General features: G+C 42.8%; 6 protein-coding genes, 1 long non-coding RNA gene and 1 pseudogene across 12 annotated transcripts; 3 read left to right on the forward strand and 5 right to left on the reverse strand.

The window, feature by feature from the left end:
- Positions 1-7,814: 7,814 nt before the first annotated feature.
- grid1b (glutamate receptor, ionotropic, delta 1b) lies at positions 7,815-867,991 on the reverse strand. 2 transcript variants are annotated; one of them, XM_033611151.2, is made up of 18 exons: positions 867,171-867,991; positions 834,624-834,779; positions 404,444-404,728; positions 283,472-283,677; positions 158,357-158,410; positions 135,333-135,506; positions 124,879-125,040; positions 112,232-112,351; positions 79,336-79,437; positions 74,135-74,257; positions 72,958-73,032; positions 71,732-72,074; positions 67,753-67,891; positions 51,149-51,344; positions 40,572-40,738; positions 19,244-19,484; positions 15,236-15,374; positions 7,889-8,520 (listed from the first exon to the last, which is right to left on the reverse strand). In XM_033611151.2, the coding sequence occupies exons 1-18, from the start codon at positions 867,250-867,252 to the stop codon at positions 8,054-8,056; spliced, it is 3,231 nt and encodes a 1,076-aa protein (XP_033467042.1). In that variant the 5' UTR covers positions 867,253-867,991; the 3' UTR covers positions 7,889-8,053. The 2 variants fall into 2 exon arrangements, with proteins under 2 accessions (XP_033467043.1, XP_033467042.1); XM_033611152.2 differs by lacking the exon at positions 15,236-15,374 and having other exon boundaries at positions 7,815-8,520.
- A 2,963-nt stretch (positions 867,992-870,954) lies between these two features.
- On the reverse strand, positions 870,955-881,871 carry LOC117247570 (uncharacterized). The gene is made up of 3 exons (XR_004500836.1): positions 881,733-881,871; positions 881,557-881,640; positions 870,955-871,292 (listed from the first exon to the last, which is right to left on the reverse strand). It is a non-coding gene; the product is annotated as an uncharacterized LOC117247570 (long non-coding RNA).
- Positions 881,872-893,214: 11,343 nt separating this feature from the next.
- LOC117247015 (neoverrucotoxin subunit alpha pseudogene) lies at positions 893,215-894,714 on the reverse strand (annotated as a pseudogene).
- Positions 894,715-952,778: 58,064 nt separating this feature from the next.
- Positions 952,779-954,653, forward strand: atoh1c (atonal bHLH transcription factor 1c). The gene has a single exon (XM_033611300.2). The coding sequence runs from the start codon at positions 953,250-953,252 to the stop codon at positions 953,904-953,906; it is 657 nt and encodes a 218-aa protein (XP_033467191.1). The 5' UTR covers positions 952,779-953,249; the 3' UTR covers positions 953,907-954,653.
- Positions 954,261-994,812, reverse strand: waplb (WAPL cohesin release factor b). Of its 2 annotated transcripts, none has more exons than XM_033611299.2 (20): positions 994,496-994,812; positions 991,150-991,658; positions 983,309-984,065; positions 980,804-981,171; positions 978,098-978,222; positions 971,620-971,715; positions 971,330-971,500; positions 970,986-971,122; positions 970,698-970,809; positions 969,943-970,194; positions 969,365-969,476; positions 969,164-969,261; positions 966,952-967,028; positions 962,698-962,831; positions 962,328-962,443; positions 961,921-962,094; positions 959,512-959,725; positions 959,294-959,382; positions 958,209-958,304; positions 954,261-957,870 (listed from the first exon to the last, which is right to left on the reverse strand). In XM_033611299.2, exons 2-20 carry the CDS (start codon positions 991,634-991,636, stop codon positions 957,805-957,807), a joined length of 3,681 nt encoding a protein of 1,226 aa, XP_033467190.1. In that variant the 5' UTR covers positions 991,637-991,658; positions 994,496-994,812; the 3' UTR covers positions 954,261-957,804. The 2 variants fall into 2 exon arrangements, with proteins under 2 accessions (XP_033467190.1, XP_033467189.1); XM_033611298.2 differs by having other exon boundaries at positions 971,584-971,715.
- A 566-nt stretch (positions 994,813-995,378) lies between these two features.
- Positions 995,379-999,311, reverse strand: LOC117247732 (E3 ubiquitin-protein ligase TRIM35-like). Its single transcript, XM_078163738.1, has one exon. The coding sequence runs from the start codon at positions 998,854-998,856 to the stop codon at positions 997,468-997,470; it is 1,389 nt and encodes a 462-aa protein (XP_078019864.1). The 5' UTR covers positions 998,857-999,311; the 3' UTR covers positions 995,379-997,467.
- A 9,118-nt stretch (positions 999,312-1,008,429) lies between these two features.
- plekha1b (pleckstrin homology domain containing, family A (phosphoinositide binding specific) member 1b) lies at positions 1,008,430-1,039,022 on the forward strand. 4 transcript variants are annotated; one of them, XR_004500790.2, is made up of 13 exons: positions 1,008,430-1,008,525; positions 1,014,065-1,014,250; positions 1,015,501-1,015,557; positions 1,015,721-1,015,766; positions 1,018,743-1,018,840; positions 1,020,638-1,020,766; positions 1,022,330-1,022,467; positions 1,024,136-1,024,204; positions 1,026,605-1,026,669; positions 1,026,757-1,026,820; positions 1,027,868-1,027,957; positions 1,033,778-1,033,952; positions 1,036,911-1,039,022. XR_004500790.2 is itself a non-coding variant. In XM_033611144.2 (13 exons), the coding sequence occupies exons 2-13, from the start codon at positions 1,014,110-1,014,112 to the stop codon at positions 1,037,155-1,037,157; spliced, it is 1,218 nt and encodes a 405-aa protein (XP_033467035.1). In that variant the 5' UTR covers positions 1,008,430-1,008,525; positions 1,014,065-1,014,109; the 3' UTR covers positions 1,037,158-1,039,022. The 4 variants fall into 4 exon arrangements, 3 of the variants coding, with proteins under 3 accessions (XP_033467035.1, XP_033467036.1, XP_033467034.1); XM_033611144.2 differs by lacking the exon at positions 1,033,778-1,033,952 and adding an exon at positions 1,031,985-1,032,058; XM_033611145.2 differs by lacking the exon at positions 1,033,778-1,033,952 and adding an exon at positions 1,031,985-1,032,025.
- Positions 1,039,023-1,058,839: 19,817 nt separating this feature from the next.
- Positions 1,058,840-1,104,006, forward strand: htra1b (HtrA serine peptidase 1b). The gene is made up of 10 exons (XM_033610535.2): positions 1,058,840-1,059,408; positions 1,071,781-1,071,880; positions 1,074,261-1,074,375; positions 1,074,842-1,074,931; positions 1,098,932-1,099,126; positions 1,099,701-1,099,733; positions 1,100,689-1,100,803; positions 1,101,420-1,101,477; positions 1,102,047-1,102,142; positions 1,103,333-1,104,006. The coding sequence occupies exons 1-10, from the start codon at positions 1,058,949-1,058,951 to the stop codon at positions 1,103,499-1,103,501; spliced, it is 1,431 nt and encodes a 476-aa protein (XP_033466426.2). The 5' UTR covers positions 1,058,840-1,058,948; the 3' UTR covers positions 1,103,502-1,104,006.
- The last annotated feature ends 6,496 nt before the right edge of the window (positions 1,104,007-1,110,502 follow it).

The raw sequence follows: 1,110,502 nt of genomic DNA on the forward strand, positions 1-1,110,502 counted from the left end.
TGAGTCATGATCAACGATACATAGTCTTGTTTTGTCCAAAACTCAGAAATATTCAGTTCACCGTGATACAAATAAGAAAATTTCCAAATCTGAACAAGTGAAATTGTTTTGGCTGAACGACTGATTAGGTATCGAAATTTTTGTGGAATCATAATTTGGTCTGCAGTGTCATCAGTCACATTAAAGTTGTGTGGGGATCTGAGGTCTCTGTGTTACATCTTGCCTTTGAGCATCAAACCAGTGTAGTTATAACACTTTAACACTTTAAGTTAAAAGTTAAAAAGTTTAAGCAGAATTTTGGATGTGTTACCTTCATCCAGCCTCTGCAGAGAAGAAAAAGTTAGATTTCTGTACGAGCCAGATTTGAGGCTTATCTAAGCAGACGTCCTGCTGTTATCAAAGCAGCAACTCGTCTGCTGAGCATTAAGCGCAGTAATTGCACACTCAGCAACCAGCCACACATTTGGTTTCACATTGATTTTCCACTATTTACTATCAAATGAAAGTTTTTTTTTTAAGAATACTTTAATGGGTTTCTCTTCAGGCCTCAAGGCAATGAACTCCAAAATGTGAAATGATGTGACTTTTGATATTCTCTGTCCGTCTCGTCTTCATGACTGAGGAGGAATCAATAATTGATCAGAGCTTCTACCTGGTTTCAGAGAGACTCAGTGCTGCTCGCAGTTTGTGCTCTCAGTGAAAAGCTGGTGGTCCGACGGACTAAAGGTCACATCAGATGGATCAGTCAGAGCCTCCCTGCTCACTCCCTGTTGGTTTCTCTTTTTATGTCTGAATGTTGGTCTGAAATCAGCTGCAGCTGAAAATCAGCTGGATTTGGCTTAAAATATCATAGTGGACCTCAGCTGCAGTTCTTCTGATGGCCACAAGATGCTGCTCCACAAAGGACCTTAAAACTACGTCGAATCGATCAGATAAACTTCCAGATTCTCCTTAGAAATACACATTTATATGTCTTTTTTTAAAATTAAGTTAGGTAGCTGTCAGTCCCAGTCCAAAACCCTGAGATGTTCAGTTTACGTCATACACCAATCAGCCAAAACATTAAAACCACCGACAGGTGAAGTGAAAAACATTGATTATCTCGTTACATTGCAAAGTTGTGCAGAGAACATTTGGGACCCAGCATTTATGTTGATGTCACTTGACACGGACCCCCAACCCAAACACTGTTAGAGACCAAGTACCTCCCTCATGGCAACAGTACTCTCCGATGGCAGTGCCCCCGCTTCTAGGACAATGCTCCATGGTACACCACCACCACTCTGCTCAGGAATGTCCTGAGGAACGTGACAAGGAGCTCAACGCATCGACCTAGCCTCCAAATTCCCCAGATTTCAATCAGATTGAACATTCGCAGGACATGATGGTACCTCAGATCCAAGGTGGGGCCTCCTTGGATCAGACCTGGCTCTGACCTGTTGAGGCACGAACACAAGACCTCTGGGGGTGTCCTTTGGTGTCTAACACCGGGGTGTTGGCGGCAGATCCTTTAATTCCTATGAGTTGTGACTAGGACAGAGGCCAGATTGACACCTTTGAGCCATTCCAGAACAGTTTGTGTGGTGTAACATGGTGCATTGTCCTGCTCGGGGTTCAGTGCCATCAGGGAGTGCCATTGCCATGAGGGGGGGTACTTGGTCTGCAGCAGTGTTTGGGTGGGTGAAGCGTGTCAGGTGGCATCCACTTGAATGTCAGGAACAAAATTTCTACTGAAAACAGAATCGTTTCTCATTTTCGTTTTGAAAAAAGTTCTGCCTTCAGACAACAACATTTTGATACCAATGGCCGTGCACGCGGATCCACAAAAATGACCAAAAACGCTGTAGTACATATGCCAGGCCAGTAGTAGTTGCATATTGGAAGTTTACACGACAACAGAGACGGCACTGTTTCCAAAAAATTGCGCTCTGGAACCCGTTTTTAAAACATTGTGTTTCCAGGCACCCAAAACGCTGCTGTCGTCTGAACGATCAGCCAAAACACAACTAATGTTTACCGGTTTCAGTTGAGATTGTTGTCGTATAAACAGGACCTGAGTTGCAGATTCATTCTGTGTTGTTGACGTGGACGTCTTGATCAAGTCCTTCTGTCACGTAATTAATTAATTAATTTTGTTTTAAAGTCATGAAGCAAAACTTGCAGACATTGTCTGATTCAGCTTCTCCAATTTTGAGATTTGTTGCCTTTTTGTTTTAAATCTTTAAAAAAGTGAATGTCTTTTTTTTTCATCCTGTTGGTCGAACAAAACAAGACTCATGAAAACAAAACTGGGGCAAATGAGATGAGCATTTTTCTTATTTCATCAAATTTTATAGACTAATGATGATGACACTGCAGCTCAAATTTTGTTTAGAACCTTGCCTAGAAAAGTGACATCTGGTGACAGCTGTGAAAGGAAACGTTTGATATCCACAGTTACACGATAATAAAAATCGCAGTGTTATCTAAAGTAGAAAAACTAAAATCTCCGGTCGTCATTGACACAACATCAGAAACAAAAGTGTAAACCATATTTCTTTATTAAAGATTAAGAAACTCCAAGCAGCATATTCATAAATAAAATAAGGGTCTCCCTCAGATGGACTGTGACAGACTATATGCTATGACAGTTCATGTTTCTATCTTCTGACGGGCGCTGGAGTTTTAACATAAAGGGGTGACACACAGAGCCGCCCCAGCTCACACACTTCCTGTCCGCTGACCAATCCTAATGACCTCCGGGTCCTTACAGTTCGTCCGTCCATCTGTCTGTCGTGTTGTGGAGCACAGTGTGAAAGCAAGTTGGTTCACAAGAGCGACTACTGCCACAGTTAGAAAACATCCATGTAGAGTTCAGATGATGCGGCAGACAGTCTGAGCTCTCCACACAGAGTGAAACAACATGGTAGAGTTTATTTTATGTAACTGGAGAATCTGTATTCACACAGGAACAGAACGTTTGGCAGAAGTGTCGTCTATTCTGAACAGAGAAAAGTCAATTATGAGTCATTTCTGCGAGTGACAGGAAGAGATGACATGTTGAACATCTGTCTCCACAGTTCTCACATTAAAACTTTCTCTAACAGGTTTTAGCACAAAGAGTTAATGCACCAGGAGAAGTGTGTTGGTCCTCGAATCAACAGGCTGAACTGGTTTTATGCTTTAAGGGAACTGGTGCAGTGTCCTTAAGAGTTAACTCCATATTGGACAATTCAGTGCTAATGACTTACGTCCAATGCCAAGGCTTGATGCTAACGCAGGAAGTAAACACTGAATCACCGTGAGGTCATGCTAACAACAACAACACAGATCACTTCCAGGTAGACAGCTGGCAATTCACCAAACTCATTTATATCTGATGACATTTTTAGCCGTAACTGTAACATTTAAAGATTTACGTTAAACACAGTGGTCTGAACGATCTGACGTTTCTGCTGTGCTTATTTATGTCCTGTGTTTCTTTGCTAGCGTAATTGATAAGCCAACACAGAGGCAAAACAAAGTAGCGCTGTGGGTGGGTCCACAGCAAAACCTGTTTTAGCCACCTAAAAAATTATCAGTTTAATTGCTCACTGTATTTTGAATATTGTCTCGCTTTTTGTTACACAGCAACTGATGGAGGCAGCAGTAGACCAGAAACTCAGCGTTCTGTGAATTAAAGAAACTGCCTCCTGGTTGGAGGCATTGTGTTTACGGGCTGTCTATCTGTCTCTCCATCCCACTCTGGTGAACATGATATCTCAAGAGCACGTTGAGGAGATCTCTTCAAATTTGGCACAAACATTCACTCGAACTTAACGATGAACTTAAGATTTTGGTGTTAAGAGGCCAAAGGTCACTGTGACTGTGTTTGTGTCATTCTCATAAATGCGATACCTCAAGAACACCTTTAAGGAATTTCTCAAAATTTGGCACAAACGTTAACTTAAACGTAACAATGAACTCATTCGAGTTTGGTGGTTAAAGGTCAGTGTGACCCGGTCTATCTCTTTTGTTGAAACATGGTATCGAAAGACTGCCTCAAGGGAAATTCTTCAAATTTGGCACAAATGTCCACTTTGAGTCAAAGAATGAACTGATTAGAATTTGGTGGTCATAGGTCAAGGCCACCATAACCTTGTATCCGTCTCATTCTCGTTAATGCGATACCTCAAAAACTCCTTGATGGAGTTTCTTCAAATTTGGCACAAACGTCCACTTGGACTCAATGGTGAATTAAGTAGAATTTGGTGGTCAAAGGTCACTGTGACGTCACAAAACATGTTTTTGCTGATAACTAAAGAATTCATACGCTAATTGTGACAAAGATTGTAGTTGTCAGTGGAGTCAGGTGTCTTTAAGATAACGACTTTAGTCCCCTGTTAGGAAGGTCTATCTGTCAGAAAGGTAAAGCAATGAAAATATTCTAAATACAGTGAACTGTCAAACTGATAATGATATTCTTAGGTGGCTAAAAACAAACTCACTGAGGCTGCGTTTGCTCAGCACCATTTCATTTTATGTACATGACATTTTATGTACGTTTTCTTTCTGGAAGTTATTGTAAATCATGTGATGATTCGGTCTGTTGTTGTCTTTGTGTCTGTCTGGGAAAATACTTGATTTGAGTGATTGTTTCACTGGTTATCAGTTTTCTTCTTGTGTAGGAAATGTCGTGACGGAATCACAAAGTAATCGATTGAGCATTGAGACCACTGACTTTAAACATTCCTTAACTATAACCACGATCTTTTCCTGACGTTAACGTCACTGTGGCTGCCGTGTGCAGGTATTGTAGAAAGTGGCGCATATAGAAATGTTGGCATCAGACATAAAAGCCGTCATTGAGCATCTCACGGTTTTGCAGAATCATCCAATATCGATGTCTGGCAATACAGTTTTAATTATTGTTTTTTATACTGTTAAGAATAAAGATGTAATTTGGGACAGAGTCAGTTGGCATTGGCAGTTGAATTTTAAATGTTAAAAGGAAAGACTTCTGACGGAAATCTGTCAAACATCATGTTTACCTTCTGTCTGATCACCAGTGTCTCATCTATAATAAGACCTGATGTCCCGTCTACAAGATGAATTTAAGGAATGAAGCCCTTCATTCTGTCAAGTCAAGCTCCCTCTGTTTCCTCCACACACAAACATGTCACACTTTTCGAAATAAAACCGCTGAAAGGCGAGCTGCTTCGTTTAAAGCTGCTCTTCACTTTCTGAAAACTGCGTGTGATCGACGTGTTTCCAAACAGCCGACAAATGAAAACTAAACTCATTAGGCCCATAAATGCACATTAATCGCACTTATGACAGCAGAAGAAGGAGGGAGTGTGTGGTTTTATATTTCCTGTTCAAAATAGTTTTCCATAAAGGTTCATCTTATAGTATTCCATAGAGAAAAACAATCTTGTGTTTAGCAAACATAATCAGATCCCTCTTTATATTACAAGCAGTTGAGGTATGGCACCTGCAGAATCTCCACCGTCATCACCAGCCTCTGATTGCACTTTGGATAATGACGCCCTCTGTCATCCCTGCAGGTGATAATGGATCTCATTAGGAATGACTTGTGGGAATATGAGGCCTCTCTCTGTCACTCTCTCTGTCTGACTAAAATAACTGCACTGCTTTGCAGGAGAAAAAAACCTGTATACAAGTGTTTGACATTAAATTCTCTAGTATAAAAAAGTAAAGACATATCTATATAGCTGATAGATCCTCCTACGAGACTTTTTTCTTCAGGTTAAATACAACAAACAAAAAGGTCAGAGAATGTTGGGCTGCATTCACACACCACCGACTGTTCCTCCTCAGTTTGTCTCAACTTCATCCGGCCCAAAACTGAAAACGCAACGCTCCTCTTACAGGAAGTGTGCAGAGTTGGTCACACGAGTTAGAACACTAGAATATTTTTTGTTGACTAGCGTCATACATGCATGGAATCGATGAATGAACTTCCGCTGGTACGTCCTCAGCATCATACGTCCCTGGACGATCTCAGTGCTGATTGGCTATCGCAGCACAAATCTGCCACTGAAGAGATTTTTCAACTCTCGTGACTAAGCGTATGATGCGAAATTGCGCTATTTGCTTCACTCGCGTATGTCACGTTGTGTCCATTGTGACGCCTGACAGGAATTCGCATCTAATCATGTCTTTATATTGACTTTACATGTACTGCACATAAGAACGTAACAGCAACCAGGTACTGGAAATGACTCAATATGCAAAAAATTGCGATTGCGATGCAGGTCGAGATTTAGAGGTAATGGCAATTTTTACATTTAATTTCCACTGAAAAAAAAAACTGAAAATGATGATGATGTAATTTTTGCTGGGGTCGGTACCAAACAAGCACGTCTGGAATACGATTTGTAGGTCGTTGTATCTCGATAGCACCACAGTGTTTCATTTTCAGTTGTTTGTTGTGACACATTTTATACACATTTTACTGCAATTGACCATTTTGCAGTCCTACCAGGGATTATGGGTGAAGTTCTTTGAAACTGCTGCATTGGTGCACACACATTCTCACTCCGACCTCGTCACATATTGATGTTTGGTCATGGACTGGTTTTTCGTCGGTGTCTGACGCTGACCAAGCGCCGGTATTCGACGACTTCAGAGTGAGACTGGGGTGATTGGTGTGTTTTGTTGTGGATGTTGGGCGAGTCGCTCGATGTCAAACAAAGACGGGTTTTCACCAAATTCGTGGTCGGTAACAGAAATCTGCTAGCGTTGTTACAGCAAGACTCGGGAGATCATCAATCATAAATGTTTGTACAATATTTAATGGCAATCTGTCCAATAACTGCTGAAATTTTCAACCTAGACTGACTGACAGACTGTCTCCAGAGCAACGTAGCTCTGTTAAATTTGGATCGCCTCTTGATTCAGTTCATGGTACCCAACCCTGCGGCTCTGTTTGTGTTTGTGTTGACAGAGCGTACAGCTGTTTGGATCGATAACACCATCAGAGAGTCGTGATCCTTATTGTGTAAAGATGTTTTTGAGTCAAAGAATAACGGCTGTAAACTGACATCCTGGACCAGAACATCTACATTTTGTCTTCTTGAAAGAGGCTGATGTTGCGTGATTCACTTTTAGTGTTGGAACCAGACAGCTGAACATATTCCCCGTACGGTCGGTGTGGTTGCAGCCCAACAGTCTCTCCTCCCAACGTCTCTCTTCCCTTTACAAACCGAAGTTCCTCACCTGGACAGTACTGATGCCAAATAAAAAGGTACTATAAAAACAAACCACTCAGCTGTGTGTAAAATATGAACCAGATAAAAATCCACTTGTTTTTCCCCCCGTTGTTGAACGATACACCATTTACAGTCAACGTAAGAAAATGAATGTAGACTTTTGATTTGAAAAAACAATGTATATTATATATTCAATACAAATGAAAAAAAAATGTGATCATTTTCGTCCAATGCTGAAGATATATATAGGGTTGGTACAGAGGTGCATAACAGTAGGTGTCCAACACTAAAATGTCCCTACAGCGGTGCATCATGGGTAGTCGTTTACATCGATGAGTTGTGGAGAGACATCGTTTAATTTCGGCACTTAGAAAACAATCACAATGAATTTCGCGTCATTGTTTCATATTGAACAAAATTTACAAAGCCATTCAAACAGTCATAACTTTTTCATCAATGTATATATATATTTTTTTTATCTCGTTTTGTTTGTTTTTTATAACTCAACTTCAAAAATTGAGAATATTCAAAATACACTTTAACCTCACTTCGTTCTCTTGGTATTTACAGATATGTACAAGAGAAAAATTACACCCGCCAACCCGCCCGCAGCCCCGCCTCTTTTTTTTTTTTTTTCCTGTAACATCGGCTTTTCTGAACAGGTAGTGAGATACAAAATCTTTTTACTTTGTACATATGTTTTTTTTCCTTCTATAATAATTTTCCTCTAGAGATCCCCGCCCCGCCTCACATCCAGAACCACACCAAAGTCCAGAGAGTGACTTATCGTAGCAGTTTGACCCCGCCCTGTCCCGCCCCCCCGTCCCCCTGAACACTATATGGATGTACTGTGGGTGGCCTCAATGGCTTCGGGTATGGGTCCTGCGGAGACTGCCTGGTAGGACATTGGCATGGGTGTCTTGCCAGGGCTCTGCCGGAAGAGCCCCCCGTTGGGGGCCCTGTGTTTGCACTGCATGGTGCCGCTGAGGCTGGTGCTGCTGAGCGGGTGGTGCAGGGGCAGCGTGTTGCTGCCAGGGCCCTGGGACAGAGGTAGCGTCCTGCCTAGGGTCCCCCCATGGTGAGGGTGGGGAAGAGGAGGAGGCGGCCCCCCCTCCCCGGGGAGGAAGGTGGTCACAGCGAGGCCCGAGGGCGGGTAGTCCCGCACGGACTCCGGCCCCGCCACCAGAGAGGCCTGGCTGGGCTGCATGCTGCCGATGTCCAGCGCAGAGATCTCGATAGAGGGGCCGGGGATCTGCTTGTGGGCCAAGTCCTCGTCCAAAAGACTGTTCATACGACGATGCACCTGTTCCAGATTCACCTCCTTGTCCTATAAGAGGAGGAGTGGGGGGTGGAAGAGGACAGAGGAGAGACAGGGGGAGGGAGGGGAGGAGGGAGGAGGGACACAGAGGCTGAGATTGGCGATGGGCCGGTTTCTCAGACTGTTTCAGGTCTGCTGGTGCTCCATGCATTCTCAATCTGTCAGTATTTTAGGACGTGGCCTTTGTTTGGAACTGACGGACTGCTGTCAGACAGCCTCGTGTTTCTGTTTGTTGTTTGGTATGAAGAGCCCAGTGGTAACTGAGGCCACACAAACCAATCTGTATGTGCACCTTGAAATCAAACTTGGCCAATGAATATTAAAAGTTTGATGTCTGGAGAAAAACAATTCTGGAGCCAAACGGACTGAAGGTGGTTTGTTGTAAAGCTGATTTTTCTCAAGGTTTCCATGAGATGTGGTGGACTGACAGACCTCTGGTGAAGCAATGATTGATTCTGGATCGTGTACGTTGGGTATTAAATTTGAAATTCAAGTAATAAGAGAAAAAACTTTGGTCTGAAAGTGAAGTGAGTTGTTGTGTTTGTGCAAATATGTTTGCTCTCTGTGTTCAGTTGTGTATTTCCTCCTCTCTGTGGTATGTTTTTGCGCCCTGCCCTTGGAGCCGGTACGCTGTGTGCAGCAGGATCAGAGAATCGGTTCGCTATCAGAACAATTTAATCAAAACATTGGCTGACACTGCATCTCCTGCTGACTGCAGCCGTGCATACTTGTTAGGCATTAATAGACACTTGAGTGTTTCCCTGTTGAACCACAGGTCTGCTTCAGTACACTGGGTCACAGGAAGGTAAAGGACGAGGTGTAAAGACAAAGACGGGAGGCCTGACTTGCATATCAAGTGAGGCTCCGGGTGTGAATCTAAATTCTCTCCACGTCTGTGTATTTGCTGTGGTGTGAATGAACGCAGCTACAGTCAGCGCAGCCTGTTTTTAAACCAACCAGCCCCTTTACAACAAACGTATAAAGTCAGCTGGTGTTTGTGAATGCAGCCTGGCTTGGCTCCAGCATTGGATTCACTTCAACTCAGCGGTACAATGATATTAGTCACAGTAACTCATCACAGTGACACAAGTGATATTCAGAACAATGCACATGACACATTTAAACTGTATATTAATACACACAGATATTCACTTATGTTTCAGTGTTGTCAGCACCAGGGCCGGAGCCAGGATGTTACACCCCCACCCCCCACCACCCAGACGCCCACAGATAATTTTTAAAAACATGTTAAATTAAGTAATAATTGAGCTTAGTAATAATCCTTTAGATTTTCATCAGTTTTGATGGAATTGGCATTTTGAAAATACGTCTTTCTCCTGCAGCTCCTCCCTCTCTGTCCTAAGCCCCTCCCACCAGACGACCACGGGCATATGCACACGCATCATACAGTAACCCAGTGTAACGCAGCTCATTCTGTCAGCCTCTCCTTTTCCAGCTCTCTGTCTGTTTATCAGACCACAAATGAGACAAGAATTAGCTGTTAGCCACCCCATGATCCCGCCGCCTCATTCTCCGCTGCTGTGGACCAATTCACCGGGAGGAGAGTGGCAGCAGCTCTGGAGACATGCTGTCGGTAGGCGGCTGTAGCAGCTCTAATACAGCCAGCGCAAACTCCTCAGCACCAGGTGTCCCAGTCACTGGGTCTAACCTGTGTAACAGCAGCAACAGAAAGTTTGCTGATCTGACAGGGAGTCGGGTCTGTCTGGTTCCCCAAAGCTGAGGTTTGTGCTGGCTGGAGCTGCTGCCCGCTCTCCTCCCGCCGAGGTGGTCTGTAGCAGCAGGGAGTGAGGCGGAGGACCCACTGTGATTCGAGGTTCTAGCTAACGTTAGTAAAAGGCTAAACTATTAGCAACATTTTCTCATCTCTAAAACACTTCACTGATATCGACACGTTTTATTTAGTGTATTGTCAGACTCTTTTTGAGCAGTGTGTTTTTCTTTTTTGGGTTGCTCTGCAGTGTAGGCAGTTGTTGCCAATGCTGAAATGGCAACTTTCTCTGCAGGATTCTCCTCCATTGAATCAGACTTTCACCATCTGAAGGGACATGCACGCACATCTGCATTTGTAAAACAGCCAATCGGAACACACTGAAATTACCTGTGACTGGTCAAAGTCTCCCATCAGGTTAGATTTTATAAATGGCAAACGACAGAGCCAAGAGGAGGAGCAGAAGTCTAGTTTTCTCTCAGAACAAGATTTTCATACAGGATTTTTTGCCCAATTTCAACCGACAAACCACAGGGTGGCATTTGTTGTAAAGCAGCCACAAGATATGCGGTGTAGTCAGAGGTTAGCCCCGACTAAAGCTGTCAGTAGAATATTAAGAGTAGTGCACTGTTTGTTTGGCTGCACTGTAAACTGATGTACATGTCGTTGGATCTCTGTCCCACCCTACAGGGACTTTCTGCTTCCTTATATTATGTTGTTATCAGAGGTGTTTCAAACTGATACCGTCAGATGGCGTTTTAAACCCCCTAAAAAGTCAGGTTTTGTCCCAGATCTCAAGAATGAGCGCTTAATGTTTCCCTCCTGTGTTTAATTTTTTTTTAACATCTGTGAAACAGGTGAAAAAAAAAGTTTTGCTACTTTACTTTTTATCTGTGCAAACAGGTGCAAAAACTGCGAGGAACTTAAAAAGATTATCCTCGCAAAATCTTTTTTCCCCATCTGTTCTCAAGTCATAAACACAGAAGGAAAACAATTTTTACCAGACTTAGATAATGGATTTTTTACTTGTCTCTCAGGGCTACCGTACATATGTCTCCCCTTCACCCGAAACTAAATTCTAGCTGGAAAAAAATAGTTGAATTGCTGATTTATTTATGTATTTCCCTCAGCATGAGCCTTTTAATATCCCCAGTGTTCTGCAGTCTGTAACGTTACATTATCAAATGTAAAGAAAGTCACTTCCCCCTAAAAAGACTGTGACCTCTGCGTGCTCGATGGCAGCTACGGCCCTGATCAACAGGAGAGCGACTAACGAGAGGTTAATGGATTAATTAGTGTGTTGTCTCTTTAAGGCCGACGAGAGGCAGCTATCGTAAACAAAAGGCTCTTAAGATGAAGATGCCTTTAGAGTAAAGTCTTTATGTCGAGGTAGAGTGGTGCAGACACGGTATAATAACCAGCACAGAGAGCAGCTTGTGAAAGCACACTCGAGGAAACCTCAGAGTCTCAGTGCATCTTGATCCACTGTGGTGGAGCACTGCTGAGGCCAAGCATCTGTCTCCGCCTTTGTTCAGACCTTAAAGGAACACGTAAACATACCAAGTGTTCCTCCACCAGGCCCGAGCAGGTCTGAATGATCCCTCTCCAGTCTCAAAGAGCTCCTCTCAAAGCCAATTAAAACATCTCAGTTCAGGTTATTGTTTCAGGACTGGCATCTCATTAAATTATGTTTTTAGCTGCGTCAAACTGGCGGCCGGCCTAAACAAATAAATGCCTGGGATTAAACCTCAGCCGGTCGTTAAAGACAGGCTGCTGATGTAAGTGCAGAGGAAGAAAATAACAGGCGTCTAAAAGCCTCCATTAATTTGGAAAACAAACAGCTCCTTTAATGAGTGCTGCCAGTGGGGGGGATTTGAAATCACTCTCCCTCCTGTGACTTTGCTGAAACTGTTGAGTGGGTTGTGCTCGAGTATGATAAGAACAGTTTCTGGTTGTTTTGTTTTGGAGTCGAGTGGAAACATTTAAACCCTCTTTCTTAAGAACAGGCTGCTTTGATCTCCACATCGCTAACCGGCTAACGGTTTTAGCCGTTCTTTGACTGGAGTAAAACCTCACATTATCTCACTGTGGGTCTCAGCTGGTGTTAATCAATAGGCTGTTATTCACTCCCTCAATTAGCTTTAAATCTGAGGTCGGTCACAGAGCGGCAGAACAAAGCTCCGCTCTGTAACATCCAGTCTGAACGGTGGTTAACGAGGTGTGTTTGGAAAGGCAGCGAGTCGCATCGCATCTGAACTTTGGCATTATTTGGGTCGCCTCCAGCTGCCGCCTCAGCTGACTGAAATCTGAATTTTTTGGCTTCATAAGGCAAAACTGACAGTTAGCTAAGTGAAACTCCTGGACTCAGTGTCTGAAATTAACCTTTTGACTCAGCGTCCAAGGGGGCAGGTCATGAAACAAAACACTAGAGAAGTATATTTATAATTTATAATTTATATTCCAAAATAATAAACGTATCATGCCCCCTTGACAGGTGGCGAACCAGCCAACCAGCGGCTTATCATTACAACGCAGCTGCGTTAAAATGACTGCATCCTGATGCCGCTGAGAAAGGTGACTATTGGCGTCAGGTGTCTGACACCAAAGTCTTATTGTTACATGACTTGGTACAAACATTTACCCACCAGTGTGATGGATAGTGTTACATTTACTCGCCAAAAAATCTACCCGCATTTGGCAGCTGTTAATTTAATTTCGCCGCTAACCAATAACGGTGACTGGCGCACATTATGCTAATGTGAAAGGATGGGTATTTTCGTCGGTGTCTGACGCTGGAAGTCACCGACCAAACGCCGGTATTCAATAACTTTAGAGTGAGACCGGGTTTACAAGGTTTGGCTTTACAATAGTGGGGTTTCCATCCACCTATTTTTATTCGCATTTTCAAAAATTGTGAAAAAAAACTTGGATGGAAACACCAGAAATTCGAAAAATGGCCGAAAATTCGCAAAAAAGTTTTACGCTTGGAGGGGGTGGATTTGTCAGCGTATCGATAAAAGGAAAATGAGACTTTTTGCTATGGAAACAGGTTTTGCGAATAAACGATGACGTACCGGCACACAGATCCTCAAATGTGGACAACTACTTCCCAAAAGTCCTTCACATGCCTACATTCCCATACACACGGAGAACGACGCGGTGGTCTCCTTCCAGCTATTTCTGACAGTACTCTTAACATTAAACTTCTTCTTTGTCGTCTCTTGGCTAGGTACGCTGTGAACGCTGACAAAATGCTAACCAGAGTTCTCCCAAGAGCCGACAGGTTCATCAGGAATCTGTCCATGGTCAGTTGTTGAGTGTCAGTTGAGTGTGTTGTTCTTTACAGTGGGCATAAGGCGCTATCTTATGATGTCATCTCATGGCGCACTCTTCTCTGTTTTTATTTTGTTCATTTTTCATGAGAAGCGCCACCTACTGCTCTTCCTGTTGACTCCCAGTAATCGCAAAACAATAACGAATGGAAACGGGCATAAATTTGCATTTTCTTTTGTGCATTTTCACAAAATTCGCTCAAAAATTTCGATACATTTGGATGGAAACCCCACTAATCTTAAGGGAAGCGAGCACTGGCCTCCCAGGTGAAAGTTGCTGGTTGCTGGACCCGCCCATGCTACTTGGACTTTCACCCCCTTAACTTACGTTGTTGTCCACCCGTGTTTCACCCTGACGCCACCGGGTGCCGCTACAGAATAACGGTGACTAGCCATGTATCATGCCAATGTGGAAGGATGGCTTTTTCGTTGGGTGTCTGACGCCGGAAGTCACTGACTAAGTGCCAATTTTGACGACTTCAATGTGAGACCGTGTTGAGACAGCACAGACCGATACCGATATGTATACATCTGGCAACGATGCGAAGTTGTCTTCACCCATTTTTTATTCTAAAAATCTACAGAAATGTTACAACCCATTTATCTTTAACAAACACCAGGACAGATCATGTTGAGTTTATAAAGAGCTATAAATAAAATGGAGGTGTGGTTGTCTTCTATCAGGCATGCATGGAAAGGCACTGAGCTTGTTTGCAGGGTTCTTTGTCATTTCCATCACAGTGTGTCTGTTTTTTATTCAGCTCAACACGTCAGCAACATGTAAAGGTGAGGTCAGAGGTCAGCCCTTATGAGATGTGTTCACACAGTTAAAAATGAACAACTGAAACAAAGCAAGGAGAAACAGAAAGGCACTCTAAGATCCAGGAGGGTTTCTAATGAGGGGGGGGGGGGGGGGGTGCAGTGTTAAAGGTGGAGCAGCCAAGGCCCGGCATCACTTAATCAACCTTAATGATCATGTCGTCTGCAAAGAGAAAAAAAGCCCAAATTCAAATCGATTGCAATTAAGACCAAGCTGTCTGTTTTCAGATCAGGAACCAAATTAATTTGGGCCAGTTTTTTTCTTTCGTTTAGAGCTGAAACGTTCGGTTCTGGAAATAATTTCCTCTTCAATTTTCTGATAAGGAAATTGATAATTAGCTTAATTGGTTTTATCGGTGGGAGTTTTAATGAGCTAGCAGAGAGTTTAACTCCGAAATGTCTGATTTAAGCTTTGTTTTAATGGGAAACTTTTTTTTTGTGTGTGTGTTAAGTTTTTCATCCCCTGACACGTTTAAGCTCCCACCTTTAAAAAAAAATCTCATTTAAGGGATCAGAAAATAAAAATTCTTGATATTTTATCATGAAATTATTTAGTTTATGGTTGAAATGGAGGGGAAATTAATAGATGACATTAGTTGCAAAGCTTTCTAAGAGTTGGGAAATGTTTTAAATAAAAAGCCCTGCATGTTTATTCTCATATTTACTGTGATATATTTATTTCCAGAACTCAGGCCACAGAAAATCAGGTCACGTTTCTGCTCAGCTGTAAATTTACAACCGACCAAAAATCAACCGTCAGTAAAACAAAGGACCTTGGCGATGGCACAGATATGTTTTTTTGTTGTTTTTATTTTTGATAATTGTATAGGAGGTCTATTCTGACCTGTATCAATAGCTTCTGCTTCATCCCAGCCTCTCTCTCTGTCTGTCCAAATGTCCCTCCTCCCCTCCGATGAAGCAGTTGTAATGTCATTATATGTCAATGGACCAGAAACCCTTGCCAGTCTGTAATCCTTAGTAACCTGCACGAGATCATAGACAGTCAAGTGTAAATTAAAAAAATCAAAAGGATAGATGGAGAGAAGGAGAGGAGATAGATAACACGGGTGTCCACATTGACATATAATTTGCAATAAGACGTGACACAGTGAAAGTACCAGGAGGTTATGGGCGAGGATGTTGGAGACAAATCTTATTGCTACAGGGCGACACACCCAACGTTCACTGTCTGCTCACACTTTAGTTTATGGATCCACGTCAAAGCTCTGCTGCCATTTTGTCCCCTGTCACATGACACAAACCTGCCTCCTCATGCGTGTGCGTGTGTGTGTGTTTGGCACAGGAGGTGAATGTTGTGTGGAGGTAGAACTTAGAAATGCAGGTCTGAGGTCAGTTTATGTTCAAGTGTAGCTTAAATTAAAGTGTTGAGTTGATGTCCCAGTTCCAGACTACATGCTGTTACTGTACGGGGTACGAACAGGGTCAGGGTCTGATCACTGGTTTTATTTTGGCTCTGAATCCTTTACTAAACATTTAATCTGTTTTCAGATAACAAACAACAGTGTAGAAAATGCAGGGCTGCAGAATCTTTCAGCTAATAAATGTTAATCCCATCAGCAACATGATGTCAGGACAAAATTAAACCTTTGTGTTAATGTGCTCTCTGCAGTCGGTGTGTGCGCTCAGCTGAAGATCATTTGTGAGGAAACAGAAACATCCCTCTGTGCTTCCTGCAGTCCAACAGAGCGATGAATCTGAATTTCTCCAGCTCAGTGTTTCCGAACCTGAGGCCTGAGGGTCGCGACCTCCACAAGAGGTCACAGAATTGATTCAGTCTGTTAACGTTACACATTCTCTGCTGCTCAGCTCATTGTCAGGTTGTCAACATCAGTTAGCTGCAACTAAAAATCGTTTACAGAAGCTGATTTTAGATTTAATTAACTAGGGATGGTGTACGATTTTATCACGGATTTTATCGTGATGAAAGTAACACGATCAGATAGAAAAAGAAAGGGATAGTGCACCCCAAAATGAAAATTCAGCCATTATCTACTCACCCATATGCCGAGGGAGGCTCAGGTGAAGTTTTAGAGTCCTCGCATCACTTGCAGAGATCCAAGGGGAGAGGAGGTAGCAACACAACTCCACCTAATGGAGGCTGACGGCACCCCAGATTCAAACATCCAAAAACACATAATTGAAACCACAAAATATCTCCATACTGCTCGTCCGTAGTGATCCAAGTGTCCTGAAGCCCCGACATAAAAAGCTGTTTGGAAAAACGTCCTTTGAACTCTGTTTTTAGCCTCATTGTAGCCTGTAGCTCTAACTGTCTCTCTGTGCACCGCATTCACTTAGAGCTACAGGCTACAATGAGGCTAAAAACAGAGTTCAAAGGACGTTTTTCCAAACAGCTTTTTATGTCGGGGCTTCAGGACACTTGGATCACTACGGACGAGCAGTATGGAGATATTTTGTGGTTTCAATTATGTGTTTTTGGACGTTTGAATCTGGGGCGCCGTCAGCCTCCATTAGGTGGAGTTGTGTTGCTACCTCCTCTCCCCTTGGATCTCCGCAAGTGATGCGAGGACTCTAAAACTTCACCTGAGCCTCCCTCGGCATATGGGTGAGTAGATAATGGCTGAATTTTCATTTTGGGGTGCATTATCCCTTTAAGTTGATTGTGGTGAATTTCCAATGTTGCGATAATGGTAAATATTATTATTATATTAGTTAGTTCAGCTTATTGTACATTTGATGATCTGGTTGTTTTTCAGTGTTTCTGCTGTGATTAGTTGACAGACGTGATTTTCTACATTTGTTTTATTGTTGTTGTGTATCCGTCTTTTACGGCAGACTCTATTCTTATTATTTAACTTTTTTCATCTCGAAACAAAATGTAAGGTAAAGCAATTCCAGATTGTTTGTGTGACATTTTTTAGAGTTTGACTTATATTTTGATGATTATCATATCATGATATATCATGAATTATAGTTTTCATCCAGGATAATTGTGACGTAAGGATTAGATATTGGATTAATATCCAATAAAATGCTGTCAAATCCATGACATTTTTATTTTTTGTTGCAGTTGCAATGATAGCTGCAGCTTTTTAAAAAAATGTATCCCTCTACTAGCTCATAAATTTGTTTTTCTGTTGGTGTATTTGACTCTGTCAGGCTCTTATCAGCGTCCACCTTAATAGTCTTCCAGAAAAAAACAGTACTGATAAAGCTGCTGTACAGTAGACAGACACTTAGAGATGAGCTGGTGAACAAAGTGGAGACAGATATTTTCCTCACGAGTTGGTGGTGGTGACCAAAACCAGAGCTATAAGAGACTGAATGTCGGACTTTTTCCAAGATGTGTTTTTATTGCATGTTTTCTGAACTGTTTCTGAAGTCGTTCAACATTTGTTTACGCCTTCAAACATCAACAGGCACTCTGAAATATAGACTTTTTGAATTTTATTTTTCAATTTAAAAGGCTTTCCAAACAAAGCCTGTTAAAGTCAGTAGAGAGTATGTAGACTGGTACTGGGACACAACACAAGTCGATCATTTGAGGTAAGAAATAAATGTGTAAACTGTGTGTGTGTGTGTGTAAATGTCATTCAGTTTAAAATCAGCACAACACAGATCTTTATGATGTCAAGACTCTAGTTTCAGTTCTGTTTATTAATATTTATCTGCACTAAACACAATCAATTATCAGACGCTCCCACTGAGTCGTTGTTGTCACTGTTTATTAATATTGGAGTGCATTAATGTTTAATTAACATTGTCTCCTCTTAAACCCTGTGAAGGTGTAACTGTTAGCTCAGCTTTCACAGTGGTTTTTGTTTCATTAAAAAGAGAGCGATCTGGTAATTGACTGCTCGATGGTTTTTATTCAGGAGGCACTTAGTAAGGCTCAAGTATCTATTAGCAACAACAGCAAATGATTTGAACTAACGGTGATAGTGTCACTGTTAATGTTAAAACCCAGGGTGAGCTGCACGTTAAGGTTCTCTCGGATATGATGAATTACTTTTTTTGTCTCTCGACGTCTCGTAAGGATTTCACACTGAAATGGAAAATGTCCAAAAGTGTGAAGAAAGTGTGTCTGTGTTCATCACTGTTATCGTTCTCTGCCTGAGTGATCTCTCTCCTGCTAATTATAATCTCTTTTCAGAACCCTTGGGTGCACAAAACTACCAAAGCCTCACTGTAGAAAATGAGTTTATAACAATAATTCAATAGCAAGCACTTGAATGGTTACGGAGTCGGCACTGTGGGAATTAATCATTAAAGTCTGTGGGTGCACTCAGCTGTTTTAGCAGGGGGTTTGCTGGGAAACATGCAGGACATGCTAATAGCCAGATCCTGACTTGTTGGGCTAATTCGACACTGTTTGCCTAAGGCCTCGAGTGAGTGCGTCAAGGCAAAGAAAAACACTTCCAGTGTGGATCGAGAAGCTGTTGTGTTATGAGCATATTAGTAAAGGTAATGGTCAAGTGGAGTGTGCTGTGTGCTTCATGTGGTTTAGAGATATGCCATACAGAAAGAGATGAGCTGTGGTGTCTGTAAGTTTAGGAGGTGGTGGGTGGGGAGCGATGGACGGATAAAAGAAAAAATGGAGGAGGGTAATAATAAGAGACCAAATTTGATTTCAATCAGTGGCCTGGGCTGATGTGGCACAGAGCACATCTACCTACTCTGTCCTATGTCACCACCCTCTGTCCCCCAGCTCTCCAACACTAACTCTGCTTTCCTACAACTCTCTCCTCTACAGCTGGGTGTACTGGAGCTCCACTAAGTCGGGGCTCGCGTCTGCGGCTGGATCCTTAAAGTAGAGTGTGGCAGTGTCTTCCCCCCGCTGGCCCGTCCTCCGGGCCCTGTGCTCGGTCACCTCTTTGGGCTGCTCCTGGCGGCAGCGGTTGCTGTTCCACCAAGCCTCCAGCCCGGCCACCAGGCAGGCCAGCAGCAGGCCGGCAGCAAGGATGCAGAAGATGCCGGCGAAGCTGTGCAGCTTGAGGGAACGGCCGTCAGGATGCGCGCTGGCGTGGCTGTTGAGGTCGCAGCGGCCGGTGCGAGGCCACCACTTCTGCTTCATGATGTCCAGGTCGCCTTTCTCCTGTAGCTCCAAGATCCTGAAGAGGGACAGATGGACAGGTGAGTCAAAGACACATTTTAACTTATATTACGTTTACTGTGCATTGATCATAGGATAACACAACGAAACAGTGCAATGTGTGTATCTTTTGACATTTTGAGAACCCCTTGAAGAGTATGTTACAAAAATGATGAAAAGGTCATAGGATTGTATAGTTGGCAAAGAAAAAAAATCAAATAAAAAATCATGAAAAAACCCATGGTATAATATGTCATCCAAAATCATGAAAGAACTTCAAAAATGTCATAAAAAATAACAAAAAAAAAAGTCATGGGATAATAAATTGTCAACAATCATGAAAAAACACCATACAATAGTATGTCCTTAAAAATCACAAATAAATCACCATATTTAAGTATAGTCTGTCTTCAAAAATGGCAAAAAAAACTTCATAATATAGTATGAAAAAAACCCACAAAAAAATGTTGTAGTATAGTACGTGTCAAAAATAATAAAAAAAATTCCATAGCGCAATATGTCATCAACAACCAAGAAAAAACATCATAGTATGTCCTCAAATATCATGAAAAAAAATGTCATTGTATAGTATGTCATCTAAAATCATAAAAAAAGATCATAGAATAGCATGTCGTCCAAACTCATGAAAAAATGTCAAAATAATATATGTGTTTGAAAATCATGACAAAATGTCATAGTATAGCATGTTGTCCAAAATCATGAAAAAATATTAAAGAATAGCATGTTGTCTGAAATCATAAAAAAAAATCATAGCATTGCATGTGGTCGAAGATCATAAAAAAAACATCATAGGATAGCAGGTGGTTAAAAATCATGAAAAACACATCACAGTAGAGCATGTTGTCCGAAATGAAAAAAAACGCTATAGTATAGTATGTCGTCCAAAATCATTAAAAAAAAAAAAACATCATAGGATATCATGTCATCCAAACTCATGAAAGAACGTCAAAGTAATGCATGTGGTTGAAAATCATGAAAAAACGTCCTAGTATAGCATGTCTTCGAAAATAATGAAAAAACGTCGTAGAATATCATGTCGTCCAAAATCATGAAAAAAAATTTATAGTATGTCGTATAGTAGTATAGTATAGCATGTTGTCCGAAATCATGAAAAAACCTCATAGTATAGCATGTCGTCCAAAGTCATTAAAAAAAAACGCTATAGTATAGTATGTCGTCCGAAATCATAAAAAAAAAAATCATAGGATAGCATGTCGTCCAAAGTCATTAAAAAAAAACGCTATAGTATAGTATGTCGTCCGAAATCATAAAAAAAAAAATCATAGGATAGCATGTCGTCCAAATTCATGAAAGAACGTCAAAGTAATGCATGTCCTCGAAAATAACGAATTAACGTAGCAGTATAGCATGTTGTCCGAAATCATGAAAAAACATCATAGTATAGTTTGTCATCCAAAATCTTAAAAAACGTCATAGTGTAGTATGTCGTACAGAATCATGAAAAACCATTAAAGTATAGTATGTCGTCCGAAATCATGAAAAAACGTCACAGTAAAAGCATGTTGTCTAAAATCATAAAAAAAACATCATAGTATATCATGTATATCATTAAGGACATGTGTACCCAGCCCGAAGGGTTACCGGGGGCCCCGCCCTGGAGCCAGGCCTGGGGTTGGGGCCCGTGGGCGAGCGCCTGGTGGTCGGGCCTTCGCCCATGGGGTCCAGCCGGGCCCAGCCCAAACCGGCTACATGGGCTCGTCCCCCTGCAGGCCCACCACCCGCAGAGGGATCCAGAAGGGTTCGGTGCAATGTGGATTGGGCAGCAGACCAAGGCGGGGGCCTTGGCGGTCTGATCCTCGGTTACAGAAGTTGGCTCTTGGGACATGGAATGTCACCTCTCTGGCGGGGAAGGAACCGGAGCTTGTGGAAGAGGTTGAGCACTACCGGCTAGATATAGTCTGCCTCACCTCGACACATAGTTCCGGCTCTGGAACCCTAGTCCTTGAGAGGGGTTGGACTCTCTCCTTCGCTGGAGTTGCTCCGGGTGAGAGGCGGAGGGCCGGGGTGGGCAGATGATCTTCAACTCCCACCTCCGGGAGAGCTTCGACCGCGTCCCGATGGCAGAGGGGAACATTGAGTCTGAATGGGCCTTGTTCCGCTCTGCCATTGTCGAGGCAGCGGTTGTGAGCTGTGGCCGCAAGGCCACTGGGGCCAGTCGCGGTGGTAATCCCCGAACCCGCTGGTGGACACCAGAGGTGAGGGGAGCCGTCAGGCTGAAGAAGGAGGCCTACAGGGCATGGTTGGTCTGTGGGTCTCCGGAAGCAGCTGACGGGTACCGGCGGGCCAAGCGGAGCACAGCGGCGGCAGTCGTGGAGGCAAAAACTCGGGCGTGGGAGGAGTTCGGTGAGGCCATGGAGGAAGACTATCGATCAGCTCCAAAGAGGTTCTGGCAAACCGTCCAGCGCCTCAGGGGGGGAAGGCGGCAACTTGCTCACACTGTTTACAGTGGGGGCGGGGAGCTGCTGACGTCAACTGGGGACATTGTCAGGCGGTGGAAGGAATACTTTGAGGAGCTCCTCAATCCCACCAACACGTATTCCAGTGAGGAAACAGAGCCGGGGGTCTCGGGGCAGGTCGTCCAATTTCGGGGGCAGAAGTTGCCGAGGTAGTGAAGGAACTACGCGGCAGCGGAGCCCCGGGGGTGGATGAGATTCGCCCTGGATATCTCAAGGCTCTGGATGTTGTAGGGCTGTCCTGGCTGACACGCCTCTGCAACATTGCGTGGACATTGGGGGGCAGTGCCTCTGGAGTGGCAGACCGGGGTGGTGGTCCCCATTTTCAAGAAAGGGGACCAGAGGGTGTGTTCCAACTACAGGGGGATCACAGTCCTCAGCTTACCCGGTAAGGTCTACTCCAGGGTACTGGAGAAGAGGGTCCGGTCGATAGTTGAACCTCAGATTGAGGAGGAGCAATGTGGTTTTCGTCCCGGACGCGGAACCGTGGACCAGATCTTTACCCTCGCCAGGGTGCTGGAGGGGGCATGGGAGTTTGCCCAACCAGTCCACATGTGTTTTGTGGATTTGGAGAAGGCTTACGACCGTGTCCCCAGGGGCATCCTGTGGGGGGTGCTCCGGGAGTATGGGGTTGGTGGCCCCTTGCTAAGGGCCATCCAGTCCCTGTACCGAAGGAGCACGAGTCTGGTTCGCGTGGCTGGCAGTAAGTCGGACCTGTTCCCGGTGTGGGTTGGACTCCGCCAAGGCTGCCCTTTGTCACCGGTTCTGTTCATAACTTTTATGGACAGAATTTCTAGGTGCAGCCGAGTGGTGGAGGGTGTCAGGTTTGGTGAAGGGAGGATCTCGTCCCTGCTTTTTGCGGATGACGTGGTCCTCCTAGCTCCATCGAACAGTGACCTCCAGCTGCTCCTCCACATCGAGAGGAGCCAGTTGAGGTGGTTCGGGCATCTGGTAAGGATGCCTTCCAGACGCCTCCCTTGGGAGGTGTTTCGGGCATGTCCACCCGGGAGGAGACCTCGGGGCCGCCCCAGAACACGCTGGAGGGACTACATCACCCGGCTGGCCTGGGAACGCCTCGGGGTTCCCGCGGAAGAGCTGATGGAAGTGGCTGGGGAGAGGACTGTCTGGGCTTCTTTGCTGAGGCTGCTGCCCCCGCGACCCGGACCCGGATAAGCGCAGGACGACGACGAGTATATCATGTCGTCCGAAATCATGAAAAACGTCATAGTATAGCATGTCGTCCAGAATCATGAAAAAAACGTCATAGTATAGCATGTCGTCCAAAGTTATTAAAAAAAACGCCATAGTATAGTATGTCGTCCAGAATCATAAAAAAAAGTCATAGTATAGCATTTCGTCCAGAATCATGAAAAAACATTAAAGTAAAGCATGTTGTCTGAAATCATGAAAAAAACGCCATACTATAGCATGTCGTCCAAAGTTATTAAACAAAACGCCATAGTATAGCATGTCGTCAAAAATCATGAAAAAAAAATCATAGTAAAGCATGTCGTCAAAAATCATGAAAAAAAAAAATCATACTATAGCATGTCGTCCGAAATCATGAAAAACACCTCATTGTATAGCATGTTGTCAAAAGTTTTGTTTTCTGATTCCAGGGCAGCAGACCTGACTGACTGCAATCGTTGGTATTGGACACATCTTGCAGTACCCTGGCAGACCTCCTCACCAGATCAGACCAGAGTTGTCTTTATTTCTTGTCTATTGTCTTCACAGCACAGCACCCAAACATGCCTACAATACCTACTCTTTTGGTTAATAAATGACTTCATTTGTGAATTTGCCCCTGTGTCTCCCTCTTTTTGTCTGGCCTGTTATAAAAAAAACTCTTGGGAAGTCTTTAGAAAGTCAGACAAGTATGTTATATAAAAAAGTCAAGGTTCAACACATTATAAGATGTCATAGTATAGCATGTCGTCCAGAATCATGAAAAAACGTCATAGTATAGTATGTCGTCCAGAATCATGAAAAAACATCATAATATAGCATGTCGTCAAAAATCATGAAAAAAAAGTCATAGTATAGCATGTCTTCAAAAATCATGAAAAAACGTCATAGTATAGTATGTCGTCCAGAATCATGAAAAAAAATCATAGGATAGCATGTCGTCCAGAATCATGAAAAAACGTCATAATATAGCATGTCGTCCAGAATCATGAAAAAAAATCATAGGATAGCATGTCGTCCAGAATCATGAAAAAACGTCATAATATAGCATGTCGTCCAGAATCATGAAAAAAAATCATAGGATAGCATGTCGTCCGAAATCATGAAAAAAAAATACGTCACAGTATAGTATGTCGTCCGAAATCATGAAAAAAAAGTCATAGTATAGCATGTCGTCCGAAATCATGAAAAAAAATCATAGTATAGCATGTCGTCAAAAATCATTAAAAAAAAAAACATAGTATAGCATGTTGTCCGAAATCATGAAAAAAAAAACACGTCATAGTATAGTATGTCATCTGAAATCATGAAAAAAAATCATAGTATAGCATGTCGTCCAGAATCATGAAAAAACGTCATAGTATAGCATGTCGTCCAGAATCATGAAAAAACGTCATATTATAGCATGTCGTCAAAAATCATGAAAAAAAATAGTATAGCATGTCGTCAAAAATCATTAAAAAAAAAACATAGTATAGCATGTCATCTGAAATCATGAAAAAAAATCATAGTATAGCATATCGTCAAAAATCATGAAAAAAACCCATAGTATACCATGTCATCTGAAATAATTAAAAAAAAAAGTCATAGTATAGCATGTTGTCAAAAATCATGAAAAAAAATCATAGTATAGCATGTTGTCAAAAATCATGAAAAAAAATCATAGTATAGCATGTCATCAAAAATCATGAAAAAAACGTCATAGTATAGTATGTCATCAAAAATCATGAAAAAAAAACACGTCATAGTATAGCGTGTCGTCTGAAATCATAAAAAAAAAACATAGTATAGTATGTCGACGGAAATCATGAAAAAAAAGTCATAGTATAGCATGTCGTCAAAAATCATTTAAAAAAAAACAGTATAGCATGTTGTCCGAAATCATGAAAAAAAAACACGTCATAGTATAGCGTGTCGTCTGAAATCATAAAAAAAAACATAGTATAGCATGTCGTCAAAAATCATGAAAAAAACCCATAGTACAGCATGCTGTCCAAAATCATGAAAAAAAACACGTCATAGTATAGCATGTCATCTGAAATCATGAAAAAAAATCATAGTATAGCATATCGTCAAAAATCATGAAAAAAACCCATAGTATACCATGTCATCTGAAATAATTAAAAAAAAAAGTCATAGTATAGCATGTTGTCAAAAATCATGAAAAAAAATCATAGTATAGCATGTTGTCAAAAATCATGAAAAAAAATCATAGTATAGCATGTCATCAAAAATCATGAAAAAAACGTCATAGTATAGTATGTCATCAAAAATCATGAAAAAAAAATCATAGTATAGCATGTCGTCAAAAATCATGAAAAAAAAACACGTCATAGTATAGTATGTCGTCCGAAATCATGAAAGAAATCATAGTATAGCATGTCGTCTGAAATAATTAAAAAAAAATCTTAGTATAGCATGTCATCAAAAATCATAAAAAAAAAAACTTTAGTATAGCATGTCGTCCGAAATCATGAAAAAAAATCATAGTATAGCATGTCGTCTGAAATAATTAAAAAAAAAAGTCATAGTATAGCATGTCGTCAAAAATCATAAAAAAAAACCCATAGTATAGTATGTTGTCCGAAATCATGAAAAAAAAAATCATAGTATAGCATGTCGTCAAAAATCATGAAAAAAAAATAATCGTATAGCATGTCGTCCAGAATCATGAAAAAATGTCATAGTATAGCATGTCGTCCGAAATCATGAAAAAAAAACACGTCATAGTATAGTATGTCGTCCGAAATCATGAAAAAAAATCATAGTACAGCATGTCATCTGAAATAATTTAAAAAAAATCATAGTATAGTATGTCGTCCGAAATCATGTAAAAAATGTCATAGTATAGCATGTCACAATAATATTCTTAAAAACAAAAAAGTCATAGTGTTGAATGTAATGAAAATCTCATCATATAGTGTGTCATGAAAAAAAAAAAGATAAATCACAGTATATTCATTAATAAATGGTCACGGTATAGGAAGTTGCCAAAAAGCAATAGTATTGAATGTTATGACAAAGGTAAAGCATAGTTAGTCAAAAAATTAATTAAAAAGTCATAATGTCAGAAAAATCTGTACAAATTAAAATAATTAGTCGACCAAGTCGAGCAAAAGACACAATCAGGTCTTGTTGAAGCTTTGTGTTTTAAACCAGGTCACAAACAACATGATTTATAGCCCAAATTAAAAACTGAACACCTCATCCTCAGAGCACAGAACGTTACCTGGGCACAGACGAAGCAGCAGAACGCCAGACGCAGCTGTAGTGAACCTTAACAATTCATTAATTACTGTGGACATAGAACGCTCCTTTTTATAGAACAACAGCGCCCCCTGCAGACGTGTATAGAATCTCAAAAGTGCATAAAAACAATCATAATACTAAGAAGAGAATGTTAACCTGTCCAGAATGCTTTAGAAAATCTTTCATCATATTTATCATCAGTCTGTGGTTCGAGTGAAAAGCTGCAGCTTCCTTTATTAAATCAATGTGAACAACAAACGAAGGCAGTGTGACAAGTCTCACTTTAATTGTTCTTTAACTCAACAACAGACCTGCACAGTTCCTCCGTGCCTCATCACAGCTGTGACTTCGTTACTGAAATGAGTCAATCTGGGCGATTACATGACAAGTTTAATGTTTCTAATCGATGCTGCGGAGCACGGACGGCTTTCAGAGCTGCAGTCACTAACTTTTTGAAGGGAATTTTCAATAAAGCAAAATTACAGTGTATTGAATTAAACATTTGGAATCTCACTGTAATTTAAAAACAATCATCCTGCATCAAATGTAATCTTGTGTGCTGCTTAAGACGACACTGAGTTTTTTGAAGTGGTTCATTTCACTGAGGTTGAATGCAGGTGATAATTTGTGGCTTCATCTTTTCAGAATGGCGGCTGCATTGATTCATTTTTGTCTCCACTCAGAATATAAAGGAACACTTGGTTCGGAAACAGCAGGGGGTGTCGGTTGTGAGTTTAATTGTGTCGTCATTTAAAGGGGAAGTTCCGTTTTTTACAACCTGGACCTTATTTCTGGCATTAAATACAGTTGTTTACTCACCTAGATAAGTTTGGTGTCATTTGGAGTCCTTCGGAAGATATTTAGATCCGCGAGAGCCGCGTACATCCATATAGTGGGAATGATCGGGGCACCGACAGTGAGACTCTAAATAACACATTATCTGCCGCGAAACTCGTTTTGGAATTTGCTACTGTTAGTTTTTTGAAACATGGCTGAATATTTGTCAGATTTTGAGGTTGTGGACGACGACTTTGAATATGATGACGTCCTTACCGTTTTGAGCCAGAGTTTACGGATGAGGAGCTCTTTGAAAGGAGGATGCGGAGGCAGAGAGAGGACCAGCTGGCCAGAGAACAACAAACCGCTGCACGTCCGAGAATAGATGCTAACTGGTGGTGTTCTTGTGGACAATGTTCCACTATGCCAACAGAGGAGGAATGCCTTTGTTGCTCTGAGTGGGATTTGAGGCCAGGAGATACATGTCTGGATCTCCAGAAATGACTGTCTCACAGCAGAGGATTTCACTTCTATGATCAACCGGGCTGTTTTTTTCGTGTCCCGAAAGTAAACTGGAAGACCCAGCCAAAGCCTGCAGGACCGAACAGACAACTTTCGATTGAGTAAGTAGCCTACACACATGCATAAATTGTTTATTTTCCTTGAATTTGTTTGCTTGATGAGTAAATAACTATGAGACTTTACATTTCTTTAGTTTCTTCTCATCGCTTGTGTAGAATGGCCCTCACACTGCACAAAAAGCAGAGGCACTTCTTATGCAAAACGTGAATTTATTATTACAGCTCAGTGACAAAAAGTGAGAAACAGAAAGGTGAACGTTTCGGTGGTAAAGAGGATTGTCTTTACGAATTGCCTCTGATTTTTTTTGCAGTGTGCAGACCATTCTACACAAGCCATTTGACACTCAGTCTTTGGCTTTACGCATAGAAAGCCGGACTTCAAGAGCGCACACTTTTCTCCCTCCTCTGTATTTACTTTCTTCTAATCAACTTGACCCTCTGTCCTATAGGCAGTGCAGACTCGTAGCCTGACATCATCCAGGTCAGAGGTTAGTAGGTCAGTATAAATGACCCGGATGATGATGACAAGTAACTCTAGCGATTCATAAAAACATATTGGTGAAATGAACGAGTTTCGCGGCAGATAATGTGTTATTTAGAGCCTCATTGCCGGTGCCCCGATCATTCCCACTATATGGATGTACGCGGCTCTCGCAGATCTAAATATCTTCCGAAGGACTCCAAATGACACCAAACTTATCTGGGTGAGTAAACAACCGTATTTAATGCCAGAAATAAGGTCCAGGTTGTAAAAACGGAACTTCCCCTTTAAGATGAAATACTTTTGGCAAAAAAAATCAAAGCTGGTGTTGAGGAGGAGACAAAATGTCTGCAGAAATATTTATAATAACACAGCTGTTGCAAATCAACTCACAAAAATAAAAACTCTTAAATCAACGTATTATATGTCCTAACAACCACTGAGACAGTTTCTGTGTTGACTATAAATGGAGTTGAGAGGACGGAGTACAGTTGAATATGTGGACACCAGCCATATTTCCATCTAGTGGTAATAATGTTGTCAAAAATATTGATTTATTAAGGCGCCCAGTGGCTCGATGAGTGGGATGAGCTGATAAAGGCATTAAAAAGCTAACAAATATTATCTAAAAAAAAATATATAAATAGCGATTGATGGATACGTATCGTTTCTGAATATGTGAAATAGATTCAACACTCATTTTCTGCAGTATCTATGTGTCGGTTCCAGCTGCTTGATCTTATTGTTAATGTTCCCTACAGTCATTCAGCTGTTCTCTGCTGCTAACCACAAAGTCATTGCCATGTTAGATCCTTGTTATATTTCTGTTTAAATGTTATGCCCTCAATGTCAAATTCTCACAATGCTTTTGACAATGGTAACGTTGTCGATATTTTTTAAAGGTTAAGTATTAACGTTAGATTTTCAGGTAAAGTGACAACAGTAAATGGTACCAAGCCATGCAGATAGTTTTTGTTGTGGACTAAAGAGACTCCAAACACATAGGACTGGACAATTGAGGGTTTACACATGAGAAAGCCAAAGAATTGCTTCATCATGACAATTTATAGTGTCTGACAAACAAGCTGAATCAGTTCACAAATATGTGACTCTACTACAAACCTACGAGGTACTTCCCGTCACTTAAGCTGCTGTGTCCTGTTATTTAGATAACCAGTTCAGGGAACATTTGCTTCTCACATACCCAAATTTGGAGTCATATCAGGTCATCTACTGTACAGCTTTGAGATGTTTTGGTTTGTTTATGGTTTTGTTCAGGATTCTTCAAACCTCGGTGCTACCTACCGAACCACGCACGCGTTTCCACCAGTTTTAAGTGGAATCACTGTTGCACAATGAAAGTGAACGATGGTATTGAGATTGCGGATTACATTGTTTACCTGTAAACTTTTCTTCTGTTATAATTTGTTATATTTGTTTGTCCTTCTGCGGGAACCAGAATGAAACCGGTTCCATGTTGTTGGGTATCTGAGATTTCTGTCTCCACCCTGCTAAATTTGAAATTGCATTAAAAATTCCATTAAAAAAATTAAACAGTTTCTAGAAAGGCTGTCCAGGATGATCACAACGATCCACACAACTCTGTTGAGAACTGTTTTCAAATGGATCCTTTTTGTGAAAAAGAGTTCACATAAAAACTGTGAAAATGTTTATTTTACACGTCTGTTTCCTGGAAAGAACTGTTTTTATGTTTGTTTTTAACAAGTAAATATAATTTACCTTAAACACATAGTTCTATGAAAACCTAAATAAACGTTGTTCTCCGTGTTGTCTTCTCGACTGTGGACAAACTGATGGTGTTTCATGTTCAGCTGCTCACTGACTCCCTGGTTACTCTGGCAACTTATTCAAAGTGGACATTTTCACTGTCATTAGCACCAAATTGAGGGAAATTACTGACCCGCGCAGCGCTGTTCCTAGAAATTAAGTTTATATATGACTAATTTGAAACATCAAATATGTTTTTGAGGGAAACATAAAGCGCAGAGTGTTCTGGGAATTATTCAAACTAAGAGGGACGTTGTTTCTTAACACCTAAATTATCTGCATGGCTGGAAATCAGCAGAGGTCAGGGAGGACACGTGCTTCTCATAAAGAGGTTCAAAGTTTGTTCTTGACCTCAGAAACCGCAGATGTGAAAACAATCAGCACAAAGTCTGTTTGTTTAAACCTTAAACTTTAAATTCTAATCAGAGAAAGACCCAGGTTATGTTCAGGGTGATGTGATGGGCAGATTAGCATGATGCTAAATTGCATTTTGTTTTCTGTTTGAGCAGGGTTTGTTTTCCCTTAACCAATCAATGAGAGATGTTTCCGTCCCTTCGACACAGAAGCTGCAGGACCAGCTGTTAGAGGTTCACAGAAACATGTTGTTATTTCTGTGAGGCTGAGCGTCTGTTTTCAACTCTGGTGCGGTTGGTTTGTGGTGAGAAGGTGTTCTGACTTGGATCTGAACCAACTGCAGTCACATGACACATTGTTTGGGTTAACAATTATACAGCTTTGGAACAACATGAGTCCCTGATTCAGACCAAAGGAGACGACTCTAGGGCTGAGAGCAGCCTAAGTGACATCACACTAGCTATGTTTCCATCCAAAAGTGACTGGAATCATTGGGAAATGCGCATTAAAAGAAATACGAATCCTGTGTGTTTCCATTAAATGTACAGACTTTGGTGAAAACTACGAACTCACGCGAGTTTTCCGCAGAACCGGAAACAAAACAAGTTTCGCATTCTTCTTCTTCTACGTTTTCTGGCCGTTGGCAACCAGCTTGTAAATGCATTACCGCCTTCCCAACCTGGAGTGTGGATATCACCATGGAGAGAGGTGCGCTACGTCAGACTTAATTTGAACATAACTGTTTCCATCTCCCGTTTTGCGAATCAACATTTTTTCAAATCAACCAAAACAGGGCTAAAGCGAGCGTATTTTAGTTTGTGCGAATCAGGGGATTTTAATTCTAATTTTGGTGTTTCCATCATAATTTTCCGATGCGATACTTCTAGATGCGCATCTAAACAGGCTGATGGAAACATGGCTAGTGAGACCGTGTCCATTCATTATGTAGAGGACTATATCTGCTCATCCACAACATGAAAAAACACTTTGAGACAATCCTTGAGTCATTTTCTTGGCACAGTTCATCACATCATCACTACCGCTGGCTGATCAAGTGCTGAAAGCAGCTGCAGACGTGTGATGATGGCTCTTCAGCTGGAACACGTCCGTGTCTTTATGTTTTTGCCCCACATTAAATAAGTGAATTTTACAATGAGTGCCGGCGTCTACCTGTTTTTAGGGTATAATAATTCCCACTATAAATTCGGACGGCACTACAAAATAGAAAACACTATATATGGTGAGTGATTTCGGACACAGCCTTTGTTTCATGCGGCCGGCCTGCTGCTCTCGTTGTGTTGAGTAATAGAGTTAATTAAGCAAACTCTGCCATGACCACTGAAGAACAATCTGCTTTTAGCAGCAGTAAAATCAGAGCCCAATTTGCTACATTAAATCTGCTCAACTCAGCATGAACATGTTGAAGGTCAGTGCACTGCAGTTTCCATCTACCAGCCCCCCCCCCCCCCCCCCCCCCCACACACACACACACACACACACACACACACTGAAACACCCCGAGGACAAAATAGTTTTACAGCACAAATGAGCAGCAGAAGCAACAAAGTCTGCAAAGGTTATTAATGGCAGGATTATCAAATGGAAACCCAGGGATCGAGGTAATACAGCAGTTATGGGACTAGGTATTAAAATGATGGTTGGAAATGTGGAGATAATGGTTTTCGCTCTGAACAATAGCTCTGCCCTCAATTTAACACTCTGACACATTATTCCTGGTCGTCCCTGAACACTGCGCTGCGAGGACGCCTCGGGCCGTTGGATGCCTGCTGAACCGGGCCGGGCCGGTGCACAAACTCCATTAATAAATCGCGGTTTTGTCTCCATTCAGTGCCACAAATTAATCCCTAAATAAACACAGAGCTGTTTAATTAACGAGGAAGTGTGAGCTGCAGAGGGAGGAGAAGGGAGAAGAGAGGCCGTGATTGAGAAATAGTCCCAAAGGCAAACAATGAACCTGACCATCGCAGCAATCAGGCGCCAACCAGGAAACACGAGAGAAGCTGAGCGAATGTGCGAGAGGAGTCAAAGAGACTCAATAGTTCGAGAATCACTCAGGTCAAGATTCTTTTGCTGAAGTCTGAGAGAATAAAACTCACAGCGGCCAGCAGTTTCAGATCACATTAAACTAATGCTTTGTGTTAACGTCTCTATTAACTCCACTTAAAACTTCTCATACTTTGAAACGAGGAGCCGAAAGCAACAAAGCTATAATGTCTCTCTGCACCATGGCGACCAATATAGAGTATATATTCAGAACAAACCTTTATATCGCCACAGAAGTTGTTCTTTATGTCTTTGCCATGACAACCAATATCATAATGAAATGATTTTATCTAAATACAAATTAGCAGTTTAAGTTCCACAGACAAACTTAAACTCTACAATGTAAATCATCTGTGATGAAACTACAAGACCTGAATCATAAATTACTTTACCGCTGTTTCATCTTTAAAGTCTACATGAAATGAAAACTGCCTTTCAAACCCTTTCAAATCACATCACTGACATTTTCTGCTCCTATTTAACAATGACTGCCAAAAATAACACTTTTGTTATATTTTTACATCAGAATCCACTCGTGTTTTCTTCTTCTAAAACAAAAAATGATATGTGCTCATGTAAACTAATACCAACCAGTTTTAAACAATAATATCACGACATCCATCCGTCAATCAAACTATAACTTCCAGCTGCACACAGGAGTGTTAAAATGTGTTTGTCTTGTTGTGTTATTGGAGCCAGAATAGAAGGAGTCATGGCTCAAAACCAGCCGCCACTGCCCGTCAACAAAAACAAAGATGGTTAAATGTGATAAGACCAAAGGACTGGACGGAGGCCATCATCAAAAATGCTCACATGTGCAGCGCACACTTCATATCAGGTTAGGGAAAAAGTATTTCCTGTTGTAGGGATGAATAAGGTTATGTGTATTAAGGGTTATCATGTCCACCTCATCAGAAACTGGGGAGGGATTAAGAGGAAGATTGGATTTCTCTGCAACGCTAACTTTTTAGCACATTAGCTAACGTTAGCTTCCATAGCAAAACAAACAAGTGTGGTCCTCCTTTGTAAGATTGGCTTCCTGTGACATCATCCATCCACTGAGTGAGAGCATACGGGTCGGCCAGTCTGGTCCCGTTGGTCAGTGTTTACTTATTCAAGTAACACTGGCGGTCCCGGAGAGTGAGTGACCTGACATGGTGCGTTGGTAAATTCAGTCTGACGCTCTACACTAAAATGAGAGCCCTGTTGGTGGAAGAAACGCAGCGTTATATTTCTACATGAATGAACCAACGCTTAAGTTAATCACACATTCACTCCGCTCGGCGCTCTGCTGCTCCGTCTCCACAGACAGAGTGTCCAGAGTGCGCTCTGCCACTCTGAGAGTGCGCTGCTCTGGATAACCCAACGCTACATTCAGACAGCGCTTCCAATTTATCAACGCTCCACTCACATTATCGTCCTCCATTGTCTAAAACAAGGCAACAGAACTTGCTAGCTAATGTCTGTGGAGAATTGTTTTGCCTTCAGCTAAGCCCCGCCCACTAAAAAATGCCAGACTATTTACTAACAGTAATAGGGTCTGTAACTAATTTCAGCATTCATGACAACTATCCAGAGCTGAATCTCACCTGTTTACATTTTATTAAGACTTAAAGTTAAAGATAATTAAGAGCAGGATGGTGTCTGCCGACAGTCTCCTCGGTTTCTCTGTCAAACCACGCCCAAATATGGGTGCTTTTGGTAAAAAAAAAAAAATTGGCGACAGCCAAAATGCTGAATCGAGTCCACAAACCAATGGGTAATGTCACAGTTGCTCCATCCAGTATTTCTGTCTGAAAAATACTGACATCTAAATCAAGTACTTGAGTACTCATGTCCATCCATTATTAACTACACCACTACAGTTGGTTCAAACAGCACAAAGCTAACACTGCTGATAAAAGAGAAAGATCATTTCTCAGTGCAGTTTTACTATGAAGGGAAAGTCAAGAGAGAAAAGGGCTGCAGATGAAGAGAACATGTTGTGTCTGTTGTTTACTCTCTATCTCAGTTAAAACTACAGTTATACACAGTGATGTCAGAACAGACTATTGTACAGATCTATTGAACAGCAGCCAGACTATTGAACAGCAGCCATTTTGGGAAATCAGATCAAACTGCAGACCAGAATTTCGGACCTGCCAGAAATCCGTCCGATCGTCTGACAGCTGGATCGCTGATCGTTCCGGCAATTAGTCCAAACATCAACAGAGAACCTGTCAGACTGAGATTCAGCCGCCTCTAAAATTAATCACGAGCGACCAACACAGGGTCGAAACCTGCCAGCTGTGTACAAACTGTTTTATACACACACCCCGAGGGTTAAAAAACAGCTGCACTCTTCGCCTTCTCTGAACACCTTCACACTGTCTCCTCTCCTCTACTGCAGCAGCCTCATCCTCCCCTCAGGTCATCTGATCCAGACACTCGTCACTTACAAAGAGGACAGACTCAAAGCTTTAAAGAGCAGCTCTGAGAAACAGGATTTCCTCGCTCCCTGAACATGGCCTGAGAGGACGACGGAGGATCACACGGATGGGGATGAAGTCTGCGGAACAGGACGGGGGAGTCAGATAAATGCTCAGCTGGAGGAGGTGTAAATGACATCTTTGGTGTGGAGTTGCTCTCAGGCCGCGGGCGTCCCTCCCACGCAGCCACAGGGCGCACAAACACCTCCCAGAGAGCCCATTTGGCCTCAGCGTGGCTGATCTGCAGCTCGCTCCGCTGCTCTGATAATAACGTTGGCATCACAGCGGTGCAGCCGCTAATGCTTTGTGTTAACGTCTCTATTAACGCTGCTGCTGTCGGGCTCAAACCTCACAATCACTGTTTGTGTTTTTCTCCATTAAAGAGATTACACAGGAAGTTACACGGCCGATTGTGTGTTGAGGAGTTTGTGAGCGTGTGCGACAGACATCAAACACGCCCCGGCTGTGAGCTGCTGTATAATGGCCGCCCTCCTCACAACTCCACGCCGTCAGTTCAGAGGCTTTGAGAGCGGCTCCTCAGGACTCTGAGCCCCGCTGCTTTTCATCCAGACACCAAATCACAAAGACATTCACACCTGGGAGGCCGGCTGCACACACTCCTGCTGAGCCACGCAACACACACATGACGACCGCTCACAGAAACGATATTTCATCTCTCGACCCAAATGAAATTCTTTAATATGAAGGTGGATAAAGTCATTTCCTGTGACTCTGCAGGTCTGCGGAGAGCAGCAGCCACCTCAGCTCAGAGGACGGCGGCTCACAGAATATTAAGTTCCAACAGTTTGCTGCTGTTTGGACTCCCCGAGTGTGTGAGAGCAGATTTAAAGGAACACGTCTGCAAGAAAGCAAATAATCATGTTTCCCAAAATGTCAAACTATCAGATTAAAGATCAGATAATATGATGTCTGACTGAAACGTTACCTGTGGCTGTGCAGATCATTATTCTGGCCCAAGCGTAAATAAATGTCTTGTTTGAGGGGCTCAAAAATTCAACAAATTTTGCACAACCGTCGGAGCTGGTTTAAAATTTGATATTAAGTTTCGTGCTCATTGTGCTCTGTGGCGCCCCCTACAAAATTTCCGGAAAAGTGAATCACAACATCACTGCTGATCGCCACAGAACACAATGAATATAAAGAGAAACTTCACTGATTTTAAACCAGCTGAGCAGCATCACAGTGTGTGCAGATGTAAAGGGTTTGGTTTCCCTTCTCTAAGTCAGTCAACGTTCATCTGCGCACACTGCGACGACACACAGCTGGTCGATCTAAAGACCTTCAACATGAACAGTTACTTAAAGCTTGAGTTTCTGTCGAACTGTGTGACCGTTGCGAGCCGTCGAACTTCCATGTTTCTCCATGAAAGAGGAAGTGGTTTGCCCAATCTGCCCGAAACTTCTCATGTTTGGTGACAGTCCCACCCTGAACGCATTGACATCCATTACATTTACATAATTACAGTTATAGCGCCTCCTACTGGCAATTTTTTTTGAAAATCTTTAAAGCTTTAAAACCTGCATGTTCATAAATACTTTCATCCTCAATCAACAGCAGGATATAAACTCTAGTGTTACAGAAACAGTGCTGACATGACAGTTAAAGTCACGTTTGATCTTTAAAAAGGACAAAACCAGCATTTCCTCTCTGAGCTGTTTTGGATTTGTGCCTCCACCCAAATACAGTGGAGGTAAACAGAGCTTGTAAGGGTCACGGAGCGCTGATAAATAATCAATCTACAGTCCTGCGATAAAATATAAGCCATAAAAATCTAATCTAATAAAAGCCCAAAGTCTCTTCAGCTCAGTGGTTTAACTGTGAGTGCAGCTGATTTTATCTTTTATCAATACGGGTTATTATAGATCCAGAAATGTGGCCCGCTGTTTTTATGTATCATGTCTGTAGGCTGCTGTTATATACTGTGTGTGTGTGTGTGTGTGTGTGTGTGTGTGTGTGTTTGTGGAGGAGAAACAGGCGGGGATTTTGAGTCAGGAAACATTTGACCCGGGATTTGAGCCCGCTGCGTCAGATGGGAGATTTACACTGTCTGATGGCAGCCATCTTTACTCGTCTGGTGACTTCCTGCTACTTGGATTTCTTTTTTCCTGTGCAGCTTTACAATCTGATCCACATTATAAATGATCGATAAAACAGCTACAATGTCAAAACTGCTGTTAATCAGTGAATTTGAAGATTCAACACCCAAAACTTTAACGTAAATAATTATGTTTATTCGTCTTCTCTCAGTTTCCTGTGTTTGGTTTCTTTTTTGACACTAACTTCCTGTCTGCTCTCTGAGAGCCAATCGATACGAGATGGCTGAGAAAGTTTTCTGATTTCGGGGAGATTATGAGACTCCTCACGCCGTTAATTCATGATGTAATAATGTGGAGATTTACTAAATGATCTTTGCGATTTTTAAACTCACACTGGGATCAATTTGCGTTTGGGAAGAGAAGAGACGAGGCTTCACTCACTGACTTCATCCACAACTCCACACCTAAGGAGATAATTTAATTTCCTCAAAGCTTGCAGCCTTTGCGGGGACATCAGCCTCGCAAGATCTAATCAGTAATTAGCTCACGTCTCTGTGTTTACACATGGCACTGTGAATAATCCTTCTGCTTCACAACAGAGGTATTTTAACACGAGCTTGTTTCATGTGAGCTTAATTGACTTAAGCGTGGAGCGCTGTTATTGATTCACCACCTGCAGGAGGTGTTTCTCACCTCAAACCAAACACCTCCTCAACACCCACAACTTTCAAACCCCCGCACGCCTCCGTCAAGTTTAAAATAAGTCAGTGTGACACTTTTCATCCTACAGTCAGTGTCCCTCCTTTACATGAAGTTAAACCCAGTCAGGTGTAATCGCCGCAGACAGGCTCTCTGCTCACATAGAAGGATTTACAGGCTGATAATGAAGACTTAATACCAACAAAGAGGATCAAACTGCCGACAAAAGCCTCCAACCTTCATCATTAACTCCACGTCAGGCTTTGTTTCACTGCACAATAAAACCAGCTGACAAGAAGAGAAAAGCGCTCGTCTAAAATCCTGATGTGAAAAGAGAGCAGAAACACAGCGTCTGTGTTAACGTGTTCTGACTGTCCGTAAACAGCTCCGAGCTTCAGGCTGCGTCACACTGCAGACATCAAGTTTATGACTCTGATGGAGCAGGAAGAGACGTCATAAAACACACAGAGGAAGAAGAAGAAGAAGATGTGTTGTCTCTTAAAGGCATGCTCTCTGTATGGGGATCATTTTCTTTGTTTTAATAAAACTTTTTATTCTTATTTAAGCAGTTCATGTGTTCAATTCAGCTTTACTGATTAACTGCCAAATTAAACTAAGCACAAATAGTAAGGACATTTGTGTTTGGCAGATTATTTTTTTGTTGTAACAATGCGTCTTGGCAATAAATCTTATACCACTGGAAAGCCCTTTATTTCCCTTTTAAATGGTGGTTAAACATGCATTTGTGGGATAAGCAGCTATCTCTGCAGCGTGATGCACTGCTGGACGGCATCAGTTTGAAACGCCTCCAGTAACAACGTAATATAAGAAGCTGGAAAGTCCCTACCCTGGACTGTTGCCTAGGAGGCCGCCGTTCACTTCCTGTAGGAATGAAGAGCCAAACCATGACATTCTTTTCTAAACCACGTGCTCTTGTTGCACAAGGAAACAAACGTGAATATGAGGTGTTTGTTAAAAACCATCATCAAACCAATTCGTACTGAATTCTCAGCAGATCTTCACCGACCAACCAAAGCATGTTTTACTTTCCCACACTCAGAGCAGCTACATGGTTTCTCTCCTGTATGAATTCTCGTGTGTGTCGTCCGATCTCCACTGATACCAAATCTTTTCCCACACTCAGGGCAGCTAAATGGCTGAGGTCATGGCTCAGCACATAAATAGACCTAACTTCATAACTGTTGAGCCGATCATCACAGAACTTGCAAAGTCTGCTATGTATCTGAATCAAACCCTGAGTGTCACAAATGCAAAAAATGGATGTTGGATAACACAAATCAGACTGTAAATCAGTAATAGATTGTTCAATCATTTCAAAACTCACAGTGTATGTTAAATAATAACGACAAACCACGTGTGTTGAATTATTTTGAAATCAGTCACTAGGGGGCGCCACAAGTTCTAAACAAGCACAGTGGTCTTTCTCAAAATTTGGCCATAAATCAATGAGGGTTTGTTCAAACATCAAGAAACTCAGTGGATATTTTAAATTAAGCCATTGAAGCATGTCCCCAAAATGTCTCTGCAGCTGACCAATAGGGAGCGACAGAGTTTCCAAAGAAGGGCGTGGCCCAGTAGAGATTTAACGTAAATGAACGAGCGTCTGTCTGATTGTCATGAAACCTGTTGTTTATCTTAAATGCAGGCGTCATGAACTGTCAAAGGTCTTGATCCTACCCACTACCGCCACCTCTTTGAGGTTGAATTTTACCCCCTAAACATGCTCACATCCTCACCAAAATTGGCATGCTTGTCAGGACTGGCGAAAAATTTGATAAAAAGAAAAAACTAACCTCCAAAGTGCCAAAATGGACTCTCTAGTGCCACCTAGGCACACTAAAATGGCCGCTGCGGCCCGTAGGAATGTCGTACAAAGATCAAACCAAAACTGGCTTGTTCGTCTCATCGAGACCTACAAATCACCCCTGACCTAAATCCAACAACAAGTGAGCTAGTGCCTCTGAAACTAACATGAGCAAATGTGGAGAAATTGTCAGCTGTGAGCTAGACATCTGAAACTTGCAACCAAGATCACATTCTTTGACTCCACAAACATAAAAACTATATGTGTGCGTTCGGGACGAGTGTACCTCTCTGCTGGTATGCTCAGATTGACAACTGGACCCACGGTTTGGAAATAAAAGCCATCTCCATCTGCCTGCTCAAACAGCTTGTCTCTCTCTGTCTCAGTGATGGACTCAGGATGTTTGAAGGGCAGGGGCGCAAGGGAAAAAAAGGGCACCTACTGCATGACATGGGGCCCCACTGGTGCGCAAAAAAACAAAATTTGACCCCCTAAACATGCTTTGTCTTTTAACTGTCTACGTGAGCTGGAGGACGAAACGACTGGGGTCAGAGGTTCCGCCCAGCGCTGCTTGTAGCTTTAATTTGTATTTATTTTTGCGTAGATTAAGAAAACTATTTAGTGAAATGAATTAAGAAAAACAATCGTTAAAATAATGGATAAATTAGTTGTTAGAATAATCGGCCAGTTGAAACAATGGTCGTTAGGTGCAGCTCCGTTTCTGGCGACAAAATTATAAATGGGTCACACTTACAGTCAGTAAGTTTCAGCACTTTAAACTAACAATAAATACGCGTTAAAGTTTTTTAAGTTCAGAAGTTTAACATTCTAGTTTCTGATGTTTTCGGGTGAATTAATTTAGCTGCTGTACGTCTACATAAGAACGTAACTTGTCTGAATTTAAGATAATGCAGGTAAAATTTGCACACTGCCTTCAGAGTTGCGACGGATTATGGAGCACCTACACGGAGTTGTCTTCCAGCCTCTCATGGCAGCTTTAAATCAGACCTGTGTTTTTCTGGAGACGTTCCTGGAGGTAGAAAGTTTCCTTCTCCAGGTGCTGAGTGTGGGTTCACTTACTTCTGAGAGAAGAGGTCTCTGTACGGGCTGCCGTGCTGCATGGCGATGCCGTAGCCTTTACTGCTCATGCTGTTTCCCGACACAGTGATGGTGCAGTCGTCGTCCGTCAGGGCCGCGTACTCCAGCACCGCCATGTCCCACAGGAAGGCGTAGGGACTCTTCTTTGCCTGCAGACACAGACAGAGGGAAAAGAAAACCCGCAGATGACATCAGTAACAGTTTGTTTACAAGTTGGTGTTTGTTTTTTCATTTTTCAGACTCGCTGGCTATAAAATCACCTCTCCAGATTTTGACTCTAGTTTCTATGGAAACACTGGACCTGTTTGAAACCAGCCAATCAGCTCTAATTTTAGTCTCCTCCAGTTTGGCTGCCAATCAGAGCGGCTCTGCTGACGGGAAACAAAACAGCCTGTCGTCCAGGGAGAAGGAAGTTAGGAAATCCATCTGTAACTATTTTATTGATCAGTTAAAGTTCAACAACAGTTTTAAGGACAACATGCCACAGATTTGTTTCTTTTTTCTGTGTTTTATATTATTTAAAGGAACCAGTTGCACAAAACTCAGTTTTTTCCTTAAGTATGACACTTAAGGCTTAATTTCTCCCTAGCTGAGGGACTTGCACTGTTGCACAGAATCCCTTAAAAAGGTTCCTTAGTTAAGGCAAAAACTCATTTACTGTGTTGAAAGAGATTTTACAGCGGTACAAATTTCCATGGAGATTGTTTGTTTGTTTGGACTCAGGCTGTGACGCCTGTTATCGTCTCACAAAGTCGGCTAATAGATAGATAGTGAAAAAATGGCAGAAGACAAGAAGAGCATCATTTCAAACTGACGTCGCCCGTGTGGCTTTTGGCGTCACTGTCCGACGCAGAAATCACTGACTAAAGCCTGATTGATGGTCCTGCGTTAAATCAACGACGTTGCTACGTCGTAGGGTACACGGCTACGCAGAAGGCACGCCGTAGCCCCCGGCGTAGCCTGACGTGCACCTCCCCAAAAATGTAACTGCACGTCGATGCGACGCAGACCCAGCGCAGACCAAGAGGGCTGTGATTGGTTTGCTTGGTAGCAACGCATTTCCTGTTCCGTATTTCTAGATTGCGCCATCTTTAAACATCTTCTGTTGCGATGTAGATGTTGCAATATTAAGGCCCATTTATGCTCAACATTCAATACGGATACGGACGGAGCCGTCTGTCCGTGCTCCGCGTTCATTTCTCTGTGACCAGAAAAGCTGGAAGCTAAACAAAGAATCAACTAGAGACGATAATAACCATTCAGGAAAGGAACGCAGCCTCCTACCGCTCTGGCGGTGAATTGCACTGGGACGAAATGGAGTGACGGAGAAGTTTGAAGGGTTCACGACGGCGTCACGGCAACGACGTAGGTACGTTGTAGGTACACTGCAGGACCATAAATCAGGCTTAAGTGGCAGCATTTGATGAATTCAGAATGAGAACAGGCTGAGAGACATGTTAGTGTGATGAAATGCACCATTGACCACTGATAGACTTCTTGTTCTGTTAAGTCCAACTCATCCTCACTGCGACCTCGTCACATGTCCACGTTTGGTCATGGACTTTCCACGTCCACATATGGCGTCCAAGGTACCCTGGGTGTGTTGGTTGTTGACATTCTGGGACGCCGTGTCAACTTCAGCCTGTTACATGCAATGTCTGTTTTCAAAATACACTTCTGTTTTCACAGGAAATGTACAGTTTGCATACAGTCTCTTTCAAAATAAAAGCACTACGTAGCTACAACACCGCAAAGTGACATTTTTTTCTTTAAACAACACACACATGGTTGGGTTTAGGACAAAAGAACAGGGTTTGGCTTTACAATCTTACAGGAAGTGAACACCGACCTCCCTGGTGAAAGTCGGTGGTTGTTGGACCCATCCACCACCCCTCCCACCTGCTCTACTCAGACTTCTGCCCCCTTAACTTTGATTGTTGTCCTGCTGCATTTCCTGTGACACCGCCTGGCCCCATTAAGGCCCTGACACACCAAGCCGACAGTCGACCGTCGACCAAAGTCGGGCCGTCGGTGAGCGTCTGTCGGCCTAGTTTTTCCATCGGCACTTTGGCGTCTGTGGCTTTTCAGCCGATTCAGCTTGTGAATCGGCGGTGGAGCTTGTCGGTGAGAGAGATCACTCTGATTGGCTGTTCAGGTTTTATTTCCTCGCCCCTGTAGCGTGTGAATCTGTCTGTAGTGAAACCGGGGCTAACCGGTGCTTCCTCCTCAGGCTCCACTTCACTCAGCTGCCCCACAGACCCGCTGCTTCTTCACACTTTAACCTGAATAACAAACCGGAGCTAGCTGTGAGGCTAGCAGAGCGTTAGCCGCAGCATGACGGAGGGAAGCACAGCCACTGCTGCGGTTCTCGGCTGCACAGATAGGAAACCCCTCGGCTGACAGAAGTACCACTCTCTCACTCCGCTCTCTCTCTGACGCAGGCACAGAACGTACGTGCTACTTGGCCCATCGTTACTTTAGTTTGTTGTTGTATTTCCTGCGTTAATAATTCTTTCTGTGTAAATAAATTATTCATTATTTTGCCTTCAAACTGCGTCACACTCTTTTTTTCTCATAGCTTTAGAGCCGAGACATGACACTGCGACCGGCCACATATCATGTCAATGTTTTTCATTGGTGTCTGACGACGGTAGTCACTGACCAAGCGCCAGGACGTAAAGTGACATGTTAGAGCACCACTGCTCAGTGGGAAGCTGACAACACTTTCAAAATAAAAGCCTCGCTCCAGAAATTCAAAAAAAAAAATTTTGTTTTTTTTTTTTGGATGAAGTTGACCTCCAGTCTGTGGACTAGATTATGATGTATTCTATAATATTATAAACACTTTTTATTTGAAGTGCTGAAAATATTTGAATTTGATCTTTTTCATGTCTGTTTTGCAGTGTTGTGTGTTTTTAAAGGCTCATTGCAGGACAGGCATATATACATGATCGCAGTGGCGGGAGCACGTCACGACGGGCCCCAGTGCACACTATCGTGCATGTGTTGTCTTGACACAAATAGAAACTTGACACTGGACAACATCAACATACATATTACCCATCAATCATCACTGTACATCTGACAAAAATATCAAAGAAAGTAAGACATTAATCATTTAATTGAATATTATTTATAGTTCATTTATAGATTTTATAGTTTATGTCAAAAAAGCATATTATTTTGTTTTAGAAAGCTGCTGACGATTTAAAAAGAAAAAGAAAACCATGATGGATGGCTTTGCCTTTTTGAGGACATATATAGCAAATGGCACCGTTTTTAAATTAATCATGGTCTTTATTTCAATCATTTATCTCTGAACACAGGTTTATTTCCAAGGTGGCAATCTGAATCATTTGCAGAGGCCCGCTTTCTCTACGGACCCCTCTCAGCAGGGTGAGGAGGAGGTGACAATAACACACATCTAAAAGCAGCAGCAGTAAGTGGATGAGGATGTGGGTGTTTTCACTGTGTCAGCAGAGCTGCTGCAGGAGCATCTGCTTTCACTTCAACCTGCTCGCTGTCACTGCTAATTGTATCCACACACACACACACACACACACACACACAGAGCAGAGTGTTTGTAAAACGCTCCGTCTCCTCCCTCCTTGTATAGTAACAGGGAGACTTGAGTCTTCAGATCCTCTCATGCTGTTACAACCTAATTACCACGTCACGTCTCTGTGATGCTCTGATTGCACGTAGCTGCTGCTGTTAGCCTCGGCACGCTCTCTGTGTTTCCCTCTCATCGTCTGAGGAGAGGCTGTTTTTCCTCTCTCCAGGTAACTGTTGGAGGAAAAGCTGTGCCGTGTTTGCAGAGTCGTGCGTCGACGCTGAGCTTTGGACAACACGCTGGGCTGCAGAGAGCTGAGCAGCGTTCAGCAGGATAAAGGTTCTTATGAATCAAAGGAGGAAACAAAAACACAAAGCAGACGAACAGAACGCTCAGATCTACAGTCAGTGCTGCTCGGTGCAGACATACCAGCGGCCTCAGTAATGAGTCTGCATCAGAGCAAACAGTGTCACTGTGTGGCTGCGCGGTGACATCAGGGGTCAGCTCAAGATATTTCTTCATGAAAATTAGGTCGTTTTGTAGAGGAAAACTCTTTCCTTACAAAAACAACATGTAGCATCTTTGAAACAAACTCTTCTACATGCAGCAGAGATTTAAAAGTGACGCCACGAAGACTGAAAAATGCGACTGCAAAGATCAGAAGGTAAAACTAGAATCACCGTCCCAGGGTTGTATGACTCCGCCCACCAGTCCATTGTCTCTGACAGTCTCCATCCATGTCAGTGAAAACATGGATGCTTCACACACAGAAGATCTATACAATCAGCACAGTTTCAAGATCAGAGTCACCAATTCAGTATCTGACCAAATGTCTCCCCTTCTGTTCCTGAGATATGACGTTAAAACATGATGATGTCACAGTCAAGCTGACCTTTGAACTTTTGACCTTCATCATTTTATCCTGTTAATTCTTGTGGCCAAAAACACATTTTGTGAGATCACACTGACCTTTGATCTTTGACCACCACAATCTGTTCATCATTGAGTCCAAGTAGACGTTTGTGCCAAATTTGATTAAATTCCCTAAAGGCCCTCTTGAGATATTGCGTTCACAAGACTGAGACAAATGTGATCACAGTAACCTTGACCATTGATCACCAAATTCAGATCAGTTCATCTTTGAGTCCAAGTGGATGTTTGTGCCAAATTTAAAGAAATTTCTCCCAAAAAGTTCTTGAGTTATCAATTTCACGAGAATGAGATGGATGCTAGGTCACAGTGATCTTGGCCTATGACCACCATAATCTAATTAGCCATTGTTGAGTCCAAGTGAACGGATAAAAATTCCTTCAAGGGATTCTTGAGATGTCATGTTCAAAAGAGTGGACGGACAGGTGGATGCAAAGATGGATGAAAAAGCCCAAAACATAACGCCGCTGGCCTTGGCTGTCCCCAGCATGGAGGCATGAAAAAGACTGACAACTATAATTGTTATTAAATTCACTGTACTTCAAAATTAAGCGTGTTTTTTACAGACTTGACATGTTTGCGAGTCACTTGCGGTCCATTCACAATAGACCCACGACCCACCAATTGGGAAACAATGATGTAGACAGTAGTATCTTTTATTTATTGTATATAAGCAGAGTACACTTTATGGCTGTATTTGTTTCTGACAGAGAATATAGTATAACAGGAAATTAGTTTTCAATTTTTGATTAATTTGGTTAATTACGTCCATTTTGGATTCCTCACCTCACAACCTACACACCCAGCTGATGTTTGAGGTGGAGGTGGTGGAGGAGCTCACAGGAGACACGAGTTCTCATCCTGTGACAGACCTGTTATTAACGTGACCAGTAATCATCTTTATCTGACTCTGACATTACCATGGTTACCATGAGCAGATAATGTAGAAGACAGACTGTGATCAGTCCAAGTTCTGCACTAATCACTGCTGCTAATACCTGCACTGCTCTTTCATTTTAATTCAGATATATATGTTACACATCTTTATGGTATCTTTATGATCATTTTCTTGTATTCCTCCTCTATATATATGTTTCCTAGTTTCTGCAATACTAGCTTTTATTTTTTCTCTCTCATTATGTTTGTGCTATGTAGCAGAGGTGGGCAATATATCTATTAGATATATCTACTGCTATTGTACAGTCAGATTTTGCGACCATGGAGCACCTGTGTGACATGCAAATACTATTTATATATGATTTAGAGAGCTGTTAGTTTTATTCCATCTCACAGTGAATTAATTCTCATGTTTAACGTTGTCATGGTAACAGTTTAACTGCGTTTGTTTTTGTATTTGCAGAGCTCCACAGTGACTGTTTTGTTGCATTTTGCAACCATGGAGCACCAGTGTGCCTTGCAAATACTATAAATGTATGTGTTTGTTTCCAGCTCACAGTGAATGACTCTTCACGTTAACAGAAGCAGCGGTAACAGTTTAACTTTACGCTAACTGCTAATATCTTAGTGTTGAAAAGAAGCTTCAAGTTCAGCTGGAGATGAGCCGGGGCCTTCAAAATAAAAGCATTAGTTACTTATAACAGTACCTTATTTAACTTTATCGTGACAATACTTAAATTAACTTAAATACAACAGAACTTTAATTAATTTATTACACCAGTATTTTATTTCACTTTATGTCTTTGTTGTCTTTGAATTTTACGATGTCAGTACATAATTTGATTATGACAATATTTTATTGCACTTTATAATGACAGTACATCAATTAATTTATTCTAACAGTACTTTATTAGAACAATACTTCATTTTACTTTATTGTAAAAGTGCTTTGATAACTTCATTATAACAGTACTTTATTTTACTTCACTATGACAGTATTTTAATTAATTACTTTTACCAGTATTTTATTTCACTTTATTCTAACATTACTTTCATTTAAGTTTATTATGGCACAACTTTAATTAATTTCTTATAACAGTATTGTATTTACTTTATTGGAACAGTATTTTATTTTACTTTATCATAACAACACATAATTAAACTTAGGACAGTACCTTAATTAATTTATTATAACAGTATTTTATTTCAGCTTATTCTAACATTACCTATATATAACAGTACTTTACTTAATTTGATATAACAGAATTTTATGATGCCAATACTTAAACTATGACAATTTTTTATTTTACTTTATAATGACAGTACCTTAATTATTTATTTTAATAGTATTTTACTTTACTGTAAAAGTGCTTTGATAACTTTATCATAACAGTACTTTATTTATCTTTACTATGACAGTACTTTAATTAATTTTACCAGTATTATATTTCACTTTAATCCAACATTACTTTTATTTAATTTTATTATGGCACCAATTTAATAGATTTATTATAACAGTATTGTATTTAACTTTATTATAGAACAGTAGCCACATTATTTTAGTTCATTGTAACTGTAGTTTATTTTATAGTTTATTACTCTAGTAGTTTACAGGAGATTTTAAAATATCGAGACATATGCTGTGTATCGTGATATTATTTACAGGCCATATCACTCAGCTCAACTATGCACCAATACACCAGTTCCTCAAATGTGAAAACCTGTTTATCAATAAACCAGATTCTGATTCTGAAAGACTGAATAAAGTCTGAACGTCAGCCGCTGTTTTGGAGAATCGTCCAACATGGACATTCTGGTCTGCTGGTTGTTTCTGCAGCACACATGATGTGTCCCTGGAGTCCAGAGGACGCCAGAGTTACAGAGACATTCAGCCTCAGTGTGGCTGACGTTACAGCTGAGCGTTAGAGTGTTCAGCTGCTTCAGGCGGCGTCTTCGCAGCACGTCTTCCTCGGCAAACTGTTGTTAGTGATAAAGATGCACAAACAGTCAAAGTGTCCTCGGTTTAACTGTCAGGATGTGAGTATGTCTCTGCCAGCGTGTGGGAGGACGGGGGGCAGCCGAGCGGCTCTGTATTGGAAAAGCACTCAACAATAGCAATAAAACTGATTAAAGTGTGTGTGTGTGTGTGTGTGTGTGTGTGTGTGTGTGAGACACTGTTTGGGGTGAGTGCGAGAAGAAATCGTCAAAAAACATAGGGGGGGTGTTTATCATGCAAATGGCTGAATAATGGATGCGCTCAGAGCCGATTTGTCTCCGACGCTAATTTGTCATTGGCTTTTTGGGAGATCTATGAGCATAATAATGTACACACGCACACACACACACACACACACACACACACACACACTGCCTCACTAATTGCTGTATTGTGCAATTGCTGTTGCAATTAAGTTATGGGTAAACAGAGGAGTGTCTTTGTATGTTTGCCTGCCATGACTAAGAAAGGAGTGTGTGTGTGTGTGTGTGTGTGTGTGTGTGTGTAAACCTGATGGTGACAACAATGGACTCACAGTGAGTGACAGCCAGTTAAAACACTGTTCTCCTTCACACCACAGATCACATTATTGTGACTGACAGACGGCTCATTCATTCACGTAAGTCACAACTCAAACGTGATTCAGAGGCTCGAGCGAGAAGCTGCAATTTCACGTCAAAATATAATTAAAATGTACGTGTGTGTGTTACTGCTGCAGACACACAGTCATGGAGCCTCTCCCTGTTGATGCTCTGGTATTTGAGATTGGAAACTTGCCCGCTGAACTCAGGCGGCACAATTAATCAAATATAAATCACAATCACGATTTTGGCTTCGTGATCGACTGATACTGATGTTTAAAATGCTCCACTCATAGAAAACCCAGCTGCTTCCGAAACTAACAGCCAGACTCCACTTCTGGAGAGCTGCCTGCTGCACGTGCACCCCACAGCAGCAGCAGTCTGTGACAAACTTTCCTGAATGTGTCAGTGGCAGACGGGCACAAATCAGCTGCCATCAACTTGTCACTCCAAGTCATCGAAAACTGCACTTCAGTAACTTCCAGCGTCAGCACGAAACCAAATAAGCTGTCCTCTCACATTTGCAGGATATGTGGTCGGTCGCTGTTATTGTTTAACGGTGCCAAGCAGCATCGGGGGAATGTAGTGGGACAACAATGAAAGTTAAGGCATAAGAAGTAGGGCAGGCAGGAGGGGTGGTGATGGGTCCAACAGCCACCAACTTTCACCCGGGAGGCCGGTGTTCACTTCCTGTAAGATTATAAAGCCAAACCCCGTTCTTTTTTCCTAAACTCGACCACGTATGTGTTGCCAAAGAAAACAAAATGTAAATTTGCGGTGTTGTAACGATTTAGTGCTTTTATTTTGAAAGAGACCAGGTGGGGGACGGCAGCTGATGAGAGTTGTTTCAGTGAGGAAGACAGACCGAAGTTTGTCTTCAGTTATTGTCCATATGTCTTAATGTCTACCAATAAACTGTCGATGGAGTCACGAAGCGAAGCTGACCAAGTGACGGCCGTCAGGTCAGTGCCAGAACAGCAAGGCAAAAACGCTCACTCCCTGGTAGCATATGTACGGGTAGCCAAGTCCTAGAAGCCCAATGTGAGTGTTTGCCCTCAGTAATAGTACCAAGCGCTCAGGGTTGTGTTTGCAGTGACAAAGTAGTTTGTAAAGAGTGCAGAGACTCGTGTCTGCGGCGGAAAACAACACCTGAGGAGACACCACAATCTGCAGGATAAGGAACGAATGAAAAATGAATAATGTCGCAAATGTTCCCTTGCTGACTTCCTGTCCTTCTCCAGCGTCATCTTAGTTATCCCTAACAGTGACGCTGCAGCGTGTCACAGCACTGTGACCGCTGTAAACTAAATAAATAAACCACAAATCATATGATATGCTTTGCTTCTTCGTAAACTTCCAGAATTAGCTGTTGCTCAATGAGAGTAAAGTCTGCTGCACATGTCTCCTCCGTTTTCAGCCCAACCCCAATACCCCTCTTGCCCACTACCCCTTGGCCCTCGAAATGAAGCAACGAGGGGTAGAAATCTTTCCCTAGGAATTGGGACACCACTCACTACGTCACCACGTCGGTTACGTTCACGCATATGTAACTATTTTAAACGGGAAGCTGCGAGCCATCTACATTTCCAACCGGCATCTGCAATGGAGTCTCATTCATCCTACCGATCACGTTTGCTGCATTCATCATGCTTCGTTTGATGAACGACAGATAACAGGGGACCTCTGCTAGCTAGCTAACCAGCTAATATTACGAGGCAGCATAGTTATACTAGCTGGTGTGTTATCATAATGTGAAAAGTCAGACAATTGTGCAGAACAAGACAGATGACAGACGCCAGATAGTGCGAGTTAGCTAGCTAGCTAACAAGCAATCTGACGACGGTAACGTTAGCTATGTATGAACTTTTTTCTGTCTCTTGCTCGGTGGTAGCCATGGCGACGTCTACCCCTCGCTGGCAAGTCAGCATCTGAAATCCCTCGCTCCGAAGGGCTAGTTTCATATCCACTACCCCTCGTTATGCCCCCTACCCCTACATGCAAAAAGGAATTGGGACACCACTACCCCTCATGGGAACGCACAAATGTAGGGGTAGGGCCAAGGGGTAGGGCTAAGGGGTAGAGCCAAGGGGTAGGGCTAAGGGGTAGGGCCAAGGGGTAGGGCTAAGGGGTAGGGCTAAGGGGTAGGGCCAAGGGGTAGGGCTAAGGGGTAGGGCTAAGGGGTAGGGCCAAGGGGTAGGGCTAAGGGGTAGGGCTAAGGGGTAGGGCTAAGGGGTAGGGCCAAGGGGTAGGGCTAAGGGGTAGGGCTAAGGGGTAGGGCCAAGGGGTAGGGCTAAGGGGTAGGGCCAAGGGGTAGGGCTAAGGGGTAGGGCTAAGGGGTAGGGCCAAGGGGTAGGGCTAAGGGGTAGGGCTAAGGGGTAAGGCTAAGGGGGGGTATTGGGACGGGCCCTAAATGTGTGATCAGTGTCATGGTCTGTTGAAGAAACCAGGAACGTGCATTTATCCAAAATACTTACACCTGACTTCACCTAGTCGCACCTTCTCAACGTGGTTCAGCCAACACAGAGAAGACTAACTTTATCTGTTATCCTGGATTTCTCACACACACACATACACACACACACACACACACACACTGTCTTACCTTGCGTATGCCCTCTGACGGGCTGGACACGGAGTAGTCCATGCCGTTGTTCTTGCTGATGGTCCTCCACAGCTCTGCGTAGGTGCTGTCCTGCTCCAGAGGGTTGGTGCCTTTGTTCCTGAAGTAGTCGTAGACCGCCGAGTCCCTCACCGTGCCGTAGTCCACGTCGATCTGCCGTGCCAAATCCTGGAACGACCTGGAGGACATGACAAAGAGATGGGAGGGACTGTTACTGTCTCCAATTCACTCATTCATCAGTTAACTCTTCTGTGTTCTGGCATCAAGTGATCAAACATGGGTCAGCTCTGGCCCACGTGTACAGCACAGCAGCTGCAGGGTTTAGGGGTGGAGATTTGGCCATGAAGAAGCTCCAGTTACGACGCCATACACTGGAAAACTTTGAAAATTTTGGATTATGTCGCCTCAACTCTCTCAGCCTCCGTTGGTTAGCTGCACAGTGGGAGGAGACTGTTGGAATGACATCCCTCTCCCCAGCAACACTTTCCAGCTCCTCCTGGAGGATCCCGAGGCCATTCCCAGGCCAGATGAGATATGTAATCCCACGTCCCCCTGGTAGGAGGCCCTGGGGCAGACCCAGAACACACTGGAGGGATTATATATCTCATCTGGCCTGGGAACACCTTGGGATCCTCCAGGAGGAGCTGGAAAGTGTTGCTGGGGAGAGGGATGTCTGGAGTACTTTGCTTGGCCTGCTGCCCCCGCGACCCGGCCTCAGATAGGCGGATGAAAATGGATGGATGTAACCTTTATACTCTATGTTCCTGTATTTTCAGTGATATATTGCATCATGTTTTGGTCTGAAACATGTGTCGTAAGTGATCATAGACGACTCTTCAAACGCTGAAAGCTTCATTCCTTCTAGAAAACTGACTATGACTTTGTAAACTGTAATATAATCACAGCTGTTTTCTTCAGAGCATCAATATGACAGGAAACTGATTTCAGGTCAGCTCCTGTATTTGTAAAGACCTGCAGCGTGTGGACACTGAAGAGATGGGAGACCAGTTTTAATCAACGACACCCTCGAGACCAACTGATTAGTTTCTGCAGCTGCCTCGAGACATTTCAACAGCAGAGTGGATTTTATTTTAATAAAACAGAACAGCAGCAGCGTCGGATCCATCAAAACAAACACCAGGAAGAATATTGATTCTCTAATAAACAAAAGTAAAGATGAAACCAAAAAAGAATAAAAACAGATTCTTTGATAGACCTAACCCTAAAAATTTAAAGTGAATTTTAAAACTCCGACATATAGAGAACAGGAATAATGTTCTTTATAAACGAACAATAAAAATCTGAAAATCACTGAAGCTAACAGCTCTGTTCAAAATCAAAAATTATGTTTTTATGTGGTGTGTGTTTGAAGGATTATTGTGTTGTTTCATAGTGTTTGGATCATTTACAATACTTGACTTAGATTTTGGATTAAAAAGTGTCTGTAAAACTAAAATAAAACTTTATGTGACAGATTTCTAGGTTTTAAGTTTGTGTGGAGTCCAGAGAAATTATGTTTTTTGAGGCAAAATATTTTGTTTAAGCATTTTTACTGAGACATTGCTGCGTTTTCACTGATGATTTTGCCCCCAACCTGCATATTTTAAGCCACAACATGATCTTTTCTAACCATGACTATCGACCCATTCCCACCAAGCTGTAGGGTTCAGTTCAGTGCACATTTCTTCTGTTTCCACAGTGAAAAGTTGTGGATGGTCCCAGCAGAAGCGTTCCTTAGCGTCCCCATGTTTGGTCCCCCCTCTGTTGGGGTACCTAGCACACAGATCTGGTACTAAAAGGTGGAGCTAGAAACCCTGCAGTCTGATTGGTCAGTAGAGGACGGTCACTCTGGTTTTATGTAACCTCTGTTCATACATCAGTAAACTACAACTATAAAATGAAAGAGAAAAAAATAACTTCATTCACTGGGCCGACTGCCGGCAACTTTTAAGGTGGAACGTTAACTTGTAATGATCACTTTAGTTTTTATATGACTCACACTTTTAGTAATGACTTTAAAAATATAGATTAATTTGGAGCGGATTATGTGAAGGTCATATATTCTATGCTGACGATACAACCGTCATTGGCCTGATAAACTCAAATGACGAGTCACACTACAGATCTGAGGTAAAAAATTTAGTGAAGTGGAGTGAGAACAACAATCTGATCTTAAATGCTTCCAAAACAAAGGAAGCTGTTATTGACTTTGGCCGCAAGAATGAATCCCACCCCCCTCTCACCATAAACAGCACGGAGGTTGAGATGGTGAGTAGTTTTAAATTTCTTGGTGTCACTATCACTGATCATCTCAGCTGGCACTTAAACACCAGCATCATTGTTAAAAAAAATCACTGCAACAGCTTTTCTTTCTGCGCAAATTAAAGGAATTTACCTTAAACTGCCAGATTTGATCAAATTTCTATCGTTGCATGATTGAAAGCATCCTTACCTCCTCGCTTACAGTGTGGTTTGGTGATCTAAGTGTACAGGATCGAAAATCCTTAAGCAGAGTCGTTCGGTCTGCCCGCAGGACCACTGGTGCTGACCTGTCAGATCCTGATGTCATTTACGGCTCCAGGCTTCTGTCCCGCGCCTTAGGTATTGTAAACGACCCTACTGGTCACCCTGGTGCTGGTCTTTTTGTTCTTCCATCCGGCAGACGCTATCGTTCTATCAAATGTTCTTCCTCTCGGTCTGCCAATAGTTTCTTTCCCAGTGCTGTGCGTAGCCTTAACAACTTCATATCACATACTTAACAATGTATGGTGTATGCTTTATATTTCTTGTACTTGTGTATAAATAATGCACTTTATATTCATGCACTTTGTCCAAAGTGAGTGTCGGTTGATCTATGGGGGCACCTGTCTTTTTATTACTCTTATTTATGTATTTATTCATTGTTTTTTTAACCTTGTCTACTGTTTTTCATGTATTTTTATGCTGAGCTCTTGCAACTCATTTCCAATGCAGTTTTTCTGCAAATGGCAAATAAACTGATTCTGATTCTGGTTCCTCACTTCCTGCGGGCTACAGCAACACTAAACCCCTGAGCTTGCCTGCTATTTTTAAATATCCCATGGAGAGAGACTCTCACTGCAGCCTGTTCTATTTTGTTGTGAAAATGTGGGCGTGCAGCCTCGTTCTGTGGACGATAAACCAGGTGCAGACTTCCATCTGTGTCACCACTGATGAGGAAATACAGCGAGTGCTGGACGGAGCAGTGAGTGACAACAACCCCGCCCACATTTAAGAAGACTGTCTGAACAGACTGAGGGTCTAGGTACCATGTCTGAAGGCTTACTGCTGGTTCCAAAGGGACTGGACTGAAAGGTTTGGTGGAGACGGGGCTTATGTAGTTTAGTTTAGCACATGATAACCTCAGCATTGTTTAGATGTAAAGACACGTAAAGTTTCAGTGTATCTGCAACATAATGATGTGCAAATAAAACATATTAGTGATTTGCAGAAATGCTCTACACCAACATTTATTCTGGGTTGGACTGATTTGCTTGGAAGTTTGTGTTACTTCTTATTTTTGATGATAATGACCAGACACAAACTATGAACACTTGCAGACACACAGAGAAACTGGAATTAAAATTATGACGTTTTAGGTCGACTCCTTGATTTGAATTTTAAAACATCATCAGATAAATTTAGGATCTTTTTCAGGGTGCTGCTGCAGAGATGAACAGAATCAGTGAAAAAACTTTAAGAAAATAAACTGACAGAAATGAAAAGTCAATCAGGATCTGATTGCTTTAAAAAAGGAACCAACACCAGCCTCAGACAGGAAGTGACACAGTAAACAGTCAGGACAGACTGAACATGTGTGTCAGCGTTAACGCCTTCACATCCACTAAAGCTAACAAGCGATGTGTTATAATGACAGGACAGAGACGACACATTAGTGCAGCAGATGTTTCCTGCCTGCTGTTTGGACACTGATGGGACCCGTCAGGTGGTGCGCCTCCATAAGTGGGAACTCCGGTTCTAACTGGAGCTTCTGGTTTGCTGAAGACGAGGAAATCTTTCTGACACATGAAACATGACCTGTTTCCTGCAGCTGAACACTTTTTCAGTCACGTGATGTTTGTTGTGTTGAAATTAGATTTTCTCTTAATGTTCATATTAATTTCAAACCGTGTTTTCGTGCATGTGGAGCTGACTGATCACAGCTGCTGTCAGAACGGTGTCGACTCAAACGTTAATAATGGTGGAGTCTTAATGAGATAATTGCGGCGCTGGTGGAGGTTAGAGATGAAGTCTAATTGGATTTGCAGCAGGTGGATGTATGGAATCCAATACAATATGTGTGTGCCTGCAGGGCGGCTGTTCGATTCAGCATCATCATTCAAACATTAACGACAGAGCAATTTATTTATGTGGAATTAACATTATATTCACCTGCAGGTGGACATTCATCTTTCATCAGAGCTACTTTTGTTCATTTTCTAAATTAATATTGGTTTATTCATTTCATCTGTAGTTCTGGGCTTCACTCCTGTTTCCTGTTTTATTCTCTGTGAAAACATGAATAAAAGCTCCAATAAAAAACTATTAACATTTATCTGCTATAGACTACTGAGTTTAAAACAAACTGTTCTTTTAGAAACATGCCAGATACTAACGCTGTTTCACACTAAACAAATCTGTCTAAAAGAATTCAAATGGACATTTCTAAAAACTGATTTTCTTAGTTCTTATGGGTCTCTATTGTTGCTGAGAAAAAAAAAATATTTGGATAGACCTCAAATCCAGCAGATATGAAGAATGAACCCTTTGTTCCAACTGATGTCACACCTCCAGTTAAAGCTAGCCTCCTGCTGAATGGGGAAACGTCTTATCAATTTCAATTAGTCCATCAATCAATCATTTATCCCAGGCCAGACGAGATATGTAATCCGTCCAGCGTGTTCTGGGTCTGCCCCGGGGCCTCCTACCGGTGGGACGTGCCCGGAGCACCTCCAGTGGGAGGCGCCCAGGAGGATCCTGATCAGATCCCTGAACCACTTAACGCGGAGTTTGTGTGTCCTTGTGAACCTGGGAGCTGTGTTGTCTGGGGCTAATAGCCCCTGGTAAGGTCTCCCAAGGCAAAGTGGTCCCGGGGGAGGGACCAGACTAAGAGCGATTCAGAGACCTTCGATGAAGCAGACCACTTGGGGGAAGAGTACCTCGCCTGGTATGGGGAAACTGGGGCCTCCTCCTGGAGCCAGACCCAGGGGGAGAGCTCGCCAGCGAGCATCTGGTGGCCGGGCCTTAGGTTATGGGGCTCGGTCGGGCTCAGCCCAAAGTAATAACATTGAGCCGTCGCCCTGTGGGCCCACCACCCGCAGGGATAGAAATCAGGGTTGGGTGCATTGTGTGCCGGGCAGCAGGAAAGGGCGGGGCCCCTGGGCTTTGACTAGGGATGGGTACCGACACTTGGTATATTTATGGTACCGGTGCTGACGTATACGGTAGTAATAAGACTGGATAACAACGTGAATTTCGGTGCCGCCGCGACCCCTCGTTACTGCATGTGACCTTTGTTTTCACCTGCACTGCGAGTGTGAGTCAGATGAGGAAGAAGAGCTTCCAGTCAAGATGCTGCCCAAGGGGGGAAAGCTTTCCAGAGTTTGGCTTTACTTTTCTTCCAAAGATGCGGACTCTGCGACTTGCCACAAATGTTTAAAGAGTTTTATGTGTAGGGGCGGCAATACGTCAAACTTAACCAAACATCTGACCACGCATGGTATATACCTGAAGGTGGAAAAGTGCATCGTTTTTGATAGCTTCCGCGACCCCTCGCCAAGCACATCATCTGCAGCCAGTCCTAGCGTGAAGCGCCAGTGAAGATGAGAGCCCCAGCCCTGCTGCCAGTGTTGTGGACATCACTGATGATGATGACAGCAGCAGCCTTTCTTCGTCATTAGGACTAGGAGAGGTCTTTGGCTATTATTAAGAAGGTATGTTCATTCTTCCTTATCCACTTGCACCCAATGTTTAAGATGGAGATTACCCTGGTGGTAATGGTAAATTATGGCTCTATTGCTAGGTTTGATACAGAATTGTTTTATTGTAATATTTGACATTTGTTGTGACATTTATTTTATATTGATTAATTTATTACTTATACATAATTCTATTTATATTTTTTAAGAATTTGAGAGTTCAAGTTTATATTTTTAAGAATTTAAGATTGTGTATGTCTGAAAATGTCTTAAAATGAAATTATATTGTTTTAGGACAAGATTTGTGTGTTTTCCATTTTTTAAAGTACCGGTTTGAGCACCGTTTAAAAAGTACTGAATAGGTTCCCAGAATGGGATAAAACCTTTTGGTACCATCCCTAGCTTTGACATAGAAGTCCAACAGCATTGAATGTGTAAGAGAAGAAGAAGCCGCTAACAACATGGAGAAATCTACATCCAGAGCCGTGACTTTTTGGACAGACCAAATGTACAGAGCTGTAAAGTTGTCCACCGTGGTACCAGTTAGCTGCTAGCTAACCATAGCTAACTTGTTTGTCCATTGTTTGGTCTGTGACGTAATAGGTCAACAGGAAAAAGGTCCAATACTAACAAGCTGAAAGGGGGCATATCTCCACCTATCGTAGAGGAGTCGCACATACTTGGCTCAATGACTCGATCTCCTCCCGTGCTTCTATACTCCCAGCTTGCATCTCACATCCTGCTACTATGCGCTGAACTGTCTCAGGGGTCCCGTCTGCTGTCGTAGACCCTTACCTCTATGGATCTGATGTCCACGGCCTGTTCTTGTGCTGCCATGATCAAGGCCTCTGTGCTGTCCTCCAGGTCGGCCTTTTACAGCCACTGGTAGGATTTCTTGATGCCCGCCACTTCTTCTATCTGCCAATGGCACATCACATGGAGGGGTTTGGTCTTTAATGATATATCTTCTTCCTCCTCATCACCCTCTGTCTTGTGCTGCCTGAGGCACTCTCTGAGCAGGTCATCCTGGGGGGCCATCCTCCTGACATATTCTTGGATGCTCCTTATTTCATCCTCAGTTATGGCGCTGACACTCACTGATCCTTGCCCTCCATCTTTCTGTTGTTCACACAGTCTTGGGGTGCTGGACTTTGGATGGAACCCTCCATGCACTGTGAGGAGTGTTTGTCTCCTGACATCAGCGGCATCCATCTCCTCCTGTGGCCAGCTCACTATTACAGCTGGGTATCTGATGACTGGTACATGTTGATAGCTTGGGTCTTATTCCTCCCATTGAGCTGGTCTCTTAGCACCTATCTTACCCTCTGTAGGTATTTGACTGTGGCTGACCTCCGTGCGTCCTCATCCTGGCTCCCATTGGCCTGTAGGAGACCCAGGTACTTGTACTTGTAATATATATATTATATTTCAGTGACATCTATAGTATTTTGTTATGAATCATTATCAATCCTCTCAACAGTCTGTTGAAATCTGCACCTGAAGCAAAACTCTCTGCAAGTTCCTTTTTCCAAAATCAAGTTTCAATATGAAATGAAACACATAATTCAGCCATCATTTTCTAAACGCTCCCATCTGCCCACAGTCCCTTGTGTTTTAGGGTCATTGCTTGTATTTGATTCAATAAAATAAAGTTCACTAATCTGCAGCTCAGAGTGAACAAAATCCTGCAGCAAATAATAAATACATTTAATAAATACATTTTACTGGATTCCTTTTTTCCAACACTGTTTTCCTATAAATGTGTTTCTGTGTATATACGGGTACATCTTTATTTTCCCCATCATGTTCTTAGTGCCACCGCCGCCGCCTCTTTCTATTTTCCCTCTGCTCTCTGCAGGCAGTGTGCAAAGTATTTTTCAGGTCTGCTGTTGTTTGGAACCACTTGAGATCAAATAACTTTGTTTTTAGATGAACAGAGTGATAAGAGGAAACACTGGAGTTTGAAAAGCATCAAGTCACACAAAAATGGAGATGGAAAGTGGCGGCACTCCAAAAAATTGGTTCTGAGTACAGTCCTTCAGCGAGGAGATGATTTTTTATTTTTATTTTTTATCTTTTTACACCTCCGGATATCACAACACGCACACACACATATACACCTGACACATCCCCCCTGACCATCATAACTAAACCCAAACACTTAAGCTATCACCATGTTTCTTTCATGTTGGTCATCTTTCGTCTGGGACAGCCCAAAATTACAGCGTGTACCAGGCTTAAAAACAGATTTGGATGCATTGCTGCATGAGGCTCTCCACTTGAAGGGTTAAAAAAAAAAAGTTTCTTAAAAGAGGAAATTAGCACCGTAGCTGATGCTAACATGAATTTTACAAACGTTGAACCATGCATTAATATCCTGCATGTTTCATTCAGTCTGATCCTCTGCAGTGAGACAGATGGACATCATGATTCATAAAAACCTTCTATGTAACAGACGACGAGCAGCTTTACGTCAGAGCAGACCAGGTTCCATTCATCTGTCTGACGGCCTGTTATGTTGTAGTAATGACAGGCTGCACACAGGGATGTCGATGGTCGTCAGTCAGGGGGCAGATGACTCTCTGCCTCAGGAGGCTTTAAAGAAGTCCACATCATATGCAAATCTCCACTTCTTCATTCATTGAATGTCTATAAAAGCCTGGTCTCACTTAGCATTTACTCTCGGCGCTCTTGAATGAATCGCCCTTCACGGAGTAGCGTGTCGGGGATTTGCTGATGAAAATGTCAGCTTGGATTTGATTCTCAGAGGAGGAGGGAGGAAGAGGAGGACGGAGGTGTCTGCAGTGTCCCTTCAGATGGGAAATGAGAGATAACATTATTTATTCATACACAAAATAAATTGGCAAAAACAAGATGATGTACCTGAGCTGTGTCGAGTGTGTGCTCATGCATTCAAGCCTGAGAGAAACGCATTACTTTCCTACTCAGAAGACATTTAAAAAGACGACGGTGCATTTATCAGTCTGTCGGAGCTGCGTGGAAGAAGTCGTCCTGACTTTTAACAAAATGAAGAGAAACAGCAGGATATAGAAAACTTAAAGTGAGCTGCTGGAACTGTGCGTGTTCAAAGACACCTACAGAAAAACACGACTTCTACGACTTCTGCTGTCTGAGTTCACTGAGGCTTTAAGACCTGGTGTAAAACATGTCTGTGTCTCACACGTGACGTGTTTTGTTGTTGTTTCCAGGCTGCATGTGTGTGACGTTACTGGTGAGCTGTTTTTAGAGCAAAGATCCGTTCACACTGATGTTGAATACTTCAGACATGAATGTGAACAGTCTGGGCAGGAAGGTGAGGTCCGGGAAAAATCAGAACTTCACTTCTTCTCACTGCTGGAGCTCAGAAACTCCAACTCTGACCAAGATGCATGGAGAGAAAGAAATTATTTTGTCTGCTTTTTGTGTTTGTGTTTTCTTCCTGTCTGAAATTTGTGCACAGCTTTTTGGTGCAGTCCCGGCGGGGCGATGACTTTAAAGTCCCGACGCTGCCTTCAGTGCCCTCTGTAATGTTCACGAATGACGTTGGAGCTGAAATATGAACACAAAAAGGCTGTGCCAATCAGACACTGCTCTCTGGCAGGACGTTGGTTTGGCCTCAGAGGCCTGTGTGTCTCGGTCTGGACTCTAAATAGAGCTGTTGGCTCTTTGAACATGAAATCTAAGCTGAGCGTCGTGTAATCCAGCGGGCCCACACACACACAGGGGGGGCATGATGGTTGAATCAAAGATAAAAAGATGCTTCGGACTTTGATATTCTTCCACTCTTTGGGGTTTTAGTTGGGGGTGAAACAAAAAAGGGGAGAAATAAAATGCTTCTTTTGATCGTCTGCCTGTAACGCTGGCCGGGAGGCCAAAACTCATCAGCCCTGTTGACACCACTTACACCTCGACACCCAGCTGGGTTTAATGAACACACACTTTACATTACTGTCACGCTGCAATATTTATGGATTAAAAAGAGCTTCAAACATGAAGAAGTGGAGACAATATCTATCACTCAAAGCACTTTTATTTATTTATTACATTTTTTAGTTTTGATCAAAAAAATCTCAGCCTGTTGAAACCAGCTGTAAAACATCCACTGCGGCTCTGATGGAAGTTTTAGAAAGAAAATATTAAGATGACGTCACCAGACTGGGGGCTTACAGATTTACATCAGAATATCTCCAGGTTAGATTTGGTGAGTTCAAATGAACATCATTATCACCATCCTGGTGCTGACTATTTACTGGAGTTTACCAGCCTGTCCCTCGTGAGGCAAAAATCAACCAAAATTAACACTGGTAGCGAAGTGAATGTGGACTAAACTGTTCTTTTATAACTATTCATTTCATTAAAATTTCCATCTGTCATCAAAAACATATCCAAACACATCTGTCTGTATGCCAGCTGGGGTCAAGAACCAAGAATGTTTAGATCATCAGACGAACAATGGATCATACATGTTTGTTTCTACCTGTCAGTGATCACCCATAGCTGGCGTGCTTTTCATACTGGTTAGCTACATCGCTAATGTTAGCGAGCCTTTCATTTTCCCTGCCTGGGTGCAGATGGGAACTGATCTAAACAAGTTATTGGCTGTAAGTTAACGTCAGCAAAGGTTGTTTTCTTGTGGTGGCATTTCTAAAGTGGGCAAAGGTTAAAGTTAACATGTTCTATTATGATCAAGGTGTTAATAAGCAAACAGCGTTAGCTAGCTAGCGCCCTAGCAAGTTGATAAGTTGTACTACCACATATAATCAAGTGCAATATGCCAAATCTATGCTTGATAAACGGGAATTTTTACAATTCTTATAATAAATTATCTTTCACGACGTAAATCAAGAATCATTTAAGAGGTAAAAAAGAATGTTTGGAGATTAAATGTAGCAGGTGCAAAATATCGATCTAAATCTTCAACGTTTTTCAGGCCAAGGACACTTGAGCTTAACGAGAGATGGAGCAGAGACGTCCTCCTACATTTACTGTAAAAAACTGAGTTTCACTAACAGATAGTTCTCCGAATTTTTGGGTCTTCTCTCGTTTACCTGTAGCTGCTCAGTAAGCAGCAGTTGTAGCGTGGCTAGGTGCGTTAGCTTCACCCTTGGTTACGGTAAAATTTAAAAGTTAACTTTAAGCCTCTGTTAAGGTTAAAAGTTACAAAATGATCTTCAAGAATACCTGTATATGTGGAATAATAATAATAAAGCTAACTTATTAACTAACAAATATGTCACCTAAATGTTAGCTAACTAGTTCACCCCGTCATTGTGGATAAGTGTCTTGCAGAGATTTTGCATTAGCTAGCCAACATAAGTGCAGAGGGATTCATGGGTAACAGGTTAATGTCGTGTACTGTATTTTTTTTTTTTTTTTTAATGCATCAATAGGCAGACATATCTTTGGTAACGGTGTCTTGGGTATTCAGACATATTTGAATTTTTGTGTTGTGGAGTTCGTCAGAGATGAAGATGAACTCGGAGCGCTCTGCTGTTGTTACTTTGCAATGTGTGTACTTTAACTTTAAAGTTCTAACTGAACTCATTGTAGATTCTAACATATTATCCTCACCATCTCTGTCATTGTCATTTCTATAGTTTTGTCCTTTTTGTTGTGCGTTAACTTTATGATTATTTTGTTCACTTAAACATTAATATTCCTATTATTACTGCTCAAACTGGTGATCCATTATTGCAGCTTGGTCCTGGTATTTTTGGCATACTAAATTTGATGCACTATGTATTGGGACATACCATGTAGATCTTTTCTGTTATGCTCAGTGGTTTGGTAGTGTGGGTATTGGAACACGTAGAGACAGGTGGCAGATGGTGGAGGCAGGTTAGAAACATTTCCACAGGTTTTTATCTGTAACTTTTCTTGTTTTCCTGGTGATGGAATTATAGGTTTTTATCCTGTAAAACACAAATCATACCTGGAGGTCTGTGTTTATCACTGCCTGTCTGGAACATGAAATTGCAGTCCATCTGAACTGACACAGGTTCAGGTGATTCACTGTGATGAAAGCTGCAGATTGGACGTTCATGTGGCGCAAAGTGAAGCTCAGGGAACGAAAGAGAGTCTTTAACGCTGTACTTTTAGACAGCTGCTCACTCAACACATTCTCACTCCGACCTCGTCACATATCGACGTTTGCTCATGGACTTTCCACGTCCACATATGACGTCCAAGGTACCCTGGGTGTGTTGGTTGTTGACGTTCTGGGACGCCGTGTCAACTTCAGCCTGTTACAGGCATTGTCTGTTTTCAAAATACACTTCTGTTTTCACAGAAAATGTACAGTTTGCATACAGTCTCTTTCAAAATAAAAGCACTACGTCGGAACAACAACATGAATTTACTTTTTTTTTCCCCTTCAACAACACACACACACACACACATGGTTGGGTTTAGGACAAAAGATCAGGGTTTGGCTTTACAGTCTTACAGGAAGTGAACACTGCTTTCCTGGGTGAAAATCAGGGGTTGTTGGACCCATCCCCCACCCCTCCTGCCTGCTTTATTTTCAGCAGGGGATCAATTTACGTTTGGGGCTCTTGCGGTACCATTTGGCCGGATTGGCTGCAGCTGCGGCAGTCGCTGAAGCAAAAACACGAGTGTGAGAGGAGTTCAGGGAGGCTGTGGAGAAGGACTTCGGTTGGCCTCAACGAAGTTCTGGCAAACTGTCAGAAGCCTCAGCAGAGAAGGACCGGGACTGGGGATACTGTGGAGGGGTGGAAGGAGCACTTTCAGGAACTCCTGAACCTGGCTGTCACGTCCTCCATGGAGAAGGCAGAGCCGTAAGACTCGTGGAAACTCTTGCAGAGGTCGCTGAGGTGGTCAAAAAGCTCCCCACTGGCAAGGCGCCAGGTGTGGATGAGATTTGCCCTGAGATGCTGACAGCTCTGGACGTTGTTGGGCTGTCTTGACTGCTGAAATGAGTTTCTTCCTAAGGGTGGGTGGGCTTGCTTGGAGATAGGGTAAGGAGCTTGGACATCCAGAGGGAGCTCAGAGTCGAAAGGGGTCAGTTGAGGTGGTTCAACATTTGATCAGGATCCTCCCGGGCGCCTCCTGTTAGAGATGTTCCAGGCACGTCCCACTGGTAGGAGGCCCAGAGGCAGACCCAGAACACACTGGAGGGATTACGTATCTCATCTGGCCCAGGAACACCTCGGGGACCTCCAGGAGTGTTGCTGGGGAGAGGGACGTCTGGGGTGCTTTGCCCAAGACCTGGCTTTGGATAAGTGGTTGAAAGGCGGTATTTGGGAACACTGCAAACACATATTTCATCCTCCAGAGGTTTCATGTTACATCCATGTAAATTCCACTAAATGTATATGTTTTTATTCAGGACACCAGACTGTGTGAAGCTGTACATGAAATCCTAAAAATCCTATTTAAACTTTTAACCACTTCAAAACTTTCCTCTCTTTAACTGAGAGCATCAGCAGCGCTGCAGAAAACACGACAGCTTCCCACAGAAGCAGAGTTAAGGTCAGCGTGTTCTCCGCTATCAACAGGAGGGTTAAATGTGAGACCGACTGAGAGTTCAGAGCAGAGACTTTCTGCTTCTTCAATTGCATTAAATGCTTGAACTCAGACGCTGTGGTGTCATTTCTTTATGGAGAAATATTCAAGCTAAGGGCTTTTTTCTTTTTTTAATTTGAACCGTCCATCCTCTAAATGTATAACTACATCAGCTCAACTTCTTCCACTTCACACCTTTGACTCGTGGGTTTGTTCTGGTACAGATGATATGAAGCTTTTCTTTTGAGGTGATCTGAGAGGATCTTTTTCAGGTGCCTCCTGAAGATTAACAATCAGACAAATATCTGAGAAAGTGCTGAGTTTGATGAGCAATTAACGGCATGCTGCTGTGGAGTGTTGGACATGTTGGGTTGAGTCAGTCATCTCGCTGGGAGGGAAGCTTAGAAGACAGGTCATCGCTCAGAGATGCTTCATGTGGACAGAACACAGCCAACACGTTCTCTGCTAATGAACCGCCACAGAGGCTGATCAGGTTTGAATAATGACTTACAGAGAAAAGTTGTGTTAGCTGCTTGAAACAACTGGACAGAGGTGGAAGAAGGACTCAAATATTTTACTTAAAGCTACCATATACAACACATATACAACACATACACAACACTATCAACTCCATCAGTACGCCACGCCAACTTACCCACCTAAGTTATTTGTTGAGAGCATAAATAGAGAGATGCTGAGCTTTTCAAATGATGATCAATAAGTGTGTGCAGTTCGATTTCAGCCGGGGACGTTTGTTGCAGGTCCTCCCACCTCTCTCTCCGTCTTCACTATCAACTGTCCAACAAAGAGCCGCACAAAAGCACCAGGACAAATTCAGAATGACAGGACGTGTGGTGTGTAAAGAGAGTAAACATCTCGTGTTTAACATCTGATCCTTTGATCAAACTGTGTATGTGTCCTTCTGTTTCATTAGATCCTCTGTCGACTGCTGAATTACCTCCACCGCTGCGATGACCTGATTTCTCCACAGGGATCGATGATAAATATCACCTCCTCCTGGGGGATCAGCTGCACACTGTGAAGTCTCTAAAAGCCTGAACATCATAAACTTCGTCCTGTTGGACTCCACTCAGCTGTGCGTTAGAGCTCCGAGCCCAGACTGTGACCTCAGAGGTCATAAAGACTAAATGAACTTCCTCCAGTCGAGCTGATGAAGAGGGAGCGGCAGAGAGCAGCTCACTGTTTATTTACTGTCTGATTTACTGCTGTACGGTGCCGACACACACTCAGCTGTCTGTGAGGGTCACATGGTACACTAGTGTGGTGGACTTCACCTGCCTCCTATAATGGCCTGAGTTAAGCCTGGTATCCACTGTGTGATTTTGGGCTGTCCCAGATGAAAGATGACCAACAGTAACGAAACGTGGCGATATCTTTGGACGTGGCTCTAAAACAGTGGTCCTATGTCGCACAGTGAGAGGTTCAAGGATGGCTGTTGTCACGGTCTGCGATCAAAGACAGCCTGGGATAAAATTCTGACAGTGTGACTGCTGTTACCACCTATGTCTACTAACCAACCAATAGAAAGGCAGCATGAGATGATGCACTGATCAGCGCTAAACCCAAACAAACAGATATAGCTCATGATCGCGTGAAGAAGGTCGAAACATAGAGGGATATAGAGGTGGAACTACAGCTGCCAGATGAGACACCTAGCAGCTAGCAAACACAGACACACTGCAGTATATAGTGCCCACAGAACTTTGGGTTATTCTTGGACATTTTAATAATATTTTCGGACATTTCATCAATTTTTTTTTCTAACTTTCTAACAATATTTTTGGACATTTCATCAACATTTTTTCTAACTTTTGAAAAATATTTTCGGACATTTCATCAACATTTTTTCTAACATTTCATCAATATTTTTTCTAATTTTTGAAAAATATTTTTGGACATTTCATCAAAATTTTTTCTAACTTTTGAAAAATATTTTTGGACATTTCATTAAAATTTTTTCTAACTTTTGAAAAATATTTTTGGACATTTCATCAACATTTTTTCTAACTTTTCATCAATATTTTTTCTAACTTTTGAAAAATATTTTCGGACATTTCATCAACATTTTTTCTAACATTTCATCAATATTTTTTCTAATTTTTGAAAAATATTTTTGGACATTTCATCAAAATTTTTTCTAACTTTTGAAAAATATTTTCGGACATTTCATCAGCATTTTTTCTAACTTTTGAAAAATATTTTCGGACATTTCATCAACATTTTTTCTAACTTTTGAAAAATATTTTCGGACATTTCATCAACATTTTTTAGGACATTTTAATGTTTTTGGGAAATTTTATCAAAACATTTTCTGAGACTTTATGAACATTTTTTTCAGACATTTTCCTGATTATATTATTGATAATAATAATTTTAATAATGTGAGCCTCTATGCTGTGCTTCACAGTTGGAGAAGTAATAACCTGTGTACCATCCTTGTGCACTCAGTATGTGAAGCTGTTGCATCGTACATCGTAGCCTGTGATTCAGTAGGCGCTGTCATCGCACAGTCTGCAGACATCAAACTTGATGTCGTACCCAAGTTCATCAGATCCATGTGGCACAGTGGAGCTGCACTAAACTTAGAGGATTGCTAAAAATCTCAAGCTCGGTCAAAACTGAACCTCAGTGAACGTCTCCAAATCTGTCCACACCTTCATGTTTTCAGTCTGCAGCCTTTCTCTTTACATTTTAGCAAATCTGTGTCATGAAACGTTTCTTAGCACTGAACACACAACACACACCTGGATCAGTTTGATACTTCACCTGAAACTGAGCCATGATCAGATGCTACACAAACACATTTTTATATCATCTATAAACGGTGGATATTGGAGATGTTGATACCACTGATATGACTTGTGATTGGAGTTATGACTCTGACAACAAGTAAAGTTTCAGCCAAGTGTCATCAAGCAACTGAAACAGTTTAGACACTGCTGGTGTCTGTTCAGAGAGCATCATCTGTTCATCTCTGAATAATTCATTCATATTTACACCGCTCCTGTCTGCAGACACGCAGTAAACTGTTAATGTCAGGGTGAGCTCAGTCATACAAATCTGTGTGTGTGTGTGTGTGTGTGTGTGTGTGTGTGTGAACCTTACCGTATTGCATGGTCCATGCGTGACACAGTGAGGTACGCTGCCAGGTTGGCGGTGTACGACGAACACACGATGAGCGTGAAGAGCCACCAGCTGCCCATCACGATCCTCAGAGCCACGGAGCCGACCACACCATCCCCACCTACACACACACACACACACACACACACACACACACACACAGATGACCATTATGTCCACATCATCACTCAACAGAGAGATTTACAGGTGTTTTCAAACTGTTCTCAGAGCTGTTAAATACTGATCACACACACAGCAAGCAGACACGTGCTGCGGGGATCAGACCTGTGACCTCTCAGTTACAGGTCGCTCTCGGTCACCAGGAGGCCACCTGTCGCCTGATACCAGCAGCAGGTGAGAGCGGTGCTTCATCACAGTGAGCAGAGCGGCTGCACGGCTGCATCTAATCACAACCTGTTAGGCCTAAAAGGTTTCCCAGGCAACCTGCCAGACCATAATAGATGCAGCTGGGTGCCTCTGCTGGGAAACAGTGTGTGTATGTGTGTGTCCATGCTGGTGTGTGTTTGTCAAAGTGTGTGTGGATCCACTTGGGTTTGTGGACGAGGACACGCATGTTTCAGGTTTGGTGTGTCATTCTGTCTTTGTGAGGACGGAGTGGTTTGAGACCTTCACTGTGAGGACGATTTTAAAAAGGGTTGGACGTTTTTAAAAAGGGCGTACATGTTTGGAAACTAATGACATTTTTGAAAAATGAGGACGTTTCATTAAGTAAGGACATTTTTGGAAATGTGGACTTTTTTGATAAGTGAGGACAATTTGGGGAAATTTCTAAAGAACATGTCTCATCAGTCACAGTGAACTTGTCTTCATCAGCTGCTGTCTTATATTCAATCTGCTGATGACTGTGAGAAGTCCTGCAGGGGACATTTTGGAGGGGGGTGGGGTCTCAAAAACATACAGATGTTTTAAGAAGAGAGGACATTTCTAAAAAGGGCGTACATGTTTGGAAACTAATGACATTTTTGAAAAATGAGGACGTTTCATTAAGTGAGGACAATTTTGGAACATTTCCGAAGAACATTTCTCATCAGTCACAGAGAAGTTGTCTTCATCAACCACTGTCTTTTATTTTTTGTTGGGTTGTGTCTCTTTGTGGTCATTTTGTGTGTCTTTGTGGCTGTTTTGGTCTCTTTCTGGTCATTTTGTGCCTCTTTGTGGTCATTTTGTGTCTCTTTGTGGTCATTTTGTGTGTCTTTGTGGCTGTTTTGGTCTTTTTGTGGTCATTTTGTGTCTCTTTGTGGTCTTTTGTGTGTCTTTGTGGCTGTTTTGGTCTTTTTGTGGTCTTTTGTGTCTCTTTCTGGTCATTTTGTGCCTCTTTGTGGTCATTTTGTGTCTCTTTGTGGTCTTTTGTGTGTCTTTGTGGCTGTTTTGGTCTTTTTGTGGTCATTTTGTGTCTCTTTGTGGTCTTTTGTGTGTCTTTGTGGCTGTTTTGGTCTTTTTGTGGTCATTTTGTGCCTCTTTGTGATCATTTTGTGTCTCTTTGTGGTCATTTTGTGTCTCTTTGTGGTCATTTTGTGTCTCTTTGTGATCATTTTGTGTCTCTTTGTATTCGTTTGTGTCTCTTTGTGGTCATTTTGTTTCTCTTTGTGGTCATTTTGTGCCTCTTGTGGTCATTTTGTGTCTCTTTGTATTCGTTTGTGTCTCTTTCTGGTCATTTTGTGTCTCTTTGTGATCATTTTGTGGTCATTTTGTTTCTCTTTGTGGTCATTTTGTGCCTCTTTCTGGTCATTTTGTGTCTCTTTGTGATCATTTTGTGGTCATTTTGTTTCTCTTTGTGGTCATTTTGTGTCTCTGTGTAGTCGTTTGTGTCTCTTGTGGTCATTTTGTGTCTTTTTGTGGTCATTTTGTGTCTCTTTGTAGTCATTTTGTGTCTCTTTGTGGTCATTTTATGTCTCTTTCTGGTCATTTTGTGTGTCTTTCTGGTCATTTTGTGTCTCTGGTCATTTTGTGTGTCTCTTGTGGTCATTTTGTGTCTCTGGTCATTTTGTGTGTCTTTGTGGTCATTTTGTGTCTCTTTGTGGCTGTTTTGGTCTTTTTGGTCATTTTGTGTCTCTTTGTGGTCATTTTGTGTCTCTTTGTGGTCATTTTGTGTGTCTTTGTGGTCATTTTGTGTCTCTTTGTGGTCATTTTGTGTGTCTTTGTGGCTGTTTTGGTCTTTGTAGTTGTTTGGATCTCTGGAGTAATTTCTGTCTTTTTTTTTTGTTTTGTTGCTTTGTCTCATTTTGTGTTTATTTGTAAACATTTTGTTTCTCTTTGTAGTTGTTTTGTGTCTTTTTGTGGTCATTTTGTTTCTCTTTGTAGTCATTTTATGTCTCTTTCTGGTCATTTTGTGTCTCTGGTCATTTTGTGTGTCTTTGTGGTCATTTTGTGTGTCTTTGTGGTCATTTTGTGTCTCTGGTCATTTTGTGTGTCTTTGTGGTCATTTTGTGTCTCTGGTCATTTTGTGTCTCTTTGTGGCTGTTTTGGTCTTTTTGGTCATTTTGTGTCTCTTTGTGGTCATTTTGTGTGTCTTTGTGGCTGTTTTGGTCTTTGTAGTTGTTTGGATCTCTGGGGTAATTTCTGTCTTTTTTTTTTTGTTTTGTTGCTTTGTCTCATTTTGTGTTTATTTGTAAACATTTTGTTTCTCTTTGTAGTTGTTTTTCCCATTTTTGTAGTCGTTTTGTGACTCAGCAATTCCTTCCCATCTCTTTCTGGTCATTTTATGTGTCTCTTGTGGTCATTTTGTGTGTCTTTGTGGCTGTTTTGGTCTTTTTGTAGTTGTTTGGGTCTCTGGGGTAATTTTTGTCTTGTTTTTTTGGTTTTGTTGCTTTGTCTCATTTTGTGTTTATTCGGAAACATTTTGTTTCTCTTTGTAGTCATTTTGTGAATAAGGTTTCAGAAAGAGGCCAGAGTCCTCACAAACACAGAAGTACAGTGTGAGTGAGTCTGAGGTGGTCATCTCTCCTCATCTAAAGACAGCTTTACTGCTGTGTTTTATCCTCACACCAAACTGCAGTGTTACTATTCTGTGTTAGTGCTGTAACCATCATCAGTTTAACCATAACACACACACACACATGGATCTACACACCTCCACCCGCTCAGAAACCTACGTTCATGACTTCACTGTGACATTTCCTGGAGCTCTCTGCTCAGTAATCTAAGCCTCCCCCTAATTCATTTAAGCACTTTAAAGTTTTATGTCCTTGTTTCTGCTTCTCTGCTAAATATTTCAGACACTACAAATCCTCCTGTGATTATTGTTTCCCCTCTTCTGTCGCTGTGTAATCCGTGTAACAGCTCTGAATTAAAACTCCCCCAAATCAAACTGAAATCCGTCTTTACAAGGCAGATAATCTTCCCTTTGCTGTGATCAGCCCTGATTGATTTCAGCCAAACAGCCGAGCCGCTAAACTGTGAGAACATCTCAAACAGAGCGCCACTCTTTCCCACTTTCAGCTCCTGTTTCATATCCAGAGTGATTCCCAGAGAGCGGGAATCAGATCATCGTCCCAGCGGCACAGTGAGACGCCGCTGCTGCAGGAATCAAACCTGTGAACTGTGTCGCTGTTCAGTCAGGAAACTTAAAGATATACTCTGAATAAAAACATGCACAGACTCATTCAGCAGTGATCCTTCTCATTCATCATTTTATTATTTCCTGTGTTCAGGACATTTTATCGGCGTGTCCCCCCCACAGCGCTCAGGTGAGGTCGGGGCTTCACAAAAAGTAGAGACCAGGAGTCTCATTATATCTATCGACACTGACAAACAGCAGCACAGGTAAGAGGAGAAATATGTGTTCTTATTTTTGGGGTGAACTGTCCCTTTAAAGTAACGAGCAGGGACAGTGTTGAACACTTCAGTTACAGCTGGGATCGAACCTGTGACCCTGCAGTTCTTTCTCTAACATCTTCACCGTCTTACTTTGTGTTTCTTCCATCACCATCTTTTCTCTCACCTTGATGGACGAACGCTCCGTAAACGATCCAGATGGCGCTGTGCAGAGAGCCCGACCCCACGCTGCCGTTGGGGGGCTGTCCTGGCGGTGCATTCTGGGTAGAGGAGCGCAGTGCCTGCAGCCTGTTGAGCAGGAAGATGAGCACTCCCACCACGGGGATGGCGGCGGCGATGCAGGCCCAGACGGCGAGGTCGAACGGTGCAAACAGAGAGAAGATGTTAATCTTCTCTTCGGGTTTTCGCAGCAGGATGCCGACGCTGTAGTCAAGGTAACGCTTGCTGAAGTCGACCACGTTCTCTCTCTCAGGCGTGATGGTGATGGCTGACACCGCCAGGTCGGCTCTCTGGAGGAGGAAGCAGAGGAAGACAGGTGGATAAGAGATTTTATGTTTTGATTTGTGTTACTAAGAAAGGGTGGATGGTGACCAGCAGCAGGGGCGTACTCTATGCAGAGTCTCTGTGGGGCCCCTTATTTACTTCTGTTTTTTGGAACCCCAGTTTCCATATCATGGAGAAAGACATGACAGTCTACGTTTGTGCTCCAGCAGCAGTCACTCACTCAGCTTTAGCTGTGCTTAGAGACAAATCCCAGCGCAGGGCGAACTAAACCATTTTGCACCTTTAAGGGGTGAGAGCCGCCTCAGAGAGCTCCCAGTGTTTTTTAAAATTTAAAGTTCAGTGTTTCAATTGATTTTTTTCTGCTGATTTTAATTTAATTTTGACACTAATTACTCTGAACAAAACAATGTAATCAGTCCCCTGAACAGCAGAGACAGAACTGACTGACTAAATCTGAGCCCAACTCATTCTCACTCCGACCTCGTCACATGTCCACGTTTGCTCATGGACTTTCCACGTCCACATATGACGTCCAAGGTACCCTGGGTGTGTTGGATGTTGACGTTCTGGGACGCCGTGTCAACTTCAGCCTGTTACATGCATTGTCTGTTTTCAAAATACACTTCTGTTTTCACAGGAAATGCACAGTTTGCATACAGCCTCTTTCAAAATAAAAGCACTACGTCGGTACAGCACCGTGAACACCAGCGTCCTGGACCCATGGATTCAGTGCGGACAAAAAGCTCTGATGTTACATGATGGAACATGATGGTCAGATGCTAGTTTTCTGTTGGGACAGGGTGTCATGATGTTTCACATGTGACACATGGAAATATGTGGTACACTGGTCTGGTCTGATGTTTGGCTTAACGTAAACTGTAACTTTACCTTGTTGATGAGATCACCGATCATCCCGTTCCACGAGCCGTTGGGAAGCTGAGATCCATATTTACTGTCCGCCACCTGGAGGAGAGATGAATGAGGCTCAGTGAGTTCAGGAGCTCATCTCAACAACAGCAAAAAGACTCAAACTAAAATCCTAAAGTCCATCATGTCAGAGTCTGAACCTCCTGAGAAACTAAATTGAGAGCTGTAGTTATTCATCCAACACTCAAGCTTCAACATGTCCACAGTTTCAATGTGACACACGTCCGCCAGCAGCCAATCATCAGCTCTGAAGAACACAAACAGGTTCAGAAAACAAATTCTCACAATGTGACTGCTGCTACGACTCACGCCTGCAAACCAGCCAATCAGAGCATGACATGACTGGCTAACGTGGCTCTGGAAGCGCCCACAGACATATGTGGACACCATCTCACTTTACACTGTGCCAGTATACAGTTAAAAAATGTGTCAGCTCTGCGACCACATTCTTGTTTCCTTTGGTACAGACGGATGATGTGAGCTGATGAAATCTCTGCTCGCATTTTTTTTTTTTTTTAATTTTAATTTATTTTCTCAGATTGTAGTTTCAGTAAATATTTGTATATAAATATATTTAGGTGCTATGATTATTGTGACAAGGACATAAAAGCCTTTTTCCCAATTAATATTATTTTATCTCTCCAATTTCCACAGACAAACAAACAAAAACTAAATTCTTTGTATTTATATATTTTTTAAAATGGAACGATACATGTCAAAGATTTCTTCCTCAAAAAACAAACAGCATATGGTCCCGAATATGTGACACGCCCACAATCTTTCACACACACACACACACACACACACACACACATTCAGAGGGGCTTCCCGTCACTTAAGCTGCTGTTTCCTGTTATTTAGATAATCAGTTTTGTGAATATTTGCCTTCACGTCACGTCATTTGCACTAGATTTTTCAGTGTGTCATTTGTATGTGTCACACTCTGATGCTTTCTTTTGATACTGTATTTTGAAAGTTCCAAAAAATCTTTTCTGATGGGGCGGCCTCTAGCTCAGCGAGTAAAGCAAAGAGCTCCTTTATTCTTCTTAACTGTGTGACTGTGACATTTAATAACACCTGAATTCAACCTGCAGGCGTGTCAGTCAGTCAGTCAGTCAGTCAGTCAGGTCAGTCCCACCTGGTAGATCTCATATTTGAAGCCCAGGATTTTGGCGAGGGCGTCCAGGACGTCGATGGAGAAGCCTTTATATCTCTTGGGTTGCCCCAGGATGTTCTCTGCCACCATGACGAAAGGATCCTCCTGCAGAGCGACAGAGACAGAGAGGCAGAGAGGTGGGGGTGTAAGCGAGGATAAAAGCCTCGGAGTTACTTCACTGTGTGTTCAACAAACTGCAGCTTCAACCACAGAGCACAGACAAACAGAGTGTGTTTGGTGAACGTTCACAGTAAATGAGAAGAAATCAGGGTCCTGTGCTGCAACACATTTAAACAGGAGACAAACGGAGAGTAAAAGAAAAGGTTAGAATAAATACAACATGTTAATAATGTACTCACAGACCAGGACATGAAAGGAATGGGTATAATATTCTTCAAAGGTTGTTACTGAAAATTGTGAAGTATGATCCATAAGAAACACAAACACAAAGACCACCAAGGTGCCAGAAAAAAGACCACAGAGACTCAAAAAGACCACAAAGAGACACAAAAAGATGGAACAGAGACAGAACAGTCTACAGAGATACTCGGAAAGACACATAGGACCACAAAGAGACACAAAAAGACCACAAATAGACTCGAAAATACTACAACGAGACAAAACAGTCTACAGAGGGACTCAAAAAGACCACAAAGAGACACAAGAAGCCGCAGAGACACAAAAATACTACAAAGAGACAAAACAGTCCACAGAGAGACTCAAAACACCACGACGAGGCACAAACAGACCACAAAGAGACAAAAAAGACCACAAAGAGACTCAGAAAGACTGAGAAGAGACAAATAAGTCCACTGAGAGACTCAAAGACACACAGGACCACAAAGAGACACAAAAAGACCACAAAGAGACTGGAAAGACCAAAACGAAACAAAAAAGACCACAAAGAGACTGGAAAGACCACAGAGACAAAAAAGACCACAAAGAGACTCAAAAAGACTGAGAAGAGACAGAACAGTCTACAGAGATACTCGAAAAGACACATAGGACCACAAAGAGACACAAAAAGACCACAAATAAACTCAAAAATACTACAACAAGACAAAACAGTCTACAGAGGGACCACAAAGAGACACAAGAAGATTGCAAAGAGACAAAGAAGACCACAGAGACTCAAAAAGACCACAAAGAGACAAAAAAAAGACCACAGAGAGACTCAAAAAGACCACAGAGACACAAAAAGACAACAAATAGACTCGAAAATACTACAAAGGGACTCAAAAAGACCACAAAGAGACACAAGAAGATCGCAAAGAGACAAAAAAGACCACAGAGACTCAAAAAGACCAGAAAGAGACTCAGAAAGACCACAAAGAGGCACAAGCAGACCACAAAGAGACAAAAAAAGACTGAGAAGAGACAAAACAGTCCATAGAGAGACTCAAAAAGACAAAGACACATAGGACCACAAAGAGACTGACAAGACCAAAAAGATACTCAAAACACAACAACAAAGAGACACATAAAGACCACAAAGGGACACAGAAAGACTGAGGAGACAAATAAGTCCACAGAGAGACTCAAAGACACATAGGACCTCAGAGAGACTGGAAAGACCAAAAAGAAACAAAAAAGACCACAAAGAGACACAAAAAGACTGAGAAGAGACAAATAAGACCACAGAGAGACTCAAAAAGACCACAAAGAGACAAATGAAGATCACTAATCGTTGCCTTTCCTATGATGATGTTTCCTGACAGAAACAGTGCATTAAAGTCTAAAGTTTCTCTGCAGAGAGGCGTTCACAGGCAGTGTGTGTCTGTGTGTTTGTGTGTTTATGTGTGTGTGTTTTTGTGTGGTTGTGTTGGTGCTGGTAGCTGGCAGCGTTCAGAGCTGGAAGTGTTGCAGCTGCAGGGGATCAGCGGCAGGGTGAAGGTATTAGTCTCGCTTGGTTAGAGCTGCGTCTCGGCGGTGCTGCGCCAGCACAGGAGGAAGCTCTGGCACAACCTGCTGCTGCCGTGGGATCACGGCCCAAAAACGCTCTGCTGTTTGTATCTCTTAAACTAATCACACTGACCGGAGGCGCTGCTTACGCTGTGGTGCTGGATCGATGCCCTCTCAGGAAAAAAGTGTTGCAGGGGAAAGTTTGTGTGGTGAGACAGTGAGAGGAGACGAATCAGCAGCGATAATAAAAACTCTCAGAAACACACTGAGCTGTATGAAGGAGTTTTTCTTTATTGACTGAGGGATTTTTCTGTGGATTCATTGAAGTGTATTTTCTTCTGTGGAGTGTGGGATTATTTCTGTAACATCAAGAACTGAACTCATGTTTAAAGAACTAAATTGACAGAGTGGAGCAAACAGCACAGATTGTATTTTCTCTCATCGAGTCTCAAGACTGTAATCTCTGACTGAGATATACTCCCACTGAGGGCGACACACACACACACCAACGCTGATCATTTTAAACACACACACTTTCAGTCTGAACACGTAGCTTCAAGGTTTTATTCTGGCAACATGTTATTAATGCAGGGTTTACTGAGGTTCAGTTTGATGTTAAATGTGAACGTAGATTTTCTCAGGTATCAGTGGGGGGATTATTAAATTAACTGATCTGAATGTATCGACACGTTCTTAGAATTATTTAGTCAAACCTACAGGGCACAAGCTCAGGGGCCTAAGGTGTCGGGGCCCCATGGCCTTCACTTGCAAAATGTCACTCAAGTTAACACATAGTAATGAGGAAGAGACTCAGAGGCCACAAAGAGGGTCACAAAGACCACAATAGGCTCAGAACCACAAAGAAACTCAAAAACACCATATAGATGCAGAAACCCCCACACAGAGACCACAAAGAGACCAGAAAGAGACATGAAGAGACACTAAAAACACAAAGAGACACATAGAGACCACAAAGAGACCAAAAAGACTATGAAGAGACACCAAACAACTACAGACTCAAGACCACAAAAAAACTCAAAAGCATCATAAAGACTTGCAAAAAGACCACAAACAGACACAAAGCGATGCAAAGGAACTGCAAAGACACACATAATTCCTACAAAAACCAGTAAACAACCACAGAGAGACACATAACGACTACAAAGAGACATAAAACAACCGCAAGGAGACACAATATGATTAAAGGGCGGCAAAAAAATGACAAAGGGGACAGACAAGTATCTCAAAGAGACACAAAAAGAGACTCCAAAAGACCACAAAGTGACCCAAAAAGACCATGAAGAGACACCAAAGAAACACAAAGAAACTCAAAAACATCAGAGACTCAAAAAGACCACAAGGAGACACAAAAACACAAAGAGACACATAGAGACCACAAGGAGACACAAAAAGAGACTCCAAAAGACCACAAAGAGGAACAAAACGTCGCCAAAGAAACCACGAGTAGGGATGCACCGAATATTCGGTAACCGAATATATTCGGCCAAATATTGCAAAAAAACACACATTCAGTATTCAGTGGAATAAGTTAAAAGCAAGGCCGAATAATAGCGGCGTGTTTTGATAATGCAATCAAACAGCGTGCCGTGACGGGCGGAGTACAATGTCGCCACACTCGCATTTGCGAATAAAAATAGTTTTGAGCGAGCAAAATAGGCTTAAATCATTCAGCACGCTGTGCGAGCAGCCTACAGGTTCCAACCAGCAGCAGAAACAAAAGGCGAATCCCACCGATTGTGGGTTGAACGGGGGTCACAGACACAGACAGGAATGTATTCCTGTCAAATATGGCGGCCATCGGCTTACCGGCAACGGAGAAGTCGGCTCCAATAATATCCTCTTCTTGGCGTGTGGACTGCCCAGAAGTACCTGAACATCCGAGCCAGCCGAACACAGGTATGTGATGTGTCAGAGGAGAAACGAGCCGTTCACGGCCCACAAACCTCACCGCACTTTAGGGACTGTTCTTTACTTATGAAGGGACTGTTCTTTACTTATGAAGGGACTGTTCTTTACTTATGAAGGGACTGTTCTTTACTTGTCAGGGGAGGAGGGTGGCTGGTTGATTCTTATTTTATTTATTTATTTTATTTTGATCCCCCCTATGTTAATCACTTATTGATGCTGTTTTTGAAGTATGAATAAGTCAATAAGTAATTTATTCCACTGAAATATCAGTGATGTATTATAGAAAAGTGATTTATCTTTTTATAAATGACAAAAGGCACATCTGCCTCATTTTCGCTGTGGTATCGTGATACTACTCAGAACCATGATATTTTCATTGGTATCGCGCCGTGGGTCCCAATTTTGGTACCGTGACAACACTAATTTGGAGGGGGTTCATCTGCAAAAATGAATGAAAAACTAAACAACGATATTCAGTATTTGGTATTCGGTATTCGGCCAAGCGTTTAATAATATTCGGCTTCGGCCGCAAATTTTCATTTCAGTGCATCCCTAACTACGAGTCATAAAAAGATCATAAAGAGACTTAAAAAGACCATGAAGAGACACCAGAGAGACTTGAGACCACAAAAAAAACTCAAAAACATCATAAAGAGACACAAAAACACAAAGAGACACAAAGAGACACAAAAAACCCCACAAAGTGATGCAAAGGAACTGCAAAGAGACACATAACGACGACAAAGAGACATAAAACAACTGCAAGTAGACACAATACGATTAAAGGGCGGCAAAAAATGACCAAAAGAGACAAAACAATCACAAAGCGACTTGACATATGCCTTTGCAGCATACGTTAAGTGAACAATTTAAATTCAGCCAAATTATTCTGAGAATACGTGGTGAATGATCACAAACACTCTGAAGATAAGAATCTTCAGACAAAACAAAACAGTTGAATCTCAACTAATGAGCTGTTGAAATGTCACAAATGCTCCGTAAGCTATCTGTAGGCGGACGATCCAAAGAAAGTATTACCTCATATATTTGGAAGTGCATCCCAGGAATCCAGTGTCCCAGGATTAAACTCTGTTATTGCTTTGAATCCTCCCGTTAATCGTTGTTTCTCTTTATTTGCTTTATATTCTGTTTCACACCACAACACATCGTATCGTATCCTTTGCATGTTGAAAAAGGCCCTTCACTGCAACACTAACATTACATACAATTGAGCTGATTTCAGGTGGCAAATCTCAGAGTGTAATAATGTGATTAACTTTGAGTCAGTAAAAGTCTGTGTGGATGGTGATGGCAGTAAATGTTTCAAACTATTTAACACAGAAGTCACCTACCAGTAAAGTGACCACTTTGACCGTCACTCCCTGCATCCCGTTCTCTATCCGGCTCTCCTTCAGACTGCCGTTCAGTCCGTGAACTGAGTCCCACGTAGCGAGCTGCACAGAGTGACAAAGAGAAGACAGAGAAACGGTGTATCAATAACACAAGACTGAGCCTGATGATTTCATTTGTGTGTGTGTGTGTGTGTCAGAGGTCCTTCAGAGGAAACACAGAGGTGAATGCAACAGGCGGAACAATCGTTAATTAATCCAACAGTGTGCGGCTCACAGGCTGCAATTTTCACCATTTATTCACTGGTCTCAGTGGATTCAGGAGGAAGAGTTCACTGCTGCAAATGAGACGGGACAAAGAGACGAGCACCATGAATATGGCAGGGAGAAAAATGAGGAGACGTCTATGCAGCATGCCAAAAACTCACTCCAGTATTCAGTGCCTGTTCAGCCACACACAAAACCAACCTGACCTAATTAGGTCCAAAAAACAAACAAAAACCCTGTACCAACCAAGCGACCCTCTCAGGGAAATCAACTCAAAGAGCATCATGAATTCATTTGTTTCACACGCACACTGACTTCATGTGTACGTCAAGAGAGCATGTGAGATCATATAATGTTCCACATATATAATGTCCTCACAAAGGTCTTTTCCTTTTTCACATGTGAGAGGCTCGACTGATGTTTCTGCTCATTACGGAGAAGTAATAACTGATCAGTGACAACAGGAAGCAGAAACTATAACTTCTAGAACCTGTTGCATATCTGCCCCCTCTGATTCATCTCTGACGACGCCTGTATAATAAGGCCAACTACAATTACCGCGCCGTGGTCGTGTGACTCCGCCCACCAGTCCTGTGTCTCTGACGGTCTCCATCCATGTCAGTGAAAACATGGATGCTTCACACACACACAAGATCTATACAATCAGCACAGTGTCAAGATTAGAGTCACCAATTCAGTATCTGACCAAATGTCTCCCCTTCTGTTCCTGAGATATGACGTTAAAACATGATGATGTCACAGTCAAGCTGACCTTTGACCTTTTGACCTTCATCATTTTATCCTCTTAGATATTTGTGTGAAGTTTTGTCATGATTAGAAAACGAATTCTTGAGTTATGGCCAAAAACATACGTACGTTTGTGCCAAATATGAGGATATTCACTCAAAGTGACCTTTGACCACCTAAATCTAATCATGTCATCGCTGAGTCAACAGAGATGTTTGTGCCAAATTAAATTACCAAGGTCACGAAAATGGGACAGACGGACACACCTACTTATGGACAACCCGAGAGCATATCGCTCACCTGGAGGCTTACAAATTTTAAAAAATGATAATACTAGTGATCAAAAAGTAAAGTTAAGAATGATAAAAATAAAAGTTAAAAGTATGACACTGAGTCAAGATTATAATAAATGAAAGAGACTCATGTTTTTACTTCATTTATAATTCTGACTCATGATCTCACCACCTTTCAACACTAATTATAATTTCCTAATTTTGCTTTTGTATTTTATCATTTTTACTCACCTCGACTATTTTTTATCTTTATCCTTCCTAGCTTTAAATCATTTTCCTCCAGCGCCACCATCAGGTCAACATTTTACTTTGTCCAATACTTTGGTTTGTGACTAAATACCTGAGTAGACACAGCTGAACGCGGAGCAGCTCCATGACTCCACCGTACCTACACGTCAGTCCAAGATCAGTTCCCTCTACCTGTGAGAGCCCTGAGGAAAATGCTAAGTTAGAAATCAGCTAGCTACAAAGTGTTTGCTGTGCCTTTTTATTGTTGCCAGGCAACCACCCGATCATGTCTTTACCTCAACCTTCTCATGTAATCAAACTACAATTTTGTTTCCCAGTAATCAGTGTGTAGTTGCTGCCATGTTGAGGCAGAGGGTACTGTCTGCAGCTCTGGTTGAGGGTGAGAGGCTGTCAGCAGATAAACAGAGACCCTGAAAAAGAGGCTGGATCATGGGGAGTACCACCAGTTGGTCCAGGAGCTTCTCCTCCATCATGGACGTTTACAGGCATATTTTAGGATGACTCAGGGGCAGTTTGACAACCTGCTGTCTATCGTCGGGCCGTATAGCTCTGGATATCCAGCAACCACTACTGCCAGTTTCTCCTCCATTGTTTACCAACTGTAAACTTGTTGTCGTGACCACCACAGAAGGCCCGCCTCTCAAATCCTCTGATTGGACAATGGGTTAGAAAGGAGGAAATGACGTGGGCGCTTTTCTGCTCTGAGTTGACATTTTTTCAACTCAAGGAGTTCAGAGCGCTCCGGCAAAAACACCGGGCATGAAGTCTAAATTAATTTTGGTTATTTTACTCCTGCAGCATCATGAAGATAAAAGTGTGGACTGATCTGAAAGTCTTTCAGGGTTCGTACGTTCAACTGTTGTAGGAACTCCGACATCTGTGATTCAGGATTTGGCTGCTTCAGAAAGATTTTCAAACCAGAAAAAACAAGTTTGCAAATCCATTTCAGCAGCATCTTAATCAAACTACTTCCTGTTCAACATCGTGTCTCTTCCTCATCTTAATACACACAAATCTCAAGGCTGCGTGTTGTTTGTGTGCCGATATGATGCATGAGTTTTACATTTTGTTTTTCAATTTCAAAATGATTTCCATGACCTCTCTTTGACAAATAAAACACAGTCAGACTTCCCAAATGTCAAAAGTTGTTGATACACGAGCATCCGCACGAGAACGAGTAAACAGGACAACAAATGTGGGCAGATATGTGACGGCAGCTCTGGAAACTTCACAGATGAGACATCTGTGTTAATACCAACAGGGACTGAAACTCATTACCAACCTGAGTCATAACAGGCTGCATTTTTACATTTTGATTTTCAGCTGCTTGTTTTTGTCACCAGGTGCTCTCCATTAGAGCGTGTGTGTGTGTTTGTGTTGAATAATAAGACTGAATGCACGGCTCAGCGCGATGCAACTGCTCTGTGTGTGTGAGTGTCATTTGAATAAAGAGCAGGAAAAAAAATGTTGAGATGTTTGTGTTGTAATGCTGGCTGGAGCTGCTGTGACACACACACACACACACGGATTATTGATTAGGTGATGGTTGAACAGGCTCCACCCTCACACACGTCTCTGTGATCCCTCATTAATCCATCAGCATGTTGTGTTTGTACACATCTTGGTTCCTTATGAGACAAACTGAGTTTAATTGCACATGAAGCCGTCTCTTATTAAAACAGACTCATTGTCTGTGGCAGCGTTGTGTAATTAAACTAATCGCTTTATGTACAGTTTAATTCGTCAAAGTGAGACAAAGAAAATAAAATCAATATAATAATAAGGGGTCACTTTCACATTAGAGGAGGCTAATAAAACAGTGAGATCAACTGCGCTCTGATTGGTTTCAGCTGACAGTTAATGTGAGCACGCTCTGTGATCTCTGACAGGATGTCTTCATTAGCGTCATTAAGCTAAACACGCTGTCTGTTTCTTGTTGTACAGTGTGCAGAGCTGTAAACAGCCAGACAGGGTCATACAATAATACATCGCTAACACGGCTCAAACAAATGACTCTGCTAATACTCTGCTAACGATGACAATAAAACACAGACAAGTGTGTTTATTCAACTCTGCTGCCAACGTACTGCTCGTTCTCTGGTAATTACATACCACTGAAAGATTAGCTTTAAGTGATCAGAACAAATGTATGAATGAATAAATAAAAATACAAACAAAGGAGTAAATTAAACCAAGTAAATATAGAATTGTTTCAGTAGTCCTCCTTTGAAACTGTAGAAAATACTTCTTTTTTCTTTCTTTATTTTTTGAATACGCAAAAAAAAAAAAAAAATAAATAAATAAAATAAAATAGAATAAAGCTAATAATAATTGTGCCTCTCTGTGCACCGCGCTCACGTGTGCTAGCTTGCATGCCCGCCTTCATGTGTGTTCACGTGCTTTCGCTGGTCTCACGCACAAGCACGCACATGTGAGGCAGTCAGAGCTACAGGCTACAATGAGGCTAAAAACAGAGTTCAAATGACATTTTTCCAAACAACTTTTTATGTCGGGGCTTCAGGACACTTGGATCACTACGGACGAGCAGTATGGAGATATTTTGTGGTTTCAATTTTGTGTTTTTGGACGTTTGAATCTGGGGCGCTGTCAGCCTCCATTAGGTGGAGTTGTGTTGCTACCTCCTCTCCCCTTGGATCTCCGCAAGTGATGTGAGGACTCTAAAACTTCACCTGAGCCTCCCTCGGCATATGGGTGAGTAGATAATGGCTGCATTTTCATTTTTGGGTGCACTATCCCTTTAACCTCAAGTTAATGTTATAGAGGTTAGGTTTATGCAAGTAATGTTACTGTGGGTAGGGTTAGTAAAACAAACATGTTGAGGACATGACTCAAAGTTCAGACAGTTTTGAACGCCTGTCTCTGGGGGAAAGTCCTGTGTTTTGTGACCCATCCATCACACTAACCTGTCTCCTAACTGGACTGCTTGGAAACACTTCATTATTTGGTCCCGTGAACGCATTTGTGACATGATCACAGCCTTTTTGGTGCATTACTTTACGAAGGAAAATGTATATGAGAACAGCTTCTGGTTCTAGTTCTGCTGTGGTTGAATCATCAGTACAACTATGTTGGAAAATCTCTGGTTCTTTAATAAAAAGTCAAAGGTTCCAGCTCGTGGACGTAAAAACTGACGGAGAGAAGCAAAGTCTGACTCCCCGGGTCCAGACCCAGTCATGGTAGAGTGGAGATTTAATAACATAGGTCCTCTATGTGTATGAATATTTTTGAAAACATATACTTTCGCTACCGTTCTCCATCTCCTTTTGGAGTTTTAACACATGTCGGATGGTAAGAGGACAGAGATGAATCTTGATGTGCTTTTTTGTCCTTTACAGCTACAAAGCTAGGGCGGCTTAAAAATGTGGAAGACATCAGGCAGGATTTCGTCAATTCAAGAAATCCATGACGCACACAATCACAAATTGTCTCAGCAGATGAAACAATCTGTGCGACATATGAGGCGCTCCAAACAAAAAAATACGAGTTATAGATGGGAGACACAGAAAAAGACAAGTGAAGAAGAAGGAGGAGGAGGAGGAGGCACAGAGCGAGCTGAGAGTGATGGAGAGGCAGAGAGGAGGAGGGTAAAGTGGAGATGAGAGAAAAGGAGGCGGAGAGGACAGAAAAGGAAAGAAAGAGGGAGCGCTTGTTTAATAATCAGAGAGCTATTCTCAGCTCTGCTGTCCTTTAGATGATCTCAACCCCTCGTCTGTCTTCATGTGTGAGATCGTCGGGGAGTTCTTCATTAACAGATAAATTAAGACTTGCTCCTCTTCGTCTTTCTTCTGTCCCACTTGAACTATAGGAGCAGCAATCGAACCGAGACAGGAGCAGAATATCCTGCAGTAAGACTGAAGCTGTTCTCTCTGTTCCCTGTGGGTCTGTAATGAGGCCTCAGAGTGACAGTAAAACACAGCGGAGTCAGTGGGCCGTCCGCCGCCTGCACAGCGTCCCCGACCACATTGTTAATGGTGTCTGTTTACTGCACCCACGGCTGTAGCGCGCATTAGATGAACGTTATAGAAATAAAATAAAATTACGATATTAAAGTCTGACTCATGTTCCGTGGTTCCCTTAATGTCGTATGAAAGCAATATTTGGGGCTTTGGTGGCTTTTAAATTTTAACAGCACAATAAAAACTGTGATTTACTTTAAGGCAGTGTCATGGAGCTCTTAGAAAAACATCTTCATAGCATACTGCTTCTTTCAGGGAATGTACTTCCTCTTCCTGTTTCCTGCAGAGTATTTTAAGGGTGGCTGTTTTGGTTTGGCTGTGATGGGCTGTCCAACACATCCGTCATTTCCTCCAGGTGCTCTGGTTTCCTCCCACAGTCCAAAGACATGCAGGTTAATTGGTGACTCTAAATTGTCCGTAGGTGTGAGACTTTCTGAGTGAGCATGCCAAGTCTGCTGATTACCTGTCTGTCTCTATAGCCTCGTCTCCACCAAACCTTTCAGTCCAGCACCTTTGGAACCAGCAGTAACCCTTCAGACATGGTACCTAGACCCTCGGTGTGTTCAGACAGTGTTCTTAAATGTGGGCGGGGTTGTTGTCACTCACTGCTCCGTCCAGCACTCGCTGTATTTCCTCATCAGCGGTGACACAGATGGAAGTCTGCACCTGGTTTATCGTCCACAGAACGAGGCTGCACGCCCACATTTTCACAACAAAATAGAACAGGCTGCAGTGAGAGTCTCTCTCCATGGGATATTTAAAAATAGCAGCTTTGTGCATTTAGTCCTTCTCAGGCAAGCTCAGGGGTTTAGTGTTGCTGTAGCCCACAGGAAGTGAGGATTAGAATATATGACCTTCACATAATCCGCTCCAAATTAATCTATATTTTTAAAGTCATTACTAAAAGTGTGTGTCATATAAAAACTAAAGTGATGGTCAAAGTTGTCACAGTGAAATTTAAGGTGTGCTGATGGATTCACGTCATCAACTCATGCATTGAGTAACATTACAAGTTAACGTTCCACCTTAAAAGTTGCCGGCAGTCGGCCCAGTGAATGAAGTTATTTTTTCTCTTTCATTTTATAGTTGTAGTTTACTGATGTATGAACAGAGGTTACATAAAACCAGAGTGACCGTCCTCTACTGACCAATCAGACTGCAGGGTTTCTAGCTCCACCTTTTAGTACCAGATCTGTGTGCTAGGTACCCCAACAGAGGGGGGACCAAACATGGGGACGCTAAGGAACGCTTCTGTTGGGACGATCCACAACTATGTTCTATAACTTTTAATCTTCTTTTAATTTTTTTAATCATTTTTTAATTTTGTGAAGCACTTTGTAACTTTGTTTTAAAAAGCTCTATATTAATAAAGGTTATTATTATTATACATATTTAATGAGCGCTGTTGGAGGGAGCCTGAGACAACGACTGCTTCTCTGTAACTGTTGTGCAAATAAAAAAACTTGACCCACTGACCCAGACAGTTTAATCTCTGCCTGCTCTGGAGGAACAGCGCCTCCTGTCTGTGTTGTACTGAACAGACGATTCACTGGTGAAGACAAAGAGTGACAGTCTTTCTGTGTCAATAAAGTTCCCAAACTCACTTTATCGATGGTAAAATGCTGAATGTGAGGTCCTGGTGTTGATGCTGCAGTCGACACTTTTTACTGCACTTGAACAACTAAACTTCCCGTAAAGAAATAATAAAGAAAATCTGTTCTGCACCGATGAGGCCGAGCTTCACCTCGCCGTAAGCAGACCACCTATTATTCCTGACAATTATTAGATTATTAATAGTAGAAATAGATTTTCCAAAATGCCAGACGGTCCCAGGTGAGCTGCCAGTCTTTCTAACTGCAGCTCATTTTGCTGACTTACGGCAGCCATGTTGCTCGGCGCTGTGAGAGGAGCAGGTAATGAGAGGAAGAGGAGACAACAAAAATATGAGGTACACTCGGAGAATATGCTGAGGGACGTTTGGTGTTACATAACAGGATCAGCATGTTACACAATCTGCATAAAGCAGCAACATGTCAGCTCCTTCTTTTCACCTGATCGATCACTATGTTCCTCATTCTGGTAAAAGTGCACCTATTATGCTTTCCTTACCTGACTCAGAATCATGTCAGTCGAATAAGATTTGGCTGTTTAACACTAATTTGTAGTGTCTGGGAGTTTGAACGGGGCTCAGTGGGACGTTCAGTGAGATGGTGACATTCACGTAAGATAGTAAAAAAGCTAACTGGGCTACTTTGCCGACACTAAATATCAAACAACATCCAGAGACTGTCGTATCAAGTTGCTGTGAGCTGTAAATTGCCCACTTCTCAGCAGAAGACAGACAGTAATGTTAACTCAGAGCTTTTGGGTCATATGCCGCGTTTTTGGCCACGTATACCCCATAGTTTGGAATATTTACTTGGAACATTACCAGGACAGAAACAGGACCAATACTACATGGTAACAAATAAATGGAAATGTTACGACATGACGTGAAATATTTCATTAAAAAGACAAACGAGTCATAATGACAGTCTGACTGTAAAAATATATAACCACATTTTAGCTGAGTAACATAACTCAGATTCACACTAGGGCTCCATGTCATTGGTCCGGCATCCCATTGGTCCGGCATCCCATTAGTCCGACGTCCCGTTGTTCCGATATGCGATTATACTAGGCTATACTGTATTTGTGTACCATAGAGGATCAGCAAACGCAACAAAAGTAGGCTACTGGTCAACATACAAGTGTCACAGAGAGAAGAGAATGAAACATCATAACCTCCTGTTATTAACTCTGGGGTCGGGGTTGTGTGGGGAGCTCTCCGCGGTGCTGAACGGCTCCCGGCGGGCGAATTTCTGCCTTGATGGTGCGCCGCGACCGGCTCTGGATCAGCTGGGAAAGGCTTGAGGCGAAGCAGGCTCACGGCTTATGTGTTTGCCACTTTCTTTTTCATTTTAACCCACACCATGATCTTTTCCTGACCCTAACCAAGTGGTTTTTGTGCCTAAACCTAACCAGACCTTAACCACAGGGCATCATGATGATTTCGGAACAATGGGACTTTGGAACAATGGGTTTAATATGGTTCGAACAATGGGATGTAGTCGGACCAATGGGCTGTCGGACCAATGGGCAGACCCCTCACACTAGATGTTCAAACTAGATAAACAAGTTCTTTTCTATCATACAGACTCAACTGACAATAAACAAAGACAACTAATTTGAAGAAAATAGCCTGTTAGCTAGTTAGAAGCCTGTTAGCTAAGCTAGCACACTGTCATACGGTCTCTCCAAAATCCACCGCAAACGTTGAATTTTTTTAAAAGTAGCTGAGGCAAGTTACAAACTGAAATATTCAACCAGGTCTCATTGCGAAGGCGTCAAAAACTGGCGCTTGGTCAGTGACGGCCGTGTCAGACACTGACGAAAAAAGCCTTCCTTTCATGGTGGCATAAAATGCGGCCAGTCTCCGTTATGGTTTAACGATGGGAGGGGTGGTGGATGGGTCAAACAACGATGACTTTCACCCAGGAGACCGGTGTTCACTTCCTGTAAAATTGTAAAGCCAAACAAATGTTCTTTTTTTCCTAAACCCAACCACGTGCGTTATCAAATGAAAAAAAAACCCATCAATTTGCAGTGTTGTAGCACCAAAGTGCTTTTATTTTGAAAGAGACTGTATGCAAACTGTACATTTCCTGTAAAAACAGAAGTGTATTTTGAAAATAGACAATGCATGTAACAGGCTGAAGTTGACACAGCGTCCCAGAACGTCAACAACCAACACACCCAGGGTACCTTGGACGTCATATGTGGACGTGGAAAGTCCATGACCAAACGTGGACATGTGATGAGGTCACAGTGACGATGTGTTGCAGTATTACGGAGGGGAGGAGTTTTGTAGGCACATCAGATTTCACAGAGGTTCCCATAGAAATGAATGGACTTCCAGTTGACTCGTCTCTGTACACATACGTACATGTAAGTGGAAACGAGGCGTAAAACTTGTAAAATAGTATAAATCCAAGACATAAGTATGAAACTGAAAATGAGCTAATAAAAACCTCTTTAAAGCATCTTTTAATAATGTTCTTAGATCTCGAAGATAAGATGATGCAAAATCTTCCTGTGCATTTTAACCCACTGGTGACCACGCCAAATTACTTTACCTTCCACATTAAGCTGAACAGACTGTGAGTTTCCCACTGACGTCTGTCTAAGCCTGGAGCCACAGAGCTGCAGTAACTCGTCAGACATTCAGTAAAAAGAGGGGGAACTTTTACAGCAGCTTCATTGGCTCAATTCAAAACAGACATGAAGTGATGACCTAGCTGCTTCTTATTCACCTCAAGTCTCTGCGGCCTCTCTGAACATGTCTCACACACAAAGACTGAGATGTGAATACACTCTGTCTTCTGCTCTTCGTCCAATTATTGAATGTTTGCTTGAGATGCACCAGTTTCCATGAGTGCTGTGCATGTGAATGTGCGTCCACTGGGAACCTCATTACAGTGCAGCATTCTCCTCTTTCTCCTGGCCTTCAGTCGGGCAGGATGTCTGCTGACAGAGCCGGGAGCTTGGCACAGGTTGACTGCTTAGATCGACTCTTTGAAGCCATGATGAAAATAAACTTCCTTTAGGAGGAAAAAATCTGTTTCTTTAAGAGATGCAGGAATCACAGAATCAGAATATACGAACAGACAAAGACGTCACAAAGAGTGTGTCTCTTCATGTGGGGAGGGCAAGACTTTGTCTCGAAGTATCACATCTGCTTCATGAACTTCAGAAGCAACCCTGTCTTCTCAGTAAACAGTAAATGTTTTTATGAGTTGATTTGCAAATTCTTGAGGATTATGTTTACCGACAACTATTACCAAAGTTTCCAGAAAGTGCTACGTTTTTGGACCACACCGGAGTCTGAACTTTGGCAGGACTTTGTCACCAGAGACCAGGGTTCATGTCCTGTGTCCAGCACAGAGTTGGGTTAATGCTACTACAACATGGGTTTGGGAAAGATCATGGCTTTTGTTATCTGGAGAACATTAACACATCTTGTCTCTACTTCAGGTAAGTGGTGACTTTTTAAATGTTAACCAAAACCTCAGTCCTTTCATCAGCTTAAAGGGAAATTTCGGTTTATTTCAACCTGTCTCCTATCATCCTACATTTGTTTCAAGTGACTAGTGACATAAAAATAATAGTTAGCATGTTAGCCATTAGCCTAGATACAGCCGGGGTGCATAGTAGCGTCAGACCTGTTAAAACGTAAGTGAACAGGCAACCTTCAAGTGCAAAGTTAGTCCACTAAACAAGATTTTTTTCCACAAAGACCGCCTCATATCGTTAGGATAAATGTCAGAGAACATATAGAAAACGACATGTAAACGTGTTGTCTTACCTTACCAGTGTGCTGCCATGTTTGTTTACCATTTAGCTCTGCTTTCCAAAGCACGGCCGAAATATCGCGAGAACAAGCAGCAACAGCTGGAAGGCAGAACCGGACAGTAGCCTGAAAAGTTCATTCATTTATTTTATGAAAGATTTATAGAATAATGGCTGACTTTTTGCCAGACTTTGACTTTGTGGAGGAGGAATTTGATTTTGCAGAGTTTGATGGCCGCCCTTATTTATTTGAGCCAGAATACACTGACGAAGAGCTTCGTGAAATTGAAGAACGGAGGAGGAGAGAGAGAGAGGCGCAACAGGTAGAGGACGAGAGAGGAGGAATGGCTGCTGCAAGGCTGCGTAGCTCTGGAGATTGGTGGTGTACCTGTGAATGCTGTGCCCCAGTGCCCACAGAAGAGGAATGCCTCTGTTGCAAGGAATGGGACCAGTTGCAGCCTTATTTTCAAGGTCTGGATGTGACCGAGGATGAGACACCTCCACCTGGAGTAGTATCCAGCTGGGCTTTATCTAGAGCTTGCCAGATATATTTCGGCCATGCTTTGGAAAGCAGAGCTAGATGGTAAACAAACATGGCAGCACACCGGTAAGGTAAGACAACACGTTTACATGTCGTTTTCTATATGTTCTCTGACATTTATCCTAACGATAGGAGGCGGTCTTTGTGGAAAAAAAGCTTGTTTAGTGGACTAACTTTGCACTTGAAGGTTGCCCGTTCACTTACGTTTTAACAGGTCTGATGCTACTATGCACCCCGGCTGTATCTAGGCTAACGGCTAACATGCTAACTATTATTTTTATGTCACTAGTCACTTGAAACAAATTTAGGACGATAGGAGACAGGTTGAAATAAACCGAAATTTCCCTTTAACCGTGTGTTTAGAGACTGGAAGTAGTTGGCTTGGACGGTGGAAGCAGGTCACCAGGAAGTGTGCCAGGCTTTGAAGATAATTTTACTAGTGGCCAAACAGTGGTTGGACCGGGGTCAGTCACATGATGCCACGTGGCACAAAAAGACATTTTCCCATAGACTTTAATTGTGAAAGAGACATCTGTAAATCAGTGGTTGCATTTTTTGAGTGTCACAACTTTTACAAAATGACTTGTTTCACTATCAGGATTTGATCCATTCGGTCTGATAACATTTGTAAAGTCTAGAAGAGGCAAAATCATTTTAGACCTGCTCAAGTTAGCAGAGTGCTAAACCAGAAGTTAGCCATTCAGCCAGTGGGAGTTAGCCACTTGGTTGCACTCAGCAGAGCTCGGCCTCCAGAAAACCTAATTTATGCTTGGGAGTGCAACACCTTTGAAGAGTGTCGCTCGACAGAGAAGACATATTTTCAACAGAAAAGCATGTTGCTCAACATTCTTCTTTCATGTTGCATACATCGTTATATTCTGTCGTGCAGTGTGATTGGTAGTGCTACTGTTGTAGCCGCGGAGACAGTTGTTCTAAATCCAACATCGACCTGTATTCAGCGCCTCTGTCCACTGCACACCCTGGTGGGTGTTCAGTGCTACACGAGGCATTCTGGTGTGGCGTCCATCTAGGGACCATCCGTACAGGAGAATGGACTCTACGTTCACAGAGGAGATCCTGAGCTTGGTATTTCGGAAGAAGTTTGACCTCCACACACTGGCCATGCCGTTCAGACTCTTCCTCACTTCAACTCTGTTGAGTTGATCCATGAGCCAAAGTATTAAAAGTCGCTGGCTTCTTTCAGAGCAGTGCTTCCTGATGTCCTTAGAGGTGGACGGTCTGGGAGGATGTTGTAGGAAATGACCTCGGGTTTCTTGATGACAAAATTTCATGATAATCCGTCCGACAGTTGATGAGATATTTCAGTCCAAACCAAGTAATGCAGCTACTGATGCTTACAGAAGTGTTCAGTATAAACATTTTTCATCTATGCAGACATGTTTATAAAACATTAGGTTCATAAAAACTTAATCTGAACAGTGTGACGTTATTTGCTGATGCAGCACTGTTCAGCATCTCTTTGACATTTGCCTCTGACTGGAATCAAGACTTCCGGATGAGCTCAAATCAAATCGCTGCAAATTCAGAAATCCTCAGAAATCATCTAATAAATCCTGTCAGCACTGATCTGATCAGTGGCTCCTCTCCATGCTGATGTTTCACATCCAGCCTCTGTCTTTACGTCGTGCTGTCCTCCCAGCGGAGGTCAAACACGGCGGATAAATCTCCACTTCGCTCACATCGCTGCTGCTGCTCATGCATTATTCCTGTCCTCCCTGCTTCTTTTCCTCAAATGTCAGCCCTTTTTTTTTGCCTCCTGTCATCCAAAAGGCTATGCTGGCTGTATTTCTGTAACTCACTCTCCCGTGGACGGCAGAGCCAAATGCCAACGTTTGCCACCTTTTCTCACCCCGCCCCCCCACGCTGCTCCCCGCCTCGACTCCCTGCCACAATTCGTCTTTTATTTCCGCACCTTCACCTCCTCCTCCTGTTTTTCTTTGATTGGTGATTTAAAATAACTGGAGAGTGTGTGTTACAGTGCTGAGCCCTCATCACTCGGCTGTCACTGCAGTATATATACGTCCCAGAGATCAGCTGTCACCTGTCAGACAGTGTGGGCACTAACTGGAGTGAAGCGCTGCAGTGACGATTGCTTTTCATGCTACAGTAAAGGTTTTCTGTTTGTTTACCTGCTGACATTTTACAGTACAGTAAAGTCTGAGCAGTTACCACACGACAAGAGAGGAACGAGTTGAACTGAACTTTTTGTGAAACACTGTTATGTCTTTCCGCAAAGACAATGTGTCCGTCTCTCCCGGCCTGTTGCGCTAAACACATTCTCACTCTGACCTCGTCACATTATCAACATTTGGTCACTTTCAACGTTGAGATATGACGTCCAAGGTACCCTGAGTGTGTTGGTTGTTCATGTTCTGGGACACTGTGTCAACTTCAGCCTGCTGGAAATGTACAGTTTGCATACAGGCTCTTTCAAAATAAAACCACTACAACACCACAGATTGATGTTTTTGTTCTTAACACACGCATGTGGTTGGGTTTAGGAGAAAAGAACAGGGTTTGGCTTCAGAAGTTACAGGAAGCACACACCGGCCTGCTGGGTGAAAGTCGGTAGTTGTTGGACCCGTCCACCACCCCTCCGGCCAGCTCAACTCGGACTTGCTGCCCGTTACACAATAAACGACCGCGTATAATGCTGATGTGAAAGGACAGCTTTTATCGTCTGTGTCTGACGTCAAAAGTCACTGCTCAAACGGCGGTATTCGACAACTTCTGAGTGAGACTGGGTGACAGATAGAAGCAGCTAGTACAACCGAGATGCCAGAAAAAAATACTGGCATAGAATGTTTTAGTCTCTTACACGTCGTCTGTGGACATTCCCAAAGGAAAGTTGTAATAGAATTAGCGTTGGCTCCCAGCGGCAGTGATGTGATTGGATCCAAATCCGTGTACTTCCGTACTTCCTCAACCAATGGCTGATTAGCTTTGTCTTACACCCGCCTACATGGGAATTGTTGTTCCCCGAATTGTTGTCCGTAGTACAACAGAAAAGGAAGTGTTCAGTGCATCGCAAGAGGAGATTAAAATGGATATGATTTAATTTGATTCAGCTATATTGGAGAGCTGCAACGTCTCTGTTACATGTAACACACGTGCTGTCACCTGGTCTGGATATCCCCGCCCATTTCTATTACAAAACGAAAGACGAATGTCCCCAGACTCCCATTCCGAAGTAAGAGAGGCTGGTCACGCGAGACTAGGTGTGTTTTTGCAAACCACAAATATGTCAGATTTGTATGTTTCAAATCAACATTTCTATCGTAACATAGCTCTGATTCCATGTAAATCACCTGACTGTGTCATCGGGAGGTGGAGAGGAAGGTGGATGCTGTGACACCCTAAACGTACTATCACTATATGATATCCTTTGAATTCCATGAGTTCCCATGTTTGCTCCCCCATTTTAAAAACATCATCAGGCGCCCAATTAAATATATGATTTTAAAGTTCGGCCCCCCACAGTGTCTGCTTAGAAAACGATGACCCCTGTTGTAGATTATTTTTTCGAGCCTTTTTAAAATTTTGTTAATGAGATTTTGCAATAAACACACACACACACACACACACACACACACACCTATCCACGGTGCAGTCTCATGCTGTGTGCAGTGTATAGAAGTCCCTTTGAAGATATTCTGCTGAGGTAAACACATATTTGTTCCAAGGACACACACACACACACACTGTAAGGTCAGGTCTTCACAAACACACATGTGCACCCCCCTACACACTCGACCTCTCTCACACACACACACACACACACACCCAAGCACACACACACTGAGCAGGATATCATCTACCCATGCTGCCGTGTTCCTCTCGTCTGTTGGCAGGATACTCTCTGATGCATTTTACTGTTATGAAACCTCTTTGATGTTTCTAATCTACACAAAGCTTCGCTCTCCTGGGCCTTTTCAAAGAAAAACACACCAATATGAATGGCAATTAGTGTACATACGTGTGTGTGTGTGTGTGTGTGTGTGTGTGTGTGTGAGGGAGTATTTCTGCGTGTTTCCCAGCTTTTGATTTCTACCTTTTCTGTTGGTCTCAAAGACAATCCGTGGGTGTTAGATAATTAGCTCTGCTGCAGGGACTTCATATTCAACCTTCACTGGATTACAAAACTTAAAAAAAAACCAAAAAAACGTTTTTTTCCATCATTTTAATTCAGCCGCAGACGTCGACTCCACACACACACACACACACACACACACACACACACACACACACACACACACACAGTGCTGTTTTTAGACTGATCTGTGAGAGGTCGATCAGTCAGCTGCTTCGAGCTGAAGAGGAGAAAGTTACGGTCACAAAAAACAACAGCTTTAATGAGCGCTCATTTTTCTCCTCCAAACATGTTCACGTATTCAACCTGGTCAATGTAAAATTCATAAACAATGACTGACTGGAAATAATTTTCACATGCGAACAAAAAATATCAGAAACTAAAAAGGAGGACTGACATTAAAGATTTAATGTGCAGGACTGTTGGCTACTCACTCTCGTTTGGGGTTTCAGTGTAACAGGCTGAAGTTAACAGGGCGTTATCAATATCGAATGTCAGTTTTCGCTAAGGTGGATTTGGTGCCAATGAGAGGTAGAGCTGCAATGATTAGTCGACTAATTGATGACTAATTGACTATAAAAATTATCAGTGACTACTTTAGTCGTTGACTAATCCGTCTGAGTCATTTTTCATAGAAAAGTACTATAAAAGTAGCCAAAATACTCTTATTGCAGCTTCTTACGTTCAGATATTGGCAGCTTTACACACTCTTCCATGACGGTGAACTAAAACCCTTTGGCGTGAGTACGACACAAGACATTAGATGACATAATTTTGGGCTTTGGGAGAGACAGACCGACATTTTTCAACATTTTAACACATTTTTTGATAAAATGATTAGTCGACTAATCAAAGAAATAATCGACAGATTAGTCGACAATGGAAGTAATCGTTAGTTGCAGCCCTAATGAGAAGTAACCCAAGAGGTGACAGGAGGTTTTTACCCAAATATCCTCAGAGATCTTTACCTCTTCAAAACGGACCAGGCGATTAACACCAGTAAAGATGCTGAATAAAGCAGTTTTATGTAGGAAAAAAAAGTTTTTCTGACGCCGCTTATCACAGAGGGCTGACAACTACTCAGAAATGCAAAAATCCAAATGTCCCTATCCAGGGTCACTGTTTGGTTTGTCCGTTCTGGGCTACTGTAGAAGCATGGACTAGCAACGTGGCTGCCTCTGTAGACGAGGACCTGCTATGTAGATACAAGTGTCTCATTCTGAGGTAACGAAAACACGATGATTCTTATGCTGTGTCTCAAATCACATACTTCCGTTAGCACACTTCCATGTAGTATACTATGTGCACTATGTACTCATTGGTGTAGTTCGCAAATTTCGACAGGGCAGTGTTGTCTCAAACCAAACACGGCCATTGTGAGTTTACCGGAAATGACGACCGCAAATTAGCTAGTTAGCAAACTAGCATTAACATTCGGGTTATCGTTCGCGGTACCAAATCAATACAAACATAGTGCAAAAAACACATGTATTTGTACAATGCAGCAACGTTCACGGTCGCACAATCCTCGGCCGCCATTTCCAGTTTGAAAAGTGGTCCCTCCCCTTTCGCTACGCAGCCAAGATGGCGACCATTGAGGGTGAGAAGTGTCCATAGTTCCACACTCAACTTCTTGACCGTTTTGAGTGCACCATCCGGGTACTCATAGTGCACTGCATTTTGCCATACTTCTCAGTGTGAACGCACTTACGCACTCAAAATATTAAGTGTAAGTACAGAAGTACGTGATTTGAGACACAACATTATTTTCAGGTTTTCACTGATTATGTAATATTGCATTAAACACTGGAGCTTTAAACTTCAGCTGCTCTGATGTGCAGGGATCTTCTCCTGTATTTCAGTTGTGGTTATTATTACAAACATGTTTCCTCTCTATCAGATACAAATCAGCCGGGACGTGTAGCTGATCTTTACTTACTCTGAGGATATATCTTAATAAGTGTCGGGCACTTTGTGTTAATATTCAGTTCAGAGTTGCCTCGACTTAATTATTTAAACCAACATCTATTACAGAACTGAATAATCTGACACACAGTGTTTCTTTGAGAAGCCCAAATAATGGGAATAATGGCCGTGACTGAAGGGATGGTTTTATATCAAGTCCAAACATTACATCTGTTTTTCATCATTCTGTTTCATTACGTCGTCTTCATCTTCAGTCCTGTCATTATCACTAAGCCTAATTTGGTGTCTCTTTATGGGACGACCAAGAGCTCAGCGGTCATTCATCACTGCCCACGCCTCATGGAATAAAAAAAAAAACACTCATTTTTGTGGCTTTGGGAAAAAAATGAAAAGGGAGAAAAATATCTATCTTGTTCCATGTATTATTCCACACAAATTAGCAAGCTTCGGGTTTTCAAAGGCACAAATTGTTGTTAACGACTCCAAATTACCTCAGGGATTTGAAATTAGCACCGTCTGAGGCTCATTTTCGTTCTCCAACATTTCTAATGGATTCATTTCAGAAGGGCCGGTAACAATGCCGTCTCCATTATGGACAAATGGGTGGGTAATTTCTAGCCGCAACAAAATAATTGCAAACCTCTTTAGCTCTTCAGTGAAGGAGAAGAGACTGACGGAGGGAAAAAAGAGACAACAGAGACAAAGACGAGGCAGAAGACGGGAAAATGGGTGTCTGATCAGAGCACAGTGATAAATCGTGTAAACAGTCATGAAAGAAGCTTAACATTGACATCTGTGGGATATGTCACATGAAGCATTTATGCACCACTTACAAAAGGCTATTATCTGTAATAACAGAGTCATTGTTATGCAAAATAAATCTCACACTATGTTTACATTCAGTGTTTAATAAATCTACTTTTGACAACATTTTCATGGAGTATTATGCAGCACAATACAGAAGTAAATTGTTTTGCTCGCTTGCTGTGCTACAAGATTTTTGAGTGAGTTTCTATGAATCCGTTGTTAAACATGCATTTACAAAATGTACACACTCAGAACTCAGAACCTGAATATTTTGGATAAGCTGTAGTTCAGCTGAGGGACAACTGTTAATGAATGGATGAAGAGAAGATGCATAAAAAAAGTGACGAAGGCCACTTTAAAAAAGAAGAAATGTCTCAAAAGCTGCAGGACAAAGGCATGCAAACCAAAAGAATAAAAAATGAAGACAGCTGTTGCTGCACGTCAAACGCTCACCTCTATTTATTGAAAAATAACTGTCAAAATAACGTGTTAATTTAGATTAATTAAACACGGAAAAAAATAAAGCGTTAAAAAAAATTAACGCTTATTAATCACGTTCCGTGGTGCCCTTTGAAGGTCACAGTGTCTTTGTCACATGACGGAGGCAGACGAGACGACGCTGCTTGGCCCCATGAAAGGAACATTTACATTTAAAAAACGACCAGATGGAAGTGTTGATAGGAGCACTGTTCTCTGCAGGTTCTGCAGGAAGGAATTTTCGTACCATCAGAGAACTTCGGTCTGAAACATCACCTCAACACAAAGCATTTAGCAGCGAACCCTGAGGTCCGAGCTAGCTCAGCCTCTGATGCTAACGCTAGCAGCCAGCCTCGTCAAGCCGCACTCGACCAGGTGTTCAGACTAAGTCAGTGTACCTGTGACTGACTCACTAACTTCCTTACAGAATGGACTGCAGACCAGTTTGGGTGGTAGAGGACAGGGGGACAACTGTGTCCAACATCCAGCAGCTTTACTACGACACATCTGCCAACATTCATTTGATGTATCGATGTTTTCTATATGCATGAGGAGTTTAATGCAGAGAAACAAACCACACAGTTTCTATCAGTTTCTAACACGTTCTCACCCCAAGTCGTCACATATCGCCGCTGTGTCAGTGGACTTTCATGCGAACAGCAGACGCACTCGGTATCCTCCTGCGTCTGCTGTTGACAATTCAGGATGCCGTTACCAACGCTGGGACATCAACAAAAGCGTGTGGTTACGTTTAGAAAAAAACATCAGGCTCTACATTCATACAGGAAACAAAACTGGGCTCGTGGGTGAAAGTCCATGGTTTGCTGGACCCATCCACCACCCACCAGCCCTACAGAGCCTTTCCAGCTCCCTACATCACATCGTTACTGGTGGCATTTCAAACTGACGCCATCTTGTGGTGCATCATACCGCTGTGTCAGGTGCCAGCTGACTGGCGGCGTATCATAACACTGCAAAAGGTGGCTTTAAATATTGGTGTCTGACGCCAAAATCACTGACAAAACAGCGATACTTGATGACATCTGAATGAGAACAGGCTGCAACTTGTGGTATAATCCAAATGCAGATAACAGATATTTACTGACACAGATAGTAGCTTTGTGATGCACTCGACTACGAGTCCTGATGTGCAGTTTAAGATTCCCTGTTCACTGTGAAGGTTGTTGCAGGTTGAAATATCCTCGATTGTATCAACGACAACAACACGAAGCCACTGATGAAATCAAGATGATCACTGATGGTCTCATTTATTTATAATTATAATTAACTTAACTTTCCTAATTTTGCTGATTGGCCTGTTAAGGAGTCCCTGTCGGACCCCTGAGAATCTTCAGATCCTAGTTTGTAAACCACTGGAGCTAAATAAGGCCCTATTAGAAGTTGGAGAGATTATCTGTCTGCTGTAGTCGTCCCAGCGGCTGTCGCCCGTCTGATTAAAAACAGCCATTCGCCGACACTCCTTCTGAGGATAGTGGGCGAGAGCATAATGTCTTCTGACATGCTTTCGGTCGCTACTACCAATCGAAGAGGATGGAAAATATAAAGTTTTTTTTTTTTTTTTTTTTTTTTTTTGTGGGAGGGCGATTTACCAACAACAAATTGCTGCGAAGACGCATCAGAAGTCAATGAGATGAGAAAAGTGAGGACAGATAGATGGAATAACACACGGGGGAGGTCTGAAGGACCGGAGCGCTGCGGCACAAGTTTCCAGAGAAAGAGGGAAATGACATTTCAATCTCAATCAGATCTGATCTGGAGGTGGGAGGGGGAGAGGTGTTTCATCTGGGGGAAAATTTGCTTTGAGAAATGGCCCTGGGAGGAGAGAGGAGAGGCGTGGACAGCACAGCAAGATGGAGATGGAGATTTGGATAACACCAGCACTGTAGGGGAAAATGAATTGAGTGTGTGTGTGTGTGTGTGTGTGTGTGTGTGTGTGTGTGTGTGTGAGATGAGAGCAGAGTAGCTGATATCTAAGCACCCGGGAGACGACATCTACCTGCACATCAGAAACTCTATCAAACGTTGCTGTGTGCGATCAGCTCACATCAGCCTCATCTCTCACACAAACAGATTCAGACTGCCTGAAGAAATAAGTCTGTGTGAGATTAACTGGAGGCTCGCTGCTTAAGTTTCCCGACTCCATTCAAAGATCTGAGATCAGACTAACAGGTGACATGGATTGAACTCAGAACTTCAGGACAGACGATCTCATTTTGTTTTGTAATTGATTTTGTTTTCAAAGCAGATTTCTATTCTAACAACACTGGAGCCACACAAGTCTAAGTCCTGACCAACTTCCTGTAACACGTACGTTTTAAGATTTGTCTTAAAAGTGTCAGTGGAGGGGGAGCATGTGTTTGAGAGTGGAAAGCTATTCCAAGCTTTGGAGGCATGATCTCCCCTTACCCACCAGCTTTGATCACGGGACAGTTAAAAGACATTGTTCTGAAGATCTAAGAGGTCAGGACGAAGAGCAGGGGCAGAGAAGTTCAGCAATATCCTGGGGTGCCAGCCAGCATTGCCAGGTGTATGATAATTATCGTATTTGTACGATAATTTGGCCCTCTGTACGATGTACGATCAATAATCCCAAAAAAGGCCATATAATAGTGACCATTTCATGAATTCTTGTAATCAGTATGCCAGAGTTTTTTTGTGAGCCCTGAAGGCATCTGTTCCCATGTGACATGTTTCCAGCCAATCGCACTTTGCTTAGCGTGAGATACGGGTGACGTTTGTCTCTGAACAATGAGCATGATTGGCTGAATGGTCAGCTGTACCCGCCCCACGAGGCGCTAGGACCCGTCAGGAAGTCGAGCGAGAATGAGATTCAAAACAGAAGAAGAAGAGGAAAAACAGAAGCAAGGAAAATGGAAAAAAAGTAAACCAAAGAAGTAAACACTGGAGTGACTATATTTGCCTTTAGCGCATCAGTAGGATTGTTATTTTGGTTATGACGGATGTACGATAATTTCCCTCAAAATACGATAGTTGTGAGTCTCTGGTACGATAATCCTACATTTCCCACCTGGCAACACTGGTGCCAGCCCACGTGTGGCTTTAAAAACAAATAAAATAACCTTAAGGTAGCCAGTATGAACAATTTCTGCTCATTAGATACATTCACTCTTCTTCAAAATAAACTTACAACATCAGTAAAACACTTTGTGTTTAGGTTCATGTCCTTAAAGGAGTATTTCACCATTGGAAAGACTGTCTTTTAAAAGCTGGGCTGTCTCTGCAGTAGGACGCCACAAATACTTTTGAAATTGGAGCGACATGACCAGAGAAAACAGAGAAAACGGGCTGTGGCCTTTGCTTTTGCTTAAGAGGTAGAAAACCTACAACTACCTGAAGGCACTGCACCACACCGGACCAATAAATATTTTTCTGAAAAAAATTTAGGTAACAAATAGGCAACACACCTTGTTTATTTCATTGTTCGACAGAAGCAAACATTGTGGTTTGCCTCAACATTTATCACGGGATGCGAACAACAGGCTCCTGGGTTAAAGTCTGGGATGAAAATCTGGGGTTCGTTGGATGCAACAACCACCCTACCCAACCTGTAGGGTCTTTCCAGCTCCTTATATTATGTTGTTACCAGCGGCATTATACACTGACGCTGCTCTGCGGTGCATCGTACTGCCATGAAAGGTGCCTTTTTGCGTCGGTGTCTGAAGCTGAAATCACTGACTACACTATGGTATTTGACAAGTTAGGAATGAGAACAAGCTGCAGCCCATCATGACTAAATACACACTTTAAAACCTCCAGGGCTTCTCATGTAGCCTCATCCAGTCCCTCCAGGATTTCGCAGGCATTTTGGGGGCTTCCTGATTCTCAAAATGACACCGAACCATTACACCAAAAACACACCAAGCAGCAGTGATGTGTCGTCTGCTGTGAGTTGCCAAGCAATGTCTACAGGAAGCTGCAGCGACCGCTCTGAGCTGTGATCGTTTGATACTGCGGTGGAGTGCAGCCAAACTAGTCCTGTGACTCCTGTGAATTGTTGACCGATGTAAGAAAGAATTTCTTTGTGTCTAAAACTCATAAGCACGCCTCCCAGCTGCATGAAAATGCTTTCCACTGCTTGGTGTGATTGAGCATTAAAAGGTCCCAACAAATTCACACTGACAACAAAATGGCTGAACTCTGTAGTTAGACCCATTCATAGAGTCCATCAGGAATGAGTCCTACAACCCAGAAACGAGTTAGCATTTTAGAACTCTGGTTCCCTCTTCTTGAAGACAAAGTGTTTTTGGTCAGATGTCTGAAACAAGGTCTGTGGTTAACACAAGCTGAAGGACTTTCATGATTTGTTCTATAACATAAAATATGTCAGTGAGGATCTCACTTTTTATCTATTTTATTTATTTATATTTATTCATGTGTCTTAAAAAAGATGAAAGCTTTCAAGTGGCTAAATGAAACTCGTCACACCAAACACGGCTTTACAGCCTCGTTTTTGAGGCGACGTTAAGTCCTGCAGCTGTGATGTAGTTTGTTTACAGTCTAACATTAGCTTTTTTTCTCCTGTAGATTGAATTTATGCTGTGATATATGTCCGGCCAACCAGTGGCGAATCATACTGCTGCAAAAAGTGGCTTTTGGCGTCAGGTGTCTGACGCTGACATCACTGACAAAGTGACGGTATTTGACGACTTCAGAAGAACAACGATCTGGAAAATCACCCGATTATTGTTGTGTGATTTTACAGCTGCATCTTCTGACCTGTTCATGTTGTACAGATTGTTGTGTGTGGATGCTAACATGCAATTATTTTTATTTAGATATATGTTGGTGAGTACTGTGTGTGTATGTGATGCGCACACGCAGATCCCACATGTATTGTGTGTTAATGATGATAATATGTCTTCACACTCATTTGTATGCATGTGACACAGAGCGGGCTAATAACTGGGAGGTCTTCATTAAGTGTGTGTTTAGGTTGGAGATGTATTCTGTACAGGGGGGTAACATCAGTGCGTGTGTGTGTGTGTGTGTGTGTGTGTGTGTGTGTGAGCTATGGGCCTGTTTTCTCCTAATGGCAATTACGTAACACGGGGGGACTCATAACTCAGAATGAGAAGCCAGGTGATTAAATCTTCATCACTGCAGCAACTGCTGTGTGTGTGGTCTGTGTGTGTGGGTGTGTGTGTGTGTGTGTGTGTGTGTGTGAGCGCCTTTAACACCTCACACACAGTACCTGCAAGCTGCTAAATCATCTAAATGGTTATGTATGCCTTTTATTACGTATAAATTAAATAATGCAGTTTGTTCGTTTTATAGAACCGAACACACGATGGAAACTTTAAAACATGTTTTCATTTTGTATTTTAACACTTTAACTTTTGATAAAACGGGAGAAATGATCAGATGGTTTGCTGAGGAGGTTTTTGCTTGTTGTGAACAACTGATTTCAAGCATGACTCACCTGAGCGCAGTGATCAGCCGCTCGACTCACTGAATCTTTCATTTAAAGTCAAAACGAGGAAATCACCTCCCTCGTCTGTGACCTGATGGAAGGAGGGGACTGTTTCTTTGATTGCGTGCATGCATGTGAATGTTACTGTTGGTGTTGTTACAGTAAACACTGATTTAGATTTTAACCCTTTGTCCCTCCCCCCTCACCTTCCTGATCTCTTTACTAACGTTGTCATTTAACTGTCTCTGCTTTTTGTTGTATTTTGACATTTTGTACTTGAAAAATGTTGAATAAAGATGCTTTGACAGAGCTGCACATTACGTGTTTACCTGCTGTGAATTCACGGTGAAATGTTGACCCTAAGTCAGGTTTGCACCGAGGTGGCGTTAAACTCAACAGATTAGACAGAGAAGAATTATGGCAGCATTGTGACTTTAAATATCACTGAAGAAATTCAAAAGTCCTATGATACAAAACAAAACTTAAATGTGTGCTAAAATATGAATTGATATAAATTATTTAATTTAATGAATCCAACTTATTTTTATCCAGATATTCAGTAAATATCAATGAATTTCACCAAAATATTTAGTAAATTAAATTTCAACCACATATTTAGTAAATATAGTAAATTTTCTTGTCTTTTTTTTCTTTCTTTTTTCTGAGTGTTATTTTACTCATTTATTCATTTATGTTTGTGCTTTGTTGTATTTTAGGTAGCCTTGTGTAACATCTTGGCCAAGGGGCTACAGATAATTCTGGCTTTTTCATACCATGTGTATTTATTAATTTGCACTGTCCGTTTTTTAAGTAAACTAAACTAAACGAAAAAAATTCAATTCAATTTCACCAATTTATTTAGCAAGCTCAATTCCACCCAGATACTCAATAAATACAAAGTTCAACCAGATATTTAATAAATCTAAAACAATTTTGCTCAGATACTTCGTATATATAGTTTATATCAGTTTTCCATGTAAAATTTGGATTTATCAAATATTTTTACTTAATATTTTAACTGTTGCTTTGATTACTATGCATTCAATATTTAGGTTTAAATGTATTTAATATATTCAATACTTTTTAATCAAAACAGTAATCCTTAAAATCTCTCCATTTATATCAGCCGAACAGATAAGCTGGTGGCTATGGATTAAAAGGAGAGACGCCCTCTGGAGGTGTTGTGGGCCTATCATTGAGACACCAGTGAGAGACGGTACCCACCTGATGACACTCACAACCGTATGTATGTGCAACAACAATCGACCAGTTAAACTCTACCTAGAGTTTAACACACATCTCTCCTTGGCGGCTAGCGGACTTCTCTCTACTCATATGAAGCCAGGTACAAAAGCAACATTTAACAAAGGTAACGTTACAAAATTCGTCTCCATTACACACAAGTTTCACTGACAAAAAAACTGTCATATACTAAACACATTTTCCAAACAAATACAACATGCTAACATTATTAGCACAAGCCTATGGCATTTTACATTCTATAAATTAGCCTAGCTATGAGCAGAGATTTCCTCTGCACATATGAAGCCAGGATAAATCACACACAAGACTTAAAATGCTATTTTTGTGGAGGACTTATTGTCTTCACAATTTATTGCTTCTTATCTGTAAAATTAAAGTAAATTAAAGCTTTATTTCCACTGAGGCTACGTCAGGCTACGGAGTAGGGTTTGGCGCCAATTCGATGCAAAAGTATTAAGTCATAGTCTTAAGTATGTGCATCGAGGTGTTGTAACAGCATCTAGTCCTGAACTAAACATGTCACTTTTTTATGGGGCGCCGTTTGTAAAGTGTCTCACGCTGAAAATAACATCAACATTTTGCCACATTTAGCTTCAAACAATGTTTAAAAAAGTGTTGTGAATTTTTTAATGTCACCTTTTACTATATTTACAGCAATATTTGTTAACTTAGAAATATATTAAATAGTTAAATCTAAATATTAAATGTGGCACCTAAATGTTAAATGTTAAATCTAAATATTAAATCTAAATCTAAATGTTAAATCTAAATGCTAAATTTAAATGTTAAATGTTAAATGTTAAATCTAAATGTTCTGGGTGAAACTAAATATTTAGCTAATATGCAAATTCACACTGCTGGTCACTGGAAGTACCAAAATAAAAGCTTGAGATGGTCAGACTGTGTTTATAGAATCAAATAACGAATTAAAACCAACTGATCGGGGGAAATGGACACTTGAACATACATTAGCATGATAATAACTACCTAAAATAACAAGAAACATGTTTGGAGAAATTTTATTTGACGTGTACTTTGAGTTGTTCATGTCCCTAACAACAACACTTTTTTAAACATTGTTTGAAGCTAAATGTGGCAAAATGTTGATGTTATAACAACACCCCATACTTTTTTGCCATATTTTTTTCAGTAACCATTGGTCACATTTTCTACAGTCGCCTCCTCCTCCTCCTCCTTTTCTTCCTCTCCTAATTTTGACCTCTGTCTACTCCCATCTCTCATTGTCATTCTTTCTTTTCCCTTCTTCTTTTTCCTTGAACTCTCTCTAAGATTTTTTTGTAATGACCTTAATCCTGTTTTTCTTGTCTTTCGTTTTTTTTTTTCCCTAAATATCCTTTCCTGTTCTTTCACTCTCATTCTCTGTTCCTGTCAGTTTCCTTACAGTCAGAGTTATCTGAAGTCTGACATTGATCCTTTAACACATATATATTTTTAAACTGGTCTGAACCCACTCTAACTGTGTAGTCAATGCAGAGTTGCGTTACATAAGACGGCCTTGGAAATAAAACTCCTCACAATGTAATATTACATTTAACTGTTTAACCAGTAAAAAGCAGATTGATTGAGTCAGAGCAGCAGCTTGCATCACACGGAGGTTGTGAGTGTGACACAGGAGCTAATAATAAATTGTAGTATTTGACTAAACACCTACACCGTCAGCGCGTAGGCGAGGTGACACACTGGAAGGCAGTGATCAAATACATATTGTTAAATGTTACGCTGCTGCTCTGTGTTGATTAACCTACTGTACGATGGAGGCTAAACACACGTACAGGGAGATGACTTCAGAGTCTTCAGAGAGTTAATTAAAACCTCATTCATCCTGTTAAATATTGATTGGTTTACTGGTGAGGGACGAGCATTCGCGGTCCTGTTAATCAAGGTTAACGTAACATGGTTAAACAACTTTTTCAATAATTGGAAAAATTAATGGAGTGAGAACTGAGCGTGCTCGCTGTTGTCGAAATGATGACTGTGTTCATTCACAAAGGAAGACACAGTACTGTAAATCTGCCTGCTCAACAACTACAGCTCCCAGGAGGCACTGATGGAGGCTGAGACTCATGAGACGTGTTGGTGTTGTATGTTGGCAGAAGAATTGTTTTACCTCAATATGACGAGGCGTTTTATTTTCATCGTGTACTGCAGCTGCATATACTCATCAAAGAGGATGAATGAGACCATCAAACATCCTCTCACCCAGTGTCAGCTGGGATAGGCTCCAGCACCCCTACGACCCCCAACAGGATATGTGGTTACATAAAATGAATGAATGAATGTTAGTGGTGCACATAACAGAATTTACAGCCCAGGAATTGGATGTTTCTTACTGAAATGCATGTTGGGAGTCATAGTTGACTTCTCTTCTTCAGTTTTTATGTCCACATTTTTGTATTTTCCAATTTCTAATCAAAGAACCAGATATTTTCTAACACTATTCATCGTTTATACCGATGATTCAACCAGGAGAGTTTCATGTCCTTCAGAATCCTGCAGTGATTCAACAGTCAGTCAGCTTCTGTTGTATATGAGAGACTGAAGACAGAAAGCAACAACCTGGATGTTTGTAAAGACTCTTCAAGCACCAGAGCAAACTAGTTCCTCCTTTTCACTGCAGTTCATTATAGTATCTGTTGATGTTTTAATCAGTCTGTTTCCTCCTTTTTTTCACCAGCTTACTGTTGAATAATGAGTGTGAAGGTTTGTCAGATGACAGAGCACAGTGTCATTTGAGTAGTTCAATGTTCGATTAAAACCTGGTGATTGTAAAGGCTGACACAAACGATAATGCTACTTACACAGCTTACAGTGTAGGTACAGGCAGGGACGAGCCTGAAGATAATTAAGTTATACTTCTGCACACACACATACACTAATGCCGTTATAGAGCGCACTAGAGAACACTACTTTGAGTTAAATGACCAGGGCAAACAGTTCAGTGTCCTTTCTATTCATCCTCTTTCTGCAGTAGTACTACCTCCATCACAACTTCAAAAGACATATTTCATCCTAGCAACCACCCTCAAACACCATGGCAACCACCTATTTCTTTCAAGCAAGAAACAACTGAGCCCAAATTTAAACCCTTTTAGAAATGTTTTTATTTCATTCCAGTTCCCACCGTACGAGTTCGTCGTCTGGGATGTGAAGCCAGAGCTCACGATTTATGTACTCAAACTGTACAGTCTGATTAACAGGCCCTGATCTGAGTGCTTATACTGTGCGTGTAAAAGGAACAATAGAAAGGTCTGTGAGCCCTTGAGGACTGTTCTGGCCACTGACAATTATAAAGATTAATTGATGATAATGTGGGGCTGCAGGAAGGTAGATGTTTGTCTGCAAGCGAAGGTACAGCTCACAGTAATATAAAGACGGACGCCCCAGAAAGAGATTAAAAGTTAATTTCTGCAAAAATGGGTCAGTCCAAGTTTTGATTTTCTCTCAAACTCCTGATCCCCCCACTTTCTCTCGCTCTCTCACACACACACAAGTTAGCAGCACCAATAAACTACACCAGTCCAACCAACGAAGGCAATGAGTACAAGCCACTCATAGAAAGAGCATAGCAAGTCATTTCTTCACCATCCTAGAATTTGCAAATTTGCTTGCTGGGGGCCTGGGCACACGCTGCTTTACTTTCATTCAATACCATCACAACCTGACGTGCCGCCCTCTTGTGGCCTAAAAGGTGTACACCACCTAATACAAACGCCTGAAAAAAAAAAAAACAAAAGCGGTCCAGCCCCAGTTTATAACAAAGCACTCAAACCTGGGTGGGTTCATTTTAGCATTCGTAACATCTCCAGTTATCTCTGTTCCTCCTGATGACTTGTGAGGAAGAGGAGGAAAATGTGCACAGGAAGAAGCAGCATACAAATAAAAAACACAGAGGCAGCTCACACACTGAACACTGCAAGCTCCCAGAAGTTTGATAAAGACACCAGGGCTGTAGTGGCCCCCTACACCCACGGCTGAGAATGGTCTGTGTCACCGTACACGATGTGTTGCATACGACCGACGGGCTTCGACACAGCCGACTTGACAGCTGACGAGATTCAACAGCATCAACAACAACAATAACAGCCTGCGGCGCTCTTCTGTGCAGGGCAGCGCTGTCAGGCCAACACTGAACAAACACACCAACGGGGAGGGGTGTGTGTATGTGTGTTTGGTTTTGGTTTTTTGGTTTTCTCCAAACAGGTTATTTAGTCCTTTACAGTGCGAGGTATAGAGGCCAAAAACGCAACTGTACAAAATGGTACAAACAAAAAAAAAAAACAAAGTGAAATCTTTCCAAGTTGAGGATGTTTGTGTGCAAATGTGACTGTTAGTGTGTGTGTATTTACAACACATTCTCACTACCACCTTCTCACATATCGAAGTTGGGTCATGGACATTCCAGGGAAAGATTTCTGAAAAGAATTCTCCATCCACATGTCGAGATAATGGCCGCACAGACCACTGCCATCTACAACACTACCCTCGTTTAAAGCAACACATTCTCACTCATCACATATAACGTCCAAGGTACCCTGGGTGTGTTGGTTGTTGACGTTCTGGGACGCCGTGTCAACTTCAGCCAGTTACATGCATTGTCTGTTTTCAAAATACACTTCTGTTTTCATAGGATATTTACAGTTTGCATACAGTCTCTTTCAAAATAAAAGCACTATGTTGGTACAACACTGCAAATAACCTTTTTTCCTTCAACAACAAAAGCAAAAAAGAACTGGGTTTGGCTTTACAATCTTACAGGGAGTGAGCGCCGTCCTCCTGGGTCAGTGGTTGCTGGACCCATCTACCACCAGTCCTGCCTGCCGTACTCGAGCTTTTGCCCCCTTTAGTATTGTTGTTGTCCTGACGCTTTTCCCCACTGCTGGGCGCTGTTACAGAATCACAGCCACTGGCTACGTGTTATACCGTCACCAAAAGGATGGCTTTTTTTGTCTGTATCCGACGCTGGAATTCACTGATCAAGTGCTGGTATTCGACAACTTCGGAGTGAGACCAGGTTGGTATTTTAAGCATCTTTTAAATAAATCTGCATCTGTGTGTATATTGTTTCTTCTGCCCTTTTTCACCGAAATTAGCAGGTGTACTCAGGTTCTTTTTAAACACGGGATAACCCGCAAAAATAGGTGATAGGCTCCTTTCCCATTGCCAGCAGACAAGTGTGCCTTTCTGTCCTTTTTTTTACTGGTGTGTCACATTCGGCGTCACAGACAGGCCAGAAAATTCATTCCGATGTAAGGAGCTGGAATATTCCGTTTCTAATTCCGAATGAAGGAATTTCTCGCACTTGTATACGCTCATTCCTCTTTAAGTTCATTCCAGTCTTTCTGCACATGCTCGTTTCCTTGACCTTCTGGCGTGATGACATATATAGTTCACGCGACTTGTTGTACTCACCGGTTTCCATTCGCCACAGCATGGTCTTCTACCTCCCTTCTTCGACCTTCTACCTCCCTTCTTCGACCTTCTACCTCCCTTCTCATCCTCAACAGACGAAGCATTAGCAGAACAAGGTTGTTGTCGTACTGCTGCTTCAAGAATATAAGCAAAACAAGCCCGAAAAAGTCACTAAGAACAGCGTCGTCAAGCATCTTGTTATCCGGAGCGAGGACTACAGTGTTTTCTTCTGGTAAACGTAAACACGTAACATCCGCCCCGCCCCCTATCCAATCAGAAATCTTCCCTGCCCCAAACCTTGTGCGGACCCGAATAAAGGCGATTAAAAGACAACTGATCTCCGTGTAAACCCTCATTCGGCATGAATATTTCCATGTAAAAACTTTAATTCCGAACTTATTCAGTCTCTCTCGCTTTCAAACTCAATGCTGATGACATTTGGAACAATATTCAAGGTGGTATTTTGTGGCCGTGTGTCATCACATTGTGCCTGTAAATAAGCTAAAACAAGTTGGTCCACCCAGGTGTTTTATTCCCATTACTGCTGATCAAAGCTGAAGCCAATAAATACCCGTGATTACTGCAGAGCCATTTGTGCCAGGAGTAAATGCTGATGGTAACCTTTCCCATTAAATACAAAAGCCAGATGTTAGCGGCTGTTAGTGGGTATTTTGTGCAGTCGAAGAGGCCTCAGAGTGTCAGGCCTCAGAGTTTGTTTGAAAGCAAAGCTGTACTAAAGATTCCCTCGTGCCAAAGTGCAAGTCAGTGAGAGACTGAGTGAGCATGTGTGTGAAAGAGTGTGACACGTAGAGAAAAGGTGTGGAGATGTATGTGTGATAGCATGTGTCTCCGTGTAACAGTGTGTAAGTGTGAGTTTGAGATGTGTGTGTCAGACTGAGCTGCTGGCAGCGTTCAGTTCAGGATGGAAGTTACTTCAGCAGACAAGAGTATAGTCTGCTAACAGACCTCTGGAGCACCAACTTCTCAAATTCTTGCGGGTAACTAAAGAACCTCAGGGGTCTCCTTTATAAACATTGTATACACACAAAACGAGGCCTGAAAGAGGCGTTTGCGACTTCCCACGCAAAAGTTGTGATGTATAAAAACAGACTTGATGGGAGAAACTTTGACCCATGCTTACGAACATTTTAGAGACAGGAAATTGGCGATGCAGATGGTGAGGTGGAAGCCTCATTGTAGAAATTGTTGTTTTTATAAATGAGACCTCAGGTCGTTAAAAATGGTAAAAACACTGAATAAAACAGTTTAATGTTTGAAAAGAAAAAAAATTGTTTTTTCTGATGCTGCTTTTCACTTATAACTATGGTGTCTGAGGTGAATACATGAAAATGTAAATGTCTCTATCTAGAGCTGGTGGTTGGTTTGTCCATTCTGGGCTACATTTTGGTGCAAGATGGCGACCTCCGTAGACGAGGACCTGCTCCCTATGTAGATATGAACATCTCATTCTAAAGTAACAAAAACGATTCTTATTTTCAGGTGATTATAAACAAAAGAAAATATAATTATATTCCATTTCTGCCTGTGTATCCCCTTAAATCCTTCACACTGGACCTTTAATTAGCCAGCTTACAAACATTAACCCTGCCATCCTTTGACCTCGAAAGAGCTACTGAAACTTTCTTGGGGAAGCCTGTGGAAAGTTTCAACTGTGCCATAACTATTATTTCCTCATATGGAGACACGACAACATGCATCATTCACCAGAACAACTTGTATGCTCAGTATCGTCTGCCATTCTCTTTAAACTCGCTGGCAAAATCAAGTCCTCCCACAGAGAACGGCTGTGAAAAGGGCAATGTCAGACTAAATACCGGAGTGGTAACAACATGTCTGCTCTGTCTGAATATTAGGCTGCAGGTTTTTGGGTTTGACACACGTAGGCGATGTCGCCTCTGCACCATTTTTTCTCTCCGGCTCATTCGTTAGAGTGAAACACTGTGAACTCACCCTCTTGATGTCCTTGCCGAAGGTCTCGCTGAAGCTGGAGCCGAGGATCTCAAACTGGACGTGAGAGTTGGAGCCGCTGTCCTTAAAATCCATCGTACCTGTCAGTCCTGTGATGTTGCCCTGAAGGATGAGAGACACACAGAGAGGAATTCAGAAGTGCTGGAGGATTATCTGGACACTTTTACTTCCACTCTGCAAAAACGTTGGACCTCTGTGACTTTAATAATGACAATAATAAACATCAGAGTCTCCTTTATCTTGACCTCCTCCTTTTATTTGACTCATTTCCTTGTAATGGCGCAGTCCAGCTTCGGGATGGACGGGCCTATAAAGTGTGTGACATGAGCAGGGGAGTTTGTTTCCTACGGACTTTCCTTAACTTAAAGTCGTTTTTGTTGCTTAACCTTACCAAACCATAACCGCAGTGGTGTTAGGTGAAAAATATTTCTCCTATAGTCATTTGTAATGGGTTTGTAAAGCACTGATAAACGACATCATCCCGAAGACACTCATCTGTGTTGTTCTGGACGGCAGTGAAACATTAAGATGTTTCGTTTGGAGGACTTTGGAGGCCACACACGCTCCAGCACAAAGAAGGGAGCAGAAATTAACGACTACTTTATTGAACTGTATTCTATCTTGTACCCATTGTAAAAGAGGCCCTGCCAGTATTGTTAACTTTAATGTCCATGCAGATAAAATATAATGAAGTGACAGAGAGAGGCAGGGAGACAGTAAGACAGAGGAGGGACGGATGAAGGGACAGAGACACAGGAGATATTAAAGATGGGTCAGAAAGAGTAACGAAGTGGAAAATCGTCTAAGAGGAAGGGAGGGAGGATGGAAGACAGCGAGGGGATGAAGGTGAGGAGAGGAGAGGGTTAGAAAACTGCAAAAGGGAGACAGCATGGAGAGACAAAAAAGACCTAGAATTTGAGTCCAAGTGGAGGTGTGTGCCTCATTTGAGGAAACTCTCTCGAGGCCTCCCTGAGATACCATGTTCATGAGAATGAGATGGATGCAAGGTCACAGTGACCTCTGACCACCAAATTCAAATCAGTTCATCCCTGAGTCCAAGTGAGCCTTTTGCTGAATTTGAAGAAATTCCCTCAAGGTGTTATAAGATATAGCTTTCATAAGAATTCGAAAGGCAAGGTCACAGTGACCTTGACCTTTGGCCACCAAAACTTAATCACTTCACCCTTCATTCCAAACAGATGTTTGTGTTAAGTTTGAAGATATTCCCTTGAGCTGTTCTTGAGACATTGTGTTCACAAGGATTGAACGGACAGACGTGTATGGACATTTTGGGAAAACACGAAAACATAACCTTTGACCTTTTGGATGTTAAATGACATAACTTCATCATGTTATGGCCAAAAACATGTTTTGTGATGTCACAGTGACCTTCACCTTTGACCACCAAATTCTAATCAGTTCATTCCTAACTCTATGTGGATGTTTGTGCCAAAGAAAAAATCCCTCGAAGTGTTCTTGAGATATTGCATTCATGAGGATGAGACATACAAGGTCACAGTGGCCTTGACCTTTGACCACCAACTACAAATCAGTTCATTCCTGAATCTAAGTGGACGTTTGTGCCAAATTAAAAAAAAACAAAAAAAAACTCAAGGCATCCTCGAGATATCGCATTCACAAGAATGAGACAAACACCTTTGACAATCAGTTCACTCCTAAGTCTAAGTGGACATTTGTGACAAATTTGGAAAAACAAAATCTGTCAAGGTGTTTTTGCGATATCACATTCACGAGAGTAAGACAAGTGAGGTCACAGTGACCTTGACCTTTGACTTATGACAACTTAAAAGTGGTCAGTTCATTGTTGCATCCAAATGACTTATTGTCTGGACTTACGGACACACAACACGAACACATAATGCCTCTGGCCACAGCTATCGTTGGTACAGAGGAATAAAAACAGCTTAATCACAGTATACAGTATGCAGTATAATGTTGCCAAAATACCAATTTAGTGATATTTATTGATTCTAAAATTTGAAACGGCTTTCAATTAATTTTCCGCACTATTGATAAACCAGCACCAGCTCTGCTCTTTTGCTTTCTTACAGACAGTTTCCTGCTACTAATCAAGAAAAGTAAAGTCATCATTGTCATGTTAGAGCCTTGTTATATTTACCTATCAATAAAAATTTTAAATTGTGGCCCTCGATGTCAGTTTTTTTCTGTGGTGTTGAAAATGCTGTCAAACATTGATAACTTTCATGGTATTACACTGAAGTTGGGAATTCCAGTATCATGAAAACACTTCTGCAAAGGTCTAGTAGAACATTTTGCCACCGTGACCTTTGAAACTGCTGCCGCCACCCGTCCTGTAGCTTTAATATGAAGCTGTGTCCCATGATGCTTTGCAAGCTGCTAAGCTGTGGAATATTGATGTCAGATTGATGACCCCAAAAGGGACATGAAGCAGGCTGGACACACAGAAATCTCCATGGAAACTGTCAGCACAAGAACGAACAAGGACCGATATTGATGCAGGCCTAGTTAATCATGAGTTTATTAATCAGCACTTGGCTTTATTAATTCATCATCTGTGATTTCTGCTTTCTGGCTCGCTTGTTGATCAGCTGCCTCTGTGTAGAATATAGTGTGAGATATGTCGTGTCATATAAAATATCATTAGAGCCTGACAGACCGGGCTGAATGCAGCTGGTGACAGAGGTGCTGCTCCACTGAAAGGCCATGGATGAAATGTCGTTTCATGTCTTCCATCAGTTCATATGTGGGATGTAAAGCAAGACTGAAGACACCCATCACTGCAGGCCAGCAAGCTAAATGTTGGTCCATCAGCTGCAAAGGTCGCAGTCACTGTCACCTGGAGGAAGTTTGATAATGTTTGTGTTGGTTTGTGAACGGTTTGCTACAAAGTCAGCGATGCTTCCAGTCCTCCATCTGTCTCCCTAAAATAAAGAAATATAACTGTAGCACTATGTGACTATTTGTACAGCAGGGCTGTGTTTTCTGAGCTCAGGACTGTCAGTATTTCTCATTCTGATGGAAAATTGTGTTTTCAAGGGAGACAAGGTCATGGCCGCCGCAATAAAACAGAAAGTTAGGGACATGGCAGCAAATATAAAACAGTCAAATCTATGACACACAGAATTTATTCAAGAAGGTCAATAAAATGCAGTATTTCTAAAGAACAGAACAATGTTACTGTGCTATCAACTTACACTGTCGCACCACTTTAGAAATAGAGTTTTAAATTCATATACAAATGTATTTTAGCATACAAAATGAGGTATAGGACATTTTTTAAATTGCCCAGGTAGTGTCAAACAAATGGAGCCATTTACCTTCATCTCCAGATCTTTTACTGGGAAGCTTCATTGAACTAATCTAATTGAATTAAACTGAACCAGCTGAAACTGAACAAATTAAGCTGTCAAACTTAACTGTTAGCTAACATGATATTAATGGTTTAAACTTTTACACCAATTGTTAAGCTAACACAAACCAAACTGTTTTAGCTGTTCAACTGAATTGTGACCTAACATGAAATAAACGATTGAAACTGTTACACCAAACTGTTAGCTAATAGCCTACATCTGCTAAACTAGCAGATGTATTAGCTAGCTTGAAATAAATGGTTTAAACTTTTACACCAAACTATAACACAAGTATCCTGAGAGGCTGGGCGACGAGGTGTATTTTTTACACTTTAAACCACATCTCAAGCGAGAAAAGTGTCTCCTTTGGATAAAGTTGTGTGGTAACGTTAGACCACAACATCAACTCAACGTGAATAAGATTAACAATGATGTCTACATCTGTTCTAAGGTAAGTCAACATTGTGTTTGAGGCAACATATTGTCACCTTGCTGGAAAGAAATATAAAGTTATCTTTAACATCTCTAGCTAACGTTAGCTAAAGTTAGCCTAACGTTAGCTCTTAGCTGCGTTGTTCATCATGTCACCTTGTTTGCTGGGAGTTCATTAGCCTATTTTGTTCTAGTTTTGTACTTTGGTGATCGTACATCATTGTTAGCTGTTGTCCAAAGGGCTCTAGTTAAGCTAACGTTAACTTCTGGAGCTTAGCTTCATTAACTTATCTGTAATGGCAGAGATAACAAAGGTTGGCAAACGTTATGCTGAATGATTCAGTGTAAATACTGTAGCACCAAACTAACGCAGAGACACTCTTGGTAAAGATGGTAAAAAGGCCGTTATCCTTTTCTCATATTCTGAGCCAAAAACCTTAACTTCAGTGGCACTTTAACTTGTTGTCTTTGATGGTGACGGCAACCAGATGCGGTTCACAAGCGTACACTGTGACCTGTAAATTTTGGCTTGTAATTTAAGCTTTTCATCGACCTTCTCAACAATAAAATGATGAATATATCCCTCCAATGCGTAGTTTAGGCCCTTTTGGTTACTTCTCAATGACATCTGATCGTTATGTCTCCAAAAATCATCAGTTGCCTCCTGTGAAATGCCGTGTACTGTGACACCTGCCATAGCGCCGCTCACTGAATGTTGACATTTTGTCTGAGTGGGTGGAGGCGGGTGTGGCTTAGCCATAGGTCAATTGTTACCATACATGCAATAAATGACTAAAACGGCTACACCAAACCGCTAACTAACACAACTGCTAAACTTTTAGCTAACACAAACCAAACTGTTATAGTTGTTCAAAGTTGTTCAACTGAATTCTTACTTGACATAAAATAAACAATTAAAACTGTTACACCAAACCGTTAGCTAGTTTAGCAGTTGTGTCAGCTAACTTGACATACATGGCTTAAACGTTTACACCAAACATTTGGCTAACACAAATCAAACTGTTTTAGCTGTTAAAGTCAGGGTAAAGCAAACATAAGTATATGAGATGAGTTAATCACACCACAGAAAAAATTTATCATGAACCACTCGGCCACATTTGACGATTAGAAAAATCACCACCTATATAATATGAGGTTTTGAAATCGTGAAAAAATTGGTGATATTCTTTGCTCAAGCGGCGCGGGTGACACTTGAAACGCAATACATCGCTCACGCAGTAGGGGGTAGCAGAGTCACTGGTACATTCTAGCTAGCTAGTACTGCTATTTTATTAGAGTGCAGGGCACAAGAACTGTCATATAAATGGGGTGTGTCTGTACGAGTTCGCAAAGTCTTTCCTCCTTGCCCGCCATATTTCATACCTGCTTCTTCTGTGAATAACAAAAAGTGGTTAATTTCAAGTACGTCGCTTGCATTATCACCCCCGCTGGCAACACATGGTATTACACGTGTTGCTGTGTCGCGTATCAAAAAATAGACAACACATTTTGAGACGCAAGCACCAATGCGTTCGCGTCTGCGTGCCTATGCATCGACTATGAAACGGCCCTAACATGCACAAACCCCGATTTGAAAAATGAGCCACTGCGCAGCGACAGACTCTTGTTATCAACTAAATCAGTAGCAGACAGCACACAACCCACCGAGACCAATGAAATACAGTATTGTAGGTAGTTCTTGCAAAACGTTTTACACATTAATTTTATTATTGTATGTTGTACTCTTGGTAACCCATCCTAGTGAGATATTAGTGATACTCCCCCGAAATTCTTAATCTTGCCCATCAACACGCATTTGTTGACCTAAAAAGTGGTTGTTTAAAGTTTGCTCCTTAATAGAGAGATAAAGTTTCACATTTGCACACTGCACAATGATACCAGACTATTTACAGTATAGATTGAAGATTGTGGAGGCATATCTGCTCCTCCCTCAAGGGTCTACATGTGAAGGAAAAGGAACCAAACGATTACTGATAAACTTATAACAGCAGTATTTTCACTCACATTCATTATTACCTGGTGGTAAACAGCCAGCGATGGACAGAAATCGACATTGCTTTGCATTATGGAGTATGGAGCAGCAGTACTTTTGGTGCGGTAGAGTGTCTCAGGTACTTTCATTTAGGCTGCCAACGTGATGCAAACAAATACATTCAATATAGACAGGAAGGTTACATCTTGTGATGCACCCAACAAAAAAATGTAGAGAGTGAAAGTGCTGTGCTCCATCCATTTTTCACTCTGTGTTTGCCGTCCTCTCACAAAGTCATTTTCCATCTCATCAGCAAAGTAGTCACAGAGATGCTGGCTGATGGAAATGTTGTTCAAGTTCAGGAAAACAGGACATTTTGCTCCCTATATGAGATATGGTGATGGACTGTTCTGCAGGAAAACAGCCTATGTAAAATTCAGACTGTTTAAATGACTTTCTGACACAGTGGCGAAACTCATAAAAGGAAAGGCTCAAAGTTAAATAGGAATGTTTTATGGCCATAAAGATGCATTTCAAGAATATGTGCCAGAATGATGGAAACATTTTGGTGCCTCAGAGGAAAATAGCTTTTTATACAACTCATAACTGCCATTTTGTTAGGTTTGGCAATCTTTTCTATCAGCCCATTCTCACTTCCAACTCGTCAAATAACACCGCTTTGTCAGTGATCTTGGCATCAGATACTGACGCACGTGGACAAGCGTCGCGTTGGTATGAAACAGACTGACTGGCTGCAGCTTGTCACGCCACTGGCAGGTGCTTTATGATATGCAACTACCTTAGTACAAAGAGTGAGAAAGCCCGTATAGGGTAGGTGGATGGGTCAAACAAACTCAGAACATCCGGGAGCCCGCTGTTCGTTTCCCATATGAGAACCTAAAGTCAATGGAGTTATTTTAACAACACAGTGTGTTGGTATGTGCATTATACTAGGGTAGTCACGTATGTCACATGAAGTAGTCTGTCATGTTACATTATATGATGTAAGTAAAAACAGTACTTTTTTTTCTAATCCTAACCACGTGCTTTTTTTTGCCTAAACTTAAAGGGAAATTTCGGTTTATTCAGTAAGGTAAGACAACACGTTTACATGTCGTTTTCTATATGTTCTCTGACATTTATCCTAACGATATGAGGCGGTCTTTGTGGAAAAAAAGCTTGTTTAGTGGACTAACTTTGCACTTGAAGGTTGCCCGTTCACTTACGTTTTAACAGGTCTGACGCTACTCTGCGCCCCAGCTGTATCTAGGCTAATGGCTAACATGCTAACTATTATTTTTATGTCACTAGTCACTTGAAACAAATTTAGGATGATAGGAGACAGGTTGAAATAAACCGAAATTTCCCTTTAAGGAAGTTAACGTAAAAACAAAAAGTTTAATGTTGTGAGTTTATTTTGAAAATGATTGTACGCATGTAACGAGCAGAAACTGTACATTTCCTGTGAAATTGGAAACATTTTTTGAAAAGACATGTGTATGTATAAAGCGGAAACTGACTAATCAGTGTGTTTTCTTTTGTGTATAATCACGTGGAAATAAGAATCATCGTATTTTTATTACATTAGAATGATCCGTTTATAGGGAGCAGGTCCTATACAGAGATCACCATGTTGCACTGCCACGTGTCTACAGTAGCCCAGACCAGACAAACCAAACACTGGCTCCAAGCACCGTTATTGGAAAAACACCAATTTTTTTAACTCAGGGTCCCATGTCATTTTCATAGACAAAATTTCCAAACTTTTCCACGCCTTCTCAAGGACCCATCATGAAGTTTTTTCTTGCCCCACTTGCCAGATGTTTTTCAGACATCAGATTCAAACTCTATTTAAACATAATTTCAGCTAGCTGGCATAAAGAAAGGGAAAGACAAACCCAGGGAGAGAATGACAAAACATACGTCATGGTAAACGAAACACTGTCTCACATCGACACATATTAGAGCTACGTCACATCAACAGCTATAGAAAATTAATTTGCAATTACGTTACATTATGTGGAAGGTTCTCCACAATTTCATTATACACAACAATGTTCCATGACTTTTCCAGGTCTGGAAAGTGTAATTGTGAAAATCCATTACTTTTGCGAGTTTTCCATGATTGTGGGAACCCTAGGAACTGCTTTATTCAGTGTTTTTACCGTCTGAAATTACCTGGGGCCTCATGTACAAAGACTTGCGTGGATTTCTTACTGAAACATGGCGTACGCTTAAATCCAGAAAACGTCGTACGCATAAAAATATCCAGATGTATGAATCTGTGCGTACACATGAATCCAAGCACATTTCCTTTGTACATCCCAATCAACGCGGAATTGAGCGCACATGTTGGAGTACCCAGCCCCTCCCTGTCCACGCCCCTATTGAAATATGCAGATCATATTTAAATGAATCCTGCACCTAAGATTCCCCTCTCTGCATGATCAGAAAACTAAAACAAAAGAATGAGTAAGGCGGGGAAAAAGAAAAACTTCACAGAATGCGAATTGGAGACGCTCACTGAAGTGGAGGCGCACAAAAATGTACTTTTTGGCACGCTGTCCTCCGGCATCAATACAAAACGCAAGGTGAGTGAGTGGGAGAGTGTGTGTGAGCCTGTCAATGCTGTGGGGCCAGAAAAGCGTACCCACGCAGAATTAAAAAAGAAGTGGTTCGACATTAAGGTGGACGTGAAGCGGAGGAGGGCTGCCCACCGCCAAAGTGTGGCCAAAACAGGCGGGGGGACAGGACAGGAGGAGCTCACCCCGTTTGAACAGAGAGTCGCCTGGGGTCAATTGAAAGCAGACAAATAATTATGTGAACTGGATTTACAGTTTCCATTTGTTAATTTTATACACCACTTACACGGATCACACACTATTGTTGTAAATGAATGCAGAAGTGCACCGGGGAAAAGGTGTGGCTGATTAAGAAATGTCACACTTTACGCACGGGTTTATTGACATGAGTACTTTACACACAGAGACAATCAGGGGCTTGTTAGAAAGCTCTGAAGCTGTAGTTTAATGCTCAGTGCGCATCAGGGGGATTAATATTAGGACAATTAAATAAATTACTCACCAAGAAGGCACCCATCGCGCACAGTGCCAGCTTGTAGTCTGTTCCCAGCCATGCTGTTACTCAGAATGTATGGATCGTGCATGAAACCAGGCCACCTCGCCACAATGTTGATTAATTGCATTTGCGCATCACATATGATCTGTACATTGATCGAAAGAAATTGCTTCCTGTTGACAGAAACAAATTCATCCTGCGATGGCGCTTTTATACTGTAGTCATGTGTGTGCAGTCGATAGCTCCGATAACGTTAGGAAAACCGGCTGTCGTTGCAAATTGCGCTTTAATGTTGGCCTGTTCAGCTATGGGAATTTGATATACCTGGCTGACATGCGGATAATTCCGTCCCACACAGCTGGCATGGCTCGGCTCAGGGTCGACTGGCACTGTATGGATACAGGCAGCGCATGACTCCTCGCCGTATCGTGCTGCCGGCTGCAGCTCTGCGCACAGTTCCAGGAGGATTGGCCTCAGGAACCTAAAGCAGCTGATGAGCCAGTGCCATCTGTCTCTGAACACACGCTTTCTTCGTATTGCGCCATTTACAAATCTTCTACTACTGCTAAAGCATCCGTTGTTGTTAACGGTATTTTCGGCACCACTTTGCGCATGCTTTTATATCCTCTCATCTAATTGCAGACACGTAGCTGTGTTAATTATTCATCAGTGTTAATTGTTGATGTTTCTCTGATGTGCACATCACTCTGAGGACTAATTGTTTTCACATTTATTTATTATAACAGCTTCTCAGCATCACCTCTGTGTCGCCCAAGAATCAACAGCTGTAGAAACGTGCGTACGCCAGCCATGAAGTTGGCGTGAGGCACCGCACATTTCCACGGCCATTTCACTCTTGATACATCTGGACTTTGCCGTGGAAAAGGACGTACGCCACGTTTTTGTGCGTACGCACCCTTTGTACATGAGGCCCCTGATGATTTGGCTCATGGTATAAACTTTGAGAATGTCTGAATCTTAAGTTGTCCAAGAAAACAGGTGAGCAACTGATAGCAAGAGCTAGGTTAGCAGCCCATGTGCGGCACGCCAAGCAGTGTTAGAGAAACACTGATTTGTAGCGTGAAACTGCTTTAATCAGTGTTTTTACAGGTTTAAATCAGCTGGTCTGTTTGTTTTCAAGAAGAAGAGACCTCTGTAGATAATTCAGCTCCCGATAAAAACCTTCTGAACAATGAACACTGAAGGAATTCTAACCAGGAGAAGTTTCAGCTGGTTGCAATCTGCAGTCCTCACCACTAGATGTTACTATTTCCACTTAAATCATGCACACTGTACCTTTAAATAAAGATCTGTGTACTTAACAACTGGTAATATGTTTCAGGAGCACAGGGAAAACATGGAAACACATTTTCAGCCGTTCTGTAAAAGCAGACGGCTGTCTGAAGCTCTGAAAATGTGATTGACTGTGATTCTGGGTAATTCTGCTAATATCATTAAAAAACAGAGTGGTGTCAAAGGTCTGCATCAGTCAAAACATCATTGTTTGTCTGTAACAGGCTCTGCTGTCTGAACTGTGGTTGTCAGCGATTACATATATGAGCATATTAAACAGGAGAAAGACAGAAAGATCACTAACGAGCTCCGTGGTTGTTACCACGAGAGACGTCAAAGAAACAAAGTGATGTTTTTTTAATAACACGGAGCTCTTCATGCTCTGAGGGACTCATCAGCGTGCCTCAAAAGCATCTTTCACCAATTAGACCATGAGAACAAGACTACAGGTTGTTGGATGCAATTTAGATGCACATCAGGGTTTGGGATGAACGGCTTTCTCGTTTCATGTTCCACCGGCAGCGCCTCGTGTTTGATTTCACCTCCATTAACAAATAAATTGTTTATTCTTTTTCTTAAGGTCGCTATAAATCTAATCATGCTTCAGTGTTCTCCTCCACATGCTCCCCTCAATCTTCAAAGGTTTATTCAATTAAATCTTTAACGGGAAACAACACACACTCTGCCAGTTTAAGATGTGTTAAATCAGACTGATGCTACAAAAGAGATCAAGGCCACTCAGAGAGCTATCAAGAAAACACATTCAAGCTGCTAATCAGTTCAACAGCCTTGAAAAGATGATCATTAGAAGACTTGAACATCTTTGATGATCTGGTGCCAGATTTGAGCTCCATTTAGAAAATAGATTTATTTGAAGCATATTTATGTTTGCAAATATAAATGATTCACTGAATACAAATGTGATATTTATTCAGAGATTCCATCAAATAATTAAGATCAATCAAGTGTAAGATAATAACAGAGAGGAACAGCGGCAGAGAACTAGAGAGGTTTAAATGTTGTGTTGTCTGTTCTGGCCCTGAATGCATCACGAGACTAAAGGGAGCCTGGAGACTGAAGCAGCAACATGACCAGCCCTCTAGCTGCACGACTCCCTCACCATACCTACATGTATGTCCACGATCAGCCCCTTTGGCCTGGAGGCAAAAGTCCTGACGAAATTGCTAAGTTAGCTATTAGCGGAGCTGGTTGTCTGAATAACAGGAACGCAGTAGCTTAAGTGACAGGAAACACCTTTTAATGTGTATGGGAAAGCTGTAGGTGTGTCAACTGATACTGGTTGTTTGTCAGTCACTATAAATTGTCATGATGTGCTAATCCTTTGTGAGTAAACCCTCAACGTCCAATCCTACGTGTTTTGAGTCTTGTTATTCCACAACACTATGAAGTCTTACATCAAAAGAGAGACGGTTTAGGTTTGGGTAATGCCAGATTCAGACTACACGATATCAGCCCAATTATAGCCCAACGTGGCCGTCATAAGGTGTCGGCCCTGATCGTGGATGACAGTGAGTGTCATATGCAATAATCCATCTTTTTATTTTGTGTCGTGTGTCATAGTAGATGACAAGTGATACCATGTATGGGATGCCTCAGGGAGTCCCAACAGGAAGTCTAGCATGTTTGATTTTCTTGTTGTCCTCTATTACTTCTCCTGTCACAGCCGTCACTTTGACCAATAGGAACACAGAGCAAACTGCTGCTCTTCTCATGCTAATGCTAAGCTAGCGATTAGCTATAAATTATTTGGTTAAAAGAGAGATGGTTATGGTTATGGTTAAGGTAAGGGTAAAGGGAAGGGTTACATCGGGCTACTTATGCTAATGCTAAGCTAGCGATTAGCTGTAAATTATTTGGTTAAAAGAGAGATGGTTATAGTTAAGGTAAGGGTAATGGGAAGGGTTACATATAGCTTCTCATGCTAATGCTAAGCTAGCGATTAGCTATAAATTATTACGTTAAAAGAGAGGTGGTTAAGGTTAGGTTAGGGTAATGGGAAGGGTTACATCTAGCTTCTCATGCTAATGCTGAGCTAACGATTAGCTATAAATTATTACGTTAAAAGAGTGGTGGTTAAGGGTAGGGTAAGGGTAATGAGAAGGGTTACATCTGGCTACTTATGCTAATGATAAGCTAACAATTAGCTTTGAAGTCCTACATTAAAAGAGAGGTGGTTCAGGTTAGGGTAAGGGTAACGGAAAGTGTTACATCTTGTTATGTACAAAGTGAATCATGCCTTAATGTATTATAAATTATAAAGTGGATTATTGCTACATTTGATCTCATCTCTTCACCACAGTGTAGTGTTGTAGAACGCTTCTACAACAACCGTCATGTTGGTGGGTTCGTCTTGTACCAGCGGTGGATGCGATTCACGGGGGCACATCATGTACGCTACAAACAGAATATGTCTGCAGCTTTACGTGTCTCAGCTGCTCGGGTGTGTTGACAGGACGTACCTTCTGGATGGTCTCCAGCATGGACCAGCCTCCGTTCCACGGCTTGGTGGACTTCCTGATGCAGTTGAGGCTGGCCATACTGTGCCACTTCCTGTCCTCCAACTTCCTGTAGAAGGCATTGGCCAGCATCAGCACACTGTCATACAGGTAGAGGTTGGACACCTGGAGAGAAGGGGAGACAGAGGAGAGCTTAAAAAAACCCCACTGCTTTATGTGATTCACACAAAAAGGATTTGTCTCAAGATGTCAACAAGAAAAGAAATAAATGTGAACAGGACTGCAAAACAACAAAACAAAATTAATCTCTCACAATCATCACTAATGACCCATTAGAAGTTCTGTTCTGTTCTGTTGGGAAACCTTGGGTTCTGACATTCATGTGGTTGCCACCTGACACGCTCCACCCACCTAAACACCAGTGCAGATCAGGTACCCCCCAGTTATGGCAACGGTTATGGCAGTGGCCCCCCAGCAGAACAACGCACCATGCCACACCACAAAAACTGCTCAGGAATGGTCCGAGGAACGTGACAAAAAGCTCAAGGTGTCAACCTGTTCTCCAAATTCCCTGGGTCCTCATCTGATCAAACATCTGTGGGACACGCTGGTACCCCATCTCACAACCCACAGGACTCAAAAGATCTGATGGTAACGCCCTAATGTCAGACACCAAAGGACACCCTCCAGAGGTCTTTGACAGGTCAGAGCCAAGTCCGGTCCAAGGAGGACCCACCATGGATCAGGGGTACCTCTGGGGTACCAGCAGGTCCCTCTAATGTTTTATCAGGTTGGGATCTGGGATAATTGGAGGTCAGGTTGAAGCCTTGAGTTCTTTGTCCCGTTCCTCAGGTCATGCCTGAGCAGTGTTTGTGGTGTGGCATGGTGCATTGTCCTGCTGGGGGGCACTGCCATCGATACACGCTGTTGCCATGAAGGGGTTTATTTTGTCTGCAACGGTGTTCAGGTGGGTGGAGCATGTCAAGTAGCATCCACATGAATGCCAGGAACCAAAAGTTTCCCAGCAGAACATTGTGCTGTAACAAGATGATCAATGTTATTCACTTCACCTGCCAGTAGCTTTAATGGTTTGGCTGATTGGTGTATGTATTACGTTTCTTCTCATAAACCAACACAGACCAGCAGGTCCATCTTCTCTCTCTACGTGCTTCAGCCTTCCTCTCATCCAAAGCAAGTACTCCACCTTGTGCCAACATATTACCTCCAAGGATATTCGGTGTCATAGCAACCAGATGCAACCTGTGTCTCAGCTGAAAAAAAGCTGCGTCTCCAAAGCGCTCTCAAACGCTCCCTGCTGGCTGTTTCATTAGGAGTGTTTGACATTTTCAGCTGGGAGAACAATGCTGTGGTGGACATGGGACCTTAAGATTTCCTCTTACAGTTAAGGGTGTAGCAGCTCGAACTGCATCTCATCGTCAGTCCAAAAAGTCACGGCTCTGGATGTAGATTTCTCCATGTTGTTACCGGCGTCTTCTTTTCTTACACATTTAATGCTATTGGAGTTCCGGGTCAAAGCCCGGGGCGGAAACTGTGGAGCATGCTCAGAGCGCCTCGGCCAGTTTGGGTCTGATTGACTGTATACGTGCAGGAGTCACATGATCTGGGTGTGTTAGTCCCACTGTTCACTTTAGGACCATTTCAGTCACACTAACATGTTTACATGGATTTTAAAAGTCCAGTTTTAGTCAGACTGACACAATAAATGGAGCTTCTCTGATGCCATGTAAACATACGAGTGTGACGTTAAAGTAAATTTAAAATAAGCTTTAACATCGTCTTTGTGTGTTTTAATATAGGGACAATACTGAATAAAAACAGCACTTGAAACATCACACACACACACACACACACACACACACACTGGATGGAGTTGAGATGACAGTCAGCTAGTAGCCAGCCTGTCTACATGTGATCATGTGCTCTCTCACCCTGGGCTGCAGAGGGCAGAGGAAACACACTATGACAAATCACACACACACGCACGCCAAAGCAGGGAGCAGAGACCAAATGCAAGGTGACAAATGAGCATCATTGTGTCCAGATGAGTACAGCTGACTGGCACACACACACACACACACACACACACACACATACACACAGATAAAGCATTTATATTCCCCCTGTCGTCCTCTTTTGTCATGGAAAGACTAAATCTGAAGAGAACATATTTATATGACAAAGATGGAGACGGGAGAAAAGAAAATCTGCAAAGATCTGTGTATTCTGAAAAGCTACAATCTGTGACCCAAATGTAAAACACGTAACTGGAGCGTGCTGTCACTCCTGAACTGCTGTTTGAATTCAGACACAAACGGCAGACAACAACTATAAATCTGTCATCAGTAAAATACAGGTTGGGCCTGAGATCTGTCATGTTTACTGAAGATGCTGCTGCAGACAGTTTACATGCTCCGCTGCTGATAATGACGTGTTGAAAGTGTTGACAACAACAAACTGTTTGACGCAGAAGCTTCAGGGCTCGTGGCCAAAATATCATGTTTCACTAACGTAGCTCAGCGTTTCTTTTCTCCCTCTGACAAACAGATTGAGTCAAAACAAAAGAAAAAGCACTCGTTAATTTGGGTCAACAGGACTAACATCTGTTCTGTTGTTTTGGTACAGCGAGGGAGGATTTGTCTGGATCTCCTGTATTTTCAGTTTTAGATTAAAAACTAAGGTTGACAACATGGCATATTAGAAAAGTAGAACTACCGCCTCGTGGTTGTATGACTCCGCCCACCAGCCCAGTGTCTCCATCCATGTCAGTGAAAACATGGATGCTTCACACACAGAAGATCTATACAATCAGCACAGTTTCAAGATTAGAGTCACCAATTCAGTATTTGACCAAATGTCTCCCCTTCTGTTCCTGAGATATGACGTTAAAACATGATGATGTCACAGTCAAGCTGACCTTTGACCTTTTCAATATAAAATGTCATAACTTCATCGTTTTATCCTGTTAGTCATTTGTGTCAAGTTTTGCCATAATTAGTGTAGGAATTCATGAGTTATGGCAAAAAGCACATTTGGTGAGGTCATAAAATCTGGTCTGGCCTTGACCTTTGACCTTCAGTTTATTCTTCAGTCCATGTGGACATTTGTGTCAAATGTAAAGAAATTCCCCTCAGGTGTTCTTTAGATGTTGTGTTCACAGGAATGGGACAGATGCAAGGTCACACTGACCTTTGATCTTTGACCACCAAATTCCAATTTGAAGAGATTCCCTCATAGTGTCCTTGAGATATCACATTCACAGAAATGAGACGCGACAAAGGACACAGTGACCTTAAACTCTGAGCACCAAATTCTGATCACTTCATCCCTGACTCAAAGTGGATGCTTGTGCCAAAGTGAAAGAAAATCTGCCATCACGTTCATGAGAATGAGACAGATGCAAGGTCATATTGACCTTAACCTTTGACCACCAAAGTCTAATTGTTGAGTCCAAGTGGACGTTTGTGCCAAATTTAAAGAAATTCCATTGAGTTGTTCTTGAGATATGTTCACAAGGATGGTACAAACGTACGAAGAACACGGGAAAATCCAGGTATTCTTCAGTCATCATGTTCACAAGAATGAGACAAATGAGGTCACATAGACTTGAGCTTTGACCTATGACCACCAAAATCTGAGCAGTTCATTGTTGAGTCCAAGTGAACGTTTGTACCAAATTTGAAGAAATTTCCTCAAGCTGTTCTTAAGGTTTTACATTCCCAAAATCAAATGAGACAGATGCAAGGTCACACTGACCTTTGATCTTTGACCACCAAATTCCAATTTGAAGAGATAAAGAGAAACAAGACAGACAAGGACACAGTGACCTTAAACTTTGAGCACCAAATTCTGATCACTTCATCCTTGACTCAAAGTGGATGCTTGTGCCAAATTTGAAGAAAATCATCCATAGTGTTCTTGATATATCACGTTCACGAGAATGAGACAGATGCAAGGTCATATTGACCTTAACCTTTGACCACCAAAGTCTAATCGTTGAGTCCAAGTGGACAAAATTTAAAGAAATTCCGTTGAGATGTTCTTGAGATATTATGTTCACAAGAATGGTACGAACATACGAAGAACATGGGAAAATCAAGGTATTCTTCAGTCGTCATGTTCACAAGAACGAGACAGATGAGGTCAGATAGACCTATGGCCACCAAAAACTAATCAGTTCAAGTGAACATTTGTGCCAAATTTGAAGAAATTTCCTCAAACTGTTCTTGAGATTTTGCATTCCCAAAAATCAAATGAGATGGATGCAAGGTCATGGCAGCTTTGACTGTTGACCTATGACCACCAAAATCTGAGCAGTTCGGTATTAAGTCCAAGTGAACGTTTGTGCCACATTTGAAGAAATACCTTTGAGGCATTCTTGAGATATCATGCTTACAAGGATGGTACAAACATACGTAAGGACAGACAACCCGAAAACATAATACCTCCGGCCACAGCTATCGCGGGCGTGGAGGCATAAAAATGATAAAGGCTGACAGAAACCTCAACACTGTGCTACCTGCTTCTTCTTCGTCTTCTTCTTCTTCTTCTTCTTGACTACACAAAACATTCATGCCATTCATTGTTTTCAGCCTCCACTCCACCAGTAAGACGAAAAGCAGAGACTGAAGGAGTGAAGACGTCTCTGGTTTGATTCCAGACAGTCACTGCTCATATTAAACTTGATCATTTTCAGCTTTAGTTCCTGGAAAATGTTTCTGTCCTGTAAATCTGATCTGTTCCCTGAACAGAGTGAATGTCTCCATCCAGACAACCTGCTGACAGCGTCTGACGACTGGACGCTCTCTGTCCTCTGTCAGGGAAGGAGCCGGGGGGCGAATGACATCAGTGAACATTTAACCCTGTTTTGCATGAATTATTGAGACAAATGTCCTCCTCTACCTGTCTCCCCGAGGGCCTCAGGTGAGGACTGAGAGGTTTAACAAAGGTCAAGGAGAAGGAGAAGACAGGTGAGAGACAGATGGAGGACAGGGAGACATGAGGTGGGAATGTTTAGGTGGTGCGGAGAGAAGATGGCTGTATAGAGAGGAAAGAAACATAAGCAGGTGAAAACAGGAAAAAGAAGAGCAGGGGAGGAAAAGGAATAAAAGGAAAAGATGGAAATGAGAGATAAAGAGACTGAAAATAAGAAAACAACGTCAACAGGACAAGCTACAGAACATCCAGCTTAATACTGAAGGTAGAGTGAGCAGCATTTTCCTGATAAACAATGTACCATCTCATACAGTTGTAATCCCTCTCAATCATCACTTATGACATGCTGAAGGTGTGTGGTGGCATATTTCTCTGCCTGTGTCTTCTTATTATGCTACGTCCTGTACGTTTCTCGGCATCAGCCTTCAGTCACTGATGTGTAGCCCCCAGCCAATAACAGCAGGCAGGATATGAGGTTGGGACTCTGTAAAAATGTAGCCGCCAGGTGATTATAGGGAGGGAGGAGGGGCATTAGCGGCAACAATGAAATTAAGGGGCCGAAAGACAGAGTGGGGTGGGAGGGGTGGTGGTTCCAACAACCATGGACTTTCACCCTAGAGACAGATTTTCGCTTCCCATATGATTCTAAAGCCAAACCCTGTTCTTTTTTCCTAACCTCAACCATGTGTGTTTGTAGTGCTTTTATTGTGAAAGAGACTGCATGCAAACTGTACATTTCCTGTAAAAACGGAAGCGTATTTTGAAAACAGACAATGCATGTAACAGGCTGAAGTTGACACGGCGTCCCAGAGCGTCAACAACCAACACACCCAGGGTACCTTGGACGTCACACTTCAATGTGAGATGTTTTGGGAGGTTTTGACCTTCAACCACTAAAATCTTATCAGTTCATAATTGAGTCCAGGTGGACGTTTGTGCCAAATTTGAGGAAACTCCTTCAAGGCCTTCTTGAGATATTGCATTCATGAGAAGAGGCAGTGATATTAAGCACAAAGTCACGAAAAATTATCTTGTTTTGATGCGAGTTCGTCAAACAGATAGTCGTTTTTAATATTTTTCTTGAGGCTGTTATGTGTGATGTATTTGAAAATAAAATTGCAATATGCCCAGGATCTTATTTTGCTACTCTACCCTTTGTATCAGGATACTCAGTGCCAAATGTCATACTTGTTTGACTATTTATGCCACCCTTGCATTTACATCATTTTGACAGAAAGATGTCCCAAAAATAGGGTTTTCGGCCCCTGAGACCAAACGGCCCCAAGTTTAAGGTGCTCGTTATCAACTCATGGTGGTTTGAGGTATATACAGTCTAACAGGAAATAATAGCAAAAAAACATAGCAGAAAACATGATAAGGGGTGGACCTGTCTCCTGGCCTACATGGGATGAAGAGACAACCCAAAAACATAATGCCTCTGGCCACGACTGCAAGTAGGACAGAGGCATAGAAAGGTGAAAATTGGAAGGAGGAAGATACACTAGAAGCAGTGCGACGATAAAGAGATGGAAAGATGTGTGTGTGTGTATGTGCGTGTGTGAGAGAGAGAGAGAGAGAGAGAGAGAAAGACCTCTGGGTTGTGATGTCAGACATCTTGTAGAAAACGACTCGTCTCCGCAAATGTCAAAACAAGACCAAAAAAACCTGCAGTATTTTTGGATGTGAATTACAGTAATCATTCTGTTTGCTGTCTGTAGATGTCAGCCACTCTTCACTGTGATATTTCATAACTGCGAATAAAAGTCAACACAAGTGTGTGTGTGTGTGTGTGTGTGTCTGACAGTGTGTATTTTGTGCTTTCACACCTGCCCTGTTTGGTCCGGTTCAGTTGAACTCAAGTTCATTTGTCCCCTCACTGCGGTTCGTTTGTGCAGGTGTGAACACACCAAAACAACCGGACTGAGACCTTCTTGAAGAGGTGGTCTCAGTCCGGTTACAAACGAACTCTGGTGCGGTTGGTTTGTGGTGAGAAGGTGTTCCGACCTGGATGTGAAGCAACTGCAGTCACATGACACATTGTTTGGGTTAAACATGAGCATGTTACAGTCCTGGAGGATTATTAATGTGCACCTCCTCCTGTACTGCCTTAATATGCACATTCAGCACATCCAATGCATCAAAACATTGTTTTCTAGTTGGAGCCGCGCCTCGTTTTCAAACTGTATGGTTTGACTAAAATGAACAATGACAGCAATATAGTCCACGATGAGCAGCGCTAAAATCAACCTGCGTAGTTGTCCCTCCATTGTGACATTAGAAAGTGTCACGTTTATCTTGCAAGTGTACTCTTCTTCAATGTTTGCTTTACTTCCTGGATTTTTCCCACATGGAAATTCTGACCAATCAAGAGCAGCTTTCTCACACAAGGCATTTGATCTGGTCCTCTTATAAATGCTGCCGTGAGAACACGAACCAACTCTAGGCAATTATACAACTTTGGAACAACATGAGTCCCTGATTCAGTTCAGTTTGAACATATTGAAGCCATGAACTGTGTGAAAGCTTAAACACATAGAAACACATCTGCAGGTACGATGAGGAGCATGTTCTGTCTCCTCTCAGCGATACAGCTGTCTGAGACCTTGTGCGTCCTCATGTAACATCCAGCTGATATTTGAACACTGAGATTTGTTCTGACGGCCTCGGCGCACTCCTGTACTGTACGTGCACGGTGTGTTTGTGCTTGTGTGGGTGGGTGAATTTATGAATGTGCTCATGACTTTAGGGTGTGTATGTGTGTATGATTTGCCGCTCCCTGGGCTCCACACTATGGACGCCCGAGGCTCCGACAGAGATCGGATGAGTCAAATGCAGATTTGTTTAAACCTACAGACGGACTGTGACTCACTTACTGCAGGAGAAAGTATCAAAGAAACAGACGGAGAAATCTTTCCCTCCTGTCCTCAGATTCTTTTTCCTTCAGTTAATAATTTGGACCCTCTGATTATTTAATTTGTCTCCTCAAATTAATAATTTGTGCCTTTGAATAAATTGTGGCCTCAAACTATTTAATGTATTCCCTGGAGCATTCATTCAGTGGCTGTCTGTTACGAACCAATTTAATGTGGGACCCAGCTTCAGTATGTGAATCTTCATGTGAAGCTATTAAACAGAACTGTTATCTTTGTCATATTCTTTGGTGAAGGACTTTCTGTCCTCCAAAAGACCCACTGAAGGGGACAAATTAAAATATTTCACAGAGGGATGTTAGTGATTCGAGGACACAGATTATTCTGAACAAATTGAAATTCCAAACTGGAGGTAATAATCTCTTAAAAATTGTCCTCTGGACTCCGTGAACTTTCCAATTAAAGATAAAATCAGTTTTTCAAACCGCATTTTTTGAACATCCACTTTTTCTACTAGACATAACATCAAGCTACAACATGAGATGTGGAGCGATGGAGCACTGAACAAAATCCGTACGTGAAGTAGTCTTGGCGAGAAGAGGAAACTTTCTGCCGTGAACATAAACTGTACATAAAGATGGACGACACGTCTCCATTTTCTCCCACTTAACAAAAATGACGCGAAGATTTTCTGGATATGGCTTTAGATTTAGTCTAATGTTGTGTTCACCCTGGGCACAAATAAAACAATTCACATGAATAAATTACATGTAAGGTCAATGTAAAGATGCGATTAGATGCAGTTTCCCTCCTGGTGGTGTGATGGTCCACGCTAACGACACGAAATCCGAGTTAAGCAGCGCAAATTAAGCGGGTAGAGCGATTTCACGTCATGTTTGTTGAAAAATCTGAAATTTACTTACAGCACAGCTACACTCACAGATAACTGAGCCTCCTACCTGCCTGTCAAACACCATCAACCCACAAACCTTCTCCAGTCCGGACTGAGTGGAGTCCTGCGGGGTGAAGCTGTGAAGGCTGCGAGCGGAGCTAGCTGCTAACAGCCACCGCTGCAACTAACAAACTCCACAAATCCATTCTGCAGCTCCACCATCCACAGTCAGACACACACGGCAGATTATTTACTGCTGGATTACAATTGTACATTTCATACGTACTGTATCATTAACGTTTCCAATGGTTTCCAATCTGATGTTTTTCACTGAGACATCGATGCTCTTGCAGTCAGAACTGTGCCTCCAAACCTGCGTGTTTCAAGTCAAAAAACGATCATTTTCTCACTGTAACTAAGTGTTTTTTGTGCAGGGATTGAAATCCTAAATCTGGTTTGCATTATATAAGTTTACATTTAAGGTGTCTTTGCAACATTTAATATGCTATTAATAAATGTATTCATTTATTTGGTATATTTCCAACACAATGGGCCCGTCCCAATACCCCCCCTTAGCCCTACCTCTACATTTGCGTGTTCCCATGAGGGGTAGTGGTGTCCCAATTCCTATTGTGTGTAGGGGTAGGGGGCATAACGAGGGGTAGTGGATATGAAACTAGCCCTTCGGAGCGAGGGATTTCAGATGCTGACTTGCCAGGGGTAGACGTCGCCATGGCTACCACCGAGCAAGAGACGGAAAAAAGTTCATACATAGCTAACGTTACTGTCGTCAAGTTGCTTGTTAGCTAGCTAGCTAGCTCACACTATCTGGCGTCTGTCATCTGTCTTGTTCTGCACAACTGTCTGACTTTTCACATTACGATAACACGCCAGCTAGCATAACTATGCTGCCTCGTAATATTAGCTGGTTAGCTAGCTAGCAGAAGTCCCCTGTCGTCTGTCGTTCATCAAACGAAGCATGATGAATGCGGCAAACGTGATCGGCAGGATGAATGAGACTCCATTGTAGATGCCGGTTGGAAATGTAGATGGTTCGCAGCTTCCTGTTTAAAATAGTTACATATGCGTGAATGTAACCGACGTGTCCCACTTCCTAGGGAAAGATTTCTACCCCTACCCCTCATTGCTTCATTTCGAGGGCCAAGGGGTAGTGGGCAAGGGGGGGTATTGGGATTGGGCCATTCTCACTCCGACCTCGTCACATGACCACATTTGGTTATGGACTTTCCACGTCCACATATGACGTCCAAGGTACCCTGGCTGTGTTGGTTGTTGCCGTTCTGGGACACCGTGTCAACTTCCTGTTACATGCATTGTCTGTTTTAAAAATAAACTTCTGTTTTCACAGGACATGTACAGTTTGCATACAGTCTCTGTCAAAATAAAAGCACTACATCAGTACAACACCTCTAATTGATATTTTATTCCTTCAACAACACACACATGTGGTTGGGTTTAGGAAAAAAGAACAGGGTTTTGCTTTAGACTCTTACAGGAAGTGAACACTGACCTCTCGGCAGTGGTTGTTGGACCCATCCACCACCCCTCCTGCCAGCCATACTCAGACTTTTGCCCCCTTAACTTACGTTTTTGTTCCGCTGCTAATTTTCAGACAACAGGGAATACTCAACCTGAAACTGGGTGAAACTCAACAAACACTCATCAGTCATCAACCCAGTGACAACAGGACGTCATGTTCATGTTAATGAGTAATCGTTTACCTCCAGGTTCTGCAGGTATCCCTCCTGTGGGTCACACAGCAGAGAGGAGATCCGGTGGTTGTGTCTCATACAGCGGGTGCTGCTGTCCCTCCACAAGGGGAAGATCTGCCGGATCACCGTCATGCGCCCCAGTGCACTGTGGGTAAGCTCCAGGATCTCTGTGTCGCTGATTTCCTGTGGAGAGTAATGGAGAGTTTACAGACCTCGCGTCGAAGACTGATTATTGTCTGACATTAGTTTCCTGAAATGCTGATTGTGCTGTGACGTGTGTGAACAGGTAAAGTTTGTGAAAACGTCAGTACAGCACCTGATGAGCAAAATAATATTCACTTCCTCCTCCATATTAATAAAGAGCAGCGACAGGGCAGTTTTCACACAGAAAAACAAACGGCAGCGTCGCAGCCGAACAGACTGCAGGATTCAAAGAGGCCATTAAAAAGCCTCCTTTATTGATGCACATGTTTAATTGCTTTGACGCGGAAAAACCCAATTATTTTCTGTGAGGTGTAATTATAGATAGCCTCAATCTAACTCTAAAAGCATAAAAATAATCTATGAATAATATTAGCTTTATTATGCTTTATAACACCAAATATAATTACAGTCCACAACTTAAACAAGAGTCCCCACTAATGACTCAGTTTGTTTTCTTCAGCCTAATAGAAAAGTCCACTTTGTTGCATTCCTGTATTTAGGCGCCTGCTATCCAATTAAAAGTGAGCGGGGCTTGTAAACAAAAGTCACCAGGATTTGCAGCTCATTTATTGGAGAGTTTTGAAAACATGTCATTCTGTCAGTTTAAAGGCTTTAAAGTCAAAACAGGTTTGACTCCCGCTCCTGTAATTGCAGCCGAGACATTAAGAATCTGTCCGCTGTGTTTGCCGAAAGGTGTTAACTTTTTCTTTTGTGTTGATTGTCAGTCCACGTTCATCAGACTCCAGAGATGACTCTCTCTTCTCATCCCAGCTCATCAAGTACAGCAGGTTTGCCAGTGGACCTACACGATCAAGGTGCTCTCCTGCATCAGTTTTGGACGTTCAGGGACGGTGTGTCAATTTCCGCTTCTCAGTGGTGTTTGGTAGTTAGGAAGGGCCCAAGTGCAAGATTTAGCATCTAAACTAGCTACGACAAGACACTGGACAACATCAACATATATACGACCCAGAAATCATGAGCACAAACCTGTATCTGAAAAATACCAAATGAAATAAGAATGACTTAATTCAATTAAATTCATTGTAATAGTTTATTTTATAGTTTATATAAGTAACATTTAATTTTATTGTAGAATAGACTGCTACTGATTCTTTCACAAAAAACAAAAAACATGGGGATTGGTTTGTCTTTATGACAGCAGATACAGCAGTTGGCCCCACGTTTTTAATTTAACATGAGTTCTTTAAACATGGCTGTCTACATTTACCCTAATGCTTGTTACATGCATTGTGTCTTTTCAAAATACACTTCTGTTCTCACCTGAAATGTACAGTTTCTGCTTCTTACATGCACACAGTTCTTTAGGTAAACCACTTCATTTTGGGGTTGACTTCCTTAAATAAGTGTTTCACCACTGTAAATATATTCTTTTCATAAACTGAGGTGTCTGTGCAGCAGGAAAATGCAAATACTTTTAAAACTGGTGTGAAATGACCAGAGAAAACAGAGAAAAAGGTCTATGGCAGTTACTCATGCCTCAGATATAGAAAATTAGGGCTGTACCACTGTTTAATAAGAATATTCGACAATTCGTTTTTTTCCCCTCCATATTAAGTTCTGAACGTAAGTGCTATATCATAGGCAACTGGACTTTCTTGAAGACGTTTCGATTCTCATCCAAGAAGCTTCTTCAGTTCTAAATGACTGGTACGAAGTTGCAGCCTATAAACCCGGTGTGGGTGTGAACCCCTGCAGAGTCGTAGGGGTCACGTGAGCTCTTAGTTTCAGAGTCGTTTAGGTCACAGTATGTTTGGCACAACGCAGGAGAGCCAGCTCCTTGGGTCAAGACTCGGCTATCCACTTACATCTACAGGAGAAGGGACACTCCTTTGAGGACAGCAACGTGCACATCTTGGCCACGAAGGAAAGATGGTTTGAAAGAGGAGTAAAAGAAGCCATCTACGTCAAGCTGGAACGACCATCGTTAAACAGAGGAGGTGTCACCCACCTACAATGCAGTCTTCACACCCATTCACCCCTGGTCCCACCTGACCCTAACGACTCACCTTGTGACCTTAACGACTCTGAAACTAAGAGCTCACGTGACCCCTACGACTCTGCAAGGGTTCCCATCCACACAGGGTTTATAGCCTGCAACTTCGTACCAGTCAACTGAAGAAGCTTCTCGGATGAGAGGCGAAGCGTCTTCAAGAAACGCAAGCAAGTCCAGTTGCCTACGATATTAGCACTTACAATTACCATGACCTGGATGACTGAGAATCTTCACAGACATTAAGTTCTGAAGTTTGAACGGGGCTCAGCAGGACGTTCAGTGTGACAATGGCATTCTTATACTACAGTAAACAAGCTAACGGTGCTAACGATGGATTGGAAATGTGCAACCACATTTTTTGCCAACACTAGATATGAAACAAAAGTCAGAGACTGTGTCGCATGAAGTATCTGTGAGCTGTAAATTCACCACTTCTATGCAGATGAGAGAAGATGTTATCTCAGAGCCTGACGGTGGAAAGTTTCTCCTTCATGTCTGCAGCTGTCTGTACCAAAGACTGTCTCACTCTTTATACTGCTGCTACTGCCTGGTACCTATCATCGTCACAAACGACATTAAAAATGGAACGACGTCAAGGACACACCGAATTAAGAAAAACAACAACAGTCTAACAGCATCGACGCTTAACATCAATTCACTGATCTTTGTCTGAAAGAAACTGCTCAGTGTTCGTTTTTTAACTTTCTACCAAACATGGACAAGATATACTGCCTTGAAAATTGGGCAATGATTGCGTTATACAATGAAAAACTCCAGAGAAGCTACTGGGATTATTTTTTCAAAAACCAGTTTATATTTTAATGCACTTCGTGTGCCGGGAGACACAAAGTAAACTGAAGAAAAAACTCAAAGTCGAGGTCAGAGCTCTGTGCAGGCGAGTCAACCTCTTCCACACCAAACTCAGAAAGACGTTTCTTTATAGAGCTGCCTTTGTGAACTAAACTGTGAGGACAGGTCTTATAATGTATCTAAAAACCATTAACATTGACCTTTATACAGCAGGTCATGATGAACCACTCACAGACTGAATATTAAGTCAGTGCTTCAGTTGCACCTTGTTCACTATTGCCTCTTTCCCACTGGACAAAAAGACTTCTAACAGCCATTAAAATCTGGCTTCTGTCTTTGTTAGGAAAGGTCACATTCTCAGGACAATCTTTAGTAGTCAAGGTATTTATCGGCTCCAGCTCCAATCGGCAGTGATGGAAACACAATGACAGATGTTTAGAAAGAACTGGGCACAGCGTAGGAGGCAGGGCCTTGTTAATTCCTTTAAAAGTTCCTCAGTGGTGCATAAAGCAAAAAAGTATGACTACCTGGTTAGAATGACCTGAATCTTCAACATCGTCGGGCCCTAGAGACTGAAGGGGAATAAAATGGTTTAATACTGCGGGTCTTCTAGACTTTAGAAATGTTATTTTGTTGGGATTGTGACGCTGAAAAAAATGCTGTGCCGTAAGACAAATTATCATATCGTATTGTATCGTATCCACTGATTTGCAGACGTCTGTTTCACAGTGTAATTTCAGGGGCCCAGTGGCATCATTTGGTGGACTCGGAAATTGCAATGCTATGATTCAGAAACCACCAAACCCTTTCAGTCCAGTACCTTTGGAACCAGCAGTGACCCTTCAGACATGGTACCTAGACCCTCGGTCTGTTCAGACAGTCCTCTTAAATGTGGGCGGGGTTGTTGTCACTCACTGCTCCGTCCAGCACTCGCTGTATTTCCTCATCAGCGGTGACACAGATGGAAGTCTGCACCTGGTTTATCGTCCACAGAACGAGGCTGCACGCCCACATTTTCACAACAAAATAGAACAGGCTGCAGTGAGAGTCTCTCTCCATGGGATATTTAAAAATAGCAGCTTTGTGCATTTAGTCCTTCTCAGGCAAGCTCAGGGGTTTAGTGTTGCTGTAGCCCACAGGAAGTGAGGATTAGAATATATGACCTTCACATAATCCGCTCCAAATTCATCTATATTTTTAAAGTCATTACTAAAAGTGTGTGTCATATAAAAACTAAAGTGATGCTCAAAGTTGTCACAGTGAAATTTAAGGTGTGCTGATGGATTCACGTCATCAACTCATGCATTGAGTAACATTACAAGTTAACGTTCCACCTTAAAAGTTGCCGGCAGTCGGCCCAGTGAATGAAGTTATTTTTTTCTCTTTCATTTTATAGTTGTAGTTTACTGATGTATGAACAGAGGTTACATAAAACCAGAGTGACCGTCCTCTGTGGAAACGAACAAAATGCATAACTGAACTGAACTGGACTGCTTGGTGGAAATGGGGCTTATGTCACACTGGTGTCAAAGCCTGGCACTGTTCCTCGGGACACTAATTTTTGCCCCTTTTCTGGCACAGTACAATGACACACGGCCACAAATTCCATCCGTCTTTGTCCAAGCAGGGCTCGAAAATTGTTTCACATCAGTGGGTTCTGAGTGGGAAAGACAGACTGAATCAGTAACAGATATAAAACGAAGAAGTAATCACCACATTTTCACTGGCCTCCGTCTGCTTTCCACCATTTATTAACCTGTTTTCCGCCACGTATCTGACATCCTGATGACACACCAGTAACAAAGAAACAGAAAGACTATTTCGCTGGGTATTTTTCTGGCAATAGGGAGCAGTCTGATGCCTAAAAATCTGCATATATGCGCTGATAATGCAGCAGAAAGAGCATATCTGAAGAATTTCCTGGATTTCAGGTGTGAGCTTTGAGGTTTTGGAAAACTAGACCGCATCCAGGTGAGATGAAACTCTGAAGACAGACAGGTTCCATTTTATTTCCCAGTGTTTGACAGTAACAGCTCCGCCTCTGGGGTTACAGGACACAGCTGTGCTGCGAGGACTCAATGAGAGACAAAATATTCAAACTACTTTCTGGCACTTGTCGACTGCAGAAGAGGAGAGGAGCTGGAATGGATGTGATATTACAGGGGGCCGTAATGACCTGCATTCAAGCACAGGCGGACTTAAGAGCGAACGGGAGGTGAGTGGAGGATCATGGGAGTCACTGAAAGGATCAGATAAGAGGTTTAGGCGGCAGTTATTTCGTGAGGTTAATGTAACCTTCAGGAAGAGGTGATGCTGTTAGGAGAGATGGGATCCTGATGGAGGACGCTCAGTGGGGACACTGTGTACACTTTACTGCAGCTTATTCAGAAGCAATGAGGCTTCAGGTAATAGAAAACATGGTGAGGAGGTGTTTATCATAAACTCGCTGTTAAGACATTATTATAAAACTGCTGGTAGACGATAAAAGTCTCCACCAGGCTTGTGTCTCATCACTAAAACAAAACTGTTGGACTGGACGGATTAAAGACGGAGATCTTCACCACTGATGGGATAAAAGATGTAAAGGTTGTCCTGAGGGCGGCACCAGATGGACGGTCGTGTTGTTTTCTAAAACTAAAGGGACATTTAAGGACACCTGAGACTTTGTCATTCCCCAACACATCCTCACTGTGACCTCGTCACATGTCCACGTTTGGTCATGGACTTTCCACGTCCACATATGACGTCCAAGGTACCCTGGGTGTGTTGGTTGTTGATGTTCTGGGACACCTTGTCAACTTCAGCCTGTCACATGCATTGTCTGTTTTCAAAATACACTTCTGTTTTTACAGGAAATGTACAGTTTGCATACAGTCTCTTTCAAAATAAAAGCACTACGTCGGTACAACACCATGAGTCGATTTTTTTTAATTCAACATGACATGCACATGGTTGGGTTTAGAAAAAAAAGAACAAGGTTTGGCTTCACAATCTCATGGGACACGACACCGCTCTCCCGTGTGAAAGTCGGTGTTTGTTGGATTCATTGTTTTCAATGGCCTCTATGCTGCTCTGTACTGTTTACTAACATGTTTTCTGCACTGCTGACATTGAACGTGATACATGCACAAAAAAAACCCCAAAACCCACACACAGAAAGGCATACTAGTTTACTGCAGAGTGGTGCGATGGGAGTCTATAACCTATTTTTAGCAGGTTTAATGGTGTTTAAACCCCCCTACATGTGCTAACTTGGGTGAAAATTAAATTACCAAACAATAATTTGGGGGCCCCTTACAGTAACTTTGAGGACCCCCTAGGGGTTGCAGACCCCCTGTTGAGGACCCAGATTGTAAAGTAATTAAACACAAGGCTGAGAAGCAGCCTTAAAGGGAAAGTGCACCCAAAAATTAAAATTCAGCCATTATCTACTCACCCATATGCCGAGGGAGGCTCAGGTGAAGTTTTAGAGTCCTCGCATCACTTGCAGAGATCCAAGGGGAGAGGAGGTAGCAACACAACTCCACCTAATGGAGGCTGACGGCGCCCCAGATTCAAACGTCCAAAAACACATAATTGAAACCACAAAATATCTCCATACTGCTCGTCCATAGTGATCCAAGTGTCCTGAAGCCCCGACATAAAAAGTTGCCTCTCTGGGCACCGCGCTCACGTGTGTGTGCTTGCACGCCAGACCAGCGAAAGCACGTGAACACACATGAAGGCAGTGCCCATGTGTCATGGTCACGCAAGCACACACGTGAGCGCGGTGCCCAGAGAGGCAGTCAGAGCTACAGGCTACAATGAGGCTAAAAACAGAGTTCAAATGACGTTTTTCCAAACAACTTTTTATGTCGGGGCTTCAGGACACTTGGATCACTACGGACGAGCAGTATGGAGATATTTTGTGGTTTCAATGATGTGTTTTTGGACGTTTGAATCTGGGGCGCCGTCAGCCTCCATTAGGTGGAGTTGTGTTGCTACCTCCTCTCCCCTTGGATCTCTGCAAGTGATGTGAGGACTCTAAAACTTCACCTGAGCCTCCCTCGGCATATGGGTGAGTAGATAATGGCTGAATTTTCATTTTTGGGTGCACTATCCCTTTAAGTTTACATGCACGAAATATTCCAATTTATGCCCCTATCCCGAAAAAGACTACATACCTCCTCCTACATCACTACAGAAAGATTAAACACTGGAGGTCAGTAAAAACGTCTGTTGAAGCTGAATTATGACTCACATCTTTGAAATAATTTTCTCTAAAGGATTGAAAACTGAGCTGTGAGTTGAAACATTAGTTTGGGTGGATAAAGAGATAATCACAGACCTAATCTAAATAAAAATTAGCTGAAACAGTGAGAGAGTACACACAATGAAACAGGGTGGGTGTCGACACTGTGCATCCATAAAAATGAAATTTATGTACAAATCGTGCAGCATTATTGAACCTGCTGCGCTGTTTTAATAAATGAGACAAACTCAGTTTGGAGTTCATTTATCATCAGTGTGATTATTTTTTAAACAGACTTTTACCTGCTAATCACCCACTGGAACCGCTGCCCTGCTCTCATTACCTGCAGTCTAACAAGTCGTTAGCCTCTGGTTTGGTTCTGAGCGCTGATGGAGGAGAGATAAGACAAAGAAAAGCAGCACAGAGAAACAAGGCTCTGATGGATTTAACTGTCGATACGGACAGATGCTTTAAAAGCCACACCTGCAGTCGCTGGAATGTAACCTGGACCTGCTTTTGTTCACAAAGCATCTGATTTGCATTTCAAAGAGCGGAGCTGGTGTCATTACCAGTTAGAGTCCATTTTCATCTCATCCACACCAACTTGTTTCCAGTGGCTGCTTTAGGTAATTAGGTTTTGTTTAACATGAACACGTTTTAAAATACAACCTTGAAACAAAGGCACCTGAATTGAAAAGTATGTGTGTGACAAGTTTGTAAAGGGCCCTTTTATTCTTTTCCTTTGTGTTTTGAAGGGCCGTTTCCTGGTTGACAAGTCTTTGAATGCACCATGGAGACATTTTAAACAGCCTACAATGATTATTACTAACTACTCACTTATAACATTTAAAAGCGCTGATGTCTGTACCTCCGCAGACTCATGAACACAATGGTTCTCAACCTTTTTCTGCCGGTGACCTTTTAAAGCAACGTCTTTAGCTTTTACTGAAATATCTCAACAACTGCTGGATGGATTGCCGTGACATTTGGTACAGGCATCTGTGGTGCTCGGCAGATGAATCCTACTGACTCTGGTGATCCCCTGACTTTTGCTCTTGTGCTACAACGAGGTTTGCATTTACTGTTATCAGTGAAATGTCCTCAACAACTATTAGATTGATTGCCGTGACATTTGGTTCACACGTTCATGTTCTCCTCAGCATAAATTCTAACAACTCTGGCAAACCTTTCAATTTTCATCCAGCACCACCATCAGTAGGCGTTTTCAGACCAGAATTACGTACCTTAAGGGCTTTTTACTGTTTGCATTTGCACTGTCAATTGGGCCGACGTCACAACTCTCCACCACAGGGCTGTAGGCTACATAGAAGTCTCAAAATGTGGTCTTGTTGTGCAACACTTCCATGGTAACACAGCACACCAGGGTCGGGACCCTTCAGAGAGGAGGGCAAGGAAAGTAGAGGGTACCAAGATGATTACAACAATGTTCATGCTTATTATTTTAAGCCTTTTCTCTGGTGATGTACTGGGTATTTTAAAGGATTGGATTTTTTGAAGTAGGGTTGTATGAGGTACTTATCTGTAGACCCTTTTAGGGCCGATGTCGTGATGATGCCATTTTATTATCTGGAGGTAAAGCTGCCTCTCCCTCACAGGGCTGTAGGCTACATAGGAGTCTTAAAATGTGGTCTTGTAGTCATGGCTCACGGTCATTTTGATGACTGTATAGGAGATTATGTTAATTTGGTCAATAAATGGCAGATACACACTTTTTAACCTACTTTTCCATCAACATTTGAAAAAATAATGATTGATTATTTGAGTCAAACATCAGAAGGCTCAAAATACACCAGAGCGTGTCCAAGTGTGGAACAGCAGCGACTCAAGTGCAGCGCAAGGATCTCGTGTCCAGTGAGACGAGGGAGAACTTCAGCTAGGAAGCACACCACAGTGCTGAAGATCTCTTTGAATTACGCCGGAATTCCGCTGGATGCGTGTCCATTGCGGAACGGCTGTGCTGGGTATCCGTTGCGTGCTCCGCCGTCCGTCAACACCCACTGGCTGCGTTTGCTGTGCGGAGCGGTGCAGCTCTGCCAGACAGCGGGAGTCACGAGAACCCACGAGATATCGCAAACTCACGCATAATCGCGCAATATAACAAGATGTAGTTTCTATAAACAGAACCACAAAACCAGAGGAGTAGTAGGAAGACATCTCGGTGCACCTCCATGATTAACATCTCCTCGTCCATGGTGTCAACGGGGTGATATGACGTCTGGAAACCTCTGACCTGTTGACTTCAGGCCTGCCTCTGCCCATTACAATGTTTTCAAGGTGTAGTGCAGGGAAATATGATCCGCCGTGAACACTGGGTATTTTATTTTGAAAATTAAACGGATGTTTATTTTGTTTCTGTGCACGACTTCCTGCCCCGCACGATCTGCTCTGTGCTGAATTGCTGCGTTGTGCTCCGGCGTCTGGCAAAAATAGAAGTCCTGCGTATCTGTTGGGGAGGGCTCCGGAGCGCCGCAGCTGTGATGGAGCCGGAACGCAGCACAGCCACAGCCGGTGGAAACACACACATTGACTAGAACTGAAACGTATCGGCTCCGCTGCCGTTCCGAAGCGCAGACGCAACCAACACGCATCTGGTGGAATTTGGAGGTTAGAGTCGTCCCAGCACCAGCACCTAGATCAAGTGAGCCCCTCTCCCATTACCCCCATCCATTCGTCGAAGAAAGAGCGAATCAAATGGCCAAGAGCAGCAGACAACACCACATGGGCACATTTGACAATGACCTAGAGGGCATCAAGGAAGCCTCTCTGACAAGTAGTGCAGAGACAAAGGATGGCAGGCAGGTGACTGCTGTCGGTTCTGGGCCTGGACGAGAAGAGCAAAAAGCAAGCCTCTCAAAAGATGGGGCAGGAGGCTGAATGAGCCCCCTGCTGGCTATGAAGCAAGAGAGAGGAGGAAAGCTGGAAGCCAGGATCAGATGTGCGGTGACTTGGCCAGCACTGCCGACCCAACAACTGGAGGGCGGTGTGGTTAAGGGTCGAAACACTCAGTGAAGGTCGGGTACCACCTGATGACATTTGATGCTGGTCGAAAGCCACGGTCACAGAATGTGGTAACAGAGGAAAGCACCCAACAGGTGTATTTTGCAACGACGTTTGCAACAAAGGGTTTCAGGGACAGATGATGTGAATATTTTTATGTCTGGGAAAAATTTACGATTAACAAGGTAACTACTCACAGTGAACAGAATTTTGACCAGGGGTGGCCCAACTGACACAGTCGCCTCCATCTGTCAGTCTGCAACCAATCTGACTTTATTTTTTTGCTGACACCAACGTCTACACCTCTGTGATTAAACATATGCAGATGCTTAAATCCCATAGCCGAAGCCTTCATCAATAAAAATGCTTCCTCTTCTTTCTATTGGTTTCTTTCTTCACACCACTCAGCTTTCACTTTACTATACAGCACAGATAACCAGGTGAAGACATGATGCTTTTATTTTCCAAACATTCGGAGCAGCCTCGGTGTTGACGGCAGTCGGTTTGTGTGGATTTACAACTGTTCCTCACATTAAAGCAGACAGCTGCTGCTTCACAGACTCCATCTAACCACTAGGCTTCACTGCCGCCCACTGTGTGTCTCTCTGTGCCTTTTCCCCTCTGGTTAATTACTGTCCTCATCTCTCCTCACCCTCCTCTGTCTCATTACAGTAACACTACGACTCTCCATACCTCTGTTTGTTCTTTATTCTCTGCTCTTTTCTCTTTCTGCAGCCCTGTCCCAAAGTCTCTCTCTGTCTCCAGGTCTCTTTAATTGGCGTCACTGGTGTCGTCTGTTTGTGTTACCGGCAGACGGAGGTGACAGGGTGAAAAGGCCAGTCTCCTACTGCTGACAACATGCCTGACTGTGTAAAATCCTGCCAACCAGCACTACGTACACTCACTGTGGACTGTCTTGAGCACAGCTACAGAGCAAACGCGGCACTATCTGGAGAAAATGGCTCAGTTTTCACCAAAATATCTGAGCTTTACTGTGACACAGAAACATTTCGGTGCAAGAAACAACTCAAAGTACCATAAAACCAAAACCTCTGTTAGTGCCAGAGTAGAATCCTGATTTCATACAACTAGAGTCTTATTTTTGCTTCTCACAGGGTTACAATCTTGAAACAAGGTGATTTAGTATCACTAAAAAGATGTCAAATGTGTGAAGAAACAGGACCAGTCAGGCCATCAAACTAGGGATGCACGATACTGGATTTTTTGCCAATATCTGATATGCCGATACAAACAACTTATTTGGCCAATAACCGATACAGATATCGATATATCCACCTTTTTCCCTGACTAATTCTAGTGATCATCAAGTCTCTTCTGTAGTGGAATTAACATCATATTATGCATGGATACTCTTATCCTGATGGTCCACCAGCAGATGGAGACATGAAATACAATAGCTAAGAGCCGACTCAGCCTCTTAGCGGCTTTATTCATTGATAGTCGTCGCTACACCTAGATTGAACGGACTGGAATCAAACCATCAGGTCAGACAAACTCATGTAGAAGAGAAAAAGAAGGTTGTCAGCCTGAAGTTTGGAACCTTTTTAGAACATAATAATATTACATTATTTGAATTTCTAAATTCAATTTCTAAGATGGTCCTCTGTTGGAAACCGGTGGTTTGCCCTCTCCGGGTTGGAGGAGAGTTACTGCCTCAAGCGAGGGAGTTCAAGTATCTCAGGGTCTTGTTCACGAGTGAGGGTAGAACGGAGTGTGACATGGATCGGCGGGTCGGTGCGGCTTCTGCAGTGATGCGGGCGCTGCGCTGGTCCGTCGTGGTGAAGAGGGAGCTGAGCCAGAGAGCAAAAGCTTTCAATTTACTGGTCCATCTACGTCCCAACCTTCACCTATGGTCATGAGCTCTGGGTAGTGACTGAAAGAATGAGATCGCGGATACAAACGTTGGAAATTAGTTTCCTCTGTGGGGTGTCTGGGCTCAGCCTTAGAGATAGGGTGAGGAGCTCGGACATCCGGAGGGAGCTCGGAGTAGAGCCGCTGCTTCTTCACATCGAAAGGGGTCAGCTGAAGTGGTTCGGGCATCTGATCAGGATCCTCCTGGGCGCCTCCTGGTAGAGGAGTTCCGGGCACGTCCAGCTGGTAGGAGGCCCTGGGGCAGACCCAGAACATGCTGGAAGGATTACATATCTCGTCTGGCCTGGGAACACCTTGGAGTCCCCCAGGAGGAGCTGGAAAGTGTTGCTAGGGAGAGGGACGTCTGGGGTGCTTTGCTCGACCTGCTGCCTGTGAGACCCGGCCCCGGATAAGCGGATGAAAATGGATGGATGGATGGAAATTCTAAGATTTATAGCCTATGTGTTATCCTAAATATCTAGATAGATGTTAAAGTTATTACACAGTGAACCTTAAGCATATCAGAAGACTCAGGGGACCTATTAGGCTCATTTTCAGGTTCATACTTGTGTTTTGAGTTTCAAGAACATGTTTACATGCCTGAACACCAGACAGTATGACAGCATAGAATAGCAGCACTTTCTAATGTAAAAACTCCAGTCCCTTCTTTTTAGTCGTCAAATACAGCTGCTTTTTCAGTGAATCTCGGCTTGAGACACCGATGCAGAGGGACCTTTTGCGGCTGTTTATATGTACAGAGCAGCGGCAGGTCCTGACGCAGCGGGAAACAGCTGTAGTATAAACAGCAAGAAAGTCTGTAGGCAGGAGGCATCCCTATCTGCAAAGACATGGATGCTTCACACTCAGAAGATCTGAACAATCAGCACAGTTTCAAGGTGGACACCCAAGATGAGTGTGACCAATTCCAACACATCCTCACTACGACCTCGTCGCATGTCCACGTCTGGTCGTGGACTTTCCACGTCCACATATGACGTCCAAGGTACCCTGGGTGTGTTGGTTGTTGACGTTCTGGGACACCGTGTCAACTTCAGCCTGTCACATGCATTGACTGTTTTCAAAATATGCTTCAGTTTGCATATGGTCTCTTTCAAAATAAAAGCACTACGGTGGCACAACACCGCAAATTGATGTCTTTTTTCATTTGGTAACTCATACGTGGTTGGGTTTAGGAAAAAAAAGAACATTTGTTTGGCTTTACAATCTTACAGGAAGTGAACACCGGTCTCCTGGCTGAAAGTCATCGTTGTTGGACCCATCCACCGCCCCTCCTGTCTGCCCTTCTCAGACTTCTACTGCCTTGACTTTAGTCGTTGTTGCGCTGTGTTTCCCCCTGATGCCGCTGGATGCCATAAAAAAAACTGCAGGTTGCGTATCATGCCGATGTGAAAGGACGGCTTTTTTTCATCTGTGTCTGCTGCTGTAAGTCACTGACCAAGCGTCAGTATTCTACGACTTTGGAGTGAAACCTGGTTGCCAATTTAGTATCTGACCAAATGTCTCCTCTTCTGTTCCTGAGTGATGGCGTGGAAAAATGGATGAAACTGAAGCTGAAGCTGACCTTTGACCTTTTGGATACAAAACGCCATCACTTAATCATTTTATCCTACTAATCATTTGAGTTTAGTTTTGTCAAAGTTGGCGTATGATTCTTTATTTATGGCCAGAAACATATTTTGTGCGTTCACACTGACCCTTGACTTTCAGCCATAAAATTCCAAACAGTTTATTCGTTGCGAGTCCAATGCTTGTGAATGCGTTCTTGAAATACCGCATTCACAAGCATTGGACTGATTTACCTGAATGCATGACCTCGTCAGTCAAAACAATTTCCTTTAAAAAGTAAAGTGTATTGAGAGAATATTTTGATCATTCGTCGACATTCGTTTTACCTGCAGTCCTCTTATTACCAAGAGAAAATCAACATGCCACATGTTTTTCCTGGCAAGTTTAAGGACCAGTGATTCTTTAAATCTTTGGTGTGCCAATTCTGTAAATTGTATCTCATAAAGCACATAAACAGCAATTCAATAACATGTCTGGCTGCTCGTATCTAAAGAGCTCAGGATGGATAACCTGATTTGTCCCACATTACCTGACTTCCTCTTCCCCAACACTGGAAGGAGGGCGCAGCGGGGAGGACTGACAGGAGACAGAGGGAGAATAAAGGAAAGAGAAAATGGATTTCAGCTTGTCTTCAGTCTCTACCTGTTGACAAGACACCTGACATCTCACTGCAGCGCCATCCAGGACTTGAAACAACCTGTGTTACCTGTCTGAGCTCTGTGACACACAGACGCTGCTAAATCCTCAGCGGAGCGACGGGGACGAAGGGGAAGGAGGAGAAAGGTTCGGAGGGAACTAGGACGAGAGGGGGCATTTAGGGAGAATGTGACAAGCTGTCTGGTTCATCTACTGTAACACACAGGGTGTCACATGACGCTCGTCAGGAGGAGGAGGAGGAGGAAGAAGAGGAGGAGGAGGAGGAAGAGGAGGGAGCAGGCAGATTCTGGTGATTCAGTTTTGGAGCTTTTGACAGAAATGTTTTTCCATACCATTTTGTTTTTCGTGAGCTAATTAATGTTAAATTCGGAGGACTGACATCAGGGCACATTTTGTCTCATTTTCATAAGCTGAATTTTAGTCATGTATTCACATTTTTTCCCACAGTTACCACGGCAACAGGTGTTGATCTTGTCTCTTGTGAGGTTAATGGAAAAGGCGCTTCTGTTTACCTGTGATGGCACACACACACACACACACACACACACACACACACACACACACACACACAGTACCCAGGTGCAAATACAGTTGTGGTTCCCAGACTCCAGCTGTTTGAACAGAGCTGTTCGCTCTCTGATGTTTCGGGCTGCAACAAACTGTTATTTTAATTATTCTGCTGATTATTTTCTCAGGTGATCGTTTTGTCTGTGGAGCCTCAAAGTACGGTGAAAAATGCTGACTATTAATTTCCCAAGTTAATTAGTTAAAATTTCTTGTTTTATCCAGCCAGCAGATTTTCAGCCCACAAACTTTTCGTACAAAACAAAACATCAAAGCTTTACTGTGAAAATTAGTCAGTTTTTAACTGAAAAATAACTGAAGTGATTTATTTTAGATGCTTTAACAGGGAGAGTAATATTAATGTGACAGCCACAGACTCCTATACCTTACCTTCCTATAGATGGACTCACTTCTGGGTGGACAGCTAGCATTTGATAAAAATTGTGGAGATATGTGAAATTGGCACACTTGTTGATTCCCATTGTCATTTTCAGCTGTAACTGTGATGTTTAAAGATACCATAAAACTTCATTTAAAAGCCAAGTCCCTTTTATTCGCCCGGCGTAGCTACACATTTTGACATATAAAGGTCTGTCTCAATTAGAGGCCTGGTCTGGTTGCCAAGCAGTTCATTTCTTTATATAAGTTCTTCAGATGTTTAAAAATTATGTGTCCCTTCCTTGATTCCCCTGAAAATTATTCATATTCCTTCAGTCCGTAAGGGTCCTCACATCAAAAGAATCAAAATGGTTTTTAATAAAAATTAATCCAAGTTGTAAGGATTGTTTTAACAGGATAAAGTGGAGTTGTGTCGGTATGCCAGGTGCTGTAACTCCCTCTGATGCGCCGTCTGTTGGATCAAATGAATGATTCATCTGACTATATAATGACAAAAACTCTGTGTGTGTGTGTGTGTGTGTGTTCCACGTTTTTCTCCTCACTGACTTGGTCAATCCATGTGAAATTTGGCACAGTGGTAGAGGGTCATGGGAGGATGCCAATGAAGCAATATTACATCAATTGGCCAAAGGGGGGCGCTATAGCAACCCATTGAAATGTCAAACTTTGAATGGGCATATCTCATGCCCCGTATGTCGTAGAGACATGAAACTTTGCACAGAGATGCCTCTCCTCATGAGGAACACATTTGCCTCAAGAACCCATAACTTCCGCTTATATAGATTTTCCGCCATTTTGAATTTTTTGAAAAACACTTCAAATGGATCTCTTCCTAGGAAGTTTGAGCGATCTGCATGAAACTGGGTGAACATAATCTAGGGACCAATATCTAAAGTTCCCTCTTGGCAAAAGTTGGAAAACTTACTAAAACTGAGCTTCTATAAGGCAATGAATATTGCGGAGGGCGTGGCTCATCACATAAAGGTGTATAACATCTCAAGGGTTTCACCCATCACCACGCAACTTTGTAGGCATATGACCACACATAATCTGAGGGGACCCCTCCATTATTGACCCCATCAAACAAAATGGGGGCGCTAGAGAGCTCATTTCTTATCTAGGCCTAACCGCCATATGGATTTTTACTAAACTTGGTAGATATGTAGAACAGGACGCCTCAAGGTGACTGGAGAAATTTAACTCTAATTGGCAACTGGGTGGCGCTATAACAACAGAAAAATGCTTCAAAATGGCTAAAATGCGACCGATCGCTGTGGCTCCCCCTGTGGACCAATGTTGGTGTTTCTAATGTTTGGTATGACTAAGTCATGGTATGGTATGCTGTACATAATCACGGAAACTGTCAGTGTGTCATTCTGTCAGTCAGTCATTCTGTCTGTCCCACGTTTTTCTACTCACTGACGTGGTCAATCTATGTGAAACTGCACATAGGCATTGAGGATTGGCATAGGTAGAAGGTGACAAAGCTACCAATGGGTATGGACTAGTAATTAATATATTATCTTAATTTCAATCAGTGTTCATATGTGAGGTGAATCAATAACTCATCGCTGTATTTTAATTTTTGTTTTGTTAACAGAAGTGATGTCAGTTTGATTTGGTTCGTTCAGAGCTATGATCATTAAATCATTCAGCTCATCTTACCCTCAGGTGAACATAAACTACAGGTTATACACTTATTTTTAAAAATACAAAAATGTAAAATTATCGGTTATCGGCCACGAGAAGCAGGTAATTATCGGTTATCAGTACTGGTTTAAAAAATCCATATCTACACTACATTGCCTCCACAGTCTCCATTAGTGCTGCTCTGTTTCGTCCATATCTGTAAGCTTTACAAAATGTGCACAAATGAACTCAGTATGGACAGAAGGCTCCGTATGTGTCATTTACCGCAGCGGTGCCTGGACAGCGTGACGTGTGTGGTTGTGCTGCTGCCGTGGTCCTGCCAGATGCCTCCTGCTGCTGCTGCCATCATTAGTCATTAGTCATACTTCTACTGTTATTATACACATATGACTATTGTCACACATGTATACTGCCAGATATTAATACATACTTTCAACATATTGTACCACAGTAGCCAGAACTATAACTATAATATTATTACTTTCAATAATGTTGTTGTAAGCTACTGTCATTACCTGCATCTCTCTATGTCTCTCTGTCTCTCTCTCTCTCTCATTGTGTCATACGGATTACTGTTAATTTATTATGCTGATCTGTTCTGTACGACATCTATTGCACGTCTGTCCGTCCTGGAAGAGGGATCCCTCCTCAGTTGCTCTTCCTGAGGTTTCTACCGTTTTTTTTCCCCGTTAAAGGGGTTTTTTTTGGGGAGTTTTTCCTGATCAGCTGTGAGGGTCATAAGGACAGAGGGATGTCGTATGCTGTAAAGCCCTGTGAGGCAAATTGTGATTTGTGATATTGGGCTTTATAAATAAAATTGAATTGAATTGAATTGAATTTCTGAGCAACCAAAAGTCACCTTGAAGCGGTCTATTAACGTATCGGCATGATGCCTACATGCTCTCATAGTTTGTACCAGCTGTCTCATTGCTGGCTGTTCTTTAGTTTAACTGAGAGTGTGGATACATTTACACCATAATTCAGTTTAATTTCAAATCAGCATTTAGTTTTTATTTATACTACAATGCATCAGAAAATGACCTGATGGGGTGAGAAAACCTGAAATCTTGAGTCCAGACATTTTGGTGTCCTGCATATATATCACCTCAAAGAGTTTGGTTCATGTTGGTTTCGGGGGAGGCATTAAAGTCAGGTTCGAACAATAGGAAACTGGCTTCATGCAGTTTGAATCGTTACTTTTAATGTCGTTTTCACCTTGTTATTGTTGTGGAAGAAAAGTCCCGACAGTGTTTGTTGACAATTTCAAACTGCGTTGGAGGAAAGGATGGAAGAGGAGAAGGTGGGGAGGAGGTAGGAGGGAAAAGAAGGAAATAAAAGCGCTAGTATAGTTGAATAATTCTGAACAGTTTCCTGATGAAAGAGACGCCTTCAGCAGGAACAAGATGTTTCACCGCGCTCACATTTCACATCTGAAATGGAACCAGCACAAACGCACATTTATCAAAAATGAAACGTATTTGATCATACACTGTTTTACACGCCAGCAAGTCCAAACAGACTCTGTCGAACGAGTGACTCGGGGGACTCCCAACACCGTTTCACTCCTTTGGTTAATTAAAAACTCAGAGTATAATTAGTTTAATGATGACTCTGAAACAAAGCAGAGAATTTTAAGTGGATTAGGAGGTTGGTACCAAGCTGGGAGGTAAAAAGGAAACAGGCTAAAGAAAATCTGGCATTGAAAGTGAGTGTGGAGATTTTGGTATTCCGCCTTCAGCAGATGACAGTTCCCCCCGTCTCGCCCTGAATTATGCTGTTAACACCGTTGTCAGCTCAGTTAATTGGCTGGGAAGATGCCTGGATATTGATACTGGAAGCAGAGCGAGGAATTAAGCAGGGAAGATAATTTAAAACAAAACAAACCTCACAATCGTTTGGCACGAGGAGTCGGCAGAAGTCAGGACTGTGTGCTCTGGAGATGTCAGTATTTTAGGATTTAACACAATCCCAGCTGTGGTGGAGGCTGTTGTCATTTTCTCTTTTCACCCCCACTCATTTCAATTTTACTTCCAGCATGGAAAGTCGCCCACACTGGCGGAAACCCAACCGAGGGGGAAAAAGAAAAAGGGCAGCCGCTGGAGAAGCGACACCAAAGGCCCCCAGCTTGTGTTTTTATCCCAGATAAGAACAAACACACAGGAAGGTGCTCTTGAACTCACATGGCTTGTTATGCTTTTTATTCAAAGTCACTGTGCAGCCTTTGTCCTCTGCTCCGGTTCAAAATCAGCTGTAATTAATGCAGCCATCAGTGATGTTTTTAAAACCAGGATTTGAGCTGATGTGGTCAGAAAAGCTACAACCTTGAGTTCACCTGTGATCTCGTTGTGGCTTCAGAGAGTCTCATTCATGTTGTGTTTGACATTTAGGTCGGGTTCACACGGTCAGGTCTGTGTAGCTTGTTTGATTTGAAGAACGAGGACATTTGAACTCTGCGGGCACCAAATAAAAGCCTGACAATGTCTCAGTCCTCTTAGTGAGCTTTATTAGGGACCAAACACCCTGTGGTTAACAAGTGGTCAGGTCTAGGCTTAAAAACCACTTGGTTAAGGTCAGGAAAAGATCATGATTTAGCCTAAAACACCTACCCTGGAAATCCAGAGTTCTCGCGAGAGCACAATTTGAATTTGCTCAGCGAGTCACTCTGGCAATCAGTAATGATGCTCATTACCCATGCCGTTGTAGCCGAGCTGCACCAATCACATCGGTGTATCTGATATAGGCGGGCCAGAGGCAAGCTAAACAGATGACGACAGCGCTGCGACGACGAAGTCCGGAATCAGTCAGTAAACATTGCAAGATGGCTACGGATGAACACCAGTTGTTTGAAACAGCTTTGGCCGCTACAATGAACGAGTTAGACTTGACTTTTTCTCTAAAAGAGGAACAAAAGACGACGCTCGAGTCTTTCCTTTGCAAGGAGGACGTTTTGCTGTTTTGCCGACCGGATACGGCAAGAGTCTAATCTACCAGTTAGCTCCGCTGGTAGTGCTCTTGATACGTCACTCCGTGTATTGTTTTGATTGGTTGTAGTTTTATCCAATTGCGTGCAGTGATATTTTCAAATGCATGCTTGGTACCACCCCTCGAGTTGGGCCATTTCATTACTCATAGCCAGACCCTAAATCTTTCTAGATTTGGGTCTGGATTTCCAGGCTATAAAACACCTGGTTTTGGTTGCACAGTCTCCAGTGGGAAATAAAGCCATGGCTTATTAAAAACAACTTCTTTCTGTGGCACTATTCCTGCTTGAAATGCAGCGATATCTCAGCTAAAACAACCAGTTTTTCATGGCAGTATCTTGGCTTCAAACACAGTGATGTCTTAATAAAAAAACAACCACTTTTTGTGGCACAATACCAGCAAGAAATGCAGCGAAAAATTATTTCTATACTGGCTGGAAACACAGGGATGTCTCGGCAATAAACAATATTTTTTTCATGGCACTATCCCTGCTGGAAACACAGTGAATTCAATGTAAAAAACAACCCCTTTTTCATGGCTTGAAACGCAGCGATGTCTCAGTAAAAAACAAATATTTCTTTATGGCACTATACTGGCTGGAAATGCAGGGATGTCTCGGCAATAAACAATAGTTTTTTAGTGTTACTATCCCTGCTGGAAACTCAGTGAATTCAATATAAAAAACAACCCCTTTATCATGGCACTATCATGGCTGAAAATGCAGTGATGTTTTGGTAAAATACAACTGCTTTTCATGTCACTATCTCGGCAGGCTACACAGCGTTCTCTTGGTGAAAACATATTTCTTAATGGCATCTTGCTAGCAGGAAATGCAGGGATGTCTCAGGAACAAACAACAGCTTTTTCACGGCACTATTGTGGCTGGAAATGCAGTGATGTCTCCGTAAAAAACAGCAGCTTTTTTTTCTAGCACAATTTCAGCTGGAAACGCAGCGATGTCTTGTTAGAAAATAACTGCTTTTTCATAGCACTATTGTGGCTGAAAATGCAGTGATGTTTCGGGAAAATACAACTGCTTTTCATGTCACTATTGCAGCAGGAAACGCGGGGATGTCTCAGTAACAAACAGCTTTTTCATGGTACTGTCCATGCTTGGTGAAAAACAACCACTTTTTCATGGCACTATCTTGGCTTGAAACACATCGACGCTTCGGTAAAAAACAACCCTTTTTTGTGGCATTATTTCAGCTGGAAAAGCAGTGATGTGCCCCTAAAAAAAACAACTGTTTTTTAGTGGCACTATTCTGGCAGGAAATGCAGCGATGTCTCAGTAAAATAAACAAAAAAACACTGCATTATTTCGGCTGGAAACACAGCAATGTGTCCTTTAAAAACACCCACGTTTGGGGGCAAAAAAGATGCTGGAAAAACAGTGACGACTCGCTAACAAACAACCAGTGTTGCTGTTTGTTGATCTTGAGCAGTGGTCTGGGCTTGGGTACGCATCTTGTAGATGTCACACCATCCTCTCCACCTCCAGATGACAAAGTTAACTCATATACTGTGTCACCTTAGAAACGTCGATAAAAGTGTATGTTTGTCAAAACATACAGTGCCAGCATTTTCCTCCCAGTGACTGGGCTGTTACTGGTAGAGTCAGTACCACCATAAAACCACCCAAAAACAAACAGGGTTATGGGTAGAAAGAAACAAGCAGCAGATGGTTGGAAAACTGAAGAGAACAAACTGAACATTTGATTCCCTCTGCTGCCAAAATCTCTGATCTGGCAGGATGACAAGTTGCCAAAAAACATATCAACTAAGTCTCTTTACAAGTTGTGTGTCTTTGGTGAACAAGGCCGGCCTGTCATGGGAGAGTTTAATGGGTTGGCTGGGAGTAACTGGTAGATGGGTGAAATATATCCACCAAAGTAAGGCGTGCGTATGCTGGTTATTTAAACACAGGAAAACCTGCTAATGATAGTTGATGAACTGATTTCCCATCACCAGCAGACCAGAGCTGTTCACACGGCTCTGCAGACGAGTATGCGTTTCTGTTTTTTCCTTTCTGGTGGTTACTTCTTTTTATATATTTTGATTTTGTGGAACGCACTGGGTGAAGAAATCAAACAAAGCAAAGATATCAGACAGTTTAAAAAGAGGTACAAAGACAGCATCTGCACAAGGTACAGAAATGATTAGAGGGAATGTAAAACACTCGGGGTGAGACTGTTGTCGGTATTCTCAATTCGTATTTTCATATTTGTTGTATACGCGGGTTATAATGGTTCTCAGGTATTGAGAATTGCAATGGATGATGGATTAGTATAGTTTGGGATTGGGTTGGGCTTCTTCCTACTCCTTTTCGGACAGAAACTGTTAATTTATGTTTCTTATTGTAAGTCTGTTCATGGTTTATGTTTGTAGGTTTTTTTATTCCGCAATATATTCTATTTTATTTTATTTTTTTAAACATGGTGTGAAATAAATCAAATGAAATATATCTGTCACTTGTTTGGTCTCTCTTTCAAACTCGTTGCAGACTGAATTTGAAGCGATGTTCGAGTGTTGCTTGGACGGAAACGGACAGTATTCTGTGGCAGCCTGTTACTGCAGAGCACCTGCAGAGGGGCAAAAACAAGTGTGTTCACCCAGGTTTCGTGTGTCCATCGCTGCCCATTGAAGCAGCAAAGCTGATCGGAGCTGGAGCCGATAAATACCCGTGACTACTGCCGAATCATTAGACCTGGCAGTGAATGCCGATTGTAACCTCTCACATTAAATACAAAAGCAAGATGTTAGTGTTTCTTTTGTCCAGTGGGAAAGGGGCTTTAGAGAGAAACTGTTCAAATACACTCAGCGGCCACTTTATTAGGTACACCTCGCTAGTACTGGGTTGGACACCCTTTTTAATTGAATAAATAACGTCCAGCTTAAATGACGGGTGGAGTTGACAGGACTGTGGAGGTATGTCAGATACTTACACGACAAAGTATGATTATTGAAATCAGCCAGTGTAAATATCACCATTAAACGAAAACTATGTTTAACAGAGTTCAGTGTCACATGTTTTGAGCGTCTTACCTCATTGACGAACACCCAGTGACTGTCTTTGGAGGCCAGGTTTGTTTCCACCGCCTGCAGACACACAGAGAGAGACAGAGACACAAAGTGTTAATGACAGTAACTGCAGTTAATTCATTCACACCCTGATCTGCAGAACATGATGTAGCATCCGGCGAGATCTTCCTGCGCGGCTCGGATCACGGCGGAGCAGCTGCTTTGTCTGCCTTTGTTCTCGCTTGTGTCCTTTTGGTGTGATCGCTGCGCGCTGGTTTGAAAAGTTCACCTCCCCAAAAAACAACTAAGCCTCTGCTGTTTCCATGAAGGGTTGTCCTGCCAAAATGTCAAGCAACAAAAGCTTTTCAGGGAAAGCTGAGCTAACGGTTTGCACTTATCAAAGCGCCCGGGGCTCGTCTGGTCCTCTGCCACCGTGTGATAATCCTAATAACATGCAGCATCCTGCCGATGAGAGCACGCAGCCGAGCTGAGCTTAGCACTGGAGAAGTTCTGCGGGTCACCCTGCACCCAGCTGCAAAGTTTTACTGGAGAGTTTACTGTCCACTGGGAGGGGGTGGACAAAATAATGTGAACACCGCCTGAAAAAGAACCTCAACAGGAAGTTATGTGAAGCTATGATAAATAATTAAAAGGTGAATAATAAGTCCTGCAGCTACATTTGTCTTTTTACTTAAAGGAAGAGCCAATAATTCAACGTTCAATATCAGTCCCATGTCTGTTTTTCTGTGTAACCACTGGTGATCTCCGTTTATGCCTGACAACTCTGACAGCAAGAGGTAAAAACAAATTCCTCGTCCTGTCGTGACGACTATCGAGCCTCTCACTACGTGCAGACAAATTTTACTTTGCATCTGTTGGACTCCACTGACATGACGCTGCGACTTCTTCTCTTGTAAGCCTCCATGTTTAACATATGCGTGTAGAATATGAACATGTGGGAGTTGTTGAGCCCTCTGGCTGCACGTGGTGACGAAACAGCAGCTTTAATTAAAACTATAACTCATCATTATCTGATGCTCTTTAAAAGAAACAAAAACAAAATGAAGAAATTAAAACACTAAGATAACAGATAGGAGGGAACATCTGGTTCAGGCCATGACTGAACACACACACACACACACACACACACACACGTACATATAGCCTACAGCTCGTAGGGTAAAAATGTAATGAAGCTAATGTACAGGCTCCAGTGAAAGTTGAATAGCAACACTGGATGTTAAATGAGAGACAGCCATCCTGTTCTTAAATCCTTCACACTGACGAGGCTACAATATAAACTCATATAAACTGTGATATTGCCTAAAATAAAAGCATTAAATAACTGTACGGTGGCCGTTTAAGGACATCTCAGCCTCAGCTTTGCTTTACCTTGAGCTAAATGCTAATGTTAACAAGAGCATGTTTTTAAACACATGATAACATCTCCTGGCATGCTAAGATGCTAACATGCGAACACTCTGCCATCACTGACACTGTAAATGAGACAACCACTGATTTAACGTTGAAATGTTTTTCATTGTGACTCATTTATTCGTTATCTGAATCTTCAGTTGAGTTCAGTTGACAAAATGTTTGTTGCCACGTTACCTGCTGCTCCAGTTCAAACTGCCAAACAGGAAGTGAGAGCTTCCAATGGGCTTTATAGTGGGGGGGGGGGGCATGGACTGAACCACTGTGGATACAGAGGGTGGTTTCAGTGTTTGAGTTTCTTAAAGAATCTATATTGTTAATGTTTCTGTGTTATGGGATGGTTAGACTAACAGGCCTGCATTCAGAAATTGTTTTGTTGTTTTTCCATAGAATCGTTCTTTTCTTTATTGATTCTAAACTTCCTGGTTTGTCTGTGGGAGGAGCTTCATTTTAAACACATCGGGCAGAGGCTCCTAAAGGGCAGGTTATTGTTGAAGTTGTCTTCGAACTGCCTGAATAACTTGTTCACTTATGAATCTCCTTATCAGAATCAAAAGCCAGTTTGTTCCCAAGCAGGATTTCACATACAAAGAATTTGCTCTGGTGAACTTGCTCTGCCCAGGGGCCACGTTTACACAATGACAGAGTCCAGGGGCCAGTTTTCAGAATTGAAGAAACAGCAGAACTGTGTTAACATGCACACAGATAGTATGTTAAAACACCAGATATCTGAAATAATTGTGTGGAGCTATCAGATGACATCACCAAACTTAGTTTCTTCTCTGAAAAACACAGAAGGATTTTAGTTAAATCCCAGAAAATCAAATAAATGCTGTCCATAGAGCAGCTGTGTGTCTGTGGAAGGGCACACACACACACACACACACACACACACACACACACACACACACAGCCACGAACACATGACTGTGTCACATCTCCACTCGCTGTCTTCAGGGCTCAGCCTGCCAGATGTTTTCTAACAGGTCCCCATTTGGCTTCCAGATCACCAGACACTGACACACTCATGTAACTCCTCACAGCTTAGTTAGCAAACCTCCAGGGAACACAGCCTCTACAACTCAGTGTGTATAAACACCTCCATACAGCTCAAACAAGAAGACGTGAAAAATGGGAGCAAAAATAAAAGTACTGCATCTTAATTTTTGTTCAGTGTGTTCAGCTGCAAGACTGGCTACACGCATATGTTTCATACCTATAGGGATGACATATGTATATATATATGTATTAGGGCTGTCAATTGATTCAAATATTTAATTGTGATTAATTGCATGTTTGTCCATATTTAACTCGCAATTAATCGCAAATTAATCACACATTTAGTAATGTTTCTAAATGTACTTGACAAAGTCAGGCCTGTTAAAGTTTGGTGATATCATCTGATCTGTAAGTGACTTTGTATTTGTAATAAAACATAGAGATGCATGGTACACTGAATCAAGGCTACGTAAAATGGAGGAGGTTGCATTCATATACATTATGTCACCGTGATCAATCACAGAGAGAAAAGTGGCCTCCACATGTTTTTTCTTAGCACTGAAAGTGGAACAAAGCTTATTTCTAAAATAAAATCCAGTCTTCACTTTAAGCTTCCTAACTAGAGCAGCAATATGTACATTAAATAAAAGCTTGAAGATGCTAAAATCATCATGCAACTGTGAGCGAGCTTCTGAGAAGACCATAAGCTTAGCTTAGTGGAACAGTTTGTAATGACTGAAATGCAGTCTGAAGCTTTTGCACCGCCTGCACTATGGAGGGCACATGGGTGTAAATGACAGTGTCATCTGCATATAAGTGTATTTTTGCTGGAATGTCTTTACCCAAATCATTTCTAAAAAATATAAAACTAAATAGGCCCCAAGATGGAACCCTGGGGGACACCTTTAGTTATCTATATTTACTATTATTGCTACAATCCAAAACAAATACTGAGAATTAAACCAACAAACAACAACAGATGGACGTAATGACCTGAATGTAACATTACTCAGTGACACTAACACAATGTCCAACTTTACACTTATAAAGGTTGACTAAACACCCCGGTTTTTTAAGCAGCTCGATATATAATGCAGTGGTAACTCAGTTCACATCGACAGTAAATGCAAATAACTTTGGTTTTGTCAAGAGAATCATCTGGCAGAGCTCTGAAGCAGAACCTGCCATTAAAAGTTCTCTTCCTGTATGCATTTCTGCTCACAGAGGTTTGTTTCTGCTTGCCATCCACAAAATTACTGCTGCATCATTTCCTGATTTCCCAAACTATGGGGTGGGCTCAGGGTCGTAATTACAGAATGTATATGCATTAATTGCCATCAAAAAAAATTAGTGGTGTTAAAAGGAATTTGCATTAACTCGTTATTAACGCATTAAGTTTGACAGCCCTAATATATACCAGAGTTCTGGGAGTTTGAGGGTTCTGCGCAGTTTCTTAGCTGTTCCTTAGACTGCGCTCTTCTGGACAAAGACCCCAGATGTTATACCTGGAATCTGCTGGAGCCACTCTTCCAGTTTGGGGGTCACAGCCCCCAGTGCTCCCATTACCACTGGGACAACTTTGGAATTCACCTTCCACATCTGTTCAAGTTGTTCCTTCAGGTGCTTCTCAAACTTTTCATGCCCTTTCTTCCTGATGTTACTGTCAGCTGCCACACCTACCACCACTGCCCCCTTCTGCTCCCAGTCGACCACCACTATGTCTGGTTGGTTAGCAAGCTGCTGCTTGTCAGTCTGGAACTTGAAGTCCCACAGGAGCCCTGCTGTTCTAAACCACTTTCGGTGGTGTGTCCCATCGGGACTCTGGGACTTCTTGTTGGCACAGATGTTCCTGTAAACTATCCCAGCCACTTGGTTGTGCCTCTCAGTGTACGCTGTCCCATTATAGTGCAGCTATGCTATGTTTATATTTCACATTGCATCTACTACTTGAAGATAACATTATACCTGTCACCGTAACCTTTACTGGGCCCAGACGGACTGTAGGTGTCATCTTGCACGCATGCACGCACACACACACACACACACACACACACACACACACTTGAACATGACTCACCTCTAATAGCTGATGTTATTTTAAATAGCATGCCTAATAAAACACAGCCTGTCTCGCAGCTACATTTCATTCTGTACATTTCATTTTCTGCCACTGTGGGCACAGAGATGGGTAATATCTAACAATTACATGTCATCCCTGGAGGCAAGAAACATGTGTACTGTAGCTTTTAATGATCGGTGTGGGTGAGGAGGACGGCTGCAGCGGGAGACAGGGACGTGATGGAGCAAACACTTGAAAGAAAACAGGAGAATGAAAATGTATCGGGGGCTATTTATGCAAAATATAAGAACCCATCATTCCCTGCAGACCTGCCATACACAAAATGTAATATCCAGAATATTTCTTATAACTGCAATTTTACCGTTCACACAGTGTGAAACCATCTGCAGGAGTGTGTCAACAAAAACAGGAAGCCACTCTTTAAAGCAAAGTGATACAAGTGGTGAGGAATTCCACAGAGCACCTTTTAAAAAACAAGATATTTGGTACACATACAAACAGATATAAAGGCATAGTACAACTGAATTTTGACCTGATGGTGGCGCTACAGACAAGGTCAGAGGCTGCTAAAAATATGTCTGAATGATCCTCTGGGGACCGTGAATATCTAAAAGACATCTCATGTCATGTGTTGGATGGACAGACACTGACATCACCGTCTTCAGGCCGCAGTACACAAAGTGGAATTTGGCGAACATTTCCTGAAAGGTGAAGCAACAGCTGAACAGTGACATGCTAGTCGCAGTCTGGTTGTTCACTCCGTCTCGTCTCCTCTCTTTGTGCCGTCTGACGAGGTCACAGCACGACCGCGACCCCTCATGCTACAGCAGTCAGCTCAGGGGGACGGGCGGGGAGGATGACGATGATGAAGGCTGACTCACATGACTGACAGCTACACAAATGTGTGAGAAGCTCGGTGCGAGTGCAAGCAGAGAGCCAGACGACACAGACTGAGAAGGAATCATGCCGACATCAGGCCTGAGGATCAAGGATGTGACTGTAAACACAGCGTCCTCTCCACTTTAGACAGTTAGCCTTTTTTTCTTGTTCCTCGGATACATGACAGCGCCTGGGTCAGGCCCTATGATCACTTCATCCATCTGAGGAATAAAGACAGAATGGAGAGTAGAGAGTCGCTGCAGGAGACGTCCTCAGTGTTTCACCAGCTGAGGACATTGTTACTTCAGAGATGGTCTTCTGCAGACCTTGGTTGTAACCAGTGGTTATTTGACTTCCTGTTGCCTTTCTATCATCTTGAACCAGTCTGGCCATTCTCCTCTGACCTCTGGCATCAACAAGGCATTTTGGCTCACTGGATATTTTCTCTTTTTGGGACCATCCTCTGTAAACCCTAGAGATGGTTGTGCTGAAAATCCCAGTAAATACTCAGACCAGCCCGTCTGGCACCAACAACCATGCCACGTTCAAAGTCACTTCAATCACCTTTCCTCCCCATTCTGATGCTCCGTTTGAACTTCAGCAGGTTGTCTTCACCATGTCTACATGACTAAATGCATTGAGTTGCTGCCACGTGATTGGCTGATAAGATATTTCTGTCAACGAGCAGTTGAACAGGTGTACCTAATAAAGTGGAACAGTCTGGTAACACCCACGGTATTACCATATCCACAATCTAAGATGATATTTAGTCTCATATCATGATATTGATATGCATGATTTGCCTCAGGGGTATTATGTAAATGATAAATAGGAGGGGACCCAGGATAATGCCCTGGGGAACCCCACCCCAAGAAAGAGGAGCATGTAAGGAGGAGGCATTTCTACGGTAAGTTACACAAAGAAAGAGGGATAGGAGATGAACCAATCCAGAGCCACAACACAAATACCAACAAAATTGCCAGCTGCACTGGCCATGTTGTTGAGGTTTGTTCCTACATCTTTTCGTCTTTCTCTTACTGTAAAAATTAAAGAATGGGGCGTCAGTAGCTCAGTCCGTAGAGACTTGAGTTGGCCGCTGGAAGGTCACAGGCTCAAGTCCCTATCCGGACCACATATGGAGTGTGGACTGGCAGCTGGAGAGGTGCCAGCCTACCTCCTATGCACTGCCAAAGTGACCCCAAGCAAAGCACAGAACCCCCAACTGCCTGGGTCGCCCACCAGCATCCCCACCCTGACATCCCTTCATTAAAGTATATCTTCTTCTTCTTAAAATGTGCAGCACCCCCTTCCTGGTTAGGTAAAGGAAAAGGCTTGGCCGGGGGAAACACTGACAATGAACAGTCTTCGCCACAACACCAGCACACTGGGTACCATAAGCAGTATGTGAGTATTGTTAACTGTCACAAGAGTGAACAACACTTATGATCATTAGTTGCAAACTGATTTGTTTCGTTCACTATTTACCAAAAATACAGGGACTTCAATCAATGCATTCTTATAGCGTGTTCATACACAACACTGTGACTGTGTGCATGACATGGTGTTTCTCTGTGCTCCCTTTAAATCTCAGTTTAACAGCTGCATGTACCAACAGGATGTTGTGACATTGCAGCTACTCTGAAAGCCAATCACGGTCCAATCATGACCAGGCTGTAGTCAGCTGGCAGATCACTGTGATAGCTCACATGAATCTAAATAAGCACCACAGGTGCAGCCTTTGAACGTGTAAACTTAGATTCAGTCAAAACCAGTTAGTGAAAAATATGAATAAATAAAAAACAGGACAGAACAAAATGATTGAGTCAACACAGACTGCAGTCAGGTCGATGCCACCAAGAAAATATCTCTTCAATCTCACTTTTTTTAAAGAGCCACCTGTGCTGACTTTAGAAGTCATACAAAGAAAAAGCTTCAAATATTCAAAACACTTCATTTAAGAGCTTGTTGTTCTCATCTCAGACCTTCAGAGTACATCAACTCTCCTCCTGCCACAACACATAAGTTTTATCACCTTTTCCCACTCATCTTAAAATTTCCCTTTTACTCCTGTATTTATTCATAGGTTTGACACAGACTTCTTATTGTCAAATACAAGCTGTTCCAAGTTTCTCTGAGTGTATACACTGCGCTGTGAGTGCCACTACAGTATAAGGTTGGCAGGTTAATTAAAGAAGTTGCTGAGCAGTTTAAGATTTAAAAAAGGCATCTGACACGCTGTTCCTGACAGATGCTTCATCAACACTGACTGACTGTACCTTAATATCTTTAAACCAAATGTGCTCCTGTATATATCTGCCTACATATAAATATTCCCAACAACGACCCTGACTATATACGACACTGCAGCCTTAAAGAAAATGGACACGTCATATTGTTTGAATGTAATATATTGTTTGTTAAATTCTCCAGCAGCACTTCAGCCTTACACGGTGCTGATGAGGTATTGATCGATCTGGTGAGATACATGAAAGCTGTGAGACAGAATCAGCGTTACTCTGCCAAACGCTGAGTGATGAACTGCTTCTCGGTTAAGACGTTGTTATTTATAGAATCTGTTTTTAAATATTGACTTGTGGGTTTTCTGTTCTTTCAGGAACAAGCAAATGTTTTCAGCGATGAAATGTAGGACCGAGAAAACTTTTGGGCGTCATAACATAATACAAAAACCAGTTTGAAGATTAATCCCTTTAAAAGACTCAAACCAACAGTGAATGAGATACTAAGAAGTATCATGTGTATATCTACAGGCTGAAGTCTCTTCTTCCTCCATTGCTGTTAAAAGCACATCAGTGAACCACACTGTGGCACTGGGTGACATCGTCCTTCAAAACACACTGTAGTTTAGAGACTCAGGCCTTGTCTATACGTATCCAGATATTTTTGTAAACTGATATTTTTCCCCTTTGTTTTAACATAAAAATCCATCCACATGACGTTTTAAAAAATATCTCCATCTACACTAGAACACTAAAATGACTCAGTGTTCACATAGACAGTGTTGCTGCTGCAGAGCTGCCTGATACTGTAACTACTGTATGTCCACAACTGAAAGTCGGTACTCCTCATATTTATGGAGCCGTGCAGCCACTGCATCATCAACAACTGTTCACAGCGAGGAATAAGTAAAGTTATACTATTACTTTTGAAAAGCGTGACGAGTAATGAGTGATGAGCCAAACACTAGTCAGGATTAACAAAATTGTCAGTTGCACGTCTGTGACGGGGCACAAACTCAGTTACATGAAAGTCAGACATGCTACAGGTGCACTCACTTTCTGCTTTGCCACATAAAAACACAAATGCAAATATTTCACAATAAAAAGCATTTTGTCAACAAATGATGGGATTCTGTCCGTAGAAACGCTGTCAGGGGACTTTTATTTTGAAACGGAAACAGGATCTATTGAGTCAAAAATAAAGTCTAATAGTTTTCTCATGTCAGTGAGAGACATAAACTTTGAAGCTGTAGTGAAAGATGGTACAATGTCAATATGATCATCAAAAGACCATTTTCGCTGTTTATTTATTAAGAATGCTCTTTCTTTGCGGAATTCTCCTCCACTGAATCATACTTTTATCATCTGAATGGACATACACGTTCATCTGCATCTGTAGAACAGCCAATAGGATCACTCTCTCTCTCTGAAATTACCTATGATTGGCCAAAGTCTCCCATCACAGGAGACCTCTCCAAGACCACTTGACTTTTAATAAGCGCAAAGTTTATTATGGGATTATTGCCCATTGACACCAAAATAAAACTGCATACCCCAGCTTTGAATGCTCATTTGAAATTTCTGAAATGGTCTAAATCTTATGAAGCCATGTTCGACACACGAAGGGGCAATGGTGTGTTCTCTGTAGGCAAAACTAGGAAACATTTTGTGCGGTACCCACGATCACCACGTTTAGTAACACACCAATAAACTGTTGCACATGGCTGACAGAGTGAAGTGAAATAACTAACTGTTTAAAGATGCAAAGCTGAAGAACTGTTGAACTCACTGTGTGAGTTTTTTCAGTGTTCCAGTTTGATTTTCTGCAGCCAGCAGCAGAGCTCGGGGGATGTGAGTGGTCCAGTACAGGGGGATTAGGGAGTTAGTTGGTTTATAACATGCTCTACTGCCTTCCCTCCTCTCCCTCCCTCTCTGTGGGCTTAATAGTCCTGACAACAAGCATTAACAGGCGGTGGGAGCGGCAGCAAGCGTGGACGTCACACCAGGGACAGGCTGCTTTTAACACCGTGTTAATGGAACAAACTGGGATCAAAACCGCCAGGATGGTGCTTGCTGAGGAACGCGCACCAGTGGCTCCAGAAATGGACCATAAAGTCGAGTTTGTTACTCTGATATGAAGATTTCCCCTCTCTGTGTGATTCTTTATTTCTCTCTGTAGTTTTCTTTCTTTTTCTAAAGCTGGAGACCAGAAAACCAAGACCTGACTTTGAGTCTGAGATCTTTCTATCTGGAGAACATTCTTCAAAACTGTGTTGGTAAAAGTGAGATTCTCAAGACTAGAATCTAAAATCCTGAAAGCAGAGAATGCCTTCGTAGGACGGAGTGGAAAAAAGAGAATTTCTCTTATCCAAGAAGTGTTAAAGAGCAAACAACATCTGTAGCTTGAGGTGGACTGAAGAACAAAGACAGTACTCACTTTAAAATAAATACCAGATAACATCTTTACACTGAGACGAAGAACAGAGAACATCTGACATGAACTGAAGAAGACTGAAGAGAACTTTTTCCCCTTCAGATTAAATGTACTCGTACTCGTCGTACCCGTCGTCCTCTGCTTATCCAGGTCTGGGTCGCAAGGGCAGCAGCCTCAGCAAAGAAGCCCAGACAGTCCTCTCCCCAGCCACTTCCGTCAGCTCTTCCGAGGGAACCCCGAGGCGTTCCCAGGCCAGCCGGGCGATGTAATACCTCCAGTGTGTCCTGGGGCGGCCCGAGGTCTCCTCTCGGTTGGACATGCCCAAAACACCTCCCAAGGGAGGTGTCCGGAAGGCATCCTTAGCAGATGCCCGAACCACCTCAACTGGAGGAGCAGCGGCTCTACTCTGAGTCCCTCCCGGATGTCTGAGCTCCTCACTCTATCTCTAAGGCTGAGCCCAGCCACCCTGCGGAGGAAACTCATTTCGGCTGCTTGTACTCACAATCTCATTCTTTTGGTCACTCCCCAGAGCTCGTGACCATAGGTGAGGGCTGGAACGTAGATCGACCAGTAAATTGAGAGCTTCGCTTTCTGGCTAAGCTCCCTTTTCACCACACCGGATCGGTTCAGCGCCAACCCTCACCTATGGTCATGAGCTCTGGGGAGTGACCGAAAGAATGAGATCACATATACAAGCAGCTGAAATGAGTTTCCTCTAATAGGTGGCCTGGTTCAGCCTTAGAGATAGGGTGAGGAGATCAGACATCTGGAGGGAGCTCGGAGAAGGGCTGCTGTTCCTTCACGTCGAAAAGGGGTCAGTTGAAGTGGTTCAACATGTGATCAGGATCCTCCTGGGCGCCTCCTGTTAGAGGTGTTTCAGGCATGTCCCACTGGTAGGAGGCCCCGGGGAAGACCCAGAACACACTGGAGGGATTACATATCTCGTCTGGCCAGGTAACGCCCTGGGGTCCTCCAGGAGGAGCTGGAAAGTGTCACTGGGGGCAGGTCAGTTGAGGTGCTTTGCTTGGCCTGCTGCTCCGACAATCCGTCACTGGATAGGCGGAAGAAAATGGATGGATGGATGGATGGATGGAGTAACAATCTACTGTTCACAGCGAGGAATAAGTAAAGTTATACTATTACTTTCGAAAAGAGTGATGAGTAATGAGTGATGAGGCAAACACTAGTCAGGATTAACAAAATTGTCAGCGTCAGTTGCATATCTATGCTGGGGCACAAACTCAGTTACATGAAAATCAGACATGCTACAGGCACACTCACTTCCTGCTTTGCCACATAAAAACACAACTTCCTGAGACGGCAGTAAAAGCGAGAAGGTGCTGAAAGGTCCACAAATCCTAGAATATCGTCTGGACTACCAGCCACGCTCATTTTTGATTCCCTCTGGAAACAGAGAGAAAAAAGTACCTTTTGAAAAGTACTGAAAAAAAAGAAATGAAGGACACGCTTCAATGGCTTCTTGATTCTCTGTGATGTTACTTTGATGAGTTACAGAGACTTGAATAAGAAAAACAACACATGGAAATGAACTATATCATGGTGAGCTGGTAAAGTGACAACAGTAGAACATAACCGTCCAATCACAGCTGAGTATGTAAAATATTTGCTCAATGCTAAACATGCCCACAAGCTTCACCGTCATGAGAGGCTTCAAAGGAAGCAGAGACTAAGTATGGAGCTGCTCCTTCATGTTTCAGGAGCTGTTTCAACATCTGATGAGGACGCCTCCTGGATTTCTCTCTTTGGTTATATTCTGGACATGTCCAACTGAAAGGAGACCCCGGGGCAGACCCAGGACAACCTGAATTTTCCCTGATTATTTTGGGATCCCCCAGGAAGAGAAGCAGGGAAGAAATGCACCTGTTTAGATAAGATTGGTAGTTTCTGACAGGGAAGAGATAATCTTTACTGAAAGAGAGTTAAGAGCCAAAGTCAAGAATTAATTTTCATTCACAACATCTTCAAAGTTAGTCAAGTCTAAGATGATGAAAGGTGTGCTGACTTTACAAAGACAAACGGGAAAAGATTTTGCAGTTAAAGATGAATACATTCACAGCTGGTGAAAACATATTTTATTTGAGGTCAAGGATCATCTTCACATCTAAAGAAGTGAAGACAACAAGGTTTGCAAAAAGGAGCTATGCATCTTAAGTTCCAGAAAATCAACCTTCTTTCAGTGGAAACTAAGAACAGCAGCTCAGTCACCACAAGAAAATGTTAAACGTTTCTGCAAACCACAAATAATTTACATTTGTACATTTCTTATTTATCATATCAACGGTTCTAAAGTGTCATAGTATGTGACACATTAAGTTTCAATGTATCTGCTACATAAGAACATAAATGTAACATTTCCATAGCCGAAATGTACAAAGCCAGAATTTTTTCTTGCCTTTAGAACAGAGAACATCATTAGTCTGCGATGATTTTCTGATCCACATCACAGTACTGATAAAGACAGAACCTCGGCGTGTTTGTGACATTGAGGATTCATTCACACCTTTACTTTGTTTTGGATGACACTCTCAGCTTGTTATCTGGCTCTCTTTCTGTACCACTGAATCACACACACACACACACACACACACACACACACACAGGTTTAACTCCAGAATCTACTCTCCTGCAAACACACATATGCAACAATAAAGCGCAGAGACACATCGAAGCTTTTTCACTTGAACACATTCGGATGCACTCACACCCACAATCCCGAGCTGCAGGGTGTCACAGCACTCCAGGGAGAGCTGCTTTTAACAGCAACACGATGACCTCCATCCAGGCCGTCGAGACTCCAAGAATGACTTGAGGTCAAGTTGATCCTGTCAGGACGAGTCAAGATGCTTCCAGTGTTCGTCGTCTCCTGCTCCCTTTGTCAGAGACTGGAAAAAAAAAAAAAAAAAAAAAAGAGCGTCCTCATCCTCTCTGAGTGTTAAAGCCCATGAGAGCTGTGCTAAAAGCAGCTCTTCACAAGGCAAGAGTTCATGTAGGACAAGAAGAAAGCTGAGAACAAGGAGGCTTCATGTTTTAAGATGGTGTTCAAAAAGTCAAGATGGTGCGTTGAACTCCTTCAGCTGGTTCATGGAAAACCCAGAGTGGTGGTGTCGAGTTTCACTGAAATATGTTGATGTTTTTGAGATCTTTACTGCTGAGTCTTCAGCTGCAAACCGACACGATGGGCGGCAATAAAAAACTAATGCCTTTACCATGAAGCTACTGATATTAGTAGGGCTGCGTTTGTTAGCCGGCCAGAATGTGTAACACACACATATACCGTTAGATTAAATGTCTCTGTAACACTGTGTACCGTTAGCTTAAATGTTTCCGTAACACTGTGTACCGTTAGCTTAAATGTCTCCGTACCACTGTGTACCATTAGATTAAATGTCTCCGTAACATTGTGTACCGTTATATTAACTGTCTCCGTAACAATGTGTACCGTTAGCTTAAATGTCTCCGTATCGTGTACTGTTACATTAATTGTCTCCGTAACACTGTGTACCGTTAGCTTAAATGTCTCCGTATCGTGTACTGTTATATTAATTGTCTTCGTAACACTGTGTACCGTTAGCTTAAATGTCTCCGTAACATTGTGTACCGTTATATTAATTGTCTCCGTAACAATGTGTACCGTTAGCTTAAATGTCTCCGTATCGTGTACTGTTACATTAATTGTCTCCGTAACACTGTGTACCGTTAGCTTAAATGTCTCTGTAACACTGTGTACTGTCAGATTAAATGTCTCCGTAACATTGTGTACTGTTATATTAATTGTCTTCGTAACACTGTGTACCGTTAGCTTAAATGTCTCCGTAACATTGTGTACCGTTATATTAATTGTCTCCGTAACAATGTGTACCGTTAGCTTAAATGTCTCCGTATCGTGTACTGTTATATTAATTGTCTCCGTAACACTGTGTACCATTAGCTTAAATGTCTCCGTAACATTGTGTACCGTTATATTAATCGTCTCCGTAACACTGTGTACCGTTAGCTTAAATGTCTCCATAAAGCTGTGTACAGTTAGGGTTAAATGTCCCTGTAATGCTGTGTAAACCTCAGGTGTCACTGTGACAACACTATGGTGAGATAAACGAGCAGCAGGTGCACCATTGTACTCAAAACAATTAAACTAAAAGTCAGACTGAAACTGTGACTGACGCTAAAAACTGAAAATTGATCACCTGCCGAGAACACCTGATGTTTCGTGACATCATCGCTGCCATTTGCTCTGATCAATGATCAGTTTTTATCCACCTGACATCAGTCAGCCTCACTTATTAGATATATTAGTGAAATAACACAACACCTACGAGAACGCCTGCTGCCTCTCGGCTTCACATGATGCATAGATCAATACCCTGTGAGCCTGATCGACAGTCACTGATCAATAACTGGATGAGGATCAACACGTTTCAGAAACCTTTCACGCTTGAGGACATCCTCCGTTAAAAACATTACATCTCGTACGTTTTTACAGAGAACGCTCTTCAATGTGGAGCTGGAATCACAATGATAGTGTGTGCGTGTGTGTGTGTGTGTGTGTGTGTGCGCGTGTGTGTGTGGGCGGTGAGTGTAAAGGCAGATAAGAGGTCCTCCTCTCAGGAACATAAAGCTCCTCCAGGACATTTTCTCTCACTTCGTTTTGATCTTTGCATTTTGTAAACTGAATGTTAGAAAAAGAGGGAAACAAGTTGAAGTTTGAGCTCTGACGGAGGTGAACTTTCACACAGTTAAAGAAGAAGAGGGCGATGAAGAGCGGGAGGAGGAGGAGGAGGAGCTGTGGTTGTTTAAACAGATAATATCAGTATTTAATCTACTGTTTATATTTATGACTGTTTCTCAGCACAGATAGAAAATAATGAAGTTTGTAAATGACCCTACAGATCCCATCTGTCTTGTGTGACACGTCATCAGGATCAGTCTCAGTACCTAATCATATCAGGATGAATATTAAAGTGATAATGTACAACTGCAGTGTGATTCTGTCACATGTGCCTGTGGACACATTTCTTATTCATTACCTCTTCATCAGCTCCATCAACAGATTGGAGAAAACACTAAATCATTATCGTCTGTAATAAACTCCAAACCTGATATTCTTCATCTAAATGTTTCGTCTCAGACACAAACTGACTCCGACTTCAGAGTTGAGTCAAAGAACTGAAACTTCTGCAGGAACACAGTGAGTCACGTCGGGCTGTGTTCCAATCAGCAGGCTGCCAGGTACTAAATAAATCTGCCTGTTGGGTCAGTTTGAAACTGAGGAGCGAACTGATGTGAGAGACGTGAAGTTTATTTGAAGCTGACAGATGAGCTCATTACCATCCTGTGTGATAGCTTTTAACCTTTGTAGCATCGAAGGCTGAACCAAATGTCATTTTGTTTACACTGGAAGCTTCTACTGAGGTGTTGAAATTAAACTTTAAATGTCTGTCATCATATTTTTTGACGTCATCACCCTAACAAAAAAAAAATCCTCAAACTGAAAAAAGTGATTCATCAGATAAAGTGAGTTAGGGCCCATCCCAATACCCCCCCTTAGCCCTACCCCTACATTTGCGCGTTCCCATGAGGGGTAGTGGTGTCCCAATTCCTTTTTGCGTGTAGGGGTAGGGGGCATAACGAGGGGTAGTGGGTATGAAACTAGCCCTTCGGAGCGAGGGATTTCAGATGCTGACTTTCCAGCGAGGGGTAGACGTCGCCATGGCTACCAGCGCGCAAGAGACGGGGGAAAAAGTTCATACATAGCTAATGTTACCGTCGTCAGGTTGCTTGTTAGCTAGCTAGCTAGATCACACTGTCTGGCATCTGTCATCTGTCCTGTTCTGCAAAATTGTCGGACTTTTCACATTACGATAACACACCAGCTAGTATAACTATGCTGCCTTGTAATGTTAGCTGGTTAGCTAGCTAGCAGAAGTCCCCTGTCGTCTGTCGTTCATCAAACAAAGCATGATGAATGCGGCAAACACGATCGGTAGGATGAACTCAACTGGAGACTCCATTGTAGATGCCGCAATGCTCGCAGCTTCCTGTTTAAAATAGTTACGTATGCATGAAGGTAACCGATGTGGTGACGTAGTGAGTGGTGTCCCAATTCCTAGGGAAAGATTTCAACCCCTACCCCTCGTTGCTTCATTTTGAGGGCCAAGGGGTAGTGGGCAAGGAGGGGTATTGGGATTGGGCCTTAGTCTCTCTTATTAAGTTAACTTTTCATATTTCCATAGTTATAAATGTATTTTATGTGACTACCCTGTTATTACAGCTGCATGTGTGCATCCTAATCACCTGAATAAATGTTGGTGCACACCTTTTGAATGTCTCAAATCACATACTTCCAGCGTAGTACACTATGCACACTGCGTATTTCTTGTGTGGTGCGCTAATTTCAGCAGGGCAGTGTTGTCTCAGATTGCGCACTGCTGTTTTGCACTTAACAGAAGTGATAACGGCTTTTTTTCTTCTTCTTTTTAAATGGCGAGTTGAGACTAAAGAATATAACTAAAATAAAATAAAATAAAATAGAATAAATAATTTTAGTGATAGAAAAAGCTGACGTTTAAAGCATAAAAAAAATCTAAATTTGGTTATAAACTGTTTACAAAGAGACTAAAAAATATAAATAAAATAAAATAAAATAAAATAAATAATAACATAAAATAATATTTTTTAAAAGTTGAAAAAATGCCATATTTAGATCATGTGCAGCTTCATTGGCTTGTTTTCGGTGTTTGGACCGTCCCTGCCAAACTCACTATGAAACCCTGTTAACCACTCGCTACGCAGGCATGGAAACTCGTCTTTCCCAGAGCCCCTCAGAAGCTGCTTCAGTCTCAGCTGGAGATGTGCGGAGTACAAGCACCGCTGTAATCCCTCACATTGCCTCCACCTCAGCCAGAGGAGCGATTGTCTGAGTTTCTGCAAAGAAAACAGAAACTCTGCAGCTGGAGAGGAATCTGAGACGTGTTTAGATGTGAGATAAAAGATGGGATCAGGTTTATAGATCTGCTGCAGCTCCTGTTGGCTAAACATCTCTCTGTCTCTCTGTGGTGGTGGTTTACAAAGTGAGCATGTGCAGGTGTGAAGCTGTGGTCAGACACACTGTGAGGAGAAACGTCTGTCAGGTGAACTTTAAATCAACCTTCTGTTAACAGACTGACTGAGCTCACAGATTCATCGACTCTGGAAGGTTTCAGAAATATAAATCCTTAAAGGGACAGTTCACCCAAAATCAGAACTACATATTTTCCCTCTCACCTGTGCTGCTGTTTATCAGTCGAGATAGTTCTGGTGTGAGTTACAGTGTCGGAGATATCGGCTGTACAGGTGTCTGCCTCAAATGTATTTTTCTTTTTTTTTCCTTTGCCACTTTGAGCCGACTGTCATCTAGTTGCATTATACTGGAGAGAAGACATCTCTACGGCTCATATCTCCAGCTCTCAGCAGCTCACATCAGAACTGTCGACACTGATAAATATCACCGCAGGTAGGAGGAGAAATATGTAGTTTGGATTTTAGGGTGAACTGTTCCTTTAAAGCTCGCTACTCATGCCTCTGATTTCTGATGATGCTGATATCTGTGTTGTTTGTTGTCAATTATTTATGGTAAAATGTTGAACAGCTGTTTCCAGTGTGTGTGTGTGTGTGTGTGTGTGTGTCGCTTGGTGTGAGAACCAATTTTTCACCTTGTAAAAGGTGGAAAACAGGAACTGTAAGTTGAGATATTTAATGTATCGCCTGCTTGTTTTTCTGTCTTTTTTTAACCTCACACAATTTTACAATTTCACATCCACGCAACACAAACACGCCTCCTGTAACAGCTCGTCAGATCTCAGGAGGACTGAGAGACGCTGCGGTGAAAGAATCATCATCATCACGGATTTCTGCTGATTGTTCGCCAAAGCAAACTATAGGGTTGTAGATGTCTGTTCCACGTTTTTCTCCTCACTGACTTGGTCAATCCATGTGAAATTTGGCACAGTGGTAGAGGGTCATGGGAGGATGCCAATGAAGCAATATTACATCAATTGGCCAAAGGGGGGCGCTATAGCAACTGATTGAAATGTCAAACTTTGAATGGGCATATCTCATGCCCCGTATGTGGTAGAGACATGAAACTTTGCACAGAGATGCCTCTCCTCATGAGGAACACATTTGCCTCAAGAACCCATAACTTCCGCTTATATAGATTTTCCGCCATTTTGAATTTTTTGAAAAACACTTCAAATGGATCTCTTCCTAGGAAGTTTGAGCGATCTGCATGAAACTGGGTGAACATAATCTAGGGACCAATATCTAAAGTTCCCTCTTGGCAAAAGTTGGAAAACTTACTAAAACTGAGCTTCTATAAGGCAATGAATATTGCGGAGGGCGTGGCTCATCACATAAAGGTGTATAACATCTCAAGGGTTTCACCCATCACCACGCAACTTTGTAGGCATATGACCACACATAATCTGAGGGGACCCCTCCATTATTGACCCCATCAAACAAAATGGGGGCGCTAGAGAGCTCATTTCTTATCTAGGCCTAACCGCCATATGGATTTTTACTAAACTTGGTAGATATGTAGAACAGGACGCCTCAAGGTGACTGGAGAAATTTAACTCTAATTGGCAACTGGGTGGTGCTATAACAACAGAAAAATGCTTCAAAATGGCTAAAATGTGACCAATCGCTGTGGCTCCCCCTGTGGACCAATGTTGGTGTTTTCTAATTTTTGGTATGGCTAAGTCATGGTATGGTATGCTGTACATAATCACGGAAACTGTCAGTGTGTCATTCTGTCAGTCAGTCATTCTGTCTGTCCCACGTTTTTCTACTCACTGACGTGGTCAATCTATGTGAAACTGCACATAGGCATTGAGGATTGAGGTAGAAGGTGACAAAGCTACCAATGGGTATGGACTAGTCTTATTAAGTACAAGAAACCACTTCGATACGATCCTTAAACACACAAACAGAAGAGTTTTCATCTGTGCCTGCAGATGCACTAACACAAGATGATACAGCAACTCCGACTGGGATCACAGTCTGTAACACCTCCACACTGGGACCTGACCAGTGAAACCAGTCTGCTCTCTGCCAACGAGGAGCTCTGGAGCAGCTCTGCAGATGCTGCTGGAGGAAAACTTAAAATTTAATGTGTGTGTGTGTGTGTGATGAAGTGAAACATTTATAAGCAGTCCTCTTGAACTTTGGGGTTTTAAAATCCTCTAAACTGATTAAATCAAATATTCCTCCCACACTGTCTTTACTCTCTGATTATAATACTTATGTTCCTCTAACGATGTGCTCTTATGACTCACGAGCACGACTTCAACTCAATCAGTGTGGAGAAAATGAATTCAGCTGCTCTGCGTTAAGCATCACATATGAAACTAACAGCTTTATGTGGGAGAGGAAAAACAGTTTACTGACAGCTCCGAGATCTGAAGCTTCCAACTTCTTTTTTCTCTTTGAAACTTTTCCCGCAGTAAACTCGCTCCCTAATGTCACTGTGCTGTGACACTTCTGGGGCGTAAATTCAAGGAAGATGGCCGCCGTATGGTTCTTTATGAGCGCCAACCGCAGTGACCTTTCAGAGAAGGACTTCATTAGAGGAGACGACAGGCGACGGGAGGCTGGCAGCTGTACGGCTGAGTGGTAATCACACCAAAGCATCGCACTATATTTAGGCTACAGATAGCCAGTGTACGGGCTGACAGGCAGATAGACGGCATGTGCACGCAGGCATGTAATGACTCGGTACTCACTCACACACATTTCTGTAAGTGTACATCTGCCTCCACTCAGGACTCCCTCGAATGCTTTGTCTCACAGTCGTCCTCACGCTGTTATTTTCTTATCCTTTGTAATTTCTTACCTGCAGTTAAAGTTCTGTTCTTTAAATCCAGAGGCGTTGTTCCATGAGAAAAGTACAACAATCATCATAAAGACCTGTTTGTAAAAGGTCATGTTAAAAAGCTGCCTCCGTGTTTTACATCTCTCCTTAAAGGAGACCTGATTCTCCAATCCTCAAAGTTGAGGAAACTAAAGAAAGAAGGAAAGATTTGATCTGGTCTTCTTGTAAATGCTGCCGTGAGAACGCGAACCAACTCTAGACAATTATACAACTTTTGAACAACATGAGTCCCTGATTCGGACCAAAGGAGATGACTCAAGGTCTGAAAGGATCCTTAATGGTTGGTGTTCCCTTTCTTGTTATTGGCCTCCAAACAGATCATGGCTCAGTCCAGCTCAACTCAAGCCCCTGTTGGGTCCAGGACAGCTACATCTAGGGTTGCTCCCTAATAATCAACCAAACGTTAGTCGACCAGAATGGTCATTAGTCGGCAAGACTTCATTGGTCGATTAGTCGCAGAAAACTCTGTTAGGAGCTGTGCCTTGTCAAAATAAATCAAAACCTGTATGACCGGACCATGTGTGACTTTACTTTGAAAGGACAGACACAGGAAGTGTCCACGCTCAGCAGTCAGACAGGGGTCAGGTTAATTTCCAGGGCTGGTACCTGCAGTTATTCCACAGGCTAGTTAATAACATGTCGGGCAGGAAATCCAAAGTGTGGGATCATTTTGAGAAGGTGAAGGACGAACCCAAGGTGATATGTAAACTCATCTTCATTGGTCGACTACAAACATGACGTATCATCTGAAACATGGAAGTAGCTACATGCCCATTAGCCCACAGTGTCATTAACAGGCGGCTCGCTCAGTGTGTGACGTGCACTTGGAGATAAAATATAGGCCTATATTAATGAAGGTTCATTAGTACGGTTTTGTATTGTATATCTTTGACTTTGTGGAGTGTTTGTATTCATGATCCGAAATTCAGGACTGTGACCACCAAGATAAAATCACCTCTGAGCCCGGCACTGGTCCTCGAAGCTTCACTGTATTGATTTTACTGGAATCAACTGTTACTGTGAGACCAAGTCAAGGTTTTGTTACTTTCCATCCGCCTGACATTGATATGTTTTGTTCTCCTGATGAGAGAATCAGCTCTTACTGTGTCGCTATAATGAATTTCATGGACGTCAGAGTGAATGAAATGCTCATGTTCTCTCTGATATCCATCAAGGCTAAAAGTTTACATGTACAATTCATTCTGCCTATACGTAGAGACGCAGAGAGGATGATTATAGCTTTTACGAACACGCCATTATATCTTTTTTGAGAGCCTTTCATGCTCTGTTTTTATTCCAGCAACCTCATACATGACTCCCTCTCCCTCTCATGTCTCTGCCTTCTCCTCGCTTTTACTTTCTGACAGGATGAGTCGGCCTCAGATCTTCCCTTGTGACTCTCCTCTCTCTGTCTCCACTTCTTTATTGTCTGCGGCCGTCACTCATCCCTCCATCCCATTATAACTGCTCACAAAGAGGGACGGCCGTGCGACAGAGAATGGAGATCGAGATTGAAGAGGGACTGAAGTGTCCCATTTTAAAGAGCAGGTAAAGGTGTCTAGCTGCATGATAATAAGGTCTTGAGGTCTGGAGAAGGCGAGGGTAGTTCATTACAATGGAGGAAGTGAGTGCGTGTCTGAGAGGGAAAAACGGGTGCTGAAGCCATTTGGTTAGTCCCAAAAATGATTTTCTTGTAAAATTTGAAGTGCCGTCATTACACCTGGTTGTCGTCATTTCAGTTATGAACAATTTAATTTTGGCAACGGAGCTGTCAATTTACCTGGAAACAAGTTCTGAAGCAAAACTTTGTCTCAGACAGGAACGTGCTGGAGATACTTGCAGGATGCTCCAGACAGCCTCATCTCCATCAAATTATTTTTCTATGCATCTGCTCTGCATTAAATCTGCCGTCTTCTAGAAGCTGGTGAGTCAGAGTCCAATTCTAACCGTATAATCAGACAAACTATTACACAACCGCAAAACTACTGATTATGTCTAATAACAGTGTTTTTGAACACTCATGGCTGTAGGGTAGGTGATTGTTTGTCAGCCAGTGTGGTCCGGACTGAAATGCCTCAACGACTCTTGTACACCCTTTAGACTTTGCGTTAAAATGACTCTTAGGTGATCGGATCGGACAGTGCTTGACCAGGTGACAGTACAAGTATAAATGCACCCAAAATGCGTTGAGGACAGATTGTCATCGGATCGTCAGGGACACTTTGTGACCACATGGAGTGTAAATGCAGCAATTTCAGTTTCAATCCAAACAACGATGTGGGCGGAAACGCGACAGTTCCGAACCACCAAAGTAGTAGCCTGTTAGCGAGCTAAGCTACTAGCAAGGAAGCTTATGGGTATTCAAGACGCTCATAAATGGAGTAAAGACAAGACCAGATGTCTGCTTTCACTTTCAAGCAAAATTTGGAAAGTCATATTGCGATCGAGCCACTGATGAAGCAACTGGAGAACCCTGACTGAGATGTTAATGATAAAATAAATACAAGCAGAAGAGCCAACAAGATAAGTAGCAGTGTTTAGATCCACTTTATTTATAATAATTAACTTTAAAAGACTTAAAACAAACGGTGGATTTTAGTCAGTTACAGTAGTTTTCATAGTTTGCATCTGCAAGCGGGAAACATTCCCAGAATTCTCCCTGCTGGTGAGTTCAAGTGCTTGTAGGAAACTCAACACCTGAGATCGGAGCTTACAAACCAGTGCATGTGATGTAATGTAACATATTAGTAATAATTATTAATTAATAACTGCAAGGTATCAGAATTAATGTTATGATTGCAAAGTATGAGTAGTAACGTTAATAACTGCTATGTATTAGTTATATCATTAATTTCAACGAATAAGTAATTATATCAATAACTGTGAACTAAAGTAAAATGTTAACAATTGCAAAGTATTGATGGTAATATTGATTAATTGTGATGTATTAGTAAATATGTTAATAACTGCAGAGAATTAGTAGTAACATTGATAACTGTGGCGTATTACTAATAATCTTATCATTGTAATGAACTGGTTATAATGTTAATAAATGTTAGGTATTAGCAGTATCATTAATTGTAACGTATTAGTTAATGATGTTATTAACTGTGATGTATCTTACTATATAATGACGAAAACTCTGTGTGTGTGTCTGTTCCACGTTTTTCTCCTCACTGACTTGGTCAATCCATGTGAAATTTGGCACAGTGGTAGAGGGTCATGGGAGGATGCCAATGAAGCAATATTACATCAATTGGCCACAGGGGGGCGCTATAGCAACCCATTGAAATGTCAAACTTTGAATGGGCATATCTCATGCCCCGTATGTGGTAGAGACATGAAACTTTGCACAGAGATGCCTCTCCTCATGAGGAACACATTTGCCTCAAGAACCCATAACTTGCGCTTATATAGATTTTCCACCATTTTGAATTTTTTGAAAAACACTTCAAATGGATCTCTTCCTAGGAAGTTTGAGCGATCTGCATGAAACTGGGTGAACATAATCTAGGGACCAATATCTAAAGTTCCCTCTTGGCAAAAGTTGGAAAACTTACTAAAACTGAGCTTCTATAAGGCAATGAATATTGCGGAGGGCGTGGCTCATCACATAAAGGTATATAACATCTCAAGGGTTTCACCCATCACCACGCAACTTTGTAGGCATATGACCACACATAATCTGAGGGGACCCCTCCATTATTGACCCCATCAAACAAAATGGGGGCGCTAGAGAGCTCATTTCTTATCTAGGCCTAACCGCCATATGGATATTTACTAAACTTGGTAGATATGTAGAACAGGACGCCTCAAGGTGACTGGAGAAATTTAACTCTAATTGGCAACTGGGTGGCGCTATAACAACAGAAAAATGCTTCAAAATGGCTAAAATGCGACTGATCGCTGTGGCTCCCCCTGTGGACCAATGTTTTGGGGGGTTTTTTCTTCAAATTTTTGGTATGACTGAGTCATGGCATGGTATGCTGTACTTCATGTTTTTGTCACTTCGTACTCCGGCTCATTGTGATGAACATTTCTCATTATTTTCATTATTTTTTACAAACAAACAAACAATCAAATTAATGTAACTATCATTAGTAAATAGTTCAAAATGAGCTCCACCTCCACCAACTACAACAGTAAAATGCTGCTTTTACATCAATGCATGACTCTGAATCATCTAATGACATCAGATATAACAGTCAGTGTTTTATTACTTTAACTACATTTCACTGATTCTGACATCTGACATTCTTTTACTGAAGGAACATTTTCAATGCTGAAATTTTACTGTAACTGAGTTTATACAGTGGAGTATTAGTACTTTTACTACAGTGAATCATCTGAACGTTTCCTCCACTGCTGTATTTAAAGTCTTTGTGTGCATGTTTGTATGTCAGTTCAGTAATATGCAATAACACTAAAAAACTTCTGACAGATCTCTCCCTCCCACACGCACACACACACACACACACACACACACACACACACGACCAGCTTGTTTACCCACTTGTCTCTGCAGCCGTGGAACAGCTTGTGCTCTAATTGCATGTTTTCTGGGGAAATTTTTAGAATCTCATAGCAGGAAGTTAAATTGTCAGACGTTTGTGTGCGTGTGTGCGTGTGTGAGAGCATAACGTGCACGACCCAAAGCCACAGCGTGTTCTTTCTAGAAGAGGGGGATGAAATAAACAGGTTGCAGGGTGGTGAAGGCCACGGCAGACTTCATGAAACTGCCAAACTTTTACTTCTTGCGGAGTTGAGTCTTTGAGTTTCTGCTCAGTTTGAAAAAATAAAAATACAGCAGAGAAAAGGTGAGAAAAATTAGTTTTGGATCTGAAAAAACACCCTGGTGATCCACTTTCGGTTTCATTCACCAGTCTGTGTGTGTGTGTTTCTGGGAATAACAGGCTGAATACGGAGTAAACCCCATCCCATCCACACGTTCCCAGCAGCTCCAGTAGAGTCTGATGACACAAAATGCTTCAGTAACTGGGCACCAACTGGGCACCGTGGCATCACTCTCCAATCTGTTTCTCCGCTGGAAAAATTCTCCACAGTGTTGCTATTACCTGCTCCACTTACATGTAAATGGCACAGTGAGAGTTGCAAGGCATTTTGGGGCTTGTAGGAAGGCGGGGAAGCCTCTGTGTGAGTGAGGTGACGCATCAAGTTGAGAAGAGCGGGTTTCACCATTAAAGTTATGAAACAAAAAAATGACTGTTTCCAAGATACTTCACTAACAGACACCTGGTTATGTATTTCCCTCACATGAATAAACTAATCGGCATATTGGGAGCCAGATTTCTAATTAAGCAAAACAGAAACAAACACAAAAATGTCCTTGAAACACAAGGTGTGTAAAGTCTTCGAACAATTGTCTCTGACACATCATTGTGCCCTTCACATCTTCCCTCTGTCCCTTGGTTAATTGTGATGTGCTGTCGCTGTGCTGATGGATGAACACTCGCAGAGTGAGACGGTTGTGATTGTTAACCTGAGTGGGCGGCCGCCCGACAGCGTTCATGGTTAACTACTGTGAAAACAGTTGTTTGGACCGGAGGACATTTCCACTCCTGTGACTCTGTGTCTAGATGTTAAAGAAGGTGATGAACACGTACGAGTCACTCCTGTCCACTTCCTTCAGAGTACTTTGGTTTTTTCTGCTTAATGCTACAGCGTTCGATGAAGACAACAGTGAGCAGCAACTTTGTGGCAACAGTTGGTTTCCTGTTTGAACATGACTAGCGCACCCAGAATGGTTTTCTTAGAGTGGTGTGGCAGACCCTGACTGGTCTGCACAGAGCCCTGACCTCAACCATCTTCATCAGTGCTGGACTTCACCAATGAAGCTCAGCGTAAGTTCAATCAGGAAGACTTTCTTTATGCTGTATCCGTTCACAATTCTCTCTCTCTCTCGCTTATTATGGTCGTTCCCTCTTCTAGTCAGCCAATCAAACTTCGCCATAACAACAGGTAACAAACCAGTTAAGCTTTTAAAAGAAAATGCAAAATGATGTGAAACACAAGCAGCCTCTCCTTTTGGCCCTGCGCTTCACTGACTCAGTGAGCTTTAGCGCCACATTTCAATTGGCCCCCATTGGATTTTGATTTCCTGATACAAGATGGGGCCACACAGAGTCCAGACTGATACAGAGAGCAAATAGAATATTGAGCCGACGTCATCAGGATGACCAAAAGTTTCATTTGTATTTGTCATATTAACAAAATCTCTAATTCTAATAAAAAGAGATACTTGACGCAATACGATGCTGTATCACCAACCTCCTCTCAGGTATCCCCGATCAGTAAGCAGCTTCGCTTTGAGCTGCAAAACCCTTTAAACATTGTATATTATAAAGGGGTTTTGTGGCGGGGTGATCTGGGGAAAGTCTTGAAGGTGGGCACAGTGTTTCTGCAGCAATGCTGTTGGGTCGTCTTGGGACGCCATTAATGGTAATCACCAGATGAGCGACACTGCTATCCAGCTCTCACTATATTTTTGGAGGATAAAAGATTAACCGTTAATGGTTGACATCCCTGTTGTGGACACTTTTTTCCTTCATTAAATCCAATCTGGTCTCACAAGTCATGGAAATCTGGCGACACCAGGGTACCTTGCACATCATATCTCAACATGTTAAATCCACGACCAAACGTTGATATGTGACGAGGTTGGAGTGAGAATGTATTGTTAAATCTGTTGTCCTGCACCTGGCCTAAACAGAGGATTAGATGTGCACACAACCACCTCTCTCTTTAAGTCGTCAATAATCATTTTAACAAAAGTCACTGGCATAAAACACTCGGCAGAACTGCTAATAAACAGTAACAAGCCTCTGTGACAAACAAGCGAGAACGTTAACAACTCACCACAACAGCAAACACACAAAGAAGAAAGTAAACTAACTTGTCGCTGCTTTAAAATGGACAAGTGAGACTCAAAACAGCTCCCCTTGAATCCCAAACTTTCAACAAGCAGCAGACCAACTCCCCTGAGTCCAATCACAACCTTAAAGCCACTTTTGCATTCATCAGGCTCGATTTATTCATAGGAGCGCAGCGGCGGCAGCGGTGTGGTGGAGGCAGATAGAAGCGGCTGCAGCGAGGGTCATTACCAAACATCTCAGACAGACATCTCAGGGATCGTTGTAGTTATTGATCTGTCTCCAGAAGCCTCTGTGAAGCCCGGCCTCACTGCCGAAACTCGCCTTCGATTGGCCGGCGGGCGTCCGAGGTCCAGCTGTCATCTCGTTTGCATACAGAGTGAGGGAGCGGGGGTGCATAATGACCACGAGAGGAGGGTCGCCATGGCAGAGCAAATATATACAGACTCATACAGACAGAGAATGCCTTCGACCTCAATTATAATATGCAGATGGGACGATGCTGGCAAAGACAGAGACAGGGGAGGATGAGGGGGAACTGAGCGGGTGGAATTCATGTGAAAAGACAAAAAAAGTTTTGATCTTTGTAGAAGATTCAGAAAAATACTTCTTCAAAGATAAAACAGAGGTGCAGAGACAGAGAGGAAGAGCTGGTGACAATGAAGGCGATATAAAAAGGTTTATAGTAACAAGTTTCAGATCTTTTACTTTAGTAAAAATAACAACACCACAGTGTAGAAACACTCGGTGTGTGTGTGTGAAGGACGATGTCAACCAGTGACACAGTTTGGCTCACTGATTCTCACTCCGACCTCGTCACATGTCCACATTTGGTCATGGAGTTTCCACGTTGCGTTGAGATATGACGTCCAAGGTACCCTGGGTGTGTTGGTTGTTGATGTTCTGGGACGCCATGTCAACTTCGGCCCGTCTGTTTTCAAAATACACCTCTGTTTTCACAGGAAATGTACAGTTTGCATTCAGTCTCTTTCAAAATAAAAGCACTACGTCGATACAACACAGTGAATTTACTGTTTTTTCCTTCAACAACACACACACGTGGTTGGGTTTAGGAAAAAAGAGACAGGGTTTGACATCACAATCTTAAGGGAAGTGAAAATCACCACTCTCCCTCCTGCCCTACTCAGACTTCTGCTGCCTTAACTTTCATTGCTGCCCCATCACTTTTCACCCTGACGCCGCCGGGTGCTGTTACGTGACCGGCCATGTATCATGCCGACGTGAAAGGATGGCTATTTTTGTCGGTGTCTGACGCTGGAAGTCACTCACCAAACGCCGGTATTCAATGACTTTAAAGTGAGACCAGGTTTACAAGGTTTGGCTTATCTTAAGGGAAGCAGGCACCGGCCTCCCAGGTGAAAGTTGGTGGTTGCTGGACCCCCACATGCAACTTGGACTTTCACCCCCTTAACTTTCGTTGTTGCCCCGCTGCTTTTCATTCTGACGCCGCCGGGCGCTGTTAAACACTAACAACAACCAGCTGTGTACCATGGCAACATAAAAGGACGTCTTTTTTCCGTCGGTGTCTGACGCCGGAGGTCACTAACCATGCACCAAATTTTAACGACTTTGGAGTGGGACCAGGTTGTCCCAGAATCGGGGAACAGAGGCAGATGTCTGTATAAACCAGACAGCTGGCAGGACGGGATCATGGGTGGCATGGGTGTGACGTTTTAAAGATGTTGTATGTGTGCGACCCAGCGCCAGGAGATTTCCAAAGTAGCAGTTAGCAGCTAACTCAAAGAAGAAGAACAGCAGCTGAAAATGTCCACAAATTGGAAAAACAATGAGGTCCAGGAGCTTCTTACCCACCTCAGAGCTTCTCCCAACAGCTGGACAAATAGGAGGCCATTTAGAGAGATTTAACGTAGCGTTTAACTTGAATTGTGCCGAAAAAACTACAAAACTGGGATTCTATAAAGTCAAGGGGGCAATTAGTAGCCACAGCTGTCAAACAAATTCACTCTATTCACATGGGACTAACATTACTTGAGGATGTCTAGTAATTTGTAATAACGGCAGAGGTGGTCTGTGATCCTTTTCACATGTGAATCTGCTGTGTCTGTAACGTCAAGTAAAAACCCTTTTTCTGCCTCTTTCCTGGTTGAGAATTAGAGAAGCTGCTCATCTCACCACACAGCATGGAGACCCATTCACAGAGAGAGCACTCAAGTCACTGGAAGTGCTCGACAGATGATAACATGGATGACGTGCTCAGCAGCAGGCAGTGAGACACATTTTTCTTTCTTTCAACAGGCTCAACAGTTTTTATCTTTATTAAGCCATGACATCATATCTGGGAGATAACGTCAGTCCTTTTAAATAAAATACAGACTTCAGTTATTCTGTGACTGTGTCGCATTAAACACAGACATGGAGGGGTCATTTCTAAATCACATGAGCTCCACTGGTTAACAGGGCTTGAGATGGAGCGGGTAAAAATATTACAGGGCTGCACAGAGCACAGCACTGAGTTAGCGTCCACCACTGAGAGGCAGTGCTGATGCATGAAGAGGGAGACGCTGAACTCTAAATGAAACTAAAGAAGAATCACAGGGTGAAACACGTCTGTGATGTTTATTTGTTAATATGAGAAATTTGAGTCGTCGGCCCAAATTAACTGAAGGTGTGTTTAGAAAGAAAAACAATGATGTCTATTTTGTCTCAGTTCAGTGTGGAATCTAAGAGGGAAAGACAGGAAGTGAGAGAAGCTGGAAATATGGAGGCTTGTATGTTCAGATAACATGTACAGTAAAGCATGAACATCCTCAAAGGGAAAGGACAGAGTGTCCTCTTAAGTGGCCTTGATAGAGCGTTGATGGATTTCTATGTGTGTGTGTGTGTGTGTGTGTTTTCAACCACTGGACCTTGCACATTTACAATGAGGAGCCATTTGCCTCCAAGGCCTCATGAGGAAAATGTCCATGACAGACACATGCCGCTCAACACTCACATTCCTGCCGTCACGGCTCTGAAAATATGACATAGATTGTGTGTGTGCTGCAGGTCGCTTATGTCTTTATGAGGAGCCATTTTTAGACATCAAGAGGGGGGACATCATCGTGGACGAACCAATCATAGCGTACTGTCAGCCAGCTCTGACGAGGGTCCGACAGCAACTCAGCTGTGCTCCATTGACTCTAATTCAGTCGTTTCAGATTTCCTTCATCTTCAGGCTGGTTTTGTGGATTTGGAGCTAAATGTTGTGTCTGGGGCACATCGTGTATTAATGATACTCGTTACCTGGAGAGGTTGGAAAAAGATATACGTTTCTTCCCTGTTTCAAAACCAAAATCAGACCCTGAACAGTGTAGGGTTAGCTAGCTAGCTACTGAAGATATAGCCCACTGAATGTATACACATGCTGCTTTTGCTTTGTAATGATTATAACAGTGAAACAAAGAGCGACCCTGCTGTACAGGAACCAGTGAAGGGAAGCAGGGAAACTTACTCTGACAGCTTGTAGGACCATCACAAAGGGGCGGGGCTTAGTGAGGGGTCAATTGACCTATGGCTAAGTCCCGCCCTCAAACGCGATGAGCCAATCACAGTGCGTATAGCCATTGCCATACACTGGGACATTCTCTGCCTGGACGTCCATTGAAATGCATTACAGAAAGTCAGTTTGTTCTGTTTTATGAGCTTTTTCTGAGATTTGAAGTTTAAAAATGGTCAAACGGTGTGCATGGGGTACATGCAACTCTGACACAAGGTATCCTGAGAGGCTGGGCGACCAGGTGTATTTTTTACACTTTAAACCACATCTCAACCGAGAAAAGTGTCTCCTTTGGATAAAGTTGTGTGGTAACGTTAGACCACAACATCAACTCAACGTGAATAAGATTAACAATGATGTCTACATCTGTTCTAAGGTAAGTCAACATTGTGTTTGAGGCAACATATTGTCACTTTGCTGGAAAGAAATATAAAGTTATCTTTAACATCTCTAGCTAACGTTAGCTAAAGTTAGCCTAACGTTAGCTCCTAGCTGCGTTGTTCATCATGTCACCTTGTTTGCTGGGAGTTCATTAGCCTATTTTGTTCTAGTTTTGTACTTTGGTGATCGTACATCATTGTTAGCTGTTGTCCAAAGGGCTCTAGTTAAGCTAACGTTAACTTCTGGAGCTTAGCTTCATTAACTTATCTGTAATGGCAGAGATAACAAAGGTTGGCAAACGTTATGCTGAATGATTCAGTGTAAATACTGTAGCACCAAACTAACGGAGAGACACTCTTGGTAAAGATGGTAAAAAGGCCGTTATCCTTTTCTCATATTCTGAGCCAAAAACCTTAACTTCAGTGGCACTTTAACTTGTTGTCTTTGATGGTGACGGCAACCAGATGCGGTTCACAAGCGTACACTGTGACCTGTAAATTTTGGCTTGTAATTTAAGCTTTTCATCGACCTTCTCAACAATAAAATGATGAATATATCCCTCCAATGCGTAGTTTAGGCCCTTTTGGTTACTTCTCAATGACATCTGATCGTTATATCTCCAAAAATCATCAATTGCCTCCTGTGAAATGCCGTGTACTGTGACACCTGCCATAGCGCCGGGCACTGAATGTTGATAGTTTGTCCGAGTGAGTGGAGGCGGGCGTGGCTTAGCCATAGGTCAAGTATGTAAAGTAAGGACATGTTGGAAAATTAGAACATCTGTGTAAAGTAAGGACGTTTGTTAAGTGACGATATATATTTTTTTTTTTTAGAGAGAGGGCATTTTTGTAAAATAAAGATAAATTTGCAAAGTGAGGGTTTTTTTTCTGAAGTGAGGATACTTTTGTAAAAGTAAAGACATTCCTAAAAAGCAAGTACTTTCAGTAGAGTGAGGACATTTTTCTTAAGTCAAGACGTTCTGAATAGTGAGGATCAAGTCAGTCTCACTCTGAAGTCATCAAAAACCAGCGCTTCGTCAGTGACTTCTGGCGTCAGACACCGCCAAAAAAAAGCTGTCATTTCACGATGACATGATGCACGGCCTGTTGCTGTTATTGTTTGATGACGCCCAGGGGCATCAAGAGAAAACATGATGGGACAACAATGAAAGTTAAGGTGGTGGAAGTCCGAGTAGGGCAGGTAGGAGGGGTCGTGGATGGGTCCAACAACCATCGACTTTAATTCAGGAGGCTGGCGTTCACTTCCTGTAAGATTGTAAAGGCAAACCCTGTTCTTTTTACTCCACCCAACCACGTGTGTGCGTTGCTGAAGGAAAAATACGCTACCAACATTTAATTTGAAAGAGACTGTAAGGAAACTGTACCTTGGACGTCACGTCATATCTTGGCGTGGAAAGTTCCTGACCGAACGTAGATATGTGACGAGGTCGGAGTGAGAAAGAGTTGTGAGAACACTTGAAGATTAGAACCATGTTAAAGGATAAAGTCAGTGTTATGGGATGTATCGTATCAGCCAGGGTCCTCACAGATACAGGATTTCACACTTGACTGTGTGTATGTGTCTTGCATATCTGTGCTGAAACCTGTTTGCATTTCCAAATGCCTAAGGCAGAATTCAATACACGACACACACACACACACACACACACACACTAACACACCGCCTGTCTCTGAGCGTCTCTCTCACCATGTGATATGCATACAAACACATACCTGTTGCATTAAGTAGGACACTAACATGCATGCTGCTCCTTTATTCTCAGCCTCTATCAGTCACTGACAGGACAAAGACATCTGGGATGTACACACACAGCCTGAAGATAATCTCACTCCCACTGTCTTTTTGTTTTTGTTTTGTCTCTCATCTCAGAGATGTCTCCTGGAATTGGACGGTTCACTCTGACTGTGAATGCGAGGCTTCAGAAACAGAGATATACCTCCATCCCAAACACTGTCAATCCTCCAGTGGACCTGGTTGGACGTGGTTGCTAGGAGATCTCTGATAGAACTACAAGGACTCGGCCTACATTTGCATGCAACACCATATTTGACTGGTGTAATTTCAGGCAGCTCTGTGTGTCTGCTGACGCCTTTATTCTGCTTCTGCTTTCTCTGCTTTAATCCTGAGGTATGTCTTTCTCCTGGCCCTACATTTCCATTGGAAAAATGTGTGTGTGTGTGTGTGTGTGTGTGCGTGTGTGTGTGTGTGTGTGTGTGCCTCCATTATGGGGCCTGGGTGGCTGATTAGCTCTCAGACACAATATGGCCAGAGACAGAATGGGCCATTGATTCCCCCAGCAGAGCCAAAATGGCTGCTCTGGTACAACTTGACACCATCTGAGTGGCTGTGTTCCCCTGTGAATGTGTGTGTGTGTGTGAGTGTGTGTGTGTGTGTGACATGAAAGAGATAATGAGGATAAAGAGGGACAGAAACACAGAATGAGTATTGTGTGTGTTTACATGCCATAACACTGATGAATATCAAGCCGCATCACAGTTAAAAATCACCTTCTGGGATTTCGAGCATCTTCACTTTCACATCTGGATTTATAGATATGGAAGAAACTAGAGTCACCACCCCGTGGTCGTGTGACTCCGCCCACCAGTCCAGTGTCTCTGACAGTCTCCATTCATGTCAGTGAAAACACGGATGCTTCACACACAGAAGATCTATACAATCAGCACAGTTTCAAGATTAGAGTCACCAATTCAGTATCTGACCAAATGTCTCCCCTTCTGTTCCTGAGATATGACGTTAAAACATGATGATGTCACAGCCAAGCAAAGTAAACCCTGATTCCTGATGTTCATTTGCAGCAGAGGTGTGCGTGTTGTTAGAATTAAACAAACAAACCAAAAATAATCTCAAACAGTTTTTATAACATTTAGCCAAAACTAAAACCTGTGAGGTCGTGTCCTGCTCTCCCCTACCTCAAATGAGTACTTACAGTCAGTACAGTACTTGAGTAAATCTATTTGGTTGCATTCCACCACTGGTTGCTAGGCAACATAATAACGTGGCCAGTGTTTTGACGCCCCTTCTCCACCCCCTGGCATTTCCTGTGACTGACTGCACTTCGCCCCCTGGCATGTCAGTCAGTCAGGTAGAATCAGGTGAGAGTCATAAAGAGAACAAACAGAGGAAGCTGACAGCCTTCAGCTCTGAACCAGGACGCACAGGAAACATGATTAAAGCCTGTATTTCCGATCACTTACTTCTCCATTAGGGAGATTAATGAGGGCGGTGCGGGCCGGGGACGCCGGCTCCGCTGTGAAAAATGATGCTATTACCTGTTTGGGGTAAAAAAAAATGTGTGTGTGTGTGTTGTGGAAGTTTTCATGGTGTACCACTCACTGCTGCTGGAGGGGAGCTGGTTTAAAAACATATTTGTGTACTTTGTGTGTGTGTGTGTGTGTGGGCATACATCAATTAGTGTGTGTACAGGCGTGTGTGAGGTGTAGCTGTGTGTGGGCGGAGGAGAGAACGTCAATCAATCCATCGTGTGTTTGACAGATATTTAAAATGCAAAGTTCCTGTTCCAGGCGTCAACACACACATCAGCGTGTGACAGAGCGCTCAGCAGCCTGCAGGTACGACTGAGCTCCACTTTCCAGGTTGTCACATACTGAAGCTCAGTCACGCCCCCTGGAGTCCGATACGGACGCACAAGGCTCCCTTTAGTGTCTGTAAGAGATGCACTGACCCCTTAACTAACCAATGTAAACCCATGAGTTGCTTGGAGCAGCTGATGTAGTATAAACTAACTAAACTAGCTGTTGTAGTGTAGGGAGGTGTGTGTAGCTAACAGACAGAGAGGAGCTGCTCTGCCCTCCAGAGATGGGGTCAAAGGTCAGCGTCAGATATCAGCAGGAGCACAGCAGAGGAAGACTGTGGAGAGAGGGTCTACATGTGATCAGTCTTTGTTTTGAAACGGGGTCAAAGCTGACACCACCCATCCCGCCATCCTCCTCTTCATCCACCTCCATATCTTCCCTCCCTGCAGTGAACTCTTCAATCAGGTGTGACTGCAGAGGCGGAGCGACAATTATCATGCATCACCATTACCGTGTGTGTATGACTCGTAAAAAAACAAGGAAAGGTCTGAAATAGAAGCACATTTCTTTCATAAAACTGAAAATAATCTCTTCAGTACGGATTGATTTTTATTTTCATGTCATGCACACAAAGTGCCCAATAACGCATTCATTTCGATTAATTAATCACAGAAAAAAATAATATGTTAAAATAAAAAGAACGCTGATTAATGGCATTCTATGGTGCCCGTTACCACAGTGGCTTTGTCACATGATGGAGGCTGCTTGGCCCCGTGAATGGAACGTTTACATTTAAGGTAGTTTTCACACCTGCCCCGTTTGGTTCGGCTCCATCGAACTCAGGTTCGTTTGCACCCTCAGTGCAGTTCGTTTGGGCAGGTGTGAACAAACTAAAACAACCGGACCGAGACCTTCTTGAAGAGATGGTCTTGGTCCGGTTACAAACGAACTCTGGTGCAATTCATTTGTAGATATTTATGCGACATTTTGTCATAATTAGCGTATGAATTCTTGAGTTATAGCCAAAAACATGTTTATATCATCATGATTATTGAGTCCAAGTGAATGTTTGTGCCAAAATTGAAGAAATTCCCTCAAACTATTCTTGAGACATCACGTTCACAAGAATGAGACAGTCAAGGCTACAGTGACCTTGACCTTTGGCTGCTGACCGCCAAAATTCAGTTACTTCATTCCTGACTCCAAGTGAATGTTTGTGCCAAAACTGAAGATATCATTACTCTCATTAAAATCCCATATGAAAAACACCTGTGTCATAGTTAATGCATTCGTAATAATTATGTATCTGTTATATTCTCATGTTTAGGAGAGAAATATCATTTGTAATAGAATAAATTTGAAATTCTAGATGAGAGGTTTTCACCATGAGCCCCTTCAGGTGTTGTACCTCTCCTGCACTATCTCTGTCATGTTTATATTTATATACTTGTTTTTATCACATCTTGTGTGCTAATAAAATCCAAATTCAAATCTGACGTTCACAAGAGTGAGACAGACAAGGTCACAGTGACCATGACCTTTGAAAACCAAAAACACTATAAAGCCAGAAATTAAATGATCACAACACTGAGATATTTGGAAAACTGGACAAATGCAACAGTGCAGCAGTGACGACATGAGTCTGATCACACTAACAGTGACAACACTTTCACAGTCAGCAGTTCATTTCATTTCCACTGGGTGTCCTCACACCTTACAGGCTCACAGAAGGGCGCATCTGTGACAACCAATCACATCTTTTAAAAGAATGCCTCATACCAAGCAACAGGATCGACCACACCTCCTCACTGAGGAAAAAGTTTCTGTCCCTTCCTCGCTCAGAGTTGCTTTCTTTCCTAAATCACTCCTAAGATAGGACTCCTGACTGAAATTTTGTTTAGGCTGAGTTAGGAGTACAGGTTTGTGAAAACAGCACCAGGGGCCTCATTTATAAAGCTTGCTTACACACAAAACGGAGCTTGAAAGTGGCGTACGCCACTTACCACGCAAAGGTTGTGATTTATAAAAATAAACTTGGCGGGAGAATGTGCGCACCTGTAAGCAAACTCTGAGTCATGCGTGCGCACATTTTGGAGACACTGGGAAGTGGCGACGCTGACGGCGAGGTGGAGAAGTGGAGTCAGATTTTTATTGATGTCTCACACAAATTTAATGTCACGCTATATCCACCTTAGATCCACATTATCATTGAAATTAAATCCAGCAGCCTTATTTTGCACTTGGAGTGAGTGATAATTGTTTCATAAAAACGCTGTAAAATCCAACTCAAATCCTGAATTGAAATTCTTTCTGAATACGTATTTAATCCGCACTGCCTCTAACTTCTCATTGTCCACTCTGTGAGCGCAGGAGGGGGAGAGGACGGCACGACTGCATGGAATATATTTATTTATTTATTTATTATATTTCCAGTGCATTTATCATGTCTCGAAATACAGCCATTAAGCACAACCGTTACACTCATTTCATCAGCCCTACTTAGACATGTGCTGTTCATGACAAAACCGGCATGAAGAAACGAGTTCGCCTATTACACTTTCATCTTTGAATTGTATTTCAAATTACACGTTGTATTTTGGGACATACCACTGGTTCATGCTGTAATTCAGGCCGGGTGTCTGATCAGACTAATTGCCATAAACATATAAATACTGCAGTGACCCTCGTGCGTAATTGTGCAAGATGGCACTGGCACATCCTCCTTTTTGCCTCCACCTTTAATAAGTGTGATTCTTTATGTCGCACATCAATGTCAAACATCCTCAAATTTAAAAGCGACACATTAACTACATGCTGGTAAAGGAGTAGAAATATTTGGTCTACCTTTAGATCAGACCACTTTTTTTTTTTGTTCTGTCACTGTCGTGCAGTCCCACAGACACAGCTGACAGCATCAGCAGCGTTGATGTGTTGCCACTTTTTTTGCTTTCTTTTATTAGCGATCCCGCTGCTGTGGCCACCAAATAAAATCTTTCTTCAGTCCTCCACCTCCCGTTAAAGGGGCTCTAGCTCAGTCTTGGAGAAATTCCGTTTTTTGGTTCGTTTCTCACCCGTCGCCCACGAGAGAACACTCGCATGTCGGCTTATTTATATGCAGATCGCATTCATGAGGTGATTTGCATGACCATTTATGGTTGAACTAGGGCGTGTAGAGGGCGGAATATGAGGCGGATCTGGGTGCGCACAACTCCAGGAGGTCTGTGATTTATGAAGAGAACATTGCGTGCAAGTGTGCGTGCGCACGGTTTTATAAATCAGATTATTTTTTGGCGCATGCCATTTTCAGCTTTTGGGCGTACGTCAACTTTTAGTATGAATCCTAAGCACTCTTTTATAAATGAGGCCCCTGGTCTGTTTGCTTTACAGAGTAAGAGACCTCTGTGGAAAATTCAGCTAACTGGGAGAAGTTTCAGCTGGTAGTACTCTGCACTCCTCACTGCTGGACATCACTAAATCCCCATAAATCTTGCACACGGTTCCTTCATTTTACAAAAGACTTGTTTCAGGAACTTTCAAAATCCTATCACTGATGAGTTTTAAATGTTATTTCAACCTTGCAGAAAACCTGAACTCCTCTTCACACACACGAACATAGTGTAGGCTACATGTAAGGAAGCATTGTGTGCATGTCCGTTTGTTCATGTTGCAGATGACCTTCTGTGATTTGCGAGGAGGAACACGAGGGAGTGGAGGGTTGCGTTCTGCGGCTCGGCTCATTATCTGATCGACGCGATGTTGGGCCGAATGAATGGCGAGGTGGGCTTTTAAATGACAAGCCTCCATTCAACCCGCGGACCCTCACACAGCAGCGGCGAGCATGAATGAAGCACGCTTCATCTCGTTTGAAAAGACTGAGGTGGTGAATGTGTCCTCAGCCTGAAATTAGGCTGAAAAACATGTCCTGCTCATTGAAATTAACAAAAGGAGACAGAAAAAAAACATGTGTTGAGTATGAAAATAATCCTACGTGAGCAAAACATGAAAAATAAGCAGGGAGAAGAAAGTTGAGGAAATGGGAGAGGAGAAAAGAGGCTCGCCTCCAGAAAAAGAAAATTATGGGGGAGAGGAGTGATCATACAAGTAGAGGAGGAGAGGAGTGCAGACAAAAAAAAAGAAGTTTGTATAATTCAGACTTCCTGCTGTTGTTCTTCTTTTGAGGACAGCGTTAATATCTGTTCTGGTGTCCACATACTTTTGGCCAGGTCATGACAGAACCAGCCGTCCCTGATTAATCGCCATAATAATAAAGTGTAGGGATGCCAGATGTTCTACGAGCCGCCATCACTGCAGTTTTATTACCTGGAAATAATAAAGCAATCCGGACTTTTCTGTGACTTTTCCAGCAGCTTGGATAATTACAGCTCGACTCCGGAGCAGAAAATCACCTCGCTGTACTGCTGACGAATCTCTCACATGTACGTTGAGCGTGTAACATGGATGAGCAGTAAAGCGACTCGTGTTGGTTTGATTGCGATCTCTCGCTGCGAGGACACTCAAGGTGAAACAATACGAGCCTCATTTACTTAATGACACGCACAGAGGCAGACGACATGTGAAGTTATCACGGATTCACGCCGAGCTGCATTTCACATGTGCATTTTACATGTTTCTCACAGCGAACCTGCGAGGGAGAAATCAGTGAAGTGAGAGTGAGTGCAAATTGAAAACGGAGGGAGGAGGGAGAGAAGGAGAGCAGGATGCTGCTCCTGCAGTTTCTCCAGACTTGTTGACGGGCTGCCGGACGGCGAGGAGGAAATGAGGCCGGAGAAAAAGCTGAAATTCGATAAAAGCAGGAGACAGTTTGAAGGAGGCAGCGCTCCCAGCGGTCAGGGAGGTTTGGCAGTTGTTATTACAGACGACAGCAGTGAGGAGTGGATGAAGTTTCAGGGGAAATCAAAGAATATCTGAGAGTTTGAAGAATGGCTTGCATCAGGTGGTTGTTGTGGTTAACCAGAGTCTCTGCTGTGCGCCTGCTTTACTGAGCCCAGAGACAAAACTAAGATCTGCTTACTGATCAGATGATGATCTGTAAATAAACTCTGGATCACACTGCCTCAAAAACATATAATCATTCATTCCTTTCATTATCACACTGCATCAAAAGACACTGAAGTAGAAGACGACCTGATCTCTAAAAGGCGACATTTCTTTAATATTTTAAGTAAGATTACTTTTAAATTTCCTTTACAGTTTCAAAAAATAAAAAAAGGCCTGAAGCCAAAGTGTGGGCCCCCTGCATGGTCAGAGCTCAGTAGCGCCCCCTTCTTCTAAACCCTGTTTGTATCCAGCTCAGAGTCTTTGAGTTCTTGTTTGGAGGATTTCTTCTTGGGCCGTCTTCATGCTCTGCTCTTTGAGCTCTATCCACAGGTGTTTAATGATGTATAGGTCGGGGGACTGTGAGGGGCGTGGCCTAACCTTCAGCTGGCTCCTCTTGAGGTCGTCCATTGTGGATTTGGAGGTGTGTTTAGGATCATTGTCCTCTCTTCATCTTCAGCTGTTTTACAGATGCTGTGATGTCTGGAATTTAACTGAATCCATTCTTCCCTCTACCTGTGAAATGTTCCCCGTGTCACTGGAGCATCATCCATCCACCCCCGTCTGTAACAGGTGGACAGGTGTCCCTTTGTCTCATCCATCCACCTCCGTCTGTAACAGGTGGACAGGTGTCCCTTTGTCTCATCCATCCACCTCCGTCTGTAACAGGTGGACAGGTGTCCCTTTGTCTCATCCATCCACCTCCGTCTGTAACAGGTGGGCAGGTGTCCCTTTGTCTCATCCATCCACCTCCGTCTGTAACAGGTGGACAGGTGTCCCTTTGTCTCATCCATCCACCTCCGTCTGTAACAGGTGGACAGGTGTCCCTTTGTCTCATCCATCCACCTCCGTCTGTAACAGGTGGACAGGTGTCCCTTTGTCTCATCCATCCACCTCCGTCTGTAACAGGTGAACAGGTGTCCCTTTGTCTCATCCATCCACCCCCGTCTGTAACAGGTGAACAGGTGTCCCTTTGTCTCATCCATCCACCTCCGTCTGTAACAGGTGAACAGGTGTCCCTTTGTCTCATCCATCCACCCCCGTCTGTAACAGGTGGACAGGTGTCCCTTTGTCTCATCCATCCACCCCCGTCTGTAACAGGTGAACAGGTGTCCCTTTGTCTCATCCATCCACCCCCGTCTGTAACAGGTGGACAGGTGTCCCTTTGTCTCATCCATCCACTTCTGTCTGTAACAGGTGGACAGGTGTCCCTTTGTCTCATCCATTCACCCCCGTCTGTAACAGTTTCTTCTCCAAACATACCTTTGCTCATTGCGTCCAAAAAGTTCTATCCTACCTTCATCAGTCCTCAGGACTTGTTTCCAAAAAGCATCAGGCCTGTTTCGATGTTCCTTCACAAACTTGTGAGTCTGAATTTAGTGGTGAGGACACAGGAAAGGTTTTCTTCTGATGACTCTCCCATGAAGGTCATACCTGTCCAGGTGTGTCTGCACAGTAGAACAGCGCACCACCACTCCAGAGACTGATAAATCTTCCTGCAGGTCTTTTGCAGTCAAACAGGGGTTTTGATTTGCCTTTCTAACAATCCTACGAGCAGCTCTCTCACAAAGTTTTCAACTTTGTGAGAATTCCTGTTAACTGCCATTTCTTAATGGCATGACCAACTGAGGAAACAGCTCCCTGAAAACACTTTGCTATCTTCTGAGAGAGCTCAAATGTCTTGAGGTGCCCAAATGTTTGGACGGTGCTTACGGTGGTTAAAATGTTGAAAAGCATGTTTCATCTTTAACATCATGCCTTTTGCAGATCAGTTCATCTTCTACTCACTTAAGATTTTGACTAGGGGTGCCCAAACTTTTGCATGCCACTGTATACCCAGCTGGACACCAAAGTCACTAGACGTTGATATTTATTTCAAGTTGTTTTTGCGTTTAAGTATGGACGGAGATATTTCGTCTGGACAGAATTTTTGTGTAAACAGAGGAGAAAATATCAGTTTTCAAAACACGTAGACAGGGCCTTATAAGATTTCATTCTGACCAAAAACACCACTGATTTCTACAAATCCTCAGTCCATCTGAGAAATAGTTAACTTCATCCTTCAGCCTGAAAACTCAACTTGAAAACTTGAGCCATGAACTCCAATTTCAGCCCCCTAACGAGCGGCCGTCTGTTGGCGGGGCATTACAAATTCATGCTGTGCAGCCAAACTTTGTTCAAACCAGCACAACTTTAATTCAGATTCTGGTGGAGGTTCCAAAAGTCTCCACAAATATGCCAGACTGAATTTTGGGTGAATATGTTTAAAGTGCTGCAGTAGATGTCTGGAATATTTCCATTAAAAGGACCAGCGCAGCATTAGAAAACATACGGTGTAAATTCTGTGTTAACGTCACGCAGCTTTAATTAGGAAATAAACTGATGTAAAATACAGCGTGTTAAAGATGAGTTTAACTTTACTTCTGAAAGAGCTGATGAAGACGATGTCAGTCATGGTGTCTTGATCTGTCTGTTCATTTCAGGTTCATTTATACAGCTAAAACATCTCAGAGTATTCCACAGAGATAGAAGAAAGAGAGAACGGGAGGCAGGGACAGAAAGAAAAAGAAATTGCAGCTTTAAATCATTCCACCGTCTCTGGGCCTGACACGATTCAAGAAACTTCGAAATGGACTCGGGTCACTGCACACTGCCTCGTCTCTCAAAAGCCGCTGTGGAGAAATCAGGGACGGCATCCAGGGAAAAGCTGGTAAAGCCAGGCAGACGGAGAGGGAACCAGATTAGAGGAGCTGCTATCAGCGAACACAAAGCCATCAGAGGGATTTACTCTGATGGAGAGATAGTGGAAATTCTCTTCCAGTGGAGGAGGATGTGGAGCCTCACCGGACTGTGTGTGGTGAGGAAGACGTGGAGATGGAGGGGGAGAGATAGAGAAAGGTGGGGAGGGAGGAAGAATCGAAGACAGGCTCAGTAGGAGGATGACAGAGAACACAAGGACTTGAATGTTAGCAGCCGTGAATACTTTCAGCTACAGAAGGAGTTGAATAAAAGGTGTAATCAGACAGTGAGCTGATTGGTCGGGATGAAAAGCTGCAGACTTTTGAGCATGAAGAGAAACTGATGCTGAAGATGATGAGGTGAGTTGTTGTGATGCTCCTCTGTCACTCACACCCATGTCTTTATAACAAAGGGTCCCATTAAAGGTAGAGAAAAATTTCCCCCAAAGCCAAAGCCTTCTGAACGGAGTCAAACAACCACACAAAGACAAGTGAATCCTAGAGACAGACAGCAGCTTGTTCTCCATCAATTTTATGTAGTTCCCCTCCATAAAGTAGTGCCCCCAAATTTGTACATGTTCCACATAATCATGAGCCAGGAATGCATGAATACACCTGTTTTGGACGGCTGAGATCATGTGACCAATGTGCTGACAGGAGTAAACAAGGAGGTGGTCCCAAGCGGTCTGGTGCTAACCACTGTACCACCGTGCGTGCCCATATTTCTAAGCAACATGAGAAGTAAAACAGGCCTCAGAGGAAGCAACACAGCCGTCTACAGCCGCACCAACATGCTCACAATGACAATGCTAACATGCTAAAGCTACGCAGGTAATGGTTGTTTGTTTGTTGTGTCAATTGAAGGGATGTATCGGTTTGATTTGGGTTTCGCCTCTTCACATACAAAACCTTAAGCCTAGTTCACATTACACAATTGTCACCATGATTTTGACGTCGCAGAGGATCTTGAGAGCCACCTTGGGTCGGAGGTGAGTCGGCAGATAGTCTGCCACGACAAGTCCTCGTGTGTGAACAAGCCTACGAGCAAGTCGCCCCCTCGTCTGTGACTGGGACTGGATATCTGGCATGCTAGAAAACTGGAGAAGTGTGACATGACTGACATCAGCCAATGAGAGGCGGGATACGTCCCACGTCAGCACGCAGGAGGACGGAAGAAATGTGAGGAGGACAAGCTGCAGGGTTGCCAGGTCTGCTTATTAGCCGTGACTTTGGGCTTGTTTCTAAAGTGGAGTTGCTTATTTGGGCTTTCTCTCTAAACGTGGCCTTCCTCTATATATATCCGTCTAATAAGTTATTTAAACGCATGATAGTATGTTGGACTGCAGTCGCTTCTTTTGGGCTTGTTTCCATAGCACTGGTTGCTTGTTTCTCTCCCAAGATCTGGCAACACTGACAAGCCGGCAAGCAACAACAACAATGGCGGCATCCACAGGGGTGCCATGTCATAATTCCGACATCCAATTATTCCTAAAATTACCCATTGTTCTGAAATCTCAATGCTTCGACATCCCATTGGTCCGACCATATTAAACCCATTGTTCCGAAGTCCCATTGTTCCAAAATCTCAATGTTGCAATGCAAAAAGTTGAAAAAGCAAGCAGCAAGGGAAAGCAGCAAGAGACCGTGTTGTCGTGTTGTTTACTGTTGCCATGACGACAATGGTCGCCCTGTTTTGAGGAAGTACAAACGATGTTGAAAGTTATAATTTTAACCCAAACCATGATCTTTTCCTAACCTTATCCAAGTAGTTCTTGTGCCTAAACCTAACCAGACCTTAACCATGAAACAGTTATTTTGTAACAATGAAAAATTAGATTTCGTAACAATGGGTTTAATATGGTCGGAACAATGGGATGTCGAAACATTGAGATTTCGGAACAATGGGTCATTTTCGGAACAATGGGATGTCGGAATTATGAGCGGACCCCGTCCACAGGATCACGGGGAGCGCGTTGTGTTTGGACCCAGTATATAAAGAATATCCATGCCTTTACGATGTGTCGTCTCCAAGTTTGGTGATGTCACCACGTTATCTGGGGCTCTGTCAGCTTGGTGGAGAAATCTTGTGGTGTGCACACACAGGTCGTAACACAGTTGGCGAGACTCCCGCTGACAGAAACACACGTCGCCAGGTATGAACACTCAAGAGATTACCATAGTCTCCATGACGCAAAATCAGGGTGAAAATCATGTAATGTGAACTAGGCTTTAGCTGTCACCATTTCAGTGTGTTTTCAGTTCATGAACCTCAAACGGAAACACCGCCTTAATTAAGACTTGCAAGTGTTATGTCCATGGCTGAGAAAGGTCCAGTCAGTATTTGTGAACATGAGCTACTCTCAAACTTGTGATATCATAGGGTGTGAAGTCTCCACACAGTGAATGTGAGCCTGATTTTGTGGACCCATAGAATGTTTGATTTCTTTTTTATTGCCAAATGATCTTTATTTTATTGTAGCGTTCTCAGCTCTGAAACTGAAAATGTTCCCACATACTCAGAACGTTCCCCTGAGTGCTCTCAGTGTCATCGGGAAAATATTTCAGTATTTATTATCTGTGGAGCTGCTCCAGACTTTATACCCCATGACATCACATCTGATGGCCTGGGGAAAGTTGTTCATTTTTACTAACATTTTTGAAATGTCTCAGACCATAGGAACAACATGCATGAATTTTGAGAGTGGGTATAGGTCCCCTTTAATTTTACCGTTTGGGTCCTCATAAAAAGTCTTGTTCAGTGTTTGGTTGTACTCACAGACCCTCTGAGGAGGCAGGTGTATTTCTGTTTTTCTGGTAAGTACATTTTGTTTTAATGATTTTAACCCTACTTTTCACTAGTGAAAATCAGCATTAGCATTCTCATATAAATTTACCGATTTTCCCCAGTGGCCACTCACAGTACTGCAGCAAAAAAATCCTAGGCAGCTGAAAAAGCACTTTCTCCATAGACACCCATTATAAAAAAGACGTGTGTGAGACTGTTGACAGAACACCTGGAACTACTGAAATATGACTTCATATAAAACTCTGTGACATCATCACAGTGTAAAGTCAGTGAGCCAAGCAGGAAGTCGTCGGCGGAGCTGGCAGGAGAAACACCACTACGCATATTCAGTGGGACGCATAGTGTGGAAGTAAACCTGGAAGCTAGAAACTTTTTGGTATATGTGCCAGGCGAGCAGCTCCACTAGACTGATAGGCGCCATCTTGGGATCCGGTATCTAGGTTTTATTGTACATCTATGCGATAAATGCACCAAGCTAGTGTCAAGGTAAGCTCCACCTTTTCAACCGAATATGTTCACTTCTACAAAAATTCAAGATGGCGAGTCCACAAACCAATGGGTGATGTCACGGTGGCTACATCAGTTTTATTTAGTCTATGAGTTCTTCAGCTCAGTCATGCTGTGGATGTAAAACTGAAGTAGTAGTTGTTTTCTACAGTGTGCTGCTGATAACGGACCAATCACACCCTCCTGATTGGTCTTCAGATTTTAGTTTCTGTTTAACTTTTAAACCGGTAAAAAGCAGGATGTTACTTTACTTTTTAAAAGTCATCGAGCTGCTCAACTTTCCAACAAGTTACCATCTGAAATATGAATAATTAACTCTGCTGGTGCTTCGAAGTCACAACTAAAAACAGATATTTTCCTGCCGCTGTGTCGTCGGCTGCCGTTTCTGTCCTGTTTCCATTTTGCTAAGCTTATTGTAACAGTTTGAAGAAGTGCACCCAGACATGAAGCATAATTGCAGAGATGCTCACAGCTGTCGAGCACGCAACCAGCGCTAAGCTACAGCAGTTTTCACTAGTTTCATGCAAGGCTGCTTTTAATAGCTGCTTCTCGACCAGCTGCCCACTGGGACAAATACAACTTGAACTTCAATGTGCAAGTGAGCAAACAGATAGAAAGAGGGATTGAGAGACGCAGAGAGGAAGAGACAGAGAGGGCTCCTGGGCGTACAGCTGATTTAAATAACCGAGTCGGGTGCAGATGTAGAGACATTACAACTCACTCCAACTCCCCATGTCCCACTGTAGACGGGGAGAGACGGACGCAAATAAAACGATAGAGACAAGCATAGAGAGAGGTGGGGAAAAATCAAAGGTGGAAAAAGACATGGAGAGGAAGTGTGAGGTGTTCCTTTGGTTTTGAATTCAACAGGTTATAAGGGATTTGTTACAGGACGAGATCAGGTTACTGTTTAATCTTTATGCATGACTCGCTGACATTTTGTGGGAAACCAGAGGCGTCTTTTTGGACAGGAGGAACTTTTTCATAGTCCTAAACCCCAGCACCAGCAACCACCATCTGACTATATAATGACAAAAACTCTGTGTGTGTGTGTGTTCCACGTTTTTCTCCTCACTGACTTGGTCAATCCATGTGAAATTTGGCACAGTGGTAGAGGGTCATGGGAGGATGCCAACGAAGCAATATTACATCAATTGGCCAAAGGGGGGCGCTATAGCAACTAACTGAAATGTCAAACTTTGAATGGGCATATCTCATGCCCCGTATGTCGTAGAGACATGAAACTTTGCACAGAGATGCCTCTCCTCATGAGGAACACATTTGCCTCAAGAACCCATAACTTCCGCTTATATAGATTTTCCGCCATTTTGAATTTTTTGAAAAACACTTCAAATGGATCTCTTCCTAGGAAGTTTGAGCGATCTGCATGAAACTGGGTGAACATAATCTAGGGACCAATATCTAAAGTTCCCTCTTGGCAAAAGTTGGAAAACTTACTAAAACTGAGCTTCTATAAGGCAATGAATATTGCGGAGGGCGTGGCTCATCACATAAAGGTGTATAACATCTCAAGGGTTTCACCCATCACCACGCAACTTTGTAGGCATATGACCACACATAATCTGAGGGGACCCCTCCATTATTGACCCCATCAAACAAAATGGGGGCGCTAGAGAGCTCATTTCTTATCTAGGCTTAACCGCCATATGGATTTTTACTAAACTTGGTAGATATGTAGAACAGGACGCCTCAAGGTGACTGGAGAAATTTAACTCTAATTGGCAACTGGGTGGCGCTATAACAACAGAAAAATGCTTCAAAATGGCTAAAATGCGACCGATCGCTGTGGCTCCCCCTGTGGACCAATGTTGGTGTTTTCTAATGTTTGGTATGACTAAGTCATGGTATGGTATGCTGTACATAATCACGGAAACTGTCAGTGTGTCATTCTGTCAGTCAGTCATTCTGTCTGTCCCACGTTTTTCTACTCACTGACGTGGTCAATCTATGTGAAACTGCACATAGGCATTGAGGATTGAGGTAGAAGGTGACAAAGCTACCAATGGGTATGGACTAGTTTTTGGAAAGCAGCAGATTGTTGTTGTAGCATGTCACACAGACACGTTACCGCCGGCCAGCTTACGTTACGTCAGCGTTCCCATTGGTGGTGCAAATGCAAGCTGACTGGTGGCCGAGGCTACCATACAAGGTGCCACCTGCTACACAGCTTTAACACGCTCACACATGGATGGAGCAGTCATCGAGAGCAATTAGGGGTTCAGGATCTTGCTCAAGGACACTTCGATATGTGGACTGATTTTCAGATTAGTGCACAACAGACACAGCCATATGAAATGTGCAAATGTTATAGTTTAATGTCTCCTTTACCCTCATTCTGTTTCTGTAGTAAATACAGACTACTGATGTAACTCAAGCTATAAATAGCATCAGAAATGGGGTTTGTTGATTGTCATGAGTGCTCTGTGATGCTGTTTCCTTTAAAGCATCAGCAGGTGGAAATGTGTACAATGCCAGTGTGAGTAAAAACAAAAAGCCCAGAATAAATAGAGACCTGTTTATCTTTTGTCAGCGCTGAGTCGGAGAGGTTGTGCTGCAACATGTTTCACAGCTGAAGTCTGTTTGTGACATGAACATCATGGTATCTAAACCTCGTCACAGCTGAAAACAGGATTGAATCAACCCCTCTCTGCTTCCTGCCTCAGCACCAGAACAGAGAGACTTCTCTGCACAGCTGCACACACTCCTGGGTTTAGATATTTTTTCTCCCTGAGCTCCTCCAGCGTCACCATGTAATATAGATTTGAGGGGCACCCGACCCGGTCCATCAGCCCCAGCCGAGCAGAACCGCACTGACTATAGAGCAGAAATGTCTTCCTTCGCCTGCTGTGATCCCTGCAGGGTGAGAGTCTAAAGTCAAGTCAAACCAGGGCAACATGTCACACGGCCCTCCCATCCTCTGGTCTTGAACCTGACTAACTTCTGCTCCTCTTTTATCCTCCAACAGAACAGGAGATGAGGCCGATGAATCACCGCTCGGCTTAAATTTAGATGCTGAGGGTTTTGGACAATTTCAGAGAAAAATTCTCCACCGCACCCTCCTGTAGTTCTGGATATATTCTTAGAACAAACACAAGATGGAAACACAAACACACACATAATGGGCCTATTCCTGAACCACCAAGCCTCCCTACTCTAATAATAATGCATCACAGGACACTGATGTTTTTCCATTTCCTCTCCAGTTGTTGCTCCAAACTCATCAGATTTGTTTTATGTTTTACGGTATTCATAGCTCCAAAAAACTGTGTTATCCTGCAACTGAGGTTAAAACATAAACTCAACTACAAGTTTCTCCATCCATGTCAGTGAAAACATGGATGCTTCACACACAGAAGGTTCAAGATCAGCCCAAACCAACTCAACAAGACCACCAAGACAACACAAGTCCTCAGTGAGATGAAAAGACAACACCTGGACACCCTGGTGATAAGTGAAAGTCACTGAACTGCTCTGGACGCCAAGTGCTGCATAATGGATCTGTCATCCTCCATTCAGGCCATGAGAATACACACATGGCATAGCCGTCATAAGAGATGGTTTCCAGCTCCTCCTGGAGGACCCCAAGGCGTTCCCAGGCCCGATGAGATACGAAACCCCTTCAGTGTGTTCTGGGTCTGCCCCGGGGCCTCCTACCAGTGGGACGTGCCTGGAACACCTCTAACAGGAGGCGCCCAGAAGGATCCTGATCAGATGCCCAAACCACCTCAACTGACCCCTTTAGACGCGAAGGACCAGCAGCTCTACTCCGAGCTCCCTCCAGATGTCTAAGCTCCTCCCCCTATCTCTAAGGCTGAGCCCAAACACCCACAGAGGAAACTCATTTTGGCCGCTTGTGTCCACGATTTCATTCTTTCGGTCACTATCCAGAGCTCATGACCGTAGGTGAGGGTTGGGACGTAGATGGACCAATAAATCGAAAGCTTTGCCATGCGGCTTAGCTCCCTCTTTACCACGACAGCGCCCGGACCACTGCAGACGCTGCATCTCACGCTCCATTAAACTCTTACTCACGAACAAGACCCTGAAATACTTGAACTCCTTTGCTTGGAGCAGTAACTCTCTCCCAAACCTTTGACCTTTGACCACCAAATTCTAATCAGTGCATCCTCGAGTTCAAGTGAACGTTTGTGCCAAATTTGAAGAACTTCTCTCAAGGTATTCTTGAGAATAAGACAGATGCAAGGTCACAGCCACCTTTGACCTCCAAATTCTGATCACTTCATTGATGAGCCCAGGTGGATGTTTGTGCCAAAAAATCCCTCACAGCCTTCCTGAGATATCCTGTTCACGAGAATGGGATGGATGGACAAACTGAAAACACCTCAGGCCTCAGTTATCTCCGGTGTGGATGCATAAACACAGGAGATCTTCACAGATCACTGTGATCAGGTTTAGACAGCAGCTCTCATCAGATTCAAGGATACCACAGAGCAGTACCTGGATATGTGACAGCCTTTAGGTAAATTCACTCTTAAGCCGCAGACTCATTGTGGATGCTGAGTGAAACACGGCTCGTTCATTTTTCAAAAGTCTGATTACAAAAAGGCCCTCAAGTCAAAGAGGGTAAAAAAAAAATTAAAACCTGTTTCAGGAGGCTGACGAATCAGCGGACACATTCTGGAAGCTTTTACACTCTGTGACTTGAGGGCCTCTTCAGAAGCCAACTTTTTAAACCCATGTACGCGTAACTGTCTTCGCCGAATGAAAAAGAAAAGGCAAGGTCAGAGAGGAAGGAGGGGGAAGAAAATAACACAGAAAAGTGACACATGTATGAAAACAAGTCTGTAACCATCAGCGTAAACACAGACTTCAAATCCACCCGCAGCCATCCAGCGGCTCCGGGCTCCTGTCAGCCGTGTCCCCCAGCACGGGCGCTCCCAGCTCGGGTTAGAGGCAAGGCCACGCCAGCCTGCATCTGGACAAACACCACAGCCGAGGCTGTGTTTACACCAACCGCTCCGACTCGTCTCTCAGCGCGTGGCACAGATCTGAGGTGGGATTTTTGCAGATGAGTTTGGGCTGAATTTTCACATGGTCTGGAATTAAAGTGGAAAAACAATAAATGAATTCCATCTTGTTGTTTATGAGAGTTTCATCTGTGAATCAAGTGCTGCTCAACGTGACTGTGAGCCACCTGCTGCAGTTAGAGACCCTCAGAACACACACACACACACACACACACATGCACAAAATGTATAGGTATATAAACACGGCAGCTCTTTAAATGCAGAGACATTCACATACGGAGGCCATATGGACACCCACATAATGACAAACGGGAAATTTACACTCACACACCTGGTTTGGTTTTACACACAAACACAGATACAGTATGTTCAAGCGCGCGCGTGCACACACACACACACACACACACACACCTCACTCTGTACAGAGAGGTCGAAGGTGGAAACAGTAAAAATCACTATGTGGAAAACATGATATTAGCGCAGCAAGCAGCCCGGAGCCACGAACACACACTGAAATATGTACAGTACACACACACACCCACACACACACACCAGTCCTATAGATGCATGCCTCGCGGTTGTTTCCGTCTAATATTAGAAATAATTGGTCGGACTCAGAACGTAAATGAGGCGCTGGCGTTCAGGCTGTTAGTGAACCAGCCCCGCACCCTCAACATGTTTTTACCTCATCACCATGCAGACGTGTTACATGTTCATTCAAGCAGTGGCGTGTGGTAGTTATGATGGGCCCCTGTGCACACTAGTATGACCTAGTGCCAGATTTTGCGTTGAAATAGCTACCATGTATTTTATAGTTTTGTCACATGATCAAACATGTATCTCACAAAAATACCAAATAAAATATGAAATTATTTGTTAAATCTTTTTTTAATAGTTTATATAGCTTATGTAAAATGAACATTAACAGAGATGGTTTGGCTTCTCGAGAACAGATGTATCAGATGACAGGTGTGTTTCTGAGGTGGCGAGTTGAATCATTTCTTCTCCCTGTGCTGTTACCTTGTCGTGGTGGAGAGGCTTGCGCACTTCTGCGGCCCCTGGTAGGTTCAACTTTACCAGACTGGTCTCAGGAAAGAAGCCAGGTGAAAGTCAGCACACTGGCCCTCCAGGCTTGGGGGTTGGGTGTGACACTAACAGTGCAACCCCATAAAAAACACACTGAGCAAAACTATTGACATCAGACACTTAGTTAACCCCAGCCACCAAGATGGTGGCAACACTCCTGATGAAAAGCAAAAGCAAATCAGGAGTGTGAAAGAGGGTCTACTGTGGCCAAAATCTAAGATCCAGGACATGAGGACATGGAATGCCTGAACCATGTACAAGACCACCAACGACACAAGTCTTCAGTGAGATGAAAAGACACCACCTGGACATCCTGGTGATAAGTGAAAGTCCCTGGACTGGCTCCAGACGCAAAGTGCTGCATGATGGATCTGTCATCCTCCATTCAGGCCATGAGAATACCCACACACATGGCGTAACCGTCATAAGAGATGGTTTCCAGCTCCTCCTGGAGGACCCAGAGGCGTTCCCAGGCCAGATGAGATACAAACCCCCTTCGGTGTGTTCTGGGTCTGCCCCAGGGCCTCCTACCAGTGGGACGTGCCTGGAACACCTCTAACAGGAGGCGCCCAGAATACCCACACACACATGGCGTAGCCGTCATAAGAGATGGTTGGGCCATGTGCTTAGGCTGGATCACGAGAGTTGCCTTGAGATGGACACCACCAGGCAAAAGAAACCCTGAAGGCCCAAAACCAAGTTGTGCAGAACTGTGACACTGGAGTTGGAAAAGACGAACCTGTCATGGGGAGAGGCGCAACATGCAGCCGAGGATCGAATGCAACAGAAAGAGCTCATTGGAGCCTGATGTCCCACAGGGGACGAAGAGGAGTAAGTAAGTTGAATCACTCGCAAGGGCCCGTTCTCTGGCAGAGAGAGAGACCCCCCACCTCATGGACTCCAGGGCAACCACACCACCTGCTCTGTTTATATTTACACCCCTGCACTCAGGTTTTTACAGCCTGGGTCTCTGTTTTGAACAGGTTAAACATTATCAAGCCCTGGCTGTTTCTGATCAGTGTTCCCTCCCCTTATAGACACGTCTGCTACACGTCTTCGGCGGGCATGTTGTATTCATTTTTAGTGCCCTCTCCTTGTAACCAGTGGACTCTAGTGTTGTCTGCGTTGTGTTGATATGAAGAGGCCCAGACCGTGGATGTCTTTGGAGGCAATCTCCATTTATTCCTGACAGCAAGAGGTAAAAACAAAATCCTCTGTCAGTTACGCCTATATAACCCGAGCCCCGACACAAATTAAGTGACACAGGAATATATTAGCATATTATACAATTAGTTATAATGAGCTCATAAACAGCTTAACACCACTCTGCCATAGAGTACAACAGCAAAAGGGGAGAGATAAGATCAAATGACACCCCTCACACCCAACTGACTTGAAATTCAACACACAATAAATGTACAAATGTAGCGTATCCATGGTTTGCAGAAACATACAATGCCGACATTTTCTCCTGGTGACCTGGGTTGGAAACATGGTGAAAAGTGGGCTGTGAATGATGGCTGAGCAGGAGAATAGAGGGGGAGCAGCATGTACTTTTCCAGTATTGTTGCTCATTTCCGGACAAAAAAAGGTTCAGAAAATCACATCCTCATCTCAGTTTTCCTCCTCAGAAGACGGATAATGGCCAACCGGGTCTTTCTGGCAGTCACCTGGCGGGTGAATGAGTCTCCTCTCTGCAGGAGTCCACAGACAACAGCCTCATTTACATCTGCACTCAAAAGCCTGCAATGTTCTCCAAAAATAGTCGGGTCAGATTCAGACTCACTCGCTGCGGGAGACCACTGACACATCGACACCAGTCATCCCCTCTGACTCTGAGCTTCAGGTTCTCAGCACTAACCTGCTTCACTTCCACCTGCAGCTGCATGTTTAAATACCAGCAGCTGGGCGGCAGAGACACGTCTGTGGTCGGATTTAAAACAACCATCCAAGTTTCCCACCGCATGTTTGTTTAATGTTTGCTCTTTTTAAATTCTGACATACTTTCTTCCTATTGTGTTTAATGTGTCAGATGATGTTGGTACAAAATCAGACAAACAAATTAAATTTGGGAAAAACTTGAAGTTGCCATCATCACCGTCAGATCACCTGACCACCTACAAAATAAGTTTAAAATTATTTCGTCAATAAATAAGGACACATTTTCACTGGTTGATTCAAAGTGCGGCTCAGAAACACCGACAGTGGTACAGAGTACACATATAAAACACATCTAATATCTCAGGTGTGTTCTTGTGGTCTTAAATCATTAAATGATCACCAGAATAAATCTCCTCCTCTCGTCACTGCTCTGCAGCCTTGGGGAGAAAATAAAAGCTGCAGTGGCTGAGAACACAAAGAGGTCCGCTGAAGGTTACAGGAGCTTCACATGAGCACTGAACAACATTGGCCTCATCGTCACCTGTACTCTGGAGCGAGGCACCAAGGTCACAGCATGAAAGCGCTGGACGCCCACACGGTTCACAACCTATCTAGTAATTATGACATATTATTGACTAATACGGAGGTAATGCAGTGATTGAAAGAAATCGGAGCACGTAAATGTTTATTTGAAACAAATGAAATGAGTGAACATGGACGTTAGATTCTGAAACACAACTGTGAATTTCAAAATGTCCAAGCAGTTATTTGATTTATAGTTTTGTTATATTTTCCAGGCACAGATGCTGCTACTTATGTTGCGCATAAAATTGTGAAAAAAGTTTGAATCAACAACAGACTCACCACACTGGTAGTTTTTCATATTTTAGTCCACTTATTTCACATTTTATTTATTTTATTTTACAGTTGATCATCCTGTTGATCATGGAGCTGTGTTTTGGAAACGTAAATTATTTTTCTCTTTTTTTCAGAGAAATCATTACATTCAAAATCACATCCACAGAGGAAATAAAAATAAATTTTGATTTTAAAAGTGCACAACCAACAAAATATTTGCACAAAATAAAGAATTCACAATACACAAAATATGACTAAAAGAAACCACAGTCAGCAGACTATGAGGGAGCAGGCGGAAGTTTCCAACATTTATGTGCTACAACCGCAAAGGCTCCATTACCTCAGTCTTAAGGTGAGAAACTGGTGAATAAATGACCATAATAAGAGATTCAACTATTATATCATATTATCTTACTCTCTGTGTGTGTGTTCCATGTTTTTCTCCTCACTGACTTGGTCAATCCATGTGAAATTTGGCACAGTGGTAGAGGGTCATGGGAGGATGCCAATGAAGCAATATTACATCAATTGGCCAAAGGGGGGCGCTATAGCAACTAACTGAAATGTCAAACTTTGAATGGGCATATCTCATGTCCTGTATGTGGTAGAGACATGAAACTTTGCACAGAGATGCCTCTCCTCATGAGGAACACATTTGCCTCAAGAACCCATAACTTCCGCTTATATAGATTTTCCGCCATTTTGAATTTTTTGAAAAACACTTCAAATGGATCTCTTCCTAGGAAGTTTGAGCGATCTGCATGAAACTGGGTGAACATAATCTAGGGACCAATATCTAAAGTTCCCTCTTGGCAAAAGTTGGAAAACTTACTAAAACTGAGCTTCTATAAGGCAATGAATATTGCGGAGGGCGTGGCTCATCACATAAAGGTGTATAACATCTCAAGGGTTTCACCCATCACCACGCAACTTTGTAGGCATATGACCACACATAATCTGAGGGGACCCCTCCATTATTGACCCCATCAAACAAAATGGGGGCGCTAGAGAGCTCATTTCTTATCTAGGCCTAACCGCCATATGGATTTTTACTAAACTTGGTAGATATGTAGAACAGGACGCCTCAAGGTGACTGGAGAAATGTAACTCTAATTGGCAACTGGGTGGCGCTATAACAACAGGAAAATGCTTAAAAATGGCTAAAATGCGACCGATCGCTGTGGCTCCCCCTGTGACCAAATTTTTGGTATGACTAAGTCATGGTATGGTATGCTGTACATAATCACGGAAACTGTCAGTGTGTCATTCTGTCAGTCAGTCATTCTGTCTGTCCCACGTTTTTCTACTCACTGACGTGGTCAATCTATGTGAAACTGCACATAGGCATTGAGGATTGGCATAGGTAGAAGGTGACAAAGCTACCAATGGGTATGGACTAGTTTTTGGAAAGCAGCAGATTGTTGTTGTAGCATGTCACACAGACACGTTACTGCTGGCCAGCTTACGTTACGTCAGCATTCCCGTTGGTGGTGCAAATGCAAGCTGACAAAAAGCCCTTGAAGGTATGTAGGTAAGTATGTGACAGGTGACAAAGCTACCAATGGGTATGGACTAGTATTATATTATTACAACTAACAGACTCACGATGGATGGGTTAAAAAAATATATACACAGGATATACACAGGTCTGTAAGCTCACTCCCCTCTAACTCCACATGTTATTCATGTTGAAGTCAGACTTCACATGCCTCCTTGCGGAGCTACAGAGGGGTTCACGCTGCTTTTTACCCCTCAACACCTGGAAACATCCCCGATACTTCACTGTGAGTGTAAGAAACGATGACAGCTCAACAGCTCTGATAGGAAACTGAACATCTCGTGTGTCCTCTGTGTGTGAGAGGCTGCAGGGTGGAAGAGGTTAACCTTTAATGACCCTGCTTTTATTAAAACCATTTCAAAACAACAAGTGGTGTCAGATGATAAATGTCTGCAGTCGTTAGCTGTTCATGAAACAGAGGGAAGGACACACAGCTTCTGTTTCATGTCTTAAGAAGAGCATCTCCTCCTCCTCATCATCATTCCACCTGTTCTTCCTTTGCTCTTTCTCTTTTATTCTGTGTCTCTCGCTGCCCTCCACCTCTCTGCTTCTTTGGCTTTTTCTTACTATAATATCTCTTCCCTCCTTCTTTATTCTGCCCACCTCCTCCTCCTCCTCCTCCTCCCCTCTCTGTCTTTCTGACATGCTGACCCTTCTCCATTGTGTTCTTTATCTCCTGCCTCTCTTTTCTCTGCACTATTTTTCTTCCTCCACCACCGGCAGCACCACCTTTTTACTCCTGGACCTCCCTCCTCTCTCTGAAAAGCAGCGCTCCTCTGCATCCAGGTCATTACTTCTCTTGCTCTTTGTTTCCGCTGTTCATTTCTTTCCCTCGCTAATTTCTCTTTCTGACCTCGTCATTGTTTCCCATCCAGCGCTGCACAACCAGCTGTCTTTCTTCTCTCCCACCATTTGTTTTTCTGTCTTATTCTCTTTTAATCCTTTTTATTTATTGTTCGTCTTTCTTTCTTATTATCTCGGCCGAGCAGCTCGTGTGTTCGCTTGTCTGTTTCTTTATCTGGCTGTTAGCAGAGCATCTCAAAAAACAGATTTCAATGACGTCTGAAGTGAAGTTCTGCCTCTTTACATAACAGTTAGCAGAATTCAAAACTCACTTCTGTATCTGAAAATATGCAAATAAGGGTTGCTGCGCCTGTGAGAGGGTGACGTGTGCAGACGCTCAGTCACCACAAGGAAATGTTGGCATTGTGCATTTCTGCAAACCACAGATTCGTTACTTTGTCATCATGAGTTTCCAGCATCTTTTTAGCCTCCAAACATGGGAGTCTTTTAGTGACCCACTGGTATATTTCCTGCAGTAATACTGCCGTGAAAAGCAGTTGTTTTTTATCAAGACATCACTGCATTTCCAGCAGCCCCCAAACACAGGTGTATTTTTGGGACCTGTGGTTGTTTCTTACCTTCCAAACGTGGCTGTTTTTCCTCATTTGTACACACGTAACATTTAGTCCAGATACTCCGCAGAGTTTTATAGATGAGGCCTCAACATGGCGACCGTCTGCGTCTCGTTCCCACCCTGTTTTTCTTTCCAGTTTCAGTCTCATCTCTGTGTACTTCCTCTCTACTGTACCCATCCATCGCCCACCCTTCTCTGCCTCTCTGTTTTTCACACCACAAACCCTCCCGTGTCATGTCTCCACCTCAGTCTCAGCGCTGTTGTTTGTGCTGAGGGCTACAGAGGCAGAGGCGGGCAGGGAGAGCGGGGAGGCCGGCAGATGAATCAGCTGGCTGGAGGGCAGATAAACACGGTTGTAGTCCGAGAAGAGGGAGCGAGGCGTTGGTACGGCCCGCGGCCTTCACAGAGACAGAGCGAGAAACAGACAGAGAGGAGCACTGCTGCTTTTTTTTATGTGCTAATGCTTTTTATTTTTAGTGCTATCACTGCTGTGGTGCTTCAGTAGCCAACTTCCCAGAAATCACTTTGGAGTTGTGTCTGAAGATTGTTATCATTACGTGTGGCTCCAGCGGAGACGATACGGCGCTCAGCGCTCTGTTATTTGGCTAAATTCTCAAACTCATGACAGGAGTTTATTCTTTACGGTTTTATCTGCAAAAACAGAGTCAAACAATTACAAAGGAACACATGCAGACCTGAGATCAGCTGCATCCATCTACAGCCCGACTCCTTCTCTGTGTATTCTCCATCCGACCTGCATCACTAATACAGCAGAGGAAGGCTGGTGCTGCTCTGTATGTTTGTCATGGTCAACAAAACAACAAGGAGCTCTGCTGCACAGAGGAGGACGATATGTCAGCGGCTGATACACACACAATATTTGCCATGAGATACATTCACTGTCCTTTTTTTATTGGGTTTGTTGACAAGAGGAAAAATACAGGATGTCACCAGCCTTATCTGTCGATATTTGACAGAAAATAAATGTTATTTCCTGTCTTTAAAAAGAGCACGATGATCCGAGTCACAATTCAGTTTTCTGTCATAAATCAAACAGCTTCCCCGATCTGTTTAAGGCCTCCTTGCTTTTATGGATGCTTTATGGTTTTGTCTCCACTGCGTCCATCACCAGGAGCTGACTGTGGGACAGGACTCCCTTGATGCCGCAACATGTTCTCAATCTGACCTTGTCACATCTCGACATTTGGTCTTCAACGAGATTCGAAGTGCAAGGTACCCTGGGTGTGTTGGTCGTTGACGTTCTGGGATGCAGCCTGTTACATGCATTGTCTGTTTTCAAAATACGCTTCTGTTTTCACAGGAAATGTACAGTTTGCACACAGTCTCTTTCAGAATAAAAGCACTACATTGGTACAACACCACATATTGATGTTTTTTGGTTGGGTTTAGGAAAAAAAAGAGCAGGGTTTGGCTTTACAGTTTATGGAAAGTAAGCAACAGCTTCTTGGGTGAAAGTTGGTGGTTGTCGGACCCATCCACCACCCCTCCCATTTCTCCTACTTTCGCCACCTTAACTTTAGTTAATTTGTTGTCCCGCCTCGTTTCCCCCCGATGCTGCCATGAAAGGACGGCTTTATTTGCGTTGCCTGATGCTGGAAGTCACTGATCAAGCACTGGATTTAGACGAATTCGAAGTGAAACCGCATTGGATGGCCAGGAGTTTGCTCTGACTGATTTGCTTCATCAATTCGCTCACAGTAACTCACCGATACAGCTTTGCTGGGAGAAAGACATACAGGTCCCCCTTTCCGAAATATTGAGCTATGTCCTGAAAGACAAAAAGAAAATCAAACATGCTAGACTTTATGTCGGGACATCACGAGGCATCCCGTCTGAACCCGGCATTAGTTTCTGGCCGGGATGCTCAGAGCAGAGGATCAACTGTCTGCTAACTACCCATCACTGCACCTTAAACGACAAGCAGAAGTGTGATTTCAATGAATAATAGCTGTCCAACCAAGATTTTTCTGGCATGATTGAAACCAATACAATATGCATATGAGGCTTGGTTGATTTTTTGCTAAAGGTTTTTCAAACTCGGCATGAAAGGAGACGAAGCAGTGTGGAATCCCACATGCAGAGTGGGGAATACAAAATCACCAAGAAAACTTGCCAACAAATGTCACGCATTTCCCAGTTCTGTTCAACCGTCATCTACACCACGAGACAAAAAGTCATGTTTGATGTTGCAATAAACATTTGGACATTTGTTCCTAACATTAAGAAACAGATGTCTTTTAGTTATTAATGAAATTGGTCTTAAATTTTATTCAGACCAACTTTGAAAAAGTCTTAAATCTAACTTGCCTCGTCTCTACAATTCACGTTTGGATGCTAACATCTGAGATCAGTACTTGTATGAATACATTTGACCAAGTTTGAAAGTGACTGATCCGAGGAGACAAATTACGCACCATGGAGAGCAGTCGACCCCTAAAACAGCCGTACGTTATCTCCAGAGAGCAGGATCCACACAGATAATGTGATAAGATTTATTTGACCGACGAACAAACAGAATCAAGATAAAAGAAGGAAGTTGGAGCACCAACCACAGACTCAAAGCAAATGGGGTCATTCATTTATCCACTAAAATCTCTTTAATTACCTTAATTACACTGATGGCTTTGCTTTAGCCTTGGCAGGAGGCGAGGCGTTTTTGGGTGGGGATCAAATGTGTTTAATTGAGCCAAAAAAGATCCATCAGCCCGTGAAGAAAATCCCCGAACCAAGTCACAGAAACACACATAAAGAAGTCCGACTTATCTCAATGACTCACATATGTACCACAGTGCTGATTCAAAGGGTCCGTCTGCAACAGTATGGCGCATTTAAATGGCCGTAACTCGCAGCTTTACATTTCACACAATCTGTCCATTCACAGATATGATTGACTCGTCGTCGCCAGAAGCCAATCAGAAAGACTCTCTATCAAAATGGGCTCTGAGTGCTGAAATATAAAGTTTAGAGGATTGTGAAGCCTTAGTGGATTCATGTGCTATCTGAGTGCTTTATATTCTCACATTTACTCTCCCCGTCTCTCAGCCTCCCCACCCTCCCCATCAAGACACACAACTCCTGGATTCTTGCACTCAGTGAGGAGAACAAACTGCTCCTAAAAGCTCCTAAATAAGGTGGAGATAATGAAAAAGTGCATTTTCGTACATCGTGTTCATTTCATGACATTTCAGAGGGACCGGGCTTTCACAGCTGCACACACACACACATTCTCGTACTTCTATCCTTGTGAGGACCCGCACTGACATAAGGCATTCCCTGGCCCTTTACCCTAAGGGACTGTTCGTTGTTTAGAGGAGAGGAAGTGGTGGTGTAAAAAGGGGGAAGTATGTTACATAATTTTTTAAGCACTGGGGAGGGACCTATGTTTTTTTTTATTTTGACTTAAAAATGGCATACAAATTTAAATGGCTACATTCTGCAATTATTTTACAGCAGATTTTTAGGGAAAACATGTGGGTGGATTTAGAGGACATGTTTTCTTTAAAAATTGCCAAAATTACACCATTTATCAGAGCTAGTAACTGTAAAGACAGAAATTATTATTGGGTTATCAAATTTCTGACTGTCCTTGGACACATCATGTGCAACGAAAGCTTCCATCAGATTAAAAAAAAAAAAAAAAAAAAAAATTCATAAATTTTAATAAAATGTAAAAGTTTTCAAAGAAAACATTTGGCAAATTTAAAGGATTTATCATGGGCAAAAATGTTTTTAATTTTCTAAGTAAACATTTACCACAATTAAACCATTTCTTGTAGCCAAAACTATGAATTGAAAAAAAACCCCAACCTTTTAAAATCTAAAAAAATTGTAAAGGAAACATGCCTTTCGAAGTGAATGCATGTTTTCTTAAATTTCACCATTTATCATAGCGAGAAAATGTAAAAACAGAAATTATCATTGAATTTTCAAATTTGTGATGATCCTTGGACACATCATGTGTGATGAACACTTCCGTCAGATAAACAACATAACCTCATCTCAGCTTATAATAGTGATATCTCATCAACATCACTTCATTCTACGTCTCATTTGAAATAAGATAAATCCTTTGCACAACAAGAGTGAAAAACTGAGAATTTTTCTGACCCCAAGATTTTGTCTTTTAACTTTCAAACATCAGAGGGTACGTTTTAAAAATCTAATAATTAATTCATGGTGGAGGAACAGTCATGTTTTTTTCCACCAGCCACTCAGGGAGGAAAAATAATTGTAGCATCAGAGAGGGTGAAAATAAAAAATAAAATAAAATAAATGCAATCACACCCCAGCCACCCCCCATCCTCAAACCAATAAAGAGCAGTCCCAAACCTTAACCACCACAACCCAACCCCTTACCCCAACCTGAACCTAATTATAACCTGAATCCTAAAACCAAGTAAAACCAAGTCTTAACTTTCACACAGGCCTGTGAGTAAGTGAAGACCGGCCAACATGTCCTCACTTTGGCGCTACAAGATTGGGTCCTCACTATGCATCATGTACAAGTGTTCACACACACACACACACATGTACAGCTACACTGCATTCACATCACAGACTTGGTGAGGAGGAGTGTGTGTGTGTGCTCATACAGGATGTAACATCTCATGTCTCTGTAGTGTGTGTGTGTGTGTGTATTGTTAGTATTCCTCAGCTTCACTGTTTCCCCACCGTGACAGTGTTCTGCTGAAGATGACAGCAGCCTCGCACCAACACACCACAGGGGAAAAGGCCAACGTGTGTGTGTGTGTCTGTGTGTACTGTATATGTGTTTAACATGTGTGTACTGGTGTACAAGTTTCTGACATGTGAATGTGTTTGTGTGCTGCTGCTGAATGCTGATGAGGCCCGAAGTCGCTCAATAACATCACACATTAACATGACAAACGGTAAAGGCCGAGGTGCGTTACATGATGTTCGCCTGGCAGTGTGCGGCGATCGATGACAGTGTGTGTGGGTGTGTGTACGCTGTCCCCTTCACACTCGCTCTGCTCACAGATAATGTTCTTTTTTACATGTGGACATAAAGTCAAGTGGGGAAACAGTGTGGCAGGTTAGCTGCCATCAGCCTGACAGGAACAGTCAGTAATGGATGAAACACAGCAGCAAAATACCCCAAACTGGATCTTTGCCCGGTTAAAGTCTCAGCGTCACTGCATGTGTGTTGGTTTGGATCATTTCATTAACTGCCAGTTGGAGAATTTGCACCAATACTTCCTTAAAAAATTGCCAAACGTTACACCATTTATCAGAGCTATGAACTGTAAGAATACAAACTATTGTTGGTTTTTCAAATTTCTGACCGTCCTTGGACACATCACGTGCAACAAATGCTTCTGTCAGATTAAAAACAAAAAGTAAAACATTAATTAATAAATCAATAATTAGTAGATAATTAAAATACTGAACATAATAACTGGCCAAAGATAAGGGGGCTATGGCACTGCCAAATCTGAGAGATTATTATACTGCAGAACTCACACCACGAGTTAAGTGGTGTGACAAAGACTAAATGCAAAGTGGAAAGATATTGAAATGACAGTAGCAGACATCCCAGTGCAGGCCCTAATTTGTAATATTAATCTTACGAAGACATTACAAGAATCAATAGATTCAATAAGTTCCCACAAATTGAATATTATATATTTAACCTTGTTAAACAATACAAAATAGAAAGGGAAGCGAAACTGTTTAATTTAATATAATAATAATAATAATAATAATAATAATTTAAACCAAGTCTGAACAATCATAAGGTCAGAATTTATATAATGATTGTTCAGGATTTAAAAGAGAGATATTTTCAGATATCTGTAGCTGAGGGACTTTATTATAGAGAAAATACAATACCTAAAGCCTTTCAAACAGACTGCTAGCCGTAATAATGGGGGTATATAGTGGGACAGATTCAAGGTGATTTTATCATTACAAATGAAGAATGGCTTAACATGTGCAAAATACAACACACTACTATGAACTCAAAGATATGGCGGAGTTTGGGTGGAAAAATTCAATCCACTACTTCATTACAAGTTAAATAAAGAGCAAACAAACAACAACAACAATCATGTTGATGAATATGTCTGAATAAAGAGGAAAACCAAACACATAGTTTTTGGAATTGTCACAAGCTTAACCAGTTCTGAGAAAATGTGAATGTTATATGCAACACCTACTGACTGCAAAGTTACGTACCCTGGAAATATAAATGATTGTTTCGTGAATTATGATATTTGGCCAAGATATTATTTATCACATGCAAGAAGTCAATAACAAGGAGTTGATACAAGAATGGTTGGAAATTATAAGAGAGATTGTGCTATGGAGAAAATGACCTATCAGATTAGAGTGAGAGAAAATGTTTTTGTTAGTAAACGGAATAAATGACAGAGTGGAAAAAACATCTGGACTAACTGATACATGAACTTCAAGATACTGGACATATATACCTTTCTTTGAAAAATTTGTAACAACAACTGTCCTTTTTGCTCATCTTTCTTTCTCCTTTCTCTTTCTGATTGTGGAAAGAATATTGGAAGTTGTTATAAATTACATGTATGGTTGTATACACAAAGTAAAACTCTATAAACAAAGTAAATATTTTTTTTAAAAAAAGGTAAAAAAAATCATATTTTTTAAAGAAAATTTGCCAAATTTACACCATTTATCATAGCTAGACACTGTAAATTGTATTTATTAATTTTTTTTTTAAATTAAACGACTGCCAAAATTACACCAAATATCATTGTCAGAAGTGTAACTTAACAAAAAAAATTATATATATATATATATATATATATATATATATATATATATATATATATATATTTATGTATTTATATATATTATTTTAATTTTTTTGTTAAGAAATCATTCTCCAAAATTAAAGTGTCAGCTTCACTGCATGTCTGTTGGTTTGGATCATTACATTAACTGCGAATGTGAGTATTTGCACCAACAAAGTGAAACATAAACGAAGGTGGGTCTGTCATGATTATCTAACGCTGTGGTCCTGTCTTGTGTTACGCTGCCCTGACCTGGTGCCTGTTTCTAAATAAAGTGGTGTTCCACTGAATTCCAACAACCCAACACACAGAAACCTCGAGGCCAGGTTGTATCCCGGTACAGGAGCACTGGTTCTCAGCCCACCTCTGTCAGTTGCCCTGCAGCAACTCTGAGACCTCCACACCCACACACCACATCTCCTGTATGGAACATGCACAAATACAACAAACAAGACTGTAGAAAAGAAGAGGCACTGGGCTCCAGTACTGAGGTATGGAGCTATTTACTGACCACCAGCAGTCAGCGCTGCCCCTGTGACTACACACAGCCAGAGTTCACACACATTTCAACTCTGAACAAAACACAGAGGATCTCTGAATATAGCCCAGGAAGTGGTTACCACTGTTGGACTGTAACCTATAACCCATCAGATCTGATTGATGCTTCCTCTTCTTTTAACTCTTTAAAGCCCGAGCAAATTGGCCTGATTCCTTTCAAGAACACAACTTCACAAGAAATGACCCAAAAATTAGCAAGAAATTAGTAAAAGTCACAGGAACGTTTCCTGACAAACAGTAAAAAAGAAAAGAAAAAAGGCCTGTGATATAATTCTAAAAATACAATTATAATAATTGTAAATACATTTTTCATACATTTGTCCCCTTTTTATTATTACCCTCTCTTTCTTTTCTTTTTCAGGTTATTTTTCCTCTCACGTTTTACTGTTTTCTTACCGTTTTCAGGATGTTTCTTGCCAAGTTGCTCATCACCTTTTAGCACATTTTCACTCAGGTTTCAAAGGGTTAAAGGCTTGTGAAAGGGGTCTGAATGCAGCACAAGAAAACTGATGTCTCTCCAGGTTTCAAAGGATTAATATGAGCCCAAAAAGTCCTACTGGCTGTGTCAACTCTAAACTGAACCCAATCACCAGAATACATGTTGGCATTGTACATTTCTGCAGACCTCAGATACGACACCTGAACTCCAGAGTCCTGCACCGGGTCAGGTATCCGACAGGTGACCCGCAAAAAGCTGTGTAACAGGTAAAAATATCCATCCATCCTGCAGTTCCTTTTATTTTGAAAGTCAGTGACACAAGTGTAACCTTTGACCTCGTGGTCACGTTGGTCACCGACGTGACCACGAGGTCAAAGGCTCCAGCCATGAACCTTTGCAGCCCGAGGATGAGGTGGCAGCCTACATGGAGTTCAAGACACCCAAGGAGGATCCTTTGGAGGTTTGATGGTGGTGGAAGGAGCATGCTAACATGTTTCCTAACCTGGCAGTGATTGAATGTTTTCACCATCCAGTCAAAGACACGTCCAATTCAAGAACGGAGAACCAGCTTCATGTGAGGGACTGGAACAATCGATATTGTTGGAAGCAGACCCTGAATTCTGCTGCTGGAGAAGTGTGGGGGGAGGGGCAGGCCTGATCTGGTCTTAAAGGTGGACTGGGAGTGGGTCGACTGTACTGGGAATACACCAGTTTAAATGTTCTGTTCTCTGTGAACCAGGATGAGAGTTTATCATGTGTCGACGGGATTCAGTGTTTGCACGACTAAATCTGTAAACAGCTCTCTGAAATATGATAAAAGTGCATGTCAACATACTCTTTGATATTGTTTTTGCTAAATCCACTCCACACATGCACACACACACACACACACACACACACACTGAGTGTAAGAGGTTGTAGTGTGTGTGCCCTCAGCGTTATGAGCACTATGGTAAACATTTGTCATTCAGCTCAACACCTCAGGCTGTATTCAGCTTACACTGCTGCAGCTCAGCCTGTCACTGTCAGTGTGTGTGTGTGTGTGTGTGTGTGTGTGTGTGTGTGTGTGTGTGTGTACACTGCATATATATTTTCTGTGCGTGTACGTGGTCTCTCCGAGGTTCTCCAATGTCACTCCATGTTTACTGGATGTAAAGCTCTTAACTCATATTCACTGACGGCAACATAAAGCTTCCTGTCTAACCGTCCACACAGTGTGTGTGTGTGTGTGTGTGTGTGTGTGTGACCAAGGGGGTCAGCATAAATGATGTGGGTGTGTGAGTTGTGATGTTCTGGTAATCACAAGGACAGCACTATGGCTGTCAGACAACACATGATGAAGTCACAGTCAAGCTGACCTTTGACCTTTTGACCCTCATGATTTTATCCTGTTAGACATGTCTTGGAAGCTTTGTCAGAAAATAAATTCTTGAGTTGTGGCCCAAAAACATGACTAATGAGGTAACAGTGACCTTTGACCTTTAATGTTTCATTTGTCTTGGTTTTAGACTTTTGTGTTCTGTTTTTATTTTTCTATCTTGAATACGGTGCTGTAGCTTTAAATGCTTACCTTACGTGTAGTTAATAGCACATTTTTATTTTTATCGATGGATTTGATATCACACAAGCAGTCATTGCTGTTCTGGTGGTTTTTCATGAGGTGACTTATATACAGGGATTTGCGAGGTGTGCTAAATGTTTATTGGTGTGGACGTTTGTGCCAAATTTAAAGACATTCTCTCAAGGTGTTTGTTCTTGAGATATTACGCTCCTGAGAATGAGACGTACAGAATGGTTATGGAGGAGCAGGTGGCACCGTGTGCAGTAGCCTCGACCACCAGCGTGTGAATGTGACATGTAATATAAAAGTGCCTTGAGTGGTCAAAAGACTAGAGAAGCGCTACACAAGTGCAGTCCATTTATTCCTCAGATTTAGTTCTGCACCCTGCAATTAATTTCAACCACAAACACCCTCCAAAGCTGTGCAGCTCTTCTCTCCCCTTCCTCCACTATTACACCTGTCACACTGCTCTCCATGTCCAGTAGAGAAATGCCTCTTAAATTTGTGTTTGCTGGCGAACAACAGCCCCCTGTCTGCAGACGAGGCAGGAAGCAGTCACATTAAACTGCAGGAAAAAAAATGATCTGTACAAACATCAACATTTTTTATGCTCTGATTTTGCAGCCTCGCTTGAAAAATGAGAAAATTGGAGGTTTTGAAATAAAATCTGTCCAGGAGGGCAGCTCTGTCACATAAATCAAATGCACCCTGAGTGATTTGGTGTCAGAGGACATGTTTTTAGGAGCAGAGGGACTCAGAGTTATGTCCAGGTCAGAGCTTTGTGTTTTTAAGGAAACCCACCAAAACTCTCTCCTGTTACCGAGCTGTCGTCCCGCTCAGGTTGGATGAAGAAGCGATGTGTCACCATGGTGATGCAGATGAAGGGTGATGTCACGCTGACCTAACCACTGCCCTGTCAGCTGGGTCATTGGATACAATCAGGATTCATCAGCCGAGGTGCTCTGTGACATTTCAGCCACTCGGAAGTTTGTGAGAAATGCTGCGGCGGCCGCAGAGCTGCAGCCGAAAAACACAATTTATTTTAAAGGGAAGAGTGAGAAGAAAACAGGTGTTCCTGAACCCACTCATTTATTCTGCAAAATAGAGGAAATCCACTCTGTCAAAGTGGAACAACAGGACAGGACCTGCTGTTTTTCCTCCAATCAACAGAAGGAGGAGAAGCTTGTTAGCATTGTTCATTAAATTAGTGTGAACTTCCTGTTAAAAAGTCGCCCTGCTGCTACTCTTCAGGTTGTAAAAGAAAGTGGTTTAACCACCTGAACTCTGAGGTTCCCCTCACATTTCCTCGAAAGAAGCTTCGACAGGTTTTCCATCTGGTGACGTCACGTATGCGTCCTGTCTCAGCTCCCTGATGCCACACAGAATCTTTTCCATAATTGCTTTAACTGTCAGGGGTCGCGGGGGCACTGGTGCCTATCCTAGCTGTCACTGGGCGTGAGGCGGGCTTCACCCTGGACAGGTCGCCAGATTATCACATGTCATCAGCGGTGACACAGATGGAAGTCTGCACCTGGTTTATCGTCCACAGAACGAGGCTGCACGCCCACATTTTCACAACAAAATAGAACAGGCTGCAGTGAGAGTCTCTCTCCATGGGATATTTAAAAATAGCAGCTTTGTGCATTTAGTCCTTCTCAGGCAAGCTCAGAGGTTTAGTGTTGCTGTAGCCCACAGGAAGTGAGGATTAGAATATATGACCTTCACATAATCCGCTCCAAATTAATCTATACTTTTAAAGTCATTACTAAAAGTGTGTGTCATATAAAAACTAAAGTGATGGTCAAAGTTGTCACAGTGAAATTTAAGGTGTGCTGATGGAGTCACGTCATCAACTCATGCATTGAGTAACATTACAAGTTAACGTTCCACCTTAAAAGTTGCCGGCAGTCGGCCCAGTGAATGAAGTTATTTTTTTCTCTTTCATTTTATAGTTGTAGTTTACTGATGTATGAACAGAGGTTACATAAAACCAGAGTGACCGTCCTCTACTGACCAATCAGACTGCTGCATTGTCTATGGATGCCCCCCGCCACAACAGCGATGGTTCGGGATGGTAAGGAACGGTTCTGTTGGTACCATCCACAACTTTTCACAGTGGAAAAGGAAAAAAGGACATCGAATTGAACTGAACTGAACCGAAACAGGGCTGTAGAAACAGACAACCATTCACACCTATCTTTACCAGTTTAGAGTCACCAATGACCTGCATGTCTGTTTGACTGGAGCACCCAGGGGAAACCAGGAACCCTCTTGCTGTGATGTAACAAAGCTAACCACTGCCCCACCATAACATATTCAACGGAATCACAGTAATTTTGAAGCCTCCACCACTGAAATGAAGAGAAATAAAGTTGTGTAAATGTTGGAGATGTGTCAAGGCACGTCCCTGCAGAGCAGTCGGATTTAATTGTTTTTAATTTCCACATGCATAAATAAACAAAATTAAAAATCTGGTGGAAATTGGCTGAAAAAATAATTTAAACACAATAAAGTTGTGTAATAAACCGATTACAAAGCCTAATTTACACACGGCAATAAATGTTAAAACTGACACTTCAGCATGTTTATAGCTCTGAGAGCTGATCTGTGGCCCATCTTCATGTAAACTGCTTTCAAATGCGGAGGAACACAAATTCAGTAAACTACTGTTCTACATACGACATCAATCCATCCATCTGTTTTCACAGTGGCAGGTCACAGCAGCAGCTGAAGGCAGCTCAGCAGCCCTGTTTCATAAAACTGGCGTTTACATACGATGAATTTGCAAAAGCAAATATGTTATTAGAGAAACATTATGCTTCCTAGATTCTGTTTTTTTTTTATCAACACAATGAGGAAATAATTCTAATGAACTTGTCTGCTTAGTGTTCACTGGCAACACATTTCCAGCCCAGTCACCAGAAGGAGTTGTTGGTTTGTTTCTGCAAACAATGGATACAGTACACCCGTACAGTTCATGTATCATATCAACATTTCCAAAGGGACGTAGTATATGAGCTGGCTTTGTCCTCCACCCAGGCAAGCAGGCTGTCCTCATAAACTGTTTGTATGTTTTCCTACAAAAAGTAATGCATCCAAATTTGTACATATTCCACGTATTTTGAAAGGCCGTGATCACATGACCAATGCGCTGACGGCAGTAAACAAGAAAGAAAGTTTTGATGTATCTGCAACATAATAATGTACAAATGTAAAATGTCTATGGTTTGCAGAAATGCCAACATTTTTCTATAACTGTGGATCCTGCTGACTCGGTCCTGACAGTTGTATCTTCGTGGTTGTGTTTAGGCACTCAAAAAATATTTAATTTTTTTTTTCAAAACTCAAACAAAATTGTTCCCTAACCACATGTTCACCACAGCATTGTCAAAACATAAAATCAAAAACTGAAATGGAAAGAAACAGTTTGAACATGTCCTGAACGTCTGCACAAATGTTAGGTATCTGTGATTTGTAGAAACGTACATTTATTCTGGCAACTGGGTGCGAGAGTGCGACTATCTTCCTTCCCCTCTGCACGCTCATTGCGGTCGGCACATCTCCATCCCTAATGTGTGTTCCTTTTCTCTCAACCTGAAAAAAACTCACAGCTTGGCTTTGAGCCATACTTCTGCACACAACATGTGTTTGAACGACAGAACCGCTGTGTGAGTCTCCACAGGTTCATACAAATAACTGAATGCCGTCACCCAGAACACTTTGAAACTAAACACTCTTTCCAGCTGCTAATACTGGAGGGTGTTTTATTGTTGTATAGAAAATGGAGCAAATGTAATTCACAAAGAGCAGAACAGACCGTGGCTGTGTTCTGTGACTGACGGATGCAGCTGCGGTACAAAGTGATTACTCTGCAGGTGAGAAACAGTGGATTACAACGAGAGACAACATGTGACAAAGAAGTGAAGCGGCTGTGAGGCTTTCTCTGGATTTTCACAATTCACCAAAAAATTATAACAACAGAATGTGGTCCGACCAAATTCAGCCACAGATACTCAGGGTGTTTCCTTGTGTTGGGAAGTATCCTGTGAGACATCAGTTAGATCGTCATCTGAAACCAAAGGCGCTTAAATGAACAGAATATTAATGTTTGCAAAGACTGTTTGGAAAGTGTCAGTGTTTCCATGTTGTCTTGAAAGTCGCGGCATTTTAATGACCACTGCAGCATCGAGTGTTCATCAACATTTGATGTATATTTTATTCATCATCGATACAAGACTGCCTCTGTCCTTCATCCTTCCTCATCCTCACCTCCTGCTCCCTGCGGAGTGAAACCAGCACTCCTGTCTCTGTCTGTCTCTCTGTCATTGATTTTTCTGTCAGCAGTCAGACCCCCCAAAGATCCACAAAGAGCAACAGCTAAACCTCCACGCCGCTGAAGCCTCCACCTGTCCGACTCCCACTGCGCTCTGCATGTGTGTGTGTGTGTGTGTGTGTGTGCTCTGATCACTTAATAACCCACCAAAATAAAACTCCAGATGAACATGTTGTCTGGAAGCTCACCACAGTCCAATGGATCACAATACAATAACATTTATTTTTATCAAACTGGCTTCAGATGAACTCTACCGTCATTTGAAGAACACAATTATCAATATGTGTATTTTTCATATGTTTACTGTGGATCACCTCCCACTGAGTCTGTTTACACCACGCCTCCTGTTTATCCTTCCCCTCCATCAGCCTCCAAGCGAGCAGCAACCACTGGGCCTGGAAAAATGGAGCAAACACTGAAGTGCCAAGAACTGCAGTTCCTCTAATGTCCACTAGAGGCTGGCTCCAAGAGCGGGTCAATCCCCACAGACCCCGATGTTTACAGCAGTAATAACATGTTTACAGCCTGATACAAAAGACGGTTTTGGTCTCTGTAGCTAATGTCAACATTCATGACTGTACAGGGCTTAAATTTTATATAACTCACTTGTTTAAATGTTATCAAGACTTAAAGATACACGTCCAAATACGGTCATTTCTGGCTCCAAAAATAAAATGACGGTGATAATGTTAAAATACTGCACGCTAACATCCTCATAGTAACAGCTGTTGGATCTTGAATGTATGCTGTGCAGGATCTGTTGGTTTTTGTTCGGAAATGCGCTTGCCAGCAAATTGAAAGTAAAAGCCAACCTTAGTTTCTCTCTCATTTAGGATCAAACTTTGACTGCTTGGTGTTTTAACTCGCTTTATTTGCAGCACTGTGTCTGCGACTTTCATAGTTTGTGTGCTGCTAATGGTCTGGCACCTGGTCGCAACCTCTTTATAAAGCCCCAGTGTCACACACCCATAAATGTCCTGAACACAGCAAAGAAGAAGAATAAGAAGGAACTACGACAATCCAGGCAGCAGGCAGAGTCTCTGCAGATAAATACACCTCCAAACACTGAGAGTGGGTCATGAAAAATATGGTCACTTTTGGCTCCAAAAGCAAAGATGGTGACAGCTGAAATGCTGAACTCAAAGCTTCAAAACAGATGTCCTCAAACCAATGGGTGATGAAACCATGGCTACGTCCATTATTTTTACAGTCTATGCCCCCAATGCTGCATCAGTTTTTCCTCTACTCTTCTCCATCAGCCTTCTCTCCACCCATTATGTTGACAGCATGGATGAATTACTGAATCGGCCCAGCAGGGACAGGCCCAGGGGCTCAAAGTGTCAGGGGAACCCCTGGCCTTCACTTGCAAAATGTCACTCAAATTAACACACACTGACCAGAAAGAGACTCTAAGGACCACACAGAGACACAGAAAGACCTGAAAAAGAAGAAAAGGAACTGCGAAGAAACACAAAATAACTACAAAAATGGGTAAAACAACCACAAAGTGACACAAAAAACAACCAAGAGGAGACACAACATGACAAGAAAGAGACACAAACATTTTTTTTGCTACAAACATGGCTGGAAATGTCCCAAACTCTCGTTAGATAATACCTGCTTTTAGTCTCTACTAACAAAGCTGGGTGTGTTTTGGCCTCACATTAAAAATACCTGTTTTTGTTGCTCCAAACACAGTTGGGTATGTCTCAAACTCTCAGAAGAAAACACCTGCTACTGTCGCCAAAACAAAATGGCGAATGTTCCGACCTGACATTAAAAAATACCTATTTTAGTTGCTACAAACAAACCGAGAAATGTCCCGACTTTTCCCTAAAAAATACCCACTTTTATTGCTACAGACACAGCTGGAAACTTCCTGATCTGTGGTTAAAAAAATACTGGCTTTTATTGCTACAAACACAGCTGGGAATGTCCCAAACTATTGTTGGAAAATACCTGCTTTTGTCGCTACAAACATGGCTGAAAACCTCCTGATCTGTTGTTAAAAATACTGGCTTTTGTCGCTGCAAACAAAACAGAAATGTCCCAACTTGATCGTAAAATATGCCCATTTTTAAAACCACAAACACAACAGGGCATGTCTCAAGCTCTCATTGGAAAAGACCTGCTTTTCTCGCTACAAACACTGCCAGAAAGGTCCCCATCTATCGTTAAATAATACCAATTTTTGTTGCTACGAACAAAATTAGAAATGTCTCAACCAGTACCCAAAAATACCTGTTTTTTAATCACTACAAACACATCTGGGAATGTCCCAAACTCTCATAAGAAAACACCTGCTTTTGTCTTTACAAGCAAAGCAGGAAATATTCCAACCTGGCATTAAAAAATACCCATTTCTGTTGCTACATACAAAGCTAGAAACGCCCGTAATTGTCCCTAACAAACACCTGCATTTGTTGCTACACACAAACTTCCTGATCTATCTTTAGAAAAATCCCTGCTTCTGTTGGTCTCAAACAGAAGTCTGTTTAACAGCTGTCTCCTCGCAGTGTCACAAAGAAGCTTTTATAATAACATATCAGCCACCTTGGAGAAAAAAAACTCAGTACCGTGTTATTAAAATATCAAAGTATAAAAAGTTTAACCTTTTCTACTGTGTGGCAGCCACCACTGGGTTCATTATTACAAACGCATGTTATTCAGCTCAGCTTTGTTCAAACTTTCATGCCTTCATATTAAATTCTAGTCGAGATCCCTGAGTTTCCAAACATGTCAGGCTGAATTACAGAAAGCTCCATTTTATGTAACAATGTCTTGGCTTTAAACATTTCACTCAGTATGAGCAGGATAATGCTTAAACGAGCTGCCGGGACAAAACCATACAGGAGAAAGCCATAACTTCTGAAGCCACTTAAGGAGGAATCAGAGTTCAAGAGTTGTTTGTCATGCTAAGTAATGTATTTTGTCATGTCCCACTTGTTCTTTTTTGTCCTCATCTTCAGAGTATTTTATAAGGCCAAAGACAAATCTCCACTCTCTGAGGCAATAAAGAATTCATGTGGTATTTGTATCCTAAACGTATTCGTTAAATAAATGATGACGAGGCGTTAAGACTTTCTGCAGACTGGGAACAGTGAAGTCCATTTATCAGCTGGAGCTTGGACAACTTCAGAGCGCTCAGTGCTGATGATTTCACGAGAGGACATTATTCACAAGATCAAAATGTTCCTGTTGTAGTTAAGTCTCATAAAAAAATCTAAATCATCTCTGTCAAGGAGGATCCTCAGGTCACTGTGGCTCTGACCCAGGGGAGTAAATCCACCTTCCCTGAGAGGCCGATGTTTCTCTTGTGAGTGGGTTTGTCAGTGCACCTGACAAGTTTTTTAACTTACTTATAAAACGGTATATATTATAAAGACTGGGTCACAATATTTAATAACATCCATGTCAGTGAAAACATGGATGCTTCACACACAGAAGATCTATACAATCAGCACAGCTTCAAGATTAGAGTCACCAATTCAGTATCTGACCAAATGTCTCCCCTTCTGTTCCTGAGATATGACGTTAAAACACAGTCAAGCTGACCTTTGACCTTTTGACCTTCATTACTTTATCCTGTTAGACATTTCTGTGAAGTCTTGTCATAATTAGTGTATGAATTCTTCATGGCCAAAAACATGTTTCGTGAGGCCACAGTGACCTTTGACCACCAAATTCTAACCAGGTCATTCATGAGTCTGAGTGGACGTTTGTGCCAAATTTGAGGAACTTCTCGTGTTCTTGAGATACCATGTTCACATGAATGAGACAGAAGCAAAGTCACACTGACCTTGACTACAAAACCTTAATCAGTTCATCATAGAGTGTGCCAGGGCTGACGTCAAAACCCGGAAGTTTAGCATCGCGCTGGTTCCCAGAAGAGAAAGTGAATGTGATTTTTGCATTGCATTTTGGATTATGTCAGAAAATAAGCTCTGTGGCTAACACAAGTTTATGATACTTTCAGGTTTTGTTCAGCAAGATAATCTTCACATATGAACAGCTTTCATACCGCATTTGAAGCTTAAATGCAATCGCCAGAAGTAAAAAGCTAACGTTAGGCTTTAACGGACTACATGACTACTCCACGGTCGCATGACTCTTGACGTCACCGCCACTAAGCTTTCAACTGATTTCGTCCGCTTTATTTTAAAAACATTGTATAATGGGGAAATCGGACTGTTTAAGCTAAATAAGAAGCTGTAATGGCGGACTGCCAGCACTCTCGCCTGTTCGGGGGTGATGACGTTTAATGTCCCCGACAGGGTTTGTAGTCGTATTGAGCAACTTGTTAGCAACTGCCTTTTTTATGACATGTTAAAGCTTCAAAATTCACAAGTAGGGTATTTACTGACGTGTTTTATGTCGTAGAACAAAACCTGAAACTCGCTTAAGCTTTTGTTAACCACAGACCTTATTTGAGGCGTTTTACCAAAATCCCATTCAAAAAACGTACTGACTTTTAGACGAGAGAACCGGAAGTGCTAAAAGCGCTAACGGACTTCCGGGTTTACTGGCACACCAAATGGACGTTTGTGCCAAATTTGGGGAAATCTCCTCAAGGCCTTCCTGAGGTATCGTGTTCATGAGAATGGGACGGACAGACAGGCATAGAAACAGTAATTTTACTTTGCAGAACACCTGCGTTAAAACTGATATTGATTTTTTAAGTGACTAAAACACCTTACGTCAGCACCATGGTCAAGATTCAATAATAAATACACAGAGTAACCGACAGTGCAGGAACGATGTTGAATGATTTGACTTTTCAACTTTTTTGTTGAGACTAGAAAGCATCGATTCACGTTGTTTTGCCTCGTTCATTAAAGTTAACATGATGGACATATTCTTCCATCACATACTGTAGTCCTTGCCGTCGGCTTGTCTGACACCCATCTCATGAACACTGCGGCACCCAGCAGCTCGTCTGACCTAGCAACAGTGACTAAGGGGGGCTGGTGCTTAGGGACTTAATCGTCAATTGACAAGATGAGCCAAAACTCACAAGAACAGGAGGACGCAGAACCCTAAACTGGCAACTGGGACAACAGATGGTGACACAACAAGAATGACAGTAAAACAATGAAAACACTTATCAGTCAGTTATTAGCTCATATCCTCCACCGTCCCTGGTGGTTGACAAAAAAAACATACTGGGATGATACTCCACACACACACAAGTCAGGGCCTGTCAGGAATACCTCTAAGCATTCAGAACATCCTTGGCTGAATGTGGACTTTAAATTGAGACGATACTTGAGCCAAGAACAGACAACAGCTCAGATTAAAAGAGGCCTGAGGTAGTCGTTCATCTTCCCCCTCCCGTTTTAACATTTACGCTGGTCAGTATTTTCTCCTCCAGAGGTGACAGAACCGCCGTGTCACCGGTCACCAAAATGACCTTTGGTGAGGACAGAAGTCACATTCATGGTTGAGTATGAAACAACTCAATGAATAAAATATGAGCAGGGTGAGATGAGAGATCTGTCCTCTTAATTATATTTTTTTTCATGGTCATTTTATGATCTTTTATGGTTATTTTGCCCCGAGTCTCCATTTATTACTGACCCTCCAGCTCAACCGACCGCTCGCTTCCTGTTGTTGGGCGACTCGGTGATTCTGTTCCAGATGAGCTGAAATATTGAAGAACTGAGTTTGATGATGCCTCTGAGGGGAACACTGACCCACCGGACGTTAAACCAACAGGCAGGGAGATGATGGGATTTAAGGTTTGTACACATCATAAAGCAGATGATTTGAAAAAGGGGGAGTTCTCATATGCAAACGCACACACATACACACACACTGCTGCGGCCAGCATGCTCATGTGTGTTTTATATTTCATGCATCACCAACTAAACTACGCTGAGGACAAATCCTACCAACTTCATCCAAACATTTTCATTTTGTTCCACACAAGTTCACTGTGAAAAGGCTTTTTAAATTCGGTCCGACTGAGTGAAGAAGTGGACGGCCTTTATTCTGGCATCTTCCTTTCCATTGTGCAAGACAGTCAGAACACTTCTGCCTTCAGAAGTTCAGACTTCGGGAGAATGTGAAAGATAAACTGAACTCTGCAGATTATTCTCAGCAATTTTAGGTTGATACTTTTGGGTATGTTGAACTAAAGTTTAAAGACCTGTTGTCTTCTGGAAGTGAAAAGATCTGGGGTCGCATTTAGAAGCACTGGGTGTGCACAAAACAAGGCCTGAAAGAGGCGTACGCCACTTCCCACGCAAAAAAAGTTGTGATGTATAAAAACAGACTTGATGTGAGAAACTTAACATTTTGGAGACAGGAAATTGGAGACACAGACAGGTGGAAGCCTGACTGTAGAAATTGTTTATTGTATTGTATGTAGTATGGATCCTATGCACTGTTCTATAAATGAGAGCCCTGGTGTGTACAGAAACACCTTAAAGGGATAGTTTGGATTTTCTGAAGTGGGGTTGTATGAGGGACTTATCTATAGTCAGTGTATTACCTGCGGCGGGGAGCTGCAGCCTTTTTCTATCCTCTCTTCTAAGCCACTGACGAAAAAGGCTGGTCTTGTAAGGGCCGGTCTTTTTTCCCCAACTCTGGCATTATAAACCCTTTGTTAACATCTTACATTGAAGACTGGACATAGTCACACATGTATCCTCCTGCTAACTTTGGCAAGTCTATCTCTAGCTCTTCCCATCAGCTGGATCTGGGCCACATTTACGACAACAACAGAGATGCAGTTGTTTTTAGAACGTGCTCATCGGGTGACCAGGCACTTGTGGGCCAATATTTCGGGCTGATCTGGTATGACCCATTGATAGGAGAAGCAGTTGTTCCCAGAGCTGGTTATTTGATTAACAGGAAACAGAAGCTTAAGTGACGGGAAGTGCCTGCAGAACATAACATGCTTGTGTAGTTTATCAGGCCTTTCTTATTGCAATCACAAAAAGATGGTGAGTTGATGGTGAAGAAAAAGACTCCGCTGATACAGACTTGTTTCAGATCAAGAGAACTTTATTAGCAAGCCATATTATCAGATCAGACTTCTGCAGTAGTCTGGGAGAGACTCAGCCGATCTTCAAAACTCTCTCTCGTCTGTCCCCCCAAACTCCACATTTTAAGGCCTGTAAGACATCCTCATTCATATTCATAATATTAGCTCATTTCTAATAGCATAATGAGATACAAAGACATCCTCCTAACCAAAAGTGGTCATTCCTTTCTCCAGTTTCAGAAGGTTCTTCGTCCGTGCAAAACAGACAAATGTATACATTCCTTTAGTTTCTCCACGTAGGTTTCTGGACATAAATTCTACATGCACAAGCCACAAGTGAATCCACAAGCCACCCGTGAATCTATACATCATGAAACAGGTACCCCTCGAGATGTTCCTTACGAGAAGTTACCATATATGTATGTATCCTGTGGATGACCCCTTGTATCTTGACAGACTCATGGATTCCTGTTTGCATCTATAGAGCTGCAGGCCCCACAGCACAGTTAGAATGATGGATTCATCCTTACAGTCAAAAACAACGGGAGTCTGGGTGGACAGCAGTCTCTAAAGGCATCCAAAAATACTCATACCCGTCGTACTCGTCGTCCTCCGCTTATCCGGGTCCGGGTTGTGGGGGCAGCAGGCTCAGCAAAGAAGCCCAGATAGTCCTCTCCCCAGCCACTTCCGTTAGCTCTTCCGAGGGAACCCCGAGGCGTTCCCAGGCCAGCCAGGCGATGTAATCCCTTCAGCATGTCCTGGGGTGGCCCCGAGGTCACCTCCCGGTTGGACATGCCCGAAACATGTCCCAAGGGAGGCGTCCGGAAGGCATCCTTACCAGATGCCCGAATCACCTCAACTGGCTCCTCTCGATGTGGAGGAGCAGGGACAACACCGCAATTTCATTATTTTCTTCCCTTCAACAAACACGCACATGGTGGGGTTTAGGAAAAAGAACAAGGTTTGGCTTAACAATCTAAGGGGAAGAGAACACTGGCCTTCCAGATAATGTTGGCACTTCTGCCTGCTTCTCCAAATTACAGGCATGCTGACTAACATCTACTGTAGGCCATACACCAACTATAAGTACCTCATATAACCCCACTTCAATAGTTCTAAACTATCCCTTTAATATTTCTACTGCGACCTCTCTCTGAACTCTGCTGCTTCTTGTCCGCTGGCTAAACTCAAGCTGTCGTGCTCACATGTGCGATTCGATAACAAAGATTTAAAATTTTATTGATCCCTGCAGGAGAATCTGTCATCCTTTCCCCTGCGGGGAGGTCAAAGGTCGGATGCAGTGCCGCGCTCCAGAGGCAGACACAGATGGGCTGACGTGCTCAAGGACAACTGAGCAGGTGGAGGCTTGATTTCGTCGCCTCAGCTCCCGCCTCTCCCCTGTAGTTACTGTACCACCCTGCTGCCTCCCACACGCAGCAGTACTGTACTCAGCGGTGGTCGCTGTGTTAATTAGAGTGTCCTACTTTCAGCCGCTCGTGGCCGTGAACTCCTGCTGCACTGTAGCGTGCAGGAAGAGTTTCCCAAAAACATACAAACAGCCAGAGGTTCAGTTATTAATGATTAAATGCAATTACACTCGTTGGCCTTTGTAGCGGCGCCGTATTTACATGAAACAAGACAAAAACTCTTAACACCAATTATTTTAAAGTATTTCAGATTATGTCATTTAATAATGCATTAACACGCCGTGGTCTTTTGCTACCAAACCACTACTGAATATAAAAACTGAGCACGGAGGGTGATAAATGGCCCTGGGAGTGTGTGAGGTCGAGCTCTGCAGCGGCTGTATCTGTGACGGGACATCCTGACACAGCAAACTGCGTCTTATCGAACACAAATCAGAGCAGCAGAGGATGCAGTGATGGCTGTCCGCCTGTCCCTTTGCTCTGAATGAAAGTTTGGGTGTTTTAAAGCTTCCTGGCACTCGATGAAAAGACTCCACGCTGCGATAAGAGGTGAGAGGAAGGAAAAAAAAGATGTCTGCTCTGGAATAAATAGCTGATTTGTTCCGTGTGGTGCAGGGAGGTGTGATAAAACTTGCCTTTGTATCTCTTTCTTCCCCCGTCTCTCACTCTTTCCCACTTTTCCTCGACAAAGGATACGAGGCCTTTCACACTGTTTTTTGTCGCCTCTGTTCAAAGGGAGATGACTGTTTAAAAGGCCTGTTTATTTATCCGTTGTGACTCAGATATGCCACTGCAAATCTGCCAGCGGCTCATGTAAACAGGCACATTGACAAGCCTTTGGAGAGCAGGTAAACCGCAGGCTTTTAAAGCTTCGACATCACTGTTTGAATACTGAAAGACCCGGCGCTCCCCGGGGAGAACTGCAACTTTCTGCTACAAATCGATAGAAAATACAAACCTCACTGTTTCATCCAAAATCCTCGAGGCTCCTTTTCTGCTTTAATGCTGCTAACACAACTCCGAACTGTCGGTGCTGTGGACAAAGTGTGCGTACAAAGTGGGACTTGTGGGACAGATGATTGAAACTGATCTGACTGAGACTGATCTGGTCCAACTCCAAAACGTCTCCACAAACAGTTCAGAATTCATTCCAGACCAGTGGTTCCCAACTGGTCCAATCACAGGGTCCAGATTCTCCTTAGTCATGAGTTTAAGGTCCACACAGTTTAATACATTCAGCGTCATACTTGCGTTTGGCCATGTCATTAAGCGAGTAGCTGTCTGTTATTCACCCACAGGAAACAGCACTTCAAAATAAAAGCTCTGTGCTGGAAATTCACTGTAGGTGAAAATGTACAAGTAGTGTTTTTTTTTGCAAACTTGACACATTTGCGAGTCTCTTGTGGTCCATTCAGAATGGATCTGCAGCCCACTTTTGGACCGCGACCCACCAGTTTTCTCTGCCAACATTTTTTGAGTGGTGTTAAGTTACAAATGAACGTCAGCATTTTCTGCTCAGACGATTCACCTTCTAAAGCTCCACTCCAGTGTATTTTGACTTTTTATATTTCATTTTTTTGAGTCATTTCTTGACAATGTTGCCTAGCAACACTATTCGCCAAACATTTAAACACCTGTTACATGCATTGTGTCCTTTGTAAAAAGCAAACAATGGGCTCCTGGGTGAAAGTCTGGGGTTTGTTGAACCCATCCACCTCCTCTCCCGCCCATCTCATAGGGACTTAAAGGGGAACTAACGTTTTTTTCAACCAGGGCCTTGGTCAAAATCGGGTAAAAATTCAGCCATGACTTCTCCAAACAGAGTAACTCCTCGCGTTTGTAAGGTCACTCCAGTGGTAACGTCCTGCAACAACTCAAATCTTGCGAGACGTGAGATTTCAGAGCCAGGCTTTCACTCTCTGAGTGAGTGTTTTGACTCGCCACAACAAACATGTCCGAATTTGTACCCGATTTTGACCAGCTGGATCTGGATGAGCCATTTGAATTTGATGAGCGCCCGTATTTATTTGAACACGGAGTACACGGACGCAGAGCTCATTGAAACTGAAGAGCGGACGAGGAGAGAGAGGGAGCAGCAACAGGCAGAGGAACATGTCTGAATCCAGCTAAAGGTAAACACACACGTTCATTTCTCCTTTCCGTTATGTTGTCAGATAATTATACTAACAATCCGAGCCTATCTGTGTGAAAAAAATGCACTTTTAGTGGACGTATTTTGACGTTGTTTGACGCTGTCTGAGTGCCCTATTATTTAATATAGCGCGCACTCACAGGCTGCAGGCAGGTCAGCCCTAGCTTCATACTGGAGACATGTCACATAATGAACATTCTATCACTCATTTAGACAAAAGGAGATCGGAAAATAGGGCCCAGGTTGAAAAAAAACATTACAGTACTTAACATGAACCACATGTCAGGTCTCCACGGCACTATGTTCTCTTATCATACATGAGCAATAGAAGAAAGTCAATATAACCTGCGCTGAACTCGTGACTGTTGAGTGTCACCACCTTGTGGCACTACTTGGCACTGCAGTTATAGACTACCATAAGTCTGACTGTAGCAACACCACCGCAAAAAGTTCCATCCAGCCACGTTACAAACTGACACCACCAAGCTGTGTGTCATATCATCGTGAAAGGTGGCTTATGGTGTTGATGTCTGACGCCAAAAATCAATAACCAAGCAGCTGAAAATGACGAGATCAGAATGACAACCGGCCGGTGCAACATGGTGATCTCTGTAGACGAGGACGCACTCCCTGTGTAGATATAAACGTCTCATTCTGAGGTAACAAAAACACAATGATTCTTATTTTCAGGTAAATATGTCGCCTAATGCTGAGTATTGTGATAAAATACATTGTAATTTATTGCCTTTTGTCAAGTGTAAATTATGTCTCCAAAGCAAAACTTTGTCAACATCTGTTTTCCTAATAATATTGCCACACAACAATATCGTGATATATCGATCTGCCAGTATGTCCTCCTCAATCCTGGAGCTTTAAGAGCTCAGTATTACAAAGGGCGCTTCCCCTCCCTTTCCTGGTTGACTTTTAATATGAACAGGAAGTTGGATTTTATTGACAGTAGCTTAACAACAAACAAAAGAACAGCAGAGTAGAAATGACTTCATCAGAGAATGAAAACAGTATCTGTGATATAATCAGAGAGCTGGAGCAGCAGAGCGGCGAGTGTCTGCTGTGGCACAGATGGAATTAAAGCTGCAGAGATTTACATGACAGTGAACGCATTGCATGTGCCGTTATAAAACAATTAATTCCACCCCCCCATTGATTTATTGATTTTGAAAAGCCACAAACAGAACCTTTAACCCCTCTTGAGTCATGTTTACCCGGCCGCAGCACAAACACAGGCGGGCCTGATGGGTTAAAAGCGGGCTCGTTGATCCCCGCGTGGCCCTGTGAACAAAGAGACACACACAGTCACAACAGCTACCTGTCAGAGAGCAGCTGTCGTGCCTGCAGGGCATTGTTTGTCGATGGCACGATGCGCCGGGCGCGGAACACAACCCCCGACAGCCCGGCTGGGCGGTGCACAGGAAGTGAAGCGAATGAGGAAACATGTTAGCGGCAGTTTACCAGCAGCCGCACCGCCTTCCTGCCACCTTCCACATGTCAGGTGTCACAGCGCCTGCAAATAATAAGTTTCTCATGTGAGACACAGCTTCCTTTTTCTCTTTGAGGACTGTAGTTGTTGCAGTAATAATCCGACATCATCTAATGTTTTCTGATTATTTTTGAAGCGAGCACATAAAATATAAAACTGTCATCAGAGCAGATAATAGATACCTGTCTCCACCAGAACACAATAGAGGAAAGTGCTTTCTGATTTGGTGCTCAAAGTGTTGAACAATCACATTTAATATCAGCAGTTTTCATCTGAACGACGTTCGACTACAGAAGTCGTCCCTTTGCAAACTGTTGACAGTTGCATTGTGAGAATGAATCCACACTAACAGAGACTCTGCTTCCAAAATAAGAGACATTTTAAGTGTAATTTTTTCTTTAGAGCACCACAAACTTAATTTCACTTTCATTTGTGTTTGGGTGGAGGCAGAAATATCTCATCCAAGAGGCTTCTTCAGTTCGGTTCGAAAGAGTGGTGAAAGAATCCATCTACGTTAAAATAGAGAAACCGTCTCTAAACAGGGGAGGTGGCCTGAGACACCAACTATCCTCCATTTACAATGCGGCCCTTGCTGCTGTACCTAAGAGATTGAACAACAAAGACTGCCCGAAACTAACCTCAAGTGGCTCAAAGAAACACAACGACAGTCGTTCACTGGTAACCACACATCATGCCTAACGACTGTTGCTCACCAGTGGCCCCACCCACTCCTAACGACAGTCGTTCACTAGTGTGACTCACCTGACCCAAACAATGGTCCAGCGAAACTCCACTAACGAAGTATTGTCTTATGAGGGTGGTGGGTGTACACCTCCACTCCACTGTTTGTCAGACTAGTGAGGACTAGTCAGACTGATGCGTTGAGAACTGATGAAGCCGCTTGGATAAGAGGCGAAACTTCTTCTAGACAAAATCAAAGTCCAGTTGCCTACGATTTAATTGTTGCCAGAAAGGTGTCGTAGGCCACCTCCTCTGTTTAACGATGGTCGCTCCAGTTTGACGTAGATGGCTTCTTTCACGCCTCTTTCAAACCATCGGTCTTCTATGTGCACATTGCTGTCCTCAAAGGAGTGTCCCTTCTCCTTTAGATGTAAATGGACAGCTGAGTCTTGACCTTGACCTGAGGAGCTGGCTCTCCTGTGCTGTGCTGTGCCATGTGCTTGTACCTCTTGGACGAGAGGCAAAACATCTTCAAGAAAATCAGTCAAGTCCAGTTTCCTACGATACAGCATTTAAGATTACCATGGCCTGGATGAGTGAGAATCTTCACCAATATCTCAGAGACAGATTTCTCTAAAACTAGACGGATGAAACCAAAACTATCTGCAGGGGTGGACACACCACAGAGGGGCAGTGAGAGAAAATGTGTTTTGGAAATTGAGTTGAATCAACTCCTTAAACTCAGGTATCAGAACATCAGAGACACAGCAGACGTCTGAGCGGCTGCAGTGACAGGATTCCTCTGCCACATTAATACAAACATGGATCTCCAGTCCCAGGATATATGTGCAGCAACACTGCAGATAGTGAGACAGGATTTAAATCTCAATAGCTGAACCACAAATTAACAGGAGTAACTTTTGTCTCCTCCCCTCCAGCAGAGAGATTAATTACACAAACACTGTCACCATGTGCTTATAGCGTGTGCCTGCAGGCGAGCTCGCAGCGTCAAAGCACACAGGCTCTTTTGACTTCCTACCCTTCCTCTTAACACTGAGTTTCTTTTTTATCTGGAGCATCCGCTCCTCAAACTTTTGTTAGGTGCTTCACTGGATTTTCCGGCATCATATACTCTGAGCTGCGGTGGTGGATGGGTCACATAAAAAAAAGACTTTTGCCCAGGACTTTACGTTCAAGTTATGTGTTTGGATTCATGTGAACTTTGAGGGAACTGAGTTGGTCTAAGGTACGTCTTCAAGATGTTTCTTTTCCTAAACCTAACCTCTGTAACTTCACCTTTATAAAGTTACGTTAAGGACTTAGGTGCAAATTCATTGGATATTATGCAAACTGTCCTATGAGCACAGAAGGCAGTTGTTTTTTTACCGAGACATCGCTTCATTTCCTGCTGGGCTTGTGCCCCAAAAACTGGGTATTTAAAACTAAAACATGGTCTTTCTCTAACCATAACCAAGTGAATTTTATGCCTAAACCTCAATATCCTAACCACAGCGTGGTTGAAATGTAAAGAAAGTTTCATCTGTGGTTTGCAGAAACAAACAATACCAACATTTATTCCAGGGACTGGGTTGTTTCCATGAAGAGGAGCTACAGGTCAGCCCCCAGTCTTCTTAGCTATAGAGAAAATGTCTGCTACTTGGTGACTTGAATGTTATGGTGTCCATTTAAATGTAAAAGTTCCGCCCTCCAGCTTTAAACAAAGTGAGGACCTCTAGAGCAGCAGCTAGAGGTGTACCCACCCTGAGCTGTGCTGACAAAAAAGATAAAGGTATACAGTAGAAGAGCCAGGTTCCAGAGTCCAGAGATCGATGCATACGTCAGATACAAAAACATTTATTTTGTATGGAAATTACTGATTCCCTGGCCGAGAAGAAAACCCATTCAATCAGAGCTTTGGTGTTTTTTAGCCACCTGTGGCTGTTTTTCCAGTGGCTTTGTGGCCCTGAAATATGGGTGTTTTTAGCAACTGTGACTTGTTTTTTCATCTACTTTTTAGCCTCCAAACATGGGTGTTTTTTAGCCACCATGGTTGTTTTTTCAGTGGTGATTTAGCTCCAAAACTCTGTTTTTAAGCAACAGCGGCTGTTTTTCTAGCAGTTCTTCTGCCCTCAAACTTGGGTGTTTTTGGTGACCTGTGGCTGTTTTTCCAGAGGCTAAAAAGTCCTGCAGTGTGGGTGTTTTTTTAGCAACCATGCTTGTTTTTCCAGTGGTGTTCTAGCTCCAAAATGCTGGTGTGTTTTAGCAAGCTATGGCTGTTTTTTGGGCGACTTTTGTGCCCTCAATCTTGGGTGTTTTTGGTGACCTGTGGCTGTTTTTCCAGAGGCTAAAAAGTCCTGCAATGTGGGTGTTTTTTAGCAGTTTTGTTTTTCCAGTGGTGTTCTAGCTCCAAAATGCTGGTGTTTTTTAGCAAGCTATGGCTGTTTTTCCAGTGGCTTTTTAGCCCACAAATCTGGGTGTTTTTTTAAGCAACCATGGCTGTTTTTCAGGCGACTTCTGTGCCCTCAATCTTGGGTGTTTTTGGTGACCTGTGGCTGTTTTTCCAGAGGCTAAAAAGCCCTGCAATGTGGGTGTTTTTCTAAGCAACCGTGGTTGTCTTTACAGCTGTTTAAGCTCTAAAACGCTGGTGTTTTTTAGCAAATTGTGGCTGTTTTTCTAGCGGATTTTTAGTGTTCTTGTAGTTTTTAGTGACTATGGGCCCTATTTAGATGGTCTAAAACGCGAAGCGCCAGGCGTGCAGCGCATGGGCGTGTCCCAGTCACTTGCTAGTTAGACAACGCGCTTTTAGACTGTGCGCCATGGCGGAGAGTCTAAAAGGGTTGGACTGGTCTGTGAATTAGTCATGGGTGTGTTTTGGGTGTATCATTCAATAAGCCAATCAGAGTGTCACCTCTCATTCCCTTTAAAAGAGGTGCGATTGGAGCACATGGCGGAGAGCTAGTTAGATGGCGGACCTACCAACTGGAAAGAGTGAGCGTTTTACAGCTGAGGAGACGGATCTCCTCGTGCGGGAGGTGAAGGCCTGTCAGAACCAGATCTACGGGGACAGCAGACAGGCACCCAAGCTCCCCGAGATAAAGCAGGCGTGGGATCACTAATACAAGAAAGATCTTACTAAATATCTGTGGAATATTATTCAAACCTGTTTTCATCATATAACAGAGCACAGCTGTCAGGACTGCCGCAGAGCTCCCCATGGTGCTGATCCTGCAGCTAGGACCTGTTCAGCGTTTTCTCCCCCACCCACGTTTGTTAATTGTTTTCACATGTTTCCTAGAGCTGTGTTCTGCCTCTTACTTGCATGTGTGTCCTCTCTACACTCAGATAACAATATAATATAATAATATAATATAATATGATGTAGCCTAGTATAACATGTTAAAATAAATGCAATGTGTGGGCTTTGGTTTTCAATCAAAAAAATGATTGATTGGTCAGATAATTTCACAATTTCATTTGTCATTATTACAAATTATCCATCCATCCATCTTCTAACCGCTTCATCCTCTTGAGGGTCGCAGGGGGGTGGAGCCTATCCCAGCTGACATTGGGCGAGAGGCAGGGTACACCCTGGACAGGTCACCAGACTATCACAGGACTGACACATAGAGACGGACAACCATTCACACTCACATTCACACCTACGGACAATTTAGAGTTCTCAATTTATTACAGATTATGATGATCATAATTACTGTGATCAGATCATTCTGATTAATGACTGACCATTAAGACGTGTTTCTGATAAATATTTAATGTGCACAATAATAACCTTTCACATTGTAATCATATTTTTATTTGTTATCTTTTGCATATGTGTGGCTGCTCCGTGTGTGTCTGAGCAGAGTGCACACGCGTTGTGCACCCGCCTAGAGACGCATATTACTAACTTGTTTAACAGCGAAATACTGCGCCGTTGACTTTAGACCAGGTTTTTGTTGGTCACTGGCGCATTTGCTTTTTACGTCATCTAACTAGCAACGCGCCATGACTGCGCCTGACCACTCCAAGTTCATTTGCTAGTTAGACAACGAGGGTGCAGGGCATGAAAATGACAACTGCGCCTGCATCTTAATAGCAATGACACTTGTGACATGGATTATGCGCCCTCCGCCGTCTGCTTTAGACCATCTAAATAGGGCCCTGTGACTGGGATCAAGAGTGAGGATGTTAGCTGCCTGCAGCAGAGCCAAAATAATAATAAAATAATATAGACACAAAAATCGTGACAAATCATGCAATTAACTGCAGGATAGAGTCAAAAAAGGACAGGGTGAATGATACAGTGAAAATTAAATTCATTGTAATTATCGGTCTACATATAGAATACAGCAGAGACAGTGTGAGAGGTAATTAGAGGAGAAATGTGTGAAGAGGTAAAATAAATCACCCTGTTCAATACCTGCTTTCTGTCCTTCTTGGTTCGAACATGCTGCAGTTTTTAGAAGCTCACTCAAAGCACCGTCCTTTTCAGAGGTCCATTAATAGAGGGATGATGACAAAGAGACCGTGGGTGGAGGTGTCTGAGAGAGTGGTGGAGCTGAAATGGTAACAGGTAGGGGATTGTTTTTGTTCCAGATCGCTGAAGAGAGGTCGGGGACAGTTTTCTGAAATTGATCAAACAATCACAGAGCGGTTTGTTATCGAGCAACAAAACCATGAAGTCGGAAGGTTTTTCAAGAAGTTTTATTTCAACAGTTTATTGAGTCTAATTTTCAGTCTTATGTAAACAGCCTTAAATGAGGAAGCAGTAGGCGGGTATGAAATACTTGATAAATGTTTGAGACTTTGAGAGCAGCATTAGGATGTGATACGGTCACAGTTATTAACTCTGCAGCACAACAGTTTATGTCTTTTTGGATCTCTGTCAGCTCTCAACAGAGAAAAACTGATCTCTTCTTACGCAGATAGATGAAGGATAGTCTTATAGAGAAACTGACAAAACAAAGTATCTGTGAGCTCTGTGGTTTTCACCATCAAAAGTCATGTAGAAAATGAGGTTAAACTCTGATCGGTGATCAACAGCACTCTGAGACGAGTGGCTGAGTCTGGATCTGTGAGCTGATGTAAAGGCTGACAGAAGACGGAGCTGAGTGACACTCATCATTACAGAGTGTGCAGGACTGAAAGGCTTGTTCGGGCGTCAAACTACAGGAACAGACTGCAGAGTGAAAACAGGAAGTGTGGATAATGCACTTCATGTAGGAGCTGTTCTTTGATCCTGTGGACACACTATGCAGATAATGAAGAGTCTGAGCACTCGGGGTCGGATGTATCATGTTCAATCAAATCAATTAGTGTAAAGGCATGTTTTTCTACTCAGTCATATATGACAACCAATCAGAGCTCGGGAATAGTGACAGAATATATTTAAAGTAAATGTAACTTTTCAGGTCAGTGGACGCAGCTCAGCCTAGTCGCCAGAAGAAAATGTTGGTACTGTACGTTACAGCAAACTACAGATATGTTACATTTACAGTTTTGATATGTATCGTTGTTTCGAAACTGACTTTGGATGGGATGGTGGACGGACACCTCAGCATGTCACCTGCTAAGCTGCAGAACTTTGTTCAAGACCACAACAAACAAACCTGGTTGTTTTCAAATGACCCATCACTGTTTCTAGTGAACCATTGCTATTTCTCTAGCTTTTTTTAGCCTGCAAATGCGGGTGTTTGTTAGCAACTGGTTGCTGTTGCTTCTTTTTATTAGCAGCTTTTCAGCCCCCAGACATTTATGTTTTTAGCAACCCATCACTGTTTTTCCCAGCTGTGTTTTAGCCTTCAGTCATCGGTGTTTTTTCACAACCATGGCTATTTTGCCTGCAGTTATTTAGCTTACAAACACTGGGACTTTTTTAGCAACCTGTGGCTGTTATAGCTCTCAAACAGGGGTTTGTTTTAGTGACTCATGGCTGTTTTTCTAGCGGATTTTTAGTCCTCAAACACTGATGTTTTTAGCAACCTGTGGCTGTTTTCCCAGCAGCTTTTTAGCTTTCAGACATGGGGTACTTTTAGTAACCCGTCGCTTTTTTTCCAGCAGCTTTGTAGCCTCCGCATGTGGATGTTTATTGACCAGCGTTGTTTGTCTAGCAGCTTTTTAGTCCCCAAATGTGGGTATTGTCAACAACTGTGATTGTTTTTCAAGCTACTTTTTAGCTTCCAATCTTGAGTATTTTTTAGCCACCGCAGATGCTTGGCTATTGGCTAGTCAGCCCCCAAACATGGATGCTTTTAGCAACCCATCACTGTTTTTCTAGCTGCGTTTTAGCTCCGAAACACTGCTGTTTTTTAGCAACCATGGCTGTTTTTCTGGCTGTTTTTTAGCCACCGTGGTTGTTTTTCCAGCGGATATTCAGGCCCTTAACAGAGATTTTTTTCACCAACCTGTGGCTGTTATACCAGTAGTTTTATCCCCCAAATGTTGGTTGTTTGAGCGACCTGTAGCTGTATTTCCAGCTACTTTTTAGCTTCCAATCTTGAGTATTTTTTAGCCACCGCAGATGCTTGGCTATCGGCTAGTCAGCCCCCAAACATGGATGCTTTTAGCAACCCATCACTGTTTTTCTAGCTGCGTTTTAGCTCTGAAACACTGTTGTTTTTTAGCAACCCTGGCTGTTTTTCTGGCTGTTTTTTAGTCTCCAGATGTGGGTATTTTCAGCAACCTGTGACTTTTTTCCCCACTACTCTGTAGCTTCCAAACTTGGGTGTTTTTTAGCCACTGTGGTTGTTTATCCAGCAGATATTCAGGCCGTAAACATGAATTTTTTTCAGCGACCTGTAGCTGTATTTCCAGCTACTTCTTAGCTTCCAGTCTTGAGTATTTTTTAGCCACCGCAGATGCTTTGCTATCGGCTAGTCAGCCCCCAAACATGGATGCTTTTAGCAACCCATTGTTGTTTTTCTAGCTGTGTTTTAGCTCCGAAACACTGTTGTTTTTTAGCAACCCTGGCTGTTTTTCTGGCTGTTTTTTAGTCTCCAGATGTGGGTATTTTCAGCAACCTGTAACTTTTTTCCCTACTACTCTGTAGCTTCCAAACTTGGGTGTATTTTAGCCACTGTGGTTGTTTATGCAGAAGATATTCAGGCCCTAAACATGGATTTCTTTTCAGCAACCTGTGGCTGTTTTTCCAGCAGTTTTATCCCCCAAATGTTGGTTGTTTGAGCGACCTGTTGCTGTTTTTCCACTGTGGATAGTGTTGAAACATGAACAAACTAAAAGTTTCAACATATCTGCTACAACATATCCTTGGTTTACTGAAACATAACATGGCCAACATTTATACTTGTGATTGGGTTGTGCAGCTGTGTATGCCAACTCTGGACTAAATCCAAGTTTTTTTCCCCCTATTAACTTTCACTTAGATTCGTGTTCCCCAACCACCTCCTTGCGGCTCAGGTGCAGCACATGAATGTAGCTATAAGCAGCGGTATGGAGCTGTAAAGAGGGTGTAGAGCTGTGGCTGCGGGCTGAGAGCAGAGCCTGTGGGGATATGCAGTGTGAGCACGCTTGAGGAAACCTGATGACAGCAGCAGAAAACACCGGCGGCGACTCTCAACCTGACTAACTCATCTCTCTCTCACAGTGTGACCAAACATCTTGTCTCTCATGCTTGTTCTTTCATTTCTTCTCCTCCCTCCTCCCCCTGTGCCTCGCTGCTTTCTTTTCTCTCCCCGTCTCGTCCTCTCTCTCAAACTCCATTGTGACAAATTGCATTCACATTATTACATTTCAGAATAATTACCAGACGCTGCCATCCAGAGAAACTCACAATGAGTACAACACTGAGATTCAATTCTTCTATCAGCAGCATGTCACACAACATAAATAGGAATAAAAATGGTCCCCCCCAAAAAAACATCTGTGTCCCTGCAAATCTTCCAGTAACTGCCTGATCTCAATAATCCACTTACGACACCAGCACTCCACTAGAGCAAAGAAAAATCACACTCATGATGTGCAACAGATGAACAGCTGTTCTTCAGATGAAAGATTGAGGTTGTATTTATGATGTTGACTTAGACCACAGAGTTTCTGAGTGTCTGGGGACAGAGGAGCTATTTCAGGATCTAAACAAGATGCTGGTGACACAGCAGCCTGCACAGCTCTGCATCATGACGCTACAATGTCAGCACTGCATCCTGTGGACCCGTCTTCCTCCAGTGAAATACTGAAATGTATTTATAATGCACACTCTGTTATCGCTATATGTGGACAGTGCCAGACTTTGTACAAACTATAAAAGCCAATTTCTGCAAAGAAAGAAAATATTTAGGAATGACGGCATCACTGTGAGACAACATTATGTCCTACTCATGTATGCAGGGTGGAGTGTGTTGTGTTATACCTGCTGTACAGACTCCATCTTTGCAGTGTGCGGTTGCTGCCAGCTTCACTGCGTGCATATTGAGTTATACCAAGTGATAATGCAGGTGGTTATGCAGGTTTGGAAGCACAGGCTACGTTAACTGGTACTGAATTAATTAACTGGATCGTTTTAACAACAGCGTGCATCGATCAGATTGATTTATGTTAATGTGAAATGCAGAAACACACGTGGTCGCTCAGCTGCGTCACATTGTCTCTGGTACAGTGAGGTGTTCATTTGAATCCTTTTTCATCAGACTGTACTCAGTTCACACAGTTCTATGTAGTTTTTACCTGTTGGCAGACCCACTGACAGGGGGGTCAAAGGGTCCTGATGACCCCAAGGGGCCAAGGCCAAGGCAGGGCCCATGAAAAGGTCTGTGGTCGACCCTTAAGTGGGATCAAGTACAACAACTTACTCACAGACCTACACTGATCGGCCAAAACATTTAAACCACTGACCATCTTGTCACAATGCAATGTTCTGCTGGGAAATCTCTGGTCCTGGCATTCATGTGGATCCCACTTGAAGCACTTCACTCATCCAAACACCGCTGTGTGAAACAGTGCGGTCCATCTGACATGGGTCAGTTGCGCAATGTGGAGAACTCACAAGCACCACCAATATAGACATGTGAGACGGACTGCAGCCTGATTGGCGAAGTCAAGGTACCTCAGCAAAAATCAGGGACCCTTTAAATGAAAAGTCAGAGTACAGGGAGGACAAGAAAATAAAAGGAGCAGAGAGGTGATGGACGAATATCTGGCAAACATCATGCGAAGAATGCAAGTATGACCGGCAGAGCTGAAGGTAAGAAGTTAGACTATTTTTTAGTAAGAAAATCTGCTGTATCGGCTCAGTGTTAAAGCTAGAGTGATGACATCATATTATACTAGAGGACCTGAGGCATCCGTCGGTACCAACCATGTTAAGGTGCGGACACACCAAACCGACATGAAAGAACTAGCGGCGACGAAAGCCAACTGTTGCGTCGCCTCATGTCGCCTCACGTCGCCCTGTGTCAGTTGCATTTGAACACACTACACGGACTACATCCGACGGCCAAGTAGCATGTACGTTCTGCACCTGCGTGAGAGAGAGCGGAGTGAGAGAGTGGTACATCCTGTCAGCCGAGGGGTTTCCTATCTGTGCAGCCGAGCACCGCAGCACCTCCACGGACTATTACATCCAGACGGTCCCGGTGTTTCCTCCGCAGGCTCCACTTCACTCAGCTGCCCGATAAACCCGCTGCTTCTTCCCACTTTAACCTGAATAACAAACTGGAGGTAGCATTTCACACGTCTCGTGAGATTCGAGTTGTTGCAGGAAGTTACTGTTGGAGTGACCGAGGAGTTACTCTGTTTGGAGTAGTCATGGCTGAATTTTTATCAGATTTTGACCAACTGTAAGGTCACTCCAGCGGTAAGTTTCTGCAACAACTCAAATCTCGCGAGACGTGAGATTTCAGAGCCAGACTTTCACTCCCTGAGTGAGTGTTTTGACTTGCCACAACAAACATGTCTGAATTTTTACCCGATTTTGACCAACTGGATCTGGATGAGCCATTTGAATTTGATGAGCGCCCGTATTTATTTGAACACGGAGTACACGGACGTACACGGACGCAGAGCTCATTGAAACTGAAGAGCGGACGAGGAGAGAGAGGGAGCAGCAACAGGCAGAGGAACATGTCTGAATCCAGCTAAAGGTAAACACACACGTTCATTTCTCCTTTCCGTTATGTTGTCAGATAATTATACTAACAATCCGAGCCTGTCTGTGTGAAAAAAATGCACTTTTAGTGGACGTATTTTGACGTTGTTTGACGCTGTCTGAGTGCCCTATTATTTAACATAGCGTGTACTCACGGGCTGCAGGCAGGTCAGCCCTAGCTTCATACTGGAGAAATGTTACATATTGAACATCCTATCACTCATTTAGACAAAAGTAGATTGGAAAATAGGGCCCAGGTTGAAAAAAAACGTTAGTTCCCCTTTAAGTATGTTTCTTAAGTATGACACTTAAGGCTTACATGAATGAAGTACCTCACCAATAACTGACTGGAAAGATCCCGTTGCATAAAACCGCACATCAATCATTAATTCTTAAGAAACTGGAAGAGCGCAGCTTTGGAAAGTTGAGTGACCCAGAACCAGACAGTCACAATCATAAATTGACTTACAGTCAAATTTATAGCTCAAAATCATTTGTGTGTCCATCGGGTTCTCCTGGTCGCAGAACAATCTTCTCGGGAAGCCTTATTTTTTTCTCATTCATCTCCATAAACTCGGCCATGTTGCAGTTGAGATGGAGTCAGAGGTACTTTATAGATTTGTCCTTACTTTGGTTACTAAGGTCCAACAGTTTAACAAACTTCATACACACATACTCACTTACAGTACCTAGCGGGGACGCCCTCCCCCTCTCTGCTCCAACACTGACTAACAGCTGACTCCACTCATAGCACTGGCGATCTGAACCGGTCAGTGGCTCATTTCGTGGCTCCCAGCTGCATCCGCCTCCCTCAATACTGAACCAATTTTAGAACGAGTTGTACCTATGAATCATACGCACACATACACATGGGGAAATAGGGCCCAGGTTGAAAAATACTGAAGTTATCCTTTAAGTTGTATGAAGAACAAAAGCTTCTTATTACTCTGCCAATATGCAGAATTAACTCTGACGTAAACATGTTGCCCATTTTTATGAAAATGTATCTATATTGACAGCAGATGTATGTTTATAGATAATGTAGATAATTCTTATTATACTGCATTTAAATTTTACCTTGTTACTTTTTGGACTGTACCTTCATTTGTTGTATTTCCTGGTTTAATGTAACGCCGAGCTGTGTGTCTGTTTGTTATCGCTCGTACACCATATTTAATATTTTGGCAGCAGTGCCCCACAATCATCCAGTGAGCTGTGCTTTTAGAGTACAGCTGGAATAAAAGTCTCCATTAACGGCCCATCTGCAATAAAACACGTAATCACTTTGGTTGTTGAGAGCTATTAAAGCCGCAACTTCACCAACAATAGGACAATAAGCCTGATGAGGAATAAGAGCTGTTTGTGGAGGAATCAGAGCTGCAGCTGCGTCAACACTGAACACAAAGACACATGTTCCCACTGTGCTGCGTTCCTCCTCTTCACATGGAGAGGAAACCAGCGAGCGCTGGTGTTGGAGCGGCGTGAGGTTAGCATGTCGTTATTCAACTGTCTGTCTAAAATCACCAGTTTTAATGAAAAGCAGAGCTGGAGTTCATCCTGAGCGTCTGTGTCTGGATTCAACAGGATCCTGGGTGCACTCACACTCAGCTTCTTGTTGGAGATGTGTTGTTATTTGTTGTTAGGATCCTCATTAGCTGACCCCTCAGTGACTGCTCCCCCTGAGGTCAACAAAAACTCACCTCGCTTTGTGGAGGGATGGAGGGAAGTGTCGCCTTGCTGCAAACAGGAGGCCAGAAGTCCAATCTCTAATGAGCTACACTGTGCAGACCCAGAGGACAGGTGACACAGGCTGCTCTCCACTGAAAGTCATCAAGGTCGAAAACTCAGACAATTAAAACACCACATCAGCTGATGAACCCCCAGTTCAGAGTTAAAACGCCACGCAGCAGCTCCGTTTCCACGAGGATGACTGAACTCAATCAGAGCCGATCAGCTGACAGAAACATGAGTCGGCTGCAGAAGCCGCAGTCACTCCGCTCCACTCTCTGGATGTTAATGGAGCTATGAAGAATTCACTATTTGAAAAAGACACCCACCTTAAAAGAAGTTACTTAAAGCACAAAATGAGGATCGTTCTACTGACATCACAGCTGTCGAGGAGAAGCATCCACCTCTAACATGTGAATAATTTAACATCTGATGGAATCAGTCACTGTTTTGCTTCCAACTTTAAAAAGAGAATGATGATGAGTTTTGAGACGACATGAAGAACGCAGTGTTCGTCCTGAAGTGGTCTGAAGGATCTCCATGATTCTGTGACGACTTTAAATTCTTGGCAGCTTGACAGATGATTCAGACTCAGGTGAGTTTCTGCAGCAGAGAGACACTTTGGACCCATTTTCATTCATCAGGAAAGTTTTTCCTGAGTGGCCGCAAAACACAGACTGAATCTAAATGTCTGGACTTCTCACAGACTCTCCAGGCGTGTTTAAAGATTATTTTATTGGCTTTTTGCCTACGTTAGATAGGACAGTCTGGGTGTGGTGGGGGGACAGAGAGGGGGGATGACATGCAACAGGGGGCTGCAGGCCAGAGTTGAACCCACGGACGCTGTAGCAGGGACATGGATGGCCGATTTGCCGGCCAGCTGCGAGCGTTTAGACACACAGAGCCGGATTGGCGAGTTGGCGAGAATTTTCCGCCTAGACATATTGGTGGAACCCTTTAAGTTTAAACAGACCGAGGCAGCCTTCCGCAACAGGAGGGGGTGTTGATGACTTGTGGGAGGAGCTGTTGATGATGCCGCACGTGCGAGGCACTGGCGGTGGATAAACAGGAAACAGCTGATAGCAGGAATTAGCGAGCAGCTAGTAGCAAGAGGGAAACACAAACCTGACAGACACTGTAAAGATGAGCAACTGGGGAGACTAGAAATTGGGCGAAGAGGCCATTAACCATCAGATGACGGGGACGGTGAAGAACGGGCCAACTTACGAGAGAATCGCCAAAAGACTGACGAGCTGCGGCTTCCCTCCCACGTCACTGTTTACGTCACACGCTGAGCTACACGTTTTGTTACTTGCTCACGCCCCCCACTGTCCCGAAAAAGGTACATTCTGTATAAACAAAAGTAGGTAGGCGGCATTTTGCTGCACTCCCCGATTTTGTTTTTATACTGCCAATGCTGAAAGAAGACTGACTGGGCTTTCCTGCAAATTTGCACAATTCCTATCTAAAAAGGGCTACTGGCTTCGTATATGGGACACCTGCTCTACCCATGAAGCCACCAGGTGCCCCGTTCCTGGGACTTCTGGGAGTGCAAAGGGCTCCAAATCCATAATTCATCTGCTCCACAAGGAGCCTGAAGCAGACTTTCTGCAGACATCTGTTTAGGATGCAAACGTCACCACAGATAACTGATTTAATTACCCATGATTCATCTCGATATGGACGTGACATCGTTTTTATCAACTGCCGCTGAAAAACTTTAATCAATGTGTAAAACAATAATTATATTAGATGTTGTGTAGGTCAGGAATACTATGTAACCACATCATACACATTGACACATCCTGTGTTTTCCTATGAAAAGCAATACACCCAAATTCAAACATATCCCACATATTTTGAAAGGCTGTGATCACGTGACCAATGTGTTGACAGCAGTAAACAAGAAAGCAGTCCCAAGCACTTGTAACGAGGCAGGTCGGGGTGGTGGATTGGTAACGTAAAACCAGACCTTCACCCAGGACTCAACTTACGGTGACCATGTTTCTTTTCCTAAAACTAACCTCTGTAATAATAATTATGCACCTGTACATTAAGGATGGTCATTCGCAGGGCGCAGATTCACAGGATATCATACGAACTGTTCTACGAGGACATGTCACATACAGTCTAATTTGTGCATTTAGCCCTTTTAAGAAACGTGCTAGCCGAGTAACAATGAAACCACCATGCAACACTGTCCCAATGAAACAGGTCAACAAGAGAATATCTGCTGTTACGAATATGGAAATGTCTTAAATGTGATTCCGAATAAAAACTATTACCTATTATAGATAAATCATCCTATTTTACTGTAACTCCTGGGCTATCTGAACATTGGTTTTATATTTTAAACAGCATGTGATGAGAGGACTGTAAGAAATATATGAAAATGATTTTTACAATGTGAAAATCTGATTAATACTCCCTGATCTGACGTGACAACTGCATCATGTCAGGTCAAAGTGTTGGGTCGTGGTCAGCTCATGGGGCACCTTAACTTGACAGGCTGAGACCTGAATATTGTCAGGACAGTTGTGGAGCTGCTGTTTAGTCCAGTAAAATGTCTTGGACACGAGGGACTTCCACTGCGTGGGCAAAGCCATTGGGATGAAGTTTTATGGCAGCTTATGATGGAGTGGCAGACAAGTGGGCTTAACATTATGAGTTGCCCAGGGGACGTAAGAGGCTTCAGCAAACAGACAACTGGATGTCCGCCACCATTCAGAGGAAAATATTAAATTTTCTGGCACATACAGTCCAGAGAGAAAATGTCTCTGTGGACTAACGGAACCACCGATGTAAATGTGTCTGTGCAGTTTTCCTGAGCAGTAACTCCTCAACCAAACTGCCAGAGTAAATGTTGGACAACATTTGTATCTTATGATCAAACCTGTATGACCAAAAAACAATCTAAAAAATCTCCCTGGAGTCACAGAACATATTTGAGCCGTATAATAAAGATAACACAGCCTACATCGTCTAAATTAGCCTATTAGCATTACTCATAGTTTTCATGATAGTAAATAATTGTGATTGTGTTGAAGAGCTGCAAGTAGCTCATGGAGGCACGGGTTGCCTAAGATTCGTTTACACACATAAACCACTTGATTACGGTCGGGAACAGATCACGATTTGTCTTAAAATATCAGCTTTAGATGGCACAACCTGCTAGAAATTTAATTTTCAACCAATTATCCAAAGCTGGGTTGAGCAAAGTGCTCCAGACATTCCTCTCCACAGCAATGCTTTCAGCTTCTCCTGGAGGACCCTGAGGCGTTCCCAGGCCAGATGAGATATATAATCCCTCCAGTGTGTCCTGGGTCTGCCCCGGGGCCTCCTACCAGTTGGACATGCCCACAACACCTCTAATGGGAGGCACCCAACACTTGTGGTCAAATAAAGATCATTTTTAGGTTTTACATACCCGGTTTTGGCGGCACAATCCCGGCAGAAAATGCAGCAAAGTCTCAGTGAAAAAACAACCGCCTCCGATGCAAACACAGCACGAGGTATAAAAAAAGGCCCATTTGTGCTCCCTTTATGTATGAAAATGTATACTTCCGTTTCAAATGATGTTACCGTCACTGCCCACATACTTCCATGCGTCCTTTATGTTGGCATGGATGTTAACCAATATATCCACCAGGAGGCAGCCCAGAGTCAAAGGTTTATGACAACAAACTCAAAAACAAAAATGGCGACTGTGGAGGAGATATTGATAATGTACCTCTTGCATAAAAGACAAAGTCTCTAGTACTGCTGATGAGAGAAATTGACGACGAGCGTCATTTCCAGTACTTTAGGATGTCCACCAGGGCGTTCGATAACCACCATTGTTATTTCTTCTTCGTGTAGCTACGTATCAGGTAGTGACAGCAACACTGTCCCCATGGTTTCCGGTGGTACTGCTCCGTTTGGCCCGTATCCGTAAGCTTTATGGAAACGTGCAGAAATACGGACGAAATGAACGCGGAGCACGGACAGAAGGCTCCGTCCGTATCCGGATCCGGATCCGTATTTAACGTTGAGCATAAATGGGCCTTAAGGCTGCTGTCAGACCTAGAGTGGTCTCCTTTGGTCTGAATCAGTGACTCATGTTGTTCCAGAGTTGTATAATTGCCTAGAGTTGGTTCGTGTTCTCACGGCAGCATTTACAAGCGGACCAGATCAAATGCCTTGTGTGAGAAAGCTGCTCTTGATTGGTCAGAATTTCCATGTGGGAAAAATCCAGGAAGTAAAGCAAACGTTGAAGAAGAGTACACTTGCAAGATAAATGTGACACACATAATGTGCACATTAATAATCCTCCAGGACTGTAACATGCTCATGTTTAACCCAAACAATGTGTCATGTGACTGCAGTTGCTTCACATCCAGGTTGGAACACCTTCTCACCACAAACCAACTGCACCAGAGTTCCTTTGGAACCGGACCGAGACCTTCTGCACTGAGGGGGCAACGAACTGGAGTTAGATTGAACTGAACCAAACAGGGCAGGTGTGAAAGCACCCTAAAACAAATCCAAGTTTTGTGGTTACAAAGCCGCTGGAAAAACTGTGATGACTCGCTAATTCACAACCGGTTTTGTTGTTTGTTGGTCTCGTACAGTGGTCTGCAGCTGGCAGCACACATATATGCACGCGCACTACCATGCACACCCCTTCGCAAAAATACGTTCCCGCACACATGTATCATGGAACCAAATATTAAGACTAAACGTTCTGGTTTTATGTCTAATGTCGTGTTCATCCCTGCATGTGATCATGTGATCATGTGATCCTGTGATCATGTGATCATGTGTGCGTCCTCAGCTCTGCGGCTGGACGGCATCACCGAGCTCGTCCCTGCTTCTGGATGTAAAAAGAGTCAGTGCTGTACGTGTGTGTGTGCACTCTTAGTAACAAGATGGATGGATTATGACAAAGCAAAGAGAGTGTGGAGGGAAATGTGTATGTGTGTGTGTGTGTGTGTGTGTGTGTGTGTGAGGGAGAGGCGGAGTGGGCGAGGCTAAAAACAGTGTGGCATCAGGGAGGAGAGAAAGAGAGGGAGCAGGAGATGAGGAGGGAGACAGAGATGGATGTGTGAAGCTCTCCGCCCGAAAAATATGAAGAAAACAACAGAGAGGAAAACAATAAGAGAGAAAGTGAGAGATGGGAATATTTTTCCAGAGGGTCTTGTTATATAGAAACTGTGTGTGCGTGTGTGTTTTGCGCTGTGAACCGTGCAGTCTGAAACCATCTCTCTCTCTCAGCTGGTTTCTGCTCAGATTCTGAGTGAAACCCCTGAAAATGTGAATCACAGCGTCTCCGTCAGTCGGAGTTATGTGCATATGTTGTGGATGCATTGTATAATTAAAAGACAGCCACACTGTAACTCTATTCAAACACACCGGAGCGCTCGGTGCTGCTTCCTAACGGAGCTAATGTTATTTTCATGAATGAGTACTCCTCGACACACTGCGGCGTTCCTCCTCTGCCGCTGTGGAACATATTTCTTTGTATTGCCTCGCAGATGATTATTTTCTGAACTTTCCTGCAGGAGTGGAGGAGTGCGGCGGTGGGTGGTAGCTGTTGGAAATGGAACCAGCAGAAGAGAGAGTGGAGGCAGGACGCAGCGGCATCTGTCCATCTGTTTCATTCAGACTTTATCACAGGTGAGACACAATGTGATTGGGTTTAGGAAAAAATAACAGGGTTTGGCTTTACAATCATACAGGAAGTGAACATCGGCCTCCCAGGTGAAAGTCAGTGGCTGTTGGACCCGCCCAACACCCCTCTGGCTCACCTCACTCAGACTTCCACCCCCTTAAAGGGATAGTGCACCCAAAATGAAAATGCAGCCATTATCTACTCACCCATATGCCGAGGGAGGCTCAGGTGAAGTTTTAGAGTCCTCACATCACTTGCAGAGATCCAAGGGGAGAGGAGGTAGCAACACAACTCCACCTAATGGAGGCTGACGGCGCCCCAGATTCAAACGTCCAAAAACACATCATTGAAACCACAAAATATCTCCATACTGCTCGTCCGTAGTGATCCAAGTGTCCTGAAGCCCCGACATAAAAAGTTGTTTGGAAAAAAGTCATTTGAACTCTGTTTTTAGCCTCATTGTAGCCTGTAGCTCTGATAACAGTGACTGACCACGTATCATGTTGATGTGAAAGGAAGGCTTTTTTCGTCAGTGTCTGACGCCAGAATTCACAGACCAAGCGGCAGTATTTGAAGACTTTCAATTTTATTTATAAAGCCCAATATCACAAATCACAATTTGCCTCACGGGGCTTTACAGCATACGACATCCCTCTGTCCTTATGACCCTCACAGCGGATAAGGAAAAACTCCCCAAAAAACCCTTTAACAGGGAAAAAATGGTGAAGTGAGAGCTAGATGGGAAGGGGACTCGATTTATTGACCGAAGTATGTCCGACTCCACTACGATAGGTGATGTGCCCCCTATCAGCTTGTTAGTATTCCTGCATTTGTGTGTTGTTGTTTTTTGCTCAATATATCTTCATATATTTTGTAATTTACTGTTATATAGATTTATATTCAGTCTTTATTTGATCGATATCGTATCTTACATTTGCTTTTCTGCTACGTTAAATGAGTCCTTGTATGTTGAGCACTTTGTATCTACACTCCTCTGACTTTGTATTGCAACTGCTGCACAGATAAATAAAGTTTTATCTTATTGTATGGCATCGTATCATTTTGTATTGTTTCTTATCTTATTGTACAATATTGTTGCATATCTAATTGTTGTGTATCTTATCGTTTCATGTCATATTTTATCTTACCATATCATATCCTATTTTATTGTATTGTATCATACTGTTTTGTTTTGTTTAGTTTTATACCTTACCTTTGATTATCTTATTTCGTATCTTATCTTATTGTATTGTATCATATCGCATCGTATCGTAACGCATCGTATCGTATCATAGCATATTGTATCGTATCGTATCATTTAGTATCTTATCCTGTCTTTTTCTTATCGTATCTAATTCAAAATGTGTCTTTATGCAGGCACATGTATCACATTACTTTACAATCATTTGGTCCAACCTGATTTGAGATTTTTCATTTTGTATTTCTCATTCTGTCAACAAAATCTGACGTGAAATGAAGTTAACTATAAAGTTCAGAAAAATGAAACCCTTCCTTCACGTGCATCTGACGGACAGATTCAATGTCCTGATGGAACTAATGAATGTAAAGAGTGTTCTGCAGCTGACCAACACAAACACATCCTCACAGGTGTATGGCTATACGTCTCTCTGTGTGTACAAGTACTGTGTGTGTGTATGTTTGTAAGAAATAGCCCCAAAAACCGATGCAACAGAGTTTAATTACAACTCTGAGGACGTGCTAAATCAGACCTGCGGCGAATGGTGGCAGTGAGTAATGCTAACAGTGGAGGTGTGTGTGTGTGTGTGTTTGAGAGACACTGCAGGTGATTTCTAACTCTCAGTTGTATATAGATCTTCCTGCAGGAGTGTGAGCAGTCTCTGAGGAAACTGCTTCAGTGCGGTACTTTGTGTTTAAGGTTAAAAAAAGATTGTGGCTCTGGGCGAAGAAAGATTTCCTTTATCGTTAAACCAAAGTGAATCTCAGTCTCAGGAGTAAAAGTCACGCTGTGTACACCAAGTCCTCCACGCTGATGTAACGTGTTGTGTGTGACTTGTTATTGCAGCCTGATTGGATAAATGACGGACTTCCCTTCCCTGTGCTGCTGCGTCATCTCTGGCCCAGTTCCCACAGCTCCTCTGGTGTCCAGTCTCTCTGCTGGTTTCAGCCTCGTCGCCGTTCAGGTGCGTGTTTACAGTTCATACACTGAGAGATGATTTGATATTTTTCCTGTACGTCACTCGCCCTGGGCGCTGCATTGTGTTTCCTCGGCTCTCTGGACTGATATCAGATTAGCCCTGTCACACTGCTGCTTTATCAGCTACGCTGTCCGCCAGCCAAACAAATGACAGCAGCCCTCCACGCCTGCCGCCACCTCTCCCTCTGTGACAAACGACACGTCAGCCCATCTCCAATCCATCCCTCATCCATCTCATATTGCTGCCAAGGGGTAGATTGTCACACCAGTGACCTTACAACGGCCGCCAGCTGTGAACACGGGGTATCCAGGTCGCCGCCTCTGCAGGTCTTTGGCAGGCAGGTTGTTACTGTTCGGACAAAAAGTCGTGCTGATGAACAACACAGTCTGGGTTCTGAATGAAAGCGCTGCTGCTGAGGCCTCATGAGGCCCTATTTAAAGTTCAGTATGTCTTCATGCTGGGGTAACAACACATCCTCACTCCGACCTCGTCACATGTCCACATTTGGTCATGGACTTTCCACGTCCACATATGACATCCAAGGTACCCTGGGTGTGCTGGTTGTTGACGCACTACGTCGGTACAACACTGCAAACTGACATTTTTTTCCCTCCAGCAACACATGTGTGTTCAAATGTGCTTGAACCACCATTGCTTCTTGATGACTGAATAAATACTTGCGTGCACTGCTGGTTTACGTTGCACGTCTCCTTCTGTAAATCACCTTCTACGTGACGAATAAAAAACACCAAACGCTCTAAACGTGTCTCGTCTGACCGAGGTCACCCTCCACTCCATAATCTGACGCCGTGAGGAGGGAGTGACCCGACCAGCCAAAGGCGCTGTCTCCGCTGCTGATCTCCAATCAGCACTAATGCTTGCCAACCATCCTCCACCTCCGCCCACTTCCAGGCAATTAAATAGCAGCCAGAGCGTTTACACTAAGTGCTCCAATTATAGCAGAGAGGTGCTGTGGGTGAGATCAATTATGATGAGGATGACAACTTGCTTTTCTTTTGCAACATCTCGCTCTTCTGTCCTCCCGTCCTGTTTTTTCTTCCATAACGATGAATCTTCGGTCACGCCAGCGGGCATGTTGCTTCGTCGACAGCAGAGAGGGGAAATGAAACTACAACATGTGTGAGAAAATAGCAAAACAGCAGAATTCAGTGTGTAAACTACCACCGGCTACAAAAGACTATCTCTGCTCTTAAGTGAAGACCTCCTGACTCCAGTAAAGGTGATTGTCATGTTTTTACTCCACACACAGCTGAAGAGATTCACAGACTCTGTAACATATTATAACCTGTCTAATTCATACATTTTTATATATTAAGCCATTAACTCTCTGCTCATCCACAAACTACTTCTCTTTGACAATTTTCTGGTTTCAATATGATTTTTTTTTTGTCTTGAAGGATGTCTGCTGACAGAACTGAGATCCAGTGTTCATTTTTTATTCACAGCATGCAGGTAGCAGTGGATCCAACCTTGTTGCCATAACCACAAGACTCACTGTGCTGACCAGTTATGTGAAAGGCACTGAGCACTTACAGGAGCATGTGTATTTATTTCCTTTGTTGTAATTTCTGGAGCAACAATATGTCAATTTGTAATGCAGGGTTCACACTACATGACATTTATGTCTGTTCTGACAGAAACTATGACAGATGACATTATTGTGGAGTCATAAAATTTTGCCGTGACAGACTACATGACGGTCCACACCAATTCTTTCACATGTTTGATGTCATCGGGTTATTATTGTCCTATTTTAATTATTATTTTTATTTCTATCTCAGTCACTGTGTCTGTTCATGTGTCAGCCGAAATGTTACTGTAGTAACGTAAAAAGTGTCACCAGATGGGCGGAGCTACAATTGAAGTACCACATGAAAACTACAAGTCACGGAATCCTCCACAGGAAGTTCCTGCAAATGTTTCACAATAAAAGCCTTTTTAAAAAAAGAAGGGATTCTCTCAGCTGAAGTTATAAGGGGCTTTGAATTTGACAGATACAGGAAGTGTTGACTTTGAAATGGCAACGCGATGCATTAACTTTATCAAGGTGAAACCACAGAGGGAATAATAAATAACGTCCTGTTTCTAATGTAGTGTGTTTGAAATGCAGCTGGTAGCCTCTGCAGCTGTGCTGAGTAAAGGCCCAGACACTATCTGTGAATTTTACTCCTTTATATCCTCCATTATGAAGAAAGAACACTGTCTGCTAGCTTGATGCTAATGGCAGTACTCAGCGGGTTGATAAAACGCCTCTGCTGTTTCCTTTTTACTCTGTGTGCTAACGTCCCTACAGGAAATATCTAAAAGGCTGGGCTGTTGTTGTCGTACAGTTTCCATGGCAGCAGATCACTCTGTGTTCCTATTGGTCAAAGTGACGGCTGTGACGGGAGAAGTCGTGGAAGACAAAAAGAAAATCAAACATGCTAGACTTTCTGTTGGGACGTCGTGAGGTGTCCCAGACGTGGCGTCGGTTGTCGTCTACTCTGACTATATGTTGGCAGATTCGCATATCATAGCAGACAGGACCGTTGGCCTTGGCGGAGCTGTCTGAGCTCCACTTCCTGTTTTCTTTTTTCTAAATGATCCTTTCCTTCCTCCTTCCTGTTGAGTTTCAGATTTCATGTCGTGTTCCTTGTCTCATTTTCTCTCTCCTCGCTCTGTTGAAGTTGAACACACAATTGTCATGTTTTTCATTTTGTTTTGTTCCTTTTCCCCTCTCATGTTTTTTTTGTTTCTTGTCGAGACTGAGAGACTCTTGCTTTTTTTTCCCATTTTGTTCTTTTGTTTCCCCTCTTGTCCTCGCCTCTCCTCCTCCTTCTCCCTCGCTTCATTAGTGATGCCGTCCTTCTGCCGGCCCACAAGGACTAACTTGATGAGAGACAAATCCAAGTGATTAACAATGATTAAGAAACAGGCTAGGAAAATACGATGAAGCCGTGTGGGACTGGCAACCTTGTCTTTAACGGCACTCTAATCCCAAGAATTTACAAGCCCAACAGATGGGTTTCCATTTTCATCCAAGTCATGTTCAGGACAGATTTATCTCTCTGCGTTTCTTGGAAACAAACTGAACTGTACCAACTATCCTCAAACATAAAGGTCAAACTAATACTGAAAGTGGCTCGTGAACTGAAAAAAGCTTTCTTTCTCTGTTCTTTGTTTAACCTTTCAGTAGTTTAACCTTTGTTATTGAAGACAAGTCAACTAAGAACACACTGTTTTCATGAAGCAAAGGCAAATGTTTCGGAGGAGTATGAGTAGGAGGTAAAAGTCATCCACTTGAAATAAATGTTCCAAACCACGGTTATATTTGTATGTTATCCTGTAGTGGATATGTTGAAACTTTACATGTCTTTACATTTCAATAATGCTGTGTTTAATGTGTAGGTTTATACAAACAAAAAACAAAAAAAACCCCACTTAGTTAAGGTAAGGAAAAAAACATGTTTTGGCTTGAAATACCTCGTTTGAGTGACTAAAAAGTCGTTGAGCACACAGCAATGTCTCGGTAAAATACAACCTCTTTTCACGGTACTATCTTGGCTGGAGATGCACTGATGTCTTGGTAAAATACAACTGCTCCTCGTGGCCTTATAATGGCTGGTAATGCAGCGGAGTCTCGGTTAAAAAAAACAACCCCATTTATGAAGTGATGTGCTTGTAAAATAAAACTGCTTTTCGTGGCACTATCCTTGCTTGAAATGCAGCTGTCTGTCCATAAAGAACAACCTCTTTTCGTGGGACTTTCATGGCTGAAAATGTCGCTATGTAATGGTAAAAAAAATACACACCCTTTAATGGCGCTATCCGGGCTGGAAATGCACTGATGACTTGGTAAAATACAACTGTTTTTGGTGGCACTATCTTGGCTGGTAATGCAGTGGAGTCTCAGTAAAAAAAACAAAAAAACATTTATGACACTCTCCTGGCTGGAAATGCAGTGATATCTTGATAAAATATAACTGCTTTTATTGGGACTATCCAGGCTGGAAACACACCTGTGTCCTAAAAATGGTTTTATTGTGTATTGGTCTCAAACCCTGGGCTGCAGCTTTCTAGGCGTCATGCCTGAGTGAGATGCCATCTACCATCCCCCTTCATCCCCAGATGACAAAGTCGGCTCATACACTACGGAATTTTAGAAACGTTGATGTAATACGTATGAAACATACAAATGTAACATATCCAGAGTTTGCAGAAACGTACGATGCCAACATTTGCCTACTATTTTCCTCTGAATGTGAGAGACCTCTGTGATCTATCTGTCCTGACCAGTGTTAGGTAAGGGTTACTTTAAAAGTAATCAAAGTACGTTACTGCTTTACTTTTTAAAAAAGTAACCAGTTACTTTACTGCGTTACTCCCTGAGTAAAGTAACTCAATTACTTTAAAAGTACTTCCAACGTTACTCCCTGAGTAAAGTAACTCAAGCACTTTTAAAGTACTTTTGAGTATTCTACATTTCCTATTGGGCAATGGACCACAGGGCGCTAAGCCTACATTTTTTTGTCTCCAAAATTAAAGTTATGGACCACTTGCCCTTCACTGAGATCCAGTTCTCCCATCACAGCCGTCACTTTGACCAGTAGAAACACGCAACGATCTGCTGCCGTAGACAACTGTACGACAACACCCCAGCATTTTTAATATTTCCTCTAGGGATGTTACCACACAGAGTAAAAGGGGGAAATGATGGTGTGAAACAGCAGAGGCACTTTGTCAACCCGCTGAGTTAACCTTACTGTCATCAGCATCAAGCTAGCAAACAATGGTACATCCTCACGGTCGGACATAAAGTAATAACATTAACAAATAGCGGCGGGGCTTTTACTCACCACAACTGCAGAGGCTCCCAGCTTCATTTGAAACAAACTACATTATAGACGCTCCGTTATTTATTAATCCCTCTGTGTGTTTATATATTTACTTTTTATCCGCTCCGTTGTCTTTGTAAAGTTAACATATCGCACCGTCATTTTAAACTCAACACTTATTTCAAATTAAAAGCCCCTTATAACCTCGGCTGAGAGAATCCCTCCATTTTCTAAATAGGCTTTTATTCTGAAACATTTGTCAGAACTTCCTGTGGAAGATACAGTAGCTTGACAGTTTACGTGTGGTGCTTCAAATGTAGCTCCTGCCATCTGCTGACGCTTTTAGGTGACTACAACAACATGTCGGCTGGCACATGAACACACACAGTGACTCAAATAATAGTGAAAGTAATAAAAACAGGACAAGAATAACCCGATGACATCACACACGCCGTGAAAGACGACCGGGGATAATTGGTGAGTACCAGCGTGTAGCGTGTACCAGGCATAATGCAAGTCCTGAGTCTGAAATATGTCTGTCAATGAGTCCTCCTCCACCTATTTAGACTCCACCGTAGACAACGGCAGCATTTCTCCGACCACGTAGCGAGCCACAAGCTCCGTGGCTTCTTTCAGACTGATAGGTTTAACGTTATCTCCGTTATTAGAACCAAACGACAGCCGTTGCTGTTTCGGAGCTGAAGGACCAGCGTTCTAAAAGTAACGGAAGTAACTGGTGTCTTGTTTGAAAATGTACTTAAGTATTTGATTACTCAAACAGCAAACTAACGCGTTAGGTTACTCGTTACTGCAAAAACTAATCAAAGTACTCTAACGTTACTTTGTAACGCGTTATACCCAATCTGGTCATGACCTCCTGATCCATTCGTTCAGGAAAAGCACTCTGACAGCATCGTAACTCCAGCGGACAATTGCTTAAAACGTTCTGTTCTGGAAGATTCTGGAGGTGCTACAAGAGGATTAAATGTCTCCTCTCATGTTGTCTATTATAGCCTGGCTGTGTTCTAATGCTGGTGAGCATCTCTGACACGTCACAGTTTGTATGTAGGACGTTTGCAAGCATCCAGTTTGTTCAGTGTTTGACTTTATCTGTGTGACACCAGCTGGTGACACACTGCTCATTATACAGACACGTCTGTGCATATGCAGCATGTTGACATGTTTCTGCCCTGAGGCTCAAACAACGTGAAAACAACCGCATCAATATGACCCAGCAGGTTGCAAAAAAACACGGATCGTTCCTTTAACTGGGTGAGTGAAAGACAGTGAATGTTAGTGAGTGTGTGTGCATGTATATGTGTGTCAGTGAGAAGGAGAGACAGGGGGAGAAAATGGGCTGTGTTTGTGTTTATTGAGGTCATTTTCAATTTGCTGTTGGAGGGTCTTTGCCCCGAGGACATGTAAAACACACACACACCTTCACACAGTTGTGTATCTGGGCAGAGAGTGTGTGTAGGTGTCACTCATCAGTGCTCAGCAGCCTAATAGGATCCTGTCAGTCAATCTGTCTCCCCTGGCTACCAAGGGCTTCGTCCCGCCTCCCAATCTAAACATCACTCCTTCAGTGAGTTATACGCTCTCTCTCTGACATCAGGGAAAAAAGTTAGAGAGGAGAGGAGTAAAGGGAAGAAGGTAGGAGAGGAGGATAAAGGAAGCTAGGAAGGTAGGATGGGATTTAAATGAGTAGAGAGGATGAAAGAGGGCACGAGAGGGAAGGTGCGAGAGAACTGGAAGAGAGGGATGGAGGAGAGGGTAGACAGAAGGATAGTTTGTAGATGAAGGGATGAGAATGACGCAAGAAAAGAGGGAGTAGGAGAAAAGGAGAGGGAGAGGAAAAGGAGAACAGGGAGGGGTGGCAAGAAAGATGAGAGGAAACAAAGAAGGGAAGGAAAGAAGGAATTAAACAAGGTAAGAAAAAAGGAAGCAGGAGGCAGAAAGGGAAATATCAAGGGAGGGAAAATGAGGAGGAGGTGGAGGGGAGGAATAAAGGATGAAGGAGAGGAAGGGAGGAGCAGAGGGAAACATAAAAACAAATAAATGGAGGGGAGGAAGCAGAAATCAATGATTGATCACACATTCAAAGTGTCGCACACAAACACACACAGCAACAAGGCAGCTTCAGGTGTGAAGAACCCGACTGTGTGTGTGTGTGTGTGTGTGTGTGTGTGTGGTGCTAATGGATTCACACATACTCGATAATGATTCACACAGTCAACTGACAGCTGACTGTGATTCATGTAGGGACGCTAACAGAGACAGAAACCAGAATAAAAGTCTCATCAGCGCCCCCCTGAGACTGCAGTGATCATTACACACACACACACTACTGGGTCAGTGAAAAACAACACTTTCCTGTGGCGAGGGTGGCGCTACAGGAAAGGCACTCTTTTTTTTTTTACCTAATTAGAAATCATTATCTTTCTGTCTCTTTTAGGCCCGACGTCAAGGAAGTAGTGGGGACGAGAGTTCCTGCTGCGTTGCCTCTTAATGCCGTGTCTCATTGCACATGAACACACCAAACCAATGGCCAACATGTGCTTATGTTCTTCATCTCCATGAAAATAATGTGTGTCAGATCACATACTTCTCTACTAAACACTTAATATTTTGAGTGCACAAGTGTGTTCACACGATGTCAGCATCCGTTGTCTTTGTGATGTTGCAGAGGCTACGTCACAACACCTTTTGACGTGGCGGCTGGAGACAACAAGGAGCCTGAGCTGGCGACAGTGAACACCGCCACGTTATCCAAATGGAAGTCGTACATGTTTTGTGTACAAAGTATAAAAACTGTTGTGGAATAGAAGCCGTCAGTAATGTTTGTTGGGTCTGTGATGATTTGGTAATGCGAATAATAGTGGGACTGCTAACGTTAGCTCGCTAGCTAACTTTCTCCTAGCTATGGTGCTACATTTGAATCACTGTTGTGCTGTGGCATATGTTTGGTTTATGTGCAATAAACTGTCGTCTTTACGATATAAGGGCCCATTTATGCTCCCTTTACGTACGAAAATGTATACGTCCGTTTCAAACGATATTACCATCACTGCCCACATGCTTCCATGCGTCTTTTACGTTGGCATGGATGTTAACCAATATATCCACCAGGAGGCAGCCCAGAGTCAAAAGTTTATGACAACAACAAATTCAAAAACAAACATGGCGACTGTGGAGGAGATGTTGATAATGTACCTCTTGCATAAAAGACAAAAACAGAGGCAGCGTTGTAGGAGGCGGTGGTCGGTGAGGCCGTTAAATACATCGCGACCGGAGGACGGAGAATTCTTTTCTCTAGTACTGCCGATGAGCTAAATTGAATTGTTATTTCTTCTTCGTGTCTCACTAGAGCTACGTATCGGGTAGTGACAGCAACACTGCCCCCACAGTTCCCAGTGGTACTGCTCCGTTTGGCCCGTATCCGTAAGCTTTATGGAAACGTGCAGAAATACGGATGAAATGAACGCAGAGCACGGACAGAAGGCTCCGTCCGTATCCGGATCCATATTTAATGTTGAGCATAAATGAGCACTAAGTATTAATAATATGTGGTAAGTAGTGTTAGCTCGGTAAGTTCGATAGCTGGCAACAGCCACGGACAACACGCCTACTTTTCAAAGGATCTAAAATAATTCTTCCACCACTGCATAAAGGTTCAGATGTATTCTGATGCCTGTACATACCACTGTTATGATGTTATGTGCTCTAACATTATTATCAGTATAGCTAGAGCTCATACAATTATAACTTTAGATGATGGATTATTTGTTAGGGAAGTTTCTAGGGGAGGAAGGCACGTCGTCGGCGCGGTTTGCAGCATAAAAGCCATGACAATATGTTTACATATACATTTTTAAAGAAATAATGTTGGCGATAGTGCTCCACCGTCTGTTTGCAATTCAGCATGTAAAAAGAAGTCAAAGAAGAAGAGGCGGGTGTGTATTAAGTGTACAAAAGGAAGTACGTGATTTGAGACAAACCTCAGAAGACTGTCTTGATGCTAGTTAGCCTGTTAGCACATTATTTGAAAGAACAGAGCATAAATAGAGTGCCAATGAACAATAACACAAACCATCAGGAAATTTCTGCATTTCTGCTACAGAGCTCAATGGATAAAGAAAAATAATCTGACCTCATATAACAAGTTTGTTTCAACCTCATTCTTTCTCAGCTTTAGCTCTTTGTTTACTTTCCTCACTTCTTTTTTTTTCTTCTTCTCGTGCACTGAGCTGAACTGCTGATTCTACAAGCCATATTGGTGGAAAAAAAGCCAACTGGCGCTGACAAGGGCCAACAGTGGAGGATACATGACACCGATGAGTGCAACAGCCGCTCACCAACGGCCCAACCTTGATCAATGGCAGGTGGCTTCATCCACATGACTATGTTTTCATTTTAAAACCACATTTAGAACTGAAAACAATCTTCATACAAACAAGCCTTTTTAGTAGTTTCATGAACAACCTCTGTCCATACTAACGCCTAAAAATACAAATCACATGACCATTCATGCACACTGAGCATGTATGTGCTGATGTTACCAGGAGATGGCAAAAAGTGAGAGCAAAGACCATAACAAGGTGGACCAGCCCAAACTCATTCTATAGTCATCAAATACTGCTGCTTTGTCAGATGCCAAAAGCCACCTTTCGCAGTAGTATGATATGCCACCAGGGAGTGTCACTATGTAATGCAGCCAGATAATAACCGTTCATGGTATACACTGCTCGTCGGCTGGACGGCATGTATCGCCCAAACCCCTACCTCACCTGAGCCCTGTGGGGGTACATGCCCATGAATGTCCTGAACACAAGGAACAAGGAAAACCAGATTAATACACTGTCACACACTGAGAATGTGTCGTAATTGATGAATGAGAGGGATTACTGATGTTCAAGTCTTCACATGACTTAAGATTGAAGACCACATGAAGTTAAAGAACCATCCGCTTTTCAATGTTGTACTATCTTGTAAATGAAACAAAACATAAATACATTACCTTTAATGAAAGCATGATGTGGCCTGATCAGGTATGATGGATTGTCTCATAATGAAGTGGAGCTATGAAGAGATCCAATGACTCTGACACTGAACCAAAGCCTACGCTGCAGGTATGTAAGGTGGGAACAATGTCAACCACTTTAGTAAAGAAGTAATCCAACTTTAGTTGAATCTGAATGCTAACGTTAGCTCTGCATGGTCACGGTTGGGAAGATGAATGTTATCTAATGATGGCACAACCTCAGAGACCTCCCTCCATCCTCTGAACATGTCCAGGGTGAAGACAAGACTGACTGATTGATTTAAACACATTACTCTGATTGTATTACTCTCAACAGTTACAGGAAAACACATGTTTTCAGGTCAGTGCGTTAATAATGTGATCACCACACACTCAGCTGAGTGGAAAGATTACTTCTGATAGAAGAGTAAAATCTACAAAACGAGGCTGAAATCAAGCCGAAGCCTCGACTGAACCGACTCTGCAGCCAGGCTGGAAAAAAAAGATGCGACAGAAAGAACCAACAAGTTCTGCCAGGAAGACTCACTGCCAGCATGTTTTGTTATCATGACTCTGTGTGTGTGTGTGTGTGTGTGTGTGCGTGTGTGTGTGTGAGTAAAAATTTGGCAAAGCTTTTAACACATTTCTGTGACATTATTGAAGAGTGCAACTTCCATTCAGCTCGGTCTCATCCTCCTACGCTCTAATGTCCTAGTGCTAATGATTGTCTCAGCGTCAAGACATGCACACACACACACACACACACACACACACACACACACACACAGAAGCCATTTCTTTCTGTGTCGAAGCCTTCCACTCTTTTAAAGACAATCGTGTCGAATCAAGTCAAACATTGACATTAGTATCATTAGAGACTTGACAAAAATAGTGATATTAGTGCTAATTAGCAAATGTTAGCATGCTAATGCACTAAACTTACAGTGTGTGTCTCAGATTGCATAGTTCCGTACTAAGCATTGAATAGTGCACAAGTGCGCTCACATTGTCCTGTACTGGTGCACTCAAAACGATTAGCTTGCTAGCTATTATTATTATTATTAGCATTCGTTAGCTAGCTAACTTGCTCATAGCTAAGGCGGCACATTTTAATCAGCACTGATGTTGTGGCATGTGTTGCGGTTTATGTGTGGACCGAGATAGCAGTCACATGTTGGCAATAATACTCCACTGTCTGTTAGCAGTTTGCTGTTCAAAAAGAAGACAAAGAAGAAGAGGTGGCTGAAAAAAAGCCGTCATCATTTTCAGCGAGTGTGAAACAGCAGTGTGCGATTTCAGACAACACTACCCTGTTGAAGTTAGTGCACCATGCAAGAAGTAACCTACGTGGTGTTCATAGTGTATGTTGAAGTGTACTAACAGAAGTATGTGATTTGAGCAAGCAGCAACCTCCAGGGATGATGAGTGAAGCCAATGCGGAAGTGCCGCAAACTGCAGTTTGTTGAATGGCCACTTGAGGCTGTCTCCAGAAGCGAGTCAATCCCCATAGACCCTCACGTTAAAATGTTCAACTTTACAGCAGAAATAAACATGTTTACAGCCTGGTACAAAAACAGTTTTGGTCTCTACAGCTAATTTCCCCTTTCATGACAACTGTACGGGTGGGGTGTTATTTCGCAAGTCATTGAACCTGACCTCTCAGCCGTGTTTGTGCCTCTTGGATATTTTGTTTCGTGAGGGAGCTGGCACCAAGCGGGAGCAGGAGCAGCCAACACCACAGGGCTAGCTAAAATGGCATAGCTTGTTAGCCTAGCTTGTTAGCCTTAGCTAACTTAGCAGCTTCGAGCGAGGTGGGCGTGTTTAAGCAACCAGACTTCATTTGGCCCGCCTCTTTGCCCATTTTTGATTGGCCAGAAGTTGGGCGGAGTCAGGCACTGCCAAGATGGCGACAGCCAAAGCTGCTACTTTGAGCTTTAAACCCGCTCCTCAGAAACCAATGGGTGACGTCACGGTGACTACGTCCATATTTTTATACAGTCTATGGATTTGAGGCACACTCTAAGAGGGTAAACATGGCTCTTATTATGCTAAAATCTGTATGTTATGCCTTGTTCACACGTAGCTGTGTGTATTATGGCATGTCAACCGGAAGTCCGTTCATTCCTAAGAGAGCTTCAGACCATTTTTGATCACAAGAGTAAGAGAGTGAGGATCTCCCTTCATCACGAGTACAGATATTGACACATTTTACATAACCTATACCGGATACTTGTTTTATCCAAGTACTCAGCTAAACCCTACATATTTCCATGTCCTTCGATGGCATATGACACCTGAAATTTAACCAAAGTCCACCAGTGACGTGGCTGCACTTGTTAGCATTTCTCTAATATCAGTGCAGTCTGGCAGGGTAGGAGCACGGGTTGCTTACCTACAGAGTTGTGCTAGTGACCTGGTAATTAGCCAGTTTTGTTTTTTATTTGATGACTTCTTTGAGTGACAGCATTAAACTTAAGTTTTGAACAAGTTGTGAGCGTCCATACTTTTCTGTCTCCATCAGAGAAATGGCCTTGTGAAACCATTATTGCAATTGTCATGTCTGTAAAGGCCATCGATGATGATGATGATGATGATGATGATGATACTAATGGCGTATCAGGGCCTTGAAAGGTTTCCCGTTTCACAGGAGAAGGTTTCCACCACTACCCTTTATAACTCAAAACTCAAAAATGAGGAGTAGAAGCAAAAGGAAGAAATTGGCCGGGGCCTTGTTATTACTTTTCTCTGTGTGCTGGAGAAAAGTGTGACCACTGACCGTTTCATCTGAGGACAGAAAAAGAGAGGGGTTGACTGACAACCGCGGACATTTATAACACACAGCTACTCATTGCCAGCCCTCAGATATAAGATGCTTCCTGCTGCGTCTGTCGTGACTCACTCATTTCTTCTGTCTGTCTGTCTCCTCTCACACACAGGTCATTGTACAGCAGGCTGCTGAACCCTGCACCCTCCCGCTGTTATTAAAAACACAGAGCAAGGACTGACCACTGAGACAATGACAGCAGACTCTGATAACCTGGCAGAAATATCACAGGATGGCTTCCTTCCTGTGATTACTGCTGTGATTGACACAAGGTCAGTGTGTGAGAGAAAAAGAAGATGGTGGTGTGGCAACTGTATAATTTGTGACTGACAACATGGACGAAAAAGAGAATATCCGCTTTACACGTAACATAAATGAGATGAAATGTTAGAAATGTTCAGCTGATCGACAGGTTGTCACCTGACAATCCACGCTCAGGTGCACCTTTTGTTTTCACTACCATCACTAATATATGTTAATACATTCTAAAGCATATGGAAGAGGCAAGTAAATGAATAAAATGTGCAAATCAAATGCAACATGTGGACTGTAGCTGTAGGCAGAGACGTCTGATATCTGATTAAAACTGTGTGGCAGCAGCTCCTCAAATGAAAATGTTTTCCCTCCTTCAATTTCTCCTGTTTGATTCTGATGCATTTTATTGTTGTATTTGCTGCACAAATTTGCAATATGTGACAAAATAAAAAAACACATTTCCTTCTTTGCCTCTCCCCACTGGAGTTACCTATCCGACTGACATCACTCCCTCCCTCCCTGTCATTTGGCACCGCAGCTGCATGAAGGGGCGGAGCTGTGTGTGGTCAACATCCTCCTCCTTTTCATCATCCACCTGAATATGACTGCCTGACCTGTTAAAAGTAGTTATGAAATGATTCTGTGCGCCCTGCGGCTGCTCAAACGTCTCTAAAGGCTCTGACTGATGCAAAAAACGCAGAAAATCAAACCTGTTCTGAAAATTTAATGAAAGTTTCAGACTCAGTGCTCAAATGTGATTGACACAATGGTAAGTTGTATTTAAATTTTGACTTGCGACAATTTCGGACAAAAAAAACAGATTCGGTGTGCCAAGGCCTTAACACTGAATTTGCGAATTGTTTTTCTTGCGTGCCTCAAGGGTGAATGAATAATCCAGAAAAGGAAAAAATTTTTCATGAACTGAATTAAAGAGCAAAACTATATAAAAACATCTGTGTACAAACTCGTGCAGTTTAATCCAAGTCTCATTTATCCAGTCGTACTCTCAGGACTTCCCAAACAACCCAATAGGGAACTGAACTAGTGTTGTGTCATTCACAAACGAATCGTTCAAATGAACAAATCTGTTGAGCGAACGCACTGAACTGAATCACTTCCGGAACTGATTCGTTCATTTCTCAGTTCAGTTGAGCTCAGCGGCGAACGTGCAGGCCGGGAGCGGAAGTGCCGATTCAGTCCGAGCGAGGCAGCCAGGGTGCAGGGAGGGGCTGCCTGCCGCGTGACGAATCACTCGGTGAACGACGTAACCCCGATCCCTGAGTGATTCAAATAATTTCTTCTCAGCGATACACTTTCATAGGGACCGTTTTCTCCAAGCTAACGGCTAATGTAGCCAGGAGTCAAGCCACACGAACACAATCACACACCTCCCCATTGTTTTAACAGACTTAGTTTCCAGATAAACAAAAACATTAGGCTGGCCAAGCACTGAACAATTCGGTGAACGAATCTTTTGAACGAATCTTTTAAATGAACTGATTCTAGTGATTCAGTAACATCTAAAGAACAGCTTTGCCCATCACTAAACTGAACTAAATGTAAAACTTATCTATGCTCCTTTTAAAGCCAGAGCACAGGAGCTGTTGGTCAATCAGTCTTACAGGAAGCTAACACCGGCCCCGTGGGTGAAAGTCAGTGGTTGCTGGACCCATCCACCACACCTTCCATCTGCCCTCCTTGGACTTCTACTTTGGTTTTTGTCCCGCACTGTTCTCATAAGGATGCCCTTAAACAAGAACGGTGACTGGCCACGTGTCATGCCGATTTACAGTGACTTTGGAGTGAGACTGGGTTGCTTAAATCCAATCACGTGTGTGTTGTTGAAGGAAAAAAATGTCTATTGGTGGTTTTGTACAAACGTAGTGCTTTTATTTTGAAACAGACTGTATGCAAACTGTACATTTCCTGTGAAAACAGAAGTGTGTTTTGAAAACAGACAATGCATGTAACAGGCTGAAGTTGACACGGCGTTCCAGAACGTCAACAACCAACACACCCAGGGTACCTTGGACGTCATATGTGGACGTGTGATGAGATCGCAGTGAGGATGTGTTGATCCTACACACTGGATCTTTCAGACTGTTCTCTGCATTTGGATTCTTTGTTTACTGTGGAGGCACGTGTGAAGAACAAAGTGTTCTTCATGAGTTGGTTTATTCTTGGACCACGTGACGTCTTTGTTTCCAGCTGCTGGTTGCTCTGCATGTCCTGTACGAGCACATGTGTGATCAGTCAGGTTGATTAGGATGTAAACAATCGTGTCTGTTGTTGGAAGTGAGATGTGGAGAAACACAGAGAAAGAAAGAGCCACATTAATACTTAAAGCTGCTGCCAAGGCAACGCAGCCCGGCTGGCGGTCTGAACAGAAATGAGAAACCTGCTACACACACGGGAAACACACACAGCAACACAATCACTCCTGCCAGGTAGGGATTTGTAAGGAGGAAGCCCAGGACGTCAATATGAATGAGGCAGGCGGTGTGTGCGTGTGTGTGTGTGTGTGTGTGTGTGTGTGGAGGTCAGGCGTTGAGCAGTGCAGCAGAGGCTGAGTCACACACACTACAACAGAGCAGCTAAATAAGTCATAAAGCACACACACAGCCTCTTGTCTGCTGCTGTGGTCAACAGGGGGCCATTTTTCTCTCTCTGCTACACACACACACACATACACACACACACTGAGGTCACACTGACGATCACACACACCATGTGTAATGACACACACAGCCCATGCATACTTAATCACATAATCATCATAATAATCCCGTTCTCTCTCTCTGAGTGTCATCCACCGCCAACATTCATAAACAGATTGAGAGAATAAAACTGTAACTCAAATAAAAAATCAGGACATATTCTTGAAGGTGCAATCAATATTTTTTCACTTGTTTGCTACACAAAATGATGACAATTGATGAGTGATCAATTGATCCAAGAAAAGTTACCAATGAGGACGATGTTTATTTCCACGTGCAAGGACGATACGTAAGATCGCCCATGAACTCCTGAACTTTTGTTGCATGTGCTCCATCAGTTATCATATGTTCGATAACCAAAGGATTGTATTTCTGACTTATGTTTATGTTAATATGCACACTTAGATTTCATGTTTTGAATTTTATATAACAGCACCCTGCATGTAAGCGCTAAGATGGAAGATGTTTAGCCATGCTTACATGACATACATTAAGAGGTGTCCTGCTGGTCATGGACGAATTTCCCAACAAGCAAACAAATGCTAACTGAAGAGGATGAGACAAGGTCCATTGGTGTTTCTCAAAGGCAAAGATCCTTCCTTGGTAGGATGGGTCCTTCCAAGGAAGGATCCTACAGAGGCAAAGCAAGACTCCTTCCTAGCATTCTGTGAACACACATAGCGGAAGAGACTAACAAGTGTCCCCAGGTGTGTGTCATTCACCCTCAGCAGCAGACCGAGGAGGTTTCAGGGTACTGTGATCATTTTAACACTTTCTAATGTCGTTGTACAGTTTGAACAAATGTAGCAGTATTTCCATAGTCACATGACTTTTAGGGAGAATATATTACTGGATTATACTTAAAACAGGTAAGCTAAATCAGTTTATTTGGCAGTGTACGATGGAGTATTAGGGCCACATTGAACGAAAAAAAAAATCAGTGATTTTGAGAATAAAGTTGTAATTTATTGAGATAAAAGTCATAATATTACAAGAATAAAGTCGTAATTTAATGAGATAAAAGTCATAATATTATGAGAATAAAGTTGTAATTTAATGAGAAAAAAGTCATAATATTACGAAAATAAAGTCATAATATTACAAGAATAAAGTCATAATATTATGAGTACTGTTGTCACGATACCAAAATCTTTGTTTCGGTACCGATACCAATATGAATTTCGATACTTTTCGGTACTTTTTCCTAAGGAAAAGTCCTTTTGGATACAAACCTTTAGAACAATAAATAGTAGGGGTGTAACGGTACCAAAAAATCATGGTTCAGTAAGTACCTTGGTACAGATGTCACAGTTTGGTTGCTCAAATGTTTCACCAAGTTGGTGTTGTCTTGTGTTGTCTCCCTTTGCGAGGCAGACTTTCTCTTGTCTTTTTTCACGTGTGCCAGCTGCGAATGTTGATACAGGTGTTGTCATACACACCACTTGTGCAATCTGTGCTCCAATAGGACCAAGAAAGGCGTTTGTGTGCATAAATGAGTAAAATAACTTAACTAAATGAATAAATTGAATCAATTTCAAAGTACTGGTATTTTCCAAATGCAGTATAGTACCGTTTGGAATGCTCTAGTACCGCGGTACTATTTTAGTACCGGTATACCGTGCAACACTAATTATGAGAATAAAGTTGTAATTTAATGAGATAAAAGTCATAATATTACGAGAATAAAGTTGTAATATTACGAGAATAAAGTTGTAATATTACAAGAATAAAGTCATAATATTATGAGAATAAAGTTGTAATTTAATGAGATAAAAGTCATAATATTACAAGAATAAAGTCCTAATTTAATGAGATAAAAGTCATAATATTACAAGAATAAAGTCGTAATATTACAAGAATAAAGTCCTAATTTAATGAGATAAAAGTCATAATATTACGAGAATAAAGTCGTAATATTACAAGAATAAAGTCATAATATTATGAGAATAAACTTGTAATTTAATGAGATAAAAGTCATATTATTACAAGAATAAAGTCGTAATTTAATGAGATAAAAGTCATAATATTACGAGAATAAAGTCATAATATTACAAGAATAAAGTTGTAATATTACAAGAATAAAGTTGTAATATTATGAGAATAAAGTCGTAATATTACAAGAATAAAGTCGTAATTTAATGAGATAAAAGTCATAATATTACGAGAATAAAGTCATAATATTACAAGAATAAAGTTGTAATATTACAAGAATAAAGTCGTAATATTACGAGAATAAAGTCATAATATTACAAGAATAAAGTCGTAATTTAATGAGATAAAAGTCATAATATTACGAGAATAAAGTCATAATATTACAAGAATAAAGTTGTAATATTACAAGAATAAAGTCGTAATATTACGAGAATAAAGTCGTAATATTACAAGAATAAAGTCGTAATTTAATGAGATAAAAGTCATAATATTACGAGAATAAAGTTGTAATATTATGAGAATAAAGTTGCAATTTAATGAGAATAAAGTCGTAATATTATGAGAATAAAGTTGTAATTTAATGAGATAAAGTCGTAATATTACAAGAATAAAGTTGTAATATTATGAGAATAAAGTTGCAATTTAATGAGAATAAAGTCGTAATATTATGAGAATAAAGTTGTAATTTAATGAGAATAAAGTCGTAATATTATGAGAATAAAGTTGCAATTTAATGAGATAAAGTCGTAATATTATGAGAATAAAGTTGTAGTTTAATGAGATAAAGTCATAAAATTACAAGAATAAAGTCGTAGTTTTTTTAGGAAATAACCAACAACAAACAGAATGGGTTACAGGATGATTGTTGGTTATTTCCTTAAAAACTATGACTTTATTCTCTCTTTTTTTTCTTCAATGTGGCCCTCATACTTCGTCGTAGGCAGTGGACACATTGGAAAGTGTAAATTATGAGGTTTCTGTCAGTACTCAGAATGAATATTTCTGAACGCACCACTCACATCATCTTCCTCCACTGTCTAAAAGAAGCCAACAGGACTAATGTCTGTGGAGAGCTGATTTGCCTCCAGCTAAGCCCCGCCCACCAAAATGTCATGCTGTTCACTGACAGTGAAAGAGTCTGTAGTCTTTAGATGATGATGAGTTAATTATTTGGTAAAATCTGATAAAAAATAGCAGCTGTCGCCATCTTACACTTCAGCCACACGCTGGACACTAAATAATTAACACACACACACACACACACACACACACACACACACACACACACACGAATATGTGATCCAAGGACAGGAGCCATGGTAAAAAATGAAACAGGTAATAAATATTGAGCAAAATTCAGCATCCCCTTGGACAAGCTTTTGTACTGTGTGTGTGTGTGTGTGTGTGTGTGTGTGTGTGTGTGTGTGTGTGTGTGTGTGGACCATCCAACTCCATCTGTCACTCCAGGTGGCCACTCACACCTGGGCACACACATACACACACACTTTCACACACATGATCAGTGAGCCAGTTTGTGAGAGGACAGACAGACAGACAGACACATTTTTCATGTCTCACTTGATCTCTTTGCACACACATTGTTTTCCCCTCTTACACTCTGGCTCGTTTCGATGTATACTCAGTTATTCCTTATTTACACTCCCTTTAATCCCGGACTCACTGATCTCCTTGACACACACTCATTGATTCCTCATACACACTTCCTCGTTCCCTACGTGCACTCACACTCACTTTTCCCTCATGCACCAACTCACCTGTTCCCTGCGCTCACCTAAATGTTCCCTTAACATCACAGTCAACCTTTCACCAGTCAGTCCCTGTGTGCACACTCACTTATTCTCTTGATGGGCTTGAAATATATTTTTCTGTCTAAATGCAAAATTACATGGCCCCTAAACTAAAAACCTCTCACTGCACCAAATGTTGTATTTATCCTTCTTTTCCGCATCTCCAGCAGGGGCTGAGTCTGACCGCAATCAGAGAAATGAACTGTGAATTTTTATTCATCTATTTATTTATTAAGATTTTACTAGTCCATACCCATTGGTAGCTTTGTCACCTTCTACCTATGCCAGTCCTCAATGCCTATGTGCAGTTTCACATAGATTGACCACGTCAGTGAGTAGAAAAACGTGGGACAGACAGAATGACTGACTGACAGAATGACACACTGACAGTTTCCGTGATTATGTACAGCATACCATACCATGACTTAGTCATACCAAACATTAGAAACACCAACATTGGTCCACAGGGGGAGCCACAGCGATCGGTCGCATTTTAGCCATTTTGAAGCATTTTTCTGTTGTTATAGCGCCACCCAGTTGCCAATTAGAGTTAAATTTCTCCAGTCACCTTGAGGCGTCCTGTTCTACATATCTACCAAGTTTAGTAAAAATCCATATGGCGGTTAGGCCTAGATAAGAAATGAGCTCTCTAGCGCCCCCATTTTGTTTGATGGGGTCAATAATGGAGGGGTCCCCTCAGATTATGTGTGGTCATATGCCTACAAAGTTGCGTGGTGATGGCTGAAACCCTTGAGATGTTATACACCTTTATGTGATGAGCCACGCCCTCCGCAATATTCATTGCCTTATAGAAGCTCAGTTTTAGTAAGTTTTCCAACTTTTGCCAAGAGGGAACTTTAGATATTGGTCCCTAGATTATGTTCACCCAGTTTCATGCAGATCGCTCAAACTTCCTAGGAAGAGATCCATTTGAAGTGTTTTTCAAAAAATTCAAAATGGCGGAAAATCTATATAAGCGGAAGTTATGGGTTCTTGAGGCAAATGTGTTCCTCATGAGGAGAGGCATCTCTGTGCAAAGTTTCATGTCTCTACGACATACGGGGCATGAGATATGCCCATTCAAAGTTTGACATTTCAATGGGTTGCTATAGCGCCCCCCTTTGGCCAATTGATGTAATATTGCTTCATTGGCATCCTCCCATGACCCTCTACCACTGTGCCAAATTTCACATGGATTGACCAAGTCAGTGAGGAGAAAAACGTGGAACAGACACACACACAGAGTTTTCCTCATTATATAGTAAGATAGTAAGACATGGTCATAGGAGCGCTTTGAGACAGACGAGTGCAGCTCACTGCCATTCTACTGAGAACGTTGGCTGAAACTGAGGTGTCTATCCAATATACAACTTTAAACTAACTGAGGTGGCTGGCGGGACTCTTAGCTGATTGTCATAGCATCGCTGCATTAAACTGCTGCTGTGGGTTGCCATTTAAAAAAAAAAAATCTGGGTCAAGTGAATTTTAAAACATTTTGGTTGCTTGGATGTCATTGGTCTACAGCGTTTTCACTCCACATTCTAGCATCAGCCCAGCTCACCTGAGATGGTACCAAAATAAAAATCAGGTACTGACCACAACTTTTGCCAATGGAAAACCAAAAACGAACAATTCCACGCCAGTCGAGCTGCGCCGCGCCGTGCTGTGGAAATATGGTATAATACAATCAATTCAGCTAAACTTATAGGAGCTGTTTATCTGGTGTGACTCCAAGGTTAGCACAGCTGCTAACCACCTTGGAATAATGCACGAACACTCCCAGGTTGAAATAAGTGCCGTCTTTCCTGTCCTTCACATTCTACTGGCACTGCGTGAATGCAGCATACATTATGTACAATTAGTTGTAACTGTAAGTATCATGTACATGCAGTGATCCCCATTAGGGCTGTAATTATTAAGCCTCTAAAAAATATGTACACATGCACATTTGTTCCTGCACTTATTAGTGTAATGTCTTTACATCATGTACTCTCATCCATGCCTTATATTCTGTAATTAGGGAAACAAGATTTTCCTGAAAACATATGCAACAGTCATTTAATCCCACTCAAACACAGACAAACATGTCGTCATATCAATACACCAAGACTCCTCTGAACACTGTTTTGCTCCATGTCTGCGTGAATACAATCATTCACAGTCGGTATGTAGAAGCACGCTTCTCTGCAAACTCATTTTCCATATGCACAACTGTGTTCCACAATTACTGTACACACACACACACACACACACACACACACACACACACACACGTAGCTCGTTCCACATGTTTGCAAATACCCACATACACACTCGTCTGCTCACTGGACACACACATGCTGTAACCACGTGCTCTAGGAAATAAAGTGAAAATGCACCGACCTGCTGGATGAACGTGTGCGCTCCGTGGGGGCTGAGCAGCAGGATGGCTCTGCGCAGCGTGTCTCTGTACCGGTTTAGCTCCTCGGTCCTCATGGTGGTGAAGAGGTTGGTGAAGACTTTGCTGATGTTCCTGTCCACTCGCTGCAAGGCCACGTCCACACCCTGACGGGATGTCTGGTCCAAAAAACCCTGCAGGCCACGAATATCTGATGGAACAGGAAGAAAAGAGGGTTAAACTTAAATCATCGCTGACGAGATATACCAAGACGAGCTGGGAAATTTGGAGATGCAGGACAGAAAGAAGGCAAATGTCTTTTCTATCACAGAGAAATGTCCACAATGTCTCTGTTAGAAAACCACAACAAAGACAAGATTGTACTGACTTTCCCCACCAGAATCTAACCGATTCATTGTTAAATCCAAGTGGATGTTTGTGCCAAATTTGAGAATATTTCCTCAAAGCCTTCAAGAAATCTCATTCACAGAAATGAAACGGAGGCAAAGCCACAATGACCATGACCTTTGACTATTAAAATCTTATCAGTTAGTCGCTGTATCCATTGGACATTTATGCCAAATTTGAGGAAATTACCTTCCGGCCTTCTCACATTCACAAAATTGAGACAGATGCAAGGGCACAATGACCTTCACCTTTGACCACTAAAATCTAGTCAGTTCTTCCTTAAATCCAAGAGGACGTTTGTGCAAAATTTGAAGAAATTCCTTTGAGGCATTCTTGAGATATCACGTTCACAAGAATGGGACAGACAGATGGAAAACCCAACAACACAGTCCTTCTGGCTGCGGCTATCACGGGCACAGAGGCATAAGAAAAGTGATGGCTGGACATATCTGACTCTCAGACATTTCAGAATTCCACACACTTCTCAGAAGAAGTGTTCTTTAATATTAAAGGGGTGATGGTTCCATCTGTTAATGTGGTGCTCCTGAAGCAGGTAAGAGTCAATTGCTCAAGGACAAGGACACTTTGGCCTCCAGTCGAGGGTAAATGTTACTGCGTTCTGCAAGTTAACATCTACAACCTGATCTCTGCCAGCTCCTCTCAGACACTCTGAATTAAATCTGTCTGGGAAAGAGATCTCATTCATTGTGTCTTCTGTTGCTCATTTTATAACTCTCACTCTCTACGAGCAGAAAAACTTTGCTCTGATGGTTAAGGTTAAAAAGTGACTGTTTGTCTTTCAGTGTTGGTCAAGAGGCAGCACAGAGAGCCTCTCAAATGAGTGTGTAAATACAGTAGACCTGATCTACTTCCTGATGCTCACTTGACTCGCTCTTGTAATTTTCTACACGACTGTTTTCTCCCTTAGCTTAAAGGAAAGCTGCGGCTTACTAGAGCTTGAGTTTTATCTTTGCAACTCTGGTCTTCAGTTCTGTTGGTTATAACATGTCTGAGTGGGTGGAAGTTCACTGCATAGTTCAGCCTCTCACTGGGCGGAACAAGCTGCCCACTGAAGTCCCGCCCTACCACCTCCGGTTGTGCAGAAGTTTTCAACACGTCCTTTACAAACTTTTGCGGTGTTTGATCTTGCGGGGATGTAGCCATTTTTCTGCCATGGTTCACGTCCTGTAGGCGATATTTTTGTGGGCGTGTTACACCAAAACCTGTTTCCCCCCAGCAATATTTTTGCAAGCGCACCGTTGCTGTGGCACCGCCCAGAACGATTGTGATTGGTTGAAATTTTAAAGTGAGAGTCCGTGCAGCCAGACCTCTGTGAATTTGTGAGATTTTGTGGGTGAGGAACATTAATATATAGTCTCCAGGAAATGAACACATTTCTCCTACATTGTTGTTCAGCACTTGTACATGCAAGATGTGATGGTTGGTCTTAGTGGTAGGCTGTTTGTCCAACCTACAACCAACTACAATTCTCGATCTAGATTTGTATTTAAATCACTTATTGTTGCTTCTGCTAAATATATTGCAGAGTTCATCAGCATACATTGAGATAGAGGCATTCTTTGATACCAAAAGAAGGTCATTAGTGAAAATGGTGAACAGGAGTGGCCCGAGACAGGTTCCTTGAGGCACTCCATCTGAATAACTTCCATTAAAGTTCACCATCAGCCTTTTGGTGTTGATGACCTGACCTGACTTCAGTCAGATGACCTGACGTAACTCTTATTGTGTAGATGGCCTGATGTGACTTCAACTAGATGGTCTGACATGACTCTGACCAAATTTTGTTATGTGAGGAGAAGAAATTGTCCCCAGAACCTGTTGTCTGATCAGCAGGAAATAACACCGAAGTAATGGAAAGTACCTACAATGCTTGTTTGTCAGACACTATAAGCTGTCATGATGTACCAATTCTTTGGCTCTCTCTCAAGATTAAAAGACTTTCAGATGTGCAACTCTATGTCTGAACCTCCCTTATGTTAAATCTTGTTTATGCTACAATATCTTCTATCACTCAAGTAACGTTTTATCCATAATAATGCAGACTGAAAACTACAACACTTAATCAACATTAGCTCATGATCAATGATGTCAAAAGCAGCAGAAATATGAAGCAAAACTACTCCTATAACCTTCCTCTACTCTAACTTCATACACCAGTCATCAATCATTTGAGTCAAGGCTGTTGAATATTTTTCTCTACTTGCATGTTGGAAATTAGTGATTAAACTATTGTTGGAAAAATAGGACTGAATCAAGTGTTGTTTTTCTTGTGTTCTTCTTCCTTTGGCATTTAACAGCAGACTAGAACACTTGTAGGTGTACATGCTGCCCCATCAGGTCTAGAAAAGGCAATTTTATGGAGAAAAACAAGCACTGTCACATTTTCAGAAATCTGGCCTTGATTTGGTACCAAAGCATTGGTTTTCGGGACATTCCGACAGTGTTCTTTAAATAATCACAGATATCTCAAATTGATTGACTGTTTTTGTCCATTGTTGGACATATTCAAAGCAGTGTTGAGATGCTCTGAGATCTCAGCAATCACTTTGACAAGAACTTTGTTATAATGAGTGAAAGAAACACGGGTCGAACCTCCAAACACGGGAGGATTCTTTCAGGATTCTTGGGACACGTTTTCATGTGTATTGAAAAAAGAGCATCCAGCAGCTTCTAATCGTTCACAACAAGCCTTCTCACTGATGACCGCTGTCAGACTGGCAGCAGATTCCTCCATCACACAGAACTGACTTGATTACTTGAAGTGAGCCAATGCACGCCTTCACTTTCAATTATTGTTCAAAGCTAAGTTGATTCAAAAGTCCGCGCAGAAGTTGCTTTCATCTGTGCTGCTGAGCGAGCGTCCTATGGGCATACATTCGTGACCCACGAAGACAACCAAACACAACTTCAGACAGGAAAATAAGAGTCGCCATGCTGAAATTGCAAAGGCCTCCATCCGAGCTGACACGTCCTCAGCAGAGCTGACTGAGACCATTATCTCTCTGCCCGCGCCATCTTCAGCTGTGCCACTGAAGCAGACAGCATCTATCCATTTGAGAATATCATTTGGATTGCTCGCACTCTTCTCCAAACTGCCAGAGAAGTTTCTTTTCCTGACACTCAGACAAGGCAGCTGTGTTGCGTTATGCTCCGTTATAGCTGGTGACAGGTTGTTTGGCCTGAACATCTCTGCCTTTCTTCCTCCTCTCTTTTCCCCTCCCTCCATCCTCCTCTGTCTATTAGTGCTGACAGCTGGCTTGTTCCGACTCCTGACTGACTCCGACTGCCACTCTCTACTCCTACTCCCTTTTTTTACTCCAGCTGTTTCATCTCATCATCCCCATCTCTCAGTTTTTCTTTCAACACTCTCCCCGTCGTTGTTTTTGTTCCCCATTACGCTGTCTGTCCATCCATCCATCCGTCAGTCAGTCTGGCCCCACATTTGAGGAACACTGTGGTGGAACAATTGGGGAGCTATAACATGAAATTTGAAATTCAGAGCTCTGTGATTCACAGTTTCCCGCTGATATCAGGCACCGCTCGAGGCAAAGCACTGCAGGAGGCATTGGTTCATCCATCTATCAGTGCATCGTTTATAATCACCAATCTGTTAATCAACTCATCCAAACACCTGTCCACAAATAATCTGTCAGCCTGTCAATCTTCATCTCCTTCTCCTCAGAAATTTAAATTACCAGTGGTGCTGTGGACTTTGAGCAAAGCACCACTGTATCAGCATCATTTTGTTCCGTTCTGTTTAACATTCTGGTTGGAAGTTTGGGACTGAATGTGAAGCCTCCATGCATCATTGCACTTTGTTTGCTGCAGGTTTTTGGCTTTCTGTGTCCATGCACACATTTTTCTACAGATACACCCGAATATGTATATAAATAAAAATGTTTTGCTCTTTTCTTACTGACAGTATGTGCAATACAAATGCTCAAATCACAGACATTGTAGCTTTTTTGGATCCAAGCTGAGTAAAAAGCAGAGGTGTATAAAGTACTTGAAAAAAATAACTAAGTAAAAGTATAAGTACCATAACTGAAAATGACTTTGGTAAAAGTTAAAGTCACCTATAAGAAAATTACTTGAGTAAAAGTCTTAAAGTAGCTCACATTAAATGTACTTAAGTATCAAAAGTATCTTGTGAAAAAATATACTCAAGTATCAAAAGTAAAAGTACAAGTACAAGTATTTTATAGTACGCATGAAAAGAAGCAAAACAACCAAAAATTATTCTCCCCTTGTTTTTTTATTTCACTTTTTCAGGTGAATGAAATGTGGTATAGAATACATCTCAAAAAATAAACAATGTCTTGCAAAATTTAACACAAGGACCACTTTTTCACTTTTTAACTATGTTGGGGGAATCCTCATGAACTGAGGCACACTACCACACACACAAACTTTCTGGTTCAAGTGGAGAGGTTGAACTTGCGGTTCATCCTCAGCAGAAGCTGATTTTCAAAAGTGTCCGCAGCTAGCCGTGCTCTTTTTGGGCTGAAGATGAGACCTGCTATGCTGAACAGCCTTTCGCAAGCTGCAGAAGCAGGCAGAGGTGTGTTGAGTTTGACAGACAACTTGAGAACCACAGGAAACGTCTTGAGAATCTTGATGTCATCTGTTGAGTAGGCCAGGTACGAATCAAGCTGCTTGGTGGCGCTTGGTGTTTTGTGGGAACTTTTCAGGATGTGGAAGAAGTCTCCCTCATCAGATGAGCCAGATCCAGCATCTGCTGAAATGGAAGGATCCTCCAACTGCTCCCTGATGTAGTCCAACCCTGAAACACAAGGAGGGTGACACTAGCATTAGTACAGTCACATTTTTATTGGACAAATTTAATTACATTTATGACATTTTCCATAATTCTAAAGGAATAAATAATATTACATTGACTAACAACACTATCAGAAACAAAAGGCCAAAATTAGCACACAAAAAAAGAAATAAAATAGAAAAAAAGTTGAGACAAATTGTGAAAATAACAGATCTACAACCAAGGCAGTGTGAGCTTGCAGATTGCCTACTTTCACAAATTCAGGGAATACATAAGGAGAGAAACACAAATTTAAAGTCTTGACTCTGACAATTAGACATCTTAGATATTGACTCAACTTCTATTCGATGAGTAATAAAATAACATAAATGTAGTAAACGTACATTAAATTTGTAATTTAATGAATATTTTCTCCATGTTGTCTTACCGATTTTCAGTGTAGCATCATCTTGGATCCAGGCCATTTTGAATTTTGGGATGAGAATCGCTGCAGCAACCAATTCAGGGTCTCTTAACATTTCACCAAAACGGTTCTGGATGCCCACTTGAATGGCTTCAACCAACGGCTTGCAGTGCTTCAGTGCAATCTTTATTTTTTCCAGTTTGCTGCTCAGCAGGGAAATAGTCGGAAGAAGCCATCCCATCTGGACTTCCACTTCTCCTTGGAGGATGTTGATGGACTGGGCGACAGGGCTCATGGTGGTGTAGTACTCTTTGAGGAAAGTGAGCTCAACTGGATGGAACCTGTTAGGGAGAAAACAAACCACTGTTTCACAATTATGCATGAATATTGTACCCAAAAATAAAAAAATAGATAAATACATAATTCAAACTTACATTGGAACCTTCAATTCTACACAGATCTCTCTCAAAGCTGGCTCTCCCTTCTCTCTCAGAATCTTGAGGAGCCTTTCCACAGCCATAAACATGGAGTTCCACCTAGTGGCGTTTGGTCGTAGCAGCTGGAGGGAGCAGGCATCTTCCACAGCTTCAGCTGCTTGGCAGGATCTTCCACACTTATTCCACAGCCCATAACACTTGCTGAATGTTGAGCGTTGCAGTTTTTTGTATCCATCGTTGGCTGTTGCTTTTTCAGCATCAACTGTATACACTAAGTTGAGGAGATGACAAGCACATCGTTGATGTTTTGGAAGCTCAAACTCAAAGCCATCATTCTCATCTAGGACCGAAGTCACGTCAACAAATTCCACTCCCTCCTCCATCTCATTCCCTTCCTCATCCTCTTTCTCTTCCTCTTCTGCTTCATTATTGTTTTTGTCCACACTAAAAATTTGAAAAGCCTTCAGGAAGTTGGAGCCATTATCGGTTGTTGTCCTCACAACTTTGTTCCTGATGCCATATTCAGAATGGATGTCATTGAGTGCGGTGGCCAAAACATCAAAGGTGTGGGAACCTCTTAGCTGTCTGCAAGCTAGGGCTGCTGATCGTCTAGTTAGGTCTGTAGGGTTCACCCAGTGGGCAGTCACACCAAGGAAGCTCCTTCTCCTAACTGACCAGCAGTCTGTAGTGGTGGCGATGTGATCCACTTTACTCATCTCCTCAGTTAACACGTTTTTCATAGTCTTTGCTAAATCTTCAATCCTTGATCTCAGGGTGACCCGTGTGATGACTTTGGCAGTAGGAAGGAGATCTGTGAGAAGCTCTCTGAAGGCTTCATTTTCAACAGTTGACAATGGCTGGAGCCCGTTGACAACATACTGAACAACGGCCCTGTCAACTGCACTCTGAGATATGGATCGGGTATCCAGCAAGGTGGTCTGTTTGATGGTGGAGGTCCCAGCTTCCGAAGCCCTCTTTCTTTTCTGTGAAGTCAGCTGCTCATATTTTTTTAGATGGTGTGGATGTGCTCTCTACATGAAAAACACAAAAGTAAAAGAAATAACAATATTAGTTTAAATGATACTCAAGACATCATTCAACAGTTACCACAATGATAGGTCTGGATTGTTCTAACCACTTTCACCCTGGTGTCCCATTTGTGGGCATGTCCAACATTGATTAAAAAAAATGTTGGTCAACTGTCAACTATATTTTATCTTTCAAAAATACCAAATTGTTTAAAGCTAAAACATAATACAGCACACTGAGCTTGGACATCTAATTGCTGTACAGCAAATACAATTTAAAAAACAAAAACAAAGCCATTTTATTGAACGGCATGCTATTTTACTACAGCTCCTATGAACAAACAACAACAAACAATAACCCAATGCTTAACTTCAAGTTACTGATCTTGTATGATTTGATTGTGTATTTTTCATAAAAAGGTGAAGCACTTGATATTAAAAATGTATCATGCAGGAGGAAAACTGCCTCGTTTGAGTAAGTTAAGATGCTAACCTTGTTTTATTGACACTGCCGCAGAACAATTTTCCGCAAGATATTATCTACGGGCAAGTTGCTTATGTTATTAGCACATAGCATTAGCAACTTGCTTCTTACTAGCACGTAATGTTGGCTAACGAAAAGGCCAAAATGTTGGCTAAAACTATGTAAAACTATTAGCACATATTTATTAGTGCTGGGCCTTTAACGACCGTCGGTAACGCCGTTACCGGCCATCGGTAACGGCGTCGTTAACGCTCGTTAACGGCCCAGCACTAATATTTATACTCCTCCTGCCACATGACATGACATTGGCAGCGATTAACTTACTTAATTCACTTACCTCAATGTGTTTCTTAAGGTTGGATGGAGAGTTGTTAAACGCCTTTATCTCGTGGCACTTTGGAAGGCACAACATGCACTTCATTCGGTAGGTTTTGGGATTTATCCCCATCCCGAGGTAGCTGAACATTGTTGCCAGGTATGACCACGGGTGACCGTCGTCTTCTGCCGAAGCTGTACCGTCTTCTGTCTCCCCCTCGTTGTCGACATGTTCTGCGGCTGCCATGTTTACAGTGCTGCAGATCTCTGCCGCCCCGCGCATCCCGCCCTTCACTTTAATCTTCGCGAGAGTACCGTACGTGGTTCTTCTCGTCCTCTCGGACCCGCGCATTCCAGATATCTCTTTGATTATTTTAATTTGTAACGAGTAACGAGATGGCAAATGTCAAAGTAACGAAGTAAAAGTATATTTTTTTTACTTTTAAATGTAGTAAAGTAAAAGTAAAAGTCTTGATAAAAAAAAAACTCAAGTAAAGTACAAATCCTCAAAAAAACTACTTAAGTAGTGTAACGAAGTACATCTACTTCGTTACTATACACCTCTGGTAAAAAGGCTTTCATATATTCTGTCCTGCTTACATGTGACTCGCAGACTAAGTTAAAACTCTCCAATCCAGTCATTTAATCAACATTTATCCATCCATCCATTTTCATCCACTAATCCAGAGCCGGGTTGCAGGGGCAGCAGCACCCCAGACATCCCTCTCCCCAGCAACGTTTTCCAGCTCCTCCTCGGGGATCAGGAGGCGTTCCCAGGCCAGATGAGATATGTAATCCCTCCAGTTCTGTTCTGGGTCTGCCCCAGGGCCTCCTATCACTTAGACGTGCCTGGAAAACCTCTAATGGGTGGCACCCAGGGGGCATCCTAATCAGATGCCCGAGCCACCTCAACTGACCCCAGAAGGAGCAGCGGCTCTACTCTGAGCTCACTCTGGATGTCTGAGCTCCTCACCCTATCTTTAATGTGGGATTTATACTTTTGCGTCGAAATCGCGCCGTACCTCTGCTTCGACAAAGAGCCTACACTGTACCCTTTGAAACAATAACTTGTGAAGACAACAAAACCTTCACAAATTAACATTTTAAGTCCTGTGTGTGATTTATCCTGGCTTCATATGACCAGAGGAAATCAACACTATTCGCTAGGCTAATTTCTACAATGTGAAATGCCATAGGCTTGTGCTAATAATGTTAGCATGTTTGTTTGAAAAACGTGTTTGTTTTTTTTTTAAGATATTTTTTAGGGCATTTTGCCTTTATTGGACAGGACAGGTAAGCGTGAAAGGGGGAGAGAGAGAGGGGGGATGACATGCAGCAAAGGGCCACGGGCTGGATTCGAACCTGGGCCGCTGTGGCAACAGCCTTGTACATGGGGCGCCTGCTCTACCACTAAGCCACCGACGCCCCAGTGAAAAACGTGTTTAGTATAAGACAGTTGTTTTGTCAGTGAACCTTGTGAGTTGTAATGGAAGCGAATTTTGTAACGTTACCATTGTTAAATGTTGCTGTTGTCCCTGGCTTCATATAAGTAGAGGAAAAGTCCGCTAGCTGTTAGGCTAATTTATACAATGTAAAATGCCATAGGCTTGTACTAAAAACATTAGCATGTTGTATTTGTGGGGAAAATGTGTCCAGATAAAGACAAGTGTTTGTCTGTGAATGCTGCGAGTTATAGTGAAGCTGATTTGTGTTCTTGTTTTTGAAACTGTCTCTATTAAGCCATGTTTAGTGTGTGTTTAATGTGTGTTTAATGTGTGTTTTGAATCAACTAAACTTTGCAGCACTTCACAGAAACCCTACTGCTGACTAGTGTTTTGTAGGTGTAACTGCAGAGTGACAAAGACACACCACCACACAAGTATAAATGTTCACAATGGCGTAGGCTCTGCATAGACCTGATGCACAAGTATAAATCCCGCTGAAGAGTCCAAAGCCCAGCCACCCTACAGAGGAACTCATCTCGACCGCTTATATCCGCAATCTCATTCTTTCGGTCACTACCCAGGGCTCATGACCACAGGTGAGGGTTGGGACGTAGATGGACCAGTAAATCAAAAGCCTCGCTTTCCGGCACAGCTCCATCTTCTCCACGACAGCGTGGTACAGCACCAAACCGGACCCCTTCCTTCCCCCAGCTGCGCCCTGAGATCCTGTTTGTGTTGGTTTGTTTGTTTGAAATCAACATTTAACTTACTGGAAAACAGTTGTGAAAGTGATCACACCTGCCGACTCTCACATCAAACAGAAACAGGGGTTACCTCATATTAAGAGAAGAAAAAAAAATGGCATTTTATAGTTTACATTTCCACCATTCAAACGCGTTTTTGAACTCACTTCACCTTTTTATTGGTGTGCAGAATAAAAATGTCGAAGGCTGGTCAGGTAATGTAAGAGCTAATAAATGATTTACTGAGATGAAGTTAGAGTGCATTGAAAGTGTAAACAAGGTCAAGTGCATCATTTCTTATGAGTGTGGAGAGCCTCTCCAACCTCAGTGAATGAGCTGGTTTTAGTGTTTTACCTCATACATAATACTGCTGATATATTAACTGAAAGTGTTACAGACTTTAATCTGCACCATTCATATAGTTCTCTTTACATCAGTCACTGCTTCACAGACATAGACATCGTCTACTGGCTGGAAGCCCATTGCAGTGATACGTCAACATGGGCACCATACTGGAGAGAGCAAGACTTGCCTGTAAACAATTGCAGGTAACAGCTGCCGTGTTTATATGCCTCCAGGCTGGCGATAGCTGTGGCTGGAGGCATTATGTTTTTGTGTTGTCCGTCCGTACATCCCATCTTTGTGAACACGGTATCTCAAGAACACCACAAGGGAATTTCTTCAAATTTGGCACGAATGTCCCATTGGACTCAACAATGAACTGATCAGATTTTGGTGGTCAAGTGTCAAAGGTCAGGGTCGCTGTGTCCTGGAAAGTGCATTTTGTGGGATTGTGGTCTTTCAAAAATGAGTTGTGCTTAGCATTGGTTTTTATCCATTAAAAACACAGCCACCATGTTTACCTGCATTTGTGTCGTGTCTTATCCAACATGGCGACATTGATGTATGATCCAGCGGCAAATCAGGCATCTACATTTCTATATCCACGGTATCAAAACTCTGAATATATCATCTGTTATTTTTGTTCACCATGCAACATCCACATACTACACCACCTTCAGTATGTCATTGACGTCTGCCGTATTAGTATCAAAATACTACATCACTGTTTTCAATAAGGTGACCAACATTTACACTTTCCACCTGCTCTCTCTGTGTTTCCATCCATCCTGCTCTCAGTGTGTCTGTCATTTCAAGAAATCCACTGGACAAAAAAATAATCCTCCCTTTTTCTCCGGCTCAAGCAGGGGAACAACACAAGTGGAGGGACTTGAAAGCAATTTGCCGAGCTCCTCGCCAGTCACAGCTTCTCATCAATTTCTCCAGAGCCACTTTGAGCAAGGCACTGTGGGGTACGCACTCCTCTCCCAGCAGAAAAGCCGACGCTTATCTCCACCCATCAGAGTCACACCAATCTCTCCTCTGAAGTCCCTCAAAATTGGCAGGTGGAGTGCCGGCCGCAGAAAATGCCCCAGATTTAATTTAGATTCACATGACATGGAAATATGAAGGGATTGCAAATATTCGGAGGCCAGTTTGCTTGTGATTCCTAACATTTGCACTGTGAAGCTGTGCCTCAAACATTACTGATATTTGCAGATATTGTGATATGTAAATTCAATTGCGAATATGTATTTGTCTGCTTAAATTGTATCAGGTAATATCAGTTTTCCAGCCGAGCCTGACAAATCCGTTTTTCCTGACCTCTGGGCAGCCGCTGGTTTCAACCTGCAGCCTGTTTAATGCTGTGAAACTCAACCTGCACACAGTTAATCCATCACACTTAATCCTATGCCTGCTTTTACTGTTGTCAAAGTTACATTTTTGTGTGTAAAATGCAGTCAAACAAAATGCTTTAAATCTTGTACGCCAGCTAAAGTAACATCAGAAATGATTCATTGTAATGGATTATTTATCTGCAGGCATTTCCGTGAGGTGATTTCCACAGATATCAGCTGAAACTGATGACTTCCTTGAAGGTAGGACACGAAAAAAAGGCCAAAAACTAATTTGACAAATAAAAAATGTGGTGATATCAATTATCCAGGATTTGGATTCAAAAACACGTAAAGACGCCAACATTTTTCATCATCATTAAAAACCAACAGCTCCGCACAGGAGTGAGTTTTAATGCACGCTCATTACTTGATCTTGATCTGATTTAATTTAATTGTGAAGCAATTTGGCTCAAATTCTTAACTGGATTAATGCCAAAACAAAACTGAGTGCTGGGTGGCAATCACTAGGTTTATTCCGTATGGTGTGTCACATACAAATGAAGCAGCATCTGGGACGCTGTGTGATGTTCAGGTTTCACTGAGTTTGACAACTTCTACAAGGTGTTGGGTGATGCCGACCAATAGGAGCACAGAGGGCAGAGAAAAAGAGGGGTACATTTCAAAGCCATCACAGACCCCTGAACACAGATCGCCGCTCTGACTCTATCAACTCTTTCAACTTTCAGGCTGTTCTAATGCACTGCTCGTACGTTTTTCTACAAACCAAAGCACCAATATTCCCACATAGTGATGAGCCAGTAGTTTGTGCACAACCCATGTATTCTGGAAGGCAGCGACTGAGTGACCAATGTGCTGATGGGAGTAAAGAAAGAAGCGGTCCCAAACAGTCCAGTTAGGAGGCAGGTTGGGTCGGTGGATGTGTCACAACACACAACTTTCCCCAGAAGCAGGTGTTCAGAACTGTGTGAATGTTGAGTCATTTTAAGGTACATCCTGACCATGTTTCTTTTCCTAAACCTAACCTCAGTAACTTTACATTAATGTCAATCCAGGGGTGCTAATTCTTGGGATATTATACAAACCGTTGTGTGCGCATTTTTGTAGCTTGTATGAGGATACATTGCAAATTTATGACGCAAATAACGTAGTGTGAATCAATACAATAAACTGCGTACTACAAACAACTCAGCTTTCAACCTTGTCGTCAACAAATTGCCTTTGGTTGATAATTTCTTGGAAACCACAGCAACATTTTGTAGGTCAATATTCTCAGGAGGACATGAACTAATCCCGCAGACTGTTTTGAAGTGTTGAGTTTGGCATTTTGGCCGCCGTCTTGGATTTTTGGAACCAGAAGTGATGATATTTGAACTAAAGGGGGAAGCTAACCACGACACCAGCTACTAGCTTGGTTAGCATGATGCATTTACAGCTAAAGATAACTGTGCTAATGCTAATGCTAATATATAATGGAATGAAACGGAAAAAGGAAAATCAAAAAAACAGAACATCTGACTCCTTAGAAGGTCTTTCAGTGTAACCAAATGCTGAACAAGAGACGATATTTGGACAAGAGGGTGAAACTAACCCAAACGCTAGCTGCTAGCTTCAATAGCACGATGCGTTAACATGCTATGCTCAACTGTGACAACGCTGATGCTCATTTTTGCAAAAAAAAAAACACAGGCTTAAAACCGTGAAAGTAAAATGTACTTGTACTTGAACATCTGACTCCATAGAAGTTCTTTTAGTTCGACCAAATGCTCAACAAGACTTTTTTAGGCGATCAAAATGTCAGTTAACTTTCATGAACTGAACACACACTGAAATAGAAACAGCCATGGCTACGTCTGTACTCTGTGAATCTGGGGTTACGCCATGGTTACGTTACCAGACCAATGATGTTGCCACGGTTGCAACTTTTCAATGGACGGCACCCACCTGTCACTCAAAGCAGCCACGCCCTTAATGATGCATGACTTTAAGCTTTAACAACATTAAAACAGGTGAGTTATATATAAATTCAGCCCCTGTACATTTGTCATGAATGTTTAAATTAGCTACAGAGACCAAAACTATTTTTTACACCAGGCTGTAAACATGTTTATTTCTGCTGTAAGGTTGGGCATCTCAACATGGAGGTCTGTGGGGACTGACTCGCTCTTCGAGCTAGCCTCAAGTGGACATTAGCGGAACTGCAGTTTTTAGCACTTCATTTTTCAGCACCTCAGTTTGCCCCTTTCTTATTCCCAGCATGCATCAGGCAGGAGGTAGGAAATCGCCTCTCTTACTGTTACACTGGAAGAATTATTCAATTAATGCTAACGATTCACAGAGGCATTTGAGTTTGGGAAAAGGTGGATGACTCCAAACAGACCAAACCTGCTGATGCTCAATTACTATTAGAACAAGGAGTTTAACTGGTTGAATAAAATGTAACATGCACATGTCTTTATGTCTTATGTTGCCAGTTTTGAAGCTGATTTTACCCAGTTGTACTCAGTTGTTCTCGACAATGAGGTCAGCTAAATGACTCGGTGTAAAAGTAAGTGTAAAATCAACCCTTTATAGCTTTCAATTTTCACAACAAAATCCCACATAGATAATCATCATGGTAGCCAAAAAGTAGAGTCTTCATTTAAATGAGCTGTTCTGAATCAAACTCAGGAAACTCTCCTGCTGTAGTCAGTGTTTGATTTCTAAATGTGGGGCGCTTGATTTGCTTTACATAAGCAGGAAAAGCTCAAAAAGTTGTCACTGAGGTGACAGTTTTGGTTCAGACTGTCCGGCACTGTCCTGTCCCACAAAACCACACAGCCTGAATGTGTCACAGCAGAAGATGTCTGCTGGTGACACCTTCGACCTCGAAACCCCAAACTTTCATTTTTATATTTTGCTGAACACACTTGCACGTTGAACAAACATTTAGCTGGGGATGCCTTGCCCATGACCACGTAAACAGCCGTTATTCAGGAAGCAGACAGCAGCCCAGAGACAGCTCTGCACTTGTTCTTTTAAACCTCGTCTGCTTGTGGTCGAAAGGTTCATAGAAAGTGACATTTTCCTTCTGTTGCGCTTACGATAAGTCACCCTGAATAAAGCTCTCTGCTAAATGTTTAAACTCTGACTCAGAGAGGAAGCCAGGTTGCACCGTGTAGGTATCTGTTCTTGCTCCTGGCTACTGTTTCCCTTTCTGATCTGGAACATCACTTTGCTTATGATTCACAAAGAAAAAACTCTAAACCTGAGAGTGACGGGACCCTGCAGGAGACTCGGCCGTAAATAGCCTGGAAAGTCCAGGAAATGTAAGTGCAGTGATAATTGAGGAGAAACAGCAGCCGTAATAATTCAGAATATCCCTCTCTCTGCATCTCAGTCCGCTCACGTTTTATTCTCGACTTACCCTGCCAGCACGTGTACACAAAATTACAGTTATTTTTGAGGAGGAAAGTAAAGGCCAGGTGAAAATTAAACATGAACTTGGTGGCACTGTTTGACCTTATTTTGTTGTCTGGAGAAATGCTTAATTAAAGACTGAAGGAAGAAGGAAGAAGAAAAATGTTCCTTTTCCAACAGTTCACCTTGAGGACACGCAGCGAGGCAGATGAGAAAATAAAAATCAGAAAGTCATATGAAAAAGTAAAAATGTTCTCCCAGCTATCAAGTCTAATTAAACTAACTAACAGAAGCAAACTCATTTTTAAAGGGGGTCTTGAAACGGGGTAACGAGGGGGATTTATTTTTCTGCAACACTTTTAAGTATGTTTTGGTTTAATATTATCTTCAATTTGAATCGTATGTTCTCTGCCTGCCTGTACTTCCTGTTATTTCTACAGGTGAACAGTGAGTACAATAGATCTATGAAGGGGGAGCTTCACTATTAAGAAAACTTTGCAGGTATAATATGCAGGACAAATTGCCTTTGGTTGATGATTTCTGAGAAACCAGAGCAACATTTTATCCAACAGACTGTGGGCTATGAAATAATGCATGTAGCCCCTGTGATGTCACCCACTGGTTTGTGGACTCCCCTTTGGAAGCTTCAAGTGTGGCATTTTGGCCGCCATCTTGGATTTTGGAACCAGAAGTGACGATATTTGAACGAAAGGGTGACGCTGACCACAACACCAGCTACTAGCTTGGTTAGCATGATGCATTTAGGGGGCGATCACACATAGATGAAACGCAAGAAGTGCGACACCAGTAAAACAATTGTTTTCCAATGATACAGCGCGTCTGACCGGCGTTCAAGCGTCTTTTTAGACGGGTGTTTTCCGGCGTTTTTGTAGGCGCTTCTTTTTAGACTCGCGTTTTTAGACACGTGTAGACGCTGAAAAGTTAAAATATTTTCAACTTTTTGAGTGTCAGGCGCCAGTAGCACCATTCGTCATTCCGCCTTCCTGTTTTGTTGTGGCAGTTACGGCAGTTACGAGCGACAGACAACACAATGCAATCCAAAGTCGAGAAATTTATCCTGACGATATTTGATTTTTAAGAATTATACAACACATGCACACCTCAGTACTCAAACAAACACAGGAGGGGACACGCATGGAGCTGTGCGAGCAGCGCAATGAATTTGTCTGGTGAGTACAATGTAATTGACGACGACGATATCGTCGTAGCAGCTAGTTAACTTTCAGACAGTGGGATATGTGAGAGGGCTGGTGAACTTATTTCGTAGTTCACAGTTTTTGTGCTGCATTTTTATGTATGAAAAGTGCTAAACAACTTTTAACTTTGTTAAGATAAACAAAGTTGGATTTGATTTGATAGCTCGTGATAGTTTCACGTAAGCTAGTACTGTCTCTACTGTCTTTGAGGGAAACACTATATTCAAGGGGAGACATAGGGAGATGACGGGAGGTGTGTGTGTGTGTGTGTGTGTTGCGCACGCACCCCTACTCCAAAGGCGCTGCTTGCTGTTTTTTTTTTTTGGTCTAGTGCGCATTGAATAAGCACTTCCAGCGTTTCAAGCATCTTTGAAGCGTCCGCGTCTCTAGCGTCTCATTTCTGTGATCACCTCCTTACAGCTAAAGATAACTGTGCTAATGCTAATGCTAATATATGATGGCATAAAACAAGCTCAAAATGGAAAATCCAGAAAAGGAACATCTGACTTCTTAGAAGGTCTTCCAGTGCAACCAAATGCAAGAGATGATATTTTGACAAGAGGGTGAAACTAACCCAAACGCTAGCTGCTAGCTTCAATTGCACGATGCATTAACATGCTATGCTCAACTGTGACAACGCTGATGCTCATTTCTGCAAGAGAAACACAGGCTTAAAACCATGAAAGCAAAATGTACTTGCCAAAAAAAGTGAACATCAGACTCCATAGAAGGTCTTTTAGTTTGACCAAATGCTAAACAAGACTTTTTTAGGCGATCATAATACCTTGGATACACCTATACTCTGTGATTCTGGTGTGACACCATGGTTACGTTACCTGACGAGTGTTGCTGCTGTGGTAGCAACTTGTCAACAGACTGCACCCACCTGTCACTCAGAGCTGCCATGGCCTGAATTATGCATAACTTTAAGCCTTAAAAAAGTGTAAACGGGTGAGTTATGTCAAACTTTAGCCCCGCGCAGTTGTTGGAATTAGCTTTAGAAACCAGGCTGTAAACATGTTTATTTCTACTGTAAAGTTTTAAAATGGAGGTCTATGGGGATTGACTCGCTCTTGGAGCCGGCCTCAAGTGGTCATTAGAGGAAGTGCAGTTTTGGCACTTGGCTTTGGATTCATCAGAAAATTTACAAAAGAGGACCACTAAAATCATCCTGCAGTTTTGGCGAGTCTTAAACAACGAGAGTTCAGGTCATTCAGGCTGATTATGGCGTGGAAGCTTTGCATTACAGGCGTCTCCACCCACAGACACCAGTGGTGTCATGAAATTATTTTAAAAGTAAAATCATATCTGTTTTTTAATAACTTCTTTTTTTTCTTGTGAACTAATGAGTGTTTGCAGCCTGTAGGCTTTCTCCTGTAATTAATCCATTCCCCTGGAAAAGGAAGCCAATCACTGTTGGGTGCCACTGATCAATATTTACCAGCACGCTCATGTTGAGAGGCACCGGAGGGGGGACTCGCTTTGGCACCTGTAGCGTCAAACCAAAAAGATGAAGAACCACAACTGTTACTGCGGAGGAATGTTGACAACTGCAAAACACTTCAGATCTGGTGTGAACTACAAAAAGTGGGTCTGCAGCTGTTTGAGTGAAACAGGTAGAGCTGTAACTGAGTCAGTTTTTGCTTTAATTTACTGTGTATCCATTCATTTCAGATTATTTGATCCGGAACAAGTTGAGAGAGACTAGTTTGTGAGGGAGAAAGACAGCCGCTCACTCGTTCACTTCAAAGAGCCGGTTCAAAGACTCAGCTTGTTCGCGAACATCACATCACTAATTGACAGGCTTGTTGTTTATAAAGGGCGTTGCTATGGATACACCAAACTTTACAGTACAGGCCAAAAGTTTGGACACACCTTCTCATTCAATGCATTTTCTTTATTTTCATGACTATTTACATTGTAGATTCTCACTGAAGGCATCAAAACTATGAATGAACACATGTGGAGTTATGTACTTAACAAAAAAAGGTGAAATAACTGAAAACATGTTTTATATTCTAGTTTCTTCAAAATAGCCACCCTTTGCTCTGATTACTGCTTTGCACACTCTTGGCATTCTCTCCATGAGCTTCAAGAGGTAGTCACCTGAAATGGTTTCCACTTCACAGGTGTGCCTTATCAGGGTTAATTAGTGGAATTTCTTGCTTTATCAATGGGGTTGGGACCATCAGTTGTGTTGTGCAGAAGTCAGGTTAATACACAGCCAACAGCCCTATTGGACAACTGTTAAAATTCATATTATGGCAAGAACCAATCAGCTAACTAAAGAAAAACGAGTGGCCATCATTACTTTAAGAAATGAAGGTCAGTCAGTCCGGAAAATTGCAAAAACTTTAAATGTGTCCCCAAGTGGAGTCGCAAAAACCATCAAGCGCTACAACCAAACTGGCACACATGAGGACCGACCCAGGAAAGGAAGACCAAGAGTCACCTCTGCTTCTGAGGATAAGTTCATCCGAGTCACCAGCCTCAGAAATGGCAAGTTAACAGCAGCTCAGATCAGAGACCAGATGAATGCCACACAGAGTTCTAGCAGCAGACCCATCTCTAGAACAACTGTTAAGAGGAGACTGCGCCAATCAGGCCTTCATGGTCAAATAGCTGCTAGGAAACCACTGCTAAGGAGAGGCAACAAGCAGAAGAGATTTGTTTGGGCCAAGAAACACAAGGAATGGACATTAGACCAGTGGAAATCTGTGCTTTGGTCTGATGAGTCCAAATTTGAGATCTTTGGTTCCAACCGCCGTGTCTTTGTGAGACGCAGAAAAGGTGAACGGATGGATTCCACATGCCTGGTTCCCACTGTGAAGCATGGAGGAGGAGGTGTGATGGTGTGGGGGTGTTTTGCTGGTGACACTGTTGGGGATTTATTCAAAATTGAAGGCACACTGAACCAGCATGGCTACCACAGCATCCTGCAGCGACATGCCATCTCATCCTGTTTGCGTTTAGTTGGACCATCATTTATTTTTCAACAGGACAATGACCCCAAACACACCTCCAGGCTGTGTAAGGGCTATTTGACCAAGAAGGAGAGTGATGGAGTGCTGCGGCAGATGACCTGGCCTCCACAGTCACCGGACCTGAACCCAATCGAGATGGTTTGGGGTGAGCTGGACCGCAGAGTGAAGGCAAAGGGGCCAACAAGTGCTAAACACCTCTGGGAACTCCTTCAAGACTGTTGGAAACTTTAGGGTCAAAGTTAAGATCGGCTTTAGCTGGAGGTTAGGAGCTGAGAAATGTATTACACCAGAGTCCTCAGAAGTGTGTCTGTGTGTGAGTGTGTGTGTGTGAGGTCTTTTGTCCTGGTGTCAGAGCCTGGTGATGACTCACGGTGAGCTAATGAGGGCAGCCGGGGAATTGAAAGAAGGAGAGGACGCTGCTGATTGGAGGGGATGAAGTCAGTGCATGTCCAAGAATGAAAAAAATAAATCACGTTACCCTGCAGTTGTTCAGCGTCATATTATATTGTTCTCTATTATTGCTGTTTCTTTGTTTCAGACTCCATCCAGCGTCTTGCCTCGACAGTCTTTGCTCCTGTTTTGCAGAAGTCGTTGGAGGTCAGACTGACGACCTCGAGAGAAATATGTCATGCATGCCAGAGGGAAAATATGAAGCTAATGTGACTGTTAGTAACAGCTCTCTTAATCATTATTTTACTTCCTCAAGCCCTCAAACTATACCTGCAATTAGTCATAAAGTTTCACTGACCTCAACCTGCTCACCACACAGGTCACAAGTCGACCCACGCAGCCGACAGTGAGCCTGATTAAAGGAGTTAAGGAAGTTCCTGTTGGTATGGATTTAAGGTGTTAGTTTGCAGTATTTGTCTTAGACCCACATGTTTCACTCCACAGACTACCAGCTGCTGTATTCTTTGTATCTGTATTCTTTTCCTGCCATCTATTATATTCTTTGGAATTGTATAGAGTCACACAGCAGTAATCCCTCTCAGTGTGTGGTGGTGTATTTATCTGTAGAGAATCTGCTCTCTGCATGGATTTTATTATTCTCTTCTTATGTTGCTGTGCACAGTGCGCAGGTGAGGTCAGAACTTTATGAAAAGGTAGCGACCAACTGCAAGATCGTAAACAGCACGCATCCAGGATGAACCTACAGATATCGTGGACACAGCGCTAAGCCAACACTGAAGTGCCAAAAACTGTAGTTCCTCTAATGTCCACTTGAGGCTGGCTCCAAGAGCGAGTCAAACCCCACAGACTGCCATGTTAAAACTTTACAGCAGATATAAACATGTTTACAGCCTGGTACTAAAAACAGTTTTGGTCTCTTTTAGCTAATTTTCCTGTTCATCACAACTTGTACTGAGGGTGAATTTTTATCAGTCCATTCTGACTTCTAACTCGCCAAATAATGCCATTTTATGGATCTTGGCGTCAGTCACTGATGCACAGAGGCAGCCTCTGATGTGCACCGAGCCGGCAACTACTGTAGCATAACGAGGGAGAAAGTCAGTACAGGGGTAGTGGGAGGGGAGGTGGATGGATCTAACAAACTCAAAACTTTTTTTGTTGTTTTGTTTTTTGTGTGAAACCACAAGTAAATAAAAGTTATTTTTATAAAACATAACATGATGCAACATAATGTAAGTTACAAATGTACTTATTTTAAGCCAAACCCTGATGTTTTCATTCAGCCAGGGACTTTTGTTGCGTAAACCTAAGGAAGTAAACACAGTCTGTTGACAGCTCCCCGACCACGGTGATGAGGCTGGTTAGGTAAAGTAACCATGACATGACTGGTTACAGTTAGACTTGACAGCTGGGAGAACATTTCCACTTTTTCATTTTTGTTTTCTCATCTGCCCCGCTGTGTATCCTCAAGGTTAAAGGGATAGTGCACCCAAAAATGAAAATTCAGCCATTATCTGCTCACCCATATGCCGAGGGAGGCTCAGGTGAAGTTTCAGAGTGCTCACATCACTTGCAGAGATCCAAGGGGAGAGGAGGTAGCAACACAACTCCACCTAATGGAGGCTGACGGCGCCCCAGATTCAAACGTCCAAAAACACATAATTGAAACCACAAAATATCTCCATACTGCTCGTCCGTAGTGATCCAAGTGTCCTGAGGCCCCGACATAAAAAGTTGTTTGGAAAAACGTCATTTGAACTCTGTTTTTAGCCCTCGCGAGCGCACACACGTGAGCGCGGTGCACAGAGAGGCAGTTAGAGCTACAGGGTACAATGAGGCTAAAAACAGAGTTCAAATGTCGGGGCTTCAGGACACTTGGATCACTACAGACGAGCAGTATGGAGATATTTTGTGGTTTCAATTATGTGTTTTTGGACGTTTGAATCTGGGGCGCTGTCAGCCTCCATTAGGTGGAGTTGTGTTGCTACCTCCTCTCCCCTTGGATCTCTGCAAGTGATGTGAGGACTCTAAAACTTCACCTGAGCCTCCCTCGGCATATGGGTGAGTAGATAATGGCTGCATTTTCATTTTTGGGTGCACTATCCCTTTAACCGTTGGAAAAGGAACAATTTTAAATGTAACAGGGTCAGTTAAACAGCAGTAATATGTGTAACAAAGTCAAATATACATTTGTTATATTAAATATTATAATTACAGAAAATTGTTTCAGTTGTTATTACCTGACAGGCTCAGGCCTCCATAGTCAATATGTGGAACGCCTGACACTCTGCACCCTTACGCCCACCTATGGGGGTTCCCCTCCTATAAAGGGGTGTCTCCTGCTATATCGCTTCCATTTTGCTGTTGTAGTCTATGGGAGAGGTAAGTGACACAGCTGTGTTTTAGTGCTGTGAAGCTGTTTATAAGTTCATTATAACTTATTGCATAATATACTAATATATTCCTGTGTCACTTAATTTGTGTCGGGGCTCGGGTTATATAGGCGTAACTGATTGAGGATGTCATGTTTACCTCTTGCTGTCAGGAATAAACGGAGAACGCCTCCAAAGACATCCACGGTCTTCATATCAACACAACCGGTTACATATATCCACTTCAGTCTTTTTGATTAAGCATTTCTAAATAAAGACAACAAAATAAGGTCAAACGGTGCCACCAAGTTCACTTTAAACTGTCAATTGGCCTTTATTTTTCTTCTCAAAGAATCCGCTTTTACGTCTGTGACCTGGGACCGTCTACAACAGGCTTGAGACCCACCCTCGTTGAGGACTTGGCTCAGATACCAGAGTTACTTTCTTATCCTGGAGACTTTAAGGAATCTTAACCCCTTTGATTCGGCGGTGGGATCCTCTTGCAACCACGTGCTATTGCTGACGTCGACCCCAGCAGGATTCAAATCGTGGACCTTCCACATGGAGGACCAGTGCTTACTGTTGTTTAAGTTTGTCCAGGGAAGTAAATTTAGTCCCAATGGTTTTAAAGGGCCAGTGTGTAAAATGGGTTAAAAACAGTGACATCAGTGGTCAATTTCTAGATTGCAGGGCTCACTCACTCACCCCTCCTGTCGGGTAAATGACGGTGGCCTCGTAGGGACAAAAAGCCTTGCGCACAAGTTTTTCAGGAGTAGGTCTATCTAGCAACGAGGTGAATGTTTATTTAGAAATCTAAACCATGTTACGATATTGTAATGAATCCCTCACGAGCAGGAGACCAGAGGAGCGTTCGGGAAAAAGGCCAGTTTATTTGAGCACTCCAAAAACTCTGGTAACACTCCAGGGGGTAAAAGACTCCGTCCCAAACTCTGACTCTTCTAGCGTAACACACACACTTCATACACACATACTCGTTTACTATACCGAGTGGGGACCCCCCCCCTCCCCTCTCTGCTCCACCAATCTCTAGCCCGCACACTGACTGACAGCGTAGCCGGTAAACAGAGCTCAGCTGTTTACTTAGCCTAGCGATATCTCTGGACTATAGTAGCTGCAATGGACGACTTTGAACACGATTTTGAAGAGTTTCTTGTAGCGGACACAGATCCAGAGCCATACCTGTTTGAGTCGGAGCACACAGATGAGGAACTCCATGTGTTTGATGCTGAGCGGGCGAGAAGAGAGGCTGAATGCACAGAATGGGATTCGGTGCTACTGCTACCATCGTTGGGGAGATATATCATCAGGACGAAAAACGCCACAGAGAGTGCATCACAAGGAGTGAAGTTGCGTCTTCTTTTCCTCACAGATGACGGTTTGGGTTCATTCTCTCCTGTTGCGTGGTAAGTGTGGTCCATTCGCAAACTTTCTAACTAAAAAAACTTTTCACTACTCTCTGTCGACGAACTACTAACACTCTCTGCTGTTTCCTCCTCCTTCTTCCTTCCTTCCGCTGTCTTCGTTGGTTCATTTATACATGCGAAACGCGTTCTCTGGCTGGCTGGATTGTCCGCTCGGTCTGCCGTACATACATGGCGGCGCAAGATGGCGATCTCTCTAAAGCAAGGCCCTTGCTATATATATATATATATATATATATATATATATATATATATATATATATATATATATATATATATATATAGATATATATAAAAGCATAACTATAAGGCTACGAAAACCAAACAAATTTTATTTTATAGTGATCATACACTTGTATAAACATATTAATGGGTAGAATATTCAGATTCAGATTCAGATTGACAATAAACCATGCCAAATATTACACACTGGCCCTTTAAGCCTGTTTTTCACCAGCAAAAATTTGCATTGTCATTATTACAGTTAACTATAGCTGTGAGTGCGCTGCACTAACTAAGCTAGCAGCTAGCATTAGGGTTAGCTCCAAACTCTTGTCCAAAAATCCAAGATGGTAACAGCCAAACTAGGCTAGCTCCTCGAAGCTTCAAAACAAACATACTAACACAAATCATTTTTAACCCTTGTTGACTCTTGACTTCCTTTATTTGAGTCTGACATGTTGTTAATGGGGAAAAACCTCTTCACAGTTGATTATATTCACAAACATGAAGTCTGAGTGAAGACGGAGAGAACGTGATGAAAGTAAACTTTGTGTTTCGACTTGTTTTTCATGTAATTTGCAGAAGTTTGACTGTTTTCTTCTCTGCAGAGAAAACAGTGGATTTGAGGAAATCCCTCCTAATTTAAGGAGGAAATCCAGCTGCAGTTTAATTGAAAGCAACACGTCTGACTCGGCTGCTTAAACCCAACTTCTCTCTGCTGTCCTCTGGAGTGTGGAAACGCCTTGATGTGTGTTCTGTACTATTGCATTTACTGTTACGCATCCGTTTGAGCATATAGAGCGATGGTGAACACTAATGAGGCAGATTCCCTGAACCGTGACGCTGAAATCAAATGCAAAAGAGAAAAACGTGTGATGTAGTGGGAGGCGTTTCCCTGACAGCTCAGTTAATTTATCTCCGGACTGTTGGAAAGGACATTTTAATTACCTACACACACACTGAAGACTGGGAGGAGGAATGGTGGCGTTGGAGTGGGAGATGCAAAATGAGGAAGATGGAAAGAGAGAGAGAGAAAAGAAGCTCCACGGAAGGGAAATAGGAGAAAATAAATGACGGTGTGTGTTTGTGAGGAAGGATAATTGAGCCTTTTCATCCACATCGTCAATGACAGGTGTGACATTTAGCTTTGGAGCGTACACTTCCTGCTGTGTGTGTGCGTGTGTGTGTATATATGTGAATGTGTATGTGTGGATGAGTGGTTTCTTTCTCTATTGAATATCCATAAAACACACACACACACACACACACACCTGCTCTAACCTTTTACAGTCTGGTAACTAATGGGCAGGAAACAAAGATGGAGGAAAGCAACACACACACACACACACACACACACACACACACACACACACACACACACACACACACACACAGGTTTGTGTTAACTGTACCTATGACAACCTCATCTGACCTGAAAGCAGCATCAGATTTCTGTTGACAAACAGGAGATGTTCTCAGTGATCTTCATCACCTCCACCATCAGGTGACACACAGGTCTACATCCACCTCTTCCTCTGCTGATCTCCTGACCATTGCCACCTCACGCCTCAGCACTATAGCTGCAGGGCGCCCCCAGGCTTTGGAGCTCCCTACCTCCACACGCTCGATAGTCTGTAAACTTAACATCCTTCGAATCCTATCCTAAAACACACCTGTTGAAACTGGTTCATGCACACCAACAGTGACTGTGTTGATCTCAACCATCAGCGCTGACATCTAGTTGAGATTCTCCTGACAGATAGACAGATCACAAAGGGAGATGACTCAGGAAAAAAGTGAGTGAAGCCTAAAGACGACATGGTAAGGTCTGAGAATATGTAGCTAAACTTAGGCCTGGTCCCAATTCCTATCTTAACCCTCAGTCTCAAAAATCCGCGCTCCTGCGAAGAGCTAGTGCTGTCCCGATTCTTAGTGTGTTGAGTTAAGGGTGAAGATTAAGGGCTGTATGTCCCTTACTTTTGAGATTTTCCAGCACCACACTTGGCGGTGAGTGCTATCCCAGAATCCCTTGCGCATCATCTGCCGAGCTCAGCCGAAATCAGCCGAGTCCGTACGATTCATTCAAAGCAAGACGGAAGGCGGCGGAAAGAGGTAAAAAGAAGAGTTCTAACTGTGAGTATTTTCCTTGCAAATATGAGTTTAAAATTCTGATAAGCATTGTAATATCTTGGTTAAATGTCATTTTATGGAAACACGAACACATTTTTTCGCTAGCGATCAATAGTCAGTAACGTTAACGTTAGCTGTCGCGGTGCACACAAGCCGTAACGTCAGCTGTCGTTCAGTTAACGTTACGAAATATTATTTTTCTCAGTGGTAATGTTGTTAAGTTTTATCAATATACGTGAAATGTTTGCACCGGCATTTTTGTAAGATGACCGGACGGTGTCATCTACTGTAGCCGCAGCTGCAGATGGCATGATTCGTATCGTTCGTCTGTAACCTTCTTCTTCTACGACTACTGATGACGTAATGTACCTTCTTCTTCTTCTTTTGAATTGACAGACTGGACAGAGCTTTGGTGTATTGCTGCCCCCCACAGTCTGAAGACGTATCTGCCTTTAAGGGGTGTCCCATTTCTAAGTCTAGTGAGATTGTTGGTTGAGCTTGAAAGTTAAGATTGAGGCTTAAGATAGGAATTGGGATTGGGCCTTAATGTAAGCTATTTTTTGAGTCGTTTCTTTGAGTAATTGAGGTTGGTCTCTATTGAGGAAGGTAAACAACAGAAGGAGTGGAGCAGTGATGCGCTGCCATGGACAGTATGGAAATTAATAGTGTTGCTGTCTCAGTTCACGCTGGTTTAGAACATGGAGCCTCTGTGTTCACCGTATTTACATCACTTTATTTCAGCTATCGGTTGTACTTCATTCCAAACCTAGAGTGTGTCTCAAATCACATACTTCTATTGGTACACTTCAGTGTATTCAAATAAACACAAGAAGTTTGTGCTCTAGAGAAAGGATCAGCACTCAGTGAATAACCTCCTAAGCCCTATGATAAGCTATTATGGCAAGGCTTAACTATACAGACCAGTGAGCAGTGATAACTAACATGTCTTTGGGGTCATCGGGTGGGAACCTCCTTTCACCGGTGTTTCGTCTAGTTGGTCCCACGACACCTCCAGGAGGCTAGACAGTGATCTCTGGCGTCCCAGAGACACTTCCCTAATGCCAAGTCTCACTGCTCCCCGCACCAACCCAACAACCTCTTTTACCTTACTTACACATGGCTTTCTCAGCCCAAATAGCACTGCCACCTTCAACCAAACCCAGGCTCCGTACATGCGAGCTCCAGGTAGAGACAGTGCCAATACTACTTTTCCTATGTAGAACATTATGTACACCACATACTTCTTGTGTGGTGCACTCAACAGGATAGTGTTGTCTCAAATCACATACTGCCATTTTGCACTTACTCAAAGTGATGACATTTTCTTTTTAAACAGCAAATTGCAAATAGACGGTGGAGCATTATTGCCAACATTTGACCACTATCTCCGCCCACACAAAAACCAAACTTAGGCCATAACATCAGTGCTGATTAAAATGTGTCGCCTCAGCTAGGAGCAAGTTAGCTTGATAGAGAACATTCAACATGCATGACATCTTCAGCTACTGCTACGTCACAAAGATGGCGACCGTTGAGGGTGAGTGTCCGTCATTCCAGACTCAACTTTTGGACCTTATTAAGTGCAACAGTAGTACACTGCATTGTCCCGTACTGTGCAGTGTGAACGCACTAAGCGCACTTGTGCACTCAAAATATTTAGTACAGAAGTGTGTGATTTGAGACACACTGCAAGTTGACCATTAGCTACTGTCCCCAGTTAGTTAACACAACACTGTACAGCTGAGACGTGCCAGTATTTGCCAGTTGCAAAATGAGTAACGCAAAATTCCCTTTGCATTTGGTGTGAACACATCATCAGAAAATCATTTTTCTTCGACTTCAAAACAAAACAAAATGTTATGAAGTTTTTTTTCAACATTCTGAACTATTCTGTCGCACTTCCACCATATGTAAACCATATAAATAAATCATCTGCTGTACATGATGTAAAGTGTTTCTCGTTTCTATCTGCACCATACAGGTGTTAAATATTTAATGTGTGTGTGTGCAGGGATGGATGAAGCTGGAGGCAGGAGGAGGACAATATGAAGCACTGAAGGCTAGGGTGTAAATACCTGCAAGAACTTCAGTCTACGTTCACTGCTGCTGAACAGCGTGAAGTCAGTTCACCGTGTGAAGTCGTCAGTTGCGGCTTTAAGTCAATCGCTGAGGCTAAAATTGGTCTGTAAGTGCTGTGTTTAAGATTTGTGCTGGTCAGGATCAAAGACTCAGCAGTTGCTATAACATGATGTTTTTATTCACTCCAGATTTCAAATCCCCTCTCTGCTGTTTTCTGTCTCTCTTAAAACAAAAACTCAAACTGCTGTGGAAGCAACAAAACAGGGCCGAGCATTTCACAACCTGAGGAGGAACCACAGGAACGGCATGTGGAAAGAGTTGAAGGTGCAGCATCTAATCAGCTAATTATCATTCATCTTATTATTACAAGGTCAAAAATGTCAAGTGAATTTTAAGCAAAACTTTGAAATGTTACAAAAAAGAAACATGAATTAGACGTGATTCCATCAACTGGTTTGGAACAAATAAACTCGGCTCAACAAAGCTCAGCTTGGTCAGATATTGTTGGAACAGGCGAAACTTTCTGCCGGCAAGGAAGAGGAAATGGAAACAAGCAAGTCACTCGCTCTATATAATATATAATATATAATAACCACCATTAAAAAAAAGGTTAATTGGTAGGTGATAAAACTTTAGGCATATTTATTTTACCGTTTTAACCCTTTCAAACCTGAGTGGCTTGATCTCTTTCAAAAACATGGGAAGAAGGCAATGGCTAACCCTAACCCTGATGAAGAGCTGGTAGGCTCGAAAAGTTGTCCTTTTATACTATGATGATAGAATATATAAATATATATATATATATATATATATATATAGATAGACAGATAGATAGATTTTTTTTTTTTTTTTTTTTATTGGGAGCAGCTACAGTGTTGTGAGTCTTTTTCTTTCTTCCTGATCACGTCTTTTCGACTCGGCACCTGGTAATATGGATGTGCGTGTGTCTACCTTTCCTTAAGAAGGCCATGAGCAACGTAGGAAGAAATAGCAAGAAATTAGAAAAGAAAAAATTACAAAAATTACCCGGAAATCAGCAAAAATAAACACAATAAAATAAAAAACATAAACACTCAAGGGAATGACCTGAAAAAAGTGCAAAAAATAATATATTTGTAACATAATTCTGAATATATATTTATGATAATTATAAATGCAGTTTTGGGCACATTTTTTCCCCATAGATTTTTAAAAAATAATTTATAAAGCCCCTAACTTCTTGCAATTTGCAGAACATTTCTTCACAGGTTTCTCATTGCCTTTTTTCTCCCAAAAGAAATCAAACCAATTTGCTCAGGACTCAGAGATGTAAATACTTGTGAATGGAGTCTGAACACAGCACAAAAAAGTGATGTCGTGTTTCCTAATTTTTGGTAATGCCATAACACAAACCAAACACTTAATGTGCTGCAGGATTACATGATTAAGATCTAATTTGTACACTTTCTTTAAACATAATATGGCTCATAACTGGTTTGTAACCCATCTATAAACATTATTACGATGGCTGTTATGGATGGACTTCAAAAATTTTGGCCGGCTGTCGTCAGGCTGAAAGCAAAGGGTGAAAGCAAGTCAAGTCCTGAAGGTCAGTGCTTTGTTTACTCATTCAGTTGTACAGTGTAGCCAAGGTCAAGCTAGTTTGTTGGTGCTGCTAATTTGCTAACTGTGTATGTGTGTGTGGATTGACCTGTTTTTGTTGAAACAGACTTGTAAGCTCTTTTTTGGACGTCTGTCTCTACAATATTGTGAGCTGCACCCCCTACCAATCAAACGTCTACCTGTCAGCAGCCCTAGAGCCTTCAAATAAATGTTTATCGACAAGTGTAAATACCACGCGCAGTCCGAAGGGGCTGAAGGACTCTTTTATTGTCTATTTTACACATTTAGTGTGAGCACTCAGGACAGGGCTTGACGATCGCAGTGAACAACAGTGATCAGTAAGCTTCAGATTATTTGTGATCACAAGAGTATGAGCCTATGACACATTTTACTCGGGTGACACTCATACTCCTAAATAGAACATTATCTGTACCGGATACTCGTTTCGTCCGACTACTCGGCTCAACCCTAGTTTTAATGACCTGTTATGTGTGCAGCCCACTGCAACAGCCCACAGGGCAACAGTAAGACTAGTTGTTTACTATGGTACCAGCTAATAGGAATCCTTAAAAAACTAAACTAAACTGTGGGAAACTGTAAAAGTAGCTGTAGCAGTTAGTGGCTAACTCGAAGAAGAACAGCACCTGAAGATGTCCACAAACTGTGAAAACTATGAGGTCCAGGAGCTCCTTACCCTCCGAGCAGAGGATGAGATCAGCAGCCATGTAACAGGGATGCTTTATAACAGTAATTGGCATGTTAATACCTTTGCTATCATCTACAAAGCGCTGCCAACACACATGTTGTATGTCACAGTAGAGGCTGAGGATTCTGCGTTAGGGCTGTACCCGACTCAGAATTATGTCAGTTAAATCAGACTTTGCCATTTATCATGAATATTCGACGACTATTTTTTTCTTGTACAGCTTGACATTCAGTGTGACAGCAGCTAATAAGCTAACTGTGCAAACGACAGATCGGAAATGTGCAACATTTTTTGCTGACGCTAGATATCAAACAAAGGTCAGAGAAAAGTCGTATTACGTGCAGTAGAGTCTCCAGCTTTCAGGGGGCAGCCCTAGTTGTGTTACATGTCACACACGTCACGCCTCTTTTGCCTCCGTGATGCCGGCATGCTACAGCGACATGATGCCGCCATCATTTGCTTCTGTGCCAAAATGCACAGGCAGCATAAAGAAGCGACTTTGTAGCGGCTCTATAGCGCCATCTCTGTGTAAAAAGGGCAACAGTACGACCGCTCTTCCTGTTCTCTCGGTGGTTGGAGAGATGGAGCTGTAAAGACGTGAGATGAATGCTGAGTGCTGCTGGTGCTCATTAACGCAATCACTGATAGAGTGTATTCTTTATGGTAATGCACAGAGAACATGAAGGCTGAACACAGGATGTGATGATGTGCTGGATGAGTCCCTCCGGTCTCTATACGACTCTAACGTACATGCAGCGGTCTCAGAGGACAACCTGCACATCAACAGGTCTCGCACTAACAAGGCCGATGTACTGTATAATTTAACGGCCGGGCCTCTCCTCGTGATCAGAATACCATGTTGATGCATGAGGCGTGTGAAATGCAAATGCGGGGCTCCCGGATGCCCCTTGCTGCTCTGCTCCCACTCCCCCGCAGGCCTGCCAAGGTGTTATGCAAATGAGGCCAATCAAAGTGACTTTACAGGCGCCATCACAAACCTATCAAACCTCATGTGAGGCATACGGGATGAGGGCATCAATAAAAAACATCCTGCCTCCAACACTTATTCATGTTCCATATATTAATGTTTAGGAGCTATTATTAATTCATTAAAGACCCAGGTCAGTCTTCATCATGATGCATGTTGATCGCAGCTGTCAGAGGGGCCGTGTCACCACAGCTGGATACGACTCCTCGCTACCACCACGAGCAGAGGGAGGGCCATGGCGCCCAAATTACATCTACCGACCATATTATTCATTCACAACAGTTTAGCACATTTTCAGGCTGACATTAATCTTTGTGACATAAATGCAGTGTATACAGTGGAGTAAATATTGTCAGGCGATGAGATGAGAAGTGTGAGAGTGAGGTCTGCAAACACACATTACAGCACTGATGGTGGTTGTTTGCTCTGCGATGACCAATGACTCCATTTGCCTTGTATTTATTTTATCCATACTATATACTCCATCACTGACAGCAGACATTAACTGTCAGCAGACGCAGCTCTCTGGAGAGATACGCCAGCAAAAGACTTCACACCTCAAATGATCATTCACTACAACGTCACACAGGGGCGTAAATACAGACAGTGCAGGCAGTGCAGTTGCATTGGGGCCCATGAGGTGGAGGGGCCCGACTGCCACCTCGAAATACACCTGAGTTCAAATAAGAACTTGTGTTAAATCAGACATGGTGCCTCGAAGAGGCAAACTCATCTCCATCATGGTTTTTTATGGCTTTGTAAAATAATGACAATCTTTAACAAATGATCATTTAATCTTACTATATAATGACGAAAACTCTGTGTGTGTGTCTGTTCCATGTTTTTCTCCTCACTGACTTGGTCAATCCATGTGAAATTTGGCACAGTGGTAGAGGGTCATGGGAGGATGCCAATGAAGCAATATTACATCAATTGGCCAAAGGGGGGCGCTATAGCAACTGATTGAAATGTCAAACTTTGAATGGGCATATCTCATGCCCCGTATGTGGTAGAGACATGAAACTTTGCACAGAGATGCCTCTCCTCATGAGGAACACATTTGCCTCAAGAACCCATAACTTCCGCTTATATAGATTTTCCACCATTTTGAATTTTTTGAAAAACACTTCAAATGGATCTCTTCCTAGGAAGTTTGAGCGATCTGCATGAAACTGGGTGAACATAATCTAGGGACCAATATCTAAAGTTCCCTCTTGGCAAAAGTTGGAAAACTTACTAAAACTGAGCTTCTATAAGGCAATGAATATTGCGGAGGGCGTGGCTCATCACATAAAGGTGTATAACATCTCAAGGGTTTCACCCATCACCACGCAACTTTGTAGGCATATGACCACACATAATCTGAGGGGACCCCTCCATTATTGACCCCATCAAACAAAATGGGGGCGCTAGAGAGCTCATTTCTTATCTAGGCCTAACCGCCATATGGATTTTTACTAAACTTGGTAGATATGTAGAACAGGACGCCTCAAGGTGACTGGAGAAATTTAACTCTAATTGGCAACTGGGTGGCGCTATAACAACAGAAAAATGCTTCAAAATGGCTAAAATGTGACCGATCGCTGTGGTTTTTACCTCAACTACTAATGTACAGTTTTAGCCCACTAACTATCCCACTATTGGCAATGGTACTACTGTATTTTCAATAAAGCAATCGTACTATCAAACTCACAAACACTCTGTCTGAATACATTGCTCTTCTTAATGGGTTCAGTTGACTATTTAATCTGCAATTTCCTATGACCTGTATCCCAAACACACACCATGTGAAACTGTACGTGGGCAACTGCGCACTCAATGGGTATGGACTAGTTCTACATAAACTATAAAAAATATAATTTAACTATAAAAAACAATTTAGTTAAATTAATAATTTCCTATTAGTAGTTTTTGTCATATACAGGTATGTAATGATGATTGATCGGGGTGGGACCCAATATGGTTATAGTCATACAAATATTATGACAAAAATAAAACATGTTTTTTTCTAAACCTAACCGTATGTTTGTGTTGCACATCAACAACAAATGCAACAGGATAACTTGTGTGTTATACGTAGACGTCAACAGCACCGACAAAGCGGCGATACGTGACGATTTGGGATGAGAATGGATTGATATAGCACAATGAATTCAACGTAACCCACAGTGAGTAATTAAAATATGAATGATAATTCTCCAATCTCGTCACATGTCCACGTTTGGTCATGGACTTTCCACGTCCACATATGACGTCCAAGGTACCCTGGGTGTGTTGGTTGTTGATGTTCTTGGACGCCGTGTCAACTTCAGCCTGTTACATGCATTGTCTGTTTTCAAAATACACTTCTGTTTTCACAGGAAATGCACAGTTTGCATACAGTCTCTTTCAAAATAAAAGCACTATGTTGATACAACACCGCAAATGGACGTTTTTTTTTTTCCTCCAACAACACACACACACATGGTTGGGTTTCAGAAAAAAGAACAGGGTTTGGCTTTACAATCTTAGAGGAGGTGAACACAGGCCTCCTAGGTGAAAGTCCATGGTTGTCAGACCCATCCATCACCCCTACCAACCGTCTCGGACTTTTGACCCTTTAACTTTTGTTTTTGTCCCACTGCATTTGCCTCTCACGCCACCAGGCACCGTTACACAACAACAGTGACTGGCCACATATCATGCCGATGTAGATGGCTTTTTTTGTTGGTGTCTGATGCTGAAAGTCACTGACTAAGCGCTGGTATCTGACGACCAGGAAGTAAGACAGGGTTTAAAGTTTTCCTTGTACACAATCACTAACCAAACACGTTGATCCCCAATCCAAAAGCACCGAGCACCAGGACACCTCACCTCTGCCGCTGTCACTCCCTCCTACATTATAGACTTTTGAGAAGCTGTATTCAAACAGTGCCGGTTCACGGAAAACTAAAGGTATACTGTATGGATTTATGGATGAAGTTTTGCCGGTAGCATTGATTGTCAGGTGGGTGGTAACCAAAGAACTCTGGCAGCAGACCAGGATGGAAAGCGTTTAAAGTAATAATATGGCATCTCATAACCTCCAAAGTTATATCAGGGTTGATAATGTTTTAACTTCCTATTTCTGTTTTACTCTGTTTCTCTCTGTCGTCTTTATCACTTACGAGCTCCCATCCTGTAGTTTGTGATGGTTTCCGACAGTCAAACTGCAGGCTGAAGTTAGTTTGGTAATCAGTAGTCTAACATGATTTATCCTCGTATATAAAAGACTAAATAAGCTCTTTGTCAGTGACTTTTCAAATGAAACTGAAAGAAAATAATTAGATTGAAGAGAGATCAGAGTGATTGTCAAAGTCGCTTTCATTTCTGGGTCTGAATTTATTCCCACACTGACACAAACTGGATTTAAAGCCTGTTTCCTGTTCAGGTTCCTGTTCAGTCTTTTGGTGCAGCGTCTGAAAAGTTTCTGACCTTTCACTTTAATTACACGACAACCCCAAAAATCAGTCGGTGGTGATGAACCTATTTTAAGGTCCACGATCCAACAGTGAATTATTCAGCATGTGACTTTAATTCACCGTGTTTGAGATAATGAAACAATCAGTTTCTTTAATATCATCTGCACAAATGAGTCCTTTGAATCTCGTATTGCTGTTTTATCTGCTTTTATCATTTTCCTCTCTGTGTCTTATCGCTGAAGAAATAAACTGTGAGCTTGTAACAGCTGATAATGAGCAATAATAACCAACAGATAATTATGCAGTTTGATACAGATGTGATAAAATGTGCCGCTGAATGAGATCAGGACTAAAAAGGAAAAAAATAAAATTAACAGATGATTTTACAAAGTGTTCGGCTCAGCAGAGAAACAAAAGAGTCATATCAATCATCATGTCTTCACACTCGTCTCCAACAAGACAGAAATGTTCAACATTTGATAATATTCAGAATTTAAGGGCACAAAGCGTTTCTGTGTAACCTCACATCAAAGCAAGCTGCTGGTGTAGCTGCTGGAGTGTGCAGAGCGGCGGCCACAGCTGTGGTCGTCCAGGCGATTCACGTTGCCTGGAACAAAGCGTGTTACAATAAAATTGGAATGTAGAACATGAACGGATTTGTCCCTCTGCTGACCCCATAGTCGCACAGCAAAGTTTACAGCTATCATGACTGCTGGTGACATTTTGGATTGAAGCTGTTTAAGCCTCCAGCTCGCAGAAAATGCTGGCTGTAACGTTCCCTATAAGTTACGGTGGATATGTCTTGGATATGAACTATTGAGCCTTTTTGCTTTTAACGCAGGGCAGAACATAAACTGCAGATTAATCAAAAATGAATTCTTTGATTAAACTTATTATACGTACATACTGAGAACGGACATATCCCTCAATTCAAAATTATTTTTCAAGCAACAGATAAGATGCAGTGTGAACTGGTAGGAGCAGTCAATTTAATATTTGTCCAAACATGTCACCAGAGTAAATATTGGCCTCATACATTTCTGCAACCCATGGATACATTACATCTGATGCTAGAATGCAGCAATGGGTAACAAAAATAATCTTTTGGTGGCAAAGAAGCTGCTGGAAATGCAGCAAGGAGCTGCAAAAAAGGAAACAAAAATAAATAATATAAAATGGTTTTGGAAATTCAGCAATGGGTCACAAAAAATAAGAATAAATTAAATTGAAAAAATGCTCTTAGTGGCAAAAAAGCTGCTGGAAATGCAGCAATTAAGCAATATCACACGAGAGGGAGTGATGTTGTACTGTGCCTACGACCGAATCACAGCCGTGACGATATCACAGTACAACATCACGAGCTCGAGTGTGATATTGCTTTTATACAACAGTTCAACAGTTAAATAAGCAAGGCTGATTAAGAAATGTTGGAAAATGAGGACAAAATAGATAATTTAAGCATTTTATTTGTCTTCTGCCAACAAAAATAGTTCCCTCAGGACTCCGCTGTCACCGTTGCCATGTAACGCAGACATGGTGCGCCAGGCACTTACTCTTTATACACATTTATCTACACATTTCCATTAATTGTGCAGCTGGTGAAATAAGTCTCTGGTGACTGCATGGTGGACTGTGGCTTCACAGGCACAGCCGACTCTGCCTTCTGATCTGACAGTATGTTGCTTTTCTCCAAGTCATTGAGCTCCGCTGATGAAACACTGACAAACCTGGATGTGTGCTCAGATGGATTCAGCTTCTCCTCTCCCTCATCTTCCTCTGATGACCATTCATAGTTCAATTCAAATCTTATTTTAGGAAATAAATCCATATTTTTGGCTGCTTGACAGTGGATGAATTAATTAGCCTACAACGCAACTGCTGACCTAACTGACACTAACCGTCAGTTTTGATTTGATTGTTGATTGCAATCAGCTGTGAGGCGGAGTGATACATACACAGTGAAATAACCGTGATGTTGTACTCCAATATCATCACGGTTTTACTGTCTCTCGACCAATCAGATTGCAGGGCTGGAACTAACTGTTGTATAATGGGTTTTTAATTAAAAAAAGAAAGAAAGAAAAATAAATAATATAAAGCCACTAGAATTGCAGCAACAGATCACAAAAAAGTAAATATTTCAAATAAAAATAAAAAATGTTTTTTGGTGGCAAAGAAGCCACCAGAAATAGATGGGTCACAAAGAAATCATAATAAAATAAAGAAAATGCTTTTAGTGGCAAAGAAGCTGCTGGAAATGCAGCAAGGAGCTGCAAAAAAAGGAAAGGAAAATAAATAATATAAAATGGTTTTGGAAATTCAGCAATGGGTTGCAAAAAATAAGAATAAATTAAATTTAAAAAATGCTTTTAGTGGCAAAAAAGCTGCTGGAAATGCAGCAATGGGTTTGAAAATGAATGAAAGAAAGAAAGAAAGAAAGAAAGAAAGAAAGAAAGAAAGAAAAGCCACTAGAATTGTAGCAACAGATCACAAAAAATAAATAAATGAATAAAAAATTCTAATAAAAATAAATGGGTTGCAAATTTAAAAAAAGAAAAGAAATAATATAAAATGCTTTTGTTGGCAAAGAAGCCACTAGAAATGCAGCCACAGGTCACAATATATATATATATTTCAAATAAAAATAAAAGAGGGTTTTGGTGGCAAAGAAGACACTAGAAATGGAGCAACGGGTCACAAAGAAATAATAATAAAATAAAAAATGTTTTTGATGTCAGAAACACTGCTGGAAATGCAACAACACCTCACAAAAAATAATAACAAAATTAAATTAAAATGCTTTTGATTGCAAAAAAGCTGCTGGAAATGCAGCAACAGTAATGAAAAACACCTGGATTTATTGTTGTTGGTCTTGATAAGTGTAACTTGGCAGGTATCTCACCCAGGTGTCACGCCATCCACCATCCCCTCCACCTTTAGATGAAACAGCCAGCTCCTATTCTACTTCACATTAGAAAAGTTGATATGAAACATTTAAAGTGAGCAAATGTATCTGTGGTTTGCAGAAATGAACAATGCCCACATTTTCGTCTGGTGACTGGGCTGCATTCGTCATGTCAGTCACACAGATGTGTCACTGTAGGAGCTGTTATGTCTGAGTTGTCCTCCTACAACATCTCATCGAGGCTTGTCACCATTTTTCTGTCTAGCGAGCAATGAAGGCATATGACGTCCCTATTCTTAATCCCGCCTCTTATGCTAAAGTCTGATTGGTCCACAGAGTCAGCTGTCATTGAACACAACATCACAGCACGACCGAATAAGCTGGAGTTGATGGTGCTGATGGTCCAGAGACACTGTCACAGAGAGACTTCCACATTCAAAGTTACTGTTCAAACTTTAATCTGCTGTCTGAAATCAGCCCTGCTCGTCTGGTGTGCAGCCCTAAAGCTTATTGTCCCTTCTGTGACCCTGTAGCGAAAGTTTCTGTGCAGCCACTTGCTTTGTTTGCCTCGGTAAGACCTCTGTGTCTGTGCTCACATCAGCGTCAACACAGCGGATCAAGTGCTGAGCGTCTGGAGGAAAGGGATTTTTAGCTTGTCAGCTGTGTTCATATGGTTTACTGTATGTAGACGGTCAAATTGTGTAGAACACTGACACATTCTATAGATCTGACTCTACAGGAGCCCAGAGGGGACAGAAAGCTCTTTATGGACCACATGGTATGGATTTGATCCTTGAATGTCAGGCACAGGATACTGACTACACAGACTGTTTTTTTCCATTGACCTTCCCCATATGGCTCAGATTTTCAACACTTTGGGTCCTTTTTAAATGATCTACAGCTCACTATGTTCAACTCCACTTTGCAGGTTAAACGGAACATAATCTGGGAGCAAAGTGGTTGTATTTAGCCCCTTTATTAATCATAGGTGTGTTTTGGATGTAACATGAATTCAACAAATCAGAGTGTCATCTCCAATTTTCTTTGAAGCCAGATGCACCGGTGCCAGGTAAACTGCTATTAACAAAGTGGATTTGGTAAACTGGAACAGCGAGCAGTTTTCTGCTGAGCTGAATGCAGTCAGAGCACTGCAGCAAATATCGAGAGACATTTAAGCAGCAAAACTTGTGAAATAATCCATGAAGTAAAGTTGCGTCTTGTGCATAAATGTGCACGAGTCTTTTGTAATGTGGAGTCAGACAGCAGCTCTGCTCTGATCTCTGCTATATTCACATTTTTTAAGAATGTCAGTGTAGCAAATATCAAAACAAAAAAACTGTAGTTATAAATTTGACAGATGAAACAGAGCTAAACTTTTAGCTTTTGAATTCATCCATAGAGTTACGCTGCTCCTCATGTGTAAATATGCACAGCATCTCTCTTTATGTGGAGTCTGGCAGCAGCTCTGCAGCTCTGCTCTGATCTCTGCTACGTTAAAATTTCACATAATCATTATTCGTGTTTTCCAAAACTTGTGAAATAATCCATGAAGTTAAGCTGCTTCTTGTGCGTAAATGTGCACCGTCTTTCGTAATGTGGAGTCAGACAGCAGCTCTGCTCTGATCTCTGCTATATTCACATTTTTTAAGAATGTCAGTGTAGCAAATATCAAAACAAAAACTGTAGTTATAAATCTTACAGATTAAACAGAGCTAAACATTTAGCTTTTGAATTTATGTATTAAGTTATGTTGCTTCTCGTGTGTAAATGTACACAGCATCTCTCTTTATGTGGAGTCAGACAGCAGCTCTGCTCTGATCTCTGCTATAGTCACATTTTTTAAGAATGTCAGTGTAGCAAATATTAAAACAAAAAAACTGTAGTTATAAATTTGAGCATCTCTCTTTATGTGGAGTCTGACAGCAGCTCTGCAGCTCTGCTCTGATCTCTGCTACGTTAAAATTTCACAGAATCATTATTCGTATTTTCCACATTAATTGATTATTTCAGCCAACCACAGCCCATCTGCATGTCCCTGTGTGTGTAACAAACAGAGTGTACATGCACATTGTGAACACACACCTCTGTAGGTGCATCTCACTATCCGAACGATGCGCCTTTTCAACAGCAGGAAAGTAATGTGCAATTCTGACTTCAGAGCAGGTCTTTGTTGGTTGCCTCAAAATAGCAACACACCAGCAATGTGCCTGACCACACTACATTTTAACACCTGCATGCCTATGGGTGCATAGATGGACACAAGTACATTTGCTACTTGCACAATGTGGGCGCTGGCCGTGAAAATCAGTCTCAAACTAGCAGAGACAGCTGCACTCATCTTTGAGTTGGGTTTACGGTAGGGCCTTTCAGGTTCAAGTAGAAAATTTCTCAATGTATTCATACAGAACTATCTTTACAAATACACACACACAGGAACACAACAGTTGCCAAATCAGGGTGTAAAGTAGCCAAAAATTTTAAAAAAGTATAATACTGAGATGTTTATAATGAGTTAGTAGTGAAAGGAAAACTAAAGCATCTATTGAAAACACCTTTTAATTAGATAAAATACCACAATGTTTTTTTTTTTTACCAAACACCTCAATATTCATTGTGTGATGATCTTGTAAGGTTACCTGGTGCCTTGGTGTGGGTAACAGCAGATAAAAGACCAGCCAGAACCGACCTGTTCTCATTCCAAAGTCGTCAAATAATGCGTTACTGAAATGCAGCCCTTAAAACCATGACAAAAATAACACCTACTATAGTGTGATGTCCAAAATCTAATAAGACATCTAGTCTCATAACATGATATTGAAATAATTTCAATATATTGCACAGCCCTACGTTACATGTTATGTTGCAAAATATTTGGAGTTTGGTGTAAGTCTGGCAGGAAATTAAAAACAAAGGTGATGATGCAAAATGTGCTCTGTGGCCTGCTGATGGTTGGTACTGTGTGTTTGTATTTGCTGAAGCTCATCATCAGTATATCAGGCACAACCTGCAAACCTGAAGAAAGTACACACACAAAGGATGCTGCAGAATGCTTCACACTGTTGACCGAAGCATTTTCTAGCTGTTGCAAAACTTTCATATTGAACACAGCCCTTAAACATGTTTATCGAGGTCGAACTTCCTGTTCAATACAGCTATAGGAGGAGGCTGGTGGAGCAGAACAACTGCAGACAAAGCCAAGCAACCGACTGTGAAGCTCCGATTTTTCCCCTTCCCGAATAAAATGGAGAATACATGCACAACAGTCTCCTGCAGTGAGAAGGAAGCATCAAACAACACTTACTGAGAAAACAGCCCCCACCACTTTTTAAAATGCATCCACTCATTAATACATTGTTTTCATTGGAGAGATCAGCTATAGCTGCAAGCACTGACCTCCACAGCCTGGGTCTAAAGAGACGCTCGGATTGATTGGAGGCAGGAGTTACAGCAAATATTGCACTCTACAGAATGGAGCTGGTGCTCGCACAGAACATTCATTATTCACACGACCACAAGAGATCAGCTGTGTGCAAAACATAAACACAGGTTAAGTGTGTGAACAGATTCGTAAAGAATCCAGCAAACCTTCCTGTTGTTCCTTCCTATAGGCACTTTTAAGGGCTGACCTCATGATGACATCATGTTATCAGCTGGAGGTGCAGCTGCCTCTCCCCCACAGGGCTGTAGGCTCCATAGGAGTCTTAAAATGTGTTTGTCTTGTTGTGTTATTGGGAGCCAGAATAGAAGGAGTCATGGCTCAAAACCAGCCGCCACTGCCCATCAACAAAAACAAAGATGGTTAAATGTGATAAGACCAAAGGACTGGACGGAGGCCATCATCAAAAATGCTCACATGTGCAGCGCACACTTCATATCAGGTTAGGGAAAAAGTATTTCCTGTTGTAGGGATGAATAAGGTTATGTGTATTAAGGGTTATCATGTCCACCTCATCAGAAACTGGGGAGGGATTAAGAGGAATATTGGATTTCTCTGCAACGCTAACTTTTTAGCACATTAGCTAACGTTAGCTTCCATAGCAAAACAAACAAGTGTGGTCCTCCTTTGTAAGATTGGCTTCCTGTGACATCATCCATCCACTGAGTGAGAGCATACGGGTCGGCCAGTCTGGTCCCGTTGGTCAGTGTTTACTTATTCAAGTAACACTGGCGGTCCCGGAGAGTGAGTGACCTGACATGGTGCGTTGGTAAATTCAGTGTGACGCTCTACACTAAAATGAGAGCCCTGTTGGTGGAAGAAACGCAGCGTTATATTTCTACATGAATGAACCAACGCTTAAGTTAATCACACATTCACTCCGCTCGGCGCTCTGTGTCCAGAGTGCGCTCTGCCACTCTGAGAGTGCGCTGCTCTGGATAACCCAACGCTACATTCAGACAGCGCTCCCAATTTTATGAACACTCCAGTTTGTCTCAGAGTGCGCTCCGACATTTGGAATGAATATTTCTAACCGCACCACTCACATCATCTTCCTCCACTGTCGAAAACAAGACAACAGAACTTGCTAGCTAGCTCTCGCAAATGTCTGTGGAGAATTGTTTTGCCTCCAGCAAACCAAAAAACCCACCCGAAAACGTCAGTCAGACTGTTTACTAACAGTAAAAGCGAGTATAAACATGGACCGAATTTCCAGCTACTTGGAACTTGCAGGTTCAGTATCATTACTCTTGTTTTAAGATCCTGCTTCAAACAAAAATTCAAACTGCCAAACTCAGTTATTAAAGTGTTTTATTTCTGTAACTAAATACAGAGCTGCCACATAGATATTTAACCAGAGAAGCTTATTAAGATGTTTTTGGCACACTTCCTACCTGTTTGATTAAAGTATGTGCATGCCGTCACACGTGCGACACCTGCTTTGACAGCGCCGAATGGTACGACCCGCAGGAACATGCAGCCGTAATTGGTCACAGCAGATGATACGTGGTGCCCTTTTCAAACCACAGTCAGAACAGACGCTAATGCCGCCTCAGCACGCTTCACTGTTGCTGTTCTTTTGCTCCCTCGTCAAGTCAGATACTTACTGCCATTACTGTTTCTATTCATGCAGGGACGAGGTTTGCTAAGTGTGCTTGTGCAGAGAGCTTTAATGAAGGCTGCAGCAGCTGCAACAAGTGTTTTTAAATAGCTCTGTCAATTGCTCTGTAACAGAAGCAGATTTTTTTTCTGTGTTCATTATATTTTTACATTCACATCCTGGATTTCTCAGAAAGACCCACTGCAGAGTCACACACTTGCTTCACTGCAAAAAAAAAAAAAAAATCAGCTCTCAAAAACAAGGAAAAAAAGCAATAAACTGAGGGAAATATTACTTAAAATACACAAAAATCATTTGGCAACACAACAGGAACATTTCACTTGCCAAGATTTTTTAAACTAGGTAAAAATATAAAGTCTCAAAGCACCTTAAGGTGTCTTAAACATTAATGCAGCCAGACCAAAAAAAGTCTGGATACAGAGAAAAGATTTGAGAATTGTTTTGTTAATATGGTGGAAAATGTGCTAAAAGTTTGCTCAGAACAAGGAATAAAATCTCAGTATAAAGTTGTAATATCTTATGCAGATAATTAAGGTCCGAAAAGCTTTAAACACGTTAAAATGCTTTGATCACTAGAATCAGTAGAATCATATTGTAAATGATATGATCATATATTTTCTGCCTTTTAAAAAAGTTCTTCTGCCAAAATGAACAAATGTGAGCAAACTGTGAAATAATAAAACACCTTTTTTCAAATTCTCGTTACACAAATATGACGATTTTTTTCTGATAATGCAACACAGTGAAACACAGCTCATTGCACTAAAAATCAGGTAATTTCAGCTTTAATTTGCTATATTGTTATTTATTTTTATTTAACCTTTATTTAACCAGGTTAGTCCCATTGAGATGGAAGATCTCTCTTTAAAGGGAGACCTGACCAAGACAAGTGTGCACAAAGCATCTCCTAAAAATTAAGCCAATGCAGAAGCACCAAAACCTGCAGTTCCTCTAATGACCACTTGAGGCTGGCTCCAAGAGCGAGTTACTCCCCACAGACCTCCATGTTAAAACTTTACAGCAGAAATAAACATGTTTACAGCCTGGTACAAAAAACGGTTTTGGTCTCCGGACCTAATTTAAACATTCATGACAACTGTACAGGGACTGAATTTTTATACGACTCACACTTTATTAAGGCTTAAAGTAATAATATGTAGTTTTTCCACATAAAAATGTCTAAAAACGACTAAACCAATATTATATATTTTGTTTAGTTGTGTACTTTGATTATCAGAAATGTTTCCAACAATTTTTCAAACCCAGATAAATATGAAATTTTAATAAAAGTGACGGACCGTGTCATTAGGTCGCATGTCAATGGCGACGTAACTCCAGTTACCATAGCCATTAAATGAAGGAGAAGAAGAAGAAGCAGACCGGATGAGATGTCAGAGAATGAAAGTTACTGTTGCTAGGCTAAGCTAACTCGTCATGGATCATGATTATGCATTGACGGTTGCTGCACCTTCTGACACCGAAGCTGTCCCGATAAACAAGCCGGTAAAATGGAAATGTACGGGTCAACCAAGTGATCCCAGAAGTATTTGGGATAAGAATAGAGCTGCCACGGTCGGTTTCGGTTTCATGGAGTGAGGAACATCAGATCTGTATCTGTTATATGACTACAACTCCCATGGTCCCACGCTACTTCGTGACGTCATCCAACTCCGTCTTCTGTTATTGTTTTGGTTTGAGACCCCTAGTGGCAGAAAATTACATATTGCACGTTGAAAGTCATGCATAAGTAAGGGCATGGTAGCTTTGAGAGACAGAAAGATGCTGTTTGTTGTCGCTACCACTGCAACAATGGTGGTGAGGTAACGTAACCATGGTGTAATCCCACAGAATATAGGTGAAGCCATAGCTGTCACTATTTTAGAGTGTTGTTCAGACATTTTGGTCGCCTAAAAAGTCTTGTTCAGCATTTGGTTGCACTAACAGACTCTAAGGAGTTGGACGTTCAGTTTTTCTGGTGACTACATTTTGTTTAAATGGTTTGAAGCCTGTTTTTCCCCTAGCCAAAATTAGCATTAGCATTAGCACCGTTATCCATACCTGTCAATGCAATGTGCCAAGTAAGCTAGCAGCTAGCGTCACATTTATCTCTACCCTCTTGCCCAAATATGGTCACTTCAAAAATCCAAGATGGCGATGGCCAAAGTGCCAAACTAGAAGCTTCAAAACTGGAGTCCACAAACCAGTGTGTGACATCACAGTGGTGTTCACCTGTTGGTTTGTAGGAGAGGCTTCATTCAGACTCGATGTGCATTATAAATATAGTATTAAATAAATAAATATATGATATTGAGCTGAACTGTGTTGAGATGCAACCGGCGTTTCCTTTGTGTATTGTTGTAAGACTGAGAGCAGCTCCACTCTGCAGGTTCTTTAATGAGTGCATCGTCAGCTCCGATGTGTAAAGCACATTGTGTACAGTGTGAATAGCCAACACAAACAATACAGCCCATAAAGGCGGGGAGTCCAAGTAACGAGCTAACACCATCGATCCACAGAGCGTTGTAATCACACAGACGTTCAGGCTCGATGGAGGAATATCAGACTGAACTCCGCTTCATTTATGGATCCATCTGAGGCGTCACTTCCTGTGCCCCAAGACAAACTAATGCTTCTGAGTTTGAACCGAACACTTTACGGTTCCGCTGCTACGTCTCTAAACTTTGAGATGTTTTTTTTTTATTCTCTGGAAATCCCACCAGTCTCTCGAGACTTAACTGTACCTGGAGAATAAAGCGACTCGTGGTCACATGACCTGACGCAGCTCTTCCTCCCGGATGCTCAGAGTCCGAGTATCTGTGCATCACACAGCCATTGTTCTCTGCTAGACTCTGCTCCGTCTGACACGTCACTGATGCTCGATAAGGCCTGAGTTCTCTCAACAGATAAAAGCACTGGTGGAGCTGCTATTTCTGTCCGCTCACACACACACATACACACACACACACACACACACACGGATACACACTAAAACAAAATGCTGCTGCCCTTTAGAGCGGAACAATCACCAGCCACAGAGACAGAGATGTGCGACATGGTGGAGGGGACACATTGTGTGAATGTTAGAGACAGAAGAGAGAGATGGAAGTGATGGAAGAGAAAAGACAAAGAAAAAAAAGTGAAGATGTGACGACAGGAAGGAAACAGGAAGGACCTGGGATTACTTATTGATACCGTCTTTGTCAGACAGGAAAGAGTTCTGACCAACAGAAGAATTAGAAAGACAAAGGACGGGTTGTACCTGAGGACTGAGACAGAAACTTCAAATTCCGCTTTGTTATCAAAAACAAAAAAAGGATGTTGGAATAAACTTAAGATGTGGATCATTGGAGGAGATGTTGGCTATGATGCAGGCTAGTTTGACAAGTTTCTACAAAGATCCTGATTGAGGTTAATCTTTGTACAGAGCACAGTCGCTTAAGTGTGATGCACTTAAAAACAACACATCAGGCAGAAGCCTGCGCCTATGTTTTGTCACCACATACAGAACACATGCTGAACAAATCAAACGTATTGTTAAACATAATTGGGCCATTATTCAGAGTGATACTTTGTTGAGGAGAGTCTTTTTCTTTTAGTTAACAGAAAAATGTTGGTACCTAGACCCTCAGTCTGTTCAGACAGTCCTCTTAAATGTGGGCGGGGTTGTTGTCACTCACTGCTCCGTCCAGCACTCGCTGTATTTCCTCATCAGCGGTGACACAGATGGAAGTCTGCACCTGGTTTATCGTCCACAGAACGAGGCTGCACGCCCACATTTTCAGAACAAAATAGAACAGGCTGCAGTGAGAGTCTCTCTCCATGGGATATTTAAAAATAGCAGCTTTGTGCATTTAGTCCTTCTCAGGCAAGCTCAGGGGTTTAGTGTTGCTGTAGCCCACAGGAAGTGAGGATTAGAATATATGACCTTCACATAATCCGCTCCAAATTAATCTATATTTTTGAAGTCATTACTAAAAGTGTGTGTCATATAAAAACTAAAGTGATGGTCAAAGTTGTCACAGTGAAATTTAAGGTGTGCTGATGGATTCACGTCATCAACTCATGCATTGAGTAACATTACAAGTTAACGTTCCACCTTAAAAGTTGCCGGCAGTCGGCCCAGTGAATGAAGTTATTTTTTTCTCTTTCATTTTATAGTTGTAGTTTACTGATGTATGAACAGAGGTTACATAAAACCAGAGTGACCGTCCTCTACTGACCAATCAGACTGCAGGGTTTCTAGCTCCACCTTTTAGTACCAGATCTGTGTGCTAGGTACCCCAACAGAGGGGGGACCAAACATGGGGACGCTAAGGAACAGCTCTGTTGGTACCATCCACAACTTTCACTGTGGAAACAGAATTTTATATTTATTTCTGGGTATGTTATCTGGGTATCTGTGTTTTTATTAACTTGTTATTGTTTGTCGTGTCATTATTTGGGTCATGTGATGGCCTCTGATTGGTTCCTGCCACTATACAGGTCGTGCCATACCTGTGTCGTATGTTTTTAAAGCCCTGCTGAAGACCTGCGACCTAACCATTTAGTCACTACAGTAAAGGCTTTTTAATACTTCCTTTCTCATTTTCTATGTGGATTTCCTTCCTGCCCATCTTTCTACACTTGCATTTATGTTGCTTTTATTTCATTAATTTGTATTCAAATCTAATTTGTATTTTAATGTGTGTGTGTGTGTGTGTGTGTGTGTGTAGTGGCATATTTACCTTATCTCACTGTCTCCATCTGTGTTTTCTCATCTTATTATGTAAAGCACTTTGAGCTGCACTTGCTGTATGAACCGTGCTGTACAAATAAAGTTATTATTATTATTAAATCCTGAATGGCAGTTTATTAGCCGCAGCTCTGAATCAGAGAGGATGAACACTCATCTTGATTCCAGAGGCCTCTGGGGTAAAGTGGAGCTTGCAGTAATGAAGATGATGATGGGTTGGTAATATCTAATTTCTCTGGCTCCCTGTGTTTCTCCCCACAGTGACCAGCTGCATCCATAACCGGCCGCTGGGTGTGTGTTTAAAAAGATGATCAATAAAAACAAAGCAAGGCCGCCTTTTAAAATCTCAAAGCCATTTTCAGTCCACTTCAAAACATTCTTATCTTTTCAAGGCAAACCTGAGGCTCTTCATCGATCTGTTTGTTGCCTGCCAAACGAAGAGACCCAAATGAGATGGGAAAGGATTTGAAAAAAAGAAACGGAGGAAGAGACAGAGAGCAGGCCAGTGAATGCCGACAACCAGTCGGCTGTGTCTTCAGAGCTGTGGTCAGTGGATTCTGTTGTTTGTGGTCTAATATTACAGGAAATAAGAGCGGGGAGTCGCTGAGGGATACAGAGATACAGAAAGACATAATTAAACACCAACAGGGTTACATATAAACTGTCAGGAGAACAGAGGGGCTTTCATCATGTTGCAGCTCTGCATGGAGCATCTACAAGTCCTCTGTGAACTTTATAATCACCGTGTCTACGTACTCAAACGCAGCAGATCGTTTCAGGCCTCCTGGGGGAGTTTAGTGTTGAGAACATACATCCTCACTTATTCTCCTACACTGTACTGGAGAGCAAAGCAGTTCATACAGAACACTGTAACACTGGTGTTACAGGCGACTGCAGAGATACAGGTGGCTGCAGGGACACAGGTGACTGCAGAGATACAGGTGACTGCAGGGACACAGGTGACTGCAGGGACACAGGTGACTGCAGGGACACAGGTGACTGCAGAGATACAGGTGACTGCAGAGATACAGGTGACTGCAGGGACACAGGTGACTGCAGGGACACAGGTGACTGCAGGGACACAGGTGACTGCAGAGATACAGGTGACTGCAGGGACACAGGTGACTGCAGGGATACAGGTGACTGCAGGGAAACAGGTGACTGCAGGGGTGCAGGTGACTGCAGGGAAACAGGTGACTGCAGGGGTGCAGGTGACTGCAGGGACACAGGTGACTGCAGGGACACAGGTGACTGCAGGGACACTGGTGACTGCAGGGATACAGGTGACTGCAGGGATACAGGTGACTGCAGGGACACAGGTGACTGCAGGGATACAGGTGACTGCAGGGATACAGGTGACTGCAGAGATACAGGTGACTGCAGGGACACAGGTGACTGCAGAGATACAGGTGACTGCAGGGACACTGGTGACTGCAGGGACACTGGTGACTGCAGGGATGCAGGTGACTGCAGGGATACAGGTGACTGCAGGGATACAGGTGACTGCAGGGACACAGGTGACTGCAGGGACACAGGTGACTGCAGGGACACAGGTGACTGCAGGGACACAGGTGACTGCAGGGATACAGGTGACTGCAGAGATACAGGTGACTGCAGGGACACAGGTGACTGCAGAGATACAGGTGACTGCAGAGACACAGGTGACTGCAGGGATACAGGTGACTGCAGGGGTGCAGGTGACTGCAGGGACACAGGTGACTGCAGGGACACTGGTGACTGCAGGGATACAGGTGACTGCAGGGATACAGGTGACTGCAGGGATACAGGTGACTGCAGGGACACAGGTGACTGCAGGGACACAGGTGACTGCAGGGACACAGGTGACTGCAGGGATACAGGTGACTGCAGGGACACAGGTGACTGCAGGGGTGCAGGTGACTGCAGGGACACAGGTGACTGCAGAGATACAGGTGACTGCAGGGATACAGGTGACTGCAGAGATACAGGTGACTGCAGGGACACAGGTGACTGCAGAGATACAGGTGACTGCAGGGACACAGGTGACTGCAGGGACACTGGTGACTGCAGGGACGCAGGTGACTGCAGGGATACAGGTGACTGCAGGGACACAGGTGACTGCAGGGACACAGGTGACTGCAGGGATGCAGGTGACTGCAGGGACACAGGTGACTGCAGGGATGCAGGTGACTGCAGGGACACAGGTGACTGCAGGGACACAGGTGACTGCAGGGACACAGGTGACTGCAGGGATACAGGTGACTGCAGGGGTGCAGGTGACTGCAGGGATACAGGTGACTGCAGGGAAACAGGTGACTGCAGGGACACAGGTGACTGCAGGGAAACAGGTGACTGCAGGGGTGCAGGTGACTGCAGGGATACAGGTGACTGCAGGGACACAGGTGACTGCAGGGACACAGGTGACTGCAGGGATACAGGTGACTGCAGGGATACAGGTGACTGCAGGGACACAGGTGACTGCAGGGATACAGGTGACTGCAGGGGTGCAAGTGGTGAAAATACATATTCCAGCTCTGAACAGGCTTTAACACGGACACACTGCAGAGCTCAGCCCGGCTTGCTGGCGCCCATGCATAAAACATGTGCTCCCTTCCTGCTGTAACGCAGTCAGTTTGAGACACAAAGAGAAAAATAAATAGAGGAAGGAAGTCCACTCCTAATTAATGTTTTTGTTTATTTCAGCGTTTTTATGTATCGATTTTGGTTTTAATTACAACGAAAAGTCCAGTGATATTTAGAGTACTATACCTCAGTCTCCCAAATTACACTCCTCCTCCTCATTTCCCCCCTTCCTCCCCTCATCTCTCTGCCTGTTATTTCTCCTCTCTCCTCCAATCTCAGGTTTATGTGCCATGCAGGCAGGCAGACTGTTCTCTAACCAGGTCAGAATAGCGGGGATAGACTGGCGGACCGCTGTGTCCAAAGACAGCCCATTACACCCATCAATCAGCCGGCCTGCTAAGGCGCTCACCCAGGACGGGACAGGAGGCCGAGGAGAGAGGAGGAGACAGATTTAAGAGACCGCTACTGGAAGATTCATGGCTCCTGACAGAGTCCTCCATCAGACACAGAAAAATAAATCCTGGGAGATCAATTCGGCTGCTGAGGCTTCATTTCTCTGCAGAGGGAATATGAGGTCTCCGTGCAATTATCAGCTCTTATTAAGTTTTGAAAAAGTATTAATATCAGTCATTAGTAGTGACCCATTGTAAACCTAATGGAACTTCATTGTTGAAGTTGGAGTGCAGACACACCGGCCGCAAAACAGATGTAGTATTTTTTCTCAGAGGTCTGACTATAAGATGTTTATGTGACTGGCAGGTGCTTCAGATTCATCACGACTATTTCTACGGATAGCGTCATGGACACATGAGAGTAATTTTTAAAACAACTTCAAAACATCAGGATAAGTAAACGCATTATCTTTTGAATATTCAGAGGAACTAATCTGTGTTAAAGGGCAACTTTGGTATTTTTCAACCTGGACCCCATTCTCTCACGTTTTTCTGTCCATGTGACTGACAGCAACAACAGTTCTTAGTGACACTGCTGCAGCTGGCATCAGCGAACAGGCTGCAGTGTAACAACTGGGGGCAATTGTGCATCGTCAATTTACATCAACTAAAGGAGTCAGTTAAAGAAGAGAGTTTATGGAACAGTTGTGGTGAGGAACTAAAAACATGAAGAACATCAAGTCTGTTCAAACAAAAGTTTAACTGCTAAAGACTGAGGTCCTTTGTGTTTCACCAGACTCCATTTAAATCAACAGTAATTTTATTGTCATAAAACACGCTTCATTCAGAGTCCACAAAAACACAATAAAACTCACAAAAGCTGTCTTGGTTCATCTTTCCACTGTTCCAACAATCACCAGCTCTGGTTTGGATCATTTGAACCCTTTATTCACCCAGTTAGATGTGAACACATGCTGCCTCCATGCACGCTAAAATTACTGTTTTTTTAAATGGAGTCTGGTTGGTTTGGTGATGGTGATTTTGGGGCTGTTTTGGGTCAAACAAAAAGGATCTTAATCTTTTCAACAAAGGTCTATTTCTGTAAGTACCCTTCCCATGATGTTGTCAGACGCTGATAATAATAATCTGAGCCTTTCAGTGGCACAAACAAACTCTTTTACTGGATGAACATTGAGGGTGTGCAATTGCCCCAAGTGGTGACATTGCAGCCTGTTTCGCTGTTGCAGACGTTAGCCCTCTCACTCAATACTGGACCAGTTTTAAAAACTTTTGTTCCCATTAGTCGCTTAGACACAAACATTTGAGAGAACAGGGTCTAGGTTGAGCAATACCAAAGTAACTCTTTAATGCCTGATGTTTCTTTGTACTGTTTAAAATAGAAAAATAATTTTTGTGAAATTATATTCATTGTCAGTTCTGTCATCTTTTCTGTGTTAATCTCTGCTAAAATGTGTCTCCTGCTCCGGACATTTTTTGGGGGATAATTTGATAATGTTTGCACGGTAGCTTACAGCTTCAGTTTCAGAAAATAGTCCTTTCAGGTTAGAAGATTAAAGTTTACTCAAGTTGGACGACGGCAATAAAAATAAGGAAAGACCATTGATTGCCGGACAGAGCTGCAGCCAGGATCATCTGTTTATGAACAGAATGGTGTGACGACAAAATTAAAGCTGGGCCAGATGAGCAGAACAGATGTTTCAGCTCCTCATTGCCCTTTCAAATTCAGACTTATTCAGTGAGGAAATCAAAAACAGACAACACTGAGATTATCATCCACAGGTGAGGCTCAGTGAGTGACTACAGTCCTGCCCTGTGATCATCCACACACAAAGACCTCAGGTGAAGTTTATACAGTTTACACACCTGAATCCAGAAGGAGAAACTAAAGAAAGTACAACTTACGCCACAGAATATGTTGTAGCTACACTACGGTCACACAGACATGCACACGGCTCCGTGTCAGCCTCTGTCAGTAAACACGACGGCTGGGAGGTGAGCTTACTGACCTCCTACTGCTGACAGCGGGTTAAAGGGAAACTAAGAAGACGCTGCTGGGTCTGGAGTAACAAGTATGCACTAGATGTGTTCACGACAACTGAACATTGCTTGCACAGCTCTACTCTCGATACTGAAACTAATCACTTTTTTGGTATCGACCCTGCTGATGCTGATCAGATTGATCTTCAAAAAGAAAATGTAGTATCGAGAGGATTGATATTTTGGTATTGATCCGCCCACGCATATTGGAAATTGCCACTTGCCTCAGTTTTCTTTCAACACTTTCAGGCGCTGTAACAGAGACCTGCAGTGCTCAGAATAAAAGATCCCAGCTTGGTTGCTGAGTGCAGGAACTGTGTTCAACATGGCTGACAGCGCTCTTCAGGGCGACACATTAGAGCAACTCAATCATCTCATTCAACACACACAACCATCTGGATCAAAACTTTGAAAACAGAAGGTCAGAGCAGAGCTGAGGATGCCGTCTGGGTGACACGTGATGCTGAACAGGGCTGACATGTTTGAAATAAGAGGATCAAAGTTCATGAATAAAAGTGTTGAACGCACAAAGAACATGTGGAAATAAAAGAGCGTCCTTTATATTCATGGAAAGTGCCGGGGATCATCCTGGTGTCAGGTCGACAGTGTGGTTTCGTTCTTTGTGGGTTTGATGCTGACTGAGTTCTTCATCAGCTAATAAACTCACTGAGCAGGTAATTAATGACCAGCGCCAACAGCTGACTGACTAACTAACCGACAGCACAGAAAACAAAATGACTTATGAGCCAGTCACACCAATCAAAGGATTAATCAACCACCTACACGACAAATTAACTTCCCAACCAACCAACTGGGGACCACATGACAAAATCACCAATGTGAATCAATCAACAAACCAATCGGGTGAATGAAAAGACTCTCGTCCTGATAACTGGCTGATCACACCTGACTTGTCTGAGGTTCGCAGCCGCTCGCTGATGATTTGGATGCCTCGTGTTTCAACGCACTCGGCTCTCAGCTGAACGTGTGTCAGCTTTCAGACAGAAGAAAGACTGCTGATGTTCCTGTAGGGACGTCAGCAACTCGCCCTCCCGTTTCCCAACAAAGCGAGACTTCATCTCCGTCCTTCAGCTCACAATGAGCCGCTCAACCTTTTCTTTAACTTCCAGCAGAGATTTCATCAACTTCCTCTGCTCTGTGCTGAGTCTCAGCGAGGTCATCATGTCTGAGGCTGCCTTCAACACTCATCCAACTTTTGAGTAACATGCTCCTAACACCAGCAAATATTCAATACACCGCAGGTCCCGACAAGACACAGAAACACAGCAGAACAGAAAAGATTCTGTAACAACCCTGATGTTTTCTGAGCAGACGCTGGGAAACCAGCAGCAGTAATATCACATTCCTGGGAACGCTGGATGATTACTAGTCTCACTCACCAGACCTTTCTCAAGAAAAGAAAGGTCTGGCTGGGCCAACTCTCACTTTAAGATTGGAGAAAAAAACGCCCCGACTGCTTGTGTTTCTTTCAACCAATCACAATCGTTCTGGGCGGTGCCACAGCAACTGTGCGCTTGCAAAAATATTGCCGGGGGGAAACAGGTTTTGGTGTAACACGCCCACAAAAATATCACCTACAGGACACGAACCATGGCAGAAAAATGGCTACATCCCCGCAAAAGTTAGTAAAGAAAGTGTTGAAAACTGCTACACAACCAGAGGTGGTAGGGCGGGACTTCAGCGGGTGGCTCGTTCCGCCCAATGAGAGGCTGATCTATGCAGCGAACTTCCGCCCGCTCAGACTAGATGATTACAGACTGCGGAGAAAGAGGCTCAAATGTGAAGTGTTTTGGGGGGTAGATTCAGACGCAGCAGAGGACACAAACGTAACAAGATGAACTTCCCTGTTTTAAGTTTATCCAGTAGTTAATTGTCAGGTGAACTGATGCTGAGTATTGGCAGACATGGTTGTACAGTTAGCACTCATTGGATGTCACCTAACTTGTCCAGGGAGTATTTTGACATTTGGTTAACGTGTGGTTACATTTAGTCTCCAAACTCACTTAGTCATGGTTAGGAAAAGATTGTGTTTTGGCTTAAAATACCTGATCTTGGGAGTACAATTCTCGCTGGAAATACATCACAGTCTCAGGAAAAAAACAACTGCTTTTTGTGTCATCATCACTGGTGGAAAAACAGTGACAGGTTGCTAAAGACCACCCACACTTGGTGGCCAAAAAGGAGCTGGAAACGTTGCCCTGCCGCAAAAAAACAACCACTTCTTGTAGCAGAATCCCCGTTGGAAACGTAATGATGACTAAGTAAAAAAGCTTCCAGCTGGAAATACAGTGACAGGTTGCTGAAATAACACCCACATGTGGTGACTAGAAAGCTGCTGGAAATGCAGCAAAGACTCACTAAAAAACAACCGTTTTTGCTGTTGGTCTCGAATAGTGGTCAGTAGCTTAGCAAGCATCTTAGCTAGGTGTCACACCACAGCAACGGGTCGCAAAACAACACCCATGCTTATTGGCTAAAAAGGTGCTAGAAATGCAGCCCATCGCTAAAAAACAAACAATTTTTGTAGCACAATTCAGGCTGGAAATTTAGCAATGACTAAGTAAAAAACAGCCGCACTTCGTGGCACTATCCCAGCTGGAAACACAGCAACGGGTCGCAAAACAACACCCATGTTTGGTGGCTAGAAAGCTGCTGGAAATGCAGCAAAGACTCACTAAAAAACAACCAGTTTTGCTGTTGGTCTTGAACAGTGATCAGTAGCTTAGCAAGCATCTAACCTAGGTGTCACACCATCCACCATCACCTCCACAGCAACGGGTCGCAAAACGACACCCATGTTTATTGGCTAAAAAGGTGCTAGAAATGCAGCCCATCGCTAAAAAACAAGCAATTTTTGTAGCACAATTCAGGCTGGAAATTTAGCAATGACTAAGTAAAAAACAACCATATTTTGCAGCACTATGCCAGCTGGAAACACAGTGACAGGTTGCTAAAAAACTACCACAATTGGTGGCCAAAAAGAAGTTGGAAATGTGGCCCTGTCGCAAAGAAATAACCACTTCTTGTAGCACAATCCCTGTTGAAAACGTAGCGATGATTAAGTCAAAAAACAACCATATTTTGTGGCACATTCCCAGCTGGAAACACAGTGATAGGTTGCTAAAATAACACCCACATGTGGTGACTAGAAAGCTGCTGGAAATGCAGCAATGACTCACTAAAAACCAACCGTTTTTTTTTTTTTTTTTTTTAAGATATTTTTGGGGCTTTTTAGCCTTTAATGGATAGAACAGACAAGCGTGAAAGGGGGAGAGAGAGGGAGTGACATGCAGCAAAGGGCCACAGGCTGGACTCGAACCCGGGCCGCTGCGGCAACAGTCTTGTACATGGGGCGCCTGCTCTACCACTGAGCCACCGGCACCCCAAAACCAACCGTTTTTGCTGTTGGTCTCGAACAGTGGTCAGTAGCTTAGCAAGCATCTAACCTAGGTGTCACACCATCCACAGCAATGTGTCACAAAACAACACCCATGTTTATTGGCTAAAAAGGTGCTAGAAATGCAGCCCATCGCTAGAAAACAAGCAATATTTGTAGCACAATTCAGGCTGGAAATTTAGCAATGACTAAGTAAAAAACAGCCGCACTTCATGGCACTATCCCAGCTGGAAACACAGTGACAGGTTGCTAAAAAACACCCATGTTTGGTGGCTAAAAACCTGCTGGAAATGCAGCAATGACTTTCACCAGATTTTGCTATTTGTCTGGAACAGTGGTCTGCAGCTTGGCAGGCGTCTTGCTTTGGTGACCCACCATCCCCCATCCCCCATCCCCTCCACCTGTTGATGTCAAAGTCAGCTCATATACAACGTCTCTTTAGAAACGTTGATGTGATAAATTTGAAACATATTTGTAGCATAACCCTGGTTTGCAAACACGTAAAATGGCAAAGTGTTTTTCTGGTGTCGGGGCAGAGTTCTCGATACTTCCTCCACCCCTGATCCTGAGCCCTCACATTAACGCCATTAAACTAGTGGCCACCATGTTTGTGTCTCTACCGAAGTACAAATATGATTAATATGAAGATATGTAAACCCCTGTATATTTGTGTCCAAAGGCATCATGCTCGTGCACATGTGCACAATGTTTCCTCCCACAGTTGAGTCCAAGCAGACAAATCTGTTTCCTGTTTTAGCCTGTGCTCTGTCTTGTCTTCATGGATACAACTTTTCCACCTCAGCCAAGAAACCTGCAGCCTGACCGACTGACCGAACAGCTCATTAACCAAATCACTGACCAACACAGCAACACACCATCTGCTCAGCCGACTGACTGACTCACTGCTATTTCAGAACGGGCTCTGGCATCCTGTTTTCTCTCTGTGTTTGTAGCAGCCATGTTGGATCTATTTATTTACTGTGGGTGTTAGCACAGTCTCAGTTTCAAGCAGCTTCACCAGGACACTATATAAATCTGCTTTAAATGCAGGAGAGATGACTCATCGTGTGTATATGTGTGTGTGTGTGAGTACACTGCCACTCGCTGCAGCATTGTAACTGAGGTACATAACTCCTTTGTGTGTGTGTGTGTTTGGCAGGTGGAGGCAGAGGGAGATGAATTGTGCCTGGTGCCACAGAGAATTGTTTAATAAACATTTTTATTAGCTCCTTTCACACAGCCTCTGTGCAGCGCGAGCCGGGCAGCGGCGGCTGAGCGCAGCGTAGTGTCGTCAGCAGCAAATCCTATCACGCACTGCAGCCAGGATGTCACCAAGCAACACCGGCCGCTCCGCAGCCCAACTGAAGGCACAGAAACTAGACTTCTCTCTGAAGCCAAAATATTGTGTGGGACTTGCAGTGAGCAAGATGCTGCTTTCATAAGGAGAAAGAAACGTGTCCAACCTGCACACTGCGCGCTCATTTCAACACGTGTGAGGCCTGAGAAAATCTAAATGTAGACATGTTCAGTAGCGAGGAGCAAAGCCCATTGATCTTACAGACAGGTGTTAATGCAGTGTGCAGATGAAATGAAGAAGCAGGAAAAGAGCAAGAAGAAAAGGCTCATTTTGGTGCAGCGGCTTCAAAGTGACTGTTTTAAAAGATGAAAGGAGGAAAATGAAATTAAAGTATAAAAGATATGAAGCAGCAGAAGGTAAAATGGCAGAGCTCCATCAGTAAAACGTCATGATTCTCCATCCCTGTGCTGGTGTGGGAGTGTTGCTGTCGCTGAGTTTCAGGCGGCCTGCCAGCCAACCACTTAGCACCTCGGTCTGTTGGACAACAACACGACAAAGATTCACCTGCTCCTCCTCCTCCTCCTCCTCCTCTGCCTCCCTCCTTTTGCCTGGTTCCTTCTTCATTTTTCCTCCTTCTTCTCACCTCTCGCTTTCACCTCGTGCATCGGCCCCGCTGTGGCAGTGTGCCTCACAGTTTTGAGAACCTCTGGACTGCAGGGCAGGTTTACTCCAGTGTCTCAGGAACAATTCGGAGAAACGCTGCGGCAATAAAAACCAAATGTGGAGCTGACATGTCCTTACATGGCCATCGTACAGCTGATAAACCCTTTATATATACAGAAGAAAATGGCATCTGGTGCCACCCTCAGGATAAACTTCATGTTATTGTCCCACTGGCATGTCAGAACTGTCCAGATCCCTTTCAGAAATCCCTGAGAGCTAAATTCCCTGTCAGTCCTTTTCCAGTACAAAAACTTAAAATGCAACAGGCCACGTTGCCGTCATCACAGATTCTGCTTTTGTTTCTACTGTTCTCTCACCTCAAGGATGACGTGCTTCGAAATTAATCAGCACAGTGCTGAGGAGAGGATACTAAACGCATGTTCCAGGTACTTCAGGGGTGTCTGACAGTGTTGCCAACTGTGATTGGTCAAGCAACAACGACAAGGACAGCTACAACATACGCAGCATCTGTTGGCAGAAACCGGGGTACGGCGGCCGTACGGTGCAGAGCAGAGGTTAAAACTATGGCAAATAATAAAGCAGCAGAGTTTAGTCGTGTTAGGTGGCGCAGCAAGGAAAAGAAAAGACGCAATAACGTGACAGTAGTTGCTTCATTTGTTTTGACAAAGAAAATTCAACATCAGTGTCTCCTTCCAGAAATCATGACCTGGTTACTCAAGATAATCCACTGACGTCTTTGTGAGCAGCTTCGTGTCGGAAGTGTGCATCTGCTGCTAGCTCACCTAGCACCGCTGAGCTCTCCACCATGAGTAGATGTACGCTTCCTTCAGCGCGATGGGTGTAGTTCAGTAGAAAGAAAATTCCTACATGAAGCTGCTCACAACAAAGTCTGCGGATTATCTTGAGTCACCAGGTCATGATTTCTGAAAAGTTGACGTTGAGTTTTTTAAATGGATGTTTCTGACGCTTTGAGCACCACAAGATGAGCGTCATCTAGTTCCATTATGTTGGAGAGAAGGCAGACATCTCTACGGCCGATATCTCCAACAAGACAGGTAAGAAGAAAGATGTGCCTTTTTGATTTTGGGGTGAACCGTCCTTATAAAAAGACTAGCGTAACTTCACTCTAACATGGGTCTGTAAGGGCATTTAATGAGCCTGAACCTTAACGTGAGATTTAAGGGGATTTAGTGACATCTAGTGGTGAGGACTGCAGATTACAACCAGCTGAAACTTCTCCTGGTTAGAATTCCTTCAGTGTTCGTTGTTCAGGAGGCTGAATTATCCACAGAGGTCTCGTCCTCTCAGAAACACACAGAGCAGCTGATTTAAACCAGGAAAACACTGAATAAAACAGTTTCATATTACATTTCAGTGTTTTTCCAATGCTGTTTGACACATCACAGGCGGGCCGCTAGCCAGGGGCATAAATATAGACAGTGCCGGCGGTGCAAAGAACTCAAATCAAAAATGGTGCGATTTTCTATATATGCCGGCAAAAAGGCCAAACCCATCTCTATCATGGTTTACTGATTTTGTGAAATAGCATCAATCTAAAACAAATTCTATGTTTATTCTACATTAAAACTATGGTAAATAGACCTGCACTTGTATAGTGCCTTTCTAGTCATCTGACCACTCAAAGTGCTTTTACACTATGAGTCACATTAACTATCACACATGTACCGGTAGAACAGCCAACAGGAGCGATTTGAGGTTCAGTATCTTGCTCAAGGATACTTCCACATGCTGACTGGAGGAGCCAGGGATCAAGCCACTTATCTTCCAGTCCGTGGACGACCTGCTCCATCTCTGAGCCACAGCCGCCCCATATACAGATATGTAATGATGATTGCTGGGTAATGTGTACGTTGATGCTGTCCAATAAGTCTCTGTTTCATCATGTAGCTTCAATCAGCAGCGAAATCTCTCAAGACTGAAGAGCTGGCAGTAAGACACACTGTTGGATAACAGCATGCACTGGGGCCCTTCGTAGCTACCTTACGCCACCGCAGCTAGCCCAGCACCTGCTAATGTGCGCTCACCTATTTCTCTGACAGCTTAAAGAGCCAGCGTGCAGGATTTAGTGGAATCTAGCAGTGAGGTTGCAGAGGTGAGCATGTAGGAGAACTACGGTGGCGACCGCGAACGCTCCAATGGCCCTATGTTTTTGACCCAGACATTCAGGACGGTTTTACCGTGGGCTGAATTATCCACAGAGGTGTCCTCCTCGAAACCAAACATGTGGTGATTTTAACCTGGAAAACCACTGAATAAAAATGTTTTATATTAAAGAAATCTGTGTTTTTCTAACACTGCTAAGATAGACTATGGTGTCTGACACAAAAACGCAGATGGCCCTGTCTGGAGCCAGAGTTTGGTTTGTCCGTTCTGGGCCACTGTAGAAACACGATGGTGCAACATGGTGATCTCAATATGTAGATACAAATGGCTGATTCTAAGTAAAGAAAACACAGCGATTCTTGTTTTCAGGGGATTAAACACTAAAGAAAACATGCTTATTATATATTACTATATAATGATGAAAACTGTGTGTGTCTGTTCCACGTTTTTCTCCTCACTGACTTGGTCAATCCATGTGAAATTTGGCACAGTGGTAGAGGGTCATGGGAGGATGCCAATGAAGCAATATTACATCAATTGGCCAAAGGGGGGCGCTATAGCAACCCATTGAAATGTCAAACTTTGAATGGGCATATCTCATGCCCCGTATGTCGTAGAGACATGAAACTTTGCACAGAGATGCCTCTCCTCATGAGGAACACATTTGCCTCAAGAACCCATAACTTCCGCTTATATAGATTTTCCGCCATTTTGAATTTTTTGAAAAACACTTCAAATGGATCTCTTCCTAGGAAGTTTGAGCGATCTGCATGAAACTGGGTGAACATAATCTAGGGACCAATATCTAAAGTTCCCTCTTGGCAAAAGTTGGAAAACTTACTAAAACTGAGCTTCTATAAGGCAATGAATATTGCGGAGGGCGTGGCTCATCACATAAAGGTGTATAACATCTCAAGGGTTTCACCCATCACCACGCAACTTTGTAGGCATATGACCACACATAATCTGAGGGGACCCCTCCATTATTGACCCCATCAAACAAAATGGGGGCGCTAGAGAGCTCATTTCTTATCTAGGCCTAACCGCCATATGGATTTTTACTAAACTTGGTAGATATGTAGAACAGGACGCCTCAAGGTGACTGGAGAAATTTAACTCTAATTGGCAACTGGGTGGCGCTATAACAACAGAAAAATGCTTCAAAATGGCTAAAATGCGACTGATCGCTGTGGCTCCCCCTGTGGACCAATGTTGGTGTTTTTAGCTAATGTTTGGTATGACTAAGTCATGGTATGGTATGCTGCTGCAACAAGGGCTAGCCGCACCTTTCCCATGTGAACTACCAGTGCGCCCCACTTTTAAGTTAATACAACATATAAACACTTTAACTGCCTTTCAACGTGCTACCTCAACTACTAATGTACAGTTTTAGCCCACTAACTATCCCACTATTGGCAATGGTACTACTGTACTTTCAGTAAAGCAATCGTAATATAAAATTCACAAACACTCTGTCTGAATATATTGCTCTTCTTAATGGGTTCAGTTGACTATTTAATCTGCAATTTCCTATGACCTGTATCCCAAACACGCACCATGTGAAACTGTGCGTGGGCAACTGTGCACTCAATGGGTATGGACTAGTATCTTATTATACTGTATGCCATATCTGCCAGTACGTCCTCCTGAATCCTCCACACTGGAGCTTTACAGAGGAGGAGCAGGAGCAGGCAGGTAGACAGAAACACACTGCGGCTGGTGAGCAAAAGAAACACCCTGCTTTGCAATGCCGCTGACAGATTTACAGCCCACACCCGAACGCCCCACAGCCCGTTTCTGGTCACTGATGACTGTTTCTCACTTTATCACACAGCGGCCATATTGACACGCGAGGCATCACTTCTGCTGGTTTGCGTTCGCCGCAGTGAAAAATCCGCCCCGAGCCAATCATCCGCCGCACAAAGAAACACAAATAATGATTCATTAACTGCGTGAACTTTAGCTGCGCGCTTGTTTTTGAAATGATAACAGATGGGTCGTAAAGCATAACCTTCAATTAAAGGTCAGTGCCGTAAAATATTTCCCAAACTGTTTCATCAACCAATTACATTTAATAAGTCATTATCTTCTTAATAAAACTGGCCTCCCTGTCATGTTTAATTTAATGTCTTGTGGCAGTTTGAGACAGATTTCTCAAACAGAGGGGCCGGTAATATACGAGGTGTGGAAATGGACCTATTAGAGGCCGACCATTTGACATTCATGTCCCCAAACTCAACAGTATAATTCTGAAAACTCAGTTTGTTTCCCACAAAGCCTCCAGTGCACTCTGTCGCTTGTTTTAAACAACAAGAATCAAAGCAGCTGCAGTCAGATAAATCCATAGATAACTAATTTAGGCAATATTTATTTTTTGTGAGCTACTGTTTGCAGAAAGCTTTGATGATATCATTATCATAACTTGGCGATTTTTCTCCGAAACCTCACCAGGGATCCTGACAAACGCTGAGACGATGCTCTGCTCTTTAGTTGTGTTTGCTGATGTAAACAGAGGGGAACACATGATAAAGTAAAGGGAATACACAGTTAAAGATACAGTCAGCTGATCGGAAATAAAATCATCTTTACAATAGTGCTGTAAAGTGTTAATGCGTTATGTTACTTTACGTGGCCTGTGATTGTCTGGATGTTTGTATTTATTATCAAAACTATTTAAACATATGTATGATTTGCATGTACATTTTATATTGCTATATATTTATATGTCATTCTTTTATCTTGTACAGCATTTTGGTCAACTGCCCTAAACCACTTATTCGTCTTTTCCTGTGAGCTGCTTCCATTATTTTATCCACCCAAGTAGATTCGTCTCATCTTTAAAGTGCGTAAGTTCATTCATACAGCTTAGAGTGTGTATCACGGTGAAGATGTTCCTGATCGTGGACCATCCATCTAAGCTAACGGTGATCAATGTATGTGGCCTCAGTATGCAGATGATAAACAGCAGGGACGGACTAACCCAGTTTAACTGAAGCAATTTCATTCTAATGTGGTCTCCAGATATCTGCTGAATGCATTTATTAAATGATATTAAGACGTATTACCTCCGTGGGGCGGCGCAGGCAGTCAGATACATATGAACTGATGGTAATCAAGCTCTTGGCTCAGGGGACTGACTTAAGTAGAGTTTATCCACACAGCACAGGGACTTGTGAAATGATAAAGAATTACGGTCATAAATTCCAATGATGGAAAACACAAAAGAGAGTGAAACCCAAGAGACTTCTAAAAACTCAAACTAACATCAAACTCATGTTTGGGTTTTATTTAAAGAAACTGAATAAGTTACCCATCATCCTCCTGTTCACCAAACAGGCTAAAGGTGACATCAGGTGTCTCATAAGTTCATCTCTAATCAGTTAATCCATTTCTGATCAATATGATGAATTTGCCCATAACACCTCTAATGGGAGGCACCCACGAGGACCAATCAGATGACCAAACCACCTCAACTGACCCTTTCAACAGGAAGCAGCAGCAGCTCTACTCTGAGCTCATCTTTGCACTGTGCCGCTCAAACAGCCAGCACACTACAGGCTCACAGCAGCTGAGCGCAACTGAGTGCAGCCGTACATCTAACTTCCAGTTACACGCTCCGCTAACTTAACAGGGGATGAAATGATTTAATCTTGTGGCTCTTTTAGGCTTTCAAACAGTGATCAGACTGAATTGATCAAATCCTGATGGTGAAACAAGTCATTTCATGGGGGTTGTGTCATTTACAGACATGTCTTTGCTAATGTAAGTCAAGGAAAAATATATTTTTGGTTGGCAGGGCATCATATGATGGACCCTGGGAATTGCAGTACCACTGTTTGGCCACTACAAAAACTGGCTTCAAAGTCTGGCGCATTCCCTGAGGGCCCGGTCAGATCTACCCCTCCATCCACAGCCTCATCCAAATATGGTCACTCCTGGCTCCAAAAACCCAAGATGATGTCGGCTGAAATGCCGACCGCAAGGGTAGAAAAGGAGGACATTTTTGTTAAGTGAGGACATTGTAATAAAGTAAGGACATTTTTACAAAGTGAGGACATTGTAATAAAGTAAGGACATTTTTACAAAGTGAGGACATTGTAATAAAGTAAGGACATTTTTACAAAGTGAGGACATTGTAATAAAGTGAGGACATTTTTCCTAAGTATGGATATTTTTTCAGAGTGAGGACATTTTAACAAAGTGAGGACATGTTTAGAAAATCAGGACATTTTTACAAAGTATGGATTTTTTTGCAAATTGGGGACATTTTTAGAAGGTGGGGACATTTTTGAAAAAGTGAGGACATTTACAAAGTGTGGACATTTTTAGAAATTGAGGACATTTTAATAAAGTGGGGACATCTTTGCTATGTGAGGACATTTTGACAAAGTGAGGACATTTCTGTTATGTGATGACATGTTAACAAAGTGAGGACATTTCTGCAAAGTGAGGACAGAGTTAGGACATCTATGCTAAGTGAGGACATTTTAACAAAGTGAGGACATGTTTAGAAAATCAGGACATTTTTACAAAGTTTGGATTTTTTTTGCAAATTGGGGACATTTTAGAAAGTGGGGACATTTTTGAAAAAGTGAGGACATTTACAAAGTGTAGACATTTTAGAAATTGAGAACATTTTAATAAAGTGAGGACATTTTTGTTATATGAGGACATTTTGACAAAGTGAGGACATTGTGACAAAGTGAGGACATTTTTGTTATATGAGGACATTTTGACAAAGTGAGGACATTGTGACAAAGTGAGGACATTTTTGTTATGTGAGGACATTTTAACAAACTGGGGACATTTTTAGAAAGTGAGGACATTTCTCTATGTGGGGCCATTTTAACAATGTGAGGACATTTTGCTAAGTATGGATGTTTTTACAAAGTGAGGACAGAGTTACAACATTTATGCTGAGTGAGGACATGTTTAGAAAATCAGGACATTTTTACAAAGTATGGATTTATTTTGCAAACTGGGGACAAAGTGTAGACATTTTTAGAAATTGAGGAGATTCTAACAAACTGGGGACATTTTTAGAAAGTGGGGACATTTTTGCTATGCAAGGACATTTTGACAAAGTGAGGACATTTCTGTTATGTGAGGACATTTTAACAGAGTGAAGACATTCACTGAGGACAGTTTTGGAAGGTGAGGACATGTTCAGAAAATTAGGACATTTTTACTAAGTAGGCTATGTATTTTTTTGCAAATTGGGGACATTTTTCTATGTGGGGCCATTTTAACAATGCAAGGACATTTTAACAAAGCGAGGACAGTTTTGGAAGGTGAGGACATGTTTAGAAAATCAGGACTTTTTTTTAACAAAGTATGTATTTTTTGCAAACTGGAGACCTTTCTACAAAGTGAGGACATTTTTCTTTGTGGGGACATTTTAACAATGTGAGGACATTTTCACAAAGTGAGGACATTTTTGCTAAGTGAGGACATGTTTAGAAAATCAAGACATTATGGATTTTAATGAAAGTGAGGACATTTTTGAAAGAGTGAGGACATTATAACAAATTGATGATTGATTTTAATGAAAGTGAAGACATTTTTGAAAGAGTGAGGACATTATAACAAATTGGGGACATTTTCAGAAAGTGAGGACATTTTAAAGGAGCAATAAGCGAAATTCATCATTTCTAGATTGAAGGAATTAAAAAATTGCTATGTGAAGAACTAGAGGTGTCTCTGTGTTGATCTCCAGCCCATTGTTTACAAGCCAGTCCGGCTGCGCGTTCATGTACGTTCATGTGAATCCCCCCCCAGAGCCCTTGGCCCTTCCTCCCTATAAAAGGCTACAGCCAGTGAGCAATGGCAGTGCGTATTTTTGAAGCGAAATGGCAGACATTACCTCTAAAGAAACAACGGTTGTTGGCAAAGAAGTTGTCGGATAAAGAAAGGGACAGAACTCGGATTAACATTGGCCTTGCATTTCCAAGGTGGAGAGCACTGCGAGAGCTAAAGGGGCTACAATCTGACTCGGAGCTAGCTCTTCTTCTCCTGGACAGGTACAACATAAAGTCAAATGTCTGTTTTAATTAGTGTTACAGTAACGTTAGGCACATGTCACTATGTCGATTCAATTAAATTTAATGTTACAATCGTAGCATGGGTTAATGTCCGGAGCTTGAGTTATTAGTGGCTCTGTCCCAGCAATGGGTCAGGCGTTACGGTTGTGTTAGGTGAGTAGCCCGGCAGCCCAGCTAACATTTGCAATTAGCATGTAAAATGTAGCCTGGCGGGCAGCCTGGCGGCTGTGTTTAGCTATTTCCCTGCCTACTTCAATGATGATGGTCCCTGTAATAAATGTAATATATTTGCTGAGATGGAGGCGAGGCTCAGTGACTAGAAGAGCTGGTAGAAGCGCTCCATAGCTATAAGTTACTCCAGTAGCCGTAGCAGCTCTAGTGCTAACTCCAGGAGCTAACGCTAACGTCCCTACTCTTCTCCGTGAGCCTGAGCCGTGAGCCCGCAAGCCCACCAGGCTCACGGAGAAGAGTATGGACGTTAGCGTTAGCACTAGTCGGCTGCCACGCTAACATTCCTACTCTTCTCCGTGAGCCGGAGCCATGAGCCGCAGGCTCACGGAGAAGAGTAGGGACGTTAGCGTGGCAGCCGACTAGTGCTAATGCTAACAGGAAAGCAGGGAAATAGCTTGTTGGATCCAACCGGAGCACCAAGCCCTGGTTTGTTATTCAGGTTAAAGTGGGAAGAAGCAGCGGGTTTATCGGGCAGCTGAGTGAAGTGGAGCCTGCGGAAGAAACACCGGGACCGTCTGGATGTAATAGTCCGTGGAGGTGCTGCGGTGCTCGGCTACACAGACAAGGTGAGTGGGGTGGGGGTGGAGAGCAGAGGTAGAGGGAGGTGTGGCTCATGACACACTTTGTTTTGGTCTACAGGCAGTGCACAACAGCAAACCTAGCAGTGAAACGATTTCACTTTTTGCCCCTTTAATAAAGTGAAGGCACGGTCTGTGCCAGAGATTCTATTTCTGACATCATCCTTCAGTGATGACCTTCTTCATGTTAAAAACTCTGTTATCAATGTTTCATCCTCGTTTCTCAGCAGCGTTTTGAAACTGAACTCTGATATCACGCTCAGTTATCATGACCCCAGCTGAAATATTTATTGAACACCCATAACATTTTCAGTGTAAGTGATCTAAATTAATAAAATCAGTTTTGAGTTTTCAACACTGACCGAAGGAAATCAATACTGGCGACCGCACTACATCACTCCGGCCCTGGCAGGGTTTCCTGCAGTTGCTGTCAGAAGGAAAGATTGGATTGTGTGAGCACGTGTCAGCTTCATGTCTATCTGTTTCTGTATCGTAGTGTGGTTTCTGAGCTGAGAACATAAGCTGGGTAATGCTGTGTAAGCTCTGAATAACTCTCCTCATACACCCCCTATTCCCTGTTCACACAGTACGATACAACAACAACAATCTCCTGGAGGCAGCTGCCTAGAAACACCAGGAAAAATCCACTCTTAACGTTCCAACCACGGCACACAAACTGCTCATGTTCAGCCTGTCTGAATATTTTAAAGGTGCATTCCAGGAGTCATTTCAATTCAATTTCAATTTTCAATTCAATTCAATTTTATTTATAAAGCCCAATATCACAAATCACAATTTGCCTCACAGGGCTTTACAGCATACGACATCCCTCTGTCCTTAAGACCCTCACAGCGGATAAGGAAAAACTCCCCAAAAAAAACCCCTTTAACGGGGAAAAAAAAAACGGTAGAAACCTCAGGAAGAGCAACTGAGGAGGGATCCCTCTTCCAGGACGGACAGACGTGCAATAGATGTCGTACAGAACAGATCAGCATAATAAATTAACAGTAATCCATATGACACAATGAGACAGAGAGAGAGAGAGAGAGAGAGAGAGAGAGAGATGCAGGTAATGACAGTAGCTTACAACAACATTAATGAAAGTAATAATATTATAGTTATAGTTCTGGCTACTGTGGTACAATATGTTGAAAGTATGTATTAGTATCAGCCAGTATACTTGTGTGACAATAGTCATATGTGTATAATAACAGTAGAAGTATGACTAATGACTAATGATGGCAGCAGCAGCAGGAGGCATCTGGCAGGACCACGGCAGCAGCACAACCACACACGTCACACTGTCCAGGCACCGCTGCGGTATGAGTTATTCTGAGAGACAGTGGAGCACAAAGGCTCCGGAGAAGAAGCCGAGTTAGTGACATCCAGAATGGCCGAGTTAGCAAGATGCAGTAATAGGATGAGAGTGAGAGAGAGAGAGAGAGAGAGAGAGAGAGAGAGAGAGAGAGAGAGAGAGGGAGAGAGAGGGAGCCCGGTGTATTATAGGGGGTCCTCCGGCAGACTAGGCCTAAGTCAGCCTAACTAGGGGCTGGTACAGGGCAAGCCTGAGCCAGCCCTAACTATAAGCTTTATCAAAGAGGAAAGTCTTAAGTCTAGTCTTAAATGTGGAGACGGTGTCTGCCTCCCGGACCGTAACAGGAAGATGATTCCACAGGAGAGGAGCCTGATAGCTGAAGGCTCTGGCTCCTGATCTACTTTTGGAGACTTTAGGGACCACGAGTAACCCTGCGTTCTCAGAGCGCAGTGTTCTGGTGGGATAATATGGCACTATGAGCTCTCTAAGATATGACGGAGCTTGACCATTTAGAGCTTTATAAGTTAACAGTAGGATTTTAAATTCAATTCTGGATTTTACAGGGAGCCAGTGCAGAGAAGCTAAAACAGGAGAAATATGATCTCGTTTCTTAGTTCCTGTTAGTACACGTGCTGCTGCATTCTGAATTAGCTGGAGAGTTTTTAAGGACTTACTAGAGCTACCTGATAATAGAGAGTTACAGTAATCCAGCCTTGAGGTAACAAAAGCGTGGACCAATTTTTCTGCATCTTTTCGGGTCAGGATAGGCCTAATTTTCGCAATATTACGCAGATGAAAAAATGCAGTCCGTGAGGTTTGCTTTAAATGAGAATTAAAAGACAAATCTTGATCAAATATTACTCCGAGGTTTCTTACGGTAGTGCTAGAGGCCAGAGCAATGCCATCTAGAGAAACTATGTCATCAGATAAAGAGTCTCTGAGTTGTTTGGGGCCAAGAACAATAACTTCAGTTTTGTCTGAATTTAACATCAGGAAATTGGTGCTCATCCAATTTTTTATGTCTTTAAGGCAGTTATGGAGTTTAGTTAATTGATTACTTTCTTCTGGCTTCATCGATAAATACAACTGTGTATCATCCGCATAACAATGGAAGTTTATAGAGTGATTTCTAATGATGTTACCTAAAGGAAGCATATATAGAGTAAATAGGATTGGTCCGAGCACAGAACCTTGCGGAACTCCAAAACAAACTTTGGTACGTAAGGATGATTCATTACGAACGTCAACAAATTGAAAACGATCAGATAAATAAGATTTAAACCAGCTTAGTGCTGAACCTTTTAGGCCAATTAAGTGATCCAGTCTCTGCAGTAGAATTTGATGGTCAATTGTGTCAAACGCCGCACTAAGATCTAATAAAACAAGAACAGAGACGAGTCCTTTGTCTGAAACAATCAGAAGGTCATTTGTAATTTTAACTAGAGCTGTCTCAGTGCTATGATGCACTCTAAATCCTGACTGAAATTCCTCAAATAAATTATTATCCTGGAGAAAATCACACAGCTGGTCTGCGACTACTTTCTCAAGGATCTTTGACATAAAGGGAAGATTAGATATTGGTCTATAGTTGGCTAACACCTCTGGATCCAGGGTGGGCTTTTTTAGGAGAGGTTTAATTACAGCTACCTTAAAAGACTGTGGTACATAGCCTGTTAATAGGGATATATTGATCATATCTAATATATGAGTGTTAACTAAAGGAAAGACCTCCTTAAGTAGCCTAGTTGGGATGGGGTCTAAGAGACACGTTGATGATTTAGATGAAGAAATCACTGCGGTCAATTCTTGAAGAGAAATTGGGGAGAAGCAATCTAAATATATATTAGATTCTACAGCTGTGTTTGAGGTTAGATAGGTAGGCCTACCATCCGAGGGCAGGAGGTCATGAATTTTGCCTCTAATAGTTAGAATTTTGTCATTAAAAAAGCTCATAAAATCATTACTGCTAAGGGCTAAAGGAATACAAGGCTCAATAGAGCTTTGACTCTCAGTCAGCCTGCCTACAGTGCTGAAAAGAAACCTGGGGTTGTTCTTGTTTTCTTCTATTAATGCTGAGTAATAGTTTGATCTGGCATTGCGGAGGCCCCTCTTATAAGTTTTGAGACTGTCTGTCCAGATTAAACGAGATTCTTCCAGTTTGGTTAATCGCCAATTCCTTTCAAATTTTCGCGATATTTGTTTTAACCTACGGGTTTGAGAGTTATACCAAGGAGCAAACTTTCTTTGCTTTGTTAACTTCTTTTTAAGAGGAGCTACAGAGTCGAGCGTTGTTCGCAGCGAGCCTACGGCGCTATCAACAAAATGATCAATTTGGGAGAGGTTAAAGTCGGCACGGGAAACCTCTGTTACTGAAGGTATTGGTATTGAATTTAACGACGAAGTAATCTTTTCCTTAAATTTTGTGACAGCACTATCTGATAAACATCTAGTATAGTAACTGTTGCTAAGTGGCGTGTAATCGAGTAAAAAGAAATCAAAAGTAATCAGATAATGATCTGATAGCAAGGGATTCTGTGGAAAGACTTTTAGGTTATCAATTTCAATTCCATACGTCAGAACTAGATCGAGGGTATGGTTAAAACAGTGAGTGGGTTCATGTACACCCTGACTGAAGCCAATGGAGTCTATTAATGAGATAAACGCGGTAGCCAGGGAGTCATTATCAACGTCGACATGAATGTTAAAATCGCCTACAATAATAACTTTATCTGATTTAAGAACTAAACTGGATAAAAACTCTGAGAATTCAGATACAAATTCAGAATACGGGCCAGGAGCACGGTACACTATAACAAATAAAAGTGGCTGCGAGGTTTTCCAGGTCGGATGTAAAACACTAAGAACGAGGCTTTCAAATGAATTATAATCTAGTTTAGGTTTAGGGCTGATTAACAGACTAGAGTTAAAAATGTCTGCAACTCCCCCTCCTCGGCCGCTGCCTCGAGGAATGTGGGTATTATTATGACTGGGAGGAGTGGACTCATTTAGACTAACATATTCATCTTGACACAGCCAGGTTTCAGTGAGACTGAGTAAATCAATATGATTATCTGATATTAATTCGTTTACTAACACTGCTTTAGACGATAGAGACCTGATATTTAACAGTCCGCATTTAATTCTCCTGTTTTGTCTTTCTGTCACAGAAGAGGTTTTAATTTTTATGAGGTTGTTATGCACAACTCCTCTTTGTTTAATTTTAGATTTAAATAATTTAGGTGGTCGGGGGACAGACACCGTTTGTATAAAACTATGAAAACTATGGCTGGGTAACTGAACTAGAAGCTCAGAGAGGCGTTTAGGACTGCAACTCTCTGTCCTGGTCTCAACTCTGGGTTGTCAGGGATTTAAATTACTAATAAAATTTGCCAGGTTCCTAGAAATGAGAGCAGCTCCATCCAAAGTGGGGTGAATGCCGTCTCTCCTAATAAGACCAGGTTTTCCCCAGAAAGTTTGCCAATTATTAACAAAACCCACATCGTTTGCTGGACACCACCTGGACAGCCAGCGGTTAAATGATGACATGCGGCTAAACATGTCATCACTGGTCAGATTTGGGAGGGGTCCAGAGAAAACTACGGAGTCCGACATCGTTTTTGCATATTCACACACCGAGGCAATATTAATTTTAGTGACCTCCGATTGGCGTAACCGGGTGTCATTGCCGCCGACGTGAATAACAATCTTACTGAATCTACGTTTAGCTTTAGCCAGCAGTTTTAAATTTGATTCAATGTCGCCCGCTCTGGCCCCAGGGATACATTTGACTATGGCCGCTGGTGTTGCTAATTTCACGTTCCTCAGAATAGAGCTGCCAATAACCAGAGTTTTATCCTCAGCGGGTGTGTCGCTGAGTGGGGAAAAGCGGTTGGAAACGTGAACAGGCTGGTGGTGAACCGTGGGCTTCTGCTTGGAGCTGTGCTTCTGGCGAACCGTAACCCAACCTCCCGGCTGAACGGGAGTTACCGGAGGACAGTTAGCAGAGGCTAAGGCTATGCTATGTGGCTCCGCACCGGCTACAGGGGGCTGGCTAACTACCGCAGCTTTTGAATGGTTTTCCATGGTGCGGAGCCGCGCTTCTAATTCACTAAGCCTCGCCTCCAACGCAGCAAATAAGCTACACTTATTACAATTACCACTGTCGCTAAAGGAGGCAGAGGCATAACTGAACATTTGGCACACCGGGCAAGAAAGAGCAGGAGAAGGAGAAGCCATGGCTAAGCTAAAGTAGCTAACAAGGCTAAGAGCGTGCAAACAACAGCTAAGAGATTAGCGAGAAAGTCGTAGAAAGAAGGAGAGCTATAAGTGCTTAAACAGAACCAGTGTGGGTTATGACTTGAAGTAGACGTTAAAGCAGCGTTAAAGCAACTGAGGTGAGAAAGCAGGCTAGCAGAATTCACCAGAGCAGTACAGAGACACTGTCACAGAAACACCGGAAATGACACAACTCGCTTACCGCAATACGTCAGCACGTCAGTCTATTTACTCCTGTCCTGTTTTGATCAATGCTGTTTGTAATTATATTTTTCAATCTACATTTTTTTTGTATCTAAACTTTACAGAAACAAACCAAGCTTGAAGTGTTCCAGGCAAAAGAGACGTGCCGAATAAAAAGACACGGACGTGACAGTAAGTTTTGTGCAGGAATCTTACTGCAGGAAACAGAGCGGAACATGAAGCAGCGCTGATATGAAAACACTCGACTCGGCTCAGTGGATAGAAGAACAAAAACAGAGTTAGAGTTTTGTTCTGTTTACTGTGGTGGGTTATCTTATCTCTCCTTCTCTCCTCGTCTGTATGAAGAAGTTCTTTTTTATTCTGCTGAATGAAAACAAACCCTGAAGTTATCGGAGAATATGCTGACTGGGAGCAGAAATCTACAGACGAAACCTGCTCTCGTACGGCTGCAACAAGACGGGAAGAAAACAAAATCATTGGATGAAGAGGAATAGAGACACGACTTCCCTATCCTCAGATCTTTACTGCTGCTGTGGTCCAGAATGTAAAGTCTGTCAGGAGGGCGGGGCCGGAGGAGAGGTCATGTTGTTATCCATATAAAACAAAGGGTTTCTCCTCTGTACGGTGGCCATTTAAGGACATCTCAGCTCTACACTATCAAATGTGCCTCTTTCACTTATCAGTTCATTACTTATAATAAGAGGGGGTGACTGGGTTGTGACTTGGTTCAGTTTTTTAAGCTTGTGCCTCCCCGGAGCTCCAGGTATTTTCCTTAAGCTTCCGTAGATGTGACTGAGGAAAAATGCCTGACCAATGCATTCTCACTCAGACCTCCATGATTGCCATTCTTGACTTTCAAGAACAGTAAGTCAATTTTGAAACTTGAAAGCCACGTCTGTGCTCCTTCTCTCTTTATATTTCTATATATAAGAACTTATATATTCTGGGAAATATTCTCTGGGTGCAGTTCCCAGAGTGGCATCGTTGGACATCTGTATTCAGGGGATGTTTTGTGCCCTGGTTACGTCTGACGACATAGGAGTCATTTATTTAGCATGTCTGTATATCTGTAACAGTCTATGATGATAATAAAGGGTTAAATACTGCTGTGGAGCTTCAGAGCATCATTGACTACAAGATGCATAAGCCATCAGGCTAAATTAGCCAATTAAATGGCTTTAAACTCCAGCTCAGGCCCTGATTGGCTATCAAGGCCATAGCAACAGCATTGGAAGCTCCTATTGGCTCAAATGAGGTGTCAATGGAAAGGCCAGGAGCAGAGCTCGCCTCATTTTGGGGTCTGCCGGTTGGTTTGTTCAACATATCCTCACTATGACCTCGTCACATGTCCACGTTTGGTCATGGACTTTCCACGTCCACATATGACGTCCAAGGTACCCTGGGTGTGTTGGTTGTTGACGTTCTGGGACGCTGTGTCAACTTCAGCCTCTTACATGCATTGACTGTTTTCAAAATACACTTCTGTTTTCACAGGAAATGTACAGTTTGCATACAGTGTCTTTCAAAATAAAAGCACTCCATTAGTACAACACTGCAAATTGACATTTTTGTCCTCCAGCAACAAACACACGTGGATGGGTTTAGGATGAAAGGGCAGGGTTTGACTTTACAGTCTTAAAACATTAGTAAACTGGTACAGTAGCCATTATTCGATTTTTAAAACTTAAAAGTTGAAAACAAAATCCTGGAGTTAAATAAAGCCTTTGTTTTTCACGAGGAGCACAGAATTTCATTTTTTTATAGGTACCGGTGCAAACTTAATTTTTACACAAGGTGAAGATGATTAAATGATTAAAAATAATTTCTGTTTTTACAGTTTCTGTCTCTGATAAATGCTGTAATTTTAGCTATTTCATAAAGACAAGATGCCTTTCAAACGTGCCGGCGGGTTTTAGGGTTCAGAGGATATTCAAAATGAACAAAAAGATTCAGCCATTTATACCTGTCTATCCCTCTGCTAAGCCAACAAAAAAAAGAGAAGAAAAACATAAATAGCTTCCAAGTGCTTAAAAAATTTGACGTGCCTCCCTTGTTTTGCAGTACGTAATGAACACTCCCTCCAAAGCACTGAACAATAATTCAGTTTGATTTCTATCAGTGGTAATGGAATATTTGTGTTTTGTACTCATCTTAGAAAACAATCCTAAAATAAAAAATAAATATTGATAAAAATAAAAATGAATTTGTGTTTCCACAAACTGAATTGTTTAGAAAAACTCACAAAATGTGTTCAAATTAAGTTTTCTCTTCCTGACCTCTGCGTGAAAAACAGTTTCCACCTCACAGCTACCAAGAGCAGAAAATACAGATGAACACAAACCAATACAGCAAAAAAAAAAAAAAAAAAAAAATCATCAGTGCGAGAGACGGAGAGAAAAAGCAACAACTTCCTCCTCTGTTTGGACCGCTGCCAATTTGCAGCCATGGCAAAGAAGATAAAAGTAATCTCACAGCGACAAATCCAGAGTGTACTAATCAATGTGCTGTTATATTTGATTTATTTCAAATTTTAGTAAAGCTGCTCTTCTAAAATGTCCCCAAAGCTCTGATCCAGGAGAGGAAGAAGCCCTCAGGGGAATCACTCGACGTCTCACCTTGCGGCGGCTCTGAGTTCACTTCCCCTTCACGCTACAGTATGTGTCCGGTCTTAATCTCTCAAGGACATGAACTCAGAACAGGACAGCAGGTCGCTCTCCCTGCACGTTTCCAACACCCGACGCCTCCCATTCCCACATAACTACAGAGCTTTACTGAATGTGTTTGTTAGAATAAGGAAGCAAAAGAGAGGAGAGACAAACACTGTGGGAAAACTTCAACTGCTTCGCCTCAGTTATATGAAAGTGCTGAGAAATGCAGATTTGCCAGCAGTTACTCTTCCAGTTTATTCCACACTAAACACCCGCCGCAGCTTCCAGACGGCTGATATCACCACCACTCCACGCTCGCCGCTCTCCACCGTCGAACTGTAAACTGTAACCGAGTGATAACGCTGCTCTCACCCACCAATATCAGCTCTAATCCTCACCGCCGACGCTTCCATCAATATCAATTCATGCTCAGGTGCATTCGGTGCAGGAGTGACGCTGCACTTTCATTTAGACTAATTAAAAAGAGTTGTGTTCAGTTAGAAAATGACTGCGGGAATAAAAGCAAACACACTGTGCCCAACTGTTGCATTCATGACTCATTTCAGAAAAGATTGTTTTTTATATTGGAGTTTTGAATCAGTGCCTGAGGAATGCTCACAAAGAAATTCAAGAACAAGAAGACAAACATTTTCTTAAAATTCAGCAGAAGTTACTAAATACATCACGCGATGTTACGTCAGTGTGTGACAATCACACACACATTGAAATCCTGTTACATGCATTGTCAAAAACTTCAAAATACACTTCTGTTTTCACAGAAAATGTACAGTTTGCATACAGTCTCTTTCAAAATAAAAGCACTACGTCGGTACAACACTGCATGTTGATGTTTTTTTCGTCAACATCAAAGCACGTGGTTGGGTTTCGGAAAAAAAAAAAAAGAACAGGGTTTGGCTTTACAATCTTACAGGAAGTGAACACCGGCCTCCTGGGTTGAAAGTCGGTGGTTGCTGGACCCATCCAAGACCCCTACCCACATCCATACGCACAATGGCCAGAAGGTTTGCTGTGTCTCCCAGCACAGTGTCAGGAGCATGGAGGAGACACCAGGAGACAGGCCAGTACACCAGGAGAGGTGGAGGGGGCCGTAGGAGGGCATCAACCCAGCAGCAGGACCGCTATCTGCTTCTTTGTGCAAGGACAGGAGGAGCACTGCAGGAGCCCTCCAAAATGACCTCCAGCAGGCTACTGGTGTGCATGTTTCTGACCACACTGTCAGAAACAGACTGGTGCTGGCCACTGGCGCCCTGTTCTCTTCATAGATGAGAGCACGTTCACACTGAGCACATGTGACAGACGTGACAGAGTCTGGAGACGCCATGGAGAGCACTCTGCTGCCTGCAACATCCTCCAGCATGACCGGTTTGGTGGTGGGTCAGTGATGGTCTGGGGAGGCAGATCCCTGGAGGGCTGCTCAGACCTCCATGTGCTGACCAGAGGTACCCTGACTGCTGTTAGGTACCGGGATGAGATCCTCAGACCCACTGTCAGACCATATGCTGGTGCAGTGTGCCCTGGGTTCCTTCTGATGCAGGACAATGCCCGGCCTCATGTGGCTGGAGTGTGTCAGCAGCTCCTGGATGATGAAGGCATTGATGCCATTGACTGGCCCACCCATTCCCCAGTCCTGAATCCAAGCGAGCAGCTTTGGGACATCATGTATTGTAGCATCCACCGCCATGTATCATGCAGATGTGAAAGGACGGCTTTTTACATTGGTGTCACTGACCAAGCGCCTTCAGAGACAGAGACATTAAATCTGTGTGGAAGTTGATTGCTGACCAGAATCAAACCTGGCTGCTTTGTGTGCTCTCTGCAGCTGAGCTCTGTTCTCTGCCACAGACTGTTTATGAGGTTAATTCTGCAACAATAAACCTGCATTGTGTCCATCAATACTTCACTACAGTGTGGAAAAAGACATCATACATCAACCTTTTGTGTCCTAGATGTGAAAAGCCAACAGCAGCAGGCACCTGGAAGCTCTGTGTTTCAGTGTTATTACTGAGGGAAAGCTTGAAGGTTTATAATGAAGGATTGTGGGCCTTTACAGCAGCAGCGGCGGCAGCGAGGCCTCCTGAGAGAAACCAAACCACTGAGCTCCAGCTTCCACTACAGAAGAGACGAGCAGCTCCCGGCCTGTTCTACAACGATTGCTGCTGTGGAATTAATGGACAGTAGCCAGAGTGATTTGTCTTCCATTGATTGGTTATTCTGTATTCTGTTCAGCTTTTAACTTTATGTTCGTTCCACTTTACACAAGTAAGCTGAAGTTAAACCCTCTTTGTCTGCTCTCGGCTGTTATATAAGAGCCTGCTGCTGCTGTTTTCATCAGTACAACCACGACAAGGAGCTCTGCCACCGCAAGAACCACCAGACGCTACGATATTTAGCTGATTTAACTGTATTTGGGAAATATGTCTGAGGAAGGAGCCAGCGTAGCTTAGCTTAGCACAAAGAGTGGAAACTGAGGGAAGAGTAGCACCAACCAGCACCTTTTATATCCTGTCTGACAAAATTCTAATTAGTTTATTCTTCAGTCTGGGTGGATGTTTGTGTCAAATTTAAAGAAATTCCATTAAGGTGTTCTTGAGATATTGTGTTCACAAGAATGAGACAGATGGGGTCACATAGACTTGACCTTTGACCACCAAAATTTAATCAGTTTATCATTGAGTCCAAATGAACATTTTAGCCACATTTGAAGGAATTCCCTCAAACTGGTCTTGAGATATTGCGCTCACAAGAATTAGCTGGATGCAGGTCACAATAACCTTGACCTTTGATCATTGGAGAGGTCAAATTGTTGTTTGTGCCAAACCTGAGGAAACTCCCTCAAAGCCCTCTTGATATGAAATGGCTTCAAGAGAATGAGAAGGATTGGAGGTCAAAGTGACTTTGACCTTTGACCACCAAAAATCCAACTAGTTCACTACTGAGTCCAAGTGGATGTTTGTGCCAAATTTAAAGAAATTCCCTTAAGATGTTCTTGTAACATCACGTTCACAAGTATGGGACAGATGGGGTCACATAGACTTGACCTTTGACCACCAAAACCGAGTCAGATCATTGGTGAGTTTAAATTGTTGTTTGTGCCAAATTTGAGGAAACTCCCTCAAAGCCCTCTTGATATGTAATGGTTTCACGAGAATGAGAAGGATAAGAGGTCATAGTGACTTTGACCTTTGACCACCAAAAATCTAACTAGTTCACTACTGAGTCCAAGTGGATGTTTGTGCCAAATTTAAAGAAATTCCCTTGAGGCATTTTTGACATATTTTGTTCACAAGGATGAGATGGACAGATGTATGGACAGACCTATGAAGGTAGGTACGGACAGACAACCCAAAAACATAATGGCTCTGGCCACGGTTATCGCCGGCATGGAGACATAAAAAAAAAACAAAAAAAACAAAACAAATGACAACAACAAAATAAAAGCAAAAAAACAATTGACCTCACCCCTTCATCTCTCTCAGCTGTAGTCTCCACATTCATGTTGGACACATGAAGCAGATTATGGACGTGGACACGTTTCTCTCCATCTTTGTGAAGCTGACTTATCTCAGCCTTCAGACCGGACTCAGCGACGTGTCGATTTGTCAGGAGGAAACACTTTTTTACCAGCGTCCCTGCCCCAGCTGTCAACGCCACATAGTCTGCAATGGACTGCCGCGGAGCGCTCCATGAGTATAAAACATATAGAGTAAACATCACACATCACTGCAGAGGCTCATTGTGAGGGCGAGGAGAGACGACAGCCAAGGTCAGACGGATGGATAAACACAGAGGCTTCTCTGCTCTTTCAAACTGTACACATCCTCACAGTCAGTGGGGAGAAAACTGTGCGGAGACAACAAACTGTTGCCTTAAATTAAAAGTTTGTTTGTATGATAAATAAAATGGGGGGACACACTGATGTAGTCTGAGCTCTGACTTTATTCAGCTTGTCGGCCACAAGGACAAGGATATTTATAGAAACCTGTGTATGTGTGGATAAGGCCTGAGCAGCACTAGCAGCCATCAGCACAGTATTAGCCATTCCCAGCTCCACTGGTCCAGTCCAGCAGGTGGCAACGCTAAGAAAACAAAAAGAGCTGTCAGTGTGTCAAGATGGCTGGCGAGCTGAACCATTTTTTTATACACCTTACATATTTGCATTCTTGTAACTATGACAGAAGCTGCTGCTCTAACACAACCCAAAAATGGCCTACCTCACAGGAGAAGCAGAGCAAATTTCTATCATCATGTCGCTCAGCCTCATGCAGTGGCACTTAGATTTCATGGCTACATTATTAGAGAGGATCTTGTTTGAAACAGAGCAGAGTAGATCTTCTCCACCCAGCAGACCTCCCTCTCAGCTCAACACATTTCATATTCACGTCTCTAATCTTCACAGAAACCTCAGCTCTGCTCTCCTGAGGCTTTGAAGCATTTGCAGAGATCAGGTTCTCTCCGCCTCCCCGTCCTGACCAATCACTGAGCATCAGTTTGTGACAAGAGCAGGAAGTGAAGGAGGGTGATGAAGATGGAATAGAGAAGCAGAGTGGTGGTTGGGGGGGTTGGCCTGATTGAAGAGGAGCACAGCAGTCACTTGGTGAAAAGGACGGCTGATCATTTTGCACTTTGCACAGATGAGACGAAGAGAAAAGAGCGAAGAAGTTTCGACTTCATTCAAATGACACAAGAAGACGAGACTGATTTTCATATGATTGAACCACAGTGAGACGGTCCTGCTCTTTCATCTCAGGGAGGAAATGAGAAGAATGAAGGGAACAGATGGAGGAAATCAGAAAGGGACAAAGGCTAAATGTATGGTTCCTTACAGCAGAATACTCATATGTACTGAAGTGAACATTTTCATTCACACTTGTTATCTCAAATGTTTCATATTCTGATAAAATTCAGAGGTCATTTAACAGAGTTTTGTTTGACTTGGCCTCATATACTGCATACTGTAAGTCTTTACTAGTCTCTCCAAAAAGTCTTCCGACCCATATGAACACATCAGTGCTCTGCTCCTACCTCTAATAATACGACCCACAGAGGTGTTTCCTAAATTAGTGCACTAAGCAGTGGACGACAGCGAAGCTTGAAAACTGCTGCTAATGGTTGCAGTTGTACCAAATCCCCTTGGTTAGGTTGAGAAAAAAAGGGGGTACTAGAGTTGGGCTGAATACTCTGATGAAACTAGTATCTGGTACAGATAATCTACTGTTTACAAGTATCATTTAAGTAAAGTGTGTCGATATCCATACTGATCCAAAGCTAAATCCTGAGACTTCTCTGTAAATAGTGGGGGGAAGCTCGGCCATGGAGACCGGTCAAGCTGTGTGCCAGGGCCCTGGGCGTGCCAATCCCTGGCGTCGCAGGCTATACTTCATAAACATAAATTATACACAATAAATAAAAACTATACCTCTGAGCACAATAAATAGTAAAAAAAAAACAACTATATGTCGATAAGTAGATTAATATCAGTGATTAATTATAAATATAGCAACTTTTAATAAACTCATATCAATATCAGGTTTAAAATACCAACCGCTGGGTAGGCCACACCCCTTTCCAGTTAAAAATTCAGTTGGTTGAACAGAAACAAATACACAGTGCATTCATTCATTCCTTTGTGTTACTATAGAACATAACATGACATATGTCACATGACATATCACATTATGTTGTTAAAATAACTCATAATTGACTTAGTTTTACATGGGACACAAACACCGTTCTTATGGACAAAAGTCTTGTGTTTGTTTGACCCCTCCTTTACTTCCTGCCCTTCCCACCATAACTTTGCTGCTTTTTTTATTTCATTGCCAGACCACCTCCTTTGGAGCCATAATTGGAAGATATGTATTGCCTAGTTGTGGAGTTGGTTAATTCAAATGTAGGTTTAAACAGTAGGTTGACGAGGCAAATATTTACATGAGATAAAAAAATGATTTGAGCTGCGCGGGGGAGAGCAGTGCACATGGTGTTTGTTTCACGGGCTCTTTGTGGTTATTTTATGTGTCTTTGTGGTCATTTATCCCTTTTTGTAGTCGTTGTGAGTCTCTGCGCGGGAAATCGGGAACGGCTCAATCTGGAGCCAGTGTTTGGTTAAACTTTGGGCTGTTTTAGAAACAACATGGCAGACTCTGTGGTCTGCCGCAATCTACTCTGTTTGTACATATAAACGACTCATTCTAAGGCAACAAAAACACCATGATTCTTATTTTCAGGTGATTACACACTAAAGAAAACACAGTTATCAATATTTTATTCCATTTCTGCAAATATAACCCCATTAATGTAAAGCTCATCTCTTAACTGGCTCAACACTTGTAATGGTGTACCCCAGGGCTCTGTGTTAGGTCCTCTATATTTTCAATTTATATATTTATGCCGATGACACAGCGATGTACAGTATATCTTTTATGTTTTTATTGCGTTATTGATGGGCTGTAACTTTTTTGTACGCTGCTGTCTTGGTCAGGTCTCTCTGTAAAAAGAGATTGTTGATCTCAGTGAGACTTACCTGGTTCAAAATGGGTTAAATAAAATAAAATTCCTGCACACTGGAAGCTTTAACACTCAACCTGGCAAAGTTAAGGCGACTGATTACAGACATCAGTAAAAAGAGAGCAGAGCTGAGTTGGCCTTTAAACTCCAGGTGGATTTCCTGAAATGATTCTGTGGTTTACTGTGAGGACAGCTTACTATATCTGGACAAGTGCTTTTACTTTTAAAGCCTGTGACATCCTTTTCCTTATCCACTGTGAGGGTCCAAAGGACAGAGGGATGTTGTATGCTGTAAAGCCCTGTGAGGCAAATTGTGATTTGTGATATTGGGCTTTATAAATAAAATTGATTGAAAATTGATTGGCTTAAAGCTCAAAGCTGAGATAGAAATGGTTATTTCTTTGTGGGACAACTTGGGAAAGGCTCCTGGCCCCTGTATGTGTGTGGAGGCAATGTAGGTGGAGGGGTTTATGAGCTGGCAATTTGTTATAACAGCCTAAAAACACAAGCGTAGAGAGCTTTCAGTGAAAAACTGTTTTACTCAGGTAGGACAGGAAGTGTCTCCCATGGGAACTGTTCAACATTTACATACATGCATGCAAATTTATGTAAAGAGAGACAGAGAGCTCTTAATGAAGACAAATGTTGAAGCATTTGTCACTTTTTTTTTTTTTTCATTTTTGTGTAGCCAACATGGGAGAGCCGCACACACACACACACACACACACACACACACACACACACAGATGATCAGACACACTCCAGGATCTGACGTCTCTACCCAAAATACATATTCAAGAGCCCACTTCCACACACACACACACACACACACACACACTGCAGGAGACACACTGTGAGTCATCCAGCTTTACAAGACTCTCCTCTCTCATCACATCACATTACAGCATCAGAGCAGCCAATCAGAGACACAGAGTCTTCCTCTGCTCTTCATAGTACAGTGTCTCTTCTAAGGGAAACTGAACAAATGACAGGAGAAGAGATGAGAGGGAGGAACGGCAGAGTGAGAGAGCATAAGAGAGATGGAGGCAGAGATACAGAGACAGAGCTGCACCGTGACTTCATCAGACATCCAAGCCTGCATCTCCAAATCATAGAGTACAGTTATGTTTAACAGGCGGAGCATCAAGGGCAGACGAGGGCCTGAACTCTGAAGTAAATGTCCAAGAACAAAAATAAGAGAATAGGTGTTTGTTTGTTGCTTTTGTCACACATCTCTACGGTGAATTTTCTTCATGAAACAGGGTCAATTTTTAATAACAGCCAAACTATATCAGAACATCCATTTACAAACTCTCACAGAACTCCTGCAGTATAATCCAAGTCTCATTTATCCACTTGTATGCTCAGGACTTCCAGAAACACATCCATGTTAGCTAGCGATGCACAATAATATCGGCACGTCATTGGTATCGGCCGATATTGGCTTTAAAATGAACACAATGAATGAATATTACATACACTGATACTATTTCATGTCTCCATCTGCTGGTGGGACGTCACCATAAGAGTATGTATAATATGATGTTAATTCCACTACAGAAGAGACTTGATGATCACTGATGGGAAAAAAACGTGGATATATCGATATTGGTATCAGTTATCGGCCAATTAAGTTGTTATATATCGGCATATCGGATATTGGCAAAAATCTAATATCGTGCATCCTATTTATGAATAATCAATGACATAGAGACGAGATGAAAAGAAGGCGTCTTGTACAGTAATGATTCGAGGCTTCATACTGTGGGATGATGGCAGTTTGAACAGCTTTTCAATCAGGGAAAACACCCTCACTGATGTTCATATGTGTTACCACGGTTACAGGTATGCATTAGTGTAAATAGGTCATCGGATATACGTGGATCAGTTATGAGATGGCAGGTTTCAGGATCAGCAGGTGGATTTGTGGTTGGTTCGTGATCTTTCACACCACAAATGAACCGCACCAGAGTCCGTTTGGAAGCAGGCCAAGACCCAACTTTTTAAAATGTAGTGAAGTGAAAAAGCAAATCTTCTGTTGGCCAAAAAGATTTTGTTTTGGTGGCCTGTCATGAGAGGTTAAAAGTAGCCGGCCGTTCTCGGGCTACAAACAGCCGCAATTAACTGGCCGAGTGAGCTCAGACAAACCGTTCACTGATTTCACCATGAAAATAAAGTAGTTTTAAATACCAGGGCACTTTGGGTTTGTGGTTTTAACACCCTTCCTCCCAGTGTTCTCAGTGAAGCTGCTGGAATGTTCGTCCTTTGAGGCAAGAGGCCCGGGGGCAGCTCTGAATGTGTATGTGAACAGAAAAGAAGTCAAAGTTTAGCTGCATCACTTTAAACTCCCCTGGATACTAATCTGATTCTACATATTAACGCCAGAGCTGCTGCGTCAATACAGACTGTGGACACTGACTTGTAAAACGCCTCTGTATCCACAGTGGAGTCTTTTAAGGTAGCTGACTGTGTGTCTGTGGCTGCCACTGAATAAATAAGAAGAGATAGGAGGAGAGTAAAGTCAAGCATGAAAGCAGTCCTGCCATCTCTCTCTGTGCTCCCTCCTTCTATTCCTGTTCGCTTTCGTCATCGTGTCCCTCTGAATCTGCGTCACACCGTCGGGGAACTTCACGTAGGAGAGGAGTCGTGGTGCCCAACACTACAGTTTGGGAAACTTGATAACCTTGAAGTTCCTACAGATGAGGCTTCTTTGAGGTTTGAAAAGATACAGCAGTCATTATCCAGAGATCAGAGAGGTTTCTCTGGAGCCCAGTGTAGCTCTGCAAATAATGATTTTGTTCGGTATCAATAAAAAAAACAACCTTGATATTGTGTCAATGAAACCTGGCACACATTGTGGAAACCCAAAGATATGTCTTACAGTTGACACAGTTTACAAGTCTCACCACGAGGTCTATTTAACAGCTGTTCTGGAGCTTTCGATCGTATCGCACAATCCTCTTTAATATCGTCTTTAAGCTCAACTTTGTCTACAAGGACATAAAGTTTGTGATGATAACAATCCTATGACATCTTCATCTGTTGATGAGGATCATGCAGTATGATCAAAAGCTCCAGAACAGACACCCCAGCTGCAAGTAGCAAATGTTGCTGCTAAAGAGCCCTTTACGTTTATTTCTCTGTGCGTGCAACAAAAGCATGTGTTTGGATTTAGAAAAGAAACCCATCATGGTTTGACTTAAACTCACACGGGAAGCAAACATTTGGCTCCAGGGTGAAAATCCGTGGTTTGCTGGACCCATCCATCTCCCCTCCCACCTGCCCTACAGGGACTTTTCAGATCTTTATATTACACTGTTTCCAATAACAACCTGACACCATCCAGCAGTGTATCATATCGCTGCAAAAGGTGTCTTGTGCATCAGTTTCTGATGCCGAAATCACAGAGAAAGTGGTGGGATTTCAGGTTTGGAATAAGAACAGGCTGAAATATGTTCAGGGTTCCTGCAGACTTTTTAAATTCAAATTTAAGACATTTTCAGACATTTTTAAGACCTGAACAAAGAAAAATTAATACAATTTAACACCAACAAATGGCATTAATACACGGCAGCAAACATCACGTTCACATCTCATTGGTGCTCCAGTGCCTGATGCTTTAACTCCCATTGTCCCAAGTTTTTCAGTATATCTTCTAAGTAAAGTAATAAAGTCATAAAATCATAACTAATCATGTAACTAGATACAGTAATAGGTAGATTTGATTAGGTATTCATGTCTCCGTTAGTCTAAGTTTCATCTCAAAATTTAAGACTTCTCACAAGTAAAAATAAGACTTTTTCAGACATTTTATGGCCTTAAGTTTTCAAAATCAAATTTAATACTTTTAAAGACATTTTAAGGATCTGCAGGAACCCTGATGTTGCATTTGTAAACTAAACATGTTTACGTCAAAGTGACAAAGCCAGCAGCAGCAGTGGTTATGACACAAAAGCCATTACAAGTTAAATGACCTTGAAGTTTAAAGTTGGTGTCATGACCCTTTAATTGATCTCTATGAAGGTCAACACGATCACCAAAAAAAAATGTTGGCATTGTACGTTTTTGCACAAAAACGCTAGTTTTTAAGAAATAATTGCTGTATTTCCAGCATTTATGAGCAACCAAATATGGATGGATTGTAGCAACCCATTGCTATGGTTTCAGTAGGGAAAATGCCACAGACAGCACTAGTTTTTTAGCAAATTATTCCTGGATTTCCAGCTTTTATTTAAGCTAACGATCATGGGAGAGTTTTAGCAACCCATCCCTGTTTTCCCAACCAGGACAGTGCCACAAAAAGCAGCTGTTTTTTAGCATATTATTGATGTATTTCCAGCATTTTTTAGCCTCCACACAGGTTGGTTCATAGCAACCCATTGACGTGCTTTCAGCGGGGACAGTGCCACATAAAGCAGTAGCTTGATGGTCTTTTCCTAACCATAACAAAGTAAATTCTGTGCCTAAGCCTCACCACATATTAACCACAGAACCACTGAAACCTTCCGCCATCCCTAATTCTGGTCCCTGAGTCCTGACAGTGAGCTATGGCGAACCTGTAGAAGCCGTATTTCCCATGCATGTCAGCGATTTTTACTGGGGACGAACGCAAGTAATTCAGGCTGACTTTACCTGTTTTTCAGTGAACTCCTCTGGTAATTTACTTAACCTCTCTAACTCCGCCAGGACGCGGACGTCCTCGCTACCCTCCTCCTCTGTTAAATGGTATCTCCCAGGCGCACTACGTCATCAAACCATGTGATGTTTGGTATTGCTGAATTCAGGGAGCTCTCCACTTTTCAAAAATAACATTGTTTTTTTTTTTATTTCTTATGGATTTCGCACCAGAGCAGCCTAAACACACATAGTCCAAAAATGTGCGCTTTTACGTATGGGTCTAGGCGATCACGGATATTCGATGTGGGAAAGATGTAGCCAGATGTATTACCTGTTTTTAAGCGGCACCAAGATAAGTGGCTCGCCCAAAATGCCAACATTTGTTTTGGAGATTAGGGTGGAACAGCTACTGAATAGTAGGGCTGTAGGGCTCCGACCAAATTCTCATTGGTGGAATAATCCCCGTGTTGAACTTGTCCACCCTCACGCTCAGCGTCGCGGTGACGCAGACCTCCTGTCTGTTTCTGTAAGCTGAAACCATTTCCCTCAGTGGAAATGAAGCTTGTATTTACTGTATTTCACAGATAAGAAACAATAAATTGTGAAGACAGTAAAGCCTCCACTAAAATAGCATTTTAAGTCTTGTGTGTGATTTATCCTGGCTTCATATGAGCAGAGGAAATCTCCGCTCGTCGCTAGGCTAATTTATACAATGTAAAATTCCATTGGCTGGCGCTAATAACGTTAGCATGTTGTATTTGCTTGGAAAACGTGTTTAGTATAAGACAGTTGTTTTGTTGGTGAATGTTGTGACTTGTAATGGAGCCAAATTATGTGCCGTTACCTTTGTTACATGTTGCTGTTGTTCCTGGTTTTATATGAGAAGAGGAAAAGATCGCTAGACGCTAGGCTAATTTATACAACCGCCAACCGCAGATGTAAAAATCACGTGCAGATTTTTTTTTCCCGTGAGTAATCAATTAGTTGACGATTATGCGCGACTTCAGTCGACCAAGATTTTCTTTGGTTGACTACAGCCCTACTGAATAGGTGAGATTTGTCGACTATCGTTCTCAAAAAAAAAAACAACAACGTGCATTTGTGAAAGCCAACTATTGTTATCAGCTGAAAGTTCATTCTCGACCTCGGAAACAATAGCTTCACTCAAAGTTTCTCGCTTTTGTTTTCCAACCGTACCTCACGGTCAACATTGGCAGATGGATGACAACCACTGACACCTGAAGACACCTGTAATATCTCAGGTGTCTTCAGACACCTGAGATATTACAATGACAAACTCTATTCAACAAACTCTATTCACTGATGAGGATGGGTAAAAAACTAAGAAGTGTAATGTGAGTACTTGACCTTTTTTGGTTAAATAAATTTGTGGTATTTTACTTGATAATAAAGAAAATGTCATTATGCAGGCAGAATTATATCATTTATTTCAGCTCAGATCAATTAAATAACCTAAATGTTTCACCTCTGACTCAAGGGAAGTTTAATCAGCAAAGAATTCAGACGACACCAGAGCTTTTCCTTTTTATGCCTTTTAAGAACGCTCGTGCTTTCATCCCCTCACCTTTATCTACTGAGGTCTAAAAATCAAGGTGAATCCAGTGAGAGATAGCTGCTGCACCAATGAAAACATCCACCCTGGGGTTTTCTTGAAGAGGTGAGGTGAACCTTGGACTGAAACACTTTTGATGAATCTGTGTGTCATGTTGGAATAAAAACACAGCTGCTTTTAAAGGCGCTGAATCTTTCAAGGTCTCAAATTTTTTAATAAACTCTAAACATCACACTTTGATGCTGAGTTTGAATAGATTGTTAAATGATGAAAGACGGGTAACTGGTCGCTTTGGATGTCATTATCTAACAGGCAACACATTCAATAAAGTTTCTGGTGAATTCGGAGACCTCTCTGCTCGTCTTTTCAAATCACAGTTGGAGACTCGTTGGTATGTGCCGATATACCTGACTCCCTCTGATAGAAAAACTTTGGTATTTCACTGACCGCTGTTCAACTTTTGCTTCCAACAGGACTTTATTTCAAGTTACAGACAAGAACAGAGGAGCTGAAATCAATTTACATTGACATTTAGCTGACATTCCTTCCCAGGGAGATTGAAAACAAGGGCCGGCAGAATAATTCTGAGATTGTAACACTGCTGAAAGATGAGCCAGAGTTACTTGAGTTGAAGGTGAGCAATTATACGCACATCACGTATGTCTAAGGCTGTCAGAAAAACAGCATGCAGGAAGAAACGCCTGCACACTCAAGCCCCACTAATAAGTTTAATTAGGACAACGTTTGACTTGGATCTTTGATTTTTGATCCGATGAAGATCCAATTAGAACTACACTTGGAGTCCTTCTCCAGAGTTCCTTGATGACCAATGAACATACATAGCATGTACGTGGACACTCAGACAGTACAGCCACATGTAACAGCTGAACATGTGATTCCAGCCCACGTGCACTGGAGCTTCTTAATGGCAATAAATGATTGGACATGGTCCCATCCTTTTATCAAAGGCCTTTATAACTATGGCAACCATCACAGATGTGAAAATTGTCCTGACAGAAAACAGGCTTCTTCAGGCTTCTTACATAAAAAACAGAAAAAGCACACATTTACTAAATCAGTCATTTCTACACTGGGGTTCAGGGTGTTGAAGAAACATAGTGAGATTTAGTTTTTTAGAGCATAATGTTTAATTCATTGCCCAGTGATGTTTTTTTCCAATCTCTAAACTCTGGTATTTTTTATCAGTATGTGAGAAATATTTCCATTACCAGCTTTACACGGAGGCCACCTGAGACACCAGAAGAAAATGTTGGCATTGTACATTTCTGCAAACCGCTGATCACTTCATACATATCATATCACCCCTTTTCCACCATCATTTCCAAGAACTTTTATTACCAGGAATTTATTTACCTGGGTAAAAGAATTCCTGGTAATCTGTGTGGTTTGCGTTTCCACAGCACCCCAAGGTTCCAGAAAATGTATTCAAGTTAGCGGGATGACGTAGATGATTCGGCATGTGTCCTGTATTTGGCTCCGAGCTTGGCTGGTTACATGTCGGTGTGGGGAGAGTTGGGGCTGTTTGTCTCAGCCAGCAGCTCAGTTTAAACGTATTTTAAGATACGTGTCAAACTAAGTTAGTCTCCATACAGACAGCTGTCATTTGAGCATATTAGTAACAATTCACTATCAGCCGAGCTAACATGCTGTCCCTAAATTATTGGCTTCTTACTCTCTAAGGGTTAATGTCACCTACAGTAACGAGTGTAGCTGCTGTCACCTCGAGTCATTTGCAAGTTATCTTCACCTCGTTTCCACCACGGCCACTCGGCTGTTCACCGGTTACCGTGTCGCGTCGGTGTGTGTCAAGGAGATCAGTGTCGGCACAAAAGAACCAATACCGTCAGCGCTGATCAGTACTACGGTCTTTAATAATTAAGCCCCGGGGCTAATTTGGTACCTAAATCAAAACAGAAACGAAGTGGAGTTTGTAGAAATAAAATAAAGCTTGTAGCGGCTGCCCATGCCAGGAAGTGAGGAATGCTGCGAGTGTGTTCCACCGATCATTGTTCTTCGGCAAACAGCCCCGCCCCTCAAGAATTCCGGGTAATCTGAAAACCCAGTTTCATGCAGATCGCTCAAACTTCCTAGGAAGAGATCCATTTGAAGTGTTTGTCAAAAAATTCAAAATGGCGGAAAATCTATATAAGCGGAAGTTATGGGTTCTTGAGGCAAATGTGTTCCTCATGAGGAGAGGCATCTCTGTGCAAAGTTTCATGTCTCTACGACATACGGGGCATGAGATATGCCCATTCAAAGTTTGACATTTCAATCGGTTGCTATAGCGCCCCCCTTTGGCCAATTGATGTAATATTGCTTCATTCACATCCTCCCATGACCCTCTACCACTGTGCCAAATTTCACATGGATTGACCAAGTCAGTGAGGAGAAAAACGTGGAACACACACACAGAGTTTTTCGTCATTATACAGTAAGAAAGATATATACTGTGCATTGCAAACCCCATACTAAAAATATTATACTGTATGCCAAAAATAAAAACAAGATTTAGTATGTCCCAGTACATAAAATATTAAATGCAGTACACCAAAAATACCAGGATGTTCTGCTTCTCTGGCTGTTCTGATCCACAGTCCTCTGTTCAGTGGATGATATGTCACATGGACTGAGCTGCAAACACATGACGGTTGATTGAAAGCTGTCAGAAGTCGCAATGACGAATGACAGCACATTCAAGAAACTGATGATCAGTCAATTAGTACTAACAGGAATATTAATTGTTTAATTCAATAAAATAATCATAAATAAAACCAGTAACAAAAGCATTGGATAACAATGGCAGAGAAATATGAAGCCTTTGTGATTTCACTATAGTTTTGTTTTATCTCCATGGTAACAGATATATGAGTAAGAGGGTCAAAGTTCAGGGCGTTGCATTATGAGGAAGTCGTATGTCCCAATTGTGTGTGTGTGTGTGTGTGTGTGTGTGTACTGCATGCAGCAGTATGTAGTTTTTAATGACAGCTGCAGCACCTACTACAAGTAGAAAGAGAAAGATTGTGATTCTGAACGTACCCTGATTCTGCTGAGGCAGAAGTTCAGACATAAGAACTGTGCATTAGCGTGAGTTTGATTAATAAACGTTTAAAAAGCAGATATGACGATGTGCACATCCACAGCCTCACTGTCGCAGAGATATTTGGCAGCTTCCTTTTATCAAAGAGTTTGGTGTTATCATGGAGGAACAAACACTGTGACCTCGCCTTCCTTCCTGCGACGCCGCCACCAGCAGCCAATTAGAAAACATCTTAACAGAGACATCAAAAGGAGAGAGTGAGGACATCAGTAGACTACATATGGAGGCAGCAGGTGTCCACACAATATGACTCCAAAACACACAGGCCTGCTGAATGCCTTAATTAATTAATGACTACAATATAGACAGCACGGCTTCAAACACACAGCAGTAACACTGAGGTCAATGAAGACAAAACAAAGCAGGAGGAGAGACAAAAGCAAGGTGCATTATTTGTGTTATATTTATTATACACTAGCCTTTATTTTGAAAGGATCACTTTCTTTGAGTGTTTTAATAAGTACAAGACATAAAGTGTGTCTGATATCTGGTGAGTATAAGAACAAGTGAAGCTCTCCTGTAACTTTCAGACCTCTCCACTGTCAGAAACTGGAGTTAAGTTCCAACAGAAGCGTCTGCCAAAGGCTCAGACAGACGAACCATTGTGTTCTCATCGCCTCCAATGGAGACACAACAAACTGAGAGCTAACGAGCTGAGAACCAATGAGCCATTGTCTAACAGCGTTTTGTCTTGCCTTGTGCAGCCTTAAATATGTATGAAGCAACATGAGGTTCACTAAGTGGCTTTCAGACCGGTTTAATCCTCTCGGAGAGTTTAGCCCAATGAGGGGTGAACGGGGGGGCCGTGTGACGCTGGAGTTCAATCGACGGAGGAGCATCCGTTACTTTCCTTTGCTAATTAAAAGCAAATTATGGAGGCCGAGAGAGGAAGAGCCAAGAAGAAAGGAGGGGCTCAGAACAGGTGGGAGGTAAGTCAGCTGATCAATTATTAAAATGTACACAGCGAGGACTGCAGCAGGTTCACGTGATCGTCACAAAACTTTTGCAGAGGAGATGTTCGACACACCTCTGATAAAAGCTTCACCAGAAGAAGACAACAGAATAATGTAGCATCATGTGCTATGACATGTTATGTTCTCCCCGTGTCAGTGTGGGTTTCCTCCCACAGTCCAAAGACATGCAGGTTAATTGGTAACTCTAAATTGTCCGTAGGTGTGAATGTGAGTGTGAATGTCTGTCTCTGTAGCTCCTTTTACACTGCCAGATATTTCACAAATGTTGGGCCATTTTGCCGGCAAGCTGCGAGCGTTTAGACACACAGAGCCGGATTGGCGAGTTGATCCAAGGTGCCCAATTTTCTGCCTCGTAGGGTAGACATATTGGCGGAACCTTTTTAGTTTAAAAAGACCAAGGCGGCCTTCCGCCACAGGAGGGGCTGTTGATGACTTGTGGGAGGAGCTGTTGATGATGCCGCATGTGCGAGCCACTGGCGGTGGATAAACAGGAAACAGCTGATAGCAGGAATTAGCGAGCAGCTAGTAGCAAGAGGGAAACACAAACCTGACAGACACTGTAAAGATGAGCAACTGGGGAGACAAGGAATTGCGCGCCCTCCTTGTCCTCGCAAATGAAGAGGCCATTAACCGTCAGATGACGGGGACGGTGAAGAACGGGCCGACTTACGAGAGAATCGCCGAAGGACTGACCAGCCGCGGCTTCCCTCCCACGTCACTGTTTACGTCACACGCTGAGCTACACGTTTTGTTACTTGCTCACGCCCCCCATTGCCCCGAAAAAGGCACATTCTGTATAAACAAAAGTAGGTAGGCGGCATTTTGCTGCACTCCCCGATTTTGTTTTTATACTGCCAATGCTGAAAGAAGACTGATTGGGCTTTCCTGCACATTTGCACAGTTCCTATTTAAAAAGGGCTTTACATTGTTGTCCTGAGGCATTTCTCCGGATGCCGCCATGTGCTATTAAACCAAAACAGTTACTTGATAACAAAGACGTTTAATACTGACTTTTTTCTTCGGTGTCTGACGCCTGAAGTCACCGACCAAGCACCGGTATTCGATGACTTCGGAGTGAGACCAGGCTGCATTTTAAGATTTTTATTGTGATGATTAGTGGGAGAACACTGTGAATTGCAACTATCTTGGTCATGGAAATCATGACATGAACTTTTCACATGATCCCATGCTTACACTTTGCTGAGCCTCATAACATGACTTGTAGATATGTCGATGACAAAGTTCTTAGGACTGGGGGAGTGTTGCTGTGACTTGAGGAGAAGAGGAAAGATGAGTTCATGTAGCTTTGTGTCTTAAAGGGATAGTGCACCCAAAAATGAAAATTCAGCCATTATCTACTCACCCATATGCCGAGGGAGGCTCAGGTGAAGTTTTAGAGTCCTTACATCACTTGGGGAGATCCAAGGGGAGAGGAGGTAGCAACACAACTCCACCGCGCACACGTGAGCTCGGTGCCCAGAGAGGCAGTCAGAGCTACAGACTACAATGAGGCTAAAAACAGAGTTCAAATAACGTTTTTCCAAACAACTTTTTATGTCGGGGCTTCAGGACACTTGGATCACTACGGACGAGCAGTATGGAGATATTTTGTGGTTTCAATTATGTGTTTTTGGATGTTTGAATCTGGGGCGCCGTCAGCCTCCATTAGGTGGAGTTGTGTTGCTACCTCCTCTCCCCTTGGATCTCTGCAAGTGATGTGAGGACTCTAAAACTTCACCTGAGCCTCCCTCGGCATATGGGTGAGTAGATAATGGCTGAATTTTCAGTTTTGGGTGCACTATCCCTTTAAGACTTTCCTCTGACTGAGGTGATCTGACTCTGATCTCTGTTATGACTGCACATATATTCAGCAGCACGGGTGGTTCACAGAGAAAACACATCAGAGACGGGAGTTCAGCTCCCCATCCTCCCCTACACCCTTTCCTTTTTTGTCTTCCATCGCTCCTCTTCACCTTTTTACCCCCGAAATCGCTCCTCTGTGATTGATCTTTGCTTTGGCTCCTCGCTCCTCCTCAGGGGCGGTTTAGGAGGAGCAGCTCAGAATTTTCTCATCTCAAAATGGGATGAATTCTTCCCTGAGTAGATGGGCGAGTGTATCGTTTCAATCATTCCACAGTTCGGAGAATTAGCAGGAGAAAATTGACATGCGGCTCGTTGCATGTTCCACTTTGAGTTCGGTTAAAAAAGGTGCAGAGGAGGGTCAGAGAGCAGAACCTGGATTATTAAAAGAACAGACTTTTTAATACATAAAAAGGTATTAAACCTCTGGGATCTACCACAGAGACAGATTTTGAGCCAATTTAGTCATTAGATTTTAGATAATGTGCCCAACAGACAGAGGTCTATCTACCACTGAGGGCACAGAGGCTATTTCCAGACACAGTCTTTTTCCATCAATATTCTGTCGTTCTCCATGTGAGCTTCATCCCTGGCAGGAGTTTAGATCAGCATTTAAACCTTCATATTAAGAATTTAAACTGATAACAGATATTTCATTTTGAAGTGTCAGAACTTCCCAAGAACTTTCCTGCAGAGAAAAGTTTTAATGAAACTAAAAGTCATCATGAAATTAAAGAAATTATCACAATGTTCTGAGCTGCTGTTGATTCTCAGAGGAACAGCCAAGAAAGGAACTTGCAAAAAATCTATCAGCTCAATATGAGACATGTAAAGATTGAAACAAAGTTAGAGACTTTTTCTTTCCTGTCTTTGTTGGAGGTGTTCGTCAATGGAAGGAGGCTCCAAAACTCTTGGCTGCAGCCCTGCAGACTTAAAGGCGCACTCCAGCGATTTCATGGCACTTCAGTTAAGTCAAAGGACTTCATTTAAACAGTGTGTGAAAGCCCCTCCACCCACACATCTGATCTGAGGGGTCTGTGTCCAACAATTTTCATAACTTTCCAAAACCAACAAGCACACACGCGTCAAGCAGCGATTGTTCGGGTGTTCAGAGGTGTGAAAGTTTGCAGGGTTTGAACCTGAAGTCTCTTGAAAATTTAGAATTCTTCAGGTTTTAGTTTTCAGTTGTATGTTGTGATAGTGCTGTGGTTTACATGTGGGTAGGTTTTGGCAGAATAAATGTTGGCATTGTAAGTTTCTGCAAACCACAGATATGTCACATTTGTATGTTAATATGTAGCAGATATGTTGAAACTTTACTCTTCGTTGTGTTTCAACAGTGCTGTGGTTAATGTGTGGTTCAGTTTAGGAAGAAGAAACACCTGGTTATGGTTCAGAAAAGATCGTGTTTAAGCTTAAAGGGGAACTAATGTTTTTTCAACCTGGGCCCTATTTTCCGATCTCCTTTTGTCTAAATGAGTGATAGGATGTTCAATATGTGACATTTCTCCAGTATGAAGCTAGGGCTGACCTGCCTGCAGCCCGTGAGTGCGCGCTATATTAAATAATAGGGCACTCAGACAGCGTCAAACAACGTCAAAATACGTCCACTAAAAGTGCATTTTTTTCCACACGGATAGGCTCGGATTGTTAGTATAATTATCTGACAACATAACGGAAAGGAGAAATGAACGTCTGTGTTTACCTTTAGCTGGATTCAGACATGTTCCTCTGCCTGTTGCTGCTCCCCCTTCCCTCTCCCTCTTCGTGTTCAAATAAATACGGGCGCTCATCAAATTCAAATGGCTCATCCAGATCCAGTTGAGCAAAATCGGGGACAAATTCGGACATGTTTGTTGTGGCAAGTCAAAACATTCACTCAGAGAGTGAAAGTCTGGCTCTGAAATCTCGCGAGATTCTTCTTCTTCTTCTTCTTTGGTGTTTTACTATACAGTCTATGGTGTTTTACGGCAGTTGGTCTCGTGAGACTTGAGTTGTTGCAGGAAGTTACCGCTGGAGCAAGCTTACAAATGCGACTGTTTGGAGTAGTCATGGCTGAATCTTCACCCGATTTTGCTCAACTGGATCTGGATGAACCATTTGAATTTGATGACCGCCGTATTTATTTGAACACGGAGTACACGGACGTACACGGACGCAGAGCTCATTGAAACTGAAGAGCGGACGAGGGGAGAGAGGGAGCAGCAACAGGCAGAGGAACATGTCTGAATCCAGCTAAAGGTAAACACACACGTTCATTTCTCCTTTCCGTTATGTTGTCAGATAATTACACTAACAATCCGAGCCTGTCTGTGTGAAAAAAATGCACTTTTAGTGGACGTATTTTGACGTTGTTTGACGCCGTCTGAGTGCCCTATTATTTAACATAACGTGTACTCACGGGCTGCAGGCAGGTCAGCCCTAGCTTCATACTGGAGAAATGTCACATATTGAACATCCTATCACTCATTTAGACAAAAGTAGATCGGAAAATAGGGCCCAGGTTGAAAAAAACATTATTTCCCCTCTAACATACCTGCTTTAGGTGGCACTGTGCCAGCCGGAAGTACAGAAATGTCTCCGTAAAAAACAACCAATGTTTATGGCACTACTGCAGCAGGAAAAAAAGCAATGTCTCAGTAGAAAACAACCAGTGTCAGTGACACTATCCTGGCAGGAAATATAGAAAACATATAAGTCCGCAGTTTTTCCTTATCCGCTGCGAGGGTCCTAAGGACAGAGGGATGTCGTATGCTGTAAAGCCTCTGAGGCAAATTGTGATTTGTGATATTGGGCTTTATAAATACAATTGATTGACTGATTGATTGATTGACCAAGCAGCTCACACTCATTCTCGGAACCCATCGGCTATATTCGGCGTCTGACTTCTGGCAGACAGGAGGAGACAAATTTCCGTTTCCGACTTCCGTTTATATATACAGTACAGGCCAAAAGTTTGGACACACCTTCTCATTCAATGCATTTTCTTTATTTTCATGACTATTTACATTGTAGATTCTCACTGAAGGCATCAAAACTATGAATGAACACATGTGGAGTTATGTACTTAACAAAAAAAGCTGAAATAACTGAAAACATGTTTTATATTCTAGTTTCTTCAAAATAGCCACCCTTTGCTCTGATTACTGCTTTGCACACTCTTGGCATTCTCTCCATGAGCTTCAAGAGGTAGTCACCTGAAATGGTTTTCCAACAGTCTTGAAGGAGTTCCCAGAGGTGTTTAGCACTTGTTGGCCCCTTTCCCTCCACTCTGCAGTCCAGCTCACCCCAAACCATCTCGATTGGGTTCAGGTCCGGTGACTGTGGAGGCCAGGTCATCTGCCGCAGCACTCCATCACTCTCCTTCTTGGTCAAATAGCCCTTACACAGCCTGGAGCTGTGTTTGGGGTCATTGTCCTGTTGAAAAATAAATGATCGTCCAACTAAACGCAAACCGGATGGGATGGCATGTCGCTGCAGGATGCTGTGGTAGCCATGCTGGTTCAGTGTGCCTTCAATTTTGAATAAATCCCCAACAGTGTCACCAGCAAAACACCCCCACACCATCACACCTCCTCCTCCATGCTTCACAGTGGGAACCAGGCATGTGGAATCCATCCGTTCACCTTTTCTGCGTCTCACAAAGACACGGCGGTTGGAACCAAAGATCTCAAATTTGGACTCATCAGACCAAAGCACAGATTTCCACTGGTCTAATGTCCATTCCTTGTGTTTCTTGGCCCAAACAAATCTCTTCTGCTTGTTGCCTCTCCTTAGCAGTGGTTTCCTAGCAGCTATTTGACCATGAAGGTCTGATTCGCGCAGTCTCCTCTTAACAGTTGTTCTAGAGATGGGTCTGCTGCTAGAACTCTGTGTGGCATTCATCTGGTCTCTGATCTGAGCTGCTGTTAACTTGCGATTTCTGAGGCTGGTGACTCGGATGAACTTATCCTCAGAAGCAGAGGTGACTCTTGGTCTTCCTTTCCTGGGTCGGTCCTCATGTGTGCCAGTTTGGTTGTAGCGCTTGATGGTTTTTGCGACTCCACTTGGGGACACATTTAAAGTTTTTGCAATTTTCCGGACTGACTGACCTTCATTTCTTAAAGTAATGATGGCCACTCGTTTTTCTTTAGTTAGCTGATTGGTTCTTGCCATAATATGAATTTTAACAGTTGTCCAATAGGGCTGTCGGCTGTGTATTAACCTGACTTCTGCACAACACAACTGATGGTCCCAACCCCATTGATAAAGCAAGAAATTCCACTAATTAACCCTGATAAGGCACACCTGTGAAGTGGAAGTCTGTAGAGACTAGCTCACACTTAGAAGGATTTTCAATGCAGAGTGATGTTTCAAGCCTACTATACGGCTCTTCCCCAGACTTCAGACCACTATCCCGGCAGGAAATGCAGTGATATTGTGGTAAAAAAAAAACAACCTCTTTTTGTGCCACTGTCGCGGCAGGAAACACAGCAATGCCTTGGTAAAAACACTTTTCGTGCCACTATTCCTACAGGCAATGCAGCAATGTCTCAGTGGAAAAACAAGCAATGTTCAGGGCACTGTTGCAAAAGGAAATGTGGGGATGTCTTGGTAGAAAACAATTGCTTTGTGGTGGCACTACCACAGCAGGAAGCGCAGCAATGTCTGTACAAAACACGCTTTGTGTGGCACTGCTCTGGCTGGAAATAGTCTTGGTAAAAACACCTATAATCAGTGGCTAAGAGGCTGTTACAAATGCAACAAAAAACAACCAGTTCTGGTCTGCAGCTCGGCACCACCTAGATATCACACCATCCGCTGTCCCCTCCTCCTCCTGATGAAACTCTTTATGAACGCTGACATGAAACATGAAAGGTACAAATGTAACGTAGCCATAGTTTGCAGAAATGTACAATGCCAACATTTTCCTGTAGCGTCTGAGCTGTGAAGTTTCAGCTCTGGTTCTCAAAGTAATGCCGGCTCATAGAACAGTTCACACTGAAACACAAACACATTCAGTAAGCAAAGAGACAGAAATGCATCCGAGCATCGTCAGGCCTCAGGCTGAGCTTTACCTCATGTTGTCTGCAGCTAATCCACCTCCTCCTCCTCCTCCTCCTCCTGCTCTGCCCTTTTCACCTCCCTCTTATTCACCCTGCTCTTTCCCTCCTCTTGCTAACTTCACATTTTAATATTTCATATTTTAATCATTTCAATTTTAATCTCATGTTTTCAGGCTGTCTGGCTTCGACACAGATCTCACTTCTCTTGAGAGCTCTTGTTCATCTGATGGGCCTCGTCAGCGATGAAACATTTAGAGGATGTCAACAGAAGTGCACGGTATGGTTGAGTTTCAGGGTGCAGCGGCAGAATGGAAACATGACATGTCGTTGCTTTGAAGTCGCTGAGGAGGAAAGACAGTGACTGTTCAAGTTCACTTATCTGCTCCGTGTATGATCGGCAGAGACACTGATACAGTTTACTGGATTTAAGGACGAGGCTGCGGTTTGATCTTTCTCATCAACAAATGGCCCAAAGAGAGCAAAAGCAATAATGACTTTATCTTATCAAAGCATTTTCTCTTTGTCTCTGGAGTTACTCAGTTTATTCACTTTATAAAGACTCTGTAAAAACGATACTTTTAAAGGGCTCTACTTACCGCCCCTTTACCACTGCTAACATCTGGCTTTTTCATTTAATTGGACAGGTCACAATCACACCAGGGTCAAATGATTCTGCAGCAGTCACAGGTGTTTTACAGCTCCAGCTCTGATCGACACTGATGTAAACACAACACCTGAGTGAACGCGCTTATTTTAGCCCCTTTGCCATCAAGATGCAACGACACTTTGTGTGCCAACGCAATCAATGAATGAATGAATTCTCTGTTTAATAACCTGTTTTTCACACCTGTCTGTGACGTTGAACGCAACACACCAAAAAAAACCCCAAAAAAACAACAATGACGCATTCTCATCCCAAGTCGTCACATACCGGCACTTTGTCACATGACTCTAACGTAATATTACATGCTGTATGTCCCTCTGTGTCTGCCGTTGATGTTGATGGACGCCGCTACCAACACCGGCACGTCAACATAAGCACATGGTTAGGCTTTGACAACAAAAGTATTGATTGGGTTTCAGCAACAGAAGAATTTGATTAAATTTCAGCATACCAAAGCACATGGTTAGGTTTCGGCAACAAACGTATTGATTAGGTTTCGGCAACAAAAGCATTGATTGGGTTTCAGCAACAGAAGAATTTGGTTAAATTTCGGCATACAAAAGCATATGGTTAGGTTTCGGCAACAAACGTATTGATTATGTTTCGGCCGCAGCAGCAGTTGGTTAGGTTTCGGCAACAGAAGCATGTGGTTAGGTTTCAGCAACAAATGTACTGATTAGGTTTGGCAACAGAAGCATTTGGTTAGATTTCAGCAACAAAAGCATATGGTTAGGTTTCAGCAACAAATTTATTGATTAGGTTTGGCAACAGAAGCATGTGGTTAGGTTTCGGCAACAAAAGCACGTGGTTAGGTTTCGGCAACAAAAGCATTGGTTGGGTTTCAACAACAGAAGAATTTAGTTAGGTTTCGGCAACAAACGTATTGATTAGGTTTCGGCAACAGAAGCTTGTGGTTAGGTGTCCGCAACTAAAGCATGTGGTTAGGTGTCGGCAACAAAAGCTTGTGGTTAGGTTTTGGCAACAAAAGCATGTAATTAGGTCTTGGCAACAAAAGCATGTGGTGAGGTTTCGGCAACAAAAGTATGTAGTCAGGTTTCGGCAACAAAAGCATGTGGTGAGGTTTCGGCAACAAAAGCATGTAGTGATGTTTCGGCAACAAAAGCACGTGGTTAGGTTCCGGCAACAAAAGCATGTAGTCAGGATTCGGCAACAAAAGCATGTGGCGAGGTTTCAGCAACAAAAGCATGTGGTGATGTTTTGGCAACAAAAGCATGTAGTGATGTTTTGGCAACAAAAGCACATGGTTAGGTTTCGGCAACAAAAGCATGTAGTCAGGTTTTGGCAACAAAAGCATGTGGCGAGTTTTCAGCAACAGAAGCATGTGGTCAGGTTTCAGCAACAAAAGCATGTGGTTAGCTTCAGCAACAAAAGCATGTCGTTATATCTCAGCAACAAAAGCATGTGGTCAGGTTTCGGCAACAAAAGCATGTGGTTACCTTCAGCAACAAAAGCATGTAGTTATATCTCAGCAACAAAAGCATGTGGTCAGGTTTTGGCAACAAAAGCATGTGGCGAGGTTTCGGCAACAGAAGCATGTGGTCAGGTTTCGGCAACAAAAGCATGTGGTTAGCTTTCAGCAACAAAAGCATGTAGTTAGATCTCGGCAATAAAAGCACGTTGTTAGGTTTCGGCAACAGAAGCATGTGGTCAGGTTTCGGCAACAAAAGCATGTGGTTAGCTTTCAGCAACAAAAGCATGTAGTTAGATCTCGGCAACAAAAGCACGTTGTTAGCTTTCAGCAACAAAAGCATTTGGTTAGGTGTCGGCATACAAACATATTGATTAGGTTTCTGCAACAAAAGCACACGGTCAGGTGTTGGCAACAAACGCTCGTGGTTAGGTTTAGAAAAACACATCATGGTTTGACTCTACATTCACATAGGAGAAAGTCTTTCCACTCTATATGAACTTTCCAGCTCCTTATGTTACCAGCAGCATTTCAAACTGATGCTGTCCTGTGGCGTATCATAACACCACAACAGGTGGCCTGTGGCATCGTCTGACACCAAACTCACTGACAACGCGGCGATATTTGACGACTTCATAATGAGAACAAGCTGAAAAACAAAAACCCAGACACAGAGACACTATCCCCTATTAATGAGCGGGTTTACCTGTGCTCAAAAACTAGTGTAAGTGCTAATTTTGGTGAAGCTGGTGAATTATATACAACCAGTCAGTTGTGTTGATGAACAACAGCCACTTATTTGCTGGTTGACTCTGTTTTCATGCTAAAGTCAGTCTGAATGCAGCTATAATTACAGAGACTGCTGATTCCATTACACTGTCTCTTCCTCTCTTTGACAAGGTCAGGTTAGGATGGCTGCTTGTGTGTGTGTGTGTGTGTGTGTGTGTGTGTGTGTGTGTGTGTGTGTGTATTCTCTCATAAACCACAGCCTCACAAACCACATTAGTGGTGTGTGTTACAGACAGATTGGCAGAGACAGGGAGGAGAAAGTAGTGTGTGTTTAGTTGGTTTGTGTGTGTTTGTTTACCCACAACACCCCCCCACACACACACACACACACACGCACACACGCACACTCCAGGCTCCGTGTCAATGTCTTTATCAGCGTTTCTCCCCAGGACGGCCTTCTGTTCCGCCTGACAGCTGCCTCTGATTGGGTGTTGATGAAAAACACCATTTCCCAGAGCGCACTGCAGCCCGGCTGTCCACCCATGCGGTCGGCCGGGCCGGTGTGCGGCCAGCGTGAGATTTGAGAGTCTGCAGCTTTGATGTGGCTGAGTTGCTGCGTCACGCTCAGTGGAGCCATGCATGGCGGCGGCCATATTGATACCCTCGCAGAAGGGCAGAAATCAATCCAGTGTGTGTGTGCGTGTGTGTGCGTGTGTGTGCAGCTGGTGATCTTTCTTCTCCCTCACTTCCTCTTTTCTTCGTCCTGCTGGTGGCGATGCTTCACAGACGTGATGCTGGTCAGTTATTCAGCCCGTCTGTCAAACACTTCATAAATATCAAGCTGCTTTGTCGTGTCTCTGCGGCCCAGTCGCCAGGAGAAAATATCGCCATTGTACGTGTCTGGAAACCACAGATACATTTGTACACGGCATACATATCACATCAGTGTTTCTAAAGTGACGTAGTATCTGAGCTGACTCTGTCACCAGGAGGTGGAGGGGATGATGGATGGAGTGACACGTAGGAGAGACGCCTGCCAAGCTGCAGACTAGTGTTTGTTATCTTTAGTTAAAGGCTGACCTGCAGGCACCTCCTCACCTCTCCTCCCCAGCAGTGAAACACAGCAGGGGAAATAATATTAACGCTGTTCAATAAACTGTGAGAGAGGAGAATCGGTAACGTTTAGCCAACGTTCAATAGGCCAAAATGCTATTCAGATAGATCAGGTGCTGCTAACTACGTCCCCATGAAGTGTGCTGAGAGTATTCATTCCTCCCTTGAGACTGAATCCTACTGATTTCTGGTGACCTCTGACCTTTCCTCAGGCGTCCGCCTCAGATCTGACTGTTAGGGTTCACACAAAACTCACAATGTAAAGGTCAGATCGTTTTTAAATGTTATGAGTATATTGATTATCTATAGGGCATAAACCTTTTCATTATAATGACCCAATGGCTGCTGCTGACACACGAGCAAAAATTACCATCAACAGTTTGTACAATGGGATTTAACGAGTCGTTGAGCCTGGAGAGGCTGCTGAGGGAGCTTTGGATTGTTGACACTGAAATACCAAAAAGTAGGATGAACTGTCCTTGACATTTTTGTCTGACTTTTCATGATTCTGTGTGCCTGGAGGGTTAAAAAGTACGCTCAGGTGGCAGTTAATTAGGTACACCCATCTTAACCTTCTCAGACTCTTTTGTTTGATGTCTATTTTTAGTTTCTCTGAGTTATTTGGGATGAGAAACACCTCATAAGTATAAAAAAAGCACTGTCTTTGAAATAAAATGATGTCCTTGTATGGTGACAAAGGGTTTATTTTTAATAGTCAAGAGCGTTTCATAAAGAATAAAGCAGTTTATTTCAGTACCTGAACATTGTTGTGCAAAAATAAAATGTTGTACGTAATACTTTAGGCTCACGGTCACTGTTCAAATACAAAAGAGCCCAAAACTGTTTATCTCAATGCCCCCTTACATGGCTATGCAAAAGCATACACACACTCGCTCTACACTCCAAGCGAGGAGTGTCCTTTTTGTCTGTAGGAAATGGCCTGTGTGAAACGCTGTGATAATATGTGCCACTGAAGTTAAGGTTTTTGGCTCAGAATATGAGAAAAGGATAACGGCCTTTTTACCATCTTTACCAAGAGTGTCTCTCCGTTAGTTTGGTGCTACAGTATTAACACTGAATCATTCAGCATAACGTTTGCCAACCTTTGTTATCTCTGCCATTACAGATAAGTTAATGAAGCTAAGCTCCAGAAGTTAACGTTAGCTTAACTAGAGCCCTTTGGACAACAGCTAACAATGATGTACGATCACCAAAGTACAAAACTAGAACAAAATAGGCTAATGAACTCCCAGCAAACAAGGTGACATGATGAACAACGCAGCTAGGAGCTAACGTTAGGCTAACTTTAGCTAACGTTAGCTAGAGATGTTAAAGATAACTTTATATTTCTTTCCAGCAAAGTGACAATATGTTGCCTCAAACACAATGTTGACTTACCTTAGAACAGATGTAGACATCATTGTTAATCTTATTCACGTTGAGTTGAGGTTGTGGTCTAACGTTACCACACAACTTTATCCAAAGGAGACACTTTTCTCGGTTGAGATGTGGTTTAAAGTGTAAAAAATACACCTGGTCGCCCAGCCTCTCAGGATACCTTGTGTCAGAGTTGCATGTACCCCATGCACACCGTTTGACCATTTTTAAACTTCAAATCTCAGAAAAAGCTCATAAAACCGAACAAAACTGACTTTGTGTAATGCATTTCAATGGACGTCCAGGCAGAGAATGTCCCAGTGTATGGGAATGGATATACGCACTGTGATTGGCTCATCGCGTTTGAGGGCGGGACTTAGCCATAGGTCAATTGTTGCAATAGTCTTACGTGATAACCTTCCACTTAATATAAGATAACAGCAAATTAATTTGCGACAAGACATTTACTTTCCCCCTGAGTTTGTCTCGCCCTTCATGTTGGCCAACTAGCTGACATTATATGTGAATAGAGTTTGAATCTGATACGTCTAAAAGTGCTCGGCAAGTGGGGAAAGAAAAAGAAAATCTTTATTAAAGGACCTCATGAAAAAGTCTGGAAATTTTGTCCATGAAAATGTTTAGGAAACCCTGTTTGCTAATAAAATCCGGGTGTCCTCAAATGAGTACTTCCTAATTAACAGTGTCTTAGCTTGTTGCCAAAATTGGTCAAATTTGTTGCCCCGTCAAACTAAAAATGTTACTGAGCATAAATAAACAAGTTTCAACCACAAAATGTGATCAGGTTTTGCACCTTGTCCCCTTTTGTGGAGGAGATGGCTGCCATCTTCTGTCAGCTACTGGGAGTGGCAGTAGCTCAGTCCATAGGGACGTGGGTTGGGAACTGGAGGGTCGCCAGCCCAAGCCCCTGTATCGACCAAATGTGGAGCATGAACTGGCAGCTGGAGAGGCTCTCCTCCTGGGCACTGCCAAGGCATGGGCAGCCCCCCTGTTCTGTCACCTCTGTCTCTCCATTTAATGCTTGTGTAGGTCCTGTTTGTGCATGTGTGTGTACATCAGGCCTGTGAGTATATGACAACAGAGTGAAAAAATACGTGGATTAGTGTGCTGTATATTTGCTACCACTAGATGGCACAAAAAGGTGTCCACAAATGAGGACAGCAGGTCTGAGTTGAGCAGAATGAGGTACAAGGTGCAGCAAACTCAAAATGTAATGTCCTCATATGAGAGTCAGACTGATAAGAGTTCTGCAATAAATGAAAGTTAGTTGCTGTTTCAACTGTATGATCATTCTGTAGGATGTAGTTTGCATTGATGTAGATATGTATGCATCGTACAGAGGTGTTTCTCACTGATGTGAAATCTGAGCAATGTTTTGCCAGCTGCTGTTTCCACAGTCGAGATTGAACTCTGAAATAATAATAATTAAAAAGATGATTTCATTGAGTTCTCTGTCTTATCAAAAGGCCAAATTGCACACACACACACACACACACGCACACACACACAAACTGTTGCCATGATGTTTGCAGTCTGAAGTTCAATTTTACTGTTGGCCTCCCAACATGGCTGCCAGTCGGGGAGTTCAGATTGCTCCTGTGAAGCAGCTACAGTGTCTGTCGTTCTGAGTCTTCTGGAGGAAAAATGTCCAACTGTGAATTCATTTGGCTCCTCACATCATGGAACGAGCTGCAGGCTGGCGATTGTACCTCATGAAGCAGAAACTGAATTTCCTGGAGGAAGTTGGTGGGAAAAAGTGTGGGCAGGCAGAGACTCTGAAGCTGATTTGCATATTTGCATTAGAAATTAGGGGAACACCCCCACCCCCACCTCTAATCAGTACTTCACTTCCATTTGTCCATTACAACTGCAGATAGATGTTGTTGCAAACAGTCCAAATATTCACGTTGACTACTTTGTTTTCTCTTGATGTAGGAGCAAAGCTTTAAAAGTCACTGTGTCCCCCACAGTGTCACACTCAACGAGTTCAAAACACATTTTACCTCTCCTCCAGAGGTCAGGAGATAAGACTCAGTAGAGGAAAATGCTTCAACAAAGCAGGTGTAAAATGTTTGAGAGCGGGGTGATGGAAACAGGGAGCGCAAGACGAAGAGAACAGTGAGACAGTGGATGAGGAAACTAAGAGCTAGAGGAGCAGGAAGAGGAGAAGAAAATAGGAAGATGGCGGGGGAGAGGCTCTCACAGCAGGAGAGCAGGATGCTGTCTGAAGACAGAGCGATTATTAAAAGGCCATTGCGGAAGAAATAACCTTTATTGACCTTTATCAACCTTTATTTAGCTCTATCACCTTTTGTACTTACAGCGCCCCCCTCCTAACCACATGCACCGCCGCTCCAAAGTCCAACAGAAACACCTCACAGTGATAACAGGTCAAAAAGCAAAAACTACAGTCCTGCTTTCTAATATTCATATCTGTGAAAACATGGACACTTCACCTTCGACCACCAGATTCTAATCAGTTCATGCTTGAGTCCAAGTGGACGTGTGTGCCAAAAATGGGGGAATAACGTAAGGCCTTCTGAGATATCGCCTAAGAATGGGATGGAAATACGGATTACCTGAAAACATAATACCTTTGGTCACTGCTGTCTCCAGCGCAGAGGCATAAAAACACATCCTCCTATAGATTCACTGTTCAGAAGAATAAGGCAGACACAAGGTCACAGTGGCCTTGACCTTTGAACACAAAATTCTAATCAGTTCATCATGAGTCCAAGTGGACGTTTGTGCCAAATTTAAATCCCCAGAAGGTATCTGAAATACAATGGGGCCACAGTGACCTTGACTTTTGACCTATGACCACCAAAATCTAATCAGTTCATCAATGAGTCCAAGTCAAGGTCACATTTAAAGAAATTCCCTGAAGGTGCTGTTGAGAGATTGTACAGATGCATGGACAACCCGAAAACATAATGCCTTCGGTCACAGCTGTTGCACAGAGGCATAAATACACATCCTCCTAAAGATTAACTGTTTAGAAGAATGAGCCAGACGCAAGGTCACAGTGACCTTTGACCACTAAAATCTAATCAGTCGTTGTCCTTGACTCAAAGTCAATGCTTGTGCCAAATTCAAAGAACTTCCCTCAAGGTGTCCATGAGATATCGTGTTTACAAGAATGAGACAGATGAAGTCACAGTGGCCTTGACCTTTGAACACCAAATTCTAATCAGTTCATCATGAGTCCAAGTGGACGTTTGTGCCAAATTTAAATCCCCAGAAGGTGTCTGAAATACAATGGAGCCACAGTGACCTTGACTATTGACCTATGACCACCAAAATCTAATCAGTTCATCACTGAGTCCAAGTCAACGTCAAATTTAAAGAAATTCCCTGACGGCCCTGTTGAGAGATTGTACGGATGCATGGACAACCCAAAAACATAATGCCTTCGGCCACAGCTGTTGCACAGAGGCATAAATACACATCCTCCTAAAGACTGACTGTTTAGGAGAATCAGCCGGACGCAAGGTCACAGTGACCTTTGACCACTAAAATCTAATCAGTCGCCCTTGAGTCAAAGAACTTCCCTAAAGGTGTCCTTGAGATATTGTGTTTACAAGCATGAGACAGATGAGGTCACAGTGACCTTTGACCTATGACTACTAAAATCTGTACAGTCAATCCTTGAGTCCAAGAGGACTTTTGTGCCACATTTACAGAAATTCCAATAAGGCATTATTGAGATATTGCGTGTATGATAATGGGACGGACGTACAGACAGACTGACAACCTGAAAAAGTACTGCCTCCGGCCTCGGCTGTCGCTGGCATGGAGGCATGAAAAAACCCTTCTACGGATATATTAGAGTCATTTTATGCTCTCAGAGCAGCAAACATCTTACTTATTGCCCTTTGAAACAAAATGGAGTGGGGAAGGTTGCGAGCACGGCAGTTTGGGAAGGATGAGGGGAGGAAGGAGGCAATCCAAGGAGCTCCTTTAATCATCATCACAGGCGTCTGACAGTCCCGGCCGGTCTGTACAGACTCGGCCAGACAGCCAAACCGAAAAGCCCATCTGCTCCTCGTATCCCTCAACAATGAGCCTGTAATCTGAATAAATGGGCCTCCTGCTCGCCTCACACTTATAATGGCTTCACTCATCACACAGAGCGAGGAGGAAGGGATGAAGACGAAGAGGGAGAAATGGGGACGATGAGGGGTTAGAGGAAGATTTAGTGAGTGTCTACGTGTTCAAAGTTGGTGGCCAAACTTGTCTTCCAACTTTAATGTGTTTGTGGTCTGTTTAGCTGACTTTCAGTGACAGGAAATTATGAATTTCTTCCACCAGTTTCCCGTCTTTGTTTTTTTTTAGGCTCACGGCTACATGTGTCAGCTGTATATCGTTGTTTTAAGGACGATAGGCTACTTAGCAGTGCTATCACTGTGAACGTGAGTGGATGTTCCAGGATTTAATACCTATTGAGGGGCTGAATGGGTTTGGCATGAAAAAGAAACATTTCAGATAAAGACTGAATGGATGAGAGAATATGGAATGACAGGAATTAGAGAGGATTAATGTCAACAGGAAAACAAGCGCTGCAGGATCGATAATGTTGTGTGATGAAGTCCAGAGAAGAGGTTCGTCTTTTGTTATGTGCAGCTTAACAAACCAAATCTTCCTTCTGGGACAATTAGGTTTGAATGGAAAACCGATAGAAGCCGGATGGTGATGAGAAGTCTTAGTACTGTCATGACGCTCTGCACAATAGAAAACTGACACAACCATTGTGGTCTGGTGAAACTCAATGGACAGTTACTTTGAACAGGTGTCAGATGTCACCTCAAGTTACTTTGAGCATTTGAAAACACAGACACTGCAGTGAAAACATCAAATGTCTCCTAATGTATCTGCCAAGACTCGAGTCTGAAGGAATACACATGGGTTTGCCAAACACAACACACTTAGAAGAAGACACATTCTTACCCACTTTACAACACATGCAGCATTTAGAAAGTAGAATTAATCAGGACAGGACAGGTCACCAGACTATCACAGGGCTGAAACATAGAGGCAGACAACCATTCACACTCACATTCACTCCTACAGACAATTTAGGGGATGATCACACAGAAATGAGACTCTAGAGACACGGACACTTCAAAGATGCTTGAAACTCTGGAAGCGGTTATTCAATGCATGCTAGCTACTGGCGTCTGACGCTCAAAAAAGTTGAAAATATTTTAACTTTCCAGCGTCTACGCATGTCTAGAAATGCGCGTCTAAAAAGAAGCGTCTACAAAAATGCGCGTCTAAAAAGACAATGGAAAAACGACCGTTTAAAAAGACGCTTGAACGCCGGTCAGACGCTCCGTATCATAGGAAAACAATGGTTTTACTGGCGTCCCGTCTCTTGCGTTTCATCTCGGTGTGATCGCTCCCTTAGAGTCCCTTAGAGGAAACCCACGCTGACATGGGGAGAACATGCAAACTCCACACAGAAGGGCCCCCCACCCTTGGGTTTGAACCAGGAACGCTCTTGCTGTGTTGCGACAATATAAACCACTGTACCACTGTGCCACCCGTGTCAGCTAGCATAGAGAACCTCCTCATATTTGGCCACAGTATCACAAACTCTGTGAAATGATAACCTGAAACTAAACTCAGTTAAAGCACTAAAACTAAATTAAAAATTCCCCAAATTAAAATTCTTAAAATCCCATTGTTTGCTCTCCACACAATGTTATAAAGTAAAAAGAAGCATTGTTTCTGAAGGCAAAGGCAAAGAAAAGCATAGTGAGACACTATAAAACCATCAACACAAGTCAAACTAGACCTCATGCACACACACAAACTCTTACACAGTGAAAAATAAGACCCAGAAGATGTTCTTGCTGTACGATGATTAACATGCAGAGAATGAAATCTGGCTTCAGAGAAAACACACTGAGTGTAAATGCATTCAGCTCGACTCCACACAGACCCTGATGCTGCTTCCACTAATTGGTAAGTGGTGCGTTGGGATCACGCAACACAGTGTGTCTTTGCCACAGCAGACGAAGAAAACAGTCATTTTTTTCCACTTAAAAACACAATCATCTACACACTAATCCCAGTTATCTTTGAAGTGAGCACTTCAGATGCATTTAACAATTAAACCAAAACAAAAAAGGCCCATTAAAAAGCTACTAGCTGCTGTTTAAACCAATATTATGGACATAATTAAACACTCATTTGTAAAGGCCACAGCTGACTGATGCACAATGTGAAGTGTTTCATGGTACTGTCGGAAACCTCAGAGTTTAGTCCCAGAACTCTGTCTGTCAGTCAAATGTCACCACACTGAGTTTGATTAACTCTTGATTAACCTCGTCTCAATCGTTTTCGGTCCACACACAAGCCGCAGCAGCAGTCGCTCTGAGCGACATGGTGATTTAAAATATGTTGATTCAGCCCTTTGAAACCTGGAGCGACTTCACTTTGCTTTCAGACGCCCTTTGCAAGTATTTAACCCTTTGCACCCTGAGCTATTAACTGTGAATTGTTTCATAAACATGGGTGGAAAGGCAACAAGCAACTTGGTAAGAAAAAATTTATAAAGTTAAAAAAGTATTAGAAAGAAAAACATTTTAATCTCAAGACATGTGGACTCAAGTCAAATGACTTGGACTCGAGTCTGACTCAGGTCACGTATTTGATGTCTTTAGATTCAACTTGACAAAATCAAAAACACTTTCTTGAACTTCAGCCCTTTGAATTGAAAAGCCAAGCTCAAAGATTAAAACGTGTGTTATTTAGAAAGGTTTGCCGTAAAAAAATCAATTGCAGGACAGAACCTTGATGGACTTGTGTTTCGTTACTGAGCCAGTTGGGGAAAAAATGTGACTGAAGATAATTTTGTTCACAGACAAAAACTACCCAGGGGTCGACAGAAAAAAAATGTGGGTTAAAAATTACAGATGGAGAAACAACAACATCCAACTTTGTTTGACATTTGAAATCGCACAAAGAACGATAAACCAAGACTAAAGTTAACATAGTTAGCGAGCTAATGCTTAGCTAACGTTAGCTTAACAGCTCAGTAACTTTTTAACAAACTCATTTAAACAAATAAATGCAAATTTTAAAATGCAGTCATGACTTTTGTAAATTTGATATAAGCGTTGTTAAAATGGCATTACAGTCGGCAAAGAGCTCAGTACGGCTTGTTTAGAAATCAAAACTGAAAGTTTAAGACTTGGAACTCGACTTGGGGGTCGTCAGTTTTGACTTACTTTAGTCCTTACTTCAGACTTGCAGAACAATGTCTATGTCTCACCTCTGTTATTCACCAACTAAAAACGTAGAGGATGTAATTTTATACCAGAATAAGGGTCTCGCTATCAAAACGTTCATTGTTCAGGAGGTTTTTGCCAGGACACAAATTATCCACACAGGTCTCCTCCTCTTCGGAAAAACGGACCAGGTGATTTAACCTCTTGTACTCCACCCACATTTTGTTGCAAAAACGCCTAAAATGACATACCCAAATTAAAATGACTGTAGCTTCTAAACCGCTCTGACTACATGCATGCATGAGGTTTTGCCAGAAAGAAAACTCCCTTAAGTTTCTTGTGAAAGTGTCAGAAACACTCTAGGTGATACAGAGACAGAGTAATGGGCCTCTGAAGTCAGTAACAAATTGAAGATTTTGCCTAAAATAAAATACAAAATGTTTTTCAGGATGAATAACTGTCTGTGGCTTCATCTGAGCAGGTAAATGACACTGTGGGGCTGTAGGCACACTATCAATGAACACTTGTTTCAAATGTGAAGAAGACTGCTCAAAGTATGACCATTCTACAGCGTTTTTGCCATGAAAAGATCCAGGCAGAGCTCCAAATGACAAGTTGGTCACTCGGCTTCAAAACAGTACTATCAGTGATCAAACAACACTCAGCCAGCTTCAAACATTGTACCTTATTGAAATCAGGTGTGATTATGATAGCTGATGTTGTTTATGACACAGAAACACCATAAAATATCACCAAATAAAGCCATATGAAACATGAAAGTTATGATCCCACTTTCTAGACGGTATATCTCAGCCAAAAATAGTGGTAGGAGTGAGACTCTTACCTTTTATAAAATAGATACGTGCCTGCTAACAGTTCTGCATAAGATTGTGAGTAATCCTTTAACTTTTCCCATCGAAAAACATCATGACATGACTTGTCACCACTCGTTGCAATTTTGGACTTTGTGTGTTTAGGCTGCTCTGGTGCGAAATACATAATAAATAAAAGAAAAACGATGTTATTTTTGAAAAGTCGAGAGCTTCCTGAATCCGGCAATACCAAACATCACATGGTTTGATGACGTAGTGTGCCTGGGAGATACCATTTAACAGAGGAGGGGGGGAGCGAGGACGTCGGCGTCCTGCCGGTAAAAACACTTAATGAAGCAGTCAGTGTTTAAGATCAGTGTTTGGCTCTAACCCAGCTCCTGCTGATGTGTACTCACCTTTTTTCTCTGATAACTTAAGCACCAGACGTTCAGGAGGTTTGTACTAAGAGTCAAATTATTCACAAAGGTCTCTTCCTCTCCAAAACAAACAGAGCAGGTGATTTACATGGGCAAAAACACTCAATAAAGCAGCGTTGTAAAAAACAAAATCTGTGTTTTTCTGATACTGTTCAGCACAGAAGGGGCTGAGCCAAGCTGCTGCTAATGTTTGCCCAGCTCCTTGACAGGCTACGCCAACCAAATAACTCTGTCTTTGTTTAAAATTAGATTTCTCTGGGATTGAACATTGTTGGAAACATTTGGGGCAATGTAAGTACACAACTCGACTAAATACATAACGCTGGTGTTGTCATTATTAGACATTTTAATGAGGAAAAGTTGCAGGCCTATCACCACACAGAAGGATCTGGATGACTCTGCACAACTGGGGAAAATGCTCAGTAACACCATTTTCAAAGGTATGTATTTCTACACTATCTGCACATGGCAACCACTGGACTGTACAGATATATATGCATCTATATCTATATTTTGCTGGGGAAATATGAACTGAATACGTGGGGATGCTGCAGAACAAGATCTTGAGATAACACTTTAAAAGCCCTGAAAATGTATTTTCTCAATCCACTTCTTCCTATGAGTGATGTGATCTCCCATGAACACACTACATTTTCTGAATCACACGTTTTATATTAGTTTTACTCCCCTTAGATGATGACTTGTCTTCCATCCAATTCCGATGGTCTTCCCCGCTTTTATTCCCTTCCCAGCCCATGTTATTACATTTTGTCAGATGTAACGTTATCAGTCGCTGTGATCCTCGAGGGTCTGCTCCATTTGTTCACCTCCTGCAGTCACAGCCGAGCTGTCCGCTCCACAGCGTGGTGTTTTCAGTGGGAGTCCCTGCTGGTCTGAGCCGGATCAGAGGTTTACTCTGCAGCTCTCATCACTCCGCCTGACACTTGCTCACATCGGAGCTGGAGGGCAGCTTCACATCAGAGTGCAGCGCCCGTTAAATCTGTCCAAAGACAGGGTGGTTTATTCAACCCGACTGTCATCTCACTCTGCACTATTAATAAAGTTAAAAAAAAATTCCTCTAAAACCCACCAAAGCTTAGAAACAGCTATCGGCATTTTGCTTTGTACATAATGATCCATGTATTCATTTATGTTTCGTCTTTGTGTGGAAAACAGGGGGAACAGAAACTATAACTTCCTCTCCAGCTACTTTTAAGACCAACATGGAATTACCGCCCTGCACGCATATGACTCCGCCCACCAGTCCAGTGTCTCTGACAGTTTCCATCCATGTCAGTGAAAACATGGATGCTTCACACACAGAAGATCTATACAATCAGCACAGTTTCAAGATTAGAGTCACCAATTCAGTATCTGACCAAATGTCTCCCCTTCTGTTCCTGAGATATGACGTTAAAACATGATGATGTCACAGTCAAGCTGACCTTTGACCTTTTGACCTTCATTATTTTATCCTGTTAGACGTTTCTGGGAAGTATTGTCATAATTAGCATATGGACATATATGGACACAAGACGTATTTGTGAGTTCACACTAACCACAAAATTTGAATCGGTTTATTCCTCATTCCAAGTGGACGTTTGTGCCAAATTTAAAGAAATTCCCTTAATACCATTTTCACGAGAATGAGGCAGATGCAAGGCCACAGTAACCTTGACCTTTGACCACCAATCACTTAATTGTTAAGTCCAAGGCGATTGTGCTAAATTTGAAGATATTCCCTCATGATGCTCTTGAGATATCATGTTCAAGATAATTAGAGAGACAAGATCATAGTGACCTTGACCTTTGACCTATGACCAACCTAAAACAAATCAGTTCATCTTCGTGTCCAAGTGGACATTTGTGCCAAATTTGAAGAAATTCCTTTAAGGTGTTTTTGAGATATTGTGTTCACAAAAATGGAACAGATGGACGTACAGGCAACCCGAAAACATAATGTCTCACCGTTGTGGAGGCATAAACATGTTTCAGTGATCAAAAACACTGTTTGATTCTTTAGTTCTTCTAAATAAAAGTCTTTCAGTGCCTTTGAGAATCAGACAACTGCAGCAATAACCTGTCTGGAAACAGCAGCAACGTCCACGACGCTGCAACATTATGAAGAGAGAGCAAACAAATAATGCATAATGAAAACATTAAGGGTGAAACAGGTGCAGGTATTACCTATGTTTGTTTAACAGTGCGGTGCTTTACTGTGATATGGAAGCTATAAGGAAACGAGGAGGCAGCGGCCTGCAGACTGAAAACAGGATGTGTTTAATCACTAATAGCTGCTGATCACACAGAGGGTGACACAGTTTTATGTTTCCCTGTGATCTCACTGCACAGGGTAACTGTGTTATTTAATTTATTTTACTGCACCTCACAGAGAAGAACTGACGTGCCTCCAGCTCAGAGGAAGGTTCAAATGTTTGCCACAAAGGAACAATAACGAGACAACTCAGGCTGCAATTAACCATTATTTTCACTCAGGACTGAACTGTACATACAGACTGATAAATCAGATATACTGGTATCAACAAAGTAGGTTTTCATGGTGCAAAGACAAAACACAAATGAATTAAAGCTGCAAACAGTGATGAACCAGGTCAAGGTTACTGGCAGGACGCCGGCTGATGTGGCTGTTGATTTATGCAAAACTCAGACTTCATAAAGTTCGGATGCTCAAAAGACCTATTTCACATTTTGCAGCACTTCATGTGTCCACTATGTGGCGCTGGAGAACACTAATAATACGTAATGTTGCTGTAAATCAATTGTAGATAACACCATGGAAATTTCATGTAAATCAAAAGATAATTGTCTGACAACACTTACTTCCTGTTGCCAGAAGGTGGCACAATCACAATACCATCCTATTTGCATGTGGATGCCCTCAGGCCTGGAGTCTTAAAACACACGTGAAATTTGGGGCAGGATAAGGAAAAGGTAGACAAGAGTTAGAATAGAATAGAGAAGAAAGAACTTTATTCATCTCTGAAGAGAAATCTCAACTCACAATCTTCACCAGTAAGCATCATGCTGACCAAAGCTGAGATGGATCTAGTCCCTCTTCTGGGAGGGGTATGTCAAAGTATACAGCATGTCATTCCCTGTTGCCAATAGGTGGCGCTATGACTATAACTTCATTTTAGCACAACGACGTCATGAGGCCGGGACTCTCATCATGCATGAGAAATGTTAGACAGATTGGACAATGTATGCTGAAGTTACAACAACTTCCTGTTTTATGGCAAATGTGCAAAATGGCAGAAGGAAATAAAAAAGCTTTAACATGTCATTTCCTGCTGCCAGAAGGTGGCACTACGAGCATTACTAATTAGTGGCATGTAGATGTGTTCAGGGTGGCACTGTCATCAAACGTGAAGTTCGGGACAGATTGGACCATGTATGCTGGAGTAACAAACCACTTCCTGTTTGGCCATTAAACAATAACGGCAGTTTTGACGACTTCGCAGTGAGTCTGGGTCGGTTTTAAGCCTGTTTTCCACTATTGAAAATTAGCATTAGCATTATTAACCATCACTGTAAATGCACTGTACAAACCAAGCTAGCAGCTAGCGTTGGAGACGCTCTTATCTAAATGTGGTCACTTCTGACTCAAAAAAATCTAAGATGGCAACTGTCAAAATACCAAACTCGAGGCTTCAAAACGAGAGTCCACAAACCAGTGGGTGACATCAGGGTGGCTACGTCCGTTATTTTACACAGTCTATGGTTTGGACACCTCTGATCCAGCAGCTGCTGCACAATCACTCCACAATGAGTGCATCGAATTAGGTGTGCGGTCGAAATCCAGTTTTGAATGCCGCCTGTTGGGCATGCAGATCCATAACTTTGCCCTATTACCAAGCCAGGGTCAAATATTCCAATACTCCATCCTTGAGATGGAGCAAGGAAGAAATCGAAGAAATCCCAGATCTGCCACTGAAGAGAGTTTTGATTGTCCAAGTCTTCCAACTATATTAGCTGCAGGGATGCATTTACAACTGAGTATTTATAGGCATCTGCTCAGTCTGAGGAAGAACAGCTCTCCTCTGCAGCCTCGCTGTCCTTTGGTCTTGATGTTAGCTGTGCCCCTGGTTCATTCTTAAAGGATTTAGATCCTGGCCCGCAGCGACTGGTGCACTTACTCTAAATCACTCTGGATAAGACTATCTGGGAGGCTAAATGCCTGTATCTGTCTATATCCTTATATTGTAATTGCCACCATCCTGTATCGATTACGCTCAAAAATCCATTGAGCCTAATGTGATTTCATTAAGATACAGTCCGAGTGAGCCATTCCAAACAAATACACAAGACAGGAGAGTCGATGTCTGAAGTTTTGCCGCAATATCCGGTCATAGAAACCTTTCCAAGGCCAGAAGACATCGAAAATCACTCAGACAGCAGCCATCCTTAATGCTTTTTCAATTATTTGTCTGCATGTATCCTGTGTGTGTTTACAATGTGTAGACAATGTGTAAGAGAACTGAAGTTCCAACAAGGCAGGCAACCCACTAAACAGTTGCTTTTTTTGTTTTGAACAAGTCAAGTCAATTTATTCATGCACTCAAAAATCACAAGTCAAAAAAGTTGTTTCAAAGTGCTTTAAAATCTCCACAGCACACAACACTGTCTGTGTTTGACTCTCAATTTGAATAAGAAGAAGAGGCCCAAAATAAAACCTTCTGACAGAGTTTAAAAGAGAGCGAGAGCTTTAAAGTAACCAAATGTCAGCATCAAACAGGTTTTCAAATCCATCAGTAATATCGCTTGGTTAATTCTGAAAGACAAGAAAACAAAAGAGATCCTTTATCTTATGAGTGGGAGGATCTGTGTACATTGTTGATTGACAGCTGAACTGAGAGAGGCACTGAGATTGAAACATCTGCTTTAAGTGCGGTTTATAAACTACAGAAAGAGTTTAATGGTGATGGTGTTAAAGAAAAAGCATAACGTCATTTAGCATCTAAACTTGCTTGGGTTACGTACGGAAGCCCTGACAGGCAAGGTGAATATACATATTTTTTTCTTTCACAAGCATGTTGGCCAAAACTGAGGTCTATCTCCTATGTACAGGATGTTATCTCCTAAGTAGGAGACACAATCTCCCTAACCATACCTTTACAGTGTTGCATCAGTAATGTTGGTGCAAAAACATGAATCAATCTTTCTTTCTCTTGCTTGCTTAATTGCTCACTGAGTACACAGTGTGTGTGCATGCATGGGAACCTAGATGTTACAGGCAGTTCTTGTGCATTTGAAATAATTTTACAGTGGACACTTGTAGTTGATTAACTGAGAAAGTAGAAAACAAATTCGTCCACCCACCAAGCAGCTCAATTTAGAAGGCTTTCAATGTAAAGCAATGTTTCGACCTTTCCCGCAGACTTCTGATAAAAGTTGCCCTGATACGATATTGGAGTGCACATGTACACATACAGTATATACACTGTCTTTGTTTATGAATATGGACAACAGATGAGGCATATCACATGACTGGCTCAGACACTAGGGGCATTTAAAGGCCCATTTATGCTCAACGTTAAATACGGATCCGGACGGAGCCTTCTGTCCATGCTCTGCATTCATTTCGTCCGTATTTCTGCACGTTTCCATAAAGCTTACGGATACGGGTCAAACGGAGCAGTACCACCGGGAACCGTGGGGGTAGTGTTGTTGTCACTACCCGATACATTGCTCTAGTGAGACACGAAGAAGGCTTGCTGGCTGATTCCTGTAGCGAGAAAGCGCAGGGTGACAGCTAGTCGCTCTGCCTCACTCACAGGCGCGCTGTGTGACTTGTCATGCTGGGGGCCACCCGGCAAAGCAAGTTATTGAATGCCCCAGTGGACATCCTAAAGTACTGGAAATGACGCTCGTCGTCAATTTCTCTCATCGGCAGTACTAGAAAAAAGAACTCTCCTTCATCCAGTCGCGATGTGTTTAACGGCCTCACCGACCACCGTCTCCTACAACGCTGCCTCTGTTTTTGTCTTTTATGCAAGAGGTACATTATCAATATCTCCTCCACAGTCGCCATGTTTGTTTTTGAGTTTGTTGTTGTCATAAACTTTTGACTCTGGGCTGCCCCCTGGTGGATATATTGGTTAACATCCATGCCAACGTAAAAGACGCATGGAAGTATGTGGGCAGTGACGGTAACATCGTTTGAAATGGATGTATACATTTTTGTACGTAAAGGGAGCATAAATGGGCCTTAAGATGGCGACTTTCCATCATTTGTCAGGAGTCTGAGATATAGCCGTGGGCTTGAAACTTAATTAGTGTAATTAGTTACTTAATTAGTGTTGTGTCGTTCACAAACGAATCGTTCAAAAGAACGAATCTGTTGAGTGAACGTACTGAACTGAATCACTTCCGGAACTGATTCATTCATTTCTCAGTTCAGTTGAGCTCAGCAGTGAGCGTGCAGGCCGGGAGTGGAAGTGCTGATTCGGTCCGTGCGAACAATGAAGCACTCGCGAGTCGCGAGGCAGCCAGGGTGCAGAGAGGCACTGCCTACACCGTGACGAATCACTGGGTGAACGACGTAACCCTAATCCCTGAGTGATTCAAATAATTTCTTCTCAGCAATACACTTTCATAGGGACTGTTTTCTCCAAGCTAACGGCTAATGTAGCCAGGAGTCAAGCCACATGAACACAATCACACACCTCCCCATTGTTTTAACAGACTTAGTTTCCAGATAAACAAACTTAAAACGTTAGGCTGGCCAGTAATGAGACTCACCAGTGCAGGGCAGACGCAGCAGCAGCACAGCCGTGTATCAGTTCAGTGAGTCGGACTACACAGTACAGTCAGGGCTCCTCCCGCCAAGCACTAAACGATTCGGTGAATGAATCTTTATAATGAACTGATTCTAGTGATTCAGTAACATCAAAAGAACTGCTTTGCCCATCACTAGTTAAAATCCTTCTGAACAGGAAATGATTGGTGTTTGTTTTCTACTTCACCAGCACCCACTCCACTGGACGGTGGGATGTGCGTGTCTTTTGGACTGTTTTTAACTGAGAAGGTCAAACCTTTTGTTTGTGCTGCATTTGGCTGAACTTTCAACGCCCTTTGTATCATGCACTCAGCTCTTCATTCTGCACGACTTCCTCACTCTTAAAACAGCCTAATGAAGCCTAAAAGTTTATCTCCTAGATATTATCTCATGTAGGAGTTAAACTTTGGTTCTTCACCTTTGCTCTCAATGTTTCTGTACATATGTGCTACAGCTGACTAACAAATAATCTCACCTGCAAACTGATGCGGACAGTGCATGCTTCCCTGCTGGATGTTTGTCTGGTCGCTTGTTCAACAACTTGAGATGCAACACAAATAACACGTCACGGCCGATATCAATGACATGCCGATATTATTATGTATCCCTACATGTATCTAAAACTACTGTCACCATCAGCCAAAGAAAGAGCAATGACGGTTATTGCTTTGTACTCACAGGTTAAAAAAGTTAGCCCTCTTGACCGGTTCTGACCACAGAGGCAGAGAGGAGGAAAAACTCTAAATTCTGGAGCAGCTGTTGCAGCCAGAAGTAGAAATACCAGCATGTTTTACCACCTGAGGAGCAAATCTGTGAGAGCGCGAGTGTGCTTCTTTACTTCAGTTCTGCCTGAGCGAGCAGGTGAGTCATCAAAAGGTTGTGGCACCCTGCTGTGATACTTGGTCTCATACAGAATGTTAAGGTAACCTCGCTGCAGATACCTGAGGAAGAAGCAGGCATCCCATAGAGTTCAAATAACAGAAAGAACAACTAGACTGTGTTGCATCATCCCAACACCAGGGAAAGTGAAAAATAAGAAAGTGATACAACATTCAGGTATCTATGTTGCAAGCAGTCCAAAAAAAGGACTTCCAGTAAGTATTCCAGACTATTATCCACTTTAGACATGCATGACGAAAGATGAGCATAAAACAAACTTGGTGCGTGGCTGTAAAAGAACGCCCCTGTGACTATCATTTTTGACACACTGGACTTGCCATTGTGACTTTCAAGACTCCAAAATGAATCAAGTTCCACAGCCATTCATAGCACGCCTAAACTTCAGCAGAGCGTTTGCCCTCCACAGCAAAAACAGCTCTGAGCAGCCAGTTGCTTCATCTCCATCGGCAGCATTCCTGCAAATCAGCCGATCACTTACCGTACTCGATGTCGTAGAACACGATGAACTTCTGCCAGCGCAGCTCCTCCACCAGAGTCAGCATGACGTCATTGAGGCGGACGGGCGGCCGGGCAGCCAGAGTGTAGCGCTGCCCACCGGGGCTCGGGTTGAACTGGCAGGCAGTCCGTGGTGACCCCTCGCTGTTCCTCTGGATGTACAGGTGAGGGATGTGCATGGCGTCCGTCAGGGACTGCAGTGCGCTGGCTGATGCGCAGCCTGTCGAGGTAACCAGCGCCAGTATTCCCTGGTTCATCAGCTCGCAGGCTGGAGAGGAGAGAAAGAAGGAAGTTGTTTAACTTGGTAGACACAAATATCTCTCAAACACAACTGGAACACCAACTAATGTCACTGAATTTAGAACTAGGACTTTAGGAATTGGAACAAACACTTGATAGCAGCACAGTTTACAAAGTGCACACCAGTGCACCCAGGGAGACACTAATGTTAAATCATGTCCTGACCTCTCATTATAGATATTAGGCTGCATATTCATAAATCTACTCAACAGTCTGATAGGTAACACCACAGATTATCCCTGACCTACTTCTGAACCCCCAAGCTGCGCTGAAGAGAGCTAATACTCGGATCATTAAACAGACAACATGTCCAGTCCGTTAAGGCTAAACTAAAGGTTAAAATTTGGCTCGGCTGACAGGCAGATTCATCTGAATGCCACGGCAGTCTCAGTCGTCCAGCTGTCATTACTGTCTGTGGAGGAAAAACAACAAACTGATAGAAAACCTCTGGACTCAAAGGTTCCAACACAAGCAGACTGCACACAGAATGGTGTCTTTTCATCCTGTGGATCAAGTGTTTGGTTGTATGTGAGAGTGTGTGCTTCCATCTGCCCACAGATCATCTTGCAAACTACTGGACCAACCAGCCTTTCATTTCATGTGCACAATTCTGACTATGCTCAAGGACAAACTTGTTTTATTAACTGCACATTGCGTACGCTGTTGTGAGCATTTATACTGTGCGGTGGTTTGTCTGTGTTAGCCTGCAGTTACACCTTCAAAACACTAGTCGGCAGCGTGGTTTCTGTGCTGTGAAGTTTAGTTGATTCAAAACACAACGCCCAACGCTGCCCTACATAAAGCCTGGTCTGGACTCTTCACATTCATTCCCATCATTTGTTCCTTTGCTACATCTCCAGGTATGTTGTTTTACACCTTTGGCGAAATGAGAGGACCTGAAGGAAGATGTGAGCTCCTCACTTTCCACTCTGGGGAGATGGAAGCAAATCACAGGTTGCAGCTAACAGGACAGCTGCCTCTGAAATCACATCCATACCCAGTGAGTTTACTATTGTTCAACATACTGTTGCATGAATAAATAGTAGCTAGCGTCTTTCGAACCCACTGAGCTGTAATTACCACGACACAGACTGAGAGCATCTAGAAATTACAGTTATACAACTAGTTTGAAACAGGTGCATCCCTGGTTCAATTGCAAAGTTAATTTGTGCATTTTAGCGTATTTTTATTGTTAACTAGGTCGGTTATTTGCATTTTGGTAAGAAACGTGCAGCACTGTTTGACTTTTCTGTGTGGCAGGGACCAAATCTGCTAGAAGTGCCACTGCAGGCAGGTGAACCCATGTGCAAAAGCAACAGCACGGCAACAGGAAGTTGAAGAAAATAACATTTATTACCCGACTCTGGGAACAGGCAGACAAAGGAAAAACAGACCCAGACTGCCTGACAGACAGGACAAGAAGCAAAAACAAACTGCAGCACCAGGAAACACTGACCGCAAACTGACAAGGAACGCAGAGGAAATTGAGGTTTATACACACAGAACCAATCAGAAGACGATTGCCGCTCCCACCCTACAATACTCCTGAGTGCTCTTTGAGTCTTCCACTTCCTGCTGAGACAGTCACTCTGTACTTTACATCCTCACACAGCAACAGTATCATCTCCAGCCTCGCCTTTGCACATTTAAACTCTTCTATTAAATATACGATACAGAGCTCCAGAATCCCTTTTCTGTACACACACTGCTGAGGCAGCGTGCAGCTCGCAGCTAACCATTCTCTCTAGGCTCCCTCCCTTTGAAGCAGCGACATCAAACCCTGTTAGGAGCCACAGAAGTCAGAGCAAGAGGCCAAACTGCAGACGCCACAGTTTAAGTTTACCTGAGAGCCTCTAATACACACATTTTAGTGTTTGCAGGGTGGCACTTCGTAAGAGGCACCGTCTTGTTTTCAAAAGAGTGGAGACAAAATATTACATTTGGGATCGTCCTCATCAGAGAAACAACAGGACTGGTCTTGTGTTCAAATACAAGAGACAGAGGAGAAGAAAATGTTGGTGTTGGACGTTTCTGTAAATCCGTTTCTAAAGTGGTGTAGTATATGAGCTGTCATCAGGAGGTGGAGGGGACGATAAAGGGTGCGACATCTCGGTGAGATGCAGAACACTATTCAACACCAACAAACAACAAAACCGGTTGTTATTTAGCGAGTAACTGCTGCATTCACAGCTGCATTTTAGCCTCCAAACGTGGGTGATTTTTAGTGACCTGTTGCTGCCTTTCTAGAGCTGATAGTGCAACAAAAAGTGCTTGTTTGTAACGAAGACATCACTGCACTTCCTGTCACAATAGGTCCATGAAAAGCGTGTATTTTTTAGCCAAAGCATTATCTATTTTCTAACCATAACCAACTGTTTTTGTGCACAAACCCAACCATAAGTTAATCACAGCGTTGTTCAAACATAAAGAAACGGCTTTTCAGTCATCTAGCGTTGCAGCTTCAATTGTTCAGCCAAAACTGGGCATTTTAGACCAAGAAACAATAGGTGTAGATTTTTGGGGAGACACAGGGAGGCGTCCCCCTCAATAGTTAGAACATGTGCATTTAGTCCATTTACCATGAATGAAGAATCAAACCATGATGGTTTTTTTCTAAACCTAACCCAGATAGCACACATACATCTGGCCGACGTCGGCCTGAGGACGACACATCGGCCTTTAATTTATATCGTCTGACAAGCGTCGGCCGCATGGGCGGATATCTTTAAATTTAATACTCTTTTGTCCCAGCTCGAACGTCTCTGTTATGTGCCCACATATGGAAGTCGCCACGGAAGGTGGAATTTCATCTCCACGGTCTTTGTTTGGAACTGAGCTCGCAGGTCACAGCATCTCATCGCAGTCCGTTTCAGGTAAGCTAGCTGGAATAAATTGGCAGAAAATCGCTATGTTGTTTATTCAGTGACCGTTAAAAGAGGCTCCTGGTGAGTGGCGAGGCACGACTGGGTGTATATAGCTTAGCACAAGTCCCCACCAGCTAACGTTATCTTTCGTTAGCTATTAGCTAGTTTAGCTCATGTTAGCTAACACGCTACAACTGTGGTGTTTTCATTTTATTTTCCCTAGTTGATGTTATCTGCTTATCTGGTTATCGTGAGCACTCGTTTTGGGTTAAAGTGGAAGTGACCTGGGCTCGAGTGTTGGGACCCACTCATAGTGAAGTTTAAGGATGCCTTCAGTATGTTGTTAATGTGATTTTATGGGCAATGTATCAGTCGAGGTCTCCTCTGCAAAGCAAACTGACCCGTTGGCTACAGGTAATAGCGCAGTTTTGAAACAAATGTTTTTCTGAGATGAAGGACTGATTGTTGAGCTGCTGTTAACAGTTAATGGAGTCAACACTGGATCCCGTTATTTAACCGTTTCAACACTAAATTAAGCAGAGTGACGGACCCAAAGCCTTCAATCTGGCTAAAAGACAGCTGAAATGCTAAAAAAAAAAATACAGTGGTGAAGTTGGGATTTGTTTCTTGAAGTTATGTGCTCATCGTCTTTTCTGTGTCTTGCAGGCTGCCAGGAGAAGCGGACTGGCCGTCAGATATTGTTTGTGGAAATTTGAAAATAAAGTTTCTCAAATTTTGTCTCTTCATTGTGCATACTTACACACAAAATAGGGTTAGCTATTTTTGAATGTTAGCGCATTGATTTCTTACGTTGGATGGTGAAATATTTGTAGTTTGAAAGGTCCGACCTAAATAAATAAAGGTCGTAGTTAACGAAGCATATGAATGTTAATATAGAAGGAGCGCCCACTGAGCGCAGCTTATTTTATAGATCGTTTGAATGTCGCGTGGTGGTCATTTTCGATTAAAGGCCGACGTCTCGGCGACATAGCAAACTCTCCCTGCTATGTCTTAACGATCTAAACATGATAAATCGGGCCGACATCGGCGATATATGACAACTTGGGATGAAAACGTGTTGATTATTTCCACTGCCAGTATAACTAAGATGCAAACTTTTGGCTGTAGAGAGTAGTGTTACTAATTAACTAACTAACTAACTCACACTGGTTCAGTTAAATCAACAAACTACATCATTATCTGCTACTATTTTAAATGTCACTGTGAGAGTTTCTCCTCAGGAGCTTATTGTCTACTTTAACATTTGCCAAGCCACCTGGAGATGCTTCCCCCTCCTGTGTTCCCCCCTGACAGGCAGACAGCCACAGTTTAAGCCTCTCAGCAGCCTTTCATCTCTGCTTAGAGCCCCACTTTCTCTGCAGGAGGAGATCTGTCCAGACTTTAAGGTCAAGAGATGCTCCAAAGGGCAGCAGCCATGTTCTGACTGAGCTCCCACCAGGGGAAATGTTAAAAACACACACACACACACATTTACTCTGAGGCAGAGGAGCATGAAGCAGAGCCAGGTAGTCTTCCAGGAAGAAGGAAAAAAAGAAAATGCATTGGCAGAACAGCTGGCTGGTCGCAGGGACCCTGCAGCTTAATGTTTGATGAGACAAACTTGGCTGAACTCGGGCTGAATGTCTCTGAGCTGAGAACAAATGGAGGACGGAGCCGTGCAGGAGACCATCAACACTCAGCTGTTCTCTCAGTGTATAGAATTCATCTTTATTAAGGGAACAGCATCCAGTTTGCGAGTCGTGCTTCGTCAGCATTCGCTGCCTTCGGGAAGCGATGACGGGGCGATAATTCCACCAACAAAATTTAAATTGTTTAAAAGATAATAAGACAAATGTGGCCTGTGTGAAAGTGGAGCTAATGAACTTGCACTGAAGCATTTAGAGTGCAATCTTCTATTAAATTAGTAAATGTTTTTTTTTTTGCTAAAAGCCCAGCAGATAAGATTGGAATCTGACTCATCGGGTGAATTTAATAAAAATAAATCAACTTGTCACTGCCGATCCACACAGGATGGAGGTTAGGGTGTGGATTCTCCTCAACAGCTGCACAAGGACTCTCTGAGTTTTGAAAAAGAGCCTGAAGGAGCTGCTAATCCACCTGCAGGGAGGTTATTATTTCAGCTTTCTGTGGAGAATTCCGTGAGAAAAACATCTGGCTCTTTAGCTGCTAAATGTGACACTTTCTCCACCAGCTAGTCTCTACGTTTCTGCTGAGCAGTTGTGTTCAGTTTATCACAGCTTGTTTGGTGAACACAGCGTCCTGCTGATCTGGAGACAAGTTTGATAAGAGCAAGAAAACCAAAACCATGGTTGATATAGACTAAACTCTCCATAGAGCTGAGGAGAGCCTCGTGTTCCTTTTACATATACGTCATTTCTGTGCTGTTACTACCTACAGTTCCAGCTTAAAGGCGAAACAACTCTGTCCCCCATGCTGTGATTGTACCTTTCATAAAGAATGGTAAGGCAGCATAATGGTGGGAATTCCCCAGTCTGAAGAGGCAGTGTAAGAGCAGCCACAGAGATTGCGTTAAACTACCACTAAGAAGTTCCTTCTTTGTACCGGCTTTGTTTTTTACACAGAACCAAACAGCAGCAGCATCATATCGCTCCAATGTGTGATTTTAGACAGCGCGCCACTGTTAAGCCTAGTTCACATTACACGATTTTCACTGCGATTTTGACGTCGCAGAGGATCTTAAGAGCCACCTTGGGTCGGAGGTGAGTCGGCAAATATTCTGCCACGACGAGTCCTCATGTGTGAACAAGCCTACGATCAAGTCGTCTCCCCGTCTGTGACTGGGACTGGATATCTGGCATGCTAGAAAACTGGAGAAGTCTGACACGACTGACAAAGAGCATCAGCCAATGAGAGGCAGGATACGTCCCACGTCAGCACGCAGGAGGACGGAAGAAATGTGAGGAGGACAAGCCGCAGGGTTGCCAGGTCCGTTTATTAGCTGTGACTTTGGACTTACAAATATTGGTAGTCGTAGGTTGCGTTTTTTGGGCTTGTTTCTAAAGTGGAGTTGCTTATTTGGGCTTGCTCTCTAAACGTCGCCTTCCTCTATATATATCCGTCGCTTCTTTTGGGCTTGTTTCCATAGCCCTGGTTGCTTGTTTCTCTCCCAAGATCTGGCAACACTGACAAGCCGGCAAGCAACAACAACAATGGCGGCGTCCACAGGATCACGGGGAGCGCGTTGTGTTTGGACCCAGGCCCTGGAGGCAGATCTGATTCAACACTGTGAAGAGTATCCATGACTTTACCATGTGTCGTCTCCAAGTTTGGTGACGTCACCGCGTTATCTGGGGCTCTGTCGGCGAGGGCTCGGTGGAGAAATCTTGTGGTGTGCACACACAGGTCGTAACGCAGTAGGCGAGACTCCCGATGACAGAAACACACGTCGCCAGGTATGAACACTCAAAAGATTATGATAGTCTCTGCAACGCAAAATCAGGGTGAAAATCGTGTCGTGAACTGGGCTTTACAGAAGCAAAAGAAGTGTGACATGTAACACGACAGCGTCGGCCTCTAGTGTGACATATAACGTGCACTGGGCAGCACTATAGCAATAATAACAATGTTATAACATGGCAACAACAATCACTGACCATCACTCTTATTTGGCAGCTGCTCCGACGGTAAGTAGATCTCATTGTTTTCACTATTTGCAGACATTTTTGGCTGCTGTTCTTCTTCCTCACATCAGCTGCTAAATGCTGCTAGCTGCTTTTTAAATATCTCTGGGGTGGGTCACCACGTATCACAAAATGTCACAACCGTGTCTTCCTGCTGGCTGTCACTTTTACACAGACGTTGATTCAGCACCGTTACTACCCCGCTACCGGCTTAAAGGCGAGATGACTCTTTCCCCACATTCTGCGACTGTACCTTTAACAGAGAACAGTGAGAAGCAATGAAAGTGTGAAATTCCCACCTTGAAGAGGCAGTGTAAATGGGACTTATGACATGTCTGTTGTGCGGTTTGGGCAACAAATACAGCAATGCTTCATGCTTAGACTCTGAAAGTTTATTCACATTATAGAGGAACAACTTTTAATGCTTGTATCACTTCACTCCACGCAGGATTGTTGGGACGGGTCTATGAGATGATTTAGAGATTGGCAGTTTGCAAAACTTGACATTTGTTTTTAAGGATTAGCAACTTTTTAGTCACTGCTGAGATGAACAAATCTCGTTACTGAACCTGAAGGTTGACGGTTTGACATGCAAGCGTTTCAGTTGGTGTCTGTAGAATCAGGATTTGTTGTTTTAAAGTCACATTTCAGCAAAAACACCAAAACTACACGTGTTTACATTGAAGTGACAGCGCCCTCTAGCAGCCAGAATAATCACGACTCCATCTGTCAGGAGCAGGGAGGAGGTAAAGCTCTGTTGCCACCAAACAGTTTGTTCAGTTCAGTATGCAAATTTTTCTGTTTCCACTGTAAAAAGTTGAGGATGGTACCAATAGAACCCTTCCTCACCATCCCCATGTTTGGTCCCCCTCTGTTGGGGTACCTAGCACACAGATCTGGGGTTTCATTTATTAAACAGTGCGTAGGATCCATACTAAATATGTGTGTACGGACAAACATATTTTTAGGAAAGAATATACAGTGAGCGCTGGACGGAGCAGTGAGTGCTGTCCACATTTAGAAGTACTGTTTGCGGTGGAAACGCTAAACGGACCAAGGGTCTAGGTACCATGTCTGAAGGGTTACTGTCGGAACTATACTGAAAGTGTTTGGTGGAAGCGGGGATTAAGATGACACTGTTATAGATCTACAAAGACGAGGTCGAGGTGAATCAACAAAAAAACATCAGACTTCCTTCCTGTTTCCCACCAACAGTCAAGTGACAAATGCCTCCAGTGGCGTACCAGTCCCACCCTATGAGTCAGATCCACCCCGTGTTCCCTCACAGCTCCACCCTCAAATCCAAAAATGGTCACTTCCAAGTCCAAAAATTCAAGATGGCGGTGTCAAAAATGCCCAACAGGAGTCCACAAACCTATTGGTGACATCCGTTATATTATGCAGTGTTTGCATCTGAGCCACTGTCAACATAAAGAAGTCCTTATTCATGCAGCTCATGAGGACAATAATTTCCCAGCATGCCTCCCTGCAGCTCTCAGGGTCTGATCCTCAATTAAACAAAGATCCATAACCGGTCACATGTCTTTTGTTGATGTCTCTCCACATGACAAGAACAATCACATGTTTAATGAGCCTCGCAGCATCAGAGACTGAAACTCACAGTCGGTCCGGCATTCAAATCACCGAGGACCAATTAACATAATATACTAGAATGGGACTAATAGGTTTGGAGGCTCCAGAAACACAACGCCGGTAGCTGTTGGAATAACTCACTCAGCAGCCAGCTAAAATGATTTGGGTTGCGACGTGACTCACTCGCTCTATGAGTCCACAGTGAGTCATGGTTTCATCTGTGCTAAATGAAGCCTGCGCAATATTTAGCCGAAGCGACTCCCTGTGCATCCTAATGACACTTACAGAGTGACTCCTACCAGACGGCGGGAGACAAAAACCATTAGAGTCGGAGCAAGACAAAGATCTCCCTCCCTCTGCCCCTCTCCTTATTAGTGTAATCTTTATCAATATCTTACCTCCAAACAAGCTCACAGAAACAAACTCATCCTATCGTTGAGCGGGGGGTGATGGGTTTATACCAAATTATTTATTAAGGCCTCTCAGACGATGCAGTTGTGACTGAATGTATTTGATATGCAGCGACATGATGTCTAAACATCACATTCAGGGATACTCACTCTGTATTTGGAGAATGATTTGTCGAGGATGTAAACATCCTTACAGCTGCACGCAATTTCTCCGGGTAAACAGATGGTTTTCATGAATGAGAGGCAAATATCAGCCTGTTTGCAGAGCAGTCAGAGAGGCGTTTATGCAAAACTGGCATGCGATGTATTATCGAGTTGAAAAGCTTAATAAAATACAAATTAGCATAAAAACCACCACATGACAGCCAATCAGACTGCAGAGAGGAGCTGCAGTGTGTGCTGCTCCTGTAGTTTCCTTGCAGGTCTAACACATCACACCTAAACAGCTGATTTATTTTAAACCACAATCTCAGGAAGATATTTTCAGCACATCCCTGACTTCATCAACAGCAACATTTTCTGACAACAGGTACATTACTATCTGTAGATTTGGCTATCAACCGCTTTGCCAGGTAACCAACCATCACTCAGAGGAACTGTTTCACTATAAAACCCAGAAAGGCTGTTGAAGACTGAGATTTACTAACTGGCAAAACATTCATTCAGTCATGTTAGAGGTCGCAGGGTGCTGCAGCCTATCCCTGCTGCCACCCTGGACAGGTCACCAGACTATCACAGGGCTGACACATAGAGACAGACAACCATTCACACTCACATTCACACCTACAGACAATTTAAGCCTAGTTCACATTACAGGATTTTCACCGCGATTTTGACGTCGCAGAGGATCTTGAGAGCCACCTTGGGTCGGAGGTGAGTCGGCAGATAGTCTGCCATGACGAGTCCTCATGTGTGAACAAGTCTACGAGCAAGTCGCCCCCTCGTCTGTGACTGGGACTGGATATCTGGCATGCTAGAAAACTGGAGAAGTCTGACACGACTGACAAAGAGCATCCAAACAGAAGGGCTCCAGCTGGCCAGCAGATCTGAACTCATCCACTGCTAACTGATCCTGTCTCAGGTTCTTTATGGTAAAGTAAAGTCAGGTCAGTGAACTTTTGTTCTCAACTGAGTAGATTCTGTTGAGACCAAGTTCCTGTAAAGGAGTAATGGTGTCCTGAGCACAGAATGAACTTGAACTCCCTCTGTGTGAGTTGTAATCCAGTTTCTTCCTCCCCCACCTCAACACCTTTGTCAGCACTGTTAGCACCTTTAGCTGCTTGCCATCAGCTTGGCCACCTCCACAATATGAGCAGCGTATAACCCGGCTCAGAGTCTGAGTCACAGATACACACTGAATGCTGCGTACAGCTCCTCTAATGCACAGGCCTCATGATTAAATATATGAACGCGCGTGTGTGTGTGTGTGTGTGTGTGTGTGCAAGGGCTGCTTCTCTCTTGTTATTAGACTGACAGAGGCCAGAGAGTGTTCATCTCAGCAAATTTAGAAGCCTTTTCCACAACAAGGTCGCACATCAACTGTTGTCGATGTCAGTTCCCTGTCAAGGTTTTGTTTTTATAACTTTACTCCAGGAAAATCTCATGCTTCAGACGTCACTCTGTTAGCAACACACTGTCACCGGTAACGTGTATTCCCACAGAGGGTAAAGCAGTCTCATAAAGGAATAGCTTTTCACTGAGTCCAGGAACCACTGCAAGATCACCAGCCTGCAGAAAAGTCCATGTTCTGAAAATCATCAGCTGTTAATCAACTCCAGCAGCCACGCTGGCAGAGAAGCAGCCGTCGAGTGTCTTTGTAACAACCAAACTGCCAATATGAATGTTTGCATCGTACCTTTCAGGTTCAATTCCGAGCTGTGGCCTTTTGCTGCGTGCCTGCGTGTTTGTTGTTGTAGAACAGTGGTCTGAAGCTTGGCTGGTGTCTCGCCTAGGTGTCACACCATACACCATCCCTCCACCTCCTGATGAGGAAGTACTACTAAATGTAGTTTGCAGAAATGTACAACACCAACACTTCCTGCTGGTGACTGGGCTGCTTTTAAAACATCCACACAGCTTCACATCGTCTTTTTTCTAACCGCTGTGGCCTGTCGATAAAACTGCAACAGGTCACACAGGACGTCTAATCTGTAACTGCATCCATATGTTCAAAATCACCCCGCTTTTATTACAATGCACGCTCATATCAGATCATCTGCCCGCCCTGAATATCCAGCTGCTACTTTTAATCTCACCTCCACCTTCTCACGCCCTCTGGCTCCGTGAATTAAGACGGCGGCTGGATTGTTTTTAAGTTACTGCAACACAATAAGAGGGGAAATGAGATTCATTCATGTGTCGCGCAGAGGGCAGGGAAGCACAGATAATCGATAGGCAGAGGAAACAGATAGCCAGACTGGCATAACAAAACAAAAGGATTAGTGCTACTAGACAAGGCCTTATTGAACAGATCAGTGGCACGAGACAAAGCAGGAAGACGAGGGGGGATTCTCTGTTTCTTATTCACTCTTTGTCCTCCTCTGCCATCTATCTTTAAATCCCCCACATTTGACAAACGTGTTATTACTTTTTATTGTGGTATTAATCCACACTTTTTATGGAAATGAGGATTTATATTGCTGCAGTGGATCAATCAAAAGATACAGCACAAGAGACGCAAACAATAGCGTGAGTCATAAAAACGCCCATTTACTCTTTTACAGTAGTTACTCTCCCTCTGAGGGCGTCGACCACCCAGCAGCTAATGTTAGTCACATGTATTTACTATAGAAATATGTTAACACAGCTGATGATGGGAGTGAAACTGTGCTTGAAGAGAGAAGTCATCCACAAGATAACTGGTCTACTTATCAAGATGGACGCATCCAGGAAATAATGGTTCAGATTTGTTTGATAACTCTAATGTATCTCAACTTGTGTACAACTTTTGTGAAGTTCTGTTCCCTGTTTCTAACATTAAAATCATTGCTGAGATCTGGAAACATCTCACTATGACAAAGGCAGATGGAACAAGAATCACAAGGGGTCCAACAGGCTGTAATAAAGTTTCTTCCAGATGATCTAAACTGCTTCATTTGGAGGTAAATCTGAGTGGAAACACCTGAAATGTTAAAAATAATTCCTGATTGCAACAGGAAGCTGCACAGCTAAAGTAAGTGCAGTAAAACTGAACCGGCAGGTTGGTAGAGACGGTCCAACATGCCCAGGTGACAAAGCCCTCTGGTGGCCAAAGTGATTATTACCACATAGGAGAAAGTCAGGTCATGTTATTCATTGATATAGAACCATAGATACCTCACTGACCATCTGGCACTGTCGCTACCCAACATGTTCTCACTCCAACCTCGTCACATGTCCACGTTTGGTCATGGACTTTCCACATCCACATATGACGTCCAAGGTACCCTGGGTGTGTTGGTTGTTGATGTTCTGGGACGCCGTGTCAACTTCAGCTTGTTACATTCATTGTCTGTTTTCAAAATACACTTCTGTTTTCACAGGAAATGCAGAGTTTGCATACAGTCTCTTTCAAAATAAAAGCACTACGTCGGTACATCACTGTGAATTGGGTTTAGGAATCTTATGGGAAGTATACGCCGGCCTCCCGGGTGAAAGTCAGTGGTTGTTGGACTCATCCACCATCCCTCCCTTCTGCCCTACTCAGACTTCCGGCTCTGTACTAAGTGATTTTTCCAGCTCAGATTTATCTTTGTAAGACACAAGAAGAAGTCATCTGCAAAAATAAATATTTGCAGTCAACAGCTGCCCTAATGTCATTGACATACAAAAGGAAAAAAAGTGGACCCAAAATACTCCCCTGGGGGACCCCACAAGATAGAGTTAGTGGCGAGGACATGGTGCCATTTACATCCGCCAACTGCTCTCTTGTGATGAGCTATTAAAACCTAAAGCCCATAAAATGATCTATGTGGTGTACATAAAAAGTTTTGTCTCCAGTTAATCTCAGTTGTAAGGCTATAATCGCTGTCACACTTGAGAGATGAGTGAATTTATCATTTTAAAAGAACTGAATTAATGAAATGAAAACAATTAATGAAATCAAGTCATTGTCATGTGGAATATAAAAACTCATTTTAGCAGGCATGGCACTATAAAATATACAGTAGTTCTGCAGGAATGAGTCAAAGACCCAGAAACTGGATTGCACCATGGCACCTCTGGTCCCTTCATCTCTTGTCCGTGGGCTTTTTTAATGTGTTTTCGGTTACACGTCTGAAATAAGGTCTGCGGTAACACAAGCTGAAGAAACTTTCAGGTTTTGTTCTACAACATAAAATATGTCGGTAAATACCCCACGGCAAATTTTGAAGCCTTTACGTGTCTTAAGAAAGACTAGTCCATACCCAGTGGGTATACCCATTGGGTATGGACTGGGTATTACCTATGCCAATCCTCAATGCCTATGTGCAGTTTCATATAGATTGACCACGTCAGTGAGTAGAAAAATGTGGGACAGACAGAATGACTGACTGACAGAATGACACACTGACAGTTTCCGTGATTATGTACAGCATACCATACCATGACTTAGTCATACCAAACATTAGAAACATTTTAGCCATTTTGAAGCATTTTTCTGTTGTTATAGCGCCACCCAGTTGCCAATTAGAGTTAAATTTCTCCAGTCACCTTGAGGCATCCTGTTCTACATATCTACCAAGTTTAGTAAAAATCCATATGGCGGTTAGGCCTAGATAAGAAATGAGCTCTCTAGCGCCCCCATTTTGTTTGATGGGGTCAATAATGGAGGGGTCCCCTCAGATTATGTGTGGTCATATGCCTACAAAGTTGCGTGGTGATGGGTGAAACCCTTGAGATGTTATACACCTTTATGTGATGAGCCACGCCCTCCACAATATTCATTGCCTTATAGAAGCTCAGTTTTAGTAAGTTTTCCAACTTTTGCCAAGAGGGAACTTTAGATATTGGTCCCTAGATTATGTTCACCCAGTTTCATGCAGATCGCTCAAACTTCCTAGGAAGAGATCCATTTGAAGTGTTTTTCAAAAAATTCAAAATGGCGGAAAATCTATATAAGCGGAAGTTATGGGTTCTTGAGGCAAATGTGTTCCTCATGAGGAGAGGCATCTCTGTGCAAAGTTTCATGTCTCTACGACATACGGGGCATGAGATATGCCCATTCAAAGTTTGACATTTCAATGGGTTGCTATAGCGCCCCCCTTTGGCCAATTGATGTAATATTGCTTCATTGGCATCCTCCCATGACCCTCTACCACTGTGCCAAATTTCACATGGATTGACCAAGTCAGTGAGGAGAAAAACGTGGAACACACACACACAGTTTTCGTCATTATATAGTAAGATGGTTGCTAACGAGATGCTTAACAGGACTACATAACGTTCTCTTCTCATTGTGGTGGCGATGTTAAGTCACGCAATCGTAGTGTAGATTGTTTACAGCCTAACATCAGCTCTCTTTACCTCTGGCAATAACATTTAGGCTTGAAAAACAAACAAAATCATAAAAGTGGTGTTCTTCTGAACAAACAACTGGGTCTCACTCCGAAGTTGAATACCGGCGCTCGGGCAGTGACTTCCGGTGTCAGACACTCACAAAAAAAGACATTCTTTCACGTCAGCATGATACGCAGCTGGTCACCATGAATGTGTAATGGCGCTCAGCAGCATCAGGGGGAAACGCGACGGGACAACAACATAAGTTAAAGGGGCGTTTTAGACCGCTTTTAGAGCCACGATCAAAGATATCGCCACGTTTCTTTTCCGTTGCTTATCTTTCGTCTGGGACAGGCCAAAATCACACAGTGTATTAAACACACAGTCCTCTACTGAGCGTCCAGCAGCGATTATAGCTTAAATATCCAGATTCTAAGTGGAAAGAAAACCTCTGTTTTTCCTCCTACATGGAGTTAATAAACCATGGATACAAAATGACTCACTGCAATCAGTTGAGAAACAGAAACGTTGTAGAGCTTTTAATCCAGGAAAAACGCATCTTCCCCGTTTGCTTGCATTTGTTTTCAGACCAGTGCTGCCTGTAGTCGTGATTTACGTTTTTGAAGGCACAGACCAATGATGTCATCCTGCTGATACGGGGCATCAGCTCAGAAAACACTCCAATGTGTTGCTCTGAAAGGGAAACAACAAATTTTGTAGTTTAATTTTGAGGACTACTTGGGTTGGTCCAACAGGCATTCTGGGTAAATCATTTTCCTGTTGCACTCCATTGTCTCTTCCAAACCAGTGTGTAGGTTTGTCTCCAGCCTCTCTGATGTCCGACTGCTCCTTTTCACTGCTGTTGTGATTTTTTCAGCTCTCAGCTAATCACGGGGCGAGGACAGCGTGATTATAACAAATCAGAGTGTTGACCCACATTATGATTAAATTGGATTATCCTCACAGGAAGTGGGCAGTGAGCATGAGCAGTGACTTCCTCTCCAGCTCTGATTCTCTCCTTCACTCTCTGTTTTCCTGTTTCAGCATCTCGATGTCTCAGACCGTCTCCTCCCTTCCTCACTTCCTCTGGGCTTTCTGTCTTGGTTCCCGTTGTGTTTCTTTTCATCCTCCTCTGAAGTTAATCTCTCCATCGACGCCTCCCTTCTTACTCCGAACATCATATCTCTCATCAACCATCCCTCCCTCTCTCCCCTGTCTCCCCTCCTCTTTCCATTCATCTTGTGAACTTGATGTCTCTCTTAGTCCCTGAATCCTTTCTTTCATCTGGCTAAGCAGCTTCAGAAGTAAAAGTGCGTGGAGTTTTAGCATCGGTGGCTCTGAGGGGAGCTGAACCCCTGGCAGTGCGGCCTTGCTCTGCCGACTGTGTGGAGGAAATGAACAAATATAAACGCAAATTTCAGGGAAAAATCACCCTGTAACAGCTTTAGGTGGAATATTTTTAGTCTTAATTTGAGGTTGCTGGTTACAGAGCGTCCACACACAGATGCCGTCACCCCTCAGCAGGAGTTTAACATTAAAATGTTTGTGATCAACAGCAAACAGGAACAAGGCAGGGACCACAATGCATTGCAGCCACCCACCAGTATAAACAAACCTGAAAGAGAGAACTTTAAAGGTAAAATACAGTCTTGTTTCCGCCGAGCAGTCTGATTCTGTTCGGTACACATTAGAATGCTTATTGTTGTGTTGTGGATCGTACACATAGAACCGTCCCATATTGTCCCCATTTTTCGTCACCCCTCTTGAGGTCACGGATGAATCAAGAGACCTGGAGACAGCGTTGGAGGCAGGACCCCGTTCATTCCTATGGAAGCTGCTCAGTGGTTCAGGAAGCCAGAAAATTTCCATTTCTGTGGTGTGAATTTATCCAGACGATCGGCGCTGCTTCCACAACATCTTCCTCAATCTAAAGCTTTGGGTGAAAATATGATGTATGAAGGATTGTTGGTAAACAGCCAAAGTCAAAGTAAAAGCCAACCCCAGATTCACTCTCGTTTGGTGTCTCGTCTCGCTATTTTTGCATCTTTGCCTGCTGCTGAACATCTGGCACCTGGTCACTACCTTTTGATACACTGCAAATTGACGTGGTTACATTTAGGTAAAAAGAACAGGGTTTGGCTTTACAGTGTTACAGGAAGCAAACGCCAGCCTCCCGGGTGAAAGTCCTACCCGCCCTGCTCTCTTAAGTTTCATTATTGTCCTGCTGCGTTCCCTCCTGACACTGCCGGGCACTGTTAAATAATATTGGCGACCGGGGCATATAATGCCGACATGAAAAGACAGCTTTTTTTGCCTGTGTCTGACGTCGGAAGTCACTGCCTAAGCTCTGGTTTTTCACGACTTTGGAGTGATACCAACCTGTTTTCAGCGAGTCATCACGACATGTCAAGTTTCTTTTTAGCCACCAAACATTGGTGATTTTTTTAGCACCCCACTGCTGCTTCACCAGTGAGGATAATGCCATGAAAACAATTGTTTTTTTGTCGAGACATCGCTGCATTCATTGCCGGGATCGTGCCCCTTAAACCAGGCATTTTAAACCAAAACATGATCTTTTCTGAACCAATATTGCCGTCATATTTTAAAGAGCACCGCAAAATAAACTCATAAACCTACTTGTGTCTTTTCCACCTTCATTCCAACACACACACACACACACACACACCCCCCTCCCTCTGCGTTCAACATGGCTCCCTCCGCCCTCACCGCTCATTTTTCACCTCGGGCCAATGGGGTCTTAAATTCTCTCATGCTTAATTAAACTATCTATCTCCATGGATCTGTAGCCCCATTACCCATAACACCCTGCACCACCACAACACCACCCCCTCACTGTTCTCAGGGCTGAGCTGCTGCTCAACAATGTCTCTGTTAATAAGGGGCTGAAATGAATGACCTGTAAGGCTAATGATGGTGCACACCCAGACTTTATTATGGTTGACAATCCCAAGGCTTCAGCCTCCAACCAACCGATGCCCTGCGGACCCTGCGAGAGTGTGTGAGTGTGCGTGTGTGTGTGTGTGTGTGTGTATACCCATGTGTCCTCTCACATCCTTCTGTGTGCATATGTGCATACTTTTTCCTTTTATAATGGGGAAAGAATCAGAGAGCTTCTGTCTTAGATGAGTTTGAAAAATCCATAAAAATAAAAAATCTGGTCACACTCGCCGCCGTGTGTGTGTGTGTGTGTGTGTGTGTGTGTGTGTGTGTGCACTGCTCATTACATACCAGTGAACTGAACTGGTGATTCTATGAAGATAGGGAGAGGCCATTTATCCTCACCACTAGCTGGGCACAAAGAGTTCACGTTGTTACCCAATAAGCATGCTAATCAGAGTCACACATGAATTGTGTCTGCTATCATACAGCAAACAGTCTGTGTGAATTGTGTCATTAAGGCAGACGAACAGAAGATTCGCTGGTAAACATCACATTTATTCACTTTACATGGAGCTAACATTAACGCAGAATCATGTTAGAGGTTCACAGAATGTGTCAACGTCTGTTTATGAGTCGTGAGGAATCATAAATCATCTTGTAGGAGTTAAAGGAGTGTGAAATTTAACAGTATGTTATTGTAGCAAGGCGAGCTAATGGCTAACGTGCTTGGATACAAATGACAACAACCACTGCTTACAGTTACTACTGGAAAAAGCCGGTTGCGGATCACTGCTGGAAGTTGCGGCCATAACTCCCACGAGGTATCATGGGGGGTGGGAATAAGGTGGATAATGGAGGTATGATGGCTCCCCTGATTACGTTGCCAGTTCAGGAAGTGCTACGTTCTTCTACCCCACAGGAATAAAGGAAAGAGGTCAGGGGGAAGGTGACTTTAGCCCTGCCTCCACCAAACCCTTTCAATCCAGTACCTGTGGAACCAGCAGTAACCCTTCAGACATGGTACCTAGACCCTCGGTCTGTTCAGACAGTCCTCTTAAATGTGGGCGGGGTTGTTGTCACTCACTGCTCCGTCCAGCACTCGCTGTATTTCCTCATCACTGGTTGCCAGCAGTCGGCCCAGTGAATGACATTTTCTTTCATTTTATAGTTGTAGTTTACTGATGTATGAACAGAGGTTACATAAAACCACAGTGACCGTCCTCTACTGACCAATCAGACTGCAGGGTTTCTAGCTCCACCTTTTAGTACCAGATCTGTGTGCTAGGTACCCCAACAGAGGGGGGACAAAACATGGGGACGCTAAGGAACGGCTCTGTTGGGACCATCCACAACTTTTCACAGTGGAAACAGAAGAAATGTGCACTGAACTGAACTGTACAGCTTGGTGGAAACGGGGCTTTTGACTCTAGAGACGAGGCTTCACATCCTGAGTGCCACTTTTTTTCTTCCCGTCAGATGAATTTGCTCTTTTTGCATTGCCTCTTATCTTCCTTCTGTCTAATTTCTTTTTAAATATTGTGCAGCGAATTACTTTGTGACTCTATTTTATAAAGAGACAGTCACAGAAGTAGACGCATTAACACACTGTCAGATATTTCCAACCAGCTGCTCGATGGCTGAGGTTCCTCTGGTGTTTACTCCGCTGATGTTTACTGATGTTTTTATAGATTTTTCATTTCAAAGTCCTAATGTGAACCAATGTTTCCTCACTATTGAGCTGTGCTGCTGCAATATAAAATGCTGGGAACTATTATGGTCTGAATAATCAATTTTTAAATGATAAAATGAATGGTGGCACAACAACATCAGCTCCTGATGGCTTCAGTCTATAAATATCAGGGTTCAGGCCTCAGTGGAGACACAAACACCAGGATGAATTGGAGAAGTTGTAATCAGTAATGAGTTTCAGGCCTGGACAGGGCTAATGTGCTGCAAACAAAACAAAACCATTAGCTGTATCGAAGCCCCATCTCGTCTCATCTCTCTCTGTGTATTTCTTCTTAATTTACACAGCCCGGCTCTCTGGATGCTTCTATCGAACGTGAATGTCAGAGGAGTTCTCATCAAACCGTCTGTTTTCTCCTGCAGTGCTGATTCAACCTGGATCACTTTTATTCAGGAAAATGTTGGTATTCCATTAGTGTGAAAACGTGGTGGTGCCTCCATCCTGCAGCACTGCCTGCACAGATTTTGGAGGCTGTGTTTGTGCAGTGTTTCTCTGACTGTGTGTGTGTGTGTGCGGTTGTGTGGTAATAACCCAATTGCTTTTAAAAAAAAGGCAGAGTAGAATCCCAGAGCTCCATCTCTGCCAATTTCGCCGCCACGCCGCCTCGGCAGGTAAAACAACCTGATCTCATATTGCTGCCATCTGCGGCTGAAGCTCTGCTCTGTATTCATTCATTCACCACTTACCAGAAACAACTGCTCCCCTGTGGGGGTGCAGAGCTCTGAATGAGGACCTTGCATCTGCCAGACTGCTGCATCGGCCCGGCTGCAGCATCTTTATCAAGAATTTGAAGGCAATTTAATGCTTTTTACGATTCAGAAAAAAATAATACAGATTATTCAAATGTTCTCAAACACCAGTCTCAACAAGTGTGTGTGTGTTCAGGACAGAATTCATCTCAATTCAGTGATGATGGAATTTGTGTTTCAGTGGGTGGGAGAGGTGGGAGTAAGGGCCCGTCCCAATACCCCCCCTTAGCCCTACCCCTACATTTGAGCATTCCCGTGAGGGGTAGTGGTGTCCCAATTCCTTTTTGCGTGTAGGGGTAGGGGGCACAACGAGGGGTAGTGGGTATGAAACTAGCCCTTCGGAGCGAGGGATTTCAGATGCTGACTTGCCAGTGAGGAGTAGACGTCGCCATGGCTGCCACCGAGCAAGAGACCGGGACAAAAGTTCATACATAGCTAACGTTACTGTCGTCAGGTTGCTTGTTAGCTAGCTAGCTAGCTCGCACTATCTGTCATCTGTCCTGTTCTGCAAAATTGTCGGACTTTTCACATTACGATAACACGCCAGCTAGTATAACTATGCTGCCTCGTAACGTTAGCTGGTTAGCTAGCTAGAAGGAGACCCCTGTTGTCTGTCGTTCATCAAACGAAGCATGATGAATGCGGCAAACGCGATCGGTAGGATGAACTCAACCAGACACTCCATTGTTGATGCCAGTTGGAAATGTAGATGGCTTGCAGCTTCCTGTTTAAAATAGTTACGTATGCGTGAATGTAACCGACGCGGTGACGTAGTGAGTGGTGTCCCAATTCCTAGGGAAAGATTTCAACCCCTACCCCTCGTTGCTTCATTTCGAGGGCCAAGGGGTAGTGGGCAGGGGGGGTATTGGGGTTGGGCCTTAGTCGCACATGTGCAAATCTCAAGTCTTAATCTCGATGTCTCAAGTCACTATGGTAAAAATCAAGCAAGTCCAGTCGACCACCGATTAACCAGCTGCTGGTAATTTGACGAGCTGAGTTGCAGGTGACATCATCAGCCGGCTTGAGTCGAGCTCAGACCGGCCAGTTCACACCGCTGACACTTTTCTCTGCAACGTTCTAAAACAGTTTTGTCTTGTAATGAATCTTTGGTCTGAACTGGGCTTTGGGGTAAAATAGACCATAAAGCAGAGGGTCCTTTAGGGCGTGGCTATCTTGTGATTGACAAGTTGCTACCATGGTGACCTGTCAATCAGGATAGAGATGTTGCAATGTGTACCCTCCACAGCTTCACCCTCTTGTCCAAATAAGATGGCCACAAACCAATGGTGAACGTCAGGATGGCTACTTCTAATTCTTTTATCGAGATTTGCAAAGAGACAGGTGAGCAGTTTCCTCTGTTTCCAGAATTTTGGCGAATAAAAACTGCACTTCCCGAAATGTTGAACTGTTCCTTTAAACCTGCATTCATCCAGTTGTGGGCACCACGGGGGGAAAATCCTGATATATCATCACTTATTCTACTCGCAGTGACTAAAGAGTTAGCAGACACCCATCAGTCACAAAGCTCCACCCACTCCTGTGAAAAACATCTGACTCTTCAGCTTATAAACGCTCCACTCTCTTCACAGGTATCCACGGCAACCAAAGATTTAAAATCAAAAAGAAACTATAAAACCGCTTTTAGTGGTGTAGCAGCTCCGCACAGCCAGCAGGCACATCGGCCTCGGGTTAGAGAGATGACAGCTCATTAATATGATTGACAGGGTGAACACCTGACAGGGAGGAGGGCAGGGCTATCAACAAAACACCTGTCTCCAGGTGAAATACGACCGCTCATATCACACTGCATCATGATGAAGGAGCAGCCTCTGTGCTGCATTCAGGGAGTCCTGGAAATCAAAATGCTAAACACGACATGTGATAAGGGCCGCACAACAGCTCCTTCACATCAGCTGCTGGGCCCATAAACATACCTGCAGCACCGCCCTGTCCTGCAGGTGAGAGGGGATTTAAACACTGACCCCCGGCAGCATTAATGTCACCCCCCCTCCCATTCAGCTAAAGAAGATGGAGCAGTAAATGTGCAGGTATGTGTGTGTATGAGGTGGGGAAAGGGAAGGCAAGAGGTAATGATGTATTAGTGAGAACAGGATTGTCTCTGGGGGACATTCATCACAGTGAGACAGCTGAGGGACAGAGCCATCAGTCAGCCTCCACCACAACACAACACAGACAGAAAGACAGACAGTAGACAGACAGACGGGTGGAGATCTGAAGGGAAAGCAGATCTAAGGACTGACAGGACCGGCAGGGAGACGGAGAAGTAGGTGTAGAGATGGAGAAATAAAGGAATAAATGAGTGGACGGACAGACAGACAGATATGGAGGCAGACAGGTCGGAGAGACTGCAGAAGAGGTCTGCCATCATCAATCGGTTCTGTGTCATTCTCTCAGGGGAACCTACTTTACCTCAGCCTCCCTTTTCTTCTTTTACTTCACGTACTGATTTCCTATATTTCCCAGAATGCCTTTTTCCACCAGCTTCAGCTAAGCAAACAATGAGCGGTGATGATGCTACTATTAATCAATCAGCAGTGGGTGAGCAGAGCTAACAGAAACACAGAAACAACCATGCGGTTATTTAAGGTGACAGCGCGGCAACTCATCCGGATGAGAAATGAAAGGTGACCTGGATGTGAGGTCACAATCAGCAGGTCAGCGTTTATTCTGTTTACATATAGATGTACACGCACCTGACACATGATTCATATGAGCTCAAGTTTTTATAAAACTATCAAGTCCGAGTTCTTTACCAACTCCTCTGCAGGTTCACAGGAGATAACCTGCACCATGTTGGCCGTGCACCAAACCATACACGCACCAGTGCACACACAAATGAGCCACCTGTGAGTGTGTCAGCATTTAGTGACAAATCAACAACCAGACTGACCCAGTTTAAACTGGCAGTAATGACTGAGTGAAAACCAGATCATTCTGCAGCCTGTTGGAGCAGTGGTTCCCAGTCCTAAAGTGGGTCATGGGTCTCCTCTGAATGGACCTCAAGTGACTCGCAGACATGTGAATTTTGGAAAAAACACACTTTATTTTTAAGTAAAGGGAATTTCTGGTATAGCGGGACAAGTGTGGACGCTTAGGCAAGGTTCTTAATGCTGCTAGCGTACCTCAGAATGAGTGAAACCACAAATGGATACCAGTTTGGACGTCACCCAGGTCGACAAATTCTGCATCAGGTGTTGAGGGACCAGGGCAACCTGATAAGAAATGGGCTACTGGACAAGACATAGATGGATTAGAGCAGAGAATATGGGACTGTTGGAATGCTACTATACACGTAACCCTAGCGAGAGGATGTGGGATATATGGATGCTTCGAAACCCAAAATCTAGGCCGACAAAGAACTCCTCGCCTGGTGTTCCACAAACAGCAGCTGCTATCACAAGTACAGATTGATGAGGTCCAACAAACATGCTACGTTAAGGGGAAGGCTGAATGACAAGTCAAACTGGGGATGTCATCATCATCCCAGCACTCTGAGAGTGGGTACCAAGCCCCAACAAGCCCCTACGACACAGATTCCCTTACAACAAAGCCAAATGACCTGAAATTGAAAACCATATATTAGCTGGAACCTCGGCACCTCTGAAGACGATTACCAAGGCTAAGTGACAAAGCACTCTCTGAAAGTCAGGCATATCCTGTCCCAAAAAGACTGCCTGTAGGAATGTGGTAGAAAGATCAAACCAAAACTGGCTTGTTCGTCTCATCGAGACCTACAAATCACACGCTGACACCCCTGACCTAACTCCAACAGGAAGTGAGCTATTTGCCCTTTCAAAGTAAGATTTAGCCTCAAAACCCGCTCTTTCTTCAAAAATCATCTTCTCCTAGACCATTTATAGTATCGGCTTCAAACTCGCACACATGACAGATCAACTCCTGCTAATCAGCTCTTCGGTATAACTTAGTCATTACTCAAATGGTTTGGATTTTATGGCCTCTTACAGGTGATGTCTTACAAAACCTCCCGACGATTTTCGCACCACCTAGACACACTTAAATGCCCGCTGCGACCCGCACAAATGTCGTAGAAAGACAAAACCAAAACTGGCTTGTTCGTCTCATCAAGACCTACAAATCACGCACTGACACCCTAGACCTAAATCCAACAGGAAGTGAGCTATTTGCCCTTTCAAAGTAAGATGCCATTTTTCAAAAATTCTCTTACTAAAAAAATATCCTACACCGTTTATCGTATTGACTTCAAACATGCACACATGACAGACCAAGCCCTGCTAAACAATTCCTCTGAACAACTTTGTAATTACTCGGTAATTGTAATTAATTGGTCCAGGCATTTGTTACCTTTATGCTAGACTACTGTAGTTCACTATTATCAGGTTGCTCTACTAAGTCTTTAAAAACTCTCCAGCTGATCCAGAACGTGGCAGCGCATGCACTGACAGGACTTAAGAAAAGAGATCATATTTCTCCATTTTCTCTGCACTGGATCCCATCTGGAACCATCTTCCTGTTTCAGTCTGGGAGGCAGACACGGTCTCCACATTTAAGAGTAGAATTAAGACTTTCCTCTTTGATGAAACTTTTAGTTAGGGCTGGCTCTTATAGTTAGGGCTGGCTCAGGCTAGCCTTGGACCAGCCCCTAGTTAGGCTGACATAGGCCTAGACTGCCAGGGGACCCCCTATGATACACTGAGCCCCTTCTCTCTCTCACCCTCAGATTCCTAACTTCCAAGAGGAGAAACATAAGTTAGGAGAGTAAACAAAAACTAAAGTCCAGAGGTAGTGAGATCAAAACAACCTTGTTATATAAGTTAGATTATTTTTTAGCCATGAAGATCGTTAGCAGAAACATTTCGTAATTGCTTGGATTATTGTTCGCTAGCGCACAGTAAATGTCATTTGTTCTTTCAGCATCAGGTTGTGTTGATAATGTGCTACCTGGCTAACTACCCGCTGTTTTACCAGTGGGGATAGTGCCATGCAAAGTGATTGTTGTCTTTTATCGAGACATCACAGTGCTCTAAACTGGGTATTTCAAACCAAAACACAATCCATTAACCAAGCACTGGTTTTCAATGCGTCGGAGTGAGACTCTCGTTTAGCTGCAGGAAATGCAGGTCACAGATATCTATGAGAGGAAAACAGTCGTCACTAACAGACAGTTACACATTGCCCTGTCTGATTGCCACACCTTGACTGTGTGGTGTCAATCTTCTTCCTGTTTTGAGTCATGCTCTCTGTTCCTCATCCTCTGCTACGAGAGGAAGCACATTTCTCTCACCTCTCACCTTCCCTCCGCAGCAGCTCGAGAAAAGACCATCTGGGTCAGATATGTTTGCTAAGCACATGGGATTAAACCTCATGGCTCACGGTGCAGTCAGAGAAAACCCTCTCTGACTATGACACCATCCTGCTGCCGGTTATCTAAGGCCTTCTTACATAAAGGTCATTCAATTAGATGTCCTTTTTCCACACACAGGCTCTCTGTAGAGGAACTCTACCTGAATCATGTCCACTGAACCCAAACAAATGGCTTGGATCAGCAGCGTGCAGAGAGTAAATGTAGAGTTGTCAGAGTTTTGAAGTTGATGGCAGATGGCTCACACGATGAGACTCCACACTTGTTTATCCCCCGAACGCAGCCACCAAAACGAGCACATACTCCTCAAACAACCAATTTACAGATTTTGTGAAGCTTAAAATATTCAATAGATGCTGAATGTTTCTGTGTTAAACAACCAGCGGCTGCTCGTCGCTCGTGTCTACACAGAGAAATGAGTCCGACTGTAATTGTGGATCTTTGGTTTTGTTTGGCCAGAGCTCTCAGAGCCCATCTGTTTGGTGGATTACGCTTTCTGTGGTGCCAACAAACAGCAGCCTCTTCACAATCATCTGTCTCACTTGAACAATACAGACCTCCTCAGTGGCGGTGCATGGTGTTAAACTGAGGCTGCGTCGGTGTGTTATGTGGACGCTGCGGCCCAAAGGGAAGCGCAGGGACACTTGACTGGCCCCGCAGGAGTCTGGAGAGCGGCCGTTTCTCTGAGAACACGTCGGCTGTTGTTGTGTTTGATGTGCAGTTTTTCTGCTCAGGCCTGAGAAAGTGAACCTGCGTCCCCTCAGGACACTGAGTACTATAATATAATGTGGAGGAGCACAGTGCGTTATCACTGAGGAGCAGTTATAGGGGTGAGAATGAAAACATAAAAAAACTCACTGTGGTAAAGGTTATCTGGGGGCACGCTTGTTTGTGCAGGGTCTGTATTTTAATGGAGAGCAAGAAGACAATGACTCGGAGCGATGGAGAGGGGGAGGATGAAGAGACGGAGAGACAAATAGAAAAATAAATTGGTAGATATCTATCCCCCTCATGCTCTCTCTGACCAATGAGCCAATCAAAGCAGAGCAAAGCAATCCCACACAGCTAAACGGCTGAGGGCCTGATCTCATGGGGAGTCTGGAAACTTCATGGAACAGTGGGCCCTCGGCTGGGAGGTGAACTGCTGTAGCTTCTGAGCTAACTGCTAGCACGTTAGCCAGCCGGAAACATACCTGCTGCTGCTCTGTCAAAAAGTTTCTGTTTGGCAGGAGTGTTCATATTTTATTCAATAAAAAGTTATTTAAGAGGGGAAACAATCTCATTAGTTTGATCACCATCGACTCGTGTCTTCCTGACATCCTGCAAACTATTAGTCAATACTGTTTCTGGAACAGGTTTAACTTCCACAGTTGAGGAATAAAAATGTGGGCGGTGCAATGCAGCAACGTTTCCTCCATTAGTGCAAATTTGCGCCTGACATGTGAATGACACAAAGAAGCAGATTTGTGCTGTTCATGTATTTGGGTGAGTTGAAATTGTTCAAGTTGAGCAATAAAAAGCCTATCAGCATTGAGATCTGCTTTATATTCCGCTGAGGACAAACTTATTGTCATCGTCTAAGGGCACCTGGAGCTCTACGACCTAACGTCAGCACTGCACAGAGACAGAACAAAGAAGGAGAGGACTCAGAATCATGTCGTAGAGTTGCTTCTTAGCAAAAGGCTCTGAATAATTTAAGTTGGTCTTTTATTGTGGAAGGTAAACAACTGAAGGAGTGAAGTGTTCATGTGCTGCTGTGACACCATGAAAAACTAGAGCACTTGGAGAGCGCAGACCTCCGCCAAGCAGCTCGGATTTCCTGCCATTTTATTATTTTATCCATTTCGCTTCAACCGATCGCCACCAAAATTTTATCATCTGTTCCTTGTCCCATTATCAACCTTTCCTGAAAATTTAATTAAAATCTGTTCAGAACTTTTTGAGTTATTTTGCAGACAAACAGACAAACAGACCAACGCCGGCGAAAACATAACCTCCTTGGTGGAGGTAATAATAAAGAGTGTTGCCATCTTGGTTCACGCTGGTTCAGAGCACGAAGCTTTCATGTTCACATCACTTGATTCCAGCTGTCGTTTGTGTTTTACTAAAGGCCCTGACACACCAAGCCGACGGTCGGACGTCGACCAAAGTCGGGCCGTCGGTGAGCGTCTGTCACCCTAGTTTTTGCGGTGTGTCCTGCACCATCAGCACTTTAACGTTGGCGGCTTTTCAGCCGATTGAGCATGTTGAATCGGTGGTGGAGCTTGTCGGTGAGAGAGATCACTCTGATTGGCTGTTCAGGTTTTATTTCCTCGCCCCTGTAGCGAGTGAATCTGCCTGTAGTGAAACCGGGGCTAACCGCTGCTTCCTCCTCAGGCTCCACTTCACTCAGCTGCCCCACAGACCCGCTGCTTCTTCACACTTTAACCTGAATAACAAACCGGAGCTAGCTGGGAGCGGCTAGCGGAGCGTTAGCCGCAGCATGACCGGAGGGAAGCACAGCCAGTTAGCCTCCGCTAGTCTCTGAGCTAGCCCCGGCTCTCTGTTTGGATCCAACCGGAACACCGAGCCCTGGTTTGTTATTCAGGTTAAAGTGGGAAGAAGCAGCGGGTTTATCGGGCAGCTGAGTGAAGTGGAGCCTGCGGAGGAAACACCGGGACCGTCTGGATGTAATAGTCCGTGGAGGTGCTGCGGTGCTCGGCTGCACAGATAGGAAACCCCTCGGCTGACAGGATGTACCACTCTCTCACTCCGCTCTCTCTCACGCAGGCGCAGAACGTACGTGCTACTTGTCCGTCGGATGTAGTCCGTGTAGTGTGTTCAAATGCAACTGACACAGGGCGACGTGAGGCGACGTAGACGACTCAACAGTTGGCTTTTGTCGCCGCTAGTTCTTTGATGTCGGTTTGGTGTGTCCGCACCTTAAGAGCCAAGTTCGCTGGTAGCTGCCTTCCCCTGTTGGTTAGCACCGCCATTAGCACAGCTGTGAAGGGCAAATATTCACCAGTTGCAGAATACTCAAAAAAAAAAAACACTATAGCAGCCACATATGCACAAGTGACATGACACAAAAGTCTGCTTTGTGTTCAGTGTGCACACTATCAGACAGGTCAGACCTTTGATTTATGTCAGAGCTACCTCTGAATGCCCTGCTTCCCATTAAAAATACATGAGCTCAATTGCCAGTATTTTTATTGTCAGACAGAACAGAAAGTGTTTATGTGGTTTTTGTATCTGTGGTGTCAAAACTGTACTTTAAAGGAAATGGCCACTTTAGAATGAATGGGTTCCATGCACTTCAAGTGTAGCTGTTATTCCAGCTAGCTGTTATCCTCCGATACCCCGAACAAGTTTTGTGGATTAAAAAACTACACTGGACTTCTTGTCAGCATGAGGGTCAGTAAGCACTGTCTGTATTTTCATTCTAAAATGGCCATTTCCTTTAACCTTTCATCCAGAAATTTCTCATCTTCGATTATACAGGAATGAATGGAGAGTTTGCTGGCAATCCTTTTGCTTAGAAGCTGAGTGAGCCATATTTGTAAGTTTGTCTGTAGTAACATGTCTGCGACCAGCACCAATTTCTCAGTGTTCTGACCTAAAATAATGCATGTGGAAATGTGGCAGTGAGAGCAAGTTTTAGAGACATTTTTAAAGACTGCTGACCCACTTGATGTCATCCACGCTAGCTTTGGAGCATTCGTCTAGTACACACCTCTGAAAAATCTGGCACATCTGAGAAGCATTATAAATGTAAATTGTGATTTCCTGAAATCCGTGCAAGGTACCAAAACTGTTTAAACTTTGAGTCATTATCTGTGTTAAAGTGTGGCAAACAACCCCAAAGAGGGATGGCTGTTAGCTCTGTTCAGGTCAATTTCACATTCCTGTGTATGTAAAAAACTTACTGCAGTTTTTGTGATTTGACTCTGAGAAAAGAAAGCAAACAATTTCTGATCTGTTCACACATTTTGATGTATTTTGTGGGCATGTCTTGGCATTGTTGCAAAACGAGTAGCAAAGTGAAAATCCATACGGAAGATGGAGAATAAGAAGAAGAAAGTGTGATGAGTAACAGTCAGTGTGCCTTTTGCTCAAGCGTCAGACACACAGAATAAAACAACATTTGAGAACCAGTTTAAGTTACTTTATTTTGATTAAAACAGATGTTTGTCTGTGAATAAATCGAACTTTGAAGTATTATTTTTGCAGAAACTGAGACTGCTACTTCATCAGTGTTTGTACCAAAGGTGTGTCCTGCCAGGTGATTCTGCGTGATGGAATATTTTCATTTTGATTTTTAAAGGTGTAACAGAGGGAAACTTTTACATCTTGTCTCGTGTCATTACTGAGCGGCTCACACAGAATCTGATCTCAGATCTGTGAAAAATGAAGTGAAATGAATTTGGCTGGCGGGAGCTGCTGTTGGCAGGTGCATCAGTTTGTTTACCAGCTCTTGGCAGGTGAACTAAGGAGTTAATTTTGGACCCCACCAATGACCCCTTTAATGTACATCTATCAGCTAATTATGATGAACAACCAGCTAATCAGCTCATCCCTCACAACAACACCAGCAGCAGCGTGCTCGGCTGCAGTCCAGAAACACGGAGCTGACCGGAGAGCTCCAAACGGCTCAGCCCTGAGGGGAAGCATTCCAACATGAGTGTGAAATATCTCTGCCTGTCGGCCTCCTCCTCCTCCTCCTCCTCCCTCTCTTATCTCTCTGAACTCCCCCGAGGAGCAGAGCAGTCCGGTGGTTCCTGTCAGCCTTCACAAGCAGCCAAGAGGAGGGTCAGAGGTCAGCGCCTCATCCCAGAAACAGAGCACCGTCTGGGGGATAGCAGAACCCGGTGGAGAGCCTGCAGATCAAGGACACGCTTATTCATCCATGACAGAAGAGAGATGGAGGGAGGGAGGGAGGGGAAAAAGAAAGAGGAAAGGAGGGAAGATGAGAGGAAAGAGTTGGACAGAAGTCAAGGAGGGAGAAAGAAGAAAGAAAGTGATGAGAAAGAGACAAAAGGAGGAAATAAAGCGAGAGGTAAGGAACTATGACAGTAAAAGAATAGACATAGGAAAGTTGGCAAGAGAGTAAAAATAGGATAGGAAGGAAAGGATGAGAGCAGATGAGGAGGTACAGGAGTGGAAAGACAGCTAGGAGGAAAGGGAGGAGGAGGGAAGATGAAGGTAGAAAATGATGGGAGAAAAGAGGAGGCTAGAAAAGGGAGGATGCAGATGATATGAGATGGAAAAGAGTGGAGAAAAGTGATATGGTATACAGCACAAGAAGGCAGGAAGAGAAACGATAAAGGAGTGAGGGGATGAGGAGGGATGAGAGGACAAAGGAGAAGAGGAAAGAAGGGAGGAAGCAGGGTAGTGATGGAGACGAGATTTGAGGGGAAGAGGAGAAGAAAGGAGAGGTGGGAAAATGAGGCGAGGTGAATTATCTGAACGTCTCGGTGGATTTTGGCGTTTGAAAGGAGGAGCAGCCGTATTGGCGTGCAGAGAGGAGGGAAGGAGCTCTCCATATATTATTGATAGGAGGAGCGTGAACACCAAAGACTGGAGCATCAAACAGTGTTTGAGCAGCTCCTTCAGTCTCCAGAGTGTGAGCGCGCTGGGTGAAGCCCCCGCAGCTCTCCCGGGTCATCTGATGTAAATATCCACACAACACAAGGACGGAGGCACGAGGAGGAGGGGGCGGAGCCAACAGCAGACGCCTCTACATGAGAAGTGTTATCATCTAAATCTACAACATGAAGATGAACGATTAATGAAAACAACTGAGAAACATATCTGATGCATCATGAGCTGTTTCAGCCATGTTGCATTTCCCATGTTCTTGTGTCAAAGTGACTCATGGCAACAACATAGTTTAAATCTGGTCCAGTATTGAGACAGAGCGCTGCAGCCAGCAGCAGTGAGCAGGCTGCATTGTAACCAATGGGCAGGTGAGCCCTGTCATTTTACGTCCATTAGAAGTTCTTGCTCTTGCCTCTGACAGGCTCAGATTGCTTTTATGATCCTGACAGCCTTACGGAGAGCATCCTACAGAGAAACTGAACTGTTTTTTTCGTACCTTTCATCCGTTTCTATCCATTTTTTGTCTAAGTTTTCCTAAAGCCTGGTACACGCTGCAATTTTTGGGCTGTCCCAGACGAAAGATGACCAACGGTAGAAGAAACGTGCTGATGTCTTTAGTCGTGGCTCTAAAGTGGTGGTCCTACGTCGCACAGAGAGAGAGGTTTGAGGATGGCTGTTGTCACAGTCTTGCAGTCAAAAGCTCCTTTTACACTGCCAGATTTTCAGCGAATGTTGGGCCGTTTTGTCGGCAAGCTGCGAGCATTTAGACACACAGAGCCGGATTGGCGAGTTGCTCCGAGGTGCCCCATTTTCCACCTCATAGGGTAGACATATTGGCAGAACCTTTTTGGTTTTTAAACAGAACGAGGCGCCCTTCTGCCACAGGAGGGGCTGTTGAAGACTTGTGGGAGGAGCTGTTGATGACGCCGCACGTGCGACCCACTGGTGCTAGTGCAACAGCTAGTAGCAAGAGGGAAAGGCAGACCTGACACAGTAAAGATGAGCAACTGGGGAGACAAGGAATTGCGCGCCCTCCTTGTCCTCGCAAACGAAGAGGCCATTAACCGTCAAATGACGGGGACGGTGAAGAACGGGCCGACTTGGGCTTTCCTGCAAATTTGCATAATTCCTATTTAAAAAGAGCTAAAGACAGCCTGGGATAAAATTCTGACAGTGTGACTGCTGTTAGGACCTACGTCTACTAACCAACCAATAGAAATGCAGCATGAAATGATGCACTGATCAGCGCTAAACCTAAACAAACAGACGGACAGCAGCTCGCCATGGAGGCAAAACTAAAGCGCTAAAAGAAATGTGAGGAAAAACTTGTGAAGCCTTGTGATGTGTCCTCCAGCTCTGACCATGATCGCGTAAAGAAAGACGAAGCATGGAAGTAAATAGAGGCGGAGCTACAGCTGCCAGGTGACACACCTACTCACTTAAGGTTATTTAATAATGAGACTCTCTATGTTGTGCTTCACAGCTGGAGAAGTAATAATCTCTACAGCACTTACTATGGAAAGCTGTTGCATCGTACGTCATAGCCTGTGATTCAGTAGGCACTGTCATCGTACAGACTGCAGACATCAAACTTGATGTCGTACCCAAGTTTGTTAGATCCATGTTGCACAGTGTAGCTGCACTAAACTTATAGGATTGATCAAATCCCACAGTCTGGAGGAGGCTTAACGGAGATGTCTTGTTCTGAGATCTTGCAGACTTTTTCACATTGTTATAATCAGCTAAATATTCAGCTACTGAAAATCTAGACTCACAAGTCAGTCTTTAGACGCTTTGCTTAACTAAAGACTGATCTCCCTGATTTTGTGTTTAGATGGGCGGATACAATTTCAGAGTTTAAAAAAACTCCCTACGTTGCAGAACCAATAGTAAATCTGCAGGGCGGTCCTTCGGTGGCTCGCTGAACTCTTGTGCTCGTAAACATAGTCCCACTAGAAACACATGTAGCGGTACAAAATGGCTCAGCTGCGCTCGCAGAAAACGGCGTCACATTTTTCACATCACTATATCACCGTTTAGACTAATCCGATGTTTGTAAAGTCTATAAACACAATGACTGAACAAACATTACTATTTCTTAGCCGTTAGCGGTGTCTGTAATAGGTAATAACTCATTAAACGGTCCATGAAATAAGTATTTTTTCCAGCGGATATCTTAGTTACAACATGATTGAGCTAGCAAAGCAGTTTTGTGTTGCTATGTGTGGTATTTATTCAGTTTTAGGAAATCACAATGTCTAGAAAGCATCAGTGGCTGCAGTTGACAGGGACAGCTAACAGCAGTAGCAAAGCTAACATCAGGACGTCATCTGTTAAAAGCCTCCTGTTGTCGGATATGACATGAAACTACTCCAGTTAGCTCAATCATGTTGTAACTAAGACATCCGCTGGAAAAAATATTTTCTTCACGGATGAGCACGTTTGATAAAACGGAGTTAAATCTCTCGGCATCCATTTTCAAGCTCTCTGTGTGTTTGTGTCCTTGCGGACGAGAAAAGGGGGAGCGCACATTTCCGAGAAGGCGTGTCCTTTTAAAAAATGCAAGAGGCGTTGCTTTGTTGCCGGCCGTTTTCGCCGGGGTGTTAAACACACTTTAGAAAGGAGGAAAATGTGTAAGAGAAGAAGAAGCCGGTAACAACATGGAGAAATCTACAACCAGAGCCGTGACTTTTTGGACGGACCAAATGTACAGAGCTGTAAAGTTGTCCACCATGGTACCAGTTAGCAGCTAGCTAACTGTAGCTAACTTGTTTGTCCATTGTTTGGTCTGTGACGTAATAGGTCAACAAGAAAAAGGTCCAATACCAACAAGGTGAAAGGGGGCATATCTCCACCTATCGTAGAGGAGTCGCACATACTTGGCTCAATAAATGGATTCCCCTCCTGTGCGTGTATACTGGGACAAGGACAGTAGGCCAGTTAGATGTCCACCATAGGTCCACCAAACTGTGCATGTAAATGTACTGATGGGCACAAAGACAACAGAACAAGCTCAAGGTACAGAGGATTGTTTCACTTCTCTGTAGGATCCTTTCGGTAATGTTTTCAGACACTCATAATTACAATCTGAGCCTGTCAGTGGCAAAAACAAGAACTTTCAGTGTACGTAAATTTACGAGGTGCACTTGCTCGGAGTGGTTACATTGCAGCCGGTTTCTCCACTGTCGGCTGCAGCGCTGTCTCTCAATACATATCCAGTTTTAAAGGTTGTTTTCCCACAAGTCACGACACAAAAACATAGAAGATATGGTCCAGACTGAACAATACAATTAATATCAACTCTCTCCGTCTCCTATTCATCAAAGTGTCCCATCATATCCTGATATGATGATACGATGGCAGTGAGCCACTGTAAGGAGAGAGAACATAATTCTGAAATTAGATTCAGTTTGTTATAACTGTATTTTTGTTTTAAGTGTTTGTGTTTTAATGGTTAAGATAAGAGCAAAGATTTGGGCCAAGTCTCACCAGCTTTTCCTAAGCACACTATTTAAAAACAGAAGCTGTGCGTGAGGAAGCATACATTTTAAAAGGAAAAAAAATGTCTCTTTGTTTAATTAAAAGATTTAGTTCTTCAGTTGTTTGAAGCACAAATGGACTAATTATATTTGGAGAAAAACTCTGAGCATATGGTCTCATCAAAACTGAATTTACTATTGAAAATTGTGTGAAATTCAATCTGCCAAGACAGAAAAGTTCTCCGTGTGTCCAACCGAGTTGTGGTATTACACCACTTTGTCTGAAAACCAGATGTTACTGTGTGTTGGTACTGATGAATGATAATGAAATGAAATGCATTTAGTTTGTATTGTCCTTCATTTACTCGTCTAGGAAACTCAATGATATCAGAAATAATTAGAAAGACTTAAAAGGACAATTTGGACTGTCAAAGAGAGTTTTTGTGCTATTCGGAGATTTTATTTTCATTTTCTACAGTTTCACAACAAAGTTGCCGAACATAAAGAAAAGCTTTGTCAGACTGAATGTACAGCACAAGTTCTGACAAGTTTTTATAACAGGGAGAAAGCATCCAAATGTCAATGAAAACTTTCCAAATACATCATAATCCATGTCTCTACTGTCCGTGGGTTTGCTCCAAAAATCATATATTCAACAAAATGTGTCCAGATTCACTGCTGCCATCAGGAGGACGAGCACAACACAGACGCTGGGCATTAAGCCAAGAGGTTCAAGTTCTTCTGATCTGATAACAAAAGCTTAAAAGGTCAGCTCCAGATCGGATTGGATTAAAACCTAATAATAAAAAGAAGAGTGCTGCTGTATAGCTGTGTATTTACTGTGAATATGTACTTTAACCTGGGGGGAAGTACTTTAACCTGGGGGGAAGTACTACAAGGCTGTGCCATTTCCAGCAAACTGACAGTGAACCGCAGCCGAAGCACTGAAGCCAGGGACGAGACGTGATAACACTGAGATCAAAGACTCCAACATGAAGACATTTCAGCAGACACTTACAGACACAGCAGAAATTACACTGACATCCAAATGGAGCTGAAAGAGAACATAAACATCAAATCGCCCCTATAAGAATACAGATGGATTGGTTTGTTTAATGTCTGCAGTGAAGTCAAGGTCAGCATCAATCAGCAGCATATAAACTGAGTGCTGTACGGCGGCAAAGCTCAGAGAGGAAAGCAATAAGTAACCATATGAGGCAATAAAAGAGAAATAATGCAAATGTATGAATGCATTTCTGTTAGTGAAACTATCTCACAGACGTTACACACTGAGCCCTTTCCAGGACCAGTGAAGGGCTACAGCATCAGTAGATAGCACCGCTGAAACACAGGTAATTACTGAACCAAACCAGGGCTAAACCACAGCTAAATATATTGGACCAAAGATGTGCTAGTATATGAATGGATATTTTACCAAATCAGGACTAAAACACAGACAAAACCAGGCTACACCACAAACTGAATATTGGACCAAAGATAGGCTACAATATCAGGTGAATACTGGACCAAACCTGGGTTCAAGTGTTAGTGAATATTGTGGCAAGCTGGCACTAAGACAACAGGGAATACCAGACCAAACCAGGGCTAAAACACAAGAGAATATTGGGCCAAAGGTGGGCCACATTATGGGTGGATATTGAACCAAATCAGTGCAAAAATACCAGATTAAATTAAATCAACCAAGGCTAAAACATGAGTGTTTACTGGACCAAACTGGGGCTAAAATACAACTGAATATTGCACCAAGGAAAGGCTAAAATCATAGTGGATACTGAAGTAAAGCACCAGTGATTATCAGACCAAACCAGGGCTAAAATACAAGAGAATTTTGAACCAAACCAGGGCCACACCACAACAGAATATTGGATCAAAGGTGGACTAAAATATCAGAGGACATTCAATAAAACCAGGACTAAAGTTACCAACGAAGAGTGGTCCAAAGCAGGGCTAAAATACAAGAGAATACTGGGTCAAGTAAGGACTACAATATGAGTTGATATTGAACCAAATCAGAAACTTCAATCAACCAAGGCTAAGACATCAGTGAATATTGGACCAAACCAGGGCTAAATCACAGTTTAATATACTGGACCAGAGATACACAACTACAGTACAGGCCAAAAGTTTGGACACACCTTCTCATTCAATGCGTTTTCTTTATTTTCATGACTATTTACATTGTAGATTCTCACTGAAGGCATCAAAATTATGAATGAACACGTGGAGTTATGTACTTAACAAAAAAAGGTGAAATAACTGAAAACATGTTTTATATTCTAGTTTCTTCAAAATAGCCACCCTTTGCTCTGATTACTGCTTTGCACACTCTTGGCATTCTCTCCATGAGCTTCAAGAGGTAGTCACCTGAAATGGTTTTCCAACAGTCTTGAAGGAGTTCCCAGAGGTGTTTAGCACTTGTTGGCCCCTTTGCCTTCACTCTGCGGTCCAGCTCACCCCAAACCATCTCGATTGGGTTCAGGTCCGCTGACTGTGGAGGCCAGGTCATCTGCCACAGCACTCCATCACTCTCCTTCTTGGTCAAATAGCCCTTACACAGCCTGGAGGTGTGTTTGGGGTCATTGTCCTGTTGAAAAATAAATGATCGTCCAACTAAACGCAAACCGGATGGGATGGCATGTCGCTGCAGGATGCTGTGGTAGCCATGCTGGTTCAGTGTGCCTTCAATTTTGAATAAATCCCCAACAGTGTCACCAGCAAAACACCCCCACACCATCACACCTCCTCCTCCATGCTTCACAGTGGGAACCAGGCATGTGGAATCCATCCGTTCACCTTTTCTGCGTCTCACAAAGACACGGCGGTTGGAACCAAAGATCTCAAATCTGGACTCATCAGACCAAAGCACAGATTTCCACTGGTCTAATGTCCATTCCTTGTGTTTCTTGGCCCAAACAAATCTCTTCTGCTTGTTGCCTCTCCTTAGCAGTGGTTTCCTAGCAGCTATTTGACCATGAAGGCCTGATTGGCGCAGTCTCCTCTTAACAGTTGTTCTAGAGATGGGTCTGCTGCTAGAACTCTGTGTGGCATTCATCTGGTCTCTGATCTGAGCTGCTGTTAACTTGCCATTTCTGAGGCTGGTGACTCGGATGAACTTATCCTCAGAAGCAGAGGTGACTCTTGGTCTTCCTTTCCTGGGTCGGTCCTCATGTGTGCCAGTTTCGTTGTAGCGCTTGATGGTTTTTGCGACTCCACTTGGGGACACATTTAAAGTTTTTGCAATTTTCCAGACTGACTGACCTTCATTTCTTAAAGTAATGATGGCCACTCGTTTTTCTTTAGTTAGCTGATTGGTTCTTGCCATAATATGAATTTTAACAGTTGTCCAATAGGGCTGTCGGCTGTGTATTAACCTGACTTCTGCACAACACAACTGATGGTCCCAACCCCATTGATAAAGCAAGAAATTCCACTAGTTAACCCTGATAAGGCACACCTGTGAAGTGGAAACCATTTCAGGTGACTACCTCTTGAAGCTCATGGAGAGAATGCCAAGAGTGTGCAAAGCAGTAATCAGAGCAAAGGGTGGCTATTTTGAAGAAACTAGAATATAAAACATGTTTTCAGTTATTTCACCTTTTTTTGTTAAGTACATAACTCCACATGTGTTCATTCATAGTTTTGATGCCTTCAGTGAGAATCTACAATGTAAATAGTCATGAAAATAAAGAAAACGCATTGAATGAGAAGGTGTGTCCAAACTTTTGGCCTGTACTGTATATGAGTGGATATTTGAGCAAACCAAGGCAAGAACACTAGTAAATACCAGGCCAAGCCATGGCGATACCACAACTGAATATTGTCCCAAAGCAGGGATACAACATCAGTGGACCAAGGATTCAATGCAATATGTGTGGATACTTGACAGAATCAGGACACAAAGAGAATCATGAATCAAACCAAGGCAAACACACCAGTAAATACTGGACCAAACCAGGGCTAACCACAACTGAACACTGCCCCAAAGCAGAGATAAAGCATCAGGTGATACTGGATTAAAGAAGAGCTAAAACATCAGTGAATACTGCCTCAGACATAAATATTGTTCTAGACCAAGGTTAAAATACCAGTGGGTAATGAACCAAACAGGATAAGTGAGCAAGTGGTTGCTGAAATGTGACCTACAAGAGCCTAATAACCTCATCAAGGCTCATTACTGTGTTTGAGTGCACCTTTAGCTCTCTTCCATGCAGCTTTAAAAGCAGACAAAAAGACTTTTATTGTGTCCATTAGAGGCTTGTATACAAACTCCAACCTGATCTGTTCTCATTAAGAGCTTCTGCTAAACGTCTTAATATGTAAATGAAGTGTTATAGCTTTGAAACGTGTTGTTGCTGAAAACAAACTGATTGAATGTTTTCCTTCTCTCAGCACTCCAATGAATAAAGACCGGCTGAGAAGTGTTAGCTTTGAAGACAAAGGTCATGAAGTGAGAACTTGACTGTGACTCTATAATGAGTTTTCATTTTCAGGTCAGCAGTCAGTTAATTAGACTGCGTTCGGCATGCTGTCATCAGTTCCTTTCAGCTCTACAGTGTTTTCTCCTTCGGTGCAGTCTATTCAATCAGGTGAGAATGACATCCACCAATTAAAATCACAAAAAAAGAGGACAATATCTCACACCTTTAATCACTGAACTGTGATGTGGTGGTGGGAATGAAATCCTTACTCACGACAGCGAACAAACCACCATGGAGAGACACCGTACAATCAGACATAAAAAACGGTTGTACAAGTCTGTCCATTAAAAAGGCTACTTCCCACCCATATGGCAATTATCTACTGTGAAGGTAAGGTGAAGAATAAACAAATAAGGTTATCATTTTAATGAGGAAGCAAAGTATTACGAGACACATGACAAAACACGCTTTACTTTTCTTCTCATCAGTCACTTTTGAACTTTTGAAGTGAAGACAGAGTCATGTTTTCCAGTCTCTTAAGCGAGGGAACAGTTGTGGCTGACCAGTGCTACCATGGCCTTGTTGGCTGTCTTGTTAGCATGCCAGCTGACTACAAGGTGTCAATTTGCCAGCAAACTTCTAGGACCAAACATTCTGCAAAGACATGGGGAGTCATGTTGCTCATGTTGTCTCCATGCTAACGTGTTCATAATGGCAATAATATGTTGTGTTCCATGTTCAGCATATAGCATGCAAACATGCAAGTGTGCCCCACATGGGTCATGCTAGGACTGTCCGAGTACCAAGTGGGTATAGTTCCAAAATGGGCATCTAATCTGGGGCCCACTTGGGTAAACCCACCTACAAAGACAGAGCGCAACACGTCATAATCTGAAAGCCACGCCCCCAAAGGGGAAACGAGGCCCGCTTTCCCCTCACGCTGTTGAGTTTTCCCTAAGTCCAAATACCGAAAAGTTGCTGTGTGGTGGGCTGAACGGCCAATAAAAACCCAGAGCTTAGCTTTTATCAGCTGCCGAGCAGAAAAACAGAACCTTGTAGAGGACAAAAGTGGATACAGGCAATAAAACGTGAGGCTTCAACAGGGAAGAAATTGTGGGATCCTGACACTCGGTATGCCTGTGTGTGCAGCAAACACTTTGTCAGACCCTCCAAATGTATTTTTTAGAGTAACAGTTGACTGTATTTATGTATGTTAAGCTAAAGCATTGACAGTATGAATGCAACTTCTGTTATAATTGTGCCCAAGCAGTCCATTCCAGCTGTCTGCTCTAGCGCTTCTATCAATCTACCAGCATGTAGAGGCATGTCTCAAAACAACAACGTGTGCCGGTAGTAGGAGCAGGCTGACGGCTGAGCATGCCGAAATGGTTATCTTCTTAAAAAAGAATCTCCACATCATGCTCACACTGCAGTAAGGGGTAAATGTGGAGATGGGGGAGTAGCGCCTGATTTAGTTAACTGACTGATTTCTGCTCATGTCTTTTCCAAGACGAGCAAGGTAAGGAGAAGGGACACTGAGGTAGACCGGCAATATTAAGCTTATCAATATAACGTTGCCTCTCTGGTAGGCATAGCGTGCTAAAATAATCCTTTGTCATCTTATTGTAAGCTAATTATTAGCTAGCTATAGCTAATAATTTTAGCTAGCTAGCTAGCCATTCAGTCGCGGAGACTTGAAGGCGCGGCTGCAGAGGCAGAATGACAGCAAACAAGCGAAGAAGCGGAGGAGAAAGCGGGTCTTGTTTCCCCTTTGTGGGCGTGGCAATCAGATTACGAGGCGTTACGCTCTGTCTCTATGTGGGCCATTGGCATTCGGCCAATATGGAATCTGTGGACAGTCTCATATAGGGCCCATTTTTCACCCACATGGGCCCAACATACAAATGTTAGCTGGGATGAGATGATAACACATTATGCTGTATTTTGAGCATTTAAACACTGTAGCAACATGTCCACAGACAGAAGTTAGGCTGTGCGGTACTTAATGAGACACAAATAAGACATAAGTACTCATAAACAGCTTATTACCACAGCTTTACCTACTGCTGATGCACAGAGCAGCCATCTTGGATTTTGAGGTCAGGGTTAGTAAGGTTGCTCTGACTTCCGGTTGACATTTCAGACTAGGAACATGGAAATTCTGACTACTGAGTGCAAATGAAATGTACCAAAAGTCCAGTTGAGGCTGATTTGAATGCCATAAGTTTTGCAGCAATTTGGTCACAAAGTATTAAACAAGCTGAAACTTTGACCTGTTGATGGAGCCACATAAATGATTCAGGAATCAACAAAGTGACAGTGAATTGTCCTGAAGAGAAGCATGAATGCTCGGACAGAATTTTATGGCAAGCCAGTTCTCAAGTAGCCTGGTCTCTCCACAACCTCTTAACACTGTATCACTTGGTGGTGGTGTGCAATGTGTTGAACTTACATACCGGCTCCACGGAAACAGTGCCAGTGAAAGTCAACTAGGATGCTTTGTTGTGGTGGACGCACACATTCCCTGATTTAACAACATCATGCAGTAAGCGGTGGTTATTGTTATGACACCGTAGGTAGCATGAAAAGCGAGACAGTACCCCGAGGGAGGAGGGATGGTAGTGGATCGGTCAACAAACACAGGACTTTCATCCAGCAGACAGCTGTTCATGTCCCGTGTGAAACTAAAAGTCAATCAGGACTTGTTTTAAGTTAACTTACTTAACGTCCTTCATGTAGTTATGTCTCACTACGTCACTTTACAGGGTACCTACATAACAAGCTTAATTATTTTTTACTGAAAACATGATTTTTCTTTTAGTGAAGTAGTTTTGGTGCTTAAAGCCAACCATGCCACCCCACCCGTACCAAACAAAGTTATTTTAAGTAAAAACACAACCTTTTTCTAAACCTGACCAACTGGTTTTGGTGCCTAAACCCACGTCATTAACACACCACATGCCACCACACTAAACCCTGACCCTTATACTTTGTTGGTGAAATACTGGTTGATGCACACTACAGTAAATTTCCGAACATCTTCATCATAGTGAGAAAGAGTGAACATCAAAACTTAATTTTCTCATTTCAGTGTGTCCATATTTGTCATTTATGTGTGGTGACCTTGCAGCCCTTTATCTGTGATGGCTGTGGCTGCAGAATTAATGCGATAATGCCACAAGGTCAACAGAAGATTTCCACTGCAATTATGGCTCGGCAAAGTGGGGTACATTCACTGAAACAATATGGTGATTCAGATTGCTTCTGTTTAATTGTTCATTACAAGGAGCTCCATGTTTATAAAGACTGATACACATATTTATTAAATTGGGACACAAAAGCAATTAAAGTAATTGGCTGTAAGAGAAACAAGTTTTGCTTCAAAAATTGGAGTGTTTACATCCACGAGAGATGAACCGTTTGAACTCCTCTGCAAATATTTCATAATCTGTGTTTCAGCGTGTGTGTCTGCATCGAGCAGGCACAGCAAACACACTCTGAGGCTCGTCGGAGGAAAAAGAATAACTGATTCATCACAAAAACTTGTATCATTAATGTAATAATCCTTAGCTGCAGCACAAGTGTGTGTGGGAGAGGACAGAGGACAGCAGCACAGAGTGATGGGAGCATAACAGGAATTTAAGTGCTGGCTTTGTGTACAGGATGTGTGTGTGTGTGTGTGTGTGTGTGTGCACATTTTTTTCATATGATTGTGTTGATTATGTTCGCTCGCTAATGTCCACAGTCATATCTCCTTCATGGATGACTTGTCACAGAGCGACAGAGAGACCGTTGTGTCAGTAATGATTTAAAAATACAACCTACGTCCATACAATCAGCACACAGTGTAAGTGTATGTATGTGTGTGTGTGTGTGTGTGTGTGTGTGCGCACTTTGAGGCACCTGGTCGCGTAAATCAAAGCAACAAGCAGCCGCGTTGGCTGTAGAAGAAGGAGGAAACAATGTGAAGGGCGAACAGACACAGACTGTGGCAGCTGTAATAAATCCTCCCAGAGCCATTTGTCTCTTGTTTTTGTGTCTGCGGGACTCATCGGGTCAAATCGATACCTCGGTCCCACCAACTTTCATTTCAGCTTAGATTGGTATTAATGACAGTTTGGGGAAAAAACAGTCTAGAAGGCACCGGGACAACGGCAAACTTTGACACCGGAAAACTTTGACATTGAAAAACTTTGACACTGATGAGGGATCAAACAGTTTTTTGCACATTTACATTTTTGTATTTAGCTCGTACTTGACCAAGAAACTAGGGGAAACTGGAGTTGGATGGCAGACTTTCCATTCTCTGCTGTATTTCTGTGGCATAATTAATGTTAGATAATTTAAAGGTTAAGATATCAGCTGTAAATAAATATGATTTTTTTGCACACGTCTTATAAAACTAGGCGATTTGTAATTAACGCCATATGGAGCATTTGTGCCAACCAGCCAAATCATGTGGTTAATTGGCACAGTGACAAAATGCTATAGTTAGAAACCAGAATTACCACCTCACGCCTCCACAAACCACTCAAGTTTCTCTAACAGCGGGCGTCGGTGGTTTAGTGGTAGAGCAGGCGCCCCATGTACAGTCTCCATCCATGTCAGTGAAAACATGGATGCTTCACACACAGAAGATCTATACAATCAGCACAGTTTCAAGATTAGAGTCACCAATTCAGTATCTGACCAAATGTCTCCCCTTCTGTTCCTGAGATATGACGTTAAAACATGATGATGTCGGGGCGTCGGTGGCTTAGTGGTAGAGCAGGCGCCCCATGTACAAGGCTGTTCCCGCAGCAGCCCGGGTTCAACTCCAGCCTGTGGCCCTTTGCTGCACGTCCTTCCCTCTCTCTCTCTCCCCCCTTCACACTTAAGCTGTCTTATCAATTAAAGGCTAAAATGCCCAAAAAGTGTCTTTAAAAAAAGCAAAAAGAAAAACATGATGATGTCACAGTCAAGCTGACTTTTGACCTTCATTATTTTATCCTGTTAGACATTTGTGTCAAGTTTTGTCATAATTATTGTATGAATTCTTGAGTTATGGCCAAAAACCTGTTTTGTGAGGTCACAGTGACCTTGACCTTTGACCCTCAACTATCAAATTTTAATCAGTTCATTCTTGAGTCAATGTAGACGTTTGTGCTAAATTTTAGGAAATTCCCTCAAGATCTTTTTAGCTTTTGAATTCATGAGAATTCATGAGAGTCACTGTGACCTTGACCTCTGACCTATGACCACCAAATTGTAAGCAGTTTATCGTTGAGTCTAAGTGGGTGTTAGTGACAAATTTGGGGAAATTCCCTAAAGGCCTTCTTGAGATATTTCACATGAATGACAAAGACGCAAGGTCACAATGACCTTGACCTTTTACCACTAAAATCTAATCAGTTCAGTGTTTAGTCCAAGTAGACGTTTGTGCCAAATCTTGAGAAATTCACTTTATCCCAATAGACATTTGTGTGAAATTTTGTCAAAATTAGCATCCGTTTTCAGGTCACAACCTTGACCTTTGACGGTGACCTTGAAGATTTTAATGATTAGGTAGATGTCTGTGCCAAATTTTAAGAAACCCTGTTAAGGTGTTCTTGAGACATTCCCAACCCAAAAACATGCATAGCCTTCAGCCATGGCTGTCGCCGGCACAGAGACATAAAAACAAAGGATTATGGGTTCGTCATTTATCTGTGTGGCCCTTGTTTTTATTTATATATTATAATAGGAAGCGTTTGTTATTGTCTCAGGTACTGATGAGGCATGAAGTACAACCCGGGACACAATTCCGTCCAGTCTGAGTGACAGATCTGTGTTTTTTTAAACATTCGTCAGCTGCCAAAATCCTGAACAGCAGTTCGCAATATTTTCACAAAGGATTTCACACGATATCACATTCATTATTTTATCTTTCTTTTATGATGTTCACACGCTCAGCTGCAGAAATACAACATTAAAATAACAAAGTAAGGAATGTCTTTACATATATGTGTATTTGTATACGTATCCTATGTGTTTATAGCTGTAGTGTTTTTGTCTGTATCCTGTGAAGCACCGGTTAACTTAAGATAAAATCTAACTTCACTGTTGGCATCACAGAGATCTTTGCTGTTCCAAAGGCAGATAAGATGGATAACCTCCATTAGAACAGAAAAAAAACAGACCCTCATCTACTTTAAGACTGATGCACTGGATTCTTAATAAATCTGCTTGTTCTCTTCCGCATCTTTCAACATCCAAAATAATATAAATGAACTGGAACCCTGGCAGCACACTGGGTAAACTCATCACGGCAGATTAATGTTCTGACAGCGGTGAGTGACAGCCAGCCCACACGTTCAGACCTCCTCATTGTTGTTGTCAGTGTTACCAGAGGTGCATCATTAAAACTTTACTGGAGTGGTGACAACTGTAGCCTGAAAACCAGAGAGTCTGGATGACATCCAATTTAGTGTCTAATTAGCAAAATATCAATTAGAATGTATGGCGGCAGAGTTCAGTGTGTAGGAGGGCGCTATGTCTTTGTGGTAATTGGGCTTTTGATCAACTGCCTAGACGATGTGCACGACAAGCTGCGGATAAATGACGACGTAACGCAGTGAAAACTGTGATTTAATGGAGGTGAAGGGGAAGGGAGCACCGGAGAGACACAGGGAGGAAAGTGGTTACTGAGCTGAAGAGGGAGGGTGGGAGGGCGAAGGAGACACTGGAGAGACATGTTAAGAGTATAAACACCTCTGTCCACTTTTGATTTTGGGCCTCATTTCCAATGAAGGGAAATCTCAGGGTGCTTTCACGCCTGTCAATCAAACTCAAGTTCATTTGCCAAAATAATAACAATAACATTTTTATATTTGCTGAAACTGTCACTACGGCACTAAATGAGATGGATCATCTGTGAAAAAGACTCCTCTTCCTACTCCATAGAGTGCTCCAGGGAGGACATTTCTCTGGAGGCTGATGTGGACGTTAGCGTTGCCCTGGTTCCCTCGTCAAAAATCCAACAAGATTTTTCCACTGGATTTTTGATTATTGCAGAAAACAAGCTCTGTGGCGAACAAACGTTTATGATACTTATACCTTTTGTTCAGCAAGATAATCTTCATAAATGAACACACCAAGGTCACATGACTTAAAGTCACCATCACAACCAGGCTGTAAAGTCATGTTCGTGTTAGCCGCTTGTTAGAAACCACCTTTTTAAGACACATAAAAGCATCAAAATTCACAGTGGGTTATTTACTGATGTATTTTATGTTGTAGAACAAAACATGAAAGCCTCTTCAGTGTGTGTTACCACAGACCTTATTTAAAAGATAACATAACATAAGCAGTAAAAACTAAAAGCAAGATAAAATAATAAACAGACAGGTTGAGTGGCAGAATTTACATCATTGCACGTATCATGTGTAGAAATATTCCGTATACACAGACACAGATATTGTACGTAAGTGATCATTGATTGTCCATAGCTCCAGACATCTCACCAAAGACACACTGACTTTAAGACGAGGGACCTGTAGTGCTACAATGCTAACTCATTTCCAGGTTTCAGGACTCATTCCTGTAACTATGTGTCTCTGCAACGCAGACCTCCTGTCTGTCTCTGTAAGCTGACACCATTTCCCTCAGTGGAAACAAAGCTTTTATTTATTTTGATTTCACAGATAAGAAACAATAAATTGTGAAGACAATAAAACCTCCACAAAAATAGCATTTGTGTGTGATTTATCCTGGCTTCATATGAGTAGAGGAAATCTCTGCTAGCTGCTAGGCTAATTAATACAATGTAAAATGCTATTGGCTTGTGCTAATAATGTTAGCATGTTGTATTTATTTGGAAAACGTGTTTAGTATAAGACAGTTGTTTTGTCAGTGAACCTTTGTTAAATGTTGCTCTTGTCCCTGGTTTCATATGAGTAGAGGAAAAGTCTGCTAGCTGCTAGGCTAATTTATACAATGTAAAATGGAATAGACTTGTGTTAATAACGTTAGCATGTTATATTTGTTTGGAAAATGTGTCCAGATAAAGACAAGTGTTTGTCTGTGAATGCTGCGAGTTATAGTGAAGCTGATTTGTGTACTTGTGTTTGATTTATCACTATTAAGCCATGTTTAATGTGTGTTTAATGTGTGTTTTGAATCAGCTAAACTTTACAGCACTTCACAGAAGTGTTGCATGAATTAAACAAAATTAAGTAAATACAACTACATTTTAAGTAAACTTAACAATTAGATATAAATAAACTCAACTTATAATTATATTTGCTCACCTTTTTATAAGGAAGCAGTTTCCCAGATTTTACTTTTAAGTAAACTTGTCAGATTTTATAGCATTTGGTGTGCAGTCTCACACATCTTTTGGCTAAGTCATGACATTATATATATATATATATATATATCCTGATCCCTGCATGGGCAAATACAAATATGGTTTTATCTTTGGGAAATATCTTTAATGTTTAAGTCTTTAAAACACTTTGATCGTTTTATGTTGGGCAGCTGGGCAGCTGAAGTCTGCGTGATGTGTGGTGGACAGAGGTTGGCACGAGTGAAAGGCATTTTCAAATTTTAATCCAAAAAAGTGCATCGGTGTGTGTGTGTGTGTGTGTGTGTGTGTGTGTGTGTGTGCCAGAGAGAGATAATATATGTATATCTATTACAGTTTGTAAATGTGTATCTGCATATTTGCCTGTATAAGCTTTTCAACAGCACAAACAAAACTGCCGCAGTCACTATTTCACCCTGCTTCACACACACACACACACACACACACACACACACACACAGCCATTAGCAGAGTGCTAGGTGCTGGCTGGGGTGTCAGACAGCCAGATGAGGTCTGAGCCGCTCTCGTGGCTTCCCGCCTCATTTCCATCCATTACTGAGGCACGAGGCTCAGAAAGCTCATTTGGCTCCATTAGAGGCTGGAGCGCCCCGTCCAATCACAACAGCCAAATCAATCCACACTTCCATGTTGCTCTTCACACATCGGTTTTCAGGACAGAATGAACACATGAAGGTCATGTCCATTTTTCCGACACACTCAAACTACGACCTGACGATGTGCAGGTTTCAAGTTGCGGGCTGATTATCACGACAACAGGAAGTAAACAAGAAATCTTCACGTTTTTCATAAGAGATGTTTACCAACAGAGGCCGGGAGCGCATGAATGAATGCATGAGTTAGTGATGGAGGGAGTCAATTAATTAGTGAGTGAATACATGAATAAATACCCAGATCAATGAATTATTCAGTGAAAGAAAGTGAATGGATGACGTGCGTTTTTTCTCTCGGCATATTTCTGCACTCTGAATGAAAAAGAGTCTGTAGTAAATTAAATGGAAGTGAGCCATTCCAAAATGACATTAAAACCAGTCCTCTTATCAGACGCCAGAAACTCGTGCTCGGGGTATCGAAGCACAAAGAGCTCCAAACACTCTGCCGGGGCTGAGACGCATCTGGCTGTGTTTTAAATATTCCATTATAGGAGCCATTAGGATAATTACAACACAGCCTCTTTAACTGATCTGACTGTGAATCCTTCTTTTTGTTCCACACCGCAGACAACCATTTTATTCACCCTTCCTCTGGCCCAGTTTGACTCCGCTGAAAGATGGCACAGCATGGAGAAACGCTAACAGAGAGAAATGGATTTAACAGGAGTATATTTTACAAAAGAGATGGGCCGGCAGGGTGGAAGTGGTTCAGCCGAGGTCCGAGAGCCAATTCGCTCCCTGTCTGTGTGCTGTTTTGTTCCCTTCTTTGTTGTTGTTTTTTAGGGGGTGATGAAGAGGACGGGAGTGAGGCCACATTGGAGATGTTTATCATGTCTGATCTCGGCCGCAGAGAGGGGAAAATGAAAAAGGCATATTTGTGTTTGCTCTCTTGGAAACAGCGACCTGTCCTATTAATACAAAAGGAGCACACACTCTCCTGTTTGTGCATGAGCTACAAAGCACATTTCGGCAGGTGGCAGCTGATAAATGTCAGGCCTTCCTTTCTGTGGAAAAAATAATAATTGTGGCCCCAGTATAACCAGGAACAGGAGGGAGACAAATTCAAAGAAAACACTCTCTCATATTTGTGACCAAACAGTCTGGACATGATAGAAACTGCTTAAATAGAAATGTCACAGTCTGTGTGTGTGTGTGTGTGTGTCTGTGCTGCAGTCAACAGCCTTGTTTTTCATCTGAAATGACATGTGAGCATGAATCCATGAGGATGCTCCATAACAAGAAGAGTGTGTGCCAAGGAAAATGTTAATCTGATGGTACAAACACACCCCTGCCTCTAAAGCCAGCCGCCCAATCTGTGAAGATCATTATTATCACATCAGAGTGAAGGGTTAAATCCTACAGCTCACAGGGTACACACTAAACCTCCAATAACACCTCCAAACAGTTACAGCTCATATTTTATTTTGTATATGTAAAATTTTATCCAATTCTTTAAACAAATGTAAGATGGAGTTTTCATTAAAAACCGTCATTGCATTCAGTTATTCCTGCTTAGGATTCCTTCAGCATTCATTGTTCGGGAGCTGAATTATCCGCAGAGGTCTCTTTCTCTCCAAAACAAGCAGACCCACTGATTTAAACTAGTAAAAAACATGAATAAATCAGTTTCACAGTAAAAATCAGTGTTTTTCTGATGCTCTTTGGCTCATCACAGCTGGTCTGTGACCCCAACTCCGGCTAATACATCCTCACCTTTTTCCTCCCATAACTTAAGATCAAGATGTTCAGGAGGTTTGTACTTGGAGCCGAATTGTCCGCAGACATCGCCTTCTCTCCAAAATAAACAGATCCGGGGATTTAAATCATTAAAAACACTGAATAAAGCAGTTTTATCTTAAAAATCTGTGTTTTTCCAGTGCTGTTCGGCACAGCAGGGGCTGGAGTCGAGATGCTGCCAACGTTTCCTCGACTTGTTTCTCTGATAACTTCACAACCAGAGATCTGATAATTAAAATATAGAGTGTGAAACAACCAAAATTGAAAAAGTTAATCAAAAATGTGTCTTAAAACTGGATAAAAGTCAGTTTATGACAGCTTCTGATAGACAACCTTGATGGATGAGCAGGTGACAGGTGAGGCAACCAAATGACAGGGATCATGTTCATTTTTACTTGTGGGATTGTCTTTTTTTTTACATATTTAATGAGCATTGTTGGTGGAAGCCTGAAATCTGAAATTTGGATTGACAATATGAAAATAAGTAAGGGCACCCGATGAGGTAATGTCTGACGAGGTGTCCATTATCAGTTTTTAATAGCCAATACGGAGGCGTTCATGGAGAACTGCTGCCTCCACGAAGGCCATTAAATACTGATAATGGACACCTCATCAGGGATTGTCCCCCTTATACCATATTCACTTAGCAAAGAAATAAAAAGTAGGGATGCATGATATTGGAATTTTCTGACAGGCATAAAATACAAGAATAAAAGTTTCAGCACGGTTAAAATCAATAAAAATATCTGAATAATTTTCCTGGGAGGTTGTTCCAGATATGTGGTGTATAAAAACTAAACACTGGTCACAGAGCAGACCTGTCCCTGAAGACCTGAGAGGTCTGGATGGTTCATACTGTGGCAGAAGGTCAGAAATGATGGAGATGGGAGATTGAAGCGACAACCTGCGGCTCGGAAAAGGAAGCCAAAATGAAAAACTGCAGTTCCTCTAAAGGCCACTAGAGGCTGGCCAACGACCACAAGAGACAATCCCCACAGACCCCGATGCCAGGGGTGTAAATATAGACAGTGCAGGCAGGGAGGTTGTACTCGCGCCCATGAGGTGATGGGGCCCATAGAGAGAGTGGGCCCTCCAACAGATACGAGCCCTTTTTAAACAGGAGTTGTGCAAATTTGCAGGAAAGCCCAATCAGTCTTTTTTCAGCATTGGCAGTATAAAAACAAAATCAGGGAGTGCAGCAAAATGCCGCCTACCTACTTTTGTTTATACAGAATGGGCCTTTTTCGGGGCAATGGGGGGCGTGAGCAAGTAACAAAACGTGTAGCTCAGCGTGTGACGTAAACAGTGACGTGGGAGGGAAGCCGCAGCTGGTCAGTCCTTCTGCGATTCTCTCATAAGTCGGCCCGTTCTTCATCGTCCCCGTCATCTGACGGTTAATGGCCTCTTCGTTTGTAAGGACAAGGAGGGCGCACAATTCCTTGTCTCCCCAGTTGCTCATCTTTACAGTGTCTGTCAGGTTTGTGTTTCCCTCTTGCTACTAGCTGCTCGCTAATTCCTGCTATCAGCTGTTTCCTGTTTATCCACCGCCAGTGGCTCGCACGTGCGACGTCATCAACAGCTCCTCCCACAAGTCATCAACAGCCCCTCCTGTTGTGGAAGGCCGCCTCATTCTGTTTAAACTAAAAGGTTCCTCCAATATGTCTACCCTACGAGGCGGAAAATTGGGCACCTCGGATCAACTCAGTCCGGCTCTGTGTGTCTAAACGCTCGCAGCTTGCCGGCAAAACAGCCCAACATTTGCGGAAAATCTGGCAGAGTAAAAGAGGCTACAGTTAATTGAGTTGGTTAAACAGATACAGATAATCGCGCATCCCTTGGTGTCATCCACTGTCAAGTCTCTATTTGATCATGTGAGTGTAAGATAATATGGCAGCTAGTTAAGAAGTAAAGCAAGTAAGTAGTGTGCCTTAGAGGCGGGTCATGGTAGCGTGCACTGGGGCCCGTTGTAACCACCTCACGCCTCTGCCCCCTGTCCAGATGAAGGCAGTTTCTGGCAGCTAACCAGTCATCACCCCCACTTCCTGCTAAATGGCCGACTGTGAAAACACAAAGTTTAATTTCCTGCTCCGACAGTGATTAATAATTAGGGCTCAGCCTCAGGACTGTGATTGAACCCTGGAATAATAGAGACCTGAAGACTTGCGCTCTTTTCTCCAGTCTTTCATATACGCCCTCCCCCCCGATGATCCCTCTCTCCTCTGGAATTACTGATGACATTTGAGTTCAGTCCGCAGCTCCACATGACTGACAACACGCTCTGCTTCTCCTCCTTTAATTTCCTCTTCATCCCTCCTTTTTCTCTCTGTTGTTCACATTGTCCCTGATATTATTCTTTCTTTCCAACACTGTAAGAAGTGGGATAAACACCCGACTGAACCCACCACAGTAATATTTCAGTCTTTCTTTTCCTCTCCACATGCTTTCCTCCTCCTCCGGCAACATCTCTTCCTCATTACACCCTCTTCCTCCCTCCCTCCTGCTCCTCATTCTTTCTCTGTCTGCATCTTCTTCAGTCTTTTCTCTCCTCCTCTCCCACACACTTTCTCCCCCTCATTCATCCCCTCATCCTCTTCCTCCCCTCCTGCTCTGTCTCTACCTCTCCCGCCCTCTGCTCCTTCCCCGGCAGTGTTTTTAATGAGCTCACTCGTCTCCCTCTCCCGCTCTCTGTAAATGAACAGCTACCCTGCTGAATCGCAGTCTGAGGCAAACCTTAAATAAGCTATCATTGCAGATGAACTCATTTTCACCCAACACACACACACACACACACACACACACACACAGATAAAAGTACTGCTGAAGGTAAGTGTTAATAAAATTGTGTTTTCCGGCTTAGTTGCTGAATTTTACGCTCACACGCAGTCAGGCACAGGCAGGACGTCTATAGTTGGAGGGTTATAATTGGAGTGTTTAACAGCAAAAAATTGCTTTGTTCAGCTTTATGTGTGTGTGTGTGTGTGTGTAACATCATGTCACACACACACACACACACCGGAATGTGGATACCCGAGCCCTGAGTTTAGGACGAATATTCATAAATAATGATCAGGTTCTGTTCAGGTTCGGGCTGTGATGGACCTACTGCCTGTGCTGGGCTACTTCTTGTTCAGCGTTGGGGTTTGTTATTTACATGACAACACATGAATGCAACACACAGGCTATTTGAGGAAGTCAATATTGCAGGCTGTTCATACATTTTCCTACAAGAAGCAAAGCACCAAAATTCAAACGTGTCCTACAAACTGTTGGGTCACGGGTCCATTCTGAATGGACCTCAAGTGACTCATAAATGTGCCAACTTTGTATGCAAGTTTGATGCTGAATATATTAAGCTGTGTGGACCTTGAACTAATGGCAAAGGACAGATCTGGACCCCATGGCTGGACCAGTTGGGAACCACTGTCTTACATAATCATGAGCCAGTAATTCCTACAGGTTATAACCCACGTGCTTGGGAAGGCTGTGATGAAGTCAGCAGTCCCAATAAGGACGCAGGTTGGGGTAGTGTTCGGAACCGTGTGAACTTCGAGTCCATTGAAACTACGTTGTCACCGTGTGTCTTTTCCTAAACCAAACTGCAGTGACTTTACTTGCCTGGACTTGACCTACGTAACTTTACATTAAGCATGTAACAAAATTCGTGGGGTAGGATATATGAACCACTGTATACAGATACCACACATTCAAACTTTGGTCTCGTCACAGATTGACATTTGGTCATGGACTTTCCACGTCAAGATATGAAGTGCAAAGTACCCTGAGTGTGTTGGTTGTTGAGGTTCGGGGACGTAGTTGGCTGTTAGCTGTAGTCTTTGTGGTGTGTTCACTGCAACTTTTTGGGTGGGATACAGGCAATGAGGCAACGCAACAGTCGACCTTCATCACAACTAGTTCTTTGATGTCAGTTTGGTGTATCCAGGTCTCAGCACAAACACAAATAAATGAAAGAAAACACACTTACATCGTAGTAAACATGCACTTTTCCTGTCCCTTCATCAGTCCTTCTGACCCAGCACCCCTCCATCACCTTATTTAACCTCACTATCATCTCGTTGATCCCTCACACTCCCCTTCCATCCCTCTCTTACCGTCCATCTGTCATTTGCACCCCTCAACCATTTCTTATGTCCCTCAAGTATGTCTCTGTCTGTCCCCGAATATCCCCTTGGAATCCTCTTCCACTCTTCTGACCCCTGCATTACCTCTGGTAACTCCTCATGTTGCCAACCCTGCCGTGACCCTGTATGAGTCTTTCTGACTCACAATAATCACTTTCTTTCTTCTATCATTCTCACAATCCCTCACGCATCTTTTAAATCCTTCTGTTGTCCCTTTCTATCACTTCGTTTGACAGGGCTTTTCTTTAACCGTTCAATCAGTCCTTTATGCCACCAGTTTTTCCCCTTTGACCTAAACTTAACTTCTCTGTACACCTTCAATCAGTCCTTTAAACCCTTTCATATATTTTCACCCATCCAACAACTCTTCACAACCTCCTACCATCCCTCTGATCCCTCTATCAACCCGTGTACCCTTCTATCATCCTCTATACCCCTATATCTTCCTTGTAAACTCTTCTACTGCCCCTTTGACTCGTTTATTATCCTTTATGAATCCGTTATACACATCTATTGCGTACTTTTAACCGTGTTATCCCTTTACAACCCTCTAACAACCATTTGTAACCTTTGGCCATCCCTCAAATTCCATCATCTTTTTATACTGTTGACCCATTTACCTCTTTTATGAGATTTTACCATTTCTCTGTACCCTTCTAACCTCCTTATGCCCTTGTATCCTTTCTTTATACCCCTTTTTTTAACCCTGCAGACCCCTTTGTACCTTTCCACTGTCATTTTGCACCCTTTGCCTCCCATTATTCCTTTTTTAAATCACCCCAATAAGCTACTTACCACTTCTGGCACCCTATCACCCCTTTCTACCTTGGTAACGTTCTTTCGTCCCTCAGTCAGCCTGTATACCCTTCTATCCCCCTTTACCCCTGTATCCTTCTTTCAAGCTCTCCTGTTGCCCTTTTGACTCCTTTATCACCCTTTATGATCCCTTTATAATCCTTTATACCCATCTATTGCCTCTTTATACCCATGTGTAATCCCTTTGTACCCATCTAACAACCATTTGTAACCTTTGGCCATTCCTCCAATCCCTTTATCGTCTTTTTATACCCTTCTATCATGCCCTTGTAAGATGTTACCATCCCTCTGTACCCTTCTACCCTCCTTTATTCCCTCATATCTTCCATTTATACTGTTATTTGACTGTCATTTTCAGCTTTTTCCTTCCTTTGTAACCTTTTTCCATCCCTCTCTCATTCTGTAAACTCTACTATTGCCCTTTTGACTCATCTATCATCCTTTATTAGCAATCTCTTGATCAAGGTTTTTTTTTTGCTGTCAATCCTGATCTGAGTCATTTGTAGAGTATCTGCCAAAACAGAGTCCCACTCCGATACTTCTGTTCTCCTAGACAATAGCTGCGCAGTGCATACATCCCTTTATACCCCTTTAACAGCCGTTTATAACCTTTAGCCATCCCTCAAATCCTACTATCATCTTTTTATACCTTTCTATCATCTCCATGTAAGATATTTTTATCGCCTCTCTGCCCTTCTACCCTTCTTTATACTCTTATAGCTTCCCACTGTATTCGTTATTTACCCTGCAGACCCCTCAATACCCTTTTATTTCCCATTATTCCCAATTTAAATCCCCCAAATAAGTCACTTATCATCTCTGGCACCCTACAGTATCATCCCCTCTACATTTATAACCTTCCTCCATCCCTCTATCAGCCTGTATACCCTTTAAACCCTTCTATCAGTCCTTTCAGTGAGTCAGTCTCACATATTAATCATGTACTTTATACCACCATCACCACTTTGACCTGTTATTATAATATTTACTCCTCCATCATCCATTTAACCAATCTAAAGTCACACTTTACCCCATCAGTCCTTTTTAGACCCTGATCATCCCTTTAAGCACTCTATCATCTTCATCATCAACACATTCACCTCGAAATACAGCATGTCTACCCATGTGTACCCTTAAATAAGTACTTTATACAACTCTTAAGCCATTTACGTCCGTCTATCGTTCCTTCATACCCATCATCCTGTAACCATGAGTCCCTTTAGCCCCTGATTCCTGTATGTTTCGTCTTTGTTGTTAAAGTATCCTCATACAACAGTTCGTATGATATCCTCCAAATCTGCATCTCAAGTTACAGCGGTTCGGTTTAGGCAAGCAAAGTTAACGTGGTTAGGTTTAGGAAGAGAAACATGGTGAGGATGTTCCTTATAAAGACTCAAACTTCACTCAAAGTTCACACAGTGCCGAATACCTGTCTCCTTGGGAAAGTCCAGTGTTTTGTGACCCATCAACCACCCCAGTGTGCCTTCGTGTAGGACCACTACCTTCTTTACTGATTCATGTGATTGCAGCTTTCCAAATTACAAAAACTAATGGTTCATAGTTACATAAGGTATGTACGAAGGTTGGTGCATTACTTTTTGCTGGAAATGTACAAACAGAGCGTGAGAACAAGCTGCTGTTGTATTTGAAACTGTTAAATTTTGCCGTCCATCTTGTCCAGGACCCCAGAGGACACATTGTTTCTCAACAGGAACTTTCTGAATAAATACAGGATACATGTAACCCTTGAATAAGTCCTTCTTACCCTTCTATCATCCTTTTATCTGAAAATATAATCCACTGGACCTCTCCATCATGTCTTTGACCTCTAAATGAGTGATTTTCACCCCTTAATCTTTCTCTTGACCTCTATATCGAGTTGTTTCCACCCTCCCACCCCTCTTCTCTTCTCTCCCTCTTCCCAGAGTTCAAAGTTCAGGCATCAAGTGAAGAAAAGGTTTGCTTTGGGATTGGACTCTAAAAAAAAATTAGATAAAGCAAATAAATCATGTTTTTTCTTTGTTTCCCTCCTTCCAGATTGTGTGTACATGATAAAAAGTTCACCATCTGAAGTGCTGTAATGAGCTGCTGACAACAAGGCCGCCGTCGCTGCCGCCACCACCGCCTCCGCCTCCACCTCCTCACAGGACAAAAAGCTGATTATATAACCAGACCAATGAAACAAGGCTACTGTGTTAGGACTAAAAATAGCTGCAGTGCCAAACTGAAGAGAGGAGAGAGGAGAGGGGTGTGGATCCCTTTGAAAGTGTGCTGTGTGATTTTAAAATGTCATTCCTGTGGTGTTTTTCATGTGACTATTATGAATTGTATTCAAAATATCTTCTCCTGTAGTGTGAATGGTTGTCTGTCTCTATGTGTCAGCCCTGCGATAGTCTGGCGACCTGTCCAGGGTGAACCCTGCCTCTCGCCCGATGTCAGCTGGGATAGGCTCCAGCCCCCCCGCGACCCTCAAGAGGATGAAGCGGTTAGAAGATGAATGAATGAATGAATGAATGAATATCTTCTCCTGTGTCTCTAAGCAGCTCGAGCTGTTCTCTATCTCCACTCTCAAGTCTTCTTCCTAATTTATTTCATCCTCTCCTGTCTCCTGTCTTCCCTTTTCTCCTCCCTATTTTCTTGTCACTTCCTCCTTTCCTTTCCTCACTTCCAGTCATTTCGTCTTTCTCTCTTTACTTCTTCTCTCTGTATTCTCAATCAGTCACTTTATCACCTTTTTCTTGCACCTCTTCCTTCCTGTAATTTGATATTTTATTCCCTAATCTCGTGTCATTCTCCCTCCATTACTCGCCGCTGTTCTTACATGTTATCAAAAGTAAGAGGAGCAAAAAAGGTCGCCCAGAGAGGGAGCACACACTCCCTCTGTGTGTGTGTGTGTGTCTGTGTGTGTTCATCCACAGCCTATCAAGACAGCAGCAGGATACTGGGAACACTGGTGTATTTCCATTATCTCTCCACACTGCACAGCTGGAGAACGAACGAGATAAAACTGGTGACAGCACACACACAGACATACAGACACTCACTGTTAAGCAGAGACTATACATGAATACATGCCATCGTATCGCTACACACACACACACACACACACACACACACACACACAGACTATATCTCTTACAGTTGAGTCATTTCCAAGGTGAATATTAAAGATTAATATCAGACATGGGATGTTTGATAACACATGATGGCACACGCACGCACACAAAAAGCCTCGTTCTCTCTGCATCTGTAAATCTTTCAGCATTTATCAACCTCATTTCACGTTGATGCAAAACTGAAAATAATCAGCGACTTCAGTTAAAGAATGTGTCCGTACGAACAGCAGAAACCACGAGAGAAGATATCAAGTCATAATCACAAATATATTGTAAGAGGCTCCACAAACCAGCTGAGATAAACTCAACAAACTACTTGCAGGTTCAGCATCTACAAACACTCAGTAGATAAAGGTTTATGGTGATTGCTTTAGTACATATATTGATAAAACCTATATTTACTTGCAAATGTGTGTCCAAAAGGTCAGAACTTGACAGCTGTGAAAGTAAAACCTGTGGCTCTGTATCACATTATCAAACACGTCCATCAACCACAGACTTATTAGGGGCCGGGCAGCCTAAGCTTCCAGGATCCAATTGTTTTGCTGCATGTTCTTCTTCTTCTTCCGAGGAAATCCTACTTCCCATGCGTGAAAAATCACCAAACTTTGCACAAAGGTCCAGTCCCATGCCAGATTGCCTCAGCTGCAAAGACAGGTCAATAGTCCTGATGGTGGCGCTACAGCAAGCCTGTAAAGTTCAAAACTTTGAAAATTCATAACAAATCAACCGTATGTGCTACAGATTTGCAACTTTCACCAAACTGTAGCCCCAATACTGAAGAAATTTTTGTACATTCAAATCTATTAAAAATTATAAAATTTTTCAAAAACTGTAAAACTTCTTAAACCTATCTCCTCCCACAATTTTTGCTCAACTGACACCAAACTTGCTACAGAGCATCTTCAGACTATCCTACAAAAACTATGTTTCTCAGATTTTTGATTTATGAAAAATTCAGCCTACAGTGCATCAAAATGTTTGACTGTAAATGGTACTGTAAACATATACGCGCAAATTCTTGCTAAATACATTTTCAATGTTCATTAAAAAAAATAAAAATAAAAATTCTAGAGTCATGGTAGATGATGTGTGGCAAATATCAGAATTTTATCTCAAAAACTGATTTTTTTTTACAGCATTTTGAATTTTGCTCTCATGTGAACAATTGGAGTCAATGTAAAAATGGCATTTTTAAACATCAGTTTTTCACTTATGGAGCCAATAAATCATTGTTGTCTTAATAACTGAATTTTTGACAGCCGTTTGAAATCTGCCTTTACACACCAACAGCTGCTGTCTTGCACACAGGTGATTGGCTTAGTCAATTTGTGAAGCTACAGGTGACATTTCTGTTTGCCAGTTAGCTCAGTGAGTTAGAGGATGGTTCTTGGTGTTGAAGATTGTGAGTTCAAGCCTCAGTTCATGCAACATTTCCAGATGAGAAATCTACCCAAACTTTGCACAAAGGTCCAGTCCCATGCCAGATGTCCTCAGCTGTAAACTCAAGACAATAGTCCTGATGGTGGCGCTACAGCAGCCTCTAAATTTCAAAACTCTGAAAATTCATAACAAATCAACCATATGTGCTACAGCTTTGAAACTTTCACTGTGAAATGTGCTTTTCCATGGCATGGATGGCTACTGTCTGGCACCCTGATGCTTGGCTTAGTCCATTTGTGAAGCCACACATGAACTGTCACTTGCCAATTAGCTCAGTGAGATAGAAGACGGACCTCAGTCTCAGAAATTGTGAGTTCAAGCCTCAGCTAAGGCAGAACGGACATTCTAATGTGAAAGTCCTATGTTCAGGCATCATGCTGTGTGGATTAGAGACTACCAAGGTTAAAATAATTCTGATCCAGGCAGTTTCGCGGAGAGACAAATACTCTTTATCAACACTTTTCCCTGTTATCCCTTGTCTCTTTTCCCTGTTCATTTGGCTTAGCTATCAGTCAATATGCAGAGTCTATCCAATAGCTACTTTTACATTTTAAAAAATGTTTTCATTTTTGTCACCATGGATAATGTTTAGCTTTAAGCTAGATCAGGCCAGTTTGTTCATTATTGCTAGCAGTTAATGTTATTCTTACTTTCTTGTTCTTGAGTTTTTTTCTTTCCTTTGTCTGATCACTTCAGCCACTCATCCACAATTTGAAAGGCATGCCATAATTATATGATGTAACTTCTATGTTGTGATATGCTTTGTTTTAGTGTGTGTGTTGCTCAGAATTGCCTAATTTTGCCTAAAATTGCCCGGCCCTGACCATTGCTTAACATTAGATACGAATATGGACGGAGCCTTCTGTGCTTACTCTGTGTTCATTCTGTCTGCATTTGCGCACGCTCTTTGAGAGTTTACGGATGTGGAGGAAACAAAGTAGTACCACCAGATATTGCGCCGACAGTGTAGCCTAGATAAAGTGAGATATGACCGCAGGTGACAAGGAAGAAATGGCCTCACAGACCACTGCCGTCTACAACACTGCCTCAGTATCGTTTGGCCTGTGTGAAATGTTTGACTCCGCCCTCTAGTGCCATCTACTGGCTGTATCTATGCCATCATGTAAGTTTGAGGACAGAGACGTTTACACTGTTTAAAAATATGGAACGCTGAATGGACCAAAACGTCTAATTCGACGTCCGCCTTAAGACGTCAGATTTGTACCTCTTAAGACGACAGAAAATGCCGTGTTAACACGTCAGTTTTTAACGTCTTAAGATGTTTGGTCCGTTACTATTGGTTGGCATCAACATACCCACCCCCTTTTGACGTAAGGCTTCCATGCTCCACCTCCTTTTGACGTAGCGGCTGCGTTGGGCTACGTATACCTTCGTTGTGGTCTCTTGGTAGAGGGTACGTTTTGCCTATGTACCTGTAGTCTCGCTCACCAGACCTTTCTCAAGAAAAGAAAGGTCTGGCTGGGCCGACTCTCACTTTAAGATTGGAGAAAAAAAAAACGCCCCGGCTGCTTGTAATTCTTTCAACCAATCACAATTGTTCTGGGCGGTGCCACAGCAACGGTGCGCTTGCAAAAATATTGCCGGGGGGAAACAGGTTTTGGTGTAACACGCCCACAAAAATATCACCTACAGGACGCGAACCATGGCAGAAAAATGGCTACATCCCCGCAAGACCAAACACTGCAAAAGTTAGTAAAGGACGTGTTGAAAACTGCTACACAACCGGAGGTGGTAGGGCAGGACTTCAGCGGGTGGCTCGTTCCGCCCAATGAGAGGCTGATCTATGCAGCGAACTTCCGCCCACTCAGACTAACGTACCTGTGACGTGTCTTATATTAGCATCTGGGACAGTCCATTTCTATGAGCGTGGTGTGCCGGTAATTTTGAACTCTGGTGGCTGAGGAGAGCAAGGAATGCCGTCCAGAGAAGCTGTAGTCATTCATGTCTGCTAATCTTCTTTCTTATGGTCATTGTCTCCGTTTTGTCTATTGCATCCAGTTTTAAAATTAGAAGAAGACAATGGGAGAATTATGCTGGCAGCTTGAGCTGTCACAGTCACTGTAGCCTAAACGCTGATAAGTAGGCCTAGTCTATTATAACATTTCAGTAGCCTAATATTATTTCTTATTAACCTCAATTCAAAGGCTACAAGGTAGGTTGAGTGGGGAACTGTTTTCTCTCTTGCAAAGATTCTTGTATTTAGGCCCTCAGAAGGGTCTCCCCCTCAGAAATGGACGAAGTGCTGGCACCCAATTAAACTGACGTGTTAACACGACATTTTCTGTAGTCTTAAGAAGTACAACATCTTAAGACGTTAAAAAATGATGTTTTAACGTGCCATTTTCTGTCGTCTTAAGAGGTACAAATTTGACGTCTTAAGACGGACATCGAATTAGATGTTTTGGTCCATTCGGCGTTCTATATAAAAAGGACCTGTCTATTTTCGTATGTAAAGGGAGTATAAATGAGCCTTTACAACCCGATCTCACTCCGAAGTCGTCAAATACCAGCGCTTGGTTGGTGACTTCCAGTGTCAGACCCTGACAGAAAAAGCTGTCCTTTCACACCAGCATGATACCCGACCAGTTGCCATTATTGTTTAATGGATGGTGGATGGGTCCAACAACCAGCAACTTTCACCCGGGAGACCGGTGTTAGCTTCCTGTAAGATTGTAAAGCCAAACCCTGTTCTTTTTTCCTAAACATAATCACGTTTGTTGTTGAAGGAAAAAAACATCAATTTGCGATGCTGTACTGATGTAGCACTTTTATTTTGAAAGAGACTGTATGCAAACTGTACATTTCCTGTGAAAACAGAAGTGTATTTTGAAAACAGACAATGCATGTAACAGGCTTAAGTTGACACGGCGTCCCAGAACGTCAACAACCAACACACCCAGGGTACCTTGGACGTCATATGTCGACATGAAGAATTCCAAAATGGCGGCTGCCAAGGTGACAAACTCAAGGCTCCACAAACCAATGGGTGACGTCACGATGGCTACGTCCATTATATTACACAGTTTATGATCTGCACTTTTTTTTTTCTCATTACATCACAGTGCTACGATTCAACAGGCACCGATTTTATTTGCTCCATTCACACAGTGTGACGTACAATGAACCTGTTGTTATCAGACATTCTTCTTTATTTTCCTTCTTTCAGCGTCTTTGTCAGAGCCATTTCTAGCAAGCTCTCCTCGGTTCCTATTAAGTAATTAAAGTCACTTTAATGCGCCACATGACCTGGCATCTCAGGAACCTTTAATTAAAGGCAGGTATGCTGAAGTGAGTGTGGAGAGTGGAAGACGCCACGGGGTTACAGTCTTTAATCGCCATGTGTTTGGTCAATCTTAGTTTTAATGGTTGATGAAAGTGTTTAATACCCCATTGATTTGACCTTTGTTTCTGTAAAGGCCTGTTTGTTTGGGGAATGTTTGATTTCGTTTTAATGCCACAGTCAAGACAATCAGTTTAAAGCAGCAACTCTCAATACATCCTGCAAATCAATCAACTCTTACACCAACCGAGGCACCTGGTTCATCAAACAGTGAGTACAATAAACCCAAAGACAGGAAGTTGATCATATCTCCCGGTGTGGCGTCTGTTGGCGGCTGTTTTTTTTGTTAGCTGCAATCGTCAAACCAACATTGACTTAATGTACAGATGCAAACAATAACCCTCCATCCTGATTAAAAAAACATCCACTTACAGTTTATTTTTGCATCTCAGAAGAAAGAAGCACATGACCATGCTTGTCAGCAAAATGTAAAAATAGGTGGTTGAATCCATTTGAACAAACGCCAGACGCTGCTTTTTTTCTGTTCTCCTTGAACGTCCCTCTCCTTCCAGTCTCTCCTTCAGTAATTGTAAGACCTCCTCCTCCTCCCTCCTCCTGCTGCTCTTTGTTTTACAGCTCATCGGGTGATAACTTCATGCTCTCAGCAATAACACATTTTCTCCATAAAATGCTCTATCCTGGTAATATTTGCCATTAAATAGCATTTAACATAAATACTTAATGGATATTAACATTAATGTTTGATTCTAATATCATTTTAATATCATCCACCTTTAGTCCTTCTCTGGCTCTGAAACTTTTTGCACTTCCTGCCATGATGGCTAATGTACGTTTGCCTTTAAGGCCCGATGGAACCAGATGAGTTTCCTGAGAAATCGTCACTCTTACCTCCTGAAGCTTCTCTCAGATGGGATTAGTTCCTGCGGGGCGAAGGAGGGGAACTGTAATTATGACTTGATCTGTTTGTTAATTTTAATGTTACTGCTAATATCCCTCCATTTGACCAAAGTATTAATTTAAGCTGCAGGTTCTCAGTTTTGAAGCGTTCGAGGGGACTTCTGCTAATGTAAGTGAGGCAGCATCAATAAATGATCTGCATATTAACTCGGAGACACGAGTATCATTACTGTAAAATAACAAGCCCATCACTGAGCCTTTAGCAGCCTCTGAATTGTACACGGTGATTGTGGGGGGGGAGGTTTAGAGAGACATCTGCTGGAGAAAACAACAAGAGGACGCAAACAAACAGAGCAACATTATCAGCTATATGTCTGAACTGGGCGTCCTTGAATCGGAGCGCCAAGAAGTGAGACAAAAGTACACACATAGTGATTTTCTAACTATTATAGTTTTAACGACAAAGTTGGACTGTTTAGGACCAAACACACAAAGTTGGGTGTTGTTGGACCCATACACCACCCCTCCCACCCGCCCTACTCGCACTTCTGCCGCTGTAACTTTTACTGTTGTTCTGCCACATTTCCCCCTGACAATGCCACGCACCGTTAAACAATAACTGCGTATCCTGCCTTTTAAAGGACGTCTTTTTTCGCCAGTGTCTGATGCTAGAAGCCACTGACCAAGCGCCTGACTTCGGAGTGACACCGGGTCGGCCATACACATGCCGCGTTATTGGCATCCTCAAATTCATTGTTTTCAATGTAGATGAGAGGCAGGCAAGCTCAAACACCAGAGTGACATCGTCGTGGCTTGCATGCCTTCCCGAGTGTCTGTTATTCAGGGCACAAAGGCTGCGCCCTGAGATAACAAGATTTCAACATTTGAATGCAGCAGTGTACACCACATGATGTGACGAGTTACAACCAATCACAGTAAAAAATATGGAGGAGAAGTTAATCATTTTAGTGCAGGACAATATTTTTCACTTATAAACGGCGCCTGGAAGAAGATCAGCTCTGCACTCAGGATTTCTGGTAAGTAGTCTATGATACGGTGCTGCTTATGTTCTCTTAGCAACCTCAGATGCAACCTGCCTGCTTGTCCTTGAAAGTTGGCACAGAGGAGGCACAAGAGTAGCTCTCAGCGTCTGACGTCGCATTTCCAGGTGGTTGAATATGTCTGTCAGTCTGCAGTTTAGGCACAAAAACCATGTGGTGAGAAAAAGATCATATTCTGGCTTAAACTACCCGCTCTCGGGGTGCACAGTCGCAGCAATGTCTCGGTAAAACAATCACTTTTGGTGGCACCATCCCTGGTGGCAAAATGGCAACGGGTTGTTAAACACACTCATGTTTGGTGTCTAAAAAGCTGCTGGAAACTTTCTCCTAAAACACAACCAGTTTTGTTTGTTGGTGCTGGACAGTGGTCTGCAGCTTGGCAGCCGTCTCACGTTGGTGTCACACCATCCACCACCCCCTCCACCTCCCGATGACACAGTCAGTACGTATGAAACATACAAATGTAACATATTCACAGTTTCCAGAAACTTAAAATGCCATCATTTTCTTCTGGCGACTGAGCTGCCACAGAAAGACTGTTTCCATCAATGTGCACAGATTTTTGGGTCTTAACAGTGAGAACGCAGCTCAAACTCAACGACTGAGTAAATACAAAAGCACCACACTCTGTGGTTACACACAGTGTCGTGAGTCAACTGCCAGAATCTCATGAGAACACGAATTCATGCACATTCTCGTACCAAAACAGACACAAATAATCACAGTTTCCTTTTGCTGATTCATCCTGCAATCTGTGTGGAGACGGACAGGAAACATTTGGATGGAGAGATGAGGACAACAAGGACTGTACCATCCAACTGTGGGCGAGTTTAACTTTACTGAAGTGGGTCAGACTTCAGGTGAACGGTCTCGCCGAACCGGCTGGATTCTAAAATAATGACTCTGTCACTCACGGCACACCGGGGTCAGTTTGCTGATTGCTTGCTATTTTCAGACAGTTTTGTTTTCAGAATTGTTTCTCCCACGTGCACAGGTGATGTCTGTGGAGTTCAATTTGTGAAATGTGAAACAGGTTTTGACTGGATGATAAGACAAATGATTGAAACAGAGTCCGTCCAAGTTAATCTGATCAAATCATATCATCATATAATCATTAGAATCTCAGGAGAATGATATCCCGTTTCTTATCGGACAGCCCCGGTTGTTTCTCGAACTGGGAAACCAGTAGAAGCGTTCCTTAGCGTCCCCATGTTTGGTCCCCCCTCTGTTGGGGTACCTAGCACACAGATCTGGTACTAAAAGGTGGAGCTAGAAACCCTGCAGTCTGATTGGTCAGTAGAGGACGCTCACTCTGGTTTTATGTAACCTCTGTTCATACATCAGTAAACTACAACTATAAAATGAAAGAGAAAAAAATCACTTCATTCACTGGGCCGACTGCCGGCAACTTTTAAGGTGGAACGTTAACTTGTAATGTTACTCAATGCATGAGTTGATGACGTGAATCCATCAGCACACCTTAAATTTCACTGTGACAACTTTGACCATCACTTTAGTTTTTATATGACACACACTTTTAGTAATGACTTTAAAAATATAGATTAATTTGGAGCGGATTATGTGAAGGTCATATATTCTAATCCTCACTTCCTGTGGGCTACAGCAACACTAAACCCCTGAGCTTGCCTGAGAAGGACTAAATGCACAAAGCTGCTATTTTTAAATATCCCATGGAGAGAGACTCTCACTGCAGCCTGTTCTATTTTGTTCTGAAAATGTGGGCGTGCAGCCTCGTTCTGTGGACGATAAACCAGGTGCAGACTTCCATCTGTGTCACCGCTGATGAGGAAATACAGCGAGTGCTGGACGGAGCAGTGAGTGACAACAACCCCGCCCACATTTAAGAACACTGTCTGAACAGACCGAGGGTCTAGGTACCATGTCTGAAGGCTTACTGCTGGTTCCAGAGGTGCTGGACTGAAAGGTTTGGTGGAGACGGGGATTTTGAGTCACTGAAAAAATCTGAGATGTGGGCAGCGATTCAGAGCCGTGGAACTCTGCTTTTTCTTGGAGGATTTTACTCTAACTCTAATCACAGTCTGTCGTCTCTGTATTTACTCAGATGTTTCATTTCCTTTTCTTACAGTTGAGACTGAAACAAACGTCTGAATATGTTGGCGGCAGACATTGCTGTATAAAAGAAGCAGCAACAGGGTGTTTCATAGTTTCACAGTCACGGCTGTTTCTGCTGTTAAAGCTCCTTTCAGTCATGAATTTGAGGTTAATTCAAATGTATTTTCTCACCTGTCTCTTACTCATGCAGACACACAACATTCCCAGATGGTTTTTAAAGATTCACTCACTGCTGAAAAGATGCTGTTTATTTGTAATTTCACGGTGCTTTTCTAATATTTGTGTTCATACAATGCCAGCAGTATCTGCAGTCATTTAGCTGCTCAGACCGTAGCAGATTCATATTCATCTCTTCTCACAAACACAGGAGAAATAAAATGTTCAAAATTGTGCCATAAACTCAACCACGAGCCGTCTTCCTCTTTATTTCCCCTCTTCCTCTCAATGTACACATCGTTTCTCTCTCTATCCCTCCTCGTTCATCTTCCAGCTCTCATTACCTCTTTTTCATCTATTTTCCTCCCTCTTCATCCTCCCACTCCCTCGCTCTGTCTCTTTCCGTCCCGATTCCCTCACTCTGACCTTGAAATGAATAGTGAAGCACCTCAGACAGACGAGAGCACGGTGATGGGAAATGGAATTGAAATGTTATGGAGTCAAATTTAGAGGCTAGAGGAGATGAGAGGAGGAGAAACGGGAAAAAAGGAAAGGAGGAGAGATGAGGAGGACAGGTCAGAGTGAAAGAGGGTAGGATGAGAGGAAATAAGAGGAAAGGAAAAAGAGAAAAGGGACAAGAGAAAGGAGACGAAGGGAAGTCATGGAGGAGAAGAGAAAAGAAAATAGGAGGCAAGGAAACGAGGAAGATGAGAGGACAGGAGAGAATGATATGAATGAGGTGCAGCAATAAAGGAGGGAAAAGGAAAGAGTCAGAGGTGGAGAGGAAAATAGAGCAAGAGAAAAGGGGACATAGAAGAAAACAAAAGGAAAAGAGAGAAAGGAGGAAGTGCATGAAAAGACAGCACAGAGGAAAAGACAATAAAAGGAAGGAAGGAAGGAAGGAAGGAAGGAAAGGAGGGAGAGAGAGAGAGAAACAATAAGGAAGAGAAAAAAAAAATCTTTCGGAGAAAAATCAATATGTCAATCTTAAAAATCTCCTGTGGGGTCGCAACCAAGGCTGAGAGGACATGACTCACAGTTCGGGACAAGGAATCAGAATTCCTGGTCCTCATAATTATTTTCTCCAGCCAGCTCAGACCCCAGCTCCGGGGGACCAGACGGCCCCAATTCCCTATTGAATCTGCAAACTTTCTGTTGCTGCCGTTACACAGATTAAACCTGACACTGCTACTGGCAACCAGCCTGCTGTGACACCTGGCACTGTGGGGTTTGCTCTGGTGGGGAGTGAGGCGGAGGGACAGTGGGGTGGCTAGCAGCTAATGCTAGTCTCATCTGTGGTTTGTTTGCCAGATTAAATCAATCAGTGAATGGAAATGAATGACTTCCAGTATAATGCAAGTACACATGATTGTGGTTGTCTAGTGGGAGGGGTTTAAGACAGAGAGGGTAGAGCTGCAGGAGGAAGGGGAATTTTTATATTCTGACAGGGTGTTTTTTTTTTCAGCCAGTAAAACATCAGAAAATAGTGATAAACAGCCATCATATGTCAAAACATGTCTTGTATTTTATGATCAGCAGATTATAAACCACAGGGATCCAATTTAGTTTCATTACAGGAAAGCAAAAGCAGCAGCTGGAACCATAAAATTTGGGGCATTTTTATTTGATAAATGACTCAAAGGATGAATCAAAACAGTTTAAACTGCAATTACTACTGACATCTTTTAGAGATGAAGGTGTGTGTTACATTACAGTGCTGCTAAACAACTTGAGACTGTCAACTTGACTGAACCTTAACTCCATTTTTGTCATCAAAACCTTTAAAGAGGCAACAGATAGGATTCGGGTTTTTTTAGCTTGGCGCCACCTAGCGTCAGTGGTGTTGCGTCGCACTGTTGCAACGACCAAATTGAGCGTGGGGATCAGAGATAATCAATAAAATGTAGGCCACCAGTATACCTCTATGTATATGTAGAATGAGAAGGTGTGTGGACACTCTACTAAATAAATGAGTAAAGAGACCGAGCAACAATTATCAGATTTATTTGAAGAAAAAACAAATAGTAATGCAAATAATTATAGCACTCTCTGGTCTAGCTAACATTTAGCCGTGTTACTTACTGATCCATTAGAAAGAAAGCTAGCTGGACATGGGTTTTGAAGCCTCTTTGGTCACGGAGCTCCCTCTATCTCTTGAACGCCTGACTGAGGTTTACTCTTGTTTTTCCTCTTCTTTTATCACTCTCCTTTTTGCTCTTCTTTGCCTCCTCACACAGAGGAGCTCCTTTTCTTTCGCTAGGCCGTTTTTCACTTGTCTCCAAACTTTGTCCGTCTGCCATTGTGCTCATGACTCAACTATCTCATGCCCAACTCCTCATAAGGAACAGCTCCAGTCCCTGATTGGCTGACCGAACAATTTCGTAATACATGACGCATTTCCTGCCGTAAAGCAGATTTTTTCTGCGAAATTTCAGCACAGGTGGCAGAAGCTTATTGCAAAGATTGCAAAGCCACTAAGTAACCTATGTAAACGCTGATAGTCTGATGTTACTGTGGACACTACCCTGTGCAACCCACATTATTTTCATCATGATATATTTAGGAAAAGATGCTGTCTGTTGCCTCTTTAAGCACACAGGTGGAAGATCAAGAAACAACCTGTCTGTATGGAAAAGGTTCATATGCCATTCATTTATTTTGCCAAATGATGAGTGAAACTGATGCTTCATGTTTCTTTCAAGTGTAGGACGTGCTACTTTTGTTTTTCTCTCCTGCACTGGAGTCATGGTGAGGCTATTGGAGCAGATGGTGGGCGTTCAAAGCAAACAGAAAGGATGGAGGTTGAGGTAAGTTTACAGGAAAATGACGGCTTTGGTTCGTCGAGACACCACACCCCATTTTGCATCGAGTCACTGTTGACGATATTTAATGAAGCCCATGGGAGATTCCTTATCTTTTTCAAATGCTTCGAGGGCCTGAACCAAAACCATTAATCACACTTTAGTTGCTTTGAACAGATATTGTTTTGCAGATACTTTCAGTATCAGCATTTTGTGATTTGACAGATACATTAATTCAAAGTGTTGCTTTGTTATTTTAAAAAATTGAGGTGGTGTTATGTTCTGCCCAAGACTGTGGTTGCATTTTACTAGTCTGAGAAATATAATTCACAGGAGACGTGGTTGTTTCGGAGGGTACTAACATCCTGTGCTTTAGGTTTGGGGAGAACTGCAGCATCCTGCTAAAACTACCTGTGCTGCCTCATAAAGAGGAAACATCCTGTTTTTGATGATGGAGAGCAAAGAAACTGTCCATAACAGCCTCCATTTCCTCGCCTCGTCTCCTCCAGGTAGCTCTCTGTTTACAGCACAGAGCTGGAACGAGCGAGGAAAACCATTCAGAGCGATAGTGACCAATGAGATCTGTAAAACCTGCCGCAGGTTTGCGGGAAAAAAAGGAAACTTTCTCCTGGTGTGTTTTGTTTCTGAATAATGAGCTGTTGTCTGCGGTCAACCTCTCATCTGTTCAGGCCAAACACAGCTTTTCCTCCATCTGACCTCACTTCCCACCTTTCACAAAAGCCTCTGTCGTCCCCGCCACAGCGCTGCTCTTAAGCCCAGAGAGTAATCATATGTGTGAAGACGGTTTGGATGCTGTTGCCCGTCTACAGATGAATAAAACCAGCGTGATGGAGGAAGAGAGGGTGAAAGTTTCACACCCGGCTGCTAATGGGGAGATGCTGTCCGTAGGGAACCATCACAACTGTGTGTTTGTTGTCTGAGGTGGATTTTGAGCCAAATATTTGTCAAGTTTCCTCCTGGGAGGACATCTCTGGAATATTGTGTGAATTTGCAGGGAGGCTCTGAAGAAGCTCAGAGTTTCACAGATTTAAGAAGCAAGTCTGGGAATAAGAATAATGTAACATATTTGACAGGTTTGCAGAGATATTTGTTGTATTACATGATGTTCAGGTGTTTCGCTCCACAAGTACAAATATCCAATAACAGAGTAGCACTATAGAGATATGATACACATTTATTCCTGAAGCTTAAGGCGCTTGCACATGACCAGCGTTAAAAATCTCTTGATGCCCGCTGTGCCATTGTTTTCCTATGGAAGCTGGCGTCAACGCTGACGTTGGGGTACTTTTCGACTTTGGCGTCGTGTTGTGGGCTTCACTGGTGTTTTCACGTGACGCCGAAAGTTCAATTTTGTTGAACTTCGACCCCATTTGATGCTGAGGAATGAGGAAAAATGTAAAGATCCAACTGCAAGATGGAGATGATCTTAGTGATATTAGTTCACTGGTTCATCAAGACAAAGCCTCAGATTCAAACGTCCAAAAACACATAATTGAAACCACAAAATATCTCCATACTGCTCGTCCGTAGCGATGCAAATGTCCTGAACCCCTGACATAAGACATACCGTGAGACCAGCGAAAGCACGTGAACACATATGAAGGCGGTGCCCATGTCTCACGGTCTCGCGCAAGCACACACACGTGAGCGTGGTGCACAGAGAGGCAGTCAGAGCTACAGGCTACAATGAGGCTAAAAACAGAGTTCAAATGAGGTTTTTCCAAACAAGTTTTTTATGTCGGGGCTTCAGGACACTTGGATCACTACGGACGAGCAGTATGGAGATATTTTGTGGTTTCAATTATGTGTTTTTGGACGTTTGAATCTGGGGCGCCGTCAGCCTCCATTAGGTGGAGTTGTGTTGCTACCTCCTCTCCCCTTGGATCTCTGCAAGTGATGTGAGGACTCTAAAACTTCACCTGAGCCTCCCTCGGCATATGGGTGAGTAGATAATGGCTGAATTTCATTTTTGGGTGCACTATCCCTTTAAGTATGAGACCAAGACAAGGATAAAGCCATAAATACATATGTGAACATTGAAAGGAAACCTTAAGAAGACGTAAGGGTGTTCTGTGCAACCGATTTTACTCTGAGGGAACCTTACCTAGTATTAAAGGAAAATCTTAACTTAAGGTGTTTTGTGCAACTGTCCCCTGGTCCTCAGGAAGCACCTTTTTGGAAGTCTTATTTCTAAGAGTGTTCTAAGGAGAGGATTACAGAGCATTTCCTCAGCTGGCTTGACGTTGTCTTTACTATCGACTATCTCTTCTGGCATCTGGATGTTGAAGGAGAAACACAAGCAGCCTGAGCTGACCAACCACAGCTGATGCAATACACATGTGGTGTCTCCCTGGACCCCTGTGGTCTGCCTTTTTATGCTCCAACCTCTCAATGCACAGGTATAAATGCAGCTCCTGCTGATTCTACTTCCTTTTCTATCCGAATGTTTCAGCAGTTCTGCTTTTAAGATTGTAGTTGTTTTGTTTTTGAGACATAAGGTTCAGATTCAGGAAGAAAACTTGACGTTTCAACAGGAGACTTTGGTTTGACGAGGCAAGACAAACATTTGATCACAATATAAGACTTCCTGTCCAACTCTAAAACTTTCAAAAGCTCAGTTTGTCTTTTCTTTTTGGACCTTTCAGCCCTGTGAAGTGAACACTGAGATATGGACTGTGTTGGCGATCCCAGTTAGCGGCTACTTTGTGATTTCTGGCCGAGACAATGAGCTGTTGAGCCAGTGACAATCTACAAAAGCTCCACAGCCAGATTAACACCACACCAGCGTGTAGGCGCATGGCAGAAAACAAACATTTTACTTTGTGGACATAAAACGTTCACAAGCTATTGTCACTTTGTTCACGGCAAAAGTGTTTTTTGGAATAAATGTGTTGTGACAGCTCTGATGTCCTGCCAGAAATAATTACTTATGTTTGTATGCCACTAATAATTCTGTAAAAGTAGGTCTTCCAAACGGTGGACTGCTCTTTCAGGAAAGAAACAGAGCTTCGATTTCTAGCAGTCTTTCATTATTATTTTATTTTCTTAGCCTGAAGTGGCACTTTGAACATACCTGGCTCTCCTGATCAAAAGCCTCACATCCATCAGTTTGTTAGATGCGACTTGAAGTGTTTTCACAAGCGCAAGGTGAGAAGGAGTGCATCTCCACAACACACAAAGACATGAGCTAGAAACGTCAAAAATGGGGAGTTTACTTGCCCGAAAGGCAGATAACAACCAGCAAATAAAGACAGAAACACTGCTGCAGGATTTATTTCGGTACTCACAGGTCAAACTGAAGCGCTGGTGTTTTTCTAACCCTGAACCTGCACTCGGCCTCGCAGCTGCTGCAGCTCACGAACCCTGCTCAGAATTTAAAGATATAACAAGCCAAACATCAGTAGCTGCTTGTGTTGATCCCCAGAAAAGGTTATCTGCTCATTTGTGTTGCTGCTGATATGAATTAAAATCCAGAGCTGCCTTTCTTGGCCATGCACAAATGGAGTATTGATCGCCAGTGCTTTCATGATTAACAACTTTTCATGTTGTTTAATCTGTCGGTAAAGTCAATGTTGGCTCACTGTGCTCGATGTTTGCAGTGTGAAGAGTTTGGAGTGCTTTGCAGGGTACTCTAAACACACCTCTGTCTCTACTACCTTGGTGCCCATTTTTTAAATAGAGTTATAAGAATAGAGTTCTGCAGGGAGGACATTTTTCTGTGGGCCAATGTGGAAGTTAGCATCACCCTGGTTCCCTTTTATACTGAGGATCCCAGTATAAGAGGCCAGTATCCCTCTGACACATTTTGTTCAAAAAGATAATCACAATGGAACACCACTTTTATGATTTCTGAAGCCTAAATGCAATCACTAGAAGTAAAAAGCTAACGTTAGGCTATAAACAAACAACGCCACAGCGAGGGCGTGAAGCCGTGATTGTCGTGATGAACATTCTCAAAGATGGGATTGAATTGAAAAATTTAACTTAATAAATATAAAATTTTCTGAATGACAAAAATGCATAAATTGTTATTATTAACATTTTCACCTTAAAGCTCCTACAAGGAACTTTAATTTTGAGTTGATTTTGGTGACCCTGTGGACAAAAGCGGTAGTGTTTTGCTGGAATGAAGCCTACATTTCCCATGAGCTCTAGCGTGTATTGTCGTAAAGACGCTTACCTGGTTCGCGCATGTGTTTGTTTTGGGGATGAATGAAACAACAAGATGGGAAAACTTTGCCCCCGCTCCTATCGGGGATCCCAGCTCACCTCTGCCGCGCCCCAGCTCCACCTCTCCGGCGTAAGCGCCACCGCCGCCAGGGTAAACGCAGCGGTCAGCTGGTAAGGCTGAAGGCCTGTTTGGCGAGCACTTCCACAGCTTCTTGGACTGAGTATGGAGCGGTGCCTCGCCTCTCTATTTCTCAGCACTCGCTGGACCCTGTCGACGCCTGGCTGGTATCTGTCGTCGGCCTGGATGAGGTGTTCCAGCCCTGCGGCCCCTGCTCTCCTCGGTGAATCTGCACAACCTGTGGCCTCTGTGTGTGGCTCCCCGGACAGCTAACGCCGTGGACCCGCCGGCTCCTGCCAGGATTGGGCTGGTAAATGCTAGATCGCTAGTGAACAAAATGTTTATCCTGAAGGATTTCCTGACTTCCCGAGGATTGGATTTTCTCTGTGTGACTGAGACGTGGCTGACTGTTGGTGAGTCCAGTGCTTTCACAGAACTTTTACACGATGATTGCTGCTATTTTAACTCCCCGCGGACGTCGGGTCGAGGAGGAGGAATAGCGACTATTTATAAGAGTCACTATAAATGTAAGCAGCTAGGTAAGATGACGTGTGCCGTCTGAGTGCCGTAAATCGTTTCGTCCTGGAAGCGAGCTGGGGCGGACCCGGAGACAGTTTCCTAAAGGTATGGATATACACTATATAGAAATAGCTTATCTTCACACTGATGGGCTCATTTGCTGTTGTAGGTCACGCACAGACATCAGCAGAAACGAGAGACTTTTGCATATCCAGTTAAAAGTTCCTTGTAGCGGCTTTAAGTAATAATCTCATGGGGTTTTTTTTTACACACCATAACACAGACGTATTCATAGGCGTAGTTTTAGGTATGAACGCTATGGACATGTCCATACCAAAGCCACGGAAACACAAATTGTCCCTACCAAAAATAATGCTGACTGTAGCCCACTTCGCAAAATCACCATTTTAGAATTACCATTCACAACTTGCGAAACCTTTTCTGGCCTGGTTGACAGCTGCGTTTGGCAAGCTATCCAATCAACAGCCTACTTTTCCTCCCTCCCTCGCTTGGCGTCAATACTCGACCAGCGTGCCTGTCAGTGTCTCAAGACGAGAGCTCCACAGCTCAGAGTCAAAGCACAACCGATCGGCAACAGCGAGGATTTTGATTAGGCAGCAAGTAAGATTGAAGTTATTGAAAATTGGGAATAAAATATCGAACGACTATTATTTTTCTGTACAGATTTGTATCAATGCTAATAGTTTAGTTTGCGTCCTAAATGCCTATGTAAAGTGTAACGTTGCTAGCTGGTGGTGCAGCTAGTCAGAGAGCTAGCACTAGCTACTGTAGCTAGCTATTAGCTAATAGGTCTCGTAACGTTTGCTGAGGCAGAGATAAGGTGCTGTCATGTTGTCATAACAGATATCTTTAGCTAGTAATAAATCAGTTTTGGTATGTAACGTTAGAAATAACTGTTGCAAACTCCTAGGTAAAGTTTAAGCAACGACGAAGTTCACTCGGCCACTGAATTGCGTCTGGTAGACGTCTGGTTTGTTAATGCAATTCAACTGATGTCTGTGACTGCAGAATCATGTTGTAACTAAGACTTTTTTTCATGGACCGTTTAGAGTTAATGAGTCATTACAGACACCGCTAACGGGGCTAACAGCTAACGGTTAGCCCCGCTAATCTACGATAACCATTCAATCATTGTGTTTATAGACTTTACAAACACCAGATTAGTCTAAACGGTGATATAGTGACGTGAAAAATGTGAGATATGCATATATATATATATGTAACTAAACTCTGCTGTTTTCTACCCGGAAGTATTTGTAAACAACAAGGTGATTCCCTCCAAAGGGACACTAACAACTCAAAGTACACGTCAAATAAAATTTCTCCAAACATGTTTTTTGTAATTTTAGGTAGTTATTATCACGCTGTATGTTCAAGTGTTCATTTCCCCGGATAAGTTGGTTTTAATTCGTTATTTGATTCTATAAACACAGTCTGACCATCTCGAGCTTTTATTTTGGTACTTCCGGTGACCAGCAGTGTGAATTTGCATATTAGCTAAATATTTAGTTTCACCCAGAACATTTAGATTAACATTTAACATTTAGATTAACATTTAACATTTAGATTTAGATTTAGCATTTAGATTTAGATTTAGATTTAATATTTAGATTTAACATTTAGATTTAGATTTAGCATTTAGATTTAACATTTAGATTTAGATTTAATATTTAATATTTAGATTTAACATTTAGATTTAGCACTTAGATTTAACATTTAGATTTAGATTTAGCATTTAGATGTAACATTTAGATTTAGATTTAATATTTAATATTTAGATTTAACATTTAGATTTAGATTTAGCATTTAGATTTAACATTTAGATTTAGATTTAACATTTAGATTTAGCATTTAGATTTAGATTTAACATTTAGATTTAGATTTAATATTTAGATTTAACATTTAGATTTAGATTTAATATTTAGATTTAGCATTTAGATTTAACATTTAGATTTAGATTTAATATTTAGATTTAGATTTAACATTTAGATTTAGATTTAATATTTAGATTTAGATTTAATATTTAGATTTAACATTTACATTTAGCATTTAGATTTAACATTTAGATTTAGATTTAATATTTAGATTTAACATTTAGATTTAGCATTTAGATTTAATATTTAGATTTAGATTTAATATTTAGATTTAGCATTTAGATTTAACATTTAGATTTAGATTTAACATTTAGATTTAGATTTAATATTTAGATTTAGCACTAAGATTTAGCATTTAGATTTAGATTTAGATTTAATATTTAGATTTAACATTTAACATTTAGGTACCACATTTAATATTTAGATTTAACTATTCAGTATATTTCTAAGTTAACAAATATTGCTGTAAATGTGGTAAAAGGTTGAAAGGTAAAAGGTAAAAATGTTGACGTTATTTTCAGCGTGAGACACTTTACAAACGGCACCCCATACTGGATGTATTATACTTTCTCGTTCAGCCTTGCATAAAGTTGTTATTCAAATCTGAAAAAAACTGACATGCATTTTTGTTGGATAAATATCTTGTGCAATATTTTTAAATGCATTTCTTTAATTTGATTTATGATGCAGAATCTAAAAGGAACACACTTTGATTCATCGTTTTAGTCCCGTTGAGACATTTCCTAATATGTCTGTTGGTGAATCTGTTGCTGATAACGTCAATACCAAGAACGTATACAGAACAAAAATAAATGTGCATTAATCAATTATGCTTTCAGGTCATCATTCTCAATGTTCGTCCAGCCAATCGACACAAATACGACAGATAATGATGTCGATTCACGCTGGACACCTCGTGCATTATGTGTGTGATGTCAGTGAGTCTCTGTGCGCTTTAGTTGGTCAAGATTTACGTGACGGCTGAACTGCAGCTCGATACGCTGCTGCTGTGATCAGTTAAAGACTGTTAGGGCTTCATGTGTTCGACCTCTCCGTGTATGATTGTGTGTACATGTGTTTTCTGATACATCTGTACACGTGAGTTTATTCTACCTGGATATCAAATTAACGAGATGAATATTTCCTCAATGAATCCACCCACCAGGGTCAGCGCTGAGCAGAGACACCACGGAAAGTTTCTGAGAAGCCTGTAAATATAAACAGCTGAAGTTAACCTTACTGCGTCTCAGTTTGTTCACCTGTCAAACATGTAGCTAAATGTTAAGACTGACCATGTTGACCATCCACCTGAAACAACCTTTTTCCTTATACAGTGGCGTATAAACTGTGGCTCCCACACAGCCAGCAGGGAAACAACACACACAAACAACCGCAGCTCTTAGTTAATCTAATCTAAGTTAATCTAAACATCACTTTATTTTAGGAAAAACAATGTGAACCAACAAACCTGCCAAGAAACAAGTGACCTGAGCGCAGATTTGGAGTGGACAGCTGAAGGTACTGTTAACTTATTGGACCTGTGGCTCATTGATGGCTGCCGAACTCACGCCCACCCTGCTGGAAAAACTGCTGACTGCAACCGTCCAAAAGGAAAAGAGATGCCAGCGTCGAGGACAGTGCTTTTACCCAAAGTCTGTAAGTCACTCTGCTCTCAGATCGGTCCAGTCACCACAAGAAAATGTTGGCATTTTACATCTCTGCAAACCTCAGGCGTATTATATTTGTATGTTTCACACGTATCATATCAACAGTTTTAAAGTGGTGCAATATACAGCAATCAGCCAAACAATCAGAACCACTACCGAGTGAAGTGAGTAACATTGATCATCTTGTTACAATGCAATGTTCTCCTGGGGAACTTTTGGTCCAGGAATTCATGAGGATGCCACTTGATGCGTTTCACCCACCCAAACACGTCTGCAGATCAAGTTTCTCTCCTCATGGCAGCAGCACCCCCGATGGCAGTGGCCCCCCAGCAGGAAAATGCCCCATGCCACACTGCAGGAACAGCTCATGAATGGCCCGAGGAACGTGACAAAGAGCTCAAGGCATTGACCTGGCCTCCAAATTCCCTGGATCCAAATCTAATTGAGCATCAATGGGACGTGCTGGTACCTCAGAGGTACCCCTAATCAATGGTGGGGCCTCCCTGGATCGGACTTGTCTCTGACATGTCAAGGCATGGACACATGACCTCTGGAGGGTGTCCTGTGGTGTCTGGCTTTGGATCATTTGAGCCTGGATGTGGGAGATTTGTACTGCTCGGGGGAAACTGGGCTTACGGTGCCAAAATTTGACATTGATGTTGGATCTAAAGTTCTTTATTTAAATACAGTTTAGATTTTCAGATTTTTATTCACAACTGAACACCCCCACACCCGAAGGACTGGAATTACGGAATATTTAGCATTTGGTCTTGACTTCTGATTGATTAACAGCACAGTACCTGATTGATTTTCGGTTGATTAACTAATGGGTAGATCAAATAATTATTTCAGCTCCAGCCAAGTTTTATCTCTCTAGTAACCCCGGCCAAGGAGGTTCTGTTTTCAGGATAACAGAGAAACTACTGGCCTGCTTTTCATGAAACTTGAAAGGTGTGGCATGGGCCAAGGATCTGAGTCATGTCACGATACACAAATCATATTTTGCTTTCATTAACGTTGGGGGATTTGGCCTTGGCTGAAGTTTCACATTCGTGACGATGCAAGAGAATCAAAGGTTTGGACTTACAAACCTTTGTGAAAGAGAAAGTAAGCAAAATGCCACATTAGCAAAACAGCGCAGAATTAAGGTTGTCGAGGTCAGGAGGAAAACTTTGAAGCAGTACGAGAAGATTTTCAGGACCGCTTGGAGGAAAATGCTCCGAAACAGATGAAGGAGGGCAGAGCCTGCTCCTAGAAAACATAACTGTCTTCTTCCTGTGTTTGTATTATGTAACACCTTTGTGCCGTTTTTCCGCTCAGCTGACGGCGAACTCCTCTTCCTCCACAGAAACGGGTCAGGAGTCCTGAATCAACCAAACAAACCTCGAAACCCATTTAGATGTGCTTGGTTTACCTCGCTGTGCCTCGTCAGCAGGGGGGGCGGGTCAGGGCCATCCCTGGGAGGATGTCCCCTTTTAGGAGTACCAGATGAGGTAAATGAAGCGTACCTGAAGTAGGTGATACATCATCAGAGTTTATGGATGAGAATCTGCTGTGCTCACTTCTGCTAAATGGCTTAAATACACACTCATCCTCACTTCACTGTGTGTGTCTGAACCCTCACCTCTATTTAGTGCCTCTTTAAGTTCGGGTTAACCCTTTAAACTCTGCAACAGAAATGGTCTGCTGGTGCCTACATTGGTAGTTTAGTTTTTACTGATATCTTACAAAGCCCTGATAGGCCTTTCTCCAAGTTATAAAACAGATCTGTTATTGCCCTATGTTCCTTTCTGCACCCTCAGATGCATCTTTTCTTGTTGTTCTAAGGTCTGGATTCATGCACTGAGGTGAATGAGCCTTTGCAGTCGAGGTTCACAACTTTAGAACGACCTGCCTGAGGAGATCAGGGCGGCAAACTCAGTCTCATCTTTTAAATCACTTCTGAAAATCTACTTGTTTAAAATGGTCGTTGGGTGATTTTATCTGCTTTATCATTGAGTTTGACTCTGGTATGTGTTTTCTGTTTTTATTGCTTTTTATTTGCCTTGTCGTCAAATTGGTTTTGCAAAGCACTTTGTAGATGTGTTTTGGAAGGTGCTATATAAATAAAGTTTATTACAAATATTATTACTTTTGTTTATTGTGTTGACGGTTATGACGTGATGATGCAAAAGATTGAAGCCGGATTTTATTTTAGATGACTTGATGACGTGGAGGACTGAGCCTTAAGCCTGCATAAAGACTACTACTAGTATTTTTTTTTTATTTTAGGTGAATATATTTCCAGGATTTTGAAAACAAAGTTCTCCTTCTGGCATTTGGGGTATACACTGGTGTAATTACAGCCAAGCACTTTGTTTATACAGCACATGAGGTATGGTAACACAAGGTCATGATGTGATGACAGGGGAGACAGAAGTCTTAGCTTTCTGCTTTCTGCTGCAAAGAAATGATGAATGCTCTGGCTATTACTGTTCTTATTTTAGATCTAATTAAACAGGATCATACAAATAACGATCTGTGGCTGCCGTCAATGGGATGTCCATTTTTGAAGGGCCAATGTTTCCTCATTACAGCACCATCATAAAAGATTTCCTAAAAGAAAAAGTTGATTCATGCTGACAGATTTGGAATGACACGTTAAACTATGAAACCTGGTCTCCTCCAACGCTGTCAAATACCAGCACTAACCCTAATCCCCAAATTCCACCAGATGCGTGTTGGTTGCATCTGCGCTTCGGAACGGCAGTGGAGCCGATACGTTTCAATTCTAGTCAATGTGTGTGTTTCCACCGGCTGCGGCTGTGCTGCGTTCCGGCTCCGTCACAGCTGCGGCGCTCCAGAGCCCTCCGCAACAGATACGCAGGACTTCTATTTTTGCTGGACGCTGGAGCACAACGCAGCAATTCAGCACGGAGCAGATCGTGCGGGGCAGGAAGTCGTGCACAGAAACAAAATAAAACATCCGGTTGATTTTCAAAATAAAATACACAGTGTTCACGGCGGATCATATTTCCCTGCACTACACCGTGAGAACGTCATAATGGGCGGAGGCAGGCCTGAAGTCAACAGGTCAGAGGTTTTCAGACGTCATATCACCCCGTTGACACCATGGACGAGGAGATGTTAATCATGGAGGTGCACCCAGATGTCTTCCTACTACTCCTCTGGTTTTGTGGTTCTGTTTATAGAAACGACATCTTGTTATATCGCGCGATTATGCGTGAATTCGTGAGATCTCGTGGGTCCTCGTGACTCCCGCTGTCCGGCGGAGCTGCACCGCTCCGCACAGCAAACGCAGCCGGTGGGTGTTGACAGACGACGGGGCACGCAGCGGACAACCAGTGCAGCCGTTCCGCAACAGACACGCATCCAGTGGAATTCTGGCGTAATCCTCACATGACCATGCTGTAACTGCAGATTCACGGAATGTAGGCAGAGCTGCAGCTGTCGCTATATCAGCATGTTTTCAGTTGATGAAATTCATTTCTAAAGTTTTGGTCACATAAAAAAGTCTTGATTAGCATTTGGTTGAACCAAAAGACCCTCAAGGGATGTGGATGTTCAGGTCTTTTGCTAAGTACATTATGTTTGACTGGTTTTAAGCTTCTTTTCACTGGCTAAAATTAGCGTTAGCATTATCACGTTTAGCCATAGACCATAAATGCATAGTGCTAATCAAGCTAGCAGCGTTGGATTATCTCTACTTTCTCATCTGAATATGGTCACTTCTGACCAAAATGTCAAACTAAGTGAGGTTATATCAGTGGCTGGAGGAGCTATGTGACCTGCCCACACAACCAGGTCTCACTCTGAAGTCATCACAAAGCGTCACAAAAGTCGTCCTTTCACATTGGATTGATACACATACCTTTGCTATAATTGTTAAATAGCGCCTTGCAGCATCAGGGGGAAACATGACAAGACAACAATGAAAGTTAAGGGGGCGAAGACCAAGTAGAGGGGTGGGAGGATTGGTGGATGGATCCAACAACCACCAACTCTCACCCAGGAAGCCGGTGTTCACGTCCTGTAAGATTGTAAAACCCAACCCTGTTCTTTTTTATTCTGAACCCAATCACATGGTGTTTAAGAGAAAAAAACGTCAGTCCGTGGTGGTGTACGCATTGTAACGCTTTTATTTTGAAAGAGACTGTATGCAAACTGTACATTTCCTGTGAAAACAGAAGTGTATTTTAAAAACAGACAATTCCAAAATGGTGACAGCCAAACTTGAGGCTGCAAAACAGGAGTCAACAAACCAATGAGTGACGTCACGGTGGCTACGTCCATAGTGAGAATGTGTTGATCTATCGCATATGAATGGATTGTGTCCACATACTTTTGGCAATGTTGTGTTTCTTTTGTTAAATATTCAGCCTCTTTTTCATCTTTTCCCTCCATCATATCTTCCCTCTCTCTATGTCTCTCACCCTCTTCCACCAGTCCTGACTCAGCAGTGTTTCTGCGGCTAATAACAGAACCAGCCATTCAAATGAATTACTGCTGGCCCTGCAGCGCTCACACCTCCGTCTCACACACACACACACACACACACACACACACACACACACACACACACACACAGGAGTATTTCTGGGCGCTCAGACCGCTGAGGAGGCAAATCCAGACATTAAACACCTTCGGGCGACCGACTTGAACGAGACTACACCCGTCGCTTTTCCGTTTGGAGCCTTTAAGGACAATTCCACCCGAACACCTCACACACTCACGCACACTCACACACACACTGATATTTCCAGCAGCTCCTGCACAGTCTGAGAGCTGAAAATGTTTCAGAGATCTAAAACATCAGCAGCAGATGTCAGGCTTTGCACTAAACTAGGTTAAACACATCAGTGAGCTCGCTGTGTGCTGGATGCTCAGGGAGAGAAATGCTGAGCTCCTCAACAGGCCAAAATCCAAAAGATATTCAGCTAACAATGACGATTTGTTTTTCTCTCCTGATCTGTTGGGACGATGGTGAACATTTGGGTATTTATACTCCACCTGAGTGTCTGTTCAAATCAACCAAAACAAGGTTTAGTGAATTAAAACTAAAGCTCATTTCCAACATGCACTGAAAACCTGAAATTATTCAGACATTACTCAGAGGAGATGTATATGAGAACGCAAATGTCTAAATGAGCCTCCTGGTACAAAGACTGTGTAATGTCGAGTCGAGCCCATGTGTGAAAAGAGCAGCAGGAAGAACCAGAAGAAAACAAACATCCAAAGGGTGAAGAAGAAAGGTCATTTACACGAAGATGGCGATGAAAATGTCTAACTGGAGAGATGACGAGATCCGAGAGCTTTTTGTCAGGGAGGGCTGAAGCTGAAATTATCAGATAAACTCAAAGAACGGCAAGAGACTCTGTTGCTTGTGACCAAATTGCAAACCGGTTACGTGAACAAGGTGTAATCTGCATCATGTCCTGCCTCCTGCATGCCCTACCCAGGTCAACACCTTCTCTGACCTTGTCGCACATCGACGTTTGGTCATGGACTTTCCACATCGAGATGCCGATGCAACGTACCCTGGGTGTGTTGGTTGTTGACCTTCTGTTACATGCATTGTGTTTTCAAAATACACTTCTGTTTTCACAGGAAACGTACAGGTTTGTATACAGTCTCTTTTCAAAATAAAAGCACTAGTTCACACATGTGGTTGGGTTTAGGAAAAAATAACAGGGTTTGGCTTTACAATCTTACAGGAAGTGAACACCAAAGGTCAGTGGTTGTTGGACCCATACACCATCCCTACTGCCCACCTGCCCTACTCGGACTTCTGCCCCCTTCACTTACGTTGTTGTCCCGCCACGTTTCCCCCTGACGTCAACAAACGGCATTTGACAATACCGGTGACCAGCCACGGATCACGCTGACCTGAAAGGATGGCTTTTTTCGTCTGTGTCTGATGCTAGAAGTCACTGACCTGCCGTTGGTATTTGACGACTTCAGATTTAGACCAGGTTGTCTCGGCACCAACCCTCACCTAAACCATACAGAGTATTTCCAGTCAGTGAGATTGCTTCTTGACACAGATAATCTTCTGCTGCGTGCCACATGGGTAAAAGAGAAACTCTGGACAATGTCAGGACCTGATTCTCTGGAAATTGTCCGCACTTCATATAAGAAACATCTTAAGTTCTTATTAATGAATAAATAACAGTCCAACAATCTGATCATGTCCACTTCCTTCTTAGAACTTTCTTCTAAATAATATAAACTTCCTCTGTTGTAAAAACAGAAGTGCAGTAGCTTCTGAACGTCTCTGAGGTGACATTTCAACCCTCCCGAGAGTCATGAGAACAATTGTGTCATATCCTGTGAATCAAACAACACACTGATGTTTCCTGTCTGTGTGGCTTTAAACTCTAGTTTCACTCACTCAAGTCATGCATAAACCCCACCGACTCCCCCTCCTCCTGTCCTCCACCCAGGCACTTAGACGGCACACTTGACATATGTTGCCTCCGGCAGCATGTGACCACGGATGGCCTGACTTCCAGGATCAGACACAAACACATCCACCAAGAGTCGTCTGGTGGTCATTACACATCAGACACAAATCATGTTGGCGTCCGCCACCTAAATGCTAAAATGTAAACCGAGAACTCTGTTAATTTTAGACAGAGTTTAAAAGGGTTCAGTTAGGATTCATGGGAACGCCCACAGAGCGTCACATCCTTTTATGCTGGAGGGGGACAAAGCGTTCACCAGCATGCTAAAGAGTCGCTGTGTGACTTTCTGCACGTCAAATTAGAGATGACGGGTATTTTTCAACCCAGAATATATTTTCCCATGTTTTTGTGACTAAGTCACTAATGGGAATAACATTTTTTTTAAATTGTTCCGGTCCTGAGTGGAGGAGCTGCCAGGCTGCAATGGAAACACTGTTCCCACCATCAGGGTAGCCTGCAAATCCAGACCCAAATCTAGAAAGATTTAGGGTCTGGCCATGAGTAATGCAAATGGCCCAACTCGAGGGGCGGCACCAAGCATGCATTTGAAAATATCACTCCACACAATTGGATAACACTACAACCAATCAGAACAATACACGGGGGGACGTATACGCTTAGCTACCAGCGGAGCTAACTGGTAGATTAGACTCTTGCCGTATCCGGTCAGCAAAACAGCAAAAACATCCTTCTTGCAAAGGAAAGACTCGAGCGCCGTCTTCTGTTCCTCTTTTAGAGAAAAAGCCAAGTCTAACTCGTTCATTGTAGCGGCCAAAGCCATTTCAAACAACTGGTGTTCATCCGTAGCCATCTTGCAATGTTTACTGACTGATTCCGGACTTCGTTGTCGCAGCGCTGTCGTCATCTGTTTAGCTCGCCTCTGGCCTGCCTATATCAGATACACCGATGTGATTGGTGCAGCTCGGCTCCAACAGCATGGATAATGAGCATCATTACTGATTGCCAGAGTGACTCGCTGAGCAAATTCAAATTGTGCTCTTGCAAGAACTCTGGATTTCCAGGGTACCGTCAGGGTACATCCACTTAAGATGTTTGTATTTGCCACTGACAGGCTCACATTATTATTCTAAGGGGCTGTTCACATGAATATGTGCCTACCGCGCAACTACGTCTAAAACAATGAATCAGAGCATGCAAAAAATGCAACATGTGTACGGCCCCTAAGTGTCTGAAAACATTATGGAAAGGATCCCTACAGAGACAGACCTCTGTGAGTCTGTTTAGACCTGGTATTAACATGCCTTTCAGTGATACGCGCACAAGTGGACAGCCGGGACACATCGTTGATCAGTATAAGACAGTTGTTTTGTCAAAAACCCTTGTGAGTTGTAATGGAGCCTAACTTTGTAAAGTTGCCTTTGTGAAATGTTGTTGTTGTCCCTGGCTTCATATGAGCAGAGGAAATCTCTGCTAGCTGCTAGGCTAACTTATATAATGTAAAATTCTATAGGCTTGTGCTAATAACGTTAGCATGTTGTATTTGCTTGGAAAACGTGTTTAGTATAAGACAGGTGTTTTTGTTGGTGAACTATTTTGTTGTGAGCTGTAATGGAGTCGAATTTTGAAAAATGTTGCTGTTGTCCCTGGCTTCTTATGAGTGGAGGAAAAGTCTGCTAGCTGCTAGTCTGATTTATACAATGTAAAATGCCATAGGCTTGTGCTAATAACGTTAGCATGTTGTATTTGTAGAGAAAATGTGTCCAGATAAAGACAAGTGTTTGTCTGTGAATGCTGCGAGTTATAGTGAAGCTGATTTGTGTACTTGTGTTTGAAACTGTCTCTATTAAGCCATGTTTAATGTGTGTTTAATGTGTGTTTTGAACCAACCAAACTTTACAGCACTTCACAGAAACCCCACCGTCAACTAGTGTTTTGGAGGTGTAACTACACAGTGACGCAGACAACACACCCACACATGTATAAATGCTCACAACGACGTAGGCCACGTGTGTAGGCTACGGTGCAGGCTCTGCGCAGATTTGATGCAATATAAATCCTCCTTAATATGAAATCATAAAATACTCATTTACTATGGTGGAAAGTTTCCTCTGTCATTTCCTCGATTTGGCTCCACCTGCTCGTCCAATATTAACATCTCATTCTTGTCCTTGCAACTGTACTTGGTTTTACATTATGTTGAATTATGACTCAATAATATGATTAATATGGCGAGTATAGACGGAGTTATTGGAGGCCTTCTCTTGGCTGACCTTTAACAGAATCCCGTCTCCCAGCCGGACTGTTTGTCACCTCATCCTGCTGAAAGACGGTTTTATCATCTCGCCCTCGTGCTCTGAAACTGAGCTGTGGCTCCCAGGAGTGACATCCAGATGAGTGAAAGTTTGAAACTGAAGAAAGTTTGCAGACCTCGGGTTGCCAGAACTCTCTCAGATAAAACGGCAGCGCCTGGAGCCTGAGCAGAAGGAGAGTTATAAGGACGGGCGCTGCCAACCTGCCAGCAATGTGACAATAATATCCCCACTTCACACATTTGTGATGGGTGCACTGATGCGCAAATGTACTGTTAGTGCTGTGTGTGTGTGTGTGTGCACGCGCCACAACACACAAGCCGCTCTAACCCAACTACAGACACTCAACCTTGGATATCCTTTCCATCTCCCCACATTAAACCCCTCAAGGATATTAATAGTGTTTCGTGTGCGTGTGTGTGTGTGTGTGTGTGTGTGTGTGTGTGTGTGAGTTAGATGGCGGCTGTGATGATGTAAGGCGGTGTCCTGGGTCCCGTTGTCAGCCTTCCAGAGGACAGTGAGTGACAGCCGCTGTGCTTTCACAGCAGGATAATGACATTAATATCTTGGGAACTTTTTCTGATCCTGTTTTTTTTTTTTTTTCGGAGGGATAATTGTACAAATTGTTTCGCTGCAAAATTAAAATATCCACCATGTGAAAAACGTAATGGTATTGCTTCGGTGAAGTGATGCTAGCATGAAATTAAATCCCACTGCAGGCTTCTATTGAGCACACAACTCACCTGAAGATGTTCTCTCATGGAAAATGAAATATTCAGTGGTGAATTTCAGGTGGACGTTTGAGACAGTTTGAAGCTGCGATGTTCAGCTTGTTCTCTTTTTTGTGTGTGAAATAATTCATGTATTTTTAGCAAAGCTAGTGCTGCGACTCGAGGGACTAAGATGAAGGTGTGTGGAAATGTTTCAGCAGCTTGTCCATGGATTGTCATAAATTTGTAACACGGTGTTCAGCAGATAAATAATAATGACTTCGGTGATGCCCTGACTTTTCATCCAGCCCACCAACAGGTTCAAATACACAAAGTACAAGCATGTTAGTAGCAAGCAGCAACCTCCAGGGCTGAAAAATAAAGCCAACCCTGAAGTGCAAAAAAATGCAGTTCCTCTAATGTCCACTTGAGGCTGGCTGCAAGAATGAGTCAGTCCCCACAGAACTCCATGTTAAAACTTGTTTACAGCAGCAATAAACATGTTCACAGCCTGGTACAAAAAAACAGTTTGCTAACATGCTAACAACTTCAAAAGTCTCATTTAGCATTTGGTTGAATCAAAAGACCCTCAAGGGAGTCGGATGTTCAGGTTTTTAGGGAAGTACATTATGTTTGACTGGTTTTGAGCCTCTTCTTACTTGCTAAAATTAGCATTAGCATTATCACTGTTAACCATAGACTGTAAATGCATTGTGCTAACCAAGTTAGCAGCTAGAACTTGGGTTATACTTTCCCTCTCATCCAAATGTGGTCACTTCTACCTCCAAAGCTCCATCATGGTGAGGACCAAAATGCTACCTAACCCGCCCATGGAAAACCAGCACCTGGGCAGTGACTTCCAGCGTCAGGCACATATTAAAAAAGCCGTCCCTTTACATCCACACGATACACTGATATTTGCAGTTGTTGTTTAATGGCACCCGGCAGTGTCACGTGTGTTTGTTGTTGCGATGTTGTACCAATGTAGTGCTTTTATTTTGAAAGAGACTGCATGCAAACTGTACAATTCCTGTGAAAACAGACTTGTATTTTGAAAACGCACAATGCATGTTACAGGCTGAAGTTGGCGTCCAGAAATGTCTACCTCCAACGCACCCAGGGTACCTTGCACGTCATATGTCTCTGTGGAAAGTCCATGACCAAATGTCAATACGTGATGAGGTCTGAGTGAGAATGTTGGCTCACCATAGCCACACGATCAGCCCCCTTTGCTCTTTGGTCCAGATTTGGAAGCCCTGAAGAAAATGCTAAGTTAGCATTTAGCTAGCTAGGAAAGGTTCAGCTACAAAAGAGGTCATTAAGGTTGGTTTAGGGAGTGATCACACCGAGATGAAACGCTAGAAATACGACGCCAGTAAAACCATTGTTTTCCTATTACACAGCGCGTCTGACCGGCGTTCAAGCGTCTATTTAGACGGGCGTTTTTCCAGCGTCTTTTTAGATGCGGGTAGACACTGAAAAGTTAAAATATTTCCAACTTTTTGAGCGTCAGACGCCAGTAGCTAGCGCGCATTGTATAAGCGCTTCCAGCGTTTCAAGCATCTTTGAAGCGTCTGCGTCTCTAGCGTCTCATTTCTGTGTGATCACCCCCTTAGGGTTACATCTTGTTACTTCTAAGGTGAATCACTTCTTCAGGTATAATGAATTAAGTGAATGAAGTAGATTATTGCTACGTACGGCCTCATATTTAGTCACTACAACATCCAAGTTGTGGCAGATACCCGTCGTTTTGATGGGTTTGTCTTGCACTGGTGGAACACGGTTTGTAGGGGCGTGTGTGAAGGCATCAAACAGAATTTGGCTGCAGTCAAACATGTATCAATCTGAAGGTTTCAAAACGGGAGTCCACAAACCAATAAGTGAAGCCACAGCAGTTATGTTCATTATGTTTTTTACAGTAACCAGCCAACAGCTAATAGTTACATGCTAAACATTAGCATGTTACGGCTCCTTCGGTCCTCCACTCCTCCGTCTTGACTGTCTCAACTGTCCCGTCAGCAGCACAGCATTCATTGGCATGAACAGCGATAGCCAGTGTGTGTGAATGTGTGATAAAAATGGTGCAACCAACATCAACTGAAACAGAGCAGAAACACTGCAGCGACGAGCGCTTAGCAACAAAGGTGTCACTTAAATTCCCCAGCAGTGAGAATCTTCAGGATCACTTCTTTCAAACTGTTTCCTCTCCTCAGAGGCCCAGCAACCTGAAACTAAACTTATATTTTTCCATTTCAACCATTTAGCGGATGCTCATTTCCAGAGTGACTTGGAAGGAGTGCAACGGCGCAGCACGCTCCAGTTCCTTGGAGAACATTTCAAGCAGCCGCGTTGCCGTGTCCCTGGGACGATGGTGTAAAGAAGGAGCCAGTGGGAAGAGAAATAAAACATGAGATAGACGAGGTCGAGGGAATTTTTAAGCGATGAGGCCAAATTAGAGCGAGTTGATGGGGAGGATAGACACATGGGGGATAGGATTCGGTGGGGAGAAGGTGAACTGAGGTACAGTACTTTTTGGAGAGTTTTCAGCCTGTGATGAAGTTACAGGAGTAAGTACTTTTCTGACGAGAGTCCAACTTTGGGATTCACTTTATGGTGGAGTTTAATTAGGTCACATGTGCAGATCAGAGACATCAAATGTCCAGCAAAGTATCTCAGTTAGAAGTTTTACATCAAAACTTCATGATCCACTCAATTTCTGGAGATGAAGTGCAAGAATGAGTGATGACCAAAGATATATTATTTAATCAGTGTGGTAGACAATTAAAAGAAAATTCCAGTTTATTACAGTTTGGGTATAATTTACTGCTCGTCTTTAATGAGACATCAGACTTCTTATCTCTGCTATTAACTTGGTAAGTACAGTGTTCTGATTACTAATAGGACGGACACAGCTATGAAAATTGAGCTGAGTGAGCCACCTGGTCATCAGCAGAGTCAGTCATTAACATTTGGGGCTCAGCCCAAACCTCAAGGAGTCCAGGGGCATGTTTCATTCACATTAACAGCAGCTATATGCAACATCGTACAAGCCATTTGAGATATGCCTAAAAATCTGTCATTTGGGAAATCATCCTGTAGAGCCCTCATCCTTCTCTATATCTCACTGCTCTCCAACTGTCTTTATCATTCTTGTTTTCCCACAATCTGTTTATTGATTCTTTTTTAAATAGAACACATAGATAACAAAGTTAAATTTGGTCAATGCAGTGACACAACAAAAAAAGTAAGTAAAGCAGTAAGTAAAATAAGATCAATACAAAACCAAGGCAGGACTAAGACAAAGCAGATACTACAAACCAAATCAGTGCCCAGAACAAGACAAAGAAACAAAAATAGTAATAAAATTGAAATATTAAAATACTAGTCCATACCCATTGGTAACTTTGTCACCTTCTACCTCAGTCCTCAATGCCTATGTGCAGTTTCACATAGATTGACCACGTCAGTGAGTAGAAAAACGTGGGACAGACAGAATGACTGACTGACAGAATGACACACTGACAGTTTCCGTGATTATGTACAGCATACCATACCATGACTTAGTCATACCAAACATTAGAAACACCAACATTGGTCCACAGGGGGAGCCACAGCGATCGGTCGCATTTTAGCCATTTTGAAGCATTTTTCTGTTGTTATAGCGCCACCCAGTTGCCAATTAGAGTTAAATTTCTCCAGTCACCTTGAGGCGTCCTGTTCTACATATCTACCAAGTTTAGTAAAAATCCATATGGCGGTTAGGCCTAGGTAAGAAATGAGCTCTCTAGCGCCCCCATTTTGTTTGATGGGGTCAATAATGGAGGGGTCCCCTCAGATTATGTGTGGTCATATGCCTACAAAGTTGCGTGGTGATGGGTGAAACCCTTGAGATGTTATACACCTTTATGTGATGAGCCACGCCCTCCGCAATATTCATTGCCTTATAGAAGCTCAGTTTTAGTAAGTTTTCCAACTTTTGCCAAGAGGGAACTTTAGATATTGGTCCCTAGATTATGTTCACCCAGTTTCATGCAGATCGCTCAAACTTCCTAGGAAGAGATCCATTTGAAGTGTTTTTCAAAAAATTCAAAATGGTGGAAAATCTATATAAGCGGAAGTTATGGGTTCTTGAGGCAAATGTGTTCCTCATGAGGAGAGGCATCTCTGTGCAAAGTTTCATGTCTCTACCACATACGGGGCATGAGATATGCCCATTCAAAGTTTGACATTTCAATGGGTTGCTATAGCGCCCCCCTTTGGCCAATTGATGTAATATTGCTTCATTGGCATCCTCCCATGACCCTCTACCACTGTGCCAAATTTCACATGGATTGACCAAGTCAGTGAGGAGAAAAACGTGGAACAGACACACACAGAGTTTTCATCATTATATAGTAAGATATAAGATACAGTAAGATGTAGATGTGCGTGTTTGATGATGAAAATGAAATAAAATACTAAAACATGATATAATGGTTATTGGTCGAACAACTGCCTGTCACATCACAATTCAATGTCTCTAAAACACATGATCAGTCACTCAGGAATGTACGTAAAGTCCAGCTCTAGTAAATATTCCAAAAAGGGATCTCACATCATGCAAAATCTGTGTTTGCTGATTAAAAATCAGCCCAGAAACAACCGGTTTTGTCGTTTGTTGGTCCTGAACAGTGGTCTACAGCTTGGCAGGCATCTCACCGAGGTGTCATGCCATCCACCATCTCCTCCACCTCCTGATGACATCGCTTTAGAAACACTGATATGATACGTACGCAACACGTGAATGTAACAAACATACAATGCCAACATTGTCTCCTGGTGATGGGCTGATTGATTGAAGAGCAATACTCTAACCAAGTCTTCAGTGCCATCCTTTAGTGCCTGGCAGGTTTAAATGTGGACATTTTTCAGTCTTTACTCAAATACTTTTGTGGTCGGAGGAGCTCTGATGTGTTCCTTTAAAAAGTCTCCAAACAGATGGATAATAAATGACTGTGTTTATGGAAACAAACAAACAGAGCAGAGAGACCGGTCACATCAGCTTTGTGTCTCCTGTGTCACAGCGGCTGTGTGTGTGTGTGTGTGTGTGTGTGTGTGTGTGTGAGGCCTGTGTTGTATGAAGCGTGTTAAACTAATGTGATTTTGTCAAATAAAGATAATGATAACAATGTGTGCCCCCCTCTCCCCCTCCCTCTCCCTCTCTGTGGAGAGGATAAGATTACATTTGTGTAAAATTACGCCGCCTCCTAATTGTATCAATGGATGATATTTGTCTTTGTGGAGTTAATGGATTTTGGTTTTCCAATTAGAGACTGTTAATAAAGCTCCCAGCTGAACGGGGTGGTGTGACTGCGATGTTTGGGAGGCAAGATGCGTTCAAGAAAATCTGACTGTTTGAGTCTGTTTATAGTCCTGATTGTACTGCAGAGACACACCCCAAAAATCAATCAATACATAATCATCCTCCGTCCTCCTGGAAACCACTGCAAGTTCTGTCTGGACTGACAATCACATCAGACATTTGGATGACAGTCACTCATGTGAGTAGCTACCAGCCAGTTGCAGGATTTTTCAGTCATGTCATGTGAGCTGTAGTTACAGCTGAATATGTGACTGGATGGATCGACTCTTGCGTGTATCTGTCACTTTATATGCAAATGTCCCCGCTGTGGGACTAATAAAGGATTATCGTATATGCCTGTGTATGTTTTCCAGCCATGTATCCAGGTGTAGAGTGACAGCACAACAGCACGCTGTAATATCAGCCTCAGCGCAGCAGGCAGGCAGCTGTCCCGTCCTGGGATTGTCTCGACTGATTCGTACCGTCGGCACTTCCAGCGCGGCGTCTGCTGTCACGTTTCCCCCTGCCCACTGACTCAAATACACAGAGCTGCTCGGTGTCAGGGCGGCTGCGAGGCGAGGCAGATATGAGATTAAAATGTGATATGTGAAGAACGGTAAATATAGTCTGCGTCTCGGAGGAATACTGAGCCTGGAGTGCCACTTGTTCAGGCAATCAGAGGGAGCGGGGAGAGACAGACGGAGAGGGAGAGGATTTCTCATAATGGGAGCTTTCAGGTGGAGAAATTCAAGTTCTCCCAAATTGGCGAAAGAATCCCAAATCATATTAAAAATCTCCTGCAACAAGTGGCAGAACAGAGAGGAGGATGGGGAGAGGGGAAACAAGGGATGGAAGCAGGAGGAAAAAACTGTTTATGTGTCCCTGATGACATGTGACTAAATGATTTGGGCTCAAACCTCCAAGACAGCGATGCTCAAACTGTGATATGAGCCACTGCAGGAGGGGAGCATCTAAAGCTCACTGAGTCTAAACCATGACAGAAAACAACAACAGTGCTCTAAGGCCGGTATCCACTGTGCGATTTTGGGCTGCAATATCTTTGGTCGTGGCTCTAAAATGGTGGTCCTACGTCACACAGTGAGAGAGCTTCAAGGACGGCTGTTCAGTCTGCGATCAAACACAGCCTGGGGTGAATTTCTGACAGTGACCATCTCACTGTGCGACTGCTGTCACCACCTATTTCAACTAACCAACCACGTCATCATCACATCTTGTCAGTGAAAATGAAACATAGATGTCATCTTAGTATTTATTATCAAGATCCGTTTAGCTCGTCATCGTCTTATTTTCATCATGGAAAAAAAAATTCTTGACAATTTTTTTTTTTTGCCATAGTTTTTTTTAAAGGGACTGTGCACTCAAAAAATGAAAATTCAGTCATTATCTACTCACCCATGTGTCGAGGGAGGCTCAGGTGAAGTTTTAGAGTCCTCACATCACTTGCAGAGATCCAAGGGGAGAGGAGGTAGCAACACAACTCCACCTAATGGAGGCTGACGGCGCCCCAGATTCAAACGTCCAAAAACACATAATTGAAACCACAAAATATCTCCATACTGCTCGTCCGTAGTGATCCAAGTGTCCTGAAGCCCCGACATAAAAAGTTGTTTGTAGCCTGTAACTCTAACTGCCTCTCTGTGCACCATGTTCATGTGTGTTATGTCGGGGCTTCAGGACACTTGGATCACTACGGACGAGCAGTATGGAGATATTTTGTGGTTTCAATTATGTGTTTTTGGACGTTTGAATCTGAGGCTTTGTCTTGATGAACCAGTGAACTAATATCACTGAGATCATCTCCATCTTTCAAGATTTCAAGCCCCAGATTCAAACGTCCAAAAACACATAATTGAAACCACAAAATATCTCCATACTGCTCGTCCGTAATGATCCAAGTGTCCTGAAGCCCTGACATTAAAAGTTGTTTGGAAAAACGTCATTTGAACTCTTGTTTTTAGCCTCACTGCACACATGAACACGGTGCACAGAGAGGCAGTTAGAGCTACAGGCTACAAACAACTTTTTATGTCGGGGCTTCAGGACACTTGGATCACTACAGACGAGCAGTATGGAGATATTTTGTGGTTTCAATTATGTGTTTTTGGACGTTTGAATCTGGGGCACCGTCAGCCTCCATTAGGTGGAGTTGTGTTGCTACCTCCTCTCCCCTTGGATCTCTGCAAGTGATGTGAGGACTCTAAAACTTCACCTGAGCCTCCCTCGGCATATGGGTGAGTAGATAATGGTTGAATTTTCATTTTTGCGTGCACTATCCCTTTAAATTAACATAGCTTTGTAGCAGATACGTTAAAAAACTTTACGTGCCAATAATGCTCTGCCTGAGGTCAGGTTTTGGCTCAGAGAACACTTGGTTATGGTTAGAAAAGATCATGCTTTGGCTTAAAACTCTGGAGAAAACATCAATGGGTTGCTAAAGAACACCTCACTTTGGGTGGCTGCTGCAAACGCTCTTAGGAAAAGATGAAAACAAGGTGAAGATGACTGATGAAGAAGAAAGAGGAGAGGAGGAATACGGAGGTGTTGAAAGGATGAGCAGAAAGGAGCTAAGGACAGAGGAGAAAATGAGATGAAAGGAGACACCACACTAAGATGTACAGTAGGTGTTCAGGATCATGTTTTTTTCTGCCTTTTCACATTATCTTTATCTTTAATATCACACACAGCCCAGACGAGCACACTCCTAACTTCCTACATTTCTCTTGCTCGTGTTCACTACCTTAATCTTGGTTTTTGGCGAGGCCGGTGCTTGTCATTTCCATAATTCCTGTGATAGTGCGGAGGGGGAGAAAATGTGAAATTGAAAGAAGGGTGAAGGTAATCTGGAAAGCGAGCGGCTGCTCATCTGTCAAGATTACAGCTCTGAAATCCCGCAAAATTCTTTTTTATCTCTCACAGCGAAACCAGACCTCCACCCTCTGCCGTGTAATTGGGAGAATAAGAGCATTAGGTTTCAGAGCACGGAGGTGTGTGTCAGTATGCAAGTCAGTCCTGCAGCAGAGGTGAGCAGCAACAGGGTCACATGACCTGGACTCAAGGCCGAGACAAGTTAAATTTGAAGACTTTAATCTTGATGAAATCACATCATATCACTCAGCAGCAGTTATCCAAATCCAGATCCCACTTGTGACACATGCAAATCACCTGCAGCAACGTGTTTTGAATCTGATCCTCTGACAGACCCGGGGCCAGATGCATAAACCATGTGTACGTGCAAAAAGCATGCATTCATAAAGGATGAATGTGCAGCTGGAATGTGTGCAATTTATGCAGATTTCAGAGCAGGCACACACATGGTTTTAGCTGAGATAGCTGCAGGTGATATATTTGAGCAATGGATGACATTTTTTAAGGTGGTTTTGTCTTGTTTTTGCTGCACTGTGTTCTGTATCATGTCAATCAAAGGCACATTTATAAAGTTGACTTTAAATTATTTATGAGTTATTCATTTCATCGTTATTTTAATTTACATTAACCTCCCTGTTAGTGATCGTTTCATGCTGTAAAGTCAGATTGATCGTGAGCACCATGAATAAATCATTGATCATCCTACTGACGTTTAATAATCATGATGATTTAGACTTTACCATGGTTTGCATGATGGCTTGCAGATATGTAATGAATAAGTATTGATGCTACAAATATCCACAGCCATGCATAATGACGGTTGCTCGCCAAAGTGACAAAGCCAGAGAAATTGCACTTTCTCTATCATATTTCGAACTGACAGGTCTGATGAGTGGTGTAGGGGCACAAATATTATGCAACCAGATATTTACGGGCATTTCTACATCTATTTATGGTGACCTGTGGGTGCGGATATGAGGCATACATGCGCCCTGCACCACAGTCATCAAGATTTATAAATATAAAGCTCCTGCACTGCGGGAGTACGCCTCCACCAACCAGTCAAGGTGTACACAGAAGATCTATACAATCAGCACAGTTTCAAGATTAGAGTCACCAATTCAGTATCTGACCAAATGTCTCCCCTTCTGTTCCTGAGATATGACGTTAATACATGATGATGTCACAGTCAAGCTGACCTTTGACCTTTTGACCTTCATCATTTTATCCTGTTAGACATTTGTGTGAAGTTTTGTTGTAATTAGCGTATGTATTTTTGAGTTATGGCCAAAAATATGTTTGTGAGGTCACAGTGACCTGTGACCATCAACCACCAAATTTTTATTAGTTCACTGTTGAGTCCAAGTGGACATTTGTGCCAGATTTCAAGAAAATCCCTCACGGTTTTTGATCAAGCGTTTACAAGAATGAGACAAATGCAAGGTCACAGTGACCTTGACCTTAACCCAAAAAATTTAAATAATTTCATCATAGAGTCCAAGTGGACATTTGTGCCAGATTTGAAGAAATTCTCATGAGACCTTTTTTTTTTTTTGAGAAATTGCTTTTACGTGCATGAGATTGATGAAAGGTCACAGTGACCTTGACCTATGATGATTAAAATTCTAATCAGTCCATCATAGAGTCCAAGTGAGTGTTTGTGCCAAATTTGAAGAAATTTTCATGAGACCTTTTTTTTTTGAGAAATTGCTTTTACCTGCATTAGATTGATGAAAGGTCACAGTGACCTTGACCTATGATGATTAAAATTCTAATCAGTCCATCATAGAGTCCAAGTGAGTGTTTGTGCCAAATTTGAGGAAATTCTCGCAAGGCCTTTTTTTTTTTAGAAATTGCTTTTACGTGCATTAGATTGATGAAAGGTCACAGTAACCTTGACCTTAGTTTTATACATGTGGCCCCTGGCTTCTCTGCATATTGATTATACTTTTACATGTCTGTTAGTGTGTCGTCTCTTTGTCAAAATTTTAAAAAAAAATAAAAATACAAAACTGCAGTCGACTTAAAAACCTCCAGTTTCATGTAAGATCAAATTTAAAATACACTGAGAAAATATGAACACCATTAAATCCTCTTAACATTAAATTTCCTCTTTAGTTCCTTGGAGGTTTGGGGTTGGATAAATCAGATTACTCCACACACTGACAGAATCATACACATCGTACGTCAACTTGTTTTGAGCTCTTTATCAAAGCTATGTGATGTTTACAGTGAGTGGAAAAATTCAAACTCAAGACTGCATGTTGAACTGTTTTTGAACACACGCACACAAACACCCCTCATTCAGTAACACATAGGTGGACTCTCCTTTAACAGTCATCAGCTGGGCAGACAGTCAGGTGCATCAGTCAACACTCATCTGTCAGCTGGAGACGCTCAGAGGAGCCTCCAGGGACCAAAGCCTCAGCCCCCAATGAAGAAGAAGGAGAAAATGGTGGAGGAAGAGAAGAAGAATGATTCAGTCATGTAATTAAGTGTAAACCTCCGCGACCAGAGAGAGGAGGAGCTCCACATGTGACATGTGCATCAGCGTGTGTGCTTCATCTTCATCCAGTGTGTATGGCAGTATGTAAATGTCCTGTGTGTGTGTTCGGAGTGAAGGTGTCAGATTTGAAGCGCCTGTAGAGAACCATTAGCCACACTGTGACGACCATTTAGACTTCACATCACGCACACACAGAAACACACACACACACACACACACACACACACACACACACATTGATAAAATTAACTGGCAGCAACAAACGCTTCTCAAAGGCGGAAAATCCCATCCCACCCCGCTGTGACTTCTCCCTGCGTGACGCCGCTGAACACAGAGCCGAAGGCAAGCCGACACTAATCCTTTTCAATTAAAATACGTTGACTGTTAAAAGAGAAAACACACATTAAAACACCTCAACTCTGTAAACAAACAGCCACTCTGACTCCGTTTATCGGTGCGCTGTGTAGGTCTTTCTTTTGGCCAATCAGAGGAGACGTGACACCTGTGCCCGCTCAGGTGGAGTTGTATATCAGGAGGTTTTCAGTCATATACAACATTTTCGACTTTTGTCTTTAATGGGAAAGCATTCACTCCCAGGACGATGACTCAGGGTGTTTATTGGCTCTAGCTGATCATTGGCAGTGATGGTAAAACAACACCCCCGTGGACGTGTTAGTTTTCGGCCCTGTTCAGGTGCAATGCAACGATGTGTCACTTCAAAAAAGTGTTTGTTTTTGTCACTGACAGGCTCCGATTGTTATTCTAAGTGTCAGACAACATTATGGAAAGGATCCCTACAGAGATGGAGCTTTTTGTTAAAGGAGAAGTCCGGTATTTTGCACTTTGAGCTCCATTTCTGGGTTGTTTATAACAAAATAGAGTGGCTAACACCAAAATAGTGATGATTGCTCGTTTTCGGAGAATTTGGCTTTCCCCTGCCTTTCTTAACACTGCTGCCTATGGTCACGTGTGAACCTGTCCTAAAACCACCCTAAACATTTGTTTTCAACGCCATGAAACTCACAGAGTGGTCAGTGGTGTTCGTCGATGTTCTGACATAAGAATCGTAGCTAACTGTGGTTTCCGTGATGATTTATTTGACATTTTGTCTAATCCATTGGTTTTCTATAGAAACCTCATTGTCGGTTGGCAGTAATCTGCCACCGGAAACCGAAAGTTGTTTACGACAAGGTTGTAGTCATTGTAGTCTTTTAGCTCAGCGAAAGTGCCGGTGTAGGTACCGAATGTGTCCGGGCTGCTAGAGTCCCATGACTTCTGATGACGCGACATACTATCATTTCTCTTCTTTTTAGCCATTTTATTATTAGCCGCTAGCCGTTAGCTTAATGCTAACTAAAAGAAGGCTAATCCGAACCGAGATGATCTCGTTAATGTTTGCCGCTTGTCAGGTTAATGTTTTAATATTTCATTCAGCATACAGCTGAAGAGAAAACTTTCGATTTATTATTATTATTTCTCTCCTCAAACTCTCCACAACCATTTCCTCAAACTTCCAGCCACAACCATGGCTACAACCAATCAGGATTTGTGACTGCCATAAAGCCAATCATAATGCGTGATGTCATCAGTTAGCGTTAACCCCAAACAAATCTGGCAGCCCGGACACATGTGGTACTTACACCGGCTTGACAGTACTGTGTGCGCTCCTGGAGGAAGAACAAACGAAAAAGTTTTGTAATAAGTTTAAACAACTGCTCAATGGATTACTCGCTTGTAAACAACCTTCGCAGTACAATGCCTTTGAACACAACGCCAACCTTCTTCTTCTGCTTCTTCTCTGTGTTCCATTACATTGCAGTGGTTTCTTGCCGGTTGGCAACACCCATGTAAAGGAGCATTATCGCCATCCAGTGGGCTGGAGTGTATAACGCTTCAGGGTCAAAGGAACGATCAAGCGGAAGTTTACACACGGGTGTGAGGCAGCTGAAATAATAGTTCCACAGTCGAGATGAACAGCGAAAACATGGATGGAAAGCACAGTTTGCTATGATTTATATGTCAGAACATCAATGAACACCACTGACCACTCGGTGAGGATCTTACCCTTTGACAAAGAGCTCTATCTCCGTAGGGATCCTTTCCTCAACTTGTCAGACACTTAGAATAACAATCGGAGCCTGTCAGTGACAAAAACAAACAGTTTTAGTAGACGGATGTTGACGGTGCAAAGAAGCACCAAGCCAATTTCTTTACAAATTTTTTCCCATTAGTCACTTAGACATAAAAACACGGAAAAATCGAGTCCAGGTTGTTTTTATATCATGCAGGATTTACTGGGCGGCCACAGAGTCACAACAGAGTCAGTGAATTTGAGTGTTCACTTGTTTCAAGAGGCGGTTTGATTGTTTCAGCGTCTCCTCGGCAAAGAGTTCATTTTGACTCATTTCACCACACAGAGATGTTCAGCAGCGAATCAGCTCTTAATCAGGTTTCTTCAGAGAATTTGATACACTGGTGAAAAGTAAGAATCCTGCACTTCATTACATCTTTTTCTCCAATGTTGGAAGGAGTATCCATCCATCCTCTGGCCCCTCTGGTTCCCCTCTGCCATCTTCTGTCCTCCCATCCTCTTTTTCCTCAGGCCACTGCTCTTATCCTCTCATCCATCAGTCAGTCTTCTCTCCACCCTGCAGCTGCTTCCTCTTCTTTTCTCATCTCTTCTCCCTCGCTCCTCAATCATGTTTGCTCCTCTGGCCACTCGACCTTCTGTCCTTCCTCCCCCTTTTCTTTCTTTTCGACCTCCATCTCTTAAGCATCAATCAGTCCTCTCTCCATGTGGACTGGTGCTGAGGCTTCATTATTCTCTCCCCCCTGCTCTCATATTTATTTCATAGCTAGCAGGCTTGGGAGGAAGCAGGCCCCCGCTGGCAAATGAAAGGGTGAATTTCCACATGCATTATTCTCCCGTTGAGTCGCTGCGGGGCTCGTCACAGCCCGAGACGCCCCACGGCACCCGACAGCACGCAGACGCAGGCTGCTAACACAGATATGGACGATAGAAATGTACTGAAGTGTGCACATGAATTTACACATTATAGAGACACATGTAGCGTACAGAGATATACATCACAGCATGCAGAGGTATCATCTCTGTCACACATGGAGCAGCACACAGAAATGAACTACAACTACTGTCTCACAGCTGTATGCCTCAACAGACCTGTCAAGTTTCTCTGACAGTTTCTATTCATGAGTGTGAAAACATGGATGCTTCACACACAGAAGATCTATATAATCAGCACAGTTTCAAGATTAGAGTCACCAATTCAGTATCTGACCAAATGTCTCCCCTTCTGTTCCTGACATATGACGCTGACTAATGGCATGTGTGTGAAATTTTATGGCCAAAAACATGTTTTTTTGAGGTCACACTGACCTTTGACTTTTGATTAGTAAATTCTAATCAGTTCATTCTTTAATCAATGTGGACGTTTGTGCTGAATTTGAGGAAATTCCCTCAAAATCTTCATTAGCTTTTCCATTCATGAGAATGACACAGATGAGGTCACAGTGACCTTCACCTTTGACCTATGACCACCAAAATGTAAGCAGTTCATTGTTGAGTCCAAGTCCATGTTTCTGACACATTTAAAAGAACATCTCTCAAGGCCTTCCTGAGAAATTGTGTTCACGTGAATGGGATGAACGTAAGGTCACAGTGACCCTGACCTTTTACCACCAAAATCTAAGCAGTTCCTCATTGAGCCCAAGTGGAGGTTCATGCCAAATTTGGGGAAATTCCTTTACAACACTCTTGAGATATTGTGTTCACAAGAAAAAAAAAAGAAAAGGTCAGAGTGACTTTGATCTTTAACCACCAAAATCTGTTCATTGTTGAGTCCATGTGCATGTTCCAAAATATGAATAAATTGTCTCAAGGCATCCTTGTGATATTGCTTTCACAAGAATAAGACAGACAATGTCACGCTGGGTACACACAACACAATATCAGCCCAATAATAGCCAGACCCAGCGTCATACGGTGTCGGCTCGGATCGTGAAACGCAATAATCCATCGTTTCATCTCATGTAGTGTGTCATAGTAGACGAAACCAATGCCACGTCTGGGACGCCTCGTGATGTTCCAACAGAAAGTCTAGCATGTTTGATTTTCTTCTTGTTGTTCACGATTTCCGTCACTTTGACCAATAGGAACACAGAGCGATCTGCTGCCATGGAAACTGTACGACAACAACAGCCCAGCCTTTTAGATATTTCCTGTAGGGACGTTAGCACACAGAGTAAAAAGGAAACAGCAGAGGCACTTTATCAACCCGCTGAGTACTGCCATTAGCATCAAGCTAGCAAACAGTGTTCTTTCTTCATAATGGAGGATATAAAGGAGTAAAATTCACAGATAGTGTCTGGGCCTTTACTCAGCACAGCTGCAGAGGCTACCAGCTGCATTTCAAACACACTACACTAGAAACAGGTCGTTATTTATTATTCTATTTTTAGTTTTAATCTGCTCCCGTTTGCCTTGATAAATTTAATGCATCGCCCGGTCATTTCAAACTCAACACTTCCTGTATCTGTTTCAGATTAAAAGCCCCTTATAACTTCAGCTGAGAGAATCCCTTCATTTTCTAAAATGGCTTTTATTGTGAAACATTTGCAGGAACTTGATGTGGAGGACTCAGTTATTTGTAGTTTGCATGCGGTACTTCAAATGTAGCTCCGCCCATCTGGTGACACTTTTAACATTACTACAACAACATTTCAGCTGGCACATGAACAGACACAGTGACTGAAATAATAATAATAATAATAATAATAATAATAATAAAAATAGGACAAAAATAACCTGATGACATCACACACATCGTGAAAGATAACCAGCAATGATTGGTGTGGACCATCGTGTAGTCTGTCGTGTCTGGCACAATTTTATGACTCTGCAATCACGTAATCTGACATAGTTTCTGTCGGAACAGACAGACATGTTGTGTAGTGTGAACCAGGCATCACAGTGACTTTAACCATTGATCTTTGACCATAAAATTCCAATCAGTTCATCGCTGAGCCCAAATGGATGTTTGTGAAAATCTGGGTAAAGTCCCTCAAGGTCATGTTCACAAGAAAAAGAAAGGTCACAGTCACCTTGACCTTTGACCACCAAAATCTAATCTGTTCATCATTTAGTCAAAGTGGACGTTCATGCCAAATTTAAAGGAGTTTCCTCAAGGCGTTCTTGAGATATCGTGTTCACAAGAACAGGACAGACAGACAACCCAGGCTGCAGCTCTCACCAGTGTGGACGGATAATAAAATATCTACATGTGTCCAAACAGATGTTCCGTGTGTCGGCCTGTTTTCAGTCATGAGTCATGTTCATGATTCATGACAGCAGATTTAAACCAGCTCACTTACATGTAATGCTGTATCTGTTGTCTCTCTTTCTCTCAACCACACACACACAAACACACACACACACTCCAGCTCTCTAAGCAGGCCTCGGAGCCTGAGAGAAGCCTCTCCTCCCTCAGCAGAAGCCAACGTCTGCCATGTTTTAATGGAACAAATAACAGGCCGTCATGCCGTTTTGTCGCCCGGATATCTGCATGCAAAATTTCCTAACATCCATGTAAAACGCCCGAGTCTGCTGCTATCTATCCTCCACCATGGAACTTTTAAAGACCCAGTAAAAAGGCCCGACATCCCTAACGAGCCAGAACGAAAACCGAGAAGAAAAGGCGAGGAGAGGAACAGGCCACGGGTGAGCAGCCCGAGTTCCTATTAACCTTGTAAATGATTCAGTCGGCCGGCTGGAAGATTGAAGCTCCGCCGCTGTTTATCTAACAGACGGAGAGATGATATTCAGAGTCTGAGGAGCTGTATGGATTTACAGAGTGCCCTTCAAGACGCCGCGGCTAACAGAGTATCGACAGGCCTCCAGAGCCAATTACCCATGTTAAAACACACACATACACACACACACACACACACTCTTAGGCACAACACCTTAACGCAGGTAATTATAGAAGCAAAAACAAAACAGACATGAGGATAAAAATATATGAAGACGCACACAGAGATAATTAGAGAAATGAATGCAAACAGATCGGCACAATTATGTTGATTTAATCACAGAGACACAAACACTCCACCAAGCACAATTACATCTGAGAGGATACTCTGAAACACTAAACCACAAAGGCTGGTGATTACACAAGTGTATGTATAGGTAAAGATAGAATACACACACACACAATAGCTGGCTTGTTTAGGTGTAGACAAACACACACACACACACACACACACACACACACACACACAGAGCTCTGCATCAATAGGTCCTCCCATCTGACTTCACCCCAGACATCCATCGACACATTAATCAATAGCAGTCAGAACACCAAATCTATAGTCTGAGCACACACACACGTTTCGTCAATATGTCTCATCATTTCCAGTTATTATGAGTTTTTACTTTGTTTTGTTTTTAAAGGAACGGATCAATTTAAAGCAGCCTTGAACCTGAATTTATTTCAGAAGCATCAACATGACGAAAACAAACCTTCACCAACAGAATCTGAACTGTTCAGCTCAGTTTAAACTCAGATTTACACAATAACCTTCAAAACTACTACAAATTCATTCCTGTTTTATGGGTTCCTGATTATTTTTAGAACAGAGACTGAGCCTAGAAAACAAAACTAAGTGTATGATCAGGCCATGAGCTGCTCGGTCAATGATGCCATGTCAATCCGGTGTCACTCTGAAGTCGTCAAATACCGGCACATGGGCAGTGACTTATGGTGTCAGGCACAGATGAAAAAAATTTTCCTTTCATGTCGGCCGTTATTGTTTAACGGTGCCCAGCAGCGTCAGAGAGAAACGCAGCAGGACAACGACATAAGTTAAGTGGGGGAAAGTCCAATTGCGGTGGTGGATGGGTCAAACAAACAAGGACTTGTGAGATTGTAAAGCCAAACCCTGTTCTTATTTCCTAAACCCAACCACATGTCATATCTCAACACCGAAAGTCCACGACGAACCGTTGATATGTGACAATGTCGGAGTGAGAATAGGTCAGCTGTGTCCACACCAGACACACAGGCTACAAATCATTTTCAATGGAAGCTGGTGACATGAAGCCACAAACCGACCTCTGACACTTGTGGCTGCCGACAGGCGTGACACGCAACCAATCCAAGTTGACCTCATTGCAAGACATGTTTGTGGTCATGCTGCTGAGGTTAAAGGTCAGGGGTCAGAGACACTCATTTACTCTGAAGCTGCTCTGGCAAAATGACACGACGTGTTGTCCAGGGGCCAGTTAATAAACAGACAGTGATCATATTTATCAGTATATATAATAAAATAATTGCCTGTTTTTAACCTTTGACGTTTGCTGTCCTCATTAATCTTTGTCAAAAGGCAAATCCAGGCACAGCAGCTCGGCTTAAGGCCCCGATCACACAGGAAGTGGTTTGCAGGTTGCAAGCCAGGCAAACACCCAATCACCCCCTTACCTTAACCTTCCTGTGTAATCAATCTACCATTTATTTATTTTATTTCACAGTAATTAGTGGCTAGTTTCTACTGATATTGTGGTAACTGCAGTTTGTGAAGAAGAACTTTATTAAGAACTGTACAGGGGCTGAATTTCTATATGACTCACCCTTTAAATGCTTCTTAGGCGTAAAGTTCTGTATAATAAAGAGTGTGGCTGCTTTAAGTGACCGGTGCATGCTGTCCAATGAGAAGTCACTACCATGGAGACAACACTAGGATAGGTTAATGATATTTAGCCTGTTTTTCCCAAGTGAAAATTAGCATTACAGCAGTTAACCATAGCTGTAAACACACCATGCTAACTAGCTAGCAGCTATTGTTAGCTCCACCCTCCAGTCCGAATATGGTCACTTCAGGCTCCAAAAGTCCATGATGGCAACAGCCAAAATGCTGAGGCTTTAAAATGGGAGTCCATAAACCAATGGGCGATGTCATGGAGGCTGCATCCATAATTTTACAGTCTATGTGTGGTGCACACGTTGTAACTTGAGTATCACTGGGTCAGAGGATGCAATACATGCCACGCCTCCCTGCATGTGGTGATAAAATGGTGTGTGAGCTATCATACTGTCTTTGGTTGATCTTTGCATCTACAATGCACAAAACATCTCCATACTGCTCGTCCATAGGGGCTTCAGGACACTTGGATCACTACAGACGAGCAGTATGGAGATATTTTGTGGTTTCAATTATGTGTTTTTGGACGTTTGAATCTGGGGCACCGTCAGCCTCCATTAGGTGGAGTTGTGTTGCTACCTCCTCTCCCCTTGGATCTCTGCAAGTGATGTGAGGACTCTAAAACTTCACCTGAGCCTCCCTCGGCATATGGGTGAGTAGATAATGGCTGAATTTTCATTTGTGAGTGCACTATCCCTTTAAGAGCCTGATTCAAAATTCAGAGTCACGCCATGTTTCCATATCCTTTGTTTAAAAGTAATGCAGCATGTCTGTACCTCTGCATAGTTACAACCATTAACTTCACATTTCTTGAAATTCATATTATTTCCGCCCGTCTTCGAGAGCAGTTTCAGATTCAGATTTTATTTTACAGTGCATAAAATTCCACTTGCAAAGAATTCAAATCCAATTTAAACTTGCTCGAGAGAAATAGCCCATCATCAACAGCCGACCCTGAATTCTGAATGAGTTCAGGGGTAGTCCTGTACACAGCTGCATTCAGACACTAAAAGAAAGTTAACAAACAAACTTAATGTCTCTGGAAACTAGTTTTTGATTTTCACGGGTTACTGGGGTGAACTGTAATCCTCAGCTACCTGGAAGAAAGGAAATATTCTAAAGTCTGAAGGTATTCTTTAGAAGACCTCTGGCAGTGCTGTAACATCCACATGGTGGTAAAAGGTGTAAAATCATTGGTGTGTTGCTAAAAACCCTTCAGACCTAAATTCAGCAGAATGAGATAATCATAAAATTGGTTCAAATTCAGGTTTTACTCCCGACAGCATCCTTCATTTTAAACCTCATCAGAAAGAGTTCCTGCACAGACCTGAGGTTTTGCAACAACCTGTCCAATGTTTCCAAATCCATCTCAACAGACTCTCCCTCCCAACCACGACTTGAATCGTGCAAGAAAAATTCTGGTAACTAATGACGCTACTAAATATCAGCACAAAATAAACAGACACAGACAGAACTGCACAATATCAGCTTTCCAAAACCTCCAAAAAGACAGAGTGAACGATGGAGACAGAGGGACAGGGGTTTAATTTGCATGTCAGCTTGTGTGTGTTTGGCTGTGTGAAGCTCCCAGTGTAGCTCCACTAGCTGGCTTGAGTTCATTTTAATCTACTCATCCTCTCCATGAAAGGACGTGTCAGTCAGAATACACTGCCAAAAACGGAGAGAGAGGGCGAAAGAGTGGGCAAGACGGGACTAAAATTAGACGACAGTGAGACTGAAGTTTGGAGGGAGATGTTGAGGAGGAGACAGATATAGGACAGAGGAGAAGGGCCCATCAAAAAACTGTGGAACATAAAAAGAAATGAAAGAAGAAGAGTGACACTGGAGAAAATAGACACGTGTGTGTGTGTGTGTGTGTGTGTGTGTGTCAGGGTCAGCCCTATTCACATGTTGCCAGTAAGAACTAAAGGAGTTTTTGGAAGTCAAACCCGGCAACCGGAGAACAAAAACAAAAATGTGCTCTGAAATTTGCACACACAAGCCGACATTATCTTTTGACTTTCACTGATGTCTTTGTGTATTCAGAGTGTCTCAGGGAGGAGCTCAGATCCTGGGTGTGCTACAGAAAGGGACCAACAACTGGTCCAAAGTCGAGTCTGTCTCCACTGACATGAATCCGTGAAATCAGCCGGGAATCCAAAGGTCTGCCAGTTTATCGGCTGAGAAAAGTCAATTTCTGGCTCCAGAACCTTCATCTCCTATGTTTCCTTGGACCTTGGCCCAGAGTCCTGCATGGATCTACATTTCAACACCTGCTCCTGCAAAGAAGATCTATACAATCAGCCGAGTTTCAAGGTACACGCACCCACCTTTAGTGTCACCATTTCAGTATCTGACCAAGTCCTGTATCGTAGGTAACTGCACTTGCTTGAGTTCCTTGAAGACAATTCGCCTCTCATCCAAGATGCTTCTTTAGCTGTAACGGACTGGTTAAAGAAGGTAACATGTGAGTCTCTCTGTAAGCGTTCAAACCCACACAGAGTTTAAAGCCCACCTTTCAGCACCAGTCTGTTACAACTGAAGAAGCCTCTTGGATGAGAGGTGAAACGTCTTCAAGAAAGTCCAGTCGCCTATGATACAACATTACAATTACCATGACCTGGATGAGTGAGAACCTTCACCAACACATCTGATCAGAAAAGTGTTTTATGCAGAACATGATGATGTCAAATTAAAGTTGGCCTTTGACCTTTTTGGATATGAAATGTCATCACTTCATCGTCTTATCCTATTCGACATATGCATGAATTATTGTCATGATTAGCTAATAAATTCTTGAGTTTGGCCACAAACTTGTTTTTTGAAGTCAGAGCCTGAGACCTTTTATAACCTTTGAAATTCTCTTTTGGCATTGTTGAGATATTGTGTTCAAGAGATGGATGGACAGCCTGAAGACATAATGCCTCCTGCCATGGTTATCGCCACTGCAGAGGCACGAAACAAGACAAAATACTGCTCGCAAACAACCTTTTTTGCAGGTCACCTGCCTGGTACCTGACCCAAAGCAGGACTCTACCTAGCCTCTTACACAGATGCTGATGACGTCTGCACGCTGGCTGACTCTATCGTCTGTGGACATTCCCATAGGAAAGTTGTAATAGAACTAACGCTGGCTCCCAACGGCAGTGATGTGATTGGATCCAAATCCGTGTACTTCTGTACTTCCTCGACCAATGGCTGATTAGCTTTGCCTTACACCCGCCTACACTGGAATTGCTGTTCCCGGAAGTGTTGTCTGTAGTACAACAGAAAAGGAAGTGTTCAGTGCATCGCAAGAGGAGATTAAAATAGATATGATTTCATTTGATTAAGCTCTATTGCAGAGCTGCAACGTCTCTGTTACATGTAACACAGGTAGAGTATACATATTTTTACTGTGGGGTGAAATATTACTGCATGGGAACACATTGAGGGGAACAACTATCAGCCAAAAAACCCACAATCAAGGATCTACTGACTCGTGATTAACCAAAAATAAAGGACCTGCTAAATGATCAGAAACAAGCAATTTGGGATCTGCTGAGTAATGAGAAACCAGGAAAATCAGGATCCACTTATTCAACAGACACCAACAAGTCCAGGATCGACTGACTCATTAGAAACCAGCAATCCAGGATATTCTGATGAATTACTCTGCATATGCTTTGACTCGTCCGACTCAGTGTTGGTTTAAACATTAAGTCATGAAGACAACAGAAAACAAAGCATCCTCTGATCTCCTCAGATGGACAGTTACACCCAGTCAATCTTGTTCCAGTGTATTAACCTGCACGTTAACCTATTGACAACCACTGAGAGATCACACTCACACTGAGTCACTACCTCATCAGAGTCCCCATCAACCGTCATGTCCTCTGAGGAACATACAGAACAGTTTAACATACAGGACACTCAAGAAAATGAGTTCCCAAAGCCGGGAGCGTTTGCTTCCATCTCAGTGAAACAAAACCAATCAATCTACACAAACAGCAGTTTCACAGGGGACCAAAAAAGACAAACAATCACTGCAGGACAGGAGGGGTATGTTTGGTTTGCTTACCTTCAGTGTCCGAACCACAGGAAGAGGAGGAGGAAGAAGAGGAGCAGGTGGACCAGGCGGCACAGCAGGACGGAACAGAAAAAGAGAAAAAGAAAGACATTTCATCAGAATATGAATAAAATGCTGGATACTGTAAACTAAGCAGGGGAGAATCACTGACCAGCAGCCAAACACAACTACATCCTTTAATCTGCTCCACAGCTAAGCGATCAGCATCTGGAGCCACACTAACTGGCTGTTAGAGCAGTGAGAGCAGCTGCTGTGTAACTCAGGTGAAGCAGTTAGTTTGGCAGGTAATCAGCCATGACTGAGAGGGCCCGCTATGTTTTGGTTGGCTGTGAGTGGAACTGGGAGTTTTGGTGTCTGTGGTCAAAAATGTTGGTTTCCTGCCCTGACTGCAAGTGATTCACTCTCACACACACACGCATGACGCACACACACATACAGGGGGTCATTTCTGTGGCAAAAGTGCCCCCGCCGTGTCAGTGTGGTGTCATTTCCATCCCAATGATCCCGGCCATCTGGGACAATGACTGGACCGCAGACCACTTACAAACTGTTCGGGACACAAAAACACAGCACAGAGAAGCTCTGACACTTTTCACACTTTATTTTTTAATCCCTACAGGACAAAGAAACAGCCTGATGATCTAACAACCAGCAGAAAACTATTTCCTTCCATTTGTTTGTTTGCTCAGTGATCCATACGCACTCCAAAGCAAACATGCAGCAGCAAAGGTCACTGCTGCCAATACCGTCCTTCACAGGTCAGAGCTCGACAACATCGACCAAATTAAAATATCACAACTCCAATGCTGACTTGTAGCAAGAAAACATGCCAATAGTTTCACTTGTTGGTGCTTTCATAAAATAATTTGCCACCTAAAAGAGTTTATATGATGAGTGAGGATGAAGTGATACATTCACTACATCACCAGTCACATGTTTCAACAACACTGTGGTTGACGTGTGGTCGCGTTAAGGTGCAAAAATGGCTCAGTTATGGTTAAGAAAAGTTTACAGAAACATCTTCTGATGCACTACCTTGGACACATCATCAGTGTTTCCTGGAGTCACTGGGTGTTTGCGGTCTTACAACCCTCGTCCAGGCGACCCGACCGAGGCTGATCAGACCCCGACCTGTGTCCAAGTGGCATTCGACTGCCCCCACTGTTCTCCCCTCTTTAACCAGAGCCATCTGGATGCTTTCTCTGCAGCCTCTGCGTTGTTGTTTATGGCTGTTCTTCTTCTTATGCCCAGGAGTGGCTGGCGACCCACCCTACCTACCCACCTCCACTGGCATGCACCTGGTCCGACAATCCAGCTCCTGGTACTTCTCCCTCTTTCTCTCTTGTGCCTCCTCCGTCCTCTCCTCCCAGGGTACTGTCAGCTCCAGCAAGACGAGTTGCTTTGTGGCCTCAGAGACCAAGATGATGTCCGATCTCAATTTGGACTGGGTGATGTGCGGTGGAATTTTCAGCTGCCTCTCCAGGTCAACTGTCATCGCCCAGTCTCGGGCCGTGGAGAGCAAACCAGCAGAGCAGTTTCCTGCCGCATATCCCTATTTGGGCTTAAAATGCCTGGTTTGGAGCACTGTCCTGGAAGGAAATACTGCAATGTTTCATTACCTCTTGTACTCCACCCCCATTTTGTAGGAAAAACATCTAAAATGACATACCCAAATTAAAATGACTGTAGCTTCTGAACCGCTCTGACTACATGCATGCATGAGGTCTTGCCAGAAAGAAAACTCCCTTAAGTTTCTTGTGAAAGTGTCAGAAACACTATATGTGATACAGACACAGAGTAATGGGCCTCTGAAGTCAGTAAAAAATTGAAGATTTTGCCTAAAATAAAATAAAAAATGTTTTTCAGGATGAATAACTGTCTGTGGCTTCATCTGAGCAGGTAAATGATACTGTGGGGCTGTAGGCACACTATCAATGAACACTTGTGTCAAATTTGAAGACGATTGCTCAAAGTATGACCATTCTACAGTGTTTTTACCATGAAAAGATCCAGACGGAGCTCCAAATGACAAGAGCGGTCACTCTGCTTCAAAACAGTACTGTCAGTGATCAAACAACACTCAGCCAGCTTCAAACATTGTACCTTATTGAAATCAGGTGTGATTATGATAGCTGATGTTGTTTATGACACAGAAACACCATAAAATATCACCAAATAAAGCCATATGAAATGTGAAAGTTATGATCCCACTTTCTAGACGGTATATCTCAGCCAAAAATAGTGGTAGGAGTGAGACTCTTACCTGTTATAAAACAGCTAAGTCCCCACTAACAGCTCCACATAAGATCATGAATAATCCTTTAACTTTTCCCATCGAAAAACGGCATGACATGACTTGTCACCACTCATCGCGGTTTTGGACTTTGTGTGTTCAGGCTGCTCTGGTGCGAAATACATAATAAATAAAAGAAAAACGATGTCATTTTTGAAAAAATTCGAGAGCTTCCTGAATCTGGCAATACCAAACATCACATGGTTTGATGATGTAGTGCGCCTGGGAGATACCATTTAACAGAGGAGGGGGGAAGCGAGGACGTCGGCATCCTGGTGGAGTTAGAGAGGTTAAAAAATAACTGCTATTCATGGTACTGTCCCCGCAGGAAATGCAGTGGTGTCTCAGTAAAAAACACCTGCCCTTTCATGGTACTATCCCAGTGGAGAGTGCAGTGATATCTTGACAAAAAACAACCGCTTTCTGTGGCACTACCCTGGCAGGAAATACAACAATGTTAAGGTAATAAACTACTGGTGTTTGTGGCACTATTCTGGCAAGAAACGCATCAACGTCTCGGTAAAATAAACAACCTCTTTCATGACACTATGCTGGCGGAAAGCACGGCAATGTCTTGGTAAAAAACTACCACTTTTCCTGGTACTATCCCGGGTGGAAACACCAGGCCAAACCAGAGCCAGAAGGAGAGTTAATATTGGACTGACATCCATCAGGTGAACACACACACACACACACACACACACACACACACAACTCCAGTGAGATGATGACGTTGCTCTGGGTCTGCTGGATGTGACAGTAGGTAACTAGTAGAGAGTAATTATACCTCAAATATTGGCTATTCCTTTAATTATACATGTAAAGGGGATTAGTTATCATGAACCCAATGGTATACTGAATATTTCCAGGATGGCAATGTGATGAATATTCAGATCATGAGGGGTAGTCAGGGGTGCGGGGAGGTTCATTAACAGTGGATCGAGCGGGAAATGAGCTAACGCATTTGTGCCTGTGGCCCACAATCTGCAGGGGGGGATGACCAGAGAGAGAAGGAGTGTTTCACTGCCTCGAAGCAAAGTGACTCCTGATCAAAATACTGATTATAGTTCACACACACACACACACACACACACACACACACACACATATACACCTCTCACCCAGAGGCAGGCAGATATGAGAAGGGTTAGCGTTAGCCCATCACTAGCATCTATTAGTCTCAGAACTGTCAATCATCTCCATCTCCTCCAAACACCCTTCATACAGACTCAAACCATGCAACCCTGACACACACACACACACACACACACACACACATATATATAGCCACTAAGGTCAAACATTTACTGTTGACACACACACCTTGTATTGAGAGCAAATATTGTCCGTGTACACACAGGACACACAAACTTGACCACCAACATGTCAGTCAGTTGAGACACACACACACACACACACCCACACACACCTGTCTCCAGCCTGCTTTCAATTATATCTTCTGTATGTGTTGGTAGGGGGGGTCAGGGGTCATACAGGTGAGCGTGTGCCTCTCCATCGTCACTGACAGAGACAGCTAGAAGACGAGGAGGAAGACAAATGGTTGACTGTGAGCGTCCGGGTTGTTTACAGAGCGCTTTCATTCGACCCTCTGGCGGTCACATCCGAGGTCACCTGCTCTCCAGGGAAAATACAGCTGCAGACAATCAAGAGCTGCACCAAGAGGGTGGAGATTTTGCTGGGCGGTGTTGACTGCACTGGTGTCGTACCCAAAGCGAAATATCACCCAACTCTGCAGCCCCTCAGAGCCTCTCAGCCTCTTTTAGCTCGTAGTTTTGGCTTTACAGCATCTTAAACTGCATCAAGTCTCAGCGCTCTCATCAGCTTCATTTCCAGCAGCAGCAAAGTTGAACTCAAGAAAGAACTTAAAAACAGTAATGTTATGATAGTTTTATTGGTAGGTTAATGAATGTCATGTAGATGTGGGTGTGGTAGCTGACACACATGTTCTACGCCGTTGTGAACATTTAAACTTGTGCGGTGGTGTGTCTGTGTCACTCTGCTCTTACACTTTCAAAACACTAGTCGTCATCGGGGTTTCTGTAAAGTTTACTTGGTTCAAAACACACAGTAAACACGCATTAAACACACATTAAACACACATTAAACATGGCTTCAGAGCAACAATTTCAAACACAAGTACACAAATCAGCTTCACTATAACTCGCAGCATTCACAGACAAACACTTGTCTTTATCTGGACACATTTTCCCACAAATACAACATGCTAATGTTATTAGCACAAGCCTATGGCATTTTACATTGTATAAATTAGCCTAGCAGGTAGCGGACTTTTCCTCTACTCATATGAAACCAGGGACAACAGCAACATTTCACAAAGGTTCACCAGAAAAACAACTGTCTTATACTAAACACGTTTTCCAAATAAATACAACATGCTAACGTTATTAGCACAAGCCTATGGCTGTATTGTATAAATTAGCCTAGCAGCTAGCAGAGCTTTCCTCTGCTCATATGAAGCCAGGATAAATCACACAGGACTTAAAATGTTATTCTGTGGAGGCTTTATTGTCTTCACAATTTATTGTTTCTTATATGTGAAATTACAGTAAATTACAGCTTTGTTTCCACTGAAGGAAATGGTGTCAGCTTACAGAAACAGACAGGAGGTCTGCGTCGCAGCGACGTATAATTGCATCTGGGGAGATGCACGTCAGGCTATGCCGTAGTGTACGATGTAGGCTCTATGTCGACGCAGAGCCCACGCCATAGGTACAGTATCGATCTGCACAGTATAAATCCGGCTTCACACTCACCCAGGGAAGTCCAGGTACAGGTCTCATGTGTAATGCAACACGTAGGGAGAGGCACTACGTTACACACTTGCTAGCCTTCGCTAATGAGGTTTCATGAGCCTGCTTTAGCATAGCAGCATAACAGTAATTAAGGTGTTAACAACTGCTGGACCTCTAGAAAATGTGGGACTGAAAATGTATACACTTCATCCCTGTGCTCAAAACTCAAAGTTTTTATTTATACAAAGAAGAAATATTTACACACAGAGGTACAATATGTGTGTTCTATAAATCATGCCAACACATCAGCAAGAATGTTGATCAGAGCAGCGTTACACCCACATCCAGATAATGGATAAAATATGTTTGCAATCCATTGAAGGTGTGCTCTCTACATATAGGTAAAGAGCATACCCATAAGTGTGTTTGCACTGTAACTTGTGCATCTACGACTTTTAGCACAGCAATATTCTACCTAAACATTTGCATCCAAAGTGCCCTACTCTTCATCCACTTTCCTCCCACACAAAAACACCAAATACACTCATAATCCTGATAAGCAGCATTGCCATGCATGGACACACACTCGGAAACAAACTCCAAACTAAATAAATGACCCCAGAATCCCTGTAAGTCTGTGTAAAAACATCTCTGAGCTTGTGAGCTGCTCTTCTCTGTGTCCAAAGAGCAGCGTAGCAGGCCGGCTGCAGCATTAACAAGGCTAACCTTATCCATAATTGAGGAGCAGTGATCTTGACCCAGTTCACAGTGGGTGAGATGATCACAGCGGGCAGGGCTTCTCATTAATTATCAGATACCAGCCAATCAGAGTGCCTCACCCTCTGACTTGAGTGTGACTGATGACACAGCCTGCTGACTGCAGGACGGATCGATGCTGCACTCACTGTGTATGTGAGCCACTAATGAGGCTTCTTCATCGGATTCCACACAAATACTCGTTAGTATGATCGTCATTGTCCGTGTCAAGACAGAATTTTAGTGCAAGGTAATCATGACAATGATGAAAGCTACAATCATGCTGTGAAGTCTGGAAGATAAAATGATTTTAATGGACTGCAGAAAATCTGAGTGTCTGCAGTTTTTAAAGGATAGATCTGGAGATATTTAGCTCTATTATTGCCCAAAAAAAAGACTCAAATCATCAGTTAATGTATCTACAGACAAATACTGGGTGTATCAAAGATAAATACATCTCCTCCCTCTGTGCCATTGTTGTCCGTTATCTATTAAAAAGGCATCAGTGAGCCGCACTTGACCCTTCATTACCATGAACACACTGCAGTTTATTTTGCCTCAATCCCTCATACACCGTCCTGCTGCCACACCAGAGCACCAAATGTCGACTCATCATCTGGTGATAGTTCTGGATGTTGGTGGCTATCAGTGACTATGTTCACAGGCACACTAATATTTCACCATTATTTCAAATAGGACGATATTCTGAATTTGGTACATGTCATGTGACCAGCCAACATATTCTGATACAATGGTTCGTATTATATTGTGCGAATTAGCACGCCACTGATGACGCTATGTACCTAACATAAAGTTATGTATAAGGTTACATGGGTTAGATTGAGGAAGAGGGACATGGTGACAAACTTATGATACACCGACTCGTTTGCATCCTTCGTCGTCACATATTGACGCTTTTTGGTGAACTTTCACTTCTATATATTACGCGCTAGCTATCCTCCTGTGTCTGACATTCCCCGACGTCACAACCAATGTCAGGATGCCAACAAAAGCGCGTGGTTAGGTTAAAAAAAAACAACAACAACAAAAAACATTATGGTTTGGCTCTACATTCATAAAGAAAGCGAACACCAGGCTGCCAGATGAAAGTCTGGGGTTTGTTAGAGCCGTTCACCCCCCCCTCCTGCCTGCCCTATTGGGACTTTCCAGCTCTTTATATTACGTCGTTACCGGCTGCATTTCAACCTGGTGTCTTCTAGCAGTGAATCAACCTGCTGCAAATTAGTGTTGTCACGGTACCAAAATTTGGACCCACGGTACAATACCAGTGAAAGTATCATGGTTTTGAGTAGTATCACGATACCACAGCAAAAATGAGGCAGATGTGCCTTTTGTCATTTCTAAAAAGATAAATCACTTTTCTATAGTACATCACTGATATTTCAAAGGAATAAATTACTTATTGACTTAACTCCATTTTTTTACTGCAAATAATAAATATTATGTATAAAGCTAGAAATGGACAATTACCACAAAGTATCCAGAGGTTGTTTAAAATGAGGGACAGCTATTACAATCTGAGGCGAACAATCATTTTTGAAAAACCAAAGATCCGTACAAATGCCAAAAGTCATTGTCCATCAGTTAAGGGGGTGAACCTGTGGAATAGTTGTTCTGAAAATATAAAAACTTCGAGTACATTGGTCAGACTAAAAAAACTTTACAAAAATACCTTAATTATGCAGTACACTGTCAAAAAATAGTAAGTATATCTCATATTTGAGCTCATGAATCCATGTCATGTTGTCTTTGGTGTCTTGTTTTTTGGTTCACTAAAAATTTACCAATTAGTATTTAAGTTTGTATTTTGCTGTAAATGGTTTATTTGTGATAAGGGTAGGCGTTATAAGCCTTTGCTTCAGCCTACACCTTTTCGGTCAGTCCTTGTTTTGTTTACTTGTGCTTTGTTGCTGATTTTTTTTTTCTGTTGCTTTTTAATGACCGAAATAAATCAAATCAATCAATCAATTCATACTTCAAAAACAGCATCAATAAGTGATTAACATAGGGGGGATCAAAATAAAATAAATAAATAAATAAAATAAGAATCAACCAGCCACCCTCCTCCCCTGACAAGTAAAGAACAGTCCCTTCATAAGTAAAGAACAGTCCCTAAAGTGCGGTGAGGTTTGTGGAAATGTGAACGGCTCGTTTCTCCTCTGACATGTTTCATACCTGTGTGTTGACACGGCTCGGCTGCCCAGGTACTTTTGGGCAGTCATGACACCAACAAAGAAGAAATTATTGGACCTGGAGCCGGGCTTCTCGGTCTCCAGTAAACCGCGTTATCTTGCGGTGGCCATAGTGCTCCGCCGTACTCCTGCCTGTGACCCCTGTTCAACCCACAACCGGCAGGATTCGCCTTTCATTTCTGCTGCTGGTTGAAATCTGTACTCGCACAGCATGCTCCTGAATGATTTATTTTGCTCGTACAAAACTATTTTTAGTCGCAAATACGAGTAAAATGCTCGCACCGTAGAGCTCTGTGGAAAACAAATCACTGTAGCATATATAAACAAATCACTGCCTACAAGTAAAAAGAAATGAATGACTTTCACTGCTTAAAGACACTCAATAGCTCAGCTAATACCTGACATGTCACTGGATACAAACCACCGCAGCGGCATATTGAGTGCCAGGTGGCCAGTGTGCGCTGTTATTGGACGGCGCATGGACACTCACCCTCTTGTGATTGGACTTTGAACTTATCCCACAGTAGTGGTACCGTGAGGTGCCGTAGTACTGCAGTACTCCAACATTATGGTATCATATGTACCGTGGTGTTTTAGTACCACGGTCTACCGTTGGTACCAGTATACCGTGCAACACTACTGTAAAAGGTGTTGCCCAGCTGATGCTGCCTGTCAGGTGTCATCCAGCCAACCGGCGATGCATAGTAACATTGTGAAGGTTACATCTGGCTGCGTGACATCTAATGCCACCTGGTAGTGTTTTATACCACGAAAGGTGGCATTAGATGTCAAGCGTCTGATGCCAAAATCACTGACAAAGCGGAACGACGTAGGAATGAGAACATGTTGCTGAAGATTCTTAGTCAACCAGGTCATGGTAATCTTAAGTGCTGTATCGTAGGCACCTGGACTTGCTTGAGTTTCTTGAATCTGTTTCGCCTCTCATCCAAGAGGCTTCTTCAGTTCTAACAGACTGGTGGGCTTAACACCCATTCTCACCTGGACCCATCTGACCCTAACGACACACAAGATGGCTGGGTGGGTCAATGACTCACATGTGACCTCAACAACTCTGTAAGGGTTCACGCCCACCGTTCCGTTAGAACTGAAGAAGCCTCTTGGACGGGAGGTGAAACGTCTTCAAGAAACTCAAGCGAGCCCAGGTGCCTACGTTACAGCACTTAAGAGTAGGAATGAGAAGGCTGGAGGCACAGATCCTAACCTTTCAAACTGCTGGCACTCCTTTGTGCTGCCCAGCTTCTATTAGCTTTCAGAGAAACTGCTGTCTGGGCTAAAACAGCGATGACCAATGAGAGAAAAAAAATCTAATAAGGAGGAAGAAAGGAGCAGACTGTTTTAGATTGGGACTGCAAAGCGGATTCAGTTGACAGGTTTGATGGACAGCTGAAATAGAAGGTTCACTGAAATGTGTCGAGAGCTGCCCGACTCTTAAACTGCAGACAGTAGCGAGCCTCTCAGGGCATAAAACTGAAAGGACAAGAGAGGAGTCGAGGTGAAGTTTAGCAGTTTGAGCAGTGTGAGCATTATCAACCTTTACTGGCACTAAAACATTAGAAGACATCTGTTATTCGTAACACTTTATGTCCGCATATTTAGCACGTATAAGCAGGATACAAATATCACAAACAGGTCAGCTGGTATGAAACTCTTCTTTGACATCACCATTTCCCTACATCCATGTGTGTGTGCTGTGTTTTCCCTTCCCTCAGTGTCTCTCGTTGTTGCTTTTCTCTCCTCCCATCAGTGCACAAAGTGTCACCGCCTGCAGCCACCGGACTGAGCATGACCACAATATAAACTGCTGTGTTACTACGGTGATTAAAATTCCACTGTGTTGTATAATGTATCAGTGTTTATGCAGGTCTGTGTGTGTGTGTGTGCATATCCTCACACAGAGGCAGTGTAATGGGGCCGTTGTTGTGGCTGACGCTCCATCAGACAGATTGAGGATCAGTTATTCTGGTCCACTCAGCTGTGTGATTGGCTGTTCAGCCAACCAATCAAACACACCAGGCTGTCAGTGCCACAACCACTGGACTTGACCGACCTCTCCCTGCACGCGTGTGTGTTTGACCAGACAATGTGAATGTACATGACTGCGTGATGTATATATACTGAGAGGGTGTGTAAGGATGTCATAAATCACACTCTGGGTGTGTGTATGTGTGTGTAGTGACCTTCTGTCCCTCCTCATCACCTGGGCGACTTGAAGGTGAGTCCATTATTTTATATGCTGGTGCACTTCAGGATTCACATCATGGCCACTCCCTGAGGTAAGCTGTGCAAACCAGTCCTTAAATGATTATCCATCTTTACTGTGTCTGTATCTGAGGGAAATATTTAGCATATTTCATTTGAAAGTTCAGAATCAATACACTGAGTCCATGAATGGTAATTTTGTATTTCTGTTTTGGGGATTTTTGTGTCCTGAAATGCCTGATTTCGTGGCAGTTTTTCTAAAAAATTGCAACGCAAGTAGCAACATTTAGCCGTGGTTTTTGCAATGAAAAAAAGTTGCTAAGCTCTCTCGGATTCAAAACCTTTTATTATGAGCATTTGGTGTTTCCCATAGAATTAGAATCTGTTTGTGATGTTAGGGAGGGTTGCTGCCGTTCACACCTGCGCTAAAGGACCATCTCTGACAGCTGCTATCTTTCTGCTCTCTCTGCCCTGTTAGCACGAGCTAACACAACACAGCCTGATCTGATTACTACTCTTTATCATTTGCTGCTTGAGCAGAAGCCTCGCAGCAGCGGCTCACGTCTGACACCGAACTATTAATTTCACACTGACACCAAAACAGCTTGACTCTGTTGTTGAAGCTGTTAATAAGTGTTGGGTAACATTAGCTAACACTACACTTCAGTCAGGACATTCATGAAAAGGTAACATTAACTCAGGGCAGGAATTTCACGAGGGCACGAGGGCCATGGCTCTCGTGCCCTCCCAATTTGGTCTTGTGCCCTTGAAAAAAATATCTGCCCTAAGGCCACAGTGGCCTTGATGACCCGCCCGCACTGGCCCAGGTGATTTTGCGGTTTTCTCCTCTGCCTCTTTCCTGTCAACATGGCTTTGACACCTGCGTCTTTTGAGAAAAAAAATGTGTCTTTTGATGACATTCTGGATTCTTATTGGGCAACATCAAATGAGACGATGCATACATCACCAGTGGTCGGTCTGAATCGAGCCTGGCATGAACCACTCGGACGGGCTATAACTACAGTTTGACGCCGGAGCTGAGGTAAGATAGTGTTTTAAATTAGCGAACGAATAAGATAGGAATTTCAACATATAGTTAACGTTAAATTTACCCAATATGCATTGCTTGTACAGTATATCGCTACAATGTTGACCCAGTGTTTAATATGCCGACTGTAGCCTGTAACATTAACTTCAGCAAACACTTGCTAGCTTGCTGACGAAATTCCAGGCCTGCGTTAATTTAAACAAGTCATTTTGCATCTGAACTCTGACTCCCATTTCTACTCCTTAAATCTTCCACTTGGTATTGAGTGTCCTCGTTTGCGAGATAACCCTTGATGAGGGAAGTGAGTCATATTAGTGTAGAGATCTGTCCCTAAGAAACAAGACACCACTTCATGCAAATTGGTGTGGCCGACGTGCAGGCATACGTCACGTGTGGTAGCGATGCAATAAAAATGCCGGCTCCAGCGCTTGTGTTGTGGCGTGTGCTGTTTATTCTTCTCCGTCTGATGAATCAACAGAGAAGAAATGCTGAAAACAGGAGGCGCCTACGACATCTTCTAGTTCTGATCGATTTTGTTCGGGTAAGTCGATTTGTTTAAAGTCCAACCATCCGTTTGTATAGCCTACATTCTGATCGTACAGTAACAAATTGTTTTCCAGAACTTGCCAAAGTTGCTGACTTCGCAAGGTGTTCTGGGAAATTTCATCTTCCACTTCGTTGAGAGTGTGGGTTGGGGCTCCCTTGGAATCTAGGGCGGGTTTTAAGTGTTGGAAACCACTTCCACTACCTCAGTTCTGTTTTGGGACACCACTAGCCTAAACGTGAACGTGCATAATCAAGTGCAAGTGGGTATTCCAGGGGAAGTGTGGGTATTGGGACAGGCCCTAATAATACTTTTCAAAAAAGTGACAGTAAATGCATGGATTGTAATTTGGCTGATTTGCGAGTGCTAATCAATCAACTATCACTAATGTTAGCCATCATAGCTAAGTTACCTGCAGTTAATTATCCACATATTCACCAAGCGACCAACGACAGGCACATTCAGCCGACATTAATCAATTCATTGACCTTAATTCACCTTAAGTTTGTGAAATTAAAAATGCTGTGTTGCAAGAAAGTGGACTGCACTTGCATCTCCCAACCACACAAAGAGCTTTTGCACTACAGGGTCACATTCATCCATTCACACACACGTTCACACACTAGTAGCCGAGGCTACTATACAAGGTGCCACCTGTGACGTAGTACACATTCACACACACTCACATACTGATGCAACAGCCATCAGGAGTGGTTTGAGGTTCAGGATCTTGCCCAAGGACACTTCAACATGCAGACTGAAGGAGCCGGGGATTGAACAGCTGGTGTTCTATCTCTGCGCCCAAATTTATGTAGACAGCAGCATACTGTAGCTGTAGCTTTATATGCAATCAGGAAATACATTTTTTTAATTTTGAAAAGGGGTCCACTGTCACCAGGCAGATTTGGTTGACTCCGTGGCTGTGGCATTTGTTCACGTTCAAGTGACAAAACCCTCTTGTCACCATGGCGATCCTGACTGTTGTCCATGTGGGGGCAAAAAGGAAGTCATGTGACGCCATTATAGAGCCAAGACAACAAACAACCCTTTAAATTGTTTACATCACTAAAGTCTCACTAAATCTCAGTGACGTTTATTGAAATGAATATTTAAGTACTTCCTCTTTTCAGACCCTCTCATATGAGGCTGCAGCACCTCAGCAGACAGTATTTATGCATCATATCATAGAGAGAGGGAGACACACACACACACACACACACACACACACACACACACACACACACACTGGGCTGTAGTGAGGCACTGATGACTGGAAATAGACTTGAAAGTACTGCAGAAAATAAAGTCATAGTGAGACGCAGGCACTGATCTGTTATGTAGGCCAGTCACACATCTGATGGTGATTAGATAATCATGTTCCACCATCAGGGTGAGAAAAACAATCAAGAGGCCTTCAGCAAGTCAAAACTCCAAAGTGTCTGCTGTAATGTACAGTACCTCTGCTGATTGGATATTTAAATGAAGTCATTTATGATCAGTCAGAGCTGATGTTTAGCTTTTGCTTCGTATCTACAAGTTATCTACTCAATATTTATATATTTTTTAACACTTTAGTGTTATTTATTTGTACAATTATGAAATGCAAGACATGTACTTAAGACGTAATTTCAGTGCTGGAGAGGAAAGGCGCCTCCTATTCAAATGACAAAAAAAGTGACATTACTCAACAGAATAATACAAAATAAGCAACAACCACACAAACAATGAACACATTGCACAAAAGGTCTATATCTTTATACACACCAGAAAACCAACAGTAAAAAAAAAGATTCAAAAAAAGAAAGAAAACACATCAACGGAAATCAAATCAAAAATATATATATACTGTATGTATATATACATATATATATATACTGTATATATATATATATATATATGTATATATATATATAAGAAAAATAGTTATTAAAAAGAAACAAAGAGCAAAAAAATAAATTAGTAATTTTAAAAAAGGAAAGAAAACACATCAACGGAAAACAAATCTAATATACAGTACAGGCCAAAAGTTTGGACACACCTTCTCATTCAATGCGTTTTCTTTATTTTCATGACTATTTACATTGTAGATTCTCACTGAAGGCATCAAAACTATGAATGAACACGTGGAGTTATGTACTTAACAAAAAAAGGTGAAATAACTGAAAACATGTTTTATATTCTAGTTTCTTCAAAATAGCCACCTTTTGCTCTGATTACTGCTTTGCACACTCTTGGCATTCTCTCCATGAGCTTCAAGAGGTAGTCACCTGAAATGGTTTTCCAACAGTCTTGAAGGAGTTCCCAGAGGTGTTTAGCACTTGTTGGCCCCTTTGCCTTCACTCTGCGGTCCAGCTCACCCCAAACCATCTCGATTGGGTTCAGGTCCGCTGACTGTGGAGGCCAGGTCATCTGCCGCAGCACTCCATCACTCTCCTTCTTGGTCAAATAGCCCTTACACAGCCTGGAGGTGTGTTTGGGGTCATTGTCCTGTTGAAAAATAAATGATCGTCCAACTAAACGCAAACTGGATGGGATGGCATGTCGCTGCAGGATGCTGTGGTAGCCATGCTGGTTCAGTGTGCCTTCAATTTTGAATAAATCCCCAACAGTGTCACCAGCAAAACACCCCCACACCATCACACCTCCTCCTCCATGCTTCACAGTGGGAACCAGGCATGTGGAATCCATCTGTTCACCTTTTCTGCGTCTCACAAAGACACGGCGGTTGGAACCAAAGATCTCAAATCTGGACTCATCAGACCAAAGCACAGATTTCCACTGGTCTAATGTCCATTCCTTGTGTTTCTTGGCCCAAACAAATCTCTTCTGCTTGTTGCCTCTCCTTAGCAGTGGTTTCCTAGCAGCTATTTGACCATGAAGGCCTGATTGGCGCAGTCTCCTCTTAACAGTTGTTCTAGAGATGGGTCTGCTGCTAGAACTCTGTGTGGCATTCATCTGGTCTCTGATCTGAGCTGCTGTTAACTTGCGATTTCTGAGGCTGGTGACTCGGATGAACTTATCCTCAGAAGCAGAGGTGACTCTTGGTCTTCCTTTCCTGGGTCGGTCCTCATGTGTGCCAGTTTCGTTGTAGCGCTTGATGGTTTTTGCAACTCCACTTGGGGACACATTTAAAGTTTTTGCAATTTTCCGGACTGACTGACCATCATTTATTAAAGTAATGATGGCCACTCGTTTTTCTTTAGTTAGCTGATTGGTTCTTGCCATAATATGAATTTTAACAGTTGTCCAATAGGGCTGTCGGCTGTGTATTAACCTGACTTCTGCACAACACAACTGATGGTCCCAACCCCATTGATAAAGCAAGAAATTCCACTAATTAACCCTGATAAGGCACACCTGTGAAGTGGAAACCATTTCAGGTGACTACCTCTTGAAGCTCATGGAGAGAATGCCAAGAGTGTGCAAAGCAGTAATCAGAGCAAAGGGTGGCTATTTTGAAGAAACTAGAATATAAAACATGTTTTCAGTTATTTCACCTTTTTTTGTTAAATACATAACTCCACATGTGTTCATTCATAGTTTTGATGCCTTCAGTGAGAATCTACAATGTAAATAGTCATGAAAATAAAGAAAACGCATTGAATGAGAAGGTGTGTCCAAACTTTTGGCCTGTACTGTATATATATATATATATATATATATATATATATATATATATATATATATATATATATATATATAAACTAGTTATTAAAAAGAAACAAAAAGCAACAAAATAAATTAATACATTTAAAAAAGAAAAGAAAAAAAACGAAAAGAATCAAAATCTAAAATAAGGAAATATATGTAAATAACCAGTAAATTAAAAAACAGAAAAACAGAAAAAAAGAAGAGAAAAAAATGACAAAAGAAATCATATTTAAAAAAAGAAAATGTAAATAACCATTAAATTTAAAACATAAAGAAAAAAAAGAAAATAGTAAAATGAGACAGTTGTCATTTTATTTGAAGTAATCTGATTGGCTGACGTTGTGCATTAACATACTGGGGTCGAGAATGTTTCTCTAGTTGGATGGTGTGATGTCAGTTGTGTGTGTGTGTGTGTGTGTGTATAACCGGGGTCTACAGCTGGGTTTGTTTACACATTTATTCAGAGGTGTGTGTGTGTGTGTGGTTAAGGCCACAACTGTCTACAGTATGTCCATAATATCTTCCTGTTTGGTTATGTGTGTAGATATACAATGCGTAGATTGTGTATTTGTGTGTGTGCGCTAATGAGGATCTGTGTGTGTGTGTGTGTGTGTGTGTGTCTTTAAATTGGCACAATGTGTGTTTGTGCACTTATACAACTCTCAGTGTGTGTGTGTGTGTGTGTGTGTCTTTAAATTGGCACAATGTGTGTTTGTGCACTTATACAACTCTCAGTGTGTGTGTGTGTGTTTGTGTGTATCTGTAGTGAAGGTCATTATCTCAGTGTCCTGCAGGTTAACAGCGGGGCAGCTTCTCCTCAAGTATCGATGGTTTCCAATAAGCTGCGGATTGATCAGCTGACGGAGACTGGAGCTGCTGAGCTCCGTCAGGTCAGGAGGAGGAGTGTGTTTACTGTGCAGCAGAAAACAAGTGAAATCTGTGCAGGAAATGTGAAATGATATCTGACATTTAAACCACTTAATGAGTGATGTCTTATCTAAGCGGATTATGTAAATGTCTAGTGTGAAATGCCGTTAAAAATTCATGATTAAAAGGGCAGAAGAAGAGGAGAGGAACAAAGTGCTGCTCAAATGAAATACATAGGAGATGAACACAAAAGCTACTTTTCAGCATCGCTGTTTATGTAACAGCAGCAGTCATACTCAGAGAAAAGTATCAGACTGTGGCTGAGTTTATTATTCCCAGTCATTCAGAGGTCTACACTTCAGTCTCTTTCCAATGTAAAATAGAGTCATCACAACATATTTTGGTTTCTAAATCATAGAGGTCTGTCTGCAGTGCAACCAAGGTCTGTTTAATTATGTTTTTTCACATTCTATCACAGGTTCAAACTGGTTCAACAGGACAAAGAAAATCACCCTCCCGACACCAGACGTATACGTATATCCATCGACAGAGACAGACGCACACAATGTTTCACAAGTCATTTTTCTTACTATATTCTTTTTAAAACCAGAGTTACCACCCTGTGGTTGTATGACTCCGCCCACCAGCCCATTGTCTCTGACAGTCTCCATCCATGTCAGTGAAAACATGGATGCTTCGCACACAGAAGATCTATACAATCAGCACAGTTTCAAGATTAGAGTCACCAATTCAGTATCTGACCAAATATCTCCCCTTCTGTTCCTGAGATATGACGTTAAAACATGATGATGTCACAGTTGAGCTGACCTTTGACCTTTTGGATATAAAATGTCACCATTTCATTATTTTATGCTGTTAGACATGTGTGTGAAATTTTGTCATAATCAGTGAATTAATTCTTGAGTTATGGCCAAAAACATTTGTGAGGTCAAACTGACCTTGAGCTTTGACCTTCAACCACAAATAGCTAATCAGTTTATTCTTCAGTCTGAGTGGACATTAGTGACAAATTCAAAGAAAATCTCTTTAGGTGTTCTTTAGATATTACGTTCACAAGAATGGGACAGACAGACAACTTGAGAACATACAGCTTCTCGCAAAAATCTAAACAGTTTATTCTCCAGTTATGGTGAATGTTTGTGCCTTCAAGGTGTTCTTCAGATATCACGTTCACAAGAATGAGACAAATGAGGTCACATAGTCTTGACCTTTGACCTATAACCACCAAAATCTAATCAGTTCATTGCCGAGTCTGATCGGACATTTGTGCCAAACTCAAAAAAATTCCTTCACAGTGTTCTTGAGATATTGCATTCAGGAAAATGAGGTGGATGCAAGGTCACAGTGACCTTTGACTTTTGACCACCAAAAACTAATAAGTTCATCATCGAGTCAAAGTGAATCTGGCAAATTTGGAGAAATTCTTTCAAAGTATTCTTGAGATATCACGCTCACACGAATGGTACAGATGAGGCCACACAGACTTGACCTGTGACCACCAAAAACTAATCAGGTCATCACTGAGTTCAAGCGGACATTTGTGCCAAATTTAAGAAATTCTCTTGAGGCCTTCTCGAAATATTGTAATCACGAGAATTAGACAGACAAGGTCACAGTGACCTAGACCTATGCCCACCAAAAACTAATCTGGTCATCATTGAGTTCAAGTGGACATTTGTGCCAAATTTTAAGAAATTCCCTTGAGGCATTCTCGAAGTATCATAATCACCAGAATGAGACAGACAAGTTCACAGTGACCTTGACCTTTGACCACAAAATTCTAATCAGTTTATTCTTCAGTCCAAGTGGACATTTGTGCCCAATTTAAAAATTTCCTCAAGGTGTTCTTGAGAAATCATGTTTATGAGAATGAGACAAACAAGGTCATGGTGACCTTGCCCTTTGACTTATAATCACCAAAATGTAATCAGCTCATCATTGAGTCCAAGTAGATGTTTCTGCCAAATTTGAAGACATTCCCTGAAGGCGTTCTTGAGATACAATGTTCACAAGGATGGGACAGACGAAGAGACAGATGGACGTGTACGTACGTAGGGACATACAGACATACGTATTTACGGATAACCTGAAACACAATGCCTCCAGTCACGGCTGTCACTGGTGCGGAGCTGTAACGAGACTAATGAGGTTGAAATAATTCTCCCTGGGCACAGTGTCACTTGACCTTACTCAGGATTAAAGGTGAGAGCTTTCTCTATCAGTATATTTGGACCATTTTGTTTATCAGATACAAAATTCGGCGACCAGGTCTTAATATCCTCACTTTACATTAGAAGCCATAAAGAGCGCTCTTCCAAAGAAAAATGGACCATAAAATCAGCATAAAGCCGGAATAAATAACACATCTGCTCTTGTTTAAGAGTCATCATGAAATCCCCTTTCCAAGGTAAATAGGACATAAAAAGCCAAGACGCCAGAAATAAGAGTCAGCAACTTTAAACAAAACTAATCATTGCTCTGTTTTAATAAAAATGGAAGTCGACTCATAAAAAAACACAAGCTGTGTTAAACTGGAAGGAAATGAATGATACCCCACAGGCAGATCAGAAAAATGGGATTTGAAGAGTAAGACGAGATGAGGCTGTTAAGGTGAATATTATCTGCAGCATCGCCTCCCCTAAAAAGATATTTGAAGAGAGAGTAATGGATGTGGGTGCGCTTGTTTCATTACAAGTTGTCAGCAAGAACAGCAGCGACAGCTCTCCTGACAGCTGTAGAGGAGAGAATGTGACACCGAGGTTAGCCTGTTTCATTACTTCTTCTCCTGATAGAGCTGTTTGACTAAACATGAGGCTGCTGCGTGGAAACCATGTCAGTTCATAACGTGAAGCTCATCTCAGCGTGAGAAGGAAAAGGGCATCGAATTCATACAAACATTTACTCTCAATTTGAACCTTTTACACCCCAGAAAAGTGAAAGTGTTTCAGTCTGATGGAATAATTCAATGTATCTTCACATAACAGTTTGTCTGATATTTTACGAGTTAGCTGCCCACGAATGCTGTTACGTCCTTAACGTAAAGTTACATAATTAATTAAAAGTTACTGTGGTTAGATTCGGCAAAAGAAATATGGTGACGATGAACCTTGAAATGTCTAAAAGTTCACTCAGAGTTCTCATGGTTCCAAACACACGTCTCTTGGGGTAAAGTCCTGTGTTTTGTGACCGTTCCAGCACCCCAACCTGGCCTCTAACTGTGCGTTCACAGCAAAAGCTGCCAGAGCAGCAAAGGCATCAAGTCTAGTTCATTTTCAATGGATAGTGGCAACCAGAGGCATTTTGAGCTGCAAAAGCGATGAGCGGCGGCGTTCGGCGAATTGAGCTGCAAATGAAAGTTGAAGACTGGTTAACTTTATGCAAATTAGCTATGACGCGTTTGAGCTGCAAATGACCAGGCACCAATCGAAAAGTAGATGTCCATCGCTTGTGTTGAACCCAGAGAACATCCTCGGAGACTTTTAGTTCCTACCACACATTCGTTCCTACTTCAAAACAAGCAGCAAGCTGTCAAATTGGTATGTTCAGCCTGAAGTAGCGCTGGAACCTCTCCCCATCCAGCCGCAGCTCCCGCACCAGCCGATGATATTCCCCGTGCTGTTCACAGCCCCGGAGGATATCGTGAACCCAGACCCGACAGCGGCACAGGTACCACACAGCAGCACAAATTACAAGAGTGTCTTCTTGCATGTTGAATCGATACACAAGTGTGGACAAGCGCACGTACAATTTATTTGTGTTCTGGAATGCTTGTATTAGCGGGAATGCAATTCATTTGCTCTCCTTACCACCACTTTATCTAATCACACTGTAGGCACTCAAACCCAAACCACTGACAGTGTTTCCCCTAGGTTTGCAGCTTTGGGGGGGAGTAACATCTAAAATGTTGCTCATATTCAGTTCGGGTTCGGCCCACTTGACATGCTGCTGTGTTGTGCTACGGCCTATTCAAGTACTGGAATTTGTTATTTACGTGACAATGCCTGAACGCAACACAGACTGTGTGTGTTTGATGTTTAATGTCAGAGCTATTTAGGTTTTTATCCTGTTTTCATTGTCCAAACATGAAAGTTTCTGTACTGCACCAAGTCACATTTCTGTGTTCCAGCCAGTAAACTGCTTTGTGGACCCTTTAAAGGGAAATTTCGGTTTATTTCAACCTGTCTCCTATCGTCCTAAATTTGTTTCAAGTGACTAGTGACATAAATAGTAATAGTTAGCATGTTAGCCATTAGCCTAGATACAGCCGGGGTGCATAGTAGCGTCAGACCTGTTAAAACATAAGTGAACAGGCAACCTTCAAGTGCAAAGTTAGTCCACTAAACAAGCTTTTTTTCCACAAAGACCGCCTCATATCGTTAGGATAAATGTCAGAGAACATATAGAAAACGACATGTAAACGTGTTGTCTTACCTTACCAGTGTGCTGCCATGTTTGTTTACCATCTAGCTCTGCTTTCCAAAGTGCGGCCAAAATGTATCTCGCGAGCTCTTGATAAAGCCCAGCTGGATACTACTCCAGGTGGAGGTGTCTCGTCCTCGGTCACATCCAGACCTTGAAAATAAGGCTGCAATCGGTCCCATTCTTTGCAACAGAGGCATTCCTCTTCTGTGGGCACTGGGGCACAGCATTCACAGGTACACCACCAATCTCCAGAGCTACGCAGCCTTGCAGCAGCCATTCCTCCTCTCTCATCCTCTACCTGTTGTGCCTCTCTCTCTCTCTCTCTCTCTCTCTCTCTCCTCCTCCTCCATGTCACTAGTCACTTGAAACAAATTTAGGACAATAGGAGACAGGTTGAAATAAACCGAAATTTCCCTTTAAATTGAGAAGCATTTCGAACGTTCACAATTTGACGTCATGAGCGACTTGAGCTGCTTTCGCTGCCACAGATATTTCACCAGCAGCACTGCTAGAGTGAATTCAGCTATTTTGCAGCTCTGGCAGCTTTTGGTGTGAACATACAGTAACTGGATCGCTCCGGACTGCTTCCTTCTTTACAAATATCATTTGGCAGGACGTTCATCAAACAAAAATGCAGGCACCAGAGAAAGGAATCAGAAATGTGCCATTGTCATTCAAATCAAATGTCTGGACTTATTTTTTATTTTTTAACATGGAAGGAAGGAAATATACTCTGAGAATACTACGAACATGAGGGCTCACCTCACACTCCACCATCCAGAGATAGCGTTAGCCGCTGACGGCCAAGCTAACGGAGGTGAAAAATATCTGTTTACAAAAATATCTGTACAGACAGAGCCTAAAACAAAACATATAACCCTGTATGACTAACCCTGACCTACATAACATACTGTTTCTTACCACACAGGTTTTGGGACCTCTACAAACTTCCATCCACAGTTATTTTGGTGACACTGAAGGATCAAACTCACCTATCAAGACCTGCACGCTCACTTTTACTGCAGCTGCTACTCTGCTTTCATTTCACCACTGTATCGTTGTAGCATCTCTTATCTCGGCTGTGTGAAGACAGGCGTGACACAGATGAAGTTTGATTCACTCCGAGTCGTAGCTCGAACAATGTCAACTTAATGTGCTCTGAGAAATGTCAAAACCATCAGAGAAAAAAAAGTGTTTTAATCTTCTGAGCAGGTGATCTGAGCGCTGATGGGAGAAAATGTAAAATGTGAGGAGAATATTCTTCCATGTGATGAGACCTTTTCGACCAAACAGACAGACGCATCACTTTTGGTGGAATTAACACACACACACAGACACACACACACATACACACACACACACACACACACACACAATCTCCATTTCACACACACACAAATGCAGCATATGTGTGAGTTGGAGCTTGTTAGCAGACATGTTGTCTTGTCCATCAAACATCTCCAGCTCCACTCCCTCTGACCTTTAGTTTAATTAACAGCCTCTCTCTCCATGGAGCCTGACTCAAATTACACTGCTGCATGTGTGTGTGTGTGTGTGTGTGTGTGTGTGTGTGTGTGTGAGTGTGTGTGTGCAGAGATATTTAGAAGTGAATCTATTGCTAGTCATGACTGTCCTCCATGGGTTTGCTATGTTGCAGTAGTAGCTGAGCTGCACTTACTAACATGCAGCTATTCAAAGCCAGACTCCATTGAGAAAAACAGTAATTTAACACTGCTGAACATAGGAGCTGCTGGTCTGCAGCTGCCTCCATCAGTTAGTTAGTTTGTTGTTATCGTGTAGTTTTGGTGTTTTGATGGGTTAGTTCAGATTCACCAAAGTCACACAATAATACAGACTAACTAACTGATGGAGGCAGCAGTAGACCAGCAGCTCCTGTTTCCAGAGGGCTAAAATTAATGTTTTTGTCAATGGGGTCTGGTGGATTTAACAAGAGCAAAGATAGGGGGCTGAAGCCACAAACAGCTCCCCTGACGGAAAGGTAAAGCAGTAAAAATATTCTAAATATAGTGTACACTCAAACTGATATTGAGCGTCAGACCCATATGCTCTCACTCAGTGGATGGATGATGTCACAGGAAGCCAATCCTACGATACTTGTTTGTTTTGCTATGGGAGCTAACATTAGCTAAGGTGCTAAAAAGTTATGGTGTGTCTCAAAACACATACTTCCGTTAGCATACTTTCATGTAGTATGCTATGTGAACTATGTACTTCTTGGTGTAGTGCGCGAATTTCGACAGGGTAGTGTTGTCTCAAACCAAACAAGGCCGTGGTGCACTCACCAGAAATGACGACCGCAAATTAGCTTGTTAGCATACTAGCATTAGCATTGCGGTACCAAATCATTAAAGACTGCTGAATTAACCCAACAAACATACTGCTGGCTTATACCTGACAACAGTATAGTGGTGCTTGGTGCAAGAAACACATGTATTTGTACAATGCAGCGACGTTCACGGTCGCACAGTCCTCAGCCGCCATTTCCAGTTTGAAAAGTGGTCCCTCCCCTTCTGCTACGTAGCCAAGATGGCGACCATTGAGGGTGAAAAGTGTCCATAGTTCCACACTCAACTTCTTGACTGTTTTGAGTGCACTATCCAAGTACTTACAGTGCACTGCATTTTGCCATACTTCTCAGTGTGAACGCACTTATGCACTCAAAATATGAAGTGTTAGTAGGCTACGGAAGTACACAATTTTAAACACAGCATTAGCGTTCCAGAGAAATCCAATATTCCTCTTAATCCCTCCCCAGTTTCTGATGAGGTGGACATGATAACCCTTAATACACATAACCTTATTCATCACTACAACAGGAAATACTTTTTCCCTAACCTGATATGAAGTGTGCGCTGCACATGTGAGCATTTTTGATGATGGCCTCCGTCCAGTTCTTTGGTCTTATCACATTTAACCATAGTTGTCTTTGTTTTTGTTGACGGGCAGTGGCAGCTGGTTTTGAGCCATGACTCCTTCTATTCTGGCTCCCAATAACACAACAAGACAAACACATTTTAAGACTCCTATGGAGCCTACAGCCCTGTGGGGGAGAGGCAGCTGCACCTCCAGGTAATGAAGTGACATCATTGTGATGTCGGTCCTAAAAGGGTCTACAGATAAGTACCTCATACAACCCCACTTCAAAAATATCCAATCCTTTAAAATACTTAACACATAAGCATCTTTTTACCCTCTTAGACTTTCCCTGAAATCTCTGAAGGGTCCTGACCTGTACGTTAGGAAACCCTTGCACACTGGTTTCTTTCTATTAAATTGTACATGTAATTATAATTTTCAAAACTGAGACTCCTTTAGAGACGGAAACAAAGGCAGAAATGCCAACAGGTGAAGCCGCTCCGTGAAGCAGCGGCTGTGAGTCTGCCACATGCAGCAGCTTCACCTGAGAACATCATCGTCTGGCCGCTGTAATTAGCTCGCAGACGGTAAATGGAAATCCCGTTTAATAATCTGCAGGAAACGAGCTGAGCAGAATCATTTCCAGACAACAACACCGCACACTGCACACACATCTCACTATCAGCTTAACAATACACTCTCTACACCAAACGAGATGGTATCACACACACACACACACACACACACACACGCACACACACGCACACAGCTCATTTCCTGCATCCAAACAATCATCATCCATCCGAAACAGTTATCTGGAGAAAGCAAAAGTCATTCAGATGAAATCGGAGAAAATTTTGTTTTTGTCTGTAATTAGAGAGCTGATGGCTAACAGGCATCGATTAGAGAGGAGGAGAGGAGAGAGGAGAAGAAAACAAAAGAGGACAGAGGAAGAGAGAAGAGGAGAAAAGAGAAGGGGGGGGGGGGGCAGAAGAGAGAAGAAGAAAGGAGAGGAGGAACCAAAAAGAAGAGAAGACAGAAGGACAGGAGAGGAGATAATAGAAGAAAATATGAGAAGAGAAGACAAGACAAGACAAGACAAGACAAGACAGCAGAGGAGGACACAAAAGAGAAGAGAGAACAAAGGAGGAGAAGAAGGGACTGGGGAGGAGAGGACAGGAGAAAACGAGAAGAGAAGAGAAGATGAGAGGAGGAAAGAGAAGGGAGACACAGAATTTGTACAGTCACACCGACCTTTGACCACCAAAGTGTAATCAGTTCATCGCTGAGCCCAGGTGGATGTTTGTGCCAAATTTGAAGAGGTGTTCTTGAGATTTCACGTTCTCAAGAATGCGGGACATTCTTGTAAACTGACGGATGGACGATCCAAAAACATAATATGTCTGGCAGTCTGAATTATAGAGATCAGGTTCTTTGTGATTTGTTCACATTGTTAAAGAATACATACTGACTCCCGTCTGAAATATGACTGAATAGTTTTCTGCTGCTGCTGCTGCATAAAAGAACTTCAGGTGTTTCTACTGATTCAATCCATGAAGATTCTGTCGTGAGTTTGATCTCAACATCTGGTCGTGCCTCGACCTCTGAACGCTGTCTGTGGGAAAACTCACTGATCTGACACCTGAGGGTGGAGGAGGACGAGTTTCTGTCACTGTGATATAATGACAGTGATCTGTCACGGCTGGACAGCTGTCACTCAAAACCTCTCGCAGCACACGCACACACACCTGAAACACACGGAGGTCAAGTTAATTAGATCCGCAGTAAAGCTGGCGAAGCAGACGATGAGGAAGCCAAACCGATTCTAATTAAGGTGACACGGCTGGGTTATATAACTGCACACACACACACACAATTCACAATAACAGCTTCACGTCTGAACAGTGAACACACACTTGATGACAATACAAAATCTGTCTAAAAAATAGGACAAAAATAATTCAAAAAGATTTCTTTAAATTATTATTTAAAAGGGTCACAAAAGGAAAATGGGATTTTTTAAAAAAGTTATTGAATGTGCTGAATATTAAATGTGCAAAGAGTCATTTAAAGGGTTAATAAATCAAGAAATCAATAAAATAAGTGATGTAGAATTCTAAAAAAAGGTCATTTTTTACAGGATTCGCAGTGCAAGAGCAGCAATAAAAACAAAAGTCCACACTTAATTTCATTGTTTCGGTGAATATTCCATGCAAATGAATCCATATCATAAATAATGTAGCATTAAATAAAGCAGAAATGATAGTAATGGGAAAGAAAGTCGCTAAATATGTGACTTTATATTTCTTATCCTGCGGCGCTGCAGGGAACAAGAGTGAAACTTAAATGTGCTCACATTACCCGACCTGCCAGCTCCAGTAAAGAGCAGGAACAAAATAATAAAAAAAATAAATCCCCGCTCAGTATTTATCAGTGAACACATCTTAAATGGAACATGATTCAGGCAGGAACGAGCTCTCCCGCTGTGCTTTCACACTTTAACCGGGTGGTATTAATCATTTGTTCACGGAGGTGTCACAATTTTCCAAAAAGCTGCCAGGCGGCTCGGAGATATTACTAAACTTTCCAGGAAAGTTGATTTTTTTTTTTTTTTAACTTTGTGTGTGTGTTTAACTGTCAGGCCTTTGGTCTGTGCAGCACGCCGGCTTCAGCGCTTCGTTAAAAACCCTCACAGGAGTTTAAAAAAGGTTTCTGCACAAATGGAGGACGGGCGAATCTAACTCTACACACACAGGCAGAAGACACAAGAGAATGATCGTTCTACCAGTTGTTATTCTCCACACACATATGCACACACACACTGATATAAATATATGGAAGCTGACAATAGCGAGAGGTTCATTTCATTAACCGTTTGAACTCCTGGCTGTTTCCATCACACTTATTTGCAGGTTTATGGCATTGTCGTTTTCCTGTCTCTGCCCGGCATGGAGAATAAGTTATTGTGCTGCACTCAGAAACACAATCATCTGGACTGTGACAGGTACAATTCACGCACAATAAACTCTATGAGCAACAACAACAAGGTCCCCTGGAGGTAAGACTGTTTTCTAAACTGCTGTTTCCAAACTCAAAAGTCATTTTTCAGTGTCATCTTTGAAGACGTACATCTTGTTTCCACCGAGCAGTCCGGTTTAGTTCAGTTCGGTACACATTAGAATAGTTATTTTTATTTATTTATTTATTATTTTTATCGATAATCACTTATCCTGTTGGGGGTTACTGGGGGAATGGAGCCTATCCCAGCTGACACTGGGCGAGAGGCAGAGTTCACCTTGGTCAGGTCGCCAGACTTTCACTGAGACAGACAACCACTCACATTCACACCTAGGGACAATTTAGAGTCACCAACTAACCTGCATGTAAAATAAAAAATAACTTCATTCACTGGGCCGACTGCCGGCAACTTTTAAGGTGGAACATTAACTTGTAATGTTACTCAATGCATGAGTTGATGACGTGAATCCATCAGCACACCTTAAATTTCACTGTGACAACTTTGACCGTTCCATTAGTTTTTATTGTCTCTCTTGAATGACGTATGCTTTAGTGATAGTTGCAACTTGAAGCATTTACCCCCTGAGCTTGCCTGAGAAGGCCTAAATGCACAAAGCTGCTATTTTTAAATATCTCATGGAGAGAGACTCTCACTGCAGCCTGTTCTATTTTGTTCTGAAAATGTGGGCGTGCTGCCTCGTTCTGTGGACGATAAACCAGGTGCAAACGTTCCTCTGTCTCACTGGTGACAATGGAAATGAGTGAGTATTAACCCCGCCTACATTTAAGAGTACTATCTGAGGTGGGAACACTAAATGGATTAGTGATGGGCAAAGCAGTTCTTTAGATGTTACTGAATCACTAGAATCAGTTCATTAAAAAGATTTGTTTACTGAATCGTTCAGTGCTTGGCGGGAGGAGCCCTGACTGTGTACTGCACTGGTGAGTCTCATTACTGGCCAGCCTAACGTTTTAAGTTTGTTTACCTGGAAACTAAGTCTAAAGCTACATTAGCCGTTAGCTTGGAGAAAACGGTCCCTATGAAAGTGTATCACTGAGAAGAAATGATTTGAATCATTCAGGGATCGGGGTTACGTCGTTACACCCTGGCTGCCTCGCGACTCGCGAGTGACTCATCGTTCGAACAGACCAAATCGGCACTTCCACTCCCGGCCTGCACGCTCACTGCTGAGCTCAACTGAACTGAGAAATGAACGAATCAGTTCTGGAAGTGATTCAGTTCAGTACGTTCACTCAACAGATTCGTTCTTTTGAACGATTCGTTTGCGAACGACACAACACTAAAATGGATCTAGGGTCTATGTAGATGTCCACAGGGGTTGCTTTTGGTTCTAAAGGTTTTTGTCACACACAGCTGTTTCCTGGGTAAAGCTCATTTTAAAATGTGGTTAAAGTTGTCATGTGTGTGGTTAGCTTTGGGCTACAAAACTACTTGGTTAGGTTCAGAAAACCATCATGTTTTGGGTTAAAATAAGTTTGTAGCGTGTCGTGAGATTCAAGATTCTAGAACTTCGTTGTCATTATGCAAACATTACAAAATTGTAATGTGCAAATTACAATGCACATTGCAAATGTGTCATCCTCAAGGGTGCGTTCTATTAAAAGGAAAAACTTTTCACATATTTTCAGATAGAATAAGACACAAATATGATAATGACAAATATTCAACATTAAAATCAAACCAAGAAAAGTACAAAATAGAAGCGATATTAAGTATGAATCTGTAGCACCTGGGTCAAATTAATTTAACATACTAGGACTAATAACCGCTGTATTGATACCTCAAAATGTCAGGGTGACATATAACCCAGTAAAGCACAGTGATAGGCTAGTGATCAGAAGTCTAGAGGACGCTCAAGGAGGGAGTAGACAGGAGACTGAGATGCTTTTAAATGGTACCATGTATTGGAAAAAAAATAGTAAATGACATACAATATTTAAAGTGCAATTATGTACAGTGAGTAGACCGATCAATTTGTGAACACGGACTAGGAACAGCAGTTTAAGGTAAATCAACTCTAATTCAATTACTTGAATATGCACATCAAATAATCAATATGCACAATAAGACTTGAATACACACATCAACAATTGTTCACTCCCAAATACTCGGTTCAGCATGAACACAAATCATGACCCCAGCGCCCACCCACAGTTCATTGAAACCCACGTCTGGGCTTGAGATTGAGTCCAGGGGGAATATGAGTGAGAGAGTGTGTGTAAAGGGAATGTGTGGGTGTAGTGGCAATGGGGGCAGTGAGTGGGATGAGAGTTCTTGTGGGCCACAGAGAGCCCCCTACCAGCCTGGCAGGAGGGATGCGGCTCTTCAGCAATCTGTCAGTCTGTAGGCTCTAGGCCTGCTCCTTAGCTCGCCATCAATCAAAACCCTGGCCAGTCCATGCGTCTGCTAAACACTCGTTCGTCGCGGGTTTCAGCACAGCAGTTTCGGCACGGTAAGAGGCTCCTACAACATTGTTTAGCCATCAGTTATCATTGAAACGGGAAAAGTAGCGAAGTTAGTGCAACCAACCTGTAGCTTGTCTCTCATGCAGCTTCCCCACTGCTGCTGCTGAGACTGAACCACAGCGGCTGAATACATACACGTGTTCGGCCGCGACGACGTCGACCCACGTGACGTCACCACATCCTAACGTCAATAACTTCAATGTCTCTTGTCAATAAAATGGGATTTATCACCCGGGTTACAAATCCATCCATCCACCTGATCTCCTCCCTACATGGACTCTCTTGCTCTTTTTATATGTCACCTGACTTCCTTCTTTGCTCCTGTCAAAATTACAGTGGCCACTAGAGGTCACCACCTAAAAATGTACGTACATAAAGGAGGCAGAGAACGACCACACAAACTCAACTCTATGCTTCAAATGATGACTGATAACAGCCATTGAATGGGCTGATAGCATCTAAATCGGTCGTGAAGTTTTATCTTCATCTTTGTTTTATCTCAACAGTTTTCGAGGGTTTAATGTCGTCATCCAAACTTCAAACCCAAACAAGTGGGCTTTTAAAAGTTAACTGGAGTTGTTGGTTTCACCAGGTGTTGGTCCACAGTCCACACACACAGAAAAAGTTAGTTCCTGGTTCCACCTGGCTGTTTGACTTTACTCTGAATAGCAAACAGAGGGGAGGAATTATCCATTATCCCAACACAAAGGTTTCTAATCAGGGCCTAACGGGTGTCATTGAAGTGGCGGGGCTCCTCTGGGTGCTGCTCATTGTGTTGCTGTTGTCTGACTCCATTGTATGAGCTGATATTTGTATGAGAAATACCCCGGCTGGCATTTAGTGAATAGATTTGTGCTGAAAGCTCCTGATGTGAAGGTGCTCTTCCATGACTGACCACCACCACCGCACAGTGTGTGTGTGTGTGTGTGTGTGTGTGTGTGTGTGTGTGTGTGTAAAGGGCAGAGTGGTGAGTTTAAGCCTGCATGACTGATGAGTGTGAAATCATATTTCCACTCAGATTTTTTTAGAGGATATCACAGGCTGCAGCAGGTGGACAGGGAATACAGACAACTCAGTTCAATACCTCTCTCACACAAACTCACTGTTTTTCTGTCCATGTCTATTTCCTCCTTTATCTCAGTCTCTCTCTCTCTCTGTGGTTTCCACCAAACTCTATCTCTTTTATAGCTTTTTTTTAACTCACTTTACATTTACTCCATAAATCTCTCTCATTCTGTTTTTATTACAACCACTGCCTCTTTTCTGCCTCTGCTCCTCAAACACATTTGTTTTGTTGTATATCTTTCACATTTCTCTTCTGTCTCTCATCTTTGCCTCCTAAGGCTCATTATTCTCCCTTTACATATGAATATAGATACATATCAAACGTTGTAAATGTCACTGCCCTGGTACTGCTGTCAGTCCTCTATGTTAGCATAGATAGAGCCGATAGATAGCACGAGAGGGCGGAGTCATAAGTTTCACACAACAACAAACGAGGTGACATTTGATGTGGAGGAAATATTGTAACTTTTAATGGAGGCAGCGTTGTAGATGGCGGCGGTCTGTGCAGTCATTAAATACATCGCGACACGCAGACGAGGAATTCTTTTCACAATATTACTGATTCGTTCCTGTCATTATTTAAATTTCTTCGTAGTCTCCTGCAGCCGTATCCAACATGTCCTCACTCCAACCTTGACACATGTCCACGTTTGATTTCCACATCGAGATATGATGTCCAAGGTACCCTGGGTGTGACGCTGTGTCAACTTCAGCCTGTTACATGCATTGTCTGTTTTCCAAATACAGTTCTATTTCACAGGAAATGTACAGTTTGCATACATTCACTTTCAAAATAAAAGCACAACTTAGGTAACCTGGAAATCCAGATGCCACGCCCCTCGCAAATTCGAAATTGCTCTGCACGGGGATCTGGCCCTGATGAGCAGAGCCCAGTGAATCGCCACTGGACCAATCAGATCAATCTATCTGACAGAGGGGGGCTCTGGGCGGGCGTAACATGATGAAGACAGCGCTGCACCGTAGGAGTCGAAAAGTAAACCGCCAAGATGGCAGCTGCTGAAGGACCGCATCCATTCAATTTAGCTTTGGAGAAAACACTAAGCCAACTACACTTATCTTTTTCCTTGAGAGAGGAACAGAAGACTGCCCAATAGGGGTGTAACGATACACAAAAATCTCGGTTCGGTACGTACCTCGGTACACAAGTCACGGTTCGTTTTTTTTTCAGTACAGTAATGAAAAAAATAGACAATTATTAAATATCTTTTACTTATTGGTAACCTTATTTAAACATACCACCACAGCAGTTAACTTTTTTTACACAGTTTTTGAATGAAACAAATATATATAAAATCCTGCTTTTACACATTGTTTGAATGCAAATAGAAATATAAAAGTGAAAAATAAAATCCTGCTGTTTTTTTGACACATTTTTTGAATGACAAATATAAATATACATTTCTGCTTTAACAGTTTTACTCAATTAAAATAAAAAGTATAGTGCAGCTGGTCAGCTTTAAAGCCTGCTCAGATTCAGTTTTACTAGGAACTTACTTAGCTTTCCCACTTTGTTAAAGTGCAGTAAACAAAACATGCTTATATCTAAAGTGCAGCTTAAACAATTTTACTCAGCTCCAGTGGCGTTGGTTATTTCTTTAGCGCGATGGTCAAGGAAATGCTCTTTCTTTTTAAACGACGACGATATCGTAGTTTGCACCAGATTGCTCTTTCTAGTCGTGCCGGTTAATGTTCAAACTCGGGTGGTGTTGCTTTAGATGCGTTAGCATGTTAGACGTGTTTCCAAGTACATACCCGACCGCTGTTCTGCAGTGTTGGCACACTGCTTTTGTCTTGTCCACTTGTTTATTTCCATCTTCGTATTTTACCCTGAAACCAAAGTGTTCCTAAACGGAGGACTTAAGGTTTGCGGGTGGGTCTTCAGGTTCGTCAGGCTCACATGCCATGTTGTCAAAATGCGAGAATGCGCTGCACAAAGTGAAAGCGGAGATTTACAGTCGGACTCGGTCCGTCACTCAATTATGTCCGTCGGGGAACTAGATATTTTAAATGGTTCAGCTCGCAAAAACGGAATTAAAATAAAACAAAAAAAAATAAAATCCTGCGCCCAATAATTCGGTACAGGGTCGTACAGAACCGAAAGTCGCATACCGAATGGTTCAACACAAATACATGTACCGTTACGGCCCTACTGCCCAAGAAGCCTTCGCTTCCAGGAAGGATGTTTTTGCCGTTTTGCTGACGGGATACAACAAAAGCATAACATATCAGTTAGCCCCACTGGTCGGCAAACAAATGGGGCTTAGTGCAATGAATATGTCACCTTGTTTTTTGCTCTGATTGGCTATTGTGCTATCCAATTGCATGCGGTGGCATTTAATATGCCTCAGTCAAAATCTTTCTAGATTTGAGTCTTTCTTTCAGGCTAGTACTTAGGTACAACACCATTATTTGACATTTATTTTCCTTCAACAACAAACGCACATGGTTACGTTTCAAGGAAATAAAGAACAGAGTTTTGCTTTCCAATATTACAGGAAGTGGCCCCCTGGTTGACTGTTGGTGGTTGCTGGACCCATCCATCACCCCTCATGCCCACCATACTCGGACTTTCTCCCCATAAATTTGCAATGTTGTCCTGCTGTGTTTTCCCCTGACACCGCCTGACGCTGTTACAGAATAACTGCGACCAGCTGCGTATCATGCTGAGGTAAAAGGACGCTTTTTCGTTGGTGTCTGACGCCAGAAGTCACTGGCCAAGCACCGGTATTATATGACTATAGAGTGAGACCAGGTTGTCATATGTTGCTTGAGCTACGTTACATTGCCTCCACAATCTCCAGTGCTGCTCTTTTTCATTTGTATCTGTAAGGTTTTGAAAAATGTGCATAAACATGGACAAAATGTACTTAGAGTACAAACAGAAGGCTTTGTCCGTCTCCATATCTAATGTTTGGAATAAATGAGCCCTAACGGTCATTATTTCATCACAATGTTTACTCACACTTAAGCTTCTTTCTACCATTACAGTATGTACACTATATGGCAGGAAGTATGTGGACATCTGGACCTTCCACCAAGGGACAAACACAAGCTGTGGATACAGAGTTGGAAAAACACTACTGTCCAACACATCATTGTATGTTGGAGCATTACCGTTTACCAGCAGTCCCCAGAAGAAAATGTTTACATTGTGTGCTTCTGCAAACCATGGACACGTGACATTTACACATTTCAAGTGAGGTAGTATAAAAGCTGACACTCGGCAGACACCTGCCAAGTTTCAGACTACAGCTTGAGACCAACAAACAACAAAACCGGTTGTTTTTAGCGAGTCTGTTTTCCTGCTGGGATTGTGCCCCACAGATGCTGATATGATACATACAAATACAATGAATTCTTGGTCTGCAGAAACATACAATGCTAACATTTTCTTTTGGCGACTGTCCTGCTTTAAAGATAAGGTATAGTCCTTTTTGAAAGTGTCCTTTTCTTTCGTCTAAAATCAAAGTTCTTCAGCCTGGTAAAGACTGATCTGTATCATCAAGTCGGGAAAAGGTAAAGCTTCGTGACAGACTGTCCAGATAATCAGTCTTGGTCTTGATTCACACCTAGCATAGACGTCCTCTTCTGTCAAGGATAGTTTGTACAATTCTTCCTGTAAACCATCCGTTTGGAGATGTTGAATCAAGTATGAGTACAGTATCTCAAAGTTAGGCTTGAAATATGACCACTTGTGACGCTCCTGAAGTAAAGGGAAGTGCACCTTGATCTATTGTCTACAAAACAAATCAGGTGTGCTGAATTTGTTTCTATATGTCCCAGTGTATATGTCCTAGAGGCAAAAATGGCATGTTAAGCAGCATAAGATAGTTTGGGGTTTGTGCTACCAAGTCATTGGGATCAGTGGATGTTCTGGTGACGAGACAACTTCTGTTTCGCAAAGACATGTGGGTCAGATGATGATTTATGATTATATATCAATTAAATGTTTCTTCTGTATGGGACTGGACTTGTAAACTTGGACTTGGGTGTTTCAAAACTTGTTTTTTAGAGTCATCTTCAGCTGCTGCAGAGCTGAACAGTCCCTGTAGCTCCACATGCAATGAAAACAAGTTGTAAAACACAAGCTGTTCCTGATGATGTTCTCCAAGTCCAGCGTTTTAAGTTTTAGCATCTATTCTGATCTGAGTTAGGACAAAGACAGAACTTTTTCAAAGTGCACAAGTTTTAAAACACTGCACCCACAAGCAGCTTCACCAAAACCAGATTAATGAACAACGCACTTCATTGACAGAAATGAGTCTATCAACATGATGAAGTAATCGGGGAAAAGGAAAAGTCGTGTTTCAATTTTAAAACACAAAAAGCTCTAAAATCTGGCTGCAGTACGGCGACAGGCCTGTCCGGGATCTTCATCTAAAGTGATTTAATAATGTGTCCAAAAATTAACCTGTCAGTCAACCAGCAGCTCATCGGATGATTCAAATAGAACTGAGTGAAAAAATAAAGTGCATTTGAATCCACAGTGTGCTGAAGATCTGCAGGGCAAATGGCACAAAGAAATCTCAAACACTGCTTCGTATTCAGGACGACAAACAAAGATTTAGGGTGCATACGAGCAGTTTATCTGCACTCTATCTTGTTTTCTCCTTCAGTTCATGTAATCCCATCCAACTGCATGAAATGACCCCTGAACACAGGGGATTACAGCTGCAGGGAGATGGATGCAGTCTGTCATGCTCGGAGAGCCGAGCAGAACAAAAGAAAGCTGCAGCAGAGTCGACAGTTGATTCCCTCGAGATGGGAACACTTCACACTGTGACGTCCTGATGGAGAGGGAGAATAAACCTGGACAATATCAAGGGTTTTCCCAACCTGCTGCAGACACTCTGACCGGCATGACCACGACTTACCAAAATACTACTGAGTAACAGGCTGCATGAAAAGCGCATAGCTGTTTTTAAAGCCACTGATTGGCTCAGAATTGTAATTGACCTATGGCTAAGCCACGCCCCACAAACTATCAACATTCAGTGACCGGCGCTATGGCAGGTGTCACAGTACATGGCATTTCACAGGAGGCAACTGATGATATTTGGAGACATAATGATCAGATGTCATTGAGAAGTAACCAAAAGGGCCTAAACTACGCATTGGAGGGATATATTCATCATTTTATTGTTGAGAAGGTCGATGAAAAGCTTAAATTACAAGCCAAAATTTACAGGTCACAGTGTACGCTTGTGAACCGCATCTGGTTGCCGTCACCATCAAAGACAACAAGTTAAAGTGCCACTGAAGTTAAGGTTTTTGGCTCAGAATATGAGAAAAGGATAACGGCCTTTTTACCATCTTTACCAAGAGTGTCTCTCCGTTAGTTTGATGCTACAGTATTTACACTGAATCATTCAGCATAACGTTTGCCAACCTTTGTTATCTCTGCCATTACAGATAAGTTAATGAAGCTAAGCTCCAGAAGTTAACGTTAGCTTAACTAGAGCCCTTTGGACAACAGCTAACAATGATGTACGATCACCAAAGTACAAAACTAGAACAAAATAGGCTAATGAACTCCCAGCAAACAAGGTGACATGATGAACAACGCAGCTAGGAGCTAACGTTAGGCTAACTTTAGCTAACGTTAGCTAGAGATGTTAAAGATAACTTTATATTTCTTTCCAGCAAAGTGACAATATGTTGCCTCAAACACAATGTTGACTTACCTTAGAACAGATGTAGACATCATTGTTAATCTTATTCACGTTGAGTTGATGTTGTGGTCTAACGTTACCACACAACTTTATCCAAAGGAGACACTTTTCTCGGTTGAGATGTGGTTTAAAGTGTAAAAAATACACCTGGTCACCCAGCCTCTCAGGATACCTTGTGTCAGAGTTGCATGTACCCCATGCACACCGTTTGACCATTTTTAAACTTCAAATCTCAGAAAAAGCTCATAAAACTGAACAAACTGACTTTCTGTAATGCATTTCAATGGACGTCCAGGCAGAGAATGTCCCAGTGTATGGGAATGGCTATACGCACTGTGATTGGCTCATCGCGTTTGAGGGCGGGGCTTAGCCATAGGTCAATTGAATACCATCAACTAATTTCTTAAAACCTGAAGCTGCTCAATTTGTATGTCGACCATTTTTCTCCCTTTATTCCACCCATGGGACATAAGCACCCTGTCACTATGAACATGTAATACATGTACTGGCAGATTACAGTCTTGTCTTTTTAGTAATATTGGTTATTTTTATGATTCTGTTTGAATCATCTGATTGAATGAATCATAAAAATATCCAAGTACAATTTAATTTACATTAAATTGGACCCCTATGACTTGGATTCATCAAGAATTTTCTCTGGAGGCACGATTCTTTACAAATCCAACATAACATGGGTGAGTCACTGATATACAAATGTTTATTTTGTTTAAGGTTTGACAAGTAAAAACAAATCAATCAAATGTTATATTTCTTTTTTATAAAAGACGCTTCTTTTTCCTCATCCCTCACTTAAAAACCGATGCTGCGGCCCTGACTATAAACTGGAGCCTTTTAGCATATTGCAAGTGGCCTGGCATATTTCCGGCATTAAACATGCTTTGAGTAATAAGTTTGAAATAAAAGTGCAGTGACCACCACGCCCTGATCATAAAAAAAGAGAAGGAGTGTCAGGTTGAGAGTTAAAAGGTGGGATAAATCCTGCTGTCAGGAGCAGCAGCATTACTGCGATGCCATTATTGAAGCCATTACTTCCAATTTCGCCGCGGGCAGTGTTAATCTCTCCCAACTTAATGTGATGATCTGCTTTGATCTAAATACAGTGGCTTCCCACTAATTGCTTAATCAATTTCCACGCTATTAAACGGGTATAAGGATAATTCACACAGAAACCATCACTTGCAGCTAATAGGAAGGAGCCAGATAAAGAGGAGAAGAAAGAACGAGTTAATCTCAGCTGTCTGTTCCACCCGTCTGTGTGTTACAACAGCATGAGGTTCAATCCCAAATCTGTGCTGACGACAGGATGGAACAACCAGGAAATCTAACCTTGTGGTAAAATATGAGAGTGTGTGGTGATATCCAAGAGTTGTGAAGGAAACGTGCCGCTCAGATCCCGTCAAACTGTCATCAGCAGTTCATCATATTCAGATTTTAGTCTGTGCTCTTTGACAGAAATGAAGTGGACAAAATATCAGGAACACCTCTGATTATAACAATGCAGTCAACAGCAGCACGAAACAAATATCCTCTGAAGTGATCATGAAGTCGATTCAACACTTCTCTGAGGCTGAGCAGTAAAACTTTAATGAAGGACATCCTGCATCCAGCGCTGGTATTTTTCCACGTGGACCCTATTTTCCAAATGCTTTTGTGTCTCATGGGAACAACTTTTTTAAAACGGGTCATGTGCGGCGGTGAAATAGCATGTTCACACCGTGAATTTACATCCAGGTAAGGTGCTTGTTTTTGCCTCTGACAGGCTCAGGTTGTAACGTGTGTCCTACAACATGGAAAGGATCCCTACAGAGAAATTAAACTTTTAGTTGTACCTTTTGCCTGTTCCATTCAGTTTTGTGTCCAAGGTTCCTGAAGGTAAAGTCTCATTCTGAAATCTCCAAAGAAAACTATGGAAACTTGAGCGACAGTTGGAAAGAGGAGTGCCTGCGATAGTCTGTTGTGTTGGAGTAGAAAAAGTCTTTCCTACCCTGATCTGAAAGATTACAATGTCAGTGCTGAATATTCAGGTTGGCCACTGAAACCGTACCTGGTACCCACACGACTGGAACCTACAATGCAGATTTCGGTGCATCGTGTAAGTGCCTGATTGTGTGCGTGGCAATTGTGTGGTTGAAATTGAGAGAGAGAAACAGTGTGTGCCCGTGACGATGACAGTGAGGCTGCAGCGACCGCAGCAGTGTGAAGATAAACATCGCAGTTCAGCATGTGAACAGTTAAGGGTACTTGTCCAACCTCTCACTCTCACTCCGAAGTCATCGAAAAGCGGCGCTTTGTCAGTGACTCCCAGTGTCAGACACCGACAAAAAAGCTGTCCTTTCATGTTGGCATGATACACTGCTGGTCAATGTTATCATTTGACGGCGGACAGCGGTGTCAGGGGAAACGTGCTTGGACAATAACGTAAGTTAAGGGGGCAGAAGTCCGAGTAGGGCGACAGGAGGGGTGGTGGATGGGTCCAGCAACCCCTGACTTTCACCTGGGATGTTCATTTCCTGTAAGACTGTAAAGCCAAACCCTGTTCTTTTTTCTTAAACCCAACCACGTGTGTTTGTTGGCTAAACGTAACACCTGCGACTGCCCAACCAATGAGAATTTGGTCGGATAAGAGCTTAACGACTAAACAATTGACCAACCAACCAGAACTTTACACCCCTACTCTTTGACCTTTTTACAGAGATGGCGCTATAGAGACACCACAAAGTCCTTCCTCTATACCACCTTTACATTTTGACACAGAACCAAACAACGGCAGCATCATGTCGCTCCAGTGTGTGATTTTAGACAGCATGTTGGCATCGCAGACATGTAACACAACAGCCTCTAACAGGCCTCTAGTGTGACATATAACATGTGTCTGCAGCACTTTATAACTGTATCTACCGTCCCTGTTATATGGCAGCTGATCTCGTCCTCTGCTCGGACGGTAAGGAGCTCCTGGACCTCATTGTTTTCCAATTTGTGGACATTTTCAGCCGCTGTTCTTCTTCTTTGAGTTAGCCGCTAACTGCTACAAAATAAGTTTTAAATCTCCCACGGTGGCTTGTACACATGACATGTTAAAACGTCACACCTGTGTCACCCATGATCTCATCCTGCTGGCTGTCCCGGTAACGCAGTCATCGTTTTCATTCATGGCTCAGAGGCGAGACAACTCTGTCCCCCCACTCCGTGATCATACCTTTTATACAGAGCATCGTAACAGCGTGATATTCTTGCCTTTAATGGACATTGTAAAAGGGGCTTTTGACACAAAACCATGAGAAAAAGAGCCTAGGTTGAAAAATACAGAAGTTCTCCTTTAATAAACTGGCTCCTCTGTATGAATTCATGTGACTAAATGTTCATGGAGAGATTCATTTCAGCTCATTTAAATTTCAAGTTGATTTTCTGCCTGGAAGTTGGAATTCAGTCTGAAAAAGCAGCGTATGTAGAGTTTGGCTTGGCTGCGTTCTACCACCAGAGGACACATAATAAGCCAGGCCTGGCCCATGTGTGCCGCATTCCAGTTAGTGGCACTCGGGCCAGCTCTGGGCCACTGCAGAGCCATGGAGTCGGCCCAAGTGATGGCATCATGCGCCGTGCCCCAAGCAAGCCAGCGTGCTGGATTTAGGTCACTGGTGAGCCAAGATGCTGTAGCTACAGTATGTGGGGGTGTGCTGGTTGTTATTGTCAATTAAACTGAATCAATGACTAATCTGCCACAGCGCTCAAACACGGGACGGAGCTGGGCCCACGACAATCACTACAGAACAGAAGGTGTGCTTGTTTTGCTTACCTTTAGTGTTGAAGGCAAAGGAAGAGGAGGTGGAGACGGAGAAGGGAGGGCAGGAGGAGCAGCACCGAAAACAGAAAGAGAGACACATTTATTAGAATGGGAGTGAGAACACAGTGTGTTTTGAATCTGAATTAGCTGCTCGCTGCTGCCAACAGGACGGGAAAGACTTGCCAACCACCAGCCAAACACAACTAAATCTTATAATCCACTACTCAGCTAACCAATCAGCATCTGGAGCCACACTACAGCAGTGAGAGCAGTTAACCAGTTAGTTTGGCAGGTAATCAGCCGTGACTGAGCAGCCCTACAGCCTCCATTGTTTAGCCAGAGTCAAGTTCAGAACATGAAGCTGCGATCAGTATTCCTCAACAGGATTCATTACATCACCCGCGGTCTGTTTATTCAGCAGAAATGCAGCCAAACAGAAAGCAGATGTGAACGCAGCTCAGCGTGTTATTGGACGCTCCACTGTGCTTCCTGAAGGATGAGGCAGCAGAATACAAAACACCTCATGAAACCAAAATGGCTGCAGCTGAATTTCAACCACACAGTCCTGTCTCTCTGCTCACTGTGAGGCCCCGCTATCTGTTACATCACTGCGTCCGCCGGAGACCGGTTTGTTCCCAGTGTCACCACGGCAAATTCCTGCGCATTTGTTAAGGTTGCTGAATAAAGCGTCTCAGACCGGAGGTAGAATAGAGATAAAAAACAAGAGAAGGAAATATCCCTGACAGGTTATGAAAGCTGAGATATCGGTGGATTGAGCCTCTGGATGCCAATGATAATCAGTTGAAGTGTGACCATATGGCTCGGGCTAATGCAGACCTTAAAATGTGAGCAGTCGGACGAGGCCCGGCGGTTTGAGCCGTTAAAATGTTACGGTTGTCATCATCATTTGACTCGGGGAAATGTGAGACTCGGGGCACTGGGAGGATGACCGGCTCCCTGGGGGGATGAAACACCGAGACACCAGCAGAGCTCAGCCAGCGACCACAGGACCAACACACACACATACACTCACAAACACACGGATGAGCTGAACAGAACTCTGTAATTACTGTAACAGCTCTGAATCCAAACTGCCAGCATTTATTTATTTAGTGATGCAAAGCTCGTGGTGTCGACTTCTACCTTCAGATGGTGGAGAGGAGAAAAATTACTGAGGAGCCCAAAGCAAACAAATCTTCAGAAAGAAAAAGAACAACTCAAATGTCAGTTATGATACAATTCTTATATTTCACAAAGAGTTTCTTCTGTCAAAAACTGTCAGCTCTCACTTTGCACAAAAATCTGCAGCTTCAAGCAAGTTGTTCAAGATTCAGATGCTCTTTAAAGATTCACTGCATAAATGATATCCAGCAGTGGACAGCTGGTACCTCCTGAAAACTCCTCTATACACTCTGAAGTCCAGTTCAGACCCAAGATTGGTGACGAGACGAGTTAAACATGCAGCTACTTGCATAATGTGTCTTTCTGCAAGGTTGCTGGTTCACAGGAAGTGACCACCATGAGATGGCGTATCATCTCTAGTCAACAACTCTCTGTAGTTCTGATCTGTAACGCTGACAGGAAGTGACCACCGTGAGACGGTGTATCATCTCTAGTCAACGACTCTCTGTACTTCTGATCTGTAACGTTGACAGGAAGTGACCACCGTGAGACGGCGTATCATCTCTAGTCAACAACTCTCTGTACTTCTGATCTGTAACGTTGACAGGAAGTGACCACCGTGAGACGGCGTATCATCTCTAGTCAACAACTCTCTGTAGTTCTGATCTGTAACGTTGACAGGAAGTGACCACCGTGAGACGGCGTATCATCTCTAGTCAACGACTCTCTGTAGTTCTGATCTGTAACGCTGACAGGAAGTGACCACCATGAGACGGCGTATCATCTCTAGTCAACGACTCTCTGTGCTTCTGATCTGTAACGTTGACAGGAAGTGACCACCATGAGACGGCGTATCATCTCTAGTCAACAACGGCACACCGTGAGGACGGAAACAAAATTAGTTTCAACAAACCAAATGAAGACGTCACTTTAAGCTCTGGGACGCTGTGATGAAAGCGTCTCTAATCTCTGACAGGTTACAGGATGAATGATGAATGGATTAATTGAAAATAGGAGCAATCAGTTGTAACCCTGGTTACATGTGATATAAATATTCTGGAGCCATTTTATTTCTCCACACTGTGCTGTGTTACACAATAGAAAATCCCCCCAGCAGCAGCAGCTCAGACAGCCTGTGATGGACAGGAATATAAAAATCCTATTTCGTCAATAAAGCAAATAAGCCGGCCAACCAGCGCTCCGTCTGCCGAGGAGCTAATATGTCAGCATATTCCATTTGACCTCATTGTCTGAACAAAACCGCCTAGAATGCCAGAAATAAACAGCCTGTAGCTGCTGAACTTCACTCGTCTGCATCATGAAGGTCTAGACAGAAAGGCGACCTTTCACTGTTTCACCATTTCATTCTACAGAGCCGCTCAAACGGAGCAGCGGGGGTTTGATTTCAGGAAAATATTTTACTGCTGAGACAGAAAAAACACGTTAAACATAAACTCATTTCTGCAGCAGAATATGAGATATGACACTAACCTGAGCTTGTTAGTGGAACACTGACACTTTACTGTCTGTTCTTTTTCAGTCCATCAGGGGCTTTTACTGGCACTAACTTTTACTTTGAGTCTAAATGTTTAAACGCTGTGTTTCTTGAAGTGAAACGTGGGTGTTGACAACTGTTACAGTACAACACCAGAATAAATGTGAGCACTGCATATTTCTGCAAACCACAGATACATTTGCACGTTTCATACGCATCATATCAGTGTTTCGCGTAGTAGATGTGCTGCCTCTGTCATCTGGAGGTGGAGGGGACGGTGGATGCTGTGACACCTACGAGACCACGGAGCACTGTTTGAGCAACACATGCTCACGTCCACCTCGTCACATATCGACATTTAGTCATGTCCACATATGACGTCCAAGGGACCCTGTGTGTTGATGTTCTGGGACGCCGTGTCAACGCCTGTTACATGCATTGTCTGTTTTCAAAATACACTTTTGTTTTCACAGGAAATGAACAGTTTGCATACAGTCTCTTTCAAAATAAAAGCACTACGTCAGTACAACACCATGAGTTGACTTTTTTTTCCCTTCAACATCACTGACGCTGTTGGGTTTCGGCAACAAGAGTTTGGCTCAACGCTCATACAGGAAGTGAACACTGGCTTCGCGGGTGGAAGCCGGTGATTGTTGGATCAATCCACCACCCCTCCCACCTGCCCTACTCGGTCTGTTGCCCTCTTGACTTATGTTGCTGCCCGGCTGCGTTTCCCTCTGACACAGCCGGGGGCTGTTACAAAACAAAGGCGACCGGCGGGGCATCATGCCAACATGAAAGGACAGCTTTTTTCGTCAGTATCTGATCCTGGAAGTTACCGACCAAGCGCCAGTGTTCAACAACTTCGGGATGAGACTTGTGCTGTGTCTCAAATCGTGTACTTCTGTACTTACACTTAATATTTTGAGTGCATAAGTGCGTTCACACTGAGAAGTATGGCAAAATGCAGTGCACTATGAGTACCTGGATGGTGCACTCAAAACAGTCAAGAAGTTGAGTGTGGAACTATGGACACTTCTCGCCCTCAATGGTCGCCATCTTGGCTACGTAGCAGAAGGGGAGGGACCACTTTTCAAACTGGAAATGGTGGCCGAGGACTGTGCGACCGTGAACGTTGCTGCATTGTACAAATACATGTGTTTTTGCACTAAGCCCCACTATACTGTTGTCAGGTATAAGCCGGCAGTATGTTTGTTGGGTTAATTCAGCAGTCTGTAATGATTTGGTACCACAAACGATAACGCAAATGCTAATGCTAGTTTGCTAACTAGCTAATTTGCGGTCGTCATTTCCAGTGAGTGCACAACAGCTGTGTTTGGTTTGAGACAACACTACCCAGATAGCACACATACATCTGGCTGACGTCGGCCCGATGTATCAAGTTTAGATCGTTAAGACGTAGTAGGGAGAGCGTTTGCTCATTGCCAAGACGTCGCTGAGACGTCGGCCTTTAATCGAAAATGACCCCCACGCGACGTTCAAACGATCAATAAAATAAGTTGCGCTCAGTAGGCGTTCCTTCATTAATATTCATTAATATTCATATGCTTCATTAACTACGACCTTTATTCATTTAGGTCGGACCTTTCAAACTACAAATATTTCACCATCCAATGTGAGAAATCAATGCTAACGTTCAAAAATAGCTGACTGTTACCCTATTTTGTGTGTAAGTGTGCACAATGAAGAGACAAAAGTCAATTTGACAAACTTTATTTTCAAATTTCCACAAACAATATCTGACGGCCAGTCCGCTTCTCCTGGCAGCCTGCAAGACACAGAAAAGACGATGAGCACATAACTTCAAGAAACAAATCCCAACTTCACCACTGTATTTTTTTAGCATTTCAGCTGTCTTTTAGCCAGATTGAAGGCTTTGGGTCCGTCGCTCTGCTTAATTTAGTGTTGAAACGGTTAAATAACGGGATCCAGCGTTAACTCCGTTAACTGTTAACAGCAGCTCAACAATCAGTCCTTCATCTCGGAAAAACTGTGGTTTCAAAAATGCTCTATTACCTGTAGCCAACGGGTCAGTTTGCTTTGCAGAGGAGGAGACCTCGACTGATAAATTGCCCATAAAATCACATTAACAACATACCGAAGGCATCCTTAAACTTCACTATTTCACCTCCGCGCTCCTCTCTGCTGGTCTCACCGACACTTCAGCACCCGTTCTGGGATACACAGTGTCGGCCCGCCCCGCCTGCCCGCCGTGCTCCTCTCCGCTCCTCTCCCAGACACTTGAGCACACGTCCAGGGCCCCGGAGGTCAGGCCAGGGGGCCGCGGGACCACGGGTGGCAGCTCCGGGCACTTCCACTTTAACCCAAAACGAGTGCTCACGATAACCAGATGAGCAGATAACGTCAACTAGGGAAAATAAAATGAAAACACCACAGTTGTAGCCTGTTAGCATAACATGAGCTAAACCGCTAAACTAGCTAACAGCTAACGAAAGATAACGTTAGTTGGTGGGGACATGTGCTAAGCTATATACACCCAGTCGTGCCTCGCCACTCACCAGGAGCCTCTTTTAACGGTCACAGAAGAAACAACAAAACTATTTTCTGCCAGTTTATTCCAGTTAGCTTACCTGAAACCAACTGCGATGAGATGCTGTGTGCTGCGAGCTCAGTTCCGGTCGAACATCGTGGAGATGAAATCCCGCCTCTGCGGCGACTTCCGTATGTGGACAGACATTCTACGGCACTGGGCCGACCCAAAGCTGACGTAACAGAGACGTTTGATGAGCTGGGACAAAAGAGTATTAAATTTAAAGACATCCGCCCATGCGGCCGACGCTTGTCAGACGTTATAAATTCAGGGCCGATGTGTCGTCCTCAGGCCGACGTCGGCCAGATGTATGTGTGCTATCTGGGTACCCTGTCGAAATTTGCGCACTACGCCAATGAGTACATAGTGCACATAGTATACTACTAAGTGTGCTAACGGAAGTATGTGATTTGAGACACACCACTGGTTGATTTGAGACCAAAAAAAACAAAAATGGTTGGTTTTCGCGAGTTGTCGCTGTGTTTCCTGACCTGATGGGGCCACAAAAAGTGGCCAGATTTTATTGAGACATCACTCCATTTTCTGCTGGGATAGTGCAACAAACAGAGGTTATTTTTTTTTACAGTGACATCACTCGGGGGATAGTTGGGATAGTGCCATGAAAAGTGGTTGTTATCCACTGAGGCTGCTGTGTTTCCTGCTGGGATTGTGCCACCAAACTGGGTATTTTAAGCCAAAACATGATCTTTTCCTAACTATAACCAGCGTTTTTTGTGTCTAAACATCAGCACACGTTAACCACAGTGTTGTTGAAACATACAGAAATGCAGAGTTTCAATATATCTGCACAAACAAATGTAACGTCTCCGTAGTCTGCAGAAAAAACACCAGTGTTTATCCTGTTTGTGTTTGGGTTGTACTGTACAAATTCTCACATTTTATCGAGGTGTATTTTTATAGGATTAATCCATCCGTGTGTGATCGTTTGACTCAGTGTGAAATCAATATGTGTCTGTCTTGATTTTAATCATGCTCTGAATGTTTTTGTAGATCTCATTTAAGGTGGAAATTATGGATCACTCCGTTCACTTGAATTGTTTTGTTCAAATGCAACGTACAAATCATTCTGTTCAAAAACACCTTATTACACAAAGCGGTCAGTGTAGGAGCTTCAGACTAAGCTACAGTGATTTGGCACTGACACGGACGACTGAGCAGCTTCAGGATTCTGTAATAAAAAATGAATTTGTTCATGAAATAAACGAAGGAACGAGGAGAGACGGGGAGTCTGCTGCTGATTGGCCAAAATCTGAGCCACCAATGTGAAGATGTAGATGGATTATCATACAGCACACGCTGCAGTACTCCCACTTCATCCACTCACACACATTCATCATGAGCTATTTGATAACCACGTTACGCAGCCACACCATAATAACCTGTGTAAGTAGAGGTGACATAATAACCGTCGTTTGTCAAAGTTAATGATTCTTGCTTGTCACTGTCTCGGCTGCTGTCACTTTAACGGATGGCTCCGGCCCGCTCGGCTGGTGACACCAAAGGTTACGCCGCTGTTTGCTGGTTAATAATGAGAGGCGACGCCGCTGCTGATGGGAGACAAACGAGCTGTGTACTTCCACTGTCCCAGCCTCTTTCCTCCTGACGGATTGTACTCTGGATTTAAACAGCTCATCTGGAGGAGCCTCACTGTGTTTGGATTCTGGTCTCTGCAGGAAACACTCACAGCTTTACTCCACTGTAACTCCACACAGCTCAGCTGTCAATCATCAGCTGGGTCGGAGGAGAGCTGAATCTCTGATGCTGCTTCAAGCTAGTTCCTGTTCTACTGAAAGTCAGTGTACTGTCATAGAAAGTTTCATCCAACACTTGTTTTCTTAATACGAAATGCTGAACACCTAAATGACTCTCTGCTCTGCTCCGCACTGGACAACAAAACTTAGAGAGTATGTTTGGTATTTGAATTCATTGAAATTAACCGTGTCTGCATGCCTCGGGCTAATGAGTGCCACGACTGCTCTGCTTGCATCCAAGCTTTACCCGTGTACGCTTAACATTTCCACAGTTTGGGGACTGATGTTTTCTGAGCTCGTCATAAACTCCATAACAAAAACTTCCATCCACACAACCTCATTCTCCGTCAACACTAGAGCTCTAAAATGACTCCAAACGCTCACATGTGCAGTGTTCACACAGACAGCGTTGTTGCTGCAGAGCTACCTGCTGCTGTAACTACTGTCTTGGCACAGACAGACCTTTTTGTTTGGCCAGAAACAGACCCAAATTCACCATCATCAAACCCACCAGACTCCATTAAAATAAAAACTAATTTTATTATCGTATAAACACCCTTCATTCAAAACTAACAGAAACAAATAAAACTCACGAAAAGCTGTCTTGGTTCATCTTTTCACTTGTTCAACAATCACCAGCTCTGGTTTGGTTGACCTAAACTCTAAATTCACCCAGTCAGATGTGACTATATACTGACTCTGTACACATCTTGTACTCCACCCCCATTTTGTAGCAAAAACACCTAAAATGACATACCCAAATTAAAATGACTGTAGCGTCTGCACCACTCTGACTACATGCATGCATGACGTCTTGCCAGAAAGAAAACTCCCTGAAATTTCTTGTGAAAGTGTCAGAAACACTCTAGGTGATACAGAGACAGAGTAATGGGCCTCTGAAGTCAGTAACAAATTGAAGATTTTGCCTAAAATAAATTAAAAAATGTTTTCAGGATGAATAACTGTCTGTAGCTTCATCTGAGCAGGTAAATGACACTGTGGGGCTGTAGGCACACTATCAGTGAACACTTATTTCAAATTTGAAGAAGATTGCTCAAAGTATGACCATTCTACAGTGTTTTTTTCAGCGTCCTGGCGGAGTTAGAGAGGTTATAATGACTGTTTATTTAAATGCAGTCTGGTGGGTTTGGTGATGGTGATTTCAGGGCTGTTTCTGGTTAAACAAAAATGATCTTACTCTTTAACACAAAGCTCTATTTCTGTAGGGATCCTTTCCATAATGTTATCAGACATTAACAATCTGAGCCTGTCAGTGACAAAAACAAACACTGTTACTGGACGTATATTAATGGTGGGAAAATGCACAAAACATATGAAAATACAGTCCAGGTATAAAAATAGTGACGTTCTCCTTTAACACCTCGTCTTGTTCTCCATGCATTCACACGTCTGTCCTTATCCAGATACAGATCCCATTATACTGCCAAGTAAATGGCATATTAATTCAGCTGCTGAGGACATCACTGCTGTGTGTGGGGTGTTCAGAGCAGTCGAACAGTGAGAAGCAAGAACATCCATCCATCTATAGGAATCTATATGTGATGTGCTCTCCGTCCAACATGTCTGCAGCAGCGGGGGCGTCACAGCAAAAGCAGCAGGGGGGTGGACATTTGCTGATAAAGTCCTGCATGCAGGAGCTTCTCCACCAGTTCTGGGATCTAAAATACAAACTTCTGCATCACAGTTCTCTAAAAACTTGAGGCAACGGCCACCCACCTCACCTGGCACCCTCGAAAGAAAAAGGAGAAAACAGGCTGTTTGTGGGTTACGCAAGAAGATAGAGCGGCTCCAGAAATGATTCACTCGCTCTGCAGGGGGGATTTGTCATCCTCTGTTTAGTGTTCAATAATTCAAGAGACACAGAGACGAGCATCTCCGCTGACGCCTTGTTTATATGTGGAACGTCTTAAGATAGATTCGCTGATAACTCCCCAGTGAGTTTAACTTTAATGCCAGCAAACACTTCATAAGAGTGGGTTGTCACATTGATCAGAAAAACGACATGTCGCTTTTGGAGAGATGCTCCTCTGTTGTTTTAGCAGTGGAGCTTCTGTTTGCTGTGAAGCTCCTGCAGAGTAATAGGCTGTGTGAGTGCGTCACTTTGTAAAGAGAAGCACCAGAGACGCTCGGTTCGTCTCAAATTTGCTTTCATACCAGGAAGTGTTTCAGCACTGGATGAAGCTTTTTTTTTAAATGTTTCCTCCAATCCACCCAGATCACCCTGTCAATGCTACGGCTCTCTGCTTGGGCAAAAATTAATCAGAGTGCCTGTCGTTTCTTTATAAAGACCACTTATACACTTTGCTTTGCTCTGAGAGCAACACACATTATGTATGACAAGTTGTGACATTTTTCTAAATAACCAAAGCCTCGCTCTGCGGTGACTTTCTCATGCCTGTCTGCTCAAAGTTTGACACCCCGGCCTCCAAAAACTAAACCAGAAAGTGGTTTTTTGTTAGTGCATTCAGACTGGATACAGTTTTACTGTGCTGCCAGCAGGCAGGGGATAAAAACAGGAACATTTTTTTAAGGTCAAGTGAACACGCTGTACCCAACGTGTCTTGATCTTAACCTCTTGAGAACCGAGCTGCTGAGCTATTTGGGATTAGTAGTAAAACTATTTGTTGTCTTTTAACTGTAGCTGCTCTTTGAACATTGTTGTGCTTTTCTAGTCTTCTGACCACTCAAAGCACTTTTACACTACATGTCACATTCACCCATTCACACACTGGTGTCATGGTGCCACCTGCTTCTCAGTAAACATTAACACACTCACACACTGATGGAGCAGCCATCATGCAGCCCTGATTTTAGTGTCTGAACATGGCTCTGCAAAAACAAAATTGGACATTGGACCTGGGTGAATTTCCTTTGCTCCACACTCCAATCAAGGAAATTCTTTTTGTCTGCAGGGACAATCTGCACCACCTGATTGGTCCGTGTGAAATGCTGCAAAAATACAGTAATAAAATCCAAATGTCCTCGAACGTGTGCTTCCTAATTAACAGCGTCTAAAGCTTAGTTCACATTACACGATTTTCACCGTGATTTTGACGTCACAGAGGATCTTGAGAGCCACCTTGGGCCGGAGGTGAGTCGGCAGATAGTCTGCCACGACGAGTCCTCATGTGTGAACAAGCCTACGAGCAAGTCGCCCCCTCGTCTGTGACTGGGACTGGATATCTGGCATGCTAGAAAACTGGAGAAGTGTGACACGACTGAGAAAGAGCATCAGCCAATGAGAGGCGGGATACGTCCCACGTCAGCACGCAGGAGGACGGAAGAAATGTGAGGAGGACAAGCTGCAGGGTTGCCAGGTCCGTTTATTAGCCTCAACTTTGGGCTTGTTTCTAAAATGGAGTTGCTTATTTGGGCTTTCTCTCTAAACGTCACCTTTCTCTCTATATACAGTACAGGCCAAAAGTTTGGACACACCTTCTCATTCAATGCGTTTTCTTTATTTTCATGACTATTTACATTGTAGATTCTCACTGAAGGCATCAAAACTATGAATGAACACATGTGGAGTTATGTACTTAACAAAAAAAGGTGAAATAACTGAAAACATGTTTTATATTCTAGTTTCTTCAAAATAGCCACCCTTTGCTCTGATTACTGCTTTGCACACTCTTGGCATTCTCTCCATGAGCTTCAAGAGGTAGTCACCTGAAATGGTTTTCCAACAGTCTTGAAGGAGTTCCCAGAGGTGTTTAGCACTTGTTGGCCCCTTTGCCTTCACTCTGCGGTCCAGCTCACCCCAAACCATCTTGATTGGGTTCAGGTCCGGTAACTGTGGAGGCCAGGTCATCTGCCGCAGCACTCCATCACTCTCCTTCTTGGTCAAATAGCCCTTACACAGCCTGGAGGTGTGTTTGGGGTCATTGTCCTGTTGAAAAATAAATGATCGTCCAACTAAACGCAAACCGGATGGGATGGCATGTCGCTGCAGGATGCTGTGGTAGCCATGCTGGTTCAGTGTGCCTTCAATTTTGAATAAATCCCCAACAGTGTCACCAGCAAAACACCCCCACACCATCACACCTCCTCCTCCATGCTTCACAGTGGGAACCAGGCATGTGGAATCCATCCGTTCACCTTTTCTGCGTCTCACAAAGACACGGCGGTTGGAACCAAAGATCTCAAATTTGGACTCATCAGACCAAAGCACAGATTTCCACTGGTCTAATGTCCATTCCTTGTGTTTCTTGGCCCAAACAAATCTCTTCTGCTTGTTGCCTCTCCTTAGCAGTGGTTTCCTAGCAGCTATTTGACCATGAAGGTCTGATTCGCGCAGTCTCCTCTTAACAGTTGTTCTAGAGATGGGTCTGCTGCTAGAACTCTGTGTGGCATTCATCTGGTCTCTGATCTGAGCTGCTGTTAACTTGCGATTTCTGAGGCTGGTGACTCGGATGAACTTATCCTCAGAAGCAGAGGTGACTCTTGGTCTTCCTTTCCTGGGTCGGTCCTCATGTGTGCCAGTTTCGTTGTAGCGCTTGATGGTTTTTGCGACTCCACTTGGGGACACATTTAAAGTTTTTGCAATTTTCCGGACTGACTGACCTTCATTTCTTAAAGTAATGATGGCCACTGGTTTTTCTTTAGTTAGCTGATTGGTTCTTGCCATAATATGAATTTTAACAGTTGTCCAATAGGGCTGTCGGCTGTGTATTAACCTGACTTCTGCACAACACAACTGATGGTCCCAACCCCATTGATAAAGCAAGAAATTCCACTAATTAACCCTGATAAGGCACACCTGTGAAGTGGAAACCATTTCAGGTGACTACCTCTTGAAGCTCATGGAGAGAATGCCAAGAGTGTGCAAAGCAGTAATCAGAGCAAAGGGTGGCTATTTTGAAGAAACTAGAATATAAAACATGTTTTCAGTTATTTCACCTTTTTTTGTTAAGTACATAACTCCACATGTGTTCATTCATAGTTTTGATGCCTTCAGTGAGAATCTACAATGTAAATAGTCATGAAAATAAAGAAAACGCATTGAATGAGAAGGTGTGTCCAAACTTTTGGCCTGTACTGTATATCCATCACTTCTTTTGGGCTTGTTTCCATAGCACTGGTTGCTTGTTTCTCTCCCAAGATCTGGCAACACTGACAAGCCGGGAAGCAACAACAACAATGGCGGCGTCCACAGGATCACGGGGAGCGCGTTGTGTTTGGACCCAGGCCCTGGAGGCAGATCTGATTCAACACTGGGAAGAATATCCATGCCTTTACCATGTGTCGTCTCCAAGTTAAAATCCGTAGTTTGGTGACGTCACCGCGTTATCTGGGGCTCTGTCGGCGAGGGCTCGGTGGAGAAATCTTGTGGTGTGATTACGATAGTCTCCGCGACACAAAATCAAAACTAGGCTTTAGCTGGCTACTGTTGCCAAATTGGTCAAATTTGTTGCCACATCAAACTCTGAATGTTATTAGGCATAAATTAACAACTTTCAACCATAAAATCTGATCAGGTTTTGCACCTCGTCCAGTTTTGTGTCAGGATCGGCTGCAGACTGAGTTGTCAGAGATGCCTCATATGAGTAGAGAAAAACTCTGCTAGCCACTAAGCTAATTTATACAATATAAAATGCCATAGGCTTGTGCTAATAACGTTAGCATGTTGTATTTTTGGGGAAAATGTGTCCAGATAAAGACAAGTGTATTTGTCTGTGTGAGTGAAAATGAAGCCGATTTGTGTAGCTACTTGTGTTTGAAATTGTCTCTATTAAGCCATGTTTAATGTGTGTTTAATGTGTGTTTTGAATCAACTAAACTTTACAGCACTTCCCTGAAACCCCACCACCGACTAGTGTTTTGGAGGTGTAACTGCAGAGCGACACAGACACACCACCGCACAAGAATAAATGCTCACAGATTCATAGGCCATGTGTGTAGACTATGCTGTAGGCTCTGCGTACAGCAGAGGCACAACTATAATCTGTCATTAGTGAAGCAAAATGAGGCATGAGATGCAGCAACCCTGAAACATAATGTCCTGATATGGAGAAGCAGGGTCACAGGAGGTTAAAGCTCAGGAATGTCACTCGTTGCCCGACTCTACAATCAACCTTTTTCCATGTAAATCAAGTGAGTAAAAAAAAGTGTTTTCTCATTCGTAAAAAAGGAACCCAGAGCCAGTCATCACATTTGAACTTTACTTTGCAGCCAGCAATCAATGAAAAAGAGAAGGTGGAACATTTTTTAAAAGGTCAGCTGAAACCCTGACGCTCTGTGTGAGCTCTGCTTCCACAGGCAGCCTCTCAAAACAAAAGCAGACGCTCACATACAGCAGGATGATAACTGTCCCGCTCAGCTGATGACTCCAAGTGCTTCCACATGTCACTTTAAGTGACGTGTTTGAGCGTGAGACGCCCAACAGAGACAGGGGTGTTTTCTTTGTTAACAAACCGGGAGACAGAAGGGAAATGAGCTGATGTGCTGACAGAGCAGAGCAGTCTGCAGGCAGGACCAGTGTCTACAACAAGCTCCGAGAGGTCGATGTGCTTGTTCAAATATTACTACACATGAATAATCTTTAAAATGGAATACTGAGGCAGGAAAATAACTGACAGGGTTCACACTAGCTGCAACAATCTTCCACAAAAAAAGACAGAGAAGTCGTTTCCATGGTTTGTTCATGTCGCTCCAAACAGAGCAGAACATGATTATTTCTGAAAACGCCCGTGTCACAAACTCAGCCTTCACCCCCGGCCTCCCGTGGTTCCTCCTCCTGATTATCTGCATGATAATTGAGCAAAACATGTTTTTTTAAAGCTGAAATCCAAAATTTTCCACAAGAGATGACTCCAAAGGTCAGGTTCTCTTTGAACGATGATCTTTGGTGCAGAGAAATGGAATTTGTGTCACGTCATGTGCCACGTTTGGACCATTAGCCACTTCTGTGACTCCAACACAACACCACAGCTCTGCAGATTGTGATCTGGTCGATTGCTGTGCAAACTAAACGATCTCAGCTGTTCAACTGATATGAACTTTGATCCCTGGACCTTTTTTTGGGCAACCTGGTCTCACCCCAAAGTAATCGAAAAATGGCGCCTGGACAGCGACTTTGGCATCAGACATCAACGCAAAAAGCTGTCCTATCATGTTGCGGCTGGTCGCCATTATTGTTTATTGGCACCTGGCAGCGTCAGGGAGAAATGCAGCAGGACAACAACATAAATTAAAGGGATAGTGCACCCAAAAATGAAAATTCAGCCATTCTACTCACCCATATGCCGAGGGAGGCTCAGGTGAAGTTTTAGAGTCCTCACATCACTTGCAGAGATCCAAGGGGAGAGGAGGTAGCAACACAACTCCACCTAATGGAGGCTGACGGCACCCCAGATTCAAACGTCCAAAAACACATAATTGAAACCACAAAATATCTCCATACTGCTCGTCCGTAGTGATCCAAGTGTCCTGAAGCCCCGACATAAAAGGTTGTTTGGAAAAATGTCAGGCTAAAAACAGAGTTCAAATGACGTTTTTCCAAACAACCTTTCTTTTTCGGGGCTTCAAGACACTTGGATCACTACGGACGAGCAGTATGGAGATATTTTGTGGTTTCAATTATGTGTTTTTGGACGTTTGAATCTGGGGCGCCGTCAGCCTCCATTAGGTGGAGTTGTGTTGCTACCTCCTCTCCCCTTGGATCTCTGCAAGTGATGTGAGGACTCTAAAACTTCACCTGAGCCTCCCTCGGCATATGGGTGAGTAGATAATGGCTGAATTTTCATATTTGGGTGCACTATCCCTTTAAGGCGGCGGAAGTCCAGGAGGGGTGGTAGATGGGTCCAACAACCACCAATTTTCACCAAGGAGCCCGGTGTTCACTTCCTATAAGATTCTAAAGCCAAACCCTGTTCTTTTTTCCTGAACCCAACCACGTGTGTGTGTTGTTGAAGGAAAAAACGCCAATTGGCAGTGTTGTACCAATGTAGTGCTTTTACTTTGAAAGAGACTGTGTGCAAACTGTACATTTCTTGTGAAAACAGAAGTGTATTTTAAAAACAGACAATGCCTGTAACAGGCTGAAGTTGACACGGCGTCCCAGAACATCAACAACCAACACACCCAGGGTACCCTGGACGTCATATGTGGAAGTCAATGACCAAACAGTATGTGACAAGGCAGGAGTGAGAATGTGTTGGCTTACTTTTAAGCTGGCAGCGAAGGTAGTAACAGTGCCAAAATGATGTCTGTGTCAAAGGGGCAATCAGCAGGATGGGACCATGGACAGGGTAGAAAATGTCCACAAGTTGGGAGACAATGAGGTCCGGGAGCTCCTTACCCTCCGAGCAGATGCCGCTGTTGTTTGGTTGGTGTGTAGAAATGCAAAGTCGATGTAAATAAGGGACAGTGTTGAGGCTCTATAGCTCTATATTACTTCTGGCTCAAAAAAAAAACAAGATGGCGATGGTCAAAATGGGAGTCCACAAACTAATGGGTGGCTATGTCTGTTATTTTTATACAGTCTGTGGTTTAGTGTCCAGGGATGAGGAATCACTTTCGACACAAGAAAAAAAAAAACAAGCCAGAAGGATAACATAGAACGTCACTAATTCCACACTGGACCTCCAGTGAATTTACTTGTGTTTGTTAATGGAAACAACTCATGACCCAGTCCAAAATCCAACAGCCATGAGTCCCCACCTGGCTCTGGACTTTTGACCTCGCAGAGCTAATTTCAGCCAAGTACAGAATCCACAGTGCAGAGCTGAAGTCTGCAACAGATTCAAGAGTAATTTCCAGCATTTTGTGGAGGCCTGAGGTGGACACGTTGCCCTGTGGAAATGAATTATACAACTGGTGGTGATGCTCTGCCCTGAAGCAGACCGTCCTCCCACACAGGAGAGACACTTACATCACAGACCGACGGCTACAACAACGTCCAGTGCGAACCAAGGTCAATTGTTATTCTCCAGCATGGCACTCCATCTGTGGGTTTAACTCTAACACACTGTACCAGACACCCACACGCACTCACTCGGACACATGCATGGCTGTGTGTGGGGATATCGGATCGCAGGCGGCTCCAGGGGTCGAGGTCAGGCTATGTCCCAGGTAGCCTCTACCAGACAGCAGTGTTTTCAGGAGAGGATTCGAGAGCCGAGGCTGCAGGATTTTAATTTTAGCTGCTGAGTGTCCTCATCTCTGCCTCTCCTGCTGTTTTACGAATCCCCTGTTACAAACCTTCGCACAGCAGCCAAAGCGGCCATTTGTTATTTTAATTGTGCACCTGTAGGTCGCAGGTGTAATAGGCGTCCTGCAGCTGCTAATGTGTGTTGTGTCGTCTGAGCGCACCGCCCACCGCGCACATGAAGACAGGGACATTTGTCTTGGGTGGATGAATCAATAAGGGTCGTCAGCTCTTTTAAACCTTAACATTTAAACATATTTAAGTGTTCTCAAATGTCCCTGCGGGCTACCGTACAATCCATCTAAGCATTACCAAATGATATTAAAATATTGGCTCAATCAGGCTCCTGATTGGCAGTTTAAGCTGTTTTACACAAACTTTGCTCCCCAAAAGATCAGATCATTTGACTCATACGACATATGTGTGTGGTGATGCTACACATCAGCTCCAAAGGGAAAACATTTTAAATGTGACTAAACCATCTGATAGGACAGATTTCTCTGCTGGAATAGTAAACTGGTGCTGGTGCGTCAGCTGGGATTATAAGAGCAGGATGGGACACTTTCCCAGACGTCGTTAAGCTCTAAGGCGGCTTCTGTGCTGGAGGAAGTTGTGCTTCAGCTGGATTTAAACATGTTTTTGGTTTGTCTTTTGTTTCCAACTTTGTTCCGTATTACTGAAACAACACAAACAACATATGATGCGTGAAATTCCTCAGACTTTTCAATTCAAGGCTGCAGCCTCAAAATACACGAGTCTGAACGCCGTGTTTCAGTCTGTACGTGCATGAAAAAGCTTTAGCGAATCAAAAGCATGAAGAGAAAATGTTTCTCACTGTGTGCGACACTGCTGTGTGTGTGGATTGTTATTACCTTTTGCATCTTATAAGATATTTGAAGAATAATGAAACGCTGCCTTTCAGCCTCCCTAGAATATCAAAGTGCGGTGAGAGGTGAAGGGCAGAAATGGATGAACTAATCTTTTTTTAATGACTCATTTGAGTGTCTAATATGTACCGAGTCAGCTGGTCAAAAGGTCCACTTCTCACGCATTCCTGCCTTTCCCACCCGATGGTATCCTGCTCACACTGCCTGCTACTGCGAGGGAATGAGAAGCGATTTAATTGGACTTGAGTCGAGACCTTCACCAGCCAAGGCTGATGATGCATTCACATGCTCTTCAGATGGTTGTTCCTCCGACCTTGGTGTGTTCATGAGCTTTAACTTGTAATTAATAAACAACAAAAACACTTCGAAGAAGCTGTGCCGAGAAGGTTTTAACAACCTGTTGAGAACAAATTATGAAGGAAACAGATCAGGTGAGCGTAAGATATGATCAGGAACTCATTTTTTGGATCACTGCGACATCACATGAATGCAGCACAAGGCTGCGAAGGTAAACGGGACATCTGCTACCTGACCCTTAAAGTTCTGTGACATCAAGACGACCTAAACCAAGACCAAGTCATGATCAAGACCAGATACTGATATTGCCACAGTTGTGGTCTTGATTGCTTATGAATTCAAAGTCCTCTTTGAGACAGGACGGAGTAAAAATCTGGTCAGTCCAAGACCACAATGGGAACTTCAAAAGGACCGATCTCCAAGACTGCAGCGCTACTTCCTACACGCTGAATCAGTTCATTAAAACGATTCTATCTTTATGAATGAAGCTTATACGTCAGGACTGGTAATGTGTTGAGGAGAAGCGTTGTGGCGTAGAGAAACTAACACCATATTTGCAATAAATATCGACACTCAAAAAGGTTCAGCACATTAACATCTATCAGCTCGAATGAAGTGTGAAAAGAAATGTTCGCCCGTCACTAGCAGCCGAGGTTCTCAGGGTCAGAGTCATCTATTTAGGAGTAGTTACATTTCCACATCAGAAGAGAGGGAAGCTGATTGTGGTTTTGACAATGCAAAACATAGTGGGTCTCATTCATGAAACGTGAGCAGAAGGAATTTGTGTGTAAACTGTTCGCAGACGGAAATTTATGTGCATGTCCGCATTCATCAATATTTTAGTAGCTTCGATCTTTTCGTAGCTATTAACAAAATCTGCTCCTGCTCCTGACCACTCGTACTGCTTGTGTAAATTTAGTAAAGCACATAAGTATTGCTTGTCACTATTGGAAATTACAATTTTAATTCATATTGCGCTCTGTTATGTACACAATACACAGATGCCTTTGAAACACGTAATCTAAACATGACAAAATATTAAAAATATAACACATTTAGTTACATTGGTTAGCAATTAGCAGGTTTAAGATCCAGATTAGGTTCATGATTGTGAATTATCTATGTAAATCGACTCAATAGATTACATGTTCTTTCTACATGTTGAATGATGATAATAAAAATATCCGTAAGGACAGCCGGATCACAGCCTCTTCGGCCTCGGTGCCTGGGTTCAGCAGGAGCAGCAGGAGCAGCAGGTGGTGGAGCCACGAAGGAGCACGCGCCAGCTGAAAGAATTATTTGAGACAACACGTTTTTTGTTTTTGTTGTTTTGTGGCTTTTTGATCATTTGAATGAATAAATCTGATTTGAAAACTGTTTAATTTACGTTGTATAAAACAGAGCTTTAGGCTATTAAGATTCAAACCATTTGAAGATGCATACAAACTGCTGTAGGCTATATGTTATCTGTATCATTTGTTAAAATAAATGTTAAATAGCTCTACATTCCGACAGCCATCACTGATTTAGAGTTTATCCATATGCACAAAACATCTCTGGCTTCCCGTTCCCACTTCATTCAAAACCCCACAACTGAATCTTCCGTTTGTTTGGTGACCGCTGTATTTTTTGTGTGTGTGCTTATGCGTTTCTTTGCCTCCAGTTTCATATCAAACCATTTACGCTTCACCTCTGACATGGTTCTTTGTACTACGGAGACAACATTAACAGCATCTGTTACCTCCCTCCAGGCCTTTGCTTTGCCTGTCCCTGTCACACCACTACTAACTGAAGAAAATAAAATGTTTTTTCTTAAGTCCACTTCACCCAAAATTATTTCGATCTCCGCTTCGGAAAATTTCTTTTTTCTTTCTCTCTCTTTCTTTCTTTCTTTGCGCCATGACTGACAGGTCGACAGGATGCACCTACACCTCTTTATATGGTGGTCATTGGCTATTCATGGGCGGGGATTTATGCTAATTGCTGATTACCGGGAGCGCGCTGTCACTTTACGATGGATTGGCATTCATGATCATACACACGTGTTTACGGTCAAATCTGAGTTTCCCGCGGCGTTCCTGAATCCGGAGTAGGTTTTGAGTAGAGTAGGCTTTTATGTGCAAATCTACACACAGATTTACTCACTTTTCATGAATGAGACCCAGTATGTGGAGTTTTAATCTGCATTTATTCCATAGATAAAAAGATACTAGTTCTGTGTGTGTATTGAAAAACTAATTAAGACTTATTCAAATAAAATATTAGCGACTCAGAGATACGGTCATCACAGTCTTTGATCACATACTGTACATACAGTTCATATACAGTAGGACTTGTCAGACTGACCGTGGCCCCTCTGAGCCCACAGTGTCTCTGAAAGAACAGATTAAGTGGTTGTGTTGCGTTCGTCCTGCAGACTGTAGCGAGTTAATCTGAGCTGCTTCAACCTGAAACTCTCTGATCACCACAGATCAGCTCTTCCCAGAGCTGCTGAGATATTTAACGAGAGCCACGAGGTCAGTGGGAGAGGAGATTTAGTTTGGATTTGATTGGCTCGGGTTAATTACGCCAAGAGTCCAACGAATGTGAGTGTGTGCGTGTGTGAGGTCAGCTGCTCTAATGAAGCAGAGGGTAGATGAACCCTCGACTCCATATATCTATTTATTACTCTGTCGTCAGCACACTGCCAGAGAAAACTTTTTCAATCCTCTTTCCTCCTTCATTCCTCTCCTTTTCAAGTCCTCGTCTCCTTGTTCCTCTTCTTTCCTCCCTTCTCCCCTCTTTTACATCCCCTATCCTCCTGACCTTCTCTAAACCCCTTGAACGTCTTCTCTCTTTTCTTGCTGTCCCCTTCATCTCAGCCTCCCTGAATTCTTCTGTCCTGTTCTTCATCAACTTGTTTCCACTTCCACATCCTCTTGAATCCTGACATGTCATCTGCCCAGTTTCTCTTCCTCCTCTTACACACCTCAAAATGTCTCACCTCCCTTATCCTTCCCTTGACTCCTTTATGTCTGTCTCCCTCTGCTCCTAAAATCCTTGAATCATCTCTCGGTCCTTCCTCCAGTCTTCTTCCCTCCCTTCCTTAGCCCTCCAATCACCTCTTGTCTCCTCCTCTAAAACTTTTATTCGTCTGTTTTGTGCATCCTCACCTCGCTTTTGCAAACCTCACCCTCTACTATCATGCATCACTTTTTGACGAGACTTGTTGGATTATTTAGATCACTTCCCTGCTGAATTAGGCTGCACCTCTCTCATCTCTCTCTAGTTGTACGTTTTGGAAAATTGATTACCTTTAATGAAGCAACCAGCATCACGTGTGTGTGTGTGTGTGTGTGTGTGTGTGTCTATGGATGTGCTCTACAGCTGGTTAAAACTTCTGTGAATTGTGCATAAGTGTGCAAACGACTAATTACAAAGTATTTTTAATTCAGGCTGCATTTAGTAATTTGGCATCTGTGACTTCTTCCTGCCAATTAACAACCAATCACAGACGGAGTGACGTCACATCTAAATATTCCCACTGCTAAAACAGGCAGCAATCTAAAACATCAATGGTGATACAAAAGGGTGTCTTTCAAATCAGTTTACTTTGTCATTATGAAGACTGAAGTTTCTTTTTTTAGTCAATCTTTTCAACACTTTGTCATGTTTCTTTGCAAAGAGACTAAACTCTGAGAAAATAACAACAGGAAACACAAAGGACCACACTCATTCTTGCCCCCTTTTTCCACCAAAGTAGCCCGTATATACGCAGGTTTTTAACACGGAAAACCTGCTTATAATTGGCTAAAGACTCCTTTCCCATTGCCAGTAGATTAGAGCCATGTACACAGGTCTGCAGCAGACAGTGTGTTAGGTTCAATGTCACCAACAGGCCGGAAAACAGATTAACAAACAGCAGAAAGCAGCGTGGAGGCCAGTGGAATTGTATTATGTTTCTTATTCAGTCTCTCTGTCAAACTCAGTGTTGACTACTTTGGTATGATTTCTGAGCGCTGCTTGGGCGGAGTCGGACGGTATTTTGTGGTGGCACATCATTGCATCTCACTGGTAAAGGAGCTAAAATTAGCACCAGGTGTTGTATTTCCATCATTGCCAATCGACCACAACCATGTCACAGCCTTCATTTAATAGCCTTGGACACACATTTGCATTTCCTTGGATATTGAAGGCATGAGCTTTCCTACTCTGATCTGCCTCTGATTGGCTTTCCCAACCAATTTGCATTCTTCAGTCTTCAAATATTGCTGATTGTCAGTAAATTTGGTGTCAGACACGGACACCAAAAGCAACCTTTTGCGGTGGTATGATATGCTGCCGGGCGGTATGAGTTTGTAACGCAGGAGCTGGAAAGTCCCTGTTCGGCAGGCGGGAGCGGTGGTGGATGGGTCCAACAAGCCCCAGACTTTCACCTGAGAGTCTGCTGTTCACTTCCCGTGTGAATGTAAAGCCAAACCATTTTTTTTAAAGAAAGAAGCTAACACGTGCTTTCGTTGACGTCCTGTTGTTGGTTGCGGTGTCCAACAGCAGACACAGGAGGAGACCTAGCGCCTAATAATAAAGGCATAAAAGTCCACGGACAAAGCAACGACGTGAAGACTTGGGTTCAGAACACACTGCCTTACCTGACGTTCTCATCCAGACCATAAACAATCGGACTGCTCTTGCCTAAACCTAACCAAACCAACAGACAAAAGCAATGAGTACAAGCCAATCAGAGAGAGAGCAGTGCAGGTTATGCCTTCACAAATTTGTTGTGGACCTACAGAGATGAAACTGATACCCGTATTCTCAGCCGACTCTGGAGAAACAACACTTTCATCATTTCAACACTGAGCATCGGTGGTGTCTGCTCAGTAACTTTAGCTGTGGCTCAGTGGGAGTGAATTTCATCTCTGCTCTTCAGCCAACAATGTCCAATTACCATGATGGCTGCATCATGTTAATTGGTGACTCAAGATAGGCTTTTGAACTTCTCACCTCATCTACATAATGGAATATGGATGTTGTATTAGCACCTACATAATTCAATCTACAGAGGGCAGCGCTGCCACTGACAGATATGAATTGTCCACGCTCTCTCCGTGTGTTTAGCATAATATCTCGGCTCTCTCTGATCGCTCTCCCAGTGAAAGGGTTCGCCCCAGGATTATTAGCAACAGAGATAATGGGAAGACTAAGAATATGTGATGCACAAAGAGGAAAGGTGAGGAAAGAAGAGAAGGTGTTTTCGCAGCTTTGCATGTTTTAATTTAAGATATACAGGATTTTCAAACCTTCAGTTTGGAGTGTTTACTCCCAGGTCTTTGCCACATGGAGTTCAAACTGATGTTTAAGTCTAAAAAAAAAAAATTCTATTTCAGATGTTTTCTACAACAAGACGAGCCTCTTTTTTTTATAGAAGAGTTGACTCAAAATCACCACAAGATCCATTGAGTAGCTGATCTGAAGCCATGGTTGGTGCATTGTGATGAGTTTGTTTTGTTGACTCCTGCTTCCAAGGTCAGAAATGAATTTTCAATCTCAACTTTTAAGCTAACATGAACAGAAAGTTTTAAAAAAATGCATTTTTTATTTCTACAATTCAATGACAAGTCCATGTCCCGGTAAAGATCATGCTGCATGGCTGAAAGCCCCAAAATGGCTACTCAATGGACCCTGTGTTGAGCTTACATCAAGTACTGTTTTAAGGTCAAGAATGACAGCACAGTCACCAGAAGAAACGTTGGCACGTCTTCCTCAAATTTGAAACAAGTGTTCATTGATAGCGTGCCTACAGCCCCACAGTGTCATTTACCTGCTCAGATGAAGCTACAGACAGTTATTCATCCTGAAAAACATTTTTTTATTTTATTTTAGGCAAAATCTTCAATTTTTTACTGGCTTCAGAGGCCCATTACTCTGTGTCTGTATCACCTAGAGTGTTCCTGACACTTTCACAGGAAACTTCAGGGAGTTTTATTTCTGGCAAGACCTCATGCATGCATGTAGTCAGAGCGGTTCAGAAGCTACAGTCATTTTAATTTGGGTATGTCATTTTAGGCGTTTTTGCTACAAAATAGGGGTGGAGTACATGAGGTTAAACCCACACATGGAAATGGTGGATTGCTCCGTCTGGGATGGGAGAGAGCTGCTGCCCCAAGCAAAGGAGTTCAAGTATCTGAAGGCCTTGTTCATGAGAGAGGGAAAAATGGAGCATGAGATGGACAGGTGGTTTGGCACGGCGTCATGGTGAAAAGGGAGCTGAGCCAGAAGGCAAAGCTTTCAATATACTGGTCCAACTATGTCCCAACTCTCACCTATGGTCATGGGCTCTGGGTAGTGACTGACAGCATGAGTTCAGGGATACAAGCATCTGAGATGAGTTTCCTCCAAAGGGTGTCTGGGCTCTGCCTTAAAGATAGGGTGAGGAGCTCAGACATTCAGAGGGAGCTCGGCGTACAGCTGCTGCTCCTTTGCGCCAAAAGAAACCAGTTAAGGTGGTTCAACATCTGATTAGGATCCTCCTTGGTGCCTCCCGTTAGAGGTTTTCTGGAAACATCCAGCTGGTAGGAGGCCCCGGGGCAGACCCAGAACATGCTGGAGGGATTATAAATCTCATCCGGCCTGGGAACACCTCTGGGATCCCCCAGGAGGAGCTGGGAAGCATCACTGGGAAAAGGGACGTCTGGAGTGCTTTGCTCAGCCTGAGACATGGCCCCAGATAAGTGGATGAAAATAGATGGTTGTTTCTAAAACACTTTTAAACACTTTGACTGGCAAAACCGATGTTGTTGTTTGTTGGTCTTGAACACTGGTCTGCTGGGTCAAAGTCTGTTGTTGTTGAACCCATTCACTTCCCCCCCGCCCACCCTCAGCACACTTTCATGCTCATTAAACCACGTCCGTTCTCTGAGTGTCTAATGATGACACGGATGGGTTCATATTGGAGCTGGTAGAAAGCCAGGTGTGTGTCATTATAGTGACGTCTGAGACACTGCTCAAGTGGTGTATTTCGACACCCTGGGAGTGCGATCAGGCTGCATCCCCTTCAGCCCACGTGAATTTACTTTCAGGTTTCTGTCTTTGTTCACACTGACATTGCTACACATAAAGTCCACATACAGCAGTCCACTAACAGCTCTCTTGTGCACAATTTCCACAAAATTCAGCCTGACATAGGTGGTGTATTTGGAAACTCTGACATCTCAACTAGAATTTAAATCTAAGTTTTGCACTTTTCAACAGTAAAGCTGGAGCCTGGGTGTGTACGTCAGAGTTTATGTCACTCAGGTTTGGATTTTACAGCAGCTAAAACATTTGATTCAGGTTTTATTCTGTTCTCCGTAGTGCACTTGTTGTAATCAGCCACTGGTTGCCACCATTTTCCCGCCTGTCGCCCACACTCAGCCGCCACACCTTTAAACCCCACCACAAAACTACTGCCTCATTCAAGTCGTGACTCCTCGTAAACCTCTCCTGCTCAGAAACACATTTCTTCCACTTCCAGCTTTCTTTTTAAGACATCACAGTCAGCTTGCTAAAAATTCACAACACCAGCCTGCCGTTACAGTTTCCTGTCTCTGTCAATTTGTTCCCATTTCAGGGAGCAAAGCTGCGCACGTCCTTGTTTTTTGGGGGTTCAGTGAAGCAACAAAAAAGGTGAAATCCCGCCGCAGCCGAGAGAAAAATACAGAAACGCCCTCTGAGCCCTGTGTTATTAGTCAGAGCACAACTCGGTGTAGTTTTTCTATACAAAGAGCGCTGGTGTTGATAATGTCAAGGGCAGAAGGATTTTCTGCTTGTGACTGTGACATTAGATGGTCACCACATGCTCACCAACACACACACAAACACACAAATGGGGGCATCCAGGCATGAACACAAACCGAAGCCCAGATGGCAGCGTGACCATTTTTGCCAAGCTGAAAATGGACAGTGCTGGACAGTGTGTGTGTGCATTTGCTTGTGTGTCTAAGCATCTATTAATGTGCGTGAGTCAGAGAGGAGAAAGGCAGGATGGGAAAGTGGTGAGCGTACAGCATCGTTACCGTGGAAACATTCAGACTAATAATATCTGTATTGGACACCAGGGCGCTGCGTGCATCCATGAGAGGGGAGAATCATTTTATAGAACTTATAACATCACTCACACAGATCATAGTACAGAATACACAGTGGTGTTTGTATAGAGAAACAATGGATAACAGGAAAAGGGCACAAACAAAGATGAGGAGACGAAACAGGACCAGTATCTGGAGAGTTTTCCTGCTCCTGAGAATCCAACATGTTCCCACGCCCAACTCATTAAATACAACAGATCAGTCAGTGCCTCTATGCCTCACACTGCGACACCCTGGGTACCCCTCAAGCGTTGGGATGTTGTGTCAATTTCGGCTTGTTACATGCTACGGTTTCCTTTTAAAAATACTTCAGTGTTCACAGGAAATTTAGGTATTGGCAACTACTTTAGGTTTTGGCAACAAATCTACCCGGTTAGGTTCAGAAAAATTGGGGGGGTTAGAGTAAATACATTTGATACATCACTCACAAAAGTAACTTCATGAGTATGCGAAGAATGCCATGTGACATACATGTGTAGTGACATTAAAAACTCACACAGGACACAAGCAGTGGCCTTCTAGCTAAAAGTCCTGCCATCCCACCCAACACAGATTCATGTACAATATTAACGACTCTGGACCCAGCACTGAACCCTGTGGAACTCCACTGTTTATTGGCACATACTGATGTCTGTTATCAAGACAGTAGCCCAATCAGTCTTTTTTCAGCATTGGCAGTATAAAAACAAAATCAGGGAGTGCAGCAAAATGCCGCCTGCCTACTTTTGTTTATACAGAATGCACCTTTTTCGGGGCAATGGGGGGCGTGAGCAAGTAACAAAACGTGTAGCTCAGCGTGTGATGTAAACAGTGATGTGGGAGGGAAGCCGCGGCTGGTCAGTCCTTCGGCGATTCTCTCATAAGTCGGCCTGTTCTTCACCGTCCCCGTCATCTGACGGTTAATGGCCTCTTTGTTTGCGAGGACAAGGAGGGCGCGCAATTCCTTGTCTCCCCAGTTGCTCATCTTTACAGTGTCTGTCAGGTTTGTGTTTCCCTCTTGCTACTAGCTGCTCACTAATTCCTGCTATCAGCTGTTTCCTGTTTATCCACCGCCAGTGGCTCGCATGTGCGGCGTCATCAACAGCTCCTCCCACAAGTCATCAACAGCCCCTCCCACAAGTCATCAACAGCCCCTCCTGTTGTGGAAGGCCGTCTCGTTCTGTTTAAACTTAAAAGGTTCCGCCAATATGTCTACCCTACGAGGCGGAAAATTGGGCACCTCGGATCAACTCGCCAATCCGGCTATGCGTGTCTAAACACTCGCAGCTTGCCGGCAAAACGGCCCAACATTCGCCGAAAATCTGGCAGTGTAAAAGAGGCTAGTGACTAATCCATGATAATGCTACCCCTCTAACACCATATCTTTCGAGGTGTCTGTGATTAATTGTGTCAGATGGCTTCTATAAATCTATGATTAGCCCCACCATATACTGCTTATCTATTGCTGTGGTTGTTTTTTCAGTCATTACCATCACTGCCATTGCAGTGAATTGACTAGGTCTGAAACCAAAATAGATTATATACCTATGCTTTGTAGTCCTGCCTTGGACTGCAAATAAATTTATGATGACAGATCTGACGCAGAATGTCTTCTGTTATTATTTATCTATTTTCTGTATTGTATTGTCATTGGCCGCCCACCAGCCATCTATTATGGGTCTGTCGACCAATCAGAGGCTGTCTGTCTGACTGTATGGCAGCTGCACAACAGAAAAACAAGTGGCCATCTTAAAAAAAGAAAAGCCTAATGTCAAGCTGTGAAGAGACTGCTGTGAACCAACAATAGAAGAGACTCAAAAACTGTCTGCGTACACACCAGCCTCAAAGACCACTGGAGATCTGAATCATTATTTCATAACAAAAGATATGATGCCATTTCAAATAGTTGAAATTGTTTTTCAGCAATAAAAAAAAATAGATGTGTGTCCTGACTGCGACACAATAAAAACAGTTTCTTAACAGCACGTGTGGTTTTGAGGATACTTTGAAGACTGGAATAGTGTTGTGAATCATGATTATTTTGGCACAGATAATAGTGACATGAAATGTTCATATTGCCCACGCCTACATCTGTCCACACCTGAGTTAGTTCGTGACCTGTCGCAGGGTATTAAAGCTGCATCTCAGATCCCACAAAGTCTCCTACGACACATGGGACCAACATGTGTATATCTTTCCTGACTTCCTTTTGATAAGTATATGGGGACAGTCTGAACGGGGAACAACTGACTGCACGTCATGGATTTAGGGATGCAGGGTTTTTTTTTTCTATGGATACAGCGGTCGTGTCAGAACAGAAGCTTCACAGTTAGAAAGAAAAGAGTGACTTCCTCCTCTGAACCCCCCAGATAGGTCTAAAGTTAATGACTATAAGAGGTAAAACGCACCAGGATTTCACAAGAATAAAGTGGAGGTTGGAAAAGAGTCAAATTTAATAGAGCATAACTATATATTTTGTCTTTCCTGTCATATTCATCATCTCAGGAGCCCTCAGATTTATTTTACTGTGTTATACAATCTGATGGTGTACCTTTCATGGTGCCCGACGTCTGAGTTACGAATGAAACTGTCTGCTTTTGAGTCCAGATCCTGTTTATTCCTCCAGTCAATTAACAACCACACCTTCAGGCTTTAATCTATCATGAAGTCAAGATAACCGGAGCGTGCAGAGACAAAGAAGTTTCACAAAACATCGATAACACTCACACGCGTTCTCGCCACCTCGTAAAACCAGCCCTGCGCTCGCAAATCTGCGTGCAGACTAGACGTTTCCTGTGTCCGATCAATAGCTGTGATGTTAATAAACTGTGATGCCGTCAGGACGCTCTGCCGTCAGGACGCTCTGCTGACACGCTGCGGACGAGATGTTTGATCACCTGAGTGAAGCTTTTACCGTGTGTTTTATGGCGGATTGATATCCATCTCTGCTTTTTAGTTTATGTACTGAAAAGCCTCCGCCCACACACACACATACACACACACACACTGCCTGCCGCCCATACATTACTAGAATTAACTCTTGAAAATGAATCAAGCCAATAAATTTCTACTTGAGTAAACAGCCAATTAGAGTGACTGCAGGGCTCAGTGTTTGGCAGCTGCCCTTCAGCATCAGCACTGTTTGTTCGGACGGAGAGTTTATGGACGCTTCCAGCGCTGATTAAACTTTTTATAAAGGCCTTAATGTGATGTAGTTCTTGAAACCAAATAAGTGAACGCAGGCAAATGATTTTTCCTTCAACATTTACTGGTTTTAAAATAAAGCTCAGTGAAACTCTCATCAACACCAATCTGATTAGAACACACTTGTCTGAAATACAAAAAGTAGTGTCATTAGATGAGTCTGTAAAAAGCACAGAGACAAAGAAGTCTGACGCTTCCTGCAAACACAAAGTATCAGACACAGCTGGGACATTATTTGTCACTAACTGTTTAAATCTCAGCTGTGATACCTGCAAAATGACGCCCACACACTGACTCCTCACCTGCACGCTCACGCTGCAAAAAGCAGATTTACAAGTGCAAGTGTGACACTGACAGACTCTGGCGTTCCACAACAGGAAGCAACTTTAAAAAATGTGTTCGGTGACACACACACAAAAACAAATTGACACTTGAAGCTTTTTCTATTTCGAGTAAAAGTGAGTCAGCAGAGGAGTTTCAAATCATATATTTAACTGCAAGATAATAACAGCGCAAAGATTTTTTCTGTCTCCACAAACGGAACCACCAAAGTGTCTGTGCTGCGACCTCCTCGCTATGTGGACTTTCTGTTTGTACTACAACAACCTGACTTCCTCCTTTGCACCCAGCATAATTACTTACTGGGTTGCAATTAAACTAAGAAACGAGATCATATTTCTCCTGTTTTAGCTTCTCTGCACTGGCTCCCTGTAAAATCCAGAATTGAATTTAAAATCCTACTGTTAACTTATAAAGCTCTAAATGGTCAAGCTCCGTCATATCTTAGAGAGCTCACAGTGCCATATTATCCCACCAGAACACTGCACTCTGCGAACGCATGGTTACTCGTGGTCACTAAAGTCTCCAAAAGTAGATCAGGAGCCAGAGCCTTCAGCTATCAGGCTCCTCTCCTGTTGAATCATCTTCCTGTTACGGTCCGGGAGGCAGACACCGTCTCCACATTTAAGACTAGACTTAAGACTTTCCTCTTTGATAAAGCTTATAGTTAGGGCTGGCTCAGGCTTGCCCTGTACCAGCCCCTAGTTAGGCTGACTTAGGCCTAGTCTGCCAGAGGACCCCCTATAATACACCGGGCTCCCTCTCTCTCCCTCTCTCTCTCTCTCTCTCTCTCTCTCTCTCTCTCGTATTCTATTACTGCATCTTGCTAACTCGGCCATTCTGGATGTCACTAACTCGGCTTCTTCTCCGGAGCCTTTGTGCTCCACTGTCTCTCAGATTAACTCATATCACAGCGGTGCCTGGACAGCGTGACGTGTGTGGTTGTGCTGCTGCCGTGGTCCTGCCAGATGCCTCCTGCTGCTGCTGCCATCATTAGTCATACTTCTACTGTTATTATACACATATGACTATTGTCACACATGTATACTGTCAGATATTAATACATACTTTCAACATATTGTACCACAGTAGCCAGAACTATAACTATAATATTATTACTTTCAATAATGTTGTTGTAAGCTACTGTCATTACCTGCATCTCTCTCTCTCTCTCTCTCTCTCTCTCTCTCTCTCTCTCTCATTGTGTCATACGGATTACTGTTAATTTATTATGCTGATCTGTTCTGTACGACATCTATTGCACGTCTGTCCGTCCTGGAAGAGGGATCCCTCTTCAGTTGCTCTTCCTGAGGTTTCTACCGTTTTTTTTCCCCGTTAAAGGGTTTTTTTGGGGGAGTTTTTCCTGATCAGCTGTGAGGGTCATAAGGACAGAGGGATGCCGTATGCTGTAAAGCCCTGTGAGGCAAATTGTGATTTGTGATATTGGGCTTTATAAATAAAATTGATTGAATTGAATTAACTGCTGGCACAACCGACCTATGGGGTCGTTTTTTGGGGACAGTCTCAAGTTAAAAGGTATGCTTTTGGTGTTGATACTAAAACTCAAGTACTTTATGCCGTTATCAAAATGTTTTTTGTTCCTCAGATGACCGAACAAGTCATGTTGTAACAAATATATCCATGTAGCCCAGATAAGAATGAAAAATAAATAGATACTAGTCCATAGCCATTGGTAGCTTTGTCACCTTCTACCTATGCCAATCCTCAATGCCTATGTGCAGTTTCACATAGATTGACCACGTCAGTGAGTAGAAAAACGTGGGACAGACAGAATGACTGACTGACAGAATGACACACTGACAGTTTCCGTGATTATGTACAGCATACCATACCATGACTTAGTCATACCAAAAATTAGAAAACAACACCAGCATTGGTCCACAGGGGGAGCCACAGCGATCGGTCGCATTTTAGCCATTTTGAAGCATTTTCCTGTTGTTATAGCGCCACCCAGTTGCCAATTAGAGTTAAATTTCTCCAGTCACCTTGAGGCGTCCTGTTCTACATATCTACCAAGTTTAGTAAAAATCCATATGGCGGTTAGGCCTAGATAAGAAATGAGCTCTCTAGCGCCCCCATTTTGTTTGATGGGGTCAATAATGGAGGGGTCCCCTCAGATTATGTGTGGTCATATGCCTACAAAGTTGCGTGGTGATGGGTGAAACCCTTGAGATGTTATACACCTTTATGTGATGAGCCACGCCCTCCGCAATATTCATTGCCTTATAGAAGCTCAGTTTTAGTAAGTTTTCCAACTTTTGCCAAGAGGGAACTTTAGATATTGGTCCCTAGATTATGTTCACCCAGTTTCATGCAGATCGCTCAAACTTCCTAGGAAAAGATCCATTTGAAGTGTTTTTCAAAAAATTCAAAATGGTGGAAAATCTATATAAGTGGAAGTTATGGGTTCTTGAGGCAAATGTGTTCCTCATGAGGAGAGGCATCTCTGTGCAAAGTTTCATGTCTCTACCACATACGGGGCTTACAACAACATTATTGGAAGTAATAATATTATAGTTATAGTTCTGGCTACTGTGGTACAATATGTTGAAAGTAGCCTATATATTAATATCTGGCAGTATACATGTGTGACAATAGTCATATGTGTATAATAACAGTAGAAGTATGACTAATGACTAATGATGGCAGCAGCAGCAGGAGGCATCTGGCAGGACCACGGCAGCAGCACAGTATATGTGTGTGTATATCTATATCTATGCATATCTCTATATATCTATATCTATATCTATATATATATATATATATATATATATATATCCCACTCTGGGGTTGAGGTGAATAAAATAACTGTGTTGTGACCTAAATAACATGCTGTTGCTATCTGCAGAAAGTATTAAAGCATGAAATCCCGCATTTTTAATGTACGAACGCATCCTGTATCACAACTACATGTGTGCCGTTTGTAACAAACCAAACTGCGTGAAAATCAGTTGAAAATTCAGTGAGTTATTCTATTTTACTTTTGCATACAGCTCCTTCCTCAATAGAAGTGAATGCACTGTGGAGGCGAAGTGAGACCCATCCAAGATGGCGGCTGGCGAGGACGCGCTCAGGCAGTCGATGCAGCGTCTATGTATATATGTCTATGATATGGATCTGATTATAATGTGAAGATGTAATCTGTAAATCTGTAGCAGTACAGTATACACACACACACACACACACACACACACACACACACACACACAGTGCCACAGGCCTGTCCAGCATCACTTATAATTACAAATGTTGGTGTGAAAACTCTCTGATGACAGTAATAGATGAGATGCTTACTTCAATTAAGCACCACTGAGAATACACACACACACACACACACACACACACAAACACACTCACACACTCACGTGTATGTTGAGCAAAGGATACATATCTCAGCACACACACACTCTGACTAATGATCACACACACACACACACACACGCTGCTGACAGCCTGGCTGGTGACTATTCTGGGAAGTCGGGCTGATGTTGGTTCTGTGTTCTGACGATGAATTAAACATGACGAGATCTCGACCGCGGACGAGTGTGCGCGTGTCTCATCGCTAATTAAAATGTTTCCCCCAACACCCGACATGTTCGCCCTCATTACTCCAACCCTGCGTCCACGCTGTCCTCTGGACTGAACATCCCAGCGTTCACATCCATATAAGATCAAGATGTTTAAGTTACTGCAAATTAGTGAAATAAAACCTCGAGTTGTGAAACTTGAACTCTGATCTCCATACATTTTAAACAGACAGCATGCACCAGAGATACAATTCAAACTAAGTCACGACTGCAGACTCACAGAGCCACCCTCTAGTTTTCACTGCTGCTGAGTATCAGGTCTCTCGCCTTTTAGCCAAATGCCTATTGGCAGACAGGCGTGTCTTTGGCGGGCTCAAGTGTCCCGGTGGTAGGACGGAACTCGGCAGCTGTCAGTCAAATTGATCGGAAATTATGCAGTCTGGAGACTGAAGCATCCCCCTGATACCCCCCATCCCTCATCCTCTCCTCTCCATCCCGCCTTCTTATTAAAATCCATATGTGACATTGTGTTTCCCTCAAACCGGCCTCTCTGGACCAATGTGGCATCATCCAGTCAATTTTATTATAACAACCTCTGTGTCAGTGTGGGACACCTGCAGTTTTAACCCCATGCTGACATTGACCGAGGCTGGAGGATTCTTACCTTAAAATCAGATCAACTTTAAGTAACTAAAGAGTCAAACGGAAGAATCGCAGTAAAAAAAATGGCGAGGCGAATACATTCTCACTCCTTGCAACATATCGTGACATTTGGTCATGGACTTTCCACGTCCACATATGACGTCCAAGGTACCCTGGGTGTGTTGGTTGTTGATGTTCTGGGACGCTGTGTCAACTTCAGCCTGTTACATGTATTGTCTGTTTTCAAACTACACTTCTGTTTTCACAGGAAATGTACAGTTTGCATACAGTCTCTTTCAAAATAAAAGCACTACGTCATTTTTTTTTTCTTAAAGAACACACACATATGGTTGGGTTCAGGAAAAAAGAACAGGGTTTGGCTTTACAATCTTACAGGAAGTGAACATGGGTCCCCAGGTGAAAGCTCTCACCTGCCCTACTTGAACTTCCACCACCTTAACTTTTGTTGTTGTCCTGCTGTGTTTCCCTCTGATGCCACTGGGCGCTGTTAACAATGTCAACAACTGGCTGTGTATCTTTTCGTGTGTCTGACGCCGGAAGTCACTGACAGAGGCTGTCAGCAAATAGCTTGTTGGGCACAGGGAAACAGAGATCTGTGTGGGTACATGAGACCCGAGAAAAGAGGCTGGGTCATGGGGAGTACCACCAGTTGGTCCAGGAGCTTCTCCTCCATGATGGACGTTTCAAGTGTTGCACTTATCTGCTTCCACACCTGCTGTTTTCTGTTGAGATGGAGGTAACTGTGCTTTTCCACTCTGAGTTGAAGTTTTTTTGTCCACAAAGCAATGGGTGGATTTTAGAAATGAGGGGATATTTGTGGAATCAACTTCAGACATTGGAAGAGTTTATATCAGGGAAGTCGGGCTCTGAAAGCAGAACAATTATAGAATTCAGTTAGTGACTGGGTTTGGCTTTTGTTTATCACTTTAATAAATGGAGGATGTCTCTTTAGTCCTGACACAGATTCAGGTCTAATTATGCTTCACTGTTGCGGCTGAAGGTCTGCAGCCGTGCATGTTTTTATTAGCTAATTCTGACGTATTGTGAGTGATACTCGTTCATAGAGAGCAGACTGAAAGGTTGCATTCAGGACCTATAATTGCTTTACCCAGACTCTGAAGTGTTTCCTCTCTCACTTCACAGCAAATGATGACTTTCACCAATTAGACGCACAGAGACACCTAAAAAAGTCTCACACTGTTCAGTGAGGTTCATTAGGAAATAGAAGGTCTAGCAACACACACAAAAGACTAAAAACACAAGGGCTTGGGTAAAAGGATGCAGTTCTGCATGTTTGGAAAGTAAAGCAGGAGAAAAGTGATTCAGCAGAGAAGACAAACAGTGAATCATACTGAGGTCGACACTGTGCTAACATCTGTACGCCTCTTTAACCCTGCTTTGCTCCTTCCTCCTTTATCTCCATCAGCCATCCTTCCTCCTCCTCACGCCTCATTCCTCTGTTCTCACCACACTGCGCTCCTCTCTCTCCCTCCGATTGATCCCTGGGTTGATTTGCTGCCAGTGTCTTTGAGAAGTCCCTTTGAGGGGTCTCGCAGTACAGCGCCCTGCATTTATTTATGCCTTTTACTGTCAACAGCCTCGACTGCCGCCAAGAGAGCTGAAGGAAGGAGGACGACCAACGCTGGAGAGATGAAAGAGAGGAAGAGTGCGGCCGGACATTTAAAGATAAAACAGAGTTGAACCTCGGCACAGCTCAGGCTTTTTATTCCTCCTTACTTCCTCTGATGCCACCACTTTGAGTCTGGCAACATAAGCTGACTAAATCTCTCAGATTCAATCTCTCAGACCTCCAGCCAATAACTCCAATCCATGTGTGTGTGTGTGTGTGTGTGTGTTGATCAGCTTCTGCAGTAAACAGCTGAATAAATTCATGCACCTCGCTACGTCCTTGACAAAGCGTCTTCACAGCAGCGTTTCTTTCAGCTCCTGGAGAAAAACGTAACGAATTAGACTCAAGGCAAGAAATTAACAAAGACTGTTAAGTGAAGGAGCCTGTTTAGCAGCGACGACTCCGTACATACGATATCCTCCAAGTCAAGCCGCCGCTGGTGGCGGTCTGCTGCTGCACACACAGAAATCATTCAGCAGTTTAAAGCCGATGAGTCACTTTCAACACGGCAGCATTGGTTGTCATCACTTTGCAAAACCAGCCAAACACACATTGTCCCATCTGACGTCTGTATTCAGAGGACAATGTCACTTTGCTTTGGCTCCCAGGAGCAAACACATCATATTACAGAAGTGATTCATGTGACTGTTTGCTAACAATGATACTGTTGAGGTTTGGTTACAGATGAAATATGAATGAGACGCGTCACGTAGGCGGAGCAGCGTGGGCTTTTTAACCTGCTGCACAGACTGTGCCTTTGCAGTGTGTGTTTGCTGCCGGCTTCACTGTGAGTGTGCTGAGTTTACTGAGTGATGATGCAGTAGGTTCTGCAGGGTTTGTAAGTGTGGTCTACATTATATGGTATCAAATTAATTAACTGGAGCGCTTTAACAACAGGATGCATTGAAATGTATGAACACACACAGGGTTGTTCTGCTGCTTCACATTGGCTCTGGTCCAATGACGTGTTCATCTGAATCATTTTAAACAGTTTAGTTTTAACACACTTGTATGTAGTTTGTACCTGTTGGCAGACAGTCAGTGGTTGTTGGACACATCCACCATCCCTCCTGCCCACCCTACTCAAACTTTCGCCTCTTAACTTTCATTGTTGTCCTGCCACGTATCATGCCAACATAAAGGATGGCTTTTTTCTTTGGTGTCGAACGCCACAAGTCACTGATCAAGCACCGCTTTTTGACGACCAGGCTGTTGAATTATGTTTGCCACAGGCGAGGCATTCAGTTGCGCTCTGTTGGAAAAAACTCACCTATATAGTAAGATATATGGTTTCCCAGTTTATTGATATTTGGGGAATGTTTTTAGAATTTGTCAGAAATGGTGACATTAATGATGCCAGTGATGCAGTGGCTCCCAACTGATGCAGCCACGGGGTCCACATTTGACCTGAGTCATCAGTTTAAGGTCTAAATGCATCCAGCATCATGTTGCGTTTGGCCACATCATGTATCTGTTGCAGGAAACAGCACTTCAAAATAAAAGCTCTGTGCTGGAAATTCACTGTAGTTCAAAATAAAGTGTTTTTTACAAACTTATCATGTTCAGAAGTAGAGATGGGCATCAATTTTCGATTATTGATGATTGATTGTTAAAGAGGCAACAGATAGGATTTGGATTTTTTTTTTAGCTTGGCGACACCTAGCGTCAGCAGAGTTGCTCGCTCTGTGGCAACGACCAAATTGAGCGTGGGGATCAGATATAATCAATAAAATGTAGGCTGTAAAGCCACCAGTATACCTCTATGTATATGTAGAATGAGAAGGTGTGTGGACACTCTACTAAATAAATGAGTAAAGAGACCGAGCAACAATTATCAGATTTATCTGAAGAAAAAACAAATAGTAATGCAAATAATTATAGCAGAATGCACAGTACCAGTACAAACAGCTCACAGTAAATGATACCAATATGTATCAGTACAAACAACAGTAGACACATAAGGGATAATGTGGCAACCAGGATGTCAGCCGAGCAACACTCGCTACCCGCTCCCTGGCTGCGGCGATTTGCGATGCTGGCCAGCTAGGAATGAACTAGCAGCCAGTACAGTCCAGTTCTCTCTGGTCTAGCTAACATTTAGCCGTGTTACTTACTGATCCATTAGAAAGAAAGCTAGCTGGACATGGGTTTTGAAGCCTCTTTGGTCACGGAGCTCCCTCCATCTCTTGAACGCCTGACTGAGGTTTACTCTTGTTTTTCCTCTTCTTTTATCACTCTCCTTTTTGCTCTTCTTTGCCTCCTCACACAGAGGAGCTCCTTTTCTTTCGCTAGGCCGTTTTTCACTTGTCTCCAAACTTTGTCCGTCTGCCATTGTGCTCGTGACTCAACTATCTCATGCCCAACTCCTCATAAGGACCAGCTCCAGTCCCTGATTGGCTGACCGACCAGTTTGGCAATACATGACGCGTTTCCTGCCATAAAGCAGATTTTTTCCGCGAAAATTCATCCCCAGTAGCAGAAGCTTATTGCAAAGATTGCAAAGCCACTAAGTAACCTATGTAAACGCTGATGCTGGTGAAGTCTGATTTTACTGTGGCCACTACCCTGTGCAACCCACATTATTTTCATCATGATATATTTAGGCAAAAATGTTGTCTGTTGCTTCTTTAAGGATTTTGATCGATCACAAATAATTTTGCTCGATAGTCGCAGTGTTTTCCCTACAATGCTACAGGCCTGGCGAGCCGCCGTGCCTATGAGACCCCCCGCCGGACCTACGCCAGGCAAAAAATCATAAACAGACGGAGGCTCTCATCGCTCTCCAAAGCCTCAGCGGCTTCCCTTGAGGCCTCTGAAAACACTACGCCATTCTTCCTCTTTGGTCTGGGGGGTTGAAGCTCAAAACTGGGGCAGCTGTTTTGGACGGTGACCCCCAGTCGGAGACCACTGGCTTAGAATTAAGATGCAAACTAATGTGTGGATAATGTGCTGTACCCACTCCTAAATGTGTGCTTAAATTATAAATTCTGTTTTACTGCATTATTACCATTTATCTTACGATTATGACTATTATTCTATATCATTGATTATCCCGAGTGGGAAGTTCTTACATGTTTGTGTAGCTTGTTAAATGCTTAAAATCAATTTTTACAGCCCATGTTTGGTGCCTAAAAGTCACTGAAACCGAGCTCAGGAAAACACAACCGATTTCGCTGTTTTGTAATGTGAGTTATTCATGGTTTGCAGAAACTGAGCTGCATTTCTATATATTTTAAACTGTCTCAGCAGTATAAAAAGATCAACATGCTTTACGACTCAATACTGACAACACAAAAGACATGGTGACTGTAGCATGATGGTGAGAGTGCTCTGATGGCAGAGATCCCGACTGAACATGATTCACTGTTTGACTCAGTCAAGAGTTCATGATAATGATCTGAGAGAAACTTTCCCACCACTTTAAAGCCTCTGAGCCACCGTCGTTCTGATGATTTCCAGGTGAGAAAATCTCCCTGAAGAAAAGGTTTGAAGTCAAACAGCTTTAACTCGTTGCATTAACAAACCCCGCCTCCACATGTCCTCCACATTACATCATCGCCTTTAAAAGTTTCCCTCACGATCACAAACTTGAGCCCGTTCCCCTCAGAGAACCATCTTTATTTGCGAGCTGCCTCTCCAAAGAAACTCTCCCAGCGCTCAGACAAAAAAAGACATTAAGGAACAGTGAGGCGAAAAAGTGAAGTGCCGTTTTTTAGGGGGGAGTTGGACAGATTTTTACCCGTAAGCACTTTGAAACTTTCTTTTAAGAAGTGCTCACAAAATAGAGACGTTACTCTCAGATAAACTTCACTCAGCCTGCTGGAGGCTGAAAACCGCGGCCGATTGTTTCTTCTCTCCCCAGATGAAGCGGCTGTAGCTGCAGTATATCCACCTGTCTGACCCCCCTGAGACACCTGGCGCCCTCCTGCTGCGTTTAAGGTCAGCCCAGTCAGTCTGGCTCGTTGGTATTTCCGCGAGGGAACGCTAATTCGCAGTGGCAGGATGCTGCGGGCCCTCGGCGCCGTCCCCTGCGGTCCGGTCAGCATTACATGACCCCTGCGGCGGCGCTGACCTCTCGTTTATCAGTAATACCCTCCCCGCCGGGTACAGAGCGTTTCCAGCTCGACTCAAATGGAGAATGTCAGAGGAGTTTAAAGAGTTGAGCTCAGGCTGTTTCCCCTGAGTGCTCTGCTGGACTGTGAAATACACCAAACTATGATAAAGCTCCCACTTTTCTTTTTTTTTTCTGGTTTCCTTGCAGTTGAGTGGTCCCTCAGTGTGTAAGTGACTCTATTTCCTGTTCCCTTCTGTCCTATCAGATGTGATGGAGCAGAAATGCTTTTGTTTCAGTACAAGTAGCGGTGCAGGAGAAGTATAAAGTAAATGTCTCGAATTTAAAATGTTCTCTTAGGTAAAGCGCTGCTGTAACCTGGATCACTCTGATCTCTGTTCAGCTATGATACAACACAGCGGGCAGCGAGCAGTCGGAGATGGATTCAGTCCTGGTGCGATGGAGGAACAGATGAACTGAGGGCAGATGATTTTATGAGTCAGTCGGTGAGTCACGACCAAGTCTGACCCTGAAAACTTAAAGAAGACTTCCAATGCCTTTCTTTTTCTGTCATATTTATAAATTGTTACAGTGTCTGATCGACGTAATCGACGCCACTTATTACGAAAATATGCTGGTTTGCAAAATCAGCGTGTTGCAATAAAGTAGGCTGCACCCGGTGAGAGCATGGATTCCCTCAGAGAACGAGCTGCGGCTGAAAACCTCGCCTACAAAGTGAAGATGACTTCTGACAGGAGAGCGACTGCAGCGCACAGCGGGGGCTCAACTTCCCCCAAAATTCCATAGAAGAAATGGTCAAATATGCACTATTGAATTTACATTAAAATCAGAATTTACAGTGCATTAAACGTGCGCTAGGATGCGTTTCACATCACGACTACGATGTTCAAACATCAGCTGTTTATCACCGGTTTTCAAACGCGACCTCCCTGTCATACATTCTCGTGTCAGCGCGGTGGACTCAGAGCCTCCAAGCATTCCTATGACACAGCGCTGAGCAGGTTGTTTTCATGCAGCAAAGCGAGACGGTCATTGGATAAATGAGACAAAATTGTCACTTCCAGGGAGGCTCAGCTTCCCTGGGACCTAATGGAGCGGTAGGCGGGAGAGGCTCAGTGTCTGCGTGATGATTGGAGGAATTGTCTAAAAGGCTGAACCCCTTTGTGACTGACAGCACTTTGGAAATACACACCGGCATCGTCGAGTGGAGTCTTCTGACAGAGTGCCGTCCGGAGTTCCTTATTTCCATAAGCCAATTAAATGTTAAATGTTCCTTTTATAAGTTACTGCCCTACTTTACATACACTGCTACATGTAACTACATGCTAACCTCAGGGGAACATGCCATGTGGTTGCTGATGTTGTTGATGTCTCCCAGATTTCAGATCATATTCCTGCTGGTCCATGTTTGGTTGTGTTTATGAGGATGATTTTTTTGATGAATGATCATTAGTAAAGTGGATATGATTAATTTATTGACTCAGTGGGTAAAGGAAAGGAAAAGAACAGCTACAGCAGTCTGGTAAATTTCCATCAGTTTACTGTAATGCAGCGTTTAAAATCAGGATCAGATTTTCTCAAACTGAAAGTCACTGCGTTAACTGTCATTGACTGAGCTTAAGTTGAAGTGCTAATTAACTCGAACACACCGTGACTTGTATTTCAGCTCCAAGTGTGTTTTGGGGTTGGTCGTGGCTGTCGTTAGACGAGTCGCATTTGCACATTTTTATTGTGCAGGTGCTGCGATTTCTGTCTCCCAGAGGACCTGCAACACTGTCTTCTGGTCTTGTTAAAAATGACTAATTATTACATTGGGACAAGTAAAATGTTTCAGGCCCAAATTGGCTCTTGTTCAGGTCAGGAGACCTATAATACCAGTAATAAAGCCAAATTGTTAAAGGCAGCAGATGACAGTGTGTGAGTGCACTGGGATGTAGAAATCACAGAGTGCACGAGACACTACTGTGCATCTCAGCCTGCATAATTATTTAGAAAATTTTAATTAATTACAGAAAGAAATAATTGAGGGCTCCATGTGTCCCTTTAGATTACACGGATGTCCTTGAAAATCAAAACACAAATCAGGCCGGCAATAAAATCCATCCTGTGAGGAAACAGTCGACTATTTCATTTAAGCAAAGCAAATTCATTGTGCTGACGGTGACCTGACCCCATTGTGTTGCCATTTGAGGAATCAGAGCAGCTGAGAGCAGAGTTTTAGTTCTGTCAAGCATCACTCTGTCCTTGTTTCACCCTCTGAGCGGAGCAGAAAGCAGCGGGCCGCCCACGGCGGAGCGTTGGCTCTGGTGTGAATGTGGCGATAATTGGCCTTCTATCCACTTCAGCCACTGAGCCAAACGCCGGCGGGTCGCTCAGCCAGCCACCTGTGGTGCATTATGGTCCGCACTCAGCTCTAATAAGAGCTAATCCTCTGTGATGTGCCCCGGCCCGGGCCCCGTGTCAGCACGCATCCTCCACACAGGCTGCGTTCAATGACAGGGGACGTTTTAGACGTGTTACAGGTGGACCTCTTTCCAAATGCATCCTCCACAAGGGCTGCGTTCAAGAAGAGAAAAAATAGAAAGCAGGCCAGGTCAGATCAACTCAGGTGCATGTTCAAGAGAGCTAATGTTGTCAGGAGTGTTGGGAATGTAAATCCAGCAAGCAAAGATGGACCAAAGGTACGTTCAACAAGAGTAATGGTTGTTTAAGTAGATTTATGCAAGTGCAACATTGCTATAAAAATAAGGCAGCTTTCATAAGGGTTGTTGAATCAGCAGACGTGACCCTAAGGTGCGTTTAAGAGACTAAAGCCATTTCAATTACAGTTGCATTTAACAAAGTGAAATAGTGTCGGGGTGCTGCGTGAGCACATTGTGTAAGATCAACTGATGTTACGTTCAACACAAATTATTGTTACACAATCCAAATGTTGCAGGAAGATAAAGTCAGAACATCTGAGGTGCAACTTTCAGCAGTTCCTCAGGTTGAGATCAGAGCCGAGCAGAGATGAACCTATGCCACAATCTGCTAAATGAAATGTTCCGTCAGATCAGCAGGTGTGAAACAGGATGACACACACACTCTCAGCGAGGTAGAAGGTTCCAGCAGAGAGAGCAGGTTGTACACACGTCCCGGAGCACCAGAGAAAAGCGTCACGTTTCACACCGACAGTTTTATTAGTTCACTTTGGAGTGGAATATAGAAAATGTGTCAGCAGGTGTCAACAGGCTGCGTTCAAGGTGATGTTAACACCTCAGCAGTGTGATGTGTGGAGGAAAATGACTTTCAGTAGGTCTGACTTTGGGGTGCGGTGTCAGTTAGAGGAATGAAGTTGAGTAACTTTTATAGAGCAGATATGAAAATAATAAGAATTATAGTTCTGATTAATAAAATTTGCAGCACCAGCTCCAACATGAAAACTCTATTGTTGTGTGGATGCTTCACACACAGAAGATCTATACAATCAGCACAGTTTCAAGATTAGAGTCACCAATTCAGTATCTGACCAAATGTCTCCCCTTCTGTTCCTGAGATATGACGTTAAAACATGATGATGTCACAGTCAAGCTGACCTTTGACCTTCATTTTTTTTAATCCTGTTAGACATTTCTGTGAAGTTTTGTTTCATTAATTGTATGAATGAATCTTGAGTTTTGTTTTGTGAGGTCACAGTGACCTTTGACCACCAAATTCTACTCAATTCATCGTTAAGTCCAAGTGAACGTTTGTGCTTAAGCTGAGGAAATTCCCAAGGTGTTCAAGATATCATGTTCACGAGAGTGAAAAGATGACGTCACACTGACCTTAAGACTTTGAACTCTGACCACCAAATGCTGATTAGTTAATTATGCAATTCAAGTGGATGTTTGTGCCAAATATGAAGACATTTCCAACAACTTGAGATATCATGGTCACAAGAATAAGACAGATACAAGGTCACATTGGCCTTGACCTTTGACCACCAAATTCTAATCAATTTATCCCTGAGTCCAAGTGGATGTTAGTGCCAAATTTGAGCAAATTCCCTAAAGGCGTTCTTGAGATATTGTGTTCACAAGAGTGGGACGGACAAGGTCAAAGTGACTTGAGCTTTGAGCGAAACCACCAAACACTAATCAGCTCATTGTTCAGTCTGAATATTTGTTTGTGCCAAATTTAAATACATTTACTGAATGTGTTTTTGAGATATCATGGTCACGAGAATAAGAAAGACACAAGGTCACGGTGGCCTTGACCTTCAGCCTCCAAATTGGTTTGTACCCAAGGCAAAGGCGTTCTTGAGATACTGCGTTCATGAGAATGGGACTGACAGACAACCCAAAAACACAATGCCTCTGGGCACGGCTAATGTGCTGAACTCCCCGGGCATCCTCTCCTGTCATGTCATCACTTAAATGTTCACCTTCCTCCATGTGATCACACTGTGTGCACTCCTCTTCTAAACCCATCAAGTTGAGATGTATGAGTGCTGGTTAAACACACTCTCAGAGCCATCACTGTCGCACATTTCAGTCCCCAGCCTCAGCTGACGTATCCTCTGGAGGCTCCGGTCCCATGGTGATGAGTGCACCGTTGGGATAAAAACACTTCCTGCGTCCTGCAGTCTGAGCAGTGCTCGTCTCTGGAGGCGCGCACCACCACTAAGCTCCGTAATGAAACTCTGTGATTGTTTGTCACACTCGGCTCGCCCCGGTTTGATCCATCCTGATGGGAAATAAGGCACGAACGACCGGGGAGACGTTTCCCAAAAATTGCAAATTTGCATTGAGTGAGAGGACGGCTGAATTATTACGTTGTTGTTTTTCCCTCTCTTTTTGTTTGTTTGTTTGTGTGGTGCATTACGCATGGAGAATGAAGAGGAGGGGACATAACAGGGGGAGAGAGGAAGTAAAGGAGGAAGCGGACATGTTGGAAAGGGAGGAAAATGGAGAAGTTATAAACAACTAAAACGACAGAACAGAAAAGTGGCGGAACAACAAAGTCTGTTCAACACGCGTTCAAGCAGCTGCAGGGATTCACTCCCATTCAGACACAAGAGCATCAGTGAGGCTCAACACTGGCTTTTAATTGAACTTTACTCATTTATCTTCTATTAATTCATGTGTTCTGGTCTGTTTTACTTCTTGATATATGTTGTTCTGCCTCTTGTGTTTCCTCGCTGTAAATCCAGCCTGTTCTCTTACACAGGTCATCAAGAACCAACACTTTGTCACCTCCCTCTGCGTGTGATACTGACACCAAAGGCACCCTTTAGTATCTCTCTTTGACTTAAGCCTAGTTCACATTACACGATTTTCACCGCGATTTTGACGTCGCAGAGGATCTTGAGAGCCACCTTGGGTCGGAGGTGAGTCGGCAGATAGTCTGCCACGACGAGTCCTCGTGTGAACACGCCTATGAGCAAGTCGCCCCCTCGTCTGTGACTGGGACTGGATATCTGGCATGCTAGAAAACTGGAGAAGTCTGACACAGCTGACAAAGAGCATCAGCCAATGAGAGGCGGGATACGTCCCACGTCAGCATGCAGGAGGACGGAAGAAATGTGAGGAGGACAAGCTGCAGGGTTGCCAGGTCCGTTTATTAGCCGTGACTTTGGACTTACAAATATTGGTAGTCGTAGGTTGCATTTTTTGGGCTTGTTTCTAAAGTGGAGTTGCTTATTTGGGCTTGCTCTCGAAACGTCGCCTTCCTCTATATATATCCGTTGCTTTTTTTGGGCTTGTTTCCATAGCCCTGGTTGCTTGTTTCTCTCCCAAGATCTGGCAACACTGACAAGCCGGCAAGCAACAACAACAATGGCGGCGTCCACAGGATCACGGGGAGCACGTTGTGTTTGGACCCAGGCCCTGGAGGCAGATCTGATTCAACACTGGGAAGAATATCCATGACTTTACCATGTGTGGTCTCCAAGTTTGGTGACGTCACCGCGTTATCTGGGGCTCTGTCGGCGAGGGCTCGGTGGAGAAATCTTGTGGTGTGCACACACAGGTCGTAACACAGTTGGTGAGACTCCCGATGACAGAAACACACGTCACCAGGTATGAACACTCAAAAGATTATGATAGTCTCTGCGACGCAAAATCAGACGCAAGATCAATACTGAAACCATGATGAGATGGAAAAAAAAGTGGTGACTAATATTCCTTTAGTCCGTAAAGCGACCTTCACATGATAAGAACAACGCGCTTCGCTCACCGCCAGGTGTGGCGCAGAGGTCAGAGGTAAACTCGGTCAAAGTTCAAATAATTTCAACTCTGAGCGCAGCGCTCGGGCGGAAAATCCGAGCGGTGTGCGACGCCAAGGGTAGTGGTGCTGCTTTGTCAGGCGTTGCCGCCCTCTCCATAGACAAACAATGGGACAGCCAGCGCAAAGCGGTTTTACAGCTGATCATGTGTAGAGGCCTTAAGGGTCCTCAGATCAAAAGACTTTAAAGGGTTTATCATCAAAAACAATCCACGTAGTGAATATTGTTTTACAGGGTAAAATATCGGTATGCTGGGTGCTGTAATTCCCGGGTGCCATGTCGTAACTCTTTGCTGTCTCTCTGGATGGAATCCAAAGCCTAATTTCTACAAGTAATATTCCTACTGTTCTTAACCAATTTGATTGTATTTCCTGATCTTTGCTGAGTAACAGAATTATGTGAAAGGAATTAAAGACCCGTCCTCTGTAGACGCCTGTCCCAAATATATGCGCCCCTGCAGAAATTTGGGTTTTTAATCCGGCTCGGCCAAAAACTGCTGCCGTAAGTTGGGCTTGGATAGAAACTGTGCTGTTCCTGTAGAGTGAGGTCTGGTTTTTTTGGGCCCGATCAGAGTTCTAGTTGCTTCGTAGGTCAGTATGTATTGGATCTGTTGAAACTTCATGTTTCAACAATGCCGTGCTGTAGTTTAACGAAGATCACGATTTGGCTTCAAATACCCACGTTTGTTAGTTTGTTAGCTAAAAACAGTTGTGTTGCTTGTTGGTCTTGAACAGTGATCTGCAGCTTGGCAGATGGTGTGACATCTGCCATCCCCTCCACCTCCTGATGACATGTTAGCTCTCTCACACTGCGTCACTTTAGACATGTTAATATGATTCGAATGAAACGTACAAATGTAACCAATCTTTTGGTGTCTGGGCTGCAAAGGATATTGTCATGCAAAGAATCCAAAGCTAAACTGCTCTCAAATCTACCTTATAAGACACATACATGACAAAGCTGTATAATTCTGCAAGGTGACCAAGCGGCGATGACATCATGGAGGTCATGGTTGATGTAAATGTCTCTAGACTTCAGTCAGCACCTCAAGAGAAGGTTGTGTTTCTGATCTGTTGGAGGGGAGAAGGTGACTGCTATCATTTAACATATTTGTGGATCATACACTGACAGTCAGCCAGTGTATGATCAGCTGGTGATCACCAGCTGGAGGTCAGAGGTCACCCTCTGCTGCTCCTTTTTTTCCGTTTCATTTACTGTTCTGCTGAAAACCACCAAATCCGGATGAATAAGTAAAGACTCAAAGAAAGACAGGAAGTCAAGCTGTGAATGTGCTGTGTGTTGAGAAGATGCGTGTTTACCAGACTGTGAGCTGCTTATGTCAGAAATGAATAATGGATGAACTTGTAATTATTAATCCTGCTTACAGTGGGAGTGCGGTGGAGCGGTGGGACTGCTAAAGGCAGGACGGGGCACTGAAAAACTGAGCCTGATGGGCTGACGGAGACCCAACCTGACAGCCAGAGTGTGAAGTGTGAGCGCACTAACACTCTGAAAAGACATTTTTCAAGTTTGAATGTGTAGGATCAGCGGCAGGGTGGAGCGGAGGGTAAACGCAAACAGATCTGCGGTGGGAATTCAAATCCATGAATGCTGCTGCAGCATGTAGCTTTTCAGAGCTCTGATCACTCCTGAGAGTTTGATGCTTCTGTCCTTCAGCGGAGTCACAATATTCTCATCTGTGAAGCTGTAAAACGAGCTAATTAGAGGGTTTCACAACATTTAAAGAGTTCATTCACTGAATGTTTTGTCTGGATTGTGTAAAAAGGTGTTCTCAAACATATCATTACTGCGTCAAACTGGGACTTTCCTTCAATGAGGACTTTAATTACTGACAATTAGAATCTGACTCTTGTTGGGAAATGGTGCAGACAAAAAAAACATTTTAATTTTATTGTATTTTCATACAAACTTATGCCAAAATAACCACAGGCAACAAATCCGATATCTACAAATGTGCTCCCCAGAAATGACGTTACGTAATGAAACTACGAACACCTGTCTCCCTGGGAAAGTCACTTATTGGACCGCTGACCTCTTTAGTCTTTCCTCCCATCAGTGCATTGGTCACGTAATTGTAGCCTCTGCAAAATCAAATTACTGGCTCATGATTACGTGGGATAAGTGTGAATTTTGGTGTGTTACTTTTCGGAGGAAATGAAAGAACAGTGCACAGGTTTTATTTCAACAGTGGGGGGGTGGGCACATAAGAAACGGATGGTTCGGGCGTCCTCTAAAACCTACTTGGTAATAAACCTGATCCTGAATCAAACTGTCTGTCTGTTTTTTTAGTGTATAATACGCTGAATGTAAGAATCATTGGGTCTCATTCATGAAAAGTGAGTAAATCTGTGTGTAGATTTGCACATAAAAGCCTACTCTACTAAAAACCTACTCCGGATTCAGGAACGCCGCAGGAAACTCAGATTTGATCGTAAACACGTGTGTATGATCATGAATGCCAATCCATCGTAAAGTGACAGCGCGCTCCCAGTAATCAGCAATTAGCATAAATTCCCGCCCATGAATATCCAATGACCACCATATAAGGAGGTGTAAGTGCATCCAGTCGACCTGTCAGTCATGGCGCAAAGAAAGAAAGAGAGAGAAAGAAAAAAGAAATTTTCCGAAGCAGAGATCGAAATAATTTTGGGTGAAGTGGACTTAAGAAAAAACATTTTATTTTCTTCAGTTAGTAGTGGTGTGACAGGGACAGGCAAAGTGAAGGCCTGGAGGGAGGTAACAGATGCTGTTAATGTTGTCTCCATGGTACAAAGAACCATGTCAGAGGTGAAGCGTAAATGGTTTGATATGAAACTGAAGGCAAAGAAACGCATAAGCACACACAAGGGTTTTGAATGAAGTGGGAACGGGAAGCCAGAGATGTTTTGTGCATATGGATAAACTCTAAATCAGTGATGGCTGTCGGAATGTAGAGCTATTTAACATTTATTTTAACAAATGATACGATAACATATAGCCTACAGCAGTTTGTATGCATCGTCTTCAAATGATTTGAATCTTAATAGCCTAAAGCTCTGTTTTATACAACGTAAATTAAACAGTTTTCAAATCAGATTTATTCATTCAAATGATCAAAAAGCCACACAAAAAAAACAAAAACAAAAACATGTTGTCTCAAATAATTCTTTCAGCTGGCGCGTGCTCCTTCGTGGCTCCACCACCTGCTGCTCCTGCTGCTCCTGCTGAACCCAGGCACCGAGGCCGAAGAGGCTGTGATCCGGCTGTCCTTACGGATATTTTTATTATCCTCATTCAACATGTAGAAAGAACGTGTAATCTGTTGAGTCGATTTACATAGATAATTCACAATCATGAACCTAATCTGGATCTTAAACCTGCTAATTGCCAACTAATTTAACTAAATGTGTTATATTTTTAATATTTTGTCATGTTTAGATTACGTGTTTCAAAGGCATCTGTGTATTGTGTACATAACAGAGCGCAATACGAATTAAAATTGTAATTTCCAATAGTGACAAGCAATATTTATGTGCTTTACTAAATTTACACAAGCAGTACGAGTGGTCAGGAGCAGGAGCAGATTTTGTTAGTAGCTACGAAAAGATCAGAGCTACTAAAATATTGATGAATGCGGACATGCACATAAATTTCCGTCTGCGAACAGTTTACACACAAATTCCTTTCCTTCCTTTAGGGGTTTCATGAATGAGACCCATTGTGTTTTTGTTACCTTAGAATGAGCCGTTTATATCTGCACAGGGAGCTGGTTTTAATCCCAACTTTCAACCTGTTAATCCTGACTGTTTGTGCGTCTTGATTTACTTTGTAACACACTGTGAACGGAGGGTTTAAGGGCAGGGGTGTCCAAACTTTTTTGAATGGGGGCCAGATAAAACAACGTGAAAATACCTGGGGGGCCAACTGATTCTTGCATCAAATGGGTTTAAAAAAAGAAATGAAGTGAGACAAATGCAACCATTTTTATCTTTTAATGAACTATTACTACGTGATGCCTGTTTACAAACTGTATGATAGTCCTATCATTGTGAGGTGAAGGGTACAAATGCCAAGTGATCTTGCTCGATTAACCATTATTGTGTAAAGGGCCACATATGGTATATTTTGAAAGTCAGACTTTGGACATGCCTGCTTTAAGGGTTCTTTTTAATGGTGCAAGCTTTCAGTTTGGCCTCATATGACTAATTAGTGTTGCTACAGTTTGGGCCTGGATGTAAATACTGAGACTGGAACAACAACCTGTGATGAGTGGAAACACAGACGGGGTTAATATGCTGCCGCTTGGCGAACTGATTGTAGCCAGGCGTGTGGCGAGGTGGGGCGGCTGCGGGGGATTCTTCCCCCCTGTTAAAAATTAATAAATTACCTCCTGGTAGTGTGAAATGGATTTGGGGTAAAGCAGCAAACTGTGACAACAAAACACAGAGAGATCGGGCTGAGTCAGCAGGCGGCAGGGTCACATCCATCACATCAGAAACCCACACACATATTTCACTTCCTCCCCATGCAATGAGTCAGGTGCACCGCCAAAATAAATGTACGCTCAGCAGGAAAACACTCCACTTTGCATCGGCCTTGTATTAACCTAAGAGAGAGGAGTGTAAGTGCACAATAATAGCGTGTTCACACCGAGGTCAGAAATGAACAGTAATATCAGGAAAGCAACTGAGGAATGAGAACTGAGGGGGCGAATAAAACGTGTTGAAATGATACCGTCCCTTGTGGGCCACCGTAGGCAATCAGTGGGAGCCACTGGAGTGGGTGAAAACAACACGTACACATCCTGGAGCATGAGTGTCTGATCGTTTGTTACTGCATGTTATTTAAGTTGATGGTAGACATTTTGACCGGCGGAGGAACAGATTGATCATCAGATGTATTTTTTCCCCAACAGTTTCCCGCTGGCTGTTCGCCGCCCTCTACGTAAAAATGACTGTGCTGTCACCGTGTGACCATGACAACCCCAGAATCCCACGGAGGAAAATGATGTAGGAGATAATCACACCAGCATGAAAGGACTCTGAATTATTAAACCGCTTCAGCACCAACTGATAAACATGTCAAGAAACTTCAGATCAGAAGTTTGATTATTCTTTCTCGGCCAATAAAAAATGACCTTGTTGCAATGAAAATTCAATTAGCTGACAACTAGGTGACCTCACCTGCTGAAAAAGGTCATGAAAGCTCCAGAACAGCTACTAAATAAACTTTGTGGTGAGCATGGCCAAGAAATCAGCATTTCAGATTATTCTTCAACAGTATTTGTCACATTCACCCATTCACACACACATATTCACACACTGGTGGCCGAAGCTAGCATACAAGGTGCCACCTGTGGTTAAATGCAGACCTCTATGACTTCAGTTCGTGAAGATATTTCTTAGGTTTTGGATTCTCATTCACTGTAAAGACACAGGAGGAAGACCTATCCCAGTGGGGTTCACCCTGAACAGGTCACCAGACCATCACAGGACTGACACATAGAGACAGACAAACATTCACACTCACATTCACACCTACGGACAATTTAGAGTCACCAATTAACCTGCATGTCTTTGGACTGTGGGAGGAAGCTGGAGCACCTGGAGGAAACCCACGCTGACACAGGGAGAACATGTCAGAGCACCTGGAGGAAACCCACGCTGACACAGGGAGAACATGTCAGAGCACCTGGAGGAAACCCACGCTGACACAGGGAGAACATGTCAGAGCACCTGGAGGAAACCCACGCTGACACGGGGAGAACATATCGGAGCACCTGGAGGAAACCCACGCTGACACGGGGAGAACATGTCAGAGCACCTGGAGGAAACCCACGCTGACACGGGGAGAACATGTCAGAGCACCTGGAGGAAACCCACGCTGACACGGGGAAAACATGTCAGAGCACCTGGAGGAAACCCACGCTGACACGGGGAGAACATGCAAACTCTGCACAGAAGGGCTCCCCCACCCTGGGGTTCTAACCAGGAACCAAATGCAAAATGGATAGACTGTGTAAAGATACCAGAAACACCTTCAGCTGCTGACCTGATGAAGGTAAGAGAGCTGAAACTGTTCTGGAAGTGAGGAACAGTTTTGATGGACTTACCTAACTCAGATTTGTCTGCACTCTGTGTGTGTGTGTCTGTGTGCCGAACACACACACTCGAAAATTACAAATTGTTTTGCACCAATGGAACAAAACGCACCTTAAAAATAATGTTAACTCGGAGCAGATTCCTCCAGTGTTTGCCCCCCCTCTGTCCTGACAAATTAAAGAAGCACTTATCTCCAGCAACAAGCCGCCACATTACACTTTGCTCTGCACCATCTTTGCTGAGTAAGTGACTACAAGTCTCCGGAGAGAAAACAGAAGGTAAACTGAGAGCTGAAGTTATTTTTTCGGAGCATCATTTGATGATACAGGCTGATAAAAACAGCTGTTTCCAAAATGGATGTTTGGCCTTTGTGAAGAAATGGAAGGTGATGATAGCTGGAGGTTTATAACAACAATTACTGGCACAGGCACAGCCTCTATCTGGAAACACAAGCGGCAGCAGCAGATAATGGCTGACAGAATCTATTTACTGTAGATGTGTAGAGATGTAATATCTTCCAGCTTTCAGCAAGGAATCATTTGGAGAAAGGCAGAGATTAAGACAGAATGAGAATGAAAAGAACAGAGAGAATCAGAGGGAGAGAAATGGAGACGGAAAGAGAGAATGAGCTCCTCGGTGTGTTTCAGTCCACATTGTTTTCACTTCAAATGCAGCAAAATGCAAATTCGGCAGGGAAGAGGAAAGAAAGAGTAACAATCACTTCTTCTGTGTTCCTAAAACCGTGTTTAGCTCCGGCATCTAGTGATGACTCATAGTGGCCCCGGGCCGCGCCAGGGAAAACACAAATTCAGGGAAAAACATAAGAGCGAGTGTTTGTGGTCCCAAATGCTACAAAGCTACAGATAAAGCACTCCAACAAAAAGCCAACTATGCCCACTCTGCTTAAGATAATGGCTGTCAACAAGCACTTCAGTATCATTCACTGTCACACAGGACGCTTCGAGCTTCAGGCGACTTCCTGCATCTAAGAACACCGCGGGTCGATCACGGCTTCAACGACACATGAAGGAAAGGGTTTGAAAAACAGATGAACAAGTTCTGAAAAATGAGACGGGCTCACATGACTGTGCCGCTGAGTGCTGCTGACACGGATTTAGGTTTAACCTGCTTGGGTTTTTTAAAACCAAAATGACTGAGCATACTTCTGGTGATGTCGCCCCTGAACATTGTCTTTTTCTTGATATTATAACTTCATATTTTCTGCTGTACATGTGCCAGTATTTTCTCGGGCTGCTGGGACTAATTTTAGGAGTCGAATATAAATCAAAGAGTCAAAAATAGTAATTAGTGAATGCTGACTATTGCGTCACGTCGTACACTCTGCGCCCCCCTGTGCTGCTGGCTCCTGCAGCTCCTGTCAAAATCTGTCAGATGACCTTAAACATGTCACCGATGACATGAAAGATATCTAATTTTTTTTTCTTTTTTTTTTACTTTGCCGTGCCTTAAAGCAACAGTGTGTAAGATTTAGGGAGATTTAGCAGCGTCAAGTGGTGAGGATCGCAGATTTCAAGCAGCTCAAACATCTCCCTTCGGTGTTCTTTGTTCAGGAGGTTTTGACCAGGAGCTGAACTATCCACAGAGGTCTCTTCCTCTCCAGGACAAACAAACCAGCTGATATAAACCAGTAAAAACACTAAACAAAGCAGTTTTACGGTACATATCGGTGTTTCTCCTAACCAAACACCTGCTAACCTGTGCTCATCTTTTCCTCTGATGACTCAAGATCCAGATCTTCCGGAGATTTTTATCGGGAGCCGTATTTTCCACGGAGGTCTCTTCCTCTCCAAAATGAAACAGACCAGGTAATTAAAGCGAGTAAAAAACTGAATAGCACAGTTTTACATTGAAAAGTCAATCTTTCTGCTGCTAACTACAGTGGCTGAAGCAAAAATGCAAATGTTCCTATCTGGAGTCATGCTGTGTCTCAAATCACGTACTTCTGTACTTACAATATTTTGAGTGCATAAGTGCGTTCACACTGAGAAGTATGGAAAAATGCAGTGGTAGTGCACTATGAGTACCCGGATGGTGCACTCAAAACAGTCAAGAAGTTGAGTGTGGAAGTATGGACACTTCTCGCCCTCAATGGTCGCCATCTTGGCTACATAGCGGAAGGGGAGGGACCACTTTTCGAATGTCGCTGCATTGTATGTATACATGTGTTTTTTCACTAAGCACCACTATATTGTTGTCAGGTATAAGCCAGCAGAATGTTTATTGGGTTAATTTAGCAGTCTGTAATGATTTGGTACCCCACAGGATAACGCAAATGCTAATGCTAGTTTGCTAACTAGCTAATTTGTGGTCGTCATTTCCAGTGAGTGCACAACGGCCGTGTTTGGTTTGAGACAACACTACCCTGTCAAAATTTGCGCACTACACCAATGAGTACACAGTGCCCATAGTATACTACATGGAAGTGTGCTGATGGAAGTATGTGATCTGAGACACAGCACCAGTGTTTGGTTTGTCCATTCTGGGCTACTGTAGAAACATGGTGGTGCAACATGGGGATATCTGCAGACGAGGACCTGCTCCCTATGTAGATATAAAGGTCTCATTCTACAGTCACGAAAACACAACGATTTTTGTTCTCAGGCGATTATACACTGAAGAAAACACACTTATTACATGAAAGTCCACGCTTGTATGTTAGTGGAGTCCATTTAATCAAAAAATATACATATAAAAATTTAAATATAATTGAAATATTATAAACAATGAGGAATGGATATGGATGGAGGAATATTTTCTAATGTGTCTTTCTTGACCTTTTCTTGTCCATCTCATTTATTTTGTGTCTTTCTAAAAAAGCATTTTTTTAAACAACAGTTTTGACAGAAGCTGTATGAATATAGCTTACTGAAAAGGACTTGTGTTTTATTTTGATTTATATTTTTCAGAGCTGATATCAATGGCTGCCTTGAGACTGGAAATCAACATGAAAATATAATTTACCTTATGCTTTATGTAAAACGGACATCAGTATTTAAGTCACAACCTCCCACTACTGTCCTTGAAATCTCATCTGCTGGTGCTTTTTCTCTAAATGTTTAACATGAGGTTTCCAAGAGGCATTTCTCCAAGAATAATTATATAATATAACCTATTTACCAAGGGTTGAAGAGGCAAATTACATTTACTTCTGTCACAGCAGTTCAAGTGGCACCCACAGAGTTTAAGTGCTCCGTGTAATTACTGGAAGTGATGCTGAAAAAAAAGAAATCTGGGTAAAAGACCACCAAAAGAAAAAGACCCAAACAAAGAGTGAACTGGAAGAGAAAAAAAAGGAGGAAGGAGCCCAATAAGCAAACTCACACAAAGAAGCAAACGTGAAAAAAGAAGCAAACAACAATAAAAATTTTCAGTTCAACAACATCATCATATGTTAAGGCCCCCTCACATTTAAAGACACTGTGAGTTTTTACTCACACACTAAAAGATTTTACAAAGACTGGGGGTCTTGCAGGGTCACTATACAGACTACAACCAGATTCCTTTCTGCGAGGAAACACTACGCCAAGCTTTCTTTAAAAATATGACATTTTAACAACTCCATGTGAGTCCACAAAAACACACAACACTAGAAACACAAGATAAAAGGAATCATACGACAACAGTATTCTCGTCGGTTTGACATTGATATAATCTACAAAGTTCAAGTGTATTTGCAGACAAACTTAACATTTTAGATTTTGCCCCTTAACTCGTTACCAGCCTCTGTTGGGTGGCAGCACTGCTTCAGTGGGAATAGACAGTGGGAATGAAAGGTTTAAAAAATTAATATGTCTCATGAAAAGTGCTGCCTGGTGGATCAGATACAAATGAACCCTTTGAAACCTGGAGCGACATCAGTTTTCCTGTGCTGCTTTCAGACGTCTTTCGCAAGTATTTAAACCTTTGAACCCTGAGCAACTGGGGGTGGTTTCTCTTTAAAAATGTGGGAAAAAATGGCAACAAGGAACTTGATAAGAAAAGTCCCATAAATTTCCTTCCAAACTGAGACCACCTGCTGAACTCCGCAGAGAAAATTATATAGAAAAATTTGGGGACACTGTTTTGTAGCCAGCAAGGTAACAAAAACAAGCACGCCCTACAACACAGTGCAGGAGGATGAGAAAATATTGGGTAACACTTTACTTGAAGGTATCTTCATAAAGGTGACATGACATTGTCATAACTGTGACATGACACTTGTCATAAACATTATGTACATATCATAAACGTTTATGACTGCTGTCATTAAGTGTCATTCAGTTTTTGCAATGACAAGTTGACATTGTTTGGGTTGTCTTGATTATGACAAGTTGACATTAATCAAAGTGACATTACCAGAAAATGTCTTTGTCATGACAATAATAATCAATATGTCAACTTGTCATAAACACAAAAAGAGGTGCATTTCTTGTTAATGTCAAGTTGTCATGACAAAGACATCTTCTGGTAATGTCATCCTGGCTAATGTCAAGTTGTCATTATAAGGACATCCCAAACAAATTTAATGTCAACTTGTCATCCTGGTTAATGTCAAGTTGTCATGACAAAGACAACTTCTGGTAATGTCATCCTGGCTAATGTCAAGTTGTCATTATAAGGACATCCCAAACAAATTTAATGTCAACTTGTCATCCTGGTTAATGTCAAGTTGTCATGACAAAGACAACTTCTGGTAATGTCATCCTGGCTAATGTCAAGTTGTCATTATAAGGACATCCCAAACAAATTTAATGTCAACTTGTCATGACAAAGACAACGTCTGGTATTGTCACTTTAATTAATGTCAAGTTGTTATGACAAAGACATCTTCAGGCAATGTCATCCTGGTTAATTTCAAGTTGTCATTATAAGGACATCCCAAACAAATTTAATGTCAACTTGTCATGACAAAGACAACGTCTGGTATTGTCACTTTAATTAATGTCAACTTGTCATGACAAAGACATCTTCAGGCAATGTCATCCTGGTTAATGTCAAGTTGTCATTATAAGGACATCCCAAACAAATTTAATGTAAACTTGTCATGACAAAGACAACTTATGGTAATGTCACTTTAACTAATGTCAAGTTGTCATAATCAAGACAACCCAAACAATGTCAACTTTTCCTTACAAAAAAACGAATGCCACTTAATGACAGCAGTAATAAACGTTTATGACATGTACATAATGTTTATGACAAGTTCATGACCGTGTCATGTCATAGTTATGACAGTGTCATGTCACTCTTATGTAGATACCTTCAAGTAAAGTGTTACCAAATATTGTTTACGTCAGAAGAACTGCAGTCTGTTTAATGCGCAAAGTAAGCAGACAGTTAGCAATGGACTTTATACAACATTATGCACAACTACTGTAGGATTAGGAATTAATTCAAAATGTCCCATAAATTGAAAAAAAAAAGGATTTAGAGAATTAATTGAAAAAACAGGGGAAAAAGAAAAAAAGCTTGGGGAAACTTTATTTATAATTATCAGTATTATTATTACATTTTTAAATTATGTTACAGAATTCTTATAATTTTCAAGTATTCTTTCCAAGTCATTTCCTTGTTTGTTGGTTTTTAACTTTCTTTCTTCTTCTATTTTTTTGTTTTTATTTGTTAATTTTTTGGTCATTGCGTCTTTCGCTGCTCGCTGCCTTCTTTTCCACAGTCCAAGAGAGAGGAGACTTGCTCAGGTTCCCGCTCCTCTCCGGAGTCCTCTCCATGTTCACCGTTTGCTGTTTGCTGTGCTGCTTCCTGTTTGGTGCAGCAGAGAGTGCAGCTATTGGTTGTTGACAATGCTCATGTCATTGAGATTACCATTTGCCTGAACCAAGACTAAAAACTTCAGATGATATTCAACATGTCTGACTCAGTTGGAATTTTGGTTCGACAAGTAGACTCAAGACAGCTCAGACTTCTATGGCCACCTTGCACAGAACTCAATGACATGGAAACTGCTTGAAAAGTCTTTTGGTGTAAGATGGCATTAGTTTTTCACTGTATGATCTCAAGGTGTCAGGATCCCAGAGTCAAACATATTAAACCACACAGTCAGTGTACTTCTTCATAAAACATTCATCTCTGCCATGGATGATTGCACGGTGACAAAAGACAAGAAGACATGTCGTGCTGAAAAATGTAGAGCTTGACGGGAACAGACGACATAAATGTCACCTCACAGTTGGTCTGCAGCTAATTGGGGTTGAGGTGTTGAAAATTACATCTGCTGCAAATAAAGGAAACAAAACTCTGACAGGGAAAAGTTTCTATGGTGATATTTAGTTTGAAGTGATTTTATGAGTCACACTTTCACCTGAAATATCAAGGCCAGGAAGTTCAAGGGCCAAAGCATCATCAGCTAGACGATATTCCTGTATGGTGTATTATTACCACAGACAGTCTTGTTAGAAAGTCTTTTTAAAATGAATGCAGTGTTCCAAAGGTTCAGTATAATTGACGAATCGTATTTCCTGCAAGTTAAATAACTATCATTATTGCATAAAGACAGTGCGAGTTAGACGTCCTTTCCTCCTGCAATGTCCTGTTTGAACTTAATGTGATGTATGCGGCTCAATAGAGAAGATGAGGCGTTCAGGAAACCCACTCAAACTATGGCTGCCCTCATTAAACTGTGAGGTGCCTTGGGTAAAATGATCCAACAAATGGAAAATGTTAAATGTTAATTCAATAAGGAGGCCAATAAAGACCAATATTCAATAGCTTACAGCGTGCTCTTTTCCTCTCCATTACTGTTTTTAAATGTTAAACACATAAAAGGGAAGGCCAGAGCTCCGGACACAGGGCTGCAAGACAAAGGAAGTGAGGAGTTTTATACGGGAACAAAAACTTAGTTATTCTGTTAGTTCTGCAGATAGTTTCATTGTGTGGGAGCCACTGAGCTCCATTTAATCAAACCACGACAACATTCTGTGACTTGTTCTATCATTTTCAGTCACACTGACCCTGAAACACATGTGTTGCTGGAAAGAGGATATTCTTGGCTTTCTAGTGATATCAGTGTTGTTGTTGCTCTAGATATAAATCAAAATACATCCCATCACATAATAAGTGTCACTGAGATGTGATTTAGAGGAAATAGAGTTTGCAGTATGGAGGCCACAAGGATGCATGACACAGCCCATTGGCCCCCCATACTGGGAGCACTTGCTGTACTCTACGCTGGGCTGTCCTGGAGTGTAAATAAATGTACAGAACAATCTTGGGGACACTCTTATTTTGTAGCCAGCAAGGTGACAAAAACAATCAGAGCCAACAATGCAGCAAAGGAAGGCGAGAAAATATTGTTTATTTTAGGGAGACATATTCCCCTTTTCTACTAACATGGAATAGGTTCCGGTTCCCACAACTAATTCAGACCATTCTGAGCATTTCCCCTGATGAATACATTGTTTTGGACCCCAAAGAAAGTTGGTTCCCAGCAGGTTTTCCTTAACCTGAGGTACAAACAATGATGTCAGTCTTGCATGTAATAGTCCTCTACATCTTCTTATCATAACTACTTGGTCCATTATAATGATGATGATGGATGGATAGAAATGCAAGCTGGTTGGCTCTATAGCACCAAGACTCCTGAGAGGAAACTCGTTCAAGAACCAGAGCTAGAAAAGGGGTAGTAGAAAGTGGTGCTGAGTAGGACCAAAGTGTGGTTGACATGTGTTCGCTGCTAAGCCGTCACCATGCCTTTACAAGCGTCAAAATCAAAATTCTCTTTGTGGAACCATCTTCCTGTATCTGTCCAAAAGACATCTAAGAGTATACTTTGATAAAGCTTATAGTTGGACCTGGAACCAGCCCCTAGTGACAATGCCTAGTCTGCCGGGGAGCTTCCTGGAACCAGCCCCTAGTGACACTGCCTAGTCTGCCAGGGTCTTCCTGTGATACTCCTCTCTCCATCTCTCTCTCTCCATATGCAAACACTCCTGAGGTTTCTCCCATTTTTTTCCCTGTTAAAGGGTTTTTGGGGGAGTTTTCCTTATCCATGGTGGGGGTCTGAGGACAGAGGGATGCCGTACGTTGTAAAGCCCTCCAAGGCAAATTGCGATATTGGTAAAATTAAATTGAATTGTTTCTTTAAAATCAAACAAAACTTAAAATGACAAAAAACTGATTTGTAGACATAAATCTAAATTTTTCTAGAAATCATCCGTTGCAATATCTGATTGATTTTGATCAAGCTTATCATGACTTCAAAGTGCAGAGTTGATATTTTGGCCAGATGGTGGTGCTAAAGAAAAGGTCAGCGGTCCATCTTCTGGGAATCACAATTATTCAATTTGGAAATCAGACCATTCGTCCAAGTGTTGAAAGAAAGTGTTTTTATCAATATGTCAAAATATGTAAGTAAGTTGTGTTCCTGCACAATCAGCCACTGAGTGCCTTGCTCAAGGGAGCAAATGAGTTTTTGCGCACTCTTTTCTCCCAGTGGGACGGAACGGTCCCCTCCCTGACAGCTTCAGTGAATAAATCCTTTGGGTGTTGTCGCCTTGACTTTGTTTCCTCTGAGGTTGGGTGCTTCTGTTAAGCCCCGCCGGCGCTTTATCTCCCACGCACTGTTTGTATTTGCTGTTCCCCCTCCCCTCCCGCCTGGTTTATCATTTCTTATTCGCAAGTAAATAAACTCTGAACTGTGATCTCCGAGCAATTCAAATATTCATTCCGGTGTGTGCGACATGCTATCCAAATGCAAGGTTCAGTTCAGAGGCCTCCCAGCTCCGCAGAGAGAGGGAAAGAGGTGAGGAGATTTGTGGAGGAAAATACTAATATATGTCTGCCAGTGTTTGTTTGTGTGTGTGTGTGTGTGGGTGTGTGTGTGTGTGTGTGTGCTCGCCGTGCATTACAGACAGCGCCTGTGCTGCAACACTCTGAACATACAAACACTAAATAAATCATGTGTTACTGACCCAGGCTGGTTGCATCACACCTCCTGACATGCGGTCAGTGCAGGGATGTACAGGTGTGTGTGTGTGTGTGTGTGTGTGTGTGTGTGAGTGTGAGAGAGAGAGAGAGAGAGAGAGAGAGAGAGAGAGAAAGTAAGGGAAACAGAGGGAGACATATTTTTGCATTCATCACTGATTGTGCTTATGTTTGCATGCATGTCTGCCTACTTAGAAGCACGGGATTTGTGTGTGTTTCTGTATGTGTGTGTGTGTGTGTGTGTGTGTAGGTGTGCGTGTGTATGTGTGTGTGAGATAGAGAGAGTGCGTTGATGAGGGGCCCGTACACGTCTCAGAGCTCTACATAATGGATGAATTCGCTGCAGCGAGCAGAACAGGCCAAGCTGGACTCATTTCAAAACGCCTCGAACGCTGCTATTTATACAGAGAGCTGGAAGGACTTCAGGAGCAGCAGGAGGAGGAGGAGGAGGAGGAACAGGGGCCGCTCGTCGGCACGGCAACGCCACCTTACCGGCACCCGAGCACCACCCAGGACCATGTTTACTTCGAAAGACCAAGAAATACAGCCAAAAACAAAATCTGACTTTGTGCTTAGGCCGATCATTTCCTGTGCTGACGGAGCAGAAAGGAAAATGTTTTACTTTCTCTGCCTTTTGATTAAAGAACAGATTGCACACTTCTGCTGTTCTTAACCCACTTAGTACGGCTCTTATACTGTAAATTCTCACAGAGTGGCCAGTGACCAAAATCCTCCACTGCACAAAGAAGCAGGCTTTAATCAGAAACATACTTTCATCATCTGTAAGTGCAAAGCCTCTTTTGTTTCTGGCTGGAGCACTGAGGCGAGGACAGCCCTGTAAACAGGAAACTTTTACTAATTTACTTACAGTTGGGTTAGGTTAGGTTCAGTTCGTTCAGTTGGGTTCAGTTCGGTAAGGTAGGTTTGGTTGAGTTAGGTTAGGTTGGGTTGGGTTGGATGGGTTAGGCTAGGTTACGTTGTGTTCAGTTGAGTTATGTTAGGTTGGGTTCAGTTGGGTTAGTTGGGTTGGTTTCAGTTGGGTTAGGTTAGTTGGGTTGGATGGTTTAGGTTAGGTTAGTTGGGTTGGGTTCAGTTAGGTTAGGTCAGGTTGGGTTCAGTTGGGTTATGATAGGTAAGTTGGGTTGGGTTGGGTTAGGCTGGATTGGGTTCAGTTGGGTTAGGTCAGGTTGGGTTCAGTTGGGTTATGATAGGTTAGTTGGGTTGGGTTGGGTTGGGTTAAGTTAGGTTGGATGGGTTAGGTTAGGTTAAGTTAGGTTGGATAGGTTATGTTAGGTTAGGTTAGGTTAGGTTTAGTTAGTTGAGCCTAGGTTAGGGGAAGAATCACAGTTGGGCATTGTCACGTAACATGCCTAACATAATGTGACAATATGAAGTTTAGTACGTGTTTCACTTAAAATGACTCAACTTTGGCTTTTGTTTTCACACAGGACACAAACAGCTGTCTCAATGGTCACAGTCCTGTGTTTGTTTGACCTGTAAACCACTTCAACCTTCCACCTACACAGATTCTGATGCTCTTTATACTGAACTCACTCCTTCACTCTCATCATATGACAGACGGCAGCCTGCAGTGTGTAGGTCACATGACCACAGCCTCCCGGCTCATGATCACATGGGTTCAATGCAAATTATAGACTTAACTGTGCATACGTACAATATGAGCACTGGATGAGAGCAAAAAGAATAAATATCATGTTTGATTTTAGTCACTACTATTATCACGAAAGCCTTACACATTTATAATAATAATAAAGTATTAAAAAAGCACTTCTCTTGACAAGGTTACAAAGTGTTTTTTTAAGGAATATTGTTGCAATCTTCTGTTTTAAAGCTGCACATTTTCACCATTAAGATTCGGTGCTTTTAACTCCATTTGTTCATGTTAAAAACTAATCTTCTAAAGTCGGCGCAGCAGCTGTCAGTCTGTCGATGAAAAACCAAACACCCTCCACTGAACTTTAAAAGACAGCGAGAGAGACAGAGAGAAACAAATAATGCACATCAGACAAATAATAAAGCCACAGTCAGCGGGTAAAGGGATTGGCATGCTAATTTTAATCACTTATTTGGGCGTCGTATCCCAGAGGCACGTCACTGACAGTCGGCAGCCGAGCCGCTGTCAAAGCCTCATTTCTTTAATTTCATATCAGAGTGTGGAGTCACAGAGCTGTTTAGATTTGTCAACAGCTCTGATTAGAGGAGAAGAAAAGGAATAAAAAGGATTTAATGAGAGCGCTACAAAGCAGCAGGATTCTGTTGTTCGGCGTGAGAGACGCAGCACACTCGTCCTGCTGAAGACGACACAACTGACAAGTTCTCTTTTAACTCAGACACACTGGTGACGAGATGTGGCAGGTTTTTGGTATTCTGTGTCTCAGTGTGAGACATTGTGTGGTCTGTAATTTGATGGTGGCATTCTGGGTACTTGACGTGTTTAAGGGGGTATGTTTAAAGACATCTCTTTGGTACAGCCTACAGTGCTAATATGGTTTACAGGTAGATTATTTTTTATTGTACAGTAGTTTTTGGTGCTTTATGCTAATGTGTGCAATATCTTGGTTGATATGTGGTTTTGTTTCTGCACAAACCAACTTGGTTATGGTTGGAAAAAGATCATGATTTGGTTTAAAATACCCAATTTTGATGATTAAAACACAGCTGGAGATGCAGCAATGACTCACTAGAACTGGTTTTGTTGTGTGCAGTCTGCAGCATAGCATATTACAAGCGTGAAATGTAATGACACAGAAGAGAGAGGCCTTAGGTTTCTGCTGCAAAGAGAATGAAATTTCTAGATATTTATAAGGGGTTTTAGATCGGTAAATATGCAGGATTTGTTGCAGGATGTGTGCCATTATGGGGACATAATTACAGCATAAAACAAGGTTTGCACATGAGGTAACATAAGGTCATGATATGATGACGGGGAAGATATAAGCCTCAGCTTTCTGTTGCAAAAAGAATAAATGCTCGAGCTGATATGGTTCTTATTGTATATCGAATCAGGATCATGCAAACAACCATCGTCCATGGCTGTTTGCGGGAGGTCAGTTTTTAAAGGGTTAAACCAAAACTGATGCTTTCCTAAACCTAACCAAGTGTTTTTGTGCCTAAACCTAATCATACATCCCAAAATAGGTGGTTCTATATGTGCACATACTGTGCTGCAGAGTGAGCACCTCATGACAGTCAGTGAAATCCTCCTTTAGTTAAACATATTTATTATTGACCTTAGTCTGAGTTCTTGCACCAACAGACACACACACACACACACACACACTCAGGACTGTGTTCATCTCATGAATCTCCTCCATCCTCTTCACCTTCACTCTAAACTCTGTAACCTTGCCTCATCTTCCTCCCCTCTATCTGCTCTGCTCTGTCTCCTTGTGTCTCTGGATAACCAGAGAGGACAGTAAACTCCGGCTGTAAATTGCTCCAATCACAGACGTACGAGGGCTGTCCTTCCTGACTCTGCTGCTTGTAAACTTCCCAACAGGCGGCCCGTCTGATAAAGTCATCCTCAGGGGACGGTCCCCACTTTAATGAGTCATTGACGCTCCATTCTTACACCTTCCATTAAAACTCCTGCAGCTCTGGCTCCATGGAAGAAATCTATCTGAGGACAGAAAACCCAGAGTCCGACAGCAAGAACACTTAACAGACCAGAATGCATTGCAGCTGCGACACGCATCGGAATCAGTTTCTCTTTTTCCATTTATTTCTCTCAACCCTCTCTCGGGCTCCTTACTTCCACTCTCTTCACCTGCTTACAGACACAGCAGGCAACTTGAATAAGTTCAGACATCTTCTCTGGAGGCTGCCCAAAGGCATTGAGGGAAATGTACTAACTCAAAAAGAAGTAAATAAGTTAAAGAGTAAACTTCCAGTCGAATGATGTACAGCCCTGAAGAGTCATGTGTGCCAGGACTGTTTATCCTCCGCTGTGGGATAAACTTTATCCGTCAGAGGTGGGTGCTGGTATCATTTCCTGCACTCCAGGTCAGACTGAGTTTAAAACAAACCCCAGTTTCCTGACAGGGAGTCTGAGAGTGGAGCCACAGCCAGAGTTCATCATGGCACCAGAAACTGCTGCTGACATTCAGGCTGGCACAAGAACTTTGCTTTAATCCGACCACGCTGTCAAACTAAATACATGAGCGTGTGTGTGTGTGTGTGTGTGTGTGTGTGTGTGTGTGTGTGTGTGTAGGTGGTTGCACAGGTAGAAGACACATTGAACAAACTACTGCTAAAGAAACCTCTTGAAAACTAGTTTTGACACAAACCGTCCATGTTCATAAGGTTGCAAAGTTTTGAATCCAACATTAGATTATTGGTAACTAATCAAAGATGTACTCGATCAGTCTTTCTCTTATTAAATCACATTTACTTCAATGAATTGTGACAGTGCAGGCACATAAAGAAAAAGGTTGTGCTGCATGACCAAGACAGGATTCTAAAAAAGAACTGGCATGAGATTGTTTTTTCCTCTTGAAATTATGTTTGAAAAAACATGAACTATTACATTCGAGGAATAGACTGTTACATATTCACAACATCAAATGTTCTGTTTGAATGGAAACCGTTTCTGCAACAGAGAGCAACTTTCTGGCAGCAACTTTAAGGGCTGAAAAATTAAGCCAAAAACTGCAGTTCCTCTAATGGCCACTTGGGGCTGGCTCAAAGAGCGAGTCAGTCCCCATAGACCCCCAGGTTAAAATGTCCACCTTTACAGCAGAAATTAACATGTTCACAGCCTGGTAGAAAAACAGTTTTGGCCTCTGTAGCTAATTTCAATTTTCATGACAACTGTACGGAGCTGAAAGTCCAAGTTTTTACATTTTATTGAGGCTTAAAGTTATGTGAGTGACAGGTGGGTGTCGTCGGTTCATATGTACTGTTTGTACGTTTTCCATTTAAAGGGCCAGTGTGTAAAATGGGTTGAAAACAGTGACATCAGTGGTCAAATTCTAGATTGTAGGGCTCACTCGCTCACCCCTCCCGTTGGGTAAATGACGGTGGCCTCGTAGGGACAACAAGCCTTGCGCAGACACAAGTTTTTCAGGAGTAGGTCTATCTAGCGACAAGGTGAATGTTTATTTAGAAATCTAAACCATGTTACGATATTGTAATGAATCCCTCACGAGCAGGAGACCAGAGGAGCGTTCGGGAAAAAGGCCAGTTTATTTGAGCACTCCAAAAACTCCGGTAACACTCCAGGGGGTAAAAGACGCCGTCCCAACCTCTGACTCTTCTAGCGTAACAGACACACTTCATACACGCATACTCATTTACCATCTGAGTGGGGACCCCCTCCCCTCTCTGCTCCACCAATCTCCAGCCCGCACACTGACTGACAGCGTAGTCTGTAAACAGAGCTCAGCTGTTTATTTAGCCTAGCGATATCTCCGGACTATAGTAGCTGCAATGGACGACTTTGAACGCGATTTTGAAGAGTTTCTTGTAGCGGACACAGACCCAGAGCCATACCTGTTTGAGTCGGAGCATACAGATGAGGAACTCCATGTGTTTGATGCTGAGCGGGTGAGAAGAGAGGCTGAATGCACAGAATAGGATTCGGTGCTACTGCTACCATCGTTGGGGAGATATATCATCAGGAGGAAAAGCGCCGCAGAGAGTGCATCACAAGGAGTGAAGATGCGTCTTCTTTTCCTCGCAGATGACGGTTTGGGTTCATTCTCTCCTGTTGCATGGTAAGTGTGGTCCATTCGCAAACTTTATAACTAAAAAAAGTTTTCACTATTCTCTATCTACGAACTACTAACACTCTCTGCTGTTTCTTCCTCCTTCTTCCTTCCTCCCGCTGTCTTCGTTGGTTTATTTATACACGCGAAACGCGTTCTCTGGCTGGCTGGATTGTCCGCTCGGTCTATATATATATATATATATATATATATGTATATGAAAGCATAATTATAAGGCTACGAAAACCAAACGAATTTTATTTTATAGCGATTATACACTTTTATAAACATATTAATGGGTAGAATATTCAGATTCAGATTCAGATTTGACAATAAACCATGCCAAATATTACACACTGGCCCTTTAAAAGTGATGCACCAAAATTCCTACATATCACACGTAATGATGAGCCACTAATTTGTGCATAACCTACATATTTTGGAAGGCCGCAATCTTGTAACCAATGCACTGATGGGAGTAAAGAATAAAGTTGGAAGCGGGCTTGTCAAGATGGGTGGGTTGCAAAACACTGGACTCTCCCTCAGGACATTCCCCTGGAGAACTGTGTTTGAAACCAGACTCATTTCAAGGAACGTCGTCACCATGTTTCTTTTCCGAAACCTAACCACAGAGACTTAGTGACTTGTTAAGTACGTAATGTAATTCGTGGGGCACCAATTCGCAAGATATCACACGAACCATTGTGTGTGTATTTTGGTAGAATATCATACAAGCTGCTGTAAGAGGATATGTTGCATTACCACAGCAGCAACATAAGTAAGCTAACATAACCATGGCGTAACCACAGATTCACAGAGTATAGGCATAGCTGTAGCTGTCACTATTTCAGTGTGTTTTTAGTTCATGAAAGTTAATGGTAATGTTTTGATCACCAGCGTTCTGCTGGACTAAAAGACTCTCTAAGGAGTCAGATGTTCTTTTTTTTGCCAAGCACATTTTGTTTTAATGGTTTAAAGTCTGTTTTTTGCAAGCAGAAATTAGCATTTAACAAAGTCAACCAAGCTAGCAGCTGGTGTTGTGGTTAGCTCCACCCTCATACCCAAATATGGTCACTTATGGCTCCACTTTGGCCAAAGGCTTCAAAATGCAAGTCCACAAAGCAATGGGTGACATCACTGTAGCAACATCCATCCATTTTCATTTGCAAAGTACTCCAGACGTCCCTCTCCTCAGCTACGCTTTTCAGCTCCTTCTGGGGGATCCCGAGGTGTTTCCAGACCAGATGAGATATATAATCCTTCCAGCATGCTCTGGGTCTGCCCCGGGGCCTCCTACCAGGTGAATGTGCCCTGAACACCTCTAACAGGAGGCGCCCAGGAGGATCCTGATCAGATGTTAAACCACCTCAACTGACCCCTTTTGATGCAAATGAGCAGCAGCTCTACTCCCTCCGGATGTCTGAGCTCCTCCCCCTATCTCGACTGCATGGCAATGGCGACATCCATTGTTTTACAGAGTTTGCATTGTGGGTTGTTAATAGCTTCAACGCTGCAAAGCTCGGGAGTCTCTTGCAGTCTGTTTATTGTGTTTCTTTTAAAATTAGTCAGCGGTAAAGGTGTTTTGTGAGCCCAGTTTAAACAAACTCAACCACATGGAGCCTGACAGAGTGTGTGAGTATGTGACTGATAGACATGATACACTAATGTAGGATTTATCATATAAGGGCATTTTCAGACCTGAAAGTCCGGACCGGGGTTCATGTTTTTGTTGCATTGTATACATTTGGTCCCTTGGTTTTGCATTCACATTGCAATTCTGTGAGCGGACTAAAGAACTTTACATGACATAGTTACGTTCATCTACATGGGTTGCGTCACCTTATATTTGACATCGATTGGTTTATAAATGGGCAGCGGTCTGACGTCAGCGTGTTGGCAAGTAGGCGGGTAGAAATCGCCTCAATGTTTACAAACATTACCTCACGAAAATGGACGAACTGATTCTAATAATCGCCACGTTACTCATACTATCATGGCATTACTATCAGCTGCAGCACCAACGTAGAGCACAATACTCACGGCTCGTACAAAAACGCAATATAAATCTACACCTTGTGCAAAGATGTCATCGTCGCCGGCAGGAAATGAGGTGGAGAAGACAGCTGTTAGCAATGCTGAGAACCCTGCCAACTCGGGAGCGACCAGTGTCGAGGTGAGTGACCATAGACAGCTCATTTTTGATAGTGGACTCGACCTCTCTCCTGGCGGAAATGAACAACTGGCGCACCAGAACTTGCTGTCAATGGTCCGAAAGTCCGACTCATCCAAAGAAATGCTTTCACACTAGTAACAGACCGGACCATGGTTCTGTTTGCTCTGGACCGTGGTCTGGGGGTAGTTTTCACACCTGCAGACCAAACTGGAAAGTCCAAAAGTCCGGACCGAACGACCTAGGTGTGAAAAGGCCCTAAGTTAGAAAGCAAACTTTAAACCATGACGGTGCACTTAGCATGTCACTATGGCTGTTGTGGACTTGTAGCACCATGTGTTAACCTTCATGTTTATAACTCAGTAAACTGTAAACAAGTTCAAATTTCAACAGCAACAAGGACTTTGTGAGATTTATGGACTTTATTATGGCCAGAGTCAAGCCAGCTCTGCTAATGTCAGAAGAAATGATTACACCTTCATGAAATATAACATTAACCTTCAAAGAAAAAGAGCAGATGCACTTCATCACGCAGCAAAGGCCAGGTATTTAATGAGAGAGGCAACAGTTTAGACCGTAATGCAGTTACTAAATTTATCATGAGGCAAGGTCACGAGACAAGTTCATGTTTTATCATCAGTAGGTCTGTGCTGATTGCATTGATGGCTGTGATCAGAGTTACTAAGGACACGGAGCCACGGCTCTGCTCTTCCCAAACATCCTGAATCCAAACACAGATACAGGCAACACAATGTACTGATGACTTACAAGTAACCAGGACTTTTATTTTGTCTTTCTGTACAAAAGGAAACAACAGAAGACTAATGGTGTGTTTGTTTTGTACTCGGAAGTCGGAAATTCCAAGTTCCCAGTCAGAAGTTTAAACTCAAACACACCCTGAGATCGGATTTCCAACTCGGAAACTAAAGTACTGTTTATAGCAATTTTATCTTATTTGTTTTACAGTAGGTCAGCCTCATCTGCAGCGTTCATCAGTTGGAGTGCATGATGGTTCTGAAGCTGTCTATATTCCGAAAGTGCAAGGGCAACAAAGGCTTTCTTGCGGGCGTCCATGTTTTTTTCCGACTTGCCCACCGTCGTCAACTAGAATGCAAAAACTGTTGTCAACTCGGAGGTGACGTCATTCCCACTTCCGACCTCTGAGTACAAAATGAACGCAGCATAAGGCCCAATCCCATTTCTTATTTTTACCCCACTACTTATTCTGAAGTGCCCTTTGATCCTCAAAACAGAGTTACAAAGGATAGTGATTGAAATGTTCCCGATAAAATGGGACGACACTTCAAGACCCTCATATGTCATCAATAGATGTAGATGGCGGATACGTAAACAGCTGCATTGATGAAAATAACGGTACAATCACAATGACGTTTGCTATTTTCTGATGGAAACAAAAAAGTATGGATGCGCACAATTTTCACAACCTAAGTTTCACGCTGTCAATCGATCAAACAAACAACATTAAAAAAAAAAAAAAAAAAAGAACACTGCTGAAGGCTAACGTTAGCAACCAGTGCTCCTGCCCTGTCAGTCTGCACAGATATTTGGGGATTGCTTACGAGTGCCAGCAACTTTGCTGCTGGGCTTCATTTAAATTTCTGGCATCATATGCCATCACAGGGTGGAATGGGATATGCAAATGTGTCAACATGTGGGTCTGTCACGCACAAATAAACAATAACAATTCACGGTTAGCTAGACAGCTACTGGGACATCAGCATGCTAGCTATTTTATGTAATGCTAGTAAAAAAGAAACTAATACATTGAAGTGAAACTAAACTAAGGTAATGAATGGACTGCCCTCTTCTGGGTTGGGAGAGAGTGACTGCTGCAAGCGAAGGAATTCAAGTATCTCTGGGTCTTGTTCACCAGTGAGGTTATAATGGAGCAGGAGGTTCGGGGCAGCATCAGCAGTGATGCGGGCGCTGTGCCGGACGGTTGTGGTGAAAAAGGAGCTTAGCCAGAAGGCAAAGTTTTCAACTTACTGGTCCATCTACGTCCCAACCCTCACCTATGGTCATGAGCTTTTGGTAGAGACTGAAAGAATGAGATCACAGATACAAGAAATTAGTTTCCTCCGTCGGATGTCTGGGCTCAGCCTTAGAGATAGGGAGAGGAGTCAGACACCTGGAGTAGAACCGCTGCTCCTTTGTGTCAAAAGGGGTCAGTTGAGGTGGTTCAACATCTGATCAGGATCCTCCTGGGTGCCTCTTGTTAGATGAACGTCCAACTGGTAGGAGGCCCAGAACACACTGGAGGGGTGATACATCTCATCAGGCCTGGGAATGCCTCGGGATACTCCAGGAGGAGCTGGGGTGCAAGGGGTGTGTTGGGTCTCCATTGACCAGTAGTATGATGACACTTTGCATCTTAGCCCTGTGCCAATTTGCAGATATTCCAGCATTCCATAAGCAAACCTGGAGTTACATGTTTTCCCACTGATAGGAACAACCTCCAGTTCATCTTACAGCCATCATGTTTCCATGAAGAGCAGTGATCAGCTCTGTGGAGTCAAACCAACCTGTCACTTCAATGTTTAAATCTGATTTGCCACCGGGCGGTTCTGTGATGTGAGGCCACCCGTGTCGCAGGTTAGCGGTCTGTACTGTGCCGTCACGGCTGATGAGCAAAGCAGCTCGACTGCAACAACAACAACAACAACCCAATCGCCCAGCCGCCACCGCCGCCTCCTTCCCGGTCCAATCTAATGTTCAGCTAGAGTGCACCCCTGATTTTATTTACCCTGCACTAACCTAGGGTCTGATTAATACAGAACATGCCAGGCAAAGGCCAAGAGACAGAGAGGGAGAGAGAGATTGTGGGTAAAAAATGAGAGGTTGGAAGAGTGGGAGGAAAGAGAAAAGAGAGTTAGGGAGAGAGCGATGATGTTTATTTTCAGATTTCATTTTTATTCCCTTATTCCACCAAAACAAGCAGCAACACGGAGCCCATTACAGTTTCATTCCCCTGCAACTTCCCTGAACTGTGAAATCCATAAGCCAAGAGTTCAGAGCGGAGGAGCAGAGAGGGAGAGGCGAGAGGGAGAGCGAGGATGAGAAATTAATTATTTGGTGGAGGCGTCACGGTTCATTTGGCCCAGAAAAGGGTGTACACGGAGCCGGCGGTGCACCAGCGTTCATCACTAGGCAGCAGCCGGCCAGGCGAGGGAGGGAGACACAGACAAATCATCTTCATAACCACCTGTGCTGCCGTGTTCAACTAATTCGGCTTACAGCAGTCGAAATTTCATTTCATTCAAAGTCTGAACTTGTAATCACACAAAAAAGGAGGCAGAGGGGAAATTAGGACACGGAAGAGGAGGATAATTATTAGAATCCACAGGATGTGTCATCCATGAGGTGAAAACTCCAGCTGCCTGTCACCCAGGGTTTCAAAAATAACAATAAAAAGCAAAGTGTTGTCCTTCACAGCCGTGCAAACATCTGCACTAATTAGGATTGATTTCATAGCAGAAGGTGAGCAGAACGAAGGACAAGGTAAATATGAAACTGAGCTACAATACATGAGTCTTGAAAAACATGAACCGGACAAGACTCTAAATGACAAACCTTCCTGGTAAATTCTAATTAATGCCTGATGGCCACCAGCGGCGCTTCGCCACATGAGGAGCAGAGAGGATTGTTTGAAACAGAAACCAAACTTGAGCCGGCATGCAGAAAGAGTGATTACACACCTCCGGCTAACAAGTGTGAAATATATTTTTGGGATGCAGATTGGACTGAACGGCAGCCTGCAGGTAAGTCAACACATAGTCAAACAGTAACTGGAGCTCAAGTGGCGTTTGAAGTTTATCTGAGTGGAAACACAGGAGCTCTAATGGGAGGACACTTGACTGCCGTGATACAGGACGGAGTTACTGCAGCTGCGGGCTGCTGCTGATATCTGAGCGGCTCTGAGAACTTCCCGTTATCGTTCTGTAAAACCCTGATAAATGAAAATCCTATTTTCATAACGCGACTGAACTGAGAACTCCTCCTGTCCCCTGGAAGTTGGTGAAGCAAGATGCTTCTTTGGATATCCTGAATATGGATATTGGAGTTTTTTATGTTTCATTTTATAGGATCAGACTGATGAAGCTGTCCCAGGTCTGGAGCACCTTCCTACAGGACACTGTGGTGTCTGATAATTGACGCCTGCACTGTTTGTGTGTTCCCATTACGCGCCATCTTAACTGGTTGACCTTTAAAACAGAATTAATCAAGTGTTTCATTAGAAACTAAGAGCTTGACAATTAGCAGATCCTTAAATACAAAGATTTAGCTCTTTATTGGAACATTCTCAGACACACAGCCGTCCACACGGGACACAAATGCCAACACGTGGAAGACAAAACACAAGCTGGCTTCTTTCGGAGATTCACACAACCCCAATGTGAGACTCAACAAAGGGAGATCTGGGTGACACAAACGTGTTTGTATCAAAAGGCAAATTTACAAGATGTTGTTTGCTTCAAGTGTTTAAGTAGTCTGACAAATATAGAACATTAAGGACATTTATAATCCGTGAAATTAAAAATAATTCAAAACAAATGACTCGGTCTTTACAGTGAAGCTGCAGCCCAGAATAAATGTTGGTATTAGTGGTGGAATGTTGCTACGTACATTTACTCAAGAACTGTTCTTCAGTAAATATCTGAGGTACTTTTCTTAACTTGAGTATTTTATTGTTATGCTATTTTGGACTTTTACTCCAGCACATTTCAGAGGGAAATATTGTTCTTTTTAGTTCACCACAGTTATCTGACAGTTTTAGTCATGAGTTACTTTACAAATTAAGATTTATGATGTTTTGTTATAAATGAATCGACCCAAAAGTTTATAAAAATACAGCTAAAATGATTAGTCAATTAATCAATGAGCTGATAGACAAAGAATTGGCAACTACCTTGATGAAACATTTAAGTCATTCTCTTCATTTTTTTAATAGTTTTGAGTTTTTTGGATTTAAGTCCTACTTTTCATACTTTAAGTACATTTTCCTGATTATACTTTATTACTTATACTTAAGTGTTATTTTTAACGCAAGACTCACATTTTAACGAAGTACCACAGTGTGGTATTGGTACTTTCACTTAAGTAAGGGAAGTAAATACTTCACCGCTGGTTGGCATTGCACTTTTCTGCAAAGCATGAATGTTATATTTGTACGTTATCATGAAACATATACTTGAATTTCATGTTTCTGCAGCACTACTGTCACTATTGTGACATTTTGCGTGGCAATATTGTATTGATACACAGGTGTCAATTTTATTTTATTTTTTTAATAAATTGTTAATATTGCATATACAAATTCAACTTTTAGTAGCTTGCTGGATTAATGGAATCTATTACTTTTTCACTCCACTAGATGCATTTTGCTGCCATAAAAATGACTGGGAAATTACAACAAACTTTATCTTATTAAAAGAACAGATGTTAACAAAGTTTTCTTTTAGGGACATAATTTACAGTTGAAAAAAGGTAATTAATCACAACTAGTCCATACCCATTGAGTACAGCATACCATACCATGACTTAGTCATACCAAAAATTTGATTTTTCTGTTAGCCACCCAGTTGCCAATTAGAGTTAAATTTCTCCAGTCACCTTGAGGCGTCCTGTTCTACATATCTACCAAGTTTAGTAAAAATCCATATGGCGGTTAGGCCTAGATAAGAAATGAGCTCTCTAGCGCCCCCATTTTGTTTGATGGGGTCAATAATGGAGGGGTCCCCTCAGATTATGTGTGGTCATATACCTACAAAGTTGCGTGGTGATGGGTGAAACCCTTGAGATGTTATACACCTTTATGTGATGAGCCACGCCCTCCACAATATTCATTGCCTTATAGAAGCTCAGTTTTAGTAAGTTTTCCAACTTTTGCCAAGAGGGAACTTTAGATATTGGTCCCTAGATTATGTTCACCCAGTTTCATGCAGATCGCTCAAACTTCCTAGGAAGAGATCCATTTGAAGTGTTTTTCAAAAAATTCAAAATGGTGGCAAATCTATATAAGCGGAAGTTATGGGTTCTTGAGGCAAATGTGTTCCTCATGAGGAGAGGCATCTCTGTGCAAAGTTTCATGTCTCTACCACATACGGGGCATGAGATATGCCCATTCAAAGTTTGACATTTCAATGGGTTGCTATAGCGCCCCCCTTTGGCCAATTGATGTAATATTGCTTCATTGGCATTCTCCCATGACCCTCTACCACTGTGCCAAATTTCACATGGATTGACCAAGTCAGTGAGGAGAAAAACGTGGAACAGACACACACACACAGTTTTTGTCATCTCAATACTTTATGGTGACTTGAATATTGTTACAGTATTGTACTGAAGGAACTTTGGTGATTCCGTCCTCTATTAAATAATGACTGGTGGCTAAAAAGCTGCTGGAAGATGGAGCAATGAGTTGCTAAAACTCAGCTGGCTTTGTTGTTTGGTGGTGTTGAACAGCGGTCTGCAGCTTGGCAGACATCTCTCCTAGGTGTCACACCATCCACCTGCCCCTCCGCCTCCTGATGACAAAGTCAGCTCATATACTACGTCACTTCGGGAACTCTGATATGACACATATGAAACGAACAAATGTCACGCATACGCAGTTTGTAGAAACGTACATTGCCAATATTTTCTTCTGGCGACTGAGCTGCTCGTGCTAAAACAAAATGTGGATGGTTTGTCTTGTCTCGCAGTAGGAGAGGGAAATAAGTGCTAATCAGCAGCTGAAAGCTGGCAATAAGACTAAATGTCTCTGCCAGCACACCCGACAGGAAGCCAGCCGTAATTTGGAGGGCTGCTACAAAAAAAATCTACCTGCTTGGTAAAATGGTGAAAGAAAAAACCTCCAGTCTCCTGCCCCGACCTCAGCTGTTTATCAGTAAATGGACTATTGGCTCTTCAGCAGGGCGCTGACAAAGTCCTCCCATCATGCCCTGTGTCTTTGCTCAGTTTTCCCTCTCTGCCCGGCTCGTGGGCCGGTCAGGTAATCGGTAACAGTATCCGGGCTCTAACACAAACCCACCATGCTCTCAGGCCTGATTGTCCCCTATTGATTTGTGTTGGAGGGCTTTAAATGAAATGCCACTAGAGCTGAACCCCTCGCTCCCCTGAACAGCAGGCTACCTCCGCTGCTGTCACTCAGGACCTTCCGCCCAATGGAAATGAATGAACTCCCAGAACAAAAACGCTGCTGAGGGCCATTAACAGAGGGTGATGCACCAAAGATTCAGACACCAACGACCACCCTCTCCTTCCTATTTTCTCCTTCAATCTGTCCTTCTGTCACTTCTCATCCTCCACTTGTTCCCTCTCTTCGATTGACCTCACATCCCACCGCTCCGGTTGGACTGTTGAGCCTTCTCACGCCGATAAAGGTTTACAAATTACCAGGCGGATTGTGGACTGCATTGATTGTCCTGTCTGATCATGTTCAGCTGGCTCTGGAAACCTTCTGGCAGGAAGTTCCTCCTGAGTTTGGAGTTCATTCCCTGAAGGTTGCATAACTGTTTTCTCAATCACATTTCAATACTGCAGGGAACGATGACGTGCGGCAATCACCCTAAAGCCATGTCCAAAGGTAATGGGATTTGCATTGATTAAGAAGCATGCATTCATTAAGTGCTTGACACTGAGTGGTGACATTTGACGTCTTCAATGTGAAAACACAAAACCAAGTCTATGTGAGGACTTGCCTGACACATTAAATGGAAAAATCTAGAACCTCTTCATCGTCATCAAAACTCCATCAGGGGCCAAAGCAATTAGTCAATCAGTGGATTTGCCAGTCAACAGAAAACTGACAATTATTGTGAGAATCAGTTAATTGTTTGAGTCATTTATCAGCCATAACTGTCCAATAGTTTCAATGTTCAGCCTCTCCAACATGAAGACTTGCTGCTTCATATCTCTGTTAGCTTAGAATGTACGGATTTTAAACAGACAGAACAAGACAATTAACAAACGCCATCCTGGGTGCTGTGGTCATGTTTCAATTTGTTCTGACATTTTGGAGACCACAAGATTAATTGTTGGTTTAAAATGAAAATAATTATTAGTTCAACACTAGCTCCATTATCATTATCATAGAGTTATGTAATCCCTTTTGAACTACTGGGCTGCTTCTCCTGTTTTTCAAATGTTAACCAGAACAGCAACAAAAACTGCATCATGAGTTTTCTCATAATTAGGTGATCACATCTTAAGGCCCCAGACGGAAAAGATAGCTAGCTAGCTAGCTAGATAGATAGATAGATAGTACGGGTGAGTATGTGTACACATTTACACATGTTTGAGATCAACGGTTATGAAAAATTAGTACACGAAAAACTTCTTTTTTGATTACTAATTGTTGACTAACTGTGATAGACTGTGAATATGACAAGAAATGGTGTGAGACCGGGTTTGGCAACAGGTCAGTAGCCTACATGCTCTGTTCTATTAAAATGGCGCGTTCGTTAAGGGGGTCATTCACCAGTGGGCTACAATGAGAGGACACGGAATTGTTTGCGCTTTTACGCACGAGTCAGTGGTGAAGTGGCGCACATGACTTGATCGCCTACACTCGCGTAAAAGCGCACACAATTCCGTGTCCTCTCACCGCGGATGCTGTGATTTGATGGTCCAGTACTCACTGAAGCCCACTCTTATAAGACCCAATAATAGTGTGCCAGTAAACCCGGAACTCCGTTAGCGCTTTTAGCACTTCCAGTTCTCTCGTCTAAAAGTCAATACGTTTTTTGAATGGGATTTTGTTAAAATGTCTCAAATAAGGTCTGTGGTTAAAAAAAAGCTTAAGCGAGTTTCAGGTTTTGTTCTACGACATAAAACACATCAGTAAATACCCTACTTGTGAATTTTGAAGCTTTAACATGTCGTAAAAAAGGCGGTTGCTAACAAGTTGCTCAATACGACTACAAACCCTGTCGGGGACATTAAACGTCATCACCCCCGAACAGGCGAGAGTGCTGGCAGTCCGCCATTACAGCTTCTTATTTAGCTTGAACAGTCCAATTTCCCCATTATACAATGTTTTTAAAATAAAGCAGCCAAAATCAGTTGAAAGCTTAGTGGCGGTGACGTCAAGAGTCATGCGACCGTGGAGTAGTCATGTAGTCCGTTAAAGCCTAACGTTAGCTTTTTACTTCTGGCGATTGCATTTAAGCTTCAAATGCGGTATGAAAGCTGTTCATATGTGAAGATTATCTCGCTGAACAAAACTTGTAAATATCATAAACTTGTGTTAGCCACAGAGCTTTTTTTCTGACATAATCCAAAACGCAATGCAAAAATCACATTCACTTTCTCTTCCGGGAACCAGCGCGATGCTAAACTTCCGGGTTTTGACGTCAGCCCTGGCACACTCTATAATAATAATAATAATAATAATAATGATGATAATAAGTTACTGTGGACCTATATGCCATGCCTTTTAATAAAATTACCAGAGGAGTTCGCTGAAAAACAGGTAAAGTCAGCCTGAGTTACTCGCGTGTGACCCACTCTAAATGTTTAGAGATTTTTGTACACGAACTCACCCCTAATAGACAGATAGATAGACAGATAGATAGACACTTAACTCCACAGATGATCCAAAGATAATTTTGTTTGTGTACAAAAACTACACAGCGGTCACAAAATACAAATCACAGAATGCAAACTGTGCGGCCAGAAAATTACAGAGGGACATAACGAACTCCAACTTCATTCAGCATTTGAAATTGCAAAAAGAGCTGCTAATCAAGGCTGATACTAACATAGTTAGCAAGTCAGTAACTTTTTAATAAACTAGTTTAAACATGATTTTTGAAAATTTTTACATTTTACAAGTATGTTGTTAAAATGACACTATATTTGGTGAAAAGCAAATTATGGCTTGTTTAGGACTTGAAACTAGGCCTGACCGATACTGATATTAAGGAGGAACATTTCAGATATTGATATATTGGCCTTTATATATACAAAAACAATCAAACACTTGTGACAAAGACATGTATTGGAGGCAGGAAGTTTTACAGTTTAACAACAAACTTTACTGATAAAAATAACATCAATGCACCAAAACAGTAAACTTCATTGTTGATTTAATAATTAGAAATTATACCAATGATCCTTTTCTGCATTAAAAAAACTTTCATATTGGCGTATATTAAACGATATATAAAGTTGGGGACTTGAGACTTACAGTAATGTGTGTGTGTGTGTGTGTGTGTGTGTGTGTATACATTAAAGAAAATAATTAAGCAGGTGAACAAATGTGTATCAAGGTATTAATTAACTTTGTCTAGTTTAGATTAGGCACGCTCACGCAGTCAGAGTATGAGAGTACTTCTGGCACACAGCAGCTTTGTTCTGAATGAACAGTGTAAAACATTTTACCTTTATTACTCCACTGTTCTAATGACTGAGTACACACAGGCAAAACCTAATTACTGACCCCACTTATTAATAATGCTGCTAAAGAGTCTACTGAGACAAATGAACAAGGACCTCTTTGCTTTTTATCTGCAGTATTTCTTCCCTCTGTTCAGCTCTCCACTCTCCTTTAATATAATGGTAGAACTGTTGAAATCAATGGGGATTAAATGGTGCCAGTGTCTAAACCGACCATCAGGAGGTCGCTGGGTTCACTGGCTCTGTAGCCGTGCCACCGCTGGACTGCTGCCACAGCAGCGCTGTGTGTCAGCTGCTGAAGCCGGGGTCTGATTTAGAGATTTCCAATACACCAGTAACACACTGTGCTATACTGAGAGCCTATTACAGCCATAACTCTGCATCAGCAGCCTTCAGGCTTCCCAGAGCAAACTGAGTAGGTGGAGTGTTGACTGTGGAGCCGAGCGGGATGAAAACCCAGCAAGACCTGAATATGTTTGGATATGTGACTGGTCAACTGCCAGAGTACCACTGCAATGAAAGAAGCAGCACTCAGTCAACACACTGTGGGGAGAGAATGTGCAGTGAGGAAACTAAAGCAGGAGGCACTTGGAAACTACTTTTAATTATAACTCTGTGGTGAAGTCGCATCATTTGAATAAAAACATGGAGTCTACCCAATAGTATGAAACCTCAAATCCAACAATTTAGAGAAGCCTGACTGTTTTTGAGAGAAAGAATCCACAGTGCTGGCTGAATTAATTTGGTGGATTGTAACAGACTGTGGAGGAGGCTTCAGCAGTAAACAAACAGTCATCTGTGGATTTCAGTGCAATTCCACCGACTAATAAAAGAATTATTAGATGGTATAAGGCGAGTTTATTTGTGCGTCAGCTTTCATACTCAGAGGCAATTTAAAACTGCATTTCGGTGAATACTGAGATAATAATGGACGAGAATGGAAATCATTTGACATCAAATTTAATCAAACATTAAAACAGGTTTTAAATGTCAAATATTGAAATTGCCCTGTTCCAAGCATAAAGCTTGCTTTCCTGCATGAATGTGCACTCAATTTCCTATCGTGTGCTATCTACCCTTCCCCTGCCTCTTTTGTTTTATCCCCTCCGTAACTCTGTAATGTTCAGGACGTAACGACAGCACTGTTGAAGTCAATGGGGATTAGAATTAGGGGCTAAATTGACCGTCCAGAGTCCAGCGACTTCAGCAGAGGGCTGGCGGTGCCACTCCAGAGCCGGTGCCAGACCAATTAGAGGCAGAGAAGGGAGTCGGTGCCTGAGGTTGAGGGGGGTGCTTTGGTTTTAATTACACAGTAAAATGATCCTGAACGTCCCTTAAGAGAGTCACTGCGGTGTCATGGTGTTGCAGCCTCGCTGGCCTACGAGCAGCACTTTATACCCAACAAGCAGAGGAGGGGGAGGAGGATGAGGAACCCAGGAGTTGCTGATTCTCCATTTAGACTTAATGGGTAAAGATGTCACCAAGGACACATTACACATTTGTTTTATCTACTTAACCTTTATTTAACTGGCTCGTCCTACTGAGATTAATGTCTTGTTCAACGGAGACTGAGTGAGGCCAAGAGAGCGGCACAAAGACAGAGATGAAGACAGGCGATGACGAGAAACGCACAGAAGCAAAAGTACAGATCATGAATTCTAAGATCCCGGCGGTGTTAACACCGACAGGTTCCTTTGGTTTAAATACAGGAAACAATTTACACAGCCTGCTGTTTTTTAAAAGCTGAAAACTTAGCCTGACCAATACTATGACTTGTTATGACATAAATGTCAGGGTTCTTATTGCAGCAGAATCAGCACCGCACAGCACCGTGAAGACCTTAATCATGAAACAACTGTGACCTGCAGCCCTTGATATATAATTACTTATTTCGACAAAGCCCTTTTTTCCTTTACCAAAAGAAGCCAATGAGAAAACACCATCAGCAGCCCTAAAAACTTATTTTGCCAAAATAAAATCCAGTAAATCTCGATCTTCATCTTTATCTATTGGCATGGGTAACGCCCCCTAAACACTACGTAAAGGCAGGTGTTGTGCTGTGTGAAAATACTCCGGAGAGACAAAACCATAAAAGGCTGTTTCCTTGCATTGGACAACAATTTGGAAAATGTGAAAATTAAATGTTGTCTTCTCATCATAGTGAGAGCGCTTTCAACCAAATTTTCTCTTTCCTAAGAAAAGAGCAAAAAAAAAAAGAGAACAATGGTGCATCACAGAAATCAGCGGGCACTAACAAAATGAGATCAAATCCAAATTAATAGATAAAAGAAAGTGTGTTCATAACCACTTCCTGCATGACAACCCTGTCGCCTGCCTTCCTACTTCCATGTCGGTGCAGTTCAAAGGATGAGATCAACACATCTGCAGATTTTGGAGTGAACCAGCAGTGTTAAGAAATGCCTTCACAGCTCTTCTCGCTGACTGCTACTCCTGTCAAATATCAGTCCATTACCGTATTTTGGTACAGTTGCTCTTCAAACCTGATGTGAACCGGACCTGAGTATACATGAACTGCACTCAAGACCACCTATTCAAGTGGACACTGCAGCAGTTAGTTAGTCCCTGCATAAAAGTCTTGACTGAGACGAATAAACAAAACCAGAGATGTGTTGCAAACATTTAGCATTTAACAGTTTTCAATACACATTTTGGTCAGTTCCTAAAAAGCACAATCCAAGTTCACAAATCAACCAGGAGTCTTATTCATTCTTTCTCCTTCTTTAATTCCTTTACATTTATGAAACATCAGCAGATGTGGGTAATATCTTGCCGAATCTTCAGGAGGCTTTTTGGGTCTAATTCAACCAGTTCACCCTGCACAACATCTCATCCTGTTAGATGGGAAACCTTACTCTGCTTTGACATAAATAATGTGTTTTTATCTTCTGCAGGTGGTGAGGGCAGAGTGGGGGAATAACACCTCCATCTCAGTCCCCTGCACCAGCTCATGTTTGGATGCAGTCTCCACGGCGGCCCACAGGTCCGCCCCTCTCTGACCGTTTATCTTGTGAATCGCCTGACGTTCATTCCGTAAAGCTTCTTCTCAGAGCCTCTCAGCTCCAATCTCCCAGCGGAGCCAATCCGGGCGCTCCGGCGACATTAGCGCTAAGCCTTCCTCTTAATGCCTCAAAGAAGCAGGAATCAAAAGTACAGCAGCCACAGAGGAGCCGCTGTGACCTTCAAACTATCTTCAGAGAGCAGGGACGCCGGATCTCTGAGAAAAACAAGGCTTTTTAATGTCACTGAATGAGGTGATTAGGAAACATAAATCATGGGGTACAACTTCTATCAGGGGGGTACTTAGGATAGCCATGTGTCGTGAGGCAAAAGACGCATGTTGATAGAACTAAGGGTTAACTACCTTCATTCAGGGATGAGCACGAGGCAAAGAAACACTGCTGAACTAAGAAAAATGCTGTGTGCTTTCCTGCCTATATATGAGCATCAACCTGCCTATTAAGTTAACCATTTAATGTGCATTAGTTTGATGACAGTTATTCTTATACTGGATGCAAAAAGATAAAGAACAAAGATGGTAAACAGACTTTAAGATGAGCTTATCTTGGTGATACAGACTCGTAGTCAAACAGAACACACAGCCTCTGTATCTTGATGCAGCTCCACTGTGCACTGTAGTGTCACATTGCTGTGAGCTGTCCAACCCATTTGGCATGAAGACATAAAAATGTTGTGCAGAACCCACCAAAAAACTGCTCTGGCGGTGCTGCACTGTGACTTTGTTTACCCCTAAATCACAGATGGCTACACAATTTCTACTTTTATTTCTACAGAGACTTCATCAGTGAGAACATCATTGTATAACCGTATCAGAGCTGTCCCCTAAATGTCCCTACTTCAGCCACTTATGTGGATTTAATGTGGTCAGATGGAGCATCATTGTACGCAAAACAACAGTAGGGCCTCATGCATGTCACAGTATTCTTTTAAATTCTAAAGTTGAGTCCAGATGCAGTGGAACTTTCTAAACTGACCAAATCTGCTCTCACCCTGCTGTTATGAAACATGAATCCTACTCATCATAAATTGGCGGCACGTGGCCAAGTGTTTGTTATAGCATAGGTGACACCCCATAAACACCATATAAGGGCAGGTGCTGTGCCGTGTGCAAAGACTCCGCCATATGCTCAAGAACTGGAGAGACACCACCAAAAAGAGGCTGTGAGAAGAAGAAAACTTGGACGGATTAAATAAACTTAAACAAGGTAAATGTGTCAGTTATGGTGTTATGGGAAAATCAAAGATGGCAAAAAGAATCTGCGATGCTGTAAATGTGTGTCAGCAGAGAGCAAAGCATGTGAGAGAAAAATGTAAGCCAGGGATGCACAACTTGCTTTGCCCAGGAGGCCAGGGGTGTGGACAGGATGTAAGGACAATTGCAGCTTAGCCCGGACCTCTGTCGGGGAATATGGGGGGTCGTCCCTTGACACTTTGATGCTGTTTTTTCACTCTGGCTTCTTCTTTAAAAAAAAATCCATTGTGCATCCATTTATTTTCACTGCGAATTAGAAAGTAGTCAGCGGGCCAACCAGTGCCCCATCGCAAGCCACATTTGTGAATCCCAGAGATCAAGTCGCGTACGACTGATGTTAGCCACGCAGACACTGTGGGGTCGCTCACAGCCTGTGGATCCCACGGGTCGGGTGGTTCAGGTGAGGTTGTTACATGTAGGAATCATGAGTTTCAGGCAGGCAGGCCAATAACTGACGAAGCAGCACTCTGAGTAAGTTATCAAACTTCCACCTTCTCTTCCCCCCTCTCTCCATCTCTCAAACAAAAACAGTGAGCAGCTTTGTCATCGGCGCTGCTGCACTCAGGTTTTCCCTTTTTCAGCCTTTGACCAGGAAAGTTAGTAATGAGAGTACGACATGTTTAAATCTCTCCGGTCTTAATGTCGGGTTATAAATATTTCCCTCTGCAAATGTGTGGGCCTAACAGCAGGCAAGTGTCTCTCTGTCCACACTGAATCCACCTCTGGAACATCATGTCAACGAACCATCAAGGGTATCTGCTGTGCACTGGAGATCCAAGTACAGTTGCCTACGATACAGCACTTATGATTACCATGACCTGGATGACTGAGAATCTTCACAGACATAATTTAAAGGTTGGGTGAATACCTGCTGTCTTCCTACATTTGTACTTCTAAAAACAGAAAAGTCACATTTTATATTGTGATATTTACTGGAAATGACAAACAATATAGCAAACAGCAAAGAAGTCATTAGTGGTGATCATTACCAGAACCTTTCAGCTCTGGTTTGTGATTTATGGATTGGGTTTGGGTTTGGGTGATTAAGTAACATATATGTTTACAGGTCAGGTGAGGCAGATTGTCTCTCACAAATAGCCGGGCCCGTGCAGGTTTAAAAAATCCCTGACTTCTGCATCACAATTAACCGTAACGGAAATAGCACAGGCAAAGATTCGAGGGGGGTGCAGGGGACTTGCCCCCCTAAATATTCAGGACATGTCCCCAGGCGCCAGATTTTGACGACATCGGAGTGAGACTGGGTTCACAAAACTAAAACTGAACTATGATTATCACACTAACACTTGAGTCTTGGTCCTGCGTTAAATCAACAACGTACCGGCTTCGTAGGGTACGTGGCTATGCAGGAGGCTCGCCGTAGCCCCCGGCATAGCCTGACGTGCACCTCGCAAAAAATATAACTGCACGTCAAGGCAACGCAGACCGAGAGGGCTGTGATTGGTTTGCTTGGTAGCAACGCATTTCCGGTTCCGTATTTTCAGATTGCGCCATCTTTAAACATCTTCTGTTGCGATGTAGATGTTGCAGTATTAACATACTTTCTTCGACATCCAACAACTCCAACTCCAGCAAGATTCTCTCTCTCTCGGTCGCCATTGTTCACTGTGACCCGAAAAGCCGGAAGCTAAACAAAGAATCAACTAGAGACGATGATAACCATTCAGGAAAGGAACGCAGCCCCCTACCGTTCTGGCCGTGAATTGCACTGGGACGAAATGGAGTGATGGAGAAGTTCGAAGGGTTCACAACAGCGTCACGTCAATGACATCGGTACGTCACTGATTTAACGCAGGACCATAAATCAGGCTTTACAGGTAAAACGTGAGACTTGATATGTGGTTAACACACGTTTGGTGCTTCTCAAAGTCAAAGATGCTTCCTTGACAGGACAGGTCCTTCCAAGTTGGGTCCTACAGAGGCAAGGCAAGACGTCTTCCTAGCATTCAGTGAACACAGGCTAGTGAGTGCAGAGGTTCTGAGGCTTCCAGCAATTCTGACATTTAGCCGTGTAAGGATCCTTCCTTGACTTTGAGAAGCACTGACTGTGTCTGGGGCGGCTGCTCTGCAGGTGGCCGGACCGGGATGAACAGAGGCCATAAATACTGCAGATCCATCAGTTCCAGGTGAAGTAACCTGCTGATAAGAGACCAGTACAATCACTGATTCGTTTTAAAGACAGGACGTCTTCAGATGACCAAAGACGGAAATCACAAGCACATGAATACAACGACAAAGCCGTTTGATGTCACATTTGAATCACTGTGCACACGGACAATAAAGTTGTGTTCTGTTTGTCACCCACAAACACGACTGTGACAGGCTGACAGCCTCCAAAACAGCAACAAGATGAGACACGGCCAATGTCACAACAAATGTCTGCCTCACTCTTACAGCAACTGTGCAATACAATGAATTATTCAAAGTGCTGCTATTAAAAATTTTAATTAGCCTTTGCTGGAACGAGTCTTCCCACCGAGGGTAATCTGGGCAACCTTTGTTCAGACAGATGGCTGCTGTAAATTGCTGCTTACAGTTTGGGATTTTTACATTTTTAAGCACGTATGAATGATGAACGTTTAAAAAACACAAAGTCATTGTCTCTGTCTGTCTCAGTCAGGCTCTGTGAGGACCCGATGCGGTGTTATTTTAAATCATCTGGAAAGAAAAGTGTTGGGTCAGGTCATTCCTCCATCTGTCGCTCCAGATTTGGGGAAAGGCCAAGTGTAATATTTTGCTATTGTCAACCCTCAATAAGCTGAGTCATGTTGACTCGTCTCTTTCTCTGCCTCTAATCTGTTTTTACAACTCTTCAAAAAGCATAAACAACCATTAGATGCAGAGTTTGTAAGAGGCAGCTCCAGCTAACATCTGCTGGTAAATCCCTGCATTGCGCTGTGTGTAATTAATGCTTGCTCTTTGCCACATTTCCCACCCAAACAGTCTCATTTAAATGCAATAAAGCATATTTATACATCCCACAGCTGATTTCATTCTGCTTAATTACTTCTCTAATATATTTTGTGCTTTTATTCTTTTTGTTTCTGGTCATATCCAGTTACCAAACACAAACAGCTGACTCCTTTCACGTACACTGTACCATGAAACACATTCATCGCGCTGGTTTTTAATTGCATTCAGTTACAGGAAGTCTGCAGAGCAACACAATCCCTTTAATATTCAGCATGTAACAGCATTCATTGTGAGCTGCTGTATTTAGATCCATATCCTCTTTATCAGATCCCAGATATGTTTTTATCCAGCCTGTAAAAATCTGGATAAGGCACTGGAGGCAGATTTTATCTGGGTTAAAGGGATAGTTTGGATTGTTTTGAAGTGGGGTTTTATCCATAGTCAGTGTGTCAAATATCAACACGTTCTCATCCCAAGTCGTTACATATCGGCACTTTGTCAGCTGAAAAACATTGTAGTTTGAATCTACATTCGTACAGGCAGCAAATACCAAGCCCCCGGGTGAAAGTCGAGGGTTTGTTAAGGCCCGAACATACTCGGGCGGAACATACGCGGAACGGACTCCGCGGAGGTCCGCACGGACTCAAAGCGGACGTCCGCAAGGCCTGTGCGCGCAAAGCTCAGATTTTACGACCGCGCGGACTCCGCTCCGCGCACCAGTGACTGCTCGGCATGTATTTTTCACATCACGGGGATTTTTCACGGACATTTTTACAGGAAACTACAACGCGGAAGTGCGCTTGACTATGGAAACCCGAATGACTGCGGACATTCCTCGCGGAGTCCGTTCCGCTTATAGTACGCCCGAGTATGTTCGGGCCTTTAGACCCATAAACCTCCCCTCCTATACACCCGTTAGTGACTTTCCAGCTCCTTATAGTACATCATTACAAGCAGTGTTTGGACCTGACGCCATCCAGCAACGTATCATACTGCCGCGACAGTTGCCGTTCAGCTGACTGGCGGCGTATCATAACACTGGGAAAGTGTGACAACCTGACGCTGCCAAGATAGGTGGCTTTTGAAATCACTGACAGCGACGATACTTGACGACTTCGGAATCAGACTGGATTGGAAATACAGTAGACGTCAGTCGATACACTCCCAGTTTGGAGAAGCAGGCTGGAGTCCGACACAGAGGCTGAGCAATCTACTGTTGTGGACGGGGGTCAGCATCAAAACAGATTTTAGCCACCTGTAGAGTCACATCCGACAAAATCAGTTTAAGTGTACACTACATTGAGACTGTTTTCACCTCTTTACCCTTCCACCAGAGAGCCTCATTTATGCTCCCATCAAAGCCACCAGACTCTGTTGACAAAAACAGTAATTGTAGCTCCCTGAACACAGGAGCTGCTGATCTACCACTGCCACGATCAGACAGTTAGTTTGTGTTACTATGTGACTGTAGTGAATCTGAACCCTTTTAGTCACACAGTCTTACTATATAATGACTAAAACTCTGTGTGTTCCATGTTTTTCTCCTCACTGACTTGGTCAATCCATGTGAAATTTGGCACAGTGGTAGAGGGTCATGGGAGGATGCCAATGAAGCAATATTACATCAATTGGCCAAAGGGGGGCGCTATAGCAACCCACTGAAATGTCAAACTTTGAATGGGCATATCTCATGCCCCGTATGTGGTAGAGACATGAAACTTTGCACAGAGATGCCTCTCCTCATGAGGAACACATTTGCCTCAAGGACCCATAACTTCCGCTTATATAGATTATCCGCCATTTTGAATTTTTTGAAAAACACTTCAAATGGATGTCTTCCTAGGAAGTTTGAGCGATCTGCATGAAACTGGGTGAACATAATCTAGGGACCAATATCTAAAGTTCCCTCTTGGCAAAAGTTGGAAAACTTACTAAAACTGAGCTTCTATAAGGCAATGAATATTGCGGAGGGCGTGGCTCATCACATAAAGGTGTATAACATCTCAAGGGTTTCACCCATCACCACGCAACTTTGTAGGCATATGACCACACATAATCTGAGGGGACCCCTCCATTATTGACCCCATCAAACAAAATGGGGGCGCTAGAGAGCTCATTTCTTATCTAGGCCTAACCGCCATATGGATTTTTACTAAACTTGGTAGATATGTAGAACAGGACGCCTCAAGGTGACTGGAGAAATTTAACTCTAATTGGCAACTGGGCGGCGCTATAACAACAGAAAAATGCTTCAAAATGTCTAAAATGCAACCGATCGCTGTGGCTCCCCCTGTGGACCAATGTTGGTGTTGTTTTTTCTAATTTTTGGTATGACTAAGTCATGGTCTGTCCCACGTTTTGCTACTCACTGACATGATCAATCTACTGTACTTTCAATAAAGCAATCGTACTATCAAACTCACAAAAGCTCTGTTTGAATACATTGCTCTTCTTAATGGGTTCAGTTGACTATTTAATCTGCAATTTCCTATGACCTGTATCCCAAACACGCACCATGTGAAACTGTACGTGGACAACTGCGCACTCAATGGGTATGGACTAGTAACAAAAAAAAAAAACCTAACTGATGGAGGCAGCAGTAGACCAGCAGCTCTTGTGTCCAGCATTGTTAAATCACTGTTTTTCTTAATGGAGTCTGGTTTTGAAGAGAGCGATATAACAGCCTCATTTTGTTATCAAAAATCACAGTAGAGTAAAGCTGTGAAAATACTCTCAGTATAGCGTATGCTTAAAGTGATATTGATTTGTGTAGGTGGGACTTTTTTTTAGGTGCCTAAACTGTTTCTCCGAACTGGGTGCGTGCTGACTGACATTTACCGTTTGTAATACACTGTCTATGGATAAGTACCCAATACAACCCCACTGCAAAAGATCTGAACTATCCCTGTAATGTCAGCCTGTTTACTGGGCTGTTGGTTTTATATTAGTGGCTATTGCAGATGGCACACAGCACACAGATTCTTTCTTAAAATTCTTAATGTATATTGGGAAATTTAAGACCCAGGAGTTTGAATAAGATTATTTTTTGCTGCCAAGAGTCAGACTGGTTCAGATCCAGCATCTTTGACTTGCTTATTCATTACCAGTGGGAGAAAAGAGACTGGAATTCTGTTTACTCATAGAAATGAGGGTATTTCACCGACGAAATCTTCTGACTCGTCCTCAGAGTGAATAAAGATCAGCATCAGCATGAGGACAACAAGGAGAATATAAAGGGCTCTGTGTAAAGCAGTCACCATCATGTCTCTGAGCCGTAAAGCAAATGGACAAACAATACAGCCAGGTTAGCTGACTTAGGCACACACAGACACACACACACACACACATCAACCCCATTCACTTTATAATTATCCAGCAGGGAGTCTCAGGCGGCTCGTTAGAAGTCGGCTTCTCCATCTCGCTCACTGACGGCGGAGGACGAATCAAAGGCGATCCATCACGCCGGCCTTTACAGTGACACGAGCTGTGCAGAAATCAATATCGATGTGCTTTGATTTACACACCGACGCTGCAGGTGAAATATCTATTGTGACGCCTATATCATAGAGATCAATAATCATTTCACTGAGTGATCTGCTGTGAGCCATATGCGAAGGCGTGGAGGGGAGGAAGAGTATGAATCAAACATACAGACACAGTTAACTGTTGATGTACTGGTTACACTGGGCAGGTGTGTTAGTGATGATGACATTTTGATTACTGTGTAGCTGTTTTGCCTACATTTCCCATGAATCTTTCCCCGTCAATCTGCAGTGTTGTCAGGAGTCTACAGCCACTACAGACTCTGTGAGCAGCCCAGTTGCGAGAGGAAAATGATGGCATTGTACGTTTCTGCAAACCACAAATATTTTACATCTCTACATTTCATACCAACGTGGTCTCACAAAAATATGTGAAATGACCACGAGCTTTTAACGGCACACTACGTGTTACAAATTACGTGCAGGCACCACAGGAACAAAGCCAGCGAAGAGTCAATTTGGATCCGTAGTGGGGGACACAAGAATTCTCTGGTTCAGCTTCACCAAATAGGTGTGGTGTGTCATGTGACCACCCCATAGGGAGTATAAAGAGCGACAAAGTCTGCACAGGGAGGAGGTCGAAGCAGATGGGTCAAACAAACTCAGGACTTTCACCCAGGAGACAGTCAGAGTGGACTTCTTTAAACTTAATGTACTTAATGTCCTTACATCACTTTACCATGTTTTTTACATCCTGTATGAAACAAGCTGAGCAGCATGAATTATTCTAAGCATGATCTTACTTTAAACCTACTCAAGAAGTTTTGATGTCACCACCATGTGACGCTGTGTCCAGAGGTTGTGGTCATTTCACAAAATACAGACAGTACTTACTGACCCTCATGCCGACAAGAAGTCCAGTGAAGTTTTTTAATCCACAAAACTCATTCGGGGTATCGGAGGATAACAGCTAGCTGGAATAACAGCTACACTTGAAGTGCATGGAACCCACATTTTGAAAATGTAATAAAACTCCGCTAATGCATTTCAAAAATGTCAGAACGGCTCGGTTGTCGTAATCCAAGTGCCCTGAAGCCGCGGCATGCAAAATTGACTTGAAAAGACAAAATTTACTCCACTTTTATAGCATCATTTCTCACATCGAGAACTAGCACCGCCACGAGCCATCAGCTAGTCTCGCGCGAGTTGCCATGTAAACACAGCACTCCTGCAGGGCAGGCTAACTGACCACGGTGAGAAATGATGCTGTAAAAGTGGAGTAAATTACGTCTTTTCAAGTCAATTTTTCATGCCGCAGCTTCAGGGCACTTGGATTACGAAGGACGAGCTGTTCTGATGTGTTTGAAATGAATTAGCGGAGTTGTATTACGTTTTCAAAATGTGGGTTCCATGCACTTCAAGTGTAGCTGTTATCCTCCGATACCCCGAACGAGTTTTGTGGATTAAAAAAAATTCCCTGGACTTCTTGTCAGCATGAGGGTCAATAAGTACTGTCTGTATTTTCATTCTAAAGCAGAGGTGGGTAGAGTAGCCAAATATTGTACTCAAGTAAGAGTACGGATACTTTAGAACAATATTACTCAAGTAAAAGTAAAAAGTAGTCATCCAAATAATTACTTGAGTAAGAGTAAAAGAGTATTTGGTGAAAAAACTACTCAAGTACTGAGTAACTGTTGAGTAACGTCTGATTTATTTGTAAAATAAGAACATGAACATAATCAATCAATCAAAAATAATAATCTGCAAATTCATGTATTTTAAATGATACCCCTTTAACTAAAACAAAAATAAATTAAATCTTTACAAACAACATAAATCAAGGCACAAGAAACACAAATATCTTCTTATATATACTGTACATATATATATGTAATTATGTACTCAGAGGTGGGTAGAGTAGCCAAATATTGTACTCAAGTAAGAGTATTATTGCTTTAAAACAATATAACTCAAGTAAAAAGTATTTTGCATTAAAACTACTCTGAAGAGTACAATTTATCCAAAAAGTTACTCAAGTAAATGTAACTGAGTAAATGTAACTAGTTACTACCCACCTCTGTTCTAAAGTGGCCATTTCCTTTAAGTGACATGACTTAAACCGTTCTCTCCTTTAGGGAGCATAGGCCAATGTCCTCCGTTTCACTCGATTGTCGGTGGTTCGCTCTAGATCTCCCCAGCTAAGCCCACTCCTAGACATCTCGTATAAAGTTTAAGTATCCACTACAAAATCATGTACAAATGTAACATAATCATAGTTTTAAGAAATGTGTTAAAGTTTTAAGTTGGTATTCAAAAATTGGTTTTAGGTTTTTAGCAATCCTGGTGAGGTAAAACAAATCACTGGCCAGAAGGTGATGTCACGATAAAGACCAGTGGCAACCTGTATGAGAAGATTTTATCATGTTTGGAGCACAAATATGTACCTATGTCGACAAAAACCTTAATATATGTTAGACCTGCAACAACTGGACAATTTATCGATCAGTCAATTGAAAGAATACAAAGAACACAAACATTTTGATCATCGATTTATTGTTTCAGTCATTTTTCATACTAAGATGTGCTGGTTTTAGCTTCTTACATGTGAGAATTTGCTGCTTTACTTTATCACGCATGAGAGGAAATGATGCATGATCTGGTAAATGTATGACAGTCGTTGGGTTTTGGACTGTTGGTTGGACCTGAAACTTAGTTTTGATGATTACAAAGTAGTAAAATTTATATTCAGTGTTTTGGTTTGATGTAAATGAGACATTTAGATGCTCTGCAAGTTTAAATCTGAATGATCTACAAGAATCATTTCCAGTGGGGCCATTTATTTGCTGCTTCCATATTTGGTCAACACAGCCATATAACTAAGGAAAGTTACAATTAAATTGTGATCACCGGGTATATTAAAGAAAGGAGGCAGAGGGGGAAAAAGAGACAATAGGAAGTAAAGGACAGAGCGGTGAAAACATTTGAAAAGACGAGAGGAGAAAACAAAACCAAAAAAAAGTAAAGTTGCAAGAGGAAAGAGAAAAGGCGAGGAAGAGGTTGTCTGACACGAGGATGGATGGTTACAACAAACTAAAGTACGACACACGGGAGAGGGGAGCAGGAGAAATGGTGGAAAGGCGATGGGAAAAAAAATGGAAATGGAAATGGAAACAACAAAAACGACAACATGAGAGAGAAGAAAAGGCTCGGTGATAGAGAGACTGGAACGAGGACGCAGTGAATCAGCAGGATTTCAAGAGCCTGAAATAAAACCTGAGAAGTAAAAACAAAAGAACAAGCGGTGACAGATATGATGGGCGAGAACCAACAAGAGGAATGAGCACGAGCTTCGTTTTCATCAAGCAGCTCACGGCGGGGGATTTCCATCAGAGCTGCCGGTGTGTCGCCGCCATCAGGTCATCAATCTCTCCCTCAGCCTGTTTCTACCCAGCTTCTCCTCCTGACGAGAGCCACTCTCTCCCTCCTCTCCCCTCCATCCCGTGGTCACTCCCGTGGTCTTGCGAGCCTTTAAAACCCTTCAGCCTGATGAGGCCTGATGCCGGATTGATTTTCAGATGGGGGAGTTAATTTTAGATCGCCATCAGGACGCCACGGCCAAGTCTGATAGAATGTGGAAAAGCAGCAAATGATGAGGAGCGACGGTTCTGTAGGTTGGTGCATTGTGTGGGGGAGCTAATAATTTCTGATGGCTCCCATGGTGCAGTTCACCTCCCAGGATGCATCATGATAAATGTGAATTGTTGCTCGGTGACAGTGATGTGCCACCTCTGAATACAGGGCCCGAAGAAAAGAAAAAACACACCAGTAATTTGCATGCCTGAGTGAAACGGTGGCATTAAGTGAAATGCTGGCTTGATGCGCGGAGTGACATCTCTGCTTTACAGAAGTCTCAGAGGAACATGGAGGTAAAGAATGGAGTGAAATTAAACACAGCTGGTCCAGTTATTAACAAGCCTGGTGTTTACCTCAAAATGCAAAGGGAAAACCCCAGAGCATGGTGGGAAATTACCTGGAAGCCATCTGCCAAAGTGAGCCTGTGTCAGTACTCAAGTCTCTAATTTGTGTTTCTAGGAAATTATATAAAACAGCTGAAGCGTTCTGATCTCTTCCTGCTGTAAAGCAGATCTTTCTTTAATTATATTTGACACATCTGTATGTATCCGGCCGCTGCTGGCAGGAAGTCGCCACTGATAGAAAACAGGGTCGATGATATGGGGGCGAAATTGATAACAAGATTTAATAACCTGTTTCCAACAGGGGTGAAAATTTTTCAAGACCACCCAACTAGTCAGCGACAACTGAGATCAAATTTTGTTGAGTCAGTAAAGATGCCGTGGTACGATGCATGACAGGTGTGTTAATGTGTGCAAACAGGTGTGTACCAGCCTGTAGAGCTGATTGGTCCACCAGCTACTGAACATGACTCCCTACTGATTCTTCTTGACTATTGACCCAATCACCAGAATGAATGTTGGCACTGTACATGTCTGCAAACCATGCTCACATTTGTATGTTATTATCTAGTGGATACATTGAAACTTTCATTCATTTCATTTTATACGCCCTGTAACCCTGGACAGGTCACCAGACCATCACAGGGCTGACACATAATAAGCCCCTTTTACACTGCCAGATTTTCGGCGAATGTTGGGCCGTTTTGCCGGCAAGCTGCGAGCGTTTAGACACACAGAGCCAGATTGGCGAGTTGATCCAAGGTGCCCAATTTTCCGCCTCGTAGGGTAGACATATTGGCGGAACCCTTTAAGTTTAAACAGACCAAGGTGGCCTTCGGGAGGGGCTGTTGATGACTTGTGGGAGGAGCTGTTGATGACGCCGCACGTGCGAGCCACTGGCGGTGGATAAACAGGAAACAGCTGATAGCAGGAATTAGCGAGCAGCTAGTAGCAAGAGGGAAACAAAAACCTGACAGACAATGTAAAGATGAGCAACTGGGGAGACAAGGAATTGCGCGCCCTCCTTGTCCTCACAAACGAAGAGGCCATTAACCGTCAGATGACGGGGACGGTGAAGAACAGGCTGACTTATGAGAGAATCGCCGAAGGACTGACCAGCCGTGGCTTCCCTCCCACGTCACTGTTTACATCACACGCTGAGCTACACGTTTTGTTACTTGCTCACGCCCCCATTGCCCTGAAAAAGGCACATTCTGTATAAATAAAAGTAGGTAGGCGGCATTTTGCTGCACTCCCCGATTTTGATTTTATACTGCCAATGCTGAAAAAAGACTGATTGGGCTTTCCTGCAAATTTGCACAATTCCTGTCTAAAATGGTCTATAGAGACAGACAACCAATCACACTCACATTCACACCTACGGACAATTTAGAGTCACCAATTAACCTGCATGTCTTTGGACTGTGGGAGGAAGCCAGAGCACCTGGAGGAAACCCACACTGACACGGGGAGAACATGCACAGAAACTTTCTGTTTCTTTATATCTTGACAACGCTGTGGTAAACATGTGGTCAGGTTTAGGCACAAAAACCACTTGGTTATTGTTTGTAAAAAATCATGTTTTGGCTTAAAATACCTGTTTTTGGTGGCACAATCCTGGCAGCAAATGCAGCAACGCCTTTCATGGCACTATCCCCGCATAACAGGCATCCATGTCTTAGTAGAAAACAACTGCTTTTCAGGGCACTTTTATGTTTAGGAACAAAACAAAGCTTGGTTATGGTTCAGAAAGAAATCATGTTTTGGCTTTAAATAACCAGTCTTGCCGCACTATCTTTGCAGAAAACAGAGCAATGTTTTAGTAAAAACGACCCCGGCATGAAATTCAGTGATGTGTTGGTACAAACTTTTGTAACACTATCACAGCATAGAAACTGAGCTATGGCTTAGAAAACAACCGTCACTTTTTGTCGCACTATTCTGACAAGAAATGCAGCAATGTCTCGCAAAAAACAACCACTTTTCATCGCATTATCCCAGCAGGAAATGCAGTTTTATAGCAGTGAAAAACAACCACTTTTTGTGGCACTATCCCGGCAGAAAACACACCAGGTCTCAGTAAAACAATGCTGCTTTTTGTTGCACTAGCCTGACAAAAAATGTAGCAATGCGGTGGTGAAAAAACAACTGCTTGTCGGGGCCATATCCCCGGTGGAAACACAGCAAGGGGTTGCTAAAAACACCCACATCTGGAGGCTAAAAAGCTTTTGGTAATACAGTGATGACTTGCTAAGAAACAACCGGTTTGTATGTGTTGGTCTCAGACAGTGGTCTGCAGCTTGGCAGGTGTCCCGCCTGGTGATGATGATATATGAAACCTACACGCTTTGAATCCGTTATGCAAACATACAATGCCAACCTTTTCTTCTGACGGCTGTGCTGGGACTGTGTAACAAACCTGGATGACACCAGTGCTGCGTGGGTCACAGGTCATCTTCCTGTCCTCCCAACAAGCCACATTTGTTCCTGTTTCAAATGTCAGTATCGTTGGCTGTGAGAGAAACTGATGGTTTGTTTTGGTCAAAACATCATTTCCTGTGTGATTAAAAATCTGTGAAAACATTACTTTGTCAAGATTACATGAGCCAGTCACCTTTCAGTCAGGAATCCATCAACCTGAGGTGGCAGGCCTGTGAGGCACGTGTATAATCCAAGAAATCCATTAATGCTGTCAGCACGTTGCTAACACCTGTGAATCAGGAATTATCAACAATTCATCACCTCGTTCTGCTCAACACTGAAGACCCAATGAGTCATTCCTAAGCCAATCGTCTTAATACAATTCTCCATATAATTAATCACCCTCCTTTGAAATGTGAATGTGATTAGCTGGTGGTGACGTGTTCGCTATTGAAGCCTGTGCTGAATAGTCAGAGTAAAAATCCAATAAAGACAAAGTCGATGATTGGCGTTGCAATCACTCTTCCTGCCCCAGGCCACGGGAACATTAATCTTTTGGTTCACACTGAGGGATTTTAAAGAGGGATTCCCAACACAAAGCTTTGGTAAAGGTCCCCTACGGAACAGTTTCTACACAGTGCACGTCTTTTAATCCAAATCACTGAGAAGCAGGAGGAGGGAAAGTGTTTACAGCACGGGAGGCCACAGCAGGAATCAAACCATCAACTGTGGCGATGCTAATGCCATACACTATTCATTAATCTGAAGACTCAACCCTTTTACATGGCAGCGTGAGCGCTCACTCAGATGCACTTAAAATACAACAGTGGCATTGGAAACACTGATATTTGATATAAATACAGCATAAATCAGCACAATTACTTCACAACTACAGCAAAACAACCTGAGAGACGAGTCAACAAAAATTTTACATTATAAGATGCTGGTTTTCCAAGATTATAATATTTGGGGTGCTATGTGTTGTACAGTTCTTCCTGTGACTGTACTCTAAATTGTATGCACTGATATAGGTACTATTTTCAGCGGCGGAATAATCCAGAAGAAGACAATATATTAGGCTGTAGATACATACTAGAGGCAGGACCAAGTCATTATTTTGCAAGTCACAAGTAAGTCTCCGATTTTTGCACTAAAGTCCCAAGTCAAGTCCAGAGTCAAGACTGACTAGTCCCAGGTCCTAGACTTTGAGTTTCAAGTCCTAAACAAGTCACAATGCACTCCTCACCAATTCGTTGGAAGTTGTTGCAGTAATGTTGTGTTAGTTCATCATGGTGTTCTCCTGCAGCTTGACTGAATGCCGTCGGATTGGCTCAAACAAAGTGGATCTGCGGAATTACAGTAAGTGTCGACTTCCTGGGAATGGATAGCGTTAAAGTTAGCTGATTCAGAAAATGCATGGAATTGGATTGATTTGTGGAGCGCTTTTTAAACAACACCCATTTTAATCTTTGCACTTAGGGGGAAGTTACGGAGTATTTTCAAGTCAAAACAACCCGGTCTCACTGCAAAGTCGTCGAATACCGGCTCTTGGTCAGTGACTTCCTGCATCAGATGATGACGATAGCAACCGTCCTTTAACAGTGGCATGTGGCATCAGGGGGGAAAACAGCGGGAGATCAGTGTGAGTTAAGGGGGCAGAAGTCCAAGTAGGGAGGGTGGGAGAGATGGAGGATTGGTCTAACAACCACCAACTTTCGAACCGGGAGGCCAGTGTTTATCTTGGATGTCATATCTCAACATGGAAAGTCCATGACCAAACGTGGACATGTGACGAGGTCAGAGTGAGAATGTGTTGGTCAAAAGGCTCAAGTTCAAGCTCAACTGAGTCATTGGTGTTAAAGTCCAAGTCGAAATTCTCGTTTGATTATGTCAAGTTGAGTCTGGAGTCGTCAGATTTTCTGACTCGAGTCCAAGTCATGTGACGTGAGTCCACACCTCAGGTAGGTATATTCACTGTTAGTCTTTTCATCAGATGTGTTGACAATAAAATTCTAATGCCTGCTTCATCTCTAAAAAGGTTATCCCGCACCAACTTTTCATTTTTGCTCAGCAGCCAGAGTGATTTCACTTTTCAATTAGTGGCTCAAAACACACCACTCCTCCTGGTCACATCTCAATCACATCAAACACACAAACTGACTTCCTCACTCACCAACAGCAGCTGAGAGCCGCTTCCATTCACAGCGAAGAATAAAAGTGCGAATGGCTGGCACCAACTACGGACTACGGATTGAGACTTTAAGAGTCTTACTGGCACCGAGCTTATCTCCAACCTAATCCAATTACAATAACCAACAGCCCAGTCATAAGGCTGTCAGAACTGTAAGCCTATTACAATAGATCCCGCTCCCTCAGATTGGTGGCAGGGTGGAGAGGAGGGATGAGGCCTGGAGGGTGGAATAGGGAAAGAGGGATTGAGAAAAAGAGAGATAGAGAGTAATTGGCTTTTGATGAGAGAGAACTGTGAATGAGTCAGTGATATTGTGTGTTAGGAAACATGTGAAAAGGGACAAAAACGGCATGTATCAGCTGCATTGTTATGTTTTGTACACTAATATAATACTACCACACATCTCTGGATATCACACCAATGCAGCCTAATAGAAATGGAGGAAAAATGACTGACAGCCTGGCTGCAGCTGCGGACCATTATCCTTGAACAAAGTAAAATATGTAGATTGGAAGACTTGAGCGTGCATTGAGGCTGCAGTTGTGTTAGTGGTAACTCCACTCTGCTGGTCCCCACAGGTAATGAGCTGAAACTCATTACTCTGCTGCTATTCCCTGCTGGCTGGGAGAATTGGATATTATGCAACATGCGTCTGGTCTTACATTTACTGTGGCGTCCCTCAGGGTGTAATTTTAGGTCCTCTAATATATGTCAGCTTATATCCTACACCTCATATCAAATTGTAGTGTTTGTATTATGACTTTGGTCAACAGCCCACCTCTCCTCTGGCAGTAGATGTTATTTGTTTTTGTGCATTTTACATGATGCTCTGTTGTCTTCCTATGAGAAATAATGCACCAAAATTCGTAATAATGGGGCAGTAATTCATGCATTATCCACAAATTTTGGAAGGCTACTCTCACGTGACTAATACGCAAACAGCTGACCTAAGTGGTCCAGTTAGATGCTCCTGGAGGTAGCCCAGCTAGCACTGGACCTCAATATGATGTCATAAAGATGTTTTACTCTTAAATTGGACGGATGTTAAACTTTGGTTGGAATGAAAATCAGTTTGATGATATTTTAGGCATCAAATACTGCCACTTTCTCAGTGATTTTGTTGCAGACACAGACGCCAAAAGCCACCTTTCATGGTGGTATCATACACCTCCAGGTGGCATCAGTTTGAAACAATCCGAGATGGAACCTTTCATGGTGTTATGATACACCGCTGGTCGACCGGACAGCACCTGACGTGACAGTATGACACATTGCTTGACAGCACCAGATTAAAATGCTGCTGGTGACAATATAATATAAGGAGCTGGAAAGTCCCTATATGCCATTGTCCACTTACTATATGAATGCAGAGCCAAACTATGACATTTGTTTCTAAACCTAACCATGTGTTTTGTTGATGTCCAGTGGTCCAAGAACGTCAACAGCAGATGCAGGAGGATACTTAGTAAATAACAGTCCACTGACAAAGCAGCAGTATGTGACGACTTGGGATGAGAATGTGTTGGGATTCCACATCAAACTGTCGATGGCGTTAGACATCGTCCTGACACTAAATTTTGGTCTCCATACGTGACAACAAAAATTCAGCCAAATACCTAACAGTGTGGTCAGCTGGCAGGTTGGTGTGGTGGGTGGCTAACGAAATGCAGACTTTCCCCAGGAGTGCAGTTTTCAAAACTGTGTAAATTTGGAGTCATTCTCAGGTACGCCCTCACCATGTTTCTTTTCCTAAACCTAAACAGAGCAGCACTAATTCATAGCATATCATACAAACAGTTGTATGAGGATATGTTGCATTAAAAAGTCATTTCTTTCATTTCTTGTGCACAGAATCAATTTTTAAGCTGCTTTTGTGTTGCTTCTTTTCTGTAAAACACACTGACTTTTTTTTTTGTTGTTGTTGTTAATAGAGTTCTACAAATAAACTCCAACTGATGTGACAAAGAAATGCAGAGAGAACAAGCAAAGGCAGATAGAAGGAGACTGAGTATGAGTGGCACAGACAGAACGACAGCCGGCCTGATAAATACACACACGCGCACACACACACACACACACACACACACACACACACACGGACTTGCTCTGTAATCCTGGTTGACAATCCTTATCCCCAGACCTCTTAGAGACCCTCCATCACACAGAGGTTACATCACAAAGCTGTCAACCATCAACATACCAATTTCAAGCCTGGGATGCTCACACACGCACACACACACCCACACACACACACCCACACACACACACACCCACACACACACACAATAAAGACGCGTAAATGTGCACAATGCATAAAAGCTTGGACACAAACATAAAAACAATCGGTAACATACACACCAAATGGAGAGACACAACAAACACACACACACACACACACACACACACACACACCTACCACTCCCAGAGGCTAATAGCATGTAATCAAGCCTATCAAGCCTTCCCCACAGAGAGAAGCTGTCACTTCAAACCGTCACATGTTGTGAACCAGCGTCGATGACACCGACATTTTGAGCAGACAAAGTATCCTAAAATAAACAGACTGGAAGCTGCTCAATCCTGTCCCATCATGCACCTGCGCAGACTTCACATTTCGTCTCATGAGTGACGGTATGCAGCGTTCAGCCAGGTGTACATGATGAATTGTAAATTTAGCACATCCATATGATCGCCTGCTTTACTGAATTGAAAAACATCTTGTGTTTATTTAGGCTTTTCTCTGACTGTTTTTTGTTTGTTTTTTTTGTGCCTCCACGCCAGCGCCTTTAAGGAATTTCTTCAAATTTGGCACAAACGTCTACTTGGACTCAAAATGAAACAATGAGACTGTGGTGGTCAAAGGTCAAAGGACAAAATCACTATGATCTCCTGTGTTGCATTCTTGTGATCGGGGTATCTCAAGAACACCTTCAGAGAATTCACTTAAATTTGGCACAAACATTAACTCGGGCTCAGGGCCCATGTCCACATAGCGTTTCTTTTTCAAGCGCTGGCAGCCTTTTTCAGTTGTTCTCAATGAGGAGCAGGCATATAGATCTATATATAGAGTTTTTCAGAAAGGCTCATGTGGTGACCACTGCCACTTTTTTATCATGGCTGCTGTCTACTGTCCCAAAAAAGATGGAAAAACTTTTTGGGAGCAGATCAACCGGCGGACGCTGGATGTTGCTGGTGATGTTTGCTACCTGGCTAATCTAAGTGTCAACTCAAACCCACCCCATGGTTATTGTGACCTTGCATCCATCTCATTTCATGAGCTCTAAGTCTCAATAAGGCCTTGAAGGGAATTTTCTCAAATTATTCACAAACGTCCACTTGGACTCAAGAATGAACTCATTAGAAGTTGGTGGTCAAAAGTCAAAGGTCACTGTAACCTCACAAAACATGTTTTTGGCCATAACTCAGGAATTCATTTGCTAATCATGACAAAACTTCACATAATGTCTAACAGGATAAAATGATAAAGGTCAAAAGGTCAAAGGTCAGCTTGACTGTGACATCATCATGTTTTAACGTCATATCTCAGGAACAGAAGGGGAGACATTTGGTCAGATACTGAATTGGTGACTCTAATGTTGAAACTGTGCTGATTGTATAGATCTTCTGTGTGTGAAGCATCCATGTTTTCACTGACATGGATGGAGACTGTATCTTGAGGCAGTATTTCTAGTTGTAGGTGTGACTATCACTTTGGTTGGAGCAGGAAGGGGTATGTTTATCAGCAGGGACGCAAAAACCAGCACAACACCTACAAGTCAGAGGTCTCTGCTGATAACTCACTTTCGTTTACAGTCTCTAGACGCACTGGGATCACCTTCCCCTTCTATCTGTGAGGTAAACCATTGCCCTCGATAATATGTGACATTTACTGCATCGCAGGTAACTCCAGCACTTTTGTGATGGCTTCATAAAACTCATAAAATACAGACAGTGAAGCTTTATGGATATTGAACAACTTTGGATAATTATATTTTTTCACCAAAATGAATTTTCCAGTGTTTGAGAACAGCAAACACGCAGAATCTAGATTAAATTATGAGTTGTTGTGCAGAAACTAAAATTATGAGCGAGGCAGAGTTCCTTCTTATATAAGCAGCAGGTTATTTCTCTGAATAAAATGTTTGTTGTTGAATCAGCTGCATCGAGTTTGGCTACATTTATCTGCTGTCTAATTAGGTTGCAATTAGAACAAAGGTAAAAACTTCAAATCATCCATGTGTGTGTCATTTCAGAAACGAGCTCTTTCTCTGTGCCCCGTGGAGTGCCAGGATCAGTCGGTAATTAGGCATCCAGAAAAGCTCAATCAATCCTAATGGTCTGAGTGATTGGTAAAATTAGCTGCAGTGATGAAGTGGAGTTATGCAAAAACCTCAGAGGACGTCGACATTAGAAGTTCAGAGTGCTTACTCCTGGATCCTTTTCATTGCACTTTTAAATTTCACAGTTTGTTTTGCTGTTGAACAACTCAAACATCCTCAAAGATATTTTCACATGTGGTGCACAAATATAAATAACATCATGATGATGTCATGTTATCACCTGGAGGTGCAGCTGCCTCTCCCCCACAGGGCTGTAGGCTCCACAGGAGTGTTAAAATGTGTTTGTCTTGTTGTGTTATTGGGAGTCAGAATAGAAGGAGTCATGGCTCAAAACCAGCCGCCACTGCCCGTCAACAAAAACAAAGATGGTTAAATGTGATAAGACCAAAGGACTGGACGGAGGCCATCATCAAAAATGCTCACATGTGCAGCGCACACTTCATATCAGGTTAGGGAAAAAGTATTTCCTGTTGTAGGGATGAATAAGGTTATGTGTATTAAGGGTTATCATGTCCACCTCATCAGAAACTGGGGAGGGATTAAGAGGAATATTGGATTTCTCTGCAACGCTAACTTTTTAGCACATTAGCTAACGTTAGCTTCCATAGAAAAACAAACAAGTGTGGTCCTCCTTTGTAAGATTGGCTTCCTGTGACATCATCCATCCACTGAGTGAGAGCATACGGGTCGGCCAGTCTGGTCCCGTTGGTCAGTGTTTACTTATTCAAGTAACACTGGCGGTCCCGGAGAGTGAGTGACCTGACATGGTGCGTTGGTAAATTCAGTCTGACCTATATACCTACCCATTTGAACAAACTGCTGTCTGTTTTAGTGCTGTTCCCCTCGATTCCAAATTATCCAACAGTCATAATATGTGCTATTATTTTGTGATCAGTCATCTCAAAGGCTTTTAGTAAATCTATGAACATTCCTATTGAGTGCTAATTTTTATCTGTGCTGTTCGTTATTTCTCCTGTGAGGTCCATTAATGCCAGTGAAGGTGATCACTGTGTTCGTCCTGTCATAATGCAGTAAGGTTAGTGAGGTTAACAAAAAACTCTTAGTCCACACACACGGATGGATTAACCTGTTAACAGGTCATCCGGGCACAGATTTACCACTTGGCTCTAAATGACCAGTGACCCTCTATCCTCATTGTGTATTCATCCTGTCACCACCAAAGTTTCCATTAAGTACAGAGTGAACAGCAGACTGCACGTCAGCGTCAATATACGCCCACAGACCCAGAAACCATAAGAGTACTGTACCCTGTCCCAGGGTTTACATGAAGTGAAACTACAGGACACACATGAGTTGGTGTTCATGCCTGTCGCTGTCTTCAGGCAGCAGCAGACACTGTGACCTGCCAACGCAGTAATGGTGGCACTGCTTGATGGTGGGACACACAAAGCTTACTGTCAGTGAGATTAATCATGAGAAGGACGCTGAGAATAATCTATTGAGTTTGTGAGTTGAGTTTAACATCAGCTTTCACACTTAAAACTTTCAGCAGTAGCGTCAGGTCTGGAAAAACCTCTCCAAAGTGTAGACACAGCCTCAGTCATTGTGTGAAGATGATCTGCAGCTTTCAAGCAACTCGGTCATCCTCTCTGACGCGTCCGGTGGATCTGATGGTTCACACTCAGACTTTGTCCTGATTGGCTCAAAGCGCGATTCACCCCAAAGTTCTGTCGTTAATAAACTCCTGAGGGATGAAGAGCGGATTGTTGAGACAAACACTGATGAATTCAGGGCATCCTGTTTGTGCATGTATGTGTGTGTTTGTTGGTGTAAAAAGTTTACTTCCTTCCGTGGAGTGTGTGAAAGCCTCCTACCTCTACAGTTTGGCTCTCACCCCAATCGGCCCGGTTTCTATCCCAACAACAGAACCCTCAGAGCATGAAAAAGTAGCGCCAATTGGCTTTCCTGGAAATTATTTCATTCATTTATTTGTTGAATAGAGAAAAGGACCCTGTCTCCTGGCTGCAGTGGAACCAATTGGCTAAAACATAAGCACCTTTTTGTTATTGGAGGGGGGGCTGAAAGCTCACATTAAACTCAACATTACCTTACTCGCCCTCACACACACACACACACACACACACACACACACACACACAAACACTTTGGCCAGACTGGCGGCCATCAGCAGGGCAAAGAGCTGCAGGACATTTGTACACTGCATGACAGAACTCTGCATACTGCATGCAAGCACACGCACTCTGACTTTAACACACACACACACACACACACACACACACAGCTGACGCGGTAGAGATAACAGCTAAAGCGACTGCAGTGAAAAGGTAATCAGGTCTGTTCAGCCATGCACAGTGTGTGAGAGAACTTCAGTCGAAAAGTTTGGAGTTTGATTTTCAGTTGGAGCTGAACATCCCCGACGGGAGGCAGAGGTTTGGATTTTAATCTGCCAAAAGTTAACGGACATAAGCTGTGACAGCTCCACACACACTACTGTAATTATAAATCAAAATCAATTAGTCGATAGACTGAAAATGTTTGACAAATTTAATTAGATCTTAAAGGGATAATTCACAGATTTCCAACCAGCTTTGTATCGTAACGATGTGGGTGGTTTTAAAACCTGCCACAACCAGACTCGCTACAAAAGCCAACCTGCCCCGCCTTTCTGCAGATTTTTGAATATAGCTGCTGCTTGTAACACTAAGAATGTCGTCACTGTCTCCCCCACCTCCTCGTGCACATGTGTGACAGACAGTCATGTGTTGTATTCAGTTAGCATTAAAATCAAAGTTAGTGGTGTCGTGAAAAGAAATGTCGAAAATAAGATTTACTGTCAATAGATTGGCGAAGGAATTTTTGTTCTCTCTGCTCCACACTGAACCTTCCATTTGTCCACGGCTGTGTGTCACATTTTGTTGATTACAGGTCAAGTTTCAGAGTCCTCACATCACTTGCAGAGATCCAAGGGGAGAGGAGGTAGCAACACAACTCCACCTAATGGAGGCTGACGGCGCCCCAGATTCAAACGTCCAAAATCACATAATTGAAACCACAAAATATCTCCATACTGCTCGTCCGTAGTGATCCAAGTGTCCTGAAGCCCCGACATAAAAAGTTGCTCACGTGAGCGCGGTGCCCAGAGAGGCAGTCAGAGCTACAGGCTACAATGAGGCTAAAAACAGAGTTCAAATGAGGTTTTTCCAAACAACTTTTTATGTCGGGGCTTCAGGACACTTGGATCACTACGGACGAGCAGTATGGAGATATTTTGTGGTTTCAATTATGTGTTTTTGGACGTTTGAATCTGGGGTGCCGTCAGCCTCCATTAGGTAGAGTTGTGTTGCTACCTCCTCTCCCCTTGGATCTCTGCAAGTGATGTGAGGACTCTAAAACTTCACCTGAGCCTCCCTCGGCATATGGGTGAGTAGATAATGGCTGAATTTTCAGTTTTGGGTGCACTATCCCTTTATGTCTTAATGTGTTGTGTGAGGTTATTTTGGTTCAAAAACAAATGCTATCATAAATGAATATTGTCGATCACATTATGAGCAAAAAAAATAACCTTCCACAGAATTCTGCAGATTTCAATTTTTGGTCAGCACTGAAAACATCAGGTATTGTTCAGACATCATCAGCAACTGCAAGATGTTAACTTGAGCGACAGGAACTTGTTAATATTTTCTGACATCTGATAACAAATCGATTCATCAGGACACATTATAGATGATGCAAATAATTATGACTTGCAGCCCTGCTGGAAACTGTCCGCCCTTCAGCTTCAAGTCAGACTCCATTACTCCGACATAACACAGCTTCCAGTCAGTCCTTAAGACCAGCTCTCTCTGCAGTATCAACATCTTCTCTCTACACCCTTTAAAAGCATTTATTCCTCCATGATATTTAAGTGTCAACACGCAGATGCCACGAGATACAGCAGCAAAGGAAGACATTAGCAACAGTACAGTAGCTTCTGCTGCAGCGAAGGCGGCAATAATCAGCTGAGATCAGCGCACGTCGGTCGGCAGCAGACAACCAACTGATTAAAATGTCAAACGGAAAAAATAAAATCAGGAAATTGAAAGTCAGGCAGTCAGTTCTGATTCCACCTCCTTGTATCCGCGACTGGATATTTAAAATGGCACTTTATTCCTCACAATGACAGGCAGTATTACTTCCTCTCTGCTGCGCTTACTGCCTGCTACACACACACACACACATGCACGCATATGCAGAGTGTTTACCAAAATATGTTAAATAGTCTATTTTCTGCAGCGTGAAACTGAAGCTTCCTTCTTTAACGTGTCAAACTTCCCTTTTCCTCTGTCGTGAAGTCACTCTCTGAAGTTAACTTTGTCTCCCAAAAGCAGCAAATTTAGAGCTGTGTCATTTGTAGTCTGTCAAAGACAACAATAATACACACACACACACACACACACACAGAAAACCTCTGACAACACATCCAGTTCCTTTGTCAAGCACTGTCATAAACATTTGCAATGCTGGCAGTGGCTCCTGGCATTGAAGGCTAGTGTGTGTGTGTGTGTGTGTGTGTGTGTGTGTGTGTGTGAGTGCGTATCAATGTGTGTGTGTTTCTACAGAGATTTCATCATTCAAAACACAGCCACACACTCAGTAGTAAAATGGAAACTGTTTAACAGCAGATGATACAGATTTCATCTCTCGTGTCTCCAGGTGAATTTGAGCTGATCACACTGCAGCTGTGCACCATCACCTCAACCACCACCTCCATCACATGCTTCCAGGTCAAACTGGAGGTAGATGTCCTTCAAACAAACCAAGGGTGGAAACAGTTTATTGATTAGCTCGGCAGATCCTGAGAAAATTCATCAACAACATTTTTGCTAATTAAGTATCCTAAATAATCAAGGAGGCGTTCAGGTTCACTTTTCTCCAATGTGACGACCTGCTGCTTCTCTCTGTTCCTTAGTGCTGGAACGTGAATGTATTTGGATTGTACATTGTTGGTCTGACAAAACATGTGATCTGATGATGTCACTCTGGTCTTAGGGCTGCCCCTTGACAGCTGGAGATTGGAATCATCAGTCGGACACCCCTCAGTCGACTGAGATTGCTTCGGCTTTGATCAGCGAATATAATGTGACTTGGGATGCACGCCAAACGTTGGCTCCATTATCCAGCAGATCCAGCTGTCGCGCCGTCATCAGAAAAGGACGTCGCTTTATGTGACGCTTCAGAGTAAGGCTGTCTCATGTCTCTTAATCAGCAATCCTCGCTCCTCACTCCTCACTCCTGACTCCTTGCATGTTTTCCTAAGTGGGAGGGACTAAACAGTTAGGTAAGGTGGCTAGATAAGGTGGTTAGCAGTAATTTTAAGGGACTTGGGATGCAGCCCTTCTCTCTTCTGCTTAGACGTGTTGAATTAACAGCTCACACATACTTAAAACGACACAGTCTCCGATTTTTGTTTTATATCTTGTGCCGGAAAAAATATTGTTGCACATTTCCGATGCCTTATTAGCGCGTTAGCTTGTTTACTATATTAAAACAAATGTCTCTGTCACACTGAATGTCCCGCTGAGCCCTGCTCAAATGTTAAAACTTTATCTTTGGAGTCAGTGGGTAACAAGGATAAGAAGTTTTTCAGCCTAGAAAAATTACATTTGTTTTATTAATGTGTCTTAGCCAGTTGACGGCTTATTTTGGGAGGTTGGTCAAAATCAAAAACATTTTTGAGTTGGATGGAATTAAATTCTAGTTAAATAAATAAAACAAATAAATTCGACCACTAAACATTAACACAACTTCACAACAAGGTCAAAGCAAATCATGATGGTTGTACTAAACTCATTTGTCAGCTGTCAGATTATAATGCCAGAGTTGGAACGACTTAAAAAGATGCATGCTTATTGTTACCTTATTTTTTTTAAGTTGAACAAGTGGATTGTTTTTCTGGGGCGTGCTAAACTGGATTCGACTGTAGTCTCCTGGTGGACTAGTCGATTATTTGGTCGCTATGCTCTCGTCGGACCAAATTCTCATTGGTCGAATGATCACTGTGTTACTTTCATAAGGAGAAAAGTGCTACATCAACAGCTTTCCAGGATTAATCCATTATTTCCTGTGGCGGGGGGACAGGTTAAGTTACCTGTGAAAATGTTGTTGACAGAAAGTTGAACTCGCCCACCCTCACACTCAGCATTGTGGTGACGCAGACCTGCTGGGAGTTTCTGTATACTGACACCATTTCCCTCAGTGGAAACGAAGCTTGTATTTACTGTATTTCATAGATAAGAAACAATAAATTGTGAAGACAGTAAAGCCTCCACTAAAATAGCATTTTAAGTCTTGTGTGTGATTTATCCTGGCTTCATATGAGCAGAGGAAATGTCCGCTCGTCACTAGGCTAATGTATACAATGTAAAATGCCATAGGCTTGTGCTAATAACGTTAGCATGTTGTATTTGCTTGGAAAACGTGTTTAGTATAAGACAGTTGTTTTGTTGGTAAATGTTGTGAGTTGTAATGGAGCCACATTATGTGCCGTTACCTTTGTTACATGTTGCTGTTGTTCCTGGCTTCATATGAATAGAGGAAAAGATCACTAGACACTAGGCTAATTTATACAATGTAAAATGCCATAGACTTGTGCTAATAACGTTAGCATGTTGTATTTGTGGGGAAAATGTGTCCAGATAAAGACAAGTGTTTGTCTGTGAGCTGATTTGTGTACTTGTGTTTGAAACTGTCTCTATCAAGCCATGTTTAGTGTGTGTTTAATGTGTGTTTTGAATCAACTAAACTTTACAGCTCTTAACACAGTCCTCCACTGCCGACTAGTGTTTTGGAGGTGTAACTGCAGAGTGACACAGACACACCACCGCACAAGTAAAAATAATGTCCAGATTTTTTTTCCCCACGACTAATCGATTAGTTGAAGATTATGTGCGACTTTAGTCGACCAAGATTTTCTTTGGTTGACTAAAGTCCTATTCGACTGAATCATTCTGAGTTGGGTTCAGCCCTACGTGGACTCAGAGAAGCTGAGATGGGTCATTTTCATTTTTAGCCCTGTTTGTTAACTTTGGTCCGACTGCTGCCTCCTGAACATTAAACCGTCACGTTAAAAGCACCTCCTCTCTCTGGTCTCTGCTGCAGAGAGAAGGAGCCAAAAGATAAAAAGCTCCACTAAAGAATTATTCTGCACAGCAGCTGTTTCCCTCGTCACACACACATTGTTTCATTTACTCTCATTCTAGGTGTCCATCATGATTCAACACAAATCAAGTCCAGCTGCAAGCTCAGGTGTGACTAACGCTCGGAAACAACTGCTGAGCGAGGAAGTTCTTTGTGACAATCACAGGAGAGGTTGTGTTCATTCGAAGGCCCTGAAATAAAGTAGAGCTGCAGAAATTCTTTGAGCCACCAGAGCAAACTGTTTTCATTTCGTCCTGCAGGTCCATGACGAATCACTAAAACTGAGCGACACGTCAGTCCATGTGACCTCACCCAGTGAGTAGGTTTATAATCTGCAGAGCAAAAAGAATCGAGGTTAAAACTGGGCTAAAAATGATTTTAGATATCGCAGATCAGAAAGACCACACAATATTACAGACGACAGGAGTGACACCAGCTACATTGTCACAGGTTTAGTTAAATGCATGGGCAAAGTTCAGTGTTTAACAGAATAAAAGCCTTTTGAAACATCCTGTCACTGACAGCTCAGAAACTCAACATCACCTCAGTCTCCAGAAAAACAGAACTAGAACACACAAACAAGCTGGAATCGCTCTCAAGGCCACTGTCCTCAAAAGGAGAGGAAGAAAAAAGAAAGAGAAAACAGATGTAGAGTAAAATTCCTTGCAAACAACTTCAAGGTCTGCGGAGCAATTCTTCCATTAAGCGAGAAATGTTTAATCGTTTCAGTGATTTCATTGAGGCCCCAGGTACCTGAGCAGTGTTATCACGACCTCTCCTCTCACACTGAGGCACGATGAAAACAGCCACCGAACCCTGAGGGGAATAACCCACGGGCCGAGCCAGCCAAAGAAAGGAGTGCGAAGAGCCGCCAGCATGGAAGGAGAGGTTTATTTATTTCTCTTCCTGTCCTTTCTATTAGAGCGAACGCAGCGTGAAAGAGAGAATAAGAGAGGGGGAGAGAGATGCCACGGCCAAAAGGTGAGAGAAAAGCAAAATGCCTCACACACCCTCCCTTTCTATTTTCCCAGCTCTCTATTTTCCTCTTAATATCACCTTTTATTGCTGAGACCAAACTCAATTATGATCTCCAAAAACCATGGCAACCAGTCTTTAAAGGGACAGTTCACCCCACAATTTAAAACACATATTTATACTCTCACTGTCTTTGTCTGGATAGTTTTGGTGTGAGTTGCAGAGTGTGGAGATATCGGCTGTAGAGATGTTTCCCCCCTGGCCAATATAATGGAACTAGATGGCGCCCAACTTGTGTTGCTCAAAAAATGGCACTTGTTCAGTGACCTCCAGTGTCAAACAACAACTAAAAAAAGACCTCAAAACAAAACTTAAGACGACGGATGGATGTCTGAGTAGGGCGGGCAGGAGGGGCGGTGGATGGGTCCAACACAGGACCGTGTACACAGCTCTGGTCCTCTGACAAAGGCAAAGGCATCTACTGCCTCTTTTTAGCAGGTTTCCCGCCTTTAAAAAAAATCCTGCACGTATGTGCTAATTTTGGTAGAAAAAAAGGGCGGATGATGTCGAAGTGACCTTCGTTCACGGCTCCTCGGCTGCCTCAGTTGGTGACAGGCAAACAGGCGGCTTGGTGGCAGATCCGTTGTCATGGTAATGTCACTGTCAGGCAGTTGCATTCCTAACACACAGCTTCACCTGATCTCCATCTGTGGAGGTGAATCCTCCACACGCTACTTCTCAGATTGTTTGGTGTCATGATTCAGCTGCATCACTACCTGCTCCGACATGTCGTCCCTCTGTGGTATTCCACTCATCCAGTTAATGTCCACTACGTGTGTAGAGTGCGGGGTTTGTCTTATTGCGCCTGCCTCAGGCTTCCTCTCCGCTCTGCCCCGGCCTGAAGCTCTGCCCAGTTCAGGGCTTCGCTCCCTGGGCAGCACTCGATCCGAGGCCTGCACCGACCAGCTGGACGAGCACGATAAGGCTGCTGTGTGCAGCTAACAGACACACACAAACACGCAGGGCACACACTAGAAACGCACACATACACACACCCTGGGGAGACACAGGCCGGCTATTACAGTGAGAGACTTCCATCTCTGACTCTCGCCTCCTCTTCACAGGCTCATTTTTCACCCAATCGCCCGGGTCCTCCTCAGGCTGCTGTTTGTTTCTGCGTGTGTGTGTGTGTGTGTGTGTGTGTGTGTGTGTGTGGTGTTCTTTGTCTGCACCTTGACTAATGATCTAAATAAAATTATTCGGCTGTCTTCGTGTATTCCTGCTGTCAGAGATTTAAGATGTAGACACCGATGCACGCGGTAAATTTTCTGAGACTACAGGTCAAGTTAACAGTTTGATACCATCATTTGCTTCAGTGAGACGGAGGCAAATGTTATGCATAAAACAATGAGCCGCCTTAAAGTGCTTTGGGCCTAAAACACGCTCAGTGGAGAATTTAACTGTCTTGTGGTGGAGGAAAGGCTGCGTCAGCTGCTTTTCTGCCTCAAACTGTTGAATTCTGGATTTTTTGGGGCATAAAAACAGCGGTGAGTTTGAGATGAATCCAACAGTTTCTCAGTTTGGGGCTGCAACTAACGATTATTTCCAGTGTCCATAGCTGTATCCATCATTCTGAAGATTAAAGCATTAAAATGTGAGTGTGTGTGAAAAATGTCTGTCAAAATTCCAACTGCTCAAAATGACATCTTCACATGTTAAGTTTTGTTGGAACAATCGTCCACAACCCCCAACGAATTCAGTTTCCAAAGATATAAAACCACAACTGTTTGAAATAATGGAAGCAGCTGCTGTGACGTCACCACTTGGTTTGTGGGCTCTCATTGTGAAGCTTCCAGTTTGGCATTTTGACGGCCGCCATCTTGGATTTTTGGAGCCAAAAGTGACCATATTGGGTGAGAGGGTGGAGCTGCAGAGGAATGAGGGGTGGATATGACTGAGAAGACACTGCCATGGTTGCTACTTGTCAATCACAAGGTAGCCACGCCCTAAAGACCAATTTCTAGTTGTGTGCTGGCCTCTGCACAAGTGACCGATGCAACTGAGTATTTATACTTCTTAGGGATGCACCGATCTGAAATATGTCTGCAACGCTCTGCAATTACACCTCCAAAACGCTAGTTGGGTTTCCACACCACTGTGCTGAGTTTGTGTTTTAAAACACACCTGAAACACACACTAAGCATGGCTCCAGAGCAACAATATTGAAACACACGTACAACATTTGGCTCCATTATAACTCACAAGGTTCACAAACAAAACTTTTGTCTTAAACTAGACACATTTTCCCTACGTATAGAACATGCTAATGTAATTAGCATTAGCCTATGACATTTTACACTGCATGAATTAGCCTAGCAGCTAGCAGAATTTTCTTCTACTCATATTTCAATTCAGTTTCAACCTTCAGATTTATTTATAAAGCCCAATATCACAAATTACAGCTTGCCTCAGAGGCTTTACAGCATACGACACCCCTCTGTCCTTCAACCCTCACAGCTGATAAGGAAAAATACCCCAAAAAACCCTTTAACGGTAACGGTAGAAACCTGAGGACGGATCCCTCTCCTTTAGGACGAACAGAAGATGTTGTGTGTACAGAACAGCTCAACATAATAAATGTCCATCTCATAGATTTCTATACAATCTAACGTCTTTGTGCAGCCAATGGAGTCGCCCCCTGCTGGCCATTAGAAAGAATGCAGGTTTCAGTTGCTTCATTTTTCAGATGCGGAGATCAACTCTTGTATAAAAGTCAGAAATGAGCAGATTCTTAGTTCCGAAAAGATGAAACCAAAAAGTATTTGAACATAATTTCATCCTCATGTCATCGTCTCCAGATTCCATCTCTACTTTTTTCATGTCATTAAAAACTGCAGGGGGTTGAAATATTCAGAGGGACGCTCCCTCAAGGATGTGACAGAACGAAAAGTCAAGACCTCACACTTTTCTCAACCTCATCAGCCACTGCGAGTGTTTTTCACACCGCTCATTTTGTTTGTCACATGAAGGCACCACAAACCGCTGGCCCCGCGGGAGCGAGACGAAAGTGAGGAAGAAGTCACGACTTTGATGAGACACAAAAGAAGATGAAAAAAAAAAATGAAGTAGAAAAAAATTGAGGGGAAGGAGAGAGGAGAGTCACGACAGTCCTACAACTGACAAAAGCTGCAAAGAAATCAGGAGAAGCAGAGGCATGAATCCTGTATGAAACACATTATATACCTCCATCCTTCCTTTCCCCCTCGCTTCTTAATCTTGTTTATGCTCGGTTTCATTTCAGCATCAAACTGACGTCAAAGCTGCAGTTAGCGCCTGCAGAACTTCTTTTTTTCTACCTTTTCAAACAGAAAAAGAAAACCAAGATGCACCATGGGAGTTGGTAGTGAAGGGTACAACCACACCAGACTCCAGATGAGGCTTAAATGTTTCCCAGCATGTCGGCTGCGGAGAAAAACGGCGGGCTTTAAGCGTCCTACTTGAAAGGCCATTTAGGTCACTTAGTGTAACAGCTGATTGCTGCTCTTTTATTATTGACTGTTTTAATACAGGAGAGTGCGGGGTGGCTTCTGTATAATGATGCTGTGGTTAAGTGCTGCGTAGACGCCACTTTAAATGCTGCATCGAAAACATAAATATTGATGAGGGCGTCTGAGGAGCAGCACTGACGTGTCGCCATCACAGCGAGGCAGGAAGTTTGTCCGTCACACTGTGCGTCTCCTTCATCAAAGTGCCGGGTCAGTTTGAGACAAACTGGAAATGTTGTAAAAAGTTGAATAAACTGATTCCCAGGGGGAGATGGACAGAATTGATTGGTACGGGACAACTTTTTATCATCGCCGTCAGCTGTTGTGGCCATATTTCATGCTGTCTGGAAACCAAAACAAAGACATCCATTCGGCACTATTTGAATGCGCCAACTCTTGGACATAAAACCTTAATGGAAACTTGCTCAAAGGTGCATCAGCACAAAACACAGCAGTTTGTAGCAGGACATGTTTTATTTACCATATCTCAGGATGTCTGACAGCACTGTTACGCCACGAGGTAAACAGTGAAGACTGATGGTGAAATAAACTTTTAAAATCTATTCATGACTCCTCCTGAGGCCTCTGAACAAGCCGCTGTTAGTAAGGTCTGAGTATTCTTTTGTTTTATGCCACTGCAAATAACTGACTGTTCAGGACTTTTCGAGACTTCATTCACTTTCTGTAACCACTTATTCTGTTGGGGGGTCACGGGGAGGTGGAGCCTATCCCAGCTGTCATTGTGTGAGAGGCAGGGTAGGACCGATGCACTCATTCACACCTACGGGCAATTTAGAGTCACCAGTTAACCTGCTTGTCTTTGGACTGCGGGAGGAAGCCCGGCTAAACCACAGACACACCACTCCAGGGTTTGAACCTGTGATCTTCTTGCTGTGAGGCTACAATGCTAACCACTGGACCACCGTGCCGCCTTTTTCCAGACTCGACAGATGTCGAGTGCTGTGGACACGTCTGTCTGAACCAAATAAGCATTGATGTTCTACAGTATATTGATGTTAGTACATGAGCGCACATTATTTTCAGTTATTTGAAAATTGAGCAACAAATTTCATTTGAAACAACACTATTTATCTAAAGCTAATGCCTTTAGTTTCTGTTACTTTCTTTTTGCTCTGTATTAATTAAAGAGAGCTGACAAAAATAATCTTTGTTAAAGGGTATGTGTAATAAGCTAAGGCTTCAGATGGCACCAATTTGTTTTAGTCTTTTGTTTTTAATGCATATTGCTCATCTTTCCTCTGGGACAGCCCAAATTCACACAGTGGATACTGGGCTGAACACAACTTGATAAGGTGTTAGTACAATTGGTAATCTTTTTTACTCAACGATTATAATTTTGTGCTTCATTTAATGTCTGTTTATTAGTTTGCAGGATCTCATAACTGTGTCCTGTGCCTTGCACAAAATAAGCTTGTGAATTCTTCACTTGTGCCTTCATGCAAAAAGATCGCCTCAAAATTAAGGCATTTGAAAACTGAAAAATTTATGTTTACATATGTGTTTTTGTTACAATTCACATAATAAATATCTAAAAACATAAGCTGTGTTTCCATCATCTGAATTCATCACACATTGTGTGTTGTATTTTTAGGGCCCATCCCAATACCCCCCTTAGCCCTACCCCTACATTTTGCGCGTTCCTGCGATGGGTAGTGGTGTCCCAATTCCTTTTTGCGTGTAGGGGTAGGGGGCATAACGAGGGGTAGTGGGTATGAAACTAGCCCTTCAGAGCGAGGGATTTCAGATGCTGACTTGCCAGTGAGGGGTAGACATCGCCATGGCTACCACTGAGCAAGAGACAGGGAAAAAGTTCAAATATAGCTAAAGTTACCGTCGTCAGGTTGCTTGTTAGCTAGCTAGCTAGCTTGCACTATCTGGCGCCTGTTCTGCAAAATTGTCGGACTTTTCACATTACGATAACACGCCAGCTAGTATAACTATGCTGCCTCGTAATGTTAGCTGGTTAGCTAGCTAGCAGAAGTCCCCTGTCGTCTGTCGTTCATCAAACGAAGCATGATGAATGCGGCAAACACGATCGGTAGGATGAACTCAACTGGAGACTCCATTGTAGATGCCGGTTGGAAATGTAGATGGCTCGCAGCTTCCTGTTTAAAATATTTAAGTATGCGTGAATGTAACCGACGCAGTGATGTAGTGAGTGGTGTCCCAATTCCTAGGGAAAGGTTTCAACCCCTACCCCTCGTTGCTTCATTTCGAGGGCCAAGGGGTAGTGGTATTGAGATTGGGCCTTAGCACGTAGTGGAACTGGCTGTGAATTCATCAGTTGTGACTGTGCAAAGAATTCACCTCAAAATTAAGTGATTTTAGGCTTAAACAGTGTTTCATGTATATTTACAGTAAAATTGATGTTTACGTGTGTCTGTGTTATGTTTCACAAATTAAATATCTAACCATAACCCTATCTTTCACCATCTGAATTCATCACACATGTAGTGTGTTATATTTTTAGTACAGAGTGGAGCGAGCTGATAATTAGACCACAGACCAGGGAACAAGCAGACCCAGGAAGTCTTTAAATGATTTAACAGTGTGAGATGAAGCATTTTTGAACATCTGAATGCCTTTTCCTCATTAACAAGGACACTTCAAAGAAAAGAAATCTGGCACATGTATCCCATGATGGTCTGCTACTGTGTGCAATTTAATGCATATTCAGATGCAGATTCCAAATATCTAAATATTTTCCATTATTAACATGACAAATCGACGGGACTCTGCAGCTTTGACGTGCAGTTTTGCATACAAAGTATTGGGACGGAAACCCGGACACTCCCCTGCTCTGTGACTCTGCCTGACATCACCAACAAACTATCATCATGCAGAAGAGGTTTAAAACACAACAAGAGGTGAATATGGACGTATAGACATGAATAAATATGTGCATATACAGTATGTGAAAGTGTGCCTGTCCCTCAGTCTCTAATAGCTCGGCTCTAATGAAAGATTCATGAGGATTCATGAGGTTCGGGTAATAAGGTTGACATGGATTCCTCTCTTCTCTGCTGCTGCTGGATCTACATCAGGCCGTCAGCAGCGCGAGCCGACTCTGGTGTACGAGGTGAATCAGAGACAGACCCAACCCAGTCAGGCCGAACCTCATCAAACACACACACACACACACACACTGAGCAGAGGTGGAGGGAGCAAGGCCCAGATTTGTGCAGAGGGAGATCAATGCCAGCAGAGATTGAATTTGAATTGCATAAATTTGAATTTGTCACGCTCGTGCTGAAATGCTGAATCTGAGAAAAATCATATCATTCTTTGTGGAATGAATGAATGAATTTGGAAATGGAGTTTGTAGGGCAGATACTGACTCTGGATCGTGAAGGGAGAAGGAGCTTCAACTGGAGGCAAACATCCAGAAGCTGAAGATTTTTAAGACCTCTTCTTACTCCTCCTCCATCTCTTCATCTTTTCATCTTTGTCCTCCCTGACTAAAAGAGCTTCTCCACTAAATTAGAAAAAAAGCACTTTTTTTAATAGGAATGGAAACAAACTGTTGGTTATTACTGAAGTTAATTGCAGTCCTCAGAGTCTCTGCATGTGGAGAGCTTGAATAAAATATGTAAAATCATTCAGATGTCCCATAAAGGATGCATTCATTAATCTGTATGGAAAGTGTGAGCACAGAGCGCGAGCTTGCGTTTTCCTTCTCTGAACCTACAATGGAGAGATAGGCGGTTATTGCTCTCATTACGCTGTAATCATGATGTTCATTTCTTTGTACGGAGGCCGATGCGGTGTCTTCACTGTGCTGAGTCAGTGCGGGGCCTTAATTGAGTTCTCCCTCTGTTTGTTTGGTTCGTTTTATTTTACAGCTTTATTCAGATAAGTGCTGCGAACGGAGCCGAGAGCGCCGTCATGGTTCATGTGCTTCTTTTTGATCAGATGAACAGTTAAGCAGATACAGTGTGCTGATGTGCGCAGTCTTCTTCACAACTACACACAGTTATTACGGGAATTTGGTAAATAGTGGGTTGTAATTAGCGACTGAAGTCAAACTGCTGCTTTGACAGAGACACTTGACTTTTAAATACGTTGCAGAAAGGAAATGTTAATCTTAAATTAATATTTCAAGTATATCATTGTGGATCATTTTTAAACATTTCATCTGAAGTCAGTGAGTCAAACTTGACAGAGGACTATATGAAATAAAATGCGAGTTCAGAGAAGAGCAGATTTTTCTTTTCAGCTTCTCAAAACAGCTGTGCCATCATCAATACTGTCTACATTTGTATTCTGATTTTAAGAATGCCAGACGATGATATCAACAGTATTGTGCCATGGTGATTAACATCTTGATGCACAGCTGCCTGTGAGCCTGTGCTGAATCCAGACTAAGTAGTGGAGGGCTGTGAAAGCCATCATCTCTGGAGTTGTTGGATTATTTACAATCCAAATGGCAGAGTAAATGAAAATGTTTCTGCAAACCTTGGATATGTTCCATCTGTATGTTATTATGCAATGAATACTCTGAAATTTTAGTTTTCGACAACGCTGTGGTTAATCACTGGTTAGGAATGATCCTGTTTGAGTTTAAAATGTAGGCACAATGACAGCTGGGAAAGCAACAATGTCTTGGTAAACTTAGTAAATATTAGAACAATCACAATAACCTTGACCTTTGACAACCAACATCTGAGTAGTTCATTCATGAGTCCAAGTCGACGTTCATACCAAATTTGAGAAATATCCCTTATAGTCCTCGATATATATTACTTTCATGCAAATAAGAAGGACACAAGGTCACAGTGACCTTGACCTTTCACCATCAAAATCTATCTAGTTCACTTTTGAGTCCGAGTGGATGTTTGTGCCAAATTTGAGGAAATTCCTTCAAGGTGTTCTTGAGATACCACTTTCACAAGAACGTGACGGACGGGAGGTCACAATGACCTCGACCTTGACCACCAAATTCTAGTCAGTTCATTGCTGAGTCCAAGTGGACATTTGTGCCAAATGTAAAGAAATTCCCTGAAGGTGTTCTTAAGATAAGAGGTTCACAAGAGCAAGAAAGAAGCAAGGTTACAATAACCTTGACCTTTGACCACCAAAATCTAATCTGTTCACCCTTGAGTCCCAATGGAAGTTTGTGCCAAATTTAAAGGAATTCCCTTAAGGTGTTCTTAAGATAAGACGCTCACAAGAACAAGATGGATGCAAGGTCACAATTACCTTGACCTTTGACCACCAAAATCTAATCCGTTCACCCTTGAGTCCAAATGGATGTTTGTGCCAAATTTAAAGGAATTCCCTAAAGGTGTTCCTAAGATAAGATGCTCACAAGAACAAGATGGATGCAAGGTCACAATTACCTTGACCTTTGACCACCAAAATCGAATCCATTCACCCTTGAGTCCAAATGGACGTTTGTGCCAAATTTAAAGAAATTCCCTAAAGGTGTTCTTAAGATAAGATGCTCACAAGAACAAGATGGATGCAAGGTCACAATTACCTTGACCTTTGACCACCAAAATCTAATCCGTTCACCCTTGAGTCCAAATGGACATTTGTGCCAAATTTAAAGGAATTTCCTTAAGGGGCAATATTGTGTTCATGAGATTGAGACTGACAACTAAAGCACATAATGCGTCTGGTCACAGCTATCAGTGGTGTAAAGGCATAAAAACAAATCATGGCACAGTCCTCGCTGAAAAAAATTCAGGTCGCTATAAAACACCTACTTTGGTGGATAAAAAAGTATACTACGTCACTTAAGAAACACTGATACATACAATTGTAATGAATATGTAGTTTGCGTAAAGTACAATACCAAAATCTTCTTTAGGCGACTGGGCTGTAAACATCACCTCTGTGGTTGCTGGAATGTTTTAGTGAGCTGTTGAGCTGATTGGACTCTTGTTGAGTCACCCGACATTAAAATCTGCTTTCACAGCTGATCACATTGTGTTTTTCTGGCACACTGACGAGACTCTTCAGCGGCAGCAGCTGGCTGATTGTGAGGAGGTCTCAGGAGTCCTCTGGAGGATCTCTCAGGAGCTGCTTTAAGCACTGCCAGGCTTTGTGATTTCATCTTGGACCAAGTGTTGAAGTCAGGACTGACAGTCAGAGCTACTTCAGGAGGTTTTACACTCTTCGATTCCGCTTTGATTATGATTCTGCAACAACATAATGAGCTCGAGTCAAATTACTTCTCACATCAGGTCACAACATGCTCAAAGACGTCTCATGTTGGTGCGATCAAATTTAATATTATTCTCATCTTATTGTGTTATGTTTTCTGTGCCTCACAGACTGGCGGTTTGATCCTCGGCTCCTCCAGTCTGCATGCTGAAGTATCCTTGGGCAAGAAACTGAACCCCAAAGTACTACCAAAGCTTCTCCATCAGTGTGTGAGAGTGTGTGAGTGAATGGGTTCAAAGTGACGTAGTGTAAAAGCGCACTGATTGGTAGGAAGACTAGAAGACTTCACCATTTTGGGGCGAACTGTCCCTTTAACACTCGTTTTGTTGCTGAAATTAGACTTTTCTTTTGTTCGTGGCTAACTTGTTTTAATTTCGCCACAAGGATCATTAATGTTTCATATTCGGTAAAATCACAGTTTCTTATTCTGTTTAATGGTCCAGTATCACTTAGCAGAATAATAATAACATCTGTATCTTTTTTAAGTTGATCATCTCTTTTTTCTTTTTATTTTAACTTTGTCACTTGATATCAAAGGATGCAGCTCCTCTGCTGTCCAAACATCATAAATATTAATTTCCTGCTGTCCGTCAACGTCTCAGATGCACAGGTGTGACTTTTCTCAAATGTTGCTTTTCTCATCTCAGAAGTAAATTCTCTAAATTGATGCAGCTTTTTGGATTGATACTCATGAATGCATTAATGCTGGTAAACAACGAGCGTAGCCTCCCGCCTGCCCGTCCATCCGGCCGGCTTTCTCATCTGCATTTCAATCTCTTCCTCTGTGATCCGCCTGTTTACCCGTCCCTCTCCTCCATCTGCCCTCCTCCTCCTCCTCCTCCTCTCCACTCATTTGTCTGCTGATGAGGAGGATCAAGCTTTGATATCGTAGGAGACTCGAGACCTCGCGCCTCAGCTGATGGATGAGGGGCCAGGTGGAGGGGGGAAGGGATGAAGGTGATAACACAAATATTAGAGAGGGTGGATGTGACGGAACAAAAGCTAAATCCTCTGTTAGAGCTTCAGCTCTGTGATAAAGACGTCTAACCGGAGGCGCCTGTAACCCCTTTGTGACTGACATTAAGATCCGTGCTAACACTGAAGCAAGTTTACATCAGCGTGATCTCTGATGTCACTTCCTCTTGTAGTTATCGAAGCAGTGACAGTAAACAACACAGAGAAGGACGAGAAACAACAGAGGAGACAGACGTTTGATGGGAAGTGGTCGTCTGACACAGAGAGTGATGAGGAGGGGAAAAAATGTGAAAAACACAGGAACAGTAGAAACACACACACACACACACACACACACACACACACACACACACACACACACAAACATGGAGTGCTGTGTTGGCATGTTTTGGAAGCTCCAGTATCAGCAGTCTGTCAGCATCGCCTGTAAACTGTAACTGAGCTGACACCAGATCAGCCATCTTCTGATGAACTGGACGACACACTCACTGCTCTGTGTGTGTGTGTGTGTGTGTGTGTGTGTGTGTGTGTGTGTGCGTCCTTGTTTATATCACTGTGAGGACAGTGATATAAACAAGTACAGAACAGTATTTTGGAGTTTAGACTTGTTTTTGGGACATTTTCACACATGCTGGTTTGAGTCTGATTGTCCCACAATCCCCTGCTGGTCACAGATAATAAACATCTGATGAATGACATAATCATTTGCATATCTTTGCATATCTACGATCTGCCCAAGTCTGAACACCTCAGGGATTGGATACAAAGTCAGTAGAAAGTTGGGCTGTACCTGGATCAGATTTCTGCAAGTGGATTCAGATTTGGCCGTTTAATACAAATATTCAACTATTTTTTTTCCCACATAAAGTTTTAAAGTTTGACCAGGGCTCAGCAGGAAGTAGTAGTAGATAGTACAGCAAAAAAAGCTAACTGCGCCAACGACAGTCTCGCCACCAGACAGTCAGAGATCTCCGCCTTCTGATAGTCTGGGGACACTCCTTTCTAAAGTGTGTTTAACACACTGGAGAAAACAGTCTGCAACAAAGCAACGCCTCTTGCATTTTTTAAAAGCACACGCCCTCCCGGAAATGTGTGCTCCCCCTTTTCTCGTCCGCAAGGACACAAACACACAGAGAGCTTGAAAATGGATGCTGAGAGATTTAACTCCGTTTTATGTTACGTGTGCTCAGTCCACAAGATTGTGGAAATGAAGGACTTACAGCGACTTTGTTTAAAACTTTTAACGCAGTGGGACTATGTTTACAAGCACAAGAGTTCAGCGAGCCACCGAAGGACCGCCCTGCAGATTTACTATTGGTTCTGCAACATAGGGAGTTTTTTAAACTCTGAAATTGTATCCGCCCATCTAAACACAAAATCAGGGAGATCAGTCTTTAGTTAAGCAAAGCGTCTAAAGACTGACTTGTGAGTCTACGCCAATGATGGAAATGTGCAACATCATTTTTTTGCTGACACTAGATCTCAAACAGAGGCCAGATCATGTTATCATGGAGCCTTACGGTGGAAACTTTCTCCTCCTCTGTGATGCTGCATCACGTCTCCAGCTGTCTGCACCAAAGAGTGACGTGAAAGGCAAGAGTGCTCACTCTGCAACAAAATCTGGGGACCAAAACATCCCCAGGTGTATCCTGCACAGCACACTGACTACCAAAAAATAAGGCTGCTGGACTCGAAGCGATCTCAGTCGACTGACTTTTAAGGGACAGCCCTAAGAAAAGCAAATGATCTTTCTGGGACACAAAGTGAGCCAAACATGAAGCTACGCCTGTTAGAAATGCTTCAACTTGAGCTAATTCATGTTAAATCTGAGTCCGAAAGGAAGGAAGGAAAACGACACAAAGAACTGGAGCTACTGGTAAGTTTTGACGAACTCTGAACATCACAAAAAACAACCCCATCGCCAGAATACATTGGCATCGTATGTCTCTGCAAACCCGAGTGAACCTGATGAAGAAAGATCTTTGGTTGAAGCTCATGACGATACAACAGATGATAAAAATAATAATCCCTTGTTAACTGCTATTAATACGTACAATGTTCAGATCCATGACTGCTTGGTATCACTCAGCAGGGGGCGCTGTGAAGGTTAGTAACGCAGCTCACCCTCCCACACTCAGTTTCATTGTTCCCTCTCTTCTTGTCATTTTACACAGAGTTGATTGGCATTTGGTAATAAATGACACAAGGGGACAGACAATCACATAAAGACACACATGCACACACACACACACACACACACACCACTCTTAACACTGTACATGCTCTTTCACGCAATCTCCGAGCGACAAATTAATCATGATCCTGGTCTCCGTCTAATCCACATCAAAGATAAAATTCTGTTTAATCCCCTCACCACTAACTGCAAGCCAACACACACACACACACACACACACACACACACACACAGGAGAGAGTGTGTGTGTGTGTGTGTGTGTGTGTGTGTGTGACAGTGTCAGATTTATGGTCCCCTGGCCATCTGCAGAGCACTTTGATAACCTGATCACAGATAACAACCACAATGCCTCGGCTGAATACTCGACCTCTGCCCATGTGTGTTCAGGGGTGGACAAAATAACAGAAACACCTCTGCAGTGTGTTGTTAGTCGACAAACCAATAAACAAATCGCACCGTGTTGCCCTCAGACTATTTAGCTCCATCTCAACTGCCGATTCCAGCGAAAGAATTCATTAGTTAAATGCAGATGAAAGGTCACAGTGACTTCTGACCGCCCAATTCTAATCAGATCTTCTTTAACTCAAAGTGAACATGTGCGCTAAATTCGAAGACATTTTTTAAGGTGTTCTTGAGATATCCCGTTCACAAGAATGGGATAGAAGGACAGACAGGCCGATGTGCATCTGTACACACAGACAACCCAAAAAAATAACGGCTCCAGCCACGGCTACTGCCAGTGAGGAGGCGTAAGAAAGTACATGTGGACGAGACCAAGACCAAGATCAGGATCAGGATCAGAGGGTGCGGTTACATGATGGCTTCTCATTCGGATTGAAATAAATCTGAATGAAATCATTCGGAATTAAAGTCTTTCCAGGTAGTTTACATGGGAAATATTCATTCCCAATGAGGGTTTACACGGGAGATCAGTTTAATCGCCTGTATTCAGGTCCATGCAAGGTTTGGGGCAGGGAAGGTTTCTGATTGGATAGGGGGCGGAGCGGATATTACGTGTTTACGTTTACCGGAAGAAAACACTGTAGTCCTCGCTCCGGATAACAAGATGCTTGACAACACCGTTCTCAGTGCCTTTTTCGGGCTTGTTTTGCTTATATTCTTGAAGCAGCAGTACGACAACAACCTTGTTCTGCTAATGCTTCGTCTGTTGAGGAGGAGAAGGGAGGTAGAAGGTCGAAGAAGGGAGGTAGAAGACCGTGCTGTGGTGAATGGAAACCGGTGAGTGCAACGAGTCCAACTGCTCTATCTCAGCCCGTTGCTATGCGCGCTATATACATCATCGCGCCAGAAGGGCAAGGAAACGAGCATGTGCAGAAAGACCGCAATGAACTTAAAGAGGAATGAGTGTATACAAGTGCGAGAAATTCTTTCATTCGGAATTAGAAACAGAATATTCCAGCCCCTTACATCGGATTGAATTTTCAATCACATTGGCCATTTTCATTCCGAATTAGATGTTTACAAGATCACTTTTAATAGGAATGAACTTTCATTCCGAATGAAAAGGGAAAAACTGTCCATGTAAACGCACTCACTGTCTGTCTCTTTATGAACGTCAGGAACATGGAGCTCAAAGCACAGCTGCAACCTGAAATCTGCCTGTTGAGTGTTCAGACTGAATGCAAAGCAAATGTGAACACTGGTGGACGGGACACAACGTCAACAGGAAGAAGCAAATGATCTTTTATGACACTAAGTGCGTTTCCATTAACCCTAGAAATGCGCAAAACCTAAATATCGCAATAAAAAACTGGTAATGGAAACACCTACATTTCGAAAAAACTCAAATATCGAGAAAAAGTTTTTACGCTCTCATGAGGTGGTTTTTCAGACGTGTCGATATAGAAGTATATCGCAAAAGTGTAATGGAAACACTTTTTCACAAATATACGTCAGTGGACGGGACATTTGTGAATTCCTCATTCACGATCCTCTCCCAGAAATCCCTTATCCGTGGTCGCTGCCACACATAAGGACTTTGCCTTTGGAATACCACTCGCTCTCTTCGTCTTCGGTTGTAGACTACTGCAGCAGTAGCAGTGGCAACCGAGATGATTGTTTCAGCTCGCAAGAGATTTGGAATGTCCATCTTATTTCGGCAAACAAAGTGGAGTCTCGCGGGATGAGATTTTACAAGAATTACGGCTCATACGCAAAACACCTTTTAATGGAAACACCTGCAAGTCGCAATTGTACTTTGTCGAAACTTTAGAAATATTGCATTTATTTTGCGCAAAACTGTAATGGAAACACGACTAGAGAGTGAGCCAAAGATGAATCTGTGCCGGTTAGAAATGCTTTAGACCAGAGGCGAGGCTGAAACTGATGAAGGTGAAGTTAACCAGAGTATTAAACACGAGTTTACTGATCCAACAGAAGCACATGCACTCTAACATAAACAGTCTGGGAAAGGCTCAAACACCAACTGTAGATAAACTAACACTGAGCTGGTGCTGATGCTGCGTCGTCACTTCATCTTCAGATGATTCGGCGCAGTCATGTTAGTCAAACAGCTCGTTTCTCACAGGTCAAAGGCTGCACTCAAACATACTTCAGCCCTGCAGCCTTCCCATTCATTTCAATGACTTCAAAACTTCCCATTACTACTACTGAATACTACGACACCACAACTGCTACTAAAACTACACCTGTCACTGTTCTAAACTTGGTTTGAAAGTCTCCACCCCCTGAAAATGAACTTCTCTGCTAAATAATTTAATCAGCTGTCATCCGTCATGAGTGTTTGACTGAGAACTTTCTCCCTCACACCCCCACCCCAGCCCTCCACCCCCGCTTGTGTGTTTTGCTGAGCTGCTATATATAAAACGTACTGATCGTGTTTGAATGATCCGTGCTTTCATGTCGGCAGGAGCGTGGAGACAAGCTGACCGCGAGGCATCGTGACGCCTTCCGTTTTCATCTTCAGATCAAAATCACAACACTTTTAGTTCCTCTGCGTGCTCCTTTGTGCCTTTCTACATTTAAAAAAAAAGTGATAAAAGAAACTCAAAACGACCTACTTTTCCTCTCCCCTCCCACCCTTTTTTTTTCCGACTTCCTCAAAAGAGCGTTAAAATACTGTCTCTGTCTTCTTCCAGATGACAGCGGGGAAGTTAAAGCAGGTTATTTTTGTCTCTTGTGGAGATCTTTTTCGGATACCTCTTGCCCTCCATGCTTACATAACCGTCGCCTTTTTCATGGTTCTGTTAAAATGAAGAGGGGAAGAAGAAAAAAAAAACAACAAAACCAGCTTTCTTTCGAGGTCATTTAAATGCATAAGCAGTCGTCAGAGCTGGACGGAGGGCTGTGACGAAGCTCTGTGCTCGCCTATGACTGTCAGCATGAGCAGTGGAAGTGTTAAAGGCCAGCGCCTCCACTCTGCTCCATTATTTATCTGGCCTTTTATCCTTTTGTTGGGTTATTTATGAGCTTCAAACAGGTGGCCCTGCCAGAGAGGAAGAGATGGAGGCTCACAGAGACAGAGGCGAGGTCAGAGGTGGAGGACAGAGGAAGTGGGGAGATTGAAAGTGAGGAGATGGAGAGGGAAGAAAACAGAGGAGGAAAAGGTCAGGAGATGAGGGGAGGCATTTTCGGTAAAAAGCCTGGTTTCACACGTCCAGAAATTACAGTGTATTTCTCTGTGTGGATTTTTTACAACAGGATGTGTGTATGTGCCCTTAAAGATGAAAATACTCAATAGGTTTGTTTCAATGTGATGTTCTTGATTTTTGAAATTAAAATAAACAAACTTCTTTTGGATTGCTACAACTCCCTTAGTTGAAGTGTCCTGTGGAGTTTTCTCCAATGTGCTTCCTTCCTTTGAAAGTTTGAAACCTGCATCAGAGCGTGAGATGGATCAGCGGTTTGGTGTGGCGTCTGCTGCGTTGCACCATCGTGGTGAAGAGGGAGCAGAGCAAGAAGGCAAAGCTCTCAATGTACTGGTCCATCTACGTCCCAACCCTCACCTATGGTCATGAGCTCTGGGTAGTGACCGAAAGAATGAGATCATGGATGCAAGCGGCCCAAATGACTTTCCTGCGTAAGGTGTCTGGGCTCAGCCTTAGAGAGAGGGGAGCTCTGAAATCTGGAAGAAGCTCTGAGTAGAGCAGCTGCTCCTTCACATTGAAAGAGGCCAGTTGAGGTGGTTCAACATCTGATCAGGATCCTCCTGATGAGGCACATTTTCTGGGCACATCCAACTGGTAGGAGGCCCCAGGGCAGACCCAGAACACACTGGAGGGATTACATATCTCAACTGACCTGGGAACTCCTTGGGATCCCCCAGGAGGAGCTGGAAAGTGTTGCTGAGGAGAGTGACGTCTGGATGTACTTTGCTCAACCTGCTGCCCCCACCAACTGGCCCCAGGTAAGCGGATGAAAATCAATAGCTGGATGGGTACCTGCATTATTTACAGCCACGTTTACTTCTCCCTGCCTTTGTAAGTGCATTGCTACGTTTCTCACTGCACTACCACCACCTCTCGAGCCATTAAATGATAAGAAATCATGGGCAGGAATGTGCATTGCGTCACCCACATACATGAGATCAAATAAAAGTGATCAAACCTTTAAGTGAAGCGAGGAACAACTTGTGTTTCAAATGACTCACTCAATTAAAACGTCTTATCTCTATCAAAAAACACGTTGGTTATATAACAATTTTGGTGGGTCAACATATTTTGTAGCCACAGACATATACACAGATCAGCCAAAACATTAAAACCACTGACAGGTGAAGTGAACACTGAACATCTTGTTACAGTGGAATGTTCTGTTGGGAAACCTTTGGTTCTGACATTCATGTGGTTGCCACCTGACACGCTCCACCCACCTAAACACCAGTGCAGACCCCATTATGGCAACGGCACTCCCCAGTAGCTGTGACCCCCAGCAGGACCATGCGCCATGCCACACCACATAAACTGCTCAGGGCTCAAGGCGTCAACCTGGCCTCCGAATTCCCTGGATCCCAGTCTGATCAAACATCTGTGGGATATGCTGGTACCCCATCTCACAACCTACAAGACTCAAAGGATCTGAAGCTAACGCCCTGGTGTCAGACACCAAAGGACACCCTCCAGAGGTCACTGACAGGTCAGAGCCAAGTCCGGTCCAAGGAGGACCCACTGTGGGCCAGGGGTACCTCTGCCGTACTGGCACGTCCCTCAAATGTTCAATCAGGTTGGGATCTGGGATAATTGGAGGTCAGGTTGAAGCCTTGAGTTCTTTGTCCCGTTCCTCAGGTCATGCCTGAGCAGTGTTTGTGGTGTGGCGTGGTGCATTGTCCTCGTGGTGGGGCACTGCTATCAATACGTGCTGTTGCCATGAGGGAGTTTATTTTGTCTGCAACGGTGTTCAGGTGGGTGGCACACGTCAAGTAGCATCCACATGAATGCCAGGAACCAAAAGTTTCTCGGCAGAACATTGCACCCTTGATATAAAACGTATGAAATGTAAAAATGTATCTGTGGTATGTATGAGCCTGTCTGAGGTCCAATTCAGATCATTTTCAAATCTCAGCTAAAGAGCAAAACGTACAGGTGCACAAAGCCAGCGTCCCTTTGCTGCATGTCATCCCCTCTCTCTCCGTCTTTTACACCTATGCCTGTCCAATAAAGGCAAGTATGGATCAGAGTTTTTCCTTCTCTAGATATTTTTTTCTGGCAATGTCCCTCTGAGTGTAGACTGATCAGATGGCTCAGCAGTGGATCACTCAGCTCTCTGCTGAACCCACTCAAAGACATTGTCGTTGAATATTCAAAGTCTGTTCAAGCTTCTGGTTCTTACACTAGAAATATCACCTTTCAGAATCGGGATGGAGGTGCAGAGATGTCAAATCAGCGTTCCCCCCTCCAGCAAACAGCACAGAGTCTGTCTGGATAAATGAGAGGCTGAGACGAGCATAAATTACAGCAGAGGTGAATTCAAAAGAAGAGCACAGAATACATTACCGGAGCAAAATGAGTAGAGAACAAGCCATCTGTCCCCTCAGCTGTCCTCAGATCTGTCTGCCTCTGTGCTTCCTCATCCTACTGTTCTAATTATTTAGAAATGTCAGCTGTGATTGTATTTTTAGTTTAGAACATCATCTCCATTGTTAGATCCTCCATCCTCTCAGGTTGAATATCATCCTGGTGCTGCCAGAGGTCGCTCTTAAAGTTCTGTACACAATAATTAACATGCAACCACTACTTGTCTGTGTAAAGATAGTGAAGTGATGTGGTCCTCAGCAGAGAGTGAAGTCACATTCCTTCTGTAGCTTCTTGTGGTATTCAGGTCCAGCCACCTAATAGTATCAGCCAATATATCTAACATGAGTAACCATAGCAACAGGAACGTATTAAAAGCCTCCGTTTACATTTAATTTCCAACACTGAGTGCAGTCCTTCAGTGCCTCATCTTCTGAACAACACAGGATGGAGACTGTTAAACACACTGCAGGAAGTACACTGGCCCTGTGAACCCACCGCTGTTCAGTGGCCGACACTTAATATCGATTTAGGGACAGGAAAATTGCTGGACTGCTCACTCGTCTTGTTAGAATTAGATTTACTGTTGATCCAACGTACCATTGGTCAACCATGTGATTTCCCTGCTCTGACCTGGCCACCGGCAGTCTGGACATGGTTATCAAACAGACCTAGAGGACTGTGATGTCACTCCACCTGTCAACTGCGCAAGCTCAGCCAGTGCTCCCCGGAGAACCCGAGTGAGTTCAGCCCTGACCAGGTCATTAATGTCATCTGTGATTTCTATAGGCTGTTAGGGCAGGCAGATTAACACCAAAATATTATTACTCTCGATTCTACTTTGAGTCTTGTTTCTAGAATAAAGTCATGACATTTCTGGAATAAAATCATAATATTTTGGGAATAAAGTCTTAACATTTTGGGAATAAAGTCTTAATCTTTTGGGAATAAAGTCTTAACATTTTGGGAATAAAGTCTTAATCTTTTGGGAATAAAGTCTTAACATTTTGGGAATAAAGTCTTAATATTTCAAGAATAAAGTCTTAATATCTTGGGAATAAAGCCATGATATTTTGGGAATAAAGTCATACTATTTTGGGAATAAAACCATAATATTTTGGGAATAAAGTCATAATATTTCAAGAATAAAGTCTTAATATTTTAGGAATAAAGCCATGATATTTTGGGAATAAAGTCATAATATTTTGGGAATAAAGTCATAATATTTCAAGAATAAAGTCTTAATATTTTAGGAATAAAGCCATGATATTTTGGGAATAAAGTCATAATATTTCAAGAATAAAGTCATAATATTTTGGGAATAAAGTCATAATATTTCAAGAATAAAGTCTTAATATTTTAGAAATAAAGTCATGATATTTTGGGAATAAAGTCATAATATTTCAAGAATAAAGTCTTAATATTTTAGGAATAAAGTCATAATATTTTGGGAATAAAGTCATAATATTTCAAGAATAAAGTCTTAATATTTTAGGAATAAAGCCATGATATTTTGGGAATAAAGTCATAATATTTCAAGAATAAAGTCTTAATATTTTGGGAATAAAGTCATAATATTTCAAGAATAAAGTCTTAATATTTTGGGAATAAAGTCATGATATTTTGGGAATAAAATCATAATATTTTGGGAATAAAGTCTTAATCTTTTGGGAATAAAGTCTTAATCTTTTGGGAATAAAGTCTTAACATTTTGGGAATAAAGTCTTAATATCTTGGGAATAAAGCCATGATATTTTGGGAATAAAGTCTTAATATCTTGGGAATAAGGCCATGATATTTTGGGAATAAAATCATAATATTTCAAGAATAAAGACATAATATTTCAAGAATAAAGTCTTAATATTTCAAGAATAAAGTCTTAATATCTTGGGAATAAGGCCATGATATTTTGGGAATAAAATCATAATATTTCAAGAATAAAGTCATAATATTTCAAGAATAAAGTCGTAATATTTTGGGAATAAAATCATAATATTTCAAGAATAAAGTCTTAATATTTTGGGAATAAAGTCATAATATTTCAACAATAAAGTCATAATATTTCAAGAATAAAGTCTTAATATCTTCGTATCTTCTTCCTCCGTACACCCTGAGTGAGCGTTAACCAACAGTTCAGTTTAGCAGCCAAAACTTGTCTCTGTTGATTCTGCACCAGAAAACCTCCAGGTTGCTTCAAGGTGATGGATTTGAATGTCCCTCCACACTTCCTGTCTGTCCATCACCTATGACACATGTTCACGACTGGAGGTATCAGCCTCATTTAGCTGTGGAATTCTGCAGCCTTATTTTCCAACACAAACTCCTTCCTGTCTGCAGTGTCGTTTCTTACCTCAACACAGTTCTCTCTCTGCGTGTGACTCATTATAATTCAGTCCAGATGTTCATGTAAAATGCACAACACTTTTTTGCATAAATCATGAAGATTAATATCTTTGATTACTCACAGTGATGACTGTGTATGTTGTACCACAGGATTATCACTCCAGCTCCGATCTTATTCTGTCTTTCACTCACTACGTCTTGCCTTTGTTTGTCGCTCAGTCTCATGGTTCAGATTTTACATGTTATTCTCCTCTGATGCCTTTCTGTGTCCCTCCACACACACACACACACACACACACACACACACACACACACACACAGCAGGTGGTGGAGCCTCATTACAGTATAATGAGAAAACCACCACCCCATTTAATCATCATAGGTGGATGGAGGATACAAAGAACTGAAGGAATGAATTTTATCCAGCAGGAAGGAGCTGAGAGAGAGAGTGTGTGTGTGTCTGAGTGTGATGTACCTGCATGAGAGCACTGCCACAGCACAACTATAGATATAAAAACGAACAAATTCTTGTTATCTTTAGTATTCGGACAGGATTAGTTTTACATAGGGATGTGGACTAATGCTAGTTTTCCACAGGATGTCTGTAATAAATGTCAGATTCGCACGGGACAAGAAATCTCCATAATTCTACCAGAGATGGGAGTGCTAACTCGGTTTGCGCCCTGGCGTCACCTCCCTGTCGACATGTGTGTGCTACGTTGCTTCCTGTAAGCATCAGCTAAAGGATAATGATAATTAATGATTAGCCCAATATGAAACATTGCCCATGATCAGGATTGTGTGGACACAATGATTAGCAATATGGATTTATATTAGGCCTACCTAAAGGTGCAGACACACCAACCTGTCATCAAAGAACTAGCGGCGACGAAAGCCAACTGTTGCATCGTCTATGTCGCCTCAGGTTGCCCTGTGTCAGTTGAATTTGAACACATTACATGGACTACATCCGACGGCCAAGTAGCACGTACGTTCTGCGCATATTTTCTCCGGACCGTTTTACAGAAGGTAAAAGTCGCCGTAATTTTTACTGACTTATCTGTAATAATTACAGACACGGCGTTTTCGGACAGAACTAAAATCCCTGGTAATAATTACTTTACCCCACGTCTCCACGTTAAACTAATCCCATCCGAATGGGGCTTTTGTCTCAGTATCCCTATTCCAAGTTTATTTTGAAAGAGACTGTGTGCATCTAACGAGCCGAAACTGAGCATTTCCTGTGAAACCGTACAAGACACAATGCATGTAACAGGCGGAATTTGACGTAGCACCCCAGAAGGTCAACAACAGACACAGGAGGACACCTTGAACGTCATATGTAGACGTAAAAGTCCACGGACCAAACAGCGGGTTTTGAAGAGTTGGGATGAGAACATGTTGGAATGCAGGATGCAGTCATAGACACTACAGAGAGGATGAAAAGGGCAGGACAGATGGAAACATTAGAGGTCATATTAAAGAGTGATGAAGAAGAAGAAGGAGGATGGACGAGCGAGACACGGGGCGGTGTCTTGGAATGGACAAACAGTACAGCTCAACATGTGACCTGATTTCAGATCTCCTCATACCGTCATTTCCTTCTCATTAAGTAGTGACAGGTCACAATCAAAGACGATGAACACTCAAAGTCAATTATACAACAACATAAAGTCTCTCTGACTCTAATGGATGGGAAATGTGTCTCACCCCCCGCTGCCTATTCATCCCTCAGTGTAATCAATGAGCTCTGGCAGCTGATGTATATACAATGATACTTGAGGCTTTCATCCTCTCGCTTAAAGTGATTACATTTTTACATTTTTCCTCCACAGAAAGACGACAGGGGGAGGAGGAGAGGCAGAATGTTTCCTCTCACTAAGCTGGCTGTAATATCTCTGAAATGAGTTTGATGTTGGGTGGCTGGCGACAAGAGGCGAGGGACGGCAGAGGATGGAGGGGTGGAACAAAAAGCGTGATGTGAAGAAAGAGGAGGGAAAAGATCGTTTTAGCCACATTTCAATTCCACATTTCCCCCTTTTGTTTCCCCTTAAGCAGCTTTGAGGTTGGAAATATGATGTAATTCTACTTTGACTGTACTAAAGATGTTCTCTGTGACATATATTCAAACCCAAGACTATGTTTTACACGGCTGCACCATTTCATCAAATAGAAAAGAAAATTTAGCTTAGCATATTTGGTGTATTTGGACGTGGAGTCGAGTGGCTCCACATCAAATGTGAGCAGTAACTTCACTCTGATTAGACATACACTTACTTTAAGTTTTGATCTTGATTCCATTTTATAGTGTTGTTTCGATGGCTTATCATTCAGAAACCAAGATAGTCCGAAAAATGTCCCTTTGGACCGACAGCCCAGTACGACGAAAACAAACGCATTTCTCTAAAGGGCTGTTTCTTGGCACACGGCTAATTGTTACGCAGCATGACATCATTAGACTGATCTTGCTATGGTGAAGGCATGACTCGCTCTACCTGCCTCTGACTAGCTAGCACTTGTTGCCTTCGATGGTTTGGTTGGTTGGATTTCGGCATGAGAAGTACGACTGGTTAGAGAGGGGATAGGGTGAGAATATTAAGGAAAGCGTCGTGTCTTACCCATAGTTGAAAGGTTCAGTGATGTCCTTGAGTTTGGGAGAGTTTGAAGCATGTTTTTGGGGGGGATGACTCTTGGAAGCAATGGCACTTTGTTTTCGGGAGACCGGGCTGTCCAAAAAATTAGCTTTCGGTCGAACTATGCTTTTTTTTTTTTTTTTTTTGACTATTTGAGCTTCAGAATTATGAGCTGTAGTAACAATGGAATGGCGCTCTTCGTCTGACCAGGTCGCCAGAATAAATGTTGGCATTGTACGTTTTTGTAAACCACGGATATGTTACATTTGTACATCACTATTAGGTTAGGTTTAGACACTAAAAGCACTTGGCTAGAAAAATATCATGTTTTGGCTTTAAACACCTGGTTGTGGTGGAACTATTCAGGCTATTCAACAACCAGTTATATTGTTTGTTGGTCTTGAACATCAGTCCGCAGCTCTGCAGGCGTGTCAAATTGAGCATAGCATTAGCTCAGCTCACATCCCAGCTACATCGGCTGATCTCCAGCAGCCCAGTCAACTGATGAATCAGCTGACTGATGGAGGGGAATCATCTGATAGATCACGATTCCTTTCTATGCAACCAAATCTCATTCAGGGCGCCCTATTTAAACTGCTCTGGCCTGCCGACTGTTGCTGCTTCCTCTGCCAGCTGCTTTGCAACCCGCCTCCACCCAGCTCCTCCTTTTCATGTTGTGTCTGTTGCTGCTCTCCCTGCCCTTAGGCTTTCCATGTAGGCACATGGAAGGGCAGGGAGGTGTGCCCTCCCCACATTAGGATTTTCTTGTCAGTATGTGGAAGGTCAGAGAGGTGTGCTCTCTCTGCCTCAGACTTTCCACATAGGCGCATGGAAGGGCAGGGAGGTGTGCTCTCTCCACATTAGGTTTTCCCTGCAAGCACGTGGATGGGCAGAGAGGTGTGCTCTCTGCTTTAGGCTTTCTATGTAGATGCATGGAAGGGCAGAGAGGCCCCAGAAAGGGGCCACATCACCAAATATAATGCTGCAAAGGAAATAAAGTTTTCTCTGAGTGAAGTGGTCCTGACTGAACTAGGTGTCACACCATCCACCATCCCCTTCACCTCCTGATGACAATTTCAGCTCATATACTTCGTCACTTTAGAGACGTTGATATGATGCAAATGAATGTACAACAATAACACATGCGTGGTTTGCAGAAACTTACAATGCCAGTATTTTTTTCTGACATCTGGGCTGCTGTGTCGGGGTTTCAATGCTTCTTTTTTAGTAGACATGCTAATGTTGAAGCTCAAGCAGGGTGTGAAGTTGCTCTATCTATCTATTTCACCTCGTACTGGCTTTACAGAGGTTAATGTATTAATAATGCCAAACTGTAAGAGCAGTCTGTCGTCATATGTCAGCACAGACTGCACTGATGACTCCCCCCTAAGTATGCATTTACCATCTTAAAGGAAACTGCATTAAAGTTTGCCACAAAGGAAGCTAACAAAAGTTCATTCCTCTGTTGTGATCGTTACCGTTTCTCTCTACATTTCTACTAATGTAAAACACCACTGTTGACCAGCTTGAAGCTCCGGCCTCTCTCACTGTAAGTGCTCCATTTACAGAAGGCCTCTCTGAGTTCTCTGGAAAAACAGAGACAAAAACATTTGCCTAATGAAGTTTAAATGTGGCCGCCAGCGCTCTAAAGCAGCTGAAAATGATATTAGTGCTGTGAACAAACTCCAAGTGGACACATGAGCTGGAACAAAAGACAATTCAGCAACGCTTTGGTCCATAATTTGTCCTTTCGAAGTGGACGAGTGTTGCTCCTGCGCACCTGTTGCTCACCGCCTCGGGATGTTTCGCCTCTTTAAAGTAACACTGCAAATCTATTTGTAACTCTTCTCTGAGTGTGTGCGTCATCCGGCCAATCTGCTGCTCAGCCTGAGTAGTGGAGTTTAAATATGTAACAGATGTTCAATAATACATGTTACTGCAACTGCAAACAGCTGAAGATCACTTCCACTCACTCCCTCTCCTCTCCCCAGTGCTGACCTACCTCGCTCGCTCACACACGCCAACTGTCTCCAAAATGGCCAAAAGCAACTTTACAGAGTTGTCATCCAAAACTGTAAACACACACACACACACACACACACACACACAGACACACAGAGACACACACATACAGTAGAGTGCTGGGCTTTATGAGGCGCCACAAACATAATAATGGCTGCTATTGGTGATGTGTTTGTGTTCAGCGTTATTTAATGTTGCACACACAGATGCACACACACACACACACACACACACACACACACGCAGCCCTCAGATGATGTTATCTGGTCGTATGAAATGAAAACACTGGGGATGTAGACCGGGTGGGTAACAATGACAGGCACTGTCACGCTGTGTGTCTCTAGGTGTGTGTGTGTGTGTGTGTGTGTCCTGGCTTGCCCCAGTTACCACTCTGATAAAGGAGTAGCTGCTTTTGTCCGCCTCCAGCAGTAAACACACTTTGGAAAACATTATCCATCTCGCTGTGAATGCTTATTGGCTATTGTGTGTGTGTGTTTTCATATCTGTATGAGTGTGTGGTGTGTGTGTGTGTGTGTGTGTGTGTGTGTGGCAGAGTTGCCTCCAGTAGATGAATGCAGATGTATTCATGAAATGCATCGCAGCAGTTTACGGTGATAACGCCCGCCTCGTGCTGGGAGAGGGCTCTCATCATTCAATAGCCACACACACACACACACACACACACACACACACACACACACACACACACACACGGGAAAGCCATGGTTTTTTTTGGCAGTGTGTCAATGGATCAGTTTACCCAAATCACAAAAAAACAACTGCCCTGACTATTTTAATCTCAATCTCAATCAATGTTTGGTTTGATCAGCTGAGGTTTGGAGATGTTTGGCGAGGTAGAAAACACTACGTCATGACTAGTATTGTAAAAAAAATACTGATTAATTGATACATATTGATTCTGAATATTAGAAACAGTTTCAACGATTTCTCTTTCTCTTCTCTCTAACTGAAACCTTTATGTTGTTAGATAAAACAGATGTTGACAAAGTGTTCCTTCAGCGACGTAAATTACATTTGAAAAAGGTAATAAAACACAATGTATTCTGTCTCAATACTCAGCATATCACAACACGTATAAAATCCTAATTATATTGTATTAATATTGACTTAAGTTTAGTGATAATATCATATCATGGAGCCTTTGGTGATTCCGACCCCTATTAAATAGATGATACGTTTCAGTAGTATGTGAATGTGAGCTCACTGGTTCACCTCGCCATTATGGATAGTTCCCACAAGGTGATTTAGCGTTAGCTAGCTCACGATTGATAAAGAATTCATGGTTAGCGGTAAGCCTTTTAGTCAATGCTGTGTGCTGTAAATTAGTATTATTCTTTTCTTAATCATTGATAAAAAAAATTGTGGATTCATGTTTATGTGCATTTTCAGATGTAATTACATTTTTGAAAAAACATTTGATTAAAACTGAAATTATTAAACAATAATTTGGCGACCCCCCCCTGCACTAACTCTGAGGCCCCCCTCGGGATCTTGAGCCCCCTGTTGAAGACCCAGGGCTCAAAACCATAGGCGTCATTTAGGTATGGCGAGGTATGGCAGCTGCCATACCTTGGAATCGGGAGAAAAAAAAAAGAGAGAGGTTCTGTAGTCATCTTACTCGAGGCGCACTGGCTGGTTGTTTTCCTTGTATTGCACTTAAATAGGTCAATAATATGCTCATCAGTGAATATGAGTGTTATTGAATCTAACTGTTCGCCACTTCGCTCTTCCGCGAGTTATGAGTTATGTGAGTTATCTGTGTGTTGTAAAAGCATTTTGCTCTGCTGCTGTGTAGGCCTGTCTAAATGATGTCTTGAAGCCTGTCTGATTGTATGTGGGGTTTTTTTTTCTTCATGTCAGCATGTTAAGTTTGTATTTTCGGTCTCTGGAGACACTCCAATAAATTCGCCTATACAGTATTGTACCAAACTGGCCTGTGTTTTACTGTGTTTCATACACCGGACCCCTTGGTTATCTTCTAGAAATGAGCTTGTAATTAATTTATTTTCTTTATTTTCTGTGAAGTTAAATAATGATAATTAAATGTCCGCACGCTGCCCGTGGTGCTGAAATATGCACCGAAATAGGTCTGATGTTTTCACTGCTCTCACCAAGTCGTGCATTACATGCAGACATGAGGTATTATGAATGTGAGAAACAGCTTTATGTCCTTTGAAACAGTTTTCAATAGCATAGCATGTACTTCTGACAGGTCAAAGACCAAAGTGAAGTTTTATATAAGTTCATATTTTTGAAACTTCATCATCAGTAGCTCTGTGACATCATGTCATATTGCCATACCTTAGCTTTCGCTGAAATAACGCCCCTGCTCAAAACGTGAATGGAATCCACAAAAAAACGTGCTAGTTTATTACATTATAATATTAATAGCTGTAGGGCACTTTTCTTATGGTAAATTTATTTAAATACAATCGTGTCTCTTGAGTAAACCTGGTCTCACTCTGAAGTCGTCGAAAGCTGCCGCTTGGTCAGTGACTTCTGGCGTCATACACTGACCAAAAAAGCCATCCTTTCAGGTCGACATGATACGTGCCGTTATTGTTAAAGGAATAGTGCGCCCAAAGATGAAAATGCAGCCATTATCTACTCACCCATATGCCGAGGGAGGCTCAGGTGAAGTTTTAGAGTCCTCACATCACTTGCAGAGATCCAAGGGGAGAGGAGGTAGCAACACAACTCCACCTAAAGGAGGCTGACAGCGCCCCAGATTCAAACGTCCAAAAACACATCATTGAAACCACAAAATATCTCCATACTGCTCGTCCGTAGTGATCCAAGTGTCCTGAAGCCCCGACATAAAAAGTTGTTTGGAAAAACCTCATTTGAACTCTGTTTTTAGCCTCATTGTAGCCTGTAGCTCTGACTGCCTCTCTGTGGACCGCGCGCACGTGAGCACCGACTGTATCTGCTGCAAAAGTACAATAAATGGTTTATTTTTTGAATTTATAAAACCCACGTCCAGCCACTGTTTATATATTTACATGTTCTGTTCCTAGTCTGTCTTTTTCTTCACATTTCACATTTTCCATCGACCTGCCCTGTAGATGATTCCAGTCATAAAATTTGAGCTCCTGGATCAGTCAGACTCGTCTTACACCACACACAGTCTGGCTTCATCTCCCACACTGGGACTGACTTGTAACAGTTTGTCATCACTCATGACGCTGAAATCTGAACTATAATCGTCCCAAACATCGTGCTGCATGACCCCACTTTGTGATGTAATGGATCAGATCTTTAAATGTGCAGTAACACAATGCTTCAATAATGCATGTGTCTTCATTTATTTATGACCTGTAAAGTAAAAGCATGTCAGGAAAAGAGAATAAATGACTTTCGCTCATAATTAAAATCGTCCTTCCAGACTGGAATTGTGATGTGCGACGGAGCCTCTCCTGCTGGCTCCTGCTCAGTGTCACTGCTGTGATGTCCCAGTTTCTCCACATGGATCCAGACGGCCTCGTTTCATTTTATCTCATCTCAGAGTCTCAGACAGGAAAAGGTTTTCTCAGAGAGCTTTTTATTCTCTCTGTGATCTTTCTGGTTTCACTGCAGCCACCTGCTGCATCAGAGCCAGACCAGACGCCTCCCGCTGAATTATTGAACACCACGCCTCTAAACGCTACCACTTCACTCTCTTTCTTTCCCGCTCTCTCCATGCTTCCTGCCTCCTGCAGGCCGCTGGCTGAATTATTAAACAGCAGGACTTAAGCTGATGTCATTTTACTACACTCTCTCTCCGTCTGCATTTCACCCCTGACGCTGCTTCCCATCTCTAAACTTTTTATTTTCTGTCTTTACCGTCCCCTCCTGATCTATTATCTTTATTTCTTCAAGAACGTAAAAACTTTGCCACTTCGTCCCTGCTTTGGAAAAAAACTTTGAACCAACCAGATCTGTGCTACTGACTAATAACAGGTGTCATAACCAACATAGAATATTTACAAATGGCTTTAGTTACAGTCCCTGTGTCCACAACAACCAAGCTCCCTGAGCATGGAGATTCATTCTTGACCTTTGAGTAACATTTAGTAAAGACAATTTAAGCTTAAACGTCCACTTCCTGTATTCCACAGCTTTCTACCACAGTCATCATTCATCAGGTGGAGCTCGCTGAGGTGTTCTCATGTCTCTGATCACGACACAAAAAGGTACAATACCGCAGCAACACAGCTGAAGATGCGAAACTGTGACACAAATGTCAGTGCAATAGATCAAAATAATATCATTTTTATTAACTTTGTTTTTCTGCAAAACTATTTTTACTCACAAAAGAAAGGAAATGTCTCAAATGTTTATTTGCAACCAAATTAATTGTACCAAAAACTTCCACTAATTAAAATGTGGTAAAAACTTGTTGTTATTGAAATAGAGTGAATATCTGATGGAATAATAAGTACTTATTACCTATATTTCCATGGAATTGTCAAGCAAATTTCAAGCAAACCTGAAAAAAGAAATGCATATTATGCATGTTTCAGCCGGCTGGTTAGGCGCGAATCAACTCGTCTCTACAAAGTGTAATTTGGTCAGAAGTTGCTGGTATGCTATGGCTGAAGTCCACTAGAGGTAAAGAAACAAAACAAGTCGCCATGTAACCATCCACGACAGAAAAACAGAGAGGTCTTCAGGAGTTTGTCCAAACTGGGCAAGTTTTAATTTGGTGTTGGACCAACCCATTCTCATTCTGGAGTTGTCAAGTACTGCTGCTTGATCATTAATATCCATGTTAGACACCAATGAAAGGAGGCATCCTTCCGCAGCGGCACCATCAGCTGCCCGGCGGCATCACAACATAATACCATGGGACAATGGCGAAACTTAACTTGCTGGAAAGTCTCTGTAGGGAGAGCTGGTGGATGAATCCAACAACACTGCCCGCTGTTCACTTCCCGTATGAATGTTGAGCCAAACCATGATGTTTTAACCATGTATGTTTGATGCACAATGAAATAAATGCAAACATAAAGTGTTTTACCGACACTGTACGTCTAATTTGAAAAGTAAGTGTATTTTGAAAAGAAACAATGCATGTAAGGAGTGTAAATTGACATGGCGTCCCAGAACACCAACAACAAACGCCCCCAGGGTACCTAGCACATGTAGACGTGAAAGTCCACTAAACAGTGCGATGTGACGAGTTGGGAGTGAGAATATCTTGGTCGATCATGTTTCATATAATGAAATGATTCTAATGCACAGGAGGATGCCGACAGCAGAAACAGCTGATTATTGATTGATATTAAAATTAACTACTCTCAAACGTATTCGGCAAAGGAGTTTCCATGTCCTATTTATAACAAGTCTTCTTCAGCATGGGAAAAAACACCTAAAGTGAGTGTCAAAACTTTTTTGAGATTTGCTGATTCCATCAAGCTTTTCTAAAAAGATACTTGCACTTAAAAACAAGTTCATGGAAACACAGCTACCACAGTGAAACCTAGTTACCAGAAGAAAATGTTACACGGACACATTAGGTTACATTTGCACCTGGTTAGCATGGTGGATGGTGTGACACCGAGGCAAGACACCTGCCAAGGCCCAGAACTCTGCCGACAACTGTTCAAGACCATCGAACAACAAAAGCAGTTGTTTTTCAGCAACTCATGGTTGTTTTTAGAATGAATAGTGCAACAAAACATGGTTGCTTTTTAGAACTGCAAAAGCATTTCTCAAAGGGATAAAGGGATAGTGCACCCAAAAATGAAATTCAGCCATTATCTACTCACCCATATGCCGAGGGAGGCTCAGGTGAAGTTTTAGAGTCCTCACATCACTTGCAGAGATCCAAGGGGAGAGGAGGTAGCAACACAACTCCACCTAATGGAGGCTGACGGCGCCCCAGATTCAAACGTCCAAAAACACATAATTGAAACCACAAAATATCTCCATACTGCTCGTCCGTAGTGATCCAAGTGTCCTGAAGCCCCGACATAAAAAGTTGTTTGGAAAAATGTCATTTGAACTCTGTTTTCAGCCTCATTGTAGCCTGTAGCTCTGACTGCCTCTCTGTGCACCGCGCTCACGTGAGCGATCACTACGGACGAGCAGTATGGAGATATTTTGTGGTTTCAATTATGTGTTTTTGGATATTTGAATCTGGGGCGCCGTCAGCCTCCATTAGGTGGAGTTGTGTTGCTACCTCCTCTCCCCTTGGATCTCTGCAAGTGATGTGAGGACTCTAAAACTTCACCTGAGCCTCCCTCGGCATATGGGTGAGTAGATAATGGATGAATTTTCATTTTTTGGGTGCGCTATCTGTTTAAGGTGATTTCTAGCAACCCATCATAGTTCTTCCAGTGGCAACAGTACCACAAAAAATGGTTATTTTTTACCAAGACATTGCTGTCTTTTCAGCTGGGATAGAGTCACCAAAAGCAGGTAATCTAAGCCAAAACATGATCTGTACCGAACCATAACCAAGTAGTTTTTGTGCCTAAACATAACCACGTTAACTCCAGCATTGTTGAAGTGTAAAGTTTCAACGTATCTGCTACATAAAACATACAATGGTAACAAATCTGTGGTTTGTAGAAACGCACAATGCCAGCATTTTCTTCCAGTGACTGGTTTGTGGAGTGAAAGCCAAATTCAGCCGAAGATTACAGTTTGTGAAAAGCTGACCTTATCTTTAAGGCCTCAGACATACCAAGTCCTAACTACACCTTCTGTAGTTGCAAAAGAAAAGATGAAAAAACATTTTAATTAAACTTTATTAACTTCTTTTGCTCCTGAGCCAGAATAAAATCAATCATGAAAAGCTCCAAAGCTCTGGCCTCGTTCACTTCACCTCTTTCTTCTCCTCTGTGTTGCTGTGTGGTTGCAGCGTCTTGCGTTATAAAAGCAGCAGTTGGAGCCTTCACACCACACCGCATGACCCCGGACCAAAGGCAAAGGCGAAACAAAAGAGGAGGATTTATTGTGAAGGATTCTGCGTGTTTGAGGACGAGCAGCACATTTCTAATGGGCGGCCGCTGTTTCTTCCCTCTGTTGTCTTTTCGTGTTGCTCATTTGGTCGCTGCAGTGCGTCCTGCCTTTCAGGCTTTTATGGACATACAACTCACATTTACTGCTGATAGGAGATTGCTGTTTTCTTCTCGCCTGCCTCGTAGTCACAGTGAATATTCTTTGTAACTCCTGTAAGGCGTCTTTGCTTTTCCAAGTTTCTATGGACTGTTTTTTCCCTGTATTGCTTTTCTCTTTATACTACTCTAATTACTTGTCTTTATGTGTAATTTTATGATCCTAGCACTGATTCATTTATTAATTTAAGTCCCTTTCAGAAGGGTTTATGGGGTATTTCTGGCATCATGGAGACGCCAGAGATTACAGATTCCTGCTCTTTATCCGTTTTCTTTTTTCTATTTACATGCAGCCTTTTGTGCTATTTATGTTAACATGTTACTGTCTTTTCGTTCCGCCATCTGCTTTCATTATTCTGACGTGTTCCCTCTCAAAACTCATCCCATTTTAGGCTTTTTTATTTCTTTCCAGACATCAGTTTGATTTGATATATTCATTCCCTTCATCCCTTTTTCTACGCTCCTAATCACATACATGTCTTTCTATTTCGGGGCCTTTATTTATTCATTCATGGACATACGACTCCTCTGTCTGTTTTTCATCTGTGTATCATTTCAGCAGCAGGTGCGGACAGAAGGAGCCCAGAGACGTGACGAGGAGACTGAGCGGCTGTTTGCCCGCTAATAGAGAGCTGCAGTCTGAGAAGGTGAAGGGGTGTCAAGGATGAAGCGGCGTTGTAATCTCAAGTGTACCTGCAAGACTTCACCACAGCCACCTCATGAATGAAATGAAATAGGAAAGGTGTCACTACATGCAATAGTAGTTCAGTTTCCATATTACCGGTCCTCTCTGAGTTAGATACGAGGTCTGGAGTCGATGACACGAGCTGCCCAAACAGCAGGCAGACACCGCTAGAGACCAGCGGGTGAAGAGAGGGGAACATCCAGCAGCTACAGATACTGTGACTAGAGATGCTGAATTTAAAAAATCTAATATCACTTTAAGCACTGACTAACTCCTGCAAGACACACAGCGAATGGACTGCAAGATACTTCCTATCATAGCAACATAAGGCTACAAACAACCAGTAAGACTAAGAATTAGCTGCTAGCCACCCAATGCTCCCTCCACCTCGCTCCCCGCCACTCAGTGCATTTACATGACATTAGAGAAAACCATTTTATTGTGTCAGTCCGACTAAAACCGGACTTTTAAAATCCCTGTAAACATGTTAGTGTGACTGAAATGGTCCTAAAGTGAATGTGTCACAGTGGGACTAACACACCCAGATCATGTGACTCCTGCATGTATACAGTCAATCAGACCCAAACTGGCCGAGGCGCTCTGAGCATGCTCCACAGTTTCCACCCCGGGCTTTGACCCGGAAGTCCAATAGCATTAAATGTGTAAGAGACGAAGAAGCCGGTAACAACATGGAGAAATCTACATCCAGAGCTGTGACTTTTTGGACGGACCAAATGTACAGAGCTGTAAAGTTGTCCACCATGGTACCAGTTAGCAGCTAGCTAACCGTAGCTAACTTGTTTGTCCATTGTTTGGTCTGTGACGTAATAGGTCAACAGGAAAAAGGTCCAATACTAACAAGCTGAAAGGGGGCATATCTCCACCCCCCCCGATGCCAGGTGTCAAAGCAGAGTGGTGTCCAGCAGCAGCATCCGGGTCTAATCTGTGTACCTGCAACAACAGTAAGTTTGCCAATCCAGCGATGAGTCGGCGCTGTCTGGTCCTTCAGAGCTGGGGCTTACGCTGGTTGAATTTAAGTAGATGGAGCTGCTGCCTGCTCTCCTCCCAGTGAGGTGGTCTGCAGCAGTGGGGAGTAAGGCGGAGGACGTGAACTTGAAGCTGCAGCTTTAGTTGGTTAACTGTCAGACTCTTTTAGACTCTGTTTGATCAGTGTGCAGTGTAGGCAGCTGTTGGATTCTCCTCCACTGAATCAGACTTTCACCATCTGAAGGGACATGCACACACATCTGCATTTCTAGAAGAGCCAATAGGAATGCCCTCTCTCTGAAATGACCTGTGACTGAAACGGAGCCAAGAGGAGTTAAAGAGGTCCAGTTTTCTCTCAGATCACTTAAATTACAATAAACTCAAAGACTGTTGTGGAATTTTTGCTCTCTGACATTCAAACTGCCCACTCCAGCTATAATGACTTCAATCTGCTGTGTAGTTTTGCCGAAGGCTTCGATGCAGCCTGTAAATAGATCTGAGAAAACTTGATTATTGGTGACTGAAATGCAGTGCGAGAGGTTATTCACAAACTTGAACAACGGTTACTATTTCAGCTGATAAACCCTTAGCAACAGCACATCTCTAACAACAGGGGGAATAAAATAAAGCTACAAGAGCCTTAACTACACGGAGCTTTGAAGGAACATGACACACATGGGTTTTGGCACTGTGAGAGAAATATTACCACTGCTTTCTTTTTCTAAAATCAGCCATCGCTGTCATCCGGTCTGATTTAACAGAAGCCTGCAGAGCTGTGAGAGGCTGAGGGGACTTCAAACGCTTCGACGGTCCGAGGCTTACGATTCAAACACGGCCAGAGAAAACGTTTTGGCCCGAGTCACAAAGGAATCCCTATTATTCCACAATGCCATTATCATTCAGTGCTTGCAACGTGAAATGAATGAAATGGAACTACAAAGAAGTTCAAGTGGAAAAAAACGAAGAAGAAATGGCACAAAGAGGCAGGATTAAGCCGTGGGTCATCTCTGGTCAAGATTGAACTGCAGCCCCTGAGAGGTTTGGTCACGGCAGCATTTAGCAAGCTACAAAGAAAAGACCAAAAAGGGCGGAGGAGACTTTGAACTCCACTAAACCTCCAGCAGGCTGTCATACATCATCACTGCGAGCCAATATGGAGCAGCGTGGATATAAAAGGAGGGAGATAACTATACGCAGATCAATGGATCAATAGCCACAGAGAACAGTAAATACAACAGACAGAGATAAAGATGGAGAGGAAGTCAGAATGAGAAAAAAAAAATTGAGAAGGAAGGTGAAAAACAATTGTGGAGGATTGTGGGCCAAAATTTTACCTCCTATGTGTGAGATAGTATCTCCTACATAAGAGATATTATCACCGACTATACAGACAGTGGCAATATCCATGGTTACAAAACAACAGCTAATCAGAAACTTGTCGGCTGAAATGTGCGATGTGTGTGTGTGCAGTCTCATCAGTTTTATGGCGGTGTCGTGTCGGTCCCATTAGTGAGATAACAATACACACATCTATGGATCAATAGCCACAGTAAATACAACAGACGGAGATAAAGAGGCAGAGGAAGTCAATGAAATGAGAAAGTAGAGAAGGAGAAGAAAAAATGTTATTAAAAAATTATTTGAAGGAAATGTTAGTTTGTCTCGTGTGTATGAAATATTATCTCCTATGTTTGAAATATTATCTGCTACATACGAGAGAGTTCTACGTACGAGATATTATCACCTACTATGGACAGTGTCAATATCCGTGGTTATGAAACAACAGCAAAGCAAAACTTGGCCGGTAATGTAACTGCAAAAATACATGAATCAATTTCTCTGTCTCTTGTTTGTTGGCTCACTTGCTGAGTCGACTGCGAATGTGCACTTGTGGGACTCCAAACGTTGCCGATGCCACCGCACGGTTCCATTTTGTCTTACTTTGTAGCTGATTAACTGAGAAGGTCAAACCTTTTGTTTATGCTGCATTTGGCCAAACTTTCATTGCCCTTTGATACACTAAGCACTTCATCCTGCACAACTTCCTCACTCTCAGATCAGCCTAATTAAACCTAAAGTTTATCTCCAAAGTACAGTGAGAGATAACATTCTGTACGTAGGAGATCTGATTCTGCAAAGTAGAAGATTTAGGATTTTTTTTTCACCTTGCGTCTCAGAGCTTCTGTACATTATAAACACAATATAATAGAAAATAGACCATAAGAAACAAACAGGATGCTCACAAACAGCTGCATCGGACACAAATAGTTTGGAGATGCATCTGCACAGGCCGACCAAATCTGATTTGAAACCCTTTGTGGCGCATCACAGCTCTTTTCATCACCGCCTAAACAGGACAAATATCTCTCTCTGGGGTTTATGGCTGCTTCCACACACACAGCATGATCTGGTCTGCATCAGCAAGGGAGGGGGAAATCAGATTTGACTGTGTTCATACACAGTAAATCCACCCATTCACTGCTGACACAAATCTGCTTTGTCTCTGACCCAGTCGTCTTCACGTTACTGTTTTCATCTTAACAGAGAACTCGGAGATAATCAGAGCCGAGGATGAGTGGGGCTATTTCTGCCTGCAGGAAGCTTCTTACATCCTATTATCATGTATGTATAATATACTGTATGTCGACTGTGGGTATGGAGGATGCAGCAGGACAAGAGAAGTGCTGTGCTAATGTAAATGACTTGAGTGATTACCTGATTCGTCATCTTTTTTTTTGTTGTTTTTTTGCCTCTATGCCGCTGCAACCTAATTTGCCCTTTGGGACTTTAATGATAAAACTGAACTGAATTGAACTGATCCAGCATCATCATTAGGTCACAACTGTAACGTGTCTAATACTCTGATTTATGACCAAATACCTCCAACACTCATGACATTATCTGCCTTAGATGTACTTTGATTTTGCTAGACACAAAATGTTAGCATGCTAACAGGTCAAACTAAGATGGGGAACGTTTAACCCACTGAAAAACAGCATTGTAATGTTGCTATTGTGAGCATGTTCACTTGCTGACATCAGTGAAGTTCAGCCTGGCAGATCCAGCAGCATCAGCTGCAGACTTTTTAAATTTTACTGTTGCTGTTGTTTGTCTTGGGGTTTCATATCTAACACTTTGAATCTGCAGAATGTCCACTTTTGTTCACTGGAGCAAAGCCGAGAGTCCACTGTGTTCCTACTGTCATTTACTGAATGGTTTGTTGGTCCCAGTGAAGTCTGACGTAGGGGTGAGCACTGATGTTGATGCAGAGTTAAAGACAAGAAAAGTGCTTTATTGGTTAGAGATATGCTATTCCATAACACAGCTACACACGCGGAACAGCTTTAATGGTGGATTTTTGCATCAGTGTGATGAATTACCGTAATTTATCATATATTAAATCCACTGGGGAAAAATCCCATGAAATTATTTTATCTATACATGTTTCACAACTGAGTTTTCTTTTTGTATTTTTTTAATAGTACAAAAAAAAAAATAAAATAAAATAAAGTATAAGACAGCAGTGGCTTTACAGGTACACCAATGATAGGAACAGGGGAAAATATTTTGGAGTGGAAAAAAATCTAAAATAATACGCTTAATATTTCTCAAAATAATATTTTGCAGTAGCAGTTAAATTTGGAGATATTTGTTGAATATGGTATGTGTATTTGTGTGTGTATGTGGAGTTTTTAGAATTATTATTAATAATAATTACAACAATAATAATAAGGATCTATGAAAATATTACATAAATAAAACAGAGCAGTGACAGCAAGGAAATTAAATTAAATAGAACTAAAGTCACAACACTTCCCTCGAAGCTTTGGGGGACGTAAACAGGAAGTTTAAATGTTGCCATGGTTTCAGTGACTTGAGCTTTGGGCTCCAGCCTGAGCTTCTTTTCTCCTCCTTCCTTCCTATCCTAATGTCCTCTCATTCCCTCCTTGTTCGACTTCTTTTTCAAGCCTGCATTTCCTTCTCCTCCTCTCTCACATCTGCATCCTTCCCTTCTCTCCTCCAGCTCTTACTTCCTTCACCTGTTCTCTCCATCCATCCCCTGCCTGTATTTTCATCACCTCCTTCCCTGCCACCTTTCTTTCTCTCCATCTCTCCTCCATCAGCTCTTCCCCTCTGTCTCTCGTCTCCTCTCAGAGGCCCTGTTGTGTTCTGTGGGATATAACAAAGCCATCATGCAGTGAGTCATCGTCGTGCTGTGGGAGCGGGGACAAGGTTTGGAGGAGTTGTGTGTTAGCGTGTGAATGATTGAGCGAGGCCTCATCTGAGAGCCTGGCTGCTCCCACAGAGAGCCAGAAGTCAGAGGTCACAGAGTGTCTGACTTGATGTAACAACTGATGAAACTTAACGACTGTTGGAACATAAAAGGAACAAAAGTTTGAGTCTGTAGAAAAATCAAAGTTGCTGCAGTGTCTTTTTGTCTCATTGATCTCAGCGTAGCCAGTCCTGGTTGCATATTTTAAAATCCTCCTCATTGTATCGGCTCCAACACAAGAGACACGGTTAAGTTTAGCACTGTGGCTTTTTTAATGTATTCTTAGCTGGAATGTGAACTCAGACTCCAGTGTTTCAAAATCCCACTTTCTTCTCCCGCCTTTTAACTCGTGTGTCTCTGCAAATAAAATTTAACATTCTGTGTGAACCTCAAACGGGGAAAAAATCCCCTCCGACTCCCGAGCAGCCCAAACAGAAAAGCGAGGGAGAGTAAAGGAGAGGAGAAGAAAGAAAAGATGAAGCAGACAGCTAAAGATTTATTTTCCCCTCCAACAGCTTCACTCACTACAAACATTGTTTTCTCTCACACAGATGAGTCGGCTGTCTGGATTTCAGGTTTTTCAAACGGACACACACACACACACACACACACACACACACGTTACTGATGCTTCTGTCAAAAAGGATGTGACTGTGTGTTCAAACTCTTCTGTTGCTCTTCGCTCGTTTGTTCTCCAAACCAGGAAGCAAACAGAAGGAGGGGAGGAAGAGGAAGAAAGGAGAAGAAGACAGAGTGAAAATTGAAAGAGAGTGGACAAACTTATCTGTGTGTGTGTGTGTGTGTGTGTGTGTGTGCGTCTGAGAGATAGAGAGGAAAAACAGAAACGAGGGCTAAAGGCCTGTCTGGGGAGCAGGCCGGCAGGCTACTGATAACACACACACAAAATCACACACACACACACACAAATGACAAAGCCTGTTAGTTTCATGTCTTTTTTGCAGCTGATTATTTACTGGCTGTTTGCCTTGTTGCCAGATTATCCTCATTCACTGGTACCTAAATTGACTTTATCCATTGTGTGTGTGTGTGTGTGTGTGTGTGTGTGTGTGTGTCCAAGAGAGACAGAGGTAATGAAAGAATGAGGCCAAATTTGTATGGACTTATGCTTGTGCTTCAATCAAGGTGTGTGTTTCCATCTTTGTGCGTATGCTCCTGTATTACTCTGTGTGCATGTGTGTGTGTGTGTGTGTGTGTGTGTGTGTTTGTGTGCATATGTATGTGTGTAGCTGTTGAGGGGAGTGAGAGAAATTTTTGATTTTCCAATCTGAGTCCGCCGACAAGAACAAAAACAAATTGCCCTGTCAACGCAAATTGTTCCGTCACCTCACTGGGACAGCGCGCACACACACACACACACACACACACACACACACACACACACACACGAGTAGCCCCCACTGGGACACACAAACACACCATCAATAGCCCCCCCGCCACCTCGCTCCCCCCCCCCCCCGAGGTAATTGGATTTAAAATTAGAAAAAGCCAACAAATTGATTATCGAGGCCATTAGCCGAGCTGCTGCGAGCCGATTGGCTGCCTGTGAGGCTGATAACGGGGCAGGAATCTGCATGCGAGCAACCGCGGGCGTCACACACCGCTGGACTAATCCGACCGGTTATAGAGTTCAGATAAAAGGAGGAAGACCGGAGCACTCGTCTATCTGCAAGGTGTCTCAAACTTTGTGTGTGTGTGTGTGTGTGTGTGGAGTTTGGGTTGTGTAGTGCACAAAAACCAGCAGCAGGTGTGTGTTTCTTCAGATCATGTTTGACTTTGTGCAAAGCAGTGAAGACATCATACAGGTGCAGCGATGACATCACTGCTTCAGTTTCGGTTCCATTTACTTAACCTCTCTAACTCCGCCAAGACGCCGACGTCCTCGCTCCCCCCCTCCTCTGTTAAATGGTATCTCCCAGGCACACTACGTCATCAAACCATGTGATGTTTGGTATAGCCGGATTCAGGAAGCTCTTGACTTTTCAAAAATAATATTGTTTTCTTTTATTTATTATGTATTTCGCACCAGAGCAGCCTAAACACACAAAGTCCAAAATCGTGATGAGTGGTGACAAGTCATGTCATGCCGTTTTTCAACGGGAAAAGTTAAAGGATTACTCACAATCTTATGCAGAGCTGTTAGCAGGGAGTTAGCTGTTTTATAAAAGGTAAGAGTCTCACTCCTACCACTATTTTTGGCTGAGATATACCGTCTAGAAAGTGGGATCATAACTTTCACGTTTCATATGGCTTTATTTGGTGATATTTTATGGTGTTTCTGTGTCATAAACAACATCAGCTATCATAATCACACCTGATTTCAATAAGGTACAATGTTTGAAGCTGGCTGAGTGTTGTTTGATCACTGATAGTACTGTTTTGAAGCCGAGTGACCGACTTGTCATTTGGAGCTCCGTCTGGATCTTTTCATGGAAAAAACACTGTAGAATGGTCATACTTTGAGCAGTCTTCTTCAAATTTGAAACAAGTGTTCATTGATAGTGTGCCTACAGCCCCACAGTGTCATTTACCTGCTCAGATGAAGCCACAGACAGTTATTCATCCTGAAACACATTTTTTTATTTTATTTTAGGCAAAATCTTCAATTTGTTACTGACTTCAGAGGCCCATTACTCTGTGTCTGTATCACCTAGAGTGTTTCTGACACTTTCACAAGAAACTTCATGGAGTTTTCTTTCTGGCAAGACCTCATGCATGCATGTAGTCAGAGCGGTTCAGAAGCTACAGTCATTTTAATTTGGGTATGTCATTTTAGGCGTTTTTGCTACAAAATGGGGGTGGAGTACAAGAGGTACGTGATCCTGTGAAATTCACCTAAATTCACCTAAAACAAGGCGTCTCCAAGGCAACTGAAGGATGTACTTGGTGCATTTTTACCACATGTTCATGCATGGTCTCATTTTAGCCCAACTAAGTCATTGACGTTTCAACACTGAAATGAAAAGGCTTTTTGTCTTCGCCTGAATATTTCCTTGTAAAAATATGCTGCAAATGATCAGACCTGGAAGGTGTCAGCTGCAAAACACAATGGGACAATTTCATGAAGCCTCATATGGTCTGAATTTAAAGTAAATAACAATATCACAGAAAATATACATTTTACACAGGGTTTCTGAAGGTTTTGTCCACTTAAAAATAGAAAAAGGGTAAAACAATGAACTGAATGTGAATATTAGGGGTGGGGAAACACATCAATACAGCACAGTATTGCGTGATTTTTGTGTCCCAGTATCATATTTTACAGTCGTAAAATTCACACAAAAATGACGGGACTCATCTCAAATGACGAAGAGACAGCTGACAGAGACGAGGTCTGCAGATTAATATAACGCCGTGCAGTGAAACTAATGTGAAGAAATCATTTTACAGAAAACATGCTCAGACATGCAATGTCTAGTATGTGTATGTGTGTGTGTGTTTGTGTGAGAGAGTGAAGTTGGCCAAAATGAACCTCGCTGCGTCCTCTGAAGGACACCTGGGAGCCGCTCAGGTTACCCATCAGCCATCTGTCAGACAGCAGGTGGATGCCAAAACTTACCAGCCTTTTTTTTTCAGCGATGGTAAATCTGACTTCTGCAGCGGAGAATAACCTCGACTCGTCGGCCAGTTCTCCGCCATCTGCTACGATTTATTTGACAAACTTGCTGGTTGGTCGTTGGAGCCTCCTGCTGTCTGCTGATTCACACCTGTGTGTTTCTCCTCCTCGACTAGAACTAGAATAGGTTATGTAACTCCGCCCACCAGTCCAGTGTCTCTGACAGTCTCCATCCATGTCAGTGAAAACATGGATGCTTCACACACAGAAGATCTATACAATCAGCACAGTTTCAAGATTAGAGTCACCAATTCAGTATCTGACCAAATGTCTCCCCTTCTGTTCCTGAGATATGACGTTAAAACATGATGATGTCACAGTCAAGCTGACCTTTGACCTTTTGACCTTCATTATTTTATCCTGTCAGACACTGTGCGAAATTTTGTCGTCTTACTATATAATGACGAAAACTGTGTGTGTGTGTGTGTGTCTGTTCCACGTTTTACTCCTCACCATGTGAAATTTGGCACAGTGGTAGAGGGTCATGGGAGGATGCCAATGAAGCAATATTACATCAATTGGCCAAAGGGGGGCGCTATAGCAACCCATTGAAATGTCAAACTTTGAATGGGCATATCTCATGCCCCGTATGTCGTAGAGACATGAAACTTTGCACAGAGATGCCTCTCCTCATGAGGAACACATTTGCCTCAAGAACCCATAACTTCCGCTTATATAGATTTTCTGCCATTTTGAATTTTTTGAAAAACACTTCAAATGGATCTCTTCCTAGGAAGTTTGAGCGATCTGCATGAAACTGGGTGAACATAATCTAGGGACCAATATCTAAAGTTCCCTCTTGGCAAAAGTTGGAAAACTTACTAAAACTGAGCTTCTATAAGGCAATGAATATTGCGGAGGGCGTGGCTCATCACATAAAGGTGTATAACATCTCAAGGGTTTCACCCATCACCACGCAACTTTGTAGGCATATGACCACACATAATCTGAGGGGACCCCTCCATTATTGACTCCATCAAACAAAATGGGGGCGCTAGAGAGCTCATTTTTTATCTAGGCCTAACCGCCATATGGATTTTTACTAAACTTGGTAGATATGTAGAACAGGACGCCTCAAGGTGACTGGAGAAATTTAACTCTAATTGGCAACTGGGTGGCGCTATAACAACAGAAAAATGCTTCAAAATGGCTAAAATGCGACCGATCGCTGTGGCTCCCCCTGTGGACCAATGTTGGTGTTGTTTTCTAATTTTTGGTATGACTAAGTCATGGTATGGTATGCTGTACATAATCACGGAAACTGTCAGTGTGTCATTCTGTCAGTCAGTCATTCTGTCTGTCCCACGTTTTTCTACTCACTGACGTGGTCAATCTATGTGAAACTGCACATAGGCATTGAGGATTGGCATAGATAGAAGGTGACAAAGCTACCAATGGCTATGGACTAGTTATAAGTGTTTGAATTCTTGAGTTTTGGCCAAGAATGTTTTGTGAGGTCACTTTGACCTTCAACCATCAAAATCTAAGGCTTCATCTATTAGTCCAAATGGCTTTCTTCAGATATCGCATTCACAAGAATGGGACTGATGGAAGGACAACCTGAAAACACAATGCCTCCAGTCTTGGCTATCATCACCACAGAGACACAAAAACCAAACATGGTTATGTATCTGTTTGTTATATTCAGCCCTGCTCTCTGACTGTTAAACATCCCACTACTTTCCTCACCATCATCTCACACAACTGAATTTTAAACCTTTTCTCATGAGGCAGACGTTTTAACAATATTCCTCATGGCCTACAAACTCATAACCCCATCTGCTGTTGAGCCTGCACACCTGACGGACTCTGCAGGAAAAGTTTGTTGGAAACAATAAGCCAGCCCTTAACTTCTGCTATTGATTTGTTCTCCCAAATAATTTAGGGATCCATTTTAATCTGCTTGTGAGCAGCCTTGGGGAAATAACAAATTATACAATCGGTTCAGAGTGACTTTACTTAATAAGTTCACTGTGTTCGCGCAGCGTTTATTTAGTGATGGGACTAGACAAGAATATAAATAATATAGAATATATAATTTCCTCTTATTTTTCCATGCAGGACGTGATTAAGTCTGAAGCCAGAGTTTTTAGTTTCCAAAGTTCCACCTGCTGCTGGAGGTCGATCCTGACCTGCCCACCGCGTCGTCTCCTCTCGCCTCGGCTGAGGAGCGCCAGTGATAACGCTCAGATTGATGTCGTCTGACCTGTCAAACAGCAATTTGTGTTCAGACAGACGTCGGCTCAGGTCGGGTTTTTTTATCAAGCTGCTGGTGACTGACGGGCCTGAGATGAAGGTCAGGACACTCAGATACCTATATCGATCAGCCGTCATCATCTCACTGTGATCGGTGGTAGTATGACACATGGGCTGCCTGATAATGCCCTCAGTGTGTGTGTGTGTGTGTTTAACTTGCATAGGGTCTTTGTCACTGTGTGAATGTTAATGAGGGAGTGTGTGCAGCGGGCTGCTGCTGCTCATGCAAACAACAGGCATGACAGTCACAGACGGAACAGTCTGTACTTTTACAGCTGAGGTTTGGTATTAGAGGGATCGGCTATAAATAATACTGTTGAATGAATTTTAAACTTTGACACAATACTGATATAAAAAATGATACTCCACCAAATTATAATGAGTTCCTTCTTGAGTCCAAGTGGAAGTTTGTCGCAAAATTTAATTAAAAATTCCCTCGAGGTGTTCATTAGATATGACGTCACAAGATTGGGACGAACATATGGACGGACAGACACAAACACAACACCTCCGGCCATGGCTATCGTCAGTACAGTTTTTATTAACAACCTGCACTCACAGTGCTGGTACAGGAAACATCACTGAACACACGCCTACGGTCACATGGTGGGTTTGTTCTGGAGAAAATGCCGTGTCAGCCACAGTTTGAGAACCAGGTATTCATATTGTTTCATCTGTGCAGTCTCTGATTGTAGATGTGTGTTTTTTTCCCCATAGCTTTGGTACTTCGATACTATCAAATGTATAACTATTAGACATCATATTTAAACACAGAGCTTTGAAAAGGTAATGATACTCTTTACAAAATTACTTCTGTATTACATTTTGCGTAAGGGGAGGCAGAAGCTCCTCAACCCGCCGTCGGCAAGATGTATGAAAACTACACAGGAAAACTGAAGCAGGAGAGTTGGTGCTGGAATTAATGAGTGGCACTCCAAAGGTGCAATTGCTGGCCCCCCTGGCAAAAATAATTGAGGGCCGACGTAACTGTCTTCAAGAGGCTTTGGTGCGCCCTTTTTAATCTTGCACAAAGGCAATCATATCTTATGAAAGTAGCCAACCTGAGGCATCCATCTGTACCAACTATGTCAACATAGCTTGTTGGACAGTGGGGTAAAAAACACAAATTTAGGCTACATTTTAGCAAGTCATCAACTAGCATGGCGATTTTAAAGAGGACCTTGAACTCTCACCTGAATGAAAATGGGGTCTATGGGTACCCACGAGTCTCCCCTAAACTTCAGAGGGCTCATTCCCAGTAAATGTTTTGTTCCTTCAAACCAATGTGCTTCACTATTTCAGATTAAAGCTGTACATTTGTCTTTAAAAGGACAACTAGTCAAGAACATGAATCTCCTCACATGTACAGATACATAACACAACTGTCCCGCTATCAGTCTGTGCACATTAGATAATTGACCTATAGCTAAGCCACGCCCCCCTCCACTCTCTCTGAGAAAATATCAACATTCAGTGACTGGCGCTATGGCAGGTGTCACAGTACACGGCATTTCACAACAAAATGGACCGATTAATAAAGCCTGGTTCAACTTTGTATATCTCTTTTGTCACTCTACAAGTCAGAAAATAGTCTACACACAACAGTACTACAGAAATCAATTTAGGAATAAAATGTATCAGGCTGTGAATTATTTGAGAACAAGCCTTTGGAAACTGGAAATTTTGGTGCGTCAAAGTGCCACTGAAGATAAGGTTTTTTACCATCTTTACCAAGAGTGTCTCTCCGTTAGTTTGGTGCTACAGTATTTACACTGAATCATTCAGCATAACGTTTGCCAACCTTTGTTATCTCTGCCATTACAGTTAAGTTAATGAAGCTAAGCTCCAGAAGTTAACGTTAGCTTAACTAGAGCCCTTTGGACAACAGCTAACAATGATGTACGATCACCAAAGTACAAAACTAGAACAAAATAGGCTAATGAACTCCCAGCAAACAAGGTGACATGATGAACAACGCAGCTAGGAGCTAACGTTAGGCTAACTTTAGCTAACGTTAGCTAGAGATGTTAAAGATAACTTTATATTTCTTTCCAGCAAAGTGACAATATGTTGCCTCAAACACAATGTTGACTTACCTTAGAACAGATGTAGACATCATTGTTAATCTTATTCACGTTGAGTTGATGTTGTGGTCTAACGTTACCACACAACTTTATCCAAAGGAGACACTTTTCTCGCTTGAGATGTGGTTTAAAGTGTAAAAAATACACCTGGTCGCCCAGCCTCTCAGGATACCTTGTGTCAGAGTTGCATGTACCCCATGCACACCGTTTGACCATTTTTAAACTTCAAATCTCAGAAAAAGCTCATAAAACCGAACAAACTGTCTTTCTGTAATGCATTTCAATGGACGTCCAGGCAGAGAATGTCCCAGTGTATGGGAATGGCTATACGCACTGTGATTGGCTCATCGCGTTTGAGGGCGGGGCTTAGCCATAGGTAAATTAATATTAAGTGTAAATAAGAAACCAAAGTACATCAGTATGGGATCCCTCAACTCTCCATATTGACACAGTGTTCAACTTGCTATTCAACAGCTTCATCAAATTACTGAAAAATAAGTCTCCAAAATGTCAGAACCCAAAACCTAAAGACAGTAATTCATTTCCTAAAGCAGCAAATCATCACACTTGAAAACCTGAGACGACATAATGTGAGCATTTTTCTTTGATGAATGACAAATGATTAATGGACTCTTAACACTGCTGCCAATAAGTCTTCTATCAATCGACTCAAAAGTTGATCTCTTGTCAACATGTCTCACATCCTCTGGAGCCTTTTTACAAAGTGTTTCAGTGCAGTGAGTGATCAAAAGAGACATTTTAAATGAGTTCACTTTGAGTTTTACCCTCGAATAAGCGGGTCAGATCATATGAGGATCTACTGGGTGTTACATCCCGCAGCATATGACACGTGCATCCATATAGTTGAGTTCAAACAGGACGCAGCGACATGTCAGCTGTGTGCTTCCATCTTTGTGTTTGTTGTGAAAGAACTTTCTTCTCCTCTCTAAATAATTCAGAGACGAGCTCAGTCTTTGCCGACAGAATCCGATGCTTTTACAGTTTTCACTCTGACTCTCTTCACTGTCACCAAATGTTACAGACCCATCACCACCCGACACCCAGACCCTCCTGCAGCATCACTCTCAGCTCTGAGGGGTTATCACCATCACCCTGACCCGCGCTCACCGTCGCCGCCCGGCACCTTCTGCACTCATTAAAGCCCCAAAGCCCCAGCTGCTTGACTCCGGCTCTGTGGCGTCAACTTCTAATTGCCGTCTTGTTACAAAGAGGATTATGGGACCAGTTGAGGACCCCAGCCGGTCGAAGACAGATTATACTGGACATTATCGCAAAGGGAGGAGGGATAAAGAAACACGCCGCTGCCAGAGAGCTTAATTTGTTCTACGGCGCCTCGCATGCATGCACATGTTATAAATCCCACTAATGAGGAGGAGAAGAAAAGGAGGAGGGGAGAGGAGAGAAAGAGGACACAGGAGGGACGAAAAGAGTGGAGGGAGGAAGAGAAGATGAGAGGAGGTGAGAGGAAAGAAGGAGGAAGGAAAAGATGAGAGAAAAGACAGAAAGTGATAAATGGAGAAATGAAAAGAAAGGAGGTGAGAAGATGAGAGGAGGTGAGAAGAAAGGACAGAAGATACTGGAATAGGCGAGAAAAGGGAGCAAGAATTGAAGATGTGTGGAGAACAAGAGGAAGGGAAAAGAAAATGTGACAACTTTTAACTGTGATGCTGATTTAAAATAATCCATCAGTGATATTTAATGGATTTTGGGACACTCATAATCATGTAAACCTGAACTAAAGGCATCAAAACATCACTAACTGCCCATTATTAACACGTAAAATTTTCAACCAATCATCATTCAGGATTTGTTACAATACTTTTGGACCTTTAAGTGATAAATTAAGATGTTTAAGTGTCGAACAGAATGGATCAAACTGGCACCCAAACACACAGACACACACATAGCACATTGATCCCTGGTGAGTAAATGCACACACACACTCTGTCACATCAACAATACGCCTTCAACAGAGTCCATCCATTATGTTAACTTACTGCTGCTGACAGTTCAACACGCCCACTGCACCTGAGGTTGACTTTACACACACACACACACACACACACACACACACACACACACACACTTGACGCTGCATCTGCAAACACTGAGTCTGCTGAGCTCGGTGAGTTAATCATTCAGAAAATAATTAAAATCAATAAAGCAGAACAGATTGAATGAAAGGGGGGAAAAACACGACAACAACCACCGTGGGCTGATGTGGAGTCCTGACCAGAGACAGAGAGGAGGGAGAGGAAAACAGGTAGGGAGGAAGAGTCACTCAGAGAAACATAACTCACAACTTCTGGACACAAACTGGGGTTTTGTTTTTTGGGGACCTGAACTTTCCTCTACTGCAACCATGAGGCCAGATATATATTTATTGATCACATCCCTGCTCCAGATCAACCATGGATGAATTAAGAGAAGCATATATCACGTTCAAGTTCAAGTTAGTGCCTCTCATTCATTTAAATGGGACCAGCAGAGAGAGCTCAGGTGACAAACAAAACAAAAAATCTTCTAACCTTTTGCCAGAACTTTACCTGGCAATCAGCAGGACAAATGTTGGCATTGCACACTTCTGCAAACCGTTACACGTTATTACATAGCAGATACCTTGATACTTTCGGTTTCAACAATGCTGTGGTCAACATGTGGTTAGATTTAGGTAAGAGGCAACCTCCGAGGCTGGGAGCTGAAGCCAACACTGAAGTGCCAAAAACTGCAGTTCCTCTAATGTCCACTTGAGGCTGGCTGCATGAGCAAGTCAATCCCCACAGACCTCCTTAGGTCCGTTTCCACCAAAGTAATTTTACGGGGCCGGGGCCATTGGTGCGTGTCTCCACCGCAGGAACCACCCCCGAAGGACAGAGTTCCGGAACTTTTACAGGGGCTAAACAAGTCCCTGCCTCGGAGTAGGTACTCAGAACGGCCCCGAGAGACTCCTGGCTGGGGCTTGGGGATTACTTGGTGCTGATTGGATATACTCAAGGCAGGATGTGACATTTTGTAATTAATAACATGGTTATCGTAGATTAGCTGGGCTAACCGTTAGCTGTTAGCTGTTAGCGGTGTCTGTAATGACTCAATGAACGGCCTATGAAAAAAAAAAATTTCCAGCGGATATCTTAGTTACAACATGATTGAGCTAGCAAAGCAGTTTTGTGTTGCTATGTGTGGTATTTATTCAGTTTTGGGAAATCACGATGTCTAGAAAGCATCAGCTGACAGGGACAGTTAACAGCAGCAGCAAAGCTAACATCAGGACGTCATCTGTTAAAAGCCTCCCGTTGTCGGATACGACATGAAACTACTCCAGTTAGCTCAATCGTGTTGTAACTAAGACACCGCTAACGGCTAACGGCTAACGGCGTCCCTACACCCCTACGTCGCCCCGGTCAAAATGGTCGCGCAACGATTACGTCACATACAGAGCCCGGTAACTTTACAGGGACCTTCCTCCTACTCTGCTCTCTCAGTGGAGACACGGCGGTTGAGAGGGCCAAGCGAGAGGACGTTCCTGTAGTAGTTCCTGCCCCCTACATAGTACCAGGAACAGGCCTCATGTTGAAATGTACAACCTTACAGCAGAAATAAATATGCGTAACTTTGAACCATATTTTAATGTTATCCGGTGAGTTATATACAAATAAAAAACAGCCCCCGTAAAGTTGTCATGAACTGTTTTTTTGTGCCAGGCTGTAAACATGTTTCAAGGGATAGTGCACCCAAAAATGAAAATCCAGCCATTATCTACTCACCCATATGCCGAGGGAGGCTCAGGTGAAGTTTTAGAGTCCTCACATCTCTTGCAGAGATCCAAGGGGAGAGGAGGTAGCAACACAACTCCACCTAATGGAGGCTGACGGCGCCCCAGAGTCAAACGTCCAAAAACACAAAATATCTCCATACTGCTCGTCCGTAGTGATCCAAGTGTCCTGAAGCCCCGACATAAAAAGTTGTTTGGAAAAACCTCATTTGAACTCTGTTTTTAGCTTCATTGTAGCCTGTAGCTCTGACTGCCTCTCTGTGCACCGCGCTCACATGTGCGCGCTTCTGCAAGACCGTGAGACATTGGCACTGCCTTGATGTGTATTCACGTGCTTTCAGTGGTCTCGCTGGTCTGTGCGGTGGGAGAGGCAGTCTCGACCCCTCCTTTTTATGTCAATTACCAAACAAGCTCTCCTCTAGTTCCTTTAGACTTTCTGCAACATATCGCCATTGAACAGTTTGTATGATGTCCCACAAATGGCATTTAACACTAAGTGTAAAGTTATTTAATTAATGTAAAGCTAAGGAGGGTAGGTTTGGGAAAAGAAACATGATGAGGACGTACCTTGAAATGAAATTCACTTAAAGTGCACATGAATCCAAACACGCGTAGGTCCCGTGGGTAAGTCTGTGGTTTTGTGACCCATGCACCAGCCCAACCTCCCTCCTTACAGGACTGCTCAGGACCACCTCCTTTACTCAGCGCTTTAATCATGTGATCGCAGCTTTCCAAAATACACAGGTTATGCACGATCTACTGTCTCAAGATTACGCGGAAAGCCTAACAAGTTTATAAGAACAGTTTGCTTTTTGCTCTGGTGAGGCACTAAATCATCAGATTGCTGTGTTCAGAATTTTCATAGTTGTTAATGTCATGAACATAAAAGCCTCTAGGGGGCGCCGGCTGGACTTTTCCCGATGAAAACAGAACAAACCTGCATCAGATTTGATGAAATAAAGAAAATGTACCCAGAAACTAACTCCTGTACTGAGTCCAACAGACAGACAGACAGACACATGGACAGACAGACGGAACTAATCTGGTGAAGAGAAGCAGTTCACTAATAAAGAGAGGAAGTACTGAGGAGGACAGATAAGAGGAACAAGGAGGAGGAGGAGTGAAAGATAAGCAGGGGAGGGCAGCATGGAGGAGAGAGGCCATCCACAAGAACAAAAGACTAATTTGAAGAGCTGTGAGCAGAAGGCTCAGGGGTCCGGCGCTGAAAAGTTCAACAATAATCAAGAGTTTTTAAAAACTGACTGACAGGCTCCTGAGATGTCGATTTAACATTTAAAGCTTCAGTTCTATTTCTGTCTGACACCAGTGAAGTTTTATTTTCCGCCGCTGCTTAAATATACAGCAGCTTTGTTGTGAGACCGAATATGTGCCGTTTGAAATGTAAGATGACTGACAAAATGAAGGCACTGTGAGACTTATCAAAGGATCTCTGCCCCTCCGATGAGAGAGCTGCAAATGACAAACACATTTCAAATGCACTACTACTATTAATAATGATAGTGTAAATGAGAAACACACAATTCAATACGCTGAAGAAAAAACAGGTATGTTTATAGTATTGTATCATACAGTAGTTTCAAGGCAGGGATGGTGTTGCTGGAGAACTTTTTCAGTGCGGTGTTTTGTTGCTGTTGATTTTGTTTATTCCTGCTTTTGCTCCAGGGAAACAAAGAAGTCTACACTATTAACAAAAAAAGCTGAAATGTTTTAAAGTCGTTCAGTCTTTCATCATGTTGTGTTCACACCTCACTTGAGTTTGAACGTTAGAACATTCTGTGTTGACTCGCTTCATACGTGCACATAACGAACGTCATGTGCACCTGAAATCCCTGAATCGAAGAATGAACTTCCACTGGTATGTCCTCAGTGTCAGGGTTAGGATCTCAATGCAGATTGGTTAACACAGCGTGAATAAGTCGCTGAGGTTCAGATTCTTCAGCTCTCGCAAATAAGCATATGGCGCAAAATCATGCTACTCCCTTCATTCTCGCCGCTTAAATCAGGTCCATCGCACCACCCAGCAAGAATTTGCATCTAATCAAGTTTTTGCATCGACTTAATATGTAATCCACGCGCGCAAATTATTGTAGTCATGCCTGATGTGAACACATTCCCCTACCTTTGAATGAGCACAGTCAATCAGAGATGGGGACTTGAGTCATTGTGACTTGGACTCGAGTCGACTTGAGTCGCTGTTTTGATGACTTGTGACTTGACTTGACAAAAAATAAAAGACTTGAGACTTGACTCGGACTTGGAAGTTAAAGACTCGGGACTTGACTTGAGACACGATGACTTGAATGACTTGAGTGTTATTCACATCATGTTTTCAGTTTGAATATAAAGTTAATAAATTAATTTAAAAAATAATGTTGATTACCTGGTAGGAGCGCAGGCTGAGAATGGCGTTGTCATGATTGGATCACTACCCTGTCAATCAGTCATGCCCTCTCTACGTACCTTACGTGTTTATTGGAGAAACAGGCCCTCTTATATCAGATAGGCATCAACATGTCAGCGGGAGGGGTACCGAGAGTCATCGTCTTCGGCTTTCGGAATTACCATTATTATGGCAGAAGAGGAACAGCACAGTGCAAGACATGCGGCATAAACATCTCGGACAGCCAGGCGACACAACAACAAGCAACACAGGGTTAAATGAGCTAAATGGGTGATTTTGGCCGCTGCCTTGGTTAGTGTGTGTGTGTGTGTGTGTGTGTGTGTGTGTGCGCGCGCGCATGGGGGTCGTCCCTGCAAAGTAAACATTGCAGCGATGAAGTCACCTAAAATTTGGTTAAAACTGAGTAACCCAAGTAACTTACGTTGTAAAGTTGAGTGAATACTGTTTGAGATGGCCTAAATGAAGTAATGGTTTTAAAACTGAGTAATTATTACATGCTAAAACACTAGTAAACAAGTAGATATTGCTTAAAAACAGATCATGACATAAATATGGGTTTGAAACTTAGCAAAGTAAGTAAATATAATTTAAAATGGAATAAATATGTTAAAACAGTACATGAAATAAATAAGATTTTAAACTGAAGTAACTTTTAGTTAAAAACAGCATATGAAGTTGATTTGGGTTAACAGGTGAGTTAATGAGGTGTATATATAGCTAAGATCAGATTCTGCAGGTAAAATTACAATAATAAGGTGGCTTGACTTAGACTTGACTTGACTTGACCTATTACAGGACTTGACTTGACTTGACATAACCTGTGACTTGACTTGACTTGACTTGACTTGACATGACTTGCCCGAGAAAAAATGACTTGGGACTTACTTGAGACTTGAAGGTTAAGACTTGAGACTTACTTGAGACTTGCACATGTGTGACTTGGTTCCATCTCTGCAGTCAATTTTTCAAAATTTATAGATATAATAAACCATAATTTGTCTATTTTACGTTGCTGTGAATACGTTCAAGTTTCACCCCAAAAACTTCATTTTACGAGATAACATTGAACACATCATGAGAAAGCACGTGTATACATATAGACACTTTTGTTTTTGGTAGTTATTCATTTCTTCATCTTAAATATCCCTGTATATGTTTTGTTTGTTTGTTTGATTGTTTGTTTGTTTCTTCCTTCCTGTGTCACTCTTTATATTATACGACTTAGACATCATAGATCGTCGTAAACCAGCTGGAAGAGGGGAGGGAAGGGTTAGATAATCTGTTGTTTTTTTCCTATGGAGTTTCATTAACGGCAAAATTTGTAAAATATACAGACACATATGGATGAGATGCAGCTACGTATATATGATTTATTATCAATACTTCACAAGGAAACTAAATAAAAATCCGATCACAGTAAAAGTAAATCATTTACCTTCACCTATACCCATTTTTGCTGAAGAGTTTGAACTCATCATAATGTGACTTCCTGCAACCCCCATGAGCTATTAGTTCCAGCTGCTAACAGCTAACAGCTAACAGCTAACGTTAACTTGCTCTCCTCCTGCTCATGTCAGCACTGATTTGTTAAACACAATGAAGCATTATCAGGGAGACAATAGGGTACATCCTGACATGACGTTCTTCAGTCCAAAAGCTATGCTGAGAAAAATCTGTTTTCGTCCCCAACACGCCAGCTGCTTTCTCGTCACATGACAGTGAGATCACAGAGCCTATCTGCCAAACAGTCATTGCATTCTTCCTGTACCTGCTCATTAATTAAAGTTTGCAGCCGTTAGTCTTGAGCATGGCTTTTTGGCTCATGCGTAATCAATGTGACTCAACAGAAAAACAACAGCCACTGTCATTGGTGAATGTCATCTTACCTGCACCAATACTGATGTTCAGTCGATACACAGGAGCATCCCTGTGGTGTGTAGTTGTGTTCCTGTAACGAGCAACTCATTGAATTCAGTCTCAAACCCCTTACAGTTTATATGTGAACACACGAACTGAACCAAAGCAGCCAGCTGGTCGACAGCTCCGTCACCACACAAACTCACAGACAATGACACCATGAGCGTCAACAAACCTGAGCAGTGATCCAAATATTTTCCTCTGGTTTTCTGTGCAACAGTTTGTCCGATTTGGCATTTCTGGGGACGACTGAAGGAAACTGGTTACATGAGAAAACAAGAAGGCAGGACATCTGAATCCTCGTCTCCTCATCTTGTTACAACCTCTGTGAATCTCTGACTCAACAACTAAAGTAAATAACCTCTCAGATCAACACTCTCATTTTCAGTTCTTTCCACCGAATGATGCAACAGCTGCAATTTGGCTTCTTAGTCAATCTCTTTGCAACAGATTTCATTATCTACCTCAGCTTTGCCAAGTGATTCCCTAATATTCCCACACAAGCTTTTGATAAATCTCAGCATCAATCTTTGCTGCAAACAGTCCTTATGCTTCCTGTTCTTTCACAGATTTCTCTTCTCAGCTGTGATTGATGAATATTAGTGCAACATGACAGCTTCAGAAAAACTGACTGACACCAAATCTCAACATCAGTTATTCAGTTTTCCTGCTATAATCACTTGGAAATTTAAAAATACACATCATCTTAACCACCTATAAACCCAGAAACACCACTGTACTCCACCACTTTCTGTTTCACTAAGTGATTCAGGTTGGATTCTTCCTTTCAGTGAATAAATGTGATGCCTGAAATCCACCAGAAACTGCCAATAAAGACTGAGGAGATTATAGCTGTAGGAACACGCAGAGGTGTTGAAGTGAGAGCGAGGAGTTATTAAAGATGAATGTGAGCCGAGCGTTGACTGACAGCGGCGTATGCGCTCCCAGCAGGCCCAGCGTGAATGTGATTATCCCGGGATAATGCTGTTTCCTCTTAGAATAGACCTCGTCCGTCTCAGAGGGGAAGGATTAGATTTAATTAGTCTCTGGCTCCGAATGAGGGAACACTCACACCTACACATCCACAACTTCTAACAAACTGGGCAGTGATGGAGGACGGAGGGAGCCGGACAGTGGAACAGAGGGTGATGGAGGAGCTGCAGAGAGACCTCGTGGCCTGCACTCTGTCATTAAAACCTCTTTTTCCACCCTTTCTCCATCCGTCTATCTCACTCACTTCCTTTTCAAACTATCCTCTCCTTTCTGCTGCGGCTCCATCAATCATTTATCCTCCTCCAGCGCAGGGTAAAGCAAGTCATGGTGGGTTAGGAGATTTAGATTTTGGGGGAACTGTTTGATGTGATTTAAGGTGCTGGGATACATGTTTCATCATGTTCACACTGTAAAGACAGCGTGGTTTATGAACGACAAACTTGACTCACAAAGAAGAAAAGGGGCTTCTGTCTCCTATCTTGTTCTAACTTTTAGTTCAAATCCCACGTTTCCTCGTCCACACTGGAGACAACATGTCAAGATCATGTGAGCAGCATGTAAACACGGTAGAAACGTGCTGGGAATAATCTGCCACACAACACACACAGCTACAGATTCATGCTGTGACTGAAACAAAGACGGAAGCCGAGAGCGTTTTTCATGTTATCTTGACATCACAGGTTAATTGTCTTATCTTGGATAACTGAGCTGTTGTCTCGTGATATCAGACTGATTATCTCAAATGTTGTTTTGTTGAGATAATGAGATAATTGAGCTCTTTCACCCGTTATATTTTTCTTTTGACTACAGCAAACAGAATGGAAGATGGTTACGGCTTCATTGAGTGAAATCTGAGAGGCACTGCATACATGACTAAACAGTCATGTTTCACCAGACATCGACAAACAACAACAGCCTTTTTAGATAGGAATTGTGCAAAAAAATGTTTCAGCATTGGCAGTATAAAAACAAAATCGGGGAGTGCAGCAAAATGCCGCCTACCTAGCCGTGGCTGGTCAGTCCTTCGGTGATTCTCTCATAAGTCGGCCCGTTCTTCACCGTCCCCGTCATCTGACGGTTAATGGCCTCTTCGTTTGCGAGGACAAGGAGGGCGCGCAATTCCTTGTCTCCCCAGTTGCTCATCTTTACAGTGTCTGTCAGGTTTGTGTTTCCCTCTTGCTACTAGCTGCTCGCTAATTCCTGCTATCAGCTGTTTCCTGTTTATCCACCACCAGTGGCTTTTTTAACATTTTCTCTGTGATTAATTAAATGAAATGAATGCTTTATTTCGACAGCCATACATGAAGCCCAAGTTGGGGACACTGGAAGGCTATATGACTCTGATTCGCCTGGTACGAGCATCCTGATGACGTGAGCTCAACAGTCCGTTTCGGGAATGGGAATGAAGTTCAGCTTTTGAGAACAGGTTGCAGCAGCTGTGACAGTCAGTCTGTCTATGTGACGTGAACCATTGTGCGGCGCAAATTTGATCGGCACGGTATTTACTGTACCCGAGACTGAGCGGCTGGTCACTAACTGTGGCCGATCAAGCTGAGAATCACCTGCCGATCGATCGGAGCTTCTCTAGTTAATACAGGATGACAATTCTGCCTGTCACAGGAATAAACTCACATCCAGGCAGCGGGGAGGTCTATTTATAGACTGACGGCACGAGCGCTCACACACACACACACACACACAGCAGATATAATATGATCAAGTGCCTTAACATCAAATCAGATTAATGCACCTTGCCAAGAGTGTGATGGGGTCAAGAGCAGAGTGTGTGTGTGTGTGTGTGTGTGTGTGAACAGCAGAGTGAAGGCTCTTAAGCACAAATGTCAAAGAGAGAGACTTTGATACTTCTACTCTGAATCATGTGAATTCGCTCCTCTCACCTCAGTCACAAATTTGTCTCTTGACAAACAGGAAAATGTGAGCAAACATATGTTTAATTAACTGTAAATAAACATAATTAAATTCATACGTCTGTCTAAAGACGTCACAGATATCTTCTCTGAGTGGATATAAAGCAACAAAGATCAAATGTGAAGGTGTGAAAACTGCTAAATACATGACATCAGTATAAATGCAGTTTTTCCAAACTAGCCTCATTTGTAGCTTTCATTGTCTTCATCCGCCTTACTGTCTGAGACACACAGCATTCCCATGCTCCCAAACACACACACACACACACGCACGCACACGCACACAGCAGGTGTGAGGGAAACGGTGCCTCTGGGAGTGTGTGAGCTTCAGGGGTTTGACAGGATTAGAGCTGTGGGCCTTATTTAGTTCTTGATCAAAGATGAAAGGCAGCCAAGGTCCACACATGCACACACACACACACACACACACACACACACATTAACACACATGACCATCACGGCACCCACCATCCTCATCTCCTCTTTGAAGAGAAATCTGATGGTGCTGGAGTGCTTCTCACAGGAGTCAGAGGTGGGCCTGTGCATGTGTGTGTGAGTGTGTGAGATCTAAAGCAGAGGTTTACATTTAGACGTATGACACATCTTATCAACATTAACAACACCACACTGTAAACACCAATCCATCCATGACTCAACATTTTACAGTAAAGTCGACACAAATGCCCTGGATCGTCAAAATAACGTCAAAACTTTCTGTTCACTCGACACAGCAACTCATCCACTGTGAGCTTGTCAGAACTTCTGTGTGTTAAGTCAACAAGTTTTGAGGTGATGTGACTAAAATCTATAAAGCTGTGTATTTGTCTAAGACCACTAAACAACACCATCATCATGCGCTTAACATACTGTGGCGTGTTGGGGGGAGTTTCCCAGCATGCCAAGAGACGATGTGTTTAAGGCCATCACGCTTAAGATCTTCTTGACATATCATGTTCATGACAATGAGACAGACAAGGTTGCAGTGTCCTTGACCTCTGACCTATGACCACTCAAAAGGAACCAGTTAATCTTTGAGTATAAGTGGACGTTTGTGCCAAATTTGAATAAACTCCCTTGAGATGTTCTTGAGATACCGCGGTCAATAGGATGGGCCGTATGGACAACCCAAAAACGTAACACCCCCCCCACAGCTGGGTGCAGAAGAACAAAAACCACATATCCGAAACTTTATGTTTCTTCATGTTTCAACAACAATGTTGTAAACGTGTGGTTATGTTCGGAAAAGATCATGTTTAAGCTCACGCTTGATATACCCTGTTTTGGCGGTACTATCCCAGCAGTAAATGCAGCGATGTCTAGGTAAAAACAACCGATTTTTTTTTGTTTGTTGGTCTAAAAAAGTGGTCTGCAGCTTCACAGGTGTCGTGCCTCGGTGTCACGCCATCCATCATCCCCTCCACCTCCACATGATAAAGCTAGCTTACCAGAACCCCGTCCATTAATCACATCTCTCCTGTCCTTCAGCAGCGTCACTGGCTCCCTGTTAAACACCACCGTGACTTTAAGATCTTACTCCTCACCTTTAAGGCCGTCCACGTCCTCGCTCCTCTGTACCTCCTCTGTATCACCCCCACTCTCAAGTCTTCCTCTTCCATCCACCTCACTGTCCCGCCAGCCCGCCTGACCACCATGAGGTCTTGAGCAGCTGAAGGATCTAGAGCCCATGGTAGTCAGGAGAGCAGACGGTGATGTGAGCTGGACTGCAGAGCAGGATCTAAGAGTACAGGAGGGTGTGTAGATATGAAGGAGTTCAGACCTTGAAGGGCCTTAAAGGTGAGAAGCAGAATCTTGATGTGATATTTGGGCTGACACTGATTTTCTCACTATGCTCAGTATCGTCTCACGACTGCACCAGTTCGTGACCCCTCAAGAGTAGACAGGTTGATTTGCATTACGGGTACTAACTTGTTCTCCCAGGTGTAAGATCCCTGAACACACCACTGCCTTGATTCTTATATGTGACCTTCAACAAGGCAAATACACAAATGCTTTTCCAGCCTGGGTCAGACTAATGAAACTCCCCAGCTGAGCTTGTTTATGAGCAGTCAGTGGGGAGCTCTGACAGTGACCCAACTTGCAAACACCTCATGATGGTGGAGAAGAAACAGAGGAGAGGAGCACGTCAGCAGAAGCAGAGAGGCGAGGCAGCAGAGAGCAGCAGAGGAGAGGAGAAGCAGAAGAAAGAGTAGATAAGAGCGGCGGAGCTGCACTTCTCCTCCTCTTATCGACTGAAGACCAGCCGGTGTTCCTACAGCAGCCGAGTTCAGACGCGGAGAAATGAAGACTCCCCTGACACTTGTGAGCAAGCAGAAATCTTATCTCTGGTGAGGAACGATATGTCCTCCACGTGAACTCCTCCACTGCTGCCAACGCAGAAGCATCACTCAAACAGCAACCGAGAGAGGAGTGAGTGTTTCTGATCCCTTTTTGTTTTGGAATAATTTTACACTGAGAACAGTGACCTTATGTTTCGTCAGCGGCATTTGAAGATTGTCTAGTTTTGTTTTGGGTTTTAGTCTCTCCTTTTGTTTTGCACATATGCCAGGCCTGAACAAATCCATTACACTTGACATGACATTTTGTTATTTTGCAGTCTCTGCACTCACAGCAACTTATAAGAAGTGCAGTAGCAATAAAATAAATGTCACAGCTTACGTGGAAAATAACAGCGTTTAAGAAGAAGTGGGAGCGTAGATAAAAATCTAATTTAACAAATATCTAAACTTTAGATATTTACACATTTAGAGGAGTCACAGGAGCATGAAGCACTCAGTGTTTTTTATGCAAAGAATACAGTATCAGTGAAGGGAATCCAAACCTTCTATTAACCCACAAACACAGAGAATGCTTCAGTGTGACAGCAGGTGCAGGAAGGGTTACTGTGAGAGGAAGTGTGTATCCACCCTATGCATCCGAAACTACGTTTGCCGTCCTCCCCTGGCAGGGATCACAGGGAAATTAATTAAAAGATAAAGAAGTGAAACTGTGAACAAGAACAGTGTGCTGTCATTATTTATGATAAACTTCAGTCTAAACAGCTCAGGAGGAATTGGTTTCACTACCCAGTGTGAATTTTAATGGTCACCATCCAGAGTCGGCCCCCAGTGTAAACACAAATCAATTATAGCATCATAAAAACTCTCTGTTATGCCTTTGAAGCCTTTAATGTGTCACACCCAGGCTGAGAGGGGGAGGGTCATGTCGATAGAAACTAACTGGAAACTTGACTTTAAAGCCAAAACCGTGGTGACCTACGCTTCACACTGAGCCACCTGTGTGGACAAGCTGTTGGACACTTCTCAGGCAGATCAACCTGGTGTCAAAAAAGCTGGACCCCAGCAGCGTTAGGTACGGATTGAAATTTCATTCTTGCCTTTAAGATGACAAGATGACGATGCGTTCACCTTACATCTCTCCTCCTACAGTACGTGTAACTAAGCATCTGTAGCGTCTTTACTTCATGACAAAGACGCTGAAGGGACACTAAAAATAAACTAAAATTAAACATAAATCTTATTGTCACAGGAAGAAGAAACAGGAAGTAATGGGCTCCTCGGCTTTCAGCAAATGCTGTTATTGCATCTGGGATCCTCCATCAGTGCAACCACTGAACGATCTGATTGCAAGTTTCTGATTTCCATTTTTTTTAAAAGTCTCATATGCCAATTCCCATTTTCTGGCTTCCTAAAGGCGCTTGCACATGACCAGCATTAAAAAATCTCTTGATGCCCACTGTGATATTGTTTTCCTATGGAAGCTGGCGTCAACGCCTATGTCAGGGTACTTTTCGACTTCGGCATCACGTTGTGGGCTTCACCGGCGTTTTGACGCGAAGCAGAAAGTTCAATTTTCTTGAAGTTCGACCCCGTTTGACGCTGACCTTTCCGTGTAGAGCCAATAATTTTACAGTAGAACACAGGCGGGGGTGGGCCGCGGAAAAATTTAAAGATCCGACTGCAAGATGGAGGAGAGACTCATATTAACCGTGTCCAGCTACCCCATAGTTTATGATATTACTTCCAGGGAATACCACAACCTCGGCAAGAAAAGAGGCCTGGAGAAGAATTTCCCTGGAAATAGGGATTCCCGCTCAGTTTATTAATATGATACGAAATAAGAAAGAAACATTAGCTGTAGCCATAGGTGGCATGTAAATAGCATGTCATGCGAAGCCTGCTGGAAGATGTGTGCTGATCTTTGAATCAGCTGACAATTCCCCCGCTCTTTAAAAGACAGCGCTTTCCGCCGGCCGTCAGTGCGTGCGTATGATCAGCGTTGGGTCAAGCCAACAGCGAGCACTGCAGCGTCGGCAAATCAGTAATCATGTGCAAGCGCCTTAAGAATTGACAGCATACTCTGTGTGTCAGTGTGCCCCCATGTATCAGTCTGTGTTCCCTCTCTAAATTTGGAGGATCCTGCAGGTCTGTGAACGCAGCGTGAACTTTGTTGAGTTTTGAGTCGCAGGGTAGATAACTGATCAGTCGATCTGTTCAGAGCTGATCAGATCAGATCATGGGATGAGAGGAGCAGCTGCTGAGAGAAAGCTTTTAGACCCAGTGCAACGACTGCTTAAGTTTTACTGTAACTGCACCACGTTCTGTGCCCAGAGTACGCTCTGTGGTGCAATGAATATCTGAAAGGTTTAGTCCAGCTCCAGCTAATGCGTGGCGGCCAATGTTACTATGGATGGTCCCCACAAATAAAGGAATACCCAAGAAACCCTGGTGTGTGCATGAAAATTCAATCGGCACAGGATCAGCTTTATCTGAGACCGACTGAATGGTCGCCAGTCATGGTCAGTGAAGATGAAAATCGGACAGTTGTGGTCACCAGCCAATTGATTGGAGCATCTCAAATCTATACGGGAGTTACAGTAGCACGATTCACAAACAAAACACTCGTCTTGCTCTCAGTCCATCCTGGGGTTGTGGCGGTATAATGGTTTCAGGGTGTACTGTGGTATGAAAATTGACAATATTATTCCATGTACCTGTTCACCTGTGGTTTTGGGGGAACAAACGCAGCCAAATAGCGCATCCGCTGTTTCTCCTCGACTGCCTGTTTACACATACTTACATTGAAAAAAACTGTTTCAAGCTCCTGCTGTTACAGCCCTACTCCATCCATAAAAATCATACATGTGTTTGTTTTAGCTGATGCTTAAAGTAGCTTAAAGTTTCCCTGCAAACTGATTTGTGATTGGGCAAACAGACTCATATACTGCATGTCTGTGAACTAAAAGAAAGTGTGTTAAATGCCATCTGAGTTATGTGGATATGAGACATGGGGGTGTGTAAATGGGGCCACACTTTCACAGTTCCTCCCCCGCTCATTCTGGAGCCTTACTTTCAAACTATTTACTCTGAATTCACCTTTCAAACCTCAAAGAAGAGTGTGAATACACAGACGTCTGAGCTGAGTATATTTGAGTTTGCGGTAATAGTGAATCCCTGAAAGTCGCACTCAACACAGACAACAGTGAAATCATTTTCAAAGAAGACTGACACACTTCTTTGGTTCTAAAGTTCTCCACAATCCAAAGATAAACATGCAACTTTCAGTAATGATCATTTCTCAGAAGGAGTTTACAGCCCGGCGGAGCTCCGGCAGTGATGAAGCTGTGCTTGACAGATTCAAAAAGGCTTTTGTTGAGGACAATAAGGAAGTTTATTAATATGCAAACCAGACTTGTGGTGTCAGAGCTGCTCAGGAATACAAATTACACAACCTTTACAGATGGTGTTTCTTTAACCGCTGAAAATGAGAATGTAATGGTGTTTTTTTGTCCTTAACTTCATGAAACTCGCCTCGTGTTGCACTTTCAGTATTGATGCATCATTTACAAACTAATCTCATTTTTACAAACATGTCAGAGCAAGTTGGAGGCGACTGTTTGGCCCAATCACAAGTTTTTTTTTAGCTCAAGTCTCTGTCTGCATCGTGTTGTGTTTTAGTCTGATCCCTGCACAGATCCTGTGGGAGGATTTAAATCATGTCACAGTGTGTTCAGCGCGGCTCGCCCCACTTTAAGATTCTGCCTGAAAACCTCTCCATTACTCTGCAGATACAGTCCAGTGACAGTGACAGAGGGAGCGTGACGGAGAGAGGGAGAGCAGAAAGGGAGAGGAGACAGGAAACAATGGAGAAACACAAGGTTCCTGATCATCCACCAGGCCTGAACACTTGAACACAACATTGTTCAGTGACTATATTTCCAAGTCTGGGCTTTTCATGAACTCAAATGAAGAAGAAAACCTAACTGTAATTAAAGACTGACGATGTCCAAACTCAAATCTGATCACTGGTATTAGATTAAAAGGTCACCGTCATCCAATCATGTTTCAGTCTGCTGGACAGAGAGCAAACAAAAGGCCATTTTAAACCTGAACACACCAGCTCATCCAAGTTTAAAGCCTTTCTGCAGGGACATCAACAACATGGAGACATCATCATCCTCTTTCTGCTCTCCAAATTATTGATCTGCTCGTTGGCCAAGTTCCTCCTCTGGTTTTGGGTCTATAACAGCAGAGACTGCTGGGATACTGAGGATTTATCCATGGTTGAGCTCTACCAGCCTTCATAATGACAACCTATAGGGACGTACGCTTCACCAACTTTCAGGAACTACCTCTCTGCGTTCTGAGTGTTTTTCTGTCCAAGGTCGAAGCTACAGGACAGACTGCTCTGTAAACTGTAAAATATTCACAACAACATGATGGATAGAAACATCCTGTGAGTATGGACTGGTGTAAGAGGCAGAAAATGTGTTCAGAAATGTCATGAAGACAAAGACCTCACGAGACAGAGCTTGTTTTGCAGATTCCTGCATCTTTTTTATTTTATTTTTTGGATTTATGCTTGGAAACCATCAAATCACTTCTAGTTTAAATCTAGAAAAAACTAGAACGCTAGAATTTCTGAAAGTTTGAAAGTTTCTAAAAAATATCCAATTTGGTCCCTATGAACACTGCTCAAAATGTCCTAAACTCTCTTTAAAAAATACATGGATTGGTTGCACAACCTAATACCTACTTCTGTTTATACAGAATGTGCCTTTTTCGGGGCAATGGGGGGCGTGAGCAAGTAACAAAACGTGTAGCTCAGCGTGTGACGTAAACAGTGACGTGGGAGGGAAGCCGCGGCTGGTCAGTCCTTCGGCGATTCTCTCATAAGTCGGCCTGTTCTTCACCGTCCCCGTCATCTGACGGTTAATGGCCTCTTCGTTTGCGAGGACAAGGAGGGCGCGCAATTCCTTGTCTCCCCAGTTGCTCATCTTTACAGTGTCTGTCAGGTTTGTGTTTCCCTCTTGCTACTAGCTGCTCGCTAATTCCTGCTATCAGCTGTTTCCTGTTTATCCACCGCCAGTGGATCGCACGTGTGGCGTCATCAACAGCTCCTCCCACAAGTCATCAACAGCCCCTCTTGTGGCAGAAGGCCACCTCGGTCTTTTTAAACTAAAAGGGTTCCGCCAATATGTCTACCCTACGAGGCGGAAAATTGGGCACCTCGGATCAACTCGCCAATCCGCCTCTGTGTGTCTAAACGCTCGCAGCTTGCCGGCAAAACGGCCCAACATTCGCCGAAAATCTGGCAGTGTAAAAGGGGCTACTGATGGAAATGCCTCCCTCTCTTCTTAAAAAATCCTTGGTTTGGTCGCTACAAACACGGCTGAAATTGTCATTAATTCTCATTTGTGTTATCCTTCAAAAAAGTTACATTCATGACCCTTCAAGTGGACAAAAATGTCCATTTTCTAGAAAGTGTCCAACAAAAGGTCACAGGGGGGTGATTTTTGGCAAGGGGGGTTATTTTGGGTTAAATTTGAAAATCCCAACTTTCAACATGAATATTGCATTTTTGTGCATTTTTATCTTATCCATGACCCTTCAAGTGGACATAAATGTCCACCTGTCATTTAGCCATTTGTTATTGTTGCTGGGATAAAAATGCATTACAGGGTCAAATAACGGATTTTCACGCTGAAAGCTGGGATTTTGAAATTTCACCCAGAATGACACCCCCATGCAAAAAATCACCCCCCTGTGACCTTTTAATTTATCTGTGAGGGAGTGTTGAATTTTGGAAATGGACAAAAATGTCCAGGGGTAACACAAGGGTTAAATAATACCCACTCTTGTTGGTCTTGAACAGTCGTCTGCTGCTGTCTGCTGATTGGCAGCTATAGGTGTCACGCCATCCACTTTCCCCTCCTCCTCCCAATGAGAAACACCAAGAGCACCAGGTTTGAGATGGAACATTTTTCTACATCAATATGGACAAGTGGAGGATACTTGGACACTCTGACTGAAGGTGAAAGGTTGTTCCTGGATAATATGTTAGTCACAGGGAAACGAATACTTTGTGGGGTCATGAAACCTTCAGAAGGAGGAGAAATCATAGGGAGTACCACCTGCTGGTCCAGCAGCTTTGCCTGGATGATGGTTGGTTTAAGACTTGTTTTAGGATGTGTCGAGGATAGTTTGACAATCTGTTGTGAACTGTCGGGCTTGATTACTATTAGCATAATTATCAGGGGGGAAAATACAGCGGTAAAGCACCATCGTCATTGATATGAATACAGCATCTGCTGTCACAGTAGACGTTGAGATAAAAGACTAAAGAAATGTCTGTCGTATAATTCTAAACATTTGTGAAATCAGGTGTATTTTATGAAACTTACAATACAAGGTTACTGTCTACCGGCGGTCCCTGGGGGACCTCCGTGCCGCCCCGCCATCTTAACTTTAAATACTTCTGGACACAACTGGGACACCTCCTGATTTCAGCTGTGAAATTCAAAGGTTTGACATATCCTTCATGATGACAGCCTGCACCAGACCAGATCAACATCACACACTTACCCAAATCCTGAAACTAAATGTCTGACCAAGGTCACTGTGCCTAATAATCCATATAATAAAATGACCACCAAGTACACTCTGCCTGATTTCCTGCACCCAACCAAAATCAAAAGTGTTCCCTCCCACCTCATTTCTGATGCTTCAAAGCTCCACTCGGACTATATTTGGATACGAAAACCAAAAACCTGCGTGCTTTTAAACTGATTACCTGCAGGAGTGTGTAGCAGACTGGAAATGTGTACATGTAGAGCAATTTGCCACTGCAAGAATGTGCACGTATAGATAGCACAGCAGAACTGACAAACAAATAACAGTGTGCATAGCCAGAGGAAAACACACACACACACACACACACACACACACACACAGCGACTGCTATAATATCCAGTTCTATCAGGTTAGAGCAGGAATCAGATAATGACTTCTATCAAACAGCCCTCCAGAGTCAAATAAAACCTCCTCGTCTTCCTCCACAAGTAGCTCGCAGCATGAGTGTGTGTGTGTGTGTGTGTGTGTGTGTGTGTGTGTGGTATGTGTGTGTGAAGCTGTGTCTGTGTGAATGCAGGAGTCAACCTTAGTCAGTCCAACGGCAGCTTACGTAGGAGGATTTGTAGCAGCATAAAATTTACTGGATTTTGTGTCGTTGTGTTTCCAGAGAGTGTGCGTGTGTGTGTGTGTGTGTGAGCAGCTGTGTCCTGACAGAAAGTTAGCCTTCATGATCCGATGGCCTGAGACGTCGCTATGCTGCTCATAAATCGTCTCTTTAGGAGGACGGACAAGGAGAGGACAGACTGTGTGTGTGTGTGTGTAGGTATATTGGACAGTATAAACTAATGTCGGATCATGCACAGTGACATGCAGTAACTCCTCTGCATGGAAATAACTCACATTTGTGCGTGATCGCAGCAGCAGAAGGAGGGAGGTGCCGAAGAGTCTCTGCAAACACTGCTGGACCCTCTTAAAGGGATACACTTGGTGTGGTCGCTACAAACACGGCTAGAAATGTCTTGAACTCTTTTTAATATATACCAGCTTTTGTTAGTCTTGAACGCTAAGTTAAGGCACAAAAACCACTTGGTAAGGGAAAGAAAAATATCATGTTTTGACATAAAATACCTGCTTCTGTTGCTAAAAACATGGCTGCAGAGGTCTTGACCTCTCGCTTGAAAATACCTGCTTTTGTCGCTACGAACAGAGCTGGAAATGCTTCAATCTCTAATTGAAAATACACGACTGGTCTCTATGAACACTTCTGGAAACGTACAAAATTCTCTCAAAATTACCTGGTTTGGTCGCTATGAACATGTATGTAAATGTCCCTAACCCTTGTTAAAACATACCCAGTTTGGTCTCTATAAACGCTGCTCAAAATGTCTTAAACACAGCTGGAACTCTCGTTCAAAAAATGCTTTTTAAATTTTTTTATGTGTGACAGCAGGAGGAAAGAGCAAGTTTGGAATCTGTTGACATTACAGATGTTTGTCTCGGAGGAGAAAAAATTCATCCTGTCATAGTTCTCAATGTCATGTTTTCCTTGGCTAATTAAAAAGATAAAACTTCATCCGTTGGTTGGTAATACCACACTGAGAAGAGATATTTTCCTGCCTGCATGATGAACTTTAGCAAAGACACACGGTCAGAAAATCGATTAGAGCTGCAACTATGATTTTTATAATTAAGCAATCTGTCAATCTTGTTTTAATTAAGCTGTTAATTTTCAAAACTATCCATCAGAAGTTCCAAAAATCCAAGGTAACGTCTTCAAATGTCTTAAACTCAAAAATTTTTTACTTCATTAACTGGCACAATATAAGAATTAAGATTGATGTTTAATATAGTTTTCTATCTTTACATGCTTGATCTTGAATGTAAAAACAACCTGAAACATCGTGTCCATCATTCAGTTACTAAAACAGATGATAAACTTCGAACAACGCCTTTTTTAAACTGTCTCAACATGAGAAACAATTAATAAAATGTTTAGTGGATAAGTTAAATTCTATATGAAGAACGTAAAAAAAGATTCACACTCACAACACGACTTTTTTCTTTGGTTATTTTCTGTCAATCTTAAAAGCAGGAGAGCATATTTAGGGTCTCGGCACATCATCAGGGTGAGTCGTGGCACTAAAGAATCGATCAGTCAGTTCAACCACGATATTATCTCCAAATGGAAAAAGAAGTTGAGGAGGTATATGTCCACAATAAAAGATAACACCACCCTTGAAATGACTCCACATGAAATATCTGTTTAAAAATCTGCAGCGTTTCGCAGGGGAGATAAGCTGGTTTGCGGTGAATAGAAAGCAGCGCATTAGAATGCAAACTGCATCAAAGTTTATGCCCCGTCTTTTCACACGGAGCACTTTCACTGTCCGGTGACTCCGTGACAGCGTCTGTGTTTTGTCTAGTAGCATATTTATGAAAGGCAAGTAGCCATCATCCCACTCCATTACCCTCACACAGCATTTATTCTGCTCATGTGCCCGGGGTTTGAACCAGGTTTTGTCCTGACTCAGCCTGCTGTCCTTCACCCGTCCTGCTGGGACTGAATGTGACGTGGAACGAGACCCCATCTGTTTGAGGAACACATCCTGCAGTGAAAGCCTGAGAAGTGCTGAGGCAGTGTGGTTACAGAAAAACTCGTGTTTGGGGATGAAACAGAGAGTTTGCCTTAAAAAACCCATCAAGTCTTTGTTGTTGTTGTTGTTGTTACAGAGTGTTAGCATTATGTTCCCTGGTAGGGGCTCAGTAAATACTGTTTTGATGATTTTTTGGCTGCTGTTCTTTGGGTTCAGTTCAAATAAACACAAGAAGTTTGTGCTCTAGAGAAAGGATCAGCACTCAGTGAATAACCTTCTAAGCCCTATGATAAGCTATTATGGCAAGGCTTAACTATACAGACCAGTGAGCAGTGATAACTAACATGTCTTTGGGGTCATCAGGTGCGAACCTCCTTTCACCAGTGTTTCGTCTAGTTGGTCCCACGACACCTCCAGGAGGCTAGACAGTGATCTCTGGCGTCCCAGAGACACTTCCCTAATGCCAAGTCTCACTGCTCCCCGCACCAACCCAACAACCTCCTTTACCTTACTTACACATGGCTTTCTCAGCCCAAACAGCACTGCCACCTTCAACAAACCCAGGCTCCGTACATGCGAGCTCCAGGTAGAGACAGTGCTGATACTACCTTTCCTAGCACATTCACCATACTCTATTTCACACGCTACATAGCATAACTCCAATATAAGCTAAAGTTAAAGGAGATAGATAAACTCACAGGATCAGCAAACACACTTACCTTGCAGCATGGTCTCAAACAAAAAGGATTCGAATAGGCCACTCCCACACTTAAATAACCTTCCTCTCCCTGGATTTTCTCCTGAGAGCACTGATTGGTGGATCTCTCCACCTGATCTCAAGGAGTTATGTACCCTGCCTAGTAGTTCCCCCTGGCCCCCAACTGACATTATTTCTCCTCATCCAGATCCACTGACTAGCTCTGGCTGCGTCATCTGACATTTACTTCACTGTCTTCCTAAGAATGATATGGAGGATGGAAAAATTGTAAACATTAAACTGTAACTATCGACTGAATCTAGGTTTCATGTAGTTCTGCTTCTCTGAGCAACACAGTCGCCAGAGTAACTGTTGGCATCTTACATTTTTGCAAACCATAGATATGTTACATGTGCACGTTTCATTGGTATTGATTATTTTGAAAGTATACATTTCTTTACGTTTAAATTTTCAAGTTTTAACTTAACATATCCTGTTGGATCTTTGCAAAAACGCGGCTAGAACTGTCCCGACCTCACATTCAAAAACACTTGGTTTGGTCACCAATAGCACCGCTGGATATGCCCCAACCTGTTGTCAAAAAATACCTACCTCATTAAAATTAAAAAGCTTTTGTTGGTCTTGAACAGTAGTTAGGAAAAAAAGAATACTTGGCGAGGACAAACATCTTTATTTTGGCCTAAAATACTCGGTTTCATTGCTAGAAAACATGGCTGAAAATGTCCTGACCTCACATTAAACAATACTTGCTTTTGTTGCTACACATGACTAGAAATATTGCAATCTCTCGGTTAAAAATAAATAAATAAAAATAAAAATATGGTGGAAATGTCCCAGTATTTCATGAAGAAATTCCGGGTGTGGACACTACAAACATGACTGGAAATGTCTCAACATCTTGTGAAAAATATATCCAGTTTGGTCGCTACGAACACGGCTGCAAATGTCCCGACCTGCCCCTTAAGATACCCACATTTGTTGGTCTCTAACAGTGGTCCGCTGTTTGGCAGCGTTCTTGCCGAGGTGTCGAGCCATCCCCTCCTCCAGCTGAGAAACTCTGCTCATATACATTTTATCTTAACTTTATCACTCTAGAAATGGATGACACATATGAAACATGCACATGTAAAATAGCTTTGGTTTGCAGAGACGTGGAATGCCCACATTTTCTATAGAGACACCCTGAAGGGGTGAAAACGAAGCTGAGACTGGTTAAATTTTATCTTCACTTCTAAAATACATTCACATTTCATCTAATTGAATGATATTCATGCTTAGACACGCAGATCACCAAATCACTGCTGACTGGGTAAGCATAAAACCACATTTCCAATACAAGGAGACCGCTGAGAGTCATTCAGGTGGAAAACTGCTAATTACTTAATATAAAATATCTTCTCTGAGAGGTATCGACATCAGTGGTCCCTGTAAAAAGAAGGCAAAAGAAAAAAACACCCAAACTATTTCTTACTCTATTTCAGAGAGTGACCTTTAGATACAATTTCATGAGTGGTGTGATTGTCTATTTCCTTCTGTCAGAAAGCGAAAAAGTCCTATTTCACTCTCAGTTTCAAAAGACTGAACTTCCATTAAGTCATATAAGGATTTTGGAAGAGCCATTAGCTGCGTTATCTGGTTCACTGTGAGACTGTAGAAGTGATTCAAGTGGAGAAAGAAAGAAGCTTTGTAGTGAGTCTCAGACGCCGGCCTTGGGAAAGGCACTTTCCATTTATCAACAGAGCCAGACTAACTGGATGGACTTTTATATCAGCATCAACAACAACTACAAACAGTGCTCTGGTCTTCACATTCAAATCTGAGACATTTGGTGCATGCTCATTAGAGCACGCAGGGTGGGAGAAATATTTCCTGCACCCTCATTGCTCTGTGTGAATATTGCTCTTGTTGGTTTCACTGAATGTCACACTCAGAAGATGTCGACATGTTGGAGGTTAAAGACAAAATCCTGTTTGTTTCAGACAATCTACTCTGATAGGAAGTCCTGACTGATGCGAGCTGGATGAGACTCACTCTCAGCCAGCAGCCAAACATGATATTTGTCACCATCTTGTGAGGTAGTCGACATTAACAGCCTCTCAGGCGGGATCCCAGACATCACTTGGAATTGCCTGTCAATCATATTTGCCTGAATAAGCAGTGACAGAGGTTGTTGAACCTGGGAATCTGTCCAAAATCTAGTTCTTCACTTCGACTCGGAGTAAATCAGGGTTTGGAGACGTGTTCTGCATCAGACTCTGAAGGTCCTAAAATCAACATGACCACAGGAATTAAAGAATTACAAAGAATGTGAGGCTGAGCAGGACACTGGGTTATTAAACGTTATGAGGGAACTCTTATTTCCCTCCAGTACTGTGCTGATTTGACCACAAACACATTTATTGGCACATTCCCCATCTGGGCAGCAGCTGGGCAGGTATCAACATCACCTTAAAATCATCACCTCTAACTACTCTTAGTTTCACTCTACTGCACACTGGAACTTTTGTCTCTTATGTCTACCACACACTAAAAGACTTTGAAAAGACTAAATGAAACAACCTCCTACATCTAAAGAGCCCCACAAAGATTGGGGATGTTAATATGATAAATGAACAGTCTTAGGTGTCTGCAAAAACACTTAACTCTAGAAATACAAGATAACAGGCAGGGATGGGCAGTATTTCTATTACTTGTATTTAAAATACATATTTCAATTACATTTGAGTATTTTGTAATTTGTATTTGATGAAGCCGATAAAAAGCAAATGTAATTTGTTACAAAATACTTTTGAGTGAAGTAATTTTGTATTTAAAATACTCAAAAAACAAAAATAATCGGCTACACATTCTTGTAATATTGGATGTAACAATATTTTTTACTTTTTTTTTTTTAATTATTTTTATCTATATTTTTTTTTAAACTTGGGCTGTTCAATGTGCCCTTCACTGACCTAGTGGTCTGTTTTACTGGACTGTGCATAACATAGGAAATTGTATGTTGTTGTGGTTGATGCTTGGGATGAGTATGCTACAAATGAACTGCCTTACATGGGATCAATAAAGTTGTCTGAATCTAAATCTAAATCTATAAATAATATTTTAGGGTAGCCTACACCAAATTGTGAGAAAACAAGCGCAAATTTGCAATACCTGCGACCAAATTTGCTACTGTCACGCCATTAATGGATGAATCATGTTTGTTCTTTCTGGCATAGTTACTCATGGTCTCTAATTGCAGCATGTAAATTTTGAGCATTTTTGGTCGAGGATTTTTTGAGTTATTCACAAAAAGATTTGAATTGGTTAGTATAGCCCCACCTATGGACGAATCGTGGGCATTCTTTCTGGTATAGTTACTCATGGTCTCTAGTTACAGTATGCAAATTTTGAGTTTCCTTTTGGTCAAGGACTTTTTGAGTTATTCACGAAAAGCTTTGTGGACCAACTGACCAACCAAGCGACCGACAGAGTGACCTACAGAGCTGCGGATCGCTGCTAAAAGAAAAAAGAAAACACATATTTTCTGTATTTGAAAACACAAAATACATGTATTTTATTTTGATACATTTATTTGAGGGGTACTTTCTATTTTGTATCAAAATACATTTTGATGTATTTTTGCACATCTCTGATAACAGGCGTCAAATGTCGACAATAATCTACTGCTTACCCAGTTTGCTGCTCATGTCTGGTGTTGCAGAGAGCACACCCACAGGTTGAACTTCACTATCAGCGTGAGGCTATAAACGTATGATAGTATCAAACATATTTGATCTTGTTCGAAAATCAAGACGAGATAAAGACCGACTCGAGGCAGCTCGGACTGAGTTTTATGACCACCCTACACCAAACCTTCAATCCACAGCTCCTGGTGATTTTATTCTCACATTGGAAATATGTCTGCAGCAGCAAAATTGCGTGAAGACCAGAAGTAGTTCACACATTTACCTGACAGACCCACATTTTGGATGATCTGATGAGCATTTGCTGCTTTTTGCAGTGTTGGAATTGGACATCTTTGAGTTTTGGACTGCTGGTTGGAAAAATAGGCTGAAAACATCACCTTGAGTGCTGGGAAACTGACAAAAATCATTTGGCAAGGGGAAGAAAAATATTTTAATTTGGCGTGAAATACCCAGTTTTGTTACTACAAATATGGCTGGAAACGCCCTGACATCTTGTTAGGGAAAAAAAAAAAAAACAAACAGCTGAAAACATGTCTCGTTAAAAAATACTTGATTTGGTTGTTACAATCATGTGCCAATGGAAAAGTCCCAATCTCTTGTTAAAAATGCCCAGTTTGTTTTTTTTGGTTGGAAAAAAAAAAACAAGCAATTTGAAGACATCACCTTGACTTCTGGGAAACTGACAAAAACCACTTGGCGAGGGGAAGGAACATGGCATGTTTCGCAATTCTGCCAAGTCTTCATTGTCCGGAGCTGTCGTTAAAAAATACTTGCTTTTGTCACTACAGACACGGCTGGAAATGTCCTGACATCTTGTTAAAACAAACCCCGGTTTGATTGCTTAGTTGGAAAAATATAAGCAATTTGAAAACATCACCTTGAGCTCTGGGAAACTGTGACAAAAACCACTCGGCAAGGGAAAGGACAATATCATAATTTGGTGTACAATACTTAGCTTTTGTCACTTGAAACACGGCTGGGAATTTCCTGACATCTTATTAAAAAATACCTGGTTTAGTTGAAAACACTGTGACAGGCATTTTGCACCTTTCTGTGACACTGAGCGATGCATTACTAAATTAGAAAAATAAAGTAAGTATACTAAAAGATGCTGCAAAGAGCATTAAAATGCCAAATATTGCACAATTTATTAATTCAAATTAAAGAGACTTTGAGAGCAGTGAAGTCAGTCTGAGTGCACTTTATAGACATAAATTTGCATCTGATTGCCTCCATTTTGTCATCAAACTGTGTCCATGTGTCAACCCGCTGAACTTCCCCTCCTGTTGTACGTGGTCTCGACCCCGAGGTCAACGCACTCCGCTCCCAAAGGACAGCGCTTGTGTGCTTGGGTTGAAGGACTGACATCACGTACAGTTTCCTATTGAAATGGAAATTTCCATGCGAGCCTTTGACAGACGTCTGTGTGAATGCTATTAAAACTGTATTAAAGGCCGTCCTTGGAGTCGGAGGAAATGAGAATTCCTGCCATTTAGAAATAGTGGAGACTGCTTTTAAAAAGTGACTGACAGAAAAATGGAGGAAATTCTGGTACTTTTAAGGGATAATAGGTAACTCAGCTGACAATATGATTACACTTTTACAAACTGTGTCCTCTACGCTTTACACACACTTGAAGGGGAATTTGGGGGAATTTTTCCAACACTCTTTGAAAACGGATATGCAGCATTTTTCAGTAAATATGAAACGGAACGTCTCCGTCATTACCGTGAATGTCTCCTGCCAGATATTCACATCAATGAAGGAAAATACACCACTTTCAGATTCTATTCATGCCTTTCTTCAGCCGTCCTTTGTGGTTCCTTCTGTCCTCCATCCTCACTACCTTTTCCTTTTTCCTTCATCTCTACTCCCCCCATTACTTCATTCCTTCTCCCTTTCCTTCATTCCTTTATCCTCTCGTCCTTCCTTCACCCTCATTAATAACAAAAGCAGATTCACTTTCCATAACCTCACACTCAGGGTGCTCGGCCTTTCCTCTCAGGAAGATATACAAGCTACTTTCATCGGTGGAGGTTAATTGAGGTGCTGTGAGGGATCACTGAGCGTTGACTAGCGTGGTAACCGCAGGGCGTCAGGGTCACGCTGAGCACGCCTGAACACTCTGTGCAGCTGTAAACACAGATAGTCACGATGATAATGCAGCACTTTTACATGAAGGTTTCAGGCCGCTTTACTGACGCACAGTCAGTCGCAGTGAGAGGAAGAGGAAGGAGGGGGCTGTTGAGATCTACAGCAGCAGACCCACAGCCTCTGGGCCTCATCAAACTTTAATACTCACTTCAATATTCAATGTATGTTTTCTGCCAAAAGCTTGATGATCGAGTTATGAGAAAACAATGAGGCGGTTTGTGTTTAGGAAAAGATTCTTGGTGATTTTAAATCAGTTTGGGACTTTTTAGCTGTAAAAGCTCACGTTAATAGAATTTTCTTATCTTTAATTTTACGACCAGACAAAATGTTGATATGAAATTGCTCCACAGTCTCAATATATGAGAGAGAGATATATGAGAGAATGAGATATTTGACAATCTTGAGTTCTGGAAGAATTGTGATGGGCCTATTTTTTACACTAAAAGATTAATCAACACAGTATCTGAAAATAAAGTTTTGAAGTGTTGCTGTGCTGTAACTGCAGGGTTTCCATTAGGGCTGCATCATTGTACTACGACCAACAGTACAACAACATGAAGCTCCTGGAAATACACCCCACCAAAGGTGAACCCTCCTCGGCTGCAGAGGTCGGCTGTAGCTCTACACTGTAAACAACCCAAAATGGATTTTACTGGTGGGCAGCTGCGGCTACAAAGACGTCATTAAGCTTGTCAGATGAAGCAGCCAGGGCTAGTCAGTGGATTAGGATGAGAAAAAATGATGTCAGTTGGGGGCCAGCAGGGGGAACTACTAAGCAGGGTACATAACTCCTTGAGATCAGGTGGAGAGATCCACTTCCTCTCAGGAGAAAATCCAGGGAGAGGAAGGTTATTTAAGTGTGGCTGTGGCCTATTCGAATCCCGTTTGTTTGAGACCATGCTGCAAGGTAAGTGTGTTTGCTGATCCTGTGAGTTTATCTATCTCCTTTAACTTTAGCTTATATTGGAGTTATGCTATGTAGCATGTGAGATAGAGTATGGTGAATGTGCTAGGAAAGGTAGTATCAGCACTGTCTCTACCTGGAGCTCGCATGTACGGAGCCTGGGTTTGTTGAAGGTGGCAGTGCTGTTTGGGCTGAGAAAGCCATGTGTAAGTAAGGTAAAGGAGGTTGTTGGGTTGGTGCGGGGAGCAGTGAGACCTGGCATTAGGGGAGTGTCTCTGGGACGCCAGAGATCGCTGTCTAGCCTCCTGGAGGTGTCGTGGGACCAACTAGATGAAACACTGGTGAAAGGAGGTTCCCACCTGATGACCCCAAAGACATGTTAGTTATCACTGCTCACTGGTCTGTATAGTTAAGCCTTGCCATAATAGCTTATCATAGGGCTTAGAAGGTTATTCACTGAGTGCTGATCCTTTCTCTAGAGCACAAACTTGTTTATTTGAAAAGTGGCTGGATATGTTGTGGATGAAATGTTGAGTGATTCTATGTCTTTCAGGCAGAGCCTTGGCAAAATACCAGTCACAAGCAACTGAAGACCCCAGGTTAATTAAAAAAACAAAAATCATTTGCAAGTGATCGAGCCTTGGCTACACTTACAGGTGATTACCCTGACATTCACACAGAGGCACACATCTGAACTTTGGGGAGATATGCAATTAGCAATTTCATGGGGTGTAACAAGTAATATAACCTGTAGGGTAACATATTACTGTTGGCAGGGAGTAATAAGTAAAGTAATATTATTTTTAAAAGAGTAACCAGTAATTAGTAACATATTAATTTTCGGGAAATGAGCCCAACACTGGACATGACAAACATATAAAAAAAAAAAATGCTTCAAAAGTCTTTTTACTACATATATTTAAACCGTTGATATGATACAAATAAAATAAACAAATGTAATGTCTTCTACTGTAGTCATACTTCTACTGTTATTATACATATGACTATTGTCACACATGTATACTGCCAGATATTAATGCATACTTTCAACATATTGTACCACGCATATTGTATTGTGATGGAGCATTTTATGGTCTCTTTAGTGAAAGATTTCACTGCATGGATTCAAAATCAAACGCTACAAATCATTAACAACATAACGCAAACATGCACTCTGTCTGCCATGAACTACTTCCTGTTTCTAACGGCATCTCTTCCTCCATACGTTGTGGTCATCCACTGTGATCTGCTAATGAATCTCTCAAGGGTAGAAGGCAGGGCATTGTGTGTCTGTGTGTGTGGACATGCGTGTGTGTGTGTGTGTGTGTGTGTGTGTGTGTGTGTGTGTGTGTGTGTGTGCGCGCGCGCGCGCGTTTGTGTGTGACAGAGAGAGAGAGAGAGCTGCTACCATTTTTCTGCTAACGTCAGCAGAGCCAGTCGATGCTAATGGACAACAACATCACGCTTAAGTGTGATTGGATAAGGGGTGAGGCAAGGAAGGGGGTGTACACACTGTGCGTGCGTGCGTGTGTGTGTGTGTGTGTGATACTCAGGGCCTGGTTAGAGCTAAAACTCCCTCAATCTCACACATACACACACACACACGCAGCTTCCCCTCCTGAATCCTTAATGCGGTGTGCTGTGGGAGGCTGCAGACTGAGGCTGTGTTGGTATATTAAAACACTGGTACAAAGTCAGAGACACGCCGCCTTCCTTCACTAATAAAAGCCGCCGATGTTGAACATTTCAAGGCCGGCAGAGACACGAGAGCTGCGAGCGTAACAGCTGCTCTGCTGAGGAGAAACCAGAGGGCTGATGCAAGTCTCAGGACGAGAGAAGAAAAACAGAAGGAATGGTTCAGTGTTCAGAAGTGAAGAGAGCAGCCGGTCCCAGAGGAGTCCTCCTCCACTGTGGATTCACATTTAAACACTTATACATAATAACACACAACAGCCTGCTGTCACTGTGACTGGGGATGATCCTGCCAGGCTGCAGAGCATTGTTCACGACCAACAAATACGAACACAGGTTGTTTTTTGGCAACACATCTCAAACTTTCCCTGCAGCTTTTGTGCAACAGAACTCAAGTGTTTTAAGCCTAAGCAACATCTTTTCCGAACCATAACCAAGTCATGTTGGTGCTTAAACATAACCACACTTTAACTACAGCGTTGTTACAAATATAAAGTGCAAATATACCTAGTACATAATGTAACAATGGTGATTGGGTTGATACAGCTGAGGAAAAGGAAAAGTCAACTCAGTCTCACTCCAAAGTCGTCGAATACTGGCACTCGGTCGGACGTCAGGCGGCCGGTGGCGTCAGGGGGCAACATGGCCGGACAAGAACGAAAGTTAAGGGGGCAGATATCCAAATATGCCAGTGGGAGGGGTGGTGGATTGGTCCAATATCCACCAACTTTCACCCGGGAGGCCTGTGTTCACTTCCTGTAACATTGTAAAGCTGTTCTTTTTTCCTAAACCCAACCACGTGTGTGTGTCGGCTAAACGTAACTACGTGTTTGTTGAAGGAAAAAGTGGCAGTGTTGTACCTCTGTACTGCTTTTATTTTGAAAGAGACTGTATGCAAACTGCACATTTTAAAAACTGACAATGCATGTAACTGGCTGAAGTTGACACGGCGTCCCAGAACGTCAACAACCAACACACCCAGGGTACCCTGGAGGTCATATGTGGACGTGGAAAGTCCATGAGCAAACGTGGACATGTGACGAGGTCGGAGTGAGAATGTGTTGAAATAGTGGAACGCGAAGTACTTTATGAGATGTTTCCATCTGAGTCAAAACTTCTGACGAGAACACACCCTAACCTCTCTGCATACACGTGGTATTTAACTTTCAAACTCAGATGAGCTGTAACTCAAACCAGACTTCCTGATTGTATTTTTGTCTCACTTGTACTTAAGGCAAGGCTCCACCTATATCGCAGCCTGTATAGTTAAATGCAGGGCTGTTCTCAGCGAGCATGATCATCATTTCTAAAGCTAGGTGAACATTTAGTTAGAGATCAGGAGCACCTGTAGCGGCGGCGGCGGCGGCAGGAGCGGCGGCCCGCTTCTGAGGCTGATTTCCTGTTTCAGTTCCACTCGAGCCATTTATTTCCCTCCTTGCTGCTCAGAAATGGGCTTAAAGCAGCACACAATGCACTGAATGACGGCGCTGGCACACACTGGAGGGAAACTTATAATACACTTACATGCTGTAATGTACTTGGACACACACACAAGCTCTCTCTCTCTCTCTCTCTCTCACACACACACACACACACTGCTAACAGCAGAGAGAAACACTCCCCAGCTTTGATCATGTGCTTGTGTTCGCTGTCTGTTCATTCTGCTGCTGCATTGAGAGACGTGTACTCATGTGGACAGAAATAAGTGTGTGTGTGTGTGTGTGTGTGTGTGTGAGTGTGAGAGAGAGAGAGAGAGAGAGAGAGAGAGAGAGAGAGAGAGAGAGAGACGTAAATAGATGATTGACGTGTGTATGTGTACAAACTGATTGTTTGCATCCTCGCATTTTCTCACACATAATTTGTTGCTTTAAGTGCGCGCGTGGCGTTTGTGCACAGTCACATCCGAATGCGTGTGGTGGTTGTGTGTTGCCATGGCAACGCAGCAGAGTTATCGTCGTGTCTGCTTGTGGCAATCTTAATTCAGCTAATGTGGCTGAGTGGAGACACACATCCAGCCTGCTGATGAGGGGGGACAGGGCGAGAAGGAGGGAGGGTGTATCCTAACGACATCGTCACGGAGAGGGAGAGCGAGGAGCCGGGGGGGAGTCAGCGACAGAGAGCAAGAGAGGCAGGTCAGCACAGAGGGAGGAGGAAACAGAGGTGAGGAACAAGGAGGCACGGAGTAGCGGAAGGAAGGAAGGAAGGAAGGAAGCAAAGCAGAGGAGGAGATGCAGGAAACCCCAATCAATAAAAACACCTTGAAACACGGACACAGCTGCAGTGACATGGCTGTTTATGACCTTTCCACATCTTTTGGCAAAACATTCTATTTTCCAGAGGCTTAACTTCAGTCTGTGTGACTTAACTGATTGATTTCAATCATTTCTGGGGACATTCGTGACAGCTCCAGGCTGTGTACGAGACATTTTTCAGATCAGTTCCCTCTCTATCGTCATAACAAAACCACAGGGCTGTGTTAGCGTGTTGCTACAGCTGTGATCAGATCAAACAAACCAGGAAGCCCAGTTTAAAATGAGAAAGCGCCTTCCAAAATAAAACAAGCATGTTCTAATCTGACACCTGTACTGTAGGGATGCACCATAATATCAGCACATCATCGCTATCGGCCAATATCGGCTTTAAAATGAACTATTAGAATGGGCCAACACGCTTTTTTTCTTATTTAGGTTTTTTTTCATTTTTATTACATACATTGACACGCATTGTGTTTCATGTCTCCGCCTGCTGGTGGGCATTCACAATAAGAGTATGCATGCATAAAAGAGACCTGATGATCTCGAAAATTAGGGGGGAAAAAAGGATATATATCGATATCAGTTAACGGCCAAATAAGTTGCTATATATTGGCATGTCTGATACCGGCAAAAACTCCAATATCATGCATCCCTATTGTACAGGCAACAACCCTAGCTGTTGGCATTTTAAATCAGATGCCTGCAGTGAGCCACAGGAGCTTTACTTCATAAAGGAAAGATCACGTTCATGGATAAAAGAAAAAAACACTGATTGTCGCCAGGAAACAAGAAATGAAAAGCAATTTCTGGCGTCGGTGTTAGTTTGTGACTCAACCATCCGCTCTGACCTTTGCAACTCTAATAACATCATGCAACTTACTTTTTGCTTTCAAGAAAAGGCAGTCGTGATTCACAACTACCAATCCTGTCGGCTACAGCCGCTTCTTATAAAGGTCCTGCACTGTGGTTTATACTCCATTAAAGCTCTGTGAAGTTTTCACAGCAGCAGTAATTCCCTGTTCTGTCCTTGTACTTGCACAGTAAACACGTGCATGGGCACAAAGCTGAAAGCTACATGCTACAAAGTATTCTGTCGTCCCTGATTGGCCCGTTCAGTGTGTTGATGGTTGACATTGGATAGCATTTTGTCAAAACTTGAGCTCAGCATCAACTTCTTTGCAGATGACTCAGCTTTCTTCGTAAGCACTCTGCAGCCCCGCTTCCACATTGATCACATTGAAATGAATGAGGAATGTGACGCAGTCCAGCTGCCTGTCTGAGAACAGCTCTAGCCTCGGCCCAACTTCCTGTTTCATGTAGAAATTAGGACCTTAAAAGCTATTTTATAGAGAAAGGAGGAGGAAAGAGGCAGAAGAGGCATCGGTAAATGTTAAAATTACCATTATCTCCTCTGCTCAATGACAGTGTAGTGTGAATCTAGGAGCGAGTGGCAGATAAGCGGGCCCTCGGCCTGCAGTGGTTTGATGTTTAATAGCTGTGATGTGTTATGAAGCTCTCTAAGCATTCATTAGGGCTTCATGCCTCCGCAGTTTTTGCAATTATTGTTGACCTTTAAGAGGAGGGATTGATTCTCTGAACAAAGCATGTGGCTCCGCTACTCCGGAGGCAGGACGCATCTGTTATACTGGAGTCTCTCAGCTCTGTCTCACACACACACACACACACACACACACACATACAACACACACATGCACAAATTCATCATCCACCCGGAGACGACTTCTGTGTTTCTGTCACAAAATATCACACTGATCAACTGGAAACCCGCTTCGTTTGGGTACGAGACTGGAAAGTGAGTTAGGAAGAAAGGACAGAAGGAGAGGAACCAAAGTAAGAGTGAGACTTGTAAACCTCACAGTCGAGGCCTTAATGGGTCTAAAACTTTGGACCTGATCCAAAACAGAAGAGGGGAAAATCCCTCCCACACATGTTTTCCCCTCTGATGGTAATGACATCATAGTGAGTCCGCTTGGATCCATTCAGGTGGATGAAAATGTTTGTGGCAATTAAGACCTCACAAATTCAAATTTAAGACTTTGAAGGCTGCAGAATTTCTTAAATTGAATTTAAGGCATTTAAGACCTTTAACAGAATTACAGACACAATGAAAGTCAGTGTGAAGCATAAAGAGCTGAAGAAGACTGCAGTGTCTGAAATGTTATGTAGAGGTAACATAGGAAGAGAGAAATAAAACTGACTGAAGGAAAAGGAAGGAAGATAGGAAGTAAGGAGCAAACACATGGCTGCTTGGGAAAAAAATACAGTCATTTTAAAATGGCGAGCAGTAAACATTTAACGATTCATATCAAACATTAAAACATCTGCACCAACGTGCTGACACGTGGAATTGTTCTCTAACTGTATTAATGTGATCCAGGACCATGCTGTGACACAGTGATCCTCCCAGTGCTCCCAGTAGTGACATCGCCTCCTCTTCCTCCTCCTCCTCCTCGCCTTCTTCCTCTCCCTCCCACTACAAGCAGGTCCATCACCATGGCAACAGGCTAAACAGTGAGGCAGCCTGGGTTAAGCATCACTCAGCCGATATTTATTACCCACTTAGGCTTTATGGCCTTATGATGGGAAATCATCAACGCCTGGACCTCTGTGTCAGTGTGTCTTTCTGTGTGTGTGTGTGTGTGTGTGTGTGTGTGTTCATTTTCAAGTTTATAGTTGCAGGTGCAACAGTTTATTACACGAGAGGTCTGAGAGGGACAGAGAGGAAGATGTGAAGGAAGGCGGGGGAAAGATCTGATGAAGAGACCAACGATGAAAGCGACCAGGAAAGAGGAAAGAACAGAAGTGAAGGACAGAGACAAACAAATATGTTTCTATAATCATCTCTCCTGTTTCTCAGCATCTCTCTCTGCTTGTTACTCCTCTCTGGAGTTTTGATTCTCTGCTTGAACACGACTGGACCCGACCTGACCAGCCAGGCTCGGGCTTTAATTTCTCAAAATGCCACTGCGTCAAGTTGGTGTTAATTTCCTGGTGTTCTCCTGTTTGTCACCCCCTTCCCTTGTGTCTTCATTCCTTCATTCCTTTGCAGGTTCCTCTGATTTGAACTGGTCTGACTGGTGTTCATTAATGACGCAGTGACACGAAAGCTACTGTTGAGAAGTGTGAGGAAAGTACCGTGTGAGTTTTGCTTGGTGGTGTGTGTGTGTGTGTGTGTGTGTGTATGTGTGGCAGGTTATGATAGATTGTTCTGGACATCCATCTAATGACTTGCTCAGGTTTATCGCTGCACAAGAGGCCTGTCGCTTCCGCTAAGGGAGGGCTGCGATTGGTCGGGACACGGCGTGGCTGCCTGCTGCGTCCTGTGTGTGATGAACCTGCAGCTCAGCTCTCACTGCATTCATCACACAAACCCTTTTAAAACAGGTTAGGGAAGCAGCAGACTGACTGGCTGATGTCATGTTTCTTTAGACTGTCAGATCTATTCATAGAGGAAGAATACCTAAAGTTTATCATCATTATCGATGGAAATTTTATCGTGATCCCCAATCAAAATGGTTTTATCACCCAGCTCTGGAACAGGTGGTGTAGGCGTGAACGAGAAGGCGCAAGATGGTGTTTAAAAGTCAGGTTTATTCTACTGACCGACATCAGGCCCTCAGCTCTATCAGTTGTGAGATTTTTACCATTAAATGGGTTATTTTCTTGTCGATGTTCCTGGGCAAAGAGCAGTGATTGGACCCCTGAGTAAGTTCCCCTCACAACAACTGAGCGTGCACATTCAGAGCTGTTCAACTGTCACATATATACTGTGATGTAATTATCCCAATTTGATTTTCCTCACCACTACCACACTCTTGCTCAGCTGTTTGACTCTTGCAGCAGAGTGTAGCTGTTGCGTCAGGCCTCGGCCCACAGCGCCCCTTCACCCCCCCCCCCCTCTCTGTGTTTTATTAGTCTGCAGGTCTATAAAGCAGACGAGGAGGAGACGGGAAAACGTGCTGAGACTAGATGTTCTCTGCCGATTTGCTCCCCAAAAATACACACCGAGGGCTAAAAATGGAGCGGGACTGAGCCAAGAGAGAGGGGGGAGACGATCTTTAAACACACCGAGTCTGATCTGGGTTATATGGACTCCACTGTGCACCCTCACTGTTTGTCCTTCTGTTTAACGGCGAGGCATAAAGCAATGTTGGCACAGAGTTGGTGAGCCAGATTCAAGGTTGGTAAAATGAGGTTTGGAGAGGAAGCAGGATGATGGAGACAGAAAGCACTCATGGTTTTTGGCAATTGTCTCCAACCTTCAAAGTCAGCTCTACTAAGACAGGCACATTATAATATTACAATGGAGTTTCAATTCACAAGCGTGTTTTTTAGTTAGGTCATGGAAGGACCAGCAAAGACACAAGGAGAAAATGTTGGCACTGTATTTCTCTGCAAACTATGGATACGTTCCATTTGCACATTTCAAACATGTTATATCAACGTTTCGAAAGTGACTTAGAGTATGAGCTGACTCGAGAGGTGGATAGCGTGACACCTGGGCGTTGGCTGCCAAACCGCAGACCACAAAAACCGGTTGTTGTAGTCAGTCTCCTGCCTGTATGGGAATACCAAAATCACGGGGAGGCGGAGTGCTCCACCTCTCTGCTGCACCATTCGGTTCACGGAAAGCTAGACACTGAGTGGGCGCAGGGTTTTTTAAGGAGAAACTGAGCATATTTATTTTCTTTGTGTGTAGTTTAGTTGTTCGTTTTTGCTAACGTTACATCTGATTGCTGCTCCACACCGTTAACGCTACTCTCTAAGTGACGGCGTAGAGAGTATTCACAACATACTTCACACTCGTCTCGCAAATGTAACTTACAACAAGCATGCAACTGCTGACTCTGGTGTGTGCCACGCTGTAGACTCTCTGGATGCTGCACTGCTCTCGCAGTTGAGTTCTGCCTCTTTCATTCCATTATAGGGCTGTTAAGCTCTGGAGTAATTGCATACATCAATTTTTGATATGAAAGTATTTAAAAAGTTTCACTTCAAACGAATGTTGTCAGATGTGTCGTAGTAAAGCTGCTGGATTCTGATTTTTGTCCTCTACCACCCAAACTGGTCTGCAGTCCATTCTGTAAGGGAGTTAGTGAGTCAGTCACAGGTAGACTCACTCAGTATGAACACCTGGTTGAGTGTGGCTGCTCGTGTTAGCATTAGAGGCTGTGCTAATTCGGACCTCCGGGTTCGCTGCTAAATGATTTGTGTTGAGGTGATGTTTCAGGCTTTAAATTCCCCGATGGTACAAATATTCCTTCCATCTGGGCATTTTTTTAAATAGAAATGTTCCTTTTACAGGGCTGAGCAGCGCCGTCTCGTTTGCCTCCATCACGCAACAAAGCCACTGTGGCCTTAAATGACGCGCCGGGTCAAAGGGCACCAAGGAACGCCATTATCAGCATTGATCTTTTTGATTTGTTACTTTTTCTGTACTAAATTAATGTATAGATAATCGATTATTGACATTTGTGGATCTTTGCTGAATCGTCCATGTCTGCATCAAGTTGCACCTAAGAATCAATTATTACCCCGACCCCAACTTAAATCATCTTCAAACACCGTATTAAGATGACACAGAGAAAGTCATTGTCAGGGCTAAATGAACTGGTTTTGTCTGATAAAGCGATGCCCTACAGAGGCACACTGCTATTCAAGTGAACAAGGGAGTTTATATGAGGAGATTATGGGACTTTCAACTCCTGCTCCGTCTCCCAGCCAGCCTCCAGCTCCTTTAACCCAAAGTATTTTGTCATAGAGGGTTTATTTTATCCGATAAGCCTTATAACAGCTGCCAAAGAGCTTTTTATCTTGTTGAAAATGAAAAGGTTCATAAATGTGACTGTCCACTGCAGTAACAGATACCAGTTTATCTTTCAACAAGGAGACAAACCACTGATAATGAAACAAACATTAAGATACAGATGCAGCTGGAACAAGTGCTGGCAAGGAGTTGGGTTTTTGAACCTGTTGATGATGCAGTCGTTAGTTTTTACATCATGAGGTCACGTTAATCCTCCACACACTCCTCTTTCTCTGGTATTATGTCATTTTCTCCCCATAAGACAACAGCCCGTTCACTAGCCCTCACTCCGAATGCGGAGCGGCCTGACTGCTGCTCAAGTACGGTACATGATTACACTGTATTATCCGCTGGCTTCAAAGGCTTTCAGGAAGAGCACTGGAGATTCAAATGAGCAGCATCCACACACCTTCAAAGCCTTTTATCACAGTTTTACACCACACGCCGGCCTGTTTCTCTCACTCTAAACAGAAATGAAACACAGTGACATGTGAGCATGAGGAGGACCCACCGACGTCGAGGCGGTTTCTAGCCGGTCAGCCCACCAATCAGAGAGGCCGCTCACAGTGAACGCAGATGTTTAAAGTGTGGATGACATGTGGATTACAACCATCTTTGATATCACAAGTGAGCTCCTGCAAGCCTGTGAGGTGTTAATGATGCAGCTACAGTAACACAAATGACATGTTGGATTATGTATGCATGGACATGGTGCTTCTGCATATGAGTGTGTGTGTGTGTGTGTTTGTGTGTGTGATTATGTAAGAGTCCATGCTGTGATATGTGATATGATGATGCTTTGTTCCCACGCATGGAAATTAGCTCTAACAGACCAACAGGCTGAAGAGCTGAGAGTGGGTGTATAAGAGTGTGAGCGTGTGTGTGTGTGTGTGTGAGCGTGTGTGTGTGTGTGTACACTTCTATCACATCTCTGCATCTAATTTTGATTGTTGCTTAAAAATAATAAGGTATGATTCAAAGACACTTGACAAAGGTAAACACAGTTATGAAGAGCCAGAGAGTCTGCACAGGGTGGGAGGGGAGTTGGAGGTCAAACACACTCCAGACTTTCACCCAGGAGCCCGCTGTTTGTGTGTCTGTCTGTCAGCGTGAAAACAAGTCAATAAAGTTGTTTTAATAACGACGCAGTATGTTTAGCATGTCATATGATGTATATTAGTAACAAGCATTTTAAACCAAACCCTGATGTTTTTCTTTCTAAACCTAACCGCATGCGTTTGTTGCCTAAACTTGAGGAAGTAAACCTACATTTATTTATCTACATAGTAACTTCATTTTGAAAAAAGACGATGTATTTAACAAGTAGAAACTGTACATTTCCCATGAAAATGAAAGAATATTTTGAAAAGTGACGAAGCATGTAACAAGTGTCAATTGGCACGCTGTCCCTGACCGTCCAAAACTGACGTGCACAGGTACCTCGCGCGTCATAATTTGACACGACATCCCATTGGCCAAGCGTCAATATTTGATGAGCTTGGAGTGAGAACATATTGGTAACAAACATCAGCAGCGTTTGACACAAAACCTCTTGTACTCCACCCCCATTTTGTAGCAAAAACGCCTAAAATGACATACCCAAATTAAAATGACTGTAGCTTCTGAACCGCTCTGACTACATGCATGCATGAGGTCTTGCCAGAAAGAAAACTCCCTGAAGTTTATTGTGAAAGTGTCAGAAACACTCTATGTGATACAGAGACAGAGTAATGGGCCTCTGAAGTCAGTAACAAATTGAAGATTTTGCCTAAAATAAAATAAAAAATGTATTTCAGGATGAATAACTGTCTGTGGCTTCATCTGAGCAGGTAAATGCTGTAGGCACACTATCAATGAACATGCGTTTCAAATTTGAAGAAGACTGCTCAAAGTATGACCATTCTACAGTGTTTTTACCATGAAAAGATCCAGGCGGAGCTCCAAAAGACAAGTCGGTCACTTGGCTTCAAAACAGTACTATCAGTGATCAAACAACACTCAGCCAGCTTCAAACATTGTACCTTATTGAAATCAGGTGTGATTATGATAGCTGATGTTGTTTATGACACAGAAACACCATAAAATATCACCAAATAAAGCCATATGAAACGTGAAAGTTATGATCCCACTTTCTAGACGGTATATCTCAGCCAAAAATAGTGGTAGGAGTGAGACGCTTACCTTTTATAAACCAGCTACGTGCCTGCTAACAGCTCCACATAAGATTGTGAGTAATCCTGTAACTTTTCCCGTTGAAAAACGGCATGACATGACTTGTCACCCCTCATCATGATTTTGAACTTTGTGTGTTTAGGCTGCTCTGGTGCGAAATACATAATAAATAAAAGAAAACAATATTATTTTTGAAAAGTCAAGAGCTTCCTGAATCCGGCAATACCAAACATCACATGGTTTGATGACGTAGTGTGCCTGGGAGATACCATTTAACAGAGGAGGGGGGGCAGAGTTAGAGAGGTTAAAACACAAGGTGTGTAAATCACTTGTTTCATTTATGCTTTGAATGACACAGTATTTGCCGATGTCACAAAGTACCATTTTGATACCATTTCGATTCACTGCAGTTCAGAGGCCTGCGATTCATATGACACAATATTATATGCCTAATATACTTGTAGCAGTGCACTGATTCCAAGTAGGTGATGCACAAAATTGGATTTTTTGTTGACATATAACAAGTCTCTTCTATAGTGGAATTAACATCATATTATACATAAATTTATCAGGATGGTCCACCAGCAGATGGAGACATGGAATAATATTATTCATTGTGCAAAATAAGAAAAAGCATGTTGGACAATTCTGATTTTCATTTTAAAGATTTTTTGGGGCATTTTTTGCCTTTAATTGATAGGAAAGTGAAGTGTGAAGTGGGGAGAGAGAGAGGGAGTGACATGCAGAAAAGGGCCACGGGCTGGAATCGAACCCGGGCCGCTGCGGCAACAGCCTTGTACATGGGGCGCCTCTATCCACTAAGCCACCGACACTCCTCTGATTTTCATTTTAAAGCAGATATCAGCCGCTACAATGACGTGCCGATATGATCGTGCATTCCTAATTTCAACGTGTGTCAACTCCCAATCGCAGGGTAACACTTTACTTGAAGGTATCTACATAAGAGTGACATGACACTGTCATAACTATGACATGACACGGTTATGAACCTGTCATAAACATTATGTACATGTCATAAACATTTATGACTGCTGTCATCAAGTGTCATTCAGTTTTTGTAATGACAAGTTGACATTGTTTGGGTTGTCTTGATTATGACAAGTTGACATTAATCAAAGTGACATTACCAGAAGTTGTCTTTGTCATGAGTTGACATTAACAAGAAATGCACCTCTTTTTGTGTTTATGACAAGTTGATATAATGATTACTATTGTTATACAAATTAGTATTGTTTGTCATGACAATACTAATCATTATGTCAACTTGTCATAAACACAAAAAGAGGTGCATTTCTTGTTAATGTCAACTTGTCATGACAAAGACATCTTCAGGCAATGTCATCCTGGTCAATGTCAACTTGTCATAATCAGGACATCCCAAACAAATTTAATGTCAACTTGTCATGACAAAGACAACCTCTGGTAATGTCACTTTAACTAATGTCAAGGTGTCATGACAAAGACATCTTCTAGTAATGTCATCCTGGTTAATGTCAAGTTGTCATTATAAGGACATCCCAAACAAATTTAATGTCAACTTGTCATGACAAAGACAACTTCTGGTAATGTCACTTTAACTAATGTCAAGGTGTCATGACAAAGACATCTTCTAGTAATGTCATCCTGGTTAATGTCAAGTTGTCATTATAAGGACATCCCAAACAAATTTAATGTCAACTTGTCATAATCAAGACAACACAAACAATGTCAACTTGTCATTACAATAACCGAATGACACTTAATGACAGCAGTCATAAACATTTATGACATGTACATAAAGTTTATGACAGGTTCATAACCATGTCATGTCATAGTTATGACAGTGTCATGTCACCCTTATGTAGATACCTTCAAGTAAAGTGTTACTTCAGAGCAGTAATGAATCGACACACCCTGCACCAGAGCTGGCCCTAACCTGGACAGGTGCACAAACAGCAGCTGTGTGTTGTGGACTGTTATTCTACAGTAAAATACTTTTGGGAGAACTTTCAAAGTCTTCAACTAGAAGATCTGATGAGCCTGTTTTGGTTATTTTTCTCACAGATTTTTGGACTTAACTGTGATAAACTTGTGGAGTTTAAAGGCTCGACGCCTGCAGGTTATTTTTATGACATTTCTTTAGTAAAACACTTCAGTTTTAACAATCACAGCTTTTTCAGCCATCTGGTGCAGACATGGAGGTTGTGTTCTTAGTGGACTGTTCTCTGTGAAGTTTGGGAGATTTTCTTTTTGATGGATTTAACACTGGTGAAGTTTTGGAGAACTTTTAGCCATCTGTTCCTCTCACATCAAGACAAACACCAAGAGAGAGACTCTATCATGTTGCCTGTGTGCACTGTGCTCCAGTCCTTGGTAAAACATGTAGTGTGGGCCATGTGAATGAAGTCCTCAGTCACTGTTTCATATCATGGTATATTGTGAAACAGGAAAATAAAGTGAGAAATCATCCGTGGTAACATGATGAAGCAAATGAATGTCTGGCAAATCAAACTACTTCATCACATCAATGCAAAGAGCAAAATGTAATATTGCGACAAATCCTCTCTGCCACCTTCTCCTCTCCTGACCTCCTGATATTTTGCAAGTGTGGCCTCCAGGCAAAGCAAGTTGTGTTTTCCCAGCATAAGTAATGACTAACATGTAATGAGGTTTCACTGACTAAAACTGGACCAAAATGTTTCCAGGTGTCATCAACTAGAGTTAGACAAACTACTACAAAGCATGACGATGGACCAATTCCATTTCTTCCCCTTAGCCCTTGGGGGAAGTGGTGTCCCAATTCTCCATCAGGTTAAGAGCTAACCTGACAGAGAATTGGGACACCACTTCCCCTCACGTGAATGCGCAAAACCAATGGGAAGGGCCGAGACAAGGGCTAAGGGGAAGAAATGGAATTGGTCCTTTGTCTGTAAGGGCTTCGGGCTTAGGTCAACGAGTCTGTAAGGGATCCATTTGGTATTTGGGGAATGACTAAAACTATTTAACATTTTTATCTAAAGACTAACTGAATGTTCCAATCCCCATACTACCATACTATATAAAGGGGGAGCACAGGTAACCTCCTAACATTGGCAGTTCATCAAAATACCTCCAAACAGCGATTTGTGAAATTCCACAGAGATTGGACGTCTTTCAGTGGAGTTGAGTAACAAAGAGTGCTTCCGGCCAGTTTCAGTAAATCTCTGACATACTTTTTTTTGGTTTACTGAGCCGTCTATGCAAGTCACCGAATCCAGCCATATATCATCTTATTAACTGTCTTGTTGCCTATAACATAGAACCATTTGTAACTACATGACCAACTCCCAACAAGTGTTGGCTACGCTTGATCAAATTTCCACACAGCAGTGTTCGTTGTACCGCGGTGTTACAGCTAAGCCTATAGCGAACAACTGAAATTAAACAAAAACAGCTTGTTTTCGTTCCTTTTTTCCCAGCATGAGATATAGGAAAATAACGACAGATAAGGGACTAAGTAGAGAAGTCCCATGTCTTGGTGCCAGGGATGTAGGGACCTGGATAGTGATAGGTCTGCCATGTGACTCTCCAGTGTTATGGCAAGTTCAAGGCATAATGTTATGAGACAGTGGTGTGTCCCGATTGTGTGCATACTGCATGCAACAGTGCGTACTTTAAATATGCAAGAAAAAGTATGCTGATGATTCAGAACGCACAGCTGCCAAAATCCACTGTGTGCTAAAGCATTAGCACGAAGGATGATTTTCTGTGTTGTCATCACACAGCAGCTCTGCTGACCAAAAGTTTGGCTTCTCATTTAAATTCTGCTCAATTATATTTTTTGCATATTTTTACATTTAAATCAGTGTTATGACATAACGGTTATCACAGCTGCACGCGCTGACCCTGGTGAACTTTTGTACTCGTCCATCCCTCTGACAGAGACGAGCAGCGCTGTAGATTCAACTTTTTCCTGGTTTTAATATCCATGCTATGGCACGAAAAGTCTGATCTCATGAGTTTTCACTTCAGGCCTGAAGGCAATAACAATTAGGAAATTGTGTCGACGTGTGATAACACACAGTGGATGTACAGTACACGCACGCCTGCGTACACCTGGAGCACTCAGTCTCATTATTTCAGGACTATCTTGTCAGCAGAAAGTTAATAGAGATCCTGATACAGACACTGTCGTTTCCTATCCAGTCACCTGCAGTCGGCTACTCGTACTCGCTCAGTGAATACAGACACCCAATGACCCCTGGAATTATGGGAAATAATGGCAAAATGTGAAACAGAGGAAGGAGATTTCAAAGTGGATCTGGTGTTAGGTAGGAAGCGAAGGAGCGGCAGCAGAAAGAGGATGAGAAAGGAGGACGGGATGATTAGGGAGAAGATGACTGAGGGGTTTGAGGGAGTCGATGGAGAAAAAAGGAAGAGGAAGAGCGAGGAGGTTTCACAGGGTATCTGCAGGTTTCATAATGAAGAGTTTAAGAGACCTTTTTAAGGCAGCCTGGAGTGAAGTTTAAGACCAATTTAAAGACCAGAAAATAAAAGAAGCAAAGCTCTGAGCTCCGGCCAGTTTCCCAGCGAACAGATAATTAAAGCTGTGAGGCGATAAATGGGCAGAATAACAGAGAGGACAGCAGGTTAACCCTCGGGCGACCGGCTCAGGTCAGATCTGACTGCAACAATATAATTGTCTTATTATCTGAAAGGAAGTTTGAGATCTTTCCAACATTTCTTTACTTTGTTAATAGACATCTGCTTTATAAATCCATGCCTCATCACCGGTTCCTTAGTTCGGATGTGAGCCGACGAATCTTTTCAGATCATTAATGACCTGAGTACAAGCTGCTCAGCTGCGGACACGTAGGAGTGTGTTTTAGTTTAAAAAGTGACTGAAACATTTTAGAGTTTTGACAGAAGCTGTATGAATAAAGTTTAGCCATCCATTTTCAACCCCTTATTTGAAGCAAGGTCATCAGGGCAGCAGGCTGAGCAAAGCACCCCAGGCCTCTCCCTAGCGACACTGTCCAGCTCCTCCTGGAGGATCCTGAGGGGTTCCCAGACCACATGAGATATCCAATCCCTCCAGTATGTTCTGGGTCTGCCCCGGGGCCTCCTAGTAGTTGGACGTGCCCACAACACCTCTAACAGGAGGCGCTTGGATGGATTCTGATGAGCTACCTAAATCACCTCAACAGACCCCTTTTGGAGCAGCAGCTCTACTCTGAGCTCCCTCCAGATGTACAAGCTCCTCCCCCTTTCTCTAAGGTTGAGCCCAGACACCCTATGGAGGAAACTCATTAGCATTACGTGGTAAACAAAAAGAATGAGACATTAGCCCCTTTGACACTGCCAGGTTTTCAGCGAATGTTGGGCCGTTTTGCCGGCAAGCTGCGAGCGTTTAGACACACACAGCCGGACTGGCGAGTTGATCCGAGGCGCCCAATTTTCCGCCTCGTAGGGTAGACATATTGGTGGAACCCTTTTTGGTTTAAAAAGAACGAGGCGGCCTTCCACTACGGGAGGAGCTGTTGATGACTTGTGGGAGGAGCTGTTGATGACGCCGCACGTGCGAGCCACTGGCGGTGGATAAACAGGAAACAGCTGATAGCAGGAATTAGCGAGTAGCTAGTAGCAAGAGGGAAACACAAACCTGACAGACACTGTAAAGATGAGCAACTGGGGAGACAAGGAATTGCGCGCCCTCCTTGTCCTCGCAAACGAAGAGGCCATTAACTGTCAGATGACGGGGACGATGAAGAACAGGCCGACTTATGAGAGAATCACTGAAGGACTGACCAGCCGCGGCTTCCCTCCCACGTCACTGTTTACATCACACGCTGAGCTACACGTTTTGTTACTTGCTCACGCCCCCCATTGCCCCGAAAAAGGCACATTCTGTATAAACAAAAGTAGGCAGGCGGCATTTTGCTGCACTCCCCGATTTTGTTTTTATACTGCCAATGCTGAAAAAAGACTGATTGGGCTTTCCTGTTTAAAAAGGGCTATTCAAACTTACTGATGTCTGTGAAATTGATTGACAACAAATGTAGTGATCAAATCAAATGTTTAAAAGCCTCAAAAACGTATTTTTATTTTCAACCCCCCTCTTATTTACAGCGATGGAGTCCTGCTGTACATCAACAGCTAATCTGTGTTCAGGTTACTTGTATTTTTGTTTGAATCAAGGTTTGATTTAATCTACACCCACACAGTCCTCATGAAGCAGATGAGCTAAGCTTCCAAGTATCTAACTAATTAATGAATAACTACGGACGTCTTTTTCTCTAATTGTTGCTCTTTTTGTCACCAACATCAGACATAATGTGACTTTGCTTTGCCCAACAGAAATCGCCAGAAAAAATACTGCTGTTGTACATTTCTGGAATCCACTGATACATTACATATTTTGGGGGGATGCGGTGACTGTATGATATCGCGGTATCATCTTCTCTCTTTTTTTTTTACACCTTAAATAAAACTAAATATAAAAAGCCATACAAGTCTAAGATGGAAACTATTTATCGTCAGAAGTAAAACGGTTGCTAATCCATCTATTATTGTGTATAAAACGTTATATAGTATGTATAAACGTTACAGGGCGGCTCCCGGGCCCCCTTCTCACGCGGGCCTGGGTTTGGTTCGGTCGGCCAGGCCACCTCCATCACGTAGCGAGGGAGGTGCGTGAGGCAGGCAGACAGCTGGGGGGCCGCCGGGCCCCGTTCTGCCGCCGTAGCCGGAGTACTGTGGTACTGCAGTAACGCAGCTCATTTTACTGCAGTAAGTTACCGTCACTGCAAATACCGCCCAGCCCTAATTTCAGCTTCATCTACTACAGCCACTCAAGGTCACTACACAAAAGTGCTGCTTGTACAGATGACCTATGGAGTCGTTTTCTGGAGGCGGACGGTCTCGAATATCTTTAGGTTTTGGACTGTTGGTGGGGTGAGCTATTTGAAGAAGAACATTGGGCCGTGGGGAATTTTATGGACTAATAGATTCAGTTCCGTAGTGTGTGGAGTTTGCATGTTGTCCCTGTGTCAGCGTGGGTTTCCTCCAGGTGCTCCAGCTTCCTCCCACAGTCCAAAGACATGCAGGTTAATTGGTGACTCTAAATTGTCCGTAGGTGTGAATGTGAGTGTGAATGGTTGTCTGTCTCTATGTGTCAGCCCTGTGATAGTCTGGTGACCTGTCCAGGGTGAACCCTGCCTCTCACCCAACGTCAGCTGGGATAGGCTCCACCCCCCAGGATAAGTGGTTACAGAAAATGAGTGCATGAATAGATTCAATTTTTCACTCTGCAATATAGTCATATACCCAGTTATAACATCCACCAACTTTTCTTTTCCTGTCGTGTTGATTCAATTACACAAAAACAAGGTGTTTTGTGGAACTGGTAATATAGTACAGAGGACCTCTGGACCTGAATTACAGCCACAGGCACACACACACACACACACACTCCCAAGTGGTCGTAATTTTGCTGTAGCAACCTGACCTAATAACACATTCCCTGTGCATGACTGCTGTGTTCCAATCTAATTATTTTTTAATAGTTTTGTTTCATCACAGCTGTCTGCTAAAAGGTTAGCCTTTAATAAATAAATGATTAATGGATTCTCCGTCCCTCTGTTTATATACCGCACTAGCTCACCCTCTCCACCGCAGCAGCTCCGCACACGTATGAAAGCACGTTTCTTTCAAATACATCTCAGTGTGTAGTGACAGAGGGGAGGAGGCGAGCAAAGTGTTCTTAACTTTCAGAGGTAGAAAAGAACAGAGAGGGAGAAAAAAAGCCTCCCATCTTCCGGCGCTTCTGAGGGGCTCTCGGCTGTAATTGGGTTTTTCTGCAGTAATCCAGCTCTGATGGCTACTTATCCTTCACGGAACAAGCAGCAGCCACCTTGGTAATGAGAGGCCATGCCGCTAACTCTGACACCTAATGGTTTTGTCTTATGAGGCGGGTTGTTTTAATGACAGCGGGAAGTCCTCACCTCCAGTTCCGACCTCAGAAGCATCTTTTTTTATTTGCAAAAACTCTTCTGTGACATTTCAAATCCTCAGTTACTTTTTAAGCAGAAAGCACAAAGAATGAAATCTACATTCAGGGTGTAAACAGCAGCATGCAGGAGTGAGAGTTTAAAATAATGAGGTTTAGCACACACTGGAGTCATGAAGCTCGACTTCCTGCATGAAGAACCGCAAAACAGCCCCCCAAAAAATCTCCCAAAATTGCAGCAACACAGTTCTTTTTATCCAGTGGCACAAAAGGAAGTTAAGAGAAAAGGATAAGAGGGAAAGATTGCAAGGATTACTGGAAACAAGACTTTCTCTGAGCTCCTATTGATTGAGCTGTTCAATAAAATGACTGCGGTCATTTTGTGAATAGCGGTTAGTGGAATCGCGGCGCTCCCGTTTCACAGCAATCTGGAGAAGTGCTTTAAAATCAGGGGCAGGCGAAGAAAGAGTGTGACAGCAATATGCCCGACTCAACCTGTGGTTTAATGGTGCCACCGAATGGATTTCAGGTTGTAATTTCTATAATTTTCCTGCGTGTTTCATGCATGAAACATGATTGTGAGGACAGGCTGAATGGGGGCTGAAACCTTTTCACATGGAGACTAAGAAGTGATTACTGTGTATCCGCTCTTCAGTCCTGCAGCAAGAGAAGCAACAAGGGACCCTGGAGGTCCAGGTACAATTCACAAGCACTTAAAGGACTGGGTAAAATGGAACTGTACAGTTTCACAGAATGTACAGAAGGACGTCAGCAGGCAGGAAACAGAGAGGCAGATACAGAACGGGAAGATAATTGAATTTAATTGATCGACACACTTTGAACAGGTTCAGCTGCTTTTGTACTTTTTCTTCTGCCTCAGTCTTTGATGGTTTTAGTGACAGGTAATAATTTAACCGTGATGTTGGTCTTATTGTGCATTCTTGTGTTTTTTTGTAAATGTACTTTTCTGTTTTTGTTGTATTCTTTTTATACTTGCTATTATTGACAGCTGTGTATTAACCAAATGGCTTATTGTAACGATCTCATGGTCTAAAGCAAGAAACTGCACTTCAAAATTAAAGCTCTGTGCTGAATATTCACTTCAAAATAAAGTGTGTTTTTTACAAACTTCACACATTCACAAGTCACTTGCGGTCCATTCAGACTGGACCCTTGACCCACCATTTTTGAACTGGTGCAGGTGCATTTATGGTATATCTAAAGCCACTTTTGCTCGTCCGCTCTTCAACTTCAATGAGCTCTGCGTCCGTGTGCGTCCGTGTGCGTCCGTGTACTCCGTGTTCAAATAAATACGGGCGCTCATCAAATTCAAATGGCTCATCCACATCCAGTTGAGCAAAATCGGGAGTAACTCCTCGCGTTTGTATGGTCACTCCAGCGGTAACTTCCTGCAACAACTCAAATCTCGCAAGACGTGAGATTTCACAGCCAGGCTTTCACTCTCTGAGTGAGTGTTTTGACTCGCCACAATCCGAATTTTTACCCGATTTTGACGGACGTACATGGACGCAGAGCTCATTTAAACTGAAGAGCGGACGAGGAGAGAGAGGGAGCAGCAACAGGCAGAGGAACATGTCTGAATCCAGCTAAAGGTAAACACACACGTTCATTTCTCCTTTCCGTTATGTTGTCAGATAATTATACTAACAATCCGAGCCTATCTGTGTGAAAAAAATGCACTTTTAGTGGACGTATTTTGACCCTGTTTGACGCTGTCTGAGTGCCCTATTATCACGTGCTGCAGGCAGGTCAGACGGCAGTTTTGCTCTGATCTCTGCTATGTTCACATTTTACAGAATATAATTTATATTGTCCTCATCAATGATGGATTATTTCACCTGACCGCAACTCATCCAGACATCTCAGTGTGTGTAACAAGCAGAAGGTGTGCATGCAATGAACCCGTCTATGTAGGTGCATCTTACTATCTAAATAATGCGCCCTTTAATTAGCAGGAAAATACTTGAGGTTTTCGTTCGTCAATGGCTGCACCTGACCTCACCTCATCTTAACACCTACACACCCATGGGCACGTAGATGGGTAAAAGTACATATGCTACTTACACAACACAGGCACTGGCCAGGAAAATGACAACTGCATCCATCTTCAAAAATTAATGACAGTCACGCTGCACTGTGCACTCTGTGGAAGATAGGGCCCTAAGCTTTACTTTTCCCATCAGCCCCTGTGCCTCTTTATCAACCCCTACTGTTGAACGAACATGCTTGAAGCATGTTTCCCTTCCATCTCTCAGGCTGAGATACAAATTCTTTACTTTTATTTTCAGCCTGTTTCAACTTTTCTTCAGTGAAGTTTAATTAACTTGATATGAAATGATTTGTCGGCCTGATATTCACTGTCACAGTTTCTTCATTGCCACACTGCAGCGGGAACATGGTAAAGTATTTCATTTCTGTAAAAGAATATTTTACTGTTGGCTTTAAGCCTGAATATGAGAAGAAATAACTTTGAGACACTGGGGATTTCCACTGCAGAGAGCAGACAAAGAGGAGGAGGAGGAAGAGGAGGAGGAGGACAGAGATGTGGTGATTGACAGCAAGAAAATAATCCTGATTACTAAGAATAATCAAAAACATGATTAAAGACAGAACAAGGGGGAGTGGGAGGTGACAGAGTGTGGAGCTGAACGAATAAAGCCAACGAAAATCACACACAAACATACACACACACACACACACACACACACACACAGAAGCAAAGATTAGCAGGCTCTCAGTGAGGCTGATTGATAAAAGACCTGATGAACCCTGATCATTTAATCCCTCTTACACACAAACATTAAAAGTACACAGTAACTGCTAATCCACTTCTACTCGCTCTGTGGCTCTGGCTGTGTGTGTGTGTGTGTGTGTGTGTGTGTGTGTGTGTGTGTGTGTGTGTGTGTGTGCGTGTGTGTGTACTTTAGGGAGGTTTTTACCTGCAGTTTCGATCATCTGAGAGTCTGACAGAATTAAGTCCGGCAGTGATCTCTGACCTTTGACCCCAAAAGTGACAGAAGTCTGTGTTTTAGTTTTTTGTGGCCAAGTGCAACAGAAAGGACTTCTCTGACAATTGCCTTAAATTGGTAGCCTATATGATATCATCTCATATCAAATCAAAATTGTATCCTGGCATGCTTTGATATCAGCAAATATCGTATTGTTGTCCAAAGAATCAATATAATATCATGTTGTAATAAAACTAGTGATTTACTCCCCTGCTGACACTGAAACAGCTCAACTGTCACTAAACCTGTTAATAACCGTGAGGCACCATGAGCTGTGTGACGCAGCTGTGGTCTCCAGTGTCTCATGATGAACAGAGAGACAGCGCCGGGAGGAGCTGAGAGAATCAATACGCTGCCTCCTCATCTGTACAGTGAAATCAAATTTTACCCCCAACCTCCCCAGCCGAGGCTTTAAATATGTGGGCCAAAATATTTGGGACAGCCCTGCTGCAGAGCCCAAACACTCACAAATGCTTTCATGTCTTCCAGATTTAGTTATTGCAACTCCCTGAACTCAGCAGGAGAAACAGTCAGTATCTCCACAACACAATGCTGTAACACTCTCAGAGGTGACTCCATGTTTACTGCCTGGACTTCTGCTGAAGATCGGATCCGCTGCTGGTACTAATGACATCACTACAGGTGTGTTACATCTGAGACCATTTTGAAGCATTTTCCTGTTGTTATAGCGCCACCCAGTTGCCAATTAGAGTTAAATTTCTCCAGTCACCTTGAGGCGTCCTGTTCTACATATCTACCAAGTTTAGTAAAAATCCATATGGCGGTTAGGCCTAGATAAGAAATGAGCTCTCTAGCGCCCCCATTTTGTTTGATGGGGTCAATAATGGAGGGGTCCCCTCAGATTATGTGTGGTCATATGCCTACAAAGTTGCGTGGTGATGGCTGAAACCCTTGAGATGTTATACACCTTTATGTGATGAGCCACGCCCTCCGCAATATTCATTGCCTTATAGAAGCTCAGTTTTAGTAAGTTTTCCAACTTTTGCCAAGAGGGAACTTTAGATATTGGTCCCTAGATTATGTTCACCCAGTTTCATGCAGATCGCTCAAACTTCCTAGGAAGAGATCCATTTGAAGTGTTTTTCAAAAAATTCAAAATGGCGGAAAATCTATATAAGCGGAAGTTATGGGTTCTTGAGGCAAATGTGTTCCTCATGAGGAGAGGCATCTCTGTGCAAAGTTTCATGTCTCTACCACATACGGGGCATGAGATATGCCCATTCAAAGTTTGACATTTCAATGGGTTGCTATAGCGCCCCCCTTTGGCCAATTGATGTAATATTGCTTCATTGGCATCCTCCCATGACCCTCTACCACTGTGCCAAATTTCACATGGATTGACCAAGTCAGTGAGGAGAAAAACGTGGAACAGACACACACACAGAGTTTTCGTCATTAATGGCATTATTAAGTAAATCCTATTAATCTCGATTAGTTTAGTACAACCAACATGACTTGCTTTGTCCTCGAAAATTTAATTAAGTCGAACCAATTTAATATCTATCCAAAAGTTGTGTTGACATTTAGTGGTCAAACTATTTTATTTAAGATATTTTAAATAATTATTTTTTTTAAATTTCATCCTACTTAAAAATGTCACAAATGTTTTTGATTTTGACCAACTTCATAAAATAAATTGTCAACTGACTAAAACTTTTTTTAATGCTGAAAAAAATTTTAAGCCTTATCCACGAACCCCGTGAATCATTTATTCAGAGTATATAAAGTCTACAGGGCGACACACACACACAGACAGAGGGATAGGCGAGATGGAGGGAGGTGGCAAGAGGAGCTGAATTAGTGACGTACATGGAGGAAAAGAAGATGATGGACAAACAGAGGGAAACTGAAGACAAAGAGAAGAAGATGTAAAGATGACAGGGATGGTGGTGGGAAGAGGAGAAGACTGAGGGATGGAGAGATGGACAGAGGGAGGGAAGAGTGTGACTGCAGCTGCAGAGTCTCACACTCACACTTGGTTTCTTTTGCAGGCTGACAGTTACTGGACTCATTCATCTGCAGCTGAACCTCCTTCAAGCTGGGATCGTGTGTGTGTGTGTGTGTGTGTGTGTGTGTGTGTGTGTGTGTGTGTTTCTTCACTAGAAACTGATATGATTTTCTGTTTTAACTAAATAATTAGGCCGCCGTGTGGCTGTGGTGAATCACACATTCAGACTGGCAGTAAAATGAGTCTACAGACGGTGGCAGGAGAACACCACCTGAAATCTACGACTGCAGAAGACGGCGCCGAGGATCACTCTGCGGAGAGTTTATTAAAGTTTAATTCTCACACACAGGGCCAGAGGAAATGATCTGGGGTCATTACAATCAAGAGGGTTCACTCTGTGGGAAACAAAAATGCGATCAGTAAAGACTCGTGCCAAACTGCTCTTTTGGATTTTTATACTTTTAAGATAACAGTACTGACAAATGAACGGACCTATTAACCAGGCGCCAGGCAGCCAAAAGAGTGGAACTGTCCTTTAAGTTTAACCTGAGTCCTCATAGAAGGTAAAACAAAAGGACAAAATGTCCTCGATTTGGAGGATGTCCCTCATCGTCTGTCCTTGTGGGGACGTTTGGTCGTCAGACTTTAATTTTATCATCATGGTCTGCATTTGAAATATCATTATGGCTTCTTTTTTCTCTAAAACAGAGCTGAAAAAGTGGTTTGCTCCACCGTCAACCACCTCCTTCACATGTGTCTGACATCACATGATGTGCTTTACTTTTCTCATAATGATTAAAAACAACTTGTTTCTTTTGCTTGTTGATTTCTCGATACATCTAACATGTCACTTTGGGACTTTATACATATTTTTCCTTACACAAATCCATCCATATAAAGACACACCATGCAAAAGTTTCCTAACAGATCTATGTGAGTGTGTGGTGGTGTCTTTATCGGCAGAGACTCTCGGAACAAGTACAGCTTGACCTGAGCTGTTAGACTGCCCAGGTGAAGTCTCAATCATTTATGTTGCCCTGCAGGTGCAGGCAGCAGCTCCCATTTATTCCTTATGCGTATGTAACATTATTAAGGCCCTGACACACCAAGCAGATGGTTGGCCGTTGACCAAAGTCGGGCCGTCGGTGAGCGTCTGTTGCCCTAGTTTTTGCGGTGTGTCCCACACCGTCAGCACTTCGGCGTCAGTGGCGGCAGCTTTTCGGCCGATTGAGCATGTTGAATCGGCGGCGGAGCTTGTCGGTGAGAGAGATCACTCTGATTGGCTGTTCAGGTTTTATTTCCTCGCCCCTGTAGCGAATGAATCTGCCTGTAGTGAAACCGGGGCTAACCGGTGCTTCCTCCTCAGGCTCCACTTCACTCAGCTGCCCCACAGACCCGCTGCTTATTCCCACTTTAACCTGAATAACAAACCGGAGCTAGCTGGGAGCGGCTAGCGGAGCGTTAGCCGCAGCATGACTGGAGGGAAGCACAGCCAGTTAGCCTCCGCTAGTCTCTGAGCTAGCCCCGGCTCTCTGTTTGGATCCAACCGGAGCACCGAGCCCTGGTTTGTTATTCAGGTTAAAGTGGGAAGAAGCAGCGGGTTTATCGGGCAGCTGAGTGAAGTGGAGCCTGCGGAGGAAACACCGGGACCCTCTAAATGTAATAGTGGAGGTGCTGCGGTGCTCGGCTGCACAGATAGGAAACCCCTCGGCTGACAGGATGTACCACTCTCTCACTCCGCTCTCTCTCACGCAGACGCAGAACGTACGTGCTACTTGGCCGTCGGATGTAGTCCGTGTAGTGTGTTCAAATGCAACTGACACAGGGCGACGTGAGGCGACGTAGACGACACAACAGTTGGCTTTCGTCGCCGCTAGTTCTATGATGTTGGTTTGGTGTGTCAGCACCTTTTTTTTTCCTATTAATGAAATTAGGTACCCCGTCACATTTGGTTGATTCCATGGCTCGAACCTTCAACCAACGGCGGTCTTGTAAACCTTTAAGTCTACAGCTATGGAAACAAACAGTAATGAACACCTTCACGACGGCTCTGTGAACGCACACTGACAATCCAGCATTATGCAGTTATAAACACACTACTGTGACTAAGTGTGGGGGTCTCCCTGTAAGTGAAAGGCCAACACCTGCTGTGTGAATGCATGTGGTCGACGCTGGTGGTAAACCACAGTAATGATCTGTCACGCACATAAACAGCGGCAGCTGTAAAATAAAAACATTCTCTACATTTCAGTCAGAAGCTTCATTCAACACAGCTGATTGATACATGAGCCTTAAACTGTAGGAAAGATGCAGTTACCCTGCCAAATATTGATTGTTAAACCCAGAGAGAGCAAATTAAAAATTCATCAGCAGAGATCAAGCTTCTGTATTTGACAGAATCCAATGTTCATGGTTTTGGTATTTGAAAATTTTCATGTTAAATTAAACTCAAATGTGCCTAAAAAAATGGCACTGAGCTGCCCCGTGCCCACAGTCATCACCACAATATATCATAATCAGTGTGTGATTGCTAATGTGCTCCTAATTACTCATGAATCAGGAAATGTTTTATGGTATTGATTTCATCTTCAAAGATTTAAGGATCTGTGTGTGAGCTATAAAGATTCAGTTTCTCCTCCAGATGTGCAAAAATAACTGCTGAGTGTGACGACGAGATGAAAGTGATTCACGTCCAGTAAAATAAATACCGAACAACTGAGTGAATGAGCCGTTAAATCTACATTGAGAGCAGGTCCTCATCTGCGGAGATCACCATGTTGCACCACCATGTTTCTACAGAAGCCCAGAATGGACAAACCAAACACTGGCTCTAGATATAGATATTGACGTTTTTGCATTTTCGCACCGGCCTGTTTTGTACTAAACTAAAAGCTTTGAGCTCTTCCTAAAACAATTTTAGGTTGAGCGAGCAAGTTGGTGTTTCTCCCTACATCTGGCATACTTCTCCTTTAAATGTGGGAATTTGTCACACATGATAATAAAGTGACAGAATGGTATATTTGGACTGTTGGTCAGATAAAGCTCTGGGAAATTACACAGCAAGACTGTTTTACATTTTAATGACAAAATGATCAATTGATTAAAATATTGGGCAATTCAAATGCAAACAATGGTTTGTTGCAGCCTTAATACCAGTGCATGTAGACATTGTGATTTAACTGTGGGTGACGAAACATCGTCAGGAGGAAAAAGACTTTTGTGCCCCCAAAGGTTAACAGGGTGGTGAGTTCCTTTAGCACTGCTGGTCTCAACAACATGTTTGAGTCTGTGAATGTGCGGCTGTAAACCATCCAACAAGGCACAAACTATTCCCTTATGAAGTGCAAAGTTACTGCAGCATGTCCTTGGCTAAAGTGGAGATGCATCAGTGAGGACAACACGCTATCTGACTGTCTGACTGTTTGACTGTCTGACTGTTTGACTGTCTGACTGCGGGGCAGGAAAAACAGAAGCAAAAAAATTTTATAAGGTGGAGGTAGAGTGAGGTAGAGAGACAAGAGTTCATTTTAAACTTAATGCAGATTAGGTTCAATTCAATCAGCTCGATGGAAAATACATACACAAACTCTTCCAGCAGAGAGCACTTTAAAAAAAAAACTGAATTTTGAGCAGATGATTCATATTCAAGTGATTGTTATGCTAATGACGGACCTATTCAATGTCGGAAAAGAAACACATTTGTGTTTTTTGTTGCCGAACAACCAACGGCCTCACAAACTGTGAAGGGCTGAGCATCTGTTCTGTGACTGAGATATTTTCTGAAACACTTTCCTGAAACAAACTGCTCAGACAAACTTGTTTTTCATACTTCATGTATTGCTGATCCTTCATGATGATGCTCCATACGCCATGCAACTTGCAATTTGGTCGAACATGCCATTTTCTTTAAGAACACAGAACAGAGTATAATGATAAATATGAAGCGCAGTGTAGCAATAACTGATAAATATTTCATAAATTGCAATTACACCAATTCATTGCAAATATATCATTGCGTCTAGGGCTGGGCCATATGGCTTAAAAAAAATATTGCAATATTTTTAATGAATATCAGAATACACAATATATATCTTGATATTTTGAAACCTGTAAACTACTGTAGACTAGTAAAATACAAACTTAATAAATGAACGACAGTTACAAAAAAATTAAATAACATAGCTACTGTCATAGGAAAGTTAAATAAGGTACTGTTATAATATTTTTTTCAAAAGTACTGTTATAATTAAATAAGAGCAGAACCACTTGTGCTTTTAATTTGAAGCACCCGGCTCATCTTGGGCCGGATGTTTTGATGGTTTTGATGTGACCTTAAAGCATCCCGTCAACAGTTAGCTGTTAGCAGTTAGCAGAAAGTCAAGCTGTTGCCATGGCGCCATTAAATATGACAATTTGTTCACTGTGAACTGGAATCAAACAAACAGCTCCCCGGTTCAAATATTCATCGTATTTGACAGTCTAACTGGTGCTCCATGGTGGCAAAAGAAGACAAAATAGTCACAGTCTGGAGCCCTACAGACACAAACTATTATTCATCTCATTAAGTTAAACTGTTACCATGGCACCATTAAACATGAGGACTTATTCACTGTAAGCTGAAAACAAACTAAAAGCTCTCCAGTTCACATAACATTTGCATTTCCCACTGGTGCTCCATGGTCACAAAATGCGACTACATAGTAGCAATCTGGAGCTCTGCAGATACAAAAACACACGCTTTGCCTGCTCACACACCATCACCCAGGAGAAAGTGTTTGGATGGTTGAGGGAGTGTGTGTGACCCCAGCAAGCATTTTTTGGTTTAAAAAACGTCTAATAGCCGTCTACATGAAGACCTGACGTCTAGGCTAAATCACGGCTGAATTTGGACTGTCAGTGAAAATTCGGTAGACGTCTAACCATAGCCAAAGTGTAGACATCATCAATTATACGGCTATGTAGAGACCATGTCCAAAAAACATATTTTAATTACTGTTGACTCTCCATACGTGATTGAATATCATACCGCACGCCATCTGCAATGCAGAAATTACATTTAATCAATTTCAAAATTAAATCGGCTAGATTTGGGTTACATGTAGCTAGACTAAATCGGAGCTAAATATAGCCAATACGTTTAAATCACGACTATTGCTTGCTGGGACATATATTGATGAGTTTGTGTGTCAATTTATACATCCCATGTGAAACAATCTGCAATACGCTGAGTAAAATGGATATATTGCCCACTCCTAATTGCATCAAAGTCAATATATTAGATCACTCATACATTAAAACCATTTCATCATGAATGATACACAAAAATGTTTCTGATGCAGTTCACTCATTTATATCATCTTTAGTTTATCTTTGTCATTTTTTTGTGATTCACTACCCCTGGAGCCATAATTTTGACAAACATGAGAAAGATGTGTGATTGCTGCTGGTTGTGAGACTGTCGGTGTGGATGATGACAGGAACGAGAGAGCGACAGCTTTGGAAAAGACAAAGAAGCAGAAAAACAGAGGGAGGATGTCCCATATCATCAGTCTTGTCGGCCGCTGCTGCCTTTTCATCCAGATAATGCACCTCCACCCAAGGTGAAGACATCACCTCTGACGAACCCAACACTCCCTGCCAGATTAATTTCTGCAGACTATCCCTTTAAGTGCCACCACCCCCCCTGCAGCATTAATCCAGCCTGAAATCAAGAGATGGCATCTTCACCAAAATCCTACAACAACAACAACAAACACAACCATCAGTAAAACTAAAGGCCATTTATATGTGAGCGTCACTGGTGTCTCCCCACCGCCACATAAATAGCCAGCGTCCTTCAAGGCGCGGCAGAGGAGAACCGCGGCAACGGCTTATTAGAGAATCCAAGTGGCACTTTGGTTTCATGCTGAATGTCATTGTTTACATGTTTTGGAGGTTGTTAGCAGCAATGAGAGCGTTTAGATGCACTCAGAATCCCTGTTAAAGAGCCGTCACTTCAGTCAGTCGCTCTGTCTCAAGGTCAACAGCTCACACGGACGTCTGAGGTGATCCTGCCCTCTACAGTTGGCTTTGAGACGCCCAGAAGAAAGGCAGTTTGTAACTGCTGCATGGGTGAGAGGCAGGGTTCACCCTGGACAGGTCGCCAGACTATCACTGAGACAGACAACCATTCACACTCACATTCACACCTACGGACAATTAAGAGTCACCAATTAACCTGCATGTCTTTGGACTGATTCGAACCAGGAACTAGTGATGAGCAAAGCAGTTCTTTAGATGTTACTGAATCACTAGAATCAGTTCATTAAAAGATTTGTTCAAAAGATTCGTTCACTGAATCGTTGAGTGCTTGGCGGGACTCAGTCTCTCTCCGTTGCTGCTGCTGCATCTGCCCTGCACTGGTGAGTCTCATTACTGGCCAGCCTAACGTTTTTGTTTATCTGGAAACTAAGTCTGTTAAAACAATGGGGAGGTGTGTGATTGTGTTCATGTGGCTTGACTCCTGGCTACATTAGCCGTTAGCTTGGAGAAAACGATCCCTATGAAAGTGTATCGCTGAGAAGAAATGATTTGAATCACTCAGGGAGCGGCGTTACGTCGTTCACAGAGTGATTCGTCACGCTGTAGGCAGCCCCTCCCTGCACCCTGGCTGCCCTGTGACTCGTGAGTGATTCATCGTTCGCACGGACAGAATTGGCACTTCCACTCCCGGCCTGCACGCTCGCTGCTGAGCTCATCTGAACTGAGAAATGAATGAATCAGGTCTCTCGATATGGAATTGATAAGCATTCTCTTTTCTTTTATTTTAGAGTGAGGTCTGCATGTAAGGCTTATAAGAATTAAAAGATCATCCCATTCTAGGTTGGTTTCAGGACGCTCCTAGACAGATAATATCATATTTATATGACCAATTAAACTCTCAGAAATATTCACCTTCAGCAGGAATGAGAGCATGGGATAGAGATGTAGCGGAATTAGAGCAGGATCTGGACTGGGATGCTATTTGGACCAACGTAACTGGTGCGTCCAAAAATCCAAACCACCAATATATACACTTGAAATTTTGTCATAAAGCATATGTAACACCTATGATCAGGCATCGAATGGGACTGACAGATGATCCATATTGCACATTCTGCGCCCCTGGGACCTTGAGCTCGTTTGTTCATGTTGTATGGGAGTGCCCTGGGATTTTGGAATTCTGGGGGAAGGTTATTAGGACTTTAAATGACTTAATATGAATACAACTGCCAATGGACCCGTTTGTACATCTTCTAAATGACGATTCCAAACTATCTCTAACAGGAAAATCACGCAAAATTTGGCTGGCAGGACTGACAGCAGCCAAAAAGATCATAGTCCAACGTTGGAAGCCTCCCCATGATATCTCTAAGACACACTGGCTTCAGAGTTTCTTGGATATCGCTTATTTGGAACTGTCGTCAGCAAGGATTAACAATGCTCAACAAGACACAGTTTTATTATGGACAAACCTGATATCAGACCTGAAATATATTCTGACTGAATAGGGACACAATGAGTGTGTAAAGGTGATTAAACTGATGAGCTGGTGGTGGGAGGGAGGGAGTGGGGAAGTATGGTGGGGGGATGTTTTTGTGTGTTTTGTATGATGGGGTGTTTTGTTTTGCACTTGAGAAAATTAAATTAGAAAAAAACACCACCAGAAACCTTTTTGCTGTGTGTGTTTCTCTTGAAGAATATATATTTTATTAATCCTCGAGGGGAGGGGACTTTTTTCACTCTATTGTCATACAAACAGACCTGAAACACAGGTCAGACACCTCAGCAGTTGGGGGTTTGGTGCCTTGCTCAAGGGCACCTTGGTAGTGCCCAGGAGGTGAACTGGCACCCCTCATATTTGGTCCGTATAGGGACTTGACCCAGCGCCAGGTCTCTATGGACTGAGCTACTGCCACCCTCAGCAGCTCGGGGGTTCAAATATCTAAATCTACGTGTCATTGTGAAAGCTGTCAGAAAAACAAAGTCAAAACACAGTATGAAACGGCCCCAGCTTGTGACTGCATCAGCATGTAATGATGATGTAACTCTGACAAAGACATAAAACATGAATAAATGTTCAAATGAGATGAAGCACAAATCAAAAGTCTGAAGCCTTTGTAAGTCAGATACTGTTTACATGGCGAGGTTTACTCAAGTGCCAAAAGAGAATAGAAAATAAAATCAACAAAATTCAGTCCAAAGAATCGGTGAAGTCCCAGAGCAGTTGAGTTTAGATGAAGATTAAAAGCTTCTTTCTATGAATCCTGTCACTTTGAGAAGTGAAAGTGTTGTTCAGCAAACTGAAGAAGAAGCCTAAAGACTGGTGAAACATAAATGAAGCTGCGCCCCAGCAGGAGACCGTTCACATTAATTAGTTCATATTTGGCATCTTACATTTTTATTCAGTGGAGCTGGAAATTTAACTTTTCTTTTCCTGCTTAGTTTGATATCCAACTTTTTTTCTTCTTCGAGCAATTAGGTTTTACTGCTTTCAGGAGTGAAAGCATTAGCAAATGGGGGCAGAAAAATCAATTTGAATAACACTGTGTAATGAAAAAATAGTGCTGCTTATAATGCTTAATGGAAGGCCATAACTGGGAACCTACATAAATTATTCAAAGCGCTCAAGATGAGCGAGGTACTTAACCTGCACCCGCTGCGGCAGGCAGAGCTGGTCGGACTGGGAGGAAACTGGTCCCAGAACAGTGAGTGGAAGTAAATATATATTTAAACACTTGTATTGAGTAAATGGAGAGAGTGGAGTGAAATAAGTCTCTGTGGTGTTCAGGTGAGACACAAAGGATGAAATAAACTGCAGGGTTTCCCACACAGTCGTGTATTTGTGGCGGCACACCACGATTAAAACATCTGCCGCCACTTTTTCATTTCCTGTTTTTGGATCTGCTGGAATATATAAACTCTTTTCTACTTCTATGCTTCACACTCTCGCAACGTGGAGCGACTCTGGCACAGACAGAGCAGCCGAACGTCCGACTCTGTGACAGTGAAACTCAGCGTTGCCAGGTGGGAAATGTAGGCTTATCGTACCAGAGACTCAAAACTATCGTATTTCCGTCATAACCAAAATAACAATCCTACTGACGCGCTATAGGCAAATATAGTCTCTCTAGTGTTTACTTTTTTGGTTTACTTTTTTCCCCATTGTCCTTGCTTCTGTTTTTCCTCTTCTTCTTCTTCTGTTTTGAATCTCATTCTCGCTCGACTTCCTGACGGATCCTAGCGCCTCGTGGGGCGGGTACAGCTGACCATTCAGCCAATCATGCTCATTGTTCAGAGACAAACGTCACCATGGCTATGCAAAGTGGGATTGGCTGGAAACATGTCACATGGGAACAGATGCCTTCAGGGCTCACAAAAAACTCTGGCATACTGATTATAACCACACATTCTTGAAATGGTCACTATTATATGGCAACGCTGGTGAAACTTAACCGTCAGTGCGTGGGGTCTAAAAGTTTCCTTTCATTCACAAAAGCTGCGCCTCTTATCCATCGATCTGATCAGCTCTGATTGGATTGACTAATTCATCCCCCCTGCTGCTGCTGCTGAGGAGAGAAGGAAGACTTCGGCCTGCGCTGCGTTCAAAGACCTGCAAAAACCTCCAAATTTAGACGGGGACACAGTGTGAGGGAAATTCTTCTCTCTGAGGAAGTGACAGACTCAGTGTGAGGAATCAAGTCTCTTTAATATATGCAGCATGGAGAGAAGACCCAAGTGTTCTCTGCCAACTCTCAGGACATACAGACTTTTAGGGCCTGTTTATACGGTTCCGTATATTTCTGAAAACGGGTATTTACCTTTGCCTCTGCACCTATCATCTACACGTAACTGGCGTTTTTCTCGATGAAAACAGAGATTTTCAAAAACAGCTTTCAAAGTGAACGTTTTTAAAACTATCCGTTTCTGTGGAGACGTGTAAACAGGATAGACGGAGATGACGTTGCAACCCAGTTCGCACATGCCCATTAGGCGCCCGGGAACCACAACAACAATGGCAGATATATGCTGGGTTTTGTTCGCACGTGTGGGACTACTTACGAGCTTACAAATGAACTTAGCACTGCTGCAACATCACCGCTACATCAGTGCACAAAGACGTCTGCTGTGCCCAATATTAGTGAGTGCATAGCAGCTAACTATGCTACATTAGGTTAAAATATAGTTTATCATTGTTTTTATCACTAGCGCCAAGAGGAAAACAAATCACTGTGCATGCACAGAACGTTCTTCTGTGGTGTTTGACATATAGCGTATTGCCACCTACTGGCCTGGCATGCTAACTGCAGCAAAAAGCTGCCGTTTTTGCGTTTTCGTGTAAACAGGGATATCGTTTCTAGAACTGATCGTGTAAACTCAGGGTTTTTTTTAATACGGGATGAATAAAAATCTGTTTTTATTTGTGTCAGTATCCGTGTAAACAAGGCCTTATACTATACTGAAGCTCTGACCCCAACGCACAACCAACAGCTGCCCTTGAAAAAGAGATTGTCCCCCATAAAGCAGATTCACCAATACAAGAAACTTCCCCCTGCCAGATTAAAGGAAATGCCCCCATGTTATAGGAAATTATCCTTCAATATAGAGTCCTGAGTAAGTCCCACACACAGGCTGATACAAAAGGACACACAGACAAAAACTGACTGTAAAAGCCGTGACAATTCCTGTAGTGTTTAACAGGCAATCAAAGTACTCATGCAAAGTGCTGCACGAAGAAGACCTGATAAACTTTATAGGTTTTGTTAAGAAAAGATGGTTAATGGTTGGATAAAAAGACAACGTCAAAAAATATTTCTTGTTTAATCCCCCCGGGAACGGGACCAGTTCCATGTTGGTGGAAAAAGGGGTACCAGAGGTTCAGACTGGTGGGACACGGAGCCTCTGTGATTCTGTAGGTTATTATCACAGGTGACAGGTGACTCTGAGGAGCTCTGCATTGAGTCCTTCTGCTGATGCTGATGCTGTGAGGCTGTCGTCCTGCCACAAGACTAATTCTGCTGGGTCATCGTGTCGTGTTACAACAAACAGAACAGCTGTTAAAATCTGTTTCTAACAGATATTTCAGTTTGGTACACTGATGATCTGAGCACGTTTACAGTTTAGTCTAGGAGTAGATCCGGTAACTGTGTGAGAGTGTGTGTGTGTGTGTGTGTGTGAGAGTGTGTGTGTGTTTTAATGTGTGTGTGATGCATAATGGAGTCAAACCACAGGAGAGGGCTTTGAAACAGGGCTAGACAAGACGTCACATCGGGCTGGAAATGTATTCGTCTGCAACACACAGAGCGACATCAAAGGACACAGAGACACAGGGACAGACAGACGCAGGGACAGACAGACAGACCGACCCTGCTCCTCTTGTCTTCTCTCCATGTCTCTCCATCCTTTCATTTGATCATTCTTGTTTGCAAGTCTGACTCACGCTTCCCAGTCTCTCTCTCTCTCTCTCTCTCTCTCTCTCTCTCTCTCTCTCTCTCTCTCTCTCTCTCTCTCTCTCTCTCTCTCTCACGCTTTCCATCCTTCCCTGTATGCTCGCTCGCCCACTCTGTCTTTCATGGTCCGTCCATTTCTCCGTCTGTCTTCCTGCTGAGCTCTGCAATCCATCCAACTGCAGTAATGAGACTAAAGGCTAAATTCACTAAAGGCCGGCGGATGCTGTATGTCAGTGTCAGTGGTCAGGTGTGTGTGTGTGTGTGTGTGTGCTCAGACATGCAGGTCTTTTCATCAGCCCGGTTACAAACGGCTGACTAATATGTGTGAGTGTGTGTCGTCCTCCAGACTGCCTTTGATTTAGACCTTTAAAAAAAGAACAATGCTGGTCAGCTGCTGGCAGGAAGTAGAAGAAGAAGAAGCGGCAGACTGAACATCCTTTAAATTATCTGTCACAACCCATAACCCGTCTGCCGCGTGTTAGCCGTCCTCGTCACACCAGAGCAGTACACACACAGCAGAGAGGTGAGTAAACAGCGTGAGGTCAGCCATTGTTTCACTGCGGGTCACACACTCCTTCAACAGTCGTGTATTTAACTTGAGTGTGAGACGAACCTCAGCGGCTCGCTCACATTTCATATGTTTCACTGAACAGAACAGAAGGGACTGAATGATCCCGCTTAGCCACACTTAGCATTTACGCCAGTCCGCCACATATTTAAAACTGTACGTGTGTGTGGATAACTGCATAACAATTTACCACTCAAAGGTCAGTTTCAGAAATCAATAGGCAGAATCGAAAAGGATTAAACAAGAAATCTTTTTTTGTTGAGAGAAACAGCTTCCAATGATACAAACAGCTTCCAAGTCAGAATCATCTCTGGACACCAGACAGAGCCGTGTTCTCTCACAGCATGTTTATATCAAGTACACATAAAACCTCATTTTCAAATGATTTGCCAACTGGCTGTTTTCATATGGCACACAGATCTGTCTGCACCTCCAGGAACACCGCAAACACTTGCTCAATATGACGCAAACTAATGTTACGTTTTGTGACATTGGAGACTACAGTTTCACATTTTGCAACATTTTAAGATGGTTTGAATGAATTGATCATTTAGGGGAAGATTTAAATACTTTTCTGGTTTTCTGCGCGAACAGGTTTTTGGTGCTAGTCCAGGGTCCTGGTTCAACATCCCGCACTGTGTTTACTGGACCAACACTGCCATCAACCAGTCATAGTCTTCTGACATCATCAGTGTGCTGCTCCTGTGCTTCTTTCTTCTACTGAGCTAAGTTAGTTAAATTGAACAAAACCCTTATGAGTTACTGCAGGGTTGGTGAGTCAGACTATGCCATCACACTAGCCCCTTTGACACTGCCAGATTTTGGGCGAATGTTGGGCTGTTTTGCCGGCAAGCTGCGAGCGTTTAGACACACAGAGGCGGATTGGCGAGTTGATCAAAGGTGCCCAATTTTCCACCACGGGAGGAGCTGTTGATGACTTGTGGGAGGAGCTGTTGATGACGCCGCACGTGCGAGCCACTGGCGGTGGATAAACAGGAAACAGCTGATAGCAGGAATTAGCGAGCAGCTAGTAGCAAGAGGGAAACACAAACCTGACAGACACTGTAAAGATGAGCAACTGGGGAGACAAGGAATTGCGCACCCTCCTTGTCCTCGCAAACGAAGAGGCCATTAACCGTCAGATGACGGGGACGGTGAAGAACGGGCCGACTTACGAGAGAATCGCCGAAGGACTGACCAGCCGCGGCTTCCCTCCCACGTCACTGTTTACGTCACACGCTGAGCTACACGTTTTGTTACTTGCTCACGCCCCCCATTGCCCCGAAAAAGGCACATTCTGTATAAACAAAAGTAGGCAGGCGGCATTTTGCTGCACTCCCCGATTTTGTTTTTATACTGCCAATGCTGAAAAAAGACTGACTGGGCTAATGATAAAAATGTCAGGGTTATAACTCAGTAGGTAAACTTTAGTAGACTTTCTACAGTGAACCAATAAATGCTTCTTAACCAAAATCTTCACAGCCAGATGGCACGAATCTGATCTGAAATCGGGGAGAACATGCGATCCCTGTTGTTAGCATGTAGCTACGTGTAGCAGTGTATGATATGTACACCCTCGTAAGAGTGTGCCAGGAGCAACTGAAAGAAATCTGTCACAACCTGACGTCAGTTTATCTTGTTGGAAACAGAATATTCAGAGCAGACTGAAGCCTCCTGAGGTTTTTATATATTTACCTCGTTATTTCAAACTCTGTTTACATTTAATCTAAAGAGGAAATAGATGGGAAAAAGCATCATAGGTCGGCTTTCAGTGATGTCCTCTGTTTCCATCTGCTTCACTGTCTCTCAGGCTGAGTTTAGAGTTTCCCAGCCTGAGTAGAAACTCGCTCGGATGTCGCCAGCGTGTAAATAAAGCCAGTCGTGTCCAGCTGGTTCCAATTGCCCCGAGACCCTCACAGCCGTCACATGTGGAAACATTTACATCGAAATTGAATTAAATGGATGGTAGATAATTTGGATTTGGGCTGCTGAAGGCCACAACACACACACACACACACACACACACACACACACTCCAGTCATTTCACTGGTAGATTTGATTAGCAATATATCGGTCCATCTGTCTGTCTCTCACACACACTTAGGAATCAAATGAAGCAGACCTCATAAACATTTACAACATGCACACACTGACAAAACAATCACACAGACACAATTGTTCTCCTCAATCTGCATCAGATAAACACACAGCAGCACACAGACAGATAAATATGGATTTATGTCACAGCAGGCCTACATTTGTCAAATCCACACACACACACACAGGCAGCTGTTAGAGAGCACCCCAGTCACGCCACACAAACAACAAAAACAAGTTCATTGAGTCACAATGCAGAAGCCCGTCTGCAGATTGTGCAGCGAGCGGCGGCTTGATGCTCTGCGACTCCTCAAACTTTACACAGCCAGACAGCGCTGGTCTGTTGCAAAGCCTCACACTCAACACACAAGGAAAAAAAAAAAACAAAAACACTGCAGCAAAATGACAGGCTGCTCTCCCAAAAATATCACATCTCTTTCACCAGAAAATCCACCCAAAATACACAAGCTTCAGAGCTGGATGTGCTCTCAGTGCAGCATTTCCATGGATAGTTGTTTTTCAGATTTGTCTGTCAGAGCTGGACTCTGGACTCTCTGTACCTGCCAAACCTCCACACGTTTCACAGCCAACTAGATGTTTATAATTGCACCGGACTCCAAATGATGGCTGATTAGCTACCAAATCGCTGCCACACTCTTCTATGGCACCAAGAAACACAGCTAAGTTTATTTCAATAAAAGGAACATGCTTAGATTCATGTGAGACTTTGATCTGGTTCATATGTTGGAAATAAAGATGACACAGTATGAAAATTTCATATCGCAATAGAGCGATAGGAGAGCTGAGAGTATGACTCCGCCCACCAGTCCAGTGTCTCTGACAGTCTCCATCCATGTCAGTGAAAACATGGATGCTTCACACACAGAAGATCTATACAATCAGCACAGCTTCAAGATTAGAGTCACCAATTCAGTATCTGAGCAAATGTCTCCCCTTCTGTTCCTGAGATATAATGTTAAAACATGATGATGTCACAGTCAAGCTGACCTTTGACCTTTTGACCTTCATTATTTTATCCTGTTAGACATTTGTGTCAAGTTTTGTCAGAATTAGCATGGGAATTATTGAGTTATGGCCAAAAACGTGTTTTCCAAGGTCACAGTGACCTTTGACCATAAAATTCTAATCAGTTTATTCGTCAGTCCAAGCAGACTTTTGAATCAATTTTAAAGAAATTTCCTTGAGGTGTTCTTGAGATATTGTGTTCACGAGAATGAGATAGATGCAAGGTCACACTGACCTTGACCTAATCAGTTCAACCTTGAGTCCAAGTGGACATTTGTGCCAAATGTGAAGAGAGTCCCTTCAGGTGTTTTGAGATGTCGTGTTCACAAGAATGGGACAGACGACAAAACTGACAGACTGTTGCCTATAGCCTTGACACTCACAATATGAGATGGATGCAAGGTAACACTGACCTTGACCTTTGCCCACCGAAATCTAATCAGTTCAACCTTGAGTCCAAGTGGACGTTTGTGCCAAATGTGAAGAAATTCCCTCAAGGTGTTTTGAGATATCGTGTTCACAAGAATGGGACAGATGACAAAATTGACAGACTGTTGCCTATAGCCTTGAGATATCACACTCACAAAATGAGATGGATACAAGGTCATAGTGACCTTTGACCACCAAAAAATAATCAGTTCATCCTTGAGTACAAGTGGATGTTTGTGCCAAACTTGAAGAAATTCCCTCAAGGTGTTTTGAGATATGGTGTTCACGAGAATGGGACGAACAATGATCGGACATGGCAATCTACTGCGCGGAGACATAACCACAAATACAATTGGCAGTCAATCGTCCATCTCCTCAGCAACACTTTCCAGGTCCTCCTGGAGGACCCTGAGGCGTTCCCAGGCCAGATGAGATATATAATCCCTCCAGCGTGTTCTGGGTCTGCGCACAAGAGGCGCCCAGGAGGATCCTGATCAGATGTTGAACCACCTCAACTGGCCCCGTTTGACGCCAAGGAGCAGCAGCTCTACTCGGAGCTCCCTCTGGATGTCTGAGCTCCTCTCCCTGTGTCTAAGGCTGAGCTCAGCCACCCTACGGAGGAAACTCATTCTGGCCGCTTGTATCAGTGATCTCATACTTTGGGGTTCTAATTCTGTGGGAAACACTGACGCCAAAACAGGACCTTCTCCTAACCATGACCAAGTGGTTTTGAGCCTAAATCTGACCGTGCATTAACCACAGCGCTGTTGAAAGATAAAGAAATGTTGAGTTTCAATGTATCTGCTACATAATCGCCTACAAATATAACATATCTGCGGTTTACTGAAATGTACAATACAATTCTGGTGACTGGGCTGAGACGTCTGATGGTGCATCTAATTTCACAGCATTTCTTGGGATTTGCAAAATACTAACAAACCTTGATCATGTTTCAAGCACGTCCAGAACAGCTCTGAACAGAATCACGATCCAAACAAAAGAACATCCTGCAAACTCTCTCTTTCCCTTATAAAGCAGCCAACAAGATTTTAGAAAGACAAAATGATAATAGCTGCCTGTGGAGAAGACTTAAGTGCAAGTAAAACCTACAATTTATCAGCATGTGGGTGGTTGCTGGTCAAAGATCCCTCCACAGCAGATAGTGGATTAGGGTGGAAGTTGTTGCAGGGACTCAGAGGAAGTGCAGTGGAGATATTCTTTGCCTGACCACGGGGCATGGCAAGGCAGAGATTTCCCTTTGACATAGCAGGGATGGGCTGCCAAGTGAGTGGACTGGAGAATGAGGCTGGGAAGCCAAGCATGCACACAGACTGTGTAATGTGGTCGAAGCTGCATGTTGAACATTGCCTGTAAACTCACTTTTCCTTTCTCACTCTCAGAGGAAGGTTTTTTTTTTCCACAGACCTGGGTGAGGTAAAGCAAAGTTCTGCCCTAAAAGAACTCTTCACATACTGTTTGTAGAATGTTAAATTCACAACACACCCTCTATTTCAGGCTCCATTAACTCACTGGTGTTTCTTTATGTGAATAACCTCCTGATCAAACCTGCAGCTCCGAAAAATGTTTATGTGCAGTACAGTCCTGGGCCCAGCTGTTCAGAAGTAAGCTGATCGGATTTGGGATTAATGAGTACACCTTGAAACTGGTTCACCCTATTCATAACACATGGATGGTTGTGCAAATGTGCAGGAAAGCCCAATCAGTCTTCTTTCAGCATTGGCAGTATAAAAACAAAATCGGGGAGTGCAGCAAAATGCCGCCTACCTACTTTTGTTTATACAGAATGTGCCTTTTTCGGGGCAATGGGGGGCGTGAGCAAGTAACAAAACGTGTAGCTCAGCGTGTGACGTAAACAGTGACGTGGGAGGGAAGCCGCGGCTGGTCAGTCCTTCAGTGATTCTCTCATAAGTCGGCCCGTTCTTCATCGTCCCCGTCATCTGACGGTTAATGTCCTCTTCGTTTGCGAGGACAAGGAGGGCGCGCAATTCCTTGTCTCCCCAGTTGCTCATCTTTACAGTGTCTGTCAGGTTTGTGTTTCCCTCTTGCTACTAGCTGCTCGCTAATTCCTGCTATCAGCTGTTTCCTGTTTATCCACCGCCAGTGGCTCTCACGTGCGGCATCATCAACAGCTCCTCCCACAAGTCTTCAACAGCCCCTCCTGTTGTGGAAGGCCACCTCGTTCTGTTTAAACTAAAAGGTTCCACCAATATGTCTACCCTACGAGGCGGAAAATTGGGCACCTCGGATCAACTCGCCAATCCGGCTCTGTGTGTCTAAACGCTCACAGCTTGCTGACAAAACGGCCCAACATTCATGGAAAACCTGGCAGTGTAAAAGGGGCTAGTGTTTGGTTTGTCCATTCTGAGCTCCTGTAGAAACATGGCGGTGCACAGTGGCGATCTCTGTAAACGAGGACCTGCTCCCTCTGTAGATATAAACAGTTTGAAAGGGTTTGTTCAGATTCATCAAAGTCACACAATAACCTGAACTAACTGATGGAGGCAGCAGTAGACCAACAGCTCCTGTGTTCAGTGAGGTAAAATTAATGTTTTTGTCAAAGGAGTCTGGTGGCTTTGACGAGAGCACAGACTGGGACCTGAACCTGTTGCCCTACCTGCATCTTTTAGGATTGATTTTAAACTTCTTTTAGTTGACTATAAAGCTTTAAATGACCTCGCCCCTCCATATGTTAGAGACTTTCTATCATTTAATGTTCCAGCCTGATCACTAAGGTCCTCCACTGCTTTACTGTTATATGTGTCCCATTTATAACGCCCGAAACTGTGGAGCTCACTGCCTCTGGACGTTAGATTGGATGTTAGCTCTCTCTGAATCTTTAAATAGTAAATTAAAGATCTGTCTTTTTAATGTGGAGCGACATTACAGTCTTGTTTTAAGTTTAAACCATTGGGTTTTTTTATTCTGTGGACTTTTAATGATCTTTTGTTTGTTTTTTGGCTTTTTTAAATATTTTATCGTCTTATTGTTGTAATTTTCTAGTTTTGCAGAACTTTATGTTCAGTTGTTTGTGTTGTCCTTTAAATCATGTCTATGTCATCCCAGTGTTGCCATGTGAAGCACTCTGGGCTTCCTTCCTCATACAGCCCCACTTCCACAGAAGTGAAAGAGCCGAACTATCCCTTTAATCGTGAAAGCACCTGAGTGACTCTCTGTCACACGTGAAACATATCTGAAGTGTTATTCATCTTGACCATCAGCTGTTTGTGGTGCTGACAAAGCAGGAAGCTAGAATTTACTCAGAGTTGCTCACAGACTGTGTGCTGAGTAAACCATATTTGTCTATAAAACACTGAGTGCCTTGAAGCCGACTCTGTTAAGGTCCTGACTTGTTGGACTGAAAACATTTTCCGACTCACTGACCGAGCGTTTTGAAACAGATGCTGACCACATGAGCTGAAAGTGAGCAGCTGATCCTTCCGCTATGTTTCCTCATAGCTCCCGGACACTTGGGCCTGTCTTTTTGGCTGACAAAAAAAACACCCAAAAAACAAAAGCAATGAAGGGGAGGTCAGTTAGCGGACGTTCTTCAAAGCACCCAGGGGATGTTATCATTGGATCTGGATGCATTTTCTGGTTCAGAACCGTCAACATTGCTGTGACACGAAGCTTGTCTGGGCGTAAAGCTCAGCCAGGCGTTCTGAGAGTCCTTCACAGCCGCTCAGTGTCACTTGGCTTCTTTCTGTTCACACTTTGTTGGGAAAGTGCTGAGTAAACACCGACGTACAAAGTCAAAGGTTGACTTTATTATCTCAACTTTATTTCTGAAGGACTTTTTCCAAGTCAAACTCTGATTACGCTTTGCTTCGAATAAAAATGGAAACAAGAGCAGAGGCCATGAATGCAAATACAGCCAAGGGAGGGAAGACGAATCAATGTGAACCTCTCACACACACGACACTGTAAAAACACTCAGGCAAAAGCAAGTTTTTATAAGTCGGTCAAACTTCAGTAGTCATTATTGACTTCATATAATCAGAAAAAAATGCTTGTAGTCCCAATGAAAAGGCGTTCTTATTGCTTTCTTGATGTGACACATTTCCTGTGGAGGAAACGGACATAGGACATAATGCAGTGATGGATCACGTGCCAACCAATGAGACACTGGTAGAGTTAGGTGATCCACATGGATGGAGAGGAGTTTGGAGTTTGGAGTTTGTCTGATCATCTGCTACAACTAAACTTATTGTTTCCCACAGGTCTGGAAAATTACTGAGGTGGCATCCAGCAATAAGGGCAACACAAATATGTGTGACCTTTCCCACAATATTTTCTTTAGTTGGCGATTTCTATCGGTCTCATTTTATGACATCATTATGCTCTTTGTGCAGATACGCAGGACTTCTGTTTTTTCTGGACGCCGGAGCACAACGCAGCAATTCAGCACAGAGCAGATCGTGCGGGGCAGGAAGTCGTGCACAGAAACAAAATAAACATCCGGTTAATTTTCAAAATAAAATACACAGTGTTCACAGCAGATCATATTTCCCTGCACTACACCTTGAAAATATCGTAATGGGCAGAGGCAGGCCTGAAGTCAACAGGTCAGAGGTTTTCAGACGTCATTTCACCCCGTTGACACCATGGACGAGGAGATGTTAATCATGGAGGTGCACCCAGATGTCTTCCTACTACTCCTCTGGTTTTGTGGTTCTGTTTATAGAAACTACATCTTGTTATATCGCGCGATTATGCGTGAATTCGCAAGATCTCGTGGGTCCTTGTGACTCCCGCTGTCCGGCGGAGCTGCACCGCTCCGCACAGCAAACGCAGCCGGTGGGTGTTGACGGACAGCAGAGCACGCAGCGAATAACCAGCGCAGCCGTTCCGCAATGGACACGCATCCAGTGGACTTCCGCCGTTAGTCAAAGTGAATGTTTGTGCCAAATTTGAGGAAGTTCCCGGGTTCATGAGAATGGGAGGGACAGACTGTAAGTGCAAGACGTCCAGAGGGAGCTTGGAGTGGAGCTGCTGCACCTTCGCGGTGAAAGAGCCTGGTTGAAGTACTTCGGGCATCTGATCAGGATCCTCAGTATCCTGCCCATTAGAGGTGTTCCAGGTACATCCAACTGGTAAGAGGTGTTGCGGCAGACCCAGAACACACTGGCGAGATAATATATATAATCTGGCCTGGGAGAGGGACGTCTGGGGTACTGTGCTCAGCCTGCTGCCCCCACGACCCGGCCTCAGATGAGCGGATGAATATTGACGATTGGATGCACGTTCGAACTAAAGCTCAAATTTCAAACATAAAGTGACAACCCCAGCAGCTTCGGCTATGTGTCAACTGTCCTTATTTCAATATTAATATACATGAATAGTTGGATGTAGCTGCTGCAAGAAAATGTAACTGCATTCAGAGTATTTTGAGGGGGCGGATTAAAGAACAAAGACCACGGCCTGAAGATAAAGCTCCTGTAAGTGCACAGAAACTGTCAAGAATTACTGTTCTTCCCAAAGACTTTTGGTTCTTAATGAGTGTATATATAGGTCATGTATGGATGTGTGATTATTTGCACATACTAAGTTTTAATAAGGTCACTTGCTTGTCTGTCACACCTCAGCTCCACGCAGCTTGCCAAAATGTTGACTTTCTGTGGCGAGCTTCACGCCCCCCCCCCCCCCCGAAACATTTCAAAGTCTCCTTTCAGAGACCTGTAAGTGGGCAGAGAAAAATACTAGATAATGACTTTTTTGGTTTCAGTTTTGCTGTGAAGAGGACGACATCAAGAGAAAACGCTGTATGACACAAGCGCACATGTACCTGCAGTAAAATGTCGCCCACACGGGGAGATGAATGTCGCCCACCACAAACCAGACAGATCTGGAATTCCAGCTGCCAGAATGAAGTGAAAATGAAATGTAATAATACAGATTCTCTTCTTCACGCTTTGGCAGTCTGCTTCTGAACGTTCACGCCAATAAAGCAAAAGCCACTGAATTATAGGTAGAAAAAAAACCCACGATCCCCTGATACTTGTGCAATAAATCACAGTAATCCTTCACAGTGATGAAAACAAGAGCCAGACAGACACGTCATTGTTTCATGTGGATTTAAAGAGCTTCATTGCCTTGGTTTGTTTTTTGGACAAATTGTTCTCTGAGCCCAGGATTCATTTGATACTTCGGTATGTGTGTGTGTGCGTGTGTGTGTGTCTGTGTGTATGTGTGTGTGATATGGTTGTTTGTGAACTACGCTTCTGCTTCAGGTGTGTGACAGACAGACAGATTAATATATAGCCAATGAAATCAGACAGTGAGAGCAGCAGTGTAGAAGTATGACTATAGCAAGCGTGTGTGTGTGTGTGTGTGTGTGTGTAGGAATGGTGGGGGGGCTCACAACAAGTGGCAACCTCTGGCAGAGTCCTGCACAGAGTCAGGTACCTGACGGGTAACCTGTAAAATGCTGTGTAACAGGTAAAAATATGTATATATATATATAAATTCACTTGTAAAATATGAACTACACGCAGGCGGGCAGCAGGTGAGAACAAAACTATATTATTTTATTTTTCAGATTAAATTAAAATGAAAAAGATGTGCAGCACATTATCAAGCTGCAGTTCCTTTTATTTTGAAAGTCAGTGACACAAGTGTAACCTTTGACCCCGTGGTCACGTTGGTCACCGACGTGGAGGACTCCAGCCATGAAGCTTTGCAGCCCGAGGATGAGGTGGCAGCCTACATGGAGTTCAGATCCTTTGGAGGTTTGATGGTGGTGGAAGGAGCATGCTAACATGTTTCCTAACCTGGCAGTGATTGAATGTTTTCACCATCCAGTCAAAGAGACGTCTGCTCGCTATTTAAACCAGCAGGCACGCCCACTATTTGAGTGTTATCAAATCCCCTTCACCTGAACTTGATCCTGAACCTGAGGGTACGCAATACCTTAACGAATTATGGTTGCTGTCATGCCCCTTCTGCCTTCCTTCGTGTAAGCGGATCAATGATCCGACACATGGCCGGTAACTGCTTCTCCGGACATCTGGTCTACTACTTAGTAACACAAGAACAATTTTCTCAGAACCTTAAAGTCCATTCTCACTGAGGGCGAATATCCACGCCGATTATTCTCGCAAGAAAATATAAAAGCTGATTTGATGGGTTCTTATGGAAGTTTGCACACCGGGGCGGAACTTTCGTGCTGTGAAAAAAGTTTCCGCCCAGACTTTGACCCCCACATAATTCGCTGGCGGAACTACACAGCTGGGCCAATGAGATTGTTTGTTTATAGTGACGTCGCGCAGACCCGGAAGAGTCCAAAATCCAGTCAGGCAGGACAGTATGGGAGAAAGGTTGATGAACCTCGTTTCACAGCACCCCGTCCTTTTTGATAAAAGACGGGATGATTTTATGAACAATGAATTAAAGGACAACGTCCGGCAGTCGTTTGTCCAGCTTGGTGGCTGCAGTGAGAGTGGTAAGTGCTAAAGAAAGTTGATGTTGACGCTTGTTAAACGTTAGCTTGCTAGCTCGCACACTGCGCGGACTTGGAACATAACAATGTCAAATTCTGCACCGTGTCCGTACCGCGCCTGTGTGTATGGTTTAAACGTGGAAAAGCGCTGCGCGAATATTTCGCATACATAAAACATATTCTAAACAATAACCAGAACAATGCATATCCAATAATCTTCCAAAACATTCTGCTCATTCCAAACCTTCTCCAGGCCTGGAAAACAGGTTTTCTAATTTCAGCTTTTCCAGGAGTTCCATGACTGTGGGAACCCTGCCATTTTGCAACAAACTGAACACTTTGCTCCAGATACGGACATTCACACTTTCACATTGGTCATTGTAGTTTGAAGCCCCTCCATGATGAGCAGCGTCTTTAAATCAATGTTTCTTTTTTTACTCGAAGCAGCTTGTTTCAGAGAGGAAGAGGCCTCTGTGGATATTTCAGCTCCCGGTTAAAACCAGCAGGAATTTCAGCTGGTTGAATTCTGCAGTTCTCAAACTAGATGCCATTAAATCCTTCACACTGTTCCTTTAGTTATGAAAAACGTTTGTCAATGAATCCTGTGAACATTAACATAAACTGACATAATATATACTGAATTAAAACTCGGGTCTGTAAAGACTCAACATGAAGAGTCTGTGTGGTTTACTGTACATGTTAGTGTGTGTTCACACTTTGGCTGAACATCCAAGTGTGTTATTAGTGAGAGTTGCACTTGCACATATGTGTGTATCTATGCGTGCGTGCGTGCGTGCGTGCGTGCGTGCGTGCGTGCGTGAACCTGGGGTGGATGATGATCTAATTGATCAAAGGAACGAGCAGGGACAAGCCAACAAGAACTAATTAAATCCTCAGCAGAGCTGCCATCACTTTTAGCCCAATCAGGGCACAGAGAAAGGCTTGAAGTGTCAACCCTCTGTGTGTGTGTGTGTGTGTGTGTGTGTGTGTGTGTGTGTGTCAGAGAGAGAGAGACCAGCTGCATTTGAACTCTCTCCATCTCTGTGGAGTCGAGATGTAGAATTTCTGATTGCTGGTATGGAGCTGTATCTATGTATGTGTGTGTGTGTGTGTGTGTGTGTTAAAGCTCTGAACTGCTGTAGCTGGCTTCACTGATGGGAGCAGAGGAGTTCAGAAGCTGCACTGGAACATGTCAACAAGCACATAAACACACACACAAACAGATACTTGTGTGTGCTTGAACTGAAGACACACACACACACACACACACACACACACAAACACACATGGCTGAATATTAAGTGTGACAGTGAGCCAAAGAGAGCAGAGCAGCACAGTGAGGAGCGGTGTGAAGGAGCCACATGAAAGCCAGCGAGGAAACTGAGAACAGTGGGAAACAATTTTCCTAAAAAATACGAATCCTCCGCCGTCGTCATCATGAAAATGAGGAGCTGTTTACATCACAACAAACTTGAGTTGGTGTCAGAGGCACAGAGAGTGCGATAAGATCAAACGTGCGGAGTGTGACGCAGAGTCTGAGGTTGGATGGAGGATCTATATTTGGACACAGAGGTTGAGGAGGGAGTGGATCTTTGGGCGGAAGGTTTCTCTGATTCAGTGACACAAAAGAGAAAAATGGAGGAGAGGAGAGTTTGTGGAGGGTTAAAGTTGAAACCTCCTACGTATCTTTGTCAAAATTAAGTCTCCTGTCTGCTATGTATTAAGGCCCCGGTCACACAGAAAGCATTTCAGCAGCTGGAGGCGAGACTGGGATGGACGGATGGACAAACAGAAAACATAATGCCTCCGGCCACAGCAACCACTGGTGCAGAGGCATAAACACAAGCCTGGACCGAATTTTAATGAGACCACTGCACACTCTATTTTCCCTCACGATTTCTCTCTTCTTTCTTCTCCATCTTTTTTTCCCAACCTTTAGAATATGACACACCCACTGATGTACCTTCAAGGAAACACCAGTCACAGTTCACACTTTAGGGTTCTGAACTGGTTTATTTTTGGTCAAAATGCTCACGTGCGGTTCAAAATTAGGCGAAGGAATCAGAACAGAACCGGCGCTTGGTCAGCAACTTCCAGCGTCAGACACTGATGAAAAAAGCCGTCCTTTCCTGTCGGCGTGATACGCGGCTTGATGCCCTTATTGTTAACCAGCGCCCGGCAGCATCAGGGAGAAACACAGCGGGACAACATTTTGAGTTATGGTGGCAGTGGTCCGAGTAGGGCAGGTGGGAGGGGTGGTGCATGGGTCCAACAAGGCCAGGCCGGTGTCTGGCCTTGTGAAGCCACACCCTGTTCTTTTTTCCTAAAACCAACCACAAGCATGCGTTGGCAAAACGTAACGTTGTTTTTTTTTGTTTTTGAAGGGAAAAATAAAGTCAATTCTCAGTGTTGTACCGACCTACTGCTTTTATTTTGAAAGAGACTGTATGCAAACTCTGCATTTCCTGTGAAAACAGAAGTGTATTTTTAAAACAGACAATGCATGTAACAGGCTGAAGTTGACACGGCGTCCCAGAACGTCAACATCCAACACACCCAGGGTACCTTGGACGTCATATGTGGACGTGGAAAGTCCATGACCAAACGTGGACATGTGACGAGGTCGGAGTGAGAATGAGTTGTGTTTTTTCACTAATGGGTTTATTGTATATAGGATTTTTTGTTTGTTTGTTTATTGTTTGGACTGAAACGTGTCATTTGTTTGTGTTAATAGAATAATTACCTGAGATTACCTGAGGGAACGTTTACAGCCACACACAAACCACTCTGATATAACAGCTGAAGGAAAATATAAGTACTCTAGGTAAAAAAAAAAAAAAAAAAACAGGATGAGGGTTTAGATGAAGACTAGAATTGTTGGTTGCTATGGCAACCCTTGTGGTAAACCAGGGAGTCGTGCTGCAAAGTTCCTTTGAGGAAAAACTTTTGAGGCAGTGACTGTCAGTGTGGTGAAATCACACTCATCAGCTTCACAACATAACCAATGAACCAGCAGATAATCAGTGCTGAATATTAACGGCATTAAAAGATATGTTCATTACTTTACTCCTTTGTTTTCTCTGTTCTATAATAAATGTGTGAGAATACTAATTAAGTGACACTCTGCACAGTATTCAATAACCAAACACCACAGTGTGTGTGTGTGTGTGTGTGTGTGTGAAATAAATCTGTTAGTTTGATGTCTTCTGTGATGATGTCATTACTGATCCAAATTGAACCCTTAAAATGTTTAATTACACATTCATGAATGATTAAGAAACGATTTGTAAAGCATAAACAAAGCATCACATCAGCCTCCTTTATGAAACCGCAATTGGCTGTTTATAATTAATAAACAGTTCATAAAAGATGAATGAGTCCTTATTACGAAGCTACGGGCCATAATTAATTCAACGCTTATTAATGAAGCTTCTTTTAAGAGTCACCGAGGGTCTTTGAATCGCTCTCGTCACTCCGCAGATGAACTCCGAGGTGCTGAGGCGTAATGTGATTTTCACTTTTTCAATCAAACATCTGACGAGCTCGGGTGCAGTCGCAGTCGTCTTTTTCAATCCAGCTCATATTTACGCGTCGTCACTCATCCCGCTGCCGTCAGTGTTCTGACCTTTCCTTTGTGTTTATATGAATTCAGTGTGGTCATCTGATTGTTTGAATTACACAGCGAGGTGGATCTGAAAAGGAAATAAATTATGAATGACGAAGGAAAAGAGAGCGCACAAAAGGGAGAGAGAGAGACATGAAGGAGAAACTCAGAACAATAAAGCCCCATAAACCCTGTGTTCTTTCTCTGCTCTCATTTCAACACACAGCGTCAAATATTAATGCGACTGATATTTGGATCGATACAAGCATCATTAATTAGTGTTTGCACAGTCTTCTTGTTGGTTTAAGAATACAAACACAGCTTCATTTATGCTAATTTGGAAGCAAAATGTTGATGCCAAATGTGATCCAAGTTAATAAGTTGCAACATGGAAACAAGAGTGTGTGGGAGGATAGGAGTGTGTTTGTACATGTGTGCAGGGTGGAGTACTCTCCACACCACTGCCAATCTCACTGCGGCAGTTTGCAACCAGACTGATTTTTTTTTTTTGGTCTCTCCTCTCTGAGGCAAAGACAAAAGCCAACTTCATCCATCCCAAAACTCAAATAAAAAAACAAAAGGAGAAAAACAAACCCCCGAACGAGCCGTCCTCTCCATTAGTTATTTGATGCCCTGCGGAGTCTCCCCGAGTGCTGAAAAACAACTTCTGTTTCTCCTTGAGCGGCGGATTACCACCTCGCTGAAATAAATCCTTCCTCCCTCCGCACAGACAATGAGATTGGGAGCGAGTGGAGGCGACCCGCCGACACGCCGAGCCTTTAATTCTATTCACAGGAGAAGACAAAGTGGATACGCTAATTCTGTGGGGCCAACACACCTTTCAGTTTTTGAGGCCAGCAGTGAAGCGGCGTGTGTGTGTGTGTGTGTGTGTGTGTGTTGCTTCACACTGTATCCACACTGCATATAACTGATAAGTATGAATATAGCTCGCAGAAATCGAGCTGTGGAAACTGATGTGTTTCAAAAGGAGCAGAGGAACTATTGAAATATATTGTTATCAGTGTCGATACAACAACACAAGTTTCAGTACAGATAGCAAAATTTAATACTTCATGCAGTGCCTTACATTGAGAAAAATAAACCTGGTTTTCTGTTAAAAAAAAAAATTGTTTGACATCTGACAAAAAAAATTAAAAAAAAGAAGTTTTCAAAACACAAGAACTTTGTTTCAGGCCTTGTCTAGATGTATCCAGATATTTTCATAAGAGGATATTTTCCCCTCTGTTTAAAGAAAGAAAAATAAATCCGACCACACAACCTGGTTTTACTAAATATCTGTCTACACTGAAACATTAAAACGGCTCCAAACGATCATGTGTGCAGCGTTCACACAGACAGCGTTGCTGCTGCTGCTGTAACTACTGTATGTCCACAAGTGAAAGCTGGTACTCCTCATATTCATGGAGCTGTGCATAGGCCTGTCGCCATATCCAATAAGTTGGTTAATTGCACGGTAAATTTAAAGGGAGATGGTAACTTTTCCAGCCACGATTAATTGCCATATTCATGTTTGTTTTCCTCGTCTCTCTACACCAAAGAGTCTGGACAACGAGCGTTCACTGCCGTGCATCGTCTGGCAGCTCTTGTCATCGAGTGTCTTTGTCTCTGTGGAGGCGGAGCTATGGGCTACACACACACAGTGCGATCTTCATGAGGGGGAGACGAGGCGGAGAAAAAAAAAGAGTTTTGTTAAGAGACTGAGAGTCCATTTTATCGTTTTTGGTTGTTTGATTTTTTTCTATTACAGTGCACTTTTTGTTAACAGGGACTGACAGTCTATTTTTTGTATTTAATAGGTATTTATTTATTTCGGATATTTAAATTTTTTTTTTTTTTTGCATTCCTAAATATTCTTGTAAAATAAATGTTTATTTCTCTTTCAAAGGGTGTACTTGCATCAATATGCTTTTATTATCATTATATAAGTTTAAAAAATGGTCTAAAAACATTAAAATTACAACAATAATAAAAATGGTCTTAAAAGCACAATATTACTTAATATTATCGCTTATTGCAATAATTTTTGATGCAATTAATCGCCCAGCAAATTTGTTATCGTGAGAGGCCTAGCCGTGCAGCCACTGCATCGTCAACATGATCCTGCAAATATTTCACAATAAAAAGCCTTGTGTTACAAATGAAAGGATTCTGTCCACAGGAACACTGTCAGGGGACTTTTATTTTGAAACAGGAAGTGTTGAGTCAACAATAAATACTTATAGTTTTCTCATGTCAGTGACAGATAGAAACATTGAAGCTGTAATTAAAGATGGTGCAGTGTCAATATGAGTATCGAAACTCCATTTTCACTGCGTATTTGTTGCTGAAAACGTGCGTAGCAGCTGAGCAGCAGCCGAGCCCACCTGTGGTCCGGCTGTTAGCGGCCTACCTGTGAAGTGTACAGGCTAACGCTACCTACTGGAGATCTCATCACCGCTGATTCCTGTTAAATCTAAGAATGAGGAAGCTCATTTAAACACACGAGATGCTCTGGGCATGCAAAAGCTGTTTCTTCCTTTAAGCTCTCTGTAATTATGTGTGTGTAGCGGCGTGCATCCCTTTCTAGCTCCTGTATTCCGGCAACTGCACACTTCCTGTTGTGTATCTGCAGGCACACACAGCGCACAGAGACGAGCCAACAGGTGGCTCCCACACAAACCGGTCGCTCCATCTCCCTGGAAACCGTTGTCATGTCAACCACAAAGGAGAACAGTATGTGTGTAGCGTGTGTGTAGTTAGTGTGAGGCTTATTTTCACTCGACTCGACTGCAGAGTAACGTTACATCAATGTTACATGAAGCCGTCCTGCTGCTCACAACACAAACTCCTTCACTTCTCTGGAGTCGGACTGTCAAGTCACATCATACGGGTCAAAAGGTCAAAAACAAAATCAGAACTTGCTCCTACAGTCAGATAAGATTGCTTTTGGTTCTTAATTCTTAATGTTTCTGAGTCAATCTCCAGGTTTATGGTTAGAGTTACACACTGATTCAAACCTATGAAGAGATATGTCCAGCTGACGGATGCAGCAGAAAAGAGAAGTGAAAAGAGACGAGCTGATTCAGCTCTGGGAGCGTAATGTCTCTGCATTAGCGTTTGACAGATTTATGTCACTAATAAGAGGTGTGACACAAATTAAACCCCACAGTTAGACGAGGTGAGGAAGAGGGAGTGACTTCGTTTGACAATAAGCATTCAGGCAAGACTTCCCCGAGCAGTAAAAGATTAACAAGGATAAAAACACAATTAGACCTGGTGATTTATTCCCACTGTGTTCTCTGGGAGGAGAGGTGATGTGCAACTTTAGTACGAGGGCAGGTGGCTGCTGGGTCACCACGTTATTTTATGGAGAGATGTTCATTATTCAGGAGGTTTTTTACCGGGAGCTGAAACACCCACAGAGGTCTGTTCCTCTCCAAAATAAATAGTAAATCGGTAATAATAATTACCGCCTCGCCACTGTATGACTCCCATGTGTGTGAAAACATGGATGCTTCACACACTATACAATCAGCACAGTTTCAAGATTAAAGTCACCAATTTTCTGTCTTCCCTTCTGTTCACAGCGAAGTTGACCTTTTCAAATACAAACTGTCAGAACTTCATCATTTTATCCGACAAAACATGTAAAAGTTTTGTTACAATTTGTTGATGAATTCAAGAGTTATGGCCAAAAATGTGTTTTTAGGACACACAGACCTTCGAACACCAGATTTTAATCAGTTCATTCTTGAGTCCAAGCAACAGTCTCAGAGTGAAAGGTGGAGAGAGAGAGAGCATACAACAAAGGGCTAAGGGATGGAATCAGACCCCCGGCCACTGTAGGAGGGACACAGCCTTGGTGCACGGGGCACCAGCTCCACCAGGTGAGCGACTGGGTGCCCCATTTGTGCCAAATTTGAAGAAACTCCCTCAAGGCCTTCTTGAGATATTGCGTGTGACAAGTTCACAGTGACCTTTGACCACCAAAATCTACTGGATTAGGTTCATTTTGTCGACTCAATTAAATAGTATAGAGGTTTTTCTTTTGTCAGACAAAGAGATCAGGAGATGTTGCTTTACCTTGACATGTTTAAACTGTCAACTTCAGTCTTCTTGACAGTCGAAACATGTCAAGGTAAAGCAACATCTCCTAATCTCTTTGCAGATGGGCCGCTCACCCAGCACCTACTAGTGTGTGCTCACCTTATTTCTGATCCAGACGTTCAGGTGGTTTTAAGTGGGAGCTGAATTATCCACAGAGGTCTCTTCCTCTTTAAAACAAATGGACCAGCTGATTTAAACTACTTAAAATACTGAATAAAGACGTTTCATATAAACAATCAGTGTTTTTCCAAGGCTCTCGTCCTGGTTGCAAACAAAAACGAAGAACGTGAATGTCTCTATCTAGAGCCACTGTTTGGTTTGTCCATTCTGGACTACTGTAGAAACACAGTGGTGCAACACGGCCGACTCCATAGACGAGGACCTGCTCCCTATGTATATGTATGTATATAAACGGCTCATTCTAAGGTCACAAAAAACACAACAAATCTTATTTTCAGGTGATTAGACACTAAAGAAAACAGACTTGTTATATCACATTCCATTTCTGCCAACATACCACCGTAAATCTGTCACACTGGAGCTTTAAGAGGAACAAGTAACAGGTGAAACCAGCTTCCTGCTTTCTCCTGAACAATTTCACACTGGCTGTTCACCTGACAGGTTCACGCCTACACTGGTTCAAAATTAGCATTTGGTTGTAAACCTGTGAATGACCCACAATTCCCACAATCCTCTGCAAAATATCGACATTGACTTGTGTTCAAATGAATGCGCCCTTCTTCTGAAGGCCGCTGGCTTGTCTGGGGTTCACGACTCCGTCACGGAGAGTGTTCTAGGTGTCTTTATCCTCAGTCAGACGGTGCTGTGATTTCAGGACATGTGCACCTTCAGAAACAATATCATTATTCAGTGTGAAACAGCAGAGAACAGCAGCGCTGTGTTTCCACGGGTCCTGGGATGTATTTTCCACAGTGTTAAAGCGCTAAAGCCAGAGAGGAGATTTAAATATTTGCCGTCTCCCACACAATCAAAGCTGTCAGTCACTGTGTCTCTGACAGTTCAGAGGAACATGGAGGGCTGACGAGGCTCTCCAGCGCTGACACGTTCGGTTTCAATTAGACAGCCTGCTGTGGCTGAAAATACTCGAGAGGGTGGCAGAAGATGCAATCATGGAGACAAATAATCATAATCACACACAATAAGCAGAGCAGACAAACTGCAGAGAGCACTTCAGGTGTTCCATTAACACATGAGCTCGTCATAAAGAAGGAAAACTGTAAAATTATCATCATCAGACACTTGTGGTTTGTAGCAATGAATATCCCTGTAGGGCTCATTGATCAAATCAGCACATCATCTTTGTCCTTGACTTTCTTTATATTCTTTATCCCACAAGTCCACTGAACATGTGGAAAGTGTGCAATTATCAGAAGTGTAAGAAATATTATGTCCTGACAATGTCACGACACCAGAAACTTAGTAGTTGAAACCAATAACAGTGATATTCCACCACCAAATGTCTCCCCTTGTGTTCCTGAGATATGACGCTGAATGATGCCAGAAAAGTATTCAAGTAGAACATGATGATTTCACAGTGAAGCTGACCTTGAACTTTTTGGATATAAAATGTCACCGCTTCATTTTATCCTATGAGATATTTGTTTGCAATTTTGTTGTAATTAGTGCATGGATTCTTGAGTTATGGACAAAAACGTGTTTTGTGAGGTCTCAGTGACCCTGACCACCAAATTCTACTGAATTCACTTTTGAGTCCAAGTGGACGTTTGTGCCAAATTTAGAGAAAGTGCTTCAAGGCTGACTTGAGATATGGCGCTCATGAGAATGAGATGAGCACAAGATCACAGTGACCTCTGACCACTGAAATCAAATCAGTTCACCAGTGAGTCCAAGTGGACGTTTGTGCCAAATTTGAAGAGTTCTCCTGTTTACAAGAATGGGGCGTACGGACAACCTGAAAACATAACCGTTCCCAGAGCAGAGGCACAACAAAACAATAAATCCCATGAATGTAAACATACACTACTTTACGAAAACATTTAAATTTTAGTTTTATTATTAATCTGAATTTGAGTCGAGGCAGTGTCATCACTGCAGCTGCACTTGGTGCCGCTCTGTGCTGGTAAGTGTTCTTCTTCTTCCTTTGTCATTTAACGGCAGACTAGAACACTTGAAGACATACACGCTGTCCCGTCAGGTCTGGACTAATTGTATTTCCGCTACGTCCATGACTGACTTTCAGAATTTTGGCAACGACTTGGTACAGTGTCGGTCTCTAGTCCTCACATGTCAACGCCAGTATAGAGGTTCAGCTGTTTAATGCACATGGTATGCGGTTAGCATGTGTTGCTCTTCAGTGTGAATGTTGGACTCACTGCTGCTTCAGACTCTTTACATTAATGTTCGCAAAAACATCCAGACAAGCAGAGAAGATACAAGAACGTAAAACCTCCTTGTGTGTGTTGGAGCCTGAATTGATCCAGTGTGTGTGTGTGTGTGTGTGTGTGTGTATGTGTGGCATCCCCTCTCATTTACTGCTGACAAATGGACAGATATGTGACATGACAGCCACTAATGGAAAAGTCTAGTGGTGTGATTTTCTCTCGCTCTTTCCTTTTTATACACAAACAGAAATCCTCACCTCTGCGCTCTCTGCTTTTGCCTCATCATCAGTCTGCTGTCTGTCTGTGTGTGTTCCCACCTGTAAATATTCTCATCTGAACATGTTACATAATACGGCCTTTGTGCAAACACACACACGCATACATTTTCCACACAGATTCTCCAGCCTTCACTTCTCCATCGTCACCTCTTATGTGATCTGAAACCGGAGAATCAGGCCTGTTTGCCGTCACCTGCATGCGACAATAGAACGCTACTCCAAAGTGACCAGCAGTGTCAACTCATGTGTTTGAACTAGAGATGACAAAATGCAGAAGGGAGGGTGAAGAACTCCTTTGAAGTGACAAACATCATCAGACGGTGCTTCTGAACAGTACAAACCTCTGTGCTCAGCCCAGTCACCAGAGGAAAATGTTGGTATTACACTTTCCTGCAAACCCTGGATACGTTACATTTACGTGGTTCATACGCATCATATCGATGTGACCTCGTAAATGAGCCGACTGTGTCATCAGGAGGCGGAGGGGATGGTGGATGGTTTATCATCGAGGTGAGACACCTGCCAACCTGCAGACCTCTGCTCAACACCAGCAAACAACCAAATCACCAACACACTGCTGCGTTTCTAGCAGCAACTGTGCCACCAAAAGTTAAGTTTAAGTTAAGCTAGTTCCAAGGAGCGGAGCCACTTCAGTAGTGTGGAAGTGGTTTGGTTACAAAAGATGTTACAAGTAGCCCGGCAACACCAGCCTGAAACTGCTTGGTTTTGATTTCCAGTGGGCTGGACTAACAACCAACAAGCATATAAATTATTGAGTTATGACCAAAAACATAATTGCAAGGTCACACTGACCTTTGACCCACAAAATTCTAATCATTTATTCTTCAGTCAAAGAGGACGTTTGTGCCAAATTTAAAGAAATCCTTTAATACTCCACCCCCATTTTGTAGCAAAAACACCTAAAATGACATACCCAACTTAAAATGACTGTAGCTTCTGAACCGCTCTGACTACATGCATGCATGAGGTCTTGCCAGAAAGAAAACTCTCTGAAGTTTCTTGTGAAAGTGTCAGAAACACTCTAGGTGATACAAAGACAGAGTAATGGGCCTCTGAAGTCAGTAACAAATTGAAGATTTTGCCTAAAAAAAAATAAAAAACTAAAAAAATGATTTTCAGGATGAATAACTGTCTGTGGCTTCATCTGAGCAGGTAAATGACACTGTGGGGCTGTAGGCACACTATCAATGAACACTTGTTTCAAATTTGAAGAAGACTGCTCAAAGTATGACCATTCTACAGTGTTTTTGCCATGAAAAGATCCAGGCAGAGCTCCAAATGACAAGTCGGTCACTTGGCTTCAAAACAGTACTATCAGTGATCAAACAACACTCAGCCAGCTTCAAACATTGTACCTTATTGAAATAAGGTGTGATTATGATAGCTGATGTTGTTTATGACACAGAAACACCATAAAATATCACCAAATAAAGCCATATGAAACGTGAAAGTTATGATCCCACTTTCTAGTTAGAGAGGTTAAGGTGTTCTTGAGATATGATGTTCACCAGAATGACATAGACGAGGTCATAATGACCTTGACCTTTGAGCACCGAAATCCAATCAGTTCATTGTTTAGTCCCGGTGAACATTTGTGCCAAATCTGAAGCAATTCCCTCAAGCTGTTCCTGGGTTCACATACACAAGAATGAGTCAGACAAGGTCACAACAACCTTGACCTTTGACCTTTGAGCACCAAAAAGTAATCAGTTAATTGTCGAGTCCAAGTGGACAATTGTGCCAAATTTGAAATGGGATGGGACAGACTTACAGACGAACAACCCGAAGACATAATATTTTCGACTGTGGTTATCACTGGGGCAGAGGCATAAAAAAAAAAAAAAAAACAGCAGCCTGGTCACAAACTAAAATTTGCTTCTGAAAACATTTGAGGCAGAGGTGGGTGATGCTGTAACAGAATCCTGATTCATATTCAATCAGCGCTGCCTGGTTTGGCAGTTTGACCTCACTTTATGAGCCTGGTGCACTGCGCTGGACGGAGAAGGCAGCCAAATGTGTGACATGTGACTTTCTATAATCTGGACTGTCAATATCCCTCTGTCAATCACTTCATCAAACCTGCCCAATATTAGATAAATGTCTGCGATTGGTGCAGCCCGGGCCAGACCAGCTGGAAACCTGTTTGAACAGAAGGGGAACCAGACGCATCTGCCACAGCCAGTGAAACATGAGCTCGCAAACTCATCTGGTTCCCAGGCCATGTAAGAAGTGCTTAAAGACCGTAGCAACAACAGGGGCACTTCAACAAACTTATTCTACCACCTCCAGCAGAAGTTCCAGGTCGAGTATGTGGAGAGCCAAAAATCTGCGAGGGGAGCTCGACAGCTAAACCAAGCAGACAATCTACCTTGGCTCAGCGTAGCATCCCAGATCTTTGGCAGGTTGCACAGAAAGCAGATGCTGGGAAGAAATTACTGAAGCCATCACATTTTGTTTGGCTAAAGATATGATACCGATCCAAAAACTGGAGAAGGAAGACCTCAGACAGCTTATTAAAAAGCTGGATCGTAGCTACAGCATCTCTGAGAAGGAAATGTTTTTTAAAGACAGCAACTCGTATGCAAACATAAGATCAAGCTGAACTAAAGAGCCTTATCTAAGAATGACTGCACACTACATTAACAGTGTATGGAAGCAGCCACTGATCCACGACAACTTACTTTCCTTAGGATGATACAGGAAATGACAGCAAATGATTTCAGGGAGGTTCTCCAGTCATGACACCTCAAAGAAGAGAAGCAGGTGTTCACAACTTGACAATCTTGTTTTTTGCTAACTGGAGAGGTTATTTCTGCTCCAGCTAAATTCAAAAATTCTTCTAAATATTTGTAAAAAGAAATCTGGGAAATTCAGGTGTGTTGAAGATGAGTGGGTTGTCTAATAAAACTCCAACTCTTTAACTCAGAACAACTGCTGCTTGTTGAACATGACGGATCTGAGGACAGCTGCGTGCTCTCAATCATATCAAAGGTGGAGGATTTGTTTTACATCCACAATCAGCTGACGCTGAGCCTCCTCAGCAGTCACAGACTATGCTGACGCTTTACTTGCATTTAGCTGGAAGCCAGAGGGATTTCTCGCCCTGTTCAGGCCTCCGGAGACGCCAAACAGATTGAAGGCATTCATGGAGTGTATACTGTGTCGGCGCCTACAGATGGTGAATGTGTCGGGCTGAAAACCCTGCGGAGTTTCTCTGCGACATTACATGGAATGTTTCAGCGCGCCCACTGTGTCTGTGTGTGACTGAAACCCAGAGGAGTCAATCTTTAACATGTTAGTTGTGTTGAACCTACGTACACTATGTGCCTCAGCCATGTCCAGCACAGTATGAGGAGACATTATCTTCCCCGCTGTGTGCTTTATGTTTCATGTGCAGTTAATGGATTTACATATGAAAGCCTAAACAGCAGGTGGAAATCGACTGGAGAAGGTCATAAAAATAATGTGCTGCTGTATCTCTGTATGTGTCGACGGCCTCTCTTTAAGCCCTCCATTATTTTCTTAAAGATCATTTTTAACTCCAGTCCACATACAGTTGAACTCTCGGGGCTAGAAATGCTTTCACTGAAACTCTATTCTCAAATCCATGTGGGCCACTCTCACAACGCCACCTTTCTCTGTGAATTCACACCCCCTGCGGTGGAATAATAGAAAGCGCAACCTCCTGCTTTACTGCACAGGAACTAGGATAAGTGTGAACTTTTAACATATATAGTGTGGGGTATATAATGTATAGTATGTGTGCTGTATGTGTGCAGGATGGAGCTGATATCCATCCTCCCACATCAGGTCTACTAAAGGTTCAGTGCAAAGTGTGTTGATGAGAAAAACATGCATATGTGGTCAAAAGTGTGTGAAAAAACATGTTTGCTTGAGCAAGTTTTTATTTAACATTCAAACATGTCAGAAAGTTGGATTCATTAATAGTGCAGAACGTTAAGGTCAGTCAGCAGCGTTGATTTGTTTGACGCCACATCTGCAACGCAGCGGAAGCAGAACTCCTCAGCAGTTTGTTTGTTTTTTTCCCTCAGCAGCAGTTCACTGAGTTTGAGTCGGGTGATGGAGGACTGAGGAACCAACTGTTCACATCACACTCACATCCAATCTATGGATTCGAGGAGCAGCTGCTACAGAGGCGAGTGAAAGCAAACTTTTTGTTGCTGCTTAAACCCAGCGCTGCACCACAAGGTGTGCAGTTTCCATGGAGACACAATGGATTTCATTTAAAGTAGGTTGGAAAAAATTAAAACACAGTAACTACATAAATTAATCAACTGTAAATCCGCTGAACTCTGCAGGAGAAATGCTTTGTCAGTGCCTACATTGGTACTTATTGTGATGTCATTTCGTGGATTGTCTTCAAATGCTTCATATCCCTAAAATCAGCACAGCCTGAGCTAAAAAGTTATGTAAGTCAATAAACCAGAATAACTGATTAAAGTATAACTGTGTCATTAAAAATATATTTATACAAAAAAGTGACCTTATTTCATCAGATTTTACAAAATAAAAACACGAAACATACTGATCCAACAGATTTTTAAATGTGGATACATAAACAAAATATTTCATAACACTCCATGAGTTATTTGAACTACATTATTTATATGTTGAGATACACTCATTTGAGCATGAGTAGAGTGCAAAGGCGCTGTCATAGATTCATCAATCACGTGGTTTGTCCCACACCTAACGTACCGCAATGATGTCACTACAAGTGTGCAATGTGATGACAAGGAAGACAGAAGCCTTCGCTTTCCTCTGCAGAAAGAATAAATGCTTTACCTATTATGCTTTTTATTTTAGCTTGATATATATACACAAGATTATTTAAACATCTCCTGTGGCCATAATGGGTACATTTCCAGAGAAACTCCAGCGTAATTCCAGGCAAAGTAGGATGTTGCACAGCACATTGGCAAGGTAACATGAAGCAATGACATGATGATGAGAAGGACAAAAGCCTCAGCTCTCTGCTGCAAAGATAATGAATGTTCTATCTATTATGGTTCTTATTTTAGATCTCTTTAAACAGGATCATGCAAACAATTATCTCCCGCTGGCATCTGCTCTGGTAGAATTCATCTGTGGGAATCTATACAGTAATATTTCTTAGTGCTTTATGTTCCTTTGCGTACCAGCATGGCTCGATATCGCCAACTGAAAATTATCTGTAGTTCTGATGAACTGACCCTTTAAGAAATATCCATGAAGCCAATGATGCTGCAGGGACAGGTAAAGACGACCTCCTGCACAAGTGTGCTTCTCAAAGACAGTAAAGTCATGCTGAGAGAAAAGAAGAAGAGAGAGTATCGGAAAGGAAGAGAGAAAGGCTGAAGTGTATGAGTGGCTGCAGGAGGCAGGAGGTTGGCTGGCTGGACGTCTCTTTGCTTTGCTAATGAGCGGCTTGTTTAAGTGAAGCAAAGAGTTCCTGGAGTGAGAGAGAGGGATAGAGGGAGAAGAAGGCAAGAAACTCATGAGAGAGTGATGCACACTGAGGAGAACTTGAGAAGACTAATAAGATCACACCTGTCATCAAAAACTGGCGCTTGGTCAGTGACTTCTGGCGTCAGACACAGACGAAAATAGCTGTCCTTTTTTGACGCCATGATACGTGTCAGGATATCGCAAAGACATGACCTGGCGTATTCTGCCTCTGCTTTTGCGTTCCTTCATCTTCTCACCAGCATCGTCAATATATGACAAATTGTCATCCAAACTCAGCAGCCAATCAGTCGGGAGACGAAGCTTGCGCCGCCATTTCATTTTTTCCCTAAATGCCTGTCTGTGCAGTGTTTCAGGACAGAGATCCGTTCACACTAATGTCAGATACAGGTCACTTCAAACATGAGTGCGGACAGTCTTGGCAGACAGATCAGATCTGGGGAAAGCATCGAGCATTAAGCCATGTAGTATGAACGCAGCCTCAGTTGGTTAAACCTCAGCTCAGTCTCCTCCTTCTCTCTGTGCTCACTGATTTTGGATTTCAATTCAGCTGAACTGACAATGAAGCTGCTGCCATTTACATATTTCTCAGCTTCTGTTGCCAGACATCTGATCAGCATAAAATCACAGGTCATATAAAAAAAAATCAGCTTGGAGAGAACTGAGGGCCAAATTTGAGCTTTTCAGATTTAGCTGGTTGGTGTGAACGTGGCAGAGGAGAGAGGCAGAGGGGGTGTGAGACGATGAGAACGACAGACAGAATAATAAATGATTCAGCTGCAGTCACAGCCTCCCAGTTAAAAGGCTTTGATAGCTGCGTCGCCGGCTCTCCCCGGCCCACCCAGGACTCTGTACAGTTCATGTGGGTGCTGTGTGGGCGAGCTGTTGACTTCACAGTGCTCCAGGCATTGGAAGCCAGGCAGAAGGTGTGTTATACGCTGTGATGACACGGGGCTAATGCCGTCACCTTTGATAGCCGAGGGGCTGTTATTACACTGCGCACAGGACTGTTACTCACAGATATAAATACAAAGATCACACTGGGTCACAGGCGGCAGGAAACATGGCGGAGTGAGTGTGATGGGACCAGATGTTTAGGTTTAACACTCAGCGCCATTTTAAACATTCAGATAAAAACTCCTGATGTTCCCTCCTGTGACTGATCTAAAAATGATCCATAAAGAAGCTGATGGTTAACGGAAAAAGATCTTTTTTTTTTCGGCTTGTGTTATAATTAGTGTGCAGCATCCAAAGCGCCCGATCACTGCTGTATCCAAACTGAGACTCTGGTTGTCACATTGCCACCTGTATTCACAAAGCCGTGACCGACCAAGTTACAGCTGCAGCTGCTGACCCGTTTCCTCTGTAGCTGGGTATCGTTAAAAAAATAAATACATAAAAATATGATTCCAGTACTTAAAGTGATACCAGTACAGATAGAAGCTGTAATATCAAAGCCACCAGACTCTGCACGGAGTTGCTGGTCTTCCACTGCCTTGATTGGTTAGTGTGAATAAAGCGTACACTTACAAAGATATTCAACAAGTTTGCCAATTTCAAGCATCACCACGATTGCTGTTGTTGGGGCAACATCCCAGTGTTTCAGGTTATAGGCACACTTCCAAAGGTTTTGGTGGCATCGTGGCACGTAGACCTGTTAATAACCATTAAGACTCAGCAGTTCAACGTGCCACGATGCCATTTATTTCATTCTGAATGAGAAGCCATCATGTAACCGCAGCCAATGACACCGAATCGGATGCGGTTACATGATGGCTTCTCATTCAGAATGAAATAAATCTGAATGAAATCATTTGGAATTTAAGTCTTTCCAGGTAGTTTACATGGGAAATATTCATTCCCAATGAGGGTTTACACGGGAGATCAGTTTAATCGCCTTTATTCGGGTCTGTGCAAGGTTTGGGGCAGGGAAGGTTTCTGATTGGATAGGGGGCGGGGCGGATGTTATGTGTTTACGTTTACCGGAAGAAAACACTGTAGTCCTCGCTCCGGATAACAAGATGCTTGACGACGCCGTTCTCAGTGCCTTTTTCGGGCTTGTTTTGCTTATATTCTTGAAGCAGCAGTACAACAACAACCTTGTTCTGCTAATGCTTCATCTGTTGAGGAGGAGAAGGGAGGTAGAAGGTCGAAGAAGGGAGACAGAAGACCGTGCTGTGGAGAATGGAAACCGGTGAGTGCACCGAGTCCGACTACTCTATCTCAGCCTGTTGCTATGCATGCTATACGTCATCACGCCAGAAGGGCAAGGAAACGAGCATGCGCAGAAAGACCGGAATGAACTTAAAGAGGAATGAGTGTATACAAGTGCGAGAAATTCTTTCATTCCGAATTAGAAACGGAATATTCCAGCTCCTTACATCGGATTGAATTTTCAATCACATTGGCCATTTTCATTCCGAATTAGATGTTTACAAGATCACTTTTAATAGGAATGAACTTTCATTCTGAATGAAAAGGGAAAAACTGTCCATGTAAACGCACTCACTGTGAGTTTGTTGGGACCATTTAACAGCTCTCTGTTGGATGTTAGCTGCTGTTGCTGTGTTTAACAGGGTTTATCCACACTGTTGGGTCCCTGGCATGAGGTTCATGTGCCGGAAAATTATGTAATCTTCCCTTTCGCATCATCTAAAGAGGCCCATGGTATGATATCTTACTCAATTATAAACAAAGCTTTAGCGCATGCTAATCAGGCAAAGGTAGAGTGGTTTGCTTTGAGAAAAGTGGTTCTGGAGATGGCAGCAACAGAAAGTTCACAATGTAATTTCCTTGCGAGTGAGTCTGGGATCAGACCTCCAGGGGGAAAAGGATCAGTTGCAGGTAACGTTTGACTGGAGACATTTTGATACGACTTGTACCTGCATTATTTCATTCGATCCCTCAAAGGTAACGAGTACTGATACTCAGCCCAGTTTTATCATCATTAATCATAGATCTAATATTAAGAGAGGGAATAGAGGAAATACAGTAGATTTCAGGCTGCTGCTCTCTAGAGGCTTGTTTCTCTCTTGCAGGTGTCGCTGGTTGTTACAGTGCACAAACAGACCCCGGTCCAGAGAGAACATGTGTTCGTCTGATCTGTTTAATTCCATGTTTTCCTGCATGTCTATTCTTTGCATTGTGTTGATTTCTGTGTGTTATCAGGGTGTGTTGATTGTTATTACTGCCGTCTCTTGGCGTCTTTCCTGCATTCATTGTCCCGTGTGTGTCTGTAATGCCATGTTAGGTTATGTTGTGTCATTTCAGTATAAAAGACGCTTGGAATGAATTTTTAAATTGCATTATATTGTACGGCAGTAACACTTCTGCTCTTCCAAGGCTTCTAGCAACAATGATTCATGAAAGTTGACTTGTACTGCTTCCTGCGACTGCCTCTGAGAGGTTAATAAATCAGGAGAGGCATGGGAAGAGGAGGACCGCACCCTCCAAGCCTTGCTGAGGTGATGACTCCGTCTCGCTGATAATTGCACAGTTTAACCGGCGGGGCATGTTCTGGATAATTGGAAGCGCTTGCCTGCTAAACGGTGGCGGCTAAGCAGCGAGGTAATTCTTGCAATGTATTCTTCAAGGTGTAATCACTTTCATCTCATTTTCTGAGGTGAGCGCACCGGCTTGTTGTTCTCACCGAGGATCGTGTAAACACAAATGAATGTGCCTTGGGCAAACACTGGGATGACATGGTGGTTTATCTTCTCCAGATCTGAGTCCTGGTGGGATTATCTCGTCTGCTGGCTCCAGCTTTGATTCCACTGAGTCATTAAAACCAGAAAGTCACACTTATTTATCCCAAGGACACGCGTTGAGCAGGCACCGTGTTTTTATGAGCCATCAAGAGGTATATTCAGGTCATCCATGAGGCATGAGACTCCCAGCAGTACAGGACAGAATGTCTCTTCTTTATTGAGTTTCATCCAACTAATAAAAGGTAAAGAGATCATTTCTCCCTTCCTCCAAAGAAACACTGTTTATACAATAAAAATGAAGTTGTTAAAGAACAATTTTGACCATGCAGCATTCAGGGACATGGCACAAAGGTCTTTCCATGCAGCCCAGCATCCAGAAGAAAAATGTTGGCATTGTACATTTCTCCAAACCACAGAAACGTTAGATTTGTACGTTTCAGACACATCACATCAACATTTCTAAAGTGACAGAGTATATGTGCTGACTTTATCCTCTGGAGAGGGATGGTGGATGGTGTGACACCAAGGTGACACGCCTGCCAAGCTGCAGACCAAACCTGCAAACTACTGTTGAAGACCAACAAAGAACAAAACCAGTTGGTTTTTAGCAAGTCATAGCTGTGTTTCCAGCAGCTTTATAACCTCCAAAGGTGTATTTTAGCACCCACTGTATTTCCACTGGGGATAGTGCCATGTAAAGCAGTTGTTTTGTTTTTCTAAAGAGACATGGCTGCATTTCCTGCCACGACAAAAGGCAGATGTTTTTTACCTGTGATATCACTATGTTCCCAGCCAGGATAGTGCCACAAAAAGCGGTTGTTTTCCACCTAGCTATTGTTGTGTTCCCAGCTGGGACAGTGCTACGAAAAGCAGATATTCTAGGCCAAAACATGATCTTTACCTAACCATAACCAAGAGAGCGTTGCGCCTTCAACTAACCAATCTAGGGCTGCAACGATCGATGACTAATTGATGACTAATCGATGACTAATCGACTATTAAAATAAACGGTGACTATTTTAGTCACAAATATTGGCAGCTTTACACACTCTCCCATGACAGTGCACTAAAACCCTTTGGCGTGAGTACGAAACAATTAGACAATTAATGACATTAGATGACATAATTTTGGGGTTTGGGAGAGACAGACCGACATTTTTCAACATTTTAACTAGGTCTGTACCCAAATATTCGGATATTCGTTTCTATGGGTAGGTATTTGTTATGAAAATTTGGTATTCGATATTCGTTTTTTTATTTACTGTTTTTTTTAACATATTTTTTTGGTGCTAAATGTAGTCTTTTTGTTGTTGGTAAATGTAGGTTATCAATTAAATTGCATTGTTAAAAATGTGAAAATATAATATACCAACAGAGCTTGTGCGCACGTCACGCTTGAGCGCATCCGTCTGAGGCTGTGGATCAATGCCAAGTTTTACCACTTTATCACTATTCCCTCTCACTTGTAGCTGTTTTTTCGTTATCTTTTGAATTTAATATGAATTATGGAACCGTTTTTGTCAACGTTTGTTTTGTACAATAAATTATTGTTTAAAGTTTCAACAAGTTTCTTTTGGAGTGCGTGACACAAGTGTGCTTTGAAAACGACCGCCGACTGTCACCTGCTCCACGCATCAGTACCTTCGGATGCCATGACAGTAATAGCCAATAATGTCAAAATATCATTTACAGACCGATTTAACAGACGATCACTGCTGCCCGACCCGCAGGTCCATTTGCAGGTCCCGCGGGTTACAGGTCGACCCACGCATCACTACTCAGCTCAGTCTATAAGGCTGTACACAACAGTAAGGCTATAGACATTATATTCTATTCAGGCCGGCAGAACCAGCAGCACATCGGCTCTACAGTGCACGGCACTGCTGATTAACCATTTTATTGCAGCACAGAGTGTCTGCCAGCAACCAATTACTTGCAGAGGCTTCCTACAACTTGTTTCAGCGGTTCTGATTTAATCAGAAGACAAATTAAACAGGATGACTAGCCAAAGTGAAAATCAAAAGAAAGCATAGAATAATGTACTGAAGGAGACTGTTGTGCCATCACATTGTTTTGTGGTTTGAGAGCAAAGATCTGGTTGCCGCTGTGCAAAACGCCGCAATACAATTAGGTCCGAAAAAACCCCGGAGGCAGACCGGAGAGGCAACCCCCCCGCCGTGAACAAATATTCGAATATTCATTATAAATTCTGCCGAAGGTCCAAATGTTACAGCCCTATTTTTAACACATTTTATCAATAAAACGATTCGTCGACTAATCGAAGAAATAATCGACAGATTAGTTGACAATGAAATTAATCGTTAGTTGCAGCCCGAAACCAAACATTATCCACAGCACTGTTGAAACATAACATTTCAACGTATCGACTACATCATAACGTACAAATGTAACATATTCCTGTTTTGCAGGAACATACAATGCCAACATGTATTCTGGCAATTAGATTGTGTGACGTCCCTCAGTTTGACTGTGCTGCAGTCTAGGATTCAGATCTCTCCTCTACAACCTGCCGCCCTCAGTAACAGAGTGATGGAAAGATTCAGCCTCTAATGCGTGGTGTATTGTGATGGAACTGTGATGACTGTTGAGCCTACTTTCCTTCAACTTGCCTCATTAACTTCAGTTGCTGACTTCATACATGCACAGAGAGCTTTCTGAGAACCCTCAGAGGAGTCTCAACTTGTTGCATTAAGTGTTTGTAGGTGGAGAAAGCAGCAGCAGCAGCATAATAACACTTAAGATTTTTTTTTAACTGTCAAGACAACTAGACGTCTTCTAGATAAAACCCCCACCTGTCCTCCAGCTGCATGTCATCCTGGTCCACTTCCTGCTCACGTGTCTTTAGAAATTGGTCTCTTTGTTTCCACTTCTTCGACAGCCTCGTATCTGTCACTCGTACATTCTGACAGACTGACACCAAAAGTCTGAGCTCAGCGACGATGCTTCAGATTGATGCAACTTTTTCCAGATTCTGCTGCTAAAGATTCGAATATATGTCCCAGAAACCATCTGGGACGTGACCTCACAGTATCTAAATGTGGACAGTTATTCAAAGGAAGTTATTGACAGCTTCAGTTTAAGCAGGACAGCAAATTAACCTCATCGATTTTAACAGCCCAGAAACAGCTGAAATATACCAACTTCTTTTTCCACTGTCTGTTTAAAGCATTTCAACACAAACAGCAAACACTGAAGTGAAATACACACTGTGGGAGATGGCGAAGTAAGTTTTAGGACCTTGCTGCTCAGTGGTCGCTTGTTCCCTTCGACTATGTAAGTGAGTTAGCTAATCAGTTGGTCAGTGAGTAAAAAATTGACAGTCAACTAATTGTTCGAAATCATTTGACAAACAAAAATGCCGTACACTCCCGAGCTCTGGCTTGGCAATTGTGGTTTGCTGCTTTTCCTCATCCTATTGACATTATCCTGAGTTTCGGGTTAACATGATGGTCGTCTTTTACGATTTCAGACATTTTATAAACTAACTAATGATTGTATTCTTCCGCAAACCCATCACTTATGGTTTGCACTGGATGTTTGTGCCAAATTTGAAGAAATTCCTTCGAGGCATTCCAGTGATATAGCATTCATCAGAATGACACCAACAAGGTCACAGTAACCTTGACCTTTGACTTATGACCACAAAACTGTATTCAGTTCATCGTTAAGTTTGCGTGGATATTTGTGCCAAATTCCCTTGAGCCATTCTTAAGATGTTGTGTTCACAAGAATGGGACAGACGGACTGATGGAACCTACCGCTTCCGGCCATGGCTATTGCCAGTGCATAGGCATAAAAACTGATAGTTGCAGCCCTAAAGTAGATCTTACTTTTTCTTTTCTTCAGAACTGCATACAACTGTCACATCTGACTTCTTATTTATTCGATCCAATGCAAAAGACTTATATAACAGTTTATTTATATTTCCTCGTGTATAATTTTTGTTGAATGCTTTAATTGGGCAGGAAGCAATACAAAAATTCTAAATATTACAAAAAAGAATCTCTTAAGATGGCTATAATTTTCATTTTCTTTGTCTTGTGAGAGCCGTTATTGGAACCCATCTTGAGTTCTGCCACTGCTCCTTTTATTGTGTGATGATGATTGTGAAGTCTGCTGAGGCTCATATCAGTTTGTCACGTTGGTTACCTGCCCCCGTTATGTCAGATAAAAGAGACAGGAAATGACCTCACATCTCATCTAGCTATCAATCCAGCTGGAACATTTTTATCTCTACCTGCCAAAGAGAGGCTGCAACCCAAAGGAAGAACATCAAATGACCCGTATGGTTTCATAATAAGAACAGAGATCTGCTTTTTTTTTTTTTTTTTGGCTAAATTGAGCCAAATGTTTTAAAAAAAAAAACAACAACAAATCATCAGACACACTCATTCTTGTCTGCAATCTCTTACAAGATGGATGTTGAAGTTGAATTGATTTGCCAAGTCCCTCACCGCCACCATCAACTAAACCCCCGTCAGCGGTTTCAGATCCAGATGCTCGAGGAATCGCAGTAAACCACTCTGTAAATCTCATCTGTCACGTTAGTGCCAGAGCGGATCTGTCAGAGGCATCGGGGGCCTCTGATCCGTTTCCCCCATGAAGCCGTTCATTCCTGCTGGGAAGCAGCAGAGCATGTCATCAGCGTAAATAAAGACGTCCGCTATCCAGTTAAAATAACAAGGTGTTTCTCTGCTGGAATCAAAACTAATCCTACTGAGAGGCAGACAAATATGACTGTGACGGGTCCAATGGTTCCCAATCCAGTATGGCTGTCAAAGTATGTTTCATGTAGATCGCTGCATTCATCCTGAGAGCAAATTAATCCCTGGGCTGAGTGAGAGTGAGATGACTCAACTGGCCACATTTGCAAGTTGTTGCAATGATTCTAGATATTTTAAAATCTCTTCTAAACTACTGTAGATTACTGAGATACTGCACTACTAAATAAACTCGTCACAATAAAGTTAAATAAGGCACCTACTGTTAAATAATTAAGTCAAATAATTTACTTTCATAATAAAACTGAATAAATGACTGTTGTAATAAAGTTAAATAAAGTACTTTTAAGATAAATTTAAATAACGTACCTTCATAAGAAAGTTACATAAAGTATTGTTATAGTAAATTTAATTTCATGCACTCCTATAATGAATCAAATCAAAGTGGAACCACCGGTACATTTATTTTGAAGCACTCGGGTCCTCTTAGCTCAAAAGTGTTGATATTTTTGCTGTAAACTTGAAGCTTCAACTGTCAGATGTTAGCAGTTAGCATAAAGTTAAACCGTTATTGTGGCACGGTTAAATGTGAGGACTTATTCACTGTGAGCAGGACACAAACTAACAGCTCTCCAGCTGATATGTTGATGTTTGGAAGTCACACTGGTGCTCCATAGTCACAAAATGTGACTACATAACAGTGGTTGGAGCCCTGCAGGTACAAAAACAGGCCTCCCCTAACACTATCGTGAAACTTGGTAAAAATTAAACTGTAGTCACTGTGACTGGAAACAAACTAACAGCTCTCCAGTTCATATATTATTAATATTTGCAAGGTGTACTGGTGCTCCATGGTGACAAAATGCAACCAAATAATAGCAGTCTGGAGCCCTACAGATACAAAAACACACGCCTCAGCTCACACTATCGCCCCGGAGAGAGTCTTTTTTTTGTGTCTGTGAGAGGGAGAGAGCCACAGGAGAAAGCAAGAGAACCAAAACGCTGAAGCGAGTCTGATGCCGGTGGCTTAAAAAATTTGACGAGACGATGTATACACAATGTACACATCCCACGTGGAACAAGCTGCAATACATCATGTATAATCAATACAACGCCCACCTCTCAACTGAATCCTTGAAAATCTAGTATCTCCTCATATTCAAAGCGGTGCGACGCTTCAAACATTAAATAAATCTTCGTCAAGTTAATGTCCAGATTTATCACCAGAATTAAAAGTAGTCAACTTGCTCCCCTCAAAGATATAGTGGGGGTAAAGGGTCAAACTTTATAAAAATATATGCGTTCTTTAGAAAAGTTCTTTATGGTGAATGTGACCTGACTGCATTGTTACCCGCCTATGACGCTATGAAAAGGGTTCATGGTATGAGCAGCTCATATACATGGACAAACCCACTCAGCTCATTATTTTTAACAGCCTCTGCCAACCACCTCTTCCATTCCTTACTGCCAGCTCTGCCAATACCACCAGCAGCCGCCTGCACAGTCTTAAACAGCAGCACACTTAATCCCGAGGCCGTTCTCTGCTGTGACCTCTCAAGCCTTTCATCGCCTGCAGATATTATTTGCCAGCTGGGTGACTGCCGTTTTAAATAAGGTAATTGTGGCTTTGATCCTGGGTTGTTAACATTTTGAGCTGCCCCTGGCTATCACGGCAATAAACCTAATTGTCCCTGCTGTGGAAATTTGGCAAAATCAAACCCTTTTAATTATATCAAGTGTTTAGTCACTGTGTGTATGTGTGTGTGTGTGAAGTGAGGACAATCTGCTGCATTCCAGAGAGCCAGGCCAGATCAATCGACTCAAGAGGGATCCAAAAATAAATAAAATTCAGAGTGCATGAGTCCGTGTTTGGCAGCGTCCCCCTTTCCTCACCTCTGGACGAACTCCTGGACCCGTCCTGTCTCAACGTTCTCGGCCACTGCCACGTTTAAAAGACAGAGGGCTACGTTTATGTCCCCAATCAGGAATGACAAGCAGATGGCCCGCTGTTGATCTATTGTACCACTGAAGCTCTTACTGCTGTCAGCCCGTCTCCAGTTAGCTGTGATGAAGAGGAAATATTGGCCCATTGCAGATCCCACAGTCTTACAGCGGCTTGATGTAAATTCCCCACGTATGAGTGACTCGGGCAGTTTAGGACAGGCCGTTATGGCTGTCGGTATTGACAGCAGGGGATTTATGGGGCAATAGATATTGGACCAAACTGTAGTCGAAGACAGAAGGAGAGAAGAAGAGCAGGAAGTTCTGTGAACACCTGAGGAAATGGACTAATCCATCTATCGACACAGAATCTGCTCGATAAAACACACAATGAAGCCATCAGGAAAATAAGTACATAACAATGAGCTATTTTAAAAGATTCCAGGTCTCTAAACGCAGGAGAAATAACTGCTCGGGAGCGCAAAGGCTTTTCAGACTGGAGATATTAAACATGTCATGATTAAAATGAATATCCGTCAGAGAAAAGGCGGATTTGTAATACCTGAAATTAAATTTAGGGAGAGCATTTTCTAATACTTTGCTCTTGCATTAAAGGTTATTTTTGAAAAAAGGTGGAAGCTTGAGGGAAAGTGCTGGAATCTTTTTACTCTTTATCTTTATTCAATGTCGCACTCAACAGACAATTTATTTTTGATTCATTATAAGATCAGATTCATTCAGAACTTCAACTGCCTTTACAAAGAAATGCACCAGTGCTTTTTGGACTCATTGTGGTGGAAAATGTTTTGTGATCTGTTTCCATCTCAACTTCACACAAGTTTCCACATCATTTCCTGCGGTTTTATCAGTCATGTTTATTTCATACATTAAAAATGAAATGATCCGCTCAAGTAGAAACAGCTGGAATATTCAAACCTCTTTTAGCCCCTATTTCAGAGCAGGTACCCTCCCAGCACCAGAGGAACCATGAGTGACATTGACACGGTCAAACACATTCAATGCAGCACTGGCAACCTCCATTTTTAAAAACCTGTCAGCCGTGGAACAACACAAAACACGAGTCTCTGACAGTTTCCATCCATGTCTGTGAAAAGATGGATGCTTCACACACAGAAGATCTATACAGATTATCCTCTTCAGAGTTGCAGGGGGGGCTGGAGCCTATCCCAGCTGACTTACGGCAAGGAGCGGGGTTAACCCTGGACAGGTTGTCAGACTATCACACTATCACAGGATGGACAACCATTCACACTCACATCCACACCAATGCAAAGTGACCAATTAACTTCCGAAGCACCCGAAGCAAACCAACATGCAAACTCCACCACTTCACAGATTCCAGATACTACAATAACTTCCCCCCATTTTAAACTTTAGGACAGTCTGAAGTTTCCCCACAGCACAAATTTGTGCGTCAAAGTTCACCAAATTTGAATTTGATATAAAACTGCTCAACATTACTTTTCCTCCGCGAGCTATTGAAACAAACCCATTTAGCTGTTAGAAATGCTGCTGTGAGGCGCCGAGGTTATCTTTTTCATTAGTACTTACATACAGTAATTTAATTTTGCCTCCACATGAAAAATGTGACATTCAACTGCAGAGAATCCTGCTGCCTTAATTAAAACAAAAGGTTAAAAAGTATTCTCCCTCAGAACTATTTGGGAAAGTGAAGCTCTTAGGATTAAAGGTGTTAAAATCTAAATACCCTCCAAATATTTCTGCAAATATTAAATTTACTTTATATTGTTACAATAAACACCTACCACAATGCTGAGTATGAGCTTGGCAGCTGTACGTAAAGGCAGAGACTGTGAGGAGGGAATGGTACAGAGGTATGTAGAGAGAAAGAGGCCGACAGGTTTGATTGAGCAGAAGAAGAAAGAGGGAGAAAGAGAGGTAGACGGAACAAAGTTCAGTGGAAACAGAGACCTAAACTGACAGGATGAGATTAGCTCGGGGGGCAGAAAGTGAGCGTCTGGGAGACCTTTCCTTCCCTTTGCTCACTCTCTCCTCTCTGATGAAAAGTCAAGCTCAGACTCCCTCAGATGTGTAACGAACCTCCCCTCCTCTCCTGATGATACCCCGCGGATTAATAACAACCGGCAAGCTGAAGGAGTAAAAGCCTCCATCACAGAGAAACAGATGGCACTTTGAGTTGGAGATAATTTAGCTGTTATTATATTGTGCCATCGATAAACTCCAAAAACGCAGCTAATGGTGAATAATTGCCCCATGAAAGAAGAGCAGAGAATCCTAATGAGGAGATTTTCTGAGTGTTTTTGTGACAAAATCCACTGTTAAAACGGTTCACTTCACTTTGAACACTTCCCTTCCATAAATGTGATGTCGGCCGCCGTAAACGTGTCACCTTCTCCTACAAAACGATCACTCGAATCAAAGTGGAGCCCATTACAGGTTACTGGAGGATTTATGGGCCATTTTAAGAGCTCTGCTTACAGAAGTGTTGTGGTTTCAATGCACAGTGCATCTATATTCATCAAATATTGACTCATGAGTTTAAAGAAGACGCCCACTAAGAACACGCCACATAAAGCCTTTTGACAAGATGCCAAAATATCCATTGACAACAAATAAGCTGCTGTGCTGTAAATGTTGTTCTGCAGATCATCAGACGCGGCATTAACACCAGGTCATGTGACAGAGCAGACTGACACTTTGGTGGGGCCCTGCGATTGATGCAATGTGGAAAACACTGACCTCCTGTGTTTGTTGCAGATGTTAAGGCACAGAGTATCACTCTACGCTGTGCAACCAGAGCATGTGGTTAGGTTTTGGAAAGTTTTAAAATTTGGCTCTACATTCATACAGGAAGTGAACATCAGGCTCCTGGGTGAAAGTCCAGGGTTTGTTGGACCCACCTCCCATCCTGCCTGTCCTATGGGAACTTCCCAGCTCCTTATATTATGTCGTTACTGGCAGTGTTTCAAACTGACGCAGTCTAGCAACACATCATACTGCTGCATCAGCTGCCATGTGGCTGCGTTATAAATTAGCCCTTTTTAAACAGGAACTGTGCAGATTTGCAGGAAAGCCCAATCAGTCTTTTTTCAGCATTGGCAGTATAAAAAAGAAAATCGGGGAGTGCAGCAAAATGCCGCCTACCTACTTTTGTTTATACAGAATGTGCCTTTTTCGGGGCAATGGGGGGCGTGAGCAAGTAACAAAACGTGTAGCTCAGCGTGTGACGTAAACAGTGACGTGGGAGGGAAGCCGCGGCTGGTCAGTCCTTCAGCGATTCTCTCATAAGTCGGCCCGTCCCTGTCAGGTTTGTGTTTCCCTTTTGCTACTAGCTGCTTGCTAATTCCTGCTATCAGCTGTTTCCTGTTTATCCACCGCCAGTGGCTCGCACGTGCGGTGTCATCAACAGCTCCTCCCACAAGTCATCAACAGCTCCTCTCGTTGCAGAAGGCCACCTCGGTCTGTTTAAACTAAAAGGGTTCCGCCAATATGTCTACCCTACGAGGAGGAAAATTGGCCGCCGCAGATCAACTAGCCATTTCGCCTCTGTGTGTATAAATGCTCGTAGCTTACCGGCAAAACGGAACAACTTTCGCCAAAAATCTGGAAGTGTAAAAGGGGCTGTTGACACCGTCTGTCTTAGTATGATACTGCTGCAACAAGTGCCGTCTGGCCATCTGGCGGCGTATTATACCACCACTAAAGGTTCTGTCCGGCCACATGACAAAGTCACGCTGCCCAATCGCATATCATACCACCACATAAGGTAACAAAACAGCGATATTCTGATTTAGGATTGAGAATTGGCTGCATGTTTCTACAGTAGCCCAGAGCGGACAAACCAAACACTGGCCCGAGATAGAGACATTTGCATATTTGTATTTTCACATCAGCTGCTGTGGCTCGCAGCCCCTCCGCAACGAGCAGCTTAGGAAAAACATCAAACTGCTTTATTCTGAGTTTCTACTAGTTTAAATCAGCTGGTCTGTTTGTTTTGAAGAGGAAGAGACCTCTGTGGATAATTCAGCACTGAACACAAAATGAATTCTAGCCAGGAGACGTTTCAGTTGTTTATCTGAAATCCTCACTGCTGGACGCCACTAAATCCCCCTAAATCTGACACACTGGACCTTTAATGTATTTGTATTTCAAATCTAATTCACAGAAGCTGGCCAAGGTGCCATATACTGGTAAGAGAACAATAAAATATACAAGAAGCAATAAAACATGGTAAAAACAAAGTGGGAAGACATAAATACACCCAGAACATTAACAGCAGACGTAACAGAACATTATGACTGCAAAAACCACAATCCAGATTATTTCAGACAATACTGAGATCATGATTATTTTGCACAATTACTCACTGACTCTGGAAACATCAGGCATTCATCAGACTTTTTAAAAACGTGTCTTCTTGACAGTGGATGTTCTTGAACTCAAGGTGAACTAAACCTGCCACGTCCTGGATGACAGTGAGTGTGGGCTTTCAGGGAGGGGTGAAAGCACACTTCTGAAAAAGGAGCAGGGTGCGCTTGATTTATAACACAAGACGAAACAAGAGCGTTATTGTGAGATGGGATGTGTCACATTCATTTGATGTCAATCATCTTGTTTCCATAATCACTGGAAGACAAAATCATGATCCTTACAAACAGCCCTGTCTCGTGCAGGTTTGCTTGATAGATTTATTTCTTTAAACTCTAATAAAGAAAATGTAACCGATAGATTTTAGTGCTTGTGACATTTCGCCCGCCCCAACAGTTTCACAGTCTAAACTCCAATACCCTTAACGTGGTCAAACAAATCGACAGGACAGAAAAGACAGAGTGATGAGAGGAGGAGAGACAGAGAGACGGCTTTATTTAAATCTATACAAAATAAAGCTCAAGTGGCACCTACAGTAGCTCAGGCGCTCAGACACAGTCAGCAAAACTCACATCACCAACCGCAACCACTAAACACACTCATCTGGAACTCCGTGTGTGTGTGTGTGTGTGTGTGTGTGTGTGGGATGCGTGGGAAGCAGTGAAGCAGGAGCTGCAGCTCGGCCCCGGGCTCCGTCTCTCTGTCTTTGTGGATATCTTTCATCCTTCCTTATCTTGCTCTCTTTCCTTTGCATCCTTCACCCCCTCCTCTTTAATACAAGATGGTGAAATGAGCGAGTGTGTCTCCACCTGAACAGATTCCTACAGTGTAAATGTGTTTATTTTGCTCATTAGCACTGGCAGCCGTGACTCGCACACATTTTAATCAGTTCTCCAGACAGATATATTCCACTTTAAGCGATCCAGTGGTTCCCAGCCTGTGAGCTGAGATGGATCTCAGAGGTTATGAGGTGATCAGCAGGCCGTGACAAAGTGGAAACCTCTGGGGCTGAAAAATGAAGCCAACATGGAAGTGCAAAACCTGCAGTTCCTCTAATGTCCACTAGAGGCTGGCTGTAAGAGTGGGTCAGTCCCCACAGACCCCCAAAAATAAGCATGTTTACAGCTTGATTGAAAAAAATGTTTCGGTCTCTGTGGCTAATTTTAATATTCATGGCAACTGTACAGAGGGTGGATTTTTATATAACTCACCTGTTTACATTTTATTACAACTTAAAAGTTACGCATAATTAAGGGCCAGGCCTGTTTGAGTGACAGGTGAGTGCCGTCCGTAGACAAGTCGCTATCATGGCCACAACACCGGTGAGGTAACATAACCATGGAGTAACCTAGGGTTGCAATGGTATGAGATGTTCATTGTATGATAACCATCTCAGGAAATATCACAATTATAAGGTACGTGAAATTGCACAATTATTATTATTATTATTAATATGGGTTACAATTATCTTTAAAGGAGTGAAAACAGAAGTGGGTTTTTTTTGGTTGCACCAAAATTTTATAATAATTGAAACCATTTTTTTTTAATGGAAATATGTGTAAAAAGACAGTGGAGGGGAAAAGGAGATGCACGTGTGGTGGTGAGTCTCTGTCATGTTTTTCAATACTGTAGATAAATACATGTACAGGGTATGATACTTGGGGCGCAAGACAATATTTGTACATCATTGGTATCAGCTGATATCGGCTTTAAAATGAAGAATTGACCTATGCCTAAGCCCCGCCCTTAAATGCAATGAGCCAATCACAGTGCGTATATCCATTCCCATACACTGGGACATTCTCTGCCTGGACGTCCATTGAAATGCATTACAGAAAGTCAGTTTTGTTCGGTTTTCTGAGATTTGAAGTTTAAAAATGGTCAAACGGTGTGCATGGGGTACATGCAACTCTGACACAAGGTATCCTGAGAGGCTGGGCGACCAGGTGTATTTTTTACACTTTAAACCACATCTCAACCGAGAAAAGTGTCTCCTTTGGATAAAGTTGTGTGGTAACGTTAGACCACAACATCAACTCAACGTGAATAAGATTAACAATGATGTCTACATCTGTTCTAAGGTAAGTCAACATTGTGTTTGAGGCAACATATTGTCACTTTGCTGGAAAGAAATATAAAGTTATCTTTAACATCTCTAGCTAACGTTAGCTAAAGTTAGCCTAACGTTAGCTCCTAGCTGCGCTGTTCATCATGTCACCTTGTTTGCTGGGAGTTCATTAGCCTATTTTGTTCTAGTTTTGTACTTTGGTGATGGTACATCATTGTTAGCTGTTGTCCAAAGGGCTCTAGTTAAGCTAACATTAACTTCTGGAGCTTAGCTTCATTAACTTATCTGTAATGGCAGAGATAACAAAGGTTGGCAAACGTTATGCTGAATGATTCAGTGTAAATACTGTAGCACCAAACTAACGCAGAGACACTCTTGGTAAAGATGGTAAAAAGGCCGTTATCCTTTTCTCATATTCTGACATCTGATCGTTATGTCTCCAAAAATAATCAATTGCCTCCTGTGAAATGCCGTGTACTGTGACACCTGCCATAGCGCCGGGCACTGAATGTTGATAGTTTGTCCGAGTGAGTGGAGGGGGCGTGGCTTAGCCATAGGTCAATTGTCCAACATGCTTTTTCTGATTTGCACAATGAACAAATATTACATACATTGAGGAGTATTGTATTTCATGTCTCCATCTGCTGGTGGGCCGTCATGATAACAGTATACATGCATTATGATGTTAATTCCACTACAGAAGAGACATGATCATCACTAAAATTAGGTGGGGAAAAAGTGGATGTATCTGTATCATCATGCAAATGAGTTGTCACGCATCGGATTATTGGATATCGACAAAAAAATCCAATATCATGCATCCCTCATTTTTGTATTTTCTTTCCAACTGAAATGAAATGCATAAATTACAATTCCCACTAAAATTGCAGCTCGTATTATAAATGCAGTATTAATCAAAATAATCTCAATATGATTCCCTCTGCCTCTCATGCAGCCCCACTCAAACCTCTGTGAAACAATCTGATGAAATAAATCTTAAAATGAACTACTCACAGCTCATGCAAACTTTCATGGTGGATCGCAAGAAGAGAGATTTATTAAGACGGGGTCACAAGAAAGAGAAAGGTTTGGATAGTGCTGCTTCAAATGCTTCAAAGATCTTTGTACTCTGATGAGAAGAACACTGAGTGTCTGATAGCGACAACTGGGACTGTTCAGAGGTTTTAATCTGAAGCAGCAGTGGCTTCAGTACTGTGGAGGCTGGTGAAGGTTGCTGGTTCAAACCCCAGAGTATCAGGACACATCTGGGTGGAGGTGTAAAGAGTCACGACACTTAATCTCTGAGACACTGTTGAGCTGCATATGCTGGTGTACTATATCATCACTAACGCTGTACCCTGGGTTACAGAAAGGTTCTCTAAAAAAAAAAACTGACAGTGTATCGGCCTGCAAATCCCCACATGATTGCATCACCAACACCTAACAACAGCAGGAGATCAGAGAGTGGAGTGATTACGAACTGCTGTCTGTAGAAGAAGAAAACAGCAAACATCAGAGCGGTTAGTCTGCGCGCACAAAGATCACAGAGTCAGTTGACAGTTCAGATTAGCGGCATTAGAGCAAGAACAAAGTCTTATTTTTTTAAGATCCTTATTTATCAGGAACAAGACGCAACTGACACAGAAAGTTACAGCAGCTGCCGGAGTGTCTGACATGAAACTACAGTTTACATCATCCTTCAAGGGGTGAATGTGTGTAGAGAGAGCACCGCTGGGCTCAGATTTCACATGGTAAATAAGACTGAAAATATGTTGCAGGTGATAAAATGATATGGCCAGAAATAAAACATGAGATTTTATAAGCTTGGGGACAGTTTAAAAGATTACTCTGTATGTATATTTAATAACATCTGTCATAACAAGATGCTTCAACTAAGCAGAGCTCAGACATCAGAGTCCTGCACTGAGTCAAATACCCGAGGGTAACCTGCAAAAAGCTGTTTAACGGGTAAAATACGTTTTATATATACAAATTCACAGGCACGGGTAAAAATGAACTGCACATGGGCGGGCAGCGAGTGAGAACAAAAATCTTTATTTTTTGCTAAACAAAGTAAAAAGACGTGCAGTATATGTGTAATATTTTAACATCTAAATTACTATTATCAAGCCACTTTTATTTTGAAAGTCAGTGACATAAGTGTAACCTTTGACCCCATGGTCACATTGGTCACCGACGTGGAGGACTCCAGCCATGAACCTTTGCAGCCCGAGGATGAGGTGGCAGCCTACATGGAGTTCAAGACACCCAAGGAGGATCCTTTGGAGGTTTGATGGTGGTGGAAGGAGCATGCTAACATGTTTCCTAACCTGGCAGTGATTGAATGTTTTCACCATCCAGTCAAAGACACGTCCAATTCAAGAACGGAGAACCAGCTTTACTAGTCCATACCCATTGGTAGCTTTGTCACCTTCTACCTATGCCAATCCTCAATGCCTACGTGTTCTACATATGGTGGTTAGGCCTAGGTAAGAAATGAGCTCTCTAGCGCCCCCATTTTGTTTGATGGGGTCAATAATGGAGGGGTCCCCTCAGATTATGTGTGGTCATATGCCTACAAAGTTGCGTGGTGATGGCTGAAACCCTTGAGATGTTATACACCTTTATGTGATGAGCCACGCCCTCCGCAATATTCATTGCCTTATAGAAGCTCAGTTTTAGTAAGTTTTCCAACTTTTGCCAAGAGGGAACTTTAGATATTGGTCCCTAGATTATGTTCACCCAGTTTCATGCAGATCGCTCAAACTTCCTAGGAAGAGATCCATTTGAAGTGTTTTTCAAAAAATTCAAAATGGCGGAAAATCTATATAAGTGGAAGTTATGGGTTCTTGAGGCAAATGTGTTCCTCATGAGGAGAGGCATCTCTGTGCAAAGTTTCATGTCTCTACGACATACGGGGCATGAGATATGCCCATTCAAAGTTTAACATTTCAATGGGTTGCTATAGCGCCCCCCTTTGGCCAATTGATGTAATATTGCTTCATTGGCATCCTCCCATGACCCTCTACCACTGTGCCAAATTTCACATGGATTGACCAAGTCAGTGAGAAGTAAAACGTGGAACACACACACACACAGACAGACAGAGGTTTCGTCATTATATAGTAAGATGTGGGTGGAGCCTGAGTGTGTTTAATCACAAGTGCGGCTTTGACTTAGACATAATGACAAGTAACGGGTCAGTTCTTGTACTGAGCTTTACAGGTATGGGCAGGTGCGGGTTTTAAAAAATGGACCCATGCAGGACTCCGGACATTCAGTCTAACTCTTTAAAGACACATGACAGCGTCTTCCACCACCCAGCTGCCCCTCACAAATCTGAATGCAGCACAGATTTCCAAAGAGGTGTTATTTGGATAAACTGATCATATATGGGGAATCTAAATGGTCACTTTCTCGACCGAATAAAAATATCTTCTTTTTTTTTTTTTCATCTGAAAAACACCTTTCAAGCAAGTAAAAGATGAGAAGCTGGCGGTGCTGGGCTGCTAGATTTCAAAATGACACACTGTTAAAAACAGGCACTGTTCAGTGGACATGGCTTCACCTCCTGGAACCAGAAGTGATTTACAACTTCTGTTTTCACCCAGTGTCACTGAGCACAATTACACAGACATGAGTAACCTGTTTATGAGGCTTATCCATACATAATGATCATATTCAGGAAAGGATGTTTACATGAGCACAGAGAAATCAGGCGATTTATATTCCCTGTATACACCCTGACTTCTTTCTGAGTGCTCCAGCAGGCACATTCAGGTTTCTCATAACTGGAATATGTTGTTTACATGCTCAAAGACAACGCAGGATTCTCCCAAAACCCAATCATGAACGGGTTATTCATGCCCATGTAAATGCACTCACTAATGTTTTACACACACACACACACACACACACACACACACAGAGTGGTCTGATCCTGATCAGTGTTGTCTGTGTAAACCTGCTGCTGTGGGACAGGTGAGGCCAATTTGTCTGCCGGGATCCAACAGCAGAAGCTGTCACTCAAATAAATACAGACAGGCAGGGGACACACACACACACACACACACACGCACACATGCACGCACACACGCACAGATCATATCGAGTGGTTCAGCAGTTAACAGGCATTATAACTTAACTGTCATCGTCTCTGGCAGAGACTCAGATAAGAGCTGAAAAATGCAGGCAAATTAAATCATCTCTGTCGATACAAGTGTGTGTGTGTGTGTGTGTGTGTGTGTGTGTGTGTGTGTGGCCCTTCAGTTTTTAGTGTGTGCTTGTGTTTAAAGTGTCTGTGTTTGTGTGTCGGTGTGACAAGTATGCCTCAGAGAGTCAAATTCTCTGACAGTCTCCATCCATGTCAGTGAAAACATGGATGCTTCACACACAGAAGATCTATACAATCAGCACAGTTTCAAGATTAGAGTCACCAATTCAGTATCTGACCAAATGTCTCCCCTTCTGTTCCTGAGATATGACGTTAAAACATGATGATGTCACAGTCAAGCTGACCTTTGACCTTCAATATTTTATCCTGTTAGAACATTTGTGTCAAGTTTTGTCATAATTAGTGTATGAATTCTTGACTTATGGCCAAAAACATGCTTTGTGAGGTCACAGTGACCTGTGACCACCAACATCTAATCAGTTCATCCTTGGGTCCAAGCGGACGTTTGTGCCAAATTTGAGAAAATTCCTTCAAGGCCTTCTCATGATATTGCATTCACAATAATGACATGGACACACGGTCATAGTGACCTTCGACCGCCAAATTGAAATGAATTTATCCTTGAATCCAAGTGAACGTTTGTGCCAATTTTGACAAAATTCCCTCAAGGCCTTCTTGAGATATCGCATTCACAAGAACAAGGTGGACGCATATCACAGTAACTGTGACCTTTGACCTTTGACCACCAAATAATCGGTTCATCCTTGAGTCCTGAGTGGACATTTGTGCCATATTCAAGACAATTATCTTGTGACCTTCTTGAGATATTGCATTCACAAGAACGAGACGGACACAAGGTCACAGTGATATTCAACCACCGAAATCTAATCAGGTTATTCTTGAGTCCAAGTGGATGTTTGTGCCAAACTTCCATACCTTCTTGAGCTATCGCGTTCATGAGAATGGGACAGATGGACAACCTGAAAACTTAATACTTCCAACCACAGTTATTTCTGGCACAGAGGCATAAAATCTTCTCAAGTCTCCAAATAACAACATAACTTTACGAACTCACAGTAGCATAACGACAACGCACAAAACACGATGCAGAAAATGGAGAAAGGAAATCAAATGAAAAAACACCAAGTGAGCATGAACAGAAGAAACAAAGGTAATAAATCGAGCAGAGAGAAAATCATGACAAGTAGAAACAGCTGAGAGAAACAGAGATGCAGAGAAAGACAAAAACAGACAATACTGAAAGCAAGTAACGAAGCAGAGCGACAGAAAGATTTGAAGAAAGCACTAAAAGTGGAAAACTACAGAAAGTTAGAAAAGGGAGAAGAAGATGAGGAAATGAAGGACAGGAATAAAAAGGATTAAGTGAAAATGAAGAACATCACATTCCATCGTCGAGTCATTTCTCCTCTAATTATCCAGTAATTGAGCCGAGCCGGACAGGATCATAATAAGACAATTAGCCTAATTTGTTTGAATTGAAAAGCCAATTAAAGAATTAGTGAGCAGTGTTGGAAAGTTCATCAGATTATATCCGTATTACCAACGGGTGGGTCAGGGAGCCGACGCTGCTGAACCAAACTGTACCATCAGCAGAGGAAAACAAACACGGGATAACGGCACGTCTTTATTGAAAATTCAGCTGATACGTGTTAAAAGGATTAGAGTTGGTAGAGAAACAGCTCTCTGTCTTAGCCTCTTTGTTGGAAACTGGAGGCATGTAATCCGAGCGGATTGGTTTGACAGATGGTTTCAGTGAGATTTTCCTTTGGAGGCTTCGGCAGAGTGTTTGTCGATGGCATTAAAGTGTTGCATATCTGCCTGTGTGGATGAAGAGCTATTCCTATCTGAATGAACAGCCTCCATTATGACAAAAGAGTCTTTGTTGTGGGAAGAAGTGGAAGAAAACCGCCACCGAGCAGTCACCAGTTACACTGGCTGTGATGTTGAGAGGAGCTTGTCGCGAGCAGCAGGAAAATATATGTGTAGGAAGCCAGGAAGAAAATGTTGGCAGGAGAGCTCAATTAAAAGCCAGGCTAAAAAGGTAGGTCTTGAGTGATACCTGTAGGCAGTGAGAAGCACACCAGGGGCAAAACAGCGCAGCTAAGGAAAACAAAACTGTATATCAGCATATCGGTGGAAAAAAATCACTGATACTGATAACCCTAAAAATTCATTCTGTCAACCCCTAATTTGTATGACTGTGGCATTTAACAAAGATGTTTATTTGTGTGTTCATTAGACTGACACAACACTAGGTTGTAGGACGTAACGAAATCGCCACGACACACAGTGGGAGAAAGAAACAACACTGACACTATACGCTCTAACAGGAGTGGGAATCATCAGAGGCCCAGGGACACAATATTACCTCGATACATAAGTCACAATACAATATTATTGCGATTTTATATATGTTGCTGAGTATTAGCGCAAAATATATTTCGATTTATTAACTTTTTTAACCAGAAATTATGTCCCAAAAGTAAAACTCGACATCTCATTTATCAAATAAGATGAAATTTTGAGTCTGTTCATCTCACTTCATTCATTTATGGGGCAGCAAAATGTTTCTAGTGCAAAGACGTCGCCCCCTTCAGTAGACGGATGTAAAGACACCTCTTCAACTCTGCACAGATACAGGTCTGTGTAGTCAAGGTCTGACATTTTAGGGGACATAAACAGGAGAAACACATTTTTGAGAGGGAATTTAAATAATCTAAATGATTTATTTTCTATCACGATTATCAGATCAATCATCACAGTCACGGCTGCGTTTTGGAGAATCTAATCAATAAGGCAATGAAGCCAAGAGAGTCAGCTGACAGGTGGAAACACATTTCAAAAAGTAAAACTGAGCTGTTTTTATATCTTCAGCGCACACACACACACACACACACACACACACACACACACACACAGAGGCAGGGTGTGAATCCCTCTCTCATTACCCATAATCCACTACAGCCCAGGCTGTCAGCGGAGTCTCTGAGGACCGAGGATCATGGGAGCTCCGAGAAAGGTCAGGGCGAGCAAGTAACCAGCTGGGCCATAATCGAGACACACACACACACACACACTTAAAAAGTCATCTAACCAACCTCTCACTACAATGTATTGATCACACATTATCCCCACTGCACACACTCTCACTCTCTCTCACCCCTCATTACTCTCGTCCCCCATGTTGTTTCTTCTTCTCTCTTCTCTTTCCATCTTTGTCTTTCTCCCTTCCTCTCACTCTGCTTCTCCTCCGCCTCCCTCTCTGGGCATGACTCTCTTTCACCCCTCCTTCCTCTCTTTACCATTGTTACCTTTCCTTCTCGTTCTCTCTGTTGTTGAGTTTTAATCCAAATGTGACACAAATATTTACAAAATCTTTAGAAAATCAGTGAAAGATGACGGCGATTTACGCGCTTTGCATCCACTAGTGTTATGTGAAGCTACTGCAGAAGAAGAGGGCGGAAGGAGATGACGTTATCAAAGGAGCGCCACTCAGACGAAGGAAAATAATGGCTGTGTGATAACAGAGACAGAAGAAAGAGAGTTTTGAAGAACTAATGTTCTGCTAACAGACATCAGCTGTTAACAGGCGACAAAGAGAGCTCACCGTGGCAAATCATCATTTACTCTCTGAATCTGTTTCCTGCACTTTGTCGCAATTACATACAGGAAGTGTTCTGGGGAATATCCACTGCATTGTGATTAAACAGGCAGCGCAAACTTTCTCACTGCAGGACGGTTTTGTATTTTCCGTGATGGATGAGTGAGACACCAGCTGGTACAGGAAATGAAATTAGATGACGTCTGTGTCGTCTGCAGCGAAGAACAGCAGGCTTTACACCTGCTTAACATGGATCACACTCAACAGACAATAAACAGAGGTCTCAGAGACGGCAGCATGACGTCCAGTGATGTTTTTCCAGCCTGACAGCCAGTGGACAATGACCACAACACTGGGCTAAAGAAAGTCAGATGTGGACGGCATTTCAGAGGCTCCACAGCTGCACTGCTTGATTGGCAGGTTTGTCTCAGACAGACACTCACCTGCGTTTCAAGGACTTTCATGCGAGTTAGCAGCCACTGCTAATGAACGAATCCAAAGCTGTCGTGTGTTTGTTAAAATTTCCTCCCACCCACGTTTAATCAATGCACTTTCCTCCACACACTTCAAGTGGTTCCGCTAATGAGGGACTCAACACGCCCGGTGTGCTCTGCACAGTATTTCTGTATCTGCATCCATGACAAAAGTGTCAGAAGTCAACATGCTATTGTCTCCAACAGGAGCTGCTAACCAGCGTGATCGACACTCAACAGCTCAACAAATCAACATGCAATTATCATTTTAATGAGCTTTTTCTGCTTATTACAAATAAGGCAGTGTCGCACACACAAATATGAATTCTACCATTACATGTGGCTGATCAGCCTGCAGATATCCATCTCTTCCCTCCACTCCTCTGGAGGCCGAGGCTGCAGCTTCAAAATACCTCCAATATCCACTCCTGCTGCTCCGAACAGATCTTGTGATATGCAGAAAGTTTCAGTGTGAACCGAGAGGGACTGAGCAGCAGAGATGGAAATCGTTTTTTATCTCCACTACTTCAAGCTTTTAATCAACATTTCCTCTCAGTTACATCCGCTACCTCACCTTGTCTCCGGACTTCAGGGAGACGTCCAAGTTTATGAAGTTCCAGAAACATAATTACAGTGACAGCGAGCGCTAAGCATTTTGACTGACACTGATGAGCCTTCTGCAGCAAATAACCAATTAATTTCTCGTTAATCGTGAAGGTGTTTGCCAGGACGGCAGACGTTAATTTGCTCCGAGGACAAACGTCCAATTTTGTGACATGATTCGAAGCTAAGCTGCACATGAACAGTTTACCCTCAAACTGCTGAGTCACTGAATCATTATTAAAACACAGACACAGAGGTGACTGTGCTGGTCGGCAACAGGCCCGAGGCTGCTGTTAATACTGAGTAGGGAATGCAGTCAAACTATATGAGTGGGGGGGGGCTCTGTATGGAGCTGCAACATGGCAACGTAATAAAGGACCTCTTCATCTCTTCAGTTATTGACCCGTGTTCATCTAGAGTTGTATTTTGTTTGCTTTTAAATACAGAAAATGTGCAAAAGCCACTTGTTCTCGTCTAATTACTGAATCCACAGAAACTGTCATTGAAACGTCTTCATTTCCTCTTTTCATGCTGCACTCATCACATCACATTCAGCGATACATAAGACAACAAGGTTACGAGAAGAAAGCGTCTTTCAGCTAATCTGCGTCATAAATATGAGAGTCAGCTACCCAAAGTCACAAATCAGAGCAGGTCATCAGTAACATTAGAGCACAGGGGTGAGCGATATCTGCTGCGACCTGCTTACTTCTCATTTGACAGCAGCTTTTCATCATCAACAGTCACCAGAATAAATGTACGTTTCTGCACACCACAGATATGTCACATTTGCCTGTTACAATGGAGCTGATACGTTGGAACTTTACATTCAAACAATGCTGTGGTTAACGTGTGGGGAGGTTTAGGCCATAGACTGTAAAAATAACGGACGTAGCTATCAGGACATCCGGTTTTGAAGCCTCAAGTTCGGCATTTTGGCCGTCGCCATCTTGGTTTCTTGGAGCCAGAAGTGATCATTTTTGGGCGAGAGGCTGGAGCTGTGGAGGAGTGAAGGTGGATCTGACTGAGAGGCCACGGATATCAGAAGACGGCCTGTCACTCAAAGAGGCCCCTCCCCCTTAGTGATGTGTAACTTTAAGCCTTAAGGACACCCAAATTCCACCAGATGAGTGTGGGTTGCGTCTGCCCTCCAGAACGGCAGTGGAGCCGTTGATTTTCAAAATAAAATACACAGTGTTCACGGCGGATCATATTTCCCTACACTACACCTTGAAAATGTCATAATGGGTGGAGGCAGGCCTGAAGTCAACAGGTCAGAGGTTTTCAGACGTCATTTCACCCCGTTGACACCATGGACGAGGAGATGTTAATCATGGAGGTGCACCCAGATGTCTTCCTACTACTCCTCTGGTTTTGTGGTTCTGTTTATAGAAACTACATCTCGTTATATCACGTGATTATGCGTGAATTCACGAGATCTCGTGGGTCCTCGTGACTCCCGCTGTCTGGCGGAGCTGCACCGCTCCGCACAGCAAACGCAGCCAGTGGGTGTTGATGGACGGTGGAGCACGCAGCGGATACCCAGCGCAGCCGTTCTGCAACGGACACGCATCCAGTAGAATTCTGGCATTAAGGAAATGTAAACAGGTGAGTTATATAAAAATTCAGCCTCGAGCAGTTGTCATTGATGTTGAAATTAGCTACAGGGACCAAAACTGATTTCTGTACCAGGCTGGAACATTTTTCTGCTTTAAAGTCGGATAATTTAATATGGGGGATTGACTCGCTCTTGGAGCCAGCCTCAAGTGGACATTAGAGGAACTGCAGTTTTCCAACACTTGAGTATTGGCTTCATTTTTCAGCCCAGCAGGTTGCTGCTTGGGTTAGGCACAAAAACCACTTGGTTATGATGAACAAATGATTATGTTTTGGCTTATAATACCCAGATTTGTGCCTAAAAAGCTGCTGAAAACACAGTACCTCAGTAACACACCATCCACCATCCCCTCCACCTCCTGACGACACAGTCACCTCATACACTACGGCACTTTAGAAACTTTGATATGACACGTCTGAAGTGTGCAAATGTAACTTATCTGTGGCTTACAGAAATGTACAATGCCAAGATATTTTCTTCTGGCGACAGAGCTTTAAACCTTTAAAACCTGGATCGACACTCGATTTATTGTAGTGCATTAACACGCCTTCATCAGCGTTTAAACCTTTGAAAACTGAGAAACTGAGAAAATTGGTTTGATTTCTTTGGAAACACGAGAACAAAGGCAAAGAGCAATTTGGCAAGAAATGTCCCGCAAAGTGCAAGAAATTAGGAAGAGGTCACAAGAAAATGATTAAAAATGAATAATGAAATAAAATAAGAGAAAATTATTTTTAAAAACTGAGACGTCTTTAGCGTTTTTTTACTTTAACTTTTTAATTTCTTGCTAATTTTGGGTCATTTCTTCATTGCCTTTTCCACTGTTCAATCAAGTCAATTTGCTCAGGTTTCAAAGGGTTAAAAATGACAGTTTATTCCAACTTAAAACAGTGAAGTTAAGAAATCCATAGTTTTGCTTTGAAAACTGTAAAAATGTAAAATAACTATGAATGCCGTGATGTCCAACAACAAAACAAGACTTTAAATACAATTTTTAAAATGCAAATTATTTGTTCCCTGCATATTTACGGCTGCTCTGTGACCAACATTACCTCATCACAAGGTGATTCTCATTGGACAGTGTTCTCAGGAACGCACAGATATTTGGCTCGAGTAAGAGAGGCTGTTCTCTCTGACCTCTGCCCTCCCTGTGATGAATGAAGCTGATCATACAGAACGCCCATAGTAGAAACAACGTGAGAGAAAAGGTGCAGAAAAAACCCCCATCATATCAGGGGCCCAGACGCCCTCACACTTCCTGCTTTGTTACGAAACCTGACTGAAACAATGTGGCAGCGCCTGAGGCTTTACCCTTTGTGCTGAAAGTAAAAACCTTTGTGAGAAACTGAGCTGAAGTGCGTCATCTCTGTGATCGCACTCGCCGAGTCGATAGTTTGTAACATGAACAAGTCGGAGTTGTCTCTCTGACGAAGTCTGCTTTCAGGCCGTGGAAGAGATTTGTTCAGGTTACTAAATATTGACAGAGCGATCAAAGATGGTGCAGTAACAACACCGTTGTCAGGTACTGTTTACTGAACAGGAAAAGCCTGCAGAGATCCATAAAACACAACTGCAATGACCTTTGGGTGAGATGTGCAAGTCAAAATATATTAACAAATAAAAGCGGCACTGCAAAAATCAGAGCTCATGAGCCTGTGATTTCTGGGATTATTGCACCAAATAAAATCCTGTATTTCTATAAAATAAATATTCTACAACAACATTTTTCCCCTAATTTCCTGTTAATTATTACTAATTATTTTACCTGCTTACTCCTCAACATCAGAGTCATCTCAATTGTCATCAAACATCTTTATCAGCACCATCAACAACAAAGCCTTCGCCCTCACAGTCATGTCTTTATCAGCATCATCTTCATCACAACAGACGTTACCGTGCATTAATTAACATCACTGTTAACATGACTCTTTATCATAATCATCATCATCTTCAACGCTCACATCAATATCAGTCACATCATCACCACAATCATCCTCATTATCTGCAGCAAAACAATCAGCACTGTATCAGCATCATTCAACATATACTTTATCATCATCTTCATCATCATCACTACTGTGTGTGAGCATCAACACTCTGGTTCTGCAGCAGATTAGCTCTGCTCACAGCTCAGAGGACGACAAGCCTCTTTGTTGGCAACTCCATGGAAAATGACAGCACACAGCTCGACTCAGTGCTTCCCCCTAGCTTCCTCTGCACAGAAGGAACCAGGGCCCAGCCACAGAGACGGAGACAGAGAGAAAGAGGAAGAGGGAAGTGAGTGATGGAGAGACTGAGATAGAGAGGATCGGTCTCAGAGGGAATGATAAGACAGAGGAAAGAGAAGGCAAAGGAGCGGCTGTGCGGAGCAGCATCAAAGAGCAACAGCGTCCTCTGAGAGGAGAAAGAGAGCAGGCAGCCACCGTGATTTAAAAAGCATTTAGGAGGTCGATACCTGGGTCATTAGCCGTGAGGAGACTTCACCAAGAGACACAACCAGCAAAACCTAAAGATTAACAATCCGCAGCGAGCGAGACAGACGTGTGCACACACACACACACACACACACACCAACACTGCAGCAACAACAACAAAAAGCACTGCAGTTTGAACAGGAAGCATCTCACACACACACACACACAGTCACACAGAGTAAACACGCTTCACGCGGCGTCCTTACCTTCCTGCACCGCCTGGAAAGGGTTGTTGGGCTCGATGAGTTTAATAGAGTGTGTGATCTTCTCGCTCTGCAGGATGTCATCGCTCAGACTGAGGTCAGACACGGCGAGCTGGAACACCTCATCGTCCCGCACTGCGTTCTCCTCAAATATTGCACCTGGACAGGTGGAGACAGGGAGAGGAAACACATCAGTGGGACAGCTGGGCGCTCATATCAAAACCAGCTGACATAACAGCAGGAGCGGACCCCTGTCTCCATAGCAACTCAGCTCCAGCTCCAGTCGCCTCACACAGAACTTTTGAAAAACTGTAATTTCATGGACACAACTTTATGGACATTTAGAAAATATCTGACATATTTTAACTATTAAAGCTTGACTGAAATTCAAGTGAACTGAGAGAAAACTCGACCTCTGCACCTTCTCTTGGCTGTTTTCAGACTTTAATAAATCTATTTTGGCCCTTCAGTGAAAGTCTGATTCAACGGAGGAGAATCCTGCAGAGAAAGTTGCTACTCCAGCATTGGCAACAACTGCCCACACTGCAGAGCAACACAGGTCAGCACACTTTCTAGTTGTTCTTTCACGTCTTCTGTATTCCTCTGTGTCCCCTCTTTACATGCAGACATTTTTGCAGGTCCATGAACGCAGCATAAGTGGGACTCTTCATAAGATCCATTTTTCCTCAGCAGCAGTTTGTGGAGTTTGAGTATGGGGGTGGATAATTGATCAGTAGGGTTGCAACGGTACAGCAACCATAACTTGAAACCATTTTGTTAATGTAAGTTTGTATAAAAAGTCTCCCCTCAAAAAATAATGAAAACAAAGTGACTCTTTTTTCCCCCAATATCACAGATACGCAAATAGATAACCGTCAACGTTTATATCCTGGTATAACTTAAAACCTGTACATCACAGCTGATCAGGTCAAATCAATGAATGAGAGGCGCAGCTGCTGCAGAGGTGAGGCATTTGTAGTAGAGATGAAACAAAACCAGCATCAGATGGACAGTATTCATAATCAATACGCCATCAGTCAATGAGAATGTGTGTGTGGGCAGGGCATAAGCACATACAGCCAGCAGCAGCAGCGACCCACCGTCCGACACGGACACACCGTGAGGACGGAAACAGAGGGCTCGGCAGGGACGGAGCACCTGCTGCAGCAAGCCAACACGCCGTCTGCGGCCATTTTGACTTGACCAGCGGACTTCACTACAAGCTGATTGGCTGTTGAAACAGGTGATGTGCTTTAAAACCAGCCACTGGTGATTTGACCAGCTGAGTTGCAGGTGACACCAGCTCAGATTCAGATTTTCAGCTAGGGAAAATGATTTCTGCAGCACTGTCATAGTACGCCACACAAAACTACAAAACACAGTGCAATGTCATACAAAGCCTGCAGAATAGAACCACTGCTGCACCTGGTAGGCTGAGTAACAGCCACTATTGATCAGCAGACTGATGGCCACTGGGACAACAGAGGACCTAAATCGTTTAATTGTGCCCACTGGCACTCTAAAACAACGTCCCGAGGGCAACAAGTCAAACTCCCTATGTCGGGGACGGTGGAAACAGTCAATAATGGCATTCGCCTTCCTCAGAGCCTGTTGTTGCGATATGGTCTAGCTGGGCCTGACTCGCTCCAGTGATCTTGCTTGCCACTTTAACAAGGCCATGAAGTCTGTTTTTGTTTTGCAGACTCAGACTTCTGTACCATGACACCATACAAAAGGATAACACTGATTCAGTGAAACTACGATAAAACAAAATCATCATAGTCAAGCATACGTTAAAAGATTTCATCTTCCTAAAGAAGAAAAGTCGCTGTTGTACCTTGGAACAAACTGCATCTGTGTTCTCCTCAAAACACAGTTTGCTGTCAATGACTGCACCAAGATATTTATAGTTATCCACCAGATGAATATTAGTCCCCTTCACATTGGTCCAAATGGCAGCAGGGGGCGCTGTTCTAAAGTCAATGATCATGTCTTTAGTTTTGGCCACATTAAAGCCTAGTTCACATTACACGATTGTCACCATGATTTTGACGTCGCAGAGGATCTTGAGAGCCACCTTGGGTCGGAGGTGAGTCGGCAGATAGTCTGCCACGACGAGTCCTCGTGTGAACACGCCTACGAGCAAGTCACCCCCCGTCTGCGACTGGGACTGGATATCTGGCATGCTAGAAAACTGGAGAAGTCTGACACGACTGAGATGGAGCATCAGCCAATGAGAGGCAGGATACGTCCCACGTCAGCACGCAGGAGGACGGAAGAAATGTGAGGAGGACAAGCTGCAGGGTTGCCAGGTCCGTTTATTAGCCTCAACTTTAGGCTTGCTCTCTAAACGTCACCTTCCTCTATATATATCCGTCTAATAAGTTATTTAAATGCATGATAGTTGCTTCTTTTGGGCTTGTTTCCATAGCCCTGGTTGCTTGTTTCTCTCCCAAGATCTAGCAACACTGACAAGCCGGCCGGCAAGCAACAACAACAATGGCGTCGTCCACAGGATCACGGGGAGCACGTTGTGTTTGGACCCAGGCCCTGGAGGCAGATCTGATTCAACACTGGGAAGAATATCCATGCCTTTACCATGTGTCGTCTCCAAGTTTGGTGACGTCACCGCGTTATCTGGGGCTCTGTCAGTGAGGGCTCAGTGGAGAAATCTTGTGGTGTGCACACACAGGTCGTAACGCATTTGGCGAGACTCCCGCTGACAGAAACACACGTCGCCAGGTATGAACACTCAAAAGATTATGAGAGTCTCTGCGATGCAAAATCAGGGTGAAAATCGTGTAATGTGAACTAGGCTTAAGGTGGAGAAATGACCGACTGCGCCATGACATAGAGTCATCACCCACAGGTCCATGACCTTGTTCATGCCCCTGTAGCAGGCTAACAACCACAGAGTTGTCAGCAAATTTCAAAATGTACCTGTTGTCATAACTGCTCTGACAATTATTAGTGTACATGATGTAGAGAAGGGGGGGCAAGCAGCAGCCCTGAGGAGAAGCAGAGTAAACACCATTCACCCTCACACACTGTGACCTAACCGTTAAGAAGTCCACTATGCAGCCAACAATGTTAAGGTCCAAATTAAAAAAGGAGATGAGTTTCTCTGCGAGTAAATGTGGCTGGATAGCGTTGAATGCAGAGGAAAAATCAATAAATAAAATCTGGCATGAGCCTTCATGAGTCTCCACATGATTAAACAGGAGATGTAGTAAGTATAGAGTGGCATCCTCTACACCTCTGCCCGCTCTGTAAGCAAGTTACAGAGGGTCCGATTTGTCCTCTGTCTGACGGTGAAACTCACTTTTAATTAATTTTTCAAAGGTTTTCATGACCAAGGAGGTGAGAGCAACTGGCTGGAAATTATTCAGTACCTTTACCATCAGATGGCTTGAGAGCGGCCAGTTCACACCGCTGCAACTTTTCTCTGCTATGTTCTAAAACGGTTTCGGCTCGTCCCCAAATCTCTGGTCTGAGCTGAGCTTTAACTGCATTTCCAAACCTCGTTTTCGTTCTGTGGTTCTCAGTCGTTACAAGAAAACTCAAGAGTGCAAAATTACAAACAGGTCACCACTCACGTTCTGAACGAATCAATCATACAAAATGCACCAAAAAACATTAGACTCAAACATTATGTTTTACAAACCGGCAGCCGAGCCGTTTCTGTTACAGTGAGGCTGCTAATTAAGTCGTTCAATACCATCACAGGGAAAGGCAGGAAAAATTATCAGCAATTGTGGCAACAATTAAATTCAACCGACATTTAAAACATGCTGCGAGGTGTTCGTTTAGATGAGGAATTACTGTACACATGTACGTGCAGAAACTGTAAAGACTGGCTGACTGCAGGAAAGACAGGAGTGACATGTGAACAACACAGGGAATCAAATTACACACCCTCGTTGTGAGTGCTTCACTCTGCCTACTGAGAACTAAAGCCAACAGTAATCATACCTAAGATCTCCATGGCAACATCATCACCATGCTGAGATTAGATGATATGATCAAATTATATTACTATTATACTAATTGTATTACTTTCAAACATGTTGCAGACACCATAGTTTTAATATTAAGATATTAGAGAGGATATTATGATGTGATAGGCTGCAATAATAAAATGCATTTTCACTCCCTCTACAGCCCATACCTGCACATATTTGTGTATCATGATGTTGTTGAATATTATTTCTGACCTACACAATTCAAGTAGCATTTTAATAGGCCTAACCGTCCATATAGCAGTGAATTGTGGGTTATTAAATCAGTGAAGTCTGCTGAAGTCTGCACCCCAAGCGGACTCTCTGGAAGTCTGCAGAAAGTCCACATGAGACCCCTTGTGGACTGGCTGAATTGTGGATTTGGAGCCCTCGGCACTCCTAGACTTCCCGGGAACGTGCCCGCAAAGTCCACAAGTCTGCAGGTGCGGTGAAGTCTGGACATTTGGATTCAGCCATTGCAAGGTCAAAAAGGAAGTGGTCATACAGTCACATACAGGTGGACTGAGGTCTGGACCCAGACGCCGTTTTGCTAGTCTTTACAGCACCGGTTTGGCTGATCAGGAAACACACAGACCAACTGTGTGCAAGTTAAGCCATCCCACGTGATTCCACCCAGCCAATCAAATATCTGCATTCCAGGAGATTAACATTGTGACGGTCTACAGTCAGATGGGAGAGGTGAGAGGCGAGTGACAAGTGGAAAGACGATAGAAAAACAGAAAGGTGGAACTATAGAAAAAGAAAGAAAGCGATACAGGAAGAGAAGACAGAGAGGCGAGTGAGCGGGAGACAGGGAGAGAAGATTATTTATTGTAAAATCGGTTGAGATGTTAAAGGAGAACTAATGTTTTTTTCAACCTGGGCCCTATTTTCCGATCTGCTTTTGTCTAAATGAGTGATAGGATGTTCAATATGTGACATGTCTCCAGTATGAAGCTAGGGCTGACCTGCCTGCAGCCCGTGAGTACACGCTATATTAAATAATAGGGCACTCAGACAGCGTCAAACAACGTCAAAATACGTCCACTAAAAGTGCATTTTTTTCACACAGACAGGCTCGGATTGTTAGTATAATTATCTGACAACATAACGGAAAGGAGAAATGAACGTGTGTGTTTACCTTTAGCTGGATTCAGATTCGGATTCAGAAATTCTCTCTAACTGGACCTCTTTGAAGTTTAGTTGAGTACCCCTGCAGTAGATGTGTGACTTGACTCTGAATGGACTGTTCCAACCAAACCCGGTCTCCCCTATCTGTTAAACGCTCAACAGGAGCAAACGTGAGCAGACACCAACCTTTGACAACACCTGTCCCAGACAGTGTGCAGACAGTGTGCAGACAGTGTGCAGGTATCCTGTTTATTTCCACGCGTTTGCTGCAGACTTCTCACACGGTGACGTCAGACGGTTCCAGCGGACCGAGCTCCGGGTTGTAAACGGCTTATTTTAGTCCCCGCAGGTAAAAGCAACAGGTGTGTGTCTGTGGTGAAGAAGCTCACACACGTTACATATTGTCTTTCATCACACCACAGCAGCGTCTCTGCGTCACTGATGCACAACCAAACCACGCTGCGTTCAGCCGCATTCTGTTTTTTTCACCTGATTCTTATTGATCAGGTGATCAGCTGACCGGGTGATGACGTCACCTTCCCGCCCGATCCGGGCTGCTTTTATTTGGCACTTTTGAAACCTTAATTACAAAGTGCTTCTAAAGGATCAGCATGAAACAGTGAGACAGTTCAAACAATGTGACATTAAATAATTAAAATAGATAATAAATAAATGAATAACATAAATATTACAGCCTAATATATAATAGGGCTGTGGGGGGAAAATTGTTACAACATAGTACTGCCATGTGTGGCAGAATTGCATCATTACATGGGCGCATATAGATTATTAATATTACAAATACAAATTAAACTTTTGGTAGCCTAATAGAATAATAAAATCCTTATTTTTCAGTCAACTATAAAGATTTTGCTGCAATAAAAATGAATGAATCGACATGAACAGACTGAAAACTTTATTTTATTCAATAAAACTGTTGATGTTGACAAAGTTTTCCTTCGGGGACATAAATGACTGTTAAAAACAAGGTAATAAATCACAATATATTTTATCACTCAGCGTCACACACCATGCGTGAATCACTGCTGAATTATGTTTTGACTTTGAAAGATGAATCATCCTTGATTTTACAATGTTGTTTCATAATCTTTAAACAAAATAGTTTCAATGCTGAAATTTCGGTGCTGATTTATGTGAATTTTGTTTAACGTTTTACAGCCATTAGAATTAAATGTTGTTTCAACGTTGTTTTAGCATTGTTTTGACTTATATATCGTGATGATTGAATCCCGGGGCCTCTGGTGATTCCCACCCAAATATATAATAAATTACAGCTGCTGCGCAGCAATGGTCGGGGCCGGGCAATTTTAGGCAAAGTGAAAGTTCCAAAGCTGTAGCACATATGGTTGATTTGTTATGAATTTTCAGAGTTTTGAAATTTAGAGGCTGCTGTAGCGCCACCATCAGGACTATTGGCTTGTGTTTCCAGTTGAGGACATCTGGCATGGGACTGGACCTTTGTGCAAAGTTTGGGTAGATTTCTCATATGGAAATGTTGCATGAACTGAGGCTTGAACTCACAATCTTCAACACCAAGAACCATCCTCTAACTCACTGAGCTAACTGGCAAACAGAAATGTCACCTGTAGCTTCACAAATTGACTAAGCCAATCACCTGTGTGCAAGACAGCAGCTGTTAGTGTGTAAAGGCAGATTTCAAACGGCTGTCAAAAATTCAGTTATTAAGACAAAAATCCGAAAATACACAAATTGCATCTAGACAGCATGGAGATGTTGGTAATTTGTTTGTAACAATGACTGATTTGCTCCATAAGTGAAAAACTGATGTTTAAAAATGCCATTTTTACATTGACTCCAATTGTTCGCATTAGAGCAAAATTCAAAATGCTGTCAAAAATTCAGGTTTTTAAATAAAATTCTGATATTTGCCACACATCATCTATCATGACTCCAAAATTTTGTCATTTTTCTTCATGAACATTGAAAATGTATTTAGCAAGAATTTGCGCGTATATGTTTACAGTACCATTTACAGTCAAACATTTTGATGCACTGTAGGCTCATTTTTTCATAAATCAAAAATCTGAGAAACATAGTTTTTGTAGGACAGTCTGAAGATGTTCTGTAGCAAGCTTGATGTCAATTGAGCAAAAATTGTGGGAGGACATAGGGTTAAGAAGTTTTACAGTTTTTGAAAAAAACAGAGTGATGAACTTCATAATTTTTAATAGGTTTAAATGTACAAAAGTTTCTTCAGTATTGGGGCTACAGTTTGATGAAAGTTGCAAATCTGTAGCACATACGGTCGATTTGTTGTGAATTTTCAAAGTTTTGAACTTTACAGGCTTGCTATAGCACCACCATCAGGACTATTGACCTGTTTTTGCAGCTGAGGCAATCTGGCATGGGACTGGACCTTTGTGCAAAGTTTGGTGATTTTTCGCGCATGGGAAGTAGGATTTCCTCGGAAGAAGAAGAAGAACATGCAGCAAAACAATAGGGTCCTGGAAGCTTAGGCTGCCCGGCCCCTAATAATATCCTCGACTTCACTGTGCGTCAGTTTGTGATAAACTGAATTATTACAGTTACAATTATTAGGTGGCACGGTGGTGCAGTGGTTAGCATTATCACCTCACAGCAAGAGATTTCCTAGTTCAAACCCCAGGGTGGAGGAGCCCTTCTGTGTGGAGTTTGCATGTTCTCCCTGTGTCAGCGTGGGTTTCCTCCAGGTGCTCCAGCTTCCTCCCACAGTCCAAAGACATGCAGGTTAATTGGTGACTCTAAATTGTCCGTAGGTGTGAATGTGAGTGTGAATGGTTGTCTGTGTCTATGTGTCAGCCCTGTGTGTACCCGCCTCTCACCCAGTGTCAGCGGGGATAGGCTCCACCCTCCTCACAACCCCCAATAGGATAAGTGGTTACAGAAAATGAATGAATTATTACAGACTTGTAAGGGTGACATAAAAAAAACCCGACATCATCACTCGACATGATGAGGGCCTTCAGGCGTCTTTATCCTGAGGGGGATTTCTTGTAAAAAATAGAGTTGTATAAATATCCAGCGTGAAGACTCTCTTAGCTGATTTAATTTCAGTGGTAGTTTAAATGGTGCATATCCCCAAATAAACATGTATTTAATTAAATCATCACAAACTAATTGACACAAAGAAGGGCGCAGGCAGCTTCCCAGGAGGACCGCCGGGTCTGCTGGGGCTCCGGGCAAAATGTAATTAATATAGCTGTATATTTCACTGCATGTATTGGAGATGATGGGTACTCGTGGGAGGAGAGAGGTTCAGCCGGGGCCCTCGGCTCAGTTTGTCTCAGGGCCCCACCGCAGGTTAGTCTGGACTGCATGCAGACAATGATTCAGGTCTGAAAGTTTCACTTTTAAAAGCAGCGGCTTGTTTGCTTACGGGAAAGTTTGGATCGATGCAGCAGTGAATGACTGGAAGAGGGAAAAGAAAAGAAAGGAAAGATCAATAAGTGAGAGGAGGATAGAAGGAGTGATGAATTGGCCAGCTGAAAAACTACTTCATCTCCGCCTTTGCTCCATTTTGTCCAAACTGCGCTAAATGCACAGTTGCAGTGTGTTTATTCCACACAGACACACACCGGAGATGTAAAGCAGGTCACCTCCTGCTGCATGAAGTCCATGAAACACCATCAAAAGCACCAGCTACTAAATGGACCACATGGTTGTTTCCTCATCTCCTGTTTCCAATATCAAGAATGAACTTTGAACCTCAACTGTGACGCCAACGGGGACAAAATGTCATTAAACAAAAAATGTGAATGTGAACGTCGAGAACTCCATCGACCGATGAAGATCATGTGATGTGATTGAAAGCACCAGAACAGCTGTGGACCACGTGGTGGGATTGTTGTCTCAGCATCACCTTCTGTGTAGTGAGAGAAGACAAAGACGTCAGGACAAACAGCTCTCGTGAGTCCCTTTTTTGGGACATTAGAGCATGAAGACGTCCTGCAGATAACACCTGACATCAGTATGTCCCTGTCTGTCCTCTGTCTCTCAGCTCGTCTCTCGGCCCCTCCTGTGTCTATTTCTCAGTGTCCACTGCAAATCTACTAAATATATACAGTCTGTGGGCGAGACATGTGAGAGACGCATCAAGATGTGCAGTGTAGCCAATCAGAGGCAGAGTAAGGCGGGACTTGCCAAGAAAAGCCAACAGTGAAGCAGCGAAGAGAATAAACTGAAAGATTAGTATGTGATGTCATACAAGAAGTGCTTCCCTCGTCTACGTGCCTCGGTGTGGCGCTGGCTTTTATCCAGACCTCCGCAGAAAAGCAGTCCGCTGCACTTCAGAGTTTGTAACTTTTGTGGACACTGCCGTGCTTCTCCATTCATTAGTGATGATCTTGCCGAATCAAATGTGTAAGTATCATAAAACATTGTTCGCCACAGAGTTTATTTCCTGCAGTAATTGTTGGGGTTTTGACGAGGGAACCAGGGCGATACTAACCTCTGCATTGGGCGACAGAAAAATTCCATCCCTGCAGCACTTCAGACTGAGCATGACTTCATTATCCTCTCATGTTGGACTGAGGGCGGACTGGACGCTACAGTGACTCCCTGTTTCGAGGTTCAGACTGTATTACAAGACAGGACGGGCCGAGGCTAACTGGTTAGCATGCTCATTTCAGTAGATTTTCCTGCAACACAGACGTCTTTGACATTCTGTTAATAATGTTAGCTCATTTTAAACTAAACATGTCTCACACGTTGCACCTTTCAGCACAGTTGGGACTTCCTGAGTGTGCGGACTGATGAATGGATGAACAGAAGAAGCATTGCTAGAGAGGGACGGAAACGCAGACAAATGGACAGCTTGATAAATGGAACTTTCCAGATTCCGTTCGGACAATTTGTCATGCACAATTAAGAGAAGCTTGCCTACAAGTGAGAATTCAATTTGCCAGGCTGCTTGTGCTCATTCAGCTCGCTGAGTATCCAAATGAACTCTGCTCGGCGCTGAGATCCCGCCGGTGGATTTGACGGCGCTCCTCACAGGGCAGCGAGGTGGATGGCGTCTAGCTTCTGGGCTTGATCAATCAATCATCCCCTTTTGAAATTGCAGTCAGTCGGGCGTTTTCAATTAAGAATGAATCTTGTTGCACCTGTCAGAGACACGGTGAGGGAATTGATGGGAGGTTTATACTCACAGCGGCAGCAGACCTGGGAGCCTCAAACTTCAACAAGTTTAATTAATAATGAGTGCTGAGGGTGGAGGAGGCTGACTCTGGACCCACTGCCGCCTGTGTGAGCTCAGGATCGAACCCCAATGGATTTCTATTCTCCTCTGAGTCTCTCTCACACTGTCTGCTCTGGGAACAGCGGAAAATTGAATTCATACAAACTACAAAAACACATTTTCTCACTTCCCTCTTGTGGTATCCGTCCATGCAGGTAGGTTGGGTTTCATATTTCCAGGAGTGGAGATATGTCTCTTTGTGAGATTTCTGCCTCCACCTGCACATGGTAGAAATCTCACACAGATATTGTCATAGTAACAAGAGTCATTTATTTTATTCATTAATATTTTGTATTTTAATGCTGTAATCTCAGACTTTGTTCTTGTGTTTTCACCTTTAGCGTCTGGAAGCATGACTTGACTTGACTTTATTAAAACATCTCCTCCCACTGTATGCGTGTGCTTTATGTTCCGAAGGCCAGGTTATTGAATTTATAAATGACTGCCACAGAAATCTTGTTTGAGTTGGAAAATGAAAGTGTGATCCGCAGTCTGTGGCCTTTCTAGCATATTTGCAAACATTCCTACGCCGCATACAGGGTGGGAACTTCACACCAGCCAGCAGCCAAATGCAATTTACTCGCCGCTGATGCAAAAACAATGTATTGTAGCCGGGAAGTTTGTCAGGCCTCCTCCTCCTCTCTCTGGCAGGTAATCAAGCAGCATTCTGGGGCTTTGGGTCCCAGAGCTCCAGCAGGCTGGAAAATCAGAGAAAGCGGCTGGTTTACTTTGGGATTTAGCAGCCTCTGTGATCTGCAGCCGTAAACTCTGGCTTCTTTCGTCACCTGTTCATCTCACAGGAGGTGTGTGGAGGCTGTGACGCTCACTGGGTGACATTATGCTCAGATTGTATTATAAACATCTGCTGCCAACTGAAAGCATAGAAAATGTAATATCAGGGCGTAAAATTAACACCCGCCAAAAAAAAAATGAAAAAAAAATGAGTTTGGCGTGTAAAACAAAAACACACACCCACCAGTGGCCGATGAAAAATTTTGAATTGCATGTGGGTTTTTTATGTGCTTCGACCATTTCTGCCAGCTGTGTCAGACCATTTTGACCTTCGCGGCTCATTATACGTGTGCCGGGAACACATGACGTCAGCTACCGGAACCCTGGGCATTCTATGGTAACTTCTGAGCAAGATGTAGCGACACATTTCTGCCGTGAAGCCACCGCCAGAAGAGGAAAAACGAAGATGAACATGTTGGATTTGGACAGGAAGAACAGACAGTTAAACGGAGTACAAATGTCGCACGGCATTTTATTGAAAAATGGAAACTAGACGAGGCTGGCCAGCCGTGGTCATGGCTGACCTACGACCCCCACACCCACACGATGAGCTGCAGCCTTGGCCGCAAGCACGGAGGACAGGGTTGGATTTTCCTAAAGTTGGACTTTCATACGAAAAACGTAAGGTCACTATTTTTAGTCAAACAAGGCACGATTTTTTTTATTTGGCTTGTGAAAAATATGTTTGGCCAGTAAATTTTTGGAAGTCACTAGCCAATGGCAGATGAGGTAAAAAGTTAATTTTACGCCCCCCAAAAAAAATTGTACCTAAGAAACTCTATTGTAGAGTTTCTTAGGTACAATTTTTTTTTTTTTTTTTTTTTGCAAGTTTAACTGTATTTTGTCTCCATGAAAACTGTTCAACTGTCAATTATCATTATTTTTGATGTTATTATATTTTAGGTTCACTATGTCACTATTTTTATATGCACCTCTGAATATTTTGCACTTTTATCTGCTTTAAATTCAAGAGTTTGTTCTTTTATTGGCATTCAGTCCGCTTGATGTAAGATCGTCTCATTTATTTGCATCCTGTTGGTTTATACAGTCAGGTCCATAATTATTTGGACAATGATACAGTTGTAGTCATTTTGGCTCTGTACACCACCACAATGGGTTTTAGATGAAACAATGAATACCTGCTTAAAGTGCAGACTCTCAGCTTTCATTTAAGGCTTTTTTCAAAAATGTAGTATGAACCGTGTAGGAATTACAACCATTTCTTCACACAGTCCCCCGACTTTAAGGGCTCATAAGTATTTGGACAAACTAACATAATCATCAATTAAACAGTCAGTTTTAATACTTGGTTGCAAATCCTTTACAGTCAATGACTGCCTGAAGTGTTGGACACATAGGCATCATCAGATGCTGGGTTTCTTCCCTGGTGATGCTCTGCCAGCCCTTTACTGCAGCCGTCTGCACTTCCTGCTTGTGTTTTGGGTGTTTTGCCCTCAGTTTTGGCTTCAGCAAGAGAAACACATAATCAGTTGGATTCAGGTCAGATGATATGACTTGGCCATTGCAGAACATTCCACTTCTTTGCCTTAAAAATGTCTTTGGTTGCTTTTGCAATATGCTTCAGGTCAATGTCCAACTGCACTGTGAAGCATCGTCCAATGAGTTTTGAAGCATTTGGTTGAATCTGAGCAGATAATGTAGCCCCAAACACTTCAGCTTTCATCCTGATGCTCTTGTCAGCAGTCACATCATCAATAAATACAAGAGAACCAGTTCCACTGGCAGCCATACATGGCCATGACATAACAGTACCTCCACCATGCTTCACTGATGAGGTGGTGTGCTTTGGATCATGAGCAGTTCCTTCCCTTCTTCCTTCTCTTCTCTTCCCATCATTCTGGTAGTTGATCTTTGTTTTATCTGTCCATAGTATGCTGTTCCACAACTGTACAGGCTTTTTAGATGGTTTTTGACAAACTCTAATCTGGCCTTCCATTTTTAAGGCTAACCAATGGTTTGCATCTTGTGATAAACCCTCTGTATTTATTCTAGTGAAGTCTTGTCTTGCTGACAAGAGCATCAGGATGAAAGCTGAAGTGTTTGGGGCACCATTATCTGCTCAGATTCAACCAAATGCTTCAAAACTCACTGGATGATGCTTCACAGTGCAGTTGGACATTGACCTGAAGCATACTGCAAAAGCAACCAAAGACATTTTAAGGCAAAGAAGTGGAATGTTCTGCAACGGCCAAGTCATATCATCTTGTGGTGGTGTACAGAGCCAAAATGACGACAACTGTATCATTGTCCAAATAATTATGGACCTGACTGTATATGGTTATTTATGTATGGTTGAATAGCTGCATTAATGAGCTTATTTCTCTAACTTGTATTGTGTTAAATCTCAGAGACAAATTAAAACCAGCTTCCCACATACCAACCAGTTCAGAGCCCAGTCATGTTGCAGACACTGGAGGAACTGGAGTCACCTCTCTCTCTCTCTCTCGGCTGCTGGTTGATAGATTAAACAGAAAGTTTGGCCGTTGGCTCTAAAACTTACATGGTGAGAAATAAGCTTGTGAGTTTGTTCATATTTGGGAGATGGTTTTGGAATTTGACACTGAGGATGTTCTGGAAATGTAAGGCTTAGGTTACAACAAAAGAGCCTTTGTAATTGCCCAGTGTACTGCAGGACATCCTGAGATGAATAATTTTTAATATAAGATATGAAAAGGGAGACGTTTTTAGACAAATGCATATTATTTCAAAACTTCTCAAGCAGTTGTTCCACTGGCAGATTGTTTTCTTATTATAAGCTATAGCTGTACTATTTTACTTAGAAAATAAGCAGCATAATTTTCAAGTGTAGCATGACTAGCTTTTGTTGTTGTGTTTCATCTTAGGTCCATCTCCATCCTTTGCTCCATCCTCTGTGCCCTCTGTGTTGCAGTTTATTCAAAACAAACAAATAATAAAGCAGATTGTGTTTACAGTAAAGATTGGTTTATTTTGTTACTTTTAGTTGGCCTAGATGACATTTGGTGTCCCACTTAGTACTGTATCACTTTGAATATTAAGTGTAAATCAACCCCAGGCTGCTCTTGTAGCTGAATTTGCTACCATTTCAGATTAAATGGTTAAAACATGCCGGGCTGCTCTTTGAGGTTTTATGTACTGATTCTCTGTGTGGCCAGTAGGGGGAGTTGCTGGCTTTGCCAAATATTAATTGAAAGATTTTTCAGCAAGTTTGTAAATCTGTTGTCTGCTTCCATTCCCTTAATCACTGTGGATTACAATCTAACTACAACAACAAGTTCTCACCTCTAGTTTTACAAGTGATGACCGAGTAGAACATGAAATAACTTGTAGTAGGTGTGTGAATGATCAGTAATCAGTATTACTGGCAGTAATATAGGGCCCCAAAATCAAATTTTGCTTAGGGCCCCATGGAGGCCCTGGCTGAGTCCTATACATGTGCCTGTATTTTGTTGTTGTTGTTGTTTGCTTGGTTGGTTTTGTTTTTATATCTAAACATTGACTGTTAAGGGTGACCTCACACACACTGATCAGCAGAAACATTCAAACCACTGACAGGTGAAGTGAATAACTTTGATTATTTTGTTCCAGTGCATTGTTCTGCTGGGAAACCTTTGGTTCTGACATTCATGTGGATACCACCTGACATGTTCCACCCACTCAAACACCGTTGCAGACCAAGTACCCTGCCGTCATGGCAACAGTACTCCCCAATGACAGTGGCCCCCCAGTAGGATAATGCACCATGCCACACTGCAAACATGGCTCAGGAATGTGACAAAGACCTCAAGGTGTCAACTCTGAATGAGCATCTGTAGCACGTGTCATTAACCCACCTCACAACCCACTGGACTAAATGGATCTGCCACCAACGCACTGGTGCCAGACACCGCGGGACACTCCCAGAGATCCTGTGTCCATGTCTCAACAGGTCAGAGCCAGGTCCGATCCAAGGAGGCCCCACCTTGGATTAGGGGTACATCTGGGGTACCGGCACATCACAAGAATCCTTGAGCAGATTGGCACCTGGGAAATTTAGAAGCCAGGTCTACTTGGTCTGCAACGGTGTTTGAGTGGGTGGAACATGTCAGGTGGTATCCACATGATGCCAGAACCAAAGGTTTCCCAGCAGAACAATGCACTGGAACAAAATAATCAAAGTTATTCATTCAAAAATGAATGAATAAAAAACTTGACTCTGATCCAGACCATGTGTAAAGGTTTAAATAATAAGCATCACATCAGTGTCTTGTTTTCATTCTCGTCTTCCTCTCAGCACCACGGACAGCGACAGGTCTGCAGCTGCTGCCTCTCTGCTGTGACTCCCGTCCGACTCCACAGACGGGATTTACCGACACGAGGACAATGAATTCTAGGAGAACCTGGATATTATTATAGATCATTTACATTTCTGACAGCCTACAACCAAAGACAAATTTGCGGTGCTGTTTGAAAGATGGACGCTCAGCCTGGCTGAGTCCCGTGGGAAGGAAAACCAAATAAAGAAGCTGTCAGTCATCTTTACTACAGAGCAAACAACAGAGTGCCATTCAGCAGCGCTGCTCTGCACGCTGACGTACAGAGACTTTAATCTTATCATATCTCTGAGAGCAAATTTAGAACAGATTTGACTTCCAGCTTCTATCACGCCTCTGATCGCTCTAATCGACAGAAATGGTCAATTTCAGCAAACCACAGTCAAAGCAATTACACGTCCTCGCCTTCTTCCTCTCCCCGCCCTCATCCAGGAAAATCCATTCCTATTAAGGGATTAATCAGCGGGAATATAAGAGGTGTCATTTATCTTTTAAGCTGCCCATGTGGCAAATCACCTGTGGGTAAAACACGCGGGAATTAAAACACATGTAGCAGAGCGGCGGAGGAGAATAAAACGCAGCAACACAAATTATTCTTTGTCTTTACGTTTAACTTCACAGTGACACTGAGGCCGTGAGGGAGAGGTGGTGACCTGGATAACTGGCTGCACACACACACATACTAATGACTGAAACTCTGAACTCATAAGGTTGAGTTCTGGTTAACAATCAATCATGTTCATACAATAGAAACTCTTTAATCTACCTGCAGCTTTCTAACTGTATTTTCTGATGTTGTTTTGAGTAACAAGGCTTCGTAATATTTCTTGTTTTTATGCAAACATCTTTGTACTTATTAACATTTCACCTCTTTACATCACAGCTCCATCATGTGTCTCTTATACCACCAGGACATCCCACCAAGCAGTGAATGCAGTGAGAGTATGAGTCATCAGACTGGATTCAGAACGTTAAACAGCTTCTTGCATATTTCAGACGAACAGACTCAGCCTGACCTCTCAGGACAAAGCACATGACTGTTGTCCTGTGCGGCTAAAATCATGGGGACGCTGAGCAAACACATACAGGCGTTAGGACATCCAGCAAAAATCCAGACTGTGTCGAGAGCGAAATAGTCATTATTAGACGTCAAAATGAGGCCAGACTGCCACATGTGTCTGAATCCATCAGAGGCTGATGAAAGACCCCAAAAATAATAGAAAGAAAAGTGTCATTTGTAATGATGTCACACAAACATTTTTCTCAATTGAAACTGTTTTGGTAAACTGAAAGACACAGCAGGACTCCCTCATTTACATCCATCCAGTCAGGCCATCAGCATCTGGAGAGGTAAGTCTCCGCTCAGCATCAGTGAAGGTAAAACAGAGGCTGCTGCTGTCGCTAATCAGGACGAGGTATTGTGAGGAATTAACCTTCACATTCATTCTGTTTAAACAGACTAAATTATTCTGATGCCGAGCCAGAGGAGATTTAAAAAGTGAAATGAATAATGTGGAGCTTTAAGATGCTGCAAAACACAAAGTACAACAACAACAACAAGATTTATTACATCCAGGATTCTGGACGACGTTTCCCCAGAGTCCAAAAGAAGCAGCCGAGCTATTATCATAATTAAACATCCAAATAAGGGATGTTTCAGCTGTGTGACCTGCTGCAGAGGAACCCAGACAGCGGAGGAGATGCACCAAACACCACAGCAGCCTGAGTCACCGTTTATGTATTCCAGCCACGTGAAAAACAAAATATGTTTCCACAAAGTCAGACGTCATCAGCGGCATGGAGCAGCTCCCAGATTGAGTGCAGAAATAAACCACAGGAAGCCACCTGAAGCTGAACTCCATTCTCAGCCTTTTTCATTACACAAGCCTTCACACTGGATGTGAGATCCTGAGCTCCTCTTCCTCCTGTCACGCAGCCAATAATCATCAGACGGCAACTTAATGCAAATGAAATGTGCATCTGCTGAGATTACCTACGCGGCCGACCACTTTGGCACGTGTAACCAACAATTATGGACAAGATTCATCCTCCTCTGGATGTAACACGATGGATATTAAGATCCATGGGGCCCCCGCAGCTGTCAGGCTGTTCGTCATTAGCATCCAGCAGCATCTAATACACAAAATCGAACTCCAGAGAAGCTGCAAACTTTAAATTAAACCAGGAGCAGAGTGTCACACAACACAAACATAATCACACTTTGTAAACTGCAAATGCATCTGCGTGTTAAAGCTTCCAGTATCTGGTGTAAAACACACCAGTAATTAGGCCACGCTTATAATTAAAAAGCTGTCTGGCAAACATGCAGCAGAGTCTTGGCTTAAGTTTGTTAAAATCATTAATATATTTCTGCCAACAGTTACTCAGGCAGGGCATGTGCATGTGGACATGTGACAGCAGCTCACATCACTTCATTTGGATGAAGAAATCGAGAAAAAAAAAGCAGCTGAATGGAGAGAAGAAACACAACCAGCAGACAGGAAAGAAAGTGTGAGTGAAGTGTGAGATGTGACAACAGAAAACAGGCAAACAGAGCGACAGAATCTCTGCAGCATCCTCACATGCTATAAAGTTTCAATCACGTCTTTTCATGATTGTTTCTTTCCTCTCTGAAAGAACATGAATAGCATAACAATCGCCAGAAAAGAACTGTTGCACAGATCTGACACTGCTTTTACACTCCACCAAAACTAAAATTATGACTTTGTCCCCTGGGCAAAGAAAGGTCCCAGCCCTGCCCATAAATACTCCCCATGGTGTCTCCAGTCACTCTGCTGATAATTGGAAAAAAAGAGTTTTGAACACCATTTCGAGTCTCTCGCAAAGAAACTCACATTGGGCTTACTGTGCAGCAGGGATATGCAACTTGTTTGTTTTTTTAAAGATTTTTCTAAGGCTTTTTGTCTTTATTTGATAGGACAGTTATGGCATGAAGTGGGGGGGCATGCAGCAAAGGGCTAGGGTTGGAATTGAGCCTGCAGCTGCTGCAGCAAGGACACCGCCTTTGTACATGGAGCGCCTGCTCTACCAGGTAAGCTAGTGGACGCCCGATTCCCAAGTTGTTTTGGCCAGTTTTGCAAAATGACAGGAGGTCAGGGGTCAGTCAGCAGCGTTGCACATGTACGCATGAGCATCTCTAGGACTTGAGGACATTTGGGGGCTTAGCCTGGACCTCTGCCAAGGGATCCTATCCTGGCACGTCCCTATGATATACAAGCTCTGTTTTGATGCGTTGTTGTGCACTCTGGCACCTGCAGATGCTCTCCAACCACCGTGTGGCAACTCCGCGCTGCCAGCTGCCGTGCGCAGATTTTGCTCTGCCGCACATGATTCATTGTGTTGACCTTCTGATGGTAGCCAAGTGGCTTTTGAGGATCAAATAGAAGGGGTCGGGCATCACAGAAGCAGACAGATGACAAGATGGAGCTGATAATGTTGGTGTCTGAATTAGTGTTGTCATGGTACCAAAATTGGGACCCATGGTACGATACCAGTGAAAGTATCACAGTTCTGAGTAGTATCACGATACCACAGCAAAAATGAGGCAGATGTGCCTTTTGTCATTTATAAAAAGATAAATCACTTTTAATAAAGTAAAATAAAATACTTGTATATAATAGTAAAATGAAAAAGAAATAGTAAAAAGAGTAAAAAGAAGTAAAAGTAAAAAGAAGTGAATAACTTTCACTGCTCAAAGACACTCAATAGCTCAGCTAATACCTGACATGTCACTGGAAAACAAACCACTGCAGCAGCATATTGAGTGCCAGGTGGCCAGTGTGCGCTGTTATTGGACGGCGCATGGACACTCACCCTCTTGCGATTGGACTTTGAACTTATCCCACAGTAGTGGTACCATGAGGTGCCATAGTACTGCAGTACTCCAACATTATGGTATCATATGTACCGTGGTGTTTTAGTACCGCGGTCTACCGTTGGTACCAGTATACCGTGCAACACTAGTCTGAATACTTGGAGTTGTGCGACACAGTGCTCGCAACTTATGAGGACAACCAGAAGAAAAACTGGGCAAAAACCACCAAATATGGAGAAATCTTTGGTGTTAACATGTCATCGACTAAAATGTCCGTCAGCATCTGTGGCCAGGTGCCTCTTCTGGCAAAGTTTGCCAAACCTCAACAGCAGCAGCTAGTCTGGAGTCAAGCTAGGCTAACTATGTACTCCAAATCCAAAAGAGGAAAAATCTTTAACAGTGCTTGGACAGATTTGTTTGCTTTCACCACTAACGCTGCACAGTTAAAGCACAAATACTCATAAACAGCATCCTTTGGGCTAAAACATATGAATGCTCATTTACACCTATTAGTAGCTGCTCATTTAGACTGTGTAGAGTTACCTTCATTATAAGGCTCAAATATGTTTTGCAGCTGCAGACAGACTAAGCAAAAAGTCAACACCTGTCTCTCAATCAAACTTCATCCAAGTCACATCTCAGAAACTCATGTCGTCTCCGTCAGTCATCTCCGTCTGTGGTGCTAAAACTCTGATCCATACTTCATCACCTCCTTCTGTGACCACCGTACATCCACAGTCGAGCACTACTGATATGAAACATCGACCTAAAGCAGACTCAAATTCTTCCTGACAAACGTTCTAAATCCAGGACATGTCTCTAAACTAATCTGAGAAAGCAAAGTTTACAGTCTAATGATGGCTGGATGAAGTTTTTCCAGGCTTTGTCAGACAAAAACATCAGACGCACTTCTCTTGTTCCCCATGAATAAATCAGATTTAAAGATATTCAGCACAAATAGACTCTTGGCAGCTTCAGTATAAAAAGATCAGTATCAGCAGCATCAACCTGTTATTAGTTTAATCATTTCCTCTCTGAGCTTGTTCCTGTGCGTCTGCCCACACAGTTGTCTCTATTCTACCTGCTGAAACGCTGACGTTTCTCTGCGGAGTATTCCAGTGCCCTCGCAGGGTCAAACACTCTGCTACATGCCACGTTTATTCAATCCACCCAACGAGGCCGCTACATTATGTTGGAAAGATGGCTCTCTGTACATGACTGCATCTGTACACAGTGTGTGTATGTGTGTGCGTGTGCAGGTGGTGGAGGTAAATGGCCTGGCTGAGCCTGCGCCGAGACAGCGCGGGAAGCCTTTTGCGTTGTTCCCTAACTGGGTTAGTTTATCTTATTTAGCGGCGGGGCAAGAAAAGGCCGCAGCTGTTCATTCGCTTTGCCAGCCTCAACAGATTGGATTCCTGCAGCTCCAGCTCGCCTTTCCAACACCCGGCCGCGGATAAGCAGGGCTCCCCTTCTGCTCGCCGCCACACCAGCACTGTAAATCATCCCTCGTCAGCTGCCTGGCTTGTGGGAAGGGGTAATCTCTTCTCCTCGGGCTCCTTATGAAAAGTGACTTGTTATCCACATGGCCTGAGGGGCGTTTAGAGGACCTTCGGGGCTGGGAAACAGCCCACGGGGGACGGGAGGAGATACGAGTCTGACCGATAGAAGCTCCTGAAGGCCGATACCAACTTGGCTCACAGTGAGGCCTGACAGTTTGCACACATTTTGCACTTTCTGAAAGGATTTCCTGTCTAGTCGCCAGAAGAAAATGTTGGCATCGAAAGTTTCTGCAAACTAGGTTGCATATGGATATTCCATGGACATCTAGCTTCTAAAGAGATGGAGTATATCAGCTGACTTCTGTCATCAGGAGGTGGAGGGGATGGTGGATGGCGTGACAAAACCGAACCTGTCGCTGTGTTTCCATCAGCTTTTTAAGCACCAAACGTGGGTGTTTAGGAGCAACCCATATGTTTATGTTTCCAGTGGGGATAGTGGCACAGAAAGCGGTTGTTTCTTTACTGAGACGTTGCTGCTTTTCCAGCAGAGACTGCGGCACCAAAATCCACATCTTCTCATCTAAACTAATCAAATATCGCCACTTGGTCAGTGGACTTTCACGTCTACATATGACACGCTAAGTATCCTCCTGTGCTGTGTTAATTTACGCTTGTTACATGCAGTGTGTCTTTTCAAAATAAACTTAAGTTTTCACAGGAAACGTACAGTTTCTGCTTGTTAGATGCAAACAGTCTTTCTCAAAATAAACTTAAAATGTTGGTAAAACACCTTGCATTAACTTTTATTTCCCTGAGCAACAAAAGCACGAGGTAAGGTTCAGAAAAAAACATCATGGTTTGGCTATACATTCACATGGGGAGCAACAGCAGCCTCTCGGGGGAGCATTTGTCGGACCTACCTGCACCCCTCCCACCTGCCCTATAGGGACAGATGCCTTCCATCAGCATTATAAACTGACTCACCTTTTGTGCAGTATGATTGGCCATTACCGACGTGAAAGGTGGCGTTTTGGTGGTATTTGACAACCGTGGAATGAGAACAAGCTGCCACAACCGGGTGTTTTAAGCCGAAACATGATCTTTTCCGAACCATGACCCAGTGGTGTTTGTGCCTAAACATAAGCACTTGTTTTTTAAGAATATTTTATTTTATTTTTTGAGATCTTTGCACAAACAACACAACTACAGAATGCTGACCACAGTCTTGTTGAAACAGAAAGTTTCATCAGATCTGCTGCGTAATAACGTTCAAACGTAACGTACGCGTGGTTTGTAGAAAAATTAAATGTCAACATTTTTCTTCTGCCTGAGGTTTTAAAAGCCTCTGAAACCGCCGTCCTGGAAGAGAGATCCCTCCTCCGTTTCTACCATTTGTTTTACCTTTTAGAGGGTTTTTTGGGGGGAGTTTTTCCTCATCAACCGTAATGGTCAAAGGACAGAGAAACGTCTTATGCTGTGAAACCCTCTGAGGCTCATTGTGATTTGCGATATTGGGTTTTATAAATAAAATAAAATTGAATTGAATTAAAACAGCACTCTGATATTCATGGGTCTCTAAAACCGTCTGAAAGCAGACTGTTAAAATTCTTTCCTTGGAGCTCTGCAAAGCTGCATTATCAGTATTTCTTACATTAACAATGAGTTTAAAAGGCTGAAATCTGAAAGCCGTTCCTCACAGTTCAACTGCCAGAAAGCTGGAAGAAAACATTCTCACTTTGCTAAAGAAATATTTCACAGCTGATAAAACTGCTCTGTGTCTGCAGCAGAGACACAAACACTTGTGACATTGGTGCAACATGACCAGAGAGAACAGAGAAAATGAACTGTGGCATTCGCTTTGGCTCAAAAAAACCTGCAACTACCAGAATGAGCTGCCCCCAAATGCCCCCACTGGTCGGTGACATAATGTGAGCTTGGTCATTTGACACGATGGCGGCTGGCTGATAACAATCAATTTCATATGAATGGTATGATAAAACATTTCTGAAAACATCTGGGGTGAGAAACAGGAAACTCAGGAACAGAGTCTCGGTTTAAAGTTCCAGGAAAAATTAAAGTTCATGCAAGACACAAAAGTCATACGCCCCAGCTGTCATCAGCAGACTATTCTTCATCAGTCACACACCAATCACAGCCTGTTCTCACAACAAGGCGGTCCATTTAAATATGACTTCCTATTCCTGCAACACCAATGCTACCACACAGAGTTTCTGCTGCCGGCAAGGCTTCACCTCCACCTTTCTCCTGCAGAGTCCTAACACGGCTCAACAGCCTGTTTTCATTCCAGAGTCTTAAATACAGCTTCTTGGTCACTGATTTCAGCGTCACACACCACTGAGAAAAGCCCCACCCTTTGGAGGAGGTATGACAGCGTCTGTCTGAAAGACTGATTGGAAACAACGTAACTTAAGGAGCTGGAGTCAGGAGAGGAAGTGTATGGGCATATAGGATATGAGCATAATCACTTTGTTAGAGATGCTGTTGCCTATTTTACAAAAAAAAGACAGAGATGGGTTTCCCTTTTTCAAGGCCATATATAGCAAATGACCTGTTTTTAATCTAATGAGTGTTCTTCTTAGAATCACTCATGAAGGCCCTGACACACCAAGCCGACGGTCGGCCGTCGACCAAAGTCGGACTGTCTGTGAGCATCTGTCGCCCTAGTTTTTTCGATGTGTCCAGCACCGTCAGCACTTCGGCATCTGTGGCTTTTCGGCCGATTCAGCTTGTGAATCGGCGGTGGAGCTTGTCGGTGAGAGAGATCACTCTGATTGGCTGTTCAGGTTTTATTTCCTCGCCCCTGTAGCGAGTGAATCTGCCTGTAGTGAAACCGGGGCTAACCGGTGCTTCCTCCTCAGGCTCCACTTCACTCAGCTGCCCCACAGACCCGCTGCTTCTTCACACTTTAACCTGAATAACAAACCGGAGCTAGTGCTCGGCTGCACAGATAGGAAACCCCTCGGCTGACAGGATGTACCACTCTCTCACTCCACTCTCTCTCATGCAGGCGCAGAACGTACGTGCTACTTGGCCGTTGGATGTAGTCCGTGTAGTGTGTTCAAATGCAACTGACACAGGGCGACGTGAGGCGACGTAGCAGTTGGCTTTCGTCGCCGCTAGTTGTCGGTTTGGTGTGTCAGGACCTTAAGGGCCCATTCTCCATCCAACACATTGTTGAGGGGCCCACTCTCTCTATGTGTCCCCGCACCTCATGGACCCCAGTGAAACTACGCTACCTGTTCTGTGTAATAGAAAAGACACATTTTATGTAACAAGCGTAAACTGACACGGTGTCCCAGAACGTCAACAACTGAAGCACCCAGGGGACCTAGCGCGTCATATGAAGATGTAAGAATCCGCTGCAAAGTATCCCTTAACAGCAAATGTAAGACTCAGATATAATAATCAGCACAAGTTGTCAAAATCATCAGAACTAAAACCAAACAGAGGACAAGGCGATAAGACACACTGTAGCTTTTCACTTAAACCCGAAGCAACTGGACGGAGATGTGGTCAGGGATCTGGGTGAGATGTTTGAGCTGTGTGTGTATTTATTGAGTTCCATCAAAGACAAATTTCCGTCATGTTTGCTTCTAACAGCAGCAGCTCGATATCGTCTCAGCACGTCTGTAAACTGATTCATCAGCCCGCATCAGCTTCTGGAGCTCTGACAACCTGGTATTTGTCTGATTGTCATAATGATTTTACCTTCCTCTTTTCTGGAAAGAGATGTTTTCATGTGCCGCCCAAGAGCATCCGTCAGATCAGGACGGGACCTCACTGACAGCTTGATATGTGATATTTAATTAAAGGCCAGGATTGATTGGAGGCTCCTGCTCCTGGTGCTGACCTTCACTCAGACAAACTGACGTTCCTCGACCACTGGCTTTTTCTCTCCAGTCACAACTCGCAGACCCCGCAGCAGCTGTTTCCACTGATTCCTGCACATTCACAGAGAGCGGGGGGGCGGGACTAATTAGAGAAACCAGCTGCTGTTGTGATTGGATGAGATGGAAACCTGCAGACTCTTGAACTTGCAGGATGCACACGAGCGCAGCAAGCGGGACAGAGGTCGGAGCAGGTTGACTGAAGCGCCACGTTTTCATCTGTATCAGCTCTTTTACAGAGTGACCCCCCCCCCCCCACCACCACCACCACCATCCTACTGCGAGACACCCACGGCCTGCCACTGATCCTCTACAGGGAGCAGAAGAGAGGCAGGGACAAACAAACAGGGATATGTCACTGGCGATAAAGCCACACGGCTGGACGAGGCAGATGCTCGGGCAGGGGTTTCGGGGCTGAGGTTGGAACACTGTCACATCTGATCTGGGCGTCGCGTCACGCTGCCAAGTCAGTCAGAGTCAGACTGTCAGTTGGTTCAGGGGAACAACGAAGGCTCTGAACGCAGCCAGCCAACCACAGATCAGCCACAAGGAGGGGGAGGAGGGGGAGGAGGGGAAGGGAAGCAGCTCAGGCTTTACACTCTGGGTTTAAATCAAAACCCACATTTTCTCAGTGTAGTTCGAGCTGAGAGGCAATTTCGTTTTATTTTGAATCCTTGTACATCGTCGTTGTGAAAACTAGCCCTCAAATTCACTGTCAGAATAATGTTGGAGGCCCATGTGGCCCACTTGACAGAATCAAAACAATTTCCTTTGTTCTTACAATAATCTTTATTCTGCTGTTTCACCTCAGGAGGCTCCGAGAAGAACCTCAGAGGTCATTTGGGATTAATACAATTAAAAAAAACATGTCTGTTACACAAAACGATGTTTCAGTTTCAGATCATTGCTTGCCTCTCGTGTCACCTCTTTGGGTCCAAAACTCCTTGTGAGAGAGGAAAATGAATCTTTGGTTAACCCTTTAAAACCTGAGCAAGTTTGCCTGATTGCTTTCAAGAACATAAGAGAAGGGTAATGAGCAAGTTTACAAGAAATGACCCAAAAATGAGCAAGAAAATAGTAAAAGATACAAAAGTATTCCTGAAAAATAGCAAAAAAAAAGATAGATAAAAAATAAAAACAAACAAGAAAGGAAATGACCGGAAATAGATAAATAAATGTATAGTCTTTGTCAGCCTACATGTTGGGTTTCAAAGCATCCATATATCCCTCATCCTCTCTGCTCTAGTCCATCTATGTTTTGTTCCAGTCGCCCATTTCTCATCAGGTTGCCCTGCTCCCTCAACACCTGATGCAGACCTTGTCCACCTTGTGATTTTACTCATCCTGACGAAGCAGCATTGGGAACCTTTCCTAAGGGTCCAGACTGGATCCATCCTGGACATCATATGCTTGCTTTATGCATATATATGTTTATTATTATTGCAACAATCTGAAACAATGGGTGTGGTTACATGATGCTTCTCATTCAGAATGAAATAAATCTGAATGAAATCATTCAAAGTCTTTCCAGGTAGTTTACATGGGAAATATTCATTCCCAGTGAGGGTTTACACGGGAGATCAGTTTAATCGCCTGTATTCGGGTCCGTGCAAGGTTTGGGGCAGGGAAGGTTTCTGATTGGATAGGGGGCGGGGCGGATGTTACGTGTTTACCGGAAGAAAACACTGTAGTCCTCGCTCCGGATAACAAGATGCTTGACGACGCCATTCTTAGTGCTTTTTCAGGCTTGTTCTGCTAATGCTTCGTCTGTTGAGGAGGAGAAAGGAGGTAGAAGACCGCTCGGGACCATCTCTTGTTTTTAGAAGCTGCCATCTTGTTGCATGCGCGCTGTATACGTCATCGCGCCAGAAGGGCAAAGAAACGAGCAAACTCATATTCCATGACCACTTATCTTGTTGGGGGTCATGCTGGCCTGGAGCCTATCCCAGCTGACACTGGGTGAGAGGCAGGGTTCACCCTAGACAGGTCACCAGACTATCACAGGGCTGACACATAGAGACAGACAACCATTCACACTCACACCTACAGACACCTACATTAACCTGCATGTCTTTGGACTGTGGGAGGAAGCCGGAGCACCCAGGGGAGGCCCACGCTGACACAGGTATCCGCACAGATTGGCTCATCAATCCCTGGGTTTGAACCAGGAACCGTCTTGCAGTGAAGCAACAATGCTGACCACAGCACCACCATCAATAACACTAACACAATGTAGTGTCTTGTGTCTGTAGTGTTTACACTTGTGGAGGATAACTTTACACATCCTGTGTTTTCTTTAAGCAGCTCCACGTACTCCAGTGGTGACTCATCTACACTAAATGCAAATAACTTTGGTCTCGCTGAGAGGACCATCTGGCAAAGCCGTTCAAAAGACGCCTTTCTTTATCCGTTTCTGCTCATGGAGGTTTGTTTCCACTTGCCATCAACAACATTACTGCTGCATCGCTTCCTGATTTCCCACACTACAGGGTGGGCCGAGGGTCAATAACTACAGAAGGTATTTGCGTTAACTGCGCGTCAGAAAAATTAGCCGCATTAAAGGGAATTTGCTTGAACTCCTTATTAACGTGTTACCTTTGACAGGCCTAATATAAATATATAAGAATAAGGTGTTGATGTGGAGTAAATTCACAGAGAAGGAGGAAGGAGCTCTGCTCAGTCTTTGAGGAGCTGCACATGATATATATTTACAGGAAGAACTTACGCTGCAACACTAACCTCATTACAAAAAAGCTGTTTCTGAAATTTAAAGAGAAACGGTTTGAAAACATTCTGTCAGTGACTAAATTTTGGACATATGTGCAAATAAAACAGAAGTTTGGCCCCGAACCATCTGTAACATCTCATTTATCTCGGAGCCAGAGATCTTTAGTTGCACAGCTGAGAGCCGGCCATCGAGGCCATTCAACAATATTCAGGAGGAGAGCAGAATGTGGGAGCTCTGTGATTTGGGTGAAGACGAGTCCCATTTTCTTTACGGCACAAACTATTATGACTTATGAGAGTTAACGCTCCATGAAATGACTCGTTTAAACCCCGACATGTTCTGGTGCTCAGTTGACCAAAATTGTTTAAATTTGCAGATTTTGTTGTGAACACCTGGAAGAGAAGGCAGGAAAGTTTGTGTGATTAGTAGATATTTCAGTTATTTCAGCGCTTGGTGAATGATCCATGAACTCAGTCGGACACAGTGATGATCTGATTATGTACGATGCTTTTGCCGCTTCGTACCATTTTCCTTCATTTTGCTTTTGTCTGAAAATATGTACGCTGGATTCTGGTCCCGGCTTATTGTGATTTTTATGGTGTCTTGTGAGCCCATGCAGATTGGGCATATTTCTATGCAATGACACAATAATAAAAACTCGCTGTTTTTTTTCCGGTTATTTTTCTTGTCACATTTTACTATCTCCTCACCAAGTTGCCCATTTGCCTTTGTTTCCACACGCTCAAAAGAAATCAAACCAATCTGCTCTGGTTCCAAAGCTTTAAATGCTCGTGAATGGCGACTGAATGTAGCACAAGAAAACCGACGTCGATCCAGGTGTCAAAGGGTTAAACTGCTCACCAGTCATGTCCGCGCTGTGGCTACGACCTGCGACCAGGAGTCACAACTTACCAAGAGCACTTTTGATCCAGTGAAGTCAAATAAGTGAGGTCCTCAACTGAAAAATTAAAATCATGTGGTGCTAAAGAAAGATGATGTAACAAATCTTCAGGGTCATGAGATTAATAAAGGAACAAAGAAGGAAACACTTCTGTTACGCAGAATATTAATCTTCCTGACATTTCCTTCTTGTTCTTGTGCAGGACTGAACACTTCGACCTCCACAGACGTCTAAAACTCCATAAAATGAAAGAATTTGAGAAAGAAAATCACTCCTTGGTTTAGATTTACTCGCTCAGAGCTCACATTCACACTGAGGCCGTCACCTCTGATTTGAACTTCTCAATCCAACAACTTCATCACAAGCAGCTGGTTCTTCATCTATATTCTGTGAAATATGTTCTCAGTAAGAGCAACAGGACCCTCTGATCCGTCTGGTCAAGAGCCAGATGTTGCAGGATAAATCCCCACTCATGTTTCGATGCTTTAGTTTAACGACCCCCAGCTCGTCCTCAGGCTGAGAAAATTTCCCTGTTCTGAATCCACAAACATAATTCTCTATACCTGAAACACTGACACATATCAGTCGACAGTGATCGACTTTCAAAGGTGCAAAAAATTGTTAACAATCTGTGTGCATGAGAGGAAAAACACATCTAGTGTTTTTATGTATGGAATCATTATTTCACCCAGATGTCACTGATTATATTTGAACACGCAGCAGGTTAAACTCCAAACAGCCCCTCAAACCAATCAGCTTTCTCCTCTGATAAAATGTGTCAATATCAGCTCAGATTTCTCTTTTTATTTCCATTCTTTGTTCATAATTACTCCCAGTCTGCAGCAGCGTGGTTTCATGTTTGTATCCGGTCTCACTATTTGGCATCGCCTCATTTATTTGTTGTGTTTTGTGTTCTCGATAATCCTGTATCACTGTTCTCTGCTGTTTCCATGTGCGAGCGCAGATTTTGTCCTGAGGGACAGTAAAGTATCCGTCCATCTGTCCATCCATTCATCCCTCTATCCATTCTCTACAATTCTACACAGATTTTCTGAAGTGTGCAGCAGCGTTTAGCTCCAGTGAAGCTCTGTACACTCTAAAAAATGATTCATGGGGTCAGTTTTTACAGCATGAACAGTATTTTTTATATTACTATTATTATTGTTATTTGCATTCAGATTTTATATAATAATTGTTTATAGTATTTCCTTTCTATACACATGCTTCTAATTACTCTAGATATTTTTATATTTTATATTCTTTGTTATGCACCAATACACCAAGCCAAATTCCTTGTATGTGAAAACCTACTTGGCAATAAAACTGATTCTGATGAAAAATTACATTTGTTACATTAACATTTTTTAGTCAGTTTAAAATGTATTTTAATAGGGTGGTCAAAAGCATCAAAACATTTTTTGACATTTTTGAGTAAGATTGAATTAAAATAAACAAGTTATAATGTCTTAAATAAAATAGTTGGACCACTAAATGTCAACACAAGATATGAATGAAAATTAAATTGGTTCAACTTAATTCAGTTTCTAGAGGTCAGAGTAAATCATCTCACTAAGTCTGTCAGGTTATAAAGGACTCATTGCATTTGCTCAATAATGCAGAGTTGGAACAGCTTAAAAAGATGCTGTGTACTTAATTATTTTAAGTTGAACCACTGGATTTTTTTTAGAGTGTGCAGTTTGTGCACAGGACTCTGCTCAGACTCCCACTCTCCCATATTCACTCTTGACACACTGTTCAGCACATTCTCAGTTGGTACTGAAGTTCAGAGCCTCTCAGAACTCTAAAAAACTCATTTCATCATTTTGAAAAAAATAATCCACTGGTTCAACTTAAAAAAAATGAAGGTAACAATTTGCATGTTTAATTAGTTCCAACTCTGCATTATTGACTAAATCCTGAGTCTTTTCTAATCTGACAAACTGAATTAAATGTGTCCAACCAATATGATTTGCTTTCACCTAAAAAAAATGAATTAAGTTGAACCAACTTAATATGTATCCAAAACTGTGTTGATATTTCATGGATTTTTTTTAAGATATTCAAACTTTTTGTTTCAATGTAATTTTACTCAAAAATGTCAAAAATATTTTTGATTTTGACAAACTTCTCAAAATAGTTATAAACTAACTGACTAAAACACTTTCATGTAACAAGCGTTTTTTTAAATGCTGAAAACTAAAACAAACAAACAAACAAACAAAAAACATTTCACCCCATGAATATTTTTTAGAGCGTACTCCTAGTTTGTCATCATTAGGTGTTGTAGCACACTCTAAAAAATAATCCAATGGTTCAATTAAAAAAAGAAGTATACATTTGCTTGTATCTATTATAATCTGACAAACTCAATAAGTTTAAACTAAAAAAAAAGAAAAAAAAGAAAGAAAATCCACTAACCCCATGATCATTTTTTGGAGTGTACTCCTAGTTTGTCATTATAAAGTGTTGTAGCACACTCAAAAATAATCCAAAGGTTTAAGTTTAACAAGTACATAAATTATGGTAATATAAGCAGTTTAAGCTCTGACATTATTGAGTTAATCCTATGAATCTTTTATAATCTGACAAACTCAGTTATTTCAGGGAAACCAAGATGATTTGCTTTCACCTCAAAAAAGTTCATTAAGTTGAACAAACTTAATATTTGTCCAGAAAGTGTGTTGATGTTCAGTGGCCATTTCTTTAAAAAAAAAAAAACTAACGTTTTTATTCTAACCCTAACCCTACTGAAAAAATATCAAAAATGTTTTGGATTTTGACCAACCTAACAAACGCATTTTTTTATGCTGAAAACTAAAAAAAAAAAAAAAAAACACTGACACCATGAATATTTTTTAGAGTGTACTGCCAGTTTGTCATCATTAAGTGTTGCAGCATATAAAACACTGCCTGACATGTTTCCATGATGGAGACGCAGTGTGACCATTAAAGTAGGAAGTGTATTCTTATGAGATGAATGGCTCTGCCCCCCCCCCCCCCCCCCCCCCCCCCCCCTCACTCCCACCCCCGCGCCCTCCCCCCTCTCCTGGCTCAAACCAACAGGCCACCGCAGTGCTGCCACTGGCCGGGGCTGACGGTCTGAGCTGCAGAGCAGATCTGGATTATTATTTCTCTTTACTTCCTCCTCTTACAAACCGAAGGGCTGTATTCCAAACTGAAGGCGGCTGCGTGCCGCATCCAATCATCTCAGGGCGAACAGCAGCCTCTGAATGGAATTAGTGCAAATTGGGGAGTTTATATGAAAAGCGCGTGCGGCTGTGAGCGTGCGATCAGTCGGTGGTGTCTCATTGAGTCTGCGCTCCTCTCAGAATCCCCTCCGATCCTCCCTGACTCCGCTTTCCTCCATCAACTCCTGCTGCGACTGAAAAAGTGACTTGACTGATATGGGAGGAAAATAGGTGATGAAGAGGAGCAGCTCGCCAACTGGCTGTTTGGTTGTTGTTTCACAGCCCGAACAGTCGGCGTTTGTCCCCTTTGTCATCGCTTCCCCTGGCAGAGTTGATTAACATTTCACTCACGTCTAATTCAAAGTTCAGGCTTATAGATGAGGGGAGGCGAGGGAGAGAGAGATGGAGGAGGAGGAGGAGGGGGAGGGGGAAGGGAGGGAGAGAGAGAGAGGATGGATGGATGGATGGATGGATGGATGAAGCAAAACCCTCCAAACACCCATGTCGGGCCAGTTTCTGCTGCCAGCTTCAGGTTCTCTGCATGTGAATGTGAATATGCATCGACATGAGCTCTCCCTGCCTGGGAAGGATGGAGGGATGGATGGAGGGATGGATGGCACGGCGCAACACTTTGCGGGCACTTCTACCAGGCTGCGCTGCGTGCGTCTGAGCCTACATGCAACAGCCTCCTTCCTTCCTTCCGACACATTATCCGAGCACGGATCGGAATGATAATCAGATGTGAGCTCGGGTCCAGAGCGGAGAGGAGCTTTGAAAATCAGTGCATGCACGGAAACTCTGATATGCAGATTCTGCCTCAGCTCAACTTGAACCCCACTAATCAGTCCACATTTCACAAAGCCATCAGGAACCTGCTTCTCTGCTCACATTGTGCATGTGAAGCGTCCCTGCATGCAGCCACCAGCTCGTGTCTCCCTACAGCCAAAGCCCTGCACAGCAAAGCCAAAAAAAAGAGAAGAAGCCCCGGTTGGTGTCTTACCAATGTGAATGATGGAGTCGGCGCTCACTGTGTTGCATTGCAATATCCACAGGGAATGAAATAACAATGTCAGCATTTCCATCTCCAGTTTGAGCCAAAAAGGCGCATCCACGGATCCACCTCGCTGATTTTGGTGTTTTTTCTCCAGTGATGAGCAAATCCAAAATAAGCGTCGGTGCGTAAAAGCGGCAGCAGCAGCAGCAGCAGCGGCAGCGGCGGCAGCAGGGAACTGTGCTGAGTGAAAGCGCCACCGAATAGTAAAAAAAAAAAGAAAAAAAAAGAAAAAGCCCAAATCCCAAAGACCAAACTGTTGGCCGGAGTCGAGAGGAAGAAGAAGGGTAGAAAAAGAAAGAATAGATGCGTCCAGGGCTCCGGAGAGAAACAAACCCGGGTAAGTGTGGAGGGAAGCGGGGACGGATGAGAGAAGACACCGGGGGTTTGTTTCAGAGGTTGAGATCCGCCAGACGAGCAGCTCTGACTCTCTACCTCCGAGTCTGAGACATAACACACTGCAAACTGCGGAGGAGGAGGAGGAGGGACCCTCTCTCTCTCGCTCTCTCTCTTCTCCCCCGACCCACGTGATTGCAGAGCCTCTATCTACGGCGCTGGAAGCCCGACCGGAGAAAAGAGAGGCGAGGGATGGAGATGGAGAGAGATGGAGGGATGGATGGGAGCCGGTGCGCACCGCGGAGGAGACGGGGGTGAGAGGGAGCGAGACGCGGAGGTAGTCGCGCCCCGGACGGAGAGTCAGTTGGTCGGTAGGTGTTTTTTCGGAGGGGTGGGAGGTCGTCGGTGCCGGTCGTGTAATGAACTTGTGACAGCCCGACTTTACGTTTCACGCGTTGGACGCGCTCACCACACCGACTCAAGTTGGTTGATTCAGCACCGGCAAGAGGAGCCGTTACCACCGCAGTGCCGCGTTGCAATGAAGCTGTTACATGCGTTGGATTTACTCCGCGTGTTGCTGCTACACCGCGTTATTCCGCCCGCGCTCCGGTGTTTGTGCGTAAATTCAACACAATGCTCCCCAGTTGTTTTTTCCCGCGGTGGACACACGGAGAGAAACGCGGCAGTTGTGAGCTGAGCAACTTAATCTCAGCAACGGCTGGCGGTGTAGATGTCTCGAGTCTCATGAGCTTTAATGAATTTCGGGTCAAGTGTGAGTGACACCGGTGTGATGCGGTATTTCCCCCCTGGCAGCTTGGAGAGGTTGTGGATGACGCGCGGCGCACGGACCCGAGGTACGGAGCAGGTTTCGCTTAAAAACAGTGACCAATGTCAGGCTGGTAAGAATAAACCTCCGACACGTCTAACATGTTGAGTTGTAACGTTGCGCTCGTGCGTCCGGATACAAGGCGAGGACAGACTTTGGCGCGTGCGTAAAATCTTCCCAGGATTTTCCAGAGAAGAAGAGGGAGCGAAGGGTCACAAATGAAGGAGCAGCGCGTCGGAAGGATTTGGGGGAAGGGATAGATGGGAGTGAAACGGGGAGGCGGACTCCTCAGCTCCACGGGAACGGAGGCTCGGACACGCTGGTGTCACGGTACCGGAGGAGCCGGGAGGAGGGAGACGTGTTGACGGCAGGATGCAGCGACTCTCACAGCGCACTGACGCTGCGGCGGTAAGCTGCCTCTGCTGCAGGTCCAGCCGGGTTTAATGAAGTCATGGATGTGTTTGTCTTCTGTAACCCGTGACCGCTGCGGTGGTATATGCACGTGACGTCACTGACCTTTCCCGTGATGTCATTCCAGGTGTTGTTTTTTTTTGTCGCTTCACATGCGCCAGGAGGGGCTGACGACCTGCGGGAACCAGCGGGACTGTTCCCACTCCGGAAGTGAAGATTACTACACTTGACTTTACAATTAAAGGATATTTCTTGCGAATGAATGAGACTCAGAAATGTCTTTTAATTGTTTGGCCAAGTCTAGTTCGGCGAAAGTGTCCACATGAAGCTTCACTGAACTTCCGGAGGTGCTGCCTGCTGAGGGAGCCTGGACAGTTTCAGCACCACGCGGGACCGGACAGCTCCTCGGGAGGCTGCAGCCGCTTGTACGGAGTCCTGCAAGTGCCAAATGTTACTGTGCAGAAGACTGAGGAGTGGATGTTAAATAAGTGAATGAAGGAGATATTATATAAAACATATACAACGTTTTGAGCCTCCCATCATATATCCAGTTCAATAAATAAATAATTTTTTTTTGCCACATCCCTACAAAGTAAATGAAGCAATAATATTGTTTATTAAAGTTCAGACTTTAATAAACAAAGACACAAAAAGTCTGCAGTTTAAATATTTTCTAACTATTTACCTCACGTTGTTATTTATTGTTTGTGTTATGCATCGTTGACTCATCAGAGACTGTCAGTAACATTTGTGGCCTGAGGGACTCCACAGTGTTCCTTAAAAAGAACAAGTGGTATTTTAACCCTTTCAGAACCAAGTTATGTTTCAAACACACACACACCAAAATAAATAAAAAATAAATTAAAAAAATGCAAATGTGTATTTCTACTCGAAATGACCTCATAAATCATTTGGAAAAAACAAGATTACTTATATTACTTTATCATGTTTTTTTGTTTGTTTTGTTTTGTCCATTTCAACGAGTGATATCATTAGAAATATTCTTTATTTATTTTTACCATGGATGATGAGCTCATATCAATTAATAAAGTGATGCTTTAAAAAACACTGCGTATATACTTTGTTTTGTATTTTTCATCACGACTCAAAAACACTTGAAAACGTCCTGAGATAAATATCCTGTGGACGTGGTCGATAAGACGCATTTGAAGTTAATTGTATCATTAGAAAATCAAATCAGAAAAGTATTGAACAGTGTTTCACTTTCTGGTGACACTCAGATCCCTGTCTGTCCAAATAGACGAGGATCTATCCAAACAAATTAAACAAAAATAATCTGAGTAAAAGCTGTAAATCTTTTATGTGATTTATTTTACACGTATCTGTAATTAAACATCTCATGTTTAGTTCAGTTTAAACACAAATAATGAACTTCAACAATATGATAAATGGATTCCTCCTCACCTCCGCCATGTTTGTTAAAAAAAAGGGGGCGTGGCTCTAGTGCAGTCCACTTTAGATGATGTAGAACACTGTGATTGGCTCACAGGCATCCCATCAAACCAGTCCGTGCATTCAGGTGGAGTCAGAGGACATTTATCATAGAGCTAGACACACTAGAAGAGTTTTGTCCAATGGAGTGGACGTTGGATCTGAACCTGCTTCATCAGAAGACTCTAAATGTCACCTGACAAACCTGAGTGTGTCGTCTCTGTGACTTTACACCTGCTGAGTGTTTCTGAGCTGAAGAGGCACGAACATGATCAGTGAACTTGTTGACGGACTTGTTCACCTCAGTCATGGTTACCATGGACACTGTGGTGTGTGTGATGGTTTCCCTGGAGAGTCGGCACAGAGACCTCCTCTTCACCAAGACTCACACTTTCACCCAAATTACTTTCTGTTCAGCTCAAGGGTTAATATCTTCATCGGTATGATGTCATCATCATCATCATCATCATCATCATCAATACTGAAACATCAGCAGTAGTTTATACTGTATCATTATCATCATCATCCCTGTATTCATCCATATCAGCCGTCTCATCAAAGTCAACACTTTTCAATAACATCATCATCATCAATACTTTATTATAGCTCTAATTAATCATCATCATCCTCAGCATGTGGCGCCTTCATCTCTCTATTTAATTAATCTTAAATACTTAATATAATGTAGAATTCAATACTGTGACACGATATTTTGTGACGATCATAGAAGTATTGCTGATTAAATATTGCGTGATCTCGTCATCTAATAACAATAACAACATTAGATTATAATGTTATTATATAATACATCTGATACATGTTACATTACATTCTGTCAGGTTTATAATATTAGATTAAATTGGTGTAATATTCATTCCTTTATGTCGTTATGACTCTTGGTAATCATTTTATTGTAAATTATTTCCCAGTACTCTCTCTCTCACACACACACACCCTCTCAGCCTGCTCCAGCTGGGGCACTGCGGTCCATCGGTGGAGCATCACACCTCCTACTGGCCACGAGCTGCTACTGCGAGACTTTTACACTGAAGGGGACACAGAGAGGAAGAATCATGTGAAGGGAAAACATCAGCCAATCACACACTCTTTATTGTCTTTCACATTATGATTCAGGTTTACTTAGGTTTACTTCTTTGCACAGAGACAAACAACACCAACAAAAACAGAAGAAGTAATTTCAGTGCTGGAGGAAGGAAGTCGAGAAACGGTTTATTCAAAGTCCTCCTCTGTTCAAATGGCAGAACGAAAGCGACAAACAAGGAACACATAACACACAAATATCTGTGTACACACCAAAAAACCAACAGTATTAATCCCTTTTATGTCATATTATATAAATACTACTGTACTCATGTAAGGTGCCGACAGTTAACCAAAATGAGTGTAATAAAAACTACAAACAGAATGTTAATGAATGTTGCACATAGAGTGCAGTAATTATAATCCTGTGTATCTGAAGCCTTCAAAGACCCTATAGCTGTCGGGGAAAAGCTGTTTGAGTGTGTGAGTGTATGATCTGTTGTGTTCTCCAGAGGGCAGCGAGTCAAGCAGATGATGTCCTGGGTGAGTACAGTCTTTGATGATGACGAGGCTCTGCTCTGGTAGAGGGTGCTAGTGACCTCCTCCAGGGTCAGGGTTCAAAAAGCACAAACACCAGCAGGAATTGAGATCACAGGTTGACTTTATTTAGTGTTCACAAGCAGTTTTTTGTGAATGCTCACACACTGACAGGGATTCCTGAAGCTCTGACTCTGAAACCATCAACACCTGCAGCCAGTGCATTCAGCAAGTTTGCCAGAGACCTCTTCACTCTGTTTGCAATTTCTACTATCTTCATTTTTCTTTTTTGCAAAAGTATGAACGTGCATTGCATTCACTGAAAACAAAGATCTATGTGACAAACATTATTTATTGATAAGGAAGAGCGATGAACACATGATGTCCACTGTGGGTCCCAGCGCTGGAGGTGGAGCCTGAGGCTGGAGCTCTGCAGCCAGACCCTTCTCAACAGGTCAGTGATAATGATTCTAATGTTGTGTACGCACCGGGTGTGAATGAAACAATTCACCTGAGTGAATTACATATAAAGTCAATGTAAAGACGCAATTAGGCACAATCCTGCTCGGTGGCGTCAAGGTCAAGAGGCCTGTTTCCACTGAAGAAGTTCCTGCTACTATTTGGGGGGCAGGAACTTTACAGGAACGTCCTCTCGCTCAGCCCTCTCAACCACTGCGTCTCCACTGAGAGGGCGGAGTAGGAGGAAGATTCCGGTAAAGTTACCGAAAAATGCTGGCTATTTTGTCGCTTTCTGTTGACGTCACATCCTGCCTCGAATATATCAAATCAGCACCAAGTAAACCCCAAGCCCCAGCCAGGCGTCTCTCTGGGCCGCTGTGAGTCAGGCAGGGACTTGTTTAGCCCCTGTAAAAGTTCCAGAACTCTGTCCTTCGGGGGTGGTTCCTGCGGTGGAGACACGCACCAACGGCCCCGGCCCCGTAAAATTACCCCGAAGTTCCTGCGGTGGAAACGGGCCTAAGATCAAATTTATTTATATAGCACATTTAAAAACAACCAGAGTTGACGTGCCTGTGGATATTCTCATTCATCCAGGTCATAGTTATCTCAAGGCAATTGAATCGAACGCAACTGGACTTAGTTTTGTTTTAGAAGACGTTTCACCTCTTATCCAAGAGGCTTCATCAGTTCATGCTTGTCAGACTAGGCTGGAACTAGTCTGACAAACTGGTGTGGAAAGAACCCAGGTATTTAACCTCTGGGGAGGTCTTCACAAGGTGGTTCATTAGTGCTCCAATGGTGTGTCAACAACGGTCTTGAAACTCCTGCTGCAGTGGTGGTCGTTGGACTCGTTAGAGTCACATGAGGCCATGGACCGGAGGTTCTAATGCTGATTGGCTATCACAGCGCCAATTGGCTGCTGTGATAGCCAATCAGCATTAGAACCTCCGGTGACGTATGACGCTGAGGACGTCCTGGTGGAAATCCATTCATCAATTCAGCAATTTAACATGCGTACGAAGTGAGTCAAAACAAAATATTCTGGTGTTCAAATTCATGAGAGTAACACGACGCGAAAAATTGGCATTGCGTTTGGTGTGAACACATCGTGAGGGATTTGCTGAGGGCAGTCTCACACTCGTCTCATAACAGCTGTGAGGGCTGTGAGGGAAAGTCGAAGACACATCAGAGGTGGTTTCATGTCAATATATTCATGAATGAGCCTTGAAATGTGCACAGTTAAGGAAACAGGTCATGTCACAACGGCAGTGGTTTGATATTTCTGTGTTGAAAAACAGAAACGTTATTGAATATTGAAATGGGTCGTAGTGCACTTTTACTACAGTCCCTAACTGCACGTGTTGGACAGACGTTCAGGTTGTTGTGCTTTCAACTGCGTTGTCATTTTGATTATTTCCAGCTGAGTAAAACTGTGAAATATCAACCTGAATTAGCTTCCAACAGATCCCCAAACTGGGAGAAATTGAGGCTTTGCTACGGAGCTATTGAAGATAAAAGCCATAAAAAATGGTGAATATCCGGCTTGTTCTTATTCAGAAGGCGTCACATATTGCTGCTTCGCTCTCGCCTTTCACGTCTATATATCACACGCCAGATATTCTTTGGTGTCTGCTGTTTACGTTCCAGGATGGCGCAACCAAACAACAACAAAAGCACATGGCAACTTCATCCCTCAGATCAGGATCTCGTAATTAAAACGTCAAGATCTTGCAAACGTCTTCACGCTAATCACAAAACATTTTACGTCTCCTGCAGAAACAAACTGTTCTTGCAAAACTCTTCAAACTCTGTGTAAAAGAAAGTGTGTTTTTGTGTCAATACGGTTACACACACACACTGTCATGTAGTACACACACACACACACACAGGTATCCAAATGTGTAAAGTTTGGATCTGAGCACAGCACACTATCAGCTCCAGCCAATAACGACCAAACATACTGTTAACCTGCTTCATGACATCCACAAGTGGACGTCACAGAATTTCCTGCAGCTTGATGCTGATCAGAGATATTGATCACGGTACAAGACGTTGCCAACGTTCAAATATCATACAGTCTTGGTTCTCTGTCCCTTCTCTGTCATTCCTTTCTAACAAACATCTGGAAACTGTTGATTTCGTTACTGGAATTCCTCTGACATCAGTAAAACATGTCTCTCGTGCCTCCAGCTCATCCAAAACTCAGCTGCCAGAATCAGTGGCGTGAGGTAGTTACGACGGGCCCTAGTGCGCCCTACTTACGAGTTATACAAAACCATGATGGAGATGGGTTTGGCCTTCTTGAGTTCCTCTTAAAACACGATGTATTTCCAGGTGGCAGTCAGGCCCCTCCACCCCACGGGCCCCAGTGTGACTGCACTGTCTATATTTACGCCCCTGTCCAGAATCTTGACCTGGACTAGAAAACACGACCACATCACACCGATCCTGGCTTCCCTACGCTGGTCACCTGTTGCCTTTAGAACTGATTTTAAGATTGTATTGATTATTTACAGAGCCCTGAGAGGCCTCGCTCCAAGTTATATAACATATCTTTTATTGCCCTGTGTGTCTTTGCAGCCTGAGATCCTCAGATGCATCTTTTCTTGTTGTTCTGAAGTCTAACTTAATTCACAAAGATGATGGGGATGAAAAAAAATGTTCCTCCTTTCCCTTCTTCCCTTAGCCTAGCCCTGATACCCTTCTGCAGATGGAGGACGAAATCAACAGTCTTCAGTATTCCAGAGTTTATCTTCGACTAATCTGAGACCTTCCAAAGTTACAGTGCCGAGGACACACCAAGGCTTTTGCGAACGAATGCACTGAATGACGGGTGGTCAGACAAACATGTTCGTGTTTGTTTCAGAAGAGACTCTGAGGATCATTTGAGTGCCGACTGCACAAACACAGCAATAATGTTGCACAGATTAGGCTGAGCCACAGGAACCAGCGGGCTCCTGGGTGAAAGTCCTGAGTTTGTTTGATCCATCCACCTCCCCTCCTGCCCGCCCTGTACGGACTTTCTCACTCTTTATACTGTACTGCGGTAGGTGCTCATCAACAAACAAATTACTCAGAAATCAGCATTACAAATCTGTATATGACAAAAAATACAATAGAAAATAGGAAATTATTAGTTTAACTAAATAGTTCAGTTAAATTCTATTTTTTTTTAAAAATATTTTATGTAGAATAGCTTTTATAGCTATTATATCGTTTGCTCTTGGGCGAAAGTTTTGAACCAATTCATTCAGCCAAGTTTAATTTAGTTATGGCGCTAATTGAGCTCTGGCTAAGCCTCGCCCTCAAACGCGATGAGCCAATCACAGTGCGTATATCCATTCCCATACACTGGGACATTCTCTGCCTGGACGTCCATTGAAATGCATTACAGAAAGTCAGTTTTGTTTGGTTTTATGAGCTTTTTCTGAGATTTGAAGTTTAAAAATGGTCAAACGGTGTGCATGGGGTACATGCAACTCTGACACAAGGTATCCTGAGAGGCTGGGTGACCAGGTGTATTTTTTACACTTTAAACCACATCTCAACCGAGAAAAGTGTCTCCTTTGGATAAAGTTGTGTGGTAACGTTAGACCACAACATCAACTCAACGTGAATAAGATTAACAATGATGTCTACATCTGTTCTAAGGTAAGTCAACATTGTGTTTGAGGCAACATATTGTCACTTTGCTGGAAAGAAATATAAAGTTATCTTTAACATCTCTAGCTAACGTTAGCTAAAGTTAGCCTAACGTTAGCTCCTAGCTGCGTTGTTCATCATGTCACCTTGTTTGCTGGCCTATTAGCCTATTTTGTTCTAGTTTTGTACTTTGGTGATCGTACATCATTGTTAGCTGTTGTCCAAAGGGCTCTAGTTAAGCTAACGTTAACTTCTGGAGCTTAGCTTCATTAACTTATCTGTAATGGCAGAGATAACAAAGGTTGGCAAACGTTATGCTGAATGATTCAGTGTAAATACTGTAGCACCAAACTAACGGAGAGACACTCTTGGTAAAGATGGTAAAAAGGCCGTTATCCTTTTCTCATATTCTGAGCCAAAAACCTTAACTTCAGTGGCACTTTAACTTGTTGTCTTTGATGGTGACGGCAACCAGATGCGGTTCACAAGCGTACACTGTGACCTGTAAATTTTGGCTTGTAATTTAAGCTTTTCATCGACCTTCTCAACAATAAAATGATGAATATATCCCTCCAATGCGTAGTTTAGGCCCTTTTGGTTACTTCTCAATGACATCTGCTTGTTATATCTCCAAAAATCATCAATTGTCTCCTTTGAAATGCCGTGTACTGTGACACCTGCCATAGCGCCGGTCACTGAATGTTGATAGTTTGTCTGAGTGAGGGGAGGGGGCGTGGCTTAGCCATAGGTCAATTACTTAGAAATAAAAAAAAATGCGAATAAAACCTAACTTTTCCTGGTGCAATGCATACTGCCGCAAGAGGTGCCTTTGTGCGTCGGTATCTGACGCAGAGACCACTGACAAAGTTCAGGTATTTGACAAGTTGGGAGTGAGACTGAGCTGTCACTTTAGAAACATTGATATGATACATGTATGAAACATAAAACATATTTGTGGTTTACAGAAACGTACAATATCACATTCTTCCTCTGACACCCGCTAAAAATTTATCTTCAGCTTGACTTTAGCTCAGCAGCTGATTCAACCACGGGCCAACAGACGCACCACGACACAGCTGATCACACACAATAATCATCATCTCTCAATCATCTGATATCACATCAAACGTCTGCACAGAAATCGCCCGCTCACACTGAAAAGACTCCACACCCTCCAAAAATAAACCTCCTCTCTTTCCTCTCTTTCCATCTGTTTTGTCGCAGCGACTCCAGCGTGGATGACAATCTAATTGCATCCTCATCTCTCTCCGGTTTAATGGGCTGTCAGGTAGCATCATTACACACTTTCATTGCTTCCCTGTGCAACTCGCATATTGACAATAACTGACAATATGTGTGTGTATTTGTGTGATGGGGGGAAGGTGCAAATTGTTTAAGGGTTGTGTGAGACAATACAGCTAAAAAGTGTGTGAACATCAGCAGCAGAGGCCGACTGGTGCGTACATATGTGTGAATGTCCTAATGTTTCCAGATAATGAGCACCACTCTCCTCACAGGGACTAAAAAAATAAATGAATAAATTCTGGGATCATTTTGGACGTGAAATACAAACTTGGAAGAAGTGGTCGCATTAGTGTAAACTGAAACAGCGGGTAATAGACAGATCCAAGGTTGTCCATGGTTTCACCTGCGTGTAATACAGAGAGGGCATGTTGCTTCACAAGACACAATATGATGGACCGAGGAGTTGACTGGGTTCTCAAAAATTTGACTCTATTCTCAACCTTTCTAGTTTATTCTTGACATTTTCATTTTATCGCAACATTTTGACTTTGTTCTTGATTTTTTCAACATTTCTACTTATTCTCAGTATTTCAACTTCAGTCTGGGCATTTAGACTTTATTCCTGATGTTCGACAGTTCAGCTATTTCCTACATTTCTAACATATAAACTAAATTCTTGAACTTTCAACTTTACACCCGACATTCTCAGCCTTTCAGCTTTATTCTCTACACTCTTGGAATTTGACTTTATTCTTGAGATCTCAAGTTAACACTCGACATTCTCAGCATTGCAAATGTATTTCGTCATCTTACTGTATGTTACTAAATAATGACGAAAACTCTGTGTGTGTGTGTGTGTGTGTGTGTTCCACGTTTTTCTCCTCACTGACTTGGTCAATCCATGTGAAATTTGGCACAGTGGTAGAGGGTCATGGGAGGATGCCAATGAAGCAATATTACATCAATTGGCCAAAGGGGGGCGCTATAGCAACCCATTGAAATGGCAAACTTTGAATGGGCATATCTCATGCCCCATATGTCGTAGAGACATGAAACTTTGCACAGAGATGCCTCTCCTCATGAGGAACACATTTGCCTCAAGAACCCATAACTTCCGCTTATATAGATTTTCCACCATTTTGAATTTTTTGAAAAACACTTCAAATGGATCTCTTCCTAGGAAGTTTGAGCGATCTGCATGAAACTGGGTGAACATAATCTAGGGACCAATATCTAAAGTTCCCTCTTGGCAAAAGTTGGAAAACTTACTAAAACTGAGCTTCTATAAGGCAATGAATATTGCGGAGGGCGTGGCTCATCACATAAAGGTGTATAACATCTCAAGGGTTTCACCCATCACCACGCAACTTTGTAGGCATATGACCACACATAATCTGAGGGGACCCCTCCATTATTGACCCCATCAAACTAAATGGGGGCGCTAGAGAGCTCATTTCTTATCTAGGCCTAACCGCCATATGGATTTTTACTAAACTTGGTAGATATGTAGAACAGGACGCCTCAAGGTGACTGGAGAAATTTAACTCTAATTGGCAACTGGGTGGCGCTATAACAACAGAAAAATGCTTCAAAATGGCTAAAATGTGACCGATCGCTGTGGCTCCCCCTGTGGACCAATGTTGGTGTTTTCTAATTTTTGGTATGACTAAGTCATGGTATGGTATGCTGTACATAATCACGGAAACTGTCAGTGTGTCATTCTGTCAGTCAGTCATTCTGTCTGTCCCACGTTTTTCTACTCACTGACGTGGTCAATCTATGTGAAACTGCACATAGGCATTGAGGATTGGCATAGATAGAAGGTGACAAAGCTACCAATGGCTATGGACTAGTTTAGACTTTATTCTCAATGTTTTGACATTTCAGCGTTATTTTGTAACACTTCAACTTTATCCCCTACATTGGCATTGACTATTGCATTTTGACTGTATTCTTGACATGTAGACATTTCAGCTATTCCCTACATTTGTAACATATAAACTAAATTCCAGAACTTTCAACTTTACACCCGACATTCTCAGCATTTCAGCTGTATTATTGACATTTCAACTCAATTCCCTACCTTCGACTTTTTGACTTTATTCTTAAAATTTCAACTTTACACCCGACGTTATTTCATCATTTCAGCTTTATTCTTCATATTTTCACACACCAACTATTCCCTTTGTTCATGACATATAAACTTTATTCTTGAAATTTCAACTTTACACCCGACATTCTCAACATTTCAACTGTCTTTGACATTTCGTCATTTCAACTCTGTTATTGACATTCCAACTTTATTCTCTACATTCTCGAAATTTTGACATACTCTTAACAATTCAACATTTGAACTTTATTCTCCACAGTTCCACTTTTTTCGTGACATTTCAAGTTTATACTCCACATTCTTGACATTTTGATTTTATTTCTGATATTTTAACTTCTTTCTTGACTTTAATAATTGCAACTTTTTGACATTCCCTGCATTCACCATTTTGACTGTATTTGATATTCCTTGCATTTCTAATTTATTCTCAACATTCTTGGAATTTTGGCTTCATTCTTGATATTTCAACATTTTGACTTTACTCTAAACATTTCAGCTTTATTTTTGAAATTTCCACCTTACACTCGACATTCTTGATATTTTGACTTTAATCCTGATATTTCAAATTCTTTCTTGACATTTCAGCTTTATTCTTCACATTCTCATAATTTCGACTTTTTGACATTCCCTGCATTTTGACTTTATTCTTGACATTTCAACTTCAACTAAAAAGCAAAATTAAATAAACCTTCCTCCTCTCATTTTTCCTCTATACCGAGCCCTAATACTCTTCTGTAGATGGGGAACACAATCTACAGTCCTCATCTTGAGTTTATCTGAGACCTTCCAAAGTTACAGTGCCGAGGACACACCAAGGCTTTTGCGAATGAATGTACTGAATGAAGCGTAGTAAGACAAACAAGTTTGTGTTTGTTTCAGAAGAGACTCTGAGGATCATTTGAGTGCGACTGCACCGCATCGTTTCTTCAGCCACCAGCGGAGGAGCAGTAATTAACTTTCCAAACAAAGCAATAATGTTGCACAGATTAGGCTGAGCCGCAAGGAGCAGGAGACAGATCAGATCGCATCCATCAGCGGTGAGACAGCTGTCTGAGGCTGACTGCAATAAGACTTCAGAGCAGGAAACCACGTCACGAGTGTGTGTGTGTGTGTGTTTGAGAGTAGGGTTTGAAAGTCACTATAAATACTCTTCTCACTGTATCTGAGAGGCTTTTTTAAAGTTGTTTTTTTTTTGAGTAAAATCTAAAATAAATCATTCTGCTTTCACGTCAGGAGATTTGTGATGACGTACGGAGCTCGTCTATTTTTGGAAAGATAAGAATCAGAGGCCAGTGTATTGTTCTGCTGTTACCTGTCAGTCAGGAACATTTTCCATTTCAGTTTGCTTTGAAGAAGCTTTTTCCTGTGGAGAGTGATCGGTGAGAAAGATCATGTTTGAAGACTCAACTTCACTCTTCTTAAAACTAGTCTGGGAGAAGGGGATAACATTAAAATAATCCACTTTTCCCTCCCCTCACATTAATACTGGCAGTGCTGTTTGCGGTCTGAATAATGTGGCACATGTGGTGTGGTTCATGTGGGACCTGTCAGTAATGCTCAGAGCTGCAGTTCCTGGCCCATTAGAAAAGCAGAGACCTTTTCAGTGTGAGACTTTCAGGATGGTTGTTTGAACAGGTTCTGACCCACACCCACAATCAGCCATTAGCCAGAAGGCTCATGAAAAACGAGACAGAGACAAATACCTCTCTTTCTAATAGACAAGATATTCATTAGACACAAGAGTGTGAAAGCAATCTGACAACTCTGAGACTGTCTGCATTCATCCTGCTCTTATCTTGTCTCTCATTTAAAAAGAACTGAAGGATGGTGGACTGAAAACAAGTATTTGGTTTTTAAGTCAAATACTTGTTTTGGTATTTCTTCATTAGAACTGACTCCTCCTCCACCACTGCATATACAGTCTAACATCGACACAGCTTATTCCTCTAAGACAAACCTTGGTGAAAAGCAGAAAGCCTTGGGCTGTTTCTGCAACCTCTCCAGCTGCTGCCTCATAAGTTGGGACAACACTGGAATAGTTTCAACAACAAATTCAAGTCATTTTGGGAATGCAAGGACATGCCGGTGATGTCAGCGTGTCACAATAATTCATCAAACTATCAAAAAAATGATTTTGCTTTAACCCGTCAAGTCGTCCTTCCACTGAAGGCAACAGAAAGGGCTCAGCTGTCGACACGCTGAACCCTCTCTGAGTTGGTTTTTGTTCAACTTTTCGAGCAGCTGAGATCTTTGGGGGCGTAATGAGAAACACACACCTGGTCAGAATATCATCAGGAATCCAGACGCTTATTAGAAGAAATAAGATTTCTGGAACACTCGAATTCAAGAACTCTGACAGCCTATGTGGGGGAAAAGCATAAACATACAAGTCTGTGGATATTCTTTATATTTCCTGTTGGCAGCATGAACATATTTCATAATTTTTACTCACCAGAATATCTGGTGCTCAGGAGGACGAGCAGAAACAAGACGAAGAGATCAGGCAGGAAGATGGCAAAGACGAGGTCCAAAAAACTCAGGAACGCTACAGAGAAAAATGCTGGAGCTGATCCAGAGAAAGGGAAATACAGACTGAATACAAAGAGGAGGAAAGGATAATGAGGGACAGGTGAGACTAATCAGGGCAGACAATCACAAAGGTGGCAAAAACACAAGGGCAGGAAGTTAATCTAAGATGAGGTAAGAGGTGAGTTTTCAAAATAAAACAGGAAACAGCGAATAAAGGAAAACATAACCTAGAGAGGACAGCGACATATGACACAATCTCCAAAGAGATCATCGAAGGATCGTACACCAACAGGAAGGAAGGAAGCAGCACGAAGTGTTTAACTCAGGTGGTCACTTTAGGGATTTTTTTCTACTAATGCAGGAAAACATATCCAGCAGGTGTTGTAGATAGATGTGTTTGCAGAGTGTCATAACTACATGAACAGACAGATCAAGACACCTGACAGTGATGTTCAGGGGCATCATAATGGGGGGGAAAGGGGCTCCTGCTCTCACTCCCAACTCATCAAATACCGCCGCTTTGTCAGTGGACATCAGCAGCAGACACCAACGCCCGCAACTACCATAGTATAAAGAGTGAGAAAGTCTGCATTGGATGGGTGGGAGCGGAGGTGGAGGGGTCAATCACACTCCCGACTTTTACCCAGGAGCCCGTTGTTCATTTCTCGTGTGGAAGCAAACGTCAGTTGATTTATTTTAATAACAACATAGTGTGCATAGCATGCTACACGAGTGACATATGTCACATGAGCTGCTAGCTAACCGTAGCTAACTTGTTTGTCCATTGTTTGGTCTGTGACGTAATAGGTCAACAGGAAGAAGGTCCAATACTAACAAGCTGAAAGGGGGCATATCTCCACCTATCGTAGAGGAGTCGCACATACTTGGCTCAATAAATGGATTCCCCTCCCGTGCTTGTATACTGGGACAAGGACAGTAGTCCAGTTAAATGTCCTAGTTGAGCTGTAACTGTAGGTCGAATTAACTGTGCATGGAAACGTCCTGAGTGACTCTCCTCAACATGTCAAAGACCAGCAGAGCTTTCCTGAGTGGTACCTGATACCGATTCAAGAAGAAAAAGACATAAGCTCACCTCTTTGAAATGGCTAATAGAACTTATTGTTCCACACGTATAGCTTCCCCAAATTAAGTACACTTAAAAACATTAAAAAACCCAATTCTCCTTAAAATGAAAGGCACCAGTTATCCAAGGTGCAACAACAATCTTTGTCATAGCTGAATTCAGAGTGCATACTATATCATGTTAATTTCTCCAGCATCAAAGGCTTAATACGGCCAAAAGAGAGCTTTGGAGACTCAATCAGGAGACCAGATTGTTGTTGATGATGAAGAAGTCAATTAAAGTTTAATTAAACAATGATTTAATTTAGTTATTAAATATTTTAATCAAAAGAATGAAATGAAAAACCCTGGTGGAACTGATCAAAAAGTTTTTTTAAAAAAGTGACCATTTTGTGGTCATAAGGAAAATATAGGAGGTTTTTTCTCAAGAGGGCACAAGGGTTAAAGTATATAGTAGTACAGTAGTGCAATTATATAGTAGGAGAGATTTTGCAGTCTTAACCTTCATCTGACCCTGCAAGAATTAAGTTAATTTCAGTCAGATGTTAGAAGACTTACCCAAGGTCGATGATTCAACACTAGGGCAAAATTACAGCCTCAAAGAAATGAGATTTTAATATGATCCATGCTTTATTATGGTTGAGAGTTATTTGAATGACACTCTGAATGGAATTACTTTCTACTGAAGAAATGCTTTGTATGAAACCCTTTCACAGAGAGATCTGTGGATGAATGTGTCTAATTAAAAAATACCATTGATATCGAAAATATTTCTGTTTTCCTATTTTAACAAGTTAACTATTACTGTATTTAAAATTGATTTTTTAAAATGGATTTAATCAACATATTCTCACTCCAAGCTTGTCACATACCACTGCTTGTTCAGTGGACTTTTGATGTCTACATAACATGGGAAACAGTCCTAAATTGGCATGATGTCCCAAAACGTCGACAGCAGATGCACCCAAGATGCCGAGGACGTAATATTAAGACATGGAAGTCCACTGACCAAGTGGTGATATGTGACGAGTTGGGAGGGAGAATATGTTGGCATAGTTATTTACAACTCCCAAAAAATTATTTTCATGAACTCTTTCTATGTCAACATCATTTATCATCATTTGTGCTGGATTACTGTTTTTTTTTTATCTCAAAAATTATGAATTTGGTCTTATATGAATTTCCAGAAGCTGCTCAAAATCTTTACCAGAACCAAATACATTTGTATCATCCACAGATAAAACAAACATTACTATTTTGGACACAGAGGTCATTAATTTACAACAAAAATAGCTGTGGACCCAGCACTGAACCCTGTGGAGCTCCCCACGCTGGTCTCATTGAGAATAATGTCTCCTTTTCAAGACGGACTTGTGCAGTATAAACAGGTTGCTGTGGCAGAATGGGATGATCAATACTATCAACATTTCTGGGTGCTGATTGATATGTATTGCAATTTTTAAGTATTGAAATCCTACAAGTATTAGTACTAGTACTAGTATTGCAATTTGATATTACGATATTACAGTTTACTTTTTTAACACTAGACCACTGGAAAAAGTTAAATCATACGCTTATAGAAACTGTTTATCATAAGTCAAAAACCACATCTATTGTTTATCTGTCTCTCTACCTTTTATTTCAGCAGCATCATATACTGCAGAGGAAAGTGGGAAATTAACTAATGACTTACTCCAGTGAAGCACTTAGTGACCTCTGTGCTCTGCGGAGGGTGCCAAAGGTGTCATTCAGTTCTATCCAGAGTATCAGTATTTTAGGAATGTGAGACTAATGAGGCAAAGAGGCAAAAAGGGACAACGGGAAGAAAGTGGAACTACAATTCCAGGAGGACAATCCTAGAAGCATGTGGCAAGGTCTAAAATCTATGAAGCACTACAACTGTTCTAACCGATGTACAGCAGACGCCATAGCACACATCCTCCACACCACTCCGTCTCACCTGGAAAAGACAGGAAGCTATGCGACTGTCTACAGTTCAACGTTTAACACCATAGTTCCCTTCAGGCTGGTCACAAAGCTCAAGGAGCTGGGATTAAACACTTCACTGTGTGCATGTGGATCCTCGACGTCCTGACAGGAAGAGCCCAGGTGATGAGAGTGGGCGGACACACCTCTTCCACCCTCATCCTGACCACCGGAGCGCCCCAGGGCTGTGTTCTGAGACCCCTACTGTACTCCCTATACACACCAGCTCATACTCATTCTGAACTCGTCAAAAAACGTCACTTTGTCAGTGATTTTAGCATCAGACAAAGACACACAGTGGTGATAAACTGCCAAGCAGTGTCAGTGTGTAACACTCTGGGACAGTGTCAGTGTGTAATGCTGCTGGATGGCATCATTTTTGAAATAATGCCCGATGGCGTCAGTTTGAAGCACCGCCAGTAACAACATAATGTAAGGAGCTGGAATGTCCCTGTAGCGCAGGTGGGAGAGGAGACACCAGACTTTTACCCAAGAGCCCGCCCTAACCCCTATCCCCTAATCCTAACCCCACTTTCTGTGTGAATATTAAACCAAACCCTGTTTTTTTTCTAAACCTAATCCCGTGCTTTTGTTGCACAAGGAAATCAACATATAAATGAGGTGTTTTACCACTGTTCCTTTTGAACTACAAGTTAATTTTGAAAAAGACTGTATGCATCTAAAATGCAGAAAATGAGGTGTAAAAGCATTTTGAAAAGACACAATGCATGTAACAAGCGTCTATTGACACAGTCCTGGAACGTCAACAGCAGATGCAGGAGGATAACTATAGTGCATCTGCATCATATTTAGACGTGAAAGGACACTGACAAAGTGGTGATATTTGACGAGTTAGGATGAGAACGCGTTGTACACACATGTACAACAACACCATCATTAAGTTTGCGGACGACACAGCTGTGGTGGGCCTGCTCACAGATAACAATGAAAAGGCCTACCTGAAAGAAGTAGAGGACCTGATCTGCTGGTGTCAGGACAACAACCTACTCCTGAATGTCAGCAAGACTAAGGAGATGGACTTTGGGACGAAGCAGCAAAGGAACTATATCCCCCTTAATATCAACTGGTCCTCAGTGGAGATGGTGGACAGCTTCACCTACCTTGGTGTCCACATCACTGAGAGCCTGGCCTGGGCGCTGCATACTGACTCAGTGGTGAGAAATCTAAGCCAAGGACTGTTTTACCTGAGACACCTGAGGAAAGTTTGGGTATCCAATCAAATACCAAGGATTTTGAAGCAATTTGATGGAACTAACAGAATTACATTTCACTGACATTGTATTTCATATCATTTAATGTGATAAATACAATAAACAAAATGCTGTTAACAGTGACTCTCTCATCAGAACAGTGAAGTCATTAATTGAACGGGGTTAAGGTACAGAGAAGCCTCACCCTTAACAGAAAAACACAGACCACAGAGGCTTCCAGAGAAAAACCAAATGATTCCTGCTGTATTCTGAAAAGATAACTCTTTAAAAAAATCAGCAGAAAGAAGAAAGACAACAAATGCTAGATTAAAAAAAGCCCATTGTCTACCCTATGTCCTTACATAATCAACATGATAAATTCAATTAAACGAGCTATGAGTTTATATTTCAACATCCTAGTGTTGACACAGCAATTGACCCTTCGCTAAGTGCTGCCTATAGATCCAGCCAATCATCATGTAGTATCAGCCAGCTCCGACAAGCGTCCAACAACTGCACAGCTGTGCTCCATAGACTCATGAAATTGTTTCAGATTTCCTTCATTGTCAGGCTGGTTTTGAGTATTTCGAGGTTGGAGATGTTTCTTCCCTGTTCAAAAACCAAAATCCAACCCTGTAAAGTGTAGGGTTAGCTAGCTAGCAACAGCAACCAGCTGTGTGTCATCATAGTGTGTGCGCATGAAGGGTGCTTGGCTTCCACCAGAGCTCCGCGACTGTCTGCCAGTGGAAGCCTGGGCACTGGCCAAACACTGTTTATCTGTACACACTGCGATTTAGCTTTTATTTATCTTCTTTACCTATTTTTGTTGTTGAGTCAGTTTGACATCCTGATATACAGTGCCCTCCAAAAGTATTGGAACAGTGAGGCCAATTCCTTTATTTTTGTTGTAGACTGAAAATATTTGGGTTTGACATCAAAAGATGAATATGGGACAAGAGATCAACATTTCCGCTTTTATTTCCAGGTATTTACATCTGGATCTGATACACAACTTAGAAGATAGCACCTTTTGTTTGAACCCACCCATTTTTCATGAGAGCAAAAGTATTGGAACATGTGACTGACAGGTGTGTTTTGTTGCCCAGGTGTCTCCCAATTACATTGATTATTCAAACAATAAATAGCACTGAATGTCTGAGCTCAGTTTCAGATTGGGTACGATAGGTTTTGCCTGTGCAGACTGCATTTAGAGGTGGAACCAACATGAAAACCAGAGAGCTGTCTATGGGTGAAAAAGAAGCAATTGTGAATCTGAGAGAAGATGGACAATCAATTAGAGCCATTGCACAAACATTGGCCATAGCCAGTACAACCATTTGGAATGTCCTGAAGAAGAAAGAAACCACTGGTGTACTAAGCAACAGACGTCGAACAGGTAGACCAAGGAAAACATCAGCAGTTGATGACAGAAACATTGTGAGAGCTGTAAAGAAAGACCCTAAAACAACTGTTAGTGACATCAGCAACAACCTCCAGAGGGCAGGAGTGAAGGTATCACAATCTACTGTTCGCACAAAACTTCATGAACAAAAGTACAGAGGCTACACCAGAAGATGCAAACCACTCATTAGCAAGAAGAATAGGAAGACCAGGCTGGAATTTGCCAAAAGGTACAGAGATGAGCCTCAAAAATTCTGGGAAAAAGTTTTATGGACTGATGAGACAAAGATTAACTCCTTAACAACTCCAAAGTGATGGAAAGGCGAAAGTTTGGAGAAAGAAAGGATCTGCTCATGATCCCAAACATACAAGCTCATCTGTGAAACACGGTGGAGGTAATGTCATGGCTTGGGCTTGCATGGCTTCTTCTGGGACGGGCTCTTTCATCTTCACTGATGATGTAACACATGATGGCAGCAGCAAAATGAACTCAGAAGTCTACAGAAACATTTTGTCTGCTAATTTAAAGAAAGATGCAACCAAACTGATTGGGAGATCCTTCATCATGCAGCAAGATAACGACCCAAAACACACTGCCAAAACAACAAAGGAGGTCATCAGGGGCAAGAAGTGGAAGGTTTTAGACTGGCCAAGTCAGTCTCCAGACTTAAACCCAATAGAGCATGCATTTTACCTGCTGAAGAGGAGACTGAAGGGAGTAACCCCCCAAAACAAACAACAACTGAAAGAGGCTGTGGTGAAAGCCTGGAAAAGCATCACAAAAGAAGAATGCAAAAGCTTGGTGATGTCAATGGGTCACAGGCTTGATGCAGTTATTGAAAGCAAAGGATTTGCAACTAAATATTAAGTCTCATTCACTTTAATCTATTTTAAGTTTATATGTTCCAATACTTTTGCTCACCTAAAAATTTTGTGTTCCATTACAAATAATGCTATCTTCTAAGTTGTGTATCAGATCCAGATGTAAATACCTGGAAATAAAAGCGGAAATGTTGATCTCTTGTCTCATATTCATCTTTTGATGTCAAACCCAAATGTTTTCAGTCTACAACAAAAGTAAACGAATTGGACTCACTGTTCCAGTACTTTTGGAGGGCACTGTATCCCTCAAACACATACTGTCAATCCTTCTCATTGCTTCTCTCTTGGATTGCTATTTATTTTTCCAAAATTTGTATTGCTTCAAGGAGTGCACTAAGTTACAGCGGAGGCTCCATACTCGCTCCGACAGCTTGACAGACCATCACAAAGGGGTGGGGCTTAGCAAAGGGTCAATTTAAAGTGATTGTGAAGCACAAACCAGAAGGCTGTGCACTGAATCAACATGAACCAATAAACAGAAAATTACATACACACTACTAAACTATTCTCTAAAGTTTTATCTTGCCGTCTCGAAAAGTTTTTACCTAAATTGATCCACCCAGATCAAAGTGGTTTTGTTAAGAAAAGACTCTCTTCAGATAATTTACGTCGTCTCTTACATATTGTTAATTCCTCTCCGGATCCAAAGGTCTCTTCAGCTGTTCTTTCTATTGATGCTGAAAAGGCCTTTGATCGTTTAGAATGGTTGTATCTTTGGTCAATTTTAAAATGTATGGGATTAGGTGATAAGTTCATAAGTATGGTTAAAATATTATTTTCTAACCCATCAACCAGTGTTATAACAGGTAATATTTGTTCTCCTCCATTCAAAATCACACGCGGCACCAGACAAGGTGATCCAATCTCTCCTATATCGTTTATCTTATCTATGGAGCCATTGGCTCAGACTATCCGTCAAGCTAAAAACATCAAGCCAATTACTCTTAATTCCATTGATCACCATATCTCTCTTTATGCTGATGATATTTTGTTATACTTAGAGGACATCTCTTACTCTCTCCCAAACCTTTTGGATATTTTTGACCATTTTAGTTCAATCTCAAGTTATAAAATGAATCGATCCAAATCATCATTAATGTATCTTAGAACTCCCCCTAAACATTACCCCCACTCATGAGATTCCTATTGTACCTCACTTTAAATGTTTGGGCATAGATATATTCCCTTCAATTGAAAAAACTGTATCTATGAATTACAATAGAATCCTTAAATCAATTATAGACGATCTCAATAGATGGAGTAATTTACCTGTTTCTTCTGCTGGAAGAATTTCTGTCATTAAAATGAATATTTTACCTCGAGTCAATTTTTGTAGTGATATGATTCCCATTGCACCACCTAGTGGTTATTGGGAAAAACTACACAAAATTTTATCTAAATTTATATGGAAAGGTAAGCGAGCTCGTATAAAACTCCCAACACTACAGAATGGGAAACAATCTGGTGGACTTGCTGTTCCAAATTTCAAATTATATTTTCAAGCCCTATCACTTCGTCCCTTACTAGTTTGGTTTGATTCGGATGCTGACACTCCCTGGAAAAATATGGAGAGAAATATGGTTGCACCTATGCATCTACAGGACATACAGTACAGGCCAAAAGTTTGGACACACCTTCTCATTCAATGCGTTTTCTTTATTTTCATGACTATTACATTGTAGATTCTCACTGAAGGCATCAAAACTATGAATGAACACATGTGGAGTTATGTACTTAACAAAAAAAGGTGAAATAACTGAAAACATGTTTTATATTCTAGTTTCTTCAAAATAGCCACCCTTTGCTCTGATTACTGCTTTGCACACTCTTGGCATTCTCTCCATGAGCTTCAAGAGGTAGTCACCTGAAATGGTTTCCACTTCACAGGTGTGCCTTATCAGGGTTAATTAGTGGAATTTCTTGCTTTATCAATGGGGTTGGGACCATCAGTTGTGTTGTGCAGAAGTCAGGTTAATACACAGCCGACAGCCCTATTGGACAACTGTTAAAATTCATATTATGGCAAGAACCAATCAGCTAACTAAAGAAAAACGAGTGGCCATCATTACTTTAAGAAATGAAGGTCAGTCAGTCCGGAAAATTGCAAAAACTTTAAATGTGTCCCCAAGTGGAGTCGCAAAAACCATCAAGCGCTACAACGAAACTGGCACACATGAGGACCGACCCAGGAAAGGAAGACCAAGAGTCACCTCTGCTTCTGAGGATAAGTTCATCCGAGTCACCAGCCTCAGAAATCACAAGTTAACAGCAGTTCAGATCAGAGACCAGATGAATGCCACACAGAGTTCTAGCAGCAGACCCATCTCTAGAACAACTGTTAAGAGGAGACTGCGCCAATCAGGCCTTCATGGTCAAATAGCTGCTAGGAAACCACTGCTAAGGAGAGGCAACAAGCAGAAGAGATTTGTTTGGGCCAAGAAACACAAGGAATGGACATTAGATCAGTGGAAATCTGTGCTTTGGTCTGATGAGTCCAAATTTGAGATCTTTGGTTCCAACCGCCGTGTCTTTGTGAGACGCAGAAAAGGTGAACGGATGGATTCCACATGCCTGGTTCCCACTGTGAAGCATGGAGGAGGAGGTGTGATGGTGTGGGGGTGTTTTGCTGGTGACACTGTTGGGGATTTATTCAAAATTGAAGGCACACTGAACCAGCATGGCTACCACAGCATCCTGCAGCGACATGCCATCCCATCCGGTTTGCGTTTAGTTGGACGATCATTTATTTTTCAACAGGACAATGACCCCAAACACACCTCCAGGCTGTGTAAGGGCTATTTGACCAAGAAGGAGAGTGATGGAGTGCTGCGGCAGATGACCTGGCCTCCACAGTCACCGGACCTGAACCCAATCGAGATGGTTTGGGGTGAGCTGGACCGCAGAGTGAAGGCAAAGGGGCCAACAAGTGCTAAACACCTCTGGGAACTCCTTCAAGACTGTTGGAAAACCATTTCAGGTGACTACCTCTTGAAGCTCATGGAGAGAATGCCAAGAGTGTGCAAAGCAGTAATCAGAGCAAAGGGTGGCTATTTTGAAGAAACTAGAATATAAAACATGTTTTCAGTTATTTCACCTTTTTTTGTTAAGTACATAACTCCACATGTGTTCATTCATAGTTTTGATGCCTTCAGTGAGAATCTACAATGTAAATAGTCATGAAAATAAAGAAAACGCATTGAATGAGAAGGTGTGTCCAAACTTTTGGCCTGTACTGTACCTTTTACTTATATTTCTCTGAAACAATGTAGATTACGTTATGGCCCAATAATTGCACATGCAGTATCAATCTGGCGTAAGTATGAAAAATTACATAATTGGGACACTAAATGGCACGACCAGACACCTTTATTTTACAATCCCTCTTTACGTAAGGGAGACTCTTACTTTGTAGCCCACCAATGGACCAGTTGTGGTTTACATACATTAGGCGATATCATGGACGATAATGGATTAAGAACTTTCTCAGATCTGAAAGACATTTATAATTTATCAGGTTCTTCTTTTTTTCTTTATTTACAACTTAGGTCAGCTATGCGGGCCTACAGAGTCCCATGGTCTAAACCACCCAGTCACCCTTTATTAAGTTTTATTAAAAAAATATCAGCCTTTCCCAAAGGACACGTCTCACTAATATATAAAGATTTATTACAGAGAACTTCAACCCCACTTCCTGTCACACAAGCTTGGAATAGCGAATTTGACACAAAACAAAGTATTAACTGGGTCAAAGTATGGGGAAATATTAGTCTGGCATCTCGTAATCCAAATCATCAGATGATTCATTTTAATTTTATCCATAAAACTTATCTAACTCCCCAAAAACATTACAAAATGAAACTAACGATTTCGTCAAATTGCTTATTATGCTCTCTAAATATATCAGGTTCTTTTTTGCACATGATGTGGGAGTGTCCTCCAGTTAAATATTTCTGGGAACAGATTGCTAAGTACCTCTCCAAAGTATTACAAACCAATGTTCCTTGTTGCCCAAAACTAATGCTCCTTAATGATGATGATGTTTTAAGTTTAAATGTAGTCCAAAGACATTTCTGGCTGGTAGGAAGCACAGCTGCAAAAAAAAATGTTAGCACTTAGATGGCAGCCTCCTCATTCTCTTTCTTTTAATCAGTGGAAACAGTCAGTTGTAGACATTATATCAATGGAACTCTCTACGGCAAGATTAAGTGGTGCCAAATATCAGAGTGTATGTATATATAATTTCTGTTCTTATGGTGGTTGGCGGGATCCGGGGGGGAAGGTAGGAAGGGTTGAGGGGGTGAGGAGGTGGGGATCTGTGTGTGTATGTATGTATGTATGTATGTGCGCATCTGTGTATCTCTATATCTGTGTACCTATGTGCATATGTGTAGATGCGTGCATGTTTGTAGATATGTGTATGTGTACATTGTATGTATAATTCAACATTGATGGGGTTGATATTTTTCTGCATCGTGCTTGACAGAATCGAATTTCTGACAGAACTGTAGCGCAGACTTTCTTTTCAGTCTCCTTTGGTTCCTGAACTTCTTCGTATTTCCTGTTTGTTTCTTTTTCATTTTCTACGAGAGCCAATGCTATATGTAACTTTTTGTGCACATAACCCCCCTTATTACGCTATTGTCGTATAAAAAGAAAAGAAAAACTTACATACACACTTACTTAATTACATCATTAATTTCCCTGGTCCCTCTGGGTTTGAATGCATTTTTTTTTTTTAAATTTGTGACACATGTTCAAGCAACAACAGAATGTTACGTTGTTTTTTAAACTTTAAATGTAAACCCATATCTCTATTACCACACCAGTGTTTTGTCATGGCTCTTACTCAACTGTACACAGGCACGCATAACTGGATTTCCTCTTTACGCTGAGGCCTGGGTAAAGAGGCTCAGTGAATGTGGTTTGAAAGGTGTAGAGGTGACTCACAGTGTTGCCAAAGACACTGTAGAAGGACAGAGTGCCAGTATGCCAGTCGGGATACACCCCGACTTTGTCGAAGCCATCAGAGGGCAGAGGACTTTCCCACACTAAACCATTATGATACGCCCTAAGAACGTCTTTGATGAATGTTGGCCAAAAGCCCATGACACGGTATTTTGTCCAAGCTCACTCTCTGATTTGCCTGATCCTCTTTCAATTTTCTTGTATGCAACACTGACAATAATGGAGTCTTTATGAATAGTATTCCACTCTACCTCCCAGTAATGGGAGCACAACACCTGAGGTTGTGTATCGAACCTCTGGGTGATCAGGGTATGACTGCTGTTCTCCGCGTGTTGCTTTGTTGTCTCCCTCAGACAGAGTGAGGTAGCCGTTTGCAGTGTTTGGGTCCAGGGTGAGATCAGTGGCATCTGAAGGAGACACCAGAACAAAATTCGTCACCCTGAAGGTCAAACAGGTTTCTGGAGGACAGCTATTAGTGCAGCATATTTAAGGCCTTAAAATAAAAGCATGAAAAAAAGACTTACACTCGATCAAATCTTCTCTGTCAGTGATGGTCTCCACATCAGGGGGGTCAGGCTTTGTAAAGTCTTCCGTGCGCAGAACGCCCTTTTAGTAATGGTAGATGGTTGCTCCTGTGTAGTTCTCATTTGCAATGCTTCCCACAAAGTAACACAATGTGTTGTTGTTCTTCTGTGCTGCTGCAGAAAAACTAAACCATGTGGCTTTTCTTCTCATTTTGGCGAAGACCTTGTCTGAGAAGTACCATGGCTCTTCTTTGGTACTGTCTGATTTGCTACCTGAGTCCAAGTAGTTGGCCATCTCATCAAGGCAGGGGTCGGCACTCTTCAGGGAGGTGAAAACAAAGCACAGAGAATTCGCTACGCCTACAGCAAGAACCTCTCTGTCCAGCTCTGACTGATTTGGGATGATCTTTATTCCCTCCATGGTATCTACACAGGATCTGATGACGTTGATTTCTCTCTCTTTGTCATCCAGCCACTCGCTCAGTTTTTCACGACTGAATGGCGACTTGTCTCGGTCTTCAAAGAGTTCTCCTGCTGAGCTCTCGTCTTCTTCACCGTCACGGATGGTGGGAAGTTTCTCCGCCATGGTCTTCTGGAGATTAGCTGTATAATAATTACACAATTTTTGGAAACTGCCAAACTGTTCTTGAATCTGTGGAAAATGCTGTACCACTCTGTCTTCCAGGGAATCGTTGCACGTCATTTCTATTTCCCTTAAATTTTCTAGAGCATCCGCCATCTTCCTCGCGAGTTCATCAGTGATCTCTCTTGAGAGCTCGGCAGCTTCAGTGTCCAAATTCTTCAGTGGCATCAGCCAGACCTGTGGGTGGAACATGTCAGGTGGTACCCACATGAATGCCAGAAGCAAAGGTTTCCCAGCAGAACAATGCATTGGAACAAAATAATCAAAGACGGTTTGAATGTTTTGGCTGATCCAAGTGGATTTCTCAACATTTCTGTGGAAACATTTATGATGTTGTGTTGAAACAATAAAACTGCACCTGTAAGGTCAGAGGAGGTGAACACAGGGTTTCATCAGGTGTATATTTTGTCCCTGTATGAAGAACTTTATACAGCACATAATGTCACATGACTTGCATCTGCCATCAACACCACCAATAATTACCTGACCAGCCCCGCCCTCTACTGGACCATCAGCACAGTGCAGGAACTAGGACTCTCTAATTAATCAAATTCAACATGGCTGCCTCATTGTTGCGACACACACTCACCGAGCTCCTCATCTTGCCAAATTTGAGAAAGTTATGTTCAGATTAAAATTTTATTTATTCACAGTTATTTTATTTGCTGTATTGAAGTTATAAATGGTGTATTTATTGTACCATGATAGCATTTTGAAAACGTGAGAATCAAATATGATACTGCAGGTATTTAATGGTGTTTTCATGGCTTTTAATGTTGTACACTCTTTGAATTATTATTTTATCAAACCGATTAAAAATGAAAATTGCATTTTAAAGAGGCAACAGATAGCATCTTTTCCTAAATATATCATGATGAAAATAATGTGGGTTGCACAGGGTAGTGTCCACAGTAAAATCAGACTATCAGCGTTTACATAGGTTACTTAGTGGCTTTGCAATAAGCTTCTGCCACCAGTGCCGAAATTTCGCGGAAAAATTCTGCTTTACGGCAGGAAACGCGTCATGGAGGGGAGAGTGGGGTAATCTGTGCCAGTGGGAGAGTTGTGCCACCCCTTGTTTCTAGAAAACTATAAAAGAAATTGGTCATATTGACCTCATATTTTTGAAGAGGCATCTATTTTACTCAGCCTGTGGAGAAAAGAGGCACATGGCACAAGAGGTAAACAGATTTAAGTCCAAAAAACTGTTTTTTGCCTTTCAAAGTGATTTTTTTATGATCATGGTAACAATTATAGATAGGTTTGAAAACATTTCATACAGTAGTTAGTGCTTTAGTAATCTACAATATGAGGCTATACTGTTAGCATGATGTTAGCTCTAAACTGCTGGATGATACAAGTTTGCTAAAATGGTGGGGATGGGGTAATTTGTGCCAAAAGGCCTGGGTTAAGTTGTGCCAGTGGCAAATTATGTGACATTTTTGATTTTAGACCAAAAGCCATAATGCCATGCCTTTACAAAAGGAAGACAGACAGGGGTTCAACCCTTCTTATGGAGTTGGACACAGTAGTGAGAGAGGTGCAACAGGGGAAGGTCTGTAAATAGGCCTTGTTGAAGAAGATTGCAGCTATGGAGCCATCACACACACACACACACACACACACACACACACACATATTCTCATACTTCTATCCTTGTGAGGACCCTGATTGACACAATGCATTACCTCACCCGTTACTCTAAGGGATTGTTCATCATCTATGAGAGAGAAGGGGTTGTTGCAGAAAGAGGGAGGCATGTCAAATCATTTTTTAAGCACTTAGGAGGAACTCATGTTTTTTACTTTGGCTCAGAGGAGGGGCGTATACATTTAAATGGCTGTATTTTGTATTTATTTCACTGCAGACTTTTAAAGAAAACATTCCTTCAACATTTTGCCAAATTTGCCAAATTTCCAAATTTTGTCGATCATTTCAGTGACAATTTTTGGAGATAACTTTTAGGGAGTTTTAAAGAAAATGTTGGTTTGGAAGGTGTGTTCTTTAAAAATTGCCAAAATGAACCCGTCCGCATGACAAGAGTGAAAAATTGAGGCTTTCTCCAACTTCAGGATTTCGTCTTCAACTTTTAACTTCCACACATCAAAGGCTTTATGTGTATTGTATGTATGGATTACATGTATTACATAAAGCTACACACACACACACACACACACACACACACACACACACACATAAGAGCCGCAGCTCATCTCCTTCTTACAGCTCACAGTATTCTTTTTTGATTTACTCCTCTACATCATATTTGTTTGTTTGTTTTCACACACAAACATAAAACATGTTTATAGGTAAACACATATGAGATGCGTATACTCATAAATGTACATACTGTACATATAGTTTTGTATTTTGCTCACAAATGTATTGACCTATTTTGCTGTGTTGACTAATGTTACACGTGTTATCACTTTTCATTCACTGCATTTGAATAGTTTTTGTGTTTCGGCAACACATATTAATGTCCTGCCAATAAAGCCTGTTAAACTGACTTCAACTGAGAGAGAGAGAAGCATCCTGAATGAACTTCAACTGAGCTTCATTTGTACTTGATAACATGAGTTTCTGAGACGTCATCAACACCACCAATAATTACCTCACCAACCCTCAGCTCTCTACTGGACCATCAGCACAGTGCAGGAAGTAGGACTCTAATTTATCAAATTCAACATGGCTGCCTCATTGTTGCAACACACACTCACTGAGCTCCTCATTTTGCCAAATTTGAGAAAGTTATGTTCAGATTAAAATTGTATTCATTTACAGTTTTTTTTTTGCCCAGAGATACAAAATTACCTCAAAGAGACATGAAAGGAAGTTGTGTATTAAACTGGGCCTATGTTCAGGTGTAGGGAGGCCGAAAGAGCCATGTATAAACATACCATGGATAACAGCTGCTGTGTACTGTAAATTAAATGGGCTTTTTTTTTTTAATCTTTGCAAATGATATGTTGTATTTATGTTAATGTGCATTTTCAGATATATTTTAATTTTGGAAGAAAAAAAAACTTTCAAAAAATGATCAAACATGAATTTTCTGGCCCTTCTGTAGTAGCTGTGAGGACCCCCGATGGGTCACGGACCTCCTGTTGAAGGCCCAGGCTGTAGGCTAACATGAGCTAAATGTCAGCTTATGTTGACAGAATTAAAGTTCTGACATTATGCACACATTTAATTTCATTCACTTGTTTTTTAAATCAACATTAGCTGACTAACAAGTGAGAGCTGAGAAAAGCTAATGATAATTTCAAGAATGGCTTCTGAAATAGCTCACCAAATTTAGATAAAAATATAGAATTAAAAAAAAAAACAGCTTTACAAAAAATTTTTAAAGGACTATTTCAACATTTTGGAAACTCTCACAGTTGGTGCAGCGGTGCGAGAGGACTCCATATACGTCCATCTGGACCTCACAGCACTGAGGCAACAATGTGGTGCTCTGCAGACACACGTTAAGGATGAGTTTGCTGATGCGTTTCCACACCCAAGCCCTCAAAAGTGAAGGAAATGACTCCTTCAAGGAGGTTTTGATGAATAGATTATTGTTTTTTTAGACATCTGTGTGTGAGACTTGACCCAGCCAATGGGTGAGAGTGGTGAAATAACTCATTCCCTGATTTGTACCAAAGTGAAGGGACCCTGACTTTGCTCACAGGCCTCCTCGGTCGAGACACATTAAATAAAAGGGCAAAACAAACATTCTTGACAAGGGAGGAGGAAAAAAGTGAATAAACAAAGTGAACAAAGACAGTAAACAAAGGAATAAACAAACAAATAGCTGCTATCACTGGCCCCTGGATGTGATTTTTACCCACAAATAACTTTAAATGTCCTAAAGCTGCAGAGAGCCGTGATTCAGCGCTGCCAGGGAACACAATCCATCATGTGAGAGGAGAGGGTGGAGGAGCAGCGGTGGAGGAGAGAAGAAGAAATAGCTGTCTGGAGGTGTGAGAAAGGAGTCCACACAATAAGATGAGATGCCAGGCAACACTGCTGAGGATTGCTCCTCCAAGGCTCAGTTGAGAAATCTTGTGTATGCTGTTCGATCTTTTTCTCACTGCTGTGTGTCTCCCAAACTGTCCATCTATTGAGCTCTCTTTCACAGTCTATCATTGGATTTACTCGCCTGCCTGCCTGCCTGCCTCTCTCCTTCCATGTGTACTGTGTCAGAAAAGGTTTCAGGAGAGCGTCCTGTACAAGACGCCCTGTTTGATTTGCTCAGGATCCCACAAACCCCGGCAGATTTGAGAAGGTTTCGGGTTTGTTTATGAGTGCACATTTCAAATTTCTCTGCTCTACATTTCCAAAGCAAACAAGTCAAAGCACAGCAATCAATATATTTGTCATTATGAAGGATATTAAGCAATGCATAACCACTTTCTACCTGGTCTGATTCACCAGAAATAGACCGTGGCTATAGGCCTGCCAATGGCTGGTTATTTTGGCCGGCATTCTTCTGCCCTTCTGCATGGTACCATTTTTAAAATCCCCTTCACTACCAGAAACAACAACAACCTCCGAGCTCACAACTTACACACTGAAAATGGCACGTTTTGAGAAATATCTGGATCTTGCAACAAGGCATGCCTGCTTCGTCCTCTCAGTGCCTTTTTGTAAAGATCTACAACAAACTAACTTCTGAACGCATGTCAGAGAAGCCCAGACTCCATCTCTCTGTTTTCTGACGTGGCCAGACTGAGCTGATTTGCCACATCTGTCACAAGCAATACCTGAATACAATCCTTTTAGCGTCTGGGGGTCTGATCTCTGAGAGTTTGCAGCGCAAACAGCCTACAATGACCCGTTAAGGGAACTGCCCATTGTTCCGAAGTCCTGTTGTTCCGAAATCATCATGATGCCCTGTGGTTAAGGTCTGGTTAGGTTTAGGCACAAAAACCACTTGGTTAGGGTCAGGAAAAGATCATGGTGTGGGTTAAAATGAAAAAGAAAGTGGCAAACACATAAGCCGTGAGCCTGCTTCGCCTCAAGCCTTTCCCAGCTGACCCAGAGCCGGTCGCGGCGCAGCATCAAGACAGAAATACGCCCGCCGGGAGCCGTTCAGCACCGCGGAGAGCTCCCCACACAACCCCGACCCCAGAGTTAATAACAGGAGGTTATGATGTTTCACTCTCTCCTCTCTATGACACTTGTATCTCGACCAGTAGCCTACTTTTGTTGTGTTGCTGATCCTCTATAGTACATAAATACAGTATAGCCTAGTATAATCACATATTGGAACAACGGGACGTTGGACTAATGGGCTGTCAGACTAATGACATGGACCCCCCGTTAAACGGTCCCAACTACAGGCTGACATGTTTTCAGGAATCCTGTGGGTCTCGGGATTCCTGTAGGATTCCCACTGGACTTAGTTTCACTATTCACCATGTAACTGAAACGGGACAATAAAAAAGTCAACAAGAGCCGGTGGGACGGGAATCGTAACAACAATACTGAGCCAACAATGGCGTTAGAAGTGACGTGGGAGGGGGTGTCGGTAGCGTAGTGGATAGTGCCCCATGTACAGAGGCGATGCCTTGATGCAGTGGTCGCAGATTCGAGTCCGGCTTGCAGCCATTTACTGCATGTCACCCCCCGCTCTCTCTCTCACCCCATTTCACTCTGTCCTATACATTAAAGGCAAAAAAGCCCGAAAAAATAATCTTAAAAAAATAAAAAAGAAGTGACGTGGGAGGCTTTTCTGCTCTGAGTTACAGTTTTTTTAACTCAAGGAGTTCAAAGTTCTCCGGCAAAAACGTCAGGTGCCTACAGCGTGGAAAACAGAACAGCAAGCAAAAAGCTTCATTCTAATGAAAAACAAATACAAAAAACTGCCTCCAGCTGCTAAAACACTTTCTGTGTGACTGGGGCCTGACAGGAAATACAATTAAGAGCAAAGTACTGCATCAGTCAACAACATAAATATCAAATAGAAAAATATTAGAGCTGCCCCCCGACCAGTTATCATCACGGTCCATTAGTGGACTAGTCTCCTGCATGTTTCTGATATGAATGTAATGATTAAATGATATATTTTGGTGGTTTGAGTTGAAGGTGTGAGAAAGAATAGTATCAGTAACACTGCCTCTCTGTACTGCGTGTGCACACGTGAGCGTGGTGCACAGAGAGGCAGTCAGAGCTAGTCAGGCTACAATGAGGCTAAAAACAGAGTTCAAATGAGGTTTTTCCAAACAACTTTTTATGTCGGGGCTTCAGGACACTTGGATCACTACGGACGAGCAGTATGGAGATATTTTGTGGTTTCAATTACGTGTTTTTGGACGTTTGAATCTGGGGCGCCGTCAGCCTCCATTAGGTGGAGTTGTGTTGCTACCTCCTCTCCCCTTGGATCTCTGCAAGTGATGTGAGGACTCTAAAACTTCACCTGAGCCTCCCTCGGCATATGGGTGAGTAGATAATGGCTGCATTTTCATTTTTGGGTGCACTATCCCTTTAATATCGAAATCTGCGGTTTAAACCATTCTCCCTCTTCATGTAATCACTTGGCCCACGTCACCCACATAACCAATCCCAGCTTCGTGTTTTTTTACAGCATTTTTCCCACTTCACCACAGATCTCCTCAGAGGTAATAAAACTCATTTTTAATACTGGAAATAAGTTGCTCTCGCTTTTGTGTCAGACATTCATTCAATAAAGTTTCTTGTCTCAATTTTTAATTTGCTTTGATGGAGGAAAGAAGATGAAGTGAAGCTATTCACTGGAAAGAACCATCCCTCCTCACGTCTACGATACCCTGTTGAACAGGCCGAGAAAAAATTGATAAGTGTAATTGCGCAGACACACTCCCCTGCCCGCCTATTTACAACCATCTAACAAACTGTCATGACTGTAGAATTCAATTAATTTCATCATGCATGCTGCTGTGGTTAGATAAGGAAAGAGAGAGGAGCACTAACGGCACACCCTGGTTTCAGAGCACGATACTAAACGTTGTCACGAGCTTGATTAAGCTGTCGGTGGTATTAGCCAGGAGAGCTGGACACACACACACATATTGTCTCCAATAAACTTTATGGTCTAATAATTCACTATTAAATAAAATTAAAACAAGTGCACCGAAGACAGAGTTCATAATTACATTTACAATCCAAACAGCAGCAGGAGAAGCTTCCACTGGACACAGATGCCACAAGGCTGCAGCTACATGATGCTACACATGAGCAAATAGCAAATGAGAATTTAGACAGAGCGATGAAGGAGGATCAAGAGAGAAGGGGGTGCATGTTAGCTGAGTATGTACTCTCAAATGAGTTCTTCATCCTCATCTTATTTAAATAAAACAAGTATTAGCAGCATGATGTACTGCAGAATTAAGGAATAAAGAGCTCATCGTTGACTTGATGGATTTTTGACAGGAGACGCTGTAGCAGAGAGGGAGACTGAGGATGCTACAGAGGTGAGAAAGACATCCGTCTGTCTGTACAGTAACAACAATGTGATGATAAAATCCTCGTTCATAGACACAGATGGCTTTTTGTTTCTTTGCCGACGGAGACACCTTGCATTGACGTGCGATGTTTTTTTTTTTTGTGATCGGCTTGCTCTTGACCACATGAAAGTACAGCTGTAAATACACTCCGATCTGCCACACCCACTTCTGAAGGTGGTCAGGGATGCATTGTGACCACATCGAACACACGTGTAAATGCAAATGCGTCTCCAATCCACATGCAACAGCTCTGTGGGCAGAAATACGTAAGCGAGGTGCGCCGGCTGGACACAGGAAGAAGGAAGAAGAAGACAACAACAAGAGCACAGCTAAAGCAAAAGCGGCAGCTAAACACCACTGTCTCCTCTGCTTTCGTCGGTATTCCACTTGTCAAAGATGGTTTCTTCATTTGTTGCTGTTGTTTTTATTGTGGCGCACAGGATATAACGTTGCAGTCTGCTGCTGGAAATGATTGCAGAAGAAGAAGAGGATGTGACGTCAGCAGGACGGAGCGTGATCAGATAGCAAACGGATCTGGATGTGGACACAAGAGACGCATGTTAATACCAGGTGTAAATGTATGTGGTCAAGCGCTATCCGATTGCAATCCGATCACAAAGAACGCATGCTGATGCCAGGTGTAAAGGGGACTCATATTTTGACAGAATGAGATTTAGGAGTGACAAACACAGACACACATTTTTGCCACAGATGTTATGAGACTCACTGGGTCAGTGCCATTTAAAGCTGGGGTAGGCAGTTTTATTTTGGCCTCATTGTTCAAAAAGCCAATGATAACCTTTGAGTATATTCTAATTCAAGTGGTCTGAGAAGAAACTAGACTTCTGCACCTCTTCTTGGCTCTTTTTTCAGGCTTTAGTAGATTTTGCTCATGACGGAAGACTTTGTCCAATCACATTTTAGAGAGAGACGAGAGTTCTTATTGGCTACAGATGCAGATGTGCGTGCACGTCCCTTCAGATGGTCAAAGTCTGATTCAATGGAGGAGAATCCTGCAGAGAAAGTTCCAGCATTGGCAACAACTGTGTTCACTGCCCAGACACCCAGAAAAGGAAGAGGGACTGATCGAACAGAGTCTGAAAGAGAGTCGAGGGGCGAGGACGGGCTGAGAGGATGAGATAAGATTAAATAAATCAGTGTATGGGGAATTAAGCGCGTGCATATGCCTGTGGTTGTCTGGTGGGACGGGCTTAGGACGGAGAGGTGGAAGCTACAGGAAGAGGCAGTATTTTCAAATTATGCCTTTGTAAAAAAAAATCTTTTTCAGATGTCTGCCTACCCCAGCTTTGATTAACAGACAGTTAGCTTGTCAAATCTTCCTCGGCCGCACCACTAAGAACAACAGCAACATACTAAAAACAAACAGTGACACACCAGAACTGATACATGCCACTGGAACAAAAGTGACGTCCCATCAGCCACTTTTCAGTCTTGTTGTCTGTCCTGAGTTGTTGTTTGTTTCTTAGTAAATAAGACTCCATAGAAACTGAGCGTTGTTTTTGTCACAGTGTGAATTTAAGCTATAGTAAAGTCCTGCACCGAGTAAGGTACCTGTGTGTAACGGGTTAAAATATGCATGACATCTAAATCACTTCTGTCAATCTGCAGTTCCTTTTATTTTGAAAGTCAGTGACACAAGTGTAACCTTTGACCCCGTGGTAACGTTGGTCACCGACGTGGAGGACTCCAGCCATGAAGCTTTGCAGCCCGAGGATGAGGTGGCAGCCTACATGGAGTTCGGATCCTTTGGAGGTTTGATGGTGGTGGAAGGAGCATGCTAACATGTTTCCTAACCTGGCAGTGATTGAATGTTTTCACCATCCAGTCAAAGAGACGTCTCCTCCGCTGGATTTGTGATTCAAGAACGGAGAACCAGCTTAATGTGAGGGACTGGAGCCTGGGTGCAGCTTTTGACTTAGACATAATGACAGATGACGGGTTGTTCTGGTACTGAGCTACACCACCAAAATTTTATCATCTGTTCATCTGCTTTAGATAAAAGAAAAAAAAGAAGGTGTTGAGGAGGAGGGCAAATTTTCAGAATAAGGGACTTTAAAGAGTCGAATGTTTTCAAGTTCAGTCAAGCTCCAAGTCTCAGGTAAGAGTCAGACTTCAGTCGATGAGCAGCAGACAGAAGGTCAATATAACTGATTAAGTTTACTGAACCAAAACATGGGCGACATGAGAAGAGAACATGCACAGTGTGCACAGTATGGTCCTGCAAACAGCTCTTATATACTGGACACACGTAGCAGTCAGCTTATCAGCAGAGCAAAACATGCAGTGCAGTCTGCAGGGATTTGGACACTGAATATATTCTCAGCTTTACTGCAGCTCATTGAATTTAATATGAAACGATGTCTACGAGGTTACAATGATAAAATGAAGCTTTAACTTGCAGGTGTTCACATCCATATTGAGTGGGCAGCGTTGAAATCGTAATGTTTTCCTACAAAGGCCTTACATTTTTGAACCGTGCCACAGGATGATGTTGCGACAACTCCTGCACTGTTCAGAGAGTCATCAAAGACACAAAACACATTTACATTGGACCCATTTATGAGAGACAGCTGTCACGGGTTAAACTGTGGTTGTCATTGTCAGCAGAGACTCACAGCTGCAGTGAAGCTCCAAACTCTTCACTGATAAACCAGAGAATCAGCCTGAATGACAAGACATTCGTATGCCTCTCTCTTTCCTCTGTGTGGAATTTCTACTTCTCTCTTTCTTCCATTTCTTTCTTTCTGTCTTTGCAGGACATCAGGTGAAAGACATTTAAAGTATGGAAGTAAATAGTGGTAAACAGCATTTGGGGCTTCAGAATTGCATCTCTGCGTTTTGCAGATGATGTGTTTCTGTTCGTGTCATCACACCGTGATATCCAGCATGCACTGGGGCTGTTTGCAGCCCAGTGTGAAGCTGTCGGCGTGATAGTCAGCACCTCAGAGTCTGAGGCCATGGTTCTCTGCTGGAGAACGGTAGACTGATCCCTCTGGATTGGGAGTGAGTGAAGGAGTTCAAGTATCCTGGAGTCTTGTTCACAAGTGAGGGTGAAATGCAGCGTGAGATGGACAAGCAGTTTTGTGCAGCGTCAGCAGTGATGCGGGCGCTGTGCTGGGCTGCCGTGGTGAAGAGGGTTTACCACTCGATTTACCACTCCATCTATATCCCATATAGATGGAGCTCATGTCCACCTATGGACATGAGCTCTGGGTAGTGACCAAAAGAATAAAACTGCGGACACAAGCAGCTGTAATGAGTTTCCTCTGTAGGGTGCCTGGGCTCAGCCTTAGAGAAGAGGGGGGAGGAGCTCAGACATCCAGAGGGAGCTTGGAGTAGAGCTGCCGCTCCCTCATGTCGAAAGGGGTCCCTTGAGGTGGTTCAGTCATCTGATCAGGATCCTCTTGGGTGCCTCCTGTTAGAGGTGTTCTGGGCACGTCCAACTGCTAGAGGCCCTGACACACCAAGCCGGCGGTCGGCCATCGACCAAAGTCGGGCCGTCGATGAGCGTCTGTCAGCCTAGTTTTTGTGGTATGTCCCGCACCAACGGCGTCGGCAGCTTTTCGGCCGATTGAGCATGTTGAATCGGCGGCGGAGCTTGTCGGTGAGAGAGATCACTCTGATTGGCTGTTCAGGTTTTATTTCCTCGCCCCTGTAGCGAGTGAATCTGCCTGTAGTGAAACCGGGGCTAACCGGTGCTTCCTCCTCAGGCTCCACTTCACTCAGCTGCCCCACAGACCCGCTGCTTATTCCCACTTTAACCTGAATAACAAACCGGAGCTAGCTGTGAGCGGCTAACGCTCCGCTAGCCGCTCACAGCTAGCTCCGGTTTGTTATTCAGGTTAAAGTGGGAAGAAGCTACTTGTGCTACTTGGCCGTTGGATGTAGTCCGTGTAGTGTGTTCAAATGCAACTGACACAGGGTGACGTGAGGCGACGTAGACGACGTAGACGACGTAGACGACGCAACAGTTGGCTTTCTTCGCCACTAGTTCTTTGATGTCGGTTTGGTGTGTCCGCACCTTAAGAGGCCCCAGGGCAGACCCAGAACACACTGGAGGAACTACATATCTCATCTAGCCTGGGAAGGCCTGAGGATCCCCCAGGAGGAGCTGGAAAACAATACTGGGAAGAGGGACGTATGGTGACCCAGATGAAGTCAGACAGACAGACGGATGGATGGCGTAAGTATCTGGCGGTGATTAAATTTCACAATAAAAGTATTCAGTTGCTTTTAAGATTCAAATCCTTACAGCATTATTGGGCTCCATAGAAACGTCCACTGCAAACAGCATCCATAATTCTTACTGCTGTTAAAATGTAACTGTCACAGCCAAGTTTTTAATGACTGACAAAAAACCCAGAGGCTTTAATTAAGTGAGAAATAAAAACTGTATATCGTCAAGCACACAAGAGCCCCGACTGTAATGATCTCTTCCTTTGTCCTTGTACACAACATAGCCCAAATAAAAGACATGACTGTACTAAATTTTAGCACGTAACCTTTCTACTCACTGTGAAGATGTTGCTGCACACCTCAGTACACAATCATAACCGTCCCCCCTTCCCACACACACACAGCACCTGCAGTAGTAGTGTGTGGGGTTGCTACGGGTGCACGGTGAAAGTCTCCCTCTGTGTCTCTTTCCACACAAACCTCGAAGTGTGAATGGTCTGGGAAATTACAGCATTTCAGAGCGCCGGGCAGTCAGGCAGGCAGGTATTGATAACACTGCAGCTACTTATCGCCTCGTTTTTCTTCTCCTGCTAACATTACAGCTCTCTGACACACCTTCCTCTCCTCCTCTACCTCTTTTGTTTCTCTCTTTTCTCACACTGGTCACATGCAATTGCACAACCTGAGCACTGTGTCTTAAAATGCAGATATCAGAGAGCTCTGGGGGGATTGAGACTTTCCTGCAGGAAGGATTCTGTGGAGAAGACAGGTGGCTGGTCATGTGCGGACAGTTTAGGGGTGTGAAGGACTACAGGAAAAGATGACACTTAATTTTCAACGCTGACCTCTTTAAGGTGCTGTGAAATTCACCTAAATTCACCTAAAACGCCTACCCAAGGCATCCCCAAAGTAAATTAAAAGCTGTTCTTCTTCCATTTTTGCATGGTCTCATTTTAAAGGTACAGTGGGATCTATACTTCTGCATCATAACCTGCGCCCGTGTGTTGCAGGGATGCAGACAAAGTTTTTATTTTCTTTTATTTTGTAGAAAAGAAACAATAAATTGTGAAGACAATAAAGCCTCCACAAAAAACATTTCAAGTCCTGTGTGTGATTTACCCTTGCTTCATATGTGCAGAAAAAACTCTGCTAGTCCCTAGGCTAATTTATGCAATGTCAGATTTCATAGGCCTATGCCAACAATGTTCTAGTAGAGGACAATTAATTTGTTGATGAGTTGAAATTAAACAAAAATTTGTAACATTACTTTTGTGAAATGTTGTGTGTGAGTCGAGGAAAATCCCACTCACCACTAGGCTCATTTACACAATCTTAAATGCCATAGGTGTATGCTAAAAATGTTAGCATGTTGAATTTGTAGGGAAAACGGATTCAGAATATGATCCGAATTCAAAATAGATAACATTATCACAGAAAATAAACATTTTACATGTTTTTCTGAGGTTTTATTATTTATTATTTAGGCGCTTTCCAAAAGAACGAGGGTAAAATTCTGAATTAAATGTGTGAATATGAGTGAAAAACTAATCAGCTGTCTAAATGTCTATTTAGGAGCTATCTGTGTATAAAACACTTTTAGAAAACCTTCATTGATAAGCAAGACTGTTTTTTCCCTTAAGACAACAGAGGAGTCATTGTTTATCATTTCTATACACGAACAACAGCCTGTGGGGCAAGTAAGGGGTTACAGTCTGCACAGTGTCATTGACTACAAGACACATAAGCTTCGGAAAGATATGGAAGTGGCTGGCTCTTTGACTATAGGAAACCTCAGTGACATACGTTTCTTCATCTCAGGCCCTGATTGGCTATCGAGGCCTTAGCAACAGCACTGGAAGCTCCTATTGGCTCATGTAAGGTGTCAAAGGAAAGGTCAGGAGCTCGCCTCTATTTTGGGACATGCCACTTTGTTTGTAACTTGCATGATATGCATTACTATGGATGTAATCATGTTCATTCATTCATTTTCCATAACCGCTTATCCTGTAAGGGGCCGCAGGGGGCCTGGAGCCTGTCTCAGCTGACATTGGGTGAGAGGCGGGGTTCACCCTGGACAGGTCACCAGACTGTCACAGGGCTGACGCATAAGCCCCTTTTACACTGCCAGATTTTCCGCAAATGTTTTGCCGGCAAGCTGCGAGCGTTTAGACACACAGAGCCGGATTGGTGAGTTGATCCGAGGTGCCCAATTTTCCGCCTCGTAGGGTAGACATATTGGCGGAACCCTTTTAGTTTAAACAGACAGAGGCGGCCTTCCTCCACAGGAGGGGCTGTTGATGACTTGTGGGAGGAGCTGTTGATGACGCCGCACTTGCGAGCCACTGGCGGTGGATAAACAGGAAACAGCTGATAGCAGGAATTAACGAGCAGCTAGTAGCAAGAGGGAAACACAAACCTGACAGACACTGTAAAGATGAGCAACTGGGGAGACAAGGAATTGCGCGCCCTCCTTGTCCTCACAAACGAAGAGGCCATTAACCGTCAGATGACGGGGACGGTGAAGAACGGGCCGACTTACGAGAGAATCGCTAAAGGACTGACCAGCCGCGGCTTCCCTCCCACGTCACTGTTACGTCACACGCTGAGCTACACGTTTTGTTACTTGCTCACGGCCCCCATTGCCCCGAAAAAGGTGCATTCTGCACTCCCCGATTGTGTTTTTATACAGCTAATGCTGAAAAAAGACTGATTGGGCTTTCCTGCAAATTTGCACAATTCCTGTTTAAAAAGGGGCTATAGAGACAGACAGCCATTCACACTGACATTCACACCTACAGACAACTTAGAGTCACCAATTAACCTGCATGTCTTTGGACTGTGGGAGGAAGCTGGAGCACCTGGAGGAAACCCACACTGACACGCTATTACGCTGGTTTTCGATAATATCAGAGTGAGACTGGGTTGAAGGTAAAGGCTCCAGTACAACTCGGTTCACCAACAAAACAATTGTTTCATACCGGACATGTTTTCCCCACAAATACAACATGCTAACATTATTAGCACGAGCCTTTATTTTACATAGCATAAATTATCCTAGCAGCTAGCTGAGTTTTCCTCTGCTCATATGAAACCAGGATAAATCACACACAGGACTAAAAATGCTTTTTCATGGGGGCTTTATTGTCTTCACAATTTATTTGTTTTTATTGGTGAAATCAAAGTCAATAAAAAATTTGGAGCAAAATGGTTTTCAGCTGAATAAACAGGAGGTCTGCGTCGCTGCAACGTGCAGTTACATTTCTGGGGAGGTAAGAGAGGCATAAATTCCTTCCTGTCTCTAACGCTCTTACTCCCTCTAGCTGCTCTCTCCTCTTTCTACTTCTCATGACTTCTCTCTCTCCATCTCTGCCTCATTCTAATTCAAACCACATGGTCCTGTTTAGTCGCCTCTTCTCTTTCGATATTCTACCCATTTTCTGCCTCAGTGGCTCCTCACAAACATAGACAGTATTGGCGTGTACAGAGGACTGCATTGTAACAACAGCCCTCCTCGTGGACACACAGCATTAGTCACAGAGGCCTGAATACACACAGAGACGTTGAGACGTTGCTCTTTCAGGGCCTGTGTCTGCGCAGTAAGAGGAAAACAGAAACTGATTAAGTTCCAAATAAACTCTCTGCAAAGTTCTGCTGCATCCATGCTGGACAGGAAAGATTGTTCTAGACTCAAGCTTTACACTTTCTGACCCAATGTCAACCAAAGTCACCTCGGACCTCTGCACTGGGTTCGTGTGGAGTGCCATTTTAGTCAGTGTTCATCTACTAAATAAATACGTTACTGAAATAGATAAACACGGCCACAAAATAAATCCTGAAATAAATGAATAAAGCAACACATTTATAAATATATGAAAAAATGTCAATATAAACAGGTAGGTAATACAAACAATAGTTTTTATTTTTAAAAAGGATTTTTTTTTCGAAAGGACTACTTATTATTATTAAATAGGAAATGTGGAATAATGAAATAGAAATTCACTTCAACATAAGAGTAGTCATTAAAAAAATCCTTCTTGAATAAATAAAATCCATCTATCTTTTTTATTTATTTGTATTTACAATTATTTTATAGTAATAACATTATTGCTTCGTTTATTAATTTCAAGATGTATCTCATAGGCTTATTTACGCATTCATTCATATTTACATTTATTTCATATTTATAGATTTATTGCCTCATTTATTTATTTCGGTCATATGCATATTCATTTATTTATTCATTTATATCACTTAATTTTTATTTATTTATAGATTTATTGCCTAATATATTTATTCAGGACTATTTACATTCACATTTATCTTATATTTATATAGTTATTGCATCATTTATTTATGTCATATGCATATTTATTTATTTATTTCACTTAATTTTTTGCATTTATAGATTTATTGCCTAATATATTTATTCAGGACTGATCATAGCCTTTTAAATTTATTTATTTACTTATTTATCTATTTACCTTTTCATATGTTTTGCTTTTATATATTTAAGGCTTTATCACAAAGGCATATTTATTAATTTATTTATTTATTTATATTTACATTTATTTTATATTTATATAGTTATTGCATCATTTATTTATGTCATAGGCATATTTATTTATTTATTTACATTACCTTTATTTTTTCAGGATTTATCTTATAGGCATAATTATTTGTTTTTATTTATTTATATTTATATTTATTTTATATTTGTATATATTCGTGCCTAATTTATTTATTTTGGGATTTATCTCACAGACATATTTTTTAAATTTATTGTTTTTGTTTTTAAATTTATTTTAGTTTGATATATTTATTGCCTTTTTTCAGGATTTATCTTAGGGATATATCAGGAGTATATCTTATATTTTATGTTTCTTTATTCATTTATTATTATTATTTACTAAAATGGCATCCCATACGCACTGCGCTCTGCGCTTCAGCCTGGTCATATATTACCTAGAAATTAGCATTTTGCACCATATAATCATATTATCTGTGACTTTTTAGATCTGCACTCTTCCCACTGTGTATTCCAACAGCTGCACAGCATTATGTCGCAGGATTAATGAAGCTTTATCTCATCTTGATCACATCTCATAAGGCTGATCATGTTTAAAGAGCCACATGACCAAATATCCATTTTATGAAACTCTTACTTTAAAACCGTCCTCTGCGCGCTGAGCATCAGAACTTATGATGTTGTGAAAGAGACTCGGTCGATAAACAGGCTGAGTGCTGATAGTTTTTCCTTCAACTCCAAAAAGCAGGTGTTCCAAAAGCCTCTTGTTTCCTCTGTGTCATTGTGCACAAAGTGTTTCCCCACAGCTAGACTGTACCGATCTGTCAATCTACTAAAAACACAGCATGAGGGCAAGAATGTGTGCAAGTCCAGTTCAGGCTTTTATTCCCTGACTTGCATGCAAACACACACAACAGCATGATTACAGTGCACACACACCCCTCCGCCACCCCTCTGATAAGTCATGCGGTGATGTTGAGGGTTTTCTTTGTCTGGACTGCAGGTGATCGTGGTTGTTACAACGCCACAGCCCAGCACTGACCATCCAGATGAAAAGGAAGCAGATGCACAGAGAGGAGACAAGTAAAGAAAATCAACTGAGAGGAGAGGAAGCAGGGTGATGCATGACACAGGAGAACGTTGTGGAGGGATGTGTACCTGTTTGTTCAAGTTTTAAAAAGGTATTATCAGTAAAAACTGTTTTATATCAATACAGAGGTATTTTCACAGCGAGGGACCGATCGAACCTAAGGGCTGCGTCGAACTCACGAAAAGAGCTGCTGCCATTCATTTGCTGAATTGTTCATTTGCAGGATGAACGGTGGGACATGAGGACACGGGCTTGTTTGTGCAGGTGTGTTGATCCGCATCTTAGAAAGTACAATTCCTCTAGATGAAATGTTAGAGATCTCAGAGGGAAACTGGAAGAGAATAATAGCAGTGATTACAGTGACTCAATCGTGTTGCCAATAACAATGAGGCATCTTCACAGATAGTTTTACAGGATGGGAAAATGTGCACTGCCACCTGCTCATGTGATCACCTGCACAGATACATGTCCAGACCTGAAAATATTATATTTTCTTCTCAGAGGAACACCGAAGTCGCTGCACATGTGTGAATCACAGACTACTTTAAATCTCTTTCTGATTTTTTTAACCTTAAATCACATCCAAGTGGAACAGAGAAACTCTGCATGGCCTGCTTCTATACTTTTTGCATCAGTGGTGGCGGGTGTGTGAAAATGAGGAAGCACAATCTGTCCTTTGAACAACAGCCTGAGAGCTAGCAAAAATCCACCAAATGACGCGAATGCCATGTGGCGGACTTTCGCTGGAAAATGAGCAGAGAGATCTGGGCTCTGGTGAGATAGAGGGAAGTTCACCACCGTTCATTTACACATACTACCAGGCCTGCCGTCAGTGCGGGATCAAAGGGTAGATGACTTTCCTCCAGGTGCTCCGACATGTTCTCCCTGTGTCAGCGTGGGTTTCCTCCAGGTGCTCCGACATGTTCTCCCTGTGTCAGTGTGGGTTTCCTCCAGGTGCTTCGACATGTTCTCCCTGTGTCAGCGTGGGTTTCCTCCAGGTGCTTCGACATGTTCTCCCTGTGTCAGCGTGGGTTTCCTCCAGGTGCTCCGACATGTTCTCCCCGTGTCAGCGTGGGTTTCCTCCAGGTGCTCTGACATGTTCTCCCTGTGTCAGCGTGGGTTTCCTCCAGGTGCTCCGACATGTTCTCCCTGTGTCAGCGTGGGTTTCCTCCAGGTGCTCCGACATGTTCTCCCTGTGTCAGCGTGGGTTTCCTCCAGGTGCTTCGACATGTTCTCCCTGTGTCAGCGTGGGTTTCCTCCAGGTGCTTCGACATGTTCTCCCTGTGTCAGCGTGGGTTTCCTCCAGGTGCTCTGACATGTTCTCCCTGTGTCAGCGTGGGTTTCCTCCAGGTGCTCTGACATGTTCTCCCCGTGTCAGCGTGGGTTTCCTCCAGGTGCTCCGACATGTTCTCCCTGTGTCAGCGTGGGTTTCCTCCAGGCGCTCCAGCTTCCTCCCACAGTCCAAAGACATGCAGGTTAATTGGTGACTCTAAATTGTCCGTAGGTGTGAATGTGAGTGTGAATGGTTGTCTGTCTCTATGTGTCAGTCCTGTGATAGTCTGGTGACCTGTCCAGGGTGGTGCCTACGTACAGCCTCACACAGCTGATAGCACGGCTGAGACTGTCAGTCTTGTTGCAGAGTCAAAACAGACAGGTGATTGGTGGATTGAACCCAACCAACAGAATAAAGGATTGGATCAGGTCGTGTTCTGCCACAAAATATAAGCAGAAACAAAGAATGTCAACAATAGCTCGATGTTAGTTGATACTGAAACATGTTGGAAAATACAGAAGTTAAAAGGGTTCAGTCGTTCCTGAAGACACAGATTACAGATGGATCTCATCATCCCAGATTCCCAGTATGAAGAAGAGAAGAAGCAGATAGAGGGAGGGTTGGGAGGAGAGCAAGAGCTTTGCAGTTTTCCACCCATGGTTCAGACCAAAACCTACAGTTTTCTGTCCCACATGAACACACAGACACACACATAAACAGCATACGTTAGTGGTGCTTCACTGTCCAAGAAATCTGGCAGGCAGAGAGGAGAAACTGAGCTGGTGCAATGTGAGCCAAGCCAGTGCAACAACAGGAGAAGCCAAGCAGCAGCAAACACAAACCGTGTAGTTGATGTTGATTTATTTTCTTCCCTCCCTCCATATTACTGACTCACTCCTGAGGATTTAGTACAGTATGCAATTACAGCCTTAGAGACCCACGAGCATGGCTCTAGATGCCTCTCAGACCAACATGAGTTGAAGCACTGGTCTGCAACATTCTGAAGACCTGCCAGTTTACACCGATGGGACGGGGTATCATCTCCATCGCAATGAAATGTGCCGTCAGTGTTTAAATCAAACATCAGGGGCCTCATTTATAAAAGAGTGCTTAGGATTCATATTAAAAGTTGACGTGCGCTCAAAAGCTGAAAATGGCGTGCGCCAAAAAATAATCTGATTTATAAAACCGTGCACACACACACTTGCACGCAATGTTCTCTTTATAAATCACAGACCTCCTGGAGTTGTGCGCACCCAGATCCGCCTCATATTCTGTCCTCTACACGCCCTAGTTCAACCATAAATGGTCATGCAAATCACCTCATGAATGCGATCTGCATATAAATAAGCCGACATGCGAGTGTTCTCTCGTTGTGAGTCACTGCGACGGGTGAGAAATGAACCAAAAAATGGAATTTCTCTGAGACTGAGCTAGAGCCCCTTTAACGGGAGGTGGAGGACTGAAGAAAGATTTTATTTGGTGGCCACAGCAGCGGGATCGCTAATAAAAGAAAGCGGAAAAAGTGGCAACACATCAACGCTGCTGATGCTGTCAGCTGTGTCTGTGGGACTGCACGACAGTGCCATCTTGCACAATTACGCACGAGGGTCACCGCAGTATTTATATGTTTATGGCAGTTAGTCTGATCAGACACCCGGCCTGAATTACAGCATGAACCAGTGGTATGTCCCAAAATACAACGTGTAATTTGAAATACAATTCAAAGATGAAAGTGTAATAGGCGAACTCGTTTCTTCATGCCGGTTTTGTCATGAACAGCACATGTCTAAGTAGGGCTGATGAAATGAGTGTAACGGTTGTGCTTAATGGCTGTATTTCGAGACATGATAAATGCACTGGAAATATAATAAATAAATAAATAAATATATTCCATGCAGTCGCGCCGTCCTCTCCCCCTCCTGCGCTCACAGAGTGGACAATGAGAAGTTAGAGGCAGTGCGGATTAAATACGTATTCAGAAAGAATTTCAATTCAGGATTTGAGTTGGATTTTACAGCGTTTTTATGAAACAATTATCACTCACTCCAAGTGCAAAATAAGGCTGCTGGATTTAATTTCAATGATAATGTGGATCTAAGGTGGATATAGCGTGACATTAAATTTGTGTGAGACATCAATAAAAATCTGACTCCACTTCTCCACCTCGCCGTCAGCGTCGCCACTTCCCAGTGTCTCCAAAATGTGCGCACGCATGACTCAGAGTTTGCTTACAGGTGCGCACATTCTCCCGCCAACTTTATTTTTATAAATCACAACCTTTGCGTGGTAAGTGGCGTACGCCACTTTCAAGCCCCGTTTTGTGCGTAAGCAAGCTTTATAAATGAGGCCCCAGGACTTTTTTGGGATTTTTTTTTTCACAAAGACGGAAAGGAGGGCTTGAATATGACACATACATTTTTCTGTGGTGTCATATAAAAATAAAATACTCTGGGAATACTGCAAACATGAGGGCTCACCTCACACTCCACCATCCAGAGATAGTGTTAGCTGCTGACGGCCAAGCTAACGTTAAACCTGCTCAAAAAAATCAACCAACACTGGACACACTTAGCTCGACAAAACTACCATCCAACTGTGAGAGAGCCAAGACAATTACAGTCCATCACCTACTTCCTGTGCAAAGATCTGCTTTCGTAACGCGCTGCTGAAAACCAATGCTTTTGTTGCACACTAAAAACACGTGAACCCAGGTATGTGACTCCACCCTGACGTCTTTTCACCGACACAGCCGTACCCAAGCTCTACAGAGAAGTGAAGACTTCTCAGAGGACAGGAGACACTGTCTCACGTTCTCCAAACTACAGCAGGTAGTATCTTCAGCAGGAGGTATCTTCATGAGCCACTTTTGGCTTCTAACCTCTCCTGCACAATGTTTTCTGTCTTTCCGTACACATGTATGTGCAAATACATAAACTAAACTAAACATTCCCACTTTGAACAGGCGGTGTAAAGGACAGATAAAATCCAGCCACAAAGAATCGGTCACCACATTGATCAGAAGCCTCAAACATGTCTCAGATGTTGAAGAAGCAGAAAGAAGGGAAAAGGAGGGAAAAGGCAGATATGGCAGCTGTGATGGAGACGTGACATCCAGTGGACACTGGAACCCTGTCCGCTTAATATCACCCCTCTCCCACTCAGCTGTACCTAATGGCAAAACAAAGCCAGCGCTGTATTTAAAAGGCTCGTCTCTCAGCTGGTGTGACATTTATTTACTTCCACTGAGAAGACTCTGGGTCAGTCTGGCTTTCGAGCGGAGCCACTCTGCTGTCCTCACATGCCTCGACATGCTGGGATGTGAAAGCAAAAGATGTCTCGCTCCTTTGTGAACATGAGGACTGGAAAAAAAGTTGAGAAAATATGAGAATTCCGCTTTGGGAATTCTCCTGTTTTCTTTAATATCGCTGTCCTTTTCTCAAAGCCTCCTCCCTCAGCCCCTCTGGGTCTCTCTCCACATCTCTCCAATCAAACACAAACCCGACCTTTATAAAAAAGAAACAGAAAAGATGCTCTTGAACTCTGCTTGAAAGTGAATCCCCCCCTCGACTGTGAGCTTCTGTCTTTTAAGTTGCGGCTGTGTTCTAAAGTGAGAATGGCTGAGTCATCCCTGAAGTGGACAGCAGCAACAAAAACACAAACAGACGAAGGCGAAGAAGAAGAGCAGACTAAAGAAACTTTGAAAGAGGACAGCACATGTCCCTCTACAGCACCCCTTCACTTCCAGGCCACCTCCTATTGGTTGGGTTTGTTTATGTGCCTGGTCAGTTATTGGGCTTTGTGCTGTCTGGTTGCCCTGGTGACGAAGGATTAGACCCAGTGTTTGTGTGTGAGTGTTAGTGTGTGCTTCTTACTGAATTAATGCATATGCCTGTAAATATATGTGTATATATTTGTGTGTATAGTGTGTATTCAGCGCCCTGCAGCACAAGTGTGTACACTGAGTGTGTACATACGCAATGGGGAGAGAGTGTATGAGACAGAAACTGTCCAGGAGTTGGTGATATATTTTCCATTTGTAGGATGAAAGATTGAGAAATGGGAGAAAGGGATGAAGAGGAAAAAGCTGAATCGAATCAAATTTTAGATCATTTAGGTTCGAGTGCCGAGTATCGGAGATATCGGCCGTAGGGATGTCTGCCTTCTCATGTTCAGCTTAGGAATTTCAGATCCAACTTTTTTCCAGTTACTAGTGGTGTCCCTCAGGGCTCCGTCTTAGGTCCCCTTTTATTTATCATCCACCCTCTACTTCTTATCCATATATTCAGAAATTTCGGCACTGAATTCCTCTGTTATGCAGATGACACCCAGCTCTATCTATCCACCTTGCCAACTCCCACTCTTCCACCCAATTCCCTCTCTGACTGCTTGCTGGATATTAAATTATGATACGTGATACGTGATACTCATACAACTTGCTCAAACTTGAAGTGATAAAACTGAAGTTCTCTTTGTAGGTTCTAAATCGACTTTGGCTAAACCGCTTAGTTTCTCTCTGACCACTGATAACTCCAAAGTCCGCCCTTCCTCTCAGATTAAGAGTCTGGGTGTCATCCTGGACAGTACATTGTCCTTTGAGGCCCACATCAATAATGTTACTCGGTCTGCAGACTTTCATCTACAAAATATTAATCGTCTTTGCCCGTCACTTACACCTCTCAGCGCCGCTGTCCTCATTCACTCTTGGTTACATCCCCTACTGAATATTGCAGTTCTGTCCCTTCATACCTGTCTGAACTCCTTCATATCTACACACTCTCTTGTACTCTTATTTATCTGGTGACATCTTTTCAATTCTTGGGCATGTGTCAAAGTCTTTGCACATGGCACAACAGCTGCCCTTATATAGTGTTTACCTATGGTAATAGGTGACTTATGATCCAGTGGGATTCATCATTCAGCACACCTGGTACAAACAGGTTTATATTCCATGTAGCGCTTCCTGCATGAGGCCCGACGTTCTTCACGTCTTTACGTGCTGACCGTGTCAGCGCATGTTCGTCTTTCAAGTTGAGGTTCTGAAACACAGAGTTGAAGAAATGGATCGATGAGAGCCGAAGTACTTTTGCCTCGTCCTGACCATCCGATTCAATCTCCCTCGCCTCTCCCCCCGCCTCCCACTCCTCACCCGTCTCCCTGCTGCTCTGCCTGATCAGGCCTGACAACAGCATTCACTATTCATTAGGAGAAGTTAGCGAGGAACCTGGACCCTGGTAAGCCTCAGGCACAGGTGGGGATAGAGAGGACATCCAGGACTTTCTCACACACACACACACACACACACACACACACACGTCTTGACTGTATGGAAATTAGGCCTAAAAAGTTCAGATGATGTGAGTAGTGCTGGCTGATGAGGTCTTTGAATGCAGAAAAACTGAACTGCAGAGATGAGGTCATTAAGGTGGAACATTTTAACATAACTTTATGTTTGTTACAGTGCAGAAAACTGTAGATCTTTGTGATTAATTTGGTGGTTGAAGTTGGAAAAAAGGGGGAAAGTAACTTAAAATTAACTTCAGTGAAGTGAAGTAACTACAAGGCAGCCCTCTAACCTCGAAGGCGTTCATGATGACGGACTTTTGGGATGTAAAATAGAGAGCTTGAGAGAAAATTCAAGTCCTTTCACACTTCTTCACACCTGATCGATCACTGCAGGAAGTTGGCTTTCTTGATTATCGGTCATTTGATAGGTTACAAAAATGTGTCAGCAGTGTGTTTGTACTTTAACAGAAGTACATTTGTAGCGCAGGACTTTCACAAAACATCACGTCGTTTGCTAGCTAGCTAAACACCAGTTAGCCTAATGATACTCATGAAGGCTTAGCGGAGAAGCTCTAACTATCCTCCTTTAAAACAACTGTTGGCTGAATTAACAGAGCAATATGACCAAATTGTAGAATATAAAATACCTACTTTTAATGGGTTTTCCCATGTTGGGTGCGACCCAGCCATCGTGAATGGGAAAACTTTTGAGAGGTTTCAACAGGATACAGAGCAGACAAATGTTAACTATACCCTCCTTCATCGCCTAACTAGGTCATGACAGTGTGCAAATTTATTTATCTATTTATTTAAATCTGGGTAAGAATCTCCACATTGATTAAACTCCATTTACTTTGAGTTTAAGTCAGTTAAAGTTTACTATTCACTAAATGAGGATTAGTTTTTTATTGGTGCCACTGAGCTCTGCTTAAATTCAAGTCTGGATTTACTCATTATTAATTGTGGATCATTGTGGATTATTATTGCTGCCATGCCAGGAAAAGAAAAACAGATCAGTATCACATAATAACATCAAAAGTTCATTGATACAACAATGACTATATATATAATATCCTGTTAAATCTTGTATTAATGATAAACTTTTCACCTAAACATGATACTGATCAGTTTTTTTCCCTCGTGGCAGTAATATGCTTCCCTAAATTTTTATACCCAGTTTTGCTACACGCTGATATTAAAGCAGCTGTGCGGAACTTTTTACCATTCATAAAACTGTCCCTAGATTGTATCACCCCCCCTTGAAGATCCGCATATTTATTTGAACCCAACAGTGACAAAAAAGCCTTTCTCTATATGGCTATTTAGCGTAGCCTCAGTCGGGTCGGACACAGCGGAAGCCAGCAAACCAGAATACGGCACCCAGAGGCGGAAGTAAGTCTGCACGCCGGCAGTGGCCCGCAGCCATTAAACCACAGAAGAAGAAGAAGCCGTGTTTACGAGTAGGATTTAAGAAACAGGCTAAATGACATGTAGTAGGGAGTAGGCTCTTGTACAGTAGGTGGTGGTATGCACCTGGAAGTTGTTTGCGATCCGCCAATAAATTGAGAGAAGAAGAAGAGCCGTGTTTACAGAGAGTGTTCTTCGAGTAAACGGTACGCAACGGGCATTGCTGAACACATAACAGTTTTACCAGATGTGTCTATAATGACTTGGTTGTACTTTCGATGTCATGACGGATAAAGAAGGAACACCATCTAAAAGAAAAAGAACAGAAGAACAGAAGAAGGCTAAACGGGACAGTGATAGGGCTCAAGCCCAAACACGTGTAAACCTCGGTCGGGCGTTCACCAAGTGGAGAGAGCTGAGAGATTTGAAAGGTTTTAAAACTGATCCTGAGTTGGCCCTTTTCCTAATCGACAGGTATGTAATTTTTGTTTTTATTTAGAGAATATACCGCAACTTGTTAGACGTTGTTTCACTTCAATATATGACGACATGGAAGTTATAAGCAAGCTAAATGTAACGTTAGCTGATGTGAACCGCTTTTGTCTCGTAACCTTACAACAAACGCCACAAAATTATCTTTATGATAATTTATATTTATGATTTTCCTCTCGCTCTCCAAAACAAATGCATGCGGTAATTGCCGGCTGCAGTCGAGATTTTACAACACCAGGCTGTGGGTGTCATACCACTTCGACCAAAGGGGGCGCTATAATCAACGAAAACGTAAAGTTCCGCACAAGTGCTTTAACTAATCTTAGATTAAATCCATCCCTGTTGGTCCAACACAGCCTGTGTGTTTCTACTGTACCAGCCCTGTGTTTGGCCTCCAGTGAATAAATCAAATGTTGCGTCTTTGTGTGTCTGTGTTAAAGTTCCTGCAGCGTCGTCTCAGGCCGAGACATCCATGTTAACACGTTAAACACACACACAGGTTTCTGCCACAGTCAAACAAGATACGTCAGCTTCACAGAGCAGAACAAATCCCGAAAATGAAATATGGATTATTACACTCCTATATCTTCTTCAGCTTGTGTGTGTGTGTGTGTGTGTGTGTGTGTATTTACTCCCTCTGTGGTTCACCAATCCGCCTCTGAACATGACACTGACGTTCTGTCTTATTTTGTTTCTTGCAGCTTTCACTGACAGATTTCTTTACATTCATTAATAAAGGAGTGAAACATGAGTCCTAACGGTGAGGCAGGCCTCTCAGAACACAGTAAGAGACAAAAACAGTTCAGTATTTACCACCTGTCAAAAGTTTGAAACTTTGACATATTGTTTGGAATATTTACGCTCCAGCAAGGAGGATAAATTGTAATGTCCAAATTGTGTTTACCTAGTTTGACCTTTCGTCACCACGAGAACAAAACTCAACTCAACTTACTGATTTCAACCCCTGAACTTATTGTGAATCTACAGCCCTATTCAGGTCTACAAAATAAAATGTTGTGTCCTCAGAACACTAACTCTTGTCCTCAGGAGTCATGTTTCCAGCCACCTGGGAAATAGAAGTCCTTCCTGCCTGTTTTGGCTCTGTTTTGTTCTGTCGGAGTATCAGACTCTTTAGCTGCTACATGCTCCTCTGCACTTATCAAAGGTTCCTCAACACTGGGATAATTCACAAATGAATGATGAAATGAATAGATGTGAGTCGACTCTGTGCTCTGAGTCGGTGGCGGCGGGCACCGAGGTAGATCAGACCGAGCAGGGTGAGCAGGGTGAGCTGGCTGGAGCTGCGCTGTGCTGACTGACAGGTGAGTATAGCTGCAGGGCTAACACACACACACACACACACACACACACCCACACACACACACACTAAAGTGCACTGCAAAATACAAGCAAAAACCCCTGATACACACACTACTGAAATACACAGGAAACATTCACACACACACACACACACACACGCAGACAAACTTGCGTGCATCTCATTGAGATAATAACGACACCACTGAACAGAAAGTCCTAAGCTCACCTCTGCACTCACACAGCAAATCATCAATCAGCCAAACAATCCAAACTACAGATAAGACACACACACACACACACACACAGGCAAAAATGTTTGCATTGACATCATATTAATGTGAAATGATGTATGCGCTGACTTTATTGGAGTGTAACGGTGGCCTGCAGCCTGGCTGAGGTGACATGCCACCGTCCCCTCCACCTCCACATGACAAACAAAGCCGGTTGTTTTTTACCGAAACATCGGCGTGTCTTTCAGCAGTTTTTCAGGCACCAAACATGGGAGTTTTTTCATGAGTGTGCTGTTTGTGAGCACAGTTTACCCCTGTGTCCAGGAGCTGCTGCAACACAACTTTATTTTTTGAAAGCTTGTTTTGACTGTAGTGCAGTAGCCTCGTATCTTGTTTTAAATTAAGCTTTAAAAAAATCCATATACAAGCAAGCAAACATTCCCTACATGTCGGTGTATTGCTTTAAGACAAAAAATGATTATAGGACTCCATGATTAGCACAGAGGTTTTTGCTTTTTGTGCATTTCTGTGTTGCTGTGTTGTGTATACTTCTTCTTACTACCTGTGATAAGTGCAAACAGAGGTTCACAAAATGTTTCATAAATTAAACTTAATGTGACACTACAACAGTGTTTGACACAAAATATGTTAATGTGTGTATCAGTAATAGCCACTGTATTTGCAGTTTAAGCTGAAATAAAAAAAAACATCTTTAACAGTTGGTTTTAATAAAGAAAATTCTGCCTGCGTTAATACCCAGAGCTCGTTAAGAAACTCAGCAAATCGCAGAAACCACACTGGACCCTCAGCACGCACATTAATAAAACTCTCAGTGTAATGAAAACAAACACAAGCTCTCAACTTAATGCAAACAGAGTACGAGGTCTGATACGGGAATAATATTCAGGCTCAAACTGTCCGTGTGTCTGCAGTTCATGTTCCAGCCGATGGACACTCAGCTCGCCTCATGTTTCTGAGCAGGATGATAATCACACTGAGAGATGAGCCATGAGGGGGGGACTTGGTCTGCGACGGTGTTTTGGTGGGTGGAGTGTGTCAGGTGGTGCCAGGACCAAAGGTTTCTTTATCTGTCAGTATGTTTAAAGGGATAGTGCACCCAAAAATGAAAATGCAGCCATTATCTACTCACCCATATGCCGAGGGAGGCTCAGGTGAAGTTTTAGAGTCCTCACATCACTTGCAGAGATCCAAGGGGAGAGGAGGTAGCAACACAACTCCACCTAATGGAGGCTGACGGCGCCCCAGATTCAAACGTCCAAAAACACATCATTGAAACCACAAAATATCTCCATACTGCTCGTCCGTAGTGATCCAAGTGTCCTGAAGCCCCGACATAAAAAGCTGTTTGGAAAAACCTCATTTGAACTCTGTTTTTAGCCTCATTGTAGCCTGTAGCTCTGACTGCCTCTCTGTGCACCGCGCTGACGTTATACCAGCGAAAGTACGTGAACACACATGAACACGGTGCCCATGTCTCACGGTCTCGCGCAAGCGCACACACGTGAGCGTGGTGCCCAGAGAGGTATTTTTGGGTGCGCTATCCCTTTAATTTTTTGGTAAATGGAATCTGAGTTTCAGTATCTTGCTCAAGGATACTTTGACATGCAGAGTGGAGGAGCCGGAGATCGAACCAATCATCATCCGATTGTGGCTCTACCTCTGAGCCACAGCCGCCCAGGCTACTCGATGAATATTCACACATACCTGAGACACACACACACACACACACACACACACACAAACTCCAGGCAGGTCAGAGCAGTGTGATGTTATGTTGCCAGTAACTTTCTGTGAAAGTAGCTGCTGCAGCCACTCTGTCTTAATGAGACAAATAAGTTGTTTTGACTATTTCAATTATCCCGATCAAGTCTATTCAAAGAGGACTCCTGCTGCGTGTGTGTGTGTGTGTACTGCAGACAAAGGAACGATTGTAAAAGTAGATAAATAGGAAAAATCACTGGTTGTCCTTCATAAACTATGAGTTGTGAGTTGTGAGTTGTTGAATTACAAAAGAAGAATGAAAATTACAAAATTATTCTCAGCAAAAAGATTAAAGTCCAGCGAGCGCCTCCCAGAGGCTGCACTAACCATTACACATCACAACAACAACTGTGTCGGTGTTTGGTGCAGGTCAGGTAGAGTCCAGAGGTTTGTCTCTGCAGACAGCTGCGACACTGAGCCAAAGCAGGGAGGTCGCAGGTCATAAAGCCAAAACAATGAGCTGAAGATGCAACAGGAGTCTGTGGAGGTGAAGAGAGCTGCAGAGGTCGTGTTTGTTCTGAGTGACGTTACAGGCATTTCCTCTAGAGTTACAAAACAAATATTGATCAGGTGCAGCCCGGTCACAGGAAGGAAATGTTGGTGTGTGTATTTCTTCAAAGCACAAATATGTTGCATTTGTACATTTCAGATGTGTCATATCAACGCTTCCAAAGCAATATCATCCACCTGTAGAGCTGGAGAGATGCTGTGTTAGATGTGCATAAGTTAGAGAGAGCGGGGTATCTGTCGGTCATTTTTTAATGTGGCAAATCAGAGGCTCACTGGGGGTTTTGTGACTTGTTCCACTGGACCATCCATTTGAGCTCTTCTCCAAGTCAAAGTATCAACAGACGGCAACATTTTTAATCTACATTTTAAAGGGGAAATAGTACGATTGTAAAGCCAAACCCTGTTTTTTTTTTGTTTTTTCTAACCCCAACCACATGCGTTTGTTGTTGATGGAAAAAACATCAACTGGCAGTGTTGTACCGAAGTGGTGCTTTCATTTTGAAAAGAGACTGTATGCAAACTGTAGTAAAGTATTAGGGGTTTTCTTTTCTTTTATTTCAGACAATATAAGGTTTGTTTTACCTTGACATGTTTTGACGGATGTCTTCCGTCTTCTTCAGAAGCGTCACCAGATGTCATTGGTGACATGCCTTATATCAGCTGATGTTACGGAGCCGTAGTCGCCTTTTCAAATTGAACAGGACAACTACGCCTCCTGCTGTCAGGTCGCTCCTCGAGGACGGCGCTCCAGGTATGTGACAGCGTATATGCTCCTCGTCTTGCAGGCCTGCTTCCTTATCTACACTGCCTCCATGATCCAGCGTTGGAAACGATTATCCTCTGTGCGGATCACTCTGGCCTCCTCCCAGTTCATTATGTGGTTCTCTCTTTTGCAGTGTTCGGAAATGGCTGATTTCAGGCCTTCTTGATAGGCTTTTTCTTTTTCCGATATTGTTTGTCTTTTTTCTGTTTCTTTTTCGCATTCTTTTTGGTGATCTTTTTCTGTGTGTCAAAGCATCTGCCTGTTTCCCCAATGTACGTTTTATTACAGGAGCAGCAGGGAATTTTGTAGATGACGTTGCACTTATTGTCCAGTTGTATCTTGTCCTTCAGGTGTACGAGTCTTAGTTTGATGTGTGGTTTGACCGGTGTGTCAATATGATATTTTTTCATTGTGCATTGGATGTGTTCTGTGATGCCTCTGATCTTGACAGCAGGAGGCGTGGTCGTCCCGTTAAATTTGACAGGGCAACTACGCCTCGGTAACATCGGCTTATATAAGGCACGTCACCAATGACATCTGGTGACGCTTCTGAAGAAGACAGAAGACACCTGTTGAAACATGTCAAAGTAAAACAAACCTTATCTTGTCTGATATAAAAGAAAAAGAAAGAAAACTAATTTAACACTGAGACAGAATGAACTTCTATGAATTATGTAGTAAAGTATATTTTGAAAACAGACAATGCATGTGACATGCTGAAGTTGACATGGGTCAGAGTGCAAATGCGTTGACAATTGACATTATGGTGACAAATGATTGCACCAAGAGGGAGCACGTATAAAGACAAAAGAATAGGACCTAAGATGCTTCCTTGAGGAACACCATTTTCAGTGTCAAATGTCCAAGACATAAAAATCACCAAAATTTTCTTTCTGACAGAAACCAGTCAAACACTGTGCCACAGAGACCGACCCATTTAACACGTCGATTGATTAGAATGCCATGATCAATTGTATCGAAAACAGAACTTCAATCTAACAATGGATGGTGCACGACAAGACACACAGGCAAGGTGAGAGTTTCTGGAGCAACTTCAGCTACGTCCCAGGTGCATGGAGAAGGGAGATAAATCAAAGGCGTTGAAACTCCAGCAACAACTGTAGTATTTACAACAACTTTACTGCAAGACCAACATGTTTCAGCTTGTGGCTCTCATCATGAAACATATTACAAACAGCATTAAATAATAAGGTAGGACTGACGCAGGGAAAAAAAACTATGTTTGTAGTCACAGCTGTGTTTCAAGCATTTTTTGAGCGACCACACATTGGTGTTTTTTTAGCAACCCATCACACAGTGCCACGTAAAGTGGTTATTTTTTACTGAGACATCGTTTCCTGCAGATTGTGCCCATGAAAGCTGGTATTCTAATCTGACACATGATCTTTTCCTGACCATAACCAGGTGGTTTCCGTGCCTAACATAACCACACGTTAACCACTGTTTCAATGTATCCGCTGCATATTAATGTCATGTAATGTATCGGTGGTTTGCAGAAACGTACAAGCCCAACATTTATTGTGGCGAATGGGTTTTTAGTGCAGCTTTAATAAAAACACAGGAGAGTGCGTCCTGGATGTGACGCAGGTTTCACTTAATGTTTTGTTTTGTTTTTTCCAGGTAAAGTCAAACGTAACCAAGAGGAGAAGCAGACGTGTAAAGCGAACTTGAGGCTGCGCCAGCTTCAGCTCATGTTATTCAGCAGTCAGTGAACGTCTTTGATTGGCCGAGCAGAACACCACCAGCCTCATCAATAGTACAGAATGACTGAGACAGAAGCAGAATACTAAACACTTCATCACAACATCATCTGCTCTTTTCTTCTCCAACACACACACACACACACACACACACACACACACACACCAGTGCTCTATACTTGTGAGGACCCTCACTGACAGAAAACACTCCCTAACCTCTAACACCAACTTTAAAAGCCAAGCATGATTCGGCACCCACCTGCTACACCCACAGAGTGTGGAGTCAGTGTGGATGTTCTGTTGAGGGAGCGAGAGAATCAGGTGGAATCACAGCGACACCACATGCTGAGAACGAGTCAACAAGATGCTTCAGCTCAATAAAGTGTGTGTGTGTGTGTGTGTGTGTTACAAAGAAAGAATACAGCCAATTTTACAATGTGCAGTTGGCAAATGAGAGAGCAAGACGGTCTCTGTGTGCATCTCTGTGGTGTGTGTGTGTGTGTGTGTGTGTGTGTATACGTGAGTGAAGGGGAGGCAGAGGAGCTAAAACATTAATGTATTTGTTGAATGACAGAAAAGATGTGAGTGTGGCAGAAAGAAAGAACGATGAAGACAGAGATCTGCTCGCCGGTAAAAAATTCATTTCAAGGCGGCAGGCCATGCCGAAAGCAAGTTTGGCTGTCAATGATTAATTTATGTTTACACCAATCCCACAGGAGGCCTGTGTGTGTGTGTGTGTGTGTGTGTGTGTTTGTGTGTGTCTCCCCTTCAGGATCATTAAAGCCGATGGCAGCTTGGATACAGTGAAACAACACAAAGTGCTTATGGGTATGGGTGTACATACAGACAGACATTCAGACAGACAGAGTGTGTGTGTGATACGTAAATATGTCAACACATTGAATCACATTGTTATGAACAACATATAGTAGCTACATTGCACTGATTTATAGTATAAGGCAGCAAAGTTGTCGACAACTCCAATGAAAAGCTCAAATATCAACGTGTCAGTCCGTCTCTCATCACTGTCCCACTTCCTGTCTGTGTCTCTCAGCTCGGAGCTGATTGGCTCCGACTGAAGACGTAAATCTTAAAAAACACAAATCTATACTTTCATCAATAATTTCCTCAAACAGCTGTTCACTGCTCACATTGTTGGGAACTATTTTCAGTGGTGTTTCAAGAAAAATGAGATCCACTGTCCCGCCGCTGTATGACTCCGCCCACCAGTCCAGTGTCTCTGACAGTCTCCATCCATGTCAGTGAAAACATGGATGCTTCACACACAGAAGATCTATACAATCAGCACAGTTTCAAGATTAGAGTCACCAATTCAGTGTCTGACCAAATGTCTCCCCTTCTGTTCCTGAGATATGACGTTAAAACATGATGATGTCACAGTCAAGCTGACCTTTGACCTTTTGACCTTCATTATTTTATCCTGTTAGACATTTGTGTGAAGTTTGGTCACAATTACCAAAAACCCTCTTGAGTCATGGCCATAAACGTGTTTTGTGAGGTCACACTGACCTTTGACCTTCAACCACAAAATTCTAATCAGTTCATTCTTCAGTCCAAGTGGACGTTTGTGCCAAATTTGAAGAAATTACCTCAAGGTGTTCTTCACATATTGTGTTCATGAGAATGATATAAAAGCAAGGTCACGCTGACCCTGACCTTTGACCTTTGACCACCAAAATCCAGTCAAATTAAAGCTGCAAGTAGCGTTGGGCGGGACCTCAGACTCACGTCGTTTCAGCCTCCAGCTCACGTAGACAAAAGTTTTAGATGATTTTAGACCCCTCTCCACTCTAGCTCACAACTGACAATTTCTCCACATTTGCTCATGTTATTTTCAAAGGCACGAGCTCACTTCCTGTTGGATTTGGGTCAGGGGTGTCGTGATTTGTAGGACTTGATGAGACAAACAAGCCAGTTTTGGTTTGATCTTTCTACGACCTTCCTATGGGCCGCAGTGGCCATTTTAGTGTGTCTAGGTGGCGCTAGAGAGCCCATTTTGGCACTTTTGGGGTTAATTTTTTCATTTTATCAAATATTTTTCCAGTCCTGACATGCATGCCAATTTTGGTGAGTTTTTGAGCATGTTTAGGGGGTCGAATACCAGCTCAAAGAGGCGGTGGGAGAAAGACTAAAGAAAGAAAGAATAAACGCAGCAAAAACAATAGGGCCCTCTGCCTTCAGGCCAAGGTCCCTAATAATAATAATATACGCACCAAAAACAGTATTTGTTTGTGCCAAATTTGAAGAACTTTCCCTGAGGCATCTCTGAGATACTGTGTTCACAAGGATGGGATGAACGGATGAATGGATGGACGGACAACCTGAAAACGTAACGCCTTCGGCCACAGCTACTGTCGGCGCGGACGATTAACAAAGCCAATACGAGAAAGCAGAAAATAGCTACCAGTCCAAGGTCACGGACCTTCAGTTGCTTGAATAGCAACACGACTTCAGCCAGCACAGCGCTAACTCCCTGCTGGGTCAGAAAACTTTCTGTTGCTGCCGTTACACAGATTAGACCCAGCCTGCTGTGACCTCTAGCGCTCGGGTTTGTGCTGGCTGAATTCGAGTCAACGCCCTGACGGCAACAGAGAAAATTCGCCCGCAAGAACATGTCCAGAAGAAGCTAAAATACTTTGTGGAGGATTTCTTAATTGCAAAAGCAAGTCAAGTCCATTTGTGTCACTGCTGTGATCTTAGAGCAGATTTTAACAGTGCAAAATCATCATCCAAGACTCGTGATATTATCAAATCAGGAGGTATGTCATCACAGCCCTGTTTATTTCACAACAGTAATGTAAAGAAAGAAATCTGCTTCTACACCTCGAAGTTCAGGATTTATTTGGGAGACAAAAACATTAAATGTTTAAATAATCCTTCCACCAAATTTTAGTGAAATCTGAAGTTTCTGAGAGCCAAAACAAATCCTCCTTGGTGGAAGTACGAAAAGTTAGATTTGTCAGAGCGTAATGACGAGTCATGGTGGATTGGTTAAAGTTAAGAATGTGTCATTTTATAGTTAGCATGTTCAAACCTGATAAACAGCTGGTTTATAGACAAACAGGTTCATGTAAGTACACGAACACACAGAGGCACGCTGTATCTGAGAGTTGTCTTGGCTGCAGTTCTGGTAAGAACAAGCAGCTCTAAGAAAACTTTTTCCCAAACAAACACATCAGAGGGCGACCTCTCTGTTTGACCTCCTCCTTCCAGCTCGCTTTCAAAACATCCGCCTGTTTCCTCTCCATTCGCAGCACCGCCACCGTCCTGCCCTGCACACAAAGTCAGAGACAATTCCCACAACACTCGTCTTCCTTCTCTGTCTCTTCATCCCTCAGTCCTTCTGTCAGCCTCTTCCTTTACAGTATGCAGGGACGCATTGTTTGAACCTCCACAGGGACAGACGTCAGTGTTGGACATCAGATTAATGCATCTCATGGTGGAGACTCAAACATTCTGATCCAGTGGTTCATATAATGAATCTTAAACTGTGGTTTTCTTGAAACCAACACAAAGAAATACTTCTTGATTATTTCAAGACGACATTATTTTAGTTTCAGACTTTTGTTTGACGACGATTTTCTTATTCAGCCTAAACCTAACCACAATTGTCACCGAGGAGAGGCAAGAGCCCCCCAACATATCATGTGCTCCTTCTGCCGTGGCGCCATTGAGAGCATCCTGACCAGCTGCATCACCATGTGGTGTGGGAGCTGCACTGACTACAACCGCAGGACCCTGCAGCACATCGTGAACACAGCTGGAAAGATCCCTGGTGTCTCGCTCCCCTCCCTCCTGGGCATTCACAACACAGCTCTCAGCATGGTGGGTGACCCCAGCCACCCCTCGCACAATCTCCTCTGCCTCCTGCCATCAGGGAGAAGGTTCCAGAGCCCTCGTGCCTGCTCCTCCAGACTCATGAACGGCTTCATCCACCAGGCTGTCACAAGACTGAACTAATACAAACCTAATTCTTGATACCACCATTTCTGTTGTGTCTCCTTTTCATACAAACCACTGAGCACAGGTCAGAGCTCACCACTGCTGTTGTATCTAAAAACAAATCAGGTTCAACATGTGGTGGGAAGATGGAAACCAGAAGACAAGGCTCCAGGGTTCTGCAGTGACACATTCAGCAATCACACGTTTGGCCACACAAACCTTTGGCCACAGAGTGCAGTATAAATGTGGTCTGTCTTTCCATTTTGTCTTCCCCTGACCTCTCTACATGCTCTCCCTCCTTCTTCCTCCTCCAACACTTTCAAACTTTCTCCCCTCTCCGTCTGCAGCGCTGCAACCATCCAGAAAGTTGAAGAATTCCCTCGACTCTGCTCGTCCTCCTCTTCTATCTTGTTTATCCGTCTGTCTTTCTGTCAGTCCATCGCTCCGTCTGGCCGGGCTCTCCCTTTTCTAAACCAAGGACAGGAGGGAACCTACTTTCCGCCACACAAAACTTCATGGGGGACAGATTTCAGCATTGCACATTAAATTATTGATGAAGCGTCCCCTTCCTCCTCTCTTCTCTCCTGAGGCTTCGTGCTGAGGGACAACGAGAGAAAACCCAAATCTCTGAGGACTCCCTCAGTTTCTCAACACATCTCAGCGCGACTGCAGATACTCAGCAGGTACAGACAGGCTTCTCTGGCCCCAGCATGACTACACACACTCACAAACACACACTCTACTGCGCAGGAGAAATAAACTTGACACAGCCGAATGATCGCTGAGGGATCAATTCAATTCTCTCTCAAAGCACTGACTGAAGCAAAGACACAAAACAAACGCACACGTATCTGATTGAATGTTGAACAGGATGAGTTACAGTCTGAAGTTCCAACAGTGGCCCCTAGAGGCCACAAACATCATCACACCTCATTATAACAAGTGCTGATTGAGCTACCACACTGATGTTCCACAACAGAATCTCAACTCAAGCTCCTCTTACTGGCTTTTTCAGAGCTTTCAGTCGTCATCTGCGGACAGAGTTTGTCATGGAGATGAATCCACTGTCATGTGAGCTCAGTAGGGTTTATCATTTCATCCACAGCACGTTTAGGACTGCCCATCTGTGATAAGTCCAGTCACTCACTTTGTCTGGCACTTTAAAGCTCCAGTGTGAAGTGATGTAGGGGAATATATTGGTAGAAATCAAACATAATATAATGAGTGTATTTTCTTTAGTTTATAATCACCTAAAAAAAATGAATTGTTGTGTTCTTCTTACCTTAGAATGAGCTGTTTATATCAACGTAGGAAGTGGGTCTTCTGAATTATTATTTGGCCGCCATTAACGGCTGTCGTAACAAACTTTGCTCCGTAAAGATGAACATATTCCACAAATACGTTTAAGTTAAATCATGGGTAGGAGAAGAGTAACGCACACCGCAGATTGTCTTGTTGAGGTGCTGGCGATGGAGTAGAAAACTTGAAAAAAGAGGGGTCATCATTTGCCACACAAAATCTGTGATTTATCTGATTACCTGTCCTTGTGGTAAGGCCTACATAGGCAAAACAAGCAGGGAATTAAAAACCTGCATCGCGGAGCATCATAGTACCATCAGATGCAAAAATCTTAATTATCCTGTGGCTGCTCATTTTGTGGAAGCTAATCATCCTATTGCTTCATTGAAATACATAGGTATTGAGAAGGTTCCTCCCCAGAAGAGCTGGTAATTTAAAAAATCTCTTATCTAGGAGGGAACATTTCTACATACATTATTTGAACACAATGTTTTCTATAACTTTTTGCTCAGGATAAATAGTGTCAGCTCTAGTGACAGAGACCAGGTGCAGCTTATATTGCTAATGATGCCTTTTTATAGGGTTGATGTGCAGCTGATCTGTTCTTCTTCTTTTTTGTAAATATTGTATATTGTGTTTGTTTTGGAATAATCTGCATTTTTTGTGTCCATTGGGATCCTGTGCAGAATGTTTTGTATTACATACTCCCTTTTTTTCTCTGAAATGGATATTTTGATAGGATTGTATTTATATGGATTGTGATGTTTGATCTCTGATGTGAGTTTTCCAATCAGCTGATTTATTCACTTCTCTGCTGTCAAACATGCAGGTGATTAGTGTCAAATGCAGACCAGGTGTGTACACCAGGTGAGCAGATTGTTCACAGAAGGCTTTATCAGCCACTCCTTTTGGTGTCTCATGTGTGTTAAGACTTGACAAAGGCCCTGTGCCCAAACGTTTTCCTTTTTTACTTGCAGCTGAGTGTGCGGCGTTCCCTCTTTTTTTTCCAAGTTTTTTTAAGTTCAATTTTTTCATTTAACCTTTATTTCAACAAGGAAGTCCATTGAGAGCGAGCTCTCTTTTTCAAGGACGCCCTGCATGCAATACATAACACACACAATTACAAAATTACAAGGTACATAAACATGAGAGTACAGAATACAAAAAATACAGTCTTTACAACGTAAAAGTGAAAAAACTAAACATAAATCATGATCATCACAAGAGGGCGAAGGGAAGGAGAGACGCCTGGATACTTTACTGCAAACCTCTAGCTGAGCAACTTCCTGTCTGATCAGCTGTTAACTATTTGCCACCAAAACGACTGTCAACAGACTCTTATTATACTGGTTGCACAACAAATGGAAGCACACAGATCAGTGTAGGATGATACAAAGTAGGTGGCTTTAGGTAATGTGTCAACCTACACAAAGGGTGTGTGCAGGAACAACACAGTCTCGCTGTGACCTCGTCACATGTCCACGTTTGGTCATGGACTTTCCACGTCCACATATGACGTCCAAGGTACCCTGGGTGTGTTGGTTGTTGACGTTCTGGGACGCCGTGTCAACTTCAGCATGTTACATGCATTTTGTGTTTTTTCCTTCAACAAGAAACGCATGTGGTTACGTTTAGGAAAAAAGAACAGGGTTCAGATTTACAGTCTTACAGGAAGTGAACACTGGCCTCCTGGGAGAAAGTCGGCGGTTGTTGGACCCATCCGCCACCCCTCCTACCCACTCTACTGGGACTTTCGCCCCCTTAACTTACGTTGTTGTCCCGCCACGTTTCCCCCTGACACTGCTGAGCGCCAATACAGAATGACAGCGACCAGCTGCGCATCATGACATTGGACAGCACAGCTTTTTCATCAGTGTCTGACCCTGGAAGTCACTGACCGAGCACCAGTTTTCCAGTCTGTGTGAGGGCAGGGCCAATTAAAATATTAGATGAAAAAACAAATCAAAATGTGTTGTCGCTTTTTAATCGAATGTTCAAATCACAGCTGTGCTCTAATGTGATAATGCTTAAATATATTTAGCTCATAATAAAATGTAGGAGTATATGAAGTGTGCACAAGACATGTCCATTTATTCCCTTCTTTCTTATTGACTTATTTTGTTACTCAGTTTCTTACTTGTTAAAATCGTGGAGCTCTTTTAGCCTCCTGTTATGGTGCCAACTTTGGTGTTGACACAGAGCTTTCAAAACCAGCGCCAAAAGTGTCTGTATGAACCGGACAGACTGTGAGACAGGATCAGGTGCTGACTGTGGTCACGTCCCTGTGTGAGGATGGAGGAGCTGTCCGTGGTGCTGACTTTAAAGTGTAAGGTAAATGTTCTGCTTGTGCTCCTAAAGTTTTCCGTGCGGGGCAACAGTACTCTCGACTAAAACCAGTTGGTCTGGAGCCCTGAACAGTTTTGAGGAATGTGCGTCTAACATGAGCAGATCTGTTTCAGCTTCAAAAGAAAATAATGGTCTTTTAACTCTGGAGCTGGAGCAGATGAAGATCTTACAAACAAAACATCATCTCATAACACATGAAGAATTAGCTCCTCAGCTGTTTAAACACTGCTCACATGTTCATTCATTGGTAATATTAAAATATTTATATTAAGATGAAACTCTTTGCATGATGAGTATTTTTACTTTTGATACCTGTACTGACACATTTTACTGAGGACACTTATGTTGTTTTATTTAAGCAAAACTTTGTCGGACCTTTACCAGAGTATTTTTTAGATAGTGGTGTTGCTACATGTCCATATCGTGTGTGTGGGTGTGTGTGTGTCCCTGCTGAGTATTAAAAGTGGAACAGCAGCTGGTGTGAGCTGCTGTCTCAGTCTGTCAGTCCAGTTATTAGACAACGCTGCCTGACAAACACACTGCTGTGCTGTTTACTGCCACAGGGGGAATACAAAGGACACACTCACTCACTCCCACACACACACACACACACACACACACACACACACACACACAGAGGAACAAGCTGAAATAAAGCCAGTCACTCGTTCTCATCAGAAACTTCAGTAACACACATGCTCATACGTGCATGTTTAATAATCACAGACGTCTTCTCCACCAATCAAACTTCACCAGTGTCCTTAGATATTTGCCCAAAATGGCTACCCACTAACAGCATTACTAAAGTCTGGCCAACAGGGGGCAGAGGAACACACCCGGTTAAACTCCATCTGTTGACGATGATCATGTGATTTGATTAAAAGGATGTAAATCAGTAACAGTTATTACAGGCAGCTGCTCTCTGATCAGATTCAGACAGAAGAATTTAAAATGACTCCACCTAAATGTCTCCAGCAGGGGGAGCTGGTGAGGATCGCAAAGTAGGTACGACCCACAGAGTCAAATTAGTGATCAATGATCCAACAAAACTATGATCTGTGAACTATGATGATTTATTTTGAAAAAGATAAGAACAGCAGCCAAGAGGAGGACGAGTGTGGAGCTAAAGGCGCAGCTGTGATGTCACTGGCGCCTTTCTGAAAAGTTCAGAGATTTTCAGCTCAGGGGGTCGTACACATGCACACTCAAACACCAGAGCAATGCCGTCATGGCGTGCATATGTTCCTGAGTGCCTATTTTTTCGGACATGACGGCTGCACCTTGAAATAAACAGACTTTAATTTTTTGGGACACGACAGCGTGCACCGCATGTCATGTGACGAGGACCAACCAATCACAGCTGGCAGATATGGAGGAGAGCCGAGCTGTCAGAGCTTTACATGTGTTCCACGGAGAAGAGGCTTACACACCTACAGCGCCTGGAAGAAGATCAGCTCTGCACTCAGGATTTCTGGTACATAGGCTACGATCTAGTGCTTGTAATGGTCGCTTAGCAACCTCAGACGCAACCTGCCTTGGCGCCCTTTAAAGTTGGCACAGAGTAGCAGTTAAAGATGCAGTATGTGTATGGCCCCTTTCATAGCGCTCTGAAAAAGACACTGGACGTGGTGCTTTCTCTCCAAGCGGCCGCATGCAGCTACACACGCTCCCTCTTCATTGAGAAGAACTGAAACAAGATGCCGGCGCTGAGAAATAAACGCCATGTGGACACAGGCCCTGAGCTGCTCTGTTCCAACGATGTTCAGCTGAAAAAACGTGCACGCGGGCTGAAATTTAACGGAGCTGTTCTTACAGGAGATTTAAACCAAAGATGAGGAAGGAAAAGTATAAATAATATTTGTGAAACTATGAGAGAAAAGGTTTGCTAGCTTCTGTGCTAAAGCTAACGACAGTTCACGAACACTGACAGTTATTATTGAGCTGAATTTTATACAAATGTTGAGATTTAAATACATAATGAACACGAGTGCACACACAGAGTGACATTTAAACGTGAATAAATAAGTAAATAAAGTGTGACAAGTGTGTGTGTGTGTGTGTGTGTGTGTGTGTGGGTGCAGCAGTTGTTATGGCTCGTTTCTTCCTCTCTCACTGAAACAGAGCACCATGTCCTTTTGCTCTTACTGTCAGATTGTTTCTTCTCCTCCTCCTCCGAGTATTTTTCATGCTCTCTGACACACTGAGGACATTAAGCATGTTGCAGCTGAAGCTGCGTCGTCTCGCCTCATAAAGAAACTGTCTCTAAAACACGTGACGGGACGGAGAGACTGAAGGAACTCTTCAGTCGGTGAATAACGAAGGTTTTGACAGGATGTCTTCAGCTGCTGAAGAAACAGCAGCTCAGTCTCCTTCATCGTCGTCCTGACAGACGAGACAGAGACGCAGCTGTCAGTCAAAACTTCACAACCGGACGCTGCAGCCTCAAAGTGCCACGTCAGCACAAACATCACCTCCAGGGCTGCACTACACTACGCTTACTTCATTCTATTTTATCTGTGCTTTTATTATTATTATTATTAAGTGATTATTGATCCCTCTTATTGCTTTTCTTTTATTTTTATTTATTTTTTTTATAGTATTTACGGTTTAGTTATTATTATTTTTTATTAGAATCATTAGAACTTCAAATTAATTTTATTCTCATCTTTTAACCTATTTTATATAGCCAGTTGTCTAAATTTTATTTTACTATTATTATTCTTACAATTATTATTATTATTATTATTATTATTATTATTATTGTTGTTGTTACTACTGCTATGGTTATTATTATAATTATAGGTTATAAATCTATTTTATTATTTTATTGTCTTCATTCTTTCATTTTTTTGTCTTTAATCAATTTTATGTAGCTTTTATTTGCTATTTTTTATTATTATAATTATTTCCCTAAAACCATTCACCAGTCACACCTACAGATTATATAATAAAGCCTGTATAATAAATAAGTGACAGTTCTACATTTGCAGCCTCGAGAGTTAATATCTCTGTATTCTTGCATCAGATATTTCAGCCTGTTCTCGAAACTCGAAAGCCACCTCAGGCAGTGGTGCGATACGCCGCCAGGCAGAGTGAGTTTGTAACGTGGCTGGATGACATCAGAAATGTGAAATAACTACGTAATATTAGGAGCTGGAAAGTCCCTATAGGACGGGCAGGAGTGGTGACAGATGGGTCCAACAAACCCCGGACTTTCACCCAGGAGCCTGCTGTTCACTTCCTGTATGACTGTAGCCAAACCATGTTTTTTTCTAAACCTAACCAAGTGCTTTATTGCACAAGGAAATAACAGACGTGTACTCTGAAAAGACACAATGAATGCAGATCAGCTCTGATCTATGTTCGAACACTCGGGCTGCTTCAGAGTAAAGTTCACACGCAGTGTTCTCGACGACTTGAACCCGACCTCGACCTTTATGGAACGAGCCTCCTGTCTTTGAATCAAAGTCAACATTTCTGCCTGAGCTCCTGCTTCACGAGAACATCACTGCTTCAGCTCTCGTCTGTCAGCGTGCAGCCGCCACGAGCCAAAGCCTGATTGGTCACTGAGCAGCCATTGGCCGTCTGTTGCCAGGTGGGAGCCAATCACATTGCATTAAACATCTCTTACATATCCACCTGCTGGTTAGGACACAACACACACACACAGTAAACAGTGTACAGATGCAGACAGCCACAGGTGCAGGTACACAGAGATGGACAGGATGATCCCTCAGGCTAACCAGCCCAGCTCACATCAAAAATTACACTCTGTCAGTCCACAGCTCACTTTAATGAGTCTGTGTTGTATAATTTAGCAGACATCTCTGTGTGTGTGTGTGTGTGTGTGTGTGTGTGTGTGTGTGTGTGTGTGTGTGTGTGTATCAGTCTCTGCACTGCAGACTCATAAACCCCACAGTTCTCCTCCTGAGTGCTGCTCTTACCTTTTCTAACCTGCAACACTTTCAAACAGCGTGCAGACAAACAGAAACACGGCTCCTACAGGAGGTCAGAAACTGCACCAATCACTTTTGATAACAAAACAAGTTTGAGCTGAGGAGCGTGGCATGGTTGTTGGTGCCAGACAGGCTGGTCTGAGTATTTACTGGGATTTTCAGCACAACCATCTCTAGGGTTTACAGAGGATGGTCCCAAAAAGAGAAAATATCCAGTGAGCCAAAATGCCTTGTTGATGCCAGAGGTCAGAGGAGAATGGCCAGACTGGTTCAAGATGACAGAAAGGCAACAGGAAGTCAAATAAGCACTGGTTCCAACCAAGGTGTGCAGAAGAGCATCTCTGAAGCAACAACACCTTGTCCAACCTTGAAGCAGATGGGCTACAGCAGCAGAAGACCACACCAGGTGCCACTCCTGTCAGCTAACAACAGGAAACTGAGGCTACAATTCACCAAAACTGGACAATAGAAGATTGGAAAAACCACATTCAGATGGAAGCATGGATCCATCCTGCCTTGTATCAACGCTTCAGGCTGCTGCTGGTGGTGTAATGGTGTGGGGGAGATTTTCTTAGTAACAACTGAGCATGGTTTAAACACCACAGCCTACCTGAGTATTGTTGCTGAGCGTGTCCATCCCTTTATGACCACAGTGTACCCATCTTCTGATGGCTACTTCCAGCAGGATAACGCACCATGTCACAAAGCTCACATCATCTCAAACATGACAATGACTTCACTGTACTCCAATGGCCTCCACAGTCAACAGATCTCAGTCCAATAGAGCACCTTTGGGATGTGCTGGAACGGGAGATTCTCATCATGGATGTGCAGCCGACATACGACAAAATATATGATATGGAGCGATATCAAGAGAAATAGGAGAAATGGACAAGATAAGAGATGGAGTCACTATGTCACAGGTTTGTTTGTATTCTGGTGCTTTTCTCTCTTCCTTTCTATAACTTTTTGTAAAAACAAACAAAAAAAAGTGTTTAAAAAATAAGAGTAGGCATGCTAATGAGGTAACTCCACAGCAGGAGAGACTTGATGACAGCTGCAAGTAGGTGGAAAAAATGTGTGCACATATCTGTATCGACAATCAGCCAGAATGGGTTGAAAAATATCGACAAATAACCAACATTGCATCATAAATTTAACAGTCTGCCACCTAATAGCATCAAAACCAGCCAGAGAGCATCACACACACACACCCACACACACACACACACACACAGCTGTATCAGCAACACATGAAAACATGAGCACAAAAACACACACACGAGCCAGCACAGCACAGAGTGAAGACATGCAACAGCTTTGAGTCAGGCCACCACTGACAGGAAATGACCTCAGCAGCACAGGTGTGTGTGTTGTTGTACTCACGTGATTGAACAGCGTCCTGCAGGTCTTGTTTCAGTGACGTCATCCACAGTTAAATGTGCCCAGTCCACTCAGCAGCTCCTGTAAAGCTGTTCTCCAGGTCTGCAGGTCAGACATGACAGGAAGTGTCCAAAGCAGCAGAGAAGCTGAGGTCTGAGTCAGAGTGTGCAGACAGGTGAGCAGACAGGTGAGCAGACAGGTGAGCAGACAGGTGTGCAGACAGGTGTGCAGACAGGTGAGCAGACAGGTGTGCAGACAGGTGAGCAGACAGGTGCGCAGACAGGTGCGCAGACAGGTGTTGACTCACATCCTGGGTGTGTTTGATTTATCCACCATTTGAATCCACTGTGGTTCAGTTTCACACTGCCCCCCCACTGACACTGAAGCATCTCGAGTCAAGATGTCTGCCAATCAGCCGCGGTCTGAACAGCCCTGAGAACAGATCCAGTCAGGTGACGTCAGAGGGAACACCTGTGCACACCTGTGTGAGTGGATCACAGGTGAGCAGGCTCCTCACAGACACCTTTTTAAAGCTGAGACAACAGCGACGCACAGCTGCGCACTTTCGGTCCCCGTCCTCCTGACAGCGTCTCAGTCACTTTGTCCAACCTGCTCTCATCTCGGGAGGCTCTGGAAAAGCCGGAAATCTCGCGGGACAAGGACGCGCGCAATGCTTGATGGGAAACGTGTCGCAGGTAGATGGAGATAGATGCGCTGCATATATTAAGCTTAAATCTTCCCAACAGTTCTTTAGTGGGCTAAATGTGATGTAAACTTTTGAAGGAAACTTCTTTCACTTTATTATTAACACAATATTTATTCAAAATATTTTCCACCATAAATCACCAGTCACCATCTGCTGTGACCCTGAAACACATTCAGCAGGTCACATTCATTTACAATAAAGAGTCCAGTGTTAAACAAATTAAGGAATCAATCAACTGAAATATGAAAAAGAAAATCATTTAAATTAAATATAAAAGAGAAAATGTGACGTATTCAATGTGAGTCATACACTGGAATGAACTTCACGCATGGTAAAAAAAAAATATTGTTTTTCTTGGGGACTATTCCTTTCATACACATGTTGTGTACATACAAATGTGAATGTATCGTATTCTGTAAATGCTTGTTCTGGAGCGTCATCAGGTCATCAGAGCAAAATTTAGCCCCAAACTGGCGCTCACTGAACTCAACAACAAAGTGAGAGGTCAAATGGAAGTTAATATCTTTTGCCTTGGCATGAACTCTTATGATTTTGCACTAAATGCAAAGCAGCGTATGTTAATAACTGCAGAATAAAGGTCAAAGTAACGTCTGAGCGCAAGATTTTTATGTAGATAAAATAACTTCATTTATAAAAATGATTTTTCCAATATCATGCCGACACTTCATTCAGCTTGACACCAAAACTACTTTAAAGTCAGTGGATTCTGAGCTCTTTGCTCTGGTGAGTTTGAGTCTTGACTTTGGAGGGCAGAAACGTTCTGTAAGATTTTAAAGTGAACTCTCTGGTCTGGCTGTAAACACAGAATAACTTGTGAATTCTGAAAAGTTTCTCCTCTGGGTGAATTCCTGCTCCAGTTTTGAAGTTCTGTCCTTTTATGTTTTAATTTTATCCCACCGACTTTTAAACAAGACAGCTGCAGTGGAAATGACGACACTTACATTTTCACTTTCACCATCACTCCACAGTGTTTACCTCCATGAAGTTAACGGGATGGTTTAGCTTTCTGAAGTTGGATTGTGTGAGGTGCTTCTGCACAGTCAGTGTGTGACCTACAGTGGATGTCAGTCAGCACATCCCCAGTTTGGAGAAGCAGGCTGGAGTCTGACATTAAAGCTAAATAATGTTCTGCTGTGGAGGGTCAGACACTAAATGTTTTTCAGCCACCTTAAAAAATCAATATCAGTTTAAGCGCACGCTAAACTGAGAGTATTTTCTCTGCTTTACCTTTCTGTCAGACAGCTCACTGAGAGGTAACTGAAACTGTCTGAAAGATGTTGTGACCTAAAAAGGACAATATTTACCTCTTCACCACCTCGAGCTGCACCAGCGTCTAGACCCCGTCGTGTTCCCTATTCTAATATAGATTCATCTCCCTCCTTAAATGTATCTATCTCGATGGGGTCGAATCGCCAGAGACTTTCCAAATTTTTCATACTTATGGACAAATGTAAAAACATATTCTCTTCACTACAAAATGAGTCTCTGCTGACTGTAAATAACAATCAGTGGGATCTCGACTGCGTCCACTCCCACAGCTGCTCCTGCCGAGCTGGTCGACTTCAGGCTTTCTGAAACCTCGTGTACTTTCGAGGCCGCAGCTCATCGGCAACGAGCCTTAGAGGAGGAAAATGTTCCACTTCCAGTGATCTCACAAACACTTCACTGAATCCTCTCTTCTCATCACACAAAATAACAACACCGCTGCCTCCCACAGAAATTCAGATTCCCTCTCAAAAAACAAATTGTCACCTCGACACTGTGGCGCAGTATTTCGCCTGCTTCACTTTTCCTAACACACACACACACACACACACACACACACACACACAGAGCTGTTTTATCAGGCAATCAGCATCTCATTCACAGCTGGAGTCTGGCAGCAGGTAACACACACACACACACACACACACACACACACACACACACACACACAGCTTCAGGCTCATCAGTAGCGCTGCTGTCAGCCTTCCTGCTGGTTGTAACTAACCTACAGCAGGAATACACACCACTGCGAGCCGAGCACACACAGCGTACGCACACTGAGTGTGGCAAACAGGCAGAACACCAATAAAGCCGTGTTTTAACCCATGTCATCCACATATACCTGTATATGGATGACTCCAGTGTTAGTGCCTTGTTGGGCAATAACTCCCTGGTTAGATCCAGTGATTCCTCATTAGGCACAATATTTGCTGCGTCATCTTTTTATGACACACACATCACAGACTGAGTAACAAACAAGTGGACAAACAGTGTAATGACACTGCTATGTGACGCCCTGAGGCCCAGAAAGACTTTTTTCCATAGACTCAAATGGTGAAAGAGATGTTTGTCACATCCCCCGAGAAACGACTCATTTCACTGTCAGGATTTGATCCATTCTGTCTGATAACACTTGGAGAGTCTAGATGAGCTGCACAATGAGGGCACATTCACACCAGGATAGTCCGGGGGACTCGGTTCGATTGGGCGGGGAATGCCGAAAAATTTCACACCTTCATTTGGTTCGGTTCACTTTCACACTGCACTTTTTAAAGCGGACCAAACCACCTGGACAATGTCACGCAGTTACAACAGCTGCTCATTTGGGGGCGGTGTTGCCCGAAACAACCACTGACCAGGAAGAGAAATAAAGCACGAAGAAGAAGAAAACCCAGCTCATTGATTGGCTAAGTCCGAAAACCGAAAGCCACCCCCTTTAGCTGTCTGGGGTTTCAGATTTTTGAATCACTTTTCAAGGAATTGAGGAAAATTTTAAAAATATAAAACCTAGAAAGAGTCGGATGTCTTACTGAGCTCGTTCACAGTTGGAGGTGTCCTGCTCACTCTTTTACAGTCTCTTGATCATGGTGTTCTATGGGGAGTGACACCAGCACATCCTGAGACGTGATTATTAAATATGGACACACACACACACAGCTGATAGAGAATACATGCAACACACAAACATTTTAATGTTTCATTTGAATCCATCAGTAACAAGTCAGACATGTGATACGCCTTCATCACTCTGCACACACTCAGCTCAGCAGTTAATAAGTGTGTCATGTATGAACTCTGAGGAAATGGTGCCCTCTACTGACCAGTAAATGCACTTTGTTGAATCCACACTGGACAGACACACACACACACACACACACACACACACACACACACAAGCTCCCTCTCTTTCTCTCTTCAGTTTAATTCAGCTCAGTTCTTTATCGGCGCTGAAGTTATTAAACACACACAAAACTTCAGGAGAAAGTATAGAGAAAACCGATACATCTTCACATCTATTCATTTAATTTATCTTGAGAGAAATTGCTTCTACATGTATGTGCTTAAGTGTGTGTGTGTGTGTGTGTGTGTGTGTGTGTGTGTCAGCAGGACAGACTTTTAAAGGTTTTATAATGCAAACAGTGAAAAACATAGGAGCCAAAGAAGCTAAACAAAAATAACAGAAGAAGTAATCGTAGAGCACGAGGGATGTTGTCGAGGATAACTTCCTCTGCCTCTCTTCTCCTTCTTCCTTTTTAACCCATCTCAATATGTTTGTGTGTCCCCCAGGACTCTCAATCTCTCCAGCCTTCAGTTTGTCAGAGCCGCAGCTCCCTCCATCGGATCTCTCCTGTGTCAGCACTGAGAACACATGCCTGTCAATTTACATCAATAAAGGACCCACACTGAAATAATGCACGTGTCATCATGTGTCTGAAATTGTTGTCACTTTCTAAAAATGTCCTAATTATCAAAACATCTTAAAATGTTCTGAATTAAGACCAAACCAAAACTTCACAGCAAACTTTGTGAAGTTAGGCTGCAGCCCAAGTTACAAATTATCACTGGTGGATGTGGATCCAAAGAGTTTAAAAAAGATTTCTTTCATTATGAAATATTAGACTAACTTGAATGAAATATAAATACATATATTCCATAATTAGGTGATGAGATGCAGCTCTGAGTCCAGATGCAGATTGAATTCATCTATATTTAAGTGTAATGGACGTGTGAGCTTTCTCAGTGACTTTAAGTTTTCAGTTTCTGTTTGACAGATGAGCTTTAATCTCATAAATGTCCCTTCAAAGTCACTCTCACCTCTCCGTCCCTCTGTGTTTTGTTCAGACACACAGAAAGAAAAGTGGACGCAGTTTGTCTGAGTTATAATTTCGCTCCTCATCCTCAGGCTCGTCTTCCTCTCCCCCTCTCTCCTCCCAGGTAGGCCGAGATTCATAATCCGACCTGACGTTTCTGACATCTCCTCTGCCTCCCGCCTCGTGCATCTATAATTAATCGTCAGTCGGTGGGGGTTACAGGAGCAGCGTCAGCCGGGCAGAAACAGGTAGAGGTCACAGGGTCAAGTTATCACGGTGAGGAAAACATGCCCGATTGGATGGAGCGTCAAAGCCGCAGACAGCTGAGGAAACCAGGAGAGACACGGAGGGCTGAGGTCTGAAACCAAAGCAAACTCTATGAAACTAAATCAGAGACGGCAGACAGGACGTGATGCAACGTGGTGATGTAATCTGCTTAAAAGATGGGATGTGTTAGCATCACAATAAATACTTGTTTCTGATTGGCTGGCAGGCGTCTGAGCCGTATGACAAAGTTAGACCGTCTTAATCTGAACCCAGAGTCCACTGACTGTCTCTCAAATATAACAGCTCCGCTCTGTTGTCATGGGAACACACACACACACACACACACACACACACACACACACACACACACACACACACACACAGCAAGAACAATCAGTGATGTCTTTTGATCCAAAGAAACAAATCTATAGATGGATAAATGGACAGACAGACAGACAGACAGACAGGAGGACAACGAGTTAGAGACAGTGAAAAAAAGGACGAAAGAAAAATCAGAAAGAAAAAAGAAAAAGAAAAGAAATTTCTAAAGAAAAAAATGAATAAAGAACAAAATAAGAAAAGAAAGAAAGAATGAACAATAGAAACAAAGGAAGAGTGAAAGAAAGACAAACAAAACAAGACAGAACGAAAGATGGAAGGAAAGGAAAAATGAATGAATGACAGGACAAACTAAATGACAGAAAACAGAAAGAGAATCAAACAACAAATGAAACAAAGAATGAAGAAAGAATGAACAAAAGACAAAAAGGAATGTATGAGGAAAGAAAGACAGAACGAGAGAAGGAAAGACAGAAAGAAAGAAAGACAGAAAGACAGAAAGAAAGAAAGAAAGAAAGGAAGACAGAAATAAAAGAAAAAAAGCCAGAAAAAAAGCCAGAAAGAAAGACAGAAAGTCAGAAACAGAAAGAAAGAAAGAAAGAAAGAAAGACAGAAAGAAAGGAAGAAAAGACAGAAAGTCAGAAACAGAAAGAAAGAAAGAAAGAAAGAAAGAAAGAAAAAAAGCCAGAAACAGAAAGAAAGACAGAAAGTCAGAAACAGAAAGAAAGAAAGAAAGAAAGAAAGAAAGAAAGAAAGAAAGAAAGGAAGAAAAGACAGAAAGTCAGAAACAGAAAGAAAGAAAGAAAGAAAGAAAGAAAGAAAGCCAGAAACAGAAAGAAGGACAGAAAGTCAGAAACAGAAAGAAAGAAAGAAAGAAAGAAAGAAAGAAAGAAAGACAGAAAGTCAGAAACAGAAAGAAAGAAAAGAAAGACAGAAACAGAAAGAAAGGCAGAAAGGAAGAAATACAGAAAGTCAGAAACAGAAAAAGAAAGAAAGAAAGACAGAAAGTCAGAAACAGAAAGAAAGAAAGAAAGAAAGAAAGAAAGAAAGAAAGAAAGAAGGAAAGAAAGAAAGACAGAAAGTCAGAAACAGAAAGAAAGAAAAGAAAGACAGAAACAGAAAGAAAGGCAGAAAGGAAGAAATACAGAAAGTCAGAAACAGAAAAAGAAAGAAAGAAAGACAGAAAGACAGAAAGTCAGAAACAGAAAGAAAGAAAGAAAGAAAGACAGAAACAGAAAGAAAGGCAGAAAGGAAGAAACAGAAAGAAAGAAAGAAAGAAAGAAAGAAAGAAAGAAAGAAAGAAAGACAGAAACAGAAAGAAAGGCAGAAAGGAAGAAAGACAGAAAGTCAGAAACAGAAAAAGAAAGAAAGAAAGAAAGAAAGAAAGTCAGAAAGACAGAAACAGAAAGAAAGACAGAAACAGAAGAAGAAAGAAAGAAAGAAAGAAAGAAAGAGAAAGTCAGAAAGACAGAAACAGAAAGAAAGTCAGAAACAGAAGAAGAAAGAAAGAAAAAGTCAGAAAGACAGAAACAGAAAGAAAGGCAGAAAGGAAGAAAGACAGAAAGTCAGAAACGGAAAGAAAGAAAGAAAGAAAGAAAGAAAAAGTCAGAAAGACAGAAACAGAAAGAAAGGCAGAAAGGAAGAAAGACAGAAAGTCAGAAACAGAAAGAAAGAAAGAAAGAAAGAAAGAAAGAAAGAAAGAAAGAAAGAAAGAAAGACAGAAATAAAAGAAAAAAGCCAGAAAAAAGCCAGAAAGTCAGAAACAGAAAGAAAGAAAGAAAGAAAGAAACAGAAAGAAAGGCAGAAAGGAAGAAAGACAGAAAGGAAGGCAGAAAGGAAGAAACAGAAAGAAAGAAAGACAGAAAGTCAGAAACAGAAATAAAAGAAAAAAAGCCAGAAAGAAAGAAAGAAAGAAAGAAAGAAAGAAGGAGGAAAGAGAAAGAAAGAAAGAAAGAAAGAAAGTCAGAAACAGAAAGAAAGTCAGAAACAGAAAGAAAGGCAGAAACAGAAAGAAAGGCAGAAAGAAAGAAAGAAAGAAAGAAAGAAAGAAAGAAAGAAAGAGAGGACCACAGAGGAGGATGCTTTGGAAAGCGCAGACATCCTTTGGAAAGTAAGAACAGTGTTTGGAGTTCAGGACATTTTTGGACAGTGAGGACATTTTTGGACAGTGAGGACATGTTGGAAAAGAAGGACAACTTCAGTTTGTTTGTTTTGGGGGGACATTTTTTGTAAAATTGGAGGACACTTTGAAAAGTGAGGACATTTTTACAAAGTTTTTAGAGAGTGATGACACTCTCTGCTGACCACACACACACACACACACACACACACACACACACACACAGGCCTGATCAATGATTGGTTATTGGACCTGCAGCAGGGAGAGTGAGCGGGGGGGGGGGGGGGGGGGGGGGGGGGACAAATATGTGTATGTGTGTGTGTGTGTGTGTGTGTGTGTTTAAAGGGGGATACAATGAGGGAGGAAGGGAGGATCACTGGTGTGAAATGAGACAAATGAGTGTGTCGGGGGCTTTTTGTGTGTGTGTGTTCACTCTTGTGTGTGGTCGTTCTTCCATGTTTTTGTGTGTACGGCTATTGATCTGTATGTTTTCTGTGTGTGTGTGTGTGTGTGTGTGTGTGTGTGTGTGTTGTTCATGCTGCATCACAACATCAAAGAGTTTTTTGTCACTTTGGAGTCCGTCACACTGAGTCGACAGTGCCATCACTCGGCTGTGTGTGGATACCTGTGACCTGTAGTTTACTGATGTGTCCAGGTAGCTGTTTTGTTAAAACTTTTAATTTCAATGTAATGTTGTGACAGTGCTCAGGTTAACTTAGTTAGCTTTAGGCAAAAAAAACTTGATTAAGGTTAGAAAAACATCATGTTTTATCTTAAAATACCCATTCCTGTTGCTCCAAAATGGCTGGAAATGTCCCAACCTGTTGTTAACATTAGTCACAACTAACACAGCTGGAAATGTCCCAACCTGTTGTTAACATTAGTCACAACTAACACAGACAGAAATGTCCCAACCTGTTGTTAAAATTGCCAACATTAGTCACAACTAACACAGCTGGAAATGTCTCAAACTCTCCTTAAAAATCACCCGCTTTTGTTGCAACAAACACAGACAGAAATGTCCCAACCTGTTGTTAAAATTGCCAACATTAGTCACAACTAACACAGCTGGAAATGTCCCAAACTCTCCTTAAAAATCACCCGCTTTTGTTGCGACAAACACAGACAGAAATGTCCCAACCTGTTGTTAAAATTGCCAACATTAGTCGCAACTAACAATGCTGGAAATGCCCCAAACTGGTTAAACAAAATACACTACAAAATCATAGGAAATTGTCCCAAGCTGTAGTGAAAAAATACCTGCTGCTGTTGCTGCAAACACAGTTGGAAATGCCCCGAACTGGTTTTGTCAATGCAAATGGCTAGAAATGTCTCAAACTCTTGTTAAAAAAAACCCCTGCTTTTTTTACTCCAAACACAAAGGGAAATGTCCCAAACTCTCGTTAAAAATCACCTGCTTTTGTTGTACAGACAGACAGAAATGTCCCAACCTGTCAGTATAAGATACCCGCTTTTGATGCTATAAACACATCTGGAAATGCCCCAAACTGACGAAACAAAATACCAGTTTGTCACTACAAAAACAGAGGTAAGTGTCCCAAGCTGTAGAGAAAAAAATACCTGCTTTTGTTGCTACTAGCACAGTTGGAAATGCCCCGAACTGGTTTAAAAAATACCCACTTTTGTCGCTGCAAATCGCTAGAAATGTCCCAAACTCAAGTTAAAAAAAAAACACATGCTTTTTTCACTGCAAACACAAAGGGAAATGTCTTAAACTCTTTTTGACAAAAATACCTGCTTTTGAAGCGACAAACATGGCTGGAGATGTCCCAAACTCTTGTTAAAAATATCGTAACGAACAGTGCAAGAAAAATGTCCCCAACTCCTGTTAAAAAAACTGGATAAGCAGCTCGTACACATGTACAGTACAATGCCAACATTTTTTCCTGGGGATGGGGTTCTGATGAGATGCATCACACACTCTGTGATTAATCACAGTCCAGTTTTATGTGTTGGCATCAACTTTGAAAAAGACCACTGCTAAATTTTGCTTTGGTGAAGTTACCTCATAATTTCCAATAATAACAACAATTTGTTCCATGTACTGATGACAGAAGGGAAATCTATCTTGCTTTCATAATTATATGCAGTAATAACTTTTCTGTGGTTTGTAGAAATGCTCAATGCCAACATTTATTTTGCCGATTGGTTTACAGATTATCCATGAAAATAAACTTTTTATTTCATAGTTTCAGTGTTATGTGATCTGGTTTTTACGACTCTGTCCTGTTGGTGCATTTAAAGGCACTCAGACATCTGTGATTTCAGAGGTTAAACAGCCAAACTTCCACTGGTGTCCATTTATTTCTCTGTATACAACATTTCAAAGGCAAAGTTCACGAGTGCAATCATTTTCCCCAGAGCTCTTTTAAACCTTAGACTGTGTTTCGCTGACTTGTGGGCGCTGCATTGGCAGCTGAAAACAACACAAGTTCCACAGAATAAAGGCAGGAAAATATTCCGTATGATGAACTGACTGAATCTCCACACAGCAAAATGAAATCAGCTGAAACCAATGGCTGAACTGGGAGAGAGAAAAATCATCTACAACCATTTGTATTAAATTGGCTGAAACATGCAAACACACTTGTACGGTCACGAATAAGAGTTGAAAACCCATCACTGTGTTGCCTCAAACTAATCACCATGGTAACTGTTGGCACTGCACGTTCCTGTAAACTGTGGATACTTCACATTTCTTTGTATTCATGAAGCAGACACACTGAAACTTGTGTTATGACAACACTGCTGTAAACATGTGGTTATGTTTAGGCTCAACAACCAGTTGGTTATGGTTTGGAAAAGATCATATTTTGGCTCAAAATTTGGAGGAACAATCCCTGCTGGAAACCCTGCAGCGCCCTCCGGCACTGAAGAATGAAGCCAAAGCTAAAGTGCCAAAAGCTGCAGTTCCTCTAATGTCCACCTGAGGCTGGCTCCAAGAGCGAGTCAATCTTCACAGACCCCCATGTTAAAATTTTACTGCAGAAATAAACAGGTTTACAGCCTGGTACAAAAAACAGTTTTGGTCTTTAGAGCTAATTTATTTATTAATTTTATTTGAGCTTTGGCAGTGACTTCCGGCAACAGACAGCAACGAAAAAAAGCTATCCTGTCACGTCGGTATGATACATGGCCAGTCACTGTTCTTGTTTGACAGTGCCTGGCGGTGTCAGGGAGAAACATGGCGGGACAACAATGAAAGTTAAGGTGGCGGAAGTCCGAACAGGGCAGGTGGGTCCATGACCAAACTTGGACATGTGACAAGGTCAGAGTGAGGATGTGTTGTTTTGTACAGTCTTCCCAGGAAATGCAGCGCCAGGCGGCTAAAAAAAAAAAAAACGCTTGTTGACTAAACAGCTGAAAACAGTGATGAGTCGCTAAATTCCGGCAGGTCTTATTGTTTGTTGGTGCTGAACAGTGGTCTGCAGCCTCACATCATCCAACATCCCCTCCACCTGCTGATGACAAAATCAGCTCGTCTATTACGCCACTTTAGAAATGTTGATAAGATGCGTATGAAACATACAAATGTAATGTATCCATGGCAGCAATGTACTATTCCAACATTTTCCTCTGGCGGCTGTTTGCTTCACTGACTCAGTGGATGAAAGTGGTGAAAGACTAAAGGGTTTGATCGGCAGCCTGTGTTGTCGGCTGGCTCCAACGAGCCGTTTCATTGGGTTTAATAAAGCGGAGCATGTTAACAACTGAAGACAAACTTCTCCTAATCACTAACTGCTCCATTTTACTTTTATTTCTTCAAGCAGAAGTCAGTTTGTTCGTCAGCCAATCCATCCGTTTTAGTCAGACCAAAACAAACTCACACTGTCCTGCTGCCACAAACACTCACTATAATCTGCCGCTGAAAATAGTCCCAAACAAAGGCACTATATTTCCCCCCGTTAGTTTGATAAAATTTAAAGTGAGCAGCTGATTTAAGGTGAGCTCTTTTACAAGATTTATGTCTCCAGCTGGAAACAATAAACTTGGAGCTGAGAGACAACGACAGGTAGAAAGGGCTGAAAGACGTTAAACAGTCTGTTACAATAAAAAAATTAATTAAAGGTTTCCAACTTGATGGAGTTTGTAGAACATCGTAAACGCAGAAGAACAGACGGTGATCCGGTCAGAGGACCAAACACTTGTGTGGTGTCATCTGTATGGGCCTGTCATGGCGGTGTGAGGGTTTGATCTGCGACCCGTGTCCGTCCGCTGGCTGCAATGAGCCGTTTCATTGGGTTTAATAAAGCGGAGCGTGCCAACAACTGTCATGTGAGCCGTGAAGCCAAACCTCCCCACGTGCTCCAGATTGGAGATTAAAAAGAAACCAAGCCGCAGCCTCAGACAGCGAGGGTCCTGCTGGCCATAAGGAGTCTATTATGTTCCTGTGTGTCACGCAGCCATCTTTGTGCCAACCCGGTGCCATGCTGAGGCGTCTGTAAAGGCAGGGCCAGGCCTGGCAGAGTGCTGGCACACGGCGGTCAGGACACGCTGCTAAATCCCATTAGAGTTCGTCCAGAGGATACGAGGCTGCCAGTTACTGTCAGTCATCACCGGGCTTTAACCTCAGGGAGCCACAACGCTTTTAATTCACCCCAAAAAACAGGAATCACAGTGACGAGCTGATGAGCTGATGAGACAAATATCACAACCACACTGCAACCTGTGGAGGACACACAGGAAGTAGGGTCTGACACACTGACTGTAGGCCTGGAATCTGACTTTATTCATGAGGCACTTTTTAACAAAATTAAAAAGTGCTCTGGATGAGAAAAACTCTGCGATCCAAACACAGCAGGACTGTGATGAAGAGAAACAATGAAAGAAGAGAAGCAGGTCTGCAGCCAGGAAGTCGCCCAAATACTGCGTCCTCACAAACTGTGAGCAAAAACCAAACCAAACAAAATTCTGAGGTGGTGGTAAACCATAAATTAAAAGACTGTTGTTTTCTCTTTAGTTCTTTGGTTGTGATTTTAGAATTCTGTCACTTCCTAGTGACACTCTGATGTCATCAGTGTCAGCTGTACAGGTGCACTTCCTTCGTTTGACTCCTGCAAAGAGAAACAGGTCGACCGCAGAGAAGCTGTTGGTTTGTATACGTTTGTATAGTTAAATTATTCATGATTTTATTGGTCAAATTTAAACACTGAGCAGGGGCGTTTCCATTTGATTTGAGGACATCGGGGCCATCGCCCAGACCTCTGTAGGGGGATCCGCAGGGCTCCTTCCTTGGGACTCGATTCATTTAAATTGTGGCGATACATGACATCAGCAAACTTGGTTATTTCAGTTTTCACCTTCAGCCACAGCTGTGACGTTTAAAGACATATCGTTAAACACAGTTATCTGACATTTCCTCTGCGTTTATTTTATGTTGTGTTGCTTTGCTAGCGTCTTTAATAAAGCAAATTGAAGCTAAACATCGTACAGCTGTGGGCGGACCATAGCAACGTGTTTAACCCACTTAAAAAGATCAATATATATGTTTTATCTCACACACTAACTGGAGGCAGCAGCTTTCAGATAACAGCTTCAGTTCTCCGTCAGACATTGGAGAAAATATTCTAAATACAGTGTCCTCTGAAACTGATATGGATTTTTTTTAAGGTGGTTAAATAGTAACCTACTGAGGCAGTGCGCTCAGCAGTGTGCTCAGAGTGCAGATTTACTTGTTTTGTTGTGTCTGTAGTTTTTCAACATCTGTATTTTTAAGGCCTGTATACTTTCAAACATCTGCAACAACTTCAGAGCTGCATGAGACATATTTTTTCATCATGTTGTTCTTCGTCTCTTCAGTAAAACTGAGCGGAAGCTTTAATTTATTCTCCTTTAGTTTTTCCGTCAGACCACCTTCTCTGATGCTTCCTCGAATCTGTCCTTCCTTCCTCCCCTCCTTGGCCGTGCTGCTCCTTTGCTTGGCCGCCTCCATGTATCGGCCCACAGCAGCGCACTCAGACGCTTCTAATCCTCTTTTGATGAACTTGGTTAACGGACCTCCTGCGGCGGACTTTGGCTCTGTTCATTAGGCAGCACACGACCCTCTCCACGCCCCCGCAGCGCGCACTGCGCGTCCTCGCGGCTCCCGTCTCCATAAATTCAGCATCAAAGTGGAGAAAGTTGACCGTGTGTTACTTTGTTGACGGTGTTTGGAACAAGTTTGTTCCGGGAAAGAAGAGAAGTGATGCCGCCGAGTAAAAGTCTCTTCGCGCCTTTCATCTCAGTGGAGCCGGAGGGAGGAGTCGGCCCCGCGGCCCCGGCGGCTCTCCACGCCGACATCCAAGCTCTGCTGCAACGGAGCCGCGCGCAGGAGCGAGCGGGGTCAGAGCGCACCAGACGTGGCTGCGACCACCGAGACGCCCCGTGCGCCATCGTGGAGCTCCGGCTGGGCCCGAGCGGCGGCGCGCTGCACTATCTCCAGCCGGACAAGTGCGCTCTGGAGCGGGCGCAGAGACGGAGACGCCTCGCCGCCAACGCCCGGGAGAGGAGGAGGATGCTGGGGCTTAACGTCGCCTTCGACCGGCTGCGGAGCGTCATCCCCAACCTGGAGAGCGACAAGAAGCTCTCCAAATCTGAGACGCTCCAAATGGCGCAGATTTACATCGCCACCCTCAGCGAGCTGCTCCAGGAGGGCGCGTGCGGAGCTTCGGTGCTAACCCGCGCACCACGGGCCCCGGGGCCCGCTCCGCACTCACAGGGGACCACAGCGGCAGCAGGGGAGCCATCAGGGCCCATCAGGGACTGTCACACCGGGAGGAGCAGCGGAGGCCCGGCGCGCACAGACGAGAAGCAGAGGAATTATAATGAGGACATGTGGGAGAGAAACAGCGGGACCAAATGACTTTTATAAACTGAGTGAACTTTTAAAAATGAGACTTTTTTCTACAAGAATGTCACTGTTTGTTTTCTGTAGTGCATTTTTCATTATTTTCATTATTTACTGGCAAAGAGTTGTATCTGTCTGAGAAGTGCTGGACCTGTTGTTGAGTGAAAACATTTGTTTCTTGCAGCAGCACAGAGACCATGAATTTATGATGTTGTATTATTATTCAATAAGTCTTTTTCCCACTGTGACCAAACTGTCTGTAGCAGAGTTCCTCTGAAAGAAAAAAACCCTGCAGAAATGTTTTCTGATAATCTGACCAAAGTTCAGAAGATTTTGAGAAATGAGAGAAAAGACAGACGGAGCAGGGAGTACTGAAAGTAGCAATTTTTATTATTTTAAAATTATGTACAGGTAACCAAAGACATCAGTCTGCAAATTGGTACAAAGATCAAGTTTTCCTGCAGTTGGCTTGTTAAGAAGCTCTCTGTCTGTCTGTCTGTCCAAAACAACAACACGACTGACTGACGGGAGAAAAGGCTTTAGAAAATGAAAAATAGAGTCAGATTCAGAAAAGTAGAGTCTACCAGTCTAAATTTAAATTTAACCCACCCACCCCCACCCACGACCCCACCCCCCCAATTACCCATCAACCTCTCCTCCTACACGAGGAAATCAATCTATGTACAACAACTATGTACAAAAAGCTCTTCCATTCATTCTTCCAGACGTCTGTGAATAAAGCTCTTGTAAACTTAAAGAAAAGGAGTGTGAGGGTTAAACTGTGTGTGTGTGTGTGTGTGTGTGTGTGTGTGTGTGTGTGATGACCACAGAGAAACAGACAGATGCAAGTGAACGGGATGAACATGCACGATGACACAAACTTTTACAGCTGATGAAATATACAAGAAACTCATCTGTATTTAAACGAGAACACAATCATACGTGAATTTTCCAAATCAAAGAATCTGAATCCTGCCCACCTGGATTATCTTAGACAGAAACAAACTGAATGGTGACAGGCCGTCTGAGACTCTCCGGGGGAACACTTTTTTTTCTGCCCTGATGGACAAACACTTGAGAAAAGTTAACGGAACAAATTATCACTTTGACCTGAACACTTCGTTCTCGGGAGACAACTTTAAAAAAAAAAAAAAAAAATGTAACATTGTTTTTTCGCAAAAGCATCAAAAGCAGATCGTCCCTTTTGATTTTGTCAGACGCGGTCATCTTTGTTTTTTTTTAAATGATAAACTTATGTGTCAGGGATTATTTTTAAAGTTTTTCTTATTTAAATAAAGTCCCATTTTTGATATTCAACATCTCTTTAACGTCCTTCCTCTGCGTCTCACTCTCCCAGCTCGTCTTCATCACGACAAACGAGATGGAGAAAAAGCAAGCTGGTGTCACTTCCTCACACTGCAGCCTTTAAAAAGTGTTTAGAAGTTGTAACGAGTGACTTTATTAAAGGTTAATTAATCACCTGTTGATGTCTTGAGATTGAGTTATTAGCCATCCATCAATTTTACAGTTTACGTGTCATGTTAAACAGCTACAGGTGAGGAAAATCTGTAAACAACATAAGATGACACAAAAGCTCCTTTGACATTTCCTGTTCAAGGCGGGAGTGTCACGCTGTTATTCCGTCTCTGTGTTTAAGGTACGACTGTGGAACGGAGGGACAGAGTTGTCTCACTTCTGAGCCGGAATGGAGGTGGTGACAGCACCAAAATAATGTCTGTGCAAACCAGACAGCTGTCAAGATGGGCAGGTCAGGTATGACGTTTTGAAGCCGTGTAATGTGTGTGACCCACAGCGGGAGATTTAAAAAGTAGCAGTTAGCAGGTAACTCGAAGAAGAACAGCGGCCGAAAACGTCCACAAATAGTGAAAACAATGAGGTCCAGAGGCTCCTGATGTCGTCTGCAAGTCTGATCAAAGACTAAGATTTTATTTTTCTATATAAATAAACAACTTTTTACGCATTATTAAGAATTTGTTACAATTTACAAACCCCTAATAAATGCTGTGCCGTCAAACGATGGTTCATAAATATAAAAAAAAGAGCAAAAAAGGAAAAAATCGCCTCAAATCTTTTGACAAACAGCTGCTGCATTTTGCATCTCAGTCTCAGTCTGATATCTTTAATAAAGCGATCTAAAAACACTAAAAAACACAGGAAAGGGAGGTTTTGGAAAGGTTTTGAATTCCTCTGTTAGTCGCCATGTTGGACTGATCAGCGTGCAGAAATCCACCAGAAAGGAAACTAACTTCTACAGTTTTCACCCTCCCAGCAGCTGCACTCTGCTGAAATGCATCCTGGGAACAAGAACACAGGCTCAGGGAAATGTAAAACAGCACAGTGCAGAAAACTGCTTCCTGTAAATGAGTTGATTGGATCTGACAAAAGGATCAGAGGAGGATTTTTCCATAAAGACGACAAATCCTCAAGATTTAACGGCTGCAGCTGAAGTCTCTGCGGCTACAAACAACCCGAACAGGAAAGCATCAGCTTGATCTCTGAAAGCCTCTCCGCTGGTGGCTCACTTCAAACCACAGCAAGCAGCTCGTCTTCACCTCTCAGACCGGGGCATCGCCGCTGCCTTTGTGCTTTAATTGAAGTCTCTTCTGTGAGCGGCAAGCACGCACGCGGGCGGTAATTGAAAGGAGCTGAAGGAGGACAGGTTCTGGTCCGGAGGGCTCGGGTCCCGCCGAGACACAAAGCTTTGATGTCGAGCGAGAGGGCGATCGATTCTATGAAAGGAGAAAGTTTCTGCTTTTAGAGGGGGGTGGGGAGTCGTCCAAAGTTTCCAGAGAGTTTTAACAACCTCGAGGATCGTTCTGTTTGTCTCAGGTGTGCTGTTGTGCGCGCTCGGCATGCTGGGAAGAGCACCTGTTACGACAACGGCAACAAGAACAACAAGCGATTTAAAATCAGCTCGTCTGCTGCAGAGGTTGAAGAAAAGAGAACTTTTCTGGTTTTAGACTGACGGAAAACACCTAAAAACAGACCTGATGCAAACATTTACAGGCCATCCCGCCTTAAAATGCCACCTTAACTTCACAAAAGCTGCAATTCAGGGTCTGAACTCGCTATTTCTGTCCTCTTTGGCCAGAAAAGATCGATACTTTTGATTTCTCTGCCTCAAACCGCCTCCTTCCGACAGAGTCAAGAGGTCAGCGCAGCAAAAAGAGGAGAAGAAGAACACAGCGTGTGAAGCCATTATTTCGGTCAGTAGTTGTTTTTTTAACCACTTGAGTTGTTTTGGCAATTATGAGCTCCAGAGGCAGAGCGCAGGGCCGCCAGGCTTTGATGACAGGCTGCAGAAAATGGCTGCTCCACTCCAGTCTGTCACCAATCGATAGGAAGGTGGGCAGTTTTCACAGGATGAAGAGGGGTGGGGGGGGCAGGTGAGAAAAGACTAAAAACCAGATTTAAAAATGCCCGAAAAAACATCATTTGGTGCAGCTTTTATAAATAAAGGACGTGTGGAAAAAAATAAAATACTGCCTTGGATTGGACCTTTAATAAAAGCAAAATAAAATAAGTGTGTGTGTGACTGTGTGTGACTGTGTGTGTGTGTGTGTGTGTGTGTGTGTGTGTGTGTGTGTGTGGCAGGGGGGCATCCCTCATTAAGTCAGAATCAATTTAAGTTCATCTCAGGTCGATTTCAGGGAAAAAGACTCATCAGTCATCATGATGAAAACAAGGAGAGCACTTCTTTAACTGGAGGATGAGGGCGACGTCTGGTCACAACACAGAGAGGAAGATGATGATGATGAAGACGTGTGTATGTTAGAAGAAAATAACAAAGTGACGGTGATGATGATGGCGTTGATGAAAATGAAGGAGATGGTTGTGGTGTGTGTGTGTGTGTGTGTGTGTGTGTGTGTGTGAGAGTGAGACAGGCTTCTCTCTAGCAGTGCTCCAGATAGTCAATGATCCGGGAGATGGACTTCTGTCCTGTGGTGCCGACGTCACACTGCAGAAAGAGGAGAGGTCACTTCGTTAAAACGTCTGCGTACAACAATCGTATTCACACACACACACACACTTTTTCTTTATTGTTTTTCAGAGACCACTGGTCAGTCAAATCAATCACCGATACCTGTTACACCTGTTACCTGAAGTGAAGCCAGTGGGTGGGATTCCAGTCACCAAGCCAAAGCAAATCGTTTTCAGCTTTAATAAAAGCTTTAATTTATTTAAAGCGTCATTTTAGAAAACTTCCCCACAGTGACCCTCGATATAAACCACTGGAGGCAACATGGCGTCATAACTCATGGAATAACGTTAAGTATCATCAGAGCTGCGACTCACAGTGAGGTTCATGAAGTTGAGGAACTTTTTCAGCATTTCTGTCATGATGGAGAAATCTCCTTTGGGCAGGTTATCTCTCACAGTAGTCACATTCAACTGGTGGAGAGACAGAGACAGAGAGAGAGAGAGAGAGAGAGAGAGAGAGACAGAAAATATGATACACACAAAATTAAGAATAAAAAAATTGACATTACATTTAAAGAGATTGTGTTGTGCGTGTTATTTACAGCTAAACACTGATAATTATAAGTGCACACTGTGATCCTGCGCACGCCTCAGGTTCCATATGTACCGGTATGTATGTAATGCATGTTTATGCGTGCAGTGTATCCAGTGTGTGTAGAGGATTCAGTTGGATGAAGCGGATCAAACGGGCTTAAAAATATAATGAAGTATCATTAAACCAAAGAGCTCACTGGTTTCATTCTGTGGCAGCAGCACAATACATGGTTGCAGCAACGTGTGTGTGAGCAACAACTGCATCGCAGGATTTGCAATGTCACGGTTCTCATTTTCCATGACTGATGCTACCGGTCCCCTTTAAGACAGGTGACATGTGTCCGTGACGCAATCTACGGGAAGTGAGACTCTCCTGTGTGTGTTTTTGATTAGAAAAGTACCATAATCAGGCCCAGTGCCATGTAACTTCCGGGTCCAGTACAGCGTCTTTAAAAGGAGCCGTGTTCTGCGTTGGCTGCGCAGATGGAATAAAGCATCTGTTTAATACAACGTTTTCACTGCTTGTCTCTCGACTGTTGTTCACCGCAGAGTTGCTGAAGATCTTACCAGCTATGAGCCAGGCTGAAGCTGACTGTGTTGGCCTAAAGAAACCAGAGGCACCCCAACTACAATTCAGAACACCAGCTTTGATCTACAGGAGAAGTCTGTCTGATAAACAACCTAAAATTGAGGAGGGTACAAAACTGAGGCGCACTGTGAGGGTACAAAATATTAAACTCCTCCTGCTACTAGTTATTTTTCAGCTTCTATCACTATTATATTTATTTTCAGCTGCAGATGCACTCGGTGCATCGCTTCTATATCTGCCATCTCTGGTGTTGTGTGTGTGTGTGTGTGTCACTCACCGGGCTCCCCTGACACAGGCAGCCCAGCAGCAGTGCTGTGTAGGAGGCCACGATGCTGTCCTCCATGTGCTTCCCTGCGTGCTGCAGAGCTGAGGAGGAGGATGAGGAGGAGGAAGGAAGAACCATGTTCAGGTATCATGTTTTTTATTCATGAATTTAGACAAAAAAAAACAAAAAAACAACAACAACAACAACAACAAAAAACAGCGTGGCTTTACCTTTGTTGAGGTCCAGCTCCTCGTCCTCCTCGTCCTTCTCCTTCTTTTCATCCTCCTGTTTGTCGGTGTTGTTGTCGTTGGCGACCCACTGGATCTCCCCGCCCGTCTCCTGCCACTCCCCGCTCTGGTCCAGTGCAGGCTTCGGCGCCTCCTTGATGAGGTCATCTGTCTGCGCCTCAGCCAGGATGGCGGCCCGTTCCCGCTGGAGAAACAGCTGAGGACGACCAACACAAAGACGGATGTTAACAGTTAGCGAATCTGAATTCCTGTTTATGTTACTGTCTGGGTTTTTTCATTATATTCTGCTTTGATGGACTTGTTTGAAAGGTGCTTCACAAACACCTGACTTTACAGTTTAATATACTCAGTGAAATCTTTCAAGCAGCTGTGCCGGCTTAAAGTATAACTGCGGGAACCAGTTGCAAAGTAATCCCTGCAGGCAACCGAGCATCGTCACGTGCGTCCGCCAAAACTGTTTGTTTTTGTCACTGACAGGCTCAGGTTATTTTAAGAATCTGACAACATTATGGAAAGGATCCCTACAGAGATAGAGCTTTGTGTTAAAGCGTTAGATCCTTTTTGTTTGTTTTTCAGGGCTGTTTCTGGTTAAACAAAAAGGATCTTACTCTTTAACACAAAGCTCTATCTCTGTCGGGATCCTTTCATGATGTTGTCAAACACTTAGAATAACAATCTGAGCCTGTCAGTGACAAAAACAAACACGGTTAGCGGACGGACAGCAGTGGAATCTTTAAAAATTGATCTTTAAAAATTGTTGCTCCCATCAGTCACTTAGACAAAAAACAAGCGAAAGTTGAGTCCAGGTTAAAAATACTGAAGTTACTCTTTCACTTCAACATTTAATGTGTTTAAAGTCATTTCTTGATGCTTGAAGTCAGAGCTGACTCCATCTTTTTTTACTCTTAGAAAAGACTGAAGAAGTCACATCCTGTCTGTGTATCTGTTCCTGACTATTTTGCTTTTACGAGAAATCATCTCCACCTCTCCTCTCTGGTGTCTTGTTACTGTCTGTATGTCATCAGGCTGCTGCTGCTGCTGACTCCTCTGTTGACCTCGCTGGAACACCATCAGCCAAATCCGATTACACGAGATGATTCGATTTAAATGAAGCTTTAATGGTGCTCATGGGAAACGGAGCCGCCACAGCAGTACAGAGCAAAACACTGACGAGACGAATCGTGAGCACCCAGAATAACACCACTATTAATTTACAGTCTAACATGTAAATGATGCTTTCACTGATCCGATGCTGCTTGTGTGGATAGATGTCTTCAGGGCTGTGAAATTAAACTCACCTCCATAATTTTGGGGTGGAGGCAGACAGATATCACAGAACCAAACCTACAGTAACTAGATATTACATTACTGAAAACTACAACAGCTGGTTCACTGGTCATTCCCTGCTCTACCCGAAGAAGGACTAATGTGATAAGTAAATGAATGGATTACGCCATCAACTGAACATTAGGAGCTCAACTTATCTGATAATTGCTGACTTGTTAAGTCATCTATGAAGCACAAAGACCAAACATTCCTGTTTTCTCGCTTCTCAAATGTTAAGTTTGCTGTTTCTTTCTGTGTTTTCAACGACTATTCTGACAAAAATTGCAAATCCATGTCACATAAAAGTAGCAGTGAGTGTCTTCAGTTTTTATGTCCCTAAACTGGGGAAGTCGCTGCCGCTGGATATGAGAATGGAGGGCTCTCAGTATCTTTATGTTTCAGACATTTTCATGGACAAAATTTCAGATTTTTTCCCCAGATTTTTCAAGGACCCACAATAAAATGTCCAGAAATGCAGAATAATTTAAAGTGGGAGGATTGGAGGTATGGAAACTTTGGGAGTCATGATCCGAACATTCAATCACACTGTCAAAATGTAATTTTTCACTTACTACATATATAATTCAAACTCAAAGATTCAAACTCTTTTCAGACAGAAGAAGAAGAAACGTACGTGATGGTGACAACTGTTGTCACATATTGGTGCACAGCAGAGCTACGTTACGTTAACAGCTACAGAATTTGCCACTGTGTCACATTACAGGGACAGTTATCCAAAGAAGATTACTGTAACTGAAGGATGTCAAACATTAACTGTTAGTCTGGTAACAACTCAGAAAATGTCGGTGTACAGGTTAATTTTACTGCTCTTCAGTTTACCATCATATATTTAAAATGTTGCGAGGGTATCTGGGTGTGAATAAATGGATAGCGCCAAAGCCTAAGCAGTGCTGCTAGCTAGCTAACATAAGCTCCAACCCAACCTGGGTGGTGCGCAGTACAGAGCGGCCCAGGCTAATGTTACTAACCAGTGGAGGCTGGGCAAGCAAAGCCAAAAAGATATTTACATGACAAAACACACACACACGCTGAGCTGGAGCGTACCTGTACAAGAGCAGCGATAGCGCTCAGCGGGCCGCTGCTGGTGATGTCCTGGTGCTGAGGGTTCAGCAGGACGGTGGAGTCGCAGGGACCCTGACCTCCCTCCATCTCCATCTCCATCAGACAGTACTTGTTCCTGGCACTGTACTCCACCAGGTTGATCAGCAGGCCCAGACCCTGAACGCCACACACACACACAGTCAGAGTTATTCATGTAACACAGCGTCAACCTCACTAACAGTGTGACGAAGGGTTCGTCCTTCTGTAACAGTTAGTGTTTCACAGATTCTGAGCACCTTTGGCTGACGGACAGCGTCAAAGTTTTAAATTATACACCCCTTCATCCTCCAGCAGGAACTTTGAGGACACATATTGTTATTCCTATGCGTGTGTGAGTGTGTGAGACTCACCAGTACCCGGATGTCGAACCGCTGCTCTTGTGGAAGATACTGAGGTACTTTGAGAACACAGTTCAGAGCTGTCATTATTAAATCCTCCTGCTCTCCGGTCTTCGTACTGCCCCACTCTGCACACACACACACACACACACATTAACACAATAACACACACAGGTTAACACAGAGAGATATATACTGTAATCAATCACAGGTCAGCTGTTTGTAATAATTCAATGACTCCCACTAAATCAATTTATCAACCTTTTAGTTTCCAGTTAAACTCCTGTAAACATGTTTATGTGCCAACAACCAGCTGCAGTAAAGTGTGTTTTTAATCTGTGTGTGTGTGTGCGTGTGTGTGTGCGTGTGCGTGTTTGCTAACCGTTGTCGTGCGTCAGGTTGAGCAGGACGCCTATAATGGCCCTCATACAGTCCTCCACTGCTTTCCCTACAGCTGCGTCTGAGTTCAGCTCCCTGCTGTAACGCTGGATCATCTCCTCACACCTCCTCAACGCCCTGAGAGACAGATGTACAGAGAGAGACAGACGGACAGATAGGAAAAATAGGAAAACAGTTAAAAACAGCATTCTGTACTAAAATCTAAAACATGGATGCTTCACACACAGAAGACCTATACAATCAGCACAGTTTCAAGATTAATGTCACCAATTCAGTATCTGACCAAAGGCCTGCGTCGATCTCAACTCGACTCTCCTCTTTCCTTTTCTACTCCATCATAAAACAGAGCAGCATTCAGAGAAACACACACACACGCATACACACAGGCCGGCTGCAGCAGCAGAAGTGGGGGTGAAACAGGTCAGCCGCCTGATGTAAATAACTAGATTAAATCTAATGACAGCGGTGACTGAACAGAAAGCAGAAGCAGAGTCTGAACACCAGGACGGAGTGAGAGGAAGGAAATAAAGAAAAGACAAAGAGAAAAGAAAAAGAAAAGAGGGTTATCACTATAGAACTGAATGTGTCCTATGGAGGGCGACAGTAAGACAGGATGGGACAAAGTGACAGTTAAGAGATGACGGATATGAAAACAGGAGACACATTCTAGGTATGATGTCATTTTTCACTTGCAGAAAATGTAGACCAGACGCTGAAACAGTCACGGTCCAGCTGTGGAGCCCAGACGTCAGAGCTTGGGCCACAGAGCTCAGACTGCAGAGCTCCGGGACACGGCGCATCCTGTGTGAACAGCCCGACTGGTTAACATGGACGCCAAGAGGAAACGGGCAGCACTGCATGGACAATCTGTGTGCTTCATGGTGCTTCTGCATCCACTGTGCACCAGGAGTACGGCCTGAGTTGCAAAAACACCAGAGCTTTGTGTGTCAAGAAAAGTTTTTGTTCCTGCTCGGACGCAGATGAGGACAGTCACTGAGCAATAGGACTTTTGTGTGTGCAAGTGTTTGCTGCCTAAAAGGCTGGTTTGGGGGATTATTGAATTAGTCCTGCGGACAGCTGAAACACTCCGAGAGGCAGAGGGGTGAGGTTGGGTTGAAACAATGAGTGCAGCGGGTAGAGTGACAAAGACGAGGACACAGAGGAGGGAGACGGATCAGTGATGAAAGAGGAGGGAAAGCGTAAATGATAGGAGGAAGACTTGGAGTCAACTCAAGCAAAGGTTACATGTATACACTCTGTGTGTGTGTGTGTGTGTGTGTGTGTAGAGTTTAGGTGGCAGTGCTCTCTCGTTCACCCCGGGGATTTGGGGTTAATTGAGTTAACAGCGAGGACAGCTGAACGCTCAGACTGAGGCCTGTGTCACCCTCTGAAACAGCAGCTCTTTGTTGACCCACTTAGCCTTCACCCCCCCCCCCCCCCCCCCCACCCCCGTAGGGGACGAAGGTCCGGTCACACACAGGGTGAAGGAGGAGGAGTGAGAAGGTAAAGACAGATTCTGTATTTATGAGGCCGATAATCATATTTGAGATATTTTAGTTTTTAACAGAAAACACATTAACGACAAAATCTGTATGAGACAGAATTTCTTTAAGTTGTTCCTCATCAGCTGACACACAGGCGCCTCTCAAAAAATTTGAATATGGTGGAAAAAGTTTAATATTCCTTGTTAGTTATTTTACATAAAGTGAAAACTATATATATGCTAGACTCACACAATCCTGAGAAGAGCTCACATCAGCTAATTAACTCAAAACAAAGGTTTCCTGAGCCTTTAATCTCTGTTTGGTTCTGTACACACAACCACAATCATGGGGAGGACCGCTGACTTCACAGATGCCCAGGAGACACTCACTGACACCCTCCTTGAGAATGGTAAGCCGCAGAAAGATGACTGGATGGAAAAAGTGTGCACAAGCAACAGGGATGACCCCAGCCTTGAGAGGATTGTCAAGCAAAGCCGATACAAGAACTTGGGGAGCTTCACAAGGAGCGGAGGCTGGAGTCAGTGTCCAGGAAGTGGGCTACAAGTGTCAGACAACTCCTGAACCAGAGACAACACCAGAAGCATCTTACCTGGGGTAAGGCGAAACAGAACTGGACTGTTGCTCAGAGGTCCAAAGTCCTCTTTTCACATGAAAGTAAATGTTGCATTTCATTTCATGCCATGTGGTGTTGGTCCACTGTGTTTTATCAAGTCCAAAGTCAACACAGCAGTCTACCAGGAGATCTATGGAGATGCTGGTCTGGTATTACTGTGCTTGATTGGCCAGCCACTCACCTGACCCCAGAGACAATCGATGGGGTCAAAAGGAAGATGAGACACCAGACCTAACATTACAGATGAGCTTAAGGCTGCTGTCAAAGCCAAGATTTCGATCACCTACTAGCCGAGACAAAAATAACAACATGTGCTGGAAACACTCGACTTCAGAAACAACGAAAAAGAAGGAGAACAAGCAACTCCCTCTCTCCCCCCCCTCTCTCTTTGTCTCTCTGCTGATGGAGGGGTCACAGTCAGAGGTCAGAGCTCTGACTGACAGGATGTCATGACCAGGAAATTGAACAACAAAACCCTGGTAATGCCACACATAATAACCATCAGGCATACTGAGTCAGACTGGTGCAAACACACACAAACACACGCACACACACACTACACAGAATTATAAAGACACACAGTCATACAGTCGAGTTGTACAGTTGAGTCAATCTGAGTTTCTGAAGGGTTCTGATGTGTTCTGCATCTTTGTATGTGTACATTTTCATACTGAAGTATTTAAAGTATTCTGTGTGTCCTCGAGAATAATCTTAAAGTTGAGATGAAATGAAAAATGCCATGTCATTACTGGATACAACACGAGCGAATGTCAACGACTAAATCAGTTCGACTGCGCTGTTTTCTATTGGACTGTCCTAACTGCCAAGTGACGAGATGGATTTCTATATTTAACAGATTCAGTGTGGACAGAGAGCACCTGATGTAACACAGTCTGAGCGTCAGACAGATACAGTTAGGACACGGTGTCAGACGACATTCCCGGCCATACTGTGCACCTATTTAACGTTATATGCCAAAAACTTTTAGGCCCTCACTGTTATGACACCACCAGTTTTACACAATCAAATTAAATTCGTCCCAACACTTTATCCAGCACTGGACAGTGCGAGTGTTTCACTCACATTTGCGACTAAAAATAGGTGTGTGCGAACTGTAAAAAATATTTAGGGGCACATGTGCGCAAAAAAAAAAATCAGCCGAAGCAGCCTATATTTCTGTCAATAAAAAATATGATAATCTAACCGCAAATGTTGGAGGAACTCCAGCCGCCTTCCCTCTTCCCTCTTCCCCGTGTGACACGGTTATGGGCGGTTTTCCAAGCCACTGTTGGCACAATGAATATAAGTCCCACTGTCGGCAGCGTGGAAATAAGTCAAAGTGTGGAGGAGACGGACCGGGTTAAGCGGCGGACCTCCGGGGAAGCCTGCTCCGTTCTCCCCGCAGTTAGGGACCGTTCGCTACGGTATTGCTGTTGGGCAGCGTGGAAATAAGTCCTGCAGAGTTTCAGAGGACCTGGAGAAGGTTTTAGGATAGTAATAACATTATATAAGATAATCATATTGCAAAGATAATATATATAAGATAATAACATTAAAGACAAAACTAAATTGCAATACTTTTTCAAAACTTGATGATTTTACCTTTCTGTACATTTTGTATACAAATTCATTAAATAATTTTGCTTGTAAATGTCTGTTTGCATCACGTTTATTATGGAAAACACATTATTTGATCAATTTACATTGAACCCCTAAAGTTCTTTGTGCGCTCCTTACTTTTTCAACTTAGGAGCACATGTGCTCCTTGGGAAAAAAGTTAGCGTCAAGCCCTGCTTTATCCCATCCGCCAGTTTCACTCTGAAACACGTCACAATACTGACGCCAGGTACTCTGGAAACACTGTTTCATCTGAACTTTGAAGACACCTTTTAACCATCAGTGGACACTAAACTTCTCCAGTGAAAAGACACGACAAGATGATGAAGAGTATGGTGATGAAAAGTTATTCAGTATTCCAGCAGTGTTGTGTTGATCATATCCGTCAATACAAAGTCATGCTGGATCCTGTCTGACTGGAGTCACACACTTTCATGTTCAACACTTTCAGACACACAGTGACACAGAGCGTGTGTTTGTTTGTGTGTGCGTGCGTGCTCACTTTGCAGAAGAAACGATGAGTGATGAGTCTTTGTAGGCGATCAGGTAGCTCTGGTTCTCGGGGTTGTGGACCGTCACCTGCACGTACACAAACACAAACACAAACACAATGACTTTCTTCCTCAGAAAGCAGGTTTTGTTCCACGTTTGTGGCATTTTGTACGTTGGTTTTTGCAGATGGTTTGGGTCTAAGGTTACGTCACGTTCACACTGGATGTGGAGGCGCCCTAATCAATGTCACTGTCCTATGAACTCTCCTGGACATTCACACCACCAGTGTATTTCCCTGCACTGGTGTTGTTTTAACCACATGTAGAGTTCTGTTCCCATCTGCTTGTGTGTGTGAGTGTCTGCTCATCTCTATGTTTAGACACAACTGACAAATTTGGGGAATATGGAAGCATGTGGTGCATATTTTATCATTTCTAATAATCAAATTATTTCTGCCCTATATTATTTGTCTTTTATATTGTTCATTCGAGATTATCAGTGTGTCTTATTAGTGTGTCCTCTTCCCAGATTTGCTCGTGGCTCAAGTGAAAAATAGACAAGATGCCGAAACTATTGCTGCACATCGGGAGCCTGCTGTGAGGCTCTGCGTCCAGCGTTACAAGAATTTGTGTTGTTTAGTGCTACAACTAACACTTATGTTTGTATGTTATGTATGTCACTGATTAGTAAGCTATTCTCCAACTACTGCTAAATTGAGAAAAGCTTCCTTCAATGTCCTAGAGCCTTAAGCGACTTCATCCAATGTCTCAAATATACTAAACTGCTATAACGTAAAACCACAGAAAGCGGCAAATCCTCACACGTGACTGATTATCAGAATAGTTGCCAATTATGTTTTTGTCAATCAAAGAATCAACTAACTGACTTTTTGTTGCAGCTCCGGAGTTGTTTGTGACAGTGGATCCTTAGAGATCGAAAAAATTGCACCTGCCTTCAAACAAACCTGCGATTCATCAACGTGAACCTGAAAATAATTTTTAAAAAAAATGACAGACCTGTACCTGAACCGACCCAGCTGGAGCAGAGACCTGAACTACCAAGCGGGATATTGGAGTTAGTGAGGAAACTTCAGGGTTAATAACTCTCAGTTTTCAGTACAACGAAGCAAATTCTCTTTTTACCGGGATAAATCACCATGGCAACTGATGCTGAACAGCTAACCTGAGTGTCGGATCACAGGACCTCTGACCAATCAGATCACTGAAGAAAAAAAATGTCTCAGGTAAAAAAGAGGAGTCTGTATGCTGTTCTAGGTCAGGAGAATCATTTCATTGTTCCAGGGCTTTATTTCCATGGGTTTAAAACAGAGCTTCTAACAAACCAAGATGATTTTAGCAGAATTTGAAATTCTGCAAACTTTATTTTAGTCAGCAGTGACAGTGTTGCTACTTTTATTTTTGGGGCTTTTTGCCTTCATTTGATATGACAGCTACAGCTTGAAAGGGGGAGAGAGAGAGAGAGAGAGAGAGAGGAAATGAGACGTAGCAAGGGGCCGTGGGTTGGAATTGAAACCGCGGCTGCTGCAGCAAGGACCCAGCTTTTAAACATGGGGCGCCTGCTCTATCAGGTGAGCTAGTGGGTACCCAAAAAGATTTTTAGGCTCCCTTTATTTAAATGCAACATTTTAGTAGGATAGATCTCATTAGTCATTAATTACTTTTCCAGCCAGCCTTTACTCCAGAAACAGTCTGGTGTTACTTTAAAGTGTTTATGTGACATATTCAGAGGAGTTTCATCATCATCCAACTACACAGCAAAAAAAAAACCTCTATACTAATGCCACACAGAGCTCAGTGATACCTACAGGTAATTTAAGTCTCGGCCGACGATAAATTTTTGGATAGTATTCTCAATGTTTGTACATTTTCCAGAGTACTGTTTACATCCCACACCACTGACGTTTTACTGTCTCACAGACACTTTTGATACTCTTTCAGCTCATATGATATGAAGTACTTCATTCACGGTTCTGATGATGTGGCCTGGCCATTAACAACCAAGTCAAACCAGATAATAAAAAGATATCCTGGGTAAGGTGAACTGGCTTCGTAGCACAGGCCTCTGAACAGTCCCAGAGGAAACAGGATGCAATTCCAAAACATAAACAAGGTTTTCCACACGCTTCATTTCACACTTCCAACTGTAACTCATCCTTTGTGCAAAGAGAGGGCTTCTGGGTTGGTGGTCCATGCGGCACTTACACTCTCCAGCACCCGTAAACACCTCTCAGCTCCCCACAGAGACGACATCATCTTCTCCTTCTCATCCTCCTGGTTTAGGTTATCAACACACTCCTTCACTGTGGAGGGAGGAAGACGGAGAGGGAGTCAGAATCAGAAACCAGGCGCATCGGCATCAATATTTATTCTGAGTCCATAGAAATCAATAAAAATATTGTCAACCTTTATCTACTATGTGATCCAGTCCTCCCAGTAGCCGCAGCTCCTCTTTGAACCAGTCTCCCGCTCGCTTTGAAGTCAGAGACAGTAACGTCTCCATGGCTAGATGACCCGTCTACAGGGAGAGAGGAGGGACAAAAGAGGTCAGCTTCAATCTATTAACATGTCACATCTCAGTCTTTGATGTTGTGCACATTCCAGTGACTGTGTGATGACACCGCTGCAGTGCATTCTGGGTTGGTTTCTAGAAGCTGAATATATTTTCTCAGATTTCAGACTGATGGTATGAAATGACGGCTCTGCAGCACCTTCCCTCTTTGACTGTAAGACACTGACACCAAACCCTGATATTTACTGTAGATGTTTTACATCATAAACGATCTTCAGCTGCTCGAAATATCTTGACATGTGTGGGTGGCTGTGAGTCAACCTGACTGAGGGATATCATTAGTCAGAGGTTTCAGTGGAGAGCTCTAAATGCTGTTTCAGTTCTGCAGGAAACTCTGAGTGAAATGGAACCAGAGTGATGCAGATTGACACAGAACTCAAACCCCGTGTCAGTCACAGGATGTGCTCAGTACCGTTATGTTCTGCAGGTCCAGGTGCTTGTTGTGCACGGTGTCGCAGAGCTTCCTGATCTTCTCCTTCATCTTGGCGATTTCTCGGGCACTGAACTGAGCCGTGGGGTCTGTCCCCGTCCCGGCCCCGCCCCCCTGGTCCTGGTCCAGCTCCAGCAGCCGGATCATCAGGTCCAGACACGATCGGTCCAGATCCATGTTCAGCCGGTCTCTACTGAGGATGTACATCAGTGATGCCGTACACAGAGCCAGATTCTGCAGAACAGGACGACATCGTTACAGAAATCCACTTCAGACATTTCTCACGGCTGTGTCACTCACACACATGCTGAACTTCTACAGCTTTGTGACAACGGGCAGTATCGAGGTCGGCAAAATGATCAATGTCATGTCCATATACCAAACAATAGGGCGATAATGTAAATATTGAGACAGGCCTAGTGACCACAGACAGCATATTAATTCCTTCAAACTCCCATCATCACCTGGGGCGGAATTTTACCGATCTATAATCTATTTTTAAGTCTAATGACACTGCGCAACAACTTGACAGGGACCAGTCGCCTCTCCAGTTTTGGGGACTTCAATCCATTCAGTAGGAGAAGGTTAATTGCAGCAGTCATGACTGATAAAATAATAAATAAATAATCAAAAATAACCGTAATACTTCCACGATATCTGCTCATTACTGTATCTCATTCCATCTGTAGCAAAGTGAACTGTGTGTGTTTGGTTCATGTGTACTGACAGATCCTTACCGGGTGCTGTGGGGCGTCGTTGAGCGTTTTAAAGACCTGAGCCACCTTCCCTCTGGCCCTGAGGTGCATCCTGAAGCCGGGCATGGCACAGCGTGTAGCCAGGCTGATCACACTGCAGGAACACACACACACACACACGACATCAGCAAATTTTGGAAAGAATATAACCTTTTATGCTACTTTAGAGAGGCGGTCTAACTCAGCTGAATGCGTAAAAGTAAAAATGTAATGAGCCAAGCGTAGACCACAGCAGCAGTGCACGGGGAGGGTGTGCCGGTGGGATCTTACCTGAGGCAGCGTGTGTTGAGAGGTTGTCCACTCTTCAGACCAGTAGCCAGATACTCAAAGTCATCAGTGAACTCCTGGTTCTCTCCAAACTCCACCACGTCATTGAAGTGCTTCACATGCTGGACGACTGTATACAGCTGGAAAACACAGGGACGGGGGAATGAGTGAAAAAATACCTTTTTTAAAAACTCCCTTTCCTCTTATTTTAACACTAGTTAATAGAGTGACAGGGATGTGGGAGAGGGAGGACTATACAGGCTATTCTACAGTAACTCTGCAGGCTGAAAGAAAGTTTATTAAGTGGAATGAATAAAACTGCTGTCAAGTTAAACATTCCCGTGTACCTCCTTGTGCTCTTTGCGGCATTTGAGTGCAGTGACGGCATCCTGGTAGAGATCTGTGGGCAGGGTGACACACTTGGTGACCTTGGGGGGAGGGGGAGGAGCTTTGAAAACGCTGTCGTCTTTCTGAGCGTCAGGGGACTCCTTACTGGATCCTCCTGCTGAGACCGGCGCCTGGTCAAATGGAGGAGGGTTGATGTGAAATGGGTTTAGACACAGGGCTGCACATGGAACGTAAATACTTTTTTGGTACTGACCAAAGTCATCTGTGACACCAAGTTCTGAGAACTTACAGCAGCTGCCTGTGATCGTGAGAAGAAAGATGGAGGGGGCTCCTCTTCACTCTCCAACGTCCAATGTCTGGCGTTGTACACAGCTTTGGTGGGAGACTGTAACATGAGCATAAAAGCCAGATGTATCATCAGTAAGACAGGAGGTACACATGTACAAATGTCTCGAGAAGACTGAAACACAACAACATGTTTTAACTGTCTATAATAAACACTGGCGTTCAGGAAATCACCTTATAGACTTTTGTTTTCCGTTGTGTCTGCTATCAGTAAGCCATCAAAAGGGGCTTTGCATTTGGGGTTGTAATTTACACCAGTAAAAACGGAAGACGTGTACAGGACGGTGACAACTTAACATCAGACACACCTTGTGAGATAAATAAATAAATTGAAAGACAAAACATTTATTCACAAATTTATATCACAAAAAATTAAAATGCCATCTCCTCTAAATGAATAGCGCTTTGAAATTATGCACTAAAGCTCACGGAGTCATTGGAGCGCCCGACTGAAAGATAAGGCCTCTTGTATTTCACATCATTTTGAGTTTTTTTTTTTTTTTTTTTTTAAATTAACTGGTTAGTTACAGGTTAATGGGTGTCCGGCTTCTGAAAACAAAGCTAACCATCTCGAGCTCTGCCTTGAACTCAGGATCCGTCTCAGAGATGGAGCCATGACAGTCGGAGCAGATGATCTAATTTATATCGAGACTCCTCTACAGTTAACTTCGACCGGGCTACGTTTAAATCCACTTCTTTTTTTTCAATCTCTGTAGTTTTGTGAAGTTTATTTGATTCCATTTTAATGCTAATGATCTTTTATTGCAGATTAATCTCTGACTTTTTAATCTGAAGTCAACAAACTTGTTTCCCAGTGAGTGACATCTCTGCATTGTGGAATTCAGCTGTTTAACTGGCAGTTGTCAAAACCTGAGGATATTTACTTTATCAAATATAACACTGAATAGAAGATGAAAAATTAATTCTTTTGTAGTCAGAAATAACATTTGAGAAGTTGAACACATAATGTTGTTGGCTTAAAGTATTACTTCTGTTTATATGACGCCTTACAGGTCTCGTGTTAACAGAATGTGCTCTCTCCACAGTTTTCTATTTAAACACAAACTACAATAAAAGTGGTCGGTGTGTGTCCACATTACAACACACCTCATTTCACAATCTAACAGTATTTTCAGTCAGTTCTCGTGAACTTGATAAGCATGATAAGAGCGAAGATGAAGAAAGCAGAAACAAGGTTGGAGATAAAAGCAGCTGCAAAGAGGAAGAAGAAGAAACTGAAGGAGAAGCGGAAAGAGGTGAACGAAAACAGGAGAACTGGACGCATATTAAACTGGTGAGAGTCCGCCAGCACTGATCAAACAGCAGGAAACACACACACACACACACACACACACACACACACTCTTATAAAAACACATCCACCATCATCCTTTCATCCTTGGCTCGTCTCCTGTCCTCTTGATATATTTTTGCCAAACCTGTGGTTGGTGGTTGCCGGGGCGTTCATAATGAAAGACAAAAGAGGGACGGGCAGGACGGAGAGAAAGAAAAGAGAGTTGGCTGAAGAGCAGAGTGGTGGAGGAGGTGTGGGGCAGGGGATTCTGCACCACAGGGTTAATAAGCAGAGACAAAAGAGGAGTTTGGGGATGAGCTTCGCTGTGCTGGAACATCAACACACCGAATTAAAAGCCTCCTACAGTAATCTGAATGACACAGACGGACACCTACCACACCCGCCCCGCCCACCTGCCACTAAGCAGCATGGGAGAGATGAGAGTGAAAGAGGAAGGTGGACGAGTGTGGCCATATTCCTGCTGATTTGGCATCACGGGGTGAGCGTTAACCGCAGACTGCCTTCTCATTGGTCACAGTCGACCGCACAAGCTTTTAAAAAACAGCTTTAATCATTTAGTATTCAGTTATTGGGTGCGGTTACATGATGCTTCTCATTCAGAATGAAGTAAATCTGAATGAAATCATTCAGAATTAAAGTCTTTCCAGGTAGTTTACATGGGAAATATTCATTCCCAATGAGGGTTAAAATACATCCCATGTACCTCAAAAAAGTACTCATCTCTGTGGGTTCATGAGATTAATTAGGGATATCACGATTACTTTATTTCACTATTAACCGCGATTTTAAACGCCACAGTTAATTATTCGTAAAGATTCCTCAACAACATCACTCTCAAAAGATTATGCCGCGACACGGAACCATAGACAGTAGGTCAGCGCAACTCGCACGGAACGAAAACAAAGTTACACAAGCGGCGTCTCCGAGTGATGAAGTATGGATGAAGAAGACTTATTCCCCCCCAAAAAACGGATAAAGTCAGCCGTGTGGGATCATTTTGGGTATTGCAAAATGACCAAGGGGTCATTGTTGACAACGGCTTTCCAGTTTGTAAAACATGCCGCAAAAAAGTCGCAGCCAAAGGATCAAACAAGAGCAACATGATACAACACCTGCGGGACAACCACCCGGCTTTACATGCACAAGTAAAGGTAAATGCACAATGACTGGGTTAATATACGTCAATCTCAATTTAATGTAACACTGAATTAAAAAATTATATGTTAGCGTGTCATTTGCAATTAATGGCGTAGTGGTATGATACGAGTTGGGCTTACAGTGCAACGTGACAAGCTAAGGCTCGTCTCAATGGATAGTTTTGCAGTTTGTGTGCACACAGCTTGAGGTTGTAATGGTTTTGGGTCCGTGTAGCTCTTTGGAGTGAGACGACAGGCAGAAACTCACGTCCACACGAGTGCGGGATTTCACAAATGTTCGCCGTTTATTTTTACATCAACTTAAAAACACTTTACCAAGCCCGGTTGTACGGCTACTATATTTTCATACATGAACAAAATAGTTGCCACACGTACTTAAAACCATCACTGTTGTGTTGAGAGATAAAAGAAAAAGCAGGAGCACATGGAAATAAACGAAACTTAAAGATCTATAAGGAGTGTTCATGTGATTTTACACATTTATAGTGTGAAATTAATTAATGCATAATAATCGTGATAATCGTAAAACCGTGATTATTTCTCTGACAATAATCGTACCAAGAAAATCTATAATCGTGACATCCCAAATACTAATATACAGTCTACAGTATATGAACATGTTTCTCCTCCATTGTTGTTGTTGTTGTTAAGACCATGCACACGCAAGATTTGACAGTTGGTCTTTGTGGTAGGCCGTTTATTCCTCATCCAAGTGAACTATGTGCCAAACTGAAGAAATTCCCTTCAGGTGTTCTTGAGGCAATCTTGAGATATCGCATTCACAAAGATGGGACAGGAAAATGGAAGGACGGACAGACCGCCTACGAACATAATGTCTCCGGGCCACAGCTATGCTGGTGTGGAGGTATGATAAGAAAACAATCCCCAGCCTGAGTTTGACCTACAAACATGATGGACGGACTGAACAGATCTTTTGTGGGATGACAAAAAAACACGACTGGTACAACGGTGAGAGGAGCCACGCCAGAGCTGTGAAGAGGGTCAGTGTTATGGACGTTATCACTGCCTGTCCCATAAAAACGTCCCCCAAATAAACCTCCTCCTAAATATGGATGAGTCCATCTACGCACTGTCATTATGGTAAAATCCAATATCTCCCAGCATCCTCGGCAGAATAACCTAACAGCCCTCTGGCTCCGCCGACGCCGCAGACTCACAGTTTACTGTAATTGAGGCAGAGTTTTGACAACTCCTCTGTAGGCCGGTCACTTCACGGGGCTATTGTTTTTATAATGAGCTCAACCCGGCACTCGCTCACAATTATGTTAACTGGAGATGGAGCGAGGGAGCCAGAACGCACAGTGTCGGAGAGAGAAAGACAGAACAAAGGGGAGGGGGGTGAGGTGGAGGAGATTATTCAGGGAGGTAAAAAGCAAAGACGAGGTGGTCAAGAGGAAGCGATGGAGACAGAGAGGAGAGCAAATTATTCAACGGAGAGGGAGGAAAGTTACGGTGAAACTGGAGAACAAGAGGGAACGAGAGAGAGTACATTAAGTACATTATTATGCTCCTACGGGCTATGTGTCTGCTAATACTCTTACAGCCGGTCTGCAACAGGCAGATGCAGAGGAAATTAACTTTACATTTGGCATTTCAAAAGTTCCCCGCAGGTGCTGAGAGAGAAGTTCCCAACAAAGTTATCTCCGCCTCCACTAAAGCTTCTGAGAGCATGAAACACAGGTCACTTACAGGGCTGCTAATTAACACCTGATGTTACACAAACTGATTTCTCTCGGATTGAGTGGAAGTTATCACATTTTGAAAAAGCCTTCCTGGGTTTTTAAAGGAGGGCTGAAACGTGGATGTACTAAAGTAACTGACTTTCTCCTGATTAAAAGACCATGCACCATTAGGAGAATAAAATCATAAATAATGTGTAAACTATAATATAAAAACCAAAAGCATGCATCTGCTTTGTTCTAGCTGATCCAGATCCCCATTTAGGAAACCAATTTAGATTCAGAAATGAGTCTCCTTAATTATAATCATGAATCACTTTCCCTGACAGTTAAAATGCTGCAAACTAAAACGAACCTGTTTAACAAGCAGCTGTGATGAAGAGAGGCCTCGCAGAGCTCGTTACGACAAACTAAAGAAACTGCGATGAGATCTAATTAACAACACTCCTACAGCATAACGAGATGAAAATTAAATTATCTTTTCAGTCCAAGTTTTGCACCTGATTTACGGCTTAATTGCACTGAGATTCGTGCAAGATCACAAAAATAACCCTGAGAAGGAAACGCTGACGGTTCATGCACAGTAAATACTTCAGACTGGTGCAGGTCTGGATTAGTGACACTGATCTCCACTATAAAAAGGCTCTTATGAAATCAGTAGTCTGATATCCAGTCAGCCCTGTCAGACTGAGCGCCGAGCGACAGGCCATTAGAGCGCTGATGAATAAAAGAGATGCAGTTCAGAGATGTTCAAAGACGACTCAGTGCCTCCACTCACTCAGCCATGAATAAACCAGAACCGAACTCCTCTGCTCTGCCCACACACACACACACAGACACACACACATACACATACACACATACACATACACACAGGGTACTGAGTCATACTGGGCGTAGGTGGAAAGTCCCGTCCCCACAGGTACATGCAGATCTCTTTTTGAAACCTAACGAGGGAAGGTTTTGCTGTTGAGGATTCAAATATTTCACTCGAGTGTTTCACATCAGAGGTCGACCAACGCATCAGTTTGGCCGATGAGTTGGCGCCAAGAATTTGTTTTCTAAACTACTGTTATCAGCAGAACTTGCCTCTGATAGTGGCCGATGGCTGCGCAGCCTCCACCAATCCCACAGAGACATTCGTCCTTGAGAAGAGCTGAAGAGGGGAGGACTGTGCTAACTGATAAGTGGGTAAAGCCCCTGAGAAAGCCGCTCCCCTCTGCTGTGTGACTGCAGCCCTTTTTAAACAAAGATGGCGCTATAGAGCCGATACGAACTCCCTTCTTTACACCGCCTTTGCATTTTTATACAGAGCCAAACAACAGAGGCATCGTGTCTCTCCAGAGGATGACTTAGAGAGCAGGCCGGTGCCTCAGAAGCAAAAGAGGCTTGACGTGTAAGTCAACAGCATCGGCCTCTAGTGTGACGTGCGTCGGCAGAGCAATTATGTAACATGTCAATAACAATCATTTACCGTCCCTGTTATATGGCAGCTCATCTCATCCTCTGTTCGGAGCTCCTTGACTTCATTGTTTTCACCGTTCAGGGATATTTACGGCTGCTGTTCTTCTTTTATGAGTTAGCTAGTTGCTAACTGCTACGCTGCGTTTTAAAGCTCCTGTAATGGGTCGCGTGTATAAAATACCATCAAAACATCACACCTGTCCTGTCCATGGTCCCGTCCTGCCAGCTGTCACTTTTACACAGCTGCCAATTCTGCGCTGTTACCACCTCCACTGGTCTGAAAAGGGTGATTTACACGAAGAAACCAATGAAAATGTCTGACCGTAGAGACAACCAGATACAGACACTTCTGTCAAAAGTCATAATTGAAATCGTCAGACATATTAAAGGAACGGAAAGAGACTCGGTTGTTAATAACCACATTACAAACCTGCTGTGTAAACCAAACACTGTGATTTTTGCATCAAACTTTCTGCATCACGTCCCGCCTCCTGCAGGCGTTACCTAGGCGCCACCCCTCGTCTAAACCAAATGGAGTACTTCCAGTTGGTGAGAAGACGTCTGATTTGTGTGCTAGGTTTACGGGTTTGGAAACGGCTTCGGTTTGGATCTTTTCATGGGATTTATTGAAAAGAAAAAATATCAATTAGCATCAGTCAGCAGTGTGAGGACCCTCTGATTATGTGTCAGTAATCTGCATCATCTTTTCAGTGAAGAAGGAGTAACATGACATAACACCTGGTGTGGCCTGGCAGTGATGTGGGTGAACGTGGTGTTGTGTCTGACCTTCTTGTGTGCACTGAAGATCCTCCTGAAGGTGTCTGGGTTCTTCTCGGCTGGTTTTCCCGGAGGCTGCCTCCTGGTAACTCCGGCCAACACTCTGAGGCCATCCTCTGAGAAGTCCAGGAGGTCTGCAGACAAACATACATACGTTTCTCAGGGTTTTCAGTTTATTTTCTGTCGCCGTGTTCAGACCACGTAAACACACTCTGAGACAGTACACGCCGACAACATTTACATGCACACAATATTCAGGTTTCTGCCCTTATTCTGAGAAAGACAATATTCAGTTTTAAGCAAACTTTACAGCATTTTTAACTGGTTACATTTTTTTACAATTATTTATGGGTTGATTTTTATCTCTGATAGCCAAATAAAGCTTCTGTAACTCAGTGTGTTAAATGAGCATATGATATTATCTCACATCAATCACAGGCTCCTGAATTGAAACTAATATTAGTCAGTATTAGTTACTTCGGGGCGGGCTGAAATCACGTCATCAGAATAGGAGGGACAAGGAGCAGAGTGAATGCATTTCGTAAACAACCAGCATGGCGACTGATTTTGAAACTGCGATGGTAAATGTGTTGAACGAACTGGAATGTACATTTTCTTTAAAAGCAGAGCAAACGGCTGCACTGAAAGCTTTTACTGAAGAAAGGATGTGTTTGCCGTCCTTCCTACATGGGTTGGTAAAAGTTTAATTTACCAACTGGCTGCGTTGATCGGGAAAAAGATGGGACTCAGTGAAAACCCAGTGGCTTTTGTTGTTTCGCCACTAGACGCTCTCATGGAGGAGCAGGTCAGGGAAGCGACCAAGTTCGGAGTCCACAGTGAGGAGGAAATCCACAAAGATGGCAACACTCTTTCCCAGACATCATCCCAGCTCATCTCCGCTGCACGCTGCACTTGCTTGCTGGTCTGTTCACAGTGGTGTTGTGCTAGCCTACGTCACACGTTTCATTTACTCAGATTGGTTTTCTGTCTTTCCAATTGCATGAAGGGGCACTTTGAGTGACAGCCGTTGATACTGCCCCTCGGGAACAGAGGAAATGTACAGTCTGTGTCCAGACCCATTCGCATTTTGCGAATTGGGTCTGGCAACGCCACGCTAGCAGACTCCAGGATTTCAGCAAACATAGTATCACTATCCAAAGACTCTATATTAGAGGTGTAGCAGTACACAAAATCCAAGGTTTGGTTGGAAATGATACAGTGGTGTCACCGTTTGGCACATTTTCGATACAGCAAAAAAAGTAGAAATGCCAAAGAAACTTCCTTGATTTTTAAAATTTTAAGTGAATAAAAACTAACATCATTAAGGCTTTTGTTTTTTTATACAAAGCAGGAGCTACTGTCTGGCTGAAATGGACTTATTTAAGTCTGGGTAAGGCAAAATCAGAGACTTTTTTTTCTTAACACTTTCTAAATGTTAGAAACTACTTACTGAAAACACGTGGAAAGACTGAACTGGAGTTAGACAGTTTAACTGTTTTTCACCATTTCTGTGTCCTACTAATAAAAACGACATTACTACTGAGCTCATAGTATCAGTGTCGTTTCTTTCCCTCACTGTGTGTTAGTGGTCAGTTTGCTGTGTCCCACGAGCCCTCTGAGCCCTTTCAGTCAAATAAATTCGTGAATAAACATCTCAAATGTCACAGTCATATAAACACAAGCTAAACAGCCGTATAGCTAACAAACCTTTCAGTCTTTCTAGATGAATCTGTGACGCTGATCACTGCTATGGGTGTGTGCTTGGTGCTAATGTTGGCTGCTGAACGAGAGGCTGTATCCTCACAGCGGCTCTCGGGCAACCGTGTGTGCTGCTGGCTTGGCTGTTAAAGAGTCTGTATGTAACTGTACTACTGGGTTAGCTGCTAACTGGAGTCTGTAGCTGTGCAACGGCTCGTCCTTTGGTAACGTGTGTTTTTCTCCACCACTCTCTCTCTCTCTCTCATAATTCAACGCCAAACAGCAGATCTGTAGGTTACCTATTGCTGGTCTGGTCATGCTGCTATTAACTATCTTGTAACAAGCTAGCTTAGCGTAGCTGCTTCCCAGTGTGTCTCACTGCTCACTCTCAGGGGTGGGAGGGGCAGACAGCATGTTGTCTGTCCCATCCTGTGGCTGCCTTGTTGAGCACTGTGGCACTGAGAAGATCAAATTAAACACAGTTTAAGCTGTAGATTTTAATTTCCAAGTGTAACAGGATACCACTAATTCAACGTAAAGTTTGGTTTGTAACGCGTACTGAACTAAAACCCTCATACCCAATGGTTCAATACAAATACAGTAGTAGCATTGTTGCTCCCCCATTCTACATAATATTGTGATGAAACTATTGAGTTACACCCCTACACGTGACCCATAGCAAATCTGGAATATTGTCATCTTGAGAAGAACAGTGGAAAATTATTGTGCATGTAAACATAGTTACTGACTGGCTGCTGAGGATGAGCTCAGTTGAGACATGGTTGTTAGTGGTGTTAGGGCGTTGTATTGTGCGGGAGGATGGGTTCAAAGTGTATGCTGGAGGTATGGGGGTAAAAACACAGCGCTGTGTAACAGTGATGATGTGGGCGCTCTGTGTTGGTGTTTACATGTCAACACTACACAAAGCAAATGACCTCAAGTCTTCAGTTAGACTAGAAACCCTGTTACACAGACAAAACTCCCTGTTAGGTAAGCTGCATGTGTGTATGTATGAACCTGCTCGTATCCTGCTTTCCGGCCTCTCAGAGTTCTTCTTGTTCTCCTTAACCATCGGCCTCTCCAGCCTCTCCAGCCTCTCAAAGGGATCCGGCGGCTCAGCGGTCGGTGTATCTTCCACAGTAACCACTGGGGTTCTCTTGGCGGCTGCAGCCTTCTTGGCCCTCCTCCTCTCTTTAGCGCCGTCGTCGTCATCGTCGTCTGCGCCATCGCTGTCGCTCATGTCGTCAAAGCCAAAGTACTGGATTTTATAACTGGATCGTCCGTCTGCGTTGTCTGCGCTGTTCTCCTGATGGGCCTCTGCGTCATCGAAACCAAACAGGTCCAGTTTGCTGTCCTTCTTTGACTTTGTCTGGGTTTGTTTGAACCTGAGGCGAGGACAGGGACACATGAGAAACAAACACTGTTTACATCCTGCACTCAGGAAGGAGACAAAGCCAAAGCTTGTTTATGAATTTCAAAAATTAATTAAAATCAATTTCAACAATTCACTCAGGTGCACCATTCTGCAGCGAGTCCTGTCGAGTGCATTTCTTAGTTTCCAACCTCAGGCTTCAGTAAAATGTGTTCAGCATTAGCTGACATGAAAGTGACCAGCCAAATCTTAATTAACACTTTCATGAGACTCTTCCCTGTTGAGGAAACTAATCTGTTCATTCCAACCCAGGTAATGAAAGCAAACTTAATTAAAATTGTGTTTCTTGCAGCATTTCAAAAATATTCAGAAGACATCCTGTGACAGTAAGGGACAGTCTCACTTTGATGTGTGTCATCCAGGTAAAATTTATGTATTGTCCTGGGCAACAAAAAAAGGATTAAGTATGACAGAGAGATATGTCACAGAGGAGTGAATGTGCAGGGAGGCTGAGGCCAAAATGAAACAGAGTTTTGACCTGGAGCCTCACACTGAGAGATGAATACATGTAAATGCGTGAAATGAAAAGCTCCCAAAAAACATGAACTGTCCCTTTGTGAGCAGACACACACACCTCGATACAAAACCTGTTCAAGCCATTTGCTTTACTGATTGTTCCGAGTTCATCAAGCTTCTCAGTGAAACCATTCAGGAAGTAGCTAGAAAGAAGTTTTAAAAACATAAAGCGGGAAAACTTTAAATGTCTTTGACACTGTGCCATCACTCAGAGATGAAATCTAGTTTGATCTACAATAACTGTAGATGTTTAGGTCTCCCCTTTGGTTCCTCTTTACGTTTGTTAAAATTATGTGATTCCAGATAGTCTGACAGCATCATATACCTGTTTATTCTCTTTATTAAAGTTATGTGCTGTTTTAAATATTCCAACCCGACATTAAAGATGATATAAATCCTAATCGCACCAAAAGCATGTCAGCAGCTGGAAGAAGCTTTCTGTAAATGTTTTTAATACGAATGAAAGTTTTTGCTCGCTGTTTTTGCGTTGCTATATGCCTCATGTTTCTGAGCTCTAGACGCCTGGCATTTTTGCCGGAGTGCTCTGAACTCTGAACTGAAAAAAACTGAAAAGCATCCCATGTCATGGTTCCAGAGGTGCATATTTAACGGATTCAGTGTGGACAGAAAGGCACTTGCTCGCTGTTAGGACACAGTTTTAGGCCTAAATATTTGCAGAGGGAAGTACTAAGACTGGAGAGATTTAAATATGTTGGACAAATTTTCCTGGTCAAAAGCCAAATAATGGGGAGGTGAGCGCAGCAGCACTGATGATAAGGCTGCCTGCTGTCCGAGACACACGGAGAAAAACACAAAGAAAGGGGAGGAGAAGGTCGAAGTTGGATTAATGTATGTCTGTGAAACTTATAATAACTTGTCACCTTTATGACCCACCCGGCCTCAACCTGAAATATTTTCTAACAAGCTTACCTGAACCAACGTCCCAACCTCGTACAGATCAGGGCTGTTTATTTCCTTTAATTTGGCAAAGGCGTGCTACTTAGCTTCTTTGTTCAGCTTCTCTCTAAGGAAATGTTGCTTTTGCTCTTTGACCGCTCCATTCTTGTTTTTGTCTCCATTAAAGAAGAGTGTCCTAAGGTACAGATGCTACGACCCAGAATGCAATGCACCTTGACGGAAAGCATAATAGGTCCCCTGAACTGTTTTTCATAGCTGCATCATTTCATCAGATGGAAATATTCTGAATGATTTGTGCATCATTTTAGAAAGGTTTCTCCAAATATCAGCCTGGAATATTTTGTATATTTGGAAACTCTGAACCTTCAGTAGCAGTAGGAGAAGTTCTGTGGGTTTATGAACCTTCAAAACAAAAACCACCAATTAAACTTAGAGAGCAGATAGACTGATTAAAGGTCTGTCTCTCACACACACACACACACACACACACACACACACACACACACACACACTTGTGGAGTCATGGTGAATTTCCAAATCAGTCCTGCACCCACTTGTCTCACTTGTTGCTGGTTATTTAAACAACATATTTGTTCTGTTTTTTAAAGAAATAAGTCAGACAAAAGGCCCGGCCCTGTTACTGTGTGTTGTTCTACCTCGTGTTTTGTTGTTCTGTCTTCTTCCGTTGCCACCCCGCCTCTCCCAGCTCTGTGGTGCTGCCAGAACCTGCACTACTGCTGCCACTAGAGGGTGCTGCATCAGAACTAAACTCCTCCACACCTCGGTCCTGGATGGTGACGTTACACATCGACACTGAAGAGGGATGCAGCACCGTGAAGTCCCTTGTCCTGCCCCGCCCCCGCCCCCCTCCTCCACCTGTCATCTTATTACTGCCGTCAGAGGTGGATTTGGGAAGGTCTGTGGCAGAAACAGCGCTGGCAAAGCCGCTTGAGTCCGAGGCTTTGCCGGAGCCCTGTTTGTTAGGCCTCCTGTATGTCCGACAGTTTCTTACAAGTGACGAGGAGGAGGAGGAGGAGGAGGAGGTCTGAGAGTAGTCCAAAGTCTCCACAAGGAAGTCCGTGTCACCTCCCAGGTCCTCACTCTCGCTGGGGCTCTGGAGCCGTGGGGGAGAGGGGGGCTTCTCGTGCCGGATCTGCCCTAGTTCAGAGCTGCCCACGGTGCTGCCAGCTGAAGCCCAAGAGAGCGTGGGGGCAGGGTTGCGAGGTTCCTGGTCGGGTGAGGGCGGACGGAGACCCATGATGGCATCCCAGGAATCGTAGGTGGACTCTGCCTTGGACCCTGTCTTCAGGGCGGTGGTCTGCGCCAGGGGCTTCTTATCACTCTCAGAAGCGTTTTGGTACCACGAATAGCTGTGCTGGTTCTCTGACAACGCAGAGCTCTGCTGGGAATTCCCTACGGCAAAAGAAAAACAGACCCAAAATCAGTCCTGTCAAATACAACGAACTAGTGACATCAAATCTTTGTATGTTCTTAAGTTAAATGAATAAGAAAACTTCACACTTTTAAAGGATCTCTGCTTTGGTCAGTTAGACACTAGCCTCTTTTACACTGCCTGTTCAAGGCGGGAGTATCACACCACTGTTTGAAATGTACAATCGCAGAATGGGGGAGCAGAGTATTCCTGCCTTTAAGCCGGCAGCGGAGGAAGTTTTGAAAACATGTAAGTGTTCAACCCACCACTGGGGATTTGAAAAGCGGCTAGCAGCAGTTAGCAGCCAAATCAAAGAAGAAGCACCAAAAAAATCCGCAAAGAGAGCAGACAGTGAAATCCAGAGCAGAGGACAACATCAACTGCCAAATACATATTTGTATGAACTGAAACTCAAAACTATTCTGTGAATTTTCAAGAACACATAACACAGATTATTTTTCTTGCCCTCCTTGCCAGCGCATTTCAAACATAGCGGATCCAAACATAATTTCAATTAGCTGGCATACATGAAGGGAGAGAAAGAAACATCCGTGATGGTAAACAAAATGTTGTCACACACTGATGCATATGCATTGATGCAACAGCTGCAGGAAGTGAATTTGCTACTATGTTGCACTAAGTGGAAGGTTACCCACAGGAAATAACTGTGACTGTTTTATTACACACAACATTTATGACTTTTTCAAATCTTTCAAAGATTTTAACTAATTCCATGACTTTTCCAGAATTTTCAGGACTTTTCCAGGTTTTACTTGACCAGGATAACAGATAAATCATTGTTATTACCACGTTATGCCACTGATGCTTTTTAAAAAGCATTGCCCAGTGCTCACGTTATATTTCACACACATCACGCCGGTCTTGATTTCAGAATGCCAGCATTACATCAAAAATCACACACTGGTGTGGCATGATGATAGCGTGGTTTAAAAACCAAAGCCGTCGCAATAACGGGTCTTTGTTGCAGCCCAATCGCAGATCTCTGTGTAAAAAGAGCTCCTGTCTACTACTGGACAACATTAAGCGTCCTATATCCAGGTATCTTAATATACACGAGGATGGCAACTATTTGATATTTTTATTATCAATTTATATTATTCTTTAGATATCGTAATTCCTTGTGTGATCCATAAAATATCAGAAAATGGGCCGCGGTGACAACCAACAAAAAAGATGGATATCATTTAGTATTCAGGAGGGAAAAGGGCTTTAGGTTGACACCAGAATGATCATGGATGCAAATTTCTTTCACATGTGTTTGTGGAGACAGCTACGGTCCGTCCAGTTTTCAAACCTTAATCGTTTTCCAATTGTTTTACATTTTTTTAATCAGCTGCATTTATTCAGACTCAATAATGACGAGTTGAAACCTACAGCATCTATCTGATACAACAGCACTGCGCCCACAGTTTGCTTCTTCACAGGCTGCAGCAGAACCATGTTGTGCATAAAGATTGCACCATTTTGAAAAGCACTTTTACACACTGAAAACAGGTCACACACACACACACACACACACACACACACAGCTGGAGCTGCGACCAAGCTTCACGTCAAACTTATCTGCCAGTTGGTGTGTGTCTTTAAGAAACTCAGAAGGGTCTGGACCCACTTTCCAGGACAACACACACACACACACACACACACACACTGGTTATTAGCACCCTGTAGTCGCTTCTGCCTTCACGGATAACAGACGGGTGACAATACCGGACTCGTTACTCTAAGCAAAGACAGGAAATTGCTTCACAGTGTAACATCAAAGAATATCTGTATCTGCTGCAAAAGAGCTTGTGGGGTATTTTTTTTTTTTGGAGGCAGTGTTGTCGAAGCGTGGCAAAACTAGAAAGTAGGACATTTCACTACTTTTTGCTCTTCAGCCTTTATTTGGTGAAAGAGAAGTAAAAACTCACAAAGGATAAAACGTGAACAATGACAAGAGGACATTTCTCTCCTTGTGTCAGCTGCTCCAGAGCATCGGCAACAGGCTTTGTCCTTTACAGAAAGATTAAATTGGCCTTAGCCAGGTGCTCTGTCTGTACATTCAATGTATACAGCCAATTACCCAAGATCTGCAATCAGCTGACATGACCTGTCAGTCCCAGAGCACTCTACGTCATCTTTTTCAACTCAGAGTTTTGTTATCTTGTCTCAGGTATTTGGACCACCTGAGCTTTTTATAGAGTTTGCTCTGTTAGACATATAATATAAGATAGCAGAGCATTATCATTCATTATACTGCATTTCAGGCTTTTATCTGACTCTCATGACCACAGAGGATGGCAACAGAAGGAGGAGGTTTGAGACTTACTAAAGGACACATCGGCTGTAACAGAGATTTGTGACTATTTGAGGCGGATTTGTACTTGTACGTCACCTCTAGTGGGCGGTGGGGTTTCTGTTAAGTGTTGTAACATCTGATTGATTCAAAACACACATTAAACGTGGCTTAATAGACACTTTCACACACAAATACACAAATCAGTTTCTTTTAAAAAGATTCACAGACAAACACTTGTCTTTTGCTGGACACCTTTTCTCCACAAATATAGCACGCTAACGTTATTAGCATAAGCCTATGACAATTTACATTTCATAAATTAGCACAGCAGCTAACAGTTTTTCCTCTACTCATATGAAACCAGGGACAACAGCAACATTTAACAAAGGTAATGTTACAAAGTTCAGCTCCATTACAGCTCACAAAGTTCACTGACAAAACAACTATCATACTAAACACGTTTCCCCCACGTATACAACATGCTAACTTTATTAGCATAAGCCTATGACAATTTATATTGCATAGGTTAGCTTAGTGGCTAGCAGACTTTCCTCTACTGATAAGCAGCCAGGCTAAATCACACGCAGGACTTCAAGTGCTATTTTATTTCTTTTCCACTGATGGAAATGGGTTTCACTTTACAAAAATATACTGGAGGTTTACCCGCGACATGTTGTTACATTTCTGGGGAGATGCACGTCAGGCTCCAGCGTAGGGTATGCATCTACGCAGAGAGTACACCGTAAATGCAGCGTTGATTTGATGCATAAGTATTAATCCCACTTTAGTCATGGACTTCATTTGAGAATGAATCTTAAATGTACTACAAAAAAGGCCCAGACAGCAGGGCAGACTCACACAGAAGAACATTTAAACAAGCCGAACGCTCAAAGTATGAGAGCATTATTTGGGTTTCACTCTGCCCCATTGATTCCTCTGTAAAACCCAGACAACTACACCCTTTAGGTGAGCAAGATTGTGAACTTTTGAGAGTGAAATTTGTTCAAAAGCACTTTTCAAACCAGCTGCAGCAGCATGTAAGAGCTGTTGTCCACTGCAAATTTGTGTTGTATAGACTAGCATAGGAATGACCTGCCCTACTTTATCTCACCCTTAACAATCTCACTAACTAATCCAACCAATGAAGGCAAAGAGTGCCAGCCAATGAAAGAGAGATTATTCCCGGTCAGGCCTTCGCTATTGTGGTAACACAAATTCCCGTTGTCCACCTGAGAAATGTCACTGAAATAAAGAAAAGGCAGCTGTCATTGTTTTCACCCAGCACAGTTCTGCTCACACAGCCCCCTGACACATGTTGACGTATCATTACCTACACCTGCTGGCTTCTGTTTATTTTGTGGTACTCCGTGCTTCTCTCTCTCTCTCTCACAGCAGAGTGCATGAAGAGACGGCTGCAGTGTTTTAAAGGAGGACAGCGAGGTGGTTCTGACAGCTGCTGTACGAAGAGTAACAGACGATGCATTAGAAAGGGAGGGAGCTTTAGCCAATCAATCGAAAAATACCGGATTGGCCTCAATCCTGATCCTGTGGATTCGCTCTGGATGTCCATTAATGCAGGACATGGTATACAAAATCAATTTGATCACATTAACGTCAGAACTTCACATTTACCAGAACGAAACTTAAATTCATGGTCACGGGTTGCACACTGCCGCCCACAGGCTGCAAGCTTTCAATGTAGACGGACTTTTAGTGATAAATAATGTCTGTGATCCAATCAAAATAGTTCTCTTAAATATGTTTCTACACTTTGTGGATTGATTAAAAGTCTGACAAAGGAGGAAAGAGCCACAAGCTTAATATAAATAAAGTGCTAAAGATTTTTTATTCTATTGTTGTTTCAAAGTTCAACAGCCTCACAGTCTTCCTGAATACAATCATCAGCCTGAGAGTAGCAACAGCCAGCTCTACAGTATTGGCACACTTTGTCAAAAGAGTTATTTGGCCAAGGATTTTGTCATATTTACTGAGTCAACATCGCCATGGCAGTGTTTCAGTTGAACTCTGGTGTCGCGCTGGCTTCCCTTCAACGTGGCTCAGTGTCCCAACACTGTGGAAACGTCACTCTGAGCAGAAGTGCTCACTGAGGCACAGCTTGTTGTTCAGGAGTCCGTTCGAGTGGCTCGCGTCTCTGGCAGGTGGCCAGCAGCAGTCACGGAAAGCCAGAGGAGAGTCAAGCTGAAAGCAACGACACTGACAGCAACCGGCTGCGAGCGGAGAAACAAAAAAACTCACTTCTCTGATGATCTTCGGTCAAAAAATGAAATCTCTCAAGTCTCAGGAGAAGACACTTGTGAAAAGCACCTGTTGATTGTTCTGAAACACCCAAATTAAGAATTCCATTAAGTTATTTCCAAGTCCAATTCAAATTTGCAAACATCAGGACTCTCTCAAAGCCAGAAACCTCAAAAGGAAGTCTTAAACTTGTGATGTCATCAAGGATAAAGATCTGGAGCTGCTCCATAGACAATGATTTTGTTTGTTTTCTTTTTCATACCCAAATTAACTTTATTCTAGTGAACTGTTCTCAGTTCTGAAACTGAAAATGTTCCCATATACTCAGAACATTCCTGACTGCTCTCAGTGTCATCTACAACATCTTTTCCAAGTCACTGTCTGTGGAGCAGCTGCAGACTTTATACTCTATGACATCACAGATTTTGAGTTTAAGCACTCTAGTTTGGGGGATTTGGGAGAAGTTGTTCATGTTTACTGATATTTTGGACTGTCTTAGACCCTAGGAATGACATGTATGCATTTTGAAAATGGGTGTAGTTCCCCTTTAAATCATTTTGCACAAAGCTGCTCAACATCAGCCTTTAGGTGTGTGCAGTGTGTGCAGTGTGTTACGACGCCTGTTTGCTGGTCTGATAATGCTCAGTGAAAACTGTACACGTTTGTGACCTTTATCTTTAAACAGACTCACATCATGGAAACAAATGTGAAGTCCGCAGGAGCATTGGTTTTTTTAGAGGCCAGCATGTTTGTCATCTGAGCACCAGAAGTCTGTTAACATCTCTAGGCCCTTTTACACAGAGATCATGCTACGAAGTCCACGTTTTTACTGCAACTTTGCATTTTTACACAGAACCAAACCATGGCGGCATCATGTCGCTCCACTGTGTGATTTTAGACAGCATGCCATAGAGTGAAATCAAAAGGGACGTGACGGGCATGATATGTAACAACAGCATCTGCCTCTAGTGTGACATAAAACATACATGTCGTCAGTACTTTCTAAGCAATAACAATGACATCACACATCAATAACAATCATTAACCATCCCTATTATATGGTGGCTGATCTCATCCTCTGCTCGGAGGGTAAGGAGCTCTGGTATCTCGCTGTATCCACAATTTGTGCACATGTACGGCCACTGCTCTTCTTCTTTGAGTCAGCCGCTAACTGCTAGCAGCCACTTTTTCAATCTCCTGCATTGGGGAACACGTGTAACACGTCATCATAACGTCACACCTGTCCTGTCCGCCGACCCTTTTTAAACAGACAGTTTCAGCATTGTCACTATCTCCTGAGGCAGCTCACAGATGAGACAACTCTGCCCAACAATGATGATGATTTTTCCCCACGTAGGATTTTTGTTTTTTTGTCACAAGTAATGGGTGCTGTCAACACACGCAGCTCTTGAGCCCCTCTCCAGTGGCTCCCTGTGGCTTTGACAAAAAAATCATATGGAAATGACAAGGAGTGTCTTTTAACATCTACATTTTCATTTATCATCGTTGTAAGCCGGAATGAATTCGTACATTCTTCAGTTGTAAAATCGTGTAGCCTATGCACTTAATACAGATTTGTTTGCTTTCACCGCCAACACTGCCAAGTTTAAGTACCAAATAATCATAAACAGCCCACTGCAGAGTCACCACCTTGTGGTAAAACATGTTTTTGAGTGCTTGTTTACATCTATTTTCAATATCAATAGGCTGATTTAGACTTAAAAGGCTGTTCAAATATGTGTTGTGGCTCCAGGGAGGGTTGCTTAACTTCTTTTTGGTCAAAAATGACTCTGTTGATTGACAGTTGCTGACCCCTGGGTTAAAATGTCTCAACCGTCATATCTGTACATCTGCATCTGTATTCAATTCCTTTTGGGTGAAAATTGGGGCTCGTGATGCACTCATCCCGTCAGATGTGTTCACATTTTGACAGATAAAAAAGTTAAGAGAGGCTTAACTGTTTACAACTGACAGAAAACATTCAGAAGAGGCATCCATATGGAGGTGCTTTGGTGTTGCCGTTACTTTAAAATTATATTCAAAAGCAAAACCAACTGAGGGACGTTTAGAGCATCAATTTTAAGTCTGTTCAGAGACTGTAGCGTGACTACACTGTAAGAACATTTTGTGTTTCATTCTAATGTCTTTAATAAATAAAAAGTTAATATTTCCTAAAGAAAATTCTGGGTTTATTATGTGCTGTAAATGGCAATTGCTAAGTTGCTGGACTAAATCTACATCAACCATCATAATGACTTTACGTCGCCATTCACTGTTCTTTTTCATAAAAATCTTAAGTGAATATATTTAAGTTTTTATACTATTGATGAGATAATATCAGTGCAGCTAAGCGACACTTTAAAGACCAGTACCTACTAATGGGCATCTATCATTATTTCAACAATCCATATTAAGCCGTTAATTTAATGAACAGATGAATCAATAACTTCAGACGGAGTCCTAGTCCAGAGCTCAGAAGCTTAAAGGTTTCAAATCCTGTGCATTACCTGTGATAGCACTGCTGCTGTTGAAGAACCGAGCTGTGTCCTCCACCAACCTGGGCTGGCTCCTGTCATTAGGCAGCCACGACGCCCCTCGTGAGGACGTCAAAGTGTGAGATGCCCCCTGTAGGCTGGACCTGCTCCCCGTGTCCAGAGAAACGCCAGGCCTTTGCGCCTGTGGAGGCTCCGCATAGGTCGGCTTGGCGGGTGATGACTTGCTGCCACTGCGAGACGTCACCGGCTTGGATTCCTCATCGCTGTCAAATCCAAACGGATCCTCCAAGCCATCTCCACACGGACGGGGTCTCTTGTACACCTCCAGGACAGAATCATTCTTGGGTGCGCCGGCACGCTTGGAGCCTACCTTGGCTTTGTATTTGGTGTCACCCCATTTGGTACTAAGGGTGCCTCTCTTGGTGGACAGAACCTCGTCGAACTTGGACGTGCCTTCTCCTCCCTTGCGGCTGTAGGTTTTACCAAATCTGGATGTCATTGTTGCATCTGGGTCATATTCTCTAAGACAAGGAAACAAGAAAGCAGAAAGGGACAACGTTTCAGAGTTCATAAGACCTTTTTAATTAATAATGAGGCCAAGACCAAAGAATTTTCTGCACAAAACAAGATCTGAAAACAGAGCCAGTTTTATTTGATGGCTGACATGTTGAAACTGTCAGTACATTTCTGGGCACCCAGCTGAACTTCTCTGGGAATACAGAGTCTATTTTCAAGGGATGCTCACAGTGACTTTCTCTTCTCAGAGCACTTAGTGGCCTCTGTGTTAGTCAGCAGATTTTAGAACTAGTGTACAAAGCTATGGTTGAGAGCGTTTTAACTTTTCACCTCCCTGCCTGGTACAGTCACCTAAACTGCACATCCAAGAATAAACTCTCTAGGATCCTGTCAATGGCGAGCAAAATAGTTGGCAGGCCACAAAAGCCCTTGACCCAACTCTTTACAGAGAGGACTATGAGGAGAGCGAGGAGTTTCTTAGCAGAGAGCTCCTGTCGTCTCCTCTGTGAACTAAAAATGTATTCAAGAAGTCCTTCATCCAAAATGCGATCAATATTCTTAACTCAACAATGTGACTGATGAGTGTTAAACCACAGAGACTGATATGAACTAATTTAAAAGGTCTCATACTGTTGGGATTTCCCTGAAGTTGTGATGTCACAAACTGCATTATATAGTGTTTCAAACTTCAAGCAAATATTTGGTGCCTTTGGAAACATTCACTCCACGCCCCGGAGTGCACTCTGGCACAAACCGCCAGCTGTAAATGCATAAATTCTGAGTACTGTAGGACTGAACCATTATCCAGAGCACAGTATTCTCGGAGTGGCAGAGCACACTCAGTCTGAGGAGATGGAGCAGCAGAGCGCCAAGCGGAGGGATTAACTTCACTGTTGGTCAATTCATGTATAAACAGAATGCTTCATTTCCCCACACCACGGTGCTCTCATTTTGATGTAGCGCATCAGCTTAGGTTTACAAACACATCCATAAACATTCTGAATGGGTCCTGTTGTACTTCCTGTTGGAATGTTTGCAGTGTATGTGCATGACAACAGCTGACAGGAAGTAAACATGGACCCAAGTTGGTGCTTAGCATTGCAATTCAAGTGAAACAGTCCATAACGATAGAAAGTGCCACTACAGTGCAGTTACAGTCTTTCCCCCAGCTGCAATGACAGTGCAGATGTGGAGGACCCGAAAACACTGACCAGTCAGAGCAGACTGAGTTTTTCTGGGAGGGGGGCTTAAAGAGAGAGGTGATAAAATGGAGAGTTCCAGACAGAGGGTGAATACTGATAAATTCAGGCAGACAATGTGAGAAAAAAGAATAAGACTGAAAATGGGACCTTTAAAGGGAACTACGCCCATTTTCCATAGACAATTAAAGATGTTCTAGAAGACAGACATTATGCTTCCATAACATTACAGAAAGACGAGTTATTGTGTCAATCTGACTAAGCCAGACTTTTAAAATCCATGTAAACATGGCAGTCTGACTGAAATCGTACTAGATCAAATTTCTCACAGTGGGACTAATACTCCCAGATAATGTGATTGGGAGTTGAATTCCTCCTGCATGTATACGGTCAATGAGACCCAACCAGGCCAAGGCGCTCTGAGCATGCTCCATAGTTTCTTCCCTGGGCTTTGACTGGGAAGTCCAGTAGCATTAAATGTGTGTGTATACTGGGACAAGGACAGTAGTCCAGTTAAACGTACTAGTCGAGCTGTAACTGTAGCTCCACTTAACTGTGCATGGAAGCCTACTGACTGAGAGCAGCCAGACGAACATTGTGAGTACATGGGTACATATTTAGATTCAGAACTAAAAACCCAGAATAAAGCTCATTTGGATATACAAAACAAACATTCTCCAGGTCCATAAAATCAGCTTCCCATTCATTGTATATGGAGCAGCTCCAGACTTTACACCCTATGACATTACAAGTTTGAGACTTCCCTCTCTTGTTTCTGGATTCAAGATGAAGTCGCTCAAGTTTTCAAATATTAATTGAACTTTTGAAGACTATGGAAATAATTTCTTGGAATTCTTAATTTGTATGGTGTTCCCCTTTAAGACTTCATAAGAGCATTTTTATTGACATCATGGATGTGATTCCTCATAATAACCGTTTTTTAAAACATTTTTAGTCAACAACTGTATTTCAGTTTGCAAACTAAACAGCAGGAGCCGCTGTCAGTCATGATCACTGATCAGATAATTAATTACTTACTGAATCATGGATTAAATAAATCTTTGTCCACAAGAGAACGGCCTCTTAATGTTTATAATATCTGTAATATTTAATCATTGTATACATCTAATTTAATTCACACTTAGGTTAATGCAGAAGAAGCATAACACTGGCTGAGTGTGAGAATTACTAGCAAACAGCCTGAGTGCTTCTTAGCCAGCTGGTTTAACAAAACACGGCTAACATTAGCTAGCTTGGCAGCGAGCTAATGGCGCTAACTTACTGTTATCAGCAGTGGCAGGATGCTAGCAGAAGAATAAATGAAAACACACAAAACACACGGGTGGAGGGAAAACGAATCCGTTAATATGTCAGTGGAATTACGTGGAGGCACATATGTTAACGTACAAATATGTTAACACATCTCCTTAAGTTACTGTTATCGTTAGCTCGAGTTTCAACGCTAGCCGTTAGCATTAGCAGAAAGCTCTACAGAGGAGACTGGAGCCCTGCTAGCTAGAGGCTAACGGCTAACTAACAATAACTCTAAACTGACATCGTGTCGGGCAACAGGCACAAACTCCGAACACGGACAGTTTTCTGCTGTTACACGAACATTGAGTGTGATCCGTATTTCCACTTACTTGGTGAGCTAAAGGGCCGATCCGCACAAAACACTCTCCAGACCCGAAGCGGCCGTTGAACTCGCACAGGACCGGGCCTGCTCCCCTGATTCAAGCTGCCCTGCACAGTATAAACAAGGCCGAACTCACGTCGTTGACGGCGAATCAGCGAGTTTCAAACACAACGGCGAGAACGGCACAACCTGACTGATTGGGAAATATATAATTTATAACACTATATTCTGATATCTGCTATTATTTTTAAGCTAAATCGCACTCGATTGTTTCCTCCGGGTTGCGACGAAGGCTTCCATTGGACTCCCCCGCTGCGTCAAGTTAACCGGATACAGCCGAACGGGACCGGAAACTCTCTGATCTGTCCTTAAAAATAAAAGCATAAATTAAACAACCGGAAAGAACATTTTAGCTAGGCTGGTTAGCATGTATGCATTTATATATAAAATTACGTTTGCAAAATGCGTATTTATTACAGAGGTCTTCATCCGTCATATTATTCAATGTCACGTCGATATATTATTTTGTTTTGATGTCTAGTTTTGTTTTTAAAATCATAACCGGAAATGCTCATACGTCGTATTTCCACCTTCACACTAATACCTTCATTAATCTTAGCACTACAATGAAGCGTTCAGGAGCTCCCATCAAACTCGTAAAATGGTACATTTCAGATCACAGCACGCAATAAATAATCATGCAGCCCCAGGAGGGATAAAATGGAAAATATAAATGAATATCAGCGAAGTTAATAAAGAGTTTTATTTGCCGAGTTACTGCGGAAAGTATGTGTTTATTTATGTCTATGGTGGAAGCATACTGTTAAAAATCTAAAACGTATCTTTTTTTTTTTACATGATTTAAAAAAAGGATCTTGAACTGCTCCACATTATAAGCACTCAGTTTATTTAAAAAAAATGTCCCAACCTTCATTTCTTTATTTGTTCACATACATAAATACAAAGGAGAACGGGAACAAAAATATAAAAAGTGCATGTGGTGGTAGAAACCTGTCCAGGCTTATATGAAAACCCGGAAGACATAAAAGTGGTAAAATACAACAGTCAAACTGTCAAAACATTTTTGATAATATAATTCTGAAAAAATCACCTACTAGGTATACACTTAAAATTAAATATAAAGTAACTGTTATACTAACAGCATGAACAACAGTTCAGAAGAATGAACAATATTGTTGTCAAATTATTTTGACAGCATAAAACAGATAGAAAACTGACCATGGGATGTTTTACACAAACAAAGATTCTGTGCCTGTTTAGTTGTGCATTTATTGAATTGTGAGTTATAAACAAAGTATTATCTAAAACTGCAGGGTAACTCTGTAATCTCATATTTCACTTTAAAGACAAATGTGCAGATTTGAAGAATATTAATGTCAAAAATTCATCATTTATTAGACATACGATATGCTACAACACCATCATTACACTGGAGCCACAGGCTGCAACCACTTACATAAAACATAAGTACTTTAAATAGTGGATTTCATACATATGACAGGCTACATAAAGTTAAGCTCAGAAGAGACGTTAATGTTATTCACACACTCAGTAATAAAACATATCACTTTATTTCTAATCTCAAATTGATTTTCAATAGTAGTAGTAGCTGTAGTAATGAAGAAGAAGAAGAAGAAGAAGAGGAATATGATTTGTTTACACCTTTCATACAAAAAAATGCAGCACAAAATGAAATAACCATGACATAACCAACATAAAACAGATTTAAAATCACAAAGAAATCACAAGATGAATTAAATCAGAAATCATGACATCATAAAATTATAAAACCAAAAATCAAGTAAGGTACAACATTTTCAAAAGAGTCGCAGCAACGTCAAGTGTTAAAAGAGTTTCAGAGCTGTGTGAGGAAAGGCAGAGCGAGTTAAAGGCTAAAATAATTGACAAAGGCTGCATCCCCCGATCTTCTCCCAGTAAACCAGCAGCAGATGATTGCAGTGGTCTTGTAGGCAAATAGTTAACAACAGAGTTAGTTTGTATACAAGGAGGAGGAGCTTAAAATCAATTCTAAATGTAACAGGAAGTCAGTGCAGAGCAGCTCAGACTGGCCTGATGTGCTCTCTCCTCTTGGTTCTGGCTCATAGCCGAGCTGCAGAGTTTTCAATGAGCTGAAGTCTCTCAGTAAAAAGTGCGTTACAGTAGTCGAGTTGCAGAGAAATAAAGGCATGAATCAGTTTCCCAGCGTTTGTTTCATTTAGAAATGGTCGTACCTTGGCAATGTTTCTGAGACGAAAAAATGATGTTTTTGTCACCTTGTTAATGTGGGACTTAAAGCTTAGATCTGAATCAAGGATACAGCAAGACTTGCAACCTCAGAGTTAATCCATCCATCCATTTTCATCCAGGGCTGAGTCTCCTCCTGGAGGGTCCCAACGTCAGATGAGATATATAATCTCTCCAGTGTGTTGTGGGTCTGCCCCGGTACCTCCTACCAGTTGGACATGTCTGGAACACTGGAGGGGCTCGGGAGGATCTTGATCAGATGCCCGAACCACCTCAACTGAACCTTTTGGACACCAAGGAACAGCGGCTCTACTCCCTCTAGATGTCTGAGCTCCTCACCTCAAAGCTAAGGTTGAGCCCAGCCATCCTTCAAGGAAACTCATTTTGGTCGCTTGCATCTGTGATCTCATTCTTTCAGTCTTTACCCAAAGCTCATGACCACAGGTGAGGGTCGGGACGTAGATGGACGGTGACATGGCAGTGAAAGTGCAGAGGGTGATGCTAATGCACCTAGCCATGATAGAAACTACTGCACACTCGCAGCTACAGGCAGGAACAAACAAGAGAAGATGCAAGGACATTCAGAGAATTATGTCAAGTGCAGCTTAGTTTAATACAGTACGCTGTCTGTGGCAGGGTGTCCGTGCTCTGTGTGTCTTTGAGCTAAGGGGTCCTTGGCTTGAAAAACATTGCAGACCCTGACCTAACTCATCTCTAACCTTCCACTCTTACAGAAATCTTTACAGGCAGTATCTTCAGAGGAAGTGCCTTCCTGGTGGAAAGGTACGGGCACAGTTTCTCAGTGAAAGTGTGTGTGAAGGTGTGTATGTGTGTGTTAGTATTAGGGTCAGAGAATGACAGCGTTCCTCCGTCCCAGTCCAGATGGACCCTGATCCTCTGGAGCTTCTCTCTGAATGGGAGATGAGTGTATTTCTGTGTTGGCGAGTACGCTCTGTAGCCAACATCATTGAAGTCTACACTCCAGACTGTAGACCCCGTGAATTCTGTCCTACACACAGACTCTGCCAACACCCCCAGCTCCCAGTCTTTGTTGCCTCCGACCTCGACGTCCCAGCTGTGAGTCCCTGAGTTAAAGCCCTCGGAGCCCAGGACAGAATCCCAGTACGCAAACCTCTCTAGGTTTTCAGGAAGCTGCTGTAACTTTCCATGTCTCACACTGGTCAGATCCTCAGATAGGACGAGTTCTGGATGAGCAGTGTTTGGGTCCAGAACTACAGGTGTGTAGGAGACCATGTCCTTCATCTTGTTCCAGATGTTGAAGGTCAGGTTGCCCAGGTGTTTGGCCTCGTCTATCAGAGCTCCTGAGAGCAGCTGAGGATCATCCAGCAGGGGGCGCTGCTGGACTCTGTCCACTGCAGCCTTGTAGTTGAGCAGGAATGAGACGTCTTCAGCTCTCAGCTCGTCCTCTGTGGCTCTGACTGTGTCTGAAAGAGCTGCTGTCTCTCTGTTCAGAACCTCCATCTTCTTCTTCATCATCTGAGTCTTCTGCTCCTCTTCCTCCCTCAGTGCAGCCATCCTGGCCTCCTCTTCCTCTTCTAGAAACTGGTGAAGCTTCTTAAACTGCTCCTTAATCCTCCTCTCTGTGCGTCGGGCCTGGACCTTCATGTGCTGTGCTGTTTGATAAAAGTTCACTCTAACTTCATTAAAAACCTTTAACTTGTCCTGTAAGGGCTTCAGGGATTTCTGGAGCTCCTCTCTGTGATCCTGTGCAGCTTCATCAATGGGTCTGAACCTGTGGTCGCTGTGTATTTTTGCGTCCCGACAGACGATGCACACCAGCTGCTGATGGTCCAGGCAGAAGAGTTTGAGCTTTTCAGAGTGCAGACGGCAGAGTGTCACAGCTGCTTCCTGACCTCGCTCTCGTAAAAAGGCCTCACACAGGTTCTTTAACGCCAAGTTACGAGGTGGATCACTGCACTGAGATACTGTCCGACAAACTGGACACTCTTGGAACTGTTTCTCCGTCCACCAGCTCTGCAGACAGGCCCTACAGAAGCTGTGGCTACATGACAGGAGGACAGGCTCTTTAAAGATGTCGTGGCAGGCAGGGCAGCAGAAATCCTCCTCCAGCCGACAAGACATTCTCCTCTGTGTGAAGCTGAAAACCCAGCAGGCAGACAGGAGATGATGCCACTCCTTTCTCTAGAAAACTCCGTCAAAGTAACTTCCACTTCAAACTGGGAATGTTTTTCAGAAAACCCTTATTCCGTTTGAGGTGTCAGCAGTATTCCACATATCCCATTACTCCCAGCATTCCCTCCTGAAGCTCTACTCTGTCAGCAATGTTGGTCTGAAGGTGAATATTATGGTCTTAGTTTCTCGCCGGCAAGCAGACTCAGCAAACTGCATTTCCTGGTGTGTCTCAGGTGAGTCATACAATAGGTGGAGCTCTGAAAGAGCACAGCACTTCTGTCACACTGCCACCCTTTATCACATGCACTGCGACTAAATTTTCCAGTTCATCTTGAGTCCAGCACATGAACAAAAGCAGTGTGGTTAAGTTTCAGGAAAAGTGCAGTGTTGGTTAAATGTTAATAATATAAACAGGTTTTACCTCATGCCTAAAATCATTGTTGACTTTTCCAATATTCAACCGAGACCACAGTCTTTCCCTTATCTTTACTAAGTTCCACGTTTAATCAAGTAGTTGCTACACACTGTCTTCCAAGATGGGATATTATCAGTGAACATTTTACTGATGTGTTGAGTGTAAACATTTTGCATCGTGACAGGTCAACAACATTTCCTCATTCTGACTTCTAAAACAAGTTTGCTGTTTCAAATTAGGAGGCTCATATATCATTTCCAGGGAGACAGGGTTGCATGTTACTATTGATGTCCTTATCTTGTCTTGTCTTGTAAAGCATTTAAAATATTTTTGAGTGATTTAATCGAATGTCGGGTCAAAATCATACCTTAAAGCTGGGTGTGGAGTTTTGTTTTGGCATCATCATGCAAAAATCCCATAATAACCTTGTGAAATATAAGTGGTCTGAGAGAATTGGTCCAATCACAGGTCATTTCAGACAGAGGGCATTCCTATTGGCTGTTGTACAGATGCAGATGTGCGTGCACATCCTTTCAGACGGTGAAAGTCTGATTCAGTGGAGGAGAATCCTGCAGAGAATGGTGCTGTTCCAACATTGACAACAACTAACTACACTGCAGAGCAACCCAAAAATGAAGACTGACTGATCAAACAAAGAGTCAATAAACTAAATAAAACATGTGTCGATATCAGCAAAGTGTTTTAGAGATGGAGAGAAAATTTTGCTAATAGTTTAGTCCTCTGTTAACAGGAGCCAAAGCTCGCCGCTGTTCACGTTTATGTATCTAATGTTAGCTGGAGCTTCAGTTCACAGTGTGTCCTACACCACTACAGACCACCTCACCAGGAGGGGAGCAGGCAGCAGCTGCAGAAACTGACCCCCAGTCAGCGGCCGCAGCAACCCACATCCAGCCAGCTCAAACCCCAGCTCCAGCGGACAGGACAGCCCTGACTCCATGCCAGACCAGCAAACTTTCTGTTGCTGCTGTTACACAGGTTAGACCTGATGCTGCTGTGACATCTGGCTCTAAGGGGGTTTGCACTGGCCGAATTCAAGTCGCTATAGCCCCTGGCCGAAGCTCCGTCTTCAGAACTGCTGCCTGCTCTCCTCCCAGGGAAGCAGTCCGCAGCGGCGGGAATGCGGTGGAGGGAACGAGGCGGTGGGAGCGTGAGGTGGCTATCAGCTAATTCTTGTCTCATTTGTGGTCTGATAAACAGAGAGAGAGTGGGGTGATGACGAGGAGCTGAGAGAATTAAATAAAATGAAATAAATCAGTGTCTTGGAAATACTGGGTTACTGACAAGAACTGAGTTACACAGAGGCAAGGACTCAAAAATGCAGGCTCTCACCAGGGCAGATCAGCAGAAACAAGTCTGTGTTACATTCTGGATCGGTACACAGGAAGGCATAAAAACAGGCTGAGGTAAAAAATCACAAGAAAACTCACAGAAGAAACAATGCTGGAACGAAAGCGACACGAGGGAACACATAACAAACTGGCAGCAAGAGGGAGCCCAGGCTGGGGATATATACACAGGTAATCAGTGGCAACAAGACACAGCTGTGACACAGGAGTGGGGAGAGATGTCAAGCTGGAAACACTGGGGACTGACTGAATTTGGAGAGACAGCAAACACAGGTAAGTGACCAAAATAAAACAGGAAGTGCCATACTGAAATACAAAACAACTGAACAAAATCTCAGGAGCTTGACAGAGTCGTGTCAGTTACTGTATGAAATGCGTGCATATGTTCATAGATTTCAGATTTCCACCTACTTCCACTTTGAAGTAATATAAATTATTTACGTCTCGAATACTCCATTTTACTAGAAACACTTTTAATTACTGAAGCTGAAGATGCTATAACTGCCACATCACTGTGTCTTTAAGATGTGTTCAAACAAACGAAACTGACAGAAAAATGCACTGTAGCTCGAAATGTTCCAAACAGAGGCTAAGATGCATTCACACGACTTGAAAGTGTTTCAACTTAAACAATAATAATGATAATAACAATACATTTTATTTATAGAGCGCTTGTTATGATACTCTGCGACACTTAAATGATCATTAAAAGAGGATACACTAAAAAGTAACACAACATTAACACAGTCACCTCCGCCTCAAAAATATTTTCACTCTTTGCTGCTTTTTAGTGCAACTGCTGCACAACAGTTTCCCTCGAGTAAACCCAGTTTTATCTTAACTTATAAGGAGCAGATCTGGTGTGAAATATGAGAAAAATCGGGGAAAAAACACTAAACAGGCTTTTCACTGTTTTGTGTCCTCGTTTTGGAGGAGAGATGGAGAGATGACTCCAGAGCTGGACGGCTGGTTCTTGCCATTTTCCACAGGACCTGAAATGATCCCAGTGCTTGTTGACATGCCCCCTGCCATGGCTGTCTGTTTCTTCGGGGCAGTCAGGTCATCTTGGCATCGAGCCTTGCTTCTTCAAACCTCAAAAACCTGTTACTGCGGAGCGCTAAGCCTGGCTGAAATCCCTGCGTGGCATGCTGCGGCCCCTGTGCCAGCAGCAGACTTCCTGCCAGCCAACAGACTGACGTTACTGTACCATGAAGGGTTCAATACCCTGACAATAAAGAACAGATCTGAGTGTTTCCCTGAGCAGGCGATGGTTGTTGAGAATCTGGCAGAGATTCGCGGTGGCACCTGGAGTGTTCAGGCATCATACAGTTTTGAAGAATAGACTGGCGCAGGGGCTGGCATCGCTGCTGGCAGCGCCTTCTTTAAAAACAATTAGGCCTTTGACATCCACCAGATAGCAGCTGTAGGATCAACTCTGGCAAGGACAGAGAGGAGGAGAAGCCAAATGACTTACCGCCCCAATCAACTCACTTTCTGGACACGATGGTTCAGAGAGGAGAGGGGCCTCTGAGTTTTTGGCATTTCACTGCGTATTCTGAGGAGCTCCCAAATCAAGTTTCATATCTTGTGCACATGAAAAAATTGATCCCTTTATCCTGGTAAGACTCTGGAGTGCTGTGGCTGGGTGAGGAACAAAATAACATCATCTGCATACAAAGCCATCTTGTGAATATTACTGGCTACCATGTGTATTTGCATCCTCCCTTAAAGAGAGGATGTAAGGAGAGTTAAAAATCACAGAACAGGGAAAACAGGGCGCTCCTGTTTGGACTTAAAAACTGAGGGCTGGAGTTTTATGCTCAATCATTACAAGTGGCTGCAGCACCAACTTCATTCATATCAGTCATTTTCTATTACTGTTTATCCTGTTCAGGGTTGAGGGGGGTGGAGCCTATCCCAGCTGACACTGGGTGAGAGGCAGGGTACACCCTGGACAGGTCACCAGACTATCACAGGGCTGACACATAGAGACAGACAACCATTCACACTCACATTCACACCTACGGACAATTTAGAGTCACCAATTAACCTGCATGTCTTTGGACTGTGGGAGGAAGCTGGAGCACCTGGAGGAAACCCGCGCTGACACAGGGAGAACATGCAAACTCCACACAGAGGGGCTCCCCCACCCTGGAGTTCAAACCAGGAGCCCTCCTACTGTGAGGTGACAATGCACCACTGCACCACCGTGCCACCCTGCAGCAGCAACATTAATTGGCATAAAATAATTATATTCTTGGATATTTTTGTCATATACAGGTTTGCAATGATGATTGTTGGTAACATGTATGTTGATGTTTGATCATGTGACAGGCTGATATGATACAGGACATCTTTTAGGTGCAAAATCTGTCCAGACTGACAAGCTGAGCAGATCTGCAAGTCCAGTCAGCAGTCATGTCCTTTAAACTTAAAAGGGTCGTTCCTACTATTGGGTGCCATCTCAGCCTGGTTCTCTTCTTTAAAAAATGCAAAATTTTACATGCTTTTATCATTTCATCTAAATGAGATCTTGTTAAACTGTAAGAAACATATACTGATATTGACTGAAACATCTATTGATGTTCGTTTTGAATGCCCAGTTATTATAATATTTATATTTTTCTAAGAGTTAAAATATCCCTTTCTTCATCCTTGAAATGTTTTTAACAAGTATTCACAAGCAACCTTTTTTTAAAAAAAAAAAAAAAAGCTTTGCTCTATTTTAAGACTCAATATAATTTCAACTAATTTCTTTTCAAATTAAAGGCCCCATTTTTAAGTGATTTCATATTGCCAGTTTATAGCATGCAAATAACCACAAAGACATGCGCAACATTTGCTAATTTCATTTAACTATCATCCAAAATCACACATGTAACAGTGTGGACAGGATGTAACAGTGTGGACTTTACACCAGTGAGCAACACATTTCATTAAAGTAAAGACATTTACATTTACATTCATTTGAAATTTGAAAATAAACATGAACAATTCTAAACATTACTGAACAATGTTAATATCAACAATTAATCATTAACATTACCATTTAAAAATAAAAATATGTAAAAATATTTTCATGCTAGTAATGACCCAAAGTGTCAGTAAAAAAGGAGAAGAGAGAAAAAGAGGAGGAAAAAGTAGCAAAGCTCCCTGGATCAGATTCCTTTGGCTTTTTATAATCACTTGCCAGTGGTGTGTGTGTGCTTTCTTACTAGTAACCAGCATGCACGAGGGCCCATCACAATAGCCTCCACTGGGGCCCTTGGTAACTCCTGTACACCACTGAAGCCAGGTGTTATAGCTGAGTTAGTTTGAGCCTCTACAGTCTGACAGGCCAAATTAACAAAACGTTTGTTGCACAGTTTTCCTGCATCATCCTACTGATACCTCCTGCCGTGTTGCTTCAGTGTGCTCTGTCTCCCATCCCCATACATATTTACAACATGTGCATTTAACATTTACACTGTGAATTGATGCAGAAAAGGCCTAAATTGGTGCAGAAAAATTCACCAGAGGACAGGAAATCGAATTTTCCCCAACCCCCCTGTTTGATGTGTGTCCCCTCTAAATGTTCAAAATGAAACCTACGCCCTTGGACTGCAGGTCTATGACTCAGTACACACCCACCCACCACCTCGACCTCCACACTCTCACATTTCCTCCTCACTGTGTATCAGGCACACTGTTTCCTGTGTTGGCAATGAACATGAATTATTAGGTGGAAAATGTCCAGTTATTACTGTATTCTGGGATACTGGGCTGCACCACCCCTCAAGTGGAAAACCACTTGGTTGAATTTGGAGCAAAGGCCTCAATATACTGCTGTGATATACGTGACTTCATAGCGATTATTCGTCAACAACAAAGTTTATTGAGAAGACTGTCAGCACAAGATTTTGATCGGTTTAAGAATACATGCATCAGAAGCTGATCTGAGTAATGAAGATAAATTGTGTCAGGATTTTCTGTGCTGTGATTTTGTCTGTCACCACTAGATGTCAGAATGTTAACATCTTCTATCTGCCTCATCATCTATTCACTTGTTTCATCTTCTTTTCCACGTTTTCTAGTCTCTGTTTTTATGTGATTCTCTTCTCTTAATAATACTGATGAATAATAAAAATAAACAGGAAACTTGTGTAATCTTTTTTCTTTTCTTTTCTGTATTTAAAAAAACAGTGAAGGGAACACGGTACAGAAGAGTTGGAGAAGGAAAAATGATGCAACTGCCACATTTTTGGCTGCAAAAGCCATTTTAGATGAATGGACTTGAGAAAGGAGTGGTTTATTAATTCAAACAGTTAATACCTTGTTTTAAACGGGCTGATTTCAATCAAAGCCAATGCAACACACGTTTCTATAAATCAAAGATGGTGCAGAACCATTTCCTCAGTGACGGGTCGTGCTCATCAGAGTCAGGGAAACTACTTTAAAACAAAGTTTTGCAAGCTTTTCACACAGGAAGAAGTTAAATGGAGGGAGAAATCTAGTTTGGTTAACTAAAGCTACTTAGAAAAAAGAGTTCAAACTACTTTGTAAAAAATGATTATTGAATTGAATTGTTGCAAAAAGTTCCTGTTGTTCACGGTTCATAAACCAAAAATAAAAGATGCCCCACAGTTCATGGGAAAGTGCAGAAATATCAGCTTTGGCCTGCACGTGAAAAGTGCCGTCTCAAACTGAACTTTCACTGGAGCTTCATTTGTTACTAAAAACCAATAATCAATATGTCAGAGGTCAGAGGGTTCAATTACAGCAGAGAAGCTTTGGTAAAATAAAAATCAAACATAATTTCTTTTCTTTTACAGCCTAAAATTGCTTGTAGTTTCAGTAGTTAACTTGAAAAAAAAGAAATAATAATTTAACTGCTTGAATCACTGTGAATGATGAGGTTATGAATGTTGTTGAACAGCTGCTGCACAATGTAGGTAAACTACTGTCTGTCTGTCTGTCTGTTCACCTGTCTGTTCTGCACTGCCTCCTTCACAAAGAGCCGCTGTCCACACATAGAAATACCTTTCCATTGAAATGAACAGCACAGTCAGAACAACACACAAACACACACACGGCGAGTTACAGCCCATGGGAAGTCCCCTACTTTCGTATGAAATGCTATACCAGATGCTGTTTCCTTCTCTGCAGGGTGTTTCAGTTGAAATCAATAAGTGTGTGTGTGTGTGTGTGTGTGTGTGTGTGTCTTACCAGAGTGCCCATAAGCCAGGCACAGAGTCCCCACTCTCTTGTTGACTGCAGGAGGCCGCACTGTTCAACCCCTCTGTTATTTTATCATTGTTGTTGTGAGACTTCAATAACCATCATCCTTTGCAAAGAGACCTGAGGGGGCTGATTGGTTGGAAATCTGCATCAAGGTTTCAGTGGTAAGACTGTGAGGACACAAACTCTGCCTTCAAAATAAAAGCATAGATGTGTCACTGAAATCGGCTAAAAAAACCCATACTTACAGTCTGATACATGTTGGTCAGAGGTGTTTGTAGATGGGAAACACTGACTGGCAGATTTTTACTTCAGAATTAAAACTTTCTGCTCTACATTTTGGGAAATACACTCGTGTGCTTTCTGGTAAATGAGAATGCTGATACCACTCTCATATTTTCCCATCAAATCTGAAGCAACAGCCAGCAGCTGGTTAGCTTAGCTTAGCACAAAGACTGGAAGCAGGTGTAAACAGCTGCCTGGCTCTGTGAGACAGTGGGGCACAAAGGCTCCGGAGAAGAAGCCAAGATGGTGTCACGAAGACCAATTTTTCTGCATCTTTTTGAGACAGGAAATTCCTATTTTTGCAATATAACGCAGATGGAAGAATGCAGTAACTAGTAATATGTAATAAATTACATTTTGAGAGTAATGCCTGGTTCATGCTACACGATATCAGCCTGATTACAGCCCAACACAGCGTCGTACGGTGTCAGCGTGGATCGTGAACGACAATGAGTGTTGTATGCGATAATCCATCGTAACATCTCGTGTAGTGTGTCATAGTAGATGACAACCGACACCACGTCTGGGACACCTTGCAACATCCCAACATGAAGTCTAGAATGTTTGATTTTTTATTGTCCACGACTTCTCTCGTCACAGCCGTCACTTTGACCAATAGGAACACAGAGCAATCTGCTGCCATGGAAACTGTACGACAACAACAGTGCAGCCTTTTAGATATTTCCTGTAGGGATGTTAGCACACAGAGTAAAAAGGAAACAGCAGAGGCACTTTATCAACCCGCTGAGTACTGCCATTAGCATCAAGCTAGCAAACAGTGTTCTTTCTTCATAATGGAGGATATAAAGGAGTAAAATTCAAAAATAGTGGCTTTTACTCAGCACAGCTGCAGAGGATCAGCTTCATTTAAAACAGACTACATTATAAAAGGGTCATTATTTATTATTCCCTCTGTACTCAACACTTCCTGTATCTGTTTCAAATTAAAAGCCCATTATATCTTTGGTTGAGAGAATCCCTTCATTTTCTAAACAGGCTTTTATTGTGAAACATTTGCAGGAACTTGTTGTGGAGGATTCAGTGACTTGTAGTTTGCGTACGGTACTTCAAATGTAGCTCCGCCCATGTGGTGACACTTTTCAAGTTACTACAACAACATTTTGGCTGGCACATGAACAGACACAGTGACTGAAATAATAATAATAAAAGTAATAGTGAAAATAGGACAAGAATAACCTGATGACATCACACATGCCATGAAAGATGACTTGGGATAACTGGTGTGGACCATCATGTAGTCCGTCGTGTGTATCGGCCAAGTCACAGCAAGACTCCACAATTGCGTAAGGTGACATAGTAGCCCCTTTTACACTGCCAGATTTCTGGCGAATGTTGGGCCGTTTTGCCGGCAAGCTGCGAGCGTTTAGACACACAGAGCCGGATTGGCGAGTTGATCCAAGGTGCCCAATTTTCCACCGCGTAGGGTAGACATATTGGCAGAAACTTTTTGGTTGAAAAAGACCGAGGCGGCCTTCCTCCACAGGAGGGGCTGTTGATGACTTGTGGGAGGAGCTGTTGATGACGCCGCATGTGCGAGCCACTGGCGGTGGAAAAACAGGAAACAGCTGATAGCAGGAATTAGCGAGCAGCTAGTAGCAAGAGGGAAACACAAACCTGACAGACACTGTAAAGATGAGCAACTGGGGAGATAAGGAATTGCGCGCCAACCGTCAGATGATGGGGACGGTGAAGAATGGGCCAACTTATAAGAGAATTGTAGGACTGACCAGCCACGGCTTCCCTCCCACGTCACTGTTTACGTCACACGCTGAGCTACACGTTTTGTTACTTGCTCACGCCCCCCATTGCCCCGAAAAAGGCGCATTCTGTATAAACAAAAGTAGGTAGGCGGCATTTTGCTGCACTCCCCGATTTTGTTTTTATACTGCCAATGCTGAAAAAAGAGTGATTGGGCTTTCCTGTAAATTTGCACAATTCCTGTTTAAAAAGGGCTTGTGACTATCAGAACGGACAGAAATGTCGTGTAGTGTGAACCAGACATAAGTTGCCCAACACTGGTTGAAGCCGTCCCCGGTCTCCCCTACTCCAGTACTTTAACTCCAGTAATAATTTGACTCAGAGATGTTCACTTGTGTTGGAGTAATATTGTTGTGCACTTTCTCCACCACCACTGACACATTCACAGCCCTGAGGCCAATAAGCTATTTTACTTTGAAGTCCTCGCGGAAGTAGCGTCATCGCTTGGAAACGCTTTTATTTTTCCGAGCTGAAACCGGAAGCAGTTTGTTTTGCGGGTAACTTGTCGCTCGTACCGGACAGCTGCCACACCGAACTCGGACTGAGCCGAACTGTGTAAGTAAACCCACAATCCTTCGCCTTTAGAGCCGGTGATCGTCCTCACGGTGACACCGGGCCGACACACACCGACACCCCGCACACACACACACACACACACACACACACACACACAGGGCCGATCGGAGGGTTTAGAGAGGCGGACACAGCGATCATGGAGGCGGCGGAGGAAATCAGTCGATGTTTTCAGGCCTGTGACAACAGTTTGATCTCCACAGGGAAGAACTGAGCTCTGATGGCTGCTTCATTTTGCCAGTCAGTTTTATACCTGTGTGTGTGTGTGTGTGTGTGAGTGTGTGTGTGTGTGTGTGTGTGTGTGTGTGTGTGTATCACAGTTACAGCTGGTTCATTACATCCAACAATCACTGTAATTACATGCGTTATAGGTTTTCTCTGGTCTGTCTCCTGCAGAGAAACATCATGATATGTAATATTAATATCTCTCAGCAGTGATTTTAAATCTCCAGATGTTCCCACAGACATCTGTGTGTGTGTGTGTGTGTGTGTGTGTGATTTACACTACATGTAGTTTTTCCATCTTATTACAGAATGTAAAGGTGCCTCTCTGTGATGAAGGTGAGATGATTAATCGATTAGTCGACTGGAGGAAAATTAATCAGCAGTTATTTTAGTAATCGATGAATAAAATGAGTGAAAATTATAGTTAGTTGCAGCCTGCTGTTGTACAGATATTCACTTCATCTGTGTGTTTTCCGCTGTCATCATGTTTGTTTTTTTATGTCAGTAGCTGCATAACATTTTAAGTTTTCAATTCAGTTTCATCTATAAAGCCCAATATCACAAATCACAATTATCCTCAGAGGGCTTTTCAGCGTGCAACATCCCTCTGTCGTTGGACACTCACAGTGGAGATGGAAAAACTGCCCGAAACCCTTTAATGGGGAAAAAATAATCCTTATTATACAACAGTTAGTTCCAGCCCTGCAATCTGATTGGTCGAGAGACAGTAAAACCGTGATGATATTGGAGTACAACATCACGGTTATTTCACTGTGTATGTATCACTCCGCCTCACAGCTGATTGCAATCAACAATCAAATCAAAACTGTCGGTTAGTGTCAGTTAGGTCAGCAGTTGCGTTGTAGGCTAATTAATTCATCCACTGTCAAGCAGCCAAAAATATGGATTTATTTCCTAAAATAAGATTTGAATTGAACTATGAATGGTCATCAGAGGAAGATGAGGGAGAGGAGAAGCTGAATCCATCTGAGCACACATCCAGGTTTGTCAGTGTTTCATCAGCGGAGCTCAATGACTTGGAGAAAAGCAACATACTGTCAGATCAGAAGGCAGAGTCGGCTGTGCCTGTGAAGCCACAGTCCACCATGCAGTCACCAGAGACTTATTTCACCAGCTGCACAATTAATGGAAATGTGTAGATAAATGTGTGTAAAGAGTAAGTGCCTGGCGCACCATGTCTGCGTTACATGGCAACGGTGACAGCGGAGTCCTGAGGGAACTATTTTTGTTGGCAGAAGACAAATGAAATGCTTAAATTATCTATTTTGTCCTCATTTTTCAACATTTCTTAATCAGCCTTGCTTATTTAACTGTTAAACTGTTGTATAAAATAAAAATTGTCTTCGGCACGAGGCCGCAGGCCGAGTGCCTACGACCAAATCACAGCCGTGATGATATCACAGTACAACATCACGAGCTCGAGTGTGATATTGCTTAAATAATAATAAACCCGTGGTACCTTTAAAATCATGCAGAGGATCAGTGTAGGTTTGCAGTGTAAAGAGAAAGCAGGCCAGTGTTGTCTTCTTGTTTGACTTGTATATTGTAAAAGTTTACCCTCTACATTTACACATATGTCTCACATACTGGATTTTATGGCAGATTCAGACCAGAGAGGATAGAATTACAGTAATCAAGACGGGATGTGACCAGAGCGTGGATGAGAACAGCAGTGCTGTGAGGTGAGAGAGACGGCCGAAGACGGTTGATATTGCGCAGATGACAGTAAGCAGTCCTGGTGACATGGTTAATGTGCGCTTCAGGGGGAGTGTGCTGTCGAGGATGACACCCAAACTCTTAACCTGAGGGGAGGGAAGGACTGTGGAGTTGTCATTAGTGAGAGGAAAACTGTTCGGTTTGGCCAGAATGGATTTAGTGCCTACAAGGAGTACCTCAGTTTCATCACTGTTGAGTTTGAGGAGGTTGTGTGAAAACCAAGATTTAATTTCCAGTAAGCAGTGGGACAGGGAGGTGGGCGGCAGAGTGGAAGTTGGCTTGGTGGAAAGATAGAGCTGGGTGTCATCCGCGTAGCAATGGAACTGAATGCCAAATTTCCTGAAAATCAGACCGAGAGGTAACAGATAGATAATGAATAGTAGAGGGCCCAGGACAGAGCCCTGGGGAACACCGCGTGTGACAGGAGAAGTTTGGGAACTGAAATTTTTGAGGTGTACATACTGAGTGCGGCCAGAGAGATGAGAGTGAAACCAGGTGAGGGAAGTGCCAGTGGTGCCGATGGAAGCTAGCCTATCTAACAAGATGCGATGTGAGATGGTATCAAATATGATACAATATTATATATTATTTTCCCTCCACTCGCTCTCGGCTTGCACAGACCAGCTCCCGTAGCAGCTCGACTCCTCTCCTCACCATGGACGTATAAAGAGAACTCTGTAGCTGTTGCTGTGTCTCGAGTGTGACGGAGAATGAATGAAGAGAGACTCATTGTTGAGGTCGAATATCAAAATATATAATGACCCACAATCCTGTCATTATAACGATACTTCCTGACAAGTCATAGCTCTTCAGGTGAGAAATCAAGTTTAATGAGGAGCTGTCCACACAGGATGTTAAGTCGTAATAACTTTGTGTGGTTGTTTGTTAGTTCATGGGCCACACACAGCCCAGTTTAATTTCAGGTGGGCTGGACCAGTAAAACCACAGCTTAATAACAGAACACCTCCAATGTTTTTACCTTTCTTTCAGCGTAAAGATGTGATTCTGATTATAACTGCAGTTTCAACAATATGTCTCAGTGTTTCCACACTCACTCAATCTGCAATTCACTGTCATTACATGTGCATTTTTCTGATACATTTCCACTCCTGTGCAGTAACGCTGCCATCACCACGCCACGCCAAAGAGGATGGTATTGAGGAAGCAGGTTATCGCTTGTCTCACAGATCATTGATAGGTCTAAAGTTTTGGCAGTGCCTCAGCGAAAGAGTTTCACCAACACAGATTTGAGATAGAGGTCTGATACAGATCGTTTTGTGCTGGAGCAGCTGATTGACAATAGTTTGCACAATGTTCAGTGACTTTAAATATGAATAAGTATCTTTGCTTTTTTGAGGAAAAGGGTGTGAAAAGCCCCTGAAGCTGCATTTTATATATATATTTTGAGATGTAGTAGCGTTGGCGCTCGGCTGATCAGAATCAGGAGCCTCCATGTTTGATAAAATCACCATGTGTCCTGTAGTGTGTGTGAGAGTAAACAGCCAACGAGGGAAACAGATGCAGGAGTCGCAACAATGGCGTTTTAAAACTGATCTCCCTTTTCTCCATTGTTATTTTTACATGTGTAACGACTGTCCCTGAATCCACCCGCTCTGACTGCTGCACTTACACTCACTGTGTGACATGCTCGGTGCCACATGCAGGGTTCCCACACTTTCATATAAACAATTCAAAACTTTTCCAGGACTTTTCAAGGACCCATAAGAACATGGTCAGAGCTGTACAATGCACTGTACTCCAAATGTTAATTATTGTATATGGTAAACAAAACATCATGTGTGGATGCACATTGGAACCACGTTACATCAGCAGCGACAGAAATCATTCGCTGTTATGTTGCATCACGTGGAAGTCAATCGGGAAAATAAAAATAATCAAGTATTTTGAGAATCGATTTATCATTTCAGTCCTTTTTCAAGCAAAAACATCAAACATTTGCTCCTTTTCTTCATCATTAAAGACAGTAAATGAAGAGTCTTTGGGTTCTTTGGTCAAAATAAGCAAATTGAAGACGTCACTTTCCATTTATTGAGCCAAGTATGTGCGACTCCTCTACGATAGGTGGAGATATGCCCCCTTTCAGCTTGTTAGTATTGGACCTTTTTCCTGTTGACCTATTACGTCACAGACCAAACAATGGACAAACAAGTTAGCTACAGTTAGCTAGCAGCTAACTGGTACCATGGTGGACAACTTTACAGCTCTGTACATTTGGTCCGTCCAAAAAGTCACAGCTCTGGACGTAGATTTCTCCATGTTGTTACCGGCTTCTTCTTCTCTTACACATTTAATGCTATTGGACTTCTGGGTCAAAGCCCGGGGCGGAAACTGTGGAGCATGCTCAGAGCGCCTCGGCCAGTTTGGGTCTGATTGACTGTATACATGCAGGAGTCACATGATCTGGGTGTGTTAGTCCCACTGTGACACATTCACTTTAGGACCATTTCAGTCACACTAACATGTTTACATGGATTCAGACTCAGCCTCATGAAATCAATACGCTGCAAGCAGCTCTACAATAAAATTAGTATTTACACATTTATAGTTAAATTCTCAAATGTTCTGCAGAGTTGCAGTGTTTGGACAAAATTGCAAGGTTGTGTAGAATTTGCAGCGCTTATTGTTGCAATCGCACCATCGTAACACCCTGGAGCTACTGAGTTATAGTGCAAAACTTATATACTGGTTTGAAACCAGTCAGTAGATACAAAGAACTTCACACAAAAACCTAGTGATTGATTTATGAACAGCAGGTTCAGCCCAGATCAATTCATTAAAATCTGATTAATAAGTTAGCAGTATTACACATTGGAGCAAACGTTCAGATCCAGCTGTCAGGACTGTAAAGTTTTCAGGACTCTGTGCTACAGACACATTTCGGTTGGTACCAAAAAAAGAACTGTTGTTTGTGTGTGAAGACGCTGAACGTCTGGACACAACCAGTGATTTCAGGAGACATGCTCATTCTGTCAGAGTGAGGTGAGTGTGTAAACCACAGAAACAATAGAGTGTGTGTGTGTGTGTGTGTGTGTGTGTGTGTGTGTGTGTAACCACAGGTATTTAGTGTTGATGTGATGTTGAACTTTACGTCACTGCAGCCTGGAAAGACAGAAGCACACACACACAGATAAGGCCATAACACTTCCTGCAGGCTGCTGCACACTGTAAACCTTTTTTTCAGGTGTTTTGAAATTCGTCATCTGCAGCAAAGTACAATAAAATAAAAACCTGAAACTGAAAATTTGAGCTGCATGAACTGACATTAAAAGATTAGGACCCACTGAGGAGCCACAGATGCACGATTGTTTGTGGTTCCTTTATCGTCTGTATCAGAGCGTATCTTCACACTTTATACCACCGCTGATTAGCACAGAAAAAAACATGACTGTGTCCTCTTTAGCGTGTTGGAGAGTCAGAAGTTTCACCTGCTTCAAACAGTTTGTGACAAACATGCAGCTTTTACTTGAGATGACAGCAGCTGTAAGTTATTCTGAATGAGTGTGTCAGCTAAATGTCGTCCTGTCCCGCCTCCTGGCAGCATTCCTGTGATGCCCCAAGGCGGGCTGAGCTGGTCGGCGTTGCGATGCCTTATGTGGACCGACAGAATCGCATCTGCGGCTTCCTGGACATCGAGGAGAATGAGAGCAGCGGCAGGTTCCTGCGGCGGTACTTCATCCTGGACACTCAGCAGGGCGACCTGCTGTGGTACATGGACAACCCACAGGTGAGCTCATCAGTGGGCGTGTGCGCAGATAAATATGTACACATGATGCAGAACTGCTCCCATGTCTCTGACATCAGGAGAGATTCTTCTCTGGTTAGTCAGCACTGAAAACATCTGAGTGTCTGTGCGTGATCACGGTGTTTACCTTTGGTATTTTGAATAAGGAAATGAACTTGGTATTTACTGCATCCCATCAGTTACACAAATGGACCAGGGCGTCAGTGGCTTAGTGGTAGAGCAGGCGCCCCATGTACAAGGCTGTTGTCGCAGCAGCCCGGATTCAACTCCAGCCTGTGGCCCTTTGCTGCATGTCACTCCCTCTCTGTCTCCCCCCTTCACACTTGTCTGTCCTATCAATTAAAGGCTGAAAATGCCCCCCAAAAATATCTTAAAAAAAAAAAAAAGTAACACAAATGGACTGATTTCCTTCTTTTCAGTCAGCTGTTACGAACATCAGCTCACAATGAATATCTACCTGCAAGGACGTGAAATGTGCTTCATTTTCCCGGTAAAATCAAGTAGCTGGTATTTATATTGCAGCTCAAAGCAGGGACAGCTTTCAAAAGTCTCCTTGATGGTGCGTTCAGTGACACACCTCCAACATCTGATAGTTGACCTCTAAAAAACAGGCTGTTCTCACACATTTTTTCATCTTTTCCTTCGAAAAGCAATATGCCCAAATTCGTACTAAATCCTACACACTGCTCCTTTAAAGTGCACCGTCTCAATCCACTGTACAGTACACAGAATAATAGGGTACAGCAGGAGGTTCGTCACCAGAGGAAGGTGGAGTGTTAACAATATGAGGCATAAACAAAGGTAGGAAAGCCTTTAACAGGTTGGATGCAGAAGAAGAGGAAGTGGTGGGTTTGTAGGAGAGAACTGCGCTGAGCACAGATTTCCGTGCGGGCGGTTGAAACGCTCTTCGCTCGTGAGTGACAAGTTGGATAAGGACTTATCAAACCCATCTGAGAGGTTTACACATCGAAAGCAGACAAACAGGAACAAGAACAGAAACTGAAAAGGTTAATAGTAGTAGTATTTAAATATTTCCCTCAGCGGGGGAATTCCTCAAACACCTCAGGTGCAGGTTTTTGGCAGCAGCTTTGATGGAGGCTGCTGATAACTGATATTCCCTGCTGAGTTTACACTGTTGACCAAAACTATGATGCTGCATTCAGCTTTTAGCTCCCCTCCAGCGATGATGATGTTACTTGTACTTATATATACATTTCTGTGTCTTTGTTCAGAATCTGCCTAAAGGTGCAGAGAAGGTGGGCTCTCTCAAACTCACCTACATCTCCAAGGTCAGTCCCTTCTCTCTCTGTCTTAAGTGCTGATTAGCCGTTGATAGCACACTAAGATGCTAAGCTAAGGTGGTGATCACTGTGAAGATAAGCATCAGCATGCTAACAGTGCCAGTGTGAGAACTGTGGATGAATGTGTCCCTCTTTACTTCCTCTCGTTCAGGTCAGTGATGCCACTAAACTCAGACCGAAGGCAGAGTTCTGCTTTGGTAAGTTCACCTTGATTTTATTCTCCTTCCTCCTTTTTCTCTCCCTCCTCACCTCCACCCTCTGCTCCCTCCAAACACTGTATAAAATAATGAACGTAGCCTCTGTGACATCACCTGTTGCCTTGTGGATTTCTGTTTTGAACCCTTGGAGTAACAAAAGTATATTTTTTAAGGAACAAGTACTTTTCATGTTCCTTTTTTAAACTGTACTTCTGCTCTTTACTCGAGAATATTTTTACTTTACTACGTTTGCCATTTATACCTTTGTTACAACGCGTCTGCTCTAAACACGATCGAGTGTTGGGGGAGAGCGTGTGAGGAGCACCTCTACTGCAGCCAGCCTCAAGCATCATATGTGTTTTTAGGATGTTTTTAAAACTACAGTAGCCTGGTGGGTCAAAAAAAAACCCACCCTGCTAACGCTACAATGAACAGAAATTTAAAATGAAAATCAAACTGGCTGCACACATGCATACAGCCGTCAGCTTCTGACCTCATGACACCTGAGGCTAACAGAATTCAACCCAAGTCAGTGAGGTCACCTTTCAGTGGTAACGTTCCCAGTTAGTCAGCAGATGACGACTCAAAACTCCACAACAATTTATAAGACTAACATCAACCACTGACTACCTTACGGACCCTTCCTCATCGTCTGTAGGACTGAAGGCTGCAGTGAAATCTCTCCATCACAGCTGCATCTGGTCCAGCAGACAAACCAGCTCACAGGGTCCATTTTAACTTTTTGAGGGGCCTTATGTGCAAAATCTTGTTTTGTCATCGTATTTCAATCACTCACAAATAAACTCCAAATCTGCATCATATTCCATATGCATATGAGACCAAATGCTAACTTCCTTAGCTGCATTGTTAACATTATGACAATTATTGTCCGCCTGTCTGTCCTGGAAGAGGGATCCCTCCTCAGTTGCTCTTCCTGAGGTTTCTAACATTTTTTCCCAGTTAAAGGTTGTTTTGGGGGGAGTTTTTCCTGATCAGCTGTGAGGGTCCTAAGGACAGAGGGATGTTGTTTGCTGTAAAGCCTCTGAGGCAAATTATGATATGTGATATTTGACTTTATAAATAAGATTTAATTGAATTGAGGAAGGAGGAGGAGGAAGGAGGAGGAAGGAGGAGGAAGGGGTCCGGTTTGGGGACCTCAGAATTGCATCTCTGCTTTTCGCAGATGATGCAGTTCTGTTGGCTTCATCACACTGTGACCTCCAGCATGCACTGGGGCGTTTTGCAGCTGAGTGTGAAGCAGTTGGGATGAGAGTCAGCACCTCCAAGTCTGAGGCCATGGCTCTCTGCCGGAAACTGGTGGATTGCACTCTCCGGGTTACTGCCTCAAGCGAGGGAATTCAAGTATCTCTGGGTCTTGTTCACGAGTGAGGGTAGAATGGAGCATGAGATGGATCGGCGGGTCGGTGCGGCTTCTGCAGTGATGTGGGCGCTGTGCTGGTCCGTTGTGGTGAAGAGGGAGCTGAGCTGGAAGGCCAAGCTTTCGATTTACTGGTCCATCTCTGTCCCAACCCTCACCTATGCTCATGAGCTGTGGGCAGTGACCGAAAGAATGAGATCATGGATACAAATGTCTGAAATGAGTTTCCTCCGTGGGGTGTCTGGGCTCAGCCTTAGAGATAGGGGGAGGAGCTCAAACATCCGGAGGGAGCTCGGAGTAGAGCCGCTGCTCCTTCGCATCGAAAGAGGTCAATTGAGGTGGTTCAGTCATCTGATCAGGATCCTCCTGGGCGCCTCCCGCTGGAGGTGTCCCAAGCACGTCCCATTGGTAGGAGGCCCCGGGGCAGACCCAGAACACACTGGAGGGATTATATGTCTCATCTGGCCTGGGAACGCCTTGGGATCCCCCAGGAGGAGCTGGAAAGCATTGCTGGGGAGAGGGATGTCTGGGGTGCCTTGCTCAGCCTGCTGCCCCCGCGACCCGGCCCTGGATAAGCAGATGAAAATGGATGGATGGATTGAATTAAAATCAAAACTAAGCTTCACTGGTCACCATAAAAAGACATTTGTCCACCAGCCTGTGCCAGGCCCGGTCCAAAGATACCGGCCACCTGATAAATGGACTGCACTTGTGTAGTGCTTTTCTTGTCTGCTGACCACTCAAAGCACATAGCCTAACAACTCTTCTGCACTGAAGTAAGCTGCACATACAGTAGGTGAAAGTGAGTGTGCTCATTAGCGTTAGCTATGTTAATTTTTCATGTGCAGTGTTAATCTTTGATGTTATGATAATGAAGAGAGGGATGAGAGGAAGAGATGGAGACAGAGTGAGAGATCTCGTGGGCACAGTTGTGATTGTTGAAATTAGCTACAGAGACCAGGCTGTAAACATGTTCCTACATTTTCACATGCCAGCCCCAAGTGGACATTAGAGGAACTGCAGGTTTGGGTTGCTGCATGGCTTCAGGAGTCCACGTACTTCTGGCTCTGCAACGAACTACTATTCTTTCCAACCTCCGTTCACTCCCTTCGTCCTGCCCCTCCTCTCCTCCACCCTCTCTTCCTCTCCAATCTGCTTCATTCCCACTCCTTCCTTATTTCCTTCCTTCCTTGTTTCCCCCTTCTGGCCTTCCTTGTCCTTTTTTTCCCTCCCTCTCCCTCCTTCCTTTCCTCTTCCGTTAGATTTATTTCCTCTCTTTTGTCCTTCACTGCTTGTTGTTGTTCCTCTGGTGGCCAACGGTAGCTTTTGTCACTCAATAGGAGGAAACTGTACAATGACGCTGACCTGACCTCTGCATGTGTGTATTTACATCGGGATGGGATGTTAACACACACACACACACACACACACCCACACACACACATCCTCTGAGAAATAAACTGATATTTTTAGATGATGATTTGCATGAAGCTCAGAGTGTTTTCTTCTTCCTCTGGTGTTTTCTACTTTAATATTTCACAGGAAGAAGAAAGTAACGACCTACACATTTACATCTGTCTCTGTGTCTGTCTCTGTAGTTATAAATGCAGGAATGAGGAAGTTTTATCTGCAGGCCAACGATGAGCAGGATTTGGTGGAATGGATCAGTGTTCTCAACAATGCCACCAAGATTACAGTGAGCCTCACACACACACACACACACACACACTGATGGATCAATATGTGACCCTGTTTCTCCTGTTGTTGTAGGCCGCTCTGTCTTCTGCCTCAGGCCACAGCAGATGGAAAATTACCCATCAGGCCAGAGAGACTTTTCAGTTGAGGCTTAGCAGAGTGTGAGGGGACAGAGAGGAAGAGGACAGACAGGGTTTATATTCACGTGTAGCTGCAGGGGTCTGACATCGTGTCTCTGCTCCTTACTCAGGAACTACGATGCTCATTTTCACGTTCATATTTTAGTTCTGGGTTCGGACTATAATGTTAAAAAAACCCACTTAACCTCACCCTCTGTCTTATAGGCTCCGTTTTAGCGCTTGTCTTTTAAGTCCTCCTCCTTAAAAAGTCCAGTCTGCTCTGATTGGTCGGTGTCCGCATCTGCACTGTAGCGTCTTTGCACTTTGGTCCCAAGTCGATGCCAAACCTCTAAAACCATGTCAGTATTTGCTTTTCTCCAGTACCATAAGTACCAAGGATGCAATTCCCCGGACCTGACGGAGCGGCACAGACGCCCACATGTGTTCTAGTCTGCCATTAAATGCCAAAGGAAGAACGCCGACCAGCACGTAGAACAACAACACATAGAAGATGGCGAAGTGAAGAAGTGCAGCTGCGACTCGTAGAAGAGGAAAGCGTTTTTCCTGAGGCAGCGTGTTTTGTCAATTTCTTCCAATGAGAGCGCTGCGTATTTAAACTATTTTTTTTCTGGTCACTGAGAGTTGAAACAAGTGCGACTCCCTGATGTGGTGTTAAAGGATGCAGCATTTTTATGCCACGGCATTGATGACAGCCGTAGCTGTAATGTTTTCAGGTTGTCCGTCAGTCTCATTCTTGTGGAAACGATATCTCAAGAAAGCCATGGCACAAACGTCCGCTTAGAGTCAGGGATGAACTGATTAGAATTTGTTGGTCAAATGTCATGGCCAATGTGACCTTGCATCTGTCTCATCCTTGTGAATGCCCTTTCTTAAAAAGGCCTTGAGAAAATGTCCTCATATTTGGCACAGACGTCCACTTCGAGTCAAGAATGAACTGATAAGAATTTTGTGGTCAAAGGTCACTGTGAGCTCATCTGTCGCATTCTCATTGACAAACTATCTCAACAACACCTTGAGGTAATTTACTCAAATTTGGCACAAACGTCCGCTTGAACTCAACAATTAACTGACTTAGATTTTGGTGGTCAAAGGTCACTGTGACCTCATTTGTTGCATTCTCATTAACAAAATATCTCAAGAACACCTTGAGGTAATTTACTCAAATTTGGCACAAATGTCCACTTGGACTTAAGGATGAAGTGATTCGAATTTGGTGGTCAAAGGTCAGTGTGACCTCAAAAAACATGCTTTTGGCCACAACTGAAGAATTCACATGGTAATTATGACAAAATGTCACGCAGAGATCTAATCGGATAGAATGATGAAGTGATGACATTTTATATCCAAAAGGTCAAAGGTCAAATTCCAGTTCTTACCGTAAACAAATTCCATGAAAAGATCCAAACCAACAGTGAATGTGTCTCCCAACAAGTGTTATGTGTATCTACAGCCTGATGTTTTCTCCGTGCCATACAGCTCCACTATTGTTATAAACTACTATCACACATCAAATGTGAAGATTTTGGAGGCCAAACATGAGATGAAAGATTCCTCTGGAGAAGAAAAGACAGTTTAAACCTTAAACTCTTAAAAGCCTGTGTGTGTAAGCCGAGAGCTTCACAGACAGGGCGGCTGTTAATCTCTTGTTGTGTGTTTAGGTGCCAAAGCCAGGCGAGGGCCAAACAACCGCCCACGCAGAGACGCCACAGGAAGTACTGGGAGCCATGAAACAGCTCTCCTACAAGATGGAAATCATAGGAGGAGTCCCTATCGTCACCGCCACGCAGGTAACACACACACACACAAACACACACACGCACACACACACTGTTGTATTAGCAGCTGTTAGCAGCAGCTCTGCAGGTCCGGTCCTGTCAGTGTTGGTATGCAGCCACAAACACGTGACCCGTCAAGCCTCAGCACAGACGAGTGACGGCTGGTTTGAATTTTATGACCGAAAGGCTTAAAAAATGTAAAACTGAACACCCACACTCCAGTGGGGAGCCAGTGGGGAACCTGATTCTGTCTTTTTACTTTATACTTGCTCCTACCTGTTGGTAAAATGTAGGTGAACCTAGCTCACTCTAATGACACACATATATACTACTGAGCTTGTACTCAACTGCAGTGCTTCAGTCAGAATAACATGATTCATCCAAAAATCATCTTAAATCTGGTTAAAAATTATCTTGAAAACGCCTTAAAAAGCAACATCAGCGTACGTTAAGCCTCAAAACAGTTCCCTAAAATGACTGAACTCACAGTGGATACAAAAAATTAAAGTATAGTTCAGATGTTTTGACGTGAGGTCGAATGAGGTTCTTCTCCACAGTCAGTGTGTTACCTATAGTAGATGTCAGTCAACACGCCCCCAGTTTGGAGACTGGAGTTCGACGTTGAAGCCCCGTCTACAGAAGGAGACGGGTCAGAAACAAAATGTATTTTAGCCACCTTAAACAATTCAATCCCAGTTAAAGTGTACAGTAGATTACAAATATTTTCACTACCTTTCCTACGGGGAACCTGCTAAAAGCTTTAGGTCCCCATTTACGCTCTCGTCAAAGCCACCAAACTCTATTGACAAAAACAGTAATTTTACCTCACTGAACACAGGAGCTGCTGGTCTACTGCTGCCTCCATCAGTCAGTCAGTTTGTGTAATTGTGTGACTTGGTGAATCTGAATTAACCCCTAAACCGCCAAAGTCAGAAAATAACACAAACAAACTAACTGAACGAGGCAGCAGTAGACCAGCAGCTCATGTGTTCAGCGATGTTAAATGACTGAGAGAGAGCAAAATACACAGCTTCATTTTCCCACTGGAAATCAGTTTCTGACATTAAGGTAAGGCAGTGAAAATATTCTCAATATAGCGTAAACTTAAACTGATATTGATTTTTTTAGATGGGACTTTTTATAGTTTTGTTGCCGACCCGTCCACAGCAGGACGTTGTCTAGCTTCCATATTGGCGACTGCAGGTAACACACTGATAAGTACCTCGTAAAACCCCACTTCAAACAACCTGAACTATCCCTTAAATTTAAGCACCTGATACCTGTAGCCACCCTGTAAATGTCCTCCATTGATGTCACTTTATTAAGTACATGGTTGAGTTGCATTGTGGGTAATGTAGGATGTAATGCGCAGAATTAAAAGAGATGTTCTCGACGACTCCTGCGTTGATTTTGCTCGTTTTTGTGTCCACTGTGAGTTCAGTCATTTTAGGGAACTGTTTTGAGGCTTAACGTATGCTGATGTTGCTGTGTATCAGCTGTTTGCCAACATGTTAGACACATCAGATGTTTTGATTTCTGAATATAAACAATGTTGTTTTTGCGTGTGTGTTTTAGGAGCAGGGGGAGGGGCAGAGCGAGGCGGAGCGCGGAGGTTTGAAGCGGGGTCAGAATCAGCTGCCCTACTTCCTGTCCAGAGGAGCCCAGGACCAGGCCGTCATCAAGGACGGATACTGTGTCAAACAGGGAGCTCTGGTGAGAACACACACTCACACACACACACATACACACACACACACACACACACACACACACACATACACACACACTTTCCATCTTCTGCAAACTGACAACTGACGTAAAACCTTCAGCCAGACATTTAGGATTTGTAATGCCTCCACGCTGGCGACATGGCCAAGGCGTTATGTTCTTGGGTCTGTCCGTCCGTCCGTCCATCCGTCCGTCTCCGTCTGTCTGTCCCATTCTCGTGAGCACAGTATCTTCTTAAATTTAAACGACTACCTCTCCCACTGCCAACTCTTTATCCCAAAACAAGAGGACATACATTGAAGTGTCCAAATCAGTGGAGCAGATGAACTTAACTCAGTCACCTCAAGTCTCCCAAAAAATTCATCACAATGGGAAATGTCAGGTTATTTTTACACATTAAAAACGTATAATCATGAAATAAATGTTGCATAGATCATTGTAGATGAAGCTGCAACCTTGGTCAGTGATTTCCAGCATCAGACACTGATGACTTCAGCGTGATTCGTGGCGGGTTGCCGTTATGTTATTAATGGCACCCGGTGGCGTCAGGGAGAAACGTGGCGGGACAACATAAGTTAATGGGGCGAAAGTCCAAGTAGGGCGTGTGTTAGGGGTGGTGGATGGGTCCAGCAACCACTGATTTTCACTCAGGAGGCCGGTGTTCACTTCCTGTAAGACTGTAAAGCCAAACCTTTTTTCCTAAACCCAGCCACGTGTATGTTGTTAAAGGAAAGAAAACATCAATTGGCGGCGTTGTGCTGACGTAGTGCTTTTATTTTGAAAGAGACTGTATGCAAACTGTACATTTCCTGTGAAAACAGAAGTGTATTTTGAAAACAGACAATGCATGTAACAGGCTGAAGTTGACACGGCGTCCCAGAATGTCAACAACCAACACACCCAGGGTACCTTGGACGTCATATGTGGACGTGGAAAGTCCATGACCAAACGTGGACATGTGACGAGGTCACAGTGAGGATGTGCTGAATACAAAAAAGTCATGTGACTCTGAAAATACTGCTGACGTTTTTTCAAATTTTACAAAAACATCACAGAGTGTCAAACTACTGTTCCCCCGGATGGTCAGACATATGACCGGTCACAACATGTCAACCTGAGGACGTCCTGCAGACCTGAGGTTTCCTCCGTGTTGTTTCCACCCATTTATCAGTGCTGTGGTAAATTTAGTTTCATCCTCAGGTCTGTGGTGATTCGCTCACTCCAAAATAGTTCTTTGTCAGCTGTGGTGATGTGGTCGCCTGCTGACATCAGTCTGATCAGCTGTACAGAATACTGCTGACTGTCAGCTGAGCCGTCTGGAGTTTTTAAAGTGAAAGGACACATTCAGATGCTCAGTGGTGTCTTATTCTCCATCACTGCAGCAGCAGGAAGCAGGAAGCTGCTGCATTGGCTTGACTACAAGTAACAGTGTGTTGAAAGGACAAAACAGCAGCATGCAGTTCTGCCAATACATCCCCTTAAATCTGACACACTGGAGCTTTAACTTGAACCTGTGCAGATGATTTTCTTCCAAGTAACTTTTTGAAGAGAATCTTAAAATGGAGATGCTTCATGCAGCCGCCACAGGACTTACTTAATGTGTTACGCTAACAGATACACTGCTACACTGATGGCTCTGCTCCTCTTCCTCAGATGAAGAACTGGAAGAGGAGGTACTTCATGCTGGATGAAAACGCTGTCAGCTACTACAAATCTGACCTGGTGAGAAAATGTGTCTGTTCCTTATGTGAGTGAACTGATCCTTTAAGAAGAGTCAGGTTACAGCAGAGAGTGGGCTGTGGACGGGTTAGCGCATGTGAGCGCACACACACACACACACACACACACACACACACACACACACACACGCACACACACGGCTTACTAGAACTTACTATTAACACTTTACAAATATTTACACTGTTAACAATGTAGGAAACTGGAGAAAAATCGAAGGACAGAAAGCAGCAGAACACCTGTGTGTGTGTGTGTGTGTGTGTGTGTGTGTGTGTGTGTGTGTGTGAGCGTGTGTGTGCGTGTGTGTGTGCGTGTGTGTGTGTGCGTGTGTGCAGCGAGGCTTGCTTTGCCCACAGTCAGTCGTGTCTCAACACGCAGCGGCATGCGTCCTGAATTCCTCCACATATGATCCACGTGTGGACAGATTAGCAAGTCCCAACCGCAGCCTGTCTGCACAGACATGGACACACCCAGTGAGTGTGTGTGTGTGTGTGTGTGAGATCACGTCTCTATATTTTCCACTGTAGGTATTAAAGCAGTCATGCGCGGGTGTCGTAATGAGTGTTAAAAAGCGTCACCTCTTGGATCAGAAACAAGTCAGAGAGAATCAGACGTGTGAGCTGCTGCTGGTTTCAGACGGACGTCTCCTCACTGTAAACTCCCACCTGATGTTTTTCTTTAACCTCCTCAAAAACTCAAAATCTTACCAAGAATATTTATTTCTGTCAAAACAAATCTCATTACAATTGAAATAAGACTCATCACCTAAAAAGTAACTTATTTTTAGACAATTTTCACTTGTTTCAGGAAAATTTTCACTTGAAATAAGTAGAAAAAAATCTGTCCATGGAGCAAGTTTTTCTTACTGCAAGCAAAAAAAAAAACTTGCTCCATGGGCAGATTTTTTTCTACTTATTTCAAGTGAAAATTTGCTTGAAACAAGTATTTTTTAAGTGTAAAGAGATTTGTTTTGACTAGAAATGAGGCTAGTAAACACATTTTATAGTGAGCAGCATACACATGTATGTCCCCTACAAATCCCAACCATGTTTACAAAGTTTGAATGAACGAGACAGACGCAAAGGAAACGGAGGCTGCGCATTGATCCTTTTGCCTCTGTCTGCCGGAACGAATATAAATCCCATTCATGATGGGGTCAAATGGATTTTGTGCATTATTAACCACAAAACAAGCAAATACTTCATCTTAATGACATATAACACTCATTATGCTTCAGCTGAATCCTCCAAGCAAATGATCATGTTGAATTGAAATTAGTTTATCACGTTAAATGTCCGAAAATGTATGAAATTGCTCCAATGCGTTAAACCAATCTTTGTGCATAATCACACAGCCTGGTATGCCCTGGCAAACACAGTGGGACTGCTGTACAGACCGCTGGTCTTTCTTACCCTAACCCTGGTTATTTTCTGAAAGCACAGAGCAAAGAAATGTCTTTTCATTTTCTCCCCCGGTCTGCTGTCAGCAGGAGCCGCGGCTGCAACGGGGTTTTCAGCACCACGGACGGCGCACGTAAAAAGACTTGACAAGCGTCTCCTTTAAATGTGTTTGCTGCTAGTGAAATGATACATAATAAATGAAGACAGTGACATATTTTCAATAAAAAACTAGTTGAACGTTCATTTCAAGCTTTTGTAGTACAACGAGTTTCAGAATTGTGCGAGTACGGCCGGAGAGCGGGCGGCAGTGTTTGATGCAGGAAACTCGATATGGACTTGAAAATCAATTTCGGAGTGGGGGTCGTTCAGAACGGCGGTGTTTGGGAATGGAGGGCTGTCCCCCGTCAGCTTCATGCGGAAGTGACTCTGTGTGGTAGTGGTAACAGTTTTATTTCAGTCTATAACAGAAATCCCCGCCTCGTTTGAGCTTCAGAAATGATTTTGGAAATGTAGCTTGTGTGGACGCTACCGCGCTAAGTGATCAATAAAAGAGCTTAACTACTGAGAAGTTACTTGATTCAGAAAACAGCGACGCTACCACCAAGCTACTGAGAAATGTAGTTAAACTATAAACGTCCGCTACTGTAGTGACGCTACTGCCCAACACTGACTCTAGTATGCCGATACTTTTTCTCCAATTAATCTGTATACCTCCATCAGGCTTCAGGAGTGGATGTGATCACAGCCGACCTCTGACTCATCTGCAGAGCGTTGGTTTGGTCCTTTATCTCACAGGAGAACATGATGACAGTACAGAGTGTCTCACAGAAGGTCTCCTGTTGACAAAATGAAAATCAAACATACAGTCAGGAAACGTGTCGCACAGGAGATGAGACGAGTGGTGCAGATTTTAAACATCCCTCCCTGTGGTTATGTTGTGAAGTGTGTGTGTGTGTGTTATTGTTCCCTCTGTTGATGCCTGCAGGACAGGGAGGCGCTGAGAGCCATCCCGCTGAAGGAGATTCTCAAAGTCCAGGAGTGCAAACAGAGGTCAGTGAGCTTCATGTCAGCAGGTGGACGCGAGCTGCCGTCCATCACAGGTCGTTAAAAACTGCTGTTGTCTCTGTCTGTGTGCAGCGAGCTGATGATGAGGGACAACCTGTTCGAAATGGTCACCAGCTCCAGAACCTTCTACATACAGGTGATTTCTCATCTCAAGTCAGATCCTGATCCTGATCTCTGATCCCCTCACGTGTCCTCCAGCAGGTTGACATTTGTGTTCTTGAGTGAAAGCTGTCAGTCATCTTCTACAACACATCAGCATTTCAGACTTTAGCCTTTGAACTAACTCAGTAAATTACAAAGTTCAGAGACAGAAGAGTTGTTTTTTTGCTCTTACACAAATCATTGGTTTCCGGATTAACGGACATTCGGTGTGATTTTTTGCATTAAGAAATATTTATTTTTCTCCTGGCGGGGATTCCTGTTAGCCTGTTGGCCCGTCAGGCCTGTGCAATCGTAGAGGAAACACAGAGCACTTCCTCATTTCAATCAGCAGAGACCAGGTGAATGAAATAAAGACGAGTGTTTAATACAGACTGGAGGTGACAGATGATGTGATGAATATGATTGACAGAACAATATCTCAAGAAAATCTTAAATTTCACACAAACCTCACTTGGACTGAACAATAAACTGATTAGAATCTTGTATTCGAAGGTCAAAGGTCACTGTGACCTCAGTTTCTGGCCATAACTCCAGAATTCATACACAAATGTTACAAATTTCCACACAAATGTCTAACAGAATAAAATAATGAAGGTCAAAAGGTCAAAGGTCATCTTGACTGTGACATCATCATGTTTTAACGTCATATCTCAGGAACAGAAGGGGAGACATTTGGTCAGATACTGAATTGGTGACTCTAATCTTGAAACTGTGCTGATCTTCTGTGTGTGAAGCATCCATGTTTTCACTGACATGGATGGACATTGTCAGAGACACTGGACTGGTGGGCGGAGTCATACAACCACAGGGTGGTGGTTCTAGTTTGCTAGAGGAAGTTAACGTATATTTTAACTCATGAAGTCAGTGCGTTACGAGCCCTGCAGACGTAAAACCACTGTCTGTATTTATAAATAACTTCTTTACCACCCCAGATCAGATGTGCCACTAAAAAATGACACATGACCATGTTCTCTCCCTCTGTGTGTGTGTGTGTGTGTGTGTGTGTGTCTGTGTGTGTCAGGCTGACAGTCCAGAGGACATGCACAGCTGGATTAAGGCCATCTCAGGAGCGATCGTGGCTCAGCGCGGCCCCGGGCGCTCCGCTAACATTGTAAGTGTCCTGTCAGACTCAAAGGACTTGCTTAAAACATTTGGTAACGTCACATTTAAACGAGCTCACTCACCAAAATAAGACACAGAAAACACACATTATTTTTAGTGACACTGGTGTTGAAATAGAAAAAATCTGAACCTGAATTAAGAAATCTTTAAAGCATAAAACTTTTAACAAGATAGAGGTTTATATTTTTTGTGCTGGTTAGAACATGAGCATCTTTATTTGTATTTACATTCAGTAAAGACAGGAACATCTCAGAGGAGCAGAGTACAGCTCACAGACTGTCACAAAGATCATATTAAGATCAACACTTTGCTTTATAAGTTTGTAAAAACCTCTCCTGCAGTTGGTCTGTAAGACACTTGAAACTTATTTTGGTCCCATCACTCCTCATGATGAAGGAGCTGCATGTTGTTTATGTCTGCTCTTGTGAAGTGGTGCCATCGTGTGGCAGAAAGAGTTACTGCAGCAGACAAACAGCTTACTGAGGTTTAAATTATCATCATCAAACATATTTATTTTCATGTATTCAGAGAAAAACAAACCTCAGATAGTCAACTTCAGTCTCATCTTATTTGTATCCCCTGATAGGAATTTAATATTTTACAGATTTGGTCCATGTTTGATCATTTTCTTCCTTTTTTTAGGAGTTTCACAACTTGATGATGATGAAGGTTGAAATGTGTTCTCACACAAAAAAAAGTGTTTTTTGTTGCACAAACTGTCGAAACACCTTACTCTCTGTGTTTCCATGTCTGTTTATTCTCTCACACACACACACACACACACACACACACACACACACACACACATATGCACACACAGATCTCGTGATCTTTCTCGGCTCTAACTCTCCCTCAGTCTTTTCTCTCTGTTTGAAGAGTTTCCTTCCAAAACCACACAAATAACCACCAAAAGAAAAAAGTTATAAGATTGATCAGCTGACGGGGGGAATCAGGGCTGCACAGTGAATCGAATGTCCATCATAATTTTGGCTTCCCACACTTAACTGAACACAATCGACAGTGATATTGATGTTAAAACGCGTGCTCCGCTCATATGAAATGGCGCACTTCCTAATTTAACAGCCATGGCAGCTGTGATGCCGCTGAGCGTGCATCCTGCAGCAGCAGCCTGTTAAATGTTTCCTGAATGTTGCAGCTGCACTTCAGAGAAGAAGAGTGATGTACAACAGAGAGCAGACGGGCCAAACAGAATATGTGGAGCAAGGTGAAGATCATCAGATCATCTTTGGTTTGGGAGTATTTTAAATTTAGAGTGCAGGAAACAAAAACAACATACTGAGAAAACACAAACTGCAGTACAGTGAACGCACGAAGATCGAGAAGGACAGCGACGCCAACATCGCCTCACTAAATCTCTGTCGTTGTCCAGCGTCAACTCAGACCTCCATAAGAGCAACGCTGTACAGTGCTTCACCGTATCCACTCAGCTCTCAAAGACAGACTGAAATAATTGATGCAGTGGCACACCATCTGGTCAAAGATATGTGTCCAATAAACACTTTTATTTACACAAAAACCACACTAGGAACAAAGCGGTAATCGAGGAACACAGAGAACAACACAGACAGACTGGCAAAAGAAAAGGGGAGCACGAAGACAAATGCACAAGGAGAGCAGGCAGATAACGAGGGACAGGTGAAACAAATCAGGGCGGGGCAGACGAGTGGTGCTTCTCAAAGTCAAGGAAGGATCCTTAAACTGTTGAATTTCAAAGAGGCACTGGGTGCATCCCAAGTCTCTTAAAATTACATCCCTGTTGTCTGCACTTGCACCTCTTCCTTGCGTCTTAGTCTCTCCCTCTGGGGATGCATGGAGGGATGAAAGGAAACCATGCAAGGAGAGAGAGAGGAAATATGTTTCCAGAGAAATGAGGAGTTGTTTCCTCTGAAGTATCTAAAGATCACAGCTGGATCAGCTCACGTCTCATTTCTCTAAGGGCATATTTCCTTGTTTCTTTCCGTGTATCTCTCCCCTGCGTCTTATGACGGCAGAGCTAAGACATAAGGAAGAGACACAAGTTAGGGAAACATGGATGCGAGATCAGCCATTGAGATTAACCCAAGGAAAGATCCTTAAACGGCTGAATTTCAAGGGGTATGTGGGTGCATTCCAGTCCAAGTCTCCTAAATTGCATTCACGTTTCCCCCACTTACGTCTTTTCATGGTGAGGAGAGAGGAAACAAGAAAACATGTTTCTGGAGAAATGACGAGTTGTTTCCTCTGAAGTGTCACACGAAGCGACGGCTGATAACATCTGGATCAGCTCACGTCTCATTTCTCTAAAGGCATATTTCCTTGTTTCTTTCCGCGCATCTCATCCTTGCATCTCTGCCCTGCGTCTTATGAGGGCAGAGCTAAGACATAAGGAAGAGACGGAAGTGAGGGAAACATGAATGCAAGATCAGTCATTGAGATTATGGAAAGATTGTGCACACCAATCCATGTCTCCTAAATTGCATTCACGTTTCCCTCACTCGTCTTTTCGTGGCGAGGAGAGAGGAACAAGGAAATATGTTTCTGGAGAAATGAGGAATGGTTTCCTCTGAAGCATCACGCAGCAGCTGATCACAGCTGGATCAGCTGTCAGTCTGCTTTAACAGCTGGTTGTATCTGCACACAAGTGCACCATGCTGATATTAATAAAGACACAGTTCTCAGTGTCAGAGCAGCAGTTTTCTCTGTTTAACAAACACAATCAAGAACAACCTGCTCTCTGCATTAATACCATCATGACCTGGCTCTAAAGCCATGACAAAAAGAAGGAGAGGCAGTCTGAAGGCAAAATAAGGAATCAGATAGAATCATTGTAAAACCAGGAAACCCAAAAGCCAGCTAACGTAATGATGAGATGCGTTCATCAGTAGAATCACTGGTGAAGGAGTCCAGTCAATAGATATCAAATCGGGGGCGTGTCAGCCAATTAAAGACTTCCCTGAAGGCTGCTCTTGTGTGTCCTCGCCCATCACTCCTCAGAGATCCCTCCTTGCTTCTCTCTTCTAAACTCCTCCGAGCTCGTTTAAGGAACTGGGACGTCCTTCAGGATGGCGGGTCTCAATCAATTTCCAGGTCAAGAGGACGGAGGACAGAGGAGTAAAGGAGGGATATTGGGATGGTTCCCATGTCACTGAATCCTGCAAAGGACTGTCCCTATGTCAGGGATCCTTCAAATTCAACCGAGGACCAAGTCCTTTCTCTAGAGAATTTTCAAGGATGTGCGTGTGTATCCTCAGGAGGCATGAAGTGCCCACATTCTGTTTTGTGTACGACTTGCCAGAATAGAAGGCGGGGCCTCTTTGCTAGCCTGTTCCAGTGTGTGCTCACTGAAAGCTAGGACTGAGTCTTGTCTAGCTTTTGTAGGACCAGACTTGGAAGGACCCATCCTACCAAGGAAGCATCCTTGACTTTGAGAAGCACCGTCTCACTAAGGTGGGAGAACACACAAAGACAGGAAATAAGACCAATCATGACAAGAGGACTGAACAGGAAGTAGTCTATACAGAAAGCGCAGACTGGAGCCCAGGATCATGAAACATCAGCAGGGATGTAACAGTGTGACAGTGAAAGCTGCAGATTAAACATGAATGTGCAATAGAAATATTTTGTCCCTAGAATCAATGAATAATCATGATGAATGATTGTGATCTTGATATTGATCAAAACCATGATAATAAACATTTCAGCCATAATCGTGCAGCCCTGGTGGAAACCCATTCTCTGTCTCTCGGACAGATTTACTGTAAATAAAATTTAGTGGGAGGTTTTTGTTCTTGTAACAAAGTAGTTTTCTGAGTGAATTCGGGACATTTTAAAGGATGTCTCAGCTTTTTAAGACGATTTCACAGCTCATACTCTCACTCTAAAGTCAAACTTTGTGCCGTCACCATTGATGGGATGTTGTGAGTCCTTCCATGGGCGGACAGGCGGACATGTGGTGTTTTGGAAAGGAGCTCTTCACATGACTGTAACTGAGCTGTGCTCTAAACTGTTGTTTTCAGATCCGTCAGGCCAGACGGCTGTCCAGCCCTTGTATACAGAGGTATACGCCATTCTGCAGTGGTGAATGCAGCACGTATGTGACCCCACGCCCTCCCCGCCCCCACATTAACCCTCGCCACCAGCCTCCCCTTACTGAGCACTTACCCTGCGCACTACAGGAGTTCTCTGGTTCTGAGTCCGGCCGATCCACACTGAAAGCGTTTAGAGAGTGTGGTGTAGCTTAGCGGTAGCCAGCAGCAGTTCTTTGGAGTTGAAGAATCATAGTCCTTATAGGCGTTAGCTCGCCAACCCCTGACAACGAGTCAAAAAAATCTGTCATTTGTAGTTTTATCGTGCATCCCCAGGATTGTATTTGCATTATTTTGCTGTTATATTATCAGTGCATCAGTGGCATAAAATAGTCTAAAAATGTCAAGAATATAATTTATTGCAATTATTTCTGGGACAATATATCGTCCAACTAAAGTAGCTATGGTGACCAATCTAGCTGTCAGTTAGCTTGGTGAAGTCAGGTTGGTGCCGTCCGCTTATCTCCCCAGGCAGCCTGTTCTCATGCACTGTTTGAATGTTTTCCTATGTACAGTAATGTACCATGAGCCAGTAATTCGTCACTTGACAAATGCACTGACAAGAGTAAAGAAAGAAGTGGTCCTGAGGAGTTCAGTAAGGAGGCAGGTTGGGTCACAAAGCACAGGACTGTCTCCAGGAGACAGTGCTTAAAACCGTGTGAACTTTGCATGAACTTCGAGTCATTTTAAGGTACGTTGTCACCATGTTTCTTTTCCATAACTTTAATTGCCTAAACCTAAAGTTGCCCAACCAAGTTTTTTTTCCTAAACCCAACTACAGTAACTTCACTTGCCCAGACCTAACCACGGTAACATAAAAGACATAACGTCATACATAGGGTGCAAATTTGAAGGATATTATACGAACTGTTGTATGACGTTACGTTTCTTCAGGAGCTGCTGCAGGCAGACAGCTGAGAAGTTTACCGAGGAAGAAATCAGTGTGGATTGGACGACAGGACGCTTACACGCCACTCACATCTCGCTCTCGTCTTGCCTCCAGTGGGAATTCCCAGTCCAACTGAGGCCTTTGTTTTTACATCCAGAATGAACCCTGTAGTGTTCGTCCATCCTAAAGCTGCTGTTATCCGTACAGTTTGAACGGAACAGCCCTTTAAAGTCACAGCTGGAGTCTGTAGCAACAGCAGGGAGATAGTTTGCAGATTTGGGTGAATCATATTTGAAACGTGAAGGTTTGTGAGTGCTGCATGAAAAATTCCTGGTTATTTGAAGTCTAGATAGTTGACCCGAGCTCTTTGGCAGATTCACTGGCTCAACTCTGCTCATCCTGTCATGCCTGAATACTGTTTGTTGGCAGCATCCTCATCCTCCATCACAGCCCGTCCCACCCAGGCATCACTGTCATCTCATTGACCCGCCATCGCCACACACTGGTCCGCAGACACACCAGCTTCTCACCATTTTTTTACATGTTTCATATTGGCAGCAGACGTAGAAGCCATCCATCCATCCACACGTCAAACTTCACTTCTCATTGTCGTCACATGACCAGTCATCTCTGAACTTTCTTTATGTGTCTTCTCTCTCCGTCTCTGTCTCAGCTGTTGATTCATGTTGTGTGTCATTTAATAACATTTACAGCGTTCCTGACTCCCGGCAAAACAAACAAATTCATCACGAGCTTCTTCTTTTTGTTTTTCCGCTAATCCTCTGTGTCTCTCTGTATTTCCTCTGCGTGTGTGTGTGTGTGTGCGCGCTTTCAGAGAGTGAGGTGTGACAGTGACGTACTAACCTTCCCCAAATGAGCCCCGCTGCCTACTTCCTGCACTTCCCACCGCTGCTCATCGTCCAATCACCAAGCCCCACTGCCTCTCCGCTTCTTTAGCAACTGCTGTTCGATCCTGCCCTGCTCCTTGGCAACTGCAGCATCGCTCGCTCGTACGTGTTGCTTGTAACTGCATGAGCCCCTGTGTTACTGTCACGATTCACAGCTTTTCCTTTGGATGGATATTGTGTGACTCCGTATCTCAGCGATAAGCTGGCAGGTAAAATGTGATCGTAACTGGAATAATGAGCCAAAAAACAGACGCTGCACATGCCAGGACTGGAAATAATTTCCTTTAGGAGAGTTAGCACTCTGTGGCAGCCATATCCACCTTATTCCTCGCCCCCATGACACCTTCAGCAAGTTTCTGTTGCTGAACCAGAACTGGCATTTCCAGAGGTGACAATAAGCTAACCATACGCTAATTAACTAACATTTTATGTCGTAAAACAAAACATAAAAGTCTCCTCAGCTTGTGTTAACCACAGACTTTATTTCAGACATCTGACCAAAAACCCGTTGACTTCGAGTTGAGGGAACAGGAAGTGCTAACATGCTAACTCATGTCTGGTTTTGGGACTCATTTCTGGGGCGCCCCCAGGAATAAGGTGGATAGGAGGTCCTCAGTATCTTATATTATTACGTTTGATCTAAGTTATGAAAGCTGTCAGAAACTTCCTGTAGTGACTCTGTGTTGACACTCAAACTGATCAGTGAACTCACAGTTAATAATTCTGTCATGTTGGGATCTGGCTCCGGCTGCTGCCTTTACTTTCTCTACTAATGCAAGTGTTTGCTGAACTTAATACTAACCCATCAAACCTGATATGCATGTTGTTATTTTCTTTATACATCAAGAGCGAATGTCAATTCACCTAACTCTATCGACTAAATATTTCCTCGATCACCAGCAAACATAACTTCTTCTGTAATCTGAACGTCATCAGTGACAAAAGCTAAATGATTTCTGTTGGACCTAGTTACTCCAAACCTAACTCTGAACTGTCTGTCACTACAACTGGAAGTGCAGAAGAGTGTTTTCCAAAATATACAACTTAAAGTTTAACAAGTTTACCAGTGAAAATGGTGTTAAAGTTCCTTATTTCGACCTGCAGCTTAATGAGATGCTCTTGTCTTAAAGGTTCTGTCTGTAACTGTCCTTGTTATCAGTGACCCTTGTGTCTCTGAGGCCGTTAGATTTACTGCAGTCAGCATCCTGTTGCTCACACTCCGAAGCTTAGAGCAAGCACCTGGACGTCAGCCAAAACAGTAACGAGACTGAATGATTGAGAGTCATGTTGAGAAAGGGCTGGAAAATAAATATCAATCATATTTAGAGTAATGTTACTCTCTGTAATGTTCCTTTATTTCATTTGGAGCGTTTGGCTCCATGTTAATGAGGACATTATTGTGTGTAAGTTCCCTTTATCAGCTAACGTTACAAAGCAACCAACAGCAGATTAGGTGGTGAAGGAATTTCAGTCAGGAGAGACAGGTGAATTAAGTAAAGATGGTTGTTTAGCACAGATTGCAGATTAACTGATTGTAATGGATGGTCAACTAAGCAGCAGCAACATTAATCCCCCCTTTGAGTCCTGACACTGGAGGTGGTGGTGGCTGATGACTCTGAGACTGATGAGGCCGATGAATCTGCAAAGACTAGGCAGTGATGGGGAGGTGTAGGGTGCACACAACAGCACCATGAAAGAACTACAGACAGAGAGAGAACCATATTTAAAGCAAGTAGCAGTAAGATGATAGGCTAACAGAGAAGGTGTGTCGCTGTGCTATTGGTTAACTGTGATCAGCTGACAGAACAGCTTAATGGCAAATACTGAGAGAAATAAATGACAGACCCAAGCATGCAAAAGAATTGTCCTCCTGACTGAACTTTCACCACAACTTCATTTGGCAAGATAGCCAACTGACACATCCACTCAAATAGTATTTTGCTAGCGATAATGTTAATGAGCAAGCAAGCTATGGTTAGCCAGCTAGCTGTAACTAAGCAACACTGCATTGATCTGGTGTTAAGTGCTTCATAAGATAAGATTTTGCTACGTTAGCAAGCTAGCAATTTGTCCAGGTTAGCAGGCAAGCTAATGCTAGATAATATTAGCCAGCTAAAACCACACTGTTTCAACATATTTCCCGTCAGTGCTGCCGCTAACATTGGGATTTTTTTTCCAACACAGACGGGGAACTAAAATTATGATACAGGACAATGAATTTAATGGACTTACTGTTATCAGACACAAATGAGTCAAGAATTAGATAGCTAGCGCAGCCCGTGGAACCTCCACCTCACTCCCTGCCTTTAAGACACTTCTTCCCAGGGAGGAGACCGGACGGCAGCTCAGACCTTAGCCACTGTAGCAACTCAGATTCAGCCCAGCCCCACGGTTCACAGTGGGCTGGCGGGTCTAACCTGCGTTACAGCAGCAACAGAAAGTTTGCTGATGCAGAGGGGACTTGGGATGGTCGAGAGGGTGGTCTTGGACTAAACCTCACAGCACTCAGTCCTGCTCTGGCTAAATTCGCATTGCTACAGATGCAAACTAACTGTCCGTCTCCCCCGGGCTGCTGCTGCAAAATGTATGTAACAGAAACACAGAGTGGACTCTGTTGTGGTGGGCGATTTTCATTTGTTGGCGTTAGTGGACTTTATCTCTTAGCTAAAGTTAGCTAGTGTTGCCCACTGTAGAGGAGCTGAAGAGAGGCAAGGCGCTCAGGGTGCACATAACATCACATCCTTTGGATTTGGAGTCCTTCCCCCAGAAATCAGTCCACAGAATGTTAGAGGCAACTGAGAAAGTTGGGGAAGGTCCCAAGTTGCATTACAACCTGTTCACCCATTGGCAATGAAATACAATTAATACATGTAAAATGTTACACACAGAACCTTTAGAGTTTTTACCCTTTATTTTTTATTTTCTCCTCTCCTCACTCTGCCTCTCCATCCATCATCCATCCACTGAGTCATCGCTGCTCTCCACCCATTCATCCGTCCTTCATTCACCACCGTGTTCCTCTTCTGCCTCTCACCTCCTCTCCTCTTTCTCTCTCTCCAGGAGCGCAGTGAGCTCTCCTCTCCCTCCCCAATATCCTGCTCCACCTTCTACTACCCCTGCGACGAGGAGCCGCACCACCCACAGTCCTCCTCAGAGGGCCCTCAGCTTCACTCTGGACACGCACCACCAGGACAACTTCCTGGGCCTGCTCCCGTGGAGGCTGAGCGGCGTTCAGTCGGTGATGATGCCCCTGCCGCCGGCACGCTCACGCCTGTCGCTGCAGGAGACGGTGCAGTCTTCGAAGTAACAGAGCTGGACAAGTCACCGTGGAAACGGCGCAGCGAAATCGCCCGGCTGGGGTTAGTTGATGGCGGTGGCGAGGAGGAGCTGAACAGTCGCACCACTGAGAATTCTGACATGCAGATTACGCTGATTTGATGATGATGATGATGATTGACAATCTGTAAAGGACACACACACTTCAACATAAGCTCCTGAGTTGTTCTGCGTGCTTCACAAACTACCTGACTGACTCAATGATCCGTCTCCAAACTTCCTGGGACCATTGTTTTGTATGTGTGCACACGTGGAATCGGACCTCCTTCCTCTGCCGTGTTTTCCTTCACTTTTGTCTTCCCGGATTTTATTTACAAAGTGTTGCTGCTGGCAAACAGAATCCACGTTGTCATGCGAAGAAAAAATAAATCTTAGATATTGTGCAGTGACGTTTTCACCGTGAGCCCATCTCGCCGCACAGCGATGGGCTGGTTTCACGACTCGTGTAAGAAACAGACGAACCAAAGTTTGCAGTTGTGTTTTCTTTACAGATGTTGCTGTCAGAAACAGGAAGTGTCTGTTGTCTGTGTCGACTCTGCTGAGGGACTGACTAATCCAGCTTCTTCTCAGATAATTTTTTAAGACAATCCCGCTTGATATTCTAAACTCTTTAATCCTAAATTTCCACTGGAGAACCTTTACCGTCTTCTCTCTCCTCTCCAGTAGAAAGGTCAAACTTGTTTCAGAGGTTCAAAGCTCAAATTCACTGAGGTCGCATTTATACACACGTCTGCACTTTGTTTCCAGAGTCCTGGGAATGAAGAGCAACAAACTTATTTTAGACATCATGCTGTCTTTGGAGGTAGTTCATGGATTATAACATTATTATAAGCCAGGAGGTCACAGAATTTTTAACGCTGAGGGTTTAATGCTCAACATACCCAAATAAGACAGACCATAATTTGTAAATTTCAGTGCAGTTGCTAGTAGTCTAATCATTGCCGTGCGTCACCTACAGATACAATATGTGGGTTTGTGAAAACATTGTATTTATGAAGTGTCAACGTTTCTGAAAAGAAAAACAGCTTTTCATTTCAAATTAGCAACATAATTTCAAAAAATTTACGTAAATCCGTAGAAGATTTGCATCAACTGAAGCGAAAAGTTGAAATGAACCAAAGCTGACAGGACACGTTGATCCGTGATTAGACGTTATGAGCTCCTCGCTGTATAAACCAGCAGAGAGTCAGAGCTCAGCGCTAACAGTAAAATATTCAAATGTCTTTCAATGTTTATGTTTAAAATACGAGATGAAACGACACAAAGCGGCGTTCGTAAAAAGGACTCACAGCTGTGGACTGAATCTCACCAGCATCACTCCTCATGACACGGCTCCTCTGTGACTCCATCACATGTTGATGTGTATGTGTTTTAGTTTAAAAATGAAACCCGACTCGTACTGTCCATCTGTAAATGTTGTTTTTGGACTCGGGAGCTGGATGAAACTCAGCAGCCATGTTCTGTCGTTTTGTTCTTGTTGGTTCCTCGGCTGCGAGGCGGCACTCCGTGTGGTTGTGGGTTTTCCTTTTTGTTCTTATGTCCTTTTAGTTTTGATGATGATTTTATGATTCACAGCGGTGAGATGCTTTTGAGGAAAAAAATGTTCACATACATGTTGTTTACTGACTTTTGTAAAACAGGTGTGCATGGCTGCATGCACACACACACCCCTCCCCCTCCACTATTGTTCCCTGTTAAAGATAAGCTGGGTAAAGTGCCTGCAATGTTCTTTGTAAAGAGTTGATAAAAAAAAGTGAGGAGCTGTTTTGACCCTTTTTAGTGTGTATTTGAGTCTCAGACCATGCGCTCTGTTTATTAAAAGAAATTTGAAAATGATTTGAGCTGGGTTCAGGTGTGTTTCTTTGCCGACAGGTGGATGAGTTGCAGTAGCAGTTGGACACATCGGATCTGAAAGCAAACGTTACTTATCATTTCATATTTGTGGTTCATGGAGAAAAGTAACATGCAGCAGTAAAAGAAAAGGGAAAAATATTCTGTATTTTTCTTATCATAAAAAACAAACAATGTCAGTCCTTCAGTACTTTCTGACTTCCTGTCTGTGGCACACACAGCTCCAAACCCATTGGTTTGCTTTCAATATGTAAATCTTTGTTTTTACTCTTAAAAAGGCACAGTTATTTCCTTAAAGAAACTTTATGTGAAATACAGAGTGTATAAATTGTGTGCACACATTCCTGAACATAGAGGTGACAGAGCCAGCGGCTAGCAGCTAACGGTGCTAACTCCATAACCAGCACTTAACAACAGAAACAGTGCTGACAGAGCTCATGGTGTTAACCAGGGAGGCCAGAGGGTGGGTGCTTTACTTTGTCGATGACACCATCCTGATATCAGCAGTAACCCCCATATGAGCAGAGTTCAGAGCAGCAGTGATGAGCAAGTCAGTGGGATACACACAGAATACGGGAGGGAGTGTGACTTAATTCTCTGCTCAGGGCGCCATTACTTCACTCTGTCTTTACCCCGATAACAGTGGTTTGATGCTACGTTAAAGGAATACTCCACTAAATGATCATCTGTATAACAATGACTCACTTTCTTTAAAAAAAAAAAAAGATTAAAAAATATTTTGTTTTTCTCTCATGCCTTCATGGTGAACCCAAAAATGATTGCGTGTTTTCTTTAAAAAGTTTTGGTGATTTTTTTTTTATTTTCAGTTTTCTTTTTTTTTTTTTTTGGCAGTTTTTGTTTTTTTTGTGATTTTCATCCTTCAAAATGAATTGGCCTTTTTTTCCTTTAAAATCTTTTACTTTTTTACTTCAAAATTTTTTTTTGTGAAAAAAGATTTTTTGGACGATTTTCTTCTTCTTTTTTTTTTTTTTTTACTTTGAAAAATTTGGCCATTTTTTCCTTATTTGTTTTCCTTAAAAATGTTAGCAATTTTTTACTTTTTAAAAATGTTCTGACTTTTTTTCTTTAAAAATGTTTAGCTTTTTTTTCAAACTTTTGGGAGACCTTTAAAGAAAATATGGCTGTAAAACTCACCAAAATTACACCACCCATCACAGCCAGAAACTGTAAAAAAGAAATTTAAAAATTGATTGTTGGATGTTTAAATTTCCAGTGATCCTTGAACACATCATGTTGGATGAATGCTTCCATCATGAAAAAAAAAGATACGCAAATCTGAGATTTAAAAAGTTATGTTTCATCAAAATCACTTTCATCTACGTCTCATTTAAAATTAGTAACAGTTTAATATTTGCTTTTACATAATGAATATTAAATAACATCCATTTGAGAGCGCGTGGATGATGATGACAGGTGGTTGTGGGTTTAAGTCCCTCAGTGAGGAGCAGCTCTGTGTTCATCCACCAGGTTTCACTCTTTCATAGTGTGGTAAATCTTCTCACATATTTCCTTGTTTCAGGCACTTGGTCCTGATTTATGGCCGCAGGAAGTCCCCATTCTTCATGCTGCTCCTCATCGGGTGGAGGCTCTCCAAATAAACTCTGGTGAGGCGGCTGTTGGTCGTGAGGTCATGGTTTCTGGACGCCGGCTGCGGAGCGTCGATCCCACAGCACTGTAACATGCTGCAGCCACGGCCCACACCTCCAGGAGTTACGTAAGAACATCACTGAGTGTGATGAAGACATTTATCTGAGCTGATGCACGGCGCTCCGTGCGTCAAACATTCAACAGTCCTTCTGTAGAGTTAATTTTGTATCAAATCCAACAGCTTTGAAGCTGCTTTTCTTTCTTCCACACACACACTTCCTGTGCTCATGTGTTTTGTGCTCAGTTTCTACATCATAATTTTTACTATCATGATTATTGGTTTTATGCAGCAGCTTTAATCAGTTAGGAGGAAGATTATTTATTTGTGCTCAGAGAGAACACATGCTCCACAGTGGAACAATTAATCACAGAGCACAAGATCATTGTTTAAAGGCTCTCTGTAGTGTTGCACTTTTGGCCGCGCAGTCAGTGATCTTAGACTCTGACCTGCTGGGTGTAAAACAGAGAACCTGCTTTTGTTTTCTATGAAAAGTGGCAGGTTCCTGTCAGTGAGCATGATGGAGAGGTGAGGCAGAGGGCAAATGAACTGTGGCCTCAGAGTAAATTGAGGTTTAGTAGCCTAACTACTACTAATGTGAAACTGTGAATGTCTCTATCTGGAGCCAGAGTTTGGTTTGTCCATTCTGGGTTACCATAGAAACATGGCGGTGCAACATGGTAGATGGTACGTAGATATAAACAGCTCATTCTAAAGCCTCCTCCAGACTGTGAGATTTATTCAAGTTTAGTGTAGCTACGCTGTGCGACATGGATCTCATAAACTTGGGTACGACATTAAGTTTAATGCACAAGGATGCTTCTCCAACTGTGAAGCACTACATAGAGGGTCACATTAATAAAATTAATTAAGTTATTATTATCATTAATAGAATTGATAAAATGTCCAAAAAAATATTGATTACAAGTAAAAAAAAATGTCATTCAAATGTCTGAAAAATGGAAATAAAATGTCCAAAAATTATGAATAAAATATATCAAAAAAATTAAAAAAAAAAAAAAAAAAAAAAGTCTGAAAATTTGTTGATTAAATGTCTAAAAAAATATGATCAAAATGTCCAAAAATAACCTAAAGTTCTGTGGGCACTATATAGTGCAGTGTGTGTGTGTGTGTGTGTTTGCTAGCTTCTAGATGTCTCACCTGGCAGCTGTAGCTCCGCCTCTATTTCCTTCCATGCTTCGTCCTTCTTTACGCGATCATGGTCAGAGCTGGAGGACACATCACGAGGCTTCACAAGGTTTTCCTCACATTTCTTTTAGCGCTTTAGTTTTGCCTCCATGGCGAGCTGCTGTCCGTCTGTCTGTTTGGCTCATTTCATGCTGCATTTCTATTGGTTGGTTAGAAGACGTAGGTGGTAACAGCAGTCACACTGTCAGAATTTTATTCCAGGCTGTCTTTGATCACAGACTGAACGGCCATCCTTAAACTTCTCTCACTGTGTGACGTAGGACCATCATTTTAGAGTCATGACTAAAAATGTCGCCAGGTTTCTTTACCGCTGGTCATCGTTCACCAGGGTCAGCCCAAAGTCGTGTGTGTGTGTACCCAGCTTAAGACAATGAAAACACAAGGATTCTTATTTTCAGGTGATTACACACTAAAGAAATAAACATTACTGTTATTTGTCAGTGTGTGTGTGTGTGTGTGTGTGTGTGTGTGTAGCAAGGATGCAAACGTCTAAACACTTCACTTCATTATGTAACATCTGTTCTCCTCCAGCTGTTACAGTCAGCGCTGTTAAAATATTGCTTCATGTGGAGCGCTGAGAGGAACTCCCCGAAACGTATTTATTCCTGAGGGTAACTGGCTGAGTGTAGAGGCACTGACGTCTCGTCCAGATGTTTCACAGAGCGCAGTTTGATATCAGGAGACTTCCGGGGTCAGTTCCTCAGAATCAAAGAGTGCGAGCTCCGTTTGAAATCTGCCATGTTGATCCATCACGCAGAAATATGTGAACGTTTTCCACATGTGTTGTTTACAGACATGATGGATTTTCAGTTGTACGTTTTGAACATTGGCTCCACTTTTGTTTTTGCTGTTGAAAATCTGCAGCTGAAAATAAATCAAATGAAATGTGAAACATATTTTGGAGAGGCGGCGTCAGCTATAAAACACAGACGGGTTCCACTGTAAGAGTCACATCAACAAATCCTTAAAGAGAAATCTTTATTTCTCTTTTACAGACTGTAACTTTTTCATTGTTCTGTCGGTGTCGCTTTCTAAAATGACGCAGAGACAGATTAATGACTAAATTTATTCAAAGGTTAAAGTGAGAGACGTTCACTTCAGTTCAGATCCAAACCACAGAGCGAGCAGCCTTCACTCTGCTCATCACCCACATGTCCTTTTAAAAGACACTCTGAAAATCAATCAATACACACTTATGTCACCCAGATTCATTTTGTGCTGCGAGAGTTCTCACTCTGTTCCTCAGAACAGCGTTCTCAGAACAACAGTTCCTAGTTCTTGTGGTGCGGACGCATGAACAAAGTGGTTCTTAGAACTATAAAAAAGTTTCTCTGTCTTCCAGTGAGGACGTCCTGATCTCAGCCTATCAAACAGTCACAGAGCTGCATTTTCCCCTCTTACACAAACTGCCATCTCTGCCCTGTGATTTACATTCAGCCGTATACTGAGGCTTAATCAGCGCTGGACTCTCATCCATCTGACGACGCCACCGTTCAGCAGCTATCAAGACTAATGAGAGCGAGGGCGGAGTTGGCTCTGAGTTGGTGTTTGAAATGAGCCCCCGCTCACAGACTTCAGAGGAAAGGACCTTGTGTTCCTTCACAGAGAGAGACAGAAACCAACCAGAGCTGCCAGCTGAGGATTTAAGAACGAGACGTGACACTGCCAGTGAGAACAACTTAAGAACATACCATGAAGTCATGCAGTCGAGACCTGCTGCTGTAAATTCAGTCCTAAAGCCTCGACGTCCAAGTCAGAGCTGCTTAATGGGCTTCTAAGTGCAGCAACATGAGTGCAAGATAAAATATTAACCCCAGACTGAGTCCCTGCACCTCAGCTCTACAGGTTTTAACTTTCCTTCAGATGTCGGTGTGGCTTTGAGTTTTTACAGAGTTGATTCTGAATAGTTAAAATGCTGCATTCACCTGGAACCAGACGGACGGAAAACACCCTCTGGACAGCACAGGAAAAACAAGCAAACAGTCCAACAGGATAGTCAAGTGAAGCAGTAATTAAGTTATGTAATTTTTCTAGTGATGTCTCATTCCAATCCCATCAAATACCGCCACACACACTGACACCAAAAGCCACCTTTCCTGGGGTATAACACGCCGCCAGATGGTGTCAGATTTTAACACGGACAGACGGACAGGAAGTGTCACTTTGTAATGCAGCAGGACAGATCCTTTTGCTGTGGTATGAGACGGCACTGGGCAGTGTCAGTTTGTAACATGGCTGAATGGAACCTCTTGCAGTAGTATGATATGCCACCAGGTTGCGTCAATTTGTAATGTGGCCGGGAAGAACCTTTCGCTGTGATAAAAGTTTGTGGACAGTTGGCATCAGGTTGTGGGCCGGCTAACAGCACATCACAGCAGTATGATATGTGGACAGACAGTGTCCGTTTGTAATGGTCAGCACCTGTTGCAGTGGTGTGATACGCCTCCAGTTGGCCGAACAGCACGTCACAGCAGTATGATACGTGAATGGGTGGCATCAGTTTGTAATGGTCAGCACCTGTTGCAGTGGTGTGATACGCCTCCAGTTGGCCGAACAGCACGTCACAGCAGTATGATACGTGAATGGGCAGCGCCAGTTTGTGGCTGGACGGAACCTTTTGCTGAAGTATGATACACCAACGGTCAACTGGATGGCACCTTTCACAGTGGTACAATACGCAGCTGGTCAGCCAGACGGCACCTGTCGCCACAGTATGATATGTGGACGGGTGGTATCAGTTTGTAGCATGGTTGATACACCACTGGAAGGCATCACTTTGAAACGCTGCTGGTAAAGATGTAATTTAAGGGGCTGAAAATTCCCTATAGGGTGGGTGGGGGCATCAGTGGATGGGTCCAACAAACCTGGACTTTCACCTGGGAGCCCGGTGTTCAATTCCTGCATGAATGTTGAGCCAAACCATTTTTTTGTTTGGTCTAAACCTAACCACATGCTTTTGTTGCACAAGAAAATGAACATGAAAATTAGGTGTTACGGATGTTGTAAGTTGATTTAGAATACACACAATGCATTTGTAAATTGACACGGCGTCCCAGAAGGAGGAGGACACCTCGCGAGTCATATGTAGACGTGAACGGACCTGACAAAGCGACAATATTTGACGCATTGAGAATGTGTTGCGATGTCCAGTAACTGCTTAGATCCTCATGTGAGGGAGCTTCAGCTGTAAATTCCGTCATGGAGGGAAACAAAGAGATAAAATAATTTAACTCTGAACAGTGATGCAGTCTACTGCTGATGGTTTTCTCCACCAGCATCTCCTGATTTTACCGTCCTGCTCTCGTCCACTAACATGATATCCTCTGTGTTGAAGCAGAAACAGCTGACCCAACACCTGGCTCAGGTCTGATTTTGTATTTATATCCAGCCAGCAACCAAACAGGAAACAACCAGCAGAGTTGTCTAAACAAGGATTAAGATTTTGAAACCACTGCTGTTTCCACTTGGACAGTTATCCAGAGGACAAAGACGTGTCTCTGGTTCTCCTGTTGATCTGTTTCAGGTGGCAGATTTGTCCTGATTTGACTGTCTGATCTGGAAACTTACGATTCATCATCGATTGTCTTGATTCAGAACAAAATCAGAATCAGAGATGTGATGTTTTTGAGATTACTCACTTGCAGCCAAAATCTGAAACCACTAACACGCTGAAACTAACTCCTGACATGGTGACTGGAGCGGTCTGTTTGGACAGAGGGGAGGAGGCCTGAGTCATCTGAGACAAACACATGTATACAAACACACTCAGACATATACACAAGTGTGCTGCGTGCAAGACCGCCAGCTGCACGTTAACGTACGCCAGCTCCGACTTTGTTCTCCTCTCTTTTGTCTTTTTCACACTCTGTCTCTCCAACTCGGACACGCACAGGCATAAATCAGAACATTATTGTTGACTGACTCAACTCGAGTGGAATTAGATTGATGTTTCACACACACACACAAACACGCTCCGGGTTTCCAGGAAAAGCGGAGCAGAGTGTTTGAATGGTCTCCAGCGGACTTCACATCATAAACAGGAATGATGAGCTGCCCAGCCGACGCTGGAGCTGAAGAGAAGCCAGATCCACTGGGGCCGGAGCTTTTCTTCATTTATTACATTTTATATCTGTTTAATGTGAATTATGACTCATTTTACACACGACTCATGACAAACATTTGATATGTATGTTTCCAGCATCAACAATGAACTCAACTTCTAAGCTAACAGGGACAAGACGTCCTTAAAGGAACAGTGTTTGGGGGATATAGTGGCATCGAGCAGCGAGGATTACAACCAGCTGAAACTTCTCCTGGTTAGAATTCCTTCAGCGCTCATTGTTCAGGAGCTGAATTATCCACAGAGGAATCTTCCTCTCAGAAATGCCAGATTGTCACCTTCGCCTCAGTGTGCTGTCTGCATGTCAACACTGAAAACTCTCTGAACATCAGCTTGTGTCTGGACAAAAAGCCAGATTGCATTAAAGAAAGCTACACTTTCATAAATCCCTGTGTACGTGTGGACTACGCCTTAATCACTCAGCTCCCTGCGGGCCTCGAATACAAACATATTTTTCCCAAATGCTCATAATTTGATTAAACCGAGGGGAACACTTTTGTTTCTGTAGCCAAACGCTCGCCAATAAATACTCTTAGCTGTTCCACCGCAGGGTCATGTGACAGGAAGTTAAACATCCAACAGTCCGTGTGTGAGGAGAAGAATCATATCATGTTCATTCCCTCAGTGCATTTATTATTATGTAACAGTTTTAAGAACATGAAACGACATACACTCTTGGCACGTCTGTTAACTTGTTCCTTATGTTACTGAGGATCCTGGAATCTTTTCAAGGACCTCAGAAAAATCTTTAAAGACCCTGTTAACGACTTCAGTGGCCAACAGCACCCTGTCATAGTCCCCTTGAAGTCCTTCAATGACCACAGGAACATTTTATGGTGGTCACTGGAGGATTTTTACAACTTGTCCATGACCCACTGATGAAATGGGGCATGAAAAGACATTCAACAACACCTTCAAGGATCCAAGGAAGTAATTTCAGATGTCTTGAACTATTTCCAATGCACCTCTTTATACTATAGTCCCCTTAAACCCATTTAAAAAACCCTGAGCCTGTAAAAAGACTATAGGTACCCATTCAAGGACCCCTGGATCCCTTCAAAGACCACTGGTTCATCTTCAAGTATCACTGGAACTACTTCAAGACCCCTTAAACCATCTTAAGGATCTTTAGGGACTACCAGCCCCTGAAAGGATCCATGAAGCTCCATCCAGGGGCCCTTTAACTCATTCAAGGACCCCTTGCACCCCTTCAATGACCAGCAGAATCTCTCAAATTATCACTGAAATTCCATCATAGACCCCAAGAGCCCTGTAAGGGAACATTAGTACACCTTCAAGGACCCAGATGGCCTCTTCAAGGACACTTGGGTCTCATTGGAATACATATAAGGGTGCCTGGAATGTGTATACTTTCTTCATTAACCATTGGAGACCCTTCAAGGATCCAGCTTACTTGAGATGTTTTGAACCGCTTCTAATAGCACCTCTTCATACTGTAGTTCCCTTGAATCCCTTTAATGCCACTTTAAGCCTTCAAGGATACATGGAACCTGTAAAAAGACCATTGGTACCCATTCAAGGACCCCTGGATCCCTTCAAAGACCACTGGTTCACCTTCAGTTATCACTGGAACTCCTTAAAGGATCTGTGAAGTTCCTTCAAGCCCCCGTAAACCATTTCAAGGACCATTGTAGCCCTTGAACTGCCAGTCCCTGAAATGATCTATGGAACTCCATCCAGAATTTCTTAAACTCATGCAAGGATCCCTGGAACCCCTTCACTGACCAGCAGAATCTCTCAAATGATCACTAAAATCCCGTCATAGACCCTGAGAGCCCTGTAAGGAAATGTTAGAACTCCTTCACGGACCCATGGGGCCTCTTCAAGGACCCCTGGGAGTCATTGGAACACCTTCAAGGTTCCTTGGAAGATGTATAATTTCTTCGTTGACCAGTGGAAACTCTCAAGGGATCACTGGAACCCCTTCAAGACCCATTTGAATCCCCTCAAAGACCCCTACTCATTTAAAGAACCTTGGATATCTATCAAGGACCTTGAAGAACTTCAGGGAAGATCCTCCACTTTATTCGGTCTTTGAGTCTTGAGATCATTGACGCAGCTCATTCTCCCTCAGACGCTCTGGTTTCTATAGCGACATGGGTGGCAACGTCAACACAGACAAACAGAGAGACAGAGATGGATGAAAATCCCCTCTGCATCACGTCTTCTCTCGGACCGATGGGAGGCAGCGGGAGCAGCTGAACGGCCCCGAGGCTTCAGAGGAATCCAATCATCTGACAGGACGTTTATTAAACCAAACTCAGAGTAAAAAAATCTCACCAGTGGCCTCCAGAGGACGAGCTGCTCCTTATGTCAAACCTTACAGAGGTGTTGGGCTGAGCAGTCGTGCTTTACATCCCTGTGTTCTGGTTTCTGCCACAAAAAAACTTTCTGTTCAGTTTTCTTTTCTCCATAAAACCAGAAGGCAGCACGGCATTAAAGGTTAAAGAAAAATCACTTCTTCAGTCTCACTGGGACAGTAAACAGGAACACAGGAAACTTTCCCTCAGTCTGAATCTTTGTGGTGCTGTATGAATTTTTAGACTTCAGTTATTGTGCGGAAGAAACAACCTGAGATGCCAGTGGAGGAGGCAACGAAAAGCAACACGTTCACATTTCCAGGACCTCATATACCGACGTTGTGTCACGGCCACTCTGTGTCTCAGTCCAACAAGCTATCCATTAGTGTCTGTATGTGACGCACAGCTGTCTCCTGGGTAAAACTCAAAATGCACTTTAATTTTAACAGGAAATGTACAGTTTCTGCTCATAAAATATGTACAGTCGTTTTCATAATAAACTTACAGCAAAGGTAAAACACGTTGTAGGTTGATTTCCTGAGGTTTAGACACCAAAAGCACGTGGTTAGCTTTAGAAAAAAACATGGTTTAGCTTCAGACACATGGGAAACAAACAGCGGGCTCCCGGTTGAAAGTCCAGAGTTTGTTTGACCTGCCTGCACTATATCCACTGAAACACGTTTTACATTATTGTCATTGCTGGTGACTTTACAAATTGCAGCTGACTGGGGTGTATTAGACCATTGTGAAGGGTGTCTCTCTGTGACACTGATGTCCCTAACAAAGTGGCGGTATTTGACGACCTGGGTTTTTGCCTACTGCCTCAAAAACGGTTACATCTGGTGTGTATCATACCACCGCGGTATGTGCCTCTCTGAAGCTGTAAATACTGGCAGAATGGCGGCATGTGATGAGCTAAGAGTGAGATCAGGCTGGTGCGTAACATGGTCTAATGGGTGCAATCAGGTTTAGGCAATTAGTTAGTTTTAGAAATCATCCAGGCTGGTTTTCGTACTTCCGCAAAGTAATGCACCAGAATTTGAAACTAACATAATCATGAGCCAGTAATATGTGAATAACCCACATAATTATGAAGGCTACAGTCATGGTGAGAGTAAAACAGAGGGGAGTATAAAGAGCGAGTGTGAGGAGGCAGGTGGGGGTGCAGATGGGTCAAACAAACACAGAACTTTTCCCCAGGAGATCAGTGTTGGTGTCACAGGAGTGAACTTTGAGTTACGTGAAAGGTATGTCATCACCATGTTTCACTTAATAAACCTACGTAACTTTACGTTACGTGCAAAACCTGACAGTGCCATTCATTGGGTTAAAATAAGTACATAACGTGACGTAAGTACATCTTGTTTTTTGACGTTCCAAATTTAGCAAATACAAACTTTTTTTTTTTGTCTTTATTGGACAGTTAACAAATACAGCAGCCATGTCATTGGCTCTACACTTCAGACTGTGACGCTCCAGGTACACCTTTAAGGTCAGATTTGGACATGTCAGTTTCTGTGTCAGTTTCCAGGCATTATATCCTGCAGTGTCTTTAAAAATAACCTTCCATCTTCACAGGCTAATGTGTAGATTTTGAGAGGGGACGCAGGGGACATGTCCCCCTCAGTATTTACAACATGTGCATTTGTCCCCCTCATTAAAAACAAGAAAGTAGCAGCAGACTTTTACTTTAACATAACAGGCCTTTCCCACAGCTGACATTTTGGCTTGTCATAGTTGTAAAAGCACAGCTATAACTAATGACACTAACTGTGCGTTCACACCGAGCACGAGTGAAGCGAATTACTCGCGCGTAATGTGTGTAACGCGTGAGTTTGGATGCCGGACCATTTTGTTAATTCGCATTATCGCGTCAGTCGTGTAAGTAGCGAGCCCGCCTATTTTCACTAGATAACAACATCTGGCCCGCCATTCTCTCCTCAACCATGGCTGAGATAACCACCATCGCTGCTTTGTACCTGCTCTGGAAGTCCAAGATGCGTCGGAGGGCCAAACGCCGGCATTTTTGGGTTCACCCTATCCTGCAGAAGCACATCCAGCTCGGTGAGTTTCACCACCTCCTCCAGGAACTCCGTCTGGATGATAGCCGCTTTCAGCGGTACTTCAGGCTGACTGGAGCCCAGTTTGAGGACCTGTTGGCGAAGGTTGGCGCCAGGATCTCCCGGCAGGACACCAACTACAGGCGCTCCATTTCAGCTGCGGAGCACCTGTCCATCTGTCTCCGGTGAGTAGCAGTTTGTTGTGTCAACAACTGGACGTCAGGGTGTCAAGACGTCAGTGACGTTAGTGACGTCAGGAGAATCTCAACGCTGATTGGCTTTCGCGGCACAGCCTCACGCGAATTCGCCTCAAAAGTTCAATATTTTCAACTCGAGTGATGAGGCGATGGACGCGAATTTCGTGGCTATCTCGCCACGCCTATGCGTCTATTGCGATGCGATAGTCCATCGCGCCACCCCATGCGAATTCGCGTCTAATCGCATCTTTGCATTGACTTTGTATGTAATTCGACGCGCGAATTTGCGAATTCGCGCTCAGTGTGAACGCACAGTAAGAATGACTCTGTCCTATTTAAGGGCCTGTTTATACAGTTCCATATATTTCTGAAAATGGGTATTTATCTTTGCGTAACCAGGAGATTTTCAAAAACAGTAAAAAAAAAACAGTATCCGTTTCTGTGGAGACATGTAAACAGGACAGACAGAGATTTTGGAAAACGATGGCGTTGTAACCCAGTTCACGCATGCCCATTAGGCGCCCAGTAACCACAAACCACAACAACAATGGCGGATATATGCCGGGTTGGTTACGTTTTGTTAGCACTTGTGGGACTACTTACGAGCTTACAAATGAACTTAGCACTGCTGCATCAACATCACCGCGACTACCGCTGCTCCTATGGTGTTTGACATATGGCGTTTCACCACCTACTGGCCTGGCATGCTAATTGCAGCAGGGATATCGTTTTCAAAATTGATCGTGTAAACCTGGAATTTCTTTTATACGGGATAAATAAAAATCTGTTTTTATTTGTATTGGTATCCATGTAAATAAGGCCTAAGTGTCTCAATGAGGGTGACAGTGAGCAAGCATGCAGGATACAAGGATCCTGAAAATTCAGCCATCATTAATTATTATTTACACCTGTGTTGTTCCTACTGTGACATGTCTGACTAGGCTGCTGTATCTGGTAACATGAGAACAGGTTAAATCGTACCAGCTGAGGTTATCGTCGCTGGACTGAGCAGGGCAACAGGAAAAGGACACAAATACAGACGTTCAATGAAGTTTACAGGACTGTGAGGCAGGCGGGGGTCAAAACCAGGGAGGCAAACCAAAACAGGCAAACACATCTGGCAAGGAGCGGCCATGAATCCAAACAGACAGAAGGTCAATCTGCAGGAAACACAGCCCTGTCGCCAAAATAAATGTTGGCATTGTATGTTTCTGCAAACCACAGATGTGTTACATTTTCATGTGGTTATGTTCAGGCACTGAAACCACCTGGTTATAGTTGGGAAAAGATCGTGATTCGTCTTAAAATACTCAGTTTTGATGCCACAATTGTCCCAACATGTCGCTAAAACACAACCATTTCTGTGTTATCTGCTTGCTGGTGTATATAGTGTGTGTCTGATGAGGAATGAGGAGCAGGTGAGGAGATGGACGGAGAGGCACAGGTGAGGGGAATGAGGTGATTGCAGAACAAGTGGGAGGAGAGGAGCAACCAAAATGTCCTCACTTTCCAAAAATGTCCTCACACCCAGTGTCTAAAACTCAGAGTGGTTCTCACAAAGACAGACATACAAACACACACACACACACACACACACACACGTTTGTAAAGACTGAGAACACACACAGTTTGAAGCTGGTTCAAAAGCATTATTATTTGTGGGGATAACTAATGGCTGACATGCTGACCCTGTGTCTCTCTCGTCCTTTATCACTCAGATTTACATGTAACCACATTTATTCCTGACCCCCCCACACACACACACGGGAACACACACACACCCATCAGGGACCAGATTCTGGCTGGGTTTTCTTGGCTTCCTCCTGCAGTAACTCTGCAGCTCCGCGGCAATCTGACACAAACACAACAGCAGCAGCTCTGTGAGTCAGGCCAGACAGGAAGGAAGTGAGCCGAGCGGAGGCCGGAGTGTCGTATCGCGCAGCGGGGAGGGACCACTGTTAGTTAATGATGTGAAAATATTTACCAGCCAGAGCCGAGACAGAGGGCTGCGTGAGAAGGCCTGTTGTGGTGTAGCTGTTAATGAATACTGTCTGATAGTGGAGTTTTTTTTACGAACAGTTTGGAGGACAAATAAAGACATTCAGGTCCTTCAAACATCTCGTGGAGGCTGAGAGGTTTGTTCCATCCTTCACTACTGAAGTGTTGGACAAAACAAGCCTGATTTAAATATTCTCATCTCCTCAGAAATGCTGAAAAAATAACCCAGCTGGCACCAGACGTCACTGTGACGTCAGAAAGACGTTGGAGTCTTACGTCAGACAGCCGTTAAATTTTGGATGGAATGAAAATTAGGTCCACAATATATTAAACGACATTAGAATGTCACGTTGTGTGGACGTTAACATTATTTCACAGACATTAGGTTTTGTTCTTCATACCCAACAATTGAATGTTATTCTACATCATGATGACGTCGGCGTAAGACATGATGGAAGACGTTGGGTTGTTTGTGAGCAATATTTTAGCCTATTGGCAAGCTTACATAGGCCCAATCCCAATTCCTATCTTAACCCTCAGTCTCAAAAATCCGCGCTCCCGCGAGGTGCTAGTGCTGTCCCGATTCTCAGTGTGTTGAGTTAAGGGTGAAGATTAAGGGCTGTATGTCCCTTACTTTTGAGATTTTCCAGCACCACACTTGGCGGTGAGTGCTATCCCAGAATCCCTTGCGCATCATCAGCTGAGCTCAGCCGAAATCACAGAGTCCGTACGATTCATTCAAAGCAAAATGGCAGCGGAAAGCGATAAAAAGAAGAGTTCTGTGAGTATTTTCCTTGCAAATATGAGTTTAAAATTATGATATGCATTGTAATATCTTAGTTAAATGTCATTTTATGGATTTTAGACCTCTTTGTAGTGTAAACATGAACACATTTTTTCGATGTGTCGATTGATAGTAACGTTAACATTAGCCGTCGCGGTGCACACAAGCCGTAACGTCAGCTGTCGTTCAGTTAACGTTACGAAATATTATTTTTCTCAGTGGTAATGTTGTTAAGTTTTATCAATATACGTGAAATGTTTGCACCGGCATTTTTGTAAGATGACCGGACGGTGTCATCTACTGTAGCCGCAGCTGCAGATGGCATGATTCGTGTTGTTCGTCTGTAACCTTCTTCTTCTACGACTACTGATGACGTAATGTACCTTCCTCTTCTTCTTCTTTTGAATTGACAGACTGGACGGAGCTTTGGCGTATTGCTGCCCCCCACAGTCTGAAGACGTATCTGCCTTTAAGGGGTGTCCCATTTCTATGTCTAGTGAGATTGAGGGTTGAGCTTGAAAGTTAAGATTGAGGGTTAAGATAGGAATTGGGATTGGGCCGTAGTGTCATAGCCTACTTAGAGATCAAGTTAATTTACTTATAATCTAAACCCTTGGCAAGCTAAGTTGTTAGCATAGCCTACCTACTTAGCAAGCTAACTGACTAACCCTGCAGTAGACTCACAAGTCAGTCTTTAGACGCTTTGCTTAACTAAAGACTGATCTCCCTGATTTTGTGTTTAGATGGGCGGATACAATTTCAGAGTTTAAAAAAACTCCCTACGTTGCAGAACCAATAGTAAATCTGCAGGGCGGTCCTTCGGTGGCTCGCTGAACTCTTGTGCTTGTAAACATAGTCCCACTGCATTAAAAGTTTTAAACAAAGTCGCTGTAAGTCCTTCATTTCCACAATCTTGTGGACTGAGCACACGTTTGATAAAACGGAGTTAAATCTCTCGGCATCCATTTTCAAGCTCTCTGTGTGTTTGTGTCCTTGCGGATGAGAAAAGGGGGAGCGCACATTTCCGGGAGGGCGTGTCCTTTTAAAAAATGCAAGAGGCGTTGCTTTGTTGCCAGCTGTTTTCTCCGGTGTGTTAAACACACTTTAGAAAGGAGTGTCCCCAGACTATCAGAAGGCGGAGATCTCTGACTGTCTGCTCATGAGGATTTTGTTCAATTTAACCAACTTCAATTTGGGAAACTTAGCTCTGAAGAAGCAGACAGGAGTGTTGAAAGAAGCACAGGAGCAGCACACTGATGATGTCAGAGGGTTGTCATTAGCTGATTGCAATTTTTTTCCAGGGACGCAGTGTGGGATGTTGATCTAGGAACATGTCCTACTTGGCAAAATCACATCATGCTACAGTACATACACACTCTCAGCTATATGTGCCAGCTCATGTATTTTCTGGCATTTTTCTACAGGTTCTATTGAAAAACAGAAACAGGTTGCTAAAAAGAAAACCCACATTTGGTAGCTAAAAATCTGCTGGAAATGCAACGACTCGCTAAAAAACAACCAGTTTTGTTGTTTGTCGGTGTTGAACAGTGGTCTGCAGCTCAGCAGACATCTCCCTGAGGTGTCACACCATCCACCATCCCCTCCACCTCCTGATGACAAGGTCAGCTTAGATATGACATCACTTTTGAAACACTGATATGATGCATGTGAAATGTACAAATGTAACATGGTTTGCAAAACATACATGGCCAACATTTTCCTCTGGTGACTGGGCTGATGGTTCCCACTTGCATTCACAAGCTGTTTATTAAACAATTAAAACAATTAAAAAGTCGTTGTCACTCTTTGGGTCCAAAAATGGAAGTTTCTGGTGCCGGTAATCAACTTTCACTGAAATAAATAAGGTGGCACTTTTGAAATATGATCTTGGCTCTACATGTATCCAGTGAGCACCTCTGAATGTATTAAACAGAACAGTTTGAGTGTTGTGAACCTGAAAATTTTGTCTCACAGTGAGACTGTAAAATTGTTGCTTTGCTTCCATTTCAATCAGTTAGTTAGATGCCTACACAGCTGTAAGGATCCATAAGATTGTTTCCCTGAATGATGACATAATGACCACATGATGTTACATTTGATGTCATAGAGACCGTTGTCATTGGGTGTTAACGATTGATAGTTTCCAGAACAGAGCTGTTGCATCATGCTGCTAATGACAGGACGGCTCTCCTCTAAATAGAGATGACTGAGACTCATGGACGAACCTGTCATTTTCAACCAGTCGATTACGTGACGTGAATACTCGTAAACACAGCTCAGCATCACCACAGATGAAAAGTGAGTGGACATTGAACCAACTTTTGTTTTTAATGATCTTGATCAGGTGTTAGAGGGCAAGCTGAGGGGAAACAAGATGATTTCATAATGTCATCATCATCACATCATGGCACAGTGGTGATTTAGAAATGGCACGTCTAGTATTGTAATGAAACAGTTAGAGGGGGTTAAAAGTCTGCAGTCAGCACCATCAGCTTTAATATGTGAAGGAAGTAAATAACACAAGGCCAGAGTGTGAGATTCACACACAAAGAGCCCATATTTGGGGGCAACAAAGACGCTGGAAAAACAGCAACAAATCCTTCAAAAACACCCATGTTTAGGGGCTGAAAAGCTGCTGGAAAAGCAGCAATGTCTCAGAAAAACAACCATGTTTGGAGGCTAAAAAGCTGCTGGAAAAACAGTCAAGGATCGCTAAAAAACACCCTCATTTTGGGTGTTGAAAGGCTGCTGGAAGGAAGAACAGCGATGTCTCGGTGAAAAACAACTGCTTTTCATGGCACTGTTGCTGCAGGAAAAATAGCAACGGGTCAATAAAAAAACACCCATGTTGTGGGGCTGAAAAGCTGCTGGAAAAACACCCACAGGTTGCTGAAAAATAACTCACACTTGGGGGCAAAAAAAATCCACTAGAAAAAAAAAAACAAAACCAAAGGCTCCTAAAAAGGTTTGCAGAAAAGTACAATGCCAACATTTTCTTGTGGTGAGAGAACACAGTCAGGGAAAAGACAACACAGTGTCTCTTCAGGATCTCTTTCTGAAAACATTTCCTTCTAACATTAAAAAAGTGTCATTCTTAGAAAGAAAATGTTCCAAATGGACACGTCCTAAAAACTAGCTGAACTCTTCAGTCCCTTTATTGAACTGTTTCTCTTACTGGAAAAATCAATTGTTGCACAGCAGCACTCACCAACTGAAGGTCAGTGAATGTGCAGCAGCAGCAGTGCAGAGTGTCTGATGACTATAAATACGAGGACGGAGATGTTGGACAGAAGACGCAGTAAAATTCATCAATGGACTCTGAGGAAAAGCAGAAATTGTCCTTATTCAAACTGCTGGTGACAGTCTGGCAGAGAACAAGTGGAAACGGGCCGGTTAATATCCTGCAGGGCTGATGAGATGAACAGGTGGAGGTGAGAGTCAGGTGACTGGGACAGGTGGGGGAGTCTGAGGGCATCTGGTGGACGGAGAATGGGAGTACAGGGGGACGTGAGAAGGGCCATAGAGGCTGAGTCCTCTGCAGTGGTGCAAATTGATTCCAACCTGCGGCCCTTTGCTGCGTGTCACCTCACCTTTCCTGTCCTTCTGAACTGTCCTGTCAGTGTGGGTGAAAATATCTTAAAAAGAGAAATTCAACTAAGAGAAAGGGAGCAGACTGACAGCATGAGAAGTCTATCATGAACAAACTGTAAATCCCACATCGGCCAGATGGATAGTTTAATTCAAAGATGTAAAGTTGATGATTTGATTTGTACACAGCTGCCAGATAAATGTGGTGGAGAAAAATGTAAAACATTTCCTCTGACATGTGGTGAAGTAGAAGAAAGTACAGAATTGAAATACATCTTGTAGAGAGGAAATGACGAGGAGGGTCTCTGCCTCCCTGTGGATGCTTGTGGGGAGGGCTTCCCAGGTAACTGATTACTGGTGACTCTCACCTGTGTCGGGTGTGAGACTGAACAGTTTTGCTTGTAGCTGTGGCACCAGGGCGGGAGGGTGCTGTTCGCAATTTCTAGTGTTGCCGGCAGCGAAGACAGCTGAGTAGGGGAGCTGTTCCTGTGCTCGGAGGGGAGGCTGGATACCTCCTTTAGGTAGCGAGGGACCGGCGTGTAGACAGTGCCCTTTGCTAGTGTTTTCTGGAACTTCAACTATCCTGTTCCAAAACATTGTGTCATGCCGCCACGCCTGCCGCCACTGCCTCGATGTCCTGGCTGCATGACATTACGCCCCTCCATGGGAGGCTCCATGTTTGTGTCCTCGCCAGGCTTGTCAAGATAAGTTAAAAAACTTTCATTCTGAATTTTATATGTCGTCTTGGTTCCTCTGTCACTTGTTTAAGGTAGCTTTTAATGATTTGACACCCTGCCAGGGGCCCATTAAGAGGCAATACTGCTGACTCGGTTAGCCCTCTGCCTCCCCCTAGTGGTTGGAATGGTTTTGACCTGCCATTGCTGTGCATTTTAGACCTGTCTCCACCAAACCCTTCAGTCCAGTACCTTTGGAACCAGCAGTGACCCTTCAGACATGGTACCTAGACCCTCGGTGTGTTCAGACAGTCCTCTTAAATGTGGACGGAGTTGTTGTCACTCACTGCTCCGTCCAGCACTCGCTGTATTTCCTCATCAGCGGTGACACAGATGGAAGTCTGCACCTGGTTTATCGTCCACAGAACGAGGCTGCACGCCCACATTTTCACAACAAAATAGAACAGGCTGTAGTGAGAGTCTCTCTCCATGGGATATTTAAAAATAGCAGCTTTGTGCATTTAGTCCTTCTCAGGCAAGCTCAGGGGTTTAGTGTTGCTGTAGCCCACAGGAAGTGAGGATTAGAATATATGACCTTCACATAATCCGCTCCAAATTAATCTATATTTTTAAAGTCATTACTAAAAGTGTGTGTCATATAAAAACTAAAGTGATGGTCAAAGTTGTCACAGTGAAATTTAAGGTGTGCTGATAGATTCACGTCATCAACTCATGCATTGAGTAACATTACAAGTTAACGTTCCACCTTAAAAGTTGCCGGCAGTCGGCCCAGTGAATGAAGTTATTTTATAGTTATAGTTTACTACTCACTTGCAGTGCTGTGTGTTTTAGGGACATGGCTTCATGGGGCTTCTTGTATGAACGTGTCCTTTAGTTTTTAGGAATTCATACTTTCAGTAAAGGCCATATTTGTATTCTACACCTGTCTGTGTGGAGTGGATGTTCTCTTGCCTCTGACACCGGACATATAGTTGAGGTACCTCAAAATGACATGTAGGCAGGCTGTTTGAATACCTCCAGTTACTTTCCACCATGCACAACTTTAATAACACACACACACACACACACACACACCTCCATCATCCCTCCCTCTGACAGACGTCACACATGCCCACCAATCGCCTCCTGTGTTTATCCTGCAGCTTTTATAAACCGGGACAACCGGAGACTGAACTTCCACACTGCATCAGTCTGTTGGTCTCCGCTCTGCCCCAGAGTCAATCTGAACTCCAGCTTCCTGTGTCTCTCTGAGTTTCCTCGGGATTGTCCCATCATGCATCTCCGGTTCATCCTCTGCGTAACGGCCCTGCTCGTGTGCCCGTACCTCATCACCGGGTCGCGGATAGCCAAACGCTTCGCCATCGGCTGCCCGGAAAAGTGCGACAAGTCGCAGTGCGCCCCGATCCCCGCTGACTGTCTGGCCGGTGACGTGCTGGACCGCTGCGACTGCTGTCCGGTGTGCGCGTCCGGCGAGGGCGAGCAGTGCGGCGGCACCGGGGACCAGGAGTGCGCAGAGGGGATGGAGTGCGTGGTGACCGACGGCGTGGAGGTGTCCGCCACCGTGAGGCGGAGGGGCAAGGCCGGGATGTGCGTGTGCACCAGCTCCGACCCGGTGTGCGGCAGTGACGGTGTGTCGTACCGGAACATCTGCGAGCTGAAGCGCGTCAGCAACCGGGCGACGAAGCTGCAGCAGCCGCCGGTGATTTTCATCCAGAGAGGAGCCTGCGGGAAAGGTGAGAGCTGTGTGTGTGTGTGTGTGTGTGTGTTTGTGTGTGAACTTGGATGACCTCAGCAGCAGAGTAAACTTTCTCTTCCTCCGTTATTGTTCTCAAACCTTCAAATCTGCCAACGGACCGGATCAGCTTCATTAAGTCCATTAACACACTCCTGAGTGTGTTTTCATGATCTCTGCTCCTCTGTGTCACCATGGCAACATGCTGTGTGTCCAGCTGCCACTTGTACCAAACTCCAGGTCATGTCAGTGAGATAACACCTGCTCAGTGTGTTCTGTGCTGCTGTGATGGTCAGCTGTGGCCTCAGTGTTCAGTAGATGTTACACAGTGTGCAGGTTTAACGGGCTGTATGTGATTAAGATGGATTTTACTTGTTTAAAATCACCTGAAACTGAGAAGAGTTGTGATTTCCTCACCTTAGATTGAGCTGCTTATGTCACACAGAGCGGGTCCTCCTCCATGCAGTCTGACATGTTGTTTTACAGTCCTCACCTCAGGCTGGATGAAGCCGCCCACAAATATTATGATGATATTTTCAGGCTATATTGCAACTTATTATTATATCTCATTATTTGGAAATCTCCTCTAAAGACTACAAAAATACCAAACTGCTGAATAAACTATTGTTACAATAAAATTGCATAAAGTAGCTGCTGTTATAACACAGTTAAATAAAGTACTTTTTAAAATAAAGTTAAATGAATTATTTTTTTAATAAAGTTAAATAAAGTACTTTTTAAAATAAAGTTAAATTAATTATTTTTTAATAAAGTTAAATAAAGTACTTTTTAAAATAAAGTTAAATTAATTATTTTTTTAGTAAAGTAAAATAAATTATTTTTTTAATCAAGTTAAATAAAGAACTTTTTAATAAAGTTAAATAAAGTACTTTTTAAAATAAAGTTAAATAATTTTTTTTTAATAAAGTTAAATAAAGGACTTTTCTAATAAAGTTAAATAAAGTACTTTTTAAAATAAAGTTAAATAAATAATTTTTTAATCAAGTTAAATAAAGAACTTTTCTAATAAAGTTAAATAAATTATTTTTTAATAGAGTTAAATAAAGTACTTTTTAAAATGAAGTTAAATAAATTATTTTTTAATAAAGTTAAATAAAGTACATTTTAAAATAAAGTTAAATAAATTATTTTTTAAAAAAAGTTAAATAAAGAACTTTTAAATAAAGTGAAATAAAGTATTTTTAATAAAGTTAAATAAAGTACTTTTTAAAATAAAGTTAAATAAATATTTTTTAATAAAGTTAAAGAACTTTTCTAATAAAGTTAAATAAAGTACTTTTTAAAATAAAGTTAAATAAATAATTTTTTTAATCAAGTTAAATAAAGAACTTTTCTAATAAAGTTAAATAAAGTACTTTTTAATAAAGTTAAATAAAGTACTTTTTAAAATAAAGTTAAATAAATTATTTTTTAGTAAAGTTAAATAAATTATTTTTTAATAAAGTTAAATTAAGTACATTTTAAAATAAAGTTAAATAAATAATTTTTTAAAAAAAGTTAAATAAAGTACTTTTAAATAAAGTTAAATAAAGTACTTTTTAAAATAAAGTTAAATAAATAATTTTTTAAATCAAGTTAAATAAAGAACTTTTCTAATAAAGTTAAATAAAGTACTTTTTAATAAAGTTAAATAAAGCACTTTTTTAATAAAGTTAAATAAAGTACTTTTAATAAAGTTAAATAAAGTACTTTTTAAAATAAAGTTAAATAAATTATTTTTTTAATCAAGTTAAATAAAGAACTTTTCTAATAAAGTTAAATAAAGTACTTTTTAATAAAGTTAAATAAAGCACTTTTTTAATAAAGTTAAATAAAGTACTTTTAATAAAGTTAAATAAAGTACTTTTTCAAATAAAGTTAAATAAATTATTTTTTTAAAAAGTTAAATAAAGAACTTTTAAATAAAGTGAAATAAAGTACTTTTTAAAATAAAGTTAAATAAATTATTTTTTTAATAAAGTTAAAGAACTTTTCTAATAAAGTTAAATAAAGTACTTTTTAAAATAAAGTTAAATAAATATTTTTTTTAATCAAGTTAAATAAAGAACTTTTCTAATAAAGTTAAATAAAGTACTTTTTAATAAAGTTAAATAAAGTACGTTTTAAAATAGAGTTAAATAAATTATTTTTTTAGTAAAGTTAAATAAATAATTTTTTATATAAAGTTAAATAAAGTACTTTTAATCAAGTTAAATAAAGTACTTTTAATAAAGTTAAATAAAGTACTTTTTAAAATAAAGTTAAATAAATTATTTTTTAATAAAGTTAAATAAAGTACTTTTTAAAATAAAGTTAAATAAAGGACTTTTCTAATAAAGTTAAATAAAGTACTTTTTAAAATAAAGTTAAATAAATAATTTTTTTTAATCAAGTTAAATAAAGAACTTTTCTAATAAAGTTAAATAAAGTACTTTTTAATAAAGTTAAATAAAGCACTTTTTTAATAAAGTTAAATAAAGTACTTTTTAAAATAAAGTTAAATAAATTACTTTTCTAATAAAGTTAAAGTCTTTTGAATAAAGTTAAATAAAATATTTTTAATAAAGTTAAATAAAGTACTTTTAATAAAGTTAAATAAAGTACTTTTTAAAATAAAGTTAAATAAATAATTTTTTAAATCAAGTTAAATAAAGAACTTTTCTAATAAAGTTAAATAAAGTACTTTTTAAAATAAAGTTAAATAAATTATTTTTTTAGTAAAGTCAGATTATTTTTTAATAAAGTTAAATAAAGTATATTTTAAAATAAAGTTAAATAAATTATTTTTTAAATAAAGTTAAATAAAGTACTTTTAATCAAGTTAAATAAAGTACTTTTTAAAATAAAGTTAAATAAATTATTTTTTAATCAAGTTAAATAAAGAACTTTTCTAATAAAGTTAAATAAAGTACTTTTTAATTAAGTTAAATAAAGTACTTTTAATAAAGTTAAATAAAGTACTTTTTAAAATAAAGTTAAATAAATTATTTTTTTAATCAAGTTAAATAAAGAACTTTTCTAATAAAGTTAAATAAAGTACTTTTTAATAAAGTTAAATAAAGTACTTTTAAAATAAAGTTAAATAAAGTACTTTTTAATAAAGTTAAATAAAGAACTTTTCTAATAAAGTTAAATAAGAACTTTTCTAATAAAGTTAAATAAAGAACTTTTCTAATAAAGTTAAATAAAGTACTTTTTAATCAAGTTAAATAAAGAACTTTTCTAATAAAGTTAAATAAGAACTTTTCTAATAAAGTTAAATAAAGAACTTTTCTAATAAAGTTAAATAAAGTACTTTTTAATAAAGTTAAATAAATAACTTCTAATAAAGTTAAAGAACTTTTTAATAAAAGTAAATAAAGTATTTTGAATAAAGTTAAATAAAATATTTTTTAATCAAGTTAAATAAAGAACTTTTCTAATAAAGTTAAATAAGAACTTTTCTAATAAAGTTAAATAAAGAACTTTTCTAATAAAGTTAAATAAAGTACTTTTCTAATAAAGTTAAATAAAGTACTTTTTAATAAAGTTAAATAAATAACTTCTAATAAAGTTAAAGAACTTTTTAATAAAAGTAAATAAAGTATTTTGAATAAAGTTAAATAAAATATTTTTTAATCAAGTTAAATAAAGAACTTTTCTAATAAAGTTAAATAAGAACTTTTCTAATAAAGTTAAATAAAGAACTTTTCTAATAAAGTTAAATAAAGTACTTTTTAATAAAGTTAAATAAATAACTTCTAATAAAGTTAAAGAACTTTTTAATAAAAGTAAATAAAGTATTTTGAATAAAGTTAAATAAAATATTTTTTAATCAAGTTAAATAAAGAACTTTTCTAATAAAGTTAAATAAATTACTTTTCTAATAAAGTTAAATAAAGTCTTTTGAATAAAGTTAAATAAAATATTCTTAATAAAGTTAAATGAAGTACTTTCTAATAAAGTTAAATAAAGTACTGTTATAATAAAGGTCAAGGTCAAGGTCATATTTATTTCTATAGCACATTTAAAAAGACGGAAGTCACCAAAGTGCTTTACAAGAACATTGTGAAAAATTACAATACCACACGAATAGAATGATAAATACCAAAAATATAAAAACGGATACAAAATACCAAAAACAACAACATCAATTACACATGGAAAAACCTGAGACAGAGCATACGTATATCACACAAAGTCAAGTCTGGCTCACAGCGGGTTCAAAAGCCAACGAGAAACGGTGAGTTTTTAGAGATGATTTAAACCTTTCCAGGGATTCTACATGTCTAACATGCAACGGCAAGCTATTCCAGAGCTTGGGAGCAGCCACTGAAAATGCTCAGTTGCCTTTAATAAAGTTAAATAAATTACTGTTATAATAAAGTTAAATTAAATAAAATACAGTTGTAATAAAGTAAAACAATGTATGGTTATAGCAAAGTTTAAGTACTTTTATGACAAAGTTGAAGCACTGTTTTAATACATTTGGATAAAGAACAGTTATGATAAAGTACATTAAAGTATTTTTATAATAAACCACTGGTGCTTTTATTTTGAAGAACCTGGCCCATCTCAGGCTGGAAGTGTTGCTTCCAGTTAGCTGTTAGCAGTTAGCAGAAAGTTAAATTGTTGCAGCGGCGCCATTAAACGTGATGATTTATTTACTGTAACATAGAAACATTAAATGGTTGCGGTTTGGCGCCCTGCAGATACAGAAACACACCTCGCCTGCTCACACTGTCGGCCAGGAGAGAGTCGTCTGGATGAGGATGAGCGGAGGAAGTGTGTTTGATGTGTCGTGTCTGTGAGTCTTTCTTTGTCTTTTTGTGTCTGTGAGAGGGAGACAGAGTCACGGGAGACACCAGACTGATTATCATGCAGGTGACTTAAAAAATGACAATTTTTATTTGCAGTTATTTTATACATCCTACGTAGAACAAGCTTCGATACATCGAGTATAATCGATACCACCCCTACAGCCACCGTAGTTTCACTTCACACTTTGCACACAGAAGTTTCAGTTGGTTGCAGTCTACAGCGTCACCACTAGATGTCACTGAATCTTACACAGTGGACCTTTAATATGTCCACTCAGACTCCTCTGTGTTCAACAGGTGGATGCTGGTGGTTTGTGTTTTTGGCCGCAGCTGCAGTGAAGCTTAAATTAGTTTCATCACAACTTGGTGTTTTAATATTTTAATACAGCAGCAGTGTTCAGTGTGTGACATGATCAGAGGCTGCGTCAGGTGCATCTCCACCCTGCATCATTCCCTGTGTCTCTGGCGTCTCTCCATGTGCTGATCACTCAGATCTGCATCAGCACCTCACACTGCAGCTAACTCTAAAAGTGGCGATGTTTTCCTTCTCTCTCTCTCTCTCTCTCTCTCTCCCTCTCTCTCTCTCTCTCTCTCTCTCTCTCACACACACACACACACACTCTGTCTGTTATTCTAACAAGGTCATAATGTCTTGAAATGAGGCGAGCAGGTCCTGAGTGCCTCCCTGTGCTGAGAAAACAAACAGTGTTCCCCTGTGAGTGTGTGTGAGGCAGAGAGGGAGGAATGAAAGCATATTAGGAAGCACACACACACACACACACACACACACACACACACACACACTCTGTGAAGCTGCAGCTGTGAACACACTAACCTGCTGACTGCACTTTAGTTTCTCACTCTTAGTGGAGTTCAACCAGGTCAAAGGTTTTCTCCCCTTCATCCCTCGTCTTCGTTCTCCCCTCACCTTTGCCATCCTTTCCTCTCCTTCCTCCTTCCCTTATTCCCTCTCCTTCCTCCTCTCATCATCTTTCCTTCCTCCATTTCCTCCTCTTTCTTCTCCATTCCTCCAGGAGAGGAGAGATGAAGGAGGAAGAGCAGTTTGCTTCTCCTTTGTTTTGATCCTTAGGCTACTCCCTCCATTTTCTTTTTTCATCCACACTTTACCTCCTCTCCACTCTTGTATACTTCCTTCCTTCCACATTATATTTCTCCTCTCCTCTCTAATTACTTATCCTCCTCTCTCCTGTGATTTCAAGGCACTTTCTCTTTCTGTCCATCCATCTCTTATCCTCCTCTCCTCTGTCCTTTCTCTCCTCCTGTTCCCTTGTCTCCTTGCTCCTGATTTCCTCTCCTCCTATCTTCGATCTGCCGAGCTTTTGCATCACTTCTCTCTGAAGATTTGAACTATTTGAGCGGAGGGAAAGAAATCTGGAAGATGTCAGTCACACACACACACACACACACACACACACACAGCGCATTCAGTCTTCTGTAATGATTCATCTCTTGGAGCTGATTGGTCGATTGTGTAACTTCTTAAACAAACGCAGATTTAGGTCAGTCCAGGTTATTTAACCCAGATTTGAACGGCTCCTTTATTATTTTTTCTCTAGTGTTATTTCTGCTTCCTGTGCAGACTTGTGAGCTCTGTGTGCGACTGACAGGCGTGGATACAGCATCAACAAAACACGGTTGCACGGTGACTCAGCTCTTTCAGGAACTGGAGGAATGTTTCCCAGTTCAGGCTCGTCCAGCTCGTAATGAGATTTCAGACATGAAGTTCAAATCAGGGTTTCATTAGACGTTTGAGGAGCGGCGTGTCTGAGCTGCATTCAGGAGGAAACTGTTTGGCCAAGTTATAAATGTGGAGCCACACGTTGAGGTTCCATCACTGCTGATGCAGTTAATCAGTTTTATTTATATTTTGCATGAAAGAATAAAACTGTTATACTGTATTTGTCTTGTTACATACATATTGTTTGAAAAGACCAAAACCAGCTGTGTCAGTGCGTCCTGCAGTACTTTCTACCAGAGGTGTGGATGTGAGTCACAACTGCGATCACTTCAGTCTTTACAAAATAAAAAACATTTGCAACTGGACTGGGACTTCAGCACCAGTGACTCGTGACTTGACTTGGACTTGAGCCCTTTGACTTGAAAACACTTGACACCTTCCCCCCACGCCCAAAGATAGAAAAAAAAAACTCTGTTACCTAAAGAGTGCGACACAAATCAATTCATTTACCAGGATTGAGCAGAATACTCAAATGAAACAAGTATCTGATACAGATAATGTGCTTCTTACGCATACGAGTACGATACGAGTAAAATGTGTCAATGTCTGTGGTGTCGAGTTGCTCAGTGGTTCGGACAGGCGTCTCATGTACAAAGGCATTGTCCTTGCCGCAGTAGCTGTGGGCTGAATTCCACCCAGAGCTGTTTGCTGCATGTCCTCGGTCCGTGTACTTTGCGACCATTACCTGTTTTTTGTTTTGAAATGACCAAACAAAAAAGGAAAAAAATGATCCGTCTCACGTTTTTTATTTGATAATAAAGAAAAGAAAACGGAAAAGGAATTGTTATCCATGATCCGTTATCCGATTTTATTTGGGAATTTAAAAAAACCCTGTGGGAAACTCTTTTCTCTATTTTTTGTTCGTTTCTTCTCTGTGACCAGTAAGTTGCATTCATGTGGTCTATGAAATGTACATACGGAGCATGTGCATTTCCTATAACTACTAGAATATTACTTTATCTGACATGTTATGCTAATAGATAACTTTTCTAACTAATCTAGGTCACTCTACATGGACAGCAACTAACGGCATACCACATTACACATTATATGTCTGCAAAAAATGATATGCAATATGTGAATTAATAAAAAGTTTTATTACCATGGACCAAATGTTCCTTTTTGTCCGCCAGTTTTCTGTGAAAGTGACATCAATTTCAGTCAAGTCGACAACTGTTCCAAAATTATCTCTGAGTTGTTTTTCCGACATGAGCGGGCGTTCATGTGTATTTTCCCAGTCGGAAAGTCATTTTTCCGACACCACATGAATGCAACTTAATGGTCACAGAGAAGAAACGAACAAAAAGTAGAGAAAGGAGTTTCCCACAGGGTTTTTTAAATTCCCAAATTAAATCGGATAACGGATAACGATTGGTTTTCCGTTATTCTTTTCTTTATTATCAAATAAAAAACGTTTGGTCATTTCAAAACAAAAAACGGATAATGGTTGTTTTTCCGTGTTTCAGTTTGTTATTTCGAAACGAATGGCCGCGAAGTACACGGGCCGTCCTCCCCTCTCTTTCTCCCCCCTTCACGCTCAATCTGTCCTATCAAATAAAGGCAAAAGCCAGAAAAATAATCTTTAAAAGAAAATAAAAGTGTCTGTGTCTGCACTCCTGATAAAGGGAAATCCTTATTTGTGTTTAACCCCTTACTTTTGATCAACCCATATTAATTTCAGGCTTAAAATAACAATGTCAGATTAGGCCACACCCACTTCCAATTTAAACCCCACCCATGTCTGACCCAGACTTCTCATTTCGAGTACAGATACAGATGATTTTGTGGCTTAAAGCGACACAGACACATACAGATAATCGGGTATTCGCTAGTCCCTATCATTTACCTTCATTTCCTGAATCAACTAACATCAGTGCTAATTATTCCCAGCAAGTCGACACTGGCCCCGTGTCAGCGTGGGTTTCCTCCAGGTTAGAGATGCACCGATCCTGCTTTTTCAGTTTTGATACCGATCCCGATGCTGTGGCTTTGAGTATCGACTGGTACCCAATACCGGTCCGATACCATGGTTGACCTAAAGAGCTATAGACCTTTACATGTAGAACAGAAAAGACTAGAGGCATCAGGCATTGATGACTACAGATACTGCAGATTCTCTCCTTCGCTCCATGACGTAGCTCGTGTAAAGGACAAAGGATCACCTCAGGTATAGGTTGCATTTTCCGATACCCGATCCATCGATTTTGATGATACCGGGGCCGATATTCGATCCAGATATCGGATCGGTGCATCCCTACTCCAGGTGCTCCAGCTTCCTCCCACAGTCCAAAGACATGCAGGTTAACTGGTGACTCTAAATTGTCCGTAGGTGTGAATGTGAGTGTGAATGGTTGTCTGTCTCTGTGTGTCAGCCCTGTGATAGTCTGGTGACCTGTCCAGGGTGAACCCCGCCTGTTGCTCAGTGTCAGCTGGGATAAGCTCCACCCCCCTTGCCAGCCCTAACAGGATAAGCGGTTACAGGTAATGAACACTTAATGGTCCACACAGAATCATGAAGAACGAACATGACATTACTGATGCCAGCTGGAAAAAATGATACCGAAGATAATTTTGTTTGCGAACAAAACTAGGCGGTGGTCCACAAAAAAATTGCGGCATGTAAAACAGGCAGGTCAAAGATTCACACACGGAGAGGCAGCAACTTCAAACTTTTTTCAGCATGTGACAGTGCTGAAAGAACGGGAGAAGATGAGGCTATGAACAGAACGACATATGACTTGTTTAGGACTCAAACTTAGAGTTCAGGACTTGGGAACTGACTTTGCGATTGTGAGCCTTTACTGTCTTGACTTGAGACTTACTTGTGACTTGCTTAACAATGACTTGGTCCCACCTTGGCTCTCTTCCCTGTCTGTGGTGAATGTACCTGCTGCAGCTCTCCTCCCTGACTCAGAGTGGAGTCGACCTTCTTTGACCTCAGTACGCTGAGCTGTTACCGACACCTGCAGAGTGTTTGAGGTCAAGACGTTCGTCTGACTGGCTCCATTCAGTTCACTTCAAAGCTGCAGCAGCTGGCACACCACTAATCCTCCGGCCAAACACACACAGAAACAGAAACAGATCAGCGTCTCTGCAGCCGAGGCTGAAGTGAGCTCTCACAACAAATAGCTGCTCAGTCAGGAACTGTACGGCAGCACCAGAGGAGGTCCTCATGAGTCTGAGGTGTCGACTCATGTCATCTAGTCTCGAGTGCAGACAAAATCAGACTTAATCTGACTAAATAAAGAGCGACTTATCGAGACAAAAATGTGAATGACCTGAAACAACCTCAGATTGCAGCGGTGTGTTCAGAGAAAGAGCAGGAACATTACCTCACCGACTGGTTACACAAACATGTACAGTCAGGGTCGGATTATTCATGTTCAGTGTTAAGTTTATTGATAAAGCGCCCCAATTACCAGGATAAACGTTGAAAAAATCCCCCACATGAACCTGCACACTTTCTGTCCAGGCCTGAGCCACTGCAGCAGTTTTGGTCCTGAGCCTGGGAGGCAGATGCAAACACTGCCGACTCGTCACCTTCAGGCCCCGCCTCCATTTCTCCTGCTTTCCGTCCCTCTCTCGTGCTCTCTCAGTTCAATAGGCTGACATTTGGAATGTGTTGCCAAAGCACAATTACATTTAAAGGACAGTGAATGAAATCAACAACTGATCACATGAAGAACTCTACCTCTCTCTCCTGGTTCTCCACCATATTGCTTCATTGTTCCATCACTTTCCCTCTTGTCAGTCGCAGTCTGGGGCAGGTAGGGTTGGAGAAGCTGAGCTCTAAACCATGGATACGTTACACATTAAATGTTATTATAAAGCCCATTTTGTCCATCCGTCCATCTGTCTGTCCCATTCTTGTGAGCATGATATCACAAGAAATTTCTTTAAATTTGGCACAAACATCCAGTTTAAGTCAAGGATGAACTCAACAGATTTCAGTGGTAAAGGTCAAAGGTCAACATGACCTCGTCTGTACTATTCCTGAGAATGTGATATCTCAAGATCACATTGAGGGAATGTCTTCAAATTTGGCACAAATGTCTAGCCTGGAAATCCAGACTCAAATCTAGAAAGATTTTGAGTCTGGCCCTCACCGATACACCCTTCCTACCCGAGGGGCGGCACTAACTGAGGCATATTAAATGCTGTCGCACGCCATTGGATAGCACAATAGCCAATCAGAGCAAAAAACAAGTAGACGTATTCATTGCACTAAGCTCCGTTTGTTTGCCAACCAGCGGGGCTAACTGATATATTATGCTTTTGCTGTATCCTGTCGGCAAAACGGCAACAACGTCCTTCCTGGACGCGAAGGCTTCTAGGGCAGTCTTCTGTTCCTCTCTCAAGGAAAAAGATAAGTGTAGTTGGCTTAGCGTTTCTTCCAAAGCTAAATTGAATGGACGCGGTCCTTCAGCAGCTGCCATCTTGGCTGTTTACTTTTCGACTCCTACGGCGCAGCGCTGTCTTCATCATTTGCTGGGGGCGGGGCATCTGGATTTCCAGGTTAACAAACGTCTACTTATACTCAAGAATGAACTGAGTAGATTTTGGTGGTCAAAGGTCAGTGTGACCTGACAAAACTTGTTTTTATGCTTCCGCCCCGTTGACAGCCGTGGCCGGAAATATCTCAAGAATGCCTTGAGGGAAATTCTTCAAATTTGGCAAAACGTCCACATAGACTGAAGAATGAACTGATTGGAGTTTTGTGGTCTAACGTCAAAGGTCAGTGTGACCTCATAAAACATGTCTTTGGCCATAACTCAAGAATTCATTGGCTAATTATGACAACATTTCACACAAATGTCTAACAGGATAAAATAATGAAGGTCAAAGGTCAGCTTGACTGTGACATCATCATGTTTTAACGTCATATCTCAGGAACAGAAGGGGAGACATTTGGTCAGATACTGAATTGGTGACTCTAATCTTGAAACTGTGCTGATCGTATAGATCTTCTGTGTGTGAAGCATCCATGTTTTCACTGACATGGATGGAGACTGTCAGAGACACTTGGCCGGTTCACGACGGCGCACAACCACGAGGCGGTAATTCTAGTTTAACCGTGACTCCCTGGTTGCCTGTGATTGGTCAGAGTCTTCAGTGTAAACAAACATAGCTTTGTGTAATAGTGCATTAACGTCTCAGTGTCTCGTCCCATGTGTCACATGTTTTGGACACCGCTGTGCACAGATGGAGGAGAGCGCCTCCTTTCTGGTCCCAGCAGGTCCGAGCAGGAGGGGCCGACTCACAAATGACCAGTGAGATGAGATAAGAAAGATGTTGCAGCACAGCTGGAGTGAAGCCAAAATGAGGTTATGTAAGGTGACAGCGGCGGTTACACATGGACTGTTACAACTGTCTCAGTAAACATCCTGATATCCCTCCCTGCTTACACTCCGTATCTTCTGAGGCTTTGAGTCATTTCCTTTGTTTTATAAGCATCAACAGAGCGTCTGCAGCTGCTCGTAGACTTACACTTCATATACTGATCCACACATCTGGATTGGGTCTAACACAGCAGCCACAGTTTGAGTCCCATCACAGCACACTGCACCACACACACTCGTCATGTTTCAGATAACAGATGACACTTGATTTTATTAAACCAAAACAAGAATGGTTTTCTCTGTTACTCAGGTCAAAGTCCACATCAGTTTTATTTTCAGTAACTCAGTAACTCTGCTGCTGCTGAGCCAAATCCATTCGACTGTGGGTGTGAAGTGGGATTGCTTTGTGTGTGTGTGTGTGTGTGTGTGTGTGTGTGTGTGATGCAGTTCACTAACAGTGTGTTTCCCCCCTTCAGCTCAGCAGAATCCTGACAGTCTTCGTTACAAGTACAACTTCATCGCAGACGTGGTGGAGAAGATCGCACCTGCTGTCGTTCATATTGAACTGTACCGCAAGTAAGAAAGAGCCCGTTTACACCTGGTGTTAAAATGTGTCTCAGGTGATCTGATCACTGAGACCACTTGCCGAGGTGTTCTGTGACGTCTTTTGTAGTGCAAACATGAATGATCCCACATCAGTACGTCATCAGTGCAGCGTCCTCATATGGAGACAAGCGTGTAAGGCTGTGTTCACACCGAATAAAAAAAATTGCATGATAGATGCAATGGACACAACAGGTGAATTAAGCAGTGCAAATAAAGCGAGTAGTGTGATTCATGCCGTGATAGCCAATCAGCATTGAGATCCTACGGGGACGTGTGTAGGAATGCAGCGGACATTCGGTAACCGAATATATTCGGCCGAATATTGCAAAAAAACACACATTCAGTGTTCAGTGGAATAAGTGAAAAGCAAGGCCGAATAATAGCGGCGTGTTTTGGTACGGCCATCAAACAGCGTGCAGTGACAGACGGAATAAAGTGTCGGCAGTGTGGCGATATTTTACTCCGTCCGTCACCGCACTCGCATTTATGACTAAAAATAGTTTTGTGTGAGCAAAATAAATCATTCAGCACGCTGTGTGAGTACAGATTTCAACCAGCAGCAGAAACGAAAGGTGAATCCCGCCGGTTGTGGGTTGAACGGGGGTCACAGACACAGACAGGAATGTATTCCTGTCAAATACGGCGGCCATAGTGCTTCGCGGCACAAGATAAGGCTTACCGGCGACGGAGAAGTCCGGCTCCAATAATGTCCTCTTCTTGGCATCATGACTGCCCAAAAGTACCTGGACAGCCGAGCCGTGGCGGCACACAGGTATGTGACGTGTCAGAGGAGAAACGAGCCGTTCACATTTCTCTTTGTGGCAGGTAACGCTCCACAAACCTCACCGCACTGAAGGGACTGTTCTTTACTTATGAAGGGACTGTTCTTTACTTGTCAGGGGAGGAGGGTGGCTGGTTTATTCTTATTTTATTTATGCGAAATGCATTTGAATTGCAGTTAATTATTTCTCATAGACAACACTGTAAAAATTATACTGACAAAAAAATAACAGTGATTAAACAAGGCTTATAGAAATGGATTTAAACTTGGGCCAATGAAAAACTAAACAACAGTACTCGGTATTCTGCCAAGTGTTTAATTTTATTCTGCTTCAGCTTCGGCCACAAATTTTCATTTCGATGCATCACTAGACGTGTGACACTGAGGACGTACCGGCGGAAGTTCATTCATTGGTTCAGCGATTTCACACCTGTATGATGCGAGTTACCTGCGCTTCACTGAATGGATTAAAAAATGTCCCTAATTCTATTTTTCTGGACCTGGAAGAAAAAGGATGTGCCCCCGCTCTTTGGACCATGCCGTTTATAAATAATGTAATGCCACTGCAGGGAAGGAAAGATCATTTTGTTGATAGAAATACTCTTAAAATGTGGAATCAAGTACATAAGCATTTTGGGGCTATGAATCAGTGTTCTGTTTCAGCACCTATAATCCTGATTTTGCACCGTCTTGTTCAGATGTGGGTTTTAAAGCGTGGAAAGATGATAGTGTTTCTAAGATACAAGGACTCTTAAATCTTTTTCTTTACCAACAGTAAAACATGCTGGAGTGAAGATTTTGGGTCCCATGTGGATGATGAGATGTGGAGAAAAATTCCATGTTCTAACAAATCTTATGAGACCCAAGATTACTCAGTACACACTGCATGTAACGCCAGCTGTTCAATGTAAAAACCCCTCTGTTGTGGCACTTATAATCATCTCATGTGATCGTGCCCTAAAATTCTCAGTTTCTGGCGGTCAGTCCAAAGAGATTAAGAAAATATTTGGGAATGATAGCCCTCTAAAGCCACATCATTTTGTTCTGGGATCAGATTCCAGCTACAGACACATTCTTAGAATATCTTTGTACGCTGCACACATCACAGTCTTATAAAAGTGGTTGGATGAAGAGCCTCCGACGTTACGATGTGGTGTGTTAAACTTGTGTCCATGTTGCCATTGGAGAGATTATCACGTGCTGAGAGGGACTCTGGAGACCGAGCCCCAGTATCAGTAAACCTGAAGGAAGAGTGGTCAAGAAGAGTCACGTATATATGGGGAGATCAAACATAACAGCATAAGTATATAAAAGACGACATTAGATTTGTCTTAACTGTGGATTTTTGTATTGTATCACCCTACTATTGTTTAAAAACATAAAAAGTACTAAGTTTAAATTATTATTTACCTGGTAACACACCTGCAGTCAGACTTATCAAACACACCTGTCGGCCAGTGAAGCAAGACGCACGTTCTGTTTAACATTAACTCATGTGATTGAGTTTGATTGGTCGATGTCTGAGGAATCAGTCACGAACATGTTCTGTCTCTTCCTCTCTCTGCTCAGGATGATATTCTCAAAGCGAGAGGTGGCGGTCGCCAGCGGCTCTGGGTTTGTTGTGTCAGAGGACGGACTCATTGTCACCAATGCTCACGTGGTCGCCAACAAGCACAGAGTAAAGGTATGCAAAGCAGCTGTGGAGATGGTGCATACACCATTAAAAGCTTCTAAACACAATCTGACACGTTCCAGCAGGAATCTGATTTGAAATGAACACCAGCAACAAGGCGACATGTTTCCCTGATGTTAGCATGTAGCTACATGTAGCAGTGTATGTCATGTAAACACTTGCAGTAGCGTGCCTGGAGAAGATGACCACATAAAGAAATTTATCACCAGCTGACGTCAGCTGGTCTCGTTGGAAACAGAGGCTTCAGACCGCTCTCTCAGACTCACTGTTACACACGTTCACATCGTTGAAAATTTGGACGTTTAATATGAACATCTGACACTGTAGCTTTTTATATATATGACAGAAAATAAGGAAAAGCATCACAGGTCCCGTTTAATATATAACTGATAAATAAGCAGAGTTTTTCAGGGGCACAGGCAGCAAGACTGAGTCAGTAGCATTTTGTGTCCTCCAGGTGGAGCTGAAGAGCGGAGCCACATTCGACGCCAAGATCAAAGATGTGGACGAGAAGGCCGACATCGCTCTGATCAAGATCGATGCACCGGTGAGTAAACAGAGATGAGTCGATGCTCCTTATTCCTGTTTTTCTATTCCTGACCAAACTGCCTTCAAACTGTGACATTTCAAATTCAGCACTATGCCGTCAGCCTCTCACACTGGATGATTATCCCCCGATGATTCTGTAGCTTCTACAAAGTCAGCAGACATGTTTGTAGCTGTGGAGGCGGAGCCTGTGTGGAGGACAGATCAGGTGCTGACAGATTTTTGGGAGCGATAAATCTCACTTGATTTAATTTATTTGCCTATTCATGCGTCGCCCAAAAATCTGAGCCAAAACTTTTATAATTGTGACAAAAGTTGTGGGAGTCATGCATCTTAATCAGAAAGAAAATAAAGTTACGTAGGTTAGGTTCAGAAAAAGAAACATGTTTGGCATCATCATGTTAGGCACGTCACATTAAGTTATGTACCCAACATACGTTGAGTGTAGTCACGTTACGGATTTCACGTTAAGTTACGTAGGTTCTCACTCTGAAGTCGTCAAAAACCGGAGCTTGATCAGTGACTCCCTGCGTCTGACACTGACGAGGAAAGCCATCCTTTCACGTCAGCATGACACACGGCCGGACGCTGTGATAGTTTCATGGCGACCGGCAGCATAAACGGGAAACGTGGCGAGATGAGGACGAAAGTTAAAGGGATAGTGCACCCAAAAATGAAAATTCAGCCATTATCTACTCACCCATATGCCGAGGGAGGCTCAGGTGAAGTTTTAGAGTCCTCACATCACTTGCGAAGATCGGCGGGGGGAGCAGCTAGCACACCTAATGACAGACGGCGCCCCAGACTAAGGTCCAAGAACACAAAATTGAAACCACAAAGTATCTCCATACTGCTCGTCCGTAGTGATCCAAGTGTCCTGAAGCCCCGACATAAAAAGTTGTTTGGAAAAACCTCATTTGAACTCTGTTTAGCCTCATTGTAGCCTGTAGTTCTGACTGCTTCTCTGTGCTCCGCGCTCACGTGTGCGCGCTCAGGGTGATCGGTGATGCACGGTCTCTGAAGAGCAGCAGCAGTATGGAGATATTTTGTGGTTTCAATTATGTGTTCTTGGACGTTAGTCTGGGGCGCCGTCTGTCATTAGGTGTGCTAGCCGCTGCCCCCACCGATCTCCACAAGTGATGTGAGGACTCTAAAACTTCACCTGAGCCTCCCTCGGCATATGGGTGAGTAGATAATGGCTGAATTTTCATTTTTGGGTGCACTATCCCTTTAAGGTGCAGAAAGTCCGGGTAGGGTGGATGGGAGTGGTGGTGGATGGGTCCAATTGCTCTTTAAACTACTTCCTTCTTTAGTCCCGTCAGCATGTTGGTCACATGACCACAGCCTTCAGCCTGAACACTGCAGGGACGAGCGCATAAACGTTTAGGTTTGACAAAAGATGCTTTCATGTGAAGCAAACGAACAAATCACAAGACTCCACTGATGATGTATTTCATGACTTGTTTACAGTTTAGCATTCACACCGAGGCTTTTATAGGTGATTGAAGACGTCCTCCAACGCGTACAACCTGCCTCATCCCATCTTCTTCTTCGTCTGTTTTATGGCGGTTTGCATACATCAGTGCTGGACCGTCCCTGCACCATCTGTTTCAGCATTTTTATAGCGTGTGTGAAAAGGCAAGATATGGGAATGTTCCTGAATGTAGAGAAGTGACTGGCGATGCCTTAAGGTTATCCCAGTAATCTACTGGGAGCTGTGTGTGTGAGGCTTCTGTCTGCCTCTGTTTTAGGTTACAGCTTTCTAGAGACTTCCTCTCTTGGTGTCCTCTCGTGCTCTCTCCTCAACTCTCAGACAGACGTGGTTTTCTCCTGACTTCTCCCCACAAATTCAGGTATTTGTTCTCTTTAGGAAAGTATGCTTTTCATGAGCATTCCCAAAAAGGAAAGACTGTTTTTTATTTCAGTTGGTGGAATCGCAGCACAATAATATCATGACTCATGGAAGTGGATATCTGTGGAGGAGGTGAGGAGACAGAGGGAACGTTTCCATGTGGATTCATTTGGGTTTTCTTTTGCTTTGTTTTGGTCCAGCAATGACTGGACAGCCGGGTCCGGTACAGGAAGTGAGATTTTCCACAACATGCGTGCAATGGAAAAAAAAACATTTTTAGCATCAGAAGGTCAGTGTGTGTGTCATTTTTCGTACCGACGCTGGGCAGTCAGAGCTGCAACATCCTGCACAAGGTCACTTTAAGAAGAATGTCGTCCACTTTCCTGGACAAAAACACATATTCTGGTGCCAGATTGACTCACTAGGACAAAGTGCTCAGTATATCATCCCTCTGTGTTTCATTCCAAACTGCCTGAGGAGTCTGAGATCCTCCACTTCCAGTTTAATAACAAAATAAAGAACCGCAGCATGAAAGCAGCCAGTCTGAGCCTGAGTGTTGCTGATTAAAGTTGTGCATCTATAAATAGGCAGATTAGGAGAAAGCAGGCAGTGAAATGAAGGAAATGAAGTCCAGCTGTGCTTATGAAAGCAGACAGGATGCATTACACAACTCTGATCTGAATTCTCTTTCGTAATATAAAAGACTGGATAATCCTTATTTCTTAATATTGTAAAATGTGGACATTAAATCTGTTTACAGATCCACGGACAAACTCTTTCTTTGTTTTTGTGATTTATTTCAAGCTCCACCTCAAAATGAAAAGTGATATTGTTTCTATCCTCATAAATCACAAAAATAAAGAAATTATCGTCCATTACGATAAAAAACACCTCAAGAAATATCCAGAAATAACACATCATGTTGAGTTAAAGTAAAGGTGAGTTTCAGGTAACGCTAAACTATTTTTTTTTTGCCTCCTCCAGTTCAGACCTGCTAATGCCATCTACACACACATCTTCCTGCCATCTTGAACTGCCATCAGCTGAAAGCAATTGTGTGTTCCCAAACCCAGTACTACCATACGATAGAGTACGCCAGAAAAAGATTTAGTATCCCCCAATAGGCAGGCAAGGCAGCTTCATTTGTACAGCACGTTTTATACAGCAGGGCAATTCAAAGTGCTTTATAGAGCAATAGAATATCAAACACAACAAAGGATACAGATTTAAGGTAAAAGAGCAAAGAGGACACAAAAGGTATAAAAGGTCAAATTAGTAATAAATGATTTACAATTTAAAAAATCATCTATAAAAATTGATCTCAGCGCAGAGATGAAAATACATGAATAAAGTTGCAGTGCAGAATAAAGACTACAGTGCAGTGTAAGACTATTTAACTATTTGATTTAATAAAAGGCAGCAGCAAAAGTTTTCAGCCTTGATTTATAGCAGTGTGAGTTGGTGCAGAGCTGCATAAAAACTAAACGCTGCTTCTCCATGTTGGGACACAACGCAGACCTGTCCCTGAAGACCTGAGAGGTCTGGATGGCTCATACTGGAGCAGAAAAATGCCAAAAGTACCAGGATGTTCGACCACATCCGGTCCGATTTTGCAGCATGTACGCCAGCATGCTTTACTGTCTGTTCTGACCCACAATCTGACACGTCACGTCAGCTGAGCCACAGACAGGTGACAGCTTGACAGTTGTCAGTAGCTGCAATGACAGATGACATGACAGCACATTCAAGTAACTGATGACCAGTCGAACAGTAATAATAACTGTATGTTCAGACCAGAAGCTTCCAAAGAGGCAAAGTCTGTCGCAGACACGCCCAAGAATCACAACTGTCAAAAATATTTGTGGCAGCTCTGGTTGCTTATCACGTGAATCATTGAACATTAGCACAAGTAATCACAGTGTGCTGTAGGAACCAAAGATACATGGCCTGTTCTCTGGGACCCGCTTCATCGAAGCACGTCAGCGTTCCGATTGGTTCCCGCCGGACCGCGTCAGAGCTCATTACCATAAAGTTAAACTCCCCTCCAGAGCCGCTCCGGTCTCTTTGCTCGCCCAAGACGTGCAGTTGACGACCAGGTCGCCCAAGTCGCCCAAGTCACCGGGCTCTCATTGAAAATGAACGACTTCCGCCGCTTTGGAAGCTCTGTTGCTGTTGGTCTGAACATACAGTCAGAATATTAATTGATTAAGTGAACAAAAAATAAAAATATAACAAACAACAAAAGGACAGAACAATCAAAAAAACAATGGCAGAGAACTGTGATGTCATTTTACTGTTACAAACATGTTTGAATCTACAATCTGTGCAGGTATAACTTTAAATTTAAACCACAAACATCACAAGGCAGCAACAGCAGAACTGAAAAACTGAACTGGAAACACTGTAAACTCAACAATGTTTAAATTTCAGGTTTGAGCTTCCAGGTTATTTTACTGAAAGATATGATAAGGTTGATATAAAGAAACATATATAAGTTAAAATAAAGACACATAACCAATCTGGAATGATAATGATAATAATGACACAAATAAATAACCTGTGGACAAAACAACATGGAAACTGCAGCTGTATCAATATGACAATATGAAATTTTTGCACAAACTTCACATTAATAACTATAAGATGCAACAACTCAACTACTCAACTCTCGTCACCCGTTCTGGAGTTTTCCCATGATGCCCTGGCACTGAGTGTGCGGGGGGGGGGACACTCCCCCTGACTTTATTATAATTAATCATTACAAGAAAACATTACAAGAAAACCTTGTCCCTTATCTCCTGACAACACTTTATTTACTGGTCTGTATTCACTGTTCTTGTTGTTCTGTTAGTGTTTCATATTGTCTTGCAATTAAAAAAAGAAAGGATAAAGTTTTCGACACGATCACATTCAGTTAAAAACACTCTGGTTCAGGTTTTAAACAGTTTTATTATTGTCATCGTGATGTCAACTTACGCAATAAACACATAACGAAAAACTGCGATGCTGCGTTCAGAGACAATGCGCAATCTTCCTATGGGCCATGTAGGTGGCTAAATTGCACCTTTTTTGATATAAAAAATTGCACATAAAAGAAAAATGATCCAAAGATAAAAAATAAATTAAAAAATTGAGTAAAAATATGGTTGTTCTGTAGTGGCGGCACCTCCTCTTGTCTGGCATTGCACTGGTCAGGGATAACTTGAGTCAGTAGAAAACTTTAAAGTCAGTCAGTCTTTATTTATTGCTGCCTTTTGTGTTCAGCTTAATTTGTTCAGTTAAAATAATGTTGGAAATAATTTCCTTTAATGTTTTAAATTCAAGGAGTCATATTGTATTTTAGCAGTTTACTGAAAGCAGCTGAAAACTGAGTGCACTTTAATTTCTGTTTATCATGCTGTTATCCTGATGTTCAGTGTGATCGCATATTTTCCTCACATCGCCAAAATTAACTCCATAACAAGTATGAAAAAAGTGTTTTCATATAAGCATGAATTTCCCATCATGCCATGCAGGCTCCACTGCGTCGACATTTGACAGACACTCAGTGAAGGATCTCATATTTTCTGCTGTTGTTTTGAAACATGCTGAAAAGTTGAATTAAGGTGAGACAGGTGTGTCTCGTCAGATTGAACTGTAGATACAATGTTTGATGGACAGAATGAGATCAGACACGAACTAAATCCTCTGCAGGATGGGAGTTGATGTTTCTCGGTCAGACGGAGACGATCATGGTTTCCCTCAGCGTGTTTGGGCGGGGAGGTCGGGTGTAACTGGAGCTTCAGGGCATGAAATTGTGCTGAAATCCACAAACTGCTCAGCACTTGTGGTTGTGGTTTACATGCGCCCAGAAACCAAGAGGCGACTGTACCGCTGCACTAATGACTTACAGCCCTCCACCCTCACACACATCCATCCCAACACACACACACATTCAGCCACTTACACCAATAGTTAGTCTAGTCGTTTTAAAGGTTTTCTCGTCCAAATAATGTCGGTGAAAGGTGAAATATGAGATCAAATCGCAGGGGACTTCCGGTGGCGCGCTACACAGCATGGCAGCATAGTCACTGAGCTCCGGGCATCAGCCTTAAATTCAGTTTTCATTACTCATTAATACTACACACAAACAAACAAATTACATCTCGCTTCGACAATGAATGGGGACAAAGTCAAGAAAGGAGGGTATGAACTACGCAGTAACTTTGAAAGAGAATCCGAGATGGAGGCTGAAGTGAGCGAAACTCCAAAACACGATGGAGGCCGCAGAGAGATCGAAACTCTGGATTCAATACGTACAGTGGTGAGTGAAGTTATGACTACGGGAATGGCAGCGCTCCAGGCCGAATTGAAAAAAGACTTCTCAGACTTCCGCACGGGCTTCAGGGAAGATATTAAAAAACAAATGGACGAATTTGTATCAGAAGTAAACCGGAGAATAGAAGATGTGACAGGCCAAATTGAAGGAGCAGTGGAACGCATAGGCCAGATGGAGGGAAACATGCTCGACATGGAAAGATGGGACATCGGAGTCAAAGATACTCTCACCCAGCTGCTCACTAATCAGCGGGCGCTACAGGAAAAAGTGACCGATCTGGAGGGGCGCTCCAGAAGCAATAATATCAGGATCTATGGCATCCCCGAGGACGCCGAGGGTACGTCAGTGGTGACTTTTATTGAAAACTTCATTAAGACAGAGCTGGGGAATGAACTCAGCCGTGGACTGGGGATTGAGCGTGCGCACCGCGCCATGGCACCGAAACCACCACCGAGTGCCCCGCCACGCTCTATGGTGGTTCGTTTCCTCTAGTTCTCTGTCAAAGAAAAGTTCCTTCACGCCGCCTGGAAAAAAAGAGCTCCGTGTCCAAAACAAACGGGTGTATTTTGATCATGATTATGCAACGGAGGTGCAGAACAAAAGGAAGGAATACACTGCCTGGCCAAAAAAAAAGTCACCACCAAAAAAAATGGTCATACACTCTAATATTTCGTTGGACCGCCTTTAGCTTTGATTACGACACGCATTCGCTGTGGCATTGTTTCGATAAGCTTCTGCAATGTCACAAGATTTATTTCCATCCAGTGTTGCATTAATTTTTCACCAAGATCTTGCATTGATGATGGTAGAGTCTGACCGCTGCGCAAAGCCTTCTCCAGCACATCCCAAAGATTCTCAATGGGGTTAAGGTCTGGACTCTGTGGTGGCCAATCCATGTGTGAAAATGATGTCTCATTCTCCCTGAACCAGTCTTTCACAATTTGAGCCCGATGAATCCTGGCATTGTCATCTTGGAATATGCCCGTGCCATCAGAGAAGAAAAAATCCATTGATGGAATAACCTGGTCATTCAGTATATTCAGGTAGTCAGCTGACCTCATTCTTTGAGCACATACTGTTGCTGAACTTAGACCTGACCAACTGCAGCAACCCCAGATCATAACACTGCCCCCACAGGCTTGTACAGTAGGCACTAGGCATGATGGGTGCATCACTTCATCTGCCTCTCTTCTTACCCTGATGCGCCCATCACTCTGGAACAGGGTAAATCTGGACTCATCAGACCACATGACCTTCTTCCATTGCTCCAGAGTCCAATCTTTATGCTCCCTAGCAAATTGAAGCCTTTTTTTCCGGTTAGCCTCACTGATTAGTGTTTTTCTTAAGGCTACACAGCTGTTCAGTCCCAATCCCTTGAGTTCCCTTCGCATTGTGCGTGTGGAAATGCTCTTACTTTCACTATTAAACATAGCCCTGAGTTCTACTGTTGTTTTTCTTCGATTTGATCTCACCAAACGTTTAAGTGATCGCCGATCACGATCATTGAGGATTTTTTTCTGGCCACATTTCTCCCTCGAAGACGATGGGTCCCCACTATCCTTCCAGTTTTTAATAATGCGTTGGACAGTTCTTAACCCAATTTTAGTAGTTTCTGCAATCTCCTTAGATGTTTTCTCTGCTTGATGCATGCCAATGATTTGACCCTTCTCAAACAGACTAACATCTTTTCCACGACCACGGGATGTGTCTTTCAACATGGTTGTTTAGGAAATGAGAAGCAACTCATTGCACCAGTTGGGGTTAAATAACTTGTTGCCAGCTGAAAGATAATCGCCCATGCAGTAATTATCCAATAGGAGGCTCGTACCTGTTTGCTTAGTTAAATCCAGGTGGCGACTTTTTTTTTGGCCAGGCAGTGTATATGCCCATCAAGAAAATACTACGGGATAATGGCGTACGTTTCCAGACCCCACTAACAAGAATGCGTGTTTTTTTGAAACGGGCCCTGTAACGTACAACAGCGCTGCACCAGCAGCAGAAGACCTGCGGAGGAGAGGATACACAGTGGGCGAGATCCCCGGCGGCAGGACCAAGAGCAAAGACATCTCAGAGGAGACGCTGGCTCGGCTTCTACCCTGGAAGACAACGGAGGCCCGACCCGGTGGAGAAAAGCACCGGTTCCAGGAGCAGATTCGGGAGAAGTTGAAGGAGTACCACAGAATGGAACCAGGAGCCACAGCAAGGGATGAGTGAGACATTTAATCATAATTTCCCCATTATCTTATTATATAATGATGTTTAGTTAAAACATAGGCTAATGCCCACGGGCAAAAGATACAGCCACCAAACTTTCTTTTTTTCCACTACTGAGGGCCCCACCTTGTGGCCAGCCCCCTCACTGTCTAAAGCGACATGACAGCTTTTTTGATGGAATTTCAGTTCACTGTTCTACAAAGTTCTGTTCTATACTGTACTGTTTATTACCATTGGTCCGGGGTGATACAAGAATGTTTCAAATGTAAGACTGACGCATTATCAACACTATAATATACTGTCTCTGAATGTAAATGGGCTGAATAACCCAGTCAAAAGAAGCAAAATGATAGCTAAAATAAAAAGGGAAAAGATAAATGTGGCATTTTGGCAGGAGACGCACCTTTCGGGTGCTGAACATGAAAAACTTAAAAAGATGGGGTTTAGAAACACCTTCTTTTCATCATATAAGAGAGGAAAAAGAAGGGAGTAGCTATATTGATTTCAAATGCTGTCAAATTCGAATTAATATCTCAAATTAATGATAGAGAAGGTAGATTTGTTTTAAGGAAAAATAGACCAGAAAGAAGTAACATTATTTAATGTCTATGCTCCCCCTGGGAGCAATATAACCTTTTTCAGAAGGATATTTGAACTAATTACATCACAAACGTATGGGACTCTTATTTGTGCAGGAGATTTTAATATACTTCTGAACCCTTCTTTAGATACAACCAATAGAATAAGAAGAAGGAATTTGATTGAAAAACGCATAAACAAAGTACTTAAAGACTTGGGACTTATTGATGTATGGCGGGCTCTGAATGGTTCAACTCCAGGTTATACTTTTTATTCTGCAAGACACACAGCCCACTCAAGGATTGACTATTTTTTCATGTATAACAAAGATCTACATAGGCTGAAATATTGCAGAATAGGTCAGAGGGATCTTTCAGACCACTCAGGGATTTTTCTAACTTTACATTTAGATGGTAGACAGCGAAAAACTTTGTGGCGACTTAATACCGGTTTACTAAATGACCATACCTTTAGAAATTCAATGGAGAAGGACTTAGCATTATACATGCAGGACAATAAGAAGTAAACCCCAGTATATTATGGGATGCAGCTAAAGCTGTTCTCAGGGGGAAGATTATAGCCAGGACAGCTGCACTTAAAAAGATGAAAACCCCAAAATTAATTGGTTTACAGGAAAAACTGAGAGACCTGGAACAAATACACATAACAAATAAAGAACCCTCGATTATACAACAAATCAGACATACTAAACAGGAAATAGATAAAATATTAGGTGAGGAAGTGGAGAAAAATATAAGATTCATGAAACAAAGATATTACGAGGCTGGCCCTAGGGCTGCAAAATTGTTGGCTTGGAGGCTCAAAAAACAACAGGCAGAAAACACTATCCACAAGATTAGAGACCCTACTACAAATAAAATTACTAACAATTTGGACGGCATACAAAAAGCATTTAAAAGATATTATAAATCTCTATACTCTCAATCAGAACAGGTTAATAATCAATCAGCTGCTGAATTTCTGAGCTCCTTAGACCTTCCCACACTAGGTAAAGAAGCTAATGATAAACTCATCTCACCAATAACAAAGGAGGAAATAAGTAAAGCTATCTCAAGTTTGAACACTAACAAATCACCTGGCACGGATGGCTTTCCTCCAGAATGGTATAAGTCAATGAAAGATCGCCTGCTCCCTTATTTGGAGTCCAGTTTTAATTATATTCTAAAAGGAGGCTCCCTCCCTCCTGGAGAGAGGCCTTCATATCTGTGATCCCCAAGGAAGGTAAGGACAGAGTGGACTGTAAAGGGTACAGACCTATTAGTGTTTTAAATTCAGACTATAAATTGTATGCCACCATTTTAGCAAAAAGAATGGAACCTGTAATGCCCTTGTTAATAGACGAGGACCAAACAGGATTCATAAAGAATAGACAGACACAGGACAACATAAGAAGAGCCTTACATACCATTGAACAGATTAACAAAGACCAAATTAGTGCCATCATTCTCAGTTTAGACGCTGAAAAAGCTTTTGATTCAGTCGGGTGGGAATTTCTGTATCTAGTTATGAAGAGATTTAACTTTAGTAAGGACTTTATACACTGTATCCAGGCACTTTATGCCTCCCCCACTGCGAGAATTAAAGTTAATGGCAGTCTGTCTGATTCTATAACTTTACAACATGGTTGCAGGCAGGGCTGCCCTCTCAGCCCCAACTTATTTAATGTATTCATTGAACCTTTAGCCCAAGCAATACGTCAACAGACAGAATTAGAAGGTATTTCCATGGGAGGAGAGGAATATAAAATAAGTCTGTACGCAGACGATGTATTGATCACAATAAAAAATCCTAATTCAGGCCTGCCTCTATTAATGAAAATGCTGAAAACATATTGGGAATATTCAGGATATGCCCTAAATATACACAAAACACAAGTTATGACATTTAATTACACACCTACAGAAGAACTCAACGTAATATATAGTTTCAATTGGAACGGACCCTGTATTAAATATCTGGGAGTGAGTTTGCCTCAAGACATGTCACAATTATTCAATATTAACTATAACTGTATTAACAAAAAAATATATGATGACCTTGATGGGTGGAGCCTGCTGCCTCTTGACTTTGGTAGCAGAATTAGATCAATAAAAATGAATATCCTCCCTAGGTTATTATATCTGTTTTTATCATTGCCAGTGGAAATCCCTCTGAAACAATTTAGAGAGTGGAATAAACATATTTCACGATTCATCTGGAATAAACAGAGACCAAGGGTTAAATTTTCCACCCTTCAGCTTCCAGAGGAGAGGGGCGGTAAGGCCCTCCCATCTTTAAGGGACTACTATTTAGCAGCCCAACTGAGACCCCTAGTATATTGGTGTAATTCTTCTTATGTAGCTAAATGGAAAACCATGGAGTTATCATTAACAGATGCTCCAATACAATCACTGCTTGGTTGTGTGGGAATGGAGAAAAAAATATTACATACGGAGACCCAATGGGTGAACTGCTCATTGAAGGTATGGGGGGAGGTGGCTAAAAAATTTGAACTCCAAAAACAGATAAAACTACTTAGATGGCCAGCGTATGACCCCAAATTTACACCAGCATTACTAGATCATAGATATAAACAATGGACCTATTATGGTGTTACTGCCGTATGCAAAATTGTTAAAAAATGGGAACTTAACAGCTTTAACAATTTATGTCAAATGTATGGACTAGGTGGGCATGACTTTTACAGGTACTTACAGTTCCGTGATTATTTTTGTAAAAAGCTGAAAGGTTGTAACCCAGCAGAGCCACCAGCAATTATTCATATATTTATGGATGCATACAACTCTGGGAATATTAAAGGACTTTTAAGCAAGTTATACCACAGCATCACCTCATTGAAGAAGGATTCTACAGACTATGTGAAACAACGATGGGAAAAAGAGTTGAACATTGTGATTACAGAGGACATGTGGCTGAACGCCTGGGAAACACAGTCATCCTCCACCAACTCCTGGACTTGGAGAGACTTCTGTTGGAAAAGCTTAATTCGTTTTTTTATAACTCCTAAGCAGAAGTCTAAACAGACTGGTACACAACTGGCCTGCTGGAGAGAACGTGGAGAGGTCTTTGCTGATCATGCCCATATTTTTTGGTCTTGCCCCTCCATCCAGTTTTTCTGGAGGGAAGTGGCAAAAATTATTTCAAAGGTTCTATGTTTTAATATGAATGTATCATTCACAACTCTCTATCTTGGGAATATGCCAGATGGGTTGAGTAAAGCTGATGTGTACCTACTTAGGGTCTTGCTGGCTGCAAGTAAAAAAGCCATCACAAAATGCTGGCTCCAGAAAAATGCCCCCATTACAGATTCTTTTGTTAATATTGTAAAACAATTACATGTACTAGAGCAAATGACTTACTCAGTCAGACTCCAAAAAGATCTAGGGGAAAAACGATGGCAGAAATGGCAAGCCTATCTGGCTAATGAGTGAGACTGTACGCATGTACTGGGTATGATACACTGTCTTTTGGATTTACTGATCACCCCCGGACCTTGAATATGGGTAATTGTTCAATGTTTTGTATTTGTCTTTTGTTTTACCTTCCTGTACTAAAAGAGGAAAATGATCTATAAATAAAGAGTTTAAAAAAAAAAAAAGATCAAATCGCAGAAGAAAAGAAAGGAAATCACAGAAGGGTCTGATGGTGGCGTCTGTCCTGTTCAGGAATAGTTCTTGCAGCACAGATTAGGTCAGTGTTAAACAGCTCCCGGTGAAGTGTTTGCAGACGAAGCAGTCAGACGTGTAGCTGCATGTTCAGGGCAGATAAGCTTCTGCTTTGTGACTATCAGGAGAGACATCCAGGTTTTGTTCACATGGTTGGCCGTGGTGCTCACCCCTGACTGTCTGCTCCCAGTTCTTCTCTTGTTGCTGCAAGTTCTCCGTCGTTGCCTCGGAGATATGATTGTGATCAACATCCAGACTGTCTGTAGGACTGAAGTTGTACAAAATGACTCAAATATGTGGTGGTGAAGATGAGAAGAAGATGAGAAGAAGATGAGAAGAAGATGCTGATGATCTGGATGAGTAGAGGAATGAGTCTTTGTTGAGCTCGTCCTGGAGTCTGGATACGATGGCTGGAGGTGAACGGGGTGGAGGAGTGCACGACTATTGTGCCTCAAATGACAGCTGACAGAAAGCAGAGGAGAGCAGATTTAAAGTTTTGCAGTAGCATCGTGATTGGCTGATAAAGGTCGTGGTGAAATTTGACTGGATAACTAGAAGAGTGGACACTCACAGTCAGCTGATTGGAGGAAACAGTAGGATGGATGAGCACAAATAAAGTCTTCCAGGTGTTTTCACTTGTGTTACCTGATTAGACCTTCTCTCAGTCTGAGCCTGACTGACACCTCCCTCTGTCTGCTGTCAGGGTGGGACCATCAGTTTGAGTAAACCCCACTGAACACAATAATAAGTCATTACTCATTATAGAAGTGTGTGTTCCAGTCAGCACCGTCGGCCCAGGCTGAGGCAGGTGTCCTCTGAGCATGTGCAGACAGGAGCTCTCCACCGTTGTTTGGACTCTCCCAGTAAAGCCCAATGGTGAAATTCCATCTCCATCCAACATCGATCATTTTCCATGACACGTGTCTCTGAGCAGCTTATAGACGCTGCTCTCAGCTGATCTGAGATCGGGATGTCTGAAGGCCGGCAGCATCTGATCCATACTGCCACTGCTAATATTTACTGACTGCTGCTGCAGGAACTGTGAGCGAGCTGCAGAGATCAGACAGAAACAAACATCTGGTATCAACTGTAGTCTGATGAGAGTAGTGATTGTGAACTCTCTGTTATTTTTCAATTCAAATATTTTACAACTATTTTCATTTTATAAAAAAAAAAGTGATCACAGCAGCTTTAAACCCAGAATCAGACCTCCATATCTGTCACAGTTTGTCTCTCTGTCCCTCGTCTACAGACACATTCCTGAACCCCAAAACCTGGAAATGAGTTTGCATTTTGTCACTTCAGTCATCTCATCTCAGAGTCAGTGGGTTTGAATTTAAAGTCTGCGGTTAAAGCTGCAGTAGGCAGTTTTATTTTGGCATCAGTGGGCAAAAATCCCATAATAACGTCTGAGCATATTATTCTCTGAGAGAAAACTAGACGTCTGCTCCTCCTCTTGTTTTGAGGACAGTTTCTCCAATCACAGGTCATTTCAGAGAGAGTGCATTCCTATTGGCTGTTGTACAGTTGCAGATGCGTGTGCACATCCCTTCAGATGGTGAAAGCCCCGCCCATTCTCCCCCCAACTCGTCAAATACAGAGGCTTTGTCAGTGGACGTCAGCATCAGACACCACTGCACAGAGGCACCCTCCTCGGCGGTAAGATACACACCCTTTGTAACACCGCCGGCAGGCTGAAGGGGAGCTGGATGTGGCCAACAAACTCTGGACTTTTACCCAGGAGCCTGCTGTTTGTCTACTTTGTGAATTTAAAGCCAAAGCATGACAGAGTTTTTTTTCTAAAACTAACGACAGAGTTTTGTTGCATGTTTTACAGATGTTGTATGTTTACTTTGAAAAAGACTGGATGCACATAACAAGCAGGAGCTGAGCATTTCCTGTGAAAGCTGAACTGTATTTTAAAAAGACACAATGCATGCAGGGCCGTTGCAACCGGACAGGCAAACTAGGCAATTGCCTAGGACCCCGAGCTGGAAGGGGGCCCCCAGAAACGGCTGACATTGGTCCATATCAATGACAATATGATGGAACTCCTATAGACACTGCAACAACGACAACACGTTGGAATCCCCCCTAATGGGGCCCCCTACTAGCTGCTGCTTGCGAGTGGCTAAGTAGGGTGACCAGACGTCCCGCACTGTGCAGGACTGCACAGCATTTCTGTCTCTTTTCACGCGTCACGCAAATTGAGACCATGTCCCGCATGATTGGTTGCCACCCGCGTTAGTATTGTTGGAGTACCGTAGTACTACAGTACCTCACGGTACCACTACTGTGGGATAAGTTCAAAGTCCAATCACAAGAGGGTGAGTGTCCATGAGCAACAGCGCATGGACACTCACCCTCTTGCGCAAGCAAAACAAATCATTCAGCACGCTATGCAAGTACAGATTTCAACCAGCAGCAGAAACGAAAGGCGAATCCTGCCAGTTGTGGGTTGAACAGGGGTCACAGATGCCGTATTCCTGTCAAATACACCGCAAGATAAGGCTTACTGGCGACGGGGAAGTCCAGCTCCAAGGTGCCTCTTGCCTAGGGCCACCAGAGTGTCTTGAAACAGCCCTGAATGAATGTAACAAGTGTAGACTGACACGCCATCCCTGAACGTCCAAAACTGACACAGGAGGGTACCCAGAGCGTCATATTTTGACTTGTAGGTTGACTGACAAAGCGATAAAGAGTCTGACAGTAAACAAACTAAAACATGTGTCAATATCAGCGAAGTGTTTCAGAGATGGAGAAAAAACGTTGCTAATAGTTTAGCTGTCTACGTTAGCTAGAGGCCCGCATCACAGTGTGTCCTGCGCCTCACTCCCCGACGCTACAGACCACCTCACCGGGAGGAGCACTGGCAGCAGCTGCAGAGATGACCCCCAGTCAGCGGCTACTCACTTCCAGCTCAAACCCCACCTCCAGCAGACTGGACAGCCCCGACTCCCCCACCAGATCGGCAAACTTTCTGTTGCTGCTGTTACACAAGTTAGACCTGTTGCTGCTGCTGGACACCGGCCTGCTGTGACTCCTGGCTCTAATTCAAGGTGCTACAGCCACCAATCAAAGGTCTGTCTCCAGAGTTGCTGCCGCTCTCCTCCCAGGGAAGCAGTCCACAGTGGCGGGGAGTAAGACGGAGGGAGCGTGGGGTGGCTAACAGCTAGATCTTGTCCCATTTGTGGTCTGATAATCAGAGAGAGCAGTGTGAGGAGCTGCAGGAGGAGGGGGGATTTAAAATTCTGATTGTATTTATTTATTTATTTTGTCTTTTACAGACGTCTTTCTGATCCAGCTTTAACACAAGCTAAAGATATTTTCACATCTTGTTCTACGACGTAAAATACATCAGTAACTGCCCCACTGTGAAGCTTTTACGTGACTAAAAAAGGCGGTTGCTATCAAGCGGCTAATTGAGACTAAGTGGTAATTGTGCAAAATCAAATTACAAGAAGCTGAGCGTCAGCGACATCGAGGTCATATGACTGTGGTGTAGTTTGTTTATAGTCTAATGTTAGCAATTGCATTTAGAAATCATCTTCAGAAATCTTCAAAGTGGTGTTTATTAGTGAAGGTTATCCTGCTGAACAAAATATTTAAGTATCATAGACGTTTGCTGCCACAGAGTTTATTTTCTGCAATAGTCCCAAATCCAATGAAAAACTCCCTGTGGATTGGATCAGACTGACAAAGTCATTGTTGGGGTTTCAGTGCTTTGAGAGCTAAAAACAAAATTCAGCCAATCTGTTGTGCAGCAGAGGTGACGATCCATATCTCAAAACCCTCTCAAATAAAACCAAAACTGCAAATCTACTTACAGCAACATATGATGTACAAACAAAGGAGCTTAAACCTGGAATAAAATCTATAAATCATTCACACAATAGAAGAGCTGATTAAAAAAACCTTCCCAACAGTGGGAATGTTAAAAAGAATCTTCCGGAGCAGAGGGGATGACAGATTTTGAACGTGATTAATTTTCCTAGCAGGTAAAACAAGACGGTGCCCTGATGGCAACAGAGATAATTTACCTGCATGAAGAAATGACTGGGAAATGGTTGTGTGGGGGTTTTCTGACGCTGCGACATGCTCACTGTACTCGAGGTTGTGTTCATGCTGGATGAAAGGACTGACAGAGACCAGTAATGAGAAGGAGAGGATGATGAGAGAGGAAGATGCTTTGTTCCTTGTTGTGCTCGGTTGCTTTGTGTCACCATGCTGTGTCTGCATCAGAAATTACGACTGAACACGGCGCCCCTGCTTTGTAATCTCACCCCGGACAAAGTGCTGTCATCCTGAAAAACACAGAGTGAGAAACACGCAGTGGGCGGAGCTCACCGTGTGACCGGTGATGGCTTCAGATGATGCGAGCTCTGGTTGGGGTTGAGTGCAGGCGAACAGAGGAGCTTTATGTTGAAGCAATGGAGTAAAGCTCTGATTAGAAGCGCTGAATGGATCCATTCATAACCTCCTTGTTTATGGGCTGAGTGGTGATTTGGGAGGGACAAAGTTTGACCTCATTAAGATTACTAATGCAGTTTGCCTTTGGGATTTACTATAAAATTGATAAACGAGTCAGTTTCAAACTTTGTTTACAAGTTCTTTACAGCAAAGCTGGTGGTTTGTTTAATTTTATTCTGGCACACAGTGATGAAGAACATGACAAGAAACTGCTGGCTGCTGTTGATTAAAAAAGCAGCCTGTTCTCACCTCTCTCCACTCTGTCAGAGATGTTAGAGTAAGACACGACGCACAGAGGCAACGTATTGTCATAGAACAGTTGATATGATAGCCTACGAATTTGTACCCCACTAATGACGTTATGTCCATAACGTACAGTTACTTAATTAACTTAAAGTTACTGTGGTTAGGTTTAGGAAAAGAAAATGAGCCTTTTTTAAATAGGAAATGTGCAAATTTGCAGGAAAGCCCAGTCAGTCTTCTTTCAGCATTGGCAGTATAAAAACAAAATCAGGGAGTGCAGCAAAATGCCGCCTACCTACTTTTGTTTATACAGAATGTGCCTTTTTCAGGGCAATGGGGGGCGTGAGCAAGTAACAAAACGTGTAGCTCAGCGTGTGACGTAAACAGTGACGTGGGAGGGAAGCCGCGGCTGGTCAGTCCTTCGGTGGTTCTCTCGTAAGTCGGCCCGTCCTCCACCGTCCCCGTCATCTGACGGTTAATGGCCTCTTCGTTTGCGAGGACAAGGAGGGCGCGCAATTCCTTGTCTCCCCAGTTGCTCATCTTTACAGTGTCTGTCAGGTTTGTGTTTCCCTCTTGCTACTAGCTGCTCGCTAATTCCTGCTATCAGCTGTTTTCTGTTTATCCACCGCCAGTGGGTTGCGTGTGCGGCGTCATCAACAGCTCCTCCCACAAGTCTTCAACAGCTCCTCCCGTTGTGGAAGGCCGCCTCGTTCTGTTTAAACCAAAAAGGTTCCGCCAATATGTCTACCCTACGAGGAGGAAAATTGGGCACCTCGGATCAACTCGCCAATCCGGCTCTGTGTGTCTAAACGCTTGCAGCTTGCCGGCAAAACGGCCCAACATTCACGGAAAATCTGGCAGTGTCAAAGAGGTGGCAGTGAGGTAGTTTCTTAAAGTGACTCAAAGTTCACACAGGTCCGAACACATGATGTCCTGGGCGAAAGTCCGTTCTTTTGTGACCCATCCACTGCCCCAACCTGCCTCCGTTCAAGCGCTCGGGACCGCTTCCTTGTTCACTGCCGTCAGCGCATTGATCACGTGATCACAGCCTTTCAAAATACATGGGATATGTACGAATTTAGGTGCGTTGCTTTTTGTAGGAAAACATCCAGAAAATTAGTGAACAGCCTGGGAGAGAGAATCCATCGGATCACGTCTGATGTCAAGTTATCTTTGTATTGGCATGGGTTTTTTTTTAATTTATCTGCATTCATGCTCAGATAGCTGTTCATAGAGATTACTTGAAATAAGCAGAGTATGGAAGAGGAAATCTAGGTGCTCATATCTGGTGGTTACACTGGATCAGCCTGAAATATTCACCCCCAGAGGCTCCATCATCATCCAGTGTATCCTAAAACAACAGTTTGGATGATATCCATGAGATATCCTGCGAATTAGCATCCCATGGATGACTTTATGTCTTCAATGTGAAGTTACGGAGGTTAGGTTTAGGAAAAGAAACATGGTGAGAACTATTTTCTTTGTGTTGAACTACACCTGCCAAACGTATCACCGTGCAAAAGAAAGTGTGCATCTACTCATGGACGAGAGGTTCGTGCTCGTGATGGTGTGATATGTAAACATTAACAGCGTGCTCGGCTGAGCTGCAACGTTAGCTAGCAGTAGATGCACGCTTCCTTCTGTGAGGTGATACGGTGTCAGCTGTCCTTTAAGCGTTACCATGTTTGAGATTGAACTTTAGTGCTCTGGATGAAGTGTATCTAGGTACATGAGAGGTTCAGTGCGGCTGCTGTCAGTTCTCACTTTGGCTTCTGTTTCAGGCTCCACATTTTATTTTGCTTTTTCATTATGCAGTGACTCATCCAGACCTCGGGACACACAATCTGTCTCTCACACACACTTTGACACCAATGCACATACTCAGAGTGTTTGTCATGTACAGATGTGTTGAGCATACCTGTGGCTTTTATGCTTTTAATGCACGTCAGTCAAACTGCGAGACACGCAGAAGAAATTCAATTTGTGTTTCACCTGGAAACGTCTTCATCACTCAACAGTCGCTCTGAGACGTAAAATATCTGTCACAACCTTCTCACCTTGTTCCTCCTTCCTCTCCTTCTCCCTCGGTACGTACAGTATGTTTCCACCTCCGCTCTCTCCCTCACTCCACAGAAAGTGGGTCAGAGTCTTGTTACTTAACAGAGGAAATGGGCAACACATGTGTCTGTCATCAGCAGGGAAACAAGATGCAAAGACACACACACACAAACAGGGGCTTGTCATGCTTGGTGGAGTGTAGCGTTGATGAAAGTTGGGTCTGCACATCACAGCTGCTTCATGTCTCAGTTTTTCTGCTCGGTGTCACATCTGGAGCTGAAGTAGGTTAGTAGGACGGCGTGCAGCAGGCGGCTCGGGCCAATCAGCGAACAGCATGGCTGAGGGCTGCAGCCAGAGCGTCTGAAGATCGTACTGTAGATGTTTCTGAGGAGCTGGATACTGAACGGCGAGTTTGTTCCAGTGGCCAAACTCCACTCCAGACTCCAAATCCCCTGTGGATCAAAATCGTCTTCCCCATCATGATAAAGAATCTGTAAAACTGTTGACGGGACAATCAAGTTGCCACGTACTTTTGTTGTTGGCGTCCCAGAATGTAAACAGCAGATGACTAAGGATATCTAATGCATCATATAGAGACGTAAAAGGCAACAGCAAAGCGGCGATACATGACGACTTCGTAATGAGAAGGGGCTAGCCGTCTATTATCTTCACTAGCCCCGGATCAAACCCTTGATTTCTCCCAGTGTGGGGATCTCTTGGAAGCAAGCAGATATTTCATAGTTTTACTCAACTGAAAATAATCAAAATGACGATGCAGTTGAGAGCACAACAAACTGAACATCTGGACCGTCGTAAAAATGCAATGCGACCCATTTTAAAATTCAATAACTTTTTTGTTTTTCAACATTGAAATATCAAACCGCTGTCAGGATCACATAATTACAACATAAGACCTCGTAATTTCAGCCTGTGACTCTGCTGATATCACCTCAACAAAGAGACCAGCCCGTTCTCATTCCCATGTTGTCAGATATCGCTGTTTTGTCAGCGATTTCAGCCTCAGACACTGATGCAAAGTGGCACCTTGTACGGCGGTATGATACGTAAGTTTGTAACGCCGCTGGTAACAGCGTAAGGAGCTGAAAAGTCCCTAGAGGGCAGAGGTGGACGGATCCAACAAACCCTGGACTTTCACCCAGGAGGCAGCTGTTCACTTCCCATATGAATGCTTTTTTTCTTAATGTAACCACGTGCTTTTGTTGCACAAGGACATAAACGTACAAACGAGGTCTTTTACCAACACTGTAAGTTATTTTTGAAGTTTTTTTTAAGTTTATTTTGAAAAGACACACTGTATGTAACAGGCGTAAATCGACACGCCTGATTTTAAAAGCAGCTAGCAGCAGTGAATGCCAACAACAGATGCAGGAGGATACGTAGCAAGTCATATGTAGTTGTGAAAGTCCACTGACAAGATGGTGATACTTCGGGTGGGGAAAGCGTCGGAGAGACAGTTCAGCCATTATGGAGCAGTGACACCAGTCAGTCAGAAGCAGGTTCAGATTCAGACAACTTTATTTACAATCTCACCAGGGGCAACTTGTTTGAACAGCTTGTCTTGCACACATACCACAGCAGATAGCAGCATGCACACACAGAAATAAACGAGTAATAACTGAAAATAGAAAATAATGCCAAGGATTTCAGGAGAGGGACACCCAGTTAGAATCAAAGAAAAAAGTCTCTCGTTAAATATCCAAAATCTGTTGTAACTTTGTCAGAAGCTAATTGAGAATACAAGTTTTCAGAGCTGTTAAAATTATATTTGACATTTATACTTTTACCTGCATAAAGGGACCTGTGTGGCTTTAAAACAACATCTGTGGAGGCTGACTGGGTTTGTGCCAAACTGCAGGAGCTCAGGTCACTTTTATTCTGTAAAATCAAGGAAAACACTCTATAAAATTAATTTTTAATATGTTTGGCACATGCCTCTGTGTGTGTGTGTGTGTGTGTGTGTGTGTGTGTGTGTGTGTGTCTACTGGCTAATAACACTCAGCAGTAGCAGAGCAAACGGCGCTCTCCAGTCGTGTTTCCAGTCGTGTTTCCTGGCTCTAATAAAACGGGGAGACATTGTGACACTGATCCAGCTGCAGAGTAATAAAACTCTACTTAAGTCTATTTGAACAGATTATTACTTATTAAAATCTTTGCTGGGCTCCTCACATGCAGTGGCAACATGAACTGTGTCACCTTCAGGAGCACTCAGCTCTTCTGGATATCGCAGCGACAGGATGGAAAAGCTCAGAGTTCTGATCCGGTTCATCAGAGCAGAAACGGAATCACAGAGTTAACCAGCTGGACTCGTTCTGGATCTCTCTGCCCATCTCACGCTGTAACAGTGACACATGGACGTCATTCATCTCTCTGGCCATATTCTTTTTTCTTTTTTCTTTGCATGTAGACAGGCTGGCAGAGACATCCTACAGCAGCAGCAGCCAGTTTAAACATAGGCATAAAGGACCCCCGTCCTAGTCCAGTGATTACCAACTGGTGGGTCCAGATTAGGGATAGACCGATATGGATTTTTTAGGGCTGATGCTGATACCGTTTTTCACCCTTAGCCGATGACCGATTATGGACTGCCGATTTTCTTGAGCCAATATTTGGGGCCGATACTGCTTTTGCTCCCTCAATTTACATCAAAAAAATGACACAATGATAACAAATATTACAGGTCTCAAGTTTAAAATAAGAAACATTTATTGAACAGTAAAAAATACTAAAACAAGATGGAAAGTTGAGGTAGAAGTTTAAGTTAAGTTTATTAATTCCATTGAGGGGAAATTCAATGTTTTTCACTCTTGCTTGTCAATTACACACAGGTCTGAAAGACACACACATGCACAAACAGGACCTATACATGCACAAAGTGGAGAGATGTCAGAGTGAGGGGGCTGCCCTTTGGTCAGGCGCCCCGAGCGGTTGGGGGGTTCGGTGCCTTGCTCAAGGGCACCTCGGCAGTGCCCAGGAGGTGAACTGGCACCTCTCTAGCCACCAGTCAATGCTCCATATTTGGTCCGGACGGGGACTCGAACAGACGACCCTCCGGTTCCCAACCCAAGTCCCTATGGACTGAGCTACTGCCGCCCCACAAAAATAAATCTGGGAATCGAACCCTGGTCTACTGGGTGGCAGACCATGGTGTAAACCTCTAAGCTATAGGGTCTGGGTAGAATATTAGGTAGAATATTATTATTGTTATTATTATACATTCAAATAAAAAAAGAGTTCAGTGCTCTTAAATCTTCCAGTAATGTCTTTATAAAATAAACAAATATTTAAGCTGAAGCATAAATAAAACAACAACTACTGTACACAGTAGGATTCGATGCATGTGCGCTGCAGGGTCTTCCGACAACACAGAGCTGCCCGTGGATGCCTGTCTGTAAATCATGCCAGGGAAAAATAAATCCGTGAACCCACGCGCGTATCGGCCAATGCTTATACAAGTAAAAAACTCAAATATCGGCCCGATATATCGGCCGGCCGATGTATCGGTCTATCCTTAGTCCAGATTTCTCCTTAGTCATTAGTCTAAGGTCCACAAAGAGAACAGAGCGTCTTACATGACAAACACAATACGGCGTTGCACATGCTCAGTAAGTTGGCATCTGTGCAGACTCGCTGTCGGAGGGTTTTACAGCTCACTTCCACTCCTCACTGGTTGGTTTGTGACGACACTCAGTGTGGAGGACCCTCTGTGTTATCACGGAAACAGAGTGAAAGTGGGGAGTGGGTGAAGGGTGGTTTGGGAAAGGTCCCCTGTCACTCAAAGAGGCCCCGCCCTAAATTATGCACAACTTTAAGCCTTAATAAAATGTAAACAGATGAAAATTCACCTCCATACAGTCGTCATGAATATTGATATTATTTACAGAGACCAAACAGGCTGTAAACATGTTTATTTCTACATTGTAACATGAGGGCCTGTGGGGACTGACTCACTCTTGGAGCCAGCCTCAAGTGGACATTAGAGGAACTGCAGGTTTTGGCACGTCAGTGTTGGCTTTATTTTTCAGCCGTGGAGTTTGTTGCCTCGACTGAACTGAGCCGACGTTTGTGGTGTTTTACAGTTTGAGTTGTGACTAGAGAGGAGCTGACTCAGCTCTCCACAGGAAATCCACGTCTGTTTCCAACAGCTTAGAGAGAATAAACTGCTGTTTACCTCTGAGTGTGTGTGTGTGTGTGTGTGTGTGTGTGTGTGTGTGTGTGTGTGTGTGTGTGTGTGTGTGTCCTGCCAGCTGACTATGCTGGTGTTCCTTCAGTCTTTGTTGATCATGCATGTTCCTCTGAGTCTATTATTTTCCACCAGATTCAGATGAAAACCACAGCGTCCTCCGGCAGCATTTAAAGAGAGGATCATGTCTCTTTTTTTATTCTTTCAAAACCAAAAACAAAAAAACTTAAGGACTGGACTGGACTTAACTCTTTGTTGTCTTTGGCGTCTCCCTTGAACACTAACAGGAAACAGAAAACTCAGTAGTATCTCTGACTGCATCCTTTCTTTAACCGTACTTCTCTCTCTGTCTCCCTCCCCTGTGTGTCTTGGTGGAGCAGATGAAGCTGCCAGTGCTGCTCCTCGGCCGGTCGGCGGACCTTCGTCCTGGCGAGTTTGTGGTCGCCATCGGCAGCCCGTTCTCCCTGCAGAACACCGTCACCACCGGCATTGTCAGCACCACCCAGAGGGGAGGCAAAGAGCTGGGCCTCCGCAACTCTGACATGGACTACATCCAGACCGACGCCATCATCAACGTGAGTGATTAGACAGGCAGACAGAGACAGACAGACAGACAGGCCCTGAGGCTGGGGAGGTTGGAAAAATGTCTGTGGGAGGAACAAAAAGACTTTGAGGCTTTCATGGCTCAGCAGTTCTGCTCCCAAAACTGAGTCTGACTGGATCCAAATGATTTGCATGTTTATGTAAATGATGCAGCTCCAGCTCCAGAGGAAACTGTTGGCGTTGGACGTTTGTGCAAACCACAAATATGTTACATTTGCATGTTTCATACGTGTCATGTCAACATTTCTAAAGTGATGTAGGGACGCCTGCCAAGCTGCAGACCACTGTTCAAGACCAACACACAACAAAAGCAGATGTTTTTTTTTGTAGCGACCTGTCTCTGAATCACAGTTCCAAAAGTGCTTGGTTTTTATAGAAACACCGCAGCTTTTCCTGCTGCTTGTTCCCCTGAATCAGTTGGTACTTTAAGCCAAAATATGATATTTTTCTAACAATAATCAAATAATCTGCATTTCATGTCAGAAACAACCTGCTCAAATGTTTTGTTTCTTTGGTTTTATATTCTTTGTTTCTGATTTCTTGCAGTACGGCAACTCAGGAGGACCACTGGTCAATCTGGTGAGTGAAGGAAGTCTCACATCAGAATGTGTCATGGCTACGTTGGTCCACAGTGCAAAACTAGTTTCACAGCATCCATCGCAACCACTATAATCATGGGTGTAGATTTCAAGGGGGACGCAGGGGACATGTCATGTATTTAGTCCATCAGTCCCATTCTTGTGACCACGATATCTCGAGAACACCTTGAGGGACTTTCTGTAGATTTGATGCAGTTGTCCACACAACTTTTAAAAGAACTGATAAAAACACTTTAGTATGTAAAAACTGAGGAAATAAAAGACAGTTTAAATGAACTTAAAACAAAGGTGAAATCAAGAAAGGCTCTCAGATAAAATAATGTTTTAAGAAGGGACTTAAAAGAGATGACTGACTCGGCCAGACTGTTCCAGATCCTCGGGGCCCTCTGCCCGAGGATCTCAAAGTACGTCCTGGTGTACTTTGAGGTGTGAGGTGTCCATGTTTTCACAGAAATGGATGGAAACTGTAACTGTAACTCTACTGGTGCACGGAGGCGTACAGTTGTACATGTTTGGTATTGATGATAAACGATCATGTTATGTCACCTCTTGTTTTTGGCATCTCAAATGGAAAAAGAAGTCGCCACCCTGAGAATAGGGTTCATTTAAATCTTCCATCACCTCTGAGTCTTAAAACAGAGTTTCTCTTTACTGGGACGACGTCCACATGTTGCGAAACACAGATATATGTAATCTCATATAAACAAACACCAGGGCCCATAATGTTCCAGTTAAGAAATGTAAATAAAGAGTTTAGGTAATGCTTGGCAGACGGTCGCAGTCTGCAGCTGACTCTGATTATGGGTTTGGTTTGAGCCGACCGTGTTACTGAAGAACAATGTGGCATCAGTTAAACAGTGACATTACTGTGGGGCGTTTGAGGAACACAACAAAATGACCGTGTGTGTGTGTGTGTGTGTGTGTGTGTCCTGCAGGATGGAGAGGTGATCGGTATCAACACTCTGAAGGTCACAGCAGGAATCTCCTTCGCCATCCCCTCGGACAAAATCAGACAGTTCCTGGCAGAGTCACATGACAGACAGGCCAAAGGTTCGCAGCTCTTTGACTCTCTCCGACTAAAACCGGACTTTTAAAATCCCTGTAAACATGTTAGTGTGAGTGAAATGGTCCTAAATTTGTCACAGTGGGACTAACACACCCAGATCATGTGAATCCTGCATGTATACAGTCAATCAGACCCAAACTGGCCGAGGCGCTCTGAGCATGCTCCACAGTTTCCGCCCCGGGCTTTGACCCGGAAGTCCAATAGCATTAAATGTGTAAGAGAAGAAGAAGCCGGTAACAACATGGAGAAATCTACATCCAGAGCCGTGACTTTTTGGACGGACCAAATGTACAGAGCTGTAAAGTTGTCCACCATGGTACCAGTTAGCAGCTAGCTAACTGTAGCTAACTTGTTTGTCCATTGTTTGGTCTGTGACGTAATAGGTCAACAGGAAAGGGGGCATATCTCCACCTATCGTAGAGGAGTCGCACATACTTGGCTCAATAAATGGATTCCCCTCCCGTGCTTGTATACTGGGACAAGGACAGTAGGCCAGTTAAATGTCCTAGCTGAGCTGTAACTGTAGCTCCACTTAACAGGGTGAACGAATGAGGTGATGAGCCTTACATCAGTCACAGCATGTTTCTCTTTGCTCTGCAGGTAAAACATTACAGAAGAAGAAATACATCGGCGTCAGAATGATGAGTCTCACTCCAACGTAAGTTCTGTTTCTGATGATGTCATGCTCCAGACGTTGTTACCACCCACAGCTCATAAAGGGAAAGGGACGCAACCTAAAACTAGGTGTTTCTGGTCAAATAAAGTGATTCATTAATGAGACAGTGGAGGCGGACGACGGGGGGAAGAGCTTTACAACGTGCGACATCCCTCGGACAAAGAAATAAAAGTCCACCTCTCTGCTCCAAACAGTTTTTTAACTAAGATCTCTTTTAAGGTCTGAGACGCTCTGTGAATAACTTTTATCTTAAGCTAGAGCTTGCACTGAAGGGAGCCCTGTTAGGTGTAGGAGGGATGCTTGATCTTGTGAGCTGGTGTTCAGAAGAATCTGCTGACTCTGATTAAACATGTTGACTCAATGATACAGCTGTCCTGTGTGGACCAATCAGCTTCATTAAAATCAGCCCAGTACTGCTGAGGTTGCAGCTTTTCCAAGCTTGAAAGTGTCCCGATTAATCAGAGCGATGCTTCGCATGTCGGAATTTCAAATGAGTCACGATGCATCATCCGCTCCAGTTTAATTAAGAGCTCCTGTTTTCCTCCCGTCAGGCTGGCCAAGGAGCTGAAGGAGCGGCATTCAGACTTCCCAGATGTCACCTCGGGGGCGTACGTCATTGAGGTCATCAGCCGGACTCCAGCTGAGGCGTGAGTGTCTCTCTCTCATTCCTTCTTATTCCCACATTATCTGGAGTTCACTGCCCAATATGTCAAATCAACAACAAGCAGCTTTAACAGATTTGAGGATGTGTAATTCTGCATGAATCATCTGGAGCAACTTTAATTTTTTCATGCCAATAAATGGCACAAGTTCGGCACATTTTCCACATCGTGAAGTTGACACTCAGAGACAGATAGAAGGGTTGGCTGGTTCCACACTCACTGCTGCAGAATCTGCTTTGTCCCTGGAAAGATGTATGGTATCCACATTAAAGCTAGTTGACGCTGCACCGGAGAAAGTCGCAGGTAGAGTTTGTTTTCTTGTTGTCTGGTGGGTTTGTGAGTCAGGATGAGGATCTGACCTTACTGAAAGGACATTTATTAGATCTGAACTTTCAGACTGCAGGATTTGGAAACTTCACTTCTGGTTTTAAAGCTGCTGTTTTGCTTGTGGACGCAGGATGAAAGCTGGCAGTGAAAGCAGAGTCATGAATGTTTCCCACCCACACTGTCCAACTCCCTCTGGCAGGGAGGACAAACTGCTTCAGTCCAAGTCGAGCATCCTCTGTGCCCTCGAGCCTCTACGTTTAAGGAACAGAAATGTATTTATTAAAGCAAAGCCTCTGAAAACTTCAAATCTGTAGTACTTCTCTATGATATTATATATTCATGACAAGATGAACAGACAGAGTTAGTGAAAATGGGTTGTCACGGATTTTAGAAGCACCACAAGTGGAAGAAAGTGCTGTACATAATTTCAGGGTTTCTGCAAACCACACATAGGTTACATTTGCAGGAGCTGTGTTTCCTGCTGGATAGTGCCAGAAAAAGTGGTTGTTTTTCTATTACGACATCACTGCATTTCCTGCTGAAACAGTGCGATAAAAAGCAGCAAGATAGCGTCACAAAAAGTAGGTGTTTTTGATGGAGGCATTGCTGTTTCCTGCCAGATTATATCCCCAAAAACTGGGTACTTGTAGCCAAAACATGATCTTTTCTCGTGTTTTTGTGCCTAGATCTAACCACAGTGATGAAACGTATCTGTGGTTTGCAGAAACGTACAACGCCAACATTTATTTGGTGATTTGGTTGCAGGGACAGAATATATAATGATGAATAAAGATTTTAACAGAAAGATATCCTGCTAAAGAAAAACACTTTCTCTCTTTTGCTGACAGCGCTGGCCTGAAGGAGGGAGATGTCATCATCACCATCAATGGCGAGCGAATCACCTCGGCCAGCGACGTCAGTGGCGCCATCAAGCAGGATGAGACGCTGCGAACAGTGGTGAGGCGAGGCAACGAGGACGTCATGCTCACCATTGTCCCCGAGGAGATCGAGCCTTGATGTCGCAGCTAGAATGAGCAAACAATCAATAACCCAACCCTTCAACCAATCCCGAGCTGGCTCTCAGTGTTTTTCAACCAATCATGAACACTTTGAAAAACCAAGCAACCAATAGAGGGGGGTGTGTGTGTGTGTGTGTGTGTGTGTCTGGGGCCACACCTACTGCGTTTAAGAACTTGTAATTATGAGCACTACTACTCTTCCATGCTGTTAGGCTCGCACACACCTTCAAAGCTCCGACTTCATGACTCTGGGATCTGAAGCTTCCGCCCTGTCGTCATGCTTCTCATGTTAGTTCCATTTTTCATCTAATCCCAATTTACTTTCCGTCATCACTGACCTTTTATATTCTACTAACGCCATCTGTCGCTACCAAGAGGTTACTGCAGGTTACCGTAGTTCTGTTTTGTTGTGTTATGTTCTTGATGGAATATTTTTTATTGTATTTTTGTCTCTTTGTGTTTGATGACAATTTTTCAAAAAAGGAATAAAATTATTTTCAAAAGTGTCGTCTTTATTGACTAATCAATATCAATGTAACGACAGTCAGTCAAAAGAAACTAACAGTGAGCTTAACAGAGTTTTGTACAAGCTCTTGATCATGCACACTGTACTTTCATATTTTCATAAATCTTTTTTTTGTGAAAGACAAATAGTCATCATGGAACTCAGTCTTACATCAGAATGTGTCCACATTAGTTTCACAGTGTCCATAGCAACCACCATAATCATGGGTGTAGATTTTGGCCACTACTCAACGTCACATCTCAGGAACAGAAGGGGAGACATTTGATAGATACTGAGACAGAAGGACACACAAAGGCACCTTTGGTGATGTTATGAAACACACTGGTTGGCAGGGTAACAAAGTTTTATAAGGAACTGGAAAGTCCTTATGGGGCGAGTGGAAGGGGAGGTGGACGAGTCCAGCAAACCCAGACTTTTACCCAGGAGGCTGTTGTTCACTTTCTGTCTGTGTGTAGACTCAAATCGTGATGTTTGTTTTGAAACCCAACTACATGCTTTTGCCATAAACATAAATCCGAGGTGTTATACCAACATTGTGTGCTTATTTCGAAATAGACTGTGTGCGTCTAACGAGCAGAAACCGTACATTTCCTGAGGTGTATTTTGAAAAGACGTCAGATGTATACAGATACCTAGAACGTTATTTGTAGATGTAAAAGTCCACAGGCAAAGTGGACTCTGATGACTCCGAGGCTGATGACTGATGAGGCTGACAAATCCAAGAAAACTAGGTGGTGATGGGGAGGTGGAGAGTACGCACAGCCAACACATCCTCACTCTGACCTCATCACATGTCCACGTTTGGTCATGGACTTTCCACGTCCACATATGACGTCCAGGGTACCCTGGGTGTGTTGGTTGTTGATGTTCTGGGACACCGTGTCAACTTCAGCCTGTTACATGCATTGTCTGTTTTCAAAATACACTTCTGTTTTCACAGGAAATGTACAGTTTGTATACAGTCTCTTTCAAAATAAAAGCACTACATCGGTACAACACCGATGTTTGTTTCCTTCAACAGCAAACACATGGTTAGGTTTAAGAAAAAAGAACAGGGTTTGGCTTTACACCTTACAGGAGGTGAAAACTGACCTCCTGGGTGAAAGTCCGTTGCTGTTTGACCCATCCACCCCTCCTACCTGCACTTCTGGGACTTTTGCTGCCTTAACTTTCATTCTTGTCCCGTCATGTTTCCCCCAGTCGCTGCTGGGCATCGTTAAACTATGATAATGACCTGCCATGTATCATGTTCACGCAAAAGGACGGCTTTGTTTTGTTGGTGTCTGATGCCGGAAGTCACTAATCAAGCAATGGATTTCGACAACGTCAGATTGAGACCGGGATGACACGGCTGCAGCATGAAAGAACTGCGGGCAGAAAAAGAACCATATTTAAAATGAGGAGCAGGACGATGATTGGCTGGCGGTGAAGGTGTGTCTCTGCACTACTGGTTCAAGGAGTGAATGTCAGGGTGGGAGAAAAATTACAGTCGAGCATGAAAAGTATTGTCTTCCTGACTGAACTTAAGTGAGAGCTTCATTTGGTGACTCTAATCTTGAAACTGTGCTGACTGTACAGATCTTCTGTATGTGGAGCATCCATGTTAAAATATTTGTAAGTTCTTTGCAGCAACATTTGACGCATTGTGAACTGTCAAGCCGTCATATGACTCTGGACAGACATGGATGTAAACTGTAACTTCAACCTGACTGGTTCACGTAGGCAACCAGAAATTGCATTCCAATGATTATTGAAACAAGTGGCGAAAAAACATAATTCAACCTTACGACGTAGAGGCTTCAAAAGAAACCAAATAAGTGAACAATGAGATCAGAATAATTCATTAATGTCTTCATTAAAGACGTTACGAGTGTATGAAAAAGAAAAAGAGCCACAACTGAACTCCAGCTCGACCCCAGCAGCCGAGCAGGAAAACAAGTTGAGAAAGAACTCCATCATCTCTCAAACATCTCGTTCTCCGCTCAGCATGTCGTCCCTCTGCGCCGTTACACACTGAAGTACTGAGCTCAACAACGCATGACACAATGTTGGCCCCGGTGTGTGTCGACCCAGCGGAGCGAAGGCGTTACGTAACACTTGACACAGTGAACACAGTGAGGTTAGTAATATGTTCTCTGTGCAGGTTCATGGAGGTCAGCTGATGTAAGCCAGCATCGTGGGGTTTTCTCAGAGAACTTCTGAGCTGAATGAGCTACCTGTATCCTGCAGTGGAAAATCAGAGCGTCTTAACGCAACTACATCTCAGGTGTGATGACAGTCGCTGATTATTGAGAAATGCTGTTGTTGAATCCTGAAAAATTAACAGGCTAATTTCTCTCCTGGTTAAATGACAACTTGTTTAATATTTCTAGTCAGGTGTCTGCAGCTGACACACATTTATATGTAATGATATCACATAAAATTCCAGGAACATGTTTCAGATTATTTTCAAAGACCAATCAAACCCTCAAACTCAGCTGAGTCACCAGTCAAAGGAATTTTTGTTACTTGATTCCATTTTGAAGATGTCACCTTGTTATTATCTGTGGTCCCTCAACTCCAAACTGTGATTTTGTTATCAGTTATTTCAATCTTGTTCAAGATAGTCTAGTTAAGATATTGATGTTGGGGTTTCTGCTTTGTCTCTCCTTTGTGTTTCCTGTTTCCCCTCCTAGTGTCTCATGTTTGTTTGCAGTCTGTCTCTGGGTGTTTCTCAGAGTCAAGGAAGGATCCTCAAACGGCCGAATTTCAAGGAGGCTACATCATCAGCCCGCTATAGCAACCCATTGAAATGTCAAACTTTGAATGGGCATATCTCATGCCCCGTATGTGGTAGAGACATGAAACTTTGCACAGAGATGCCTCTCCTCATGAGGAACACATTTGCCTCAAGAACCCATAACTTCCGCTTATATAGATTTTCCACCATTTTGAATTTTTTGAAAAACACTTCAAATGGATCTCTTCCTAGGAAGTTTGAGCGATCTGCATGAAACTGGGTGAACATAATCTAGGGACCAATATCTAAAGTTCCCTCTTGGCAAAAGTTGGAAAACTTACTAAAACTGAGCTTCTATAAGGCAATGAATATTGCGGAGGGCGTGGCTCATCACATAAAGGTGTATAACATCTCAAGGGTTTCACCCATCACCACGCAACTTTGTAGGCATATGACCACACATAATCTGAGGGGACCCCTCCATTATTGACCCCATCAAACAAAATGGGGGCGCTAGAGAGCTCATTTCTTATCTAGGCCTAACCGCCATATGGATTTTTACTAAACTTGGTAGATATGTAGAACAGGACGCCTCAAGGTGACTGGAGAAATTTAACTCTAATTGGCAACTGGGTGGCGCTATAACAACAGAAAAATGCTTCAAAATGGCTAAAATGTGACAGATCGCTGTGGCTCCCCCTGTGGACCAATGTTGGTGTTGTTTCTAATGTTTGGTATGATTAAGTCATGGTATGGTATGCTGCTGCAACAAGGGCTAGTCGCACCTTTCCCATGTGAACTACCAGTGCGCCCCACTTTTAAGTCAATACAACATATAAACACTTTAACTATCTGCCTTTCAGTTTTACAGTTTCAGCCCACTAACTATCCCACTATTGGCAATGGTACTACTGTACTTTCAATAAAGCAATCGTACTATCAAATTCACAAAAACTCTGTCTGAATACATTGCTCTTCTTAATGGGTTCAGTTGACTATTTAATCTACCTGTTTGTTTTTGTAAATTTAATCCAGAAATATATTCTCCCTAAAAGTCATGTGACTCTGAAAATACTGCTACATTTGTTCAAATTGTCCAACAACATTACAGAGTGCCAAAATGATCACAGTACCCTGAAACCTCTTGCCTTGCCTCTGCAGGATCCCTCCTTGGAAGGACTCGTCCTACCGAGCAGGGATCCTTAACTTTGAGAAACACCCTCAGTGTGTTTGCTGGGCGTGGCTGTCTTGTTCCTTCCCCCGCCAGCAGCTGCTGAACCTGCACACCTGAACCTCATCTACAATCAGTCCACTGCAGTATAAAACCCCGGCTCAGACACACAGATTGCTCAGTCTCCTCTGCGACACAGATGTCAAGGCCAACTTCTAGTTTTTCGACACTTTGTCTTTTTGTGCTTTTGGACATGAATTCACACTCTGTTGTGTCTCAGGTTCACCACATCAGCCTCAACCATAACCCCCCACGTCTAGCCTCGTTCTTGGTCTTCTTCTTTGTCTTCCGGATTTGGACAGCTCTGCCTTCAGCTCCTCTGCCTGCTCTGTTTCGCCGTTCCCAGCCTGTGGTTGGCCCACCTCAGCCATCTTTTCATTCAAGTCTTCAGCTCCACTTCTTTAAACTACAAAAAACTACCTTTAACCATTCCCCATTTCCTGGTTGTGTTTGAATTTTGGGTCCCAGGTTGAACTGTCACAACAATTAAGTCCTTATTTTGAGAAAGTTTAGTTAATTTGAGATACTGAGTCATTATTTTGATGTACAGTACAGGCCAAAAGTTTGGACACACCTTCTCATTCAATGCGTTTTCTTTATTTTCATGACTATTTACATTGTAGATTCTCACTGAAGGCATCAAAACTATGAATGAACACATGTGGAGTTATGTACTTAACAAAAAAAGGTGAAATAACTGAAAACATGTTTTATATTCTAGTTTCTTCAAAATAGCCACCCTTTGCTCTGATTACTGCTTTGCACACTCTTGGCATTCTCTCCATGAGCTTCAAGAGGTAGTCACCTGAAATGGTTTCCACTTCACAGGTGTGCCTTATCAGGGTTAATTAGTGGAATTTCTTGCTTTATCAATGGGGTTGGGACCATCAGTTGTGTTGTGCAGAAGTCAGGTTAATACACAGCCGACAGCCCTATTGGACAACTGTTAAAATTCATATTATGGCAAGAACCAACCAAAGCTAACTAAAGAAAAACGAGTGGCCATCATTACTTTAAGAAATGAAGGTCAGTCAGTCCGGAAAATTGCAAAAACTTTAAATGTGTCCCCAAGTGGAGTCGCAAAAACCATCAAGCGCTACAACCAAACTGGCACACATGAGGACCGACCCAGGAAAGGAAGACCAAGAGTCACCTCTGCTTCTGAGGATAAGTTCATCCGAGTCACCAGCCTCAGAAATGGCAAGTTAACAGCAGCTCAGATCAGAGACCAGATGAATGCCACACAGAGTTCTAGCAGCAGACCCATCTCTAGAACAACTGTTAAGAGGAGACTGCGCCAATCAGGCCTTCATGGTCAAATAGCTGCTAGGAAACCACTGCTAAGGAGAGGCAACAAGCAGAAGAGATTTGTTTGGGCCAAGAAACACAAGGAATGGACATTAGACCAGTGGAAATCTGTGCTTTGGTCTGATGAGTCCAAATTTGAGATCTTTGGTTCCAACCGCCGTGTCTTTGTGAGACGCAGAAAAGGTGAACGGATGGATTCCACATGCCTGGTTCCCACTGTGAAGCATGGAGGAGGAGGTGTGATGGTGTGGGGGTGTTTTGCTGCTGACACTGTTGGGGATTTATTCAAAATTGAAGGCACACTGAACCAGCATGGCTACCACAGCATCCTGCAGCGACATGCCATCCCATCCGGTTTGCGTTTAGTTGGACGATCATTTATTTTTCAACAGGACAATGACCCCAAACACACCTCCAGGCTGTGTAAGGGCTATTTGACCAAGAAGGAGAGTGATGGAGTGCTGCGGCAGATGACCTGGCCTCCACAGTCACCGGACCTGAACCCAATCGAGATGGTTTGGGGTGAGCTGGACCGCAGAGTGAAGGCAAAGGGGCCAACAAGTGCTAAACACCTCTGGGAACTCCTTCAAGACTGTTGGAAAACCATTTCAGGTGACTACCCCTTGAAGCTCATCGAGAGAATGCCAAGAGTGTGCAAAGCAGTAATCAGAGCAAAGGGTGGCTATTTTGAAGAAACTAGAATATAAAACATGTTTTCAGTTATTTCACCTTTTTTTGTTAAGTACATAACTCCACATGTGTTCATTCATAGTTTTGATGCCTTCAGTGAGAATCTACAATGTAAATAGTCATGAAAATAAAGAAAACGCATTGAATGAGAAGGTGTGTCCAAACTTTTGGCCTGTACTGTACAAAGTGATTATTGTGGTCGACAGAGTTTTTCAATATAACCAAGGAGCTTTTTTCTTCATCACATTGGTTGAGATGGGCTTCTGCAGATAACAGACAGACTCAGTGTGGCGGGGAAATGTATCATCTTTACAAAGTCTTTTTTAACATGGAGACCTTGGATCGGATCCGGCTGCCATCTTGCGGCTCATTTCCATGCTGAGATGTTGTCCGACTGTGCTGTGGAGGAGACTGAAGAGGTTTCACTCTGTGCTGAGAGGTGAAGTGGGTTCAACAGTAAAAGATGAATGACATGTCTTCATCACTGAAGACCTCCTGGAATGCAGATAAATGAGATCGACCAGC

This window comes from Epinephelus lanceolatus, chromosome 21 (genome assembly GCF_041903045.1).
Source record: "Epinephelus lanceolatus isolate andai-2023 chromosome 21, ASM4190304v1, whole genome shotgun sequence".
NCBI lineage: Eukaryota > Metazoa > Chordata > Actinopteri > Perciformes > Serranidae > Epinephelus > Epinephelus lanceolatus.

Bases quoted from the DNA above. Each gene is read 5' to 3' on its own strand.
- grid1b (XM_033611151.2), bottom strand. From the start codon at position 867,252: ATGGAAATGCTGACATTGTTATTTCATTCCCTGTGGATATTGCAATGC. The intron at 79,438-112,231 runs GTGAGTTCACAG...CACTCTGTGCAG, and splicing joins TCGGCAAGGACATCAAGAGG to CTCGCTACGTGGGACTCAGT. The intron at 51,345-67,752 runs GTAAGGTTCACA...CATGTCCTCCAG, and splicing joins CGCATGGACCATGCAATACG to GTCGTTCCAGGATTTGGCAC.
- atoh1c (XM_033611300.2), top strand. From the start codon at position 953,250: ATGCCGCCGAGTAAAAGTCTCTTCGCGCCTTTCATCTCAGTGGAGCCG.
- waplb (XM_033611298.2), bottom strand. From the start codon at position 991,636: ATGACATCCAGATTTGGTAAAACCTACAGCCGCAAGGGAGGAGAAGGC. The intron at 971,123-971,329 runs GTACACGGGAAT...TGTGTTTTCCAG, and splicing joins GCCGCAAAGAGCACAAGGAG to CTGTATACAGTCGTCCAGCA. The intron at 959,726-961,920 runs GTACGCTCCAGC...GGTCGTCCTCAG, and splicing joins CTATCGCTGCTCTTGTACAG to CTGTTTCTCCAGCGGGAACG.
- LOC117247732 (XM_078163738.1), bottom strand. From the start codon at position 998,856: ATGTCTTGTCGGCTGGAGGAGGATTTCTGCTGCCCTGCCTGCCACGAC.
- plekha1b (XM_033611143.2), top strand. From the start codon at position 1,014,110: ATGCCTTATGTGGACCGACAGAATCGCATCTGCGGCTTCCTGGACATC. The intron at 1,026,670-1,026,756 runs GTCAGTGAGCTT...GTCTGTGTGCAG, and splicing joins GTCCAGGAGTGCAAACAGAG to CGAGCTGATGATGAGGGACA. The intron at 1,026,821-1,027,867 runs GTGATTTCTCAT...TGTGTGTGTCAG, and splicing joins CCAGAACCTTCTACATACAG to GCTGACAGTCCAGAGGACAT.
- htra1b (XM_033610535.2), top strand. From the start codon at position 1,058,949: ATGCATCTCCGGTTCATCCTCTGCGTAACGGCCCTGCTCGTGTGCCCG. The intron at 1,059,409-1,071,780 runs GTGAGAGCTGTG...TCCCCCCTTCAG, and splicing joins GAGAGGAGCCTGCGGGAAAG to CTCAGCAGAATCCTGACAGT. The intron at 1,102,143-1,103,332 runs GTGAGTGTCTCT...TTTTGCTGACAG, and splicing joins AGCCGGACTCCAGCTGAGGC to CGCTGGCCTGAAGGAGGGAG.